This window comes from Cetorhinus maximus, chromosome 8 (genome assembly GCF_964194155.1).
Source record: "Cetorhinus maximus chromosome 8, sCetMax3.hap1.1, whole genome shotgun sequence".
NCBI lineage: Eukaryota > Metazoa > Chordata > Chondrichthyes > Lamniformes > Cetorhinidae > Cetorhinus > Cetorhinus maximus.
The window spans coordinates 92,241,876-93,395,308 of record NC_135886.1 but is presented as its reverse complement, the minus strand read 5'-3'; the positions used below and the strand labels follow the sequence as shown (position 1 = coordinate 93,395,308).

Below are 1,153,433 nucleotides of genomic sequence, written 5' to 3'. Positions count from 1 at the left end.
GACATTAACCCTCTCTGTTACCTCTTCAAAAAACTCAAGCAAGTTAGTTCAACACGATTTGCCCTTAACAAATCCATGCTTGCTTTCCTTAATTAACCCACATTTTCCCAAGTGACTATTAATTTTGTCCCAAATTATTGTTTCTAGAAGCTACCCCTCCACTGAAATTAAACTGACTGACCTGTAATTGCTGGGCTTATCTTTACGCCCTTTTTGAACAAAGGTGTATCATTTGCAATTTTCCAGTCCTCTGGCACCACTCCTGAATCTAAGGAAAACTGGAAAATTAGGGCCAGTGGTTCCGTAATTTCCACTCCTATTCCCTCAGTATCCTTGGATGCATCTTACCTGGTCCTAGTGCCTTATCAACTTTAAATAGAGACAGCCTATCCAATGCCTCCTCCTTATCAGTTGTAAACTTTTCAAGCGTCTGAACTACTTCCTCATTCACCATGTCCTGGACAACATCTTCTTCCTTGGTAAAGACAGATGTAAAGTACTCATTTACTACCTCAGTCATGCCTCCTACCTCCATGTGTAAATCCCCTTTTTGGTCCCTAATCAGACCTACTCCTCTTATCGCCCTTTTAATTTATGTGCCTATAGAAGACTTTTGTGTTAGCTGCCAGTCTCTTTTCATGCTCTCTTTTTGCTTCTCTTATTTGCTTTTTCACTTCCTCTCTGAAACTTCTGTATTCAGCCGGGCTCTAAATTGTATTATCCAACTTTTCTGCTGGTTGACAGAAAACAGACAGTATGCATAAATGGATCTTTTTCTGATTGGCAGGATGTGACGAGTGGAGTCCTGCAGTGGTTTGTGCTGGGGCCTCAACTTTTTACAATTTTATCAATGACTTAGATAAGGGGAGTGAAGACATGGTAGATAAATTTGCAGATGACACAAAGCTAAGTAGGAAAGTATGTTGTAAAGAATACATAAGGAGGTTACAAACGGATATAGATAGGTTGAATGAGTGGGAAAAATCTGGCATGCGGAGTATAATGTGGGAAAATACAAAGCTGTTTACTTTGACAGGAAAAATTAAAAAGCAGAGCATTACTTAAACGGAGAAAGGCTGCAGAATTCCGAGGTACAGAGGGATCTAGGTGTTCCAGTGCATGAGTCACAAAAAGTTAGTATGCAGGCACAGCAAGTAATTAAGAAGGCTAATGGAATGCTATTCTTTATTATGAGAGGAATTGAACATAGAAGTAAGGATGTTATGCTTGATTTATACAGGGCATTTGTGACCGCACCTCGAATACTGTGTGCAATTTTGGTCTCCTCATTTAAGGAAGGATGTAAATGCATTGAAGGCAGTTCAGAGGAGGTTTACTAGACTGATAGCTGGAATGAGTCGTTTATCTTATGAGGATAGGTTGGACAGGGTGGGTTTGGTTCCACTGGAGTTTGGAAGAGTGAGGGGTGAATTATATAAGATCCTGAACGGCCTTGACAAGGTGGACAGTGAAAAAATGTTTCCACTTGTGGGTGAGTCCAGAACAAGGGGGCACTGTTTTTAAATCAGGGGTTGCCCTTTTAGGTCAGAGATGAGGAGAATTTTTTTCTCTCGAAGAGTTGTGCGACTTTGGAACTCTCTTCCTCAGAAGGTGGAGGAGACTGGGTCTTTGAATGCTTTTAATACACAGGTAGATAGATTCTTGTTAGACAAGGGAATCAAAGGTTATCGGGATTAGATGGAAACGTGGAATTCGAAACACAAACAGATCAGCCATGATCTTGTCAAATGATGGAGCAGGCTCGAGGGGCCAAAATGCCTACTCCTGCTCCTATTTCGTATGTTCATATGTACATATGTTCGTATCCACCTGGCATCTGTCATAAGCACACTTTTTCTGCTTCATCTTAATCTCTATCTCTTTCATCACCCAGGGAGCTCTGGATTTGCTCGCCCTACCTTTCCTCTTAATGAGAATATACTTGATTGCACCAAAGCTCCCTCTTCTTTAAAGGTAGCCCATTGTTCAGTTACCATTTCTCCTGTCGACCTTTGACTCCAATATATTCAGCCCAGAACCATTCTTACCCCGTTGAAGTTGGCTTTCCCCCAGTTATTTATTCTTACTCTGGATTGTTCTTTGTTTTAAACCTTATGATTCAATGATCACTGTCTCCTAAATGTTCCCCTATTGAAACTTGATCAACTTGACCTACCTCATTCCCAAGGACCAGGTCCAGCAATACCTCCTTCGTCATTGATGTAGAAATATGCTGCTGTAGAAAATTCTCCTGAACACAGTCTAGGAACTCTTGCCCCACCCCCCCTCCAGTCCTTTGCACTAGCACAACCCCAGTCTACATTTGGGTAATTGAAGTCCCCTATTTTAACTATTCTATAATTTTTGCACCTCTATGTAATTTCCTTGCAAATTTACTCCTCTACATCTTTCCCAATGGCTGGTGGCCAAAAGGTTACACTGAGCAATGGAATTGCACATCTTTTGTTCCTTAGCTCTAGCCAAATAGATTCTTTCCTTGACCCCTCTGGGACATCCTCTCTCTCCAGCACTACAATGTTTTTCTTATTCACTTCTGCCACCCTTCCCCTTTTTCTTCCTTTCCTATCTTCCCTGAACACCTTGTATCCAGGAATATATAGTATGCAGCCCTGCCCTTCTTTGAGCCAGATCTCTGTTGTAGCCACCACGCCATATTTCCACATGGCAACCTGTGCCCGTAACTCACCAGTCTTATTTACCACGCTACGTGCATTCACGTGCACGCACAGTCATCCCGACTTAGACATTACTCTGAACCCATCTAATAACTTACTATTTCCTGCTATAGTGCTATCTATCTCTCCAAGTATTCTGTGCCCTTTGGTATTCTTCTCTGATATTACCTCCTGTTTCCCACAGCCTTACCAAGTTAGTTTAAACCTTCCCCATTAGTACAGGCAAATCATCCCGCAAGGAACTCAGATCAGGCTCTATTTAGGTACAACCTTTCTGGCCTGTACAGATCTCATCTCTCCCGAGCTCTCCCTATTTCCCAAGAAACTAAAGTCCTCCCTCCTGCACCATCTTTCCAGCCACTCATTCATCCACTTTATCCTCCTATTTCTATACTCATATGCACATGGTACTGGGAGTAATCCGGAGAGTACTGCTCTTGAGGTCCCGCTTGCTAATTTCCTTCCTAGCCCCCTAAACCGCAGGACTACATCCCTCTTTCTGCTCATGTTGTTGGTCCCAATGTGTACCATGATTGCTGGCTATTTAACCCTCCCCCCTTTAGGATGCTCTGCAGCCGTTCAGTGACATCTCTGACCCTGGCACTAGCGAAGCAGCTCACTGTTCTGGATTCACGTCTGCAGCCGCAGAAATGCCTGCCTATTCCCCTAATTATCGAATTACCTATCACTAATGTTTTTCCAAGCTTCTTTTTGCCCCCCGCCTCCCCAGCCTGTACAATTGAGCCACCTGTGGCATCACGGACTAAGATCTGGCTGCACTCCCCAGATGAATCAACATTCTCATCAGTGTTCAGAACTGAATACTAGTTGGAGAATGGGATGTAAGGGACTCCTGCGTGAGCTGTCTGTTTCTTTTGGACAGTCTGGTGGTCACCGATTCCTTCACTCCCTGCATACTCTTGAGATGCAGAGTGACCACATCTATAAACGTGCTAGCAAAAAAACTCTCAATGTCACAGATGCACCACAGTGTTGCCAGCTGCTGTTCAAGCTCCGAAAACTGGACCTCAAGCTGCTGCAACTGACAACACCCCCTGCACAAATGGTTATCCAAGACACGGGAAGTGCCCTGTAGTTCCCACATAGCACAGGATGTTCACTCTAGAGGTCATAGCAGCCCTGCGATCCTCTATCAATTACTTAATAGACCTTGCTATTACTAATAAACCTTGCTCTGCAGTTAAACCTCACAGCTCCTAATAAACCTCACTATTATTAAAAATCATTACCAATGCTAATAAACCTTACTACTATTAATACTAATAAACGTTATTACTATTAATAAACCTTTACCAATATGAATAAACCTTACTAATACTAGTAAACCTTACTAATAGTAATAAATCTTACTTAAAAATAAAATATAAGACTCATCAGTTACTCACTTCCTTTCTGTCGGCGTCACTTAAATTTAGGGAAGCTAACTGAATGATTCACTTAAAACTTGTAACATTTTTATTCACCCAGTTGTTTAGGCTCAGTACCCATCTTTAGAAAAAGGTAAACATAGCAGCAGTACTCACCAATCAATCACCTCCCAGCTTACCTGTCATGTTACGGTTTGATTTTTTTTTTACATCTGTGTGCCCCCAGATTCTGCCGCTGCTCCGACTTTCTCCAGGTAATTGAAGGGCCCCGAGCCTGGGCCTCAATTTATCTTCTCCCCGTAACTATCAATTCCATCCAGGTTCTCTGCTGCTGGTGCTCCCAGCTATCTCTCCAGGTCAGACATTTTCGATTTATCTCTGATGTCAACTGAGCCATTAATGCCCTATTAACTTTGTCCTCTGTCCCATCTTGGCCCACTTTGCTTGTTTTACCCCAAAACGCTGCTCTGCTCTTGAGCCTTGACATTTCCCCTTGCTGTTTTTGAATTTATTATTTCCTGAAACCTCACACCAGCACCAACACCTCCCCACCTCTCATTTTATTTGTTTAAACAACTGCTTATTGCACTAATTATTCAATGCACCAGGACACTGAGTCCCAGCCCAGTTTAAGTGGAGGGTGTCACAGCAGAACAGCTTGTTCTTTCCCCAGTGCTGGTGCCACTGATGCCTCCCACACAATCTTTCAGCCATGTATTTAACCTTATAATCTGTTTATCCCTATGCCAATTGACATGTGTCTCAGGAAACAATTAAGAGATTTTGAGGTTCTGCCTTTTAATTTGGACTCTAACTGCTCAAACTCTCTTAGCAGAACATCAGTCTTAGTTCTACCAATGTCATTCATTTCATATGGACCACTGGATCTTTGCACATCCTTTTCTCCAGCCGAGAGGACTTTAACCTTGGCACTGGACAGGCAGCAAGACCTTCAGAACTCCCAGTTGTGACTGTAGAGAAATGTATCTATTCTCCATCCTATAACACTACCACATTCCTTTTCACTCCCCCCTACTTGAATAGCCTCTTGCACCAGGGTGCTATAGGATAGGCTACAGGGATTCAAGGGAGACCTGAAGCTTCATCGGGAGGCCCAGAGAAGCACTCCTGCCTCTTCTAGCCCAAAGATAATTTGAACTTGTAGTAATTGTGGTTTTATTTAGTGTGTAATGCACCTTTAAGAATAACGCTTGTGAGGCAAGATCACATGATTTGTAGTAACCAATAGGAGACTAGCACAAGCTACCTCAGCAGTCAGTGTAGAGATAGAGTTGGAGTTGAAAGCACATGTGTATCTGCTGCTGAGCATATTACAAATAAACTTAAAGGCCAGGATATTGAGGTCAGCGAGCAGGCACCGCTCGCCGACGCATAAAATGACACGGGATGACGTAGGGCGCAACTCCCGACGTCACCCCACGTCATTTCAATTTTCAGGTCGGCGGGGGCACAGCCGAATCAGCTGTTCGCCCGCCGACCTGTCAACGGCCAATTGAGGTCATTTGAAAACTAATTCAAGTAATTAATGGACCTGCCCGTCCAACCTTAAGGTCGTCGGGCAGGCCGGAAGTCCTGACGGGATTCAGAAAAAGCATGAAACCTCATCCACAGGCAGGATGAGGGGTTTCATGAAGGTTTTAAAAAAATTTAATAAAATTTGAATAAAAGTGATGGACATGTCCCAACTCATGTGACAGTGTCACATGAGGGGACATGTCAGGGAAATTTTATTTTTGTCCATTGACCATTTTTAAACTTGGCACCGATCTCCCTAAGGCAGCACTTTGCCTCAGGGAGATGAACGCGCTCTTTCGTGTGCATGCGCGAAAGAGCACACTCCCGGCTTAGGGAATCCCCCCGCCCGTGCAGGGAGTGCATAGCGCTTCCTGGTGGACGTCACACTTAGCAGGCCTTAATTGGCCCACCCACGTAAAATGGCAGCACGCCCCCGATCAGGGGCACCAATCGGAGGCGCGCCTGCCCGTGCCCGCTCCCGCACTTCCCTCCCGATGGGAGGAAAATTCTTCCCAATGTTTCCGCCCAAGAAGTGTCTGCAGATCAACTCAATAGTACAACTCGGCCACCCTCCAACAGAAATGCAAATCCCAAACTCACTTGCCAGTTTTATTTTGCCCTGGATCCAGTTCCCGGCAGGTTTTTCTGTATGAGGGAGCCAACACTGCCACTCCCCCATTCAAGCCTCAAGTGGATATCACAGATTGAGTCCTGTTGACATCATCAGATCTGATCTGCATATTTAAAACAGGACCCCTGCTCCTTTGCTGCAGCTATATTGCTCACCTGCACAAAAGAGCAAGTTAATATTGGGACATCCTGGGAAGGAACTGGGATTTGTGGTGGTAAAGGACATCCATTAGTTTAATTCCCAACCCCTTACTGCCTGGTTTGTTCCTGGTGGGAGTAGCTGCAATCTGGGCCATTGGCTTTGAGTTTGTTATAATGAGAAGATAACATCTGCAAAAATTAAAGTGACATTAAAACTGACCTCATATTAAATATGTCAAAATAAAAGAAAGATATTGCAGATGCTGGAAATCTGAAATAATAAGAGGAAAAAAAAACAGGAAACACTTAGCAGGTCAGGCAGCATTGATGAAAGGTCAATCATTAACTCTGGTTCTCCCTGTTCAGATGCTACCTGACCTGCTGCGTATGAGTATTTGTTTCATATTAAATACATCAACTCTGACAAATTAAGCCACAACCATTGCTCCTATTGGTTAAGCCAAGGAACTGCAGATATGGCTGAAACTACTTTAATTTATCCTAAACCTTCTTAATCTAAGCAGACCAGTGCATTTCACGTTGAGCAGTAAAGATATAGCTTGCAGAAACGAAGACAAAAGTTGCTTTGCCTAGTGGAATATCCACTTTCATCAAGAAACACTGCAATCCAACCATGTTTCACCATTTAAGGAGACACTTATTTTGTGCAGCTTCTTGTTACACCAACATTGTCATAGACTCATATTATGCATCTGAAAAACATGACCCATAGCTGGGCATGAATCCACATGTATCAGCACTATCTAAAGTGTTGAGCCTTCAAATACGAGCCTCAATAGTGAGAGGAGTTGAGGTATCATGACTGATCCCATCCTTTGCTGCAATATACATTTGTACGCTCTTCAACAGGGGGCATTGAATGGCAGCCAAGCTGATTATTCTCCTGTTTAGCATGGCGACAGTGAGGCTTAAGTCCCCCACTGTCATCTCAACTGAGATCTGTTAACCCAGCATGCTTCAGGGGTTGGACAGGGACAGGGGTCTCCCTGATCAGCATGGTAAATTATCCCACCCATCTGATGCAATTAGCTACTGAACCATTAGGGAAAACCGATTTAAAGCTGCTGATTTCATTTTTCATATTCCACATTGTGCTTCACTGGTCCATATTGCCAGACACAATTATTCAGGGGGAAAGATTAGCCTGCTAATCTCTGATATACTCAGGCAGTGGCTTCTTGGCAAGAATACTGATTAAATGAATGCACAATAAATGCAAAAATGCATCCCTAATAAACGAGTGATTTAATGTTGTATTTTATAAATGAAACAGGATCTAAAAAAGTAGGAGAGGACAGAAGGAAAGATTTTTAAAATTTTGCCATGAATATTAACATTTATAGTGAGATGTATTCATTCTCTTGTGTGAGTTTTAGCTTATAATTATGCTTCCATTCTTATTTTGATTGAACATAATTGTTTATAAACAAGTGACACAGCATGACCAAGCAATGTCATTTTAAATGCTACCATAGTGAGGTATTTTGCTAATAACAAAAGCTGCCTTTTGATTCTCCTTTGAATGCACATTATTTTCTTCACTCCACAATGAAGAGATCTCAGTGGATTACATAATAGCATTCACTCATACATTTTTCAAAATACATCTTCAAAAAAAATGTAAAAGGACCTCTGCAGCCGCCACATATCCATTAGAATAATTAAATATATATTAAATAGTTTGATTTTCTCTTGCTGACCAATTACACAAGTTACCATCACAGGACCACATGGTTACATAGAAAATATCTAAGGCTACGGTTACATCACACAATTGCTTTGTGTAAGTAAACTTAGATGATGAGTTTCAGTAAAACTTGACCACTCCCAGGCTAAGCATATTGAATAAAATAACAGAGTCAAATAAGCCATCTTAAATGTAACATGTGGTTTCCGGATATATATGGCCCATATATTGTTATACCGGCAATGAGTTAGGCCAGCCAGCAACAGATGATTTAAAAGTATAAGCCTCAATTGATTATAATTGTAGGTTTAAATATTCAGTAGATATTTCAAAAGGCTTGGTTATATTCTTAAAAGAAGACAATTAAAGGTGCTTTAACATGTTTTAAAATAACTGACAGTACAAATGTTTTATATATATATATATATAATATATTTGCACACATATTACATATAATATAAATATTTGGAATCTTTACATTTAACATTAAAGGGCCTAAGAAAATTCCAGAAGGATATGTTGATACATGATATGTTTCAGCTACGAGGGACATTAATATGTGATGGAACACTCAGGTGCTAAAGTTCTACTTCGAGAATAAGCTTATTGTTCATAAACTGATAAAAAAATTAGTGAATAAGCAACTATTGTCTTCCATAAGGTTGTCCCCTTGGACCAGAGTGTTATTTTTAATTTATGCAATTAAAGCCCAATGAAATTACCCTAACAACAGCCAGAACCAATTAACAAGTTAAAGTCGTGTGGCCTAACTTAAGTAAGGCCTTGGCTAGCCATGTTCTAATTGAAGATTACTTGTTCGAACGAAGGTGGTTACATTTTCAGGGCCTGATCACCTACTGGAAGTTGTAAAGTCTGTTAAATTGTTAAGTATCCTTTGTATTTCAGGTTATTTACTTAGAAATCAGTCTAGTACAGAAAGAGGATGGTGAAAGATTTTAATCGCAGGCACATGGTCTGTGTATAAAACTTAAAGGGTTTATATGTATGGATGCATAGTTTTTATATATTTGGGCATAGCTAATTTTATGTTATAACCCTATATCGATTTATATTCTGCTTCAAATAGGTTCCTTTGAGTTTGCTATCTTAAGAGTCTTATCTTACCCTGCGGGTTTAAGTCTTGTTCGAACCTGGGAGAGTTAAACTAAATCAGAGTAGATTTGATTAATCAGGCTCTATACATAAATTTCTACCTTAAATTGTTACATTTGAGGTAATGTATACAGAATTTGGTTCAAAGCCAATAGCCCTGCATATATTTCCTGTGTCCACCAGGTATTTAAACCAGTTTACCCACTGGTAGGTAGGCAGAGGTGGGGCAGGAGGTTTAAAACCACATCCGGAAGTACCTTTCCTGCACCATTCCCATCCTCCCATTTTACCTGATTAACATCTAGATACAGGTCAGACACCCGTCACAGGCAAGCATGGTCCCAACCAAAAGGTCAAGGTGCTGTCCTGGAAGGTCAGTCTAGATTTGTGTCATATACAAAAGCAAAGTACTATGGATGCTGGAAATCTGAAATAAAACAGAAAATTCTGGAAATACTTAGCAGTTCTGTCAGCATCTGAAGAGAGAAACAGAATTCACATTTCGGGCCAATGCCTGAAAATTGTCCCCATAAATTTTAAAAGACCCAGGCAAAGAAACATGAGACCCTGAAGAAGTCGAATTCCAAGTGAGTTTTCTTAAGCCTAATTCAATTAAGTATCTCACACACACACGCTCATTTAGACATGTAAGGCAGAATTTTTAGCTTGGTGGGCAGGCGCGCACTCGGCCCGCTCGAGCGTTAAATAAAGCATGTTGATATTGGCCGAGCATGCCAACATCAATGAGCACTCTTATGATGTTTCGCTTGGCGGGTGCGCGATGGAGATGGAGGCGCATCCACCAAGACCCTTGAGATGCCAATTGTCTCCAACTTTACGTAACCCGTGCAATTTTTACGCCGTCGCACGGACAGGCGGCAGGCCACAATTTGCAAAACCTCATCAGGATAAAAGGGATCAGTGGCCTTGTTAATGTGAATAGTGAGGAGTGCAGGATATCACTTGCTGTTGGTTGCAACTGCAAACAGGACAGCTTCATTTCACTTCAGAGCTGCATTCAGGTATTTTAGAGGCTTCAGTTCAAGACTCAGCTGTTGTTTCCCAGGGCCCCAGAAGATTCACACCATGTGGGGCCTTCCATGCAGACAGCCTTCCCTTACCCTGGTAATGGGGATTGTGGTCTCTGCTGGAGGCACCTGTGCTGAGGAGGAAGAGAGAGCCAGAAGGGAGAGGGGGCCAGGTGTCCCTATTCAGCTTCCAGGGGAGCGAGCTATGGGAGGAGAGGCGCAAGCACAAGGGGCGCACGGCCAACAGGAAGTCCAAGGCAGAAGGGGCCACTATCCTGCTGCCAGGGTTTACAGGCGTCGATGCAGCTACCTCAATATGTCTGAGGTGCAGTGCAGAAGGAGGCTCCGCCTCTCACGGCAGACCGTGACCTCCATCTGTCAGATGATCGGCCCCGAGATCAGCTCCAACTGTGTGGGTGGACACCCCATGCCAGTGGCGCTAAAGGTCACAGTGGCCCTCAACTTCTATGCCTCTGGCTCTTTCCAGGGGTCTTTGGGGGATCTTTGTGGACTGTCCCAATCAGCTGTCCACAGTGTGTCAAGCTGGTGACAGGCGCTCTGTCCAGGCGGGCATTGACTTTCATTCATTACCGTATGGACGAGGCCAGCCAGGCTGAGCGAGCCACAGGCTTTTCAGCAATTGCTGGGTTCCCCCGCGTCCAGGGTGCCATTGACTGCACACATGTGCCCATCAAAGTGCCAGTGGATGAGCCGGGAGCTTTCGTCAACAGGAAGTGATTCCACTCCCTGAATGTGCAGATAGTGTGTGATCACCAAGATGCAGATTCTGCAAGTGTGTGCAAGGTACCCAGGCAGCTCCCATGACACTTACATCCTCAAGCATTCCCAGGTGCCGCGGCTCTTCAGTGCTCCAGCCCGACTGGATGGATGGCTGCTGGGTGACAAGGGCTATCCCCTCAAAAGGTGGCTCATGACACCTCTCCGCCACCCAAGAACAGAGGCCAAGCAGCAGAGAACAGGAGCCTTGCCTCCACAAGGGCAGTGATAGAGCAAACCATCGGCCTTCTCAAGATGCGCTTCCGATGCCTGGATCATTCAGGGGCGCACTGCAATAATGTCCAGATCGTGTGTCACTGGTACTGGTTGCATGCTGTGCTCTCCACAATCTGGCATTGGCAAGGGGGGACACAGTGGAGGAAAAAGATCTTGACGCAGCTGCACAGGCAACAGACGATGAGTCCAGCAGTGAGTCCGAGGACGAGCATGGTAAGGAAAACGCTGAGGGCATAGACGCAGACCTGGGTAAGCTACAGGGAGGCAGGGACTCTCGGGATGCTTTGATCCAATGCTCCTTCAGCTAGACTACCAATTAAGAACCACCACCACATGCCAGGGCTGGAGGGTCCATACTTGATCCCTGACAGGACCAGTTCCTTGGTCAACAACATAAACTATGTGCCTTTGCAATAAAGTTTCAGGAGACACACTTCCATCATAATATCATGGCCTACCCTGCACCTACAGAACAAAAGAAGCATCCAGAGGCCAGTCGCACAAAATAACATCTCATTTATTTGTGAACGTTAAACATTGCTGAAATTTACATGAACCGGTGTTTTCCATCACACCATTATAAAAAAGAAAAATGGGGGAACCAGATATCACCCATGAAAAGCCCATGTTGTACGTAAGGTGCTTAAAGTTTTCACTTGCAGATGCTACATCTAGTTGCTCCCCCTTCGCTGGCACCATCTTTGGAGACAGCCTGCTCACTCTGCTCTCTAGTTGGCCTTGATGATCTTGGAGGGGATCCTCTGTCCTGTGGAGCCTGTGCTGGCCCCGCCTGGGAGGGAGCAGCCAGTGGCACGGCTGGCATTTCCCCAGTCGCCGCAGCCTCATCAGATGCCACGGTCACTGGCAGATGGAGCTGCTGCCATCATCCGGAGCGCCCTGAGAGGAGCCCGCAGAGACAACAAGCAGCTCGTGCGCCAATGTGAGGTTGCTTTGGACCTCCCTGCTCACCATTGATGGACAGGCACCTAGCTGGGATACTAGGTGCCCAATCCATCTCCCACACTGACAGTGACCAGCTGAGGTCTTTGCCGGTATGAGGGCTTGCAGGTCCGAGCGCATCCCCAGAAACCCCTGATTGTGTCTCCTGAGGAGCCTCTCCATGAGAGTCGCCACTCTTTTCATGGAGGAGGCATTGCACTTGGCCATGAGGGTCAACGTAGTGCTTATGCTCCACAGGGACTCGTCCACAACAGACACCATGGCACGCATTCCCTCATGTATCTCTGCCAGATCCTCCCACACACCCTGCTGCACATCCAGCATCAGCTGCCTCAGGGACGACTCCAGCGGCCCATCATCAGCCACCAACTGAGCATGTTCCTTGTTCCCAGCAGTCTTCTGACTGCTGGTGCCCTGGGCACTATCTGCCTCCGCATGCACCTCAAGCGAGTGTGAAGCGCCCTCATCAATGTGCACCAATAGACTACACGGCGATGTTATGCCCACCGAGGTGCTGGTATCTGCGCTGGTGCCTGCTTGACAGAGAGGGTGTGACTCAGGTGCATGGTGAGCATGGTGGTCCTCAGGGGTCAGGGGTGGGCCTTCCAGTTCCTCATAATGAACGGTTGCTGGTGAGCCTAAAAGGGAGAAGAAGGACATGTCATTAGTTTAAGTCATGAAACTGTCACTGTGCATGCCTGGCACCCTGATAAGGTAGAGATATGCATCATGGTGCCCTCATCTTTCAATTATCAATGGGGGTTCGAGGCTCACATCAACGTACAGCCTACACAGGAATGGTTGCAATAACCGACATTCTCACCTCAATGCACTGCAACCGCACCGTGGCCACTTGACCGAGGTGCATGGTGCCTCTCCAGCTCCAGGGCCTCCTGCCCGTATCACATGAGGATGAGGAGGTGTGGGGTACCCCCCCTCCCCCTCCTCCCCCCTCCCACCCCCGCAGTCCGCGACCTGTCAGCATTGTCATGAGATGTTTTCTCCTGAAAGGACAGAGGAGCATTGATTAGTCCACTCGCTACCTGCAGCGCCATTGCAGCCTGGCCAACGCCACCTGAGGAACACATCGCAGGGCTCAGCACATTCGTGACCCTGGAGCTGCAAGGCACTCAGTCTAAGCAGCCAGGGCTCACCCTCTTGGCCAGCTCCTGCCACATTGACATTTGCCACTCACACTCAAACACTTCTGGGGTCCACGGGAGGAATGGGCAGGTCTTAACTGCTCTGCAAAGTGATCCATGCCAACATGGTACTCACCCTTCCCGATCTCAGGAGATCATTGAAGCGCTTACGGCACTGCATCCCTGTGCGCCTCACCACATCGTGGCTGCTGACCCTGGATGCCACCTCCTCCCAGACCTTTTTGGTGAGGTGGGGGGGCCTCCTCCTCCCATCCCTGGAGACAAGTGTTTCTTTCCTCGCTGCCGCCTCCTCTGGGAGGGCTGCGAGACACTCATCCAAAAAACGCGGGGCCGACTGCCTCACTAGCCTGCCCTCCCACCTGCGATGTCCACCCACTACGGTCTCCATTCTCAGCACTTCCGCGTCCTTCGGTGCAGCCTTCCAGGGGCTGCTGAAGCGACATTTGAATCAGTCGCCAGGTCGCCACTGGACCTGGCGAACACAATGCTCCTGCCTCTCTGCCCACATTTCAGGCCACGTTTCACGCTGGATGGGTCTTAATTGGCCCACCTGCATAAAATCGCGGAGCACTGCTGATCGCGGGCGGTGGTCGGATTCCCGACCACCCCCGCCCACCCCTGCCAAACCCGCACACTAAGGGTAAAATTATGCCCATAGACACATCCCTCTATTACTAGATTTTACAATAAATTCCAATAACATTATGAGAATTATTATATCTTCTTGACATATACCAATGGCATTCTGACCATGATGATGCAGAGGCTGCAATTAAACCATTTTATTAACCAAAGAGGCAAATGTAATAAACTTGAGTTATTTAATGCCTAATATAATAATTGCTTTCCATTCATTTCTCACGCAGCTGAAAAACCCAATGTGCATCTCTATTTAAAAAAGAGCTTCTAACTCTACTACTTCTATGAGGTGCTCTCCTAGAGAGGATGGAAGACTGCAGTTACTCATATGTAGGTTCTTGACAGGTTTATGGTCAATGATTTTTGACTGCTCATGCCCCTTAAGGCATGGTCACAGGATGCTGCCAGCACAGTCTAGTTCAGCTGGCTTGCAGGCATTGTGGTGGGTATTGCCATTGGAGGGAACAAATGTGAAGACATGTTGATGTCCTGAGTGAAGCCAACATGTATTGCTGCCATTATTTCACTTACACTTTCTTGGGACACATCCACTGATCCGCAGGTGAACAGATTGGAGAATATGATTGACCTCCTCAGAGCTTCTCTCAGTTCATCCTACCATTCACTGTGCATGAAGCCCAGCATCTGCACAGCAGTCTTTTGAACATTTACTCAAATTGAAAAGTATTCTAGCAGGGATTCCTGCTGTAAAGGTCTAGCTGCAATTCCCTGTCCTCTGGAGCTGACCACACCGTGACAGGATGGACCGCAGAGTGGTTATTCCATCTGAGATGAAACCACACAAAGTGGATGAGGAACCCTGCAACTCTCAGCCATTGTGGTAAAATGTCTTGCTACACATTCAAATATCTCGTAAAGCTGTTTGCTTTAGGCCCTCGAAGTTCTTATCTCTGCCATATGCAGATCCCTCTAGCTTGCTATTTAGCTTATTTGGAATGTCCAGGTCTGAGCTGATGTCTGCAGGGGGGTTGGTTGTGGTGGTGTACCTTTACAGGGGAACTCTCCTGCTCTGAGGTCTGCCCTGTAGGAACCTCTAGGTATTGAGAAGAACCTAGAAAAAAGAGAAAAGGGAAAAGGGTTAGGGCGAGAGAAGCTGTATATGATCAGATATTTGTCTTATTGTACCTGTTGTAAAGAACATATCTTTTCATTTCTGTTAGACTATTGTAAAGAACATATCTTTTTATTTTTCTTGGACTATGGCTTTAAAATTGGACTGTGGCTTTAAAAACTACCATGGCTGCAGTTGAAAGATATGTTTACTGGAGCAGGGTGAGGAACATCTACAATTTTGCTATCTTGCAACATAGAGTGCCACAAGAGAACAGGGTGGTGCCGGAAAAGAGTTCTAAACTAAGGGGAACTGACTAGCAATAACATTTCAATTGGCTGCTGAGCAGAGAGCAGAGAAATCCCAGCCTACAAGGAGAACACACCTAAAACCTCTCTCTTTCCTGCATGTGTAAGATTCCAGTAAATTTACAAGGCTAGCTAGCTGGCTTTTCCTTCATATCTCTGTAACCTGCTCTCTCTGAAAACTCTCTGTCAAGAGGAAAAGGGGAAAAATCACCAGTAGAGACATTGAGAAGCAAATTTTCAACCAGTGAACTACAGACTGAAAGTGCTGGAAGACCATTTTGTGCCATTTACAACAAACAGCAAGGTTTGGGAAGACTTCAATCAAAATAAACCCATTTAATCCCATACTCCAGATTGGTGCTAGTGAACTGTTTTAACTCACCCTTAAAATCCATGTTTTGTATATCGCGTTGTGTGTGTGTGTGTATAGGGGTTAAGAATGGGTAGAGTTTAAGATATAGAGTTAAAAGTTAGCAGTTCATATTTCTTCCTTTGCCATTGGCAAAGGACAATTTGTTTAATAAACAGTTATTTACTTATTAAGTTTACAAACCGGGTGCCCTTATTCTGTTAACCTAAATTAAACAGTTAGGTAGAATTGGGGCCAGCTGGTGGTTTGGTCAAACTTTTCACATTTGTCGCGCTCGGGGAACAGTGGAGCTTGACATTACAGTGCACTATCCCCAATGAGTCATGATACTGTGCTGAGCTGAATGTAGGGTGCAGGAAATGTGCAGACATGTCCAGCCTACCAGTTTCCCAATACTCATGACCCTGTCTGGGCTAATGATTTCCATTGCAGTAGATAACCTTCTTTCTGGAATTCTATCACTAGAAACGTGCTGCCACCCCACTGACTTCGAAATTCCAGTAACAGAGCAGCATTGAACTCACCATGAGCAACACCACAGAAGATCTGCTAATGTATATAAATACATTGCCTCTAGTGCCTATTTAGTCTGTCATGTCACATTTAATGCACCGCACTTCTGGCATCATGCCTGATTATATGCAAATCTTTTCCAGCGGCCTGGCTCCGTATTTGTCTTCATAAATCAGAAACAAATCAGAACTGATAAGATAAGAAGGAACATGCAAAGCAAAGACAATAATAACAATAAAGAACCTCTAAAGACATAAAAAAGCAACAAACCAACCATGAACAATCTGCAAAATATACCGATGGAAACAAGGAAACAACTAGTACAATTGTACCAAATACATTTCAAAAATCCTTCAAGCACCATCTCGGTTTCTACCCAAAGTAGAGCATTTGAAAAGAGCTTTTAATTTTATAGCACATTTCAGCTCCTCAAAACATCCTAAAGTGCTTTAGAGCTTTTTTATAAGTGTAGTCATCCTTGTTGTGTAAGCAAGTACTGAAAAGAAAATTTACAACAAAATGATTCTCTATGAACTATTATTTTGTGTTTAAAATGCCTGTTACAATGTTTTCGAATGAAAAAAACCCTAAGCTTTGACTTCATGTAGATTACTGAAGTAATTCAACAAAATAGCAGGTCCAGCACAAAACTCTGCTAATAGCCTTGAAAAATGTTCATGACTGACAACAACCCCAGCCAATCACTGCACATGTCAGAACTTGTTCTTTGTAGGAAATCTCCACGAAGCCAAAGCTGAGGTGTTTCACATAGGCACAAATCACCAACAGAAAACGTTGCTATGGGCCTTTTATACAGAATCACAGAATTGTTACATTGCAGAAGGAGGCCATTCGGCCCATTGTGTCTGTGCCAGCTCTCTGAATGAGCATTATGACTTAGTGCCATTCTCCTGCCTTTTCCTCATACACATTGCACATTGTTTCTATTCAAATAATCATCTAATGCCCTCTTGAATGCCTCGATTGAACCTGCCTCCGCCACACGTTCAGGCAGTGCATTCCAGACTCAAACCACTCGCTGCGTGAAAAAGCTTTTTCTCACATCAGATTTGCTTCTTTTGCAATTCACTTTAAACCTGTGACCTCTCATTTTCGATCCTTTTATGAGCAGGAACAGTTTCCCCCTATCTACTCTATCCAGCCTGCTTATAATTTTGAACACCTCTATCAAATCTCCCCTTAGCCTTCTCCTCTCCAAGGAGAACAGTCCCAACCTCCCCAGTCTATCTTCATAACTGAAGCTGCTCATCCCTGGAAACATTCTTGTTTCCCTCCTGCACTCTTTCCAATCCATTCATATCCTTCTTATAGTGTGGCGCCCAGGACTGTACACAATACTCCAGCTGAGGTCTAACTAGTGAATTATATAAACTCAGTATAACCTCCCTGCTCTTGTACTCCATGCCTCTATTAATAAAGCCCAGGATATATATGCTTTACTAACTGCTCCCTTCACCTGTCCTGCCACCTTCAATGATCTATGCACATATACACCCAGGTCCCTCTGCTCCTGCATCCCCTTAAGAATTATACCCCTTATTTTATGCTGTCTCTTCATGTTCTTCCTATCAAAATGCATCACCTCACACTTTTCTGCATCGACCTTCATCTGCTACCTATATGCCCACTCCACCAATTTGTCTATGTCCTTTTGAAGTTCTATACTGTCCTCCTTACAGTTTACAATGCTTCCAAGTTTCGTATAATCCACAAACTTTGAAATTGTCCCCTGCACACCAAGATCTAGATCATTAATATATATCAGGAAAAGCAAAGGTCCCAAAACTGACTCCTGGGGATCTCCACTATAAACCTTCCTCCAGCCCAAAAAATATCCATTGACCATTACCCTCTGTTTCCTGTGACTCAGCCAATTTTGTATCCACTTTGCTACTGTCTCTTTTATTCCATGAGTTATAACTTTTCTCACAAGTCTGTTGTGTGGCACTGCATCGAATGCCTTTTGCAAGTCCAAAACTGCTATTTTACAAACTGCTATTTTATTGATAATCATTTATAAAGGAATTCACAGCAAAGGCACTTCTCAGAGTTGCTCACTGAGCAAAACCACAAGATATTGGGACCAGATTTCTCGTCTAGCTGATAGCCTGGTGTAACACAGGAGGAAAATTAGATGAGGGGAGAGGGTGTTCTGCCAGCTCCCCACCAATGGTAGCATTTCCCATCAGGAGTAATTGTGAATATAATATATTCTTATCCAAGTATGGATGAGCCTAGTATAAAGAGAAACAAATGATGGGAATATGTCACACACCAGATTTTCATGCTAGAGAAACATTGAGTACAAAGGATGGATGTCCTGCATCCAGTGTTGTTCAAGGCCTTGGGAGGGGATTGCAGTTGGATTTTAAAAGGACAGTTTCACCAGAGTAATTGACCTCATTCTGCAGGATGGATGCTGCAGCAATGGAACAATATAAACTGGTACAATCGTATACCGACCACATTAAAATTCCTATAGCCCTGGTGGCTCACTTACTTGTGGCAAGGTGCCATGATGTTTTCTCTTCTTCACAACTGACGTGGGCACAAGTAGTGGATCCATCAACAGCCCTCGCACCTGCCCAAAATATGGTAGATACTCCCAATCCTGTGAAGTGGGCTAGGGTCAGGGGCATGGTCAAAGGGTAGGGAGAAATCAGGCTCCATCGAAGAATTCCTGCCATTGCTGCAGTCAGGAAATTTGACCAAATGCATTTGCTGTTTTACTTCGATAAATTAAGTTTTACCCTTTATCTACAAGCAAGGTGATTCCATTGTATGTGTCACTCATCAGTTTATTTCAGCTTCCCTTTAGACAAATTACATTAGAGTACCTTCCATTGCAACTACTGCCCACTAACGTTAGAAACAGCAACACCTTTTTAATCTTTAATAAGTAACTAATACAGATTCACAGTTCCATTGCTGCTGCACCCATCCTACATTATAAACACAACAAGTTGGAAAGGCGTGTAAGAACAACCATGGAAATGTTGGCATTCTACAGGGAGAAATGATGATTCACAGAGAGACATCAGGAATTGAATTAATGTATGTAACCAACTGCTCTGTACTTAGGGTTCTATTTATAAGATACATTTTATCTTGATATGATTATACAATCAATATAAATTTTTTGAGTTCAAAATGTTGGTAATGGTACATCTCCAGGGAAATATTGTTGGAATGCAGCACCCTGGGTAGGCCAGTTCTAACAATTATCGATGTGGTTTCAAATTTTAAAAAATACAATTTAAATGTATAAATTAAGTGCAGCATAACCATTAAAAATGTAATATCAAAAGCTTAGCTCCTGTGAGAAGGGAGGAAAGGATGAGTAGAATGCAAACTGAGTTCAACTGCACGACATTTCAATTCTCTTTGTCAGTGGAGGATGGAGGCTCAAGCCAGCCTTTCTAGTCTTCTGATTCCTAATACAAATATGAATAATTCAAAATAATGTGTGTGTTTATATAATTCCTTACCTCCCTGAAACTTGTTCAAGTGTCTCCCAGAAGAAATTATTATTGTTATAAGCCTTTAAGGGGTATTAGCATGACATCACTAGAAGGGAAATGTGTCATGTTGTGCAGTCTTAGTTTTACTTTTGCTTTGAGCCGAGCACACACACACAGCTCTAGCGTCTTGCAGCTTTATACCTATGTGTAACTGTTCCCATATGCCTAATCTTAATAAATGAACCAATGATGTGTTTACCCTTATGAGTGGTCGGTGCCTTGTGTCTTGTACAGTAAATAAGCCCAAGGTCTTATAATCATTATAATAACATAACAATTACAATTGGAGTGCCATTACTGTTCTTATGTGGGTCAGCATTGTCGCAAAAAAAACCCTTGTTCATCTATGTCTTTAGTTTGAGTCCTTGCTCTTCATTAAACAATGGTGAAGGGTCTTGAAAGTCCAACTGAACAGGTTGTGGTTTATCGTTTAATTCAAAATATGTCACCTCTAATTCAAAATATGTCACCTCCAACCAGAAGATATCTCTTCAATATGGTTCTGGATTCATGGTTTCAGTCCTGCTAAGGGCTCAAACTCACAATTTTGTGGCTCAATGGTGAGAATCCTAACCTCATACAACTCAATATTACCAGTTGTTTCAATTTTTCTTGAAGTGTGCTGTTATGGAATCATAGAATTGTTACAGCACAGAAGGCAGCCATTCGACCCACTGTGCCTGTGCTGGCTCTCCTAAGAAGCAATTAATGGACTGCTGTCCCCCTCGCATTCTCCCCACATCCCTGCACATTCCTCCTTTTCAGATATTTAGAAAATGCAGAAAAATTTAAGGCACAGAAGGAGGCCACTCACCCATTGCATCTGCGCCAGCTGAAAAACGAGCCCCCCAGCCTAATTCCATTTTCCAGCACCCAGTCCATAGCCCTGGATGTTACGGGACTTCAGGTGCTTACCCAGACATCTTTTAAATGAGTTGAGGGTTTTTGCCTCTACTACCCTTTCAGGAAGTGAGTTCCAGACCCCTACTACCCTCTGGGTGAAAGTTTTTTTCCTCATCTTCCCTCTAATCCTTCAACCAATCACTTTAACTCTATGCCCTCTAGTCACTGACCTCTCTGCTAAGGGAAATAGGTCCTTCCCATCCATTCTATTCAGGCCGCTCACAGCCTTGTACACCTCCATCAAATTGCCCCTTAGCCTCTTCTGTTACGAGGAAAACAACCCCAGCCTATCCAATCTTTCCTCATAACAGCAATTTTCCAGCCCTGGCAACATCCTTGTAAATCCCCTCTGTACCCTCGCTAGTGCAATTACATGCTTTTTGTAATGAGGTGAGCAGAACTGCACACAGTACTCAAGTTGTGACCTAACTAGTGTTTCATATAGTTCCAGCATAACCTCCCTGCTCTTATATTCTATGCCTTGGTTAATAAAAGAAAGTATTCCAAGTGCCTTTTTAATCACCTTATTGACGTGTCCTGCTACATTCAGGGATCTGTGCACATGGTGGTGGTTTTTTGTGGTGTAAGATTCTATGGTTCATCTCTTGCCAGTTTTACATCTCTAAGTTGCATTCAAATCATGTGAGGATTTTGTCAAGTCTCGACATAGAATATTGTAACAGCGATGATGTATTGCAGAAGTGCTTGTTAGTTTGAAAGACCCATAACTTATGTGCAGCAGACCTATGAGTGAATTAAATGGTCTTTCCCACAAGGCATAGAACATCATTGATGCACCACCAGAGGAGCAATTTGTTTTATCTATGTGTGTATGCTGTTTGGTTTTAAATCTGCTCTGAATCTACCTCAGGTCATGGAATAACTCTTTGCAGTTAATTAGGACCCAACTTTTAAAAATCTCCTTCATTGTTGCATGTCTCACTTTCATTAGGGTCAAATGATAGTATTTTACAGTACCATTGGGTTGATCCTTTCAAAAAAACCAGAGGGACATGAGGAGAATTTATTTTGTGAAGGAGGGTTGCTAGAATCCAGAACACAACTGAAAAGATGGTGGAAGCAGATTCATCAGTAACTTTCAAAGGGGAACTGGTTATATCAAAAACATTTCTAGGTATGTATGGAAAAAGCAGGGGAATGGGACTAATTGGATAGTTCTTTCAAAGAGCTGACCCAGGCACAATGGGCTGAATGGCCTCCTTCTGTGCTGTGAGATTGTGAGATTCTATGATACGCTCTTTCATGTTATTGTACTGCAGCTCAATTATACAACATGTCCCTGGATACTAGTGTGTATTGGTGTAGTTTGTGCCTCTGAGTCCTATGTCTTAACAAGATTGTTGGAGCTTTAAGCAGTATAGCATAAATTGAACTGCAGTCAATCCAATCACTCGAACCAGTTAGCTTAAATGTTGCAGAGGGATGCTCATGAGTTTACACACTGCATTAGGAAATGGTGTGTGGTACAGTGCAGAGTGGAACCTAAATTGAGCTAAGAAATAAATCTGAAAAAAACAATGTTCATATAAAGCTACCAAGAGTCTTGTGAGTGCAACTTGTTGACACTGCTCCAGGGGACTTAATACTTGTCCACAAGTTGCAAAATTCACAACTTGTCAGCCTCGAAGAAAAATGTGTATTTTTAAAAAAACATTATTCCCCAAGAGAGCACTAGTCGACCAGACAATACAGGCTCATGTTTCATATCCTTTCCTACAAAAATATTGCTTGTACAAGGAAAACATAGCAAGATCTTGGGCTGTGGAATGAAAGATTCCTCCGTTAAATATGCACTTGGGCTTCTTTCCCATCTCTTTGGACTAACTAAGACACACAACGAAAAGGACGACGAAGCCTTCTGAATGACCAGCTAGCACAAGGTGTGCAATAGTGACCCAGACATGACAAGGTGCATGGAAGTGACCCTTCCATGACCCATCTTTCCGTTCTACTGCTTCTCCTCCCCCCTTCCCCCAGCACCCCCACCTCCACGCACCCCATGTATGAACACATGGCCTCCACTTTGCCTTCTGGTGTGTCCAAAACATTAGAACTCACTGTCTGAGGAATATGAACATATTGAGCACTGGACCACTTTATAGCCAAGCATGTTGAGAGCAACAGTTGGTGCATCATGACAGCACCCGTGCAACTTTAAAGAAGTGTTGTAAATGTAAACTGCAGGAATAATGGGGATGAATTTCCACTGGAAAATCTAGATGAGCTATGGAAACCTTGGGAAATGCAAATAACAGCCATTTTTCCAGCACTTCAACAGCTCCACTGCCAAAGTTATATTAGCTAACCTGTAAAAGTCACAGTGGTAAGTCACCTCCAAATGCTTTCAAAATGAGTCTCATACTCTGCATAAAAAATAATAACGCACCCCGAATATTCATACATGTTAGCCTAGTGGGAGGAAAAGCCATACTAGGGCGCATGTGAGTCACAGCCCCAACCCATGAAAGTATTTTTTAAGCCTGGATGCACTTCAAACTGTGTTCCAAAAATAACTCCAGAGAGATGGTATTCTTTTAAAATTGAGTGCTAATTACCGTTTAAGTCTACTGCAGCAAATTATTAGATAAGTGAGAAGTAACATAGCCAGTTGCAACCCTCTATTAGACAAACATTTATTTAATGTCTTCCAAATATCATGTTTTCTTTAGCTATATGCAAGCTGAACAATAACTATGGTTCTACGTGCTGCCCTTACAATGGATATACAATTTCCTGTAATCATCTGCAGATTATTTCTGTGTAAACCTGCAGTAATGATGTCCCTAGTGTCTTTAATACCCTTCTGTGAACTTCATTCTTCATTGCTCTCAGCTGTCAGTTCACCATAGAAATCCACAAGGACCAAAAATTATGGTACCTCAAAACTATAGCACTGGAAAAATAACATCAGCTTTGTTAAACAATTTATCAGCATCACTGTGAAAGGGAAACACGTTTTTGTTCACCATTAGGAAAACCACAACATATTTAAAAGAGAAAGGCTGCTGATTATTGACCAGAACATATACCATATGCACTGCTTCCTGTGATAAGGTCCTGACTAAATTTGAGAACTTTGACAAACCCCACAACACAAATTGAAATAAAACTAACAACTTGGAATGCAATTATTCCTGTGAAGTAAGCTATTCTCAGGTTCCAAATTTCATCCGTAACCCAAATATCTCCCACAATGTCTGTCAGATCTGAATCCTTTGATTGGATTAGAGGCTTGTATCACTCCATGTTGTGCACTATTTAATTTGTATTCTGACAAATAGAACAATAACCTTTACATTTCTATCTTTTCTCCCCTTCACAATTTTCTGTGGCAATATTTCTCCGCTTCTCTTCTCCCCTGAAGGCATTGACTCCTTGATAGATCTCTGGGTTTCAGTCACCCTCTGGTACCCTGCCACTGAGGTCTTTAGGAGCTTATCAACTGGTAGTGGGTTATTCTACTATAGGGCCTAGGTGCTGAGCCCAATTCTGTATTCATATGATGTTCCTACATGTACACAGGGCAGGCTTTAAATAGAGGATGTCCTGACATCAGGACCACATGCACATCTCCAGACTGCATGGGTGGGCAGCGGGACTGCATTGGCAATTTTCCTGGAGGCCATCACCAGGCCCACCATCCAATTAAGGATACCGGGTAGGTGGCTGATGCTACCGGCCTAATCAGAGGGTCAAAAACTTTGGATCCTTAGCAGTGCCACCAGGAGAGATGGACGCTGCTGAGGCAGGCCAGAGAACATGAGGGCACCTTAACATGGAGGCACCCTCGAGAAGGTAATTTGTATTTAAAAAATGAGATGATCAAGAGCAGTAAGCCCTGTCGACTTGAATGAGATCCTTCCGGATGCATTTAGGGGCTACAGTGGTGGCCTGTTCCATCACGCCTCACACTTCAGGATATGGCGACATGGAGACTCAGGCACTAATGTCGCTGCTCCCTGCCACCCGCCCCCACCCCCCACCCTCCCTAGGGGAAGCAGCTGGGAGGTTTATTTCCTGCACCTAGGTGATTCCCCACATGGTGAGGGCTGCACTGCCACCAGAAAAATGCCAGTAGCCCAGGAAAATGGCCCTTAATTAGGCCTTTCATTATTCAAACTGACCTCTGGAAAGTGGGCAGCCAAATCACTGCCATTCCTGCTGCTGGGAAACTTCCTCAGTGACGTGATTTAGTTGGGGAGCCATCCCAATGCACTTCCCTGGCATTTTACTGGCCCATCCCAGCCCTTGCCAGCCTGTCGCTTGTAAAATACCAGCCACAATTTCAGCACGGGTTGCTGGGTATCACTCAGAAGTGAGAACCATCATTGACTGAAGCAACACCAAAAACATTCAGGGTAAACCTGCTTCTTCTCCACCTCAAGAATAGTCTAAATATTTAAGGTCAATTTGAAAAGAAAAATTGATATCTAAGAGCTCCTGGGTCACATCAATGTCGTACAAGATTTTCATACAAGCATGCTAACTACTACTGCTACTGCTCATCACAAATTCTTTGAAAGCTTCTTGACATAATTCAATAGAAATGTATGCAACTCATGTTGTTATGTACCTGCCCATCAATTTCCTAGTCATTGTCGAAAGGTTGCTGGTTAATCAGCTGTCTACAAATTTCAAAACATTTTACAAATTTCTAGCAGATCTCTGCCATCAGAAATTACTGAACACTACATTAAACGTCATGTCATAATTTTCATTCAAATCATCAGAATCAGTGCTCCTATACCTCTAGCCACACGTTTTTGTGAATTCATCATTAACCATCGCACTGTCCCATGTACAACAAACCTGCAACATACGCATTGACTGTATGTCGCACTTCGGTTTCACGGGAAGAACAAATGATAAGTAAAGGGGAGGTGCGTGATCAGAAAATACAGAAAGCAAAAAAGGAAACTAAATTTGCATTATCTGAACATAATGCAAAGCCCAACCATTCCCTGTGCCACATTAATCACTACAGGATGGAATTACGAGGAAGGAATAGTAGGGGGGCCCTTTCCAATTGATTCATGTGAATTCATCAATGAAAAAACAGTACATAGAGTCAACAAAATAGTGAGGATCATAATGAAGTAAAAATTGTTTTTTGTCATTTTTTTAATGAAATGATACACTAAGCAAACCTAACTTGCATTGGTTGTTTAATAGAATATTGGGTATTTCAGTGGTAGTGTTGTGGAATAAGTGTGATGTATAATTACAAAGCACATGTAACTTAGAAAGCTTCCCATTAGTCAAGGAACCCTTGTAGTTTACAGTCACCAACAACAGCAAATTGTTTCTATTTTCAGATATATGTCACCAACTGAGTCCCCTCATATTTATTATGATTTGTTAGGGATTAAACAGTGCAATGGATTGTATGCATATGAGTGTGATTCTGATGTTTACTTTTAACAATGCTAATAGTTCCAATCAAAAGATGAAGAAGGAGGTGGGGAAAATTACTTTTGCTGCACAGTTTGCATTTTAGACATTTCCAGAAAACCCACTGAAACTATGCTGCTTGCTCTAAAGCCGCACACAGAAGTATATATACGTAGCCTCCAAGGAGCATAGGAACCAGAGTAGGCCATGAGGTGTATCAATCTTAGTTTTGAAATTTTCAATTGACCTAGCCTCAACAGTTTTATGGGGATGATGACTACCTACATTACCAATTAACCACACCAAACCTTTCTCGTAACAAATAAACAGGAAATGATACACAAACTGAAAATCATCATTGTCATTAAACAAATGATCTTTAAATCACACTTTGAACAAAAATGAAAGCGAAATTGACCTTTGGGTATATGTTTAAATACTGAGGCAAAAAACAAACTGCTAACATGTTGCGTTCCAGCGTGATTTGTTAACTATGACCCAGACTTGTAGTCAACAATGAAGTGAAAGCCACTGACCTCGAAAGAAGGTGTTCCATAGAAATTTATCAATATCTATGACATAAATTTCAACTTACTAAACATTGGGCAGAATTTTCAGGGTGATGTGTGAGGGATAGGCCCCGCACGTCAGCGCATAAAATGACACGCGGTGAAGTCGGGTGAGCGTTCTGACGTCACCGTGCGCCATCACAATATTTCATCGGGCGGGTGCGCGATGAAGTGAGACGCATGCCCGCCATTGATTAACAGGCTAGTTAAGGTCCTTAACTCAGCAATCGATGCCAATTTTCAGGCACCCGTGTGATCTTCAGCTCGGCGCACGGGCGCAACGGGCAGGCGGATAAGCAACTTTTTAATAAAACTCATCCACGGGTGGGGTTGTCAATCTGGCCTGTGAGTATTTATTGCAGCACATTTTTAAACTTCCCTGTGTGATCTGTAGCAGTTCAGAACAAATTCCAGCAGCTTTCTGTGCACTTATAACCTTCAGCTCAGCACTCTGAAGTCAGTAATCTTTATTGGGCCTGCAGCTTTCCGGAGGCCTCCATTTAGCCTGGGAATGGGTTCTGACATGTCCACTGGAACCAGCTCCTCTGAGGAGGAAGGGACGGCTAGAATGTGGAGGAGGCCAGGAATGCACAATCAGCCTCCAGCGGAGCCACCTTTGGGAGGTCAGGTGCAGGCTCAAGAGGCGTAGGGCCAAGAGGTAGACCAAGGTGGAAGGAGCCATAGAAGACGCCACTATCCTGCTGCCAGGGTATACAGGCGGAGAAGCAGCTACCTCAATATGACTGAGGTGCAGTGCCAAAGGAGGCTCCGACTGTCAAGGGAGACAGTACACTACATCTGTCAGATGATTGGCCCTGAGGTCTCTCCTAATTGTGTGGGTGGACACCCCATGCCAGCGCCTCTGAAGGTCACAGTTGCCCTCCACTTCTATGCCTCTGGCTCCTTCCAGGGCTCGGTGGGTGATCTTTGCAGTGTCTCCCAATCAGCTGTGCACACTTGTGTCAAGCAGGTCACAGACGCTCTGTTCAGGCGTGCATTGACCTTCATCCACTTCCACTGGGACCAGGCAAGCCAGACACAGTGAGCCAGAGGCTTCGCAGCAATTGCTGGTTTCTCCCACATCCAGGGTGCAATAGACTGTACACATGTGGCCATCAAGGCGCCAGCAGGTGAACCTTTGTCAACAGGAAGGGCTTCCATGAATGTGCAGATAGTGTGTGACCATAGGATGTAGATTCTGCAAGTCTGTGCAAGGTACCCAGGCAGCTCCCACACTGCCTACATCCTCAGACACTCCCAGGTGCCGGGGCTCTTCAGTGCTCCGGCTCGGCTGGATGGATGGCTGGTGGGTGACAAGGGCTATCCCCCCAGAAGGTGGCTCATGACGCCTCTCCACCATCCAGGAACAGAAGCTGATGAGCGCTACAATAGGAGCCATGCCTCCACAGGGGCTGTGGTGGAGAGAGCCATCGGTCTTCTCAAGATGTGCTTCTGATGCCTGGACCGCTCAGGGGGCGCACTCCAGTACCCCCAGATTGTGTCTTGGTGATAGGGGTTGCATGCGGCACAATCTTGCGCTGGAAAGGGGGAATGCAGTGAACGATGAAGACGTTTACGCAGTAGATGCGGCTGCACAAGATGAGTCCAGCACTGATTCTAAGGATGAGGAAGCACAGGGGAATGATGAGGGGCTGAACGCTGACCCGGCACTACACCAAGGAGGCAGGGACACCTGGGAGACTTTAATCCAACGAACCTTCAGCTAAGATAAAAGCAAAAAACTGCGGATGCTGGAAATCCAAAACAAAGATAAAAATACCTGGAACCTTCAGCTAACTCCACACAAATGGATCAGGAGGACCAGCCTTGCCTGGCACATCCATACGCTGCACTTAAATGCTACAACTGCCACTTCATCAGCTGCAATTAAGGGCTTTGGGCATAAACCTCAATTCCACTCAAACACTCATGACATGTCGGTAAAACATACAAATGCAGCACAAAGGAGCCACCCTCAGCCATGTTAACACATCTGGATTTAATTTCATCCATGACATGGTGCAACAACATGAAAGCAAAATGTTTTTACAACAGCAAAAAATAATAATTCCCTAATCTCGGGCCAACACACAAGCACCAGTGAGAAACCCGTGGTGTGCCTAAGGTGCCTTATGCTTACGTTTACGGGTGATATGTCTTGGTGCTGCCCCATCGCTCGAAGTGGCTTGTGAGACAGCCTGCTGACTCTGCTGTCCTGTTGGCGTCGATGGCCTTGGCGGATGTCCTCTGGCCAACGGAGCCTGTGCTGGCCCCGCCTGGGAGGGAGTGGCCAGTTCCACAGCTGGCATCACCCCAGTCGTTGCAGCCTCAACAGCTGCAATAGTCACTGGCAGAGGGACGGAGGAGCTGTTGCCCTCATCCAGAGTGCCCTGAGAGGAGCCCACAGATACGACAGGCAGCTGCTGCGCCGAAGTGAGGTCGCTTTGGACCTCCCTGCTCACCGCAGATGGATGGGCACCGAGCTGGGAAACTTGGTGTCCAGACCATCTCCCACATTGCCAATAGCCAGCTGTGGCCACTGGCGCTGTGAGGGCTTGCAGGTCCGAGCGTATCCCTGGGAGAAGCTTGTTGTTTTCCTGGAAGCCCCTCTCCAGGCGAGTCACCACTCTCTCCATGGAGGAAGCATGACACTCTGACATGAGGCTCATTGCATCACTCATGCTCCACGTGGACTCCTCCACCACGGACACCAAGCAAAGCACGGTCTCATGCAACAGTCCCAAATGCTCCCGCACACCCGGCCGTATTTCCTGCAGCTGTTGCGTCGTGGATGACTCCAGAGGCACATCATCACGCCTCAACTCAGCATGTGCCTGGTCCCCTGCAGTCCTCTGGCTGCTGGCGCCATTGGCACTCTCTGTCTCTGCCATCTCCTCCAGTGATTGTGAAGTGCCCTCTCCACTGTGCCCTGGGACACTAGCCGATGTTGCTATTCCCACCGATGTGCTAGGATCTGTGCTGGTGCCTGCCTGGCAGAAATGGTGTGACGCAGGTGACAGTTGAGGGCCCTCAGGTGTGAGAGGGGGCATCTGTAATGGAGCCTGGTCGCCAGCCTCTGATGATGCTGAAAATAACAACAAGGACAGTGGATCAGTTAGCGTGCACTCAGTAACACACTTCACCCCTTTCCCCCTGGCTCATTATGCACTCAACCTTCCAGAACCTAAGGAGACGAATATTGGTGGGGTGGCAAATAGTCAGGAGGAGGCCCAAACATTACAGGCAGATACAGATGGGCTGGTCAGATGGCCTAAGGAATGCCAAATGGAATGTTATGTGGATAAGGGTGAGATGATGCATTTGGGCAGGACAAACAAGGTACAGGAATACACGAGGAATGGTAGGACCGTGGAAAGTAAGGAGGATCAGAGGGACCTTGCTGGGCATGTCAACAGGCCCGTTAAGGTAGCGGGACAGGTACATAAGGCGTTTAAGAAGGTAAATCTTCTTAATAAAGGCCATACTTGCCTTTATTAACTGAGGAATAGAATGTAGGAACAGGGAGGTCATGTTGCAAGTGCAGAAAACGCTGCCAAGGCCACAGCTATTGTTCTGAGCGCAGTTGTGATCAGTGCTTCACGGAAGGGATGTGATTGGAGTGGAGACAGTGCAGAGGTCGCTGACCAGGATGTATGCTGGGCTGGAGTGTTGGAGTTATGGGGAGACATAGCATAGACTAGGGATATTTGCCATGGAGCACAGGAGATTGAGGGGTGACATTATTAAACTTCATAACATTATGAGGGGTATAGATAGGCTGGGCAGAAAGCAACTTTTCCCCTTGGCGGAGGGATGACTAACCTGGTGGCATTTATTTAAGGTAAGGGGCATGAGGTTGACAGGTGAGGTGGTGAGGAACTCTTGCACACAGTAATGTGGGACGCACTGGCTGAAAGGATGGTGGACGCAGAAACCCTCCTAACATGTAATAAGTATTTGGATGTGCAGTTGCGATGCCATGGCACACAAGGCCATGGGGATAACGGTCAGAAATGGGATAAGTTGACTTTAGAAGGAGCTAGACATGCGCATCTTCGAACGGCCGAGGGACCTTTGTCTATGACCCACACCTCTGACTCTATCAGTCTGTGAATGAGCAGTGTTGCTACATTAACAATTCCAACAATCATCAGTGTTTTGGATGGTGGGAAGACAGAGCGGATGTCACTGTGGACCTCAAATGCCTGGCCACTCCACCCCAGCCTCACCGACACCCGTGGACCTGAACGCATGGTGCCTCTCAAGCTCCAGGGCCTCCTGCTCGAAATAGCTCAAAATCACCAACTGGGCCTGGCCACCTCCAGTGCGTGAACGCTCAGAAGCATTGTGAGCATTTTTCTCCTGAAAAACAGAGAAGACTATTCATTGCAGCTAATCGCTCATTTACTCTGCACATGCACGCCACACCCCAAACACAGTGGCCCATCTGAGGCCTCCAGTGCCTCCTCTCCACGCTACTGGTGATCGGTCACAAAAATATAGTATGACTGCTCCGAACTCCACCCCTCCCCCAAATGGCCACCTTGGACACATTTTGCGTCCATCAGAAACACACGGTCTTGGCTCCCATAGAAAGGAGGCACAACCAGGTGCGGCGCCGAGGGCACCAGATGGCTCTTGGCCACAAGACCTTGAGGCTCCCCTTCCACCATCTCATCACCGCGAATAGGACATGTGTTGGAGTTCTGAGTATGTGTCGAGCTGCATCTCCTACAGGTTGTCCCCAGACTAGTCATGTGCTACTAAGACCAACACATGATGCGGAGAGAACCCATCTTCTCATAAACCACTGAGGCTGATGTAAGCATGGGCACTATCTGCTTGACCACCCAGCGTGTGGCAAATGCCCAACATGAGTCAATGCAGTCACGTCAGTAAGACTTGGGGCGGGGTTGGGAGGTTGGGGGGTGGGGGGGGGGGGGGCGGCGGGCGGGAGGGAGACGGGCCTCAAAGGCTAAGGCTACCTGCTGGGTTAAATGCCCAACACCAACATGGTTCTCACCCCTCCAGAGCGCAACAAACCATTGAAGCGCTTACGACACTGGATCCAGGTGTGCCGCACCACGTCACGGGAGCTCACCACCTCCGCCACCTCCTCCCAGGCACACTTTGTCATTGGTGTGGGAGTTTGGCGGGGGCCTTCTCCTCCCATCCTGGGGAAACAGCACCTCCTGCCATGCTGCCAGCTCCTTGAGAATGGCAGCAAGGCAATCATCAGAAAAGCGTGGGGCACATTGGCCCCCCTGCTGGCCTACCCTGTAGCCTGCCCTGCTCCTGGGCCAGACCCTGCAGCCTGCCCTCCTCCTCTGGCTTTCCCTCAACATTAGCCTGCTGTGCAGGCCCCCTGCAGTGCCACCTGCAGTTGGCCATAGCAAACAGCCTAAAGGAGGCTGCCTGGCCTTTTTTAAACAGACTGCCGAGTCACCAGTGGACCCGGTGGTCTGTACACGCCCGCAGTAAACTTCAGACTCCCGCTCTCCACAAGAGTCGGAAATGCACTGGGTGGGCCTTAATTGGCCCGCCCATGCAAACTGGTGGCGCGGCCCGCATCAGCACCTGCTCTGCCCGCCCACCTAACGGAAAATTTTGGCCATTGTTTTAATCCTGATGCCATCTATAGGAATCTCCAGCATCCAGAAACAGTAATGCCATCAAGCAGGCTCAGCACCCAATCATATTGAAGAATTCTCACAGAGAGCAAATAAGAAAGTAAAAAGCACTGATTTTCTTCACTTTTTAATCATTTACATTAATATTTAATCAGAGAGCAAAATAAAGACTGGTATACACAGATGGGATTAAGGTCAAAGTTGAAATGTCATAAAATAGCTTAACAAAACCTATGGGCAAAATTTTGACCTTGGCAGACGGTGGCGGTCGGGAAGCCAACCACCACCCACGATCAAGGCCAGAATGCGATTTCACACTGGGGGGCCAATTGAGGCCTGCCCAGCGTGAAACGTGAGCGGTACGCTCAATGGTGCCTGTGTGGGGGGTGGGGGTGGAGGAGGGCAAGCGGGGCGAGTGTGAACTTCGCGCATGCATGCAAGTGTGTGCTTGAGAATCTCCCTGAGGCACAGAGCTGCCTCAGGGAGATGAAGAGTTTTCGGGAAAAAAATAAAGGTTTTAAAAATATTATAAAACATGTCCCCTCTTGTGACTCTGTTATGACATGTTATAAGTGAAATTTTTTTTAAATTATTTTATTTGTATTTGATGTTGGAAATCTCATCCCACCCGTGGATGAGGTTTCCAAAAAAACGCAAAGGCCACTTGGCCTTTTCACCTGCCCGACAACCGTAAGGTTGGATGGGCAGCGGAAAATTTATGTTAATCGATACTTTAGTGGCCTTAATAGGCCCTTTAATTATCAGCGGGCACACTGCTGATTCCCGCGCGCAGCTGCTGACCGAACTATCATGCAACTGCGCGTTGACGTCAGGACAACACGCGTCAATTCAAGTTCAAGCAGGTTGGGCGCATGCCCACCAGCCGAGGTGAAAATTCTACCCTATGGATTTCTTTTATCAGATTTCAACAGAAATTTGATATTCCACAAATATAAAAGCAGTTTTTCAAGGCCAGAGAGGTGGTTTATATAGTAGTTATAAATTAATATGTCATTAAAAACGCATTCAGCAAGGTGTAACTTTTCCAAGGGTCCTTACAGCAAGACCAATAGACTAATAGCATAATAAATGGAAGTTCACATCAATTCAAGTGATTTCTGGGATTCCATCTGTGAGGACTTTAACAGGCCACCCTGTGGAGGAACAGGGAATCATTGATAACAACTTCTACACATTCACATTTAACTGCGCATATGCAAATACCAGAAATTGCAATCAGTTTCATTGAGTAATGACAGCAAATGGCTGAAAGTTTCATCATCGTTACAACTGCAAAATTCAACCCATTATCTCCAATGCAATGAATAACTTTGCCTTACATATTTTCCCAATAAATTGCACAACCTGAAAAAAATATTGCAATTCCAAAGGCATTTGGTTTGTTTTACAGAGATTAAAGTGAATGTTAACTATTTTCAGGATGTCTCATGCTGCAATGCCTAGTGAAAGAGTAACATGGAAGAATAACTTGCAGAAGCCTTTTCTGAATTAATTCAATATTTATTTATCGCCCAATTATCAAATTAGTGTGCAAAACTTGACATGTGCTTTCCATGCAATACTTAATAATTGGCACATAAACATGCAAACAATCTCCTACAGAAATCTCAGTTTGCCTTAATGTTGTCAGACCTGACACATAAAGGAGACATGTGTATCCAATTTAAGTTCTTTTAAGATCATTAATTCAAAAAAAGATGCCTGCGGACTAACACTACTCATCAACAATAATATCAATTGCTAATTTCTCAATGTCGAGCTTCTGCTTTTAAACATGATATCCACATTTCCTTTGTGTTAGTAGGGCTAATTTTCATGTCAATTGATGTAAGTCAATTGATAATTCATCTAACAGTTTACTTTAATCTAATGGATTTCAAGTTCTTGTTTCAAGTACAAAGACTGTCAAGTGTCAACAGCTTAATAGTTGGGTAATCAAATAACCAGCTTTTGGCCAGAAGCAGAGAAAGGAGTTGAGTTAGTCTGCCTCGCCACTGAGCACAACATTTATTCTGCTCAGTGTGATAGGGAATACCTCACTGTTATAATCTGAGTTTGAATTTTCAAATATACATGATTTAATCTGAAATGGAAGTAATAAAGACAGCTCATGGAGAGAACAAAACATGAAACTTCCTTCTTCAGTTTGGGGTACGTCAGGGGAGCTAACTTTGGCAATCCTAAATAATACACATTTTAACTGTCCTGGTACTAGCAGGAAGACATCAAGGGCCTGAATTTCTAGCTCAGCGAGCGGGCGCAATCGGCGGACCCAAGATCAGCCGGGAAGCCAACCACCAACCGCGGTCGGCCCCCAGCCACGATTTCACACTGGCTGGCGAATTAATGGCCAGCCAGCGTGAAGTGCACACTGAAAAGCTCAATGCTGCCAGGGTGGGGGCGGGAGGAAAGTGGGCGATGACGTCAACACGGGCATAGACGAGTGCTGAGAGAAAGCTCCCTCAAGGAAAGAGCTGCCTCAGGGGCCGCGGACCAAAAAATGTTCCAATAAAGTTTTAAAAAACAGAAAAAAAATGTCCCAGCATCACAAACAGGCACCTGAAAATATAGATGATAAAAATGCTGCCCATTTTTATTTTTATTTAATTTCATAACGGAAACCTCATCCCGCCCTTGGATGAGGTTATATGAAAAATGCAAAGGCCATCTGGTCGATTCACCCGTCTGCCAATCATTTGGGTCGAAAAATAGCAGGCAATTGCAACATTAATGGGCTTAATTGTCCATGGACTTTTGCATGTGCCGACTAAAATATCACGCGAGTGCACGATGACGTCGGGATGCTCACCCGACGTCATCTTGCACAATTTCACGCCCAATCGGGTCGGGCACGCACCCACCTGATCAACGTAAAATTCAGCCCAAAGATATTACTGACAGCATGGACTTTTTTCAATTCTCTCAAAAATAACAAAAAGCAAGAATGTCATTAAACATTATGTTTGCAAAGGCTCATAGGGAGACATGGGTAACAAATCAATTTATATCCCTCACCATCTATTTTGGAGAAAGGGTTCCTGAAATTTAACTGGAGAGAGCCCAGATGTATGTTCTGGGTACATGGGTTCAAAATCCACCACAACAGCTGGCGGAATTTAAACTCAATTAATAAGTCTGGGATTAAAACCTAATCTCAGTAATGGTGAATAGTGACCACGAAATCACTGTTGATGCTCATAAAAATCCATCTGGTTCACTAATGCCTTTTAGGGAAGGAAATCTGCCATCCTTACCTGGTCTGGCCTGCATGTGCCTCCAGACCCACAGTAATATGATTTACTGTTAAATGCCCTCTGAAAGGGCTAAGCAAGCCACTCAATTGTATCAAACCACTACAATATCTAACAGGAATGGAGCTGGATGGACCACTGACCTGGGAACAGGAAATGACAATGGCACACCCAGCCTACTGACTGCAGAGTCCTCCTTACCTTGGGGCTTGTGACAAAATTGGGAGATCCATCTCACACTCAAGAAAATAAACAGCCTGATATAGTCATACTCACCATATGATGCCTGAGAGACAATGTCCCAGTCACCACCATCAACTTCCCTGTGTATGTCCTGACCCAGAAGCAGGACAGACCCAACAGAGGTAGCAGTACCATGGTATACAGTCAGGACAAAGTTGCCCGGGGAGTCCTTAACATTGACTCTGGACCCCATGAAGTTTCATGGCATCAGCTGAAACTCAGGCAAGGAAACCTCCTGCTGATTATCACCTATAGTGCCCCCCTCTGCCCCCTCAGCTGATGAATCAGTACTCTTCCCTGCTGAACACCATTTGGAGGAAGCACTGAGGGCGGCAATGGCACACAATTTACTCTGGGTTGGAGACTTCAATGTCCATCGCCAGGAGTGGCTCGGTAGCACCACTACTGACTGAGCTGGTTTGTCCTAAAGTATATAGCAGCTAGACTGGGTCTATGACAGGTGGTGAGAGAACAAACAAGAGGGAAAAACTGACTTAATCTTGTCCTTATCAGTCTACTTGTCACAGATGTATCTGTTCATGACAGTATTGGTAGGAATGACCACCGCACAGTCTTGTTGAGATAAAGTCCCATCATCACATTGAGGATACCCTCCGTCATGTTGTGTGGCACTACCGCCATGCTAAATATGATAAATTTCAAACAAGTCTAGCAACTCAAGACTGGGCATCCATGAGGCATTTTGGGCCATTACCAGCAGCGGAATTGTATACAATTGTATATGTTACCTCATGGCCCAACATATCCCCCACTCTACCATTACCATCAAACTGGGGGATCAACCCTAGTTCAATGAAGAATGCAGAAGAGCAGGAGCAGCACCAGGCATAAAAAACAAAAATGACATGTCAACCTGGTTAAAGTACAACATAGGACTACATGTATGCCAAAGAATGGAAGCAGCAAGCAACAGAGTAAGCAATCCCACAACCAACGGATCATATCTAAGCTCTGCAGACTTTCCACATCCAGTCATGAATGGTGGTGGACAATTTAAAATCTCACTGAAAGAGGAGGCTCCACAAATATCCCCACCCTCAATGATGAGGAAGCCCAGCACTTCAATGCAAGAGGTAAGGCTGAAGCATCTGCAACAATCTTCAGCCAGAAGTCCAGAGTGGATGATCCATTGTGGCCTCCTCTGGAGGTCCCCAGCATCACAGATTCCACTCTTCAACCAATTCAATTCACTCCATGTGATATCAAGAAACAGCTGAAGACATTGGATACTGCAAAGACTATGGGCCCTGACAATATTCTGGCACTAGCACTGAAGACTTGTACTCTAGAACTAATAGCACCCAAAAGCCAAAGCTTTTCCAGTATAGCTACAACATTGGCATCTACCCAGCAATGGGGAAAATTGTCCACAAAAAGCAGGTCAAATCCAACCCAGCCAATTATCGCCCCATCAATCTACTCTCGATCATCAGCAAATTGGTGGAAGGAGTCTTCGACAGTGCTATCAAATGTCATTTACTCAGCAATAACCTGCTCATTGAAGCAGTCCATGTCCCTATGAAGCAAGGCCTGGACAACGATCAGGCTTGAACTTATAAGTGGCAAGTAACATCCATGCCACACAAGTGCAGGCAATGACCATCTCCAACAAAAAGAATCTAACCATTTCCCCTTGACATTCAATGGCATTACCATCGCTGAATCCCCCATCATCAACACCCTGGGGGTTACCATAGACCAGAAAATGAACTGGACCAGCCACATAAATACTGTGGCTTCAAGAGCAGGACAGAGTCTGGGAATTCTGTGTCGAGTAATTCACCCCCTGACTCCCCTAAGCCTGTCCACCATCTACAAAGCATAAGTCAGGAGTGTAATGGAATACTCTCCACTTGCCATGACCCAGGACCCTGGGTGTGGTAGTCTGCCCACCAAGAGCTGCCTGCCATCAGAGGCACCACTGGGGACATGGTGGCTGCTGCTGGTACTACACCTGCCTGAGGCCCTAGAACACTGCTGGACCCAGGCACAGCTGAGTGATGGCAGGAGGGGGTTCATGAAGTGAGAGTTGTGGATGAGGGGAGTGGGGTGGGTGGGGGAGGGGGGGTGGGGCATTGGCAGCAAGGACAGGGGTGAGGCTTTCTGCAGGCTACCCCTTCCCGAAGTCAGGTCCCTTGAACAGACACTGAGTGCATTTGAACAAGGGACCCCTCTGCCCCCAGAATCCCACAAGAAACCCTGACAAGCATACGGAGTCCCTCTGCCAGCTGCTGGGTGAATACCAGTGGCAGTGGATCAAGGACATCGATTGGTGTGAGAAGACTGTCCACCCGCCTTCCCGCCATGGACTTAATCAGGGCATGTGGGAAGGTGGTGTGGTCCCTGCCTGCCACCCTCCCACCCAATTAAATGCAACCCCCACCACCAAACTCAACAAAGGAGAGGGCATTAAATTCCACCCATTATTACTGGTCTGCAATTATCCAAGCACTTTCCATAAAAATATTTGTAGGTATCAAAGAAAAGGAGAGAGAAGAAACTTTGGCCAGAATTTTACATTGATTGGGCAGGCGCACGCCCGACCCGAACGCATGTGAAATTGCGCAAAATGACGTCAGGTGTGCTTCCCAACGTCATCGCGCACACAAGCAAAATTGAGGTCAGCGGGCACGTACTGGAATCGGAGCCGTGCCCACTGATAATTAAAGTACCAATTAAGGCCACTAAAAACCCTATCATCCACAATTTTACATTGGCCGGGTGATTTTGCGCTCGTCGCATGGGCAAAACAGGCAGCCCGTTTTTAATTGGCCAGTCAGCGTGAAATTGCGTTCAGGGGCCGATCGCAGGCGGAAGCACATTTCGCATTCACTTCGGGGCCTGCCGACTTGGCGCACATGCCAAGCATGAAATTCAGGCCTTTAGTTCCATCAACCAGGACTGGATTCAACCACAGGCCCTTGAAATGAAAGGGCAGTATGCAATAAAGCTACCCAACCCACTTCATAGAATCCTTTTCTCAAAGTACTACCAAGTTTATCTGTTTCAATTCTGCAATAAATAGCTTGAAACAAAGCCACTTTTGAGTATCCTTTGATGCTTTTGCATTTACTCTTTAAACCTATCAATTACATCAGGCTGAATCCATTAAATGCTCTAAAATAAGTTTAAAGCTCCATCTTCTTGCTTCAATCAGCTCCCTATGCTAGTTTTTCTTGATACTGCTCTGTTGCCCACGATTTCATGGCAGCATATTAACATTTGGCTCAGAGTCAGTCATAACGCTGAAATGTAGAGACTCAATAAGCCACAGCTATAAAGTTAGAGACCTTTTGGAATGTTACAAGAACCCATTTGTACTCCAGTTTTCCATATTTTAATTTCCAGCAATCATTCACTTTGCTGTAGTGAGGAAGAGTGGGGGAAGTAGTGACTCACTGAGGTCTAAAGATGTGAGGAAATAACTAGCAAGGGGGATAAAGTGAATAAAACTCAAAAACATATAGATAGCTCAATGTTTATGTTGGCTAACAGTCTTTTATCCGTTTTTGTGCCATTTTTAATGAAGTGCAATATAATCTGCAACCCGGCATCACTCTTCAATGTGAACTAATGGGCATTTTTGTGAGTTGGGATTGATGTACTCGCTGTAAGGTATTAAATCTTGTGAGGAGATTGGTGAGAGAGGTCTGCGATCTTGAGAAATATCTTACAAGCAGTGGAATAACAGAATATGGAAAATATAAAGGTGCTGCTCTTCAGGTAAAGATATGAAATAGATGCTTCCAGTGATTTAACATCCAGGTTGGATGTTAAAGATCCCTTTCATGTCATTTGAAGAAAATGGGGATTTTTTCCAGTACTCTAGGTGAGATTTTATCCTCAAACAACATCACCAATAACAAAAACAGGATTACCTGGAAAAACTCAGCAGGTCTGGCAGCATCGGTGGAGAAGAAAAGAGTTGACGTTTCGAGTCCAACATGACCCTTCAACAGAACTGTTGAACTGTTGTTTTTATCACCAATAACAGCTTAACTTCTCATTCATCTAATTGCGGTTTGTGGGATCGTACTATGCACAAGTTGCCTGTTGAGTTCCACTATAAAAAATTATCTATTGTGTGTGAAGCATTTCAACTGTTTTTTGGACTGCTGGAAAGTAAGCTTCCTTTTTCCTTTACGTCTGGATGTTCCTTTGAAATGGTTCGACTCCAGGATCACAAAGGGCTTGAAATTACCAGCAGTAAAAGCAAGGATGTGGATTCCTGTTTCGAACGAAATGCCATTTACTGCATCAACATTTCACTCCAACAGAAATGTCACTATGTCAGCAGCCATCATATTGAATGTAGCTGCACTGGCAGTTTTTGAAACTTGCTATAAAGGGAGCTTAACTATGAGTGTTCCACTACATCAAGAAAGAATTTTAAATAATTCCAAAAGAAAAAAGTGTTATGCTTGGTGCACTTGTTTTACTTTATTTGTGATTGTTGCCATGATAGTTTGCATGTGTTAACTATAACTGTTGAATTTAATCTGGTGAAATAGCACTTTGCAGCTGAGTGACATTATAAAGCAATGATACACGTGTTTATACAGAGAAGTTTTATAGATGAGAAAGGCTCACTTAGAAACCTATAATTTCACTGTGCTGTAATAGCCACCTATGCAAAAAAATCCCTGTAATTCCTCACTAAAGGTAATGAGAACTGATTTCCGTCTTGGTCTCCTGCCAGTGTCAGACAGGTGGCTGAGAGTAGGATGCCACATTTTCCCAGTGCGAGCCCTATTGTCAGCTTTTGACACATCTCAGAGATAGGCATGGGGGAGAGGGAAATGAGATGGGAAAGCCTTCCTCCTTTAAACGCTGACAATGGGGCTGAATGTGCTGCCAGCTCAAGTCCAATAATATCATTCTGAGACCTCCTGGGACAGGGCAGTGATGGCAGTGGAGGTGGGGTGGGTGGAAGGCAGACACTTAGTAATGGGTCCCCACTGTCCAGATTTTCAAAATACCGTTGGACAAAAGATAGGTTTGGTTTCAACTTCTCCCTTGAGGTTATAATGGAACATTTTTGTACATTTGTACTTACTGCAACAACTCTTCTCTTCTTCTTGTTAGGCAGCCCCTCGGGATCGAGGATGACTTGCTTTCACTCCAGTTTGATGGGCTCTGAGATGGCTGATAAGTCCAATGCATGATCTGCAGACTCTGCCACATGTGGAGCAGATGGTGCTTGAAGGGTTGGGCAGATGAGTTGTTGTGAGGTTTGTGCACTCTATCCAACACCTCGACTTTGCCTCTGCATGCTCCCAATGAAGTCTGTCAATGTGTTTGGTGCCTTCCTGCATAAGTCTTCTCCATTTTGGTCAGTCACAAGCCTGGGGCTCCCATGAATCAGTGGGGATGTTTAACCTCTTCAGGGATGCTTTGAGGACATCCCTAAAGGATTTCCGTTGTCCTCCTGGGAGTCTCCTGCCACAACTGAGTTCCATGTAGAACAGTTGCTTCGTGAGTCTCGTATCAGACGTAAGGATGACATACCCCACCTAGCGGAGCTGGTTTTAAGTGATTAGCACCTCGATGCTGGGCATGTTGGCTTTGGAGAGGATACTGCTGATGGACCACCTTTTCGCCACCAGATTTGGTGGATCTTGCGAAAGTACCACTAATGGTACTTCTCCAGTGCTTTAATGTGCCTGCTGTAGGTTGTACAAGTCTCTGAAGCATACAATAGCATGGGGATCACTGCTGCCTGGTAAACCTGACTTTATTCTTGGGTTTGAGATCCTGGCCCTTAAATTCTGTTTTCCTCAGTCACCCGGAGGTTGAAATGGCACATTAGGGTGGGGGCGATGGTGAATTTGTCGTCCATGTCTGTCTTCGTTAAGAGGAAGATCTGAAGATGGCCCACATTTTCCAGGGTCTCACAAGATCTCTGCAAGGATAGAACAATTGTAAACAATAGTACCTAAATGTTGAATTCTGAACCTATTGGCCAAACCATTCAGATTTTATTACTCAATCTGAATGAAGGTAGCTAAACTTTGATATGTCATGGTATTTCTTTTTTATCTTGATTCAATTGTTAATTAAATGAGCAGTAGTATAACGATGGGGAAAATTGGTTATTTTGCTTGTTGTTGACAGAAACCATGATCCCCAAACCATATAAACCTTAGACAAGGAATGGCCTTTGGCCTGGAAGAAGCTGTGTATAGTTAATATGCAGAGCTCTGTCTTGTTCCCTTAAACAGTAATTTGACTCAATAGCAACTATGATGGAACCAGAGCCCTGTCATGCAAATTTTCTGTGATATATTATTTGCCTTCAACATAAAATGTGTCTTAAACATGATGGTGCATTTTTTAATAGAATTCATTTATCTTTTAGGTGAAAAGACAACACACTAACACTAGCCACGGGATGTTTACATTTCGTTGGGAGGCTATCTAAGCCGGAAGTTTCCTGAAGGGAACTTATCATAGAGACTTATAAATTAATTGCATTAGAATGGTTCTCAACTCTTTGAAATGCCAAATGCACAGATAACTTGCATACATGTGTCAGATGCTCTAGGGTTCTTCTTGGAACCAAACTACTTGATATTTAAGTCAGGTGCCAAAAGTAATTTGTTCACCTGAAATTTTATACCTACCAAAATGATAGTTTTATTGAATAACATGCTTGGCTGCTACCAGGAAAGAACAGCATTTTTGAAAGGGAACAGGAATTATCTTGGTATCATGACTAATGGTGGTTACCAATTAACAGCTTAACTGGTTGCTCATTGAATTTATTCAAGGTAGAGTGAGACAGATTTTTGATGGACATGGGAGTCAATGGTTATGGAGGGCAGACAGGAAAGTGAAGTTGAAACTACAGCCAGATCAGCCATGATCTAATTGAATGGTGGAGCAGGCTTGAAGGGCAGAATAGCCTTCTCCTGCTCCGAAGTCCTATGTCCCTGTATTCAGTATCCTGTTTGTCAGACCTTGCTGTATATGAATTGGCTGGTATGTTTGCCTCCACTACATTCCTTTTTCTTTCTCTTAAAGCACAGTAAAGGAAGAGTGATCCTTCCTCAGAAGTATAAGGGAAGCTCTGCGTCTAAGACTGATATCTTTGTTGATATGCTTGAGTTTAGTACATTGCACCTAAGTAGCTGAAAGGAAATTCGTTGAAAGCAACTCAAGACTAGAATATTAAAGCTTACCTGCAATGCACTGCTCCCCTGAATGTTAAATAAGTCCATCATTCTTTTAAATGAAAAATTGATCATTTTGCATCCCCACAGGTAATCCCCCAATTCACATGCAAAGCTGTTATTTTGCAATTTTCCTACTATTTTAATTGTGAGGGACATCACTGATCTCAAACAGAAGCGTGTCTCTTTCCCTACAAGTAACAGATGTAATTCGTTGCACATCAGCAACTTGTGAGGCATACTGTGGACAGTGATTAAGGCTAATTATTGTTCAGAAGAAGTTCTGCCAAAAATGAGGGGCAGGTTGTGGCTCCAGTAGGAAGATAACTGGTGTGCTAATTAGCTGTTGAGCAGTGGAGCTGTCCAGGAGCTTTGAAACACAGACAAATATGCTGAGTGATGACAGCAATGTATACGAACCACAACACTGCAGTTTAAATTGATTTTAGTGGTCTGAATGTCAGAAACAGGAACTTACAGTGCAAGGGGAAGCAGGGAGGTGGCAGGTCAGAAGTTGATGATCAGACAATCTGAAGAGGGTTGGCTAATGGTAATGGTGCATTTGCAAGTAGAAAATCCAGGAGTATAGGAGATTGAAATCAATCTAAAGTACATTGCTGTGATTCACACAAGTTTCCTTCCTCATTCTGTATGCTTGTCTGCAAAAATGTGGCAGTGGACTGTCAGTCTGCCAATAAATAATTAGCACACTAGTCTCAGAAACTTCACACTGAAGCCACCACAGCCCACTAATTTTTGGCAAAATTTCTTCTGACAAATAATTGGCCTTAATCACTATCCACAGCGTGCCACACAAGCTACTGATGTGAAACGAGTCGCATCTGTTATGTATAGTGAACCAGGAAGGGGGGACTTCTGAATGGGGAAAAAGGAACAGGTAGATAAGAGTTCAGCAACTCAGAGTTACGTATTGTACTGATTTGAATCTCAAAGCTCATTTTTTTCACTTAGGATTCAGCCCAGTTGACAGTAGAACAATTATGTTGGATCATCAGATATATCAAAAAGTGCAGCCAACTTGGTTAGCTAACAGGGAGGAGTCAAACTAAGACTGTGTTTTCAGGCCCACAATGATTAGTATTGGTGACAGGTACAAATGATTTTGAGTTAGCACCACCTTCAATTTCAGATATTCAAAATGGTGACAAATTGACCCAAGCTTCGCTAGATTGTGAGAGTATTTTGATGCATTTCCTCTCCACTGAAACACAATAACATGAATCCACATCAATACTTGCATTAAGACTTCTTACATCATCAAAAGCCATGGGCATGTTCCCACTGCAAGACCACCAAGATCAATAACCCACCCCCACAAACTATCAAGGATTTCATGTGAAAATGATAACCTATGACACCAGCCGCACAGATATCACGGGCCAAATATCTAAACTGGAAAATAATTTTTATTCAGCACAGTAGCAGGAAACTTCTGGTTAGAGATTATAACTAACATTGTATGGGTGCAGGATGAACAATTGTCCACTGGCGCCCATAAAAGGAAAGCATCTTCGATCCAAATGGTACAAATTTGAACCAAAGTGAAATATTGACAATAGTATTTAAAATTGTAGCTGTAAATCCTTTGGCTTCAACACATTAGCATTTTGTGCTTTGTCTGCTTGTTGTGAGGAGATACCTCATAGCCCTTCACAGCACAAAGATCAAGATATCCTGACTCCTACTTTCTACCCCACGCACTTGAGATGAATCATATATTCAGGCAGTGTAATGTAATGGAAGGATCAAAGTCAAATTGTGCTAACCAGTCTGATGTAATAGACCTTTTGTGCTACCAGTTAATCAGCATAAGTACCTAATTAAGTGGTGGTGGGTTTATGTTTCACTGATGTTATTTATAGCAAAACGTTTACAGCTGTAGGATGAAAGAATCAGCAAAAAAGGCAGTAATAGGAAGTGAGCTTTTAATAACTGGAGCATAAGAAACATGACAGACTTATATAAAAACAAAAAACTACTGCGGATGCTGGAAATCCAAAACAAAAACAGAATTACCTGGAAAAACTCAGCAGATGCTGCCAGACCTGCTGAGTTTTTCCAGGTAATTCTGTTTATGACAGACTTATTGTTTGCTGGCCATTATTATTGCATCTCTATCATTTGCTGCAATTTGGAAAGGTATCTGGTACACAGCATTCAAGATATCCCGCCTCCTTGTAGGATTTCCATAAGAGCCATAAGAGCCATAAGACGTAGGAGCAGAAATTAGGCCATTCGGCCCATCGAGTCTGCTCCGCCATTCAATCATGGCTGATAAGTTTCTCAACCCCATTCTCCCACCTTCTCCCCGTAACCTTTGATCCCCTTACCAATCAAGAACCTATCTATCTCGGTCTTAAATACACTCAATGACCTGGCCTCCACAGCCTTCTGTGGCAATGAATTCCATAGATTCACCACTCTCTGGCTAAAGAAGTTTCTCCTCATCTCTGTTCTAAAAGGTCTTCCCTTTACTCTGAGGCTGTGCCCTCGGGTCCTAGTCTCTCCTACTAATGGAAACATCTTCCCCACGTCCACTCGTTCCAGGCCTTTCAGTATTCTGTAAGTTTCAATCAGATCCCCCCTCATCCTTCCAAACTCCATCGAGTATAGACCCAGAGTCCTCAAACGTTCCTCATATGTTAAGCCTTTCATTCCTGGGATCGTTCTCGTGAACCTCCTCTGGACCCTCTCCAGGGCCAGAACATCCTTCCTGAGATATGGGGCCCAAAATTGCTCACAATATTCTAAATGTGGTCTGACCAGAGCCTTATAAAGCCTCAGCAGCACATCCCTGCTTTTATATTCTAGTCCTCTCGAAATAAATGCCAACATTGCATTTGCCTTCCTAACTACTGACTCAACCTGCAAGTTAACCTTAAGAGAATCCTGGACTAGGACTCCCAAGTCCCTTTGCACTCCAAGTTTCTGAATTCTCTCCCCATTTAGAAAATAGTCTATGCCTCTATTCCTCCTACCAAAGTGCATGACCTCACACTTCCCCACGTTGTATTCCATCTGTCACTTCTTTGCCCATTCTCCTAAACTGTCCAAATCCTTCTGCAGCCTCCCCTACATTTCATGTAGGTAGGGTGATGTACTTCTTTTCATTTTACAAAATTGATGGGACAAATGTTTGCAATGAAGCTAAAGGGTATTGACTTGACACCACATGTGTATCAAAGTTTAAAAATAGGCTTGCTACATTAATTGGTGGGATTGTATTACAGATCTCCAAATTGTGGGGAGAAGGCAGAAGAGGAAATCTGCAGGCTGATAAGAGGGAGGAGTAGGAATTTTAAAAAATTGTTCTGGTAGTTTTAAATTATGCATTTATATGTTTTAGACAAAGTGAGAGAGTAAATATAGAAAATGGCCACAAGATTACTTTCTCAAACATTATATCAGTAGGCCTGCAAGGGCAGATACACCATGAGTAATGAAATAAATCAGCTAAATATAGGTGTGCAACACTTGAATAGTGATCTCAATGGTACGTGAAGTAACTGCTCTACTTGGAACTCGCTCATGGCAAGAGACCTAGGAGGAAAGCAGAAACACTTCAGGAATGTCCTCAAAGCATCCCTGAGAAAACATCCCCACCAACTCCTGAGAGCCCCTGGCTTATGACCAAGCAAAATGGAGAAGGTTCATTCAGGAAGGCACTGAGCATCTCAAGTGACTTTGCAGAGGCAAACTCGAAGCACCGGAGAAAGCGCACAAACCTCCAAACAACTCATTTACCCGATCATTCAGGCACCACTCACCATACATGTGGCAGAGTCTGCAGATCACACATTGGATTTATCACAGCCACCTCACCCATCGAGCTGGAGTGGAAGCAGGTCATCCTCGATCCCAAGAGACTGCCTAAGAAGAAGAGGACATGAATTAAGATTCAATCAGCAAGGAAAAAGCCATTACAAAAACTAGAGCAACATGTTGCATCATGGCAGATTTTTAGAAGGTGAAAAGTGAGCTAGATATGGGGAGTGAAATGAGAAATTGACTGTAGAGCAACAGTGGGAATTTGAAAATAGAGTGCAAACTCAAGAATAAGTATATTGCATTAAAAAAAATGATGCACTGGATAAGTAAGGTTAGAAATGAATCAAAATGGAAGAAGATGGTCTATGAACATATAAACATATGAATGAGGAGCAGGAGTTGGCCACTCGGCCCCTCGAGCCTGCTCCACCATTCAATAAGATCATGGCTGATATGAAAATAATCATGAAAAAATCTAAAGGGGAAGATGGCAATGTAAGAAAATAGATTAAGAGTGAGCTAAGGAAAGTTAAGAAATACAAATTCAAAAAACTTCAAAAGGATCAGTAAAATATCAGTAAAAAGAGAATAGTTAAAATTCTGGAACTACTACCTACCAAACTGCTCTGTGGGAGCACCTTCATTACACAACCGACGCAGTTCAAAAAGGCAGCTCACCACCACTTTCTCAAGGGCAACGCAGGATGAGCAATAAATGATAGCTTTGCTAGCAAAGCCCATAAACTAAGGTTTACCTTTAAAAAAGGCAAGGCCTCTAATAGGAGATGATTGAAAAATTTGTTTATAATAATGGATAAAGGAAAATTCTAAATAAGTTCATTTGGTTAGAGGAAGTCAAAATACCAGGGCCCTGCACGCAACATTGAAAGGATGCCATGAGAGATGAGTGAGGGAATTATTAAGGCCATGAAACATCTTTAAACAGATTTGGGCAGCGGATCTCAATTACAGGGTTGGCAGTTAATGTAGAAACTCTGTAAAAAATCAAAGATTAGATTGATTAGGTGGATAAAAAAAAAAGCGTTGAAAAATACGGGAACGTGGTTGATAAATGTGAGAAGAATTATTTGCTTGCCTGAAGGGTAAAAGCCAACATGGATTGATTGGGCTGAGTGGCCTGTTGTTATAATTTCTATCTATTGCTATGTTTTAGGCCTAGCAAGGAAAGGGAGTTTTAATCCCATCAGTCTAGGCTAGATTTAGCCATAATGCCAGTGGTGAAAATAAAGCATAGCTCATTGTGTCATTGCCTTGTTGCTTTTTTTGTTCAAACTTACTTCACTTTTACTCCCAATATCAAAATATGTTTTTCTGAAACTCATGTAACTGGGCAATCTTTACTAAATAGAATTATATGGAAATAATAGGGCAGAAACAAGTCTTTAGCCCAACTAGTTTAAACGTATGTTTATGCTCCACACAAGCCTTTTCTCACCCCCATTTTTTTTGCTTATGGGAGTTGGGCATCGCTGACAAGGTCATTTTTATTGTCCATCTCTAGTGCCATTGGCAAGTGGGGTGGAGCCACCTTCTTGTTCTGCTGCAATCTGTGTGGTGAGGTACACCTAGGTGTTGTATTATGGTGCTGTTTTCTGCCACCGTGTAATGTGTTATGGGTTCTTTAGATGTCTCAATGAGGATACCATGGGCAGTGCTATTCTCCAGCCCTGCGTTAACCTTTGCTTCACTGAGCACCTTTACATTACAATGGCATGCAGGTACATAACACAACATTAGGTAGGAGGTTCCAGTGTTTTAATGTAGCGATGGTGAAGGAATGGCGATATACTTTCAAGTCAGGATGGTGTGTATCCTAGCGGGGAACTTGCAGGTGGTGGTGTTCCCATACACTTGCAGCCCTTGTTATTCTAGGCAGTAAAGGTCATGGCTTTGGAAGGTGCAGTCAAAGAAACCTTAGCGAGGTGCTGCAATGCATCTTGTAGATTGCACACACAGCAGCCACTGGGCACCAGTGGTGGAGGGAATATATGTTTAAGGTGGTGAATAGGGCATTAGCAAAGCAGGCTTCTTTCTCCTGAATGATGTCAAATTTCAGGAGTGTTGTTGGGGCTGCATTAATCCAGGTAAGTGGAAAGGTGAGGTGAGAGTGATTGCCCTTGACATCAAGGCCGCATTCGACAGAAGCTCTAGAAAAACTGGAGTCAATGGGAATCAGGGGGAATACTCTCCACTGGTTAGAGTCATACCTAGCACAAAGGAAGATGTTTATGGTTGTTGGAGGTCAGTCATCTCAGCTCCAGGACATCACCTGGAGTTCCTCAGGGTAGTGTCCTCAGCCCAACCATCTTCAGCTGCTTTATCAATGACCTTCCTTCTATCTTAAGGTCAGAAGTGGGGATATTAGCTGTTGATTGCACAGTGTTCAGCGCCATTCGCGACTCCTCAGATACTGAAGCAGTCCATGTCCAAATGCAGCAAGACCTGGACAATATCCAACTGACAAGTGGCAAGTGACATTCACGCCACACAAGTGTCAGGCAATGACCATCTCCAACAAGAGAGAATCCAACCATCACCCCTTGATGTTCAATGGCATTACCATCACCGAATCCTCCCACTATCAACATCCTAGGGTTATCATTGACCAGAAACTGAACTGGACTAGCCATATAAATACTGTGGCTACAAGAGCAGGTCAGAGGCTAGGAATCCTGTGATGAGTAACCCATCTCCTGACTCCCCAAAGTCTGTCCACCATCTACAAGGCACAAGCCAGGAGTGTGATGGAATACTCCCCACTTGCCTGAATGAGTGCAGCTCCCACAACACTCAAGAAGCTTAAAAGCTCAGGACAAAGCAGCCCACTTGATTAGCACCACATCCACAAACATTCATTCCCTCCACTACTGACGAATGTGTACCATCTACAAGATACACTGCAGGAATTCACCAAGGCTCCTTCGACAGCACCTTCCAAACCCATGACCAATACCATTGAGAAGGACAAGGACAGCAGATAGATGGAAACACCACCACCTGGAAGTGACCCTCCAAGTTACTCACCATCCTGACTTGGAAATATATCACTGTTCCTTCACTGTTGCTGGGTCAAAATCCTGGAACTCCCTTCCAAACAGCACTGTGGGTGTACTTACACCACATGGACTGCAGCGGTTCAAGAAGGCAGCTCAGCACCACCTTCTCAAGGGCAATTAGGCATGGGCAATAAATGCTGGCCCAGCCAGCAAAGCCCACATCCTGTGAATTAATAAAAAAGTATTCTGTCACACCCCTGACTTGTGGATTCTAGATGGTGGAAAGAATTTGCGTTACTTGCAGTTACTGAATGTCCAGCCTCTGACCTGTTATTGTAGCCAGAGTATTTATATGGCTGATCCAGTTAAGTTTCTGGTCAATGGCGACCTCCAGGATGTTGATGGGGATTCAGCAATAGTAATCCCGTTGAATATTAGGGAGAGGTGGTTAAACTCTGTTTTGCTGGAGATGATTATTCCTGGCACTTGTGTGTTGCAAATGTCACTTGCCACTTATCAACTCGTGCCTGAATGTTGTCATGGTCTTGTTTCATGTGGGCATGGACTGCTTCATTAACTGAGGAGGTGTGAATGGAAATGAACACTGCAATCACCAGTGAACTTCCCCTCTTCTAACCTTATGATGGAGGAAAGGTCATTGGTGAAGCAGCTGAAGATGGTTGTGCCTAGGACACTTCATAGGAATGTAGGAATAGGAATAGACCATTTAGCCCCTTGATCCAGTTCTGTCATTCAGTTAAACCATGGCTAATCTGTGACCTAACTCCATGTAACCGTCTTTGTCCCAAATGCCTAAATACCTTTGCTTAACAGAAACCTATCATCTCAGATTAAAAATTAACAATTGACTGAGCAACAATTGCCATTTGTGCAAAGTTCCAAATTTCTAACCTCCCACCCCACCCCCCCACCTACTCCAGCCTGAAACACTATCCATATTTGCCTCTCCACAGGAGGTTTCTGACATGCGGAGTGTGTCCAGCATTTTCTGTTTTTGTTTCAGATCTCTAGCACCTGCAGTAGTTTGCTTTTGTATCAGCACCGGCTGCAGATTGCTTTTTATTTCGTTAGCGTGTCTTCATGCAAAACTAAAGACAACATGAGAAAAAACTTTTTTTTGTGTAGTGGTGGTTGGGATCTGGAATAGGGTGCCTGAGAGTGTGATTGAGGCAAATTCAATTGTGTCTTTCAAAAGAGAATTGGATAATTATCTGAAGAGAAATAAGTTGCAGGGCTATGGGGAAAGAGTGGGGAGTGGGACAAGCTGAGTTGCCCTTGCTGAATGGCATACTTCTGTGCTGTATCTATTCTATGATTCTTAATAATGTTTATGGACAATCAAGTTAGGCATGTGCATCCCTGTATATGTCAAAAATATGTTCAAAAATATAATGTACCATAAATATACAGGTTCATGGTAAAAATATTGTTTTTTTTCTCTAATGCTGATGAATCTGCTGTGCATTTCCAACTGACTTGATTTTAGATTTTCAATATTTCTATTTTATCTGAAAAAATTGTACTTCAGTATGATGTCCTTTCATTAAGAAATTCCTTAAGAGTATTAATTGCCAAAAGATTTCAAAAGCACTCTATTTTACAAGTTCAAATCACTATTAGATTTTTTAAGATTACCCATTAAGAGTCTACAAAGTATAATGGCAGTTACTGCCTGGCTGCAGCTAATTGTTGCCATAGTAACACAGTTAATAGATGGATCTGCTACTGCTGCACCCTGATTGGTTAGATGAATTGCGAAACCTGTCAGAAGTTGCATTGTTGACCTGATTGTTCAGATCCGGAATCAAGATTTTCCATCATGCTTAACAGAATACCTTATAACATAAAGAGGCACAGCTAGAATAAGGTGCAAATTGGTTTCCAAGGATAGGAGCATAGGAACAGGGGGAGGCCATTTAGCCTCTTTATTCTGCTCCGTCATTCACTGAGATCACAGCTGATTTTGATCTAACTCCACATATCCTCCACCTTTGCCTCATATCCCTTAATGTTTTTTGTTAACAAAAATCTATCATTTTCAGGTTTAAAATTAACAATCAACCCAGCACCATTGATTTACCAGCATAATAATAGGACTCCAACGGTTAAATTACAAGGAAAGATTACACAAACTAAAGTTTTATTTCCTGGAAGTTAGAAGATTAAGGAGTGATTTGATCAAAGTTTACATGAAATAAAGGGGAACTGATAGGGTAGATAGAGAGAAACCATTTTTGTTTGCTGGGGAGTCCAGAACCAGGGGTTAGTCTAAATGCTAAAGCCAATATAGCGAACTGACTCTGTACTGCCCCCAATGCAAATTTCTCCTTAAATAAAGAAACCAAAGCGGTACGTAGTACTCCAGGTGTGGTCTCACCAATGCTCTGTACAGTTGTAGCAAGACTCCCCTACTTTTATACTCCATCCCTCTTGCAATAAAGGCCAAAATTCCATTTGCCTTCCTATTACTTTCTGTACCTTCATGCTGACTTTTTGTGTTTCATGAATGGGGGCACCCAGGTCACTCTGTAGCGCAGCATTCTGTAATCTCTCTCCATTTAAATATCTTGCTGTTCTATTCTCCCTATCAAAATGTATTACCTCATTTTCCCATATTAGAGTCCATCTGCCATTTTTTCCCTGTCACTTAACCTATCTATATCCACTTGTAGACTCCTTTGTGCTTTCCACATAATTTGGTTTCCCAACTACCTTTGTATTTTCAGCAAATTTGGCTACAATACACTAATCCCTTCATCCAAGTCATTAATATAGATTGCAAATAGTTGAGGCCCCAGCACTGATTCCTGTGGCATCCCACGAATTACAGTTTGCCAACCTGAAAGTGACCCATTTTAAACATGCCTGGGCATAATTGTGTGCTCAAGGGCAACAACATCCTGTAGCAGAGGATAGAGGTATATCCTCTAACACAAGACAATCCTGAAAAAACAGGGACTGACCTCTACATCACCTCAGCAAGGCATTGATAAATTGTAAGATACTACAATTTAACAATGAATAACATTAAGGACGACCCTAAATAACTTGTCAGCTGAATACTGGAAACTGAGTGTAGTGACCACTATCTGCACCTCTCAGTATCCTGTCTGCCTGAAGGATGTTGATGAAAATAAAGGATGTTGTCTAGCACAAGTGCTCAACGTGCTCCCTTTTGGTTCAGTTCTTTTATGGCATAAATATTAGAACCCTGCAGTAGGATTTTTAGGTTCATTGGATTCACTCCAGCTTTCCTTCAGGTAAAGGCATAGCTTGTAGTGTAGTAATGATAGTTCTCTCCCCATAATTGGGATGGAGATATCTTGCTGGACCCTGTAGCTTTCAACTCGAGGATTTAAGGTAAATACTACTTTAAATATTGATGGATATCTTAAATATTTCTCTGCAACATTAATAAAACTTGGATTCTCTATTAGAAAAAAGATTGTACTTTCATTTCCTGGAACTATCAACATTGCGATTACCATCAAAAGTGAACTGCATGTTCAGTTGTTTAATAAACTTTTACATGATTTAGAAAATATATTGTCTCATACAGTCTTCTGCGTCCAAACTCAAAAACCCACCTCCACACACTCTTCAGTGAAGAGATACATTGTTGAAGAGGACCCTTATAACATCTGGGCTGTTATAATCTAGCTAAAATGTGTTAAAAAGGCTAGCTAGAGAACAGTAATATTCTCTGATGGTTCCTTTCCTTCAGGAAGAGTTGGATCATTTTTTCAGACCCATTTAATTACCTGTGGGGCCTGATTTTCTCAACATTAAATGAGAATGATCATCTGAGGAGTATGCCTGACCCAAAATGGCCCCCAAAATGGGCTATGATTATAATCCACTTCAACATCATGAGCTCTTACCGTGTCTAGTAATCTTTTGTTATGGCGCATTATTAAATGCCTTTTGGAAATCCAAACACACTACCTCTACTAGTTCCCCTTTATCTACCCTGCTTGTTATAACCTCAAACAACTCTAATAAATCTGTCATTCATGGCTTCCCTTTCATAAAACCATGCTGGTTCTGCTTGATTGTATTCTGAATCTCTAAGTATCCTGCTATTAGATCTTCTGTCTCTTTTGCCCCCAATTTTCTATAATTATTGGGATGCCTTTAGTGGCTTCTACTGTGATGACAGATATAAAATATTTGTTCAAAGTCTCTGCCATTCCTTGTTGCCCATTATTAATTCCCTAGTCTTACCCTCTAAGGGACAATTTTTCCCCCTTTATATATTTGTTAAAGCTCTTACTGTTTGTTTTTATATTTCTTGCTAGTTATTGCTTATAAACTATTTTCTCCCTAGTTATTATTCTTCTAGTCATCGTATGTTTTGTTCTAAAACATTCCCAATTTTCTGGCCTACTATTCATCTTAGCAATATTGTATGCCCTTTCTTTCAATTTAATACAATTCTTAACATTCTTAGTTTGTCACAGATTGTTCATCCTTCTCATTCTTTCTCAATGGAATATATCTTTGATGAGAGTTAGGAAATATCTCCTTAAATGTCTATTACTGCTTATCAATTGACTTACCTTTTAATCTATTTTCTGAGACCACTTTAGCCAACTCTGCCTTCATACCTTTATAATTACCTTTATTTAAGTTTGGCACTGGTTTCACACCCAAGTAGAATGTGAAAGTCTATCATGTTATGATCACCTTCTCTAGAGGATCCTTTATGATGAGATCATTAATTAATCCTGTCTCATTACACATTACCAGGCCTAAAATGAATGATTAATAAATGGCACCCATGATTATTGCAGTACTTTTCTTATAGTCCCCATTATTTCTTGATTTATATTCTATCTTACTCTAGCCACTGTTAGGACTATAGACTACTCCTACCACTACTACTTTTTCCTTTCCTATTTCTCATCTCCACTCAAACTAATTCTACATCCTGATCTTCTGAGCCAAAATCATTTCCTACTACTGAACTGATCTCTTTATTAACAGAGCTACCCCACCTCCTTCTCCTTTATACCTTTGCTTCTGAAATGTCAAGTATCCCTGAATATTCAGTTCCCAGCCTTGGTCACCTTGCAATTATGTCTCTGTAATCAAAATCAGATCATTCCCATTTATTTCTGTTTGTGTCATCAATTCATCTATCTTATTATGAATTCTACATGCATTTTGTCTTTTTACAGTGTTTTTTCCCTATACTGTCACTATCTGCTGGTCCATTATTATGATGTTAAGCTCTGTCACTTCCTGTCACACTCTGGTTCTCATTACCTATATCCCTACCCTTCACTATTGCCTTGACCTTTCTCTTTCTAAACTTTCCCTCATTTAAATTCTCCCCACCCCCACTATTTAGTTTAAAGTCCTATCTACTGCCCTGGCTATGTGCTTTGCCAAGATATTTTGGGTGAAAGCCATCCTAACAGAACAGCTCCCTGCTTCCCTAGTGGTACTACTATCCCATGAATTGAAACCCATATCTCCCACATAAATCTTTGAGCCACACATTCAACTCTCTGATCTCATTGACCCTATACCAATTTGCTTGTGGCTAGCAATCCAGAGATTATTACTTACGTAGGTCTGCTTTTTAATTTAGACCCAAGCTGCTCATACTCCCTCAACAGATGCTGTTTCTTAGTCCTGCCTATGTTGTTGGTACCTGTGTGGACCATGAAAACTGGATCTATTAAAAGGGGATGGCTATCAGTTGTCAGGCTTTGAGCTGGATGGTCCAATTTTTGACTGGGTTAACAAAAAGTTGTAAACTGGTTGTCAAAGTCTGTGTTTATTTTAAACACCACATGGGTGAAATTTGACTTGAGTGAGCAGACAAAATATGCCATGTTACTTCAGGTGGTCATCATTTACCTTGTGCAATATTCAAGGCCACTGGAACTAAATATCGGACGGGGCATATTACTGATGCCATGTGCAATACCACCTGTTTTGTGCCCTGCTAGTCAAATTTCACCATCCATTCCACTCACAGTTCTGAAACCTTTAAAATAGAAAAATGTCTCAAGGTGATTCACATGGGCAGAAGGAAAAGAAAGGATGGTGAGACAAAAAAGGAGAGTGACCAAAAGCTTGGTCAAAGTGTTGGCTTTTAGAGAGGATTTCACAGGGAGAAAGGAAGGTGGAATAGTTAAGGGAGAGAACTCCACAGTATGGGATCTAGGCAACTGAAGGTTCAAGCTGTTAATAGTGGGTGAAGGGAAGAGTGAGGTGCACAAAAGGCCAGAATCAGTGGAACGGACAGGTAAGGAACATTGCAGAATTAGGGATGGACAAGGCCACAGAGGGATTTAAGCACAAGGATGCAAATTTTAAACTCATTTATTATAAATACTTTCAATGGCTTTTATTCAACTTCAAATATCAAGACATGGTCATAACTTCATATCCAGGTTCCATCCTACATTCTGCCTAACAATGAATCTGCCAAGAGCCAACAGAAATGGTGCTTCGTTATTTGTTTTTAAACAGGCCATAATGCCTCCACAATGAAATAGCTTGCTGATACTAACCAATTCAAACATGAAGAACATTCACTAAAGTGAGGTACCACAGATCTATCAGTGCCCCTGGGACAGTACCCTGGCATGAACCATTGCCTGCAGAAAAGAAAGGAAATTTGAGAAAAAAAACAACCCATCTTGGTTGTTTCCTGGAATGAATAGCCTTATGATCAAGTAGGGATGGCTGGCAGAATCAAGTTACCAGTACACTGCAATCATGACAGTATTGTTACTTCATAGTTTGTATTCTGTACAGGATTTAATTGTCACATACACACAGTGTCTCAAAGCTTTATTAACGGTCATTATTACTATTAAATTTTCTTTTCAGCAGATAAATTGAAGCTGGCATTAATAGAGATATATTGGAAATGAAATAATGGACAGTCAGATGTTGATGTGTATTGGTTTGAGCCCATTGTTCTTATATGTCTAACCCTCATATTCCTCATTCCCACAAATGTCATTGATTCATACCAAACTACCTGTTATTTTTTCATTAAATACATTTCTTTAAACTGCTTTGTTCCATCTGAAAGGATTGGCATTTTTTTGTGGTCAGTTGTGTAGATGAGGGTATACGCAGTTTGTAATGAATACAGTTTTGACATGCATCATGTATAAACAAATACTGATGTTCATAATCAAATATAAAAAATTTAAAATAAAAATCCCAGCCAACTCAAAATGATTTATCTGTCATACTAGGAAAAGAATAAATTTCTTATAATAAGGTTGATGTGGCTCCACGTGGATTTAGGCGCCACTGATGCTGTTTCTAAAAAAAAAATGATTGCTTTGTTTCCAATGAATCAAGATAAACCACCTTCTTCTGAAAGAACCTCTTCCAAATTCTTTGATTTCCCCTCAGTCTGCTTCACTTCTGTGGCATTGCAAAATGTCATTCTTCTCTTGCACAAGTGGGATAGGCCAAGCACACAAGGCTTTGCATATTTACATACAGGTGAGCAACTGTGCCAAAGAACCAAGGTGCAATGTTCTACCACTCCGCACTCCCCGCCCCCCACCCCACACATCCCCACCAATTCGATTTGAGATTTATGTGCTTGTTCAAAAGACCAAACAACTGGGGAATCGGCTTTCTGGCTTGCCAGTTTGCCTGTCATGAAGCAGTGCAGTTGAATACAAGGAGAAATAATCCTGTGGAAAATTGCACTCTTGCCATAAATCATAAATAACAAGCAAAACACAATATAAAGTACCATTTTATTAACTGTCTTTTAGCATTTACAGCATCATTTTTCTGGTAACCTGTCCAGGGGAAGAACAATATAATGCCTGATGAGATCTATACGTGCAGGAAAAAAAATGAGATGAAAAATAAAAGGGCAAGAGAATTAGGGATTCAAGAAAGGGACAGCACTGGAAGATAAGCAGCCACCCAGAGAACAGTGCCAGTTTCATTATAACTGTGAAAAAAGTTGGTATTTTTGCTGCATGTGCTGGCAATGAAGAAACATATTGTGGCTGTGTCATCTCTTAATGTTGCAGCCATGTTCTTTTTATGACTACAGGCCCTTTCTGGCGTGTTATCTCTTTGAATTTCTGATGTACCCCTCATCCTGTTATTTGACGTGACAGCTGCTAGCACCTTCAGAAAACTGTTGCAGTAGACATTACCTTACGGTATATTTCTTAGACTTGGCTCCCTCTTACATAATACTCAAGGGTGCCTCTGTGCCTCTTTTGGCAAATCTCAAAGGCCTTTTGAGGCACTCATTGCTGCCTCCTAATCAGCGGCAAGGCCAATTGCTTCATCTTCTTCTCTTCCCACCATTCCTGCCCTTCTTACCTGTTGAGAGCTAATTGGTGCAGAACAAGACTCAAAATCACAGGTTTAGATGCAGGTGCCACATCATTTAATCCACCTTGCTGACTACCTTCTGACCACGTGCTACCTGACATTGGTTGACCTCCATCAGTATGCAACATTTGATATAGTGCACCTCAAGTATCTGAAGACATTCAGTTATCATTATGACATACCTCCTTCACCGAATTGAAAGCATGTCATCCTTGTTTTGTGTTTTTTTTTTCTTCTTCATCTGAACATCTGTCACTATCCTACATGACAACTTTCCAAGCAATGACATGAATTTTCAAAATATAACAATAACATTTAAGTCAAATTTCTTTCACAAAATTCCAAATTTGAGTATGACATTTACATGTAAGTCAAATTTTCCATCATCACTTCCTGCTTAGTGTATGTAGCTTAGGCTCCAATCCTTACTGAAGGTACTGCAGTAAATTTTACAAACAAACTAATTAACAAATCATTATTTTCCTAACTCACTGAGTGAATTAATTTCTTCAATTACAAATGTGAGGTAAGTTCAATGCATCACAGTCCAATATATCTTCAGACTTTTGCTCAGTATTTCACTTTCTGGAACTGCTGTTTCTCTGGGCGGAATTTTCCATGCCCACTGGTGGCAGAGGTGATAGGTGGCATGCGCAGACAAAATGGCACGATCTGTTTCACGATGGCGGGAAAGCACGATCGTCCGCGCAGTCCATCGACAGCAGGCCATGTTTCCTGCCAACGGTCATCTGGGAGCTCATTGTAATACATCAGCGTATCATTAAAAGGCCATCCTGCCAGGCTCTTAGATCCCCCCCCCCCCCCCCACCCCGGATCGTCCGTCCGCATCGGCGGGAAAGAACGTCGATGAGTTTAACATTAGCACACAGGCGACTTGCACTTAGCAGCCTGCACTTTGGATGAACTGGAGAACAACGTTCTGCAGAGCTCACCAGGGTCGCCTGTTGCTTTGCAGGCTTCAGGGGCACCAGGGGGCTGGGGTGAAGTGCCAACATGCCACGGAGGTGGCTGTTGTCGGTGGGCGGGGGAGGTGTCCAAAGGCAATTGCTGCCCAGCCTCAGAGGCAACTTTAGTTGGTGACAGGGGGGCAACTGCTGCCCTGGCGCTGGATCCCATGTACATGAAATAGAGGTGGGGGACAGAGTGGGTGAGGGAAGTGGAGATGCAGTGGAGGACCTAATAATTGCTCAATTGGAGGAAGATGATGATGACAACATGCAGTGAAGACACTCCATAAACCTTCACATAGCCTCTGAGAATGCCTGACTCCTGTCTGGCCGAGGGCAGCTCTCTTGTGCTCCGTGAACAGGGTCACATCATAGAGATGCAGCCATGAAACTTCCAAATCCTTCAGGAACTGGAGCACAGCATCACTGGTCACAGAGGCTGGTGTGATGGGGACCAGCCCCAGCTTAAAAGGTGCTGAGAGCACATTGAGAGAATGAGAGCGCTCTGTGGAGCCTCCCCATTACATTCTGGCAGCAATGACCAGCACCGCCGAGGTGCAGGCATCAGTAATGTTTCCAGGGAGTGTGAGGTTGGGCCATCACTGTGGTCTAAAGGCTGCACAGAGCACAGGGAAGAGGCCCTGGATTGAGACACCTGCATTTATCTTGTGCAGAAAGGTTTCACATCTGAGTGACAAGAACACTGCTCATCAGAACAAAGAACCACAGGCAGGGAGACATTCTTGGGAGTTTATTGACAATAGTGAACAGTATGTACAAGTGATTAACATCCATGCCCAGGCTGTGCAACTAATTCTCCTTCACTTTCCTAACCCTGCCACTACGTCTTATTGCTCCCTAGACATCGACAGCAGAGGGTGGAGGCAGTCTACTAACTGCGACGCCCTGTCTGTGATGACTTTAGCGGGTAACCTCTGGAGGGCCGAGACTCGGAGTACCATGGCCTGCTTTCTGGGTTACGCTGTGTGGCAGTGGCACCTTCCTCAGCCTGTGGATCTGGAGCTACTGAGGTCACAGGAAGAGGGGAGTCGGATTGGCTGGACACTCTTGGAGTCACTTGGATGAATGGGCCCGGAGCGTGCACCTGCTGATCCTCCTCCCTGTGGGTACCCGAGGGCCCCAGGCTGACTCCTTGAGGAGCAGGGGTAGCTGGAGTGGGATCGGGCTGCCCGGCACCCCTCCCGCACACACACTGTTGGAGGCCAACTATGGCATCAGCAATGGAGTTAAGCCCGCGCAACAGTGCAGGAGCAAAGTGCTGGACCAAGGTCTCCATGGCAGCCACCACCCTACCAGTGTTGACCTTGGTGCATTGACATGCGGCGCTATCACCTCAGTCTAAAGGCGGACTGACTCCTCCATTGTCCCTTACAACCTGAGGAGTGCAGCGGACATCCCTTCCTGGTGTTCCCTAGCTTGCCTTTGCAGCTCGAGTGACTGTGACATAACCGAGTCCAGAGGCTCGTCATCTGACTCAGACTCAGCAACGTTCTGGCCTCCAGCAGCCCTCTGAATGCCGGACAGCTGGGAAGTCTGTGCCGCCACCCGTAGTGGATCAGAAAATGCAATGTGCTCCCCAGATTGTGACCCTGGGGTTACTCTAAAGCTAGTTTCCACCGGAGGGGGTGGGGGAGGGGGTGTGTCTGCGCTGGCGGATGGTGTGGGTGAGCGCTGTGATGGGACTCCAGGGAGGGTGCATCCAGATTCTTCTTCAGAGGTTTCTTCAGGGCTTGATTGGACGCCCTGAGTCATGGATTCTGTCGGCTGTTTGGCAGATGTGCCTGCGAAAGCAAGGGGAGATAATTAGTGCATGTCAGTGGCCTGTGAAAGAGGACACATCACTCACAGCATGGTTGCCATTGGATGTTGCACTGCTGGATCCTCACTTGGTAGAGCAGCACCGAGTTGATCTATATTTGGCCACATATGACAGCAATGCCTCCTTCCAATCATTGCCATCAGCCTGAGCAATCTTCATTTGTTTCTCTAAGGATTGGTTTTGTTGTTCCACTTCCCCATTTGTCTGTGGCCTTTTAGGGGTCACTCCGAGATGGTGAATGCCTGTGACTTACATGTAATCTGCAACGGTCCGTGAAATTAATTGTGGCCTATTGTCTGAGTACAGAGACTAATAGACTGTGTCTTGCAAATATTTCAGTCACTGCAGACACTATTTTCTCTGCTGATGTAGACTTCATCACAGCACACTCAGGTTTTTTTTTCCAGCTCTGCTTGTTGCAAGGGGATGAAACAACGACCTCAACAAGGATGTAACAGCACTCAAGGAGCTGATAACCTTGGGGGAAGAATTGTGGGACTTGGGGGGATCAGCAGTCTTGAAGTGGGGGTTGCAGCAGCTACCTGTGGGCTCTGAAGAAACACTCCTCCTTCTCCCAGCTCTACAGTCAGAGGTAAGTAACATACCTCTTTGGTTGCAGACATTCTATAGGGTTGCTTTCCCAAGTACCTAGACTCAGAACAAACCAATCTTGCACTGAGGACCTTGAGCACCTATTAAGCTTGATTGCCTATTCAAAGGGATTAACATCACCTGAAGGCATGAGTAAAGGACTCTCCTTGTTTGTCCTTACCCAATATGGCAGTTGGTGCACTTCAGTTGGAAGTGTGCACCCACATTCTGCCTGCCATTTTGTAGACTTAAGAGGCTGTTTATCACTTGAAAAAATGCACACTACACAGCCTAATTTGTAGGCCATAATATGCCATTAAAAATGGTTTGATAGGGTAATGACTTTTACAACATTTTCAGGATCCAGATAATGTAAAATTCAGCAGGAAAATTCCAGAAGTTGATCTCATCTTAATTCTTTGTACCTGTTACAGGTTTACTAAAAATTAATGCAATGCTTACTTTAACATATTTAATCTTTTTGCTTCCACATCATTGATCACTTTCTCCCAACACAACGCATCATTCTTCAGCTGAACTTGTACGTGAATTACTTGTGATTGTGCTGACCGTATTCTAAGAACATGCTGAATTAATAAATGTATTATTACCCCTGTAATTCCTGTGCTGCTGCTTTCTGCTAATAATGAGCGAAGTTTGACAGGATTTTTTTTTTGTATGGCTGCAGAAAAGAAAAGATGTGCTTTGAAAGATCCCATCTGGGTTTAACAGTAACAGGGTTAAAATGAATGGAGCACATTAAATTCTTTGAGATTGAAGGGCAATTAGGGATGGGTAACAGATGCTAGCTTTGCAATATTGTGAGAGTTAAATGAATTGCAGGAGGGCAGCTTAAGAGAGATCATTTTCAGTTTTAAGTTACTTCTGCCCCTTCCTCATCCAAGCAATATAAATAAAATGAGCATCCTTATAATATATCTCTCACTACTCTCTATCCATGGAGGCTCACTTGGACTCTTCATTCAGCAGCTCAGTTGACATGAGTTGAAAAACAAGGCATACTTCCCCATTCTTGGGAAGTACCCAACCCAGGATTATTCAGGACTGACTGGCTAATGCTGTATACTCAGCTTTTAGGGAACGCTGACATTTTCCAGCATGGATGCCTCCAGGTGTTATCCAGGATTAGGAAGTCTGTGGATCCAATGGATTTTTGATGAAAGTGTACAATCTGAGCCTACATTGAATGGCACTGCCCAAGTGACTCCTTCCTGGCTAGACAGATCCAAAAATGCAATTCTCCATTCGGAAGAAAAGTAAGATTAAGACCGCAAATGTGTGCTAAGATATAGATGTTTTAGCCTTTTCATACATTAATGAGATGGGGCAATCACCAATATTGAAAAAGGTTTGTTCTGTACAGTCCTTCTCCATTCAGCAAAAAGTCTAGCTTTGTGTATTCAGTATATTTCAAACCTTTACTGCAGTGCCAACTGGGGATGATGCAAAGAAGGAATATTTGAATGTACAGAAACAAAAATGATGTATCAATGATCAAAGTTTAGCTAACAAATTATATGATGTGGATGAGTTTCTGCATGTGCAGTACAAGTTCTTGAGAATTCTGCTAACAACTGAAGGATAAAAGGGAAGGTCACCTGGTGGCAGTAGTAAAAATGTTAAGCATTTTTTTTAAGACTCAGCACCAGTGAAGTTAATTGAGATAGGGAGATTGTCTCATTAAAAGATACATAAGAGTAAGAATAGACAGTTGCCTTTGTATTACTTCAAGTCATTTTGTGGCCCTCGACCAACAGTGGAGACATATACATATTCTGGAATTTTGCTTGATTATCCCTGGGAAATATTACTGGTGAGCCTTCCCTCATGAAATTAAACAGAAGGGGTAAACATCATAGGGCAAGCCATCTGAAAAGTGTAAGCTCCAAAGGAGAGACTGCCTTTTCTCACCCTGTACTTTGGTTAAATTTATTCCCATCCTCCTCTCCTGAAGGCATAGAGTTAGGCTGGGCTATCGCTCCAAGGATACTGACAGGCTCCCATTACCTCACCCATATGGCTATTTTACATAAGCCTGTATTTGAGTATAGGCTGATCAGTCAACCATCGCAGGATATCACACCTGAGCCAAATCTTGGTCATATCTGATATCCATATAAGCGATGCACCCTTTAAAATTTAGTTGTCTACACAACAACTTTTTTCAGTGCATGGTCCCTTAAACATTTTTTGTGTGACCACGCACATATTATTTAACTTTTATCCCAGACAGCTGTGCTGTCACAATGCAAATTAGTGGGAATATTGCACACATACATTTTTCAGCAACAACAAGTCTAGCAATTAGTGGCCCCCTCTGAAATCCAAGGGCACTGAAGCCAATGATACCACCCCTACTATCACTCTAGCTGAAATCAACCAAGTCAACAGAGGAAATGGATTAAGGCTCTCTCCTTCCCAGTTTATCTGGTTCAGTTACAAGCTAGATATAGACTTCACTAACTGAGCCATCAGATGAGCTATTACCCCCTTTCACATGTTATGATTGGAGCTTGGCTAAAGTGACGATTACTAGTCTGTAAAAAAGTAAGTGCAAGAAAAGCCATGGTTAATTTTGGTCAGGTTTAACACAAGTTGCTTTGGACCAGTAAGTTTACACAATAGTTTTCATATAGAATGTCTCCTTTAAGAGAAATAGTTACATGTGGGGGCATTGAAACAGTTTAGGCAATAATTATGTACAAACATTGATTCATAAGAATAGTGTTGTCCACTTTCCCCAGTGGTAATTTACCACCAATAGCAAATTAAGTCAGCAAATCAGAGCATTGTTACAATAATAGATTTAACTGAGCAAGCTTAATAAGTCAGATCAATACAGATTACTGCACAGTAAAACTGACAGCACAAATGTGAAGAAAGTGCCTAATTAATGGAATAGACTGAGAAAGCCATGATTTACTGAAAAGAAAAAGATGAGAGTGGACAAGGTGTTCAAAAGGAAACTAGACACCTTTCAAATCAAACATCAATCTTTCCTGCCTGTCAACCCAGGGGATTACTGAAGCCATTAGACGAGAAAATTCAGCTGTTGAATGCAACTTCCCTATGGAAAAAAAAACTTGGATAAATGTCTTAAATATTTAGTGACACTAAGAAAACTACACGCATCTGTCAGGCTCATAGAATAACAGGCCAACATCAGGAACAGGACCTCTGGGTGGGAAACTTTATGGATCACTAGGTGTCTCTTTCAATTTACTAAATGAAACACATCGAATTAAGTTCAATATTCAACATAAAGTGACACATTTGGTCAGGCTTGCAATCCTGAGCATTGGCTCCAGCGCTTTTGAAGTTGCAGATGTGTGACAAATCCCCCGCAATAGCAGCATCCACCATTACCATGCAGAGCACTTAACAGTGCCAGAAGACACAGAATTTTAAAAAGGAATAAACGTGGTACCAGAAAGAAATGCTAACCAGCCTTGTTTCCTCCCTTCAGGAGAAAGTATTCTCTGACATCTGTCCGCAGGCGCACAGATGACACAGATTTATTCCAGTGTGAGAACCCTGGAAGAGAAAGGAAAATTACAACTGGACCTACATGTGATGGAGGAACAGTTTAATATATGGCAGGTTACATTTATCATGGAAAAATGTAGTTTTATACACATAGGTAGGGCTAATACTAAGGAGATGTATACCATACTGGGTTCTGAATTAAAGACTGTTGAGTAGGGAAAAAGACTGAGGTGTTATTTGTTAATAAGATCCAAACCAGTTGGTGAAGCTGAAATCAGGACGCAGAATTATTCCTTACTGAGAGAATTTACTGACTTGTTCGGCCTCACAGCTCTCCTCCCGCTCAACCCAATATCCCAGCAATCCCCTATTTATATGTGCTCAAAGACAATTAATACCCATCACCTGTTTCTCTTAACCTTAAAAATGTAATTGGCATGACATTAACAAACATTAACAATGTAATTGACAGGACAATAACATTACTGAGTATAAGTCTCGAAGCATCTATGACCAGTGCCAAGAGGCTACAGCAAAGGCAAAGAGAATGTTATGATGTATAACTAGAATAGTCCACCTCAAAACAAAAAGCACCATTGTGTCCTTGTACAAGTCTTTGGTTAGTAAATACAATGCCCAGTTATTGTTCCCTCACATGATGGGAGATATAAAACAATTCTACAAAATGAAATGCAATGAACGGTCATAGGTTTATTCTGTAAACCCATTTTCAGGGCTTCTCCCATTACTTTTCAGAGCAGCAAAGCATTGAGCAGCTGTACTGCATCTTGAATAATAAGATGGCACCTCAACAGTGCAGCCTTCAGTCGTGCACTGGAGTGTCAGCCTGGATTACATGCTCAACTTTCTGAAGCGCGATTTGAACCCATGACATGCTGGATGTAATCGTCCCAGATTTGCACTAAGTGTGGCAGCGGGCGGGAAAGATGACATTTTGCCTGCCAGCTGCAATGGCAGCTTCTCATGCCATACCATCCCAATCCCACTGCATAAATTATGCATTCCCAGGAAACACAGGTTTCGATGACGGGCGGGCTCTCATTCGCCCGCCATGTCATCACTTTGCCACTTCATCACGCCAGGCACCATATTTAATGTGCAGCCACACACGTACCTCTCAGTGCTTCCAGCCCAGGAGTGCCACATGAAAGGCATGGCCCCGAAAGGCAAAAGAACCACAGCCCCTAGATTCAATGACGTGTCCCTTGAGCGCCTTTTCGATGCAGTGGAGGACCTCAGTGACGTCCTCTACCTCCACTCTGCCACAGAAGGAGCAGCGACCTCAGTAATCCAACTTGGGAGCCAGTGACAGCCGTGGACAGTGCCAACACCCTGCAAAAGAGGACAGCCACCCAGTGCCACAAGAGGATGAATGATATCTTCTGTTCCACCAGGGTAAGTCACTCTTCTCGTCACTCTCAACTCACACACTCACAACCCATCACACATCCACAGGGCCTTCACTCATTGCCAGTTCAAGGGACATCACCATTCACTCTCTCACACATACCTTCATCTGCCCTGTAAATCATCTCCTCATCCCACCCATGGCGCCACTCACCACCCACACACACCAGGCATAATTATCATCTGGCCTGGCAGGTGTCCTGCTTACACTCTCTCCATCTCTATTCATGCAGGACAAGCTGGCACACAACAACAGGGAGAGGTCGCAAACTGAAGGAGGAATGCCTGAAATCAAGGTCCTCACTGACTTTGAAAACAGAACCATCTAGCTGGCTGGCGACAATCTGTCCTGTGTTGATGGTGAGGACGGCGCTGCTCTACCAAGTGAGGATCCAGCAGTGTAACATCCATCAGACAACCATGCTGTAACTGTTGTGTCTTGTTTCTCAAGCCACTGCCATGCACTAATATTCTTCTCCTTGCTTCCGCAGGAATATTTGGGAAACAGCCGACAGAGTGCACAATGCATGGCCTCCAATCAAGCCCTGACGAAACTTCTGAAGAGGGATCTGAAGGCACTCGCCTTGAAGCCCCATCACAGCGCTCACCAGACCCTCCACCAATGCAGAGACACACACCTTGGTGGGACCTAGCTTCAGAATAGTCTTAGGATCACTATCTGTGAGCACATCGCAATGTCTGATCTGCAGCAGGCGACAACAGGGACTTCCCAGGTGTCCGGCACTCGGAGGACTGCGGGAGGCCAGAAATTTGCTGAGTCTGAGTCAGGTGTTGAGCTTCTGGACACGGTTATGTCACAGTTGCTGGACCTGCAAAGGCAAGCTCAGGGATATCAGGAAGGGATGTTCGCTGCACTCCTCAGATTGCAAGGCACGATGGATGAGTCCGTCTGCCTTCAGGTTGAGGCGATAGCACTGGCATGCCAACACACCGAGGTCAACGCTGGTAGAATGGCGGCCGTCATGGAGACCTTGGTCCAGGATGTTGCTCCTGCACTGCTGTGCGGTCTCAACTCCATCACTGATGCCATAATTGTCCTCCAACGTGAGAGGGGTGCCGGGCAGCTCAATCTCACCCCAGCTTCCCCTTCTCCTCAAGGAATCAGCCAAGGGTCCTTGGTCACCCAGGTGCAGACCCAAGGGCCATTCACCGTGGTGACTCAGAGACCGTCCAGCCCACCCACATCTCCTCTTCTTGTGACCCCAGCAGCTCCAGCTCCACAGCTCAAGGGGAGGATGCCACTGCCACACAGCAAAACCCTGAAAGCAGGCCGGATCCCTCCAGGTCTCAGCCCTCCAGAGGACACCCATCAAGGCCATCACAGACAGGGCATAGCAGTCAGCATGCTGCCTCCATCTCAGCTGTGGATGGCCAAGAAGCACCAAGACGTAGCAGCAGGGTTAGGAAAATTAAAAAGATGTAACTCTTTTGGAGTTAAAACAGTTAAACTAAATTAACAAAATAAGGGATAAATCAAACACAGCACCTAAGTCAGGTCAGCTGTAAAACTAAGGACAAAGTTTAAAGGAAACTTAAAACATTAAATCAAAATGTGATTAAAGGGGTCAATAAAACACCTCAGTCCCCGCAGTGCTCACCGAGCACAGAAGGCCTCGAGAGTGCCGGCAGACACCACGTGCTCCCTCTCCAGGGACACCCGGCCGCGAACGTAGCCGCGGAAGAGGGACAAACAATCGGGCAGGATGACCCCCTCGATCGCCCGCTGCCTGGACCTGTTAATGGCCAACGTGGCCAGGCCCAGGAGCAGGTTCACGAGGAGGTCCTCCTCCTTCCCGACCCCCTTCCACACCGGGTGTCCGTAGATCAGGAGCGTGGGACTGAAGTGCAAACAAAACATTAATAAAAAGTTTTTTAAATAACTGAAAATGGAGTGCAGCCTACCACACCCTATATATGCGTGGTCCACGGACTCCACAAGACCACAAAAAGGGCAGGTGTCCTGGGAGTCCGTGAACCTATACATTCTCCGATTGTAGGGGACTGCTGCATGCAACACCCTCCAACCCAGGTCCCCGATAGAAAATGGGAGGACACCTTCGTAGAGGGCCTCCCATCGGTGGCCTCCGCCGCTGGACGGCAATAAGGCATGCCAGGGCATGTCTGGGTGGCAGACCAGGGCGAGAAAATGGAAGGTGTGCAGCAGCAGTCCGTACAGAAAGCTCTTCCGCGCCGTGCCAAATGGCACAGAGGGCATGTCCCCAAGGCGGCTCATATTGCGGGGCACCGGCACCCGAGGGAGGGTTCGGGGCTTGGGGCCAATGTGGAATTCCGTCCGAACAGGGGAACGTTCAGCAGGAAGACCACCACGCACCTGCGCCACCTCGAGACCTAAAATTACATCGGGTCCAAGCACGACCGTCCTTAGGTCTCGGATGGCATCGGCTGCGAGCTGGACACTCACAGACATGCAACGCGCCAACTCCTGCGGGAGCATCCAGCCCATTCCTCCGCCACCCAGCACATCCCCGATCCTGGTCACCCCGGCAGCCACAGCCCTCCTCTTCGCCAGCCACTGAAAAGGACGGAGGGGCGGATTCCTGAGCAGCGGCTCTCTGACGATAGCCGCTACTCCTGACGGGGGATAGCTGCGTCGCGAGGCAACCATGTTCCAGACTTTGATCAGGTCCTGGTAAAAGACGGGCAACGCCTGCAAGGAGTCACTGAGGCCCCTCTGCTCTATAAACAGGAGCTGCACGTCATAATTCAGGCCGTGCACCTGGCGGAAGAAATACGTCGCCAGGGCACACCATCTCGGAGGAGGCTCAACGTAAAGGTATCGCTGCAGGGTCTGAAGATGGAAAGTCGCCACCTGTGTGCATAGGCACACTAGCTCCTGACCGCCCTCCCTAAGCGGGAGACTCAGAACCTCAGCAGTGACCCAGTGCAATCTTTTGTCCCAGAAGAAGTCGACTAGCATTCTCTGGATTTTAGCGACAAAGTCCGGGGGAGGGGTCAAAGTGACCAGCCGATACCACAACATGGCAGCGATCAGCTGGTTTATGACCAGAACTCGACCCCTGTAAGACAGCACTCGGAGCAGTCGTGTCCAGCGCCGCAGGCCAGCGGTGACTTTCGTCTCCAGTTCCTGCCAGTTCGCCGGCCAGGATTCCTCAGCAGGGCAGAGATGGACCCCCAGGTAGAGGAGGCTGGTCCTGCTCCAGGTGAAAGGCCTGAGCTCCTCGGGTAGGGGATCCATCTGCCACGGGCCGACCAGGAGTCCAGAACATTTATCCCAGTTGATCCTAGCAGAAGAAGCGGCAGAGTAGACCTACTGGCACTCGCGCATCCTCCGCAGGTCAGCCGGGTCACTAAGCATAAGGAGCACGTCATTGGCATAAGCCGAAAGGACCACCCCGATGCCTGGCCCGCGCAGAACCAATCCCGACCTCCTCCGCAAGAGGCGCAGGAAGGGCTCCACACAGATAGAATACAACTGGCCAGACAGGGGGCAGCCCTGATGTACCCCTCTCCCAAAGCGAAGGGGCACCGTCAGGGACCCGTTAACCTTCACTAGACACTCTGCGGCGGTGTACAGAAGTCGGATCCGGGCGACAAAATGCGTCCTGAACCCGAATGCTCGCAGAGTTCCGAGTAAATATTCGTGATCCACCCTGTCGAACGCCTTCTCCTGATCAAGGGACAGGAAGGCGCTCGACAGACCAGCCCTCTGGGAATGGTGGATAATGTCCCGGACCAGACGGATGTTATCATAAATTGTGCGGCCCGGGACGGTGTAGGACTGGTCAGGGTGGATCATGTGGTCCAGCACGGTGCCGAGCCGAGAAGACGTGGCTCTGGCGAAGATTTTATAGTCCGTGCTGAGGAGGGAGACTGGGCGCCAGTTTTTAAGGTGGCGGAGATCCCCCTTCTTTGGCAGCAGGGCAATCACGGCCCTGCGCCACAAAAGGGGCATCTCCCTGGTAGCGATACTCTCCCCCAGGACCCCCGCGAAGTCACTCCCCAGGACATCCCAGAACACCTTGAAAAACTCCACGGTCAGCCCGTCTAGTCCCGGGGATTTGCCCCTGGAGAGACCGTCGAGGGCGCTGGTCAGCTCCCCCAGACTTATAGGGGAGTCAAGCTTTCCGGCGCCCTCCGGGCCAACCTGTGGCAGGTCCTCCCGCAAAACTCTGCAAGCATCCTTGCTGGACGAATCCAGAGAGAACAGGGCAGTGTAATAGTCTCGGGTGATGGCCCTGATGCCCTCCGGATCCGAGACAAGGGATCCGTCATCGGCCAGCAGCGTAAGGAGCTGCTGACGGACCCCATGTCTTTTTTCCAGCGAGTAGAAGAAGGGGGAGCCGCGGTCCAGGTCCTTGAGGAACCGGATCCGTGACCTCACAAATGCGCCCCGGGATCCGACGAGTTGCAGGTCCCACAGCGCGCCCTTCTTCTCATCGTACACCAACCGCAGGGCCGGCTCCGCATCAGGCTGACGGAGACGTGCCTCCAGGTCGAACACCTCCTTCTCCAACTCATCGACCCTGGATTTCCGCCTCTTTGTCGACCCCTTCGCGTACTCCTGACAGAAAACTCGGACATGAGTCTTTCCCACGTCCCACCATAGCCTCAAGGAGGGGAAGCCGCCCCGCTAAGATGTAACTCTTTTAGGAGTCAACCAATTAAACGAAATGAACAAAATGAGGGATAAAATAAACACAGCCCCTAAGTCAGGTCAGCTGTAAAACCAAGGACAAAGTTTAAAGGAAACTTAAAAACATTAAATCAAAATGTGAATAAAGGGGTCAATAAAACAACCCAGTCCCCGCGGTGCCCACTGAGCACAAAAGGCCTCGAGAGTGCCGGCAGACACCACGTGCTCCCTCTCCAGGGACACCCGGCCACGAACGTAGCCGCGGAAGAGGGACAAATAATCGGGCGGGATGACCCCCTTGTTCGCCCGCTGCCTGGACCTGTTAATGGCCAACTTGGCCAGGCCCAGGAGCAGGTTCACGAGGAGGTCCTCCTCCTTCCCAACCCCCTTCCGCACCGGGTGTCCGTAGATCAGGAGCGTGGGGCTGAAGTGCAAACAAAACATTAACAAAAGGTTAAATAACTGAAAAGGGAGTGCAGCCTACCACACCCTATATAAGCATGGTCCACGGACTCCACAAGACCACAAAAAGGGCAGGTGTCCTGGGAGTCCGTGAACCTACACATTCTCCGATTATGGGGGACTGCTGCGTGCAACACCCTCCAACCCAGGTCCCCGATAGAAAGTGGGAGGACACCTCCGTAGAGGGCCTCCCATCGGGGGCCTCCGCCGCCGGACGGCAACAAGGCACACCAGGGCGTGTCCGGGAAGCCTACAGCACCTGGTATTCCCAGGCGGTCTCCCATCCAAGTACTAACCAGGCCTGAGTCTGCTTAGCTTCCGAGATCAGACGAGATCGGGCATTTTCAGACTAGTATGGCCATAGGCCCCGTTAAGATGTAACTCTTTTGAGTTAAAACAATTAACTAAATTAACAAAATAAGGGATAAATCAAGCACAGCCCCTAAGTCAGGTCAGCTGTAAAACTAAGGACAAAGTTTAAAGGAAACTTACAAACATTAAACCAAAATGTGATTAAAGGGGTCAATAAAACACCCCAGTCCCCGCGGTGCCCACCGGGCACAAAAGGCCTCGAGGGTGCCAGCAGACACCGCGTGCTCCCTCTCCAGGGACACCCGGCCGCGAACGTGGCCGCAGAAGAGGGACAAACAATCGGGCGGGATGACCCCCTCGATCGCCCGCTGCCTGGACCTGTTAATGGCCAACTTGGCCAGGCCCAGGAGCAGGTTCACGAGGAGGTCCTCCTCCTTCCCGACCCCCTTCCGCACTGGGTGTCCGTAGATCAGGAGCATGGGACTGAAGTGCAAACAAAACAGTAACAAAAGGTTTTTTAAATAACTAAAATCCGACTGTTCTATGGTCCACTAAAATGCTCATTAGTTCGCAGTCTGTGCCCGAGGGGTGAAAAACTCTGGAGCACTTGGTGGCACTTTCATGCCTCTGCATTGCTTGAGTGGGCAGATAAGCTAGAGGCCTGACTCTATGCATGTCAATGTGGCTGCATCTGAACTGTCTCAGCTACAGAGGAATGGTCACTTTATACAAGGTTTCCCTAATGCATGGCAGCCCTTGCCCCACCCCCAATGTGCCTCAACCTTGAAGTCCAACAGGCAACCCTCATGAGCGCTGCCCAACATTACTGTGCACTCACCAGTAGGCACGGAAATTTCTGCCCTCTGACTCAGAAGCAAGAGTGCTGCACTGAGCAAAGGCTGACACCAGTGGAGATAGGACAGTGTGCTGAACCACTGCACAGCCAGTTTCCTTTCAAAATTCCATAATGCCATATGTAATGTTCATATCAACTTTGCAGGAACTGAGACCAATAAACAAGTTAGTTTAGTTTCCACATAAGGAAGGGTTTACTATCTGTACGTCCTGTCCTTTGAACTGGCCTTGGTGCTGAAACATGATTCATTTATTAATCTTGAGTCTGCCAACATGAGATTTGAATCAGCTTTGAATCATTGTCACGAAGGTTGAATTGTTTATTTAATTTGCAGGAACATAAGAATGTGTATTTGATTACAAGATCACATTGACTTGTTTCCTTGGTTACACTTGCAGTTTTATTCCTTTAAAGCAAAGAACTGGTAACTAATTTGTTCCTTTCTGAAGGTTTTGATGTAAATATAAAAAAAATTGATCATACCTTTCTGCATATTCACCACTCTACTTATGATAGCTGTTTACTGTTGTCAATTCAGCATATGTAAGAAGGAAGCTTGAAATTCAGGAATGCCACTGTCACGTTATCATAATGGTATAATGGCACCAATCACTCATAAGGGATTGATTGGGTAAACATGGTGTGGGTTCATTTATTAAGACTAGGCACATGAGAACAGCAATACATGGACAGAAAGCTTTAAGACATCATCAGCAGAGCTGTCTGTGCTGTGCTCTGCTTAAAAGTAAAAATGAAACTAAACCTGGGTCACGTGACACACTTCCTTTCTAGTGATGTCATGCTGCAGTCCCTTAAAGGCATATTACAACAGTCCCACCAAAAGTGTTGGTTTTGTCATCTATGCGTTTAAAGCAGGGGTTTGAATTACTATGGTAACAATTTGCCACTTGGTTGGAATTACATTAGACATCGAACTCTGATTGAGGGACAATGTCGTACAGAACTGTTGAAGAGAGTATGAAGCAACCTGCATGTTTCATGCAGAAAACAAGACTTTGTTGAATTTACTGACTTTTTGGGCAGGCTTTTAACTGCCAAGGTGGGTGAGCATTCAGAAGCTGGCAAAGAGTTCAATCTGAGAAAATTGCCAGTGTGTTGGAAATCAACATGATCCCACCCACTTCTAAGTTTTACCAGGGCATGTTGTTATGATCCCAGCTGAGGTTAGCCCTGGACAAGCCTAATCCCAGAGTGGAACCTTGCATGATAGATCCTAACTTTTAATTATTTGTTTAGATACATGGAGAGTAGCTACTGAACAGGATCACAGGAGTCAGCTAATGCACTTTTTACAGTGCATTAAACAAGAAAAGATGAATTACATTACAATACTCCTTCACCCGTAACTATACCTTTACAGATATATATAGATTTGTAAGGATAGCACAAGTTACAAAAACTCTAATATCCACAGTAAGTACACTGCCCATATACCAATAGGCACCCTGTGGTCCGAAACACCACACTCTGAAACCAAGTGACAGATGCCACCTCAAGCAGATGCTATGAATCTCTCCTCAACTCCCCCCAGACGCTTGTCACTTCATGAGCCAAACAGTCTCACTGCACTCCGTCTTTCACACAATCTCTTGTTCCTCATCAGTGGATCAGGCTGTATAGCTGTTTAAGTTACTCTCAAGCAGCAGTGAAGGCTAACATCAAGGAAAATCAGATAATCTCTCCAAGATCTCATTTTGGAATCTTCTCCCAAACCTACGCTTTCTCACAGATGCCTGCTGCAAGAGTTCACCTTCAGAGGTTCGAACTCTCTTTTGATGTTCCTCTCCCCAGGCCATCACATGCATTCAAGCAGTCTTCCACGCACTCTCTCTCACCAACTCAGCTGTCAACAGTACCACTGCTTCACATGCCCATAGAAAAGAGTTACAGACCTTCAATTGTCTCTTTGAACCTCCTTGCCTCTTACAAGCTGTTCTCACTTTAAATATGCTTTCTGCAGCTTGAAACTTTAAACTTGAAGCTTGGAGTCTTTCTTTGCCTCTCACTCTGAACTTCACTCAATTGGACCTTTTCCAAGTTCCTGTTCTTCCTTGACTAGAAGGTCTGCTTGGGACTTTCCCCTGTTCCACGCCACTGGATTTGGGTTCTTTTCTTTAGTTTGGTACTAGATATCTGTCCTCTTTGCTCCAATCTCTCTCTCTCTCTCTCTCTGGCAGCTACTTCCAAAACCAACTGAACTTGAACAGCTTCCAAAATCAAACTGCTGTTTCTCTTGTGTGTGTATTTCTGTGGGAGGGACCTGCTTCTCTGGACCCTTGTTACTAGGCAACAGCCCAATTCTTCTATTCTTGTTTGTTTACCTCAGCTGCAACACTTGTAAAAACCTTATTAGGAATGCAAGCACCTTTTAAAGTGAAACTAAAACTCAATTGACCTTAATGCACGAATGCAGAAATACAAATCAAACTTAAACTTTAAAGCCAAACTCATTCCTAACACCCGCAAAATACAAATGTAACTTACTTAAACTGTCTCCATTTCCTAACAATGTTCTGAGGCAAGCAGGAAACACCCATGGTCCTGTCAGGTCAGTCATTTAAATAATCAAATAGTCAATTAATTGAGCCTTTAATCCCGAATCCTGAATTTAACAGCCAGTGCACAGGTTTCCCAGGCTGTTTGGAACTCACCAGGGTCAGCAAGAGAAAAGAGTGATTGATGAATGAAACTGACAGAGTGGAAAGTGAAACTGCATAGCTGTTGTTCTGCCTATGTGAAAGGTTTGTGCTCACAGAACTTCTTCTGAGAAAGTGATTTCACAGTTTTCAAGGTGATTTCCAAATTTTTAGAAGTCATTTCACCTACTTTGGACTTTTTTCCCATTTATTCTTTCATGGGATGTGGGTGTTGCTGACAAGCCCACCTTTTGTTGCCCATCCCCAATTGCCCCTTGAACTGAGTGGTTTGCTAGACCATTTCAGAGAGCAGTTAAGAGTCAACCACATTGCCATGGGCCTGGAGTCACATGCAGGCCAGACCAGGTAAGGGTGGCAGATTTCCTCCCCTAAAGGATATTAGTGAACTGGATGAGATTTTACGATCAACTTTATCTGATTTTCCTTGATGTTAGCCTTCACTGCTGCTTGAGAGTAATTTAAACAGCTATACAGCCTGATCCACTGATGAGGAACAAGAGGAGAAACCACAACAGCAGCAGAAGTAACAAAACTCACAGCATCAGCAGCAGAAGAAGCAACAACAATAGCAGCAGCAGGAGCAGCAACACCAACAGAAGCTGCCTGGCCACAATCATATACTGCTTCATAGGACAGAGGGGATGGATAGAGCTCCATCACGAATGAGACAATATTCCCAACACAGGATATGCAGAAAAATGATCAGCTTCCTGAACAGGATCCAGGAATGATGCCTCAGGAGCCTCAGGTTTTTGCAGCAGGTCATTGCTGACATCTGCAGCCTTCTGGAAAAGGACCTTCTTCCAAGAGGACATAGTAGGCATGCATTACCGTTGGCCATCAAGATGACCACAGCCCTGTATTGCTTCACCTCCATCTCCTTCCAGGGATCTGTTGGTGAAGCGACATCAGAAGAGCATCCTCTACTGCATTAGTGTAAGATTTTTCCTCCACTTGCACCCACAATCCTTGCAGCAACTCTGAGTGACTCTGTTTTTTTTTCACATAGTTACTGCAGGCAGAAGAATCTGGTTGAATTGAACACAGGTTCCAAAGGAGAAAGAGTAATGTCCTAAACCAAAGTGTACCCAGTCCCCCTTTGCAAAAATGTGTTAATGCCTTGTTTATTCAGTCCATTATACAAGTTATGGGATGATTTACAATGTGTTCTTACAGCTGTTCTAACTGGCCTTGATGTGAAAAGAAATGCCCTCTATCATGGTTCTACCGCCATAGGGACTGGAATACATTTAGCTCTGAATGGCTGACATGAGGGATGCCTTCCAGTCTAAGCTGAAAGGATGAGCAGACATTTCAAATGTCATTTACATTGGCCTCAGCCAGGCTGATGTGAAATCCTATGTTATTTGATTTGGAACCTTTCAGACATGGTAAGGGCCCTCTGGTCAACACTGTGCCTTTGGTGTTTTCAAATCCAAGCGACACATCTTTCGAAGTGACAACAAAAGTCATTTTGTTTGCTGGTGAGATGGTGGAAGTACTTACTGTCCCCAAAGCAGGGACATCAGTGAGTGTCACTGCTCCACCTCCGAGCTCAACTCAAAATCTCTGAGAGGAGAAGCTGATGTGTCTTCTCCTCCAGCAGTAACCATCCCTGGCTTCATCTGATAGAAATATCAAGATATCAAGTACAGCAAATAGGGCTGGTCACACACAACTTTGTTTGCAAAATAAAGACAATTCTGTTAATTATTGTGTGCTGCATCTTTACATTAGGTTTATTAAGATCAAATTAGAACCATTGTAAATACAAATATTGACATTTCAAGACAGTTTATCTTGTGGTGAAGACTGGTGATGTGACAACAGGGCATGGTTTTTCAAGTGATCCAGTTTACAAGGCTATGCTCATACACTTTATTGATGTTTTGGAGCAGGGCTGCCTCCTCAAGACAGCAAGGAATTAGGAAGGGGTCAGCATGAAGCTGCATCATAAACAAAATGTTCCTTTCTACGTATTTTTAAAATTAATATTTACTCACTGTTATTCCACTTGCCCGTGTTTAATTAAAATATCTAGCAACACATGGTGGCAGCTGGACACAACCAAAAACCTAAGATGCACCAGACCACATGCAAGTTTGATCAACATCAGAACTGAGCCTTCATGGGACCAAAATAGGAGATTCACCCACCAAACATAAGAAGGGAAAATAGCAACTCTTCCATTAAGTCTGCCCCCACCCCAGAGAAATTTATTTCAAAAAGCTTAAAAGCTGAGTTAATTCAAATATTTGAGCAGTACAGATTAAACTTCTAATTGATATGGAAAGGATGATTAGTTACAGATGACAGTTTCACTGATATTCATGAAGGGGGAAAAAGAGATGATTTACTGTCTGAGTAAGCAAACTGAAAGGGAGGGAGAGGAGGAGAGAAGGAGAAAAATAGAAGGAAATGGCAGTGAGAGAGAATGAAAAAGAAAGAAAGGAGAAAGAAAGATAAATAGAGAAAAAGGAGAGATAGAGAGAAAAAGAGAGTGAGAGGGGAAAAGGGCAAGTACTGAAACATTTGTAAAGCATGTCATTGTGCATAAAAACCACATTTTTGATGACAGCAACTTTTAACTAATGAAAACAAAAAGGGGGATCTACAGACAGCTACTTTATAGCCCAGTATTCCTTAACAGTTTTGAGAGTAACACTGACTACACAATAAAATGACTTGTGACCACATGATAGATGAAGAACAGTCGGTTTTGGCTGGATCGTGAGCTTACACTTGAGAAGAAATGCAATAGGCAAGACAGAGCTGAGCTATTAAATAGAACAGGCTAGTATAACTGTAACCAAATAGGAAAGAATATGTGGATCAGCTGAAGGCACAGACCGCAAAAGCATCCAGCCAAAGTACCCTCCAAAGCAAAGTCAGAAATGGAGAGAACCTTGCAACAGCTCTGGACCTGCATCACCAAATGCAGGGTTTATGTGACCAAAGCCCCACCGACCCCCACGTGCTGGAATTTGTGAGCCATTCAAGAGAGTGATATGGGCAGGATTTTGAGGTTGGTAGGTGGGCGTGGTTGGCAGGCCCAGGAACAGCTGGGAAATCGCCTGCTGCCCGTGATCGGCCCCCGAGCACGATTTCACGCTGGTGGGCCAATTAAGGCTCACCCGGCGTGAAACGCGGCTACTCTCTGGTTGGGGAGAGGCGGGCGGGGTGGCTGCCTGTCGGCCGTCGGGTCAAATGGCGACCCGGCAACCGGTTCAAAAACGGCACAGGCAGTCCCTGGAAGAACGTCTCCTCTGCATTGTCAATATTGAAGTAATGGAGTCGAGTGCAACTGGACACAGCAGCAGGAGGGCAGGTTGGGTGGGCACTTGATCCTCCGCTTTTTGGATGAGTGCTTCATGGACCTTCTGGAAGAGGTGGCTGCCTCTTGTTCCCAAAGATGGGAGGAGGAGGCCACTGCACCTCACAAAGAGGGCAGGGGGGAAGGTTGCAACACTGGTTAGCAGCCATGACATGGTGCAGTGCATATGGGCGCAGTGCTGGAAGAGGTTCAATGACTTGATGCGCTCAGGTGGGGTGAGTACCATGTTAGCATATGTCAGTGTGCAGAAGTGTTAAGGTCTGGCCGTCGCCATGTGAACTTCAGGGGTGCTAGAGCCTTAGTCCCAACTGTCAGTGACACCGGAGCTGGCCAAGCTGGGTGAGCCCTGGCTGCTTGGACTGAATGCCAAGCGGCTCATGGGCCATGACTCGGCTGTGCCCTCCAAGCTGTTCCTCAGGTGCGGTTGGCCAGGCTGCAACGCCACTGCAGGTAGAAAGAGGGCTAATCAATGCTCCTCTGTTCTTTCAGGAGAAGGCAGGCCATAATCAATTGGAGAGGTCACAGACAGGCAGAGGCCCACACAACCTGCTGCTGCTCACCAGGTTCAAGCAGTACTCCCTGGAAATGGAGAGTCGGCACGGTCCACATGCAATGTGCGTGGAGAGGCGGGGGTGCCAGACGAAGGTAAGAGCGCAGTGCACAGAGGTGAGAGTTTCGGATTGTGCAACCATTCTAGTGTAGTCCTTTCATTGATGGGAGTCTCAAACCTGGAGTCCCCATTGATCATTGAAAGACGATGGCAACATGATGCAGATCTCCATTGTCTCACCATGCACAGTGACAGTGTGATGACTTTAACTAATTAATTGTCCTTGTTTGCCCTTTTAGATTCACCAGCAGGCACATGCTCTGTGGACCCTGAAGAGCCACCCCTAAAGCTGGAAGATCACTAGGCTTTATTTGCACCTGTGTCACACCCGCTCTCTGAAGCAGGCACCAGCGCAGATACCAGCAACTCAGTGGGCATTAGATCGACAGCTAGAATATCTGTGCACATTGGTGAGGGCACTTTACACTCGCTTGAGGTGCAGGCGGAGGCAGAGAGTGCCCAGGGTGCCAGCAGTCAGAGGGCTGCTAGGAACAGGATGATGCTCAGTCGAAGGCAGGTGATGAGCCTCTGGAGTCGTCCATTAGGCGGCAGATGCTGGATGTCCAGCGGGATGTTTGGGAAGATCTGGCGAAGATCCATGAGGGTCTGTGTGCCATGGTCTCCATTGTACAGGAGTCCATGCAGAGCATCAGCACCGCATTGACCCTCATGGCTGAGTGCACTGCCTCCTCCATTGAGAGAGTGGCGACTCTCAAGGAGAGGCAGCTCCAGGGACAGGATGAGGGGTTCCTGGGGTTGCCCTCGGACCTGCAAACCCTCACACAGGCAACGACTTCAGCTGGTCCATGTCAGTGTGAGAATGGCTGAGGCACCCAGTATCCCAGCGAGGTGCCCGCCCATTAATGGTGAGCAGGGAGGATAAGAGCGACCTCACGTTGGCACATGAGCTACTTATCAACTCTGCGGGCTCCTCTCAAGGCACTCTGCATGACGGCAGCTCCTCCACCACTTCACCAGCGACCGTCACATCTGATGAGGCTGCGGCGACTGGGGAGATGCCAGCCATGGCACTGGCTGCTCCCTCCCAGGCGGGGCCAGCAGAGGCTCCACTGGCCAGAGGACGTCCACCAAGGTCATCAAGGCCAACAAGATAGCAGAGTCAGCAGGCTGTCTCCAATGTCAGGGGGGTGGGCACCAAGACATAGCACTCGGAAACCTAAGTTAAAGGCACCATGAGCACAAGAGGGACAGTTCATGGGTGATTTTCTGTTTATTTATGTTTGGTTAATATGTCTGCTGGTGTGGACATCAATGCCAGTAATGGTAATATCATTATACATTCAATGTGACAATAATATTAAATTTACTTTGGTTCTGATGACCTGAGCATGCTTCACCTTTTTCCTTTCTGGTGCCAGGCTACATTAGTATGTAATACTGGATGGGAGTGGCTTGATACTTTATTGCACAGGCATTGAGTGGACTTTGGGTGCAAATGAAAGCATCATTTCAGACACCTGGGATGGAGGCGGCAGCCCTGGCATGAGGTGGAAGCAGATATTTGGCAGCCTACCTGAAGGAGTGTTGGAATAAGGCATCCCTGGTGTCTCTGCCTCCCTGGAGGTTACCGAAGTCTGCCTCCACACCCTCAGTGTTCTCCTCAGCATGCTCCTCTTCTGGCTCACCACTGGATTCATCCTCTCTGGCCTGTGCAGCTGCATCAAGATCCTTTTCCTCCAGTGGGTCCCTGCTTGCCAGTGCCAGATTTGGAGAGCGCAGCATGCAACCACTATCAGTGACACCCATTCTGGGAGGTATTATAATGCGCCCCCTGGAAGGTCTAGGCATTGGAAGTGCATATTGAGAAGACCTATGGTACTCTCTACCACCGCCCATATGGAGGCATGGCTCCTATTATAACGCTGCTCTGCCTCTGTTCTTGAGTGGGGGAGGGGCATCATAAGCCACCTGTTCAACAGATAGCCCTTGTCACCCAGCAGCCAACCATCCAGTCAGGCTGGAGCACTGAAGAGCCTCGGCACCTGGGAGTGTCTCAGGATGTAAGCATCATGGGAGCTGCCAGGGTACCTTGCACAGAATCTGCATCCTGTGGTCGCACATTATCTGCACATTCATGGAATGGAATCACTTCCTGTTGACAAAGGCACCCAGCTGACCTATTGGCGCTTTGATGGCCACATGTGAGCATTCGATGGCATCCTGGACATGGGGAAACCCAGCAATCGCTGTAAAGCCTCTGGCTCACTCAGCCTGGTAAAGAATAAAGGTCAGTACCCATCTGGACAGAACTTCTGTCACCAGCTTGATGCTACTGTGGACAGCCAATTGGGAGACTTCACACAGAGCCACCACTGACTCCTGGAAAGAGCTGGAGGCATAGAAGTTGAGGGCCACTGTGTCCTTCAGAGCCACTGGCATGGGTTGTCCACCCACACAGTCGGGGCTGATCTCAGGCCCAATCATCTGGCAAATGGAGGTCACACTCTCCCTTGAGAGGCAGAGCCTCCTTTGGCGTTGCACCTCAGACATATTGAGGTAGCTGCATCACCGCCTGTAAACCCTGGCAGCAGGATAGTGGAGTCTTCTGCAGCCCCTTCCGCCTTGGATTTCCTGCTGGCCCTGCGCCCCTTGTGCCTGTGCTTCTCCTCCAACAGGCACCTCTCCTGAAAGCTGCATTGGGACACCTTCTGCCCCTCTCTCCCTCCTCAGAGGAGGTGCCACCAGTGGAGACCACAATCCCCATTACCAGGACAATGGAGGGCTGTCTGATACCTGGAAGGGTCCACGCGGTCAAAATCCTCCAGGGGCCTTGGAGACACCAATGAGCCCTGAAATGAAGCCTGGAAATGCTAAGAGTGAAGCCTTGAACAGAGATGAAGCTGCCAAGTACCAACAAGCAACCAGCAGCAAACTATCTCCTAAACTCCTCGCTACTCACACTGGCAATGCTGCTGACCCTTTTTATCCTGCCCTTGGATGAGGTGTTTGAAATTGTTAGCTGCCCGCTTGCCCATTTCGCCCGTGCGATGAGTGGGAAATCGCGCACCGTAAAATACAGCTTAATTGTCTTTTTAATGGCTTTAACTGGCCTCGTAATTGATGGCAGGCGCAGCTCCGACTCCCACTTGCGCCCGCCAAGCGAAATCTCGCGCGGGTGCACGATGACGCTGGGACGCTCACCGAAGTCACCACATGCTATTTTACGCTCGAGCGTGTCGGGCACATGCCGCACTCTGAACAAAAAATTCTGGCCTATATGTTCCTGGGTGAAATACACAAAACCCCTGGACAATGGGATTGCTTCTTTATAATGGCTAACTGATTTCCCAAAAGAGAAGGGGGTGTGATAATCATTTCACAATTCCAGCATATATCAAAGCTAACAAATGCACATTCAAGACTGGTCAAAATATGTTATGCATCCAATTATAATTTGCCAAATGTTCCTGATGAAGAGATAATAGAATAAGGAGTCTGTGTTGGATACACTGTTAAGACTACTCAGTGACTCAAAAACTCAAACTAACGCCCAGACTAACTACAGTATAAATGAGGAAAGTTGACTTAAAATTTCAACAGGCTGGACAAGCTTTTGAGGGGAAATGATGTAAAGCCTTTCTCCATTTCTATTCCTTAGGTGTTTGTGGGGCCCATAGATGCACACAATGAAGCTTCAAAAACCACCTTTAAACTTTCAATCCATATTCCCATTAGTTTGCATATTTTTGACATCACCAATTTAGAGATTTTTTTTTGCAAGAGATTCAGCATTGCTGAAAATGGATCTTGGATCCACAGGATGCTAACAAGACAAATTGTCAAATACAAAGTAAAAATCCAAATTGGACTAAGTTTCATGGGTTCAAGGGTTTCCATAGCTTTGGGAACCGCATAGCCTTTTGGAAGTTGCACATTCTTGCCTTACCGTAGAACCATTCCTTTAACAGAGAGAAGGTGAAAGAATTTGCCAAGGGAGAATGGCTAAATGTTGTTTCTGCAGCATAAACATCTTGAAGATGGTTAAGCTGCTATGGTTATTGTCCTGAAACAAAATGGCAATGAATTTCTGTGAAGACTTGAACAGTGTATGGCCACTGGTTCAGGAAGTCTTGGGGAAGCTCCAAGATTGATGAAAGATATTAATGCAATTTTTCAAAGACGAATGTGCAATTTAGGACATGCCAAAGACTAGTCACATGGCACTCAAACATGGCAAGAGAATGTAATCCAGCTTGGAAACTTCACAGCATTCCTCATGAGGAGACAAAACTGCAGCAAGGTCTGCAGTGTAAAACAAATCCTGGAGTTGAAACTGAGAAACAGTGCAAGCATTTTGAGCTCACCCGTAGGACAACTTTGTCAGACTGAGAGAGAGAGCTCTGAGTGTCAGTGGATACTTCATTTGGCCTTGGTGGCAAACTGGCTTAGGAATTTAAGGAAAGGTTCTAGCCACAGGCAGGTTATATTTCATGAGCAATCGAGTAGTGGGATGCACAAATTGAAAAAAATGTTTTATCCACAATAGTTAATCATCCCTAATTAGGAAGATTTTTCATATTAAAATTGATTTCAAGTCACTCATTATTATTGGGACCTAAAAACATTCTTGAATTACCATCATGAATAAAGAAATTTCATTGATCCCAGGAAGTTCTCTTATACCATCTTGCACCTGCAAAGAAGTGTCCAAAAATAGCAACTATTATAACGTCACATTTCAGGAATTTGATCACTTCTCCATGGAAATGGATCGAGATATAAATTATTTCAAACGCGCTTAGAGTTAAAGCCGCCTGTAAGACAGATAAATATCACAAGTCAGCCTTATGATGAGTAGTAAAACTAAAAGTTAGATGAATGGTAATGAACATGCTAATTGAAAATTGTTTTTCCCAAAGACTCAACAATAGATATTTATTAGCTTGTCTGGAGATTCAGAAAGACATTTTATACCATCGTAGTGGGAACCCCTCCAATGCCTGTTGGTCCATGAGATCAACTTTCAAAAGTTATACAGATAAAAAAAGGTTGTCAGACAGCAAAATGTTAAGGGAAGGTTGAAATTGCAGGTGGCTGTAAGGAGAGGGGTTAAGATACACAATATAGAGGACTTTGAACCCATTCACTCAGTAGTAGCCAATGTTCCTTGTCTTTGTGGAGCAGTAGTTGGTAGTCAGAAGTAATAGCAGAGGGTTAAAAATTAGATAAGATCCATTAGCAGGCCCAGGGATCACGATGATTGATTGCCCTGCGTCCAGTCAAGGTGATGCCAACAACATGCAAACTTTGTGTTGTCTGCTCATCTCCACTGTAGCGACATGCAGCCCAGCAATGAATGTGCTGCTTAGTCGCTGCACACTCAGCCGGAGATCTGGATTCAGGTAAGGCTGTCATAAGTTAAAGCCAGCCTACATCTCTGCTGCAGGAATTGGAAGTGGCTGGGAGGGACTTTATTAGCAGGAAGAAAGCTGGAAATAGAGCAACAGGCCAGATAGAGGGCTCCCAGGTTCTCTGATGCAGAATTGAAAGCCTTAGTGCCTCTTGGAGGCACAGTTCACCTTCTTGATGAAGCATAGCCAACACAGACACTGCTCTTGTTGAGGTAAGAGAAGCACTCTGAATATCTTAATTGGGTAAGGCCTTGTGTTGAGGGACTTCCTCCTCCAACCTCCATGAACAGCTTGTCCTCTTTCTTGCTGCCTCTGCTCCTTCCCCCTGTCATTCTACAGCCCAAGAGGAACTGCAACTACAGTCCTCATGGCAGGTTTACTGCTCACAGGCCTTTCTAGTCCACACCACTCCCTTCTGACTGAAAGAACCTCTGTTAACAACTTAAACAACACAGTACGCAGTACTTGCACTAGCTTTGCAACATCAAAGGAAACTCAAAAACACTTCACCTGAAATTGGAATGGTCACCTCATAACAAAGTTTTTGGTCATTCCTCACGCATCTGAATACTTGTTCAGCTCTCTCTGTTTATGAGTTGGCATTAACACGACCTTCAAAGTCAAAAATAGCAGGTTCATCATCAAACCTATGTTACACACTGACTGATGTCACAAACTGAATTTTGTAGCCAGAATCTTTTTGTTGTCCTCCTCAGTCTTTCTTAGCTTATCCTGGTAGTTACAAGATTACTTTTGTTTTCTACTGCAAGACTTTTACCTAGCAGATGTAAAAATACCCTTGCCATCACAAGGTCTTTAAGGTGGGAGAATCAGAGGTTAGAAGTTCAATGTGCCAACACTAACCAGTTACAGAGAGAGATAAAATGTGTCAACTAACTGCACAAATTGACTTGAGACCAAGAAAGGTGAGAGGTGAGCTAATTAGTTCAAATACTGGTACTCATGTCAGATGAGGTCGACTGGATCCAGAGAACAGAAAGGCCTGTCACCCATACAGGTTCATGGACTCAATACTCTAGAAGCTAACAGGGGCACAGAGAAAAAATGAGATCAACTCATCTACTCTGGTTATAATGATAAGGTCATGTAAGCTCTGGAACTTTACATGTACATAGATTGTGAACTATTCAAAAGAATGGCAATCTAGAATAACCTCACCAATTGCAATAATCTCAGGTTCTGATCACTGCTATAATTAATTGTCCATTAATGCTGGTTTACAGTGTTACACTGAATTGCCTGTGCAAACTCCGTTACTCATTTGTTAAATAACTCTGTCCATTAATGGATAACTAAGATGCCTTATGACCTTGACTATGGCTGTTTACAACTATTAATTGCTCATACACTCAAATGTTTAACTTTACATTGTAATTATGTGGTCAATAATTAGGTGTTAGTACATGACTTGTTGTCTTGCTTCATCAAAGAGGTTCATTCATCCACTCAGTGTCTTGTAGTTATCTTAATTGAGGGTTGGGAAGGCAATCTCAAATTCCATCCAACCTGGTTAATTATAAGATGGTTCAGCAAGCCACATTAGAGCATCATTCACTCCTAAACTAGGTGATAAAATTCCAATTGGATCCATGGTGAAGAGTTAAGCATGTGTATTATGCATTCATCTCGTTCCTTTGCACACTCAAGATACCGAAACCCAGCATGCAGTCAGAATCTTACAGCAGCAAAACAGGTATCAACACTCCTTGTAAAGGGGCAGAGAAGTTAAGTACACTCACCAGTGAGGAAGAAAAGTTTCTATCTTTCTTTCTATGATCTTTCTGTTTCTGTCTGGCAAACTATTTAGAGGGAAGGGTTCAGAGATATGTTTAGAATTGGAGTGTGACACATGGGTCAAGAATGTTACAATAGGTCAAGCTGGATTTTGTCCTGTTGTAGCACTGTTCAATTTTGTTTTGTAGTTCATGTTTACAAAGGGACATAGAAACAGGAGTTAGCACTTAGCCTCTGCAGCCTATTCCACCATTCAATGAGATTATGCGTGATATGTAATTTAACACTGTAAACCCACCTTTGCCTATATCCTTGAATACCTTTCATTAAAAATCTATCAATGAAGTTTTAAATTAACAATTTGACATCAATTGTCATTTGCAGAAGAGAGTTTAATTTAAACCTCAAAAAAAAATTAAAAGGTGGTGGTTCCCACACGCTTCCCAGTCCCCTCTGATCATAAAAAGACTGGTTTTATAAAGCTGGCAGTTTCCAAGCACAAGATGAAGTACTTATATATACACATGATGGAAATGCAAGATATGCAAAAAGAGTATGTTATTTCAGTAGCATTTATGAAATGTTTGTGACAATGGATTATTTTGGAACAATGAAAAAGTAGTTTATGTAACCCCCACAGCCCAATTCAAAGAAAATATGGGCCAGAATTTTTACCTCATCGGGCAGGCGGGTGCGTGCCCAATCCAAACGAGTGTAAAATAACGCGCGATGACATTGGGCGAGCGTCCCGACGTCATCATGCACTCGTGCAATATTTTGGTCGACGGGCACGCGCGGGAGTCAGCAGCAGACCTGCCGACAATTTAAAGGCTATTAAGGCCATTAACAATCTAATTGAATTAAATTTTTCACTGCCCTTCCAACCTCAGTGTTGGCGCGCGGGCAAAAAGGCCAAGCAGCCTTTGCATTTTTTGCAAAAGCTCATCCACGGGCAGGATGAGCTTTTGATCCTTCATTTTTAAAAAAATTCATTTTAATTTCTAACATGTCCCTGCTCATGTGGACATGTTTTTTTAACATCTTAAAACACTTTATTTTTATTTTTTATATCTTCATGCCCCTGTGGCAGCTCTGTGGCTCAGGGAGCTTTTCTTGCCCGTGCTTGCACGAACTTGTGTTCTCACCCACCTCCTCCCCCGCCCCACACATGCAGCGCTGCAGCACATGTTTCACACTGGGCAGGCCAGTTAAGGCCCGTCCAGCGTGAAATTGCGGTACGAGCCCGATCACAGGCAGCCATCTACTTCCCGACCACTCCCACCCACCCCTGCCAAGCCCGCCCAATGAGGTAAAAATTCTGGCCATGGATTTGTTTGAACCTATTGAAAGAGGAATACAAAGTTGCAGGGCGACGCCAGTAATTGCTAATTCAGTGGCTGCAATTAATAATGCCCACCCTCTCCGTACGTCAACCTTGGTGAATGGAATGTTCTTATCTTTGTGTTAATAAAACTCATTCATATCATACATCCTCTGTCTTAATAAAATAATCTAATAATCTCCAATGCCATATATTCATTTATTGTCATTGAAGATTATTGTGAGCATTTACTTTTACTTTTCTTCAATTTTCTCCACTGCCTCTTCCCTGTAGGTACTAAATCCCATAAGTGGCTGCAGTTCCTAGGGCATCAGTTGCCTCTAGTACCTCATTCCAAATTGCCATTTGTTGATGTGGCAGCTTTAACAATAAGCCTGTTAGTTACCCAGCTGTGGAAGACATTACACATGTCCTCACCTTGGAACCTCATACGTTCATGTTACAGTGACTGGGCATGAAAACCTAGGCCCATTTTTTTCTTCTATACCTCAAGGATGCTTTGAGCCAATTACCTTAGTACCCATGCAGTCTGGTTGAGTTCAGCTAATCTAGCACAGAATAGGAATCAAGCCCGAGTCTGTTCCAACACAGGTGTACTCTAGCCTCCCAGCCTGGGCTAAATTTTCCCAGCCCATTTTCCACGGGCTGGCAGGTGGGAGGGCTGGCAAAATGACAGGGGTATATGTCAGGAGGGAAGCTCAACATCTTCAGGTCATCATGCCATTTTTCAAGCGGTGGAATGCTGCCAGCTCAAGATCCATTTCCCACCTCTGCAGGTTTTCCCACATTGGGAGGGCCTGTCCCAACATGGGGAGACCACCAGATAAACCCTAGTGATCTCACAGTGGATTCCAGTGGGGAACATTCCTTCATGGGCACTCCATGGCCCATGAAATGCCCTGCCCTGACAACTGCACTACACCACCCCCCCCTGCCCCACCCCTCCACCCCCCCTCAACCTCAATGACTGCCCTCATGGCAATAGCACCACCAGTGCTTCAACGGTGCACTGCCATTGAGGCACTCTTTCCCTAGTCTTGCAATGGCCAACACTATTGGTGGCGCTGCTGAACTGCGAGCCTCTGATTGGGCCGGCAGGTCTTCGGGGTGGACTGCCATTTTAAATTGGATGGCAGCCTTAATGGTGGCCTCGTAATATGCCGGCCTAGGTTCCAATGCCAGCCAAAGCAGGTTGGCTCACACCTTCAAGCAAACAGCAGGACTTGTGTTACCAGCCAATTTCAGGTCACTTTCCATTGGTTTTCAATCATCATCAGCATTTTGTTTTTCAATGTTTGAGGTAAGATTCAATTTCAGGCTTTTTAGATTTATGCCATTTTAAAATATCTGTACCTCAACTAAATGTGTTCTTGTTCCTCTTGTCAACATCCTCTTGTGAAGGTTACTCTGCTCTTAATCTTGCTGATATCAATACTGCTGTGTTGTCATGCTATATAGAATGCAGCAAATAAAAATTCTGTTCACTTTCATGTGATTCACATTGGAGGCCACTTCTGGTCTCATCATTGTAAGGAGAGGGGTGAGCAAAACCATTTTGAAACCTGACCACAGACTGGCAGATGTTCAAGGGTTGAGGAAATCTGAAGAGATCTCTGGGGAGGAGGGCCAGAAACAGGACTCCTCAATTGATATCTTTCTCTTCTATTTCTCAGAAGATTGGGGCATACATGTGGCTAGAGCTATTATTACTCAGGGCTCAGTGTAGCAATTAAGCTGGATTGGCCTCCAGTCTGGCACCAAGGTGTATACTTCAGTTGGTGCTACAATCTGCACCAGCTGAAGCAATATACTGATGCACTGGTTGGGAATAGATATTCTGCTAATACAAGAGATTAAACTAAGACCTGAGCCAATTTATGACAAATGCTTCAAGAGATTGTGAGCAGCCCAGCATCAATTTACCTATTGTGGATAGATATAGTACGTAGCTTGATCAGCTTGATCAGTAGTTGTGAATGCTTACATTCAATTTCCTTTGACGTAGGAATGTTGGTAAATTCAGGTATTGAACTGAATCCTGATAACTCTAGGGCGTTGACAGGAATTGAATCTAATAGCCAGGATCCGCTAACAGTGAGATGAATCAATCATGTCAACCTCTTGTGTTGAGTCTGGAGATATTTGAGATAGGTTTCACACTTCAAAGGTCAAACACCAACAATAGTACTGAAGACTTGTGCTCCAGAACTTGCCGCGCCCCTAGCCAAGCTGTTCCTGTACAGCTACAATACTTGCATCTACCTGGCATTGTAGAAAATTGCCCAGGTATGTCCTGTGCACAAAAGGCAGGACAAATCCAACCCGGCTAATTACCGCCCCATCAGTCTACTCTCAATCATCAGTAAAATGGTGGAAGGGGTCATCAACTGTGCTTATCAAGCACAGCAATAACCTGCTCACTGATCATCAGTCTGAGTTCCTCCAGGGTCACGCAGCTCCTGACCTCATTACAGCCTTGGTTCAAACATGGAAAAAGGAGCTGAACTCCAGAGGTGAGGTGAGAATGACTGCCCTTGCCAAGGCAGCATTTGACAGTGTGTGGCATCAAGGAGCCCTAGCAAAACTGGAGTCAATGGGAATCAGGGTGGAGACTCTCCACTGGTTGGAATCATACCTAGCACAAAGGGAGATGGTTGTGGTTGTTGGAGGTCAATCATCTCAGTTCCAGGACATCACTGCAAGAGTTCCTCAGGGTAGCGTCCTCGGCCCAACCATCTTCAGGCTGCTTCATCAATGGCCTTCCTTCCATCATAAGGTTAGAAGTGGAGATGTTCACTGATGTTTGCACAATGTTCAGCACCATTCACAACTCCTCAGATACTGAGGAGTCCATGTCCAACTGCTGCAAGTCCTGGACAATATCCAGGCTTGGGCTGACAAGTGGCAAGTAACATTCACGCCACACAAGTGCCAGGCAATTACCATCCCCAACAAGAGAGAACCTAACTATTGCCCCTTGATATTCAACGACATTACCATCACTGAACCCCCACTATCAACATCTCGGGGTTACCATTGACCAGAAACTGAACTGGACTAGCCATATAAATACTGTGGCTACAAAAGCAGGTCAGAGGCTAGGAATCGTGTGGCGAATAACTCACCTCCTGACTCCCCAAATTCTGTCCACCATCTACAAGGCACAAGTCAGGAGTGTGATGGAATACTCTCCACTTGCCTGGATGAGTGCAGTTCCAACAATACTCAAGAAGCTTGAAACTGTCCAGGACAAAACAGCCCACTTGATTGGCACCCCTTCCACAAACATTCACTCTCTCCACCACCAATGCACAGTGGCAGCAGTGTGTACCAACTACAAGATGCACTGCAGAAACTCATCAAGGCTCCTTAGGCAGCACACTCCAAACCCATGACCACTACCATCTAGAAGAACAAGGGCAGCAGATACTTGAAAACATCACCACTTGGAAGTTCCCCTCCAAGCCACTCAACATCCTGACTTGGAAATTTATCACCATTCCTTCACTGTCGCTGGGTCAAAGTCCTGGAGCTCCTGCCCTACACTCACAGGGATTGCAGCGGTTCAAGAAGGCAGCTCACCACTGCCTTCTCAAGGGCAACTAGGGATGGGCAATAAATGCTGGCCCAGCCAGCGATGCCCGCATCCCATAAACAAATTTTAAAAATGAAAGAGGAGAAGGCAGGTGTCAAGAAACTCAGTGCCTAGAAAGAATCTGTGGCACTCAGTTGTCATGCCCAGTACAGGCATGAGTATATTACAAATTTTATTATTTTAAATGGACACAACAGTTTTTAAGTTGGTTGACAACATGTCATGTAGCTTTGGGATTAATTAGAACTGAATCTCAAGCAAATACCTCATTAAAATGTGAACAATCCCAGCCACTCTCAAGTCCTTTTGTTAAGGATGTACAGAACAAGACAATCACATATCCGTCAACTCGTCATCCTGGCCTATAGAGCCATCAAAGCTCATTGTCCTATTCATGAAAGTCATCCACAGGGTAATGTGAATTGAATGGGTCACTCAATTAAGATGGCCTTGGCTATCTCAAGAACTGTCAACGTGTGAAAGACCACAAGATGTGAAGAAAAACAACCCACTACCCTTTTTTGGGAGAAGGACTTGAACTCATGACATGATTTAAGGCAGCTATGTTTGTTACCTTTCTTCTTAAAAATAACAGCAGAAGCCGTTCAGGTCAGAAACATCATCTGAAAAGCCATCAAACCAGCTGCAAGACAACACAGTCAAGGTAAAACAGCTATACCTTGGAAGAGGAAGAAGGAGTCTCCCCCCCAACCTTTTCTGCCTTCAAGTTCATCTGAGAACCAGCCTCCTGGAAATTCGACTACAAGAACCATCACAGTTTATTAGATTCCTCTGCTTTACAAGACCACCACTCTAACTAATGTATCAATTTAACTGAGAAACTACAGGCTTGCTACGGAGGACGCTGAAATCATTCCAGCTGGTAATTGTCTTTTTTTCTTCTTCATCTGTAGCTCATCTGTGTGTGTGCATGTGTATATGTTGTAGTGTGTGTGAGACTACATGTTCAAACCTCTGGGCCAAGTGTGTGACATTAAATAATTTTTTTAAGATTCACAAAAGCTCGTCAATGAAAATTATTTAAATTGGGGCATTCTTAGGGGAAGGAAATACACACTAACCTCACACATTAAAATACTTTGATCACGAACAATAATAAAACACATAATTCTCTCTGTGATACAATGCATGGATCAGCAGCTGCAGTAGAAGCTGACCAGTAGTCGATCTTGGTGAATAAGGCTGCAATTGGCCTCAAGTCACAATAGCATAAACATTATGAAAACTTTGCAGTCTTAAATTACTAAATTAATCTTAATAAACTCCTGCAAGCTAAATATTCACCAAAGAGTTTTTGAATTGCTTGATGGCAAAGAAAATACAGATATAGGATGATTTGTCTTCCTCTGGTGTGGAAGACACAGATCTAATTGTTGACAACGGCAAAGACAACATCTGTGTGGGAAGTTCACTTGAGTCAGATCATATAGCCATCTTATTCCAAGGGCAGAATTTTATGTCCCACGGGTGGGCATGCGCCCGCCCCGATTGGGCATAAAATCATGCGAGCTGACATCAGGCAAGCATCCCAACGTCATTGCAGCACGTGCAGCAGTCAAAAGTGCGTCCGCCAACAATTAAGCCTATTAACAGCGCAATTGAACACAATTTTGTTGTGGCCCATTACAGTTGGGCGGATGGGCCAATCGGCCAGGCGGCCTTTACGTTTTTCATGAAACCTCATCCAAGGGCGGGAACAAATCTCCATTAGGAAATAAAATAAAACTCAATATCTGGGGCAACATTTTTATGAGATATGGTTTCAGCTGCTTGATTGTGCTGCATGGACATTTTTTGCAGCTTTTTTATGTTTTATTTTATTATTTGCAGGTCTGTGGCGCCCTGAGGCAGCTCTCGACCTTCAGGGAGCTCTCTCGCAGCATTCTCTCGCACTCACGGGTGACGTAATCGCCGGGCCTCTTCCCGCCCCCACCCCGGCAGCGCTGAGCTTTTCAGTGCATGTTTCACGCTCGCTGGCCGTTAATTGGCCAGCCAGCGTGAAATCATGGTCAGGGGCCGATCACACTCAGGGGCCTGTTTACCTACTGTTCCCAGGCCCCCCCAATCGCGCACACCCGACTCGGGAAAAATTCAGGTCTAGGATGCTGTTAATGCCTTATTTCATGAGCATGGCCAGAATTTTCAGGTTGGCATGCGGAGGTGGGTCTGTCACGCCGACACGTAAAATGACGCATGATAACATCGGGCGTGCATCCCGGCATCACCACGCGCCATCGTGATATTTCGGAAGGCGGGCGCGCTTTCAGTTCAGAGGCGCACCTATTAATTAACAGGCCAGTTAAGGCCCTCGAGGCAATAATTGACAATGATTTTGCGCAGCCCGTGCAATTTTCAGTGCATCACATGGGCACAATGGACAAGCAGGTAGGCCACATTTTTAAAATCCTCATCCACAGGCGGGATAAGCAGGGTGAGTGAGCTTGCTAATGCAAGTTGTTAGAACTTTAGTTTTTAAACTTACCACTACTTGCTTGTGTGAACAGGAAAACCTCAATTCTCTTCAGAGCTGCTTTGACAGAAAGAACAGGCTTCAGTTTAGGAGTACTTCTGGAGGAGCCATAAACTTGGGGCCTTGAAGGTATCAGACCACCTTCCTTTACCCTGGGAATGGGGATTGTGCTCTCCGCTGGAGGCACCTCCTCTGAGGAGAAAGAGAGGGCCAGAAGGGGGAGGAGGCCAGGAGTCTATATTCAGCCTCCAGGGGAGCCACCTGTGGGAGGACAGACACAGGCATAAGGGGCGCAGGGCCAACAGGAAGTGCAAGGCGGAAGGGGCCACAGAAGGCACCACTATCCTGCCGCCAGGGTTTACAGGCGGCGATACAGCTACCTCAATATGTCTGAGGTGCAGTGCCGAAGGAGGCTCCGTCTCTCAAGGGAGACAGTGACCTCCATCTGTCAGATGATCAGCCCTGAGATCAGCTCCAACTGTGTGGTTGGACACCCCATGCCAGTGGTGCTGAAGGCCACGGTTGCCCTTAACTCCTATGCCTCTGGTTCTTTCCGGGGTCAGTGGGTGATCTTTGTGGAGTCTCCCAATCAGCTGTCCACAGTTGTGACAAGCTGGTGACAGACGCTCTGTTCAGGCAGGCATTGACTTTCATTCACTACCACTCGGACGAGGCTAGCCAGACAGAGCGAGCCAGTGGTTTTGCAGCAATTGCTGGGTTCCCCCGCATCCAGGGTGCAATTGGCTGCACACATGTGGCCATCAAGGCGCCAGTGGGTGAGCCGGGTGCCTTCGTCAACAAGAAGGGCTTCCACTCCATGAACGGGCAGATAGTGTGTGACCACAGGATACAGATTCTGCAAGTCTGTGCAAGGTACCCATGCAGCTGTCATGACGCCTACATCCTGAGACACTCCCAGGTGCTGAGGCTCTTCAGTGCTCCAGCCCAAATAGATGGATGGCTGCTGGGTGACAAGGGCTATCCCCTCAAAAGGTGGCTCAAGACGCCCCTCCACCATCCAAGAACAGAGGCTGAGCAGCGGTACAATAGGAGCCATGGCACCACAAGGGCTGTGGTAGAGAGAACCATCGGTCTTCTCAAGATGCACTTCCAGTGCCTGGACTATTCAGCGGGTGCACTGCAATACCCCCCAGATCATATGTCACTGATAGTGTTTGCATGCTGCGCTCTCCACAATCTGGCGCTGGAAAGGGGGGATGCAATGGAGGAAGATGTAGGTCCAGCTGCTCTGGCTGCAGACGATGAGTCCAGTAGTGAGTCCAAGGATGTGCAAGCACAGGAGAACACTGAGGGGATAGATGCCGACCCGGGCAACCTCCAGGGAGGCAGGGACATCTGGGAGGCTTTGATCCAATGCTCTTTCGGTTAGACTACCAAAGGTGAACCACACCACAGGCCAGGGCTGCAGGCTCCATACTCAATACCTGAGGGCAACATTTGCCTGGTCAGGAACATTAATTATGTGCCTTGTCAATAAAACTCAATGACAAACAACTCACTCATAACATCATGGGTTCCCCTTCACCTGCAGAACTAATGAAGAACCCAGAGGCTTGTTGAGAACCAAAACATTTAATGATTGTCAACTTGCATACAGAAATCAAAGTTCATTAAAGGGTGTTGAGCAGCACACCTACTTAAAAATAACTTAAAAGTGGAGCAAAAGAAAACCACCAGTGATAAGCCCATGTTGTGTTGAAGGTGATTTACGTTTACGCTTGCAGGTGCTACGTTTAGTTGCTCCCCCCTCGCTGGCACCAGCATTGGAGACAGCCTGCTCACTCTGCTGTCCTGTTGGCCTTGATGGGCATCCTCTGGCCTGTGGAGCCTGTGCTGGCCCCAACTGGGAGGGAGCAGCCAGTGGCACGGCTGGCATCTCCCCAGCCATCGCAGCCTCATCAGATGCCACGGTAACTGGCAGAGGGGTGGAGGAGCTGCTGCCATCATCCAGAGCACCCTGAGAGGAGCCCAGGGAGATGACAGGCAACTCATGCGCCAACGTGAGGTCACTCTGAACCTCCCTACCATTGATGGATGGGCACCTAGCTGGGGTACTGGGTGCCCAATCCACCTCCCACACTGACACTGACCACCTGAGGTCAATGCCGCTGTGAGGGCTTGCAGGTCTGAGTGCAACCCCAGGAAGCCCTGATTGTTCTCCAGGAACAGCCTCTCCATGAGAGTCACCATTATCTCCATGGAGGAGGTAGTTTGCTCGGCCATGAGGGTCATTGTATTGCTCATGCTCCGCATGGACTCCTCCATCATGGAGACCATGGCACGCATTCCCTCATGTATCTCCGCCAGATCCTCCCGCACACCCTGCTGGACTTCCAGCATCTGCTGCCTCAGGGACAACTCCAGAGGCCCATCATCAGCCACCGACTGAGCATCGTCCTGGTCTCCAGCAGTCCTTCGACTGCCGGCGCCCTGGGCACTCTCTGTCTCCGCCTGCACCTTAAGCAAGTGTGAAGTGCCCTCACTTCCGTGCTCCGAGACACTAGCCAACGATTTTATCCCCACGGAGGTGCTGGTATCTGCGCTGGTGCCTGCCTGGCTGAGAGGATGTGACGCTGGTGCGTTTATATCTTCTAGCCCCTCAGGGGTCAGCGGCAGTTCCTCTGCCTCCTGAGTCCGGGCATGCTCTGGTGAGGCTGAAAGGAAGAACAAGGACATTGGATTAGTAGAAGTCGGTACACTGTTAATGTGCGTGCCTGGCACCCGGATCAGGATGTGTTCTTCCTTCCATTATCAATGGGAATCCCATGTTGGATGCTGAAATCAATATACAGTCAACAGTGGAATGTTTGCACTCACAGATATTGTGACCTCAGTGCACGGCACTCGTACCTCCCAGTGACACCCCAACCTCACCGTGGCCAGTTGACTTGGGCGCATGGCACCACCAGCTCGAGTGCCTCCTGCTCATATCTGGTAATGATGAGAAGGTGGGGCTGCCCTCCACCAGTCACAGCTGCTCGGCATTATTGTGGGCTGTCTTCTCCTGAAAGGAGAGAGGAACATTGATTAGTCCATCCTGTACCTGTGTTGCTATTGCAGCCTGGCCATCTGAATGAAACATTGCAGGGCTCAGCCTATTTGTGACCCTAGAGCCACCATACACTCATTCCAAGCAGCCAGGGCTGACCCCCTTGCCCAGATGCTGCCTCCATCACATTTGCCACTCACACTCTAAGACCTTCCAAACCCAAAAGAACTACCACCTAGAAGGAAAAGGGCAGCTGATAGGTGGGTACACCGCTATCTGGAAGTTCCCCTCCAAGTCACTCAGCATCCTGACTGAAATGTTTCGGCGCTTCACCACTGTGCCTAGGTCAAAACACTGAACCTCGCCCCCAAATACAACTGTGGGTGTTCCAGCACCACATGCAGCAGATACAGGAGGCCACTGACCACCACCCTCTCAGGGGCAACTAGGGATGGGCATTAAATGCTAGCCCACCCAGCGAAGGCCACATCCCATGAATGAATGAATACAAAAATAAAATTCTGAGTTACAGGGCGGGGTGGGGGTGGGTGGGGGGGGTGGTGGAGGTGAAACCTAACTGCTGTGATAAGTGACCTATGCCAACACAGTACACACCCATCCCGATCGCAAGAGGTCATGAAACCGCTTGCAGATCTGCACCCAGGCGCGTCTCACCACATAGTGGGAGCTGACCCTTTCTGCTGCCTCCTCCCAGGCACGTTTTGTTATGTGGGGGAGGCCTCCTCCTGCCATCCTTTGGCACAAGGATCTCGCAGTGTGCTGCTATCTCCTCAAGGAGGGCAGCAAGGCACTCATCCAAAAACCTTGGGGCTGACTGCCCCGCTGACCTGCCCTCCTTCCTGGGCTGCTCTCCAAGGACGTTATCCATCATGCTCCTGTGCGACATCGGTGGCAGCCTTAGGACGGCTGCCTGCGCCGTTTTTGAATAGGTCGTCGGGTGGCCATTGGACCTGGCGGTCACTGGCCTCCTGCCATCGCCCGCCCCTTCCCGCTGATCTTGGAAGCCGCGATTTATGCTGGGCGGGCCTTAATTGGCTCGCCCACATAAAATGGCGGCACGAAGCCGATCGCGGGCGGCAATCAGCTCCATGCCCGCTCCCGACCAGCCCACCTGCCATAAGTAAAATCCTGACCCATGTTTCTGGTATTTTAATGCTGTGCAAGAGTGTAATTATAACGAGGCTATTTGGAGACTATTGTCCTAATGAAATTGAAGATGGCTGGATTGATAAATAAAATTATAAAAACACTGCTTGTATGCATATGATGGGGCATGACAGCAGTACTTGAAAACATATTTATGAATTCTTTACTGTTACAGTACTAAGCTCGATTCTAATTTCCCCTTAACTTTGCATTCAGTATGTTGCTATAAGAATGTTGTTTGCACAAACTTTGGTACAGCACTCCCTACCGTACCAATATGGTAACTCCTTTTACCATAATCTCTTTCTTTAGAGTGTCTGAAGGTGACATTGTCAGATTAATAACAGCTGAGGCCTATTTTTGCTCTGAATTTATGTTCTCTGGAAACTGAATTGAAACCGTGGCATAAACCATTTCAGTCATGTCCTTAAACAGCCATTAGACAAGGGACTTTAATTCTAGCCATTAATGCAAGATTCATAACTAGGTCCCAGAAGTGAAGGATTAGTAGTGAAACTGCTTTCCATGGACTACCTAAAATCTTTAATTTATCATGAAGTTGTCAAATTGTCTAAAATTGGATAGGTTAATTCAAAACACTTTTTCTTATTCAGATGCATTATAATTGACATGATTGTCTGAAAGTTTTGTTCTATGTATGTTAATCAAGTTGTGATTCATTTATATTTTGAGAACTTACAAGATAAAGTATAACAAAAAGAAAACTCCAGGGATAAAGTGTTCTGTAAATTATAGAAAAAAACACCCGTCTTAACAACTACTATATTCCAGTTAATGTATATTGAGTGACTGCCCAAATCATTCTTCCAGCTGTTGTTCACAATTGTCATTTAGTCTCTTCTGTGTACTTACTACACCATCCTAACTCATAATACACTTTGGACTGAATTTTACATTCCCCAGGCAGAATGGGCAGTTGCCCACCTCACCACCTTCCTGCCCACCCCCATAATACGTGGGACGGGCAGGCGTCGAAATCTGCATCCAATTGACCCTGATAATATGCTGCCTGTGCTGTTAAAATTTTGACATGGGCAGCCAGGCAGGAGCAGGCAGCCCGATTTTTTTCATTTACATGTTTAAAGGGCAGGAAGGAAGGGGAGGGTGGTCGCTCATCAGCGGCTGCCCTTAGCCAGTCAGGGGACAGCACCCCTTAGGTCAAATCTCCCCCTTCCTTCCTACCCGCTCCCTCCCTTATACCCACCCTCACCTCACCCCTCTCCCTAACCTACCCAAACCATCCCGGCCTAAGACCCCAGACTTAGCTGCTCCAGGGATCCATGGGCCTTGGTCTTCTTCTTCTCCAGTCTCGACAGCAGCCCCTGACACCCTCCTGGCATTGCCTGGACTGATGGAGCTGACTACCAATTCGACTGGCCGGAAGCTCCAGAGGGTGGGACTTCTTCTCCAGTGAAGGCCATTGTTAATCTGCTCTGCAGCACTTTATGGCTGCAGGACAGGTCGGCGCAGAACATGTCCGCCCTGACTTTGTTTACGGTGGGTGGGGGATGGGTGGGGTGTTGGGGGGGTGGGGGGGGAGTTGGCGGGGTTCCCTCTACCCTGCCCCCATATTATTACACCCTTTGTTCAGAAAACATTAAGTCTTGTACAATAAAATCTTGGATCTTGCCAAACCAAAACACAATCACAAAGTACGTAAATATCATCATACTTTCAGCCTAAATTGTGCGATAGTCACATTCTGTTGGGTTTAGTAGATTTTTATTGGTTGTCCTTTTTTTTTTAATTCATTGGATTTGGGCATCACTGGTTAGGCTGCGTTTATTTCCCATCCCTAATTGCCCTTGTTCAGAGGGCATTTAACAGTCAACCACATTGCTGTGGGTCTGGAGTCACACATAGGCCACACCAGGTAAGGACGGCAGATTTCCTTCTCTAAAGGACATTAGTGAGTGAACCAGATGAGTTTTTACAACAATTGACAATGGTCATCATTATACTTTTAGTTCCAGATTTTTATTGAATTCAAATTCCACCATCTTCCATGGCAGGATTCAAACCTGGGTCACCAGAGCATTACTCAGGGTCCCTGGAAAACTAGTCCAGCGACAATTGCGCCATCATCTCCCCTTATTCTGTATTGCCTCCTCATACTGTAATATTATTCTTAAGTAAACTACTTATGAAAATTCATTGGCCTTCTCAGGCTCTGGAATAAAATTGTTAAGCTGATCTTCGCAGCTGCCATTTTCACATTGTGAAGATACATAAATAGGGTGTCACTGTTACACTATTAACTCATTCAATTATCAACTAATTCATTGCAACTGAGAGTTGACAGATGCAAACAGTATGCAAAATTATATACGAAATGCTCAAAGAATATGAATGTAGATATGTTACAATCACTTCAATCAAAATATCTCTGCATATTTCACAGAATAATAACCAAAATTTAAATTCTATTTACACAAACTTGTGCTGGATGTGGAATAATGTTAAAGCACAGTGAAGGAAATAAGGAATTTCTGATTCATTTGTTTCTACAGTAACAATGTCTTAAGTTGAAATAAAATATCTCTTTAAAGACCATTTGTCCTTCTAACTTTGTAAACCTATCAGTAGAATGGTGAGCAGATTTTACACAGTGATACCCATCTACTCCTTTGCTGCACTAACCACAGCCACAACAATGTGAGTGGCAGCACCTTAGTCACAGAACTGACTTTGTCAGAAGATACAGCTGGAAGTGATTAAGATCTGCTACTCTTCTTCATTTTTTATGACAAGCATATTATTTGTGTAACCAGTACTGACTGTAATAGAACAGAATATTAATGGCTGGAAATGAATTCTGTCACTTCTGGTGACATCAAATTTTCAGTTTGCATTTTATTTTCAAATTTAGTTGTGCTGACATCAAAATATGCATATTCTATTTTATCAGCATCCAATTTTTCATTTTGAGTAAGTGGCAACATTTCAAAAAACTGATAGTCAATTATTTAATTTTGTAAGTGGGTGAATTTGATCTGCATATTTGTGAAATGAACTGTGAAGACTGTCTCCATAGGAAACTTTCCTCTTCTATACTTCTTGGTGTAGTGTAGTTTGCACTCAGCACTGATTCACTGTAGCAGTTCCTCTTTTATGTTTTAAGAAGGTGAGGATGTTGGGACATCAAACAGATTTACAATGCACTCAGTGATAGCATCAAACACTTTCTGGACAGGCAAAAAACAGATTAGCTTCAATATTTTCCTGACAGTGTGTTTTTACACTCTCAGAAAAATGTCCTCTATTGCTCACTAGTATAAAAATTCAATTTTCCACACTTTCCAAACTGTGGCCTCTTGGAATGAGATTGCTGATTTAATATCACCAGTGCCACATTTGAGGATGAGGTAGTTTTGCACAGTGGACTTCAGTCCACTGCACTTCCCAAATGCATTTCATTAGGAGGCCTTAACATCTGTCAGAGAAAGATTATTCATTCAATGCATCTGGTCCAATTTCAAATCCAGGCCCAAGGAATCGAAAGAAAATATACCAAAATATTATGCTGCCCAATCACAACATTATTCTAATTATTTTGCAGCTCAGAAAGCACGAAGGATGCAAGAGTGAAATGTGATGGATAGAAATAACAACTTCTTTGGCTTCTTGGGGTTAATTCTCCTACGATTGACAGCCAATATAGACAGTCACGTTAATTTACTAGAGATTTAACAGTTAGTTCTCTCAAGCAATATGTAGCACCTTGTCTATGGAATGAGTGTATGAGTTATCTGACATTGCCACTATAAATGTCACAAATGCAAAAATGTCAACTTAAGTAAAATTCACTGTTGTGTTTCCAAAAGGTGAAAGGATCAGATGCATCAGCTATGGCAGTGATGACCAAATGATTTTGTTACCTTCAAACTAATTGCTTTGATTTTGCGCAAAGGATGGGACAATTATTTCATTGCTTCCTTATATGTCAATTTATGTGGCATTAGGCGAGCTCACTGGTGCCTGGGCTCTGGAATTTAATTGTTCATTAAAGAAAAGGAAGAGAAGTTTATTTTAATTAATAGTTTCCAGCAATATGCACCATGCAGTTGATGATTTATTTATTAAATTTATTTTATTATTATTATTTATTATTTTTAAAACTTTGCATTTTGCTGCTTCAACGCAGATTTTGTAGCACTAAAGTGACTGGTTTGCAAATCTATTCATTTGCAGTATCAGAAAGAGTGAGAGGACATTGTCAGGCAGAAAGTTGGCTGTGGGGGATCTAAGATTTTTTTTTTAAATTTATTGATTTTTCTTTCTCATAGTTGGAACATATAAATACAGCTTTGATTTTCAGCCAGTGGGAGGGTTTTATATTTTTCTGACAAAGCTAGCATTTATCGCCCTTCAAAAGGTATTGGTGAACCTTCTTCGTGAACCACTATGATATTTATGATGAAATTACTCCCACAGTGCTGTTAGATAGGCAGTCTGAATATTTTGACCCAGTGATTTTGAGGAACAGCGATCTGTGTCCAAGTTGGGACAATGTGTGGCCTCGAAATTGGTGGTGGTTTTCCCATGCTTCTTGTTGCCCTTGCCCTGACGGTGGAGGTTGGGGGTTTGGAAGGTGTTGCCAATAAATTCTTGGCAAGTTGCTACAGTGCATCCTGTAGGTAATATATACTACAGCCATACTATGACAGTGATGGAGGAATGGACATTTAAGTGAGTAGATTGGGTACCTGTAATATACTTGGTGTGCAGGGCAGGTCTCTTGTAAGAAACATTAAACATTACAGAGCTCCTGATGAAGCTACATGCTTGTACCAAGACTAGAAACCTCAGCCGCTAAGATTACTCACGCTTAGGGCTGATTCGTCTGTATAGTCACATGATCCCCACAACAGTATGAAATATTTTACTTACAATTACTACAACACCAATCAAGCTTGAGTCTATACAGCAGCTCTCTCCACCATAAATACATTCTAAATATCACTGTTCTCCTTAATAGTCCTTGTAATTTATACAAACAATGATGCCAATTAGAATGCTCCAATAATCTTATCATGCATTTTATTTCAAAGTGGTTACACTTAGAATCATATTCAGTAACATCAGACATAAAAATGAAGATTGACTAGTAACACTAATAATAGATCATGTTTACAATTCCCATTGCCAGCATTATTGTTTCCAATGGGAATTAGTCATTAATTTCTACATACTTGAACTCACTGGATTCATTTTTACAGTAATGATAGACGTCTTCACCCACACATTTTTCTCTTCTCATTAAGCAAAATATAAAGTACTAAGTACATGAATCTTGGTAGAATTAGACATTTTGGAACCTGTGACCTTTACTTCTCTTACCATTGGGAATGTAATGGCACAATGATGTACAATATATCATAATGTATGCTTGCTGTAGAGAAGTAATTACTTACTACTCATTTGTTATGATTTATTTGATGCTGAAATAATTGTCCCATCCTTTGCGCAAAATCAAAGTGCAATTGCTTTGAGCAACTATTGGCATTGAGAAAAGTTGAGTCCTGGAGTTAACAGGATAATACAAGTAGCAGACATCACCTAGTGAAAGGTATAGACAGAAACTATTATTGTAAAAGGATATTGGTCAGCAATAGCTTTGAAGTGCTATTTGTTCATACAATTGTTAGAACATTGATTTTATGTAACATTTCAACACATTAAGGTACCTAAATTAGATTAGGGGCACAAATGCAGAGAATCAACTCACCTTCTTAGAACAGGAATTTCAAACTTAACAGGAAGTTCAAACTTAATTATCAGTAACTTGAAAGATAACTTTCTACAATGGTGAGGTTTTGTTGATAATTTTTATGTAAAAGCATATTGTACAGGCTTAGCTGGGATATTATGATGCTGATATCGACAAGCATTTTCTGTTGAAAATTAAGTGCTTACAATGGGGAGATCATATCTACAATGTTATTAAAACTCCAGAAGAAGCTTTAACAGTTATACCCTAACCTCAGATAAAAATGATGATCTAAATGCTATTACATTGGTTCCAGTGGAACCAGAGTTAAGCAAAAATTGACAATTACAATAATTGGCCATTCAGCAGGCCCACAATTGAAAGAGACTATCTTTAACAGACACATGCTAGCACACTGATGGAGGAATACATTTGCAGCAGATTTCATTGATGGTTATTTCTTTTATTATCACTTTGTCATGTTCATAAAGCTCAAGCTCTTTTCTCCATTTAACATAACAAGTTCATCGATCTGACAGCAAAATATTGAACTGAATATTACTATGAATAGCGTTGCTGCATGAAAACTTGACACATCTGCATCAGATTGTTTTCTCCACTATTTAAAGGGAGGCATTAATCGTTTTGACTAAATGAGTTAACTCCTCAGTTAAAAGTTCACATGATAACATCACACCCAGTAATCTCCAGACTAATAGAACCTTATTAACAGCAATTGCATGAATATGGTTTTATCTTGTTCCTGCAATATTACTGATCATTAAATGTGTTTTTTTAGGGGATTAGTGAATACTGTTGATGGGCTTTAAGGCTAACAGACATCAATGTCTCAAGCAAATCGCAAATAATAAATCAAATCCAAGCCATTTTATGCAATTGAAATTTTTCTCACCTCTTTAGTAATGCAGTCACAGGCAAAGCCTTTGTGGCTTTTAATGGTTAGTCCTTTGACACATAACAAGCCAATTGCACTGAAATATTTGTAGGTCTCAGAGGATATAGAAACAAGGAAGAAATTTTGAGTTTGAGGAAATGCAAATTCAAAATGCAGATTGTTCCAAGCCTTGATGCTTTTCACAGCAACACCATCACTTATAAAACAATAAGATGATTTTATTCTCGTGGGCTATTCATAATTTGAAAGTTGATAACTATCCTTCAAGCTGAAGGATAAAAACAGAGCTGATGGAAAATAAATTGCGAGAAAAAAACCATGCCCTTTATGACACAATTAATATTTCATTACTGTTTCGTGTATAAGGATGTACAGAGAAGAAGAGCACACAGAGAGCAGACCTGCGTGAGAAGGGCAGCGGCGGCAAGAGACAAACATTGATGGCAGGGAGCCCCTTCAACCTGTTTCTACCTGTCAGAGCCGAAGTGTGATGTCACAGGAAAACAGATAGGTGATTGATGGGTATCTCTTCCATGTCTCTTTTGATTGGCCAAGTGATTTAAATCAGGAGTCGTTATTATAGCTGACGATAACAGTTAAGAAATTCACTTTTAAAATATTTAACATCCAAATGAATTAATTAAATAGAATAAAGATGGCTGGGCAGGCTATGTGTGGGAGCTGGTGGATGCCAGTGTGATCCACAGTGGCCATATGTGCAGCAAATATTGGCTGGTCGAGGAACTTTGGCTCCGGGTTGATCAGCTGGATTCCGAGCCGCAGACGCTGCGTCACATCAGGGAGGGGGTGAGTTACCTGGACGCTGTTTCAGGAGTCAGTCACACCCCTTAGATTAATTACATCAAATTTGGGCTGTGGTCAGGGACAGGAGGGTGTGACTGTAAGTGAGGCAAGTATGGGGATCCAGATTTTAGCTTTGGAGGAGCCTCAGCCAGTGCCCTTGTCCAATAGGTCCTGGCAAATCGTATAACTAGGATTGCAGATAGGACTTCAAATGAAATAGTCGGGGTGAGGGTTTATTTGAAGGGAAGTTTTAAAAATCCAAAAAGAAACGAAGAGGCGAATGATAATCAAAGTGTGACAGGATGGGGCAGAAAATATAAGCAGAAGGGTGCAGCAGAAATTAGAACCAGAATGAGTAATAATGCTAAAAAGTCAAAGCTTAAGGCTCTTTATCTGAACGCACACGCATTTGTAACAAGATAGATGAGTTGACGGCACAAATAGAAATAAAGGAATATGAACAGATAGCTATTGCAGAGACATGGTTACAGGGTGACCAAGACTGGGAACTCAATATTCAAGAGTATTCCACGTTCCGGAAAAATAGGCAAAAAAAAAAAGGAGATGGGGTAGCTTTGTTAATAAAGGAAGGTATCAGTGCAGTAGTGAGTAGTGATATAGGTGATATGGAATCAGTTTGGGTGGAAATAAGGAATAGCAAGGGGAAGAAGTCACGGATGAGAGTTGTCTATAGGACCCCAAAGAGTTGCCTCACTGTAGGACAAAGTATAAATCAGAAAATAATGGAAGCATGTAAAAAGGGCTCTAAAATTGTCATGGGTGATTTTAATCTGCATATTGACTGGACAAATTAGATTAGCAGGGGTAACAGGTAACATGGAAGACAAATTTGTTGAGAGCAATACATTGAAGAACCTAACCAGGAACAGGCCATTTTAGATCTGGTAATGTGTAATGGGGTAGGATTAATAAGAGATATCGTAGTTAAGGATCCTCTAGGGGGTAGCGATCACAACACGGTAGAATTTCAAATTCAGTTTGAGGGCAAGCAACGCGGGTCTCAAACCAGTGTCCTCAACTTAAATAAGGGCAATTACAGAGAAATGACGAAAGAGTTGTCTAAAGTGGGCTGGGAAAATAGATTAAGGGGAATGTCAGTTGATGAGCAGTGGCCGGCATTTAAGCAGATATTTCATAACGCTCAGCAAAAATTTATCCCAGTCAAAAAGGACTCAATGAGAAGGATGAACCACCCATGGTTAACAAAGGTGGTCAAGGAAAGTATCCAATCAAAAACTAAGGCATACAAAGTGGTGAAAACTAGTTGTAGGCTAGAAGATTGGGATTTTTTTAGGAACCAGCAGCGGATGACTAAAAAGCTAATAAAGAGGGAGAAAATTAATTATGAAAGTAAATTGGCAAGAAATATAAAAGCAAACAGCAAGAGCTTCTACGGGTATATAAAAAGAGAAAAAGAGAGAGTGGCTAAAGTGAGTGTGGGGCCCTTGGAGCATGCAACTGGAGAATTGATAACAGGGAACAGGGAAATGGCAGACAATTTAAACCAATATTTTGCATCGGTCTTCATGGTGGAAGACACTATAAACATTCCAATGATATCAGATAAGCAAGGAGCAAGTGGGAGGAAAGATCTTGTAACAGTCTTTATCTTGAGGGATAAAGTATTTGGCAAACTAATGGTCTAAAGGCAGGCAAATCGCCAGGACCTGATGGCCTGCATCCAAGGGTTCTAAAGGAAGTAGCTGTAGAGATCATGGAGGCATTGGTCGAAATATTCCAGAACTCACTGGATTCCGGGAGGGTACCAGCGGATTGGAAAACCACTAATATGACACCCCTGTTCAAGAAGGGAGGGGGACGAAAAGCAAGAAACTATAGGCTATTCATCTGTCGTTGGGAAAATGCTAGAGTCCACTATTAAGGAAGAAATAGCAGGACATTTAGAAAAGCTTAATGCAATCAAACATAGTCAACATGGCTTTGTGAAAGAGAAATCACATTTGACAAATTTGCCAGAGTTCTTTGAGGGTATAATAAGCAGAGTTGATAAAGGAGAACCGGTAGATGTAGTGTATTTGGATTTCCAGAAGGCATTCAATAATGTGCCACATGAAAGGTTATTGTACAAGATAGGAGCTCTCAGTATTGGGGGTAATGTATTAGCATGGATTGAGGATTGGTTAACACACAGAAGACAGGGAATCAGGATTAATAGGTCTTTTTCAGGTTGGAAAGACGTAACTACTGGAGTGCCACAAGGATCAGTTCTAGGGCCTCAATTATTTGCTAACTATAGTAATGACTTGGAGGAGGGGGCAGAGTGAAATGTATCCAAATTTGCTGACAATACAAAAATAGGTGGGAGGACATGTTGTGATGAGGACATAAGGAATCTGCAAGGGGATATAGATAAGTTGAGTGAGTGGGCAAAAACTTGGCAGATGGAGTTTAATGTGGGAAAGTGTGTGGTTATGCAGTTTGGGTAGGAAGAATCAAAAGGATTCTTTAAATGGAGAGAGACTCCAAAAAAGGACAGCACAGAGGGATTTGGGTGTTCTTGTGCATGAAACACAAAATATTAGCAAGTGCAGCAAGTAATTAAAAAGGCAAATGTAATTTTGGCCTGTATTGCTAGGGGGTTGGAGTTTAAAAATAGAGAAGTCTTGTTACAACTGTACAGGGTGTTGGTGAGGCTGCACCTGGAGTACTGTGTACAGTTTTGGCCCCCATATTTAAGAAAGGACATACTGGCATTGGAAGCAGTTCAAATGAGTTTAACTAGACTGATTCCTGGGATGAAGGGGTTGACTTATCAAGAACGGTTAAACAGGTTAGGTATTTATGCATTAGAGTTTAGAAGAATGAAGGGTGATCTTATTGAAAAATAGAAGGTTCTGAGGGGGCTTGACAGGGTAGATGTTGAGAAGATGTCTCCACGAGTGGGGGAATCTCAAACAAGGGGACATAGTTACAGGATAAGGGGGCACTCATTTAAAACTGAGATGCGAAGGAACTTCTTCTCTCAGAGGGTAGCGAATGTCTGGGATTCTGTACCTCAAGAGAGTTGTGGAGGCTAGATCACTGAAAGTATTTAAGGAGGAGGTAGATAGATTTTTTGAAATATCAGGGAGCTGAGGGCTATGAGGAACTGGCACGAAGGAGGGGTTGAGGCCTGGGGCAGATCGGCCATGATCTTATTGAATGGCGGGGTAGGCTTCAGGGGCCGAATGGCCTACTCCTGTTCCTATTCCTTATGTTCTTATATTTCCTTTCAGTGACGGGCGTATTCTTTCTCTCAAATATTTGCTCATGTGCCTCTGCCATTGAGAAGGCAGTTTGGAAGACTGCTGTGAGATCACCAATAGTGCCCAATTTGGCTAGCTCCCGGAATATGCATATTGTTTTCTTACAATTTATTCCCTTTAAGCAACTGTTTACAGCCTTTACATCCCTGCCAGTGACAACCATCAGCAATGGTGACTCATGTCTTCTCTCTTCCTATCCTTCTCTCCAAATGAAAGCAGTATCTGACTTAATCAGGAACTGAGGGGAGTGAATAATTTGACTTGAGTCTCTTTTATCTGCGGCACTTACTAACCACACACGCCAATGTTTAACATGTCAGTCAACATTTGGGCCTGGCATTTTCCTTGTCTATGGTTAGGCTTCAAAATCAGCACAAAGCTTGTGCAAGCTATCTGCTTCCAAACTTCTGGGCTACTGTTCTTCTTAGCTCTGAAAGGATGAGAGAAAGAATTTGCATTTTCATAGCAGCTTTCACAGCTCAAGAATGCTGAAAATACATCCAAAGCCAATGAAGTAAAGTTGTAAAGTAGGAAATGCGGCAGCCAGTTTGCACACAGCAAGCTCCCAAAAAACAATGTGATGATGACCAGATAATCTATTTTACCAATGTTTATTTAGGAATAAATATTGTCCAGGATCAGTAAAAACTTTATGATAAAAGCAAAATACTCCGAATGCTGGAAATCTGAAATAAAAACAGAAAATGTTGGAAAAAATCAACAGGTCTGGCAGCATCTGTGGAGAGAGAAACAGTTAATGGCCAGAATTTTCCTCTCGTCTGGCGGGCTCGGCGGGAGTGGGCAAGGGCAGTTGGGAAGCTGACCGCCACCCACGATTGGCTCCATGCCGCAAATTTATGCAGGCAGGCCAATTAAGGCCCACCCAATGTAAGACGCAGCTGCGGAATGAGTGAGAAGGGGCGGTTGGGGGCGGGAGCTCAATGTTCGCCAGGTCCAATGGCAACCCGACAGCTGACTCAAAAGCGGCCGCGGCAGCCATTCAAAGGCTGCCAGTGAAGCACTTGCACCTCATAATGGAGCTCGTAGTGAGTGAACACGGGAGGGCAGGTCGGCGAGGCAGTCGGCCCCGCGTTTCTCTGATGAGTGTCTTGCTGCTCTCCTGGAGGAGGTGGCAGCACAGAGAGAGATCCTTGTTCCCAGGGACGGGAGGCCACTTCGCCAACAATGCCTGGGAGGAGGTGGCATCCAGGGTCAGCTGCCATGATGTGGTGAGGCGCACGTGGGTGTAGTGCCATAGGCGATCTCCTGTGATCGGGAAGGGTGAGTACTTTGTTGGCATGGGTCACTTAGCACAGCAGTTAAGAGCTGCTCACCACCCCCACCTTGGACCTCAGAGGTCTTAGAGTGTGAGTGGCAAATGTCAATGAGGCAGCATCTGGGCAAGGGGGTGAGCGCTGGCTGCTTAGACTGAGTGTCTTGTGGCTCCAGGGTCACCAATCGGCTGAGCCCTGTGAAGTGTCCCTCAGGTAGGGTTGGCCAGGCTGCAATGGCAACGCAGGTACAGGGTGGACTAATCAATGCTCCTCTCTTCTTTCAGGAGAAGACAGCCCATAATAATGCTGAAAGTTTGCGGACTGGCGTTGGAGCGGCCCACCTACTCACCCTCACTTAATATATGGGAGGCCCTGGAGCTGGAGAGAGGCCATGCACCTAGGTCAACCAGCTGCGGTGAGGTTAGAGTACCACAGGGAGGTAAGAGTGCAGTGCACTGAGGTCAGAATGTCTGTAATAGCAGCCATTCCTCTGTTGTCTGTATATTGATGTAAGCCTCGAACATTGAACCCCCATTGATAATGGAAGGACAAGGACCTGACGCGGGTGCCAGGCATGCACAGTAACAGTGTAATGACTTTAACTAATGACATGTCCTTGTTCTTCCTTTCAGGCTCACCAGCAGCCCATCGAGGTGAGGAGCCTGAAGGCCCACCACTGACCCCAGAGGACAGCAACCATCACAACGCACCAGCGTAACACCCTCAGCCAAGCAGGCACCAGCACCTCAGTGGGCATTAGATCGGTGGCTAGTATTTTGGCGTGCATTGGTGAGGGCACTTCACAATCACTTGAGGTGCAGGCAGAGGCAGGGAGTGCCCAGGGCGCCGGCAGTCGGAGGATTGCTGGGGACCAGGAACATGCTCAGTCGATGGCTGATGGGCCTCTGGAGTGGCCCCTGAGGCAGCAGCTGCTGGAAGTTCAGCAGGATATGCAGGAGGATTTGGCAGAGATACATGAGGGACTGTGTGCCATGGTCTCCATTGTGGAGGAGTCCATGCGGAGCGTGAGAATTGTGATGACACTCATGGCCGAGCGCACTGCCTCCTCCATGGAGAGAGTGGCGACTGTCATGGAGAGGCTCCTCCAGGAGCTGGATCAGGGCTGCCTGGGGATGCGCTCAGACCTGCAAGCCCTCACACCGGCAATGACCTCAGTGGTCACTGTCACTGTGGGAGATTGATTGGGCACCCAGTATCCCAGCTAGGTGCCCAATCATCGATAGTAAGCAGGGAGGTCCAAAGCGACCTCACATTGGAGCACGAGCTGTCTGTCGTTTCTGTGGACTCCTCTCAGGGCACTCCAGATGATGGCAGCAGCTCCTCCACCCCTCTGCCAGTGACCGTGGCATCCGATGAGGCTGCAGCAACTGGGGCACAGCCGTGGCACTGGCCGATCCCTCCCAGGCGGGGCCAGCACAGGCTCCAGGGGCCAGGGGATGCCCGCCAAGGTCTTCAAGGCCAACAGGACAGCAGAGTGAGCAGGCTGTCTCCAATGCCAGTGCCAGAGAGGGGGGAGCACCTAGACACATCACCCACAAGCGAAAACCTAAAGCACCTTAAACACAACATGGGCTTATCACTGGTGATATTTTTTTCCTCCACTTTTAAATGTTCATTGGTGTGATGGATAACACCTATCAATTTCATTTGTATTATGATTCCCAGGCACCACATCATTAAATATGTTTCTGTTCAACAAGCCTCTGGGTGCTTCATTTGTTCTGCAGGTGTAGGGTAACCCATGATGTTATGAGTGGCTTGTTTGTCATTGAACTTCATTGAAATGGCACATAGTGCATGCTGTTCACCAAGCAAATGTTCCTGTTGGGTGTCAGATATACAGCCTGAAGCCCTGGCATCTGGTGGTGGTTCATCTTTGGTAGGCTAGCTGAAGGAGCATTGGATTAAAGCCTCCCGGGTGCCCCTGCCTCCCTGGAGGTTGCCCAGGTCAGCATCTATCCCCTCAGCATTCTCCTGACCATGCTCGTCCTCGCACTCACTACTGGACTCATCGTCTGTTGCCAGAGCAGCTGTGTCAACATCTTCTTCCTCCACTGTCCCCCCCGTTTCCAGTGCCAGATTGTGGAGAGCACAGCATGCAACTACAATCAGTGATACACGATCTGGGAGGTATTGGAGTGCACCGCCTGAACAGTCCAGGCATCGGAAGCACATCTTGAGAAGACGTATGGCTCTCTCTACCACAGCCCTTGTGGAGGCGTGGCTCCTATTGTACCACTGCTCGGCCTCTATTCTTGGATGGCGGAGAGGCATCATGAGCCACCTCTTCAACGGATAGCCCTAGTCACCCAGCAGCCATCCATCCAGCTGGAGCACTGAAGAGCCTTGGCACCTGGGAGTGTCTGAGGATGTAAGCGTCCTGGGAGCTGCCTGGGTACCTTGCACAGACTTGTAGAATCTGCATCCTGTGGTCACACGCTATCTGCACGTTCATGGAGTGGAAGCCCTTCCTGTTGACAAAGGCTCTCGGCTCACCTACTGGCGCCTTGATGGCCACATGTGTGCAGTTTATAGCACCCTGGATGCGGGGGAAGCCGGCAATCACTGCAAAGCCTCTGGCTCACTCTGCCTGGCTGGCTTCATCCCAGCGGTAGTGAACGAAAGTCAATGCACGCCTGAACAGAGCTTCTGTCACCAGCTTGACACAACTGTGGACAGCTGATTGGGAGACACCACAAAAATCACCCACCGACCCCTGGAAGGAGCTGGAGGCATAGAAGTTGAGGGCAACCGTGACCTTCAGAGCCACTGGCATGGGGTGTCCACCCACACAGTCGGAGCTGATCTCAGGGCCGATCATCTGACAGATGGAGGTCACTGTCTCCCTTGAGAGACGAAGCCTCCTTCGGCAATGCACATCAGACGTATTGAGCTAGCTGCATCGCCACGTGTAAACCCTGGCAGAAGGATAGTGGCGTCTTCTGAGGCCCCTTCCGCCTTGGACTTCCCGTTGGCCCTGCACCCCTTGTGCCTGCGTCTCTCCTCCCACAGGTGGCTCCCCTGAAGGCTGAATAGAGACACCTGGCCTCCTCCTGCTTCTGGCCCTCTCTTCCTCCTCAGAGGAGGTGCCTCCAGCGGAGAGCACAATCCCCATTCCCAGGGTAAGGGAAGGCTGTCTGATACCTGGAAGGACCCAAGTGGTATTACTTGCCCAGAGTCCTGAATTGAAGCCTCTTATTTCTGTCAAAGCAGCTCTGACGTGAAATTAAGTTGTCCTGTTCACACAAGCAAGCAGCAGCAACTTATAAGCTAAAGTACAAACAACTCGCATTCACAAGCTCACTAACCCCTTTTATCCCGCCCATGGATGAAGTTTTTGAAAATATGGCCCACCCGCCTGGCCGTTGCGCCCATGCGACACCCTGAAAATGGCACGGGCTACGTAAACTCCGAGACAATTGGTGTCTCAGGGGCCTTAACTGACTTGTTAATTAATGGCAGGCGCGAGACGCGGAGACCGTCTTCATCGTGCGCTCACCTAGCGAAATATCGTGAGGGTGCGCGATGACGTAGGGACGCATGCCCGACGTCATCGCACGTCATATTACGCTCGGGCCTCCGCTGAAGGCACCTCCTCTGAGGAGGAAGAGAGGGCTCCTCTGCCCTGCTTCAAAATAGTGCTATGGAATCTTTTACATTCAACTGAGGTGCCAGGTGGAGCTGTGGAATCTCAAAAGCAGAATTTACCTGGAAAAGTGTAAAGGATCTGACTTTTCTCTTGAATGTGAATACTTGTCAAAGTACAAGAACGCCAGTTCAATGGGTTGTGCTCTAGGATAAACAGCTGAACATTTCTAAGGCCAGGGCTGTAGGAAGATATTTGAATAACTGATTTGTCATTGCTATTCAACTGTTTGAACATAATGGTGAAATAACGGCATTAAATTAAAGATTGTCCATACTCCCATAAATATGAAATGGATGGTCTACCATTGAGCAACTACTCATGTACAGAATCAAATTAGGAGGATATTGGCTTATTCACAACATATTTAAATTTTCTTTTGAATTTTATGTCAAGGTATTTGTATAAAATTAGCTGTGCATCTGATTAACAAATTCTTCAGGAGAAAGTATATTAGAATTCTTCTGACTTCTTACATTAACATGAACATGCTGATATTTACATAATGTGAGTTTTTTTTAAAGCTGCAGTTACCATGGAAATTAATTTAACATAAGAAACTTAATCTTCAAATCATTCTATTCAACCTACAGCTCACAGCAAAATAATTTTCCTGAAATAAGTGTTTTGCACAAATAACTTGACTTCTTTATATTTTGCCAACGTGCAACTTCTAAATTGTCACCAGCAGTTGCAGATGGGGAGTGACAATAGTAAAACCATATGGACTGGTGCAAATTGGAATTACCACTCATGTTTAACTTTCATTTCAGTTGAATTTATTCAGGTAAACATCAGGAAAATGTCTGTATGTCTATTTTGTATTTCTTTAAGTTCCTTTCTGTAGTAAAATTTGTTCCATTTGCTCCACTTTTAAAATGTTCATCACTGATGTTTCACAATTTCATTGAAATGCCTGGGTGATTGTGGCATTTCAACATGGAGATTAAAGAGTAAAATACATTAGTATTTATATAGTGCCCTGTCAGGGCCTGAACTTGACATCTCAACTAAAGAACGGCACCTCCAATGATGTACCCATCCCCTCAGTCATGCTGTAGAGTTACTGCACAGGTTGTGTAGTTAGCTCCTGGTGTAGGGCTTGAACCCATAACCTTTTGGCACAGAAGTTGCTGAGCAGCTTCAAAAATATTGAGGTAGATGCAAAAGAAAGCTGACAACTCAATAAACTGACATAAGTACACCAACTGAGTCAAGCTGACAAGACAAAAACACATTCAAATGATGGAAAATACATCTAAATAAAATGCAAAAAGAAATTCAAATTTTTAGGTGGCGTAATTAGATGAATAAGTGTTGACACTTTTGCCTGAAGTTCATCTCAAAGAATATCACTGAGGTCATGTTTCAGAAAGAAAGACTCACACTTCTACAGTGTCTTTCATGACCACAAGGCATTCCAAAGAGTTTTACAGCCAATGAAGTAATTTTGAAGCGTATTCACTGTTGTAATGTGGGAAACACAGAAGTAAACTCCCACAGCCTTGTGATAATCACCAGATAATCTGTTTTTGTGTTGCTGAGTGAGGAATAAATATGGGCCAGGAAACCACAGATAACTTCACTGCTCTTCCATGAGATAACGCCTTTGGATCTTTTACATCCATCCGAAATGATAGAGCCTCATTTTAACATCTCACCTGAAAGGCAGCACCTCAACAGTGCAGCACTCTCTCAGTACTAGCACTGGAGTATCACTTGATTTCTGTTCTCAAGACCTGGAGTGGGACTTAAACCCACAACCTTCTGACTCAGAGGCAAATGTGCTACCAACTTAAACATAATTGTCATGTTCCAATTGGTACCAGTCCGTTGTGATGTAACCATGGCCACTTCCCACACTCAAGCACTGGCCACAGGCCTCCATAAAAAGTAAATCTTGTGGTTTCAGTTGACTACACCACAAATTAAGTTACATCAAGCCTAAGTGCTACTGCCATTTGAGTAGTACTAATTATTTTGCTTGCCAGCCTTCACTTCCAAGTGTTTTAGAGTTGTCATTTTTTTTGGCTGTGTCAGTATTTTTGAAACAGTTCAGCAGCTTTTTCTAAATTTCTACATTGATATGTTGGTTTAAATCCATTCCAACTCATGTCACCCCCAACTTAGCTAATACTTTAATTAATACAGTGACAACTTAATCATAAATGACCAAAATATTTACATTTAGGGGCATTTCATCAAGAAAATAATTAGCAATCATGGCTTGAATGATGTACCATGAATTGATATTTCAATAATAAATATTTAATTTCCAATCATCATGTGCTAATGAGTGGATCCCATTTCTTGCAATTGAAATGTAATACTTCCAGATGAATTTAAATGGTATGTTTGTCTTTATTCTAGTTTAATGTAAAGGACAATGAATAAAGATTTCACCAGGGAAAACAAGTTATCAGCAAACATCATTAAACTTGGCAAAGCAAAGACAACAGGAGAGTACAATAGCAGTCAAGTGAATGCAGCACATGAATTCAAGGTGTTTACCCTGTAGTTAACACTATCAGTTCCTCAAACAGTATGATGCAATAACTATGGCCAAGAGAATTTATATAAGATGCTACAAAAAAAGTGCAAGTAATTCCAAGTGCTTACAAAACACTACATACCCAATGTGCAATTTTTGTGTTATGCCAAATTTTTTGGAATCATTTTTGACAAGCAACATCTCACTTTAGTGTAATTAATCCTTTTGACAGCCTTTCAAATACCAGATATGAGTCAGGTACAGAAGCAGACCATCCAAGGAAAATAAATTTGATCCCACTGAAAATCATAATCAACAACTGTTAATCAACATCTGTTATCATAATCAAAATCATAATCAGACTGAAGCAACCAATAATAAACAAGTGGATTTTAAAGTGGGACAAATTATGACACCACACATCAATCACATCTCCACAAGTAATGTTTCCGCTGACTTGGGCTCTATATTTACATGAAAAAAAATCAAAGGGAGCCTTTGAAAACAAATCACCATCAATAATGGTTTTGTGTGTAGTGAAAAAACTAACCTCTGAAATGATAGTGCAAGGTATATATAAAACTACAAATTATGTTTCATTTCAGAAACTCCTAGATTCCAAGGAAGATCAATGGAGAATGCTAAAGACATCTTTATTATGTCTCAACTTTTTAAAAAAAATAGTTTTTTCCTCCTGCAAACTGTTCATTATCATGCATTCTAAAATTACCCGATTTATGATTTTGTTTAAACTGGGACACATTTGCTACCTGTAAATAGAAACACCAATATATGCCATGACTAAGACACATGAAGGACCTATACTATATTAATCGAACATACTGGCAACTTAATAAACAAATGCTATTGGAAGGAGTTAGAAGAATTATTAGTTGCCCTCCTGGAAAACAACATTTCTACAGTACTGAATTAGAAATGAACATCCTTGTTAATGACAACCTTTCATATTGTTGTGTCTTTCTGTCTCTCATGACATTAAATAGTGTCAAAGCCATATATCAAAGCACCAGGATATGTGTTAAAATGACAACAGCTGATCAACTTCTTCCACCTTCTGGCCATTCACAAATTGGCATTCATGACAGGGAGCATCCACAGTATGCCATTCTGACCATCCTTCTTGTGGTTTCGCCTGTCTTATCCAAATGGAACAATATATTTCCTTATGACATTTTGTCTGTTATCCTGATTAAGAACTAATGGAAACTAGTACAACTGAGGCAAATTATTGCAAATGATTGAGAGCAAAACAGAGTTAACATTTCAGCTCAATTACCTTTCCAAATGTGTGGTAATCTGATGTGTAATATACCTTTAAGAAGAATGTTATAATGGAAGAGTACATGATCTTGGTATCCAAAAGCAGAGTAGCGCAGGCTACCTCTGTAGTTAGTAGTCTGTGGTCAGTAATTAGATAGTTAGAGTAGTGTAGAGATAGACTTTGAAGTGTAAGCACATGTTGTAAATAAACACTGAGTTTCTCCCTATGAAGTGTCTGCTACTCAACAGTATCATTAGCTCCAAATCGGCCACCCCTTACAACAAGCGTGCGAAGAGGATCCAACAAACTAGCAACGAGGATTAAACAAGTTAAACAGAAGCAAGCAAGAGAAATGAAATCGGCATTGTACCTCACACAGAAATTGTAAGTAGAAGTTCCGTTCAAATCATCGAAGTAACTCCCTCACAACATGCCACAATTTAGAAGAACTGATCCTTTCAATCCAGCAATGGACGGCTGGTCCCACTATATTGAGCGTCTCTCAATTTTCTTCCAAGCAAGTGAGATTTCAGGGGAAGAGACGAGGCAGGTGTTCCTCTTAAGTACATGTGGGAACAAGACTTATGGCTTGATTCGAAGTTTGACGGCATGCAGTGCCCCAGATTCGAGAAATTTTGATGAATTAGTGGACCTGGTGAAGAGCCATTACCAACCAAAGCCCTCAGTAATGATGCAAAGGTTCAAGTTTTATTCAAGAATTAGAACCCCAAGGTTGCGAGCTATGTGGCAAGCTTGAAGCAATTAACGGAGCATTGTGATTTTGGTACATCCTTAAATGATATGCTTAGGGATCGTTTAGTGTGCGGTGTGAATGAGAACATGATTCAGAAGTGATCGCTATCCGAAACAAATTTGGATTTTAAGAAGGCGCTAGAGGTTGCGCTGGCTATGGAAAGTGCAGCTAGAGATTCAAAAGCCGTACAGGGTACACAAAATCGTGCCTTCCTCCACTTCGGGTGGGAAGCCCCAGACAAAAATGGTGCAAAAATGCAATACTCTACTGAGAGGCGGGAAACAGTCGCCACTAGCAGGAAAGTGAGAAAAAAACAACTCAGCACCGAAAACAAGGAGTAATATCAATAGAGGTGGAAATAAACAACCTTTTAACGATAGGCACGTTAAAAAAATAGAATGTTATTATTGTCATAAAAACAGTTACATAATGAGACAGGTAATACCCACAAGTAATACCCACAAAGGGTTGCACCAGTACACTTGATTGCCTTTCGGCGTCTCCTCAGCTTGTGCCATCTTCCAGAGAACAACGGAAAGTTTACTGCAGGGACTGCCCCAGGTTGTAGTCTATTTAGATGATGTTTTGGTGACAGGGTTCACTGAAAAAGAGCACATGGCAAACTTAGAAGAAGTCTTAAAATGTTTATTGCAGGCTGGAGTATGTTTAAAAAAAGAAAAGTGCACGTTCCAAGCAAGGGAGGTAATCTATTTGGTCACCGAGTAAATTCACAGGGGTTCCATCGGTTGAGGAGAAAGTGAGAGCCATAAGAGAGGCACCTGCGCCAAAGGACACCTCAGAGCTCAAATCATTCCTAGGAAGGATCAATTATTATGGATGGTTCTTACGCAATTTGTCTACAGAACTAGCATCCCTACATTATCTATGCAAAAAGAACCAACATTGGTTTTTGGAGGAACCCCAGAAAGAAGCTTTCAAAAAGGTCAAACAATTGTTGCACTCGACCAACCTGTTAGTACATTATGACCAGAGGAAAGAATTAGTGTTGGCTTGTGAGACAGCCCCCTATGGAGCAGGAGCAGTGCTCTCCCATCGGATGGACGATGGCACAGAACGGCCTACTGGTTACGTATCAAGAGCACTCACCAAAGTGGAAAAGGGTTACTCGCAGATAGAAAAAGAAAGCCTGTCAATCATCTTTGGTGTTAAGAAATTTCACCAGTACGTACACAGCTGTCATTTTACTATCATTTTAGACCACAAGCCAATGCTAGGATTGTTCAGCAAAGAGAGGTTTATACCACCCATAGCCTCGGAAAGAATACAACAATGGGCTTTAATCCTGGCAGCAGTCGAGTATACTTTCGTACGTGGGCCTGCTAGTCAAATTGCAAACGCCGATGCCCTTAGTCGTTTACCTTTACAAGAAAAGGATGTGGAAGTCCCAGATCCAAAAGAATTTATTTTGTTGTTACATTACTTAGATTCATCACCGGTATGTGCTCGACAGATCAGAGACTGGACAAGTAGGGTCCCAGGCCTATCACAAGTACGAGGACAAATGCTTCATGGTTGGTCACAAGAGCCTGCATCTGATGAGATGAAACCGTACTTTAACAGAAGACATGAAATAACCAGCCAGGACGGTACCTTATTGTGGGGAGCATGAGTGATAGATCCTCCAAAGCTAATTGCTAATTGAACTACACAGCACACATCCAGGAATATCCCGAAAGAAGACCATAGCATACAGCTATCTATGTGGCCTGGGATGGATGGAGGAATAGAGAGTTTAGTAAAGAATTGTGTGCAATGACAGCAACTGCAAAAGTTACCTTCAACAGCTCCATTACACCCTTGGGAGTGGCCAGGAAGACCATGGGTGTGGTTACACATTGACTATGTTGGACCTTTCAAGGGAACAATGTTTCTGCTTATTGTTGATGCCCATTCAAAATGGATGGACATATATGAGGTGAAATCACCAATGTCTTCTGCTACAATTGAGAAGTTATGTCAAAGTTTTGCCATTAGCGGGCTAGGCTACCAGAAGTGGTCATTTCTGATAATTGCATAGCATTTACGGGTGCTGAGTTTCAGCGGTTTATCAGCCTCAACGGTACCACTGATGTGAAAACTTCACCATACTACTCTTCCTCAAATGGACTGGCCGAAAGGGTGGTTCAAATATTCAGGGCTGACATGAAGAAATTAACTGGAGATTCCTTAACAACCAAGCTAGCATGCTTTCTTTTCCATCATAGGACCACCCCTCACACAACAATAGATGTCACACATGCAGAATTATTGATAAAATGCCGTCTCAGGACAAGATTGAGCTTAATAATAATAAGTTTAGGGGGGAAGGTGGAAAGGAATCAGGGAAGTCAGAAAATTAGACGCAACTGGCATAGCCGCAGAGGAAATTTACCGTTGGAGAAACTGTATACGTAAAGAACTTAGGAGAAGGACCAAAGTGGTTATCAGGCAAAATAAGTGCAGTGACTGGACCTCTATCTTACCATGCGGAGGTGGAAAGCCAAGTCGTATGGAGATATGTGGATCATCTAAGGAAAAGAGGAACTATGCACCAAGAAATGATTCCACTAGTGTTTGCAACCGGGTCAGCATTTCCTGTTGAAAGAATTCAACCCAGTACAGGCACATCTGTTGTTCTTTCATGGCTGGAAGATACAGGCCTGCAGGAGCCCACTGAAGCACCTAATGTTCAGGCAACTCCAGAAAAGGAGGTTCCTGACAAGGCATCTGAAGTTGTAGAGCTGAGACGCTCTACATGCACAAGGAAACCACCAGAAAGACTGAATTTGTAAATTATTTATCAGTGTAAATATTTTGCTATCTTGAGGAAATTGTAATTATAAATATAAAATGTATTTCTGAGTAAAGGGGGAGGGATGTGCTCATATGATGTGTAATATACCTTTAAGAAAAATGTTAAAATGGAAGATCACATGATCTAAGTATCCAAAAGCAGAGTAGCACAGGCTACCTCTGTCGTTAGTAGTCTGTAGTCAATAGTTAGAGTAGTGTAGAGATAGAGTTTGAAGTGTAAGCACATGTTTAGTTGCTGCTGAGTACCTTTGTAAATAAACACAGAGTTTCTACCTATGAAGTATCTGCTACTCAACTCTATCATTAATACCAAATCGGCCACCCCTTACAACAAGCATGTGACTTGAGTCCAACAAAATGTTAACTCGGGTTTCTCTCTGCACAGACGCTGAGTGACTTGCTGAGTGTTTCAAACACTTTCTGTTTTTATTTCAGATTTCCAGCATCCACAATCTTTTTCTTTTATTTTAAATGATTGATGGCTCAGGAGCAGAAAAGTATGAGCCTTTTAACTTCACTTCCACTTAATACCTTGAGTATCTGGTTCCCCAGTGGAAAAACAGAAATTCCATTTAAAACAGCAAACCTCGTTTATTCACACAACAATTACTTCTTGGCCAGTTAGTCAATTCACTAGGAGATCAATTATTTCAGATGCAGTAAATGCTTTCATACGCATCATGAGCATTCATAAGAAGTTATTAACCATATTGGTTACAAAGATTCTTGTTATGTCACCAAAAGTCTGGAACTCAGTCACAAATTATTTATCTTAGCAACTGCTTATATCCAAATATGGCATATACTGTGTATGGATTTCACTTCAGATCATGATTTGGGTCAGTGAACCATGGTGTAATAATCATATACTGCAGATGGGTCTTTCACATAACAAAAGCACTGGCAGGGAAGCAAACACAGATCTCATGCCTACCAGATGTGGCATCAATTTTAATACCACCTGTGAACCCAATCAGCATTTATCAAGAACAGGTCAAGTAAGTCAACTGCTCAAAAATTGAAACACAGGTTAGCAATGACCAAGGAAACCACTTAAATATTTTGCCAAGTATATGGCTTCCCTTTTTTATACTGTTCAATAAATATCAGACTTGAGAATTGGGCATATTGGAATATATTATCATGTGACACTGTTGAGCTCAATTCTAGTAATTCCCACAAAGGAGAGGCCAATACTAAATGGCATCTAAGCACCATGGTGCATGGGTCCAATGATAGCCATGATGCTGAATGACTTTGGGCAGTAACAATCTCCAAATAAAGATGGAGGAAATTCCTTCCTTTAAATTGAATAAGAAAAATGGTTGCAAAGCTACAGTAAGTACTTCTAAAAATAATTTATGACAGTATGATATAATTGCAACAGTGTTTCTCTGAGGAACACTTCATCCTTTGGGATTGACAGTATATTGGAGCAAAATCCTTTATGATTACTGCCAGTGTATTATGCTTTATTTGATCACAAAGAGAAAGTGACAATAAAACAGCATCATTAAATTTCTGACAATTCTTTAAAAATACAGAACTGCATTAGATACCACATAATGATATTACCAGCAGCACAAGGTGCAATTCATCACCTTTATACATCTGGAGTAGATGCTGAAACATAGCTAAGATAATTTTTTGTTCATTTATAATTTCTATCATCATTCGCTGAAAATCGTGCCAATGCATTTCATTCTAATATATTCTGAATGCACTGATGCTCGTAAAACTACTTCTGGGGAATAAAAAGACATTGTCCTCCATATCTCCTAGTCATGTCCTAACATCCAGCCATTCCAAACAGGTGTATCACTAGGATCCTGCCAGGAACTGGGAAACACCAGGCAACCTATTCAAAGAAACCCATTCGACACAAACTCGCTTCTCAGCTCAGCAACTCAACTACTGGCCATTATTAATGCCAACACCAAACACCATGACATGATCATTATTCCTCCCTGCCGCCCCCAACTCTAAATAACCCTAGATTCAGAACCTAACAAGTTGCCTCATATCTCCTCCATCCCTAAATACACCCCACAACTTGACATACGTTATTCCCAATGCAAGCAACTTGCTACAGCAATGCATTCCTCCTCCACGCAGTGAGAACGTGGTGACTTTGCAATATGTATCTGGGAATGTACAATCTCCTAAAATGTGTAATTATCGGATCCAGTATATATTGTAAAATATCTATATATGATTATTTACTGCTTATACAGTGAACTCATAAAATGATCAGTAAGCAAAGCAAAGGCAGGTTTGTCAATGAATCCTCCTTGCAGATGGAAATCACATCTTCTCCGTTATCATTGTGTCCCATTTTTCCCTAATTTTAGTTGACCTTTGTCCCCCCAAGGACTTTCATTACATGCTTACCTTAAGCCAGAAGCTTTGGACTTTACTGTTGATTTCTGGAATATCACCTACAAAGAAAGTAAGACCAGCATGAAAACATCTGCTCAAAGTAATGCTTCCTGGGATGCCTTTAATAAGTGAGAATTTTGCTTTACAGAAGCAAGAGGCCATCACTCTAAAGATGTCACTTCCTTCTCCTACAAGGGAACCCAAAGTTCAGTACTGGCATAATTGATACAACGAATGAAAATTTCTCCAATGTTCTGAATATTCTGGATATCTCCATTGATCACTTTTATTTATACTTCATAAGTGTTGGGACCTTTGCTTCTCCTAATGTATATTAATGACCTAGGCCTCAGTGTAAAGGGCATAATTTCAAAATTTTCAGATGATACAAAATTTGGAAGCATTGTGGACTGTGAAGATAGTGTAGAACTTCAAAAGGATATAGGCAAGTTGATGGAATGGGTGGACAGGTGGCAGATGAACTTCAATGCAGAAAAATTTGAAGTGATTCACTTTGGTAGGAAGAACATGGAGAGACAATATAAAACAAAGATTACAGTTCTAAAGGGGGTGCAGAGGTACCTAGGTGTATGTGTGCATAAGTCACTGACGGTGGCAGGACAGGTTAAGAGAATGGTTAATAAACCTTAGGTTTTATTAAAAGGGGTAGAGAGTACAAGAGCAAAGAGGTTATGTTGAATTTGCATAAGACCCATGTTCAACATCAGCTGGAGTATCATATCCAGTTGTAAAGGCATCAGAGAGAGTTCAGAAAAGATTCACGAGAATGGTTCCAGGAATGAGGAACTTCAGTTATGAAGATAGATTGCAGGAGTTAGGGCTGTTTTCCTTGGAGAAATTAAGGGTGAGAGGAGGTTTGATAGAGGTATTGAAAATCATGAGGTCTCTGGACAGAGTAGTGAGGGAGAAACTGTTCCCACTTGTGAAAGGATTGAGATTGAGAGGACACAGATTTAAAGTAATTGGCAAAAGAAGCAAAAGTGATATCAGAAAAAACTTTTTCACACATCAAGTGGCTAAAGTCTGGCATGCACTGCCTGAGAGTGTGATGGAGGAAGGTTTAATCGAAGCATTCAAAAGGGAATTAGACTGTTACCTGAAAATGAAGAATGTGCAAAGTTACAGGGAGAAGGTGGGAGAATAGCACTAAGGGAATTGCTCATTTGGAGAGGCAGTGCAGACACGACGGGTCGAATGGCCTTCATCTGCAATGTAACAATTCTGTGGGCAGAATTTTACACCTCGCAGGTAGGCCCAGACCTGACCTGAATGGAAGTGAAATAGCGCAAGGTGACATCAGGTGAGCATCCCAATGTCATCCTGCACGCGATCAATCTTCAGGTCGGTGGGTGCGCACGGCAGTCGGAAGTGCGCCAGCTGACAATTAAGCAGGCAATTAAGCCCAATAAGGGGGCAATTGAAAGCAGTTTTTCATGTCCCGTCCGCTTTTATAGTTGGCGGAAGAGCCAATCGGCCAGGCGGCCTTTACATTTTTGCTCAAACCTCAATCCAGGATAGGTTGAAATCTCCGTGGAGAAATGAAATTAGAAGAGATATCTGGGGACTGTTTGTTTAGGAGGAATGCTTTCAGATGCTTGATTGTACTTCATGGACAATTTTTGGTTTCTTTTATTATTTGGAGGTCAGCAGCTCCCTGAAACATCTGTCTGCCTTCAGGGAGCTCAGTGGAAGGGCCCACCAGCACCCACAGTGATGTCGGCGCCCACCCTCTTCCCGCCCCCAGTGGTGGTACTGAGTCTTTCTCAGCACGTGTTTCATGCTGGCTGGCCATTAATTGGCCAGCCAGTGTGAAATCGTGGTTGGGGGACGATTGCGGTTGGGGGGCCCGATTCCCATCCACTCCTGGGCCTGCCAATCACGCACGCCCAACGAGCGAAAAATTCAGGCCTATGATTCTGTGATCTCTGTTTAGCTCTCAGCCCTGCCATCTTCACATCCAGCTAAGGAGTTGCTAAATGGCACTGTGGAATATTCCATAACACAATGCCTAAGTTGGCAAGCAGCTCACTGGTAGCAGCACCTGCCTACCCAAAAGCACATAAACTTGAGAAGGACTGCCATCTGTTTTCACACAGATGGAAATACCCATGTCAGTGCTTTGCCCAAGAAATGATCAAATTCATCACACATATGGTATGTGTGGTACAAGAACATCAGTTTCCTCTGGGACTCAATCCCACAAACATGAAACATTGCTTTGATATCAGACTGCATAGAAAGTAAAAAAGGCAATAATAGGCACAAAAATTGCAGCTGAAAAGCAATTGTGCGTGCATCACCATACTAGTTTTGGAATGAGGTGAAAAGAAGTATTAGAAACTCATTAGCGGTAATGTAATACTGTCATGAACATGTGGTTATGCTATCGTAGATTTTGAGGACAACTGTTTGAAAAGCACATGTTTGCTAGAAAAAACCTTCAAAACGCCTTTGCTCATAAAAACGATGCATGGACAGACAACTTGGCACCTTTCAGCATTGATTCCAAAACCCTATAAAACTGCTTATCTCAAGAAGGGTCACTGTTCAATGAGTGTTCCACAAGTGTAAATGAGATCTTTCCACTTGCTGGTCTTCTTTCAGAACAAAGACAACTAACTGATAAGGAGCTTAATGAAAAGCTAAACAAAGAATCTCAGATAGGAAGTAGGCTGTTTGAATGGCCAACACCTAATATGGAAGTATGATTCACCAGTTTGGGAGCAGCCATCTTTGGGTTTCATTCTATAAGAAAAAAGCTGTAAGCTGCCTAAAGGGAGAATCATCTTGAACAACATGAGAGCGACACCTTGAATCAGAAACTGCATCTCAACAGGGAGAAACCTAGGAAGGTTTCTAGAAACAACTAAGGAAAAATAAAAGAGAGGTGAAATATAAGCTGGTTTAAGGGTGGGGGGGGTTGGACAAGTAGAGCTGGATAGAGGGCCAGTGATAGGTGGACATAGCCAAAAAATGTCATAGACAAAAGGTCAAAGAGGTGTTGAAGGTGGTGATATTATCTAAGGAAGATGCTGATAGGTGACATTAAGGGTAGAAAGCAGGACAAAAGCAGGGGGTCTTAAAAAGGAAATTAGGAGAGCAAAAAGGGGGCATGAAAAAACATTGGCAGGTAAAATAAAGGAAAACCCAAAGTTATTTTACAAGTACATTAAGAGTAAGAGGATAACTAGGGAAAGAGTAGGGCCCATTAAGGGCCATAGTGGTAATTTGTGTGTGGAGCCGGAAGACGTAGGTAGGTTTCTAAATGAATACTTTGTGTCGGTGTTCACAAGTGAACACAAGGACAATGTGGGTATGGAAATCAGGCAGAAGGACTGTGAATAACTAAAGAAATAAGCATAGAAAGGGAGGAGGTTCTAAGTGATCTGGCAGGCTTAAAAGTAGATAAATCTCCAGGCCCGGATGAAATGTATCCCAGGCTGTTGAGTGAGGCAAGGGAGGAGATAGCAGGGGCACTAGCAATAATTTTCAATACCTCTCTGGCCACAGGAAAGGTGCCAGAGGACTGGAGGACAGCCAATGTGGTACCATTATTCAAGAAGGGAGGAAGGGATAAACCAGGGAACTACAGGCCAGTCAGTCTAACCTCAGTGGTGGGGAAACTATTGGAAGCAATTCTGAGGGACAGAATTAACCTACACTTGGAGAGGCAGGGATTAATCAAGGACAGTCTGCATGGTTTTGTTAAGGAGAGGTCATGTCTGACCCATTTGATTGAATTTTTCGAAGAGGCAACCAAGTGTGTAAATGAGGGCAATGCATTTGACGTGGTCTACTTGGACTTCAGCAAGGCTTTTGATAAGGTCCCGCATAGGAGACTGATAACGAAGGTAAGAGCCCATGGGATCCAAGGCAATTTGCCAAATTGTATCCAGAATTGGCTGAGTGGCAGGAAGCAGAGGGTGATGGTCAAGGGGTGTTTTTGTGACTGGTTGCCTGTGGTCCAGTGGGATCGGTGTTGGGTCCCTTGCTGTTTGTGGTACATATAAACAATTTAGACTTGAATGTAGGAGGGTTGATCAGTAAGTTCACGGATCACACGAAAATTGGTGGGGTGGTAAATAGTGAGGAGGATAGCCTTAGATTACAGGAGGATGTAGATGGGCTGGTCAGGCGGGCTGATCAGTGGCAAATGGAATTTAATCCAGATAAGTGTGAGGTGATGCACTTGGGCAAGACAAACAAGGCACGGGAATACACGATGAATGGTAGGACCCTGGGAAGTACCAAGGATCAGAGAGACCTTGATGTTCATGTCCACCAGTCCCTTAAGGTCGTGGGAAAGGTAGATAAGGTGGTTAAGAAGGCATATGGGATACTTGCCTTTATTAGCCAAGGCATAGAACATAAGAGCAGGGAGGTTATGCTGGAACTGCATAAAACGCTGGTTAGGCCACAGCTAGAGTATTGTGTGCAGTTCTGGAATTAGCATTATAGGAAGGATGTGATTGCACTAGAGAGAGTGCAGAGGAGATTTACCAGGATGTTGCCTGGGCTGGAGAGTTTTAGTTATGAGGAGACATTGGATAGACTGGGGTTATTTTCCTTGGAGCAGAGGAGGTTGAGGAAGGACATGATTCGGGTGTATAAAATTATGAGGGGCATCAATAGCGTAGACAGGAAGGAACTTTTCCCCTTGGTGGAGGGATCAATAACCAGTGGGCATAGATTTAAGGTAAGGGGCAGGAGGTTTAGAGGGGATGTGAGGAAGAATTTTTTCCCCCAGAGGGCGGTGGGAATCTGGAACTCACTGCCTGAAAGGGTGGTAGAGGCAGAAACCCTCATTACATTTAAGAAGTATTTGGATGTGCACTTGCAATGCCATGGCACACGAGGCTATGGGCCTAGTGCTGGAAAATGGGATTAGAATAGTTAGGCACTTGTTTGACCGGCGCAGACTCAATGGGCGGAATGGCCTTTTTCTATGCTGTAGACTTCTATGACTCTATCCGAACCTCAAGTTTCAACCCCTTCACTTCGGAAAAAAAAAATTCAATCAATGGGGCTGCAATGATATCTCATAGAGACTGATTTGAAATCTCTTTAAGTATCTTTTCATCTTCATCTATTTATCTTTGTATCAGTGTTTTAGTTCATGACTTTATCACTTTTACCTCAGTAACTTTCAGCAGTAGTCATGGTAATAAACTAACCTTTATCTTGTTTAAGATGAAAGCTTGTCTGCTTGGTTATTTTTAAATTGAACCATTCATAGATTCAAAGGGGGCTACACACACAGACAAATTCTTAGCTCATGGACCACTTTAAGAAAACACCTTTTACGTAGTCGTGACAAACACAGAACACTTTTCTATGCAATGTCCACAGATTAGGCACAGTATCAAATATATGGAAAACCCTTGCCCTTTTTTATGTTGGTAAAGTGCTCCCAAATTAAGAGCATTTACCATTGCATCAGTAAAGCCTTTCCATCTTCCAAACCATCAATTCTTATTTGGTGAGCGAACACATGAAAATGATTTTTATTAACTTTTTAGGGCAGTTTTATGCTGTAACCCTGTGACAACTGAACATTGAATTGGGATAATTTAAATATTTTTTGCTCAACATGTTTAATAGCCAATATGGGTCCAAATAAAAATGGTGGGAATATGACATATGGCGATTGAACCCAAGTATCAGTTGTAAGGATTATTTTTTCACAGTTTGTCACACTGTCTTTCTATCACAATGATTTTATGTTTGGTCAATCCTGGTTTGATTTATTGAATGTTCATGGATGGGCAATTGGACAGATCCCAACAAAGAGATTTATGAAGGGCTCATGATATCATTCATTGAGCTTGAAGAAAATTCAAGGATTTTTTTTAAGGCAATGATTGTTCCGAGATTCATGAAAAGATGGTTCTTATTTTGTTTATGTTTTGCTCCTAAAGAACTCTCGACTCCTGATAGACAGTCACTTTTAGTGTAAAGCTAATCAAGCTGATTCATTGGGGTGATAAACTAACATTCCTAGACACACAGGCAGACAGGCAATCTTAAACATGATCATTTTCAAAGGGATTGCAAGAGTCCCATGAGATTAAGTCACTTAAGTTTGTTGAAAAATAATAAATCAATGCACAATTTTTATGGTTATTGAGGAGACAAATTATAGCCTGATGAAAATGTCCTTGTGCAGTTTGTTGGAAGCTGGTGGACTTATTTGCAGATGAACAGTCGGATACAAATTATTTCAATGCATAGATGGATTTTAACACAATTTTCCATTGAGAAGCTAGATTTGTGTGTGTACAATTAATTTAATATCCATTGGCTATGCTTGTTAATGAATAGTGGTAAAATTATGGACTAATGCTTTCCATCTGTCAAATTAATTACCAGCACAAACAACGCCCATACTAAATATAAAGCTGTCAAGCTTCATTCATAAAATGTTAACAATGATTCTTGGCTGTGCACATTTGCAACATATTTTTAGTGGGCATGTTGTAATATGCATTTCTGACTTTGCACAGCTTGACTTTTTTAAACACATTACGACTTCATCAGGTCAACACAAGGAGCCATGACAGTTCCTGCCAGTAAACAATAATGATCATTTAGCTGTCTCAGTGATCCAGCTGTCCATTCAATTTGACATTTCCTCTAATGTTGCACAAGGAACCTGAGTCCTGTGCAGTCTCTTAAGCATTTTTGTTCCTCAGATTGCTAGCCTGGCAATCAGGAAAGTTCAAAAATAATTTTTAGATCTTGGTCAGTAATTATACAATCAACTTTGACTTTCATGGGCTGCAAGAGGCTGAATGCATGTCCGTTATCTGGGGAAAATGTTATGGTTATAAGAAATAATGCAGATTCTTCTATGATATCAATCAGATATAAATCAATCATAGGCGATTGAAAGTGAGCTGTGTAGTAGGTGTTCTTGTGCCTTCTTGCCAACTCTTAGCGCAGAATCTGACCCATTTGTGTTAACAAGTCTGATTGAAGTGCTGGGCACCATTGAATATAACAAAGTCAGGCAGAGAAGCAGGTTATTAATGAGGGAAGCCAAGCCACTGTATTGCTGCAAGTAATCTCAGTAGTATACATAATTAAGGCAATTCCATCAAGCTGTACTCTCCATAAAACGGAACAATGTAACCCATAACAAATATGTATTTCTGTTTCCAAGAACAGTACAATCAAAAGCTGCTGAAAGGCACGTATACACTAGAAACTGCACTGATATCAAGACATACTTTCAAGTAACAATTCTGTTCAGCTGCAGAGTTGGCAGAGAGAATACAGGGAAAGATGAGCAAAAGATTAAACCAGCAAAAAAACACCCTGTTTGAAGTATGGAAGGGAAAGAGACATTTCAAATTCCACTCTAATTATACTAGAAAGGTAACTTTGGGGTGATGAGGACTCAGAAATTGAACAGCTTTTTTTTTAACTCAGACATCTCAGTGCTGCTAACAAAAGGGTTTCATCACCTTTCCAAACACCCTGCAGCTTGGTCATAAACACATCTTCTCTTGTCATAAACACTGACTTATTTTTAATATAGATTTTTTCCCCCATCAGCCATCACAGTAGAATAGAGTTTGGTAAAGTTTTTGAAATGTCCTTTTGAACACAAATTACTTCCTATTTCCTGGGCCTCCTTTCTTATAAATGGAACCTGCTCAAATCAAATTTAACAGTTTAATAGATTATAAGATATTGAATGGAAGTATATGATTGTTTTGCTATTACAAATACTTTTGCTTCTTTATAGTCTTTCTTCATTGCACAAATACTGATCCTAACATTTGACTGACAGCAATGAAACTTCATCGCAGTAGTATTCAGTAGAATCCATTTGCAATGAATTGCATCCAGCAATGCATTCATTGCTGGATGCAATGCTCAAATTCTGATTCTCAAAACCTTTTTATAGCAACCCTGTGGGCTTTCCATTGGCTGTACTTTTCAGTTTTGTGCTATATTCCATCACATCATCCTTTTCTGATGTTGTTTCCCAATTGGTGATACGAGAGTAAATTGTGCTGTTAAAGAGTTGAGCAGCTACTGAACAATGTTCCCTTGAGAATGATGGTTTGGAATTGAATGAATGCAACAGAAAAAAAATAGAATCACCAATATTAAAGGCACTGTTATTAAGAACAGAAGCTGACAGATGAGACTGAATAGCTGATTAAGTGCTTAACAGGCAGCTCAACATTTCACTTTGGTACCATATACTGATCAGTTGGTTATACTGACTTTTTGATGATTGCTTCTTGCTCGATGTTTACTGAATTATCCTATTAAAATATAGAAACAAAACAATGCTAAGCCAACTCTCTTCCCCCATTATTATTTAAAATAATAGCGCAATGTATCTTTGTGTCAAATTTCTTTCAAGTTTTTTCATTCAAGAAACTTTCTTTGATTAATAATTGAAACTAGAAACAAATTATATATTTCAAGCCGAATGAAAATGTAGCACCTTCCAGCTCATTACTCATGCCCGACACTGTTTTGATCTATTGATCCAGTATCAGTTTCTAAGTAGTTATACAGCATTTCTCAGTCTGGGCTCTCAACTACAAAGTGACAATTTGCCATCTTGCCCATTTAAAACATGCCCTTTTAAACATGTTTAAGTGCTCAATAATACAATAAACACTGGGGCAAAAGTCCTTGGGTTCTGTTCCCCAGGCTCACTCTAGGATCACGTCCAGCTGTGTCCTTTGGCATTACCCTCACCAGGGTTTGTGGAGTGCTAGGAGAACTAATTAGCATGGAGCAGGCTGGCACAAGTCCACTGTGGATGTCCAAGTGCCTAAGAATTTTGGCCTCCTGGCACCTTCAGGCGTTCAGGCTTCTTGCCCATCCTGGAATCCACCGTGGGGCACAGGTATGTCTCCTTTCACTTGCTGTTGGGCCTCCTTGAGAGGTTATTCCATGAATGAGGCTCAGGAGCAGGGTCTCCCAACATAAGGCCTATTCAATCTGGCTGCAACCCCTAGCCACCAGTTGCCTAATAAGCTGCCCTGTATAAGGCAATGAGGGAACTCGCAAACAAGGCAGAGACCCTGGTCTGGACCTTTCTCTTGGGTGAATGCCTGTCTCCTGTTGGAGTTACGCCAGGAAACCATGTGAAATATTTAAGTGTTTACATAGCTTCAGTGTTCAGAGGCTTAAATCAAAGTACCAATTCAAAAAACAGTTATATGTTTACTGCTGTTATCCATGTCAAAACTGGAACAGATAATTGATGCTCCTGTTCTAACAACTGAGACTACATTTCCATGCTTCTCAAATCAACCTCCTCCACCAATCAGCTCAGCTAGCTAATGCATTCAAAATGACTCTGCAGTTTGGGTCAAAGGAGAATATGCATACAAATGCCTGAAATGTGGATTCAAATTGAAATAAATAAATCTATTTGATTTGCATCATAATGTGCAGCTATTATTTGGCATTGTTGTACATGTGAACAAAATGGAGGAGAACAAACATCCAAAATAGCCTAGAATCAACCACATCCCTTTGTTTTGATTCAGTTATTTTCTTCTGATAGTACAAGATCAGAATGCAGCAAAGGCTTCAATGCTTCTGTTGGTAGGTGGTGCAACTGTGTCTGACTAATCATTGCAGTTCAGCAGGATATTGCTCCAATTAGAACAGCACTATTTCCTGATCTCATGCTAATCGAATTTAGGGAAGCTTTGAAACCAGCTAATAAACTGAAGGTGGGTTTCATTGTATTCCCAAAGAAAATGATTACCTTATAAATTCTGTAGAATTTTGCAGTTGTGTTTGACTAAAAAGAAAACAAGCCTAATAACACAAAGGTTTGTAATTGAAAATATTGATGGGTGGAATTTTCCACTCACGCCAGTGGTGGGCAGTGGCACTGAATTTGGCCTCATGGAAAAAGTCAGTTTCCCACCGGCGGCAAATTGGTTTGGAATTTTGCTGTCCTGACTTGATGGTAGGTAAAAGCGGTTCAAGTTTCCCTCTGATGTATGTCGGGAACCACATTTGCATTCATTTGCATCTCATAAGTGCTCATTAAAAGGCCAACTCACCAGAATTATGTTCCTCCTCCAAATTAAGTGCCCCACCAGTGGATAATTGGCATGGCTTGTTTCCCGACTACATATAAATGGTGTGCACCGAGCAAGCTTCAGTTCATCAACAGCTTTGAGGTCAGTAGATGCTGCTTTTGCTTTTCTTTACGAGCGTTGCTGTGAGATTTTAGGTGCCTGCAACACAAGCTGCACCAAGGCTAGGCACGGGAGGCAATACCAATGGGGAGGGGTGAGGCAGAGGCAGGGCTGGGAGAGGGGTGTGGAACAGGGAGAGGAAGGGAGGGGAAGAGGGAAGACAGAGGCAGGACTAGGGTAGGGGTGTGGAGGAGGGGAGGGGAGGGGAGGGGAGGGGAGGGGAGGGGAGGGGAGGGGAGGGGAGGGGAGGGGAAAGATAGTGGCCAGGCTGGGGGTGTGCAGAACATGGGAGAGGAGGGGCAAGACAGAGGCAGAAATGATGGGGTGGTCAAGGAACAGAGTGGAGTAGTGAAAGACCGTCCAAGGAAGAGTCTGTGACTGTTGTGGGACTGATATCATGTTGACGGGGACATATCGAAGAGACTGTCCTGTGGCTGTGCAGGCCATGTTAGAGGGCCTTGCATGTCACATGTCTTGGTCCTGGTATTGGGTGTGGGAAGGCTTCTTTGGGTAATGATGGTCATGCAGAATATGGTGTGCAGGGTGTGGTCAGTCACTTAATGAGTTTGGTCCTGGGGGTTAGAGACATGATACTGTGAAGCAGATGGCAGTCATGCTCAGGGGCGGCATCTGTATCCTGTAAGTTGGTAACTGAAAAGTTATGGGATGGTATTGGATGGTCTCATGGTGGGGGTGGCGTTTCCTGGAAATATAGGGTGCATGTGGCCTCGAGGAGGGGAGGGGTCAGATCGACAAATGGCATGGTGACATCAATATTAAAGGGTTCAGAGGGGAGGACAGGAATATCAACATGGATAATGATGGGATCAATGGTAACGGGGGAGACTGGATAGTGATAGGAGGAATAGGAATTAGGGGTCGGTAAGGATGGAGGAGGATGGGAGGGGCTTGATGGGTGATGGGGGAGTTTGGAAGCTGGTTTCCCAGACGGAGGTCAGTGGCACCATTTTCAAGATCAACTTATAATGACACAGTTCAAAAAACAATGGTTGGGGAGGGATCTCAGGGCCTGTGGGAGGAGTTCAGCACAGCAAATCTTAGACGATTGAAGGGGCACCTTCTCAAAACAATGAGAGCATGGCTCGGCTGAGTGCTGGATTCGAGGGTTTAATACACAATGAATAAGCTTGACTCCTTTACTAACGGTGTGCACTCAGGAGAGAATCCATTAAGTTTAGGTGCTGCAGTGCTTATGGTCTTAATTGGCATCAGCTCCTTACAGAGGCATGTCAGAATGAATGTAGGGTCAAAAAATCAATGGCCATGTGTGCTGTACAGAGGCAGCATAGCTCTTACAAGTCTCCATGTTGCCAGTGCATTGGTCATGGCATTCAAGGCACCATGCTTGCACTCAGGACATAAGTGCAAGGGCTGGGTATCCATAGTTATTGTCAGGTCCACTGGAGGACAACCAACACAAGGTTGACTGTGGCTTCTAGGACTTGGGTCTCTTGACCCTAACTAAAACCCTCGATATGAATGCACAGTCACATCTGAGGGGAAAGCTCAGCTCCAGGATGATATTATCCTGCAAAGGGTGGTTTTGGTATGTGATGTGCAGACTAAGTGAAAGTCAAGGGCTGGAGATTGCATTCCTACCTTCTATATGGAGACAGACCATTCCACGGGAACTATCATTGATTATTCAGTTGTATGCGTTCCATGCGTGGAGAATTGAGGCTGCAGGCTCCACTGCCTTCTTGATAGCTTTGATTAAAATGAGGACAGTCTCTGACTGGAACAGCTCAGGGAAGACTGTCATCCTGAGGAACAAGAGACAGCAGGCCCCAGGAAGACCCAGATGCTGATGAGGAGAGGCCAAATCCACGTAGCTATTTATGTGACCAAAGGTCTACAGAAGATGCAACTCATACATGGAGATGAGCAAAAAACAGTGATGCCAATGCCTTCACTTGCCTAGGGATATGGTAGCTTTTATTTACCACATTCTCCATGAGGAACTCATGCCACACGGACTTGGAGGACATCCAACGTTGGTTGCTCTGATGATTACCTCCACACTGAACATATTGCCTGCGGGTCCTTTTGGGGCTTCACTGGGACCTTTGTGGTATCTCACAATCAGCAACACACAAATGCATAAGGGAAGTGACTGATGCCCTTTGCAATAAAGCTTACTATTACATGCAGTTCTGCATGGATGAAGCATGCCAGGCTGCCAGAGCTGTGGGAGTCGCTGTGATCTCAGGCTTTCCACAAGTACAGTGCGCCATCAACTTTCTACATGTGGCCTTGAGAACTCCCTGACAGCAGCTTGTGGGATTCATTAATAGGAAAGGATTTCACTCTCTTGAACGTCCAGCTCTTTTGTGATCACAGAAAGCAGATCATGCATGTTTGCACTAGGTACCCAAGGATCTCACACGACTGGTGCATTTTGAGTCACTCCCAAGTACCAGAGATATTTGAGGGAGCTCGCCGTTTAAAGGGTTGGCTCCTCGGTGAAAAGGGGCATCTCCTGAAGACACGGCTAATGATGCCCATTCATCATTCACAGAGTGCATGTGGGGAGAGATACAATGCTGCACATTCAGCCACAAGGTCCTTAGTAGAGCAGACTACTGGCCTCTTAAAGATGAATTTCATATGTTTGGACCACTCAGATGGGGTTCGCCAATGCTCACCTCAGTGTCCCACTGTTTTTTGTGCCCTACATAAACTAATGCTAAAAGTGGGGATGTGTTGCCACAGGGAGATATGGAGGAGCGAGATGTCTCCTTGGATGGAAGGGGATGAATCTGAACAGGATGAGGATTCAGATAAGCCACATTAGGGCGCCATTGCATGGGCACAATGCAGCAGACATGCCAGTGGCAACCTCACAGCTATAAGACTCCAGGAGAAATAAGGTGAAGACAGCTGTTACAAGCATCGTTCTCATCATGCTTCGATGCAGGGGACAAAATAACACCTTTGTTTTCATCTCCCACAGGTTACGAAAGGGCAACAATCTCAAATTGTCATGAAGGAAGCGTAAGTCATCTTCAACCCTAACGATGGGGTAATCCTGGAAGGTGCAGTAGCCTAGGGACCATGTGGCCGCTGAGGAATGTGCTTAGCACTCCGCAAGCACACATTCCTAAGTTACTACACACAGTGCAGTCCTTTCAACCATGGCACCAACAAGTCGGTGGCCATGGCATCCTTCAAGAGGTTGAAAACCTATTGCACACATCAGTGAGCTCATGCCTGCAGGACAGCAGCTTAGCAAGGCAGCTCGAAGAGGAAAACATTTGTCAATGGTTAGCGCTCGACCGTCTCAAGAGGGAGCTACCTCCGGACAGCACCATCTCTTCAAAAGCCAAAACTCAGGCATGATTAATGCATAGGTCTCATCTTGATGCGGAGTCCCAAGATGCCAAAGGACACCAGGGTGCAGTGATCTGTCACATGACAGCATGCACCTAAAACTGCAAGTTATGTTAGCATTATCCTCACAGAGAGTGGTTCAGTAGGACCATCATGTGATTATTGACAAACACTCATTACACTGCATTCATCAGAAGCCTGCCGAGTTTATACCCAGCATTGCCTTGGCATCTGGCAGAGATGTGGTCCAGTCAGTTTTGACACAGCAGTCAATGATAACTTATTCCCTTCAAAGATACCAATGAACTTTCAGGAGATGTGCCAGGACATCACTTTCACGCCATTACAATCCTTGATGTTGTCCATCTCACAAAGACTAATCATTTCTAGGAACTCCAAGTCAATGAGTGCACAGTCATGTGATGAATTACTTATCGATTTGCGCTCTGTGGCCTCACAGAGAGATTCCATGAAGCAACACTAGGCAGGAGCCTAGTTCAGGAGGAAACAATGGTCCTCACAGGTAAGTGGACAGGTTCATTAGGATGAGCACACACACTGACATCACACACTCATTCCAATCCAGCAATCACTTCAAACGTCACCAAATGGAACCAACTCCCATCGGTCAGCGTCAAGCATGGGGAGAGTGAAAACTAATAAAGGAATAACATTCAGCCTTAAATGTAGAGACAAAATTACCCTGCAGGAGGCATGAAAGGCAATGGTGATCGCCGATGAATGCTACTTTAACCAAAACCTCATAGTCATAAAGGAAACACCATTGCAATGTACACTTGGGTGAAAAGACTCCAACGTTAGTTGTGACAAATATCATAATCCCGCTAACTGCAGACTTAAGTGCGACAGCATCAGGATAAACACTAACCTTGGTGAACAAGCCTCATGAGGTCACATAATGTCTGCCTAAGATGCAAGGTTTACATGTATATTGTCCAGCCATCATTTTCACATAGGAAGTGCCTTTGTTCATGTCGCAGATGATTTACTGAGAAGAGATTGAATTAGAATTCATGGAACTGAGGAACAAGATGGGAGATAATTGAGGGGGGGGTGGGGCGGTGGTGGGTGGATGGGGGCTTCTTTTTGTACCCTTGAATCACCTTGCATCACATCAATTAGCCATTCAATACCTGAGACTTGGGGAGGCATAAAGGCAAAATATATTTACAATAGTGCAGATTACGTACACCCGTGCCACCAGTGCTCTGAAGAAGAATCACACAGACTCAAAATGTTAACTCCGTTTCTCTCTCCACAGATGCTGCCAGACCTGCTGAGTTTTCCCAGCATTCTCTGTTTTTATTTCAGATTTTCAGCATCCGCAGTATTTTGCTGTTATCTGATTGCTGTGCCCTGTTGCCTGAGATGACTTTGGTGGGTGTCCTCTGGAGTCCTGAGGCCTGTATGGTCCCGGCCTGCTAAGGATCTCCTGCTCTGGGGCAGGTGCACCCTCCTCGACCTAACCTTCTGGAGTTAAGGGGGTCACAGGAAGAGGGGATTTGGAGTGGTAGGACACCCTTAGAGTGTCCTGGGTGGATGCCCCCAGGGTATCTGTGTGGCATTCCTCCCTTTGCATGCCCAGGAACCCTTCCCTGACTCCTTGAGGAGAAGAGCACCTGGAGGGAGGTCGAGCTGCCCCTCTCACCTAGCCATTGCTGGAATGCACCCATGACTAGGCAATGGTGTGCAGGCCCAAGCACAAATCTGGCAGAAACTGCTGGACTTGGCTCACCAAGGTGGCTGCAAGCGCTCGCATGCTGGAGCCACGACAACAGACAGAACATGGGCGGATTCCTTTGTTCCAGTCTGGGGACAGCCTCTGTCAACTCTGCCTGATGTTCCCCTCCTTGTCTCTGCATCTCCAACATTTCTCTCAGCAAAGCCTCATCATCGGACTTGGACTCTGCAGGGCCCGGGCTCCAGCAGTCCTCCGAGTGCCAGAGATCTCAGCTTTCACTGCCTCCACCTGTTATGGGGATGCATCCATGAAGTGATCACCAGATTATGACCCCGAGCTTGCTCTAGAACTAGGACCCACCAAGGTGTGTGTATCTGCACTGGTGGAGTGTGCAGGTGAACAGTGACAAGTCTTCATATGCTTCCCCTGCCTCCTCATCTGAGGTGGACTCAGGGCTGGGGTTAAGGCACTTGCACTTGCTTAGCGTCTCCCTCCACCTTTTCTTGCTGGTGGCTGGAACAGAGACAAGGGATAATTTGTGATTGACTAGGTAGGCTCCTACACTATAGGTCATTCACATCATTGCCCGCATGTGGCCGATGTATACTGGATGGGCCCTACTGGCTTGCTGGAGAAGACCAATCTTGCCTTCCATGGAGGAACGATCTCTGTCCTCACCAGCCAGCTCTGCTGCTTGCTCCTCATGGGAGGCAAGTGCCCTGAGCTCTGGGGACCCCCTCCGGTCTTCACTCCCTCCCGTTGGTTGTGGGTGTCCTTGTCCTACATGAAGATAGATTGACTGTGAGCACTATGGATGAAAGAGCATTTCAGAAGCATGCGTGCCTGTTGTGTGTGCTGACCGTCCCCAGCAAAGGTTTAAGACACTGTTTGTACATGAGATGATGATCTTAAAGTGGCTGGCAGACATTCCATGCTGATGTCCCATCCGCAGGGACTGTGAGATACCCCTGTGGACTCTAACCCTTAGACTGCCTGATGCCCTTATGAGAGTCTGAGTTTGGAGTGAGTAGAAGTTTCAGTTACCATGGCAGAGCAGATCAGATTATTCCTTCATTTTCTGCACTGCAGGGCCATCCTTTTTTGTGTGCCACAGACACTGACCTCCCTAGCAACCTCCTCCCAGGCCGGCGTGGTCAAGTGGGAGGACCTCCTCTCGCCTTTCCTGCATGCACTGGAGAAGAATCAACAGGGAGGCCTTGCTGAACTGTGGTGCCAAGAGTTTGTTGTGTTTGGTCGCCATGGTAATGCAGATGTTCAGCCCACACCTGGCCTGCAGTGAGTGAGTGAATGTCTGTGCAGGTGCCGTTTAAATATGGTGCCAGGACCTTCGACCCCATGAGGTAATGGCAGGGTAGACAAATTACTGCCTGCCTGCCATGCAGTTCAAAAAGATCCTTGTTGTTGCATAATTAATTAGCTGAAAAGCAGAAATACTCGCACAAAAATCCATCCCGCCGCTCAGTCTGAGTCCTGCCACCTTTCCCACCCGCAATGGACTTAGTCTCCAGAAAGGAAAATTCCGTCCAATAAGTGTAGTCATAATGCAGACAGCATATCAATGTCCACAAGACCATGAGCATCTCAGCAATGTATCAACAAATCTTCCCATCTCACGATCCTGGCACGAAGGAAGCTTTCATCACAATGCAGGCATCAGTTAGTCTTCCCCTCACAATCCCTGAAAGCAAAGGGAAAATTGATCATAAATGGTGGTCACTAAATTTAGAGCTTGCCATTAGTATGAGAAGTTATAGGCTAAATAGCAGAAGAAAGTACCAGGAACAAGAGCTATAAAACCATCTGAAAAAAATAGATAATCCAGCTATCTATTACATTTAAAACACTTTCACTGGCTTATGTTGAATCATATAAAGTAACATTTGGGACTCTGTTACTGAATGTAACATAATCTTAGGATCACAACTCCTTAAAAATGCTTCAGCTGCAACCTTGTGGTTTGTGAGTAATAAGAACTCCAATTATGTAGAAAGCCTTTAAACAAGCAAGTCGACTATTCCAGACTAACTACTGATGAGTGTTTTATTTTAGATAATCATATCCTCTTCGAATTGAGTGTTATGTTTTGGCAATTTTTGCCCATTTTTCTACAACAGGAAAAAATGCTACTTCTAAATGTGTTTAACGTGCACTGTGTTCACACAAGAGAATCTGAGACAATAGGTAGTTAGTTAAAATGCTAATGAGTTATCTTTGATATTGTTTCCCCATAGACTGTAATAAGTAACAATTTGTTGGCTTGACTCAGTAATTGAAAACACTTACACTCATTTTGATAAGAACTTGCTGAACCCAGATGCTCAGGAGGGTACCTGACTGTCCTTCCCTTTCAGCTGTGAACACTGAAAGATAAAAGACAAAAGGGACAGATTTGGTTTTGGTAGCTGCTATATTTTGGGTGCTACAAGGTCCCTTAAGGCTCCAAAATGGCATCCATGGTGCAAACACACACTTCTGATATGAAGTGCACCAGGTACCATATTGGTAGTGAGCACCTAACCTCTGCTGCAGCAGGCAAAGCAGGCAGATCATGACATCAGTCAGTGTGCAATGCTGATTTGACACCAGCACTGCCATTTTGGACTTTCACATTCCAGCCTATTGGCCTCTCTTAATGTCCCATAGTTGAAGATGCATTTAACACCTTGAAGAACCCCTCACCAACGTTATTTAAAGGGATCATCAATTACTTACACATTAGTAACTGAATTATTTCTTCTGGTTGTTTCTGCAATTCTACACATTTTAGGTGTTTTTCCTTTACATGTTAAATGTTGTCAACAGTCTACAGGAAGTGGTCTGGCTGATACACATTTTGCTAACTTAAGGATTTGCGCACAAACCAGTTGCTTCCAAATCTTGGGCGGAATTTTCCGAGCCTGCTGGCAGAAGGAGTGATAAGTGGTGTGCGCGGAAAATATGGCACGACCTGCTTCACAACGGTGCGAAGGCAGATCGCGATCGTCCGCTCAGCCCGCCGACACTGGGCCGCGTTTCCCGCCATCGATCAGCGGGGAGAAAATTGTACAGTAGCATATAATTAAAAGGCCATCCGGACGAGCTCTTGGAACTCCGCCTTATCATCCATCCACGTCGGCGGGAAAGCACGCCGACATGTTTCACAGCAACACGCAGGCAACGGGCACTTGGCGGCCTTCACTTTGGGGGAACGGAGATGAGTGAGCAGCAGCTTTCTCCACAGCTCGCCTGTTGTTTACAGGCCTCAGGGACATCAGTGGGTGGGGGCAACTGATGTCTGGCCCCAGAGGCGACTGCTGAGGTGGGGGGATGGTGTCCAGCAGCAAGTGCTGGCCAGCTTTAGAGGCAACGGGGGTGGGGGGGGTCAAGTGCTTACCTGGCGCTGCAACCCATGCACAGGCAATCGAGGTGGGAGGCAGAGTAAGCAAGGGGAGTGACCACACATTAGAGACACCTGTATAAACTGACTATGACTCTGCAAATAAGACAGGTCAGGCGCAGCCACAGTGATACAGTGATATGATTGGAGTCAGACTCCTAGCCTGCCCACCCATGCAAGCAATGTGGAGGCACTAAAGGGTGACCAAGCTCTCCATACCTTACCCCCCCACCCCCACCCTGGGCTCCACAGGCGACCTCTGAGATTTCTCAATCCGCCACCCACAAATGCATCCATGAAGTCACGGATGCCATCTTCTCCATTGCACACAACTTTGTGCATTTCACCCGGGACAGCCAGGATGCAAGGGCCATTGGATTCACCCTGATCTCAGGATTATCACAGGTGCAGGGTGCGATAGGCTGTACTCATGTGGCGCTCAGGTCTCCATTGCTACACTCAGTGAACTTCATCAACCGCAAGGGCTTCCACTCACAGAACGTGCAGCTGGTGTGCGACCACCAGAAACGCATCCTGCAGGTATGTGCACAGTTTCCTGGGAGTGTGCATAACGCTTACATCCTGAGTCGCTCACAGATCCCTGCAGTCTTCCAGGGTCCACAGACGCTGCGGGGATGGCTCCTCAGGGACAAGGGCTAATCGCAGAGGCCGTGGCTGATGAGACTCGTGCATCGGCCTCAGGCTGCAGCAGAGGGACACTATAATGAGGCTCATACTGCAGCTCACAACTTGGTGGAGCAGACCATCTGATGAAGATGCAGTTGTGGTGCCTGGACCGGTCTGGTGGAGCCCTGCAATACAGCCCGCAGAGGGTGTCACACATCATCGTCGTCTGCTGTGCCCTTAACAACCTGGCGCTGAAACGGGGAGAGGAGCTGGCTGAGGAGGAGATGGAGGAGCCGCATGTCTCCTCCGATGAGGACGCCTCCGACAGGGATGAGGCTCTCGCACTGGCTAGATGAGGCAGGTGCACTCGAGAGGCCCTCGTAGCTGCCAGATTTGTTGAGGTTGATGACATGCAGTAACGTGTCCCCATAGATCCTTACATCGCAGTTGTGAAAGTTTGACTCCTCCCTGGTTTATGGCAGTGCGAATACCCACTGAGAATGCTCCTCTCATGGAGATGCAGTGGAGGCCCTAAAAGTTGCTCGATCACAGGAAGATGATGACAACATGCAGTGAGGGCACGCCATAGATCTTCACATAGCTTCTGAGAATGTCTGACTCCTGTCTGGCCAAGGGCAGCTCGCTTGCGCTCCATGATCAGGTCCATCTCAGAGATGCAGCCATGTAACTTTAGATGCATCTGATGCTGTGTCCACCTTCAGCACCTCAGCCCTTCAGGAGCTGGTGCACAGCATCGCTAGTCGCATATGCTGGAGTGATGGGGGCCAGTCCCACCTTAAAGGTGCTGAGAACACACAGAGAGAATGAAAGAACTCTGTGGCGCCTGCCCACTACATTCTGGCAGCAATGACCAGCACTGCCGAGGTGCAGGCATCAGTAATGTTTCCAAGGAGTGAGGCTGGTCTATCACTTTGGTCTGAAGGCTGCACAGAGCACAGGGAAGAGGCCCTGGACTGAGAAACCTGCCTTTTATCTCGTGCAGAAAGGTTTCACATCTGAGTGACAAGAATACTGCTCATCAGACCAGGGAGCCACAGGCAGGGAGACATTCTTAGGAGTTTATTGACAATAGTGAACAGTATGTACAGGTAATCAACACCCATGGCCAGGCTGTGCAACTAAATTTACCTAACGTTCCTAACTCTGCTGCTACGTCTTGGTGCTCCCGAGACATCCACAGCGGAGATGGAGGTAGCCTGCTGACTGCGACGCCCTGTCTGTGATGACTTTGGCAGGCATCCTCTGGAGGGCGGAGACCTGAAGGGCCACAGCCTCCTTTCAGGTTCCTGCTGTGTGGCAGTGGCACCCTGCTCGGCCTGTGAAGCTGGGCAGCTAGGAATTGACTGAGTTTGACCGCGGTTGTATATTTGTTCATATTTTTGCTGCCTACGTGTCTTGTGAATAATTGCTTGGTCTTTGTTCAGTATCTTAGCACAGTAGCATAACAAGGCTTAGAGACTTCATTATTTAGAGGATCAGAGGCACGACCCCCTGCTCTACCAGTCACTGATACATTGAAGTTCCAAGTAACAGTTGTTGTTTGGCATATAGCACTGTTATAAATAATTAATATTTTTATTTTTTATATGCCAAACAAAGTATCAAGCATAGACATAGAAATAAGTTTGCGAAAATAGTGTCAGATTCAGTAAGGAATGACAGCAAGACCAACACTTCATTCTTATATAATACAACAATTTGCATTTCTAAAGCATGCATAAATGTGAATTAGGAGCAGGAGTAGGCCACTTGGCCCCTCAAGCCTGTTCTGCCATTCAATAAAATCATGGCTAATCTGATTATAACCCCAGCTCCACATTCCACCTACTTCTGATAGCCTTTCACCCATTTGTTTATCAAGAATCTATCTACCTCTGCCTTAAAAATATTCAAAGACTCTGGGTGGGGTCGTCCCAGATTTGCACTAAGTGTGGTAGCGGGCAGGTCAAACAATGTTTTACCCACCTTCCGCGATGGCGGGTTTTCCCGCCGTCTTATCCCAAACCCACCACATTATTTATGCATTCCTGGGAAACACGCCGTTTCCATGGCAGACGGGCTCTCATTCGCCCGCCCGCCATCACCTCACCGCTTCATCGCGCAGGCGCCATATTTAAAGTCCAGCCACGCGCACACATCTCAGTGCTTCCAGCCCACGACTGCTGCGGGGAAGATGCCCACAAAATGCAAAAAGACTGCAGACCACAAGTTTAACGACGCATCACTGGAATGCCTTTTGGATGCCGCTAGATGTCCTCTCTGCCCCTGCTCTGGCCACAGGATGGGCAGCAGCATGACCAACCAGGCTTGGGAGGCAGTGGCAGTGGTGGTCAGCACCAACGGCCTTCAAAAAAGGGCAGCCGTCCATTGCCGCAAGAGGATGAATGATCTCCTCTGTTCCACCGGGGTAAGTTAATCTTCTCATCACTCTCGACTCACACATTCAAAAACCCATCACACACCCACAGGGCACTCTCTCACTCACTCACTCACTGCCAGTTCAAGGGACATCACCATTCACCCTCTCGTATTCACGGTCGTTGTCTTCATCCCATCAATGGGACCACTCACCAGCCACACAGGCCAGGCATACTTATCATCTGGCCTGGCAGGCATCCTGCATACACTTTCTCTATCTCTATTCATGCAGGACAAGCTGGCACACAACAACAGGGAGAGGTTGCAGACTGGTGGAGGAACGCCTGAGATCAAGGTTCTCTTGGACTTTGAAAAAGAGCCATCCAGCGAGCAGGTGATGATCCGGACCAGTCCTGTGCTGACGGTGAGGTCAGCAGAGCTCTACCAAGTGAGGATACAGCAGAGCAACATCCATCAGACAACATGCTGTGAGTGATGCGTCCAGTTTCACCGTCCACTGCCATGCATTAATTATCTCCCCTTGCTTCCGCAGGGTCATCTGGGAAACAACAATGGAGTCCATGTCCCAGGGCCTCCAATCAAGCACCGGAGAAACCGCTGGAAGAGGAATTTGAAGGCACCCTCCTAGAAGCCCCATCACAGTGCGCACCCACACCCTCCACCAGTGCAGTGACACACAGCTCGGTGGGAACTAGCTTTAGAGTAGCTCTGGGATCACAGTCTGGTGAGAACATCGCACTGTCTGATCCACAGCAAGTGGCGGCAACCCGCTGGCAGTGGATGCCCTCCATGTCCCCTTGGTGCCAAATCTTGCAATAGGTGGCAGATGTGACGGACAAGTTCCCTAGACATGGCAAGTCTTCAGTGACACTGGTTCTGGGTCATCTGCAGGAATGAAAGGCAGCGTTTATAGATCCTGGATGTCACTAGGCACCGACCAGCAATGGCTCGTTTTGGCTCTTCGAGGTCGTGTGCGGGAGCCCCAGCCGCCCCCTTCTTCCAGAGGGAACTGCTCCTATCTCTGTGCAACCAGAGCCTCAGTTACTCTCTCCTCCATTGTCTTTGCACTCTGTAGGTCATCAGGCATGCAGCTAGTTTACCAGGCTCCATGGTCCTGATGTGCTCATCCTGCAGGATGAAAGAGAGACATGTGGCTAGCATGGTGAACTAAGAACCTGTCCCAGTTAAGTGTGAAGACCCCTTAACACTTCCCGGAGAGTGCTGGCCACCACTTGGATGTCCAGAGATTAGTTCGCTGCATGGCTGCCCAAAACCCCATCCACAACCACCCCACTCCACCTGACCGATTGGCAGCAGCTTTGCCCATTGGACTGCATGCTGTGCTCTCAGCTCAGGCTCAGGCATTCTCCTAACCCATAGAACCATAGAAAAGTTACAGCACAGAAGGAGGCCATTCGGCCCATCTTGTCCATGCCAGCCCGGGGACACCCAGGCGCCCTTTCTAATCCCACCACTGCAAGGCTACACTGTTAGCTTAACCATCAGGGAGACTGTTCCAAACTGGTTGCTGACATTGCAAGGGGCTGTGAGACCCTCCAGCAGTGACTGCTCCATAGCCAGCTTCAGTGAGGGGATTGTGCAACTTGTGCAGTCGTCCAACTGTTCTGCAGCCAACTAAAATGCTCATGACTTTGCAGTCTGTGCTGGGGGTGGGGTGGTGAAAAGCGTTGGAGCACTTGGTGGCACTTTGGTGCCTCTGCGTTGCTTGAATGGGCAGAGAAGCTCAAAACCTGACTCCAATCATATCAATGTGGTTGCGCCTGAACTGTCTCAGCTGCAGAGGAATGGTTACTTTATACAGGTTTCCTAAAGCTTGGCTGCTTCCCTCGCCCACCCTACCCCCTACCCCGAATGCTTGTGCACTACATTCAACAGCAGGGCTGCCCTTGCCCTTCCCCAACTCCCCACAAGTCACCTCAACGACAGGACCGTCCTTCAGAAGTCACCTCAACTGCAAGGTAGCGCTTGCCCCCTCACACAAATCACCTCAACAGCAGGGCGGCCCTTGCACCCCCCTAACAACTACAAGTCTCTTCGACAGCAGGGCTGCCCTTGCACCCCCCCCCAACAACTACAAGTCTCTCCAACTGCAGGGCTGCCCTTGCCACCACACCCCCCCTCCACCCCCATGCTCCTCAAGCTTGAAGTCCAACAGGTGAGCACTGCACATCATTGCTGAGCACACACCTCCGAGTTCCCCTCAAAGTGCAGCCCGCCAAGTGCATACCTTTTATGCTCTGTTGTGAAACACGTCACCATGCTTTCCTGCCAACGTGGGTGGATGATCCAGCGGGGGAAGGGAGTGAGGGGGAGCGATTCTGGTGGGTTGGCCTAATAATGATATGCAGATGTATTACAGTGAGATTCACGACATCGGATGGCAGGGAACGCGGCCCGCCTTCGGCAGGTTGATTGGGCGATCGCAAACTGGTTTCACACCGTTGTGAAACCGATTGCACCATATTGTCTGCTCACGCCACTGAACACACCCGACATCGGCGGGCACGGAAAATCCCCGCCTCTGTTCCCATTGCCTTTTGAGGAAGAGAGTTCCAAAGGCTCACAACCCTCAGAGAAAAATTTCTCCTCATCTCTGTCCTAAATGGGCAAACCCTATTTTTAAACAGTGGCCCCTAGTACTAGATTCTCCGACAAAAGGAAACATCCTCTCTACATCCACCTCTGTCAAGGCCCCTCAGGATCTTATATGTTTCAATCAAGTTGCCTCTTACTCTTCTAAACTCCAGCCGATGCAAGCCTAGCCTGTCCAACCTTTCCTTAATCACCTTTAACATAGTGACCATCCCAGGGTGCATGCCAAGTGTTAGAAGAGTGAGAGGAGGGGAACACAAGCATGGATTAAGGCTGGTATTGAGAGGGTGTTTGAAGATGAGGAGAGAGGAAGCAAGGGAGTGAAGGTTCAGAGAGAGAATTATGAGGTGTGGGGCCCAGAAAGCAGAATACTCCGCTTACTTAATTAAATAATGGGAAAACTGTAAAGTTTGAAGAGTGTGTGGCTCACAATGGCATTTAGGGTTGGGAAGAGGCTGCAGGGGCGGGTGATCAGGCGAGGACATGGATGGACTTGTAAATGAGGATAAGGATCCTGAATTTAATGCGTTTGGGGGAATGGGAGTAATAGAGGTTGGCATGGTTAGGAATAGTGAGAAGCAAAACAAGTTGTGGTATCAAGGACATGAATGGAGTTTAGGCAAGTTGGAGTTTACACAGGGTGAACTCGGGCTGCATTTTACGCTGAGAGTGGGCTCTCTGCACCCCAGCGTCAATTTCAGGGATGAGCTCGCCTCCTCTTGGTCAGCTTACCCCACTTTAATTTTTTGTGCCTCAACCCTTTAATTCGAATGAGGCAGGACTTCCCTCCATCTTCAGGGGGATGCCCATCTCATGCAGCTACCGATTAATCGGAGGCCAGCAGCTGTACACACTGGCATCACCAAGCAAGAGTGGTAGCCACTGCTGATGCTGCAGATAGGGCAAGGAGGTGGCGTTCAGTGATGGACCCAGACATTCAGCTAAGTCCAAGATCTCACTGGGACTAGGCTGACAGGTCCCAGAGAGGTGGGGGTCATGTTGGACAGGGCGGTGGGGGTGGGGGTGGGGGAGGGAGGGTGGACATAGGGAAGAAAAAACATGAGAGCGAGCCTCCAATTCACACAGGGTTCCCGGGAAGGGGGCATCCCTCCCCCTTTCACTCACCAGTAGCACGCAGGCCTCTCCCATCACCTGGTATGTCAGACTGGCAGTGGGATGAGGCTCTTAATTGGGCATTAATTGCCCACTTAAGGGCCTTATTGGACCCCAGATGGACGACCCACCTGACACCTCCCCCACCACCCATAAAATCGTGGGACTGAGTGGACCAGTGGCAGGTATGCCACCGATGGTACAGCACCCTAATTTACTAGTCCACCCATCTGTTTTCCCACCCGCAAGAGGCCCATAAAATTCAACCACTCAAGCCTGGAACTCATGAAGGCATGATGAGGATTTTCACAGCAGCGGGTGTGGTTATGATGGAGGGAGAAATACAATCTTGATAATGGATAGCGCTTTGGCTTTTGGGGATCCAGAGTTCGATTGGCTCTGAGTTCAACAAGGCTCCAATTAAATTTGTTGATCAAGTCAAGGGCAAAATGAAGAGGCCAATCAGCCTGCTTTAGATCATGCTGATGTTAAACTGAAGCGGGTTCTGGCTTACCAACTGTTTGATGTTGATAAGCATTTAGACAGGTTGTGGGTCATGCTGGTGACTCAATGTACCTTTAATTTGTTTATTTTAATTTTATGAGTTACTCCTGAAAAGTTCATGGTAAAATTGACTTAAAATAAAGCCTGACAAAAATTCTCTTAACCACCAGAATAAACTGAGAATGTTTTGTTGTTGTCACAGGGAAAACATGCCACAACTCAGACCAGTCTATGTCTCACCATCTGCAATGCCAGCATGTAGAACACACCAAGTGCAGCAGAGTACCACAATGGCTCCAATTATATTACAGACAGAGACATCAAGCATGCTGGGGATTCCTAATGCAATTAGTGAAACTAATGGCTGATCATTTCAGAAATAGCTTGTACAGAATAAAGTGCTTCTGAAAGTGGTATTACCTTCATTGCAAACAATGACTGCACTGAAAAGCTCTGTACCAAGTGCCTCCTCACGATTCTGTCCCTTACTCCAGCAGTCTGGGTAACAGCAAACATTTTCATTACCCATTGTTCATGAAGCACATTATCTGAGGTGAGGAGTGGCACAATTCTTTTGATGCATAATTACAACCAAAAAATGCTAACATCATCAAGGAGACCAAATAAAATCTCCGACTGAGAACCTTTGAAGCTGAGGGTGCATCTATGTGTTTAAAAGGTTTACCAGAAGATATTAATAATTTACAAGATATTTAACTCCTTGTATTGTGAAAGCAAAAATTCCAACGGCTGACCCGTAGCATCATTCATATAAAGCCACTTAACAAACCAAGTTCTAATAAGGTACTTGTTTTGTACAGAGTTCTCCCATGTTAATTAGCATAATACATGTTCTGACATGCAAATGATTTAATACTTTGGAGGTCATGTGCTACAGAACACAATGGTGAAGGTTGCTTCAGATGTGTGGGATCACATGCTTACAGTTCATCTTTTTGGGGTGGTGGAATTTAACATTCGAAAGGGTGAAAACAAACACAACAGCACATTCATGAGAAAGAAAATCAAAATTCCAGTGGTGAACAAATCCCATTCATTGAATGTGTGCCTGGTTGTGGTAGGTATTTTACGATGTTCTGCCTAGGTTTGAAACTGGCATTGTGGATTGATAGCTCATCATATTGAATAATGTTATCTTGAGGGCAGAAAACATTGCTTCTGCTTAGGAGTGGCATGAATCTCTTCATTCAGCACCCAAGCAATGCTGACATCATCATTAACCTTAAATAAGGTCTCTGACTTGAAATTTTATTAATTACATAATAAATGAAAAACTATATTAAAGTTGGACAGTTTCTATAATTGGATGGCCAATTCACAAGCCCCTAGTGGCATGTTGAAATCCTCTATCACAGTTTTGTAGCATTAACTCACTAACAGCCTATACAATATATACTAACTTCTTTAACAAAGAGATCTTTAAGTACATTTTAGAAAATGGATTAAAAAAAGAGCATTTGGCCCACCATGCTTGCATGTCCACAGACCACTCAGCCCATCATGACCTCTCCCCACATATTTAATCTCCTGAAGGAAAGCCCTGCATAAGTACCCTTGATCCTCCAAGCGAATCAAGCAGGAACACTTGATTGCAGAATATTCCTGCAATTAATCAAACATTTCTGAATGAACATGAGGTTAACTTATCTCCTTGTTTAGATGTTAGAATCTAGGCCATGAGTCAACAACCTGAAGCTCAGAGCTACATGCAGCTCATGAAGGGCTCATGAGAGGCTCCCAACCTGGAGTGATCAAACCCAATTTTTCCCTCAATCTTTAGAAGATAGTTATCTAAATGTGTTTCTAATTTAAAAAGAATATCAGATATATAGTCTCCTTGGAAATGGATATTTTAAAAGATAGCAGCTACAATTTGTAAAATGTTTAATCACAAAAAATGAAATTCTATTGAAAAGTTGTTTGGATCAAAAGTCATGACAAGTTACATTTGCACTATTTTGTCAAGCAAACTGATGTCATGCACCATTGTGTTAATGGTTTATGCATTGTAAGACATAACCTTCTACTTTTGACAATGCTACCGGAGCAGCATTAATTGCTTTAAGCTGAGATTTCCACCCTTATCTTGGGAAGAAGTCCTGCCTTTGAGAGCTGCCTTAAAACCCACCAGCAGGGGAGTATAAAATCAAGCCCAATGATACTCAAAGACAATATTAAACTCAAATGTCTACTAGGTTCGGTAGGAATATCAGTTAACAAGAGAATATGCCTGTTTTCAATACACTCGTTAACAAAACAACTGTTGGTCACAAATGCATTAAGGAGTTATACAAACAATCAACTCAGTGAACGGTCAACCTCATGTCAATTGTACTCTTCAGCAACTGACCACATTGCTTAACTGTAGCACCAAATCACTTTTTACAATGATTTTAATACTTTTCTTCCAGATTGGGAAGAGTGGTTAGGTGACAGCTTCATAGTGTTCTTTCAAAATCCACATTAGGCTACAATTGTACAATGGAACATCTAATTCTTTTTTTCAGATTGGCCCTGGCTTAATTGTACATTTGTTTTAAACTTCCTTCAATAATTGCATCACTCTTGTTGTTGCAGTTTTCTTTAGATCATTATCAATGCATCCAACAACAGCTCCCAAGATAATTAAATAATCAGAGTCCCTCAAATTATTGACTTTTTACAATACGTTGCTTGGTGAATTAAAGACAGAGTTTATCTGATAAAGCCTATAAACAAAAACATTGCTCCTTGTGGACTTAAGGACTGTTCCCTGTATTACTAAAGAATATGAACTTTAATATCATCAACCAACCTCAGTTTGAGCCATTTGCTGCAACTTTCAAAACATTCTGTGCAGTAACTAAGCCAGCTGAATCAGCATTTTTTAAAAAAACATGTTCAGTCATGCCAATCCTTTAATCTTCAGGACAAAAACAGAATTACCTGGAAAAACTCAGCAAGTCTGGCAGCATCGGTGGAGAAGAAATCAGTTAACGTTTCGAGTCCTCATGACCCTTCGGCAGAACCTTTTAATCTTCAGGGTTGGGTTTTAAAACCATTCAGAACAGGCATTATCTTTCCACATTTTTCGTGTACTTGTCAAAACATGAAGTTTCAGCAAAGTTCTAACTTGGCGTCAAAGCAAAATACAGCTTTGATATATGCTTGTTTGTTGGTTTCAATCCTATTTTATGACCTTTGGGCCTCTTGGTCAAACATTTTATAGCCTGAAAGTGTTATTTTCCATCACAGGTCAATGATCATGTATATGTGAAAAAAGCCTGACAATGGCTAAAACAAGAAAATACTTCACCTTTTATCTGAACCATTGATTCTGTGCTTAGGTTTGGAAATGCAATCATGTAAGAAAGGTTCTATCTGGCTTGCTGTGGTCATGTGACCTCTGCCATGAGGTACAGGGCTAGGGAGAGCCATCTTACACTCAGTTCAATGAAGACATTGACTAGTATGATACTTCTTGAGCTCATAACATGGTGTCAGAATTGGAGCTGAAAATGAATTTTGAAAAGCTGGAGAGAAGCCAGCGCAACTGAATGAGGAACACAGAAAATTCAGAGCTACAAAAAGCTGCTGAAAAAGGCCACTGACAAGGAAAAGCAAACACAAGCCAAAGGATGCGAGAAAATCACTGGCTGAGTCAAAAATAGCTGTTAATCTTCCTTTCCCGGCTCCTGTAAAAATGAAAGGTGACATGCGGAAGAAATGGCAGTTTTTCCACTTGCAATGGCTAAACTACAAGATTGCAACAGATTTAATTGACAAGCCAGAGCCAATACAAGCAGCAACACTTTTAACACTATTTGGGAGAAACTGTTGCAAATTGTTTTCCACCCTAAATCTCCCCGAAGAATAGAAAAAACACACAGCATAGAGTTTGAAAACATTGAAAGCACACTTTGAACCCCAAGTGAACGTAAATTATGAACGTTCTGTATTGAACACTGGGGCTCAAGGTGAAAAAGAGTCCATTGGTTAATACGTGGCTGCAGTAACACAGCTTGCAGAATCATGTGAATTCAGGCAACTAAAAGATGATCTCATAAGAGATCCTGCCATGAGATTAAGTCTACTGAGGGAAGAAAAACCTACTCTCAAGAAAGCAATTGACATGTGTGGAAATGCAGAGGTTATAAAACGTCAGCTAGAGCACATGTGTGGCAGAACAGACCAGGAGTTACTTTATGCTGATAGACATTTGAGGCCAAAAGAGCAGGACAATCACAGTCAAAAGACAGGATGCAAATTTTGTAAAGAACATCATACAAAGGAAAAGAAGGATTGTCCAATGTGGGGAAAGCAGCGTTTTAGCTGCAAGAAACTGAATCATTTGCACACGAGTGTTTGGCTAAAAAGAAGCAAAAGAAGCCTATACAGATGGCTACTGGAGAGATATCAGCTGAAGAGCCTGGTGAAGCACTATACACCATACAACAGGTTGGTTCCATCAAGTCTATAGGTGATTAATGGTTTGTGACTGTTAGAACAATGACCACAGAAGGAGAGCATCAGGTAAACATGAAGTGTCGGATAGGCACTGCTGCATCGTGCAAAATCATGACCTTCACTGACCTGTGTAAAGTAGCTCAGCATCGTGATCCAAAAATGAAGACCTCAAAAGTAAGGTTGAGGCTATATGATGGTACAATACTCATACCAAGAGGACAAATTATTCTGAGAGCCCAGTGCAATGGCCGGAATGAAGACCTGGAGTTCCAGATCATAGATGGTATGCAACAGCCACTCATCTCAGCTGGAGCAAGTCTAAAGCTTGGACTGGTAACCTAAACCTGCCACCAGAGATTTACAACATGTCACAGCACAAAACCATTGACTGCTGAACAGATCCTGGAGAAGTACAAAGATGTGTTTACAGAGATTGGATGTCTACCTAGAGAATATCATCACTAAGTGGATGAAAATGTAAGACCAATTCAGCATCTGCCAAAAAGAATTCCAGCTGCACTCATGTCGAGCCTAAAGATCAAGATAGAAGAGCTGGAAAAGAAGGGAGTGATCAAGAAAATAACAACTCCTACAGACTGGATTAGCAGCATGGTAGTAGTGAAACAACCTGGAAAGCTATGAGTATGCTTAGACCCAAAGGATCTAAATAACACGCTGAAAAGATCTCACTATCCCATGCCAACCATCAAAAGAATAACTTGCCAAGGCAAAGATCTTTGCTACCCTAGATGTGAAGGATTGTTATTGGCAAGTGAAGCTGGATGAAAGCAGCAGCTTTATAACCTGAATGCCGCTCGGGAGATGCAGATGCTATTTGGCATTTCCACGGCTCCAGAAGAGTATCAACGTAAGCAGCATGAGATAGTCAGTGATCTTCCCAGAGTGGAAGCTATAGTGGTTGATCTACTAGCCTATGGATGTGAGACACAATGGAAGAAGCCATTGCTGACCATGGTCAGAATGTAGTGCGACTGCTAGAGAGTGCTCATTAGATGAACCTGAAGCTGAACAAGAAAAAGCTGCAACTGAAAATGCATGAAGTCAAGTAAACAGGTCACATACTGACAGCAAAAGGTCTTCGCCCAGATCCTGACAAGGTGAGAGCTGTAGCAGCGACCAACAGATGTGAAAGCAGTGCAATGATTTTTTGGATTCATTAACTACCAAGCAAAATTTTTGCCTAATTTGTCATCAAGTGTGAACCATTATACAAGCTCACTGCCAAGGACGTGCAGTGGTATTGGAGCCACGAATCTGTATGACTCTTCAACAGAACTGTTGAAGAGTCATATGGACTCGAAACGTTAACTGTGTTCCTCTCCGCAGATGCTGTCAGACCTGCTGAGTTTTTCCAGATATTTTTATTTTTGTTTTGGCAAAGAATGCTACTTCATTTGCAGAGATATCATCTAGATGTGACATACAAGCAAGGGAAACAGATGTACATCACTGACATGCTGTCGAGAGTAGCACCTCCCAATGAGGATGCTACAACAAAATGTGAAATCTTTGTTATGATATGGCAGGTGGTATTTTCCAGGCTGACCAAATCCCTAAGGGAAACTTGCCTATGCTATCACAACAATTTTGCAATTTGTATTTATTACAAGAAGGTTTGTGCACTGAAGTCAGAAGTAATGAGTATGCTACCACTTTTAAAGATTTTAAAGATCAAATTAAAACTTTTATTAACAAAAGGAAAGAAAAAATTAAACATGCACAAGATTACAGTTACACAGTTATTTAGTCTTATAACAGTTTCCAAAATTTCTATATAACTAGACTCCCAACTACTTTCAGGCAACAGTCCATAATAGATGATTAATCTATAAAACATCCAGCAAGATTACAACAAGTACCCACTGTTGCTGTAAGGGAGGTATTTAACAGGTTCTCTCTCCATCTCGCTGGACAATGGAATTCCAAGGCCTCTTAAAGAAAGTCCCTACACTCTGGAACAAGCAAGTGCTGCTCTCCAAAGGTGGCTAGAGGTTTCTTCTTCTTCACAAGTCTATTTCACATAGCCAAGATCTCAAATGGCCACCCCCATACAGCTTTCCATCCTTCTTTAAATATATATCCCCCCTTTTGAAATGTAAATTCCATTGTTTCAACCTTTCTTTGGAATTTATTTTTCCCAGAATATAAAATCTTTCATGTCATTATTATGGCCAGCACTTTTGGGAAAAATAAACACAATACCTTTACCTTACTCATCTTGTCATTTGGAAACATCTTATCATGTCCCTTTGAAAAGTCAACAGCCTCTCCACTTATCTAAAAATGCAAATTCCATTTTCACTTAGCTCGTCCATTAGCATTTCATGGCGGGCGGGCTCTCATTCGCCTGCTCGCCATCATGCCACTGTTGCATCACACCGGCTGCCATTTTTTTTTACACTTAACCTTTTTGATGATTCAAACCTTGCAGTCTGACTGTCTGCAGTTTAATTAATTTAGTTACACAAACAGAAGCATGCACACACACAAAGATAAGCCTGCTTTAAATTATACCACAGTAAGAACAGGAAAAATATGATAGTTTCTTTACATCTTCCAGGTTCAACACAAAGCTGCAGTTCAACATGCTCTGGAAGCCATCAACCCAGCAAAGATATTGGGCAGAATTTTCCCAGAATTGCACTAAGTGCGGTAGCGGATGGGTAAAATGAAGTCCTACCCGCCGACGAAAATGCAGGTTTTCACGTTGTATCTTCCCAAGCCAACCTCATTATTTATGCATTCCCGGGAAACATGCCATTTCCATGGCGGGCGGGCTATCATTCACCATCACCCCACCATTTCATCATGCCAGGCGCTATCTTTAAAAGGCAGCCGCGGACAAAGCACTCAGCCCCCCGCTTCAATGACGGGTCCCTTGAGCAACTTCTGGATGCCATGGTGGCACAGCGGGATTTGGTCCAGCCCCCACTCTGGCCTCAGGATGAGTAGCAATGTCACCAACCCAGCTTGGGAGGGGATGGCAGTGGTGGTCAGCGCAAACGCCCTGCAGAGAAAGACAGCCACCCAGTGCCACAAAAGGATGAATGATCTCCTCCATTCTGCCAGGGTAATTCATTCTTTTCATCACTCCCAACTCACAAACCCATCACACATCTACAGGGCCCTCACGCACTGCCTATGCAAGGGACATCACCATTCACTCTTTCACACGCACCTCCATTGTCCTCATCCCATCCATGGGACCACTCACCACCCACATTGGCCAGGCATACTTATCATCTGACCCGGCAGCAGACCTGATACACTCTCCCGATCTCTATCCATGCAGGAGAAATTGGCTCACAACAGGAGGGAAAGGTCACAGACAGGTGGAGAGATGCCAGAAATCAAAGTTCTGACAGAATTTGAAAACAAAGCTGGCTGGCGATGACCAGGACTGGTCCTGTGTTGATGGTGAGGTCGGTGCTGCTCTACAAAGTGAGGATCCAGCAGTGTAACATCCATCAGACAACCATGCTGTGAGTGACGTGTCCTCTTTCACAGGCCACTGCCATGCGCTAATTATCTCCCCTCGTTTTCACAGGCACATCTGCCAAACAGCCGACGGAGTCCACGACCCAGAGCTTCTAAACAAGCTCCAAAGAAACCTCTGAAGAAGAATCTGAAGGCACCCTCCCTGAAGTCCGGTCACAGCACTCACCCACACCCTCCACCAGTGCAGAAACTCACCTCTGGGTGGGACGTAGCTTTAGAGTAGCCTCGGGATCACAATCTGGTGAGTACATCGCATTTTCTGATCCACAGCAGGCGGAGGCAGGGAATTCCCAGGTCCCCGGAACTCAGAGGATTGCTGGAGGCCAGAACGTTGCTGAGTCTGAGTCAGATGGTGAGCCTCTGGATTCGGTCATGTCACACTTTCTGGAGCTGCAAAGGCAAGCTAGGGAACAAGAGGAAGGGATGTCTGCTGCACTCCTCAGATTGCAAGGCATGATGGAGGAGTCCATCCGTCTTCAGGCTGAGGTGATAGCGCCGGCATTGCAACGGATTGAGGTCAACACTGTTAGGATGGCGGCTGCCATAGAGACCTTGGTCCAGGACGTCACTCCTGCACTGCTGCACGGTCTCAACTACATCGCTGATGCCACAGTTGGCCTCCAACAGTGTGTCCGAGAGAGGGGTGCTGGACAGCTCGATCTCACTCCAGCTACCCCTTCTGCTGACAAAGTTAGCCAGGGGCCCTTGAGCACACAAAGGGAGGAGGATCAGCTCAGGGGCCATCCACCCAGGTGACTCTGGGAGTGACCGGCCCATCAGACTCCCCTCTTCCTGTGACCGCCGCAGATCCAGCTTCACAGGCTGAGGAGGGTGCCACTGCCACACAGCAAGACCTTGAAAGCAGGCCGGGGCCCTCCAAGTCTCGGCCCTTCAGAGGGCGCCTGCCAAAGTTATCACGGACAGGGCGTCGCAGTCAGCAGGCTGCCTCCACCTCCGCTGTGGATGTCCGGGTAGCAAAAGAAGTAGCGGCAGGGTTAGGAAAATTAGGTAAAAGTAGTTGCACAGCCTGGCCATGGGTGTTGATCACTTGTACATACTGTTCACTATTGTCAATAAACTCCCAAGATTGTCACCCTGCTTGTGGCTCCTTGTTCTGATGAGCAGTGTTCTTGTCACTCAGATGTGAAAGATAAAAGGCAGGTGTCTCAGTCCAGGGCCTTTTCCCTGTGCTCTGTGCCGCCTTCGGACTAATGTGATGGTCCAGCCTCACATTCCCTGGACACATTACTGATGCCTGTGCCTCGGTGGTGCTGGTCACTGTTGCTAGGATGTAGTGGGCAGGTGCCACAGAGTTCTCTCATACTCTTTGTGTATTTCAGAATCTTTAAGGTGGGACTGGCACCCATCACACCAGCATCTGTGACCAGTGATGCTCTGCACCAGCTCCTGAAGGGATGAGGTGCTGAAGGTGGACACAGCATCAGATGCTTTTAAAGTTTCATGGCTGTGTCTCTGAGATGTCCCTGATCATGGAGCGAAAGCGAGCTGCCCCTGACCAGACAGGAGTCAGACATTCTCAGCGGCTATGTGAAGATCTATAGAGTGCCCTCAATGCATGTTGTCATCATCCTCCTGTGATCGAGCGACTATTAGGGCCTCCATTGCATCTCCATGACAGGAGCATTCTCACAGAAGGTATTGGCACTGCGCTAAGCTAGACTGGAGTCAAACTTTCACAGCTGCAATGTGAGGATCTACAGGGAAATATCACTGCATTTCATCATCTTCCTCCACAAATCTGGCAGATATGAGGGCCTCCTCAGTGCGCCTGCCTCATCTAGCCAGTGCGAGTGCCTCATCCACATTGTCGTCATCACCCAGGACCCCCTCACCCTCATTCCCGTCACAGTCCTCCTCATCGGAGGAAACATGCAGCTCTTCCATCTCCTCCTCAGCCAGCTCCTCACCCTGTTGCAGTGCCAGGTTGTAAAGGGCGCAGCACTCAATGACGATGCGTGAAACCCTCTGTGGACTGTATTGCAGGGCTCCATCAGACCGGTCCATGCACCGGATCCTCATCTTCAGCATCCTGATGGTCTGCTCCACCAAATTGTGAGCTGCAGCATGAGCCTCATTATAGCATCACTCTGCTGCAGTCTGAGGCTGCCGCATGGGCGTCAACAGCCATGGCCTCTGCAGGTAGCCCTTGTCCCCTAGGAGGCAACCCTGCAGCCTCTATGGACCCTGGAAGACTGCAGGGACCTACAAGTGACTCTGGATGTAGGTGTCGTGCTCACTCCCTGGAAACCGTGCGCACACCTGCAGGATGCGTTTCTGGTGATTGCATATCAGCTGCATGCCCTTGCGGTTGATGAAGTCCACCGAGTGTTGCGATGGAGACCTGGGCGCCACATGAGTACAGTCAATCGCACCCTGCACCTGTGGGAATCCCAAGATCAGGGCGAATCCAATGGCCCTTGCATCCTGGCTGTCCTGGTCCCGGGCGAAATGCACAAAGTTGTGTGCCATGGAGAAGATGGCATCCATGACCTCATGGATGCATTTGTGAGTGGCGGATTGTGAAACCCCACAGAGATCACCTGTGGGACCCTGAAATCAGCCACTGGCATAGAAATTGAGCACCGTGGTCACTTTCACAGCCACTGGCAGTGGATGCCCCCCATGTCCCCTTAGCGCCAACTCCTGTAGTAAGTGGCAGATTTGAGCCACCAGGTCCCTAGACATGCACAGTTGTCAGCAGCACTGGTTCTCAGTCAACTGCAGGAATGGCTGGCAGTGTCTATAGACCCTGGGTGTCGCTAGGCACCGACCAGCCACGGCTCACTGTCGCTCATGGACAGCGTGTGCAGTAGCCCCTGCTGTCCCTTCTTCACGAGATCGCTGCTCCCGTCTTTGCATGGCCAGGAGCCTCAGTTGGTCGATCCTCCGTCTTCTACAGTCTCTGTAGGCCATCAGGCATACAGCTAGGTCACCAGGATCCATGATCCTGACGTGGTCCTCCTGCAGCATGAAAGAGAGAGAGAGAGAGACATGGTTATCATGGCTGTAATTAGCACCTTTTCTGGCCCTGTGTGACCGCCCCTTAAGGCTTCCTGAAGAGTGCTGGTCACCTCTCAGATGGCGAGAGATGAGTGCGCTGCAAGGCTGCCCTGTCCAACCTGCAACATGGGGGACACTGGTCCAAACCAGGATGCTGAGATTGTAAGGAGCTGTGAGCACCTCCAGCAGTGACTGATACATGGCCAGCATTGGCGAGGAGATTGTACACCGTGTGCAGTCCAACTGCTCCGCGGTCCAATAGAGTGGTGGCAGACTCAAAGTCTGTGCCAGGTGTGGGGGGTGGGGGGTGGTGGGTGCGGGTGGGGGTTAAGATATGGAGCGTTTGGTGGCTCTTTGGTGCATCCACGTTGCTTGCATGGGCAGGCAGGCTAGGAGCCTGACCCCAATCATATCACTGTGGCTGTGCCTGATCTGTCTCAGTTGCAGAGACATGGTCAGTTTATACAGGTGTCCTTAATGCGTAGCGACTGCCCTCGCTTACCCTGCCCCCATCTCGATTGCCTGTGTATGGGATGCAGCGCCAGGGCAGCACTTGACCCCGCCCCCACCAACCACCCTCACCCCACCTCAGCAGTCACCTCTGAGGCTGGCCATTACTTGCCCCCACCCCTGGCGCCCTGATGACTGTAAACAACAGGTGAGCCGTGGAGAACGCTGCTGTTCACTCGGCTCAGTTTCCCCAAAGTGAAGGCTGCCAAGTGCACGTCACCTGCGTGCTGTTGTGAAACACGTCAGCGTGCTTTCCCGCCAGTATAGACAGACAATACGCCGGGGTTCCAAAAGCCTGGCGGGAAGGCCTTTTAATTATATGCTAATGTATTACAATTAGCTCCCTGCCAACCGATGGCAGGAGCAGCCCGCCATTGGCGGGCTGAGAGGACGATCGCAACCTTCCTTCATGCCGTTGTGAAGCAGGCCACGCCATATTTTCCCCACATGCCACCTACCACGCCAGCGGGCTTGGAAAATTCCACCCATTGAATCTGACAGGAAAGTGCCTTGCTCAAATCAAACGAACTACCTAACAAGATGCAACTCTCCAAGTGCTGCAAGAAGTAGTGATGAAAGGATTGCCTGAGAGCGTCAAGGACACACCTGTGGTCACAAGAGCATTTTGGGCACAGTGAGATGAATTGACACTGAAGATGGCATCTTGTACAAAGGAAATAGAGTCATTTTCCCTAAGGAGATGAGAGGAGAGATGCTGAAGCACATCCATGCAAGCCATCAAGGAATTAAACCAAGTCTGAGGAAGGTAAGAGAAGTGTCTACTGGCCAAACATGAGCAATGAAATTAAGGCCAATGCCATGCTTGTAACAAATACCAAGCTAAGCAAGCTAGAGAGCCGCTGATCACACATAACATCCCAGACAGACCATGGATGAAGCTGGGAATAGATCTATTCACTCTAGCAGGAACTGGTTATCTTATCACTGTAGACTACTATTCTGACTGCTGGGAGTGAGACCAGTTGACTTTGGTGATGACCGGTGAGATTGTAGAATGCCTGAAAGTGCACTTCAGTCATTACGGTATTCTAGACATTGTGATGAGTGACATGGTCCTCAGTTCATGAGTGAAAAATTGAGCTACTTCACAAAGGATTGGGAGATTGAACGCGATACATCACCTCCACACTATCCCAAGTTGAATGGAAAGGCTGAGGCAGCAGTGAAAATCACCAAAGGAATCACAAGACATTGAGTAAATCTGGCACAGATTATACAGGGCAATACTCGAGTGGAGAAACACATCGATTGAAAGAATGGAAAGTAGTCCAGTCCAAAAACAAATATTCCATCGCACCCAAACTACTCTTCCAATAGCAAAAAAGTCATTGAAGCCAGAAGTAGTAAAAGACATGGGTGAAAAAAATCAAGGTAAAAATGACCAAATTTAATTTTGGCAAGACTGCCAAACTATTGCCAGAGTTGAGCATTGGAGAGCCAATCAGGGTACAAACCTTCAATGCTCTCAACAGGAGTCAGCCCGCGTGGCAACTTGGGACATGCATACAGCAGTTGTCACCTCAATCATACAAGGCGGAACTGAATGACCAAACATACTGGCACAACCACAGGCATTTACAAACAAGAAGAGAGCCATTCCTTCATTGAAGGTGGCTGATCAGGAAGATGGGATCTCTCTAGCTGCACAGAGTACAGAATGGCCATCAATCCCAAAGGTCCACCAGTCCCCAACAACATAAATGGAACAACAGCAACCATTCCAATGGTGGCAATAACAAGTGCCATGGAAATGACACTCCCCAGTGAGGAGTTCGTTATGGAAAGGGAGATGTTTGGGTTTTGAAATACAATCATATAAGAAAGGTCCTATCTGTCTGCCACAGTCATGTGACCTCTGCCATGAGGCACAGGGCTGGGGAGAGCCATCTTACATTCAGTTCAATAAAGACCTTGTACTAGAAGCACTGTACTTCTGTGAGCTCGGAACACCCAGGTTGAATAACTTTCTCAAATCTCAACCTCAAATTTCACTTAAGTAAAGAATATTACAACTTCTCACAATATTGTCCACTAGCTGATCACACGAGGCAATCACAGTTGTAGATGTACATGTCAGTAAAGGAAGTAACCGTGTCCCATGTTTTGAGGTGTTTGGCCCCAATAATTTTAATTTTACAGGAAACAGAAGCTTGAGGCATTCATCAGTAGAACGATGCAAAATATTAAGGTCAACAGAAATTTTTAAAAATTGGTTAGCATTGATATTAATTTGAAAAAAAAATGGCATAATTAGTGGGGTTGAAATGGCTACAAAGGAGAAACACGTGTCATATTTTTCATTATTATTGGCATTTGATTACCAACACTGTGGCACTTAAGATACTGCATTTTTGACTAAATTTAAAAATATTTCTTCTTGTTATTAAGGTTGCTTAGCCTAGGCTGTGCCATGTTTCTCTTTCCTCCTCAAAAGGTTGTGTATATTTTTCCCCACTTCGATCAAAATGGTTTTTAGAATTGCCACAGTACTCTAATCTTCTCTTCACTGCTGATTCTTGCACCAAAGCAGTCAATATTGCTTATTTTGCCTTCCTCCGTTGCAGCAGTTTCCCAATGGAATTGTAAGAAATATAAGCAATTATAAGTAAAGGAAACGGTTGATCTGCAAAGGTTGATGGTGTTTCGACTGAGAAACAGATAAAATGTGAATGATGTAATTATGGTTTACTGAGCACCTGGGAAACCAATAACATGATTTGCCCATAATTCGTTAAAGATAAGATTGCATGAGCAGTGATTGGGCCAGAGGAATAAGCAAAAATTAAAGTAATGAGATATAAAATAAATTAAAAAGAGAAAGTGAAATAAATTGCTTCACCATTGGGGTTTTATTCCCCTTCAAGCTGGTTGTTGATACATCCACCCACCATATAATGAAATGCGCTGCGTTATGTCACCTTATCATAGCTTTCAACCTACGTGAATTATGAGGAGTGAGATTTCGTGAACACAAGTGTCAGACAGATTGCAAAGTCACTAAAATATATAACCTTGGATAAAAGCAAAATACTGCGGATGCTGGAAATCTGAAACAAAAACAGAAAATATTGGAAAAACTCAGCAGGTTTAACAGCATCTGTGGAGAGAAAAAAACAGTTAACATTTCAAGTCTGTATGACTTTTCTTCAGGGCTAAAGAGAAGTAAAGATGTGACGAAATTTATACTGTTTAAGGGGACTGGAGCAGGTGAAGCTGGATAGAAGGCCAGTGATAAGTGGAGGCAAAGGAGAGGTTGCCAGAGATGTCATGGACAAAAGGACACAAAGGGGGTGTTAATGGTAGTGGCACTGGCTAAAGAAGGTGCTGATGGTGGCATTAAGGTCAGAAAGCATGTGATAATAGCAGGACAAGGGTAAGCACTCTGGAAAGAACAACATGAACAAGTGACAGATGGCCTTTGTGAGTGTTGGGTGGGTGGAAGGGACGGTGGTAGGAACATAGATTGAAAGTAGGATACAAGGTGGGGATAAAACAATGAATAAAAATGAAAATAAATAAAAATAAAAATAAGTGGATAAAAAATAAAAATGAAAATGAATATTGAAAAAACAGGATGAAAAAGTGGGTGAGGATGGAGGAGAGAGTTCATGCTCTGAAGTTGCTGAACTCAATGTTATGTCCAGAAAGCTGTAAAGTGCCTAATCAGAAGATGAGGTGCTGTACCTCCAGTTTGCGTTGGGCTTCACTGGAACATTGCAGCAGGCCAAGGACGGACATGTGAGCATGAGAGCAGGATGGGGTGTTGAAATGGCAAGCGGCAGGAAGGTCTGGGTCGTGCTTGCGGACAGAGCGAAGGTGTTCTGCAAAGCAGTCACCCAGTCTGCGTTTGGTCTCTCCAATGTAGAGGAGACCGCATTGGGAGCAGCGAATGCAGTAGACCAAACTGAATGAGGTGCAAGTGAAGTGCTGCTTTACCTGAAAGGAGTGTTTAGGCCCTTGGAAAGTGAGGAAGGGGGAGGTAAAGGGGCAGGTGTTGCAACTTCTGTGATTGCATGGGAAGGTGCCGTGGGAAGGGGATGAGGCATTGGGGCTGATGGAGAAGTGGACCAGGGTGTCCCAGAGGGAACAGTCCCTACAGAATGCAAACAGGGTGGGGGGTGAAGGGAAGATGTGTTTGGTGGTGGTATCATGCTGAAGTTGGCAGAAATGACGGAGGATGATCCTTTGAATGCGGAGGCTGGTGGGGTGAAAAGTGAGGACAAGGGGGACCCTACCATGGTTCTGGGAGGGAGAGGAAGGTGTGAGGGCAGAGGCGCGGGAGATGGGTCGGGCACGGTTGAGTGCCCTGTCAACAACAGTGGGTGGGAAACCTCGGTTAAGAAAGAAGGAAGACATGTCAGAAGCGCCGTTTTGGAAAGTGGCATCATCGGAACAGATGCGACAGAGGCAAAGGAACGGAGAGAATGGGATGGAGTCCTTACAGGAAGCAGGGTGAGAGGAGCTGCAGCCGAGGTAGCTGTGGGTGTCGGTTGGTTGGTAGTGAATATTCGTGGAGAGTCTATCACCAGAAATTGAGACAGAGAGGTGAAGGAAAGGAAGGGAAGTGTCAGAGATGGACCATGTGAAGGTGATGGAGGGGTGGCAATTGGAAGCAAAATAGATAAATCTTTTCAGGTCCAGACGAGAGCATGAAGCGGCACCGAAACAGTCATTGATGTACCGGAGAAAGAGTTGTGGAAGGGGGCCTGAGTAGGACTGGAACAAGGAATGTTCCACATACCCCATAAAGAGACAGGCATAACTGGGGCCCATGCAGGTACCCATAGCCAGACCTTTTATTTGGAGGAACTGAGACAAATTTAAGAAAAAATTGTTCAGTGAGAGAACAAGTTCAGTCAGACAGAGGAGAGTGGTGGTGGATGGGAATTGTTCAGGCCTCTGTTGAAGGAATAAGCGGAGAGCCCTCAGACCATCCTGGTGGGGTTTGGAGGTGTAGGGAGATTGGACATCTATGGTGAAGATGCAGTAGTTAGGGCCAGGGAACTGGAATTTGTAAGGCATCAGAGGAATCGCGGATGTAGATGGGAAGAGACTGGACAAGGGGAGAGAGAATGGAGTCAAGCTAGGAAGAAATGAGTTATGTGGGTCTCCCAACCCTGGGCAGCCCGCTTCTATCTCCTGCACAAAATCCACAGCAGCCAGCATGAAACTGATTTGTGTTCCACTAATAGGATGCAAAGTAAGGCCCTACTGGAATCATCCCCCCCACCACCCCCACATCCGATTTACCTTTACGCTGGTGGGAAAGCATGCCGGTCCAGAATAAGTCTGGACAAACGTGACATACAAAATTAGGGACTTACCTTTAGGATCTTGCTTAGATTGCGGACGTCCGAGGAGAAAATGATGCTGGAGTCCTACAGCTACCGGACTCTAGAGGAACACATGCATCAGATGGCGGCTGGATCCCCAGGCACATGGCTCTGCTGCGAAGCAGCTCTCGGAATGTGGGAGGTCTCCACGCGGCTGCTTCGACTTCACAGAGGCTTCAGATCTTCATGGACTTCACTGATGCTTTGGACCTGCTTCGGGACTTCAAGTGCTTTGCCGTGGGCTCGCATCATTTTCCAGGGACTTTGCCATGGGCCAGTCCGGATGAGCAGTGAGAGCGAGGGGGGAGGTGGTGGAAAGGAAGGTGTGAGTGGGAATATGAAGGTGTGCCAGTAGGGGGAATGGTGTTGGGGGGGGGGGGGGGGGGGGGCGCGTCGGGGGCAAAGATGTAAGTGGGGAGGGAGGTGTACGGAGGGGAGAGGGTGTACAAAGTAGGGATGGTGTACAGAGTGGGGAAGGTTTACGGAGCAGGGAGGGTGTATGGAGAGGGGAGCGGGTATGGTGTACAGAGGGTGGAAGGTTTACAGAGGGGGGGAAGGTGTACAGAGGAGAGAAGGTGTAAAGGGAGGGTGGAATGTCCAGGTGAACATGCAAGGGAGGGGTCTGTGGAGTCAGTATAAGCATCCTGGGAAGTGAACTCTGGGTGGGCGTGATAGGATGGAATGGTGAGTGTGAGAGGAGGCAGAGGGAGCCGTTAGGGTGCATCGGAGCCGGTAAAAGGGGCGACGAGGAAGGTTGGTGGGGACACGGAGGCAAACACGGAGCCTGGGGTTGGGAAGCAGGAGGTCGGGGAGGTTAATGTGGATGGGGATGGGATTTTCATAAAGGTGAGGAATGTGCACATTCACCTGGACATTCGTGAAGGAGAAGGGTTCGGGCTGTAGGGTAATGGTGGGGAGGTGGAAGGTGATGCCAGGTGGGTTGCCTTTGATGGGGGAAAGGACATTGGTGACTGGGGAAGGGGAAAAGACAGGGGAGCTTATCAAGAACTTAACGACGACCATGCTGTGCAAATCGAAAGTGAGCGGAGCCTCATGTTGGACAGGCACAGGTGCTGCATGGGAGTGTGATCAGTGGGTGGATGGAGACACAGCTCAGCTCAGATGGCCCCAGCAGGCAGCATGAAAATGCTCAGGACAATGAGATGAGTGTGATGGATGAAGGCTCCGCGTGCCTGGGAGAGTGCTGGCATGAGGCTCCGAAAGGCCCTGTCACACACACACACTTCTCCCTCCAGATTCACTCCTGGACCAGCTGCATGCAGATGAACTGCTAGTGGGGGGTTGCAGGGGGAGAACTTGCAAAGCCTGTAAATGAAGCTGAAAGACAACATTACACATTATTCAGTGAAAGTGAATATATTTTCAGATTATAAAGTGACAAAATGTGTTCATCCGTGCAACCATTTGTGATCAGAATTTCTTGACTTTTCTCGGCCTACCACTTCTTATAAGTGTTGCCCTGACATCTGCAGCAGAGGTAGAGACAGCCTGAGCACTTTGATAACTTTGGCATCCGTCCTCTGGTGAGCCGAGGCACGGGGCTTGCTTTGGCTGACCTCCTGTGGGTCAGCTGCTCCATCTGCAGTGACAGAGGATGAGGTTGAGGGGGCCACAGGCAAAGGGGACTCAGAGGGAGAGGACAGGCTCTGAAATTCCTGACTGGATGACGCAGGGGTGTCCAGCTGCTGCTCCTCCTCCCTTCAGGTGCCCGGGGGTGCCAGCCTGACTCCTTGAGGGGAAGGAGCACCTGGAGGGATGTCAAGGTGCCCTGTTTCCCTCTCACTTTGCCACTGTAGGAACTCAACAATGGCTACCACAGTGAAGCGCAGGCCTGTGCACATCTCCGCTGGACCAGGGTCTCCATGGCGTCGACCATCCTTCCCATGGAGACCTCCATACATGCACATGTGGGCACCACTTCATCACAGATCAGACGGACGCATTCCTCTGGCTCGCCTACCACTCTATTGAGGGATTCCAGCAGCTCTGTGTGTTGTTCCCCCGCCTTCTGCTGACTCTCCACGATGAGTTGGAAGGGCAAATCCAGAGGCTCATCATCTGACTCCAGCCTCACAAACGCCTCTTCCTCAGTGTTCGGAGTGCGGGGAGCTCAGCTGAGACTACCTTCTCCTGCTGCGTACACGTGTCCGTGCAGTGGCCACCAAATTTGAGCCCAAGCCTGCTCTACATCTAGGTCCCATCGAGGTGTGTGTCTCTGCACTGGTGGAGGGTGTGGGTAAGTGCAATGATGGGTTCTCCAGGCTGCTTATTCGTCAATGGAGGCGGTGTCCTCTTGGCTGGAGGTGAGGACCTGGATGGAGCTGAGAGACTGGTTGGCTGAGGGCGTGGTTGCTTGGAGCTCCCACTGAATCAAATTAGAGATAATCACTGCATGGCAGCAGAGTCAAAATCAGGAGAAAGAGAGCACTCACAGTTGCTTTGAGAGAGGGATGATGTGGTGCAGAATCCTCACGTGGGCGTTTGCCTCTGACCTCACCATCACCGCAGGAAAGGTCCACGTCCTCACCAGCCAGCACGATGGTGTGCTCCTCAAAGTGAGTGAGGGCACTGCATCCCCAGTCTGGGATTTCTGCCTCCTGTTGTGGGCCAGCTTCTCCTGCAAGAAAACAGGTGGAGATACTGTGAGCAAGACACATGGCACTGTATGGAATGTTTCTGTGGTGAGTGGTGAGCGGAGCAATGGGCAGGATGACGACCTGAGCTCCAGAGGATATAAACCTGGTGGAGATGTGAGGATGTGTGTGAGAATTAGTGGTATTGTCCCTTGAGGTGTGAGAATCCCTGTGGATGTGTGATGGGTTTGGGACTGTGTGAGTTGAGAGTGATGAGGTGGGTGACTTACCGGGCGGAAAGGATGAGATCATTCATCCTTTTCCTGCACTGGATGGCTGACCTCCTCTGTGCTCCATTGGCGCTGACTGCTACTGCCACCGCCTACCAGGCTGGGTTGGTGACTCTGGTGGACCTCCTGCAGCCAGAGCAGGGGTATAGGACATCACAGAAGATCTCAACATCATCCAAAAACTGTTCCAGTGAGACATCACTACACCTTGGAGCTGCTATCTTTCTGTCTTTCAGGGCCATCTATCGCCTGGATCAGTCCTGGTCTGTAGACATGAAGTAGGCTGTGCTCTGGTACGCTTCAAATATGTTGCATGGAGTGCGGAAGCACTGAGGTGATGGCATGGCAGGCAAATCCAAGGCTGTCTATCAGCAATCTGACCTGTTTCCTGTGCATGTATTATTAATGAGGTGGGACGTGCCAGGAAGCGGGCGATATGGCACAAAAACCCGCCAATGTAGTCTATGGGTAAAATGTCGTTTTTCACGTCCACTACCACACTTAGTGCAAATCTGGGAAAATTCCGCCCAACATTGTGAGAAGTGAATACATTATACTAAACTGGAAGAAGCCAACTATGTTTCTGTTTCACCTGGAAAGAGTTTTCAGACCTAGGACAGTCGGAAGAGATAAAAGGACAAGCATGGCATCCACTGCACTCTCAGAGGAAAGTGCTGTGGGAAGGAGAGGGGTTGTTGGAGGTGATCCAGGGGTGAATCATGGTGCTGCAGAAAGAATGGTCTCCTTAGAATGCTCAAAGGGGAGGACTTCCGGACAACGTGGAGGTTGATGGGTGGAAGACATGGGGAGCTGCCTTGTGGTTCTGGGAGGTGGTTGTAAGAGTGAGAGCAGAAATGCATGAAATGTAACTCACCTGGGTGAGAGCACTGGCAACCATGGTGTGCAGGGATCTGAGTGGTGGGAAAATTCTCACTTTGAGAAAAAAGGGAGGCATATTTGCAGCACTGGTATGGAAAGTGGCATTTTCAGAACAGATGTGACAGAGACGGAGAAACTGGAAGAACAGAAGGGTCCTTGTAGGGAGTGGGATGTAAGGAAGTATAATCAAAGTAGCTGCGGGAGTCAGTGGGTGAATATGGTTGATAGCCTATCCCCAGAAATGGAGACAGGAAATTCGAGGAAAGGAAGGGAAGAGTTGAAGATGGACTATGTGAAGGTGAGGGAATGGTGAAAATTGGAAGCAAAGTTGATGAAATTTTCCAGTTCAAGTGAGAGGAGAAAACGACACTGATACAGTTATCAATGTACTGGAAAGAAGGAGACCAGAGTAAGGTCTGGAATTATAAAGAATGTTCACATATTGCATGAAAAGGCAGACATTTTGTAGTTCAATCAGGTCAACTGCATTGCTATATCCCTGCGGTGAGATAGTACCCTTAATAATAAACTTGCGCTGGAATGAAAAAAATTAATGTAAAGGACTCCGGAAAAAGACTGATGAGTCTCGATGTAATTTCTTGTGTTGGGCTCAGGAAAAAGGTAAATGCAGCTGAGAAGAGTATAAATAAAACATGGATCTTTTCAACTGTTAATCTATATATTCATCATCAACAATGGCCAGGATTTTATGGCCTCACCCTGATGGATGCAGTGAGCAATTTAAACCTCCATTCATTTCGGCGGGACTGTAATATCCGGCTGGGTGGGACCGGCTGTAAAATCCTGGCCAATGTGTAGTTTACCCTTTAATACGAAGCTTCAAGTGTTTAGTCCATGGGGTATAGTGTGTCTAAGCTTTGCTTCATAAGAGATACAGACCTGCTTATCTGAGCCGCCATTTGCACTGAGCAGAAGTGGAGTGTTGAAGGATGACCAAAATTGTAACAGGCATAACCCACTTACCTAGTTTCACAGACAGAATTCTACTCGCTTGAGGGAGTCTCTTGGGCACAAGGATTTGAACTTGTGCCAGTAATGAGATAGATTGGCTTTTAAGCACATTGTCATCCATCAGCTTCTGGGTGGCTCCTTATATTGTACTGAACCAAATATAACAGGAATTTCCAGTCAGACCAGAACTATCCATGAGCTTGGCTGATGGCAGAATGGGGTGTCAGATTGCAATTTTATGATGCTATACAATACTATGAACTAGTTGCCAAGTTTGTTGTATAAGATGTAACATAATAATATCACATTCAAAAATTATTACTTGTGTTCACCTTTTTCCATAGCCACATTTGGATCAAAACACTTTGGCTTCAAAAGGAACCTTCCGAGCATTCTGGATGTTTGGCTCCAAATAATTTCTGACTGGTCACCACCTGTCCCATTTTACACTAATGGTTGGAAGCTGAAGCTTATATCCATACCCCAGCCTTATGCATGGCTGATTATTGGCATCATCAATTCCAAGCTGTCTTGTTTGACTTACAAAAATGAACTGAGATGTCATGGAGAGTGACACAAATGTGTTTGAGTGGTGCTGACTCTGGACTCAAACCAGATCTGGCTCTAGCAATTGCCTAACACTGGCCTAGGACACCTTCAATGATGCTCTATTTCCCTTCTGGAGGCAAAGCAATATTCAGTTAAAGACAGTAGCTCCATGTGCTTGCTTGGTCAGCTGAGGCCTATGCATCTGCCATCTTTTTTGTTGTGAACCTTTATTTGAGACAGTGGGTGAGCAAACATTTTCCTTGGTGTAGCTAAGGGAAGGCATGCATTTTGCCACAGTTGGTTTTGACCAAGAATCGCGAGAGACGGCAAGCGTTTGTCCAACAGGAATGGAAGGTCTAGCAAGAAAGAAGGTAAGACTAGTTAAAATGCAATAATTGTACTCAAGATGCCTAACCCATGTAACAAGCATCCTTGTTTGGCAAGCATTTGTTAGGTTGTCTCATTCAATCTGTTAAAAAATGCAACAACTTGTGGGTAGCACACACTTTTGACTGCAAATGAGGTTTCCTGAGATGAGTGCTAAGTATAATCTGATTGTGAGAAAACATTAATTACAATAAGCAACTGAATTTGGAATTGCTGACTCAGTTCTCTGAACAAAGATTTTTTTTAAAAAACTACAGTTTTATTTCACACATTAACTAAAGTGTAATGTTTTTTTGTCCATTGACAAGCTACAGCAAAACAATCAAACTATATTGCAATAACCTTGAATATCTGCTCAGTTATAGCGAAATAGATTGAGTTGAACATCGGAAACAAATTAAAAGCAGTAGAACTGAAAATCTAGGATCAACACAGTGCACAACCCACCTTCCTGTCTGAAACAAAATTACAAAGCAAAATGTCAGCATAAAACGCACATCTTTGAATGTCATAAGGCACAACTAGGGAAATCTTAGGAAAAAGAGTTTGGTTTATTCTGTTTCCCACTGGAACAGGATGCAGAGTTGAAAAAAAAAGTTGCTGATCTCCAGATGGTGCTATACGCATTGGGATACAATTCCATGCACACCACCCAACCAACTAGACATCACAATTGTAGCCATTTTTGATGCAGAAGGCTTGATGGTTAGCGGTAGACTGCCAGATGGATGTCCTCTCCTGCTGGCAGGAGGCCCATTCCATTTAGGGCATGAGCCTCACTACATCACCTGACCACAAGCTACATGCACCAAACGGGTGGCCACTACCCCTCACCAGTTTCAGGACAGTGCAATATCAGGCAACCCATAGTCTGACGCAACTGGCTGGATGGAAGGTGTGATTGTGGAGGAGTGAGTCAGCCCCTAGCAGCAGGGGCGCACATTATTCTTCTGCTGTTTATTAAATAGTTGTAATATTTATCTTTTGGCATTTCTTTTACTGTACCACCATGGTGTACTGAGCAAGTCCTCCATTGCACATGCTCCACGAGTAGGCTGGTAAAATCAGGATCTCATGTATATCTCAGAACCTCAATGATTAGTATGGCTCACCTTAGATTCAAGTTGACATCCTATCCTTCTTGTGGAAGGTCTGAAGAAAAAAGACATTGGAGTGATAAGTCCATCACCTCTGTTTTAACTCTACTACTGCCCCATTTCTGCCAGGTGGAAGAATGGGGGGAATTGACAATTCCCCGAGTGTCAGCAAGCTACTACACTGAGGCACGCCAGAACTAAGTACCATTGTTCATTGGAAAGTAACAGCAATGGCATTCTGATTAATGCTCTAACCGCCCTTCAACAATAACCATTTGCATTTATATAGCATCTTTACTGTAGGAAAATGTACCAAGGCACTTCACAGGAGCACAATCACAAAAATTGACATTAAACCAAATGAGATATTAAGACAGGTGACGAAATGCTGAGTCAAAGAGATAGATTTTAAGCAGTCTTAAAGGAGGAGAGAACGGTGGAGAGGCTTAGCAAGGGAATGCCATTTTAACGCAATAATATTTTTGCGATATTAATTTTCACAGTATAACCTATAATACATTGCTAACTCATTTTTATATTTTTGGTTACCCAGTTCGCTTTGTCCAGCAAACATGAAATGGGCTCTTGATATTAACACATTAGTTGGTGCTTTAAACAATACAGGCAGAGAGACCAATTAACTGAACAAAAACATTGGTGGTTTATTGGAACTAAAAACAAAACACTAACACCATGTGTGCTTCTTCAATCATCTTCAGCTCTAGACTTACAGGTACCCAAGTAGCCCGCACTGTATAGCAATTGGTCGATACAGTCACGTGGTCAGTTAACTACATTCTCTTAGAAGTACATAGCACTCCACTTTACCACACCCATGTAAGAAGCATCCTTGTTTGGCAAGCATTTGTTAGGTTGCCAAACTCAATCTGTTAAAAAATGCAACAACTTGTGGGGGGCACACACCTTTGACTGCTTAAGGCACAGATTCTAATGGTTCAAGTCTACAGGTACTGAGCATATTTTTAACCCTACCCTCCACCATGCCTGAGATTGATTAACTTAGTGTCAATCTGGCATTGAACCTGGGTACTTTCTGGTTTTATTTTATACACTGAGTGCTTGTGGGGACTGAGAATGTCATTGCCTAGTTAATTCTTAGACATATGCACTGGTTTAGCAATACTGCAAAGAGAATTTTCCCAATAAAGAATGAAAATAGATGTATTATAAGTTATAGTGTGAAAATTAATATTGCAAAAATATTATTGCATTAAAATAACTAAGAAAAGCATTAAGAATTATAAATGAAAGTTGAGTTTCTAAAGCAAAAATAAAAATACCTGGAAAAACTCAGCAGGTCTGGCAGCATCTGCGGAGAGGAACACAGTTAACATTTTGAGTCCATATGACTCTTCAACAGAACTAAGTAAAAATAGAAAAGAGGTGAAATATAAGCTGGTTTAAGGGGGTGGGGGGGGTGGGGCAGGTAGAGCTGGATAGAGGGCCAGTGATAGGTGGAGATAGCCAAAAGATTTCATAGACAAAAGGACAAAGAGGTGTTGAAGGTGGTGATATTATCTAAGGAATGTGCTAATTAAGGGTAGAAAGCAGGACAAGCAGGGTACAGATAGTCCTAGTGGGGGTGGGGTGGGGTGAAGGGAAGGGATCGAAATAGGCTAAAAGGTAGAGATAAAATAAATGGAAATACATTTAAAAATAATGGAAATAGATGGGAAAAGAAAAATCTATATAAATTATTGGAAAAAAAAGAAAAAAGGGGGGATCGGAAAAAAGGGGGGATGGCGGTGGAGGAGAGAGTTCATGATCTAAAATTGTTGAACACAATATTCAGTCCGGAAGGCTGTAAAGTGAGTTTCTAAAGGTTTAGCAAGTACAATAAAGAAACAATCAGGTTATGCCACTTGTAGATCCCATCATTTTTATTGAGTAGCCATGGACAGTGATGAAGGATCAAGGAACTATGGCAATATTACATTATGGCTGAAAAGAATCAGAGAATCATATACTTATACAGCAGAGAAGGTCATTTGGCCCATAGGGCAGAATTTTATGCTCTCGCTGGTGGCAAGCTTGGAGGCAGGAAGGGCATGTAATGAGACGGGATGGTGACGTACTCGAACTCGAATCCCGCTGCCTTCCAGCCTCCGCCAGAATTAAGTTCTGGACAAGAAGGCCCATGGTCAACCTTCTTGCCCTGCAAAAGTATCCAATTCAAAACCACCTAAAGGCCCCATCTTGCCGCTGCTGGTATTAACCCAGCTGCAGGTAGATGGGTTTGTCACTGCACTGCATGCATGGCAGCCATAGCCGTCCGACCAGCTTGTCACTTCCTGGGGGTTGGGGGTCCCTCGATCAAAGGCACGCAGTGCCAGATCAAGGGGCTGGACATCAGAGAGGTGGGCCGCTGAAAGCCATACTCTTGCTGCTGACCCCCTGCTGCACCCCTCTCCCCATCACACCCGCCAGCGTACCACGCCCCCTGCCCATTACTTAGCTGGTAAGTGGGCCTGGTTCACCCCATGATCTTGGAACTCCAGTGCCTCTCAACAGAAGCCACAGCCTCCCCAGTGGCACTGCTGAGCACAAGAGCTGCCAACCTCTGATTGGCTGGCAGCTCTCGACAGGCGAGAATTCCACCCCCACGATTTTGACTCAGGCTGCCACTGGCCTTGCCTCTGCCTGATTGGCTTTGGTTTGGTGGGCATTCTCAAAAAGACAGAGCATGAGTCTCAGGGTGGGTCTCCAGCTGGTAGGCGAGACCCCCAATGCCTCAATGAGATTCCGCCCATTGTGGTGCATTGGCTCTTTCACTTAGCCTGTTCCCTATCCATAGCTATTTCATTTATCCTATTCTCCTGCTCTTTCCCATAGCCCTATACATTTTTTTTCCTTCAAGTAATAATCCAATTCTCTCCTGAATGTAATTCTTGAATTTGCTTCCATCTTCTTTTCAGCCAATACACTCAGGCCACAACAACCCGCTCGGTAAAGAAAATGGTTTCCGCATGTCGCCACTGGTACCTTTGTCAATCACCTTAAACCTGTGTCCTTTGGTTACTAACCCTTCTACCTTTAGAAAAGTTTCTCTCTATTTACCTTATCAAAACCATTGATGATTTTGAATACTTCAAACAAAATCTCCCCTTAGTCATCTCTGCTCTAAGGAGGACAACTCAAGTTTCTCCAGTCTCTCTACATACCTGAATCCCCTCGTCCCTGGTACCATTCTAGTAAATCTCTTTCCAAAGGTTTGACATCCTACCTAAAATTTGTTCAGTGTTGAATACAATGAGAGAGAACATGGGGTCGATCAAGAAGTATTGGTTGATGTCATCAAGCTTGGGTGTAAATGCCTTTATAATATTTGCTGTAGGAAGGAAAGAAAGATTCAGAATGGGAGACAGTTGAAGTCTTGGTCAAAACAATCACACACTTGGAAATTAAAGTGAATTATTTAGGAAAACCTGACATTGAGACAAAGCACAAATGATCTAAATGAAGTTGTGCATTTTTTACAGCAAACACCTAATGTTGGCAGTGTTGACTTAGTATTACAAATGAGCAACGACAATGCAAAATCCCCAGTCACACTGGATATGTACACCAGATTTTTCTCTCTCCACATTTACAACTATTTTTAATTGGCTGTTAAACAATAAAATAATCACAGTTAATCTCATGATCAAGGTTTTTAATCTCTGTAAATTTTGATTTTAATCACATAAAATTGTTCAACCACTGTATCCATTTTGTTCAGGTTTATTTTATTAATGATGCTATTATCACCATCCAAACAAGCCAGCATATAAACCTGGTTTTAGTATTTCTGGAAAGATAATGTCAAATAAATGGATTTCATTCAGGGGAAGGTGTATTTTACTAACATCAAATTCTGTTCACTCATCACTTCTACACTGGCTCTCAGTCAAACGATGCCTCAACACACATCAGATGTGCCCGGGGAAGAAGTGTATAGACTCGGGACCTGACAGAGAGATGGGCATGATCTTGAGTGTGGCATGGCCACAGAGTTGGGCCTTGACGGGTGGGGAGGTGGCGGCATGGACAAAGGCCATGATGAGAGTGAGGACACAGAATCAGGCTGTGACAAGTATTGGGGCACATACTCGACAACTTGAATTTATATAGTGCCTTTAATGTTATAAAATGTCCCAGGGCACTTCACAGGATTATTATAAACAAAATATGACATGTAAGGCAATAATAGTGCAGATGGCCAAGAGCTTTGAGTGCCATAGAGGAAAGAACAGGTTGAGAATTTAAAGATAGTGGGCCGGATTTTCAGGCCCCGACACTGTCAGAACGGGAAAATTTGGAGAGCAATTAATGGCCAGAATTCCAGAGTTTAGAGCCTTGGCAGCTGAAGGCATGGTCACCAAAGGTGGAGCAATTAAAATTGAAGTTGCTCAAGAGGTCAGAATTGGAGCAGCTCAGAGCTTTGTGGCCTGGAGGAGATTACAGTGACAGCAAGGTGTGAGACCATGGAGGAACTTGAAAACAAGGATGAGAATTGTAAAATTGAGGCATCGTTTAACTGAGAGCCAGCGTAGAAGTGATGGTTGAACAAAATTTGGTGTTAGTAATACTTAAAGTGTTGAATGACCTCAAACTTGTGAAAGGTAGAATCTGGGCAGCTGGCCAAGTGTGCATTGGAATAGTCAAGTGTAGAGGTGAAAAACGTATAAATGAGGGTTCAGCAGCAGATGAGTTGAGGAAGGGACAGAGCTGGACAATGATCTTAGTGAATTCCATGATCTGTGGTCAGAAGCTCATCTCAGGGTTAAATGTGATACCAAGGTTGTGAGCAGCCTGGTTCAGCCTCAGACAGTTGCCAGGGAGAGGGATGGATGTGGTGACACAGGGACAGAGCGGGGACAATGGTTTTGGTTTTCCCAGTGTTTAATCAGAAGAAATTTCTGCTGATCCAGTATCAGGTGTTGGACAACTTAGAGACAATGGAGGTGGTGGTGAGCTAAAACTGGGTGTCATCAGCGTACAGGTGGAAACTAAAGCTATGTTTTTGAATAATGTTGACGAGAGGCAGCATGTAGAAGAGGAATAGTGGTGGGGGGCCAAAGATAGATGGAGCTGTTGAGGGGTTGGCATTCAGTCAAGCTGTGAACAGGGGCTCAAGACTTGGGTTATGGGGGGGTGCTCAATTTGAACTGTGTCAGGAGAGGGGCTCAGACTCTAGCAATGAGGTGGAGGCTTGGACTCAGGCTCGGAGGAATGTGACTTTGGGCTGTATCTAGTGGGCGTGAGGATTCAGAATTTGGTTATGAAAGTGGGGTGATCTGATTCGAGCTAATCAATTTTTAATATATGAAAATGGGAAATCTGCACAAATTGTTTACTTCTATTAGTTTTATGGAAACATTTAATGATTTCTAGTTCTGTTCTGCATTGGGCCTCGGTACCTGGCATGTGTATTGGTCATTGGTTGCTGCACTCCCTATCAGCTGCTTTGCTCACTAAGGCAGATTGTAATTCATTTTCCAGAAAATTGTGGCTTGAATTCTCAAGCCAAGGACTGCGGAGCACACAATGGTCCAACTTACAGCGTTAATCACTAATATTGCCATTTCAGCCTAATGTTCCAGAGCTAAGCACTAATAAAATGAAAACCTCCATTCAAAACGATTAATTGACTACATATGGAATCTCATTTAGAATATTATGGTATGCATGTTATTTACTGGATATCGTTTGGGATATAGATGTGAGAAAAACGGAGTAGCATTTCTGCATCAAAAAAAACCTTCAGTTGTCTCTATTTTTCCATTTGAAAGTGTGTTCTTGCATATTAAATATTTCCTGCAATCAGAGCACCTTTTTCCATCAGATAGTTGACGCAGTCTTTTGGAAGTTACCACCAAGACCCCCCACAAGTATTTCAATATTCGCAGTGGGTATCCATACAGAAATATGTGAAAAACCACTTAGTTAGAACATGCTTCATAAGAAGCTTACTGCAGATCAGTGTTGGATATTTCAAAGGATTTGTGTCTTCGTTGAAAATGCATCTAATTAATAATGCAAAGATTATGAAGCAGCAATGATGTACTCAAAATATTCACCATAATCCATTATGAAGCAAATCCCTTTTTTCATCAGTGCAGGGTCAGGGAGAAAGAGCTATGGAAATATATCCTGTTGATGACAGCTTTGGGCATCTTGAACATAATGTCAGAGTTGATGGACATAACACAAATTCAGTATATGCAACAAAACTTCCACTGTAAAGACCAAAACAGACAGAATTGCAGAGCAATTTATGGAACAAAGAAGAGATTTTAGGAACACTTTTGCCGATGGGAAAAAAATTGCAAGTAAGTCTTACAAAGTGAAGGAAATTATGCTTCAATTACATAGAGCCTGGGTCACATTAAATCTGGATTACTGTGTTCAGCTTTGGGAAACAAACTTCATTCAGGATAAATAGGTCCTGGAAGGGATAAAACACATATCCAGAAGCATGATTCTGGGGGTAAAGGGTTAAATTATGAGAATAGGTTGCCTAATCTTGGCTGGTATCCCTTTCAGTTTAGAAGGCTGATAGGTGAATGAATCAAGGGCCCAAATCTTATGATTAGAGTCGTAACCGTGTCTGACACTGATCAGATAAAAAGCTTGACCTGGATATGTTTAAAAGGCCAGACTTCTGGTCCACAATGCAGGAGAACTCCTTCAGCACAGAAGTCCACACAGAGGGCAGTGAAAAGAATCAGCATAGGAGACATGCCCCCTTTTAACAGCGCTAGCTGCAGTAAGGTAAGCTTAAATGTCCAGTGTGAATGTTAGTGAATAGGTGAATGGGTGAGTGGATGAATAATTGCATGGGTAGGATGGGTAAGGTGGGTGGGGTAAGTGGGTAGGGTGGCAGGTGGATGAGATGATGGTGGGCAGGGTGGCATGTGGACAGAGTGGTAGATGGGTGAGTGGCAGGTGAGTGAGGCAATAGGGTGGTAGGTGGGTATGGTGGTAGGTTGGTAGATTGGTGAGGTGAGTAGGATGGCAGGTGGGTAGGGTGGCAGGTAGGTGAGGTGGGTGGGGTGGAAGGTGCATAGGGTCACAGACAGGTAGGGTGGCAGATGCTGGGTTAGGTGATAGGGTGGCAAGTGGGCAGAGTGGTGATTGGATAGGATGACAGGTGGGGGAGGAAGGTAGGTGGGTCAGGTCAGAAGGGGTCATCATGTCAGAGCCAATCAGGTCAAGTCAAGAGATAGTTGGGTGGTGGGGGCTAGTCAGGTCAAGTCAGTGGGTAGGTAGTCGGGTTGGGTTGTGGGAGCCAGGAGATCGGGGAGAAGTTGTGGTCAGGGAGTAGTCAGGGGATCAGAGCATTAGTTGAGGTGTTGGGGGACGTGGGAGTCAGGGGTGGGGTGGTCAGTGTGACTGATTATGGGGGCGGTCAGTTCTTTAGTTACCCAGGTGTTAGTCTAGGATTTTTGACTAACATTTCCTGGGGAACTATCCAGGAAAGTAAATCGCAACTGTCCAAAGCCTCAGACTCTAACTCAGAGCCGGATTCTTTTTTAGAGGGTCCCAGGGAGCAGGGGAATTGTTAATCGGAAGTTCAAGTTTCCCAGGTAATTGCCATGGAATGTCAGGGCTTCTGCAGGGTCCCAACTTGCATCTTGGGTTGTACGTCCAGTCTCCGCTGATCCGGAGACCAGAGGATCTGTGCCGAGCTGTTTAAAGTAACAAAGGAGTTCTATACATGTACATACAGAGGATCTATTTCTCCTGCTGGAGGAGTTCAGAACAAAGGGGACACAATCTTAGAATTACAGCCAGCTCATTCAGGAATGGAATCAGGAAGTACATTTGCACACAAAGGGAAGTAGAATTCTGGAACTCTCTTCCCCAGAAAGCTGCAGGTACTGTGTCAATCAAGTGAAATTTTCAAGACTGAGATTGACAGAATTGTGTTTAGTATGCAAGAGATATGGATCAAAGGCAGGTAAATGGAGTAGAGGCAGAGATTAGTAATGTTCTAATCGAATACTGGATGCTCAAGGGGCTACATGGCCTAGTACTGTTTCTGTATAAAATAACCTTCTTGTCAAAATTCTCGATTGAAATAGGTCACCTGACTGACAAGGCACTTCAACTCTTCTTGCTACATTTTTGAGGAAGTTACTTTTAATTTTTCCAATCAAGTCATTTTGAAATAGATCTAGAAAATTATTCACACTGGGAAATTCCCAAGATCCAGTATCAGAATGCGTAGTCATTTTTCATGATGTTTGCGAAACCTCATCCATCTGTTTCAAAGTATCTCACTTCAATAGATGAAGTTTGCTGGTGTCATACATAGTCTAAGTGATTTGTTATCGTTCAGCAGCTGGCAACTTCCATTACCTCTGGGACTCGGGCAGGAAATTGCACTACGAGTAGAGAAATTCATGGAATTTAGCACAGGATGTCATTCCACACACCATGTCACTTGCCTCTGAACACATGGACCTGGATTATATATGGAAGGTGGGCTCCCTGCATACCAGCGTAAATTTTAGGGGGGTGGTGGCCAGCTCATCCCGCTTTAATTTTTAGAGTGACGGTCCTTTAATTAGTATGAGGCGGGACTTCCGTCCGTCACCTGGAGGAATTCACGTCTCCTAGACCTGCGGGCCAATGGGAAGCCAGCAGCCACGTGCCACACCACATGACCACTGTCAATACTGCAGGAGGCCTGGGAGGCAGAGGAAGAATGGATGCTCCTAAACCCAGGCAACTCTGGGATCCTGCCAGAGCTGGGCAGACACTAGGGTGGGGGTGGGGGAGGGGAGGGGGGGGGGGAGTCCTGTGGGGCAGGGTAAGGGGGAAATGAGTGAACACGGGGAAGAAAAACTGTTGGGGGCCTCCAATTAGCACTGGGAGCCCAGTAAGGAGGCACCCTCCCCATAGCTCACCAACTTGCAGGGTTAAACCTTCCAGGTTATACACATCTGATGGTTAAATCTGAGCGGTGGTAGAATGAGGTCCTTAATTGGGCATTAATTGTCCACTCAATGGCCTCAATTGAGCCATGAACAGATGGCCCACCCAACACCTCCTCTCCCGCCATCATGGTGGGGCAGGTAGCAGGTACATTGACGATGGCATGGCGCCCTCATTTAAAGGTCCACCCGCTGCCTGTTTGCTTATCTGCAGAGGCCTGTAAAATTCAGCCCATGGTCTCCTGAAAACAAATGGTGTACCTAACTCAGCTATCCAATCTACATTCTCCACACACCTGCAACAATGCTGCTGAAGCACAAAGTTCCAATGACACAGCACAAATAGAACACTAACTTGAACAGAAATACAAAAAAAAAATTATCCAAGCAATCCTTCCTACTTCTAACATATTGGGCCTTGATGTGTCTTTTGATGGATACGTTCTCCTGTTTCCACAGCAACCATAACACACAGGACAAAACATTTAAAGATATACATGAAAGAGATGGCACACAAATCAATACAAAACACTTGGTCATGTGTTTAAAAACAACACGGCACTGAATAGTTTTGAAAGTGAATTTTGACCTAACATTACCAGAGGTTCTCTTTGAAACGAATTGCAGGTTTGTTCATAGGCACTTGAAGCAAATATGGAAATAGCAGAAATCAATATGTCAACACAATAAACAATGGCAGAAAAATGAAATATCAGAAACTCGAACTTGATTGAAGAAAAATTAAACCAGATAGTTGGTTACAACACAACAGACAAATGCAGAATAACCAGGATCCCGCCACTCAAAAGTAAACCAGATATTTTAAATTCTTGAAGAATGTGGCAGTGTACGGTAATATCCTGAAATGAGTGCAGCTGTGGAAACCTGAGAGTTTGGTGAGTGGGGGAGTTTGGTGAAGGGGAGGAGCTGTTGGTTTCCTTTTGCTTTTTCTAGTTCTCTCAGCCTATGGGAATTGGTTCTTACTGCACTACAGGGTAAGGAGCTTGCTGTTTGGTGAGTATCTGCTAAGTGTTTATTTCCATTCTATTCTTAAGGTTTAAAAACGTATACAAATTGGTGGTAAAGTTAATAAAATATATAAAAAATCAACATAAATAAGTGAATGATATAATTAAGTAATTAATTAAAACACATTAAGGATGTCAGGACAGGTGATGTGTCAAGGCTGCCATATATGGGAGCTCCTGGATTCCATTGTAATCCAAGGCAAACGCATCTGCAGTAAGTGTTTGCGGCTTGAGGAACTTCGGCTCAGAGTCATTGAACTGGAGGCTGATCTGCAGACTTTGTGACACATCAGGGAGGGGGAAAGTTGCCTGGATGCTTTGTACCAGAAGGCAGTCACACCACTTAGAATAGGGTCTTTCAATTTGGTTAGTGGTTAGGGACAGGAGGGTGCGACTCTGAATGAGGCAGGTAAGGGGACCCAGAGGGCAGAAGTTCAGGAGTGGGAGCCTCTGCAATTATCCAACAGGTCTGAGGTTCCTTCAGCTTGTTTGGATGAGAGTAGGGGCTGCAGGATGGAGCAAACAGACCATGGCACCGTGCAACAGGAAGCCATTCGAGTGACGGGGGTGGGGGGGTTGTCAACAAGGAACGTAATGGTAGTTGGGGACGTATAGTGAGGGGGATTGACATGGTTCTCTGCAGCAGAGACCGAGAATCCAGATGGCCGTTATGCCTGTCCCGTACCAGCATTCGGGACACCTACTCAGTGTTGGAGAGGAACTTGCAGTGGAAGGGGGAGGATCCAGTTGTTGTGGTCCATGTAAGTGGCAATGGCATAGGTAGAACTAGGAAAGAGGTACTGCATAGTCAGTATGAGAAGCTAGGCACTAAATTAAAAACAGAACCTCAAAGATTATAATCTCTGGATTATTAACTGAGCTGCATGCAAATTGGCAAAGCACGCATAAAATTAGAGTGATGAATACATGGCTCAAAGACTGGTGTGGAAGAAGTGGGTTCCAGGTTGTGGAGCACTGGCACCAGCACTGGGGAAAGTGGGGGCTGTACTGTTGGGATGGTCTACACCTGAATCATGCTGGGACCAGTGTTCTTGCGAATCACAACTAGGGAAGTAGAAAGGGTTTTAAATTAAATAGTGGAAGCATAGGATCAAATGTGGAAAGATGTGGCATATCAAAGAGTAGAGACAAGATAAGAGAGGAAAATAGTAATTTGGGAAATAAGTGTCAGAGAATGGTAGGGAGTGACAAAGAGAAAAATCCTAAGAATACACCAACAAAGGTGACAAAAAGACAAAACTAAAGGCTCTTGTGCCTGAATGCGCTAAGCACTCAGTAAACGAATTAATAGCGCACTTTGAAGTAAATAAATATGATCTGATAGCCATTATGGAGACCTGGCTGCAGGATGACAAGGATCCATCCTGAATATTGAGGGGTAGATGACATTCAAGAAGAATAGGAAGCTAGGTAGAGGTGGGGGGGTGGGGGTGAGGGGGGTGGTTGGGGGGGCTGCGGGGGGGGGGGTAGCGCTGTGAACCAAGGATGGCATTTGTGCAATAGTTAGAGATGACCTTGGTTCAGGAGATCAGGATGTAGCGTTGGTTTGGGTGATGATGAGGAACAGTAGGGGAAGGAAGTCACTGGTGGAAGTGGTCTACAGGCCCCCTAAGAGTAACCACAATACGGGACAAAGTATACAAGAAGAAAAAGTGGAAAAATCAGATTGGCAGTAGTAGCCTGAGGAATTCATAGAATGTTTTTGAGAGTTTCTTACAGCAGCACATTCTGGGACTAACTAGAGACCAGATTATATTAAACTTGGTATTGTGTAATGTGTCAGAATTGATTAATGACCTCAGAGGAAATGCACGCCTAGATAGCACAAACACCATATGATCGAATTTTACATCCAGTTTGAAAGGGAGAAGAGTGGATCTAAGGTTAGTTGTCCATCTCTAATTGCCCTTGAGAAGGTGGAGGTGCTCTGAACTGCTGTAGTCCATGTGGTGTAGGTACACCCACAGTGCTGTTAGGGAGGGAGTTCCAGGATTTTGACCCAGCAACAGTGAAGGAATGGCGATATATTTCCAAGTCAGAATGGTGAGTGGCTTGGCGGGGAGCTTCCAGGTGGTGGTGTTCCCATCTATCTGCTGCCCTTGTCCTTCTAGATGCTAGTGGTCATGGGTTAAGAAGATTCTGTCTAAGGAGCCATAGTGAGTTCCTGCAGTGCATCTTGTAGTTGGTACACACTGCTGCCACTGTGCGTCGATGGTGGAGGGAGTGAATGTTTGTGGATGGGGTGCCAATCAAGCAGGCTGCTTTGTCCTGGATGGTGTCAAGCTTCTTGAATGTTGTTGGAGCTGCACTCATCCAGGCAAGTGGGGAGTATTCCATCACATTCATAACCTGTGCCTTGTAGACGGTGTACAGGCTTTGGTGAGTCAGGAGGTGAGTTACCCGGCACAGGATTCCTAGCCTCTGATCTGCTCTTGTAGCCATAGTATTTATATGGCTAGTCCAGTTCAGTTTCTGGTCAATGCTAACCCCAGGATGTTGATTGTGGGGGATTTTTCAATGATCAATGCCATTGAATGTCAAGGGGCAATGGTTAGATTCTCTCTTGTTAGAGATGGTCATTGCCTGACATTTGTGTGGCATGAATGTTACTTGCCACTAGTCAGCCCAAGCCTGGATATTGTCCAGGTCTTGCTGCCCATGGACTGCTTCAGTATCTGAGGAGTCACAAATGGTGCTGAATATCGTGCAATCATCAACGAACATCTCCACTTCTGACCTTATGATGGAAGGAAGGTCATTGATGAAGCAGATGAAGATGGTTGGGCCTAGGATACTACCCTGAGGAACTCCTGCAGCGAAGTCCTGGAACTGAGGTATTTGACCTCCAACAACTATGCCCAATAAGGGCAACTATGTGGGCAGGAAAGCTGAGCTAGCTGAAATTAACTGGGATATGAGTCTCGGGGATAGATCAATAGAAAGCAATGGCAGACATTGAAGGGGATATTTCAGAATGCTCAGAATAAGAATATTCCTACTATAAAGAAAAATTCTAAGGGCAGGGCTCACTATCCGTGGTTAACTAAAGAAGTTAAGGAAAGCATCAAACTTAAGGAAAAAGCATATAATTGTGCAAAGATGAGTGGCAGGTCAAATGATTGGTCAGAATATAAAGAATGGCAGAGAATGACTAAAAGGTTAATCAGGAGAAAGAAATTAAGAGTATGAGAGGGAGCCAGCTAGAAATGTAAAAATGGATAGCAAGATTTTCTATAGGTTTTTAAAAGGAAAGAGTAAATAAAGTGAGTGTTAGTCCTCTGAAGAGTGAGAATGGGGAGTTAATAGTGGATAATAAGCAAATGGCAGGTGAAATGAACAAATATTTTGCTTCTGTCTTCACTATAGAGGATACAAAAAACATTCCAATTATAGCTGTAAATCAGGGGGTGGAAGGGAGAGAGGAACTTGGTGAAATTACAATCACTAGGGAAGTGGTACTGAGCAAACTGATGGAGCTGCGGGCAGACAAGTCTCCTAGTCCAAATGGACTTCATCCTGGGGTCTTAAAAGAGTTGGCTAATGAGGAAGTCAATGCGCTGGTGTTCATTTTCCATCGTTCCGTCAATTCTGGAAAGGTTCCATCAGACTGGAAAGTAGCAAATATTACCCCTCTATGCAAGAAGGGAGAGAGGCAGAAAACAGGAAACTATAAGCCAGTTATCTTGACATCTGTTGTGGGGAAGGTGTTAGAATTGATCATTGGAGAGCTTATAGCTGGGCACTTAGAAAAACTCAAGGTAATTGGGAAGAATCAGCATGGTTTTATGAAAGGGAAATCATGTTTAACCAATTTATTAGAGTCCTTTGAAGGAATAACATGCGCTGTGGATAAAGGGAAGTCTGTAGGCATACTGTACTTGAATTTCCAGAAGGCATTCAATAAGGTGTCACATCAAAGTTTATTGCGAAAAATAAATCTCATTGTGTCGGGGGTACCATATTAGCTTGGATAGAAGATTGACTGGTTGGCAGAAAACAGAGATAATGCATAAATAAGTCTTTGCCCGATAGGCAGGATATGACTAGTGGGGTTCTGCAGGGGTCTGTGTTGGGGCCTCAGCTTTTTACAATTTACATCAATGACTTAGATGAGGGGAGTGAGGACATGGCAGCTAAATTTGCAGACAACACAAAGGTAGGTAGGAAAGTATGTTGTGAAGAAGACATAAGAGGCAGAATTTTACGGCCCCGTTTTAGCGGGGACGGGGCTGTAAAATGCAGTGGGCCATTATAAATCCCATTGACGACATCAGGAATGTAAAATCCCGCTGTCATAAAATTCTGCCCAAGGAGTTTGCAGACGGATATGGTAGGTTGAGTGATTGGGCAAAAATCTGGCAGATGGTGTAAAGTATGAAGTTATTCACTTTGGCAGGAAGAATAAAAAAACAGAGCACTACTTAAATGGAGAATGAACTTTGAGGCGCAGAGGGATCTAGGTGTTCTAGGGCATGAGTCACAAAAAGTTAGTGTGTAGGTACAGCATATAATTGAGAAGGTTAATGGAATACTGTCCTTTATTATGAGAGGAATTGAACATCAAAGTAAGGGTATTATGCTTCAGTTGTACAGGGGATTGGTGAGGCCACACCTTGAGTAATACGTGCTGCTTTGGTCTTCTTATTTGAGGAAGGATATAAATGCATTGGAGGCCGCTCAGAAGAGGTTTACTGGATTGATAACTGGAATGAGCAGGTTGTCTTCTGAGGATAGGTTGGACAGGCTGGGCTTGTTTCCACTGGAATTTAGAAGGGTGAGAAGTACCTTGATTGAAGTATATAAGATCCTGAACCGTCTCGACAGGGTGGAAATGGAAAGTATGTTTCCACTTGCGGTTGAGTCCAGAACTAGGGGGCACTGTTTTAAAATTAGGGGTCACCCTTTTAGGACAGAGATGAGGAGATTTTTTTCTCTCAGAGGGTTGTGCAACTTTGGAACTCTCTGCCTCAGGAGGTGGTGGAGGCGGGGTCACTGAATGTTTTTAAGGTAGAGGCCCTTGCTTAACAAGAATCTATAGTTATCGGGGGTAGATGGGAATGTGGTATTCAAAACACAAGCAGATGAACCATGATCTTATTGAATGGCAGGGCAGGCTCGAGGGGATGGATGACCTACTTCTGCTCCTATTTCGCATGCTTGCATGATACTTAGCAATTCACTGTTTCCACAGAGTGAGAAGTCGTTAATCTTTGGATTTCATTATCCCAGAGAAAAGTGGAGGCTGGGCCACTGAATATGTTCAAGGCCAAGTTAGACAGATTTTTGATCTAAGAAGGAATCAAGGGCTATGAGGGGTGAGTGGTGGGGGGGGCAGGCAGAAAGTGGAGTGAAAGCCACAACCAGATCAGCCATGATCTTATTGAATGGTGGAGAAGTTTGAGAGGCCCAATGGCCAACTCCAATTTCTTATGTTCTTACCTTGAATGAAGAGGACATTGGTATGAGATCTAAGGCCAAAGGACAGGAGAATTTTTTCTTTTACACGGAGGGTTGAGAGCCTGTGGAATGCACAACCCAGGGTTAGCGACTGAAGCAGAGACCATGTCAACATTTAAGAATAGATTAGATGTTTTTTTTAAGGAAAAAGGACATGGGAACAGGGCAGGATCATTGGATCAGGGCTACAGCTTGTGCCAATGATAAACATCAATGGAGATTGGTTGGTTCAAATGGCCTGCACCTGCATTGTAATTTCAATGTAAAAACTGAGGCAGTGAGGAAAAACGTTAATAATTATCAAAAATAATCAAAGTTTGCAGGCAAGTCCTGCAACAATATTCTCCCTTTAAGATTGCTATATGATCCAACCAGATCACGGTATTCATCATGCATCCAGTTTCCATAGATAAGTCCAGTACCAGAAGATGAATCTGTCCAAAACACATGAAATCCAGTATGCTCATCATCACCGTGATTTCTAGACTTGAAATGCCTGCAATGCAGCACAGTCTCTCCCACATTCAAAATATCTTCACTTCAAAATGCTACATGGCTGCATTTAGGGCACATTGGCCTGGCCTTGTCATACCCCCAAAGCGTGCCCTTATAAGGAACACATTGAACTTCAGGCAAACTCACGGCATGAAATGAGGTCAATTGGGAAGTTATCCTGAAACATAAGCATAGACAACCACAGAATAGCATTGAATTTCATATCATAAATATAACCTATTAGCATGACTAGGGCTGTCTAAACTTGACTCAATTAGTAACTGCAGCATACCAATGATATAGTGAGACACAAAAATCAGGCCACAGCCTGCTAAGGATAGAGACTTCTCCTGCATAACACTCCATGCTTTAATTAATCCTTTCACTGCTACTGGTTTCTGGGATATTACCAATGATAAAGGAAAGGGAAGGTGCAGAAAGAGAAAGTGAACGAGCCTGGACAATGAGCAAATTCAACGGGCTGAATCTTCTGGCTGACACACGGGTGGCGGAGCCCACACGTCAGCGCTTAAAATGTCACGCGCTGTCCTCGCGCAAGCATCCCGACGTCAGCGTGCGGCATCGCGATATTTAGGTGGGTGGGCGCTATGAAGCATGACGCATGCCCACCATTAATTAAAGGCCTTGTTAAGGCCCTTAACTCAGCAATTGAAGCTGATTTTGAGGAGCCCGTGCGAACTTTAGCTCGGCGCCCGGGCCCAAAGGGAAGGCAGGTAACTAATTTTTTAACAAACCTCATCCACAGGCGGGATATGTGGGCTCAGAGGGGTTGTTCATGATTTTTCTGAAGTATTTAATGCAGAAAGTGTTTTAAACTTGCCTGTGTGATTGTTAGCAGTTCAGATCGATTTCCAATAGCTTTATCTGTACTTTGAAACTTCAGCTCAGTAGTCTGCAGAGAGTAATATTTATCGGGCCTGCAGCTTTCTGGAGGCCTCCATTTAGCCTGGGTATGGGTTCTGACATCTCCACTGGAGGCAGCTCCTCTGAGGAGGAAGGGAGGGATAGAATAAGGAGGAGGCCAGGAGTGGACAATCAGCCTCCAGGGGAGCCACCTTTGGCAGGCACAAGGGGCGCAGGGCCAAGAGGTTGTCCAAGGTGGAAGGGGCCGCAGAAGACGCCACTATCCTGCTGCCAGGGTATACAGGCGGTGAAGCAGCTACCTCAATATGACTGAAGTGCAATGCTGAAGGAGGCTCTGTCTGTCAAGGGAGACAGTCAACTATATCTGTCAGATGATTGGCCCTGAAATCTCCCCTAACTGTGTGGGTGGACACCCCATGCCAGCGACTCTCAAGGTCACAGTTGCCCTCCACTTCTATGCATCTGGCTCCTTCCAGGGCTCGGTGGGTGATCTTTGTGGTGTCTCCCAATCAGCTGTCCACACGTGTCAAGCAGGTTACAGGCGCTCTGTTCAGACGGGCATTGACCTTCATCCACTTCCGCTGCGACCAGGCAAGCCAGACACAGCGAGTCAGAGGCTTCGCGGCCATTGCTGGCTTCCCCCGCGTCCAGGGTGCAATAGACTGCACACATGTGGCCATCAAGGCACCAGCAGGTGAGCCCGGTGCCTTCGTCAACAGGAAGGGCTTCCACTTCACGAACGTGCAGATAGTGTGTGATCACAGGATACAGATTCTGCAAGTTTGTGCAAGGTACCCAGGCAGCTCCCACGACGCCTACACCCTCAGACACTGCCAGGTGCCAGTGCTCTTCAGTGCTGGATGGTTGCCTGGTGGGTGACAAGGGCTATCCCCTCAGAAGGTGGCTCATGACGCCTCTCCAAGAACAAAAGCTGAGGAGAGCTACAATAGGAACCTCGGTACCACAAAGGCTGTGGTGGAGAGAGCCATCGGTCTTCTCAAGATGCACTTCTGTTGCCTGGACCGCTCAGGGGCCACACTCCAGTACCCCCCAGATCGCATCTCTCTGATAGTGGTAGCATGCTGCGCTCTGCATAATCTTGCGCTGGAAAGGGGGGATGCAGTTGACGATGAAGACCTTGATGCAGTGGATGAGGCTGCACATGATGAATCCAGCGGTGGCTCAAAGGATGAGGAAGCACAGGGCGATGATGAGGGGCAGGACGCCTACCCGCTACTACACCAAGGAGGCAGGGACACCCGGGACAATTTAATCCAACGAACTTTCAGCTAGCTCCACACACATGGATCTGCAGTACCAGCGTTGCCTGGTGCTTCCACACGTGGCACTTAGGTGCTACATCTTCCACCTCATCAGCTGCAACTAAGGGCTTAGTGCAGAAACATCAATGTCCACTCAAACACTCATGAGATGTCTGTGAAACATACAAATGCAGCACAAAGGAAACACCCTCAGCCATGGTCAGAAAACTGGACTTTATTCAGTCCAACATAAAACACAAACGTCGCTCAGACATACAAAAGTATTTTTTCCCTAATCTAGGGCCAACACAAAATCACCAGTGACATACCCATGGAGTGCCTAACGTGCCTTATGCTTTCGCTTGTGGGTGCTACATCTAGGTGCCGCCCCATCGCTCGGAGTGGCTTGTGAGACAGCCTGCTGACTCTGCTGTCCTGTTGGCCTCGATGACCTTGGCGGCCGTCCTCTGGCCCGTGGAGCCTGTGCTGGCCCCGGCTTGGAGGGAGTGCCCAGTTCCAGAACTGACACCTCCCCAGTTGTCGCAGCCTCAACGGATGCAGCGGTCACTGGCAGAGGGGAGGAGGAGCTGCTGCCCTCATCCGGAGCGCCCTGAGAGGAGCTCGCAGCGACGACAGGCAGCTGCTGCGCCAACGTGAGGTCACATTGGACCTCCCTGCTCACTGCAGATGCTTGGGCACTGAGCGCTGACACTTGGTGCCCAGAACATCTCCCACATTGCGAATGACCACCTGTGGCCATTAGCGCTGTGAGTGCTTGCAGGTCAGATCGTAACCGAATTAGAAGAGTCTCAATCCGATTGAAGCCCCTCTCCATGAGAATCACCAATCTCTCAGTGGAGGAAGCCTGAAGCTCTGTCCTGGGGTTCATGCCTTCACTGACACTCTGCCTGGATACCCCCACCACAGACACCAACTGAAGTACACCCTCATGCAACCCTGCCAGATGCTCCCGCGCACCCTGCCACTTGTCCTGCAGCTGCTGCATTGGTGACATCTCCAGAGGCACATCATCACTGCTGGACTCAGCATGTGCCTGGTCCCCTGCAGTCCTCCGGCTGCTGGCACCATCAGCACTCTCTGTCCTTGTCATCTCCTCCAGCGATTGTGAAGTGCCCTCTCCACTGTGCCACGGGACACTAGCCAACGTTACACTCCCCACCGAAGTGTTTGTCGTTGCGCTGGTGCCTGGCTGGCTGAAGTGATGTGCCATAAGTTTCAAGTGTTGCCCCTCAGGTGTGGAGGGGGGGTCTCTGGACGTGTTGGGGGCGGCCATGCAGTGGTGATGCTGAAATTCACAACAAGGACAGTGCATTAGTTAGCATTCAGTCAGTAACACCTTTCATCCCTTTCCCCCCCAGCCTCATAAGTCGCTCACCCTTCAAGAACCTAAGGAGACAAACATTGGTGGGGTGGTAAATAGTCAAGAGGAGGCCCAAACATTACACGCGCATACAGACAGGCTGGCCAGATGGCCTAAGGAATGCCACATGGAATGTTGTGTGGATAAGTGTTCGGTTAAGCACTTGGACAAGACAAGCAAGGTACGGGAATACATGAGTAATGGTTGGACCGTGGGAAGTCACGGGACCTTGCTGGGCAGATCCGTTAAGGTAGCAGAACAGGAACATAAGGCGTTTAACAAGGTCGAAGCCAGACGTGCCTTTATTGTCCGAGGAATAGAATGTCGGAAAAGGGAGGTCATGTTGCAAGTGCAGAAAATGCTGTCAAGGCCACAGCTATACTTCCGTGTCCAGTTGTGACCTGCACTTCATGGGAGGGATAGCATTGGAGTGGAGAGAGTGCAGAGGTACCTGACCTGGATGCATGCTGGCCTGGAGAGTTGCAGTGATGAGGAAACATTGCAGACACTTGCGACATTTGCCGTGGAGCACAGGAGATTAACAGGTCACATTATTGACCTTCATCTCATATGAGAGGCATAGAACGGGTGGACACAAGGCAATGTTTCCCCTTGGTGCAGGGATGACTAATGTGGTGGTATTTATTTAAGTTGAGTGCCATGAGGTTGACAGGTGAGGTGCTGAGGACCTTTTGGACAGAGTAATGTGGGACACACTGGCTGAAAGGGTGGTGGAGGTACAAACCCTCCTAAGATGCAATAAGTCTTTGGATGTGCAGCAGCGATGCCATGGCATGTTAGGCCATGGGGATAGTAGTCACAAATGGGGTAAGGCGACTTTGGAAGGTGCTGAAGACGCGCATCCTCAAGGGGCCGAGGGACCTTTGTGTATGACCCACATGTCTGAGTGTCTCTGTCTGTGAATGAGCAGTGTTGCAGCATTAACGATTGCAGCAACCATCAGTGGTTTGGATGGTGGGGAGACAGAGTGGATGGGACTGTGGCCCTCAAATACCTGGCCGCTGCGCCCCAGCCTCGCTGACACCTGCCGACCTGGCCGCCTGCCTCCTCGCCAGCTCCATGGCCTGCTCCTCATGTGTGGTTAAGTGCTGCAGCACGGCGTGCCCACCACCAGTCCACAGACGCTCCCAGCTATTGTTCTCTGTTTTTGCCTGCAGAACGGAGAAGAGCATTTATTGGGGCTGATCGCTCATGTACTCTGCATGTGCACACCGCACCCCAACCTCAGTGGCCCATCTGAGGCCTCCAGTGGCTCCTGTCCACACTACTGGTGATCAGTCGCCAGAAGATAGTATGGCTGCTCCCAACCCCCTCCTCCAACGGACACCTTGGACACATTCGGCGTCCATCACTTTCAACAACACACGGGTGTTAGCGCCCATGGCAAGGAGGCGCAACTAGGTGTGGCACCAAGGCCAGCAGATGGCTCTTGGCCACGACACCTTGAGGCTCCCCTTCCACCATCTCATCACCATCAATAAGACATGTGTTGGAGTTCTGAGTATGTGCCTAGCTGCCTCAGCCCTGCAGGTTGCCCCCAGACTACTTAAATGCGACAAACACCAACATATGCTGCGGGGAGAACCCTTCTTCTCCTCAACCACTAAGGCTGATGTAAGCATGATCACTATCTGTTTGCCCACCCAGCGTGCACCAAATGCCCAATGCAGTAACGACACTAAGACGTGGGGTGGGTGGGGGTGGGGTGGGGGGTGGGGGGGTGGGGTGCGGGAGGGGGCAAAGGCTAAGGCTACCTGCTGGGTCAAATGGCCAAGGCTGACATGGTACTCACCCTTCCAGAGCGCAGCAAATCATTGAATCGCTTGCGGCACTGTGTTCCGGTGCGCCGCACATCGTCATGGGAGCTTACAGCCACTGCCACCTCCTGCCATGCCTGCCTGATGGCGTGAGGGGCCCTCCTCCTCCCATCCTCCGGAAACAAAACATCCCGATGGTTGGGCACCTCTTGGAGGAGGACAGCAAGGCAGGCATCTGAGAACCAAGGGGCACAGTGGCCCCCCGCTTGCCTATCCTGCAGCCTGCCCCCCTCCTCCTCCTCTGCCCTCAAATCATGTCCTTCCCTATGAGTGGCCATGGTGAACTGCCTCAAGGAGGCTGCCTGGCCATTCTTTATACAGACCGCCGGTTCCCCATTGGAATCGGCCGTCTGAACACGCCCGCCACTGACTCGATTTTCCCGTTGTACACGGGAGTCGCAAACCTGTTGGACGGGCCTTAATTGGCCCGCCCGCGCAAAATGGTGGCGTGGCCCGTTTCGGCGGCGGCAATCGGCAGCCCGCCCGCCGCTGAGTCGGTCGGGCCCGCCCGCCCGTCAAGGGCAAAATTCAGCCCAACATCTTTGCTAGTGAAATTGTTTATCCGAATCTTTACTCTTGTCCATCGACATTTCTTAAAAAGTAAAGCTGATGCCAAATTATGAATATCAAGGTCAGCACAAAAGAAGGTGGTACAAAAGGCTTATTGGGGTGATTGCAAAACTATCTAACTTCATGCCAAATCCCGCAACAGAAGCACTCCAATCGCTATTACAGAAGGGTGTAAGAGTGGAACTGGGATAAAAAAAAGAATTATTTAATGATGTGAAGAGGTTATAATTCAGATGCACAAAAAGCAGACTTGTGAAAAAAAATTAATCACAGCGCCAGTGGACACATCATTAGGTGGACTGGGAGCGCTGCCTTGTCTGTTACCAGCTAATAAGCATAAGCCACATATGGGGCTGAATTTTGCCGTCGGCGAGCAGGGGGCGGGGCCCACTCGCCGACGCGCAAAATGACACAGGATGACGTCGGGGGGAACCCCCAACGTCATCCTGCCCCATTTAAATCTTCAGGAAGACGGGGGGCACGGCGAAATCAGATGTGCACCCGCCGACCTGTCAATGGCCAATTGAGGCCATTGACTGGATAATTAAAACAATTAAAGGACCTGCCCGTCCAACCTGAAGGTTGGCAGGCAGGCCAGGAGCCCCGGAGGGCTTCTGAAAAAACATGAAGCCTCATCCACCGGCAGGATGAGGTTTCGTGTAGGGTTTAAAAAACTTTAATAAAGTTTTAGTGAAATATATTAACATGTCACACGAGGGGGACATGTTAAGGAATTTTTTATTTATCTATTTTTAACGTTTGTACAAGTGTACATGATCTCCCTGAGGCAGCACTTAGCCTCAGGGAGATGTGCGTTCTTTCGTGCGCATGCGCGAAAAAGCGCACTCTCGCATTTGGGGAATTCCCCACCCCCCCACCCCCCGCCCCCACAGGAAGCGACTTAGTGCTTCCCGCCAGACGTCATGCTGGGCAGGCCTTAATTGTCCCGCCCACTTAAAATGGCGGCAGAGCCCGCTTCTCCGGCGGGGATCGGCTCCCCGCCCGCCGGATATTGGGTCGGGCCCGCCCGCCCGGCAGGCAGAAAATCCTGCCCCAGGATCAAAAGCCGTCAGTGGGATAACTCAAAAATATGAAGACATAGAAAGAAATAAACCCATAGTGTTGAGTTATGGAGAGATTTCATTATTATGATTTCAGAAGGTAAGTGAAGGCACATCATAAATCATTAGAAGTTATATTTAAGCCCACAACAGAAACATCATTTGGTTTAGATGTAATGAAGTGACAAATAAGTCTGTGCAAGTTAAAACACACAATAGAAAGAAAGGACTTGTATTTATATCGCACCTTTCACAACCTCAAGCTGTCTCAAAGCACTTACAGCCAAAGAAGTACTTTTTCGTTTGAAGTGTAGTCATTGTTGTAGAGTAGGAAACGCGGTGCCAATTTGCAAGTTGGTGAAGAAAGGAAATGAATGTAGGGGACACAAGAAGAATAGTAATGAAGTGAAGGAACTTCAAGAAATTAAGACTGGCACATAACTATCTTATTTATCTATTTTTAATGAGAAACTAAAATAAAATAATACAAAGTGACAGGACACCGCAAGTGGTGAAAGCTGTAAAGAAGGATGCTAGGTCATGAGCAGATTCAATTAAAATGTGAATGGTGCCATTTTGACAAAAATCAGTGTACAGGATATGCTATTGCTCAAAGAATTGATATTAACTTCTAAAACGGTTCATCAGAATCTTTTGAATAGAAAATTGTAAATTCCATCACAACCTTATATGTCTGGCCTGATGAGGTTTCTGACCATTAAGAGTACAACAAACAACCCTTACAATTTAAACTCAAAGAAACAATGGCAGAAGGCTAAGTGAGTTTTTTCGGTATTAAACATTGAAAATTATCTATTTATAGCAGGTTTGTATTCCAACTGTTTAATGTGCGCATATTGACCAATGTAAAAGATGTATGACTCAGAATATACCTCTGTATCTTTTCCCTTGTTTTCCTAATTCCTAAATGCTCCCCCCCCCTCCCCCCTCCACCACCACCACCCCATTGGAATTTCATGAGAAACCCTCAGAATCTCATTTCTATACCCAAAAAGGATAACAATCTGATGCACCTCCCTCCAGCTTTCATTTGCTGAGACATGATCCGACCTCCACCTTCTCATCAAAATATCTCCCCAAAGGTAATAACATACTGGAATATGCTTCTGAATGAGCCTTCTGATATAACTGTTTTAATTGCAAATCATTTTTCTGTAATTCCACTAACCTCCTTGAGTTAAACACTCCAGCTAAATTGTCCTGTATTCCTTCCTCCTGAACAATGTTATTAAACACAGCGCCAGCTAATTGGATTTCAACACCTTCTTCTTGCCCTTGAACTGCCTGCCTTTCTCATTTTTCTTGTTCTTCCCTATGAGCTTTTGATCTTTTTACAACACAATCAGGAAACAATTCAGGATGTTCCTTCTGTAACACCCCTGTTTAAAACACTTCTACAGGATGCTCAACTACCATAGGCATCACCCACATTTGCAATCCAGCTACATCATTACCCAGAATAAACTGAACACCTGAAATGGGCAATTTTTCCACCACTCCAACTATAACTTCCCCTGTCCTCCATTTGCTCTTTAAATTTACCTTCTACAATAGAATAGATTTAGCATCTCCATGAACCCCACTTATTATTACCTGCTTCTGCAATACTCCTTTGAACAGCAAATATCACTATCCCACAACATTAAGGATTGACTAGTCCCAGTGTCTCTTAAAATTTTAATATCTTTACCTACTCCACCCTGAATACATGGAAAGGCTTTCCCTTTACACACAAAATCTTTAAACATTTCTGCAACCTGCTCCTCAGAAGTCTCTTGAGTTAACTGTGAACACCTTCCCACTTCTTCACCTGTCACTGATTCTCCCTGTTTCACCTGTACACAAACGACTGGTTTCTCCTGTGCCTGAACCTCAGAACCCACAGTACTTTTACTTTCAGAACTTTTCTGTACCCCAGCAATTCCAATAGATTTTTCCTGCAATCTCCAACACACTGACTTCGCGTGCCTTACTTTATTACCAGGGAAACACCTCAATTTTCGAATGTTCCTTCTACCTTCAGCACCTTCCTTTTTATTCTGAAAAAAAACTTCCTGGGAACTTGCAGCCACCACTCCTCCTCCCTGACTACCTACCTTCCTTTCACCTTCCCACTTTCTATCCTTTTCCAATTTGAAAGGTTGACAAAAAAAATGTTTTAGCTCTATGAACTACCTCATAATCATCAGCTATCTCTGCTGCTTGTCTTACAGAATCAACCCTCTGTCCCTCCACATAAATTCTCACTGCCGAAGGGATTGAATCTTTAAATTCTTCCAAAGGAATTACTTTCCTAAGTGCTGATTACATTGTTTCTATTTTTAACACCCATATCCACCAAACAAAATTACTTTGTTTTACTCTTTCAAACTCAATATAAGTTTGCCCAGGCTGATTTCTCATATTCCTAAATTTCTGCCTGTATGCTTCAGGAACCAACACACATGCATTCAAAATAGCCTAGTTCATCACATCATAATTCACCGACATTTCTTCTGATAGCAAAGCTTATACCTCATGCACCCTACCTACTAACTTCGACTGTAATAATAAAGTCCAGTTTTCCTGTGGCCATTTCATATGCTGAGCTAGCTTCTCAAGTGAAATAAAGAATGCTTCAATGTCTTTTTTCTCAAACTTTAGAAGAGCTTGTACAAATGTAAACATAACCCCACTGGGTTCTACTCTGGAGATAAGTCCTTCCTCACCTGCTGGCATCTCTTTTTAACTGCCAAAATTTTCAGTTGGAATTCTCCCTCGCTTTTTCTCTTTCCTCCTCCTCTATCTTCACAATTTCTAATTCCTTTCCTGTTTTCTTTCTCTCTCCTGCCTTTCTACCTGTTCCCTTTTAAAAGCCATTTCTCTGTCCTTTACTTCTAATTCAAGTCTTTTTCAGTTCCATTGCTTGTTCAAATTCAAGCGTCTTCATTTGTAACTGAAATCTCACTACCTCCAGCAGCGACTCACTAGTGTCAGGTTTCACTTCCAACTGGAGATACTATGCTATACTTTTAATTAGATCTGATTTCCTGGCACCCTCAGATAATCCCAATTTTAACTTATCTGCCAACTCTGTTAACTTACTTTTGGTTATTTTTCCCGACCCAATCAGAGTTATATCTCCTACTCCCAGACAAGTCTTAACAATTGCCAAAGCCATCTTGCAGTCTCACGACTTCTAAAAAACCTCATCAGCTCCTGAATTCAAAGTGCTTCTTGTGCTGTAACCTTAAGATTCATCAATTCCAAATGAAGCAAGGGATTAGAAATATTTTTACCCCACTAGAGTCCCCAATTGTTATGATACAGCAGTTGGTGAAGGCTGTTATTTAAAATCCCAGAGGAAAACTTTAAACAACTGTCATAACCTATATTTTTAAGTGGCATGTTTTGAGTTGCAGCTTTAAATTCAGGAATCAAGCCATCAGTTTGCAAGAGGTTTTTATATCTAACTACATGAGACATTAATTAATTTTCATAAGTTAAACCTATACACATGGCTACAAATTACTACTATCATAATTTTTAACAAATTCCCAAACTAATCTGCACTAAGGCAACAACAACCCATAGACTTTAAGCAAACACCAGGCAAAGCATTTTCACCTTACAAATTCAAAATGAGGTTCCTTTCACTTTGGTTCCTTTGCTGACAGTTGTAGGCTTACAGCTGCTTTGATGTTACATGCCTCTAACTTCCACACACAAAACTACCTTCTGTTATACCCAGCAGTTTTTGAATGTAAATTCTCATTGTATCACCAGGCCTTTTGAACTCCACCTCTTCTAACAACAAAACCCCTTTCATAGTGCCAATTTTATTGTAATATAAAAATATTGCTTGGTCTCTCCTAGCTAGTTGCAAGATTTCACCCCCAGTCTTTGAATGCTCTATTCAACAAAATGCAAATGTCCTCTACCTCAGTGTTCACATCTCAAAACTACTAAACATCAAAGCACCCAGGCTAGCTGGCTTTAATCCAATTAAAACAGACACAGACACACCCGCAGACTAAACCTCTATTTAAAAAAATAATTTCCAATAATATTATGTATATTAATAGCAGGGGGGCACCAAGGCTCCTTAGGCAGCACTTTCCATACCCACAACCACTACCATCTAGAAGGACAAGGGCAGAAAACACATGGGAACACCACCACCTGGAAGTTCCGCTCCAAGTCATACACCGTGCTGACTTGGAAATATATTGCTGTCCCTTCACTGTCACCGAGTCAAAATCCTGGAACTCCCTTCCTAACAGAACTGTGGGTGTACCTACGCTACATGGACTACAATGGTTCAAGAAGGCAGCTTACCACCACCTTCTCAAGGGCAATTAAGGATGGGCAATAAATGCTGGCTCCAGCCAGTGAAGCCCACATCCCATGAATGAATTTTTTAAAAGCAGTAAAAGTGCTGTTGCTGACAGACTCTTAGTAGTGAGGGCTTGAGAGAAGCCTTGGAAAGCTGAAAAGGCAGTGGAATGTTGGTCACTCCATGCTGCAGGTCTTTGGGGCATAGGTAACACTTTAGAGCAGTGGTGGTCTGCTCGGCATGGCTGAAGAGCTGGAGTTGTGCCTTCGAATTGGTGCTGGAGTGCAGATTCAGGAATCCAGGGAACGCAGTCTCAGTGGATGAGATTGAAACCCTAGGAGCTGAGCTGTTGTTGAGACAGTCTGAGTTGGAGTCACTTTGAGGGAATTCAGAGACTTGACCTTTGAAAGTGAAAAGTTTGGAAATGCCTCGTAAAGGAGACAGAGATTAACGAGATTGTGTGGCTTACAGTGGATACAGACGTTGGGGTGGGTTGTTGAGAAATCTGTGGGATCTGTCTTGGTCGCATCTGCTACACATATATTGTGCAATGACCACAGTTTGCCTGTTAATTCACATGCACCTCATGTTAATTCTGAATGTTAGAGTACAAGGCTGATATTATAAATTGTTTAACTTTTCTGACTTTGTGTTGTAAAGTTTATTTTATTTGTTCAAAAACCATGGGATCTTGTGCCTTAGCAAGTAGCTGAGGTCTCAAACTTGGTCTACTTCAAACAAAAAGTTACTGGTCACGAACCGGATCATACCAAAAACTTTAGGGGGATCTGGTCCTGGATCATTACACTGCTGATGTAGTGACTGAGTTTAGAAAAGCAAAAAATAGACTGAATCATTATTATTTATTATCGAAATCCAGTAAAGGTCTGTTTTCCAAAGCCATAATATGGTTACATTTTCAGGCTCAAAAATTACATGCTGTGATTTTGATAACATAGGCCAGAATTTTTCGGTCAGCATGTGGGGGCAGGCCCAACATGCCAGCATGTAAAATGACGTCAGGCGTGCGTCCCGACATCATCGGGATTTTGCGATGATTTTAAGGAAGTAATTAAGGTCAAATTTATGCAGCCCATCCAACCTTATGGATGATGGGCAGGTGAAAAGGCCAAGCGGCCTTTATGTTTTTTAGGAAACTTCATCCACGAGTGGGATGAGGTTTCCTAAAGCTTTTATAAATCAAATTTTAAAAATTTCTGAAATATAAAAACATGTGCCATCTCATGTGACACAGTCATGTTTAATTAAATTTTCATTCTATTTATTTATTTATTTCAAAAGCAATTCAATCTCCCTGAGGCAGCTCCATGCCTCAGTGAGATTGAAGTACTCTTTTGCGCGCATGCGTGTGAAAGAGCGCTGGCCCCGACTGCCCCCGTCCGCACAGGTAGCGCTACCGCTTGTATCTTATGCTGGGCAGGCCTTAATTGGCCCGCTCGCGTAAAATGATGGCACGAAGCCAAGCACGGGTGGCGGTCAGCTCTGCGACCACCCCCGCTCCCTCTCGCCGAGTCCACCTGACGTGGGAAAAATTCTGGCCATAGTTTCGAAGGAAATGGAAAACATCCTGCTCCATAGTTTTACAGAGAGGAATAAGTGAGAACATGCTGAATGCAAGTAATACTAAAAGCAGTGAGCTGTGCTAAAGCTAGAGTTTCAAGTGAAAGCAGATGGATAGCAAGTATTACAGACACCAAGTTGAGTCCTAGTGCTCTCTCACTGGTTAAGGAAGTGGGGGTTGAGGTGGGGGTGGGAGGGTTGGTGGAGGGGGAAATATCAGTGTTTGGGTCATTTTGAATTGATTTTGCTCAAACTCAATTCCACATTTCAAAAGAAAAAGCAACAGATGAAATTGGCCACTCATTCTAAAGCAGAGTTATGGCACAAGGGGGATGAAAAGGATAAAAAAATGTATTCTTCAAACACCATTCTACCAATCAAATCGTTCGTATTAGTTTCATAAACTATTTAGGCTGTCTACATTGTATAACATAGCACACACAATGCTACACTATCCAACAACACAACAAGCATTTCTATAAATATACGCCCAGGCCAATGCTCTCCATAGTTCTTGTCAGAATCCATGCTGTTTGCAAAGGCTTCATTTCAACTGAAACAGACCTTACACCCAGGCTGCACAGTATTGTATTACCTCATGCAACTGCTGTAATTGCTTCCAGCTCAAGGACTGTAAAAAAAATCATAAGTATTCAAAAAAATGAAACTACCGAATGCAAAATTTCTCAGAATTAAAGAACAATTATTATTTTAATTATTTTTCTAACTTAACTGTATAATACTCACAGGTCCTTCATACACTTTTGAATTCATTGCCCATACAAGCAGAATACACTGTGTGTAGGCATTCACACACTAGGGACTGAACTGTGGGACTATCTTCTGCTCGTCAGCTTCACACAAAACCTCGCTATCGAGCATTATACAGACTATAAAAAATTCCCTCCTTTGACGAGCTTTGCCTCACTTAGTAGTCAACATTTTCAAGTTTATACTGCCTAAACCTTTATTTTTTTGTTTAAAAAGGACACACTTGTGGTTTTAGAATTCACACTATAATAGCTTGTAGACTTTTTTTTAAACTAGCTATAATGATATGTTATGTACTAATTAACACAAGTTTAAAACTGCAATTATCGCTTTAAGTGGCTTTGAAAAAGACGCCATAATATAATTAAGATTTTAAGTAAGCTGTAAAACACATGATTTTCTTTAATCTGTAACAAAGTGAATGTGTTTCAAAGATAGAACATTCCAAGTCTGAATTTTCTGCTGTGCATAAGAGCCTCCTGACTTCACCCCTGAATGGCCTAGCTCCAATTTTAAGGTTATGCATTCTGTTCTGGACTTTCCCATCGTTCAGTGTGATCATGGCTGATCCTCTATCTCAACGCCATACTCCCACTCTCTCCCCATACACCTTGATGCCTTCAGGCATTGCTGGCAAGGCCAGGATTTATTGCCCATCCCTAATTGTCCTTGAACTCAGTGGCCATTTCAGAGGGCACTTAAGGGTCAACTACATTGTTGTGGATCTAGAGTCACATGTAGGCCAGGCCAGGTAAGGATGGCAGATTTTCTTCCCTAAAGGGCATTAGTGAACCAGCTGGCTTTTTATGACAGTTCATGATAGTTTCATGGTCACCATCACTGAGACCAGCTTTCAATTCCAGAATTATTCACTGAATTTAAATTCCACCAGCTGCTGTGATGGGATTTGAACCCATGTTCCCAGGGCATTAGGCTGGCCACTGGATTACTAGTCCAGTGATATTATCACTATGCCACCATCTCCCCATTATATACACTCCATCAAAAGTTTTCATAATTTTAAAGACCTCAATGAGATCCCCCCTCAGCCCTCTTGTTTCAAGAAAGAAAAGATTCAGCCTGTCAATCCCTTTCTGATTGGTATACCAGGGTATTTCTGGTATCATCTTTGTGTATCTTCCTGACACCTTCTCCAGCGCCTCTATATCCTTTTTATAATATGGCAACCAGAGATGCACGTGGTGCTCTAATTGTGGTCGAAGTATGTCGGAAAATTATCTACAGATAATGGTCAAAATTCTAACGTTCCTTCCTTTTGAACCTGAATGGAACAACTCTGTGCTAATTATTTCTTAACCCATCTATCTAGCCTCACAATTGATCAACATTTTATGAACATTAAGTTTCATAAATATATGTAGACATCTACGTACTGCTTCAACAGTTTCCTTCCACTTAATTCATTTGTTGATAATTATCCCCTGTACTCTACACTTGGGGATCCCTGCTGACCCAGCTCCCTGTTTACGTCTTTAATTTTGGGAGGGCTTGTCTGAGCAATTTGTACATGATAACCAGTTAAATTTTGACCAATGACATGCATTATGATGCAGACAGAAAAAAATCATAGTAAGTTGTACAGAATGCTACTGTGTACTATATTACCATGAAATCATGAACTTAAAAGATTCTCCATCATTATTCATCTTGTGGAATCATCCATGTTAAAAGTTATTTCTCCCTGGTTCTCAATTGTCCACATCTCATTGTTAACTCAAATAAAACCATCCCTGAATTTTGTAAATCCAAATTCTATGGCCCTCTGATTTCAATTTCTCTGACAGATACCAGTCTGTTTTACTCTATTCTGTTTGGTTCATAAAAAGGTTAGTGTCCTTAAGTTAGTGGAGCATGTGTTAGTCCCCTGATTAAAAAGTATTTTGTCACATGGAACACATCAAATTTACACACCTATTCCAATATCATGCCACACATGACATTCTTGGACTTTCAGATTATCTAATCAAGGGGGGGATTGGTGGGGGGGGGTGGGGGGGGGGGGGGTGGTAACTGGGGGGTGGGGGCAACGGGATCTACAGACTGTTGCCCACCTTGTCCCAATGTCTCAGGTGCTGCCAGACCATCAAATTGATTTTTTCTTATTGTTCAGTACAGGCAAGAACAAAAATATCTTCAAGAGAAAGTTACTACTTAACTACACTTTTCTGATTTTGACTAGAATGTACACTTATACCAAGCTGATATCTTTTGATGAATTTTGCCCAGGTGATTTATGCTACTCATGGATGCACTTACACATCTTTTCTCAGATCTTTTTGGATTTATTCTAATTCATGCAAGTAAATTATTTTAGAAAAATTCTCATTTGACTATATAATTTCCCTGCTCTGAAAAAGAGTCATGCAGACTCGAAATGTTAATTCTTTTTTTTAATCTCTCCACAGATGCTGTTAGACCTGCTGAGTTTTTCCAGCATTTTCTGTTCTTGTTTCAGATTTCCAGCACTCGCAGTATTTTGCTTTTAATTTTCCTGCTGCTTGCTTTATATCCTCAATCACTTCTTCTCATTCAATTTTCTACAGTAATAAACATTTCATTTCATTCATGAGCTCTGGAGGAACTTTACAGTCTAAAACATAGATGAAACATTGCCACTTGGTCCAAGGTATTAACACATTGTTTATTTTACTTAACTGAGCCTCTTCTTGGACCTATTGTTTCCCAAAGTAACTCATTATGTTGTGCCTAAGTCCATTTTTCATTTCAAAATTATTCCAGATCTAAAGAGCTGTATTCTTGGACTTACAGGACGTGTCAATGTCCTATTTTATTTCCCCAAAACTTTCTTCCTTGATACTCAGCTTTGGCAGGGACCACCTGGAATGCATTCCTCTCTTTTAAAACAATTTGATTACCTCTTTCAGCTTCAGGTAAATTTTCCCTTCTCGAGTACTTGAACAGCTATTCATATCAATTTATATTATCAATTCAAATTTCAGAAACAAATGATACCTAGGCATTAGACGTAGAAGTGTTTATATTCCCCCTTTCCCTGTCCTTTAGAGCACTCCATCTCATAAGATAACAAATGACCCCAAATGGGTTAAAGCTGACCTTCTGAGAGGTGAATCCTTTCATCCAAGTCGTCAGCATGCTGTGACATTTGATGTTTAATGAAGTCTGCAGATAGGGTTTTAAATTCTTTAAACTACTGGATCTCATTCTGCACCAACATTTTTCCCAAAGGTCACTTTGTCACTCTGCGAAGCCATTTTTATGTCAAAAAAATTATGCTTGGTAATTCGCACCATCAACATTCACGTGGTTTTGTGAACCCATAGTCCTTGTTTAAATGTAACGATAAACAGAGAATCCATTGGGACTCTCTTTGAGAAGATAATTGTCAGAAAAATTTCAGTCACTTCATGGAAATTAAAAACAAAACTATGGGAAAAGACAAAAAAGCTTTTCTATTTCGCTTTTTTTCTGCAAAGATCTGCACCTTTATATCTTCCTTCAAAATTGAAAATCTGCTAAAACAGCAGAAATCATGAATAATATTATTATTTACTTAAAAACAATTCTCAAAAGTGTTTTGTTCAAATTAAAATGTAACTGATTTTACCATTCATTTAAGAGGTATGTAAAATCCTCATTGACTAAACTCTTCGGTTAGTTCGGACAGTCCAATTATAAAATCATTACCATAGTGATGGCAGTAGAAAATCAGATTTTCTTTTTGGGTCACTTTTTTGTCTGATGATAGACAAGCACGAAATCTAAAAGTGCGTCACAAAAATGTGCTCTATGTCAAATAATGATTTTTTTAATCCACCCGCTGGAAACTAAAACTGACCTTTAAAAACAGAGACTTTTAAAAAAAAAACAGAGACTGAGCATGACTTAGCTCACAGGCATAGGTGGCTTACAATTTGCATCACTGTGCCCTCCACATTCCAATCCATTGAGATGAAAACACCACATCTGCAAAGTCCCATCCAGGACATTGACCTCAGGAGGATATGAATGAGGCACATATCCTGTCACCATTAGCAAGGCATCAAGGCAATTACCTGGAACATTCAACAGAGGGTTCCCAGACATGAACTCATCTAGGAATATGCTTCAAACCCAATCACATGAACAGTAGGATCCTGGTTGAGAGAAAGGATTCCCAGACATGAACTGATTTATGTTACAAGGGGGAATACACTAGTAATGGCCATATTTGAATCACTGGGTGACAGTTACGTGACAGGCCCACCCTTTGTGTGTTTAAGCTTCTGCTTTCTCTGCAGTAAGTAGAAAAGCAGCTGAGACACTGATGAGGGAAGACCCGAGTGGGGTCCATCCTTCTTCCCTCTCTCTCAAACCCAACTTACGAGCCTTCAAACCCTGCTTGTTGACCATGGCCATCCAGATGCTTCCCTTCTGCAGACAGAGACTTCTTGAAGGAAATCAACCCCACACTACTGTTTCCAGGAGAATAGCCAAATCAGCCGTCTACACCTTTAAATTGTCACAATACCAGAAGCATCGGGACCACCAAAGGGAAGTCACAAGACTACCAAATTCAGCCCAAAGTTAACCAAGTCACCAACCTCCACAGACTGTATACCCTTTTATTTCTCTGGACTCTAAAGGGGGAATTTTCCGTTTTGCAGACTAAGTGCTGTGGTGGGCGGGTGTCGTGACGCGTTTCCCGCTGGGTGGCGGGGTGGGAACTCACACCCGATTTCATGCTTGGAAGCTCATTAATTATGCATCAGTGAGTAGCTCTCCAAATCACATGGGTGGGCAATGATTTGTCCATCCTGCCATTACCTAATGAGGTCGAAGGTCCGGGCGCCATATTTAAACACCACCTAAACACACACAATACCCTCAGCAGGCCAGCTGTGTGCAGGAAACTTCTTGATGTGGCTCCACTGAAGAAAAAAGCTGCTCCCAGGTTCAGCAATGACTTCCTTGAGGCCCCAATCCATGGTTTCCGCCAGCACTGTGATGTCCTCTATCCAAGGGATGGCTCAAGGAGGCCCACTAGCCTCACCTCGCCAGGTTGGGAGGCAGTTGCAAGGGAGGTCAGCAAGCCGCTAACCCGTCCAAGACACTTCCAGTGCAGGAAGAGGATGAATGATCTCATCCACTCCGCCTGGGTAAGTCAACCTTCAGCTCATTCCAATCTCTCATTCTCATAATAGTACCATGCACTCAAAGGGTTACACTGCTCAGGAATCTCACACAATATTAGCGGAGGACACATCAGCACTGATTGTCTCACGGGTACTTTAACATCACCAGCATCTCATCTATCATGCTGCACAAACTCCATCTTCAGCCCTTACTGGGGAGGGCTCAGCACACACAGCAGGCATGCTCTCCTCCATCTCTTCTCATCACATTCCATTCCATTTGTCTTCATGCAGGTGAAGCTCACCCACAACTGGAGGGTGATATCCCAGATGGGAGGAAGGGTGGCAGATATCCAGGAGCTGGCCCAGTTTGAGGAGGATGCCGCCAAGCTAGCAGGTGAAGACAAAAATTGCTCTGTTGGGAAGGCAAGATCAGCCTCTCCCAGCAAACCAGTATGGATGAGCTCTCCATGAATTGATCACATCCTCATAATCACAATGAGTGACATGCAATGTTGTATTCTGCTAGCTTATGAACTGAATCTATCTTCTTTCTCTTATAGGCACCAGTAGGCCCCAACATAACTCCGGACCATTCATTAACCCGAGCCCCAGGCCACCTCAGAGGAGGATGCTGAGGATGCATCAAATGAAGATTCATCATTGTGTTCACCTGCACCGTCCACCAGTGCAGAGACACACACCCCGGTAGGTCATGGTTCCAGATCAGGCTCAGGGTCACATTCTGGAGAACACCTCACTGACACGTCTCCTCAGCAGTCAGAGGCAGTGACAGCCCAGATCTCTGGTACTCGGAGGGCTGCTGGAGATCAGGCACCCACTGAGTCTGAGTTGGATGATGAGCCTCTAGAAGTGGCCACCTCAAAGGTGCTGGGGATGCAACAATAGGTGATAGAAAATCAGGTACAGTTGCGAGAGGCAGTCAACAGACTAGAGCGAAGGATGGAGTTCTGCCTGTTGTCATGGCTCCAACAAATGAGCGCCTTGAGGTCTCCATGGTGGCTGCCTTGGAGACCTTGGTCCAGCAGGTTGTGCCAAACATACGGTTAGACCTGCATTCCATCGCTATAGACATTGGTGGGATTCATCAGTGGCTAGGTGAGAGGGGGGCAGGGCACATTGGCCTCTCTCCAGGAGCCCCTACTCCTCGGAGTCAGGCAGGGGACCTTGGGCACCCAAAGGGAGGAGGGCCAGCAACTGGAGACCCCAGGGCCATCCACCCAGGTAACTCTGAGAGTGTCCAGCCAATCCCAATCCTCTCTGCCTGTGACACCATTGCCTCTAGCTGTACAGGCCGAGGAGGGTGCACCTGCCCCACAGCAGGAGATCCAAAGCAGAGTGGGCCCTCCCAGTCTCAGCCTTCTAGAGGAAGCTTCCAAAGTCATCAAAGACAACAGGGTAATAGCAGTCAGCCTCCACCTCTGCTGCGGATTTCGGGGACACAACAAGACATAGTAGTAGGGTTAGAAACATTCGGAAACTTTGACATCATTTCTGGGGCGTGGGTGTTTAATCGCTGTATATATCATGTAACTTTGTAAATATGCATCTGTGTGCCCTCTTATTGCGAGAGTGAGCCATGCTTCCACTCAGTGATCACCTCCCTTTATGAGCCTCACATTTATGTGATGTGTAGCTGACTCAATGCAGTTACTCGACCCTTGTGTTATGTCAGGGAGATGTGTCAAATGCTTTACTGGAGGTGTTTGCAAAATGCATTAGTCCCCTACTCCTTACAAGACAGCAGGGAGTTAAGCATGCGCACTAGCCTAGGAGGGTGAGTTGTAATTGTTTCTCCAAATGAGATGGCTGCCTTCATTGGTGGTGCCAAAGCACAAGACCTGCAGCCATGATGGTCTCTCCAACCATGTGCACATCTCATTGTCTGCTAAAAGTTTCTCATTAAAGTGGTGACGACTGCATCAAGTCCTTTGACACAGCATTTGCACTATTGTGTTGACTTTCACTTCCCGGACCGCACGGATACACAGACTGACCGTTCCAAAGATTAGGGCCTGATGAATCATGCTGAAGGCTGAAGGTGCAAGTCCAAATGCTGAACTTGCTCTCAATGTCACTGGCTGTAAAGGCTTTTTAGCGCACTGTTATGGCACTAAGGGACAGAAGGAATGTGGCTGTGTCCCGTTGCGTGTACCTTAATCCTCCTGGAATCTTGTGGCTATCAGTGTGGCACAAGCATGTCTTCCACATCGTGCTTCTTTGATGGCAGCCTCTGTGGAAGCCGACCCCCATCTCCCTCTTCAGGTTCCTACTCTTGGTGCTCTTCATCATCCGAGGAGCTCTCAGCTTCCTCCATGTCTCCCTCTGCAAGGGATCCCCCCTTTGAAGCACCAGGCTGTGAAGGACGTGACAGACCATGAAGATGCGGAATACCTCCTGTGGAAAATTCTGCAGAGCCCCACCTGAGTGGTCCAAACATCGGAAGCGCGTCTTCAGGATGCCAATGGTCTGCTAGATGATGGATCTTGTCGAGCTATGCACTGCATTGTATCTCTCCACCAAGGTATTCTGAGGATGGCGCACGGGTGTCATGAGCCACCGTTTGACTGGGCACCCATTATCCCCAAGCAGCCAGCCCTATAATCGCTGAGGTCCTTCAAATATGTGAGGCACCTGGGAGTGACTCAGAATGTATGAGTCATGAGAACTCCAAGGGTACCTGACACAAATGTGCCTGATGTGCTTCTGATGATTGCACACCAGCTGAACGTTCAGTGAATGGAACCCTTTCCTGTTAATGAACATCAGGGGCTGCTGCCATGGTGATCTCAAAGCCACATGCGTGCAACCAATTGAACCCTGTACTATAGGGAAGCCTGAGATAGCTGCAAACCCCAGAAATCTAGCAGCCTGGCTAGCTTCATCCAGTGTGAACTTCGCAAAATAATGAGCCTTGCTATAGAGGGAATCTGTCACCTCATTGATACATCTATGTATTGAGGGCTGTGAGATGCTGCACAGGTCCCCTTTGGATCCCTGGAAAGATCCACAGGCAAATAATTTTGATCATGGCGGTGACCTTCAGGGCCATTGGCAGGGGATGAACTCCCAGTCCATGGGGCGTTAGATCCTCTTGCAGAATGTGGCAGATATGATCCGCCACATCTCTTGACAAGCGCAGACGTGTGTGGCAATGTCTTTTGCTCATCTCCAGATAGGAAAGTCTTCTCCAGTAGACCCTTGGTCGTGCGAGTTGCCTCCATGGGGTGGGTCTAACCTTCTCATCCTCTAGGACTTGCTGGGGCTCTCCTAGACCATGGACCTCAGCTGGGCCTCCTCTCGAAACCGGGATAGCTGGTGCCGGGCCCTTCTCCTCCTCAATTGGATCACTGCCATCAAGGCGGCAACATTGAGCATAGGCTCCATTATTCAATCCTCCTTCTTGCTGTGGACTGATAGGTGCAACAGATTAATAAACACTGGGTAAATATGGTAGACCTCCCACTTGCTTACAGAGAGCCACTGTCATGCCCTGTAGTTGCGTCTGTGCTACTAGCTTTTCACTGATACAGCCTTGTAGCTGAGGCACACAATCACATATCTAGGTGACCACGATGCCAACTCTGATACGTGACATCTCAATCCCACAGAGCTTGGGAGAGGTTTGGACACATTCATGAAATGTGCAACCTTACCAAAGGCACTCCTACAATCTCTGATCTGGTATGCTGGAAGAGCTCAACTTCCACCTCAACAATGACTGGATGTCCTTTAGCCCATCATCCATGCCAATTGAAGAAAGCACATTAGAGGCTTCCATTGATGATTTGGCAGATATGCAGCAGCTGTGCTTCCTTAATGGTTGCCTGCATTTTCCATTCTCACATACCTTTCTGTTAATGCTCAAATGGAGCAACTGTGTTGTAAAGCCAATGACTCCTGCAGTCTCTCATTAAAGTGCACCAAAAGACAGTGACTCCAATTGCACCTTCTCAAGGAAACCTTCCTCTTTTCTCTCAGCTCTCACTCTATTTCAATGTTGTGCCTCTAAGCAGTTTGAGGATGGCCCCTCAAAGGGTCCTGAAGTCCAGCTGTGGGCTCCTCCCACACTGCCTTAGACCCCTCCCGTGCAGATTCTTTTTCAGTTTCAATTTTAAACTGTGCAATAGTTCTGGGGTTTCAAGATGCTGGTGCTGCAATTTTACTTTGAGACCAGATTTGCTCCTCTCCCTGTTAGTGTTTGGGTCCCTCCAATCTTCCTGGAGCCTCATGGCATGCAATTGTAACAATCCGGTTATTCTCCAGCTTCATGGAGTGTGTGTGTGTGTGCGTGCGCATGTAAATCAGAGCATATTTTATTACTTTACTTCGCTGGGTTAAGTGTAATACAGCAAACCTCTTTCTTGTTATAACTTATGAAAACCAGCCAGATTGTGCCTTTTATGATCACAACGCATTAACAGTTATACACTCACTGAATTGGCAAGCATCCTTTTGACAAAAACCCTGTTACAAACAATAAGAGGGAAAAGAGGGGAGCTATTCAATCCCTCCTCACCTGATCATAACAAGTGTTTGTCAGTTAAGTAACAGCTATCACATTCCAGCAGAGCCAGGGAGGGAAATCAAGGGCCCCAACGCTTCTCCTCTTCTGGACCCTGTATCCTCTCCTTGCCCTTTAACCCTCCCCTCAATCATGAATGCTATTTTTCCCCTTTCAAGATTCACCAATCAATTCACTGAACAATCAACGAAAGACCCTAGTAAAATGATAACGCATTGTTGGAATCTAGTTACAAATATCATCCGATGTGTATGCAGCATGGGGCATTAATATTAAGAGCAGCAACAATATAATGCAGTATTAGTTTGTGTGTGTCCTATAGATGATTCCACTGAGATTGTTGAACAAACCAGAGAGCATAAATTTTAGTTTAACAGCATCGTGCAATATTATTAATTTGACAGGAAAATGTCCCATTATTATTTATAACACTGCAGATGATAACATTGATTTTGGTGACTGCCTCGTTAACATGTTCTGTACATTGCACCATATGTACACGGTGATAGTAAATTCATATTTGGGGGTTTTAGGTACCTATGCTACAGAAAGAAACCCAACATTGTCTTTTCAAAACTTAATCCTAATTGCTATTTTTTAAAAATGGACTTTCTCTGCTGAACAAAGAAAATTAAGATGGCTGCCAGAAGTCACCTGATCACAGAGTTGGCCCTCTGTCGGGGACTATGACTATATCCCCAGCAGTTTCAAGAATAAGATAATTCTTTTCTCAGCTTCTGGAATTTCACACTTCATTGTACAAACCCCTTGTAATCAATGATAGCAGAATAATTACAGACAAAAAGGCTCCCCCATCCTAAACTATCACAAAAGAGAAAGATCAAAACTCATTATACTGGAAGAGATGCTAATAAACAACTTGTCTCTGTCCTAAGGAAACACAAAGGAATTCTGGCCAGAAGCATAGAAACTAATTGTTAAGCTGAAATTTAGCTTTAATAGGCCATGTCACATGACCCAAGCCTCTGGCCTTTTGGACAGTTTTAACATTGCAGCTTTGGGCATCACAGTCAGTCTGTTGTTTTAACATTGAACTAGTGAGCTAAAAAGTAGGCTCCACAACAACTTGCCCATCCAGTCTGGCTCTGCTGGAAGATTTTGTACCATTGTCTATGGAACCGACTCACTCTGTGTGTATCTGTTTCATTTTGAGGGATCAGCATCAACTGAAAAATGAAGACTACAACTCCCCAGCTGAACTTGAATGCCAATGTGAAAGAATTCCTCATTGGACTCTGGAATTCACATGAACTAATATTAATTTGCCATAATCTTTAAACTGAAAAGCTACTTTCTTCTCTCACCTCCTGCCCACCCCCCACTCCACCACTTTTACTGTGTGTATGTGTGTGTGCAGAGTGGGAAGAGATGAACGCTCCTTTTTCCAGGTTTTGAATGTGTAAAATAAGCTAACCTTCTGAGTTAATCATAACTTGAATTTGCTGTGGATTATTAGTGAAATTGGATCACAAAAATTGAGGGATTCGGAAAACACGTCACCACTAATCCTCAAAAGATTAATTCAAAACACCTTCTGCTTACTGACAGGCGGTAAGAAGAAATCAGTGCAGATTGACTCTCTCTCTCTCTCTCTCCTGTCTGTAACAGGGAGAATGTTATAGAGTTGATTTGCCAGGCAACTTTTCTTGGTGGAAACATCAAACTTTATTTTCAAGACAGCAGCAGCAGCTACATGCATGCATCTAACTCCATAACTAAAGAAGAACTCTCTCCTGGAGGTTCCCTGCACTGCAAACCCATTGGTTTATACAGATCATGTGATCTTACAGCACAGGATTATTCTTAGAGCTACAGTCCTACGTTTATCAGAACTATAATTACTACAGGAAATGATTCAATACATGCAGTTCAGATTGCAAGAAAACCTCTCAGGTTTTGTTTTATATATTTCAACTACCTGCTCTGTATAGAAAAGGAGGTCTACCTCCATGCTGCAGCTCAATTTTTTCATTGTTGGTGTGATGATGGACATTATTTTTTTTAAATATTTTTGGGAATATGGTAGTATTCTGTTAAAAAGGCTTTGTGTGTATGTGTGTCCATGATTAATTAAACTGGGGTGGGGGGTTAATAAAGACAACTTGTCTGTGAGAACTGAGAGATAAAAGGATAAAGGTGTTAGGTTCATACGTTTGTAATGAGAGGTTATGGTAAGGTTGGATTTATAAGTAAATAGGTAAGTGGAGACCTGGGCCAAAATTTTCCGGTTGGCGAGCAGGCGGAGCAGGAGCAGACGCGGACCCGATCGGCGCCCGCGATCAGGGCCATGCTGCCATCTGGCACGGGCGGGCCAATTAAGGCCCGCCCAGTGCATTTCCAACTCCCGTGGATAGCGGGAGTGTGCGGGCGGCGGCGGGCGTGCACAGACCGCTGGGTCCAATGGCGACCTGGCAGTCTGTTTAAAAAAAGGCCTGGCAGCCTCCTTTAGGCTGTTCGCAATGGCTACCTGGAGACCCAACCGCAGGGGGTCTGCTCAGCAGGGCACTCTGGAGGGAAGGGCAGAGGAGGAGGGTAGGCTGCAAGGTCTGCCACAGGAGCGGGGTATGCTGCAGGGTAGGCCAGCGGGGGGCCAATGTGCCCCTGACTTTTCTGATGATTGCCTTGCTGCCCTCCTCGAGGAGGTGGCATCATGGCAGGAGGTGTTGGTCCCCCAGGATGAGAGGAGGAGGCCCCCCCCACATGACCAAACGTGCATGGGAGGAGGTGGCGGAGGTGGTGAGCTCCCGTGACGTGGTGCGGCACACCTGGATCCAGTGCAGTAAGCGCTTGAACGATTTGTTGCGCTCTGGAAGGATGAGTACCATGTTGGTGTTGAGCATTTAACCCAGCAGGCAGCCTTAGCCTTTGAGGGCCCCCCCCTCCAAGTCTTACTGTCGTGACTACATTGAATCATTTTGGGCATTTCTCGTACGCTGGGTGGTCAAGCAGATAGTGCCCATGATTACATCAGCCTGAGTGGTTCATGAGGAGATGGGTTCTTCCCCGCACCATGTGTTGCTCTTAGTCCCACATGACTAGTCTGGGGGAAGCCTGCAGGAGATGCAGCTAGGCGCATACTCAGAACTCCAACACGTCTTATTGATGGTGATGAGATTGTGGAAGGGGAGCCTCAAGGTGTCGTGGCCAAGAGCCATCTGCTGTCCTCGATGCCACACCTAGTTGCGCCTCCTTGCTACGGGAGCTAAGACCATGTGTTTCCTAAAGTGAAGGATGCAGAATGTGTCCAAGGTGGCCATTGGGGGTGGGTTGGGAGCAGGTGTACTATCTTTGTGTGACTGATCAGCAGTAGCGTGGAGAGTAGGCACTGGAGGCCTGATATGGGCCACCGTGGTTGGGGTGCGCATGTGCGTGCAGAGTCCATGTGCGATTAGCCGCAATGAATGGTCTTCTCTGTTTTTCAGGAGAAAAATGCTCACAAAGCCTGTGAGCGTTCACGCACTGGAGGCAGCCAGGCCCAGCTGATGATTTTGAGCCTATTCGAGCAGGAGGCCCTGGAGCTTGAGAGGCGCCATGCGCCCAGGTCCACAGCTGGCGGTGAGGCTGGTGTGGAACGGCTAGGTATTTGAGGTCCACAGTGACATCCGCTCTGTCTTTCCACCATCCATAGCACTGATGACTGTTTGAATCGTTATTGTTGCAACATTGCTCATTCACAGACTGATAGAGTCAGAGGTGTGGGTCATAGACAAAGGTCCCTTGGCCCTTCCAAAATGCGTGTGTCAATTACCTTCCAAAGTCACCTTATCCCATTTCCGACCGCTATCCCCATGGCCATGGCATCGCAACTGCACATCCAAATACTTATTACATGTTAGGAGGGTTTCTGCATTCACCACCCTTTCAGCCAGTGTGTCCCACATTACTGTGTGCAAAAGTTGCTCATCACCTCACCTGTCAACCTCATGCTCCTTACCTTAAATCAATGCCACTAGGTTACTCATCCCTCTACCAAGAGGAAAAGTTCCTTTCTGTTGACCCTATCTACGCCCCTCATAACATTATAAAGCTCAATGTCACCCCTCAATCTCCTCTGCTCCAGGGGAAATATCCCCAGTCTATGCTATGTCTCCTCATAACTCCAAAACTCCAGCCCAGCTTGCATCCTGGTCAGCGACCTCTGCACTCTCTCCACTCCAATCACATCCCTCCCGTGAAGCGCATTTCACAACAGCACTCAGAACTATAGCTGTGGCCTAGGCAGCATTTTCTGCACTTGCAACATGATCTCCCTGTTCCTATATTCTATTCCTCAGTTAATAAAGGCAAGTGCGGCATTTACCTTCTTCAACACCTTATGTACCTGTCCCGCTATCTTAACAGGCCTGTCGACATGCCCCTCTGATCCTCTTTACTTTCCACGGTCCTACCATTCCTCGTGTACTCCCGTACCTTGTTTCTCCTGCCCAAGTGCATCTCCTCACACTTATCCATATAACATCCCATTTGGCATTCCTTAGGCCATTTGACCAGCCCGTCTGTATCCACCTGTAATATTTGGGCCTCCTCCTGACTATTTGCCACCCCACCAATATTCATCTCCATAGGTTCTGGAAGATTGAGTGCATAATGAGCCAGGGGGAAAGGGATGAAGTGTGTCACTGTGTGGAAGCTAACTGATCCGCTGTCCTTGTTGTTATTTTCACATCATCAGAACCTGTCCACCAGGAGCAATTCCACGTGCACCCTCTCACACCTGAAGGCCCTCAACTGTCACCTGCGTCACACCATTTCTGCGAGGCAGGCACCAGCGCAGAGACTAGCACATCGCTGGGAATTGCAACATCGCCTAATGTCCCGGGGCACAGTGGAGAGGGCACTTCACAATCACTGGAGGAGAGGGCAGAGACAGAGAGTGCCAATGGTGCCAGCAGCCAGAGGACTGCAGGGGACCAGGCACATGCTGAGCCGGTGAGTGATGATGTGCCCCTGGAGTCATCCGCGATGCAGCAGCTGCAGGAAATGCGGCCGGGTGTGTGGAAGCATTTGGGGTTGTTGCATGAGACCATGCTTCGCTTGGTGTCCATGGCGGAGGAGCCCAAGTGGAGAATCAGAGATGCAATGAGCCTCATGTCAGAGCATCATTCTTCCTCCATGGAGAGAGTGTCAACTCTAGTGGAGAGGGGCTTCCAGGAGAACAAGCAGCTTCTCCTGCGGTTACACTCGGACCTGCAAGCCCTCACAGCGCTAGTGGCCACAGCTGGTCAGTGCCAATGTGGGAGATGGTGTGAGCTTCAAGCTTCCCAGCTTGTTGCCCATCCATCTATGGTGAGCAGGGAGGTCCGGTGCGACCTCACATCGGCGCAGCAGTTGCCTGTCGTATCTGCGGCTTCCTCTTACAGCGCTCCGGATGAAGGCACCAGCTGCGCCGCCCCTCTCCCAGTGACCGCTTCATTGGGTGAGACTGTGACGACTGGGGAGATGTCAGCTGTGGACCTGGCAGATCCCTCCCAGGCGAGGTCAGCACAGGCTCCACAGGCCAAAGGATGACCGCCAAGGTCATCAAGGCCAACAGGACAGCAGAGTCATCAGGCTGTCTCAGAAGCCACTCCGAGCGATGGGGTGGCACCAAGACATAGCACCCGTAAACGTAAGCACAAGGCACCTTAGGCACAAGGCACACCACGGGTTTCTCAACTTTTGTGTTGGCCCTAGATTAGGGAATTATTATTTGTTTATGGTTGAAAAATATTTTGTTTTCATTTTGTGCGACCTTATGATGGAGAAAATTACAACCAGATGTGCTAACATGGCTGAGGGTGGCTCCTTTGTTCTGCATTTGTATGTTTTACTTACATGTCATGAGCGTTTGAGTGGACATTGAGGTTTATGTCCAAAGCCCTTAGTTGCAGCTGATGAAGTGACAGATGTAGCACTTAAGTGCCGCGTATGGAAGCACCCGGCATGGCTGGTCCTCCTGATCCATTTGTGTGGACCCAGCTGAAGTTTCGTTAGATTAAAGTGTCCCGGGTGTCCCTGCCTCCTTGGTGTAGTCCCGGGTCAGCGTTTAGCCCCCCATCATTCTCCTGTGCCTCCTCATCCTCAGAATTAGTGCTGGACTCATCGTGTGCAGCTGCATCCACTGCATCAATGGCTTCATCGTCCACTGCATCCTCCCTTTCCAGCGCAAGATTGTGGAGAACGCAGCATGCAACCACTATCACAGAGACATGATCTGGGGGGTACTGGAGTGCACCCCCTGAGCGGTCCAGGCATCAGAAGCGCATCTTGAGAAGACCGATGGCTCTCTCCACCACAGCCCTTGTGGTGCCGTGGCTCCTATTGTAGCGCTCCTCAGCTTCTGTTCTTGGATGGCGGCGAGGCGTCATGAGCCACCTTCTGAGGGAATAGCCCTTGTCACCCAGCAGCCACCCATCCACCAAGCTGGAGCACTGAAGAGCCCCGGCACCTGGGAGTGTCTGAGGATGTAGGTGTTGTGGGAGCTGCCTGGGTACCTTGAACAGACTAGTAGAATCAGCATCCTGTGATCACACACTATCTGCACATTCATGGAGTGGAATCCCTTCCTGTTGACGAAGGCACCGGGCTCACTTGCTGGCGCCTTGATGGCCACATGTGTGCAATCGATTGCACCCTGGACGCGGGGGGAGCCAGCAATGGCCGCAAAGCCTCTGGCTCGCTGTGTCTGGCTTGCCTGGTCCCATGGGAAGTGGATGAAGGTCAATGCCCGTCTGAACAGAGCGTCAGTAACCTGCTTGACACAGGTGTGGACAGCTGATAGGGAGAAACCGCAAAGATCACCCACTGAGCCCTGGAAGGAGCCAGAGGCATAGAAGTGGAGGGCAACTGTGACCTTCAGAGCCGCTGGCATAGGGTGTCCACTCACACAGTTAGGGGAGATCTCAGGGCCAATCATCTGACAGATTTATTTGACTGTCTCCCTTGACAGTCGGAGCCTCCTTCGGCACTGCACCTCAGACATATTGAGGTAGCTGCTTCGCCGCCTGTATACCCTGGCAGTGGGATATTGGCATCTTCTGTGGCCCCTTCCACCTTGGACAACCTCTTGGCCCTGCGCCCCTTGTGCCTGCGCCTGTCCTCCCAAAGGGAGCTCCCCTGGAGGCTGATTGCCCACTCCTGGCCTCCTCCCCCTCCTAGCCCTCCCTTCCTCCTCAGAGGAGCTGCTCCAGTGGACATGTCAGAACCCATACCCAGGCTAAAGGGAGGCTTTTGGAAAGCTGCAGGCCCAATAAAGATTACTGACTGCAGAGTGCTGACCTGAAGGTTCAAAGTACACAGAAAGCTGCTGGAATTCATGCTGAACTGCTACAGATCACACAGGGAAGTTTAAAAAACTTTCTGCAATAAGTACTCACAGACCAGATTGACAACCTCACTGAGCCCTCTTATTCTGCCCGTGGATGAGTATTATTACAAATTCTCTTACCCGCCTGCCTGCCTGTTGTGCCCGTGCGCCGAGCCGAAGATCATACGGGTGTCTGAAATTTGGCGTCAATTACCGATTTAAGGGCCTTAACTAGCTCATTAATTAATGGTGGGTGTGTTTCGAACTTCATCACGCATCTGCCCAGCGAAATATCGTGATGGCGCATGGTGACGTCGGGACACTTGCCCGACTTCACCGCGCGTCATTTTACGCGCTGACGTGAGGGGCCTGCCCCCCTGCACGCCAAGCACAAAATTCTGCCCATGGTTTTTTGGCTGTTGAATTTTAAATGGAAGTTTAGAAGTGACAAGGAACTTTTACAACTTACAGCTGTTTCATAGGTGAACAGGGGGAGGTATATTGAATTTTATTGACCCAGAATTATAGGCAACAGGAGAACATACAGATTTTTATATTTGGAGAAGATGAGCTCAAAGAGATGTTGAGGCCAATGAAATTTGAGGTGAAAGGGGAAAAAGATATTTGAGGAAAGATGTTTAGCTGAGTTTGTGGCTGTGGGAGGACAACCCACTGAGATCAGCTTCTGAGTGCTGGAGTGCTGAAAAGCTGCAAAGGATTTGAATTGAAGAAAGCCATCCACTCTCAAGCAAGAAAAGCCTTTGCTTTCAGAAAGCAGTCTGTTTCTGAACCTGAGTAGAAGTGTTTGAGGAGTCATGTGGTATACATTTATTAATGTGACAACAATTCTTTGCCTTGAGTAATATTACTGGATTTTTATAGTTAAAATCTGTAAGGGAGTTGTTGCCAAGAAGGTAGTTTACTTGTGTGTTTTGGCCAAGTGGGTTTTTTGGGGGACTGTTCTGTATGACTGTTTTAACCTTAATCTTATGTGCTTTTTAATAAATATTTTATTATTTAAAAATCTTAAAGGTGTTCCTGGAGTTCTATGCTTTTGGGGTCAGTAGCATTTCCTTCTTGTTTTCAAAAAGAAGGTTTATGATCAGTAAGACAGGTTTCCCTCTGGGATCTGGCTTGCTCAGCAAATAACATCTGCTGTGGTCGTAACAGTTGGAGATTTGTAGATGTAAAGAGGGAGGAAGGGGAGGAGGACAGGGGATGGTCCCATTCACTTGTTGCTGCCTAAGCTCCCACCTTCCTCCCCAGACACACTGACACAGCGCTGACTGACCTTGTTCAAGATAACTCAGTATCACTAGAAGCAAAGTCCCAATTCTCTGGGTGTGGCTCATGCTGTGGACATGGATGACAGCTGGGTCCAGCCTTGCACGGGGCTGAGTGACAGCTTCCCCGGGTTTGGTCCGGCCTCATTACCAGAGGAGACTCCTTGCTGTTCTTTCATTTTCTGCTTCTTCTCCTTGGCTTCCTGAAGATGTCATCACAAATCGTTCAGTGTAGCTGAAAGACTCTTGCATGCTGGCCTTAACCTTTTAGCTCCATGAATTTGATACTGCTGAAAATGCTAATGATTTATAATAGGTGCACAAACAATTACTTACGCCAAGAGAAATGGCATTCTGTGGATCTCCCCATCACTGGTCCCTGAAGATTGTCTTTATTGTAATGTATTTTTAAGTTAAAAAACATGATTATTCATCTGATTCCCTTGAAAACATAAACAGACAGGTTTTCGATTGAAACCTTAAACAGCCTAGTTTCGATTCCAGCTTTGTTAACCACTCACCCCTGCAAAGGATACCTGCAAATTCGGAGGGTCCAAGAAATCTTTGCTGCTTTTCCACTCCCCCTGCACACATTTCCATATTAACCTTTGTCTGCCTCTCACTCGCCATGGTCGATGTGATTATAGATGGAGGCTTTATTTCCAACCCTTCCTCTCCCTCACTCTCTACCCACCCCCCACCGCCCTCTCCCCTAGCATGACCATCTCTAAACGCACATCCTCCTTTTCTGATCACCCTTGTTTCCTTTTTTTCCATGAGTTGAATGAATAAATCCCAGAGTAATTGATTCAGAAAAAAAATCCATTCCATATTCACAGAAGGCACTTAGAAAGGTTTTGGAGGCCAGTGCACAAGTGGGAAAAGCAGGATCTGCCATTGGACGAGCAGCTCTATCTTTCCCGCACCTGCTGCTCCTCCAATCACTGCTCTGCCATCAGTTCAACCTTCAAGCAGCTTCATGGTTGACTGGCTTAAAAAAAAAATCAGAATCTCAAAGCTACCTGAAAGTCAGAAGCAGCAACGCAGCAACTCAGTGAATGTGACCTTAAAGACCGGCTTTAAAAAAAAACGGAACTGTCTGGCTGACGGTTCTGATTTTTTTTTAAAGATGGTCTTTCAGATCTTCAGCTCTGCCTCTGGCTGCTCAGACTGGAGTCAGGACAAATTCCAACTACAACACCGAGCACGGGCCCTCCTAGCCCCCGGGCCCTGGTGATTTGTACCGGGTGCACTCCTCTCTCCTGGGCCCTGCATTCCAGTATAATCAAGGTGATTAAACAAGCAGCTTCAACTAAAATATCCTGCAATTTTCCACTTCAAACTATGAAGTGTTTGGAAAATTCAAAGCTGCCAATTTTATATGCTTTAGTCTCATGTTTGGAATTAGACACCACCACATAATTTACAATAAACAGAATTTCACTGTGGCCACAATGAAAGCCATGTTTTCGCAATTCAGTAGATTAGTTAACTTCAGTGTATCTCACTTAATTCAATCAAATATTTTACCAGCTAAACTCAATACAGAACAGATAAAATTATCAAAATAGCAGGCTTGCAAAACAAGCAAATCACATCATTGTTCTTTTTGTTTTTACTTCAAGTGCCTTTCAAAATATCAATTTAATGGAAGGAAATGTTAGTCTTTTCACAGCTACACTCAATCTTTGTCAATTCTTACACATTGAAATGAGTGAGGGCAGAGTCACAGCAGTGGCACCAAAACAGAAACAATACACTGAAAACTAAAGATTTCCTGCAGTTATTACAGTAAAAAAAAATCAAATCTTTCCCTTTCTCCTGCTTTATTCTATAAGATTTAATGCTTTTCCGTCAAACCATGTGCAATTTCTGATGATTGCCACTGAACGTATTCGGAAAAAAACATGACATTATAATTACTTATCTGAGTCCTTTGAATCTGGCAATTTGATCAACCTGATTTGATTCACCCTGCTGCTGTCCACACGGGACATGGGCCGAACAGACCACCTCATACCAAGTGACTCCGGGATTACACATTTGCCGTGATAAAATGACAAGTTAACCTGTTCTTTTCTGTTAAAAGCATTTTTGGATCACAAGTCCTCATTTTTGATAGTTGTGTGGCTTGATTTAATTCAAGGATCCTCGCCCTGCACCACCGCAAGATCTAAAAGGGAGGATGTTTCACTTCAAACTTTACTTATCTGGCCCTGCTAGGCTACGGCGGTTCCCAGTCTCAAAATTCTTGGCTAGCTGGCTTGCCCTGCTGTTCTTCCTGGCCCATGGGACAATGTTAGAAGCAGGTCCCAGACTTGCAGTAACCAAACTAGGAAAACAGTACCATGAAAGTGTTCAAGCTGATTTAAAACAAGACCATGAAGCAAGGAACGTGTAAACTGATTAACTACCAGACATCAACTGTTTTTAAAAAAGCAAAATACTGCGGATGCTGGAAATCTGAAATAAAAAACAGAAAAACGCTGGTGCGACTCAGCAGGTTTGGCAGCATCCGCGGAGGGAGAAAGAGAGTTAATGTTTCGAATCTGTATGACTCTTCTTCAAGAAGAAGAACTTCAAGAGGAGTCATACAGACTTGAAGCGTTAACTCTGTTTCTCTCTCCACAGATGCTGCCAGACCTGTTGAGTTTTTCTACCATTTTCTGTTTTTATATCATAGCAACTGTAACTTGTAGCTCTTTAAGGCTGAATGTTTCCTTTTTTTCAATAAAAAAAATCCATCTCCCTCTCCTTTTCAGTTGTACAAGTAGACTTTAGTCAAAGTAAATACTCACTAGGGTTCGTATGTTTAATTTAAAATGTAAAGCAAAAGGTTTGCCCCAATTTCTGGGTTCAGAATCTTAAATTGAAAAGAACACACTCAACAGCCATATTTTACTTCATGCAGTATAAGGTCTCGCTAATGGGTTATGAACTCAAAGTGACCATTCTTTACATGATAGTCCTAGGCCAAGGGCCTAAAGAAATAATCATATTGTTTAAATCAGTTTAAAACTAAAAGTATGGATCAAAATATCCCCAAAAAATACCTGTATACATACATAGAGAAAGCAATTTAACAAACTTCAAACTGCATACACTTGTAGAAGACAAAAATTAAAATGCTTAAAATCAAAGATAAGACCACAGAGGGTTTAAGCTTCTTTTGGTCCGTTAAATATTCATAGGTTAGTGTTGAAGGGTGTTGGATACCGTTCGGTAGGTCTGAATGAAGTCTTCATAGTCTTAAGTAGGTTAACTATATATTTATTAACTACAAGAACTATGTACATATGTACGGTAAAGGGTTCAATCTAGGAGCTGTGTCCATGCTTGCTTGTGCACAGGGCTCTGTCCAACACTGCTGCAATGTTCCAGTGAAGCTCAACACAAACTGGAGGAACAGCACCTCATCTTCCGACTAGGCACTTTACAGCCTGTTGGATTTAATTTTTCTCCAACTCCTGTATTTTCTTTTGACAGTGCATATATCTTGATTATCTCTAATGCTACATTGGTCCCCCTATTGTTTGAAGGTCCCACTTAAGGTTAACTCCTCTACCTTTGTTCTAACATTATTATTTTAAACATTCCTGCTCTTTTTGCTCCATGTTACATATTCCTAATTTTTCTTGCACATTCAGCTTGAAAATAATCGGCTGACACTACTACAATCGTGCTTTCTTTAGCAGCTCGATCTAATTAAGTTTTCAATCTTCTGATACAGTCGCGATCTGCTTATAATTGTTTCTTTAGCTTTATAATTTGCTTTACAATTTTCCTTTATTAAAAGCATTTCATTTTGGTTTGTGTTTTAACCAACTCAGTCGCTGTCGTATGTTTTCTGTTTGCTCAATCAAGGGTATGACCTGTCCTAATCATTTTTCCCTATAGTTGTGGATTGTAGCACATAAATTCCCTGGTGCACCTGTCATTTTTATTTCTTTTACTTGAGGGATTGGCTGCTGTCTGTACCTTGGCCACAACTAATTATTTACCTTCTGATTTATGTTTGCTGAGGGGTGGGTTACCATTTAAAATTCAATCACAACCAAGTATTTACCTTCTTCCCCAACTCGGACCTAGTCAAACTCTTAGCACTTGTTATTTTTAAGCTTTTAGCTCAAACCCACTGAAGGAAGCCAGATGTTGGCGGTTTCCTGTGGTCACTGTCACAACAAAGGTGATTCAGGCTGAGAGGTTTTCAATAATAGACTTTAATTTACAATCACCATAACAATATTAATTCATATAACTATTCCACATTATTACGTTAATTGACAAGTAATTAATACAACGTGTTTCCTCCACGAAGTTTAAGGTAATCAGACCTGACCTTCAGCAGCTTCCATTAAGGCAAATTGACTTCTTACTGTCCTGAGAGCTCTAACAGGTTTTACCATTATACGATTTGGCTACCTTGAGCTGCATTGTCTTTATTGTCCTGCCAAATTTATGCCACGCTACCAACTCCTAACATCTGTCTCGCAGGCTTGTTAATTTCTTCTCCTATTATTCTTAAGTTTCTGGTTATTTACAGTTTGTTTGAAAACAAGATCTATTATCCGTAAATCCAACCAGTATGTCACAAGGATTTTAACTTCTTGTATACAAGGCAGGGTCAAATGGGAAGATAGTCAACTGAAAATCGTTAATATTCAAACGCTACCCTGTCAAATCCTTTAATCATCTTAAATACTTCAATTAGATCACTTACTCTTATTCAAGAGAATCCAGACCTAGACTATCAGCCTGTCCTCTCAATTTAATCCTTTTAGCCCTACTAACATTCTGATGAATCCAAGTTGCATCCCCACCAAGCCCAATATATATTTCCTGTGTTGTGGTGCCCAAAACTGCATGCACCACATCAGATGGGATCTAAACAGAGCTCTGCACAGCTGTAACATATCTTCCATCCTTTGGCATTCCAAATCTCTTGTGATAAAAGCTAAAATACCATTAGGCTTAATAATTATATCTTAAATTATTTTTTGTACTTGGGTAAGCTGCCTGCTGATGCTCCCTTGTCAATACATGGAAATATGGCCCAACTTTCAAAATTGGCAGGTCCATCTGGCACCAAGAGTGGAGGATAGCATAACTACCTTACCACCCAGTGGCCACCACACCTTATATTACTACTAAAAGTAACATCTATTACAATCATCCCATTTAGCAACCATAACTTCACATCACATTTTAAAACATATACAAGAGGGTCTTCAGAATTATTGAAGTAAATGCCTTCAAATGAAAATGAGAAGTACAAAATCAGTTAGATTCTCCTTGATGACCAAGCAAATCATTCAGGTCTGCTGAGAGCAGATTCACGTTCAAAGTAACCTCACACAGTGTAAGACATTTTACTAGTGCATTATCTATAGAGAGCACAAATCCATTGCCTATATTCAACTTAATGAACAAGTGACTTAACTGTATGCATGTGTGTGTGGAACATTACTTTCAATCTTTGCAGATAAATAAATCCTGATGAAAGCTACAATAAATGTAAAGTTTTTTTTCACATATCAAAATCCTGGAATGCCCACTCTAACAGCACTGTGGGTGTACCTACTGTTACAATCACAGCCGGTGTTATTCGCTGAGCAAGCCAAATTCCAGAGGGAAACTTGTTTTACTGATCAGAACTTTTTTTTTGTATTTATAAATAAGGGAAGAACTACTGATCCTAGAAGTATGGAATCCCTGTAACACTTGTAGGATTTTAAAATTATAAGATTTATTAACAAGAAGAAAAAAAACTTAAGCATACTGATTAAAGTTACACAGTTAATAGCCTTACAAACCACCCCGTCCACCCCCAAAAAACCACTTGGTCAGAACACACAGGCAAACTACTTGGCAACAGCTCTGTTATAGGTTTTTAACCATAAAAATCCAGTAATATAACACAAGGCAAACTGCTGTTACTTTAATAAAGATATACCACACAACTTCTCACTCTCTTCCACTCAGCTGTGGAAATCCAAAAGGTTCAGAAACAGACTGCTTTCTGGAAACAAAGACTTCTCTGGCTTAAAACTCAATGGCTGCTCAAATTCACAACTTTCACACCTTCTCCCAGCACAAATCTGGTGTCAGGGCATCTCCCCCAACACAGCCACCACAACTCAACTCAGCATTTTCCCTTAAATATCCTTTTCCCCTTTCATTTTAGATTCCATTGTCCTAAACACCTCTTTGAACTCCAAAGTATAAAAATCTTTAAGTTTTCCCATTACCTCCACTTTCGGGTCGAATAAAACGTAATAACCTTCCCTTGTTTAGGTATTAAATCTTTGCAAGTTGTCAAAGTCCCTTAAACTCACTTTTGAAATTTAACAGCTGAAAAGCCAGGTCTCTATCTCTTAATCCAAATTTCATACCCGACCTTTTTACTTTAAATTCAACTTCACCATAGCCCTTTATTACAAATGCATATATCTAGCACCTTTAATCTCTCATTTCCCACTTTATTAAACTTTCGCCAATGTAAACAAACACGCACACACACACCCACACCCACCCTTCTTTGCAGAATACCACCATATTCCCAAAAATATTATGAAAAGTAACACCCATCTTCACATTACACATGGACATCAGCAGTTCAAGAAGGCAGCTCACCACCACCTTCTCAAGAGCAAGTAGGGATGGGCAATAAATGCTAATGTAGAGATGCCTACATCCTGTGAAAGAATAAAAATAAATAAATTAAACTTTCCAAATGACAATGTTGTCAAAACATGTTCGTACAACCTTTAAAAATACTGATCTAAGTCTTTAGGTAACATTCAATATCTTTATAACTGTCAATAAATAATATCTTGATATTCCCATAACCAATTTTAATTTTGAATATTTATTAAATATAAAGTGATATGAGTTCTTCATTAAACAGCCCATAATATTAAAATATGGAAGTTCTATGTAGGCTGGTGCAACATTAAAAGTCATTCCACAAAATTAGGTCTTGCAATAACCCTAAAATTAACTTTCAGATTAGAAAGCTTTGTTTTTAAAATTCACTAATTATTTTATTATAGCAATAATGAACATTGAAGTATTTAAATATTTCATAAACATATATACTCAATGATCATACATCTAAAAATCTAACCTCACTACTTGCAAGGACTCTTGCTGGAAGATGACTCCATTGCTTCGCCCGGAATTTTCAGGCCCACTGACAGGTTCAGCATGAAACCAGAGCTACGAGAATTGTCAACAATTTTTAGTGTATTTGAGGAAAATTTACTTGTGCACTCCAATGCATTTACTTTACATTATTTAATAATTTGCATATCACTGAAAACGAGACATGTTGTTGAAGCTTTTTGTCTTATATTCATCAGGGCAGACACAAGAGTGCTAAATTTCAAAGGGAGCAACAATTTATACTGCATGAGAAAAGGATACTGATTGGCTGGCAAGTCAACTCTGATTTGTCGAGGTGTTGCCATGGAGAACGCACCAGGGAAATATTGTCACCCATGCTTTTGTTCAATTCCAAAAAAGAGAATACCGAGACATGTTCTTTTTTCCTACAGAGGACAGATCCTTATGTATGACTATATGTAGCTTCCAGCAAGTGTAAATAAGCCACAACTGTGCCGTTTTTTACTACCAAGTGACAATTTGCATATTTTTATATTTATTTTTTATTGATTCTAGTTACATCATAAACAAGTCTTGAACTACACATGGATTCGCTGTAACATGTGGGATCTACTGCATACATCCAGCAAGTAGTTTCCAAATAGGTCTTTTTGTACAACTGTATCAAACATTAAAACCACTAAAAATTGACCTACAAAAACACATGGATCCCATTCTTTTGTTCAGGGCCCTATTTCCACACGACCCTGAACAGACAAGAAAATGCACACTTACCTTCTTCCCATATTTCAGCGCAGTCTTCTGTTGGAGGATCCTTCCAAAATGACTCAGCTCGGGAAACCTTGGAGGGAGCAGCGGAGAGAATCTGCACAGAAACCATGCCCCCTTTTTTATGGCATTAGCTGCCATATTCGAAAAGTAAAGAGTTTTAAGTCCCAAGGCTTCTTTGAAAAGCTACGGAGAGAAGGTAAGTGTGTAAAAGGGTGGGGTAAGGGGGTTGGATGGATTAGGTAAGTGGTTAATGGGGTAAGTGTGCGGTGTGCGTAGGGTGGTGAGGTCAGGTCAGGTCAGTGATGCCAAGTGGTCAGGGAGTCAGGAGCTAGTCAGGTGGGTCAGGGGAAGTTGGAGGTCAGGGTGGAGTTGGTGGGTTGTGGGCTAGTCAGGTCGGGTTGGGGATCAGGTGGGGGGATTCTGGGGTCAGGGCTAGTCAGGTCAGGTTGGGGATCAGGCGGGGGGATTCTGGGGTCAGGGCTAGTCAGGTCAGGCAGGTCGGTGGGAGTCAGGGGCCAGTTAGGTTAAGTTAGGGGAGAATCAGGGTCACGAGGAGTCGGGTGGGTGGGACTAATCAGGCTGGGCCAGGGATTGTTGGGGGGGGGTGGTTAATCAGGCTGTGGGGGCTAGTCAGGTCAGGAGAGAGTCGGGGGATTGGGAGGGAGTCAGGGGTGTCACAGGGAGTGACTGGTGGTCAGTTGTATAGTTACCCAGAAGTTGATCTAGGTTTTTTCTATTTACCATTTCTTGGGGGTAACCATTCTGGTAAGTGAGTTATAACTGTCCAAAGTCTCTGACTCTTACACAAGAGTTGGAGGCTTTTTTTGGAGGATCTCAGGGAGCAGGAGAATTGCCCATCCTAAGTTCAAACTTCCTGGGCAAATCCCATGAAGTCACTGCATTGGGACTTCTGAGGGATCCCGCAGCGGATCTTGGTGGGGCAAGGGGGTACATCTGGTCTCTGACTATATACAGACCAGAAGAACTGGGCCAAGGATTTCAATTATGTAAGAGAAATCAAGGTAATTTGCGAAATACATTATAAAAGACGTGTTCATTTTATGAACAGTGGAAGTAACACCACTGCACCACAAATCATGTATATTGTCATATTAACTGATATATGCAAAATATACATAGCTTTATCTGTAGGCAATCGTGCTAAAATGGAATTATGTGCAAGTCAAAAATAAGGTTTAATTTTGACAATATTTTTTCTCCGCTAACAGGTTATCTCTGAACTGATATCAAGGCCACAGGGTAAAGGTGAGTTCATTGCTTGCACCTCAACAATTTACAAAATTGTTCATTATACAATAATTAGGCAAAGTTTAGAAATTTTAAAATATTTGAAATCATGTTTAATGAAATGCCTGTGCTCATTGGGTCGAAAACTCTCTGTCACTATCTTGGACATTACTTCACCAGGCTGCTCTTTTTAAGAGTAATGCTAGCATGCAATGAATCTTCGGAGTGTCTGCGGAGCCAGAACATTTGTTTTCCTAGTAAAACTTTACAGCCTTAAACCCGAGACTCAGCCTTTACTTGAATCTCAATCTTATTCTGGCCTGTTTTAGTTTTCCTTAGCAATAGAACTAGGCAGAAACACCAAGTCTCATGTGAATGCATTCTTATGGTGGCCAATCATGATACATCACTGACAGTATCAGGGGAATTCTGTGGTCCTGACCATAAGACATAGGAGCAGAAATTAGGCCATTCGGCCCATCGAGTCTGCTTATCCATTTAATCATGGCTGATAAGTTTCTCAACACCATTCTCCCGCCTTCCCCCCCCTGTAACCTTTGATCCCCTTACCAATCAAGAACCTATCTATCTCGGTCTTAAATACACTCAATGACCTGGCCTCCACAGCCTTCTGTGGCAATGAATTTCATAGATTAACCACTCTCTGGCTAAAGAAGTTTCTCCTCATCTCTGTTCTAAAAGGCCTTCCCTTTACTCTGAGGCTGTGCCCTCGGGTCCTAGTCTCTCCTACTAATGGAAACATCTTCTTCACGTCCACTCTATCCAGGCCTTTCAGTATTCTGTAAGTTTCAATCGGATCCCCCCTCATCCTTCTAAACTCCATTGAGTATAGACCCAGAGTCCTCAAACGTTCCTCATATGTTAAGCCTTTCATTCCTGGGATCATTCTTGTGAACCTCCACTGGACCCTCTCCAGGGCCAGCACATCCTTCCTGCCAAAATTGCTCACAATATTCTAAATGTGGTCCTGACCATCTGATGTTTCTGGCCGAAGGAGGATCTGAGTGGCGTGCAAGAACACAAAAATAGGAAAGAGCTGCCGCTCCTTTAAGGTAAAAATTCATGAAATTTAGGGATGTAATTTTGTCATGTAGGTCAAAGGTTTTGTGCACTTCTATGAAGCTCACTTAAGAAATTTTTATTTAATTCACAGGTAACATCTCTCATGTTTCCTTACCATGAAGTTTCCTTTTCCGCATCAAATGACTTGACCTCTACAATGCCAGATGAATCCCAGATTCAATTTTCTATAAGTGTTCCCCCACCCCTCCCCCACTACAAATCTTCATTGTGTTGGATGCTTCTTTACCATTTGCTACAATTGCAGACAAATCTGGTGTCATCTTCTAATGTCTTGAACTTCCTCCAATCTCTGCTTGCTTCTTTGGCTGATTTGCAGGGTAATTCCAGTTCAACTTTTGTAACTGGCTGCCTATTTGAGAAGGTTTACTCACCATGTGTCGTTGTCATTTGTTCAGCTGTCTCCCGAGTTGAAATCTGTCAAAGGCATAGCTTCCTTCTGGCGTTTGGAACTAAATTGTACACATCCTTTCTGATGGTGCTTTCAAACAGAAGGACACTCATAATGCATACATTGGACAATAGGCTCTGGAGACAGAAAGCTGCAGCAGACTGGTGTTAAGTCATATTTCTTCCCTGTAATTCTGAGAATGTGAGCCCATGGCAAAATTACATCTCCATTATTGACTCATAGCCTTTGAGTGGAAAAGAAAGTATGGAGGGGAACATACAACCTTGGAGCGAGAAGTTTCTTTAAAAAAAAATTGTGAAAGCACAGATAAGGCTGAGAGCTATCAGTGCAGTTATTTGCCTTGGGGAGTAAGTACTGTCAGCGAAAGCGTTAACCACTCTAAACATCACCCAGACAACATCTGTGGTAGGAAGTAGACCAGTCTCAGGCATAATTAGAATATGAATTGAATATTTCCATCAACAAAAGGGCATGTCTGGCCTAGTGGCCTAAAAACAAAAGCAGCAGCAATGTAGGGCAAAAAGGGTCAGTCAGAAACAATGGGTCTATTCAGGATGACTACAAGATGAAGATTTGTTCTGATAGACTGAGACAACTTGTTTTCACAGTACCAGAATTCACTTATAATTTTATAAAATACTTTGAATTGAGAAGAAAGCAGGTATTGTATGTGTACTGGAAATACAATAAGTGACAACAATCTCAATAATATCAATTTTATTTTAAACATTAAAGGCATTGTGCTGATATACATTCTATTTTCAATGATATAAGATAAGCAACTCTGTTAAGTATTTGCAAATTCATTTACAACATACCTTTTTCCTTTACTATATATTTAATGGATTTGGGACTCTGTTGACTATTTGTAGTTGTTATGTTCTAGTGAAGATATGTGCTAACATATAAACTGGTTACTAAGTTTTAACTGAATATTTCATTGGTCTGATCATTTAAACACATATCTCAACTATTGTTGAGATCTGCTTATAATATTTTTTGAAACAGCTTTAAATAGAATGCTTTTTAAGATGCAATTTCCAAAATCTTAATTTCTATAAAACAAGCACAAGTGTTGCAGCATTGTTATTGCACAGAGTGGATATGAACAAACTTCCACTGCAGCAAAACTAACTGTGCAATAACTACATGACATTAAAACAATCCATAATCAATGTATTTTCCACGTGACTTAAGAAATCACATGTAATACAGACTTGCTACTTAACAAATGTCATTCTTTAGTTATAGGCAGTGACAAAATAAGAATGCTGTATTCATTTTCTTTCCTGAAAATATGCATATAAAGTACATCCAAGTGCATAATTAGAAAATATTTTTGCTCAAGAAAAATACTTCTTTTAGGGAAAACATAAATCTAAAATAAATCCTTCCAAAAGACAGAAAAAAGACGGCTATTTTGCCACAGTTGATTTGCTGGGTGTGTTCAGACTTTGGTTATTTTGGTAACATTCCACGGCCCCAAAGCAGAGTTATTTCGAGTTTGCTCATGTAAATCACACACTCTAACTTACGAACAGAAAAGAATCAGAATCATGCCAAATTGGGATCCCAAGCACTTGCTTTCTTTCTCTCATTTTGTTTTGCAAAAATATAAAACAAAATCATTGAAATGAATTTCACGACACCATGGATAAAGTCCATCTAATTGCAATTCTAGGTCAGTTAGTGGGAATATAAAAGTTAAAAGTTTCTTAAGGGTCAGCAGAGAGTGTTCAATTCTGCACATTCTCAGACACAATGTTTTCATGATTCCTCTGGATCGCCTCTTCTGGCCCTCACAGATCATTGTCTGCACCACAGTTTTGAGCTGTTCTGATGCCCAAGGGTTGGTAGAAAAATAAGCTTTAAGCTTCAGTCCTTTGGCACCTTGGGATCATGCAAATGTTGTATTTCCATTGTGACGGGAACGTGACCTCTCCAAAGTAATGCGCCTATTTTCTATGACAGGAGAAATAAAAGGTTTAGATTTTGTTGGTAAGTTTTCCAAAGAAAGTGGCAAAATACAAAAGTAAAAATATAAACATATATTTAGCATGTAAATAGAAATAGCAAGTTTAGCCATATACAAATTACATTGACGCTGAAATGCATTTAAGGATCTAAAATAAATTGCACTTTAGATCATATGAGCAAGGTGATAAAAGCTGAAGAAGAATGCATAGACACATTCCCTTGGATGCTTATGAAGTAGCAATCCCAACTAAAATTGTCTACATATTGGGAATCTATCTAAGTGAACGTGAAATGCACTTCAGATACCTTTGGGGATTGAATCATATAGTGGTAAAAATGCACAGTGACTGTTAAAAGCAAAAGCAGCTAAGCAACAAAGATTCAAATGGTAGAAATGCAAGGCAAGGTCTGCTGGCTCCCTTTCATGTAGAGTGTCTGTCTTAGACAACATCATGTCATCAGTGATCCATTAATATTAACTATTTCACTGCCAGCAATACTGGAAATTTGATATTGTACACTGGGTTCTATTGGGGGCATCCTTGTCAAGGTACGCCAGGCTGCAAAAGTGATTTATTTGACTTGCAATGCCTGAAGCCAAGATGTAAAAGCGTCATTGCAACAAACATATCATTTCTGTAACCTAAGGCTACGTATTTTAGAGCTAATTCACCAAGATTACAGTAGTTCTATTAGACTCCATTGAGTTATGGTCATGGAGCTATATAAGAATACAAGATATAGTTGCACTTTCACTGGGATAATCTGATATATGACTTCTGATATAAAGTGCATTGTTTATGATGGTGTTGTTAATAAAGAAAGCACATAAAATAACCTCTATAAAAGATGTCCCTTGTTCTCCTTTCTGGAAGAGTGATGCATGGTCAGCAAGTACCATGTATAAATCAGAAAGCTTTTTCCTCTACAGTTGTTTGATATTTCTCATTCAGGATCTGGAGGACTGCTTCTCAGTGAGCTCATGCAGTATGTTAAAAAAAAAGCTTGTTGGAAATGGTAAAATAAATTTTAGGGCCACAGCTATTTACAGCAACTATGCATTAGCACCAATGTGACTATTACTGCACAAGCTCGACAGAAAAACCTGAAACTGAAAAAACCTGCAAATCGGGATACCTACACAACAAAAAGCACAACTTATGAACAGTAAATGTAAAAAAAAACTTTGCATAAAATTGAAACTGTCAAATTTGGTTGCTAAGAAAATTAACAAAATACAGCGATGTGAAATTAAACAAATTTTCAGCAGAAGTTTCATGTCCAAAATTTTAACTTTGAAGAACATGAACAGTATGCATGCTAAACAGATGCACAATACATCTATTTGCAGTAAGTAACTTGCCTAATTAAATTGCTATCTGTTACCGACCATATTTTGCAAACCGTACTTGAGGGTGCAGGCAGTGGTCTCTTGGATCACCATACCATGCAATAGTGTTGTAGAATGCAGATTTGATCATCTTCTGAATTTCCAAATTAAGCCGTTAAAAAGGTACTAAATAGAAGTCAGTCCCGAGGGGAAGGGTGCAAGCTCTCATGACAGGGGAACAATGTTACATGCATAAAAACTATCGAATACTGTACATGAAATTATTTACATACAACAAAATACTAAATAAAACGATTAGAAACAGAGTTATATAACAGTTTATAATTTGTTCTGCACTAGTATTTTAGAGGATAGAAGTAATAATTAGAAGTGCTTGCAATCAATATATTTATTGAATTCAAGTTTCGCCATATTGCCTTTTCAGCACAGGGTCAAAACGCACCATGGGAAACTGATGTTGAATCAAAATTACAGATAACTTACAATACTGAAGTAAAAACGTTACAAAGAAAATGGAGAAAATCCAATGGGAAACTGTAGAATTCATGAACAGGGAAGAGCTGATAACTCGAGTGTTAAAACATGAGAGAATTATAAGCTTTCCTCAAGAGTGGAATAGATCCATGCTCACGGATTTATGGTTTCCTATTTGTACAACATACATGCAACGTAAAAACATAAAGACTGAAGTAACTGCTGAAACATATTATATTTTGCTTACAGCATAGGTCTATACGATAATGACACTTCAACACACAGTTCAAATGTTGAGTATGATCCGTAAAACGGCAGACTGAGCTAAACGACAGTAACTTCAAACGATGAACTATGCAGGAATCCGACACTGACTGGCTTTTCAGTGAATCAAGAGACTTGCATATAATCTGTAGAGTGAAACATGCTAGTATTGGGACTTGATAAGTAGTTGAGCTGCATGAGTATTGGATACTCTGCCATTAAGATTATTTCAGTTGTGGTTCTACCAGAATAAGGTAAGGGTTCTCACTAGTCTACATCTAGTATTCAAACTGTAAATAGGTTTTTCCTCAGGAAATCAGCAAAGTGGGTTACTTCATTTGACTATTCAATGATTGCTCTATTGATGCAATGTTAATTATTTTAAGGATAATTTTAAGATTTAATTTTTACCTCATTTTACTGTACATTTTTAAATTTTGTTTCTCGAGTGTTCCATGTATTAACAGGGTTTTGGTAGCTTAGCCTTTTTAAAAAAAACTCTCTTCAAGTTATTGCTCTTCATCTCCTTTTTCTCTCACAGATGTTCTGAGATTAGTAGTTAGACAAGTGAAAATAGTTCAGAATTTCATTCCTCTGTCTTCCAGGAAAGTGCCTGGAGTGCACTCCATGGGCAGAGTCTTAACATCCTTAAAAATAATCACATATCTCGTGTTTGGGTAGCGTGCCGGATGCCTCAATTTTCTGGGAGGTGGCCTAAGTGACTGCTTCCGCTGCCCAATTAAGGATGGCAGCTGGGTTCCTGAGGCTGCAGCCCAACAAGAGGGTCTGTTATCTTAGAAGGACATCAGCCTCTCCAGTAGAGGTGGGTGCTGTCGTTGTAGGAGGGGTCTGTGAGGCTACCTCCAAATTGAGGCAAAATTAACTTTGAAAAGGTTACAATTTTGATTAATAAACTACGGCCACAGCTACCAGACCAACACAGTCAAGGGGAAACCCTTCTACAGGATGGCCCATGGTTGTAGCTGTGGTCTGTTTATCCATGTGGCTCTTTTGGGGAGAATGTGTAGACGGCCTTGCAGGCACCTCAGCCAGCCACCCCCAAGCCACTTCTGGGTACCAGCCAGGCTTTATCCTCAGCAGGGCTCTGTCCGTTGCTGCGATAGGTCCTGGTGACGTCTCCAATCTGTCCACCACTGGACACTTACTTACGCAGGTTGGCTACCCGCCACTGCCTGCTGTGTCTGTTATCATCGTAGTGGGTCTTAGATGGGGTTATCCTTGATCAGGATTGATAGAGACTGCTGGAGGCAAGGCTGTTGGAAAATTTCACCTTTCATCGAACCTTCTACTAACAATGTACAATACAAGGCTTAGCACGAGGCTTCACATAGAATTCTCTCTCTCTCAGCATATTGTTTTCATGTGATAAATCACTGATGATGTAGACTGTCTATTTAGATATTTAACATTAATCCTTCATACTACATCTCCCCCAAGTCTCTGACTCAATTAAATACATTATTTACATCATCCCACATATCTGGTTCACAGAGATAGGAGCGCTGATGGTTTCACCAATCTCTCTGATCTTGCTGTCAGCTCTCTCAGAGATTGCATAGGATTCAAGTTTTCCATGTTCTCTCTTGAACTCGGTGGAGTAGTACGTGAATCATCAGAGACTTACTGGCTCGCTGTTTAGGTTGTCTTCCTGATTGTCTGAGTAGTTCATCCATTGCATCGATGGTCTTCATCTTGTAGATACAAGTGCGCTTGTATTTCTTCTCACTATTCCATTTTCAGTCTCTAGTTAAGATCACAGATGCAGTGTTTTTTTTCCAAAATTTAGCCTTCGAATTCTGGTCGCGATTCCAGACTGATTCACCTTGTTGGAATTCTGGTAAATCCTGCACTCTATGGCATTGATTGAAGTTTCTAATTTGATTTGCACGATGCTCATTCTCCTTCTCCCTAACTTTCTCTATAACTGCTACTTTGAGACATGGCATAAGCGTGTGTGGAAGAACAGGAAGTTGAGTCTGTAGTTGTCTTCCCATCAGAAGTTCTGATGGAGTCAACCCATTCTGAAGTGGTGTGGAATGGTAGCTCAACAGTGCTAAGTTGATATTGTCATTTTTCTTCAACAAAGCCTTCATCATCCTCACACTTTGTTCGGCCTCTGCATTTGCTTGTGGGTAACTGGGTGAATTAGTCATGTAGACAAATATGCAGGCTTCTATGAACTGCTTAAACCGTTCGTTTACAAAATGTAAGCAATTGTCTGAAATGACTAAATTTGGAATGCCATGGGCAGGATTTTCCCCCCATCAGGGGCGAAGTTGAAGGGTGGGCGTGTACAGGCGCGCTTCTGATCAGCACCCCCGATTGAGGGCGCGGCACCATTTTACATGGGTGGGCCAGTTAAGGCCCGCTCAGTGCGACATCCGCACGGAAGCGCTATGCGCTCCCTGTGCGGGCAGAGCTGGGGGGGGGGGGGGGGGGGGGGGGGGGAGGGAGATCCCAAAATCGAGAGTGCGCTCTTTCACGCATGCACACGAAAGAGCGCACTCATCCCCCTGAGGCTAGGTGCTGCTTGAAAAAAACAATTCCTGACATGTCCCCTCACATCAGGTTGGGACATGTTCATCATTTTTACAAAAACTTTAATAAAATTTTAAAAATCCTACATGAAACCTCATCCCACCTGTGGATGAGGTTTCATGCTTTTTCTAATTCCCGCTGGGGCTCCTGGCCTGCCGCCAACCTTAAGGCCATTAATTAGTTTAATTACTCTGTCAATGGCCTCAATTAGCCATTGACAGGTCGGCGGGCACGCAGCTGATTTTGCTGCGTCCCCGCCTACTGGAAAATTTAAATGGGGCGCATTGGGAGTTCTGCCCGACGTTACCGCGCATCATTTTACGTGTCGGCGAGCGAGCCCCACCCCGCCGCATCATTTTACGTGTCGGCGAGTGGGCCCGACGGGAAAATCCTGCCCCATGTGTGGCAAGAATTTTTTGGGTGATTTAATTACTGCATCTGAGGTTGGATCATGAAAACATTTCACCTCAATCCATCTGGAGTAATAGTCAACAACTATGAGGAACGTCTTCCCCTTGAGCTCAAAAAGATCCATTCCGAGATGTTCCCACGGTCTGGACAGAAATGAGGATACCATCATTGGTTCCTTTTGCTCCTGGTGATGGATTGCACAGGTGATGCAGTTTAAAATCATTTCGTCCAATGATTTTGAGAGCTTTGGTCATTACATGGAATTTTGCACTCTTGCATGACACTTTGTATTGCCCAGGTGTCCCTGGTGTATTTCTTGAAGGTCTTGCGTCTGAGGACTCTAGATATGACCAATCTCTCATTGCAAATCAGCAGGTCAGATATAACACTGAGATGTCTTCTTGCTCTAAGCACTGCTTTAGGATGAAATTATTAGGAACATACTCTGGCCATCCATTTTTGCAGTATTATTTAATTTTAACACATTCTTCATATGCCTTTTGTACCTTTCAAATTTCATTTAGCCTCTGTGTTGTCACTGTTGGAAATTTTATAGTCAATGGTATTTTAGGCTCTACATCTTTGATGAAATTTATGTCTTATTCAGGCTTTTCAACAGGAATACATGACAATGCGTCTGCTGTTGTTTGTTGTTTTCCCTGGACATATTCGGTTTTGGCATCGAACTTCGTGAGTCTCAGCCAGACTCTTGGTGGCATCTTTGGTAATTCTTTAGTATTTAGTAAGGTAACCAATGGTTTATGTTTATCTCAATGGTAAACTTTAGACCCAAGATGTAGTTGGGAAGCTTCTCACAGGCCCACGTGGCTGCTATTGCCTCTTTTTCAATTACAGCATTTTTAAATTCCATTTCAGTCAATAAGCAAGATGCATAGTATACAGGTCTGAGTTTCCCATATTTTTGAAGTTGATAGGGTACTGCTCTTAGTCCAGTCACTGCAGCAACTACCGTGAGCTGTTCCAGGTCACAGTGTGCCAATATGTCTGGTGAAATGTGCATCACTTTTATCTTTTGGAATGAAATCTGTTGATGTTCTTCCCAACACCATGCTTGGTCTTGCCTAAGCAACTGTCGCAGTTGTTCATTTACATGTGCCAGATTAGGTATGAACTTCCTTACTTGATTGTCCATCCCCATGAAGTGCTGAAGCCATGTAGTGTTGCAAGGTGGGAGAAAATCCCTTGGCCTTTTGTGAATCAGCCCTAATATATGATGCATGAACAATGTGCCCCAGAAATTTAATGGTAGGTTGAGAGAACTCATTTATTGTTGCGAGTCAGTCCTGCTTCTTGCAAGCATTCTAACTGCTCTCACCCTTGCATCGTACTTCAGTATAGCGGGCATGTGGATCAGGATGTCATCCATATGAAGGTGACCCCTCATAATCTTTCAACAATTCCCATCATCATCCTCTGAAAAATCTCTGATGCCGATGCAATTCTAAAGGGTAGCCAATTGAAATAACATCTTCCAAACGGTGTAATTTATTGTCAGGAAGATATAATAATGTTATCGGAATTTATTGTAAAATAGTGGCATCTGTGTCTATGTGCATGTGTGAGACTTAATTGGATTAAAAGTAGCGCGCCTGAAGGCTTTGACGTATTAGAAGATAAGCTAAGTTTGAAATATTAAGTAGGTAAACATGGGGGAAGTTTAAAATGTAAGGTGTAAAAGAACATTTGCATTTTTAAATAAATCAGACAAGATTGTTTTCAAAGGAAGGGTGAAATGTGTCACCTAGCCAGGTGAGGTTCAGAAACAGTGTGCTTATTCTTCCCAAAGATTACTGGTAAAATTGGTGCTATGATAAATTTTTATGATCAGGGAAGTAAAGCCCAAAGACATAGTGAAACAATGGGAATTTGCATTCAAAGGGGAAAATATGCATAAAGGAGAGAAGGCTCTGTATAAAGGCATTTTAAAATCTAACAAGCGTGAAAAGCCTTCAGCATCTACACCTCAAGCTGCTGTCTACAACAAATAGAAGTTGAGAAGCTCACTTTGAATTGCATTGTTCAGGGTATCATGTTTCTTTGCCTGGGTCTTTTAAAATCTGTGTGTCTTACTGTTGCCTTAATGGAGGTGTAACTGGGAGTCAGATTGCTTACGGGATTTAGAAGTTATTTTAATAGTAATTTGTCGGCAAATGTATATGCTTAAAATCATTTCTCTTATTGATAATTGTTAATGTAATTTTGTAAAAACCTATCAGGCTCGGTGGTCTTATTACTAATGAATTCAAAGCTCGCATCTCAAAACATCCAAATTGCAAAAATAGTTATGGCAGTTGTCTCAAGTTTCTCTCGGGTTTGAACAACATAGCATTTACCTTCGGCTGTTCCATAACAGTATATAGACAGTAGTTTGGATTCCTTGTGGAAGGCAGTTGCCAGAAGCCATTGTTTGCATCCAGCTTTATAAAAATTGTACCTTTTGCTAGCTTTGCCAGACTCTCATCCAAAGGCATCATTGGGTGGATCTCCCTTTCAACTGCTTTGTTCAGCTTGTGTGAGGTCAGCACATCTTTGTACTGAGCCATTTGGCCTTGGTACAGGAACCATACCTGAACACCACCTTGTAGGTTTGGTTACAGATGAGATGATCCCCTAATACAGCGTTAACTCAATTTTTTGTTTCACCTTCTGTAAAAGCAAGTGTGGAACTTTACTTGGGGTGAACAAGCACGTTAGGTTTGCATCTGGTCTCATTGTGATGTAGGAGGCTGTTTTCAGACCTCCAAATAATTGTGGAAACTCTGTCCTGAATTCTTTTGTTTTTTTCTTGGCTTCCCAATTAGTCTACTTTATGAACGAGTTGTCGGTCTTTGCATGTTTTTTTGCTTAACGGTGAACACTCTTCAAGTTTTGGATTACATATAAAGTTTTTGTGATTTCTCTCCCTTGTGGTGAAGCTTAGCAGTCAACTGTCCCTTGACCTTCAGTTGAATGCCTCCTGGGCCGTGGAGCCATATGTTCGATGGCTGGAGGGATTTTTGCTTTAGCTGCTGTTCTGTGTTTGAAGGAACTGAAGCTCCTGCTCCAGTGTCTAATTTAAGTTTGTTTTATTTCCACTGATCATAATTTCTGCGCTCCAATACTTCCCATTACATCCTGTAATTTCTCCCAAGAATGATACTTCATTGTCTTTTTCATCTCAATTTCCTAAATACTACATGTTTTAATTGGTTTCTCCTCGACTTTTTATATTAGAAGCTTCTCGCTGCAGCATACGGATCCTCTCCTCTTACAGGAATGGCACTCCACATTTTTGGTGGGGCATTCTTCACACTGGTGCAGCCTCTTGCTGCCACAGTGAGAACACTGAGTAATGGTAGCTACTGCGCCTTCTTTGCTCTTTCCCTGTTTTTGAGTAGGTGCATTACTACTGTGTCCCCCAAACAGCACTGTGTCAGTTGTTTCTCTCCACGTGATCTCCTTATTGCCTCAAATAAATAGACAATTTTGCTTTCTGACTTCTGCCTGTCTTGCTAACAGCATCAAATCATCCCTTGACTACAGAAAATCTGATAAGTCTCCTCCAAAACTCCAATTACAGTGCGATCCCAAATTAATTTGTCTTTCAGGGCTCCATATTCTCAATTCTCAACTAATGGATATAACTCATTATTGAAGGAATCTACGCTTTCTCCAGGTCTTTGGGTATGTCGATTGAACTTCATCCTTTCTATGATGGCGTTCCTCCTAAGGTTGAAAAATGTGTCAAAGGCGTTATGACCTCTTTGTATGTCACCATCTCTTTGTTTATGCCCTGTCTAGCCATTGAGTCATCTGCATGACTGCCTATAACGTAGAGAAGGATACTGACATGTTCCTTGCTAGTTTCCTCTGCTACTCCTGAAGTGGTTCTGTAACTGGTAAACCTATGACCCCCAGTTCAGGCAATTCTCAGCTTGATCCAGGCCTTCCACATGGTCAAAGCACTCAGCATTAGGAAAGATTGTCTCCCATGGCTTTTCTTCACTCTAGCCTTTCTTCGAGTACTGCTGGCATTTCTCCAGCTCTGTCCTTGTTCCACAGCCATTTCTCTTGCTGCACCTTCCATTGTTCGGCTCTTTATTTGGCGCTTTTCCTGTCATGTTTTCTCTTGTCACCATCTGTTATCATTGTTGTGGGTCTTAGATGAGGCTATCCCTGGTCTGGATTGACTGAGACTGCTGGAGGCTAGGCTGTTGATAAACTTTACTTTTTAGTGAACATTCTACTAACTATGTACAGTACAAAGCTTAGCACGAGGCTTCACATAGAACTCTCTCTTAGCTTACTTTTTTGTCATGTGATCTTACATCTGATGATATGGACTGTCTATTTACATATTTAATATTAACCCTTTATACTTCAGTGTGCAGACCTTCCTGCTTCCACCCCACCTCTGGCAAGATTGACCAGAGCAGAGGAAGGAATTCATTGCCTCACCTATCCGAAGCCCTCCCGTCCAAACTTCCTCCATGTCCCATCTTCAAGCGGAACCATGAAGATTCCATTCAACATGGCTGCAATTAGGAGTTCAGTGATTGTTGGGTTATCCTAAAAGTCCATATGCTACCAGTTCACTCAGAAGCACACCAATTCTCTGCATTATAAGTTGGCACATTTCATTTCTTAGAAAAAATATTTTAGTATACCGATATACGCAGACACATTAGAAATGTAGGGAAAAAAGTCTATTTATCCCACAAAACTCACTCTGGCATTAAATTTTTTACTTAAGCTTTCTGCCCCAAAGCCATATTCTTTTACTTTCTGCTGAATGAGGAATGGATTAAATTTTCTTTTCAATAATTCAATTCAGTCAACACTGGCTGCCCAAATTAATAACTCAAAACATAGAAAGGCTATTTCTTATAGCTTATGTGACCAAACAAAGAGCCCAATTACCAATTCTTCGTATAAACATCAACTTCTTGTGCAAATAAAAACACATAATATTTCCATCAGCAATACACAATATGAATGTGGCAAACATTTTACACTGCATGTCCAAATATTTACCCAGGGCCTTTGATATAAATGGTGAAAACAACCGTTCTTCCGGTGATAGATAGGTTCTTGATTGGTAAGGGGATCAAAGGTTACGGGCAGAAGGCGGGAGAATGGGGCTGAGAAACTTATCAGCCATGATTGATGGCGGAGCAGACTCGATGGGCCGAATGGCCTAATTTCTGCTTCTATGTCTTATGGTCTGGTCACAAGGCTAGTTTTTCAACTAGCTTCTGACATATATTCATCATACCTGCTGTCTTAGATATAGAGTCCTCAGCCATATTAAAATGCTAAAAATGTGAAAGAGAGAGAAAGTAGGAGCAAGGACAATACTCAGCTTTGCTTGAAACTCAGGAACATGTAACATGGACAGCAGCAAGACTACTGCTGTTACTGCTGATCATGGCTGCATACTAACCACTAGAATTAAACTGCTGTTTCACGTGTCTGTTTAAGCAAAGATTTCACTTTGAAACACACTCCATCAGTTCTAAATGAATTGAACCATTATTTAAAGGCTTAAGTTCTTCAATATGGATCTTAAGTACACTTTAAGGGATCCCACAATACTGCTATTTGAAACATTTATGAAAGATTGTCACACTTGAAGGTTTTGGGGCACAACTGAAACACTCATGACATTGGGCTATCAAGAAGGATAGAGTATTCATTGTCTTAAAATTGCCATCTGATTTTATCTGATTTTCAGTATATTTTGGAATAGGTTTCACACTGATTTGATTTTCCATCATTTAGTAGTGAATTCTTGCAAGTTTCACAAATTCATGAATGATTAAGATTTGACTGCTTTTTACAACGGTGTCAAAATAGAACTTAGGAAATTTAAAAGAAGCAACAAAGAAAGGAAAAAAAATGTTTAGCTACTCTTGTTTTTGAAGGAGCCAGACCTGAATGATTTTGTACCACCTTGTATCTGAAGGGTCTTTTATGCTGAGATTGATTATATGCTTTTAACAAGATCAAGATGCAGCTTTGTAGGGTCACCGAAAAGAAATCACATATATTCTCAGTGAGTATGGATGTTCTGAGAGAATCTAACAGCTCCTGACATATGCTTCTGTTTGTTAATTTATCAGCACTGTGGCTCTGTCAACCTTTGTGGAAAAATCATGCTTTTAATATTGAGCTAGTGTTAAACATCTGACAGCCAGGTGGTGAAGGAGGAGACCAGAAGTTAATCTTTACTCAGTTTTAGATTTCCTCACAGACTGAGACATTAGAAATGTATAGTTCCTAACTCTACAACCCACCAGCAGTGTCAATAAGTATCTCTTTATATGTGCACTAAAAATTATCCAATAAGTGTCGCCACTGGTACACACTTAACCTTAATTTATACAAGTAACATCTAGCATTAGCAACATTTTCCTTAAAGAGGCAACTTTATGAGTCCACACCACAGATGGAGAGAGAGCCATTCCCAAAGCTGTGCATATTGGAAGTTTGGGTGCACACAGTTCAGGCTTTTCTAACTATTAATGCAACAGCATGGACTTGTAAACTTACTCAATGGATGCCTGCTTCCCCAACCACTTTCTTGGGGAAACAAAATTGTTTCAAGTAACCAAACCACCCACCAAGTATAGTCACATGTTTTAGTTGCAAAAGACTATCAATGTATAATTATTTTCTGTTAAGTGGTTAAATGAAGGTGACTTTGTACTTTTGGTCCTTTTTCTTCTTACGTCTATGCCACTATGTATCTTCCTTTAGACAGAATTCCAGGCTTGTCCAGGGTGTAGATGTTCCCATGAACACTGTCAAAGCCACTCTCCAAAAAGCAAATATGACATGTGACTCAAGCATGGTAAGACACTGAATGCCAATTAAAGTGGAATACCTAATTTCCTAACAACCCAGATGATAACAGGCTAAATTCGCTGACCTAAGTAGCAGATCCACTCGCAACCTTCTTGTGGGGAAATGATAACTGCTGCCAAAGTAAATTATTTTATTTACTGTTGCATCCTAAAGTCATGTGGTCTTTAACAAAATTCAGTAACATAGAAACTAGGAGCAGGAGTAGGCCATTTGGCCCTTCGAGCCTGCTCCGCCATTCATTAAGAACATGGCTGATCATCCAACTCAATAGCCTGCTCCTGCTTTCTCCCCATATCCTTTGATCTCTTTCGCCCCAAGGAGCTATATCTAACTCCTTCTTGAAAACATACAATGTTTTGGCCTCAACTACTTTCTGTGGTAGCAAATTCCACAGGCTCACCACTCTCTGGGTGAAGAAATTTCTCCTCACCTCAGTCCTAAATAGTCCACCCCATATCCTCAGGCTGTGATCCCTGGTTCTGAACTCACCCACCGTCGAGAACATTTTTCCTGCATCCACCCTTTCTAGTCCCGTTAGAATTTTATAGGTTTCTATGAGATCCCCCCATATTCTTCTGAACACCAGCAAATATAATCCTAATCGACTCAATCTCTCCTCATATGTCAGTCCCGCCATCCCAGGAATCAGTCTGGTAAATCTTCGCTGCACTCCCTCTATAGCAAGAACATCCTTCCTCAGATAAGGAGACCAAAACTGCACACAATATTCCAGGTGTGGTCCCACCAAGGCCCTGTATAATTGCAGCAATACATCCCTGTTCCTGCACTCGAATCCTCTTGCTATGAAAGCCAATATATGTTGTCATAACAAATGTTGTCAGCTTGGGATGTCATTATAACAGAGATGCCAAAAATGTTACATTACTAGTTTAAATGTGTTTTTTGTAACATATTCTCTTAATAGGCATCTCATTTAGTTGGACTCAATGCTAGTGGATACCCTTGATGCTTGGACTACTTGGATGTGCTTGCTTGATTGTTAGATATGCGTTGAGTGGCCTGGAATGCAGCTATTTTTAATACTGTGAGCACAAGGGAACCGGGGATTGCTGATGGGAGTACTATGATGCTAGTCTCCTTTATGGTCTTGTAGCTATGGTACATATTTTCTATAGATAGCAGACCAGGTGCAGAGACAAAAGATTGGCAGGTCAGATCACTCAACAGTGTTCCCCAAATATCTCAAAAAGATATGGACATGGGTATCACTGCAATTTAACTCATCTGGTGGCAAAATGATAGAGTGAGATCAGTTAAAATTACCCCTCATATAGTCATTTACTAGGTAGTGGATAAGACTGTATGAAAGGTGCTGGGGGCATGAGGGATATCATTGGTATGTAAAGAGGAGAGCTGGAAATCAAATTTTTGAGATGGAGAAGGTAAAATAGCATGAAGAGGGCAGGAAGAGAAAGTAACAAGATAATTGTGCTGTCTCTTATTTTTTTCTACTGAATTAAATGCCAAGGCTAAAATAGTGCTGTTGTGGAAATTACAGTAGATTCCATAACCTCATGGCACTATGAAGGGAAGCTGATTTTTAACTCCAAGATGTAAATAGTAAAAAATACAGTTAGTTAAAGACACTTCAGGTTATAGATTTTGGCATGTAAGGCAGATAATAAAAGCTGTAAAACTTATTTTTCCTCAGCCTAAGAGATGTGGGCTAGCACTCATTGAGACTGAGCCCAATATTTTGCAGCTTGGTCTTAATCTGGTTCCAGCAATTAAAAGCAACATAATGTGCTGTAGAATGCCCCAATCAATTCCTCTTACCATATAATTGTCCACCGTAGTTCCTTACTTCAACCAGTTATGTGGTTAGTATTGTTTTATAACATGCTCATGAGGTTACACATTTATTCTAGCAATTATTCAAACCCTTTTAGGAGCATCTTTATAAATTTGCCTGGTTTGTATTTTTGAAGGCCAGATATATTGATGTCAGTGCCAATTAGATAATCAGATGCCAGGGAAGCATCCTCAAGACAGCCAGAATCTCTTCATTTTTCTGGGCAAAAGAGATCACCAGTGCCTCACAAAGCAATATAGCCAGAAAATTTCCTGTAAAAACTCTTAACAGTGCAGAAGTGACAATGATGGAACTAGTATCCATTTGAGAAGTACATCCACAACATGATCATGCAAGTCTAAAATCATTTTCTTTATAATGGCAACAAATTAAAAATTGAAGATCTCAGTGAAAATGCAATCACAGTGATCTGGTGATTATTTTCAGTCATTCAAACAAAATTTTTGTTAAATTTATCTCCACATCGCTATGACGTGCAAGGATGGGAGCATCTTGGTTGCATGCTGTGTAGCATTTTACTTGGATCTTTTTACTCAAGAGGAAACCACTACTCTCAGATAAAAAAAGATCTTTTATTTCAAACAAAATTCAATCAGATTTCTCTACTCCCAGGCTGACAAGTTTACTGTTGAATCAAAGGTGTTGCAAGGATAGCACTTACAAGAATAGGGGTCAACATCCTCAGGACCACAAAGACACTTTGTTTATATTGAGGAATTGCCTTGGTATTACTGTATCACTGTGTAATATCAGAATGCTGTTTTCTGAAGCTTCAGTTCAATAGAAGAAAATGTCTGCAGTTAATCTCTGAGTACAATGCAATGGAGCAGTGTTAAGAATAAAAAGCAGGAAAACTGGATTGGTGCCTTAGTGATCAGGATTACAGATTTTATTGTGGTATGTCCTATATTATGGATGGAATCAAATAACACCATTTTAATCCACCCCAACTATCCAATTTCCACCCCTTTCTTTCCCTTCCTCTCCTCAAGTTCTAGAATCATGCAAAATGATCACTCTTCTTGTGAGAGTCCAAATGTTTTTGGAGACATTAAAGCAAATCAAGAGGGGTACCTTTGTAAAATCAAATTTAAATACATTAACACTAACATTGTATTGCGACAATAGTGACATAAGGGGCAGAATTTTCAGGTCGGCATGCAGGTGAGCGCCCGACCCGCTCGAGTGTAAAATAGCGCGTGATGATGTCAGATGAGCGCCCCAACGTCATCCCGTGCTCGCGCGCTATTTCAGTCAGCGGGCGCGAGCAAAAGTTGGAAGTGCATCTGCCAACAGTTAGGAGGGCAATTAGGCCCATTAAAGTTGTAATTGTCCCCAATTTTTCGTGGTCCGTCCACAACACTCAAGAAGCTTGACACCATCTAGGACAAAGCAGCCCGCTTGATTGGCACCACATCCACAAACATTCACTCCCTCCACCACCGATTCACAGTAGCAGCAGTGTGTACCATCTACAAGATGCACTACAGGAACAAGGCTCTTTCGACAGCACCTTCTAAACCCATGACCACTACCATCTAGAAGGTCAAGGGCAGCAGGTAGATGGGAACACCACCACCTAGAAGTTCCCCTCCAAGTCACTCGCCATCCTAAATTGGAAATATATCGCCATTCCTTCATTGTCCCCAGGTCAAAATCTTGGAACTCCCTTCCTAACAGCACTGTGGGTGTACCCATACCACATGGAACGCAGCGGTTCAAGAAGGCAGCTCACTACCACCCTCTCTAGGGCAATTAGGGATGGGCAATAAATGCTGGCCCAGCCAGCGAAGCCCACACCCCATGAATGATTTTTTAAAAAACCCTCACGGTTGGTGGATGGGCGAATCGGCCAGGCGGTCTTTGCATTTTTCATGAAACCTCATCCAAGGGCGGAATGAGGTTTCCGTTATTAAACAAAAATAAATCTGTGGACAGAATTTTTATAACATATATGTTCAGGTGACTGTTTGTGATGCTTGGACATTTTTGTTCTGATTTTAAAATCTTTATTTAATACTTTTGAAGTTTTCAGTTCCCTTAAACAGCTCTCTGCCTTCAGGGAGCTTTCATTCCATGCTCGCCCACGCCTGCGCTTACATCAGCGCCCACCTTCCTCCCGCCCCCACCCTGGCAGTGCTGAGAATTCAGCACGCGCTTTACACTGGCTGGCTGTTAATTGGCCAGCTAGCATCAAATCGCGGTTGGGGGCTGATCGTGGTTGGTGGTCTGTTCCCTGGCCACTCCCGGACCTGTCAATCGCGCCTGTCCGCTGACTTGAAAATTCTGCCCAAGGTTTCTTTTAAATTATATTGCTAAATTCTGGTTAATACTACAATACCACAAGAGTTAGTACTATTCACAAAAATTGACCAAAGATTTGTAGAAAGTCAAAACAAAGAACTTGCTGATCTGTTAAGTCTTTTTAATCAGTGTCTGTTTTCAGGTGAATTCAAATTTATCAAGTATATCAATATGAACAGCTCATGTTGTCTGAGCAGGTGAGACATATTTAGGAGTGTCCCTATAGTCCATTTTTAGCATCTTACAATCAGCATGTTTTTCTGATTATTAATTAAAAGCTAATCATTTATTGTCTCTGATAACTGTTTGTTTAAAGCAAATGAAGCACTTAAAGTGAATCCACATGATAGAGTAGATCATCTTGGTTGGTTAAGTGCTGACATTGGTGGAAATTGCTGGCGTCTTTAGTGATAGGTTACGCGAGCACCTTGAACATCTCTACCCCAGAGGCTGTGCCATCACTGAATATATTTAAGACTGACATTGAAAGATTTTTGGTCTCTCAGAAAATCAAAGGATATGGAGAGCAACCGGGAAAGTGAAACTGAAGCCCAGCCATGATCAAATTGAATAGTGGAGCAGGCTCGATAGGCCGTATGTTCTTTGCCTGCTCCTATTTCTTATGTTCTTAAGATTAAATGTTTAACACTTGATAAGTTGACAAAAGTAACTTTCCAAGTGCATCAAACTATTAGGTAACATTTTACCATAAGAGCAGAAGGAGGTAAAAAGTTAATATATAATAGAAAAATGTTTATATACGTTAGCAGAATGAGAAAATTACTACTGAAGAAACAGGCAATGATCACAGATGTTGATTCACCTCAGATAGAAATGAGGGATTTAAACAAACAAGTACATGGTTTTACGTTGTTGCAGCCATCAAAAGCTTAAGCCGTGTATTCAAAACTGTCAATTTGGTAGTGACATTAGTTACAGACCATAAATTTAACCTTATTCAGCCATATAGTAATTGTGAACACTGAGCATAACTGTTATAAATCAAAACGCAGCTAATGCAAACTACTGCGATACACAAACCACTTTTGTACAGTAATGATTTAAACTCTCATTAGTCAATTATATCTACTCTAATCTCTATTGCAATCTTGATGCCATTAGAAATTGGTTTCATGCCACGTGTATATAATCAGCTTGAAATAGGTAACAGAACAGGTGAGTGCTGTAAGTTTAGTTTTCCTGGAAACTGCTCAAGTTTTTATTTCTCTAGAAACAAGTATGTGGAAATAATTATTCTTAGATGATGACAGCTATACCTAGCACAAAAAGGAGCCATGGTGAGATGAGGCCTAGTGGGAGAGCAACTGGGTAGATACTTAAAACAAACAGCTATTCTACAAAGCTGCATTGGCTTTTCATTTAACCTTACTTAATTAGGACTCTGCTGGAATATAAGTTAATTAGTGTGTAAGAATAGAATAGGAGTTATTTTAGTGAATCACTCCATGGCTCAATAGTCTGATAAGAAACTAGAATAGACTGGCTTGTCATTATGAACAGCTCATTAACGTGCAATATGAACAATGAAGTCTCTGAGGATAGTATTTGAAGGAGTGTCCATGGATAACAACTTGAGATGAGATAAGGAAAGGATGATGCAAGGCCTGGGCTTGACTGATCAAGGACAGAAGGTATGTGAAAGGCTCAAGAAGTTAAAGGGCAGGTGGATAACATTAATGACTTCATCCAATTGCTTAGGCAAAGAGCTCAATGGTTTATAGGGTATTTCCAAATAATGTAAATCTTTATAAGGCAAAAAGGTCCCATCAATAAGCCATCCATGTATCCACTCCTGAAAAAGGGTACAACTTAAGAGACTTTGGGCGGCCTCAGTGCAGTAGGCAGTGGAGAGAAACTCCATAAGGGTAGCTTGAAAAGTTGTGAAGGCACCGAGAAGAAAAGAGTGAACTGCATACAGTTCTTGTGATTGGTTTGGTCTGTGGAACTGTAATATATTTTAGAATGGGTAATGCAAAGCTGTTTAAAAGTGAGTGAGACCCTAGACACCTGGCATTTCTGATTTAATCCATTCACAAAAAGGAAAATGTTAGAATGATACCTCTTAACATCGATTAAATATCAGATGTTCTGAGCTATTCCATACATAGGGGATTTGTTCTACTGTCTACTTGGCAATCTTTTCAAATAATTGAACAACCATTACCTGGGTAACTGAATCATAGTAGCAAATAAAACAAAAGTTGCTCCTAAATGGCAAGTGCAAAAAGGTTCCTTTTTAAGCTAATGAGTTAAAAAATAAATACAGAATCCTTTTTATAAATGTATAATTTCATGGGATGCAGACATTGCTGGCCATGTCAGCATTTGTTGCTCATCCCTAATTACCCTCAAGAAGGTAGTGGTGACCCACCTCCATGAACCCCTTCAGTCCATGTGATGTAGGTATACTCCACAGTGCTGCTAGGCAGGGGAGTTCCAGGATTTTGACCCAACGACAGTGAAGGAGTGGCAGTATTGTTCCAAGTTAGGATGGGTGAAGCTTGGAGAGGAACTTGCAGCTGGTGGTGTTCCAGTGTATCTGCTGCCCTTGTCTTCCAGGTGATAGAGATTGCAGGTTTGGAAGATGCTGTCGAAGAAGCCTTGGTGAGTTGTCGCAGTGCATCTTGTAGATGGTACACACGGCTGGCACTGTGCATTGTTGTTGGAGGGAGTGTTTAAGGTGGTGGATGGGATGCCAATAAAATGAATTGCTTTGTCTTGGATGGTGCCGGGGCTGCATTCATGTAAGCAAATGGAGAGTATTCCATCACACTCTTCGCTTGTGCCAGGTAGATGGTGAGCAGACTTTGGGGAGTTTGGATACAGAATTAGAATGTTATTTCCTTGGGATGTAGCATAGCACCACTTTTAGTCCCTTTCTTCAATTTATATCTGTAGCTAACAAAATCAGAGGAGGTTCAGCTGCTTGGACCATCAAGTCTTACTTATAAATTAAGTGAAAGAGGAATACAAAAAATGGACATGCACTTCACAGACTGTCCAAAATCCTGATCCGATACGTTCATGAGTAATTAATGAGATGCTCGGAACAAACAATAAAACTATATCATAATCCAAATACTCTACTGAAACTGAAGGACAATAATCAGAATTGTTTACTGCCACAATTGTCTGTCAAAGATAGATCTTTATTTCTATACCATTTAGATTGGTAAATTATGCCCTCAGATAATGACTATAGATAAAACAGCTGGAGATGCCATTGGTCACATGTCAGGAATGTACAAACTTAGACAAATTTTTTCAAACCTAAGTATACCAAACCGCAGGAAATTGCACATTGATTACACAAGAGCACCACTTAAAAACATTGCTAGATATCACACAGTGCAAATGCAATTTGGAACACATGTTTGGGTATGGATGTTGCTCTACATGTTTTCTTGAATAAGTAAAAATATTTTAGTAAAGCAGACTGTTCTCACTAGGTTATGATTATAATATTCTCTGAGCTCCGCTCCAAAGCTGGATTGAATTTTTATGCTGTATAACTAGCCTCTTGACTTGAATCATTGAACGTATTTCCATTGTGCTCATGGAAATAATTCTTCCTGGTTAAATTTTTGAAATAAATGTGATCCAAGGCAAACATAGGCTCTGATTTTCAGGCTGCAGCAATAAGTTACTGTCCCATGGGGTATGAAGTAACCATGGGAGTACAATTTTAATAGCTTAGGCTCTATAACATTCTCTTGAGTCAACAGTTTACTACTAAAGCCCTTGGCAGTGAATAACACTGCAAAACTGATTAACTGTCCCAGGGACACTTTGTTCTTAACAGAGCCTCCTCCTAGCATTCACCTCACAATAAGTTCTGACTGGCTATCATCCACCAAGTTCTCGCAAGGTTCCAATATTCTTTACAGACAGAAGTTGATGATCATCAAATTTGATCTTTTTTTAGAAATACACGCCAACTTCTCTTCCCTAAACATTAGGTACACTGACTGCCACCATATTTATGACTTATGGTCAAGTCCATTCACTAATAATGTCAGCTTCAGAATCGAATGTTAATTTTACATCTCTTTTAAATCCAAATTTCAACTGTTGTGAAAATGTAAAGGTATTATAAGTAAGGTACTTTTAGAGGTAAATTGCAAAATGAAAAAGGAAATGCCTCAAATGTATGCTGCTGCTATATAAAATTGTAGAAATTAATTATTCTTTGGAGAAAACAAACAACACATTCAGAATTATTTTGGGTCTATGCACTATGAATTTGAACATCTGTATATGTGCTCTATGTATGGATAGATGGATGAAATTGAAACTACCAACTTATGCATTACTGGTTTAAATATGGCAGTGAACTAAATGCCCCAACATTTTTAAATATATGCATAAAATAGCCATAAAGTTCATTTATTTGCTGACTGTTGTTGTATTACTAAATATTTCAAGTAACTTTTCTGTTAATATTTTTTAAGCCTACCACAAAATGAGCTTTAAATATCAGTCCATTTTTTTAAAAGTGCATTTACCATACATGCAACAGTGAGAGCAGCAGAACATCTAATATACCAATGGTCTATAATCAGATGCCACTTGTCGAATATAAATCCTTTGGCTCTAAGCTACTCAAAGACTTCTTCAGTTCGAAGAGCTTCTTAATGAATTCAAATAGAATTCTGCTTGGTCATTATGTGACACTGGTTGAGAATGCTTGAGTTTATTTAATTTGGGGAGAATTAATGCTTTAATGCGAAAAACCCATCCCACTGAGAATCAACAAAACTTAACAGCTGATAGATCTCAATTCCTGGCTGACAGCTCTGAATGTCAAGCAATGCTGAACACAAATCAGGAATTATTAGACTGTGAAGCTAGCAATGTAATAGCTATATTCTTAGGGTCACCATTAATTTCTGGTTAATGATAACTTCAAATTCCGGGAACATCTTTAGATCTATAACCTGGGAAAAGTAGAAGTTAAATAGAGAGACACGGCACAGTTTGGTCCTATTTAAGATTTGATCACCAATTTTCTAAGTAACGGGGATCAATTTGCTAGGTAGAAAGATTTATAACAAAAAACTTAAACTTAAAATGCTCTATTTGAAAACAAATCACCTTTGATTTGAGCAAGTTAAGGTATTGTGGCTGCATGCTAACCTTAGATCTGTTTATATTGTACAACAAGAAATTACTTTTACATTAATGGCAGACCACTCAACATTTTGCATAATATTCCTCTGTCCTAGTTTATCAGGGCTATCAACTTACTTATTTTAAATGGGTTAATGCTTATCATAATATTGTAGGCTAGGAATATTATATGAATGGCAGAGCGACACTAATTTCCACGCTCATATTCTTTCCATGTAGATAAAAACAGACACAGGAACCTCACTATGTCTGTTACTGAAGCTGGCAATTGATTTGGGGTTGCAATGAGTACAACATCTTTTTCTTAAATGGAAAATGGTTTCATGAGATAGTGGTAAGGTTATAGTTAGGTTATTTTGCAAATAAAAATAAACCGTGCTCTTACAGATCACACCTTAAACAAAATCTCTGCATCATAAACCAAAACCAAAATACTTCAGATGCTAGAACTTTGAAATAAAAACAGAAAATGCTGCAAGTACTTGGAAGGTCTGGCTGCATCTGTGGAGAAAGAAACAGAAGGTGGTATTTAATGGAGGAAATGAGGCTCAGAGCCAGCAAGAGCCCTGCATTGCATCTTTTACAGAAGGCCCACAGTATTAAGTGCCACTCAGGCACTTAACTGGGCAGTGGCGGGCCTTCCCCGGGATCAACGACTCTGGGGACAGAAGTCCCGTCCGGCAAGAGCTGCTGGCTAATCAGAATCCAGCAGTGCCACCAGAGAGGGGTGGCTACTACTGGTACGACACCCACCCGCCTAGTACTGTTGCTGGATCCCAGGCCACAGGTGAGTGATGGTGGGAAAGAGTCGTGGGATGGGAGTTGGAGGGGTGTTGGCAACTAGGGCAGGGGGTGGCTCTCAGCGGGCGTGTCCCCCCTTTCTGATGCTGGATTTCTTGATCTGGCAATGAATGCCTTTGAACGAGGGATGAACCCCTACCCACCCAAACCCAGGAGCCCGCAAGTAACCTTGCAAGGGTTTACTTGTTGTGCTCCATGCATGGAGAGCCCCGCCTCCCAACTCTGGAGTAATACCAGCGGTGGCCGGATGAGGCCCTTAAGTAGTGTCATTTAATTGGCAACTTAATTGGCTGCTGGTAATAGGGTGGGAAGGCTGTCCACAGGCCTATCCACCACACACTTAATTGGGGTAGAGCCAGGAAGACGGCAGAGTCTCCTCCTGTCTAATTAAATACCCCCCGCCACCAAACTCACGACGTCAGGGGGAGGGGTAGAGGGAGCATTAAATTCCGTTCAGAGTTAATATTTTAGGTCATCAGTGGAATCCCTGTATCATTGACCATGAGATGTAGGAGCAGAAGTAGGCCATTCGGCCCATCGAGTCTGCTCTGCCGTTCAACGAGATCATGGTTGATCTAATAATCCTCAATTCCACTTTCCTGCCTTTTCCCCATAACCTTTGATTCCCTTACTGATTAAAAATCTGTCTATCTCAGCCTTGAATATACTTAACGACCCAACTTCTACAGCCCTCTGCAGTAAAGAATTTCACAGAGTGACTAGCCTCTGAGAGAAGAAATACCTCCTCATCTCTGTTTTAAATGGGCACGCCCTTACTCTGAGATTATGCCCTCTGGTCCTAGGCTCTCCCACAAGGGGAAACAACCTCTCAGCATCTACCCTGTCAAGCCCCCTAAGAACCTTATATGTTTCAATAAGGTCGCCTCCCATTCTTCTAAGCTCCAATGAGTACAGGCCTAACCGACTCAACCTCTCCTCATTAGAAAATCCCTCCCCGGGATCAACCTAGTGAACCTTCTCTGGACTGCCTTCAATGCCAGTATATCATTCCTTAGATAAGGGGACCAAAGCTGTTCACAGTATTCTAGGTGTAGTCTAACTAGTGCCTTGCATAGTTTTGGCAAGACTTCCCTATTTTTATACTCCATTCCCTTTTAAACAAAGGCCAACATTTCATTTGCCTTACTTTTACCTGCTGAATTTATATGCTAGCTTTTTGGGATTCATGCACGAGGCCCTCTGTGCTGCAGCTTTCTGCAGTCTTTCTCCATTTAAATAATATTCAGCTCCCCTATTCTTCCTGCCAAAGTGCATAACCTCACATTATATTCCATCTGCCACATTTTTACCCACTCACTTAACCTGCTTTTATTTGCATTTATTTTGCATTGTTTTTATAATATTCTATTGCAAGCATAGCAAGAAATTATTTTGGATTATTCTCTGTCACAGATTTTTGCTTTAAATTTCAATGTCAGAATTGCAACTGTAATTTTCAAGTTTTAAGTCCTGTGGCAGAGTCATCATTTTTGGCTGTCACACCATATGCTTCTGGAATTGGACAATTTACAAGGGTAAAATTGCAAATTGATATTAGATCTGTAATTACCATTCATGGTACTGGATATGGTAGCATAGCAGTTCTGTTACTGGACTAATAATCCAGTCTTGTGAGTTCAAATCTGACAACAGCAGTTAGGGAGTTTAAATTCAGTTAATTAAATGAATTTGGAGTAAAATTAGTAATGGTGACCACAAAACTATTGGATTGCTATACAAACCCAACTGGTTCACTAATGTGCTTCAGAAAAGGAAATCTGCCATCCCTTATCCAGTCTGGCCTATATGTGAATCCATAGCAATGTGCTTGACTTTTAACTGCCCTCTCAAGTGGCTTAGTAAGCTAATCAGTTGTATTCACAAAGGTAGTTCACCACCACCTTCTCAAAGGCAATTAGGGATGGGCGAGAAATGCAGGCCTTGCCAACGATGTCCATATCCTGAGACTGAATGAATGAATGAATAAGTAAATAAGTCTGTTAGACCATAAGTAAATGGGAACTGAGCAAGATCCATTGGTGGGTGATGCTTATATATAGTTGGTTGCTAAGAGGTTTTACTGCAGCAACAATATAGGTGTATTGAACTCACAAAATAATAGTTTTTTAACTTATTCATTTTGCCACATTTACTTCACACATTCTCCCCTTCGCTTACATAAGGTCTTAGCTTACTTTTGTTCACGCTATCAAACCATTCCAGTTTTCAAAGTAATTAGGCATATCTGTCAGCAGCCTGCATCAATTTGAAACCTTAAAATACCTTGACGACATTCCTCTTAATTGATTACCTGAACAAATGTTTCCAGTCAGGACTATAAAACTAATGGTGATTATGAAATTCTACAAGGAGTATGGGGATGCTAAATATCTGTGGGAAAGCAAAGTTAGTAAGACAACCGTTTTTTTCAAAGGAATATAACTGACATTGCAGAGGTCCCCTTGCCCTGTGCATTTTTTCACTAATGATATGTAGCGGCTGTGAGCCTGGAATAAGCATGTAAGTGTCCATTTGGATTCCCATCATTTTGTAAAGCTGGGCCGAGTTCCTCAAAAACAGAGTCACAGGAGACCAGAACCTGCTGAGGCTTGAAGGCATTTTTTGACAACAGCCTTCACTTCGCACTTAAAATGAAAATACTGGATTTGACACAACATACACCAAGTCATACGAGAAACCTTTTCACTCTCTTCTCAAAAGAAAATCGCTGACAGGAGTCAATACCAATCCTAAGATGCAGCCACAGAATCATCAAAAACTTGAAATGAAAGTCTGAAGGGTTGTTTTTTGAGATATTCTATAAAATATTTTATTAAACACTATGGAGAGTGCATTCTACGCAGAGGGAATTTTATTTCTATTTCTGTACAATCTGTGTTAGCACATGCCGTTTTAAATAGCAGAAAGCGATTTGAAAGCAGTCCAGATGGACTCATCCTACATGTAACGCAAAGGACAATATGCACAATGAGAAAAAGCTTGAATATATTGTTTGATGGAATTATTTTACTTCACTGCTACTTGAGTGTTGTTCCTTTATGTATTTCTGCTAAAAGCAATAGTGTTTAACATAAAGCAAAAATTCATTTTTTTTCTTGCTCTTTTGGTATAATGGTTTTAAAATAAAACACTACTTCAGAAACCAAAGGTAAAGTTGAACTGGACAAGTGAAGAAAATGCTTTGTTTGCAGAAAAAAATACAAACAGAACCACTGTCTCTGTTTCTTGTATCCCAGTGGTACAGACTAGTGAACAAAACAAAAATTGACCTGAATCTTACATGAAAGGACATTGTATGATTCCAACAGTTTTTTTTTGCTTTTAATTTGCCAATGCCAACAGACATTAGCAAATAATGTATTACTAAGTTTAATGCCAAAAAGCCCCTTGAGTCATGAATGATTAGTAGATTGCAACTTTAAAGTCCACTGTTTGCTCACAACATGGAATATGTAGTTTCTACCTCACTCATCAGAAATACACAGAACAGAACAAGATTCTTGCTGTACATAATGATTCGAAGAGTAAATGAAATGTCTCTACATTTTCATAATTATGTAAGGATTGCTGTCCTTACCCTCTCAAAATCAAGATTTTAATGTTGATACCAAATATCTTATTGTGATCACCCATATTATAAACATTTCTCAACAAATCCCCTGGTCATAGGTAGCACTGAAGAGTATGATGCACCCTCATCTGGACACTTCCAAATGCAAACAGACACATCCCTCTGCAGATCTTTACACTTCTTGATGTAATAGAACTGAATTTATCTGGATAATTTCTATTTTATAGTACAAATACACCGAGTAAGAGGTCAGCATAAATCGTTGATGTATTTTAACAAAAACCTTCTTAATTTAGATGTCTGTAAGATTGTAATTATGCAATTTAAATATAAAATTGCATGCCATCACTGCACAGCCATATTGCCAAAGTTATGGTGGTTCAATAATAGTAACAGCAAACAGGCAACCCATACAAGTTAAAGCACAACAAAATTGGGGACTGAGTATAATGTATTCAAGCTTGCTGAGAATTCAAAGATAGCACAAGGACTGCTAAGCTGTGAGAATGATGCAATGCAATTGCAAAGTAGGAAAAAATCAGTAGTGAGATGGGAAATGTGAAGCTATGCACTTTAGTAGGAAGCAGACTTTTTTTAAAAGGCGAGGACTAGTAAATCTTAGTATGTAGAGCTGTTTGGGGGTCCTTGTACATGAATCACAGAAAGTTAATATGCAAGAACAGAAAGCAATTTGGAAGGCAAATGGTACATAGCCTTCATTGCAAAGGGCTTGGAGTATAAGAAGGAGGAAGTCTTGCTGTGATTAAGTAGAGCTTTGCTGAGACCACACTTGGAGTACAGTGTTCAATCTTACCCAAGGAAGGATCTCAGGGTTCCTGCACCTTTAGTAAAATAAAATTAATGACTTTTCCATGTCGATGAAGAAATTTTGAGTGGGACTCATGTGAAAGATTGGAGCAAGTGGGTCACGACTACAGACATACAGCAAATGAATCTGCCTCCACCATCCTCTCAGGCACAGCATTCAGACATCATCTCTTCCACCATGTGCTTGATCCTGCTCTGTCTTACCTTGTTTACCGTGCTCCAGCTCTGAAAAAAACACCCGCCTCATCCTCCATATCCACAACAGCAAAAATCTGCAACTGGCACCAACGAAGAAGCTTTTCTTCACACAAGGCAAGCAAGAAAGGAGGAGCTGGGGAATTGGATGCGTGCTACATGGCCAATAACTGTTGCTGTTCTGCCAGTGTCCAAAGCAGCCAATCTGGCACGTCGATCATCCCCGGTTGACAGGCTATTTGGCCAATGTTTGCTGTTGTTCTGACTGTTTCCAAAGTGGTGAATCAACGGTGGCAATGGCAGGAGGAGAACAAAATTTGCAATGATTCCAGGAATGCGAAGCGAAGCAAACAATTAAATAGAGGGGGAAGTGGACATCGGCAAAACATTGGAATTCCACCCAGAGTTAGAAAACTGTCTTCCAGGTCTTTATAAAATTCCATGATTTTTCAATGACTTTGGGTCTTTTTGAGAAATTTCCAAGACTTTTCCAGGTTTTTCATGGCCTACAGGAACCCTGGGAGAGACTTGCCTTAGAAGGGGTGCAATGAAAAAGTTTCACTAAACTGATTCCTGTGATGCGGTAGAGCTGAGAAACTCTAACAGGCAAGAAACGTTAGTGGGGGTTGTATATAGATCCCTAAACTGTAGTGGTGATGTTGGGAATGGCATTAAACAGGAAATTAGAGATGCATGCAATAAAGGAACATCTGTAATTATGGGTGACTTTAATCTGCATATAGATTGGGCAAATCAAATTAGTAACAATACCGTAGAGGAGGAATTCCTGGAGTGTATACAGGATCTTTTTCTGGACCAATACATTGAGGAACCAACTAGAGAACAAGCCATCCTAGACTGGGTATTGTGTAATGAGAAAGGAATAATTGGCAGTCTAGTTGTGCGAGGCCCCTTGGGGTTGAGCGACCACAATATGATAGAATTATTCATCAAGATGGAGAGTGACGTAGTTGATTCTGAGACTTGGGTCCTGAATCTTAACAAAGGAAACCATGATGGTATGAGGCGTAAGTTGGCTATGATGGATTGGGAAACGTTACTTAAAGGGATAACGGTGGATAGGCAATGGCAAACATTCAAAGAGCGCATGGGTGAACTGCAACAATTGTTTATTCCTGTCTGGCGCAAAAATAAAACAGGAAAGGTGGCCAAAACATGGCTTGCAAGGGAAATTAGAGATAGTATTAGATCCAAGGAAGAGGCATACAAATTGGCTAAAAAAAACAACAGACCTGAGGATTGGGAGCAGTTTAGAATTCAGCCAAGGAGGACCAAGAAGGGGAAAATAGAGTACGAGAGTAAGCTTGCAGGTAACATAAAAACTGACTCTAAAAGTTTCTATAGGTGTGTGAAGAGAAAAAGATTGGTGAAGACAAATGTAGGTCCCTTACAGTCTGAAACAGGGAAATTTATAATGGGGAACAAAGAAATGGCTGACCAACTAAATACATACTTTGGTTCTGTCTTCACAAAGGAGGACTACAAATAACACACCAGAAATGTTGGGGAACACAGGGTTTAGTGAGAGGGAGGAACTGAAAGAAATCAGTATTAATAGGGAAATGGTGTTGGGGAAATCGATGCGATTGAAGGCTGATAAATCCCCAGGGCCTGATAATCTACATCCCAGAGTACTTAAGGAAGTGACCCTAGAAATAGTGGATGCATTGGTGGTCGTCTTCTGAGATTGGATAGACTCTGGAACAGTTCCTACAGATTGGAGGGTAGCTAATGTAACCCCACTATTTAAGAAGGGAGGTAGAGAGAAAACAGGGAATTACAAACCAGTCAGCCTGACAGCGGGAGTGGGGAAAATTCTAGAGTCCATTATAAAAGATTTAATAGCTGAGCACTTGGAAAACAGTGATAGCATCGGACAGAGTCAGCATGGATTTACGAAAGGGAAATCATGCTTGACAAATCTACTGGAATTTTTCGAGAATGCAACTAGTAGAGTTGATGAGGGGGAGCCAGTGGATGTGGTTTATTTGGACTTTCAGAAGGCTTTCGACAAAATCCCACATAAGAGATTAGCGTGTAAAATTAAAGCGCATGGGATTGGAGGTAGTGTATTGAGATGGATAGAAAATTGGTTGGCAGACAGGAAACAAAGAGTAGGAATAAAAGGGTCTTTTTCCGAATGGCAGGCAGTGACTAATGGGGTACCACAGGGATCGGTGCTGGGACCCCAGCTATTCACAATATATATTAATGATTTAGATGAGGGAACTAAATGTAATATCTCCAAATTTGCAGATGACACAAAGCTGGGTGGAAGGGTGAGCTGTGAGGAGGATGCAGAGATGCTTCAGTGTGATTTGGACAAGCTGAGTGAGTGGGCAAATGCATGGCAGATGCAGTATAATGTGGATAAATGTGAGGTTATCCACTTTGGTAGTAAAAACAGGAAGGCAGATTATTATCTGAATGGCTATAAATTGAGAGAGAGGAATGTGCAACGAGACCTGGGTGTCCTTGTACGCCAGTCGCTGAAGGTAAGCATGCAGGTGCAGCAGGCGGTAAAGGTGGCAAATGGTATGTTGACCTTCATAGAGAGAGGATTCGAGTACAGGAGCAGGGATGTCTTGCTGCAATTATACAGGACCTTGGTGAGACCACACCTGGAATAGTGTGTGCAGTTTTGGTCTCCTTATCTGAGGAAGTATGTTCTTGCTATAGAGGGAGTGCAACAAAGGTTTACCAGACTGATTCCTGGGAAGGGGGACTGACATATGAGGAGAGATTGAGTCGGTTAGGGTTATATTCACTGGGGTTCAGAAGAATGAGGGGGGATCTCATAGACGCCTACAAAATTCTAACAGGACTAGACAGGGTAGATGCAGGAAGGATGTTCCCGATGGTGGGGGAGTCCAGAACCAAGGGTCACAGTCTGAGGATACGGGGTAGACCATTTAGGACTGAGGTGAGGAGAAATTTCTTCACCCAGAGAGTGGTGAGCCTGTGGAATTCGCTACCACAGAAAGTAGTTGAGGCCAAAACATTGTATATTTTCAAGGAGTTAGATATAGCTCTTGGGGTGAAAGGGATCAAAGGATATGGGGATAAAGCGGGAGCAGGCTATTGAGTTAGATGATCAGCCATGATCATGATGAATGGCAGAGCAGGCTCGTAGGGCCGAATGGCCTACTCCTGCTTCTATTTTCTATGTTTCTATGATTGGGAGAGGAAAGTGTACCGGGGAAGGGGAGTGAGATTGAGGGGCGCGGGGGAAAAACAAAGGTATCAGAGGGGAGTGAAGTTGATGAGGGAGAGAAACCAAAGGGGTCAGGGGGGTGAGGTTGAGAGGGGAGGGATAAAGGTGTCGGAGGGGTGAGGTTGGAAGGGGGGAGGAGGGCATAATGGGGGAGAATGTGGAAGGTGGGGAGGCGGGTGTGAGGGGGAGGAAGGTATAAGGGAAGTTCAGAGGGGGCAAGGAGTTTGGAGCAAGGGAAGGAGTAAGGGTGGAGGAAGGAGTAAGGGTGGTGGAGGGTGTGTGTTGGGGGGAGGATGTCCAGGTGAATATGCAAGAGAGGGGTCTGTGGAGTCAATGACTGCCTCCTGGGAAGCGAACTGAGGGTGGGCATGGTTGGAGAGAATGGTGAGTATGAGAGGGGGCAGAATGAGCTGGAAGGGTTGATGAGGGCGCAACGGTAGTGGTAAAAGGGATGGCGAAGATGGTCATGGAGTCTCTGAGGCAGACATAGGGGAGGGATGGAGGAGGTCGGGGAGGTCAATGTGGATGGGAGTGGGATTCTCCGGTAGGAAGGGACCGTGCATGTTCACCTGGACATCTAGGGAAAAAAAAAGGTTCTGGTTGGTAGGTGATTTTGGGGAGGTGGGTGGTGGTGATGCTAGGGGGTCAACAGTCATGGGTGAAAGGACATGGGTGACTGGGGGAGGGGAAAGGACAGGGGAGCTTACCAGAAACATAACTATGGCTATATTTTTCAAATCAAAAGTGAACGGAGCCTCGTGTTTGACGGGCACAGATGCTGCATGGGAGTGCAATCAGTGGGTGGGTGGATATGCAAGACAGCTCAGGTGGACAACTGAAACAGAGTGATGAGGTGGTTGACATACCTTAGCGGAATGGATGAGAGCATTCATCCTCTTCCTGCACTGGATGACTGACCTCCTCTGTGTCCCGGTGGCACTGACTGTCGCTGTCACCGCCTCCCAGGCTGGATTGGTGGCTCGGGTGGATCTCCTGCAGCCAGAAAGGGGATTGAGGACACCATGGCAGCCTTCCACTGCTTTCAGCAGGTGCCCCAGAGAGGCCTCATTAAATTTGGAGGCTGCCGTCTTCTTTGCTTTCGGGGTCACCTGTCGCCTGGAGCAGTTTTGGTCTGAAGGCATGAAGTAGGCATGAGCTCTGCTGTGCTTTACTTATGGCAGTCTGCGTGAGGAAGTGCTGAGGTCACAAATCTGAGCATGCCCAGCAGTGATCTGGCGTGTTCCGTGTGAATGAATAATTAATGAGGCGGGCGCACCAGGAATGGGACGATACAGTGTGAAAAGCTGTCATTGTGGCTGGTGGGTAAAACGTCCTTTTTCCCACCCACTATTGCACTTTGTGCAAAGCTGGGACGATTCCACCCTAGTCTCAGGATATGGAGTTTGGCATTTAGGACTATGATGAGGAGTAATTTCTTCACTCAAAGCATTGTGAATCTTTGGAATTCTCTACCCTATATGGCTATGGATGCTTAATCGATGAATATACTCACGATTTGGATCGATAGATTTTTGGGCAATAGGTTCATTAAGGGATATGGGAATAGAGTGGGAAAGTGGAGTTGAGGTTGAAGATCAGTAATGGTCTTTTTGAATACTGTCACAGTCTTGAGGAGCTGTGTGGTCAAATCCTGCTTCTTTTTCTTATATTGTTAAAATCTTTGAAATTATGTAACTATTTTCTGACATTATTAATCATCTTTCATACAATAGTTTTCAATATTAGTAAATATTATACAATGCAACTTATAAAAGCCACTGCAGAATAATGTATGCAAGCTTTAAAATGTTAGGAAAGAGAAGTCCACTGACATCTCTTAAAATGGACAAATGTCCCCAGGTAGAATAAGTAATCATTCAATGCATTATAAAATGCCTAATAATTACCTCTCTCTTGATACTCAATTTTGTCAACTCTTTCTAATATTAGGCTTTACAAAAGTCATAGCATCATGGAATGATTATACAGAAGGTGGTCATTTGGACCGTCATGTTCGTGTGGGCTCTCTGCAGAGCAACTCGGCCTGTCTCACTCACTCACCCTTTCCCTATAGAATTCGCAGGGCTCTCTCTTCAAGTGCTTATCCAATTCTCTTTTGAAAGCCACAAGCTTTAAACTACTCTGACACTGGAAGCATAATCATAGTCACAGCTATCCTACATTGCTCAATGCATGCAATGGAGGTAGGACATCTGAGATGCATTACAAGGTGGGAAAGAGAACATAATTTTGTCTAATGATGTAATGAACCTTTAGTTACAAAATCTGGATAGCTCATCAGGTTTTTTTTTCTTTATTCCTTCATGGGATGTGGATGTTGCTGGCAAGGCCAGCATTTGTTGTCCATCCCTAATTGCCCTTGAAATGACCTTGGTAGCTCATTTCAGGGGGTAGTTAAGAGTCAACCATATTGTGAAACAGAAACAGAAAATAGCCACGATGTCAACACTACAGGCATAAATTATTTCACACAGAGATGATCAAATACTCTACAGAAAACAGTGCTGTGCTAGTTTTGAGTTGAATCCCATGGAACCAACCTATTGTGTCACTCAAACTACCGTTTTCTGTGTAAAATAGTATGATCATTCTCCATGATAAACACAAGCAACAACCAGTCACCATTTATTCTGCTCCTCTTGTATAGAATGAATGTGGCACAATCTTAACACTATTCATTTCTTCAAATAACTGCTGCATCACCGTCACCGATGGCCTCTGCCCCAAAACACTCATAACCTTATATATGTTCACTGTCTAGAATCACAGCTCCTAAATGAAAAAAAAGATTTTGATTAATCATCACTCAAAAATAGGTACATTTGCAATGGTGGTGCACTTGTTCCCTGTCAGGTCCTTGTTGCTTAAAAGGCTGAGAATAACTGCAGCCACTCACAGATCAAAGAACTCAATGCAGATTCCAAAGATTACACCTTTTAATCTGAGCAACACATTCCTAAACTTCTAATTTTTTTTCAAGGGTAGAAAAAGTTGTCTTTCAATTTATTGTGCTAAGCATCAAAAAACTTCAGGGAATGACACTGATTTGATTATTAGATGGAAAATAATTCCAATGTAATACATAAGATTAAAAATTCAATTTGCCTTTCCCCTTCATATAAAGTATACAAATTTTTTGGCAACCAATTTAAAAGGTATACATAACAGTTTATTACAATGTCCTTCTGCAACTTAAATCCATTTAGAATGGTAGATTAATAATTCCTTTTGACAGAAAATCAACATTTAATGAACAACTGCCACCCTTGAGGAATAACTAGTTATATATAGTATCATTTCCCTGAAATTCTAAAAGCTCTTGTCCAGGCAACTCCTCTAAGAGTACAAGAGATGTTGTCACAATCCACCAATTGTACAATATTTCACAAATGAAAAACAAATAGTTTGTGAGCTTCCCTGAATACAAATTGTTTTTTACAGCTTAAAATATGCATGATGCTGGTGCTTTCATCTGTTACAGTGTTATGCCACTTGGAGGTCCAATCTAAACCAAAAATGCATGTCATTACTTTCATACATGTCAGACTATTATCCATTGCATGAATCATTTTCATTATTTATCAGCAATCTGTATGCATTGAGGGTGCAGTTATTTTGGAACTTCAGCATTGGTGTGAAGTGATTTTGGCTCTGTGTGGATTCTAAACTTGTGTAAGTTTAGTAAGTTAAACTGGTATAAATCTGGCATTAGGCCTATCCTGTCTCCAGAGCAATGTGGAGAAAGAAGTCTTCCTCTAAGAAGTCTCCTTCTACTTCACTCTGATGTCAAATGAGGCCCCCACTCACGATTGACAACTGAGAAACCAAGTCAATGGTAGACCGGCAATTCTCAACAATTGAAATATGAGCAATACAATAGACAAACAGAAGTAGAACTGAGCTGCTTGTATATGAACCAAAGATATGAGTGAATTAAAAATTTAAAGAAGTGCAAGATTTACTTCAAAAGCATTTCGAACAAGGTCAAAAAAATGAAAGTGAATATGGAAAATAACCATTGTGCCATAAAAATATCTGCCAGCAAAATATTTCCTGTGTTATACCTTCTTCAAAAGCTTGAGTAATCTTCAATTTTAGTGAAATTATTCTATTATAAGTTCACATATTTACATGTATGGAACCATAGAATGACAAAGCACAGAAAGAGACCAACATTCCTGTGGCAGTTCTTTGAAAAAGCAATCCAATTAGTCAAAGTCCCCTGCTCTTTCTCCATGCAAATATTTCCATTTCAAGTATTTATCAATTTTTCTTTTGAAAATTGGTATAGAATCTGCTTCCACATCCTTTTAAGTAATGCATTCCAGCTACAACTTGCTGCACGAATTTTTCTTCCTCATGTCACGTGGGATGTGGGCTAGCATTTATTGCCCATCCATAATTGCCCTTGATCAGAGGACATTTAAGAGTCAGCCACATTGCTGTGGGGCTGGAGTCACGTGCAAGCAAGACCAGGTGTAGACAGCAGATTTCCTTCTCTAAAGGACTTTAGTGAACCAGATGGGTTTTTACAACAATCCGCAATGCTTTCATGGTCATCATCAGATTTTTATTCCAGATTTGTTATTGAATTGAAATTTCACCATCTGCTGTGGGTCCCCAGAACACTAACCTGGGTCTCTAGAATACTAGTCCAGTGACAATACCACTATGCCACTGCCTCCCCCGCCTTAATTACCGTAAGTCTGTTTCCTCTGATTACCCCGCCGCCAACATGGCTTGTAGATGTGGGTTTATCCCTCCTTTTTTTGAAGGGGGATGGGATATAACATTTTCAGCCCTCCGGTTCTCTGGCACCATTTCCATAACTAAGGAGGACTGGAAGATTGTGGTCAGGGCTTCCCAATTTCCACTCTTACTCCACTCAGCAGCCCAGGAGGTATCCAACCTGGACTTGATGACTTTTTTTTAACTTTGAGAATTGCCAACTCTTTAAGTACCTCCACTTTACCTATTTTTTTATCTTATTCAATCTCTCCATCACCATCTCAAGTACTGTGACATTGGCAGCATCCTTTTCTTTAGTGAAGACGGATACAAAAATCATCATTTAGTACCTCAGTCAAGCCCTATGCCTCAAGTGATTCTTCTTTTTGGTTCCTCATCAGTCCCATCCTCCCTTTGACAACCCTTTTACCATAAAATCATAGATATTTACAACACGAAAGGAGGCCAAAGCTGCCAGTTGTGCCTGCGATGGCTCTCTGAAAGAGCAGTCATGCTTGGACCCACATCCTGATATTTGTCCCTAACCCTGTCAATTCCCCTTCTTCAAGTACTTGTCCAACTCTTTTTTAAATCATCAGTAGCTTCCATCACCTTGTATGAGTAGAACATTTGAGATTCCAAGAACTGAGTGAAAAAAAATGCCCTCATCTCCCCTACCAATCTTTTGTCAATGATTTCGGATCCACGACTTTGAGTTATTGACCCACTGACTAGAGGGAATTTTTTCCCCTATTTACACCATTAAAACCTCTCATCATCTTAAAAACATCCATTAGGTCACCCCTCAACCTTTTCTGTTACAAGGAGAAGAGTCCTAACTTCTCCAATCTCTTCTCATAACTCAATTCCCTCATCCCTGACAACATTTAAGTGCTTATCCAAAATCATTGCAATTACATTCTCCCGTTGATTCGTTAAGTTATTTTATCAGTGAATTACAACTGATACTGAAATTCGATGGTATACTATAAAGGGACCAAAAGGTGAGGTCGTTGTTATGATCATAGAACATATCACTTTTTCACCCATTTAATCTATCTCAAGAAAATTGGCAACTTAAGCACTCTAAAGGTGCACTCACTTTTATTTTACAATGGTAGCTATAGTTAAGGACCTAGAGTTAAATTCTTATTTGACATAAATGTGAAGCAGAATGAAATTTCATAGAGGAGGGCATCTTGCTCCACTTAGCTCCAAAGACAAGCAAGGTCTGAAGGGCAGCTTTATACTACACAAGATTAGCATCCATACAAAGCAAGATCATGTCACCAATGCACAATAACTGCACCCTAAACGCATATACAGTCTAACAATTTGTGACACTGATAGAGTAGTTTCACTCAGTCTTCAATATTTCAGCTCTACTTCAATTTTCATTATTTTTGTTTTCATTCTATCAATATAAATATATATTTGCCCAATTAAGCAACACACATGCATACATTTCCTGTTTAACACACTTCTCAGCCTTCATTTTCTGATCCAGAATAAATGGGCTATCATCGCTTTTGAAGTAATACCAGCTGAACAATTTAGCAACCTGTGTACCTGAATTCATGTTTTTAATTGAAACCCAGGCTTGACTTGATATTTTTGCCGAGACCAGTGACTGTGTAGGTGAAGGCAGTTCCTGCTAGGATCTGAGCTTCTGCACTCTGTATAATTTCCCTGCAGCATGAGTTGCATTTTATCAGCTGAAATCATAAAATGATTCCCTGTCACCTCCAAACAGTTTGGCAAATAACAATAACATTTATTGAAAAAGTCATAGGAGTGGGTGAAACCGGAATTAAAATCCAAGTGGCACACTAACTGTTCATTTCCTACACTGCAGTTATTGCCACTGTTTTCTGGGGTGGTTGAAGCACCTTCCTTGCTGAGGCATAAGCCTCATAAATAGATGCAAATTGGGCTCCTATAATGCTGTCACAGTTTCAACTGCACAGGACTGTTCCTTCAGACTGTAAAAAAATTAACATTAAAAAATAAGCTTGTTTGACTTCTAATTGACTGATGGATTTTCTGAAGACAATCAGGACTGAATTTTTGCCACGGAGGTGGGGACTTGGGATCGGGGCTGTTTTAGGGTCAGAAACCCATCTACTGGGGGGGAAAACTGATTAAAGTTAATACTTTGGCATGGGGAAGCTCTTAATTGGTATGGAGACAGTTTCCTGTCCACTCAGAGCCAGTGGGGGTGGGAATTGAGGCAGGCCGAATCAAGTGTGAGGGAGGTCTGCAGCTTGTGCCAAAGCGAGGTGTCACAGGGGAGTTGGAGGCCTGGCACCCAGCGTAGGGCAGTTTCCCCTTAATCGATGCCGACCTGAATCTAATGCTGGAATCGCAGGGGAGAGGAGGGAGGTTCTCTTCTCAGAGCTTGGCATGGGGAAAGGCCATCTTGTCATGAATCTCTCTGTTTAGCAACATATTCCTCCACCTCCAATTCCTTCTCCTCTCTTACATCCTGCTCCTCCCATGACGAGCGGTTCTATTCTGGGGCCTGAACACCTCTATGGAGAGTGCAACAGGTCACCACAATGACCGAGATCCTTGCAGGGAGGGTATTGGAAGGCACCACCTGACCAATCCAGATACTGGAATCACATCAAGTCTGATGGCCTTCAATAGTGATCCTACTGAGTGGTTGTATCACTTCTGTGCCTTTATTTGAGGCTCCCACAGAGGGGTAAGTAGCCATCTCGTCATCCCTTGTTCTCTAGGATTTTTTCCAGGCACTTTGGGGATTAGAGTGAAGATCTGAGACATCCTGGAATGTCTGAGGATGAGGAGTCTTGACAGCTGCCAGGAAAGTGAGCATACACATGGAGGAAGCTCTTGCGGTGGTTGCGGCCCAGTTGGACACTGAAGGAGTGAAAGCCCTTCCTGTTGATGAATCTCACTGGTTGGTCACTCGTTGCCTTGATGGCCACATGGGTGCAATGGATGATGTCCTGCACCTGAGGAATCCAGCAATGGAGACAACTCAATGTCCCCTGTTCTATGACGCCATGTCCATCACTAAACAAATGTATTTCCAGCACTGGCAAAAGCGGCATCAATGACCGGTGAGATGCAGTGGTGTGCAGCTATTTTTGAGAGGCGGCTAAGATTTGCAACCAATCCTTGGAAGGAGATGGAACTGAAGAAATTCAAGGCCACTATGACTTTGACAGCTACCAGCAAGACATGGTGACCAGTGCTGTGAGGCGCAAGGTTGTTGGTGACAAGGACACAGATTTGTATGACCACGTGCTTGGAGAGTTGCAATCTCCAGCAGCACTCATTCTCAGTTTTCTCCAGGTTTCTCGATCTTTGGCAGTAGATCCTATGTTGAGGTTTTAGCTTCTGCTGCCATCCTGCTCCTCCTTCCTCACCTGTGCCCTCCTGCTGCTTGGAATTCTGCCTTTCCTGCGGAGATTGTTGCCCCTTATCGCCACTGGACTCAAAATCAGACAGCCATGTCCCCATTGCCAGCTGGAGCCTTCTGTCTGAGCAGGTGGCTGCCCAATTGTCCTTGGCAGCCTTGCCCCTGCTCTTCTACAACCACAATAGCAGGGTGGTTGCCCACCTTATTAAGCCAGCACGCTGAGTACCCACTCTCCTTGACTTCTATGCAGCACCAAGGGCACACCTTACCAATTGTCCAGTTCCCCCTTGCCTTGCTGACTCTCTTATGGGGCTGGGGTGGTGCCCTGGGCAAGCCATGGCTGGCTCTCTGCTATTTGCCTGTCTCCCTTCAACTGGTCGGTTTCTGAAGGTGTGGGTAGCTTGTCTGCCCCTTTAAAAATGTAAAATTCCAATTTTGACAATCTCTTAATGAGCTTTCTAACAGTTTTAATTGATCTAAATTGGAGGAGATTGAGATTCCTGTCCTGATTTCTCCCCGCTCTGGTGATTATTGCTAGCTTTGGGATGGCTTCATGAAACAGACACACTGCCCAGCGCCAGTATTTTTGGGGACATCCTCGCCTCGATTCCCAACTTTGGGGGAGCCCTCAGACTCTGACCTCAGGATGACAATAATATCTAATATTATTTTTTAATTCAACGGTACCCACCACATGGTGTACAGTTAAGTCTGTCAACAGAGTAAAATTGTCCATTACATACATAATGTTCTTCTTATAAAGCAGCTGATCCTCCAATTTAATATGAGCAGTGCTATGGGCTCACATCTCTCCATATACCGTTCACCAGTTTATTGTAAATTATTTAGGATTTTTGGCTTTTGGATTTTACTTTAAATGCAAAATTCTGAACTCAGTTTATGTTGATGAAAATAACAAAATACTGAACGTTACATAAAAAATGAAAAATTAACAGTATACTTTCACCAACATAAGAACATAAGAAATAGGAGTATGCCCTCGAGCCTGCTCTGCCATTCAATAAGATCATGGTTGATCTTTCTGTGTTTCGATTTCCACATTTCCATTTACCCCAAATAACCCTTGATTCCCTTGCCTAACAAGAATCTATCTACCTTTGCCTTAAAAATATTCAATGACCCCGACTCCACCACCTTTTGAGGCAGAGTTCCAAAGTCAAAAAAATTCTTCTCATCTCTGTCCTAAAGGGTGATCCCTAATTTTAAAACAGTGCCCCCTAGTTCTGGACTCACCTACAAGAGAAAAATTCCTTTCCATATCCACCTTGTCAAGGCCATTCAGGATCTTGTCTACTTTAATCGAATCACCCTTCATCCTTCTAAACTCCAGTGGAAACAAGCCCAGTCTGTTCAACCTTTCCTCATAAGACAACCCACTCATTCCAGGTATCGGTGCCCCAGAAGTCCACCATTTCATTCAAAAAAATCCTACTGATTCAAAAATATTTCACAAGTCTATATGTTAATTTAGGAGTACAGACAATAAATCATAAATCAGTCAGACTTCATTCTAAGATAAAAGCAAAATACTGCGGTTGCTGGAAATCTGAAAAAAAAACCCCAGAAAATTCTGGAAAAATTCAGGTCTAGCAGCATCTGCGGAGAGAGAAACAGAGTTAACGTTTCAAGTCTGTATGACCCTTCTTCAGAGCAGAAGGATCTCTGTCATATGGACTTGAAATGTTAACTCTGTTTCTCTCCACAGATGCTGCTATAGCTGCTGAGTTTTTCCTGCATTTTCTGCTTTTGTTTCCGACATCATTCTCACTGGCTACAGGGTCAAATGAACTACTGCAGTAATGCACATCCTTATCGATTATTCCCAACCATCCTTAGACACCGAGGTAAATCGAACATAGAAGCCATTTTGAAATGGTCTCCATCTGATGGTGACAGCCAAAGTAAGAGCACTTAATGCTGAAATAATGGTCACTAGGGTTTTGATGGCATAGTGGTTAATGTTATTGCACTAGTAACTCAGATGCCGGTCCAGAGAATTTGGAGAAAGTGACTCAAACTCCATCATAGCAGCTTGATTATTGGAGTTCAGTTTTTAAAAAATAAGGAATTAAAACAAAAATTGGAAAAACCCAAGTAGTGCTCTGATATTCTTGAATGAAGGAAACCTGCTGCTCTTACCTGATCTGAGCCATATGTGTCTCCTGTCTCAGCACAAATGAAGTTGAATCTTAACAGCCTTCTGAAGTGGCCTGGTAGTCTTTGAAAAAGAAAAACAATCAAACTGGTAAACTACATGGCTGGAAGCATGGCATCAGCCTTGGGATGGATTTCAAACAGATCTGGTAACTCAAAACTGGACATCCATGAGGCACTGTGGGCCACTAGCACAAGTTGTTCCAGTATAGCTCCAACCCTGGCATCTACCCGGCAACATGGAAAGTTGCCCGGGTATGTCCTGTACACAAAAAGCAGGATAAAACCAACCCGACCAATTACCACCCCATCAGTCTAATCTCGACCATCAATAAAATAATGGAACAAGCCATCAACAGTGCTATCAAATGGCATTTGCTTAGCAATAACCTGCTCACTGATGCTCAGTTTGGGTTTCGCCAGGGTCAGTCATCTCCTGGCCTCATTACATCCTTGGTTCAAATATGGACAAAAGAGCTGAACTCCAGAGGTGAGGTGAGGGTGGCTGCCCTTGCCATCAATGCAGCATTTGACTAGAGTGTGGCATCAAGGAGCCCTAGCAAAAATGGGATCAATGGGAATCAAGGGGAAAACTCTGTTGGTTGGAGTCATACCTAACACAAAGGAAGATGGTGTGATTGTTGGGGGTCAATCATCTCAGTTCCAGGGCATCACTGTAGGAGTTCCTCAGGGTAGTGTCCTAGGCCCAATCATCTTCAGCTGCTTCATTAATGACCTTCCTTCCATCATAAGTTCAGAAGTGGGGATGTTTGCTGATGATTGCACAACATTCAGTACCATTCCTCTGATAGTGAAGGAGTCCATGTCCAAATGCAGCAAGACCTGGACAATATTCAGGCTTGGGCTGACAAGTGGCAAGTGACATTTGTGCCACATATGTGTCAGGCAATGACCATCTCCAACAAGAGAGAAGCTAACCTACGCCACTTTACATTCAATGGCATTATCATCACTGAATTCCCCACTATCAACATCCTGGGGGTTACCATTGACCAGAAACCGAACTGAGCCAGCCATATAAAATACTGTGGCTACAAGAGCAAGTCAGGAGCTGCAAATTCTGCAGTAAGTAACTCAGCTTCTAACTCCCCAAAGCTTGTCCATTATTCACAAGACACAAATCAGGAGTGTCATGGAATAATCTCCACTTTCCTGGATGGCAGCTCCAACAACACTCAAGAAGCTCCAAACTATCCAGGACAAAACAGCCTGCTTGACTGGCACTGCATCCACCACCTTAAACAGTCACTTCCTCCACCGGTATCACACAGTGGCAGCAGTGTGTACCATCTACAAGATGCACGACAGCAACTCACCAAGGCTTCTTCAACAGCACCTTCCAAAGCTGTGACCTCTACAACCTAGAGGAACAATGGCAACGGATGCATTGAAAACACCACCACCTGTAAGTTCCCCTCCAAGCCACACACTATCCTGACTTGGAACTATATCATCAATCTTTCACAGTCACTGGGTCAAAATCATGGAACTCCTTTCCTAACAGCCTTGTGGGTGTACCTACACCACATGGACTGTGCTGGTTCAAGGCAATAGCTTACCACCTCCTTCTCAAGAGCAATTAGGGATGGGCAATAAATGCTGGCCTAGCCAGTGATGCCCATATCCCATGAACAAATAAATAAAAATCAAGACACGACAAAGGCACAACCATTTCAATCCACGGCCAAAGTCCTCCTCACTAACATCTGGGGAATTTTACCAAACCTAAGAGAGCTGTGTCACTGACTAGACAGACAACAACCCTGTAGTTAGACAGTATTACACATTTCAGTCTAAGTCTGACAGTCCTCTATTTATACTTTGTCCCACTGGCAAGACAGTGGCAGGTGAGTTGGGTGGTGTTTACTGGTTGGTAGCTAAGTGCTGGGAGAGCAAGAGTAGCCCTAGAACCTTAAGCTCTCAACATCGATGCTCGACCCAGGAAGTCTTGTGGATTCAGGTCAAGTAAGTGCAAGGAAACCTCCCGCTCATTACCACCCTTTCTGAGCTGATGTATCAATACTCTTCCATGTTGGACACCAGTTAAAGAAAGCATTGTGATAGCAAGAGCACAGATCTTTTCCCAGTGAACACATGAGGGCAGGAAACCAAGGACCCTCATTTGAAGCTGCCCTGCAGCAATGAGAAAGTGATAGATTATAGAGACAGAGGTAGAGCTGAGAGGCAATGTCCAAACCCACTGAATAGGGGTAACTAAGCATGTTACATAGTCTTCCATGTTGAGGAAGGAAACAGTTAACTCACAAAGAGCTCAATTGGTAATTATTAGTTAACAAGCTAAGTACCCATCAGGTATGTAGAAAAAGAGAAAGCAGGTGACACAAGGATCCTGTTGAGTTTTATGCACCAAAAATAAAACCCTGTTTGAAGAAGCCAGTCTTGGTCTTTATCTTATTGCCAAGCAGGTATTGGGACTTTATCATCTCATTCTGTAAGTTGAGGACCAAAGTGGGAGGGGTCACAAGGTCTCCAGATAAACGCTGCAGCGAACCATATGGCTATTGGATCCATGGTCCAGTGAGCTTAGTGTCAACTTGATGCAGCCTTACTAACGCAGCACGCAGTGCACTTCGGCAATCATTTAGCTCTTTAATACATGCATGTTCATGTCTATATTGCCACAAGGAAGACTTTGTGTTGCAGAAATATGGTTCTTTTGTTGCACATAAATCTTACAATTCATGTGCCTAAAACATGCTGCAACACAAGGTGTTAATGTGGTATCTTTTCTTGGACCCATGCAAGGTGGCAAGTAAGCTTTGATTTGGTGGATATAGCCTCTGCCTTTTCAAATATGACTATGCGCAGTTTTATATCTTTACAGGAAAAGCTACATATAATAGATATGTGTGAAGAGGTACCTTGAGAGAGGCCTTTAAATTACCACCTCCCATCTTGGTGAGAGAACATTGGCCTTCACATCAAAAGGCTGAAGGCGATAGGAGTGGGACACAGGAAGGTCAAAGGCTTTCCCAAAGCTCAAGACTAATATTCTTTTCTTATTTATCTTCCTCTTTCACTCAATCAGTAACACAGTGAGCAGTAACAGCACAGCAGACAATATATTGGCACATCATCTCTAGTTGAAGGAATTCTTTGCTGTTGCCATTCCAACACATATTCCCCTTCTGTTTTTACAGAGATCTCTGAAACTGTCAGCAAACAAGCCAGCATTCCTCAACAGCCCATCACTCATTTCACCTAACAGGCACCAGCTGAAGGTCAACAAAAGCAACAACAAAAACTTTTTAAATTGTGTATTTAACATCGAAAAAAAATTCCAAAGTGCTTCACAAAGGTGTACTCAGACAAAAATGACATCGGGCCAAGGAGATATTTGATGGGGGTGCTCAAAAACTCTGCAAAAGAGGTGGGTTTAGGGCAAGACTTAAAAGGGGAAAGGAAGAGGCACAGGGTTTTAGGGAGAGAATTACAGTGCATGGAATTTAAAAGAAAGACTTGCATTTCTGAAGCACTTTTCACAACAGCTGCTTGTCTCAAAGTGTCTTACAACCAATGAAGTACTTTTTGGAGTGTAGCCCTGTAGGAAACAGAGTCACTAATTTGCACTTAGGAAGCTCCCACAAACAGCAGTGTGATAATGGCCAGATTATCGGTTCTTTTGTGTGATGTTGGTTGGGGGATAAATGTTGGCCAGGACACCAGAGATAACTCCCCTGCTCTTCATTGAAATAATATCATGGGATCTTTTACATCCACCCGAGCAGGCAGTTTAACATCTCATCCGAAATATAGCACATCCAATAGTACAATGCTCCCTCAGTAGTGCAATGGAGTGTTAGCATTGATTATTATGTTTATTGTTATATTATGATTATTAAGCCCTGGAGCGGAACTTGGACCCGGAACCTTGTGATTCAGAAGCAAGTGTGCTGCCAACCGAGCCACAGCTGACACTGGGGATGAATTTCCATCCTAGCGAGCTGCCGGTCAATCGGATGGCTAGCAGCTCTGTAGCCCAGACAATGCTAGGTTTGAGAGGTGACTACTGCTATGACTACAGCCAGTCTCTGAAAAAGAGGAGCTATGGACACTGAGTAAGCCCGGAGTATCGGTAACCCAGCGACGGAAGTAAAAGGGTTTGGGGGCTGGGTTTGAGAGGCCGAGGGTGTAGGGAGGTTAATGGGAGGTATGACCTAGGCCAGGGGTGCGGGTGGGGAGGGGGGTTGTGCCTCCAATGGGCACAGGAATCCCCCAAGGGAGGAACATTCCCCTTGCCTGACACCAGCTCAAGCACCTAAAGCTGCTAGACTACTTGTTTGGCAGGTGTCTCCCCCTGCTGTGGGTTAGGAAAAAAGGGGCAGGATAAGGCACTTAAGTAGCCATTAATTGGTCACTTAGGGCCTTAATAGGCCCAAGGGTAGATTTCCCTATGCCTCCGATGGCCCCCATAAGATTTGAGAAAGGTAGGGGGAAGGCGGGTAGGTGGTAGGGGGAAGGCGGGTAGGGGGCAGGCAGGTAGGTGGCATGCAGGCCATGTGTTGCATTTATAATCCCCCCCCCCCAACCACCTTTAAGCACTCCCACTACCTGGTGGTGGAACCTTAAAATTTAACTTGATGGGGAGGTCGTAGGCTGTAGAATGCTACAGAGATAGATACAAGAAAGTCCAAGAAGGTAGGCATTTTAAACGAGTGGCATTGTGGAAATGGAAACCAATGGCAAAGAGGAAAGAGGTGAACAGAATATTGGTTAATGTAGAAGGCAGGTAGCAGTGATTTGGATGAGCTCAGTTTTACAGGGGGTTGCATTTTGGGGATGGAAGTAGTCAAGAGAACATTGGAATTGTTGAGTCTCTAGGTGACAAAGGTATGAATGAGGGTTTTAGCAGCAGAGGGGTTGAGGTAAGGGTGATGCAGCCAATGTTAGGGGTGTACGTTGGCAAACTTTGCAATGGCGAGGTTAAGGGGTCAGAAGCTCACCTCTGGGTTGAATAGGATGCCAAGTTTATGACCTGTCCAATTCAGCCTGAGGAGGTATGAAATCAATAGCAAGGGTATTCAGTTTGCAAAAACAAAATACGGCGGATTTTGGAAACCTGAAATAAAAACAGAGTGCTGGAAAAACTTAGCATCTGTAGACAGAGGAACATAGTTAATGTTTTGAGTCCAATATTACTACGAGTTCCGAAGAAGTTTCAAACCTGTCAAAGCTGTCTAGGAAATATCAAGCCTGTCCAGGAAGTGTCAAAACTGTTGAGAAACTGTCCAAGGATACTAGAACAAGGATACTATGTGAGTTGGCCTGAGGGGGTAAGGGCAAAGAATGGTGGATAGGGGAAATGGGTTGGCATGAGTTGGCAATGGGTTGGTATGAGTTGGCACTAACTTGGCATGGGGCAATGGGGGTATGTAGAGGGGCACTAAGTTGGCATAGGGGTGTGAAGGACCTTGGGGTGGGTGGGGGCATAGGTTGGCATGGATGGCGCACAGTGTGTGGGGTGGGTGGTTAGCATGGATTGACATAAGCTGGCATGGATGGGACATAGGGAGTATTTAGGGAAGGGGGTTAGGGCTGGAGGGATGTTTTTGTTTTATTATTTAAAAAATTTATTTAAACAGTGCCAGGGCACAGATGCAGGCCTTGCACCCAGCCCACCTCTGCATTCATTCCGGGGTTGCCCTCCCCGACTCCTTTTTCAGCCTGACCCCACCACCCCTGACCGAGAATCTGACCTTCGGGCAGACATTTCCTGACTGCCAACCTGGCCTGGGGATGAAAATCTGGGCCATAGTCTCTCTTTCATAACAACTTGTGACCCCCAGCAAAAAAAAAAGTAATTTATTTGCCAAGCAATGAGTTTAAATTTCTACATCTAATCATTACCCCAAAGTTTAAAACATTCAGAAGATTTTAACTCCATGTGTTACTTTTAGCTCCCTATTTAGTAATTCTCAAAGTTGCTTATCATAGAATCATCACTGATCTCATCTTCCCATGGACTATCCTCCATTTGTGTAGAGATAGAATGAGATAAGCTGATTATTTGCTGTAGTAAGACACAAAATTTATCCAACAGCATAATTATACAGCAACTAGAACCACATCCCTCTATGGCAGCTGTGACAACTTGACTTTTGGGGGTGCAGGGTGGGGGTGAGTTAGCATATGGCCTCATTTAAAGTCAACCTAGTGGAACTGAAGTGACAAGAGTACAATATATTTCTCTGCAGACACAACCAAGTTGAAAACATATTCATATTCAAATTCCTTTTTCTTACATGAAGCCAATAGACTAAATATACTCACTAGATGGATGACTTGTCCTTGAAGCAGCCCCATGGAACTAACACTTTATCCTTGCTAAGAGATATTTCAAGATGCTAACTAGGGAAAGGTGAGACACACGATGCAAGGGGAATAATTAGAACAATCCCTGTGCTTAAGATTCTCCTGATGTTTTAAAGGAATATTTTTATTTTGCACAGAACTGCTCCCATGACTGCTGTCGAAACAGGATATACAATTATGAACACAAGTAATTGTGAAATAAACTGGGTTTTTAAACATTTTATCAATGGATAACTTTGATTCATAACATTTGAGTGGAAAACATTTATCACAGTAAGATTAGATTTTTCTACTGATAGGACATGAATATAAAACATAAGAAATAGGAGCAGAACCATACGGCCCCTCGAGCCTACTCTGCCATTCAATATGATCATACCTGATCATCTGCTTCAACTCCACTTTTCTGCCTACTTCCCATATCCCTTGATTCAGAGACTCCAAAAATCTGTCTGCCTCAGCCTTAAATATACTCAACAATAAATAATCCACAACCCTCTGATGTAGATAATTCCAAAGAATTCCTCAGCCTTCTCCCACACTGCTGATGTATTCATGGCCATTTGCCAGAAATCTCAGATACACAAGCAAACAGGCTTTCTGCCCCTCTTTTACCAAAGTTACTGTTGCTGCTGAAGAGAACCCCGAGCAAACTCGTCGCAGAAGTCATTTTGATGCATATAGATGCTCTTACCTATTAGTTTTATTTATTTTGCATAGTGCAAAACTTAATTCCAAACTTCATTTGGTGGGTTGGTTATACACTATCTGCACCCCAAGAGCTCTGCACCATAAGTTTAGCATGTTAATTTTTAAGTCATTAAAACAGCAATGGCTGATGGGTGGCTAAAAGAAGTGTCTGCACGTATGTGAATACATGACTTTGGGAGTGTTCAGACTCAGAAATGAAAGTGACTTGCCCTTCCTTTTACTACTCATATTCCCTCTGTCCTCAGATTGGGTCCCGGTCACAGATTCAAGATGTATTTGCACAGCAACTACAAAAGCAGTGCAAAGCCAAATCAACGCTACAGGTGGAATGTGGATGTGTGCTAAATGTGCAGCAATGAACTACTAATTTGTGTGTGTGTTCCATATCAAAGAATAGTGCAGTTGTAGCTAGTGATGTAAGAGTCTGGCTCCCAGAGCTCAGATCACAAACTTTTCTGTAGGTATTTTCTAAGGAGGCGACCATGTTAAGTTTCATAAAAAGTAACTTGTGTTAGGATTTGATAATGTACAGATTTACACATCATAGTCCAGGTTTAATCAAATAGAGAAATATTCCAAACTTCATGGATATTAAAGAGAAAAATAGAGTCCTCTTTTTCATAAATATTATTGTGATCTTGTGCAAAATGTTCATATTTCATGGTAGCTTAAGGGTCATAATTCATTTGATACTCTCTGTTCTTTGAAATGTACAAAAAGATCTTTAAAATATCCTTCGGTATTCCTGCAGACAGTTAAATTATTAAAGAAAAGCTACCTAATTTGCTGCATGATGTTTAAAAAATCAGAATGGTTGCTCTGACCCTTTTTATTAAGTGGTGCAGATGCATTTTTCCTACTATAAAGTCCATGTGCTTGTAATAAATTCATAAAACTTTACACAATTAGCTTCTTCAACAGGGGAAAGGAAGACTGCGAGAAAATTGATTCTCATTCCACCCTACTTTCCCCCTTAGTTATGTGTGCAACTGAAATACCATAGTACAAAGCATACCTGTTAAATCCTCTTAAGTATACACCACCACTTGGGATGATATTAACAACAATGAAATGGTTAGCATTTTTTAGTTTACCATAAGAGTCCTGTTTATAAATCACCAACCCCCCACCCTCACATACACACATTGTTCTACAATAACTCCTGTTAATAAGATTCATGATGATTAATTATAAAGGACACTTTGAAAATCACAATGTGAACAAATGCAGTTATGATGCAGCCTAAAAACATAATTAGTTCTCCCAGGGTTCATCAATACATTCCAACACTGTACAGAACTGGCTCGGAGTCCCTTTGCAACTCTATTTGTTTCAAAGGTTGTTATTTTTTAACATGCCTAATATACTTACTTTTACACATAATTACAGACCATGAAAAAAGCCTCGCGTTTAAGATTTTAAAATGTTGGCTCATATTTAAGAATAAATCTCTGGCTCTAAAATGCTACACTTTAGCATTTTGAGATCTTTTTAAAAAAGGTCTTTTAAAAAATTAAATATAAACATATCACTCATTTTGTAATACTCCAGCTCAGGCAAGTGAACCTGTCTTTTGTGCACTCATCATGGTACTTTCAAATCATTCTCCTTTCTTGGATGCATAGGGAGCACAACTTGGAGACATGTGAGATAATTTCACTTAAGCCACAAACCTTCAATTTAGTTTTTGATGTCATGCTGAAGACTTGGATCATTCCTAGGTCACTTATACTCCATTCCAACTCCTCATCCCACCTTGAATTAAATTGTATCAATAATACACCAAAAAGTAACCTATAGAAAGATCACTCATTGTTTATATCTCCCCTATTCTGGAGCATGACATGGAAATAAGCAGATGCAACACAGAACAGCACAAGCTGCTTGAAGAGGGTGGAGGAGGGGGGGAGTGGGGAAGGGGTCACATCAGGAGGCTGTATCTGCCCAGGGTCTTCAGGGTCTCCTACCTCCATTTCAGCGAGGAACAGTGCATCGGATGTCTTGGCTTCACTAAAGTCTGCCATTTGCTGCAATCCAAAGTGCAACCGCACATGAGGGCACAGATGGCATTGCCAGTGGATGTGAAGGTGACCCTGGCCATGAATTTTTATGAGTTGAACTCCTTCCATGCCACAGTAAGCAATTCTTACAACATCTTCCAGTTTGCCTTTCGCTGAGGCTTTTTATGCAAAGAACTAACTACATTTCATTCTCTCTGACCAGAGTGAAGCAGACAGAGCAAGCATGTGACTGCCACAATTGCAGGTTTCCTCATGGTGCAGCCATGATCGGTCAATCAATCAATCCTCATTGATTGCACACAAATCGTTTTGTGGACTTTGCATGTAAATTCTGAGATATACTGCAACCAGAAAGAATTCTAGTCCCTCAATGTCCAGTTGGCATGCAACATACCTAGCATATCATGCAGGTTGATGCCAAGCAGCTTGGCAACAGTGGTGAATGTCTTTATTCTACGGCAGTCCATTGTGCCACCTGCATTTGAGCCACCATAACAAACTAGAGGTTTCCTACTGGTGACGAGGAGATCTGTTGGCCACTTAATGACTCTGGTGCACGACTCATGCACATATGGGTAGCATGCAAAACAAAAGCTATTCTGCCATACCAAATGTGATCAAGCAGGCTTATGCAGCAATTTTCCTGCCTGGATCACTGCAGTAATCTGCAGAGTGCACATCACAATTTGTCATGGTCTACTGCTTGTTGTACAACCTTGTCATCATGAAGGTGAGCGGCTGAGGTGGAGTAAGAGGAGGAGGAAAGGAGGAGGCAACTAACAAATCCCCTTACTGACTGGACAGGCCAGGATCGGCACCTTACACAATAGAGAATGTTCTCTATAACTCCTCATTCATTATTCTGGCTGCACGTTCATGTTCACCTTGATGTTTACTACTCATATGAATAACCCAAAGGACCTAGTGAAGAGATAAAGAGGAAGTTCAAAAGCATGTATCCTTTGCATCACAGCTAAACATGCATCATAGCTGTCAAGCTTGCTGATCTTGTCACCTAAAATCTGATAACACCCTCCCTTCCTTCTGTTACTGACCATCAGTGCGACTTTTTGGCCACAGTGCTGAAATAAAAGCCATCATAAAACAAATCATCTGGTTCCTTTGCTGGGTCAAAATCCTGGAACTCCCTCCTTAACAGCACAGGTTATGCCACATGGACTGCAGCGGTTCAAGAAGGCAGCTCACCATCACCTTCTCAAGGGCAATTAGGGATGGGCAATAAATGCTGGCCTAGCCAGCAATGCACACATCCCATGAATGAATAAAGAATGAAGAAAAAAAACCCTTCTAAATTGAACCGTCTAATGGTTTTGTACAAAAGTCAACTGACCACCTTGTACATTCCCTGAGTACCTGTCTAGCCTTTGCCTGTCTGAGTGCTCCTATACAGTGGTACCCCAGCATGGATTGTGGAAGGCTGCTGACTTTCAATGGGGAGGTTGGTGGTCTTGGAGGATGTCCTTGATCAACTCAGATGGCCTGACTTGCAGCACCTCAGCACAGGTGGCAGCAGTCCCTGCTGGCTGACAGGCAACAGCAAGGGCATTGGTGAGCACAAATGCCATTATCCTGAGAGAGGACAACAGGTTCACTGAGCCGCTCTCACAGAGCGGTGCTTCAGCAATCTTAGCAATTTGTTAGAAGATGGATTCCTGGATGGCTGTGAGATCCTGCAAGCACCTTTGAACACTGGTGTCTGCAGCTATGTCAGCATGAGCTTGCATGACTTCAGTCTGACCTTCCACTGCGGCACTGGTTTGTGTAGCTTCTGCTTCTGCTGAAAGCTGAGACATTGGCCATCAGATGCTGTATCATGGTTGGGTTTATAAGTGTGCTAATGGAGTTTGTCACCTCTTCCACAATGAAAGGATGGGCTCCAAATCAGTGATAAGCCCCTTGCCAAGTTGGTGCTAGATTTCTCCATGCTCCTTGGCAGTGACATCAGGCTTTCTGGAAAAGCCTGTTAATGCACTAAGCATTTTGATGTGCATACCGATCAGCCTTTTCTGTAGGCTGTCCAACTGATGCCTTCTTCTGAGTCCTCTACAGCGGAACTTGGCGAGCTGGCAGCTGTGCTACCTTTGTACCCTGTCCTGGCAGCAGGCCACTCATGCCTGGTGTCTCAGCATGTGCATATCCCGTCTCCATGCTGTTCTCTAAGTTATATGATGTCTGTACACGAGGTGGTGGGTGAGTGTCTGAGAGCAGGTGATGGTATTTCTTCTTCATCTCTTTCTCTTTCACAATTGTCTGGCTAGGTTACTGTAAACTAGAAGAGATTGTGGGTTGAGGGGAAGTGGTATGTGAGAAGTAGACACATCTTTGACGATTTCAGCCCCACTGCGGGCCATGGCCACAATCATGACTGCTCCAATGATGGCGAGCACTATTTCCTCCATATCCCCTTTGGTTAGGTGCTAATGCATCTGGTTATAAACCCCTTTCCTTGCAAGAGAGAGGGAAGTCTGCCAGTGAGTGTGGTGTAATGTGTTTGGATGATGTGGCTGGCATGGTTGAACAGTTAGCAGTGTATTACAAGCTATAAGATGTTGATGTGAGCCTTGCAGCTATGCCAAGTGGGTGAGGGTGAGCTATTTTAGTTATGAGCCCTGGGGAAGAATTTTCCCTTCGGCGAGTGAGGGCGGGGCCCGCTCGTTGATGCATAAAATGACATGGAATGACGTGGGGCGGAATTCCCAATGTCATCTCGCATCATTTGCACTTTTAGGTCGCCGGGGGCGCAGCCAAGTCAGCTGTGCGCCTGCCAACCTGTCAATGGCCTATTGAGGCCATTCAAAAAACAATTAAACTAATTACTGGACCTGCCCGTCCAACTTTAAGGTTGGCGGGCAGGTCGGGAGCGCTGGTAGCCACCTGAAAAAGCATGAAACCTCATCCACGGGCGAGATGAGGTTTCATGACTGAATTAAAAAATTAAGATTCACTTTTATTTTAAGTTATGTCCATATCCCAACTCATGTGACATTGTCACATGAGGTGACATGGATGGTAAATGAAACTTTGCACAGAATAACTTTTTCACTTTGGGAACCGATCTCCCTGATGCAGCACTTAGTCTCAGGGAGATTGGAGCACTCCTTTGCGCACTTCCGCATTTAGCATTCCCCCCACTCTCGCACAGGAAGCGCATAGCGCTTCAGTGCGGAAGTCACGCTGGGTAGTCCTTAATTGACCCTCCCATGAAAAATGGCGGTGTGCCCCCGATCGGGGGCACTGATCGGAGGGCCGCCCGCCCGCCCACACCCGCTCTTCCCCCACAACGGGGGGAAAATGTTGCTCCTGATTGACAGAGGTTGTTGGTAGGTTGAGTAGTGCAGGATATGGAACTTGAAGATGCATTCACCAAACCTGACCACTTCTATTAAGTTATTGAACTTCTTGTGGCATTGCATCTAGGCCATGGGGATAGAATCCTAGCATTAAACCTCCCAGCTATCTACTCCCACTTCCATGTGGGAGTTTGTCTAAAGGGCATTCTTGCCCCCTGCCCCAAACAACATCTCTAGTGCAGTGTTGGAAAATCTTGGAGCTTGATAGATCATGTTGTGTCATAATTCAATGTTCTTGCTCATCCTCTCTTCTGCAGCCAGTTACTGCACCTGCTCCAGCCAGAATGCATCTCCCCTTTCAGAAAGACAGGTTAGCTTTAAGTAGTGGAGGGTAACTTTAACTAGTGCTAGCCTCTTGTCATTCCACCCCACCCCACTGACCCTTTACAAGGGTTGTAGCCAATCAACTGCATAATTAGTGCTGGCTGTGTGCTACAAACATTTTACAGGAGTGGGAAGCATAAAGTTTGCCAGCTGACTGCATCATAAGCAATTGGCAAAATTGCTCATCACCATCCACATCCCTGTGGTCAGGTTTTATCGAATTTCATGGCCTAAGACTGTGGCCATGTTACCATTTGAAGTGACATCGTTTGCTTCAACTACGAGCTCGTTTAGATTTCTGGTAAGACAGTAATTAAATAGAGGCAAATATTGTGTACTTAAGAGTATGTTTGTTGACCAAAAGGTGAGAATGCATACATAGATTAAATGTTGATATGTTTACAATTCAAACATTATCCAGTTACTGAAGGCAGTCCACAGAGAACATAAGTGACTATTTTAGGTTTTCTCCCAAAACACAGGACATCAGTGCAAGAGCAATTTAAAAGAGAAGATCAGCAAACCTGACAGCTGTGATGCAGAGGTCACATGTTTCTGAACTTCCACGTTATCTCCTTAATGAAACCACAGTAGATTCTTTGGGTTATTCAGATGAGTAGGAAACATTGAGGTGAACATGAGCATGCAGCCAGAATAGTGGGTGGGGAGTTATAGGTAATGTAGTATCTGACACACATCTAACAAGCAAGCTCTAGTCTGTCAGACAATATATTGCCTCTTACTATAATTTATTGTTTTTGAATCATTTCAACTTTCAAAGGCTAAACAAATTCAAAGCCTCTTTAAAGGCAGACACATTTGTTCACAAACAAAGAACTTGCAAAAGGTACTCCACTGGATGAAGTCCGTTAAGAATCAGATTAATTCCACAGCATACTTCTTTTATACACCTGCCAGTTCAAAATGTACCCTGCATTATGTCCCTGTGAATACCCATTTTTCTTTGGCTGCTGCTATATGGTCAATCTTGTAGTTCACCCGGCAAAAAAAGTATGTTTTCTGGAAGAAACTGGGCCACATGGCTCGGAGGAGAAGGCTTGCATTATTTCATTCCCACCTTTTCTTCTTTTTTGGCATCTCAGAGGTTTTCTATGCCCAGAAGTGCTTCAGTCAGACTGGACCATCAAATCAATTATCACAGCAGTCTGCTTTCCAAATATGAATAGCAATGAATGACAAAGGCTAGGGTAACTTTCAGCTTAGATTTATCAGCAGTCAGGCATCTTTTGTTTCATTGGAGTTTGTCGGAGCCCAGCAATTCATCTGAAACTCGCATTGCCTGCTGCATCTGCAGTGTTAGAACCCCAAATAAAATAGCTTAAAAGAGACCTTTACCTTGCTAAGTCGATATGAATGCACAAAGAAACATTAGTGTTATAAAAGCTTCTGGGTTACTGATTTTTGAAAGCTTCTGGCAAAGCATATTTATCACCACATTTTCAACTGAGCTTCGAGTAGCTATTATCAGGGATAATTTAAAAGAACAATAACATAGAAAAAGACAACTCTGAAAATAGTGTCATTTGACTTAATTGGAAAAATGCTAAAATACTCAGAATCAGAGTTGCACACTGAAGTTACTACATAGGAGCTGAGTAATCAATGAAAGATCTATCATCAATTCTCCATTTATTATTGGTAGTTATGCCAAATTCACCAATTGTTACAGCATTTTAAAGCTGCAGCATTTTTCTTGGTTGCCTAATTAAGCTGACCTTTAGAACTATCAAATCAGTACTAACAAATATATCTCATTATAATATGGCCTCTACGTGGTTAATACTTATGTATAAAAAATGGCATCGAGATGCAAAACAAAAGACTTCTGGCATAATTTTAAAATGTAACTGTCATCTCTAATAAAACAAAAGGAAAACTCTTGCACCATTAATGACAGATCATATGACATTCAAGTCAGTCTAATAAAAAGTAAATCATTCCATATGGAAATGTAACTCATATACAAAACAGGTTAGACAGTTTATCAAGTAAATTTTGTCTCCATCTCTATTTGACAGATATATCCTTCTACCGAGGCCTTCATTTAATTTAATTCCATAAACCAACTGATATCCAGAGTGATGTAGAAGATAAGGGTGTGTGGAAAATGGCCACCATTCTGGACAACAATTAGATTAGAATATACTTGCAGCCATTTTATATCTGAACAACAGAGCCCATTATCTGAATAAAATTCTCCCCATCAATATGCCCCTATTGTACTTCTGTGGCATGGTCCCACTAGTTACATTAAGGAACTAGGTAGAACAAATCTAGTAGCCATAAAAGTAAGTCACCAATGTAAAACATGAATTCCAGTAGGAAGAAAATGTCAATACTGTACTAATCATATTGAAATGTGCTTTAGGCTGTTTAACAGTATGTCATAGCTCTATACTAGCCTTACTCAGTCATCAGTTATTCTCTTTACATCATAAAATGACTCAAGGTCTATCAGAACTACATGAATTACAGTAAGTCTATTATCCAAAATAATACTTACAGGGAGTTTTATAACCTGATAAAACAGTACATTACTTTTCAGCAAAACCTTGCATGGCCATTTGATAAGATTACAATCGTGGTCCATCATCATAATTTTGTAACCCCCAATTCTCTTTTTACGATTCTCTAATGAGTATCTTAGCACAACTCAATGAGCTAAGGTGTTAAATTATCAATTGTAGACATGGTCTGTCTCATTCCAGGAATGATGCTCAAGCGTCACATACATATAAACCTTGCCAGTGTTATCCACATCCCTAAAACACATTAAAAAAGGAGTTTAAAGATAAGGACCTAGGTGGCTTAAAATTCCAAAGGTGGGGCGAAGGGGAGGTGGGATGTACATAGGATAGCGAAGCACCCTTGACCCTGAAGATGGGGAAGATTTAATTTTATATTTTTTGATCAACTCCCAGGGGCAAGGATGGTGGAAAATACCACATGGTAGGCTGGTGCTGATGTTCCCAGCAGCATGGTGAAGGTGGACACCTGAGACTCACCAATAGAATCCACAGTGTGGGCAATTGGCAGCCCTATGCAAAAGATGTGGCCTCCCACTGACATTGAACTCTGGTGGGCTCATACTTGAGAGCACCAATGGGTGTACTCCTGGTGTTACTGCTGACTCTGTGGCCTGTACATTTTCAGGAATTAGGTTTCTAATCACATTTCCTTACTTCTCTTAGTGTCACCAGGGGAGGAAAGAAGAGTGCATGGGGCGGAGGCGCAGTCAGTCAAATAGGGAAGGAAGGAGAGAGATGGAGAGGCAGGGGGAGAGAAAGAATAAGGGGAAAAGAGGATGAAAAGAAAGGAGAGAAAGATAAGCAAGAAAAACGAGAGAGATAATCATTAAATCTGGCACAAACAAATGACTGTGGAGATTGGTGAAACACAGGCTGTGGTAGATTTTTAATTTTTAATTAAAGGACTCATTAGTTACTGAGACAGCTGCTTCATCAAAACAAAAACAACAGTGCCTCTACTGTAGAAAAATGTCTCAGGACATTTAATACAGGGGGTAGAAACAGCAAAAGTAAGGAGGGGCTAACTGAAAGCACCAAATAGGAGGCTTTTGAAGTTGGGAGATATTATGAAGCACAGCTGATTGAAAAAAGAGAATTCTACAGAGGAGGGGCTCAGCAACCAAAGTCTTTTCCAGCATGGAGCAGAGGAATAGGCATTCATTAGATGTGAACTAGAATATAGGCCTGAAAGAGGTTGCATCAGTAGACTGGAATACAGCCATGTAAGCAAGGATAAGAATTTTGAAATCAATGCATCGATGGACACGGGGTTAATCAAGGATAGCAAGACAAGAGCTGATAGTTGAGTGGGACTTAGTTGGGGGCACAATTCCAAATGTGGCGGAAAAGACTTGCAGCTTTTCTTTTGTGCCTCAGAATCATACATGTATTTTTCAGATAAGCAGTGGCCAATTTGGCCACGGACTCATCATGCAAATGACTGAATGACCAGTCAATCTGCAAATTTTTGATGGTGTTGATTGAGGGATGAATGATAGGCAAAGATCTGGGAAAATCTCCTGCTCTTCTTTGAATAGTGCAATAGTGCCATGGGATTTTTATCTCCACCTCAACATATAGTTGGGCCTGTTTAACATCTCATTTGAAAGTACTGCACTTGAGTCTCACCTTAGATTATGTACATATGTTTTGGAGTGCACACTGAATCCACAAGCTTCTGACTTGAGTCAAACTGACACTTAAGGTGTAGGAAGAAAATTGGGAGATGAGAATCAAGGGTTTCAGAAGCAGAGACTAAGGATGCAGCAGTTAATATTATGGATGTGCTAACAGATGTACTTCACATTGTCGTGGGTGCATTGTTTGAAGGTGTGCATCATCAGGGTCAGCTTGAGTAAGCAGTCAAGAAGAGGGATGGACTTGGGATCGAAGGTACAACATTTCTCGTAGAGTACAAACAGCATGGCTTTGATCTTGGTAATACTTCTGAGCTGGAGAATGTTATGTCTCATCTACGATTTCAGACAAGCAACAGTAGAATGCTGCAACTGTTCAGGAGTAAAGGGTGATGGTAGAAAGTAAATTGGTGTCACTGGAAATATATGAAAGCTGATCATTGGCAGCAATGAAGTAACAAATATGAGGAGTTCAATATGGAACCTTGGTACACATGATAGTGAGGACATGAAAAGTCAAGTCACTGTAACAGATGTACTGGCAAGGTTGTGAGGGGTAGGAAGGAAGGAACACTGACTCACAGGTGGGGCAAAAAAAAGAGACCCAGTAGAGGGAGATGGAGTATCTGACCACATCAAAGAGCATAAAGAGGTTGGGTAGAGATAATAAGCCATGGTTCAAAAAAGCAGTGGTATTGTAGTATTGTCACTGGACTAGTAATCCAGGGTAATGCTCTGGGCACCTGGGTTCTGCCACCACAGCAGATAGTAGAATTTGAATTCAATAAAAATCTAGAATTAAAAGTCTAAAGATGACCATGAAACAATTGTCATAAAAACCCATCTGGTTCACTATTGTCCTTTAGGGAAAGAAATCTGCTGTCCTTACCTGGTTTAGCCGACATGTGTCTCCAGACCCACAGCAATGTGGTTCACTCTTAAATGCTTGGAACCTACACCATATGGACTGCAGCAGTTCAATGAGGTGGCTCACCACCATCTTTTCAACAGCAACTGGGATGGGCAATAAATTCTGGCCTAGCCAGCAATGCCTACACCCCATGAATGAGTTAAAAAAATTGATACATGTGAACATATGAAATAGGAGCAACTCTAACCTGCTCCGCCATTCAATAAGATCATGGCTCATCTGTTTGTGTTTTGAATTCCATATTCCCATCTAACCCCAATAACTTTTGATTCCGTTGCCTAACAAGAATCTATTTACCTCCGCCTTAAAAATATACAATGACCCTGACCCTACCTCCACTGCCTGCTGAGGCAAGGAGTTTCAAAGTCGCACAATCCTCTGAAAGAAAAAAAATTCTCCTCATCTCTGTCCTAAAAGGGTGACCCCTAATTTTAAAACAGCACCCCCTAGTCTTGGACTCACTCACAAGAGAAAACATCCTTTTCACGTCCACCTTCTCAAGATTGTTCAGGATCTTGTATACTTCAATCAAGTCACCTCTCACTCTTTTAAACTCCAGTGGAAACAAGCTCAGTCTATCTAACCTTTCCTCATAAGACAGCCCACTCATTCCAGATATCAATCTAGTAAACCTTCTCTGAACCGCCTCCAACATATTTACATCCTTCCTTAAATAAGGAGATCAAAACTGCACACAGTATTTGGGTAAAAACAAAAAACTACTGCGGATGCTGGAAATCCAAAACAAAAACAGAATTACCTGGAAAAACTCAGCAGGTCTGGCAGCATCGGCGGAGAAGAAAAGAGTTGACGTTTCGAGTCCTCATGACCCTTCAGCAGAACTGAGTTCTGTTTTTGCACAGTATTTGGGATCCGGTCTCACCAATGCCTTGTACAACTGAAGCATAATATCCTTACTTTATGTTCAATTCCTCTCGTAATAAAAGATAGTATTCCATTAGCCTTTTTAATTACTTGCTGTACCTGCATACTAACTTTTTGTGCCTCATGCACTAGAACACCTAGATCCCTCTGCACCTCAGAATTCTGTAGTCGTTCTCCATTTATGTAATACTCTGCTCTTTTATTTAACATGTGGCTTTGGCCAAGGAAATCTCTGTACTGTTGTTGGGATGGAAACTGTTCAGCAGGGGTTCAAATATGGGTGGCAGGAGTAGGATGACAATGACATATTTAGGTATCTGGAGAGAATAGAGTGGTTGGAGGGACAGACAGTTTTAAATTGGGTTGTTAAAAAAAAGGAATGGGGATAATAGTTTGACAGAGGTGATCAAGCAATGCCTGAGGACTTAAAGCGATTGACACCTACAGTGTGAGCACAGGACCAAGGAAGCATAGCTGAATGACCAGATCTAGAGCCGAGCAGGCAGCAGCCTCAAGAAACAAGTTCCACACAGGTATCAGAGGTGAAGTCGGAAGAAATAATTTTTCTGCATCTACCCTTTGAATTTTCTTTTATTATTTTAAGCACCTTGAATAGATTTCACCGCAAAATTTTATACTCAAGGGAATACAAATCAAGTTTATGCAAACTGTCCTCATAATTTAATCCTTTAAACACTGAAATAATTCTGGTGAATCTATATTCTACTCCTTCCAAGGTCAAACTATCTTTCCTGAAATAAAAACAGAAAATGGTGGAAATACTCAGCAGATCAGGCAGTACCTGTGAAGAAAGAAAGAGGGAAGAATTTTCCCGTTGGTGAGCGGGGGCGGGGCCCGCTCGCTGACGTGTAGAATGATGCACGGTGACATCGGGCGGGTGTCCCGATGTCACTGCGCGTCATTTAGATTGTCAGTTCGGCGGGCACGCAGCCGAACTGTCAAAGGCCTATTAAGGATCTTAAGAAAGTCATTAAAGCTGTTAAGAATGCTGCCCGTCCAACCTTAAGGTTGGCGGGCAGGTGAAGAGTCCAGGCGGCCTTCGCATTTTTCATGAAACCTCATCCATGGGTGGGATGAGGTTTCATGAAGTGTTTTAAAATGTAATAACAATTTATGCTTTTATTCTTCGACATGTCCCAGCTCATGTGATAGTGTCACATGAGGGCGACATGTTTTAAAAGTGTTACAAACCTTCATTTCAAACTTTAGCACTGAAACCAATCTCCCTGAAGCACAAAGGTGCTTCAGGGAGATCTCTGCGCTCTTTTGCGTACATGCACGAAAGAGCGCAGGGAACCTCTCAGGGAATCCCCCCCCCTGCCCGCACAGGTAGTGCTAAGCACTTCCAGGTGTGCGTCATGCTGGGCGGGCCTTAAGTGGCCCCCCCACATAAAATGGTGGCGCGCACAGGATTGGGGGCGCTGATCGGGTTCACGCTCACTCCTGCCCGCCCCTGCACAATCCCCCCCACAGGGGGTAAATTCTCCCCAGAGTGAATGTTTTAGGTCAGTGATGCTTTGTCAGAACCAGGAATGCTTAGAGAAGTAACAGTTTTTAAATAAGGCAAGGGGATTAGAGGAGGAAAGAATAAACAGGAAAGTCTGTGATAGGGTGGAAGGCAGGAGAGATTAAATTACAAAAGGGATGCAATACAAAAAGACATGGTAATTGGACAAGTAAAGAAACAAAAGTGTCTGGAGCAGGTACATCTGGGAAAGCAGCATTACCACCAACAGCTCTCATTACTAAAAAAGGGGCCAGAGGTTATGATCTGAAACTGTTGAACTCAATGTTGAATGCAGATGGCTGTGAAGCGTCCAGTCAAAAGATGAGGTTCTGGTTCCCAAGCTTACACTGAGCTTCATTGGAACAGTGTATGATGAGGACAGAAAGGTCAGAGTGGGAGTGGAGCAGAGAATTAATCTGACAGGCAACCAGAAGCTCGGGGTCACACTTAAGGATTAAATGGAGATGCTTCCTGAGGTTTAATGTCCAAAACTGAATGCAGTATTCTAGATGTGGTTTGATTCTGTGACCAAGGCTCTGTACAACTGAAACATCACTTTCCCGCTTTTGAATTCCAACAGCCTCAAGATAAAAGCCAATATTCCATTAGCCTTTTTGACTACATTTTGTGCCTGTGCACTAGCTTTTAGTGATTTGTGTACATGGACATTTAAATTGCTTTGTTCCTCCACAGCTTCTTGCTTGATGCTGTAGCTTGAGGTTACATTTATAAGACTCTAGCATATCTTGAATGAAGCTAAAGATGCCCTTTAAGTTCAGCAGCTGAAAATCCATTTTGAATCTTTTTGTATATTTTCAACTTGTTCCTCTTTATAACTGCAGCTTGTATTTTTATCCTTGCTCCTTAACTTTCTACTGTGCTTTGGCGGTAGACTTGTTCAGCCAATTTACTTGAACCCTTGTTAATTTGGCAGCACTTTGGCCAGGCTATTTCTCTGAGAGCTGTATTTTGTTCAGCACCCATGCAATGAGGTGTGGGAGTATGTGGAGTCACAGTTGGCAGAATAAAGGTCAACTGCAGAAGCTGAATAACATCTTAGGCAGGAAGGCAGAGATGAAAGCAATTAATGACAATGGAGCCACTGCTTTACACTTGAAAGAATTGAGAGATTGCTGGTGAGGTTGTATGAAGGAAATAAATTTGGAAAAAGGGGTTAAGTGAATATAGTTTGCCTTTGTTGATGCAGGAGAGAGGGAGGGTGGTAGCTCACTAACTACAAATGGAGCTGGTGGAGAAAGAACTCTAGCAGGGCATCATTTGGAAGCTGTTGCTGTTATTCTTCATGCAATTTAAAAAATCAATGTTTTCAAAAGAAAATTGGATGGGCACATGAAGGGAATAAACCACTTGCAGGGCTACGGGGATTGATTTGGGGAGTAGGACTGACTGGGTTGCTCCACAGGGAGCCGACATGGACTTGAAGGACTAAACGGCCTCCTTCAATGTCATAAATTACTGTAGGACTCTATGGGTGGAATCGTCCCAGATTTGAACAAAGTGTGGTAGCAGGTGGGAAAAAAGTAATTTACTCGCTGGCCGCAATGACAGGTTTTCATGCTGTATCTTTCCATTCCCGCCTCATTAATCATGCAGCCACAGGAAACACACCGTCTTGCTGGTGGGCGGCCTCTAATTTGCACACCATGCGCTTCCTCACGCAGGGTACCATACTTAAACTGCTGTCGCCTGCACACTTTTCAATGCTTGCAGCTCAGGACTGTTCCAGTGATCACATGGCCCCCAAAAGCCAAGAAGAGTGCAACCCCCCAATTCAGTGACGCATTCCTGGGACACCTTCTGGACACTGTGGAGGCCCGCTATGATGTAATCTATCCCCACTCTGGCTACAGGAGGCCCATCAGTCTCACTGCTCCAGCTTGGGAGGCAGTGGCAGAGGTGGTCAGTGCCAATGCTACACACAAGAGGTTGGCCATCCAGTGCAGAAAATGGATGAATGATCTCATCCGTGCCGCCAGGGTAAGGCAACTATCTCATCACTCTGAACTCACACTCACAAGGCCATCAGAGATTCACTGCCATCTCAAGGTTCATCACCACTCACTCTCTCACACAGACCGTCATATCTCCATCTGGCCTCCTCCTCTGGAGACTGCCTACTCAGCCCTTGCCATCTCGAGGCCACTTGCACAGGTCAACATGTGCTCCCCCACACACCCTGAGATACCCCACTTACCCAGTACAGCCCTCACTCGGCTCCTCCTCCCTTGCCTGAGGCCATGTCTCCCGTTCCCCAAGCAAGCCCTAGCCCTGCAGCCATTGAAAAGCCACCCCCGCCTTACGGCTGGTCTGACCGGTCGAGATCTGCCCATGAGCCTCCCCTAAAAGTGATGTGGTTCTGCCTGTGAAGCCTGGCGCTGATGACTATGATTGCTGCCCAAAGTAAGGTAGGCAAACAAACCTCAAAGTCCTGAGCGCAGTACAGGTCGCCTGGTGCACATAGCTTATGTACAGTTGTGAAACACATTCCCAGATGATCCAGTATGTGGAGATGATTCAGTAGAGCAGGGCTTATAATGAGATGTTGAAGTATTGAAATTAGGTTGCAAATGTGCAGCGGCGGGAAACATGGCCCGCCATTGATGGGTGGAGCGGATGATTGCAAACTGGTTTTATGACGGCATGAAACCGATTTTTGGCCTTCTCACCATATTGTCATTCCCCCCGCCCCCCCTGCAATGACGCCCAATGCCAACAGGGCTGGAAAATTCCAGCCTATGTTTCATCCATCCCTACATCTGTTAAATGGTTCCAATAATTATGACTATTCATGCTGCTCAAAACATATATAAATACTATGCAAAAATAAGAATAAATGGTTTGTAAAATGTGTGTATGATTCAAACCAAAGAATACAATTGAATGTATCAATATCAGCAGCATAAGCAAATGGGCAAAAAGAGCATTCTGCTCAAATAACTCATATTATTCCAACGTGAAGCTAAAAAAAAATGTAGGATTTATCTTAGGTACTTAAAATACTTTATGATAATTTCCCTCTTCACACTACAAAGCAATCTAAACAGCAAGATGACTGAAGATTTCAGTAATAGTCTAAAACAGTCCCCTGCCTCAGGTTAGCCTCTGCACAATTTTTTTTAAACTACACCTAGGACAGACATTACACTTTACAGCTATTGTTCAGCAACCTGTCCCACAAACTCTTTGATCATTGAAATGTGCTCCAAACTCCATTATGTGAGACTCACTAGATATCCACTTGCTTTACAATCTTTGAAGGTGGCAGGACAAGTTGAGAAGGCTGTTAAACAGGCATACAAAATCCTTTATATTATAAATAGAGGCATGGTGTACAAAAAAAAGTTATGCTAAACCTTTATGAAACAGTTGTTTGGCCCCAGCTGGAAAACTGGCAATTTCTGACATCAACATTTCGGAAGGACTTAAAAAAGGTTCTTTACTGGAATAGTACCAGCAATGTGAAGCTTCAGTTATGTGGCGGGACTAGAGAAGCTGGGTTTATTCTCCTTACTGCAGAGGAGACTAAGGGGAAATCTGATTGGGCTGTTCAAAATCCTGAAGGGGTTTGGTAAGATTAAACAAGAAGAAACCGTTTTCCAGGGGCAGAAAGGTTGATAACCAAAGGACACAAATTAAAGGTAATTGACAAAAGAACCAGAGCGGACATGAAGAAATTATTTTTTCACAAAATTAGTTATGATCTGGAATACACTGCCTGAAAGGGTGGTTAAAGCAGATTCAATCACAACTTTCAAAAAGAAATTGAATAAAATGATATAGATGGGTTGGTGGAGTGGGCGGTAAAATGGCAGATGGATTTTAACATAGAGAAGTGTGAGGTCATACATTTAGGGAGGTCAAACAGTTACAGGGATTACAAAATAAATGGAAATATACTAAAAGGGGTAGATGAAATGAGAGATCTTGGCATACAAGTACACAGGTCCCTGAAGGCAGCAGTTCAAGTAGACAAGGTTGTAAAGAAGGCATAAGGAATGCTTTCCTTCATTGGCAGAGGCATAGAATATAAAAGTAAGGATATAATGTTGGAATTGTATAAAACACTGGTGAGGCCACAACTGGAGTATTGTGTGCAGTTCTGGTCTCCACATTACAGGAAGGACGTAATAGCTCTGGAGAGAGTGCAGAGGAGGTTTACAAGAATGTTGCCAGGGTTAGAAAAGTGTAGCTACAAGGAGAGATTCGATAGGTTGGGGTTATTTTCCTTGGAACAAAGAAGGCTGAGAGGTGACTTGATTGAGGTGTACAAAATTATGAGGGGAATAGACAGAGTGGACAGGGTAAAATTGTTTCCCTTGATGGAGAGTTCTAGAACCAGGGGACATAGATTCAAGGTAAGTGGCAGAAGGTGTGGAGGGGACATGTGGAAAACTTTTTACGCAGAGTGTAGTAGGTGTTTGGAATTCGCTGCCCAAGTTGGTGGTAGAGGCAGAAACTTTAAACTCTTTTAAAAAGTACCTGGATCTGCACCTAAAGTGCTGTAAGCTGCAGGGCTATGGGCCGGGTGCAGGAAGGTGGGATTAGAAAGGGCACCTGGGTATCCTTGGGCTGGCATAGACAAGGTGGGCCAAATGGCCTCCTTCTGTGCTCTAACTTTTCTATGGTTCTAAGTGCTTGAAGGGAAAATATTTGTAGAGCCATGGGGAAAGAGCATTGGAGTGGAGCTTTTTTCAAAAAGTGGCAAAGGCAGGATGGCCTCCTCTGGCTCTACAATTCTTGTGATATATAAGTAAGACAAAAATATGAGATTATAGGAACATAAAGAGCAGGAAACTTCCTATATTCAAACAAAAAAAACGTTGCCTACGTTAGAGGACAAATACTGAAAATGTTCCTGTGGCATTTCAAAGAGAGGCATTCAAATAATGGTCAGAGAAATGTCATAAAAATCATAGAATCATGCATCAAGTACTCATTAACTTTCAGGAATGTATAAAGAAACAGCTTGCTTCAGTTGTATATTACATGTTGAAAGCACAAATTCAGATTAAAAGCAGTTTGAAATTCACGACTATAATGTTTTAGATGTATTGGACAGGAAGTAATATTTGGGAATGCTTACAAGGCCAAAGGGTTGACATTGTGAATTGCATGCACAACAATGGAGTCATATATGGTTGGCATCTGAACCCTGAGGTGAGATAACTGTTTTGACACAGTTTCAGGATATCTTTCTTCAATGCACATCAGGAACATTATTGGTTGGTTTTATTTTGTTTTTTAGTTGTTTTTTTCTTTGTTGCAGTAGCTTTCAGCACAAATTACAACAGCCAGTGAATCTGTATTTCTGACGCATGATGGTAACTGTACTAAAGCATTAATGGTTCAGACACAATCATGCGTAATGAAAATGATTTCCAATTTATTCAACAAACAGATGTTCATCTGCTACACACAAAATTTAAGTGTTTCTACATCTAAGAAGTAATGGTTGTCATTTTGTAACGCAGAAGTAAACTGTGAAACAAATCTGCATTTAGTTTGTTTTAGAAAAACAGAAGAAATGTTTGAAATGACTTAACAGAAGCTGAAGTGACTCTACTTAAAATAATTCACTTCAGGTTCAAGGACCAATGTTGTCAGACCCTGGTGAGTTGCACAATATAAATACTTAAATCTCAGAGCTCTGTAGGTAGAACATTGTGTTCACGACCAGGATTTTATATATTATATGTATTTAATTTGATTGAACGCCATAATTGATTGTACCCCATAAAACAGTCTGATTGGTTCCTGCAAATGATGCTTGTGGGAGTGCATTGCAACTGTGAAACACCCTTCTTGAAGATGGGAAACAATTTCCTCACATGCAAAAGCATGATAATAGCCAACATGGAAAGGCACTAATGGTGCTCATGGACAAAGATTACATGAGCAATTTACAAGCAAGATTAATAAAGAGACGGTGAAGTGCTTTAAATAAAATATACAGATATGATACATATATGGTAGAAATCGACGACAGTAATTCAGCAGAATTGTTAAGTCATAGTACATGAGAGATACTTAGTGCTTTCATGAAAAATGCTACTTGCAGCATGATGTAATTAATTATTTTTTGAAAAGCAGTGACTGCAGTTATGAAGGCAAACTAAGAAATGCAGCAAAGCTGATTTATTGCTTTAGATATTTGTTATTTTTGATATTGTGTACAATAAATTCTTTAATATTTTACTTACAATTATTCATTGAGTGCAGCAAATGAGGCATAAGAAAGTTGCAAAGGTATCAGACAAGAGTAATGTAGGACCTGAAGGTAAATTACACTACGTAACTGAATGACTGGTACTATAGAAGTAGCAGTTTTGATTCCAAAACAGACCAGGAAATGTACTACATTGTGTAAGATATGTTTTTAGAGCAATGCAAAGTTATACCATATCTCTACAAGATAACATAATAAACATGATTACTGCGTATGCAAGGTGAACATATCTTCTGAATAAATTCAAGTCTTGCACTGATTATACCTCAAACCTCCTTCTGTTGATGTATTGCAGCATTTCTAGGGAATCAAGTAGTGTTAGTGAAAGGTTAATGCAGGCAGTCCCAGTATGGGACCATTTTTCTCCAAGATTTTCAGTGAATGGAGTCCCTCACTGCTCTCTCTGACTGACAGCGCACAGACCCTGACCTAATGAACCTTTCAAGCTTAAAGCTGATGAACCTCTCCAGATAAGCGATGACCCAAAGTCTAACCCCCTGTACCCTTTCTCGGATCCCTTGTGTGCTGAATATTGTGCCAAGGTCTGAGAAACCACTGTAAACATTTATGAAGGACAGTCTCTGTAGAAATGTTGTCAAATTGATTTCCTTTCCATCAATTTACTTCCTTTAAAGAAGTTCCTAGAGAATTCTTTTCCTGTTCCTACCAATGAACTTTACTAGATAGATGGGGCACATTCTATTCTTCTCTTTCCCACTCCTCAGTATTTTCTGCCCTCTATGCACGGAGCCAGGAAGGCATGGCCAGCCCCTGTCTGATAGGTCTGTGGGCAGGGGATCTGAATTGAAAGGGACATCTTTTGTGGCAGTGGTCCAGGCAAGTTGTGTGGAGTCTAGAGGAGCAGTCCGGGTTCTCCTGGCAACATGCAGATAGAGAATCAAGCAGAAGACAAGTTTAAAATGTAAATCAGGATTGCTTGCAATACTTAGGATTCTGCCATTTTAGAACTGTACTGGGCAGACATGCACAGCCTTTTGAGGAGGAATGGAAAGTTAAGCTTTTTTTTATCTGTATGGAGCCAGGAGAACTTGGACAGCTCCTCTGAGCTCCACAAAACTTGCCTGGGCCACTGCCACAACAGATTTCTCTTCCAGTTCCAAACCCTGGCCCAAGGACCTATCAGACCAAGGCTGGCCATGCTTATGGAGCCATACATAGAGAGGAGAAAATATTGGAGAGAGGGAAAAAAAATAAGAATAGAATATGCTCCATCTGCCTACTAAAGTTCATTGGTAGGAACGGGAAAAGAGTTCTATGGGAACTTCTTTAAAGGAAGTAAATTCTGGCTGCCAAATGGTAGGCCCAGGGGAGACTAACTATGGTGGCCACAGTGACAGTGGAACAGGGTGGCAAGTTACTCCTCACCACTTTCACCAAGCAGGGGGCCTCATCTACCCACAGGCCGATTTGCTTTCTGAACAAACCGTGCAACTTGTAAGGGACTACTTATTGGGAGCTGTAGCCAAGATCAAGAATTTATCATTTGGGATTTCACATCTTCTTATTTGATAATAAATAGGTGTGCAAGTTCCACATGACTAACCTACCTCATTTTGTATCGCAGTTTGATTTTAAATTGCTAAACTTGAATAGTTTCGCAATCTTTTTCTTTAAATTTCTGGCAATCAATAAAATGATTCAAAAACTTTCAACTATTCCTCATTGTTTCTTCACCTAGCCATCTTTGCAACCGATCATTTCTCTTCATCCTGCAGAGAACAATCTGAGGAACAGTCTGAAACCTTTGCTGATCTATTTTTCATTTTTATCGTGTATAATACTTTGTGACATATATGTCCCATTTAGAAGCTAATTTAGATTGAATCAATTCAGCAGTAACTCAAACTGAATTTCAGTGGAATGCTTTGTCTTTTTGCTGGTTACCTTAAAATGTTTTACAAAGAGCGAGATGACTTACTGCATTCTATTTTAAATGATGGTAAACCATATCCTCAACTGCACATCTAACCCAACTGGCCCCACCTCCAGCTAGATGAAGTGGAATGCCAGATATGACAGAGTTTATTGCTTCTATCATTGTCCCATGACAGTCTGTGAAACAAGGCAAGCAGCGCCATGCTGCTGATGTCTGTTCAGTTCACTTTCAATTAAAACAGCAACCCTGGCTGGAGATCAGGTCTGTTACTGTTTGAAAACAGTTTACTTAATAGCCATTGCAATTTGCACTACTTATTGAATTACTGCATTAAATATAGCAGGTCATGTGTGGCCCAATTGCAATACAGGCAATTATGAAGATGACAAAGATGACAAAAGGAGTAAAGGCCATTTGAACCGCCAAGCTTGTTTCATCTAGGCTTCTATTAGCAATGAAGAAATGCTGCTTCTTTAACTGTGCATGAGATTTTCCAAATTAAACATTCCTTTGGTTTTCAAAAATTATAATTGAACATTATAAAGATGTTCCTTCTCTCACAGTCACACAAGAGGAAAGAAAAAATAATTATTGGAAGGCCTACAAATTATGTTTTTTTCATAACAGCTTCATTAACCATTCAGTACTGCAGCTACATTCATTCACTGGAAATGTGACAAGAATTTCACATTTATTAATATTACACATTTCATTTTAACTCCTAATTTCCTGTCAACTGACATGAGGATAAAGGATAAAACTTTCAAACAAAAAGGGAGGAAAATGTTTGGGAAACAATTCTGTTTAATTCTTACAACAAAAGACTAAAATTTAAATTGGGTAACCCTTAACATTTCTTTCTTGGTTATATCTTCTAAACAAATTTAGAAGATTGCTTTTAGAATTTGGTAATCATTTTCCTGTTACAATATGGTGCAAGATTTACTTGGATAACAGATAGATTGGAGGAGGAAAAGATGAAAATACACAATCTTTGCTTATAGTGCCATGTGTTGTCTGTATGTTCATATTATAGAATTCATCAGTCCATCTATTTTCAAAGTGGGCTCAGCTCTGTCACAAAGCTCAGAACATTAGCTCCATAATTTTTCTTCTCCTCCACATTTTGTGTTCTCTGAGCAGTGCAACGTATTTGTTTTATCGAGGTGGGGGTGGGAAGGAAACATATATCTGAGGCAGCATGAAGGCTCTGCTTGGAACATTTGGGCAGATTTCAAGTAGCAACAGGCTCAGTATGAGAATCTATGCTTACAGACTGAGTGAAACTATGCTGTTTACACAGCTGCTTCTCAGTGGAGGCCCCTCCAGTGGGATTCGTTTTTAGTGTTTCTGTTTGTGCATGTGCACAGTCATCTGCATGTATGTGCAAACAAAATAATTTTTATTCTATGTGGTAGATCAAACAAAGCAGTGATGGCTGAACAAAACGAGGTCAATCAGAGCTGTGGTGACTGTTTATTGTGCATTGCCTCAGTTTTGACCCAGTGTCACATTCCGGGAGGAAAGATATTGGGTCTGATTTATATTAACATTTTTGCATTCAAGTTAAATCCAGATTTTGGGGGAACTGAAATTAGCATAGCAGTTTGAGGATTCAGTTAGTGGGAAAAATGTAGATGCGTATTAAAGCTAGAGGAATCAGCTTATGAACATTTCTACACATTGTTAAAATCTCTGGGGGGGAGGGAAACCATAAACCAAAATAATTAAATTTACTGAATGACCCCCAAATGAAGAAATTACCAACAAGGTTCCACTTTTTGTAGCTTTTACTTTAAAAAGAATCAGAACCAATGCAGGTAACACATGGGGCATGATTTTATTTTGGCGGGTGCCCACGATCAGTGGGTCCGGGTGTGGCTGGGGAATGGACTGCCGACCGCGATCGGCCCTCGACCACAATTTCACACTGGCTGGCCAATTAAAGGCCAGTCAGTTTTAAAGGTGCGCTGAAATGCTCAGTGCTGCTGGGGTAGGGGCAGGAGGAGGGTGAGCGCTGAAGTCAGTGCAAGTGTGGAATGAAAGCTCCCTGAAGGCAGAGAGCTGCCTCACAGAGCTGAAGAATCCAAACGCTATAAATAAAGATGTTAAAATGCCGAAAAAAATTGTCCACGCATCAGAATCAGTCATCCCCAAATATGGATGATGAAAATTCTGTCCGAACATTTTTATTTTTTAAAATTAATATCAGATATCTCATCCCGTCCTTGGATGAGGTTTCCTCAAAAAGGCAAAGGCCACCTGGCCGATTCGCCAGGCAACTGTCATGTTGGACAGGCAACGAATAATCTCCATCAATTACAATGTTAAAAGCCTTAATAGCTCTCTTAATTGTCGGTGGGCCCATTGCCGACTCTCACACGTGCCCACCGACCAAAATATCGCACGAGTGCGCAATGACGTCGGGACACTCACCCAATGTCATCATGTATTATTTCATACTCGAGCAGGTCGGGCACGCGCCCGCCTGCTCAGGCAAAAAATTCTGTCCATGGATTAATAGCCAAATGAAACATCAACTAAAAAGGTAAACTTCACTTTAAATAGTCGATATATCAAAGATACGTCTTACACAGCCACAAGCGTTTGCATCGTTCCCTGCACAAACTGGAGAGTCACCCAATAACAGAAACAATGGGCTTAATTTTGCCCTTGATGGGCGGGTGGGCAGCCAATCACCGCCGCTGAAATGGGCCGTGCCGCCATTTTGCGCGGGCGGGCCAATTAAGACCCGCCCAGCAGGTTTGCGACTCCCGTGTAAAACAGGAAAATCGAATCAGTGGCGGGCGTGTTCAGACTGCCGATTCCAATGGGGAACCGGCGGTCTGTATAAAGAGTGGCCAGGCAGCCTCCTTGAGGCAGTTCACCATGGCCACTCATAGGGAAGGACATGATTTGAGGGCAGAGGAGGAGGAGGGGGGCAGGCTGCAGGATAGGCCAGTGGTGGGGGCCACTGTGCCCCTCGGTTCTCAGATGCCTGCCTTGCTGTCCTCCTCCAAGAGATGTCCAACCATTGGGATGTTTTGTTTCCAGAGGATGGGAGGAGGAGGGCCCCCCACGTCACCAGGCAGGTGTGGCAGGAGGTGGCGGTGGCTGTAAGCTCCCATGACGATGTGCAGCGCACCGGAACGCAGTGCCGCAAGCGCTTCAATGACTTGTTGCACTCTGGAATCGTGAGTACCATGTTAGCCTTGGCCATTTGACCCAGCAGGTAGCCTTAGCCTTTGAAGCCCCCCTGCCAACGTCTTAGTGTCGTTACTGCATTGGGTATTTGGCACACGCTGGGTGGGCAAACAGATAGTGACCATGCTTACATCAGCCTTACTGATTGAGGAGAAGAAGGGTTCTCCCCGCAGCATATGTTGGTGTTTGTCGCATTTAAGTAGTCTGGGGGCAACCTGCAGGGGAGGCAGCTAGACACATACTCAGAACTCCAACACATGTCTTATTGATGGTGATGAGATGGTGGAAGGGGAGCCTCAAGGTGTCGTGGCCAAGAGCCATCTGCTGGCCTCGGTGCCACACCTAGTTGCGCTTCCTTGCCATGGGCGCTAAGACCCATGTGTTATTCAAAGTGATGGACGCCTAATGTGTCCAAGGTGGCCGTTGGGGGAGAGGGTTGGGAGAAGCCATACTATCTTCTGGGGACTGATCACCAGTAGTGTGGACAGGAGCTGCTGGAGGCCTCAGATGGGCCACTATGGTTGGGGTGCAGCGTGCGCATGCTGAGTACATGAGCGATCAGCCTCAATAAATGCTCTTCTCTGTTCTGCAGGCAAGAACAGAGAACAATATGAGGGAGCGCCAGCGGACTGGTGGTGGGCATGCCGTGCTGCAGCGCCTCACCACCTATGAGGAGCAGGCAATGGAGCTGGGGAGGAGGCAGGCGGCCAGGGCGGCAGATGTCGACGAGGTTGGGGTGCAGAGACCAGGTATTTGAAGGCCACAGTCCCATCCACTCTGTCTCCCCACCATCCAAAGCACTGATGATTGCTGCAATCGTTAATGCTGCAACACTGCTCATTCACAGACTGATACAGTCAGACGTGTGGGTCATACACAAAGGTCCCTCGGCCCCTTGAGGATGCGCGTCTCCAGCACCTTCCAAAGTTGCCTTATCCAATTTGTGACCACTATCCCCATGGCCTAACATGCCATGGCATCGCTGCTGCACATCCAAAGACTTATTGCATCTTAGGAGGGTTCGTACCTCCACCACCCTTTCAGCCAGTGTGTCCCACATTACTCTGTCCAAAAGGTCCTCAGCACCTCACCTGTCGACCTCATGGCACTCAACTTAAATAAATGCCACCACGTTAGTCATCCCTGCGCCAAGGGGAAATGTTGATCTGTCCACCCGTTCTATGCCTCTCATAACGAGATGAAGGTAATAATGTGACCTGTCAATCTCCTGTGCTCCACGGCAAATGTCTGCAATGTTTCCTCATCACTCCAACTCTCCAGGCCAGCATGCATCCAGGTCAGGTACCTCTGCACTCTCCCCACTCCAGTGCCATCCCTCCCATGAAGCGCAGGTCACAACTGGACGCAGAAGTGTAGATGAGGCCTCGACAGCGTTTTTGGCACTTGCAACATGACCTCCCTTTTCCGACATTCTATTCCTCGGCTAATGAAGGCACGTCTGGCTTCGACCTTGTTAAACGCCTCATGTTCCTGTTCTGCAACCTTAACGGGTCTGCCCAGCAAGGTCCCTGAAATCGTCGTGACTTCCCACGGTCCTACCATGACTCATGTATTCCCGTACCTTGCTTGTCTTGCCCAAGTGCTTAACTGAACACTTATCCACACAACATTCCATGTGGCATTCCTTAGGCCATCTGGCCAGCCTGTCTGTATGCACGTGTAATGTTTGGGCCTCCTCTTGACTATTTACCACCCCACCAATGTTTGTCTCCTTAGGTTCTTGAAGGGTGAGCGACTTATGAGGCTGGGGGGAAAGGGATGAAAGGTGTTACTGACTGAATGCTAACTGATGCACTGTCCTTGTTGTGAATTTCAGCATCACCACTGCATGGCCGCCCCCAACACGTCCGGAGCCCCCCCCTCCACACCTGAGGGGGCAACTTGTGGCACATCATTTCAGCCAGCCAGGCACCAGCGCAGCGACAAACACTTCAGTGGGGAGTGTAACGTCGGGGAGAGTAACGTCGGCTAGTATCCCGGGGCACAGTGGAGAGGGCACTTCACAATCACTAGAGGAGATGGCACGGACAGAGAGTGCCAATGGCGCCAGCAGCCGGAGTACTGCAGGGGTCCAGGCACATGCTGAGTCCGGCAGTGATGATGTGCCTCTGGAGATGTCACCATTACAGCAGCTGCAGGACAAGTGGCAAGGTGCGCGGGAGCATCTGGCAGGGTTGCATGAGGGTGTACTTCAGTTGGTCTCTGTAGTGGAGGAGTCCAGGCGAAGTGTCAGTGAAGGCATGAACCTCAGGACAGAGCTTCAGGCTTCCTCCACTGAGAGATTGGCGACTGTCATGGAGAGGGGCTTCGATCAGATTGAGACTCTTCTGATTGGGTTATGCTCTGACCTGCAAGCCCTCACAGCGGTAATGGCCACAGGTGGTCATTCGCAATGTGGGAGATGTTCTGGGCACCAAGTGTCGGCGCTCGGTGCCCAAGCATCTGCAGTGAGCATGGAGGTCCAATGTGACCTCATGTTGGCACAGCAGCTGCCTGTCGTCGCTGCGAGCTCCTCTCAGGGCGCTCCGGATGAGGGCAGCAGCTCCTCCTCCCCTCTGCCAGTGACCGTTGCATCCGTTGAGGCTGTTCTGGAACTGGCCACTCTCTCCCAGCCAGGGCCATCACAGGCTCCACGGGCCAGAGGATGCCCGCCAAGGTCATCGACGCCAACAGGACAGCAGAGTCAGCAGGCTTTCTCACAAGCCACTCCTAGCGATGGGGTGGCACCTAGACGTAGCACCCGCAAACAAAAGCATAAGGCACGTTAGGCACTCCACGGGTATGTCACTGGTGATTATGTGTTGGCCCGAGATTAGGGAAAAAATACTTATGTACGTCTGAGCGACGTTTGTGTTTTATTTTGGACGGAATAAAGTCCAGTTCTCTGACCATGGCTGAGGGTGTTTCCTTTGTGCTGCATTTGTATGTTTCACAGACATCTCATGAGTGTTTGAGTGGACATTGATGTTTCTGCACTAAGCCCTTAGTTGCAGCTGATGAGGTGGAAGATGTAGCAGCTAAGTGCCACGTGTGGAAGCACCAGGCAATGCTGCTCCTGCTGATCGATGTGTGTGGAGCTAGCTGAAGGTTCGCTGGATTAAATTGTCCCGGGTGTCCCTGCCTCCTTGGTGTAGTAGCGGGTCAGCGTGCTGCCCCTCATCATTGCCATGAGTTTCCTCATCCTCTGAGCCACTGCTGGATTTATCATGTGCAGCCTCATCCAGTGCGTCAAGGTCTTCGTCATCAACTGCATCCCCCCTTTCCAGCGCAAGATTGTGCAGAGCACAGCATGCTACCACTATCACAGAGACGCAATCTGGGTGGTACTGGAGTGCGCCCCCTGAGCGGTCCAGGCAACGGAAGCGCATCTTGAGAAGACCGATGGCTCTCTCCACCAAAGCCCTTGTGGTGCCATGGCTCCTATTGTAGCTCTCCTCAGCTTCTGTTCTTGGATGGCGGAGAGGCGTCATGAGCCACCTTCTGAGGGGATAGCCCTTGTCACCCACCAGCCAACCATCCAGCCGAGCCGGAGCACTGAAGAGCCCCGGCACCTGGGAGTGTCTGAGGATGTAAGTGTCGTGGGAGCTGCCTGGGTACCTTGCACAAACTTGCAGAATCTACATCCTGTGATCACACACTATCTGCACGTTCATGGAGTGGAAGCCCTTCCTGTTGACGAAGGCACCGGGCTCACCTGCTGGCGTCTTGATGGCCACATGTGTACAGTCTATTGCACCCTGGACGCGGGGGAAGCCAGCAATGGCCGCAAAGCCTCTGGCTTGCTGTATCTGACTTGCCTGGTCAAGGCGGAAGCGGATGAAGGTCAATGCCCGTCTGAACAGAACGTCTGTAACCTGCTTGACACAAGTGTGGACAGCTGATTGGGAGACAGCACAAAGATCACCCACCGAGCCCTGGAAGGAGCCAGATGTATAGAAGTGGAGGGCAACTGGGGCCTTGAGGGCTGCTGGCATGGGGTGTCCGTCCATACAGTTAGGGGAGATTTCAGGGCCAATCACCTGACAGATGTAGGTGACTGTCTCCCTTGAGAGACAGAGTCTCCTTCGGCACTGCACCTCAGTCGTATTGAGGTAGCTGCTTTGCCACCTGTATACCCTGGCAGCAGGATAGTGGCGTCTTCTGTGGCCCCTTCTACCTTGGACAACCTCTTGGCCCTGCGCCCCTTGTGCCTGTGCCTGGCCTCCCAAAGGTGGCTCCCCTGGAGGCTGATTGTCCACTCCTGGCCTCCTCCTTATTCTATCCCTCCCTTCCTCCTCAGAGGAGCTGCCTCCAGTCAAGATGTCAGAACCCATACCCAAGCTAAATGGAGGCCTCCAGAAAGCTGCAGGCCCGATAAATATTACTGTCTGCAGACTGCTGAGCTGTAGCTTCAAAGTACAGAGAAACCTATTGGAAATCGATCTGAACTGCTAACAATCACACAGGCAAGTTTAAAACACTTTCTGCATTAAATACTTCAGAAAAACATGAACAACCCCTCTGAGCCCACATATCCCGCCTGTGGATGAGGTTTGTTAAAAGATCAGTTACCTGCCTGCCCGTTGGGCCCGTGCGCCGAGCTGAAGTTCAATAGGCTCCTCAAAATCGGCTTCAATTGCCAAGTTAAGGGCCTTCAAAAGACCTTTAATCAATGGCGGGCACGTGTCACGCTGCATTGCGCGCCCACCCAACTAAATATTGCGGTGTCGCGCGCTGACGTCGGGACGCGCGCGTGACATTTTAAGTGCTGACGTGTGGAATCTGCCACCCGTGCGTCAGCCATAAAATTCAGCCCAATGACAAGTGAAATAACCCAGGCTCACGAGGAAAGATGTTTGCTTTTGCTTTTACCAAGGAGACACAGTGGGCAGAATTTTGCCATCGGCGAGCAGGGGGCAGGGCTCGTTCGCCGACACGTAAAATGACGCAGGATGACGTCGGGTGGAACCCCCGACGTCATCCCGCCCCCTTTAAATTTTCAGGAAGGCGGGGGCGCAGCAAAATCAGCTGCGGGCCCGCCGACATGTCAATGGCCATTTCAGGCCATTGACAGGATCATTTAAGCAACTAAAGGACCTGCCTGTCCAACCTTAAGGTTGGCGGATTGGCCAGGGGCCCCGGCAGCAAATAGAGAAAACATGAAACCTCATCCAATGGATGGAAAATTGGGTGGGTTCTTTGCTACATATGATCATTTCTGCCAGATTTTCCTTTCTGTGTTTTGCTGAGGTAATGGTTGACATCCAGGCAGTAATGACTAAAATCTACCCCATTTTATCAAGATGATCGCATTATTATGAGAATAACAGGAAACTGTTTACACCTGGGGTGAGGGGAGAAAACAGAATGGTAGTGAGTTGAATCATATTGATCTATTCATGGGCAAACAGAGAGGCAGCAGTCAGATGCTAGTTTCCTGTCCAAGCTGAAGAGTTGAACAAAGGCCACTGGATCAGTCAATTAGGATGGCCTGCTCAGAGAAAAGTAAGAAAGGAATAGGCAGTTGTTGTGGTGCACAGCGACCTGCTTTAAAGCTTGCTTCAAAGCTAAGATTAATTAAAAACAATAGTATATTTGCCCATTAATTGAAACAGCCCTGCATGGCTTCTTTTTTTTCCTCATAAGAGGGAATTTGTGGTGAAGTGAATTTTGATCATTACTGCTACATTGTATGTCCATTTTCTGTGTGATAAAGCAATTTTGATGAATAACAACTGGCCTCCTCTTATTTAAGTATTGGCAGTCAGCCTACAGAAAGGTTGGAGAGACGTGTGTGAGGATGGCACAAAATACAGTTCTGATTGCAAGGGGACTACACTATTGCATAATTACATACCCACCCCGCATTGCAGCACCTCAAGGCCACCCCTACACCCAATGGATTGCAGCACCTCACCGCTCACCCACCCCTCTCTCCTCCCCCAGGTTGCAACACCTTCCTAAACCCCCTCCCTGCTGGATTGCAACACTCCCCGCAACCCCACCCCCCACTGCATTGCAACACCTTGCTGCCCCCTCCCCCACCACCCCAGATTGCAGCATCTCCCTGCCCACCATCCCCGGATTGCAGCAACTCCCTAACACTCCTCCCACCCTGCCGGATTGCAGGGCATCCCCGCATCAATATTCCCTTTCTCCTCCAACCATGGATTGCAGCACCTCTCTTCCCACCACTTTCTTGCCCCCACAGATTGCAGCACCTTCCCCTCTCCCCACCTTTCACCCCCCATACCTGCCAATTTCCCCCTCCCCTTCCCCATTTCCCCCCTCCCCATTTCACCCCACTATTTCCCCTCCTCTTTCTCTTCAACCCCAATTTCCCCCTCCTCTCCCTCCCTCTCTCACCACAATCTCTTCCCCCACTTTCACCCTCCTCTTCTCCCCCATTTCCCCTCCCCAGAGCAGTTTTCTTCCCTTGGAGCAGTTTCCTCCCTCACCTCCATTTCCCATCTCTAACCCGCCTATTCGACCCCCCCTCCCACCTCCCCATGTTCTGGGGCGGAGTCAGAAGAGGAAGTTGGTGCAGCTCTCCAACAATCAAACAGGCGACCAGGGGCCAGTAACAGTAGGAGGCAGTGGAAACAGGTGGAGTGTTGGGTTTGGGGGAGTCCGGGGGTAGGAAGTTGAGGTCGAGGGGTACGTGACTCTAAGGGAGCATGAGGTTGCCATTGGGAACAGGGTAGGAGTGGCCAGAACCATTGGGAATTGGTGGGGGGTGGGGGGGGGAGAGACAGAGAGAGAGAGAGAGAAGAAGCCAGCACCACTGGGGGCAGCAACATCAGGAGCTTGGGATAGAGGGACAAGGAAGGGGGAGTAGGGCCACCACTTGGAGCCAGTAGGGTGAGTTCGGCTTTTTTTGGGGGAGGGGGGTTGTCTGGGCCGGTGGCGTAACTCAGGCCCTATTGGAGGGGCAGGGGGGTGCTCCTAAGTTTGGTGCTGGCGTCGTAGGCCTGAGACTGGGAGGTCAGGTCAGGCAGTGTAGGCCCAAGACTGTGGCGGTGTCGGGTCAGGCCAGTTAGTTAAACGCATGTCTGTTTCCAGCAGGCCTGAGGGAGAGGAACCAGGCCAGCCTGAGGGTTGGATGGCCCAGATTTCTGGCGGGAAAAGGGGGGTTGGGAAAGAATTGAAAGAGGGGGTGAAATGCAGACCACTCCACTGGCTTCAGCAGCACCACTGCCCACCCCTTCAAATGCACCTTCAGTGAAGTGTTCTTCATCCTTTTCCCCCAGAGTTGTAGTTACCCTGGCGGAGTTGGCAACAGCAGCAGAGGCAGTGGCAGCTGAAATGGCGATGGTGGATACACTGGTAGAGTTGGCAATAGCGGAGGTGGCAGTAGTGGAGATAGCTGCTGAGGCAGCAGCGGAAGAGGTCAAGGCAGCAGCTGCAGTAGTGAAGGTGGTGGCCGAGGCTGCAGTGAAGGTGGAGGCAGTGGCTTCCATGGCAAAGGTGGAGGTGGCAACAGAAATGGAGTCAGCTACAGCAGCAGAGGCAGTAAGAGAATGGGAGCAGCAACAAAACTGCCTGGCTGCAAGGCTCAGGGCAAGATGGCAACCGTGAGTCGATATCTCGTCTGTGCTGTCCCCGGGAGCTCCCTGTGTGGTTCCGAGTCAGCAGCATACTGGGCCGCACATCGCCTGCCCGATTAGTGCTACAATTGGTGGAGGTCAGCCATCGGGAGTGGGTGGGGGGGGGGGGGGTGGTAGTGGTGGCGGGGGGGGGGGGGGGGGGGGGGGGGCGGGGGGGGCATCATCAGAAGCAATGGGGAAGCTGCACTATCAGAAGCTGTGGGTGGGCGAGGGAGGGAATTAGGGTAGTGGCAAACTTAGATTATTATTCTGAGATGCTCCTTGCTATATGCTTTTAACTTAACATGGTTGTCTCTTAATCTGCTGCAAGCGTTTTATTCCAGCATTATTTTATTTTACATTGGCCTTCCTGAGTACCATTCCAGGCTTACCCTAGAAACAGGTATTCTTTCATTTGACTTAGAGTAAACAAAGGGATAAATTTATGTTTCTACTCTAAGTCTAATATTTCCTCCCATTTGAAATGGCCTGGAAGCTTCTGCATTTCACAACAGATTATAATTGCATGAATCCTTATCATAAAGGATTTCCAGGCTTCTTCTGTCTTCCACCAGTAAATTTTAGATCTTTTCCTTTTCAGCAAGTTCATATCACACACGTCCATTATTACTATTGTCTCATTGTCCATTCTGTCTTCTCATCTGGATATCAGTGACCTTGTTGCTTCTGCCAAGCATTCAACGGCCCCAGCAGAGTCAGCCACAACGATCTGAAAGTTATGTTTGGTGCTATGGATCACGGAGCAGCTGACCAGCGTCGAGCTGTTGTCTGCCGTGGCAGTCGAGAATGATCAGAAAGAAGGGGAAAACGCGTCAGGTGAAATGGAGGGGGCGAGCGATGTTCTTGAGAAAAATTTTGAAAATAAGTGGTAATATTTGTTCTTTATTTTTCCCACCATAACATGTAGGAAGCTGCACAGATATCCTCATGATTTCTTTTGATGCCTAATGATCGCATTTGATGCCTAGTCATTGCTTCTGTCCAGTGACCACTTCTCTAATGCTTTTGATCGCTAATGATTGCCTTTGAATGCGAATGATCACTTGCACAAATTTAACAAGCTGTGATGACTTTTGAAGGTTTTTGAGCACTTTGACTCCTAAAGTAGGAACGATCAGCATGATATTAAAAGATGGCTAATTGATCACTTTCATGATCACTGTTTCTGAGATCAAAGTTCGTTTTAATTTACACCATGTGATGTCAAATGATGTACTGATCGTTTTGAGCACAATTGAACACAAAATCGATGTCAAAACTTTCTGATGGGGTCCAAAGATTCTTCTACAGTTTGGACAATGCACAGCACAGAAAATCAGTGCTGTCACTTGAGAGAAATAAAAGGCTATATTTAGCTGCATATCAAATCTGTTTTTATCTGGGGAAGGGAAGTCTTTCAGACAACTGATGAAAATGTCTTACAACTCCTAATTGATTTGTTTTTGGATATGAACTAAGGTGTGGGGTAATCCCATGAAAAAAGATTATTATGGTTGAAAAATAACTTTGTGAAATACATGTAAAACTTGAATTGCATAGTCTTTTCCTGATTAGAGTGTCTTTTTCTTACTATTTTCTTTTCTCCTATCAACTTGGAACTGAGAATTAGCAAATTTGTGGGAGGTTGGGGAGAGAAGTGAAGGAATCACTGAAGGATTATTTCCAATGTAGGAAATGAAGTTTATACGCAGTTTATCTCACATGTCCTACAAAAGCCACCGTTTTGAAAATATATTTTCAATGTTATGAACTGCTGACAAGATTTGGATCTTAATATGAAAGCAACAAATGACTTGTGCTGACAAATGTGCTGCAGCAGCCAGTGCATCATTCAACCACTGAAGCTGTCAGAACCAGCAGAGGCTTGGAGCATCCATTAGTGTTCAGCATCATTTGAAAGAAGCAACCAGTGTTGTCTGGAGTCCAAATTATCTAACAGCCAAAAAGGACAAAGACCTCAGGCCTGAAGCATCAATTATTGGTCCTCAATAGCCATTGAAGGAATCAACCAGAAATAAACAGCATACAAAAATGGCCAGGATTACTTCAGGCCTAAGTATCCATTAGAAGGCAGTGGCATTTTGAATGTCATGGGGAAATGATCAGTATACAGCATAAAAATTGAAACCACTTTTCAGTTATGCCCTGAAGCCTATATATGGGAATCTGCAAATGTTGGTCAGAGACAGGACTAGAAAATACAAAAAAAGAGACACAACGCACACAGCTTGGGGCTAGAATTTTAGTTAAACCTGGAATGCCATCCTGGGATCATGGATGATGATCAAACTTAATTTTTTGTAGACTGGATCATGTCATAAGTGTTAATGTCATGACTGAAACAATATACCAGACCCACAGACCCAAGTCAATTCACCCTTGTTCGGTAGTCAGGTCTTCACTGAGAAAAGCATGCTTCCTTATCACTCAAATTTTAGACAACAGTACAAAATATAGTGAAAACATTACAAGATTCTCTCTCTGGAGCAGGATGAAATTATATTACAAAGCATTAAGTTATCATATTAGATTTGTTTCACCATTGAACCAAGTTGGGGGAGAACAAAACCAAATTTTTAGTTTCGGAATATAAAATGATTTGCGGTAGTAATAGACGAGATTTTATCTGGTTCTGACTATAATTCCTATATATGAAAAAGCTTTTTAATGTTACTTTACACTATACGTTTCTTAAACTGAATAATTTACATCTATTGAAACAAGAGATTTTAATATATTTAAAACATACAAATAAAAATGTGCCCAATATTATCTAAACCCTGTGGCATTTAAATAAACAGTAGGTGAAAGAATAATTTTTCTGCATTAAGGATCACCATAGAAGCAGAATTTAATATAAAAATCTGAAAAAAGCAATTTTGAAACCACTTTGGTGAGTATACAGCCAGTAATAGGATTAGAAAGAAAGTTTCTGCTCATCAATCACTCAGATATCTGTTGTTATAAAACTTCTGTTCTTATATTAGAATGTGGATATTTACACCTACTTTTTAAAGCGACATAAAATTAACAGATCCCATCATAGCACTTCAAAACAGTGTAAACTAACACCTGAAAGCTTTCCCTAAATATAGTAGGAGTGTTATCAAATGTTTCAAAATCTAGGCAGCTACCAGAACTAACCTCAGTGCACATAAATTGTTACACAAAACCGTGCATGCATATGAAAACAAATAGGCTTAATTACTATTTTCTGCAATTATCATTTAGCGGTGTTGAACTTTAATGTAATTGGCGTTCTTTAATGCTTACAATAATTTATTTCAATGCTGCAATATGAAATATTCAATGAATGCTTCAGCGCCAACTTAGCGCAGTTGGTAGCATATTCATCTGAGTCAAAAGACCATGGATTCAAGCCTGACTCTAAAGGGGGGGATTTTAACTCTCTTCACCTTGTGGAATGAGTGTTAAAACTTGAGTGGCCCTTTCTCCCTCTTCAATACCATCCTGAAGTCTCTAATGGAAAATATTCTTTGACATATTTGACAAAGAAGATACATATAGATAAGTTTAATAATTTTCAGGCGAACTTCATAATTTTTGTGTTTTTACGATGCTACAAACCTGTTGAACACATCTGGGCTGGTGAAGGTGGCAATTAGAATACTTTACAAAAATCATGCCCACACAGGCAGCTGCCGCTCGCGTTTCATGCTGGAGGGGCCTTAATTGGCCTGCCAATGTGAAATTGCCTTCCGGCCCCGATCGCGGACGGCGGTCAGCTTCCCGACCGCCTCCGCCTGACATGGGTGAAATTCTGCCCCATTTGATGACTGGCTGATCTTTTCCTTCTCCTCTTATTAGTAGATCACCAATTTAAGAAGAATGGTGGAATTTGATCTGAAGTATTCTGAAGGTAGCTGTCAGAAACATACATAATAATTTTGATGGTGGCTTTGAGTACCTTTTTCATAATTAAAAAGTGAATGCTCTCTTTGCCATTTGTTAGAGCATACAATATGCATTAGGAACTATAAGCCACCTATTGTTCCCCTTTAGAATTTCTTCACAAACTATTTTAATGCAGCAAGTTTTGGAATCAGCAGTTTATATTTTTTTAACAAATAAAGATGAAATGCGCTTAATTGGTAGCATGAATTTTCTAGTAAGGCAGCTCTGGATTGGTTCCCAAGCCAGTCCAAAATCATGGCATATTTGAAAATAAATTGACACACATGGGAACACCATTACCTGGAAGTTCCTCTTCAACCACTCACTGTCCTAACTTGGAGATATATTGCCGTTCCTTCACTGTCGCTGGGTCAAAGTCCTGGAACTCCCTTCCTAATAGCACCTGGTGTACCTACACCACATGGGCTGCAGCGGTTCAAGAAGGCAGCTCACTACCACCTTCTCAAGGGCAATTAGGGATGGGCAGTAAATGCTAGCCTAACCAGCGATGCTTACATTCCATGAATGAATAAAAAAAAACTTCAGAATGCAGACAGCCATCCCCACCAATAACGGCACCACATTTGTCTAGAAGGAAGAACATCCAACAAGATAGATGTCTTTCTTGGTAGACTGTTTTTTAAAAAAAGATATGGTTCGAATAATTTTCATGAACACATTTGGGAAATACTTTCAACAGAAAATTCTTCACCCATCGCAACCAACTTGTGAACTAAAAACAAAGTGTTATATCCTCAAATTATTTATGACTACATTATTCATAGTTGTACTGTAGTGTACACAAATATGCAGGGCTATGGTCTATCGTGTCAGAAAGTTATATATGCATTCCAGCAGTTGGTTGAGGTTCAGTTGGTTATGCACTCCAATCTCTGAGTCAAAAGGTTGAGTTCAAGGGCAGAATATTACGCTGGGTGCACACCCGACACACTCAAATGTAAAAGGACGGGTGATGACGTCGGGTGTGCATCCCGGTGTCATCGCGCAGTCTCGTGATATTTCATTCGGCGGGCATGCGCCAATAATTAAAAGGCATATTAAGGCCATTAGCAATTTAATTAACTTAAAATTTGCGCTGCTCGCCCAACCTAATGGTTGGTGGGCAGGTAGAAAGGTCGAGCGTCATTTACATTTTTTTTAGGAAACCTCATCCAAGAGCGGGATGAGGTTTCCTAAAGCAAATAAACATTAATAAAAACTTAATTTTTGAATTAAAAACATGTCCCAGCTTATGTGACAGATGTCACAAAGATTCCACAACACGATTCTGAAGTAGAGCCAGGGAGCTCCCGTAGTGTCCTGGCCAATATTTATCTATCAACCAACACCACTAAAAATGGATTATCTGGCCATTATCAGAATTGCTGTTTGTAAGAGATTGCTGTGCGTAAATTGACTGTTTTTCCTACATTCCAACAGAAAATATACTTTGAAAATACTTCATTGGCTGCTAAGTGGTTTGGGACAATTGGGTCATGGAAGAAAATGCAACATTTTCTTGTTAATCATTGTTATGTATCATATACAAGATTACTACTGATGCCATTTGTGGACAAGGGGAATTTCATCATGGTGCCTAAATTTATAAATGTTTAAATAACTGAGAGTCATCAATGGTGATAAATGAACTGCTTATACCTCTTACTGATATGCCACTTAGAGAGTCTTCTCTCAGAACGTGATTACACACAGAGCTGTACCAACTTTGGCAATTTTTATTTTGCACAGAAAGCTGGTGGCTTTGCAGTCTGATTCACTTTGACACAAAATGTCCTCCTTCATTTCAGTCTTTTAAGAAAGCCTTATCCTCTAATATAATGGGGTATAACAATTATGTTTCAAGATTAATGCAGGGTAAAATAACTGATTGCTGTACAGACCTTTGTCAATAGCACAGTTGCTGTGCTAAGCTTTTGCTAAAATGATACTTGCTGGACAACATGCACCAGCTAAAGAATTTTCGAAGGGGATACAGTTTGAGTTCCATTTTACACGAGAAAGGTAGCCCTGCTTCAACTTGTTTATAGGAGATGAACGATTGAGCTAAAGAACTTGAGGATTTGGTAAGAGTCAACGCTTTCAAGAAAAGGGAAGATCTGAAAGCATACTAAACTGATCAAAGAATGTGTATGTTTGAAGGCCATAAACACTGTCTGAATAGTGAGCAACTTCAAGGAGTTTATAATGTTCCCATTTCTGTCAGGATCAAATGTTGCTGGGCAAGTTGGCGAATAAAGTCCAACAGAGATAAATGCGAAGTCGTGCACTTTGGTAGGAAGAATAGGGAGGTCACTTATTACTTGTAAGGGGTAAGTCTAGGGTAGGATAGAGGAACAAAGGGTTCTCAGAGTGCAAATTCACCAACCACGAAATGTTGTGCCACAGCTTAGCGAAGCCATTAAACAAGCAAATCAAGTGCCAGGCTTTATCTCTAGAGGGATAGAATTGAAAAGTAGGGAAATTATACTCAACCTGCATCAAACCTTGGTTAGACCTACTTACAAGTTTTGTGTGTAGTTCTGGTCACCATATTAGAAAAAGGATATAGGGACACTGGAGAAGTTGGAAAGAGGATTTACAAGAACGATACCAGAAGTACATGGGTATACTTATCAAGAAAGGATTCAGACTGGGTCTCTTTCTTGAAAAAGGGCAGCTGAGGGGTGACCTAATACAGGTCTTTAAAATTATGAAAGGTTTTAAAAGAGTGGATACAGAAAGAATATTTCCTCTTGTGGGGAAGAACATAACTAGAAGCCATCAATATAGGATGGTCACCAAGAAATCCAATAAAGAATTCAGAAGAAACTTCTTTACCCAAAGAGTTGTAGAATGTGGTACGTTTGCCATAGGGAGTGGTTGAAGTGAATAGTTCAGATGCATTTGAGGGGAGGCTAGACAAGCATATGAGGGAGAAGGGAATAGGGGGTTACGACGATAAATTTAGATGAGAAAAGATGGCTGGAGGGTTGAGTGGAACATAAACATCAGCTTGGGCTGGTTGGGCAAACGACCTGTTTCTGTGCTGTATATCCAATGTAATCCTATGATTTAGATATCTTAATTGCACTTTGAGATGCGATGATAAACAATTTCAAGTGTAAAACCTAATGGTGAAGGTATATCCTAGTGAAACATAGCTATGGCTAACTTAAGATTCTAAGGAAATAATATAAATAACAGTACTTCATATAGCATCTTATTATCATAGAATGTTTACAGCACAAGAGGAGGCCATTCAGCCCATCATGTCTGTGCCAGCTCTTTGCAAGAGCAACTTCAGCTAGTCCCATTCCTCCACCCTTTCCTTGTAGCCTTGCAAATGAGATTTTTCTCTTCAGGTGCTTATCGAATTCCTTTTTGAAAGCCATGATTGTATCTGCCTCCTCTACCCTCTCATGTAGTGCATTAACTAACTACTCATTTTGTAAAACCTCATGTCGCCATTGGTTCTTTCTGTAATCACCTTAAATTGGTGCACTCTGGTTCTCAACCCATCCACCAATGGGAACAGTATCTATCTACTCTGCGTAGGCCCCTCATGATTTTGAACACTTTGATCAAATCTCCCCTCAACCTTCTCCAGGGGAAACAACCCTAGCTTCTCTTCTATTCACATAACTCAAGTCCCTCATCCTGGAATTATTCTCGTAAATCTCTTCTGCACCTTCTCTAAAGCCTTCATGCCCTTCCTAAACTGCAGTGCCCAGAATTGGATAAAACACTCCAGATGAGGCTGAACCAATGTTGTGTAAAGGTTCATCATAATTTCCTAGTTTATCCCTCTATTTGAAAAGCCCAGGAACTTGTATGCTTTTTTGACCATATTCCCAAACTGCTCTGCCATCTTGAACAATTTGAGCATATATACCTCCAGGTCTCTGTTCTTGCATCTCTTTTAGAATTGTGCCCTTTATTTTGTACTGCATCGCCTACTCTTCCTACCGAAATCTGCCACTTCACACTTCTCTGCATTACATTTCATCTGCAACATATCCGCATATTCCACCAGCTTGCTGATGTCCTCTTGAGGTCTATCATTATCCTCTTCACAGTTCACAATATTTCCAAGTTTTCTGTCGTCTGCAAATTTTGAAATTGCACCCTGCACTTCCAAGTCTAGGTCATTAATACAGGTCAAAAAAGGCAATGTCCTAATAACCCCATTGTATACCTTTCTCCAATCTGAGAAGCAACTGTTCACCACTACTTGCTGTTCCTTGTCACTCAACCATTTATGTATCCATGCTGACACTTTCCCTTTTATTCCATTGGTTTCAGCTTCACTGGCACTTTATCAAATGCCTTTTGAAAGTCTATATATATATATCAACCTCATTACTCTCATCAACTGTTTCTATGACTTCATCAAGAAACTCAATCAAGTTAGTTAAACACACTTTGTCTTTAACAAATTCATGTAGGCGCTCCCTAATTAATCCACACTTATCGAAATGACTGTTAATTTTGTCCCGGATTATCGTCCCAAAATTTTACCACAACCGAGGTTAAACTGACTGGCCTGTAATTGCTGGGTTTATCCTTACACCCTTTTTTGAATAAGGGTGTAACATTTGCAATTTTCCAGTCCGTTGGCACCTAAGGAATCTAAGGAGAAATAGAAGGTTATGGCTAGTGGCTCTGCAATTTCCACTCTTATTTCCTTCAGTAGCATCGGATGCATTCCATCTGGTCTGGTCAAACTTCAAGTACCCTTTCTAATACCCTCCTTTTTAAAATCAATTTTTAGCCCATCCAGTATCTCAACTACCTCCTCCTTCACTATGACTTCGGCAGCAGCATATTCCTTTGTAAAGACAGGTGGCAAGTACTCATTTAGTAGTTGAGAAATGCCCCCTGACCCACTTTTTGGTTCCTAATCAGCTCACCTCCTCTTATTACATTTTTACTATTTATATGCTTAAAGACGACTTTTGCATTCCTTTTGCTAGCTGCCCGTCTCTGCTTATACTCTCACTTTGCCTGATTTCCCTTCTGAACTTGCTATATTCAGTCTTGTTCTCACTTTTATTATCAATCTGCCATCTATCACATGCTTCCTTTTTCAGCTTCATCTTACTCCCTATCTTCTTCATTATCTAGGGAAGTACGGCTTGGGTCATCCTACTTTTTTCCTTTATGAGAATGTACCGCAACAATACCCAAATCGTCTCCTCTTTATTGTTCCATTCCAGTTTTGCAAGTCAATCTCTGATTCCAATTCACCAGGGGCTGATTTGTTCTCACACCAGTGAAAACCCTTCTCAATTTAGTATTTTTACTTTAAATTGCTCCTTGTCCTTTTCCATCACTAGCCTAAACCTTACAATAATCCGATCATTGGTCCTTAAATGTTCCCCTACTGACACTTGATCAATTTACCCCCTCATTCCCCAGAGCTAGGTCCAGCATTGCCTCCTTTCTTGTTGGGCCAGAAACAAACTAATCAAGAAAATTCTCCTGAACACACTTCAGACTCCCTACACTATGACTATTGAGATAATTGAAGTCCTCCATAACCTCATCTATTTTGTTTTTGCACCTTCCTGTAATTTCCAGCAATTGTTCTCTATGGCCAGAAACGTCCCTCCGTTGTGGGGGAGGGGGGGGGCGTTGTGCAGGAGTGGGTGCAAACCCGATCAGTGCCCCCAATTGGGTCTGCGCTGCCATTTTACATGGGCAGGCCAATTAAGGCCTGCCCATCGTGACGCGCGCCCGGAAGCGCTGAGCGCTCTCTGTGCAAGTGAGGGAGGGGATTCCCTGAGTGGCTCCCTGTTCTCTTTCGCGCATGTGCGCGAAAGATCGCAGAAATCTTCCTGAGGCATCTCCGAGACACGGTCACATGAGCTGGGACATGTCAAAGAATAAATGTATAAATTTTTATTAGATTTTAAAACAGTTCATGAAACCTCATCCCGCCTGTGGATGAGGCTTCATGAAAAATGTGAAGACCGTCTGGGATGATACCAAATCAACTGCAACAGTACACACATGGGCTAGCAGAATGGACAAACAAGTGGTATATGGTTTGATGGCCTGAATGTGATAACTGAAGCTCAACTTGAGATCCAACAGGACACTGAGTCTGTGCAGCATTGGGTTTAGTTTCAGCAGCCATACATGAAAGGAGCTGGAATCAGATCCAGGGTGCAATGTTTTTGGTGGTCAAACAGGGTGATTTCTGTCTGGTCAATGTTGAGCAGTGTAAAGATCCAGTTCACTCATAACAGGTAATGAGAAAGGCCGACTGTGGAATCAACAGTTGAAAAGGATTGCAAACAAATTGCATATGGTCTCCATGCATTTGAAAGCTGACCTCAGGCTTGTCAGTAATGTTGCTGGGGATGGTGGTGGGTGCGGAGGATGGGGAAATATATAGATGAGGTATAGAAAAGTGCCAGCAATTGTATTATGAGGGACCAGAGGTAACTGTGCTAACATTTTTACTTTCCAACAGCACTCTAAAGAAATTGGGCTATGTCTAGTTGGAACTCAAACATTTTCAAGCACAAGTTCATATAAAAATGACATATCAAATTGTTTCAGATATGTATACCTCAGAGGTATTTTAATTCTTCCCAGAGCTACATGTTTATTTTCATTTTCTATTGACACCTAACTACAGCCCTTCACATTTATCTTCTGCTAATTATTCAACATATAAAAATCTGTGATTCACTAACAACTGTCGTGGTGACAGCAGGCTTAAAAGCTGGAGCGTTAGCACTTAAAAATGACTTATAAATTAGGAGTAAGGTATTCCCTTGGGCACTGGATGACATCATGATGGAGGCGTGTACAGTCCAGATTTGAAACCTTCTAAAATCAGCTGAAACTATTACAATAAATTATAAACTATTTTTCCTTTTTAAAATTCAAATAGCAAGTTGTAGTACTTTAGTTTTCAAAGGAGCCTATTCCTCGAAGCTGCAATTGTCAATACTTCCAAATAGCAACAACCTAATTCAATAGGTAAATACAAAATGCTGTTTGGGACTTGAATTTTGCTATCTACTCAACAGCTAATTGTTTTCCAACCACCAACATTGTTTTGTTTACTTTCTGGTTATGGTGCAGTTACTCACGAAAATAAGGCTTTTATTTAAGGCCAGAATTTTCTGCTTGGCGGGTGGGCGCGTGCCCAACCCGAACGAGCGTAAAATGACGCGCGATGACGTCGGGTGACCGTCCCAATGTCATCGTGCACTCGCGTGATATTTCAGTCAGCAGGCGTGTGCAGGAGTTGGCAGCGCACCAGCCAATAATTAACAGGCCTAATAAGGCCATTAAAAACCTAATTGAATTAAATTTTTTGTTGCTCGTCCAACCTTACGGTTGGCGGGCAGGCGAAAAGGCCAAGTGGCCTTTGCATTTTTTGCAAAACTCGTCCACGGGTGGAATGAGGTTTTGATCCGTCATTATTAAAAAAATTCATACGAATTTCTAACATATATCCCTGCTCATGTGACAGAGACACATGGGGGGACACGCTTTTTTTTTAACATTTTTAAATTCTTTATTTTTGATTTTTTTATATCTTCAGCTTCCTGAGGAAGCTGTGTGCCTCAGGGAGCTTTTTCTGTGCGCACCGCGAAGTTCCCTGCTCGCCCTCCTCCCCCTGCAGACAGGCAGTGCTGTGTGCTGCAGCGTGAGCTTCAGGCTGGGCGGGCCTTAATTGGCCCGCTAGTGTGAAATTGCGGTCGTGGCCCAATTGTGGGCGGTGGTCAGCTTCCCAACCGCTTCCACTCATCCTCGCCGAGCCCGCCCAATGATGGCAAAATGCTGGCCTATGTGATGCTGTTTAGGAAGAATCAAACATGCTTTTGTTCTGTACACATACATTTGTTATATCAATTAAAAATTACCTCTGCATACACTTCCTGTTTCCCCCGAACAGTTGATAATTATAAGCTTCTATGTCAACTATAGTGGAAACTGCCTATGTTCAGTTCTGTAGAAAGACTGGAGAAGTTGGGATTGTTTCCCTTGGAGAATGTTGAGAGGAGATTTTGATAGAGGTATTCAAAGCCAGAGCAGATAGAGAGAAGACGTTTCCATCGAGAACCAGAGGGCACAGATTTAAGGTAATTGGCAAAAGAAGCAATGGTGCCATGGGGAAAAACTTTTTCACGCAGCAAGTGGTTAGGATCTGGAATGCATTGTTTCAGAGTGTGGCAAAAGGAGGGTAAATTGAGGCTTTCAAAATGAATTGAATCATTATTGGAAAAGGAAAAAATTGCAGGAGTATGGGGAAAAAGTAGGGGAGTGGTAGTAGCTGAACTGCTCCTTCAGAGGGCCAGTATAGACACGAATGGCCAAAAGGCCTCTTTCTGTGCTCTAACCATTCTATGATTCTATGTAAACTAGTTACTCTGGAATTACATGCTCCTTCCAGGGCAGATACTCTAGTGCCACCAGTGATAGCATCAATATTTGCCTCCACTATCTGTTATTTCTGCAAGGGTGCTGCGATTAAGATACAAAATGTTAAAATATCTGTCACATAGGGCAGAATTTTGCCCTTGATGGGTGGGCGGGCCCCACTGGCTCGGCGGTGGGCGGGCAGCCGATCGCCGCTGCCGAAACGGGTCCCGCCGCCATTTTGAGTGGGTGGGCCAATTAAGGCCTGCCCAGCGGGCCACCTGATGGGAAGTGCTATGCACTTCCTGTGCGGGGATGGAGGGACCACCAAATGTCAAAGTGCGCTCTTTCGTGCATGCGCGCAAAAGAGCGCACTGCTCCCTGAGGTTAAGTGCTATCTCAGGGAGATTAGTGACAGGTTAAAAAACTCTAAAAATAGAAAAATAAAAAAATGATTAACATGTGCCCCTCATGTGACAAAGTCACACGAGATGGGACATGTTAATAAATATCACATAAAGCTTATTAAAGTTTTTTAAAACAGACATGAAACCTCATCCCGCCAGTGGATTTCATGAGGTTTCATGTTTTTTCAGAAGCCCGCTGGGGCTCCTGGCCTGCCCACCAACCTTAAGGTTGGACGGGCAGGGCCCTTAATTATCCTGTCAATGACCTCAATTGGCTATTGACAGATCAGCGGGCGGACAGCTGATTTCGCTGTCCGCGCGGATGGGGCAGGATGACGTCGGGTGTTCCCCCCAACGACAACCCGCGTCATTTTCACGTCGGCGAGCGGGCCCCAACCCCAACTCGCCGACGGAAAAATTCTGGCCATCGTGTTAGCTTCCAACCCAACTTAGGACTGTGCGGGAATCCATTTGCCCTCAGATGTGGATATTCAGCTAAGTATTGGTCCTTGAAAATGATCTAACTGCAATCTGAATATTAAAATTATTTCCTTAACCCAAGCAGTCTTTTGGAATCTTCATGCATTCTGGTGTAACAGCAGACATTCTCCCAAGTTTCCATGGCTACCCTGAAGAAATTTTGCCCTCATATCCTTCACAATAACAGTAGAATACTATATCAAAGTGGCAGATTTCCTTGCTGGACTCTTAAGCGCAACAGCCAGCTCACTGCTTGTTTCTCATCTTGACACCTCTGCCCACACATGAAATTATAAACTACCCATATCCCTTCCTATCATTCATTGAATCCCCTATCACTATGTGCCCCTGCAAATTTCTCCATTAGAAGAGATGCCACTGATAGAGGATCTATATTGGTCACTACTGTAATCTATGCATAATATATGTACCATTAATTTCAACACTGTACCAGGTGTTTGCCACTCCTCAGACTCGCAGCTGCCTCCATCCCTTTGCTGATGGGCTTTCAGGCACTACTGCGCCTCTTACTTTGAGTTTCTCATAAACAATCCCTCTCCAAATTCAGTTTGAGGGCGAGCAACTTGGGTCTCAAACCAATGTCCTCAACTTAAATAAGGGCAATTACAGAGGTATGAAGAAAGAGTTGTCTAAAGTGGGCTGGGAAAATAGACTAAGGGGAAGGTCACTGGGTGAGCAGTGACAGACATTTAAGCAGATATTGCATAACAGTCAGCAAAAATTTATCCCGGTCAAAAAGAAGGACTCGGTGAGAAGGATGAACCACCCATGGTTAACAAAGGTGGTCAAGGAGAGTATCCAATCAAAGACTAAGGCATGCAAAGCAGCGAAAATTAGTGGTCGGCCAGAGGATTGGGAATTTTTTTAGGGACCAGCAGCAATGACTAAAAAGCTAATAAAGAGGGAGAAAATTGATTATGAAAGTAAATTGGCAAGAAATATAAAAACGAACAGCAAGAGCTTCTGTGGGTATAGAAAAAGAAAGAGTGGCTAAAGTGAGCGTGGGACCCTTGGAGAATGAGACTGGAGAATTGATAACGGGGGAACAGGGAAATGGCAGAAAATCTAAAGCAATATTTTACATTAGTCTTTTTCAGGTTGGAAAGATGTAACTAGTGGAGTGCCATGAAGATCAGCCCTAGGGCCTCAATTATTTACTATCTACATTAATGACTTGGAGGAGGGGGCAGAGTGTAATGTATCCAAATTTGCTGACAATACAAAAATAGGTGGGGGGGGGGCAAGTTGTGATGAGGACATAAGGAATCTGCAAGGAGATATAGAAAGGTTGAGTGAGAGGACAAAAACTTGGTAGATGGAGTTTAATGTAGGGAAGTGTGAGGTCATGAATGTTAGTGGGAAAAATCAAAAGGCAGGCTATCATTCAAATGGGGAGAGACTCCAAAAAAGTGCAGCACAGAGGGAGCTGTGTGTTATTGTGCATGAAACACAAAAAGGTAGCATGCAGTTGCAGCAAGTAATTAAAAAGGCAAATGGAATTTTGGCCTGTATTGCTAGGGGGTTGGAGTTTAAAAATAGGGAAGTCTTGTTACAACTGTACAGGGTGTTGGTGAGGGTGCACCTGGAGTACTGTGTACAGTTCTGGCCCCCGTATTTAAGAAAGGGTATACTGGCATTGCAGGCGGTTCAAAAGAGATTCACTAGGCTGATTCCTGGGATGAAAGGGTTGACTTATCAAGAACGGCTAAACAGGTTAGGTTTTTATTCAGTAGAGTTCAGAAGAATGATGGGTGATCTTGTTGAAACGTACAAGATTCTGAGGGGGCTTGACAGAGTAGATGTTGAGAATATATTTCCACTAGCGGGAGAATCGTGAACTAGGGGACATAGTTACAGAACAAGGGGACACACATTTAAAACTGAGATGCGCAGGAATTTCTTTCCTCAAAGTGTAGTGAATGTCTGGAATTCTCTACCCCAGAGAGTTGTGGAGGCTAGATCACTGAAAGTATTTAAAGAGGAGGTAGATAGATTTTTGAAATATCAGGGAGTTGAGGGCTATGAGGAGCTGGCACGAAAGAGCAGTTGAGGCCTGTGGCAGATCATCAGCTATGATCCTATTGAATGGTGGGGCAGGTTTGAGAGGCAAAATGGCCTACACCTGCTCCTATTTTTTATGCTCTCCATGGAATTTTCAGGATCTTATATTTCCTCCTCCCTCACTAAGAGAACTTAAGGGCTTGCAACACCCTCACTGAGACAATCTCAGGATCTCAAAGGCCTTATCCTCTTAAGAGATTTCCCCACCCCCCCCATTCTCCATGCTTTTCCATGTCTCCTCCCTTTCCATCCTTCTCCACCTGCTTCCAATCAATTATCTGCCCCTCTTCTCTCTCTCTCTCTCACACTCCCCCCTATTTCTCTGTCTCTTCCTTCTCTCTAGGTGCAAGTTATTTAATAATAATAATCATTCAGTACTGGATAAGCAGAAATTTCCTCCAACTAAATATTGGGAAGACTGAAGCCATTGTTTTCAAACTCCAAACTCTGTTCCTTAGCTAGTGATTCCACCATTCTCCCTGGCAACAGTCTGAGGCTAACAGTCTGTTCATGATCTTGGTTTTGAATTTGACCCCGAGATGAACTTTTGGCTACATATTTGCGCTATCACCAATACTGCGCATTTCCGCCTCCATAACATTGCCCGACTTCGCCCCGTCTCAGCTCATCTACTGCTGAAACCCTCCTTCATGCCTTTGTTATTTGACTACAGACTTGACTATTCCAACACATTCTGGCTGGTCTCCAACATTCTACTCTCTGTAAACCTGAGATCATCCAAACTCTGCTGCCAATATCCTAACTTGCACCAGGTCCCATTCCATTATCACCACTTTGTTCGCTGACCTGCAGTGACCTCCAGTCAAGCAATGTCTTGATTTTAAAATTCTCATCCTTGTTCTCAAATTTCTCCATGGCCTCACTCCTCCCTACCTCTGTACTCTCCTCCAGTCCCACAATCCTCCAAGAAATCTGCACTCCTCTAATTCTGGACTTTTGCAGCACTCCCTATTTTAATCACTTCACCATTAATGGCTGTGCCTTCAGCTGCCTCGGCTCTGCATTCCCCCTTACAACTCTCCACTTTGCTCTCCTCCTTTAAGACACTCCTTACAGCCTACCTCTTTGACCAAGCTTTGGTCATCTGACCTAATATCTTCTTATGTGGCTCAGTGTCATTTTTTTTTATAATGCTCCTGTGAAGCATTTTGATAATGTTAAGGCTCTATACAAATATAAGTTGTTGTTGTAATGTATGCCTATTACAGAACAAGTACTAGCTTTTTTTTCTGACTACCAGAGCTACAAATATATCCAGAATATTCTTTGAGTCTTTTTATATATCAAAATATATGATATTACATATTGTATATACATCTTAATTTTTAAATTTTGTTAAAAAAATTCTGATGGAGATCCACTTACATACCGTTCTGCTCAAAGGCATTACATGTTAAGCCATTCTTCCTACAATGCTTCATAAAGTTTGCAAAAATGTCTTTGATGACAGAAGAATAGAATGTACTTTCCAGAGTTCCTGATGTTGTCTCAGGTTATTGCACTGGTCTTGTTAGTTCAGCCCATCAGCAAAAATGAATCACCCATATATGATGTGCTCATTATTTACTGAATGTGCATACATTATTTTAACCCATAAACAGAGAGGCAGGAAATATTTTGGATATGGGTTCAGTATTGTGAATTGGACACAGGAAAGAAGAAGCAAACATACAGTATTAGTAACTCATCAGTGTTTTTATCTCCACGGTAACTACAAGCAGTTCACCTTCAGTAACCTGAAATGCAGACAGAGTATTGCTATTTGGTCTATGTACTCTGCATAATCTTGATATATTGCATGATGACATTATAATACTGGAGCTCCGGTCAGTCATACATAGCTTACAGCCAGTAAAATAGGTTTTGTAACGCCCAACTTTTCCAACCAGAAGGAACATCAATTGCGGTGCATTAAGGCTATATCCAATTTGCATTAATACGTTTTACACTCATGAAGTCAAATGAATTGTGTCAGATTTCTAGACAGCTTGCAGAAAAAAATCAAATTAAGAATGAAAAAACTTTCAAAAAAGCTAAAGCTTGTTTTACACTGCTATGATTTTTTTTCTTATAAAACACCTGCCAGGGTGGCACACTGTTAATGATATTGTAACTAGCTCTGGTAACTTAATCAAGAAACACAAATGAATTTAATTGGCTCATGAAAATTATGCCTGGGGTCTTAAAAGTACTATCGGGCAACTTGATGCAATATGCATCCTGATACCTGGGAAATTAGTCCAAAAAATGAAATTGAAAGTGCAGTTAATATTATTCTGTTCAGCATTCCAGAGATGAACCCATTAAAAGCAATAATAACATATACATCTTCAAAGCTGCTGTTTCCCTACGGCAAAAAAAGCAGATAAGACATAATATCATAGACGTATTTTTGAAGTACGAAGGACAGGGAAAGGCCAGATTCCATTAAGAAAGTTTGGACTAGGTACAATGCTTGACATTTTGAGTTTAATGCCAAGGCACTGGTAGAGGCAACAGCTGGACGTGAAATTGATACAGCAATGCTGAGAGACCTAAAATACAGATTTTCCTAAGAACTAGAATTAAGGGAAAACTTGCCACCATCAAATTATCCTGCACTATCCTTCTGCCTCAGGCTTAAAATAAAGGTTACGGCCAATTATCTATCTAGAGTATTTTAAGGAGCTGTAAGCTAGACTGAGAAGTGAGATAAAAGCGAGAAGGAAAGTAGTAGCACTTGAATTTTTTCCCTTTACCCTTGTCAACTGGCCATCGGGATGTTGGACTAGCTGGACTTTGTTCACCTGCAACAACCAGGAAGCACGCTATCAAAAACTGACTTTAATCGAACAACAGATGAATTTACATTGAAGGAGCCCTTTGCAGCGTGAAAACTGCCAGTGAATAAATTAACAGATTAGTTATAATGATCTGTTAAGCAACTGGGAAAATCTGAGCTGACTAAATGATATCCATTTTAATGACTGAACTTTTTAAAAAGATAAACATAGGTAAGCACATCTGAATATGTTAGATCAGCATTATCCACCTAGCTCAAAAAATATTCTCAATGGCATAACTTTAGAATTATTTTTGCATACCCAAGTATTTTGAAAGGTAATTAATAACAAACATTTTTACTTGTTTTCATAAAACATACGTTAAAAAGTCTGTACTCATTATTGCTGAAACTGCTGTAAAACTTGCATTGTACTTACCTGAGGTTTTGTCAATAAATACATTTTAATTTGCAAGATACACATAATTGCATTGAAATATCCAAGTAATACTAGAAATGCTAATAGGTCATTAATATCTATGTTTAATACATGCATGCATGTCTATATAAGTCTGGACTTAAGATCCAAAAATTTAAAGATTATATGCGGAAGAAATTACATTAAAACTCAATTTAAGAATGTTATCAGGAATATTTTGTAGAATTTAAAACTTGGCTCTTCTCTTTGTCAAATTAAATATTAAAGAAAGGGCGATAAGCTGCCGATTATATATATTGACCTTCCAGTGACTTTCATTAAGCCTATGTTTGAAGCAAAGTGGTTCATAGTTTGCCATGAGGAAAAGGCACTTTAATTTTTCTTCTTTGACTATTCTTAGGGTTTGCCATTTAAATGACTACTGGACAGGCCATCTACATTTTTCTTTAATAGCAAATGCATTTTTAAAAAAAATAATCCTGAAATGTGTCCCTTAGGTTAGTGAGAATACACCTGAGGAAATGAGCATTTGAGCAATGCGGTCTTGTCTTACTTTCTGTTGCTGCACATCACTTAGACTTTACGACTTACCAAGATTTCTTGGTGTGCGCTTCCTGCGATCCCTGAATGCAGCACCTGACTGCAAGGCCTCCAGCAGGCTATCCATCACTCCTGTTTCATTACCCTCTACAGAAGTGAAACAAGAAAATTACTTCAGTTTTGCAATATAAAAGTACATTACTTGTCAAGAATATTTCAGTCTATATACTTCCAAAATCAAATAGTTAACAATGGTAGCTTAAGACCAAGACTAATATAAGTTGAATCACAAGATTAGACAAATGGGATGTGCAAATTTGAAACATAAGGCAGCAGTCAAAAATATTATATATTAATTTAACATAAATCAAAGATTCACTTCAACGTATATATCTGCAAAAAAAATCAAACCACAATTTTAGATGTCAACACATCAGCACTTCAATAAACACAATGAATAAAAACATTGACAATCTGAAAAAATCAAATGTTGGTGGTACAAAATCCTCAGATGTCAACACTTATATAGTATAAAGGTTATGAAACATTGCATTTATACTTCTTTCACTTACTTTGACTCCTTTCCTATCGTGATAGAAATTCATGCCTAAACATTCTTGGTTCAATTTGTAAAGTAGACAAATAGTGAATAGGCTACTCTACCAGCTCAAAATGTCATAGGAAGACTTGAAATATTATTGTTTGTCTTCCCTCAAGACTGGGTAGCCCACAGAGCCTATGACAGAATGTTCTATCAGTTACAGACAGCTATCTATTTCTCTTTGTCATTAACCCATTACTTTTCAAAGATGTCCCAAGAATGATCTCTCAGACTGGTATGAAACATGGACCTCCTTTTATATTGTTGAGAAAAGATGTTTGAGTTCTGGCCCTAGAGGGGGTCCCTTGTACTACTTAAGGAAGCCATAGACATTTGTACCATGTCACTATATCACGGCGATTTACATACACTGAATCTGAATCTGTATTCATTGACCTTATGAACTCAGGAACTCATGCTGTTGAGTTCAGTTTTGACGACACCATGTATGCCCAAATAGAAGATGTTTCCATGAGATCCCCTCTAGGCCCAGCACTCAAAAACATCTTCATCGGTTTCCACAAGAAACACGTCTTTGATGGAATGACAACTAACCTCCTATCCCTTGCATTTTTCCGATACATAGATGATATGTTTCCTATATTTGAATCCGCAGCTGAATGTAAGAATTTCCTTACTGGGCCCCATCCTGCGCTCAAATTCACCTTTGAAATGGAGCAGTCAAATGAGTTCCATTTCCTTGATGTGCTAGTTGAGAGATCTGCCAATAAGTTCACTATTACTGTCTACTGCAAGCCTACCTTCACAGGTCAATATATGCATTAGGACTCCTACAGTTCCACATGCGATAAGGCTGGCCTTCTTGGTAACCTCAAAAATAGGGCCCGAGTCATTGGCTCACCGTGCAAGCTTGATGCTGAATAGGGTGCATCAAATCCACCCTGCGGGATAACGGTTGCCCTGATCAGATCACTGTATATCGTGCAAACTCATGAACGGGCCTAAGGCAGCCATTTTCTGTCCTGAAAAGTGCCCAGTCTACTTCGGATTACCCTGGAAGGGTAAGGCGTCTCAAATGTTTGAGCAACACTGTTTCACGCTACTACTATGCAATAGCAACATGAGTGGTATTTGCCACTAACAGGATGCTGCTGTCAAGCCAAAGAGATGTTCTGCCTATCACACAAATGAGTAATGTAATATATGAATTTCAGTGCCAGCATAATGCCAGGTATGTAGGTCATATGTCCCACTGACTGGCGGATCGTATCAAACAGCACATCCCTTCGGCTGTTTACAACAGGCAAAGTACTGACCGTACTCACCCAGTCCGTACCTGCAAAACCCAAAACATTGTGTCTAACATTAGATGTGATTCTGCGATTTGACTGCACTTGCTAAGCAATCCTGATTGTGCTAAGAGTTACACTGACAACCAATTTAAGATTATTAGTCAGGTTTGCAGTGTGGCTCACTTACGTGTGCTAGAAGCTACATATATTCACACAGGGCCCTGTCCTTTGCAGATGCAAGGAGCATGTCCATGCATTGCATCTTTTTCAACTAAACAAAAGCTTGGACAGCCATTCCCTGGTTCATTCCCCAGGGCAATGCTTTGACCAGAGTTGACCTGCCTGGTTTGAATTTAAACAAAAGCTTGGCAGTTAACTGCTCCCTTGTGCATTCTCCATGGCAATGCCTCTACCAATGAAAGTCCACTTGTCAACCAATCAGCACTCTCTTCTCATGCAGTGTAAATTGTTTTTCCCTTTACAATTGGTGTTCTTGCGGATCTGGCCTGATAAGTGCAAACTTCAACAGCATGTCTCTTCTTTCAGCAATACTCAAGTTCTGTACTACCCAGTGACAATCTTCTTTTATTTGAACATAATTAAATTTGTGAAAGACACAAAAATGTTACCTCCCCAAGCTATCATGAATATGCCACTGCCACTTATCCACAAAAATATCAACTTTACTGGAACTGTAAAGAATACATGTTCATCTAAAGCATATGGTGCTATGGTTATCAAGAAATAAAGCAGACATTTAAGCAGGGCATGAGGAGCAGCTTTAAAGCAGGAAAAGGTAAATTTAAAGCTGATGTTAGGAACTACTTCTTTAGACAAAGAGTAATCAACACTTTCCAGAAAAAGAATGGATGCCACGAGGAAGTAATGAGGGCATACCTCTAGAATCATTTAAGAAATATTTTGATGTTAAAATGGGTAAATTTGTATGGTCCCCCTGGCTGAATGAATTAGGAAGGGCTGAATGGCCATATTTATCTGTAATTATCTTATCTTGTGTACAAATGACCCTTCTCATTTATAAAGGATAAGGTTCCTATGGTAAAGAATCTTAATTCACTCTCTTCTACATTACTACGGATTTTTTTTTCTTATTTCTGAAGTAGCACTTGGAATTAGATTGGAAAGCTGAGTTAATTCCCCTTGGAGTCCATTCAATGATTGAATCTAGAGACAAGTTTTCTCTGGGTAAAATGTCTTCTGATATTTCATATCTTGTAGTATCAGTGGAGGTAGCCATTTGAAGAGCACTTCAGTTCTTAAAGTGGATCTATTTCACCTGAATTATCCTATCCAGTGATGTTTGGCCAAAAAATGACTTCAAGTAGCAGTTTTATTGCAATCAACGCATTAAAAGAAAAAAATATTCACTCCTGATTTGGCCATATTGGGTACACATTTCCTTCCAATAGATCCATTATTCCATCAAAATGAAAATATACTCCTTTACATCTTTTACATGGAATAAATGTGACTATGAAAAAACTTATTTCAATTGCCCGTACCAAATTCAATACAACTACTTCGCAAAATAAAATCAGCATGTCTGAGCATGATGATACTTGGTCTGATCAGAATAAATGAATATATAATGAAGAAAAACAGTCTCACTATCTCATTTATACAATACATGTTTATTGTGTTTATTGTGGACATGCTTTGAGTGTCAAGACGTTCTTAATAGGGACAGTTAAAAAGCAAACAGGATGATCATCTTTTAAACTAAAGAGCATACACATATTCAATTGAGAACTAGGTATAACAGAATTTAAGGTGTTTGATACCATTGTGACATTACAATATTGAAGTACAAAAGAACTGAATGTCTAGTTTTAGCGAGACTGAAAATGTGGCCACGCACCTTCAGTAAATTTTTAGCTTAGCATCAACTAATGAGCTCAAAAGCAATGGGATCCCAATGCCAATTTATGAAAACAATTCCTTTGCACCAACAGCTACATTAATACCACTTTTATTATAGATAGAAGATTGAAGAACTCTGAAGAAATTAAGGTTACCTCATTTACCCCGATCAAAACCACTGCATATAAATATATCGTCTATCGCCATCTACGTAGAAATGGTGAGTCAGTAATGATATTATTGGGATCAACAGTACTTGAATTAGGAACGAAAAGTGTTCAAAGTTCTTCACATTGTTCTCATTTCCAGGAAGAGTTTTCTAATTTGCATGCAATGATCTCTGAGGTGTGCTATCTCAAATAACAGGAAGTAATAAAGGGGACTCTAGTTGAGGAAACATCTCAACTTGAGAGAGATATGATGCAATATACCTGGTGCACACCAGGTTGTTGGGATTGTGAAGCAAGAGGTACCAAACCAAAAATACTGAATGCTATTAAGATGGAAGCTAAACGCTGACAATTCACTTGCTTTGACATGAGAGACAGAGCAATGCTGATCACGTCAAGCTCAGAAGCTTATCAGGTCAGTTAGCATGTTGTTAGCACGACTGAAAAGTATTTGACACAAACAACCTATAACATTTGACCTATTATTAAAAGACAATGGATGATCAAGAGACAGAAAATACATTCTCGTTTTGAAGTGGAAACTAAGAATGCAAAGAAGCTATTTAAAAAGAAAGACAAATAGGGATCTTGCCTGAAAATAAATGCAAGGAATTGTGGAACAGTCCCTACCTGAAAAGTTTGACATCATTTGCATTCAACAGTGTTCTTTTGTACTCATTTGATATCAAACATGCTCAAAAGCAATCATTTAACTATCGTTTGACATCAATTATGCTCAAAACCAATCATTAGCTATCATTTAGCATTATAAGTACCACAACTGACATCAATGTCACCAATTGCCCCAAACCACAGCAAACATTTGCGATTAGCATTCGGACACCAAAAACAATCATAGAGTTTATTTTCCATATTTCTAAATTACTAAGTAGATTCAAACATCATAAAACTGAGCTAACTTTAGAAAAAGACCCTGTTTTGATGAGGTACTTTTATGCTTTTCTCTCTCACCCCTCCTTCCCCCTCCCCCTCCTATTCCCCTCCACCTACCCCCCTCTTGTTCCCCTTTCCCTACCTCCTTTTATTCCCCGACTCCTCCTCCACTCCCCCACTTATTCCCCCTTCTCTCTCCCCGCATTTCCCCCATCCCCTTTCCCCTCCCTCTCTTGCCCCTTCCCTCGCACCTCTTCTGTCCCTTTCCCTCTTCCCCCCTCACGCTCTCCCACTTTTTCTCTCCCTCCTCTTCCGCACCCAACTAACTGGAGATCTCAGCTTACAGGGCCAGCTTGAAACCAGAAGTGACGTTTTCCGGCCAGTCTTGCTGAAGATTTGAAGTCAGCGCAGGAACAGTGAGGACCGTTGGAACGGGGTAAGTATTGGGGAGGTCGAGAGAGTTCAGGGGTGGGGGGAGGTCGAGAGAATTCGGGGGCAGGGGGAAAGGAGGGCAAGAGAGTTCAGGGAGAGACAGAATTCGGGAGGACCTGCAGTTCAGTGGCATAGGTGGGCCCTGGAACATCGGCAAAGCCTTGGAGGATTGGTGAGGCGTGAAATTTGGCGACATCGGTGAGGCCCATGGCCTGGAGACCTGAGGGATGGGTGGGGGGAGAGTTTTGGGGTTGGAGGGAGAGGGGGAGAGGTTGAAGGTTCAAGGGAGCGAGGGGGGAGAGTTTGGAGGCTGGAGGGAGAAAGGGGGGGAGAGAGTCAAAACTTGAGGGGAAGAGGGGGCAGTTTAGACCCTGAGACTGGAGAGAGAGAGGGGCGAGGGTTTGAAGGCTAGAGTGAGAGACAGGGGAGAGTCAAGAATGGAGGCAGGGAGAGCAGACTTTGGAGACTGGAGGGAGACAGGGAAGAGTTTGAGACCCTGAGACTGGAGGGAGAGAGGGGAAAAATTTTGGAAACTGGAGGGACGGAGGTGGGGATGATGTTTGGAGACTGGATTTTTTTGGATTCAATGATTAATGATACATGAATTTATTCAATTTAAGTGATTTATTCCCTTGTATTTCTCAATGCAGGCTGCTGAGTGCATTGGATAGCTTTGAGCGCGCTGGACATAGCTTTGAGCACACTATCAAATTTGAGGTCAAATTCATTCCAAATTAGAACTTTTGATGTCAAATTGTAATTGAGCGCAATGAGCACACTTGAATGTAAAAATGACGTTAAAACTTTCAGGTAGGGGTAGAGTGGGCTGAATGAAATACATGTAGTGTGAACATGGATCCATTTAAACAACAGTCACTATGATCATCCGAGTGTTCCACAATGGAAGCTTAAACTACCACTTGTTATCTACAAATTTCCACTCATATTCTGTGACAGTGAAACAAACGCTCACATTGCAATACTAATACCACTTAAACGTCAAAAGTAACTTTATTAGTTTAACTCTAATCTACCAAAGTAAAGGCAAAAATCAATGCTTTCAAAAAAGCATTTTGAAGACCTTAATTCTGTTCACTGTGTTATCCCTTTTCCTTCCATATTCTTTTGTTTCCTGTTCTCTTCTTTTAAGTTGACTTTTAGTTGATCATTTTTGGTTTTTATTTCTGTAAAACACTAACTCTCAAACAAATAGCTACCCTTTGCTTTTTCTTTTCACCTGGCTCCCATCTTACAATTAAAGGGGAAGAGGAACTTCTTTGAAATGTTTCTACCATCCAAAAATTACACAACTTTTTTTTAAAGCACCCCAAAAGCCAGAAGTCTGCAAATTAAGATGGTTGCATTTGTCAAGATCTGATGCATTTAATGCATCAAAACTAGATGGGTAAACAAATGTACTGATCGGCAGGTTAGTGAGAGAAAGCATACTGAGATGAGTAGACTTGCCCTTGGTGTGCTGACGGTTAAAGCTGCTGCATTTTATTCTCTCCCTCATGGGGAAGAGCAGAAAGCACGGGAAGAAGTCTGTTAAATAGATGTCAGCATATATTCTGCAAATGGGGAGAAGCATGCAAGATGATTTTTTTCTCTGAAAGGGAGACAAGGACAATTTTTTGTCTCAGGTTAGGCATTTCAGCAAAGTTATTACTAGGACTAACATTGGAGTGTTTTCAAGATACCATAAGAACATACAAAATTTGTAAAAAAAATAAAGTCCAAAAATAACCTGTAAATTTAGGCACACCGACACAGCAACTCCAATGCTAAAATTGTTGTGCAAACACGAATTCAGATTGGTCAGCTGGCTAGTAATAGCATTAAAACTTCAAGGTGTAATCTGTTATAGCTGGGTGTCTCAAAGAGGTATCCCACACTGAATGGTAAATCTGGTTCCCACAAATGCAAGGAATTTCAGTGATTTTTAATGTGCGTAGTCACTGTTTGTCAGCTGCTAACTCAGTCATTTAAACTTCAACAAGTTTGAACAAATTTTCTATTAATAATTTGTGCACCTCAGTTCCAAACCTTTATGCAACAACCATAATAGAAGTATAATAATTTGAGTATTGCTGCAAAAAGAGATATGCTGTCAAAGCTTTTCATCTTGCACTTATTAGTGTAAATGTTGAATTGTACTGCAATAGAATACATGCTTTAAATTGGTAATTAAGCACAGTTGTCCCCAATTGGGGAAGGATTAGGGAATAATTGCAAGAGTATACCAGCTAGTTCACTCTGGGTGTTGGGAGGAACTGGGAGAATCTGTGACTTTACTTTGATGTCTTTGAAATAATCCTGTCTTCAGGTACAGGCCAGTTTCAGACTCATTCTTCCTCAACATACAATTACTAGAATTAACAATCAGGACAGTTTGCAAGGATACCAATTGTAAAGGGAAGAACAGTTCATATTGCATGAAAAGAGAATGCTGATTGGTTGACAAGTGGATTCTGATTGATAGAGGCATTGCCATGGAGTATGCAGCATCTGTGGAGACAGAAATGGAGAATACACCAGGGAACAGTTGACTGCCAGACTTTTGTTCAAATTCCAACCAGACAGGTTGACTGTGATTGATCAAGGCATTGCCATGGAGGCAGTGCTAATCAGCACTCTCTTCTCATGCAGTATAAATTGTTGTTCCCCTTACTATTGGTATTATTGTGAAGTGTCCTGATGAGTGCAAAATGAAATGCTTCAACATCATACCTTTTTTCAGCAATACTCAAGTTCTATACTACCAAACAACTATTTATAATAATTTGCTTCCCAGTCGTAGATTCTCAGTTTCAATTTACAAAACCTTTGTGTGTCCAATTTCAATCTACAAAATAGCAATTGTGCACAATACTCATCAAATACAATCCACTATTATTAACTGAAGAACTGCAAATGATGTTCAAGCAATCTGTTTTATTAACAAAGATCAAAACATTACAAAGACAAGGCAATTTTGTCTGCTCCATGCAGACAATAAATAAGTAGACTTGAAACCATTTGCTTGTAAACTAAAATGTTTAATTTGAAATTTGCTCATTTAAGAGTGTAATAATGAGTACACTTAGAAATATAAAGAAAATCATCACCCTTAATTGTTAAAATCTACCCTTCCTTCCTTGTTTTGCCTGGTTCTACGATGAAGTTTTTCTCCCTGACTGCTTTAGTTCTGATCAGGGTTGCACCTGAAATGTTCACTTTTTATATTTCAGATGCAGAATAACTTACTCTTTTCAATTTAGCTCTTGACTGAAACATTAACTTTGTTTCTCCACAGATGCTGCCGTACCTGCCATGTATTTCCAGCATTTTCTGATTTTATTTTATATTATATTAGAGCAATTTAGTAGCTTGCTTTGGAAACATTCTTTGAAATATTGCTAACAAATACAATTTCTAATTTCTTCCAAGTATTACACAATGAAGATAGTTATTGCAGGTGAGCAATGTCCTTGTTTATGATTACCATATTGTCACACTAGAAATGTGGCAAAGCATTAAAGCCAAGATGAAGTTTGTAGTGTAACACATAATGAGTACCTCTTAATGCCTTGAAATAAAGGTGGACTACAGTGTTCCTGTACAAGAAAACATCATCCCCTCTGATATCTGCTTATAGAACCTATTGAAAATGGCAATAGAATTACACAAGGGAAAAGAGCAAGTAGTAGGCTCTAAAATAAAACCAAAATACTGCGGATGATGGAAATCTGAAAGAAAAACAGAAAAATGCTGGAAAAACTCAGCAGGTCTGGCAACATCTGTGAAGAGAGAAAACTGAGTTAATGGCCAGAAATTTCTCCCCGTCGGGGGTATTGTGTGGGGGTGGGGGAAGGGGGGGTTGGTGGGCGGTTGTGTGGGGGCGAACCCGAGCGGTGCCCACAATCAGGGACGTGCCGCCATTTTACGTGAGCGGGCCAATTAGGGCCTGCTCAGCGCGACGCTCGTCTGGAAGCGCTGAGCGCTTCCTGTGTGGGCAGGGGGGGAATTCCCTGAGAGGTTCCCTGCGCGAAAGAGTGCAGAGATCTCCCCAAGGAACGGAGGTGCCTCGGGGAGATTTGTTTCAGTGTTAAAGTTTTAAATAAAGGTTTTTAACACTTTTAAAACATGTCCCCTCATGTGACACTATCACATGAGCTGGGAAATGTCAAAGAATAAACGTATACATTTTTATTAGATTTTAAAACAGTTCATGAAACTTCATCCTGCCCGTGGATGAGGTTTCATGAAAAACGTGAAGGCCACTTGGATGGGCAGCTCATTAAATTGAATTAATTAGGTTTTAAATGGCCTTAATAGGCCTTTGACAGTTTGGCGGGCATGCAGCCGAGTCAGCTGCGCACCTGCCAAACTGAAAATCTAGATGACACATGGTGACATCGGGACGCCTGCTTGACGTTACCGCACGTCATTTTACGCGTCGGTGAGCAGGCCCCGACCCGCTCGCCGACGGGAAAATTCTTCCCAATGTTTTGAGTCCGTATGACTCTTCTTCGGCACCGAAGAGAGGTAGAAATATTTTTGGTTTTGACTTTTGGTAAACACCTTATCAAGCACCAGGAGGGAAATGGAAAATAAGGAAGGCAAACATTTCCATTCCGTCACATTTCTACCTCTCTTCAGCATTGAAGAAGTAACATTAACTCTGTTTTTCTCTCCACATATGCTGCCAGACCTGCTGAGCTTTTCCAGCATTTTCTGTTTTTATTTCAGGAGTAGGCTCTGTTTGTCAACTGTTTGAAATTTTCTCATTTAAGAATGTAATAATGAGTACACTTATAAACATAAAGAAAATCTTCACCTTTAATTGTTAATCTACCCTTCCTTCTTTGTTTTGCCTGGTTCTTTGATGAAGTTCTCCTCCCTGACTGCATTAGCTCTGATCAAGGGCCTGCTCTACCATTCAATATGATCAAGGCTGATCTTCAACCTCAATTCCACTTTTCTGCAATCCTCATATTCCTTAATTACCTAAGTATGCAAAAGATTTCTGATGCACAATAGCCTAGATCTTTTCACCAAAAGAATGGTAAATATGTTGTGCATGCTACTATTCATGTGCAAAATGTTTAATAATGTGTGGCGAAGAAGAGAAACCTATGAATTATAACTTACCATAAATTGCTATACAATTTGCGATGCTCTGCCTTTAACCTCACAGAAGAGTAGCTCACCCTCAGCCTCCCAATGAGTTTCAAGAAATTAGTGCATTTGCACGTTAATTGCCCATTAGACATATTGCAAAGAGTTAAACCTCATATTTAACAGCATAAGTGCTTTTTAATTGGGAGGCTAATGTTTCTTCAATGTTTCTTCAACTTCTCTGGCCCAGAAAGGGAACAAGTGAAAATGTGGAGTTTCATTCCGACAGGTAGTAAATTATTCTTTGAGACTTTGAAAATGCAAAATTTTACTTCTTTTTTCTTACTGTTCATTTGCCTTTTTTTCTCTTTCCCAATTCAATGTCTTTTCCTTCCTTTATTTATCATTCTGTACTTTGACTTTAGTTCCTATTACCTTCTGTCATTTCTCTGTTTCTTTCTCAACACTTATGTCTAATTATTTAAGGAGACAGACTATTAGCCCTGCTTGTCCCTTAAGGCATCAGATCTCTTTTTGCCCTTGCACTTCTGTGCCATTATTATCTCACAATTCTAGCAGCTTGCAGGGCAAAAAGATTTTGACCTGAAGAGCAAGGAACAAAGTCTAGTTAACTGGGTATTTCACGTGCTGCCATGCTCCAGAAAAATTTGGCCTATACAAACATACGAACTAGGACCAGGAGGAGGCCACTCGGCCCTTCAAGCCTGCTCCACCATTCAATATGACTATGGCTGATCTGATTGTAACCTCCCGCCTCCCCCTCCCAATAACCTTCCATCCCCTTGTTAATCAAGATTCCATCTAGCTCTGCCTTAAAAATATACAAAGACTCTGCTTCCACTGGCTTTTGAGGAAGAGAGTTCCAAAGACTCACGACCCTCAGAGAAATTTTTTTTCTCATCTCATTCTTAAATGAGCAACCCTTTATTTTTAAGCAGTGACCCCTAGTTCTTGATTCTCCCACAAGAGGAAACATCCTCTCAAAATCTACTCCTGTCAAGACCCCTCAGGACCTCAAAGGTTTTGATAAAATCAGCTCTTACTCTTCTAAACTCCAGAGGATACAAGCCTAACCTGTCCATCTTCCCTCATCAGATAACCCGCCCATTCCTGGTATTAGCCTAGTAAACTTTCTCTGAACTGCTTCTAATGCATTTACATCTTTCTTTAAATAAGGAGACTAATGGGTGGGGGACTTCAATGCCCATCACCAAGAGTAGATTGGTAGCACCACTACTGAACAAGCTGGCCGAGTCCTAAAGGAATTAACTGCTAGACTAGGTATGCAGCAGGTGGTGAGGGAAACAACAAGAGGGAAAAACATACTTGCCCTTGTCCTCACCAACCTGCCTGCTGCAGATGCATCTGTCCATGACAGTATCGGTAGGAGTGACCACCGTACAATCATTGTGGAGACGAAGTCCCGCCTTCACATTGAAGATACCCTCCATCGTGTTGTGTGGCACAACCACCACGCTAAATGGGGTAGATTTCGAACACATCTATCAGCTCAAGACTGGGCATCCATGAGGCGCTGTGGATCATCAGCAGCAGCAGAATTGTACTCGAACACAATCTGTAACCTCATGGCCCGGCATATCCTCCACTCTACCATTACCATCAAGCCAGGGGATCAACTCTGGTTCAATAGAGAGTGCAGGGGGACATGCTAGGAGCAGCATTAGGATACCTAAAAATGAGGTGTCAACTGGTGAAGCTATAACACAGGACTACTTGCGTGCCAAACAGCATAAGCAGCAAGTGATAGACAGAGATAGGTGATCCCACAACCAACAGATCAGATCTAAGCTCTGCAGTCCTGTCACATCTAGCCGTGATTGGTGGTGGACAACTAAACAACTCACTGGAGGAGGAGGCTCCACAAATATCCCCATCCTCAATGATGGGGGAGCCCAGCACATCAGTGCAAAAGATAAGGCTGAAGCATTTGCTACAAGCTTCAGCCAGGAGTGCTGAGTGGATGATCCATCTCGGCCTCCTCCGGAGGTCTCCAACATCACAGATGCCAGTCTTCAGCCAATTCGATTTGAAACGTGGAAGGCACTTGATAGTGCAAAGGCTGTGGCTCTGACAATATGCCGGCAATAGTACTGAAGACTTGTGCTCCAGAACTTGCTGCGCCCTAGCCAAGTTGTTCCAGTACAGTACAAAACACTGGCATCTACCCGGCTATGTGTCTTATACACAAAATGCAGGGCAAATCCAAGCCAGCCAATTATTGCCCCATCAGTCTACTCTCAATCATCAATAAAGTAATAGAAGGGGTCAACAACAGTGCTATCAAGCAGCACTTGTTTAACAATAACCTGCTCACTGACACTCAGTTTAGGTTCTGCCAGGGCCACTCAGCTCCTGACCTCATTACAGCATTAGTTCAAACATGGACAAAAGAGCTGAGCTCCCGAGGTGAGGTGAGAGTGACTGTCCTTGACATCAAGGCTGCATTTGACTGAGTGTGGCATCAAGGAGCCCAAGCAAAACTGGAGCCAATGGGAATCAGGGGGAAAACTCTCCGCTGATGGATCCATACCTAGCACAAAGGAAAATGGTTGTGGTTGTTGGAGGTCAGTCATCTCAGCTCCAGGACATCACTGCAGGAGTTCCTCAGGGTAGTGTCCTTGGCCCAACCATCTTCAGCTGCTTCATCACTGACCTTCCTTCCATCATAAGGTCAAAAGTGGGGATGTTCGCTGATGATTGCACAATGTTCAGCACCATTTGCGACTCATCAGATACCTAAGCAGTCCACGTCCAAATGCAGCAAGACCTGGACAATATCCAGGCTTGGGCTGACAAGTGGCAAGTAACAGTCATGCCACACAAGTGAAAGGCAATGACCATCTCCAACAAGAGAGAATCTAACCATCGTCCCTTGATGTTCAATGGCGCTACCATCACTGAAACCCCCATTCAACATCCTGGGGGTTACCGTTGACCAGAAATTGAACTGGGCTAGCCATAACTGTGGCTACAAGAGCAGGTAAGAGGCTAGGAAGGCTGTGATGAGTAACTCACCTCCTAACTCCCCAAAGCCTGTCTGCCATTTACACAGCACAAGTCGGGAATTTGATGGAATACTCCCACTTGTCTGGATGAATGCAGCTCCCACAACACTCAAGAAGCTTGATACTGTCAAAGCAGCCCACTTGATTGGCACCACATCCACAAACATTCACTCCTTCCCTCACCGACGCACAGTAGCAGCAGTGTGAACCATCTACAAGATGCACTGCCGGAATTCACCAAGGCTCCTCAGACAGCACCTTCCAAACCCACGACCACTATCATCTAGAAGGACAAGGGCAGCAGATAAATGGGAACACCACCACCGAAATACATCGCCGTTCCTTCACTGTTGCTCGGTCAAAATCCTGGAACTCCCTTCCTAACAGCATTGTGGGTGTACCTGCACCATCTGGACTGCAGCGGTTCAAGAAGGCAGCTCAGCACCTTCTCAAGGGCAACTAGGGATGGGCAATAAATGCTGGCCCAGACAGCAAAGTCCACATCCTGTGAATGAATTAAAAAAAATACTGTACACAGTACTCCAGATGTGGTCTCACCAGCACCCTGTACAAGTGAAGCATACCTTCCCTACTTTTATATTCAATTCCCCTCGCAATAAACGATAACATTCCATTCACTTTACTAATTAATACTGTAAGTGTTTATGAGCCTTTTGTGACTTATGCACAAGGACACCCAGATCCCTCTGAATCTCAGAGCTCTGCTTCCTGCCAAAATGGACAATTTCACATTTGCCCACATTATACTCCATTTGCCAGGTCTTTGCCCACTTACTTAACCTATGTCACTTTGTAGCCTCCTTAAGTCCTCTTCACAACTTACTTTCCTACATATCTTTGTGTCATTATCAAATTTAGCAACCCTACCAGCTGTCCCTTCATCCAAGTCATTTATATAAAAAGTTGAGGCCCCAGCATTGATCCCTGTGGCACACCACTTGTTACATTCTGGCAACCAGAAAAAGACTATGGCTACCCTCTGTTTCCTGTTAGCTAGCCAATCTTCTATCCATGCCAATATGTTACCCTCAACACCACGAGCTTTTATTTTCTGCAATAACCTTTGACGTGGCACCTTATCGAATGCCTTCTGGAAATCTAAATACAGTACATCCACCAGTTCCCCCTTATCCACAGCACTGTGACTCGTTCAAAGAACTCCAATAAATTCATTAAGCACTGCCTGATTGCTTCAAACTTTTCTAAGTGCCCTGCTATAACATCTTTAATAATAGCTTCTAACATTTTCCCTATGACAGATGTTAAGCTAACTTCTAATGTCACTTCTCTGGTGATTGTAATTTTCCCGAGTTCCTCCCTCCCTTCCATTTCTTGATTTACAGCTACGTCTGGGATGTTACTTGTATCCTCTATAGTGAAAACCGATGCAAAATACCTGTTCAATTCATCTGCCATCTCCTTACGTTCCATTATTAATTCCCCAGACTCACTTTCTATAGGACCAACTCTTTTCTTTTCTCTGTTAACTCTTTTCTTATTTAATTATCTATAGAAACCCTTACCATCCTTTATATTTCCAGCTACCTTTCTCTCGCTCCTATCATTTAGTAGCTTTTCTTTTTTGTATTGTAATGAAGATTGTGGCCAACTTGAAATCAACTGTCAGGTACAAATGTAAGAAGAAGCATATAATGGATAAGGGTTAATCTTTCTGCTGTTTCATGTTCAAAATGTTTATCTCAGGTTCATCATGAACAGAGGGAACAAAATCTTATCAGGGTCTCTGCCTTTTGAAAGATTATATTTTGTGTATTTACCTTAATTTGCTGTGTTTGAAATACTGCAGACAACTGATAAATATGTCAGCTATTTGTTTTTAAGAAAATGTTACAGAATGAATAAAATAAACTTTTAATGAAGTTTTGGCTGACTGATAATTAAGAATTGTACACATAGATAACTAGACATGACAGGACAAAATTAAAATGGATTGCAAAATTGAAAATACAAATTAGCTTGTAGAAACAAGTTTAGATAAGATTATTAGATAGAAGTCGTAGCATGCAGCTCCCTGCTACTAAATAGTATAAAAAAATCCACCTACATATCACCTGACTTCACCCATGTCTTAGCTCATCTACTGCTAAAACACTCATTCATAGCTTCATTACCTCTAGATTTGACAATTCCAGTGCACACCCGGCTATTCTCCCACATTTTACCCTCTCTAAAGTTGAGGTCATCCAAAACACTGCTGCCCGTGTCCTAACTTGCATCAAGTCCTGTTTACCCATCAGCCTGTGACTGCTCAAATACAATGGCTCCCGGTCAAGCAACGTGTTGATTTTAAAATTCTCATCCTTGTTTCCAAATCCCTCCATGGCTTTGCTTTCCCTATCTCTGTAATGTCTTCCAGGCCCACAACCTTCTGAGATATCTGCACTCCTCTAATTCTGGCCTCTTGAGCTTTCCTGATTTTAATTGCTCCACCATTGGTGACCACATCTTCAGCTGCCTAGGCCCTAAGCTTTGGAATTCCCTCCCTACACATCCCCATCTCTCTACCACATTTTCCTCTTTTAAGACAATTCTTAAAATCTACTCTTTAACTGAGCTTTTGGCCATCTGACCTAATATCTCCCTATGAAGCACCTTGGAGGTCTTATTACGTTAAAGGTGTCATATAAAGATAACTTATTGCTGCTAATTGGAACCGTACACTTAAACACACAATTAACATAATCCAATGTAAAATGCTGTTATACACTATTCCATTTTAAAAAGCATTTTTTTTAAGAAGAGCGTAATTTTTTTTGATCAGCTATTTACCACTAATGCTTCCAAGCGTTGCTTTCTTTTCATTTGGTCAAATACTCTGTATGACGATTGCTAAGATTGTTTAATTAACTGAATGAATGAGAATATAACCAGTGATGATCAAAGTAGGAACCAATTAAAACAAAGTACAAATCTCCAAAGTCTCCAACTCAGAATGACTGAAAATAAAATTGTTGTTTACTAACAAAAACGCTTGTAAAACTGATTTGTTTTAAGAAGAACAGCACTTAAGACTGTGGAAACTATCCACACCTGGCTTGCAAAGTGTAACAGCTATTCCCAATAATTAAACATAAACATTTCCTGAGCTTTATTTTATGAAAATTTAGCAATCATGTTTAGTTTACACCAAGTCATTTTAAGCTAAGGGAGACCTTTGTCCTGTTGAGTCTGCTTAAACTCTTTTCAAGAGCAATTCAATTATGCTTATTCTCTTGCTCTTTCCTTTTATCCTTGCACGCACTGTCTCTCCTCATTCTCCATATCACAATATGTCACTTCACACTTCTCTGGAATGAACTTCATCTGCAACTTCATCTGAATTGTACTGAACCACAATCTGTAACCTCATGGTCTTGTAGATGGTGGACAGGCTTTGGGGAGTCAGGTGGTGAGTTACTTGCTGCAGGATTCCTAGTCTTTGACCTGCTCTTTTAGCTACAATATTTAAATGGCTAGTCCAGTTCAGTTTCTGGTCAATGGTAACCTCCCGGGATGTTGACAGTGGGGGATTCAGTGATGGTAATGCCATTGAATGTCAAAGGGCGATTGTTAGATTCTCTCTTGTTGGAGAAGGTCATTGCCTGGCACTTTTGTGTGGTGCGAATGTTACTTGTCACTTGTCAGCCCAAGCCTGGATATTGTCCAGGTCTTACTGCATTTGTACATGGACTGCTTCACTATCTGAGGAGTTACAAATGGTGCTGAACATTGTGCAATCATCAGTGAACATCCCCCTTCTGACCTTATGATGGAAGGAAGATCATTGATGAAGGAGCTGAAGATGGTTGGCCGAGGAGATTACCCTGAGGAACTCCTGCAGTAATGTCCTGGAACTGAGATGATTGACCCCTAACAACCACAACCTTCTTCCTTTGTGCTAGGTATGACTCCAACCAGAGGAGATGTTTCCCCTCATTCCCATTGGCTCCAGTTTTGCTTGGGCTCCTTGATGCCACACTCGGACAAATGCTGCCCTGATGTCAAGGACAGTCACTCTCACCTCACCTCTGGAGTTCAGCTCTTTTGTCTATGTTTGAACCAAGGTTGTAATGTGGTCAGGAGCTGAGTGGCCCTGGTAGAACCCAGTGAGCATCAGTGAGCAAGTTTTGCTAAGCAAGTGCTACTTGACAGCATTGTTAATGACCCCTTCCATCACTTTACTGATGACCAAGAGTAGACTGATGAGGCGGTAATTGGTCAGATTGGATTTGCCCTGCTTTCCTGTGTACAGGACAAACCTGGGCAATTTTCCACATTGCTGGGTAGATCCCAGTGTTATAGCTGTAGTGGAATAGCTTGGCTAGGGGCGCAGCAAGCTGTGGAGCACGTCTTCAGTGCTATTGCTGAAATATTGTCAGGCCCACAGCCTTTGCAGTATCCAGTGCCTTCAGCCGTTTCTTGATATCACATGGAGTGAATCAAATTGGCTGAAGACTGGCATCTGTGATGCTGGGGACCTTCAGAGGAAGCCAAAGAGGATCATCCACTCAGCACTTCTGGCTGCAGAATGTTGCAATGCTTCAGTCTTATCTTTTACACTGATGTTTTGGGCTTCCCCCATAATTGACGATGGGGATATTTGTGGAGCCGCCTCCTCCAGTGAGTTGTTTAATCGTCCACCACCATTCATGACTGGATGTGGCAGGACTGCAGTGCTTAGATCTGATCTGTTGGTTGTGGAATCACTTCATTCTGTCTATCACTTGCTGTTTATGCTGTTTGGCACACAAGTAGTCTTGTGTTGTCGCTTCACAAGGTTGACACCTCATTTTTATGCATGCCTGGTGCTGCTTCTGGCATGCCCTCCTGACTCTTCACTGAACCAGGGTTCATCCCCTGGCTCGGTGGTAATGGTAAAGTTGGAGATATGAGGTTACAGATTGTGTTCGAGTACAATTCTGCTGCTGCTGATGGCCCACAGTGCCTCATGGATGTCCAGTCTTGAGTTTCTAGAAGTGTCTATCCCAATTAGCATGGTGCTTGTGCCACACAACATGTTGGTGGGTTTCCTCAATATGAGGATGGGTCTCCACAAGGACTGTGCAGTGGACAATCCTGCCGATACTGTTGTGGACAGATGCATCTGCGGCAGGCAGGTTGGTGAGGATGAGGTCAAGTATGTTTTTCCCTCTTATTGGTTTCCTCACCACCTGCTGCAGACCCAGACTAGCAGCTATGTCCTTTAGGACTCGGCCAGCTTGATCGGTAGTGCTGTTACTGAGCTTGGCAATGGACATGAAGTTCCCCACCCAGAGTACATTCTGTGCTCTTCTCACCCTCAGTACTTCCTCCAAGTGATGCTCAACATGGAGAAGTACTGCTTTATCAGTTGAGGGAGGGCAGTACATGGTAGTCAGCAGGAGGCTGCCTTGCCCATGTTTGATTTGATGCCATGAGACTTCATGGGGTCTAGAGTCGATGTTAAGGGCTCCCAGGGCAACTCCCTCCCAATTGTATACCGCAACTCTGCTGGAATTGTCCTGCTGGTGGGACAGGACATACCCAGGGATGGTGATGATCGTGTCTGGGACATTTTCTGTAAGGTATGATACCATGAGCCTATGTCAGGCTGTTGCTTGACTAGTCTGTGAGACAGCTCTCCCAATTTTGGCACTATCCCCCAGATGTTAGTCAGGTTGACTTTGCCGGGTCAACAGAGCTGATTTTGCCATTGTCATTTCCAATGCACAGGTCACTGCCGGGTGTACTGTCTGGTTTCATTCCTTTTGACTTTCTAGCAGTATGATACTACTGAGTGGTTTGCTAGACCATTTCAGAGAGCATTTAAGAGTCAACCACATTGCTGTAGGTCTGGAGTCACATGTAGGCCAGACCAGGTAAGGATGGCAGATTTCCTCCTCTGAAGGGCATTAGTGAACCAGATGGGTTTTTATGACAATCAACAATGGTTTCATGGTCATCATCAGGCTTTTAATTCCAGGTTTTTATTGAATTCAAATTTCACCATCTGCTTGGGCAGGATACAAATCTGGGTCCCCAGAGCATTATCCGGGATCTCGGATTACTGGTCCAGTGACAATACTACTGCCTGCCCCTACAGCAGTTCAAGAATGCAGCTCACTACCATCTTCGCAAGGGCAATTAGGGATGGGCAATAAATGCTGGCCTAGCCAGTGATGCCCACATTCCATAAATTAATAAAAAAAGGTTTTATGCCATCCGCAAATTTCAAAACTGTACCCTGTACAAAGTCCAAGTCATTAATGTATATCAGAAACAGCAGTGGTCCTTGTATTATATAACTCATTCCAGTCTGAAAAAACAACCATTTAAAACTCTGTTTTCAATCTAATTTTGTTTCCATGCTGCTGCTGCTCCTTATATCCCATGGGTTTAAATTTTGCAATGTGATTGAAATATAACTTGAGAATATTTGTTGAGGTAGTTCTTAACTTTCAAGCCCTTACAGTTTTGGGACTCCCTCAGATGACTGCAAGGCATTAGCTGAGCAGCTCTTCGTGAATGAAAGAGCTGACAAGTCCCTCAACAAATGTTAACATTTTTATAAATTGGCTCATTTACAAAAAAATCTTTTCCTTCAAAGTAAGTTAAGAATGTATAAATCATCTTTACCACCAACTCCCTCATAAACCTAACCCAATAAAATGTGAAAAAAAATGAGACAACTATTTTGAACCTACAATTGATGCTACATGATCTACAAGTTGCTATTATCAATGTTAAACGTGCAACCAATGACAATGAAGCTGTGTATTTTGTTTTGGCACTCAGGCCTACTTCACATACTGGCAACTGATGCTCTTTGACCGAGAAAGAAAAATGCTGATTTTTAAAGGAAGAAAAATGCACAACAGTAGCAATCACCACCTGTCATGAGAAAAATGGACTAAAACTGAGCAGCAACCCTTGATCAGAATATATAATTTCTATTTCAGATGCTGTTGGATCCAGTGTGCTTTTCCAGTATTTCTATTTTTTTGTAGCATGTACAGGTTTTTTTGGCCATGTTTGAAGTAACTGCAGTCATGTCTTAAAATTTTTAGTAACGCTTGGTTATTCTGCAAAGCTGAACAAATCAGACTTTATAGTAACCAATAAGGGGTCGGTCAATATTTAATTACAATCACACAAGTATCTTGACAGACAGTCCACTATGAACAATTGCAGTCAAGATTCACTTGGTTGACCACATGGACAATACCATGACCAAAATATAGGCTGAGAACCAATATTTACCAAATGTTACTTAGAATTAATTTTCTACCAAGCGTATTGTGGCAGAGCAGGTGGTTGAATCCTTAAACAACTGGCATTTAGGTTTGAAAGCCACTGGGATAGGGGAAATGAAATCTCCATCTAAAGCTCATACATTTAGAGTCTTGCTGGCGTCAAACCAGTTTCTCAACAGCCTAAGGTGCAAAACTTCCCCACTTTGGCACTAAATTACCAACAATTGGCATTTCTACAATGTCTTTTGATATCCCAAGGCACTTCACATATGGAAGAACAAACTATTTGTAACAACATCAGGATAGCTGATTGAAAGTGTGGTCAAAAAGACAGGCGTTTAAAGGTAGAGTGAGAAGTGTCAAGTCCAAGAGGTTTAAAAGGGAAGTTCCATAGAGGTACAACTAGGCAGCTAAATGCTCTGTCTACCATTAAGTGAAGAATGCCAGTGGGAAGAGGGTGTTGCAGGAGATGGGATCCAGAGTTGGAGAACTGAGGATCATGGGCTGCGATGCAGTCGATAAAGGTTGTATAGTTAAGGAGAGTCAAGACCATGGAGGATTGGATAAATGAGGTAAAGAATTTTGAATTAATTGTTTCTAAAGCCAGAAGTTAGTGAGGCAGAGGATTTGGACAAGTTGTTTGTAGAGAAAGGGGCTCTAGAGATAGAGATGATAGAGGCAGGTGATGATTTGGATGTGGAGCCTTAGGGAGCATGAATGTGAAATTTTAGACAGAGGATGAAGAAAAAAAAGGCTTGATTTTCCAATATTTAATGAAAGTTCTGGCTCAACAATGAGTTAATGTCAAATAGGCAATCTGACATAATGGAACTTGTCATAAGACATTTAGGATTGATGTTGGTGAGGCAGAGCTGAATGTCTTCAGCATCCATTACCCATGTTTGCAAATGCTGTTGCCCCGTGATAACACGTAGAAGGGGAAAATGCCAAGTCTGGAATGTTGGGGTGCTCTGAAGGTATGACACCCAGGAGGAGAAACCAGTGCTGGAGAAGTACTGAGTGTTAACAATGAGCTTAAAGATCTTTGAGAGAAAAGGGAGGTTAGAAATTTAATTTTAGTTGGAATGGATGGAGGGTGGGTTTCTTTCAAAGGTTTTCAAAAAGAGGCAATGCCTTAGCAAATGGAGCCATACATGATATTAACAGGTACTGATGTAAGAAGAAGATTCAGGTATATTGAGCATTCATGTATCATATATACAATCATGATTAGTGCTCCAGGTAGATGATCTTCTAAAATTCAGAATATTGGTACAAAGAAGAGGGAACTTGACTTTGGATCTAATTAATCTGATTTGGGACTATCCCTCATGAGACATTAGCTGTGGCTCAGTTGATAACACTCACACTACCAAGCCTGAAGGTTATAGGTTCAAGTCCCACTCCAGAAATGAGCACAAAATCATGTGCTCTTTCAGGTGGAGATAGAAGATCCCATTGCACTACTCTGAAGAAGAGTAGGGAGTTCTCCTCATGTCCTGGCCAATGTTTAGTCCTCAAATACATCACTAAACAGATTATCTGGTATTTATGACACTGCTGTTTGTGGGACCTTGCTTAGTAGAATATGGTTGCTGCATTTCCTACATTACAACAGAATCAATAACTCAAAAGTATTTCATTGGTTGCAAAGTACTTTGGGACATCCCAAGGCTATGAAAGGAGTTACAGTAAATGTAAGTCTTGCTTTATTTCATCACGAGAAACAGAAAAAGGTTATCTGAAACATTTTAGAATAGGTAAATTACATGCTAAAACTGACATAATTAAAGACTTGGGCCAGAAATTTTCGCTCGGTAGGAGGGCGGGTGCGCCCCCGACCGAGCATAGAATGAAGCGCGATGACGTCGGCCGAGCATGCTGACATTAACATGCAGCATCTGACGACAATTAAAAGGCCTATTAAGGCCATTAAGTTATCAATTGATTTGAATTTTTCACTGCCCGTTCAACCTAATGGTTGGAGGGCAGGCAAAAAGGACAAGCGGCCATTGCATTTTTTGGAAACCTCAATCACGGGCGGGATGAGGTTTCCAAAAGCAAATACAAATAAAATAAAAACACGTCCCCGCTCATGTGACACAGTCACATCAGGGGACAAGTTTCATTACATTTTTCTGCTTTTTATTATTTAAAAAAATATTTCTTCATCCCCCTGAGGCAGCTCCGTACCTCAGGGAGATTATTCAACGCTCTCTCGCACGCATGCATCAAGTTCGCACTAAGCCTGCTCTTACTCACCCTCCGCCCGCACAGACAGCGCTCAGCGCTGCTGCTTGTGATCATGCTGGGCGGGCCTTAATCGGCTTAGTCTCCACAATGACTGTGTGATGGTCACTCTTACTGATACTGTCATGGACAGATGCATCTGCGGTAGGCAGGTTGGTGACGATGAGGTCAAGTATATTTTTCACTCTTGTTGGTCCCCTCACCACCTGCCACATACCTAATCTAGCAGCTATGTCCTTTAGGATTAGGCTAGCTTGGTCAGTGGTGGTGCTACCATTGAAGTTCCCCACCCAAAGTACATTCTGTGCTCTTGTCACCCTCAGTGCTTCCTCCAAGTGGTGTTCAACATGGAGGAATCCTGATTCATCAGCTGAGAGAGGGTGGTACGTGGTAATCAGCAGACATATTTGACCTGATGCCATGAGACATCATGGGGTCCGGAGTCTATGTTGAGGACTCCCAGAGCACATCCCTTCCGACTGTATACCACTGTGCCGTCACCTCTGCTGGGTCTGTCCTGCTGGTGGGACAGGACATACCCAGGGATGGTGATGGTGGTGTGTGGGACATTATCTGTAAGATGTGATTCCGTGAGGATGACCGTGTTAGACTGCTGCTTGACTAGTCTGTGAGACAGCTCTCCAAATTTTGGCACCAGCCCCCAGATGTTAGTAAGGACTTTGCAGGGTCGACAGGGCTGAGTTTGCAGCTGTCATTTCCAGTGCCTAGGTCGATGCTGAGTGGTCGGTCAGGTTTCATTCCTTTTTCGAGACTTTGTTGCAGTTTGATACAACTGGGTGGCTTGCTAGGCCATTTCAGAGGGCATTTAAGAGCCAACCTCATTGCTGTGGGTCTGGAGTCACATGTAGGCCAGACCAGGTAAGGACAACAGATTTCATTCCATAAAGGACATTAGTGAACCAGATGGATTTTTACAACAATCGACAATCATTAGACTTTTAATTCCAGATTATTATTGAATTCAAATTCCACCATCTGCCCTGGCGGGATTGGAACCCAGGTGCCAGAGCATTACCCAGGGTCTCCGGATTACTAGTCCAGTGACAATACCATTACGCTATTGCCTCCCTCAAATTGGCAAGATATAATGAGGATGCAAAAGCAATTGAAGTTTACATATCATCTAACCTGTTTTCTTTAAATATGCTGTCCAATTCAATATAGTATATAATGTTCTGCACTCTGAATAATCGATTGTCAACTCTGATATTCATTTTCATGCCATGAAATAAATAACATGGCATGTTGAAGAATTATCTTTAACCAGGCCAATCTCTGTAGTCTCCTGTAGCCCACAACTCTCCGAAATATCTGTGCTCATCTCATTCTGGTCCCTTGAGCACCGCCCCGCCTCCACCCCCCCAAATCCCGCTCCCAGCCCACCCTATCGATGGCTGTGTCTTCCGCTGCCTAGGCCACAAGCTCTGAATCCCTCCCTAAAGCTCTTTGCCTCTCTACCTCTCTTTCCTCCTTCAATATGTTCTTTAATCCCTGTCTCTTTGACCAAGCTTTTGGACAATAGTGCTAATATTGGCTTATGTAGCTCAGTGGCAAATTTTGCTTTATTAACACTGCTTCAAAGCACCTTGGGATGTTTTATTCTGTTAAAGGTGCTATATGAACACAAGTTGTTATTGCTGTTGTTACACTTCTACTGTAAACTGTGACCTTTTTCCAGCCTCCACAATTCAAAACGTGCGCTTAAGCAACACAAATAAATTTATTGCAATATTAGAGTTCAATAACTCCATCTTCTTGTCCCAGTTTAAATTCAACTATGAAACATATGGCTCTGAATCAGACCGAAAGAGCCAAGATTCAAACACCACTGGTCCTGCTTTCCTGGATGTGCCAATGCACATGTTGGACAGGTATTCTCACACTATCCAGTACATTGTTGTACAGAGCTGATGTGGTTTTGATATGTATTGTGATTACTGATAATTACCTTCTGGCACAAAATAATAAGTTGATTATGATGCAAACCTATTATCACATTTCCCTCCACTCCATCCTCCTGCACCCTGCCAATGCCCCCCACCCCCGGCCAATCCCCCCGCCCCCGTGCAAGAAAATAAGCAGGCATATTTGTAAAGTTAAAGAAAAGAGAATGCACTTCCATGGAATTGTATCAGTAAAACATTGTTTAAAGCACAGTAATACATTAGATCACCAACATTCTAGTTCAATCCGCAAGATGATAAATGGTCTGGTTCTGAAAGGAAGAGACTGGACTATATTTTCTGACAGGCCATCAACACCATCAAGCTAGTAGAAAGTACAAATTAGTGAGGCTCTGTTTCCTATTTATCTCAAATAGAATTGGAACTTACTTTAAATGTCATTGATCATTATTTGTAGCTTGCGTTGTGCTATAGAGGCTCCAGAAGTTTTATGCATTAATAATATTTGGAGCAAAACTTTAATACGAAATATGAGCAATGATCATAAAAATACATCCTTGAAGAGTATCTTGACATATTCTGCTTTAGAAATCCAAATGCAATTCAGACTCACATGCACAAGGACATCTTTGTGCATTGGAAAACAGTACTCAAACAGCTCTCAAAAGACCTTTCAGTGTTGCTACTAACATTTACTACTGTTAAAATACAAATGAACGGCGTTATAGAAAAGGAAGCACACAATTAAATATGAGCTCAACCAGATAAATCTGGAATTTATAAGGAAATACATTTTTTTGCATCGCCATAGCTACAGCTAAGTGTTTGGATTAATTGAACTTCAAGTAGTAGTGCCTCAAATACTAAATTTGTGTTAAATTGTGTTAAATTTGACGGCTGTGACTTTGAAATAAAAATGGTAACTGTTTAACCATTGGCTCAGAGGAGAATTGATTCCAAAAAGTTACAAAATAACTTCAACTTGATTAAGACGCAGGTAGGTGTTGCTACAATTTTGAATTGTGTTTTTCATTGGTTAAACATCACATTAAATTGGGTTTTCATTAGAATATTACAAATGCAATAGGTGCTATCAGCACAATATCAGAATCAGCTGTAAATTTACTCAGGATCATCTACAATAGGATACTTCACCCTTTACCACTAGAAAAAGTGAGATTAGACCGGTGTCTCTCTTTGTTCCTCCTATTGTACTATTTTCAAATATACTGTCAAGTCATTGCTGATGCGTTCTTATTTGAACAGTTCTGTTTTATTACCTTAAAATAATTGTTTGAACAGAGGTTTAATATCTCACAAAAATGTTTACAAATTACTTATGATCTCAACCATGCCAGATTGTAAACTCCAATACTGAGAAAGATCAGTATTCCAGCATGGTGGCCATTTATTTTTGTAACAGAAACGTGTGTGAGAGAGATGAAGTTAACTTAAGGAGGGGGAAAGCCAAAAGATTAGTCCTTTTGCCTTGAAGTCTGTCTTGTCTGTATTCATGGATTTATCATCAATCTGAATTAAAACGCCTTCCAGACCTTTTCCTGTGACAGTGAGTTTTTCTTACATTGTAAACCCGCGTAGCACTGCATGTCCTTGTTCTTATTTGAAACTGGGCTCATTGCGCTGTCATATTGGAAACAACATTTCATAACAAAAACTTAGATTTGATAGCACCTTTAACGTAGAAAATAAAGGAGCAAGGCGCTTCACAGAGGCATATAAGCAGAAAAAAATGCTAAGTCAAGAAAGACAGGTGGGTGGTCAAATGTTTGGTTGAAGATATGGATTTTAAGGAAGGTCTAATGGAGGACGGAGAGATGGAAGGGTTTAGGGAGAGTATTAAGCATACATAAGTATTGTGCAACTGAAGGAAAGATCTGTTAACAATATCAATTAACCTGAGGATGTCACGCTGGGTGGGTCTTAAAATGGCGGTGCGGCCCGCTTCGCTGGCGGCGATCGGCTCTGCGCCTGCCGGCGATTGGGTCAGGCCCGCCCACCCAACAGGTGTTATTATACAGATGTTATGACTGGTCCCCGGGTGAGGGCCCCCGATTTTCTATGATCTTGGACGAGATACCCTGAATTGTTAACTTTGCGAACGGGACCACAATTTTGTTGTGATCCTGGGTGAGGAGGGTTAAGCTGGCTCCCCTTCTTTATTCAATCTCCTTGGTTGGTCTCAACAAGGTTAATTTAAAACGGATCCCTCCCCTTGTGCAAAACCTTTTCCTAGTCTAAATGTATTTAGGTTTTAGAAGGAGTCAATTTAACCAGGCTTTCTTGAGTCAAAGAAAGAGTAAGTTTATTAGTTACTAAAGACCCAAGAAAAAATAGAGCTGACTTTGGCAGTTGAGTAGTCGATTTGGAGACACTTGGTTCTGCAGGTTAGCTGAAGGAGCTGTTCTAGTTCCTTTTTGACTGTGGCTTACATAAGAACATAAGGAATAGGAGCAGGAGTAGGCCATTCAACCCCTCAAGCCTGCTCCGCCATTCAATAAGATCATGGCCGATCTGCCCCAGGCCTCAAATCTTCTTTTGTGCCAGTTACTCATAGCCCTCAACACCCCGATATTTCAAAAATCTATCTACGTCCTCTTTAAATACTTTCAGTAATCTAGCCTCCACAACTCTTTGGGGTAGAAAATTCCAGACATTCACTACCCTCTGAGAGAAGGAATTCCTTTGCATCTCCGTTTTAAATGAGTGTCCCTTTATTCTGTAACTACGTCCCCTAGTTCAAGGTTCCCCCACTAGTGGAAACATCTTCTTATCATTTACCCTGTCAAGCCCCCTCAGAATCAAGATCACCCCTCATTCTTCTAAATTCTAATGAATAAAGGCCTAACCTGATTAGCTGTTCTTGATAAGACAACCCCTTCATCCCAGGAATCAGTCTAGTGAATCTCTTCTGAACTGCCTCCAATGCCAGTATATCCTTTCTTAAATATGGGAACAAAACTATACACAGTACTCCAGGTGTGGCCTCACCAACACCCTGTACTGTTGTAACAAAGTTTCCCTATTTTCAAACTCCAAACCCCTAACAATATAGGCCAAAATTCCATTTGCCTTTTTAATTACATGCTGCACCTGCATACTAACTTTTTGTGTTTCATGCACAAGAACCACCAGATCCCTCTGTGCTGCAATTCTTTGGAGGCTCTCTCCATTTAAATAATAGTCAGCCGTTTGATTCTTCCTGACAAAGTGCATGACCTCACACTTCCCTACATTAAGCTCCATCTGCCAAGTTTTTGCCCACTCACTTAACTTATCTATATCCCCTTGCAGATTCCTTATGCCCTCATCACAACATGTCCTCCCACCTATTTTTGTATTGTCAGCAAATCTGGATACATTACACACTGTCCCCTCCTCCAAGTCATTAATATAGATAGTAAATAATTGAGGCCTTAGGACTAATCTTCATGGCACTTCACTAGTTATATCTTTCCAACCTGAAAAATACCCGTTAATCCCAACTCTCTGTCTTCTCTGTGTTAACCAATCCTCAATTCATCCTAATACATAGCCCCCAATACTGTGAGCTCCTATCTTGTGCAATAACCTTTTATGTGGCACCTTAACGAATGCCTTCTGGAAATCCAAATACACTACATCTACTGGTTCTCCTTTATCAACTCTGCTTGTTATATCCTCAATAAACTCTAGCAAATTTGTCAAACATGATTTCCCTTTCACAAAACCATGTTGACTCTGTTTGATTGCGTTAAGCTTTTCTAAACGTCCTGCTATTTCTTCCTTAATAATGGACTGTAGCATTTTTCCAATGACAGATGTTAGCCTGACTGGCCTATAGTTTCCTGCTTTTTGTCTCCCTCCCTTCTTGAACAGGGGTGTCACATTAGCGGTTTTCCAATCAGCTGGGACCTCCCAGAACCCAGTGAGTTCTGGAATATTTCAACCAATGCCTCCACTATCTCTGCAGCCACATCCTTTTAAAACTCTTGGATGCAGGCCATCAGGTCCTGGCGACTTGTCTGCCTTTAGACCCATTAGTTTGTCAAATACTTTGTCCCTCGAGATAGAGACTGTTACAAGATCTTTCCTCCCGTTAGCTCGTTTATCTGATATTTTGGGATGTTTATAGTGTCCTCCATCATGAAGATCGATGCAAAATATTGGTTGAAATTATCTACCATTTCCCTGTTCCCCGTTACCAATTCTCCAGTCGCATCCTCCAAAGGTCCCACGCTCACTTTAGCCACTCTCTTTTTATATACCCGTAGAAGCTTTTGCAGTTTGTTTTTATATTTCTTGCCAATTTACTTTCATAATCAATTTTCTCACTCTATTAGCTTATTAGTCATCTGCTGCTGGTTCCTAAAAAATTTCCAATCCTCTGGCCTACCAATAGTTTTCGCCGCTTTGTATGCCTTACTTTTTGATTGGATACTCTCCTTGACCACCTTTGTTAACCACGGGTGGTTCATCTGTCTCATCAACTCCTTTTTGACTGGGGTAAATTTTTGCTGAGCGTTATGAAATATCTGCTTAAATGCCGGCCACTGCTCATCCACTGACCTTCCCCTTAATCTATTTTCCCAGCCCGCTTTAGACAACTCTTTCTTCATACCTCTGTAATTGCCCTTATTTAAGTTGAGGGCACTGGTTTGAGACCCGAGTTGCTCGCCCTCAAACTGAATTTGAAATTCTACCATGTTGTGATCGCCACCCCCTAGAGGATCTTTAATTACTATATCTCTTATTAATCCCACCTCATTACACATCACTAGATCTAAAATAGTATGTTCCCAGGTAGGCTCTTCAATGTACTGCTGTAAGTAACAATCCCTGATGCGCTCTACAAATTCGTCTACTATGTTACCCCTGCCAATCTGATTTGTCCAGTCAATATGCAGATTAAAATCACCCATGAGAATTGTAACATGTTTCTCACATGCATCCTTTATTTCCTGATTTATGCTTTGTCCTACAGTGAGGCAACTCTTCAGGGGCCTATAGGCGATTCCCACCTGTGACTTCTTCCCCTTGCTATTCCTTATTTCCACCCAAGCTGATTCCACATCACGATCTATTGCACCTATATCACTACTCACCATCACTCTGATACCTTCCTTTATTAACAATGCTACGCCACCTTGTTTTCCTTTTTGCCTATCTTTCCGGAATGTCGAATACCCTTGAATATTGAGTTCCCAGTCTTGGTCACCCTGCAACCACATCCCTGTGTTAACTTTCAAGTCATATTCATTTATTTCTATTTGTGCCATCAACTCATCTATCTTATTACAAATGCTGCGTGCATTCAGATAAAGGGTCTTAAGCTTTGACTTTTTACCATTATTACTCATTCTGGTTCTAATTTCTGCTGCGCTCTTCTTCTTATATTTTCTGCCCCTTCCTGTCACACTTTGATTATTGTCACCTCCTCACTACCCTGCACCTCTGCACTCCTGTTTCTTTTTGATTTTTTAAACTTCCCTTCAATTGGAACACCACCCCCCCCCACCAACTAATTAGTTTAAAATCCTCTCTACAGCCCTAGTTATACAATTTGCCAGGACACTGGTCCCAGCACGGTTCAAATGAAGCCCATCCCAACGGAACACCTCTCTCCTTCCCCAGTACTGTTGCCAGTGCCCCATGAATTGGGACCTATTTCTCCCACATCAATCTTTGAGCCATGCATTTACCTCTCTAATCTTATTTACCCTATGCCAATTTGCACGTGGCTCAGGTAGTAATCCGGAGTTTATCACTTTTGTGATTCTGCTTTTTAATTTAGCCCCGAGCTGCTCATACTCCCTCAGCAGAGCCTCTTTCCTAGATCTACCTATGTCATTGGTACCTATGTGGACCACGACAACTGGATCCTTCCCCTCCCACTCAAGTTTCCTCTCCAGCCCAGAAGAGGTGCCCTTAACCTTGGCACCAGGTAGGCAACAAAGCCTTCAGGGCTCTCTGTCTTTGCCGCAGAGAACGGTATCTATCCCCCTAACTATGCTATCCCCTATTTCTATGACATTTCTCTTTTCTCCCCCCCACTTGAATGGCGCTCTGTACCATGGTACTGTGGTCAGTTCATTCATCCTTCCTGAAGTCTGTGCCCTCGTTCACACCAGGAGCAAGAACCTTGTACCTAATTGGACAAGGGGACTGACTAAGGCTCCTCCAAAGCTAAATTCCGGATCCCCATACCTGCCTCACTTGCAGTCACACTCTCTTGTCCCTGACCATGGTCCAAATTTGATGTAATTCATCTAAGGTGTGTGACTGACTCCTGAAACAGTGTCTCTGCTGACTTGTCTCCAGCAACAGAGAGAGATAGAGACTTTTACCTGCCAGCTGCAGGGATGCCTAGTCATATAAAGTTGCTAGAAAAAGTACCAAGCCTGAGGATTGGAAGCAGTTCAGAATTCAGCAAAGGAGGGTCAAGTGTTTGATTAAGAGGGGAAAAATAGAGTATGAGAGTAAACTTGCAAGGAACATAAAAGTGGACTGTAAAAGCTTTTATAAGTATGTAAAAAGAAAAAGATTAGTGAAGACAAATATAAGTCCCTTACAGTCCAAAACGAGATAAATTATAACAGGGAACAAGGAAGTGGCAAAGCAATTAAACAACTACTTTAGTTCTGTCTTCACAGAGGAAGGCAACAAATAACTTCCCAGAAATACTCAGGAACCAAAGGCTTAGTGAGAAGGACTAAAGCAATAGTGCTGGAGAAATTAATTGGACTGAAAGCCAATAAATCCCCAGGGCCCGATAATCTACATCCCAGAGTACTAAAGGAGGTGGCCATGGAAATAATGGATGCGTTGGCTGCCATCTTCCAAAATTATGTAGATTCTGGAACAGTCCTGGTAGATTGGAGGGTGGCAAATGTAACCCCACCATTTAAAAAAGGGAGGGAGAAAACAGCAAATTACAGCCTAATATCAGTAATGGGAAAAATGCTAGTCTATTATAAAGGATGTGATAACAGGACCCTTAGAAAATATCAACGGGGCTAAACAAAGTCATCATGGATTTATGAAAGGGAAATCATGTTTGACAAAAATACTGGAGTTTTTTGAGGACATAACTAGCAGAATAGATAAGGGGGAACCAATGGATACGGTGTATTTGGATTTTCAGAAAGCTTCTAATGAAGTCCCACATAAAAATTGTAAAATTAAAGCACATGGGATTGGGGGTAATATATTGGCATGGATTGAGAATTGGTTAGCAGACAAGAAACAGAGTGTAGGAATAAACGGGTCTTTTTTGGAGTGGCAGGCGGTGACTAGTGGGGTTCCACAGGGTTCAGTGCTTGGGCCCCAGCTATTCACAGTATATATCAACGATTTGGATGAGGGAGCCAAATGTAATATTTCAAAGTTTGCTGATGACATGAAACTTGGTGAGCGATGAGAAGGATGTTAAGAAGCTTCAAGGCGATTTACACAGGTTGAGTGAGTAGCAGATGCAGTATAACGTGGATAAGTGTGAAGTTATCCACTTCAGTAGGAAAAACAGAATGGCAGAGTATTACTTAAATGGTGATAGATTGGGAAATGTTGATGTGCAAAGGGACCTGGGTGTGCTTGTACACCAATCACTGAAAGCAAGCATGCAGGTGCAGCAAGCAGTTAAAAAGGCAAATGGTATGTTGGCCTTCATTGCGAGAGGACTTGAGTGAGGAGCAACAATGTCTTACTACAGCTGTACAGGACCTTGGTGAGACCACACCTGGACAGTGTATGCAGCTTTGGTCTTCTTACCTAAGAAAGGATATACTTGTCAGAGAGAGAGTGCAGTGAAGGTTCACCAGACTGATTCTGAGGATGGCAGGATTATCATATGAGGAGAGATTGGGCTGACTAGGCCTATATTCACTGGAGTTTAGAAGAATGAGAGGAGACCTCATTGAAACGTATAAAATGCTGACAGGGATAATGTTTCCTCTGGCTGGGGGGGGGTCTAGAACAAGTGGTCACAGTCTCAGGATACAGGGTGGACCATTTAGGACTGAGATAAGGAAAAATGTCTTCACTCAGAGGGTGGTGAACCTATGGTGTTCTCTACCACAGAAGGCTGTGGAGACCAAGTCACTGAATATTTTTAAGAAGGAAATAGATAGAGTTCTGGACTCTAAAGGTTTCAAGGGGTATGGGGAGAGCGTGGGAGTATGGTGTTGAGATAGAGGATCAGCCATGATCGTATTGAATGGTGGAGCAGGCACGAAGGGCCGAATGACCTACTCCTGCTCCTATTTTCCATGTTCTTTTGCTGTGACCCTCACAGCACACATTAGCACACCAGAACTGGAACACACAGATCAGGTTTGCAGCTGGATTTTTAACCCCTTTTCTTTTGTATTCCTAGAAGGGAAAAAAAACAAACATGTCTTTCGCTCAGCATATGCTTTCTTTCAACTCAGCGTCTGAGTTGTTCTGGATATAACTCAACAAGAGATGGTTTCTGCTGAGATGTGGTAATCAGTCTCCACAACCACAGGAGATTAAAGTCTTTTGCATTGCATCTCTTCCTTTCAAGTGTCTCTGTCTGAAGTAGGCCTTGACACCTTTTTAGGTGTGACATTCCATGTTCTCTTTGGGCTGGTTGGTCAAGTATAATCCACATACGAATTTTCCAACAAGTGGTTACTTTACATTCTCAGCCAGCTTTTGCTTGTATATCTTTTTTAAAAAAAAAAATATATCTCCCTTTAAAAAGTTCAATATGCCCATAAGTAATTTGGAGCTGTGATCCGCTCTCACGACATAGGCAACAGAGCATTGAATGAGCTGAAGTTTAAGAAGGATAGAATACAGAAGTCGGTCCAGGAGAGCACTGGAATAGTTGAGTCTGGAGGTGTCAAATGTATAGGAGAGGATCTCAGCAGCTTATGAGGCAGGTGACAATATTAAATATCACCTCATAGCAACAGCTTGGTTATTTTTTCTGTTTCCTCAGAAATTTTAAGTACTATTGCACATATGCAGGCAGATATCTGCATTGAGGCAGAGTGGCTAGAGTGGAATTGTGTAAGTTCTGAAGTGTCAGTGTTCAGTGTGAAGCATCTCATTGCACCAAGTTACACAATGAAAATCTACTCAATACCATTAATTTATTGGCCTGAGCAGGGTTGTACATTACCAGTAGGTTGCATCTAGTTGGTTTACTACACATCATATCAGACCTTGACCATTAAAACATTATCAGGAAACTAATACCATGAGATGTCATACCATGTTGTTACTCTATCAGTTTGGGGGTGGCCATATTTATACTTTTAGTGGCATTACCATAACTTTGAGGGGAATTAAGAGTAAATGAAGGAAGTATGCCATAGGTTAGCAAGGCTGTTGTCAGGACAGCTCTGTGATGAAAGCATTATTGTCATCAGACTGAATGATAATTTTAGTCTAATTGATACTAGTTGTGAAGCAAGTAATTTACCTAGGCCGTATTGAGATAGGTTCAGGCTTACAGCAATGTTTCAAATCCAGCACTACTGTAACAAATCTCCAGCTTATTGTAATTACATAGCACTGTACAAATTATATGGTTTTGCAGAAGAATAGTAACCATCAAGATCAGAGATCAAAACTTCATTTGAACCTTTTATTTGTACACAACAGAATTGTTAGAAAACGTATTCCAGAGTATTTATTACAAGAACTTAACTCTAAACAGTGCTACTAAAGAATAAATGTTCCATTTGTAATCTTGTAACTGACTCTCGTATAATTTTACTCCTGGTCAAACCCTTTGTTGTGGGGTGATGGACAGGGGAAGGAGTTCTTTGTATTGCCATAAGCATTAATCACAGTTGGGATTACCAATAAAGAAAGTGTTGAAGATGAAAAGAAGGTTGTTTATTAAAATAAAAAGAAGAGGGCAACAGCCATAGCACATAACAAACTGCTGTTTAGTTTAGACAGCAATATAATACGGTAATGTATTTTTACACCATAATTTGTAAATGAGGCAGTTTTACTCCAGATCCTTCCTTTGTCCCAATTTTGGCGGAAAGCCTTTTAAGATCTTCTACCTTTGAAAAACAGATGTGCTTGTTGCCATAATATGACCAATTTAGGTCAATTTGGACAACATTAATAGGTTTTGTGAGGGAGGGTTCATAAAGCTACCAAGGATATAAAGTGTCTGGTCACCTCTCACTAGGTACTTATTCACTGACATGGTTCATTTTAAAATCCTGCTGCATTTCATTGCACCACAGTAAAGAATATTTTTATCCCATTAGCAATGTATTTTGAACTATAAGGCCTGAATTAACAAATTGTTTTCAATTTTAGTTATCTGACATCTTCATCTTATACTGCACTGATTAAATAAGACTATTGCTTTATTGTTTTGATTGTACTTACGTCTAGAAACCTTTTCCAATTTGTAAAGTTGTGGTATCGATTATTCTACAGTGAATTGTAATAAAACATGCTATTTTTTAAAAAAGTGTTTCTGTGAAAGGCTACACTCTTTCAGTACGCTGATAAAACTGCACCAAGATGGATTTTTTCCAGGAAATATTTCTTCCAACAACAACTTTCATTTATATAGTGTATTTAATATCATAAAGCATCCCAAGGTGCTTCACAAGAACATTATAAAGCTGGAGCCCCATAAGATGACATTAGGGCAGATGACCAAAAGCTCAGCCAAAGAGGTAGTTTTTAGGGAGCATCATAAAGGAAGAAAAAGAGATAGAGATATTTAGGGAGAGAATTCCAGAGTCTAGGGCCTAGGGAGCTAAAGACACAGTCACCAATGGCGGATAAATTAAAATAAAGAATTTCAAGGTGCCAGGGTTAGAGGAGAGCAGGTATCACGGGTTGTTGGATCAAATATGATACCAAGATTGCAAAAAGTTTGGATCAACCTCAGACAGTTTCCGAGGGAGAGATGGAGCCTGTAGCTAGGGAATTAAGTTTGTGGTGGAGTCCAAAGACAATGGCTTTGGTCTTCCTAATTTATTGCGGAAACTTATGCTATCCAATATTGGATGTCAGTCTGACATCATGGAGGGAGGAGTCATGAGAGGTGGTAGTGAGGTAGAGCTGGGTGTCATTAGTGTACACGTGGAAACTAATGCGTTTTCGGATGATGTTGCCGAGCGACAGCATGTAAATGAGAAATTGGAGGCGACCAAGGATAGATCCTTAGGGAACAGAGGTAATGGTGTAGGAGTGGGAAGAGAAGCCATTGCAGGTAATACTCTAGCTCAGATTAGATAGATTTGAATGAAATTGGATGAGTGCAGGGATACCCAGCTGGACGATGGTGGAGTGTCCTTGGAGGAAGGTGGTATGGTCAACCATGTCAAAGGTTGCAGGCAGACCAAGAAGGACTAGGAGGGAGGGTTTACCTCTGTCACGGTCACATAGGATGCCATTTTTGACCTTGATAGGTGGCATTTTGGTTCTGTGCAGAGATGGAAATCTGACTGCAGTGATTCAAAATTGGAGTTCCAGGAAAGGTGGGCCGGTTCACGGGCTTAGGAGAGAACACACTGGTTTGAGATGGGGCAGTAGTTTGCAAAAATGATAGGGTTAAGCGCTGTTTTTTGAGGAAAGGGCTGAAGGCAGGAGGTTTGAAATCGAGTAGGAAGAGTACCTGAATTCAGAACCGTTAACTGTATCAGCTAACATGGGGACCAGGAAGGGAAGTTAATTTGTCAGCAGTTTAGAGGGAGTAGGATCCAGGGTGCGGGAGGTGGGTCTCGTGGACAAGATGAGCTCGGAAAGGTTATGAGGGGAAATTGGAGAGAAACTAGAGAATGATGAGAGTTCATGCTAGGGCCGGGGTATCTTTAGAAGAACTTTGCCCTGGTGAGCTCGGGAAAGAAAGCAAGACGGAAAAGACAGCTGATCGTTGGCCTCGATCTTAGTGAGAAAGATATCCATGGACTCTTCGTACTCATTGTTGGAGGTGAGGAAACAAATCTGCAAATATGTTATCGTAGAAATTTGAACAAATTTTTCACAAACTTGAACATATGTTTTAATTGTATTAAACAAAATAAAATTCTCTGCAGGAGCTGCCAGTATGGATCTGAAGTTCTCCTATCATTTACGGGCAACTACTTCCTGAAAGCAAGCTTTAAGTAGGATACTTAATTGTGAATGGAAATCGGGATGCAAAATGAAAAAAATATTAGCTTAATAGTAAAGTATATGAACAATAGATTTAGCTGCTATGTCAGAGTAAACTTATTTCTGGTTTCTTATGTGGGAATCAGCTTTTAATTAACCATCCCACAACTCCTCTACTTGTGCCATTAATCCCATGTTCAATACTGCAGCCTCATCCCTGTATTTATTGCTCGGCCACAATCCCTTTTGCGATAGGAAATGCCATCTTAAAATATGACCAATTGTATAAAGCACTGAAATGGTAAGGTCTGACAAAGCAGAGCTTAAAATCTATTGCTGACAGTGCTTTTATGCTGGAAACATGTCGTGGTGTCAAATCACATCAAAGAAACAGCAAAAGGAGCATCTCCATGGTGCTATGGCTATGTCCATAGCACCGTATTGAACCATCATAAAGCAAAAAGGTCTTATTCTGCACTAAATTAACTGATCTCAAGCCCATGCTGTGGTGAAGATATTCATATAGGAATTGGCGTCCCTAGGGAAAATAAAATTTAGCCATGGCTCTATCTCCTGATCATTCTCCATTGAACCCTAGTGAAAAGTAGGCACATAGTCACCAGATTTAAATAATTATCTATTTGCAGCAGAATAGACGACTGACACCGGGGCTTACATATGAAGAACAGCGAGCTACGAGAATTTGTAGGGCAAGTCACTGCTTCAGGGAAGAAAAACATTAAGTTCAAGTAAAAGAAAAAGGAATTTGTTGCAACACAAAAGTGGAAATCAACCCGACTGAACTGCATGACTCCGTAGTTTGCCACCTTGATGTGGTGGAGAGACATGTATGTTCCAATGACCCCTTGAGCAATGCAGTTAGGAGCTCCTTGCAGAGCTCTTTGCACTCCTGGTGGGGCACCTATGATGGCAAGGTGGGGGGAGGTGCCAGGCAATGTACAGTCCAATAAGTCTTCAACGGGAGAACAAGGAAGACTGCACATCTCAGTGGTTGCAAAAGCGGAAGAAGGCTGCAGCGGCAAGATGGTCTCAGTTATCATGGTTTGACATGTCATTGAAATCTAATCACCAAGCCGTCATGATTGTGTGGACAATGGTGGTGCCCAAAGTCCTCACATTGAATAAAGTTACAAGCAGGCTTCTATAGGGTCAAATTGCCAAGTCCTGTGGCAAGGAAGATTAGGAGTGGGACAAGGCTATGAGCCTGGGAGTCACTAGTCAAGAATCTTCACGCAGGCGGCAGATGCATGAAGGTTATGGGACACCTGTGTTGGGACAGGGTGTCCTTGGGCACAGCATCTGAGACTGAGTAGTCCTTTTCAGGCAACCCTCTGCTCACCACAAATGGGGAGGAGGATAGAAAAGGGACCTTAAAAACAGGCTGTCCCACCTTCTCCTGACTGGGGAACCACATCCAGCGTAATCACCAATTTTGTGGTCAAAGAAAGAAATTTTACAACTTGGAATGTTAGAACACTAATGGATAATCTCAAGAGCAACCATCTGGGGAGAAGAACTTTAATCATTTCACATGAACTATCAAGACTACAAATTGTTATCCCTGCCCTGGGTGAAACCCACATTCCTGAGGAGGGGCAGCTGAAAGAACAAGCAGCGGAATATACCTTCTACTGGAACGGAAAGGCTGACAGCGACCCTCGTGTCCACGGAGTTGGCTTTGCCATTTGGAATAGAATCCTGGATTCACTGCCAGAACTCCCCAATTGTATAAATGAAAAACTCATGATACTTCACCTACAACTCAGTCCTAACCAATCTGTCAGTGTCATTCGCCACCCTTATATCCCCACCCTTGAATCCAATGAAGATGTTAAAGAAAAGCTGTATTCTGACCTTCAAGAAGTCTTCACTGCCATCTCTAGGGGACTTTGATGCAAGGTTGGCTGTGATTCCGAAGTCTGGAGCAGAAGCATTGGAAAAAAACTGGGTGGGAAAAGCCAATGCAAATAGCGTCCTCCTGGTAACAAAGTGTGCTCAGCATGGCCCCCTTATAACAAAAATCCTCTTCTGCCAGAAGGACAGATACAAAACCACATGGAAGCACCCTAGATCAAAGTATTGGCACCTCCTGAATTATGTCATTGTTTGGATCAAAGATCTAAGTGATGCCTATATCACTCGATTCATGTGGTGGACAGATCATCGACTTGTTCAACTGGTGATGAATATCCACAAGGTCCAGGTATCACATGGCCCAAAAGTCCAAGATCGATGTCTCACCCCTAGAGCTGAAGAGAGGAATCCCAAATGCAACTCACGACCAATTTAGAAAACCTTCACACATCCAACTCAAATAAAGTCAGCTGCACTGTGCCTAGATTATTGGGTTCATGCATTATTGGCACCAGGACTGGTTGGATAAAAAAGATGCTCAAGTGTGTGGCCTCTTGGAACAAAAATATTGCCTGCAGAACAAACCAAGGTTGCAACTCCAGAAAGCTGCGTTCCATCAGCTCAAGGCTGATGCCCAAATTAAGATCTGGAAGGTAAAGAACACTAGGTGGGAAGAGAAAGTCCGAGAAATCCAACGACATTCAGGTCATCATGACATGCAAAACCTTTTTGAAGCCATTAAGGACATTTATCGACTGAGATCGAGCAGAATTCTCCCATGCCCCCTGCAGTGGGTTTAATGGTGGATGGAGGGGGTGAGGTGGGGAGAATGTGGCAGGGTGTCCAAAAACCGGTTTCATCTCAGCGTAAAATGACAGCGGGATCCTCCGCTCCCGGCTGCCATGTTGGGTCGTAATTCCCATCAGAGGCCAGCGTGGAACTGATTTGCATCCCGCTAATGGGATGCAGATGAAAGCCTGATTGAAAACGCCAATCCACGCCCTATCATCTGCATCACCAACGGGAAATCATGCCAGTCCAGAACATGTCTGGACCAATGTGGCGTGTACATATCAGGACTTACCAGAAGGCGGCCTGGGGCTCCCTCCAGAGTTTGGGATGGAGATCTTCAGCAACTGTGAACCCTGGCAGATGCAGTAGTGGTTGGGGGAACATTTATCAGGTGTATCTTCCAGCTTCAGTGTCTACAAGGAGGTCCATTTTCCAGCTTCAGAGTGTTCCTGGAGGTCTATCTTATTTCTTCAGGAGGTTCATCTTCTTTCTGCAACGGTGGGTCAGTGATGTCTGGATGCCTTTTGAAAATGATACTCGGATATGATGGCAGGGCGTGAGCCATCCAGCCTGCCCCGCCACACGAAATGTTGGGAAACCCCAACTGCATAATGAATGAGGCGGGGCTGCACTACTTCCTGGCGGACAACACTCCCTGTCCTCGTCCCTGCCATCTGAATTATTCCCAGATGGGAGAATTCCGCCCATTAAATGGATAAAATCCTCTTTGTTCAAAGAAGGTGTTTCACCTCTTAAGGATGGGAATGTCATCTGTCAATTCAAGAAAGAAAATTTTCAACATCCTCTCAACAGGGTGTCCACAGTGGCAGCTGATACTCTCCAGGCATTCCCCTAGTACCCAGAATCCAAAGGTGAATGACCATCGATGGGAGAGATGCAACACGCAATCAAACAGATGAAAAACAACAAAGCCTGCAGCTCTGATGGAAGGATGTAAAGGTGCTGGAAGCAGGTCAGAGAAGGTTTACCAGATTAATACCTTGAATGGGTGGGTTGTTTTATGAGGAAAAATTGGACAGACTAGGCTTGTATCTACTGGAGTTTAGAAGAGTAAAAGGCAACTTGATTGAAACATATAAGATCCTGAGGGAACTTGACAGGGTGGATGTGGAGAGGATGTTTCCTCTTGTGGGAAAATCTAGAACTAGGGGTCACTGTTTAAAAATAAGGGGTCGCCCATTTTAAACAGACATGAGGCAAAATTTTATCACTCAGAGGGTTTTGCGTTTTGGAATGCTCTTCCTGAAAAGGTGGTGGAAGCAGAATCTTTGAATATTTTTAAGGCAGAGATGGACAGGTTCTTGGTAAGCAATAGGTTCTCAGAGGTAGGTGAGACGCAGATTTCAGGTTACTATCAGATCAGCCATGATCTTATTAAATGGCGGAGTGGGCTCAAGGGTTGAATGGCCTACTCCTGCTCCTTGTTCGTACGTTTGTACATTCTTCAAAGCTGTGGACTTCTTCCCACATCAAGACTCCACGCACCCATCCTTTTGGGAGGAATTGGGAGGAAATAGAACTCCCTACCCTGATTTCAGGAATATGACAATTGGAATGATCTTCAAGAAGGGTATTTCCCTCTTGTCCACAGCAGGGAATATTCTGGTTTGCATTCTCCTGAATTGCCTACTGCCTTGTGACAGAGGAAATCCTCCCAGGGATACAGTGTGATTTTAGAACTTCCAGAAGAGCCTTTGTTCTTTTGTTCTTTGTTCCCAGACAAATGTCAGAAAAATGTCAAGAACAAAACCAGGAACGCTTCATTGCATTCATCGACCTGACCAAAGCATCTGATTCAGTAAATTGCAAGGCTTTGTGGATTGTGCTCTAAAGATTTGCATTTCCAAGAACCTTCAATCCTGCAGCTGCTTCATGATAATATAACTGCAACTGTCTTGACTGAAAGATGCCTTCAAAATCTGGACTGCGGTCAAGCAAATCTGTGCGATAGCCACCATATTATTCACAATCTACCTGGCAATGGCTATTCACCACATCAAAGATAAAGTGCCCTCTGGTGTCTGTATTAAATATCACCTAGATGGAAAACTCTTTAACTTCTGTCACCTGCTGATCAAAATTACGCTGGCCACCATAGGTATCTACAGTTTGAGGATGACTGCAGTGTCGTTGCCTATTCTGCACCAGATTTGCAAGCCACTCTCGATCTCTTCAATTCTGCATACAAGAAACTTGGCCTGTCCTTGAAATTTGCAAAAATAAAACTCATATCAACCCACAGCTCATCAGCCAAATATTCCACTTCCCATATATGTTGAAGGAGAGACATCTCAGTAGCCACATCTCTCAAAAGACCACCATTGACGGGGAGATCTAACACCGGGACAACAGCGCCAGTTCAGTCTTCTATGAACTTCAGCAGCGAGTGTTTGACAACAAAGGCCTCTGCAAGTCCTATTGTTCAGAGCAGTTGCTGTCGTCACACTATTATACTGCATCAAGAGCTGGACTGTGTATCAGTGAACTTGAGTGCTAGAGAAAGTCCATTAGCAATACCTCCACCATATCCCCCAGGTTCATATCGAACAAATGCTAATCTCCTTCTTGAACCCGGATCCCCAGGCAGTCATGCAAAACTCATGCAAAATCAACTTCAATGGACTAGCCTCTGTGTCCGCAAGGCTGAAAATTGTCTCCTCTGCCAGGTTCTGTTCTCTCAAAGGGCAAATATTCCAAGGGAGGACAAAGGAAACACTTCAAAAATATTTTGAAACTTTCCTTGAAACGAGAAAGCATGACCTTAAATAACTGGGAGCAGCTCGCTACCAATCGCTCAGAACTTGTCCATCAAGCTGCATTGCGCTTCAAGTCCCAATGCCTCACTGATGAGGCAGAGTGACTACAGAAAAGGAACCAAAAGCAAGCAAATCCTGCACTCTGGATCCCAGTACTCATGACAGAAACTCATAACCGTGAGTAGATCAAGGGGCAGCCGACAATGTGAAAAGGATACTAGTTTTATGAAAATGGTTAGGATATAATCTCTGCACTCACACATTTGTTATACTGAAATTCTTGTGACCCTAGTATACTTAGTAGGTTACCAGCACTCATGTTTCAGTGCACAATTTCATTAGATTTTGTCATGGTTCATCCTGCTTTTATTTGCAAATATAGATGGAATTTAAAAATATCATCAAAATGTCTAAGTACAGAATGGGTATGCATTTGAGTATTTAAGCAGAAGAGAAATATCTTTGGGACATTTGGCACAAACCTACAACTATGCATTATATAAATAACCTCCACATATTTTGCTTGAAGCAACATTGCAAGTTTTGCGCAGTGGGTAGAAGACACGTGGAATCTGGGACTCATTTCTACATGGTTTGTGATTCCAGTCGACTGGTGTTAGGAAAACAATAAGTCAAGTAGAGCTTCACAATGAGAAACAATGATTGGGCATGCTGTTTTCACAATTTTCTGTCAATTATCCAGGCAAATGATTTGTAGCAGCCAGACATTCTGTGACAAGTCCCACAAACTTCAACATTTACTATGTGTAGCATGATTTGGTGCTCAAATAGTGCAATTCATTTTCGAAAAAAGCCCTGAAGCCTGAAAAAGAGCCCGTTTCTGGTCAGTGGTTCCCAATTCATCTGTTGCTGCTCCCCACTGACCTTTGTACCGTATTATAACAGAAGATTTCAGAGGGGCCAATAAGTGTGTGCATTTCAGAAGCTGAGTCACAACAACAATACCACAGGATTGAGGAAGGAAGGATGAGAAGACCACTGGCATGCTTAGTACACAGTAACTGATTGGGTAGGAACAAGAGAAAATTCTAGCATTTAGAATTGTATGGACATACAGAGATCTGGCCTAAGAGACACCTGCAATTTCTGGTATGTTCTGCTTCAACTAATAACTTGTGCTATTTAAATTTATTATTAATACTAAAGACTTACCTTTGTTCATATCAATCAACTGTTTCTTCTTCAGCTGCCGTTCCAACTTCTCCCTCTCTGCTTTCTCTTTAGCCAGCTTTGCTCTCTTGATCTTTTCTTCTGTCTCCCTCTTCTTAATGTTTTCTTTCAGTGCTTCCTTTTTTTAGAAACAGGTATATGAGTTATTGATACATTTGAAATAGACACAACAACACTGTCATATCACCACTGTTTTAAGATGTACAAATGTCCACTAGTAACTGTATTCACGTTGCTGATGGTAAAAATGCATCATCTCAGGGATGGGCTTGGATATGGTGAGGTGATGTGGCTGTACCATCTTATGGTTGCACTAGTTATGGATGGAAAAATTACACCACAACTGCGTCATTTAACCATATTGTTTAAAAGGCTCTTGATTTTCTCAATAAAAGATTTATTCTCTGCATAAGACTAACTGGGGCATTTTCTACTCAATCTAAGCTCATGGCCTGAAACCATTAACATTTACCCAAATGGAATGACATCTCACCCTACCTTCAAATTTGTACTCCAGGTGTCAGATGTTTAAATTAATTCAGTATGAGCTAAATCAAAAGTCAAACGGTAGGAGTTATTGTAACAAACTGCAAGCAAAGTAATGAATATCATTGTTTTATACCCAAATACTTCACATGTGTGATGTGTAGGCTTGGAACAAATGAAAACTGGCACCTGTAATATAAATAGGCCTTCAAATCATCTGTAGAAAACAGCAACACCCAAATATTAAAATATCATCACCATGGACCATACACTCTAAAGGAATTGCAGTCTGCTACTTAAAATGCATTGAGAAGATGTATCATATCTAGATGAGGTGCTATCTCCTCATGCTATTCAATGTAAAAGTTGTCAGAACAGGGAGAGAAGGTTAATAAATGAGTGGAACTTCAAGGTGCTGGCATTTATGAGACATACTGCAAAACAGCAAATATGAAGAGTTCCATTAATTAAAATTAGGTTTATATAATTCAGCAACCTTTCACAATTAAATAATTATGTAATTGAAACTACTCAATCCTTATTAAACCTGTGGTGCAGTCAATTTAAAAATGAAAGCATAAACCACATCCAAGTGATGCGCTTTTAAAGAAAAAACATCTGAAACAAAGTGACTGAAGGTCCTCTTAAAAGAAATTAGATGAAAATCTTAGGTAAAAACAATAGAATATGCTAGTTTAACTTGCGAGCAGCAATGGGGGCTCAATTTTGCAGTTACCTTACAATGCTGGAAGGTAAACACTGCAGTTACTGCTCCCTCTTCCAAACTTCTTGGAGAGGCAACAATTGCAGTGAAAGTGGGACCCCTGACATTGCTACTGGAGGGAAAGACCAACATCTTGTGTGATCAAAAGGCTGAGTCAACCTGCCCAGTGTCGCTGCTTTTCTCTTAATCCATGGGTCAGGTCTGGTAGGCAGAAATAAAGTCCTGAATTGTGATTTGAAAATTTCATGTGTGTGAATTTTCCTCTATAGAATTGTTACTCTGTTCAGTTGGATTCTGTTCACCTATAATAAACAGGGAAAACTTCACAGCACAGACCAGGGATTATATCTGGAACATTCCTGCCCTATATGGCTCAAGAGCCTCAATGAACTTTGTATCACGGGTTATTTCATTCTGGTACAGGGAAAGCACTGCCCTTTCCCCCTTTATATTTACAGGTTGCCACTGCTCTCAATGAGGGAGACACAGGGGTCAGGAATTAACAAATGTAAAGCTCTGGGGGCCATGAGGATCTCTTTACATACAATTAGCCAAATTCATCAGATGTGTAGAGTAAGAGACATCATAAGAAAATATAATTTTATTTCTAGTGCTGATTTTTCTTTGTGTCAAACAACATAAAAAAATTTCTGTTGCAGACATTGAAAAGGTTGTGGGTACCATGATAGAAATTTACACAAAGAGCAATTAGATTCTTGTATAACCAAACTACAGAAAGAAAAACACCCTAAAAAGCCCAAATTTCCCATCAAAAGTGCATAGATGGAGCATATGTGTATTCTCTAAAGTGCAGTATATGCTTATCTTCAATTCTGAGCTGGCTGGTGCATTTACTGACGTAGTAGTGGAGATACCAAATTATTAAGTCCAGCGTAATATAGGTTGAAGATTATAATTTATAGTTATTATTAAACATAAATGCCTTGGGGTACCCATAACTTGCTTGTGCTATCCAACTGGGGCCAGTACATCTATTTGCCCCGGTCCAGCCATTGCTGTCATTAAGTATATACATAGAGATCTGCACTGGTATTGCCAGTGTTACCAACCGTCCCTTATTTTATGGGATTGTCCCATATTCGGGGCCACTGTCTTCTGTTGAATGCTGCTGGGGCACTGTTTTTCCTGTAATCCATACCTTTAAATCTCGCGCATGCACAGTACCCGCACCGCTCTCGCCACGTATGTGCGCTTACCCCTCCTCACCCCCTCATGTTCTCACAGCCCTAGCAGCAAGACCCCAACCCCAATGGACCTCCATGCCAGAGTATTCCTTCATTCTCTCCATGAGAGTTGATCAGCCTGGGTCTTGGGTCCCTAGTTCAGATGTGATCTAATTTGTGGGTCCTTGTGTCTGGTCTTTCAGTATAAACCGCATCAACCACAACTTGTAGTCAGAAGGTTGTGGATTCAAATTCCACTACAGATGCTGGTCAGATGGGCTGATCAGTGGCAAATGGAATTTAATCTGGATAAGTGTGAGGTGATGCACTTGGGCATGATAAACAAGGCACGGGAAATGCACGATGAATGGTAGGACCCTGGGAAGTACCGAGGATCAGAGGGACCTTGGTGTGCATGTCCACCGGTCCCTTAAGGTAGAGGGATAGGTAGATAAGGTGGTTAAGAAGGCATATAGGATACTTGCCTTTATTAGCCAAGGCATAGAATATAAGAGCAGGGAGGTTGTGCTGGAACTGTATAAAACGCTGGTTAGGCCACAGCTTGAGTATGGTGTGTAGTTCTGGAATCTGCATTATAGGAAAGATGTGATTACACTAAGAGTGCAGAGGAGATTTACCAGGATGCTGCCTGGGCTGGAGAGTTTTAGTTATGAGGAGAGATTGGATAGACTGGGGTTATTTTCCTTGGAGCAGAGGAGATTGAGGGGGGACATGACTGAGTTGCATAAAATTAGGAGGGGCATAGATAGGGTAGACAGGAAGGAACTTTTCCCCTTGGTGGAGGGATCAATAACCATGGGGCATAGATTTAAGGTAAGGGGCAGGAGGTTTAGAGGGGATGTGAGGAAGAATATTTTCACCCAGAGGTTGGTGGGAATCTGGAACTCACTGCCTGACAGGGTGGTAGAGGCAGAAACCCACATAACATTTAAGAAGTATTTGGATGTGCACTTACAATGCCATGGCATACAAGGCTATAGGCCTAGTGCTGGAAAATGGGATTAGAATAGTTAGTTACTTGTTAGACCAGCGCAGACTCGATGGGTCGAAGGGCCTTTTTCTGTGCTGTAGACCTCTATGACTCTACAGAGAGACCTGGGAATAAAAAACCTAGGCTGATACTTCAATGCAGTAATGAGAGAGTGCTGCACTGTTGGAGGTGCTATCTTTCACATGTGACATTAAGCCAAGGGCTCATCTACTCTCCGAGGTGTACATAAAATATACCATGGCACGATTGAAGAAGGGCAAGGGAGTTCCCCTGGTGTCCTGGCCAATACTTAACCCTCAATCGACATCAGAAAAACAGATTATCTGGTCATTATCACATTGCTGTTTTTGGAAGCTTATTGTGCACATTGACTGCCACTTTTCCTACATTACAACAATGGCTATACTATACTTGCTTGGCTGTAAAGGTTTTTGGGATATTCCAAGGTTGTGAAAGGTTCTACGTAAATGCAAGTCTTTCTTCTGCTTTATTAATATTTAACCTTTCTTGGGAAATGATTGTAATTTTGTCTTTTCTCTCACCAAAAAAAGCTAAAGCTTTATTTAGTAGATTTCATATGTTAATTAATTGTTTGCATACACCACAGTAACATGGGAACAAAAGAACTTTGAAGAACAAAAAGAATCCATTAAGCCCAATAGGCCTCATTACTTTTTGATAGATCAGGCTCATTTTCTCACTGTATCCATCATCTCTTTGTCCTCACAGAAAGGGAGCTAACTGACTATTGAAACAATTGTTACTGCTGTCTTTAATGGACTTTCTTGGTAACTTATTGGATGATAAGTTCTCACCAACTTTATTATTCCTAGTTTTTAAACTTCTTCCTTTGGCACTTGAACATTTCACTACAATTTACAAGTTATCTCAACCAATTGTATCAGTTCTCTGAATAATCTAAAGAGCTTCAATCTGGTTATATTGAAATAACCTTTTGTACAAAGAAGCAAGTTATACTTTCTTTAACCTTCCTTGTACATCTGAATAATTTCTGTTTTTTCATCTTTCTGGCCCATTAAACCTCACTCATTAGGTGACCAGCACTTGGGGTCTCAACTGTACATTATGTAACCAAACCATTTTATGGCTAGAAATTAAAGTTGGTGATATTAATGAACGAATCCTTGACATGTTTGTTTGATGTTCCTCTGTTGATTGTTTTAATAGAAGTATGAATCTACGTCTTTTGATTTTAATTTGTATTCTATTTTCTGCCTATGAAACTTATTTCCTGTTATTTACTGTAGTAAAGCACTAGATTAATTGTTTCAATTGTTACTATAACCCTATGATGGTGTTCACTACCCCAGGAATTTTCCATTTAACATGGGTGGTTTTCTTCTAATTCCTTCGACGACTATATTTTCACTTCAGACACCTGCTCAGTATGTGGATTTTTAATCCTTTCACAGGATGTGGGCATCGCTGGTCTAGGCCAGCATTTATTGCCCATCCCTATTTGCAATTAAGGAGGTGCTGATGAGCCACCTTCTTGAACCACCATTCCTATTATTGATATTGGAAAGACTAAATTTTTCTCTCTTATTAGTTTCTGCATTTCCTCCTAAGGGCCTTCTGCGGCAGATTATGGGGGAAACAATTTGAATCAAGATTTAAAAGTTTAAGAGTTATTCAAGTCTTCAACCGAAATTTCTAGGCCTCTCAAACACCAAATATGGAGGATTTAAACAATGGCGGAAGACACAGCGAGTTTGATAGTGATAAGATGTTGCATACAGTAAATGGAATGTAGCATAGAGAGGTATAATATGACAGATTGCCATTAGTTCTGTAGAAGTAGCAACTGATTAGTTCAGAATCAAGGGGTTTCTTTTTGAGGAGATGGTGACATAGTGGTAATGTCACTGGACTAGTAATCCAGAGGCCCAAGCTAATGATCTGGGGACATGGATTCAAATCCCGCCACAGCAGCAGTTAATAAATCTGGAATATAAAGCTCAGTGATGGTGACCATGAAATTATCATCGATTGTCGTAAAAACCCACCTGGTTCACTAATGTCATTGACGGAAGGAAATCTGCCATTCTTATCTGGTCTGGCCTACATGTGACTCCAGACCCACAACAATGTGGTTGACTCTTAACTGCCCTCTGAAATGGCCTAGCAAGCCACTCAGATGAAGGGCAATTTGGGATGGACAACAGATGTTAACCTTGGTAGCGATGCTCACATCCCATGAAAGAATGAAAAAAAGATACCGTTACTAGTCAAGTGGAAATTCAGGGCACATCAGAGCTTTGTCCTACATGCAGGAATAAAATGGGGCTACAATGCGTATGTGTTATAAAGTAGCATCTGGGAGATACGTGAAGAAAATGAAGCAGTATTATGACAAGGGATAAGTTTCAGCTTTCATTAAATTATGACAAGAATGCAAATACCATAAATATTAGAAATCCGTTATTTTAATTAATATCTACACATTTCCACATAATGTGTTGAAATTGTAGACAGTTCAAATTTCAAAAATGGCACTTAAAGTATCTGTATTTTAAGAACTAAGACTATGTAAGTGTAATATCTGGGACTGTTCTACATGGAAGAGCAATTACAATAAGAGCAACTTGTATTTATATGGCATCTGTAATGAGGTAAAATGTCCAAAGGCACTTCACAGGAGTGTTATCAAAATTTGACACAGCGAAATGAGATATTAGGGCATTATTTAGCCAGGAGCCAATGTAGGTCAGTGAGCACAGGAGTGATAGGTGAATGGAACTTGATGCGTGTCACTTGGACAGCAGAGTTTTGAAGGATGTCAGGGTTATGGAAATTGTTAGAACCTCTCATTGCGACCACAAGCATGGTTAATGCAACAAATGTAAATATTCACACTGATGTAGCACGTGCTCATTTGAAGTTTGGGTTCATGTGCACCAAATGGCCTTTAACCTATATCTGCCTTTGCTATATCTGACCTAGAAAGGATGAGGTATCAAAAGTAGAAAAGGGTTCTATTGCTAGCATGGTCATCCCTCAGCTTGACAATCTCAAAATTCCACCAAAAATCTCAATGCAAACTCACTGGCATGCATTCCATATGCATTATTACAAAAATTCTAAGGGCTGGGTTTTACTGCAGGCTTTGGGACCCTGAGGTCAAGATGAAATGCTGGTCCCAGGCCCATACTTGTCGGCAGCATTGCCCAGTTCGATAATTTTACTGGTGGTGATTTCCTATTTGGTTGTCTGAGGAACCCACTGTCTAATTAAGGATGGAGTTGGGGGGCGGACTCCTAATACTGTCAATCCAGTCTGTGGGCCAACAGCTCTGAAGCCTCAGCAGCATCACCAGGAAAGCTGGGTGTTGAGGCAGGTTGAAACTGCTTTGGGGAGCCATCCTAATACAACTTCCTGCTGGTTTATCACCTCCCTCCACCTCCATTCCCACTAGCCAGAGGCTGATAAAATACTGCGCTAAATGTTTAATTTCAAATTATAAATGTTTATGTTTTTATGCTTGAAATTCTGAAATTCCACCAACTAATATGTATAATACATATTTTAAAATGTGAAACCACACCATGTGAAGTATTGCAGGATATTGCAACTATCATTATACAATTAGAGGAAACTTGTTTTTATGCAAGAGTTGTGATCTGGAATGCACTGTCTGAAGCAGATTCAATTGTAACTTTCAAAAGTGAATTAGATAAATACTTGAACGGGAAAATGAGCTCAATGAGCAACTGGTCTGCAACCTCAAGAAACAAATCATACAGGTTTGCACGAGATAACCAGGAAGTTGCCACGACTATACATCTTGAGTAAATCACAGAACCTGAACATCTTTAAGGGACCACACAGGATCCAGGGTTGATTCCTCGGTGACAAAGGGCACCCACAAAGGACGTGGATAATGACACCCATGCGGTGGCCACAAAAGCCAGCTGAGAGAAGGTACAATGATGGTCATACCGCTATCCAAACACTGGTAGAACAAACCGTAGGCATCTAAAAGATATGATTCCAATGCCTCAATAGATCTGATGGAGCACTCCAGTGCAGTCCCTAGAGGGTTTCCCAGATCATTGTGGCTTGATGTACGTTGCGCAGCCTGGCGCTGGGAAGGGGGGAGGGCTTGTCAGATGCCGACATGGAGGAGATGTTCATCTCCTCCTCTGAGGAGGACATTGTAAGGGATGAGGACGATCAGGTCCAGGAAGCCGAGGCTGCAGGGCAAGAGGCCATAGCATGGGCCAGAGAAGGCAGTTGTGCACGTGAGGCCCTCATAGCCACCAGATTCGCCGAGGAGGATGACGATCTGCAATGTGTAGCCTCTTGGACGTGCCTGCTATCGTGGGCCAACATGAACATCAGTGTTGCTATGCCTCTCATTTCGACCATGCACTTCAATCTGAGAGTGAGTACTTACACATTAGGCTCACCAGCGTCCTGATCCTTTGAAGGATGATGAAGCTTTGGGAGCACGTGTCCTTGCTGAGATGAGATGCTAACTGGAGGAGGGCACCCGGCATCACACGTCAGAAGTTGCTGCCTCTTCAAGCACCTCTCCAGCATCCCATTCACTATGGCAGCCTAGTATAGGCAGGAGCTGTTCTACAATCCTCAGTGGACTCATTGCTGTCTGACAAAGCTCCTCAAAGAGATCCATATCCAGCAACAGGGCAACACATTCTGTGTAACCTTGATGGTGATACTCATAGATCACACTTGGGCCAAGGCAGCCAAGGACATTGCACAGGTGTTAATCATTTTGAGATCACTCAGTTTTCTGTGTCAGCTTCTTTGCCATCACATTGACATGCAACACTCTCAGTTAGGGATGCTGGCCTGCATTTATCCTCACCTTTCTATTGATGTTGACCACCTGAGGATGATGATGTTCATACACTCAGCTGCCAGACATTAAAATGCCTCCTCTTTAACACAGTCTGGCCTCATGGCCTGCTCTGGCCTTTGCGAACTCCAAAATGCTAAGACACCAAGAAGCCCTCAAGGTCACACTTCTTTGATAATAAGGAGCACATTTCAGCTTCACTACATCCTCACTCCTATCCCATTTGTCATGAAAATATAAGTTTCATAATATTATCGTGATTTATTGTAAAAGCAGATTAATAGTGGGATTTGGATTACTTTCTCTGTGTGTGTATCTGTGTGTGTGGGATTTAATTGAATTGGAGACAGCTGGTCTGGCAGCTTTTGAGTCATCAAACAAGAAGCTAGATTTGAAATGTTAAATATGTACACATGGCTGAAGTTTTAGAATGTGAGGTGTGAGGAAAATTTGCATTTATAGATAAATTAGGTTAGTCTGAATTTCAAAGAGATTGTAAGATGTTACACTTAGCTAAAAGCTAAGGCAAACAGTATGTTTATTTTTCCCAAAGGTTACTGATAAAATTAGTACTATGAAAGATTTATATTATGAGAAAAGTAAAGTTGCAGAAACATATGGGAACAATGGAATTTGCATTAAAAGGGAGAAACATGTATAAGGAAAAGGAGGTTATGTGTAAGGAGAAGGCATTCTAAGATCTCACAAAATTGTGAAAAGCCTCCAGCCTCTGTGCATCAAGTTGATGTCTACAGGAACCAAAGCTGAGAAAACTCATTTTGATTGCAACTATCCAGGTATTGTGTTGCTTTGCCTGGGTCTGTTTAAATCTATTTGTTTTTACTGTTGCCTTAATGGAGATGTAACTGGGAGCCAGATTAATTAGGAGTTTCAGGAGTTATTATAGTGGTAATTTATAGACCAATGTATGTGCTTGAAATCTTTTCTTTTGTTAATAAATGTTTAGTTTAGTAAAAAAATCACTAAGTCTGGGTGGGCTTAATACTACTGAATTCAAGGTACGCATCTTGAAATAAAATACAAATTGCAAAATTGTTGTGACCACATGATCAAGTTGCCCTCGTGGATTTGATTTGCCTGGCACACATTATCTGCCACGTCATAACACATTGCTGCCCTCAGCATTGTCTAAAGCTACCATATACACTTCCAGAGCATGCTCAACGGCTCCATTGACTGCAATACGTCACCACTTGGATTTATCATCACTGACCTCGGTGAGTGTTTCGGTGAGGGGGCACCACACAGAATGTATGGCACAGGGCTACATCCCTACATTGTGATGAGAGCCCTGTGGCCGCAATACAAACAGTTACAAGGTGGGAAACACTCAAGGTTGTAGGTTCAAGCGCCAGGGCAATAATGTGGCTTCAAAGGGCAGAGCTCTGGTACACTGAGGTGGGAAGGCACCACTTATTGGTGAGCTTAGCAGATGTACATTTGGAGAGTCAGCAACGTGCAAGGCAGACAGGAGCGTACATGAGCTCTGAATATAGGCTCATGGATTGAAAACCCTGCCAGATGACAGAGTATGCGGAGATCCAGGATACAGGCTTCAAGACGATTTAGGCAATTTGAGTGAATGGGCAAATACATGGCAGATGCAGTATAACGTGGATAAGTGTGAAGTTATCCAGTTCAGTAGGAAAAACAGAATGGCAGTGTATTATTTGAGTGGTGATAGGTTGGGAAATGTTGATGTACAAAGGGACCTGGATCTCCTTGTACATTAGTTACTGAAAGCAGCATGCAGGTGCAGCAAGCAGTTAGGAAGGCAAACGGTATGTTAGCCTTCATTGCAAGAGAAATTGAGTACAGGAGCAAGGATGTCTTACTGCAGCTGTAAAGCGACTTGGTGAAACCACACCGGGAGTAATGTGTGCAGTTTTGGTCTCCTTACCTAAGAAAGGGTATACTTGCTAGAGAGGAAATGCAGCGAAGGTTGACCAAATTGATTCCTGGGGTGGCAGGATTGTCGTATGAGGAGAGATTGGGTCAACTAGGCCTGTATTCACTGGAGTTTAGAAGAATGACAGATCATCTCATTGAAACATCTAAAATTCTGAGAGGACTGGAAAGGCTGAATGCAGGGATGACGTTTCCTCTGGCTGGGGAACCTAGAACAAGGGGTCACAGGCTTAGGATAAGGGGTAGGCCATTTAGGACTGAGACAAGGAGAAATGACTTCACTCAGAGGGCGGTGAACCTGTGGAATTCTCTACCAAAGAAGGCTGTGGAGGCCAAGTCACTGAATATATTTAAGAAGAAAATATATAGATTTCTAGACACTAAAGGTGCCAAGGGGCATGGGGAGAGAGGGGGAGTTTGGCGTTGAGATAGAAGATCAGCCATGATCATATTGAATGGGGGAGCAGGCATGAAGAGCCGAATGACCTACTCTTGCTCCTATTTTTTTCAATGACATCTGATTATTCTCTATGTGTTAAAACATCTCTCTTTGTACACTACACCTTCATCCTTTCAATAATGCAGATAAGACAGGTGAATGCCACAGCCTCAATCTTACACAGCTGATTGACAATAACACAGCTCATCATAAAGAGGCATACAAAAGAGATGTGAAATGGGTGCGATTCTATTAACATTGGTGAAAATTATATACATATGGTTAACTCCCATGCCACCGTTGTGCTCCTAATATTTATTAATTTTCTTAACCCTACCGTTTCGTCTTGGTGCATTCCCGATATCCACAGTGGCAGACATTCTCTAGAGGGTTGAGAATTTGAGGGCTCCGGCCTGCTTTGGATCTCCTGCTGTGGGGCAGGAGCACCCTCCTCGGCCTGTGGAGCAAGAGCTGATGGGGTCACAGGAAGAGGGGATTGGGATTGGCTGGGCACTCCTGGAGTCACCTGGGTGGATGGCTCTGGGTTGTCTAGCTGCTGGTCCTCATCCCTATGGGTGCCTGAGGGCTCCTGGCTTACTCCTTGAGGAGAAGGGGCAGCTGGAGTGAGATGGAGTTGCCCTGCCCTCCTTTCACATAGCTCCTGATGGATGCCACCAATGCCTACACTGACGAAGTGCAGCTCCTGGCTCACTGCAGGACCTATGTCCCGGACCAAAGTCTCCATGGCGGCTGCCATCCTACCTTGGTGCATTGGCATACCGGTGCTATTACCTTAGGCTGAACGCAGATGGACTCCTCCATCGTGCATTGAAATCGGAGGAATGCAGCTGACAACCCTTCCTGATGTTCCTGTGTTTGTCACTGCAGCTCCAACAACTGAGTTAGGGCCAAGTCCGCAGGCTCATCTTCTGACTCCCACTCAGCAGAATCCTGGCCTCCAGCAGACCCAAGTGCCAGCGAACTTGGAGATCCCTGCCTCTGCCTGAAGTGGACCAGATTCTGTCCTGTGCTCACCAGATTGTGACCCCGAGGCTGCTCTAGAACTAGGTCCCACCACAGGGTGTGTCTCTGTGCCTGGGAGGGTGTGAGTGAGCACTGTGATGGATCTTCTATGGTGCTATCCTCTAGTTCCTCATCCAAGGTGGCCTTGAGATTGGAGACGGGAACCTGGCTTCTTGATGCCCTTGGGCACTTTCTAGAGGTGCCTATGAAACAAAGAGAGATAATTAGTACATGGCAGGCAAAGACACGACAATGCACTCACAGTATCGTTGTCTAAGGGATGGGCTGGTGCAATGTACTCACTTGGGTGCGTGCACTGACCTCACCATCGCCACAGGTACAATCCCGCTCCTCTCCGGCCAGTGCGAAGGCACACTCCTCATATGGAATGAGTGCCTTAATTTAGGCTACTCCACCTCCAGTCTGGGACCTCTCCCTCCTATTGTGTGCGAGCTTGACCTACATAATGACAAATGGAGGTTGTGAGCAGGACGCATGCCAAGGCAGATGATAAGGATGCCTGCCTTGGGTGGGTGGTGAGTGGAGTCGTGCACGGGATGAGGGTGTGAGCTTCACAGGGTCTGAGCCCTGATGGAGTTGTGAGGGTGTGCGCAAGAAAGTGAGTGGTGATGTCCCTTGAGCTGGCATTGTGTGAGATCCTTGTGGCGTGTCATCCTGCAAATGCCTGATGGGCTTATAAGTGTGAGAGTTGAGAATGATGAGATGGCTGATTTACCCTGGCACAACAGATGAGGTAATTCATCCTTTTTCTGCACTTGGTGGCTGACCTCTTCTGTGCAGCATTAGGGATGACCGCCGATGCCAGCAGCTCCCAAGTTGGAGGGGTGAGATTGGTGGACCTCCTCCAGCCATGATGGGGGTAGAGGACATCCCAGCAGTCCTGGACGGCATCCAGCAGATGGCCCAGCAAGGCATCACTAAATTTTGGTGCAGCATATTTCTTCTCTTTGGGAGCCATGTCTGCCGTGGAGCAATCGTGGGCTGCAGACACTGAGAAAGCTGTGCACGGGTACAGTTTAAATATGGCGCCCGGAGCGATGATCTGCTGAGGTCACAGTGGGGTGGGAGAATCAGAGGCCACTGCAATCTGATGTATTTCTTGCTGATGCATAATTAATGAGGCAGGAAGTGGACGATACAGCGCGAAAACCCACCATTGCGCCCAGCAGGAAAAACACCACTTTTCACGTCCACTACTGCGCTTAGTGCACGGAGGGGAAAATCCCATCATGAGTTAACGTTTCAGGACGAGATGACCTTTCATCAGAACTGACCAAGGGAAGGGGGCCAACATCTACTGTATTTTGCTTTTGTATTTGTCTTTTGTAACTTTCATCTGGTTTTTGAGTGCAAGTCACTGATATAAATTAGAAATGATAATGGTCTCAAATACTGAAATTATTATGCAATGTTCAGATTTACACCTGATTACGTCACATGGGATTGACGTTAAACCAATGGTTCTCTAGTTGCCTGAATGGTTTGCCAGCTCTTTCGAACATTATCAGCATGTTGACCTGGTTCCACGCTATTAGTACCTCCCTAGTATCCAATGACATTCTTCATAATGATTGCCAGTGCACCAAATGTTTCATCCCTGCTCTCTACTTATACTCTGTAAGGAAAATATCTTTTTATTTTCTGTTGGACTGTGGGTTAAAATTACAATGGCTGCAGGTTGAAAGATATGTCCACTGGAACAGGATGAGAGATATATATAATGTTGCAGTCCTGGAACAGAGTGTGCCATTTTCAGGATGGTGCCTGAAAGAAGTCCTGGACCAAGGGAGCTGCCTGGCAACAACATTTTAATTGGCTCCTGACCAGGTAACCAGGCTTTGTGTGATAAGCTGTGCAGCAGAATAGTTCCTAGCCTGAAAGGAACAAGTCCTAAAGCCTCTTTCTCCTGTGTGTGGAAAATTCTAGTAATTCCACAATAATAGCTAGCTGGCTTTTTCTCCTCATAGCTCTACAACCTGCTCTCTCTCTGAAAACTCCTGTCAAAAGGAAAGGGGAAAATCCCTGTTAGAGACACTGAAAGGCAAGCGCTTAACCAGTGAACTAAATACTAAAAGTGCTGGAGGAGCACCTTATGTCATCAACAAGAACTGAAAGGAATTTGGAAGACATCGATCAAAATCAACCCATCGAATCATGTACTCCGGAAATGGTGCTATTAAACTATTTTATCCCACCCTTAAAATCCATGTTTGTGTGTCTTATGTGTCTTGTATGTGTGTTTAGGGATTTAAGAAGGGGGTAGAGTTTAAATTATAGTGTTAGAAATTAGCAGTTCATATTTCTTTCTTTTGCCACTAGTTAACAGCAGTTTGTTCAATAAATAGTTATTTACTTATTTAAGTTTACAAACCTGGTGCTCGTATTCTGTTAACCTAAATTAAACAGTTAGGTATGATTGGGGCAATCTGGTGGCTTGGTCAAACTTTTTCACATTTGTCGTGGCTCGGGGAACAGTGGGGCTTGATATTACAGTGCACTATCCCCAGTGAGTCATGACAACTCAGATAAATACCAGTGAGTATTTTAGTTGAAGACTTCCATTTCAGTTAAAACAAAGTCATTAATTTTATCCTATGTTAGCTGTGTGGGATGATCACTTTTTCTCTTTTGAATACTTGGGAGGAATAATCTTCATGTATACTATTTTGTACTTTTCCTATGCCTGTTTGCAAGTCCCATTCACCCATTGCCCTCTGCTCACTGACCTGCATTGACTCCCGGTTCAAAAATGCTTCAAACTTAAAATTATTGCCAAGTTCAAATACCTCCATGATCTCAGCTCGCCCCATCTCCGCAGCTTCCTCCAGCCCTACACCGGTGTTCCTTCAATTCTGTCCCCTTAAATCCACGTGAGTAATTAATCATGTAGCTCTTTACAACTTTGTTTATCTCCCAGGTATTCATAACATATCTGCAAACAACACCATTTTTCCCTGGCTATTTCACCTTTTCTAAGCAATATCAATCTTGATTGTTTTGTTCATTTCCATCCTCTAAATTATCCATGTTTTGATATTCTTCAACTCTGAACTTTGCTGCTACCACAACCACCTCTGGATCTAGCATTTGTTTCTAATGGTTCTAGTATAGGTATAGATACATTTTAATATAGGCCTGCCTTCTTTCATGCATCCTTATGTCTTCCTTTTCCTAGTCTCTAGCTCATGTAGGTTTCCCTATATTGCAACTATAGGGGAGAGCTTTCATGTCGGTGTGTGGGGGTGGGCCCGACACGCTGATGTGTAAAATGACGCGTGGTGACGTCAGGCATGCGTCCCGATATCACTGCGCGTCATTCAGATCTTTCGCTGAGCGGGCGCGTGCCTGCCGGACTGTCAAAGGACTGTTAAGGCCATTAATAAACTAATTCTCAACGCTGCCCTTCCAACCTTAAGGTTGGCAAAGAGCCCAAGTGGTCTTCGCGTTTTTCAGGAAACCTCATCCACAGGTGGGATGAGGTTTCCTGAAGATTTTATTAAATAAATAATTTTTTCCCCCGCAATTCATAAACATGTTCCAGCTGATGTGACACTGTCACATGGGAGGATATGTCTGAATAACTTTTATCTTTCTTTATATCAAACTTTCAATACAAACTTAATCTCTGTCCCTCAGGGAGATTTCTGCACTCTTCTGCGCAAGAGTGTGCAGGCCCTGACTCTCCCTCTTCCCCCCGCCCACACAGACAGCGCTGAGCGCTACCGGGCGTGCGTCATGCTGGGCGGGCCTTAATTGGCCCACCACGTAAAATGGCGGCGTGCAGCTGATCACGGGTGGCGATCGGCTCTGCGCCTGCTCCCAACTGGGCCAGCCCCATAGGCAGAAATTTCTGCCCCTAGCTACCACTCTTCACTTTAAAAGCATTTGATTGACTGCAAAGCATTTTGGGATATCCTGGGATAACAACAAGCATGATATAAGTACAATGCTTTAATTTCTACATGTAGTCTATCTTGTCTGGAACTACAAATAGTTGTTTCACTCCACCTCCAAGCATCAAGGGAGGGATAAGGGGATGTGTCATGAATAAATAATCTGCAATGTATTTTCTAATGTTAGGTATATGTAATAACAAAGTATTAGCCCTGTTACTAAGAGCTAAAAAATCTCAAAAAATGGTTACAGGATGGTATAATTAGGATGGGGCTAGCTGGCGTTAAGGGAAGCAGTGACTGCTGCGTTCATGAGGAGGAAGAAGATGATGCAATCAACTGGAATACCAAACGAATTAATAAAAGCAAATGATGTACTTAGAAGTAAACAAAAAAGAGCAAAGGTAGAACATCTGAAGTCCCACAAGATTAAAATAAAGAAAAAATTAGTACACTGCCTGCAAGGGTGCTTAAATTAAATGAAAAGGTATGGATTCTTAAAAGTTAAAATCTTAAATTCTTTAGAGGTTATTTTGGGTTGAACAAAAACACAAAGATTAAATGCCAAAGCAGTTTGAAAAATAATTTTACCCAGAATTAATATCAACCCCCCCCCCCGCCCCAGGGTTTGGGGAAGAGAGCCCGGGATGGTCTGCACGCGTTAGTTGCACAGTTAATGGAGGAATGCAGTTTAATTGTAATAAGTCTGATTTCCATCTTTGGAAATTTTTTCACACTTTCACCACCACTTCCAGCTGTCCTCAGGGTCTTAAATGCGCTTTCCATCTGAATTAGTGACTTACATGTGCTTTCTCTAATCTAGAATACTGTTTGCTGCTTAAAGTGCAGTTGCCTTGTAACTGGAGGCCAAAAAAAGATTAGCTGACTGCTTGACCAAGCACCTCCACTCTGTTTGCAATTGTGACCCTGAATTTATTCAGTTCTCATAAGAAAGGGTGAACAAGGTAATTTGGACAATTAAGTGTAAAAGTAACAGCAAAAAATGGGATTTGTTAATAGTGTAATTGCAAGTACCAAAGTGAAATATTTTAACATAGTAAATCTGGAAGTAAATGTACCATATTTCTTTAATTCCAAACTACACAAACATTTACTTATTATTCCATCACTAGTCCTAGTCCACAACTGAATGGTAGTAGTATCCAAAATAACATATTCAGCAGTGATGCATTTTAAGGGGTGATTCTAATATTCATTTAAAAACATAATTTAATTCAACCAACCAATCAATTATCTGTGGATAATAATCAAAATAACGTGAAAATCCACATTTAATTTCCAATTTGTCCTTTCAGTTTTACATAATGTCAGTGTACAATTGGTTTTGTTTTTAAAAGCACATCTATTTAACTCAATATAAATGTCCACTGCACATGCAAAACTGTGAACTGCGCTGACAAACAAAACAGAACAGAACTAACAATTCTCAGCCAATCTCTTTAGATTCTGCAGTGTGAATCACACCTGTACTAACTTGGATAACTCTCAAGGTCATTTGCTCTTTTCAGCTCCCTGCTATTCTTGTCCCGGCTAATGATTCAGTTATATTTGCATACTGTGACTGTGGACTGCGCAGTCGGGACTGCAGGTCTTCTAGCCCACCACCTTCCTGCCCACCACCGATCCAGTCCCCATAATACGCTAGGTGGGCGGGCACCAAAATCGGCAGCCCGCTCGCCATATTTAAATGAATAATTAAGGGTCATTTAGGCTTGTTAACAAGCCTATTTACCTGAATAACACGCTGCAGATGCCAAAATATGGTTGGCATGGTCAGTTGGACAGGAGTATGCAGGCCGATTTTTTTAAGGCCTCCGTGAGAAAAGACAGAAAGGGGTGGGGGGGGGGGGGGAACTCATTCGGGTGTTGCCCTGCGCTCATCTGGGGCATCACTCTCGCCTCTAAGATGTCACCACCCCCCTTTCTTCCGCGTCGTCTGCCCTATAAAAACCCGGATATCCCACCCCCTCTCCCCGGGCTCTAGGAACCCTACCAACCATTAAACCCTGGGGCTTGCCTACCCTGGACAGCCACGATCCTCTTCACGCTTCTTCCTGCAGTCCTGGTAGTGCCCACTACTGAACTCTGGCACTGCCAGGACTGATGGAGCTGCCAGCCAATCAGATTGGTCGGCAGCTCCCAAGGGCACAACTTCCTCACACTGAGGGGCAGAAGTCCCACTGTCAAACAATTTAGTCTGCCTGCAGCATGTTATGGCTGCGGGGCAGGCTTCCTCAGCATGTGTCAGCTTGCAGCCGACTTTCCTTCCGGGGTGGCAAGCAGTCTGTCCCTCTGTAAAATGCAACCCAAAATGCTAAATGAGCATTTGAAAACAGATCCAGGGCTTCTTAATATTGAATCAGAAAACTCTGGCTCTTAAATTGCAAAGAAATTTTACATTGGCCATCTTGGAACCAGTAAATTATGTTTGCAGGCAGAAAGCTTTACTCCAATGCTGCCTGTTCACAAGGCTTGATTTTATGGGGCACTGTGGTTCCTGAACCACCCACCTTGGCTAAAAGGTGGTGAGCTTGCCCACAATCTTGGCAGTTGCTCTCTGCAGCAATTTAACACTGGGAGCAGCTTTAATTGCTTTAAGGCAAGACTTCCACCCCTATCCAGGGAGGAAGTCCTGCTTTAGAGAATTGCCACTGCTGGGACTAAAGTTATACGCACCGCCCATCTTTAAACCCACCGTTGGGGAGCATAAAATTCAGCCCATGCAATTAAATTACAGCCTGTATGTTTATGCAGGGGATTGTAAAAGTAAGGGCAACAACTGAGATTGGTTAATGGCATGATTGCATACACCTAAATGAAATATTTGGACATAGTAACTGTGAAAATAAGTCGAAGATATATAAATCTTCAATTTCAAACTGCATAAACCTATGCATTGATGTTATTCCATCACAAATCTGAACCCATACTGGAAATTTAGCAGTCAAAATAACATTTATCAGTGATGCTAGAATAAAATCTTATTGCATATCTTCAAGCGCAAGGTTCAGGGAAAGAAGCAACAAATGCTGAAAATTGACAGCAAGGCAGTGAGCAACTGTGAAGAAAAAAGAAACAGATTAACATTTCAGACTTGGACCTCCTCCAGGGCTGAAAACTGAAAGCCTCTTCTTAGTGCTTGCATTGAATCAAGCTGCAGGACTATAGAGTGACCTGGAGATGGAACGACAGAGTTGGGGTGGGGGTGTGAAGAAGGAGAAAAACAACTGGTTACTTCGATAAGATAAAAGAAAAATACTGCGGATGCTGGAAATCTGAAACAAAAACAAAAATAGCCGGAAAAACTCAGCAGGTACAACAGCATCTGCGGAGAAGAGCACAGTCAATGTTTCGAGTTCGTATGACTCTTCATCAGAACTAAGAAATATAGAAATGAGGTGAAATATAAGCTGAAAGCAAAATACTGCGGATGCTGGAAATCTAGAACAAAAACAAAAATACCTGGAAAAACTCAGCAGGTCTGACAGCATCTGCAGAGAGGGATACAGTTTACAGTTAATGTTTCGAGTCCGAATGACTCTTCATCAGAACAAGGGAAAAATAGAAAAGTGGTGAAATATAAGCTGGTTTAAGGGGGGGGGGGCGGTGGGACAGGTAGAGCTGGAAAGAGGGCCAGCGATAGGTGGAGATTGCCAAAAGATGTCATAGACAAAAGGACAATGAGGTGTTGACGGTGGTAATATTAGCTAAGAAATGTGCTAACGGTGACATTAAGGGTAGAAAGCAGGACGGGCAAGGAACAGATAGGCCTAGTGGGGGTGGGGTGGGGGGGGGGGATCGAAATAGGCTAAAAGGTAGAGGTAAAACAATGGTTGGAAATACATTTAAAAATAATGGAAATAGGTGGGAGAAGAAAAATATAGATAAATTATTGGAAAAAGGGGGATCGGAAAGGGGGTGGGGATGGAGGAAAGTGTTCATGGTCTAAAGTTGTTGAACTCAATATTCAGTCCGGAATGCTGTAAAGTACCTAGTCGGAAGATGAGGTGCTGTTCCTCCAGTTTGCGTTGAGCTTCACTGGAACATTGCAGCAGGCCAAGGACGGACATGTGGGCATGAGAGCAGGGTGGAGTGTTGAAATGGCAAGCGACAGGGAGGTCTGGGTCATGCTTGTGGACAGACCGAAGGTGTTCTGCAAAGCGGTCACCCAGTCTGCATTTGGTCTCTCCAATGTAGAGGAAAGCGTTTGGGAGCAGCAAATGCAGTAGACTAAATTGAGGGAAGAACAAGTGAAATGCTGCTTCACTGGAAAGGAGTGTTTGGGCCTTTGGACGGTGAGGAGGGGGGAAGTAAAGGGGCAGGTGTTGCACCTTCTGCGGTTGCATGGGAAGGTGCCGTGGAGGGGGTTGAGGTGTAGGGGGTGATGGAGGAGTGGACCAGGGTGTCCCGGAGGGTACGATCCCTGCGAAATGCCGCCGGGGGTGGGGGTGAAGGGAAGATGTGTTTGGTGGTGGCGTCTCAACACCTCCATCCCCCACCAGGATGGTCTGATGGCTCTCCGCTTCTTCCTCGAACAGAGGCCCGAACAATCCCCATCCACCACTACCCTCCTCCGTCTGGCTGAACTTGTTCTCTCACTGAACAATTTCTCCTTAAACTCATCTCACTTCCTCCAAATAAAAGGTGTGGCTATGGGTACCCGCATGGGCCCCAGTTATGCCTGTCCCTTTATGGGGTATGTGGAACATTCCTTGTTCCAGTCGTACTCAGGCTCCCTCCCACAACTCTTTCTCTGGTACATCAATGATTGCTTCGGTGCTGCTTCATGCTCTCGTCTGGATCTGGAAAAATGTATTAATTTTGCTTCCAATTTCCACCCCTCCATCATTTTCATGTGGTCCATCACTGACACTTCCCTTCCCTTCCTTGACCTCTCTGTCTCAATTTCTGGTGATAGACTGTCCACCAATATTCATTACAAGCCCACCGACTCCCACAGCTACCTGGACTACAGCTCCTCACACCCCGCACCCCGACTCCATCCCATTCTCTCAGTTCCTTCACCTCTGTCGCATCTGTTCTGATGATGCCACTTTCAAAAACAGTTCCTCTGACATGTCTTCCTTCTTCCTTAACTGAGGTTTTTCATCCACGGTGGTTGACAGGGCCCTCAACTGTGTCCGGCCCATCTCCCGCGCATCCGCCCTCGCACCTTCATCTCCCTCCCAGAACCATGACAGGGTCCCTCTTGTCCTTACTTATCACCCCACCAGCCTCCGCATACAAAGGGTCATCCTCTGCCATTTCCGCCAACTCCAGCATGATGCCACCACCAAGCACATCTTCCCTTCATCACCACCCCCCCCACCCCCGGCAGCATTTCGCAGGGATCGTTCCCTCCGGGACACCCTGGTCCACTCCTCCAATACCCCCTACGCCTCAACCCCCTCCCATGGCACCTTCCCATGCAACCACAGAAGGTGCAACACCTGCCCCTTTACAGCCCCCCTCCTCACCGTCCAAGGGCCCAAACACTCCTTTCAGGTGAAGCAGCATTTCACTTGTACTTCCCTCAATTTAATCCACTGCATTCGCTGCTCCCAATGCAGTTTCCTCTACACTGGAGAGACCAAATGCAGACTGGGTGACCACTTTGCGGAACACCTTCGGTCTGTCCGCAAGCATGACCCAGACCTCCCTGTCGCTTGCCATTTCAACACACCACCCTGCTCTCATGCCCACATGTCCATCCTTGGCCTGCTGCAATGTTCCAGTGAAGCTCAACGCAAACTGGAGGAACAGCACCTCATCTTCCGACTAGGTACTTTACAGCATTCCGGACTGAATATTGAGTTCAACAATTTTAGATCATGAACTCTTTCCTCCATCCCCATCCCCTTTCCGATCCCCCTTTTTCCAATAATTTATATATATATATTTCTTCTCCCACCTATTTCCATTATTTTTAAATGTCTTTCCATCCATTGTTTTATCTCTACCTTTTAGCCTATTTCGATCCCCCCCCCCACCACCCCACCCCCACTAGGCCTATCCGTCCCTTGCTTGTTCTGCTTTCTACCCTTAATATCACCATTAGCACATTTCTTAGCTAATATCACCACCGTCAACACCTCATTGTCCTTTTGTCTATGACATCTTTTGGCAATCTCCACCTATCACTGGCCCTCTTTCCAGCTCTACCTGTCCCACCGCCCCTTAAACCAGCTTATATTTCACCACTTTTCTATTTTTCCTTCGTTCTGATGAAGAGTCATTCGCACTCGAAACATTAACTGTGTTCCTCTCCGCAGATGCTGTCAGACCTGCTGAGTTTTTCCAGGTATTTTTGTTTTTGAAATATAAGCTGGTTGAGGGGGGGTGGGACAGGTAGAGCTGGATAGAGGGCCAGTGATAGGTGGAGGCAAAGAAGAGATTGCCAAAGATGTCATAGACAAAAGGACAAAAGGTTGTTGACGGTGGTGATATTAGCTGAGGAATGTGCTAATGATGACGTTAAGGGTAGAAAGCAGGACAAGCAAGTGACAGATAGCCCTAGTGGGGGTGGGTTTGGGAAGGGATCGAGTACTTCAAGCACAGGGTAGACTTATAGACTGGGGAATCTAAAACCTCCTTAAAAGAAAAGCAGGAGAATATAGAAGACCATCTTAATCACACAATAGAAACATTCAAGAAATTAAATATATAAAATTATACAAAAAGAGAATTAGACCTACTAAGGAAAAATAAAACAAGGGAATTGAAAGAGGAGACAACAGGTGTGCAGCTACGATCTGAAATTAAAACAGAAAATACTGGTCAAACACAATGGTGTTTGGGTCTGCCAGTCCTGGAAAGAAAACAAACTGACCAGAAATCCGACTTCACTGTCACCTTGATGTTCTGACAAAGTGTTACCTTCCCCCAACCCCTGACGTAGATGCACCTTACATTATCAGCTCCTCTTGTAATGAAAATGGAGGTTATAACAATGGTATTAAGGCAACAGGGTGTCCTACAGAGAGATCAGAGGGGGAGTGGGAAGAGGAACTGAAGTGATAAACACAGGCAGAATGGAGGTGCCTGACAAAACAAAAGACTAATTGACATTTGTTTGCAGTATAATGGAAAACACACTCCAAACAGTAAATAGTATACTAGTTTAGAGGAAGCATATGCAAATCATTACTTCACACAAAGAATTGTTTGGGACCCTGTTTAAAAAGTTCTCAGAAAAGGACAGCTTAAGTTGGGGGTGGGGGATGGGGGGTGCTGGAAGAGTGAATAAAGTTGCATCTCATGTCATCAGAAATTAGCTGTGGCTCCCATTTCCTTACATGAGGAGATGTGGTATAAAAATGTCGGTGTCTAGAAGGAGGTTTGGGGTGAAGACATTTGATTAAAAAAGTGTTGCTGGGGCAATCTGTAATTTTTCTGGTGTCCTTTTTATTAAGCTTCAGAATTAATGGCTTAACATGTGATATCAGCATTTTTCCATTTATTTCAGATTTGCATTTGCAGTTTTGATTCTTTTTCCAATTTCCCTCATTTTCCACACCTTTTCCTTGCATCGGTCTCTCATTTCCTGAATTTGAACATTATTTTATTTCTGAAAATATACATTTTGTTGAAGCTTTTCGTCTTGCACTCATCAGGACAACCACAAGAATACCAATGTCAGGGGAAACAACAGCATACAGTATAAAGTTGTTGCTTCCCCTGACATTAGTACTCTTGCGATTGTCCTGATGAATGCAAGATGAAAAGCTTCAACAAAATGTATTTTTTCAGCAATACTCAAGTTCTGTACTACCAAATGACTATTCTTTTATTTCTTCAATGAGTTTGATTCCTTTAATGTTTCTTTCTATTGTCTAACTGAAAACAATATTTTATCTCATCCAACAATACTTTTCTATCATGCAAGTTATTCAATACACTAATTTTAACCCTGTGTAGGAAAATCTTGTTTTTTTCCTCCTACTATTCACTTCCCATCCATTATTTTTGTCCTGCCTTACCCCTGGGCACTTCAAAGTGCTTTCACCTGATCAGCGAACAAGCACAAAGTAAATACCAGATACTAGTTTTCAGTTTCATTATAAGGCGGCCACTGCCTGAAATGTTGGGCCGTAACTTCCAACTAGCACTGGAAAGCGATGGCCTGCAGGAATTAGAATAAATAAATACTTATCTGCCCTTGAAAATTATGCTGACACTTCCAATCAACAGAGCTACTTGGGGCCTGCATTGAAAGACTCCTCGCAGGCCACAGCGAAGTGCAGCTCTGGCAGATTCAAGGAGGCCAAGCCCCCTTTTTGTATGGCACTTGCTGCTGCAAAACAGTTAAGTTAAAGAGCCAGTGAAATTTATAGGCGAGAGAGAAGGTAAGTGGATAATATTTTGGGAGCAGGGGGTGGGGTGATCGGAAGGGTTCAGGTGGTGGGTGGGTTTGAAGGTCACTGGGGGGGGGGTCCGAAGGTCCAGCGTGTTGGGGAGGTCAGAGTTCGGGGGTGTATGGGGAGGGTCAGAGGTTGGGGCTGGGGAGGTCTCAGAGGCCGGGCTGGAGGCGGGGTTGGAGGTTGGCGAGGTGGGGGTGTCAGAGGTTCTGGGGGGGGGGCGGGGGGGGTTGGGCGGAGTCAGAGGTTGGGGGGTGAGGGGAGTCCTGTGGGGGTGGTCAGGGATGTGGGTGGAGTCCCATGGGAGGAGGGGCTGAGGGTGGCCGGGGTTGTCGGGGGAATCCCGTGGTTGGGGAGGAGCTGGGTGTTTACAATAGTTACCCAGGAGTTAGAAGAGGTTTTAATTCTTCTAACTTTTTCTGAGTAACTGTTGGTATAATACTGGCAGAAACATCCAAAGTCTGCAATTTAAACCGCATTTTCGGATGGTTCCCAGAGCAGGGCAATTGTCCAGAGGAAGCGTGCACTTCTGGGCAATTGCCGTGCAAACCCTTACCTGGGAACTTCCAAAGGGGTACCCTCCAAATCTTACCCTGGGGAGCTTGGAGGTTACAGCCCGTTGACTTTTTTTTACTTCAAAGCTGTTCGCTGTCCTATTGTGCATTTCCATCAGTTTCTTTCTTTGTTAGTTTCAGCTTTCTCACACTTGTAGCTTTTATTTTTTTATATTGCAAGGCTGGGGAATCTTTTTAAATATCATTTTGTGGCCAGATCATCTCCACTGGCAAAATGTTGTCAATACTTATAGTTAAACAGAACACCAAATTATAGAAGGTAAAAACTGAGGCCGAGCCAAGGGAGGAGATATTTGGAGAGGTGACTAAAAGCTTGGTCAAGGATAAAGGTTTTAAGGCAAGTGTTAAAAGATGAGAGAGAAAAAGACAGGCAGGCAGGAGGGAATTCCACAATTTAGGGCCTAGACTTGTGAAGACAGGACAACAAAGGGTGGGACAAAAGGAATGGGGGTTGTCTAAGAATCACAAGTTGGAAACACAATGATCTTGGAGAGTTGTGTTGTTTGAAAAAAAAAATATGCTTTTGTATGGTGGCTTTCACAACCTCAGGGTGCCCCAAATGCTTTACAGCCTACAAAGTACGTTTTAAGTACAGTATTATAGGGAGGAATTTTCCATTTATGAGTGTGATGGTGGTCAGTTTTGGCGGCGTCCATCCCGCTGGCCAGAATGGCTGGAACCTGCGCCCGACTCCGTGCTTAGAAGCACATTAATTACGTACAGGCAAGTATTGGGCCGAATCACCTGGCGGGTCAGGAGCTGATTTGTCTGGTCGCCGTCAGCTGGTGGGGTCGAACGTCCAGGCGCCATACTTAAATGCCAGACCAATACATACATCTCACACTCTCCAGCCCACTTTTCTTCAGGACACGTGCAGACATGTCTTCCACCCACAAGAAGCAGGCTGAAAGCTTCAAGAAGGCAGCACCTTGCTTCACCCATCAGGCCCTCCAGGCCTTGATCAGAGGGGTGTGGGCGCACAGGTATGTGCTGTATCCCAGGGATGGCTCCAGGAAGCACAGCAGCCACACGTTTCTGGCCTGGGAGGCCGTCGCAGAGCAGGTGAGCGCAGCTGGCAACCAGCCAGAAATGCCATCCAGTGCAAGATGAGGATGAATGATCTCATCCACTCCACCAGGGTAAGACATCCTTCAATTCCCTCCAATATCAAACTCCCATCATGCACTCAAACGGCTACTCTCTTCAGGGATCTCACACAGCTATTAGTGGGGGACACTCATACTTTCGCATCACCACCATCCCATCTGTCATGTTGCTCATACTTCATCCTCTGGCCCTTCTGGGGTGGGCTCACAACACACAGAGGACATGCATCTTACCCAACCTCTGCTCCGTCCCTTCTCATCACATGCTTTCATCATACAGGCCAAGCTGGCCCACAACAGGCGCAAAAGATCGCAGTCCGGGGGAGGGACGGCCAACATCACTGCCCTCACTGAACTCGAGGAGGCAGCAGCCAAGCTAGCTGGGGAGGACAGGGGTTGCTCCTGTGGGGAAAGGGAGATCGACCTCTCCCTGATGTCACTTTTGGGTCACGGGGGTGTGCTAAACATTTTTAAAAATTGCACTTTTGTGAATATATTTGATGGTTATGTGAATGTTTTGGCAACTAAGGCGTTGTGAATTTGTACATTGGAATCCTCTTATGTCGAGGTTTAGCCATCCTCCTTCTCAGTGATAGTGTCCCACTGTGAGATTAACATTCCTGTGATGTCAACCTCAGTTGAACTAGTCTCTGCACCTTTGTGTGATGTCAGGGAGTTGTGTTTAAATCTTTATTTGAAGTGTTGTCATGTAAGCGTCTTTAACCCTTCTTCCTCAAGGAACGCCATTGAGTGAGGGCATTTCATCAGCATTGATATTCTAGCGGCATTTGTGTCTCCTCAGTGGCAGAAGGCAAGACATGCACAGGAGGAGGAGATCCCTAGGTATGTTCACATCTCAGTCGCAGCAGTATTTGCATCATTAGATGGTGGCGAAGGCTTCAAGTCTTCTCTCGCATTGATCTTGTTCCTCAGTGGACTCTTAGTTCCCACAGTGAGCTCACTCACAGGACACCGCGGACCAAAGCAAAGATCATGGCCTAGCAATTCATGAGGCCAGAGCGTGCAAGTGTGACTGTAGGACTCATTCTCACTGCAAGTGGTTGGACATCCCCTGAGATGAAAGGGAATGGCATTGAGGGCTAGGAGAGATGTGGCTATATTCCCTCACTTAATTTTACTCTTCCTGGAAGCTGTCAGCAATTCAAGTATCATGGGCACTTCTCCTATGTCTTCCTTCCTCCATGGTGTGATCACGCTCATACTGACCCTAAGCAGCCTCCGAAGGTTCCTGGGTCTCCACAGATTCATCCTCCAATGAGCTGTTATCCTCCATTAGTTCATTCCCTGGCAGGGGTTCACCTCTTTGCATTGTCAGATTGTGAAGAGTGCAACATACTGCGATGATGCAGGAAAACCTATCGGGAGTGTATTGGAGTGAGCCACCTGGGCGGTCCAAGCATCTGAAGTCCATCTTCAGAAGCCCTATGGTCTGCTCTATAAGGGAGCATGTGGAGCTGTGAGTAGCGTTGTACCTCTCCTCGGAACGACTCTGAGGGCGACGCATTGGTGTCGTCAGGCAGTGTTTCAGTGGGTGTCCTTATCCCAAAGCAGCCATCCCAGCAGACGTATTGGCCCCTCAAAAATCTCAGGCATCTGAGAGTGGCTCAGGATATGGGAGTCATGGCAACTCCCGTGGTACCATGCACAAACGTATAATATGTGCTTCTGGTGATCACACAACAGTTGCACATTGATGGAATGGTAGCTCTTGCAGCTTATAAACATTTGGGACTGCTGCCATAGAAGCTGTATAGCCACATGGGTGCAGTCTATTGCATCCTGCACTCTTGGGAAGCCTGAGATGGCAGTGAAGCTGGTGAGTCTCGCAGCCTGGCTATTTTCGTCCAGAGAAAACTTGACATAATGATGGGCCTTCCTGTAAAAGGCAGCTGTGACCTCCTTTATGCATCAACGTGTTGTGGATTGAGAGCTGCCTCACAGGTCCCCTGTTGATCCCTGGAAAGACCCAGAGGCAAAGAAATTTAGCACTGCGGTCACCTTCAAAGCCACTGGCAGGGGATACCCTCCAATTCCACGCGGCGTCAGGTTTTCACGAAGAATATGGCACATGCGATGCACTAGTGCTCAGGACAAGCGCAGACGTGTACAGCATTGCCTCTCACTCATTTGTATATAGGAGACTCTTCTATGATAAACCCTAGGTCTGGTGAGTTGTCTTCATTGTCTGGGTCTCTCCTTTTGACCCTCCTGTTCATGCTCTGGCTCCGCTTGACAATGTCCCTCAGGCATGACCTCCTGCTGGAGCTGCATGCAGCATTGCCTCCCCCTCCTTCATTGCATTAGGAGCCTGACAAAGGCAGCATTGAGCCCTGGATCCATATGTGCTTTTTCCTTCTCTCTGAATGGAAACATTGAGGACATTAATAATTTAAGGGGCAAGAAAGTGAAGCTCAGAGGATGAAACATACTCTAAGGGTCCATAGTTTTTCTTGCTCTACTTGCATGGTGGCTGATGCCACCTTGTCCCCGAGACATTAGCAGAAACATCGAGGTGATCAAGTTTGCATTGTAGATAAGTAACATCTTCAGCCCTGCATGGGATGCTAGGGTCTAATTGAGATGCGTGACCCAACCTAACTCTGCACTCCAATCTCTGATGTGGCATATTAATGACCAATCAGTTGCTCATGGTCAATAAGTCGATGCCCTTTGGCCCGTTAGGGGTGTCAATTCTGGTGAACCTTCATTGAGGCCTTCATTGATGGAATGCCATATATGATACAGAGGTGCCTCCTTCACTATTGCCTACTTTCCCAAATTCTACATTCCTATGTGTTACTCTGGAGATGCAGTGACTGTGATGTGAAACCACTGAGCTCGGCGTAGTCCTTTAACATTGCTAATGAAGTCATTGGCTTCCAGTGGCTTTCATCGCAAGGAGGTCTTCCCCCTTTCTTTTTAAGCAGACTCCTGTTCACTCTTGCGACAAGTTGGAGGGCGATCCCAGAATGGCCCACTCGTGTTCGCCCTTCCCCCTCACAGCCCTTCTCCCTCACTGCCCACCTTGTGCTCGTCATCATTTCCACCCTCGCCTCATAGCTCACCCCCGGTTGAAGTGCTGGTTTCTGAAAGTGGAGTTTTGCCTGACTACCACTGGTGTCCTTGTGAACAATGCTCTCAGCCACAGGGAGTTGACCCCTGCACTCCCCAACCCAGCTGCAATACTGGTCACTGTATGAAAATGGAGGCCTGCATGAGTACCACAGCACAATGGTGTTCTTCAGGACAGCATAGGCAAAGAGCAGGAGCAGGCCAACCCTACATCCCCAGCAGTGTGGCGTTCATCTCAACAAGACCAGCGCAGCGCTATGGCAGGTAGGCTATGTATGTTCCACTCACCTTGAAGTTACCAGCGAACTGAGGTCTGACTTGTGCACGCCACTCCTTTACAAATGGGTTTGAAGCTGATGTAATTTCCCGCTAGCATGACATGAGATTGGAAGGCCTGACAAGATTCTGGCGAGCAGCTGTTTTAATGAGCATTAATGAGCCGTCAGTGAATGCAAATGGCATTCACGCCACTAGTTGGCAGGATAACTGACCCACCATAAACCCACGATCGGAAGAATTGCAAACTGTTTTTATGATTGGGGATTTCCAACTTTTTGTCTGCCGTTGGATTCTCCGCTCCCACCGCCATGAAACCTGCTGCGGGCAGGATAGGAAAAATCCGCCCATAATGTCTGAAACGTGGCAACCAATAGACAGCAAGCTCCTACAACAGCAATGTGATCATGACCAGATAATCTGTTCTTGTGATGTTGATTGAGTATAAATATTGGCCAGGACATTGGGGATAATTCCCCATCTCTTTTAAATATTGCCATGGAATCTTTTACGTTCACCTGTGAAGGCAGACGGGGCCTCGGCTTAACACCTCATCTGAAACACGACACCTCAGCAAGCATAATGTTTCCTCAGTAATACACTTGATTGTCAGCCTAGATTTTTGTGCTCAAATCTCTGGAGTGGGACTTAAGCCCACAGCCTACTAAATCAGAGGTGAGAGTGCTACCAACAGCTATGACTGACACAGAGGATGTGACAGAGACAGGGAGTGGCGAAACCATTAAAGTATCTGAAGTGATGAGTGACTGGACTGATATTATTGTCATAATTGGCAGGAGGTTGTAAATATCAGTGAGACATTTTTACAGGCAGTTTCCATCATAAGTATGGATATCAGAAAAGTTGACAACCAGAAGTAAGATTTTGTACATAGAAAGTACACCTATAAAATTTTTAATATAATTACAAGCATTCAAAGACAATCATTTACTATTTTCACAGAATGAGCAGAATAGTAGAATTCAAAATGCACAGATAAAGAAAACCCCAGATCATCATTCAATAAAAACAAAATTTATCTCATTTGGTCTTTGTAAAACAGTGGCACTAATGTTTGCACCTATGTGACATAAATGCCCTTATTGCTAAGAAGCAGTGTGTCATCTGACTCACCATAACCAACACTGGGCGGGCACGTGCTTAAATATAGAGATATTAAAAAAGATCAGGTCATGTTGCTCAGGCCAACATGCGTCAATCTTCAAAGAACCATAGAAAAGTTACAGTGCAGAAAGTCCATTGTGTCTGTGCCGGCCAAAAAGAGAAATATGAAACTAGCCACTCATTTTAATCCCACTTTCCGGCACCTGGTCCATAGTCTTGCAGGTTACAGCACTTCAGATGCAGGTACCTTTCAAATGAGTTAAGCGTTTCAGCCTCAACCGCTGATTTAGGCAGTGAATTCCAGATGCCCACCACCCTATGCGTGAAAATGTTATTCCTCATGTCCCCTCTAATCCTTCTACCAATCACCTTAAATCTATGCCCCCTGGTAATTAACCCTTCAGCTAGGGGGAATAAGTCTTTCCTGTCTACCCTATCTAGGTCCCTCATAATTTTGTACACCTCAATTAGGCCACCTGTTCTAAGGAAAACAACCCTAGCCTATCCAATCTCTCCTCATAGCTGCAATTTTCAAGCCCTGGCAACATTCTTGTAAATCTCCTCTGGACTCTCCAGAGCTATTATATCGTTCCTGTAATGTGGTGACCAGAACTGTACACAAAATTCCAGTTATGGCCTAACCAGCGTTTTATATAGTTCCATCATTACATCCCTGCTTTTGTATTCAATACCTCACCCAATAAATCACCTTCATAATGTTTGAAAGAGTGTAGCCTTCCCTAGAGAAGGCCTATTTCATGGTGAAAAGCAAACAGGATAACATCCCAAAAACATAAAGAGGCTGTGATTTGTGTGTATAGGACTAAGTACTAGGATTGTGGATGCAGATAGTGCACTCAGTACACTCATCACAACTGGGATTTAAAACCCCAGTGAATGCTTTTAATAAGTTTAACAGAGGAGATCAAATTGGATAATAGGAGTCATTTTCCTAGACTGCATAAAAGCACTTTTTGAGTAGTAGTTATTGATCAAACAGAGTCTGAAACCATTACTACCAATCAGGGGCAGAGGTATATTTCTAATTTAAAAGTTACACTTCAAGGTTGTAAACAGCAGTATTCCAAGCAATCTCTGAACATCACAAATAGTTTCCATCTCAAGTTACGTCCCAAAAGACTCAATAGAGGGATTTGGGAAATTTTTATATTTATGATTTGAGTGATTAGGCTCTCATACTCAAATCTAAATCTAGAGATCCAGGACATATCCAAAATGTGAGCAGAAAGGATACTCTGAATCTTTCATATTTCGAGCATATAGATGGGTTTTATTCATGGTGCATGGAGAGTAAATAAAATCAATGGAATCATCTTCATTTCAGTATAGGTACACAGATACACAAGGGGTTTAGTGGTTATGCATCTGTCTAGAAGTCAGTTATAACTCTGGTTCGATTACCCAGCATTGTTTAAAATCTGGGATCCCACAGGGACAAACCCTATTTTGGATTTGGGTTGGGACATAAAGAAGAGTTTCTTTGGATGTTGAAATAGTAACAGCTATCTTGCCAAATTGTATGCAATTATATGGTTCCAAATCCTGGATGGTTTAGAATTGGAAAATGAATCTACAGCAGGTGGTAACCTTATTGGGATTTAATCTGAAGCCAAGAAGCAGGAATATCAAAATCAACGGGCCCAAGTGTTAGTTACTGCAACTTGGCATTCTAGTAATAAAGACAGAAATCAAATAGGCTTAAACCTCTGAGTTCAGTTAGACCTCTTGGGTTTTGTTGAATTGCAAAGTTTTTGTTCCAAACAAGTTATATTGACCTTATCAAAACCTCCTAGATAAATGTACAAAATCGTTCAGAAGAGGTGGATGAGAGGTGGCAGAATGTACACTTTAATTATCCTTAACTTCCATTCTAATAAAATATGAAGAGAAGATGAAACAATGTTTTCTCAGAAAAGGAGATGAATATAATTAATTTTAAGACAGGGAATGTTGAAGCCACACAAATAATTCAGGGGTAAGGAAAGCTGAGATGAATATTTCTAGATCAAAGTGCCACCCCATCCGTAGATAATACATACGTTTTTGGAAGGTTTGAAAGAAACATTAAATCTTTGGGATTATGGAGACCCCAGAGCAGGGTAATTTCCTTCCCTGACAGGCTTCTCTGGTTATGCCATTGCATTATTGGATCCAGCAATAAACCTGATGTTTTAATCAAATGTCAAACACATTTCTGTTATAGAGTCATTAGCCCAGAATTTTGCTCTCAGGTTGGGAACGTAGGGATGGGAGAATGGCAAAGATGGCCACCTGCAGGTCGGACTTTTGTTCCGGGAATTGAGAGGAGGGGGGGGGCGGCGGGGAAGGGTGGCAGGCTAGATTGAAATTGAGGGTTGCCGCCCCAGGAATGAGTGTGGAAGCTGCCAGGTGAGGTGGCGGGCTGGGTGGAAGGCCTGCCTCTGTTCCAGCACTGTTTTGACATAAATAAGACAGAAGAGAATAGAACAAAAAACATCTCTTCAGAATTCACACCACACCCCGCCCTCCCACACTCCTGATGTCCCATCTATGCCAAGCTATGCCACCTCGTGCCCCCCACCCACCCCCTATGCCAACCCAGGTCCTTCTACCCACTCCCGATGGCCCCTCATATCTCCTATGTCCTCCACATCCCCATGGTCCTTTTTAGCCCATATGTCAACTTAGTGCCCCACACCCACTATGCTTTGCCCTTACACCCTGCAATGCCAATTCACCTATTATCCTACTATCCTTTGATAGCTCAACAGCTTTGACAGCTCCTTGACAGCTGGACAGTTCTTTGACAGCTCCTTGACAGTTCCAATGAGTTTGTGCGTAAAAAGTGAATAATCGTGTTCGCTTTTAACAATCCCAAAGGGTGCCTTACCTCCCCACCAAAGGCGTACTAGACTGATCCAATGAGATACCTTACCTCTCCAAACAAATCCACCAAGTTCAGACCTGTTCTAATCTGCATATTCCGGGTTTGACATGCCTGGCCTACCAAACTCCCACTTCAGTGGAGGCAGCTGGTGATTTAAATGGCCAGCTGCCTCTGTAAACGGCACATATGCTAACCTGGCACAACTCCACTCCAACCCCGCAAAAATGGAACATGCCATGCTTGGGGCAGGACCTAGAATTTTTGGCCATTTCAGGATTTTTGCCATGACAGAGAGCCTCTCCATTGTGATGAAAATCTGGACCAAGGAGTCATTTACAGTGCAGGAGCCCATTTGGCTCATCAATCTATGCCAACTCAGCCAGGCCCACTCTTTTGCCCGATCCCCCTAGTGCTGCAGAAAGTGTAAGCAGTTGGAGGAATTCCAGATCAGGATTATTGATCTGGAAGCTGAACTGCAAACACAGCGCAGCCTAAGAGAGGGGGAGAAGTACCTGGGCACTTTGTTCCAGAAGATGGTCACACCTCTTAGAATAGGGTCATCTGTTTTGGTCAACAGTGAGGGGCAGAATGATGTGACTGTGAGTGAGGCAGGTAATGGGAATGAACAGACAGTAGCGGAGGAGCCTCAGGCTTGCAATTGTCAACAGGTTTGAAGTGCTCACAATCTGTGTGGACGAAAGCGAGATCAGCAAGATGGATGAGCAGTTTGGCCATGGCACCATGGTACAGGAAGCCATTCAAGCAGGAGTAGCAAACAGGAATGTAGTGGTGGTAGGGGACAGTACAGTGAGAGGGATTAACACTGTTCTCTGCAGCAAAAAGCAAGAGTCCAGAAGGCTGCGTTGCCTGCCCGGTGCCAGGGTTCAGGACACCTACTCAGGGCTGTAGAGGAACTTTCAGTGGGAGCAGGAGGATCCAGTTGTCATGGTCCATTTAGGTACCAATGACGTAGGCAGGGTGAGGAAGGAGGTTCTGCTTAGTCAGTATGAAAAGTTAGATACCAAATTAAGAAGCAGAACCTTAAAGGATTATTATAAACCTCTGGATTAATACCTGAGCCATGTGCAAATTGGCATAGGGTAAATAAGATTAGAGAGATTAATGCATGGCTCAAAGACTGGTGTTGGAGAAGTGGGTTCTGTTTGTGGGGCATTGGCACCAGGGCTGGGGAAAGTCGGGGTTGAACTGTTGGGATGATCTATACCTAAACCATGCTGGGACGAGTGTTCTTGTGAACCGCATAACTAGGGAAGTAGAGGGGGTGTTAAACTAAACAAGGGGTTGGGGGGGGGAAGAGGAGATGGTGGTGGGTGAGGGATCAAGCTTGTGTAGATGTGGCAAATCAAGGTGTAGATTCAAGGCAGGAGACCATAATAGTAGTATGGGAAATGAGGGTCAGAGAGATAAAATCTAAGAATACACCAACAGTTAAGACTATATGTTACAAAGATAACAAAAAGATAAAACTAAAGGCCCTGTATCTGAATACGCGTAGCACTCCTAACAAAGTAAACAAATTGATAGTGCACATTGAAGTAAATAAATCTAATCTAATAGCTATTATGGACACGGCTGCAGGATGACAAGGATTGGGTCCTGAATATTGAGGGGTACATGATATTCAAGAAGAATAGGAAGCTAGGTAAAGGTGGAGGGGTAGTATGATCGATCAAGGATGGCACTTGTGCAATAGTCACAGATGGCCTCTGTTCAGGAGATCAGAATGTAGAATTGGTTTGGGTGGAGATGGGGAATAGCAGGGGAAAGAAGTCACTAGCGGGAGTGGTCTACAGGCCCTCTAACAGTGACCACAATTTAGGAAAAAGTATACAAGAAGAAATATTGGATGCTTGTGATAAAGGGTAAGCAATAATTGTGGGTGATTTTAATCTACATATAAACTGGAAAAATCAGATTGGCAGTAGTAGCCTGGATGAGGATTTCATAGAATGCTTTCAAGATAGTTTCTTCAAGCAGCACGTTATGGAACCAACCAAACAGCAGGTTATATTAGACTTGGTATTGTGCAATGTGACAGGATTAATCAATGACCTCAGAATGAAGACACCCCTAGCAACCACAATATGGTTGAATTTTACGTCCAGTTTGAAAGGGAGAAGAATGGGTCTAAGACTAGTATTTTAAACTTAAATAAGGGCAACTATGTGGGCATGAAAACTAAGCTAGCTGAAGTGAGCTGGGAAACTAGACTAGGGGATAGGTCAATAGAGAAGCAGTGGCAGACATGTAAGGGGGTATTTCAGAATGCTCAGAATAAGTATATTCCTACTATAAAGAAAAATTCTGAAGGGAAGACCCATCATCTGTGGTTAACTAAAGAAGTCAAGGTGGAAAGCACCAAACTTAAGGAAAATAGCATATATCTGCACAAGTAGGAGTGGCAGATCAGATGATTGTTAAGAATATAAAGAATGCCAGAGAATTACTAAAAGGTTAATCAGGAGTAAGAAGTTAGAGTATGAGAGGAAGCTAGCTAGAAATGTAAAAAATGGATAGCAAGAGTATTTAAAAAGGAAAAGAATGAGTAAAGTGAGTGTTGGACCTCTAGAGAGTGAGAATGGGCAGTTAATAGTAGATAATAAAGAAATGGCGGATGAAATGAACAAATATTTTGCTTCTGTCTTCACTATAGAGGATACAAAAAACTATCTAGTAATAGCCGTAAATCGGGAGGTGAAAGGGAGAGGGGAACTTGGTGAAATTACAATCACTAGGGAAGCAGTACTGAGCAAACTAATGGAACCGTGGGCTGACAATCTCTGATGGACTTCACCCTAGGGTCATAAAAGAGGTGGTTAATGAGGTAGCAGATGCGTTGGTGTTAATTTTCCAAAATTCCCTATATTCTGGAAAGGTTCCATCAGACTGGAAAGTAGTAAATAAAACCCCTCTATTCAAAAGGGAGGGAGGCAGAAAAAAAGGAAAGTATAGGCCAGTTAGCTGGACGTCTGTCATGGGGAAGGTGTTAGAATCAATCATTGAGGAGGTTATAGCTGGGCACTTAGAGAAACTCGAGGAAATTGGGAAGAGTCAGCATGGTTTTCTGAAAGGGAAATCATGTTTAACCAATTTATTGGAGTTCTTTGAAGGAGTAACATGCACTATGGATAAAGGGGAACTGTAGATGTGCTGTACTTGGACTTCCAGAAGGCACTTGATAAGGTGCTACATTAACAGTTATTGCAGAAAATAAAAGCTTATGGTGTAGGGGGTAACATATTAGCATGGATAGAAGATTGGCTGGCTGGCAGAAAACAGAGAGTATGCATAAATGGGTCTTTGTCCGATTGGTAGGATGTGATGAGTGGAGCCCAGCAGGGGTCTGTGCTGGGATCTTAACTTTTATAATTTATATTAATGACTTAGATGAGGGGAGTGAAGGCATAATAGCTAAATTTGCAGATGACACAAAGATAGATAGGAAGGTATGTTGTGAAGAGGACATAAGGGAGTTGCAAATGGATATAGGCAGATTGAGTGAGTGGGCAAAAATATGGCAGATGGAGTATAATGTGCGAAAATGTGAAGTTTTTCATTTTGGCAGGAAGAATAAAAAAGTAGAGCATTACTTAAATGGAGGACTGCTGCAATATTCCGAGCTACAGAGGGATCTAGCTGTTCTAGTGCAGGAGTCACAAAAAATAATTCTATCGTTTATTATGAGGAATTGAACGTAAAAGTAAGGATGTTATGCTTCAGTTCAACATGGCATTGATGAGTCCACATTTCGAATATTGTGTTCAGTTTTGGTCTCCTTATTTAAGGAAGGATGTAAATGCCTTGGAGATAGTTCAGAAGAGGTTTACTAGATTGATACGTGGAATGAGCAGATTGTTTTATGAGGAAATGTTAGACAGACTTGTTTTCACTGGAATTTAAAAGAGGGATGACGTGATTGAAATATATAAGATCCTGAACTGTATTCACAAGGTGGACGTGGAAAGGATATTTCCTCTTGTGGGTGAGTCTAGACCTAGAGAGCACTGTTATAAAATTAGGGGCTGCCCTTTTAGGACAGACATGAGGAGAATATTTTTCTCTCAGGGGGTTGTGCGACTTTGGAACTCTCTACTTCAGAAGGCAGTGGGGGTGGGATTATTGAATATTTTTAAGGCAGCGGTAGATAGATTCTTGATAGGCAAGGGAATCAAAGGTTATGGGGGGTGTATGAGAATGTGGAATTAGAAACAGAAACAAATCAGCCATGATCTTAATGAATGGTGGAGCAGGCTCAAGGGGCCAAATGGCCTACTTCTGCTCCTATTTTGTATGTTCATGTGTCCTTTAAGTGCCCATCCAATTTCTGTTTGAAATCATTGACTGTTTTGGCTTCCACCACCCTCATGTGCAGGGACTTCCAGGTCATTGCCACTCGATGCATAAAAAAAAGTTCCTTCTCACATTCACCCTGAATCTCTTTCCCAAAACCTTAAATCCCCTAGTTGTTGTACTGTTATATGTTACCTTATTATATGAAATGAGTTGAGTGCTTTAAATGAGAAGTGATACAACTGGAGATTCTTCCCCTTCATTCATTTAATGCCTTCAGGGACCATTTACGTAATAATGCATTTTCTTGAAAGGATAAAGGCAAAGGATGCATGTGTAATTTTACATGCTCCAAGCTGGAATCTACCTTTTTTGTTATTCAGTTTCCAAAGTAGACATGAATTATGATAATGAACCTATATACATATCTTTACAATGTATACATAAGTCTGTAAGTCAGTGTCAATTATTGACATGTGTTTCATAATTTCAACTGTTCCATTGAGTTTTGGGCTAGATTAGTTGAGAGAAAGATTAGTATGAGTGGGAATAAGTTAATCATCTTTTGATAATATTTAATATTCTAATTTGAAATATTAAAGTAAGTGATTTACCCATCACATAACCTCCCCCTTAGGCTCCCACATCTGCAACATTTATGAATTATAGGTCCTCAGTACTCATTCATGATCGGCTTTTACTATAATTATACTCTTTATTTCTTTTAATTCAATTTTATGGAGCATACAAAGAGTTATAATTACAACGTAGTGCAGATCAGAGTTTAAAGCATCAAAGCTAACCTGTTTCACTAGTTCTGTTACTTGTGTACTTGTGGAGTATATAAAAGTATTAAAAAAAGACATGTCAGCATGACTCCTTTCAAGGTTCTTTAATTTTTCTTGAGATAACTAACAGCAGAAAAAAAAACTGCTGGCAAATTTTAAAAAATGCAAGTTCTTCAATGTTGAAGCAAATTTCAATTGCTGTTTCAGAAGCTTTGTTGTTTGCAGTGATTCTATTTCTTCTTATAAATACATTTTACTGTCGAAATTAAAGAAGTGTGTTATAAAGAAGACATTTTTGTCCTGGGGGGACTTGCATATGAAATGCACCGCATTCAGGATCTATTAGGGTGAATGACAAGGACTTTTACTCTTAACAAAAAATAATCAATGTCATAAGCAAGGGAAACTTTTGTTGTGCAAAAATCAAAAGCACTTGGAGAATTTCCGAAATAGCAGTTGTCCCTATTGGTTTCGTGTTGTCAATCACATATGATTTTTTTCAAAACACACCTTTATAGGAGTCCATATAAATAAATTATTGCAAGAAGAAGGAAATGTCAAATGTAATTGAAAGACTAATCCTTCACAACTGGGCTTTGCAGCCAATGCTTTGAGTGGATAGATAACAATTGGTAGTGCAGAAGCAGTCGTTCTTTCTGTATTTTAAATTAATTGATCACGTAAGATGATAACAAAAGTGGATTACTGAATCTATTCCACAAAAAAATCTTGGGCATCAGAAATGATTTCTGTTTAATAAGATTCTGTCAACTTAAAAAGAGTTTTTTTTTTTCATTGTTCGTGAGTGTCTGTGGAGAGTAATTTCTAGTAGCAGTATTTCAGTACAAATAAATTTAGTTAACAGATTGGGATTCATACTAACCAATATTACCAGAAAGCTAAGCAAAACAAAAAAAAACTGCTCAGAGCCAAGTGAATTTGACAACATTTTAAACCAGATTATTCAGTAGCCAGTTCACACTTTAATTAAAATAAGGATTTGTTTTCTTTTTTTCCTCATGTACCATGAGCCAGGATAGTCCACAAGGAGAGCTTTTGGAATATTAATACCTTTTATATTACGCTATTAAATGATACTTGCCAGTGCAACACTCCACCATTTGTGTAAGAGCAAGAGCATAATTATACTTCCAGAGGGAGTAAGCATAAGAAGATTGGCAGACTTTGAGCTCTTTATTAATCCACAGAAAACTGACCATCAATGAAAGTAGAAGACTGAATTTTTTAAAGGAAGGTATTTTACAAAGTAAATAAAAGTAGGTTGCGAATCAGCTGCAGGGTGAAAATAGACAATGCAAGATCATCACCCGGATGTAGTCTTCCTTACATTAATGTCGGTTGGTACTAGTAACAGAATCACAAAATTGTTACAGCACAGAAGGAGGCCATTCAGCCCGTCATGTTTGAGCCAGTTCTCCGAATGGTAATTTACCTACTGCCATTCCCTGCCTTCTCCCCGTAGTCCTACACATAATTTATTTTAAGCTAATAATCCAATTCCCTCTTAAATGCCTCAATTGAACTTTACTCTCAGGCAGTGCATTCCAGATCTTAACCACTTGCTACATGAAAAAGTATCTCATGTCTCCACTACTTCTTTTGCCAATTACCTTAAAATATCCAGCAAGTCTGGCAGCATCGGCGGAGAAGAAATCAGTCAACGTTTCGAGCCCTCATGGCCCTTCAGCAGAACTGAAGCATAGTTTCAACAAGGGAGAAATATAAATTGGTTTAAGGTGGGTGGGGGGGAAGAGACCACCCACCTTAAACCAATTTATATTTCTCCCTTGTTGAAACTATGCTTCAGTTCTGCTGAAGGGCCATGAGGGCTCGAAACGTTGACTGATTTCTTCTCCGCCGATGCTGCCAGACTTGCTGAGTTTTTCCAGGTAATTCTGTTTTTATTTTTTTATTTTGTTTTGGATTTCCAGCATCCGCAGTAGCTTTTAGCTTTTTGTTTTTACCTTAAAATATCCTCTAGTTCTCATTCCTTCCACCAGTGGAAACAGTTTCTCCCCATCTATTCTGTCCAGACCCCTCATGATTTTGAATATCTCTATCAAATCTCCTCTTAACCTTCTCTTCTCCAAGGAAAACAGTCCCAACTTCTCCAATCTAACTATGTAACTGAAATTCCTCATCCCCAGGACAATTCTCATGAATCTTTTCTGTACTCTCTCTAATGCCTTCACATCTTTCCTAAAGTGTGGTGCCCAAAGCTGTACAGGATACTCCAGTTGAGGCTGAACCAGTGTTTTATACAAGTAAACATAACCTCCTTGTACTCTATGTTGTACTCCTTGGCTCTTGTACTCTATGCCCTTATTAATAAAACCTAGGTAATTTTATGCTTTATTAACCCATCCTGCCAAATTCAATGACCAATGCACAAAAAAGCCTAGGTCTCTCTGCTCCTGCACCCTTTTAGAATTGTACTCTTTATTTTGTTGTTTCTCCACGTTCTTCCTACCAAAATGAATCACCTCATGCTTCTCTGCTTTTAATTTTGTCTGCCACTTGTCCTCCATTCCCCAAACTTGTCTATGTCCTTTTTAAAGTTCTACACTACACTCCTCACAGTTCACAATGCTTCCAAGTGTTGTTTCATCTGCAAATTTTGAAATTGTGCCCTGTACACTAAGATCTAAATCACTGATATATATCAGGAAGACCAAGGGTCCCCAACACTGACCTATGGAAAACTCCACTACAAACCTTCCTCCAGCCCAAAAAATATCCATTAACTGCTACTCTCTGTTTCCTGTCACTCAGCCAATTTCACATCCATGTTGCTACTGTCCCTTTATTTCATGAGCCAAACCTTTACTCATAAATTTGTTATGTGGCACTGTGTCAAATACCTTTTGGAAGTCCATGTACACAACATCAACATTACCTCTTTCATCAATCCTCCCTGTTACCTCTTCAAAAAACTCCAGCAAGTTGGTTAAACATGATTTGGCCTTAGCAAATCCACACTGGTTTTTCTTAATTAGCCCACATTTACCCAAGTGACTATTAATTTTGTCTTGAATTATTTTTTCTAGAAGCTTCCACACCACTGAAGTTAAATTGACTGGTCTGCAGTTGCTGGTCTTATCTCTACATCTTTTTTGAACAAGGGTGTAACACTTGCAATTCTCTAGTCCTCTGGCATCACCTCTGGGTCTAAAGAAGACTGGAAAATTATGGCCAGTACCTCTGCAATTTCCACTCTCACTTCCTTCAATATCCTTGGATGCACCTCATCCAGTCCTGGTCAGTACAGACAGCCTATCCATTACCTCTTCCTTATGTCACGGCAGTGGACTGCTACAGCTACGAACTGCCTACGGGCATACTGATTTTTTTCTAAGGAAGACCGGTGTTTTTAAAGAAATACAAGCAAAGACAGATCAAAAGATGGTTGACAAGGTAAAGTGACCACTTTCTGGAGAATTCCTATCTGGATTATACTGACAGGACTCTCTGAGAGAACATGGAATGTCGCACCTGAAGAGGTGTCAAGACCTACTTCAAACATAGACACTTGAAAGGAAGATATGGAAAATGCAAAAGACTGGACTTTTAATTTCCTGTGTTGCAGAGACAATGGAGGCTGATTCACACATATCAGCAGCCATCCAAAAATCCATCTCCTGTTGATTTATATCTCAGAATGGGTAAAATGTTCTGAGATGAAAGAAAAATGGACTTTGGGTGTAAGACATACCTATTTCCCCTCCCTGAAATACACAAGAAAAAAATGCGTTAAAAAGCTAGCTGCAGACCAGTGTTGGTGAGTGACAGAAACAAGAAGAAACACCAGTCAGTTAGCCCTGCAGAGGCAGGTGATTCATCCCTCTCTCTCTCTTTTGCTTGAGGCAAAGTTTTAGCAGAAACCACAAGGAAACAGGATAGCCTCTTTCAGCTACCCTGCAGAACCCAGGTTCCTCTTTCTGAGGTAAGCCAACCAGTGTCTCCAACAAACTGTGAATCTGCCAAAGTCAGCTCTACTGAAATCACCCAACTTAACGGCCGCAATGTACTACCATCTATGCCTCATGGACAAGCCAAGGACTGATTTGTATATATTTTTAAACTTTTATTTGGACGCTTAACTTCTCATTTCTGATCTGTGTGTATGTATGAGTGTTTTGGTGTCACTTAATTATTTTTCCTCAGGTTTTAGTAACTAATAAACTTACTCTTTCTTTGACTCAAGAAAGCTTGATTAAATTGGCTCCTTCTAAACACTAAATACATTTGGACTGGGAAAATATATTCACAGGCGAAGAATTTTTAAACTAACTTTGTTGCGACTGACTGAAGGGGTTGAATCAAGAGGGCAGTCAGCTCATTCCACCTCACTCGCGATCATAACAAAATTGGGGTCCCATCCCAATTGTAACAAATTGTGGATCTCATCTGGGAATTTAACAAATTGGGAACCTTGTCTGGGTCCGGTCGTAACACTTATCAATTCCAACTTTATAATTATGTCAACAAAAATCTCGGCGTGGTGACACCACCAAAACTAATTATAATTATACATTAAGAGTGCATCATAATGACTCCTTTCAGTTTGTCAAAATGACTTCATCACCCCACTTCAAGAGTTTCAATTTATAATTCCAACAAATTTCAATTTTACTGAACAGCCCAGCTTACAGCTGTGGTATACTGTAATCTGCTACATGGGAACTAAGCATCTCATCTCACTTCTCATTTTCTTCTCTTTTTCTTCAGAAGATAACAAACAATGCAGGACATGGCTGCATAGAGCTTCTGGTGCCTTCCCAAGTTGCCAATTTTAACATGTCATCTAGATGATGAGTGATGTGGCCTACCTGAACTGAGGAATCACAACTACCACTTAAGAGGTGTGAACTTTCAAGCTGGGAGAAGGGTTTGGGGGAGGGGGAGTGTTGAGATGGAAAGGGGGTTTGGGGGGAAGGCAAGTTACTGTACTATGAGCAGAAGATAGTAAAGGCATTTGTAGCATCGCTACAGATGTCCTGGACTGTAGTGCTTAGTATGACACTTTGGTGCACTCATCCACAGAATACTAAACTGGGTTTCTTCAAAATAAACTCTGAACAGACAGTTGATGCAATCATTTCAACATAAAACACAAGACCTCGATTAAAATTTGAGAGCTTCATATATTTTTTGCTTAATTCCCAAATTGAACAATGCAACTGAAGGTATTATAGAAGCCACAGAAGTACACCAAATATGAAAATCTGCGATTCCTTTAAAAGTAGATCATATAAGACCAATTTTTGTTTATTGGTTACAGAATCTGGGAGTGTAGCAGAATTAATGGCTGCCCACTTGAAGCAGAGTGTACCCAGACAAGTTTCTGGCTTCAGTCTATCAGAATGCAAGCACAATAGCATTTGGGTTTGGCAATTTGCTGAACATTTAAAACAAGATGGATTTTAGGCATGAAGGATTGTTGGAGGCATTGGACCTCCTTGAGTAAGGTTGTGATGCACGTTATTCGGCCCATTACGGACCACAATTATAATCAGGATTATCTACAGCAGAACCACCCATAATAGGATCGATAATACCAGTAATTGTTTCTCAGGAATAAATAGATTTAGGTTTCTCAAGGACTTAATCACACTGGTTATTGGCCTTTTTCTCTCTTAGTTATGTACAGTAGAATTTAATTAAAATACTTTTTGAAGAAAATATATTATACATTGTTTTTAGTTTCCAGCTCATTAAGTACTTCATTACAACAACTGTATTGAATATTCTTTCATTGTCACTGCAGTGGAATGCTATTAGTAATCAATAGGACCAATAAGCATGGAAATATTGCTTTCCCAATAGCATATCAATACACAATGTTAAAGTATGAAGCAGTGTTACTTTCACATTTTATATTACCTTTGCATTTTGTTGCAAATATTTCTAAGATTATAAGCGAGGATGATTTAAATAGATCAAGAAAATAAAAAGCACAATTTAATTAGTCGGATGTTCAAATTAGTTTTTGTCACTCATGGAGACCGTGGAATAATGTTCACTTTTATTACCAGATGAAAAATAAATGATAGTGAATCTGCGACCTGTTGTATACCCTGCCGGATGTTCTTGTTCAGCATGTAAATGAGGACCAAGGTGGTCAATAATACATACATTTATATAATGTCTTACCACATGCAATAGTTTCCCATCTCCTCCATTCTCACCTGCTAGAGTAAGTGCAAGAAACCTACGGACTTCTTTGCCACTAGGATTGAAATCAGGTGCCTCTGTTGCTTTCCTCGCTGCACTAGCCCACCAGGCCAAACTTCCTCTAAACATTTCCTACTGTTAACAGTTTTCTCCTTTCCAGTACCGTTCCTCTCTACTGTAAAGCTACTATCATCAGCTTTCTCTTGAAAAAACAACTCTTGAACCCACCATCCTTGCAAATTAATGGCTATCTCCAACCTCCTTTTCCTCTCAACTCCCTTGAATGTATTGTCACTGCCTAAATCCATTCCCAGTTTGTCTGGAACTCCATATTTAGTCCCTACAGTTAGGTTTCCACCCCTGCCACATTGCCAGAGCAGCTCTCACCAAAGTTACAAATGGCAGCTTATGTGACTATGACGAAGGCAAACTATCCCTCCATGTCCTTTCACAACCTTTGACATGGTTTACCATGCCATCCACCTCCAACACCTCTCCGCTATCATCCAGCTGGTTAGGTCTGCATCAACCTGGCTCTGTTCTTATCTATTTAATTGTAGCCAGAGTATCACTTGCAACGGCTTCTCTTCCTGTTTCCACATCATTACCCCTAGTATCTCCGAAGGATCTATCCTTAGTCCTTTCCTAGTTTTCATCTGCACACTTCTCCTCAGTGACATCATTTGAAAACAAAGAGTTAGTTTTTACGTACATGCTGACACTACTAGCTGTACCTCACCGCCACCCCTCTTCACTGTTGCTTATGAGGCTGCTTAACAGACATCCAGTAAAGGATGAGCCAAAATTTCCTCAAATTAAATATTTTGGAAGCACAAAGCCATTGTCTTTGGTCATAGCTCCAAATTCCACTCTCTAGCTACTGACTCCATCCTTGTCTCAGAAGCTAAAGCACTGTTCACACCCTTGAAGTCAAATCTGACCCCAAAATAAGCTTCCCACCATTTATCTGCACCATCACGGAGGACTCCCATTTCCGTCATTGTAACATCACCCAGCTCCACCTGAGCTTCAGCTTACCTGCTGCTGAAACCCACATTCATTCATCTGTTACCTTTAGGCTGACTATTCCAACACACTCCCGTCCAGGCTCCCACATTCTCCCCTCCATAAACTTGAGGCAATCTAAAACTTTATTGTATTTACCAGTACTAAGTCCCAGTCACTTCTCACACCTATGCACACTGACCTAGACTGGCTCCCGATCAAGCAATGCCTTAATTTAAAAATGATCTTTGTTACCAAATCTCTCCATGGCCTTGACACCTGTCCCCCCCTCCGCCCTTATTTCTGTAATCTCCCTCCACCCCAGAACCCACTGAGATATCTGTGCTGTTATAATTCTGGGCTCTTTAGCATCCCTGATTTTAATTGGTCCACCATCGGAAGCAGTGTCTTCAGCAGCCGAGGCCCTAACCTCTCCATCTCTCTTCCCTTCTTCCTAACTTTCCTTAAAGCCTACCTCATCGACCAAGCTTTTGGTCATCTATCCTAATGTTGCCTCATATGGTTCAGTGTCAAATTCTGTTTTTTTAAACACTCTTGTGAAGTGCCTTGCTATGTTAGATTATGTTAAAGGGTGCCATAAAATTTATAAGTGCTTGGCAAAATAAATTATTTCTGAAGTGGAATGACTGTATAAAATATATAAATAGGCCCTGAGTGAAAGGCTAACTTAAAGATGGGCTTTGAATCGTTGCAGAGGAAAACATTTTCTTTTTATTGAGTTTGCCTTTACTAATCCTGTTAGTTCATTAAAATAAACCCTTTGTGATAAGTTAAAAAGCTAAAGCCTTCATTCAAAGTAATAAAGTTAACATTTTATACATATATTAGAAAGATGTGAAATAAATTCCATCTTTGAAAGGGTGCAAAATGCTCTCTTGGTTTGTAGTACTCACCATGAACATGGACCTGAAGTTTCTGAGATCAGTGAAGAAGTCATCAATACTGACAACTTTGGGATCAAAGACAAAGTATTCACCCAATCCTTTGTACAACTTCATCATATTTCCGTACATGTTGGAAAGTTTTTCATACTGTTCTCTTGCATGCTTGGCAAAGCTGTGAAGTTTGGTTAAGGAATTTATTGCAAAACACATATAACAGTCCACAGAAAAATAAAAAGACAGCTTTAGTTCTTGTAGCATCTCATGAATCATGTTATCTAGACAATTCCCATGGAAACAAAACGGTCCTGCCAATTTTATCTTTGCCATCAGCAGAAAATGAAGAGTATTTTCTATTAAAACAATTCAATCTTTGTACTTTTATTCCATTCATAGCAACACGGTGATTTTACACCTTTTTAACTAGCCGTGTTTCTTCCGGCTACTATGAACTCTGATTATTTGTACTTATTAACTTTTTTCAAAAATAAAAATTATTTATTTCATGTAAATGGTGTTCAGAAATTTAACAAAGTTATAGAAAAGGTGATTAGAAAGGTTAATAGGTAATATGAAAGAAAACTGGCAAATAAACCCACAGAAGGCAATAAAAATATTTTCTGTAAACACATTAGTATTAAAAGCATAGGGCCACTAAGAGTTGAAGAAACATGGGGTGGGGCATTGATGGAAGCATTAAATATGCCTACTACCTCAATTTTCAGAAGTAGAGGAAATTGAAATAATAGAAGTACCAGCAGTGGGCATAGAATAAATAGTTGAGGATTTATTCATAGAGATGACCTTAAAGAGAATACTCAAATGTTCAACTCTCAATGCAGTTCTGGACATAAAATATTAAAAAGGTGACCAATTTCCAAGTTCTTGATTTTCTCTCTCAACTTTGGATAAGTGACAAGTGGTGATTTAGAGAAGTCTGATTGTGAATATGTTTTGAATGAAACAGTTGGCTTGTTAGTATTCTGACATGTAATGTGATCACAGAAATTTCAAGTTCAACCTTTGCGGCATTTTTCTTGTCTATGGGATTAACTTCCTTCAATTATAGTCTCCTTTTTATCATTGCGTAACAATGTCTTGGTGAATCTTTACTTTAGGAGAAGGGTAATGGAAGGCAAGTCATTTTAAATGCAGATTTTGGCATGCAATAAATCAGCAGTCCGTACAGGTCAGACCCGAATTGTTTCCAACATAAAATCTACTCATCTGTGTTCTTTTAGCAGCATTACATCTCAGAAATTTCTCAAAGCACTTCACGTGAAATAAGACACTTTAAAATAAATTACTTTGCTGTTTGTACTTTGTGCACCAAAGAGATGGACAGTTAAATTCTGTTTTTTGGTGATGCTGATCAAGGAAGGAATACCGGCCAGGACACAAATAGAAATTCTTGATCTTCAACACCTGAAGCTATAGAAACAGGCTGATAATGCTGTGTTTTTTTTAATTCTTTCATGGGATGTGAGCATTGCCCATTTGTTGCCCATACCTAATTGCCCTTGAACCAAGTGGTTTACCAGGTCATTTCACGGCATGGTTAAGTGTCAAAACATTGCTGTGGATCTAGAGTCACATGTAGGCCAGACCAGATAAGGATGGCAGATTTCCTTCCCTAAAGGACTTTAGTGAACCAGATGGGTTTTACAACAATCGATGATAGTCACCATTACTGAGCCTAGCTTTCAATTCCAGATTTTTATTAATTGAATTTAAATTCCACTAGTTGCTCATGGTGGGATTTGAATACCTGTAGCCAGAATATTAGCCTGGGTCTCTTGGATTACTTGTCCAGTGACATTACCACTATACCATCATCTCCCCCTTTCATGTCACATCTGAAGGAGGGCACCTCTGACATTGCAACACTCCTTTAAAGATTATAAGACAGTGTCAGGCTAAATTACACAAATCTTGAAGTGAGTCATGAAAGCACAACTTTCTGCCTCAGAGGAGCGCAAGATCTAATGAGTCAAGCCGACACGTCAATGTGTTTACAAGGTGGTAAAGCAGAAATGGTGCAGGTCCCCAAATGTCTTTTCTATTCATTCCCGGAATGTGGAAGTTGTAAGAAATGTCAGCATTTATTGCCCACCCAAAGTTGATGATGAGCTTCCTTCTCGGTGATAGTACTTCTACAATCTGTTGAATAGGGAGTTCTAGAACCTTTACCCAGCAACAGCAATATATGTCCAGGTCGAGCTGGACTTGAGGGGAACTAGGAAATCACAGCGTTCCCATGCATTTTCTGGCTATCCTTCAAGGTCCTGGATTTAGAAGTGCTGTGTTGAAAAAAAATCCTCTGTCAATTCATCATTGTCTACATCCATCCCAACTGCATGAACAATAACTTCTCCCACCCAGTTGCCTTGGACTTAAATAGGGACTGGGTGGGTAAATGAGGGTTTGATAATTAATTCCTTTCAAACTGAAGTCATATACTTATGCCAATTATCCAACCCAAGTAAAACGGCTGTTTTTAGTTTGAGTATTTACACTAGAATGGAAGTGTTTGGTTGCTATACGCACCCAGGACAATACATAACTTGAAATACAAGTCATTCTGATTGCAGAATTGCAAACATGGTCCAACAGAATCAAATACAATTTTGTTATTTCGTTTACTTTACCTGTGTGTGCACTATCTCTGCATTTGCCCCCGAATATCATAGAATGGATACGGAACTTAGGAACATGACAAAATCTATTTTTTGCAATGAAAGCTTATGATTTCATCAAATAATAGAATTTGCAGAGTTTAAACAAATTCCTACAAGAGTTATAATATAGTAAAGAAAACAGAAAAGTGCGATTTATCATAATGTTGTCAACTTGTTTCTTTCTCCGTTGTTTGCACATCATCCATTTAAATAATGTCTTTGGGTAGAAGCAGTTTTACAATATGATGGGGTTTCCAGGGAGTGGAGATTTGACACGTGTACATTGTTAGGTGGGATTCCACAACACAAGTGCCAACACAGAAATAACTTTGTACATGTATAATTGTTGGAAAGTTGCATTCAAAGACTGTAGTGGGCCTATATGGACAGTCGAATGCTCAGATCTCATCTGTGCCTTAGAATGCTATGGATCAGTAGTCATCACAATGCGCATGATGTCATTGGTCGGATTTTGGTTGTAGGGAGACAACGCACTGATGGACTGTGTGTCAAGGTATGTTTGACTAGATTTTATTTCAGTGATGATTAGATCCTAATGGACATGGTTATCAGTGACTCTCATTCTTGGAGGCAGAAAAACAGCGTGGGTGTCTGCGCTTTATTTTATGAACCAGCTGTGCAGTTCGAATAAGTTTTTTTGTTATATGTGCCGCTGACAGTTGAGAACACTTAATGGCAATTGTCCAAAGGCAGTTACTATAGTTACAGCATGTAGCCATTTTTTCTCATGTTTTAATTGACAGCAGATTGAAAGAATGTAGTGTTTGCCAGGTTATTTCCACACAAAGTAAATTCCATTATACACAACCGTATATATTAGATATTCTGTGGGTTGCAAACCATGTGTAAAATCTATCAATTATGCTAATACAACTGAATGATGATATACAAATTTGTTTAGCTACAAAATTGTTTTTTTTTGATTAAAAAGTGGAGGACTTGAAGACTGATTGTTACGATTTCAAACATTTCTGTAATTCCTAAGACTCCTGTTTCAAAGGTATCGCCCTGTTTATATTATGGGTTGGCTTTTATAACATCAGGGCAACGGGGAATAGCAGGCTTCTGGCTTTTAATTTTGACTGCTGACTTTCCATGACAGTTGGGTAAAATCTGTACGGACCAACAATCAGAAGGAATATATTATTAATAGCTTTCATCTCCTGACAAAAGCGGTGGCTTGTCCTTGCACAGGCACTGGGGCTTACAAAGGGAGTAACATTACCATTAAAATGGGTTGTTTTATTCAGCAGCACAAAAATGCAAATGTAGATATTAGTGATATTTATATATTGGCTCCCTGACTTGCTGTAGTAGAAACTGTTGATTAATTTTACCAGGCAAGTTACTCCAATGGCCAACTACAGTGGTGGCACTCTGTCCCTCAATGGCTGGGGAAGGTCCAAGCAGACTCAGCGATAGCAAACCGCTTGAGTGAGTTATCTGTAGTCATTGGGAGCAGTTCCGCTATGTTTGTTGGCTGGCACACCACTTAACGTTTAATGCTATCAGAATCATCACCTTGATTCCATTTGCAGTTTGCCACCTGCTTTAGAAGTTGCAAATTGCAAGAAAGCAAAGTATTTATACAGCACCTTCACATATTGCTTGAAAAATCTAAAGTTGCTACACATACAATGAGTTATTTTGAAATATAGCGACTATTAGGTTGCACAGTAAAGTTCAACAAACAGGAATGAAATGAATCGTAGTAGCAGCAAACTTACTCCAGGGGTTTGCGCACATAATCCAACTTGACACTCCAAAGCAGTACTCAGGCAGAGCTGCACAGATGGAGGTGCCATCTTTTGGACTAGTAATGGGGCTTCCCCCACCACCTAACCATCACGTTGTGATTTACCAGCAGTGGCGGAGACATCAGGAGCCCCTTGTCCATGGTTCAATTGGGATTTTTAAGTGGCCAATTAGTGAGCACTTAAGGGCCTCCTCCTGCCGTGGGCAAGGTTGAAGCTAAGTGTCTAGCCCGCCAGGTGAATGACAAGGGCGATGGGGTGGGGATGTAGTGGAGTTAATTATAAAAATTATTTCAGCTAATCAAATAATGCATTAGGAACATGCAGAAATCCTCATTACTAACATTTGGGGGTTTGTGCCAAAACTGGGAGAGCTCTCTCACAGACTGGTCAAGCAACAATCACACATGGTCATACTTAGGGCTGAATTTTGCCGTCGGCGAGCAGGGGGAGGGGCCCGCTCGCCGACGCGGGATGACATCAGGCGGAACCCCCAACGTCATCCCGCCCCATTTAAATTTTCAGGAAGGCGAGCCTGCAGCAAAATCAGCTGCAGGCCACTGACAGGATCATTGAAACAATTAAAGGACCCACCCGTCCAACCTTAAGGTTGGCGGACAGGCCAGGAGCCCCAGCGGGCTTCAGAAAAAACATGAAACCTCATCCACCGGCGGGATGAGGTTTCATGTGGGGATTTTAAAAGTTCAATAAAGTTTTAATGTAATTTATGAACATGTCCCATCTCATTGTCACATGAGGGGGACATGTTAAGGATTTTGTTTTTCTATTTTTAAAACTGTCAGCAATCTCCCTGAGGCAGCACTTAGCCTCAGGGAGATGTGTGCTCTTTCGTGTGCATGCGCGAAAGAGCGCACTCTCACTTTTGGGGAATCACCCCCTGCCCACACAGGAAGTGCATAGCGCTCCCGGCAGACGTCACACTGGTCGGGCCTTATTTGGCCCGCCCATGAAAAATGGCGGCGGGGCCCGCTTCTCCGGTGGGGATCCGCTCCCCGCCCGCCAGAGATTGGGTCAGGCCCGCCCGCCTGGTGGGCAGGAAATTCTGCCCTTACAGAATCATACCATGCAATGTCCTAGACACCATCACCATCCCTGTGACACTGGCAGGACAGACCCAGCAGAGGTGGTGGCACACTGATGTACAGTAAGTAGGAAGTTGGCCTGGGAGGCCTGAACATTGACTCCTCACCCCATGAATCTCATGGCATCAGGTCAAGCATGGGCAAGGAAACCTCATAAGATCATAAGAAATAGGAAAGGAGTAGGCCACTTGGCCCATCAAACTTGCTCTATCATCCGATAAGATCATGGCTGATCTGATTGTGGCCTTAACATCACTTTCCTGTCTGTGCCCCCATAACCCTCAACTCCCTTGTCAATCAAAAAATCTGTATAACTTATCCTTGAATATATTCAATTACCCAGTTTCCAATGAGTCTTAAGACCTACCAAGGCAAGAAATTCCTCCTCATCTCGGTCTTAGTTAAAAATAAAAATTAAAAATATGCCCCCCCACAAGAAGAAACATCTCCCAGCAACTACCCTGTCAAACCACATCAGAATCTTAAATGGTTCAATAAGATCACATCTTATTTTTCTCAACTCCAATAAGTACAGGCTCAACCTGCTCAACCTTTCCCCATCTCAGAAATCAGTCTAGAGAACCTTCTCTGAATGCAGGTAAGTAAGGAGACCAATAACTATGCACAGTACTCCAAGTGTGGCCTCACCAATGCCTTGTATAGTTGTAGCAGGACTTCCCTACTTTTATACTCCATTCCCCTTGCAATAAAGGCTAGTATTCCATCTGCCTGCCTTGCTGTACCTGCATGCTAACTTTTTGTGATTCATGTGCAAGGACACCCAGATCCCTCTGTGCTGCAGCATTTTGCAGTATCTCTCCAGTTAAATAATATTCTGCTTTTCCATTCTTCATGCCAAAATGGACAACTGGCCTGTATTTCTTGCTTTCTGTTTCCTCTCCTTCCTTGAACAGTGCTGTTACATTTGCCATTTTCCAATCTGCTGGGACCTTTCCAGGATCCAGGAAATTTTTGAAGACTACAAGCAATACATCCACTCTCTCTGCAGCCACTTTCTTTAGACCCTAGGATGCAGGCCTTCAGGTCCAGGGGACTTGTCAGCCTTTAGTCCCATTAGTTTTCCTTGTACTGTTTTTCTAGTGATCATGATTGTTTTAAGTTCCTCCCTCCCATAGGCCTTTTGATTTCCTACTAATCTTGAAAATCTTTCCCTTTTTATATACTTGCAGGAATTCTTAATGTCTCTTTTTATATCTCTAGTTAGCTTTCTCTCATACTCTAATTTCTCCTTTCTCATTTTTTTTTAGTCATTCTTTGCTGGTTTCTAAAATTTGTCCAATCTTCTGACCTACCACTAATATTTGCAGTGTTGTACACATTTTCTTTCAATTTGATATTATCTCAACTTCCTTAGTTAGCCACGGAGGGTGCATCCTTTTCATCTTTTTCTCCCAGTGGAAAATATCTTTGTTGAGAGCAATGAAATATCTCAAATGTCTATCATTCTTCTCAAACATCTTACCTTTTAACCTAGTTTCCTATTCCACTCTGTCTTCATACCCTTGTGATTGCTTTTATTTAAGCTTGACACTATCAGGCCCATGTTTCTCACCCTCAAACTGAATGTAAAATTCTATCATATTATGATCCCTGTTGCTGAGAGGCTCCTTTATTATGAGGTCATTTATTAATCCTATCTCATTACACATTACCAAGTCTAAAATAGCCTGCTCCCTGGTTGGCTCTCGAACTTATTGCTCTAAGAAATTGTCCTGAGTACACCCTATGAACGCATCTTCAGGTCCACCTTTGCGAACTTAATTCATCTAATCTAATTGAATTATTAACATCACTCATGATTATTGCAGTACCTTCCTTGCAAACTGCTATTATTCATGTAAACTCTGTCCTACAGTGTAGCTACTGTCAGGGGGCCTATGAACTACTCCCACAAGTGGCTTCTTTCCTTTGTTATTTATCTCCACCCACATTGATTCTACATTTTGCTCTTCTGAGCTAAGTTTAACTCTCACTACTGTACTGATCTCATCCTCATTCCTTTCCTCCTGTCCTTTCAAAATGTCAATATTCAGGTCCCAGCCTTGGACACCTTGCAACCATGTCTCTGCAATGGCTATCAGATCAAACTTATTTCTATTTGTGCTACCAGCCTCATTCGAAAATGAACCATCATAATTTAAAAAGGCTTTATTTTCTTAACCCACCTGACACTACCTACTTAATTTATATACCCACACTATTACATTACCAGATGCATTCATTAGTATATACAAATCCTTGGTATCAACAGAAGTCTAGTGTCCAGGTTTTAAATGTCCAATTTCCCTTTGAGCATTAAACTCTCGACAATGCATCTGCAATTAAATTTTCTCATCCAGCCACATGTATAATCTGTAGATGAAATGGTTGCAATACTAAACTCCATTTGAACAGCCTTGCACTTCGGTCCCAAAATCTGTCCAGAAATTTTAAAGGATTGTGGTCTGTATAAACAATTGTTTCTGACAAATCGTTGGGAACATAAATCTCAGAACGCTGCAATGCTAACACCAGAGACAGAGTCCCCTTTTTTATTGTTGAACATTTTCTATACCCTATCAGTTTCTCAATTCCAGTTTCAACTTCTTGCAACAGTATAGTCCCAATGCCTATATCACTCATGTCAATGGCCAACTTAAATTGCTTGGCATAACTGGGTATTGCTAAAACTGGTGTCATGGTCATTGCAGTTTTTAAACTGTCAAATGCCTTCTGACACTCCAGTATCCATTGAAACTTCTTGTTCTTTTTTAATAGTTCAGTCAGTGGAGCAACCACGCTGCTAAAATTTGGTACAAATCTCCGGTAAAATCCACTCATGCTCAGAAATCTCAAAACTTTTTGTTTTGTTGTAGCCTCGGGGAAATCCATGATAGCTTTGACTTTCACATCGCTCGGAGCCACCTTACCATGTCCAATGGTATGGCCTAGATATGTAGGCCACTTCTAGCCAAGTTCATCACGAAATTAGCTTCTTGCAGTTGATTAAATAATTCTTCCAGATGTTGTAAATGCTCCTCCCATGCTTGCCTGAAAACTATAAAGTCATCAATATAAACATCACAATTGCTCAGTCCTGCAATTACTCTGTTTGTCAGTCTTTGAAATGTTGCAGGTGCATTTTTCATACCAAATGGCATGACTTTAAACTGATATAGTCCATCTGGCATCGCAAAAGCTGATATCTCCTTTGCCCATTCTGATAATGGTACTTGCCAATATCCTCTCAGCAGGTCAATTTTTGTGATAAACTTTGTCCCACTTTCTCAATACAATTTTCCAAGCATGGTTTAGATATGAATCTGCTTTCGTCACTGCATTCACCTTTCGATAGTCCACACACAGTCTCGGTGTTCCATCCGCTTTCGGTGCCATCACAATAGGTGAACTCCAGTTACTGCAACTAGACTCAAATATGTCATTTTGAAGCATGAACTCAATTTCTTTCTGTACTTGTGTTAACTTTGCTGGACTTAACCTATAAGGATGTTGCTTTATTGAAGACGAATCTTCCACATTCACATCATGTGAATTGGAAAAATATGGGTAGATAAGGAAGAGCCAGCATGGATTTCTAAAGGAGAAATCATGTTTAACTAACTTGCTGGAGTTTTTTGAAGGGGTAACAGAAAAGGTCGATGAGGGTAATGCTGTTGATGTGGTGTACATGGATTTTCAAAAGGTATTTAATATAGTTCCACACAACAGACTTGTGAGAAAAGTTATTGCTTATGGAATAAAAGGAACAGTAGCAACATGGGTACAAAACTGGCTGAAAAATAGGAAGCAGAGAAGAATGGTTAATGGATTTTTTCAGGCTGGAGGAAGGTGTAGTGGAGTTCCCTAGGGGTCGGTATTGGGACCCTTTCTTTTCCTGATATATATTAACAATCTAGATCTTGGTGTACATGGGACAATTTCAAAGTTTGCGGATAATGCGAAGCTTGGGAGTGTTGTAAACTGTAAGGAGGACAGTGTAGAACTTCAAAAGGACATAGACAAATTAGTGGAGTGGGCAGATAGGTGGCAGATGAAGTTCAATGTAGAGAAGTGTAAGGTGATGCATTTTGGTAGGAAGAGCATTGACAGACTGTATGAAATAAGGGGTAAAATTCTGAAGGGGGTGCAGGAGCAGAACGACCTGGGTGCATATGTGCATAGATCGTTGAAGATGGCAGGACAGGTGGAGAGAGCAGTTAATAAAGCATATAGTATCCTGGGCTTTATTAATAGGGGCATAGAGTACAAGAGCAAGGAGGTTATGCTGAATTCATATAATACACTTGTTAGGCATCAGCTGGAGTATTGTGTACAGTACTGGGCACCACATTATAGGAAGGATGTGAACACATTGGAGTGCAGAAGAGATTTACTGGAATGGTTCCAGGGATGAGATATCAGTTCAGTTCAGTTACAAAGTTAGATTGAAGAGGGTGGGACTGTTCTCCTTGGGAAGAAGGAGGTTAAGAGGAGATTTGATAGAGATGTTCAAAGTCATGAGGGGACTGGATAGAGTAGATAGGGGGAAACTGTTCCAGCTCGTAAAAGGATCAAGAACGATAGGGTACAGATTTAAAGTGATTTGCAAAAGAAGCAAACGTGATGTGAGGAGAAACGTTTTCACACAACGAGTGGTTCAGGTCTGGAATGCACTGCCTGGAAGTGAGGTGGAGGCAGGTTCAGTTGAGGCATGCAAAAGGGCGTTAGATGATTATTTGAACAGAAACAATGTGCAGGGGTATGGGGAAAAGGTAGGGCAATGGCACTAGGTCTTAATGCTCATTTGGAGAGCAGACACGATGGGCTGAATGACCTCCTTTTGTGCCATTAAAATTCTGTGATTCTGCGATGTGTAGCTAATTCTGTCCTCCCCAGCTTATTCCCACAAATAGCTTTGTGTGATCGCATTAGCTTCTACAAATCATTTTGACGGTTGTCTGGAAGGTAACTCAATATTACATTTAAATTTTCAAGTATCCCCTCATTACCTACTTTGATTAGAGGAAAATCAATTTCAGAATCCTTCATTTCTACCTCTTTCTCCTTATCTACCACCACTCATACCCCCTTTTGGTCTTCTTCCCTGTGAAAGCACTTTTAAAGCACATTTACATGACACACCCTATGCTTCTTTCTTCTATCTGGAGGATTTATTAAATAATTTATTTTGTTCAGTTTGTTTTCAATTCTGTAAGGCCCACTAAACCTTGCCTTTAACAAGTCACTCAGTATTGGTAACAAAAATAACACCTTTTCCCCAACAATAAAACTACGAGCTGTGGCTCTCCTATCTGCCTTCTTTTTCATCACTTGCTGTGACAAATTTAAATGTTCTCTAGTTAAATCGCATGCTCTGTTCAATCTTTCCCTGAAGTTTAATATATAACCCAGGAGAATAGTTACCGAAGTTTACCCCACCAATTTCTCATGAATCAATTTCAGTGATCCCCTTACCTCATGACCATAAACTAATTCAAAAGGACTAAATCCAGTTGATGCATTAGGAGCACCCCTAATAGCAAATGACAAGAATAGAATTCCCCTACCAAATCTGTGGATAGTCCTGACCATATGCCCTCATCATGGTTTTTAAAGTTTGATGCCATCTTTCCAAAGCCCCTTGTGATTCAGGATGGTAAACTGTTGACTGGATGGTAAATTGTTTTATCCCCAAACTGTTCATTACTTCCTTAAACAGCTATGACATGAAATTTGAACCCTGATCTGATTGTATTTCGTTTGGTAAACCATGTCTTGTAAAAAGAATAGTCAACTCCTCCACAATCCTCTTTGTTGTAATATTTCTCAAAGGTATTGGTTCAGGAAAACTTGTAGACACATCCATTATTGTCAGCAAATACTGATTTCCACTTTTAGTCTTAGAGAGGGGTCCTACACAATCAATCATGACCCTAGTAAAAGGTTCCTTAGTGCTTCAATTGGAAATAAAGGTGCTGGCGTAATCACTGATTGTGGTTTCCCTATCATCTAACATGTGTGACATGTTCTACAGAAGTTGACTATATCTCTATGCAATCCAAGCCAATAAAAATGTTTTTGTATTTTTGTCTGGGTCTTTCTAATTCCCAAATGTCCCCCTATTGGAATTTCATGAGCTATTCTCAGTATCTTATTTCTATATCCAGATGATATAACAATCAGATGCACTTCCGTCTATTTCTCGTCTGCTGAATTTTGATACGGTCACTACTTTCTCATTAACATTGATCTTAAGGTAATAACATTCTGGGATACATTCTCCCTCTGTTTTTGAGTAACCTGTCTGATATAACGGTTTTATTTGAGGATCAACTGCCTTGAGATAAATACTTCAGCTGCATTCTTCTTTCTTCCTGAACAATCTTATCAAAGATTGTATTAGCTAACTGAACTTCAACACCTTTTCCTTACCTTTTAACTTCCTCTTCTTCCTGTTTCAACCTATGAGCTTATGATCTCATTACCACACAAACTGGAAACAATCCAGGATGCTCTTTCTGCAACACTTCTGTTGAAAACAACTCTACAGACTGCTCAACTAATGTAGGCATCACCCACATCTGTGACCCAGCCATATCATTACCTAAAATAAATTGAACTCCTGCAATTTTTCCACTATTTGAACAATCGCCTGTTTTCCACTTACCCTTTAAATTTACCTTCCACAATGGAACAGATTTAGCATCTCCATGAACCCAACTTATTATCACCTGTTCCTACGATACTCCCTCTGAACAGCGAATATCGCTAACCTATAACATTAAGGATTGACTAGCCCCTGTGTCTCTTCAAATTTTAATATCTTTATCTGTTCCATCCTGTACACATGGAAAGACTTCCCCTTCACATAGAAATTTTTTAAACATTTCTGCAACCAGCTCCTCAGAACTCCCTTGGGTTAATATCCCCACTTCTTTACCTATCACTGATTCTTCCTGTACATAAGCCACTGTTTTTTCCTGTGCTTGGACCTCAGAACCCACAGTACTTTTACTTCCAGCACTTTTCTGCATCCCAATAATTCCACCAGATTTTCCCTGTAATTTCCAACACATTGACTTCTTGTGCCCAACTTTATTACAAAGAAAACACCTCAATTTTCAAGTGTCATTTCTACCCTCAGTACCTTCCTTTTTAGTCTGAGAAAAAAACTTCCTGGGAATTTCCACCTACTCCTCTTCCCTGGCTACCTATCTTCCTTTAACCTTCCCACTTTCTATCCTTCTCTGATTTAAAAAGGTGACAAAAAAAGTTTAGATCTATGAACTAACTCATAATCATCAGCTATCTCTGCTGCTTTTCTTGTCATTTTAGCCCTCTGTTCCTCCACATGAGTTCTCACTACTGAAGGAATTGAAACTTTAAATTCTTCCAAAAGAATTACTTCTCTAAGAGCTGCATATATTGTCTCTACCTTTAACGCCTGTATCCATCGGTCAAAATTATTTTGTTTTACTCGCTCAAACTCAATATAAGTTTGCCCAGGCTCTTTCCTTATATTCCTAAACTTCTGCCTGTATGCCTCAGGAACCAAGGCCTGAATTTTCCCGTCGGCGATTTGGGGGCGGGGCCCGCTCGCCGACAGGAAAATGACGCGGGACGACGTCGGGAGGAACCCCTGACGTCATCCCGGTCCATTTAAATATTGAGGAAGGCGGGCGGACAGTGAAATTAGCTGTCTGCCCAACGACCTGTCAATGGCCAACTAAGGCCTTTGACAGAATAATTAAGGTAGTTAAAGGCCCTGCCCACCCAACCTTAAGGCTGGCGGGCAGGCCAGGAGCCCCAGCGGGCAATAGAAAAAACATAAAACTTCATCCACTGGCGGGATGAGGTTTCATGTCTGCTTTAAAAATGTTTAATAAATTTTATGTGATATTTATTAACATGTCTCATCTCGTGTGACATTATCACATGAGGGGGACATGTTAATAATTGTTTTATTTTTCTATTTTTTAAGTTTGTAAAACTTTCACTGATCTCCCTGAGGCAGCACTTAGTCTCAGGGAGCAGTGCGCTCTTTCACACGCATGCACGAAAGACCGCACTTCGACAGATGGGGAATCCCTTCCCCCACCCTGCACAGGAAGCGCATAGCGCTTCCCGTCAGGCAGACTGCTGGGCGGGCCTTAATTGGCCCGCCCACTTGAAATGGCAGCGGGGCCCGCTTCAGCGGCGGAGTTCGGCTGCCCGCTTGCCGCCGAGACTCACTCATCAGCCTAGGGCAAAATTCTACCCCAACTCTTATGCGCTCAAAATAGCCTTTTTTTTACTGCATCATAATCCACCGACACTTCTGCTGATAGTGAAGCATAAACCTCATGAACTCTAATGACTAACCTAGACTGCAAAAGCAATGTCCAGTTTTCTTGTGGCCATTTCAGCTGTTTACCTATCTTCTTAAATGAAATAAAGAAAGCCTCTACATCTCTTTCTTCAAACTTCTAAAGAGCTTGCACAAATTTAAACATCTCCCCACTGGGTTTTAGGTTTTTTCATCATCAGAACCTTTCTCAGCATCTGAGGTCTCTCTTTTAAAGTCCAGCTTTTTGAGCTGGTACTCCATTTCTCGTTCCTTCTCCCTCTCCTCCATTGCTAACTTATCCTTCTGGAGGTCAAGTTTTACATTTCCATTTCTCTTTCAAATACTCTCCCTTTTTCTCTTTCTTTCTCTTTCTGTGCCCTTTTTTTTCTGCTGTAACTTTAAGTCTTCTTATATCCATCGCTTGATCAAATTCAAGCTTCTTCACATGTAACTGAAGTCTCACTATCTACAGCTGTGACTCCGTAACGTCAGGTATCACTTCCAACTTTAAATGCTGTGCTATCACTTCAACTATGTCTGCATTCTTTGCCCCTACAGGTACTCGCAACTGCAACTTATCCGCCAACTCTGTTAACTTATCCTCAGATACTTTTTGTAATCCAATCAGAGCTATATTTTATACTTCCAAAAATGTTTTAGCCATGGATACAGCCATTTTTGCAGTCTCACCACTTTAACATCCCTCACACCAACTCCTGAATTCAATGTGCTTCTTGTACTTGCAACCTTAAGATTCACCAACTCCAAACCAATCAAGCAATTTGAAATATTCCACAAAGAGCCCCCAATCTGTTATGATGTGGCAGATGATGTGTGCCAGGTGGGCCAAATCCAAGAGGGAATTTTGGTCACACTGTCACAACTGTTTTGCAATTTGTATATATTCCGAGATGCATGTACTGAATTCAGAAGCAATAAGTCTTCAAAGACTTTTAGAGATGTAAAAAAATTAAGATACTTATTAGCAAAATAAAAGATGTCAAGCACATACATTAGACTACAGGTTACTGCTATAATAACTCCTAAAATTCCTAATTAACCTGACTCCCAGTTCTATCGCCTTTAAGGCAATGGTCCAAAAAAATTTTTAGATTTTAAACAGATCCAGGAAATTAACACAATACCCTGGACAGTGGAATTCCAAATGGTTTTTCTCCAGCTTCACTTTTGGTAGACAGCAAGCTTATGGACAATGCTGGAGGCTTCATTAAGGCTACTTTACACACTTCTATTAGATCTCACAGCACCTTCTCCTGACACATAGCTTCATTTTTTCTTATATATGTTTCTCTCTTTTAATACATAAATGTTATTGTTTCATATGTCTTTGAAACTGTATCTTCCTCACGATATAAAAGCTTTCATGTTGCTACTATTTGTTGTCAGTGACTTTTGGGAAAATAAACACATTCCTTAGCCTTGCTTATCTGGCTGTCTGTAAACAGACAAAAATACATTTGAAATCCAAATCTCCCTTCATCTATCTAAAAATGCAAATTTCCATCACACCTTACATGCTTAGCCAGCATCCATGTTTACTCATTAGCATATCAAGCAGCTAACGTCTTTTGATGAGTTAAAGCTTGCAGTCTACTTGACTCCAAATGTAATTAAAGCACACACAGACAGACCCAACTATACTTAGCCCCATAAACCTATTTCACAGTAAACCAGAAAGATTTTATGAAAATTATTAAACTTTCATAACAACTGCTCTGTCCCTTCCTGTCACACTCTGATTATCATTACCCGCAACACTACTCTGCTCTGTTGCCTTGTCTTTTTTCTTTAAGTTACCAAATCTCCCGAACATGATTTACCTTCTCCCCTCCTTCACCCTAGTTAAATGACTCATCAGTGCCCCATGAATTGAAACCCATTTCTCTGCACTGATCTTTGAGCCACGCATTCAACTATCTATCTTATTCATCCTATGCCAATTTACTTGTGGCTCATTCGTAATCCAGAGATTACCACCTTTGCGGTTCTGCTTTTTAATTTAGCCCTTAGCTTCCCATAATCTGCAAGCAGAACTTCTTTATAGTCCTATTTATGTTGTTCCCACCCATGTGGACCACGACAACTAGATCCTTCCCCTCACACTGTAAGTCCCTCTCCAGCCTGAGCAGCTGTCTCAAACCTTGGCACCGGGCAGGCAACATAGCTTTTAAGACTGACACTGTCATCTGCAGAGGAGAGTGTCTATCCCCTTAACTTATGCTGTCCCCTACTACAACTACATTCCTTTTAAGTCCCCAACTTTGAATGGCTCCCTGCATCACAGTGCCAAGTTCAGTTCCTTGTTCTCGTCCACATAAGGTGCAAGAACCTCGAACCCTATTGAACAATTGCAAGGGCTGAGGCTTCTCCACTTCTACCTTCTCAATCCCTACACCTGCCCCACTCGCAGTCATACCAACCTGTCCCTGACCATGTACCAAATCTGAAGAGCTTGGCTAAGGGTTGTGACTGCCTCCTGAAACAAAGTGAGGTAATTTTCTCATTCCTTGAGGCATCACAGTGACTGAAGCTTGGACTCCAGCCCATCAACTCAGAGCTGAAGTTCCTGGAGCTGCTGACATTTATTGCAGATGTGGCTGTCATGGATCACACTGGTGTTCGCCAAATCCCACGTGTTACAACTGCAACACATTACCTGCCCTGAAAATCCTATTATGTTTTAGTTAACTAATTAGATATTTTTAATTTCCCAATTCCTAATTTGAACAAGTACCATAATTTAGAGAGAGAAAAGAAATAAGTATTCACCAATCACTTACCTTCTTTCCTGTTACGACACAGTTAGATTTTCTTTAGAATGTAGATGGTCAACGCTGAACCCACAGACTCACCCCTAGCTCTTTAATATATTGCTTCTGTCTCACTGCTCGCTCTCAGACTCACTCTTCAAACTCTCGCCGCTGTCTCACTGGTCCCTCTCAGACTTGCTCTTTAAACTCTTGCTCTTATCTCACTGCTCCCTTTTCAAACTCTCTCCACTGTCTCACTGCCTCCTCTTGGGTTCCTCCTGAGGTCCACTGCAACACAGATGCCAATCTTCAGACAATTCCATTCACTCTACTTCAGAGTAACAGTACTAGTAACTGTACTGAAAACTTGTGCTCCAGGACTCTCCACACTCCTACAAAGCTGTTCCAGTACAGCTACAACACTGGCATCTCCGAACAATGTGGAAAATTGTACAGGTATGTCCTATCCACAAAAAGCAGGACAAATATAATCCGTCCAATTACTGCCAAATCAGCCTCCCCTTGATGATCAGCAGAGTGAAGAAACTTGTCGTCGACAGTGGTAGCAAGTGGCACTGACTGACAATAGCCTGCTCACTGATGCTGATGGTTCTGCCAGGGCCACTCAGCTCCTGACCTCATTGCAGCCTTCATCCAAATAGGAACAAAAGAGCTGATCACAAGCGGAGAAGTGAGAGTGACTGCCCTTGACCTGACTGTGGCATCAAGAAGCCCTAGCCAAACTGAAGTCAATGGGAATCAGGGGAAAAACTTTCCAATGGTTGGAGTCAGACCTAGCACACATCTTCCAGCACCAAACAGTCCATCTTGGAACATAGGAAGATAAGAACAGGCCATTCATCCCCTTAAGACTGTTCTTCCATTCAATTCGATCATGGCTAACCTGTATCTCCACTCTATTTCCTGGACTTTGCTCCACAATGCGTGATACCAGTCCCTAACAAAAATCTATCAATCTCAGTTTTAAAAATTCCAACTGACTCTGCATCCAGATTTGCATTATGTTTCTGTGAAAAATTGCTTCTTGATTTTACTGCTAAGTTTTACTGCTTTTCTAATTTAGTGCTCCCTTTTTCTGAATAATCCCACCAGCAGAAATAATTTTTCTGCACCTACCCTTTACCATTATTTTAAACATCTTGATTAGATTACACCTCAATATTTTTAACTCAAAGGAATACAAACTTAAGCTTAAACAATCTGTGTTCATAATTCATCTCTTTAAGCCCTGGGGTCAATCTGTAATGAATTACATCCAAGGTCAATGTACCTTTCCTGAAGTTTGGTGCCCAAAACTGAACACAATACTCCAAATGGGGTCTGATCAAGGTTCTGTGCAACGGAAGAATCACTTCTTCATTTTTGAATTCAACTCCTTTGAGATAACGGCCAACACATTATTATCCTTTCTGATTACTTTTTGTACAGCACAAGTGCCCAGGGACAGATACTCAATTCATATTTGCTCCTCCACAACTCCCAGTCAGTCTCTTGTCATTAAGGACATATTCTGATTTGACTTACTCAGATCCAAAGTGGATGGCCTCGCATTTCTCCACATTGAACTCCACATGTCCAAGTTTTGCCCACTCACTTAATTTGCCTTTATCCCTTTGTAACTCTCTGCTCTGCCACACAGCTTACTGTACCTATTACTTTAGTGCAATCTGCAAAATGGGACATACAACTATACATTCCTTCATCCAAGATGATTTCTGGGGAACACCACCTGTCACATCCTGCCAATCAGAAAATGATACTCACAAAAAAATTAGCAACATATGTCACAAGATTTCCAATTCTGTGTCCTCTCATTTTTTCCTAAGACTCTCCTGTGGAGAATAGTAAGAAATTGCCTTCTGGAACACCACTTGACCCAGTTCAAATAAATTCACAAATCAGTAGACCCATGTTCAGTTGGTTCTGCAATCTCACCTGAACTGTAAAATTAAGTTACACCATCTTGCTCACTTTCTAACACTTAAAGTGGATCATTACAATTAAATGAAAACATGGCTGACGGTTAATATTGAACTGAGATTACACCAAAGACTGTGAAAAACTATCCTGATGTTCTTCATTGTAGAATATTACCATCACAAAGTTTATAAGAAGGTATAATCAGAGAATTATTTTACAAATCTAAAGCAAAATTACACAGGAATTAAAAGCCTTATACAGATTATAAGATGGTTACTTTGCTGTTAGGAAGTAAAATTAGTGTCATTTAAGACCGCAGTGCTTATTATATACATGCTATTTTGGCATGAAATGAAAAATTGTTCCAATTATAGTGTAATTAAATATTTTAAGGTTTTGTCAGGTAATGCTAAGACTTGTTTGAGCAACTAAAAGTCTACATAGTGATCTGTATTTATCAACACTTCAATTTGAAAATAACTGAACTCTAGTTTCTTGCCAAAACATAGTGCTTTACCACATGGTCGGACTTCCCAAAGTGCTTTACAGCCAATGGATTACTTTTCAAGTGAGTTATAGGCAAACAACTGTAGCCAACCGGCACACAATTGGATCCCACAATCGCATGAATGCTTTTTCTGATAGTGGCTGTGGCAAGAATTCTGCCCTGGACACTAGAAGAATTTCTCTTGTACTTATTCACAAAGTACCATGGGATCTTTTACATCTCCCTGAGCTGAAAGTCAAGCCCTGGTTTAACTTCATATTTGAAAGATGACACCTCTGACAAGACAGCACTCACTCAATATTGCAATGAAATGTCACTTAGATATGCTCAAGTTCACAGTTGGACTTGAACTTACAACTTTCTGAATCAGTAGTGAGAATATTCAAACCAAGCAAAGCTGATATATAAGACATCATAATTACAATAAAAACTTTACACTATATACATAAAATTTGCAGGTGGAAAGATGTGCCTTTCAATGTGAAATGTACTAGATAACAATGTGAATGTACTAGATAATTTCCAAGTAATGAAGATGTAAAATAACTCCATAAGCTCAAAATTTCTTTACTGTGCGATGGTTTGTGAATAATGAGGAGGCAAATGGTCAAATTGTAGTTTAACAGTAGATACGCTACAACAACTATGCTTTGAAGTGACACTGTCAATTTAGTGTCCATTGTCATTGCAGTATCTGCAATGGCTAGGAACAGGGCTAAGACTTGATAAGAAAGAAAACAAAAATAAAAATACCTGGAAAAACTCAGCAGGTCTGACAGCATCTGCGGAGAGGAACACAGTTAATGTTTCGAGTCTGTATGACTCTCCAACAGAACTAAGGAAAAATAGAAAAGAGGTGAAATATAAGCTTGCTTGCTTGCGGACAGACCCAAGGTGTTCCGCAAAGCGGTTACCCAGTCTGCGTTTGGTCTCTCCAAATTTGATAAGAAAGAACTTGTATTTACATATTACCTTTCACTCAGGATTTCACAAAGCATTTCACAAACAATGAATTACTTTTGAAGTGTACTTATTACTGCCATCTAGGCAAATTTGATAACCAATTTGTATGCAGTGATGTACAACCAACAGTAAATAAGACTTTTTTTGGGGTGCATCAATTGAGACCCAAATGCTGGCCAGGGCCCCTCGAGAATACTCCATCTTTTCTTCAAATAGCACCAATGGAAACTTTCAGTTCTGTCTTAACATGCAGATGTTACCTTGGTTTAAAATCTCATCTGAAAGATGGCATCTCTGGCAATGCAGCACTCCCTCAACAGTGCATGAAAGCACCATCATAGATTATGTAATCAATGGAGGGGGATCTGCTGAGGCAAAGATGGGATTGCTACCACTGAGGCAAAGTGACACACGCACAACATTAAAACTAGCAAACAAAAGCTTTTAATTGTCTCCATTTCAATTCCGCTCTCATGTCAAAACATACTGTTCTATCCAACTGTGGTAGTTATTCAAAAAGACTGAATATATTAAATAAACATGACTAAAAGGGAGACACAGGAATAGATTTCAAATGTTATGAATATTTAGAAAGAAAACTTAGAGAGGAAACCCTGCAAAGACCATTGGCACAAATGAATCTAAGTAGCCTTTAAGTTTGCATCCAGGGGCCTTTGCTTTTCTCTGGAGAATAAGTCTGACATAAGGAACGTACTTAATTCAAATTTTGTCTCCTAGGTTACTGTTAAATCATTAATTTTGCATCTTGAATTTATTTTTAAAAGCACATCAATGTAAACGTACTGTTTGGGAGTCAGGATGACAGTCCGACTCAAACATCCTAAAACTGAAGTCCCTCTAGTGGTGACTCCCTTATCAATTAGGCTTTGCACTGATGTATAACTCTGGCTCGATTCTCCTTATAAAATATTATATTTTAGTGTGAGGAGAAAGTTGACAATCTGAACACGTTATTAAAAATGACTTGCAAACAGTCATATACAACGCTCTCTCCTGGGTAGAGAGATTGCAATGTAGAATGATGTATCTCTGGTGACAAAACTGGTGTCACGTTTCAAGGTTCTAACTACTTCACCATTCAGCGATATCATTATGACCTAGATTAACATGTTACTCTCAAATTAAAAGTTTGCTCTCAAGAGATAAGATTCATAAGACTCATGCTACAAATTCTGATTGGAATTCCGATGAAGCGTCTATTCAGATTTCTTGAGCCTATAAAGGTTCATTGCAATAAAATCCCAGCAAAATTCACACATTAGGAATATAAGTTTAACCAGCAAGATGACAATGGAGAAATTTATCATCATAATTGATAAATACCATGAAAACCTCATCTACTGGACTGGCTGCTGAATATGCAGCTGGACATAACACAATGAGCATTCTTGTTCATTTCTTTTTTTTTTATCTTGCATTCAAATTCCTTCATCTCATCTCAAAGGCTAGAAATATATTTTGAGATTTGCTAACTGCAGAAAACAATTTTTAAGAGCCCCAACCCAGTGGTTTATGGATTAACTGACATCTTGAATGATCAACTTCTGAACTGGAATTGTTACTCCATTTGCTCATGCACCAATTACAAAATAAACCAGTTGGTTGATTCACATTTAACTTCAACTCAATAAATTGTTAATCAGTCCACCAAAGTTGGACATATGCACGTGGAAGCACATGAGAAAACAATACTCAGCTTGTACAAGAGTTTTCATTGTTAGATGACATCTGGGTCACTAAAATTAGATGTTAGGCGGCAAAGATAAACCACCGATTACAAGGGACATGGCATCCACTTACTGGAGAGACCTTTCACTCTGAATCTGAGAGAATGGCGCAGATCTCTTGATGATAATGATGGTGGAACTGTCAGTATTCAGTGTCATTCATCCACTGAAACTAATAGCAACCTCTGGTGCCACGAATATTCAGAAGAACATGAAAATCCAGAATTCAGTGATTCTACGCTTCTACGGGATTTGTTGTGTTGAGACACTCTCCAGAGTGCAGTCAATGGGAAAATATATGAATTGATGGAAACTTCTACTTTTATACTGTTAGTCTGACTGTTAAAACCACCGAAAAAGTTACACCTTGTCAAATGAAGTATAACTTTATTTTAAAATAATGTGTTAACTTTATAATTACTGCTAAACATCCTCACTGGCCCAGAAAAGCTAACTTCTTAATTATATTATAAAATCCACATACTTTAATTTTTTCAAAGTAAGTTTGCTTGTCTTTACTTTAACTTCTGCCTTAATCCGATAATAATCGCTTAAATCACTAATTGGAAATTTAAATTAAGATTTGCTTTGTGTGAATATTTCAATGTGATTGGCTACTTGCCTGTTTGCTGATATCATAGCTGCTGAATGTGAAGACATCCCCTTGTCATGGTGCCAGATTTAAATTATTATTGGGAGGGGGGAATTCTGTGCTTAATGATTACTAGATTGTCATTGGCTGCAAAATCTAGTCCGATATCTAGAACAGGGCTGACATTTGTAAACTTTAGGTCAGGATTTTTCGGATGGCGTGGTTTCCCTTCCCGCCATCCAAAGAGTCAGCAGGGAACACCTCCCCGTCGACACTGCCTGTCCCACAATGATTTCACACTCCAACGAGCATTAACTGGTTGGAGGCGAGATTTCCGCCCCCTCACTCAGGAGCAAGTCCTGCCTCAGAGAGCTGCCAGCCAATCTAGTCCCTGCAGCACCAGAAGCTACAGTGGACAGGATTGGGACTGCATGCAGGCCCCAGAGCCTTAGTCCCCGGATTCTATGAAGAGGTAGGTTTTGAGGGGTCTCAGAGTGGGGAGGGTAGAGTAGGTCTGGGGGATTGTGGACTGTGGGGGGGATTGGGGTGTTGGCAGGGAGCCTGGGGATGGAGGTGGGGGAGGGAAATCCTGTGGTTGCCAGACTTTAAGTGGGGGGTGTATGCCCAATGTTATGCTGATGAAGGTGGCCTATTTCCTGCCCAATACCTGAACCCGATTATTTTCGGACATACCCCATAGCCGGAAACTCCTCCCACCAGCCTAAAAATTGAGGCTGGGTGGGAAATGGGCGTTAAGTGGTCAATAATTGGCCACTTAAGGGCCTCAATTGGGGCAAGGGTGGGAGAGTTGTCTGAAGCCGCACCCACCCCAGCATAAAACTGCAGAGTTCGGGGCAAGCGGGAACCTAGCACGATGCCCACCCGTGGAATTTTCCACTCACCCCCAACCTATAAACCCGCCAGCGGGGAAGCTTAAAATTCTGCCCTTAAGTAACAACATCCCAGACTGTGTGTCAAATCAAGTCAAGATTTTGCAAAATAATTTTGCCTCAACTCCAATGCATTCATGATCAATTCTAAACACCAAAACTTATAATTGTATAGCAATCTAACACAACTAAATTTCACAATCACTTCATTACTAGGTGTCAGATTTGAGCACAGGTGACTATCCAAGGTGGCAGGTGAAAGTGCTTTTGAAGAGATAAGTTTTAAGGAGGCTTCAAAAGGTGAAAATAGAGGTCTCAAGGTACTTGTATCATGTGAATAAGTTTCAGAGTGTAGATATGAAAGGTAGTTGTCCAAGGGCTTTTCCACTGATACTGGAGCAATCTGGTAGGAAAGTTGGAGAGCTTGGAAGGGGAGGGATAGGGAACGAGAGATGTGCAGTGGATAAGAGTTGTAAATACAAAAATGAAGGGTACAGGTAGGATGGAGTAAGGTAGTAATGGAAATTATAGGCAAAAGGAAGTTGAAGTTTATGTTGAAATACACAGAGCTAATAGGGATGAGCAAGGATGTGGATGAGAGACAGGTGGAACTTGAAGTAGGCAGCACAGGATTGACTAAGTTGAAATTTATATGTAGTGCTGCCCAGGAGGCTGGGATGGAGGATAGCTGGAACAAATTAAGGTTGAAGGTGACAACGGCATTGACAACGGAAAGAATGCTGAGAGGGATGTGATTTGTGAACAAAGCATGTAATATTTCAGTCATACAGATGAAAGGCAAATTTGTTGTGGAGGATAACAATATGATAGGACAATTTCAGCTTGAATGATATCCAGAACGCGGGTAAGATATGGGATAAAGAGCAGATTCTAGTAAGGGATGCTGGAAATTATGCAGTATTGTTTAAAACTTCAGCTGACTCAGTAGATGCTAATTTATTTCAGCTTAAACTAGATTGGTAATGCCATTAGGTACATAAAAGGTTGAAAGGACCAATAATTGTGTTTTCATCTTTTCTCTCACCCAATTTTACTAATTAACATTTAAAGTACTAATTAGAATAACATTGGAAGGTCCACAAAAAATGCAATTATTATTTATAGATTAATATGCAATGTGCATCTCATGATTAACTTTGTATATGTTAGCCAAAGGATCCCAAGAATAATGAGACTGGAAGTTACAATCCTTTGAGAGTAATTAAGCAAGGTTCTATTTAGATGAAAAAACAAACATAAAAAGAACAATGGTGTCTAGGCATTATGAGTAAATCAAATATTTATAGACTGGGAACTTATCACGGCACACTGCATGCAGTTTTTTTTCTAAATTATGCGGGACAGAGCTGAAAGTGATTCTAATGGAGCTAGTCAACTTCCTGTACATTACAATTCAAAAATAGAAAATTCAAATTATAAACTCATCTCAGGCTAGTTTGTAAGTAGAGATCCACTATTGACTGGGGTACATGTGACTTAAAATTTGAGTTAGCTTATTTAGGAATGAAATAAGGAATCACTTTTTCACACACACTGACAGAAATCTGGAACTGTCCCCTCCAAAAGGCTCTAGTTGCTGAGGCAATTGAAATTTTCAAGAATGAGATCAATAGGTTTTTGATAGCTAAATCGATCAAGGGATTATGGAATAAAGGTAAATGGAGTTGATGTACAGATAAGCCATGATCCAAATGAATGGTAGAACAGAAATAATGACAGGGGGTTTAATGTCTCATAGGAACAAGATTGGGTCAGTCAGTTGTCCAGGTGATTAAGTCACATGTGCAAAATAGCATACACCAAAAAAGATCCAAAAAACCTACTGGAGATTACAGGGTGCAGAAGATTCAGAAAGTGCAATTTGTCCTAACAACATATATTTTTTCAGGTATTATCAGTGGACAAAACTGTAGGTTTCTGGATGGTGAAAATATGCACATGTACTAACTGTATAGTGTAACCCTTTCCCAGGAAATTGGGATGTAACCTGCTTGCTATAGTTTTCCAACAATCATGTCCCAACCCTCCCAACTATATTTCTGCATGTCAGTCATCTTCCCTACTCAGCCTGAATACCCTTTAGTATTGTTAGTTACCTTTTGGCAGTCAACAGGTTCTTGTTTTTTGAGTCCTACCTTAAACGATTTAATCATTAATTTCAAGAAGCAGAAAAATAATGAACAGATAGCCAAGGGCTGGAATGCATAATTTCCAAATATCTGTTCCCCACCTGCGCAAGAGGTACAGGAGCAGAAAACATATTCTTAATGCACCATTACTAATATGTTTGCTAAGCTGTGCAGTCTTTAATACACAAGCTATTCCATAACCAAACAACAATTACACTGTAAAGCATTAAAAATTCTCTGCTTATGCAGCTGAATTTACAAGTTTCTTTTACATATTAAAACAAAATAAGCCTCGAAAGTGGTTGAGAAAATTTGTTTTTTTAAAATTGAATATAAAACTTCAATAAAGTGAGTTACTTAAAAATTGTGTGCTCTTGATAAGCAGTCTCTGTTCCCTTTGCTATCCCATCAACAGAGAAACAACATTCACAGATTCTGTTCATTACACGTGCTGTATAGCAGTTTATGATAGCAAATGGCTTTTGTTGATAAGTTATCATCTGCTTGAAGTAAAGCTCAATAATTCAAGTTTCTTTCTAAGAATTTGGAAATAGCAAATACTCTCAAATCTTCACATGATAAAGGCACACATCTTTTGACTCTTAAACCCCTGCTGATGCAGATTGCATGGTGAGAAATCCTGCAAACTGCACATGCTTAGATATGACTGGAAGCCCATTCTATTTGCTGTCAGACGGAAACATTCATTCAAAAAGAGACAGCCTTTCATTTAAAATAAAAAGTTGATGTGTGTTTAATAAATGTTGGCATAGTATCCATTGCAAATGTGACTCAAAATTATGACACAGGAAATAAGGTTTGTGGACAGGAACTGTGCCTCATTTGCAAAACTTGCTTATTGACTATTAATATACAAAAAAAATTAAGCTCAACGTAACCAGGTGCTAGGTCGCTACAATTATATCCTTTTTCTCCTTTCAATTCTTTGCTCCCTCGGTAAATTGGAATAAAATAATTAGGTAAATAAGTAGGTAAAAGTGCAATTGAACAATGGGACCCTTCAAAGTTGATATGCGTCAGGTAAAGAACAGATATATTTCGACAAAGCGGAAAGGAAGGACATCCAAAGCCAGAATTCACCGCCAGACTGAAGATAGAGGAATTAAAAGAAATCAGTGTAAGAAAAGAAAATAGTACTTGAGAAATCAATAAGACTAAATTGTGACAAATCCCCTGGACTTGAATTGCATCCTAGGGTGTCAAAAAATAAAGGTAGCTGTAGAGATAGTGGATGCATTGGTTTTGATCTTCCAGAATTGCTTAGATTTTAGAATAGCTCCCAAGGATTTGAAGCTAACAAACATAGCCCCACTATTTAAGAAAGGAGAAAGAGAGAAAACAGGGAATTATGGGCCAGTTAGCTTAACATGTAGGCAAAATACTAGAATCCATTTTTAGGAACATGGTAATAGGGCACTTAGAAAATCATAAAATGATAAGCAAAGTCAACATGGATTGATGAAAGGGAAATCATGTTTGACAAACTTAAAAGAGTTTTGAGAATATAACTAGTAAGATAGGTAAGGGAGAGCCAGTGGATAGGTAAGACACAGTGTAGCGTATTTGGATTTTCGCAAATCATTCAATAATGCGTCACACAAGAGGTTATTAGGCAAAATTAGGACTCATGGGATGGGGGTAATATATGAGCATGGATTGAGAATTGCTTAATGGACAGAAAGCTAAGAGTAGGAAAAAATGGGATAGTTTTGGTTTGCCAGACTGTAACTAGCTGGGTACCACGGGGATCAGTACTTGGGCCTCAGCGATTTAGATGAGGGGACCAAGTGTAATGTGCCCCAAATGTGGGTCAGAAAAGAAAACTTTCATTTATATAGTGCTTTTCAAGCAGTTTACAGCCAATGAAGTACTTCTGAAGTTTTGTAATGTATGAAAGTGGGAAAGTGAGGATTGAGGATACAAAGAGGCTGCAGAGAAAAATAGACATGTTGGGTGAGTGGACAAAAACATGGCATATTGGGTTAGTCTGCATGGCGGGGGGGGAGGGGGGCAAGGAAAAGGCATTGAGGTAATGAAGGGCATACAAAAGGCGCATGGGAGATATGAGGGGATATGGAGTGGATTTGGGGGAAACAAGGATGCATGGGTAAGACATTTTAAACTTACCTGTCAAAAGGTTCCCGAATCCAAACTAGTCATGAACCACGCTTCCTATCAAAATGGGCCTGACTCCATGAAAACAGCATGGGGTCTAAAATTCCCACCTCTGCAATGGAGTAGGCAAGGGTGGGACTGCTGAGTGTGGGCTCGCTGCCTGTACCCTTATCCTGGCACCATGAAAATCCCACACGCTGAGGATGAGGGCAGGAATCCTGCAATTGAGTCCTGCCCGAAATTTTAAATTCCCCTCCTACCCTCCCCCCTGGAGTTTAGAAGAATGATAAGTGAAGGAGCTTGACAGGTGACAAAGAAATGTTTCCTCTGCCTGGGGAATATAAAATATGGGGTCACAGTCTCCGAATAAAGGGTCTGCCATTTAGGACTGTGATATGGAGAAATTTCTTTTCACTCAAATGGCAGTTGGAATTCTCTACCTTAGAGAGCTCTGGATGCTGAGTCATTGAGTATATTTAAGACAGAGGTCAATAGATTTTTGAGTTCAGTGAATTAAGAGATATAGGATCGTGTGCAAAGATGGGGTTAGGATAGAAGATCAGCCATGATGTTACTTGAATGGCAGAGGAGGCTTCAGGGGCCAAATGGCCATTTCTATTCCTACTTCATATGTTTTTGTGGTGTTCTTATTAATATGAAATTCATAAGAGATTAATATGAAATAGAGAAAAGAGGCTTATGACAAGTCTAAGGCTTATAATATAAGTTGAGATCCAAGGTGAATACAGAAAGTACACAGCAGATATAAAAAAGGCAGTAATGGCGGAGTGAGAGTGAGCATTGGAAGGGATTAGGTGGTTAACAGAAAGGAACTCAAAGTCTTTACAAACATAAATAATAAAAATCTTGGTCAAAGGAAGGATGGCACTGATTTGAGACTAAAATATTCTCGTGGAAGTAGCAAGAATGGCTCAGGTACTAAAAACCTACTTTGTATCCATCTTTACTAGAGGAGTGGGTGCTTATAATGTTGCAGTAAAGGAAGTAGTAGTAGTGATATTGAATGGGATAAAAATAGCCAGCCTAATGTCGATGATAGGGAAACTTTTAAAGACAATAATCCAGGACAAAATAAATTGCTTCTTGGGAAATTAGCAGCTAATAAATTAAAGTTAGCCATGATTTGTTAATGCAAATCGTGTTTGACCAACTTAATTGAGCTCTTTGATGAGATAACAAGAGGCTTGATGAGGGTGGTGTGATTAATTTCGTACTTTTGGACTTTCAAAAGTGTTTGATAAAGTACCACATATCTTGCTGGTACATTAAAACCCACAGTATAAAATGCACAGTGGCAGCATGAATACAATTTGGCTAAGGATAAAAGATATTGGTAAATGTTCTTTTTAGACAAAAGGGAAGTATACAGTGCTGCTCCACAAGGATCCGTATTGGGACGATTGCTCTTTTTGATACATATTAATGATCTGGGCTTCGTTATAAGGACATAATTTTAAAGCCTGCAGATGACTCAAAATTCAGAAATTAGTAAGGAGCATCGTAATAGTCTTCAGGAGGACGTAAGCTGGTGTAATGTGCAGACACATGGGTCGAAATCATCCCAGATTTGCACTAAGTGTGGTGGCAGGCGTGAAAAAAGACATTTTACCTGTTGGCCACAATGGCGGATTTTCACTGCGTATCAACCCCTTCCTCGTGCGTCATAGAACCATAGAAAAGTTACGATGCAGAAAGAGGTCATTCAGCCCATCGTTCTTGCATTGACAGGAAACACAATGGATCGCTGGCAGGCGGGCTCAGACTTGTCTGCTACCCTGTGACCTCACCGCTTCCTCGCTCCAGGCGTCATATTGAAAGCACAGCAGAGCTCAGCCTACTTCATGCCTACAGACTAGTACTGCTCCAGGTGACAGATGACCCTGAAAGCCAAGGTGACAGGCAGCTCCCAAATTTAGTGATGCCTCTCTGGGGCACCTGCTGGACACAGTGGAAGGCCACTGTGATGTCCTCTACCCCCACTCTGGCTGCAGGAGGTCCACCAGAGTCACCAATCCTACCTGGGAGACATTGGCAGTGGTGGGAAGTGCCAATGGAGTGCAGAAGAGGTCAGCCATCCAGTGCAGGAGGAGGATGAGTGCTCTCATCCGTTCTACCAGCGTAAGTCAACCACCTCATCATTCAACACACACTCCCAAGCCCATCACGCATTCACAGGGACCTCAGGCCTCAAGGGACAACACCACCAACTCTCACAGACACCCTCGCATCTCCATCAGACACATATCCTCTGGAGCTCGTAACCTCATCCCGTCCATAGCTCTGCGCACCACACAAAAATTCCATGCAGTGCCATGCGTCTTGCTTACACACTCTCCATCTGTTTTCATACAGGAGAAGCTGGCTCACAACAGGAGGCAGAGGTCCCAAACCGGGGTGTGGAGTGGCCCACATTAGGCCCCTCACTTACTTTGAGGAGCGTGCCATCGTGCTGACTGGTGAGGACGTGGACCATGCCTGCGGTGATGACGAGGTCGGCGGCGAACACGCATGTGAGGATCCTGCACCAGGTCATCCCTCTCTCAATGCAACTATGAGTGCTCACTCTCCTGTTTTTGACTCTGCCGTCATGCAGTAATTATCTCTACTTTGGTTCACTGGGAGCTCTGCCTAACGACTAACGCCCTCAGCCAGCCCGTTCCTCAGCTCCATCCGTGTCCTCAACTCCAGCCAAGAGGACACCTCCTCCATTGAAAGCTGGAAATAAGTAGCCTGGAAGAACCATCACAGTGCTTACCCACACCCTCCGCCAGCGCAGAGACACACATCTCAGTGGGACCTAGATCTAGGGCAGGCTCGGGTTCACAATCTGCTGGTCACCGCACTGACACGTGTCCGCAGAAGGAGGAGGCAGGTTCAGTCGAGCTCCCTGGCACTTAGAGGACAGCTGGGGGAGAGGCACCTGTGAGGTACAAGTCAGATGATGAGCCTCTGGATTCAGCCTTCCAACTCATCGTGGAGAGTCAGCAGAAGGCAGGGGAACATCACACAGAGCTGTTGGAAGCCGTTAACAGAGTGGCACGTGAGTTGGAGGAGTGCATCCACCTGCTCTCTGATGAAGTGGTGCCCACATGTACACACATGGAGGTCTCCATGGGGAGGATGCCATGGAAACCCTGGTTCAGCAGAACCTGGAGATGTGTGCAGACTTGCACTCCATCGCAGTCGCCATGGGTGAGTTCCCTCGCAACGTGAGGGGGAGATGGGGCACCTCGATGCCCCTCCAAGTGCTCCTACCCCTCAAGGAGTCAGGCCAGGGCTCTCGGGTACCCTAAGAGAGGAGGAGTGGCAGCTGGACATCCCACGTCACCCACTGAGGAATCTCAGAGGCTGTCCGCTCCCTCCGAGTCCCCTTTGTCTGTGACCCCCCTCAACCTCGTCCTCTGTAAACACAGAGGGAGCAGCTGGCCCACGGGAGGTCAGCCAAAGCAAGCCAGGGCCATCAAGTCATCAGAGACAACAGGGCCAAACATTGCACAGACTGTCTCTACCCCTCCTGCGGATGCCAGGGAAGCAACTAGAAGAAGTGGTATGCCTAGGAAAGTTAAGAAATTTAGATCATAGGTGATTGCATGGGTGAACACATTTTGTCACTTTATAATCTGAAAACATACTTTTACTGAATAACGTGTGATATTTTTCAGCTTCATTTACAGGCTTCATGAGCCCTTCTCCTGCATTCCCCCTATGTCCTGCGTCCCCCCTCCCCCACTAGCAGTTCATCTGCATGCAGTCAGACCATGAGTTATTCTGGAAGGAGAAGTGTGTGTGGGGGGCAGGGCCTTTTGGAGCCTCGTGCAGGCACTCTCCCATGCACGAGGAGCCTTCATCCATCACACTCATCTCACTGTCCCGAACATTTTCAATGCTGCCTGCTGGGGTTCTCTTTCAGTTGTCCATCTGAGCTGACCTGCATCTCTGCCCACCTACTGATTGTACTCCTTTGCAGCACCTATGCTCGTCCAACACGAGGCTCCGCTCACTTTCAACTTGCATAGCATGGTAGTCGGTAAGTTTTTGATTAGTTCCCATGTCCATTCCCCTCCCCCAGTCACCCATGTCCTTTACTCCATCACAATCCACACCCGGCATCACCTTTGGCCTCCCCACCATTACCCTACAGCCCGAACACTTGTCATTTCTGGACGTCCAGGTGAACATTCACGTTCCCTACCTTCCTGAAATTCCCACCCCCACCCTTATTGACCTCACTGACCACTTCCTTCTCACCTCCAGGGTCCGTGTTTGCCTCCGTGTCCCCACCAACCACCCTCGCTGCCCCTTCTACCAATTCCGATGCACCCTACAGGCCCCCTTTGACCCTTCTCACACTCAACATTCCCTCCTACTACAGCCATCCTGAGTTCTCTCCTCAGGAAGCAGTTATTGACTCTACAGGCCCCTCCAATGCAGGTTCAACTGGACATTCCATGACCCCCTTCCTCCTTCCTTCACCCTTACTCCCTCCTCCCCACTTACTCCCTCACTCCACCCGCCCACCCCCACACCTTCCCGTCTCCTAACTCCCTCCTCCGAACTCCATCCTCTCCCCGACACCCCCTTTCCCCCTCTCAACCTCACTTTCCCCCGACACCTTCATTCCCCCCCTCCAACCTCCCCCTCCACCTGGCACCTTCGTCCGTCCCTCCCATCCCAACCTCACCCCCACCCCTGATACACCTTCCTCTCTCGCTCAAACCTTGACCTTCCTCTTTCCACCCCCATCTCCTTTGCCGATCATCCGTACCAGCCCATGGTGAAGTCTGTGGAGTTCCGAAGCAGGCCCAAAGCATCAATGGAAACCATGGAAAATGGTGCAGTCTGTGAAGGTCTGAAGCAGACCCGAAACATCAACGGAGAACATGGAAGATGGTGCGAGCCCATGGCGAAGTCTGTGAAGGTCTGAAGCAGACCCGAAACATCAACGGAGACCATGGAAGATGGTGCGAGCCTATGGAGAAGTCTATGAAGGTTCGAAGCCTCAGCAAAGTCCAAGTTGCTGCATCGAGACCTCCCACCTTTTGAAAGCTGCTTTGTGGCAGAGCATGTGCATGAGGATCCACCCAGCACGTGATGCACGTGTTGCTCCAGGGTCCGGTCGCTATAGGGCTCCAGCATCTTCTCCTCAGATGTCCGTGATCTGAGCAAGGGCCTAAAGATAAGTCCTGACTTCTACACGTCACGCTTGTCCAGGCGTGTTTTGGGCTGGTGTGTTTTCCTGTTGGCATAATGATAAATCAGGCGTGGAGGGATGATTCTGGTCGGGCCTTACTTTGCATCCCATCAGCGGGATGCAAGTTAGGTTCACGTCAGCCTCCAGTGGGATTCACAATCCACCATGGCGGACACGAGTGGATGATCCCGCTGTGATTTCATACAGGCGTGAAACCAATTTCTGCCCCTCCAGCCAAATTCTACACCCCCCGCCATGACACCCACCAACAGGATTGAATGCTTCTGGCCATGGTATATGAAAATTGAAGCAGAGAAGCAGTGAAGCAATACATTTTGATAGAAAGAATGAGGGGAGGCAATGATTCGGATTTTGTGGTCATCAAAACTAAATGGCACAATTTTAAAGGGGGTACAGGAACAAAGAAACCTGGGATATTTATAACATAAATCTTTGAAGGTAGCAGGACAAGTTGAGAAAGTTATTTAAAAGAAGGTATAAGGGATCCATGACTTTATTAAAAGAGGTATAGAGCACAAATGCAAGAACATCTTGCAAACTTTTACAAAATACTGACTAGACCTAAATTTGAGCAGTGTGTTCAATTCTGGGTGCCACATTTTAGGAAAGATGTCTAGGTCTTAGACAGAGTGTAGAAGATTTTTACTAGAATGGGACCAAGGATGATGAACTTTTTTTATGTGGAGTCTGGAGAAGATGGAGTTGTTCTCCTTACAGCAGGGAAGGTTAAGGGGAAATTTGATAGAGCTTTTAGAAATCCTGTAGGGTTTTGATAGGGTAAATAGAAAAAACTGTTTTCAGTAGAAGAAGGGTCAATAACCAGATAATACAGATGTGTAGTGTTTGGCAAATGAACCAGAGGCAACATGAGAAAACCTTTTTATGCAGCAAGCTGTCGTGATCTGGAATGCACTAACTGAAAGGGTAGTGGAAGCAGATTCAAAATCAAATACTTAAATAGTTGAAAGGGAAAAAAAAACTTACAGGGCTATGTGGAAAGAGCAGGGAAATAGATCCAATTGGATACCTCTACCAAAGACCTGGCACTGGCACAATTGGCTAAATAGCCTGCTTCCATTGTTCTGTCAATCTATGATTCTACAAAAAACAATTGCTCATTATTAATGCTAAGTCAGGAAATTAAGTTAACGCCAAACATAACATCAGACTTTGTTACTCGAAGGGCAGAAATTTCCCCCCATTGGGGGGGTTGTGTGGGGGTGCGAACTCAATCGGTGCACCCAATCGGGGCCGCGCCGCTATTTAACATGGGTGGGCCAATTAAGGCCTGCCCAGCATGACGCGCACCCAGAAGCGCTGGGCGCTGTGCGGACGGGGAGATTCCCTGAGTGGTTATTTGCGTTCTTTCGCGCATGCACAGGGAACCGCTCAGGTAATACCCCACTGCATGCGAAGAGCGCAGAGATCTCCCTGAGGCACAGAGGTGCCTCAGGGAGATTTGTTTAACTAATGGGAATTTGAATAAAGGTGGGAAAAAAAAATTAAGGACGTGTCCCCTCGTGTGAAACTGTCACCTGAGCTGGGACTTGTCCATTATTTATTTAAAAAATTTTTATTTAAATAATAAACCCTTCATGAAACCTCATCCTGCCCATGGATGAGGTTTCATGAAAAATGCAAAGGTCGTCTGGGCTCTTCGCCTACCCGCCAACCTTAAGGTTGGACGGGCAGCTCAGTTATTTACATTAATTACTTTTTAAAAGGCCTTAATAGGGGCTGCACAGGTGCAGCAATAGGTGGGAGCTAAGGAGAAATTTGACAAATATATTGTGGACACTGGACAAAGGGAGTGTTAATTGAGTGTTAAAGACTCAAGAAGGCAATGATAGTCGCACAGAGGTAAGAGAGCAGAATGTGTTAATAGCAGAACAAGGGTCAGCACTCTGTGAAAGCAAGCAAAACATAAGAACAAGTGACAGATGAACCCATGGGGGTATGGGGGGCCTGGGAAAAAAAAGAAAATTGAATATTTTTTTATGGGGATCATAGCAAGGGCTAATTTCAATGAAGTATAGATTACAAAAGTAGGGGGGTCATGTTGGAGTTGTTTGGAACCTTGGTGAGGTCACAGCTGCAGTAGTGTGTGCAGTTCTAGTCGCTACATTATAGAAAGGATGTGATTGCACCGGAGGGGGTGCAGAGGAGATTCACCAGGATGTTGCCTGGGATGAAACATTTAAGTTGTGAAGAGAGGTTGGATAGACTTAGGTTGTTTTCATTGGAGCAGAGAAGACTGAGGGGTGACCTGATTGAGGTGTACAAGATTATGAGGGGCATGGACAGCGTGGATAGGGAGCATCTGTTCCCCTTAGTTGAAGGGTCAGTCACGAGGGGACACAAGTTCAAGGTGAGGGGCAGGAGGTTTAGGGGGAATGTGAGGAAAAACTTTTTTACCCAGAGGGTGGTGATGGTCTGGAATGCGCTGCCTGGGAGGGTGGTGGAGGCGGGTTGCCTCACATCCTTTAAAAAGTACCTGGATGAGGACTTGGCACGTCATAACATTCAAGGCTATGGGCCAAGTGCTGTTAATGGGATTAGGTAGGTAGGTAGGTCAGGTGTTTCTCGCGTGTCGGTGCAGACTTGATGGGCCGAAGGGCCTCTTCTGCACCGTGTGATTCTGTGATTCTTTGACAGTTCGGTGGGTGCGCAGCCGAGTCTACTGCGCGCCCACCGAACTGACAATCTAAATGACGTGCAGTGATGTCGGGGCACATGCCCCACGTCACCGCATGTCATTTTACACATCGGCGAGCAGGTTCCGCCCCACCGCTCACCAACCCGAAAATTCTGCCGCAAGAGCTCCTGAAAGAAAATTATAGTTTGAAGTCCAGGAAAATTGAAATGTAAAGCAACCTTTTAAAAAAAAACTTTTTAATTCCTATTAATACTGTCACAAATTTATAAAAGGTTTAAACTGAAGTTTTAATCAATTTACAAACTATTAACGTCTAAACAAAATATACTGTGCACGGGTAAATATGGGTTTGAACAATTCCCATAGCAAATTTGGGAAAGTTAGTTGCACCATGCAGTGGTGTACAATTGTGAAATTCACCTCAAATATCCTCTCTATCTAACCCTCACCATTCTTGCACTGCCATATATAACATTACCAGAGAAAAAAAAACAATCATCTGACAACAAAGCAATGTAATTTTCTCTCAGATTAGTTCCAATGCCCTCAATTGTCCAACATCTAGTATCTTTGGTGTAGGATAACAACTAAGAAACAATCCTGAATGTTGTATTTCTTCATCGAATGCTAAATGTAAGAACCCTGCACAGATATGTACTGTCAATTAGTTAATACACATAGACATGATTTTTGGATCATTACGGGATTGAAATTTGCGACTTAATTATATATTTCTTGCAATGCCTGTTCTTTATAATTTTAAAACAGAAAAGAGTTATAAATATATGGAATTGTTGAGCATGTGTATACCTTTTACATAACTCTGGAAAGTAAGGGCAAGGAGTACTGTTTCCCTAAAGCATTAAAAGGTGAAAAGCATGAAACAGATAGCAATCCTATGTAAAATTTACTGCTGTGATTTAGTGATCTAATTGGTGTATCTAATTAGAATCACTAAATAGCATTTTTATTTGGTCTGTAAACCATTTATGCAGATTTGTGTGCAATGAAAGCATCCTAAATGGTTAAAAAAAACATCATCTGTTGTGTAGTACTGAGCTGAAAACTCTCAGGTTCTAGTGCTGTTTTTTGATCAATTAGCAGGGAATCCTGGCCTAATTATTACAGCTAGGGCAGTGATATGGGCATAACAAATGGTCTTAAAGAAGAACCAAAAGGATTCTTTGCTACCCATTACTATGCATTGCCCCCACTGGAAAGATGTATATGCTTCAGATTGCCACTTTACTGCTATTCACTTATACTGCAATGCAGCTGCACCTTTCTCACCTAACCTTCCGACATGGGCTGGGTGAGAATCGTGCAGTGCAGCAGGTTCCTAAGACCTTCAGTTGAGTGGAGAGTCAGGGAAAAGGAAGCCACGCCCCCTTTTTATGGCACTAGCCACTATAAAGTAGGTAAGTTTAAAGGTCCCAGCCATTTCGAGAAGCCGGGGAGAATGTTAAGCGTCTGTGGAGAGAAAAACAGAGTTAACATTTCAAATCCGTATGACTCTTCTTCAGAGTCTGAAGAAGAGTCTTACAGATTTGAAACGTTAACTCTGTTTTTCTCTCTGCAGATGCTGTTAGACCTGCTGAATTTTTCCAGCATTTTCTGTTTTTGTTTCAGATTTCCAGCATCTGCAGTATTTTGCTTTTATATTACAGAAGGTTAAGCGTGTAAGGTTAAGATTGGGGGTAGGGAGGGTTGCTGGTTGGATGGTTAGATGGGGTGGTGGGGGATTGGGTGGTCAGTGGGGTTTGTGAGGAGGGTAGCTGGAAGGTCGAGAGGGTAGCTGGGAGGGTTGGGGGAGAGGGTGGGGTGGGGGGGTAATTGGGGATTCAGTAAGGGGGGAGAGGGGGAGGGGGCTAGTACAATACTTGTCGAGGCGTAAGAACTGGTTTCACTTTTTTTGACTTTTCCTGGCTAACTATTCTGGTAAGACAATCAGTTTAAATTGGAGAATCGGATGGTTCCCAGTGCAGGGTAATTGCCCAGGCGATTAATGTGTATCCTTATGTAAGGACTTCTGGTTCTGGGTGGGGGAGAAAATCAGCACATCTTTGGGGGACCTCATAGATATGATGGCCCTCCCACCCACCCCCCAAACATGTTGGAACAGCCTATATAAATTCTCACTATATTGGTTCACAGAGGATGACTGACATCAGGGATCTGGATGTCTTTCAGAGTTCATTTAACCATGACTGGTCATAATTCACCCTTCGTTCAGATTGTTTTTTCCTGCTTGCAATTTGCTTTGTAGTACAGTCCTGGATCTTTTTAAACACAGAGATAAAAACAAAAAACTGCGGATGCTGGAAATCCAAAACAAAAACAGAAATACCTGGAAAAACTCAGCAGGTCTGGCAGCATCGACGGAGAAGAACAAAGTTGACGTTTCGAGTCCTCATGTTCTGTTGAAGGGTCATGAGGACTCAAAACGTCAACTTTGTTCTTCTCCGCCGATGCTGCCAGACCTGCTGAGTTTTTCCAGGTATTTCTGTTTTTGTTCTGGATCTTTTTAATCTTGTTTATTAGAAAATTGAATTTAGGTTGCATTCCTAATTTGGCAATAGAAGGAAGGGAGTTGTGAAAATGCATGGTGTTTAACGGTGGTGTTGTGGAAGTAAAAAGTGGAGACAGGAAGGAATTTTGAGAGAAGCAATAGAAGGGAAAATAAAAATGTAGGAACATTTGGGATAGGTAAAAGCGGTTGTGGAGAGGGGTGGTGGTGAGAGCATGGGTGGAAGTGTTTGTGGGGGAGGGGTGAGAGAATGAGCTGGAGTATAGGAGCGTACGGGTGAAGAAGAATTAGTCATATAAAAGAGGTTTCCTCAGCAATGTCTTAGGGAAAGCTTTGGAACCATATATATCTATTGCTGATTATTTATTTTAAATGCAGGTTCCCTTACCCAGTAAGCTAGCTCTTTTTTTTAAAAAACATAGTCATTAAATAATAGAGTCACAGAGCTCACAATTAGGTAACCCTCTTGGGCAATCGTGCCCCACGATGAATTGGCTTCAAGTTCTTGAAGTGCTTTTAAAACTGCAGTAAGGACTTTAACAGCACAGTTCTTAAAGTACTTCAAGCTGGTTTTTGGCAGCAGGCAGGAGACTAATTGTCTCTTCCAGCTGAAACCAGCCCCAGTCTTATAGTTTTAACAGGTCCAACTTATTTCAAAAGTGGAGCTTGGGATGTCTCAGAAGTGAATATACAGCAGGGTCACCTGCCACAGCGATCAAGCTTGAAAAATTAAATTATAACGTGAGTAAAATGAAGGCAGTTAAGTTTAAATGACAAAAATGTGAAAAATAGGTGTAATGAAAATAGGCACGACAGGAAAACATAACAGGAATTAAGTGTTATACGCACAAGGTGTATGTAATACATAAGACTTATATTGTAATAAATATTGCAATAAATATAGATAGATAAATATATAGATTCTAAGCAGTCCATCTTGGAGAAATTGGACCACAGCAAGATTGGAGAGCAAACCAAGTCAACTGATTAGAAATTCATGAAACCCAAAATAAATCCCAGAATGAAGCACAATTGCAAGACCATTTTAAAACGGTCTACTCTGGGGAAACAAAAATGCAATTAAGGTCAATTGTGGAGATGACCTATAGTCAAGTGGCAACAGAAAAAAATATTCCCTACGACAGGCATAAAGTTCAAGTTAGGAAAAGATAGTCTCTTATTATGGTTGTATTAGCTCCTAATATACCTTGTTAGAGATGAAGAAAAAGAATCTATTCCCTGAGCAATTTAATGAGATTCTTAGTAGGGCTAGGAAAGTGACTAGAATATTACAAGTCGGTATCAATGCCAGAAGAGAGAATGAAACCTATGTTTGTGATTTGATAATCAAGGAATGTGATAGAGACATCAATCAATGACAATGATAAAAATTGATTCAGCATTTAAGGTTGAAATTAACAGGAGAGGCTCATCAGAAAAAAATAAACATTCACAAATTTAACAGGAAGATAGAAACAATGACCTTGCGTAAGTTACAGACTAAATCATTAGAACCAGGTTCTGTAAAGAATACAGAATCAGCTTGGATCACTGCATTCTTACCAATGAACTTGAAATAAGAACAAAGTTAACCTTTTCACTGTGAAAACACAGGTTGGGATGTTTAACCGTCCATGAAAAGTTGTGATATAAAGCATTAGTAGATTTTTAAAAAGTAGTTACGGACTGCAAACCTAGGAAAGTACTTGAATGAGTAGGAAATAACAGAAATAACTTTACATTTAAGAGACACCACATAGTTTACAGGGAATAACCAACAAAATGGAACAAATCAAAATACCTAACAAAATCAGAGAAATGATATGGGGGAAAAGACTCACTCACCGAAAAGCATGCAGCAAGCACAGAAAAAAAAGAGTAAAGCTGAAAGCAGCAAGGATTTTATGAATAATTTAGACATGTTTTCAGGATATTAATTCCTTCCAGGCTACTTAGGAAGCTGTGAAAAGTAACAACAACCACAGCAGAGGTTATTAAGGAGAAAAGAGGGAATTGGACTCTTTGAAGAGAAAAGGTAGTGGAGAGAATTAAGCAGCTTTTCAAATTCAGATAAAGATAATGTAGGTTGTTTGACATATAGATTAAAATAGAAATATAAAGTACTACTTACAAAACACACCGCTGGATAACATGGGTATTTTAAAAATAACTAACCTAATCTCAGGTTTCATTTTATATGTGATATTAGTGATATTTTTGCATAGACAACACTTGTTAAAAACAAATTCAGGATAAAATTTGGCAGTAGGTGCAAACACTAAACAAACACCAACTGAAGTATTCAAGATATGAGGTAGAATTGGGCCCCAGTTCAGCTCAGTTACAAAGCAGAGCAACACAGGGTCCATTGCAAGTGAAATGTTTTGGGGATGCATCATTGATCTAATAAAGTGCTATATAAATTCATATCTCTCCCATGAAAAATTGGGCCATGAACATCAGAGAGGCACTACCTGAATTATCAGGTTTCTTTCTGCAGCAGTACAGTGCTTCAATTACCAATAACATCTCAGTAGATAACTTGCTATCAATATTACTACAATTCTGGAACCCAGATAGTCTATGTAATGATTACCGTAGAGACTGACAACTTTTAAAAAGGGATTAAAACTTCCAGTTACCAGCTGAAAGAATGACATAATAGGATTTCATGTTCTAAAACTTTTACTGTAACAAATGACCAGAAACAAGCATAATTGACTAAACCCTGCTTTCTTTTTTTTAGGAAACTTATTTATACTTTAAACTACAGAAAAGAATATTCCCCTTTTATACTTATCACACATTTCACTCTCCACAGAATTACAGTCCTTACAGCAAACAGTCCACAGTTGATCCCAGCTTCCAATGGATTTGTATTTCCCCACTTCGCTGAATAGTAACTTTGAATAACCGCTTCCAACTCCTTTCCTTAGTTTTCAGTTTCCCAAATCCACTACCAGCAGTAAAGCCTGTCCTGATGACTGTTCCCCTCTGGTCATGCCAGAGCAAATCTCCCAGAATCCTTAGATGACTGTGGGTTGCATCTCTTCAATGAGAGACCAACTCTCTCCCGCTTCCAGCTGTATAGTTCACAAAGCTAAGCAGCCTCTTCTCTCTGCTGACCACACAAAACTGCTGTCAGTCTGTGATAGTCAGTGATTTGTAGCAAAGCCTTACAAATGGCTTCCACTGCATTCTTCCCCATGGTAATGTGACACACATAAGCTTTGCACCTACGTAGAAAGGCTGATTACCTATTCTTACCCCCGACTCTCTTTTATCTTTGAAGCAAATGGATGGTTTACAGCACAACTGTTTACAATCTGATACTTTTAATACCTCAACAAAAATAAAAATACCTGGAAAAACTCAGCAGGTCTGGCAGCATCTGCGGAGAGGAACATAGTTAACGTTTCGAGTCCGTATGACTCTTCAACAGAACTAAGTTAAAAATATAAAGGAGGTGAAATATAAGCTGGTTTGGGAGGGGAGGGGGTGGGTGGGACAGGTAGAGCTGGATAGAGGGCCAGTGATAGGTGGAGATAGCCAATAGATGTCATAGACAAAAGGACAAAGTGGTGTTGAAGGTGGTGATATTATCGAAGGAATGTGCTAATTAAGGGTAGAAAGCAGGACAAGCAAGGTACAGATAGCCCTAGTGGGGGTGGGGTGGGGTGAAGGGAAGGGATTGAAATAGGCTAAAAGATAGAGATAAAACAATGGATGGAAATACATTTAAAAATAATGGAAATAGGTGGGAAAAGAAAAATCTATGTAAATTATTGGAAAAAAAAAGGGGGGATCGGAAAGGGGGTGGGGTTGGAGGAGAGAGTTTATGATCTAAAATTGTTGAACTCAATATTCAGTCCAGAAGGCTGTAAAGTGCCTAGTCGGAAGATGAGGTGCTGTTCCTCCAGTTTGCATTGAGCTTCACTGGAACAATGCAGCAGGCCAAGGGCGGATATGTGGGCATGAGAGCAGGGTGGAGTGTTGAAATGGCAAGCGACAGGGAGGTCTGGGTCATGCTTGCGGACAGACCGAAGGTGTTCTGCAAAGCGGTCACCCAGTCTGCGTTTGGTCTCTCCAATGTAGAGGAAACCGCATTGGGAGCAACAAATGCAGTAGACTAAATTGAGGGAAGTGCAAGTGAAATGCTGCTTCACTTGAAAGGAGTGTTTGGGCCCTTGGACAATGAGGAGAGGGGAAGTAAAGGGGCAGGTGTTGCACCTTCTGCGGTTGCATGGGAAGGTGCCGTGGGAGGGGGTTGAGGTGTAGGGGATGATGGAGGAGTGGACCAGGGTGTCCCGGAGGGAACGATCCCTGCAGAATGTCGCCGGGGGGGTGAAGGGAAGGTGTGTTTGGTGGTGGCATCATACTGGAGTTGGCGGAGGATGATCCTTTGAATGCGGAGGCTGGTGGGGTGATAAGTGAGGACAAGGGGGACCCTATCATGGTCCTGGGAGGAATAGGAAGGTGTGAGGACGGATGCGTGGGAAATGGGCCGGACATGGTTGAGAGCCCTGTTAACCACTGTGGGTGGAAAATCTTGGTTAAGGAAGAAGGAAGATGTGTCAGAGGAACTGTTTTTGAAAGTGGCATCATCAGAACAGATGCGACGGAGGCGAAGGAACTGAGAGAATGGGATGGAGTCCTTACAGGAAGCGGGGTTTGAGGAGCTGTAGTCGAGGTAGCTGTGGGAGTCGGTAGGCTTGTAATGAATATTGGTGGACAGTCTATCACCAGAAATTGAGACAGAGAGGTCAAGGAAGGGAAGGGAAGTGTCAGAGATGGAACATGTGAAAATGATGGAGGGGTGGAAATTGGAAGCAAAATTAATAAATTTTTCCAGGTCCAGACGAGAGCATGAAGCAGCACCGAAGCAATCATCGATGTACCGGAGAAAGAGTTGTGGGAGGGGGCCAGAGTAGGACTGGAACAAGGAATGTTCCACATACTCCATAAAGAGACAGGCGTAACTGGGGCCCATGTGGGTACCCATTGCCACACCTTTTATTTGGAGGAAGTGAGAGGAGTTTAGGGAGAAATTGTTCAGTGTGAGAACAAGTTCAGCCAGAAGGAGAAGAGTAGTGGTGGATGGGGATTGTTTGGGCCTCTGTTCAAGGAAGAAGCGGAGAGTCATCAGGCCATCCCGGTGGGGGATGGAGGTGTAGAGGGATTGTAGAGGGATTCATCCACGGTGAAGAGGAGGCGGTTGGGGCCAGGGAACTGGAAATTGTTGATATGATGTAGGGTGTCAGAGGAATCACGGATGTAGTTGGGAAGGGACTGAACAAGGGGAGAGAGAATGGAGTCAAGATAGCAAGAAATGAGTTCCGTGGGGCAGGAAAAGGCTGACACGATCGGTCTGCCGGGACAGTCCTGTTTGTGGATTTTGGGTAGGAGGAGGAAGCGGGCTGTCCGAGGTTGGGAGACTATGAGGTTGGAAGCTGTGGAAGGAAGATCTCCAGAGGAGATGAGGTCAGTAACAGTCCTGGAAACAATGGCTTGATGTTCAGTGGTGGGTCATGGTCCAGGGGGAGGTAGGAGGAAGTGTCTGCGAGTTGACGCTCAGCCTCTGCGAGGTAGAGGTCAGTGCGCCAGACAACAACAGCACCACCCTTGTCAGCAGGTTTGATGACAATGTCAGGGTTGGACCTGAGAGAACGGAGTGAAGCAAGTGCAGAGAGAGACAGGTTAGAGTGGGTGAGACGAGCAGAGAAATTGAGACGACTAATGTCACGCCGACGGTTCTCAATGAAAAGATCAAGAGAAGGTAAGAACCCAGAGGGAGGGGTCCAGGTGGAGGGAGAATATTGGAGGCGGGTAAAAGGATCCGTTTGAACGGGGAGAGGACTCCTGCCTAAAGAAGTGAGCATGGAGACAAAGGCGGCGGAAGAAGAGTTCAGCATTGTGCCGAGCCCAAAATTCATTGAGATGAGGGCGCAAGGGTATGAAACTAAGTCCTTTGCTGAGCACTGAACGTTCAGCATCGGAGAGGGGAAGGTCAGGGGGTATGGTGAATACATGGCCGGGGCTGGAATTAGAAGACAGGATGGGGACAGAGGGACAGGCAGGGGTGGAGGGTCCTGGATGGGTGTTGGTGTCATGAGTTGTTGGAGCTTGCGCTCCTTTGCACCTGAAAGAAAGAGACAAAGTTTCTTGTTGAGGCGTTGGATGAGACAAAGAATAAAATGAAACTAGGGGCACGGGCAGCTTAGAAATAGGGTGCGGCGGTGCTGCTGGAGGGAGAGGTCGAATGTGTTCATATGGCGGCACATGGCACTGAGTGTGGGTCTCAGAATGCGACGAGAACAGCAGTCCGAGGAGTGTTTTATGTCCCGGAGATACCTGTAATCCTGGGTGGGTTCAAAACATGAGGGATGAAACTTCAGTTGAAATCCACGTGGGGTAAGTCAGAGGCGGAGACAGTCGCTGAGGAAGGAAATATGGTTGTGAAAGCGGGTTTTAGTAAACACCTTGTCAAACACCAGGAGAGAATAATACCTTTTAATACATTTCTGGGACTTTGGAAAACAAAAGAGTCTACCCATTGTGAACTCAGTGTTTGCTGCAATTGTCTCCAACCATGAACACCTTACATTTTCTTCCCAGCAAAACAATTTAAGCCTCCCTTTGATCTCTAACAATCAAAACAATCAAAAGGCTTACAGCCAGGCAGACTTCAGAACAGGTCACATTATGTGGAGAGTAACTCATCTGCTGACTCCCCAAAGCCTGTCCACCATCTGCAAGGCACAAGTCAGGAGTGTGATGGAATACTCCCCACTTGCCTGGATGAGGGCACCCCCAAGAACATTCAGGAAGCTTGATACCATCCAGGACAAAGCAGCCCACTTGATTGGCAACATCATCCAGTATCCAGTACCTTAAACATTCACTTTCTCCACCAATGATGCACAGTGGCAGCAGTGTGTACCATCTACAAAGCTCCTTTGACACCACCTTCCAAACCTGCGACCTCTACCACCTAGAAGGACAAGGGCAGATGTACGGGAACATCAACACCTGCAAGTTCCCCTCCAAGCCAAACACCATCCTGACTTGAAGGGATATTGCCATTCCTTCACCGTCGCTGGGTCAAAATTCAGGAAATTCTCCCCTAATAGCATTTTGGGTGCACCTGCTCCACATGGACTTCAACGGTTCAAGAAGGCAGTTCACCACCACCTTCTCAAAGGCAATTAGGGATCAGCAATAAATGCTGGCCTTGCCAACGATGTCACATCCCTTGAATGAATAAAAAAATGACCACCTTCATTTTACCTTAAATTAAGAGACTGTTCCAAAACACAACAATTTTATAAACCTCATAATTTGTAATACTTGCCTGTTTTTAACATGGAGATGCTTGGGTGGGGGTGCACAACATTATATTCAAAGAAAGCAGGAACAGGTTTGTTGTTATTTGAATCACTAAGGTCAGCACTGCTTTCAACATAGGGCCTCATTCCCATGTTGGAAGTGGGAAAAAACAGAGACAGCAATACAGTGGGATGCAAGGAAAGAAACCAGCAGCAGAAGAAAAGAGGTGAGGAGGAAAATTAGGAATGTGGAAAATGAAAGGCCATCATTTGGGGAATATATGGAAAACCTATTGTGGTACTTTCTCTAAATTGTCAGACTGCTCACCAGACATCCAGTATTGGATGAGTTGAAATTTCTTTCAACCATATATCGGCTCCTGCTATAATCTCTGTTCCCTAGTTACCAACTCCTCTCTCTGTCTCTGGCAACTGTTGAAGGCTGAACCAAACTGTTAGCAACCTAGGTATCATATCTGACCCCAGGATGAGCTTCTGACCACAAATCTGCAGCACCATAAGGCTGCCTGTTACCATCTCTGTAACATCGCCTGACTCTGCCCCAACTCGGCTCATCTGTTACCTCTGCACTTAACTATTCCAACACACTCCTGCCAGCTTCCCACATTCCATCCTCTGTAAACCTGATGTCATTCAAACCTCTGCTGTTTGTGTCCTAGTTCATACCAAGTCCCTTTAACCCATCATTCTTCTGCTTTCTGACCTACCTAGGCTGCCAACTAAGCAATGCCTCAATTTTAAAATTCTCATCCTTGTTTTCAAATGCCTCCCTATCCCGGCTCTTCCTATCTCTGTATAACTCCTACAGCCACATAATCCTCTGAGATATCTGCACTCCTATAAATCTGGCCTCCTGAGCGTTTCCTGAGCATTTGATTTTAATCGCTCAACCACTGGTGTCAATGCCTTCAGCTGCCAAGTCCCAAATGTCACGAGTGTGTAATATGAAATTATAGATTTTTAAGGGCAACTGTTTAAAGGTACATTTTTGCTTTTTAACATTTAAATGAAGTTTAAAATCCCTTTCCAAAATGGAGGACAAACATCTTGGCATCTTTATGTGCTTGTGCAGACCTTTCAGACTCTTATCTCCAGAACTGATCACAGAGTCATTAAAATGCAGGGCTCCTCCAGGGCTGTCCATTGAATCTTCTAAAGGTGTGAAGATTCCTTAGCTTCTGAGAGAACAGGAGGCAGGAAGATACTTCAAAGGAACTCTAGATTAATTTATTTGCCTGGAAAGATGTGATTGCACTGGAGGGGGTGTAGAGGAGATTCACCAAGATGTTGCCTGGGATGAAACATTTAAGTTATGAAGAGAGGTTGGATAGACTTGGGTTGTTTTTGTTGGAGCTGAGAAGACTGAGGGGCGGCCTGGTCGAGGTGTACGAGATTATGAGGGGCATGGACAGGGTGAATAGGGAGCAGCTGTTCCCCTTAGTTGAAGGGTCAGTCACAAGGGGACATAAGTTCAAGGTGAGGGGCAGGAGGTTTAGGGGGGATGTGAGGAAAAACTTTTTTACCCAGAGGGTGGTGATGGTCTGGAATGCGCTGCCTGGGAGGGTGGTGGAGGCGGGTTGCCTCACATCCTTTAAAAAGTACCTGGATGATGACTTGGCACGTCATAACATTCAAGGCTATGGGCCAAGTGCTGTTAATGGGATTAGGTAGGTAGGTAGGTCAGGTGTTTCTTACGTGTCGGTGCAGACTCGATGGGCCGAAGTTTGTGATAATGACAGGTTGAAAAAGCCATGTGTGCAGAACCCCAGGAAGAACTCAGGGAGACATATTCTGAGAGGATTCTTGACCAAGGAAGGGCAAAGCAGAGGATATTCAGAAATCACCTGCTGTTCTGTCGAAAGCATCCAGGTAATCTGCAAGTGCTGTAACTGCAGAACTAGTGAGGAACAAGAAACATTCTCTCTCTTCCCAAGGCATGCTAAGTCCACCCATAAAGGCAACCACTGACTATTCGACTACAGAAGCCATCACAGCTGCTGAACACAACTCTTCAATTTTAATGCTTCACTCCAGACAACCAATGCTTCAACTACAAGCTATGGGCCTGCAACAACATCTTAAACGACTGAGCGGAATTTCATCTTAATCCCTACCTGCATTTAATCTGTGTATGTATTCAGTTAGTAACTTTATTACATTTACTTAAGTAACTTACAGCAGTAGTTTCTGTAATAAACAAACCTTTGTCTTGCTTAAGTCCAAGGCTTTGCTGCTGGTTATTTTTAAATTGAATCACTCACAAATTAAAAGGGGGCTACATACACACACACAAAAATTCTTAATTTACGGACCACTTGGAGGAAATGCTTTTTACATGGTCCTGACACTAAGCTTTGGAATTCCCCTAGACCCTTCCATCTCTCTACCTCTCATTCCTCCTTTAACATGCTCCTTCAAGCCTACTTCCTTGACTAAGATTTTCATCATCTGCCCTAGTATCTCTATGTAGCTTGGTGTCAAATTTTTGTTTTATACTGTTCCTATGAAGCGCATCGGGACATTTTTATTACATTAAATGTGTTATATAAATACAAGCTCTTGTTGTTTTGTGGAACTATGCCTGTAGAAGTAGCTACAGGCTGAGTATCAGGGAAGTTAAAAAAAACCAAAACGTAAACTTAAAATATAAATTGCTCTTCATGGAAAGTGCATTTAAATTGCATGGGAACAAAACTTACTGGGCAGAAATTAATGCCCTCCCTGAGGCAAATTTGGTGACAGGGGGCCATTTAATTGGGCAGGAGGGTGGTGGGTGGGGACTGCGCCACCTGCCTGCTTCAGCCCCGATCAAGTCCAGGGTGGGAAAGCCCATGGGCTGCCTTCCTGCCCCACCACCAATTGAAGCCCTTAGCCCACCGCTGATTGTATTTACCCAGCGACAGGTGAGGACTCACCATTCAGGAAGCCTGAAAAGTAAATTCTGTTGCTTGCAGACATCAGGGATGGGTGGGCTGGGTCCCTTGTTCAAAGGCACTCAGTGTCTGATCAAGGGACCCAGCAAAGGAAAAGGGAGGCCCTCTGGGAGCTAGCCCACTGCCCTTGATTCTGACCTCCCTCCCTCCCCCCGCGATCCCCCCCAGCACCAGTTACGTGCGCCTGTGTCCACTGACAATTCTCGGCCTTGAATGGGTGTAATACCAGCAGCAGCCAACAGCTGCTTCCTCCCTGGTGGCACTGCTGGGCAATGAAGTGCTGCGGGCCTCTGATTGACCAACAGGTAGCTCTCAGGGGGCAGGATTTCCATCCCTGGGGTCCTTGATCAAAGGGGAGGCCCTTTGCTGCCCAGTTATGTGCCTGATTGGCAGTGAGCAAGCTCAGTGTTGCCTCCATTAACTACGGCCCACTGTGTAGACATTGTTATGCAAAATAAATACAATTTCTAAAATTTTAGTGTAAGTATTCATTTGCTCAAATTCTCTAAAACATCTGTATCTGCTACCTAGAGCATAAGAACATTGAAACAGGAGTGGGCCATTCAATGTCTTGAACCTGTTCCACTGTTCAATGGGATCATGGCTGATCTGTATCTTAACTCTATCCACTTGTCTTGGCACCATTTCCTTTTGTTTCCATGTCCAGCAAAAATCTATCAATCTCAAGTTTAAAATGATTGATTGAGGGGGCAGATCTATTGCCTTTGTGAGAAGGGGTGCCACACTTCTATTACACTTTGCATGAAAGGGTAGTTCATAACTTTGCTCCTTGATGGCCTGGCTCTAATTTTAAAATTACACCCTCTTGACTGGACTCCCCACCAGGTGAAAAAGTTTCTCTCTATCCACCCCATCTACTAGTTTCAACTTCCTAAAAGCCTCAATCAGATCATTAATAACCTTCTAAATTCTGGGGGAAAAGAGCCTAGTGTATGTAATCTCTCTTTATAATCTAACCTTTGGAGCCCTGGTTACTCTAGTTGCATCAAGTTACAAACTAGACATGCTTTGTACTAAAAATCAAGATCCAGCCATTTATAGTATTCAACAGTGTCACAGTATGTACCAATGAGAATGTTAATCCCTCCATCACCATGCTTAATCCTAATGAGTGGAAGAACAAAGATTTTTAAAAAAAACAGTAACTTTACAACCAAACCTAATAACAAGGCGCAGTCAAATAAACCTCAATTAGTTTATCAGTGTACATCACAAACAATATTTCTCTTTTAATGAAATGAAATGCGGAAATGTGACACAGTAGGTTGGTTACTGTAATGAGAAAATACAGGCTGTGATGTTTGACATGTGTTCTTTCCATCAGTTCTGTTGAAGGGTACATATTCAAAACATTATAACTTGTCTCATCTCTACATATGCTATCTGACCTGCTGTGTAGACCAGTGTTTTCTGATTTTATTTCTGATTTCCACAGTCTGGAGTTTTTTATCCTATTTATTTCATGTCTTTTAATGGACTCTTTGGTGCACAAATAACCAAATAATTTGCAACATCAATCATTTGTAATGCACTGTCGCAACCCAACTGAGATTTAGGCTGTATTCCAGATATGTATGAGCAAAGATGTACATTTTATATCCACAAAACGCAGTCTTAAAAATACGGAAACTCAGTCAGGTTGAAATACAATCTCATCTGACAAAACTCCGTGTGAAACAGACTTCATGTGGCATGTATCAGGTGAGAAACAGTATCTCAATCGTTTCATGTATGACACACAGAAAGGGCACTAAACAGTTGAAATAAATACACAACTGAGTTTGTCTGAAAACCTATTCAGGCACAGAAAATACTAAGGGCATGGAAGATATAGAGTATGTGTAAGTTACTAAGCCACACTCCAAAGCCAGGTAATAATGCCAGATAAAACTAAGTTTGAACTTTTCATCAAAATATCAACTAGTGTTGGGCTCATACATCATGAACACATTTGTGCAAAACTGTTAAACAAACAAAATCTAATAATTAAATTTTAACCTCACTAGCTGGTACAATGTTAAGCCAACAAATTAATTTGACTCTGACCTACTTTGCTGCATTTGAATGGAGTGTTCTTCCTGATTTTCCTCAACAATGGCAATAAAATACAACCTAATACAAATGCCTAAAGTAGTTACATAGTCTAGGAATCTGTAGCTAAATATGAGAAATTGGTTCTTCTGTCCTTCATTCATTTTGAAACCAGTAAAAAAAAATGCCCACTATCAATTTCTCTCCATACAAAGGCTGCTGGTAGCTCCAATTAGAAACTTCAGTTTTTCACGGTCAGGAGATCATTGTCTGTATTCGCTAAACTATAATGAAACCATAATCTAAAGCATTATTTTAAAAAGATTTAAAAAAGGATTCACATTCAACAATCAACTTGGTTCCTGATCTTTGACAATGGTCGAAAATACACTCTTGTAGTTTTAGAACCTTGGTTCTAGAACTGTGACCAATGCATAGTGAAGGAGAATGTAAAATGTCAAAAGATGCACATAATTGTATTCTGATGTCTATTCCACAATACAACTTCTCTTCTGACGGAAGAAAATTAAATAAGATAATTCATTGTAATAAGAGGCAAAGGGCAACAAACTGTGGGGTGAATAACAACTCAAATTCCAAAAAGTATGCATAAATTGGTTGATTTGTTAGCCAGTAGAATTACAAGTACAATTGATAATTAAAACTTACCTATATAAATAAAAAGATCTATTTAAACAAAACATGGCTGTGCAGCCTCACAGATTACAGTATTTCATGCTCATCTTGAGAAAGACAAATGACAACTTCATAACTTTCAAGTGAAGGCTGTATTATCTTGCAGTGATCTAATGCCTTAAAAACACCTGCATTAAAGAGAGCAATAAATTTGTTTCCATTAAATATGTTGTCCAATCAATAATCTGATTTACTGTGTTGGTCACATGTAGAAACTGAGCTCCACCATTTCTATGCTGCAATTTGTCTGAGAAGAATAGTCCATTTTATTCTATGACATGCCTTCAGGTGTCATATAGTGATATTCTTATTTTACTCATCCAAGGAATATATGTCTAAAATGCTGGATAACCTCTGTTTATGGGTATGCAGGAGAATGGTAACTTTAATTATCAAATTCACACAGCAATGTATCCTGCTGCTCTCTCTGCTGAGAATGATTTATGCTCCGACATCTCCTGTACATTTTCTGAAACAGTGATGCTGTTCTAATACATGTTCAGATCACTCTCCATGCAATTCCATAACAATATCATCTTTGTGCCATCAAAACCCAAACAATTCTAACAGAAATTATTAAAATACAAAGCTGAGCTGTCTATACTAGAGACTGAATACCTCTGCACCATAATTCACATGCTGTCCTGAGGACTTATTGGGATTTTAGTACGTGAACATTGTGATAAAAGGCTCTCCAGTCATAATCACTTAAATTGATTTTCAGCACATAGTTGAGTTCATGTTCTCACACTTATTGTCATGGTTTAACTCCCAGCTTGTGTCAATTTATAAAAAGGCTGCCTTCAAGTTCACGTGGAGGTCATCAAAAGATACACTGGAATTAAATTTAAGATAAACGGTAGAAAAGTAAGGGATAACTTTTGCAGAGGTTTTTTTAGTGTTAAGTGAAATCACAAGATTCCAGGATTCTCAATTCAGAATACACTTAAAAAAAGGCACACAAGACTTTCCCTGTCTACTTGATCGAGAGTTCCACCTTTTCCCCATTTTTGTTCACACTAATAAGAAAACATACTGGCATCTGATTTTTCATTTCAACATATTTTATATTTTCTTAAGACTTTACCACTTTTCTCCTCTATCCAACTGATGGCATTTACTCTACATGGGAGTGCCCTCTCCGTGTCCCCCATTCCTCAGCATAAGTGGCTGGTAATCTGTAAGTATTAACACAGAGTGCTGGTTGGCCAGCTAACTAGGGAACATAGCACAGTTGAGCCCAAAACAGTCCACACATGTACATTTCCAGCAGGTTCTCAAATTTAATGATCAGGAATAGAAACTCTGGATAATTTTCCTAGCCCTTACCAAGTACACTAAGAAAACTTTAGCACCACGACTGGTTGAACCTAACTGACATGAGCTAAATTACTAGAGCGTGGGTATTGAATCTGGGTCATTTCTGGCTTTTCCTTTGCAACTTCACTTCAGAGACCTGCTTGCATTGGGATAATGTGAACACATTTCATAAATAACTTTGCTCTTCCTTTCTCTTTCATCCTATTAGCATAATTTCTCACCTTTGAAGGAATCTGTTTCAAGACAAGTTTGCCAATTTCTTTACAGCTACAGGTAAGACTAGTGTCCTTATGGGGACAAATTTCACCTCAGTCGCTTATACATTTTCAGAATGATCTCCAATAGCCCTAAAAATAGAGTGCTAGATTCTCAATTGAAAGATCATGTCAATCTTCACCATCAGACAGGTGTGCCAGCATAGGTGAGGTTATTTTTTTCTTGGCTGTGCATGTAGCAATTCATCTTGGGCCAATGTTTGTAATCATAAATATTAGGTATTTTTTTCAATAGCATTGAGGATTAAGAGCTATTTAAGAATTTTTTTTTTGCCTCAATCTATCCTGTAACTCTGCCATAGGACAAACATTATTAGTGGACATAGCAACGGGGAATTTAAAGGAGAAAATATATGCAATTACCCACAAAGGAAAAACTAGCTTCAAAAAATAACTTCAACCAGTGCTTCTCAAATTATTTTCCAATGTGACCCCCATTTTAACACTTGAAAATTAATGTGACCCCAGGTACCAACAAAAACAGCAATAAAGCAGAATAACAGCATAGCAACATTCATAATATAATTATTAAAATTTGGGTTTCAACATATAATAATCATATAAATACAAAAATTTGTGCTTTTAAAGTACTTTGTAAAAATATTATTATTTTATGTACTCAGCAGTCTATTAGCCACTATGAGCCATTCCAGCTCATGGATAATGGCCAGGAAGCAATAGATACTATTGATATTTGTATTTGCATTCAGCTTACCAATCTATAGCAATGTCACACCAAGGTTTCCCCAAAGGCTATCTTGACATAATTGATTTTAATGTGAGAGGAGTGAAATAAACTTTTAATTTTCTGAGGGTTTCAAATGACTCAAAATAATATTTAAAGTCCTGGAGCTGCAGTTTCACTATAGATTCTGCTACGCACAATGCAGCTTTAAAATAAAATCAATTTAATTCACAAGGTAAGTAACTTACCTGAATAGGAAGCTGTGCTCCTCCCAACCTGAGGAAAGTAGAAAGTGGAATGCTTCTAAACAGGCATAGAACATAACATGCCACAGTTACTGGCCACTGAGGTCTTAGATAAGCTGTCCATATTCCCCAGTGACAAGACTCAGTGAAGTCCCTCTCCACCACCGTTCCCTCCCCACTACACACATGCACAATGTAATCAGCTCCTCTCCCACCTACCTCATGCAGACATGTTGTAATCAGCGCCTCTCCTCACCACATAAACACCATAATTAGCCCCTCTTCCTGCCACACATACACTCCCACTACTCTTCCCCCCTTCCCCCCCCAACACATACTGCAGTTAGCCCCTGTCCCACACCCCACACACTAACTGTAATCAGTCTCTCTCCCCTCATCACCCCCCCCAACCCTTCCACCCCCACCTCAACGGTCAGCCAGCTGGAGGCAGCTCAAACAACCCCAGCCACAACCGGCCACAAATGAGGCAACATTTTAAAATGGTCTTGAGAAGAACAACAAAATCCTGACACCAAATGACGAGCAGGATGCGGGCAGGGCTGGATGCTGCCTGTGCCTCTGTGCCAGTGTGGGACGTAGTCTTGGAGGAGCAGGAGCTCATGACCTCAATCACTGTTTCTGGGATTCCAATTTGGTTGTGACCTACAGTTTGGGAACCACTGACTTAAACCTTTCATGATCTCAGGATGTCCCAATGCACTTTACAGCCAGAGGTAATTCTGAGCAAAGTCATTGTTGCAATGTAAGAAACACAGAAGTCAATTTGTACACAGCAAGGTTCCATAAATACCAATGAGATGACGACCAGATAGTTTGTTATAGTGATGTTGGTCGAGGGACAATTTTGGCCAGGTTACCAGGAAGAACTTCCCTGCTCTTCTTTGAACAGTGTCAGCTATTTTACATCCATCTGAGAGAGTGGGCGAGGCCTCGATTTAACATCTCACCTGACAGATGGCACCTCTAACAGTGCAGCACTTAGTCTGTAATTCCAGCAATTTTTAAAATCCAATGTCTGAATGGTTCTCAGTCAATGATGTTGGGTTTCACTTTAATATTTTCCATATTTAGCTGACTCTTTTGCTTATGCTTTTCTTCAATTTCCTTCCATTTTTCTACTTTTACCTCCTCCAACTGGAGGTGGAACTCTTACTTGGGCAAGATGTCACAGTCACATGGGCTTGTCAGGCCTCTGCTCAAGTGAACGTAGACTATAAATGTCATTTGGTCACTAAACTGTGGAAGATCATAGCAAAGCCTAATTTTGTTCACTTCTGAAATAAATGATTTTATTAGCCACCAAATAGTAGCAGGTGTTTTGCATTAATACTGAATTTCAAACTGCCTCATGCTAGCTAGTATCTCCTTCAGTCCTGGGTTTAATGGTGGGCCATGTGGGACACTGAAGCTCTTAATTCCACAGTGATCGAGGTGCGAGTTTTGGGTCAATGCTATTTTTTCATGCCTTGGGCTCCGTGACCCTAAAGTTTAGGCATTTAGCAGGTACCTTGCTCCTATGAGCTGTGACTCAGTTGATAGCACTCTTGCCTTGTGAGTTAGAAGGTTGTGGGTTAAAGTCCCACTCTAGACACTTGAGAATATCACCTAAACAGGCATTTCAATGCCAATACTGAGGGAGGGAATGCTGCACTGTCAGAGGCCCTGCCGTTTAAAAGAGCCTGCCAAGGCGGCATTTGCCTGTTCAGGTGGATGTATAAGATCTAATGGGATCAATTGATGATAATCAGAGATTTCCTGACATCCTGACAATATTTAACCTTCATCCATGATCAGCGCAATAGATCACCTGATCATTATCATGCTAATGGCTGTGGGATCCAGCTGTATACAAATCGGCTGTTGCATTTTCTTTGTTACAACAGTGACTACACTTCAAAAAGTACTTCATTAGTTGCAAACTGCTTTGGGATGTTATTAGCTTGTGAAAAGTACTATGTAAATACAAATACAATTATGGAGAGCTTGGAGTTAGACTTGTTTTACCTTGCTAAATGGATATAAGCCTTCATAACCTATACATTAAAAAAAGTCCCAATCTTGTCAGATTTAGCTGGTAAAGCTTTGTGATGTAAGCTTTTGAATATAAATGCAATGTTTATTGACACTGGACTAATTCTGGCATCCTTATTTGCAGTTGAAACTTTGGATGACTGAATTAACAGGAATAACTGTTTTGAATGATTAAAACAGCAGTTAACGTTTAAATCATTGTTACAATTGGTGCTTCTGAACTTTAGGCGGTGGGAGAACTGCATTGACTGCTCTGCAATCAGCTCCCTTACCCCAGCATCTGATTCATATATACACATTTTAGTGAGTTTATAATGCTTTTGGGGTAAGGGAATTTAGTGTTTGCCACATTATGGAATGTACCTGACAGAGAGAAACAGACCAGGTTTCAGTTACACAGCAGTAGTAAAAAAGTATCTTATAACTGCCACTCTAAGCCCTCATACTAACACCTCTTTAGGTCAAATTCTAATACAATAGCATCTATGAGCCAGCTCCTTGTAGTTACACTACTAAATACAGCTTCTTTACTTCTGCAGCAGAACCATAGAGTTATAATTTGTTGTGGGTCCATGACTCATACTGTACACCAGTGCTGCTGGATCCTAATGCATGGGTCACATGCCGTCTGCAGCAATCCCAAGGTTAACTTGCCAGAATCTCAAAGACCACCACCTTGGATCACAGGTTGTCTGGAATCTGACGTGAACAGGCACCAGTATTAAAACCTACTGCTGAGTCATCCACAGGATCCTTCGGATGCTTTTACACTGTGATTAGTTGATGTTTGAGCCATGGATCCCAACCTGTGTTGTGCAGCTCATGACAACCCCGAGCGTATTGCCGTGAAGTCCGTCAGCTAGGAATATTCTAGTTAAAACAAAAAAAGGTCTTTCTGGTTGCTAGTTTTGCTGAGCCCCAGTGGTTTATCTTTAGTTTTCAAATGGCTGCGGGGGACCTGTGCAAGGGGTGGTGCTAACATGGTTCAAGCACAATATAAACGAGCTGCAATGTCAGTTGGGATGCAGGTTTGTAAAGTAGATTTTTATCATTCTAAATGACCATTGCCAATGCTGATCAGTATGACAAAGTTCTGCAGTGTATATTAGACTTTTCAAGTTATAACCCCGAGACATATGATGCATCCAAAAAGGATATGGACATTTTTTCCACAAACTTATCATGCTCATCTTCTGTTTCAGGAAACTTCTTGATGTCACTTTCAAGGCGCTGGATTTGTCGCTCCATAGCATCCAAACTGCTCTTCAGGTTTTGATCTGAAACTGAGCACAGCAAAAAATTCTACAGTTAAGAATGTTTCAAAATTTGTCGACAATACCTTCATCTATTATATATGGTTTTAACTGAAAAGAATAGTTCTACAATATACTGGATCTTCATCCCAAATAACTGGTTATTAAATCATTGGGATTTAAAAGAGTATGTAAAACTATTAAACAGCTAACAGCACACATATTAGGGAGATGTCATAATTCCATTCAATCAGCTGTCGACACACTTCATCATTTGCATGTAAATGAAATTATAAATTTCAAACTTGATTGTTGTTGTTGTAATGCTTTATTTAAAAAATAATAAGTGCAGATTAGCAGTTGATGTTATATCCTCAGAATCTGGTGATGCATTGCTCAATATGGAAATAGACTTTCTGATCCCTGAAATTTGAGCTTTGTTTTTTATGAATAAGTTAAAACATCCTGATGAAAACGTACAAGTAAAATATACTTATATATTAAAAAATCTTACATTTAAGTGCACTTCCTGTTAATGTTTTCCTTTATGAATTCCTATGCCCATACTCATAATAGTAAATGCCCGTGTAGTGGCACATTGGATCCAAAATTGGCTCATGACAGGTGTCACAAAAGTATAATAATTCTCATAATATAATTGTGATTTATTGTGAAAGTAGGTTAATAGTGGCATTTGGATAGTTTTTCTTGGATAATTCTACGTGTGTGTGCGTGTGTGTTGTGTGTTTTGTGTATGTGTTGTGTGTGTGTGTGTGTGTGTGATTTAACTGAGTTGGAAACAGCTGGTCTGGAGGCTTTGACTCATCAAAAGAAGCTAGGTTTGAAATGTTAAATAGGTAACATGGCTGAAGTTCTGGAATGTGAGGTGAGGAGAATTTGCATTTTTAGATAAATCAGGGTAGTCCGAATTTCAAAGAGATGATAGGATGTTACACTTGGCCAGAGAAGCTAGGCCAAGCAGTGTGTTTATTTTTCCCAAAGGTTACTGATAATATGAGTAGATATTTATATTTATATTAGATATTTATATTATGAGAAAAGTAAAGTTCCAAAGACATATGGGAACAATGGAATTTGCATTAAAAGGGAGAAATATGTATAAAGGAGAAGAGGCTGTGTGTCAGGAAAGGCATTTTCCTGATCTACCAGAAGTGTGAAACGCCTCCAGTTGGGCATTAAGCTGCTGTCTACATAAACCAAAGCTGGGAAAAGCCACTTTGAATTCTACTGTCCAGGGTAGTGTGGTGACTTGCCTGGATCTGTTTAAAATCTATTTGTTTTTTACTGTTGCCTTAAAGGGAGTGTAACGTGAAGTCAGATTCATTAGGAGTTTAACGAGTTATTATAGTAGTAATTTGTAGACCTATGTGTGTGCTTGAAATCTTTTCTTTTGTTAATAAAGGTTTAAAATAGTTTTCTAAAAAATATCTAAGTCTTGGTGGGCTTATTACTACTGAATTCAAGGCACGCATCTCAAAATAAATGTTAACCGCAAAACCGTTGTGATTATGGAATTGAGTTCCCCTGGTGGATTCGAACCGCCTGGCACACATCATCTGCTGCGTCATAATACAGGAAATAAAGGGTAATGGTTGATGATGTTTTTGCGAATGGAAAACGGTTTCCAGTAGTGTTCCACAGGGCTCAGTGTTGGGGCCCTTGCTGTTTGTTGTATATATTAATGACTTAGACTTAAAATGTAGGAGGCATGATTGCGAAATTTGCAGGTGATACAAAAATTGGCTGTGTAATTGATCGTGAAGAGGGTAGTTGTCGACTCCAGAGTTATATCAATGGTTTGGCTGAATGGGCGGAGAAGTGGCATATGGAATTCAATCCAGAAAAGTGTGAGGTAATGCACTTGGGGAGGGCAAACAAAGCAAAAGAATACTCAAAAAATGGAAAGTTATTGAGAGAGGTTGAGGAAGTGAGAGACTTAGGAGTGCATGTCCACAGGTCCTTGAAAGTGACAGGACAGGTGGACAAAGTGGTCAAGAAAGCATATGGAATGATTTCTTTTATTGGGTGAGGTACTGAATACAAAAGCAGGGATGTAATGTTGGAACTATATATAACACTGGTTAGGCCACAGCTGGAATTTTGTGTATAGTTTTGGTCACCACGTTACAGGAAGGACACATTTGCTCTGGAGATTTACAAGAATGTTGCCAGGGCTTGAAAGTTGCTGCTATGAGGAGAGATTGGATAGGCTAAGGTTGTTTTCCTTAGAACAAAGGAGGCTATGGGGTGACCTAATTAAGGTGTACAAAATTGTGAGGGGCCTAGATAGGGTAGGCAGGAAAGACTTGTTTCCCCTAGCTGAGGGATCAATTACCAGGGAGCATAGATTTAAGGTGATTTAAAAGATACCTGTATCTGCATCTGAAGTGCTGTAACTTGCAAGGCTACGGACCAGTGGCAGGAAAGTGGGATTAAAAAGAGCGGCTAGTTTCTTTTTTCTCTTTTTGGCCGGCGCAGACACAATGGGCTGAGTGGTCTCTTTCTGCACCGTAACTCTTCTATGGTTCCAAGACATGCCAGGAAGAGGACAATACAGCGTGAAAATCCGCCGTTGAGGCCGGTGGGTAAAACGTCTTTTTTCACGCCCGCTACCAGGCTTATTGCAAATCTGAGACTATTCCACCTCATGTGTTTGCACATTTGTCAAGGAGATATAATAATTCTCATAATGTTATTGGAATTTATTGTAAAATAGAGTAATAGTGGGATGTGTGTGTGTGTGTGTGTGTGTGCGTGTGTGCATGTATGTGCGTGTGCATGTGTATGTGCGTGTGAAAGTGTGCGTGTGCATGTGCATCTGTGTGTGCTTGTGTGTTTGTGAGATTTAATTGAATTAATGTTGATTAGATAAACATGGGGAAGTTTAGAAACATAGGTGTCAAGAGAACGCTTGCATTTTGAAATAAGCCAGACTAGATTTTTAAAGGAGGAGTGAAATACGTCAGCTAGCCAGGTGGAGTTTAGAAACAGTGCGTTTATTTATCCCAAACGTTACTGGTAAAACTTAGTGCTAAGAGATGGTTTTATTATCAGGGAGATAAAGCCCAAACACATAGTGAAACAAGGGGCATTTGCATTCAAAGAGGAAGATATGTATAAAGAAGGAGCAAGGGCTGTGTATAAGGGTAGGCAATTTAAGATCTTACAAGCATGAAAAGCCTTCAGCAGCTATGCCTCAAGCTGCTGTCTTCAAAGGACTGAAGTCAAGAAAACTTACTTGGAAGTTGACTTGTTCAGGGTATCATGTTTCTTTGCCTGCATCTTTTAAAATCTGTGTCTTACCGTTGCTTTAACAAAAGTGTAACTGGGAGTTAGATTGAGTAGGGGATTTAGAAATTATCATAGTAGCAATTTGTAGATCCAGGTATGTATTTAAAATCATTTCTCTTCATAATAAATGTTTAATCTAGTTCTATAAAAATCCTATAAGACTTGGTGGTCTTATTACTACTGAGTTCAAGGCACGCATCTCAAAATTTATACAAATTGAAAATTAGTTGTGACAGTTGTATCAAGTTTCCCTCTGGGATTTGAACAGCTTGGCATTTACCATCTGCTGTGTCATAACAAAATGACACCAGTCTATGTCCTTCTGAAGCCTATTACCATCCTCCTTACTAATTTCTGAGTTTTGAGCCATCTGCAGACTTTAAAATTATGTCCTTATACCCAAGCCCAGATCATTAATATGTATCAAAAAGAGCAGTCGTCCTAATACAGATACCTGTGCAGCACCACTGTACACTTCCCTTTTGCCTAAAAAACACATTTATCACTATCTTTTATCCTTAACCAATTTTGCATTCATGCTGCCATTGTCCATCTTATGCTGTGGGTTTTAATCTACTGGCAAGATAATATGGTACTTTATCAAACACTTTTGAAAGACCAAAAACACAAAAGTAATCACACCACCCTCATCAAGCCTCTTGTTACCTCATCAAAGAGCTCAATTAAATTGGTCAAACATGATTGTGTGGAGCTGTGAGCTGCGTTGTGCCTCTCCTTTGAAGCACTCTGTGGCTGACGCATTGGTGTCATCAGCCAGCGTTTCAGTGGGTATCCCTTATTCCCAAGCAGCCATTCATGTAGACACTCAGGTCCTTTGAAAATTTGAGGCACCTGGCAGTGACTCAGGGCGTATGAAGCATGGCAACTCCCAGGATATCTGGCAAAAACCTGCATTACATGCTTCCAATGATCGTGCACCAATTGAACATTGATGGAATGATAGCCTTTATGGTTGATAAACATTAGGTGCTGCTGCCATGGAGCCCTTAAAGTCACATGGGTGCAGTCGATTGCACCCTGCACTCTTGGGAGGCCTGAGATAGCTGCAAAGCTGTTGAATCTCGCAGCCTGGCTATCTTTGTCGAGAGCAAAGCTCACAGTGATGTGCTTCGCTATACAGGGCACCTGTGACCTCCTTGATGCACCTATGTGTTGCGGACTGCAAGATGCCACACAGGTCCCCTGTGGATCCCTGGCATGACCCACAGGCAAAGAAATTGAGCGCAGTACTCACCTTTAAAACCACTCCATAGGGCGTTAGGTCTGGACAAAGAATGTGGCAGATGTGATCGACCAGAGCTCAGGACAAGCACAGATGTGTGCAGCATTGTCTCTCACTCATCTTTAAATAGGAGAGTCTTCTTTGGTATACCCTAGGTCTGACCAGTCGCCTCCGTTGTCAGGGCTTATCCTCCTGAATCTCATGTTTTTGCTGTGGCTCCCCTGCAGCCTGGACCTCAGGTGGGGCCTCCTCCTGAAGCTGCGCTTGGTGTCACCGTTCCCTTCTTCTCCTCCTCCATTGCATTAATGATTAACGGGTGAACATAGTGAAGCTCACAATCTGTAACCAATAGCAACTGTAATGGTCTATAGTGGCTTCAGCCCGACTAGCCTTGTCGCTCATGCAGCCTTATATCTGAGGTGCTAACAGACACATCAGGTGACCGAGATGCCATCCCTGAGATTTAACATCTGAATCCCACAGTGGTTGGAGAAGGTTTGAATGACATGAGCAACCTGACCTAGCTCAGTGCTCCAATCTGTGATCTGGCATACTAATTAACAATAAGTTGCTCGTGATTAATGACTGGATGTCCTTTGGTCTGTTATAAATGCTAATTCTGGAAAGCACATGACAGTCCTCCATTGATGGGATGCCATGTATACTACACCTGCGCCTCCTTAATGGTTGCCTGCATGCCCAAATTTCACATTCCTATGTGTTCATGTTGAAATGCAACGACAGTGATGTGAAGGCAGAGACTCCTACACTTCCCTGTTACAGCATTGAAAAAGATATGAGTTCCAATGGCTAGCTCGTCTTCCTCTTTTTTCTCAGCTCAGACTCCATTTTAATCTTGTTAGAGATTAAGTTAAAGACAAGTTAGAGGGCGCCCCCAGAAAGGGCACCTTACTCCAGCAGTGTGCTCCATCCACACTGACTCAGAACCCTCCCATTCAGATTTGCTTCCACTTTCAATTTATAACTGCACCATTACTTCGATAGTACAAGATGGTGGTCCTGCACTATTACTTCCGAGACCAGCTTTAATGCTCCCTCTCTTGCTGTCCATGCCCCAGAAATCTACCTGGAACATCACAATGTGAAGGTAGATCTTCTTCCTGTTATTCTCCAGCCTCCGCCAGTAATATTGTTGTTGTGGTCGACATTATTACCCTCTCCCCTGAATCCATCGCCACATGTGGACCTCTACCCTCCCCATCTGGAGGCTATGTGCACGGTCATCTGCCGAGAAGAATCCTCCCAGGAAAGCTTCACATACCCCTTCATGATGTTTTCCCCAAATATAGGCAGCAAATGCCTCCCATAACCATTATCATCCCATCTGCAGCCCAGTTCAGAGACAAACAAGCCCATGGACAGCGACTGTGAAAACGTCCTGCACACCAAGCTACGCATTATTCCAATTAAGCACACAGCCCTTGCCTCTCCGAGTGGGAGTACAACGTAGTCACCATGAATAGCCTTGCTTTTGGCCTGCTGCACCCCAGGACTATCTGAACTCCCTGACTCTTGACTGTGATGTCCATAGAGCCCCAGGACCGTCTCTACTCTCTTACTCTGACCTGCTAGCCCCAGACCAAGGGCTTTGACTTTCAATGAGTTCCACATTGCCCTCATGACTGGACACTGCACAACCCACCCCTATTTATGAGTCTCCGTGTGACCCATCCCTCTAGTGCCACACTAACACACCTCCCCACCATTTCCTATTCTAGAGTCTGTGTGCATCCCTTCCCATTCATACATGTGGTATCCCATTCACCCCCTTCTTTGTCAGCATTTCAGTTTCCCTTGTCGGGCTCCAGCTTCCCACGCCTTGGTCTCCTCTCTGCCTGCCATTGTTCCCTCTCCTCCTTCAGCACCTTGGAAAGCCTTTCTGCCCCACTGACTTCCATTGTTCTCCATCACCCCAAACCCTTACAAAGCCTTCCTGCCCCTTTGCCCCCTGTGTATTCTGCTTCCCCCCCAAGCCCTTGCAAAGCCTTCCTGCTCCTTTGCCTCATGTGCTTGTATTCCTTCACCCACCACGCACCCCTCCCCACTCTACCCCCGCCTCTCGCCGGTCGAAATGCTGGTCTCTGAACGTTCAGCCCTGTCTGAGTACTGCTGCACAGTGGTGTCCTTGTGACTACAGAGGCAGTCACCGGGAGCAGACTAACCCTATAGCCCCAGCAGTGTCGCATTCCACTGGCATCATAATGAGACTGGCACAGCGCTGTGGCAGGTAGGCTACGTATGCACTCATCAAGAAGTCATGTACCGACTGGTACATGCCACTTTTTCAAATGAGATTCAGACCGATGTGATTTCCTGCGGGTGTGACGCAAGATTGGAAGGCAGCACGTGATTCCGGCGGGAAGCTAATTTAATGAGCATTCATGAATGCAAGTGGAATTCACGCCACTATTCAGGGGAACACCCGACCCACCATTGCGAGAATCGCAAACTATTTTGACGCCACCGGGTTTCTGACTTTTTTGCTCCTGCTAGATTCTCTGCTCCAGTCTGCCTCGAAACCCACCACAGGAAGGGTGGGAAAATTCCACCAATGTTGTGTGTATAATTTATTGTAGGTTGATGAACACGATTAGCAGTAGAACATTACTAGCCTATGGATCAATAACTGAAATCGAAGTGACAGATGTTTCTGGAGATTTTGCCCCTTGCAAATGTATAATTCCAGTCACTGCACTTCTCATTGTTTTGTTGGAAATCAACAGCCATAGCTTGCTGTGTTTCAGCCTTGTGTGCAATTTAAAAAATGTGGGTGTTTGCTTGTGATTCTGCACATAAGTTAGTTTCTCATCATGGTCATGTTCTCAAGGGGAAGTGTGAAGTGGAGATAAGAACAAGAGGTCATTCAGCCCTGCCAGCCTGTTACACTATTGAGTTAGGTCATGGCGGATCTGTACCTCAACTTAATTTACCTGGTTTTGCACCATCTTCCTGGTCATCCATACCCAACAAAGAACCATTGACATAGGAATGAAGTACTTCCTAAAAGAGATAAATACGTGAAGGAGAAAAATTACAGGGATATGAGGAAAGAGCTGGCAATGGAACTAACTGGACTGCTCTTCAAAAGAGCCGCTGCAGACATAACAGGCCAAATGGCCTCCTTCTACCCTATATGATTCCAGAAGGGGGAAAATATTGATGGACAGGCATTGATAGCAATGCAAATCTGACCATCTCCTCCCACCAAGGCGTCTGCTTAACCTCTTGATCAGGGAAAAGCTGTCTTTAGTGGGGTGAGAGTGACAATAGAAGAAAGGCAGCCATAGATAAAAATGTACTGATAAATGCAAAATTACAAGCTGTACCAAATTTGTAACATAGTGCTAATGAACTTACAACATTCCAAAAACAAGGGTGAGAAAAGATCATTAGTCCATCTAGTCAACAGTGCAATGTCACACATTGCTTATCCACCCTGTCTGCTAATCTGGAGAAGCAAAACTATGAGGGAAAGCACTGCATAGCAGCCAATCTAGAAGAAACTCTGGGAAACTCCTCTCCACTTGACAATTAGTGAAAAGGAAAAAATATCCATTGGAACAAAATAGAGACTCAAGTTATAATATCCATAACAATCGCATTTTAAAATGCTGTGATGGCACAAAAACATGGAATATACCTGCACTATTGTTATCACATAGACTAAACTTACAAATTTCCCCTTGGAACAAAACTGAATTTATCATTTTCCTCAGGTCATTTATTCAAATTTTCTTCCCTCTGTTGGTCTGGGCTATGAATTATCCATGGCTAACTTCTGATATTGCTGTTTTAAACCAGCTGTCAAGTGGTGCTTGGTGCCTTAACATTTCTACAGATCAACCGTACTACTCTGTGGGGAGGTGCCTGTTCACCACCCTTGGAAACATCCATGAGATCATGCCTGAAATTAGCAATGCAGGAGAATTTCCTTCTCGGACTTTCTTGGGACATTAGGGAGGTTTTATCCTGATGGCTCAGCGCATTTTATCCATGAGCAGATGGGTAAGACTACAAAGATCTGGACTGTTCGCCTGTTTTTTTGTAAACTAATTTTCATTTGCACAGGAGAAAAGGTGATGAATCTGTTTCAGCATTTGGTTTGGGATGGGAATTGAAGAGTTTCTGCTCCGGATTATTATCCAGTGACAGCCTTGCTAGAAATATGTATATGCGGACAGTAGGTGAGAGCAGAATGAGGCTTGGATACGTTGCCTCATGGTTGATTAGCCTACTGACATCACCAACCAGAAAACAGTACATAGTGCATCCCAGCAAGGAAATAATGGTCATGAAATTGAACAAGGCCTGATAATGGGCATGGGTATCAAGATGTGTGATTAAATTAAATACCACCCCATAGACGGTAACGATCTCCCCATGACATTCAATGGCATTACCATTGCTGAATCCCCCACTATCAACATGCTGGAGGTTATCATTAACCAGGAACTGAACTGAACCAGCCATATAAATACTATGGCTACAAGAACAGGTCAGAGGCAGAGACTTCTTGGGAAAGTAACTCACCATCTGACTCCCCAAAGCCTGTCCAGCATCTACAAAGCTCAAATCAGGAGGGTGATGGAATAGTATCCAAATGCTTGGATGACTGAAGCTCCATCAACGCTCAAGAAGCTTGACATCAACCAGGACAAAGCAGACTGCTTGACTGATACTCCATCCACTACCTTAAACATTCACTTCATCCACCACCGTCGCACAGTGGCAGCAGTGTGTACCATCTACAAGATGCACTGCAGCAAATCACCAATGCTCCTGCGACAGCACCTTCCAAACCCATGACCTCTACTAGAACAAGGACAGATGTATGGAGACACCAGCACCTGCAAATTCCCCTCCAAGCCACACACCATTCTGACTTGGAGCTATATCGCCATTCCTTCACTGTCATTGGGTCAAAATCCTGGAACACCCTCCCTAATAGCATTGTTTACCTACTACCCATAGGGCAGGATTTTCCGTTCATCAGGTGGGCGCGGTGGGCAGGCAGGCCTGGGAGCTGCCAGGGAACAGCCCGCCACCTGCGATTTCATGCCAGCCGAACGGTTGAACAGGCAGCGAAAAATAGGTTTAACTTAAATGATTAAGAGCCTTAATAGGCCTTTTAATTGTCGGCAAGCACACTGCCAATTCTCGCATGCACCCGCCGACTGAAGTATCGCAAGAGTGAGCGATGATATCGGGGCGCTCGCCCAACATCATAGCGTGTGATTTTACGCCAATTGGGTCAGGCGTGTGCCCGCCCGAGGGACGTAAAATACTGCCCATAGACTGTAGCAGTTCAAGAAAGGGGCTCACCACCACCTTCTCAAGGGCAATTAGGGTTGGGCAATAAATGCTGGCCTAGCCAGCAACATCCCCAGCCCATGAAAGAATAAATGAAAAAGATGTTCAGCTGCACGAGATTAAGAAAAGGCATTATCTGGAGCATCGAGTTTCAAAATGGTAGTGCTGCCATTAATGACACAAGCTGCCTACACTGCATAACTCTGTTTTCTTTCCACTGTCTGCATGCATGTAATTGCCTTCACCAAAATGGTTTCTGTAGTAACTCACACCAGAAGTTTACACCTACACTGCGAATGCCATTGTGGAGGCACAACAGTACTCATAGCATTGAAAAACTGGGTGCTAAAGAGCAGAAATTTCACACCTAATGTCTTATGGAGAGCAAAGGAGGAAACTGTTGCGGGAAGAAAAATAGGAAAAGAGTTTTTCTTTGAAACAGAAGTCAAGTCTGGGAAGTATTTCTAGTCAAAATATTCCTCTTTGCTTGCTATTAAGCATGAATAGAAAAAAAATTAAACCATGTGTGAAACATTCTTGGTTAATTGTACCCTCACAGAGTTTGACATTTTGAGTTTGTTTTGCGCCAGTATTGTTCTGCTGATGGAGGTTAGAAAAACGACTGCATGCACCATGGAGTGGGTACTTCGATGTTAATGAAAGCTGGTGCACGGTGTAATCCTGGGGGCCAATCTGAGGCTGCTTTATTCAAGAAAAAATTATATGGGCATGCAGCACAATGAACTGATAAGTAATTATTTTCTGATAGCCATAGGTTAGCCCACAGGCTGCTCTGAAGCTCCGACTCTCAATGAAGCAAATGAAGCTTTCTGACTGCACCACAAGTTTGAAATGTTAATACAATGCGCTATAATAATTATTGGGATATGCTTTGCATCAAAGTCTGAGCTTTAAGCCGAATACTCCCACAAGGGGAGTTCATTTTAAAAAGAGCGCGGTGAGCGAGGGGAGTTCATTTTAAAAAGAGCGTGGAGATTGAAAATAAAAGGAGGGGAAGCTGAAGAGGAGCGGCCAGTGTGTGAGTGGCCCAGTGAAGGAGTGGAGCTTTGAGGTTTTGGCTCGAAAGGCTTCGGCGAGCAGAGGCTGAGGATGAGCTTGCTCCCAGTGGGTAAGGCCGGGTAAGTTCCTTTAATCAAATTAGGAGTAGGTAACGGTGGCAGTAGTTAGGGCAGTCGAGCGCTCCGAGTGCAGCATATGGGAAGTCAGGGACAGCACAATTGTCCCTGGTGACTACACCTGCAAAAGGTGCATCCAGCTGCAGCTCCTGACAAACCGAGTTAGGGAACTGGAGCTGGAGCTGGATGAACTTCGGATCATTCGGGAGGCAGAGGCAGTAATAGACAGGAGTTTCAGGGAGACAGTCACCCCTAAAAGTCAGGAGGCAGGTAGCTGGGTGACTGTCAGGAGAGGGAAGGGGAATAGACAGAAAGAGCAGAGCACCCCTGTGGCCGTTCCCATCAACAATAGGAATACCGTTTTGGATACTTTTGGTGGGGACGACCTACCAGGAACAAGTTGTAGTGGTCGCGTCTCTGGCACCGAGGCTGGACCCTCAGCTCAGAAAGGAGGGAGGGAAAAGAGGAGAGCAGTAGTGATAGGGGATTCGATAGTTAGGGGGACAGATAAGAGGTTCTGTGGGAGAGATCGAGAATCCCGGATGGTCTGTTGCCTCCCTGGTGCCAGGTTCCGCGATATCTCGGATCGAGTTCTCAGTATTCTCAGGAGGGAGGGTGAGCAGCTAGATGTCGTGGTCCATTTGGGACCAATGACGTGGATAGGAAGGAGGAGGAGGTCCTGCAAAGAGAGTTTAGAGAGTTAGGTGCAAAGTTGAAGGACAGGACCTCCAGGGTTGCGATCTCAGGAGTGATACCCGTGCCACTGCTAGTGAGGCTAGAAACAGGAGGATAATGCAGCTAAATACGTGGCTAAGGAGATGGTGCAGGAGGGAGGGCTTCATGTTTCTGGACAATTGGGCTCTGTTCCAGGGAAGGTGGGACCTGTTCCGACGGGACGGTTTGCACCTGAACTGGAGGGGGACTAACATCCTTGCGGGTAGGTTTGCTAGTGCTGCTCCGGGGGGTTTAAACTAGATATGCAGGGGGAGGGGAACCAGAGTGTTAGAGTAGATAGTGAGGTGGAGGAGGATAAAGGTCAAGTGAGGAATGCATGTATAGACAGAAATCAAAGGTTTGTATGGGATAGAAATGTTCTCAGGTGCATCTATTTCAATGCAAGGAGTATTGTCGGAAAGGAAGGTGAGCTTAGGGCGTGGATTGGCACGTGGGATTACGACATTATTGCTATTAGTGAGACTTGGTTGCAGGAGGGGCAGGACTGGCAGCTCAATGTTCCGGGGTTCCGTTGTTTCAGACGTGATAGAGGGGGAGGGATGAAAGGGGGAGGAGTGGCATTACTAGTCAGGGAAAATATCACAGCTGTGCGTAAGCAGGACAGCCCGGAGGGCTCGTCTACAGAGGCCATGTGGGTGGAGCTGAGGAACGGGAAAGGTGTGACCACACTAATAGGGTTGTATTATAGACCGCCCAATAGTCAGAGAGAATTGGAGGAGCAAATCTGTAGAGAGATAGCAGACTGATGTAAGAAACAGAAAGTTGTGATAGTAGGAGATTTTAACTTTCCACATATTGACTGGGACTCCCATACTGATAAAGGGCTGGATGGCTTGGAGTTTGTCAAATGTGCTCAGGAAAATTTTCTAAATCAATATATAGAGGTACCAACGAGAGAGGATGCAATACTTGATCTCCTATTAGGGAACCAGACAGGTCAGGTGACAGAAGTATGTGTAGGTGAACATTTTGGGTCCAGTGACCACAATGTCATTAGTTTTAAGTTAATTATGGATAAGGATAGGTCTGGTCCTCGAGTTGAGATTCTAAATTGGAGAAAGGCCAATTTTGTGGAAATGAGAAAGGATCTAGGAAGAGTGGATTGGGATAAGTTGTTTTCTGGCAAAGATGTGTTCAGTAAGTGGAAGGCATTGAAAGGCAAAATTTTGAGAGTGCAGAGTTTGCATGTTCCTGTCAGGATTAAAGGCAAAGTTAACAGGCATAGGGAACCTTGGTTTTCAAGGAATATTGGCGATCTGGTTAAGAAGAAGAGAGAGGTGTATAGCAGGCATAGGCAACATGGAGCAAATGAGGTACTTGTAGAGTATAGAAAATGTAAGAAAATACTAAAGAAGGAAATCAGGAAGGCAAAAAGAAGACATGAGGTTGCTTTGGCAGATAATGTGAAGGTAAACCCAAAGGGTTTCTACAAGTATATTAAAAGTAAAAGGATAGTAAGGGACGCAATTGGTCCCCTTGAAGATCAGAGTGGTCGTCTATGTGTAGAGCCTCAGGAGATGGGGGAGATCTTAAACAGTTTTTTTGCATCAGTATTTACTCAGGAAACTGGCATAGTGTATAAGGAAGGAAGGCAAACAAGCAGTAGTGTCATGGAACATATAGAGATTAAAGAGATGGAGGTGCTTGCTGCCTTACAGCGAATAAAGGTAGATAAATCCCCCGGGCCTGACATGATATTCCCTCGGACCTTGAGGGAGACTAGTGTAGAAATTGCAGGGGCCCTGGCAGAAATATTTAAAATGTCCTTAGCCACGGGTGAGGTGCCGGAGGATTGGAGGGGAGCTCATGTTGTTCCGTTGTTTAAAAAAGGCTCCAAAAATAAACCAGGTAATTACAGGCCAGTGAGCCTGACGTCAGTAATAGGTAAATTATTGGAAGGTGTTCTGAGAGATCGGGTATACAATTATTTGGACAGCCAAGGGCTGATTAAGGATAGCCAGCATGGCTTTGTGCATGGTAGGTCGTGTTTAACGAACCTTGTAGAGTTTTTCGAGGAGGTTACCAAGAAAGTAGATGAAGGAAAGGCTGTGGATGTTGTCTACATGGACTTTAGTAAGGCCTTTGACAAGGTCCCACATGGGAGGTTAGTTCAGATGGTTCAGACACTTGGTATCCATGGAGCGGTTGTAAACTGGATTCAAAATTGGCTGTGTGGGAGAAGACAGAGAGTGATAGTAGATGATTGCTTCTCAGACTGGAGGTCTGTGACTAGTGGTGTGCCTCAGGGATCTGTACTGGGACCATTGTTGTTTGTTGTCTATATCAATGATTTGGATGATAATGTGGTAAATTGGATCAGCAAGTTTGCTGATGACATTAAGATTGGAGGCGTTGTGGACAGCGAGGAAGGCTTTCAGAGCTTGCAGAGGGATCTGGATCAACTGGAAAAATGGGCCAGAAAATGGCAGATGGAATTTAATGCAGAAAAGTGTGAGGTGTTGCATTTTGGAAGGACAAACCAAGGTAGGACATACAAAGTAAATGGTAGGGCACTGAGGAGTGCAGAGGAACAAAGGGATCTGGGAGTTCAGATACATAATTTCCTGAAAGTGGCGTCACAGGTAGACAAGGTTGTAAAGAAAGCTTTTGGCATACTGGCCTTCATAAATCAAAGTATTGAGTATAGAAGTTGGGATGTTATGGTGAGGTTGTATAAGACATTGCTGAGGCCAACTTTGGAGTATTGTGTGCAGTTCTGGTTGCCTAACTACAGGAAGGATATCAGTAAGATTGAAAGAGTGCAGAGAAGATTTACTAGGATGTTGCCGGGTCTTAAGGAGTTGAGTTACAGGGAAAGATTAAACAGGTTAGGACCTTATTCCTTGGAGCGTAGAAGGATGAGGGGAGATTTGATAGAAGTTTACAAAATTATGAGGGGTATAGACAGAGTAAATGCGAGTAGGCTCTTTCCATTTAGATTAGGAGAGGTAAACATGAGAAGACATGGCTTTAGGGTGAAAGAGGAAAGGTTTAGGGGGAACATTAGGGGGAACTTCTTCACTCAGAGAGTGGTGAGAGTGTGGAACGAGCTGCCATCTGACGTGGTAAATGCGGGCTCACTCTTAAGTTTTAAGAATAAATTGGATAGAAACATGGATGGGAGAGGTCTGGAGGGTTAGGGACTGGGTGCAGGTCAATGGGATTAGCGGAATAATATTTCGGCACAGACTGGAAGGGCCGAATGGCCTGTTTTCTGTGCTGTAGTGTTCTATGGTTCTAAGAGTTTTCTTCCTCTCTAAAGAAAGCCACTTGCATTAATCATGATGTCAGGAATAAACTGGCCCATATGATTATTATTTTCACCATGGTGCTACCCTAAGTCCATGGCAGGAATACAAGAAGCAGGAATATAAAATTCATTGGGCAGAATTTTGCCCTCGGATGGTGGGAGGGCCCCACCGGCTCGGCAGTGGGCGGACAGCCGACCCCCGCCACCGAAACGGGGCCTGCCACCATTTTAAGCGGGTGGGCCAATTAAGGCCCGCCCAGCAGCCTGCCCGACAGGAAGCGCATGCGGGGGGGAGGGAATCCCCAGCTGTCAAAGTGCGTTCTTTCGCGCATGCGCGTGAAAGAGCGCACTGCTCCCTGAGGCAAAGTCCTGTCTCAGGGAGAGTACTGACAGGTAAGAAACGTCAAAAAATAGAAAAATTAAAAAATTATTAACATGTCCCCCTCATGTGACAATGTCACACGAGTTGGGACATGTTAATAAAAATGATATAAACTTTATTAGACTTTTTAAAAACGGATATGAAACCTCATCCCGCCAGTGGATGAAGTTTCATGAATAATCAGAAGCTCGCTGGGGCTCCTGGCCTGCCTGCTACCCTTAAGGTTGGACGGGCAGGTCTTTAATTATCTTAATTACCCTGTCAATGGCCTTAATTGGCCATTGACAGGTTGGCGGGCGGACAGTTGATTTCGCTGTCTGCCCGCCTTCCTGAAAATTTAAAGGGACCGGGATGACGTCAGGGGTTCCTCTCGACGTCATCCCGCGTCATTTTCCCGTCGGCGAGCGGGCCCCGCCCCCAAATCACCGACAGGAAAATTCAGGCCATTAAGTATTATGTGCTTTGAACATTTGGAAGAAGTTGTTTACCTCTACATTGTAACTCTTTTGTCAGGCATAATGGGCTAAGAACAAGTGGGTGGGAGCAGAGTTGGACGGGGAGCAGTGGTTTATATATATTCTGCTGGCTAAAGAGATAATATACTTCTTTCTGTCTTGGCCAGATGAGATTCAACATTTGGGGTATACTTGTTTAAAACTTAATAATGAAGTATTTATTTTCTTTTGTACCTCCAGTTGAATAACCGGCATGAGAAATTTTTATCACTGTTCTGAATGATAAGCACATTACAATTAAGAATTGTGCAGTAGCTGGGAGAAATTCAAATGGAAATGATTTGATGTTACTATCAGTTTCGAGGCCTGAATTGGATTTATGTCAATAATAAATTGTTATTGGCTTTTTAAAAAATGTTGTCTGGCAAACAAAGTGACATGCAGTGAAATTTTGTGTCGTAGGGTTTGGGTCCATGTTCCTGAATTTGATGACACCTGATAACGTTGAAGGAGGAGAATTCCATGCATCCAAGGCTTCAACTTTCATAGGCTAATAGGCCTGTTATCAGAGGCAATGCAAAATACAAGCATTTATTTGTTACTGTACTTCCAATGAGCTCATTAGGGGACCTGCAGCACATTTTAAGCAAAATCAGAGAAAGTGATGCTCATAGATCACAAATCGGCACTTGAATACTGATTGCTCACAGCTCTTAACTCCAACCCAAGGATGGTATTAAAACTCAAACAGTTACATCTGACCTTCATCACTAATGTGCACTGTGAATCAATTAGTCGCTGAGAAAGCAGCCTTTATAAATGAGTGTCTGTAAGATAGTCATTCACAGTACTAATGTGAACGCAAAGGATGACGAGGAATTTCAGTGAGGTGTTTACAATGTCACCCTGTTTCAGTAAATAAAGAATCTCGCTCCTTCTGGAGTGCCATACGTGATTTATCTAATGTTGGGGGTTAAGTTAGAGCTCATGAGTGATGTGAATTAGTTATTTAGCATTACCCAAGCGATAGTTAAATTAAATATCACACCACTAAATGCCCTATTCTTATGACATATTTATTTTCTCAAATACTAATTATTCTTGATTTCAGCATCTGTTTACTACAGTGGGTGTTAAAGAATGACAGCATCAATCCCTGAAGTTAGACACAAGGATGGGAGGGGGAGGGCAGAGGGTGGAACTGAGATAGAGCAGGGATGTAACGATGGAACTGTATAAAATGCTGGTTAGACCACAGCTGGAATTTTGTGTACAGTTCTGGTCGCCACATTACCAAAAGGACATTATTGCTCTAGAGAGAGTACAGAGAAGATTTACAAGAATGTTGCCAGGGCTTGAAAACTGCAGCAATGAAGAAAGATTGCAGAGGCTGGGGCTATTTTCCTTGGAACTGAGGAGGCTGAGAGGTGACATGATTGAGGTGTACAAGAATATGAGGGGCTTGGATAGAGTAGACAGGGATGCCCTGTTTCCCCTAGTGGAGAGGTCAATTACCAGGGGGCACAGGTTTAAGGCAATTGGTAGAAGGATTAGAGGGGACATGAGTAAAAAATTCTTCCCCCAGATGGTGGTGGGTGTTTGGAATTCACTGCCTGGTTTTATGGTGGAGGCAGAAACCCTTAACTCTTTAAAAAGGCAGCTGGATCTGCACCTGAAGTGCTGTAACCTGCAAGGCTATGGGCCTAGTGCTGGAAGATGGGATTAGGATGGGCAGCTAGTATTTTTTTTTTCTTTTGTGGCTGGCGTAGACATGATGGGCTGAATGGCCTCTTTCTGTGCCATAACGTTTCTATGGTTCTATGTTGGCACTCCTCACTCAATACGTTCTGGCAGGAATTACTCAAAAGTAAGTAAATTAAAAACAAAAGCTAAACTATCAGTCCAGAGTGCTTCATGCATTTTACCTTTCTTAACATACCACTGTGGAAGCTATAGATATTAGCTATAAAACTAATCAAGTTTTAATGTCACACCATTTGAAGTTCAAATAATAAACACAGCTCGTGGACTGAATAACTTTCTACCTCCATCTTACCATCTGAATGGGTTGTGTTGCTCCTCTCCAATATGAAAGAAATAACCTTGGATTGTTTGTTTTGTCAATACTTAATTGGTGATTGATTTGGTCTATAAACTGAGCTATTTCATCTCAGGGTAATTTATCATGCTCTATATACATATGGTTGGAGAAAAGGAACTACATATATTTCACTGTTGAAATATTATCACTCACTATATAAGGTTGAAGAATACTATTGAGGCTAATGTCAGTAATAAAGAATGTCAGCAAAGAACAACTTTACTTATCTAATGTTTTTATTTTTATCAAAAACAGTAAAATATTTTGCATGTTACTTGGAATAATAAAAGGAGCTGTATGAACACACTATTCAACTCCAGTTTGGTAAAATAATGGGACTCTAGAAATTCTACAAGTATTACTTATAAGTAAACTTTTTGGTGGAGCAGGAAGTATTTCTGGCTACCGTTTCTCCATCTTACTGCTGAGAATACTCCACACTAAAAGTGAGCTAGTGTTATTAGCAGGAAGGTGAAATCTCAAGCAATAAATCAGACCCATCAAAGACTTTTTAAAAAATGTCATTGCCCCATTGAATAATAATCTAAAATGCCACAGTGTCATTTTCATTAGACAGCTTGCAACTATGAGACAGAGCTGCTTTGAAAACATTGCAATATAAGCTTTGCTAAAGGATTACACATATGCTCAGCTGCATCTGTTAAAAATAATTCACAATGAAAAGAAATTGACTGAATTTCTATGTCCTTATGGTTGTAGACAATCAGGTGTGTCACTTACTGGTGCAAGATGCAGATTCAAAACACCAAAAGCCTCCTTTAGAATCAAATGTTTTCAGAAAACTGAAGGCGTAGCGTCTTGGGAAGTGCACATTCTATTGTTTGGCAATTCACCATATCAGTCTATAGGAACAAAACGGATTTTCCCTCCAATGGAGGATTAAAAATTGGCACACCACAGGAAAGCATATGGCCTCAGGGTGTTTTTTTTTAAACTGAGATTTATGATGTTTATTATGTCACTTACAGGCAATTCTCTATCGGTTTAACAGCGTAGTTTCTCAATTCCTTCACACTCTATAAAGCTGCTTGGCGACACTCCTAAAGTCTCTAATGAGCATAGCCTTCCAAAATATATCAACCAATCTCTCTCGAACTTTTACTTCTTACGCCATTATGCTTTTGTTTTTTTGCCATTACCTATGACTGAACAATAGTAGCTTGGGTTTTGCACTGGAAAAGTCCTCGTTATCACTGAGTACTGAAGTACAATGTTAACATTTATAGAAATAAATTAATCAATGACCTTCGCTCCATCCTAAGGTCAAAAGTGGGGATGTTCACTGATGGTTGCAGAACATTCAGCACCATTTGCGACTCCTCAGAGACTGAAGCAGTCGGAATCCATCTGCAGTGAAACCTGACAATATTTAGCCCTGGGCTGATAAATGGCAAGTAACATTCACACCACACAAGTGGCAGCCAATGACCATCTCCAAGAGAGAATCTAACTCCCCCTGACATTCAATGGCATTACCATCACTGAATCCTCAACAATCAACATCCTGGTGATTACCATTGACCAGAAACTGAACTGGACTAGCCATATAAATACCGTGGCTACAAGTTAAGGCCAAAGGCTGGGAATTCTGCAGCAAGTAACTCACCTCTTGACTCCCCAAATCCTGTCCACCATCCATAAGGCACAACTTAGGATTGTGATGGAACACTCTCCACTTGCCTGGATGAGTGCTGCTCCAACAACACTCAAAGCTTGACAACATCTAGGGCAAAGCAGTTCGCATGACTGGCACCCCTTCCACCACTTGAGCATTCACTTCCTCCACTACCAATGCACGGTGGCAGCAGTGTATACCATCTACAAGATGCAGTGCAACAACTCACCAACGCTCCTTCGACAGCACCTTCCAAACCCGTGACCTCTATCACCTTGAAGGACAAGGACAGCAGAAGCATGGGAACACCACCACCTGCAAGCTCCCCTCCAAACCACATACCATCCTGACTTGGAACTATATCGCCCTTCCTTCACTATCGCTGGATCAAAACCCTGGAGCTCCCTACATAACAGCACTGAGAGTCTACATATACCACATGTACTGCAGCAGTTCAAGAAGGCAGCTCACCACCACCTTCTCAAGTGCAATTAGGGATGGACAATAAATGCTGATCTAGCCAGTGATGCCCACATCCCATGAACGAATAAATTTTTAAAAATCCAACATTGTTTCTTATTGGTAAGTGGAAATGATTTGAAGCAATACTTTCCTATTGTTTCTTTCAAAAAAATATTTATTTTTCAATGTTATAAAATTGAGCAAGTGAGACAACAACAACTCATAATTATATAAAGCACCTTTCATGAAATGAAACATCTAAAGGTGCTTCAGAGGAGCATTGTAAAACATAGTATGACACCGAGCCACATAAGGAGGTCATAGTTCACATGACCAAAATCTTGGTCAAAGAGGTAGGTTTTAAGGAGGGTCTTAAAGGAAGAATGTCACGTAGAGAGGCAGAGAGTTAAAGGGAGGGCATTCTAGATCTCGGGGCCTAGGTAACTGAAGGCATGGACACCAATGGTGGAGGATTATAATTGGGAATGCACAAGAAGCCAGAATTAGAGGAGCACAGATAGCATGGAGGGTTGTGGGATTGGAGGAGGTTGTTGGATAGCTGTTTTGTCAATACTGAATTGGTGATTGATTTGGTCAGGGTTGGGTGGGGGGGGGGGGGCACCATATGAGGTCGAAGCTCACCTTGGATTCAAATGTGAAGGCTGTAAACAGACTGGCTTAATCTCAGGCTGTTGCCAGGGAGAGGGATGGAGTCAGTGGCTAGGGAACAGAGTTTGAAGCAAAGACTGAAACAATGGCTCCAGTCTGCCCAATATTTAACTGGAGGAAATTTCAGCTCATCTGATACTGGTTGTTGAGCAGTCTGATAATTTAGCAACAGTGGAGAAGTCGAGATGGTTAGTAGTGAGGTAGAGCTGGCATCATCAGCATACATGTGAAAACTAATGCTGTGTCTTTGGATGGTGTTACTGAGAGGTAGTATTTAGATGAGGAATAGGAGAGGGCTATATAGATCCTTGGGGGAAATTAGAGGTAATGGTGCAGGAGCTAAAAGGGAAGCCATTGCAAGGGACTTTCTGGCTACAATTAGATGGATAAGAATGGAACCACGTGAAAACAGTCCCACCCAGCTGAACAACAATGGATAAGCATTGGAGGATAGTGTGATTAACCACATCGGATGCTGCAGACAGGTTAAGAAGGGCCAAGACGGAAAGTTTACCTTTATTACAGTCATATAGGTCACATAGCAGTGAAAGTAGTGTTATAGAAAGTGATAAATTTGAGTACATGATCCTTTCTAGTGGATGCCTCAACAGATTTAGGTTAAGATTGTTCTGGGATAGATTGTTACCATCTCAGACACAGAAGGTAAGCTATTTCAGTAAAGCCAGAAGTCAGAGCGAAGGGACTAAATATAAGGTTACAATGCCTAAGGTGGGAGGGGAATTTAAAAATTAAGCTTTTCATTCATTTATACACCAAACAATACATTGTCTTGATAATAATGTAAATCCTTTTAAATTGACAGCAAAATGTTGCAGTTTTAAAAAAATATATTTTAATTGGATTTCAATTTCATGTAATTCTAAACTGTGCATAATTAATTGGTGAAACTAATTGTAACTCAGATTTGATCTCCATTACTTTAATTTGAAAAAAAACCTATAAAGTATAAAATTAAATACCCACTAAAAATGTAGCTGAGCTTTGTACGTTTAATTTTTATTGCTGTGAGAAAGAAACATCTCTTTTCAGAAAGTTGCAAAGAACATTCAGTACTCCAAGGTTAATTTGAAAGCATTGTATTATATAGTTACTGCAAATGACCTTCACTAATGTTATGCCTACTTGAACATACTTGGAATCTAAGTGTAACTTAAATAGGAGCATATCATTCATAATTCACTAATTAATTTTAAATTATATAGTGAAATAAATATTGTTAAAACTGCTAAGTGGCAGGCTGAAATTCACAGGCAGCATTCTGTGAGCTTGAATTGTGTACCAAAAATGCCCCTGGAACAGATGGCAAAATACAGGTCTGTAGTGTTTACAGGTAAGCAGTTCTTTCCCATCCAGCTGTTACTCTGCTTATGATCAACAGACTGTTACTGAACTCTAATGAAGAATGCTAGTTACTTGCATAAACAATCACCATTTTAAAGTATGTATATAATAATGATGTGTTGTGGCTTTTCATGTCATTACATCTTCTTCCTTTCTGGGTTTAAAACCATCCATTTTATTTGAGGGGTGATTCATTGCCTCATTTCCACTGTTGCTGTCCCAGTCACAATGCAAGATTTGATACATAAATTACTGGGGTTGGTCTAAGCATTCCTGTGTCTATAAAATTCTGATATGAAATTACAACATGCTTGTGAAAAGCTTCATTTTTTAGCAAGGGCCACAATGGCTTGAGTTTAAATCCTTATCTTATTCATCATTCAGGCTCAAGTCCTTTCAATCTGTGATATTCCCAAGTGCTCATGTGAACATCAAGGAGAGTCCATCATGGTGGTGGAATGTTGCATTGCAGAGGGCAGCAACATTTGCACAATATGCCTTGCCCCTCTTGGCAGGAGCAATAATAGACAGGGGAAAAAAAAGTTTATGAAGTAATTCAGTGTCTAAATTGATAAGCTTCCACAGATTCAGCAGTAAGCGTAATAGTTACAGGCACATTCTATAGAATTTTGTGTTATGGAAATGAAGCATTAAAGAATTGACGCAACATGCAAGCAACAAATGATCCCCAGATACTATATTGGAAACGAATTTTATATATGTAAGTTTAACTTAAAGCTAATGCATTAAACTGTTGAAAACGTATGAAGGTTAAGCCCCCAACACTGTAACTTTAGTTTTTTTTGTGTAGGAAACTCAAAAGCAAATTAGTTTACATGTGTACAACATTTGTAGGAGATACAAAGATCATAATTTAATATTTTTCTTCATGATAATGTTGCTTGGATTTAATTCTTCAATTAAATGTTGGAATGCCTGGAGCCATTGTTATTGGACCTCACCACAAGCTTCGTTCAAGTGCCCCTGCCTCCTATTCCCCTCCCTGGCCACTCTGAGGTTGAACTGCCCATTTTCATAACTTTGGCATCCTATTTGACCCTGACATTTTATTCCAACCCCAAATTCTATTCCTCAGTAAGACCAACTACTACCATCTCTTCCCTGCCTCAGCTTATCTGCTGCTCAAACCCTCCTCCGTGTTTTTATTATCTCCAGATCCAACTTTTCCAATGCTCACCTGGCTGGCTTCCCACGTCCAGTAAACTTCAGCTCATTCAAAATTCTTTTGTATGTATCCTAACTTGCATCAAGTCACATTCACCCATTGACTACTATGTTCAGTGACATTGGCTCATACTGCAGCAAATTTAATATTTTCAGCTTGCGTTCCAATTTTCCCATGACCTCATCCCTCCTATCTCCATAACCTACTTCAGCCTTACAACTTTTCAACACCTCAACGCTCCTTTGACTCTGGCCTCCCTTGTGTACTTGATGTCCACTGTCCTATCATGGGCAGCCATGCCTTCAGCTGCATAGGCCTAAAGTTTGCGAACTTCTTCCACGTATCTCCCCACCTCTTTTCTCCTCCTTTCAAATATTTGTTAAGTTTACCTCTTTGACAAAGCTTTTGGTTACTTCGCATATCATCTCCTCCCTTGGCTCAATGTCAATTTTTCTCTGGCAATGCACCTGTCCTAGGATGCTTTACTACACTAAAGGTGCTATATAAATGCAAGTTGATAAAATCCAGCTTCATTAAAATCTTGGTAACTTTGAGTCCTACTTCTTAACTTGATAACAGCTAAGACCTTGGTGTCTTCAAAAAAAATGCAAAAGAATACAAAGGTAATTAAACTTCAGCAGTTCTAATCATACAAAATACAAGAAGCTGAATGATTAAAGTTAGTCATGCTCAATGCTTGCGGGATTTTACAAAGAATATTATCATAAGAAAAATATCTTGTCATTTCAATGCCAAATTTGTGCATGCCATATTTTATTTCAACTTATTAGGATAAAAAGCTTGGATTTAAAGTGCTTCAGAGGAAATGATTATCAGTTTTTTTGTGTCAAGCAGACTTTAGGAGTGAAATATTTGAGCACATATCTCTAGTCTGTTAGCTTTTTTCTTTGATCTCTGGGAAAAGTGTTACGACTCCTTACTCACCATACAAATTTAAGAAACCCTGCAGGCTTTCTGTTTTATTTCATCATTTTGAACACTTTTTTCTCACTGCCTCATCTCACAGAAGGTATATCCCCCAAAGACAAAGACTAATTTGATCTTGTGATCAAAGCAGAATGACTTATCACAGATGTTGGCAGCAAGAACTAAAACACTGCATGTGGAAAGTTTATCTATAACACCTCTACACAGGAGGATGGCCTGTAGTCTTATCTGGTTCCCTCTGGGTGCCATGGCCATGCTGCTGAGAATCAATCTTGTAGAGCTAGTAAAATACCTGGCAAAGAACCAGCCTCATCAAATAGCAACATAAACCTGCACAACCTAACCTTTGCAACTTGGCACATGGTGAGGAGGGGTGGTGCAGAGGGGAGGAAACAAACTAAAGTAAGGCAATTAGAAAAAAAATACGCAAAATGCTGGTGTCTTCACTTGCTTCATTGTTGAACTATACAAACTGATTGAAAGGCCAGACTAAACTAGATTTCAAAAATAATTTAGTGACCTTGCTAGGATTGGAAGTAGCTTTTGTATAAAAAATATAATGATTTATGGAAGTAATATAATTACCAAACCTACTAGTAGTAGTACAAAGGGGAAAAATGAATATGCTCACAATATGTGTAAGCATGTTTAGTTACAAACCTCAGAGAGATAGCTGGGCTCAAGGAAACAACCTGTTATGATGGTGTGAAAGCTAAGGCCTGATCACTTCCTACGAGAAGCTATCAAGGAAGGAATAAGGTTTCAGTTTCACCCAAGAAATGATGCCCAAGGAAATGAACTAAACAGGATAAATGTAATAGAGCAGCACGCAGAAGCAAATTATATATCTTGTACATTGCATATTCACTTGGAAAAAATGAACACAGAATTGCACTTACTTAGCTATATAATTGCAGTTTCAATTTTTAAGTAGTCAGCTGCTGTTACACCAATCTTAGACAGGGATGTTCACGGCAATATTGCCTCTAAAATTTTTTTAAATTGCACAGGTGATTTAAGTGTACAGCCCTTTAATTTTTTTTGCAGTTGTGCATGTACAGTGCAATGCCTACGTGGGGACTTTCAGGTTGGTCACATACCTTACTTTGGTTCACAGTGCCATTCCTGTACATAGGGTGTATATAACTGGTAGCAACACTGATATTTACACTCCATATTTGCTTTGAACAGCTCCAGGAAAACTAGTTTATTTTTATGTCAGGTGTGTAGCCATGGCTCAGTTGGTAGCACTCTCACCTGAGTCAGAAGGTTGTAGGTTCAATCCAACTTCAGGATCTGAGCATAAACATTTGGCTGACATTCCAGCGCAGTACTGAGGAAAGTTCCGTCTTTCAGATTAGACATTAAAACAAGGTTCCTTCTATTGTCTCAGGCACAAGATCCCTTGGCATTATTTCAAAAAAGAGGAAGGGAATTATTTCCAGCGTCCTGAACAATATAAGTCCCTCAAAAATAGATTGTGCAGCCATTATCACAATGCTGTTGGTTGGAGCTTACTGTGCACAAATTATCTGCTGCGTTTCCTACATTACAACAGTGACTCAATTTGGGACAGCCTATGATCATCTTGGGTTCCCCCACTGTCAACATCCTGGGGGTTACCATTGACCAGGAACTGAACCGGACTAGCCATATAAATACTGTGGTTAGGAATCCTGTGACAAATAACTCACCTCCTGACTCCCCAAAGCCTGTCCACCATCTACAAGGCACCAGTCAGGAGTGTGATGGAATATTCCCACTTGCCTGGATGAGTGCAGCTCCCACAACGCTCAAGAAGCTTGATACCATCCAAGACAAAGCAGCCCACTTGATTGGCACCACATCCACAAACATTCACTCCCTCCACCATTGACGCACAGTAGCAGCAGTGTGTACCATCTACAAGATGCACGGCAGGAATTCACCAAGGGTCCTCAGACAGCACCTTCCAAATCCACAACCACTACCATCTAGGAGGACAAGCGCAGCAGATAGATGGGAACGCCACCACCTGGAAGTTCCCCTCCAAGTCACTGACCAGCCTGACTTGGAAATATATCGCCGTTCCTTCACTGTCGCTGGGTCAAAACCCTGGAACTCCCTTCCTAACATCACTGTAGGTGTACCTACACCGCATGGACTGCAGCAGTTCAAGAAAGCAGCTCACCACCACCTTCTCAAGAGCAACTATGAATGGGCAATAAATGCTGGCCTAGCCAGCGAAGCACACATCCCCTGAATGAAGAAAAAAAACAAGGGTAGAATGCTAGTGCTACTACTAAAGAAGCACAGGGTTCCAGAAATAATCTGTTAGATGGTTTCCCATTGCCATCAAGAATGGGCTCAATGAAAAATGCTTCTACAAATGCTAGCAAAGAAAAACACAGTTAAATGAGGCTGCCAATTCATCTGACAATTATCATAGATGTGCAAAGAAAAGGCCCACGAGTTAAGTACTGGCTGCTCAATTAAAGAAAAAAAACTAAAATCCAGAAAACTATATTTTATAACTTACAATGGACCACAGGTGGCTGCAAATAAAAACACTTCTACCCATTTCCCCAGAATTTGAGACATCTTTGCCACAGTATGACTTTGATCTGCTACGGAGATGCCATGCTAACTCAGGTCACATTTTCAGCCTTGGGGTCATGTCCATATTGGGAATGGGCTTCCTGGTTTCTGCTAGTAAGTTACATAAGCATAGTGCCAGAGAGTTGCAGTGGCAGGGCACATAGACATAGATAAGCAAATGGCTGGTGGCTTGATGGAAAATTTTCTGAGAAACATGAATTGCATTGCACCTGCTGGTGCCAAAGCACATCTGTGCTCCAGGTCCACTTGCAAAGACCCCTTTCTGAGGTTACCTCCTGTTCTCACTGCTGGCAAATGAATGCTGGAGTTTAACAGGGTTTCATGCATCTAGAGGCCCAAATGGACAAATGGAGCCAGGGTATCAGGACTGTCCTCTGGCAAATGGAGCAAGGGATGGGAGGTTGGAAGGGAAGTGAAAATGTTATAGTGCAAGTCCCTGAGTACATTTCTGTCCCCATACATCAGAAAAACAGCTGGAGACGACCTGAAAACCTAGGCCAACATTTCACTGTACACATACGTCACAACTGGGATGGGAGGAGTGCGCGAATTATCAAGCCCCACTACTCCGCAGGCCATACCATTAATTTAAACATTTAATTTTCTCATCGAAATGGCCAATTGTGCACCTATACTTCCAGTATCCAGTAAAAAGAGACTCTGACCAGGCTTCTTTATAAAGAAGTCAGAGTCTGAAAAAAGTCATACACACTCAAAAAGTTAAACTCTGTTTCTCTCTCCACAGATGCTGCCAGAACTGCTGAGCTTTTTCAGCAATTTCTGTTTTTATTTCTGCCTTCTAAAGATTAACAAACTAAAGGTTCACAACTTAAGTTTTTTCCTCTCACCCATGTGATTTCCAGCAAGTTTCCAAACCTTCTTTCCAGTTTTTTTCTCAATCAATTAGAGTGATTGCAGTTCAAAACCAGATCTTCCTCAAGTACCATAAAGGTCAGGTGATTTCTTGGAAGAGGCCTGCTTGCTGACAATTCCAAGGTGAACTCATGGCCTTCTTTAAAAAAAAATCCCAAGTTAGCATTCAAATGTCCAGATCATGCCATGTCCTTCCATTTTGTAAAAGAAAAACTCAGTCTTGAGAGATATGATTCTAACACAACTACTGGAAAAGACCAGAAGGGAAAATGCAAATATATGATTGGTAACTGTGTCTACTGGTGACTGACAAAAACATCCGGCCATTGTGTTATCAACAGGTGAGGTGGAGTGAACAGGCTCCCCTCTATTCAGCCTCCTCGGTTTGTCACACACAAGAGGTTTAAGTTTCATTTTCACGAGAAAATGCCTTTTCTAAATTAGAATGTATTTAACTAATAGTTAAATTAGTGAGCAATAAGGAGCCAATCGAAGTTTTCTTGAGTTAAAGGAGGGACAAATTTGTTAATCCCAAGGGAAAAAAATAAAAACGTGACGTCATACACACTGATGTCAGAAAAAGGGAAGTTAAAGAGTCCAATAAAAAAAGTTAAAAGATTATACGATTGAGTGTGGATTGCTTGTCCTTGAGGCGTAGATTTTTAAACATTGTGGCTGATTTGGATCAGCTGGTTTTGTGGATGCAGTGAGATCTAGATGTTGCATTTATTATAGGATCTCGGTTCACTGACAGATTTCTAGTAATGCTGTCTTTCGAACTTGTTGATACACTTGTTCCAAAAGAGAGAGGGGAGCGTGCAGTTTTCAGCCTGCTTCCTCAGCTGAAAACTTTCTTGTCGCTCCCTGCAATCTTCCTGCATTGTCTGCAGCCTGACCTGCTGTGCTTCACCCACTGTGCATTTCCAAGGGACTCCAAGCAGCCATTGTTTCACATTTTAATGTTTCTTCCTTAGACAGTGATGAGGTTAATGAATCTTTGAATTATAGGCAATGTTCCTCTCTTCACATTCTACTAAGGGTGTCTTATTTGCTTTTTCACCTTCACCTCGGAAGCTGGCCTTGCATTTTTAAGTAGTTTGTTCTGTCTCATTTCAAATTGCAAAACTTCCACCCAGTTGAAAAGTCATATTTTCAAAAATAAAGGGGCATAGCCTCGTGACAATTAAGATCTGAACTCGGTCTTAAAATTATAAATCAGGAAAGACAGCAAACATGCAATGCACAGCCAAATAGATCAGACTCATGCCTTGTTGAAAGCAGCAAACTTTTTGATTGTCCTTTCATCTGATGATTTGTTCAACAAGAAAAAGGTACTGCCCAGAGAAATCTCATGAAGCACACTTCTTGCATACTAGTCTAACAATATGAAAATGTTTGGCTATGCGGCACATCCCAGGACAATTGCAACAAAAAGAAATATCAATCATAATAGACTTAATTTGACTGCAGCAACAGCATCCTGATTATCAGACAAAACTAATGTAAACAAAGTTAGGAATAATTCAATATGTCACAATATGTGGGCTAAATAAAATTTACACAAATATACATAAACCTTAGGGCTCTCCTCTTTGAGATTACTATCAGCCCCAACCAGTATATAAAGAAATCTCAAAAATAAAATGATGCTGGAAATCTGAAATAAAAACAGAAAATGCTGGAAATGCTTAGCAGCCCTGACAGCAGGAAGGAGACCTTCAAGTACATCTTCAGATCTTGCTGAATTTCAGTGATAACATAATTGGCTGAAGAAAAGGGGAGGTATAACAAGCATTTGCAGGCTTTTTTTCCCCTTTCTTCAATACATCAGGTAGGGAACAGCTCATTTCATCTAAGACTGAAGATAGAACATTTAGAACAGCGCATATTCCTTCCAAATGCTACCTCATCCAATGGTGATATGTTTGCAGAAGGCACTGGGGCAGATGGGGTGATGAGGCATGATCCCTGGGAAGCCCTTATACTTTATATCGGCCCATATCTTCCGATTACCATTGGGACTGCTTTGTCCAATGCTGATCAGACAGGAAAGTACCCGCTTACCTGGATATGAATCCAAAATGCAAAAAGTCCCTCAGGGCTGGAATCCACAGAGAGCTGTAAAGGGAATCAGCACAGAAGCCACGCCCCCTTTTTATGGCACTAGCCATCGCAATCTGGTAAGCGTTAAAAGGTCCAAGCTTTTCAGTGTGTTAATGAATGGATGAGTGAATAAGTGAGTGTTTAGGTGGGTGAGTTGGTAGGGTGGCAGGTCGGTAGGGGGATAGTTCGATCAGGTCAGAGGAATGGTTGAGTGGTGGGGGATAGTTAGGTCAGCTCGGGCGGTGTAATCTGGTCCTGGTCGGGATGGGTTGAGGTTGAGTCGGGAGTGGTGGGGAGAAGGGAGGGCTGTGGTATCAATGTGGGTGATTGTGAGGGGTGGGGACGGGGGGGTGGAATCAGTTGTGTAATTACCTTAGGAGGTTACTCTTACATAGGGTAATTATTCAGGTAAGTAAGCTGGAACTGTCCAAAGTCTCTGACTCTTAACACAAAGTCGGAGACTTCTACGGAGGGTCCCAGGAAAAATGCCCATCAGTAGTTCAAACTTCCCAGGCAATTCCCACGGAGTCAGTGTGACGGAACCTCTGCAGAGTCCTGTTGTGCATCTTGCGGGGTACGTCCAAACTCTCATGATCCAGAGACCAGAAGATCTGGGTCATTGTTACGCTCAGTTCAGTATACATACTTTTATTTTGCTTTGTCATTAATAGATTTTTAATCTAAGTAAAGCAAGATAAGGGACATTTGGGCTTATCTATATTCAGCATCCAGAAAACTACTTTATCAAGAGCTCATCAGTCACTATTCCCTTCACGGAGGCACTCACAGGTGTGTTCCCTTCTGATGAAGAGACGCTCTCACTGTAATTCCCCATCCTGCAGTTTACAGAGGTACTTGTCTCCTTCAATTCATAAAAGGTTTTCAATTTTTTTGCAGTGACACAGCCAAGCATATGCTGTGTTCGCAAATACGCACATTTTTCATCTCTTGGGCAACAAATGATATATATTTATGCTTTCTGAAGTGACTTGTGCTTCCCATTTGCAGTGCAGAGTCTGGTCCTGGAATGAGGCAACAGATAACACAATATGGAAGAGGAAACAAACTTCAGCCACCTTTCTATCACACTTTCTAAACATAAATCTCAGAAGACCCACCAGTCACCTGTGGAAATAAACATGAAAACCCACAGACTGTCCACAACACCACCAACCCAACCCTGCATCCCCATCTCGCTCAGAATCCAGAGTACTCACAACTGCATCCCATTGTTCAAACCCAAATGGGCACCCATAACAGGCTACCTCAGCTCAAGTTCACTACATGTCCACAACAATCCTACTCCCTCAAAACCCAAGGTAATATAAACAGGACATTGTGGAAAAAACAGTTTAAATCATAGGTCTCCAAACTAGGATCCTTGGACCCTCCAGGTTTACACAGTTCATCAGATTTTGTATATTTCTGCAATTGGTGAATTATCAGCATGTTTCTCTTGTTATACAGTAATAATAAAAATAATCTGTAAATTACTTTGTGTAGCTGTTACTGCCATAGGGAAGGTAAGAGGGGAGGTAAGACAGAAGACCCTTAAGGAGCATGTTAATATTTTTGGCGGGTCCCACACACACACAGGGCAGAATATTACGCTCTAGCGTGCAGGCACGTGCCTGACACGCCCGAGCATAAAATGACACACGATATTTCATTCGGCGGGCGTGCCCACCAACAATTCAAAGGCCTATCAAGGCCATTAAGAAGTAAATTAAATTTAAATTTACGCTGCCCTGCCTAATGGTTGGCGGCAGGTGAAAAGGCTAAGCGACCTTTATATTTTTTAGAAAACCTTATCCACGGGAGGGATGAGGTTTCCTAAAGCAAATAAACATCCAACAAAAATTTTATTTTTGAATTAAAAAGATGTCCCAGCTCCTGTGACAGAGTCACATATGAGGGGACATGTTTTATAACAATTTTATTTCCTTTATTTTTTTTTAAAAATAGCTCTTCATCTCCCTGAGGCAGCTCCGTGCCTCAGGGAGGTTGAAGTGCTCTTTCGTGTGCACGCGCGAAGATCATGCTAGGCCTGCTCGCCCTCTTCCCCCCGCCCGCACAGGCAGCACTGAACGCTGCTGCTCGCGTTCCACACTGGGCGGGCCTTAATTGGCCCGCCAGCGTGAAATCATGGTGCGGAGCCAATCACGGGCAGCGGTCAGCTTCCTGACCACCCCCGCCTGCCTCCGCCGAGCACCCCCGCCAAGGGCAAAATCCTGCCCACAAACTTTGACAAAATAAACATCTCCTGCTTAAGTTCACAACAGCATTAAAACAGCACCTTTCAGCCACAGGTTAGTTTTAGTTACAGCATTTCAAGTAGCTCACTTAGCTGACTTTTAGCCTCTATGCCAGCATTCTGTAGTCCCTTACTTCTGTGAATCCATGGCCCACTCCATAAGGTGAGCCCATAATTTAGGGCAACATTTCAGATTATTAGAGAGTGCACTTCATGTCAGAGACTAAATCGATGACCCATCTATTTGTTCTGGTGGTTCAAGTGGACATTAAAGTATCCTGTAGCAATGTTCGATGAAGAGCAGGGTGTCCTGGTAAAACAATCCTCCACTAAACTAATAACAAACACTGATTAACTAATCGTTCACCTCAATGCTGTTGGGAATTTTTTTTGATACATTTGTTCTTAGTATGTGGGCAATGCTCAAACGGCTGCATTTATTGCCCAACCCGGGTTACCCTGGAGACTTCCACTTGATCTGTTGCAATTCATGTGTTGATGCTGCTCCTATACCAGCAGCGGTAGAGAATTCAAGAATATTGACAAAGTAACGAAGGGGAAGTAATATATAGCCAAGTCAGAATGGTATATGAATGGAATAAAACTTGGCAGTGATGGGTGTTCCCATGACATTGCTGCTCTTGCCCTTATCTGTGGTGGAAGTCACAGTGGAGATCAGTGCTGTTGAAGTAATCCTAGTGGACTGTTGTGGTGCATCCTGTATATTGTACATATTGTATAACATAGGGTGCCAGCCATGACTCGGTTGGCAGTGGTCTTGCGTCTGAACAAGAAGATTGTGACTTCAAGTCTTACTCCAGAGACTTAAGAGCACAAAACATAGGCTGCCATTCAAGTACTGAGGGAGTGCTGGACTGTTGGAAGTGCTGTTTTTTGAATGAGATGTTGAACTAAGGGTCTCTCTGCTCTTTCAGGTGGACGTAAAAGATCCCATGGCACTATTTCAAAGAGTAGCAGGAGAGTTAACCATGGCGACCTGGCCAATTTATCCATCAATAAATATCAATAAAAACAATATATCTAGTCACATTGCTGTTTGTGGGAGTTTGCTATGCGCAAATTGACTGCCTCGATTCCTACATTACAACAGTGATTACACTGAACAGTACTTCAGTGGAACACAGAAAAAAAGGACATAGGAACATAGGTTTTAGGAACATGAGTAGGCTTTTTGGTCCTTGGAGCCTGCTCCGCCATTTGATAAGATCATGGCTGATCTTTTTGTGGTCTCAACTCCACTTTCCTGTCTGTCCCCCCATAACCCTTGACTCACTTGTCTATCAAAAATCTATCTAACTCAGCCTTGAATAAATTCAATGACCCATCCTCTACTGTGTTCTGGGGAACAGAATTCCACAGACTAATGATCCTCTGAGAGAAAAAAAAAATATCCTCATCTCCACCTTAAAAGGGAAACCTCTTATTCTTAAATGCTAGTCCCACCCATAAGAGGAAACATCTTCCTGATATCCACCCTATCAAGTCCCCTCAGGATCTTATGCTCCAAGAAGATCACCACTCATTCTTCTAAACTCCAATGGAAATAGGCCCAACCTGTTCAACCTTTCTTCATAAGATAAGCTCTTCATCCCAGGAATCCTAGGGTGTAAAACACTTTGGGAAATGTTAAAATAGTGAAAGAATGCTATTTAATTGCAAACCTTTTTTTTCTATTATAATGTAGCCACATTATGCTCTTGATGCAGGGATTAGATATTAAGTTCCAGAAGCAGGAACATAGATCAAGTTAAATGCTGCATCTTAGATGTTATTGAATTTCAAGCATTTATGTGGTTGCACCAACCCAGGTGATTAGAGAGCATTCTATCATTCTCCTGTCTTGAGTTTTGTAGATGTTAAAGTGGTTTTGAAAGCTCAGATGAGTGAGTCATTGCAGAGTATCTAGCAGTCTCTGCTCTTGTAGTCATTCTGTTGATGTGGCCAGTTCAGCTTCTAGTCTACAGTGACACCCCAAGCAAGATATTAATGGTGCAGTATTTAGTGATGGTGGTCCTGCTGAAGACAAGGGAGAGATGGCTGGGGTCTTTTTTCAAGGTCGTCATTACCTGGTTTTTATATATTGCAAAGGTTACCTGCCACTTGTCAACTCAAGCCTGGATGTTATCTGTTCCCCTGACATTGATAAGGACGGGTTCATTATCAGAGGAGTTGTGAATGAGCTATACACTGTGGGGTTATCAGCCAGCAGCCTAATAGTTACCTTATGATGGACACAAAAGTCATTGTGGGATCTGTTGAAGATGGTTGAGTTGAGGGTACTTCCATAAGGAATTCTTGCAGTGATGTCCTCGAATTTTGATGCCTGGCTTCTACTAACTGCAAATATTAACTAAAATTGGGAATATCAGTAATAACTACTGCAGCAGAAAAGGATATAATGAACTCATCAATTCAGAAATCTGTTACATTGGGAAGAAACACATGAATTTCCAGAATGTTGTAATCCCAGATGCATAATATACATTAATTGGTTTGCCACGTTCAATGGTTGCAGATGAAGTCTACACAGACTACTGCAAGGAATTACCAGATGCTGAGTGAGAATTTGCCCTGTAAATTACTCAAGATCCTATCAGTGGCAGAGGTCATTAGTGACAACAATGTACAGTGTGGTAGGTTGTCTTTTTTCCTTCAGTGAAAGATATTATGCAGCCTATATCACAAGATGCAGGCTCTGCTTCTAATATGTCCAGATGAATGATTTGATAGTGATAAGCCATCCCTGAGGTTCTTTATATAAGCATGATAAGGCACAACTTTGATGCATCAGATTTAATAAAAAGGGCAATGCCTCAAGGTGATCGAGGAGTATGGAAAAATATTGTGTCTATAATGCAAGGAAATGATAGGTGATAAGTAAATAATTGAACAGGCAGCCCTTGTAGAGAGTCAGTGGAAATCTGCAGGAATTTTGCATAGCCATGATTCTATAAAATTATACAAAATATACAAGTTTTAAGTTTTTAAAATTAAAAAATACTTCAAAATTCAGACCTACTGCTTTGAAGATGTGCCCAATTACATCTTGCTGTCAATGCTGTGCTGAATATTATCACCAATGAACTGCGGCAAAATATTACATCATTTTTGATTTCACAAAATGGATACATTAGCTACTGACCTTACGTTACAATTGATATTATCATTAGCTCACAATTCCTCGTTACTCCACTGGGCAAAATGTTAGACATGATTCAAAAAATGTGCAAACATTTTAGCTCAAGAATTTGCTGCTTATTTTAAACTTTGTCCACTACTTTAAAATCTCAATTATCCCAAGTTGCAAAGTTGAGACCAATATCTGGTTAGAGAAATGCAGACCAAGTACACCCAACTTAACTCGACTCTGGCTAGGGAATATAAAGATCGGTGCTCCACTCTGAGGCAGACAAATATTGTTTAGATTTTAATGCTAAACACAGTTCATTTACAGTGCCAAGAACAACGGATATATGGCACTCCTGCCATCAATAGCACTCTCAACTGATAGGAATCATCCCACAATCCCAATGGAATTGATGACCTACACTTCAATGGTTTCTTTGAGTTGCTATTGGATTTTCTGTCCCTTGTATCTGCCTTGGGAATATAATGAGGTAGTTCCATTGTATGCACTTTAATGTACAGTTGCACACTATTCAGTTTATGCAACCATGAAAATCATGAACGCATGCATATTTTTATTTTGAAAAGGACTTCATTGGATTTACAAGAGCAGTAGCGGATTAGTTCCACCGCTCCCTCCCGCCCCCCACAAAAAAAAACTTGTTTTCCACTTCTACCATATCCACCCTCCATTGTCTATAACAATCTGACTTGCAAACTTCATAGGCTTCAGTGAATTTCATACCAAGCTGCAACACCACACTATATTATGTATTGGAGGTCTGTTAGGGATCCAGAGAAAGTAGACAAACACATTCAATGTACCATGTGTTGCAGTTAAATCTATAGTTTAATAAATATACCACAATTGCTCCATTTGACAGTCTTGCATATGCTATCAGCTGGAATCTGAGTAAGCCATGCCCAGGATACAGACATGGAATGCAAACCTATAAGTACCACCAGATTTCTTCCCTGCAATACATGAACAGTGTAAGATGTACTCAGCTATCCATTTGACTATCTACTACCTTGAGCCCTTGTAGAAATGAATGATTTTTTTTAAAAGTGCCTAAATTGCTGTATATAAAAGATGCAATCTCAGGTATTGTAAACAACCACCAATTCCAAACCAGGTGGCAATGGACAAAAGGATGGAACAATTTATTGAGGCAAAAGAAACTAAAACACTTATTAGTAAGAAGTCCAAACTAAAACTTAAGGATTATCCTGTCAGACTGCCAAATCAAACAAGTCCAATCTACAACAAAAGTTGTCAGTTCATTAGCTTTGTGAATTGAAAATAATGCTAGCAAAGTGCATGGAAAAAATATTTCAGTTCAAAAGCAGTGCATATTTCACTTTACAACAACTCATTGCAATGCAGACAAAAATAAGAACATACAAGAGGAGTAGACCATATGCCCCCCCATTCAAATATGATCATGGCTGATCTTCAGCCTCATTTCCACTCTCCCACCACTCCCCATGTCTCTTGATTCCCTGAGACACCAAAAATCTGTCTATCTCACCCTTAAATGTATTTAATGATGGAGCATGCACAACAATCTGGTCACAACAAGATTTCTAACTCTTTGAGTGAAGAAGTTTCTCCTCAACTTAGTCCTAAATGATTAGCCCCTTACCCTGACACTATGCTCCCATGTTCTAGACTCCCCAGACAGGGGAAACAACCTCTCCATGTCTACCCTGTCAAGCCCTTTCAGAACCTAGTATGTTCCAATGAGATCACCTTTCATTCTTCTAACTCCAAAGAATATAGACCCAATTTACTCAGCCTCTCATCTAAAGATAGGGTCCAATCTGATGAACCTTTACTGTATGGCCTCCAACGAAAGTATATCCTTCCTGAAATATGGGGCAGAAATTTACGCTCCCCCACCGGCGGGTTTGTTAGGGGTCGCTGTAAAATTTCTCGGAAAACCTTTGCACCACGCTCCCACCTGCCCTGACCTCTCTGTAACTTTATGCTGGGACAGGCAGGGCTTAGGCTGGCCCGCCGACCCTTCCTCGAATTGAGGCCCTTAAGTGGCCAATTATTGAACATTTAAGGGTGTTTTTCTGCCCAGCCTCAATTTTCAGACTGGCAGGAGGAGTTCAGAGGCCTTAGACAGAAAGGTGTGGCCCGGAGGGGCGAGGGAGAAGAGGGTGACTCCATCAACAGACTCCTTTTAACATCAGGTGCCTCCCCATCAACACCACCCCGCCCCCACCTCAAAAAGACTGGTCTCTGCAAATCATCCCTTCCCCCTGACCCCTCCACCAATACCTCCAAACCCCTCTGCCCACCCCCTGCTCTGAGACTCCCAAAACTTACCTGGTCCTGGATTCCCAAAAGTTAGCTCTGGGGGCTGCTTGCAGCTTCTGGCACTGTTGGGATTAGAGAGCTAACGGTCAATCGGATTGGTCCGTAGCTCACTGAGGGGGGACTTCCTCCCCAGTGAGGGGTGGAAGCCTGGCCTCCAGCCAATTAATGCTTGCTGGAGCATTACATGGCTGCAGAGCAGGCAGTATCAGTGGATGTGTGTTCTCGGCCCACTCCTCAGCTGGTGGGAACGGAAACCCTGCCATCCTAAAAATCCTGGTCATGGATACCAAAACTGCACGCAATATTCAAGGTGTGGTCTCGCCAATGCCCTGTACAATTGTAGCAAGTATGTTATGCATTTTTTAGAAGTAGTTTATAATGTTTCATTATCTACATTTTGTGTACAATGTTTTTTTCCCAAGGTTTGAGAGGAGGTTTTTCCTTCTATCTGTACCTTGCTCGTCCTGCTTTCTACCCTTAATGTCACCTATTAGCACATTTCTTAGCTAATATCACCACCGTCAACACCTCTTTGTCCTTTTGTCTATGGCATCTTTTGGCAATCTCCAACTATCACTGGCCCTCTATCCAGCTCTACCTGTTCCACCCCCTCTTAAACCAGCTTATATTTCACCTCTCTTCTATTTTTCCTTAGTTCTGTTGAAGAGTCATATGGACTCGAAATGTTAACTGTATTCCTCTCCGCAGATGCTGTCAGACCTTCTGAGTTTTTCCAGGTATTTTTATTTTTGTTTTTCCTTCAGTGTCTGGTTAAACTAATTTGCATTTGACTGAATGCAAGATCTGCCATGAACCAGCACAAAAACAAAATGTTGCTTTGAAAAATATTAACTTTATTTTTGTTCATGGGATGTGAGCGTTTGCCCATCTCTAACTGTGCTCGAGAAGGTGGTGGTAAGCCGCCTTCTTGAACATCTGCAGTCCATGTGGCGTAGGTACACCCAGAGTGCTGTGAGGAATTGAGTTCCGGATTTTGACCAAGCAACAGTGAAGGAACGGCAATATATTTCCAAGATGGTGAGTGACTTGTAGATGGTGGCGTACCCTTGTGTCTGCTGCCCTTATTCTTCTAGGTGGTAGAGGGTGCGGTTTTGGAGGGTGCTGAAGAAGAAGCATTGTTGAGCTGCTGCTGTGCATTTTATAAATGATATACATTGCGGAGTGGTGGGGGGCATAAATGGTTAAGGTGGCAGATGGTAAAATCAGTTAGAAAACATTGAGATATACAGGAGATGATTCAAAAGACATCAGGGAATAGCTCCCAACTTCTATCCAGGGAAAGAAAATTATGGAAGGTCTATGGCCATCATGACAAAATTATCTTTATTGCACTGCAGAGGGTAAAACTTTTCAGTTTTTTCATGCCAGTTGTGCTTTTAAAGTCATTTTCTGGAATTAAAATTTGGCGAATGCAAGATGTGTACAGAACATTCCATCATTCTATGAATGACAAAGCACTGTAAGCAAAACAAATGCTGAAAAGTTATTAATCACTGCTAAGCTATGCTTTGCTGTATGTTTAATCTAAATTCATGTTCACCGAGTGTGGGATCAAGTATCTGTTGCTGTTGAGGAAGAAAGTTTGAGTTCATAGAGTGTATTTGGGGCAGTTTCTTAGAACAATACATTCTGAAACCAACCAGGGAACTGGCTATTTCAGACTTTGTAATGAGACAAGATTCATAAATGCCCATGATAAGGTAAGAGTGATCATTAACATGATAAAATGTCATATTAAGTCTGAGGGTGAGAAATGTGGGTCTAAAACTATGCCTGGATTTTACAGTCCTCCTGTTGGACATGTTTTAGGCAGGGGTGCACGTAAAATACGAGGGGTGGCAATCCACCATATCCTGCCCATCTCCGAGCTGTCCCCCATAACACATTAGATGGATGGGTAGGTGCCAAAATTGGCTGCCCACTCACCACATATACATAAATAATTAAGGATCAGTTGAGCTTGTGAACAAGACCTGTATAATATGTTGCCCACGCCATTATACAGTTGGCTAGGCAGGTGGGCAGACTGTTATTGAAACAAGTTTTGTAAAGGTGTGAAGGAAGGGGAGCACATGAGTCGGGGGTGGTGTGCTCTTTGTGCATCACGGGCACCCTGTCCAAGATGTTAGCTACCCTTTGTTCCTCCCCACCTGGCCTCCAAAATGGGCCCTACCACTCCCCTTGCCCCCTCTCTAGGTTGCTCGATCCCGTCCCATCCAAGACTCCAGACTTACCTGGGTCCGAACACCATGGCTGCCTTCCTCGTGGCGCTGCTTCCAGTCCCAGCAGTGTCCACTACTGAGCTCTGGCGCTGCTAGTGCCACCAGCCAATCTGATTGGCCGGCACCTCCCACAAAGTGGTGGAGGTCCCACTCTCGGCCTATTTAGCTCATCAGCAGCGCTTTGTGGCGGTGGGGCGGGCTTATTTTTGGTGCGTCAGCTGCTGGCTGACTCTTGCAATGGGAGTGCAAGTAGTGCACCTCCCGCCCCAAGCCACTGTAAAATCCAGCCCCAAGTGTCTTAAACTTAAACAAAGGGTATGAAGTTGGCTAAAGTGGAATGGTTAAAACATTGAATGATTAAAGTGAATAGGTTAAAAAGTAATTCAGTAGAGGAGCAGTGTCAGACATTTAAGGAGATATTTGATAACTCTCAACAAAGATATATCCCATTGAGAAAGAAAGACTCCACAAGAAGGATGCACAATCCATGGCTAACTAAGGAAGTTAAGGTTGGTATCAAATTGAAAGAAAAGGTGTACAATGCTGCATAGATTAGTCATAGCCCAGAAGATTAGGAAAATTTTAGAACAGATAGTAAAAGCTTCCACAAATGCATACAAAGGAAAAGAATAGCTAAAGTAAGTAAAGTAAGCTAAAGTAAGTAAGTAAAGTAAGCTAAAGTAAGTAAGTAAAGTAAGCTAAAGTAAAGTAAGCTAAAGTAAAGTAAGTAAAGTAAGCTGAAGTAAAGTAAGCTCTGAAGAAAGGTCATACAAGTTCTAAACATTAACTCTGTTTCTCTCTCCACAGATGCTGCTAGGTCTGCTGAATTTTTCCAAAATTTTCTGTTCTTGTTTCAGATTTCCAGCATCTGCAGTATTTTGCTTTTAGCTAAAGTAACCATTAGTTCCTAGAGGGTGAGACTGGGGAACTAATAATTAGGAACAAGGAAATCGCAGAGACTTTGCACAAGTATTTTGTATCTGTCCTCACATTAGAAGACAAAAAGAAAACAGCCCAAAAATAATAGAAAAGCAGGGGGCAAAAAGGACAGAGGAACTTCAAATGTCATGGTCACTGGAGATGAAGTACTAGAAAAGCTAATGGGATTGAAGGCTGACAAGTGCCCTGGACTTGATGGCCTGCATCCTTGGGTCTTAAAGAATAGTGGATGCATTGGTTGTAATCTTCCAAAATTCCCTCGATTCTGGAAGGTACCACTAGATTCGAAAACCACAAATATAATGCCTCTATTTAAGAAAGGAGGAAGACAGAAAACAGGAACCTATAGGCCAGTTGATCTAACAACTGTCAATGGGAAAATTCTAGAATCCATTATCAAGGATGTAGTAGCAAGACATTTATAAAATCATAAGCATAGCAAGCAGAACTAACATGATTTCGTGAAAGAGAAATCATGTTTAACAAATTTATTCGAGTTCTTTGAGGGTACAACAAGCAGAGTGGATAAAGGGGAGCCAGTAGGTGTGGTGTATTTGGATTTCCAAGAGACACTCAATAAGGTGTCACCTAAAAGCTTACTGCACAAGATAAGAACTTATGGTGTTGGGGATGATATATTAGCATGGAGAGGGGTTTGGCTAACTATCAGGAAAGAGAGAGTCAGGATAAGTGGGTCCTTCTCAGGTTGGCAAACTAACTAGTGCAGTGACACAGGGATCAGTCCCCGGGGCCTCAAATATTTACAATCTACATTAATGACTTGGATGAAGGGATTAATAACACTGCAGCCAAATTTGCTGATGATACAAAGATAGATACCAAAGCAAGTTGTGAGGAGGATACAAAATATGCAAAAGGATATAGAGAAGTTAAGTGAAAATTGGCAGATGGAATATTTTGTGGGAAAACATGAGGTTGTCCACTTTGGCAGGAAGAGTAGAAAAGCAGATTATTATTTAAATGGAGTGAGACTGCAACATGCTGCAGTACAAAGGGATCTGGGCCCTTGTACATGAATGACAAAAAGTTAGCATGCAGATACAGCAAGTAATTAGGAAGGCATATGAAATGTTAGCTTTTGGGGGTGGAGTATAAAAGTAGGGAAGTCTTGCTACAACTGTACAGGGCATCAGTGAGATTGTACCGAGAATAGTTTTTGTCTCCTTACTTAAGGTGGGATATGCTTGCATTCAAAGCAGTTCAGAGAAGGTTCACTAGGCTTCCAGGGGCGAAGGGGTTGTCTTATGAGAAAATGCTGAGCAGGTTGAGCCTATATTCACTGGAGTTCAGAAGAATAAGAAGTGATCTCATTGAAACATCAGATTCTGAGGGGCTTGACAAGGCAGATGCTGAGAGGACGTTTCCCATCTTGGGGTAATCCAGAACTGGGTTGGCGGGCACTGTTAAAATTAAAGGGTCTCTATTTAAGACAGGGGTGAGGAGAAATTTCTTCTCTCAAGAGGGTCGTTGGTCTTTGGAATTCTCTTCTTCAGAGAGCTGTGGTGGCTGGGTCATTGAATACACTCAAAGCTGAGTTAGATAGACTTTTGATCTGCAAGGGAGTGAAGGGTTATGAAGGGTAGGCAGGAAAGTAGAATTAAGACCACAATCAGGTCAGCCATCATCTTATTGGTTTGATGGCTAAATGGCCTCCTCTTGCTCTCATTTCTTATGATCTTATACATTTTTCCATGCACCTTAAAAAAGTTAGCTTGCCATTAGTAGTAATTGAAATACCATTTGTTGAGTAGACTGGTGGCAAGACACAGAACTCTTGCTTCACATGCACTATGGTCATAAATCTAAGCTGCTCTTGTAAGCTGTCAAGCAATTCTCCTTGTGCATGAATGCAATGTCTTGGCAGTTTTACATTAATTCTTATTTGAGTTAATTCTTATTTTGGACAAACAGATTTGATAGAGACTACCTCCCTGCAGGAATATAAGGAAGCCGATAGTGCAACAGTGCTGCTGAAAAAGTTTGCACTTTTGCTAAACTGCTCAAGATGTTCTTGGCAACACAGGAAGAAAGTAAAATGAGGACGCAAATATGTAGTAACAAAAACCTCCGGAAAAAGGGAACATTTATTGTGATTTCTAACACGGGTTAGGCTTTTTTCTTACTGTTTGTTACTTTATGGAAAGGCCTTGGTGCTCATAAATCTGACACTGTTCAACCAAGTTTTACTTGTGTATTCCATACATATGTTCTAAGGTGCCTTTGCTTATATTAATATTTCTGCATCCCTGCACTTGCATCAAGGTCATTATTCTGGGAACTATGAGTAAATACTGTTATCATATTGAACATTTTGATCCAAAGGCTATGTTATAAAACAAATCACCATTCGTATATCAGATGTGTGACGAGGTGGTGGAATGTTTGTACCCTCAGAGACACAACATTCCATTTCAGTTTTGTCTTCGAAAAAATTTGAGTTCTAAGCCTCAAACATATTTTTCTAGGGCACAATGTGCTCTGTACTGAAAAACAGCTCACAAAACCACAATTTCAATGTAATCACAATTGTGTTTTAAATCTTGTGACTGTTCACATAGCTATTACACTCTTCTGAAAGGATGCAATAGTTTGTTATGTCATTATTGTAACAATGAGAGCAATGAAGAATATAGGAATAAAGAAATGCTAAAAATGGAGCTTAAATATAAATCAGCTGTGTTGTTTTCCCTCTTCATTTAAGAAGGCATACTAATTTTCAAAGAAAAAGTAGCCTAAAGAATAAAAGAATCCCACTCCAAAATGTCCTGCAGGGAAAAACAATTCAAATGCACTTAGTCTCTATATAGTACACAGTATAGCATTACAGTTAAGCATGTGAAAGTGGCCATTTGGTGGATACCATATTTACTAAAGGAATGTGACCCTTCCAGTTAAGGTATAATGCCATTTATTATCTGCTGTTTAGAGGCCCTCCTGCTTCCCAGGAATCAACATGCAAACATACTTAACAATGTACTGTTTTAATATTTCTCATTAATTTGTCATAAAGTGGTGCAGTGGAGAGTCATATTGCCATACCATGATAATTGATGCTCAAGTTCACTGTCACTGGGTTCCTGATTTTATCCATATTACTATGTTGAAATAATAAGCAGAATTCAGGCATTTATCAACATGGAATGAGGTATAATTCAGAGGGAAAGCTGTCATTAGGCAATCTATGTGCAGATCCAAGCCACCAACTGAGATCTGTATTGGCAGACCAAGGATTAGGTTGCTCACCCTTTGGCAACAGTGCATTGATGTACTGGGCAAGGAGAATGGGGAGTGGGAGTGGATAGAGAGAATTTGTCCTCAAGTTGTTCAATAAAACTAATTTTGTATAATAACTCAAATGTCACTACTTTGGTAAAACTCACGGGTTTAATGAAGGCTGAGCCACACATCTTGCTGTACCAGGGCAAGATGAAATGGTCAAACTGAAGAGAACTTGTTATCTGCATATCAAATAGTAAAAGGATGTCTGAAACTTAAGCAGCTGGGTCCTGACTACCTATCTAAAATCCTTTCTTCAGTACCACAAAACAATATGTCGAACTATAATTTCAAATGATTTATGAATATGGTGTGAACATTTGTAAGAATTTATTTAACTATACATCCTGCAAGTCAATTTCAATGAATTAGCTGCCTTTCTTTAAACCAATGAAAAATTATTAGAAGCACTATAAATAGTTATACATATGTTGCTAAATCCTTCTTTGTCATTGCATTCTCATGTAACTCTAATCTGCAATACGTGCACTGAGCAGAAGTAATCCATTTGCAGCTTATTTGCTGCAGGTAAAACACATCATATTCATAAGTAAAGGTTGAATGAGTCATCATTTTCCAAAATGGCAAACTGGTTGAATTGTGCATTTTGAGCCATTGCTGTGTATGCCGCCACTATCCGCATTCCTCGAAGTGTTGTTTGCTTAGAAAGCTAAATAGAATTTCCACAAACCAACTCAACTATTTACAGCAATCTAGTTGTATAGGAGCTGACCCCTGAAAGAACAAAGAAACATATTTTTATTCTTCACAGGATCATAATAGGAGGAGTAGAGTGGATTGAAGAAGAGAGTGCAATAGATTATATATTATATATATTGTACATTATATATATATCTATATATATAATGTCAAAAGGTATTGGATAAAGGAGCACATGGTATGAAAGGGATGGTGGTTAACTTGGGTATGTAATTGGCTAAGGTATAGGAGCCAGAAATTAGTGGTGATTGGGTGCCTTTCTGACTGGAGAAGCACATGCATCCCTCAGGGGTCAGTATTAGAATCATTGCATTTCTTGTATTATATATAAATAATCAGGGCCTGAGTGCAGGAGGTACAATTTCGAAGTTTGTGGATGATATGAAGGATGGTTCCCAATGCTCCAAGAGCTCAAATGATTTTGGGCAGATTTTAAATACCAATGGGCAGAATTTTTCCGTCGGCTTGCGGGGAGGCGGGACCCACACGCCGACGCATAATCTGCCACGTGGTGACGTCGGGCGTGTGTCCCGACGTCACCGTGTGCCATCGCGATATTTCGGTGGGCGGGCGCATGACGATGTCTGTTGCGCAACCGCCATTAATTAATGGGCCACTTAAGGCCCTTGAGGCTCCAACTGACCTGGATTTTAAGGCGCCCGTGTGATCTTCGGCTCGTCATACGGGCGCAACGGGCAGGCAGGTATTAGAAATTTGCATGAAGCTCATCCACAGGTGGGAGAAGAGGGCTCAGTGGGTTCGCAAATCCAGACATTTAAAAGTTACTGCTCAGAAGTTAGTGAAACTTGCCTGTGAGGTGGAAAAGTTGCAAACGCATAGCAGCTGCTTGGACTGGACTCATAACTTTTCAGTGAGGATTTGTTTTGGGGCCTGTAGGTTTCAGGAAGCCTGGGAATGGGAGGTGATCTCTCCACTGGTGGCACCTCATCTGAGGAGGAAGGGAGGGCTAGAAGGAGGAGGAGGAGGCCAGGAGTGCACATTCAGTCTGCAGGGGAGCCACCTTTGAGAGGACAGGCGCAGGCACAAGTGATGCAGGACCAAGAGGTTGTCCAAGGCGCAAGGGGCCGCAGGGGACGCCACTATCCTGCTACCAGGGTGTACAGAAGGTGAAGCACCTACCTCAATATGTCTGAGGTGCAATGTCGATGGAGGCTCCGTCTGTCAAGGGAGACAGTCAACAGTACCTGCCAGATGATTGGTCCAGAGATCTCAACTAACTGTGTGGGTGGACACCCCATGCCCATGGCTCTAAAGGTTACAGCTGCCCTCAACTTCTGTGCCTCCGGCTCTTTCCAGGGGTCGGTGGGTGATCTTTGCAGTGTCTCGCAGCCATCTGTCCACACTTGTGTCAAGCAGGTCACAAATGGTCTGTTCAGGCGTGCATTGACCTTCATCCACTACCGCTGGGACGAGGCCAGTCAGACAGAGTGAGCCAGAGGCTTTGCAGTGATTGCTGGGTTCCCCTGCGTCCAGGGTGCAATCGACTGCACACGTGGCCATCAAGGAGCCAGCAGGTGAGCCTGGTGCCTTTGTCAACAGGAAGGGCTTCCACTCCATGAACGTGCAGATAGTGTGTGATCACAGGATGCTGATTCTGTAAGCCTGCACAAAGTACCCAGGCAGCTCCCACGACGCCTACATCCTCACTCGCAGGTTCCAGGGATCTTCACTGCTCTAGCCCAGCTGGATGGATGGCTGCTGGGTGACAAGGGCTATGCCCTCAGAAGGTGGCTCATGACGCCTCTCCGCCATCCAAGAACAAAAGCTGAGCAGCGGTATAATAGAAGTCACGCGTCCACAAAGGCTGTGGTAGAGGCAGCCATCGGTCTTCTCAAAATGCGCTTCAGGTGCCTGGACCATTCCGGGAGCGCACTGCAGTACCCCCCAGATTGAGTGTCGCTGATAGTGGTTGCATGCTGCGCTCTCCACAATCTTGCGCTGCAAAGGGGGGACGCTGTGAACGAAGAAGATGTAGATGGAGTGGCTGCAGCTGAACACGATGAGTCCAGCAGAGAGTCCCAGGATGAGAACGCACAGGGAAATGATGAGCTGGCACACGCTGACCTGGGCATACTCCAGGGAGGCAGGGACACCCGGGATGCTCTAATCCAAAGAACCTTTAGCTAGCACTGCACATATGGATCTCTCCAACACAAGCCTGGCCTGTGGCCTCCATCCTGGAGACCTTAGTGCAAAATCTGTCTGGATAGGAGCATTGACGATGGGACCAGTCAATAAATGTAAATGACACACAAATCACTCATCAAATCTCAGGAATCCATGCACTTGCTCAAGAAAAGAGGCACACCCAGCCATTTCAGACAACATAAATTTAATGCTGTAACAAAAGTCTCTTGACATAACAGAAATAAAATGGTGTTGCAGTTCACACACAATCAGAAGGAACTCATAGGGGGGCCAACAAAAAACCACCAGTGATGAACCCGGGATGTGCCTAAGGTGCCTTCATTTTATGTTTGTGGATGCTATGTCTTTGTGGTGCCCCCTCGCTGGCACTGGCATCTGAGATAGCCTGCTCTCTCTGATGTCCTGTTGGCCTCGAAGACCTTGGCAGATGTCCTCTGGCCCATGGAGCCTGTGCTTGCCCCGCCTGGGAGCGAGCTGCCAGCTCCACAGCTGGCATCTCCCCAGTCGTTGCAGCCTCATTGGGTACCGCGGTCACTGACAGAGGGGCAGAGGAGCTGCTGCCCTCATCCGGAGTGCCCTGAGAGGCGTCAGCAGAGACGGCAGGCAGCTGCTCCGCCGACGTGAGGTCCATTCGGCCCTCCCTGCTCACCGTACATGGGGGTGGACACTGAGGTGGGAGACCTGGTGGCCAAACCACCACCCACACGGGCACTGACCACATGAGGCCAATGCCCGTGAGGGATTGTAGGTCCGAGCACAACCCCAGGAACCCCTGATCCTGTCCCTGGAGCTGCCTCTCTATGAGAGTCTCCACTCACTCCATGGAGCGAGCTTGGCGCTCAGCCATGAGGCTCAATGCATCGGCTATGGTCCGTGTAGACTCCTCCACCACTGGCACCAAGCCAAGCACAGCCCCATGTATCTCCACCAGATGGTCCCGTACATCCGGCCGCATCTCATCAGTTGGCTTCATCGCCGACGACTCCAGAGGCTCATCATCAGCGACGGACTGAGCATGTGTCTGGGCCCCTGCAGTCTTCCGACTGTGGGTGCCATCGGCACTCTCTGTCTCCGCCAGCTCCTCCAGTGACTGTGAAGTGCCCTCACTGCTGTGACCCGGGGCACTAGCCGAAGATATGATGCCCACCGAGGTGCCAGTATCTGCGCTGGTGCCTGCCTGGCTGAAATGATGTGACACTTCTGATGGTGCAACTTCATGCCCCTAAAGCATCAGAGCGGGCCCCTGCTGCTCCAGGTCCCGGCCCTGTGCCACTGATGCTGAAAGGAAGGGTAAGGACATTCGATGCGGGCAATGGTAATGTACATGCTTGTCCCCCGGGTCATCATGCGCTCATCATTCCACACGCAATGGGCAAGCCATGTTGGTTACTTCACTCACTCAGCAATCAGCACTGCCATGGATGTTGAGAGACTACTGGTGAGTGCTGGCCATACATACCTGCCCGTGGAATCCCAGCCTCTCCAGTGGACCTGGCCACGTGGCGCCTCTCCAGGTCAAGGGCTCCTGCTCAAAATGGCTAAGCAGCAAAATCTGGCCTGGCCCACCGCCAGACCTCAGCCACTTGGCGTTGTTATAAGAATTCTTCTCCTGGAATTGAAAAAGTAGCACTGATAAGTGATACTTGTACCGACAATCTCCTGGCGGTCGGTCCACTCCGAGCCCAGTTGCCCATTGCAGGGGTGCAGTGCAACCTTCCCCCACTGCTGGCGAGCACTCACACAAATATGCCAGGTGTGTCCTTCTCCCCCACCCACCCCCCTCTTGGCCACATTCTGCCTTCATCACACTTGGGAGCACACAGTTGTATCTGCCGTTGCAAGGAGGCACAATGATGTGGAGCTCAGAGGGCAGCAGATCCACCTGTGCCATGCCACCTTGAACATCCCCTCCCAACATGTCATGACCCTGACTTCGACATGTCCTGGAGTTCGAGCAGTGCGCCTGGGTGCAGATCCTCCAGGTTGCCCCCACCACAGTCATGTGGGTATCAGTCCACCACATGCTGTGGGTGCAGAACCCATCTCATCACAACCCACTCAGGCTGATGGATGCATAGGGAATATCTGCTGGGCCGCCCAGCTAAGGACACATGCCGTCAATGACTCATTGCACTCAGGCCACTCAGACATGGGTGGGTTGCCAGCGGGGGAGAAGCTTACATGATGGGTAAAGTGAACAATGCCAACATGCTACTCACCTTTCCCGTGCGTAGCAGGCCGTTGAAGCGCTTGCGGCACTGGCCCACGAGCGCCGCACCATGTCGTGGGAGCTCACGACCTCTGCTACCTCCTCCCGTGCACGCTTGGTCAAGTGGGGTGGTCTCCTCCTCCTGTCCTCGGGGACAAGCACCTCCCGCCATGATGCAACCTCCTCGAGGAGGGCAGCAAAACACTTGTCTGAAAACCTCGGCGCACAGTGACCACCCGCCCTACCCCACTGCATGGCTAGCCTAGATGTGCCTTGGCTCCAACCTCTGGCCATGTACAGCCTTGGAGCGGCTGCAGCTTGGCCTTTAAACAGGCTGCCGGGTCGCCATTTGACGCGGCGGCGATTGCTGATCCGCCTCTGCCCACTCACTCCCGCTGTCCCCGGGGGTCACCAAACACCAATTAAGGCCCATCCACGTAAAATGGTGGTGCAGTCCTGATCGCTGCTGGCGATTGCGTCTGCGACCGCCCGCGCACACTCCGCCTGACATGGGGAAAACTCTCCCCAATGATGCATTTAAAAAGTCAATGATTGCACCAAACCCTTAAAACTGTTGCAAAGACCAAGAATTAGAAGCTTTCTGATGGCTCCTGATGGAGAAGAGAATCCATGTATACTCTCGGAAGGGTTTACAGGTCCATATCATAACATGATGTCAGAGGCTCCAAACGTGGTACTGGCCATATAGATTTTCCTTGGTGCCTGGCCTTAATCCACAGATCTAAAGAGGATTATTTTATTAGGGTGAAAAGACTTGTTTCAAAATTTTTGAAAGTCAATCGTAAGCGTATAAGATTCACAGAGTAGAAAACACATATTTTGCAGATGATGAGTTTAAACATTTATCTTCAGGTATTCTCATAAAGACGAGCACATAAAAGCTAAACTGGAGCCTGTCATCAGTGGTCAAGAGCTTAATGAAAATGTAACTGTCATGTATAAATTAAATAATTTTACATCATGGTTTGTTGCCTAATCTTGCAATTCTTTTTAATTTAATTGTCCAATGCTACCATTAAAATTCACTGCAACACAGCAGATAATTTCTGGAAAGTTCTCAAAAGAATGTTTACATGCAAATGACAGAGGCCTAAGAACAGTTAGTCACGAACTGCGGTTAGATTCTCAGAGGTATTTTTAACAATAATGAACCTGTCAGCATAAAGTACTTGATTCAACAAGCTGCAAGTTTTGTTTTGACAAACAATGGGATGAACTAAATAACATATTGTACTGGGAGTACAATTTATTAAGAGACTTGAAAATGAATTGGCAGCAAGTTTCATGTGCAAAGTTAACATCTGTAGTAGCTTTTTTGACAGCAAATGAATTTTCTTTCTGCGTAACGTAACCAATTTTGACTAAAAAGTAGAAGGTTCTAATAATAAAATGGGCCTGCATCAAACAGCCCCCAGTGCTATTGACATTTTTTGTGCTTTCCCCACAAACTGTTTTTTAAACTTATGCTCAATGTTAAAGTCAGCTTCCATTAGCAAACATGTACTTTGCGAACCAGAACCAGGGGAGGAGGCTACAGAGATAGGGAGGGATATGTCCATGGATGGATTGAAACAAGAAACCGAGAATTTCAAAACTGAGGCCTTTGGTGGACTGGGAGATCAGTGAACACAGATATGATGAGCAAACAGGACCTATATGAGGTAGAATATGAGCAGTAGAGTTTTGGATGAGCTCAGATTTATGGATGGAGGGAGATGGGAGATCGGCCAGCGAGCATTGGAATTGCTGAGTCTGTAGGTAACAAAAGCATTCAAGAGGGTTTATTTGTGTAGTTTATGAGCAGTATCAAGAACAAAAGCAGGTTTAATTAGTTTGCAATACTTGTACTTCATTTTATTAGAGTATCTGTTTCACAATAATAAAAAGTTCTATGTCCTAGCAGTCCTTTTCTAGGTGCCTGGTATTTGACCATAATGGAAGGTATATGCAAGGCTGAATCCCCATGAAGTCTCCAGCCCATTTAGCAGTACATTGTGAAGGGAGACAAAGAACCTAGGCTGCCAACTTGATTATATTGCCCTATTTATTTTCAAGTTTATTTCCTATACAAAAGGAAGATTAAAAAAGGTGCCTTCAAAATTAATTAAAACTGTCAATCAAAACAGATTTCAAAGCCTCCAAATCATAGACTGCAGTTAACAGGCCTCAGGTACAATATCATCCTGAAGAGGGAACAGCAGATTGTTTATCTTTCTGATTAGTTCTAATATGGGACAACCTGGCCTTGTTGATGTAGACTGCCTGTCTTTGTCATCATCTTTTAAATAAGACAAGAAAGCATCCATGTCACACAGATAATTCCACTTAATGCATATCCTCTCAAATGTAATTAGAAGCACCACAGATAGAAAAAAAAATCCTAAAGTTACACTATTTGAATATTCTCAGGTCAGGAGATGCTGTGGCACTATCCTAAATGACAGGATGCACATTTCACACACTACCTCATACCGAAGAACACAGACACCTCTTCTAGCAGCAGTCGCAGAAATATAAAATTGTTATGAGTCATAAGACCAAAGAAATATGAGATGCAGAGATTCTTATAATATGAAATGGCACAGGTTGAAATATCATTTGAGGTTCATATTAAAATTTTTCCATGGGCTGAAACATGCCTGTGTGAATGCATTGCAACTTTCTGTCAAGCTCTGCTTATGAAAAACTACATTGTAAAAATGTCATGAACTGGCAGCACCGATGGTGCTGTAAATAGCCACTTCCATTAAAATAATTTAATCCTACAGATCAATTTTTGAGTAACATCCTGCAATTCCAGACACTCGCTGCCTAGTGGCTGTGCTCCAGCCCATCACATGCAGCATCTTATTTCAGGTTATCCAAATAATCTGCAGCCCTCCTAGCCTCAATCTCAGTAAACCTGCCAATCCATTGCAAGAAAGGGAAGTGCACTATAATAGAAACCCAGACCCGCATAGCCCAACTCCTCCTCTGAAACACGCAGCATACACATGAATATCTCTGACCTGTTCTCCTGGCAGAAAGGCAAGCTCCCACCCTCAATAAGACAGAAACCGGAGGTTGTATTTCACCACCAAACTCTACTGGCTCCCTCTTGCAGCCAACTCAGTGAGGGAAAATAATTGTAGTAAAGGGATGAAGACACAACAATGTTATAATGCTAACCTAGTTAGAAGGAAATTGGAGCAACCCTCCTAACTGAGGTAGCTTTTTTGCTTTTATGCCTGTGTATTCACCCCCCTCCTTCACCCTCTTATTCACCTCTTCTCACTCCAACCTGCCTCTTTCCCTTCCTGGGTTTAATGATTTCATTGCCCTTTAACTCTGCTGGATTCAAATAATGTTGTTAAAATTGAAGGATTTCTCAGATTGTACATATTTCCACAATTTCTTGGTAAATTTAATCTCAATAGCTACTTTGGTATTGACAATGCCCATTTATTAATGCCATGCAGCTGTTCCTTGGTAGTGTCAGAAAGAAAGAGGTTGTTAGAATATTGACTATTATTGGTTAAAAACAAAAACAAAAAACTGCGGATGCTGGAAATCCAAAACAAAAACAGGATTACCTGGAAAAATTCAGCAGGTCTGGCAGCATCGGCGGAGAAGAAAAAAGTTGACGTTTCGAGTCCTCATGACCCTTCAACAGAACTATTATTGGTTGACCATTTTCCCATTTGGTCCTGCCCATGTGTGGCATGTTAAAAACGAGGTCAATATGTGGTGCTGCTCCTTGTCATCCTAGTTGAGCTTGCAACTTTTGTTTTGGAACAAGATGGATAAGCCAGACACTTTCACATAACAGACTGGTAACAACAGGATACTGTTCAAAGACAAGGCCAGTATGCACGTCATTAGACCCCATAGCTTACAGGGTATATTTTTATGGCTATAAGTATTTGTTGAGGGATAAACGTTGGCTTGGAAGCCAGGCATTCTTCAAATAGTACCATGGGATCTTGCAGCGGCTCAAGGAGGCAGCTCAGCACCATCTCCTCAAGGGCAATTAGGGATGGGCAATAAATGCTGGCCTAGCCAGCAATGCCCACATCCCATAAATGAATTAATAAAACACCCACCTGAGATGGCAGACAATATCTTGCTTTAATATCTCAACTAAAAGGCTGCACTTCTGACAATGCAGCACATCGCTGGAATGTAGGCCTAGATTACATGGCCTCTGAAGTGGAGATTGAACATGGAGTGATCACTGCCATTTAATACCAATGTATCATTTTACAATGCAAGATTATGTACACACGCAAATGCAATTTCCCCCTCCCATTAACCCTGATAGAAGGTGCTACAAAATAAACATCTAATAAAAGGAAGCTGCATGCCCAAAAAGCAAAACTATGCATCATTTTGCTAATTCCCATTTTATTACTACAAGAGTCTCTGATGGAAGTTACTAATTTTTTTGGTTATGTCCATCCTGCAAATTTTGTATCATATCCCAATAACCAGTAACAAATTATATCTGTGGTTGGTTGACCTTCATGCAACCATTTATCGTAAAATGATTGCTACAAGCACTATTAGAGTAACCATGGAACAACATACAATATTCACAAAGGAATATTGGCCTATATCCAGTTGAGATGAATAACTGCCATAATTTAATAATTTATTTCAATGTTACTATTTCATAATATCCTCGTCATCCAATTTCAAGGTATGAAGAATTAAGTAAAAGTTTCCATCAAAATGTAACATTGAGTAAAATACACAGCACTTATGCCAATCAGACAGTCACTCAATATTGCATAAGTAATGAACTACATAAAATAATGGTCTTGTCATTTACAGTGTCAGCAGCATTCAAGACATGTGGGGCTAATTTGGTTACATTTATCTTCTATTAAAAAATAGTGTCCACTTTCATTCAGCAAGTAGCCGTGGATTGTTTCCCTAATAACTTTTCTTCACCTAACGCTTCTCAATTAAAAGGGTACAAAATAGGACATATGCTAAGGCTATAGCTTGGCTCTAATGACCTTCAATTCATCGTGATACCTGGACTTATCCCCAGGAACATCAAGCGCAGAAATTTCCCCCAGTTGGCAGCATTGTGCGGGGGCAGGTGGGAGCGAGCGCAAACCCGATCAGCGCCCCCAATCGGGTTCGTGCCACCATTTCACATGGGCAGGCCAAGTAAGGCCCACCCAGCATGACGCACACCCGGAAGCGGGCGGGGGGATTCCCTGAGTCGGGGCCTGCGTTCTTTCGCGCATGCGCACGAAAGAGCGCAGAAATCTCCCTGAGGCACGGATTAGTTTAAGTTTTGAAAAATGTAATAAAGGTTAAAAAAAAATTTAAGGGCATGTCCCCTCATGTGAAACTGTCACATGAGCTGGGACATGTCCATTAATTTTTTCAAAAAATTTTATGTAATTAATAAACTCTTCATGAAACCTCATCCATATGAAAAATGTGAAGGCCGCCTGGGCTCTTCGCCTGCCCGCCAACCTTAAGGTTGGAGGGGCAGCATTCTTAACAGCTTTAATTACTTTGTTAATAAGGGGGATTCCCTGAACCGGGAGTGAGCTCTTTCAGTGCGAAAGAGCGCACTGATCTCCCTGAGGCTAAGTGCTGCCTCAGGGAGATGGGCTCCAAATTTAAAAATGTTACAGAGACAAATACAAAATTTCCCTGACATGTCCCCTCATGTGACACTGTCACATGAGCTGGGACATGTCCATCACTTTCAATGAAACCTTTATTAAAAATTTAAAAACCCTCATGAAACCTCATCCCGCCTGTGGATGAGGTTTCATGCTTTTTCTTAAGCCCGCCAGGGCTCCCGGCCTGCCTGCCAACTTTAAGGTTGGACAGGCGGATCCATTAATTACGTTAAGTACTTTGTCAATAGCCTCAATAGGCCGTTGACAGGTCGGCGGGCACACAGCTGATTCGGCTGCATCCCTGCCAACCTGAAAATTGAAATGACGCGGGGTGACATCGGGAGTTCCACCTGACGTCATCCCGCATCATTTTACGCGTTGGTGAGCGGGCCCCGCCCCTCGCTCGCCAACCTAAAGATCCTGCCCTTAAAGTTGTTTTGCATCATCTAAAGTGCTCTGTCTATAAGAGAAATAAATCCTGAAGTATTTTGATAAGTAATGTCCATCGTCCATGAACCAGCATAATTGGGCAATGTTTTAGAATGTAATTTTTATTCTCATCAAAACAAATTCCTTGATATATTTAATAATGGTACCCTGGGGCAGACTGATAAATATAAATATTTCTAAGTAACAAGCTTGGTTCTTAGTTCTTCCAGAGATAGCATGAATATATATGCGTATAGGAACATCATTCAACTGTAATTATCTTGGATTGTTTGAATCGAGTTCAGAAGGTATTATTTTCTGAGGCAGTTCCTCAATTAAGTATAACTGAAAAATAGGTGCATTCTTAATTATTGTTCATCAAAATAGTTGTGGAAGCCATATTCAAAATTGCAGTCAGGATCAGTCCTGAAAACCAGTGGCTCTTCCAGTGAGAAGTCCAGAATTCAAACTAGCTCACCAGAACTGATTTTAACTGGTATAACTGGAATTTATCATAGGTTATCTTAATTTGATGTCTCTACAGCACAATTTAGGTACAATTGAAAGCTATTAAAAGGCAAACTTTCTTGCGCAAACATTGGCACTTATCTTTATTACCAGATGTAAAGACCCTTGAGTAAGCAAAAATATGCAACATATAGTAGTTGAGAGGAAACCTCTGCTTTTTCTGCCCTGTCCCTTACACACACATTCCACCGTAGCTCTTAAATGTCACAAACACATTAGGCAAATTGAAAATCAAATACAACCATGTTCTACACAATGTCCCAAATTCATCGCCACAAAAGAGCAAGCTATCAACTCCACAAGCATCTTTTTGCTACCAACAAGACTGAATACCAATCTTACGTTGATGTCTATTGTTACTCAAAGAGCAGATATTCACACAAGCTAACGTTCAATTTGATACTTGTGTAGTGCTGATGTATGGAATCAGACCTCATCAATTCTAAAATTATTTAGAAACATTGTTACGTAATTATGAAATACATTGCCAACCAAAATTATATCCCATTACTTGCAGACAGTAGAACTTGGAATACCCGTGATGCTTCATAAATGTTTCGACTAAGCAGTTAACTTCCTGGTTTCCTACATTAAAACAGTGGCTACGCTTCCAAGCACTTCATTGATTATAAAGCACTTTGAGATGTCGCAAATCATGAAAGGCACTATATAAATGAAGCTTTTCTTTCCAAGGACTAAGGTAACAACACAAAATTAAGGGACAGTGCGAATTATTACAGGTAACACACATGTTCCAGCCATCAATTCTGATAAATCTTGCTCTTATTGGCCTTCTGACTCCCATGAAGATTCTCTCTGAGAAATCAAGGTTTTACTTGATTTTGCTTTTACTTCATTGAATTTAATAAGCATTTGGAACAGTTATCTCCACATCTACTTACAAAGTCTTTCTGCCTCAGCTGCAGCACTCTCATCTGAGCTCCACTCTCAGACCTATAAGCATATAATCTGAGATGACATTTGCAGTACTGGTGTGAATAACTACTGCATTAATGAAAGTGCTGTCTTTATCTTTTGGATCAGGTGTTAAATTGAGAGGCAACTATCTATTCAGGTAGGCATAAAATATTCCATGGCACTTTTTGCTTTGAAGAAAAGCGGGCAGTTTTCCCAATGCCCTGACAACATTCACTCCTATACTCAAACCACCCAGACACATGAACTGATAATATATCTCATTGCTGTAAGTGTAGGTGCAGAAGTTAGCTGTCGAGTTTACCAGCGAAACAAGTCAATAATCTCAAAAGTAATTTATTGGATTTGAAGCACATTGGGACATCTTGAGGATGAGAAAGATACTATACAAATGCAAGTTCTTTCTTTATTGTGAACTTGCCGCCTGACTAATTCAACTGAGGATGATCTGTGGCATAATTAAACAATTTCTGGCTTTGCAACAGATGTTTAGGTTTAAGGACAGTTATTTATATCTCTGAGATACTGCCAAAATTTGGTGCCCTAATCATTGAGACAAAAGTGGTTTGCAACTTTAAAATATATATTAACTATGACTTGTTATTACATTTATCATCTGTGCTTTACAAATCAATTACACATAACAGATTGCAAGTTTATGAAAAACAATCTTTCTGTCTTAGCCAAAATCACTCCCTTGTACCTGCCCACTTTTGAGTTAAGTGTCTATTTCAATAGCTTCTTTTCCTAACTTCAGTGCCCATGGTAACCTATTTTTTATAGTGCAGAAATATTTTCATGAACCACATTAAATGGAATCTTTCATACAGTAATTAGATATCAAAGCAGTCATGCCAGCATGCAGCAAAACTTGGACAACATTCAGGCTTGCGCTGATAAGTGGCAAGTACCATTTGTGCCACAAATTGCAGGCAATGACCATCTCCAACAAGAGAGAATCTAACAATCTCCTCTTGACGTTAAATATCATTACCATCACTGAGATCCCAATATCAGCATCCTGGAGGGCTACTATTGACCAGGAATTGAACTGCAGCAGCCATACAAATACTGTGACTACAAAAGCAGGTCAGAGGCTGAGGATTCTGCAGCAAGTAACTCATCTCCTAACTCCCCAAAGCTTGACCCCATCTATATGGCACAAGTCAGGAGTGTGATGGAGTACTTCCAGTTGCCTGGATGAGTGCAGCTCCAATAACACTCAAGAAGATCGAGATCATCCAGGACAAAGCAACCCGCTTGACTGGCACCCCATCCACCACATTAAATACTCACTACCTCCACCTGGGCACACAGTCGCAGCATTATGTACCATCTACAAGATGCACTGCAGCAACACGCTAAGCCTCCTTCGACAGCACCTTCCAAAACCGCAACCTCTATCACCTTGAAGAACAAGAGCAGTAGGTGCATGAGAATACTATCATGTTCTCCTTCTAGCCACACACCATCCTGACTTGGAACAATATTGCCATTCCTTCACTGTCGTTGAGGGAAAAACTTGGAACTCACTCCCAAACAGCACTGTGGGTAAACCTACGTCACATGGACTGCAGCGGTTCAAGAAGGCAGCTCCCACCACCTTCTCAAGGGCAATTAGGGATGTTCAATAAATGCTGGCCTAACGAGCGACACCCACATCCCATGAATGAATAAAAAAAAATGAACAAATATTTTTCAAATCAAAATTTTGTTTTTGTAAATTACATTCCAAAATGATTGTGCTGGTTCATGGCAGATCTTACATTTGGTGATAGGCAAATTAGTTTGACCAGACCCTTATGAAAGAAAACCTCTTCTCAAAACTAGAACCATTTTTGGCACAATTTGCACCGGGATTGTTGATTGTGCCAAAAGCGGAATCTCCACCCTCAAATGCTTAATCTTTTCAAGTAAAAAAATAAAACTCTGTTAGAGCCTGCCACGAACTGCACTTAGATAAAATGGTCTCTTTCTTGTGAGCATGACCGTAATACCGTGATGGATTTCTTTATTATGTGGCACTGCTGGCCTTGACTGTGTTAAGATATTCTGGAATATATGTATTGAGTGTGAATTAATTACATCAGAATTTAGACATCAAGTGTGAAATGTTGATGAGATAACTACATTTTTAAAAATTAATAATGATATAATTCCCCATGCACAGCATATAGTTCATATTGTATTTAGCTAGAATTACAGTATTAATAAGCCAATGTAAGGAATGTTGCTGGAGGCCAACTTATTACATTTCGCACAGAAAACCTTAGACTGACTCCAATCTTCATTTTTAAAAATTATCTTTCTGTGTCACTGGTCACAGAATTGTAAGATTGAACATACAAATTTTCTGACACGAAATTCAGATAGTGATACATATGAGGGCAGCCGGAACTGATGGAAACACTGCAAGTTTAATTAAGCGACAAATGCATTATGTACTAATGTGTGAGGCAATAAAAGTCGCCTATGCTGGATAAATGATGAGTCCTCAGGTGAAGGCAAAAATATAGTAGATTCTTATTTTTAGCAGAGTTAGGAACTGTAACATGACACTTGTTCTGCATTACACAAATTCTGTCCTGGTAAACAAGACTTTACATTGAAATGTTAATATTCAATGTCCCAATTAAATAATTATGCATATTTAGCTACATGAGTGAAAATATAAATCTGATTTATTGTGCCTCTTAAGAAATAGGGTAGAGTCAGTTCATTATTCAGGAGGTCTCATGCTGGACCTGCTCACTCTCATCCCAACTCTATGATGATTCCATAGCTTTTTATTTGATAAATTTAATCCTATTTATGACTAGTACTAAAGCTGTCTTGTCACAAGCAACATCTCTTCCAGGTGGGTTGCAAGGAATTAAAAATGAAGATTTTTTTGGATTGCAGGAAGGTACGCAGTGGTGTTCCACAGGGGTCAGTACTAGGACCACTGCTATATATCAACTTAGAGTTGGGTATACAGGCACAATTTCAAAATTTGCAGATAACTCAAAACTCAGAAGTTTGGGAGCTGTGAGGAGGACAGTGATAGACTTCAGGAGTACAGACAGGCTGGTGGAATGGGTGAACACATAGCAGATGAAACTTAATGCAGAAAAGTGCAAAATGGTGCATTTTGGTAGGAAGAGTGAGGAGAGGCAATACAATCTAAAGGGTACAATTCTATAGGTTCTGCAGGACAGAGAGACCAAGGGGCATATGTGTAAAAGGTGACAGGGCAGGTTGAGAAGCTGGTTAAAAGGGTATGATCTGGATTGCGCTGTCTGAAAGGATGGTGGAGGGGAGTGTGACCCTCAAAAGGGAACTGGATCACTACCTGAAAAGAAAAAAAAGTTGCAAGGCTAGCTACAGGGAAAGGGTGGGCAGTGAGATGAGCTAAATTGCTCTCGTAGAGAGCTCACATGGGCTCAAGAGGTCTGTCATGAAGCTATTAGTGTATATATTATTGGAAAATATTTTTCTTTTAAAATAGAGGTTTGGTTTAATTTGGTTTAAATTGGTTTAAAGCCAGCTAGTCTCGGTGCTCTGATGTGTACTAGTTTTGATATGTGGGAGAGATAGAGTGCATTTGCATTTTTTGAACAGAACATTCAAGAAGTGGGGTGAAAACTGATACCTATTTAGCAGATACCAAGCAATATGTTCATATTACTAATAAAATTCGTACTATGAAAGGGGTTTTATTGTTAGAGAGGTTTAGTTCAGAGGTTGGTGATACAATGAGAATTTACATTCAATGAATGGTGCTAGGTATAACTTCAGCAGTGTGGTGTGTAGAGCAGAGGCAATGTGTTCAACTGCAGCTGTAAGGCTCTAACTGTCTCCACAGGAATCAAAGTGAAAAGAACCTCATTTTGAATTTGTACGGTGAAAATGCTTTGCCTGGTGTCTGGTTAAGTCTATGAATTGCTGTTGCCTTAATGGAGATTAGTTTGGGAATTTGTTAAAAGTTATGATAGTAGTCATTTGAAGCCATGTGTATATATATTTTAATCTGTGTAAATTAATAAAATGCTTCATTTAGTTTAATGTAAAACCTCAAGAACTGGTGGTCTGATTCCTGAATTTAGAGTCGTATCTCAAAGATACCACTTAAAATTATAGGTTATAACAGTTGTTTAAAGTTTCCCTCTGGGATTTTTAAATAACTCAGCTGTACCAACTACATCAGTCATAACAATTGGGGGCTCATCCAGAATAAATTATATTTCTAATTCCTTGATTGGCTAGGAATTGGTGAAACTTAAAGGTTACGAATACAAGAGGCACTTTGAATTTTGCAACGGTCATAACAACGTCCAATGGCCTCCTTCTGTACTATGATTCCATAAGCTTATTAATAATTTATATTTCTTTTATTTATATCTATACGCTCATCACATTGCTGTCTGCAGGAGCTTGCTATGTTTCCTACATTATATCAGTGACTACACTTCAAAAGTACTTCTTTGCCTGTTAAAGCACTTCGAGACATCCAGTGGTCATGAAAGGTGCTACATAAATGCAAGGGCAGAATTTTCAAGTTGGTGGGCAGGTGTGATCAGCGGGCCCGGGATCGGCGGGGAAATGGGCTGCTGCCTGCGATCGGCCCGCAACCATGCTTTCACGCTAGCTGACCAATTAACGCCCACACAATGGCTCCCCAACGGTCGGGAAGGGGCCAGGCGGAGGCAGGGGCCTGTCAGCCACCGGGTCCAATGGTGACCCGGCAGCTGGTTAAAAAAGGCACAGTCAGCCCCTTGAAGGCTGCCATGGAACAACATGGTAGTAAAGTTATGGAATCAAGTGCAACTGGAGATGCCAGGCAGGACGGCAGGTCAGTGGGCACTTGGCCCTCCGCTTTTCGGATGAGTGCCTCGCCGTGCTCCTGGAGGTTGTGGCTGCCAGCAGGGACACCCTTGTCCCCAGAGGTGGGAGGAGGAGGCCACTGCACCTCACGAAGGAAGCATGGGAGGAAGTGGGAGTGCAGGTCAGCAGCCATGACGTTGGGTGCAGTGCCGCAAAATGTTCAATGTCCTGCTGCGCTTAGGAAGGGTCAGAACTATGTTTGCATGGATCAGTGTGCAGATGTGCTAAGGGCTGGCTGTCCCCCTGTGGAGCTCATGGGCGTTAGAGTCTAAGTGCCAATTGTCAATGACGCCGGAGCTGGCCAAGAGGGTGAGCCCTGGCAACTTGGACTGAGTTCCTTGCAGCTTGAGGGCCATGACACAGAAGGTGCCCTGCAAGGTGTTCCTCAGGTGGTTTTGGCCAGTCTGCAATGGCGCTGCAGATAGAGTGGAATAATCAATGCTTCTCAGTCGTTTCAGGAGAAGAAGAGCCATAACCAGCTGGCGAGGTCACGGACAGGGAGAGACCTGCCTAACCTGCTGCTGTGGACCAGGTTGAGCAGGACGCCCTTGAGCAGGAGAGCCGGCACGCTCCCTGTGCAACCGGGCATTGAGAGGCAGGGGTGACAGATGAAGGTAAAAGTGCAGTGCACATAAGTGAGAGGTTTCATGTGGTGTAATCATTCTAGTCTAGTCTCTTAATTGATGGGCGCCTCAAACCTGGAGTCCCTATTGATCATTGAAAGACAATGGCATCATGACGTAGATCTCCATTGTCTCACCAGGATGCCTGGCAGGCACAGTGAGAGTGTGAAAACTTTAACTAACGACATGTCCTTGTTCTGCCTTAGATTCACCAGTACACATTCTTTGGGGCCCGAAGGGCCACCCCTGACGTCGGAGGGCCGCCAGGATTCATCTGCACCGGCATCACACCCACACTCTGAACCAGGCACAAGCGCAGATACCAGCACCTTGATGGGCATTAGATCATCGGCCACATTGTCAGTGCACATTGGTGAGGGCACATCACACTCACTTGAGGTGCAGGCGGTGGCAGAGAGTGCCAAGGATGCCGGCAGTCAGAGGGCTGCTGGAGACCAGGGCAATGCTGGGTTGAAGGCAGGTGATGAGCCTCTGGAGTCATCCAGTAGGCGGCAGATGCTGGATGTCCAGCGGGATGTGTGGGAGGATCTTGCGGAGATCCATGACGGTATGCATGCCATGGTCTTTGTTAGGGAGGAGTCCATGCGGAGCACAAACACTGCAATAGCCTTCATGACCGAGCACATTGCCTCCTCCATTAAGAGTGGCGACTCTCATGGGGAGGCAGCTCCAGGGACAGAATCAGGGGCTCTTGGGGTTGCGCTTGGACCTGCAAGCCCTCACACAGGCAGTGGCCTCAGGTGGCCAGTGCCAGTGTGGGAGATGGATGAGGCACCCGGTATACCAGCTAGGTGCCTGCCCATCAATGGCGAGCAGGGAGGTCCAGAACGATCTCACATTGGCGTATGGCCTGCTCTTTGTCTCTGTGGGTTTCTCTTAAGGCACTCTGGATGACGGCAGCAGCTCCTCCACCCCTCTACCAGTGACTATGGTATCTGTTGAGGCTGCGATGGCTGGGGAGATGCCAGCCATGGCACTGGCCGCTCCCTCCCAGGCACGGCCAGCACAGGCTCCACTGGCCAGAGGACGGCCGCCAAGGTCATCAAGGCCAAAAAGACAGCAGAGTCAGCAAGCTGCCTCCAATGCCGCTGCCAGCAAAGAGGTGTCGGGGGGGGGTTACAGGAGGTCTGCCTCCACACCCTCAGCATTCTCCTCACCGCGCTCCTCTTCTGACTCACTACTGGATTCATCCTCTGTGGCTTGTGGAGCTGCGTCAAGATCCTCTTCCTCCAGTGGGTCCCCCTTGCCAATGCCAGATTGTGGAGAGCGCAGCATGCAAACGCGATCTGTGACACCTGCTCCGGTAGGGGGGTTGTTGTCGTGCTCCCCCTGAACGGCCTAGACATCAGACGTGCATCTTCAGAAGACCTATGGTTCTCTCTATCACCGCCCTTGTGGTGGCATGACTTGTATTGTAATGCTTCTCTGCCTCTGTTCTTGGGTGGCAGAGAGGCGTCATAAGCCACCTTTTCAATGGATAGCCCCAGTCACCCAACAGCCAATCATCCAGTCTGGCTGGAGCACTGAAGAGCCTTGGCACCTGGGAGTGTCTCAGGACCTAAGTGTCATGGAATCCCTTCCTGTTGACCTGCTGGAGCCTTGATGGTCACATGTGTGCATTCGATGGCACCCTGGATGTGGGTGAATCCAGCTATTGCTGCAAAACCTCTGGCTCACTCAGCCTGGCTGGCCTCATCCATATGGAAATGAATGAAAGTCAATACCCACCTGAACAGAGCTTCTGACACCAGACTGATGCAACTGTGGACAGCTAATTGGGAGACTCCACACAGGTCTCTCACTGACCCCTGGAAAGAGCCAGGTGCATAGAATTTGAGGGCCATTGTGATCTTGAGAGTCGCTAGCATGTGGTGTCCACCCACACAGTCGGAGGTGATCTCAGGCCCAATCTTCTGACAAATGGAGGTCACTGTCTCTCTGGTGAGGCGAAGCCTCCTTCGGCATTACAACTCTGCCACAGTGAGGTAGCTGCATTGCCGCCTGTAAACCCTGGCAGCAGGATAGTGGCATCTTCTGCGGCCCTTAATGCCTTGGACTACCTGCTGGCCCTGCGCCTCTCCTCCCACAGGTCGCTCCCCTGGAAGCTGCATTGGGACACCTGGCTTCCTCTCCCTTCTGCCCCTCTCTTCCTCCTCAGAGGAGGTGCCATCAGTGGAGACCATGGTCCCCATTAGCAGGGTCACAGAAGGCTGTCTGATACTTGGAAGGGTCCACACAGTCTGAATCCTCCAGGCACATTGGAGACACCAATGAGTCCTGAAATGAAGCCTGGAAATGCTAAGAATGAAACCCCAAACAGAGATGAAGTTGCCAAGTTCCAATAAGCAACCAGCAGCAAACTATCTCCTAAACTCCTCGCTACTCACACTGGCAATGCTGCTGACCATTTGTACCCAACCCTTGGATGAGGTTCTGCGAATTGGCGGCTGCCCGCCTGCCCGTTTTGCCTGTGCGATGAGCGCAAAATCACTCGAGCAACGTGAAATCTTGGTCGATTGCCTTTTTAATTGCCTTAATTGGCCTCTTAATTGATGGCAGGTGCAGCTCCAACACCCACGTGCACCCGCCGACCGACATATCATGTAAGCACAGAATGACGTCAGGACGCTCGCCCGATGTCATCTCGTGTGATTTCACACTCGGTTGGGTCAGGCGCGCGCCCGCCCAATCAGCATAAAATACTGCCCCAAGTCTTTTTTTTAAGTTTATAAAATGTATTAGCCCAGTGACTGAGCACACTGCACAGGCAATCAGCTATATCAGAACAGTCAAATGTTCTTCTTGCTTTTGATTCCTGGGCAGACTTGCCCTTGCTGTGCTTACTGACTCTTATTGATATTAGTAACAGAATTACTCAGAAGGATTCAGCTGCATTAAATCTATAAGTGCCTTTTGTTTATTTAAATATACTTCATATAACATGTGCTGGATGCATATAGTTCAGATATACAGAATTATTTTAACTCAAATGCTTTTTGAATGTGATAAGTCAACGTGCATTTCAATATGCCTCATATAAAATTTTAAGAATGAAAACCCTGAGCATAAGAATGAAAGAAAAGCTAAGCACGTACCTGCAACTTTTCAATCGTCTCATTTTAGGTAATTTATTAACTACAAGCCTCTAATTTTTCTTGCCATTGTTATGATACGTAATATTTTCTTGCAAGACCTATGGTTTGATCAAATCTTTTATCAGATCTGATTGCGAGTGAAACCTTAGTTTGAGAATTTTCTAATGTCACAAAAGTATAATAATTCTCATAATATTATTGTGATTAATTGTAAATGTAGGTTAATAGTGGGATTTGGATAGTGTGTATGTGTGTGTGAGTGTGTGTGCGTGTTTGGGGATGAAACAGTTTAAGTCAACAGCCTACCATCCTGATTCATAAGCGGCTTTGGAGAGATGGCATCAAACTTTAAAAACTATGGTGAGGTCATATAGCCAGGACTATCCACAGGATTGGGCTGGGGAATTCCATTCCTGTTATTTACTATCAGGGATGCTCCTAATGCAAAAACTGGATTTAGTCCTTTTGAATTAGTCTATGGTCATGGGGTAAGGGGACCACTGAAATTGATTCATGAGAAACTGGTGGGGCAAAATTTGGAAACTACTCTGCTGGATTATGTATCAAACTTTAGAGAAAGGTTGGACAGAGCACGTGAGTTAGCTTGGGAACATTTAAAGATATCATATCAAGTGATGAAAGCGAAGGCAGATAGGAGACCCACAGCTCATAGTTTTGTTGCTGGGGAAAAAAATGTTATTTCTGTTATCAGTACTGTTACCAGTGAAGTGTTAGTTTTGTTATCGTTAAAGGCAAGGTTTAGTGAGCCTTACAGAATTGAAAAGAAACTGAGTGAAGTAAATTATTCAATAAATACTCTAGAAAGAAGCAGAGGGTGTGTCACGTAAATATGCTTAAAAATTACTTTGACAGGGACGAGGACTGAAAGGAGGTATTAGTGGCAGTAAATAAGGAGAAAGAGGTAGAAATGAAGGATTCTGAAATTGATTTTCCTATAATCAAATTTGATAATGAAGGAGTACTTGAAAATTTAAATGTAATATTGAGTTACCTTCCAGACAAGTGTTAAAGTGATTGGGGGAAGCTATTGCATCATACAAAGCTATTTGTGGGAATAAGCTGGGGAGGACACATTTAGCTACACATGATGTGAGTGTAGAAGTTTAATCTTTGATAAGGCAATATCATTATAGATTAAATCCAGCAAACCTATCGCAAATACAGAAAGAAATTGAACTCATGCTTCAAAATTATATCATTGAGTCTCGTTGCAGTAACTGGAGTTAGCCTATTGTGATAGTGAGGAAACCAGATGGAACACAAAGACGTGTGGACTATTGAAAGGTGAATGCAGTGACAAAAGCTGATTCATATCCTATACGACAGCTGGAAGATTGCATTGAGAAAATGGGACGATCAAGGTTTATCACAAGAATTTTGCTGAGAGGAAATTGGCAAGTACCATTATCAGTGAGAACAAAGGAGATATCGGTTTTTGTGACACCAGATGGACTATATCAGTTTAAAGTCATGCCATTTGATACTAAAAATGCACATGCAACATTTCAAAGACTGACAAACAAAGTAATTGCAGGGCTGAGCAATTGTGCTGTTTATATTGACGACTTGATAGTTTTCAGTCAAACATGGAACGTGCATTTAAAACATCTGGAAGAATTATTTGGTCGGCTAAAGGAGCTAATTTGGTGATGAATTTGGCTAAAATTGAATTTGCCAAAGCACAAGTTACATATCTAGGCCATACCATTGGACAAGGTGGCTCTAGGAGATGTGAAAGTCAAAGCTATCGTGGATTTCCGTGTGCCTACAACAAAACGAGAAGTGTTGAGATTTCTGGGCTTAAATTACCAGAAATTTGTACAAAAATTTGAGCAATGTGGTTGCTCCATTGACTGAACAATTAAAAAACAATAAGAAGTTTCAATGGTCACGAGTGTCAGAAGGCATTTGACAGTTTAAAAACTATAATGACTACGACACCAGTTTTGGTAATACCCAATTATTCCAAGCAATTTAAGTTGGCCATTGACGCAAGCAGTATAGACATTGGGGCTATACTGTTGCAAGAAGATGAAACTGGAATTGAGAAACCGATAGGGTATTTTTCAAGGAAGTTGAATGGACAACAGAGAAGAAATTCAACGAACGAAAAGGAGACTCTGAGTCTTGTGTTACGGTTGGGGCATTTTGAGATTTATATTGCAAACAAGTCATCAGAAACAACTGTTTATACAGACCACAATCCTTTAAAGATTTTGGGCAAATTTCAAGACCAAAGCGCGAGGCTATTCAAATGGAGTTTATTACTGCAACCATTTAATCTACAGATTATACATGTGGCTAGACAATGAAATCTAATTGCAGATACATTGGGCAGAATTTTCTGCCTATAGGCAGAGCGGGTGGGGAGCCGATCCCCGCCGGAGAAGTGGGCCCCGCCGCCATTTTATGTGAGTGGGCCAATTAAGGCCCGCCCAGCGTGACGTCCGACGGGAAGCGCTATGCGCTTCCTGTGCGGGCTGGGGGGGGGGTGGATTTGCCAAAAGCGAGAGTGTTTTCTTTCGCGCATGCGCATAAAAGAGCACACATCTCCCTGAGGCTAAGTGCTGCCTCAGGGGGATCGCTTCTACGTTGAAAAATATTAAAAATAGAAAAAAAAAATTCCCTAACATGACCCCCTCATGTAACAATGTCACATGAGATGGGACATGTTCATAATTTACATAATAACTTTATTAAAATTTTTGAAACCCTGCATGAAACCTCATCCCGCCGCTGGATGAGGTTTCATGTTTTACCTATTTGCCGCCGGGGCTCCTGGCCTGCCCGCCAACCTTAAGGTTGGACGGGCAGGTCCTTTAATTGTTTAAATGATCCTGTCAATGGCCTCAATTGGCCATTGACAGGTTGGCGGGCCCGCAGTTGATTTTGCTGCGCCCCTGCCTTCCTGAAAATTTTAAAGGGGCGGGATGACGTCGGGGGCTCCGCCCATCATCCCGCGTCATTTTAAGTGTCAGCGAGCGGGCCCGGCCCCCTGCTCGCCAACGGCAAAATTCTGCCCATTGTCAAGAGTTTAAAGCTCAAAGGAAAATTGGACATTTAAAACCTGGACACTGGACTGGAATGACTTCTGTTGATACCAAGCATTTGTATATATAGTTATGTCAATGCATGCACCTGGTAATGTAATAATGTAAGTATATAGATAAGTATAGGAGGTAGTGTAAAGTGGATTAAGAAACTGAAGCCGTCTTTTTAAATTATGATGGCTCATTTTCTCGTAAGGGTGGGTGTCACGAAAGTAAAATAATATTGACAAAATAATATTGTGATTTATTGTAAAAGTAGGTTAATAGTGGGGTTTGGATAGTTTCTGTGTGTGTGATTTAATTGAATTGGAGACAGCTGGCCTGGGGGCTTTGACTCATCAAAAGAAGCTAGGTCTGAAATGCTAGATGTGCAAACATTCCTTAAAATTTAGAATGTGAGGTGAGGAGAATTTGCATTTTTAGATAAATCAGGGTAGTTTGAATTTCAAAGAGATGGTAGGATGTTACAATTAGCCAGAGAAGCTAGGCCAAGCAGTGTGTTTATTTTCCCCAAAAGCTACTGATAACATTAGCACCATGCAATGATTTATATTATAAGAAAAGTAAAGTTCCAAAGGCATATGGGAACCATGGAATTTGCATGAAAAGGGAGAAACATATATAATCGGAAATGAGGCTCTGTGTCAGGGAAGGCATTGTAAGATCTACCAGAAGTGTGAAAAGCCTCCAGTATTTGTGCATTAAAGCTGCTGTCTACAGAAACTGAAGCTAGTAAAAGCCTCTTTGAATTCTACTGTCCAGGGTATTGTATTGACTTGCCTGGATCTGTTTAAATCTATTTTTTTTTTACTGTTGTCTTAAGGGGTGGTGTAACTGGAAGCCAGATTAATTAAGAGTTTTAGAAGTTATTATAGTAGTAATTTGTAGACCTATGTATATGCTTGAAATCTTTTCTTTTGTTAATAAATGTTTCACTAATTTTCTAAAAAATCTCTAAAGTCTTGGTGGATTTGTTACTACTGAATTCAGGGCATGCATCTCGAAATAAATACAAATTGAAAAACCGTTGTGATCGTGTAATCAAATTTACCTCATGGATTTGACCCGCCAGGGGCACATCATCTGCGGCGTCATAACACCAATGGATTGAAAAAAACAGTTTTAAGTTTTTCATTGTTGGAAACAAAAGTTCAAAATATATGCCAGAAATGCAATTTTAACTGTCATTTGCAATTGTGAGCCATCTCTATTCTGCTGTGCTCTGCACAGGGCAAATTTGTTCCTTGAAAAATGTATACCAAGCTCTTTTACTTGGAAGTAAAGATATAGAATGAATACTCAAGATGAAAGCAAATTCATCTTATGTGAACCCTTACCACATCATAGCTTTTTAAAGCTTTCAACTTCTCAAGTCTCCCTTTATAACCTCTTCAGCCTTGGTATTATACTCTGCCCTTGTCCACCATTTTCATACATTTCCTAAACTGCTCACACTACTCGAAATATGGCACAGAATTGAAAGGCCAATTTTAAGACAACTCGCGTGATTCAAGGAAGGTAATTGTAGATTTAAAATTACTGTGCCACCCTTATTGCCACATCACCATATTTACTAGGTAACCCAGGCACCGACTTGAATCTAGTGGGAGCCTCATTACTGTATGCACATTGGAGCCCAAATGACATACATAGAACCACACTGCTACTTAGACGGACATCTAGGCAAAGAGTGAACGATGCAGCAGTTAGGTACCTCACTGGGGAACCCATCTGTCAAAGATGTCACTGGTCACCTCTGACTGGAGGTTCCTGTTAAAGATATTAACTGTCTCATTTTTGCACACATCTTCTACTGTCAGCAGACCCAGTGCATGTGACCATATCAGTGTCAAATTTGCAGAGCATAACTGAGCACTTAGTCCACCTCTGCTTTTGTATTGTTATCAGTCAATACTTGTGCAACTTTCTGTGCACTTGCTTTCTTAAGCAATTCAGAATCAGCCAAGCTGTCTTCTAATTCAAGGTAGCAGGGAGTTGTGGATAAGGTTCAAAACTCCATGTTTGGGGTTTCACAGATCAGTTCCCAAATCAGTGAAAATGGTGTTTGAATCCAGGGCTAGTGATGGTGAAGGTTGAAGGTGTAACTCGGCCAGTGAGTTGCTGCTTTCATCCCATTATCAACCACATCTGATCTATTGGCAATTCTTAGTGATCAATGTGTAAAAGGTTTTTCTCTTCTGCCTTTGCTGAAAGCACTAGCCCAGTGATGGGGGTATCACGCCCTGGGTAACTAACAGCAGTCCTCCAATACCACACAGAAGTGGACACTTTTCAAGTAGAAAACTGAACAGCATTTTGTTATGACCAGGTGAGAAAGGGTGAAATGGCTCCCCTCTATTCATTCTTCTCGGCTGGTCACATCAAAGGTTTAAGTTTCTTTTTCACAAGGATATGCCCTTTCCAAATCAGAATGTATTTTACTATTCAAGCTGTGAGCAATAAGGAGCCAATTAAACAAGGTTTTCTTGAGTCAAAGAAAGACCAAATTTATTAACCACTGAACCTGAGAATAATAATAAAAAAGCAACATCAAGCATTTGGCCTTCATGCAGTCATTAGGGCCCATGTACACACATATCAGAAATAAGGGGAGTTAAAGTCCAACAAAGAAAAGGTAAAATAATATGCAGTTAAGTGTCCTTTGATTGTCCTTGAGACATAGATTTTAAACATTGTGGTTGATTTACATTAGCTGGTTTCTTGGATGCAGTCAGATGTAGATGTTACAATTATTACAAGATCTCAATTCGCTGGTAGGTTTTTGGCAGAGTTAGCTTCTCAAACCAGGCAACATGCTTATTCCAAAAGAGAGAGGGAAAGGCAGCAACCCTCAGCTTGGTCCTCTGTTGAAGACTGTTTGGACACTGTGTCACTTGCAATCTCTCTCCAGTTGTTGGCGGCCTTGCCTTGAAATACTTCACCCATTGTGCATTTTCAATAAGTTCTGCTTATGGCTGTCTGCAGCATTCTTTCAAGTACTTTGCATTTTTTAATGTCTCTTCCTTAGACAGTTACGAGTTTCGATGAGTATCCGAATTACAGGAAATGGCTCACATTCCTCCTTTGCTGGTTTGTCAACGTCACCTTGGAATGTGGCCTTGCATTTTTAAGCAGTTTGTTTTGTCTCAGTTCAAATTGCAAAATTTGTCAGTTGAAAGTTGAAAAGTTGTATTTTCTAAAATTAAGGGGCATAGCCTTGTAACAGTTTGAATGCAGGTTATACTGCCAAATCTGATTTTATTTATCAACACACCGACTCACTCTCTTTCTCTTTTCTCATTGTCACTAGGTCAGAAGTATAGACCTCCAGCTGAGGTTTGAAAGCTGCGCTCAGATCAATGATCTTTTGGTCTGAATTGGCTAGTATTATACAGGGCTGTACATTATCTACTGAACCATCAAAGGAACTATGTAAGAAATTTCAGGTTGAATAAAGAGATGTGCATGCAGCACTACAAAGATGCTGATGCCATCAGGCACAGGATATGCAGATAGCATTGTGTTCTATTCCTGATTCCCAACTGTATTGCTGAACACTTCCACCTTTGGTTGTAGAAAATTCATTGTGCAGAATAGATCATATCTTCTTTCTTTTAGAGCTGAGCTGCTTTAAAGGGAAAAAAAAAAAGATCTTCCAGTTCACCACCAAATCCAAATACTCTGGAATAGGCAGAAACCATCACTCACCCTCCAGAATCTCTCTTGAAAGTGGTCATGTGAGCCAAACCCAGGAATAGGATGACATTCAAGCCCTTTTGCCACATTACTGCATGGTCACCTTGCTGAATAATCTGAATGCTGAGATCAGATTAGGTACCACTGCATTATGTCTTCTGGCTGACCCTAGTGATGTTAAACTATTGGCAGATCCTGTGCGGTCTTTCAGATTCCGAATTGGGTGTATTCATCATGAGGTAAATTTCAGCTAGTTATTCTCCCAGCCAAGTGTGTGAATCATCTGAAGGGCAGAACTATGGGCAGAATTTTTAGGTCCTGATGGGTATGAGCACGGAGGTGATCAGGCACAGAATTACATGCCATCACATGGTATGCTGGTTCCCTGGTTGCATCCTGGCCCCCAGGCAATTTTTCCAGAGGAAAGATGGCGGCAGGACAGGTGGGATCCCCATTCTCAACCAGTGGATCACCAATTGACCCTGTTACTAGCCTTAGGATCTATTGTTCGAGGTCTCAGCCTCCAGATCTCCAAAGCTACCAAGGAACACAGTGGTTGCCAGGAGGCAGCCTCTTGGCAGAATACCAGGCGCAGCTGGCTCCAGGCAGAGGCCCTCTGCCTGATTAACTTCAGCTGTAGCCACAGGCCAGCCTGTGCAGGGATTTCCCACAACAATGATGGACTGGCTACAAAGGGCTTTTTGTATTTTAAAGTTAAAGAAGTTGGAGAGAGGGTGCCTCCATCTTGAGGGGCCCTTTCAAGGCCAGCATCTGCCTCGTCAGTATGAGAAGGCCTCTTATCAGCCCTCCAGTTGTTCATAACTGGAAGGTGAGCCCACCCTCTGATCACTGATTGACTAATTCAGGGATAATCACAAATGAATGGCCACTCCCAACAGAGTTCAAGTTTCTCACCCAGATTTGAGACTGGCGGTGGGATCCTAAAGCCCTCTAGAAAATCCTACCCTATCTTAAACTCCTCCTGTAGAATGAAGGTATTCAGCACTCTGATGCTGACAGCAGATTAAAGTTCTCCTGCAATTTAGGGGATGAATATTGGGAGCAGAACCCAGCATGACCATCCACGGTCTTCCTTCCAGCAGTAAAGGTTCAAACAGCATGCCCCATATTTATGAGTGGTTTAATTGCCAAAGGAAAAAAAGAGTCCCTTAGGGGGATAGGGAGAAGAGGAATTCTGAAATGGAAGGCAATTATTTTCACCTGATTTCTCTCGGAGTTGTTTGGTTGATGTGTTAACCTTATACTTAATGATGAATGCTAGCATTGTTAGCCTGCTTCTAAGGCTAAAGCCTGGCTGGTGTGGGTGTCAGTGTGTCTCAGACCATTTGAGAGAAAAAGCGATTACTTAGGAAAAGCCAAAGGTCACTCTAGTGAAGAGAAAGCTTTGCTTATTATCAGTCAGAAGTGAGACCTGGCAGCTGAAACTGAAGATGAGGCTCAGCTATAGGCAATGCTGGAGGTGGACAAATCACTGTAGAATTCAAGCTCGCATGGTACACCCTTGATGTAGAAATTTTCTGACTGGTCCTTTGCTCATCTGTTGACTCTAAAACTGATGACTGCTTCACTCTCCTGGTTTATGAGTCTTCCAGAGGTGAGTGAAATGCTTTTGGGCATTTTGGAGGGCAGTATACCTTTTCTAGGACAAAGTTAATTAGGTAAAGAAGCTTCACATGTTTTACATCATGCATTGACTATCGGCAATGTCATGGATCTCTGTGGCTGGAAAACACTGTTGATGACCTTTGCAGATATTGAAGCTAGTTAATGACATTGATATCATTCGCGGATCAGGGTTTGAATTTAGACCTGAATTTAATAGGGTACCAGCCAGCAATCAAACATATCATTGCTGAATTGAAATGTAAAAATAAAATCAGGCTGAATAGCTGGATACAATACCAAAAAATTGAATAAATTTTCTCTTCCATAGTTGACAGAAAACCAGTTAGTGCTTCAGATGAGAGGCCAAAAGCTGAAGATGTGCTAGAATTAGAAGAACTAGCCCCCAAACCAGTCAAACAACATCCTGATATAGCCATACTCACCAAATCATACCTTGCAGCCATTGTCCCGGACTCCTCCATCACCATAAAATAAAAGCAAAATACTGCCGATGTTGGAAATTCAACAGCATTACCATCGCTGAAGCTCATCTTTAACATGCTATATGGTCACCATTCACCAGAAACATAACTGGAGCGGTCTTATAAATGCTGTAGCTACAAGAACAGGTCAGAGGCATGAAATTCTGCATCAATTCTATTAGGAGGATTAGGCAGGCAGTGCAGGAGTCCCAAGTCCATTTTGCTCACTAGCCAGTTTTCTGTTCTTCAGAGGAGTGCAGCCACAGCCGAATCTGTGGCACCACATGTGGCTCAGATGCACAGGAAGGGAGGAAGAAGAGTGGAAGAGCAAAAATGGTAGGGGATTCAATAGTTAGGAGACCAGGCAGGTATTTCTGCGGCCATAGATGTGACTCCAGGATGGTACCAGGGTAAAGGATGTCCCTGAGGGGCTGGAGGGCATCCTTATGGGGAAGCTGAACAACCAGAGGTCATGGTCCACATTGGCACCAATGGCATTGGTAGAAAGATGGATGAGGTTCTGAAAGCAGATTTTAGGGAGCAAGGAAAGAGACTAAAAAAATCAGGAATTCAAAGGCAGCATTACCCTCATTACCACATGCTAGTGAGCACAGAAATATGAAGATAGATCAAATGAACAAATGGTTGGAGAGATGGTGCAGGAGGAAAGGCTTTAGATTTCTCAGAAACCGGGACCAGCTCTGGGGTTGGTGGGACCTGCAAGGACGACAGGCTACACTTTAGCAGGACCGGGACCAATATTCTTGCATGGAGATTTTCAAGTGCTGTGGGGTAACTTTAAAGTAGCCAGGCAGGAGGTGGGCAAGAATCTGAGAGGAAAATCAGTTAGGAGAGAAACAGAACTGGTAACAGTAGGAAAAGCAAAACCGAAAGTCAGAGGAAACAAAGGCCAGCATCAAATAGGGTCAAAAGTGTTAAAAATATAAATTTAAAGGCACTTTATCTGAGTGCATGTTACATTCTCAAAAAGATAGATGAATTACCAAGACAAACAGAAGTAAACGGGTATGATCTAGTTGCCATTACAGAGACATGGTTGCAGGGTGACCAAGGCTGGGAACTGAATATTCAAAGCAATTCATCATTTAGGAAGGAAGGGTAAAAAGGAAAAGGAGGTGGGATGAGGTCATGGATGAGATCAATACATTACTGACAGAAGCTCTCAGAAGCGATAATTAACTTTTTTTTATTCATTCATGGGACGTGGACATCACTGGCTAGGCCAGCCTTTCTTGCCCATCCCGAATTACCCTTGAGAAGGTGGTGGTGAGCTGCCTTCTTGAACCGTAACAATTCATGTGATGTAGGTACACCCACAATGCTGTTAGGGAGGGAGTTCCAGGATTTTGACCCAGTGACAGTGGAGAAACAACGATATATTTCAATGTCAAGATGGGGAGTGTTGGAGAGGAACTTACAGGTGGTGGCGTTCCCATGTCTCTACTGCCCTTGTACTTCTAGATGGTAGTGCTCGTGGGTTTGGAAGGTGCTGTCTCAGGAATCTTGGTGACTTCCCATGGTGCACCTTGTTGATGGTACAAACCACTGTCACTGTCCGTCGGTGATGGAGGGAGTGAATGTTTGTGGACGGGATGACAATAAAGCAGGCAGCTTTGTCCAGGACGGGGTGTAAAGGAACTATCATTTTTCATGGTATTACTGAGGGATACTTTAAAGCAGGCTTATGTTTGTGCGTGTGACCAGTTTAAATAAACTGCAGACAGTCAGACTGCAAGGTATGAATCATCAAAGGGATTAAGTGTAAAAAAACAGGTATTTGAAATGCTAATGGATGAGCTAAGTGAAATTAAATCTACATTTTTAGATAAGGGGAGAGGCTGTTGGCTTTTCAAAGGGACATGATAAGATAAAAACAAAAATAAAAACAAAAAAACTGCGGATGCTGGAAATCCAAAACAAAAACAGAATTACCTGGAAAAACTCAGCAGGTCTGGCAGCATCGGCGGAGAAGAACAAAGTTGACGTTTCGAGTCCTCATGACCCTTCAATAGAACAGTGGAGTGAACTGTTCTGTTGAAGGGTCATGAGGACTCGAAACGTCAACTTTGTTCTTCTCCGCCGATGCTGCCAGACCTGCCGAGTTTTTCCAGGTAATTCTGTTTTTGGACATGATAAGATGTTTACAACTAGCAAGATAAATAAGGCAAAGTTATTACATTTATTTTTCCCAAAAGTGCTGGCCATAATGACAGCATGAAAGATTTTTATATTCTGGAGAAAGTAAATTCCAAAGACAGGTGGAGATCATGGGGTTTACAGATCAAAAGGGAGAAGCATATTTAAAGAAGGATGGAAGGCTGTATGGGGTGAGGCCATGTGAGATCTTGACTGTGTGAAACAGACTTATGAAGAAGCAGCCTCTAGCCACCTCAGAGAGTAGCACTTGCTTGTTCCAGAGTGCAAAGTTGTTTTTAGAAGCCTTGGAAGCACATTGTCCAATGAGAGGGGGAAAGACGCTGTGAAATACCTCCCTTACAGCAACAGTGGGTGCTTGCGGTAATCTTGCTGGATATTTTATAGATTAACAATCTATTTTGGACTGTTGCCTGAAAAGGGTTTGTAGTTGGGAGTCTAGTGAAGTATAAATCTTGAGGGAACTGCAAATGTAACTGTAACGGAAATCTTGTGTGTTTAATGTTTTCTTTACTTTTGTTAATAAATGTTTTAATTTAATTTTTAAAATCTCTAAAGGTAGTAGTGGATTCATTACTTCTAGCTTCAGTGCACAAACCTTCTCATAATAAATACAAATTGCAAAATCGTTGTGACAGCGTGGCTAAGTATGGTGGAAGGAAGGTCATTGATGAAGCAGCTGAAGATGGTTGGGCCTAGGACACTACCTTGAGGAATTCCTGCAGTGTTGTCCTGGAACTGAGATGATTGACCTCCAACAACCAGCACCACCTTCCTTTGTGTGAGGTATGACTCCAACCAACAGAGAGCTTTCCCCGGATTCCCATTGACTTCATTTTGCTAGGGCTCCTTGATGCCATACTCGATCAGATCCTGCCTTGATAGCAAGGATTGTCACTCACACGTCACCTCTGGAGTTCAGCTCTTTTGTCCATGTTTGAACCAAGGCTGTAATGAGGTCAGGAGTTCAATGGCCCTGGCAGTATCTAAACTGAGCGTCAGTGAGCAGGTTTATGCTAAGCAAGTGCCGCATGATAGCACTGTTGATGACCCATTCCATTACTTTACTGATGATCAAGATGGGACCAGGTTGGGTTTGTTCTTCTTTTTGTGTACAGGACATTTCTGGGGAATTTTCCACATTGCCGGGTAGATGCCAGTGTTTTAGCTGTACTGGAACAGCTCTGCTAGGGGTGCGGTAAGTTCTGGAGCACAAGTCTTCAGCACTATTGCTGGAACATTGTCAGGACCACAGCCTTTGGAGTATCTAGTGCCTTCAGCCATTTCTTGATACCACGTGGAGTGAATTGAATTGGCTGAAGACTTGCATCTGTGATGCTGCGGACCTCCAAAGGAGGCCAAGATGGATCATCCACACGGCACTTCTGACTGAAGATTCTTGCAAATGCTTCAGCCTTATGTTTTGCAGTTAGGTGCTGGGCTCCCCCGTCATTGAGGGGGGGAATATTTGTGAAGCCTCCTCCTCCAGTGAGTTGTTTAATTGTCCACCACCATATACGACCGCAGAGCTTAGATCTGATCCGTTGGTTGTGGAATTGCTTAGCTCTATCACTTGCTGCTTACACTGTTTGGCATGCAAGTAGTCCTGTGTTGTTGCTTCACCAGGCTGATACCTAATTTTTAGATATGTCTGGTGTTGTTCCTGGTGTGCCCTCCTGCACTCTTCATTGAACCAGGGTTGATCCCCTGGCTTGGTGGTAATGGTAGAATAGGGGATATGCCGGGCCATGGTGTTACAGATTGTGTTTGAGTACAATTCTGCTGCTACTGATAGCCCACAGAGCCTCATGGTTGCCCAGTCTTGAGTTGCTAGATCTGTTTGAAATCTATCCCATTGAGCATGGCGGTAGTGCCACACAAAACGATGGAGTATCCTCAATGTGAAGACAGGGCTTCATCTCCACAAGGACTGTGCGGTGGTAACTCCTACCGATACTGTCATGGACAGATGCATTTGCAGCAGGTAGGTTGGTGAGGATGAGGTCAAGTTTTTCCCTTTTCTGGTTCCCTCACCACCTGCCGCAGGCCCAGTCTAGCAGCTATTCCTTTAGGACTAGGCCAGCTCAATCTGTAGTGATGTAGAATCAGTTTGGGGGTGGAGCTATAAAATAACAAGGGGCAGCAAACATTGGTGAGAGGTCATTTATAGGGCACAGTAGTGGTAATGTAGGGCATGATTAAATCAGGAAATTAGAGGTACATGTAACAAGGGTAATGCAGTAGTCATTGGGACTTTCAATCTACATACAGACTGGGTAAACCAAATTAGCACCAATGCTGTGGAGGACGAATTCTTGGAAAGTATACAAGATCATTTTCCAGAACAGTATGTTGAGGAACCAACAAGGGAGTGGGCTCTTTTGAATCTAGCAATGCACAATGAGAAAGGGCTTATTAATAATCTCTTAGTAAAGGAGCCTTGAAGGAAGAGTGACCACTCCATAATATAATGGAATTTTACATGAAGTTTGAAAGTGATATAGTTCAATTCAAAACCAAAGTCTTAAATCTAAACAAAGGAAATTACTAAGTTATGAAGGGCAAGATGACTATGGTAGATTAGGAAACTACATTAAGAGGTGTGGTGGCAAACAGGCAACAGCTGGCACCTAAAAAATTAATACATGTTTTGAAATAAATTTACATTCCTTTGAGGTACAAAAACCCATCAGGAAAATGATCAATCTGTGGCTAACAAGAAGTTAAAGATTGTATGGGATCAAAGGAAGAGGCTCATAGTTGTCTAAAAAAAGCAAACCTGAGGATTGAGAACTTTTTCACCTCTTCCTTAAAAGAGGACCAAGGAACTGATAAAGGAAGGGAAAATAGAGTGACATTGAACTAGCGAGAAACATAAAAACGGAGTATAAAAGCTTCTATGGGTATGTACAAAGGAAAAGATTAGCAAAGATAAATGTGGGCCCATTACAGGCAGAGAAAGGAGAATTTATAATGGGGAATAAGGAAATGGCAAAACTAAACAAATACTTTGTGTCTTGCCTCATGGAGGAAGATGCAATTACCCTCCCAGAAAAAACCCCAGAAAATCAAGGAACCAGTGGGAATGAGGAACTGAAAGAAATTAGTATTAGTGAAATAGTAATATGAGAGAAATTAATAGGGCTGAAAGTTGATAAATCCCCTGGACCTGATGATCGCCATCTCAGAGTATTTAAAGAGGTGGCTGAAGAGATAGTGGATGCATTGGTGGTCATCTTCCAAAATTCTATAGATCCTGGAAAGGTTTCTGAAGTTTGGAAGGTAGGAAGTGTAACCCCACTAGTTAAAAAAAAGGGGAGAGAAAATGGGGAACTACAAATCTATTAGCCTGACATCAGTAGTAGGGAAAATTGATAGAATCTATTAGAAAGGGTGTGATAACTGAACACTTAGAAAATAATGGTAAGATTAGGCAGAGTCATCATGGATTTATGAAAGAGAAATCATGTTTAACAAACCTGTTGGGAGTTTTGTGAGGGTGTAACTAGCAGAATAGATAAGATGTAACCTGAGGGTGTGGTGTATTTGGATTTTCAGAAGGCTTTCAATAGGGTCCTACACAAGAGGTCAGTCAACTAAATTTCAGCGTATGGGATTGGTTGGGGGGGGGAGGGGGGGGAATATACTGGCATGGATCGAGGATTGGTTAACGGACAGAAAACAGAATAAACGGATCATTCTCAGGTTGGCAGCTTGTGACGAGTGGGGTACGGCAAGGATCAGTGCTTGGGCCCCAGCTATTCACAATTGTATATCAATGACTTGGATGTGGGGAGCAAATGTAATATTTCCAAGTTTGCTGATGACACAAAGCTAGATTGGAATGTGAGTTATGAGGAGAATGGAAAGAGATTTCACATGGATTTAGACAGGTTAAGTGAGCGGGTAAGAACATGGCAGATGGAATATAACGTGAAAAAACGCAAAGTTATCCACTTCGGTAGGAAAAACAAAAACACAGAGTATTTCTTAAATGGTGAGAGATTGGGAAGTGTTGATGTCTGTTCTTGTTCATGAGTCACTGAAAGCTAGCACAAGGGTGCAGCGAGCAATTAGGAAGGCAAGTGGTATGTTGGCCTTTATTGCAAGAGGATTTGAGTATAGGAGTAAAGATGTTTTGCTGCAATTGTATACAACCTTGGTGAGACTGCACCTGGAGTATTGCATGCAGTTTTGGTCTCCTTACCTCAGGAATGTTATACATGCCAGAGAGGGAGTGCAATGAAGGTTCACCAGACTGATTCCTAGGGTAGCAGGACTGTATGAGGGGAGATTGAAGACACTGGGTCTCTAGTTGAGAAGAATAAGAGGTGATCTCATCGAAGCATGCAAAATTCTTACAGGGCTCAACAAGGTACATGCAGGAAGGGTGCTTCCTGTGGCTGGGAGAACCAGGGGAGATCATCTCAGAATAACGGATAGGCCATTTAGGAATGAAATAAGGAATTTCTTCAGCCAGTGGATGGTAAATCTTTGGAATTCTCTACCCCAGAGGGCTGTGGAGGCTCAGTGATTGAGTATGGTCAAGACAGAGATTGATAGATTTCTAGTTAGTAAAAGACATCAAGGGATATGGTGCTAGTGTGGGAAAATGACATTGAGGTATAAGGTCAACCAAGATCTAATTGAATGGCAGGGCAGGCATGAGGGACTGAATGGACTACCCCTGCTCCCATTTCCTATTTTCCTAATTAACTCACCTCCTGATTCCCTACAGCCTGACCACCCATCTACAATTTACATGTCAGGGCTATGATGGAATATTCCTAACTTGCCAGGATGAGTGCATCTCCAACAAAACTCAGGACAATGCAGCCTTCTTGATTGGTACACATCCACCACCTTGAACATTCACTCCCACCAACAATGGTGCACTGTGGCAGCAGTATGCACCATACACAAGATGCACGGTAGCAAATTGCTCAGCCGCCTTCAACAGCAACTTCCAAACCAACATCCTCTACCATCTAGAAGGACAAGGGCAACAGATGCATAGGAACACGACTACCTGAACACTCCCCTCCAAGCCATACACCATCCTGACTTGGAACTATATTGACATTCCTTCAGTATCACTGGATCAAAAACCTAGAATCCCCTTCTTAACAGCACGGAGGTGAAACTATGCCAGATAGTGGTTCCAGAAGGTGGCTCACTACCACCTTTTCAAAGGCAATTAAGGATGAGCAACAAATGCTGACTTTGCCAGTGGCGCTCACATACCATGAAAAAAATAAAATTAAAGTATTTCAAAATGAAGATGGAGACAATGAGATGGCAGAAGGTCACTTGACCCTTATGCACAATGTCTTTGCTGGGGCATCATCCCTGGTGATTTCCTCCAGGGGATGATAGCTACTACTTGAATGTGTGTAGAGAAAACATTTTTTAAGAAAGCACTGCCCTAAGAACAGAGTTCGGTTGATGGTGAAAGAAAGTGCTCTAAATGGCAATCACAGATAAACAGGTGTGTTCATAAACAGATATGACGATGTGAAATTCAAACGTTTTTATAGGAATATTCACTGGTCGAAAGCCAAACAAACTGGCATATCTCAACTGAAGTTGAAGATCAGAAGCAATTTTTTTCCACAGGCTTGTGGCTATGTGGATTGCTTTCAACAAAAAACATGTATTGCTGGGCTAATTGAGACTAAAACTGAGGGCCATGAGTATTGCATGGAGATGCTTTATGCGGAGGTTCTTCTGGTCGCCGAGTGGGGACAGGGTCCGCTCGCCGACGCTTAAAATGACGCCAGATGACATCGGGCGGAACTACCAACTTCACCCCGCGTCATTTCCATTTTCAGGTCGGCGGGGGCATAGCCGAGTCAGCCTATTGAGGCCGTTAATAAACCAATTTAGGTAATTAACAGGGCTGCCCGTCCAACCTTAGGGTTGGCGGGCAGGCCTGGAGCCCTGGTGAGCTTAAGAAAAAGCATGAAACCTCATCCTCATGAGGTTTCATGAGGATTTTAAATATTTAATGAAGGTTTGAGTAAAAGTGATGGACATGTCCCAACTCATGTGACAGTGTCACGTGGGGACATGTCAGGGAAACTTTTTAAACATTTGTCTTAAAAGTTTTAATTCCGAGGTGATCTCCCTGACGCAGCACTTAGCCTCAGGAGATCAGTGTGCTCTTTCACGCAAAAGAGCGCACTCCTGGCTGAGGGAATCCCCCCCACCGCCTGCACAGGGAGCGCATAGTGCTTCCTGGCGGATGTCACGCTGGGTGGGCCTTAATTGGCCCGCCCACTTAAAATGGCGGCGCGCCCCCGATTGGGAGCGCCGATCGGAGGCGCACTTGCCCACGCCCGCTCCTGCACTCCCCCCACCGAAGTGGGGTGGGTTTTTCCCTATGAAACAAAATTGTTAATAGGTTGAAACAACTAAGTGTCTGATACCTGATGGGAAGGAGACTTGAAATAGTGAGTACCCATTTGAGCACGAATAATAATTTTCAAATAAACATGGATTTTAGGATGCATTGAAATAAAACTACCCTCTGCCTTATGATTATGTATAAATTCATATCACAATATTATGTGATAAGAAATAGGTGTAAAACCACTGGAGAGAGTAGGTTTGTCTGTCGTCAAGACACCAACTGGGCTGAATGGCTTTTTTCTGTGCTGTAAATTTTATTTAACTGTATGTAATTCCACTAATGAATGTAATTCCACTAATGAGCTCTTGGCAAATAGTATCAAAAAATGAATTTTGCTCTGAAACACTAGTTTTGTACCTTGCAACAAATAAAACAATGTCCACAAAAGATAAAATAAGATCAATTCAAAATACAGGGTATATAATATATATGGAAGATATTTGACTTTCAACTAGATTATCTAGCTTTTAGAAAACAATTAAGTCAATTATTCAGTTTGTTAATTTTTATGGCAATTTTCTTTTAAATGCTTCAGTTTCTGAAGAATAAATTTGGTTATGGATGACCTAATTCTGCATAAGAAAAAAAATCATTAAAAACTTATTAGTGGAGGATGGGCTATAAATACTTCCAGGATATGAAAGTTTGAACTCTTTCACAGAGTAATTTCAAATTAGTTTCTCCCTTTTTTTTATTTGATTGATTCAGAATGGATTTTTTGTCTTTTACTAGAAATGTGTTCCACTCTGGTTCATCGGTTTCAATGTTCTTTTACTGCTGACCAAGACTGCTACTCCTGCAGTTCAGTTAATTAACATATCAAATTATATGCCAACAATACATTACTCTAATGAAAATTCAAATGAGTCAAAGCACTGCATAAAAACATGAAATAATAGTGAAGGCACCTAGGCCAAATCCTTAAGGTAAATAAAACCAGCCTAGGAGTTAGAGAATAGCCTACTGATTATAGAATTTGCTTATGTTACAAAATTGTGTGACCAGATGACAAATTCAAAGTAGATGAAAAGCACTCAAAAAGTGAATAGGCTAAAGAAATGATATATGTATTTAGGTGCAGACAAATATTTGTTAGTACCACCTACACTTATCACAGGCAGCAACTAATAATCATTTGCCAAAGAGTCAATTACAAATTCACCGCTTGTAACATATTATGCACACTGGCTATTTTGGGAGGTTCTTTGTGTCTCATTAACTCACTGTACTGTACTTACCGACATGCACTTTTGCTTTGTGGTGACAACTCCAGCAAGGATTCACACTACAAATGTGTCTCTCATGATTTCCTCTATGGTGGAATACTGGCAATTTTTTTGCCATTTTTCTCGGTCAGTATCGAAATCCAGCGGAAGCTAGATCCGACAGCAATCCTTAATTTAGCGACCAGTACAGTTTGCAAGGTTCAAAGCAGTGGAGATTGGTTTTACTGTCCACCACTTATCATGGGTAAATCATATTAACAATAATGCACTCACCGTAAGTTATACAAACTGTACTGTTGACTGTTTGTTTAATCCCTGGTTTGTACGGAGTTAGCTAATCTCAATCACTGCAATAGTCAGTGTACTACAATGGGCCTCAGTGCCTTTGAGCTAGATAGAGATACAGGTGCAGTAAAAATCAGTTACGCATGCTGTTCCTGATCCCTATTCAGTATCCCCCGCTGGAAAGTAAGTGTTTGTGTGTATCTGGTTAAGGACAGAAGCATGTTTGTCAACAGTTGGCAGGTTATGAAAGAAAAGAGAAAAACATTGAAAAAGTAAACTTAAGTAAGGAGTTTTGTCTTTGGAATAGAAACTGCAATTAGGAAAGGCAAAAAAAGTTGTGTCTGAATGTTGATTATTTACAAATAAGATCATAAGAAATAGGAACAGGAGTAGGCCATTCAGCCTGCTCTGCCATTCAATAAGATAATGGCTGATCTGATTGTGGCCTGAACTCCACATAACCCTCGACTCCCTTGTAGATCAAAAATCTGTCTAATTCAACCCTGAATCTATTCAATGACACAGCCTCCATTGCTCTCTGCTCAGACAACTCCAAAGTCTAATAACCCTGTGAGAGAAGAAATTCCTCTTCATCTCTGTTTTAAATGGGAGAGCCCTTATTTTTAAACAGTGCCCCTGAACATCTAACCTGTCAAGCCCCCATTAGACTGTTTCATATGTTTTAATGAGATCACCTCTCATTCTTTTAAATGCCAATGAGTAGAGACCCAACCTACTCAACCTTTCCTCATAAGACACTCCTGTCACCTCAGGAATCAACTTAGTGAATCTTCTCCGAACTGCCTCCAACGCAAGTATATCCTTTCTTAAATAAGGAGACCAAAACTGTGTGCAATATTCGGAGTGCTGTGTCACCAATGACCTTCAGTGGTAACAAGACCTCCCTAGGTTAATACTCCGTCCCGCCTGCAATAAAGGCCAACATTCCATTTGTCTTCTTAATCACTTGCTGTACCTGCATGCAAACATTTTGTGGTTCAGTATAAGGACACCCATATCCCTCTGTACTACAGCATTCTGCAGTCTCTCTCTATTTATTCTGCTTTAACATATGAGGAACGTTTGAGGACGCTGGGTCTATACTCGATGGCGTTTAGAAGGATGAGGGGGGATTTGATTGAAACTTACAGAATACTGAAAGGCCTGGATAGAGTGGACTTGGGGAAGATGTTTCCATTAATAGGAGAGACTAGGACCTGAGGGCACAGCCTCAGAGTAAAGGGAAGACCTTTTAGAACAGAGATGAGAAAAAACTTCTTTAGCCAGAGAGTGATGAATCTATGGAATTCATTGCCACAGAAGGCTGTGGAGGCCAGGTCATTGAGTGTATTTAAGACCGAGATAGATAGGTTCTTGATTGGTAAGGGGATCAAAGGTTACGGGGCGAAGGCAGGAGAATGGGGTTGAGAAACTTATCAGCCATGATTGAATGGTGGAGCAGACTTGATGTGCCGAATGGCCTAATTTCTGCTCCTATGTCTTATGGTCTATGGTCTTTTCTATTCTTCCTACCAAAGTGGACAACCTCACATTTTCCCATATTATACTCCATCAGCCAAATTTTTTCGAACTCAATTAACCTATCAATATCCCTTTGCACACTCTTTGTATCCTCCTCATAACTTGCCTTCCTGCCTACTTTTGTATTGTCAGTAAATTTAGCTAAATACAATCGGACCCTTCATCCAATTCATGAACATAAATAGTAAATAATTGAGACCCCAGCATTGGTCCTGGTGGCACTCCACTAGTTATAGTTTGCCAAGCTAACAAAGACCCATTTTCCCAACTCTCTGTTTCCTGTTATATAGCCAATTCTCTATCCATGCTAATAGATCACCCTCAAAACCATGAGCTCTCATCTTGTGTAGTAAACCTTTGCGGTACCTTATTGAATTCCTTTTGGAAATCCAAATAAACTACATCTACTGGTATCCCTTTATCCACCCCGTTTGTTATATCCACAAAACCATGTTGAGTCTGTTTAATTGTATTATGATTTTCTAAGTGTCCTACTACTACCTCCCCAATAATACATTCTAGCATTTTCCCAATGACAGTTGTTAGACTATCTGGCCAATAGTTTCCTGCTTTCTGTCTCCTTGCTGATGTGCAACAATACAAAAGCAGTCCTTCAAATATGCACCCTGATGAAAACCACTGATCTTTTCAGCTATCTTATCATGCCCAATAACCCAAATTGGAATGTGCTCCTGTTTTGTTTTCCTGAAGCAGAAGTCAGAAAAACCTCAGCAGCCCATCCAGTTACACTGCACAGAATATCAACAAAGTTAATCAAAATCTAATATTGTATTGATTAATAGGGAGAACACAGTATAAACACTTTGTGCAGTATTAGCTACTCTAACTTGAAAATGGTAGTAGATGCAGTTGAGGCCAAGTTTAGGGCAGCAAATTATGAAGAAATTTGTACACAGCTAAACTGCTTATTACTGGAGAAAATACAGGCCTGATTTAAAATGCTGATTGGTTCAGATGATATGAGAAAACAACATTTAAAATTCATAATCTTAACTTCAAACAAGGCAGAGAATGTGTGTGATTACTGAAGTAAGAACATAAAAAATAGGAGCAAGGGAAGACCATACTGCCCCTAGAGGCCTGCTTCACTATTCAATACGATCATGGCTGATCTTTGGCCTCAATTCCACTTTCACGCTGCTCCCATATCCCTCGATTCCCTAACAGACCAAAAATCTGTTTATCCCAGCATTAAATGTATTTAAGGATGGAACATCCACAACCCTCTGGGGTACAGAATTCCAAAGAATCACAACCCTTTGAGTGAAGAAATTTCTTCTCATCTCTGACCTAAATGACCAGCCCATTATCCTGAAACTGTACCCCCATGTTCCAGATACCCCAGCCAGGATAAACAACCTCTCAGTGTCCACCCTGGGTAATCTTGCATATTTCTAGGTTCTCCCACAAGAAGAAACATCCCTTCAACAATCACCCTGTCAAGATCCCTTAGGGTCTTATATGTTTCAATCAAGTCACCTCTTACTCTTCTAAACTCTAGTGGATACAAGCCTAGCCTGCCCAACCTTTCCTCAAAAGGCAACCCGCCCATTCCAGGTGTTAGTCTAGTAAATCTTCTCTAAACTGCTTCCAATACATTTACATCCTTCCTTAGGAAAGGAGAGCAATACTGTACACAGTACTCCAGATGTGGTCTCACCTATGCCCTGTATATTGTCTCCTCCTCACAGCTTACATTCCCATCTTGATCTATATTGTCAGCACACTTAGATGCATTACTCTCTGTCTCTTTGTCTAAGTCATTAATATGGATTTTAAATAACTGAGGCCCCAGCACTGATTCTTGCAGCACCCCACTAATCGCAGCCTGGCAAGTTGAAGATGTCCAGTTTATCCCTATTCTTTGCTTCCTGTCAGTGCAAATATATTATCTCCAATTCCATGAGCCCTTATCTTGTGTATTAACCTTTTACGTGGCACCTTACTGAACGCCTTTTGGAAATACAAATAAAGGACATCTACTATTTTTACCTATTTGTGACATCCTCAAACACTCAAATAAATTTATCAAAAGAAGAAGTGAACATATTTAAAGTAAAACCTTTATAGTCACTAACAGAAGCTGTCACTTGCTTATACAATCAGAACATTTGACTTTTGAGAATTGACTTGCATTGCCCAATCTATAGTTGTATGATGGCATAAGCCAGGGACTATATTAAACTGTTTCATTCTCCAGCTAATGTACATTTATGACTGGATTGGTTTATTTTCAAGAATATTACCTGTCCTCATGTAATAACATAAAAATAATGAGTACTCTGAACAACTCCACCTCAGTGGATCATCTTAAAAAGATTGAATCCTCTGAATGTTAACTTTTTGAGCCTGCTTTTTCTGGGACCTCTTTGTCTTAAGAGCATCTTACGTGAAAGCCAGCATTCCTTTTAGCTGTCAATGTTACATCTTATTCTACACTGTGAGAAACAGAATTTGGATCTACAGGGGAGAGGAAAGGGGGCAAGGCAGGAAATTGGAGTTAAGGCCACAATCAAATCAGCCATGAACTTCTTGAGTGGTGGAGGAGGCTTGAAGGGCCCATATGGTCCAATCCTTCTCCTCTTTCTTGTGTTCTTGAGAGAGATTATCCAATTACTCAGACATGCTTCCAAATGACTTTCTGTCATTTGACGATTTTCATTTAGTAAATTAGATACTCTTTACTTAGGTGTCCTTAATTGATAATTTTCTGAGAATACAACCTGCTTTTAAAACCCAAGTATTAAAAATAACTTCTTTTCAAATCGTGTGGAAAGAAATTGGCCAAGGAATCCTAAATCGTGACAGTGATCTTCAGATGGATTAAAGTAAAGCACATCCTTGATTTTCAAATGAGTCCAAGTTGACGTGTAGCTTCTCCACTGAGATATGGCAGAAAATATATGGGGTTATTAGAAAAAATGCTTGTATTCTTATTTAGAATGGTTCCTTGACACTTTAAATATAGAACATGATGCATTTTAATACCTGTTCAGAATGCAGTATTCAGGGGCTGAAGTGGGAAGAAATGGTACTGGATTCACACTGATCATACAGCTTTGACCTTATTAGAAATACAAATGAAAATTCCATGACATATAGTATCCATCTATGCAGAAGTGTTTTGCATTTTCCATTTCCTTAGGGATGAATTGTTCAATGAACTAGGGAGAGGAACAAATAACTCACTGAATTTTGATTAGGCTGTTTGAGAAAATGAGTATTCATTATTGTAATTGTCTCCATAAAAGCAGAAGATAATATTGCTCCGCAACCATTTAATTAACACTTTAGTTGTTATTGTCTTAGTAAACAGATGTATGTATCATTTGCTAATTTTTTAAAAGGCAAAAAATATTCCATCAAATTTCTAGATAACGTGCTAGAATTTCTAACACAGAAAAATGCAGGACCAGGTTTTAATTTGTTAAAACAAAAATAAAATCTTCTTGCGCACTTTTCCATACTGAAAAATAGGTCCAAGTAAAGTTGCTTTACTTACTTAATGATAAAATTAGCACTGAAATAACCTAGCTCTTTTGCGATGAAGGATGCAATTTTTCATTATTTTCATTGAGGTCCCTGGTCCTCTGAAGACCCCATATGGCAATGCTGTTATTGCAGTTGCACTACGTATGAGCTACAATAAATCACATATTGAACAAGTTCGATTGCCATATAACAGCTTAATGGTATTTTGAGGTGAATGAGTGATTGCCAGCAAATGATGTTGCAATGTCAGTAAGTAATGAATGATTTGATGCCATCTTGAGTATTCCAAAAGGACTGCATATCTGCATGCTAATTCACTGAAACTGGTCTTTTGGAATACTAAATGTCCTTGACATAGCCAGCATTTCTGAACTCTGTGCTGCTCCAAACTAACCTCAATTACTGGATTCTTTCAGAAGTGCAGAACACCAATGTATAATAAATAACAAAAAAAAAATGCTGGAAATACTCAGGTCAGACAGCATCTGTGGAGAGAAGACCATCAAACTGCAAGATTTACTCTGTTTCTGTCTCCACAGATGCTGTCTGACCTGTTGAGCAACTCTAGCATTTTATTTTATCATTCCAGGTTTCTAAGGTCTATAGTATTTTGATGTATATGTTGGTTATGTTTCAGGAGCCAATGTGTCCCTAGCTCACGTTCTTCCTTCTATAGGCTGGCTCAGTCCTCAATTTAGATTGGGTATTGTCTTGGTGACTATCTTATACTGATGGCCTTTAGTTTTGTTCTTCCCCACAGTGGAAAAACTTCAGCTATCCACCAGTCCTCTGGCACTACACCTTCTTCCAATGAATTATTAAAAATCCGCAATGGTACTTCGGCTATTTCTTCTCTATATCCTTTTAAAATCAATTTTGCAGGAAGTGCGTTTTAATCTCTGTATATTTCTGCTGAATCGAGTGTAAAATTAGGCAGGTGTAAAATAGGCAATCGACCTGAATCCGAAATGGCAGGTTAGGTTAAAATTGGGGCTCACGTTCACCAACTTAAGGAAAACATGAAGCTTTTTTAAAAGAAAAACAAACATTCTGGGATTTTTTTCAGTTAGATACTGCACGATACCACAATGCAAGTCAGAAAAATGAGGTGGGGTGCTCCACAGGAAGGAGAGAATGGGGTTTATATAAATATATATATATATGTTAGGCAGACGGGAAGGATATAGTGTCAATGGTCATGCCTTCCCTTATCTACCTACATGAAACTAGTTTATCATGTAGAAAAAAAGTATTCAAAGCCAACCAGAACATGGATGCCACGTTTGAAAGTCAATCTGACATTTTCAATACTGAACAGAGAATCAATCGGAGTTGCAGGATGTAGGATTAATGTCTCAACAATAATGTGCACTGCATAATTTCATTCAAGCAACCAACGAAACAGTGGAGGTATGCAATATTGAAAAAATGAAATACTACTATAAAATGCTAACATTGGAAATATAATTTTAAAAATCTAAAGGTGTACTTCATTGGAAATGTCTTTCACAATATCTATATGATCTGTTTGGTAAGACACTGAGGGATAATGCAGCATGGTTACATTATCTAATTATATTCTTAAAGCAGAAGAGGTTTCTCAAAATCTGTTCTTTAAAGGTAGTGGAAAGTTTAAGGTGAAGATATTTTACTATAATGTTTCCCAAAAGCTATGTAAAAAAATATCAATTTAAAAAAGGCTGTCACATATTGTGCCCCAAATAGGGAACCATCATGATGTAGCAGCTCATTTTCAAGGCTGTTCTGGAGGAGCAACTAAGACAACTCTAGTGTATTGAAAATTGTATTGTGCGTTTTATTTGCTTAAGGCTCCCTTACCTATATACCAGCAGAGGGAGTCTACAAGGAAGATAAAGGAATCCATGTTTAACAGCATGTGCAGTTCTGATTCTGAATGATCCTTAATGAATCTTTTCTGAAAGTACAAATTAAATCACAAACGATGGATAGTTCCAACTGTCTTACAGTAATAGTTACCCAGGAAAAGTTAGAAGAACTAAACCTTCTTCTAACTCCTGGGTAAATGTAGTACTGACTCCCCCAACCTCCCATGGGCTCCCTTCACATCCCCGACCTCCCTATGGGACCCCTTTGACCACCCGCCATGACCAACTGAACCTCTGACTAACCGCTTGACACTCCCCACTGACCACCCGACCAAACCCCACTACTGACCAACCAACCCCCTCACAGACCACCCACATCTCCACCAGGGGTCGGGAGGTCAGTGGGGGTTGGGAGGTCAGTGGGAGTTGGGTGGATGTGTCAAGTAGAGGTCCATGAGGAGTCAGCAGGAGGTGTGGGGGGTGGTCAGTACTATAGTCACCCAGGGGTTACAAGCAGTCTTAATTCTAACTTTTCCTGGGTAACTACAAGACAGTTGGAACCATCTGCAGTTTGCAATTTAAATCATACTTTCAGACGGTTCCAATTCGAGGGCAATTTCCCAATGGAAGTTTGAAACTGAACCGGACTAACCATATAAATACTGTGGCAACGGGAGCAGATCAAAGGCTAGGAATCCTGCAGCGAGTAATTCATCTCCTGACTCCCCAAAACCTGTCCACCATTTAGAAGGCACAAGTCAGAAGTGTGATGGAATGCTCCCCACTTGCCTGGATGAGTGCACACTCAAGAAGTTTGACACCATCTAGTTCAAAGTAGCCCACTTGATTGGCACCATATCAACAAACATTCACTCCCTCCACCGCCAACGCACAGTGGCAGCAGTGTGTGCCATTTACAAAATGCAGGAAATTACCAAGCCTCCTTAGACAACAACTTCCAAACCCATGACCACTGCTATCTAGAAGGACAAGGGTAGCAGACACTTTGGAACACTGCCACCTGGAAGTTCCCCTCCAAGCCACTCAGAATCCTGACTTGGAAATATATCACCGTTCCTTCACTGTCGCTAGGTCAAAATCCTGGAACCCCCTCCCTAACAGCACTGTGGATGTACCTACACCACATGAACTGCAGCGGTTCAAGAAGGCAGCTCACCATCACCTTCTCAAGAGCAATTAGGGATGGGCGATATATGCCTAGCCAGCGATACCCACATCCCATGAATGAATTTTAAAAAATGCCAGGCAAACCTTACTTGGGGACTTCCGAGGGTGGGGATGGGGAGGGGATGGGGAGGGGCTGGTTGCCCAGTGCATCTTTGTCGTAACCCCCCTCCCCCACTAGTTACCACGCCCCGGAGCCCGGAAGTTATGCGCCAGTGTCTCACTAACAGAGTTATGAATTGTTCAAAGAATGCTTCCACTGTGGCAGTGCTTACCCACACTGGACAGAAGGTCCTGCTACTGGCAAACAGTGTAAAGCTTGTGGAAAACTCAACCACTTTGCTCGCGTTTATCATTCTTCAGCAAAATTTAAAAAACTACTAAGACCAATACCACCAGAAGAGTGCCATGTGTGCATACTATAGCAAAAGGGTCAGGACACATAGTTAATGTAGTAGAGGATGACCCTGAATATACTTCTGTGCTCTCTTTCGGACACAGCAACTGCCACAGTGCACTGGCTGCTTAGAAGTAAATGTTCTCATGGATACAGGAGCATCTGTCAATGTCACAGAAGACATTCAACAAACTTCAGGGTTACCCCATTCTCTGCAGACCAGGGAATATGAAAATTTTCCCTCACAACAGTGACAAATCACTAAAGTTCTTGGGATCTTGAAATGCCAGGCTCATTCAAAGGCACTGGAACGAATGCTGTATTCTGTGTCATATCTGGAGAATGTGAAACACCTCTCAGTTTTCACACAGCATCAGATCTGCATATGATTGTAGTCACATACATGATTCCTATGCATACCAAGAACATTACAACATTCTCAAATTGTATGCTGCTTCTCTGGTATTGGCAAACTGAAAGTTGTCACATGCAAATTGCATGTAGACCCTAATGTGCTCCCAGTTACGCATCAACGAATACCATTTCATGCCAGAAAGTAGTCCGATAAGGAACTTCAGTGTGAACCTGACCTTGACATAATTGAGAAAGTTGGGGGTGCCTACCCCTTGCGTTTCATGCATAAAAGTTGTCAAGAAACCCAAGAGTGAAAACCAGATTAAAATCTGCATTGATATGGAGTCACCAAACCAAGCCATAGAATGAGAAAGGCACTTGACACCAATAACTGATGATATCACAGATAAAGTGAATGGTGCTAAACATTGATGAACTTGACCTCAATATAGGATACCATCAATTTGAGCTTGCAGAAGAATCAAGGTATCTTACAATATTCCCCACTCACATCAGACTCTTTCGATACAAGAGGCTCAACTTTGGAGTCAATTCAGCAGCTGAGACACTTCAGTATATGATTCAGCGTGCACCTCAAGGACTTGAAGGCATGCTGAACATCAGTTCTCATTCTCATCTATGGTCACACCAAAAGTGAACTCGAGGCATGCCTACATGTACCCGTACAATATCTTAGTGAAGGTAACCTTATCTTGAAGAAAGACAAGTGCTTGTTCAATGAAAGCAGAATCAAATTCCTTGATCATGTGTTCAGGTGGAGTATCACCTGATCCACGCAAAGCTGAAGCCATTGTAAATGCTGTGGATTCCACAACGTGCAGTAAAGCCAGAATCTGCTAGGACTTATCACATGCTGTAGTCACATCATTCCTGACTTCACTACATTATCTGGCCCCTAAACAATCTGACAAAAGAGATCAAGTTGGAGTGGACTAAATCACACAAACAGACTGTGCGCCAGATCAAACAACAGCTGTCAGTAAGTTGCACATATACCGATTTCAACCCTTAGAAAGCCATCAAGCTAGACATGGATGCAAGCCTGGTTGACTTAGGTGCAGTTCTTGTGCAGAAAGATAAGGAAGGCAACCCATTCTGACGGCAAGTAGATCGCTAATGCCTGTATCGCAATGTTATTTGCAAGCAGAGAGGGAAACACACTCAATCACATGGGGTATGTTACACTTTCATCTCTACATATATAGAAGCGAGTTTGAAGTAATAACCAATCATAGACCACTTGTAAGCTTATCCAACAGTCCACATACCAAACCACCTATTCAAATAGAGCATTGGATACTTAAACTACAAGAGTACAAATTCTGTGTTGAGTATCAGCCAGGCAAGCTCAACTCAGCAGTCTATCCTTCACGACATCCTTTGCTGACAGTCAGTCCTGCTCATTGTGAAGAAAAAATTGCCAGACATCTTAACTACGTAAGTCTAAATGCGGTGTCAAAGATGCTAAAACTAGCTGCCACCAAAGTGGCAATAAAACAAGATGAGGTATTGCAACTTTGTGGAATCACAAAACGGGAAAGGTGTGATCAAGAGAGCATCTACAAACAAAATCGCTCGCACACTACAAGGTCTTCACAACGTTTGAAATGAGCTCTCCATCGCAACCATATCTGGTAGCGTGTTACATAATAACTGCATTGTCATTCCACAATCATAGCACATGATGTTCGCCATGGAATTGTCAAAACTAAACAAGTCCTTAGGGAAAAGGTATGGTTCTCAGACTGCATGGTAGAGCACAAAATCAATCAGTGTTTGCCATGTCAAATCTTCGTGATCATCTCAAGATGTTTAAATTACCTTGAGGACCATGGATTGAAGTTAGCGTTGATTTCACAGATTTTCAACTACAGCAGATTCCCAGTTGTAAAAGTAGTTATGTGTACTTCAATGGAAGCAGTCATCTCAAAGCCTGCCCAAATTTTAGCTTTGCTTGGGGTCCCTCAAAACAGTGAGAAGTGAGAGTGGACCTCATTCAACAGCAATGAGTTCAGTAAATTTGCAAACTATTGAAAATCCACATCCTATTAGTGAAAAGCAAATGGAGAAGTCAAGAGATTTATGCTTACATTGAAAAAAGTGATATGTACAGCTATAGCTGAAAGCAATTTGTCGAAATAAAGGCTGTATCGCTTCACAATTACAGAGCAACTCCTCACTCAACTACTGGTAAGCCTCCAGCTACACTCATCATTGCATATCCCACGTGCACACCTTTTCCTGAGCTACCCCCGCAGATCTAATGATTAACATGCACCTAAACGTGATCGAGAACAGAAGGATTGAATAAGAGTAAATGCAGAGCAAAACTTGAAATTTAGAACTATACCATTAAAGCCAGAAGATAATGTGCTTATGAAATCTGATGCTCATGTTGGAAAGCAAACAACTCCCGATGACATCCAGCTATTTATGACCAACACAAAAGGACCAATGATCACTGATAAGCACGGTTCGCAAATCATCGCACAAATTGCATCATTCTTCAAAGCACTGAAAACACCATTCGTAAGAATTGAACCAGATTCTGACATCGACGTTTCAGATGAAGAACTTGAGTTAAATGAAACTACACCCAAGGTTAAACAATATTCTATCCATAAGAGAAAACGTCCACCATACTTACGTGATTATGTTACGAAGTGAACTATTTTCAGTTGGTGACAAAATTTTTCATCTCATTCTATATGATGGAGTGCGTTGTGAAATTAATACAAAAGTTAGAATATGTAATCGTATTTCTGGTGAAGTTGAATGTTCATTTTATGTTTAAGTTTATTGTTTACACTTTTGGAAACAAACCAGTGAAATATAATGCCTCTGGTTCACTCAAAAGGGGAGGGACATTGTGTATTGAAAACTGCACTGTGCATTTTGTCCACTTACCGTTCCCCTATACAAGCAGACCGAGTCTTGAAGGAGAATAAAGGAATCCATGTTTCAAATGTTTGTGCAGTTCTGATTCTGAATGCTTCTTGCTGAATCTTACAGTTGTTCCTGAGAGCTTCACAGCAGCTAAGTTAACTACATTTTAGAGTAATTCTTCCATTACAATAGACACCACACGGGCTGACTGACTCAGGAGTTGATGTGTGTATGGGAGAACATGCTTCTAGAAACTTATGCAGATGGCATAGTGCATAGCAAGGCTTTCTCAAGTCAGGCAGCTCAAGAATAGCTCAAATTAAAATAAATGGAGATGCCCACCTTTAATCATGTCAACAGAGTAGGCCTTAAGGAAAGGGACTTGACTCACCATTGAGCAGGAATCAAAGTCTTTAAATAAAAATAGAATTTAAAATCCTTTGAAAAAAAACTAATCCCACCCTCCTGATTATCATATCATCACATCTGATCATAGACATACCTTTGCTTGCACTTTCTATGTGGCTAATTTCATCTGTGAATTTCAGGATTTCTGGATATTTCTCTTCGGTAATCTCTGCTAAAAAGTGCATCAATGTTGCCTTCTGGTCGATTGACTTGGTGTCCTTAAGCTGTGCAAGAAAAAGTAAAGATGTTTAGAAAGTAAGAGAGATTTTGTTATTTTCACATTTATACTGAATTTCTTACCCTATATTTATGATTTTTTTTCTCCCCTTGTCAATACCTCATTTTTGACAGTTTTGGCAGACAATATATTCCTTGGCCTGCCAATGCAACTCCTCAGCATCTGTGTGGACAGCATGAAGTGACTCACTCTCTGATTTCATTTCCTATGGAAAAACACCAGCGACTACTCTGCATCACCTTCAAGAAGTATAACTGAGTTTGGATGCTGACCACACATTGAAACTTACAAGCAACTTGGCAGTTTGTAATCCTAGTGCATTGAAGCACCATCCCATATCAAATAACTATGTTCAATTTACAGCCAATTATGATACATATTATATCAAAACGGCTGCTAAAACTTTCAGCCTAACAGAGATGCATGTTCAGTGTTCCAACTGATGATAATGAAAGGAACGTTCATCATATTAATTTCTTCCTATTTTCTCCCTTTTCCACAAAGAGCTGAAGTATAACTCTATAATCACCTCCAACACCTTTCTCAAGTGGCCATATTTTATCTATGAACTTGTACACTAAGAGGTGCTGAAACAATTGTCATAATACCATCCCAATCCAAACAAAGATCAGGTAACTTAGCTCTGATCAGAAATCAACCATGCGGAGAATTTTCTCCCTGTTGGATGGGCTGGGCGGGAGTGGGCACAGGCGGGCGTGCAGGCGATGGGCACCCGCGATCGGCTGCATGCTGCCATTTTACATGGGCGGGCCAGCATGATGCGCACCCGGAAGCGCTGAGCGCTCCCTGTGCGGGCAGGGGTAGGAGGTTGAGTCGGGGCCCGCATGCGCAGAAATCTCCCTGAGGCACAGAGCTGCCTCAGGGAGATTAGTTTGATAATGAAGAATTGAAATTAAGAAAAAAAAAATTCAGACGTGTTCTCTCACGTGACAGCGTCACATGAGCTGGGACATGTCAATAAATTTTATTAAAAATTTTTATTCAATTTATAAAGCCTTCCTGAAACCTCATCCTGCCCGTGGATGAGGTTTCATGATAAATGCGAAGGCCGCCTGGGCTCTCCACCTGCCCACCAACCTTAAGAGTTGGACAGGCAGCCCAGACAACCAGTTTAATTAGATTATTAACGGCCTTAATAGGCCTTTGACAGTTCGGCAGGCGCGCAGCCGACTTCGGTGCACACCCGTTGAACTGAAGATCGGAATGACACACGGTGACGCGTCATTTTACGCGTTAGCAAGCGGGGCCCGCCCCCGCAAGTCGACCAGAAGATTCAGGCCCATGGGATTTTTCTGGTCTGAGTAGCTCCATTTCACAAGTTACACAGTATTAATTCATTTATCTAACAAAAAGAGCTCTGTCAGCTACATTCATTTTAGCAAACATATATATTCTCTGGGATTAATCTGCAGTATATTTTCAACAAAAAAAGTTACAAAGTAGCATAATGTATTTATTGAGCTCCTCAATACAAATCCACTTGTTTGGAATATCTGTTTAATGACTAATGCTTACATACTAACCATGTGTGCTTGAGAAGCAATGGTTTATTTCTCCATTAGAACTATTTTGATTGACGATATCACAGTGTTCTGAGTTATCATCCAGGCTTTCAGTTCCCTTCTCAGCTGTTCCTCTAAAACACATCTGTCATTACTGTCATTATTCTTCTTGCCCCTGATCAAGCTGTTTTGACAACTTTTCTCTTTCTCTTCCCTTTTATACCACACTTGCCTCTTTCTTATTAATTTTAATTTTTTAATTTGTTTTTTTTAATTATTACTTATTTTTATATACTTATTAATTTGCAAAGTTGCAGCTTCATTGTCAAGTTCTCTTTCATTCCTATTTGTATCCCATTGACTACTTTTTCTTCAAATTGAAACTCATCTTCAGCCACAAGTTCTTTTTCTGACCTACTTTTATTCCCCTACTGAGTTTCTTATTGGTCCCACCTTCTCAGAGAGGCAAACACGATCAGAATTCAACCCACATTGAACTGCTTTGGCAGTATACTCTGTGACCTATATTTAAACACAAATTATGTCCGAATTAATGGAGAAATATAAATTAAAAATGACTAGACCAACTGGAATGGTTATGTTTAGAGAAAATACTAATGCAATATAAGATGTCAGCTGAATAGTTCAATGATCATTTCTAGTTAATTAGCTGTGCATCTGCATGTCGTGTTTTTTGTCAGTAAACCACTAAAGCTCAGTTATTAAGCTTCCATTGCAGTAACTGCTTATAACAATAAGCTGTTATATGCTTAGACATACAAAATGAACTGAATTGTTACAAGGCAAGATAAATGCCAAATTCAAGAAAACTCACCAAAATCACAACCTTCTGTTTTAATAGCTCTACTTTGCCAAAATTCTGCCCATGATAATGTAGTTTCTGACACTACGGTGACATTTACAGAATTGCTGCAGTGCACAAAAAGCCATTCAGCCCATCACATCTGTATCAGATCTCCGAAGGAGCAATTCACTTAGAATCTTTTCCCTGCTTTCTTCCCATAACCATGAACATTCTTCCCTTTCAGATAACAGTCTAATTCCCTTTTGAATGTCTCGATTGAACCTGCCTCCACCACAATCTCAGGCAATGCATTCTAGACCCCAACCACTTGCTGCGTGAAAATGCTTTCTCCTCATGTCGCTTTTGCTTTTCTTTTGTCAACTAGCTTAAATTTGTGCCTGCTGGTTCTTGATCCTTCCATCAATGGCAACAATTTCTCCCTATCTATACTCTGTCCTGACCCCTCATGATTTTGAATACCTCTATCAAATCTCCTTTCAGCCTTCTCTTCACCAAGGAAAACAGTCCTAGCTTCTCCAATCTTTTTTCATAACTGAAGCTCCTCATCCCTGGAAACCTTCTTGTGACTCTTTTCTGTACTCTCTCGATGGCCCTCACATCTTTCCTAAATTGCGGCACCCAGAACTGGTCGCAATACTCCAGCTGAGGCTGAACTAGTGTCTTATACAAATTCAACATAACCTCCTTGCTCTTGTACTCTATGTTCTTATTAATAAAGCCTCAGGTACTGTATACTTTATTAAATACTCTCTTAACCTGTCCTGCTACCTTTAATGACTTATGCACATATACACCCAGGTCCTTCTGCTCCTGAACCCATTTCAGAGTTGTATCCTTTATTTTATATTGTCTCTCCATGTTCTTCCTACAAAAATGAATCACTTCACAGTTCCCCGCACTGGAGTCATCTGCTACTTGACCACCTTCCACCAACTTGTCCATGTCCTTTTCAAGTTCTACACTATTCTCCGCACAGTTCACAATGCTTCCAAGTTTCATCTCACTTGCAAATTTTGAAATTGTGCCCTAAATACCAAGGTCTAGGTCATTAATTTAATCAGGAAGAGCAAGGGTTCCAACACTGGCTCCTGGGGAACTCCACTACAAGCCTTCCTCCAAAACATCCATTAACCACTCCTCTGTTCTATGTCACTCAGTCAATTTTGCAGCCATGTTTCTACTATCCTTTTTATTCCATGAACTATAACTTTCCTCACAAGTCTGTTGTGTGGCACTGTGACAAATGTCTTTTGGAAGTCCATGTAGGTCATATCAACAACATTACTCTTATCAACCTCTCTGTTACCTCTTCTAAAAACTCCAGCAAGTTAGTTAAACATGATTTTCCCTTTAAAAAAACCTGTGCTGGCTTAATTAACCTGCATTTGTCCACGTGATTATTAATTTTGTCCTGAAATATTGTTTCTAGAAGATTCCCCACCACCAAAGTTAAACTGATTGGCTTGCTAGACTTATCTTTATACCCTTCTTTTGAACAAGGATGTAACATTTGCAACTCTCCAGTCTTCAGTCCACCCAAGTATAAGGAAGACTGAAAAATATGGCTACTGCCTCCGCAATTTCCACACTCACTCCCTTCAGTATCCTTGGATGCATCTCATCTGGTCCTGCTGCTTTATCAACTTTAAATATATACAATCTATCTAATACCTCCTTATCAATCTTAAATCCTTCTAGTATTTTAATTACCTCTTCTTTCACTGTGGCCTGAACAGCAGGATCTTCCTTGGTAAAGACAGATGAAAAATATTAATTTAATTTCTCAGCATTTCTCCCTGCCTCCAATCATGAGTTCCCTTTTTGGTCCCTGCTCCTTCTTTTACCACCCTTTTACTATTTATATGCCTGATTGGTTTGCAAGTCGACTTGCCAATCAACACCCTTTCTCGTGTAGTATAAAATGTTATGTGTCTGAAATTTGTCAATCTTGCCTTTGTTCTGATCAGTGCAAGACATGAAGCTTTGGTAACTCTGATAACATGCCTCTCCTTTTAGTAATAAATCTGCTATCCTTGCCTGGTCTGACCTACATGTGACTCCAGACCCTTAGCACTGTGGTTGACTCTTAACTGCTCTCCAGTGCAACAAATACTAACCATACCAGCGACGCCCACATCCCATGAACAATTTAAAAAACACAACTGTCAAAATGAGCCATCTGCTGCCCAGTAAGGGCATGTCAAATTCATGACTTTTAAAATATGAACTTTACTCAATGTGGAATCTTTTGGAATTGACTTTTCTTTTAAATTGGACTTCATGTGCTGCAAAAGGTGACCGCCGAAAAGCATATGACCTGAGCTGTGAGCTCAAAAACTGCCACTCTGTCTCACAAGGACAAAAAGACACATTCCAGACGTCAACTTCTCATCTCCTGAGACAATGCAAAAGACATTCTTGAATTGAATGCGTCTCTCAGAAACAAAGGTGGTGAATGTTTAACCTCACTCTCATCCCTACCCCTTACCCCATCCCATCCCCAAACCAGGTTTGGGCTAATCAACTGAAGCCCAACACTGTATTTGAAAAGGGAACTGTGAGAAGCCACATGGTAAGGCAGCCATTTTGGTCTCCTTTTTTTAGTCTTAAAAAGTCCTTTCTGCAGAAACACAATAGCAGCAGAAAAGGCAGTAACATCTTTGCCTAAAGAACCGGAGACTGCAATATCTCAAGGTCTCAAAGCTTGTCCCTTTTCGGGTCCACCAATACAGCAAACTAACCTCCTGGTAATGAGACTACATGGAACTAATTTCTGGACCTGCAGTAAGTCCATTCTTTGAAGGAATCCTGAAAAGCACTTTGGAACGTGACACTGGTTGTTGAACTTACCTAAACCGGACTTGAGGAATGAAGACATCTTTTTCATCAAGCCTGCAACATATGTTTCCCAGAACAGGATAATGACGTGAATTATGAACTTTTCCTTTTGTTTATAACTTATAAAAGTGCACTATTTCAACTATACTTTCCTTGAGTATGTTTGCCTGTGTGACTGTGTAAGTGCCATAGCATTAGATTTCAGGGTGAGCACATGAATAAACAATCCTCTTTATTTAAACCCTTAAAAAGCTTGCTGCTGGTTATCTAAATTGTCCACACATTCAGGAGTTAAGAAACACACACATCTTCCTTTCAAAAGCTTACTGAATATGGACTGTAGGGGAGGGAATAGAGATTTTATAGCAGATCTTTTCATAACTGCTCTGATCACTTTTCTTTACCTCCGCCATGGAAGGTGGGTGGAGGTAATGTCTTCGCCCCTGCTTTTAGCTTGTTTCTCTATAAACAATATATCTTGAAAACTAATGGATGGAGTTCAATGAAATTTGGTACACAGATAGGGTATGGCCCGAGAAGGAACTGATAAGTTTTTGATGAAGATGGGGAGGCGATGGCATAGTGGTATTGTCGCTAGACTAGTAATCCAGAGATTTGTCACAGCTGTCAAAATGTGAGCAGAGTTTTCAGAGCAAATTGTTGGATGTGAATTGACCTGAAGCCTCTTCAGTGGGATGGAAGCTCTTAACAAAAAGATGCTTTTTTTCCAGCCATGTAGTTAAAGAGCATTAACCTGGCAGGGAAAAGCTTCAAGGAAGAGCTTGTAATTTTAAGTACTTTGAGTTGACACAGCATGACGGTGGTACATGCTATATTGAGCACCCTCTTCACTTGTCTAGTTACTGTTACCTTCTGTTTATTGTGAACATTAAGATTTTCAATCCAGCTATTAGCTATTAGCTCCATAACATTACATATTCTTTAAACATTTTTCATACGTAACTGTATCAAATGCCCTCTGAAAATCCAAATAAATTTCAGGACAGATTTTATGAATTTGTACTCTTGCTACAGAGCTTTGCAAATTGAGAGTCTCTTTGAGGAATTGGGTTGAAGAAGCTAGAAAGTCCTACAGAGTTTGTCATTCATTAAATGAAGGATGGAAAATACGGCGTGGTTCATGACCGTCACACCTACTGTTCCAAAACAAATCTTGCTGTGTGAAGATCAGCATCAGAGTAGGGAATTTGTAAAATATATCCCCCATCTGCACAGGATAGCCCTCCTAAACTACTTTCAGAGCCTTATCAAGTGAGATGTGATCATATTCATATATGGTTTCCATCATCATTACATAATATATACTCATCCATGTGTGCTTTATGTTTTCGTAATATCAGCTATTGCAGCATGGTTAAAAAAATTCCATCACACTACAATATGGATAGTTGAGTAGCTTAATACTTACATATGACATTATCTGTTTTTTAGCAGAGGTAAAAATAGGCAGATAAAAGATCCACGTCAGCCATCGGCTAATATTATCAAGTTATTTGGTTCAAAAAAGTTTATTGATAAAGAAAAAATAATCCATTGCAACAGTCAAGAAGCAAGTTTTTTTTTACTAATAATAGATCACTACTATCTGCAGAATACACTATTATAGTTCTGTTTTGTCTGTCATGAAATCCATTGATCTTTGTTTTATAGGAACTAAAATTAGAAATTTGTGGAGATTGTAACATTTAAGGTACAGGATGTTCCAATGCTTGTTACATTGGTTCCTGCCTAGTAATGAGGGTGGGACCCTCTGGGAGTGTTTTGATAGGTTACCAGATCAGTTCAAGGGTCAGTGAACAACTCTTCTTGAGGCAGTCAATTTGAGGCAGTCTGCCAGCCAAGAAGTGTCACAGACAAAAAGGGCAGAAACAGGTCCCAGTTAAGTTAAATAACTGCAAGGAGCAGACTTTAAGTAAAGAGGGTCGTTGGGGCAAAGGTACTTTTTTGAAGCAGTGGCCATAGATCTGAAAGCGTGCTTATAAGCTAGTATTGAGTGTACTCAGGAATTCAGTGAGAAGGAATCTCGGAAGGTAAGATTGAAACCCTGTGAGGTGGGCCATTGTTAAAGCCGTCTGAGTAGGAGCAAATTTTGGAGAGAGTTACAATGAGAGATCTTTGAAGGTGAAGCTGGAAATCCCTCCTGAGACAGAGTTTCAACAAGATTGACTTTGGTGTTTACTGACGTCTGGGTGGGTTCTTGAGAAATCCATGGACACTGTCTTGGTTGCCTATGTCGTTTACTCTGTAGCGTGGTGTGTTGGACCACAGTTCGTCTGTTAATTCACATGTACCTCATACTTAACCTGAATGTTAGAGTATAAGATACATATTGTAAATTGTTTTATCTTTCTGAACTTGTATAGTAAAGTTTGCTTTTGTTTTCTCAAAACATGTGGAATCTTGTGGCTTTATTCCAAAAGCAGGTGTCTTGAATTTCAACCTTTATCTACTTTAAACAAAACGTTATTGGAACCAAACCAGATCCCTCGCATCCTGGGGTCTAGCCAAGGATCATAGCACATCACATAATGGTCCATATCCTTAGAATATATGTGCCACATTTGAAGTACGTTGTTGGTCCTGAACTGATGTCCTCTTTTGATTGTTGGGGAAGGGTGACATATTTCTCCTGCCTGAATTGTTTAGGGATGTCAGTACACAGCTCTCCCTCATGCACCACCCCATCTTGAAAAATAAATTGGGGATTTAATAGACCCTTTCATTCTCAATTACAGAGGTGGTTTGTTTAAACACAAAGTTTTTTCAGCTATTAATTACAATTTCTCTGGAATGAATGGTTTCACTTATGTGAAGCAGGTATGATACAGGGTACATCATGACTATTCCAGTTAGCTAGCCTAAGTGTATATGCTTATAAATATCGCTTGAAGCTAGAGAACTCAAAGGCCAGTCCACTGCCTGCGTGCACTAAGACGCCCTAGGATGTCTAAAAGCCATCTCCCTCAAGCCACACAGATCAGCACAAATGTGACAGGCTAACTGATTTATCAGGCATATATTTGCCTGAAACAATCTGGCATCACACTATCTGAATGCCTGTTATGTGTCGGCCAGCGGAGTGATCTTTTTCTGAGTTCCTTCAATATTATTTTACCAACTGAAAAAAAGTGAAGACAGGACTTAATAGGGAAAGAAACACAAAATTCCACTCGGTTTTTCTTTTGGTCTCTGAAGTAAACCTAAAAGGAGGTGCAACCTAGTTAATATGGTTTAATCCGCTTGAGGCTTAGACGATTTCCTCCAATCCAAATGGTGGTGGCAAGCACAACGAAAGAGTATAATATGTAAAATACATTCTTACATATTGTCACAAAAATGCAGCATTTATGTTCCAGGATTGAAAACATGGAAAAGTGTAATTTTAAAAAAAGACATGAAATGACAACTTTTAAATTAGCATTGGCAATAATTGCAAAATAACAAAATCAATACTGAACAAAATAATAAACTAGATGGTGCAACAAAAATTGGAGAAACACACAACTTATTTTAAAAATGGTATTTTTTTGTATTGAGGTTAAATATTTAATTTCAAAGCTCTCAAGTCACTGTTAGGAACTAGAGATAGTTTCAGTAAGTTATATTTGTATTTGTAGGTGTTAGGAATGAGTTTTAGCTTTAAGTTTGATTTAATTTGTATTTCTGTATTTGTGTGTTAAGAAAGGGGAAAACTTGAGTTTTGGTTTCGCTTTGAAAGATGCCTGCATTTTAATGAGGTGTTATGGCTCTTGAAGGGAAATTAAAACAAACACAAGGTAGGAAAAAAACTGTGCTGTTGCCTAGCAACAGGTGCCCAAAGAGAGGGACTCACAGACACAGAGGGCTGAATTCTCCGGTCGGCGAGTGGGGACCCGCTGAACTGTCAAAGACCTATTAAGGCCTGTTAAAAACGAATTTAAACAATTAATTGAGCTACCTGTCCAACCTTAAGGTTGGCGGGCAGGCAAAGAGCCCAGGCGGCCTTCGCATTTGTCAAAGAACCTCATCCGTGGCCGGGTTGAGGTTTCATGAAGTGTTTAAAAATCCAATAACATTTTTTTAAGAAAAATCATTGATATGTCCCAACTCATGTGACACTGTCATATGAGGGGACATGTTTTAAAAGTTTTCAAATACTTTATTTAGAAATTTTAAATTTAAACAAATCTCCGAGGCACAGAGGTGCCTCAGGGAGACTTCTGCGCTCTTTTGCACGCATGCACGGAAGAGTGCATTCCCAACTCAGGGAATCCCCCCCCCCCCCCGCCACTGCCCGCACAGAGAGTGCTCAGCGCTTCCGGGCGAGCGTCACACTAGGCAGGCCTTAATTGGCCTGTCCACGTAAAATGGCAGCGCGCACCCAATTGGGGGCGCCAATCGAGTTCGTGCTCACTCCTGCCCGCCCCCAGCAAGGGGAAAATTCAGCCCAGAGAAACTGAAAGCAATTTGAATTCATTTCGTGATTATGCTCTAAGGTGGAGAAAGCAGTTTCATGCTCTCTCTAGCTGGACATATTAGCAGACTGCTGAGAAAAATAAGTCTAAGAATCTTAAATGCGTTACTCTACTTAAAGTAACAGTGAATATTGAATGAGTTCTGACCTCAAGGGAGATACCAAGTTGTTAGCAGCCTACTGGGAGAGGGAACTGCAGGGAGCAGGTCCTAATGGAAAAAGAGAAAGGCCCCAAGATGCCCTTTAAGTTGGTCAAAGGACAAGGACAGGAATGTAGAACAAGACCCTGTTCAGTGGAAGTGAAAGCAAGGAGCAGAGAGGAAGGCTCCAAGTTTAGACAAAGAAAGCTGCAAGAAGCAGACTCAAGGTAAAATAGGCTTGCAAGAAGCCAAAAGATCCAAGGAGACAGCTAACTCTTTCCTATGGAAATGTGAAGCAGTAGTGTTATGTTGGCACAACTGAGTGAGAGAGTGCGTGGAAGGCAAAGCTTGAATGCACATGACAATCCGGGGGCGAGAAACATCAGAAGGAGGGATCGAAACCCTGGAGGTGGACCCATTTGGAAGGTGTCCAAGAGAAAAAGTCATTTGGGAGAAGATTCCAAGGTGAGTTCTTCAAGAATGGACATTGGAAACGCCCTTATGAAACAGGGAGTCCAGTGAGACTGGTTGGCTCATCGTGTGACAAGCATCTGGTGGGAGTTGATGAGAGACCCATAACATCTGTTTGGGGTGGCATCTGTCACTTTGTTTCAGAGTATGGTGTGCCTGACCACAGGTCGCCTATTGGTTTACATGGACTATGTTCTTACTGTGAACATGGGAGTAAAAGATAGCTTTTGTAACTTGTGCTATCCTTACAAATCTGTATATATCTGTAAAGTGGTGGGTGAAGGAGTATTGTGATATAGTTCATCTTTTCTTGTTTAATAAATGTTTTTTTTTGTTAAAAGTTCACAGCTGACTCCTGTGACTCTGTTCAGCAGCTGCCCTCCACCTTTCTAAACAAAAAATAAAAGTTAGGATCTATCAGGCTGGGTTCCACCCTGGAATCCAACTTATCCTGTAGTAACATCAGCTAGGATCATAACATCACCAAAGGTTTCTTTTAAGAGCCCTCAAAGGGCCCTTGGTCTTTTTGCTTGTTTTTATTAAGTTCACTCACTCGATCATAAAAGGCTGCTACAAAATGCACAATCTTATTGTGCGTTTAATCACTAGCCAGTAAGCAATTATAGCTTAACATTAAAAAAATCAATATTTACATCTGTAATTTTTTAATATATATAAAGAGGATGAAATGGTTTTGTTCATCAAGAGGTTTTTCAATCACTCAACACCTAGACCTATGATCAGTTACAATTTATTGGTTCATATCCACAGGAATTCTGTTTTCAAACTGCCCACACACTTTCCACCCAATAGTATAATGTTGGTCATTAAGATAAATGGTAAAAAAACAAGTCCACATGAATCCTGCTATTGATATAAGATCACCTTCAACAAATACAAAGAACACAAGAAGAATATTCTAGTAATCTATAAATAGTTGTTTATCAATCTACCCTAGGAACCAAGTAGCTTATTCTCAACCACAATAGCTCATTATTCAATGATTCATTTAATTACAGCTAATTATCCCCCTTTCCTCCTGGCAGGAGTTGAATGATGGTTTCATACATGCTGACAGATCCTCTTGTTTTCTACTCAAATACCCATTTTTCATGTAAGCTTAGATACCAGTGTTGGCAGGCTATCAACGGTTGGACAGCATCACAGTCAAGCCCAATTCGTCCTCAACTAACTTTTACATGTGAATGAACGATAAGGAGCCAAAAACCTTGCTGACTGTTTTTTTCTCGTTCCTAGTTTAGGTATAGTAATATCAAAATAAAAGCAAAATACTGCGGATGCTGGAAATCTGAAACAAAAACAAAAATACCTGGAAAAACTCAGGTCGTCAGACCTGCTGAGTTTTTCCAGGTATTTTTGTTTTTGTTACAGTAATATCAACTTTGGTGTCCCCATTGCTGCTCTGACTAAGATCAGCCAAATTAACACAATCGTATTGAATCTACAGCTTTCCCTGATCCGACACATTCAGTATTTACCCAGTCTTTGGATGGGTGCAAACTCTTGTTACAATATTGTGACAAAATATTCTTCCTAAAGGTATAATTGCAAGTTAAGACACCATGGTATGCTCCCCGTAGAAGAGAAGCACAAGAACACAAGTAGCAGCAGCAGGAGTAGACCACACAGCCCATTGAGGCTGCTCCACCATTCAATGTGATCATGGTTGGTCTTGGGCTTCACCTCCAGTTTTCTGCCCACTCCCCATATTCCTTCATTCCCTAAGAGATCAAAAATCTGTCTATCCCAGCCTTAAATGTATTCAACAATGCAGCATCCACAACCCTTTGTGATAGAGAATTCCAAAGGTTCAAAGTCCTTTGAGTGAATAAATTTCTCCTCATTTCAGCCCCAAATGAATGGCCCCTTATCCTGAGACTGTGCCCCATGTTTTAGATTCTTCAGTCAGCAGAAACAATCTTTCAGCGTGTTCCCTATCAATTCCTTTCAGAATCTTGTATGTTTCAATGAGACCACCTCTCATTCTTCTAAACTCCAGAGAATATAGGCCCAATTTACTCAGCCTCTCATTCAAGGATAACCCTCTCACCCCAGGTACCAATCTAGTGAACCTCGTGTACCGCCTCCAAAGCAAATATATCCTTCCTTAAATATAGAGACCAAAACTGCACACAGTATTCCAGATGTGGTGTCGCCAATGCCTCGCACAAATGTAGCAAGATTTCTCTATTCCAGTACTTCAATCCCCTTACAATAAAGGCCAATATGTCATTTGTCTTCCTAGTTGCTTGCTGTTACTACATTCTAATTTTCTGTGTTCAAAGTCTCTGAACGTTTCACACCTTTCAAAAGATATTCTGCTTTTCTATTCTTATGACCAAAGTGCATAATTTCACACTTCCCCATATTATACTTCATCTGCCATCTTGTTGTCCACACAATTAACCTGTCTATATCTCTTTGCAGTCTCTCTGTGTCCTTCCAACAGCTTCACTTTCCATCTAGTTTTGTAGCATCAGCAAAATTAACTTTTAAAAAGATATTTGAATTTCCAGTGATTGACGGAAAGGATTACAACAAGATTTCAAGTTTTAAGACTTTAATTGCAACAAACTAAAAGCATTGTTGACTGATCACTATTTAGGCAGCCTATACTTCAAACTACAGGAAAGAAATTCCCTATTTACCTTTTAAAATTATCAAAATCCCTTGCCACTGTTATACGTCACTCTGTCCCATGGGTGACCATTTAATTCTTCTGGAGCCAGTCCAAAGTTATTCTCAATTTCTGGTGGCCTTCTTTTTTCCTTTCTCAGCTGGAAAGCTTCTAATCCAAGAGCTGACTTTCACAGTGAGGATGACACTGGAGATTCCTCCCCGGCCAAAACTTCCAGCTTCGTTTAAATTCTCACGACCTTGGTCTCTCCCTTCTGAGCAAAGGCTCCCACCCGCAGTCCACGTGGTTAACAACAGAGCCAGCATTTTCTCCACTTCAGGTGTAAGACTGGCTGCCTCTATCCCTCTGCTCTCTCTCTTTCTCAGATTCTTGCAGACTGACTTTTTTCTGTCAGGGTCAGTGATATCTTAAAAAATCTGTAACTCAATACTACAATGGCTTCCTCTCGGCTTTTCCCTTGCCAAGCCCCATCTCCTTGGCAACATGAAACACATAGGCCTTGTAACCAGGTAGAAATGCTAACTAGCTATTTTTTAGCCTCCCAACTCCATTTTGGATTGGAATTAAATAGATAGTTTAAAGTATAACTGTTTATACAACCTGACATTCCTAACACTTTCCTGTGAGACTTGGAGAGTAACAGTTTACCCACAGTCAGCACAAATGCTCTTGCCATTGTCTACAGATGTAAACATCTAGCAGCTTCTCAGCAAGCCTCTTCACTTGGGCCCTCTTTGTCCCCGTAGCAAACAAGCCACCCAGGCTTGTTGTTGGGCAGAATTCAAAGCAGGTTACATGACTGCCTCATTCCTCCACTTTACCTTAAATTAAAAAGAGAGTCCCAAAACATAATAATCTTATAAAATTTGTATTTGTAACAACAGGCAGCAGAATTTTGGAAAACCTCAAGGTTACAGGGGCTGGAATGTGGGAGACCAGCCAAGTGTGTGTTGGAATAGTCGAGACTAGAGATAAGAAAGGCATGGATGATTGTTTCAACAGCAGATGAGCAGAGACAGGAGCAAAGTTGTGCATGTTATGGAGGTGGAAATAGGCGGTCTTAATGGTGGCACGGCTATGAGGTAGGAAGCTCATCTTGGGTTCAAATGATATCAAGGTTGCGAAATGACTAATTTAATAACAGACTGCTGCCAGGAAGAGGGATGGAGTTGATAGCTAGGGAGCAAAGTTTGGAGCAGGGGCCAAAAACAATGGCTTCAGCCTACTGCTCATCCAGTACTGGATGTCGGATAAGCAATTTAGCAATGGTGAAGGAGTTGAGAGAGATGATGGTGAGGTAGAGCTGGGTGTTGTCAGCGTACAAGTGAAAACTAAGATTGTGGCTTCAGATGATGTAGTTAATGGGCAGCATGTAGATAAGAAATAGCAGGAGACAAAGATCCTTCAGAGATGCCAGGGGTGATGGTGCAAGAGCAGGAAGAGAAGCCATGGCAAGTGATTGTCTGGCGACGATTCGATTGATAAGAACGGAACCATGTGAGAGCAGTCCCATCTGGCTGGATGACAGTGGAAAGGTGTTGGAGGAGGATAGTGTTGTCAACCGTGTCAAAGGTTGTAGACAGGATGAGAAGGATGCAGAAAGAAAATTTACTTTTGTCACAGTCACATAAGATGTCATTTGTGACTTTGACAAGAACCATTTAGGTACTGTGGCTGGGGTGGAAGTTTGATTGGAGGGATTCACACATGGAGTTCCGGGAAAGATGGGAATGGGTCTCGAAGGCGACAACTCATCCAAGGGCTTTGGAAAGGAAAGGGAAATGGGAGGTCGGATGGTAGTTTGCAAGGGCGGAGGGGTCAAGGGTTGGTTTTCTGAGGAGAGAGCAGGAACAGGCTATTTGAAACTGAACTGGACTAGCCATATATGTACTGTGGCCACAAGAGCGAGTCAGAGGCTAGGAATCCTGTGGCAAGTAACTCACCTCCTGACACCCCAAAGCCTGTCCACCATCTACAAGGCGCACATCAGGAGTGTGATGGAATACTTCCCACTTGCCTGGATGAGTGCAGCCCCCACAACACTCAAGAAGCTTAACAGCATCCAGGGCAAAGGAACCTGCGCGATTGGCACCCAATCCACAATCATTCACTCTCTCCACCACCAACGCACAGTGGCAGCAGGATGTACCATCTACAAGATGCACTGCAGGAATTCACCAAGGCTCCTTAAACAGCACCTTCCAAACCCACGACCACTACCACCAAGAAGAACAAGAACAGCAGATAGATGGGAACACCACCACCTGGAAGCTCTCCTCCACTGTCCCCTCTCCTTCACTGTCACTGGGGCAACATCCTGGAACTCCCTTCCTAATAGCACACTCCTGACTTGTGCCTTGTAGATGGTGGACAGGCTTTAGGGAGTCCAGGTGGCGAGTTATTTGTCGCACGATTCCTAGCCTCTGACCTGCTCTTGCAGCCACAGTGTTTATACGGCTAGTCCAGTTCAGTTTCTGGTCAATGGTAACCCCCAGGATGTTGATAATGGGGGATTCAGTGATGCTAATGCCATTGAACATCAAGGGGCAATGGCTGGATTCTCTCTTGTTGGAGATGGTCATTGCCTGACACTTGTGTGGCGTGAATGTTACTTGCCACTTGTCAGCCCAAGCCTGGATATTGTTCAGGTCTTGCTGCATTTGGACATGGACTGCTTCAGTATCTGAGGAGTCACGAATGGTGCTGAACATTGTGCAATCATCAGCGAACATCTCCACTTCTGGCCTTATGATGGAAGGAAGGTCATTGATGAAGCAGCTGAAGATGGTTGGGCCTAGGACACTACCCTGAGGAACTTCTACAGTGATGTCCTTGAGCTGAGATGACTGACCTCCAACAACCACAACCACTTTCCTTTCTCTTTGGTATGACTCCAACCAGCAAAGGGTTTTCCCTGATTCCCACTGACTCCAGTTTTGCTAGGGCTCCTTGATGCCACACTCGGTTAAATGCTGCCTTGATGTCACTCTCACCTCACCTCGGGAGTTCAGCTCTTTTGTGCATGTTTGAACCAAGGCTGTAACAAGGTCAGGAGCTGAGTGGCCCTGGCGGAACCCAAACTAGGCATCAATGAGCAGGTTATTGCTAAGCAAGTGCCACTTGATAGCACTGTTTATGATCCCTTCCATTACCTTACTGATGATCGAGAGTGGACTGATGGGCGGTAATTGACCGGGTCGGATTTGTCCTGTTTTTTGTGTACAGGACATACCTAGACAATTTTCCACGTAGCCGGGTAGATGTCAGTGTTGTAGCTGTACTGGAACAGCTTGGCTAGGGGTGCGGCAAGTTCTGGAGCAAAAGTCTTATGTGCTATTGCTGGAATGTTGTCAGGGCCCATTGCCTTTGCAGTATCCAGTGCTTTCAGCCGTTTCTTGGGATCACGTGGAGTGAATTGAATTGGCTGAAGACTGGCATCTGTGATGCTCGGGACCTCCGGAGGAGGCCGAGATGGATCATCCACTCGGCACTTCTGGCTGAAGATTGTTGCAAATGCTTCAGCCTTATCTTTTGCACTGCTGTGCTGGGTTCCTCCATCGAGGATGGGGATATTTGTGGAGCCACCTCCTCCAGTGAGTTGTTTAATTGTCCACCAGCGTTCACGACTGGATGTGGCAGGACTGCAGAGCTTAGATCTGATCCGTTGGTTGTGAGATCGCTTAGCTCTGTCGATCACTTGCTGCTTATGCTGTTTAGCATGCAAGTAGTCCTGTGTTATAGCTTTACCAGCTTGACACCTCATTTTTAGGTATGCCTGGCATGCCCTCCTGCACTCTTCATTGAACCAGGGTTGAACCCCTGGCTTGATGGTAATGGTAAGAGTGAGGGATATGCCCAGCCATGAGGTTACAAATTGTGTTTGAGTACAGTTCTGCTGCTGCTGATGGCCCACAGCGTCTCATGAATGCCCAGTCTTGAGTTGTTAGATCTGTTCGAAATCTAACCCATTTAGCACGGTGGTAGTGCCATACAACACGATGGAGGATCTCCTCAATGTGAAGGCAGGACTTCGTCTCCACAACAACTGTGCGTGGTCTCTCCTACCGACACTGTCATGGACAGATGCATCTGCGGCAGGCAGGTTAGTGAGAATGAGGTCAAGTATGTTTTTCCCTCTTGTTGGTTCCCTCACCACCTGCCACAGACCCAGTCTAGCAGCTATGTCATTTAGGACTCAGCCAGCTCAGTCAGTAGTGGTGCTACCGAGCCACTCTTGGTGATGGACACTGAAGTCCCCCACCCAGAGAACATTCTGTGCCCTTGCCACCCTCAGTGCTTCCTCCATGTTCAACATGGAGGAGCACTGATTCATCAGCTGAGAGAGAGCGGTACATGGTATTCAGCGGATGATTTCCTTGCCCATGTTTAACCTGATGCCACAAGACTTCATGGGGGTCCAGAGTCGATGTTGAGGACTCCCAGGTAATCTCCCTCCCGACTGTATACCACTGTGCTGCCACCTCTGCTGGGTCTGTCCTGCTGGTGGTGATGGTGGAGTCTGGGACATTATCTGTAAGGGATGATTCCATGAGGGTGACTAAGTCAGGCTGTTGCTTGACTAGTCTGTGAGACAGCACTAGCCCCCAGATGTTAGTAAGGAGGACTTTGCAGGGTTGACAGGGCTGTGATTGCCATTGTCGTTTCCAGTGCCTAGGTCGATGCCCAGGTCGATGCCCAGGTGGTCCATCCGGTTTCATTCCTTTTTTGTGTCTTTGTAGTGGTTTGTTACCATTGAGTGGCTTACTAGGCCATTTCCGAGGGCATTTAAGTGTCAGTCACATGTAGGCCAGGTAAGGACAACAGATTTCCTTCTCTAAAGGACATTAGTGAACCAGATGGGTTTTTACAACAATCAACGATGGTTTCATGGTCATCATTGGACTTTTAATTCCAGATTTTTATTGAATTCAAATTCCACCATCTGCCATGGCGGGATTCAAATCCGGGTCCCCAGGTCTCTGGTTTACTAGTCCAGCGACAATACCACTACACCATCGCCTCCCCCTGCAATTACAATTTATATCAATGACTTGGATGAAGGGACCGAATGTATAATGGCTACATTTTCTGATGACACAAAGATAGATAGGGAAGTTAGTTGTCAAGAGGCAGTAAAGAGTCTACAAAGAGATTTAAATAGGTTAAGTGAGTGGGTCAAACTTCAGCAGATGGGAGTATAATGTGGGAAAATGTACACTTCTACATTTTGGCAGGAAGAACAGAAAAGCAGTATATTAATTAATTGGAGAGAGACTGCAGAGCTCTATTATATATAGGGATCTGAATGTCCCAGTACGTGAACCACAAAAAGTTACTATGCAGGTACAGCAAGTGATTAGAAAGGCAAATGGAATGTCAGCATTTATTATAAGGGGAATTGAGTATAAAAACAGGGAACTATTGCTACAGCTGTCTAGGGCTTTGGTGAGACTGCATCTGGAGTACTGTGTGTACAGTTTTGGTCTTCTTACTTAAGGATCTAATTGCATTAGCAGCTCCAAAAGGTTCACTCGATTCATTCCTGGATGAAGGGATTATTTTGTGAGGAAAGGTTGAGTAGGTTAGGCCGATACTCATTGGAATTTATAAGAACGAGAGCTATTGAAACAAATAAGAACTGAGGGGAATTGACAGAGTGGATACTGAGAGGGTGTTTCCCCTTGTGGGAGAGTCCAGAGCTAGGGGGTCAGAGTTTTAAAATTAGCGGGCTTTCATTTAAGACTGAGATGAGAAGGAATTATTTTTCTCAGAGGGTTGTTAGTCCATGGAATTATCTTCCCTAGAGAGCAGTAAAGGCTGGGTGATTGAATATATTCAAGGCTGAGTTAGATCATTGTTGATCAACAAGGGAGTCAAGGGTTACGGTGGGGCAGACAGGTAGGTGGAATTGAGACCAAAATCAGATCAGTCATGATCATATCGAACGGCGGAGCAGGCTCAAGGGGCCAAAAGGCCTACTCCAACAGTTCTGTGTTGTTGTTGTGTTCTTATGTCAGCAGGTTTAAAGAGGAGAAGGACAAAACCTGAAAAGAGACAAGCATTTACAATATCGGCTAACATGCGGGCCAGGAGGAGAAGTTGGGTGATTAGCAATTTAGTGAGGCTGGATTGAGAGAACAGTGGGTGGATCTCATGGACAAGATGAGCAAGGGGAGAAGAAAGTTGTGTAAATAAGGCAAGACTCAGAAGGGAAGTAACAAAAATTCAAAGCACTGTTGTGTTCTAACTTGAACAACAAATACTATGATTAAACACCTCCTATTCAAATTACAATTCTAACTGGTGTTCACTCAGGGGAAATTGAAGACATTGTTATCTGACGCTGTACATTAACTTTTGACTGTAGATACTTGTGAAGATCAAACACAAACTACTGAAACACAGAAATGTTGCAATTATACAGGTTATTGCAGATGAAAATCTGTTTTATAATTACTTTGTCAGCCCTAGTTCAGTGACAGCAATCAGGTCTGAGTCAGAAGGTTGAGCAATCAAGCTTCGCAGCAGGACTTGAGCTCATAATCTCGGCTGACTCTTCAAATGCAGAGTGAGAGAGAACTGCATTGTCAGAGGCACTAGACCATAACTTTGGCTGGAGTGCCAAATGAGTTGGATTGTCACTCCACTCATAATTTCTTACCTTCAAATCCAGGCACTCCTATCTTGGCCGGCCTCCAAAGCAGGCTAGCAGAGATCTGTGCAGTGCAGTGTCCTCATGGACCTACCGTTGAGGGCTGTAATGTCGAAGGTAAGTAAATCACGTCCCCTTTTTTCTAGCACTAGCTGCTGTAAACCAGGTAAGTTTAAAAATCCAGGCCAGGGAGAAGGTATAAAGTAAATGGTTAGGATCAGGAGGGTTCAGGAGGCGTCAGTCGGCGATCGGTGGGGGGGGGGGGGGGGGGTCCAAGGGATGGCCTCAGCCAGGGCGAGGGGCTCTGCCAGGGGGAGGGGTTTTGTTGGGGAAGTCAGTTGGGGGTACGGGTTAATTGGTGGGGGAGTGGGGGAGTTAGTAAGGGCGGGACCATCAGGTGGACAGTGTGGGAGAAGGGGTCAGTCAGGGGGAGGGAGTCAGTCAGCAGTTGTCAGTCCAGGAGAGGGAGTCAATCAGGGTGGTGGTGGTGGCGGTAGTGGCGGCGGGGGTGGGGGGAGGGCGTTGTCGGTCTGGATGGTTGTCAGTCGAGGGGTGTCAGTCAGGGTGGAGCGGGTCATTCACAGGGAGGGGCTCAGTTATTGGAAAGGGGCTCAGTGGGGGTAGGTACTCAGTTTGGGTGAAGGGGCTGAGTCAGGGGAGGGGCTCAGTTTGGGGGGAGGGGCTCAGTTGGGGAAAGGGGCTCAGTCGAGGAAAGGCGCTCAGTCGGGGGAGGCGCTGAGTCCAGGGGGCTCTGTCAGGGGGAGGGGCTCAGGCGGGGGAGTCAGTCAGAGGAGGTCAGTCTGCGGGGTCAGGTGGGAGAGGGGGGTCAGTCGGGGAAGAGGAGCTCATTTCAGGGGGGGCGGAAGGGAGTCATTTGGGGGGCTTGTCAGTCGGGCAGTATTAGTCGAGCATGTCAGTCAGGGGGGTTGTCAGTCGGGCGGAGGGGGCCAATCAGGGGAGTGGGGGTCATTTTGGATGGCTGAGAGTCAGGTGGGGTGTAAGTCAGTGGGGGTTTTCAGTCCGGCGGCGGGGGGGGTTCATTTGGAGGGGTTTGTCAGTTGGAGGGAATGGGGTCAGTTGCAGGTCATTTGAGGGAGTGGTCAGTCGAGGTGGTCACCACTCGACCACTCGAGGAGCGGGGCTCAGGCAGGGGTGGAGGGGCTCAGTTGAGGGCGGAGGGGGTTGTTGCATGGCGGGATCAGGAAGGATCCCATTTGGGGCCGGCGGGGGGTGTGGGGGGCACTGGGAGGTAGTCGGGGGCCCTGTGGGCAGTCGGGTGAGTCCGGGGATGGGTTGAGTGAAGTAAGTAGAATAGTTAAGCAGAAATTAGAAGTGGTTTTAATTCTTCTAACTGTTTCTGGGTAAGTATTGATGTAACACAGTTGGAACCATCCGAAGTTTGCAATTTAAAATTGCATATTCAAATGGTTCTCATTGCAGGGCAATTGCCCATTGGAAGTTTGAACTTCCTAGGCAACTGCTGTGCAATCCTTACCTGGGAACCTCCAGGGTGTTCCTCCGCGCATCTTTAGGTACGCCTCAGATACACTGCCCTGGAACTTGGAGATTCCAGGCCGGTATCTTTTAGCTGGAAGTTTAAGTCAAGGCTCTGTCTGCCCTCAGAGCTGCATTACAAAAGGTTTGTTGGTGATGTTTATCCCCAAACATCTACTTCAAAAACAGATTAACTGGTCATTAATCTTACCGCTTTTGTGGGAGCTTGCTGTGCACAAATTAGCTGGGGTATTTACATACAAAACAGTGACTACAATACAAAATGAATTGTTTGGTGAAATGCTTTGGAATGACTTTGGGAACTGGAAGACATAAAATTGCAAATACTTAAAGTTAATTAAATTAAAAGTGCAATTTCTGGATCAGTGCAGTATTCCAATGACCTCTTGGCTGTCCTCCCACCCTCTGTAAATTTGAGCTCATTCAAAACACTCCTGTCCTTATCCCAGCTTGCAGTCCTGTTCTCCCATCAGCCATGTATATCTAGGCTAACATCAGCTCCCGGTTCAACAACACCTCGTAATGAGATCCAAACTTACCTTATCGAGAGTGAAGGCCGGGAACTGCAACTCCTAGCACGCCTCAGGAATTTTGTGCGTGCGCAAGCTGGGAGCGGGTGGTACACATGCAATCCAGCATTTCTGTAGTTCTCCAGGCTGAGGACAGCCCCAGTGTGTCTGCGCATATAGAGAAATAAACAGCACGAAAATGGGAAAATGTGACTGGGAGCAGAGCGCCATAATCTAGAAGAGTCCCAGGCAAGGGACAGGTAGATGGGGCAGGGAGAGGTCACAGTTAAAAAGAAAGAGGAGCAGAAAAAGAGGCTCCAAGCAGAAAAAGAGCTGTGGAGAGGGATCAGGAGAAACCCTGGCAATTGAGGAGTGCTCAGGAGAAGTCCTGGCAATTGAAGAGCACCCAGGAGAAGCCCTGGCAATTGAAGGAGTCAGCCGAATTGGTGATTGCGTGCTGTGGGCCATTAGGGCAGTGGTATTCTGCTCGGTGTGGCCAAAGAGCTGAAGTCATGCTGGAGTGCAGGCTTGGGAACCAGGGGAACATAATCTTAGGAGATGAGATTGAAACTCTGTGTGGTGGGCTGTCACTGGGATTGTACAATTTGGAGCAACTTCGGAGAGAAATCCAAGAAGAGGTGTTTGATGGTGAAGACTAGAATCCCTCATGAGAGAGAGAGAGAGTTTCAGTGAGATTAGTTGAATCAGCGTTTACAGGCATCTAGGTGGGTCATTGAGAAATCCATGGAATCTGTCTTGATCGCATCTTTCATTTATTATGCAGTATGGTGTGTTCGACCACAGTTTGCCTATTACTTCTTATGTACCTCATGTTAACCTTGAATGTTAGAGTATAAGATAGGCATTGTAAATTGTTTTATCTTTCTGGCTTTGTATAGTGAAGTTTATTTTTATTCGTTTAGAACCTGAGGAACCTTGTGGCTTTATTCTCTTAGCAAATATTTTGAATATCAAACTATTTCTACCTAAAACAAAAAGTTACTGGCCCCTATCTGGATTGTGCCAAACATTTGGGGGTCTGGTCCAGGATCATAGCAACCTAAAATTTTAAATTCTTATGTTCAAATACCTTTGTGACCTTGACCCTCCCAATCTCCAACACTCTAACATCCTCCAGTCTTACCTACCTCCAAGATCTCCAATTCTGACCTTTTGTGTATCCTCAATTTCCTTCATTGCACCATTGTCACCTATACCTTTAGCTGTTCAAGCCTCAATTCCCTCCCTAAACCTCTCTGCCTCTCACTGCTCCTTTACTCCTTATAACCATACCTCTTTGACTACCTTTCGGTCACCTTCTGTAGTTCAGTGTCAAATTTTGTCTGATAACGCTTCTGTGAAAGTCCTTGGTTTGCTTTTTTATGTTAAAGACACTTCTTAATTGCAAGTTGTTGCCTTTGGCTCCCAAGCTGTTGTACTCTGCTTCAAGTCTATACTGACAGCTGCCTCTGCACAGAGCATATTTTAAGCACAAGTTTCCTGTGCACACAGAAGCCCTTAATGTTTGTGTACAATTTTTAAAAGCTGCTAAACATGCTAGATAGTCCAGCTGTATAAGGATCACTAACTCTGCAAGATGTTAAAAATGTACAAAGCTAGTTTCTGTAGTTTTATTTAGACTGTGAGACTGTCAAGATGATACTGGAGCAGTGGAATCGTGGACCATAAGAGTACAACTTTTGAAGCAGGTGTATTTCAACTGTCTGATACTGCATAGTTCTAAGGCTAGCTTTGTGGGACTATGAGCATGATCACACTGTACATAGTAATGAGACAAAACCAGCATATTGCTATTCTGCCTGTACAAATACAAGAGGAGTACAAAAGTTTCATTGAGATGCTAACCTTTCAATGGCCAGGATTTTCCGGCCCCAACGTGATGGGTTCCCCCACGACGGATTCGTGAACCATTCGAATCTCTGTTGACTTTGGCGGAACCAGAAGGTCCCGCCGGCAGGAGGGGCTGGAAAATCCCGCCCAATGATCCTGAATTAATATCCAATTCACAACCAAAAAATGCACGCAACAAATGACTGCTTCAAAATTAACACTAGATTAAAATTATTAATTGATAATAGAATTCTAATTTCCCGCACAATCTTGATCTGCATATTTATTGATCGATTGTTTTTCTTCCCATTTCTCCTCAAGACTGCAATGTTGCATGGGTGCAGGCAGGCCTCCTGTAATTTATCAAAGAGGACATATCATGGTCGGGATTTTCCCGGCATGGGATGAGTCCTGATGTTGGGGCCACATGCAGGTCCCAAACCCTGTGGGCAGGCGACCAGCGGGAACACAGTAGTAACCTTCCCTACTGCAGGCAATTAAGATGCTGCTGCCAGGCCCAGTATCCAATTAATAATGGCAGGCAGCTCTACAGCCTGGGCAGTGCCATTGAGAAAGGTGGCTGCTGCTAAGGCTGCAAGGAGAACGAGAGGGCGCTTCCATTTTTAGACACGCTTGCAGAGGGATATTAAAATAATTGTTCCTATGCCCGGGCCAGGCAGACAGGCCCTGGCGATCTGAGGGGAAACACCTCAAGCAGCTGTCTGAGAAAATGGTTGTCAATTATTTAAATTGACTGCTTGTTTCCAGTCAACCGAGCTGCTGCTTGGTTTCGTTGCTGGGTGAATGGCTAAGCTGTGGTCTGCATTGGGGAGCTCTCCAGATGCAGCTCCCCAGCATTTTAATAGCCTCGCAGCCACTTAGACCATCAGCCGGGGGTGGGGATGGGGGAGGGGGTATGTCAGTAAAATCACGCCCTGTGTCCAAGTCAATCTCAAGCATGATCCCATTTTCCCAGTGCCCACTCGTGCACATTTTCAAAGGGGGTTAATAGATTTTAAGCAAGAAACTTGGTCCCCAGTTTAGGGCATTAAGACCAATTATCAGTCTCTTCAATGGGTAATGACACTGGTTTTTGAGCAACTTAACATAGTTTTACACCTGAAGCTAACTTCAGTTCTGTTGAAATTACATATATCAGCATAGACTAGGAAATAAACCTACTTTTCAATGACTAAATCTCTTTAGGCATTTTTACTGCGCTGTTGAGGTGCCAGATCAGCACACAAGTGGAGAACTGAGACCCCCAATTCCAACTCTCTGTTGTCCATGTGCTTCCGCTCTCCTATTTGAGCAACGAATATAACGGGGCACTAGTTTTGGGATCCTTTATTTTGTTGTCAGTGGAAGGAGTATTATGCTCGTGCCATCTACAGCACAGATTATAAAAGTACATTTCCATTTAAAAATACCTACTTACATTTGCAAAATAGATTTGACTTTGATGCTAATAGCTTTGAACAAGTCAAAGCAGAAGCCAATAACAAGGATGAAAAGCAACCCAATGCAATATTTAACGACAAAACAAAGTTAAATCATCAAAGTAACACATATTCATTGACAAAACATTTGAGTACATGGAACCCAAAATATTTTGGACAAGTAATAGAGATTCAAATTAGTAAATAACTGCCCAAACAGATGTAAACAAAATAGAATATGAAAATAAACTGCTAATGATATAAGAGAACCTGTAATTTGTTTTGTCATAATTCCCAAATAAAGTCTTTTAAAAAGTATTTGTTAATTTTTGGGTAAAGTAAATTAAGCTGCATGCGCAAAGGTTTGTTTCATGCCCTCTTGAATTTCAGGGGTTTGGACACCAAATAACACATGCACAATTTAAAATACATATTTACATCTATTTTAGCTACTCTCTTCCTTTTAAATATTTGTAGAAGCTATAACTGTTTTTATATTTCTTGCTAGTTTCCTCTCATATTCTAATTTCCTCCTCGATTTTTTTTAGTCATCCTTTGCTGTTTTCCAAAATGTCCCTAATCTTCTGGCCTACCACTAATCTTCATAGCATTGTACGTTTTCTTTTCAATTTGAAACCATTTTTAATTTCCTTAGTTAGCCACGGATAGTGGATCCTTCACATAGTCTCTCTTTCTCAATGAAATATTTCTCTGTTGAGCATTTTGAAATTTCTTCTTAAATGTCTGCAAGTGGATATCAACTGTCGTACCTTTTAACCTGTTTTCCTTGTCCAATGTAGCCAACTCTGTCTTCTTACCGTTGTAGTTGCTTTCATTTATTCACTAGTTTCAGACCCAAATTCACCCTCAAACCGAATGTGAGATTCTATCATGTTATGATCATTCTTGCCTGAAGGGTTCTTTACTAATGCGATCGTTAATTAATCCAGTCTCATTACATATTACCAGGTCTAAAACAGCCTGTTCCCTGGTTGGTTCCACAACATCCTGTGCTACGAAACTGTCCTGAATACACACTATGATTCATCCTCAAGGCACCTTTGCCAATTACATTGCAAAATCTATTGCAGTTCCTTTCTTCCAAGCCCCCAATATTTCATGATGTATACACTGTTCTACAGTGTAGCTATTCTTAGGGGGCCGATAAACAACTCCCACTAGTGACTTCTTTCCTTGCCATTTCTTATCGCCACCCAAAATGATTCAATATCTTGATCTTCTGAGTCAGGATCATTTCTCACAATTGTACTGAACTTATCCTTTATGGTATCAGAGAGCAGGTTTTCAGCCATAATTTTCTATACATTTTAGGGTTTCACTTGAATATGGGAGATTTGAAATAGTCTGACCCCTTCTCCTAAGAGAAGAAGGGAAAGTCACAGAGCGAATTATCACAGACAACTCAAGCATTGCTTGGTGGTCCAGTCCTGGCAAGAGTATCCACTTGTTCGCTCAGCAACTGTATGTGACAGCATGGAAAAATGTGAAAATAAACAATTCATTAGATTAAAATGCAAACATTCCTTTTCAAATGATGATAAGGCTTACCTTGCAGAGATAGCTGATCTTGAAGCCAAACGTTTGTGCATTTCTGGACCCTGCATTCATGTAGTTTCCCACAAGAAGGACCAATTCCAAAATTTTACTGAAGTTCTCGCTCTTTTTCACCTCCTCACATGCGATTGTTACATTCATCATGTCTGGTTTGATGTTGTTCAAATATTCTTCAAACTGAAGTCTGAAGAGAATATTGTTCAGTCGTGGTTGTAACAACTTTACGGTGCTCATCTGCAAAAACAAGATGTCAATTTAATGCTTATTTCAAACTTTTCTGAAGGAAAAAAAATTAAATCAGGAACAAATCACGCAAGTCAAGAAGTTAAGCAATATTGTTTATTTCATTCATGTTCATCCAACAACCCATTGTATGTAAAATGTGATGAGTAACATGATCTAAAATGGGTTAGTAGAAGGGATGCTACAAGTAATCTTGTTATCATCACATGGGGGAAGGGAAATAAGTGATGGAAAAGGGAAATAGCCAGGATGGAGGGGGGGCAAACAAGAAAGTGGAATTAAGCCCACAACCAGATCAGTTATGACCTTATTGAATAAAATAAAAAAGGATATATTTCTTAAGGGGGTGCAGGAGAAGAGGGACCTGGGTGTATGTGTGCAAAGATCATTGAAGGTGGTGGGGCAGGTGGAGAGAGCAGTTAATAAAGCATATAATATCCTGGGCTTCATCAGTAGGGGCATAGAGTACAACAGCAAGGAGGTTATGCTGAGTTTATATAAGTCACTAGTTAGACCTCAGCTGGATTGTGTGTCCAGTTCTGGGCACCACACTATAGGAAGGATGTGAATGCATTGGAGAAAATGCAGAACAGGTTTACAAGGATGTTTCCAAGGATGAGAAACTTGAGTTATGAAGATAGATTGGAGAGGTTGGGCAATTCTCTTTGGAGAGGAGAAGGATAAGAGGAGATTTGATAGAGGCATTCAAAATCATGAGGGGGCTGGATAGAGTAGATAGGGATAAACAGTTCCCGCTCGTCAAGGGATCAAGAATGAGAAGGTACAAATTTAAAGTGATTTGCAAAAGAAGTAAATGTGATGTGACAAAAGTGAGAAAAATGTGAGAGAAACCAGCGAGTGGTTCAGGTCTCGAGTGCACTGCCTGGAAGTGTGGTCGGGGCAGATGATTATTTGAATAGAAGCAATGTGCAAGGGTATGGGGAAAAGGCAAGGTGAATGGCACCAAGTCATAATGCTCATTTGGAGAGCTGGTGCAGGCACGATGGGCCGAATGGCCTCCTTCCGCGCCGTAACAATTCCGTGATTCAGTGAATGGCGGAACAAGTTCCAGGGGCTAAATGGTCTACTTCTGCTTCTAATCCCTGTGATTTGGATTCCCAAGTCACTGCCGGAAATATCAAATTACTGTTGGATTAAACACAACTGTACTGCCCTCCATCATCAAATTGTCTGCTGGCACTTAATATCTCAGCTGAGACATGAGTAACATTCACCTTAGTGAGATACTAAGGCCTAAACTTTTCCCTCGTTGGGGAGGGGGGGGGCACGATTGGTGGGCCCACAAGTGGTCGGGAAATGGGCCCTCAGCCGCGATCGGCCCCAAACCGCGATTTTGTGCTGGCTGGACACTTAATGGCCGGCCAGCCAGCGTGAAACGCTGCTGAAAAGCTCAGCGCTGCCGGGGTGGGGATGGGAAAAGGGTGGTTGATGATGTCACTGTGGGCGCGGGTGAGCGCTTCCACTGAGCTCCCTGAAGGCAGACAGCTACCTCAGGGAGCTGCAGGCCTCCAAATAATAAAATAAAGCACAAAAAAGCTGCAAAAAACATCCATGCAGCATAATCAAGCATGTGAAAGCATACCTCATAAAATGCTTTCCCCAGATATTTCTTTTCATTTTATTTCCTAATGGAGATTTCATCCCACCCCTGGATGAGGTTTCATCAAAAATGTGAAGGCCGCCTGGTCAATTGGCTCATCCGCCAAGGTTGGAGGGGCCACAAAAAAAATCACTGACATTTGAGCCTTTAATGGGCATAACTGCCGCTTAATTGTCTGCAAGCACACTTCCCACTGCCACATGCACCCATCAAAATATTGCGCGAGTGACGCTCGCCCAACATCATCTCATGCGATTTTATCCCCATTTGGGTTGGGCACGTGCCCACCTACGGAACGTAAAACTCAGCCCTCGTTCCTGCTGCCACCTGTGAAATAAGACTCCGGTATAAGTCAGCATCTTCCAAGTTGAAGGAGTAAACAAGAAAAAAAAAGTCTTGAATTTCATCAGGCAAAAGTTGTTTTTCTAGATTATTACAACAGATTTTCGTAATATAATTTAGTAATCGTGTGCTATGTTGTCATAACACCATAAGAAATGGGGGCAGGAGTAGGCCATTCAGCTCATTGAGCCTGCTTCGCCATTTAAAAAGCTCATCATTGATCTGATTGTGGCCTTAACTCCATTCTCATGCCTTTCCCCCATAATCGACTCCCTTGCCAAGCAAAAATCTGTCTAACTCAGCCTAGAATATATTCAATGGCCCAGACTCCACTGCTCTCTAGGTAAGAGAATTCCAAAGACTAATGGCCCTGTGAGAGAAGAAATTCCTCCTTGTCTCCATCTTAAATGGGAAACCCCTCATTTTTAAACTAGATTCTAGTTCTAGATTCCTGATTTGCCCACAAGAGGAAACATCCTCTCAGCATCTACTCTGTCAACCCACCTCAGAATCTTATAATTTGTCTGACAATTTAGCTGTAAGAAACTTGTACTTGGTCCTGATGGCTTTTATCAGGGTTGACTTTAGCAATATAATCTTGCTCAGTGAAACAGTATCTGAATATCTAGAACAATATTAACCAGTTGAGCTTATTGCAGAAGGCACCACAACCAATTCATTGACAAGTAATAGCCAGGTGACAGGAAGACTTGTGTCATCTGCGCTTCCTGGATAAGATGACTACCACTTGTAAAGTAAGATTTTCTTTTTAGTGTCTTTCTATTTTTTTTAAATATTAGAAATTAAATACTGGGAAGTCTGAAGCCATTGTTTTTGGTCCTCGCTCCAAACTCCATTCTCCAGCAATTGACTCCATCCCTCTCCCTAGCATAATTCTGAGATTAAGCCAGTCTGTTTGCAACCTTGGTGTCACATTTGACCCCATGAGGAGTTTCTGAACTCATATTCATGCCATCTCCAAGACTGCCTATTTCCATCTCCAAATCACCCAATTTCACCCCTGTTCTCAGCTCATCTGCTGCAAAACCATCATTCATGCTTTTGCCGCTTCTAGATTTGACTATTGCAAAACTTGAGGTCATCCAAAACTCTGCTGCCTGTGTCCTAATTTGCACCAAGTCCTGTTCCCTTATAATCCCTGTGCTTGCTGATGTTACATTGGTTCCCAGTCAAGCAATATCTTGATTTTAAAATTCTCATCTTTGCTTTCAAATCCCTCCATGATCTTGGCCCATCCCTTTCTCTGTAACCTCCTCCAGCCATACAACCCTCTGAGGTATCAAAGCTCCTCTAATTCTGGCCTCTTGTGTATCCTTGATTTGAATTATTCCACCATTGGTGGCTATGTCTTTAGTTGCCTAGGCTCCAAGCTGAAGCAGTCCATGTCCAAATACAGCAAGATGTGGATAATATCCAGGCTGGGGCTGACAAGTGGCAAGTAACATTCACGTCACACAAGTGCCAGGCAATGACCGTCTCCAACAAGAGAGAATCCAACCATCGCTCCTTGACATTCAATGGCAATACCATCACTGAATCCGGCACTATCAACATCCTGGGGTTTACCAGGAGCTGATGGGCTAGCCATATAAACTGTGGCTACAAGCGCAGGTCAGAGGCTAGGAATCCTGCGCTGAGTAACTCACCTCCTGACTCCTCAAAGCCTGTCCACCATCTACAAGGCACAAGTCAGGAGTGTGATGGAATACTCTCCACTTGCCTGGATGAGTGCAGCTCCCACAATGCTCAGGAGGCTTGACACCATCCAGGACAAAACAGCCTGCTTGATTGGCACCACAAACATTCACTCCCTCCACCACCGGTGCACAGTAACAGCAGTGTGTACCATCCACAAGATGCACTGCAAGAATTCACCAAGGCTCCTCAAGCAGCACCTTCCAAACCCATGACCACGACCATCTAGAAGGACAAGGGCAGCAGATAGATGGAAACACCACCACCTGGAAGTTCCCCTCCAAGTCACTCACCATCCTAACTTGGAAATATATCGTCATTCCTTCACTGTTGCTGGGTCAGAATCCTGGATCTCCCTTCCTAATAGCACTGTGGGTGCACCTACACCACATGGACTGCAGCGGTTCAAGAAGGCAGCTCACCACCACCTTCACGAGGGCAACTGGGGATGGGCAACAAATGCTGGCCCAGTGAGTGAAGCCCACATCCCATGAATGAATTTTTAAAAAGCTTTGGAATTCCCTCCCTACACCTCTCTACCTTGCTTTCATCCTGTGAGACACTCCTTAAAAACTAGCTATTTAACCAAGCTTTTGTCCTAATATCTCCATATGTGATTCAGTGTCATACTTTGTCTGATAATGCTCCTATCAAGTTCCTTGGGATGGTTTATTATGTTAAAGGTTCTTTATATGTTGATAGTGATACATCTCAAGAGGACATTGATTGGCTGGTGGAATGGATGGACAGGTTAGAGGTGACATTTAATGCCGAGAAATGTTGAGTGATATATTTTGGTAGGAAGTATGAGGAGAGGCAATATAAAATAAAGGATACACTTTTTAAAAGTATGCAGGAATGTAGAGACCTGGGGGTATAGGACACAAATTGTTGAAACTGGCAGAGAAGGTATACAAGATCCTGGGCTTTATAAATAGAGAAGCATAGAGTACAATGCAACTACTGGAATTCCTGCCATTTCATCCTCTGATGCCCCAAATGTGCTGTTTTTTTAAACAGCAGATGGTCACAAAGCTATTGACTAGTGTGAGGACTGGCTTGCCTGGAAAGTGGTGCATTTATCTTTGCTATGGTTACCTTCAGCCCAACAACCCTGTCTAAAACCCACCCACACCTTTGCAGGTACTCCAGCTGCGTTGATACTAACCAGAGCCCACCTATGTCATTTTAATCTGCTGACACCAGAAACTATGATGTAGTCAATTTCTTTATTTGTTACCAGCATGTAAAACCTGCTCCACCATTATGATTGAGGTGGATAGGGAGGGACAAGCCTCTAGCTCCCATTTTTTCTGACAAGGTGAGAGAACTTTGAAAACCCGAGTAACAAACAGCTTCAATCAAACACCAAATCAAAGAGAATGCAGGGGATAGGACAAGCATTTCGCATATGGAATTTGAACTACTTAGAGGAAAATATCGAAGTCCATACCTACAACTTACAATCAAACAGCTTCCCTGATATGCTCAACCTCCACGTGCACATAGCAACAAACCAAAGTAGTACTAGACATCACAAAGGTACACTGAAGGCCTAATCCACAAGTAACACAGCCTTGTCATTCTGAAGAGTCTGTCAATCTGAGTTGTCAGGTCAAAATATTAACGTTTTATTAAATGATTTTAAATGGAACAGCATAGCTGGAACATTATCCCTTTTCCTTCTTTGTTCCCAGATGATGGCAATTCCTATTTATATGTGAAAATTGAATAGCCAAGGAAGAATACAAAATCAACAATCTTCCGCTGTACAAAAGCCTATAACTGTCATTACAAAAGATCTATAATGCAAAGTAAACAACAATTACTCAACAATTGCCGCAGTTTGGTAATTTTTGAAAACAGTTATGCATAAAAAACTATTTACAAATTGAAGTTAAGCTTAACATCAAGCAACACTTCTAAAAAAAAAAATAAAATCTAAGTTCTGACAAAGGATCACGTCAAACATTTGTCCAATTTTCCCCAATGTTGTTGCATCTAATTTGCATTATGTAAAATATATTCTGAAAATGTTGAAGAAACTTGTCAAATTATCAATATTTCCTGGCATGGGCTTTTGATTAATGTAATATTTTGGAAAATATTCTTACAATCCCACTAAAACAAGCTCAAATGTGAGTAATGTTTGCACCAAGTGTGCAAACATTCAAATTTGTTTTTAATAATGTATGTAGTGAAGCAGGATTTTATTTGTTAATTATATTTAACTTTAAGAATTCAGTGAATTTCAGTTTAATCTAGTTTGACAGACATCAGCCACATTGATCAAATAAACATGTAAGTTTATTATGAGGTAGTCAAAATAAAGTTCAACCACTTTCTGTTTTTGATCAGGTCCATCATTTGTTAAAAAATGTTGCCTTGTCAACTTTGTAATTCCCCGAGTTCTGGTTTCCTTTGTAGGCTTTTTCCACGTCACTGCAAATTATTTCAGGGAACAATGAATTAATCAATTCAAGGACCTACCAATAAAATCAAGAAGTGACCGTACTGTTGCACTTAAAAAAAACATAATCTCCTCAATGAAGCAGTGCACCTATGCATGTCTTACATTTATAATAGTTATTGACTGAACATTTATCATAATTCACTTATTTTCCCTAAGCTACAGATAAAATCGTCAAGAATGAAAAGTCAAATCTCTTGCTACATCTTGCAAAACATGATCACAACTTTTTGAAAAGTGAAAATACATTTGTCCTAGAGACAGTAGGTTTTACACATTTTAATTTTTTTATGATGATTGATCAAAATAGAATTTGGAGCAGTAATATGGGCCTGAACTTTTACCGCGTCGGGCGGGCTCGGCGGGAGTGGGTGGTCGTGGAACCGATAGTTGGCCACGATCGGCTCCACGCCACCATTTTGCGTGGGTGGGCCAGTTAAGGCCAGCCCAGTGTAAGACGTGAGCGGTAGCACTCAGCGCTATCTGTGCGGGTGGGGGAAGGAGGGAGAGTCGGGGCCAGTGCTCTTTCACGCATGCATGCACATGAAAGAGCGCTTCAATCTCCCTGAGGCACGGAGCTGCCTCAGGGAGATTGAAGTGATTTTAAAATAAATAAATAAATGGGTTAAAAATTAAATTAAACATGTCCCCTCATGTGACTGTGCCACATGAGATGGGACATGTTTATATATTTCAGAAAATGTTTTTTTAGTTCATAAAAGCTTTAGGAAACCTCATCCCACTCATGGATGAGGTTTCCTAAAAAATGTAAAGGCTGCTTGGCCTTATCGCCTGCCCGCCAACCGTAAGGTTGGACAGACAGCGTGAAGTTGACCTTAATTACTTCCTTAATGGCCTTAATAGGCCTTTTAAATATCGGTGGGCGCACAGTCAACTCCGGCGCGTGCCCACTGAACGAAACATTGCGAGACAGTGCAATAACGTCAGGACGCACGCCCAACGTCATCGCACGTCATTTTACGCGCCGGCGTGTCGGGCCCGCCTCCACATGCTGACGGAAAAATCCTGGTCATGGTTTTCGCTTAATTGCAGTACAAAAAGTGAATTGTCAGCTCATTTATTTCTCATAAGCAACCTCCGGGTGATGAAGGAGGCATACAGGAGTGATAGATAGCATTATGTTACGTTTTAAAAGTAAAGCAAGGTGGCTACTCTGATGGCTCAACTGCTAAAAGCAGCATGTATCTGAGCTATATTGACCAGGAATTCCCCAGGTATATGATAGGCAAGCAGATTTCAGGGGCGGGGAATTATAGAATCATTTAAAAAATGATAGTTGCTACTGTATGTGTTGGATTAATGACATCATTTTGACTAAATTCAAGGAGTTGGCAGTCTAATTCCACCAACATCTTACTCAAGTTAAGATTATCATATCGCGATGACTATGGTTACAATGAGATTACTGGAATAAACTGAGGCAGCCCAGCAAAACTGCCAAATAAAAACAACCTTGAATGTAGACTTATAGAATGTAGCTACTCTGAAAGCGTGCTGGGTACCAACTTCTTTTTACTTCTGTTGCATACACAACATTTTAATGCTTGTATAGCAGGTGGAGGAGAAGGTGAGGTACTAAAACTGGCCTCCGTGCTCCCGTTAGTGAGAGGGAAAACTGCCAGGGTGCTGCACTGATTACCATCCAGAAAACCTTTCCAGAAGTGTTAGTAGACCAAGCAAGAGTAAGGAAGTTTTAGGCTTAGCTATGAGTCTCTATCTGTTGAATATCTTGTCACCATTCAGTCTAGATTAAATGGCCCCTTAGTCAAGGTAGCTGAACAGCTTCCACTCATGGAATCATCAACAAGTACTCAATGCCTCCAGAACAGGGAAAAGAAAACAAAAAAACTTAACAATCGGGGGAAAAGAATGGTATAAAAACATTGCCCAGTGTGAAACTAAACCACACAGACCCAGCAGGCCTCAGGTTTGTTCCCTGGTCTTTGTTCAGTCTGGTGACCTAGGAAGGGCAGGTGTGGAGTTCTACAGTTCTGAGTGTTCCTGGTCTTGTGCAGTTGATTGAGTGGGATGGGGCGTGGTGCACGAAGATGAGAATGGTCACTTCTGATTGTGTGTTTGTGTGATGGTGAGTGAGGGGATCTGGTTGGGATGAGTTGCGATGTCCTCCACAGTGAAACATCATTCATTCACTGAGCCCATACATGATCGAAGGTGAATCACACTCAGCACAAACCCACACTTCAAGATAGGAAAGGTGGGCAAATTGGGGGAAAAGGCAAGTATGATGACTGCATGATAGTATTACTGTATGTGTTGGATTAATAACATCATTTTGACTAACTTCAAGGAGTTGGCAGTCTAATTCCACCAACATCCTACTTAATTTAAAATTATTGTATCGCAATGATTATGGTTACATTGAGAATACTGGAAGAAACTGAGACAACCCAGCAAACTTGACAAATAAAAACAACCCTGAATGTAGACTTATAGAATGTTGTTACTTTGAAAGTGTACTGAGACACCAACTTGTTAATACTTCAGCTGCATACCCAACATTAATGCTTGTATAGCAGAAAAAATAATGCATGGAAGCCAAGGAACGAAGTGTTCATTTCTAAGGAGGCCTACAGACATGATCACCAGGGAATTTTGATTATTGTCATTGTGCACCTAACCAACAGCTTCATTCAGCTGTGAGCGCCCCCTCACCATTGAAAAAATTGTTGTATCATTACTTTAAAGCTGAGCCACTGTAATTATCTCAGTGCAGTGTGGGAAAATTTGAATCCTGCTGAATGCCACAAGCATAGTAGGTCTGAAAAAATAGATGTTTGGTATGTATACAAGATGTAAATGGGAAATAAGAGTCACAAAAACTAAATAAAATTCAATATCTGTTTGTTTAAGTTTTGGCTAAAAATTCAATGCATGTATTATATATAGGGCAATAACTTCCAACTAGCGTCGGAAAGTGCTGGCTTGCAGGAATTAAAAGAAATAAATGTACATTTAGCTGCTCTTGAAAATTATGCTGATCCTGCCGATCACCGGAGGTCCGGTGGTGGGTGGGGGGTGCGAAGAGTCGGAAATTCGTGGGGAGTTCAGGGAGGGTGCCAGCGGGTTGGGGGGAGGGGGGTGGAGTCTGATGTCTGGTGGGGGAGACGTCCAAAGTCAGGAGGCAGGTGTCCAGAAGTTAGAAGAAGTTTTGATTCTTCTAAATTCTTCTAATTTCTTCTGAGTAACTATTGGTGTAACCCCGTCAGAACCATCCAAAGTTTGTGATTTAAATCGCATTTTCAGATAGTTCCCAGCGCAGCGCAATTGTCCAGAGGAAATGTGCACTTCTGGGCAATTGCCATGCAAATCCTTAACCTGGGAATTTCTGAGAGGGATTCCCCAACACACCTTGGGGTACCTCCCAAATCCGATGCTGGGGAGCTCAAAAGTTGTGTTGCAACTTTAATAATATAACATTACAGGAAGATATTGATTTTCAATGGTTTTGAAAACCACATTTATGTAGTCCTGCAACTGTTACATTTCTGTTATTTGAGGAAAACAATTACTTTGGGACTCCTGTGCCATTTGTTAACTAAGCTGGCCACCTGCAAAAGTGCATTTGATGAGCAACCGTCTTCTCCAGCCACAGCTGCAAAGAATCGCACTTCTCTCTGATTTGGAGCAATGGCGCTCAGGGTAGCATGTACAGTGAAATGTGCCTACTCTTGTCTTGCTCAATGCACTTACTAATCAAGTCTGTGAAGGGAAAGGAGAAAAAGTACAATGCATAATATGGAGTGTACATGAATTAAAGTTGAAGCTAGTGACCACAATGAAGCTAAATTGGAAGAAAATTAGAACAAAAATACCAAAGGGGAAAACTACAAAGACAAGTGAACAGACAAATCTCAAGACAGTGATAAGGGGAAAAAGGGAAATATAAATCCAAAATTGAGTTAATCAGTATCATTGTGATGATATGACCATGCCACTTTCAAAATGCATCCCACAGACTTGTATCAAATATTATTTTTCATTTAAAGATATCCAAGGACCTTCTGTATGGTGAGGTAGCCGGAGCCAGATTAGTAGTAGGGCACCCAAAGCTCTGCTTCAAGGATGCTTGCAAGCATGACACCCAGGCCCTAGACATCAATTATCACACCTGGAAGTCACTAGCGGATGACAGAGGAAAATGGTGACACCTCCAGTGGGCTGGTGTGCACTACCACAATGAGGAGTCACTACAGTGGCTTGGCTACTGACATCAACGTCAAAACCAACTCACAACAACACTTGATACTTCATGTGCGGCACTTGTGGCAGAACCTGCCTCTTAAGAACTGGCCCCTTCATCCATCAGCAAAGGTGCACCATCTGAAGACACCCCATCTGAAGTAGATTTGTTTGCTGTATATCTTTTGTAGATAGAACGGTGCCAGTATTGCACGACTGTGCCAGTGCGAGATGTATCTATCACATACTATATATACATTGCAACAGACGTATAACCCTCATTTTAACACTGATGTATTTAATATTTTTAACCTTTCAGTCTGCAAGAATGAAATATGTAACCTCTGATATGTGCAATACTATAAGGCATGTTAACACTTCAAAGAAAAATAATCAATGCATTACTGAAATATGTTCACCTTTCCTTATTCTGCAGCAGCAGTATATTCTCTAGTGACCTTTCTGAGACTACTTACCACCACTCCAAACTGCTCAGGTTCACATAGGTCGTCATATTCATCCTTAAACTGAGATAACGTATTGAGCTCCTTCTGCTCTGGTAAATATCTCACCAAATTCTATAAATTTAAAAACAGAAGGGAAAGCATACATTTAGAACTTTTGGGTAAGGAGTTTTTGGAACTTAGGGAAAAAAGGAATTGTCATGGCTAGGGAACAGGGTATTTCTGACTTCTGAACAGTGACACCATTGTACATTGTATGGATTCAGAACCCCAAGAAGTGTTTCAGATATGGCATCAACTTGTGTGGAGAATGTTGCTGCCACAGTTCAGAATGCCACACTTCTGTATTCTGCATTTCTTGCTAATTGGACTAAGCTTAGTATTTACTTAAATTGTAGCAAGTTTGGCATAAACACTGACAGACATAATTAACTTAATTTCAAGATGGTTTCCTATACAAGTGGATACACAAAATTGAAAGAGACAGTTGTCAAAACTGGCAACTAAAGAAAAATAGTCACTTCCTTCTCTGAATATTTCTTCTCTCCCTTCACACAGAACCTAGAAAGCAATTTTCCCACTGGCTTGCATTGGCTACCAGGTAAATAAATAACTGCTTAAAATAATTTTAAAAAAGAAAACAAAACTCGCTGCAAGATGCTGATCAATCACCACTTCCTGAGTTCTGGGGCTGACTGTGGGAAACAAGAAAGTCACATCACTGTTCTTTAAACTCACTCATCAAATCATATGTGAAAGTATACTGAAACTTAACTCTTCCATTATATTGAGTCTGTCATGTTGTTCAGCAGTTAAACAGTGAACTCTCAAGCGAAAGATAATTAATTTAAGTCCCAGTTCTTACTATCACTCAAACTTCCTTTTCGTTTGGGGGGGGGGAGAAAAAGTTTGAAGCAAAAATTGATTGTACAAAGTCAAAAGCCAAAGTTTTACAGCTTAGGCTAGTTTACATAATGTAGCTTTCCTTTGCATTTTGCTGTCTAAATAGCTAGTATCATTTATGGCTATATTTAGAACAAACAACCTTTTCTGTCAATGTTGTATGTTCTCTGCATTTTTCAGTCTGGCCTACTGTTAAGTGAAGATTTCAATGATGTTAATATTTAGTGTAATATACAATTTCTTATTATTTTGCTTCCAGAGCAATATTTACCTTAAAAATTAGTTTGCTATCATTTTAAGTTATCAAAAAATTATATTGCTGGTAGGCACCATCACCTTCACACGAAATTCAATTCCACAGGCAAATAGCAGCTCCCTTCACCTATTCAGAAGATTATTCCCATCAATGACCCCCTAAAAGCAATGATTTGTTTGCTCAAAAAGTTAAGAAAAGCACTTTTACTCATGGCAAACAATCTGTGCATTTGAGATAGAAAACAACACAGGACACAGTGAAAGTCACCTTGTGATTGGGCATAGGTTGACAGACACAGATTTATGAAATGGAAGTAGGGCAATTTAAAGGGACAGTGTTGCGAGAGTTAACTTAACCTGCTTACATATATCTTACTCTGGAACAAGCCACTCAGTTGTATTCAAGATGGCTCACCTCCATCCTCTCAAGGCCAATCAGCAATGGGCAAAAGTAGCTGGTTTTGCCAGTGTGAATGAAGAAAAAAATGAGTTGGCAGAATGGTTGCCCTGTTCTGTAAATACTTTGTAACAATTGATCAATAGGCTAATCCTAAAGAGAAAACGTGGTTCCTAAAATTGAGAGTTACAACTTGAGTTGAAGGGCAGACCTATTGTAATTGGCATAAATACAAATGGAATGAGTGACAGTGAATGTGATTTCAATTTGAATGTAATACAATGGTGGTAAAACACTTTAACAAGTACAACTTATCTTTATATAATGATATAAATTGAAAAACATACTATGATATCACATTTAAGTGGGTCACTTTGCTTGACTTAAGCAAGATGTGTTCTAACTGTTCTACCACTATTGCTCATCCTTCTTAAAACTTTATCAGCTCTCTGTTTCAATGCCTGTCTGTCCTCACAGCATTCCTACACTCCACTGGAAGATGCAGTGATCAGTAATCCAGTTTGGTGCAGCAGGACACAGGGGATCTGGGATCTGTGTAAACATTCACAACTCGTGACTTTTACTGCATCTGTGTACCTCCTTAACCAATCAGCTCATATCTCCTTAACCAATCAGATTGAAGAATTCTTAATGAGCTGCACAGAGTCTAAATCAGGAAATGTAAGTTAGAATATTTAATTGAATGTCAACACTCATACAGAAGGTAAATAAAGAGCGAAAAAAAAGTGGCATTAAGAGGGTGATAAAAGAGACAAAGAAAAAGTTAAAATAAAAAAAAATCCTCCATCCATGTTAATATATTACCTCCAACTATGAGCCCTTATCTTATCAAACGCCATTTAAAAATCCAAATATGCTTTATTCACCTCTTCCCTTTTGCCTATCCTGTCAGTTACATCATCAAAAACTAATGGATTTGTCCAACACAATTTCCCTTTCATAAAACCTGATTAATCATACTGTGATCTTCTGAGTGCCTTGTTACTACTTCCTTAATAGTGGATTCCAGCATGTTCCGGATGACTGGAACCAGGCTAACTGTCTTATAGTTCCCCATTTTCTATGGGATCATTCCAGAATCTAGGCAAGTTTAGAAGATCACAATAAATGCGTCCACAATTTCTGAAGACCCTCCTTTAAAACCCTACCATGTAGGTCATCAAGTCCGGGGACTTGTCAGTTTTTAGTCCCATTACTTTCTTCAGTACTTTTTCTTTACTAATATTAATTACTTTAAGCTTCTCACTCTCATGAGACTATTGGTTCCTCACCATTTCTGGTATTTTCTTTTAATGCCTGTTACTGTGAAAACTGATATAAAATATTTGTTTCACGTCTGTCATTTCTGTATTTCCCATTGTAATTTCTCCTCCTCAGTCTTTAAGGGACAAATAGAATAAAACAGAAAATGCTGGAAATACTCTACAGGTCACGTAGCATCCATGGAGTTAATGTTTCAGGTCGATGGTCTTTCATCAGGACTGGGAAAAGTTAGAGAGGCAATAGATTTTGAGCAAGGGGTGGGGTAGGGCAAGGACTTTCTCCTGTCCTTCACCCAATGGTGTATACCATCTACAAGATGCACTGGAGCAACTCATCAAGGCTCCTTCAACAGGACCTTCCAAACCCACGACTTCAACTACCAAGGAGAAGGGCAGCTGATGCATGGCAACACTACCACCTGCAAGTTCTGCTCCAAGTCACACACCATCCTGACTTGGAACTATATCACTGTTCCTTTATTGTCACTGGAACTCCCTTCCTAAAAGCACTATGGGTGTTCCTACAACACATGGACTGCAGCAGTTCAAGAAAACAGCATACCATTTTGACCCAATGGCAGTGAAGGAACTACGATATAATTCCAAGTCAGATGGTGTGTGGCTTTGAAGGGAACTAGCAGCTTGTGGCGTTCCCATGAGTCTGCTGCCCTCATTCTTCTAGGTTGCGGAGGTCATGGGTTTGGATGGTGCTGTTGAAGGAGCCTTGACGAGTTGCTGCAGCTCATCTTTTAGATGGTACACACTGCTGCTACTGCGCGTCGGCGGTAAATGGAGTGAACGTTGAATGTGGTGAATGGGGTGCCAATCACGTGGACTGTTTTGTCCTGGATGGTATCATGCTTCTTGAGTATTGTTGAAGCTGCGCTCATCCAGGCAAGTGAACAGTATTCCATCACACTCTTGGCTTGTGTTTTATAAATGGTGGACAGGCTTTCGGAGTCAGGAGGTGAGTTATTCACTGCAGAATTCTGAGCCTTTGGCTTTCTTTTGTAGCCACACTATTTTTATGGCTAGTCCAGTTCAGTTTCTGGTCAATGGTAATCTCTAGGATGTTGATAGTGAGGGATTCAGCGATGGTAATGCCATTGTCAAGGTTGTTAGATTCTCTTTTTTTGGAGATGGTCTTTGCTTGGTACTTGTGTGGCATAAATGTTACTTGCCACTTGTTATCCCAAGTCCCAATGTTGTCCAGGTCAATCTGAAGATGTGTGAATGCGGTGTTGAACAGTGTGCAATCATGAGTGAACATCCTCACTTTTGATCTTATTATGGTGGGTAGGTCATTGATGAAGCAGCTGAAGATGATTGGGCCTAGGACACTACCTTGAGGAACTCCTGCAACAATGTCCTGGGAATGAGATGATTGAGTTCCAACAACCACAAGCATCTTCCTTTCTCCAACCAGCAGAGTGTACTGGTCATCATGTACGTAAGATGATGGACATGCAGCAAACTCGTTGGGGATGGGGTAGCTTCATATGGTACACTTTTGTTGATGGTTGAAGATACCAATCCATGAGAGACATGTTCTGTCACAAGTGCCACATAGGCTCTTCTTTGGCAATATTATAATAATCTTATATCATCGTTAACCTCTTCAGTTAGCCACAGATTGATCACTTTTCCTGTAGAGGTTTTATTTCTCAATGGAATATATATTCGTTGGGAGTGATAAAACAGTTCTTTAAACATTTGCCATTTTTTATCTACCATTATATATTTTAATCCAAATGCCCAATCTACCTTAGCTAATTCACCCCTCATACGTATGTAATAGGCTTCGTATAAGCTTATGGGCAGGATTTTACGTGTCAACGAGTGGGGGCGGGATCCGCTCGCTGACGCATTAAATGACACGTGGTAACATCGGGGGGAACTCCCGGCGTCACTATATCCTATTTAAATTTTCAGAAATGCGGAGGTGCAGCAAAATCAGCTGCGCGCCCACTGACCTGTCAATGGCCAATTGAGGCCACTGACAGGGTCAATTATGTAATTAAAGGACCTTCCCGTTCAACCTTAAGGTTGGCAGGCAGGCCAGGAGCCCCAGCGCGAACTAGAAAAAGGATGAAACCTCATCCACGGGCGGGGTGAGGTTTCATGTAGGTTTTTAAAAATTTTAATAAAGTTTTTTTGAAAATTATGGACATGTCCCAACTCATGTGACATTGTCACATGAAGGACATGTTAGGGAAATTTTATTTTTCTATTTTAAGGTTTTTGACATTTACAGCTGATCTCCCTGAGACTGCACTTAGCCTCAGGGAGATGTGTGTTCTTTCGTGCACATGTGCGAAAGAGCGCACTCTCAATTTTGGGATTGCCAGCAGAGGAAGTGCATAGCGCTTCCCTGCAGATGTCACGCTGGGCAGGCATTAATTGGCCCGCCCACGTAAAATGGCGCCACGCCTCTGATCGGGGGCGCCGATCAGAAGCACACCTGTGCACGCCCGCCCTTCAACTTCCCCCTCGACGGGGGGGAAAATTCAGCCCCATGTTTCGGTTTTGGATTTAAGTGCATCAATTCAATCATATGATCGTTGTTCCTCAAAGGATTCCTTAATGGGAAATTACTCATCAAACCTGTTTCATTCCAGAAAACAAGATCTGAAAGGGCCTCTTTCCTGGTTGGTTTCACAATGTGTTGTTCTAGGAAACTGTCTTAAACGGGTTCTGTAAGCTCTTCCTCCACACTACTCTTGCCATTTTGATCTTTCCAATCTTTATGAAGATTCAAGTATCCTACAACCATTGCAGTATATTTGTTACAAATTTCTCTTATTTCTTGATTACTCTGTCCAACACTACAACTATAAAGAGGGTGTCATTACAGTACTCCCACCAGTGTTTTCTGTCACTTGTTATTTCTTATTGTCATCCATACTAATTATACTACCTGATTTTCCAACCCAAGATTCCTTTTCACTACGATCCTCAAGTCATCCTTTATTACCAGGGCTGTTTTGTTTAAAATGTCAAGTAGCCAGGAGTATTTAGCTCCCACCCTTGGTCACCATTCAACCAGGTCACTGTAATAGCTATTATATCAAACCCATTTTTCTTTGTCAGTGCCATTAGTCATAGTCTTATTACGAATGCTTCATGCATTCAGAAAAAGATAGAGTATGAGCAGAAGGGAAAAGGTAGAGGTAGATGAGGGAAAAATTGGGGAGGAGGAAGAAAGTTGCAAACAGAAGAACTACTGACTCTTTTAGAAAATAACCTTTGTTTGCTTTGTCTCTCTGCCTACATGCTTTAAATCTATTTCCACATTTCGCCTGTTTCTATGCATTTTCTAGTTTTGCTGATAACTAGTAAAAAGTTGTCTGGTCCATATTTTCTGCTTTTGCTCCTTTTCTTGGGAAGTCATTGAACCTCTTTTGGACAGTCACCCAATTAACCTTTTCATTTTGCAGCATTTATGTTCTATTTGTGTTGGGCGAAACATTGATGTACAGGGTTTTCCTGGTCTTCCTTTGAAAAACTAGGATTTGCTTCAAAAATAATTTAGTATTTAAGTTCCAAATATCCTGACAGGCAACATATTGATAAAACAATTTTTAATTACATTTTAATACATGAAAACTGTAAGGAACTCAAATCACTGATTCAGACTCCTATAATAATCTCACTGGAAAGAATTCTTCAGATGGGGTCAAAGAACTCATAAACCTTTGGGGAACAAAAGAGAGAATTTCTGGCATGATGCTTTTGTGTGTGTTTACACCACAGTGTACTGATCTCCCCATTCTGTCACAACAAATAAACATCACATTCTGTGAAATGCACTCAGAAAAAGAGACACAGATATGTTGAGGAACCTGTAGCTAAGCAAGAGGTCATATTTCCTGCTGAGCAAAATTTACTTTAAAGCTTACCTGAATCATGGGCTCACTGAGTTTCTCCTCATCCACTTCTAAAATTATATGTTTGATTTCTTCATAAGCTATGCGATATGATCCCAGGAAAATTGCTGAATGAAACAAAAAGATGCTTTAACAAGAGTTTTGCATTTTCAATTCGTAATGCAATATGTTTACAAAACATAGTTATCTCTGAAAAGGTCAGTATATAATACCAGAACTTGAAAATGAAGGAAATATCAGCCATGTCAGCAATTGAAACTGTTGGGGGAATTAACAGCATTTTCAGGCTTTATTTCAAACTCTTAACAATTACAATTTTTTTTGTCTCAGTATATATCATGATTCTGGTCTATACTTGCCTCGACAAAACTAATGCCTAAATTATACACTAACATAACTATCCCCAAAATTATTAGCATGTAAAGTACTTACACAAATTTTGAGCTGTTTTAGGGTCCAGAATTTTCAGTTCTTTTACTTTTTTCTTGGCAGGAGCAGATTTTTTCACCTCGGTTTGAACATCATCCTTTTTTACTACAATTAAAAAAAGTCATACTATTTGTGATGTGTAACATAACAAATTATAGACAAGCTGTTTAAATATTGAACATCAGATTTTTTAAGCCTTTCAAGAACCATTGCATACAGAAATCACTACCAAAAAAAGTGGTTCCAAAATATCTGGGGAAATTGCATCATGACAGGTAGTTTTGCATCAGTGGGGCCAAATAGTTCGTTATCCATATATGTAGTGGATGTGGCAGAGCACAATACTAAAGCAAGATGTTACTTATATAAATTCCCTGAAACTCACAAGGGAACCAAGGTAAATGGTAAACATAGTGACTAGAAAATCACAACTACACACAAAAATAAGGTTATGCGTTTTACTTGGCAAAAACGTTACACCTGATTGAGGCATCTAATTGGTGAGCCAAGCAAGCAATCGCTGGGTAGCTCCTTCCTGTTTCTCCTTCCACAAACACAAATGGAAGAACCATGCTGGATAGAGGAAATCCTCTTCGGGGCAGTTAGTTTTCCATGTGTTCTCTGATTTCAGATAGTTTCATCTAATTATTAGAAATGTTTCAACTGTAACACAAACTATTTTACAATGCAAAATGGGCTACAAGCCTAGGTTTGCACTCTACGTTGAATACATGCTCTATCCATGAGAAACACTTTTTAATGTATAAAAACTCAATAGTTCATTGCACATTATATTGAGTATTTTGCATTGAAAATTGGGCTCTAAATATTTGTTGTACATAATTTTTCTTTTTAGAATAGCAGAAAAGAGGAATCATGCCCAAAATGAGAAAATGTACATTTTCACGATGCATGAGCACTTGAAAATAGTGTAACATAATGGGATGTATTTTGGGGGCCACGAGCAGGCGGGAAAACAGGCAGGTGGACAAATAAATGAGGGCGCCTTGCCATTGCGGTGCCACAATTCCACAGGTAGTGAGGAAGGCATCAGGTGAGCTGCTCACCCTTGACACAATTGAGACCCTTAAGTGAGCAATTAATGCCCAATTAACAGCCTCATCCCACTGCTGCATCAATTAACAGGTGGCAGGAGAGGCCTGCGTCCAAACTGTAGCCCAGCAGTTTTAACCCAGAGGGCTGCAGGTGAGTGAAAGGGGGGTGTCTCCTTCCTGGGCTCCCTGTGTCAATTGGAGACCCCGCCCCCAGAGTTTTGCCTCCCCACATCCACCCACCCCTGCCCTGTCCAACATGACTCCCAACCCTCTCACTGGGGCGGGGCCTGGCAACCAGGCCATGGTGAGATCCAAGACAGACATGAAGTTAGGAGCATCCATGCTTCCTCTTCCTCCCGGGCCTCCTGCAGTACCTGCAGTGGTCATTAATCCCAGTGTGGCGCAGAGCTGTTGGCTTCCAATTGGCCACCCGCTCTAGATGGGATTTGTTCCTGGAGATGGACAGAAGTCCCACCTCGTACTAATGAAATGGCTGTTGCTTGAATAATTAAGCAGGGTGAGCTGGCAAAGTTGAGGTGAGCTTGCCCCTGAAATTTCGCTGTGGTTGAGGAAGCCTGCCCTCAGCGTTTAATCCAGCCCAATGTATCAGCAATGGGATATGCAGAGACATGAATATTTTGACTGTTGTTCAAGATTTGGGCTGTATGGGTTGAGTAAAGATGTGATTTTAAAAATAGCCATGTATCAACTACTTAAATACTTGTTTATCCAGGTAGCATAGAATTATACAATGTACTTTCAGATCACAGATCAGCATTCATTTAGGGACTGAATTGCAAACTGCAAGCTTGCCTTCTGTGATCTGACTCACAAGACACCAAAATATAGTTAACTTATTTTTCAAATAACACTTCAATAAACAGAGTATAAACAAAGTATTTACCAAGAGCTCAAAAATAATGATCTAAGTACGTGTGTCACTGTGATTTTCTAACAGTTTTGACTTTGTTACAACTTGCAGAACACAAAGAAAAGTTATATTTTGAACCCATCTCCATGAAAGTAAGCAAAATCAGCAAGAAGGGAAAACAATTAAAAGTACATTACCACACTCAGTACAATAGTTCAAAGTGCATCATTTAGTCCTCAAGTCTTCAAAGAACCAAGGAAGACCCAATAGAGCTGAGGGAAATCCTTAGCATGAGTTTAGGCAAAGCAAAAACATGAAGGGTAAGGGACTGTAAGCAAAAATATTCAAGTATTGGATGAAGGTGAAGAAAATCTTCATACAAAAAGTAATCTGAATTGGGAATATTCTTAGAAGTTGTGTAGCCCAGTGGAAAAACTTGAAGATTCATTCAAGATTCAAGTTACATGACACAGTGGGGGTATTATCGTTTTTAATTCTCCCCCTCCTCCCTTCAGATGGACTAGCTAAGATGGGCTGAATAGGTTCCATCTGTACGTATCTTGCAATGTTCTCTTTCTTGCAACGGTGCTGATCACAGCTGAAAGAGGACAGGTTTCACAAGCATAGCTTGTGGTGTAGATGTATATAATATATTTATTATATATATGGTATTATAGTAAAACAAATTTGTATTTATTTAGTGCTTAATGTGTCCTCAAGATATCCAAAACACTTCATATCACAAACTACTTTTGAGGGCAAAGTGGCTGCCAATTCAGGTATACTAAGCTGCCAAAACAGCCAATGACATGAACGGCCAAATCATTTGTGTTTTATAGTGTTGACTGAAGGGGGAATGATGATCAGGTTACCAGGATAACTCCCTGTGTTTCTTCAAAGATCGAAGTGGGATCTTTTTAATCCACCTACACAGGCATTTTAGACCTCAATTTATCATTTCATCTGATAGATAGCACCTCTAACAATATGGCATGCCCTCAATACTATACTGAAGTATCAGCTAGAATTAATAATCAAGCTCTGAAATTGAGGCCACAATATTCTAACTTAAGAAACAAGTGTTAACCCATGAACTAAACTAGCATGAGATAAGAACAAGCCCGCTATGGTGATAAAATCACACACAATTTTTGAATGAATTCACAAAGAATAGTTGGCCATTTCTTTTACTTCTGCATTCAGAATAGAAACTAACATTTGCTGCTGCTATTGTCACCTTGAATCAATTGCTCTATACAGCATCCCATGAAAGATATTGAACATATATTCCTAGGGCAGGATTTTACACGTCGGCGAGCGGGGGCAGGGCCCGCTCACCGACGTGTAAAATGACGTGCGGTGATGTCGGGGGAAATTCCCGAGGTCACCATGCCCCATTTAAATTTTCAGGAAGACGGGGATGCAGCAAAATCAGCTGCGCGCCTGCCGACCTGTCTAAGGCCAATTGAGGCCATTGACAGAGTCAATTATGTAATTGAAGGACCTGCCCATCTAACCTTAAGGTTGGCGGGCAGGTCAGGAGCCCCTGCACGAACTAGAAAAAGCATGAAATCTCATCCACTGGCGGGATGAGGTTTCATGTAGCTTTTAAAAAATTTTAATAAAGTTTTTTTTAAAATTATGGACATGTCCCAACTCATGTGACATTGTCACATGAGGGACATGTTAGGGAAATTTTATTTTTCTTTTTTAATGTTTTTGACATTTATAGCCGATCTCCCTGAGGCAGCACTTAGCCTCAGGGAGATGAGTGCGCTCTTTTGTGCACATGCGCGAAAGAGCGCACTCTCAATTTTGGGATTCCCCCCGCCCACACAGGGAGTGTAAGCGCTTCCCTGCGGACATCACGCTGGGCGGGCCTTAATTAGCCCCCCCATGTAAAATGGCACCGTGTCTCCGATTGGGGGTGCTGATCAGAAGCGTACCTGTGCGCTCCCGCCCTTCAACTTCCCCCACGATGGGGGAAAAATTCAGCCCCTAGTGAAATATAATGGGCTATTATAAATAACGTATGAGTGGGTACTGCTTGTTATTTTTATTATTTAACAGGGTTTGTTGGAAAATATGCTGTTTTATAATAACTGAAGCATTATATAATATTGGTTTTATTTATATGTCAACTATCTCCAGCTGCATTGTGCATTAATTAAAAAGAGTTGTCTCTCCATTCTTTTCATAGTTCTGTCTCTGTCCCACACTGCAGTTCTGTCTATCCCCTTTGTCTTTCCTCACTGTTCGTCTTCCATCTTCTCTTCCTCTGTGTACCTTTGACACAGTCCCTTTTATTACTAGGTGTGTAATTCTTCATTCATCTAACTCTTGTTCTCACTCTAAGACTGCTCTCTTTTTATGGTCTGTGTTTCTTTCAATCTTCCTGTGTGCCTCTGACATGTTGCTCAACTGTTTTAATTAATTGTGCAGATTTTGAATTCAAAGTCCACACCGACATTATGCATCACAACTTTTTGGTGAAAATCCTGGGAAAACAACATGATTTGTAGAAAAAAACAAAAAGCTAAAAGCAACTGCGGATGCTGGAAATCCAAAACAAAATAAAAACAGAATTACCTGGAAAAACTCAGCAAGTCTGGCAGCATCGGCGGAGAAGAAATCAGTCAACGTTTCGAGCCCTCATGGCCCTTCAGCAGAACTGAAGCATAGTTTCAACAAGGGAGAAATATAAATTGGTTTAAGGTGGGTGGGGGGGAAGAGACACATTGAGGGTGTGGTGTGAGCAGATAATCAAAAGATGTCAGAGACAAAAGGGTCAAAGAGGTGTTGAAGGTGGTGGTCTTTGTCTGAGAAAAGTGCTAATTAAGAATGCAAGACAGGATATTCAAAGTACAGCTCTAGTGGGGGTGGCGTGGAAAGACTAAGGGTTTTAGTTTTAGATTTAAAAATAATGGAAATAGGTGGGGAAAGAAGAATCTATATAAATTATTGAAAAAAAAGGCGGGTGGGGGGGGAAAAGAAACGGGGTGGGGATGGGGGGAGGGGGGTTTAAGATCTAAAGTTGTTGAATTCAATATTCAGCCCAGAAGGCTGTAAAGTGCCTAGTCGGAAGATGAGGTGCTGTTCCTCCAGTTTGCGTTGGGCTTCACTGGAACAATGCAGCAAGCCAAGGACAGACATGTGGGCAAGAGAACAGGGTGGAGTGTTAAAATGGCAAGCGACAGGGAGGTTTGGGTCTTTCTTGCGGACAGACCGCAGGTGTTCCGCAAAACGGTCGCCCAGTTTGCGTTTGGTCTCTCCAATGTAGAGGAGACCGCATTGGGAGCAACGAATGCAGTAGACTAAGTTAGGGGAAATGCAAGTGAAATGCTGCTTCACTTGAAAGGGCCCCAGCTATGCCTGTCTCTTTATGGGGTATGTGGAACATTCCTTGTTCCAGTCCTACTCCGGCCCCCTCCCACAACTCTTTCTCCGGTACATCGATGATTACTTCGGTGCTGCTTCATGCTCTCGTCGGGACCTGGAAAAATTTATTAATTTTGCTTCCAATCTCCACCCCTCCATCATCTTCACATGGTCCATCTCTGACACTTCTCTTCCCTTCCTTGACCTCTCTGTCTCAATTTCTGATGATAGACTGTCCACCAATATCCATTACAAGCCTACCGACTCCCACAGCTACCTCGACTACAGCTCCTCACACCCCGCTTCCTGTAAAGACTCCATCCCATTCTCTCAGTTCCTTCGCCTCCGTCGCATCTGTTCTGATGACGCTACCTTCAAAAACAGCTCCTCTGACATGTCCTCCTTCTTCCTTAACCGAGGTTTTCCATCCACGGTCGTTGACAGGGCCCTCAACCGTGTCCGGCCCATATCCCGCGCATCCTCCCTCACGCCTTCTCCTCCTTCCCAGAAACATGATAGGGTCCCCCTTGTCCTCACTTATCACCCCACCAGCCTCCGCATTCAAAGGATCATCCTCCGCCATTTCCGCCAACTCCAGCATGATGCCACCACCAAACACATCTTCCCTTCACCCCCCTTGACGGCATTCCGTAGGGATCGTTCCCTCCGGGACACCCTGGTCCACTCCTCCATCACCCCCTACTCCTCAACCCCCACTTATGGCACCTCCCCATGCCCACGCAGAAGATGCAACACCTGCCCCTTCACTTCCTCTCTCCTCACCGTCCAAGGGCCCAAACACTCCTTTCAAGTGAAGCAGCATTTCACTTGCATTTCCCCTAACTTAGTCTACTGCATTCGTTGCTCCCAATGCGGTCTCCTCTACATTGGAGAGACCAAACGCAAACTGGGCGACCGTTTTGCGGAACACCTGCGGTCTGTCCGCAAGAAAGACCCAAACCTCCCTGTCGCTTGCCATTTTAACACTCCACCCTGTTCTCTTGCCCACATGTCTGTCCTTGGCTTGCTGCATTGTTCCAGTGAAGCCCAACGCAAACTGGAGGAACAGCACCTCATCTTCCGACTAGGCACTTTACAGCCTTCTGGGCTGAATATTGAATTCAACAACTTTAGATCTTAAACCCCCCTCCCCCCATCCCCACCCCGTTTCTTTCCCCCCCCCACCCGCCTTTTTTTTCAATAATTTATATAGATTCTTCTTTCCCCACCTATTTCCATTATTTTTAAATCTAAAACTAAAACCTTTAGTCTTTCCACCCCACCCCCACTAGAGCTGTACTTTGAATATCCTGTCTTGCATTCTTAATTAGCACTTTTCTCAGACAAAGACCACCACCTTCAACACCTCTTTGACCCTTTTGTCTCTGACATCTTTTGATTATCTGCTCACACCACACCCTCAATGTGTCTCTTCCCCCCCACCCACCTTAAACCAATTTATATTTCTCCCTTGTTGAAACTATGCTTCAGTTCTGCTGAAGGGCCATGAGGGCTTGAAACGTTGACTGATTTCTTCTCCGCCGATGCTGCCAGACTTGCTGAGTTTTTCCAGGTAATTATGATTTGTAGAAATGCTACTCCATGCTCTATTCAGACCTTCAAAAATTGTGTACCTCAGCAAAGAGGTAAATGGAACTGAGAGCGGTTTTAAAATTAACAGCGAGACTAATCACTGACAGGGTGGTGTCCCCAGTTTGAGCAGGAGGTGGCACTTACATTCTTGGAATAATAGGCCACTAAATTGACATGCATAAAGTGAAACTGGCGTTTTCTGGGGGGTATGAAGATGGGTAGCTAGGGCCTAAGACGGAGAAGAGAACACAGTGGAATGCATTGGAGAGCAGAAGCGGATCAGGTGAGCCATGAGCATAGCTCCAGGGCGACTGAAAAATTAGTATAAAGGAAATCATACATACCTTACATGTTAAAACTAACTCCCTATAAGCACAAGGACTGTGTGCTGTATAGTTTAAACATTTAATATTATATAATTCTAGCAGAAATCCAATGATATTGCTCAAAGTGAGACAGGAGATGTGCTTTTGTCAACAAATTGCGATTGGTAAAGTGCTGCATACTGCTATTTGTGAAAGTTACAGGAATTAATGCTGCAATCAAGATTTAATATACTATTTGTGAAAGTTACAGGAATTAATGCTGCAATCAAGATTTAATAGTCAGGATAAGGAAGGAAAGGAAAAAAATAGAAAGCTGGAAAGGAGGCATCTAAGTGGTGATCTTATATAAATATTTAACGTAGCTGAGGGAATGGAAAAACAGACATGGAACAGTTCTTCAAATTAAATTGTGAGAGAATTGAACAAGAGGAACACAGATTGCAGCAAAATATGGAACAGACTTCCAGGAAGAGGTGAAAGGGCACTGGACTCTCCTCAGATACAAATGAATGTTGAAATGGAAATTTGGGTTGGGAAAGCGAAATGGAATAGAAAAGGATATTTTGCTGCAGCTGTAAAAGGTTTTGGTTAGACTACATCTGGAGTACTGTGTACAGTTTTGCTCCCCTTATTTATGATAGGATATAAATGCATTAGAAGCAGTTCAAAGAAGGTTCACACAACTGATACCTGGGATAGGGGAGGGGGTGAGGCAGGGGTTATCATAGAGGTAAGGTTGAACAGGCTGAGCATGTATCCATTGGAGTTTAGAAGAGTGAGAGATTATCTTATTGAAACATATAAGATCCTGACAGTGCTTGCCAGGGTGGATGCTGAAAGGATGTTTCCCCTTGTGAGAGAGGCTGGAACTATAGGAGACACAGTGTAAAAATCAGGGGTCGCCCATTTAAGATGGAGATGAGAAGAATTTTTTTCTCTCAGAGTTTCCTGAGTCTTTGGAACTCTCTTCCCCAAGGGGTGGTAGAGGGTGGATCATTTAAAATTTAGGGTTAGATTGATTCTTAATTAATAATGGAGTTAAAGGGGATGGGGGTAGACAGGAAATTGGAGCTGAAGCTACAATCAGATAAGCCATGATTATATTGAATAGAGAAGCAGGCTCGAGGGGCCGAATGGCCTCCTCCTGCTCCTAGTTCATATGTTCGTATGAATGGGTACTTTAGAATTTGACTGATGGGTTACAGTGGGATGAATAGTCTTTGTCATCAGCAACTATCTTATGACAGGGCTGGAAAGGAGAAGGCAGGCAGTGGTGATTTCCAGAATAGGCCAGCAGGCAACAAAAAAGCTAAATTAATTATAAATTGGAGGGAGCAGCAAGCGGCTGCAATGGCATCATACTTATTTATTTATTTCTTTTACTTCAGTTAAAGAAAGGCAGCTAGTGAAGAAGAGATTCATTTTTAGGATGGAATATGAAAGGTTCACTTCATTGATTTTCTGGAAAGAGCAGCAGAAGAAATGTTAAAAACAAACAAACACTTAGCAATTAGGATGAGCAGTCAGCAGCTGCCTAGGTTAATTTATTTGTAGGTTAGTGGAAATGAGGGGAACGTTCATTTTGAAAATCTACCAGTTCAAATCCACAAAAGGATCAATTACAAAAAGGCAAGCATGAATAATGAGCCATACAAACAGCCAACAGCTGCAACGGCCTCAGCTCATCACTGCTGAGACCTTCATCTGTGACTTTATTGCCTGTAGGCTCAATTATTCCTGACCAGCCTCTCACCTTGCACCCTCCATGAACATGGGTTAATTCCAAAACTCTGCTGCCCATATCCTAAATTGGATCAAGTTTTGTTCATCTATCACCCCTGCATCGCTAACCTACATTGGCTCCTGGTCGAGCAATGTTTCGATTTCAAAATTCTCATCCGGGTTTTCAAATCCACCCGTGGTGTCACCTTGCCTCTCCCTACTGCAGTAACTGCCTCCTGCCTCCAAGCCTCCAAGATCTCTGCGCTGCTCCAATTCTCGCCTCTTGTGGATCCTGGATTTCCCTCGGTCCACCTATGGTGGCTAGGTCTTCAACTGCCTAGGCCTGAAGCTGTGGAATTCCCTCCCTAAACCTCTCTGCCTCGCCTTCTCCTTCTCCCTTCTTCATATGTTCCTTAAAATCTACCTTGGTCAACTGTCCTAATATCTCATATAGTTCAGTGTCAAATTTTGCTTGATAATGTTCCTTTGAAATGTCTTGGGACGTTTACGGCACTAAAAGTGCTCTTTAAATGTAAGTTGTTGTTGCATGGTTACTTAATTATTTTAGGTCAGCAGCAGTGGGAGAAATTTTCATTTTTAACAGAGGATGAAACAGGACAACCAGGCGAGTAAAAAATTAAATCAATTATATACCAAGGTGTAATCATCAGAAATAATATCAACTTGTTGCACTGAAGAAACAGCCTCAGTTCTTCGACTGAAGGCAGCTAGGAGGCAGAAGATAGAAAGGATAGCAGTGCTACTTAGTGACTGGAGGACTGAAAACAATGGCATAGTCGATGTGATGTTACCCATGTAAAGTAACATAAAGCAGACAATATTAAGTCGCGGTGACATAAACGAGGCAGAATGGTGGCAAAACCGTGACATAGAAATATTATGAGGCTGTGCCCCTTTATCTTTGAAAATATGATTTTTCAACTTTCAACTGACTGGACATTTTGAAACTTGAACTGAGACAAAGCAAACTGCTAAAAATGCAAGGCCATATTCCAAGGTGAAGGTGAGAAGCCAACAAATCACCCCAGAGGAGTATGAAGAGAGAGGTATTTCCTATAATCCAGACACCTATAACCGCCTAAGGAAGAGACATTAAAAATGTAAAGTACTGGATATTGAAACAATGGCTGCCACAGACAGACACATCCAAAACTTCTTGGAAATACGTGGTGGGTGAAGTATTTCAAGGCAAGGCCGCCAACTACAAGGGAGAGATTGCAAGTGACACAGGTGGTGTGGTGTCAAGAAAGTCTTCAGCAGAGGAAACAAGCTGAGGGCTCTCTCCCTCCCTCCCTCCCTCTCTTTTGGAACAAGCACGTCACCCGGTTCGAGCAGCCAACTCAACCAAGAATGTACCAGCGATCCGAGATCTCATAGTAATTGCAAACCTACTAAACTGCATCGGCCACAATGTTTAAAATCTATGCCTCAAAGACTAAGGGCACTTAACTGTATATTCTTTTACCATTTTTTATTGGATACAACTCCCTTTACGATATGTGTGTGTGTACGCATGCGTCTTGATGACTGCATGAGGACCAAATACTAGACCTCACGTTTTTATTATTTTTCTCGGATAATAGTTAATAAATTTGCTCTTTGACTCAAGAAAACCTTGTTTGATTGGCTCCTTATTGTTCGCTGCTTAAATAGTTAAATACATTCTGATTTGAAAAAGGCACATCCTCCTGAAAAAAGAAACTTAAAACTTTGTTGAGTCCAACCGAGCAGATTGGACAGAATGGAGCCAGTTCACCCCTTCTCACCTAGCCGTAACAGAAAGTAAATTGAGAATAGGAAATATGTCCAGTCGCAAGAATTTTCAGATTTTAAACACACACACGCACACAAAATCTTGACATGTTCTTACTGTAAAACATTCACAAAATAAAAATGAAGTTCAATGAGAGAATAAGGAGCCCTAACTTTTATCAGATAAAATTTGCTGTACTTTCTGTATATATACTGATAAAAACTGTTCCTGTAGTACATTAGTTGCAGAAACTAGCTGCAGCTATAATTTGAACAGATAAACTTTCTGTAAATGCTCAACTAGACCAGGCAGCCTATCCTTATAAAAAATTACTGTGTAATTACCTATTCAAGGCATATTTTGCAGCCCTCCTCAGAGTTCCTGATCTCCAAAGCTATCACATGCATCTTCACAATGATTGAAACACACAATAAAAAGGAAGGCTGGTGAAAGGCAAGCTTTAATCTTAAATCAAGGGCAGACACATCTTTGCAGCACTTCAGTGCTAACCATGAAGCTAGTCTTTTGATTCTTAGAACTTTTGCAGTTCTACTTCACAAGTGCAAACACAATAATGGGCATTCCACAGTACAAATATTACAATTCTCGTTTCCAAAGCATATTTTGTCTTTGCCTGAGGTGGCAATCTCAAAGCATTTTTTAAGCAAACGTTAGCGATAGTATCTGTTACTTAGATTCAAGTTAATTTTAGAAGTTAATTTAAAAAAAATGTCTGTCTCTAGTACCTCCTAGTTAAGATCACACTTCATTAAAGATAAGAGTCATAACCTATTTCAATATCTTTCCAATAGGTCAATTTTAATATTATTTACTATTAAATTTCAACATTTCAATATCTGTCATCTCTAATGCTCTGAGCATTAAAACAATTTGAGGAAATGATGCAATTGTCAATGGTCCTACATTTGTCCAGTCTGTCTAGAAATAAGAGTGAATGAGCAAAAGGATGGGGGTGCTCATGGGGAAAGAGAATGAGAGAGAGAGAACGTGAGAGACAGAATATGTACAATTGTATAAATGAGTGAGGGAATATGAAAGTGCATGTCACAAGCACACACACAGTTCTCAATATCTAGCTCGGCACATAAGAATGAACAGTTGGCAATGTATGAAAAGGCTCCACAATGAAACATCTTCAGGATTAAGGAAATTGCAGGGGGCAGTAATATAATCAAAATCAATAGCTTTTATGAACAGGATATCAAGTTTAAATGTACTATTAATTCATATTAATCTGTAGGAAAATAACAATTGCATGAAGTTAATCTACAGAATGTCACATAAGGATAAACGAGAAACAAAATGCAGCAGAGCTAAAATTTGAAACAAAAACAGAAAATACAAGAAGCACAGCTTCATTGACAAAGGATTCACAAAGCTGAAACATTAACCTGTCTGTTCTCTCCCTGATCCTGCCTAATCTATTGAGCATTTCCAACACTTTTGGTTTTGTTACAATACACAAATGGACTCTATCTAAGAACGTGGAGAAGCTAAAATTCAAATTAGAAATTTGATCTTAATGCAATTGACCAGATGACCAGGGCCCCAGCATTCTTACCTGTAGCATTCGAAGGACACTAGTTCCCAGGAGCTATGGAGGGGAAATAGGTAAGGGTGGTGGGGGGGCAGAATTATGATGCTGTGTCTAAGACATGTTACCTCTATCCTGGCATTTCCAGGGCTTGAAGCAAGGGACAAGCAGAGCCATATCTGCATCTGTAAGGAATGTAGGTCCAGAGCTGACATGCCAATGGGATGAGGGGTAGTGTTCCCAGCTCCTCTGTCTCAATGTCATCGACAAACAATCAAGGGACACCCATTTCCACGGAAAACCTAACACATCAGAAGTGGGCCTTGGACCTGTCCCCTCTCAATTTAGGTCTTAGGGGTCAAAGCAGTGCCAAGATAAGCCAACATACTAAGTGGCTGATTTCTTCCCGAGACTCCCAGTTCATTTTTGTGCCTGGAGACAGTCTGGCTGTTGTTCTCCAAAAATAGCCAAAAGATCCAAAGGCTGGTGGCCAAGACCACAACTGCATTCCTGTTTCCACCTGAATTCCAACACAAGGCTCTACACCAGGGCCAACATTTTCCCCCCACTGGGGGTGATGTGCGGGAGTGGGTGCAGGCGGGCGGGTTCCCGATCGGCGCCCCAGGTTGGGGGTGCACCGCCATTTTACATGGGCAGGCCAATTAAGGCCCGCCCAGCGTGACGTCCGACAGGAAGCGCTATGCGTTCCTTGTGCCGGCGTGGGGACGATTCCCTGAGCCGGGAGTGTGCATGAGCGCGAAAGAGCGCACAGATCTCCCTGAGGCAAAGTGCTGCCTCAGGAAGATCAGCTCAGATTTGAAACTACAAATAAAGACGAGAGAAAAATTTTGCTGCCATGTCCCCTCATGTGGCACTGTCATGAGTTGGGACATGTCCATTACTTTTATTTTGAAATATTCTGAGATTTTTTAATCACTCATGAAACCATATCCCGCCTGTGGATGAGGTTTTGTGCTTTTTCAGAAGCCCGCCAGGGCTCCCGGCCTGCCTGCCAACCTTAAAGTTGGGCGGGCAAGTCCATTAATGGTTTCAATTAGTTTTTTAATGGCCTTAATAGGCCGTTGACAGGTCGGCTGGCGCGCGGCCGAGTCGGCTGCATGCCCGCCAACCTTAGAATCTAAATGACGCGAGGTGACATCAGGACACATGCCCAACATCACCCCGCGTCATTTTACGCGTCGGCAAGCGGGCCCCGCCACCGCTCGTTGAACAGAGGATTCTGCCCCAGGAGTGCAATGAGATTATGTTGATGATCTGCATACCAGTCCACAAATATATTGAGGAAAAGGATGCGGGGTGTCATATTAGCTCCAAAACGTTTCTCCCATCTTATCATCTGTAACCAAACCGGGAATACAATTCCATTATAGAGTTAAAACAAAAGCTATTTTGGGGCATACAATGAGAAAACAAAACAGTTGGGATCCTTGAACTATTAGATCTAAGGAACATTTTCCTGACAATCTCCTTCTCTCCTCTTCTTAAGACAATGATTTGAGCTGCAGTAAAACTTGTTAGATATGTCCAAGTTTACACAGTGAGTGTAGTGTTTGTCTTTTTTTTTAATTTAGTTGTTGCTTTTCCAAACTATTACTGCGGTAATTTCGGTACCAATAGTTTTAATGACAAAATTGCTGCATGAATAAATTCTCCCTGTAGCTATTTTTGTTTCATTCACATCTATGGTTTTCTTATTCTATAGTTGATTATTAAAAGCACAATATGACAAACCACATTATTAAAAGCGTGAACAATGAGATGTCGTCTCAAATCCCAATTACCACATTCCACAGCTGTAAATTGGTATTTAGTTCAAACATGGGGAACCTTTTTTTGTCAAAAGAACACAGTGTCACTACATTTCAAAGGAACAGGGGTAAAGTTTGGGCCTAATCATTTACACATTTTGAAGAAATACAAGTAAAATAAAGATGGCAGGGCAGGTGATGTGTTGCAGCTGTAGCATTTGGATAAACCTTTGTGATCCATGGCAACAAAATCTCCAGTAAATGACTGCAGCTCAGGAAGTTTAGCTCCAAATGAGCTGGAGTCCAAGCTTCAGACATTGAAATGCATCATGGAGGAGGAAAATTACCTGAAAAGTTGTTCCAGGAGGCAATCACACCCCTTAGGCTAGGTACCTCAGTTTGGGTTTGTGGTTACAGTCAGGAGGGTGTCACTGTAAGGGAGGCAGGTATGGGGGTCCAAAAGGTAGCAATGGAGGAGCCTCAGCCTTTGCTATTGTTCAACAGGTTCAAGTTCCATACAGCTTGTGTGGACGAGAGCAGGAACTGCAGGGAGCATGAGCAAACTGACCACAGCACAGTGGCGCAGGAGGTTATTTAAGTAGGGGAAAGCAAAAAGGAACATAGTTGTCGTAGGGGAGGGTACAGTTAGGGGTACAGACAGTGTTCTCTGCAGTCATGAGTATGAGTCCTAAAGGCTGTGTTGCCTGCCCAGTGCCAGGGTTAATGACATGTTCTCAGTGCTGGAGAGGAATGTGGAATGGGAGAGGATGGATCCACGTGGGTACCAACGACATACACAGGGCTAAATGATGTTATGCTGAAGGACTATGAGCAGCTAGGGACTAAAAGGTCCCTGGATTACTACCTGAGGCACAGGCAAATTGATATAGGATAAACAAGATCAGAGAGTCGAATGTGTAACTCAAAGATTGGTAAGGGAGAAACAGGTTTATCTTTATGGAGCCCTAGCACCAGTACTGGGGAAAAAGGAAGCCGTACCTTTGGGATATTCTTCACCTGAACCATTCTGGGATCAGTGTACCAGCCAATTGTGTAACTAAGGCTGTACAGAGGGCTTTACATTAAATAGTATCGGGGGGTGGGGGGGGGAGGGTTACTGTTGAGGTGGGATTTGGGAAGGTGAAGAGAAAGGACAAGCTAAGAGTTCAGTATAGCGAGGCGGGTAATGGCAACCAGAGTGTGACAGGAAGGGCCAGAGCATATAAACATAAGAGAAAGTAGAGATAAGAAATAGGAAAGGAAAGAAATCACTGATGAGAGTGTTTTACAGGCCCCTGACAGTAGCTACACTGTAGGACAGAGAATAAATCCAGAAATAATGGGAAATAATAAAGGAACTGCATTAATCGAAGGAGATTTTAATCTTCATATAGATTAGACAAATCAAATAGGCAAAGATAGCCGGAAGGTGGGGGGGTGAGTTCATAGAGTGTATTCAGGACAATTTCTTAAAACATTATGTTCTGGAACCAGACAGGGAACAGGTTATTTTAGCCCTGGTAATGTGTAATGAGACAGGATTAATTAATGACCTCATAGTAAAGGATCCTCTAGGTAAGAGTAATCATAACACGATGCAATTTCACATTCAGTTTGAGGGTGAGAAACCTGGCTCTGAAGCTTGTGTTTTAATCTTAATTAACAACAATTACAAAGATATAGTGCAGAATATTACGCTCGGCATGCGGGCACACGAACGGCATGCCTGAGCGTAAAATGATGCGATGACTTCGGGCGAGCGTCCCAGTGTCACCGTGCAGCCTTGCGATATTTTGTTCAGCAGGCGCGTGCCGGAGTCGGCTGCACGCCTGCCAACAATTAAAAGACCTATTAAAGCCATTAAGAAGCTAATTAAATTCAAATTTACGCTGCCCATCCAACCTAACGGTTGGTGGACAGGCGAAAAGGCCAAACGGCCTTTACATTTTTTAGGAAAGCTCATCCATGGGCCAGATGAGGTTTCCTAAAGCACAAAAACATCAAATAAAAATGTTATTTTTGAATGAAAAACATGTGACAGAAATATGTTTTATGGCAACTTTATTTCCTTTATTTTCATTCTAAACAGCACTGCATCTCCCTGAGGCAGCTCTGTGCCTCAGAAAGATCGAAGCGCTCTATCACGCGCATGCGCGAAGATTGCACTAGGCCCACTCGCCCACCTCCCCCCGCCTGCCCATGAAGACAAAGTTGACTAAAGTGGACTGGAAAAATAGATTAAAAGGTAAGATGGTAGAGAAGCAGTGGCGGACATTTACGGAGATATGAAAGAGACTTTGTAGAGTATTTTGTATCTGTTTTCATAGTAGAAGACACACAAAGCATCCCAAGAGTTATAGAAAGCAAGGGGGCAAGAGGGAGAGAGGAACTTAAAACAATCACGATTACTAGAGAAAAATAGGAAAACTAATGGGACTAAAGGCTGACCAAGTCCCCTGGAACTGATGGCCTGCATCCTACGCTCTGAAAAAAAGTGTTTGCAGAGGATGCATTGGGTGCAATTTTTCAAAATTTCCCAGATACTGGAAAGGTCCCAATGGATTGGAAAACCACATATGTAACATCAATATTCAAGAAGGAGGTAGACAGAAAGCAGGAAACTATAGCCCAGTTAGTCTAACATGTCATTGGGAAAATGCCAAAAATCCATTAATTCGGGGATAGTCGCAGGACATTAAGAAAATCGCAATGCAATCAGGCAGAGCCTACATGGTTTTGTGAAAGGAAAACAGCTTTGTCAAATTCATTAGAGCCCCTTGAGGATTTAGCAAGCAGGGTAGATAAAGGACAACTAGTAGATGTAGCGTATTTGGATTTACAAAAGGCATTCGATAAGGTGTCACGTCAAAGGTTATGGCACAAGATAAGGGCTCATGGTGTTAGGGAGATATATTAGCATGGCTAGATGATTGGCCAATGAATAAGAAGCAGAGAGTCGGGATGAATGAGTCATTTTCAGGCTGGCAAATTGTAATTAGAGGAGTGCTGCGGGGATCAGTGCCGGGACCGCAATTATTTAGGATCTATATCAATGACCACTGTAGCCAAATTTGCAGATGATACAAAGATAGGTAGAAAAGCAAGTTTTGAAGAGAATACAAAGAGTCTGCAAAGGAATATAGATAATTTAAATCAGTGGACAAAAAATTGGCAGATGGAGTATGCTGTGGGAAAAAATGTAAGGTTGCAGGATTAATAGAAAAGCAGAATATTATTTAAATAGAGAGAGACTGCAGAATGTTGCAGTACAGAGAGATCTGGGTCTCCTTGTACATGAATCACAAAAAGGTAGCATGTAGGTAGATCAAGTAATTAGGAAGGCAAATGGAATGTCAGCCTTTGTTGCAAGGGGGATAGAGTATAAAAGTAGGTAAGTCTTGCTCCAACTGTACAGGGCATTGGTGGGACTGCACCTGGAGTATTGTGTACAGTTTTGGTCTGCTTACTTAAGGAAGGATATACTGATGTTGGGAACAGTTCAGAGAAGGTTCACTCAGCTGATCCTGGGACGATTACGAGGAAATATTGAGCAAGTTGGGCCTATACTCATTGGAATTGAAAAGATTGAGAGGTGATCTTATTGAAACATATTCTGAGGGGGGCTTGATAGGGTAGATGCTAAGATGATGTTTCCTTTCGTGGGCGAATCTAGAGCTGGGGGGCACAGTATGAAGGTGAGGAGCCTCCCATTTAAGACAAGGATGAGGAGGAATTTATTCTCTCAGGTGGTCATTAGTCTTTGGAATTCTCTTCCACAGAGAGCGGTGGAGGCTGGGTCATTGAATACATTCAAGGCTGAATTAGACCAACTTTTAAATGTCATGGGAATCAAGGGTATGGGGGCAGGGAAGAAAGTGGTGTTAAGGCCACAATCAGATAGGCCATAATCTTATTGAATGCGGGGCAGGTTCAAGAGGCCAAATGGCTTTCTTATGATCTTATGAAATAATCAATTTTATTGAACAAAAAAATTACAAAAACAAAAATTGGGGGCTAATTTCAACTTTAGGCAATAATGTAAAATGGGCCATATTATATCTGTCACCCACTATACATCTTTCTTCATTTTTCTTTACTTTGAAATCAATTTAAACTCATCAGTAAGAGAGAGAGAAGAGTGTAGAAGAGGAATTTGAGTTAATAACATGCAGCATGGAATGCTTGCCCTTGGCAGTGGTTGAGACATAGACTGCTATAACTCTCAAGGGAAAATTAGACAAATATTTGGAAGAGAAGATGATGTAGCGCTATGGAAAGACAGCGGACAGAAGGATTAGTTTTGGATTGCCCTAATGAAGAACCAGCACTGACACAATGGGCTGAATGACCTCCTGCTATGCTGTAACTTTTTACAGCTCTGCAGATTAACTCAGGAACACATTCAGGTAATTTGTAAGCACTACCATTACTTTAACTGAAATCAACTAAATGCAGCAGAAAACAATGATTTAAATTGCAGTAATTGTCTGTGTGATAAACTATGCTTGGATAAACTCGAGTCATTAGAGTTGTGAATCACTTAGGATACTGAAGTAACATCAGCTTTTGTGAATGGATTTCTGTTTCTAAACATGCCAGTTTTTGAGATGAAATCAGTGTTGGTAAGAAATGGATACAATGCACATTCTAAATTTGTGAAGCATTTGAACTCACAACTAACAGATATGGATTTAGGCGCATAGTTGAAGCCCCTGAAATGCCTGAACCCAAGGAGGTGGGATCACACTATACCTTGCGGAAAGGGATTGAAATTGGTGACAGGATACTCTTCTGACAGTTGTGCCTCTCTTTTTCTTCACTAGGTGAAATTCCATTGCAAGTGAGGTGGATGTTTGCTGTGCCCCCTCATACTTCTTCTAGATATCAGAAGAGGTGGGGACGCTAATTGGATGAAGTAACCTGCCAAACATTCAGGCAGTTTCTCAGCCCCTTTTACGTCATGGAAAGTAGGGATAAATCATTGTGATATAAATGGAACATACAAATGCTGTTTCCCAATAGCAGTCAATTCCAATGCAAATAGTTATATCACTGTAATACTGTAAGATTTTTGAAAGCCTGAGAATTGTCACCGACTGCAAGTCAACTTCTCCATTCCCAACCCTCAGCACAAATCGAAAATAAAGCAGCCCTGATATTGGCTAACTCCTATTTCTCCCCTAAATGCTGTCGTTCAGCGGTATTCTCTGAAAACACAATGCCAGGTTCCCCATATGAATCAAGGAATTTGGGGTGTGTGACATTTAGCTACTAACATCGCATCTTTCTTCAGTGCTATTGCTCAAGTAAGCAGGTCAAAATCGATCCAAAGTCAATTAGAAAATAGTTTGGCAGTTGATTATTTCCACTTCTTCAGGAGAGGCCAAGTTATCTTAAGGTCAGCAAATGATTCTCTCATTTATTTTGTATTGGATTCAAAATTATTAGATAGATAAAATAATGGTGTTAAGACAAGTGCGATCATGGCTTTTATATATATTGAATTGAATACAAAGCAGGGAAGTGATGCTGAATTTGTACAAGACATTTGTTAGCCTATACTTGGAGTATTGTGTTTTTGACACCCCATTATTGTACAAGACGTTAGAGCCATGAAAGGAGATGGAGAAGATTCATCAGAATGATGCCACAACTGAGAGCTTATAGTCATGAAGGAGTGTTTAAAAAATTGTAGCTTTCTTCACTTGAGCAGGGAATAATGGGTAGGGAGTCTACAGGAGATTTTCAACTTTTTAAAAGGGATTCAAGAAGATAATGAAAAGCTTGTTTCCGTCGGTTAATTAATTAGTGACTAGGGCAGTACAAACTCAGGATTATCACAAGAACAAAAAAATGGGAAATTAGACAAATTCTTTTTACACAGACATTTATTAAAACAATAAATGGTTTATTACAGGTGGCTTGAGGCAGATACTGTATTGTTTGAAAGCAAATTTTATAAATATTTGAAAAAGAATATAAACAGATATGGGAAAAGAAAGATAGCTGTAGATGAAAAGCAAACTCTAGCACATGCGTGATATCATCCCCCTCTGCTATAGATTCTATAATTTCTTGTTAGTCTTCACTGAAAGATAACAATAGAAGCATAGAATAAAGTAGATGAAGAGGAACCTGTGAATGAGCTGTATTTAGATTTCCAGAAGACATTTGACAAGGTGCCACATCAAAGATTACTACGCAAAATAAGAGATCATGGTTGGGGGGATGGTGGGGGTAACATATTACCATGGAAGGAAGATTAGTTAGCTAACAGAAAACACAGAGCAGATATAAATGGGTCATTTTTGGATTGGCAAGATGTGACAAGGTGGGGTATAATGTGGGAAAATGTGAACTTGTCTACTTTGACAGGAAGAATAGAAAAGCAGCATATTATTTAAATGGAGAGAGACTGAAGAATTCTGAGGTACAGAGGGAACTGAGTGTCCTGGTACATGAATCACAAAAAGTTAGTATGCAGGTACAGCAAGTGATTAGGAAGACAAATGGAATGTTGTTGTTTATTGCAAGGAGAATGGAATATAAAAGCAGGGATGTTTTGTTGCAGTTGTACAGGGCATTGGTGAGACCACATCTGGGATACTGTGTATAGTTTTGGTCTCCTTATTTAATTAAGGATATAAGTGCATTAGAAGCAGTTCAGACAAGGTTCACTTGACTCATACCTGGGAATGGGGTTATGAGGAAAGATTGGGTAGGCTGTGCCTGTATCCATTGGAGTTTAGAAGAATGAGAGGCGATCTTATTGAAATAAAGAAGATCCTGAGGGGGCTTGACAGGTTGGATGTTGAAAGGATGTTTCTCCTTGTGGGAGGGGCTAGAACTAGGGGACACAGTTTAAAAATAAGGAGTATCCCATTTAAGACAGAGGTCAAAAGAAACATTTTGCTCTCAGAAGGTCGTGGATCTTTGGAACTCTCTTCCCCTGAAAGTGGTGGAAGCATGGTCATTGAATATTGTTAAGGCAGAGATAGATTCTTGACTAACAAGGGAGTCACAGGTAATGGGAGTGTAAGCGGAATGTGGAGTTGAGGTCACAATCAGATCAGCAATGATCTTATTGAATGATGGGGCACACTTGAGGGGCTGACTGGCCTACTCCTGCTCTTAATTCATATGTTCAGAATGAGCCAAGACCATTCAGTTCATCAGGCTCACTCTTTTCATAAGGACATCCTCTCGAAAATATTTTTGTTTCTAGTGAGGGAATTTGATAAATATAAGGAACTATTCAAGGCATTTGTGTATTTTCTGTTGCCTCTGAACTATTTTCGTGAAAAAACAGATTAGTACAGCTCCAAGAATCAGTAATTACTATTATGCATATATGTTACATATTATGTTTACTATGTTTTAAAAAAAAATCATTCCAGATGTGGGCTTTGCAGGCAAGACCTCCATTTATTGCCGACCCTTAATTTCCCTGAGGAGCTGGTGATGAGCATCCTTCTTGAATCACTGCATTCCATGTGTGAAGAGGCTCCCACAGTGTTGTTAGTAGACACCAGGATTTTGACCTAACAACAATGAAGGAATGGTGATATGTTCCCAAGTCAAGATAATGTGCAACTTGGAGAAAAAGTTGCAAGTGGTGGTGTTCTTAACAGCATATTTCTCTTGTCCTTCTAGGAGGTAGAGGTTGTGGTTTGGGAGGTACTGTTGCAAAAAGCCTTGCAGAGTTGCTGCAGTGCATCCATTAGCCTCGGCAGTTATTGCCACTGCATGCCAGTGGTGATGGTAGCAGTGAATGTTTAAATGGCAGATAGGATGTCATTCAAGTGGGCTGATTTGTCCTGGATGGTGTTGAGCTTCTTAAGTGTTGTTGGAGCTATAACCAGCCAGGCAAGCAGTGAATATTCCATCACACTCCTGAATTATATCTTGTAGATGGTAGAAAGGCTTTGAGGAGTCAGAAGGTGAGTCACTAAAGTACATTAAATTAAATTACGTGCAATCACAATCTTTATATTAAGTTGCAGCAGATTTTGATATGGTAGAATGGTAATATTTGAAATTAATATTATGAGGGTAGTAAGATTGAGCTTATTTATATAATTGAAAAGTGAAAATATTGATTGTTGCCACATCTCATTAACATAAAATAACCAGAAATACGCAAAATAAAATCCAACCTCTGGGCTCCACTGGCTTTTTTCTCCAAGCATTGCTTTGAATTCTCTTAATGCAGACTCAATAGTCCCTCCAAGTAAAGTAATATTGTAAAGTCAAGGTATGGCAGGGCAGCTCAGTCATGTTGTAAGGAACATATCTTTTTATTTCTGTTGGACTGTTGTAAAGAACATATCTTTTTATTTTCTGTTAGACTGTGGGTTAAAATTACAATGGCTGCAGGTTGAGAGACATGTCCACTGGAACAGGATGAGAGATATATACAATGTTGCAGTCCTGGAACAGAGTGTGGCATGAAAGACAGGATGGTGCCGGAAAGGAGTCCTGGTCCAAGGGAGCTGCCTGGCAACAACGTTTTAATTGGCTCCTGATCAGATGACCAGGTTTTGTGTGAGAAGCAGTGCAGCAGAATAGCTCCTAGCCTGAAAGGAACAAGTCCTAATACCACTTTCTCCTGTGTGTGGAAGATTCCAGTAATTCCACAATAATAGCTTGCTGCCTTTTTCTCCTCATCTCTATAGCCTGTTCTCTCTCTGAAAACCCCTGTCAAGAGGCAAAGGGGAAAATCACTTTTAGAGACATTGAAAGGCAAGTGCTCAACCATGGACCAAATGCTGAAAGTGCTGGAAAACCACCTCATGTCATAAACAAGAACTGAAAGGAATTTGGAAGACATTGATCAAATCAACCCATTGAATCCTGTACTCCGGAATTGGTGCTATTGAACTGTTTTATCCCACCCTCAAAATCCATGTTTTTGTGTGTCTTATGTGTCTTGCATGAGTGTGTATAGGGATTTAAAAATGGGGTAGAGTTTAAGTGATAGCGTTAGAAATTAGCAGTTCATATTTCTTTCTTTTGCCACTGGTTAACGTCAGTTTGTTCAATAAATAATTATTTACTTATTAAGTTTACAAATCTGGTGCTCGTATTCTGTTAACTTAAACAGTTGGGTAGGATTGAGGCAATCTGATGGTTTGGGCAAACTTGTCACATTTGTCATGGCTCGGAGAACAGTGGAGCTTGATATTACAGCGTATTATCCCGATTGAGTCGTGACAATGTGGAATGTGCATCCTGTGACATGTAGGAAATGGTGGATGCTTCCTATGGCCGAAACAACCACATGTGCAGAAGTGTCACCAAGTTTTAGAACTCGAGCGATGGCTGGAGTCACTTTGGAGCATCTGCCAGGCTGAGGACCAGGTGGACAGCATGTTTAGGGAGTTGGTCATATCACAAGTTCAGAGGGTACAGGCAGAGGGGGAATGAATGACCGCCAGACAGTCTAGGAGAACCAGGCAGATAGTGCAGGAGTCCTTGAGTCCATCCTACTCACTAATCTGTTTTCCGTTTTGGATATTGGTGAGGTGATGGTTCCTCAGAGGAGCGTAGCCAGTGCCAAGTCTGTGGCACCACAGGTAGCTCAGCTGCACAGGAGGTGAGGAAGAAGAGTGGATGAGCAATAACAGTAGGGGATTCAATAGTATGGGGAACAGACAGACGTTTCTGCAGCCGTAGACGTGACTCCAGGATGTTGCCTCGCTGGTGCCAAGCTCAAGGATGTCACTGAGCGGCTGCAGGACATCCTTATGGGGGAGGATGAACTGCTAGAGGTTGTGGTCCACATCAGTACTGTGCGCAGAAAGAGGGATATGTTCCTGAAAGCAGATTTTAGAGAGCTGGAAAAGAGATTAACAAGGACTTCAATGCAGTAATCTCAGGATTACTCCCAGTACTACATGCTACTGAGTCCAGAAGTAAGAAAATAGAGCAAATGAACCCATGGCTGGAAAGGTGGTGTATGAGGGAGGCCTTTAGATTTCTGAGGCATTGGGACTAGTTCTGAGCTTGGTGGGACAAGGAGTATGGATTACACCTTAGCAGGACTGAACCAATATCCTCATAGGGAGCCTGGCAGCATCGGCGGAGAAGAAATCAGTCAACGTTTCGAGCCCTCATGGCTCTTCGGCAGAACTGAAGCATAGTTTCAACAAGGGAGAAATATAAATTGGTTTAAGGTGGGTGGGGGGGAAGAGACACATTGAGGGTGTGGTGTGAGCAGATAATCAAAAGATGTCAGAGACAAAAGGGTCAAAGAGGTGTTGAAGGTGGTGGTCTTTGTCTGAGAAAAGTGCTAATTAAGAATGGAAAACAGGATATTCAAAGTACAGCTCTAGTGGGGGTGGGGTGGAAAGACTAAAGGTTTTAGTTTTAGATTTAAAAATAATGGAAATAGGTGGGGAAAGAAGAATCTATATAAATTATTAAAAAAAAGGCGGGTGGGGGGGAAAAGAAACGGGGTGGGGATGGGGGGAGGGGGAGTTTAAGATCTAAAGTTGTTGAATTCAATATTCAGCCCAGAAGGCTGTAAAGTGCCTAGTCGGAAGATGAGGTGCTGTTCCTCCAGTTTGCATTGGGCTTCACGCAAACTGGAGGAACAGCACCTCATCTTCCGACTAGGCACTTTACAGCCTTCTGGGCTGAATATTGAATTCAACAACTTTAGATCTTAAACTCCCCCTCCCCCCATCCCCACCCCGTTTCTTTTCCCCCCCACCCGCCTTTTTTTTAATAATTTATATAGATTCTTCTTTCCCCACCTATTTCCATTATTTTTAAATCTAAAACTAAAACCTTTAGTCTTTCCACCCCACCCCCACTAGAGCTGTACTTTGAATATCCTGTTTTCCATTCTTAATTAGCACTTTTCTCAGACAAAGACCACCACCTTCAACACCTCTTTGACCCTTTTGTCTCTGACATCTTTTGATTATCTGCTCACACCACACCCTCAATGTGTCTCTTCCCCCCCACCCACCTTAAACCAATTTATATTTCTCCCTTGTTGAAACTATGCTTCAGTTCTGCCGAAGAGCCATGAGGGCTCGAAACGTTGACTGATTTCTTCTCCGCCGATGCTGCCAGACTTGCTGAGTTTTTCCAGGTAATTCTGTTTTTATTTTGTTTTGGATTTCCAGCATCCGCAGTAGCTTTTAGCTTTTTGTTTTTATCCTCATAGGGAGGTTTGCTAGTGCTGTTGGGGAGGGTTTAAACTAGCTTGGCAGGGGGATGGGAACCTGAGAGGGAATTCAGATAGGAGAGAAGCAAAACTGGTAATGGAAGGAAGAAAAGTAATAAGCTGAATTGGAAGGCAGTGGAACAAATGCCAGCATCAAACAGGGTTTAAAATAAAAAAATGCCAAAAAGGCAAAATTAAAGGCACTCTATCTGAATTCACACAATAATCGCAACAAGGTAGATGAATTGATACAACAAACAGAAGTGACCGGGTTATGATCTAATTCCCAATACAGAGACATGGCTGCAGGGTAACCAAGACTGGGAACTGAATATTCAAGGGTATTCAACATTTAGAAAGGATAGGCAAAAATGGAAAGGAGGTGGGGGAGCTCTGTTAATAAAGGGTGAGATCAGTACATTAATGAGAGAGGATTTTAAATCAGAAGATCAAGTTATAGAATCAGTTTGGGTGGAGCTCAGAAACAACAAGGGGCAGCAAACATTGGTGGGGGTTGTTTATAGGCCACCAAACAGTAGTGGTAATGTAGGGCAGGGTATAAATCAGGAAGCTAGAAATGCATGTAACAAGGATAATACAGTAGTCATAGGGGACTTCAATCTCCATGTAGACCGAGTAAATTTAATTAATTAGCACTAATGCTGTCGAGGATGAATCCCTGGAATGTATGCAAGATGGTTTTCTAGAATAGTATGTTGAGGAACCAAATAGGGGACAGGCTATTTTAGATCTCGTGTTATGCAATGAGAAAGGGCTGATCAATAATCTCATAGTAAAGGAGCCTTTAGGGAAGAGTAACTAAAACATGATGGAAACAAAAACAGGGACTGTAAAAGCTTCTATAGTTATGTAAAAAGGAAAAGATTAGCAAAGACAAATGTGGGCCCATTACAGGCTGAGATAGAAGAATTTACAATAGGGAATACTTTGCATCTGTCTTCACGGAAGGGGATACAAAAAAACTGCCAGAAATACAAGAGAACCATGAGACTAGCAGGAATGAGGAATTAGTATTAGCAAAAAGTAGTACTGGAGAAATGGGACCGAAAACTGATAAATCCCCTGGACCTGATGATCGCCACAACAGAGTGTTGAAAGAAGTAGTTGTAGAGGTGCTGGATGCACTAGTGGTCTTCTTCCAGAATGCTATAGATTCTGGAACAGTTCCTTCAGATTGGAAGGTAGAAAATGTATCCACACTATTTAAGAAAGGGAGGGAAAGAGAAAATGGGGGGCTACAGACCTGTTAGCCTGACATCAGTAGTGGAGGAATGCTAGAATCTATTACTGAGTATGTGGTAGCTGGACACTTAGAAAATAAAGGTAGGATTGGGCAGAGCCAACATGGATTTATGACAGGGAAATCATGTTTAACATAGCCACTGGAATTTTTTGAGGATGTAACTAGCAGAATGAATAAGGTAGAACCAGTGGATGTGGTGCATTTAGATTTTCAGAAGGTTTTCAATAAGGTTCCACACTAGAGGTTAATAAACAAAATTAGAGCACATGGGATTGGGGGTGATATGCTGGCATGGACTGAGAATTGGTTAGCGGACAGTAAACAGAAAGTAGGAATAAATGGGTCATTCCCAGGCTGGCAGCTATTCACGATCTATATTAATGATTTAGATGTGGGGATCAAATGTAATATTTCCAAGTTTGTTGATGACATAAAGATAGATGGGAATGAGAGCTATGAGCAGGAAGTAAAGAGACTTCAAGGGATTTAGACAGGTTAGGTGAGTGGGAAAGAATATGGCAGGTGGAATATAATGTGGAAAATGTGAAGTTATCCACTTTTGTAAGAAAAACAGAAATGCAAAGTATTTATTAAATGGTGAGAAATTGGGAAGTATTGATATCCAAAGACACCTGGGTCTCCTTGTTTATGAGTCACTGAAAGCTAACATGCAGGTGCAGCAAGTGATTAGGAAGGCAAATGGTATGTTGGCCTTTATTGCCAGAGGATTTGAGTACAGGAGTAAAGATATCTTGCTGCAATTGTATGGAGTTTTGGTGAGACTGCCACCTGGTACATTGTGTATAGTTTTGGTCTCCTTACTTAAGGAAGGATATACTTGCCATAGAGGGATTGCCACGCAGGTTCACCAGACTGATTCTTGGAATGGCAGGATTGTCCTGTGAAGAGAGATCGAGAAAACTGGGCCTGTATTCTCCAGGGTTTAGGAGAATGAGAGGTGATCTCACTGAAACATACAAAATTCTTACAAGGTTCAGAGTATATTCAGGGTGTTTCCCCTGGCTGGTTGGGGCATGGGGGTGGGGGGGGGTTGATCAGGTCTAGAGCCAGGGGACACAATCTCAGGAATAAGGGGCAGGCCATTTAGGACTGAAATGAGGAGGAATTTCCACCCAAAGGGTGGTGAATTTTTGGAATTCTCTACCCCAGAGGGCTATTGAGGCTCAGTCATTAAGTATACTCAAAACAGAAATTGATAAATTTCTAGATATTAAAGACATCAAGGAGTATGGGGATAGTGCAATAAAATTGACTTGAGGTAGAAGATCAGCCATGATTTAGTTGAATGGCAGAGCAGACTCGAGGTTCTGAATGACCTACTCCTGCTCCTATTTCCTATGTTCCTACGTTCCACACATTCAAGTATACTACACAGTCTCGCTCTTTCCTTTCTGAAGCCACAGGAAGCACACTCTCTTTCCCTTATGGAGTCCACTGTGTACCATCTTGTTCCTTCCAGTCCAAATTTATGCACACACACACAATAGGGTTAACCAGTACTCCAGCGTTGCCCTGCTGTCTACAGAAACTAAAGATTAATCTGCAGGATGCAGGAGAAACATCATAAGAGCATTACAAAAAAAGCCTCTCCTTTCATTTTTTCTTTGAATGCTTTTATTAGTTATGAAAATATTGGAGATGGGGAAAATATGGTTGTTCAGCTGAGAATTGACAATCGTCTAATAAGGCATGAACAGTCTGTTGGCTTTCCAATTGGCATGGAAAGGCAGTCGACCACAAACATGTTTGTGTCAGGTGACTAATGGTGGGAGCAGTTTGGGTTCTACCTGGATCACTCAGCTCCTCATTATAGTCTCGGTTCAAACATGGACAAAAGGGCTGAACTCCAGAGGTGAGGTGAGAATGACTGCCCTTGACATAAAGGCAGCATTTGACCAAGTGTGGCATCAAGGGGCCCTAGCAAAACTAGAATCAATGGGAATCAGGGTGAAAACTCTCCGCTGGTTGAAGTCATACCCAGCATAAAGGAAGATGGTTGTGGTTGTTGGAGGTCGATCATCTCAGTTCCAGGACATCAATGCAGGAGTTCCTCAGGGTAGCATTCTAGGCCCAACCATCTTAAGCAGCTTCATCAATGATGTTCCTTCCTTCATGAGGTCAGAAGTAGGGATGTTCGCTTATGATTACACAATGTTCAGCACCATTCGTGACTGCTCAGATCCTGAGGCAGTCCATGTCCAAATGCAGCAAGACCTGGACAATATCCAGGCTTGGGCTGACAAGTGGCAAGTAACATTCGCACCACATGCATGGGAATACACCTGGAAGTTCCTCTCCAAGCCACACACCATCCTGACTTGGAAACAAGTTCCTTCACTGTTGCTGGGTCAAAATCCTGGAACTCCCTTCCTAACAGCGCTGTGGCTGTACCTATATCACATGAACTGCAGCAGTTTAAGGTGGCAGCTCACCACCACCTTCTCAAGGGCAATTAGCGATGGGCAATAAATGTTGGCCTAGCCAGCAACGCCCACATGAAAAAAAAAGCAAGGGGTGTGGCAGTTGGAGGCATGAAATTATGTGATGAAACTTTCTAAAGCCCAACTACAGTTGGCAACCTTAAATCACTATCACTTGCAATTCATCTAAATTTCCTTCAACTCCAATATGCTTTCTCATCGCCATGATCATTAATCATACCCAGTATGAGTAACTTTCCAACATCGATCTTAAATTTGCCATTCACAAGGCTGAACTTTACTTCTCTAACATTGTAACACTTTAATTTGAAATAGTTTCCTGAATTTAACTTCTCTTTACCGTTATTATCTTAGCCATTTATACGAGCTTCCCTTTCACTTGTCTCCTGTCAATATTTTAAAAAATACAAATTACTGTAGTCTTTCTGTATAACTCTTGCGACTCTTTTTGCATTCTCTAGGAATTGAACTTCTCTGCTGTGTCTCGCTGATTTGAACTGGGCATGGTGGGCTGGATGTTAGTTCTGGAGTCAGGACCCCAAGTGTCCAATGTGATTTTTGATAAACTGGTCAATTAGTAGTCAGACAGAATACTCGCCATCCCATTAAGGATTACAGGCAGGCACCTGAGGCTGGAGGGCCAACAGGTGGCCTTCCCTGCCCTGAGAGATTGGCAGCCCCACTGATAGAGGTGGGTGTTATTGATGCAGAGAAGCAAGAGACAGTGCATCAACATGGATATATCTTCTCTACACTTTTCAAAATGAGCATTTAAAAACTGGCCACAGCTGCCAGACTACCTTTGTGGAGGTTGTGACGTTCTGCATGGATGCACAAAAATCAGATCTATGTATTTTGCACTGATGCTCTATAGGTCTATATAAATTTGTGAATGACACCAATGTACTTAATACAAAGGAAGACAGCAGCAAAATACAGGAAGACATTATGCAACTTGCAGAATAGGCATGTAATTGGCAAATTAACTTCAATATACTTAAGTGTGAAGCAATATATTTTGGTAGGAAGAATAAGGAGGCCAAATACTGCTCAGAAATAGTGTCTAAATGGAGTGGGAGAACAGAGGGATCTGTGGGTACAAATAAAGAAATCACAGAGGTACTGACACCGATTAATAAGGCCATAAATCAAGTAAACAAAGCTATGCGGTTCATTTCTAGAAGAATATCATTCAAAATCAAGGAAGTTATGTTAAACTTGTATAGAAACCACATATGTTGAGCACTGTGAACAGTTCTAGGCTCCATGTTATGAAAAGGATATAGAGATGCTGGCGAAGTTGCAACAAAAATTTACTAGATTGATACCAGCACTGCAAGATTACACCTATCAGTAAGGATTGAACAGATTGGGGCTCTTTCCTCCAGAAAATAGAAAGTTGAGGGGTAGCATGGTAAAGATTATGAAAGGGTAGATATAGAAAAGATGTTTCCACTTGCGGGTGAGGGCAGAAGCAGGGGCCGTACATACATATAAGATAATAGCCAATGTTCCCACTAAGCAGCTTGGGTGTGCGACCACCATACAGCCTGAAAGATACTGCACTGACCTTCTGTCATAAATAATACATCTGTGTCACATAAAAAAATAAGGGGACCACACATTGAGAAAACAGGGCCACCCACAAGTGATCATTGATCATCACTAATGAGTCCAATAAAGAATTCAGGAGAAATTTATTCACCCCAAAAGTGGTTAGAATGTGGAATTCACTACCAAAGGACATGAGAGGCAAACAACATAGGTGCATTCAAGGACAAATTAGATGAGCACAAGGGAAAAAGGAATAAATGGAAAAGTGGGGTTAGATGGAGGAAGATGGGACGAGGCTTGTATGCAGCATAAACATTTACTGGGCTGAACGGTCTGTTTCTATACTTGAATATTTCAAAAATTGGGAAGGGCACAAATTGCTAACTTGTGTCGGGAATGAAAATAGGATAGAGGAGATATATTTAGTGATTCCTCGTTACCAGTACCTTTTTATTCCATATATAATTAATTTTCTTGCATTTAAACTGAATTAGACAAACAAAAGAAACAAAAAAAACAATGGCGGGAAAACATGAACAGTTTATTCTTTGGATTGGTTAGAATTGCTTTCCTTTGGCTTTCCGGGTCATCAGAGACCAGACGTACGATGGAAGATGTGTGTCAGAATCCTGCGGAAGTGCTGACGCGCAGACCTAGGTGGGAATTGCCCAGGAAGTTTAAACTTCCAATGGGCAATTCCCTGCTGCCCAGGACCCTGTGTGAATGTCTCTGACTCTGAGCTAGAGTTAGAGATTTGGGACAGATTCACGCAACTTACCTTGATAGTTACCCAGGAAATGTTAGACAGTTTAACACCTGGTTAACTCCACAACTGGCCCCCAATCAACTCCACTGACCATGCAACCATCTCTCAACCACACGGCTAACCCCCGACCCTACCAGCCCTTGACCAGCCGACTTACCCTACCCTGCCTGACCCGAATACCCACTGACCACCCAACTAAACCCCTGACCAGACCCGACTACCCACTGACCACCCAATGACCCCTCCGACACAAGCCAACTACCCACTGGCCACCCTAAGCCCCGGCCAGACCAGACTACCACCCCCAATGAGACCAGACTACCCCCACCCAACTAACCCAACCATCGCCCCACCTCCCACCCACTACCAACCAACTACCCCCAACCACGCTTCCAACCCAACTCGCTGATCCCCGAGCACCTGACTATCCCCCTCTGCCCATCCCACTAACCTGACCATCCAACTACCTGCCCCGACCAAACCCAACTACCACACTGACCAGACCTGACAACCAACCATCGGCCTGATTCAATTACTCCCCTAACCCGACCCAACAACCCCCTTCCACCCCCACCCAACTTTCCTCCCGACCTGATTACCCATTCATCCACCTCACCCACTCAAGTACCGACCCACCTCACCCACACCTAACCCATCTACCCACTCACCCACCTCATCCACACATCTATCTCCCCACGTCACCCACATAGCTACACATGCACCTGACCCACCTAACCCCGCTCCCCATCTTACCAATCTAACCATTTACTCTCTCACCTATTCACTAATCTACACTCATTCATTCCATTGGCAATTTTAACTTCAAAAGAAGTATTCTTAAAAGAATGCTCATGCCCTCAGTTCGTTTCTCCTCTAAGGACATCAGGTGGAAGACCTATGTAACACAAGCTGGTGTGACATAGATCCAAGAAACTCAAAGGAATTACTAGGGCACAATTTATTGCAATTTTAGTGTCAAACTACCAAAGGCTTTCTATTTGAGAAAATGAGTTCACTGAAAGCTCTTGAAGACACTATCACCTTTTCTTTATAACACTGCCTAGTTCTGTAAATACAATTTAAATGCTAATGAATATGACAATGATTTCAGCCTCAGAATCTGGTCTGGTATGCTAGATTTCCGAGTTGAAGCTGATAGAAGACTAAAGTAAATTCTAGTGTACAATGCCACTGCAAAATAAGGTAACTGCTAGCCACAGGCAACCAAAGACATAAGCACCTGTATTACAATGGCACAGCTTGCTTATGGCGAGAATGGTACAATAGTTGAAAGGCAAACTGTGCATAAAAGCCAACCAATACACACTAGTACTTCTTCAACTGATATATCAACACATATCCCAGAAATATTTGCCTGTATATTTTTATTAGTTACATAAAAGTAATCAGGTGACACTATGTTCAAGGAATCTGTAAAATAAAGAATGGCGCCAATGACTTAAGAAGAGTTAGCAAAGCATCAATTTATAAAATGCAGCACAAAGGACTACAAGTAAGCTCAACATCTGTAACAGTTATAAAACTGAAGGCTTCTGAAGAAGAAAATAATGAAGCTTCTTGGTGAATAATGAAAAGCCAGTATGGCTTTATGTGCAAGGTCAGAGTTCATCGAAGAAAGGACAAGCTTATTGGACTGAGAAACCCAGTAAAGCATGATGTTTTCAAGGCTTCAACAAAGCTTTTGCCATGGTGCCATAAAACAACAACTGCATTTATATAGTACCTTTAAAACAGTAAAGTTATAACCTTGGCTCTTCTCATTTCTCATCTTCATGCACAGGGGTAATGGGCAAACAGAATTCGGTGCAAGTTGGCATACAGGCAGCAGAATTTTGAATGAGCTCAAGTATATGGAGCAGCAGGTGAGCTAAATCAAGGACTGAGACAAACAACACTACAAAAAAACTTTCACAAAATTGGGAGACACTGAGTGGGAGTGGTGTGAGCCTATGAAATTCTGAAGTAGATCAGAAATTGGCTGAATGAGTGGAAACAGAGGGTAGCTGTACAATGAGATGTGTCAGCATAGATGGAGATTACTAGTGGAATATTTCAGGGATCAGCACTCAGGTCATCAATGTTTACAACATTGATTAATGACTTGAAAGTGCAGAAACAAAAAAGCTAAGTTTGCTCATGATACCAAACTGAAGGAATGGGAGGGGTAAATAAAAAGCAAACACATTGCAGATACTCACCAAACTTAGTATGGCAGCGCCTCTCAGCTCTGTACCCCCATCACCGATGAGGGTAAGAGCAGTAACATCATATTTTCAAGTCACACACTATTTTTATTCATATTAATGAGTTACAACATTGTCTTTCACCTCTTCTTTTGTTTTCATTGTTATAATGATGGTTTGTGCAATGTTAGCTACAATATGGGTAATATTTTCACACAAGTTTTCTTTATTAAAATTATATCAGCCAACTGCAGAAACGTTCATGTAAATGGCTCAGGGAACAGCAATCATGTGGTTCCACAAAGCAACAGGGAGGAACGATTTTTGCTGTTCATTTCGCATACAGTTGCCCAGAGGCTTGTCAGCAGAGATTTGCTAATCAGGCATCTGATCCTGTGTGACACTGTCTCCAGTGGATCTATCTTTTAGTGCGGGCTTCAGGGCCCTGATTTTGGGATCAAAGGGAGTCCTTAGCCTGCCTCTCTCCAATTAAGGATTTTAGGCAGGTTCCTAATGCTGTACCAGAAGAAAAATGAGAAATGTTTTCACAGCCTTTGCATTCGGGTACTTCATAGAGATATGATTTCTTTTCCTACAAGTAAGGTAATGCCATAATGTAAGAATAGCAAAGTTCTCATTGAATTCTGATAACTTTGTGGGGAAGTAAAAATCCTTTCACCGTGATTTATTTGGTTTGGATATTTCACGTTTATATATTTCACGTTTTTAAAAAAAACATCCAAAAACAAGACAACACAAGGTGATGAGCCTCTGTCTCTTTGAATTCTGCAGTCAATGTTCATGTACTCGACTACTAGGAGTCTTTGATTATGTAATATATGAGTTACTTTAGCAATCAAAATCTCTAGCAATGCTAAAGTATTTACCCTCTAGTAATCTAGAGTGACCTCTACTGTTATGAAGCAATGTTGGTTCAAGAAGCTTGAAGACATTGTTGAAAGCAGGGATGTGAGAGTGACAGCTCTTGACACCAAGGCAGCATTTGACCATGTGGTATCAAGGAGCCCTGGCAAAATTAAAGTTAATAGAAAACAGGGGAAAAACTCTCCACTGGTTGGAGTCATACCTAGCACAAAAGAAGATGGTTGAGGTTGTTGGAGGCCAATCATCTCAGTCTCAGGATATTGATGCAGCAGCTTCTCAGGGTAATGTTCTAGGCCCAACCATCTTCAGCTGCTTTATCAATAAGGTCAGAAGTTGCATGTTCGCAATGTTCAGTACCATTTGCAACTCTTTAGACACTGAAGGAGTCTGTGCCAATGTGCAGCAAGAGCTGGGCAACATTCAGGCTTGAGCTCATAATTGACAAGAAACATTTGCGCCACAAGATGAACATCTCAACAAGAGAGAATCCGACCATCTCCCCATAATATTCAATTGCATTATCATCACTGAATTCTCAATATCAGCGTCATGAGGGTTACCATTGACCAAAAACTGGACTGGGCCAGCCATGTAAATACTGTGGCTACAAGAGCTGGTCAGAGGATGGGAATTCTGAGGCAATTAATTCACCTCCCGACTCCCCATAGCCTATCCACCATCTGCATGCTAGGAGTCAGGAATGTGATGTAATGCTCTTCACTTGCCTGTATGGGTGCAGCTCCAACAACACTCAAGAAGCTCAACACCATCCATAACTTAGCAGACCGCTTGATCGGCACCCCATCAACCAACTTAAGCATTCACTCCCTCCACCGGCAATACACAGTGATAGCAGTGTGTACCATCTACAAGATGTACTGCAGCTATTCACCAAGGCTCCTTCGATAGCACCTTCCATACCAGCGACCTCTACCACCTAGAAAGACAAGGGCAGTAGACGCATGGGAACATCACCACCTGCAAGTTCCCCTCCAAGCCACACACCATCCTGACTTGGAACTATATGTATGCTCTTTCACTTTCGTAGGATCAACATCCAGGAACTCCCTTCCCAGCTGCACTGAGTGTGTACCTGCAACAGATGGACTGCTGCAGTTCAAGAAGGCAGTTCACTAGCACCTTCTCAAAGGTAAATGGGAATGGGTAATAAGCTGGCCTTGCCAGCGATACCTACATCCCATGATTTCTTTTTGAAGTATCATTTCTATAATTTGTTTTGATGTACAAGAGGCATAATAATTGAAAACAAATGTATTTTCAAGCAATTTTACTTATATATAAACTGACATTATTTATTAAGAATTGATCATGGTAGTAACTGGCCGATTCTTGTAAATACAGTATTCTGCATGATGTTGTACCCGATTTAGGAGATCTATAAAGAAAGATATATTTTATTTGATTAGTCAATAATGGAGAATCGTTTGAAATGTTGTTTTGATAAAATATGGCTTAACAGATTCATGGGCTCGGGGGTACAATACATCCATCACTATTGCAGTTTCCTTTCAGAAAAAAAAACATCCTTTTTGAGCATCCCTCTGTTCCAGGCATTGCATGTAGCTAGTCCATTCTGAGAGTTTTAACTTGGATGTTTTTGGCATTCAACTTTTGGAAAATAAACTGAGCTTCTCTGTGCTATGAGGCTCTTCAATGGAAGATTTCCTACTTCTTTCACGAGATTGTTATGTATGAGGAAGGCCATTTGGCTGATCTTAATTTATTCTTTCAGAATAACTCCACAATCTTATTGTTATCCCAGGTGTTTCTTAGTTATTATAACATTTTTGCCTCTATTGTGCTATCTGAGAATACAAGCGTTGGTTGCTCTGTGCATGAAAAGCCATCTCTTGATATCACTTCTGGTTTTACCAATTACTAGTCTAAAACTTATGCCTATGTCCTGCAATTGCAACTGCAAGTCTGAGGGAACTTTTATACATCTAAAATCACTAGCCAGTCAAAATGTTTTATTTACTGATCCTAACCTCCTCACAAATGAAATTAATTTCCATAATAAACGAAAGTGTGGTTTGCAGCACCAACAGTGCCACTTCCAGTACTTATATTTGGGTGCAAGCTTATGTTCCCTGAGGCCTTTTTTTTTGCGGGGAGGGGAGGGAAGGGGGGTTGCGTGAAAAAAGCAAGGGGAAGGCCCAGATCATATTCCACATCTACTTTGAAGTTAATTTCCTGTAAGGTGCAATTGATTTTAAACGAATTGTTACAATCCACAGATTGTGCATCATACTCCAACAGAAACAAACTTTTAAAAATGTGCCATGTTGCCAAAGTTTACGTTATTTTATTTTTAAGTTCTTTCAGAGATGTGAATGTTGCTGGCAAGTCTACAATTTGTCGCTCATCACTATTGGCCTTGAGAAGGTGATGGTGAGCCACCTACAGTGCTGCTAGGAAGAGAGTTCCGGGATTTTGACCCAGACACAGTGAAGGAATAGTGATACATTTCCAAATCAGGATTGTGCATGTCTCAGAAGGGAGCTTGCAGGTGCTGGTGTTCCTATACGTCTGCTGTCCTTGTCCTTCTAGGTGTTAGAGGCTATGAGATGGGAAGATGCTGTCAAAAGAACCTTGTTTAGTTGCTGCAGTGCACCTTGTACATGGTACACACCACTGCCACTGTGCATCAGTGGTGGAGAGAGTGAATGTTTAAGGTGGTGGATGGAGTGCCGATCAAGCAGGCTGCTTTGTCCTGGATTATGTTGAGCTTCTTGAGTGTTGTTGGAGCTACATTCATTCAGGCAAGCGGTGGGTATTCTATCACACTCCTGTCTTGTGCCTTGTAGGTGGTGGACAGGCTTTAGGGAGTCAAGAGATGACTTACTCACAACACAATTCCCATCCTCTGACCTCTTGTAGTCTCAATATTTATGCAGCTGGTCGAGTTAAGTTTCTGGTCAATGATAATCGGCAGGTTAGATTGCCAGTGGAGGATTCAGTAATGGTAATGCCACTGGACAATAAAGGGAGATGATTAGATTCTCTCTTCTTGGAGATGGTCATTGTCTGACGTTTATCTGGTGCGAACGTTACTCGCCACATATCAGTCCAAGCTGGAATGCTGTCTAGATCTTGCTGCATATGGACACGGATTGCTTCATTATCTGAGGATCACAAATGGTATTGAACACTGTGTAATCATCAGAAAATATCCTCACTTCTGACCTTACGATGGAGGAAAGGCCATTGATGAAGCAGCTGAGGATGATTGGGCCTAGGGCACTATACCCTGAGGACTTCCTGCAGCAATGTCCTGGGGCACTAAAACATCACTTAAATTTTGTCTTAAAAATAAAAGAAAAATCCAAATTAATATATAGCGATCTACCTTCTAATTCTGCAGAACAAATGCATGTATAGGTCAAGTTGAAATATTCAATGTTATATTTTCAGCAGCTAAGTAACATGGCTGCAGCCATCTTATATATCTTTCTTCTAACGTTGCTGCTTTTTTCAATGAAATTTACACTGGAAATCATGCTTCATGAATATTTGTTTAAAAAGGGAATAGAAATGGTGAGGATGGAAGGAAATTAAAAAATCTGTGTCAAAAAGTAACATGTTGGGCATATACAAAAAGAAGCGCCTAGATGTTTTCATTTTTTTCTGTTTGTCTTTAAGCTAGCCGAAAGGAAGCAGAAAGGTGAGAGATCGATAAAACGAAAGGGAACCTGGCAGCTGGGAAAACACCATATATCGTTATCACCATTGCTGGTAAAACTGTCCACAAGATAAACAGGGTAATTTTAAGAGTAATGAAATCTAACTGTACAACTGTACATTCCAAATGGGATTATGGGCAACATATGCGGCTGATTGTTTAAGTAAGTTTTAATGAGATAGTTGATATTACTGCCGAGCTACCAAAAACTTTACGAAATTAGAAAAGACAACCTACATCTTGATTTTTCACGAGAAATGTTAAGATTTCATACTACAATTCCTTGCAAAGAAAGGATGAGCACAAGTCTGCTCAATAGGTGTGCGAGTACTTCAAAAATAGTACAATTAAATATTGTTGAAATATCACTGCATACTAGTTGTCTTTGTCTCCTCACTAGGACGAACTTTGAAAGATGACACCAGGGTCAGTAATAAGGAGCTGTAGGGATGTGACTTTCATTCTAGCGTTCAGACCTATCAAGTTTCAAGCGTCTTGCAGGATATGGTGCTATTCAAAAAGCATGTAAGCAACATCTTTCATCTCCTTTAAGCTCTGGCTATCAATGTTTCATGCTGTACTTCGACTTTAAACGTGTCAAATTCATACAATAATGAAACTCTCCTTCACGGCACTGCAGTGTAAAGTGTATTTTTTTTTAAACTGTAACAATGTTACAAGGCATGGGCTATAATATGTGCTTCTCAAGCCGTCATTAGATTTTTAAAAATGGGAATTTATGATGAAATTAAAGATTAGGCACCCATAGGAAGACCATTTACAACTTCCGGTTCAAAAGCCCCTGGTAGGTAGGTGGATTTTTCTATTCTCTGCAAGTCCTTAATTTTAAATGAAGGTTGTATGATGGATGAAGGCCAATTTAAAAATATGTATTTAAATCCCCAATGTAAGCCAGTAGAGGTCGCTTAAGAACTCACTATTTTTGATTTGTGAATTTATTCCAATTCTTACTACATTTCTTCAGTCAAATGAATTGTCTCATGAAAACTATCTAAATAATTAACATCTGAACAACTAAATTTTGTTTCAAATTAAGTCACACCCATGTCCACTGCTCCCACACATTCTCACTGCATGCAAAGAAAAGCTGGATGAATATTTTATGAAAAACTAATATAGTGTTAATTATTTTTCCATATATCTGTGCAATAGCTGAAAGGTTTTAAGTTAATTTTGTGTCACACTATTGCCATCGCTTTCCCCAAGCACCAACTTAGGAAAGCCTACCACCTACTAGACACTAATCAGGAGTATGAATCGGTCTCCCCAACTCCCCTCCCCCCCCACTTGTCTGGAGAAGGACAGGCACAACAAAACCCAATAAGCTCAACTGCATCCAGAACAAAGCAATTCATTTCACTCCTTATCTACCAGACTAAACATTCACTCCCTTCACCACCAGAATACTGCGGCTACAGTATGTGGAATCTATAGGATGCACTGCAGCAAATTACCAACATTCCTTCTACAACACCTCCCAAAACTGTGGCCTCTATCACCACAGATAAGGGAAGCATGTACAGTGGAACACTATCACCCCCAATTTCCCTCCAAGTCATACACCATCCCAATGTGGACATTGTGTCATGATCCTTCATTGTTACAGGGTCAAAATTCTGGAACTTTCTACATAACCCTCACCACATAGACTGGTTCAATGTGACCCACCACCACCTCCTCAAGGGCAACCAGGGATGGACAATAAATACTGATTTTGCCTGCAATGCCCACACCCCAATAATTATTTTTTAAACTTGTCATATATAGCCAGATGCAAGCTAAATGTAAAACTCCCACAACTCACCAATATCAGCTTGTTATAAAGATCTGCTGAAACATCAGGGAAAATCTGGAAGTGCTAGGACATTACAAAAACACCTTAGTAGTAGGTTTGGCAGAGCAAATACATAGCCACACTTCGGGTTACCAACTCTGGTTTGACAAATTTCTGCAGCTCTCATCGTGTAGCCTCCCACCTCCAACCACCCTTCTCAGTCAAACACATCTTTCTTTTTTACACATCCCAATGACTGTTCTCCTGGGTTTCTTACAGCAGCATGTGGGAGATTTATCTTCAAATCCTGGAGATTTTAAGGTGATGCTAGAGGGTTAGTAATCCCAGCTACGCTGGATAAAGTACAATTAATGGTGCTGATCAACTAAGGATCACAAAGCATGATAACGTTTAACAGTAGCCAGTTATCTTTACTCATGCCAGCAATTAAAATTATCATTACCATAGCCTCCCCATAGCAAAATATCAATTCTTATAACTGAACTGTACAAGTAAAAGAGTTGTTGTTTAGTATGCTGTCTTGTGCACAAAAGGGGCTTTACTTAAGGTACAAATGTCAAGTCTCCCTGGCTAAATGGGTTTCTCCAGCAAGTAACTGAGCCCTGCAATTAGATGGTTGGATTTCAACTGTGCGGTGCAAGATGATCTCAGCCAGGGTACTCTTACAAGCAATGAAATTTACCTTAGCACTATGGCATTAAGTAATGCTAGCGAGGGCTCCCCCTCCCAATGATTATTCAGTAACCAATGGGCTAATATGGTGCCTGGAATCGAAAAGGGTATTCAAAAAAATGCAGGAACTGAAAGATCCATGAGTCCTTATTCAGTCCATGTAAAATAATAGAATTATTAATCAGGAGTAAACTTGGAATTTCTGCACAAGGACATAGCAAACAGTGGTCAACTTGAATTTACACAGGGAAGATCTTGCCAAACCAATCACCTTAATTTCTTTGAGGAAATGACAACCCAGGTTGACTGGCAAACCAAATGACATTGTGCATTTAGATTTTCAAAAATCATTTCATAGAACCACAGACACTTATGATGAAGGAAGAGGCCATTCAGTCTGTCGCTCTCTGAAAGGGCAGTTGTGCTTGGTCCCACAGCCCCAGCTTTTTGTGCATAACCCTGTAAGCTCTTCACAGTCAAGTGCCTGCTCAGCTATCTATTAACATTTATATGAAATCAGCTTCAAGCATCTTTTCAGGTAGAGCATTGTAGGTCCCAACAACTCTCAAGAGTGAAGAAATTTCTCTTCATCTTACCTAGGAACGTAGAAACAAAAATAGGAAATTTAGCCATTCAATGAGATCACGTCTAATCTGCAAATAATCCCATGATTTTTGGCAATGATTTTGCATCCATAATCTCTAGTTATTGATCCACACACCAAACAGAACAATTTTTCTCTATCAAAACCTCTCATCATCTTCAAGACCTCTATTAGGTTATTTCTTCACTTTCTATGTTCCAAGGAGAAGCAGTCTTATTTTTTCCAATCTTTCTTTGTAACAGAAACCATACCCACCCTTGATAGCATCCTGGTCAATCTCCTTCTGCCTTTTCTCAGGCTTTTACATCTTTTCTATAGTGTGTCATGCAGAATTGTCCACAATATAACAGCTACAACTTACCCAGTGATTTATAAAGTACTAGCGTGATCTCTTTACTTTTATATTCTATTCCTTTGTATATAAACCCAAGTAACCCATGTGCATTTGTAACCATTTTATAAACTTACCCTGTCATCTTTAAGGATTTGGGGATTTGGACACTAAGGTCTCTCTCTGGTCATCTACACTTTTCAAAATCATGTCATTTATAACATTGTATCTTACTTTCCATACCAGTTCTCCCAAAGCACATCACTTCACACTACTGCACATTGAACTCCATTTGCCATGCTTCCACAGTAAACTTCGCCACACTGACTATGTCATCCAGAAACCTATACCTATCCTCATCACTGTCTACTACCTTGCCAAACATTGCACTATCTACAAACTTTATAATACTACTCCTGACAGCGGAGTCGAGGTTACTTCTGGGTGGGTTGCTAAAAAATTTGTGGAATCCATCTTGGTGGTGTCTGCCATTTAATGCAATTCATAGGGCAGAATTTTCTGGCTGACATGCTTAAAATGTCGCGCGCTGACATCATGCGAGCGTCCCGACGACAGCACGCAGCATCGCGATATTTAGGTCAGCGGGCGCGCAATGCAGCGTGACGCGCACCCGCTATTAATTAAAGACCATTAAGTTGACAATCGACGAGGATTTTGAGGAGTCTGTGCGAACTTCAGCTCGGCGCACGGGCCCAACGGGCAAGCGGGTAAGTTATTTTTTATCAAAATTCATGCACTGGCGGGATATGTGGACTCAGAGGGGTTGTTCATGTTTTTTCTGAAGTATTTAATGCAGAAAGTGTTTTAAACTTGCCTGTGTGATTGTTAGCAGTTGAGATCGATTTCCAATAGCTTTCTCTGTACTTTGAAGCTTCAGCTCAGTAGTCTGCAGACAGTAATCTTTATCGGGCCTGCAGCTTTCCGGAGGCCTCCATTTAGCCTGGGTATGGGTTCTGGCATCTCCACTGGAGGCAGCTCCTCTGTGGAGGAAGGGAGGGATAGAATGAGGAGGCCAGGAGTGGACAATCAGCCTCCAGGGGAGCCACCTTTGGGGGGCCAGGCGCAGGCACAAGGGGCGCAGGCCAAGAGGTTGTCCAAGGTGGAAGGGGCCACAGAAGACGCCACTATCCTGCTGCCAGGGTATACAGGTGGCGAAGCAGCTACCTCAATATGACTGAGGTGCAGTGCCAAAGGTGGCTCCATCTCTCCAGGGAAAGAGTCAACTATATCTGTCAAATGATTGGCCCTGAGATCTCCCCTAACTCTGTGGGTGGACACCCCATACCAGCAGCTCTGAAGCTCACAGTTGCCCTCCACTTCTATGCCTCTGGCTCCTTCCAGGGCTCGGTGGGTGATCTTTGCGGTGTCTCCCAATCAGCTGTCCATACTTGTGTCAAGCAGGTTACAGATGATCTGTTCAGATGGGCATTGATCTTCATCCACTTCCGCTGCGACCAGGCAAGTCAGGCATAGCGAGCCAGAGGCTTCGCGGCCATTGCTGGCTTCCCCCGTGTCCAGGGTGCAATAGGTTGCACACATGTGGCCATCAAGGCGCCAGCAGGTGAGCCCGGTGCCTTTGTCAACAGGAAGGGCTTCCACTCCATGAACGTGCAGATAGTTTGTGATCACAGGATGCAGATTCTGCAAGTTTGTGCAAGGTACCCAGGCAGCTCCCACGATGGCTACATCCTCAGACACTCCCAGGTGCCGGCGCTCTTCAGTGTTCTGGCTCGGCTGGATGGTTCGCTGGTGGATGACTAGGGCTATCCCCTCAGAAGGTGGCTCATGACCCCTCTCCGCCATCCAAGAACAGAAGCTGAGGAGAGCTACAATAGGAGCCATGGCACCACATGGGCTGTGGTGGAGAGAGGCATCGGTCTTCTCAAGATGCGCTTCCGTTGCCTGGACCGCTCAGGGGGCGCAGTCCAGTACCCCCCAGATCGCGTCTCTATGATAGTGATAGCATGCTGCGCTCTGCACAATCTTGCGCTGGAAAGGGGGGATGCAGTTGACGATGAAGACCTTGACACATTGGATGAGGCTGCACATGATGAATCCAGCAGTGGCTCAGAGGATGAGGAAGCACAGGGTGATGATGAGGGGCAGCACGCCAACCCGCTACTACACCAAGGAGGCAGCGATACCTGGGACAATTTAATCCAGCGAACCTTCAGCTAGCTCCACACACATCGATCAGCAGGAGCAGCATTGCCTGGCGCTTCAACACGTGGCACTTAGGTGCTACATCTTCCACCTCATCAGCTGCAACTAAGGGCTTAGTGCAGAAACATCAATGTCCACTCAAACACTCATGAGATGTCTGTGAAACATACAAATGCAGCACAAAGGAAACACCCTCAGCCATGGTCAGAAAACTGGACTTTATTCAGTCCAACATCAAACAGAAACGTCGCTCTCGTGTACATAACTATTTTTTCCCTAATCTAGGGCCAACACAAAATCACCAGTGGCATACCCGTGGAGTGCCTAACGTGCCTTATGCTTTCGTTTGCGGGTGCTATGTCAAGGTGCCGTCCATTGCTCGGAGTGGCTTGTGAGACAGCCTGCTGACTCTGCTGTCCTGTTGGCGTCGATGACCTTGGTGGGCATCCTCTGGCCCGTGGAGCCTGTGATGGCCCTGACTGGGAGGGAGTGGCCAGTTCCAGAACTGGCACCTCCCCAGTTGTCGCAGCCTCAACGGATGCAACGGTCATTGGCAGAGGAGCTGCTGCCCTCATCCGGAGCGCCCTGAGGAGCTCGCAGCGACGACAGGCAGCTGCTGCGCCGACGTGAGGTCACATTGGACCTCCCTGCTCACCGCAGATGCATGGGCACCGAGCTGGGACACTTGGTGCCCAGAACATCTCCCACATTGGGAATGACCACCCCTGGCCATTACTGCTGTGAGGGCTTGCAGGGCAGAGCGTAACCCAATCAGAAGACTCTCAATCTGATAGAAGCCCCTCTCCATGAGAATCACCAATCTCTCAGTGGAGGAAGCCTGCAGCTCTGTCCTGAGGTTCATGCCTTCACTTACACTCTGACTGGACTCCTCCACCACAGAGACCAACCCAAGCACACCCTCATGAAACCCTGCCAGATGCTCTCGTGAATCCTGCCGCTTGTCCTGCAGCTGCTGCATTGGTGACATCTCCAGACGCACATCATCAGTGCTGGACTCAGCATGTGCCTGGTCCCCTGCAGTCCTCCGGCTGCTGGCGCCATTGGCACTCTCTGTCCTTTACATCTCCTCCAGCAATCGTGAAGTGCCCTCTCCACTGTAGCCCGGGACACTAGCCAACATTACATTCCCCACCAAAGTGTTTGTCACTGCGCTGGTGTCTGGCTGGCTGAAATGATGTGCTGCAAGTTGCACGTCTTGGCCCTCAGGTGTGGAGGGGGGGGGTTCCGGACTTGTCGGCCGCAGCCATGCGGTAGTGGTGCTCAAATTAACAACAAAGACAGTGCATCAGTGAGCGTTCAGTCAGTAACACCTTTCATCCCTTTCCCCCCCAGCCTCATAAGTTGCTCACCCTTCAAGAACCTCAGGAGACGAACATTGGTGGGGTGGAAAATAGTCAAGAGGAGGCCCAAACATTAGATGCGCATACAAACAAGCTGGCCAGATGGCCTAAGGAATGCCACATGGAATGTTATGTGGCATTGGAGTGGGGAGAGTGCAGAGGTACCTGACCTGGATGCATGTTGGCCTGGAGAGCTGCAGTGATGAGGAAACATTGCAGACACTTGCGACATTTGCCGTGGAGCACAGGAGATTGGCAGGTCACATTATTGGCCTTCATAATGTTATGGGGGGCATAGAATGGGTGGACAGAAGGCAACATTTCCCCTTGGCGCAGGGATGAGTAACGTGGTGGCATTTATTTACGTTGAGTGCCATGAGGTTGACAGGTGAGGTGCTGAGGACCTTTTGGACAGAGTAATGTGCGACGCACTGGCTGAAAGGGTGGTGGAGGTCCAAACCCTCCTAAGATGCAAAACGTCTTTGGATGTGCAGCAGCGATGCCATGGCATGTTAGGCCATGGGGATAGTGGTCATAAATGGAATAAGGCGATTTTGGAAGGTGCTGGAGACGCGCATCCTCAAGGGGCCGAGGGACCTTTGTGTATGACCCACACGTCTGAGTGTCTCAGTCTGTGAATGAGCAGTGCTACAGCATTAACGATTGCAGCAACCATCAGTGGTTTAGATGGTGGGGAGACAGACTGGATGGAACTGTGGACCTCAAATACCTGGCCGCTGCACTCCAGTCTCGCCAACACCTGCCGCCCTGGCCGCCTGCCTCCTCCCCAGCTCCATGGTCTGCTCCTCATAGGTGGTGAGGCGCTGCAGCATGGTGTGCCCACCACCACTCTGCTGGCACTCCCTGAGATTGTATTCAGTTTTCAGAACAGAGAAGAGGATTTATTGGGGCTGATCGCTCATGTGCTCTGCACGTGCAATCCGCACCCCAACCACAGTGGCCCATCTAAGGCCTCCAGTGGCTCCTGTCCACACTACTGGTGATCAGTCCCCAGAAGATAGTACAGCTGGTCCTAACCCCCTCCCCCAACGGCCACCTTGGACACATTCAGCGTCCATTGCTTTGAATAACACACGGGTCTTAGCGCCCATGGCAAGGAGGCGCAACTAGGTGCGGCGCCGAGGCCAGCAGATGGCTCTTGGCCACGACACTTTGAGGCTCCCCTTCCACCATCTCATCACCATCAATAAGGCATGTGTTGGAGTTCTGAGTATGCGTCTAGCTGCCTTCCCTGCAGGTTCCCCCCAGACTACTCAAATGTGACAAACACCAACATATGCTGTGGGGAGAACCCATCTTCTCCTCAATCAGTAAGGCTGATGTAGGCATGGTCACTATCTCTTTGCCCACCCAGCGTGCGCCAAATGCCCAATGCAGTAACGACACTAAGACGTGGGGGGGAGGGGCTCAAAGGCTAAGGCTAGCTGCTGGGTCAAATGGCCAAGGCTGACATGGTACTCACCCTTCCAGAGCGCAACAAATCATTGAATCGCTTGCGGCACTGTATTCCTGTGCGCTGCACATCATCATGGGCACTTACTGCCTCCGCCACCTCCTGCCATGCCTGCCTGGTGAAGTGGGGAGCCCTCCTCTTCCCATCCTCTGGATATAAAATATCCCGACAGTTGGACACCTCTTCGAGGAGGACAGCAAGGCAGGCATCTGAGAAGCGAGGGGCACAGTGGCCCCTCGCTGGCCTATCCTGCAGCCTGCCCCCCCCCTCCTCCTCCTGTGCCCTGAAAGCAGCATGTCACTCTCTGTCAGTGGCCATGGTGAACTGGCTCAAGGAGGCTGCCTGGCCACTCTATACAGACTGCCGGTTCCCGGAACCGGCGGACTGAACATGCCCGCCGCCGCAACGATTTTCCCATTGTACACGCAAGTCGCTAACCCGCTGGGTGGTCCTTAATATGCCCGCCCACGCAAAATGGCGGCACGGCCCGTTTCGGTGGCGGCAATCAGCTGCCCGCCCGCCGTCGAGTCGGTCAGGCCTGCCCGCCCATCAAGGGCAAAATTCTGCCCATAATGCATTTGACCACACCTGTTAATTCATGTTTACCTCATGCTAATTCTGTAGGTTAGTGTATAAGATAAATAGTACTGATTGTTTGTTTTGTTGGCTCTGGTATCATAAAGTTTCTTCTGTTTGTTGAAAGCCATGGGACCTTGTGGATTTATTCTCTTAGTAAATTTCTGGGATTTCAAATTTCGTCAACTTTAACGAAAAAGTTACCAGGTGCTAACAGGATCATAACACCATTACCCACTCTGAAAATTATGCATCCACCATCACACTTTGCATCCTGTCATTATGCCAATTTTGCATTCATACTGCCATTTTCCACTCAATTCCAAGGGCTTCCATCTTCTTATTAAGCCTCCTATGTGACACTTTATCTAAACACCTTCCACAAGTCCATATTTAGATCCAGTGCACTACCTTCTCTGTTACCTTATCAAAGAATTAAATCAAGTTAGTCATACAGAACTTGCCTTTAAGCACATCTATACTGGCTTTTTTTGATTAATAAATGTTTTTTCCAAATGATTTCCAATAACCTCCCCATCATCATCAGGCTGATTGACCTGTAGTTGCCTGGTTTAGCCTTCTCCCCTCTCTCGAATAATGGTATAACATTAGCAACTCTAAAGCCCTCTGGCACTATTGCACTCCTCCTGTTCCAACAAGGATTGAAAGATTGTGATGAATGTGTCTTCTATTTCTACCTGTGCTTCTTTCAGCAAACAAGGATGCATTCCATCTGCAACAGATGTCTTATCAATTTTCAATAAAGTTAATATTTCTGGTACGCCTTTTCTACCTATTCTGTCCATGACTGCCCTCCTCTTTTAGTGTAACTTTCACATCATCCATTTCCTTTGTGAAGGCAGATGCAAAAGACTCATTTAATACTTTAGCCATGTACTCTGCCCCTACGTGAAGGTTTTCCCTTCATAGGACAAAGTTTTTCTCCTAGCAAACCAGTTTAACATTTTATGAGCATAAAGTGCAAGAAGGGTTCAATTTAACGTTGCCTGCTGATCTTTTCTTGTAACCTCTCTCTTTTTGCCTCCCACATTAACTTTTTATTCGAGTTTCCTCTTGTAATTTCCATCATCTTCCTGGTTAATAACTGAATCAGGATCCTGTTATTTGGTCTAACCATTGCTCAGTTATTGTTTTACCAGGCAATCAACTTTTCCAATCTACCTGTGCAAAGTCTCTTCTTAAATCACTGGAACTAGTTCTTTCCCAGTTGATCATTTTACCTTGGATATTTTCTGGTCTCTTCCCATATTTTGTTTATACCAAATTATGTTAGCTAAATAATCTCCTCCTATAACACCCTCCATTTTCTGTACTTCATTTCCCAGAGTCAGATCCAACAGTGCTCCCTTTCTTAAAAACAAAAAGCTAAAAGCTACTGCGGATGCTGGAAATCCAAAACAAAATAAAAACAGAATTACCTGGAAAAACTCAGCAAGTCTGGCAGCATCGGCGGAGAAGAAATCAGTCAACGTTTCGAGCCCTCATGGCCCTTCAGCAGAACTGAAGCATAGTTTCAACAAGGGAGAAATATAAATTGGTTTAAGGTGGGTGGGGGGGAAGAGACACATTGAGGGTGTGGTGTGAGCAGATAATCAAAAGATGTCAGAGACAAAAGGGTCAAAGAGGTGTTGAAGGTGGTGGTCTTTGTCTGAGAAAAGTGCTAATTAAGAATGCAAGACAGGATATTCAAAGTACAGCTCTAGTGGGGGTGGGGTGGAAAGACTAAAGGTTTTAGTTTTAGATTTAAAAATAATGGAAATAGGTGGGGAAAGAAGAATCTATATAAATTATTGAAAAAAAAGGCGGGTGGGGGGGGGAAAGGAACGGGGTGGGGATGGGGGGAGGGGGAGTTTAAGATCTAAAGTTGTTGAATTCAATATTCAGCCCAGAAGGCTGTAAAGTGCCTAGTCGGAAGATGAGGTGCTGTTCCTCCAGTTTGCGTTGGGCTTCACTGGAACAATGCAGCAAGCCAAGGACAGACATGTAGGCAAGAGAACAGGGTGGAGTGTTAAAATGGCAAGCGACAGGGAGGTTTGGGTCTTTCTTGCGGACAGACCGCAGGTGTTCCGCAAAACGGTCGCCCAGTTTGCGTTTGGTCTCTCCAATGTAGAGGAGACCGCTCCCTTTCTTGTTTTACTGGCGTTATACTGATCTAGAAACTTCTGTACATATCAAAAATCTCTCTCCTTCCCTAACTTAGCACTATGTTTCTCCAGATCTATATAGGTGTAATTAAAATCTATTGCTGGTCTGCTTTTGTTACAAGTCCTTGCAATTTGCTGTTAAATTTGTTCATCTATCTCCTCATTGTTTGAAGCTCTTTAAAACAACTCCTAACAATGCAACAGCTCCCCCCCTGTTTCTGTATAGAATTGTAGCTTCCTTATTCAATAAAGCCGCACCCTTCTTTTTCTTCTCGATCATTCCTGAATATTTCATAGCCAGGAATGTTAAAATCGTTAACTGTGTTCCTCTCTGCAGATGCTGCCAGACCTGCTGAGTTTTTCCAGGTATTTTTATTTTTATTTTATGTTAAAATCTCATTGAGCCAACCAAGTCTTTATTAACTCAATTACATCACACTCACATGTAGCATTTTGTGCCTGCAGCTCATCAACTTCATTAGTTAGGCTACAAACTTTGAAGTACATAGAATTTAACAACTCCTGTTCACTTTTGCTATTTTCCTGCAATTTTTGAGATATTTCTAATTTGTCTGCTGTTTATCTCTCTGTCTTCGGGTCTCATTTCTGTATCTTCTGCAATTTTTTGGTTTTCCACATAAAAATCTACTCATTAAGCTGAAAGCTGAGAGGATCCAAGGAAAAACCTTAGGAATGATAATAAATCATCCGTGGAGAGAGATAACAATGTCAGGATTAAGTGGAGGCTTTGTGTGCTTCTGTGCCTGTGGTAAACTGCATTTGCAACAGACACAAATAAGAAGCCAGATATTTTGAGAAACAAAGGTTATTGTCCTTTAAAGAAACAGCTGACTGACAGAACACAACTTTAGAGCTTTGAGATCAGCACAAACTACTTCAGTTTAGTTTCCATAATTTAAGGACATCAAGAAAATCCAAACAATTGCCACTACTTTAACACAGTCCCATCTTTGATGAGTGAGAGCAACCATAAAGAATTCTGAATACTTCCTAGTTTAGGGGAGGTGGTGGCTTAGTGGTATTGACACTGGACTAGTAACCCAAAGACCCAGGGTAATGTTCCAAGGACCCAGGTTCGAATCCCACCACAGCAGATGGTGAAATTTAAATTTAAAAAAACTCCGGAATGACCATGAAGGTTCACTAATCCAGTAAAATCTGTTGTCTGGCCTACATGTGATTCCAGACCCACAGCAATGTGGTTGACTCTTAAATGGCTGAGCAAGTTCGCAAGGGCAATTAGGGATGAACAATAAATGCTGGCCTAGCCAGTGATGCCCTCATCTCATAAATGAATTTTAAAAAATTGCAGAAGATACAGAAATTTACATCTAAATTTGAACTTCATCTGTACTCAACTTCTTATATTTAACTATTCGTGAACAATAGGTTCACCAGAAGCTTATATGATCAGCTCGGCACAGATGACTCCAAAGAGCCATGGTGCCCTGACTTATAAGGTGAGTGGGCAATTCAGCTGCACTCAATGAAAATACATTTTTTTCACGAAAAGATCAAAATATCCTATTATGCACATTCAACATTTCTCATTTGCCATCTAATTTTCTCACTGTTTTCCTTTAATGCAGGAACATCACTTCAACAGTCATATATTTTCATAGTATCTCCATTTATACCATGCTGGAAAAAATCTTCGATTAATTTCAACATTACCATAAATCTCACTAATAACCACTCCATAATGTAGAATTTCAGAGATGAAAATAAGCCTAAATATACGTGCATGCTTCATACTAATTAGTCCCTGCACATGTAGCTGCTTCCCTTGTGCACTTAGTACATGTGTCCCCATTACAGAATTGCTCATTAAATCTGATATAGTTCATTTCAACATTGTATAATGGAGATTGAACTAGGTATTTGTAAATCAAAGCCTGTCACGTTTCCCCAGTGTATATGTTTACAAAATCCTACACACACCAATGTAGTTTCTAGTTTAAAAAAAAATTGAAATTCTGGTTACAACAAATAAGTGATTCAAGAAACACACCTTCAATCATCAATCCCTCACAAAAAGCCAACAGCGTCAGCTTAACTGCTCAGTTATATTACATTAAAGAGAAATGCTAACTTTTTTAAAAAATGTCAACTTCAATAATTTATTAATTAAGGAAATCACCTGTCAAGTGTTCTAAATCATATACAAGTTTGTTAATTTTGAATCATGCCAAAAAAGTGTGAGCTCCCCAGTTCTCATTGTTTCACAAATTTACCATCCTACAAATTTCAGGTAATTCTGCACACTCCCACATATTGACAAAAATAAATGTGCTGGTTGAGCTTCTTAATTGCTAAATGAGTTTATCCAGTAAATGTCTGAGCCATACAGAAAATGACAGAATCTGTGCTGAGCGGGTTGTAGCTGGGGCAAGGTGAGAGGTACAATTGGTAGCAACTTATTTATGTAAGTAAAGGGAAAAACTCTAGGATCTAGCTCATGACCAATACTGGTAATGCATGGACTGTGGGTGAGGTGAGGGCCAATGTTGGCTGCAATGTCCTCAAATAATTAAATAGGTTTCCAACATCCAGGATCAAGGCTCACACATGAAAATAGTTATATAACCATAGAGTACCTAGTTGTTATAGAACTGTATCCCAGCACAGAATCAATACTTTGAGATGACAGAGAAAAAGAATTGGTGAGGAATAAATGGAGGAATTAGCTTAAGTTTGATGCGGTGAACAAACTTTTGTTTGGAAAAAAACTGGGGCTTACTGATTCGTCATGATTCAAAATGTTTGATGCATCAAGTTGCTAAATATACTATCCACTATTTTAATCAGACTTAAAGATCAGGATGAATTCCAACTCCATCTCTGGTTGATGCTGAGCTTACAGATTTGTCACTACACTTGGTACCAGTTTATTGGGTAACCAGGGCTCATGAAACTATTTCCCAACATGAGATTGTGTGCTTTTGTGCCTCTCCAGTTATATACCCTGTCAACACTCATTGTTAAGGTTGTCACATGGATAAACACACCTGCGAAACAGCACTCAGCAACAGCAATATAATGAAGGCAAATATAATTGACGAAGTAGAAGAGGCAATATAAATGCCCCGCTTATTAACTTAGTTCCATGGAATTAACCAAAGATTAATTCAGTAAATTGATTATTGGAGAATGCTAGGATGTCCACTATAAATCAATACAATAATTAGCTCGTATTGCTAGAATCATAGAACCTCACAGCACTGGAGGAGGCCATTTGGCCTATCATATCAGTGTCGACTCTTTAAACGAACTGTCCAATTTAGTCACACCCCAGCTTTTTCCTCATAACCCTGCAAACTAGTCTCCTTCAAGTCCATAGCCAATTGCGTTTCGAAAGTTGCTATGACGTCCAAATACACTATCCTTTCAGATAGTTTATTCCAGATATTAACATCCCTCTGTGTGAGGAAAATATCCCAATTTTGCCTGTTTTCTTTAGATAATTATTTTAAATCTATGATCTCTGATTATGCAGACTAGAAATATTGTCAAGGCTCTTATTTAGATTTATTTACAAATGAGAAGCAAACACATGGCTGTGATAACTGTACAGCACCAATCAGCAATTAACAATATATAGAACTGAGACAACTGTTTAAGAGAGTCCATTGTTTGCCCAGCTTCTTCTTACAAACTACTGGCAAGACAGTTTCTGAAGGTAGACACATAGCTCTACACAGTGCTATCTCTAACAGTATGACCAACAGAAAATAATGAGCATTAGAAGGTTATTTCTTTTCCTTTCAAATTCGAGGAGCTTCCTTGAAAGGTCAAGCAAACAAAATGTTAATCATCTTCACACTCAGATAAATAATGGGATAATGCTTTTTGGGAGGTTACTGCCACAAGACACATTCACTGACAATAACATTCATAGGATCATAGAATGGTTGCAGCACAGAAGGAGGCCATTCAGTCCGTGGTGTCACTGCTGGACCTCCAAAGGAGCAATTCATCCGTCTTTTTCCCATCACCCGGCAAGTGTTTCCTTTTCAGATAATGATGCAATTGCCTTTTGAAAGCCTCAAGTGACCCTGCCTCCACCACTCTCTCAGGGAGTGCATTCCAGATCCTAACCACTCGCTGCATGAAAAATTATGTGTGCGCATTCCCACATATCTATCTCAACAACTCCTCTTGATCTCTCCATTGTCTCTAATTTGTTAGACTGCATGTCTGGCATCCAGTATTGGATGAGCAGAAACTTCCATAAGCTAAATATTGGAAAGACTGAAAGCATTGACATAAAGCAAACTCCGTTTTCTAGCCACTGAATCCATCCCTCTTCGCAGCAACAGTCTGAAGCTGAACCAGACCGATCACAACCTTGGTGTCGTATTTAATACCAAGATGAGATTCCGACCATACATCCACACCATCACCAAGACCACTTCATTCTACCTCTAAAATCATTTGAATTTACCCTTACCTCTGCTCATCTACTGCTGAAAACTTCATCCATGCCTTTGTTACTTCTAGATTTGACTATTCCAATGCTCTCCTGACCAACCACACACTTTACACCCTACATAAAGTTGCCCTAATCTGAAATTCTGTTGCCCGTGTCCTTGCACCTGGCTGGCACATAGTCCTGCAAAACTTCAATTTTAAAATTCTCATGCTTGTTTTCAAATCCCTCCATGGCCCCTCCCCTCCCTATTTCTGTAACCTCTCTAGGCCTATGACTCTGCAAGCTATCTGTGGTCCTGCAATTCTATTCTCTTCTGCATCTCCAATTTTAATTGCTCTGGAATTAACTCCTTAAATCTCTCCTCCTACCTATTTCTCCTCAAGATGTTCCTTAAAACCTAACTCTTTGACCAAGCTTTGGACATCTATCCAAACATCACCGTAAGTATTTTTGTTTCAAATGTTTGTTTGATAATGTTGCTGTAAAGCATCTGGGAACATTTTACTGTTTAACGGGGCTATATAAATGTAAGTTATTGTTGTTTGAAATGCTAAACACAGAAGAAGCATTTAAAATACTCTTCCCCTTCAGAGATATTTTTTAACTTGATTAATTCTTGCTGAAAGATGCCTCTTCAGATCCTTTTCAAAATATCTGGAAAGCCAATTCAATACAGCACTTGGAATCCATTTCTGAACACGTTCAACATCACTTTTAACAGATATTTATGCCAACAGCATTTTCAAGTTGGCAGACTGCAACAAGTGGAGTGCTGCAAAAATCAGTGCCAGGGTCTCAGCTATTTACAATCTATATTTATGACTTTGAGGAAGAGAGTCAGAGCAATGTAAATAGTTTTTCTGACAATACAATGCTCAGTGGAAATATAAGCTGTGAGGAGGACACAAAGAGGCTGCAAAGAAATATAGACAGGTTAAGTGAGTGGGCAACAAATTGGCAGATGGAGTATAATGTAGCGAGTATAATGAGGTTATGCACTTTGGTAGTAAAAACAAAATAACAGAATTTATTTTAGAGGGCATTAAACTTTGAAATGTTGATGTTCAGAAAGGCTTGGGTGCACATGTGAAAGCAACATAGAAAGTTAGCAACCTCCACAACATATTTTCCTACCTATTTTTGTGTCATCTGCAAATTTAGCTGCTATGCCTTTCCTCCCCTCAGCTAAGTCATTGATATAAACTGCTAAAAGTTGAGGCCACTGCACAGACACCTGCAGAAGCCCACTCGTCACATCCTGCCAATCAGATAAAGACCCATTAATGTATACCCTGTTTTCTGCCAGTCAGTCAATTTCTACACCATGAGCTTTTATTTTCCAAAATAACCTTTGACGTGGCACCTTATCAAATGCCTTCCGGAAATCCAAGCACGGTACATCCACAGGCTCCCCTTCATCCATGGTGCAAGTTGCTCATTCACAGAACTCCAATAAATTGTTTAAACATGATTTCTCTTTCAAAAAATCATGTCGACTCTTCCCAGTTGCCTTGAGTTTTTATAAGTAGCCAGCTATAACCTCCTAAATGAATGATTCTAGCAGCTTCCCCACGACTGACGTCAGGCAAATTGGCCTATAGTTTCCTTTTTCTACCTCCCTCCCTGCTTGAGTGCAGGGGTTTTACTTGCGATTTTCCAGTCTGATGGAACCTTTCCAGAATCTAGCAAATTTTGGATAATTAACGCCAACATATCCGCTACCTCATTAGCCACCTTTTTAAGACCCTAGGATGAAGTCCATCAGGACCCGGAGACTTGTCAGCCCGCAGCTCCAACAGTTTGTTCAGTAAGACTTCCCTAGTGATTGTAATTTCACCAAATTCCCCTCTTCCTCTCACCTCTTGATTTATGGCTATTACTGGAATGTTTTTTGTATCCTCTGTCGTGAAGACAGAAGCAAAATATTTGTTTATTTCATCTGCCATTTCCTTATCATCTGCCATTAACTCCCCACTGTCACTCTGTAGAGGACCAACAGCCACTTTGTTTACTCTTTTCCTTTTTAAATACCTGAAGAAGCTCTTGCTATCCATTTTTACATTTCTAGTTAGCTTCCTCTCATACTCCAATTTCTTTTTCCTGGTTAACCTTTTAGTCACTCTCTGCCGTTCTTTATATTCTGACCAATCATCTGACCTGCCACTGATCTTTGCACTGTCATGTGCTTTTTTCCTCAAGTTTGATGCTTTCCCTAACTCCTTACCTTAACTTCTTATCTTAACCAAGGATGGTGGGTCCTCCCCTTATAATATTTCTTTATAGTCGGAATATACTTATTCTAAATATTCTGAAATATCCCTTAAATGTTTCCCACTGCTTCTCTAATGATCTATCCTCTAGCCTAGTATCCCAGTTCACTTTAGCTAGCTCAGCTCTCATGTCCACATAGTTGTCCTTATTTAATTTTAAAACAGTAGTCTTAGAACCACTCTTCCCTCCTTCAAACTGGATGTAAAATTCAATCATATAGTGGTCGCTGTTACCTAGGGGTGCCTATACTCTGAGGTCATTAATTAATCCTGTCACATTACAGTCAGATATAACCTGCACTCTGATTGGTTCCAGAACCTGATGCTCTAATAAACCGTTTCGAAAAATTCTATGAGCTCCTCATCCAGGCTACTGCTGTCAATCTGATTTTTTTCATTTTATATGTAGATTAAAATCAACCATGATTATTGCCATCCTTTTATCACAAGCGCCCAATATTTCTTCCTGTATACTTTGACCTACCTGTGATTACTGTTAGGGGGCCTGTAGACCACTCCCACTAGTGACTTCTTTCCCCTACTATTTCTCATCTCCACTCAAACTGATTCTACATCCTGATTTCCTGAGCCAAGATCATCTCTAACTATTGCACCAATGCCATCCTTGAATAACAGTGCTACCCCTCCACCTTTACCTAGCTTCCTATTTTCTTGAATTTCATATACCCTTCAATATTCAGGACCCAATCCTTTTCATCCTGCAGCCACGACTCCGTAATGGCTATCAGGTCATATTTATTTACTTGATGTGCATTATCAATTCATTTACTTTGTTACGAATGCTACATGCATTCAGATACAGAGCCTTTAGTTTTGCCTTTTTGATATCTTTGTAGCATCTAGTCTTGACTGCTGGTGCATTCTTAGGCCTTTCCCTTCCTGCCATTCTCTGACCCTCATTTCCCATATTACTATTTTGCTCTCCTGCTTTGACTCTACCCCATGATTTCCAACATCTACCCAAGCTTGATCCCTCACACCCCCCTGCTTAGCTTAAAGCCCTCTCTACTTCCCAAGTTATGTGGCTCGCTAGAACACTGGTCCCAGCATGGTTCAGATGTAGACTGTCCCAACGGTACAGCCCCCACTTTCTCAGTACTGATGCCAGTGCCCCACGAACCAGAACCCACTTCTCCCAGTATTTGAGCCACACATTCAGCTATCTAATCTTATTTGCCCTATGCCAATTTGCACATGGCTCAGGTAATAACCCAGAGGTTGCTACCTTTGAGGTTCTGCTTCTTAATTTGGTACCTCGCTCCTCATACTAACTATACAGAACCTCTTTCCTAGTTCTACCTACGTCGTTAGTACCTACATGGACCATGACCACTGGATCCTCCCCCTCCCACTCCAAGTTCCTCTCCAGCCTTGAGCAGATGTCCCGAACCCTGGCACCAGGCAGGCAACACACCTGTTCGGACTCTCCCTCTTTGCTGCAGAGAACAGCGTCAATCCCACTCACTACACTGTCTTCTACTACCACTACATTCCTATTTGCTCCCCACATTTGAACGGCTTCCTGTACCATGGTGCCACGGCCAGCCTGCTCATCCACCTTGTAGATCCTGCCTTCGTCCACACAAATTTTGAGCATCTCAAATCCGTTTGATAATTGCAATGCCTGAGGCTCCTCCACTCCTGCCTGCTCAGTCCCTTTACCTGCCTCATAAGGAAGTCTTGCCACAACTGTCCAGGGCCTTGTTGAGGCCACACCTGGAATATCACACCTGCAGTACTGTGTGCAGTTTTTCTCTACCTATTTAAGGAAGGATATACTTGCATTGGAGTGTGTACAGCGAAGGTTCATTAGATTAGTTCCTGGGATGAGATGTTGTCCTCAGACGAGAGGCTGTGTCTGGGCCTATACTCTCTGGAGTTTAGAAGAGTGAGAGGTAACCTCATTGAAACATACAAGGTTCTGAGAGGGCTTAACAGGGTGGACACTGAGAAGTTATTTCCCCTGGCTGGGAAATCTAGAACATGGGGAACAGACTCAGCACAAGTGGTCGATCATTTAGGATGGTGATGAGGAAAAATGACCTCATTCAAAGGTTTGTGAACATTTGGAATTCTCTACCCCTGACCCTTATGGTTGTGGATTCATATGAACATACAAATTAGGAGCAGGCGTAGGCGATTTGGCCCTTCGAGCCAGCTCCATCATTCAATAAGATCATGGCTGATATGATTGTGGCCTGAACTCCACATTCTGCCCAACCCCGATAACATTTGACTCCCTTGTTAGTCAATAATCTATCTACCTCTGCCTTAAAAATATTCATTCACCCTGCCTCCACTGCTCTCTGGGGAAGAGAGTTCCATAGGTTCATCACCCTTTGAGAAGAAAATTCTTCTCATTTCTGTCTTGGGAATCTATGGGATTCCCAAATGGGAAATCCCTTATTTTTAAATTGTGCCCCCTAGTCCCCCACAATTGGAAACATCTTTTCAGCATCTACCCTGTTAAGTCCCCTCAGGATCTTATATGTTTCAATAAGATCACCTCTCAAATCTTCTGAACTCCTATGAATACAGGCCCAGCACGTCCAACCTTTCCTCATAAGATAACCCACCCATCCTAGGTATCGGTCAAGTGAAACTTCTCTAAACTGCTTACAATGCATTTATATCTTTTCTTAAATAGGGAGACCAAAACTGCACCTAGTACTCTAGGTGTGATGTCACCAACACCCTGTACAACTGTAGCAAAATGTCCCTTTTTAAATTCCATTCCCTTTGCAATAAACAACAAAATTCCATTTGCCTTCCTAATCACTTGCTGTTCCTGCATACTAACTTTTCCTGATTCATGTACTAGGACACCCAGATCCCTCTGTACCTTAGAGTTCGGCAATCTCTCTCCATTTAAGTGTCCCACTCCCCAGCCCTGTAACCCTGCAAGTTAATAAAGCATACAGTATTCTGGGCTTTATTAATAGGGGCACAGAGTACAAGAGCAGAAAGGTTATGCTGAGCTTATATAAGACACTAGTTAGGCCTCAGCTGGAGTACTGTATACAGATTTGGGTGCCACACTATAGGGAGGATGTGATCGCATTGGAGAGAGTGTAGAAAAGGTTCACAAGAATGGTCCCAGGGATGAGAAACTTGAGTTATGAAGATAGACTGGTGAGATTGGGACTGTTGCCTTGGAGAGGAGAAGGCTAAGGGGAGATTTGATAGAGGTGTTCAAACTCATGAGAATATAAGAACATAAGAACTAAGAGCAGGAGTAGGCAATTCAGCCCCTCGAACCTGCCCCGCCATTCAATACGATCATGGCTGATCTCATTTTGGCCTCAACTCCAATTTCCCGCGCTCTCCCAATAACCTTTCAACTCATTACTAATTAAAAATCTGTCTATCTCCTCCTTAATTTTATTCAGCGTCCCGGCATCCACTGCACTCTGAGGTAGTGAATTCCACAGATTCATGACCCTTTGAGAAAAGTAATTACTTCTCATCTCTGATTTAAATCTACCACTCCTTAGCCTAAAACTATGGCCCCTCGTTCTAGAATGCCCCACAAAGGGAAACATCCACTCCACGTCTACTTTGTCTACCCCCTTTAGCATCTTATATACCTCAATTAGTTCTCCTCTCATCCTTCTAAACTCTAGCGAGTATAGGCCTAAACTGCTCAATCTCTCCTCATAAGACAAGCCCTGCATCTCTGGAATCAATCTAGTGAATCTCCTCTGAACCGCCTCCAGTGCAACTACATCCTTCCTCAAGTAAGGGGACAAAAACTGTGCACAGTACTCCAGGTGCGGTCTCACCAATGCCTTGTACAGTTGCAACAACACTTCCCTATTTTTATACTCTATTCTTTTAGCAATAAATGCCAAAATTCCATTTGCCTTCCTTCTTACCTGCTGTACCTGCATACTAGCTTTCAGCGATTCATGCACGAGGACACCCAGGTTCCTCTGCACTGAAGCATTCTGAAGTTTCGCTCCATTTAAATAATAAGTCACCCTTTTTATCCTTCCTACCAAAATGGATAACCTCACACTTATCCACGTTAAATTCCATCGGCCAAATTTTGGCCCATTCACCTAACTTGTCCATATCCATTTGTACATTTCTTATTTCTTCATTGCAACTTGCTTTCCCACCTATTTTGGTGTCATCTGCAAATTTAGCTACAGTGCCTTCTATCCCTGAATCCAAGTCATTAATATAGGTTGTAAATAGTTGGGGCCCAAGGACCGAACCCTGTGGCACCCACTAGTTACAGCTTGCCATCCAGAAAAAGACCCATTTATCCCAACTCTCTGCTTTCTGTTGGTTAGCCAATCCTCTATCCAAGCTCCGTGTGATTTTATCTTATGTATTAATCTTTTGTGTGGCACCTTATCAAAGGCCTTCTGGAAGTCCAGATATACTACATCTACAGGATCCCCATTATCCACTTTGCTTGTCTCATCTTCAAAGAACTCTAGCAAATTAGTCAAACACTATTTACTTTTCATAAAACAATGCTGACTCTGTTGGATTGCATTTTGACTTTCCAAATGTCCCATTACTACTTCCTTAATAATGGATTCCAACAATTTCCCAATGACAGACGTTAAACTAACTGGTCTATAGTTTCCTACTTTCTGCCTACCCCCCAACTTTTTGAATAGGGTGTTATATTACCATTATATTATCATGAGGGGACTGGGTAGAGTAGATAGGGAGAAACTGTTCCCACTCATCAAGGGCACAGGTTTAAAGTGTTTTGCAAAAGAAGCAAGCGTGATGTGAGGAAAAACTTATTCACACAGAGAGTGGTTCAAGTCTGGATGGCATTGCCAGGAAGTGAGGTGGAGGCAGGTTCAATTGAGGCATTTGAGAGGGCAATAGATGATTATTTGAATGGAAACAATATGCAAGGGTATGGGGAAAAAGCAGGAGAATGGCATTAGGGCACGATGCTCATTTGGAGAGCTTTTGCAGACACAATGGGCTGTAACAATTCTGTGATTCTGTGAAGTGTCTTGCAGCCACAGTATTTATATGACTAGTTCAGTTATAGTTTCTGGCTGATGGTAATCCCCAGGATGTTGATGGTGGGAGATTCAGCAGTGGTAATATTATTGAATGTCAAGAGAAGATGATTACATTCTCTCTTGTTGGAGATGGTCAATGGCTGGCGCTTGTGTGGCACAAATATTACTTGCCACTTATCAGCCCAAAACTGAATGTTGCCCTGGTCAGACTGCTTCAGTATCTGAGGAATCATCAGTATGTTTATTAAAGGCTGAGATAGAGAGGTTTTTCATCTCTCAGGGAATCAAAGGATCTGGGTAGCAGTCTGGAAAGTGGAGCTCAGGTAGATCATCTATGATCGTATTGAATGGTGAAACAGTTCAAGGAATGGTATGGTCTACTTCTATTCCTATTTCTTATGTTCTTAATGTTCTTATGTATGTAAGTTTTTTCTGGCCACAGTATCTGGCACTACAGTTTTATTTTAGCCTTCGCGAAATTAAAAAAATGATCGTTTACAGTGATTTTTTCTTAAGCTGAAGAAATGATTTATGTTTAAGCCTTAATGAGTCAGATATCCTGAAAATCTGATGCTGTGCCAAAACTGTTTCACAAACCAGTGCGAGAGACTGAGCTCCGTAGCTAGTCCTGCTAGCAAAAGCCTGGTTTCTGTATATGATGCTGTAAATGCTGGTCCAAAATTTGGGGTTGCAATGGTAACGGGACTGCCAGCAATATGCTTTCAGAAACTGCCAGCAACTTCTGGCAACCGCACAGGCGGAGTTGAACATGGAAATCCAGAAGGCTCTGTCAGCGATCCGCTGTTCCTCCACCTGGTGTGCTACTGAAGCCCTCGCAAGTGGCAATCCTTCAAAATCATTGAAGTGATGAAAACTTATCCTTTCATGCTGTAATATTGCTGTTAAAAACCTTTGGAAGTAATGCATTGTTTATGAAGTGTAACTGGGTTTTTAAGCAATGTACAAAGTCATAATTACTGTTGAACGAACTCCCTGGCTCAGAAAACTAATTTTATATCTGCGTACTGTCATTTATTTCCATTATGCTAAAAAGTACAGTTTAATAATGTGAATGGCTGCTTATTGACTTGATAACATCACTATTTCTAGAGGACCCATGAATTGGCATCAGATTCAAATTAATGTCAGGAAAGGTGTATTCCACATTACAAAGATCGCAAGATCTTTGTTCAGAGTTTCCTTCGATGTAAATGGCACAAACTGTCGCTTTGCTGCTGACCACAAAATCTAGTCATTATGATGTGGTGTTACCTCTGAAGCCATCTGTAGAAAGCACCTGTCATAGTCCTGTGTACGATACCTGAAGGCAGCAGGATCACTGCCTTACTTAATGCACAATAAAATGTTTCTGCCCATAAGCAGCCAATTGAAATTTATTAATTTATACTACAGGTTATTTCATCTACCATGCCACGCTTTTGAATTCTGTATAAAATACAGAAGCCCATTTGCCCTTAATTGTAGCATTTCATACCTGCATTCCACATTTAAAGATCCTTCAGACAATATAACTTCTCTTTTAATTAGAACCCCCAGGTTCTGATAAATTTAGATCTTAGCATGTTTAAATTGCACATAAACTTTTCCAAACTTGAACTGTGTTGTTTTCATAGAATTGTTTTTGAACTATGTCAAGTTTGTGTGGTTTCCCTTGGATTGTAATACCATACATAAAAATGACATATGTAGACATATCAAGAAATTTACACAATCTAAGCAGCTGGTAGTGCCGCAATGATAAGACTGAGACTTTTCCACTGCAGGAAATGTGTTGAGCAAGCAATTTCTGTGAAGAACTCAATGGGCACTGTGCTTGCTTAAGGATTTGGTAGCATGAATCCCTCTGTAGCTCCCAGGCGTGCATGTTTCATACTTCTCGCAGAAAGTGAATACCCCGCAGCATTTGCAATGTGACACTGTACAACAGGCATGTGAACAAAGAAGTTGTGGGGCCTTTTGCTAAAATTAGGAAATAAAGCACAGAATGCACTTGGAGCTGCATAGATATGGGCGATGCGGTGACTCTAAGAATCTGATCCATTTAATTATTCCTCTCCTCCATAGTCAAAAATTCACTCAACTGCACTTGTTTTGAATAATGAGGCTTCAAAATTTAAATAGGGCTTTTCTCAATGTTCCCAAGTAAAATGAATGACACTGTAATAATACAACACTATTACATTAAATTACTAAAATAAGGTATGCAGAGCAAGCCTGCATGTTTGCTAAAATTTGGTAAAGTTAGATTAGTGCATATTCATTTCAGCTATTACTTTGTTACAAATGGTATTTAAATTCACTTGCCAACATACAGATTGCAAGATTTCCCAAGTACATCAGAAAGGTCACTCTTTTCTTAAAAAAAAAGCAGTTATGCTATCTCGTCAGCTAGTTTTGGGGAGATTTTAATTCTCTTAGTGCATGTGGCAAGAAGAGTGAAAAGTTCTTCCAGTGCCCTGGCCAATATCTGACCCTCAACTAACATCGAATACAGATTAATTGCCTTTTATTCATCTGTTGAACACAGATTGGTTGTTGCTGTTCCCATCATATCTGACTGGATTCAAAAGTAATCAGCAAAATATCGCAGTTGTTGCAAACCAAGAACAGAAGTGCAAATGCTGTTTTGTAGTAGGGTCTGAAAATTAAAATGTTAACTTGCCTATTCTGTCCAGTAATGTTGGTTGACCGGCTGGCTATGTGCTTCGAATGTGTTTCCTTTTTGTTTCTAAATTAATTTATTGGTTGTAAAATGCCTTGGGACATGCTGAGGACATGGCAAAGTTGTTACCTAATTCTTTCTTCCCCTTCTTTCTACTTAGCAAATTTGTGAATTGTTGGTTTGGTACAAGATTATTCTCAATTTCTGACAGTTAACTTTCACACTATAGCTTTTATAATTCTGCTTCTGATTTTACAGAAAAATGCTCTCAGCCAAATCTAGCAATTTGTAAGAAAACCATAAAAAGCAATGCTCATCCAAAGAAGGCATTTTTACAATGCGTCTGAGGACGTGTCTGTATACAAAGAGTGCAGTATTCATGCTAACACATGGTCCAGATGTAACCTGATAAAGACCAACAGCAGATAAGCTGGGCCAATGTTTACAAGTGTCCCTCCCTTGTTGGTGGCTTTGGTTTACTTAAGCGTCACTGGAATGCACCCTTTATGCAGTCCTTTTGTGTGAGGATGAATGGAATGGCTACTGAAGCTCTGGAAAAGAAAAGCCTCACATGCTCCTTGAATAGAAGCAGGTGCTATCAGAGACTACTGTTTGCACAGTGGCTCCCATGACAAAAAAATTGCACAAAACAACACACAAATTAATCCCGTACCACATACTCAGTGGTCTCAGAGACAATAGTCCAGCTGCATTTTATCCACATGTGTCATTCTTAAGGTCACACCAGTTGGACTACCATTCTCTTTCAATATTCCAATGTAATTTATGAACCATGAATCCCAGCACTGTGATTTTAGGGTTAAATTCGTTTTACTTGGTGAACATGCAACTGTCATTTTTTTTAAAGCAACAATTCTTCCAGTTAGCTGCATCTATTGCTGAAATGCCATTAGTGACTACAGCACAAAACCTTCACAGCACTTCTTCACTGTTTATCACATTATAGCTTATTTTTTGAAGAGAGTTGATCCATTATACCAAGGAGAACAAACATATAAGCCTAAAACTTCTGATCAGTGGCAATGTTGCCTGCGAAGATTTTCCTGGCCCAATGTAGCTGCGTATTTCCTCTGGGATCTTCCAAGTCCAGCTATGTAAAAAAACATGTAGTGCAGTGGCTCCTGGGGATCTCCATCAGATTGCACTCGAAGTGGCTGAAGACCCCCCCCTTTTACAGCACTAGTTGCTGTATTCAGCTAAGTTTAAAGGCCCAGTCTTTGAGCGTGAGTCAGTGAATGGATAGGTGAGTGAATGGGTAGGAGGGGGAGGTGCATAGGGGGCGAGATGGATGGTCGGATCAGGAGTAATTGGGTTGGTGGGATATTTAGGTCAGAGAGGGGGTAGTCAGTAGGTAGTTGCGGGGGCTAAGACGGGTCAGGTTGGGGGGTAGGCGTAGGGTCGAGGGGTAGGCGGGTCGGGTCGAAGGGTATTTGGGTCAGGCGGGTGGGGGGGGAGATGAATCGGGTCAGCAGCAGGGGTGGGGGGGAGAGACAGGTCAGGTCGTGGGGTGGCAAGGGGGAGATGGGTCAGGTCGAGGGGGTAGATGGGTTGGGTTGGGTCCGGGGGGTGGGGGGGGGGGGGGGGTGTTAGTCAGGTGGTCGGGATGGCTTTTGGTGAGGTCAGTTGTGGAGGGTTACCCAAGGTTTTAAGCTGTCTAACATTTCCTGAGTAACTAACAAAGCAAGTAGTGCATACGTGTCCAAGTCTCTGACTCTAGATAAGAGTCAGAGATGTTCGCACAGGGTCCCAGGCAGCAGAGGAATTGCCTATCAGAAGCTAAAACTTCCCGGGCAATTCCCACGTACTTCTACACATCAGGACTTCCACAGGACTCTGATGCACATCTTCCACCAGGTCTCTGGTCTGGTTTCCGATGATCTGGAAGATTTGGGCCATAATTTCCTGCACCTTAAAAGCACAAAAGTGACAGCTTATGGGAATGTAGTGAACTGCAAAATGTTCTCAAAAGTATATTTTACATGCACCGTCATTACTACAATCAAGATTTTTCTTGCCCTTCTAAATTTTAGCACTTATACCATTCTGATTAATTAAACTTCCCATCAAGTCCAGACAGAAGCAGCTTTCAAATCTGACCTGCAGGATTTTTAAAAAATTATGAGCTGTTCTGTAGTAACGTTGAGTCTATACAAAACAAAAACAAAGTTAAAGAGCTATTCTATTACAGGCATGCAGCCAACGACCGAACTTCCCAGGCATGTAATTATCAAATGAGTTCCAATGGACATTGCTCTGCTTAAACAGGAATATCAAAAATAAGTCAATCAAGAAGTGGTAGCTTTCATTCTTAATAACAGAAACTGCCAGTTCAAACACAATACTGAAATAACAACAAATTCATTCCAACAAATTACGACTGCAAACCAAAAACACATTTGATTGTACTCTTGTTCAACCAAATGTAGCTGGGTATCAGATACTTGGACGTCATTTCAGATAGTCACAAATCTTAGCCACTGATGATGCAAAGTTGTTATTAACTGCGTCAGCGGAGGTGGAATCTGGGTCAGGATTTAATTGCATTTTGCCTCTTGCTCATCTTTTGTATACTCCCAAATTCCACCATAAGTGGTCTTACATTTGTACCCCATCTCTGCAGGTGGCTGACACCAGAAGAGGCAGGACTGGCTGGATAACATTTTCCACCGGAACTCCTGCCAATTCGGTCATTATAGGCCCAACACCAAGTATACCTTCATGCTGTGAGCGTACATAGCACGCAATGATCACATCCTGGAAGTCCCATTACTAAACACCCATCTAGCAAGTGAATGCCACTAGGAAAACAGTGAACTTAAAAGTCACCTCTCGGTTCTCTTTACAAATAAAATAAACATCCCATCAGTGAGGTGATCACCTGAGTTTTTCTAAAATGGCACAGACACCAGACCAAAATATGCAAATTCTCCTAGCTTTGACATTTCAAAGAGTCAGGGATGCATCCAAAAGTTGAAGGATGTTCTGCTCTGCCACCCGGAGGCTGCCTCAGGAATTCAGGATTTTGATGTAAAGCTGCTGCCACCAGAAATGAGAGTGGAATGAGGTGGGAATTTAATTCCTTGTTCTATAAAATTGAGGTATTGCTGTTCTTATGCTCTCAAAACCATTTCATTTCCTTAAGTTACATGCAAGTTGCAGATTAGCAATGAAAAGATAACCACTGGGGCCTTATTACACTTTAGAGATTCATTTCCATGGTCCTAATAGGTTGTCAGCTTCAGACAATCAACTATGATATGAAGCATTCTTCTGAAATAACTACAGGCTACCATTCATCAGCAATTATAAACCTAAAAAGTAAACATATTGCTATTATGATTGATAATTTAGCCTTAATGCCAAAATGAACGGATTAAAGCCGTCTTGCGATACTGATATTTGTCAAACATTGCAAATAGACAGAATAAACAGCTTTTTAAAAATACACGTTTTTTGATATGTGCTTATCAGCTTTCAATTGCACAATATTTAAACAGAAAAAAATGCATGCTAATCTTAAACAAAGCAACCCTGAAACCTTTTAGCAAAATTGTTTGGGACCCTCAGTTCTAAAGACTCAGCATTTTAACTGTGTTCGGAAGTTACGAAGCATTCAGCTTTTATTCTGTTCTAACTCATTCAAAAATGGCTCTTCAATAAACATGACCACACACCCATAAAAGCCTTCTTCAAACAATCAGTTAAATCTGCTAAAAGAACTGGCCATTTGATACCCACAGACTAGCATACAAGGCACAATCTGTTCCAGGCCAGTTGTGTACTGAAGGACATCCTCATGAGCCACAAGAAAATGTTCATATTAACAGATTAAAAAATCAAATTTATATTATACAGCCATTTTACACTTTACTCAGGCTTCTGAGATGACGGAATTTATCTGGCACACAACCATATCAGCTTTGAATCAGACCACAAAAGTCAATGACAAATTCCAGGCATGGAAAACTTTTAATCATTTAACTATACATAAGTTCAAATAAATAATTGTGTCCAGCATCAGAAACCAGCATTATTGTTCAAACATATGCATCAGAGCACAGTGTAGAAATTAAATATAATTTAGTACACAGCATGAGGGGTTTTAAAAAGAACATTTGGGAGGTAGATTTTTTGTTTATTGTTAACGATGGCTGTAACTGCAAAATTTAACTTCAGTAAATCCTGCAATTTAATTCAATTTTACACACAACTCTATACTGAATTGACCAGTCGATCTGCTGAGGCAGCCTGCTGGCAATTATAAACCATTCATTCCCCAACCTTGACAAGACAAATCTATTTTTTAAAGTAAAGTAAACCATGTGCAAATTGGGGTTTGCTATTGTTTCTCTTCAACATCTTTGTGGGTAATCCCTAGGGTGTCTTTCTATCTCCAAATCTGCCATGCAAGCACAGCTACAAGTGACAGTTCCCATTCATTTGGCAGACATACCCAAACTAAAATAAACAAACAGTGCTGCCAAGCATGCATTCCACACTGAACAGATAGAAATTATATTGTCTGGAGGCAATTCTAAACTGCTGTAATTTAGTGAGACACAAAATAATATCACAGAAAGCTCACCTGAAATACCACTAACCTGCAAAATAACTTTCTCTTAAATTCTACATTTTCTTGCCTAAGAGCAGAGTTGAGATTGTTAGCATTATCTCTAAATGATGTGACAAGATTGTCTGAGCCCAACTAAATTGATAACTACTAACCTAATAATTTGGCCATCAGTTCTGATGTGGAATACACATCTAAATCATCATAACCTGTCTTTTTCCCTTTAGAGGTGCTGACTGGATGTCTGTATTGCTTCCAGTATTTTTGAATTTTATTTCCTATTTCTAGCGCTTATGGTCGATCCTTTTTATTCTTCCTCAACGGCATTTAGAGTTCTACAAAAATAACTGCACACAACCTTCCCATCTTTGATTTTAAAAAGTGGCCAAAAAACAGAAAATACTCAAATTATGTTCAGATTATGACCAAGTATTTAGTCACATATATTGTTGAAAATCCAAAGACTATTTGGGTCCCATTCCCCTAAATCCCTCTTTGCCTTCCCCCACAGAACTGTCAGATTTCAGATGCCACCACTGCAATTAAATTCTGCCTGCACCAAATCTCTTACCCCAACCTCCCCCACAATCCCCAACAGGATCCTGCTGAATCCGAAGAATCACACTTCCCCTATCTACTCCCACATTTCAGACTCCTTCTCAGTAGTCACAAATCTATAGGCTGCATTCCCCGTGCTTCATGATCCAAGAGGTAGCTCCAGTGCTCCAAATTCTGCTCAATCCTTCTAGGTTTCATGAATCCACTCCCTGTAATCCCAAAGCCTACCTACAGTTTCAAGAGTGCTCCTCTCCAGTGCTGTCAAACCCTGCACCCCGTGCCGGTAGATCCAGACGCCAGAGACACTTCCAATTCTGATAAAGTCAGCACCTTTATACTTGGCACAACATCCTATTGTTTGAGAAGGTCTAGCTCACTTATCTAAGGGGAAAAATGTAAACCAATCTGAGTCTTTATTTGGTACAAAAGAAGGAACAAGTGGCATGCCTGGTGATAATATTGGTAAGTATGGCCTAAATTGAACAGACTTGTAGAATGCAGGCTATTTCAGCTCAAGAAGCATGGGACGTTACGATTAGCTTCACCATCTGCACCCTAGGAAGGTAAAATGAAAATTATGAGGATTTTACTTCCAACTGCTAACCAGCAATCCTTGCTGGAAATCTCTGATAGTGGGTGAGGGCAGCAATAAGCTTTGTTGTCATGGTCCCCAAAGTAAAATAAGTTACCAATGCTCACTAAATCTTTTACACTGACCTCATGTAGTATTTGCTTCACTAATTCCTGACGTCGCAGCAGCAACCACAACGACACTTGCCAGGTCCACCAAGAGCTGCCAATGGGAAAATCTGTGCCATTTCAGTTACTACAGCAAATTTGTATTCTATGCATGATCAGCTGGTGCCCCAGGCACCAATGTAAAGACCAATTTAAAAGCAGCAGTAGTCCTTCACGTGGAATAGCCATTTGAGGGAGGTACCAGAAGAGTACCAGTGCCCTATCACTTAATGAGAAAAAGGACAAGGGGAGGAAACAAGACTGAAAGGTGCAAAATGGTTCCAGCAGTATTTCATTTTCTCACATACCTAAAAGTTATTAACTTTTAATCCCAGTGGGAACTCCACTGTCAATATATTCTCTCATCCAAATCCCCAAAAGTAACACCTTTGCAAAAAACAAAAACTTTTCTAATTAGCGAACAGAAATGGGTTGTCACTATAGGCTATATTTAGTCAACAGAAGAAATGCAAACAACAATGTGTCTTACAAAGGGATCTGGAAGATAAATACAATTTCCTCTGTGCAAACCAAGAACAGTCCTAATAGCACTAACCAGTCACCTTTATGAATGACACAAGGATTATTTGGCTGCTGGCCTCAGCTTAGTTGTTCACAGCTGAAACAAAATTTCAGCTGAAATGCTACATTTTACTGACAAACAGGCCATAGCAATATCTTTGACCTTCACAAGACAGTTTGAAGTCTGGTAGCATGTCATTACCTATCAACAATCCTTTTTCTTCCCTAAACTATACCAACATTGTACACAGACACAGATAGCAATTACTGAAATAAATAATTTCTGCTAGTATGACTGGTTCAACTGCTTCAATTGTGAAACTGGAGGGTTAAAAATGCCCTTGCCTAAGCCAACCTATTATTGTGGCATCTTAGTACAAGCTAATGAAAAATCAAATGGGATTAATTTTTAACTTGAAAAGACATTGCTAAATCAAAATAATTATTTGTCACATTTGTTATTAATGCCAAGTCAGCATTTACAAACTAGTCAAAATAACTGGGCTGCTCAAATGTGTGATCTCACTTTTTACTAGTTTGTTTGGTTAATGGCTTTAAAACTAATTACTGAATGAGGGTTTATTGGAAAATTAGCTGTGTCAGACTCAGCTGAAGAACCTAAAATGAGAAGCACAAAGACCAGTCAGCATTATTGAGAGAAAAGGTCAAGATTTTTAGCAAGGCATGATCTAATCAAAGGGTTCAGCTCAAATTCATGACCAGTCTTTTCTCTCGACAAATGCACTGTGTATTTGTAGCACTTGCCGTTGTTTGCTTTTTATTTCTACTGTAGAAGTATGGATCTATTCTGGATTTAGAGTCAGACAGGCGGACTCTACACTGACCGGGCTCCAGGCAATGATATTAAGCCAGCGAAGTAGTGGGAGTTATTGAAATCTGTCCTACAAGAAACAACTGAAGAAGCGATTGGCTTTTTAAGAAGAAACCAAGATTGGTTTAATGAAAATTACATGGGAATCCAAGAGCTTCTTCAAAAGAAACACTCCTCTACATAGATTACTGCATGCTGTGGTAATCTGATGTTTAATATATCTTTAAGAAGAATGTTATAATGAAAGATCACTTGATCTTAGAATCTAATAGCAGAGTAGCGTGGGCTACCTTAGTGGTCAGTAGTCTAGAATTAGAGTCTATTATAGAGACAGGGTTTGAGTTGTAAGCACACAAGTGTAACTGCAGAGTCCCTTTGTAAATAGATAGAATGTGTTCTACATAAGAACTGTCTGCTAATCTACTCTATGACACCAACTTGGCCATCCCAAAACAAGTGTGCAACACGGATCCATTAGTCCAACTAAACTAGTGACCAGGATCCAACACATGCCCTGATGACCAGGTAACGAAAGTTGCATCAGGGAGGCCTGAGGTACTCTGCAAACCAAACTCGCAAGTCATCCAAGACAACTGATGGATAGCACTTGCTGAGAGGTTACAAATGTATACATTTATAGGAATCATGAGGTCCTTCAACATAGCCTTGAGATCTGTATATGGACTTGCCTACCAAGTGCAAGCACCACTGAAATATTTGGATGTCACAACCCTGTTTACAATAAAGAGTCCATCTTGGAGCGATGGTCAGAACACTTTGACAGTCTACTTAGTAACCAGCGGATGGTGCAAGAGATATTCATCACAAAGATCGCTCAAAGGGAAATAAAGTTTGGGCTAGATGAACCACCAACCCATAACGATATCAAGATCATTGTGGCACAATTAAAATCACACAAAGCCCCTGGAATAGAGGGATTCCAGCCAAGGTCTATAAACAGGGAGATGTGATCCTTGATAGAGGTAAAGATCTGTTTACAGCATACTGGGAGAAAGGAACACTGCCTCAGGATCTTTGAGATGCAGTGATTTTCACCCTCTGAAAAGAAGTCTGATTGCTCAAACTACAGAGGCATCACCTTATTCTCCATTGCAGGAAAAATCTTGGTCACAGTGCTTCTTAATAAACTTGTTCCAATAATGGTTGAAGAAAGCCCTCCTGAAAGTCAGTGTGGATTAAGACCTAATAGGGAAGCTACAGACATGATTTTTGTGCTGAGATAGATCCAAGAGAAGTACAGAGAACAAAACATGGGCCTGTACACTACTTTTTTAGGTATCACCAAGGTATTTGGTTCAGTCAGCTTTATAAAATGCTGTCTAGATTGGGGTGCCCTCCAAGGTTCCTCACCATTCTCTGTCAACAACACAAAAGCCAAAAAAGGTCAGGTCAAGCAGAATGGAGCCCTCTCAGACTGCTTTCCCATCTCCAATGCTGTTCTGGCACCAACCCTTTTTCCCATTTTCTTTAGTATGATACTTCAAGAAGCAAAGGCAGGCTTGACAGAGGGCATACACATCTGCTTCCGAACAGACAGCAGTCTTTTCAACCTGCAACGGCCACTGTCACACACTAAATCCACAGAAGAGCTTACCATGGAACTTCTGTTTGCTGATGATTGCACCCTTCTGGCACTCATGGAAGAGGCTATGCAGCTCATTGTAAGCAGCTTCTCTGAGGCAGCAAATGCCTTTGGCTTACAATTAGCCTGAAGGACATGAAAGCACTGGGCCAATCATGGCTCCAATAAAAATTACTACCTTCTGGAGATCAGTATTGACAGCAGCAAACTCAAAACTTTAGAATAGTTTACCCATCTACATCACATTATTTCAAATGATGCCACTATCAACAAGGACATATACAGTCAATGAGCCAAGGTCAATGACTCCTTTGGCTGCCTCTTGAAGCATCTCTGGCAAAAGCATTCACTACATGTCTCTACCCAAACTCATGTATGCAGAGCTGTTATCGTCACCACACTCTTGTATGGGTCAGAATCACACATTCTGTAACAAATGTGACTGCTGGAGCCCTTCCATTCACACTGTCTTCAATCCGTCATGAACGTCAGATGAGAGGACTACATCACAAACAACAAAGTCCTCAAGAGTCGATTTGCCAGAACTGAATGCATTCTCTTACAATGCCAACTGCACTAGGCAGGACATGTATCATGCCTGGAGGATACCAGAATGCTCAAAGCAATGCTTTATGGTGAACTGTGCTCCAGTAAGTGAGAGACTGAGGTGCACCTTGCTAATGCTTCAAAGACCAGATGAAAAGATAGCTCTCTGTGACACTGACTATCAGGTATGGGAGCAGGGGGCTGCTGGCAGAGACAACTAGTGCACAACAATCAGGAAAGCAACCTTCAGGTTTGAAACAAAGAGATGCGAGACTGCTGAAGAAAGGTGCAGACAATGGAAGGAATCTGCTTATACCAGAGCCTTCCAAACAAGAGTTCCCGTGTCCCAACTGCTCAAGAGCATGCAGATCAAGAATTGGCCTCTTCAGTCACCAATGATCATGGTAATTACTACAGAGACAAGCCTTCCCATGAACTTTGCATGCAAAGCATCCATCATCAACATCGGAAATCTGGAATAACTTTGGGTTCAGAGTCAGTTTTAGCAACGACAAATGCAAGGAACCAGTGCACAAATATCCTGCAACTTAAATTACAGAAATTACAAATATTTAAGTGCTTCTTTTCACATGTCTTGTTTATGTTCATATCAGTAGCTAGTGTCCTGATCAGATAAAAACAAAAAACTATTGCGGATGCTGGAAATCCAAAACAAAAACAGAATTACCTGGAAAAACTCAGCAGGTCTGGCAGCATTGGGGGAGAAGAAAAGAGTTGACGTTTCGAGTCCTCATGACCCTTCAGCAGAACTGACTTCTGCTGAAAGGTCATGAGGACTCGAAACGTCAACTCTTTTCTTCTTCGCCGATGCTGCCAGACCTGCTGAGTTTTTCCAGGTAATTCTGTTTGTGTCCTGATCAGTGTGTCATTCATGCTGTTAGTGAAACTGCCCCAATATGCATTTCTGCCAACCTGTATACAATTGGAATGTTTTGTGTTGCAAAGTGCAAGGAAACTGTATAATATTTTCACAAGTTCAGCTCTTCTCAGCCACAACTTACTCGATCCTTGAAGCTATCAAAATAATTCTGCTTGTATTGAATTTTGCCTTTGCAAAACGAGTGACAAACAAATTAAACTGTATGATGAAGTAAGTTGCAAATGTGTCCTTTCAATTCTAAGCACTGTACTCAATTCCAGCTTAGACTGATGGGAGTCACACACGTAGTGGATAAAGGTAACCGGTAGATGTACTGTACTTAGGCCAGGATTTTACTTCCGGCGTGCGGGGGAGGGCCTGCCACGCCAGAACGTAAAATGACACATGATGACGTCAGGCATGCGTCCCGACATCATCTCGCCTTACGGTTGGCGGGCAGGCAAAAAGGCCAAGCGGCCTTTGTGTTTTTTAGGAAACCATATCCATGAGCGGGATGAGGTTTCCTAAAGCTTTTACGAATTAAATAAAAACTTTTTATGAAAAATAAAAACATCTCATGAGACACAGTCACATGAGAGGACATGCTTCATTAAATTTTTTATGCATCTATTTATTTTTTTCAGAAGCGCTTCAATTTCTGAGGCAGCTCTGTGCCTCAGAGAGATTGAAGCGCACTTACGCGCATATGCGTGCGAAAGAGCGCTGGACCCAACTCTCCCTACTCCCCCTGCACATACAGGTAGAGCTCAGCGCTACCGCTCGCGTATTACGCTGGGTGGGCCTTAATTGGCCTGCCTGCATAAAATGACGTTGCGGAGCCGATCATAGGCAGCAGTCGGCTCTGCGACCGCCCCCACCTGATCCTGCCAAGCCCACCTCGCCTGATGCGGGAAAAATTCAGGCCTTAGATTCCCAGAAGGCATTTGATAAGGTGCCACGTCAAAGGTTATTGTGGAAAATAAAAGCTCATGGTGTAGGGGTTAACATATTGGCATGGATAGAAGATTAGCTAGCTAACATAAAATAGATAGTTGGCATAAATGGGTCTTTTTCTGGTTGGCAGGATGCGACGAGAGGTGTACCACAGGGATCAGTGCTGCGGCCTCGACCTTTTACAATTTATATAAATGACTTGGATGAAGGGACCAAAGGAATGTTTGCAAAATTTGCTAATGACACAAAGATAGGTAGGAAAGTAGATTGTGAAAAGGACATAAGGAGGCTACAAAGTGACATAGATAGGTTAATTGAGTGGGTAAAGATCTGGCAAATAGGGTATAATGTGGGCAAATGTGAAACTGTTCACTTTGGCAGGAAATGCGCTCTGAGATTTAGAGGGATCTGGGTGTCCTAGTGCATGAATCACAAAAGGTTAGTATGCAGGTACAGCAAGTAATTAGAAAAGCTAATAGAATGTTATTATTTATTTTGAGGGGAATTGATTACAAAAGTAGGGAGGTTATGCTTCAGTTGTACAGGGTACTGGTGAGACCACATCTGGAGTATTGCGTACAGTACTGGTCTCCTCATTTAAGGAAAGATGTAAATACATTGGAAGGAGTTCAGAGAAGGTTGACTAGACTAATACCAGAAATGGGCGGGTTATGAGGAAAGGTTGGACAGGTTAAGCTTGTATCCACTGGAATTTAGAAGAGTAAGAGATGACTTGATTGAAATCTTTAAGATCCTGAGGGGTGTTTGACAGGATGGATATGGAGAGCATGTTTCCTCTTGTGGGTGAATCTAGAACTAGGTGTCACAGTTTAAAAATAAGGGATCACTCATTTAAGACAGAGATGAGGAGATTTTTTTTCTCTCAGAGGGTAGTGAGTCTTTGGAACTCTGTTCCTGAAGAGGTGATGGAAGCAGAGTCTTTGAATATTTTTAAGGCAGAGCTACATCGATTCTTGAATAACAAGGGGGTGAAAAGTTATCGGGGGTAGGCAGGAATGTGGGATTGAGGTTACAATCAGATCAGCCATGATCTAATTGAATTGGTGGAGCAGGCTCAAGGAACCAAGTGGCCTACTCCTGTTCCTAATTCGTATGTTCATATGTACGTAAGACATCTTCAATCTACTGTTGGGTCTTTTGCGAAATTAGTTTGATCAGTCTCAAACTAGTTCTTTATGGGACAAGCCCACAGCATTAAAACTAGTCCCAATTAAACCCTAACTGGCAATTCATTCGGAGCAGACCATAAGAATGGTTGATGCCAGAAGTGAAGGGGAGAAGAATCCACCATTGATGGGAGTGCCCCTCAAGTTGAGCCAGAGTAAAGGAATTGCTTTGGAGCTGACCATGCTCTTGAGAATAAAGGATAACAGAACTGTCAAAGTGATCCACTCCTTTCACAATCTTCACTTTGCTGATGATAAACCTAATTTAAACAAAGGCAAGTTAATGATATGGATGCTTCAAGATTTTGTATGAACAGTCAAAATAACTGCAGATTTGTCCATTAAGGATTAGATGGTGAAAGATGAAAACAGTGAACTTTTGATGCTATTTCTGATCTGTTTTTTTTCAGTGACCAATTAATACATGCCCAGAATTTACAGTTGTAATGATGGTGAAACTGTGAGTACTTGCCATCATGACTGCATAAAAGTGACAAACTTCTAGCATCTGCGCATGTTCAGTTAAACACAGAATTCTGGAAGTTGTTGGCATTGATACCCTGCTCCTCCACAGGGAGCACTGTTGCAGTTTTCATTCATGCAATCAACACAGAATCAGCAAATTGACATGAACTTCAAATTTTTATGCACTACTCTTGCTATAAAAACACTGGAAATGTCAAGACGTTTATAGTAAGGTGTAACTGGGATTTTAATAGTGTACAACGTTCTAATTACTATTCAACAACTTCTCCAGCCCTGAAAAACTAATTTTCTAAGTTGAGAGAGCCATTCCCTCAGAACAATTAACAAATCTATGAATTTTAAAATAATTGAAATTATTTTTATTATTTGATATTTCATGGTCTACCTCAATTCCACCTGTATTTCTGATTTCTGTACAATGATTAAAAAGTGAATTATAATATATGTTCTTTACTTCCTACTTTGCTGTCTATGAGAATTCTTCATTCTGACTGGCTGATCAACCTGCCTGATGACTAGATGCTGCAAATCACCTCTAGATGATGTCAGACTCAAAGTCATGTTGGAAACTGATGCTTTGGGGCTCATTAAATCATGGTGGGTACTTTTTTTGAAGTGAGTGGACAGTGCTGTCCCTTCGCCACTAAACATAAAATCTGGATCTATATTTTTCAAATACTCTGGTTCTACACATTCAGGCTTGGGCTGATAAATGGCAAGTAACATTCCCACCTTGGAAGTACCAGGCACTGACCATCTCCAACAAGAGAGAATCTAACCATCTCCCCATGGCATTCAATGGCATTACCATCATTGAATCCCCCACTATCAGCATCCTGGGGGTTACCATTGACCAGAAACTGAACTAAATATTGTGACTACAAAATCAGGTCAGAGACTGAGAATTCTGAGGCAAGTAACTCACCTCCTGACTCCGCAAAGCCTATCAACCATCTATAAGCACAAGTCAGGAATGTGATTGAGTGCTCTCCACTTCTTTGGATGATTACGGCTCCAACAACACTCAAGAAGCTCGACACCATCCAGGACAAAGCAGTCCACTTGATCGACAACTTAAACATTCACTCCCTCCATCACTGATGCACAGCGGCAGTAGTATGTACTATAAACAAGATGCAATGCAATCACTCATCAAGGTTCCTTCAACAGCACCTTCCAAATTCCCTCTACCAACTAGGACAAGGAAAGCAGACACATGGGAATTCCACCGCCTGCAAGTTCCCCTCCAAGCCATATACCATCCTATTTGGAACTATATTGCCATTTCTCCAATGTCACTGGGTCAAAATCTAGGAACTTCCTTCCTAACAGCAGTGTGTGTGTGTACTTGCACCATGTAAACTGCAGCCATTCAAGTAGGCAGCTCTACCACCTTCTCAAGGGCAATTATGGATGGGCAACAAATGCTGGTCTCGATGGCGACACTCACATCCCATGAAAGAATTTAAAAATGCAATCATGTGTTTTTTACAAATTTAGTTGGAAGTTGGAACAGAATAATTTTCAAACTTTGTGAAAACTTGCCTAAAGCAATGTATGTTGAAACTTGACTGAGTACCCTACACTGATTTTTTAAAATATTTGTCCCCTACGTGATTTTGATTCCGGAGCCATTCTCAAAACATGAGACTGTGCAGTTCACAGGCTGCCTACCCTAGGAACAAGATCAGTTTCCTCAGTTTACTTCTTTTACCATTAAATTCATTTCCACTGCTACTAATTGTCTTCCCAAACATAAAATAATTCCGATTCAAATCGGCACAGGTTTAGGTTTCATTACATTTTACGTTTTTCAATTTCTGCAGACCACTTTTACCTCTAGGCAGATCTTCAGACAAGTCTATTTAAATGAAGCTAATTAAATACTATTAATAACTGCTTATTGCCATCTCTTTCTCCATACCTTTGACTCTCAATTCTCACATGTCCATTTGCACTGCAGTTTGTATGTTTAATATAAAATTAACTACAAAGTGAGCACACTTGATGGTAGGAAAATAAAATGTTGGCTGAACTGCTTAAGGATTGCAACCATATATTTCAATTTTATCCTTCAAATGTTTCGCCATCTTTCTTGAAAGCACTAGCTTCTGTTGGAATATTGCCTTCTTTTCGTGTTAGTCTATGCAGCAAGTGCTGTTATTTGATCAAGGCAATGGGGGAGGGGGGTGGGGGTGGTGGGGCGGAGTATGCGGTGGCTGGTCACGACCAGGCCAAATCATTGCTGAAACCCAAATCAGCAATGGGAACCATTGTTGAATTTTTGTTCCTAATCACAGGGGCAGAGTTCAACTATGAAAACCCCTAAAAATAATGTAAAATAAAAACAAAAAACGTTGGAAAATAAAGTCGTATGACTCTTCTTCAGAGTCATACGGGCTCAAAACGTTAACTCTGTTTCTCTCTCCACAGATGCTGCCAGACCTGCTGAGTTTTTCCAGCATTTTTTTGTTTCTATTTCAGACTTCCACCATCTGCAGCATTTTGCTTTCATCTGAATATAACCCCTACCTCTGTCCAAGCTAGGATTGACCAACTCTGTCCAGGCCAGGGATTAAACCTCCTAGTCGATGTCATTGTCAGTCACAAGCTAAGTTCATTTCAGTGACTTTTCTTTTTAAACTAGGGCAGTATTTTAAACTAGGACCAGGGATATAAAAGTTCTGTATTAATTTATAGCTTAACTAAATTACTTTGTGACTATAAACAACCATTGAGTGATATTTCGAGCTTTGAAACCCGAATAAATTTTTTAAAATACAACAGAAAGGACAGGAGAGGTGATGATCTGCAGCTGCAGTGTTGGCTGATAGACACCAATGTGATCCACAACAACCACATCTGCAGCAAATGTCTGCAACCCGTGCAATTTGTGTTCAAAATTGATGAGTTGGGCCAGAATATTGCCGCTGGCGTGTGAGGCGGGCCCGACACGCTGCGCGCAAAATGACGCGGGGTGACGTCAGGTGTGTGTCCCAACGTCATCGTGCGTCATTTAGATCTTTTGTTTGGTGAGCGCGCGCCGGAGGCAGCTGCGCACGCATGAACTGTCAACAGCCTATTAAGGCCATTAAAAAAGTAATCAAGCTTATTAACAACACTGCCCGTCCAACCTTCAGGTTGACAGGCAGGCAAAGAGACCAAGCGGCCTTCGCGTTTTTCAGGAAACCTCATCCATGGGCGGGATGACGTTTCCTGAAGGTTTTATAAAATAATTAAATAAATTTTGCTACACTCACAAACATGTCCCAGCTCATGTGACACTGTCATATGAGGGGACATGTGTCAATAATTTTTTACTTTATTTATTACAAATTTTTTTATCAACTTAATCTCCCTGAGGCAGCTCCATGCCTCAGGGAGATTGCTGCGTTCTTTTGCACGTTACGCTGGGCAGGCCTTAATTGGCCCACCCACGTAAAATGGTGGCACACAGCCAATCACAGGCAGTGATCAGCTCGGCACCCACCTCCGTCCGCTCCCGTCTAGCCTGCCCAACATAGTAAGATGCAGCCCTTGGAGTCCAAACTTTGGAAATTGCAATGCATCAGGGAGGGAGAAGTTTATCTTGACACTTTGTTTCAGGAGGCAGTCATACCCCTTAGGTTAAGTAGTTCAGAGTTGGTCTGTGGTCAGGGATAGGAGAGTGTGACTACGAGTGAGGCAGGTATGGGGATCCAGAAGGCAACACTGGAGCAGCCTCAGCCAATGCACGTCCAACAGGTACAAGGTTCTTGCAGCCTGTGTGGACAAGAGCAGGAACTGCAGGGATGATGAGCAAGCTGACCATAGGACCATGGTAAAGGGGTCATTCAAGTGGAGGGGGTCAAAAAGAAACTAGTAGTAGTAGCCAAGGAAAACATAGTTAGCGGGGGTAGGTTCTCATCTCTGCGGCCAAGAGTGAGACTCAAAGTGTCTGTGTTGCCTGCCCGGTGCCAAGTTTAAGGACAAATCCTCAGTGCCGGACAGGAACTTGGAATGGAAGGGGAAGGATCCAATTGTTGTGGGTCCATGTAGGTACCAATGACTTAAGCTGAACTCAGAAAGAGGTTCTGCTGAGGAAGTATGAGCAGCTAGGGGATAAAATCAAAAGCAGAACCACAAAGATAATAAACTCCAGATAACGGCTAGAGCCACAAGCAAATTGGCATTGGGTAAAAAAGATTAGACAGTTGAATGCATGGTTCAACAACTGATGCGGGAGAAATGGGTTTCAATTCATGGGGCACCAGAACCAGTACTGGGGAAGGAGGGAGCTGTTCCATTGGGATGGGCTTTACGCGAACCAGTATCCTAGCAAATTGAATAACCAGCTGTAGAGAGAGCTTTAAACTAAGTAATGGGGTAGCAGGGGAGGGTTCAGATGTGGGGAAATTTAGAAAGTTAGAGTAAGGACAAGGCAATAGGGCAGGGTAATAATACAGGTAATGATAACCATAGGGAGGGACAGGGTGTATAAAACTTAACAGTGCACCAGTAAGCTGTGTCAGAATAGAGAAAAGTGGTAAAAATGACAAAATTAAAGGCTGAATGCACATTGCATTCATAACAAGATAGATGAATTGATGGCACAAATAGAAATATATGGATATGATATGACAGCTATTAGAGATGGCTACCTGAGGCTGGGAACTGAATTTTCAAGGGTTTTTGACATTTCAAAAAGGCTAGGAGAAAAGGAAAAGGAGGTACCTCTGTGAATAAAAGATGAATTGAGTACAGTGGTGAGAAATTATCATGGCTCAGGAGAGCAAGATGCACAATCAGTTTGGTGGAGATAAGAAATAGCAAGGGGAATAAATCACTAGTGGGAGTAATTTTTGGGCCTCCTCAGAACAGCTACAAAGTAGGACAGGGTATAAATCCAGAAATAATAGCAGCTTCTAAGAATGGTATTGTAAGAATCATGGGCAATTTTAAACTTCATATAAATTGGACAAAGGTAACCTTAAGTGTATACTCAGGACAGTTTCTTGGAACAATACGTTCTGGAACCAACCAGAGAGTAGGTGATTTTACATCTGGTAATGAGTAAGCAATAATTAATTCTCTCATAGCAAAGGATCCTTTAGGGAAGAGTGATCGTAACATGTGAAATTTCACATTTAGTTTGAGGTTAAGAAGCTTGCCGGACCAATCAGCACTCTCTTCTTATACAGTATAAAGTTGTTCCTTCCCCTGACATTGATATCCTTACTATGTGTCTTGTACTCGTCAGGACAAAAGCTTCGACAAAATGCCTTTTTTTAGCAATACACAAGTTATGTACTAACAAACGGCTATCCCTTTATTCATTGACCTATAGAAATGATCTTGCAATATTTACCAGCTCAAACTAAACTAATATTTTGAGCTTCTTCAACTTCACCATTTCTACTCCAGCAAATAGTCCTAGTTTTCCAAATTCACATCAACAGCTAGATTTTCTCATCCCCAGTATCACCCTAGTTCATCGATAATGAAACTTTCTGATTTAAATAGTCCTTCTACAATAGGGTGCCAAGATTGAACTATAGCCTAATCATCACCTCCTCAAGTTTATATTTAATGCACTTGTGTATAGAATCTGGAATCGTATTTGCCCTGTTCATACTTTCTGCCATTGTGAAGCTTGCTAAAGATCCCTATAAAACGAACTCACGCCCAAGTCACTCCCTGTACCCTTTAACTCTCAAGTACACAACCTTCAACTTTCTGTGACATCTCTGAAGCTAAGGAACATAAGTGAAACTTTTTTTAAATCACAGTCTGACAGCTTTATAGTAACTTGTACCAGCTTTTTGCTCCAGATTCATTTAGTTGTAATATTTTAAAAATACTAAATTCAAAAACTAAATTTGTCCTGTAATCCAGCTACACAATGGATGCCCATTATTTCATTCAGGGGTAGATTGCATATTTTGCACGTGTCATCTAGTGACACCATGACATCACTCCAAAACAAATAAATGCATATTTGGGACACCATGACATCACTGCAAAGCAACATCACTGCCACTGGGGTAGGGTGCTTCTGGGGCCCAGTGAAATAAATGGGTGAAGTTTATTTTTATGTGACCAGTGGCTGCTCAAGATCCATGCTACAGGAGCAGATTGCCAAAGAGCAATATAAAAATAGCTCAAGTATTTATGATTACTCCTTATTATAATCGCCAGTCATTTTCCTACTGATGTCCAAGCTAACTAATGCATAATTAAACTAGATTCTTTACTCTTTTCTTTTGCATAATATTTATTTATATTGCACAATATTCACCACTCTTCAGATCTGGGATGCAATTCCTGTTTCTAAAGAAGTTTGGTAAAATTAGACGGTCACTGTCACTTCATGACTAATGTCCCTTTGTATTCTTGTATCTTATTATGACTCTATCAAAATATACATGAAAGCAAGCCAATGTCCACAATTCATAACCATGCAAACAACTTGTCTTTTTTGGTCAAGGTGCTGGAAAATCAAATGCCCAGAGGAGATTCCAACCTCCAATTCCTTATGTACTGTGACCTAACCTTACAATTAAAGATGTTACAAGCTGAACCTTCTTGTTCCTTTGTCAGCAGAGGGAAACATCCAAGAACATTTTTGCTGCTGTTATTAGCATTGTAGAAAACTAGAAGCCACGCAGATAACTGCTGATTCATATGATTGAAAAGATACAAAATCCTTCCAGCTGTGATCAACTCAGTATGGAACAGACCACTGAAGCAATGCATAAAAGGAAAGAAATAGGCAGGCAAGTGTGAATGTGCCTGGAGCAGAGCTAATCTCTCTTTACTGCTTCCAAATGCTAACATCAAGGCAGTGATGAAACTGGATAACTGAACAGGTTTGACAGTTCATGGCAAAAAAATTATACTCTTATGACACTATAACCATTCAATATCAAAACAAAAAACATCCAGGTTTTCAAAGGCGCTAAATTTTAAATGTGTATATCGAGGGAGGAAGAAACCCCTGCCCAAGAACAACCAAGTAGCTTGTCATTAACCTCAAAATGCAATCGCTTCCATCGGGTCCCGATGCAAATCTTTTGTTATACATCTGGTCTCCAATGATCTGGACAGCAGAAGATTTGGGTCATTGCCTCATCTCTGAACTTCATTTCTTCTCCAAAGTCCCAAATTCAAGCCAATCTTTGGGTAGCTCTCTGTTTGAATATATTTTCAGGTTACTGCTTCTACTAAAAACCTTAAAAGTGGCCTAACCAAAGTTACAAATACAATTTTCAGTGACCATGACAATCTGTCCCTCCTTGGCTTTACACTTCTGAGGCACCTCAGAATTTGCTTTACATTAGATATGCTATATCCATGCAATTGAAAACCTTATTAATTGAAAATAAATTCAACTTAGCTTTCATTAATGTTTAATTAACTTACCTAATTTACATATTTACCCTTCAGCTACAAACTTGTGCTATCTTGCCAATTCTGTTGCTTTTCTCATTTTCTCTGCAGCTTCGAAAATTTACTAGATGACCCTAGCAATATCATATTTAATACAATTTTGTTTATAATTCATATGCTATCAGCAGAGGCTCCAACATGTTGGCGCCAGTGTCATATTCATGAAGCTAGCTACTCACTCCATGTTGAACAGAATGACCTTCAGCTCTGAGTGAAGCCCCAATAAAAGTTTGAGCTGGAATCCTCCATGTCCCAAGCCATTTATGCAAGCTCTCCGGCATATTGCTCAAAGCAATCAGTATTTCCTGGCGTATACCTTTTTCAGTAGCTAGGCTTGCAAAGCAAGCATTGGGTTTTCTGCAACAGAATTAGTATGTGATCTTGCCCTCTGGCATGCTGGCATCTGTGGAATCTAATCCCTCTGTCCTAGCTCCTGCACACTTGTGGCCAGTGATTCACCACATGAAGAATCCTCCTCTAACCTGCCCTGCTCCCTAAAATACATGTGGTACCAGTCCCTGACATGGTGCTTGAATCCCAAGATTACATTGAGTTACTCAGCATTTCAGGAAGTCTTGTCTCCTCTTTCTTAGATAGTAATAAATAGGCATTTGCACAGTCAAAGAAAAGTCTTTCTGACAATCTTAACATTACCATTAACATTAGCTCTCACGATTTTTTTTGAATGTCAAAACATCTTAATTGAATGTCAATGTGAGATGTTTAATCATTTAGATACAGAGCTATGGATTTTTAAAATTCAGTTAAAATCAGTTATTTTCTTCATCAAGGTTCAGGTCGAGTGTCCTTTATCCGTAAATCCGAAAACCAAAACATCCAAAAACCGCACTTTTTTTGAACCTCATTGACCTTTAGCACGAGAAGTGTGTGACTCAAGCCGGCACAACCCAAGCTGACACAAAGCTGGCTGGCCACACACTGTATTTATTATTCAGTGGTAAATCTTACTTTTCTAGCCATTTTATTTACTTAGCACTACAGCTAGCCTAGGCTTCGACCACTGTAATGGAAGTAGGCCTAGGCCCATATTCAGTATCCAAAAACCCAAAATTATTTGAAATCCGAAACACAATTGGCCCAGAGGGTTTCGGATAAAGGATACTCGATCTGTAGTATAGTGTTTTGTTAAAAGCTTAGAAGTGGGAAATTTCACTGATGTAATCTTTTCATTTGAGTGAATATTCAGAATCTTACTTGTGTGCCTGAAGCAGAAACAACTGAATTTTAAATTTGAAAGAAACACAAATTATTATACCAGCTGCATGAAATAAACATGAACATAATATAAATATCAACAAAGCAGAATATCTTTGCTAGTGCCTGTATGCAGGAAAACTAAATTTATTCACATACAAAAAGCTCTGACTTCCCAACTTGAGTAATGTACAGTTCAAGTTCTCATATATAAACAAAGTACCTTTACAGCTGGAAGTGGTTTATGTCAGCCTAACAACTAGGTGCACATACTACATTGGGTTAAATCTACCAGAAAGGTACTACAGGGCTGCACAAAGCAGATAAACTAGAATAACAAAAAACATTGTGGTATTGCCAACACATAAGAAATGGAAGATATTGTACTGTGCAGTTGGTGAATGTACTAACACTTGAAAATCAAAACAGTTGTTGTATTCCTAAACACTGTTTCAAGAACATACTATCTTATCGCTATGCATGTTGTGAATGCCTACTGTTGGGAAAAGAAGCAAACTGTTCAACAATTGGAAATGTGAAATGCCTTGAGATTTTTTTTCTACATTAAAGGCGCTTTATAAAGGTAAGTTATCCTTAAATTCATTCCCTCATTTCAAAATACCATATGTAAAGTTAAAACAGAATTATTCAATCCATGGTTATTATTGCCAAACTATTTCAGCATTTTCATTAGGATCTGCACCTAAAAAAAAAGGTGATTAGTGGGACTAAATCTGTGCCCCTGCCCAGTTTCTGTTGGGTCAGCAGGCTTAAAATCTAACCTGTAGTGTCTCCATTGCTACAGTTATAAGATTTATAAATCTATGATGTTTTGGACTGTGTCTTAAACTTAAGATAAAATGATGGGGATCATGTGACCTGTTCGAAGTCTGCCTGACAGTAAGCCTCGGTGGTTTGACTCTTAAAGAGCAAAGAAAGGCTTAGATTGTTTTATTACAAAGAAGGTGCAAGGTATATATGCCTGGAGATAATGAGTTCACAAAGTGTAAACTCTGACTCTTATAAAAAGTATAAAAAGGTTTACATTTTCTATATGTGTCATGAAGCTATTATTGTATATAACATTATTGGATTTTTTTTAAAATAGAGGGTTAGTCTGTGGGTTTGTCTTAATTCGATTAAAGCCAGTTAGTCTGGGTGCTTTGATGTATACTAGTTTTGAGATGTAAGAGAGGTAGAGTGCATTTGCATTTTGTTGAATAGAGCATTCAAGAAGGGGAGTGAAATCTGGTACCTGGCTAGCAATGTTTATATTACTAATAAAATTGCTAATATGAAAGGGGTTTTATTATTAGAAGAAGTGGAGTTCAATGGGGTTGGTGATACAATGAGAATTTACATTCAATGAGATGTGCTGGGTATAACCGATAGCAGTTTTGTGTGTGCAGAGCAGAGGCAATGTAAGATCAAAGCCTGTAGGCCTAACACTATGTCTGCAAAGGAACCAAAGAGAAAGGAGCCTCATTTTGAATTTGTAAGGTGAAAATGCTTTGTCTGGTGTCTGCTTAAAGTCTATGGGCAGAATGTTACACTGGACGTGTGGGCACGCGCCCGACATGCCCAAGCGTAAAATGACACGCAATGACGTCAGGCAAGTGTCCTGATGTCACCGCGCAGTCTCACGATGTTTCGTTTGGCGAGCTGTGCGCTCGCGACAATTAAAATGCCCATTAAGGCCATCAAGATGCTAATTAAATTCAAATTTACACTGCCCATTCAACCTAACGGTTGGCGAGCAGGCAAAAAGACCAAGCGGCCTTTACATTTTTTAATGTGCTTCAGGGAGATTGAAGCGCTTTTTCACGTGCATGCACAAAGATCACGCTAGGCCCGATCGCCCTCCTCCCCCCTGCCCACACAGGCTGGGTGGACCTTAATTGGTCCGCCAGTGTGTTCGGCTTCCCACCCACCCCCGCTGAACACCCCTGCCAAGGGCAAAATCCTGCCCAGGGCAAAATCCTGCCCCATGGTTTGCTGTTGCTTTAGTGGAGATTAGTCAGGGAATTTGTTAGAAGTTATGATAGTAGTAATTTGTGGTCATGTGTATAAATTTAACTTGTGTAAATTAATAAATGTTTCATGTAGTTTGATATAAGAACCTCTCGAGAACTGGTGTCTGATTCCTGAATTTAGTGCTGTATCTCAAACATACCACTTAAAAATATAGGTTATGACAGTTGTTTAAAGTTTCCCTCTGGGATTTTTAAATAACTCAGCTTTACCAACTACTGTGTCATAACAATATGTTTGTGTGCTTTGGTAAATGAAGAGTTAATTTTTAGATGTGTACTGCCTGTATAGCTTGAGTTAATCAGAACTAGATGGAATGCATTAAAGATATGCTGTTTGGGTCGTGATCATAAGTCGTGATCATGGTCAATGAGTTAATGTGAGCGTTGACAGACAGATAACAAGATCAGAATATAACAACAGTGGAAGAGCCCCTGGGAACAGGGGTAAAAAGAGTGGACTGGAAAAGTTTGTTCAAGAAGATATAGGAAGAGAAAATAGAAAAAAATAGGAGTCACACGTCATCTGTAGCTTCTAGAGTCAGTAGGAAGTGAGAACCATTTGAACTAGGATACCAATTGCCTTTTTTTGTAAAGTATAACTTATATTGCTTAATAAATTGTCCTAATATGACTGCATCAAGTCTCTCCTTGTCTGAATTTTTTTTTGTCTGGTCTCTGAACCACTTATAGTCTTCCAAATTTACAGAAAGGTGTTGTCAATATTGGGTTCTCAACAGCTGTGTTTTAAACTCTCCATTTACTTCTAAGATGAATAGAAATTGGGAGTCAATGGATAGATAATCAGCATTTCTACATGGATGCAGGGTTAATGTGTTTCATGTTGGCAAAGGAAAGAGGGCACAGGGTGCCATTTTTGAGATCAAGTTACAGGCTTCCCTACAAATCAATGAATATCACGGACAGACAGCAGCCCTGTCTAATCAGCAGAGAGAAAAAAATTGCTTAGCCTTGAGAGTGACCACAGCTGGGTGCGGAAGGGAGACAGTCTCCAGTCAAAGAGACATACCCTGCAGCCTTGTAAGGATTCTGGGAGGTTTGTCTTGGCGCAAGAAGAATCATCACAGCGGACTTGACTGCTGGTGGTGGTTTTAAGAAACTCTCCAAAATTCAACAGAGTGTCTGGAGACAGTCACGCTAATTTATGACTCGGTAAAACAGGGATATGGGACACATTGGAAGCTGGGAGCAACACAGGATTGTCTGCTATAAGGATTGTAATTCTGTGGAGGGTACAATGTGCGTTTAGGTACAAAAGGGCAACATTCCTTTCTGTAGTTTAAAGTATAAGTTGCATACAAAAGTAAAAATAGTTTTTAGTCAATAGTAAAAGTTTAAAACGTGAAATCTTGTCGTGTTAATCTTACAGCTAGTTACCGGAAGTTCACATTTCTTTTTAAAAGTTATCAGTCCTACAGAGATTGTAACATCATTGCAAAAAAGTATTACAATGACATGGCCGCAATATGATATGGCAGTATTGTCCACCTACCCAGTGATTAGGTATCAAACTACTGTTTCATTTCTTGTTCTTCAAAATTTGACATAAAATGGCTAAACAATCCAGCTAAACTAAAAGAAATCCACCAACACAAATAGTCAAACCCAGGAATACATTAAACAGGCACAATACCCATGCCATCACAAAACCCATGCAATGATTTTAGGAAAGCTATCACAAATCAATCTAATTAGCGAGAAAGAAATTAGACACCACTAATTAAAAGAACAAATGCTCAAAAAGACTAATCAAAGTTAATTACAATTTAAATTGCAACTTAAATTTAATTTTCAAATCCAATCCAACAAATGAAGGGTAATTCTTCAAGCGAAGGCTTATAACAGAGGATATGCAAATTCACATTTAGAAACTACCATACGTCCCCATCTAATCATCTCCCCTTGACATTCAATGGCATTACTATCTTTGAATCCCCCAATCAACATCCTTGGGGGTCACTACTGACCAAAAACTTAACTGGAGCAGCCAAATAAATACTGCAGCTACAGTGCCAGTCAGAAGTGGGAGTCTTTGGTGCATAACTCATCTCCTGACTCCTCAAAGCCTGTCCCACCATCTATAAGGCACAAGTCAGGAGTGTGATGGAATACTCTCCACTTGCCTGGACGTGTGCTGCTCCAACACCACCAAGAAGCTCAACACCATCCAAGACAAAGCAACCACTTGAACGGCACCCCATCCACCATCTTAAACATTCTCCATCCACTACAGATGCACATTGGTAGCTCTGCTACCATCTACAAGATGCAGTGCAGCAACTCACTAAGCCTCCTTTGACAGCACCTTCCAAACCCACTGCCTAGGAGGACAGGGGCAGCAGATGCATGGGAATACCACCATCTACAAGTTCCCCTCCAAGTCACACACCATCCTCACTTGGAACTTTATATCTGCTCCTTCACTATCACTGGATCAAAATTCTGGACCACCCTCCCTACCAGTACTGTGGCTGTACCTGCGCAATATGGATTGTAGTAGTTCAAGCAGGCACTCACCACCATCTGCAATAAGTGATGGCCAATAAATGCTGACCTTGCCAGAGGTGCTCACATCCCAAGAATGAATTTTAAAAAATAAATATGCATAGGAAACAGAAGAGCCAGAACCCTCATATGGGTATAATAAGTAACAGGCTTAAGTGACTATGAAGAAATGTGTACATAGAATTGAGGCAAGAATTGGTGAGGAGGTAGGAGGCACAAAGAAGGGATAATGGGTATTTATTCAAATTCACTGGACGTGATAGATCTGTACTGGGGTCTCAGCTATTTGCTATATTTATAAATGACTTATGTAAAGAAATAGAATACTCAAGTTTGCTGATAACACCATCCAGGTGGCACATTAAATAATATAGAAAGCAGAAAGTTGCAGAGGAGATTAATTGATTAAGTGACTGTACAAATTTGGGGTTCAATATGGGGAAGTGGGAGGACATCCGCTTTGAACCTAAGATAGATAGTTCAGGGTATATTTTAAATGGTGAGAAGCTAGGAACTGTGTAGAGAACAGAGAATTAGGGGTCCAAGTCAAAATCACTAAAGTACTGTCAACAGGAACAAAATATAATTAAGATGTCTAATGGAATGTTAGTCTTTATCTTCAGTGGGCTCAAATACAAAGGGATGGGTGAAAGTTGTGCTACCATTACTTAAAACTCTGGTGAGACACCATTTGGAGTACTGCGTTTAATTCCAGGCACCGCAGCTTAGGGTAATATATATAGTTTTTATATATTTATTATATTGTTACGAAGATGTGCTATATGGAATATATATATATATATATATAATATATATGAGAGAGAGAGACTTTCTTTTAAAAAGAAAAATATACTTTTGCTAAACAAAGGACACTGGCCTGGAGTAGCTGCTAACTTGCACCTGTGAAGTCACATTCCATTCCATGGAGACACAAAGCCTACAGAGACCCCAACAGAGACGATTGTACCCCTGGAAGTCTGAACAGCTCTTTCCTACCTCAACAAGATGGAGGATGGAGCATTCAGGAGTTAATGGATGCAATATGAAAAATTTAATCACCTTGGCTATGAAACAATGGCTAAAGGGAAGCTAAGCAAGACATGGGCTGGTCCTGCAAATTCTAAGGAATAGACAACTGACATGGAGAGGGGTCACGTATTACAACATTTTGTGTGGATGCTGGAATTGGGACCTGAGCAGAGAACACACACAAGCTGCCACAGGGAGTAGGGGTCTCCCTCCACAACATTTCATCTCAGTTTGCACCCTGCTTTACTGAGAAACATGTCTACATCCCTGCACAAAACAAAGACTATACTAAAAAGCCATTAGATTTTCTACAATACTGATTCCAGGAGAAAAGGGGATTTACCAGCCATGACTGGAAAACAACTTCTTCAGTGAAGAACCAGAGTCTGGACATAAACAGTGAATCTTTATTGACATTGCCTTTTTATCTGCATCTTACTTGGCCAGGTTTAACACCTGATACTCTGTAAAATTGTTTTCTTTTTTGCGTGCTTAGGGAGTGTGTGTTTGTAGACATTTTTGGGAAGTAGGACGTGTTTGTACAGTTTTAACATTTTTAATATTTTTACCTGGATGCGTTTTAGCAATAAAACTAATCATTTACGTGTTTAATTTAAGGATAACCTGTCTCCTAAATTCTTACCGTCTGCACAGTCAAGTACATATTGAATTGGCAATGCAGTATCCTTTTAAAATTCAAAAGCTCTGCTGCAACCAAACGAGATGTATCAAAAGAGAAGAGTCATTGCACCCCATATAGAGTTGATTTTCCAGGCAACTTTTCTTGGTGGAAACATTTAACTTTATTTACCAAGATAGCAGCAGCAGCTACATGTATGCATCTAACTCTTTAGCTAAAGAAGAACTCCTTCCTTAAGGTTCCCCATGCTGCTAACTCATTGGTTTACACAGGTCATGTGATCTTATAACACAGGATTATTCTTAAAGCTACAGTCCTACGTTTATCAAAACTATAATTAGTACATTCCTGCCTCTTTAACTTTTCTGTACATTTTGTACTAACAAGGATATTTATCTCATGACATTACAATACTTACACACGTCATGAAATTACAAGTTCAGTCTTTCAGGTGGTTTCTTGATCCATGTGGAACATCATAGCTCCATGACTTCTGATTCTTTGACAGGAACCACATTCTCTGGAACTGCATTAACATCAGGTACCTCATTAGGCACATGCAGTTCAGTCTCTTCCATTTCGACAGAGACATCAGGGATGTCTGTCCTTGGTTGAACAACTTCAACGGGAACCACAGGTTCAGCAATGGTACAGGTGGAACATCATTTTGTTGGGGCGTCTCCCTTCTTCTTAAACGATCCACATGCTTATGGGTGATCTGGCCTTCCACTTTCACATGGTACAACAATGGTCCGGTCACAGACCTTGCATTACCAGGTAACCACTTCTGTCCTCCACCAAAATTCCTCACATATACTGCTTTTCCAACAGTGAATTGTCACTCATGACTATGCAAATCATGAGTTGCTTTTTGGTTCCCTTGACTTTTTGCCACCTTCCCCTCCAAATTGGGAAGTATCAGGCTTAGTCTCGTTCGAAGATGGTGCCTCATCAGTAATTCTGCATGTGTTGCTCCTGTCATTGTATGAGGGGTTGTTCTGTAGTGAAATCCTGCTGACTACGGTTCCTATTATTTCTGACAAATACATGAATAGGATGGGAATAGAGGGATACGGACCCCGGAAGTGCAAAATGTTTTAGTTGATGGGCAATATGATCGGCGCAGGCTTGGAGGGCCGAAGGGCCTGTTCCTGTGCTGTACTTTTCTTTGTTCTTTGTTCTTTGAATAAGAAACGAGAAAGTCTAGTTTCCAACAATTCACATGTTAACTTCTTCACTCTTGCCTTAAAAGTTTGTATTGCTCTTTCCACTAGTCTGTTAGATCACGGATGGTATGGTGCAGTTTTCACATGATTGATACCATCGAGGCTGACAAATCACTGAAACTCAGCGCTCGTAAATGCAGTACCAATATCTGAGGCGATTACCTCTGGCAATCCATGGATGGTGAAGTTTTGACATAGTTTTTCTATAATGGCGCTTGACATTGGTGACTTTTATCTCATAAACGTCTAACCACTTGGAACGAGCATCTATACTCTGCAGAAACACGGTTCCAAGGAAAGGACCGACTTAACCTATGTGCAATATCATTCAGGGTCTACCAGGCCATTCCCATGGGTGTAATGGGGTTTCTACCGTCAACTTTTGTGGCTGTTGACATGGCACACACTGTTTTACCACCTTTTCAGTATTGCTGTCCAACTCAGGCCACCAAAGATAGCTTTGCACTACAGTCTTCATTCGTGAGATTCCTGGATGGGCACTGTGTAGCTCTACTAAGAGTGGTTCCTTTCTTTGTGAAGGAACTACTGCTTGTGCACCCTATAATAGAATACCATCTTGACTGCTCATCTCGTCTTCGGTTGAAAAATGGGTTCAATTCATCAGGGGCTGGTTTCTGAGACCAACCATGTAACACTTGGTCTCTCACTCGAGACAAGACTGGATCATGACTCTTCAAGTTTTTTTTTATCTGCCAGGCACAGACTGATGAGGAATCCAGGAAATTCATCACTAACACATGCTCTTAGGGAATTGGGACATGATCATTGTTCTCTTGCAAAGGAAGGCAACTTAGGGCATCGGCATTTGCTATATGAATCCCTGATCTACGTACAAAGGTGTATTCATGTGCCGCCAAACTTAGGGCCCATCTTTGTATTCATGCAGAAGCTATGGGAGGTATAGCCTTTTCCTCGCTAAACAGACCCAAAAATGGTTTGTGGTCTGATACTATCGTGAAATGTCACCCATGCACGTATTGGTGGAATTTCTTTTACACCAAAAATAATCGGCAGACCTTCCTTTTTGATCTGAGAATATCCTTTTTCAGCTGTGGTAAGTGTCCTGGATACATAGCTTATCGGCCTCTCTGTGCTGCTGTCCATCTTGTGAGATAGTACCGCTCCCACTCCATAGGGGGCGCATCGCAGATTAGCACCAATTCCTTTGTTGGGTCATAATGCACTAACAAATTTGAAGAGTGCAAGAGCTGTTTTACTTTTCTGAAGGCTTCTTCTTGGGGTGACTTCCAAACCCAATGCTGGTTTTTCTTTAGCAGTGAATGTAGAGGGGCTAGAACCGTTAATATTTGGTAGAAATTGGCAATAATAATTTACCAGACCTAAAAATGATTTAAATTCAGAGATGTTCTTAGGTGTAGGTGCCTCTCTGATTGCTTTAACCTTCTCTTCAACAACCCTTGGGCATTAAATGACTTTGTGGCCTGAAAAGTGCATTTTTCCCTCTTTAGGCACACTCCTACTTCTAAAAATAATTTCAGGACTTCTTCTAGATTAGCCAAGTGTTCCTTTTCTGTGAATCCAGTTATCAGTACATCGTCCATTTGGACCACAATTTGAGGTAGTCCTTGTAGCAAGCTCTCCGTCGTCCTCTGACAAATGACACAGGCCAAGGAAACACTGAAGGGCAGGCGTGTATATTGATATAACCCTTTGTGGGTATTTATAGTCACAAATTCTCAGAAGGCATCATCCAGCTCCAGTTGCTGATATACGTGCCTCATGTCATACTTTGTATACATCGTTCCTCCTGTTGGTTTAGCATAGAGGTCTTCAATCTTGGGAATAGGGTACCTGTCCAGTTTGGCTGCTTTGTTGACCATTCGTTTATAGTCCCCACAGATCCGGACGGTCTGGTCTGGTTTAAGGACAGGGATTATGGGTGCTACCCACTCTGAGAACTGAACCGCTTTATGACACCCAGCCTCTCTAGCCGGTTCAACTCAGGGTCAACCTTCTCTCTCAGGGCATATGGCACCGGTCTTGCTTTCAAGAAGCGTGGGGTTGCTTCTGGGTCCACGTAAATCTTGGCCAGTAGGCCTTGGATTTTTCCCAGTTCATCCTTGAAGACAGTGTTTTTTTTTAAGCTGCTCTGGCAGTCCCCCTGCTCGCAACTGGAAGATTCCAGACCAGTTTAATTTAATCTCTTTCAACCAATCACGACCTAGAAGGCTTGGTCCCTCACCTTCTACCACCATCACTGGTAGCTGTGCCAATTGGTATCTAAAATGAACAGTTACTCTGGTGATAGAAATCTTTCTTCGCCTGTGTACGTTTTCAACTTGGCAGAAGTTTGTTCCAAATTTAATTGTTGAGCAGCTTTATTTAAATATCTGAAAGTGTGTTCTCCTATTACAGTGGTAGAAGCACCAATGTCTGCTTCCATTTTTAAGGCTTTACCATTCACTTGCACTGTGAAAATAATTGGCTGTGTCTTCCTATCTAATGAATAAATGTATGAATTGGTTGTTTTTGGCTCTTCTACACTATATCCTTCCTTCATTGGACTTCATTTGTTGCCTGGAAACCTGTGTAAATTTCTCTTTGCAATGTTTCATTATGTGTCCACTCTTGTGACAAAAATAATACACTACCTTTGTAAATTGTTAGGAGTATGATTGTTTCCACATCGATACAAATTAGTTTTCAACTTTGCCGCTAAGCTGTTTCTTCTAAATTTTTGGTTAAAGGGGGCTGTTTCCCGTCTTGTCGCAGAGTCTCGGCTTTTCACGCCACTTTTGACAGACTGTTCCTGCCCAACTAGGAGAACAACGTAATTTGGTGCTGCTTGAATCGCTTGTGAATCCCTTACAGCGCTTTCCATTGCGAGCACTATTTCTAACGCTTTCTTAAAATCAAGATCCACTTCAGCCAGCAATCTTCACTGAATAGCATCCTTTTGCAAGCTACAGACCAAACGATCCCTGAGCATATCATTCAGGATTTCACTGAACTCACAATATTCTATTAGTTGTTTTAATTTTGCCATGTAGGTAGCAATGGTCTCCCCGGGGCTCTATTCCGTGAATTGAACCGGAACCTCTGCATTTTGACTGAGGGCTTGAGTTGAAAATGTCCCTTAACGATGTCTACTAATTCATTGAAGATCTTCAAATCAGGGACACTGGGGGCCATCAAGCTTCGAACTAAACTGTAGGTCTTGCTCCCACAAATGCTCAGGAGGATTGCTCTCTTCTTTTCCTCCCCCATGATTTTGTTGGCTTGAAAATAGAACGCAAGACCGTCTATATATTGAGACCAGTCATCTGTTGCTGGCTCAAAGGATTTGATTCTGCCAAACTGTAACATCTCAGATGAGTATAACTTCCTTTCTTTTTAATTATTTTAGATACTCACAATCGCTGGGCGAGGAACAGTACCGGATCTGATCTATCATCATTGCCAGTTTGTTATAGAGTTAGTTTTCCAGGAAACTTTTCTTAGTGGACACACTTAACTCTGTTTACAAGACAGCAGCAGCAACTACATGTGTCCATCTAACTCTATAACCAAAGAACAACTCTCCTCTAGAGGTTCCCCACGCTGCTTACTCATTGGTTTACACAGGTCATATAATCTTACAACACAGGATTATTCCTAAAGCTACAGTCCTACGTTTATCAAAACTATATTTACTACACAACCCCTCCTCATCTGGTCATAATATATAATACTCTACCCAAATATAAGAAATATTTTATATATATATATAGCTCAGGAACAGCCAGGAAATGGTCCACCACCCGCAAACGGCCCCCAACCACATTTTCACGCTGGCAGGCCTATTAAAGCTCGCCCAGCATGAAACATAGCTCCGCACTGGCCGGGAAGGTGTGGGCAGGGGCAAGGGCCTGTCGGCCACTGGGTCCAATGGCGGCCCGACGGCCGGTTAACAAAAGGCCCAGGCAGCCCCCGGAAGGCTACTGCGGAAGGACGTGTATTCAGCATTCCCAATGGAGTCACGTGCGGCTGGATACGGCAGGTGAAAGGGAAGGTCAGGTGGGTACTTGGCTTCCCGCTTTTCCAACGAGTGCCTAGCCATCCTGCTGGAGGAGGTGCCTGCCAGGAGGGACAACCTTGTCATCAGAAATGGAAGGAGGCCACCACAACTCACCAAGAAGGTATGGGTGGAGGTGGCAGCAATAGTGGGCAGCCATGACATGGTGCGGCACACATGGGTGCAGTGCCAGAAGCGTTTCAAAAACCTGCTGCATTCAGGAAGGGTGAGTACTGTGTTGGCATGGATCAGTACGCAGAAATGTCAAGATGTTGTTGTCCCCCCATGAACCTCAGGGATGCTAGAGTCTGAGAGTCAACTGTCAATCACGCTGGAGATGACCAAGGGGGTGAGCCCTGGCTGCTTGGACTGAGTGCCTTGTAGCTGGAGGGCCACGACTTTTATGTGCCTTGGGAGGTGTTCCTTAGCTGGGGTTGGCAAGGCTGCACTGGCGCTGTAGGTAGAGAGTGGACTAATCAATGCTCTTCTGTTCTTTCAGGAGAAGACAAGCCATAACCAGGCAGAGAGGGCACATACAGGTGGAGGGCAGCCCAAACTCCTGCTGCTCAACAGGTTCAAGCAAGACACCCTGGAGCTCGAGAGCCGGCATGCTCCTTGTGCAACCAGGCGTGGAGAGGCAGGGGTGCCAGATGAAGGTAAGATTGCAGTGCACAGAGGTGAGAGTTTCGGATTGTGCAACCATTCTAGTATAGTGTCTTCATTGATGTGAGCCTCGAACCTGGAGTTCTCAATGATCATTGAAAGACAATAGCACCATGATGCAGATCTCCATTGTCTCACCAGAGTACCTGGCATGCACAGTGACAGTGTGGTGACTTTAACTAATGAGATGTCCTTGTTCTCCCTTTTAGGTTCACCAGCAGGTGTTCGCTCTGCAGGCCCCGAAGGGCCACCCTGATGCCGGGAGACCATCGAGCTTCTGTTGCACCTGCGTCACATCAGCTCTCTGAAGTGGGCACCAGCACAGATACCAGCTTCTCGGTGGACATTAGTTCGGTGGCTAGGATCCCAGTGCACAATGGTGAGGGCACTTAACACTCGCTTGAGGTGCAGGCGGAGGCAGGGTGTACGCAGGGCGCTGGCAGTCGGAGGACTGCTGGGGACCTGGATGATGGAGGAAAAGAGGAGCAGAAGGGAGAGGAGGCCAGGTGTCCCAATACAGCTTTCAGGTGAGGGATCTGTGGGAGGAGAGGCACAGGCACAAGGGGCGTAGGGCCAGCAGGAAGTCCAAGGTGGAAGGGGCCGCAGAAGACACCACTATCCTGCTGCCGAGGTTTACAGGCGGCGATGCAGTTACCTCATTATGTCTCAGATGCAATGCCAAAGGAGGCTCTGCCTCTCAAGTGAGACAGTAACCTCTATTGTCAGATGATTGGGCATATCAGCTACGACTGTGTGGTTGGACATCCCATGCCAGTGGCTCTGAAGGTCACAGTGGCCCTCAACATATATGCCTCTGGCTCTTTCCAGGGGTCATTGGGGGATCTGTGTGGAGTCTCCCAATCAGCTGTCCACAGTTGTGTCAAGCTGGTGACAGAAGCTCTGTTCAGGTGGGTACTGACCTTTATTCTTTACCTACAGACGAGGCCAGTCAGGCTGAATGAGCCAGAGGCTTTGCAGCGATTGCTGGGTTCCCCACATCCAGGGTGCCATCAACTGAACACATGTGGCCATCAAGGTACCAGTGGGTCAGCTGGGTGCCTTCGTCAACAGGAAGGGATTCCACTTCATGTACGTGCAGATAGTGTGTGGCCACAGGATGCAGATTCTGCAAGATACCCTGGCAGCTCCCAAGGCGCTTACACCTTCAGACGCTCCCAGGTGCCGAAGCTCTTCAGTGCTCCAGCCCAACTGGTTGGGTGGCTGCTGGGTGACAAGGTCTATCCATTGAAAAGGTGCTCATAACCCCTCTCCACCATCCAAGAACAGAGGCAGAGAAGCATTACAATACGAGTCATGCCTCCACAAGGCCTGTGGTAGAGAGGGCCATAGGTCTTCTCAAGAAGAGCTTCCTTTGCCTGGAATGTTCAGGGGGTGCACTACAATACCCCCCCAGAGTGGGGTGTCATTGATCGTCGTTGCATGCTGCGCACTCCAGAATCTGGCACTGGCAAGGGGCGACCCACTGGAGGAAGAGAATCTTGACACAGCTGCACAGGAATCCCCATTAACAGGGTAACGAAGGGCTGTCTGATACCTGGAAGGATCCACACAGTCTGAATCTTCTGGGGCCTTGCAGATACCAAGGAGTCCAGAAATGAAGCCTGGAAATGCTAAGAATGAAACCCTGAACAGAGATGAAACTGCCAAGTACCAGTAAGTCACCAGCAGCAAACTATTTACCAAACTCCTGACTATTCTCACTGGCAATGTTTCTTTTCACTGATCCTTTTTATCCCGCCCTTGGATGAGGTTTTTGAAAATGTTGGCTGGCCACTTGCCCGTTTTGTTCTTGCAATGAGCACAAAATCACAAGGCAATGAAAAATCGGCATTAATTGGACTGTTAATAGCGGGCAAAGCTCCGACACCCGCTCGTGCTCGCTGAGAAAAATATCATGCGAGTGCACGATTACATCGAGAGAAGCATGTGTGGGGAGAGCACACAGAGCTGCCTCAGGGAGCTGAGAATATTCCAATCAAAAATAAAGATTATAAAATTAAGGGAAACATGTCCCCACATATGACTCAGTCACATGAACAGGGACAACTTAAAATTACGTTGAATTTTTCTTTTCATTACTGTTGGAAACCTCATCCCGCCTGTGGATGAGGTTTCGTAAAAAATGCAAAGGCTGCCTGGCCTATTCACCCACCTGCCAATCCTAAGGTTGGACAGGCAGGAAAAAACACAAATTAATTACTTGCTAAAGGCCCTTAATGGTCTCCTAATTGTCGGCAGACACGCTGCCGACTCTTGCACACGCCCACTAACCAAAACGTCGCACAAGTGCGCAATGACGTTGGGATGCTCGCCCGAAGTCATCATGCACGGCTTTACTCCCGATCGGTTTGGGTGCGCGCCCGCCCATGGGACATAAAATTCTGCCCATACTTTTCTTACCTATAAACATGACACTGCAATTAATGTTATTACTATGGTCATTAGATTAACTGAGCAGTCTACTCAAATGGGCTAATCCTTCCCTATAGTCACTAAACATTCAGTTTGTCAATTACAATAAGCACCTGCTGATGGGTGGGAAAAAGCTAAGATTCAAAAACAAAAATTCCATAATTAAAATGTCTTTCTTTCATGGAGCCAGCTAGTGAACAGCTTCATACCGACTCTTTTATCCTTCTGGAAATACTACGGCAGCAACTTCGGGGCGTAGGAGTTAGCACCAAAGCAAATTCTTGCTCCTGGATTAAAGCACATAAAGCACTGGAAAAATTCAACAAGTCTAGCAATATCTGAGAGAGAAACAGAGTTATCGTTTTGAGTCCAATGTGGCTATTCTTTGGAGCCAGCTCTGAAGAAGAATCATATTAGACTCGAAATGTTAACTCTGTTTCTCTCTCCACAAGTGCTGCCAGACCTACTGTGTTTTTCCAGCACTTTGTTTCTATTTAAATTTCTAGCATCCACAGTATATTGCTTTTATTTTCTTGTAAACTGATTTGGAGACAATGAGAAGCTAGGCAGAATATCATTGCATTTATATCACTGCTAAGTAGTGAAATCATTTAGTAATGCACGAATACACCATGTTTTAGACTGCATTAGCACTGGTGCAGAATCTTTGCAGCAGGTTGCTGAGGGGGCCACAGGCAAGCAAATCACCACAAATGAAACGTACATGAATTCATGCCTTACCATCCTTTAGTAATACTTTGAAGATTCTAATGATTAAGATCAAGCAAGTAAAGGCTTTTTCTTCTCACTGGAAGGCAAGGCATAAATAAGAGAGTTCAAATTTAAGAATTTAAGGATAGGTTGGAATACACTACTTTTTAGGATGTAGTTCGAATGTGGAATTCTCTGCGAGACGCCATGGCTGAAGCAAAGTATATGAATGCTTGTTAAAGGGGATTAAATAGCTGAAAAAGAACGTTGTGGTGTTTGGGAAGTTGTCGGGAGAGCTGGATTAAACAAAGTGGCTCGGGTGAGGAAAAGTACCAGCACAAGCTTGATAGTCTGTTTCTATGTTCTAACGTTCTCATTCCATGAAAATGTATTATCCCCTTGTGCAGCACAAGAGCGAGAAAGCACTTACAAGTCCAAAGGTCAATTTGGTCATGACAGGAATCAGTTAAATTACAAATAAAATGTTATTGCATTTATGTCTTTGCAACCAAGTCTGATTCTTTCATATTTTCAAAAGCCGATTAAGGTCATGACGTTTTAAAGGCAATATCTGCCAGGCACAAATGCATTCTTGATGCACACAACTGTATTTCGTGACAGGACCTCTGGCACAATTATTTCCTACAGAAATACATGTCACACATAATCAAAAAGAAATAGAATAAACAATTTATTAGTGGGACTTTTTTAAAAAAGCGATTCATATTTGATACCAAATAGAAAATAGCAGAAACTGTTTCCAGTCAGTAAAACGTACATTTGCTTCGACCCAGATATTTTGATTAAATCTGCTTATGTTTTGAACACTTCATAGAATCCAATTTGCTGGAAACTGTAACTATAAGCAAAGGTAATGTCCCATCATAAAAATACTGCACGAAGCACAGCAAATTGCAAAGAAGAACAAAGATGGTTCTTTAGGAAAAAAATGTGTTTGCCGATCTCCCAAACAAGTACTAGTTTCTTACATCTTCAGTATAATTAGTGTGTAACATCCTTCAATATAAAAATATGTAATTTATATGAAAATGAGTTTTAAATTGAAGAAAGCCAAGATTGGTGCATCTGTTAGTTAATTTTTAAACTTTTTTTTACTTATTCATGGGATGTAGGTGTCGCTGGCTAGGCCAGCATTTAGTGCCCATCCCTAATTGCCCTCGAGAAGGTGGTGGTAAGCTTCCTTCTTGAATTGCTGCAGTCCATGTGTTGTAGGACCACCCACAGTACTGTTAGGAAGGGAATTCCAGAACTTTGACCCAGTGACAGCGAAGGAACTATGAGGTATCCTTGTGGCAGTAAAAAGCAAATAAAATACAAGGGATCAAATGGGTAAGTAAACAGGAAAGACAAAATTAAATGGCATGGTGTACAGCTCGAAGGAGTATTGCTTCAACAGTACTTAAATTGGGGAATTTGGTGAGTGAGTGGGAGAGAATCTGGCACAGTGAGGGAAGAAGTGCTGTTCTGGTCTTTTAGAAAACAAGGAATGGTCCAAAGAAGGGATAGAGAGACAGCAATACATGGCAGGAGCAACAATGGCAGATAAATCGGAGCAGGATTTCCATGGAGTTTTCCAAAAAAAAACAAGGAGTGACGTCAGGTAATACCATAAGTGATTAGCTAGTTAGATTTTAAGATTTTTTTTCTCTCTCTCAACTAAGGCAGTGGTTCAAACTAGCAACTGGAAATGATAAAGTACTGTATTAATTTTACAACTTAGCTTAATAAATAAAACTTCAAACGGGGTAAGTATAACAATAAGTGAATTAATAGGTATTAACACAATCCAGGTATGGAGACATTATTTAAAACTAACAGCTTATACAAGGTGCTAACTAGATACTAAATGAGGGAAAAGAGATTTCTTTCTAAGTTCATGAAGCCTGTTGCAATTCTTGTGCCATATCGGATTTTCAGGATGCTTCATGTATCACAGAGGACCATGTGGATAAGGTGTATCTGCAGTTGCTTGGTCTCAGGCTCAGGATTTCTGAGCTTGAGGAGCAGCTGCAGTCGTTGGGGGCATCAGGAAGGATGAGCGTTTCCTAGATTGTACGATTCAGGAGGTGGTCACCCCATAGGCTGTGCGTGTTCAGGACAATAGTTTGGTAGCTATCCAGAAGGACACAAAGACACAGGAGGTACAGCAGTCTTTGAGGTGTGTGCCACTCTCAAACCATTACTCAGCTTTGGAGACTGCTGGGTGTGATAACATCTTCAAGGGCTGCAGTCCAGACCATGGCATCAATAGGAAAGGGACTGCACAGGAATAAACAAAGAGTAGAACTGCTGTTATTATAGGAGATTCCATTGTTATAGGAACAAATGGGAATGTTTGTAACTATCATCATGTATCCCACATGGTGTGTTGTCTCTCTGGTGCCAGAATAAATGACATCACTGATGGGGTAAAAAATATCTGCATGGGGAAGGAATAGGTCAGAAGTTGCGCTACATGTCAATACTAATAACATATAGACACCTGGTATTGAGGTGCTACAGTCAGATATTCAAGAGCTAGAAAGGAAGTTAAAAAGTAGTAACTCAAAGGTAGTCAGCTCTGGATTACTCCCAGGTCACACAGCAGCGAGAGCAGAAACAGGAAAATAGGAAGGATCAATGTATAATTTGAGGCATGGTGCAGGAAGGAGGGCTTCAGATTGTTGAAACATTGGGACTAGTCCTGGGGTAGAAGGCACCTATTCAAAACGATAGGGGCACCCCAAAAGCACTGGGACCAATGTCCTCATAGCAAGATTCAGGACTAAGGAGGATTATGAGGAATAGAAAAGACAGATTTGCAATGCATGTATGTAAACACACAAAACGTGGTAAATAAAGTTGATGAGCTACAAGCATAAATAGCCATATAGTGTAGTGGGCATAAAAGGAAATGTGGCTTAAAAATGGTGAGAGTTGGGAATGTAATATTGAAAGTTACAAATTTTATAAAAAGATAAGGAAAGAATAATACTGTAGTATTAATAAGTAGCAATATTGATTAGGGAAGACATTGTGGTGTTGGAAAGAGTTGAGGAGCATGGTTAGAGTTGAGAATCAAAAAGGGTATGCTCACACTACTTGGGTATTCAATAAGCCCCCAAGGAGCAAATCTGAAGGGAAGTCACAGATATATGCAAGATCTATAGATATACTTTAATTTCACAAATGTATAATGTTAGAATAAAGGGATAAGAAGGGGGGAAATTCCTGAAATGTGTTCAGGAGAACTTCCTTGACCAGTATATTCGTAGTACAATTAGAAAAATAGAAAGGAAGCTGAATTTGGTGCTGGGGAATGAGGTAGGCCAAGTGGACCAAAGGGGGAATATTTGGGTAAGAGTGATCATTGCACCATAAGATTTAGATTAGCAATAGGGAAAAGCAAGTAACAAACTCATATAAAACCTCTGAACTGGAAGAGGGCCAACTTCAATGGGATGAAAGGGGATCCAGCCAGGGTAAAATGGAACTAAGGATTGATCGGACAAACCATAACCAAACAATGAGTGATATTTAAGGAGGAGATGTTTCAGTTACAGGCTAGGTACATTACAACAAGGATTAAAGGAAAGGGGAACCAAAACCAGGTTCATTGGATGATGAGAGAGAGAGAGAGAGAGAGAGCTAGTGTGATAGAAAAAAAGAGGGTGTATGATGCACATCAGGTGAACTCTCCAAGCAAGAACCAGGCCAAATACAATAAGTTGAGAAGGAACGTTAAACGGGAAATTAGACTGGAAGATAAAGAATATGAGAATAAAATGGGATTGACATAAAGGGGAACCCAAAAATCATCTTCTAGCATGTAAATAGCAAGCGGATAATAAGAAGTGGGGTGTGGCCTATTAGGTTCAGAGAGGGTCGTTTAGAATCTAAATATGCTTAGAGGCAGGCAAGGCTAGAATACTTGATGAGTACTTTGTATTGGTGTTTAACTAAGGAAGAGGATGCTAGCAAAATATTGTAGAAGCGGAGATGGTAAAGGTAATGGCTGAGGTGAAAATCAATAAGAAGGATACACTGGAAAGACTGGTTATGTTTAGAGCAGGTAAGTCACTCTGTCCAGATGGCTTGCATCTCAGGTTGCTAAAGGAAATGGGAATGGAGATAGCAGAGGGTCTTGCCATAATTTTCCAATATTCTCTAGGTAAGGCTAGGAGTGCTAGAGGTTTGCAAAGTGGCAAATGTGACACCCTTATTCAAAGAAAGGGTGTAAGGCCATTCTTAGTAACTACATGCCAGTATGTTTAACATCTGTGGTGTCAAGTTTTGGAACCAATAATCAAGGGGAAAAAAATCTACAAACTAAGAGAAGTTTGAATTAATAAGAGAGCCAGCACAGATTTGTAAAAGGCAGTTTATGCTTAACTAATCTAACTGAATTTCTGGATGAAGTAAGCGAGAAGGTTAATGAATGGAAAGCCATGGATGTTGTCTGTATCAATTTTAAGATGGCCTTTGGCAAAGTATCACATAAAAGGCCGGTTAACAAAATTGAGGATCATGGAATAGGAGGGTCAATATCAGCTTGAATAAAAACATTGGGTGATGGGCAAAAAACAGGTCGTAGTAAATGGTTGTTTTTTCAGACTGGAGGACGGTAGACAAACCAAGGCCATACCGGATTTCAGATATTGCCAGATTTCAGGTCGGCTAGTTCAGGCCATGGGCAGTTCGAGTCAACTAGGTCAGGTGGGGTCAAGGGTCGCTTGGAGTATGGGATAGAGCGGCGTGCGAAGCTTATAATTAGTCTGGAGCCACACTATGCCAATGCAGTGCCTACTGAATTGCCCAGGTGAGTTAGTTTTTAAAATATTTTAGTCAATTAAAATTAATGGATGGGACATTATGAAAATGCCCAGTTTAAGGACAACTCTGGCTTTTCGACAGCAGATTCGAGACACTGTGCCTTTAAAGAGTAAAATTTCAAAATTTGATGATAACCAAACTTGGAGATGTGGCTGACAGTGAGAATGATACTAATCATCTGCAACAGGGCATAGTCAGGCTAGCAGAATGGGCAAACAAGTGGCAGATGGAATTTAATGCAGAGATGCTATGTGATGCATTTTGTCAGAAGGGATAAGGAAAGGCAATATAGACTAAAGGTACAGCTCTGAAGACGGTAAAGGAACAGAGGGACCTGGGGTGCATATGTATTGATCTGTGAAGGTGGTATGTCATAATAAGAGAGTAGTTAGCAAAGCATATGAAATCTTGGTCTTCAAAAATACAAGAATTGAGTACAAAAGCAGCAAAGTTATGCTGAACCTTTCTAAAACTCTGGTTAGGCCAAAGCTAGAACAGAGTGTCCAGTTCTGGTCACCACACTTTAGAAGAATGAGAGGATCATTGAGAGGGTGCAGAGGAGATTTACTAAAATGTTTCAGGGGCAAGGCTTTTAGCTCCAAGATTAAGTTGGAGAAGGTGGAGCTGTTCTCCTTGGAGAAAAGGAGATTGAAGGGAGATTTGATGGACATGTAGAAGCTAATTCTATTTAAGATGAGGTAGAGGACAGTATTGAGCAAAAGTCAGAAACGTGCGGTGCTGCAGCTCTATTTAAGATGAGGTAGAGGAAGGAAAGCTGTTCCCATTAGCTGATGGTACAAGGACCAAGGAACACAAATTGAAGCTTTTAAGCAAGAGGTGCAGATGGTTGTGAGGAAGACCTTTTTTTTTTAACACAGCAAGTGGTAATGGCTTGGAACTTGGCTGGCTACGCAGGTTGTGGAAGCAGAGATGATGAATAATCTCAAATGAATTTGGTGGGCATTCAAGGGAAATAAACTTACAGCACTCCAGGGATAGAAAAGGGCAAATGGAACTGATTGGATTGCTCTACAGTGAGCCAGCATGGACTTGGTAGACTGAATGGCTTTGGCTTGTGCCATAATGATTCTATGACAACATTTTAAAAATAAATTTACATCAAAGCTCTATGCAGCCGCATGGCTTTCTGCCGCCTTTGTCCTATGTTATGTGCACAATATATTTGCTAATATTCTTATGGTAATTGAGTAAGGAAAACACTATTATTTCAAGAACCAAGTAGGAAAAACACTTCACTAACCCTGCATCATACCACACCACCACACGCCAACCCCACCCCCCCCACCCACCCCCCCCAACCAACAAACAGATTTCTCTCCAAATTCTTTCCAGGTCCTTCTAACAGAAATGTGAATCCCTTATGTGGTCCACCTTCCCACCTTCTGATTGCCAGTCAGGAGGGCCTCAGAAGATCTCCCAGTATTACGCAATAATGCATTGCGCATGACACTGCAAAATGCTTGTAATTGCATAACAGGATATTCTCAAACTCACTACAAACAACATTCAAGAAAATTCATTACAATATAAATAGGTGACTGTAAGACTGTGAGCTAATCTTGCGCTTTATGGTTGTTGTTTGAACCCCTGAATCTTTGCTCTCATGCTGTCTTCTGAACCACAAGGGCAAATTATTCACTTTCAACCAACCAGACAACGTGCTTTGAAACATGTAGTAACTGTGCACAAATACCCGCATTGCACAAGTACTACTGACAACCATATAAGCTAAATAGAAATTATAGACAGTGTCTCAAAACACAGCAGAATATATTTAACTTTCCTTAGAAACAAGATTCCACAAATGCAGAAGAAAGTTTAAAGACACCATTACTATGCAGTTGCTATATTTAAATGTAACTGGTGAGGTGTTCTTCTGCCTAATGTGGCTTAGTCTAACCTTCAAACATCTTCTGTTGAAAAGGTTTTGTTAAATTTATCATTTCTCATCATTTATACATTTGGTGGAAACAATAAAGTGAAAAATTTCTCAATATGGCATACAATGCCACAATGATTTTTGGACAGTAGGTGATGAAAGGAATAACCTATTTAGTACCTACAATTTTATACAGGTTGTGTAAAAATGAAGATAAGCTTCACGAAAATTCAAGGCGATAGCAGTTGTAAAGTTGAACCACCCCAGAAAAACCCAAATTTGGAAAAAAAAAAATTGGGAAAGCTCACTTCAATGCAATAAACCATTTTTGTTACAAGCAACTGCAAATAGATGATGGCAGGGCAAATCACATAGCGCTGAATTTTTTGCCTGTCAGGCAGGCGGGCCCGGGAGATCACTGAAAGGTTTTCAAACTTTAAAAATAGAAAAATAAAAAAATCATTAACATGTCCCCCTCATGTGACAATGGCACACAAGATGGGACATGTCAATAAATTTCACAAAAACTTTAATAAACTTTTTTAAAACCTGTATGAAACCTCATCCCGCAGATGGATGAGGTTTTGTGCTTTTTCAGAAGCCCGCCGGGGCTCCTGGCCTGCTCACCAACCTTAAGGTTGGACGGGCAGGTCCTTTAGTTGTTTTAATTATTCTGTCAATGGCCTCAATTGGCCATTGACAAGTCGGCGGGTGGACAGCTGATCGCGCTGAGCCCCCGCCTTCCTGAAGATTTAAATGGGGTGGGATGATGTTGGGGGTTCCCCCCGATGTCATCCTGCGTCAGCGAGCGGGCCCCGGCCCCTGCTCGCCGACGGAAAAATTCAGCCCATAATATGAGCTTAAGTTTAGTAAAGGGACAAATTTTCATATTGTACTAGGTCAGTTTTTCTTTTTAAATGGTATTGTGCAAAGGTAAAAAGATTTAAGAGCTTTCTGGCATCATCATGTTTGTATATGGAATGCATGTTATAACACCGATTGCATAGTACTTGTGATTAATTTAATTGAGCATCCTATACATTCTGCACAATGCTCAGAGTTGTAATCATGTTTAGTCTTAATGAAAGATTTTACTGAACATTGGCTGGGGGACACTTTGAAGAGTATGTGCAGGGGTTGAAGGATATGCTGTGGTCACTCCCAGGGTCACTTGAGTTGTGAGCACATTTGGATCTCCAAGAAGTGGGCTGATGTTTCCTGGTGTTATTCAAATTGCATATACCCAAGCAATATTTGAACAATTGCCAAAAGTACAATTGTACATTGTCCTTGCATTGCTTTTGGGTACTGTGTGGTTGCAGCACAGCAGGTGAATAATTTTGTTACCAAAAATAACATCTGTGCAAGTCATTAAATTTGGGGTTACTTACTGTGCAACAGCAGGCCAAATATGTTTGGTATTAAACCTAGTGGCATGATAACCCACTTAGACCTCTGCTGGCCTTCGGAATCTCCATCCAAAAAAGTGTCTGTGGCCGCAATTCCATCAGTGCTCATCTGTCAGGGTTATGTGGAATTTTCTATTTCTGCAGTTGTATTAGACATGTTGAAGGATTCTAAGCTAGTCTTTCTAATTCTGCTGCCGATACAGATAGAGAGAATCAGTCTAAAAACCTCCTTCCCTTGAGAATGGGGGGGGCAAAGTCATGCTCCCAGGAGCTATTTAAGGCTTGTGTCACTGGCACTGAACTGGACAGTATTGAGCGAAGGACAGGAATGTGCCGGTGCTGCAGCTCTATTTAAGAAATCCAGTTCTAACAAGGTCAGTTGCGAAGGTAAAAATCAGAAAGCAGCAACAGTAACCATTATCTGTGGATTAAATGTAATTGTAAATATGAAGTTTTATAAACTGCATTAAAAATATTACAAGCACAATTTCAACAAAATCTGTCTCCTCCACCCTCTCTTTCATTCTGAGGTATGGCAGCACAATCACAGTTTACCTTCAGGTATCTCACCCAAACAGCCATGACTCTCATGCAAGTCAACTCAGTAAAGGTGAGAAGATTGTGATCAGGATTTGCATGGCTGATTTTATCTTCCTAAGATTAATAACGAAGCTAATTATTATGACTCAACTGTTATTATGTCTCAATAGAGATCAGCTATCTGACTGAGTAGGAACCTAATCCGTAACCCCTTCATCTGCATAACTCATTTCACCTCGTCATCATCACTAGCTTTGCCATCAGGGTAGAAAAATATTTAAAAACCATTGCACTTTACTCATAGCTTACTTACTGGTTATAGCCATGCTTAACTTCTTAAAGGGCCCCTAAAGAAATGAAGGATAATCATTGATGCATAAAAATTTGCAGAATTAAACTGACCAGAAAACTGTTCAGTATCCATAGTTTGCAGGATTGCTTTTGAAACCCAGCAGCCCCTTTTCTTCCTTGCCATTTAACATAGATCTAAATAATTAACTTAGGTACACATATTAGCATACATTCTTGTAACAGGAATGTTGAACTTGTCATGCATTTTCTCACAACTTCAATTGTCAATGATACATTACAGCTGCATTAAGATGCATGTGCTCCAGATTGCACTGAATTATGTACTGTTTGATGACCAATTTAACCAAATAAACAAACTGGCTTCAAAGGCTCCCAATAAGTTGTATGGCAGCTATTACATAAGTGAATGAATGCCAGGTTCTGTTCATGAAATCACTGGCTTACTGCTTTCCCCTATAGAAAAACATAGCATGCAAATAGTTTTATGTTTTGATATTAATTTCTCTTAGCTTACCAGCTGTTCTTTTAGGAAAGTAATTCAGGTTCCTTCTATAGTTAACAGCAGCACAGTCACCTCCCCTGTCTCTCAAATGAATGTGTCTAGGTTTTAGAAGCATAGAATCCATATGGCTCTATGAAGTTGTTACTTTAGATGTACATTGGCATTTAGCAGTATGTATGTTAGCCCAAATCTTCCAGTATCCGGATCATCAGAGACTGGACATGAAACTGAAGATGCACGTCAGAACCCTGTGAAAGTCCTCACATGCGGGCCTAAACGGGCATTGCCCGGGAAGTTTAAACTTCCAATGGACAGTTCCCCGCTGCCCGGGATAGAGTTGGAAACTTCGTTCAGATACATGGCACTTACCTAGATAGTTATCCAGGGAATCTTAGACAGATTCAAACCAGGTCTAATACCAGAGTAACCCCACAACCAATCCTCCAATCACCACTCTGACCATCCGACTAATCCCCCAACCACTGCTCCCAATTGGACCGGACTACCCGCCCGACCAAACTCAACTACGCCTGCAACCCAGCCATCCCACCCCCAAATCCAACCCGACCACCCAAATAGCCCCCTAACCACTCGACCAGCTTCTGAGCATTCAACAACCGCTCCCCAACTGACCCAAACCCACTACCCCACCCCCAGATCCCACCCGACCATGCCCAGGGCCAGACGACCCCCACCAACAGGGCCCAACTACGTCCTTCCCCAGACTACCCCAATCCGACTATCCCCTCGACTCCCTACTGACCCACCTAACCTACTCACCCACCTTATCCACCTAATCCATATATCCATTTCACCCAGCCCACTCAGCCACCTGCCCACCTATGAACTATGATAAAAAAAACTTTTAAAAATCGAAGCGATTGATTTATCATAATGCAAAAAATTGACATTACTCAAATATAAAAATTAGTGTTCCTAGGGCAAAGAGGTTAATCAGCAATAGTTATGACTTAGTAGGCTCTTAAAAACCCAGTACACCTCATTAGCAGGAATTATCATAGTTCTTACTATCTTAACTTTATATTTTCTCCCCTTGTCCAGTGTCTTCCCACCTACATCAATGACTCTTCTGAAGCCCTAGGTCATTTCAATAATTGCTAGTCTCCTGGCCTGAACAGCTTCCTCTTCACCATCCGATCCCTCTACACCTCCACCGCCCCCCTCCAGGGCAGTCTGACGGTGCTCCACTTTTCCTTGAACAGAGGCCCAACCAAATCACATCCGCCAGGCTGAACTTGTTCTCTCATTGAGCAATTTCTCCTTTATCTTGCTTCACTTCCTCCAAATAAAGGATGTTACTGTGGGTACCCATATGGGTCCTAGTTATGCTTGTCTTTTTGTGGGGCATGCAGAACACTCCTTGTTCCAGTCCTACCCAGTCCCCCTCCCAAAACTCTTTTTCTGATACATCCTTGACTGTATCAGTGCCCTTTCATGCTCTCGTCCAGAACTTGAAAACTTAATCAATTTTGCTTCCAATTTCCACCCTTCTCTCGCATTCACACAATCCATCTCCTACACTTCCCTTCTCCGACTTCTCGGTCTCCATTTTTGGGGAAAGGCTGTCGACCAATATTCATTATAATCCCAACAACTTCCACAGCTACCTCGACTGCACTTCCCCATACCCTGCCTCTTGTAAGGACTCCATTCCATTCTCCCAGTTTTTCCCTTTCTGCTGCATCTGTTCTGATGTTGCAACCTTCCACAACAGCACTTCTAATAGGGTTCCCCTTGTCTTCACTTTCCACCCCACCAGCCTCCACTTTGAAAGGATCATTCTCTGCCATTTCCGCCATCTCCAGCATGATGCCTCCACCAAACACATCTTCCTGTCCCCTCCCCTGTCAGCATTCCAAAGGGACCATTACCTCTGGAACACCCTGGTCCACACCTCAATCATCCCAACACCTCGTTTCCAACCCATGATACCTTCCCATATATCACAGGAGGTGTAACATTTGCCATTTTATCTCCTCTTTCCTTAATGCCCAAGGCCCCAAACACTCCTCCCAGATGAAGCAGCGATTTACTTGTACTTCTTTCAATTTAGTATATTGTATTCTCTGATCATAATGTAGTCTCCTCTACAGTGGGGAGACCATATGCAGACTGGGTGGCCGCTTTGCAGAACACCTCCGCTCTGCAAGCCTGACCCGGAGCTTCCAGTTGCTTGCCATTTTAATTCTCCACCTTGCTCCCATGAGCATGACGTTCCCACTGAATGACTTTTTGAATTCCATGTTTAACTGCACATGTGCAAACACCAGAAGCCACTGCCAGTTTCATAGTGCAATGATGGCAAAGGCTGACAGTTACAGCATCATTATAAACGTAAAATCCAGTCCAATAAAAGCTACCATGACTTAATCATTGAAAGTCCCAATGAAGTACTGAACTAGGTAAATTATTGCATCGAATTGTATCTACTATTAGAAGGAACATGGGTAATAAACATAAATGGCTAGTCGACTGTCAAAGAAAATGTTTGAGGCTACAGAGCACAGAATCATCGCTAAGCTATAAAGACTTTCACAAGGTGACATTTTGTATGTGGCAATTTTCACCACACATCATTCTATTATGTTCAGCTTTCCTTTCCTTTCTGGCTCTATTCTTCAAATAACAAGTTTTCTTTTGCAATGGTTATAGTTTTGAAATTTCTTTGTAGTGCCATTTTTCTCAATGATCCAACAACATTATGTAACTAGATGCTCATCACTATGATGAGCAAGCTGCACTTACTCTATGCCCTGAAATGCATACCCAAATAGCTTTAAAAGAATAATTGGAGCATTCTGGTTACCAAAGTTAACCAATTAGTGCAATACTATCAAATTCTTAGACTTCTAGACTATAGTAATAGCCTTAGCAGCAAATAAATGTCATATAACCACAACAGGAGACTATTATTTAAAGCATTCATCATTGCCATCAGTCCCTCTGTTATGGCCGATGCAGTTGGTAAAGCTGAGTTATTTAAAAATCCCAGAGGGAAACTTTAAACAACTGTCATAACCTATAATTTTAAATGTTATGTTTGAGATGTGACTCTAAATTCAGGAATCAGACCACCAGTTCTCGAGGTTTTACATTAAACTAAATGAAACATTTAATAATATTAATATACATATACACGTGGCTACAAATTACTACAATCATAACTTTTAACAAATTCCCAAACTAATCTCCATTAAGGCAACAGCAACCCATAGACCTAACCAGACACCAGGCAAAGCATTTTCACCTTACGAATTCAAAATTAAATTTATTTCAGTTGGTTCCTGTGGAGACAGTTGGAGACTTACAGCTGTGTTTTGATCTTACATTGCCTCTGCCCTGCACACACACTACTGAAGTTATACCTAGCATAACCCATTGAATGTAAATTCTCATTGTATCACCAGCCTCTTTTAACAATAAAGCCCCTTTCACAATACCAATTTTATTAGTTTTATAAACATATTGCTTGGTATCTGCTAGATAGGTGTCAGTTTTCACCCCACTTCTTGAATGCACTATTCAAAAAATGCAAATACACGCTACCTCTCTTACATATCAAAACTAGTACACACCAAAGCACCCAAATTAGCTGGCTTTAATCCAATTAAGACACACCCATAGGCTAAACCTCTATTTTAAAAGAAAAATATTTTCCAATAATATTATATACATAAATAGCTTCATGACACCTGGTCTTGGCCCTGCATAGGATGTTAGGAACTGAAAACCACTGCTTGACCCTACAGACCCAATGTTATTGATTTCTCTGTGTTGTCAAGGAAACACGGCTTGTTAGCAATGAACGAGGAGGAGAAGTGAGAGCTGGTACAGCCATCAATACCATCGGCCTCATCAGCATTTTATCAGCTCCAAAGGCAATCCACCCATCTGGAGTTGACAGTCAATGCACTGACACATAACCAAGACAGGGTGCACACTGAGCAGGACATGCACATGTGCTTGTTGATAATAGCCCACATCCTGACAGAATTGCTGTTCAGCACCAGCAACTAGTTTCACATTAAATAAGTAAAACAAAATTAATATATGTTTAGTTGTTCCACTAATTTTTATACAGTAAAAATAATTATGTTGCGTTATGGGATCCATACAATTTTTATAGCATGGGGTCTGGGGTTTCAAAAGCAACAAGTTGGGAACCTCTGCGCAGGTGTGTGCATTAGATTATTTACCCAACATGTTAATTGAACAATAAACCGATTCAACAACTTATGGGCTGTAACTTCCAATGGAGTGGCAATTGAGTCGCATTGCCACTCAGTTCAAAAGTTCTTACCTTAAAATTCATTAATAGCTTCATGGCACCCTCGAAACTGGGATGACGTCTGCCAGGTTTCATGATTTGTGTCCCCTTAGGTGACTCTGCAGGCCAATCCTGGAGCCACAAGTCTTTGGGCAAAGAGGACAAGAGTTGTCCTGATGAAGGGGATTCTCGAACCAAGGTTCTGCTCTTTCTCCTTCCACCATTGTTGCTTCTCTGAGGCAGAGTTTGCGCGATTAGTTTCCAACTGTGTTGTGGTTTGTTGGATGAGGTACTGCCATATGGTATATGGTTTGCTGCAGGTTTACTCCCATGCACCAAAGTCAATTTTCAATTTTCAACCCTTTTCAATGGGGCCTTCTGAGTAACCTTAAAACATTTTCCCTGTCCTCCTTGAGATTGGGTGCCGTCTTTAAGTTGTGAAAATAGAATCCGTTTCCAAAACCAATCATTTGGCATGTGGATGCAATGTTCAGACCAGCGGAGCAACCAGGCCTTTGAAAACTGAGATCTCTAAATCAGGACAAAGACTTGGGTCTGCAAACCTGTTGTCATCATCACCCTTCTATATGGCATGAGGCTTGGGTCACCTGCCAAAGGCATCTGCAGGCGCTGGAGAATTCCCACCAGTGGTGTCTCCACAGGACACTCAAAGTCAAGTGGGAAGAGAGGTGAATAAACTCCAGAGCACCCTCACAAAAGCCAATTCCTCCAGCATTGCTACCATAATCATGTAAAATCAGCTTTGCTTGTCTGGACACTGGATCACATTTAAAGTATTAATCTGTAATGGATCAATTAGCCTTTGGAAGTCTGGCTTCTAATTAAGTTAAAAAGATTCAGTTAATAATAAAGCAAAGTTTTTGTTGCCTTATTTAAATATTTGTTCAACCTCACACACGCCTTGTTTTCTTTTAGTCAAATCAAGCCAGCCTAGACAAGACTCTTGGGGTAACATTTACCCCCCATCGGTGGGGGGGGGGGGGGGGGGGGGGGGGATGTGCAGGAGCGGCCGGGGGGTGTGCTGCCATTTTACGTGGGTGGGCCAATTAAGGCCCGCCCAGCGTGATGTCCGCCAGAAAGCGCTATGCATTCCCTGTGTGGGCAGGGGGGGATTCCCTGAGCTGGAAGTGCGCTCTTTCACGCATGCGCACAAAAGAGCGCACGGATCTCGCTGAGGCAAAGTGCTGCCTCAGGGAGATTGGCTCAGGTTTGAAACTTTAAATAAAAATGAGAAAAAAAATTACTGACATGTCCCCTCATTTGCCACTGTCACATGAGGTAGGACATGTCAATTTATTTTATTTAGAGATTTCATACAAATTTTAATAACCTCATCCCGCCCATGGATGAGGTTTTATGTTTTATCAGAAGCCCGCCTGGGCTCCCAGCCTGCCCGCCAACCTTAAGGTTGGACGGGCAGGTCCATTAATCACTTTAATTACTTTTTTAATGGCCTTAATGTGGCTTTGACAGTTCGGTGGGTGCATAGCCAATTCGGCTGCACACCCGCAGAACTGAAAATCGAAATGACGCGGGGTGATGTCAGGACGCACGCCCGATGTCACCTCGCGTCATTTCATGCATCGGCGAGCAGGCCCTGCCCCCTACTCGCCGAACAGAAGATTCTGCCCTTGAGCTATTTCAAACTGCCTGCTTTTAATTCTTAGGCATCAAAGCCAACACTTCCATTAACTCTGAGATTTTAAATAAACTCAGCAATACTTAACAGAAATATCTAATTAAAAATAGGAAATGGATGTCACAACCAGAATAAATTATCAAAACCTGAACAATTAGTATGCCTGGTCCATACACACAAATTTTTGTAATAGAGCAGACCAGCTATTTTACTTTACATCAAATCAACTAAGGGTTCCTTTTGTCATGGCTGATAGGACCATAGAAGCTCAAGAAACAGGGCCTCATCTTTTGACAAGGCACATTACAGACTCAACATAGAGCTCAACAATTTAAAATTCATTTCTTCTTCCCACACAAGTGAATGAATCCATTGTTGCCATTTGCACATCCTCAAGACCAATGTTCCCTTTTAAACTCAATTGCTGTGCACGGTCCATTTTTCACTGTGTGGTCCATTAAAATGCTTTGCGCAGCTGCACACATGCATTACTTCTCACAAAACAGGGCATGCTGTTATGACACAGCAGTTGCTAAAGCTGAGTTATTAAAAAACCCTAGAGGGAAACTTTAAGCAACTGTCATAACCTATATTTTCAAATGGTATGTTTGAGAGGCAGCTCTAAATTCAGGATTCAGACCACCAGTTCTCGAGAGATTTTATATCAAACTACATGATGCATTTATTAATTTACACAAATTAAATATATACACATGGCTACAAATTACTATTATCATAACTTTTAACAAATTCCCAAACCAATCTCCACTAAGGCAACAGAAACCCATAGAATTTAAGCAGACACCAGGCAAAGCTTTTGCACCTTACAAATTCAAAATGAGGTTTCTTTCACTTTGGTTCCTTTGCAGACACAGGGGTGGGCTTACAGGCTTTGATCTTACATTGCCTCTACCCTGCACACACAAAACTGCTATCGGTTAAACCCAATACATCTCATTAAATGTAAATTCTCATTGTATCACCAGCCCCTTTGAACTCCACCTCTTCTAACAATAAAACCCCTTTCATAGTACCAATTTTATCACTAATATAAACATTGCTCGGTCTCTGCTAGCTAGGTATCAGATTTCACTTCCCTTCTTGAATGCTCTATTCAACAAAATGCAAATGCACGCTACCTCTCTTACATCTCAAAATCAGTATATGTCAAAGCATTCCAACCAGCTGGCTTTAATCCAATTAAGGCACACCCACAGACTAAACCTCTATTTTAAAAGAAAAGAAATCCAATAATATATATTAATAGCTTCATGACATCCCCCTCCCTATCAAAAAATGAACTGTCATAATTCTAAAAGACGATTTCATTTTAATAACCCATCTCACACTATCTCCTATACTTACTATACTATTACATTACCAGATGCATGCATTAACATAATATACATACAAAAGTCCTTGGCATCAACAGAAAACACTCCAGTTCAGTGTCTAGATTTTAAAAATGTCCAATTTTCCTTTAAGCTTCAAACTCGATAACGCATCTGTGATCAGATTTTCCCTTCTGACAATATGTATAATCCGTAGATTAAATGGTGTAATAATAGATTCCATCTGAAAAGCCTTGCCCTTTTATCTCAAAATTTGTCCAAAAACTTCAAAGGATAATGGTTTGTGTAAACAATTGTTTCTAATGAATTGTTTGTAACATAAATTTCAAAATACTGCAATGCCAACACCAAACCCAGTCACTTTTTCGATCGTTGAATATCTTTTCTGTTGTACATTCAGCTTCCTATCGGTTTTTCAACTCCAGTTTCATATTCTTGTAACAGTACAGCCCCAATGCCTAAATTGCTTGCGTCAACTGCCAACTTGAATTGCTTGGCATAATGGGGTACTGCCAAAACTGTTAGTTTTGATGTAGTTAATACGGTTTTCAAACTATCGAATGACTTCTGAGACTCCAGTGTTCATTGAAACCTCTTGTACTTTTTTAATAGTTCAGACAGTGGATCAACCACTTGGCTAAAACTTGGTACAAATTTCCGGTAAAACTCACTCATGCCCAAAAATCTCAAAATTTCTCGTTTTGTTGTAGTAACGGGGAAATCTACGATAGCATTGACGTTCGCATCTCTCTGAGCCATCTTACCACGTCCAATGGTACGGCCTAGATACATAACTTGCGCTTTTGCAAATTCACTTTTAGCTAAATTCATCACTAAATTAGCTTCTTGTAGTCACGTAAATAATTCTTTCAAATGCTGTAAATCTCCTCCCATGCCTGACTGAAAACAATTAGATCACCAATATAAACAGCACAATTGCTTAGACTTGCAATTACTTTGTTTGTCAGTCTCTGAAATGTCCCCGGTGTGTTCTTCATACCAAATGGCATGACTTTAAACTGACATTGTCCGTCTGGCATTACAAAAGCTGAAATCTCCTTTGCTCTCTCCGACAACGGTACCTGTCAATTTCTTTTTAGCAAGTGAATCTTTGTGATAAATTTTGATTGTCCCACTTTCTCAATGCAATCTTCCAACCATGGTATGGGATATGAATCCACTTTTGTCACCACATTCACCTTTTGATAATCCACACACAGTCTGTGTGTTCCATCTGGTTTCGGTACCAGTATAATAAACAAACTCCAGTTACTGCAACTAGACTCAACTTTTTTGTACTTGTGATAACTTTGCCAGATTTAATCTATAAAGGTGTTGCCTTATTGAAGATGAAATTTTATACATACATCATGTAAAGTTAAATGTGTCTTCCCCAACTTATTTCCACAAATAGGTTTGTGTGACTGCAATAGCTTTTCCAAATCATTTTGACACTTGCTTGGAAGGTAACTCAATATTTCATTTAAATTTTCAAGCACCCCCTCATTATCCAATTTGATTAGAGGAAAATCAATTTCAGAGTCCTGCACTTCTACCTGTTTCACATCATTCACCATCATTAACACCTTTTTTTGTTCCTCCTCCCTGTCAAAGTACTTTTTAAGCATATTTACATGACACACCCTCTGCTTCTTTCTTCTATCTGGAGTATTTATTAAATAATTTACTTCACTCAATTTATTTTCAATCCTGTAAGGCCCAATAAATCTTGCATTTAATGAATCACCTAGTGCTGGTAACAAAACTAGTACTTTCTCTCCAGAAACAAAGCTGTGAGTTTTAGCTTTCTTATCTGCCTTCACTTTCCTCACCTGCTGTGATATCTTTAAATGATCCCTTGCCAACTCACATGCTCTGTTCAATCTTTCTCTGAAATTTGATACGTAATCCAGGAGAATAGTTTCTGAATTTTGACCCACCAATTTCTCATGAATAAACTTCAATGGTCCCCTTACCTCAGGACCATAAACTAGTTCAAAAGGGCCAAAACCAGTCGATGCATTAGGAGCATCTCTAATAGCAAATAACAAAAATTGAATTCCTGTATCCCAATCCTGCACATAATCCTGACAGTATGCTCTCATCATTGTTTTTAAAGTTTGATGCCATCTTTTCAAAGCTCCTTGTGACTCCGGGTGATAAGCTGTTGACTTAAACGGTTTTATCCCCAAACTGTTCATTACTCCCTTAAACAGCCGCGACATGAGATTTGACCCCTGATCTGATTCTATTTCTTTAGGTAAACCATATCTTGTAAAAAAATTAAATTAACTCCTCTACAATCTTCTTAGTTGTAATATTTCTTAAAGGTATCGCTTCAGGAAACCTGGTAGACACATCCATTATTGTCAGTAAATACTGATTTCCACTTTTAGTCTTAGGGAGGGGCCCTACACAATCAATGACCCTGGTAAAAGGTTCTTCAAATGCTGGCATTGGGATTAAAGGCAATGGCTTAATCACTGCTTGTGGTTTTCCTGTTATTTGACACGTATAATAGGTTCTACAGAATTTAATTACATCCCTATGCAATCCTGGCCAAAAAAAATACCTCTGTATCTTTTCTTGTGTTTTCCTAATTCCTAAATGTCCCCACATTGGAATTTCATGAGCAATCCTCAGACTCTCATTTCTATACTCTAATGGGATAACAATCTGATGCACCTCCCTCCAGCTTTCATTTGCTGAGACATAATTTGACCGCCGCTTTCTCATCAAAATATCTCCTCGAAGATAATAACATACTGGAATACATTTTGCTTCTGTTTCTGAATAAGCTTTCTGATATAACTGTTTTAATTGCAAATCATTTTTTCCATTAACTTCGTTGAGTTAAACACTTCAGCTAAATTGTCCCGTATTTCTTCCTCCTGAACAATGTTATCACAGTGCCAGCTAATTGGATTTCAACACCTTCCTCTTGCCTTTGAACTGCCTGCTTATCTTCTTTTTCTTGTTCTTCCCTATGAGCATTTGATCTCGTTATAACACAATCAGGAAACAATCCAGAATGTTCCTTCCATAACACCTCTGTTGAAAACACTTCTACAGGCTGCTGAACTACCATAGGCATCACCCACATTTACGATCCAGCTATATCATTACCCAGAATAAACTGAACCCCTGCAATGGGCAATTTTTCCACCACTCCAAACTATAACTTTACCTGTCTTCCATTTGCTCTGTAAATTTAACTTCCACAATGGAATAGATTTAGTATCTCCATGAACCCCACTTATTATTACCTGCTCCTGCAATACTCCCTTTGAACAACAAATAACAAAACAAACTGCTGTTTCTAGCTTTTCTGTATGTCTGTGGGAGGGACCTGCCTCTCTGGACCCCTGTTGCTAAGCAACAGCCCAATTCCTCTACTCTTGTGTTTGCTTAACTGCTTAAGCTGTAAAACTCATTTGAAATGTGAGCACCTTTTTAAAGTGAAACTAAAACTCAATTTGACCTTTCTTAACACACACATACAGAAATACAAATCAAACTTAAACTTTAAAGCTAAAACTCATTCCTAACACCTACAAATAGCAATATAACTTATTTAAACTATTTCTATTTCCTAACAGTCTACAGTAGTCAGAAATCTCAAAATGCAACAGTTGCATTTGACAACTTCATTACACTTGTTGTCCTGAATGAAGCCTGATTTAGAAGCATGGCTTCTCGTTAATTATGTTTTTACTGAGCTATATTCCAATTAAGACATAGCAGCTGCGCCAACATTTTTGCAGCTACACCAGCAGCTTGTAAACTAAGGAATCAGAAAATGAATCACTTAATGCATTGGCAAAATATTGCACCTAATTCAGCGAGATGTAGCAGGAAAAACACATCCATGTATTTGTTAAAACCACTCTCTTCGTGTCATGCATGAGCCTTTTAAATGTTGCATTTCCTTTATCTTTGTTTAAATTCAAGTTAATTGCCAATCATATTGTTCAAAATATAAAGACTACTTTTAATACTTGAAGGGATTGTACAAAACTACATATTGATTTTTTTCCAGCAGGGTACAGATTAAAACATGCAACTATTGCCAAATATTCAAGCGGCATTTTAATGGAATGCACCAAGTTTTCATTTTATTTCTTACAGTGTATAATTTTGTACTTCAACACTATAATGATGACACTCAAATGTGATACTATTGTAGGAAACCAAAAATGTTTGGCAAAAACAACAGGCAACTTCTTCGGCAAACCAGGTCATCTTGTCTTAATCTTAAAATAAACTTCTCTCATGTCAGCAATGGCACTCATTCCATGTCAACTCAAAAGAATAAAATATATATTGAAAATAGTTGTGAAAGTAAGTCTGCAGCAGAATGTTTCATCTCATCTCCATGGTAAGAGCAAGAATAAACTCTGTGTCGATAATAAAATAGATTCCCATTGCCATTTGCAGCATGTCACCAATAATAATGGAAACATGCATGGCATTAGTGGTTTGGCGTAAACAATTTACTTGTAATTCATTCCAGTTAACACACTTTGCAATTTGTGCTACTTCAATTGAAAGATGATCTTTATTTCACATAACGTTTGTAAGCAGCTATAAGCTGCGAACTGCTATAACAGGGAATTTAGTTTTTGGTCAAGAAGTCATAATGGCATTTTATCAAGGAGTAATACAAAAAAGGGGGTTACCAAATTGAAAAATGTACTAAAATATTTTTCTCCCTCCAAATTGAATGAAGATAGATATCAACATATGGACTGTTACACCTGGGATAGGAGGAATGCGCAGTTGATCTAGCCTCACTATTCTGCAGATCGCATCATTAATGTTAATGTAGGGTAGTGTCCTCAGCCCAATCATCTTCAGCTGCTTCATCAATGACCTTCCTTCCGTCATATGGTCAGAAGTGGAGACTGCTGATGGTTGCACAATGTTCAGCACCATTCGCAACTTCTCAGATACTGAGGCAGTCCATGTGCAAATGCAGCAAGACCTAGACAATATCCAGACTTGGGTTGACAAGTGGCAAGTAACATTCGTGCCACACAAGTGCCAGGCAATAACAATCTCCACAAAGCGAGAATCTAACCATCACCACTTGACATTCAATGGCACTACCTTTGCTAAATCCCCCATTATTAACTTCCTGGGGGTTACCATTGACCAGAAACTGAATTGGAACAGCCATATAAATACTGTGGCTACAAGAGCAGGTCAGAGACTGGGAATCCTGCGGTGAGTAACTCATTTTCTGACTCCCCAAAGCCTGTCCACCATTTACAAGACACAATTTAGGAGTGTGATGGAATACTCTTCACTTGCCTAGATGGGTGCAGTTCCAACGACACTCAAGAAGCTCGACACCATCCAGGACTTGATTGGTACCCCATCCACCACCATCTCCAATATCTACTCCCTCCACCACTGATGCACAAGTGGCAGCAGTGTGTATCATCTGCAAGGTGCGCTGCAGCAACCCATTAAGGTTCCTTCGACATCACAACCCACAATCTCTACCACCTAGGAGAACAAGGGCAGCAGATGCATGGGAATACCATTACCACCAGCAAGTTCCCATCCAAGCCACATACCATCCTGACTTGGAACTATATTGCCGTTTCTTCACTGTCACTGGGTCAAAATCCTGGAACCCCCTCCTTACCAGCTGTGGGTGTACCTATACATGGACTGCAACAGTTCAAGGTGGCGGCTTACCACCACCTTCTCAAGGGCATATAGAGAAGGGCAATAAAAATGCTGGCCTAGCCAGTGATGCCCACGTCCCGTGAAAGAGTAAAAAAGACTAAACGAGGCCCAAATCAAGAATTTGAGTTTGAACTTTAACGCACTTATGGTGCAAGTTTGCTTCCCAATTTGATTTCTTTGGGGTGGTGGTAGCAGAAGCTGGTCACATGGATATGATTCTATTGATCAAATATACCTTCTGACATTTCTTTGCTATCCTAGTAGATATATAACATGCATACCACCGTTTGAGTCCGCATTATGTGCTATTAATTGATATGAGTCAGAGCAGCAGCTGTGCTACTGCGTGTGGTGGGGAAGAACAGCAAAATTGGGACTGGTTCCTGTTCCTGATAACTATACATTGAATTCCTGATAACATACATTGGATTCTATCAGGAAATACCCACTGAATGTAAAGAGGAAGGGATTTATTTACAATCTAATGGCATGCTGAAAACGCAAAATCCAGGTCAAAACTTGTATCTTTGGTGAGATTCTAGGAAAAAGAAAATACATGTCCTAGTATGATCAACATTGAGGATAGCGAGATTTGAGGTACTTGTAAACTAGTCTGATCTAACTGAGATGAATTGAGAGGGGGGAGGGTGGGGGTAAAAGTCTTTGTCACAGTCTTGTTACAACTTATTGCTCAAAAGATAAATTGTTTTTCTGTACAATACTTGTTTCTGCATGAACTTCATAATTCATAGCTTTTTCAAACCAAGCTCTTGACAGTGCTGATCTTGTTTACCTACTGTTTCAGCTTGGAATTGATTTTTGTGGGGAAAAGGAAGACCAAGCCCCTCAGTAATGCTGCCAAATAAATTTAAGCATGTATTGTAAATAGTGTTTCCCAGCTGTCTTTCTGGATTTTATTCGAAATTCAAGCCTGGCTATTCCTCAGACCTTTGGTTTCATGTGAAAACTTCAGGCTCAATACTTAAAATGTGTTCTTGTTGCAATTAATTTGTTTTGTTACCCCAAGGATTGAGAAATGTATGTGACTGTTAAATGTGTCATAGAGCTATTAAATCTGAGATTTACCTAATAATGTGTTGCTCTTTGAAATTCTGTGGATTGGCATTTGAAATAATACACATAACATTTTGTGAATCAAAATAAAAGTAAGATGATCACTTGGAAGAAAATCAGCTGAACATGTATTTTAATGGTAGTGAATACAGACAGACAGACTAATGCATTTGCGTGTCAATTTCACAATTTATCCATAACACATTTGTAAGTATATTCGTTGATTATAGTATCTATCTTAGTTTACATGTTAACTGATTTATTTAAATTGATTACCATTACACAATGTTATAGCAGCTGTTTACTACTTAACCTCATATTTGCCAGTTTGACTGCTACATAATCATTTCAGCACTGGATTTATTCCGGCTTGAAGTACATTATTTTTCTACTAGGTAATTTATACAAAAAGTGCATTAACATGCTATGCAGTTGACAGTTGTCGTAATTTTTCATTTGGCTGATTTTGACACCATCCAGAAAACAATGGTTGAAATAGGTTATGGACTTTTGTTGAAACTGTTTTCAGGAACCTCAGTGTCTGGGGCACCACTGTGTCATGAGCACTGATGATGCTGATGTGCTGTAGTTTACAAGGCTTTATTTTCTAGTTTCAATAAAATTTAATAAACCATGTGTCTTTCTACTTGAAATTTTACTACTTATGCTGCGTTGTGAGTCCTTACAAAATGCTGTGCTTAGATAATAGAACCATAGAATGTTTACAGCACAGGAGGAGGCCATTTGGCCCATTATGTTTGTGCCAGCTCTTTGCAAGAACAACTTAGCTTGTCCCACTCCCCTACCTCTTCCTTGTAGCCCTACAAATGAATTTTCTCTTCAGTGCTTATCCAATTCCCTTTGGAAAGCATGATTGTATTTGCTTCCACTACATTCTCAGGTAGTGTATTAACTGTTTGCTTTGTAAAACCTCATGTCGCTGTTGGTTTTTTTTGCCAGTCACAAGTCAGTGTCCTCTGGTTTTTGACCCTCCCACCAATGGGAAAAGTATCTCTGCATAGACCCCTCATGATTTTGAACGCTTCTATTAAATTTCCTCTCAACTCCTCCAAGGAGAACAACCCCAGCTTCTCCAATCTATCCATGTTACTGAGGTCCTTCATCTCTGGAATCATTTTTGTAAATCTTTTCTGCATCCTAAGTCCTAAACCGCAGTGCCAGGATTGGACAAAATATTCTAGTTCATTTTATAAAGATTCTTCATAATTTCCTTGCTTATGTAGTCTACCTCTACATTTGAAAAGCCCAGGATCCTGGATGCCTTTTTGACCATATTCTCAACCTACCCTTTCAACTTCAAATTTTGCAAATGCACAATAGGTCTCTTAACATGAAAATGGAAAAAAAGAAAAGCTAGCATTTGAGTTGATTCTTCACTAGTGCTCACGTAATAAGGAACAGACTGATTTTGCAAACAAATAAATATAAAAGCAGGGTGTGAAGGAGAGCCACAGATGACTATCGAGTTCAGATATGTTGGCCTTAAGTGATTTGCAACCAGCAAAATTAATTCCGGCTCAAGATTTTGGAGCTAACAACCAACTCTACTTCTATTTGTTATTGGTGGTTCTATTTTCCTTGTTCACCACTAGATGTCCACTGGCAATGGACACGAGTTTGAAATTTCAAGGGAGAATGAGAAATAGGGTAAACACGATCAAGAACATTCTTAACCATGGACAAAGGGAAAACCTATGATATAGGAAAAAGAACTCTGCCTCAGATATGACTTTTGTTTGGTGTGCATCTATTCCTTCCATATCTGAATCATTTTGGAGGCTATTAATTTAATTACACAGAATTGTTATGCCACAGAAGGAGGTAATTTGGCTCATTGTGTTTGCACCAGATGCTCCTCTGTAAAAGCAGCTAACATATCAGACTCCCTGCCTCCCTTCCCATCCATACCTGCCATTTTCACCTTGAATTAGAATGACAAATCTCCACATCAGGTTTTCCTGATCTCCTGCCATAACATCAGTGGGTCCATGGAAGTAGAGGTTGGGGCGATTACCAGTATCACTGGGGAAACAGTATTACCAGCTTTTTACGCATTTCACCTTTGAATCCTCCATCCACACACTCATTTAACCACCCGGATCTAGTTGTCAATATCTCTAGGCATTGCTGGTTTAACCCCTTCTCTCCCCCAGCCTCCCAAGTCTAATTTATTTCAAGTCTCTCTTCCTTTGACCTTTGCTACAGACACTGTCAAACCACTAATGTTGTACTCCTTTTAATGGACTAACACACACCCCTTGTTTAAAAAAAAAACCTTCAGTACCTATATTTTCACAAACAACCAAATGCACAAGTGAATTATTGACTGTCCTGGATGTCATTTTTGCAGGGTAGCTGTCAAGAATTCAGCTGTGAAGTTAGATAGGTATTTGCGTTTGCTCATTTCTCAAGGATCAAGAATTATTTACATGGGGTTTTCCTTCAGGAGATTGAACATATGGTATAATCCACAATAGGAAAAACTACTTTGGAAGGAATGGGGCTGATGCCCAGGATAAGGTTGTTTTTCACCTTCCACACATTCATGTCCTTGTACAGCAGAGATGGCAAAGACTCAAACTGACATGCATTCTGTATGATAATGTGACAGGAGTCTTTGCCAGTGAATGGAGCCTTATACACAAGAGCCAAAGCAATCAGTAAAATACACGCCTTTTACACATCATTAAAAGTCAATATTTTCATAAAATTTCCAGCAAGTTGAAGTTATATAGCCCGAATCTATGACCCCACACAAAATAGTATAGTGTTCACCATACTACCATGATGGAAGAAGTACATTTATAATTGCATAAATATGAGTTTACATAAAAGCCACGATAGGGGAGCACATCTTGAGAGACTCGTCTTCAAAGTTAAATATGACCAACAATAATTAAAATCTGAAGGATTGTGACTACATACTTACAAAAGTAAATTTTCTGTGTCAGAGATGTAGCTAGGTAATAAATATGTCATGCCATTAAAAATTCACTTACATTTGAATGGACAAGTCCCAACTTTTTCTGTTGTGTTTAATTAGTATCTAGTGGGTAAATACCACAGCTTCACACTCTTCTAATATGAGAATCTTGAATTTCCCGGCAAGGTACCAGCATGAAGATTGTACAGGAGCAGGACAAATCAGACAGCAATTTCCTGATTTGCACATTTAACTGTGCGTGTTTAGACGTCACAAGATATCCAACTTAGCCTCACCATTATTCTTTCTGCAAAACCTAGGCATTTTTTCTCCTTTAAAATAAGGTAGAGATGCTTAAAGTAAAACAAATAATCTTTTATTGCTGTGCCATTGATAATCCTAATGCAATTTATTTTCAATCAGTAATCTATGTTTAAAATCCATCATTCCCATCAGATTACACAACCTTAAACTTTCCATTAGCATACTTTCATTAAGACACAATGCTGTAATTTGAATTATCCTTTTTAATATAAAAAATGGACTTCAAATACTGGCTGAGTTCATTCCAATTGACTTCACAAATTGTTAGGCACTATTTGAGAGAAGTGAACCTCAAAAGAACAGAAGGGAAGCTTCCATTTCATCACAAATAAACTTTCAACCCAAGAGTCAAGAACTAATGTAGGCAACTTTCAAACTCAAGTTAGATTTAGCTATTATGGACATCAAACCAAGATGATCTAATATACAAATATCTAGATTTTATCACTCATTTAATAATCTGAAAGGAATATTTTGCTCATTATAGCAGAAAGCCACGACAGTAACATTGTGCAGTTCAAGTCTCTCACCTGAATCTGTCACTGCCCACTGTGTTTACCTATGCCCTGTAACATTCGCTCACTTGAAAAATTACAAATTCATATTTTTAGATTCACCATATTCAAAGCAAAAGGGCAGCGTCGCACATGTTTTAAGTGATTAAGCTGAATTTGCTTCAGGCAGAAGTAATATTTCAAATAGGTTCTGAATGTTGTTTGCATTGTAAATGTAATTGGTTACAGTAATTAAAGCAGTTACCTTTTGTTTGTGTGGCAAAACTAAGCATTAGTTTAGCAAACAGATCTGGACTCTCAAACTTTTCCTCTTTGGCTTTGATCCAAAAACATGTTTCTGTCATTTCCTGAGGTCCAATCTGGAATTAAGATATAAAAGTAATTGATTTTGTTGATAATATTCCATATTTATCATAGCTGCAACAATGAATCACCATCCAAGAACAGATTATAATCAAGTAATGCAGGTCATTAACACTTAAATTAGTTTTTTTTCGTTTCAGGCAATTGTCTGCTAACCTTTGGGACTATGCACAAATGAAACATTAACGTTCCTCTTTTTACTATGTTGCACAAACGTGATTCTCCTTAATTGAAAAAACAATTAGCAAATTCAAAATAGAGGTTCTATTAAGAAAATGACATTTTCTCTCGTCATTCATTAATTTGAAATGGATTATTACATTTAAAAAAAGCTTTCCAAACAACTATTAAAATTTGAAAAGAGACTACTGCTACTAATAACAAAACATTATAAAATATTACTGCATTAAATAATACTGGTACACACACAACATTATTCAATGTACAAGGCATCAGCAAGCAATGAGCTGTCAGCATCTTTAAGTAGCTTAGACTCTGGTAGACTGTGGATTTGAAGTACAATGTCACCAAATACTCTACATTCAAGAAAAAAAATCTCCTTCTAGATAAGTGCACATGCAAGGCTTACCAAAAGTTACAATTTGATTAATTTCCACTTTTCCTATTATGAGGATATCAAATCTATACAGTTCAAGGAACATGTTTTGCTTCCTTTTATTCATTTCTCCATGTACGCGCACACTGATATTTAACAGTCTTGTATCATAAAAGTAAAAGTTTTGGAAAATCCAGTAATCCTCTACAGCAAAAGAGAATTCAAAGAAAACAAAAATAAAAACAAAGTGCTGGGAAAAAACTCAGCAGGTCTGGCAGCATCTGTGGAGAGAGAAACAGATTTAACACTTCGAGTCCAATGTGACTCTTTTTCCAGTTCTGCGCTGCATTAAAAACATTTTTCCTCAAGTTGCTGTTGCTTTGCTTGCCAACCAGCTTAAATCGGTGTCTTCTGGTTCTCAATCATTCCACCAATGGGAACAGTTTCTCCCTATCAACTCTGTCCAAACCCCTCAGGATTTTAAGCACCCCTATCAAATCTCCTCTCAACCTTCTCTTCTCCAAAGAGGTCAGCCAGCTTCTCCAATCTATCTCAGTAACTGAAGTTCCTCATCTCTGGTGTTTAAAATTTAAATAATTGATGTGTTGAATCCCTGAATGTTCATTTTCACCTTGAAGCATGCACCGTTCTCACAGACAGTAAAATATACATATATGAAAATCAACTACAAGACTATTGAAAAATACAGATTCATTGACAGCATAGGCCTTTACTCATTAAGCTTTGGAGATTACATTTCTGGAAAAATTTAGTGAATAAAATTTTGAAATAAACTTAAAAATTATAATTATGAAAAACCACATTTCAGCAATTTAGCATGTTTACTAATAATGACCATATCTATTAATGCAGTCATTCTTTATTATTTCTTCCATTTTGACTGATTGGCATCATGCACAGAAGTCCACTGTCTATCACATATGCAACATTATTTACTTCTATTTACTGAGATGCGGAGGGAGGTCAAAATAAAGCTATTGTTGACAGACTTTAGTGAAACACAATGCAAAATGTGTTGGTTATCTTCCATATTCTTTGTCATTTAAACATGTACATAAAAACTACAGTAATGTATAATGTTTAGTATCTTAATGATCTAGAATTTGAATAATGTACAAGGTAATATACAATGTTATTAGAAATGTACAGAATAAATTATTTTACTGTAGCTTATTTAATAAGACTATGACTAAAGTCCTCAAGAGGGCTAAGTATTTTTGGTTTACAGTATTTAAAAGGTCATTACAAATTGTAAACGTATTTACTCCCTTAGGTGCAGACTAAGCACTGTGTTAACCTTTGACCTGGAAGCAGTACATGGAGGAAAATTTGTAATTTTATTAAAAGGTCTATGGGATCTGTAACTGCTTTTAGGAATGTTTGAAAGGGACTTTTAAGAGTTTACATCAATTGTAATTTTCTTGGATAATAAAAAAATATTGGTTCCTGTGACCTCGCGACCCTCGATCTGGAAGCAGTACCAACAGGAAGGAAGTTAAGACCAGAAGCCATGTGGCTGGCAGACATAAAGGAGAGCTACAAGCAGAAGAACCAGACGGTGAAGGCAATCAGCGCACAGGTGCTGACACAAGGGGAAAACAGACAGAGGCAGAAATTATAACACAAAGTTCTAGCCCTATTTTTGAGTGTGGCAAGAAAATATAGTCATATATTTATTTCACCTTTTGCCTATTAACTTTTCAGTTATTGAAGGCTTAAAATCTGGCTAGCTATGTGAATAGCTCAGCGACACTAAAGAGCTGGATGTTTTCCCATAAGTGTCCAAACCATGAACAAGGTGTTACTGATTGGTCGGTTGAAACTCTGAAAAGCTACACCATCAGAACAGCCGTGACCAAAGGGAGAGAGTTCATAAAAGTGTGCCTTGCTGATGCAAATTGTATCCATGAAACTCGAAGGTAAAAGCTGCTGTCGGATAGGACTCCTGACCTACTCTGCATGAATAAAGAGTCTTGCACATTGTGAAACTCTGTAGCTACATAGTGTCACATTTGTGCGGGGAGCACTGTGAATGCTTGTGGTTGTGTAAAACATATCTATGTTGTGACAGCTACTTAAAGTGAAATTTACCATTTTATTTGAAGTGTCATTTGCCTGTTAATTCATGTGTAATTTCATGTGCTCGTTCTGATTTGTGTTAAAGTAAAAGCTACAAAAAGTTGAATCTTGTTGGTAATTTTTTCATTTGGGGTCATTCAGTAAATTGTGTACTTTTGGTTTATAGTTCCTCCATGGGGATCATAACAACTCATTTACTTTTCCTAAATCTATTTCTTTGCCTTTATCAGTAAGCTCCTTTAACTGTCAGTTAAATTGCTATGTATCATTATACCTTCCAGCTCTATTTTTGAGTGTAGCTAGCAAGAAAATAAACATGTATTTATTTCACCTTTTGCTAGTTAACCTTTCAATTATAGAAGGAACCAAATCTCCTGAACAAAGCCAGACAACAAAAGAACATTTTTGTCTCATCACACATTTTGTTCTACATCTGCAATGTGAAAAATATGAATTCTGATCAATCCCATCAACATACTATAACTTTTGTTATGGTTGACAGCACAATGACGGCATTTACAGGACTCTGCTAGATGGTATCTTAAATATTAAGGAAACATCAAAGCATTTGACATATTGGCAAATTTTAAAATCCTCAGGTGGCTTGGGAAAATAATTCTCCAATACTTTGACATATTTTGATGCTTCCTGAATACATATTTTGACAGAGGCTGGAGTTACAATCTGACTGCAAAGTACTTGGTACTTGTATTTGCTGTCAGTAAAAATCTGCTATGTATTCTCATTTTTCCACATTTAAAAGTTATTCTTGCAAAAATATGTATTCTGGCAAATGGAAAACAGCCGCACTATTTGCTGAGGCGAGGATTAATTTTCCAACTATTCACTTTCTATTTAATATCTTAATTTTGTGAACAGCAAATTGGGAGTGCAATTTTGAAGAATAGCTTTGGAAGAGAAACTGGAAGCTCGGTGTATTCGGTAGCATTCAGTCAATTTACCACAATGCTAAAAAGTAACTCAACAGAGCTCAGATGTTGATGCCGAACTACTTGATTAAATAGATCCAAACACAGTAATTTCTTAACCCTGCTGTATTTTAAATCTAAGCCCCTGGTTATTGGCCACTGCTAAGGGAAGTCGGTCCTTCCTATCCACTCTATCTAGGCCCCTCAATTTTATACACCTCAATTAACTTTCCCTTCAGCCTCTTCTGTCCCTAAGAAAACAATCCCAGTCTCTCCAATCTTTCCTCAAAGCTAAAATTTGACATTTCTGGCAACATGCTCGTAAATTTTTCTGTACCCTCTCTAGTGCAATCACATTCTACCTGTAATGTGGTGACCAGAACTGTACACAGTACTCTTATAGCTATGGCCTAACTAGTGTTCTAAACAGTTCTAGCTTAACCTCCCCACTCTTATATTCTATGCCTTGGTTTATAAAGAAGATATTAATTTTGCTTTCTTAACCACCTTATCAGCCCATGCTGCACCTTCGAGGGTCTGTGGACATGCACTCCATAGCCCCATTTCCACTTCTTTGTAACCTACTATTTATTGTGCATGCCCTTGCCTTTCTTGCCCTTCCCAAATGCATTACCTCACACTTCTCCAGATTAAATTCACTTACTCGTTTCCTCCCACTTGACTAGCACTGGTACCTTCCTGTTTTATTTAGCTTTCCTCTTCACTATCAACTAAATGACCAATCTGCAAACTTCTTAACCATGCCTCCTACATTTAAGTCCAATTCCGGACACAAAAACACGCAATGACCATTCCCCATTAGTGGAATTTTGGAGCCATAGAGCCAATTTTGGATCCAACTTGCCACTTTCCCTCAGATCCCATGCGCTTTTACTTTTCCGACAGTCTGCCATTTGGGACCTTACAAAAGCCTGGTTCAAATCCATGTAGAGTACATCAAATATGCTACCCTCATCAGCTCTCCTTGTTACCTCCTCAAAAGGATGAATTTGGCAGACCGGCCTTCCATTCAGAAATTCACCTGACTGTCCTTAATTAATCCATGTCTTTCTAAATAACGATTAATACCGTCCCTCAGGTCGTCTTCGAATAATTTGCCCACCACTGAGTTTCCATTGACTAGCATGTGATTTCTTTGTCTGTCTCTTCCTCACTTTTTAAACAACTGTACAATATTAGCAGCTGTCCAGTCCTCCACCAACACATCTGCAGCCAGACAGGTTTGGTAAATGATGGTCACAGCCTCCATTATTTCCTCCCTTGCTTGCTTAACGGCCTGGGATAAATATCATTGTCAGATGGTTTATCTCCTTTCAATTAATCCCTCTCTTCACCTAGTTTATCCTATCAATATTTCATACTCCTTCTTAGCTACAATGTCTACATCATCCCCTTCTTTTGTGAAGGTGGATGCAAAATATTAATTGAGAACCATGCCCAAGTCTTAAACCTCCATACACATGTTCCCTTTTATGGTCTCAAATTGGGCCTACAGTTTCCTCAGTTATCCTCTTGCTCTTTTCTATAGTAGTAGTTTGATACAACTGAGTGGCTTGCTAGACCATTTCAGAGGATAGTTAAGAGTCAACCACATTACTGTGGGTCTGGAATCACATATAGGGCAAACCAGGTAAGGACAGCAGATTTTCTTCCCAAAAGGACATTAGTGAATCAGATGGATTTTTATGACAATTTGCCATGGTAGGATTTGAATCTGCAGCCCCACAGCATTCACCTGGGCCTATGGATTACTAGTCCAGTGACATTACCACCACCCCACCATATCCCCTATGGTTATTGCTGTGGGTGTGGTAGAATGTTTTGGAAGGTTTTACCACAACGAAGGAGACAGGATGTGCAAACGGTGGCATTTTTCAGCTCCCAGGTCTTTGGGAAAACATCAAGTGATTGTAGGAAATTTTCTCAGGAGGGACCAAAAGAGGAAAAAAAATAGAACAGGTCATTGCCTGCTGCTCAAAAGCGTGTTCAATTGAACAGCTAGAGCAATCACCATAGATACCAGGATATATATTAGCTCCTGTTCATTTAGATGAGGAATAATAGTGTACAGAGAAGCCTCAAGGGAAAATATAGTAAAAATTAGGTATGTGAGTGAAGTCAAAAAATATTCAACAGTTTTAAATGAAACACTGCTGATTCAATATTTGATGAACAAACATGAATGTTATTTACATGCATTAAAACACATCTTCACAAATTTATCAGCAACACATATTTTTCATATGATTCACAGTCACAAATGGCAGAGGCTGTGATTTCATATTCACCTAAGAACGCAGTTCAAAATATCAAACTATATTCAAGATAACATGAAAAACTGCTCTGAAGATTCTAATAATCTGAAGATCAATTAATGAGAAATGTCAAAGGTTATAACCTCTGGATTATTACCTGACCCGCGTGCAAATTGGCATAGGGTACTTAAAATTAGAGAGATGAATACATGGCTCAAAGACTGGTGTGGGAGAAGTGGGTTCCGGTTTGTGGGGCACTGGCACCAGTACTAGGGAAAATGGGGGCTGTACCGTTGGGACGCTCTATACCTGAACCATGCTTGGACCAATGTCCTAGTGAGCCACATAACCAGGGAAGTAGAGAGGGTTTTAAACTAAATAGTGGGGGTAAGGGCTCAAATGTGGAAAGGTGTGATATATCAAAGAGTAGAAACAAGGTAAGGGAGGAAAATAGTAATATGAAAAATGAGGGTCATGGAATGTATAAAGAGAAAAAAGCCTAAGAATGCACAAAGGATCAAGACTAGATGTTACAAAGATAACAAAATGACTAAACTAAAGGCTCTGTATCTGAATGTGTGTAGCATTCATAACAAAGTAAACAAATTGATAGCACACATTGAAGTAAATAAATATGATCTGATAGCCATTATGGAGACATGGTTGCAGGATGCCAAGGATAGGGTCCTGAATATTGAGGGGCATATGACATTTAAGAAGAATTGGAAGCTAGGTAAAGGTGGAGGGGTAGCAATGTTAATCAAGGATGGCATTTGTGCAATAGTTAGAGATGACCTTGGTTCAGATGTAGAGTCGGTTTGGGTGTAGATGAGGAATAGTAGGTGAAAGAAGTCACTAGTGGAAAAGGTCTACTGGCCCTCTGTTACCACAATGTAGGACAAAGCATATAAGAAGAAATATTGTGTGCTTGTGATAAAGGGACGGCAGTAATCATGGGTGACTTTGGTCTACGTGTAGGCTGGAAAAATCAGTGTGGCAGTAGTAGCCTGGATGAGGAGTTCATAGATTGCTTTCGAGATAGTTTCTTAGAGCAGCAAGTTCTATAACCAATCAGAGAGCAGGGTGTATTAGTGTATTGTGTAATGTGACAGGATTAATTAATGACCTCAGAGTGAATGTACCCCTATGTAGCAGTGACCATAATATGATTGAATTTTACATCCAGTTTGAAAAGGAGACGAGTGGGCCTATGATTAGTAGTTTAAACTTAAATAAGGGGAATTGTGTGGGGATGAGAGCTGAGCTAGCTGAAATGAACTGGGATACTAGGCTTGGGGATAGATCAATATAAAAGCAGTGGCAGACATTTCAGAATACTCAGAATAAGTATATTCCCACTATAAAGAAAAATTCAAAGGGAGACGTGGTTGAGGGAGGGGCAGGAATGGCAGCTCAACATTCCAGGATATAGAATCTTCAGGCGAGACAGGGGAGGGGGTAAAAGAGGAGGAGACATTGCATTATTAGTTAAGGAGTCAGTTACTGCAGTAAGGAGAGATGATATCTTGGAGGGGGCATCGAATGAAGCTTTGTGGGTAGAGCTTAGAAATAAAAAAGGGGCAGCCACATTGTTAGGTGTTTATTATAGAGCCCTCAGATAGTCAGCAGGAAATTGAGGAGCAAATATGTGCACAATTCGCAGAGGTGTGTAAAAACAATAACAATAGAATATTAAGCGATTTCAAGTTTCCCAACATTAATTGGGATAGACATAGTGTTAAGGGCTTGAATGGAGTGGATTTCTTGAAATGTGTACAGAACTTTTTAGGTCAATATGTGGAGGGTCCAACAAGGGATGACACAGTGCTGGACCTAATTCTGGGGAATGAAGCTGGACATGTGGCTGAGGAGGTGGTGGGGGAGCATTTTAGTGATAATATCGCTATCACTATGTTGTATGTACGACAACATAGTACAATTTAAGCTTGTAATGAACAAAGAAATAGATGAGTTGCAAAAAAATGTTTTGGATTGGGGGAGAGTGGATTTTAGTAAAATAAAGCAGGATCTGGCCAAGGTAGACTGGGAACAGCTACTTGTGGGGAAATCTACAGAGGAGCAGTGGGGGGCGTTCAAAAAGGAAATGGGGTGGGTACAGGCTCAATATGTTCCCTCTAGAGTGATTGGAAGGAGTAACAAGCCCAGAGAACCATGGATGACCAGAGATATTCAGGATACGATGAGAAGGAAAAGAGAGGCTTTTAGCAGGTACAAGGAAAGCAAATCAGCGGACGCATTAGTGCAGTACAGAAAGTGCAGGGTGGAGCTTAAGAAAGCAATTAGAAGAGCAAAGAGGGGATATGAGAAAGCCCTGGCTGGTAAAGTAGGGAAAATCCTAAGATATTCTATAAATATATCAATGGGAAGAGGATAACCAGGGAAAGAGTAGGGCCCATTAGGGACCAAGGGGGCAATCTATGGGTGGAGCCAGAGGGCATCGATAGAGTGTTGAACGAATACTTCACATCCGTCTTCACCCAAGAGAATGAGGATGAAGGTATGGAACTCGGGGAGAGAGACTGCGAGATTCTTGAGCAAATTGATATAGGGAGTGACAAGGTACTGGAGTTGTCGGCAGGCTTAAAAGTGGACAAATCTTCACGTCCGGATGATATGTGTCCCAGACTGCTGAGGGAAGCAAGGGAGGAGATTGCAGGGGCTCTGACTCAAATTTTTAATTCCTCTCTGGCCACAGGGGAGGTGCCAGAGGACTGGAGAACAGCTAATGTGGTTCTGCTATTTAAGGAGGGTTGTAGAGATAAGGCAGGGAACTACAGACCAGTGAGTCTCACGTCAGTGGTAGGGAAACTATTGGAGAAAATTCTGAAGGAGAGAATCTATCTCCACTTGGAAAGGCAAGGTTTGATCAGGGATTGTCAGCATGGCTTTGTCAGAGGGAGGTCATGCCTAACAAATGTGATTGAATTTTTTGAGGTGGTGACCAGGTGTGTAGATGAGGGTAGTGTAGTTGATGTAGTTTATATGAATTTCAGCAAAGCCTTTGACAAGGTCCCACATGGGAGACTTATAAAGAAGGCAAATGCACATGGGATACAGGGTAATTTGATAAGGTGGATTCGAAATTGGCTTAGTTGTAGGAGACAAAGGGTGATGACAGAAGGATGCTTTAGTGACTGGAAGCCAGTGTCCAGTGGCGTACCACAGGGTTCTGTGCTGGGTCCCCTATTATTTGTCATTTATATAAACGACATAGATGACTATGTGGGGGGTAGGGTTAGTAAGTTTGCGGATGACACAAAGATTGGCCGGGTGGTTAACAGTGAGGTTGAGTGTCTTGAGCTACAGGAAGACACAGACAGGATGGTCAAATGGGCAGATAAGTGGCAGATGGAATTTTACCCTGAAAAGTGTGAGGTGATACACTTTGGAAGGAGTAATTTGACAAGGAAGTATTCAATGAACGGCATGACACTAAGAAGTTCTGAGGAACAAAGGGACCTTCGCATGTGTGTCCATAGATCTCTGAAGGCGGAAGGGCATGTTAGTGGGGTGGTGAAAAAGGCATATGGGACACTTGCCTGTATCAATCGAGGCATAGATTACGAAAGTAGGGAGGTCATGTTGGAGTTGTATAGAACCTTGGTGAGGCCACAGCTGGAGCACTGTGTGCAGTTCTGGTCACCACATTATAGGAAGGATGTGATTGCACTGGAGGGGGAGCAGAGGAGATTCACCAGGATGTTGCCTGGGATGAAACATTTAAGATATGAAGAGAAGTTGGATAGACTTGGGTTGTCTTCGTTGGAGCAGAGAAGACTGAGGGGCAACCTGATCAAGGTGTACAAGATTATGAGGGGCATGGACAGGGCGGATATGGAGCAGCTGTTCCCCTTAGTTGAAGGGTCAGTCATGAGGGGACATAAGTTGAAGGTGAGGGGCAGGAGGTTTAGGGGGGATGTGAGGAAAAACTCACAGACAGTCTGGAATGCGCTGCCTGGGAGGGTGGTGGAGGCGGCTTGCCTCACATTCTTTAAAAAGTACCTGGATGAGCACTTGGCATGTCATAACATTCAAGGCTATGGGCCAAGTACTGGTAAATGGGATTAGGTAGGCAGGTCAGGTGTTTCTCACGTGTCGGTGCAGACTCGATCGGCCAAAGGGCCTCTTCTGCACTGTGTGATTCTGTATAAATTTTGTACAGATTCAAAACTCAAAAAATAACTTTCAAATTCATTTACGTAGATCTTAGAAATAACCATAGTTAACTGAAGTAGATATAAGCATAACTCAATAAAAAAACAGTAATTGTTTGTTTACAGTACAATCAGTCTTCACAATTGGTATTTTTAAAAATAGATGGTTTACATTTCATCTGATCTATAACAGCTCTACAATGTGCTGTTGCAAATTGTCCCAATATTTTATTGACATTTAAAATAATAAACTAAAGAAAATACAATATAAACTCTTATTTAATTCAACTAGCTTATTTAAAATAATAATACTATACAGTATGTAGTATTAAAAAAAGCATGTTGAAATATTTTCTAGATAACAATCAGATTTTCAGATGGACAACAGAATATGAAATGATGGACCATTTCTAAATATTGAAAGATCTGTTATCTTGCTGAGATTGACATTCATTTTTCATCACATGAAAAGTGCACCAAATATAGTGGATAAAGTTTACCAAATATAGTGGATACATAACTTCTCAGTGTTCAGATTCTGTCTTGATAAATCTGTAGTGATGTCATAAGCCATCTCAAAAGCAACTAAAGATGACCAGTATCAATTGTGTATGATCGTGCTACCACTTCCATAGGTGAGATAATTCACCTAACCCTCACTGTTTTTTTCTAAAAGGCAGTTTCCTCATAGACTTGACTAAATTAATCTTCAAAGATCTAGACTGGATACCACCCTTTAGAGTCAATGAGCAGGAGTCATTGATGAAAGAAGAGGACCAAAAAAATGGCTTGAATTTCATGGTCAATGGTAAGCAAGCGCACTCACAATTGACCACGAAGAAAGCCTCGTTTAAGAGATCTAATAACCTCTGCAATGAGAACATTGCCGCCTCTCTCCATGCAATAGACTATAGAGTAGTTTAATGGGAATTTGTAGCTTAGAGCTGCCATGAAAACTTCAAGATGTCCAAGCAGCCAATCACTTTGAAGAATTCTCACATATTGCCAACCAGGAAATAAAAAACATTAAAATCAAATCACTTCTTAAAAAAATTTTACACATAGCAAAATAAGGATTGGGGCATCCACATGGGGTGAAAGTGGAAGCTGAAATTTTAAAAATAGTTTTAAAAGATGTTTAGCAATAAACCCTAATGGTGACATTTAACAACACTCCAACAACAACAATTTATATTTATATACCACCTTTAACATAATGAAACATCCCAAGGCATTTTGAAACAAAGTATGACACTGAGATACATGTTGACATAGTAGGTCAGATGACCAAAAGCTTTGTCAAAGAGGTAGGCTTTAAGAACTATTTTAAAGGAGAAAGGCGTAGTAGAGAGGTGTAGGGAGAGAATTCTAGAGCTTAAGTGGCCTAGGCAAGTGAAGGCACTCCACAAATACAAAATTATATTTTCAGGATCAGATCAGTTGTTCAGCAATAGTTATTACACAGGTCGTCATCAAAAACATAGGTACACCTTCTTTAACACATTGCAACATGTTATAGGGTTTACACAGTGGGAGGCCAGATAGAGGAGTGGAGATAAAAGGGGTGGCAGAGAGAGAGAGAGAGAACTGAGAACAAATTACCAAAAAAGTCAAGGAGTGAAATCACAGGAGAGCAGATAGTGATTGGTTGCTGAGTATTGCAGCTTTAATTTTGCTCTTTAAGCAAGGGAGGTGTGAAACCTCAGAGCTAGGGGCCTGTAATTTAAGATTACTTGGGCAGCAAGTAGGTGATTGGTTGCATAGAAACATAGAAACTAGGAGCAGGAGTAGGCCATTCAGCCCCTCGAGCCTGCTCCACCATTATCATGGCTGATCATCCAACTCAATAGCCTGCTCCCGCTTTCTCCCCATACCCTTTGATCCCTTTCGCCCCAAGAGCTATATCTAACTCCTTCTTGAAAACATACAATGTTTTGGCCTCAACTACTTTCTGTGGCAGCGAATTCCACAGACTCACCACTCTCTGGGTGAAGAAATTTCTCCTCATCTCAGTCCTAAATGGTCTACCCCATAGCCTCAGACTGACCCCTGGTTCTGGACTCCCCCACCATCGGGAACATCCTTCCTGCATCTACCCTGTCTAGTCCTGTTAGAATTTTATAGGTTTCTATGAGATCCCCCCTCATTCTTTTGAACTCCAGCAAATATAATCCTAACCGACTCAATCTCTCCTCATATGTCAGTCCCGCCATCCCAGGAATCAGTCGGGTAGACCTTCGCTGCACTCCCTCTATAGCAAATACATCCTTCCTCAGATAAGGAGACCAAAACTGCACACAATATTCCAGGTGTGGTCTCACCAAGGCCCTGTACAATGGCAGCAAGACATCCCTGTTTCTGTACTCAAATCCTCTGGCTATGAAGGCCAACATTTGCCTTCTTTACTGCCTGCTGCACCTGCATGCTTACCTTCAGCGACTGGTGTACGAGGACACCCAGGTCTCGTTACACATTCCCCTCTCTCAATTTATAGCCATTCAGATAATAATCTGCCTTCCTGTTTTTGCTACCAAAATGGATAACCTCAAATTATTCACATTATACTACATCTGCCATGCATTTGCCCACTCACTTAGCTTGTCCAAATCACACTGAAGCATCTCTGCATCCTCCCCACAGCTCACCCTCCCACCCAGCTTTAATTTTGCTCCTTAAGCAAGGGAGGTGTGTCTGACTCAGAGCTAGGGAAGCTTTAATTTAATATTACTTCAGTAAATTAATACACTAAATAAACTTTTTATATGTAAGTCAATAAGTCTTTAGTTATTTCTGTTAAGTTTAGTTTTCTAATAAATAGAGGAATGGCAGGAGATCTCAGTCCCTGTGCCACTGGGAACTCCACATACTTCTTGTGTCCTGGACAACTACTTGGGTAGGAATTGTCATCACCAACGGACTGGAAACTGTCGAACCCTCGGTCGTATGCTTGACATGAAATGTATATGGTAAATATTACGTGTATTGTAATTGTAGTCAGACACCTCAGAGTGCAACATGCTGTAAAGAGAAAAGCTGAATTTTATTGCACTTTCTGTAATGTTCAATTCAAAATGTCTTGGAATGTACTTTTACAAATTTTATAAATAGAAGTATACTTTTGGAAAAAAAATGCTGTCAGCTGGAGCAGCTCGAGTTCTGGGTTTCTCAGCTTGAGCAGCAGCTAGCATCACTGCAATATAGCTTTTGAGGCTGACAATTTTGTGGATAGCACATTTCTGGAAGTGCTCACCCTGTAGCTGAAGGGTGTGCATACAGAGAGGGGATGGGTGACCGCCAGACATTCAAGGCGGACCAGTGCAGGAGGCCCCTAAGTGCATCTCATTCTCCAACGGATATTTAGCAGTGAGTACTGGTCAGGGTGATGATTCACTTTGAGAGTGCAGCCAGAGCCAAACCCACAGCACCACAGGTGGTTCAGCAGTGTGGGCGGAGGGAGTGGGGGGTGGGGGCAGCAGGGTTGAGAGTGGTAGGAGGAACTTTGGGAAAGCAATAATGACAAATAATTAGTTAGGGGAATAGGCAGGCACTTCTGCAACCACATTTGTTAATCCTGGTTGGTATATGCCTCCCTGGTGCCAGGGTCAAGGATGTCACTGAGCAGCTTCAGAGCAGTCTGAGGGGGGAGGGTGAACAGCCAGAAGTCATGGTCCATATCAATGCCAACAAAATAGGTAGAAAGGGGGATAAAGTCATGCAGACAGGTTTTACAGGGAGCTAGAAAGGAGACCAGCAACCAGGACCTCAAAGCTGGTAATCTACAGATCTGTGGCTGAAGGGATGGCTTTAAATTCCTGGGACATTGGGACCAGTTCTGGGAGGTGGGACCTGTACAGACTGGACAGGTTGCGCTTCAATAAAGCCAGGACCAACATACTCACAGGGCAGTTTGCTAGTGCTATTGGAAAGGTTTTAATCTGACTTGGTAGGGGGGTGGGAAACAGTAGCATCAGGAAGGATAAACAAAGTGCACAAACGATTGAGAGAGACAGATAGCACTAGAGCATGAAATAGTATGGCATTAGTTGGGGCCCACACTAAGGTGAATCTAATTCAGTTTTCCAATGCATGCATGTAAATGCCTGGTGCATGGTAATAAGGCTAATGAGCTATAGGTGCAAATAGCCACATAGTAATTTGATGTTGCGCAGATAAGGGATACCTGGCTCAAAAAAGGGCAGGACTGGGTACGACATGTTCCTGGATATAAGGTGTTCAGGAAAAATAGGGAAGGAAAGAAAGGAGAGCGGCTTGATTACAGAGGACATTACCATGCTGGAGAAAGAGGATGCCTGGAGTGGTCACGGATTGAATCTATTTGGTTAGAATTAAGAAACAATAGAGATACAATTATACTAATAGGTATATTCTCGAGGTCACCAACTAATAGGAAAGATTTGAGCAAGTTTGCAAGGAAATTACGGAGATGCAAGATATATAGAGTAATAACAATTGGTAACTTTAATTGTCCTAAGAAACTGGGATAGTAATAGTGTACAGGGTAGAGAAGGAGAAGAGTTCCTGAAGGGTATTCGGGAGAATTTTCTTGATCAGTACATTTCCAACCCAATGAGAAAAGAGGTATTCATTGCTTGAGGTAGGTTAGGTGGAGTAAGTATCAGTAGGGGAACATTTAGGGATCAGTGATAAGATTTAGATTAGCTATGAAAAACGACGAGGAGCAACAAGGAGTAAAATACTTGGAAGGCCAATTTCAGTGTGTTGAGAATGGACCTATCCCAGGTAAATGGGAATGAAAGACTGGCAGGCAAAACTGTAATGGAACTCTAAAGAGGAGATGATTCAAGTGAAGTCAAGGTACATTCCCAAAGGGGAAAGGTAGGACAACCAAAGCCAGAGCTCCCTGGATGATGAAAGAGTTAGAAAGTAAGGTGCAACAGAAACAAAGGGTACTGTGACAGATGTCTGGTTGATTATACAAGTGACAACCTGGCTGACTATGGAAAGTTCAGAAGGGCAAGGGAAAAGGAAATAAGAGAGGCACAGAGAAAGTATTAGAAGAGATTGAAAACTAACATAGAAAGGGAATCCAAAAGTATTTCAAAGGCACATAAATAGTACAAGGGTGAACAGAGCAGGGTTGGAGTCAGTTAGGGCCCAAAAATACAATCTATGCATTGATGCAGAGGGCATGGCTGAGGTACCAAATGAATACTTCACACCAGCCTTTACCAAAGGAAAAGATGCTACCAAGCCATAGTGATGGAGGGGGTAATTGCATGTTTGGGATGCATCCAAGGATACTGAGGGAAGTGAGAGTGAAAATCGTGGAAGTACTGGCAATAATCTTCCAATCGTTCTGAGGTTGGGGAGAGGGCTGCCTCTTAATTGTATATCAATTGTGTTTAATTATATGCAGATGGAGGTGCACAAATTGAGTTTTTTTTTATCACAAAGAGACAATTACTGAAACTGTGAATGGTTTAGTTAGGTGGTATATGCCTGTCAGGTCTCACTCTCCAAATCAGGGCTGCCCAAACCATGTGTTGTGACAGGTTCAAGACCGTAAAAGCAACCATGGAGAGGAGACTCTCTCCTGGGGTCGGCTCCATGATGCACATATCCGATTTGTTTTTTCTGGCTCAGCTCATTGGAGGGGAGTAACCAAGTTTCCACAGGCAGCCTCATTGGGAATCCTGAATGGAGGGACAATAAGTGGGGGAGGGGGGACATGGTGCAATTGGAGGGTTGGGGGTGAGAAGGTGGGTCCAAGAAGTAGCCCCTGCATGTGTAAAACTCCTGAATTCCTAATTGGCATGGTGCTACTCGAAACTCAGCTGAAGAGAGACATTTCAATAATTACCAGCAATTTTCAGGTCACACCATGGACAAATGTCTTAGCACAGTTTCTATGTCCAGCAGTGAGTTTTGTATCCTGATGTTTTGTTTTAATTTGGCATTTTAATAACACAGTAGTGAAGGTTATTACTCTGTTTTTTTGTTTAATTTTGCTGCCGACCCCGCCTCCGCCCAAACCCCACCACTTAAAAAACTGAAGGCCTCCCACACAACAATTCTGGTGTCACACCAAGTCTGAAGCATTAAAATGGGGTCACACTGGGAAAAAGTCTGGGAAGCACTGGTCTAAATAAATATTTGTCAGAGTGAAAACTGGCTCCAGTATCATCCTTCACCAACCGGCTTTCTGGAATATAATGCTAGAGGACTGGAGAATTCAAATATTACACACTTTAGGAAGGATGTGAAGACTTTAGATAGGATGCAGAAAGGTTTACGAGAACAGTTCCAGGGATGAAGGATTACAGTTACAAAGGCAGATTGGAGAAGTTGTTCTCCTAAGAGAGGATAAAGCTGGAGGAGATTTAGAGAGGTGTTCAAAATTATGAGGGGCCTCAGAGCAGATAGAGAAAAAGTGGTGTTGGGTGTATCAGTTGTGATTGAGCTGGGAGAACTCTTGCCTCTTGAGTCACAAGGTTCCAGGTTCAAATCCCACTCCAGGACTTGAGCACAAAGATCAATGCTGACTCTCCAGTGCAGTACTGAGGGAGTATCGCACTGTTAAAGGTGCTATCCTTTGAATGGTAAGTTAAACCATCTTCAGCCAGAAGTATCAACTGGATGATCCATCTCAGCTTCCTCCTGAGATACCCAGCATCACAGGTGCCAGTCTTCAGCCAATTCGAATCAGTCCACACGATGTCAAGAAACGGCTGACAGCACTGGTTACAGCAAAAGCTATGAGCCCTGACAACATTACAGCAATTGCAATGAAGACTTGTGCTTCAAACTAGCTGTGCCCCTAGCCAAACTGTTCAGTACAGCTACAACACTGGCATCTACCCAGCAATGTGGAAAATTACCCAAGTATGCCCCATCCTCAAAAAGCAGATCAAATCCAACCTGGTCAATTACCGGCCCATTAGTCTACATTCAATCATCAGCAAAGTGATGGAAGGTGTTATTGACAGTGCTATCAAACAGCAAATACTCAGCAATAACTAACTCACTGATGCTCAGTTTAGGTTCCAACAGGATTACTCAGCTCCTGACCTCATTACAGCCTTGGTCCAAACATGGACAAAAGAGCTGAACTCAAGAGGTGAGGTGAGAGCCACTGCCCTTGACATCAAGGCCACAGTTAACAGACTATTGCACAAAGGAGCCCCAGCAAAACGGCAGTCAATGCAAAAGATAGGGCAAACAGGAGAAAACCCAACCACCTCCCCTTGACATTCAATGGCATTACCATCACTGAATTCCCCACTATCAACATCCTGGGGGTTACCATTGACCAGAAACTGAACTGGACCAGCCATATAAATACTGCGGCTACCAGAGCAGGTCAGAGCCTGGGAATTCTCTGTCAAGTAACTCACTTCCTGACTCCACAAAGTCTGTCCACCATCTACAAGGCATAAGGCAGGAGTGTTTTGGAATACTCTCCATGTGCCTCTATGAATGCATGAAGGAGCCCCAGAGACCCGGGGTAGGGTGTCAGGGCTCCTCCAGTGACAGGTACCTTTTCACTGAAGAATTTCCTCCAGGTGTGCACTTACCTGTTGACCCTGGCGAGGTGCAGACTTATCATGGAAGCTGAGCACTGTTCAGAAAGAAGGAATGTGAGGTGAAAAGGCACTTAATGGCTTTTTAATCACCTCAATTGCTCTCCCTCCAGATTCTGCAGAACCCAGATCCTGCCCTGGGGAAAGTCAAAAAAGGGCAGGATAACGTTGGAATCCAGACATCATTTTCTGGGACTTTTCTACCCCTAAAACTCACCTCTACCTAGCTGGGAAAATCCTATCTATTAACTCTGTTTCTCTCTCCAAATGCTGCCAGAGAATGCTGGACAAATCAGGGCAGGGGGCTTGGCACCGGTAAGTTTTTATTTATTCATTCATGGAATTCGGGTGTCGTTGGCTAGATCAGCATTTACTGCCCATCCCTAATTGCCCTTGTAGAGGTGGTGGTGAGCCGCCTTCTTGAACCGCTACAGTCCATGTGTTGTAGGAACACCCACAGCGCTGTTAGGAAGGGGGTTCCAGGATTTTGACCCAGCGACAGTGAAGGAACAGTAATACAGTTCCAAGCCAAAATGGTGTTTGGCTTGGAGGGGTAAGTGGTAGAGGTCGTGGGTTTGGAAGGTGCTGTCGAAGGAGCCTTGGTGAGTTGCTGCAGTGCATTTGTAGATGGTATACATTGCTGCCACTGTGCATTGGTGGTGGAGGGAGTGAATACTGAAGATGGTGGATGGGGTGCCAATGAAGTGGACTGCATTGTCCTGGATGGTATTGAGCTTTGGAGCTGCCAAACCTGCTGAGTGCTTCCAGCTTTTACTGCTTATATTTCAGATTTTGAACAAGTGCAGTATTTTGCTTTTTAATGCATACGTTCTCTCACTGACAGGGATAAAATGAGACTGCAAGAAAGTTCAAACAGTCCTATGGAAATTGATTCTCTCGCAGTCCACCACATCTAAATGATGAGAGGCAGCAACAGAGACAACTAAAAAGCTGGCTCACATTGGCAAATAAGTAGATTACAAATCCCTAGGAAGTAAAGTTGAAGCTGTTCAGTGCCGTGTCTAGGCCACACCTGGGGCAGGATTTTACCGTTGGCGAGTGGGCGCGGTGATGTCAGGCAGAACTCCCGAAGTGACCGCGCCACATTTAAATTTTCAGGAAGGCGGGGGCGCAGCAAAATCAGCTGCGTGCCCGCCGACCTGTCAATGGCCAATTGAGGCCATTGACAGATCAATTAAAGTAATTAGTAGACCTGCCCGTCCAACCTTAAGGTTGGCGGGCAGTCCAGGAGCTCCAGCGGGAAGTAGATAAAACATGAAACCTCATCCACAGGCGGGATGAGGTTTCATGTAGGGTTTTAAAAATTTTAATAAAGTTTTTTGGTAAATTATGAATATGTCCCAACTCATGTGACATTGAGGGAGATTGGCTGTATTGTAAAAAAAAAATATTAAAAATAGAAAAGAAAATTCCCTTTTATGCCCCCTCATGTGACAATGTCACATGAGGGGGCATAAAAGGGAATTTTCTTTTCTATTTTTAATATTTTTTTTTTACAATACAGCCAATCTCCCTGAGGCAGCACTTAGCCTCAGGGAGATGAGTGCGTTCTTTCGTGCACATGTGCGAAAGAGTGCACTCTCGATTTTAGGCATTCCCTCCAGCCCGCACAGGGAGCGCTTAGCACTTCCCTGCAGACGTCACGCTGGGCGGGCCTCAATTGGACCGCCTACATAAAATGGCGCCGTGCCTCCGATTGGAAGCACGGCCGCACTCGCCCGTCCATCAACTTCCCCCCCGACAGGGAGAAAATTCTGCCCCTGGAGTAGTGCATTCAGTTCAGGGCACAATGAAAGTGAGCCATCCAGACTCTGGGGCAATACCAATGAGGTACAATGATGCTGGAAACAACAGCAACGAATGATAACTTGTAAGATAGGCTTGACAGCATTGAGAAAAAAATCTCAGAAGGAAACTCATAGGAGTTAAGTAAAGTATTTATCAAAACAGAGAAAGTAAACCCAAAACAGCATTTTCAGTTACTCCAGGGCAGTAGGATAAAAGAACAAAGGCTAATGATCAAGATAAAATTTAGGATAGACACCAGAAATATTTATCTGAACAGAGGATGAAGAACACTTAAAATAGGTTGCCAGAAATGTAGATTGTAGATTGAAGCTGGTGCAGAGCACTTAATCCGTGTAAGAAACAGTTGGATGCTAGAATGCGAACCAAATTAATTCAAGAAGGAAGAGATCCAAAGAATTTAAGGGTTTTCTTCATCTGAAACTATATTCTGATTTTGTTTTGTATAACATTTTGACAAGGAAATTTATCATAATGTCTTGATAAGATTACTGCTTTGTAATCACTGTCATAGATTCATAATTCGACTAAGATCCATGTAAATCTGATGTCAAAAGGGTTTTAAAAATGTATTTTTCATTGCAGTTACAAAGTTTACTTTGTCAATCTTTTGTGGTCACAAACAAAACTTCTGATGTCATCACTACTGGAGTGAGAAAAAGTAACAAACACTTTAACAGAGGGTATGATTTTAAAATCCATCTGAAACCATATTAAGGAGCTGCTTAATCCTAGAAATCAGCAAAATGCAAAGCATATCACTGAAACAACACAAAATACAATACACACTTTTAAAATACAACCCATGTAAACAGATGTGTGAAGCAAAAACTAGGCATTTAGATTGAAACTCACATAATCCACGTAACACCAAATGTAATGAAGCTCTGATCCGTTCGATTTAGAGACATGACCACAACAAATTAATATACATTTCAGATTTTTGTATTCCACAACTCCTTTTAACTTATTTATATCACTTGGCTCTGTACTTCAAATAGCATTCATTCATGGGTATTTTACCACTTCACTCAATATAAGTGATTTTCCAAAATCCAAGCAGGTTTCTGGAATTTATCTAAAATAGTCCCTCTTTACAATAGGATTACAAGACATTAGTCAAAACGCAACATGATTTTTTTTTTCCCCAGTTTGCTGCCATGGGTCAGTGAAGGAACAATCATCAGTAACAGCAAGTTTCCAAAAGGCTGCGGTATCATATTTTCATTTAAATTCAATGACATGCAACAACTTGCCTTTACATTACATCTTTAACAAAGGAAAAATTTGTCCCAAGGTGCTGCACAGAAGTTGAAAGAAGAGTACAGCATGGAGCTAGAGAAAAAATTATCCTGCAAATTGCCTGAATTATGGGCCCAAATGGAATTTTAGCTTAAAATGTCAATTCAAGACGGAGGTAGTAGTGGAACAGAATGCTGGGAAATTACTGTGAAAATACAATAGATCAAACAGCGAGGCTTTTAACTAACAAAAGACTCTCACAGCTAATCAATCCTTAAAATTTTCGAAGGTAAAAGCAATAAAGGTTTGTGCAGTCAAGATATTCGTTAACAGTGTCAGAAAGCCATTTAGAAGGGAATCACAGCCAGTGAAGGACATCTACATAAAGATATCACATTCTACCATATTTTTATGAGACCCTTGAGAAGTAGAAAATGGTTAGGTAAGAGGGATTATAAAATGGGGTCAGTCTGAGAAATCCCATGTTTCACTAAATTAGATTTCTCAGCAAATGTACTGACAAATGATCAACAATAGGGGTGAAAACCTCTAAGACACACAGCACTCAAATTGATCAGTTGAATGCAAAAAGCTTCTTTTGAATTTCACATATAAAAAATAGGGCGCATGCAAACCTCCAGTTAATTATAGAGTAACAGTCTTTATCTCATTTATTCTCTTAGCTTCTCTCTGTAGCTGGAAGATTCTCCATCTTCTCCCATAGGTAGTCTATACCTACCAGATGTGTAAAGGTACTTCAGGACACAAAATGGGCTGATTTGCCCGCTGGTGTAGCAATCCCACTGTGAGCATGAACTCCAGGTCGGGGACCTGGAAGAATGAGTGTGAGACATTGGGTGCGATCTTCCCGTAGGCAGTCACTTAAGAAGTTACCTCCAGGAGTGCCAACCAATTAGGGACAGTGTGAGGGCACAGGAAATGGGAGGGTCAATCAGAGCAGCAGGACGGAAGGGTGGCCAGCATCCCCAATAAGAATGGTGTGTACTGCTCAGGTGAATGGAGAGGGAGAAGGCAGACAAGATTGAGGCATGCTACTAATGCTGGAACCAGCAGACAAAGCCTTACACATAGAACTATCAGGTAGATCTAGCGACAGGGAAAATGTTTCCACTTGAAAGAATTTGCCTGCAGATGTGCTGAATGAAACCATATATGCTCATTTAAAGATAACTGCACGTTCATAGTGCTCCGACCTCCTGCAAGGAAACAAGCTGTAGACACAGTGGGAGTCTCATGCGCCTCCGGCAAACTGCCAATGCCTTAGGAAAATGCCAGTTAATTGGTGCCATAATGGCCTTACTTGGCACTCTGCTGCTGGGCAGATTGCCTCCCAAGCATGCAGGCCCCACTGGGAAAAGCAGCCAGAAGCAGAAGAATATTAGGAAGCCAGCTTAATGCACTTCTTTAAAAAAACTTTCCCAGCCCCGCTGTCTCTAAACCTGCCTCCAAGGGGCTGGGAAAATTATCCCACAGCTTCTGGAAGTTAAAATGTATGTCTATGGTAGTCAGTTACAGGCATAGGTAAGTCACAGATAGTGACACACGTACATTAGTGGGGTCAACCAAAATTGAAGTTTCAAGTGGAACAGATAACCCTGCCTCAACAGCTTAAAGCTCCAGGGTTTTGCTTCCAAGCTCAAAAATCTGCCCCACAAAAGGGAAGAGATGCACTCAAACACATCACTTGCAGACTTGGCCTTTCAAGCTCTGAAAATATGCATCTAGACATTAATCTATCCAAAAAACTGGCTACCTAATGCTGTTAATTTCTTAGTAATTTTTAATATCTAATACTGTTAACTTCTCCTAACAGCACTGTGGGTGTACCTACACCACAGGGACTGCAGCGGTTCAAGGTGGCTCACCACCTTCTCAAGGGCAATTAGGGTCCAGCAATAAATGCTGGCCTAGCCAGTGACGCCCACATCCTATGAAAGAAATTTTAAAAAGTTATCTGGGGATGTAACCCCAATTTAACCTTCCCAATTTCTAGTAGTCTTGCACAGAATTCTAATTTAATACACATGTCCCACTAATGCTAAATTACCATGATACACTGATGTGCTGTTGTTCATTTTATCCAGTAACTCTATCCATTAATTATTTGTTGTACAAGTTGCTAGATGGCCCTGACTGCATCTATTCACATCCTTTAATTTCTTGTTATTCAATGTTTATCTTTAAGTTGTGATCTACTAATCAATAAATACTTATGGTGCATGATTTGCTGTCCGACTTCATCTTGCACGATTTGGAAAGTCTCAGTAAGTTGTGGGATCCCAATTGAGGGTAGACAATATGAACGTAAATTCAGTCTAAACTAGGTGATATAAAATCATGCTATGAGTCAACTGGGGCATCAATCACTCACGGCGTGGTGTAAATCCCCAGATAGTCCCTTAGTGAGATTTTAAGCAAGCAGGTTAAGGGTTTGTGTGGATTCATAGAATCATTCAGCACAAGAGGCAGCTATTTGGCTCATCTTTCCTATATCAACTCTTTGCTACAGCTATCAAATTAATCCCACTCTTCTGACTTTTTTCAATTTATGTTTCTCAAAATACAAGTTGACAGGTACCAAAATCCAGAGAACAAAAAGGAGTAGGAGTTATTAAGAGATGTGTGTAATAGTTTGGTCAAAGAGATGAATTTTAAAAAGATGCTTAAAGGAGAAAAGGGAGGCAGATACTGAAGTGCTGGGTGGAAGAATCCCAAAATGTAGCACCTAGACATCTGAAAATAGAGTCACCAATTGACAGTTGAAGAGTTGGATGGGGAATACTTTGCAGAATAGGAAAAAGTGATACCGTTGAAGGATTTAAGCAAAAGACACAGAACTGTATATTTGGAGTACTGGGGAACCAATGCAGGTCAACAAGGATAGAAATGGTACAGGATAGGATACGGCAGCAGAGTTTTGGGTGGGCTGATGTTTTTGAAGGATGGTATGCCAGCAATTGCGATAACCAAGTCTACAGGTGACAAAGGTATGAACGAGAGTTTCAGCAGCAGATAGATGGAAGTAGTAGCATTGACGAATAAATGGATCGGGTTGACTTGGTGAGGGACAAGAAATTGTGTCAGAAGTCTAGCTAGGGAATAACAAGCTTCATACAGATTCAGATTCTGACAGTGTTTACGGAAGGGGTAAAGCCAGTGGAAAAAGCACGCAGTTCATGGTGGCAGCCAAATACAAAGGCGTCAATATCCAAATGTTTTAAATAGAAGAGACTGTGGCTCATCCAAGGCAAAATATCAGACAATCAGTCCAACAGCACAGACGCAGTCGAAGGATTGAGAGAGATGGATTTGGGTGTCAAAAGAATACACGTGGAAAGCTCATTCTGGCCCTAATCGAAGGCTATAGAGGGATCGTGGAGGGAAAATGCACGATGGTCACTGTCTCAAAGAATAACATTAATGAATTTGGTTACAGCCATTTTGATGTTGTTAAAGGGCAGAAACCGGATTGAAGGAATTCAAACAGAGACCTGTGGAAGAGATGAGCAATGGTTCAGGCAAGCGTATTCAATGATTTTGGTGAGGGCAAGGTGTTTAGAGTTGGGTGCTTGTTAGTAACATACAGATCATGGGGAGATTTTTTGAAGAGATGGAAATAGGTGGTAGTTTTGAAAGGGAGATGGACTGTCTGAGAAAAAGGAATTACTTACAATCTTAGGTGGCTTGAGTTCCAAGAAAGGAAGTTGGATGGTTATGAGTTTAGTGGGAATGGGCTCAAGGGAGTAGGAATCCAGGGAAAAATATAAGAGGGTAGGGTCAGAATAAGAAAGGGCCAAATGACTAGGGATGAATTAACTTGGTAGTAAAGGGAAAGGATAAGATGCAACGCAGCTGAAGTTTGGCCTCCACTTTGCAGATAAGGAAATCAATGAGCTCTTCATATGTTGAGATGCCTGGTGGAGGATGAAGATTTTGCTGGCAACAAGGATATTAAAGTTGGAGATGTGGGACTGGTTGTGTAGATCTTATTCGAGGGGGCTACATTCCAGATATAGCGACATTAGAATCATAAGGCAGACGTCCAGCAATTTTTGCTGAGTTTTTCCAGCAATTTTTTTTTGTTTTGGATTAGTGATGGGTTCAGGTAGAGATTAGTGTGGGCAAAGCGTGATAAGGGAGAAATGGAAGGTGGGATGACTGTATAACAGGAACAAGAGAGAAGAGGAATTTGAACATATTGGAAACCTGAGCTTTTCATTATTTAGAATAATTCCTTCCCCTACACTTGGAACATTTAGATTACACATGTAGTCTGCTTTGAGCATTTGCAATTTTGAGCAAAGGTTATTTCATGAAACAAAAGCTACCTGCAACAGTAATCTTTCAGGCAAGTTGTTTAGCATCAAAAGCTAAAGCATCCAAGAAACGATATTTGACATGGGAAGAAATACACTTTCATTCAACAAATGCTCACCTTAGACCAGTTGGCTCTTCGCAATGGAGCTTCTGGATTGTATTGCTTTTTCGGCTGTAGTCCATGCGGCAACACTGCAGGAGCTCCCAAACGAGGCGGTGCACCCCTACACGATGGTGGGGGAGGTGGACCCCCAAAAGGCGGTGGTGGTGGTGGTGGTGGTGGTGGTATCCCTGGGCCACCAGGAAGTGGAGGAGGTGGTGGTGGTCCACAACCTGGAAGGGGAGGTGGAGGAGGGGGAGGAGGAATGCCTCCTGGGAGGGGAGGTGGGGCTGGAATTCCACCAAGAGGAGGAGGTGGTGGGGTTGGAGGGACACCAGAAGGCAAAGGTGCTGCTTTCCGCTGCAAAAATAATTAAAATAACATAGTTACTATCATAAAGATACATAAAAGCTCACAAAAATAAGATGTGCAACTAAAGCACTAATGAGATCATAGCTCATGTGAATGAATGAGAAATATAGGGTGAATAGATAAACCACGGGTCAATCATCGATTCAAACAAAATTTGCACAAAACATTTTGAATCTTAAGTAGATTTTAAACATTACATATACATTAGCAGTGTGACAATCAGCTGTGATTGGACGATAACATATATTGTCTACTGTGCTAAAAATCATTATCGAGTACAGTACCCATTAATTCAATATTTTATTAAACAATTTATCCCATTTATACAGTTTAGCATTCAAGTACAAAAGAACTGCTACAGCCACTCCTGAGGTCACTTTGGATTGATACAGTACTTGATAATTACATGTAAGTACTGAAGACCGAGTCCTCGCTCTCCTTACTTCAGCCCTGAATTCAAATAAGTTTATTGTGCTTAACCAAAAGTCCAATAAGCTCAGTCAATGATAAAACCAGAAAGTACTGGAAATACTCAGCAGGTCTGTTAGCATCTTTGGAGAGAGAAACAGAGTTCATGTTTTGAGTCAAATGTGATTTCTTCAAAACTGAAGGGAAGTAGAAATGTAAAATAAATGCAAAATACTGCAGATGCTGGGAAGCTGAAACAAAAACAGAAAATGCTGGAAAAGCTCAGCAGGTCTGACAGCATCTGTGACGAGAGGAACAGAGTTAATGTTTCAAGTCTGTATGCCTTCTTCAGAGCTGAAGAGAGGTATGAATTTGATGGATTTCGTACAGTTAAAGAGCTGGTGGGGAGATGGAACAGGTGGAGCAAAATAGAAGGTTAGGGATAGGTGGGAGGTCAGGAGAGATTTGCCAAAGATGTCATGAACACAAGACAAAGGTTGTGTTAATGATAGAGTAAAAGACTAAAGAATGTGCTAATAGTGGTATAAAGGTAAGATAGCAGAATGTGTTAATAGTAAAACAACAGTCAGCACTCTGTGAAAGCAAAACATAAGAACAAGTTACAGATGGCCTGCTGGGGATGGCACTAGGAACATTACAATTGGTCTCAGTGTCTCTATTTTAGGGCATGGAATAATGAGCCAGAGTTCTAGATCCTAAATCACTACAAAATCAGGAACACATACAGGAAATGCACATGAACTTTAACTGGCAGGACTAGGCTCAGCTGTGATGACTGGTCTGCAGATGAGAATAAAATTAGGTTTAACTATGAGGATCCTAATAGTTGAATAGCTTACCAAAATACATCTTCCAGCTAAATATTGCCACAATATCATTGTGGGTACTTAAGAGTGGAATGCTGGTTCATCTATATCTCTGAGAAACTCAATAGTGATGTTGCTGTTGTTGTCATTTATGCCTGACTTTCTCTTTCTGGATCCCACTTCAAAGCAAATGGAAAAAAAATCCATGAGACCTGATGGTTAGTCAGGTAGTTTAATCGAAAATTAGAGCCCCAGGGTGTAGAAAGCTGATGCATTCTTTAGCACTTTTCAAATTACTCATTTGATCTAAAAGATGGCAATAGGAACATTACAATTGATCTAAATGCCATCTGCATTCATGTGCATGCTTTATTTGCTTTCACACAGTGAATGTTTTATTTAAACCATATTACTTCTCATTAAGTACAAGAGAGAAGGTTTCAGTTAAAGGCAACTGAATACAATGTGAAGGGGTTTTTTTTGAATTAATTTTTAAAAGAATTTCCCTAGAGCATTGAAGTTTGAAAGATTATTTGTGTCAGTTCAGGTATCATGTATTTGATAAGCATTACAAACCATGCCCAGACATTGATTGATTGCAGCAGAGGTCAACACTGTAGCAAGTCAATCTTGCATTTCAGCTTTTAAAAGTATTCTGCTGGTAACACGTGTTACCAAGAGAATGTTCATTTATGATCCTGATTAACATAATGTACCCCTAAGCAAGTATTTCTATTACAAGTTAGCAACAGTATTTTTGTCAAAGATAGATAAGCCAAAAGCAAAGGATTATGTACCAGTATATTTGTGTGACAGCTCTCCCGCCTTTCTGAAATGTAATTTCAATCTGGAAGATCACTGAATGCAATCTTAGCATATCTTGCATTATGTGATGAGAGATAAGGATCCCTAAATCTAGATAATGCATTTTTAAAAAAATTCACTATGCAAAGGTTCTAGTTTTACGACCACAGAGCTAATCAAATGAATTGGTCCCTTTGCTTTGAACCAAACATCATCAGAATTTATTTATTTAGTTACTGGTTTAAACAGATGAAAATTAATTTTTCTGGTCTCCCCAAAATACAATTGTCATTTCCTTCATTCTTAAGTTATTTCCTTCATTAGGCATTTTCTGCACTTGTTCTTTTCCCGCACATTTTATCCCAAAGGTTAAAAAAACTATGCAACGCACATCCACATCTCTTTTAAATCGTGTGCATGTTTCCTATGCTCAGTGGTGTAAGCAATATTTGATACTCATAAAAAAAAAGCAGCAATCAAGTATAAAATATATTGCTCAAAACTGCAGTTGTCAGAGAATTAATGAGGCCACCCAGAAGATCTTGGGAAAGTCTGAAGACCTTTTCTCTCACCCCTTTCATTTTCATCTCTCTCTTCTCCTTTACTTTCACTGGGAAAATTTGAACAGGAGTAGGCTATTCAACCCTTCAAATATGCTCCACCATTCAACTGTATCCTGGCTGATCAGGTACTTCAACTTCATTGACCTGCCTTTGCTCTATATCTGTTGATACCCTTAACCCCATGAAACATCTCTCAGTTCTGAACACTCAATTTCAGATTTCTACTATTCTTTGTATGAAAGATGGTTTCCGGATTTCATGCCTGAATGGCCCATCTCTAATCTTAAGACTGATTCTCATCTCTCCTGGAGTTAGAATAGTAGTTAGCATTACTGTGCTACATCTGCGAGGCTGGGAGTTTCACGAATGGCATATTTTTGAATGTGGTTACTCCACAACTTAAGGGTATGCAGGCTTGAAATGGGTGACCTCCAAGCAGTCAAGAGGATCAGGCATGTAGTGCAGGAGATCCAAGTGCCTTTCACTCTCCATTCAGTATTCCTTTCTGAATACTGGTGACAGTGATGGTTCATCTGGGGAGTGGTGCTAGAGGGAAGTCCATGGCACCATGGCTGGCTCAACTGTTGGGGGGAGGGAGTGAACAGGGGGAAGATTAGGCAATCAATAGTGATAGGGTATCTAACATATAGGCATTTCTGCAGTCATGAGTCCAGGGTGGTATGTTGCCTCCCTGGCGCCAGGGTCAAGAATGTTACTGAGCAGCTGCAGCGTACTCTTGAGGGGGAAGAGTGAACAGCCTGGGGTCATGGTCCATATCGGTAACAATGGCATAAGTAGAAAGAAGGATGAATTGCTTTAGGCCGAGTTTAGGGAGCTAGGAAAGCAAGCAGGACCTCAAAGCTCATAATCTCCAGATTACTCCAGGTGCCATGCACCTGAACGTAGAAATAGGAAGATAGAACAGATAAATGTGTGGCTCCAGAGATGATGCAAGAGGAAGGGCTTTAGATTTCTGAGACATTGGGTCTTGTTCTGGAGGAGATGGGATGTGTACAGGCCAAATGGGTTGCACCTGAATGGAGCCAGAAACAATCCTTGCAGGGTGATTTGCTAGTACTACTGGGGAGGGTTTAAACTAACTTGTCAGGGCTGTGGGGACCAAGTGGTAATAATAGATGGCAATTCAAGTTGCACAGAGGATTGGGAGGGACAGACAACACTAAGAATAAGTAATAGAGAAGTATTAGGTGGGGTCAGCGTAAAAAGGAAAGTAATCAGTTTTAAATTAGGTTTATTGCACACGTATGTAAATGCAGAGTGTGACAAACAAGGTTGGTGAGCTGCACGCAGATACACATATGTGAATACGATTTTGTGGCACTAACAGAGATCTGGCTCAAATAAGGGAAGGACAGGGTACTTCACATCTGCTGCCACCATAGACCGTTTGCGACAGAGTTTTGAATTCACGGGTTACCAGAGGTGCTCGTGTCAGACAACGGGACTGCATTTACCAGCGGGGAGTTCCACAGGTTTACAACCCTCGCCTTACCACCCCACTTCTAATAGTTTGGCTGAACGGACAGTCCAAACTTTTAAGTCCAGGATGAAAAAACTGGACGGGAATTCCATCAGCACTAGATTGTCAAGATTCCTGTTCGCATACTGGATGACGCCACACACGACCATAAGTATTACCCCCGCTGAATTACTAATGAAGAGACATCTCCGCACTCATCTAACTCTTATCAGGCCGAAATTAGGGGGTGGGTGGAGAGAAGCCAGGAGGCCCAGAAGATGTTGCTGAATCAGAATTAATTATGTTCGGTAAGTTTGAGGTAATGATTCAGGGCACAGAGGTTCCCAATGCCAGGACAAGTGAAAACAAGTGAATCTGGTGGCACTATTTCAAATAAGAGGAAGGGAGTTCTATTTGTCGGTCAAGCAATGTCACTGGAACAAATAATCTAGTTGTTCATATTGTTTTTTGAGACCTTGCTGTGTGCCAAGTAACTGCTGCATTTCCTACATTACAACAATATGTACACTTCAAATAAAAAAAATAAGTGTGAGGTGAAGCACTTGGGCAGGACAAACAAGGCACGGGAATGCACGATGAATGGTAGGACCCTGGGAAGTACCGAGGATCAGAGGGACCTTGGTGTGCATGTCCACCGGTCCCTTAAGGTGGCGGGACAGGAAGATAAGGTGGTTATGAAGGCATATAGGATACCTGCCCTTATTAGCCAAGGCATATAATATAAGAGCAGGGAGGTTATGCTGGAACTGTATAAAACGCTGGTTAGGCTACAGCTAGAGTATTGCGTGCAGTTCTGGAATCTGTGTTATAGGAAGGATGTGATTGCACTTGAGAGAGAGTGCAGAGGAGATTTACCAAGATGTTGCCTGGACTGGAGAGTTTTAGTTATGAGGAGACATTGGATAGGCTGGGGTTATTTTCCCTGGAGCAGAGGAGATTGATGGGGGACATGATTGAGGTGTATAAAGTTATGAGGGGCATAGATAGGGTAGACAGGAAGGAACTTTCCCCGTTGGTGGAGGGATCAATAAACAGGATTTTTCAATAAATAGATTTAAAGTAAGGGGCAGGAGATATAGAGGGGGCATGAGGAAGAATTTTTTCACAGAGGGTGGTGGGAATCTAGAACTTGCTGCCTGAAAGGGTGGTAGAGGCAGAAACCCTCAACATTTAAGAAGTATTTGGATGTTCACTTGTGATGCCGAGGCATACAAGGCTATGGGCCCAGTGCTGGAAAATGGGATTAGAATTGTTAGGTACTAGTTTGACCGGCGCAAACATGTTGGGCCGAAAGGCCTTTTTCTGTGCTGTAAACGTCTATGACTCTATGACTCTATAAACATTCCTGGATTCAAGGTGCTCAAGAAAGATCGAGAAGGAAAGAAAGGAGGAGAGGTAGGAGTATTGATTAAGGAGAAGTGCTGAAGAGCGAAAATGTCCTAAAGGGGGTCAAGAGCAGAATCTACCAGTTACTGTAAAGAACAGTAGAGGTACCAATACCTTTCTGGGTGTAGCCTATAGGCCACAAACTAGTGGGAAAGATATAGAAGAGCTAATTTCAAAGAAATTACAGAGACGTCCAAGAATTATGAAGTAGTTATAATGGGGACTTGAAGTATACTAATATAGACTGGAATGGTAGTAAAGGGCAAAGAGTGGTGGTTGGGGTCGGGTAAGAGTTTAAGTGTATTAAGTGTCAGCGAGATACAATAATTCTCATTTATTGTAGAGTAGTAGTGGGGTCTGTGTCTACGGGCAGGATTTTGCCCTAGGCGGGTTGCTTGGCGCGGGCGGCATGGGCGGTCGGAAAGCCAATTAAGGCCCGCCCTGAGTGGATCGCAAGCGGCAGCGCTGAGCGCTGCCTGTGGGGGAGGGGGGAGGAGGGAGAGCAGGCCTGGCACACAGTTCGCGGATGCGCGCGAAAGATCACTTCACGGAGCTGCCTCAGGGAGATTGAAGCACTTTTTTTAAAAAATCAATAAAGACAGTAAAAATGTAATAATACATGTCCCCATGTTTTTAATTCCAAAATAAAGTTTTTATTTAATTCGTATTAGCTTTAGGAAACCTCATCCCGCTCGTGGATGAGGTCTCCTAAAAAAATGTAAAGGCTGGTTGGCCTTCACCTGCCCGCCAACTGTTAGGTTGGACGGGCAGCGTAAATTTCAAGTTAATGAGGTTGTTAATGGTCTGAATAGGCCTTTTAATTATTGGCGGGTGCACAGCCAATCTGGCATGCGCCTGCCAAATGAAATATCGCGCGAGAACGCGATGACGTTGGGCATCACGCATCATTTTACACTCAGGCATGTCAGGCGCGTGCCCGCATGCTAAGCGTAATATTCTGTCCTATGTCTCTCTATGTGTGATTTAATTGAATTAAAGGCAGCTGATCTGAAAGCTTTGACGTAACAGAAGATAAGCTAGGTTTGAAATCTTAAGTAGGTAAAAGTAGGTGTAAAGGGAACATTTGCATTTTTAAATAAACCAGACTAGATTTATTTCAAAGGAGGAGTAAAATATTACACCGAGCCAGGAGAAGTTCAGGAACAGTGGGCAGAATTTTACGGCCCCGTTTCGGCAGGGAAGGGGCCATAAAATGCGGCGAGCCATTATACACCATATTTACTTCAGCGTGAACGTAAAATCCCACTGCTGTAAAATTCTGCCCAGTGTGTATATTTTTCCTGAAGATTACCTCTAAAATTGGTACTATGAGAGATTTTTATCATCAGGGAGGTAAAGTCCAAAGACAGTGAAACAATGAAAATTTGCATTCAAAGAGGAAAATATGGATAAAGGAGAGAAGGCTGTGTGCAAGGGAAGGCATTCTAAGATCTAATAAATGTGAAAAAACCTCCAGCATCTAAGCCTCAAGTTGCCGTCTACAAAGATCTGAAGTTAAGTAAACTCACTTTGAATTGGATTGTTCAGGGTGTTGTGTTTTGTGCCTGGGTCTTTTAAAATCTGTGTCTTGCTGTTGCCTTAACGAAAGTGTAATGGGGAGTTAGATTAAATCGGGGATTTGTAGATCTGCCTGTGTGCTTAAAATTATTTCTTCTATTAATAAAGGTTTAATTTAGTTTTGTAAGAAACCAAAAAACTCGGTGGTCTTATTACTACTTAATTCAAGGCACACATCTCGAAATTTATACAAATTGCAAAACAATTGTGGCAGTTGTTTCAAGTTTCCCTTTGGGATTTGAGCAGCTCAGCATTTCCCATCGGCTGTGCCATAACATCAGGAAAAAATTCTCGAATAGTATGCTGCTGGCTCAATGAGGAAGGAGACACTGTTGGATTTGGCTCTTGAGAATGAGCTGGATCAAGTAGATCAAGTGTCAGTAAGGGAACATTTAGAAGACGGTGATCATGATTTAGATAGGCTATGGAAAAGGACATGGAATAATCCAGAGTGAAAATAATTCAATGGGGTGAGAACAGATTTGATCTAGATAAATTGCAATCAATGATTGGAAAGCAAAACTGTAAAAGGACAATCGGCTGCCTTTAAGAATGATATAGTTTGAGTACAGTCTAGGTACATCCCCACAAGAGGGAAAGGTAGGACAAATAAATTCAGAGCTCCTTGGATGACAAGGAGTAGAGATGGAGCTGAGAAAGGATGCGTATGACAGATGTCAGGTGGATAAGACAATTGAGAACCAGGCTGATTATAGGAAGCTTAGAATGAAAGTGAGAAAATAAATGAGAATCGCAAAAAGAGAATGTGAAGAACTGGCACCTAACATAAAAGGGAATCCAAAAGTCTTCTACTGGCATATAAGTAGTAAAATGGTGGCAAAAGGAGGAATGAAGCTGATTAAGGACCAAAAAGGGGATTTACAAATGGAGGACAGGAACATGACTGTGTTACTAAATAGGTACTTTGCATCTTTACTAAGGAAGAAGGTGCTGCACAAATTATAGTGAAAAAGGTAGCTGAGACATTGGAAAGACTAAAAATTGATAGAGAGGAGATATGAAATAGGCTGGATGTACTTAGAGATAATAAGTCACTTGGATCAGATGTCATGCATCCAAGCATACTAAAGGAATGAACGGTGTGTTATAAATGAGAGGTTTTATAAGGTAATTATGTTTTGGGAGTGTTTCTTTAATTCCAAGTAAAATGGGATAGTAAAGAGAGTCATGTGATCAGTTCCGAATTCTGGCCGCCACAAGCATGGGTGCACGGTTACTGTGGGGGGACAGGGAGGCCCAGGGTGAGGCTTACTGAGAGCAAAGTGTAAAACATTTACATGAAAACAAAGCCAAGAACAGCTAAGTTGACTGTGGATAGATTTTCAGTCTGAGATATTGGACAGAAAGAGAGAGGGAGGGAGGTCTCAGAGAGACAAAGGCTACCGCTGATATGGTCAGTAGAGAGAAGAAGTTGCGAGTCCTTTGCGAGCTAGGGGAGCAGAATGCTGGAGGAAGAACAGTCTCTGATCTACAAGGCACTTCCGGTTGAATTCTAAAGACTCCGGAAGAGTTGCCCTAGCATGGTCAGGAAAAAATTCTTGAGAGAATATCTGACTGCTGGTAGTTGGTTTGGAACTTCTCCAAAAATTGAGAAAAGTGTCTTTTAATGGTCACTCGATGTTATGACTCAGTGATATGGGGAAAAGCTAACCCATAGAAGCTGAGTGATGTTGGATTGGTTCTTGTGAAAACTGCTATTCTGTGGAGAGCGAGACAAAATATAACTGTGGTGTAAGGTTTTCAGTCATGTTAAAAAGTTAAAGAGGATGTCATTCCTGTTGTTTAGAGTACTAGTTAGTCACTAAGTGTGTTTAGCTCTGTTGCTTTAGTTTGTTTGTTACAGTAGGAGTGTTAAAACATGAAATCTTGTTGAGAGTATCATTAAGTTGGTCACTGGGAATTCAAAACTCTTGTTTACAATTATTGGTGTTTACGGGATCATAACAGGTGGAAATTATGGAAGTACTGGCCATAATCTTCCAATCCTCCTTAAATATGTGGCGGTAGCAGAGGGCTACAGAACTGCAAATGGTGCATTCTTGTTCAACAAAGGGTGCAAGGATAAGCCGAGGCAACTACAGGCCAGTCAGTTTAACCAAGGTGGAGGGGAAGCTTTTAAAAAGCAACAGTTCATGGACAAATGCTGACTATTTAAGGAAAACCAGTACAGATTTGTTAAGGACAAATCATGATTAACTAACGTGCACAAGTTTTTTGATGCGGTAACAGAGAAGGCTGATGAGAGTATTATATTTGACATGGTGTACATGGGTAAAGTGTCAGCAAGGTTAAAGCCCATGGAATAAAAAGAAACAGTTGCAGCATGGATACAAAGTTGTTTGGTTGACAGGAAACAGAGTGTGGTGGTAAATGGTTGCTTTTTCGGACTGAAGGATGATATATAGTGGGATTCTTCAGGGGTTAGTTTTAGGACCACCGTTTCTCCTGACATATATTAATGACTTGGGTTTACAGGGTGGAATTACAAAATATGCTGAAAACTTGGAAGTATTGTGAAGTGCGAGGGGGGTAATGATAAACCTCAAAAGGACATAAGTTGGTAGAATGGGTGGACAAGTGGCAAATGAAATTAATTTTGGTAGGAAGAATGGAGAAAAGCAATATAAAAGAGAGGGTACAATTCTAAAAGGGGTGCAAGAGCAGAGGGACCTGTTGAAAAACAAATTGTCAAGTGTAACAGGGCAGATTTAGAAAGCAATTAATAAAGCATATGGGATCCTAGGCTTTATAAATAAAAGCATAACAGTGCAAAAGCAAGAAAGTTATGATAAACCTATGTAGAACACTGATTTGGCCTCATATGAAGTACGGTGTCCAATTCTGAGCTCCACACTTTAAGAATGTGAAGGCATTAGAAACGGTACAGAAAAGAATTGCTCCAGGGATGAGGGACTTCAATTACAAAGACAGATTGGAGAAGCTGGGGCTGAAGATTAAGAGGAAATTTGATAGAGATGTTCAAGTTCATGAGGATCTGGACAAAGTAGATGGGGAGAAATTATTCCAATTTATGTTAGGTTCAAGAACCTGAGGACACTGATTTAAGGTGAATGGTTGAAGAGCAAGATGCAACATGAGGAAAGCCTCTTTATGGAATGAGATGTTACAATCCAGAATGCACTGCCAGAGCATGTGATGGAGACATTCAATCAAGGCTTTCACAAAATATCTGTACAAATATCTGTTGAGAAAAAAAATTGCAGGGCTGAGGGAAAAGTCAGGAGAGTGGGGCTAGATGATTTGGTCTTGCTCTAACCACTCTATGATTCTAAAATTCTATAACTCTCGATTCCCCACCAAAGGAAATAGTTTCTCCTTCCTACCCAATGAAATCCATTTAACATTTTAAACACAAGCCAAGTTAATGCAACTTGTTCTCACAAATTAATTCCCTAAGCCCCTGTATAATTCTGGAGCATTCTTACTGCAATCTGCCAAGGCCAGTATATTTCCAAAGCTGAATGCAGTTCTTCACACTGAGTCCAAGCAAGGCTCTACACAGCTAGACATAACTTCCTATCCTTTGCATTCCAGCCTTCTTGAGGTAAAAGTCAACATTCTACTCACCTTTTTGATAGCTTTCTGTATCTGTCTGCCAACTTTAATGATTTGTGAATTCAGACTCACAAATCTCTGCTCCTCCATAGCTTCTAGTCCCTCACCATTTAGAAAATGCTCTAGCACCTTTCTTTCCAAGCTCAATTCATAAAGATTATGCCCATATGTCTTGTTATCCTCATTTCCCAAGTAACTAACTTCCTTTTAAACATACAAATTCACATTGCCTTTCTGGAGGAATGCATTTCTCTGAAAGAAGATTTATTTTTCCTGGATTTGCTTTTAATTAGCTGAGTTTCAACTACATTATGTTTTAAATTTGTTACTAAAGGAAAATGCATTTAATATCCACCTTGTCGATACTCTTTGTTATTTTAAACACATCGTATCATGCCTTATCCTTCATACTCCAAAAACTTTAACCCAAATTGATCAGTTAGACTTCAAACCTCAGTGCCTTCATCATCCTGGTGATTTGTCATTGGACTTTCTGCAAGGCCAGAATGTCCTTGTCTAAAATAAGCTACCAAATAGTGTCTGATCCACTGTCCAAACAATTGAAGGAATCATTTCTTGCCTTGATATGGCCTATATTAAGCCCAACCACCCTTTGGCTTTTAATGATTTATATACCTAGACTCCCAAACCTCTTTGCTCATCCAAGCCTATCTGTTAATTTCTCATTTAGATGACATTTCTACCTGTCATTGTTATACTTAATGTGTACTAGTTCATACCTCTACAGTATCTCTCACTGTTGGAGCTATTTGTTTAGTTTAAGCATTTTTAGATCTTTTTCCCACTGCCTCACAATATTCTGTACTGCAAAATCATCTTTATTATTACATGTACTCTCCTCTTTGCCAAATACAGGTACAAATAATGCAAACACCAATTCCAGTAAAGAAGGGGTGTTTGGAAGAGGGAATATCTCTTTTATACTGCCCATCAATCAGATGCCTTTTACATTCAAAACCTCAATCTCCAACCAGTTTCCTTCCGATGCCACAGTTTTAGCCATTTGGTATACCCCTGAAAATCCATATATGCAATATCTATCAATATCCCCTCAGTGATTCCACCAACACCACTACTAGGTTAATCAGGCAAGACCAATCTTTCACTAAACATTCCAACTCTCCCTAATCAATTTATATTTTTTTCAAGAGTGCACTTACACTATTCTTGATTATGTATTCTCCATTTTTGCAATGTGACACTAAAGTTGCTGGCCTGCAGTTCCTTAAATTAAACTTTCCACCTTTTTGAACAAGAGTTTAGTTACTTCTAATGCTCTGATACTGCAGCCAGAAGCTAGCAAACGTTCCAAGATATTTTTTGAGCAGCCTCGGCGGAAACCATCTTGATCCAATTTCAATCCTATTATATCAAATTTAATTTTTTTTAAAAATTTTACCTTAATAATGTTCTCCCTTCATTCACCTTTCCTATACCATTGGTATTGTATTTTCCTCCACTGTGTAGATTAGGTGAAATATTCCTGTAATATTCACAGCCTACTCTTATTTTTTAACATACATAAACATATTAAATGGACCCACCTCCTCTCTACCACTTTTTCTAAATATACATACTAATTAATCTTTGCCAATTCCCATGATTCCAGCTGAAGATTGTTATCCCTGTTTTTGCATTCATTATTTTGCTAATCTTTTGTTGCTTTGTACAATCTTCTCAGTCCTCATTCTTACATCGTCATCATCTCTCATGCTTATTATATAATCCTGCTCCTTCTGATTTATTTTGGGTCCAAGCACTCTCATAAACCAAGATTGTATCACTCCAGAAATATCCTTTGGCTTTCAACAACATGTATTTGTTTTAAAATCCACCTTCATCAATAGATTTGGCAGATTGACCAGTAGGAGATTCTCACACCTCCTGAAATATATCTCTCCCCTATTCCTTGCAAATTGGTCTAATTCTAAATCTAAAACCAAAAGTCTGTGACCCTCCTTTCTCTGGAAATCCAAAGCCTAGCAAACCTGCTGCACTGCTCAGGCACTACTCCTCTAGCATTCACAGGAAGCTAATATTGTTATTTAAATTGCTCCTTGCTGAAATGGCAGGAATGGTAGATGGGCAGTTATACTGGGCTTCTTGACAAAAAAAAGGGCATGTAATTGCTACTCCTCTCATTGCTGTCATAATACTTCAGGATTTTCCTACTTGAAAAGCTCAGCAACAAGTGACATTTTACAGTTTTTGGCTTGATAGTGGAATGTTGCCCATGTTCATCGTTCGCAATGAAGTAAAACTTTGATTTTTTTCCTTACTTTTTGCCACTCTTCACAATCCATTTTGGACACTTATTACTTGACAAAGCAGCATGAAATATTGTTTTATTGTTTGCTTGTATTTGTCAACACTGTTACAAATTATGAAGTTTGTAAGTTTGTTATGTTTTGATGTTGTGGGCGGAAGTTTCCGTGCCTGTTGGCATCGGACGTTGTGGCGGGCATAAGCAGACAATTTGGCAGGAAGGCCAAAAATCAGTTTCACGACATCATGAAACAAGTTTGCAATCGTCCACTCCACCTGTCAATGGCAGGCCAAATTTCCCGCCGCCACACAGCAGAAACTTCATTGTAATACATCTGGGTATCATTCTAAGCCCAGCTCACCTGAATCATCTCCCCATGCTGGATCATCCAGGCACGTTGGCATAATTGCATGCCGAAGTGTTTCACAGCAGAATTTATGAGGCGTGCACCTGGTAAGCTGCGCTTCAAGGAGAACTCGGAAGTGAATGCACAGTAACATTGCCCTGTACTTGCGAAGGTCATCTGATGGACCTCAAGGTTGAGGCGCCGCGCATTCAGGCGAGGACACAGGCAAGTCGCAATTTCCTGGCTGGCTGACACTGCGGTGCCAGAGCAAAGGCTGCACTGCAGTTGAGGCAAGTTGGGGGGTGGGCAAGGGCTGCACTGCAGTTGAGGCAAGTTGGGGGGTGCGGTCAAGGGCTGCACTGCGGTTGAGGCAAGTTGTAGGCGGGGGAGGGGCAGGCAAGTGCTGCACTCCAGTTAATGGTATTGCACAAGCACATCCAGGGCAGGGGGAGGCGGGGAGGGTGAGGATGGGGAAGCGGACAAGCATTAGGGAAATCTTGTATAAAGTGACCATTCCTCCACAGCTGAATAGCTCAGGCATAGCCACATTGACATGCTTGGAGTCAGGCCTCTAGCTGATCTCAAGTAACACAGCAGCCTGAAAGAGCCATTAAATCTGTCTACCTGAGCCTTGAATATACTTAATGACCCAGCCTCTACAGCCCTCTGCAGTAAAGAATTCCACAGATTCTATACCCTCTGAGAGAAGAAATTCCTCCTCATATCTGTCTTTCACAGCCAAGGCAGTGGATATCCTCCATGTCCCCATGGTGCTAAATCCTGCGGCAGGTAGCAGATGCGACCGACCAGTTCCCTGGACATGCGCAGTGCCTTTCACCCCTTGGGCACAGACTGCAAACTGATGAGCATTTCAGTGGACTGCAGAACAATTAGACGATTGAGCAATTTGTACAATCTCCTTGTTAAAGTTGGCCATGGAGCAGTCACTGATGGAGGTGCTCACTGCCCCTTGCAATGTCATCATTCAAGTTTGGATCAGAATGCCCAATAGTTCAAGCTAACAGTGTAGCCTTGCAGGGTGAGTTAGGAGAATGCCTGTGCCTGAGGTGAGAGCACAGCATGCAGTCAAATGGGAAAAGTTGCCACCAATTGGTCAGGTGGAATGGTACGCAGCCATGCATACACAAAACTCTGGCCATCCAAGTGGTGGCCAGCACTCTCTGGGATGCATTAAGGGGCCTTCAGACTTAACCAAGAGAGGTTCTTAATAGACCAAGCTAACCCATGCATCTCCCTCTTTCATCCTGCAGGAGTACAACATTAGGAGCATGGAGTCTGGTGACCAAGCTGTATGCCTCATGGCATACAGAAAGCGGAGACGAAGAAAAGAGCGACAGAGGCGCTGACTGGGCATAGGGAGGAGCAGCACCCTCAGGAAGAAGGGGCAACTGGGACTTCCGCGCACATCACTGAAGACCCACAGTGAGCCATTGCTGGTTGGTGCCTAGCTAGACCTAGGGTCTCTAGACAGCATTTGTCATTCCTGCAGATAACAGAAAATCAGCGTCACTGAAGACTGCGTGTGACCAGGGAACTGGTCGGTCACATCTGCTACCTGCCGCAGGGTTTGGCACCACGGGGACATGGAGGGCATCCACTGCCTTGGCCGTGAAAGACAGATATGAGGAGGAATTTCTTCTCTCAGAGGGTACTGAATCTGTGGAATTCTTTACTGCAGAGGGCTGTAGAGGCTGGGTCATTAAGTATATTCAAGTCTCAGGTAGACAGATTTTTAATCAGTAAGGGAATCAAGGGCTATGGGGAAAAAACAGGAAAGTGGAATTGAGCATTATCATATCAGCCATAATCTCATTGAAAGGTGGAGCAGACTCAATGGACCGAATGGCCTACTTCTGCTCCTGCATCTTATGGTCTTAAAGTGACCCTGGCACTCAATTTTTACGCCAGTGGCTCCTTTCAAAGCTCCACAGGTGACCTCTGTGGAATAGCACAAGCCTCCACCCACAAATGCATCCGTGAGGTCACGGATGTCATCTTCGCGAGGGCACACAGCTTTGTACATTTTGCTCAGGATCAGGAAAGCCAAAGTGCAAGGGTGCTGGGATTTGTCCAGATATCAGGTTTTCCACAGGTGCAGGGTGCCATCGACTACGCGCACATGGCGCTCAGATTTCCATGGCAACAAGCGGTCAACTACGTCAACCGCAGGGGCTTCCACTCGCAGGTTGTTCAGTGCAACCACCACAAACACAGCCTGCAGGTCTGCACATGGTTCCCAGGGACCGTCCACGACTCCTCCATTCTCAGTAGGTCACAGATCTCTGACATCTTCCAGGGTCCCTACAGGCTGCAGGGTTGGCTCCTCAGGCACAAGGGCTACATGCAGAGGACGTATTGGATGACATCTGTGCGGCGGCCTCAGAGTACAGCAGAGAGAAGCTACAATGAGGCTCATGCTGAAACACACATATTGATGGAGCAAGCCATTGGAATGTTGAAAATGAGGCTCCGGTGCCTGGACTGGTCTGGTGGAACCCTGCAACATAGTCCACAGAGGGTGTCACATACCATCATCGCCTGCTGCACCCTTCAAAACCTGGCGCTGCAATGGAGAGAGGGGCTGGCTGAGGAGGAGATGGAGGAGCTGCACATCTCCTCCTATGAAAAGGACATCAATGGGGATAAGGGTGATGGGGTCCTCAAAGCTGAGGATGATGGCGATGAGGCCACTCGCACTTGCCAGTCAAGGCAGGTACGCTCGGGAAGCCCTCATAGCTGCTAGATTCATAGAGGATGATGATGACATGCAGTGAGGAGACACCATAGATCTTCACTTTGCATCTGTGAAAGTTTGATTCCTGTCTGGCTGAGGGCACCTCACTTGCACTCTGTGAACAGGGTCATATCATGGAGATGCAGCAGGGAAACTTTGACTTCTCCTGATCCTCTGACATCCTTCATGAACTGAGCCCTTCAAGACCACACTGTCACCGGGCACAGATGCTGATAAGATTGGGGGCCCAGTCGCACCTCAAAAGGTGCTGGGATCACACAGAAAGAAAGATGGACCTCTGTGCCACCAGCCAGATCATTCTGGCAGCAATGATAAGCCCCATTGAGGTACAGGCATGACTGATGTGTCCAGTGACAGTGAAGGCGCACCATCAGTGTGCTGGGAAGGTTGCAAAAGCATAGGGAAGAGGCCCTGGTCTGAGATACCTGCCTTTATCTTGTGTGGGGACCAAAGTTTCACATCTGAGTGACACGAACACTACTCATCAGAACAAGGAGACACTCTTAAAAGTTTATTAACAAAGTGAAAATTATGTACAAGTGATCAACACCTGTGTCCAGGCTGTGCAACTATATCTTCTTAACCTTCCTAACATTGCCACTGCGTCTTGGTGCTCCCCCGACATCCACAGCAGAGGTGGAGGTAGTCTGCTGACTACTACCCCCTGTCTGTGATGACCCTGAAGGGCGTCCTGTGGAGGGCCAATACCTGGAGGGCCACCGGCCTGCTTTTGGGGTCCTGCTGTGTGGCAGTGGCACCTCCCCCAGCCTGTGCAGCTGGAGCCGCTGCAGTCACAGCAAGAGAGGATTTGGATGGTCCAGACACTCCCGGAGTAACCTGGGTAGATGGCCCCAGCGTGTGCACTTACTGATCCTCCTTCCTATGAGCGCCCTAGGGCCGCTGGCTGACACCTTGAGGGGAAGGGGAAGCTGGAGTGAGATCAAGCTGCCCCGCACCCCTCTCGTGTTGATACTGTTGAAGGCCAATTATGGCGTCAGCGATGGAGTTCAACCCGTGCAGCAATACAGGACCGATGACCTGGACCAAGGTCTCCATGGCGGCCGCCATCCTACCAGTGTTGACCTCAGTGCGATGGCATTCCTGCACTATCACCTCAGGCTGAAGGCAGATGGACTCCTCCATCATGCCTTGCAATCTGAGGAGTGCAGCAGATATCCTATCCTGCTGTTCCCAAGTTTGCCTTTGCAGCTCCAGCAACTGAGGGATGACCGAGTCCAGAGGCTCGTCACCCGACTCGGACTCAGCAGATTTCTGGTCTCCAGCAGTCCTCTGAGTGCCAGAAACCTAGGAAATCCCTGCCTCCGCCTGCTGTGGATCAGACAGTGCGATGTGCTCACCAGATTGTGAGCCCAAGACTATTCTAAAGCTTGGTCCCACCAAGGTGTGCATCTCACTGCTGGTGGAGGATGTGGCTAAGTGCTGTGATGGGTCTTCAATGAATGTTTCAGCAGCTTCCTCTTCTGAGGTGCTTTCAGGGATTGAATTGAGGAACTGGGTCTTGGACTCCCTCAGCTGTTTCCCAAATGTGCCTGCGAAAGCAAGGAGAGATAATTAGTGCATGGCAGTGGCCAGTGAAGCAAACACATCACTCACGGGATAGCTGTCTGATGGATGTTGCACTATTGGATCCTCACTTGGTTGAGCACTGCCAACCTCACCACCAGCACAGGAATGGCCCAGATCTTTGCTGGCCAGCTGGATGACTCTATTTTCAAAGTCTATGAGGACCTTGATTTCAAGCATTCCTCCACCAGTCTTCGACCTTTTGTTGTGTGCCAGCTTGTCCTGCATGAATACAGATGGAGAGAGTGTAAGCAGGATGCTTGCCAGGTCAGATAATAAGTATGTATGGCAAGTGTAAGTGGTGAGTGGTGCCATGGACAGGGTGAGGACAATGAAGGTGTGTGTGTGTGGACGTGTGATGGGTTTGTGAGTGGTTTGTGAATGTGAGAGTTGTGAGTGATGAGAAGAATGACTTACCCTGGCGTAATGGAGGAGATCATTCATCCTCTTGCAGCACTGGGCGGCTGTCCTCTTTTGCAGGGCGTTGGCACTGATCACTGCCGCCACCACCTCCAAAGCCAGATTGGTGATGTTGCTGGCCCTCCTGCAGCCAGAGCAGGGTAAAGGGCATCACGGCAGGCCTCCATGGCATCCAAAAGGCGCTCTAGGGACGCATCACGGAATTACGGGTTGCTGTCTTCTTGCCTTTCGAGTTCATGTCTTCTGTGCAGCAGTCCTGGTGGAAGCACTGAGAGGTGTGTGTGCGGCTGCACTTTAAATATGGTACCTGGCGTGAGGAAGCAACGAGGTGACGGCGTGGTGGGCGAATTAGAGGCCACCCGCCAGCGAAACTGCATGTTTCCCATGAATGCATGATTAATGAGGTGGGATTGGGACAATATGGCATAAAAAGCCGCCATTGCGACCGGCAGGTAAAACGTTATTTTTCTTGCCATTACAGCACCTAGTGCAAATCTGAGACAATTCTGCCCTATATCTTTAAGTTAGAGTAAAATGGAGGAATGAAGGGGGTCATGTGAACCTATTCTCAATTCTGCCCAACAAACAGTTTGGATGGCTTTGTGGTTAAAGGGGGCCCAGGTTGTCTCACTGGGAAGAAGATGCGATATATTTACACCTGTAAACAATGACCAGGAAAGCTGTGCTGATGGTGGATAGACCATTAATCTCCAAGTTAGAGGTGTTAGGAATAGCAGGTTTTTAAAAAAAAGTTATACTTTAAATTGTCTAATTAATTCCAAGATAGAATGGCATTGGAGGTCTAGGGAATAGCTAATTAGCATTTCTATCTGGATTCAAAGCCCATGTGATTCAGGTCACCATGGTGATGGGCTTTGAGTGGGGAAGAGTCCTGTGCAAACCCTTGTCGTATCAGATTACGGAACTTCTCTTATGATGTCCCTGAACCTCACAGATGGTCAATCTGTAAGAATCTGAGAGACAGCGAGCGAGAGAGGCAGCCAATCTACTGTTCACCATACAGAATCTGGGTGGGAACTCACATTTGGATTGAAAGACGATGTTCATGAGAATTTGAATGAGGCTGAAAGATTCACCTAGCTTTGACTAAAGAGAGGAATCTTCAGGGTGGCCCTCGTTGTGAAAGTCAGTTTGGGGGATTATAAATTATCCAGCTAGAAAAGGAAACAAGCAATCAAGAGCTGAGAATAGTCTTGGACTGGTTCCTGGAGAATGAAGTGTCCAATTAAGGGACAGAGTGAAATATAACCATACAGGTGGATTATTAGGTATTTTAAAAGTTAAATTAGGGATCTTTTCTGCAGTTACAGCATGAGTTGCATAGCAAATAGTGTTTAAACAATGTTGCTCCAAGTTTGTTCATTGCAGTAAAAGTCTTTTGGCTTGCAATCTTGTTGCATGATCATTTCAGTCCTACACTAGAATTCATTTTTTAAAAAGGTTTTAAGTCTTTACGGAGATCGTAACAACATCCCATCAATTTCTGCTTAGGGCTACTTTCTGCCTGAAGTTGAGGAAGTCAAGAATTTTGATAGCATATTAAATTCACCATTCAATTACATATGGCAATTCAAATCACCATCACATTGGCATGCAATGAAAACAATCTTACTATATGATTGCCTAAAAAACAGTTGAATTTATCCTTTATACAGTCTGATCTTGCTGGCAGTATTCCACTATTCTCACATGGCTTTCTAACCATTGCTCGATCCTGAAATTTGACAAAAAAACATGCATTTATTACCTCTGCTTCCAGCTGATTGAGTTTTGCTTCAAGCTCTTTTATTCTTTCATCTTTCTTCTGATTTTCAGTCTGTGCCTCCTGCCGAGCTGTAAATTCTTCATCAAACTGAAACAAATACATCAGTAAAGCCTTCCAGGTCTGCTCAGTTTAATCAACGTGCATGTACTAACATATACATATATGGATAAACAAATCACTTACTAAATAAGGCAGTTTGCTTTATTTTTCCATATCTACCAACTTAACCCAAGCCACACTTAAAACAGTCTATGTCCTTGTTTCTATTCAATTTTGTTAGCTTTGTCATAAAAAATTCCCAAGAAACAACTCTCTCCACCAGCAACTGAATGTTTGCAGAACATAACTCTTGGCTGGAAGGAAGAGAATCAAAATATATTGTGATCCAGAAATAAGTATTATAAAGAGAAGTAACTACAATTGCCACTACCACAAAGGTTACTAAATATCAACTTCACTTTGAGTAAATGTCAGCCAATAAAGCTTTGAACAGGGATATCATCATTTTGGTTTTACAAATAATGTAAACATATTGAGTCACAAGGACATTTGTACTCCCTACAAAGGAACTGTATCAGCTAATTAAATTGCACAGTGAACAGGTTAAGCATGCCTACTTCTCAGTACACATAATAATGTGATCAGATATGAGAGTTTGCAAAGCTAAAATAGGACTTCTACTGCAATTTAAAAATTCAACACAGATGTAAAAATCAGGAGAACCTTATTTTAAAAACATACAGTTCAACATTTCCTTTTTACCCTCTTGTATGTCATAATACGGTTCCAAACTAGTATATTGAGATACAGACTCACTTCAACCAAATAGACATAGAACTCTATTTTAAGACAATAATACTGCAAGTACTCAAGAAACTATAACCCTTACGGTCACTGTATTGAGATCATAATTTATCACACCAATAGCTCATTCTTCACCAGAATATCGAAAGTGTGGAAATGCTTCGCCTCATCAGTTCTACAATCAACATGTTTTCAAAACTCAAAACTGTAGCTACTCAATCACTATTTAAAAGAGTAATGTAGTAATGATAAATTTATACAAAACAATGGTAAAACAGCACAGTCAGTTCTAGGTGTCACATTGTATAAAGGGCATGAAACGAGAGAGAGCATACAATGTAGGATCACCAAGGTGATCCTAAGGATTGGAAACTAGAGTTACAAGCAGAAACTTGAGATACTGAATTTTTTTCCACTGGGACCAAAACGTTAAGGCAATATTTAATGGAGGTTTTTAAAATTATGAAGGGTTCCCAAGGTGCAAATCGAGAAAAATAATTCCTTCTGGTTGAAGAGTCAATGATGAGGGGGTGGCCAATTTCAAATCATCATTCAAAGTGAGGAGAGGTTTTAGGAGAAATTACTTTACTTAAAGGCTTGTTAGAGCATAGAATGTTTGGTCAGTAGGATGGCTTAGGAAGAGATCATTGCACCAGTTCAGGGAAAGTTGGACAAACATTTGAAGCAGAGAAAGATATGGAGAGAGCAAGGCAGTGGGATTAATTTTGCATTGCTTTAGCAAAGAGCTGGCATTGACATGACGGATCTAAAAGCCTCCTTTGGTGCTCAAAATGTCAGCGCTCTATCTCTTGATTTATCACATATTTTTCCGAATCTTTTAACTTCGGCAGTGTCCTGGCCTTGGCCTCTCAACAATAAAAAACTAAATAACTTGCTAGATTAAACTCATCATTCACGTTATTGGCAGAGTTGTGTTTCACCATGCTTGGATTCAGTCTTGCAACTGGGATTCTTCTAAAGTCTGTTCACTACAAACCAACATTCAATTAGCAGTTTACTACAATAGGTAGATATAAATACATATTTGAAGGAGGAGGAAAGATTAGACAGGTTGTGGCAATAAAGAAGAAATAAACAATTAAGCAGATAGTTCTCTCAAGATGCTGGAACAGGTGCAATGGACTGAATGTATTCCTCTGTTGAAAAATTCCATGATTCCCAAAGACTTTGGAAAAACTGTACAACTCAGTGGGAAGCTATCATTCCTACAACTGATCAATACTAAAGAAAATACAAAGGAGTACCAAATTAAATCATGTCATGTAGAGTTTCATAAAGCATTACTTTCTAATATCTTTCTATAGTCCTGAAACAATTCACCTCAAATTGAAGACACCTAGTTTGTGTTGATGGCACTCAGGGCTTTCTGATAAATGTGCAATGCCAATGTATGTAATATGCTACAAATTTTGGCTAGATCATACTAATGTAACATAAAGTTGAAAAAGAGCACCCCTTCTTCATCTCTTCCTCTTGCATACCCATATCAAAAACACACTGTTTCGTCAATAATCAGTTTTGTAAATTATGGCTTCAATTTTGTTTTATAGACTTACCTTTTTGGAATACTCTAATGCCATTTTTTCGCTTTCTTCTACCTTCGCTTTGTCAACACATTGATCTGTCAAGATATACCGATTGATTATGTGCTCCTAGATTCATTGCATCTTACAAGAAGAAACTGTATTGAAGCTGAACTCCAATACTATAGATAGTATTCCTTTTGACAGCCAATATTTGTGCTAAATTAAAATTACAGAAAACCTTCAGAACACACCATCTAAAAAAAATAACAATCCGCACGTCTGCATTCTAGTGGAGTTATATTATCAGTGCTTTAATAAAACTTATTATCATAGTGTGACAAAACCTAATGAAATATACACACAGTAATAATATGGAACAAATGAATGAAATTCTGTTCTGAAAATTTGCTCATCTCAAGTCTCCAAAGTCTTTAATGTGGTATAATGTATCACTGAACTGTGTGAATAACTTGCAGGATTTCTACCGAATATTGCTGGGCACTTCGACAAATGACGGGCTCTTCTAACTGTGATGTAGCATAAAAACAATAGCAGCTTTTCATAAAAACTTTGATATTTTCTTGAAGTGCACACATTTCAGCTTAGCAATTTGCAAAATTGAACCTGAACAAAATTAAACTTAGTTAATGCAAGCATTTTTCAGCCAATTTTAATATTTTTTCAAAACTTAGACATTAACTTTCTCTTGCATCATGGAGATTTGAATATAGCACTTTTAAATGCTTTTCAGGATCTCACTGTTCTGTACTTGCCTGTATTTGAATGCTAGTTAGATTAAACCAGGAGTCGCTCAATAAGGAATTTGGCTGTGTGTGGACAGTCAACAGATAAGCAGGAAGCATTGCAAGCAAGCTCCAGCCCATTTGGACTGAATTTTTAGCCAACAATCAACTCAACTGAGTAAAGAATATTAAGTTGCTTCGCATACTGGTTTCTTATTGTGGAAACAGCAGCAGTCATCTGTTCATGAGGATCAGGTTAGTTCAAATATATGTGGCATTGCTCTACTATGACATATTGGGTGGTTCATTGATGACTACATTAGTTAACTATTTTTCTGTTGATTAAAAGGTTTACTTAGTCAACAGTTGTACCTTATTTAAAAAATGTCACACTATTTTAGAGTAGTGTTTGGAACTTGCCGGAAATTACATCAGAGATGCAATGCAACAGAAAACATGAGTACTTTGAAAACTTCAAAAGAATTGACACAGCTTAAAAGTTTTAATCACGTTACTGAATATTCAAACATACCTATAAGATGACTAAAATCTACTTCTAATCGTTTACGATATTCAAAATCAGGATCTACTCCATTTCGATGCAATACTATCTGGGAAATACATTCTTCAATTATCTTGTAATACTGTGGTCTAGAAGCACAAAAATAAAATAAAAATGATTTTCATGCAGTACAAATCAGAAGTAACAAAATACAAAACACCATTAAAGATCTTATATTAAATTCAATAATTTATTAAATGAGCTGAGCATAAGGAGCCCAGCATACTAAGTCATATTCAATTGTAAAGTTTTCACAAAATACCCTTCCAAAGACTTATACATATGTTATTAAAAAACCAAAAGCTGCATTAGAAAACTCAAGCTGTAATCTACGCACAAATAATTTAAGTTAAAACAGAACAGATATCAGTTAACCTTAACAGCAGTGGAATACAAGCAATTTAGTAGTATCCTTTTCATGAGTAAGGATACATTAAAGCAGTTGAAATACCGGTCAGGTTTCAAGGTCTTACTCTAGACTATGATGGAGATGTATAGGAGATGCCAGCAACTTGTAATGAGTGGTCTCCTCCCCACTCTCCCTTCCCCTTCATACAAGCCAGGGAGAGCTTTAGTTGTACATTTTTGGGCCAGTCATGATGCAAATAACTAGAGCACGATCAAAAATAAGTCGTTTTACATTCAAAAATCATACAGAAACACTAGATTTTTAAAAATTAATTCACGGAATGTGGGCTTCGCTGGCTGGGCCAGCATTTATTGCCCATCCCTAGTTGCTCTTGAGAAGGTGGTGGTGAGCTGCCTTCTTGAACCACTGCAATCCATGTGGTGTAGGTATACCCACAGTGCTGTTAAGGGAGGGATTTCCAGTATTTTGACCCAGTGACAGTGAAGGAACAGCAATATATTTTCAAGTCAGGATGGTGAGTGATTTGGAGGGGAACTTCCAGGTGGTGGTGCTCCTCCCATCTATCTGTTGCCCTTGTCCTTCTAGATGGTAGTGGCCCTTGGTTTGCAAGGTGCTTTCTAAGGAGCCTTGGTGAATTCCTGCAATGCATCTTGTAGATGGTACATACTGCTACTACTATGCGTCGGTGGTAGAGTGTGAATATTTGTGGATATGGTGCCAATCAAGTGGTCTACTTTGTCCTGGATGGTGTCAAGCTTCTCCAGTGTTGTGGGGGCTGCACTCATCCAGGTAAGTGGGAAGCATTCATTTACACTCTTGACTTGTGCCTTGTAGATGGCGGACAGGCTTTGAGAATTCAGAAGGTGAGTTACTCGCCGCAGGATTCCTAGCCTCTGACCTGCTCTTGTAGCCACAGTATTTGTATGGCTAGTCCTGTTCAGTTTTTGGTCAATGGCAAACCCCAGGATGTTGGTAGTGGGGGATTCAGTGATGGTAATGCCATTGAACGTCAAGGGGCGATGGTTAGATTCACTGTTGTTGGAGGTCGTCATTGCCTGACACTTGTGTGGCACGAATGTTACTTGCCACTTGTCAGCCCAAGCCTGGATATTGTCCAGGTCTTGTTGCATTTGGACATGTACCTACACTTGCATGATATTTCATGTAACATATCTTATAGAAAGCTATTTCATAATTACCTCCCTATTAAATGGTAGTCTTTTTTCCATTTCTGGAAGCAGATACACAAAGGAATTGTATTTTGTGTAACAAAAATGCAAGAGAAATAATTTGGCTCCTCAAATTCTCAGATTTAACTTCATAATCCATTTTCTATTCTACATTTACTACAAGTTGATGAAAATTATAACCTTGTTATACTTTTGTGTTGCTTACTTCAATCTGTGTTGAATAAATTAATCATATAATATTCACTTAAGCAAAGTGAACTCAATATATTCAAAAGGCATCTTCTGCAAGAGTAATAATTTGCACTTCAAAAATTGGGCATCTCATCAATTTACTCACATTACTGTTGTAACTATTCTTACTGCCTGGTTCTAGTCGTGACTACTTGATTGGCATTCAAAATAACAAAGACTTTACTCAGAGTGACCTCTCACCTGATATAATAATCATTCCTGATGAGCAGTAGGTGTTGCAGCATTGATAGAAAATAATTCTCTGCAGCAGTGTCCTTCACCATATTAGACAGCAGATGGTAGACTTCATTCATGTCAGTGCAAATGAAGTTAAGAATAAAAAGCTATAAAGTACTAATGACATTTAACATAAATAATAGCATTTATTAATTCCCATTTCCATTGTAAAGCATTTGAAAATGAGCATGACCAATGTCAAATTTATTTCCTATAAAACAGCATAGAATTTCACATTTCAAAGTGTAAAACTTTAGAATATTTTCCAGTACTGATTTCTGTCTGCTCAAACTTCAATATATTGGTACCATTGTGATTTGATCCTGAGAAGGGCTTCCAACCCCATATCTGCTATGTCACCAAGACCACCTATTTTCACCTCCATAACATTGCCCTTCTCCACATCTGCATCAGAACATTTACTGTTGAAACCGTCGACCATGCTTTTGTTACCTCTAAACTCAATAATTCCTATACTCTTCTGACCAGACTAAAACCTAACACCCTCCATAAGTTTGAGCTCAATTAAAACTCTTGCCCGAATCCTAACTCGCACCAAATCCCATCAATCCATGACCCTCACACCTGCTGATATTCATTGGTCTAACAACATTCAACGTAAAAATTCTCATCCGTGTCTTCAAATCCCTCCATGGGATCAGCCCTATCTTTGTAGGTCCTCCAGCCCTACAACTCTGAGATCTCCTCGCTCCTCCAATTCTGGCCTGTTCAGCATTCCCAAGTTAATCGTTCCACCACTGGAAACTGTGCCTCAACTTTGGAATTCATTCCTTAAACCTCCAGGCTGCTCCATCACTCTCTCCTCCTTTAAGACACTTTAAGATGCTCTTTAAAATTCAACTCTTTATCCAGGCTTTTGAGTCACCTGTCCTATATCTCCTTATGTGGTTCATGTGAAATTATGTCGGATAACGCTCCTGTGAAGCAGCTTGGGATGTTTTATTATGGCAAAGGTGTATATAAATGAAAGTTGTGGCAATGCATGCTTTGCAATAAACTATTACAATAAACTTTCTGTAGATAAAATAGAAAAGTTAATAAAGTCAATCATTATTTCACGGGAAGAGATCAGGTTTATTCTCACCCAGTTTGTTTTTAACTTAAATCATAGCAAGCTTATTGTGGTTGAACTGCGAGGTACTTGGACGTATTTAACAGCTGGTTCAAGAGAATTGTTACAATGGAGCAAGAAGAGCTAAAGCATGGAGTTATTGTTATACAAACAATTTATCAACAGGAGCAGAGAAGCAGAGCTTTAAAAAATAAATCACAAGCACATTAATAAATGAATAGTTAGGCAAAAGAAAACTGAACCAAATATTAGATAAAATGTTTGATACAGATTAGAGAAGCTGAACTTGTCATGAATACATCACTTGTAAACCATGACCAAAGACAAGATTTCCTTAGAAAAAATAACATAATCAAATTAATTCTGATCCTGTTGATAATAAATCAACCAGCTGCTTCCACCTGATCTCATATCTTCATTGAGAGTTAGTTTAATATCCATGCCCTCTTAATCTGCAATTGAAAAAAACTTAACAAAAAAATATTCCATTGATCAAACAAACAAACCAGATATCATCGATATTGAGGTAAAAGCCAACCTTTGAAACCACAAAAAATCCCTCCAAAAACAGGGTTTGATTTGTGATGAAGTATGACAATGAACCACCCGTGTGGGTGTGGGTGTGGGTGGTGGCCATTTTGAAATGTCATCAGCATCCAATGCAAAGAATGAGCAGGTTGTTATGAAAGTTTAATAATTTTCATAATATTTTGTTGGTTTATTGTAAAGTAGGTTTATGGGGGTGAGCATAGTTGGTTCTGTCTGTGTGATTTCATTACATTTGGGGTCAGGTAGACTGCAAGCTTGGAATTATCCAAAGAAGCTGGGTGTAGAAATGTGTTTGAATTGCTGATGAGTAAATATGGATGCTGGCTTAGCATAGAGTCATAGAGGTCTACAGCACAGAAAAAGGCCCTTTGGCCCATTGAGTCTGCACCAGTCAAACAAGTACCTAACTATTCTAATCCCATTTTCCAGCACTAGGCCCATAGCCTTGTGTGCCATGGCATTGCAAGTGCACATCCAAATACTTCTTAAATGTTATGAGGGTTTCTGCCTCTACCACCCTTTCAAGCAGTGAGTTCCAGATTCCCACCAACCTCTGGGTGAAAAACTTCTTCCTCACATCCCCTCTAAACCTCCTGCCCCTTACCTTAAATCTATGCCCCCTGGTTATTGATCCCTCCACCAAGGGGAAAAGTTCCTTCCCGTCTACCCTATCTACAGACCTCATAATTTTATACACCTCAATCATGTCCCCCCTCAATCTCCTCTGCTCCAGGGAAAATAACCCCAGTCTATCCAATCTCTCCTCATAACTAAAACTCTCCAGCCCAGGCAATATCCTGGTAAATCTCCTCTGCACTCTCTCTAGTGCAATCACATCCTCCATATAATGCGGATTCCAGAACTGCACGCAATGCTCTAGCTGTGGCCTAACCAGCATTTTATACAGTTCCAGCATAACCTCCCTGTTCTTATATTCTATGCCTCGGCTAATAAAGGCAAATATCCCATATGCCTTCTTCACCACTTTATCTATCTGTCCCACTACCTTAAGGGACTGGTGGAAATGCAACCAAGGTCTCTCTGATCTTTGGTACTTCCCAGAGTCCTACCATTCATTGTGTATTCCTATGCCTTGTTTGTCCTGCCCAAGTGCATCACCTCACATTTATCTGGATTAAATTCTATTTGCCACTGATCAGCCCATCTGACCAGCCTGTCTATAGCCTCCTGAAATCTAAGGCTATCCTCCTCACTATTTACCACCCCACCAATTTTCGTGTCATCCGCGAGCATACTGATCAACCCTCCTACATTTAAGTTTAAATCGTTTATATATACCACAAACAGCAAGGGACCCAACACCGATCCCTGTGGAACCCCATGAGACACAGGCATCCAGTCACAAAAACACCCCTTGACCATCACCTTCTGCTTCCTGCCTCTCAGCCAATTCTGGATCCAATTAGCCAAATTGCCTTGGATCCATGGGCTCTTACCATCGTTATCAGTCTCCCAAGCGGGACCTTATCAAAAGCCTTGCTGAAGTCCGAGTAGACTACGTCAAATGCATTGCCCTCATCTACACACCTGGTCACCTCTTCAAAAAATTCAATTAAATTAGTCAGATGTGACCTCCCCTTAACAAAACCACACTGACTGTCCTTGATTAATCCCTGCCTCTCCAAGTGTAGATTAATTCTGTCCCTCAGAATTGCTTCCAATAGTTTCCCCACCACTGAGGTTAGACTGACTGGCCTGAAGTTCTCTGGTTTATCCCTTCCTCCCTTCTTGAACAACAGTACCACATTGGCTGTTCTCCAGTCCTCTGGCACTGTTCCTATGACCAGAGAGGCATTGAAAATTATTGCTACTGCCCCTGTTATCTCCTCCCTTGCCTCACTGAACAGCCTGGGATACATATCATCCAGGCCTGGAGATTTATCTTCTTTAAGCCTGCCAGACCACTCCTCCATTTCTATGCTAATTTCTTTAATGTAAGCTTGTAAGGTGTGAAGTGAATTTGCATTTTTAGATAAGTGAAGGGATTGTTTGGATTTCAAAGGGATGTTAGTCTGTTTACAACTAGCCAGATAAGCAACACTAAGGCGTGTGTTTATTTTTCCCAAAAGTTACTGACAATATTGGCAACATAAAGTTCTTATGTTATGGGAAAGGTACCATTCCAAATACATTTGGAACAATGGAATTTACATATTAAAGAGAGAGAAAGATATATAAAGGAGAGTGAAAATCTATGTGAGGTGATGGCCATGTAGGATCTAACAGGTGTGTGTGAAACAGCCTTCAAGAAGCCTCTAGACATTTATGCACAAATCTGTTCTGAGAAGTAACTGAAGCTGGAGAAAACCATTTGGAATTCCACTGTCAAGTGGGTACTGTGTTAACTTGCTGGTTTTCTTTTAAATCTAAAACTTATTTTGGATGGTTGCCTTAAAGCGGGTTTGTAACTGGAATTCAGGTTAATTAGGAATTTTAGGAGTTGTTATAGTATTAAGTAACTGTAGTCTTATGTATGTGCTTACAAACTTGTATTTTGCTATTTATTTTTTAAATCTTTAAAACTCTTGGTGGACTCATTACTTCTGTATTCAGTGCACACATTTTCTTGTAATAAATACAAATTGCAAAACTGTTGTGAAAGCGTGACCAGGTTTCCCTTGTGGGTTTAGTCCACCTGACACACATCATCTGTCACGTCATAACAGTGTCTTAAATTCCCATGCATCTTCACAACATAGCACGTATCACCTGCTTGATCCCTTGCGCCAAGTTATAAGATGCAGGTAAGTAAAACATGAATTTGCAGGTGAAAAATTGGGACTGACTACTAATGCGAGTATAGCATGTTGTGGCTGAAAAAGGTGGGGGGCAGACTTATATACCGAGTATATGCAAAAATATGAACTTTGGAGATGGGAAAATGGGTTCATCTTATAGGCCACAATTTATGATGGCTAGAAGTTTTCTGAAATCGATAATGTAGGTTTATGAATTTTCTGTCGTACTCACTCATTTTTACATGTGCAATTAAAAATAATTTATTGAAAGACAAATTATCCAACATAGGCAAACGATAGTCGCCAAAATAATCAAATGAAAAACAAAACACCCAGATTGCATCAGTACATCATGCTGGGCCGAAGAACGACTTTAGGGAATATCTGATGAATCGCTTTGTTCATTAAGTAGCACCTATTATTAAAGAAACACAACAAAGGGAGTACGTTCAACAAAAGATAGGGTTGACAGGTCTATTAATGTAATCACTTTAATTAGATTAAAAATACAAGCATACTTCTTATATTTAAATATGTAATAAAAAGTAATGCTTCTGCATATAATGAGCTTGCAATGAAATAATCTGCAGTGTCATTACTTTAATATGACAGTGCTTTTCTACTATAATTTATTGACAAAACAAATTAGCCCAAGAAACAATAGAAGAAAAACATTGTCATGTTGAAGTAGCCTGAAAAACACAAAAAGAAACAATGATTTGATAAGGATATTCCATCTCAGATCGGATGTCTTCTAGTCGATGTGATACTTCAATGAAGTCTTCTTCTTTGTTTTCATCAAACACTTTTAATTGAATATCTAGTTCTTCATTTTCTTTCTCTTTGAGTATCTAATAAGTTCAAAACGCACCAATATAAAAATTGTATGACACCTGAAGAGCGATCGAAAATGGTAGCTGAAGCAGGTTAAGGCTCAAATTAATGGATATTAGTGAATTATTTGTTTCTGTTCAGAATGCTACATGGCTGCATTTGAATTTCAATAAGCTTCTTATTTCAATCCTTCCATTATTATTTAAGACAAAGAAATGAACTAAATTGGTGCAGTTAAAGCCAAAACAACAGTGCATTAAAGGCTTTCTTTCAAGCACTTTCATTGCAACTTCAAATATAGTAATTTCTCCAGAACCAATATTCATGACTAAGTTATCACTACTTAACCAAGAGCACACATACTAAGAATAAGCAACAACAAGGTGATACTTCCCTTCAGATGGACACCATGCCATGTGGAGAAACTTACTGCATAGGATATGGAATACATTTTTAAGCAATATGAATTATTGACTATGTTAATTCAAAGCTTGATTCTGGACTTGACAGATGTTTCTTTCCCTGCCTTCCCAGCTAATGGGTCTCACCAACAGTCTTCCGCAATTGTCGTTTCTTTTCGTGATATGAAGTAGATTTGATCCAAATCACATGCAAGACTTTCTATACAATGGAAAATGACTTGCACTCAAATAATTGCACAAAGTGCTGTGCCACCTAAAAATTGAAGTCATTACAAGTATTTTTCTCCTTTTCCTGGTTCCCTGTCACCACTACCAAAAATGAATGGAATCTCTGAGATGCATATTGAGTAGGATCACTTAAATAAATGTATATAACCAAGTGATGGTTCATGAATAAATCTGGTTTAAAAAAAGATTTATGATTCCCCGGAAAGCCGTCCCCCAGCCCTTCTGAGAGATTAGACACTTTTACATCAGTATTGCAATCATCGCAAGCCGTGCTGCAGCTTTATAACCCAACTTTTAGTTTTTCAAACATCTTCCATTAGTTTGTCAGCATTTGAAATACATACATACTTCCACATGCTAAAACAAAATGTAAAACTCATTAATGTTATGCAGTTAACAGTAGCAATTCCATGTCAGTTATAAAGTTATAAAAGAATGGACTTTCTTCTTACAGGAAGTATCTTTTTCAAACCACAGCGCAAGAATTCATTTCTCAAGTGTATCCTGAAATCCAAATCATCTGGAGATGTGACCAGGGCATTAATTAACTGCATACAGGCAACCTAAAGGAAAAAAATGATAAACACTCAATGTCAGTTGGAAAACGCAAGTTCAGGCAATGTTACGACTAATACTAAAATCTCTTGATGATGTCAATGGAGTTTATTATTCAGCAAGAGGGTCATGCTTCACTGCTCAGTCCCTCAATTTAATTTTAGATTTTAGATTCAGCTATCATTTAGTTTCCTATGAAAAATCTACTCCTCCCTGTAAAAACAGATAATTCTAGCAGAGAAACCATCAGTGATGGGAATGCAAATCACACCATTACTGCCATTGATCAAAATCTGGACGTAGCAAACAATGATTGTAATTCACAAGCCAGTTTTAACAATATGAAAAAATCTTACTTGTTAAAGGATAAGTCAAGGACAGTGCTATAAATATCACTGTAGTGAACTTTAATGGATATGCACAGTCCAAAGAGTATGCACATAATAATTAATGGCATGGATGTAAATGAACAGCAATTAGTTGTACAGCACTTGAGCAGAAGTAGTAAAAGCTCATTTAATATGGTATTACTTACATATGAATTGTAATAGACCAGCATATCTACAAATTACAAGTAGGAAAAGATTAAAAGGGTGAATGGTGTTTATGGATAGATATGGCAGGGAATACTATAACAGGCCAGAAACACATTAATCAAGCCAAAGACAAAATCATTAAAACTCCTACACAGTCCTGAAGAAATAAATATCTTACCCAACTTTCTGAAAGCTTATTTCCTTCCATAACTCTCTAGTTTCTCTAAATAGTCATGATCTCCTTCATACCTCCTGCAGATTCTGAGGTTGAAGTGCAAAAATTACTGTACCATCACTGGGCCAAGCGCTTTCAGAGGAGACCTCAGATCAAGCATGGTTACAGCTTACAAGTGCACCATCCACCAGTCCAAATGCAATTGTAGGTTCTCATGCGCATACAGAGAAGGTGGCACTGGGTGATGATCATGCACAAGTGTGAAGCAGGAAGTAGCAGAGGCAAATGTGGGAGCCCCCCTTGGAGGATGGAAGACAGACACAGCCCTGTTCAGCTGCACACAGATGTAAGGCCTTGGGAGTGACAGAAAAGGAGATTCTACCTTGAACAGCAGAAACTGATGTGTTCTCACATGTCAGAATTCCCTGAGGCAGAGCAGGGTTATAGGCTGAGAATGCTGGAGTCCATTCAGCTCATGTGTGCCACCCGGGCTTTGAGCTCCTCCATTCAGAGAGTGGCCAACCTCATAGACAGTTATATATAGCACCACATGGAGTGCACACAGGAACTGCTCACTGACGTTAACAGAATGCATGCCACACTCCGTAGACATGACCAGTCAGTGGTGTTGATGGTGTAAAAAGGTTTGGAGGATATATCAGTTGCACTTAAAACGGTGGATGCCTCCAACCATCGGAGCATCAGCCATGGACTGATGCAGTCACCGGGGAGGTAAGGGTGCTGGCCCTCAGAGACGCCAAAATCATCATCGGCTTCTGTGGGCCCGCTGGCAAATGGAGTATCTGTGCAGCAGGACCCAGTGCCAGAGGCTGCCCCTCTTTTCCCACCCCTGTGGGACCCAAAAAATCAGCCCCATATCTTTAACATGAAACATGTTTTTGCAGCTGTCCTTTTAGATTTGTAGAGGCAAAAGCAAAAAAATATTACTGGTGATACAAGTGGATGAACTCAAAGCATTTATATAGCATTCCGCTGCCCACTACTTTAATGCAGACATTATCTATCACTATAAATTAATTATTTAAAACAGCTGAGGAATGGCACACTAACTGCTTAATGTTCAATTTTGATCATCAACAGTAATTTCTAGTCTCATGCCTTTAAAAATATGAGAGGTTATCTGGACTCAGAGCAATCAATATTTATGGCATACAATGCTTCTGTGACAGGCAGGACAGATATCACTTATCGATCAGTCTTGTCTAGTATACTGAGCTTTTCAAACATAACTTCAAAACATAACACCTATTACGTTCCTTATGATTAGTGTTTTGCATCAATGCTATCCAACTTCAATATTTCTATTTTTAAAACATTAGGCAAAGGATCACTATCCTGAAAAATTCCACAAGAATGGTGCTGCATAGAACAAAATAGAACTGAGCTGGGTGGCATTTTCAAACTTCTCCAAAGTTTTTTTGCACAATGATTTATAACACAAGGTCAAGAATTTTGCTCAGTCCATAAAATGCCATTTTAAAAATCATGGCTATGCCAATATATGTAGAAACTTCTAAGAGAATTACTACCACAGCTAGAAACCAGTTCAAAGTGGCACTAATATTTATTTTTCCATAGTGTTTTTGGGTGCCTCTGTCCACAGATTAACAAAAGTGTTCTCTGCCAAAAGCTTTTAAACGGATTGTTTGTAATGATGTTGGGATTGTTCTAACATTAGTACAAATTAGGCTGATGTGTCCCGAAGCAAGAGAGCATGGGATCTGTTTATTCATGTGAAAAACCCAGAAAGGCAACTATATTTTTAAAAATTGTACATCTCAAAATTGTTTTGTTTAGGTAATAGCTTTTGTGGTAATCAGCAACAATACATATTGGCCCAGGTCTTCCAGTCTCTGGGTCATCGGAGACTAGACACATGACCCAAGATTCAAGTTGGGACCCTAAAGAAGTCCCAATGTGCTGACCTCTGTGGGAATTGCCCGGAAGTTTTAACTTCTGACAGGCAATTCCCTTGCTCCCCCAGACCCTCTGCATCTGTCTTGAACTCTGAGCTAGAGCTGACTACCCCTCCCGACCCACTTAGCTCAACCCCTAACCACCCTACCCATTCACTCATTTATCCACTCACCCATTCACTCATTTATCCACTCACCCATTCACTCATTTATCCACTCACCCATTCACTAACATTCACACTGGACCTTTAAACTTACCATGCAGCAGCTGGTGCTGTAAAATGGTGGTTTGTCCCTGCCGCTACAGTGCTGCGATTAAGTTCTCCAAGGGATGTTGCACTCCACATTTCTGGAGAAGACAGGCCTGGAAGACCCGACAGGAAATGCGGAGCGGCATCTAGGCATGGAAAAGCTCATGAGGAGCTAAATAAATCTCTACAGTCACCAGCTCAGCACAATTTACAGGAAAAATTGTTCTGACCTTTTCATTGATGCTACTGCTTTGTTCATGATAGTTAGGCTTCTACAAAAGCATCTTAAACATGACATTTTCTAGAAAAGGGCTGGTATATGGTACATTCTGTTTTATTATGTCCACAGTGATTTGTCTCATTTATTATGTTGTATGTGATACATTTAGCAAAACAGAAATTAAAATACACACATAGTAATAGTTTAAATTTAACTGAAAAATGTCCTCGTGTACAAGTAAAAAAGTGAATATGTTCTTCAATTTTCTCTTCTAGTTAACTGAAGGAAGTATATCATGCTGTAGTTTGGTTGAGTATGCATTGAAAGTCACTGGTAGCTTAGACCAAACATTAATTCAGGTAAGCCCAGATGATGAGCTTCAGCAAGCCATTTCATCATGGGAATGGGAGCTTCATATCTGAGTTGCGCCGTGTCCTCAACTGATGTATACACATGCACTTACCATCGGCAAATAGTGGCCAGTTACTGCAATGGAAGCCTCATTTTTTCTCCCTCTCTTTCTAGCCTAGAAGCACAGGTACCATTTGTAGTTGCTGATACATCTGACAGATTAGATCAGCTCACTCAGTATAAACTGGTCAAAATCAGGACCTTACTGATTTGTATGCTCAGTTGTTATAGTCGGCTGTCTCCTGATTCATCAGTTTCTGCCATGGGCTTTTGTGCGCCTGAGCAGACCGATTCTCAACCCACATAACTTTCAGCACATGGGGCAGGACATCCAGCTAGATAGAGGAGTCCAGAGTGTAGGATTTGCTTCCTTTTCTTTCCCTCTCTGCCTCATCATAAAGACATTGTGACTCAAAGCGTGATGGATAAGTTGTCGCCATTCTGAATGATTAGTACTAAGTCTCAAATGGCCAATATTCCAGGAGAGGACAAAGAAAACGCTTCAAAGACTCTCTGAAGCTCTCCTTAAAGCGCAGCAGCACTGACATTAATGACTGGGAGAAATTTGCTACCAATCATTCAGAATGATTCAGTACCGCACAGAAATTGCATAGACATATTCAACCAATAGTTCACATTGTAAGAATCTATCAGTAAATAAATCCAATAAGACCTCAGTTTAATATAATTATTTTTACTGCCAGTGCAAAAGATAAAAATTTCTCCCAAGGACTCTAATTGGGTCACATTATTCCCTGTTGTGTCCTACTCTCAAATCTATCTTCAACCAACTTCAGGGCAAACTCCCCATAAATATTCACTCTGGTGAATGAGTCCACCACTTTTAATAATGAGGCTTGCCTGCATATATTATTTCTAAGGAGGTCTTGTGGCGCAAAGGGTAGCATCCCTGCCTCTGAGTCAGAAGCTCCGGATTCAAGTCCCACTCTGGGGGTTGATGGCCAAGGAAGATGTGTTCATTAAGTAGCCTAACAGTGTGAGTATCAAACTTGTAAATCCTTCCAACATATGCCACTGGCAAATGATAAGAGCTGGAGAGTTTTGCTGAGAGCCATGTGAAGGAAAGAAAATTGGAACCTCTATCGTCACTATTCATAGCTCTGGACTACAACATGCAAGTAAAAGTGTATGTTGTCACAGCGACTCTAGCTCCTTGGGGAGCTGGTTGGTTCAGCCTGTGCGGAGCAGACTGCTGCCAATAACATGGGGTTTGCTCCCTGTTCCGGCTGGGGTTCTCACCCTTAAAATCCATGTTTTGTATGTCTTGTGTGTGTGTGTGTGTGTTTATGTATAAGGGTTAATTAAGAAAGGGTAGAGTTTAAGTTATAAAGTTAAAAGTTGGCAGTTCATATTTCTTTCTGTTGCCACTGGTTAAAGACAATTTGTGTAATAAAGTTATTTACTTGTTAAGTTTACAAACCTGGTGCTTGTATTCTGTTAACCTAAATTAAAGAGTTAGGTAGAATTGGGGCAAGCTGGTGGTCTAATCAAACTTTGCACATTTGTCTCGGCTCGGGGAGCAGTGGGGCTTGATATTACAGTGCACTATCCCCAGTGAGTCGTGACAACATGGAACATTTATTTCCACTTTATTCTGCTTCCACAGAACAAATTCAATGATTTTTTTTTAAACTCTTTCACGGGATGTGGGTGTCACTAGCTAGGCCAGTTTTTATTGCCCATCCCTAACTGCCCTTGAAAAGGTGGTGGTGAGCTGCCTTCTTGGTCCACTGCAGTCCATGTGGTGTAGGTACACCCAAAGTGCTATTAGGGAGGGAGTTCCAGGATTTTCACCCAGCAACACGGCTGAAATATCCTATCAGGAAAAGGGAGGAAAATCAATTGCACAGGGTGTGTATGTGAGTGAGTGTGCTGAATGTGTGTGAGTGGGTGTGAAAGATTGAGAATATGTGTTATGTGATACTTGAATGATATGCATTAAAGTCACAGTACTCACTGAGATATGCCAAAAATATTTTCTCCAGTGATATCTGCAGCTAATTGGACTCATGAGGAAGATCTATGTAGCACAACTTAATCATGCCTGCTGCAACTGAAAATTATTTAAACTTCTACACTCATAGGTTAAGTTTTGGGTTTTGCTGTACAAGATGAGGCATTTTTTTCATGTATGCAAAATAGATGAGATGCTAGTCATCACCAGGATCATTGCCAGGTGTGGTAATTTGCACTCTTCCCAAGCACTGAAAAGTGCCTGCAGTAATCTCCAGCTGGTTTAGAACAAAGTTTAATTGAACAACTGTGCATTTTAATTGATTTATTAAAATGGAAACAGGCAAAAAATTGTCAAATAGCTGATACATATTAGTTGGATATATGGGGTCACTGGGGAAAGTCCTGTGTAAAAAAATTATTGCAAATTCCAAAAAGGTATGAATGCACAATCATTAGTTTTTAAAAAATAGAAGCAATGAGCACAGCCAATTTAAAGTGTATTAATTGTTTTCATTAGGCTCTTAAATGTCAATTGTGTTAAACACAACATGCTTTGTTTTCGTCCCTTCTTGTACAGGCAGCTTCCAGCCTTCTACATCAGTTAACCAAACACAACTTTCAAGCAATGACCTTAGCTATCAATCCTCCCATCTAAATGGCTCAAAATAGAAAGCTAGATTACAGATAATATCAAGAGTGAACCAAGGAAAACACTTTAGCGGCATCAGAAGTAAGTGGAATGTTCAAGATCAGAAAGGTCCTTCAACAGATGAATTGAGTAGAAATACTATGGAGGCCCATTACATGGCAGAATTTTGCAATGAATTTTTCATGTAAATATTCACAACAGGTGGCTATGGTCCAAGTCCAGAACCAGTCACATTGACTCAGAAGTCTATAGTGCACCTAGGGCAATTAAGCTGATATGATAAACAACCATAATACAGTAAAATTCCTAAAGAGTATTTCAACTACATTGAGAAAGACACAAAAGAAATGAAAGAGAACTAGGCATGGTTTTAGTTTATTCTAGTTTATAGAAAACTTTATAGACTATTTAGTTTATAGAAAACCTTCTTAAATGGATTGATTGTTCATGAGCAAAGCAAATTTTATAATATTAAAATATTATTATAATTATAATATTAAATTAAATTAAATTATAATATTTCATAATATTAAAAAATGAGGGACAAACCTGAATTATTGTCCAGTGGGAACAAATACCATGAAGAGAAAACAACATGGAGATGAGACAAAATATTTGCTAACAAATCTATCAGAATTTTGAGGTGGCAAACTAAATTAGTTGGCGAAAATTATTTAACTTACCTGAGTTTTCAGTTGAAATTTCATGATGCCCAGTTTATGATCTTTCAAAGATGGCTTAAACTCGTGGAGCTTAACAACAATTCAGCTAGCTCACTGAAACTGGCTTGGCAATAGAAAGCAAGGCACTGAGATGGAATGGGAAAAAAGTTCCAGAGAACAAGAATGACTAATGGGAGTTCTGCAGAAATCTGTTATAGGTCCCCTGCTGTTAGTACTTTATAAATGATAGAGGTGGGTACTTTCCATAATACTATAAAATCTATATGTGATACTGGGCTAGATGGTCAGCTGAATAGTCTAAGGAAGATTTGATAGCACACAAGGAGATCCAGATCATTTAAATAAAGAGGGTAAGGAACAACAGATGGGCTTCAATTCAGAAAAATGTAAGGTAACTCACTTTGGAACAAAAAACATGAAACATGCATATAAAAACTTAAGAAAAAGCAGCAGGAGCCTCATGGCTGATCTGCCCCAGGCCTCTACTCCTCTTTCGTGCCAGCTCCTCACAGCCCTCAACTCCCCAATATTTCAAAAATCTATCTACCTCCTCTTTAAATACCTTCAGTGATCTAGCCTCCACAACTCTCTGGGGTAGAGAATTCCAGACATCCGTCACCCTCTGAGAGAAGAAGTTCCTTCATATCTCAGTTTTAAATGAGTGTCCCTTTATTCTGTAACTATGTCCCCTAGTTTGAGATTCCCCCACTAGTGGAAACATCTTCTCAACATCTACCCTGTCAAGCCCCCTCAGAATCTTGTACGTTTTCAATAAGATCACCCCTCATTCTTCTAAACTCTAATGAATAAATGCTTAACCTGTTTAGCCATTCTTGATAAGTCAACCTCTTCATCCCAGGAATCAGCATGGTGAATCTCTTTTGAACTGCCTCCAATGCCAGTATGTCCTTTCTTAAATATGGGGACCAAAACTGTGCACAGTTCTCCAGGTGCGGCCTCACCAACACCCTGTACAGTAGTAACAGGACTTCCCTACTTTTTAAACCTCAACCCCCTAGTATTACAGGTAAAAATTCCATCTGCCTTCACTAATGTATATTCATCATCAAGAGAATAAGAATTTTGATGCGATGAGTGGTCATTCATCGAGAATATCTGCCACCTTGAAGCTTATTAGCCAAGGTCATCAATTGTTGGAATTGTTTAAAGGCATTTAATAAGCAAAACAAGGTATTCGGTATCAGAAATTAGACAGCAGCAACATTCAGAACGTCATGTGCAAATTGGGCATTATACCTCAAAAAAACACCAGTGGGTCAAAGAGTAATCAGAATGATTTCAGAACTTATAAATTCTGAGTGATAAAACGTGGCATGCAAAGCTGTACTTCTCATCATTGCAGAAAGGAAGATAAAAAGTATGAGGGATCAGCTAACTCTTCAGCTTGGACTATGATCACAAAACTAGAAAATACAGAAGTGCAAAATTAATAAGCCTAAAATGTAGAATAAAATTGCAATGCACCAGCTCCTTAAAAGAAAAACTGAATAAATATCTAGTTTACTAATCAGAATAATAATAAACATAGGCAATTAAATATTTCACAGTGATGATTCCTATGCTGCTGAGATGAGAATCATCTTTGCAATTGGTCACTTCTGATAAGTGAGAGTTGGAAGATTAGATTAATATCCTGGTATTGTGACCTTGGATGGTCCAGGGGAAATTTCAAGGATTTTTTTATTTTGAGATGCTATCTCTGATTTGTTCCTAAAATTAATCTGAATAGATAGATCTCATGACAGAGAAAATGGATCTAGGTTCCATAATCAAAGGACGTGTTAGCAGAAATTTCTCTTTCTAGTGGTAAACTTGTTCTACATTCTATCCTAACAGCATTAGGGCTCTTTAAAAATCAGAACACATGGAAAAGCAAATACATTCAAAACTACAGTATTTCGCCAGAGAGAATTCTGATGAGCAATTTATCTGGATAGGCAAATGAAGTCTATTCAAAGAAAAGATGAATGCAAGTCTTCCAGTGCTATTGTAAAGCCTTTAACATATCATGGTTTGAACAAAATGAGCCCTGGACAGCATTAACATATAAATAACTTGCCATACGAAAACAAGCTCTTCAAGGTGGTGAATAAGATGTGTGACAATGAATTTATACATGATGAGCATTTACTTTTAAATGTATCACATTTTTAGCTGGTATTTTCGAAATGGAAGAACCAGTGATTAGAAGTTTTCAGAATTCACCCACAAAGTGCCATAGATTCTTTCAGTAAGACATTTTCCACCCTCTCCCTTTAAGGAAGTTCTATTCCTTCATGGCAGGGCCATTTATTAAACAGTTGCCAAATGAGGCTAATTCTATTTCTATCATAAGATTCCAGGATTTTTGTTGACATTTTGAGGATCGTATGCCACGATGTGTGTTCATTTTTTCTATGAAAATCACAAGTTAACAGCCCTTTTCACAGTTGCATTGCATTAATATGGGTTGCCATGTCATCGAATTGTCTCTCTCCGCCCCGCTTTTCAATGCTAATATTCTCTTTTTCCCTCAAAAGAACATGGTTGTAAAAATATCCTAAAAGCAGTTATGTTGATTGAAAAGATGCAAGAAATAGTATGCTCCAATACTGGTGTCCAGTTCAGTGCATTATTTGGATACATACTAAATAATGTTGGTGCACACACAGTAAACTAGAAAAGATTAAATATCCTGGAGGTTTACAGTTGCTGAATACCAAACATCTGTCACTCAGAACTGGAGTTTGGTCACATTGAACACCCGGGGAAAACGTGTGGTGGGAAACACGAAGTGATGAGATTTTCAAAACATTGCCAAAAACCAGTGCTTGGCAATGCTGCCCAAGTGTGCACCATCCAATGAGATACCTATGTATGCAGTGTAATTGCAGTCTTTTTGACCTTTCATGTGAAATCTAACAAAATTGTTCAAGCCCCTAAACAGCCAAAGTGGAAGCATACTATGTGGAAGAGGCTCATATTTGCATGAGGATGACCTGATAAGATGGGCCATCTTTCTAACATATTCAGCACCCTCCACATCACATGCACTAAAAAAACAAAAGCCCCAGGAATGTGGGTACATAAGCCGACTCCTGCTACTAGCACACATTTATAAATTGAATTATCACACACAGGTGCCGAGGGCAAATTGTATACATTATCTGCCATAAATTTTCAAGATATTCAATCAGCAGCTGTGAAAGAACAAGTTACTAGTTTATTAGCTTTTCTGACAAAGGCAGCAGCAATGGGAAATGAGCCCTATTTTACAATCTCTTGCATGGAAACTGACTCTGCTGGGGTCTGAAATCATTTGAGACACTAAGGGCAGAATCTTTGGCTCAGCTAGTGGGGCCGGGGCCCGCTCGCCGAGACGTAAAATTACACGTGGTAACGTTGGGCGTGCTTCCCGACATCACCATGCGTCATTTAGATTTTCAGTTCAGCGGGCACGCAGCCGACTTGGTTGCCCACCCGCCGAACTGTCAAAGGCCTATTAAGGCCATTTAAAAAGCCAATAAAGCAATTAGCTGAGCTAACCGTCCAACCTTAAGGTTGGCGATTAGGCGAAGAGCCCAGGTGGCCTTCACATTTTTCATGGAACTTCATCCACAGGCAGGATGAAGTTTCATGAACGTTTTTAAGGTGTTTGAAAAATTTTTAATAAAATCAATGGACATGTTCCAGCCCATGTGCCAGTTTCACATGAGAGGACATGTCCTTAATTTTTTTTTTAAGCTTTCTTCAATGTTTTATAAGTGAAAGCATGCACGAAAGAGCGCACTCCCCGACTCAGGCAACCCCCCCCCCACCTCACCCACACAGGGAGCGCTCAGCATTTCCTGGCGCACTTCCGGGCACGCGTCACACTGGGCAGGCCTTAATTGGCCCGCCCACGTAAAATGGCAGTGCCCAGCCAATTGGGGGCGCCGATCAGCTGCGTGCCCACCCATGGCCGACCCCGCACAACCCCCCCAACGGGGAGAAAATTCTCCCCTAAATGTCATGTCTGACAAATTGATTTACTGGATTCTGTATAAAAATACAAAACTGTATAATCAACTTCACGAAAGAAGCCCAGATTTACATTCAACTTTGTGAGAAGGCAGCAAAAAGCACAATAATTTCCTGGCCAGATGGAAATAAGAAATTATCTTTAGTAGGAAACAAAGTGTGGATTAAAGGCAACTCAATCAACATAACAAATTAAGCAGCGTTGATCAGTGACCAGTATGATTTAAGCACAAGAGGAAAAACGATTTAAATTTGTTGGAAAGTCCCTAACAACTCAGATTTATAAATTCCAAAACAATGGTCCTTAGGAGAGAAAACTGAATTAGCACTCCAGCACACACAGGAAGCTGAATTTGGAAGAACAAAGGCTAAAGCTTCATAAAGTCTGCTATTTATGCTGTAGGTAGAAGGGCAAACAGGTATCAGAACATTATTTCCAAAGCAGTCCTGTCTGTGCCAAATATGAAATCTGGGTAAAGGTGTAGTCCTGCATTGCCAGTACTGACACACACAAATAATATTTCAAGTCAATCACTAAGGACAAAGTGCATAATCATGACATGTTCACGTCAATTAAGTTAGAGACTACATAGTGCAACAAACATTCACCTGCAGCTGAAGCGCTTCATGATTGTCCAGTCCTTCCACAATGGGTGCAAATCGTTCTCTGTTATTCTGCTCTGCAGCTGTGGTTATAGCTTCCAAGATTTTATCAAGGCTAAAGAATTAGGAAAAAGCCTTAGCAGCATGTTCATAAAATCACTTTCCATTTTAAGTCTTCTCTAATCACTATACATGTTCAAAATAAATATATAAACATTTATGATACACTGCTACACTCAAAATGCATTTTGAATGTAGCAGTGTATGGCGATAGAGGAAATCTGCTTCACATTAAAATAGTCATTTCTAATGAAACGAGCTATTTAAAATCAGTTAAACTACTACAATGCCTGCTAAGCTCAATCAGCAAAAACAGTACAATATGGTGCAGCAAATTGTTGTTTACAGCCTGTTGGGGGAATTAACATTAATTTGAATTTAATAAATACATTTCAAAATAACTATCTTCAAACATATATGTTTCAAAAGCCAGAAAGTAGAATCCAATACTACAAAACAAGAGAAGCTATTTCTGAAATGCTAATTAAAGATTACAATTCTATTTAGAAAGCTTTGTTTTCTTGCCGAATTACATTATTTTCACCTTTTGCAGAATCAAATTACACAAACACATCTATTTCCCTCTGACTAAATTTGAATGTTCTATCCCTGTTAACTTGAAGTGAAAGACAGAACAAAAAAATAATCACTTCTCATAGAACAAAATTTATTGGGTGAATCTTATTTCAAGTGAGATGATATCCATTGATAGATTTGTTTCAAATATTAAATCTATTTCTAATAATATAAACAAGTCAATAGGGAGCTAGTTAGCTAGATGGTTAGTGTGTGCATCAGAGTAACACCAACAACATGGTGTTCAATCCCCATTCCGAATGAGGTAGAATCAGGGCCTGCCCCCTTACTCTACTCCTTGTATAAACTCTCAGCATTTTGCCATGATTTGCAAAAAGTTGCCAAGGACCTGCCTTCAAGCAGAAAACTCAAGAAGAAGAAGAAGAAGAAGAAGAAACAAGTCAATGACAAATCAAAGCAAATTTATATAGTTTTTGTTTCTGAAAGTTCAATTAGTTAATGATATTCCCCACATGCTTTCCCTCCTCTCCCCGATCTCATCAAGAGACAGCATAATAAACAACAAATCAAGTACTCAAAAGAGTACAACTGAGATATTGTAAGAAAGCATTGAACTATTTTCCACAGAATAAAAGTACATGCATGAGTGTAGAAAACATAAAACATGTTTAACTTACATATTTTCTTCTCCAACAATGCAAATTGCAGAGAGAATTTTGACAATTTCTATCATCATGTTTGTTTGCTTTGGGTCAATCGCTCTTGCCAATAACAATAGGCTCCTTTCATCACCGAGTATTCTTTGTAAACCAAACTAAGTAGCAAACAAAAAATATAGATTAAAGGTTAGATGATGACTTTGATGAAATTATATTGTAGTGCTTTATCAACGTCTAACCATAACATTCACATAGGGAACTTTCATTCAAGCGAACAGAAACAGAGGGTGGAATTTTCCGTGCCCACTGGCGTCTGGCATCATGGTAGGCATGAGCAGACAATATGGCGGGAAGGCCAAAAATCGGTTTCATGACGTCGTGAAACCAGTTTGCGATTGTCTGCTCCGCCCGTCAATAACGGGCCAAGTTTCCTGCCTCCAGAAGTCGGGAACTTCAATTTAATACATCTGCATATCATTATAAGCCCTGTTCACCGGAATCATACCCCCATGCTGGATCATGCCGTGCACGTTTGCACGCCAATGTGTTTCAGAACTGAACATAAGCGACATGCACCTGATGAGCTGCACTTCACTCAGGACTTTCGGGCTTGTTTGCCTACCTTGCTTCGGGCAGCACTCACAGTCATCAGCACCTGGCTTCGCGGGCAGCACCACATCATTTTTAGGGGGACTCGTGGACAGGTCTCTACTTACTAGACCAGCTGTGAGGCGGGGGCAGCTTTTCAATGGGTTGCTTGGGGAAGAGGGAGATGTGTCCTCAGGCAAGGGGAGAGGCTGCAGGGTAGGGCATTACTGAGGAAGAGGGGTATCCCAGGGTGTGTGTAGGAACACATGTTGATCTGTGCAATCTGTGCCTCAAGAGGGTGAGAGCTGAGGAGGCAGTCTCCAGAGGAGATGAGGCCAGATGGATATGAGAGGGTGTGTGAGAAAGTGAGTGATGTCCCTTGAGCTGGCAGTGAGTGAGTTGCCAGTGAATGTGTGATGGCCTTGTGAGTGTGAGAGTTTAGAGTGATGAGATGGTTGCCTTACCCTGGAGGCACAGGTGAGTTCATTCATCCCTTTCTGCACTGGTTGGGGAACTTCTTCTGTGCAGCATTGGCACTGACCACCACTGCCAACGCCTCCCAAGGTGGAGTGGTGACGCTGATGGGCCTCTTGCAACCAGAACAGGGGCAGAGGACATTGCGGGGGGGCTCCAACGGTGTCCAGAAGGTGTCCCAGGATGCATTACTGAATTGGGGGGCTGCAGTGTTCTTACTTTTCGGGGTCATATCTTCTGTGCAGCAGGTCTAGGCTGGAAGCAAAGTGAGGTGTGTGTGCTGCTATACTTTAAATATGGCGTCTGGAGTGAGGAAGCGGCGAGGTGATGGCACGAAGGGCAAATCGGAGGCCGTATGCCAGCGAAGCGACATGTTTCCAGGAATGTATGATTAACGAGGTGGGATTGTGACGATATGGCTTGAAAGCTCGCTATTGCGGCCAGCAATAAAATGTCCTTTTTCCCTCACCCGCTACCGCATTTAGTGCAAATCTGGGAAGATTCAGCCCAGAGATAGTAATAAGGCACAAGATTTTCCTGAGCCATTGAACAATAACGTTCATCACTGAAGCTTGAAGAATTATAATGGTCTAGCAGCTTTAAAATTTTGTATCTGGCCACTGATTCAATCAAGTAACATCTCAAGGTGCATGCATAATTTGTCAAGTTAAGTTATTCTGCAATCACAATTCTTGCCAGATATGACTTAACCAGCAAGAAATGTAACTATTCTCTCTCATGGCCAAATTTCATTACCGTAGCTTTATTACATACATCAAGGTTTACTTATCTTCCTTTTCACCATTATAAATTGTCTCTTCATTATTTTTACTGCCAGCTACACAGTTATATCTTTCTCTTCTAGTCCTGCGATTGGCCGTCCAAGGCCACAGATTTGTCCTTTCTCAGCCGCCAACATCCTGTGGCCCTGCAATCATAGCTCACTAACACATACCATCCTTCTCTAACCCTTTAACATTTTCAATAGGAAAAGAGTAACTAAAGCTAGTGTTGGTCCTCTGGAGAAAGGTGCTGGGGAATTGATCATGGAAAACAATGAAATGGGTGAGGCAATGAACAGGTATTTTGCGTCTGCCTTCACTGTAGAAGACGTAGAAAGCTTCCCGAAGGTACTTGAAAATCAAGAGGTGAACAGGAGGGAGGAACTTAAAACAATCACCATCAGTAGGGAAAAGGTGCTGGGAAAACTATTAGGCCCAAAGGCTGACAATTTCCCAGGACCAGATGGCCTGCATCCTAGGGTCTTAAAAGAAGTGGCTGCAGAGATAGTAGGTGCATTGGTTATAATCTTCCAAAATTCCTTAGATTCTGGAAGGGCTCCAGTGGTTTGGAAAATAGCTAATATAATACTTTTAGTCAAGAAAGTAAGGAGGCAGAAATCAGGAAACTACAGGCCAGTGAACCTAACATCTGTCATAGGGAAATTGCTAAAATCCATCATTAAGGAGATTATAACAGAATACTTAGAAAATCATAATTTGATCAGGCAGAGGCAACATGGGTTTGTGAAAGGGAAATAATGTTTAACTAATTTATCAGAGTGTCTGAGGAAATAACAAGTAAGATGGATGAAGGAGAACCTGTAGATGTGGTGTACTTGGGTTTCCAGAATCCATTTGATAAGGTGCCACATCAAAGGTCACTACACAAGATATTACATGGTGCAGGGGTAACATATTAGCATGGATAAAGGATTGGTTAGCTAACAGGACTAGGAATAAATGGATTTTTTTCAGGTTGGCAAGCCGTAACAAGTGGTGTGCCACAGGGATTGGTGCTGAAGCCTCAACTATTTACAATCTACATCAATTATATGGATGAAGGGACGAATATATGGTAGCTAAAATTGCCAATGACACCAAGATAGTAAGTTGTCAAGAGGTAGAGTCTGCAAAGGGATACAGACAGGTTAAGTGAGTGGGCAAACATTTGGAAGATGGATTATAATGTGGGAAAATGTGAACTTGTCCACTTTGGCAGGAAGAATAGAAAAGCAATATACTATTTAAATGGAAAGAGATTGCAGAACTCAAATGGTACAGAGGGATCTGGGTGTCCTGGTACAAGAATAACAAAAAGTTAGTATGCAGGTACAGCAAGTGATTAGGAAGGCGAATAAATATTGGCATTTATTGTGAGCGGATGGAATATAAAAGTAGGGAAGTTTTATTGCAGCTGTATTCCAGATCACATCCAGAATACTGTGTACTGTTTTGGACTCCTTATTTGAAAAAATATATAATTGCATTAGAAGCAGTACAGATTCATTCCTGGGATGAGGGGCTTGTCTTATGAAGAAAGGCTGAACAGGTTGGGCCAATACCATTGGAATTTAGAAGAATGAGAGGTGATCTTATTGAAACATATAAGATCCTGAGGGGAATCGATTGGGTAGATATCAGGAGGATGCTTCCACTTGAGAGAGAGACTAGAACCAGGGGGTGCAGTTTAAGAATAAGAAGTCAACCGTTTAAGACAGAGGTGAGAAGAAATGTTTTCTCTCAAAGCTACATTAGTATCTGAAAGGCGCAGCAGGCTCAAAGGGCTGAATGGCCCACTCCTACTCCTGAGTCCGATGTAACAGCATTTATCATTCTTTGTCAATACCAATCCGTCTCTATGGCATAGCAGTTTCATGGTTCTACTGATACCTGTCTCAACATAGTCCTCATCCTCCTTCCATGTCCTGCAGTTACCTACAATTTTAACTGGAGTCCCATCCTTGTTACCCTCCTAATCATCATTTGCATGATCCCCTTGGCAAATCACCTTCACGGGCCAGCATCCATGTGAGAAGATCCAATTCTATCCCTCTGCTGCCACATTGACACCATGGGCATTACTACAATGTTTAGTTGCTGGTCTTATATCAAGTAGGGTAATTTAAAATTTCATTCTGCTCAAGTCAGCAAAGCCATATGACATCCACTTTAACTTCAATAAGCAACTACTTGGATTGCATGTGGCTCAAATCCTATTAACATCCTCAGGTTAAATGCAGTAGCATCTTGCGCAAGTCCAGTGCATCAGAAAGAATGCATTCACCTCTGGAACCTACCTCTTTCCACCACTGCTCAAGTCATACACTGAGCCTCAAGCATTTTCCCCACATACATACTTTACCTAAAATCTAAAAAACCGTGCCTGTTCCTCTTCCATACAAAGAACTACAAACCTCTCTCACCAGTTCCTGCCAAGCTACACAGGTTTAGTGTCCCAATGAATCAACTTCTAGATGCTTGCTTTCAACATCCACCAATATCCACCCCAATTTAAGCAATATTTCTCATACTGTGACCTAATGGAATGTTAGCCTTTGTCGCAAGAGGATTTGCGTACAGGAGCAGTGAAGTCTTGTTTCAATCGTATAATAGCTTGGTTAGACCGCACCTGGAGTGGTGTGTGCAGTTTTGGTCTGCTTACCTCAGAAAGGATATTATTGCCATAGAGGGAGTCTAATGAAGGTTCACCAGACTCGTTCCAAGGATGATGGGACTGTCCTATGGAGAGAGATTGGGGAAACTGGGCCTATGTTCTCTAAAGTTTCAAAGAATGAGAGGTGATCTCGTTGAAACCTACAAAATACTTAAAGGAATAGACAGGGTAGATGCAGGTAAGATGTTTCCCCTGGTTAGGGAGTCGACGACCAGGGGACACAATTTCAAAATAAGGGCGAAGCTACTTAGGACCGAGATGAGGAGAAGTTTCTTTACTCAGAGGGTTGTGAATCTTTAGAATTCTCTACCCCAGAGGGCCGTAGACATTCAGTCATTGAGTATATTTAAGGTAGAGATTGATAGATTTCTGATTAACAATAATGTAAAGGGTTATTGGGGATAGGCGGCATTGAAGTGTTCGATCAGCCATGATCGTATTCAATGGCGGAGCAGGCTCAACGGGCTGAATGGCCTTCTGTTCCTATGGTACTCTTTGCTGCTTTGACTCCAAATCATTCCTTGTGCCCCATTTCATCCAGTCCATGATCTAAGGTCAACCATTCAGTCTCAGAATGCTTTTCCATACGGCACGAGAGAATATTTTTCTTTTCTTCAAAGTACATTATTAAATATGTTAACCTTGTACTACACATAACAGATGTATAAAATTCAGCGGGTGCACTTACAGCTTTAGCAGTTTAAGTTTAAATATTGTAAAATTCATATTAAACATAGCTGGAATAGATATTGTGCATGATGCAACATATTACGGGATCCAAAATTCAAACATCAGACTGAAGTACAGCCAAATATTGGTCAGCATTAGCTTTTCGCCAATAACACCATAGATACATGCTACATAGAAGAGACTTTCTAAGTTGGATATATAACACTTCTTGTTAGGGAATAATGATTGATAGTGACTGGTTCTAAGGTAAAATTCTGAAATAGAATGATTTCCCTTACATGTTATTTTGATACATTGTGACTTGAAACATAAAGGTCTTACCTTGTTGTTCATAAATGCTTTCAGACATTGGATAAGCTTATGTTGGTTTCTTTTGTCAATCATTTCTTGTCTAGAGTAAAAACAAATACGAGGATGCATATTCTTCAAACAATAGTTCTCATGCTTTATTAAAACTTGAATAAATGAACTTCAATAATTTGTTTTAAATCTGAGATGGTTAGACAAAATATTCACACTAGTAGTATTTAAGATAGCAAGATGGTTTGATCGAATGCCCAGGGCATTGCAGACATGAGGTCTAGACCAAAGGCAGCATTCACGTCCAGCAGGACTAAAGGGTAACAATTAAAGAAGGATAAAGGGGAAATTTTAAGGAGTCCCTGCGGGCATGCTTCAGATAGATGGGGGGGGGGGGACACACAAATTAGGACAGGCAGCTAACCCACAGCATTCCCACCTACTCACAAGCAGTCCCCCTTAATACAGTGCGCAGGTAAGGCTTCAGCCAGCCCATGCAGCCTTAAGTGTATTGAGGCCCTTAACCGGCCAAGTAAAGGCAAGTTAAGGGCCTAATTCCATCATCCCCACCACCATAAGTCGGTGGGCATTGAAAGGCGGAGGAAAGAGGCCAGCCTGCTTTTTCACCAATGCTGGTGAAAAGGCAGGAAGGATTTGGGGTTGGGGGCAGTGGGGTAATTCCTTTGGGGGATGTCCTGTGTACATCAGGGGCACCCCCACCCCAAGATATTACCCTTCCCCCTTGTGTCTCCTCACCTGGCCTCCAAACCCCAACCCCACACCCTTTCCCCTCTTCCCTAAGGTCCCCAATCCCTTCATGTGCAAAAATCCCTGGAATTACCTTTCAGTCCAGCATCCATATTTGCCCTTCTTGGGGCTCCAGCAGCAAACGCTACTTGCTTCTGGCACTGCTGGGACTACTCAGCTACCAGCCAATCAGATTGGCCAGCAGCTCTTGAACACAGGACTTCCTGTTCCTGAAGGGCAGAAGTCCCACACTCACCTCATTAAGGCTACCCCTACCTAGCACATTAAAAGAAGGCTGCCCCCGCAGTGATAAAGTAGGTTAGTTCATGACTGACTTTTCTATTCGGGGGGAGCTGAAGTGTGGGTGCAAATGATATGCTGCCCCCACTCCCCTCCCACCAAGAAAATCCCATCATTTGGAAAGAGTACAAAAGTGTTTATTATGGAAATGTGAAGAGAATTGGGCTGAATAACTTGTTACCTAAAGCTCAAAATTCATAAAACCTGAATGAATAAATTTTAATATGCCTTGGTGCACTGGCACCAAAGTGAGACTAAGGGTGTGGGGAGCTGGAATTGAATTAAGCATCCTCAGCACCCTGAGGGAACATGGCACTGTAGAGGAACAAGCATAGGCTCAGACATTTACTGCACAGGAGGCCATTTAGCCCATCATGTCCATGCCAGTCAACAAAGATCTGACTACACTAATCCATTTTTCCAGCGCTTGGCCTGCAGCCCTGGAGGCTACGGCAATGCAAATGAATATCTAAATATTTCTTAAATGTTACGAGAGTTTCTGATTCAATCACCCTTTCAGGCAGTGAGTTCCAGACTCCCACCACCCTCTGGGTGAAGAAATTTCTCCTCAACTCCCCTCTTAGCCTTAAATCTATGCCCCCTGGTTATTGACCCCTCTACTAATGGAAAAAGTGCCTTCCTCTCCCACCTTATCTATACCCTTCATAATCTTATACACCTCTATCAGGTCCCTTCTCAGCCTTTGCTGCTCCAAGGAAAACAACCCCAGCCTATACAATCTTTCCTCATAGCTCAGACTCTCCAGCCCAGGCAGCATCCTGGTAAATCTGCTCTGCACCTTGTCCAGTCCAATCGCATCTTTCCTGTAATGTGGTGACCAGAACTGCACACGGTACTCCAGTTGTGGCCTAACCAGCATTTTATACAGTTCCAGCATAACTTCCCTGTTCTTGTATTCTATGCCTTGGCTAATAAAGGCAAGTATCCCATCTGTCTTCTTAACCACTTTATCTACCTGCCCTGTACCTTCAGGGATCTGTGGATATGCACACCAAGGTCCCTCTGATCTTCAGTGCTTTCCAGGGTCCTACCATTCATAGTGTAATCCCTTGCCTTTTTAGCCTTCCCCAAGTGCATTACCTCACACTTTTCCGGGCTGAGTTCCATTTACCACTGCTCTGCCTACCTGACCAGTCCATTGATATCTTCCTGCAGTTTATGGCTATCCTCCTCACTATCTACCATCCTATCAATTTTCGTGTCATCCGCAAACTTCTTGATCGTACCCCTCACATTTAAGTCCAAATCATTTAAATAAACCACAAACAGCAGGGGCCCCAGCACCGAGCCCTGAGGAACTCCAGTGGAAACAGACTTCCAGTCACAGAAACGTCCCTCTACCATCGCCCTCTGCTTCCTGCCTCTCAGCTAATTTTGGATCCAATGTGCCACTTTGCCTTGGATCCCATGGGCTCTTACTTTCTTGACTAGTCTGCCATGAGGGACTTTATCAAAAGCCTTGCTAAAGTCCATGTAGACCACATCAACACTCCTGGTTACCTCCTCAAAAAGTTCGATAAAATTTGTCAAACATGACTTTCCTTTAACAATCCATGCTGACTATCCCTGATTAATCTGTGCCTCTCCAAGTGTAAATATATTCTATCCCTCAGAATTCTCTCTAGTAACTTCCACACCACCGAGGTTAGACTGACTGGCCTGTAATTTCCTGGTCTATCCCTTCCTCCCTTTTTAATAATGGGACAACGGTAGCAGTCCTCCAATCCTCACTTGAGCCAAATCATATCTCATCTTAGTAAAGTTAGCCTTTACCCAGTTTAGAACTTTTATTCCCAGCCCAACCTTACCGTTTTCCATAACTATCCTAAATCTAACTGATTAATGGTCACTATCTCCAAAATGCTCCCCTACTGAAACGCCTTCCACCTGCCCGGGCTTATTTCCGAATATTAGGTCCAGAACTACCCCTCCCTTGTTGGGCTTTTTACGTACTGGCTAAAAACGTTCTCCTGGATGCAACTTAAGAATTTTGCTCCCTCCCTACCTTGCACACTAAAACTATCCCAGTTAATATTTGGGCAGTTAAATTCCCCGACTATTATTGCCTCATTATTCTTACACTTCTCTGAAATTTACTTACATATTTGATCCTCTATCTCTCCCTGCCTGTTTGGAGGCCTATAGTACGCACCCAACAATGTGTTTGCCCCTTTTGTGTTTTTTACTTCTACCCATATGGCCTCCTTTGATGATCCTTCCAAGACATCATCCCTCCTTGCTGCTATAATTGATTCCTTGATCAATATTGTGACTCTCCCCCCCCACCTCTATTTCATCTGAATACCGTATAACCAGGAATGTTGAGCTGTCAATGTGCCCTACTTTTAGCCAAGTCTCAGTCATAGTTATGATATCACACTCCCACATGTCTATATGTGTCCTCAGCTTGTCCGTCTTATTCCTCAGGCTCCTTGCATGAAAATATATTCCATTTAGCCTTGCTAAACTCACTTCTTTCTTATCTAGCCTACATTTCCTCTGCCTTTCAGACTCACTTACTAGCATTTTAACTTCTAATTCCATCTCAACTTCTCTTCCCTCTGAACTACTTTTCAGGATCCTACCCCCCTGCCAGTTTAGTTTAAATCCGCCCCAAAAGCCTCCCCGCGAGGATGTTGGTCCCGTTCCTGTTCAGATGTAACCCATCCAACTTGTGCAGGTCCCGCCTCCCCCAGAAACAGTCCCAATGCCCCAGGAACCTAAAGCCCTCCTCCTGCACCATCTCTCCAGCCACACATTCATCTGCTCTATCCTTCTGTTCCTATGTTCACTGCTGCGTGGCACTGGGAGTAATCTGGAGATTACTACCTTCGAAGTCCTGCTTTTCAATTTCCTACCTAACTCCCTAAAGTCTGCTTGCAGGACCTAATTTCTCTTTCTTCCTATGTCATTGGTCCCAACATGGACCATGACCTCTAGCTGTTCACCCTCCCCCTTCAGAATGCCCTGCAGCTGTTCCATGACATCCTTGACCCTGGCAACCAAAGGCAACATACCATCCTGGAGTCAAGTCTATGGCCGCAAAAGCGCCTGTCTACTCCCCTCACTAACGAATCCTCTACCACTATTGCCCTTCCACACTTCTTCCTCCCTCCTGAGCAGCTGGACCATCTACAGTGCCATGGCCTTGCCTCCGGCTGGCTTCCACAGAGGAAGCATCACGCTCACTGTTTTCCAAGGCCGACAAACAGTTTGCAAGCAAGATGCACTCGGGATTCCCTCTCTACCTGACTGGACCCCTTCTTCTGTCTGGCAGTCACCCATTTACTCTCTGCTTGCCCGTCCTTAAGCTGTGGGGTGACCATATCCTGAAACATGCTATCCACGAAACTCTCAGCCTGTCAGGTTTCAGGATTTTATGGCCTATTTTCCATGAACCTTGCACCACCACCTGGAAGTTCCCCTCTAAACCACTCACCATCCTGACTTGGAAATGTATTGCCACTCCTTCACTATGGCTGGGTCAAAATCCTGGAGCTCCCTCCCTAACAGCACTGTGGGTGTACCGACACCACATGGGCTGCAGCAGTTCAAGAAGGCAGCTCACCACCATCTTCTCAAAGGCAACGAGGAATGAGCAATAAATGCTGGCCTAGCCAGCCCACATGCTGCCCACATCCCATGAATGAATTTTTAAAAATCATTAAATGTAGTGCCTTCAGTAAAACCAGAGAGTGAATGAGTGTGTGTGTGAGAGAGAGAGCACGAGAGAGAGAAAGAGCAAGAGAATAGAGAAATAGAGGCAAGGAGATGAAAAATGAGAGAAAGAAAGAAAGAAAGAAAGAGAGAGAAGTGAGTAAGGAGACACAGCATGGGCCGAAAGTGGAAAGAGAGATCAATTAGCTGTGGTGCCTACATGGAGAAAGGCAGCGAGAGGCAGAGAACAGCTGGCAACTGTGGATCTGCACTCAATCTCGCCAACACCTGTCAGAAAGAAGGGAAGAAAAATACTATGTTTGGAATAAACTGGAAATCAAGTCCACTATTTTGAAACAAGTACAAAAATGTGTATTATAGTTATATGAGGAGAAAAATTGTGTTGAATAGCTGGCCATTCAGAGTACAATGTGAAGAATACCTGAATAGTATATCACAAAAGTTTTAAATGCCTTGGTGAATTTTATTTAAATCGCCAACTCTTTTCCACATCATCTTGTCCTTAAATTGAAACAAGTGGTGAGTACTTACTGTTTTTTGTCCAATAGTTTCTCCAAAGCATCAAGCATGAGACCAAGTCCTTCATGACCAAAATTATTAACCCAGCTGAAAAGCAAAAACATTTATTAATTATATTTATGCTGCTAGAAAATACATGGAAGAAAGAAAGTGGAAGATTGTTAGAAAATATAATCAACTATCCATACATATATTGGAAAGTTCTACAAACTGCACTTGATAGATAGGTTTGTAATTCCCTTAACTATTCAAAACAAACACATACTGAACAAGGCCAAAATTTTGAGAGAGGCTGAGTCCTTGAGGTAAAAATGTTAATGTTTAAAGTCACAATGAATTCTGAAATGTCACTTTTTGTTTCATACCTTATTTTGTAAATTACATATTATAGCTATGAGAAAAAAATGGCAAATAAATGGACTTAAGAGAAATTTTCTTCCGCAATTTAATTGGTGCACTTTCTATTATCATTTATCGTAGTTTTTTCTCTGGTCATTCAAATAGCTTGTTCCCATTAAATAATTTCTCATTGATGGTTTTCTTAAATCAAATAAAAATTAGTTAAGAAATAGTTAAATCCAAAGTAATTGCTGATTTACCTGATACGTGTAAATTAATAATGTTACAGCTTAGACTTTTTCCTCGTGTGAAAAGCTTGGCATAAACAACTGTGTTCCCTATCAAATAAGACTTCCATTCTTTGTATTCTGCCACTCTGTTAGTACAGCCCGAGTTTCAATTAACCTTGATCGTAGTAAATTGCTTTTTGCAGAATAAGTAGGATACCCACTAAGTTTCTTGTCAGTTCTGACATTAAAACTATCACACCATTAAACCATTTTGCTGATGCTTTCAATTGTATAATTTCAAAAACATGACTCATAAGAAAAAAAAGGCAGGAAAATACTAAAGAGCACAATATTTAGATAACTAAAATCACTCCATGGTTAGTTAATGGACCCTCTTCAGAAAGCTGCTCTTTTATTTAGAGTTCTGTTAAATTTTATAGCTAAATGTTTTCCCTTATTTCTCATGCATATCTTCAAGTTTCCAAATGCATATCTGGGTGGTTACATGTTGGAAGTAAAGTGGGGCTATGCACCCATGAAGTCCTCCCCAAAACTAAGACCCGTCGGATACAATTGGAATCTTAATCTTCTGAAACCTTAAATGTAAGGTAATTTTCCTTTTATGTCAAACAACCAAAATGTTAACAGTCATCATACTGTGATTTGCAATGGGATAGCAACCTATACAGTTGTGTTTTCAGCTATTGATTTGTTCTCACACAAGTCCACAATTAAAAATGATGGCCTAGAAATTTGCTTATGTCAATCACATTCTCGTAGTGGCATGGCTGTCATCGTAGTCCTGCACTGCAGCTGTAGACCAGGTAGTCACATGCCATTGGCCTCTTCGGCCAATAGCCAGCCTGTAACTTGACATCCAAAATTATAACGCCATGTGTGAAACAGAACCCTGGCAATGGCTAACAATGATTGTACGTGCAAATCTGGCAACATATAAATTAGCCTCTCCTCCAAATTTCTTTTCTTCTAAGACATTAGTAGCTGAAATTGGCAATCAGGTCCACAAGTACCACCAGTCCTCCAAGATCTCTTTCAAATAGCCATTCTTGAAGTGTGAAACTGGACATTCAGTGTTGTCAGGGTATTCCATCATGGAGGTCTTCACAGACAAGCCCAAACTAAAATTACTCAATATTCATCCACAGGCACTAGATAGCAACCAGGAGTGCAAACTATGGCTGATTTTATTGCACCCAATGGCACTGAGGCTATCTGTAGCACCCCAAATGATGTCTTGGCTGAGATCAGAAAACCCAGATCAGGGATTGAGCAGAGGACCTTAAGCCCTGTATAGTTCAGTGTCATATGACATAATTATCTATTATACTAATAGCTAGCAATGCATACATTTGCATATTGATGAAAATTATTACCTTATTACCTTGCATACATGCCTGCCCAACAATGAAATAACAATCCACTGATAACTATAAAGAGTGAACAGGTATTGTATCCTGTTATACTTATGTTATCCCTCAGTTCAAAAGTAGAATCAAAATGGTTTACAATAGCTGAACTAAATTCAAATATTCCATTAGCAATTACTAGTGCTGTAAACTTCCATGTTTTAAGAATACAATGCGAAAAGCATTTCATTGAGAAGGTTACACATTGCAGAATTTCTCAAGTCTGAGCTGCAAGAGTTCTATTTTTTGAGCAACAAAAGCCAGTTCATTTCATACATTTCAATTGAACTCAGCACTTCACATTTCTTGATGAATGACATGATATTTATTTAGGACTACAACATATGCCAGGAAGCAAAGTTAATATGTTGACTTGTTAGTAATTCAGAGCCAACCAGAGTGCATCTTAACAAGGTTGAATAAATCTTTTTACACAAGTTTTACCTCTGCACCTTTGCACCCTTTTTAATTTCTGCTTCATTTTAAAAATAACTGAAAAAAGATTGCCATGTACCAATGACCATTACGCCCTTTCCATCCTAAAACTCACTCTAAATATTTTATTCTTCTGTATCCATTTGAAGTCATTTGAGATGCTTTGCAAGGGGTTATACAACTTATACAGCTTTTCATAAAACCCCTGACAGGACTTCAAATGCTGTACATAAAAGACAACATTTGATCAAAAAACCTTTAGACAGAGTAAACAGAGCATCCTACTAAACTACAAAAAAGACAGTTCATAGCATTTTCACAAAGAGCACAATGTCAGAGATAAAGTTACTCATCAAATTTGATGAAAAATCCAATAATGAAAGGCTGTAACAAAAATGCTCCTGATTCTTGCACTGTACATAGATTGCAAGTTTACTAAGTTATTGAATTACAACTTAATTTTTCATAGGAACCTTTAAACCCCTCGGTTTTGCTCTGCCAATCCAATTAGATGAGGGCTGTTCTGAACCTCAACTCCATATTCCTTGAAATCTATCTCAGTTTTGAAGCTTCAATTGACCCATCATCCACATTCTTTTGAGAGATAGCGTTCCATATTGCTACTAATTCTAGTATGAAAAAGTGCTTAATTTCCTTCCTGAATTGCCTAGCTCCAATTAAGTCCCCTACCAAAGGAAAAAGGAAATAGGCATTTGATAAAGTGCAATTGCAGAAAGTGCAACACCTGCCTCTTTACCTTCTCCTTCCTCACCACCCAAGGGCCCAAATACATCATTCAGGTGAAGCAGGCTTCACTTGCACCTCCTTCAAGTTGGTCTACTGCATTTGCTGCTCCCAATACGGTCTCCTCTACATTGGGGAGACAAATGCAGACTGGATGACCACTTTGCGGAACACTTTCAGCCTGCCCGCAAGCATTTCCCAGAACTTCCTGTTGCTTGCTATTTCAACACACCATCCTGCTTCCATGCCCACATGTCTGTCCTTAGCCTGTTGCAATGTTCCAGTGAAGCCAAATGCAAACTGGAGGAACAGCACCTCATTAGGCACCTTACAGTCTTCTGGACTTAATATTGAGTTCAGCAACTTCAGACCATGAACTCTCTTCTATCTACACCCCTTTTTTCAAAATTCATTTTTATTTTTTATCCACTTATTTTTATTTTCATTCATTTATTCATTGTTTTATCTCCCTTTTTGTGCCCCCCCCTTCTTACTTCATTTTCAATCCCTTATATATATCCTCTATCTGCCTTGGATGGCCAACCTCTTCTGTGCAACATTGGCACTGATCACCACTGCCTACCAAGCCGGAGTGGTAATGTAGCTGCCCCTCCTGCAGTCAGAGCAGGGGTAGAGGACATCACGGCAGGCCTCCAGGCTCGAGAGCTGCAGTCTTCCTGCCTTTCGGGGCCATATCTTCTTTGCTGCAGTTCTGGGCTGGAAGCACTGAGTGCAGCTGTACTTTAAATGTGGTGCCTGGTGTGATGAAGCAGTGAGGTAACAGCGTAGCAGGCGAATCGGAGCCTCCCCGCCATCAAAACGGCTTGTATCCCAGGAATACATAATTAATGCGGCGGGTTTGGGGCAATACGGCATGAAAACCTGCCATCGCGGCCAGCGGGTAAAACGACGGCACTTGGTGCAAATCTGGGTCGATTCCGTCCAGTACTCGAATTGGGGCAGAACCAATATTTTATAACGGTTCATTATAGATTTCTTGCTTTTGTACTCCATGTATTGCAACGGGGGAATCGTGCCAAGCCCTGACTTCCAACTCCGGTCTTTGGCATGGGGCTGGAGGCCGGACTCTGGACTCCACCTTCTGCCAGACACTCTCTGCAGAGCATTTCCCCGCGACCGTTGAGCAACTCTGTCAGTAGGCGGTGATGATGGAGAGCGACATCTTCCAGGAGCAGAGCCAGAAGCCCTGAGCTCAGACTAAGGGGGGAGTGGAGTCAGAAGCCCTAACCTTGGCAAAAGCGAAGGGGTAGAGCAGAAGCCTCGAGGAGAGGGAGAGAGCAGCAGCAGGCCAAAGAAGCAGGAGCCCTCGAATGGTAAGCTGCAACGTGGTAGGAGCAAGAGCCATAAATAGAGCAACTTGAAGCCTTTGTCAGCATCTGGAAAACTGGTGAGGGAAACTGGAGCAGGCATACAGCTGCTAGAAACCAAGGAAGACTGTCTGGACAGCACAGAATCCCCAAACCTGAGGAGCCCCAAGGTGAGGCAGGTACCTTTTGTGATCTGTAAGACAAGGTAATCTGGCTCACACGGTCGAGGAGAAATAGCAATAGGAGTGCCATGAGTGCGCCGGCTCCCAACCCGGTTTCTTTGCTGTATTCACTAACCGTTGCTTGCCGCGTCCAGCAACGAATCCCTGCTCCCTTTTCTCTACAATCAAATCCGCAACACAGCTGCTTCAAGATGGAGTTGAACTCTTGCCAGTTTTTTTGTGCGTGTGGAGTGTCGGGTCACACTCATCCAGTGTAAAAAGTTCATTTGAGATGAGTTTTTCATGAATGTATTTATGGGTTTGATGTTTGTGGAGTAAAACATCACTGTGCTGGAACTTTTCTGCATTCCCTGTGCTGAAATCCTGTGTTACACTATTTATAAAGCTCAATGTCCCATTGCCTTGTTAACCACTTTCTCAACATGTCCCCAGGTCTCTCTATTCAGACACACCCTATGGAATTGTACTCTTCAGTTTATATTCTCACTTCTCATTTTTCCTACCAAAATGTTTCATTTCAAGTTTTTCTGCATGTAATTTCAACTGCTACATGTTCACCCATTCCATCAGTCTGTCAATGTCCTCTTGAAACCTATCACTGTTCTCCTCATAGGATGCACCACAGTGACACCATTGTCACTCAAGATCCAAAACCCAGAGCTGAAGCTCCCCTAGCTAATGACACTTCTTGAATGTGGTTGCCCAGGACATAAGAAGCATGGAACAGTTATATATTTTATGAAACACATTTTTCAATGTAAACATTATTTCAGAATTACACCCTTATAATAAAATATTTTCTTTTTAAAATTATATGTCCACAAAGTATTTATAGAGCCTACAATGGTGATCAATATTCCTCACTCAAAGAAACCAGGTCAAATCATGGATCTCTTCAATGTGCGATCCTGCTATGCACAAAATAGCTGCTCCATTTGCCAACCCAAATCACAGCATCTCAAAGTAATTCATTATTTTTGTAACTTCTCAAATTTGTGAAGGGACTATAAAGGCAAGGTTTTTAAAATATATTTTTTTCTTTTTATACCTGCTCTAAATTCAGATTTTTCTTAATTATGCACAGTAAAGCTCAAAATAATTAGAGGAGATTCAGACTGTTGGAAAAAATATAGAATATTCTATTCTATATACTGGTCTATATAAACTCTGTTTAGGTAAAATATATGTCAGGAAGATATAATAATGTTATTGGAATTTATTGTAATATAGCGGTGTGGGTGAGACAGACAGACTTAATTGGATTAAGGGCAGCTGGTTTGGAGGCTTTGATGTAAACAGTAAACATGGGGGAAATTTAGAATGTAAGGTGTAAAAAGATATTTGCGTTTTTAAATAAAGCAGACTAGATTGTTTTCAAAAGAGGGAATGAAATATTACACCTAGCCAGGTGAAGTTTGGAAACAGTGTGTTTATTTTTCCCGAAGATTACTGGTAAAATTTAGTGATATGAGAGATTTTTATTATCAGAAAGGTAAAGTCCAAAGACACAGTGAAACAATGGGAATTTGCATTCAAAGGGGAAAATATGTATAAAGGAGCAAAGGCTGGGTATAAGGGTACGCATGTTTAAGTTCTAACAAGTGTGAAAAGCCTTCAGCATCTACGCCTCAAGCTGCTGTCTTCAAAGAACTGAAGTTAAGAAAACTCACTTTGAATTCGACTGGATCAGGGTATTATGTGTCACTTTGCCTGGGTCTTTTAAAATCTATGTGTCTTACTGTTGCCTTAACGAAAGTGTAACTGGGGGTTGGATGAATTAGGGGAGAGAAGTTATCATAGTAGCAATTTGTAAATCTGTGTATGTATTTAAAATCATTTCTTCTATTAATAAAAGTTTAAGTTAGTTTGGTAAGAAACCTGAGACTTGATGGTCTTATTACCACTGAATTCAAGGCATGCACCTTAAAATTTACACAAATTGCAAAACAAGTTGAGGCAGTTGTTTCAAGTTTCTCTTTGGGATTTGGGCAGCTCAGCATTTACCATCAGCTGTGCCATGACATATAAAAGCAAAAATGAAAAGCAACTACCTTGCGAAATAAATTGTAAATATACATTTAATATTTGAAAAGTTATCAAATCTAGATTTTCAGCATCTTTTCAGAATTGATAAAATCTAAAAACATATTTGGAAGGAAAGCACTGTTGTTAGTAATATGAACACATTTTTTAAAAGTTAATTTGCAAAAGCTTCTCAAATGTTTCTTGGAATGCATTCAAACTTTTGGTCTGTCCATTCTGTGGCATTAATCACGTTGTTACACGGCTGCTCATGCAATGTTAGAGGTTACCATACAAGGCAAGGTGTCGTGTGCAATACAATGTATGCAGACTCTTGCTCCCATTCTACTTTAAACTTCCACCTCAAGATACCTCAGGGCTGAATAAAATGGATTTGATGGCACTTTCAGAGAAATTGAAGCTTTAGAGCAAGATCTGGGAATCAGGTTTAAAAAGAGCTTCTCAAAGTATTATTTACAGAAGCTATGGAGGATATACAACCAGGTACTAAGGATGTTTAATTTGTCAGGTAGAGTGGGATATTTGGTAGAAACAGAATTTGTGCTTGTGCACTTCACTTACAAGTGGTTACTAATAAAATTGTTGAGTAATTGTCATCATAGGATTATACAAGCCGCAGGATTTGATTAATGCATGTTCAGAGGCTTCAAAGAGTACAGGGACTTCTTCCTCCACACAGCAAGAAATTAGTAGCTGGCAGGACTGGAATTTTATGTGCTGCTGCAGTAGAATGCATTTACGTGAGCTAATATTCTTTTTTTTAATTACTCCACATCTGAATTTGATTTGAAGAGCTCACACTTATTCAGGCTTGAATCTAAAGTATTTTGGCATCAAGTATACACTATGATACATCACTAAAAATAAGGTGCCTCAACATTATCAAAACTTGATGGTACATATGTGAGTAGCCATCATGTTAGCAACTAATTCTGTTGCTTTGTTTCACTGCTACTTTAATCTACAACGTGATTGTGATTTAATTATTAGATAATAAGACAGACAAAAAAGCATTTGCATTGCAATCTTTGGTCATTGACATGCTAATACAGACATGTCAATTGTCAACAATGACTTCATCTCTTGAATGTGGTGTGCTTTTGGACATTCTGAGAACATGAAAAGTGCTATATAAATGCAAAAGTTCTTGCAATACTGAGATGATTGTTTTCTACACCACCACAAAATTCTAAAAGAATCTACACACTATCAGAACAGATTCATTCAGAAATTACAAACGATGTTTTTAAGTTTCAGTAAACTGTCTGCTGAGATGTAACAACTTTTTGTGCTGATCAAAATGAGGAATTTTAGTGCTGGAGAATGGAACTCTTTCAGCACGAAACCACTCACATGTGCAAGATGGCAAGTAAGGCTCCTCTCTTGTGACCCATGCTTCAGTCCCAATGTAGATGGCAAGGTATTGGACGCTTAAAAAAATACAACACATTGGGCGGAATTTTCTGTGCCCACTGGTGTCGGGCGTCACGGCAGGCGTGAACAGACAATATGGCAGGAAGGCCAAAAATCAGATTCACGACGTCGTGAAAACAGTTTACAAACATTCGCTCTGCCCATCAGCGGCATGCCATGTTTCCCGCCGTTGGACATCCGGAACTTCATTTTAATATATCTACGTATCATTATAAGCACCGCTCACTGGAATCGTCCCCTACACTGGATCATCCGGGCACATCATTGTGATTGCAGGTGTTTCACATCGACATGCAACTGACGAGCTGCGCTTCACTCGGGGTTTTAAGGCTTGTTTACCTAGCTTGCTTCAGGCAGCACTCGCGGTCATCAGCGCCAGGCTTCAGAGGCAGCATCACATCCCTATTAGTGGGGCCCATGGACATGTCTCTACTTACGAGCCCAGCGTAAGATGGGGATAGCTTTTCAATGGCTGTAGGGCTTGCTTGGGGAAGGGGGAGAAATGGCCTCAGACAAGGGAAGAGGATGCCGGGCTAGAGTACTACTGGGTGAGGGGGTATCAGAATGGATATATAATGGGCAAATAAAACTCAACGCAGATAACAGTGGGGTATTACATTCTGGTAAAAGCTCTGTATCTGAATGCACAAAGCATTTGAAACAAAACAGATGTACTGATAGCACAAATAGAAATAAATAACTACAATCTGATAGCCATTAGAGAGATATGGTTGCAGGATGACATAGATTGGGACCTGAATATTGAAGGGTGCATGACATTTAGGAAAGACAGGCAGCTAGGAAAAGGTGGAGGGATGGCTCTGTTAAGTAATGATGGTATTTGCACAATAGCAGGGGATGATCTAAGTTCAGGAAACCAGGATGTAGAAGCAGTTTGGGTAGAGATGAAAAACGAAAAAGGCGAGAAGTTATTTGTGGGAGAGGTATACAGGTCCCTAACAGTACCCACACGGTGGGACGGAATATAAAGGAAGAATTAATGGGAGCTTGTCAGTAAGGTATGGCAATAATCATGGAGGGGGTTTAATTTACATATAGACTGGATAAATCAGATGAACAAAAGTAGCCAAGATGAGGAGTCCATAGAATGTTTTGGGATAGTTTCTTAGATCAGCATGTTCTGGATCAACGAGGTAGCAGGCTATACTAGACCCGGTATTGTGCAATGATATAGGATTAATTAATGACCTCATAGTGAAGATGCTCCTAGGTAGCAACAATCATAATATTATTGAATTTTACATTCAGTTTGAGGGAGAGAAGATTGGATCCAAAACTAGTATTTTAAACTTAAATAAGGACAATTATGGGGCGCAAAAGTAGAGTGAACTAGCTAAAGTGTACCAGCAAATTAGGTTAAGGGATAGGTCAATAAAGATGCAGTGGCAAACATTTAAAGGGACATTTCAGAATACACATGATAGATACATTCGAACGATAAAAAGAAATTCCAAGGGGAGGACCCAACATCCGTGGTTAACCAAAAAAATTAAAGACAGTATCAAACTTAAAGAAAAAGCATATAATTGCACCAGGATGTCTAGCAGGTCAGGAGATTGGACAGAGTATAAAAACCAGCAAAGAATGACTAAAAGATTAATAAGGAGAGAAAAATTAGAGTACGAAAGAAAGCTAGCTAGAAATATAAAGGCAGATAGTAAGAATTTCTATAGGGCAGTTTTTTCCGGTCGGTCAGCAGGGCCCGCTCGCCAAAACGTAAAATTACACGGCATGACGGGCGTGCATCCCGACGTCTCCCCGCGTCATTTTGATTTTCAGTTCGGCGGGCGTGCAGCCGACTATTAAGGCCATTAAAAAAGTAATTGAAATGATTAATGGGCTTGCCCATCCGACCTTAAGGTTGGCAGGCAGGCGAAGAGCCCAGGCGGCCTTCCAAGAAAGCATGAAACCTCATCCACGGGCGGGATGAGGTTTCATGAGGGACTTAAAATTTTCGGAATATTTTTAAATTAAAGTAATGGACATGTCCCAGCCCATGTGACAGTGTCACATGAGGGGACATGTCAGGAAAATTTTTTCTAATCTTTAAAAAAATTTTATAACTTCAACCGATCGCCCTAAGGTGGCACTTTGCCTCAGGGAGATTTGTGTGCTCTTTCATGCACATGCGCGAAAAGGCACACTCCGGCTCAGGGAATCCCCCCCTGCCCGCACAGGGAGCGCTCAACGCTTCCAAGTGGACGTCACGCTGGGTGGGCCTTAATTGGCCCGCCCATGTAAAATGGCGGCACGCCCCCAAACGGAGGCGCCAATCAGGAACCCACTCACCCACGCCCGCTCCCGCACAACCCCCTCCGACAGGGGAAAAATGCTGCCCATAGATGTTTTTTTTAAAAGAAGAGGGTTTACAAAGTGAGCACTGGTCCTACAGAGAGTGAGTCTGGGGAATTAATAATGGAAAATAAGAAAGTGGCAGATGAATTGAACAGGTATTTTGCATCGGTCTTTACTATAGAGGATACAAATAACATCCCAGAAATAGCTATAAATGGAAGGGAAGGAGGGACTCAAGAAAATTACAATCACCAAGGAGGTGATGCTGAGCAAATTGTTGGAGCTGTGGGCTGACAAGTCCCCAGGTCCTGAAGGATTTCATCCCAGGGTCTTTAAAAGAAGAGGCTAGTGAGATAGTTGATCCATTGGTTTTAATTTTTCAAAATTCCCAGATTCAGGGAAGGTTCCATTGAATTGGAAAATAGCGAATGTAACTCCTTTATTCAAAAAGGGAAGGAGGTGGAAAGCAAGAAACTACAAGCCAGTTAGCTTAACATCTGCAATAGGGAAATGTTAGAAGCTATTATTAAAGATGTTGTAGCAGGGCACTTAGATAAATTTAAGGTAATCAGGCACAGTCAATATGCTTTTGAGAGAGGAAAATGGGGTTTAGCCAATTTATTGGAGTTCTTTGAAGGAGTCACAAGATGGTTGTACTTACTTAGATTTTCAGAAGGCATTTTATAAGGTGCCACATCAAAAGCTATTGTGAAAAATAAAAACTCATGGTGTAGGGGGCAACATATTAGCATGGATAGAAGATTGGCTACAGGAAACAGAGAAAGTATAAATGGGCCATTTTCTGGTTGGCAACAAGTGGTGTGCCACAGGGGCCTCAACGTTTTACAGGGCAGAATCTTCTGGTCGGCGTGCGGGAGCGGGCCCCGCACGCTGACACGTAAAATGACGCACGGTGATGTCGGGCATGCGTCTCGACGTTGCCGCACGTCATTCTGATCTTCAGTTCGGCAGGCACACACCGGAGTCGGCTGCGCACCTGCTGAACTGTCAAAGGCCTATTAAGGCCATTAATCAACTAATTGAAGAAGAAGTTGTCAGGGCTGCCCGACTAATCTTAAGGTTGGCGGGCAGGCGAAGAGCCCAGGCGGCCTTCGCATTTTCATGGATCCTCATCCACAGGCGGGATGAGGTTCCATGAAGGGTATATAACTTTAATAAAAAATTTTATTAGAATTCATTGACATGTCCCAGCTCATGTGACACTGTCACATGAGGGGCATGTCTAAATAATTTTTTAAATTTTTTTTTCAAGTTTTCATAATTAAATTAATCTTCCTGAGGCAGTTCTGTGCCTCATGGAGACTTCTGCGCTCTTTCACAAGCATGCACGAAAGGGCGCAGGCCCCGACTCTCCCTCCTCCCCCCCGCCCACACAGGTAGCGCTGAGCCAACCCACGCAAAATGGCGGCACGCAGCCAATGACGGGCGATGATCGGCTGCACGCCTCCCCCCGCCCAGCCCGCCTGACGGGGAGAAAATTCTTCCCACAATTTATATAAATGATTTGGATGAAGGAACAAAGAAATGGTTGTTAAGTTTGCTGATGACACAAAAATAGGTAAGAAAGTAAGTTGTGACAAGGATGTAAGAAGGCTACAAAGGGATATAGATAGGTTAAGTGAGTGGGCAAAGATTTGGCAAATGGAGTATAACATGAGAAAATGTGAAATTGCCCATTTTGGCAAGAAGAATAAAAAAGAAGCATATTATCCAAATCGTGAGAGATTGCAGAGCTTTGAGATACAGAGGGATCTGGGTGTCACAATGCAAGAATCACAAATAGCTAGTATTCAGGTACAGCAAGTAATTAGAAAAGCTAATAGAGTGTTATTACTTTTTGCGAGAGGAATTGAATACAAAAGTAGAAAGGTTATGCTCCAGTTATACAGAGCATTGGTGAGAGCACATCTGGAGTACTGTGTACAGTATTGGTCTCCTTATTAGAGAAAGGATGTAAACACATTGAAAGCAGTTCAGAGAAGGTTTACTAATACCTGGAATGGGAGGGTTCTCTTACGAGGAAAGGTTGGACAGGGTAGGCTTATATCCACTGGAGGTTAGAAGAGTGATGATTTGATTGAAACATATAAGATCCTGAGGGGTCTTGACAGGGTGGATCTGGAAAGGATGTTTCCTCTCGTGGGAGAATCTAGAACTAGGGGTCACTGTTTAAAAATGAGGGGTTGCTCATTTTAAGACAGAATGGAGTAGAATTTTGTTTTAGGAGGGTTCTGAGTCTTTAGAACACTTCCTCAAAAGGCAGTGGAAGCAGAATCTTTGAATATTTTTTAAGGCAGGTCTAGATAGATTCCTGATAAACAAGGGAATGAAACATCATCATGGTTAGGTGGGAATGTGTAGTTGAGGTTACATCCGGATCAGCCATGATCTTAATTGAATAGTGGTGCAGGCTCGAGGGGCCAAGTGGCCTACTCCTGCTCCTAATTTATATGTTCATATGGTAAAAAAATCAGGAGGCCACATATTAGTTGGAAAATAAGAACCTAAATGGGATAGAGGAGCAAAGGGATGTGGGAGTGCAAATACAGAAAACATGAAAGCTATGAAGATAACAAGGCCATAAAAAAGCAAACGGGATTTTACCCCCAGAGGATAGCATTGAAAAGCAGAGAGGTTACATTAAATGTATATCAAACCTTGGTTAGACTATACTTAGGTGTACAGTTCTGGTCACTCAAATATTAAAAGAACAAAGAGACACTGCAGATGGTGCAAAAAAAAAATTACAAGGAAGATACCAGAAATACATGGGTATACATATAAAGAGGATGAACAGGCTGGTTATTTTCTTTTGAAAGAGTGGTCTAATCAAGGTTTTTAAAATTATTAAAAAGTAGGTAGAGTTTTTTGACTTGTGGAAACAGTCATCAAGAAATCAACTAGGAATTTGAGAACACAGAGTCTACTACACAGGGAATGGTTGAGATGAATAGTATAGATGCATCAAAGGGGAGCCTAGATAGCTTATGAAAAAGAAGGGAACGAAGGGTTATTGTGACACAGTTAGATGAAGAATGATGGATGTTAGGGGAAAATTAAAAATACTAAAAGAGAACACTAAGAATTTACTGAAAAACCCTAAAATCTCCAGGTAGACATGGATGCTAAACATATTGACTGCTGAGGGTAAGCAGATGGACATTGCACACAAAGGAGCTTTGAGTTTTGTGTGATTTACAAAGTTTCAAGAGATGAGCTAATAGCTAGGCACAGACAGAACCATTCAAGTGGTAAAATGGTGCATTGAAGCCTTGAGAGCTGGACTGGAGATAAAACATAACATAAAAGTTAGTTTAGGTATACTCCTCTCTCAGATAGGGAAGGGGCAGATAGTTTTAGCTTGAATATGGGAAAACATACAATGGACAGAGGGGTCTTTGATGAAACACCAGCAGTCTTGAGTTGTGAGAACCAAGGTCTTGCATACATGTTTTAAATTTGATTGGATAATATAATTATGTATACACCCTTTAGAATAATTGGTTAGCAAAATCGCATGTTTATGTACTCAATAGGATAGTTTTAACAGGGCGCACCTGTATGTCGGTTACCGAGTGGATATATTCAAATGTACTCGAATGTATTGTGATAAGAAAAAGCATATACGTTACGAGACTTTGTAATTACGGCAGAGCGCCCTTTGATGGATTAAAAGGCTGCTCTCCCTGCATTTGCTTGTACAAGCTTGAATAAACCGTCTTGTTTGAGAATCCAAACAACGGACCTCCTGAGTTATTTGTCCTGACCTGAGACCTGATCTGAGCCATAGTTAAGAGGGCAGCTGCCCCACGCAAAAGCCAGATCAACCCAGGGTCTCGGGGAAGGAGGTTGAATCCCGCTTACAATGGATAAGGATTATCATTGACCAGGAACTTAACTGGACAAGCCACATAAATATTGTGGTTACAACAGCAGGTCAGAGGCTGGGAATTCTGCAGTGAATAATTCACTTCCTGACTCACCAAAGCCTTTTCACCATCTACAAGGGCATAAGCCAAGAGGGTGACAGGATACTCTCCACTTTCCTGGATAAGTGCAGCTCCAACAACACTCGAAGAGTTCAACACAATTCCTGAACAAAGCAGCCCACTTGGCTGGCATCTCATCCACCACCTTAAGCATTCACTCAGTCCACCATCAGAGCAATGTGACTGCATTGTGCAGATGCATTGCAGCTACTCTTCAACAGCCCTTTCTAAATCCATGATAGCTACCACCTAGAAGGACAATCAGAAAATGCAAGGGAACAACATCACCTACAAGTTGCCAAGTCATCTTGCCTTGGAAATGTATTGCCATTCCTTCTCTGTCACTGGGCCGAAGTCCTGGTCCTCCCTCCCTAACACAGCACTCTGTGCCTTTATCACATGGACTGCAACAGTTCAAGGCATTGGCTCACCACCTCTATTATACTACAGCTTGATTTTCTGTACTTGAAAGAATACAAGCCAAGTCTATGCAATCTGTCTTCCTAATTTAACCCTTTTAGCCTCTGTGTACACCTTCCAACAGTTTTAAACATAATTTTCTGGTGTTAGTATACAAATGATCAGATTCAACACATTTGCAGGTTACCATGACGGAGTCTGAACTCCCAACAATTTCAATTTACATAGCACCTTTAACATAATAAAGCTTCATCAGATAATATTTGATACCCATATGAAGAAATATTAGATCAGACCAAAAGTTTGATCAAAGAGGTAGGCATAAGGTATCTAAAAGGAGTAGAGAGAGAGACAGAGAGGTTTAGGAAGGGAATTCTAGAGCTTAGGACCCAGGCAGCTGAAGGCACAGCTGCCAATGTTGGAGCGATTAAAATTGGGAATGTACAAATATGCAGGGATCATGAACAGTTGTAGGGCTTGAGGGGGTTGTAAAAATAGAGAGGAGCAAAACTATGAAGGCATTTGAACACATGGGTTGCTAGCCTGCTGCCGTAGCCATTAGGTTGCTCTGTATGTGACTGCAGAGTATAGGGACATAGGCACAAGCTGGTAAGGGACTATTAAATTGCCATTAAAAAGTTCCAGTTAATACAGAAACTAAAAAGTTAGTATAGAAAATTAATAATTAGTACAGAAGGTAAGCATAAGTCCATAATCACAATACGAATAAGGGAGCAGAAGTCGACCATTCCGCCCGAAGTCTGCTCCACCATTCACTTAGACCATGGCTGACCTGTACCTCAACTAAATGTATCTGCCTTAGCTCCATATGAGCATACGAATTAGGAGCAGGAGTAGGACACTCAACCCTTCGAGCACTCTGCCCTTCAATAAGATCATGGCCGATCCAGTTGTCCCCTCAACTCCACATTCTTGCCTACCCCCGATAGCCTTTCACCCACTTGCTAATCAAGAGTCTATCTACCTCTGCCTTAAAAATATTCAAAGACTCTGCTTCTACCGCCTTTTGAAGAAGAGTTCCAAAGATTTACCACCCTCTGAGAAAAAATTTCTCCTCATCCCTGTCCTAAATGGGCGACCCCTTATTTTTAAACAGTAGCCCCTAGTGCTAGGTTCTCCCACAAGAGGAAACATCCTCTACACATCAGCCCTGTCAAGACCCCTCAAGGTCTTATATGTTTCAAACAAGTCGCCTTTTACTGGATATCACTTGATACCTATATCTAACAAAAAATTTTATCAAACTCATCTTGAAAATTCCAATTATCCCAGCATTCACAATCTTTTGGTGATGAGAATTCCAGAGTTCTCCTGTCTTTTTTGAGAAAAAAGTGCTTCTCAATATTCCGCTAAATGGCTTAGTTCTAATTTTATTATGGCCTCTTGGTTTTGATTCCCTGCCAGAGGAAATAATTTCTTTGGGGGAGGCGGTGGCATAGTGATATTGTCACTAGCTAGTATTCCAGAGACCGAGGGTAATGTTCTGGTGACCCAGGTTCGAATCCCAACATGGTGAAATTTGAATTCAATAAAAATTTGGAATTAAAAGTCTGATGATGACCATGAAACCATTGCCGATTATTGCAAAGACTCATCTGATTCGCTAATGTCCTTTAGGGAAGGAAATCTGCTGTCCTTACCTGGTCTAGCCAACATGTGACTCCAGGTCCACAGCAATGTGGTTGGTTCTTAAATGCCCTTTGAACAAGGACAATCAGGGATAGGCAATAAATGCTGGCCTAGTCAGTGACGCCCATCAATGAATAAAAAAAATCTATTCTACTGCTTTTTTTTAAACATTAAACAGTGGCCCCTAGTACTAGGCTCTCCCACAAGAGGAAACATCCTCTTGATCTATCAGATCATCCCTCAATCTTCTATGCACAAGGGATTACAAGCCAATTTATGCAACCTGTACTCAATTTAAGCGTCAAACCAGTAGTTGAAAAAGTGGACAAGACTTCAAAATGATTGTGCTCACCCCATGACTTTTCACCCCAATCTTTCAAAATGCCCTCTAATAATGTTTGGACAGCAATGTGGAATCAATTAGTTTGAATTCAATGTGTAAATATGATGAAGGAAAAGTGATCTTTGTAACTTGCTCCACAGCACTTATATTTTAACATTTAGACTTTTTTCAATAGGACAAGATGGGGAACTTACAGGTTTACGGACAAAAGGCAAGCCCATGATGGGCCAAATAGCCTCCTCCTCTGCTGTAACATTCTATAAATGTATCCTTAAACTGTGTACAGCATTCTGAGAAGTATAACATTCTGAGCAGTACAATAAAAACACTTAAACCCTGAAATTCACCACTTGACCAGTTCTATTCCTGTCAGAAGCCACATCAGTTTTTCACACATGTGCACTGTATAACCCTACAAATAAAATTCTCATTAGGCTCAATATTTGAGAGCAGATGAAAAAATTATCAATGAGCTGTTGAACTCCAAAGTTACAATGTATTCACCATTTTCTACTTCTATAAATCTCTCTCTGCCTCTTCATGGCCTCAATTTTCCTGCTCCACTCCATACATGGCAAACCTGGCTACAGATATTTGAAGAAGTGCTCATTTGCAATTTACTCAATGATCATTACATTAGAAGTAGTAATAGACCACAAACAGGTATCACATCTCCTCATTCTTGACGTGCAAAGCAAAATAGGCTCTGTATTTTCCCAGGGTGTGGAAGGAACTGCTTCTTACAGTTCTTAAGCTGCTTCTTACAGAATCAACACTAAATAGAGCTAGTAAATACTAAATTGTGCACCATTTCTTTCTAGCGATACTTGCCTTCTTAATAAAAGAAGTTCTTAATGTCTTTGCTCATCATTAAAAATTACTGACGTACTAAATGTTGTGGATTGTTCTCTTCCCCATGGCCTGAATCTCCTGGTCGGCGTGCAGGGGCAGGCCCCACTCACCAATGTGTAAAATGACAAGCGGTGACGTCAGGCGTGCGTCCCAATGTCACTGTGCATCATTCAGATCTTCAGTTCGGCAGGCGCACACCGGAGTCCGCTGCGCGCCCGCCGAACTGTCAAAGGCCTATTAAGGCCTTTAATAATTTAATAAAGCTGGTTGTCTGGGCTGCCCGTCCAACGTAAGGTTGGCGGGCAGGCGAAAAGCCCATGTGGCCTTTGCATTTGTCATGAAACCTCATCCACAGGCAGGATGAGGTTTTATGAAGTGTTTATAAATTGAATAAACATTTTTATTTAGATTCATTGACATGTCCCAGCTCATGTGACACTGTCTGGGGACATGTCTGAATAATTTTTTTTTTCTTTATTTTAATTCTTCATAATCAAACTAATCTCGCAGTAGCAGCTCTGTGCCTCAGGCAGATTTCTGCGGTCTTTCACGCATGCCCCGACTCGCGAAAGAGCGCATGCCCCGACTCAGCCTCCTCCCCCCACCCGCACGGGGAGCGCTCAGCGCTTCTGGGTGTGTGTCATGCTGGGCAGGCCTTAATTGACCTGCCCACGTAAAATGGCCGCCCACGCCTGCTCCCACTCAGCACCCCCCGACGGGGAGAAAATTCTCCCCCATGTTTTTCTATGCTACTTTTCTCCAGATATTTAACAACCCAACCAGCAAAAAGAAAACTTTGCGGCTGTGATTAATCTTCAACCTCAGGGGCTTGGTGATATCCAGCTCCAGCATTTAGCAGCTCATGGATTAAAAAGGTTTGGACAAAATATGAACATTTGCCTATCAAGTGCTGCCCAGCACTCTGCTCAGATTTTGATCTTATTTGATTGACATGACTGAATGAATGAACTGGTATGACATTCACTCCGATCTATCATACTGTCAGGATATTATGCTGAGAATGATTGCAGCAAACATAATGCTGTGTACTTACCTAGAAACAACTCAAAACATCGAAGACTAGGAGAACTTGAAACAATTTGTGTATCACGCTCAGCAAACAGTGTATTATGCTAGTGGAAGTTAACTACTTTTTCACTAGTTTACGCCATTGATTTAGCGAGTTTCTGAGTAGATCTCTTTCTAGTAATAAGCAATTTGTAATTTAGCTTGAAATAAATAACTTGGCAATGTAGTGGCATCTAGTACTATTTCTAGTGTAATGAGTACATTGCATTGCCTCCCATATATGCAGAATGGTATCTTTGGTCCACAAGAGACACAGGTCTAGCTGTGAGAGATGCTATGTGCGAAGGGATACAAGTAAGCAGTGCTAGCAGATGGCTCTAATTATACCATCATACTCAGAAGCCAACATATCTCTCACTCACTGAAAACAGTCCCATGTGGCCTAGTTGAGACTACACCAAGAGTGCTGTATGCAGTTTTAGTCTCCTTACTAAAGGATTAACTTGCCTTAGATGAAATGCAACAAATGTTCACTAGACTGATTTCTGGGATGAGATGATTGTCTTATGTGGATGGATTGAGTACACTATGTCTATATTCCCTACAGTTTAGAAGAATAAGAGGTAATCTAATTGAGATATATAAAATTCTTAAGGAATTGACCAAGAGGATATTTCCGCTGGTTGGGAGTCTAGAACTAGGGTTTGACAATAAGGGATCAGCATCTAAGATTGAGATGGGGAGAAATATCTTTACTCAAAGGGTTGTAAATCCATGAAATTCTCTATTCCCAAAAGTTTTGGATGCTCATTAAGTATATTCAAGATGGGGATCAATAGACTTTTGGGTACTACAGGAATTACAGGATATGGTGGTAGTGCGAGGTGGAGGAGTTCAAGTGGAAGGCCAGCCACGAACTTACTGAATGGCAGAGTAGGCTTGAAAGGTTGAATGGTCTACTACCGCTTCTATTTCATATGTAATGCTAATACATTAGTGAGAATGAAGTTACGAATGTGCTTGGCTATCATGGAGGAAGTAGCTTCATGGACAGGATTGTTGGGCTGCTGCGGTGGGTGGGCCCAGAAGCGGTCGCAAAGTTGACCACCGCCCACGATCGGACCCCCACATAGATTTCTCGCTGGCTGGCCAATTAATGGCCAGCCAGCATGAAACGCATGCTGCAGTGCTCAGAGCTACCGGCGTGGGGACAGGAGGAGGGAGAGCGCGGAAGTTCACGTATGCGTGCAAGTGTGCGCAATGAAATCTCCCTGAAGCACAGAGCTGCCCTAGGGAGCTGAAGATTTAAAAACCCTAAAGTAAAAAACTTAGCAATGTTATAAATTACATTTAAAAATTTTTATTCAATTTTTAATTGCTCTTGGAAACCTCATCCTGCCCAAGGATGAAATTTCCTAAAAGATCCAAAGGCTGCTTGGCCTTTTCGCCCGCCCGCCAAATGAACGGTTCGACGGGCAGCGAAAAATTTGAATTACTTAATTGATTAATGGATAGAAAACTGGTTGGCAGGCAGGAACAAAGAGTAGAAATAAATGGGTCTTTTTCCGAATGGCAGGCAGTGACTGGTAGGGTACCACAGGGATCGGTGCTGGGACCCCAGTTGTTCACAATATATATTAATGATTTAGTTGAGGGAACTAAATGTAATATCTCCAAATTTGCAGATGACACAAAGCTGGGTGGGAAGGTGAGCTGTAAGGAGGATGCAGAGATGCTTCAGTGTGATTTGGACAAGCTGAGTGAGTGGGCAAATGCATGGCAGATGGAGTATAATGTGGATAAATGTGAGGTTATCCATGTTGGTAGCAAAAACAGGAAGGTAGGTTATTATCTGAATGACTATAAATTAAGAGAGGGGAATGTGCAACAAGACCTGGGTGTCCTCGTATACCAGTCGCTGAAGGTAAGCATGCAGGTGCAGCAGGCAGTAAAGAAGGCAAATGGTATGTTGGCCTTCATAGCCAGAGGATTCGAGAACAGGAGCAGAGATGTCTTGCTGCAATTGTACAGAGCCTTGGTAAGACCACACCCGGAATATTGTGTGCAGTTTTGGTCTCCTTAACTGAGGAAGGATGTACTTGCCATAGAGGGAGTGCAGCGAAGGTTTGCCAGACAGATTCCTGGGATGGCAGCACTGACAAATGAGGAGAGATTGAGTCGGTTAGGATTATATTCGCTGGAGTTCAGGGGAATGAGGGGGGATCTCATAGAAACCTATAAAATTCTAACAGGACTAGACAGGGTAGATGCAGGAAGGGTGTTTCCGATAGTGGGGGGGTCCAAAACCAGGGTTCACAGTCTGAGGTAGACCATTTAGGACTGATATGAGGAGAAATTTCTTCACCCAGGGAGTGGTGAGTCTGTGGAATTCACTGCCACAGAAAGTAGTTGAGGCCAAAACATTGTATGTTTTCAAGAAGGAGTTAGATATAGCTATTGGGGAGAAAGGGATCAAAGAATTTGGGGAGAAAGCGGGAGCAGGCTATTGAGTTGGATGATAAGCCATGATCATGATGAATGGCGGAGCAGGCTCGAAGGGCCAAATGGCCTACTCCTGCTCCTATATTCTGTTTCTATGTTTCTATGATCAAGGGCCTTAATAGGCCATTTAATTGTCGGCGGGCGCGCTGCCGCCTCTCACACGTGCCTGCCGAGCGAAATATCACGAGTGCGCGCGATGACGCCGGGACGCTCGCCCGCCCAATGAGAGAAAAATTCAGCCCCATGTGTTTGAAACAGTGTTGAACATAATAGCAGATGAAAATAGCACAAATTAAGGTACAAAATAGACAGAATTTGTTCACTCAATCTAGTGGCAATCTGCACAATTGATTTTCCCCATATACTGTTGTTATGCTCTGCATACTGTTAATTGATGTATCTATTCAGATCTACTGCATGAAGTCTTCTCACCTTGTTAAATCTGACATGTTCTTCATAAACCTGCTCAATAGTCATAGTTTCTAATTAGTATAAGGATGTGCACTAAATCCAAGACTTCACAGTCCAAACACATTCTCCTACATGCTCCATTCATTGGCTTAACTTGGTAGTTGTATAACCATCAAAACACAGAGTTTAAACTAAGTAAAGGCTAATGTCTAATACACCTCTATGTTTCAGTGACTGGTATTGTCATTCAGATCACTAACTCAAACATTGAAATGACTACAATGTTTCAGCATACACTATAAAAAAAGTACCTAACCCCCATCTGGCCATCTCAGCTCCTATGCTTGTAAACACAAAATTGAATTCTGAATACAAGTTCACAAACACCAGTCTCTTTAAGGAGTTGGTTAGTTCAGTCGGCTAAATGGTTAGAGTGTAGTGCAGCATAATGCCAACAACACAGGTTCAATCCCAATACTGGCTACGTGAGTTCATGGAGGCCTGCCTCCTTGCCTTGCCCAACGTTTGATGTGCAGTGGTGCCCTTCAAGCTATATAACCTACTGTCTCTCTGAGAGATGCCTATGGACCTTCATGGACTATGGCTAATTACCAAAAAATACTAGTCTTTTACTCTATAGTAGTTTGCTTTTACGTACTAGATTCCTGCTTCTTTCTTTGTTTCCAGTTCTGTTCTATTTCACTGCCCTATTCTGTCTCAAACACCTCAAGTCATGAGGCTTTTCACCCTTTTTCTCACAATTTAAATTGCTTTTTCCAGAGCCGGTAAGGAATCCAAACTACACTATCCTAGTTGTTTGTATTTGTGTATCTTCCCTTCCTTGTACATCGTTTATACTCCTTTCATTACTTCTGGCTTTTCTGATGAATCGACTGTGTCAGTGCACTTCCAGAATGGAAAAACGAGATTCAACTGCTAAACAATCATCCCTTCTTTTGTTTATGCAAAAATACATCAATCTTAAAATTGAATCTTTAAGTTGAAGATGCAAGCTGCCAATTCTTTTTATAACTATTTATTATTGATAAAATATAACAAATGTAGTTACCTTTACTAAGCATGCTAATATCTTATAGATTACAGTAATTTTCATTTTTCTACCTAAATCTGCTTATCATCAACAAAGCTCTTTAGCCATAAAGGGATAAATCTCAGCCAGAGGCCATTCCACAATGTTATCTCATGTCTACGTCATGAAGACAATGATAAATATGCTCAATAAACATGCAGCCCTGACATTCAAAACTGCAATCAGGTGATAATTACTTAACCATCCATGATGCCAGATTGTCGCAGATCGTACATGCCTTTCTTCAATCTCCCACAAGCTTAGTGATTTGTAACATGGTCAGCATGTTGATTTAAATTTAGTTCCTACCAAAGATCCACTTACCTAACAGGATTGCTGGTCAAAGAAACTCTCAGTGATTCCAAGCAGTTAAGGAGTTTATCATCAGTAATTCCAGAACGTAACTCATGAACATATTCTTGGGATGACAGAGTACTTTCATGCTTGCTGTTCCTCAGGCCACCCTGTATCAACAAAAAAGAAACAGTTCTCACCAAGTGCACTAAACCTATACATCTCATGACTCCCATGATCCATATATAAAAGTTTACAATCTGGGTACTGAAAAGTTCTAGACTGTGCTTCAGAATAGCTGTTGCTTAAGTTTTTGCATAACAGTCCATCTGCCAGATTATGTAAATGTTAAGGTGTCAAAGACATTTTTTTTTAAGGATAAGTCCACTATACATACTCACAGGCCGAGATTTTCCAGTCCTGCCGAAATTCCCGCCAGAGGTCAAGGAACCTTTTGCTGGTTTGCCAAATTTTCCATCCTGCCCACCCACCCAAATCCCGGCCATAATATCAACACTTACTTACAGACTTTATTTTTAAATTTATGAGTAGTTTCCTGTATCATTTCAATAATGGGATCATTTCTAACAGAACATAGTGTTGCAATATGAATTTGTGTTACTGTAAGCAAAATTTATGTTCGAATATTTATTGTTGGTAGTTTCAAAATCAATAGTTTTAGTGTGACGGCCACTTTTGAAGTCTGAATCAATGTTTTTTAGCATAGCAAATTAACATGGTCAGAAGCCATTTTGAACTAATCTAGAAGATATTTTAAAAACTAAATCAGCCAGATTAGTCAAGTAGAGACAATTAAAGGATAAGTAATTAATCAATGGATGTATTGGTAAGGTTTGTAATATGACCTGTAACACAAAGTCTGTAAATGTTTTACATTTTATAATTACACATAATTGACATGACTTTAAATACACTTATCATGAGAATTGTAAAATGGTGCCTCTCCAGCCAGACTGGAGAGATAAGGTGTGCTAAACTTGAAACTTTGAAGACCTTGGCGAGTTACATTAAGATGGGGAATGAATGGGGCACTATCCATTGGAATCATTACTTGCAACATTAAGTCATAAATCTCGATTAAAAGTCGTGCGCTTGTGTGGATGCTGTAAGATTGCATCTACTAATTAGACTGAAAAACCAGTGACCTATGCCCTGTCAGCCAATAACTTACAGAGCCATTTTGGTTGTATCAATTTAGATTATATCGAATAATATGGAATATACAGCACACAAATGGACCATTTGGTCCAACTGATCCATGCCGGTGTTAATGCTACATGAGGCTCCTCCCATCCTGCTTCATTTAACCCCATCAACATATCCTTCTGTTTCTTTCTCCCTCATCTGTTTATTCAGTTTTTCCTTAACTGCAGCTATGCTATTCACTTCAAGTATTCCCTGTGGTAGCAAGCTCTACATTCAATCTACTCTCCGGGTAAAGAAGTATTTCCTGGATTCCTTTTTTGAATTATTACTGATTATCTATGTTTATGACCCTTTGATTAGGTCTTAGCCAGCACAAAAGTGAGAAGATCTTCTCTACGTCTACCCAAGTAAACCTTTTATAATCTTAAAGACTACTATCAATTCACCTCTCAGCCTTCTCTTTCCAGAGAAAAGAGCCCAGCCTGTCCAGCTTTTCTGATCAATATAAGCTTTCAGTTTTCATATCATTCTTGAAAATCTTTTTTGCATATTCCCTAGTCCCTCTATAACTGTAGCATACAACAATATGGAGAGCAGAACTGTTCACAGTATTCCAATTATGGTACAAACAAGGTTAACAAGTTTAACAACTTCTCCGCTTTTCAATTTTAGCCCTCTAGAACAGAACCCCAGGCTTTGTGTTTATTTAATGGCCTTACCAATCTGTCACTACTTTTAGTGATTTGTGTTTCTGCAATCCGAGATCCTTTTGCTCCTCTACCCCACTTAGTCTCTCATATTTATTCCAAGGAATAGCCTCCTTATTCCTGCTACTAAAATATGCCACCTTATACTTAACTATATTACAACATTCATTTGCCAGCTGCACACCCATTCTGCAAGCTTATTAATATCTATTTGCATTTTACCAGAACAAAAATCTTTAGTAGTGGGGAGGATAAAAAAGTAAAAAGAAATTGATTTACATTATTGATCTGAGGATGCAGAGAAACTTTGTTGAAGGGAGAAGGGATCTCTGTCTCTAAGGAGGAATAATCATGTTATGAGACAGTAGATTTCTGACACTATGAGCAGTAGCATAGGAGTTGTGAAATGTTTGTCATAGCAGGATGCAGCAATATCTCTCTTCCTGATTGGGTGAACTGAAGAGTCACCCAACACAAAATCTGACAAAGAATTGATCACAAACCGTATAAAATTTCACATACAGCAAACAGCCCAAATTTCAAACACGGATACCGAATTCCAGACTTGTAAACGGTTTCTCCAGAAAAGTGATAAGCTAAACAGAACAAATGATATTGCAATGTACTCGTGAGCAATTTTAGCAGATTGTGGAATGGAACTGCCTTAGTGAAACACTTGCCGTAATTTTTGTATGTAACATGCTTTAATATAGAACACGGACGATAGGCCAAATGGCTTCCCTCTGTGTCGTAAACTAGTCTGTCTTTTATACCCAATTTTGCTTAAAGGCTATAATGTACATTATTGTCAATTAAGTGACACTTCAGTTACCTATGTCAAACAATCTCCTAGAAAAGTTCAATTTAGTTAAAAACTCATTTATAACGAGATCCAAATTCAAATGCATTTGATTAGTCCATAGAGACATAGGATCAATTTTAGTCATTTGGTAGCACAGAACTTGAGTATTGCTGAAAAAAGCAGACATGCTATCAAAGCTTTTCATCTTGCATTCATCAGGACAGATATGCCAGATGAACCAACAGTAAAGCAAACAACAATTTATACTGCATGAGAAGAGAGTGCTGATTGGTTAGAAAGTGGACTTTGGTCAAGACATTGCTATGGAGAATGCAACAGAGAACAGTCATGTCTCGTTTTTTCAGCAAGGTTCAATTTTGCTAACCAGCCTTTTTGTGGCACAGGAAGAGGTCATTCAGCCCATCGGGTCCATGATGGTTCTCTGCAGAGCATTTTAATCAGTCCCATTTCCCTGTTCTATCCCTGTTGCACTGCAAGTTTATTTCCCTCAAGTACACATCCAATTTCCATCTGAAATTATTCATCGCCTCCGCTTCCACCACCCGTGTAGGAAGCGAATTCCAGGTCATTGCCACTGGCTGCGTAAAGAAGTCTCCTTCTCACATAATCCATATAACGCTTGCCCAAATCCTAAAAGCTGTGTCCCCCTAGTCCTTGTACCATGAGCTAATGAAAACAACTTTTCGTTGTCTACCTTATATAAATCTGTCATAATCATATACACCTCTATCAAATCTCCCCTCAATCTCCTTTATTGCAAACAGAACAACTACACAGTTTCTCCAACCTAACCCTGAAGCCAAATCCTTCATCCCCAGAACCATTCTGATAAATCTCCTCTGCACCCTCTTAAGGATGTTCACATCTTTGCTAAAGTGTGGTGACTAGAATTGGATGCAATATTCTAGCTGGGGCCAAACTAGAGCTTTATAAAGTTTCAGCATATCTTTGTTGCTTTTGCATTCAATACTTCTATTTACGAACTTCCAACATCCTAACTGCTTTGCTAACTACACTCTCAGTATACCATGTCCATTTCAAAGATTTAAAAAATGAGTGCACATGAAATCCCAGATCCCTCTATCTTCGCACACTCTTTAGAACTGCATCATTATATTGCCTCTCCCCTATCCCTTCTGTCAAAATACATCAACTCAAATATCTCTGTACAAAATTCAATTTACCATTTGTCTGCCCGTTCTGCAGGCCCATCCATGTCCTGCTGCAGGCAATTGGTACCATCCTCAACATCTGCCACGCCTCCAAATTTGGTATCATCAGTAAATTTTGAAATTTTACTGTGTTCCAATATCCAAATCATTCATGTGTATCAAAAAAACAGTGGTCCTAACACTGACACTTCCAGTCTGAAAAACAACCACCTACCACAATTCTGTTTTCTCTTATTAAGCAATTTTTTAAATTTAAGCTGACACAGACATTCCTATTCCACGAGCCTCAATTTTGTAATCAGCCTTTGTGTGGTACTTTGACAAAGGCTTTCTTATCCATATAGACAACATTCATTGCTTTCCCTTCATCAACATTTGCTGCTACTTTAATCAAAAAATGTAATTAGATTAGTCAAGCACAAACTACCTGTTATAAAATTTGTGCTGGCTCTCCTTAATTAACTCAAACTTCTCCAAGTGCTTGTTGATTTTTTTCCCTGATTATTGTTTCCACCTTCCCATGACTGATGTTCAACCGACCAGCCTGTAGTACCTAGGAATGTCCATATACCCTTTCTTGAATAAAGACACAGGAAGAAGTTCAAGCCATGGAGTGGGAAAGGGCTAACAAAACTTGTAATTGCCAAGTTTGAGAGGATGAGAAGTTCCAGGTGAATCAAAGGATAGAAGATGCTAAATGGAATAGAAAAGGTAAATTTGTAACAATACTTCAACTAAACCACAACACGAACAGCACAGGTTCAGATTAGTGAAAGGTAAATTTCAGACTGATGTCAGAAGGTTCTTGTTCATAAAAGAAACAATCAAAATACCAAATAGACTTCCTGGTAGGCTAGTAGAGGCACAAAACCTTGGAATAATTTAAGGAACAGTTCAATTATGTCTTGAGAATATGGTATAGATGTTCCTGTATAGATGTGATAGGGAGGGCTAAATAATCCTACGCATCCAAAGTTACCTTGTGATAAAGTGCCTTTCACATAGAACAAGCTCTTAAAATAATTTAGAAAGAAAAAGAGTACACTGCTGAATAGGTGATGGGAAGTAACTGAGGTCAGCAAGGACAGGGACTAGGATAGGTGGGTAGGGAAGCCAGAGTCAGAGAAGAAAAAGGTGCAGGTCAGGACATGTGCTGGAGAAGTCTATTGACAAGATTTTCTTTCTTCTTTCACAGGATATGGAGGTCGCTAGCAAGGCCCATCCTTAACTGCCCGGTGGATAGCCGACTTGATGAACAACTGCAATCCATGTGGTATACATGCACCCACAGTGCTATTAAGAAGGGAGTGCCAGGATTTTGACCCAGCAACAGGGAAGCAACGGCGATATAGTTCCAAGTCAGGATGGCATATGGCTTGTAGGAGTATTTGCAGATAGTGGTGTTCCCATGCATCTGCTGCCCTTGTCCTCCTAGATGGTAGAGGTCATGGGTTTGGAAGGTGCTCTCAAAGGATCCTTGCTGAGTTACTACAGTGCATCTTGTAGCCGGTACACACTGCCACTGTGTATCAGTGCTGGAGGGATTGAATATTTAAGGTAGTGGATACTCTTTCGAGTTATCAACAGTCACAGATTGCAACTCTTTTCGAGTACAATCACAGTTCTTGGTTTCCGGGAGTGGGACATGAACCCACAACCCTCTGATTCAAAGGCGAGGGTGCTATGAACTGAGCCACAGCTGGGGTGCCAATTAAGGAGGCTGCTTAATAGTGGTGGATGATGTCGAGTTTCATGAGTGTTGTTGAAGCTGCACTCACCCAGGCAAGTGGAGAGTATTCCATCGCATTCCTGACTTGTATCTTGTACGACAGGCTTTGGGAAGTCAGGAGGTGAGTTATTCGCTGCAGAATCCCCAGTCTCCAACCTGCTCCTGTGGCCACAGTTTTTATATAGCTTCTGGTCAATGGCAACCCCTAGCTGTTGATGGTGTGGGATTCAGCAATGGTGATGCCATTGAATGTCACAGGGAGATGGTTAGTTTCTCACTTGTTGGAGATCATCATTGTCTCGCACTTGTGTGCCATGAATGTTGCTTGTACTTATCTGTCCAATCTTGCTGCATATGGACACGGATTGCTTCAGTATCAGCGAACATCACCACTTCTGATCTTATGATTGAAGGAAGGTTGCTGATTAAACAACTGAAGATGATTGGATCTAGGACAACCTAGAGGAACTCCTACAGTGATGTTTTGGCACTGAGATGTTTGATCTCCAATAACGACAACCATCTTCCTTTGTGCTGGGTATGACAACCAGCGGAGAGTTTTACCCCAATTTCCTACAGACTTCAGTTTTGCTAGGGCACCTTCATGCCAGACTCAGTAAAACGCTGCTTTGATGTGAAGGGTAGTCACTATCACTTCACCTCGAGTTCAACTCTTATGTCCAAGTTTAGGCCGAGGCTGTAGTAAGATCAGGATCTGACTGGTCCTGGCGGAACTCCAACTGAGCGCCAGCGAGCAAATTATTGCTGTGTGGGTGCTAGTTGTATGGCATTTCCATCACTTTGTTGATGACTGACAGTGGACTGATGAAGTGATAATTGACCAGGTTGGATTTGCCCTGCATTTTGTGCACAGGACATCATGGGCAATTTTCCACACTGTTGGGTAGATGCCAGTGATACAGATACAACAAGGACAAAGGGAATTTGAAGATAAGAGCAACAACCCTGGAAATTGGTATGCTGAGAGCTGGCATCCTAATATGGGTCAATTTTTATAAACATCATAGACTTGGGGATAAGGATCAGCATTACAATAGACAGTGATGAGCATAGTTGTGTACTTCAGGGTGACACAGACAGGCTGGTGAAATGGGCAGAACCATGGCAGTTGGAGTTCAAAATAGAGAAATGTGAAGGCGTGCACTCTGGAAGAACTAATATGGAAAGATAGTTTACTATAAATGATTTTGTAAAGCGTTGATAAGCATTGAGATTTTCTGTCCGTATACTCAAATTCCTTGTCACAAGCATGTTGCATATGGGTTAAAACTAGGGAGACAGTTTAAACATAAAAGGTCTGCCATTTAAAATGGAGATGAGGATAGTTTTTTTTCTCTCAGAGGGTTGTTAGTTTGTGGAATTCTCTTCCCTAGCAATAAGTGGAGGCTGGGTCATTGAATTTATTCAAGGCTGAGTTAGATAGATACTTGTTAGACAAGGGAGTCAAGGGTTATGGGGGGCAGACAGGAAAGTGGAGTTGAGACAACAATCAGATCAGCCATGATCCAATCAAATGTTGGAGCTGGCTCAAAGGGACGAATGGCCTACGTCTGCTCCTAAGTCCTATGTTCCTATCTTGGTTCTTTAGGTTTATAAATAAAGGAATAGAATGTAAGAGCAAAGAACATGCTTATGCTTCATAGGTCATTGGTTGGGCCTCAGTTGGAGTCCTGTGGTTAATTGTGCACACTGCACTTTGGGAAAAATGGAAAGGCCTTAGACAGGACACAGAGAAAGACTATCAGGATGTTGCCAGGGATGAGGGACTTCAGTTTTAAGGAGAATTTAGAAAAGTTAAGACTCTCCTTAGAACAGAGGAGATTAAAAGGGGTTTTCAAGATAATGATTTGACAGACTGTTCAGAGAAAAATTATGATTCTGTGAATCAGGAGCCCATGGATTTTGGCAAGAGTAAGTTAATTCTTGTGTGGGACATGTTGAGACAGAACAAACATGAACCATGAATTGACTGAGAGATGAGTAGCGAAACTAGTAAGGAAAGCACTTGATAAGTCAATCATTGAAACAAAGATTATGGCCAGGATTTTACAGTTGGCATGCGGGGGCGGGCCCGACACGCCAGCATGTAAAATGACGCGCAATGGCATCGGACGTGTGTACCGATGTCATCACGCTGTCTCGCGATGTTTCGTTTGGCGGGCCCGTGCCGGAGTCAGCTACGCGCCCGCCGATAATTAAAAGGCCTATTAAGGCCATTAATGAACTAATTAATTTCAAATATATGCTGCCTGTCAAACCTAACGGTTGGCAGGCAGGCATAAAGGCCAAGCAGCCTTTACGTTTTTTAGGAAACCTCATCCATGAGCGGGATGAGGTTTCCTAAAGCTTTTACAAATTGAATAAAAACTTATTTTTAAAAATAAAAACATATCCCATCTCATGTTTCATTAAGTTTTTATTGCACGTATTTATTTTTTCCAAAAGCATGTCAATCTCCCTGAGGCAGCTCCATGCCTCAGGGAGATTGAAGTGCTCTTTCGCGCACATTCACAAAAGAGCGCTAGACCCAACTCTCCCTCCTCCCCCGCCCACTCACGTATTACGCTGGGTGGCCTTAATTGGCCCGCCCGCATAAAATGGCTGTGCGAAGCCGATCGCAGGTGGCGGTCGGTTCCGCCGCCGCCCCTGTCCGCTCCCGCCGAGCCTGAGAAAGATTCAGACCTATATACGTTTGAATACTAACAGAGAAGAGAGGTGTACAACTGGGTGACGATATGGAGCTACAATATGGAATGTGGAGGGTAATTCAGCACTAAACAGAACACAAAGTTAACCTACCATCTGGTTCACTCTGAACAATCTGACAGGGTGATTGATGGAACTACAGCATAGACAATAAGAGACTTGTGTGAATATTGCTTGGGATGTACTTAAGAGACTTAGGTTCATTTAAGACAAAATCAGACAAGCAGTTAAATAGGCTTGAAAAGGCCTTGGAATTGATGCTGTTGGCAGAGAAGTACTGCATTCTGCTCACAGATACTGTTGGGAAAGGAACAAGGGTACAACCCTAACTACCTATTACAGTAGATTAAGATATCTGCAGAGGTGCAATGGCTGTCCTTGAACAGAATGGGAATAAGCCAGAAAATAGTACTACAGTAGAAATAGAACATAGGAACATTGGAGAAAAACAGAGTGGATGACTGTCAAAAGTAAGGATTGGAAGGGGCAATCGGAAAAAAAATTATGCAGGTAGTGCATCATGGGATCCTCGAAAATATGGAGCCATTGTCTTGAAACGGTGATAACTGAATTTTCCACAAATTCTATGCTCCGCTGAGCAAGGATAAATACTCACCCCAAATGTACCTTAACAGTGAAACTAGCAGGTTCTTTTTAAGCTTTTAAATGACTAGGGTGCTTATTTCAGAAATTTGTTACACACAAAAAAGTAGAATGCATGGACACTTGAAAGAATTATTTCTAAGTATCACAGAAGCATCATACTGCTTATCTGATAAGATGATATTCAAAATGAACCTGGTCGGCATAAAGGACATACCTGTTTTTGTTGGTGGGGGTGGGGGCAGTGTGGGACAGGCAAGCAGAAGCCAAGAATCAAATCCAATATTGAATTCTGTGCATGAGAATTGAGTGTGTATCTTGTACAACCCTTCAAAGAGAAAGAAATGACTTTCCACTTGGTTGGCCCTTCCATTCAGTAATTCTTGGCACAAGTACAAAGTGAAAGTACCAATGAGAGTCATGAAGGAGTTCTGGGGTCATCTGTCCTACCCACCAAATTAAGGAATTATGCGTGAAGGTGAGCAGCTATGATTTTTACCTATTCTTAGAGGCTTCTTCTCAAAGAGTATTTAAAAACTACGAGAAACAGAAACAAATATTATTCTCAATAGGTTAAAGTTCCATTATGTAACAGGACAGCAGAGCTTAGTTCTGATCCGTTGGTTGTGGGATCACTTAGCCCTATCTATAGCATGCTGCTTCCGTTCTTTAGTATGCATGTCAGCCTGCGTTCTAGCTTCACCAGATTTCCACCTCATTTTTATGTATAAAAGCAAAAAACTGCAGATGCTAAAATTCCAAAACAAAACAAAAATACCTGGAAAAGCTCAGCAGGTCTGGCAGCATCTGCGGAGAGGGACACAGTTAACGTTTCGAGTCAGAATGACCCTTCAACAGTTCTGTTGAAGGGTCATTCGGACTCGAAACGTTAACTGTGTCCCTCTCCGCAGATGCTGCCAGACCTGCTGAGTTTTTCCAGGTATTTTTGTTTTCATTTTTATGTATGCCTGGCATCGTACCTGGCATGTTCTTCTGCATTCCTAATTGAATCAGCGTAATGGTAGAATGAGGGAAATGCCAGGCCACGAGGTTATAGATTGCAGTGAAACAATTCTGATGCTGCTGGAGGTTCACAGCGTTTCATAGTTTCCCAGTTTTGAGTTGCTAGATCTGTGTCATGTCTGCCCCATTTAGCCTTTGAGGTTCACCATACAGAGTACATTGCGTGGCCTTGCTACGCTCAGTGCATCTTCCAAGTGCTGTTCTACATGAAGAAGCACTGATTCATCAGCTAAGGGAGGGAGGTTGGTGTAATCAGCAGGAGACAACCTTGCCCATGTGTGGCTTGTCGCCATAGGACTTTATGGGGTCTGGAGTCAATGTTGAGGACTCCCAGGACATTAGCTGTTAAAGTATGATTCGGCAAGTATGGCTATGCCAGGCTGTTAAAAAATTATGAAAAATAGAATAACCAGCCTCTGATGTACTATTTCCCATGAACTGTGGAGCAGGAACTGCTCTCATTGTTCCTTGCCTGGCTTTACACAGTGAGTTGTAAATAATAATTTCATAATCACTTATTAAAAAGTAAGGTGGACATTAACTAATTGTTTCGTGTCAAAAGTAAAAAAAAACAGTTTATTTCTGAAAATATTCTGCCATTAGATTGTAGTTGTGTTAATATGCAAGCAAGATGGGTTCATTCAAACACCACCATCAGTTCCTTGCCTCCATCATTCAGAGTTTTTGAACCAAGGCCAAATCTTAGAACCATAAATTCCACCCACATGCCTGGTAATAAACACTGCCACCTAATACACCACACAGTGGTGTCAGGATATGGAAGGGAGATCTGTCATTAAATGGAAGTGTTCACATCACTGCTCATGTAACTCCCAATACATTGTCAGCTCTCAACCATATCATTCGGAACCGGAAAGCTCCAGGGATCACTCAATAAAATAATTTTTCAATCAATCTAACTTTTCTAATCAAGAACATTTGCAGAACATCCATTCCATAAGCTCCACAATGAAGGGGCAACATTAATTGTTGCACCCATTGAAAATCTCCAAAGTCATTCTTTTCAACAGAATACTTGAGAGCTATTACTAAACTTTCAGACATAAAGCAAATCTTTCTTCAGCATTGAACTGAGTAGACATTCTGGGGGAAAATTTCCACAGGTTCCTCTCAACCTCCCTCCATTACTTTAGCAGAAAATTGGTAGCAATATTCAAAAGGCAGATTAACAACCGTTTTGGCTTTTTTTAAAAAACAAATTTCCTCTCACCTTCCATTGAAGTTACAGTAGGAGAATAGGAAGGCCACTGCAGAAATTCCAAGCAAATATTTGTCAGGAGTTCAACTAATTGCATCATTTAAGATCTTTGAAGTTACGTTTTCAACTTATCTAAGATCAGTTTTTCCACTCATACTACTTTAATACCACAAAGCCAAAGAATATGGTAGGGCATAAGCAAGACACCTTAATTAAATTTATGTATTTAAACTGAGAAATACTACACAGGTTCCGCACAATTCTTTAATTTTACTTCAAGTTGTGTGTTTTTTTTTTAAATCATCAATTAGTAACCAAATCTTCTGTTAATTTTGATGGAGGAAAATGGCTCCTATCCAAGTTCATTGTCACCTCACATCTATTTCCTCCTTTTTCTCTCCTCTTGTCCTGTCGTGGGTCTTGCTAAGTTGCCAGAAGTTGTTTGGCACCTGGTCCAAGTGGTCAATTCTCACATTAGTCCCGAGCAGTGTTTTCAAATAGAAATTGCTGATTTGCCACAATTGTAACTACGACAACACAGTTCTTACCACATACATTAATTTTAGTAGAAAACAACTTACATACACTCACACAATACAAGTAAATCTACTTCATGTGTGCATTTCCTTAATATCTACCACCATTTAGTAACCAAGGGGAAAAAAATTAAAAACACTTGCACACACTATTTTCAGTCTTCCTTTTTTTCTAAGAAACATCCAAAAAGATTGATGTACGTGTGCATATAGCATGTGATTAGAGTACCTGAAATCACATGCCCAACAACGGTGTCTAATAATCATTTTTAATTTACCAATCAGAATTCAAATTCAATTAGCAGCATCTAGATTGCAAATGGCCACACACAATTATTGAATAGAATTACAGAGCAGTTACAGTACACAACCCTGCTGTTCGCCCTGTTGAATCCATGCCAGCTCTGTAAGAGCTACCCACTCACCTGCTTTTTTCCTGTAGCCCTGCAAATTTCTCTTCAGATAATTATCCAATTTCCTTTTGAAAGCCACATTTGAATCTGCCTCCAGCACACTCTCGGTCAGTACCTTTCAGATCCTAATCACTCACTGCATGAAAACGTTTCTTCTCATGTTGCCTCTAGTTCTTTTACCAATCATCTTAAATCAGTGACCTCTCCTTCTCGACCCTTCTGTCAAAGGAAACAGTTTCTCCTTATCTACTTTGTCCAGATCCCTCATGATTTTGAACAACTCTATCAAATCTCCTCTCAACCTTCTCTTCTCTAAGAAGAACAGCCCAGTTTGGTCAATTTATGCTCATTACTGAAGTCCCTCATTCCTGGAGGCTTTCTCGTAAATCTTTTCTGCACCTTCTCCAAAGTCTTCACATCCTTTCACGTGACCATAATATGACTAAATTTTACATTATGTTTGAAAGTGAGGTAGTTCAATCTGAAGCCAGGGCGTTAAATTTGAACAAAGGAAATTATGAAGGAATGAGGAACAAATTGGCTGAGGTGGATTGGGTAAACACATGAAAAGGAATGACAGTACATAGGCAATGTATAGTCTTTAAAGAATTATTACATAGCTTACAGTAACTATACATTCCTTCAAGACACAAAAACCCAAAAGAAAAGTCAATCAACCGTAGCTAACAAAGGAAGTTGAGGATTGTATAAGATTAAAAGAAAAGGCCTATAAAGTTGCCAGAAATAGTAGTAAACCTGAGGATTGGGAGAATTTTAGAATACAGCAAAGGAGAGCCAAGAAATTGATAAAGAAAAGGAGAATAGATTATGATTGTAAACTAGCAAAAAACATAAAAAACAGACTGTAAAAGCTTTGATAGGTACGAAAAAGGAAATGTTTGGCTAAGGCAAATGTGGGTCCATTACAGGCAGAATCAGGAGAATTCATAATGGGGAATAGACAAATGGCAGAGAAGCTAAATGACCACTTTGTGTCTCTCTTCATTGAGGAAGATACAAGAAATCTCTCAGAATTAGAGATTGAAGGGTCAACCGAGAATGAGGAATTAAAGGAAATTAGTATTAGTAAGTAGGCTGTATTGGAGAAATTAATGGACTGAAGTTTGAGGAGTCCCAGGGCCTGATATTCTACATCCCAGAGTGTTGAAAGAGGTAGCTATGGAGATAGTGGATGCATTTCTGAACATCTTCCAAAATTCTATAGATTCTGAAACAGTTCCTGCAGATTGGAATGTAGTAAATGTCACCTCACTATTTAAGAAGGGAGAGAGAGAGAAAATGGGGAACTCCAGCCTTACATCAGTAATAGGGAAAATGTTAGAATCTATTATAAAGGATGTGCTAAATGGACACTTGAAGAACAATGATCTGACTGGGCCTTGTCAATATGGATTTATGAATGGGAAATCATGTTTGACGAACCTAGAGGTTTTTTTTGAGGATGTTACTAACAGAATTGATAAAGGGGAGTCAGTGGGTGTAGTATACTTGGATTTTCAGAAGGCTAAAAGTCCTCCACAGGAGGTTGATGAGCAAAATTAAAGCACATAGGATAGGATGTAATATACTGGCATGGATTAGGGATTAGTTAACAAGCTGAAAACAGAAAGTAGGAACAAACTGGTCATTCTTGCATTTGTGTAGTGGGATGCCTCAAGGATCAAGACTTAGGCCCCAGCTGTTCACAATATATATCAATGATTAGATGTGGGAACCAAATGTAATATTTCCAAGTTCATGGACAATACAAAGCTAGGTGGGAATGTGTGTTGTGAGGAAGATGCAAAGCAGCTTCAAGGGATTTGGACAGACATAGTGAGTGTGCAAGGACTTGGCAGATGGAATATAATGTGGAAAAATGTGAGGTTATCCACTTTGGTAGGAGGAACAGATGTGCAGTGTATTCCTTAAAAGGTGAGAAGTTAGAAAGTGTAGGTGTACGAAGGGACCTGGGTGTCCTCGTCAATAAATCAGTGAAAGCTAATATGCAGATGCAGCAAACAATTAGGAAGGCTAACGGTATGTTAGCCTTTATCACAAGAGGATGTGAGTACAGGAGTAGCGAAGTCTTGCTTCAATTGTATAGAACCTTGGTTAGACCACACCTGGAGTACTGTGTGCAGTTTTAGTCCTCTTACCTTAAGAAGGATATTATTGCCATAGGGGGAGTGCAACAAAGGGTCACAAGACTTGTTCCCAGGATGGCAGGACTGTCCTATGGAAAGAGATTGAGGAAACTAGGCCCCTGTTCTTTAGGATTTCGAAGAATGAGCGGTGATCTCATTGAAACCTACAAAATACTTCAAGGAGTAGACAGGGTAGATACAGGTAAGATGTTTCCCTGGTTGGGGAGACTAGAACCTGAGGACACAATTTCAACATAAGGGGGAAGCAACTTAGGACTGAGATGAGAAGTTTTTTTTTACTCAGAGGGTTGTGAATCTTTGGAATTCTCTATCCTTGAGGGCTGTGAAAGCTGTCATTGAGTATATTTAAAGCAGAGATTGACAGGTTTCTAAATACCAATGACATAAAGGGATATGAGGAAAAAGGCATTGAAGTAGATGATCAGCCATGATCGTATTGAATGGCAGAGCAGGCTTGATGGGCTGAAAGGCCTACTCCTGCTCCTATGTTCCTAAAATGTGGTGCCCAGAATTGGACACAATACTGCAGCTGAGGTTGAGCCAGTGGTTTATAAAGATTTGCCATAACTTCCTTGCTTTTGTACTCTTGTGCTTTTATTTATAAAGCCTCAAATGCCATGTGCCTTATTAACTGCTTTCTCAAGCTGCCCTTCCACCTGCAATGATTTGTACACACATACCCTGAGTCCCTTTGCTCCTGCATCCCCTTTAGAGTTGTAGCCTTTATTTTAAATTGCCTATCCTCCTGCTTCCTACCAAAACATATCATTTCACACTTCTTTGCATTAAATTTCATCTGCCATGTATTTTCGCACACCATCAGCCTGTCTATGTTCTCCTGAGATTGATCATGGCCTTCTTCGCAGTTCACAATGCACATTAGTAGACTGTTCTAAATGGTAGTGGCTCCACAACCAAACTTGACCATTTTCTTCTTTGACATACACATGCATTTGCCAACAGAAAGTTGCCAAATAACATCTGGAGTTCCTGGATGCAAAGTTGATTATAACATCCCAACTACTGCCTTCCTTAAGATCAGCTGGCTTAATGGGGACTGACCAGATATGGAAGCTGCATGAGATCTTCATACTGGTATATATGACTCTACATCCATATATCCAAGCGCTATACCCATAATTAGTTTTACCTATTAAGCCATTGGAGGAGTTCCAGAAGAAATTCCTATGTATGGCACAGCTTGAAGCATTTTAACTACGGTTATGTGTGGTTAGTCAGTTACCCTTCGATGCCCTGAGTGAATTCTACTCATTTGAATTCTTTTCAATATCTATATCACTCAAGTCTGAAACAAAATACAAATATTTACATTCATTGATTCTTCTGTTCTGATTTGTTAGCTGTCAACCAGTCCAAAAGGAATTCAGGTAATTTTAACTGCTCAGGCAGAGACAGCCTAGATTTATGGTATCAGACACAGTTACACGACATGCCTGTTGGAACATTCCAAAGTATGCGTTCTGACATTTCTTAAATATGGATGATTACACTTCCAAAATGTGGAAAACTGGGTAACAGTAGGAAGTAACCATTCCCTCCTTGATACCATGTCACCTGTCCAACTTACTCACTGAATATCTCATATCAATACAATATTACTGGTAAGTTTAGTCACACAATTCACTTATCAAATATTACCAGATAAAGATTACAAATAAACAATTATCTTATTTTAGATGAGCCAGTAGATTATTAATAGAAGACAAAAGCTGTATTACAAGTTAAAATTGGGGGCCTTAATCATATTAGAATAAATGTCCATTCTGACAATTTAATTTGGAATATACAACACAAACTTAAAACTTTGGATCTGTGAAAAGTGTTTCATTGCATGATTGTAGACCTTTAGATTAGCACCCTCGCCTTTGAATCAGAGGGTTGTGGGTTCATGTCCCACTCCCGGAAACCAAGAACTGTGATTGTACTCGAAAGAGTTGCAATCTGTGACTGTTGATAACTCGAAAGAGTTTCAGCATTGGTAACTGATTTGTGATAATCATCTGATTGATATTATGTCATTCTATGGAGCAATCAGGTCCAGAAAACATATCCTGCAAAAATACACAAGTCTGCTACAAGTTCCCTGCTATCCAACCAATTCTCACCATTTTATCAGATTAGCACGACTTTCACTGATACCTGATTGTCCACATCAGTTTTGTAGACTCAAATTGGATGCCCAGTCCCTTGTACAACCTGCAATCAGTATTCTAATTTCACACCAATCCTAAGTATTTGCCTGTGGCCCAGACACAGCATAGATTTCATCTGGAGCCTTCTTTGTTGATTACCATCCCCATAAGTGGCCATGCAAGATCCAGCCTTGGACTTGTCCTGTACCATCAGCCACTATCTGCTGCCCTCACACTAGCTCAATGTTAGTTTCCAAGGCCATGTTCAGCTCGAAGTTTCCTATTACATTAGTCTGAGCTGGTTTTAACTCTCTATTTCCTTTGCTTCACATGAACCATCAACCCCTCTTTAATGCACGGTTTGTTCAAGATGTTGATGGATATTTATATTTACAAGTATTGTAAATATTCCACGAACTGGGGATGAGGGGAATTCTCCATCCATAATAATGGTGACGCGACACAACACTGCACCTCCCCGACCAACCTGACACCCCAAGTAGCAGAGACTTACATGCATCTATGCTGTAATTTTGCATGGTTTGAGGCTCTCTTCAAATTATGGGCAAATCTTCAGGAGCAACAAGAAACAGTAACTTTTCTTTTACTTCATTGCGATTTTGATTGTGTCCTACTTAATCTATGAGAGACAGGCTCTGCATTCACTGTTTGAATATATTTTTATGCCATCAGTACAAATAATATTAAAAGTTTGAAAGCTTCATTGTGCTTAATGTGCATGAATGGTGGTTAAATGAGCTGAAATTTAATTTTCATAATTAAAGTACGTATGGCATGAGTTTAGTGCTTTCCTTGGGTCTCAAGTGTTTCTACTGATTTCCACTAATTTACTTATTACTTATTGGGGCTTACTCAATTGAGATTTGAGGGAAATTTGAGTGGAACTTGAGAATCGGCAAAATTGGTATAGGAATGGGTGCATCTTCAGGTCTAGCTTATTGTTGATTGAGGAAATTAGAGGTCCTTAACATCAATTGTGGATTGCATACGGTTTTCATGCTCTAATTATATGATCAGCACAGACACAACATACATTGATTTTTGTGCCACTTAGACTTCTTTTTGCAATGTAGTACTTGAGAAACACAAGCTTATTTCTGGATCAAAGGAGTGCACTATTCATAAAAAATAACAATATGTTTCTTTTCTACCCCATACCATACACTTTGGCCCCGGAATACTCTTCTTTCATTCAACCTCTCCTGTCTTCCACCCCATCACAGGCCTTCTTTTGTCATTATCCCACCCACCCTGGCTCAAAACCATTACAAATTTTTTCTAGTTCTGATGAAGGGGCACAGACCTGAAACTTTATCTCTTTCTCTCTTCACAGTTGCTGCCTGACTTGCCGGGTATTTCTAACATTTTCTGTTTTTATTTTAGATTCCAGCATCTGCAGCATTCTGCTTTTCTGGAATTCCCTGCTTATTTCGCATTTATTATCTTACATGTACTATTTTCAATGAACAGAATGTTTTCTAGCGATTTCTACAGTTTTTACACATATCAATACTTGCCAGGCATTCAAAAAAGTCCAAAGGCATTGTGCATAGGAAAGTCAGCAAATAGCAACAAAGCCACGATCGTTAAACAGCAGAATAAATGATTAGAATAATAGGGACAGAAATATGTGCAGTACCTATAAAGCTGCCACAAATCTAGTGGCAGAAAGAAAAATCTTGTTTTCAAGCAACAAAAGTAAAATGTTGCAAAAACTGTTACATATTTAACAAAATCTTTAATTTGGATTTCACAAGTGTCATGTTCCCTGGAGAGACCCAATAACTCTTAAAAAAAGAAATTCAAACTACCAGTTGATAGCTGAAAGGATGGCACAACAATATTTAATGTTTTAAGACTTTTACTGTAACAATAATTTGGCACAAAATTATTTGTCACTTGGGCCAAAGCTGATTAATTAAGGAAATTAAGGAAAGCCAGCATGGATTTGTTAAGGGCAAATCGTGTTTAACTAACTTGCTTTGGAACTCTCTTCTCCAGAGAGCGGTAGAGGCTTGGTCACTGAATATTTTAAGGCAGAGGTAGATAGATTCTTGACTAACAAGGGAGTCAAAGGTTATTGGAGGTAGGTGGGAATGTGGAATGCGGCCACAATCAGATCATCTTATTGAATGGCGAAGCAAGCTGAGGGGGCCAAACAGTCCGCTCCTGTTCTTAATTTGTTTGTACGAATTTTCATGCCTGCCTGCCTCCGGACTTGTTCCCATTATCCTGCAGATCTTGCACATAATTTTTCCTACTATGTATCAGCAAACACTGCATACTGGTACAAAAAATAAACATAGATGTCTAGAAATTTACCATGTTGTCTGGTTCTTCGCCAATATTTATACATAACTTTCGTGAGTTAGGCAAAGAGCAAATCAATGTGACACAGCACAGTCAAAGGAATTACATTTTTAACATTTTAAAACAATGGGTGAATTAAGTGAAATTATTATTAAACAATGTATGATCACTTATTTATATTTACTAATCAAGCAAGAATATGTAATAGCTCAATGATTGCAGTCCACATATGAACAAGTTATTGCAACTGTAATCAAAAATATGCTATGCGTTGGTTTTGAGGATGTGCCAACAATAAAGAATTTGAATTTCAATGCGTGATAATTCAAGCACATGAACACTTAAGCATGTAATTATAGTAATTTTGCTACAAATTTACATTTGGAAAGCAGAATTGCATATAATTCCAAAGTAATAAAACTAATTAACATGATGGTGATTTTTTCTTTTATTCAAATACGCATTGGAAATATAGTCTCACATTAGAAAGTTACTAAACACTGATATAGTCCCCGAACTGCATGCTCCAACAAGAACAAATAATGTTCTATCTCAAGTGGAAAGCGTCCTCTTTACATCCCCAGTTGTGGGATTGTGATGCAAGTGCAGAAGATTTTAAGCAATCTCATGAAATATATCCACAGCAGTTACTTTAAAATATACAAAAATTATATGTGATGGCCTACATGCTTTGGGGAGAAAAACCTAGGGTGGAGTTTTCCAGCCCCGCCTGCCATTAGGGTCTTCTAGTCCTGCCGGAAGTCAATGGACATTCCCCGCAGCGAATCCCACCTCGTTGATCCCTTTAAGAACTCAATTTCTCTGAAAGATGATTTCTTATGAAAGGCGATTTGCTTCCAGTAACTGATCAAGTGACCAAGCATCCAGGGAGATAAACAATAATAAAAGATGCGGAAACAATAAGTTAATTACAGGGAGGAATGGATTACTGTGTGTGGTTGTATTTTTCAAGCAGTATAATTTTGAACAGACTGGCTAGAAGGAATATCTTGTTCAAGCTGAATTCAGCGGAAATTCTGTATGCAGGCTAAAGGCGATTAAATCCTTTGATAACTGAGGGAGTCCAATAACAGTGAGTTGGACTTCTGGAATAGCTAAGCTGAGAAGAGAGAGAGAGAGAGAGAGATAGCGAGAGAGAGAGATCCTAGATGCAAGGCTCCAGAGTTAAAGAACATTAGAATTTTCAAAATTAAAACCAGGAGAGTTCTCACTCGAGGTGGCAATGCTTAAGACACTGGCATTGAGAGTCTACAACTGTGGGACGGTTGGAAGAGATTTGAATGAAGAACCATGACGGAAGTAACCGGAAGATCCAAGAAATCCCAACCCTTTTACAAATCTTTGGAACAGTACTCGAACCAAATGGTTAATCTTCCAATTTGGAAACCAAGCATGCCACAACTCTCCGGAATTCATCTGCATTTTTCCTCAGTGTTCCAGCCATTCCCTAACGTACAAGATTTTGTGGGAGTCCTTCCATTAGCTTCTGACTTTCCTTCAAAAGCTCATGACTGTGGACTTCTCAGCTCAAGCTTGGGCCTCACAACACTTGTACACAGTGGCCTCCATGCTCCTTGTCCTGGCTTGGACAGATGCAGACTATTTTCTCCCAGACTAATTGCCTTTTACTAAGAGAGTTACTGTAGGCTTCTTCCTCTAGATCCAAGCTAGGCAAGCCTCTTCTCTTGACAAATTGTCTTCAAGCAGATGACCATGGAACCATTGTCCATTGTTGTAAAAACCTATCTAGTTCACTAATGCCCTTAAGGGAAGGAAATCTGTCGTCCTTACCTGGTCTGGCCTACACGTGACTCCAGACCCACAGCAACGTGGTTGACTCTTAAATGCCCTCTGAAATGGACTAGCAAGTCACTCAGTGGTAATAAACCACTACAAAGTCACAAAAAAGGAATGAAACCAGACAGACCACCTGACATTGGCCTAGGCACCAGAAACAACAACAGCAATCACAGCCCTGTTGACCCTGCAAAGGCCTCCTTACTAACATCTATGAAATTGGGAGAGCTGTCTCACAGACTAGTCAAACAACAGCCTGACATAGATATCCTCAAGGAATCATACCTTACAGATAATGTACCAGGCACCACTATCACCATCCCTGGGTATGTCCTGTGCCACCGGCAGGACATGCCCAGCAGAGGTGGTGGCACAGTGCTTTACAGTCGAGACGGAGTTGCCTTGGGAGTCCTCAACATCGACTCCAAACCAATGAAGTCTCATGGCATCAGGTCAAACATGGGCAAGGAAACCTCCTGCTGATTGCCACATACCGCCCCCCCTCAGCTGATGAATCAGTGCTCCTCCATGTTGAACAACACTTGGAGGAAGCATGGAGGGTGGCAAGGGTGTAGAATGTACTCTGGCTGGGGGACTTCAATGTCCATCACCAAAAGAGGCTCAAAAGCACAACTACTGAGCTGGCCGTGTCCTAAAGGACATAGCTGCTAGACTGGGTCTGCAACAGGTAGTGAGGGAACCAACAAGAGGGAAAAGCATACTTGAACTCATCCTCACCAACCTGCCTGATGCAGATGCACCTGTCCATGACAGTATCGGTAGGAGTGATCACCGCACAGTCGCTGTGGAGACAAAGTCCCACCTTCAGGTTGAGGATACTCTCCAAAATGTTGTGTGCACTACCACTGTGCTAAATTGGACAGATTTTGAACAGATCTAGCAACTCAAGACTGGGCATCCATGAGGCGCTATAGGCCACCAGCAGCAGCAAAATTGTACTCAAACACAATCTGAAACCTCATGGCCTGGCTTATCCCCTACTCTACCGTTACCATCAAGCCAGGGGATCAACGCTGGTTCAATGAACAGTGCAGGAGGGCATGCCAGGAGCAACACCAGGCATACCTAAAAATGAGGTGTCAACCTGGTGAAGCTGTAAAACAGGACTACTTGCATGCCAAACAGCATAAGCAGCAAGTGACAGACAGGGCTAAGTGATCCCACAACCAACGGCTCAGATCTAAGCTCTGCAGTCCTACCACATCCAATCGTGAATGGTGGTGGGCAATTAAACAACTCACTGGAGGAGGAGGCTCCAACAAATATCCCCATCCTCAATGATGGAGAAGCCCAGCACATTAGGGCAAAAGATAAGGCATTTGCTACAATTTTCAGCCAGAAGTACCGAGTGAATGATCCATCTCCGCCTCCTCTGGAGGTCTCCAGCGTCACAGATACCAGTCTTCAGCCAATTCGATTCACTCCACGTGATATCATGAAACGGCTGAAGGCACTGGATACTACAAAGGCTATGGACCCTGACAATATTCCGGCAATAGTACTGAAGACTTGTGCTCCAGAACTTGTTGCACCCCTAGCCAAGCTGTTCCAGTACAGCTACAACATTGGCATCTACCCAGCAATGTGGAAAATTACCCAGTCATCAGTAAAGTAATGGAAGGGATCATTAACAGTGCTATCAAACAGCACTTGCTGATGCCCAGATTGGGTTCCGCCATAGTCACTCAGCTCCTGACCGCATTACAGCCTTGGTTTAAACGTGCTGAAGAGCTGAACTCCCAAGGTGAGGTGAGAGTGACTCCCCTTGACATCAAGGCAGCATTTGACTGAGTGCGGCATCAAGAAGCCCTAGCAAAACTGGAGTAAATGGGAATCAGGGGGAAAACTCTCCGCTGGTTGGAGTCATACCTAGCACAAAGGAAGATGGTTGTGGTAGTTGAAGGTCAATCATCTCAGTTCCAGGACATCACTGCAGGAGTTCCTCAGGGTAGCGTCCTCGGCCCAACCATCTTCAACTGCTTCATCAATGACCTTCCTTCTATCATAAGGTCAGAAGTGGGACATTCGCTGATGATTGCACAATGTTCAGCACCATTCATGGCTCCTCAAGTTCACTAATGCCCTTTAGGGAAGCAAATCTGCCATCCTCACCTGGTTTGGCCTATGTGACTCCAGATCTGCAGTAATGTGGTTGACTCTTAAATGCCCTCTGAATTGGCCTAGCAGGCCATTCAGTTGTATCCAAACACTAAAAAGTCAATACATTTAAACCGGATGGACCACTCAGCATTGACCTAGGCACATGAAACGACAATGGCAAAGCCAGCCCTGTCGACTGTGCATAGTCTTCCTCATTGATATCTGGGGGCTTGTGCAAAATTGGGAGAGCTGCCTCACAGCCTAGTCAAGCAACAGCCTAACATAGTCCTACTCACGGAATCATACCTTACAGATCATGTCCCAGACACCAAGATCACCATCTGCAGTGGTATAGTCAGGAGGGAGTTGCCTGGGAATACTCAACATTGACTCCGACGTCCATGAAGTCTCACGGCATCAAGTCAAACATGAGCAAGGAAACCTCCTGCTGATTACTGTCTACCGCACCCTCAACTGATGAATCAGCACTCCTCCACTTGGAGGAAGCACTGAGGGAGGCAAGGGCACAGAACTCTGGGTCAGGGACTTCAATGTCCATCCCCTAAAGTAGCTCGGTAGCGCAACCACAGACCAAGCTGGCCAAGTCCTAAAGGACTTAGCAGCAAAACTGGATCTGAGGCAGATGGTGAGGGAACAAACAAGAGGGAGAAACATACTTGACCTCATCATCACCAAGCTGCCTGCCACAGATGCATCTGTCCATGACATTATCGGTAAGAGTGATCACCGCACAATTCTTGTGGAGATGAAGTCCCATCTTCATATTGAGGATACACTCCATCGTGCTGTATGACACTCCCACTGTGTTAAATTGGATAGATTTCAAACAGATCTAGCAATTCAAGATTGGGCATCCATGAGGTACTGCGGGCCATCAGCAGCAGCAGAATTGGACTCAACCACAATCTGTAACATCATGACATGGCATGTCCCCCACTCTACCATTACCACCAAGCCAGGGAATAAGCCTTGGTTCAATGAAGAGTAGAAAATTGCCCAGGTATGTCCTGTACACAAAAAGCAGGACAAATCCAACCCGGCTAATTACCGCCCCATCAGTCTACTCTCCATCATCAGTAAAGTGATGGAAGGGGTCATTAACAATGCTATCAAGCGGCACTTGCTTAGCAATAACCTGCTCGCTGGCGCTCAGTTTGGGTTCCGCCAGAGTCACTCAGCTCCTTACCTCATTACAGCCTTGGTTCAAACATGGACAAAAGAGCTGAGCTCCAGAGGTGAGGTTAGAGTGACTGCCTTGGACATCAAGGCAGCATTTGACTGAGTGTGGCATCAAGGAGCCCTAGCAAAACTGCAGTCAATGGGAAACAAGGGGAAAAACATCCACTGGTTGGAGTCATACCTAGCCCAAAGGAAGATGGTTGTGGTAGTTGGAGGTCAATCATTTCAGTTCCAGGACATCACTGCAGGAGTTCCTCAGGGTAGTGTCATAGGCCCAACCATCTTCAGCTGCTTTATTAATGGCCTTCCTTCCATCATAGGGTCAGAAGTGGGGATGTTTGCTAATGATTGTACAATGTTCAGCGCCATTCGCAACTCCTCAGATGCTGAAGCAGTCCATGTTGAAATGCAGCAACACTTGGACAATATCCAGGCTTGGGCTGACAAGTGGCAAGTTACATTCATGCCAGGCATGACAATCTCCAACAAGAGAGAACCTACAAATCACCACTTGACATTAAATGGCATTGCCGGCACTGAATCCCCCACTATCAACATCCTGGGGATTACCATTGACCAGAAACTGAACTAGATTAGCCATATAAATACTGTGGCTACAAGAGCAGCTCAGAGCTAGGAATCCTGTGGCAAGTAACTCACCTCCTGACTCACTAAAGCCTGTCCACCATCTACAAGGCACAAGTCAGGAGTGTGATGGAATACTCCCCACTTGCTTGGATGAGTGCAGCTCCAACAACACTCAAGAAGCTTGACACCATCCAGGACAAAGCAGCCTGTTTGATTGGCACCCTATCCACCACCGACGAACAGTGGCAGCAGTGTGTACCATCTACAAGATGCACTGCAGAAACTGACCAAGGCTCCTTAGGCAGCATCTTCCACACCCATGACCACCATCATCTAGAAGAACAAGGGTATCAGACACATGGGAACACCACCACCTGGAAGTGCCCCTCCAAGCTACTCACCATCCTGACATGGAAATATATTGCTGTTCCTTCACTGTTGCTGGGTCAAAATCCTGGAACTCCCTCCCAAACAGCATTCTGGGTGTACCTACACCACAGAGACTGCAGCGGTTCAAAAAGACAGCTCACCACCACTTTTTCAAGGGCAATTAGGGATAGGCAATAAATGCTGGCCTATCCAGCAGCATCCTGTAAATGAATTTAAAAATCCTATATATTCATATATAAAATATACAGTAACAATGTATAAAACAAAAATTACCCAAGTTATTTTCCATGTTTCCTGAGCATTTCTGCCCTGTGCACAGTTAAATAGAAATATTAACTATGCAAAAACAACAGCAATTGAATAATTGCAATTTTTATTATTTTTAAAAAACTGCTGTAAAACAATGAGCATCCTAACTGTTTTTAAAGGTTATTTTTTTTGACTGAGCGTTATTTTCTCCAACAGTGATCGTTAATAATAACTTAAGAACTTTATAAAGTATGCTAATAATCCAAGTAAGTTAGTCCACATTGCAGATATTACAGAATTTAGAAATTGCTCAGTAAGTAAAGAAAATTGCCATAAGTGATGCCCAAAGACTCAATTCTTTCAAAGATAGGCAAGCAGCACAAATGGAGTCAATGAAAGGCGGTACGCAGAAAGACTTTGTGGGATACAATACAATAGGTCACTCAATTTTCAGGTTCCACAGTCCAGACCTGAAACATTAGCTCCTTATTACTGTAGTATTCAATAATCTAGAGAATACACCGTAAAAAAGTGATTGGCATTTATAGATAATGCTTAGAAAACAAAGGTCACACAGCATTAAAACATTAAAATTGACCTCTGCCCGTAAGCAGCGGAATCACATATTACCCCTCTAAAATGAAGGCCACTTAAAGTGTCATTCTATCACAAAGATTTCTTCCGTCACAAATGAGAGAAACTTGAAAGAAAAGCAATTTAGCTCAAAGCAAATTTTGTCTGGTCAACTGCAGTTTCAAAACATGAAGGACATTTACTGCATAGTTGTGAAGCTGCAGATTTCTTGGAAACATTTTCCCAATAGTTGGTTGAATTTCTTAATGCACTGAGAACTGCAAATGAGGTACTGGGTTATCAGCACAGTCCAAATCAAAATTTGCTTGGGCATTCTGACCCAGTTAAAGCTCAGTGCATTCTTCACTTTAAACAGAGCACTTGCATTGAACACACCAACAATCCCGCTGACCGGTCACAAGTCCGGTCAGTACAAGCTGCTATGTCATAAAAACATAGCGAATTCACAACACAGGAGGAGTCCATTGGGCCAATCATGTCTGTGCCAGCAGAAAATGAGTTATCCAGCCTCGTCCCACTTTCCTGCTCTTGGTCCGTAACCTTGTCGGCTACGGTACATCAAGTGCATATCCAAGTAGTTTTGAAATGTGATGAGGGTTTTTGTCTCCATGAGCCTTCAAAGGTAGAGAGTTCCATACCCCCACCACCCTGTGCATGAAAATATTTCTCCTCAACTCCTCTCTAATCCTTTTGCCAATTACTTTAAACCTACGCCCCACTGTGAAGGGAAATAGGTCCTACCTATCCATTCTATCTTGATTCCTCATCATTTTATGCACCTCAGTTACATCACCCCTCAGCCTCCTTTATTCCAAAGGACTTCACTCCACTCCAATCATTCCACATTAACTTGTTCTTGGATTCTTTGGGCTCTGATCAGCCTGCACGTGGGATTGTCAGGAAGGTGTACTTTATGCCAAATAATGATTTTTAATCCACCGGCTGGAAACCTGAATTCAACTTTTAAAAAGGCTTTTTAAAAACACAGAGACTAAGGTGACTTGAAATCACAGTCCTAGGCGGCTAACCCCAACTTGCATTGCTACATTCCACAATACAATATTCCACACTTCAATTCATTGGAGTGGAGTCAGTCTATTTGCAAAACACATCAAAGATAATGACTTTAGGGGAGTGTAAAGGACTCTCATCTCCTGTCTCATGAGCAAGGCATCTATGGCAATCACCTGAGGTATTCAGCTGTTGGAGACTGGCCATTAAGACTTGGACAATCAGAGCCTGGCTAAGTTAGCTTCAGGCATGAGCTAATCAATTCACCTTTGGGATACACGGATAATGAAGGAAGGTCATATGACAAGCCAACCCTTTGTATGCTTTAAGCACATGCTTTCTCAGCAGAACTAAGCAGCTTAGGGAGAAGACCCAACTGGGGTCCCTCCTGCCTCATTTTTCTTCAACTCACCTACTAAGTTTCAACCTGTTTGCTGACTGTGATCGTCCAAAGACACCCTGCTGCAGACAGATTTCTTAAAAGATTTCAACTCAGCACTACAATCTCCCAAAGAGCAACCAAGTCAGTCATCTACGTCTTTGAACTGGAAGCATCGAGGCCATCAAATTCAGCCTGAAGCCAGCTGCGCACTAAACATTTACTTTATTTTATGGACTCTAATTTGGCCAACCTATCTTTCCCCATTCTGTAATCTATGTTTGTGTGAGAACTTCAAGAGTGTGTGTATGCGAAAGTCAGTGCTTATTTTATTATTTTACTTTGATCAGTTTAAGTATAATAAAGCTAATCTCTTTCTTTGTTAAACTCAAGAAAACCTGTCCTATTGCTTTTTTTATGATCACAACATGTAAACAGTTATGTACTCAGAATTGGCAAGCATATCGTTTTCCAAACAAAAAAACCTCAGAGCTGTACCATTGGGACAGTCTTCATCTGAAACGTGCTGGGACCAGTGTTCTGGCTAGTCGTTTAACTAGGGTGGTAGAGAGGGCTTTAAACTAAATAGCTGGGGAAGAAGGAATCATGCGAGAGGAGATGTAGTAAATCAAAGGGAAATAACGAGGTAAGAGAGTAGCGATTTGGGTAATGATAACCAGGAAGGGACAGAGAGTATAAACTTAAAAGAGTGCACCAGCAGATACGGCTGGAGAGTGAAAAAATGGCAAACTGACAAAATTAGAGGCTCTGTACCTGAATGCACGCAGCCTTCATAACAAAATGGATCAATTGTTAGCACAGACAAAGAAATATATATGACCTGATAGCCATTACAGAGACATGGTTGCAGGGTGACCAAGGCTGGGGCCTAAACATTGAAGGGTATTTGATATTTTAAAAAGTTTGGAATCTAGAAAAAGTTGGTGGTGTAGATCTGTTAATTAGAAATGTCATTAGTGCAGTAGTGAGGGATGACCTTGGCTTGAAAGAGCAACACATATCAGTTCTGTTGAAGGGTCATGAGGACTCGAAACGTCAACTTTGCTCTTCTCCGCCGATGCTGCCAGACCTGATGTTTTTACAGGTATTTCTATTTTTGTTTTGGATTTCCAGCATCCGCAGTTTTTTGTGTTTATCACATAGAATCAGTTTGGGTAGAGATAAGAAGTAGTAAAGGTGAGAGGTCATTTGTGGTAGTAGCCTAACAGTAGTTACACGGTAAGACAGGGTATACAGAAAGAAATAACTGGGGCATGTAAGAAAGGTGCGGTAATAGGATCTAGGTGGGCAAATCAGATTGGCAGAGGTAGCATGGAACATGAGTTCATAGAGTGTATTTGGGACAATTTTTTAAAGCAGTACATTCTAGAACCAACCAGGGAGCAGGCCATTCTGGACCTGGTAATGAGTAACGAGGCAGGATTAATCAATAACCTCATAGTAAAGGAGGCAGCGATCATAACATAATGGAATTTCATGCTCAGTTTGAAGGGAAGAAATGTGAATCTAAGACTAGTATTTTAAACCTGAATAAAGGTAATTATAAGGGTGTGAAAACAGATCTAGCAAAACTGAATTGGGAAAGTAGGTTAAAAGATCAGTCGAGTTGCAGTGGCAGACTTTTAAGGAAATATTTAATAACTCTCAGCCAAGATTTATCATAGTGAGAAAGAAAAGAGTTTTTGAGAAAGATGCATTTTAGATAGCTGAATAAGGAAGTTCAGGATAGCATCAAATTGAAAGAAACACTGTACAAATATGCAAAGATTATATTAGGTCAGACAATTGGTCAAATTTTAAGAACCAGCAAAGAATGGCTAAAAAAAAGAGGGAGAAAGAAGAGTATGAGAAAGCAAATAGTAAGAAAGGAAGGAAGCAGAAAGCTGGAAACTATGGGCCAGTGAGACTAACAAGTGTTTAAATAGGAAAAGAGCAACTAAAGCTCATGTTGGACCTCTAGAAAGTGAGTTTGGGGAATTGATAATGGAAAACAAGTAAATGGCAGGGATGTTGAATAGGTATTTTGTGTCTGTCTTCACTGTAGAAGAAGAGTTAGAAAACTTCACACCAATGTTTGAAAATTAAAAGGTGAAGAGGAGGGAGGAACTTAAAACAATCACCATCACTAATGAAAAGGTGTTGGGAAAACTATTAGACATAAAAGCTGACAAGTTCCCCGGACCAGATGGCCTGCATCGGAGGATTTTAAAGGAAGTGGCTGCAGAGATAGTAGATGCATTGGTTACAATCTTCCAAAATTCCTTAGATTCGGGAAGGGTCCCAGTGGATTGGAAAATAGCTAATGTTACTTCAAGAAAGGAGGGAGGCAGAAAGCTGGAAACTATGGGCCAGTGAGACTAACATCTGTCATAGGGAAATTGCTAGAATCCATTATTAAGGATGACATAGCAGGATACTTAGATTTAATCAGGCAGAGTCAACATGGGTTTGTGAAGAGGTAACAAGCAAGGTGGATAAAGGGGAATCCATAGGTGTGGTATACTTGGATTGCCAGAAGGCATGTGCTAAGGTGCCACATTAAAGGTTACTATACAATTAAAGGTTACTATACAAAATAAGATTACATGGTGTAGGGGATAACATATTGGTATGGATAAACAATTGGTTGGCTAACAGGAAGCAGACAGTAGAGATAAATGGGTTTTTTTAAGGTTGGCAGGCTGTGACAAGTGGAGTGCCACAGGGATCGGTGCTGGGGCCTCAACAATTTACAATCTACATCAGTGATTTGGATGAAGGGGCCAAAAGTATGGTAGCTAAGTTTGTCAATGAACTAAGATAGGTAAGAAAGTAAGCTGTCAAGAGGAGGTAGAGAGTCTGTAAAGGGCTACAGACAGCCTAAACGAGTGGGCAAAAATTTGGCAGATAGAGTGTAAAATGTGAACTTGTCCACTTTGGCAGGAAAAGAAAAGCAGTATGCTATTTAAATATAGAGAGAGATTGCAAAACTCAGTGGTACAGAGGGATCTAGGTGTCCTGATACATGAATCACAAAAATTAGTACGCAGGTACAGCGGGTGATTAGGAATGTTGGCGTTTTGCAAGAGGAATAAAATATACAAGTAGGGAAGTTTTACTGCAGCCGTATAGGGCCTCGGTGAGACCACATCTGGAATAATGTGTACAGTTTTGGTCTCCTTATTTGAAAAAAAGGACGTAAGTGCATTATAAGCAGTTTCTGGGATGAGGGGCTTATCTTATGAAGAAAGGTTGGGCAAGCTGAGCCTATGCCAATTGAGGTTTAGAAGAATAAGAGGTGCTCTTACCGAAACATATAAGATCCTGAGGGGATTTAATAGGGTAGATACTGGGAGGATGTTTCCACTTAAGGGAGAGATTAGAACCATCGGACACAGTTTAAGAATAAGAAGTCTACCGTTTAAGACGGAAATGAGGAGAAATCCTCTCTCTCAAAAAGTAGCTAGTATGTGGAACTCTTCCCCAGAAAGCAGTGGAGGCCGGGTAATTGAATTTATTCAAAGCAGAGTTAGACAGATCTATAATAGACAACAGAGTCAAGGGTTATGGAGGGCAGACAGCAAAGTGGAGTTGAGACACAACACGATCAGCCATGATCTTACTGAACGGCGCAGCAGGCTCAAAGAGCTGAATGGCCTACTTCTATTCCTAAGTCCTATGTTCCTATGCCTCTAGTCCTAACAATGTGAATTCCTTCCAATTTATATAAGTAGACAATGCTTAATAACTCATTACTATTAAATCAGAAGCAGCTCTGATAGATCCAAATAGAGATTGGGATACAAACATCCTGTATTGTGCTGATAGTTGAATAATGCATTTCCTCTGGTTAATCAAGTCTGCATATTAAAAGACAATACTGTGACATCTGCTAATCGTTGCACAAAAGTAGAGATACCTGAAGAATCTGACTATTTGAGGAACACTATCACTACATGGCTGAAGGCAGAATCAGCATCTTGAACTTCTCAATATTATTCCCAGTTTTTAAAACTAATAAGATTGAAATCTGTCATCTTCATTGAAACTACAACACAGTTAAATGAGTGGGGGCGGGGGGTTGGGGGTGGGGGGGGAGAGTATGTGAAATGTGCTTGAATTGGACACATCTTTGGAGTGGGCGCTCAGCCAAAAGAGGCATCAGAACATCTGCCCCAAGGCGACGTAAGGATTGCTGAAGGTAATGTTTTGTACTTGACTTAGTGATGTTATGGTACCGCTTATGTGATTTCTTCCCAACAGAAATTGATTCCACTATTGGATCACTCTAATCCTGCATGAAGAATGGGATATGTAGATCACCAAAAGGTGGGCTAAAAGCTTGACTTCAAAACTGAACTGACAGAGTGAAGAGAGGTTGGTTATCTGTAACTTTTGTCCATTGAAAAGAAATTACTGAAGAGTGATCTGATTAAGGTATTTAGATTATGAGGGGGTTTGGAGAATTTGAACCCGGATTTTTTTTTTCTGCCACGTACTAGGCTCAAGAACATTGTCCCAATTGTTTCTAACTAAGGATGACTACAGAAAAAGGGAAACTCAGGTATTTGTTTCAGTAAAAGTATAATAATCATGTCGAACAGGCCTCCAACAAGGACAGTGGAAGAATAAACTATGATAATAGTTCCAAAAGGGACTGGAGGTCGTTAGCAAATAAGATTCATTTTTGCTCGATTTATTAGGTTAAATTAATCAAGAAAGTTTTGTGGAGATTTAAATGAATTGGGTAGATGGACCAATGGTCTGCTTTACTATGATCGGACATTTTTATCCATCCATTGAGTCAGTGAGTCAGCCAAAGAAAAAAAATCCCTGGAATATACACGACTGGAGAATAACACAGCTGGAAACGAGTTCCAACTATAAAGCTCACTGATGATAACATACACTCGAAATAGTTACATTTTCTATTTTTATATTAAGACAACATACAATGTGCATGGGTGAAGTATGGGGAAAACATTATGGAACTACTGATAAAGTTTAACCTGAAGATGTGCAGGTACCATAGTACTTAGTATCGATGTTTTGAGTTCATCCGTGGATTGTTGTGAACTAAATTTTCATAGATTATAAATGATTTGGGGGAAAAAAAGTTCTACATTTTCAAACTTAACATTGCATACTGAATTTTAAGCTCTAACATGTTATTTTCCTTGTCATCATCAGAATTCATGAATGATTCCTTAATTTTGCCAGCAGGTATCCAATAATAAAATCTTATCAGTCAATTCTGATGCTAATGGTATTAGAACCATATTACAATGTATTCAATGGTTTTTGTCTTCTGTTAGTGGTAGCACAAATGATTAATTGCAGCAAGGATTTGTCCAGACTCCATTTGGCTTGTGTTGTACTTCTCAAACTCTAGAGACCAACTCATTTGATTTTTCCAGTTATCTGGGGCTTTACCCTGCTTAGCTACAGCTCCTTTATGAGGTACATCCTAGATTACAAGCACTTTATGGCTTATTCTCTGCCTAATACTGGAGAGTGTGGCACTCTCCACTTTCCTACCATTCGATAAATATTCCTTGCCAAATGTTTGTGTGTTTTAAGAACAATATGGTAACATTTTACTGGTACTATAAAAAAAAGACAGTACTTACCAGAAGAGCCATTACTAAGAACCATAGGAAAGTTATAGCACAGAAAGAGGCCATTCAGTCCCATCGTGTTTGTGCCAGCTGAAAAAAAAAACTAGCTGCCCATTCTAATCCCGCCTTCCAACACCTGGTCCGCAGTGTTGCAGGTGACAGCATTTCAGGTGCAGATCCAGGTGCTTTTTAAATGAATTGAGGGTTTCTGAGGGCAGCGAATTCCAGACACCTACCACCCTCTGGGTGAAGAAGTTTTTCCTAATATCCCCTCTAATCCTTCTACCACTCACCTAAATCTATGTATATTGGTAATTGACCTCTCCACTAGGGGAAACATGTCTTTTCTGTATACTCAATCTGGGCCCCTCATAATTTTGTACACCTCAATCAAATTGCCCCTCAGCCTCATCTGTTCTAAGGAAAACAAGCTTAGCCTACCCAAATGTTTCTGATAGCTGCAATCTCAAGCCTTGGCAACATTCATGTAAATCCCCTCTTTACTCTCTCCAGAGAAATTACATCCTTCCTGTAATGTGGTGACCAGAACTGTAGGCAAAACTCCAGCTGTGGACGAACCAGCATTTCATACAGTTCCAGCATTACATCACTGCTTTTGTATTATGTATCTCGTCCAATAAAGGAAAGTGTTCCATATTCCTTCTTCATTACCTTACCTATCTGTCCTGCCACCTTCAGGGACCTGTGGACATGCACTCCAAGGTCTCTCATTTCCTCTACCCCTCTCAATATCCTCTTATTTATTGTGCATTCCCTTGCTTTGTTTGTCCTCCCAAAATGCATTGCCTCACACTTCTCCGGATTGAATTCCATTTGGCACTTTCCCACCCATTCAACAAAACCATTGATATCATTCTGGAGACCACAGCTATCTTCTTCACTATCAACTACATGGCTGACTTTAGTGTCACCTGCAAATTTCCCAATCATGCCTCCCATATTTAAGTCCAAATCATTAGTGTATACCACAAACAGCAAGGGTCTCAACACTGAGCCTTGTGGAACTCCAATGGAAACCGCTTTCCATTCGCAAAAACGTCCATCAATCCTTTGTTTCCTGTCACTGAGCCAATTTTGGATCCAACTCGCCGCATTCCCCTTTTATCCCATGGGTTTTTACTTTTCTGACCAGTCTACCATGTGGGACCTTGTCAAATGCCTTATTAAATTTGATGTAAAACATGTCCACTGCACTACACTCATCAATCCTCCTTGTTACTTCCTCATGAAATTAAATTAAGTTAATGAGACATGGCTTTCCCTTAACAAAACCATGCTGACTATCCCTGGTTAATCCTTACCTTTCTACGTGACAATTTATTCTGGCTCTCAAAATTGATTCCAATAATTTGCCCACCACTGAGGTCAGACTGACCAGCCTGTAATTATTTGGCCTACCCCTCACACCCTTTTTAAACAATTGGTACAACGTTTACAGACCTCCAATCCTCTGGCACCTCACCTGTATCTAATGAAGATTGAAGCGTGATCCTCAGAGCATCCGCTATTTCCTCCCTGGCTTCCTTTAACGTCTTGGGATACAATCGATCTGGCCCTGGTGATTTATCCACCTTCAAGAGTGTCAATCCCTCCAGTACTTCCTCTCTCATTATGCTTATTGAATGTCTGCATCATACCTCTCCTTTGTGAAAACAGAGATAAAGCAGCTCGCCACCAGCTTCTCAGGGGCAATTAGGGATGGGCAATAAATGCTGGCCCAGCCAGCTACACCCACATCCCATGAACGAATATTTTTTTAAAAATTAAGAACCCTGCCCACATCTTTTGCATCAATGCCTACATTACCTTCCTAATTGGCCCTGTCTTTTCCTTAGTTATCCTCTTGCTCTTAATGTACTGATAAAGCATTTTGAATTTTCCTCGATTTTACCTGCCAATATATATTCATATCCTCTAAACTGTGCCCATAGAATCTCGCCTTTGAATGCCTCCCACTGGACTGTCACTGATTTCCCTTGAAGCAGCTGTAACAAGTCCACTTTCGCCAGATCACCTCTCAGCTTTGTGAAATTTGTCTTTCCCCAATTTAGAATTTTTACTCTTGTTCCATCGTTATCCTTTTCCATAATTATGCCAAATCTAACTGTATTATGGCCGCTATCTCCAAAATAGTCCCCCACTGCTACTTCATCCACTTGCCCAGCTTCATTTCCTCAGACTAAATCTAGAATTGTGCTCCCTCTCGTTGGGCTCGTTATGTCCTGGCTAAAAAAGTTCTCTTCAATGCAGTTCAAGAATTTTGTACCCTCTGTGCCCATTACACTGTTTGTATCCTAGTTGACATGAGAATAGTTGAAGTCCCCAACTCTTATTGCCCTATTGTTTTGGAACTCAGAAATTTGCCTACAAATTTGCTCTTCTATCTCCCTCTCATTATTTGGGGGTCTATAGTACACTCCTGGTAGTGTGGCTGCCCCTTTTTATTTCTGAGCTTAACCCATATGGCCTCATTTGACAATTCATTTAGTATATCATCCCTCCAATGATATCATGCTGCCTTGTGTCTATCTGTGCCCTCAACTCGACGGCTTTGTTTGCTATATTCCTTGCATTTAAATAAATGCCATTTAACATCACCAAATTCCTGTGCTATAAACTTTGTAACCTTTGCTTCTTCTGCCTTTCAGAGTCACTCACTAATTTTCTGTTTCCCGCTGCCTGCTCTGAATTTGTCCCATCTGAATTTACCCTCAAGTTCCCATCCATTGCTTATTAAAACATTTATCATTTTTATAGCCCACTCCACTTTGCAGACAATTACAATAGACACTTGCGCTTACATTACAATGGCATTCCATTCTAGGCAATACCAATCTGATCTACCTCTGGATCAGTTGATGACCTTCCACCTGCTAAAAAAATACTCTAATGCAAGGTGACACTGCACTGCAATCCTGCAAGCGAATCCATCAATCATTGGTGGCTGAGCCACAGGGCATAAGTTTCACAATCTATTGGCTGTTTTTCATTATAAAGTGAGAATTAAATTGATGCATTAGTTTACTTTAGTAGCTGAGGTAGTTTCGAAGATTGAAACAATGTATTCGTTAAAGCCACTGACAGGGAATACACCTCCACATACCAACTTTTGGATCAATAGGTATGCGAAGATGAAGACTAATAAATTGCACGCGAAGAGGAAGTCCCATCGATTACAAGTGTTTAAATAAGAATTACATGCTTTCCCCCATTAAAATTGTCCACAATTCTGCCTTTGGGAGCTACACAGCAATGTTCAATGACACCAGGTTACTCAGCTAAAGCTCATATCTTAGAAAAGGAAAAGAAACAACAGCATTTTCAAACACAAGTTCAAACAATTGTAAGAAGTCAGAAATGATAAGAGAGGAGATGCGTTACATAATAAAAAAAACATTATTCTGAATCACAGCGTTGTTACGGCACAGAAGGAGACCATTCAGCTCATCGTGTCCGCACCAGCTCTCCAAATGAGCATTATGACTCAGTGCCATTCTCCTGTACCCTTAAACATTGTTTCTATTCAAATAATCATCTAATGCCCTCTTGAATGCCTTGATTGAACTCACCTCCACCACACTTCCAGGCAGTGCATTCCAGACTCAAACCACTCGCTGTGTGAAAAAGATTTTCCTCACATCACATTTGCTTCTTTTGCAAATCATTTTAAATCTGTGCCCTCTCGTTCTCAATCCTTTTACAAGCGGGAACAGGTTCTCCCTATCTACTCTATCCAGCCCCTTCATGATTTTGAACACCTCTATCAAATCTCTTCTTAGCCTTCTCCTCTCCAAGAAGGACAGTCCCAACCTCGCCAATCTATCTTCATAACTGAAGTTTCTCATCCTTGGAAACATTCTTGTAAACCTCTTCTGAACTCTCTCCAATGCATTCACATCCTTCCTATAGTGTGGCACCCAGAACTTTACACAATACTTCAGCTGAGGTCTAACTAATGTCTTACATAAGCTCAGCATAACATCCCTGCTCTTATACTCTATGCCCCTATTAATAAAGCCCAGGATACTGCATGTTTTATTAACTGCTCTCTGCACCTGTCCCGCCATCTTTAATAATCTACGCACATACACACTCAGGTATCTCTGCTCCTGCACCCCCTTAAGAATTGTTTTATACTGTCTCTCCATATTCTTCCTAACAAAATGCATCACCTCACACTTCTCCACAATGAACTTTATCTGCCACCTATCTGCCCACTCCACCAACTTGTCTATGTCCTTTTGAAGTTCTATACTATCCTCCACACAGTTTACAATGCTTCCAAGTTTCGTATCATCCGCAAACTTTGAAATTGTCCCCTACACAACAAGATTGAGATCCTTAAAATATATCAGGAAAAGCAAGGGCCCCAATACTGACCCCTGGGGAACACCACTACAAACCTTCCTCCAGCCTGAAAAATACCCATTGACCATTACCCTCTGTTTCCTATTACTCAGCCAATTTTGTATCCACGTCGCTATTGTCTCTTTTATTCCAAGAGGTACAACTTTTCTCAAGTCTGTTGTGCGGCACTGTATCAAATGCCTTTCAAAAGTCTACGTACACCATATCAACAGCATTAGCCCCATCAACCCTCTCTGTTACCTCTTCAAGAAACTCCAGCAAGTAAGTTAGATAAGATTTCCCCTTTAGAAATCCATAGTGGCTCTTTCTAATCAACTCATATTTTTCCATGTGACTACCAATTCTATCCTGAATAATTGTTTCCAGAACCTTTCCCACCACTGAAGTTAAACTGACTGGTCTGTAATTGCTGGGCTTATCCTTACAACTTTTTTTGAACAAGGGTGTAATGTTGGCAATTCTCCAGTCCTCTGACACTTCCCCAGAGTCTAGGGAAGACTGAAAGATTATGGCCAGTGCGCCTGCAATTTCCACTCTTACTTCCTTCAATATCCTTGGAGGCATCTCATCCGGTCCCGGTGCCTCATCAACTTTAAGTACTGACAGTTTATTCAACACTTGCTCCTCATCAATTTTGAACCCTTCTGGTGACAGAGTTTCCATGGCCTTGGTAGCATTTCAAACCAACTTCAAGGTCAATGTTAAACTTATCACTGTCTACACTTTCAGTTTGACATGTACATGTGGGGGGGAGGAGGAGGAGGAGGCGCAGTGGTATTGTCACTGGACGAGTAATCCAGAGACCCAGGGTAATGCTGTGGGGGCCTGGGTTCGAATCCCGCCATGACAGATGGTGAAATTTGAATTCAATAAAAATCTGGAATCAAAAGTCTAGTGATGACCATGAAACCATTGTTGATTGTCTTAAAAATGCACCAGGTTCAATAATGTCCTTTAGAGAAGGAAATCTGCCTTACCAGGCCTACATGTGACTCCAGACACACAGCAATGTGGTTGACTCTAAAATGCCCTCTGAAATGGCCTTCCAAGCCACTCAATTGTATCCAACTGCTAAAAAGTCAAAAAAAGGAATGAGCCAGAATTGATCATCCTGCATTGGCCTAGACACCAGAAACGACAATGGCAAATCCAGCCCTGTCAACTCTGCAAAGTCCTTCTTACTAACATCTGGGGGCTTGTGCGGAATCATACCTTACAGATAATATCCCAGACACCACTATCATCATCCCGAGGTATGTCCTGTCCTCGATGGGAGGGAGTTGCTCTGGGAGTCCTCAACATCGACTCCATCACCAAGAGTGGCTCGGTAGCACCACTATTGATCGAACTGGCAGCATCCTAAAGGGCATAGCTGCCAGACTGGGTCTGCAGCAGGTGGTGAGGCAACCAACAAGAGGGAAAAACATGCTTGACCTCATCCTCATCAATCTGCCGGCCGCAGATGCATCTGTCCATGACAGTGTCAGTTGGAACGACCAGTGCACAGTCCTTGTGGAGATGAAGTCCCATCTTCACATTGAGGATGCCCTCCATCATGTTGCGTGGCACTACCACGGTGCTAAATGGATCTAGCAATCATCAACAGCAGCAGAATTCTACTCAACCACAATCTGTCACATCATAGCCCAGCATATCCCCCACTCTACCATTACTACAAAGCCAGAGGATCAACCCTGGTCCAATGAAGAGTGCAGGAGGGCATGCCAGGAGCAGCACCAGGCATACCTAAAAATGAGGTGTCAACCTAGTGGAGCTACAACACAGGACTAATTGCGTGCCAAGCAGCGAGTGATTGACGGAGCTAAGTGAATCTACAACCAACGGATCAGATCTAAGCTCTGTGGTGATGCCACATCCAGTCGTGAATGGTGGTGGACAATTAAACAACTCACTGGAGGAGGAGGCTCCACAAATATTCCCATCCTCAATGATGGAGGAGCCCAGCACATCAGTGCAAAAGGTAAGGCTACAATCTGTAGCATTTACTACAATCTTCAGCCAGGAGTGTCGAGTGGATGTTCCATCTCGGCCTCCTCCGGAGGTCCCCAGCATCACAGATGCCAGTTCAGCCAATTCAAATCACTCCACTTGATATCAAGAAATGGCTGAAGGCACTGGATATTGCAAATGCTATGGGCCCTGACAATATTCCAGCAATAGTACTGAAGACTAGTACTCCAGAACTTGCCACGCCCCTAGCCAAGCTGTTCCAGTACAATTACAACTCTGGCATCTACCCAGCAATGTGGAAAATTGCTCACCCATGTCCTGTACACAAAAAAGCAGGACAAATCGAACCCAGCCAATTACCATGCTATCAGTCTACGCTCAGTTTGGGTTCCGGCAGGGTCACTCAGCTCCTGACCTCATTACAGCCCTGATCCAAACCTGGACAAACGAGCTGAATTCGAGGTGAGGTGAGAGTGACTGCCCTTGACATCAAGGCAGCATTTCACCGAGTGTGGCATCAATGAGCCCTAGCAAAACTGGAGTCAGTGGGAATCAGGGGTAAACCTCTCCATTGGTTGAAGTCATACCTAACACAAAGGTTGTGGTGGTTGAGGGCCAATCATCTCAGTTCCAGGACATCTTTGCAGGAGTTCCTCAGGGAAGCTCATAAATGACCTTCCTTCCATCATCAGGTCAGAAGTGGGGATGTTCACTGATAATTGTACAATGTTCAGCACCATTCACAACAACTCAGATACTGAAGCAGTCCATGTCCAAATGCAGCAAGGCCTGGACAATATCCAGACTTGGGCTGACAAGTAGCAAGTAATATTCACGCCACACAAGTGCCAGGCAATGGCCATTGCCAACAGGTGGGAATCTAACCATCGCCCCTTGACATTCAATAGCATTACCATCGCTGAATCCCCCACTATCAAAATCCTGGGGGCTTACCATTGACAAAAAACTCAACCGGACGAGCCATATAAATACTGTGGCTACAAGAGCAGATCAGAGGCTAGGAATTCTGCGGCGAGTAACTCACTTCCTGACTCCCCAAAGCCTGTCCACCACCTGCAAGGCGCAAGGCACAAGGCAGGAGTGTGATGGAATACTCTCCACTTGCCTGGATGAGTGCAGCTCCCACAACGCTCAAGAAGCTCAACACGATCCAGGACAAACAGTCGCTTGATTGACACCACTTCCACAAGCATTAACTCCCTCCACCACTAACGAACAGTGGCAGTAGTGTGTACCATCTACAAGATGCACTGCAGATACTCACCAAGGCTCCTTAGGCAAACCTGAGCACCTTCCAAACCCACGACCACTAGAAGGACAAGGCTGGCAGGCACATGGGAACACCACCACCTGAAAGATCCCCTCCAAGCCACTCATCGTCCTGACTTGGAAATATATCGCTGTTCCTTCACTGTCACTGGGTCAAAATCCTGGAACTCCCTCCCTAACACTACTGTGGGTGTACCTACGCCACAGGGACTGCAGTGGTTCAAGAAGGCTGCTCACCAGCACCTTCTCAAGGGCAATTATGGACAGTTACTAAATGCTGGCCTAGCCAGCAATGACCACATCACATAAATGGATAAAAAAAACATCAAGACATCTACCAATTCAACACATAGGCAGTACGCTTCAAGCTAGTTCAGAATATACTATAAATACAAAGAAAACTTGAAGCTAAGAAAGCTGTGTTAGTGTTAATTAGTTAATTTAGATCTTCAAATTTCAACAGTGGTACCAGCTCAAAAGTATTACTTTAAAGAAATCTTGCTTGCTCTCTTTTTCTAGGTTCAGACACCTGTTTTACACACAATCGCAAATTAAACTTCAGCAATAATTCCCATGTACTGAGCATATCAGTTGGAAGACTAGTGAGCAAGCATCACAGCATTACTTTGAGGGTCAAAAGCAAGCGTAAAAACATTTTAAAATGGACAAGGAAAGGCCATCAAACACATTAAGCTCATGTCTGATTATGACATACTTGTCAAACTTTGCAAGGCCAACAGTAGACTAGTTAACCTTTTAAAAACACAACCATGAAAACAAAAATATCAGCTGCCAAATAGGGGTACTGTATTCTTCTGTTAATGAATTTTGATTTTGATGCAATACCCGCTATTTTTGTTGGAAAAGTACATTTGCAGAGAAAATGCTGCAAGTAGCCTTTTTTTAAATAGTTATTTTACATTTATGGAAAGTTATTAAAAATAACTACCCACTGATAACAAGTGTAAACCCCTCTGAATCCATGCCCGGGCCTGGTATTTTCAATCTGCACAATACAGCTGCTGCTATTTTAATTAACATTATCTGCACAGCTGCCTATGCCACTTCCCTCCCTCCCCCAGTCACCAGAGTCAAACTTCCCCTAGTGTTCCCTGCTGCCTTAGCCCTGAACTTACATCTTTCTTTAGATTCTAACCCATCTTCTGCCTTGCTCTTGCTCAGCTCATCTTGTCCGAGACCCAGCTCCTGATCCCTTGACCCTATTCAAACCTGTTGAACTGTTGACCACCCAACCTCCCTTCCTGTCGCAATGTTAGCTGATATTGTTAACGGTTGCCTTTCTCCATGTGGTGTCCACTGCAAATCTGCCGTCATCACCCTGCTCCTTAAAAAAACCCACCTTTGACCCCTCTGTCCTTACAAACTATCACCCATCTCCATCCTCACTCTCCTCTCCAACTCCTTGAATATGTTTTCACTTTTCAAATCTGTGCCCAATTTTCCTGCAATTCCTTGCCTGAATCCCTCCAATTGGGTTTCCACCCTGCCATAGTACAGAAATATCCCTTTGAAGTTACAAATGACATGCTTTGCAACTATAACTATAGTAAACTTCACTTCTCATCTTTCTTAAGCTATCTGCAGACTTCAACACAGTTGACCACACCATCCCCCTTCAACACCTCTCCTCCATTGTCCAATGCGTGCAACTGCCCTTCCCTGGTTTCATTTTTATATCTTGAATCATAGCCACAGAATCACCTACAATGGTTTCTCTTCCCACTCCTCCTACAGTATCTCTGGAACCCTCCAAGGATCTACCTTTGGCCTACTTCAATTCCTCATCCACATGCTGTTCCTCAGTGACATCATCCATCAGGTTCCATGCATGTTCTGACAACACTCAGTTCTATTGCAGTACACCTCAGCCCTTCTACCAACTAATCTGTCGCACTGTTTGTCCAATATCCAACACCGAATGGGCAGAAATTTCCTCCAACTAAATATTAGGACAATGGAAGCCATTGTCTTTGGTTCCCTTCAAACATCACCGCTTCCATCCCTGGCAACCACCTGAAGCTAAGCCTGACCATTCACAAACTTGTTGTCATGTTTGATTCCAAGGTGAGCTCCTGACCACATATCCTACTTTCACCTCCATTGCAATACTGAATCCTAACCTGTCATCTGTTGCTGAAATCCTCATCTATGCCATTGTTATCTCTAGATTTAACCACTACAATGCTCCTCGCAGGTCTGCCATCTTCCATCTTTCAGACTCATGCTGAACCAGACAATTTTCAACCCAGTTATAACCCTTTAAAAGTTCCCTTATAAAGACCACAGTTTCCATCTGTGACATAATCCCTTCACCCTGACTTCAACCTATTTTCTACTGAAACATGCATTTATATTTTTGGCATCTCCCATTAGAGTATTTTAATACTCTGATAAAAGCAAAAAACTGCAGATGCTGGAAATCCAAAAAAAAATAAAAATACCTGGAAAAACTCAGCAGGTCTGACAGCATCTGCGGAGAGGAACACAGTTAACGTTTCGAAACTCGACTTGAAACGTTAACTGTGTTCCTCTTCGCAGATGCTGTCAGACCTGCTGAGTTTTTCCAGGTATTTTTGTTTTTATTTTAATACTCTCATGGCTAGTTTCCCATCTTCTACCCTCTAAAAACTTCAACTCATCCAAAACTCTGTCACCCATATCCTATCCTGCACCAAGTCCCACTGAGCCACAATTTTTGACCTCATTGACCTGGACTGACTTCTGGTTCCTGAACACCTCCAAATTAAAATTCTTATCTTCATTCTAAAAACTTTTCATAGCCTCACCCTTCATCATATCTGTGACCTCTAAGCCATTACACTGCCAAAGTCTTCGATCTCCTTCTCTGGCCCCTTAATGCTTTTCTCACATTCTTTGCTCTGCCAATCATAGTGTGCTTTCAATCATCTCAGCCATGCGCTGGGGAAATTCCCTCCCAAAAAAAAATCATCTTCCGTTGCAAGACCTGCCTTAACTAACCTTTTGGTCACACGTCCTAACACTTCATTTGGTTCTCCAGAGTTAATTGTAAGAATATAGTGGGTATTTTAACTTTTTGATGTGCCATGAGTGGGGGTCCTGGAGGTGAGCGAGAAACCCATAAGTGTCGGTTTCCCCACAAACTGTGGAGTTATAACACAGTGTATGTCTTAAATCACTGGCAGATTACCCAACTGGAAATCAGCCTGACTGACAGCCTTGGTTTCAAATTGGGTGGGGAACACTGAAGATGAGGCTGCAGGACTGGTTAAGTCCAATCAAGACTGATCCTGGTGACAGGGGAGTGCTGAGGTCTGGGATGTGTTTTTAATGTGGTTGGAATCGAACGTTTATGGAGCTTGGGGGGACCAGAATGAAGCATTCCTGTTCCTCCAGGCTGACAAGAGGTGTTCCCGAAGCCTGAGCTCACTTTGCTGCAGCTGCCAGGTTTCCACCGAGACCTCCCGGTGGTGGGTTGGGTCCCCATCCCTTGCTTTGCCTGATTAAAAGCCAGCTTCCAGAGACACTTCTATTTATTAGCCATTTAACCCACTTCAGCTTACTTTGTCCCTGGTCTCTTCTGTACAGCCCTCATACATTTTAAATGCATCCGGCTTTTAACTCTTACCGTTGTTCAAGCATGGCCTTCAGAGTAAGATGCTGGTCAAAATGTACCAGGATCAGATGCAGAAGCTGTCCAACAGGTGGTGAAACGTGCACAGGTGAAGAGGGAAATGGGGTGCCTGCGGGCTCAGGGCCCAGTTAAAGTTAGGAAAGTTGGAACATGGGAGTACATGGTGGGATGGGGCTGTGCCTGAGAAGCAAGGACGATGAAGCCTGAAATCATGAGGCAGGGATAAGCAAGTTTTTAATTCCCAAAAAGTAGTTTTTGACAAAATTTGCAACAATGTTCCTTCTTTTTACGGTTAAAAGATAATTCATGTTTTTACTTACTGTAGAATTATGAATACTGGAAATGCACCAAATAATTTTTCAGAACACATTTTCTTGCAGGGGTGGGGGGGGGAGAAAGAGAAGGCATGCCACAGGCCTCCCTATAAAATACATTTTGCATCTGTAACATTTGTACATTTCTTCAAGCTGTTATGTAGTAATTCTGCCCTATTCAATAAGAGAAGGATAGGCTGGTATAGCTACGATTTAAACTGAAGCATACGTGCCTCTGCATTTCATATAACTTCCTTTCACACATGATTAGGTTATATTTAAAGCAGTTGAGGAGTTTTCAGCTTATTTGAGGTGATATCAGGTAAGACAACTGACAAGTATTGCTAGCTTTCTAGATGGACATGTATGAATCATTATCTTCTGCTGCATTGGATGAGGGGCATCACTAAGCCAGGGCGGGGGTTGCACCCGCAAGCATTGCTGAAGCTAATGAACCCTGGGTTAATGATAAGTAATTCTCAAGATCAGATAATGGCATTAACATTGAAATAAATATATTCACATCTGCAAACATTTTTTAAAATAAATTACAGGAATGTACAAAAGTGGTTAGCATGGAGGTTATAAAGTACAACAGCATCTTTAACATCAAGGCAAATTGTATTTGCAACCTTTTCTAATTTCAACAAAAATTCAAACACTATATAAATAATACAAAATTATTCAACGCAATCAGAAGAAATGCAGAAAAAGAGAAATGTATGATTCTCTGATGGATTTTTGTTAACAAAAGCAGCTTTCTGTTTCCTTACAATGGGTTTGACAGTGATAGGAAAAATAGATCATACATCACCAAGGTCACTGAGGAAGTCATGGACCATTTATTACTAATGCATCTCTACCAGTGCTTTTGTCAGACATCGAAGCATAATTATCATAACACTTCTTATAAAGTACGTATACACTGATAACCATAAGTACCTAAGCCAACCCTTCAGGAATCCTCAGTTCCTGTTAATGCAATTTACAGGTGTTTACTGACTATTCAAAAAAAATGAGAATTCGGAAGGGAAAGTTAGCACTGTCGATTCTCTCCCTCCCTGAGGTATGGTCAGGCGAGGTATCACTATCTCTCTCTCTCTCTCTCTCTGGGGTACTATAAGATGTGCCAACTCCCTTTCCTCAGGGTAGTCTTTACCCAAAGTGCAGTCCACATGAGGGGTGGGGGTTGGAAGGTGGAGATGGCACAGAATGTAGGGTAACAGGGCATGAGGAGGGCAGCATGGAATGACATGGGAGGGATAAAAGCGAGGACAGGGATGGGAACGGCACAGGAATAAGGAGTGGGATGTACAGGTCACAGACTATTTGATGAGCAGCTGTTACGTTGAGCTTTGAACAGAAATTTGCCTGCTTATGGTCTTTCCACGACTTCCATCTCTATTGCCACTTTCCATTTGGACAATATTCTTTACTGAGTTGCATCTATTCCAGTAACTAGTCTGCTTATACACGCTCACATTTTTCCCGCCAGTGAATTTTTAACTCTACGCTGAGTTTTGATATGTTTCTGGTTCCTATCTTTCTTTTTTTTTCTCTCTTGCTACTGAATAATCTTTGTTTTGCTTATTCCACTTACTTGCCATGGCTGCTAACTCCACACAATTCTTCAAAGCATCTCACTGGTCTGTGTTGGATTTGTTCAACAAGCTCCAACTTCTTCTCCTGTTGGCATGTGAAACATCGTAGAACTACATCTTAGACTACTTTCTTTCCACCTTTCACCCTTTCCTGGCATCTGATTCAACGGCTAGTAGATTGGATACACAGACGCACACCGTTAACATTTGAAGCCATTATGTACCTCCATTGGACCTCTCGATCAGTCCCTACTGGCATACAGTCAATTCTTCACTCATCATCAGCTGCAAATTTTCACGATTCAACCTTCAAAACTCCACTTACTGATATTCCACTGTGAGAAAAGCTCCTGAATCCACTCTCTCTCTACATTGTTTCAGAAGTTAGACATGGTTTAATCTATGCTTCAAGACAACTCTGCTCTGTCTACAAGTCAAATTCATCAAAAGTACTGGAAATCAGATTTCAACCTTGGTATCGCCCACATCAACTCCTTGCTGTCCGCTGTTGACCAATAGATCACATTTTTAACTCCCACTTCAAGACCATTACTTTTCTCTAGATCTTTCTCAAGTCCTCTTCTCTTGCCTGTCACCTAGTCACCCGACCTTTCTTTACTCCCTTCCTGGACACTTTTCAATACCCTAATCCCTATCCCAATCCACCAATGCTCCTGTGCTTTCCTACTCTCCTACCAATGTCTTAGGCTTTTATTCTACTTGGAAAATCCCATCGCTACCCCTTGTCATTAAAGTATAAAAATTTTCACAATACTTTTCTGGTTTATTGTGAAGTAGGTATGGGGTAAGTATAGTTGGTTCTGTCTGTGTGTGATTTAATTACATTTTGTCGTCAAGCAGACTGCAAGTTTAAATCACTAAAATAAACTAGATGCTTGACATGCTAATGAGTAAATATGGATGCTGGCTTAGCATGTAAGGTGTGAAGGGAATTTGCAATTTTAGATAAACGAAGGGATATTTGGATTTCAAAGGGATCTCGGTCTGTTTACAACTAGCCAGATAAGCAAGGCTAAGGAATGCGTTTATTTTTCCCAAAGGCAGTAGCAATATTATCACAATGAAAGTTTTTATATTATGAGGGAGATACAGTTTCAAAGGTGTATGAAACAATAGGATTTACATATTGAAAAGAGAGAAACATATATAAAGAAGAATGAAAGGCTGTGTGTCAGGAGAAGGCCATGTAAGATCTAACAGGAGTGTGTGAAATAGCCTTAATGAAGCCCCCGGCACTTGTGCTTAAGTCTGCTATATACCAAAACTGAAGCCAGAAAAAAGCCATTTGGAATTCCACCATCCAGGATATTGTGTTAACTTGCCAAATTTGTTATAAATCTAAAATCTATTTTGGACAGTTGCCTTAAAGGGAATGTAACTGGGGAATCAGGTTAATTAGGAATTTTATGAGCTAATATGATAGTAATTTGTAGTCTTATGCTTGTGCTTGAAATCTTTTACTTGTTAATAAATATTCTATTTTGTTTTAAATCTCTAGAAGTCTTGGTGGACTTATTAATTCTGAATTCAGTGCATGCACCTCAAAACAAAAACAAATTTCAACACTGTTGTGATAGCATGACCAAGTTTCCCTTGTGGATTTGGTCCGGCTGGCACATATCATCTGCTATGTCATAACACTCTCAGGAGCCGATGAAAGCACGTGCATCTTTCACCAGATATGTAGCAACCTCAACTGCCTCATCCTCCTTTCTCACCAGTCTTTCTGCTCAGCACACTAATTGGCACCAACTTTGCCAACATTTTCCCATCCCACACACACTCCATACACACAGCCTCCTCAGACTCGACCACAGATAAACAATCACCGTCTCCTTCAGCATTTCCCTTTAGAATGTTGTTCACCCAAAAAGAAAAGTGTCCTTCCCATTCACAATCTATAATGGTGGACAACTATACTGTCAAGGCTTTAACTGAAAGCTGACTCGCAGATTCTAGCAGACTGGAGTATGGCCATAGTCTAAGGGTTAATATCCAAGCAGAAAAGAAAGAAGTCAATACAAAAGCAAGGCTGCAGATTGGAAGAGAGGATTTAGATTTAGAAACAGGAGGAGTGAGCTAGCTGCAAAGAGATGGAAACGGAAACTGGCACACATGATAGTGGATTAATACTGCGATATAATTTCAGGGAAATGTTGTGGACAGAATTTGTGTGGTCCCTTGCAGTCCATAATCAAGATGTTTGTATGTAAGGTGTGTGTCACCTTCCATATAGAGTCATAGAGGTCCACAGCACAGAAAAAGGCCCTTCCGCCCGTCGAGTCTGCGCCAGTCAAACAAGTACCTAACTATTCTAATCCCATTTTCCAGCACTAGGCCCATAGCCTTGTATACCATGGCATCGCAAGTGCACATCCAAATACTTCTTAAATGTTGAGGGTTTCTGCTTCTACCACCCTTTCAGGTAGTGAGTTCCAGATTCCCACCATCCTCTGGGTGAAAATATTCTTCCGCACAACCCCTCTAAACCTCCTGTCCCTTACCTTAAATCTATGCCCCCTGGTTATTGATCCATCCACCAAGGGAAAAAGTTCCTTCCTGTCTACCCTATCTATGCCCCTCATAAGTTTATACACCTCAATCATGTCCCTCCTCAATCTCCTCTGCTCCAAGGAAAATAACTCCAGTCTATCCAATCTCACCTCGTAACTAAAACTCTCCAGCCCAGGCAGCAACCTGGTAAATCTCCTCTGCACTCTCTCTAGTGCAATCACATCCTTCCTATAATGTGGATTCCAGAACTGCACGCAGTACTCCAGCTGTGGCCTAACCAGTTTTTATACTGTTCCAGCATAATCTCCGTGCTCTTATATTCTATGCCTCAGCTAATAAAGGCAATTATCCCATATGCCTTCTTAACCACCTTATCTACCTGTCCCACTACCTAAAGGGACCGGTGGACATGCACACCAAAGTCCCTCTGATCCTCGGTACTTCCCAGGGTCTACCATCCGTCGTGTATTCCCGTGCATTGTTTGTCCTGCCCAAGTGCATCACCTCACACTTATCTGGATTAAATTCTATTTGCCACTGATCAGCCCATCTATATCCTCCTGTAATCTAAGGCTATCCTCCTCGCTATTTAACACCTCACCAATTCTCGTGTCACCCGTGAACTTACTGAGCAACCCTCCTACATTCAAGTCTAAATCGTTTATATATATATACCACAAACAGCAACGGACCCAACACCGATCCCTGTGGAACCCTGCTGGACACAGGCATCCAGTCACAAAAATACCCCTCGACCATTACCCTCTGCTTCCTGCCGCTCAGCCAATTCTGGATCAAATTTGCCAAATTGCCTTGGATCCCATGGGTTCTTATCTTTGTTATCAGTCTCCCATGCAGGACCTTATCAAAAGCCTTGCTGAAGTCCAAGTAGACTGCGTCAAATGCATTACCCTCATCTACACAACTGGTCACTTCTTCAAAAAATTCAATCAAATTGGTCAGACATGACCTCCCCTTAACAAAACCATGCGGACTGTCCTTGATTAATCCCTGCCTCTCCAAGTGTGGATTAATTCTGTCCCTCAGAATTGCTTCCAATAGTTTCCCCAACACTGAGGTTAGACTGTATGGCCTGTAGTTCCCTCGTTTATCCCTTCCTCCCTTCTTGAATAATGGTACCATATTGGCTGTCCTCCAGTCCTCTGGCACCTTTCCTGTGGCCAGAGAGATATTGAAAATTATTGCCAGCGCCCCTGCTATCTCCTCCCTTGCCTCACTCAACAGCCTGGGATACATTTCATCTGGGCCTGGGAGATTTATCTACTTTTAGGCCTGCCAGACCTTCTCCCTTTCTAGGCTAATTTCTTTAATTATATCACAGCCCTTCTGCCTGATTTCCATACCCACGTCGTCCCTCTCACTTGTAAACACCGACACAAAACATTCATTTAGAATTCTACCTACGTCTTCCGGCTCCACACATAAATTACCACTATGGTCCTCAATGGGCCCTACTCTTTCCCTAGTTATCCTCTTACTCTTGATGTATTTGTAAAATAACTTTGGATTTTCCTTTACTTTACCTGCCAATGTTTTTTCATGCCCCCTTTTTGCTCTCCTAATTTCCTTTTTAAGATCCCCCCTACACATTATATACTTCTCTAGGGCTTCTGCTGTTTTGAGCACTCAGTGTCTGCCATAAGCCTTCCTTTTTCTCTTTATCCAATCCTGTATACCCTTCGACATCTAGGGTTCCCTGGATTGATTGGTCCCACCCTTTATCTTTACTGGAAAATGTTGGCCCTGTAATCTCCCTATTTCCTTCTTGAATGAGTCCCATTTGCTCTGGCTAAATCATATCTGATCTTATTAAAAATCGGCCTTCCCCCAATTTAAAACTCTGATTTCTGGCCATTGTCCCTTTCCATAACAACCTTGAATCTAACAGAGTTATGATCAATATCTGCAAAATGTTCCCCCACTGATACCTCTACCACTTGTCCGGTATCATTCTCTAAAACTAAGTCCAGGACCGCCCCCTCTCTTCTAGGGCCTTCTATGTACTAGCTTAAAAAGTTTTCCTGGATGCATTTTAAGAATTCTGCTCCCTCTAAACATATCACACTATGACTAACCCAGTTAATGTTGGGGAAGTTGAAATCCCCCACTGTTACTACCCTATTATTTTTACACTTCTCTGAAATTTGCCTACATATCTGCTCTTCTATTTCTTTCTGACTGTTTGGGGGCCTATAGTACACTCCCAGCAATGTGATTGCTCCTTTTTGGTTTTTAAGTTTTACCCATATGGCTTCATTTGAGGAGCCTTCTAAGATATCATCCCTCCTGATGCTGTAATTGATTCTTTGATCAATATTACGATACCCCCTCCTCTTTTACCTCCTTTCCTGTCTCGTCAGAAGACCCTATATCCTGGAATATTGAGCTGCCAATCTTGCCCTTCTCTCAACCATGGGCAGAGTTTTCTGCCTGTCGGGCGGGCGGGCGGGCCCACCCAACCCAATCTCTGGCGGGCGGGGAGCCGATCCCCGTCAGCAAAGCGGGCCGCACCGTCATTTCATGTGGACGGGTCAATTAAGGCCTGCGCATCATGACATCCAGCGGGAAGCGCTATGCGCTTCCTGTGCGGGCAGGGGGGGTGGGGGGGGGTGGGGGGGGAGATTCCCTAAAAGCGAGAGTGCGCTCTTTCGTGCATGTGCAGCTAAGAGCACACATCTCCCTGAGGCTAAATGCAGCCTCAGGGAGATCGCTTCCACTTTCAAAAATATTTTAAAAAGAAAAAAAAAAATTCCCTAACATGTCCCCCTCATGTGACAATGTCATGTGACAATGTCACATGAGATTGGGCATGTTCATAATTTACAGAAAAACTATATTACAATTTTTAAAACCCTGCATGAAACCTCATCCCGCCGCTGGCTGAGGTTTCATGTTTTCTCTATTTGCCGCCGGGGCTCCTGGCCTGCCCGCCAACCTTAAGGTTGGATGGGCAGATCCTTTAATTGTTTAAATGATCCTGTCAATGGCCTCAATTGGCCATTGACAGGTCGGCGGGCCCGCAGCTGATTTTGCTGCGCCCCCGCCTTCCTGAAAATTTAAATGGGGTGGTATGAGGTCGGGGGTTCCGCCCAATGTCATCCCGCGTCACTTTATGCGTGTGCGAGCGGGCCCCGCCCCCTGCTTGCCGACGGCAAAATTCTGCCCCATGTCTCTGTGACAGCAATGACATCATATTTCTGTGTGTTAATTTGTGCCCTCAACTCATCTGCCTTATTCGTCAGACTCCTTGCATTAAAATAAATACTATCCAACCTTGCCAAACTCCCTTGTGCCTTAACTGGCCTATAATTTCTATGCCTTCCAGACTCACTTGCTCTTTCTTCTAATTTTGGCTGTACATCTCCCCCTGCTGAACCTCCTCTCAGGATCCCATCCCCCTGCCAAAATAGTTTAAACCCTCCCCAGTAGCACTAGAAAACCTCCCCGCAAGGATATTGGTCCCATTCTGGTTCAGGTGCAACCCATCTGCCTTGTATAGGTCCCACCACTGTCACATGAGCTGGGACATGTCAATTACTTTTATTAAAAATGTAATACAAATTTTAAATCCCTCATGAAACCTCATCCCGCCCATGGATGAGGTTTCATGCTTTTTCTGAAGGCCGCCTGGGCTCTTCGCCTGCCCCCCAACATTAAGGCTGGACAGGCAGGTCTATTAATCATTTTAATTACTTTTTTAATGGCCTTAATAGGCCATTGACAGGTCGGTGGGCACGCACCCACCAAGCTGAAAATCTAAACGGCGCGCTGCGATGTCGGGACACTCGCCCGACATCACCCCACATAATTTTACGGGTCGACGAGCGGGCCCCGCCCCCACTCGCCGACCGGAAAATGCTGCCCCATGAAAAGCTCCATATAAATGCTAGTCGTTCTTTCTTTCCGAGGGTGCATAATTTAAGTTGAGCCAACTTCATCCAGTTTCTCCATGTGTTTCTGATTTCACTTGCATCTCTCAACAGGATTTGCTTGACAATTCAAATTAAATAGGTTAATCAACATAACAGATAATAAATCCAGATTAAATTCTGATTCTGAATTAGATCTACATCGAATGAGCTTTTAAAGCAGCTAACATAGGTTCAACCAACAACCTTTCAGCTTCACAACCCAGAGGAGATACCCTCACATGTAGATCAGAAAATCATTTCAGGTAGACCTTATTCCAAAATGAATTTAGAAGTCTGTCAATTTAAATACCAGCGGCACATGAAATGGATTCCATATCCTACTGCAACTTATTTCTACATTAGTTGCTGATACAGAAGAGTTTGTTTGTGTCTTAATATTTGAGTGTACATTTGTGCGTAGAACATTCAAACACTTTTGCAGTATTATTGGTATCCACCAGTATAGCTGTATCTGAACTGGATGCAAAATGTGGAGAGTAATCTATTCCCCAGAATTTACTTACCTTACAAAGTCCCTGAATTGAAAATACTAAAATAAAGGTGCCTTTCTTATCCTGTTTTCCACAGCCTTCTAGGTAAGAGGCAGTTCTGAGATATTATTTATTAGTAGCCTAATTGGAACTGCGCACAAATTTACTTTCTAACACAAGGGAAAAAGGAACTACTGGCTTTTTAGCTCAGCCAAAAGCTCTCAGCTATCAGGCTCACTATGATTAGAAACCCTGCTGTTTAATGGAACAAGAACAGTTCTGCCATTTGTGTAATACTTCCATGTTATAGCTCAGATGGGGTTACTGCCTTGGAGATAGCTGATCACGAACATAGAAAAACATTAAGACAGCTCTGAGGAAAAATACGAAAAATGCTCACAAGAAATTAATAGTCTAAAAATGTCATTTTCAACTGTTTGGCACAGGTATCTTTCAGCAGCACTGTGTTATGATAAATCTATATTAGCAATGCTATTTCAATAAATCAAAGATATATGGAGTATCTGCAGAATTTATCCTATCATTTTGAAGAGCCCAATCAATAGGACAAGCAATACATGTGTCCATTGTATTGGGAAAGTCTAAGGCCTGACTAGATGTTTATCGTCAAATAGTGCATTCCCTTCAAAATTTATGACATGCTGGGTATTTTTTATGTCGGTCCTTGGCTGCTTTTGCAACATACAAGACCTAAAGATGTAGAACCCCAATGGGTCTGAAATTGGTGTTTCACTAGCATATATTTGAAGAGAAAACTATATTCTACATTGATTTCTCGCCGCTGTTTCCCCCATCCACCCCCAAGTTGTTTTTCTATGGGTTTGTTTCATTTCCGTGATAGAACAGCAAACTTGAATGCGTGTTATTCCATTGGATTTCTTCAATGAGCATCAGGACATTTCAGCGCAAAACTGTTTCAAATGTACTGAAGAGCTTGACACACAAATCTTCACATAGCAATCATTCTTTCTACCATGTGTCTAGTACAAGACAGTGGTTGGAAGCTTTGTAATTAAGATGCAAGTTATTTACACCTCAAGGAGAGAAATTTAGGGTTGAAGGCAAGCTCAAATTGATGATACAGGAAACTGTCATACAGAACTAGATTTTCTCTTCCTTTAGCACTGATTGAAACAATTTGCATTTCTAGTGGTCTATCTTGTGTGCATCTCCAGTTTGGCTAGAGTGTCCATGACGTCAACAGGGGTCAAAAAGAAAACCTTCCAATGCTGAAGTCATGTTGGACACAAGTGAAAGTTATTGAAGGGCATTTGCCACAGCCCCTGGACACACAGCAGGAGCTCCTCAGGGGAGCATGTTTTGCCCAACCATCTTCAGCTGCTGCTGAATGATCTTCCTTCTGACCCACAGTCATGATCTGAACTGTTCATTGTTGATTTCAGTGTTTGGTTCCATTGACATCTCTTACAATAATGAAGTAGCATGTTTCGGCCTAGAACAGGACCTCGATAACATTCACACTTGGGAGACAGAGTCATAGATAATGTATACACCAGCGAAGATAAAGCCCGATCATGTCCACTTGCTCATCAATGGCACCACCATTACAGAGTCCCCATTCTATCAACATCCTGGGTGGTCACCATTGACCAGACACTAAATTAGACTAGCCATATCATCACCATATCTACAACAGCAGAACAGAAGTTGGGTACACTACAACGAGTGGCTCACCTCGTGGCACCTCGAAACCTCTACAGCCATCGACAAGATACAAATCAGGAATATTCACCAGGAGCAATGCAGCTGCAACAATGCTCATGAAGCCTGACATCATACAGGACAAAGGAGTTTGGTTCTTTTGCTGTTGCTGTCACTGGAATTAGCATTCTTTAATTCCCACCACATTAAGTCCAGTATGTTCGAAGCACTACAGCAACTAATCAAAATGAATATAGAGCGCCTCTCTTCCCTTCCACTACCACCAACAGTAATGTTGTGGACGCCTTCAAGTTCTACACACCATCTTGACTTGGGCATGCATTGCGATATCTTCAAGACTCAGTCAGAGCTCTCAAATTCTCTCAATTGATACCATGTCTTAGAGTTAAATTATGAGGACAGGTTTTATAAACATATATCCTTGACTTCAGAAGGTTGTTGAATGATCTAATTGAAGTATTTGAAATTATTTTTAAAAATATGCGATAGTGTAGATAAAAGGAGCTATTTCCTCTCGTGGGGGATTCCAGAACAAGGGGGTCAATATTAAAATTAGAAAGATCCTAACAAGGAGTGAAATTGGGAAGCATTTTTCCATACAAAAGATATTCCAAAATATGGAATTCTCTTCTCCCCACCCAACCCCCAAAAGGCTGTGGATACTGGGTCAGTTGAAAGGTTCGCGAGTGAGATCTTTTATTAGATGAGGGTGCAAGGGATTTGGCTCAAAGGAAGATAAGTAAAGCTGACTTACAGATCAGCCATGATATAACTGAGTGGCAGAATAGGCTCAAGGGGCTGACGCCCTATGTTCCTGGAGGAAGAGGAAGAATTATATGGTTCACACATCATCTATTCCCTCAGCAGGTTAGAGTAGGCAATGAGCCAAACTAATTCTATTTCTATTCAAAGCAGTTCGTCTTCTTCCACACATGGAAAATATTGCAAAGACTAATACTGCTGCTGGGAATCTTAGGTCTTCCGTAACAAAATTTTATTTTACTGTTTCACTAGTGTATTTAGGTGTATAGAACATTCTTGCCCGTCAAAATTGCTGCATCTGTACCTGAAGCATGATGTCAATATTTTCAAAGAGCCCAATAATGCAGCCAATGCTAAAAAATGAAGATGTATTCGCAAATGTGCTGCACCAAGAGATGCTGTGCTTTGGCCAGTTTCTCATAACAGCGTTATATCCATTTACATTTAGCTGATCAACAATTATTCCCACTTCCTTTCCTGTCATGTCCTGCTTGTAGCTACTCCTACCAGATCTGCTGTCATAGTATGTCATGCTGGCCTATCTTGCGCCATTCTCACACATCCACTGTAACTCGTGTGCAACCACTCTGTGACGTCCGTCATCGAGCTATGTCTAGGTCAACCCCTCTTTCTGCTGCCCTCCACCTAGACCTCTAAGATATCTCTGTAGCTTTTCAGCTCTGATCAAAATGGCCAAAATATTGACATTTTCTTTTCCAGATGACACTTTTTGAGAGTTCTTTTTTGGGCTTGCAATTGCCTAGCCTAGTATCTCAATATGAACTTATCAGTCTTGGCCACAATACCCATCTGTGGAGCATGTTTAGTCTCGCTCAAGAGTGGAATGTGGAAAGTCATGTCGTACTACTGGCTCTTCTGAATAGTTACTAAGTCCTTTTGCCTTTCATACAGTTACATGGCAAGTTTATGTTACTAAACATCAAAAAGTGTAAATGGATAGATAAAGTTAGGATAGAGATCAGCCATGATCTAATCAAATGGTGAAACAGACTCAGAAGAGTTATTAGCCTACTACTGTTCCTTTGTAAAGAAGTAAAACGTTGGTCATGCTGAAAAGATGCAGAGATATGTTGCATCTTTATCATTTTCTTCTGGCTTCCCTGTGGAAAACATTTTCATATCTTAATAGATAGTGCAATTGAACTAAAACCATATTATTGTGCCGTACTTATATTCTCCACAAGTATGCCATATGTGCTTAAGTATACTAAGTGTAATAAATGCTGCTGAAGGTATCTTTTTCACTTGTCTGTATTCAATACACATTCAGTAGATAATTTATACAAATTAGTATTACCCAAGGTTCCAATTCAGAGGCAACAACAGAGAAACTGGTGAACCGAACCAGCTATGAAGTACTTCCAATTTTACCCGGGTGTAAATGTTCAAAAGAATATATGCAGCGTTTAGGATAAAACTGTTAAAAGATTTTAAAATTGTGTTCAGATTTCTGACCAAAAAAAAGCGTCAGATGGTTACAAATTGCAGTAAACTAATACAGTTAATAATAAATGTCAATGGAACTCACCATCCACAACTCACAACAACCCGAGTTGCAAGCTGATCACACAGAATTATTACACTGAGACATTAGGAAGTAAGTTCTCCAAGAATAGATTTGCCAGTATGAGAGTTTAACATGCACTGCCTGGGGCTTTCTGGAACCCTAATGTACAATGGTAGGCAGGAACTAATTCTACATAAAATAATGGAATATACTGCCCATTTGGCAGGCTGGCTGCTGTTATGAGATGGATGCCTCTGTGCAAAAACTGCAGTTTGAAATTTGAACTTTCCTATGCTTCATTTTTAAGACTGAAAATTAACTTGCATCCTTTGTGCTAGCTTTCCTAAGCTGTTGTATATCTTATCTCAAGTTGCACAGAGATTTCTTTGGTACCTGAAAATGAAGCTTCACTTTTCACTCAACTTCATAAAAAAATATAATGTGGTAGTTGATGTCGAACATTTCAATACAATTTAACAGAGAATGCTGGATGGTGAGTAGAGAGCACACATGTGCTCAAATATTATAAATATTATAAATATACTGAAATTTGAAAGTCTGTTTAATAGTTAGAATGCTAACCACACAGTTTTTGTCTACAACACCTATTACCCCAAATTTAAAACTGAGACTGCTGAAATCAAATTGAAACAGTTAGCAATTTAGTTCCCAAGATCACGATATTGTTAATACATCCTGTTAGGTAGAGGAGGAAAAGGGATTTATTTTGCACAATACCACTGGATAATGAAATTATTACAATACTGCACAAAACACAAGTGTTGCACAATGGATTCTGTACGAACACATTCAGCAGGTCTTCTGCCAGTTACACAAGACCTTTGATTAATGATATCACAGTTTGTAATTCCAAGGTTTAGTCATGCTATCAGATTCAGTATATTCAAATCATATCTAAGTCAGAAAAACACAATAATTTATTAAACTATAAAGAATGTTTGAAAGAAAGAATTAATAACAAACAAAGTCAGGAAAGTATTATTAAATCTTCGCCTGCACAGGATATTTTAAGGTTAAGTAATACTTTTTCTTTCCATTTTGGTCCGTCCCAGAGGTCTTCTAAAAGCACCCATTCGGGTTGGCTTCCCCAAATTCAGGGCAGCTCTTCAGAACCTCATACAACTAACCACTTTTAATGTGTCGGCCTTAACAATAGGTATCAGAATTCTATTCAACATTCAGGAAGCTAAATTCCTCTGTGAACCAATACCCACACACATTGCAATAGAAGTCACTTAATGATGATCTGCAATGCGAACACTCACAGGCTTTACTCATTCCAAGCCCAGAAACTGGTTTCCCCACTAAGATCAGCTAGCTCAGCACAGTCCAGGAACAGAATCTTGTCTGCAAGAATCAGTACCACAACTGGGTGATTTATTTACCTGCGGAGCCATTCTAGTATTTTAAAAGCTAAAATTAGTGGTCATTCAATTGAGCTTGAATTCTTATGTGCCTGAAAACCACTGTCCTCTTGAATGCCTCAATTGAACCTGCCTCCATCACATTTCCAGGCAGTGCATTCCAGACCCAAACCACCAGTGTGAAAAAGATTTTTCTCACGTTACATTATAATACTCTTAAAAAGTACACGTGTACAGAGTTATCTATCCCATTGCCTGAATAGGATGCATTCCACCACACTAGTGTTACAGTAAAATAAACTTCTACTTGAATGAGTTTTTCAATGTAAAGAAACATTCAAAAAACAGGAGGATTATTTGCTGGGGGCTATTTGCGAAATAAAGCAGTTTTATATAATCCCATGTAAAACGACACCATTGTGATTTTTCCTATAAATGGGAAAGAGTGAAAATGTTCACCATGAGTAGTTCCATATGCTAACATTCAATTCATCTCTTTTGAAAGCAGTCAGGTCATATCCTATTCAGCTCTAGTCAACTTATGAACTATAAAAAGCTCCCATTCCCTCCTCCAAACCAACCAACAGTGCTGCTGAGGGCTACCTGGAGACTGAAAAGTTCACATTGCAAAGCATGCCTCTTGTGCAGTCTTTACCACTCCTTGCACACACCAAGGTTCCACAAATCGTAAAAAGAATGTTAAACAGGATTCCGGTACCTATTGTTAAAGCCGACACATGAAATGTGGTTAGTTGTGTGAGGTTCTGAAGAGCTGCCTGCACTTGGAGAAACCATGAATGGGTGTTTTCAGGAGACCTACAGGGAGGTCACCATGTGACCATTTAATCAATTCGGTAGTACAGTTTGTAGGACAAATATCAGCCAGAACACCAGCAGAATTCCTGCTCTTCTTAAAATTATGCAAACGTACGGCACCAGCAAAATTCCTATTGTTCTTCAAATTACATAAATGTATTTTTTTTTACATTCACCAGAACAGAGAAATAGAATCTCAGTTGATCATTTCATCAGAAGTTATCACTTGACAATGCAGTGCTCTCAATTACTAACAATTGAACCAAACTGACACCATAGGAACCACGCTGAATTGCCTAACTCATGAAAATGAGAAGGAAACTATTTGCTAAAATTCTAAATAGCACCACTTCCACTTATTGAATTCTCCACGGTTATTTTTTGTCACTACTCCTAAAAAACACACAAAGGTAATCACCCTGAAGAAGAGATAGCAGTGGAGACAGAGTTTAAAACACCACGAGGGGAGAGAAGGCAGAAACAGTATTTAAAAGAGTGTGAGGGGAGATAGCGTTGAAGACATAGTTTAAAACAGCATGAGGGGAAAGAGCGCAGAGGCAGTTTAAAACACCGCATGGGAAGAGAGCTCGGAGACAGAGTTTAAAGCAGTGTACGAGGAAAGCGGGACTCCGTTTAAAACAGGGCGAGAGGAGAGCGGGACTCCGTTTAAAACAGGGCGAGAGGAGAGCGGGACTCCGTTTAAAACAGGGCGAGAGGAGAGCGGGACTCCGTTTAAAACAGGGCGAGAGGAGAGCGGGACTCCGTTTAAAACAGGGCGAGAGGAGAGCGGGACTCCGTTTAAAACAGGGCGAGAGGAGAGCGGGATTCCGTTTAAAACAGTGCACGAGGAGAGCGGGACTCCGTTTAGAACAGGGCGAGAGGAGAGCGGGACTCCGTTTAAAACAGGGCGAGAGGAGAGCGGGACTCCATTTAAAACAGGGCGAGAGGAGAGCAGTTCTCCATTTAAAACAGGGCGAGAAGAGAGCAAGTCACCATTTAAAACAGCACGAGAGGAGAATGGAACAGGTGAGGTTTTGCAGAAGATGTCAGCGCGATCCAAGGCAAACACATCTGCAGTAAGTGTGGCTTAAGGACCTTCAGCTCATAGCTGTAGGCTGAGCAATGGACACTGCAGTTCATCAGGGAGGGCCAAGTTACCTTTTATGTATTTGTTCATGGGATGTTGGCGTTACTGGCTAGGCCAGCATTTATTGCTCATCCCTAATTATCCTCGAAAATGGAGTGCTGCCTTTGAACCACTGCAGTCCATGTATTATAGGTACACCCACAGTGCTATTAGGAAGGGATTCAAGGTTTTTGACCCAGCAACAATGGTAGTAGGTGATACTATAGTCAAGGGGATAGACACACCTCTCTGCTTTTGAGAGTGAAAGTCCAAGGCTGTGATGTCTGCCTGGTGCCAGGGTTCAGGAAATCTGCTCGGCATTGGAGAGGAACTCCCAAGGAAGGGGGAGGCCCACGCGGGTGCCAATGACATCGATAGTACTAAGAAAGAGGTTCTGCATAGGGAGTATGAGCAGCTAAGAACTAGATGAAAAGCAAAACCTCAAAGGTAATAATCTCTGGAGCAAATTGACATAGGGTAAATAAAATTAAGGAGGGAATTAGTGGTTCAAAGATTAATGTGGGGGAAATGCATTTCAATTCATTAGGCATTGACACCAGTTCTGGGGAAAGTAGGGATTGTACCGTTCGGACAGTCCTCACCTGAACCATGCTGACACCAATGTTCTGGCAAGCCATATAACTAGGGTAGTAGAGGAAGCTTTAAACTAAATAATAGGGGGTAGAGGGAATGGACCATGTGAGAAGATATGTGGTAAATCAAAAGGAAACAAGGTAATAAAGCACAGTAATGATTTGGATAATGAGTGTGGCAGGAAGGGACAGTGTGTACAAAAGAAAGAGTGCACCAGGACATAACGCCAGGAACTGCAAAAATAGTGAAAAGGCAGAGTTAAAGGCTCTGTATCCGAATTCATATTGTGAGAATGGATATTATTTTTTGAAGTATTTTTGAGAATATTGTGTTATTCTGTAAAGAATGCTGCGTGTGTCCGTCCGTGTGTGTGTGTGTGTATGTGTGTGCGTGTCCGTGTCCGTGTGGGTGTGGGTATGTGTGTATGTGATTTAATTAAGCTGGGGTAGGTTAAGAGAAGACAGGTTGGCTGGGAGATTTAAGGCATGAAAGGATAGAGGCATTAGGTTTGAGGTACAAGTGAACAGGCTGGATCTAACATTTGCATTTTTAGATAAATTGAGAGTTCATTTGAATATCAAAGGGAAGTTAGAGTTGTATCTTGCAGGAGTTCCATAGGTAAATAGAAGAGGGTATATTACATTTTATTGACCCGAAAGTAGAGACAAAATAGAAACGTGAAAGATTTTATGTTTGGGACGATTTGAGTTTCAAAGAGGTGTGAGAACAATGGAACCTGGAAAAGGTATTTTAGAGTTACTGTGGAAAGCCTAAAGGAGTTGGTAACTGTTGGCACATAGTGCTTCCTTGCAGGCGTCACGCTTGACCCGCCCACGTAAAATGGTGGCACACCCCCAATCAAGGGTGCCGATCGGAGGCACGCCCACCTGCGCCCGCTCCAACACTTCACCCCCAACGGGGGGAAAATTTTTCCCAATGAAACAAAATGACAATGGTGTTTCAATTCAAAGCGAATCATAAAGACCTCATCCCGGGCCAACACAAAAGCACCTGTGATAAGCCCTTGGTGGTTGTCCTCTGGCCTGTGGAGCCTGTGCTTGCCCCGCCAGGGAGGGATCTGTCAGTTCCACAGCTGGTATCTCCCCAGTCGTCGCAGCTTCACCAAATGCTACAGTCACTGGGAAAGGGGCGGAAGAACTGCCACCCTCATCTGGAGCACCCTGAGAAGTGCCCGTAGAGACGAAAGGCAGCTGCTGCGCCGACATGAGGTCGCTAAGGACCTCCCTGCTCACCGTGGATGGATGGGCACTGAACTGGGAAACTTGGTGTCCTCACCATCTCCCACATTGGCACTGATCAACTGAGGTCAATGCCTATGTGAGGGCTTGCTGGTCAGAGCACATCCCCAGGAAGCCCTGATGGGTCTCCTGGAGGAGGCTCTCCACAAGAGTGGCCACTCTCTCCATGGAGGACGCATGGCGCTCAGACATGTGGCTCATTGCGTTGGCGATCATCCACATAGACTCCTCCACCACGGAGACCAAGCCAAGCATAGCCTCATGTATCTCCCCCAGATGCTCCCGCACACCCGGCCTCATTTCCTGCGCTTGCTGCATTGTGGACGACTCCAGAGGCACATCATCAGGCATCGATTGAGCATGTGCCTGGTCCCCTATAGTCCTCCAACTGCTGGTGCCATGGGCACTCTCTGCCTCGGCCAGCTCCTCCAGTGACTATAAAGTGCCCTCACCACTGTGCCCTGGGACACTAGCCGATGTTCTAACTCCCACCGAGGTGCTAGTATCTGCTCTGGTGCCTGCCTGGCAAAGATGTTGTGATGCTGGTGAGACTTCAGGGCCCTCAGGTGTGAGAGGGGGCCTCTGCTGCTCCTCCTCCTGGCCCTGCTCCGCTGGTGTTGAAAGGAAGAACAAGGACATTGGATCAGTTAACGTGGAGACAATGACAAAGTGCATCCCTGTCCCCCGGGTTATTATGTGCTCATCCTTCCATCAGCAACAGTCAAGCCATGTTGCAAAATTAAATCACTTAACATTCAGCACTGCCACGGCTGTTGGGAAAACAGTGCTGACCTCACTGCTGGGCATACGTACCTGGCCGTGGCACTCCAGCCTCACCGACACCAGTGGACTTGGGTGCATAGCGTCTCTCCAAATCCAGGGCCTCCTGCTCGAAGCAGCTAAGATTGGCGATCTGTGCCTGGTTGCCGCTAGTCCTCACGTGCTCTGCAGCATTATGAGCATTCTTCTCCAGAAAATGAGAGCGCATTGATTTGTGCAAATTGTACATGGATTCTCTTCACGCAGGGCCCACGGCAACCAGAGTGGGACATATCAGGGCTCCAGTGCCTCCTCACCCCGCTGCTGCTGAACACTCACACAAATGTGCTAGGCCTGTTCCCCACCCCTCAACCCCCCCTCCCCTTGGCCACATGCTGCCTACATCACATTAGGTACCACACTATATCCTTCCATAGCAAGGAGGCACAAGCACATGGAGCACAGAGGGCAGCAGATGGTTTGTTGCCACGCCACCTTGAAGCTCCTCTCCCAGCGTGTCATCGCCCTAAATTGGACATGTCCTGCAGTTCAAACACAGTGCCTACGTACAGCTCCTCCAGGTTACCCTTCCAGAGCGCAACAAGTCGTTGAAGCACTTGCGACACTGGATCCAGGTGCATCGCACCACGTCATGGGAGCTCACCACCTCCGCCACCTGCTCCCAGGCACGTTTCATCACGTGGGGGGGCGTCCTCCCATCCTGGGGAACCAGCACCTCCCGCCGTGCTGCCATCTCCTCGAGGAGGGCATCAAGGTAGTCATCGGAAAAACGAGGGGCACACTGGCCCTACCCTCCGGCCTGGTCTGCCCCAAGGCCTACCCTCCGGCCTGGCCTGCCCCGATGGCCTAAAGGCCTACACTCCAAACTTGAATAACCTCCATTGCCCCTCTGCAGAACCCTTCGCCCAGCCATTGTGGGCAGCCTTTCCAAGGCTGCCAGGCTTTTATACAGGCCGCCGGGTTACCATTGGACCCGACGGGCTGAGCACACCCGCCACCGCCCATTCCCGTTATGCACGGGAGTCATGAAGCACACTGGGCAGGGCCTTAATTGGCCCGACCACATAAAATGGCGGCGCAGACCCGATCACGAGCGGCCATCGGATGGATACGCGCCAGCTCCGCGCTCCCACCATCCAGGAAATTCTGCCCCTTGAGTACTGTGTACAGTTTTGGTGTCCTTGTTTGAAAAGTGATAAAACTGCATTAGAAGCAGTTCAAAGGTGGTTAACTCAACTAATTCCTAGGATGAAGGACTTATCTCATGAAGAAAGTTTGAACAGGTTGAGCTGATACCCATTGGAGTTTAGAAGGATGAGGGGTGATCTTATTGAAACATACAAGATCCTGAGGGGCTTTGATAGGTTGGGCATAGGGAGGATGTTTGCGCTTGTGGCGGGGGTGGGGTCTAGAACTAGAGACATAGTTTAAGAATAAGAGGTCTCCCTTTTAAGACAAAAATGAGGAGAATTTTTTTCTGGTGGTCATTAGTGTGTGGAATTCTCTTCCCATGAAAGCAGTGGAGGCTAGGTCTTTGAATTTATTCAAGGCTGAGTTCGATAGATTATGGTAGATTTTAGGGAATCAAGGGTTACGGGGAGCAAACAGGAAAATCGAGTTGAGACCATAATCAGATCAGCCATGATTTTATCTAATGGCAGAGCAGCCTCAAAGGGCTGAATGGCCTGCTCCTTCTCCTAAGCCCAATGTTCCTGTAAAATATTCTTGCAATTTCAGTTTATCTGTACACACCTTAACAGAATGCAAGTGCGGTAAAGATTTTATGCATTTGCAATTCATACTTGAGTCAAATATTTCATAAGTGTTTGTCTGCAACTCTCTCAGGGTTTACACCATATCAGATAATGAATATTACCTGCAAACTTCAACAATGTTCAGACATTAATCAGTGCAAAAATATAGTAATCCATTTAAGTGGTAATAGGGCTCATTTGTCATTCAAAATCTATTATAAGTACCAGAATAGTAATTCTTCACATAAAAGTACTTGCTAAAAACAATTAAACATTATAAAGTCTGTACAGTACTCAATGAATATTAATTATCCCTGGTCTCCATGTGTCTCTTTGAACAAACATTCTTAAAACTGCTGGGAGGGATCACTTATCAGCCACCTGAATTTATTCAATATTAGAAGGCATTTGTTGAAAATTCTTAATTCACTTAATTACTGCAACTGATTAGTTCCATTTCCTACACCAAAATAAGACTCCAAGGAAATACATCAGGTTCTTTATTCAAGTTTTTCTGTTCAAAAAGCAGCAAGGGTTTTGACCACTGAGAATGCATCTCTCAAATCCTTTTGCATTCTATTAAATCGCTTGTTAATAAATGTAATTTTGATCCTATTTCAGTGCTGGCAGCCACTTGGGCAATGACAATATTTAAATAACATTAAAAACAAATCAAGAATGCATTTAGTGTAATGTGGTTGTAATTCAACTTGAAATGCAACTAAATAACAACTTTTGTGTTCTGAGCATAATAGAAGTAGCACCTACCCATTTCAATTGACAGCTGTCCCTTCAAACTTATTGCACTGTGTATAAGAGATGCACAGCTACAACCTAAGTTAGCATGGTACTTTACAATCTTCCCCAGGAAACAACACAACAAAATAGCATGTGATGTGTGTTCAATAATCATATTGGGAATAAATCCGTTTCATTGCCCAATATAAATTTCAAAAATGCCTGCAAACCTGCGTAATTTGTTAGAAAAAAATAAGTCATGTAAAATTAGTAAGGTGGAAAATCAACTGGAGATTTGCATTTTTGGAAAAATCATCAAATGCATCTCCATTCTGAAGGGACAATCTATGTCTATCCATTTAAATGACTGATGGTGTGGAAGGCAACATGTACGGCATGTGGAATATAAGGCATATGCTGAAGAAGCCCACATAATTATAAGCAAATTGCAACATCTTTCCAGGGGCCGGGATAAGAGAGGATGACCCAAAACCAACGGTTGAAGTAAATATGCTGTGATTTGAACACATACATTTAAATATATCTTTCCTCTTGTACAATATTAAAATACGCTTAAGATGGACAAAACTTCAACAATGGACAACATATGCCAAGCAATACATCCACCCAAAGTTGAGTTAAGTGGTTTTATTTTAAACACTTGTATGAGCACCATGAGCAGTTGATCCCACTGAAAACAGTAAATATATACCAATAACTACAAAATGAATTCACCCAATTCTTTGATTGAGGTTCACAGCAAAAAGTGCATTGAATAAGCAGGCACAAATCTTTGTGCCTGACGAAACATCAGATCTGTGTGATATGATTGGGATAGCGAACCACAAGGCTTAATTACACTTTTACAACGTTATTTTCACAGGGGATTCCACCAACTGCTCACCATACCCTGTGACCAATCCAAAAAAATTAACTCTCATGGGTCAGCTTGGCACCGATTGAAGTCTGCAAGTTCACATAGGTAAATTGTTTTGCTGTTGTAGGCATGACAAGCTTGATTTTCATTACACGGTTTATCCAATCAGTTGGATTCCCTTGGCTTTACTTGCCATAATGGCTCACAATTGGGAGTGCAATTACATTTTCTTGCCTTAATTGCAGAAAATTAAATCCGCAAGATCACTATAGTTCAATGATAGGATAAAAAAACTAGGATGAACGCTTTGAAAATTACAGTCCTAAAGGGTCATGTTGGAGTTGAAACATTAACTTCTCTCTCCACAGATGCTGCCAGACCTGCTGAGTTTTCCCAACATTTTCTGCTTTTACTTTAAAAATTACATTTAAATAAGGAATTTGTGCAGAGCTATCTCACACAATGCAAGAGAATTACTATTACTTAAACATTATTAATCGTTCAGCACTAAGTGACTTCTCATCTTTCAATCTCCATCTCAACTGATCTTACTATCTCTGCTGAATTCACAAACCTCCTGCCTTTCCATAACCTCTCCCGCCATATTCACCCATGCTCACAGCTACCCCTTTGACAATGTGAGCTCGTGGTCGTCTCTATTCCTTTTGCCTCAATCACAGATAAGGCCATCTCTGAAAAATTCTTGCTACCGTCACCGCTCATTGTCCTTCTCCTTTTCAATCTCATTTCTTTCTGTATCTGCCCTGGAACAAACTCTCCCTTATGTCACTTACAACAGCAATTTCAAACTCCCAACCATCTGGCCCTTGACCTTTCATTTATCATGATACTTCGGCAGCAACCAATCTTAATCACACCCTCGCCTCCATCTTTATTGTCCTTGTCCCCAGCATAACTTTCATACTCTCCCATACTGGTCATTTCCCTTGGTACAGTCCTCATGTTCACTCCTCTTGGAACTACTTTTGAAAAAAGACTTGCATTTATATAGCACTTTCCAAGACTACCAGATGTCTCAAAGCGTTCACAGCCAGTTAAGTACTTTTGAAATGTAGTCACTGATGTAGGAAATGCAGCGGCTAATTTATACACAGCAAACTTCTACAAACAGTAATGTGATAATGACCAGATAATCTCTTTTTATGATGTTGATTGAGGAATAAATATTGCCAGGACACTGGAGATAACTCCCACACTCTTATTTGAAAAATGCAATGGGGCCCTTGACATCCACCCGACCAAGCAGATGGGGTCTTGGTATAATGTCTCATCTGAAAGATGGCACCTCTGACACTGCAGCACTCCCTCAATACTGCACTGGCGTGTCAGCCTTAATTTTTGTGCTCAAAACCTGGAATGGGAGTTGGACCCCGGAACCTTGTGACTCAGGAGGTGAGAGTGCTTATAGCTTTCACCGAAGACAAATATAAACATTTATACACAATTGTTTCTACCATTCATTACCATATCTGGCTGGACCACATCAAACAGCATCGGACTCAGTTCAGACCTATTAAAACAAGTTACTAGTCCGGGATTGAGAACAGTCCGAAGCTCTGGAATTCTCACCTTTATATTTCTCACTCTCCATATCTTCCTTTCCTTCTTTAAAAAAATTCTTTCGAGTTATCAACAGTCACAGATTGCAACTCTTTTGAGTACAATCACAGTTCTCGGTTTCCGGGAGTGGGACATGAACCCACAACCTTCTGATTCAAAGGCGAGGGTGCTATGGACTGAGCCACAGCTGACACCTCTTTCCTCCTTTAATATGCTCTTTAAAAAATCTACACTGTTGATTAAGATTTTGGTCACCTGCCCTATTGATTGCTCCATGTCACCTTTTTGTTTTATTTTGCTTCTACAAAATACCTTGAGATCTATAACTACTTAAAGGTAATATATAAATGCAAATCACCGTTACTATAGTTGTTGAATATGGAAAAAGTTACTTAAGTAAACTTATAAATTAAAGTAGAAGTGGGTCCAAAAGGTAACTTAATCTTCCTAGAGAGATTAAACAAGATAGAAGGAGAAGGGACGGGTTAGATCATTCAAATGGGTTTGGGGGAGATCCTTGTACTAAAAAAATGCTTTCTGAACTAATTTTAACCTTATAATGACTGAAAAAATAGACAATAAAAAGACCATCAATAAAAGTTTCCAACAAGCTAAGAGTTTAGGAAAAAGAATTACGGTTCAACTTATAGAGCTAGAACAAATGCACACTGCTCGATAACTTGTTGATATTACATATTTAAACAGGACAAGAAACATTTCACTTAAAACCTCAAATGGTCAGAAATTATTCAGGCAGAAAACATCATCAAAGAAGAGGACAGAATATGGATCACAACTACAATCATGCTAAAATTATGTATTTGTTTCTGAAAGTATTCCATGAATAAAATAGAACTGCCTATAAAACCATGTGTCAATTTGAATATATAATTCTAAGCCTTGGGCTTTAACAGGCAATTTAAGTAAGAAGTTGCAATAAAAATCCTCAGCCTAATACAGTGCCAAGATAGCCACCTAAGATTGATTTAGGGAAGATTAGATCGATGACACCTAAATTTGATCAAATTGCCATTGTCATGGCATGAGACCCATGGGCCTAAAAAATGAAGACACCTCACAGATAGCCAAGCACAGTACTACAGAAAAACAAACTAACTTTTGCTCAATAATTAATCCTAGGACAATATCTTTGATCAAGAAAAATATTTTCCCTCACTCTTAAGACATCAAGGATTCATTCATGAACAGAACAGTCCAGCAGGTTGACAGAAACAGAGTCCAATACTGATGTTACCAAGTTAACCATTATAAATTCTACACAATAGCATAAATTTTAAGCACCACTGCCTCAAAGTGTAAATTCTTTGTTCCAAATTTGCATACATGAATAAGAAATAAAATATGGCACATATCTTCAAAATTCTACTAATAAATTCTTAAGCAATTTCCCAAGCAACTGTTAGCTTGTCATTTGTAAGATCACGCATCCATGTTTCAATGAGTCATCCACAATTTTCAATTAGATTAAAGGATAAGTTGGCAGTTCTTCTTTAAAATAAGGATCTACCTTACATCTGAATGTTTTCTCAATTTTTGCCATCTGTTTACCATTAACATTTCACTTGCCTAAATTGTCATTTATTTAAATTCCTTTAAAATTACTGTATCATGATTACGTAGCGAGAATGCAATTAGGCCACTGATCTAATTATGTAAGTCTGTTCTTCTTGTCATTTGCCAATTTATAAATAATGCAAGTTTAACAGTAGCGTGCACATTTTTGTGCTAAAATGCAAATGATACAGTGCTTTGAAATTGTCAATTTTTGCAAAGGAGATAGGGATAAATAAAAATATGAGCACCATAGGCCAGAATTGTCCAATATTCGCCAGTCACCACATGCAGCTAATTGGGAATACAGATGTGGCCAAATGCATTTTGGATTAGTAACTTAATAAGACAAGGCTGTTGGGCATAAAAACAGGACATGATAGAAAAACTCAGCAGGTCTGACAGCATCTGTGGAGAGAGAAACAGAGTTAACACTTCACGTCAATGACCTTTTGTCAAAACTGGTCAGAACAGTTTCTCTCTCCACAGATGCTACCAAACCTGAGTACTTTTAGCATATTCTGATTAATTTCAGATTTTCAATATTCCAGCATCCAGTATTGCATTTATGTACTGATGTTGAGCATGTGATCTCAGTATCCATATTCACACGTCATATGAAAATGTGCTTGTTGGTAAAATTTAAAGACAAAAGACAGAATGCGCAAGTATTTTTTGATCCAAATGCTTTACTTCCTTACTGAATGATGATAATTATTTGTTCAGTAAATATGCACAGATGATGCAGAATAGATAAGGGGGAACCTGAGGGTGTAATATATTTGGATTTTCAAAAGGTGTTCAAAAAGATGCCACAGAAGAGGTTGTTACACAAGATTAGTGCTCCCGGGATTGGTGATAACATATTAGCAGGGTCGGTTAATTACAAGAAAACAGGGAGTAAGAATAAATCGGTTATTTTCGGATTGATGGGTTCTAATGGGATACTGCAAGGTCAGTGGTTAGATTTCAGCTATTTACAATCTATATCAATTACTTAGATGAGGGAACAGAGTATAATGCATCCAGGTTTTCCAATAAACCTGACAAAGCTAGGTGGAAAAGCAAGCAGTGAAGCAGAAACAAAGAGGTTGCAAAGGGATTTTGACTGGTTGAGTGATTGGGCAAGAAGGTGCCAGATGGAATATTATGTGGGAATGATGTGAAATTATCCACTTTGGTAGGAAGAGTAGAAAGGCAGGGTTTTTTTTTCCCCAAAAGGCAAGTCAAGTAAAGGTTGGTTTTCAGAGGATCTGGCTGCCTTGTACGCAAATCACATAAAACTAACAGGTACATAAGGCATGCAATTAGGAAAACAAATCATGTTTTGTTTGATTTTGTTGCAGCACAGTTGCAGTTGTATTCAATACTGAGATCAATTGATTTTTGGTTATTAATCAAAAGGTAAAATGAGAAAAAGGGGGAGATTTGGTTGTGGTGCAGGTTGTATTTCAGTCGAACTGGAGAAAACAATAAGTCTTTAAGGGGCAGTCAGCGCAACTAAATAGATTTGCCTAAAAATGTTGTCTAAAGTATATCGGGTTTTGTGTCCAGTTTTGCTGGGAGTTAGTTCTCAGCTGCTAGAGTAGTTAGAGTGTTAGTGTTGCCTAAACTAGTCCTGGGCTGAAAGAGGGAGCCTATTCTTTCCTCATACAAGCACTTTTTTGTGGGACGTATTCAATTGAAGATCAAGCAGGAACCTGATTGATTTCCCTTCTCCCAACCTGGGGCACCATCAACTGTCAATGCCAACCTGCTGATAAAAATTCATCAAGTTGATATTGCTCAATCTTCTCCATTAGCAAATGCAGAAATTAAGGGAGTTTCTCCATTCCCTCATTTTTTTTTTTAATTCATCCATGGGGTGTCACTGGCTAGGCCAGCATTTACTGCCTATGCCTAATTACCCTTGAGAAGGTGGTGGTGGGCTGCCTCCTTGAACCACTGTAGTCCCTGTGGTGTAGATACACCCACAATCCTGTTAAGAGAGGGAGTTCCAGGGTTTCGACCCAGCGACAGTGAAGGAACGGCGTTATAGTTCCAAGTCAGGGTGGTGAGTGATGTGGCGGGGAACTTCAGGTGGTGGTGTTCCCATGTATCTGCTGCCCTTGACCTTCCAAATGGTAGTGGTCATGGATTTGGAAGGTGCTGTCTAAGCAGCCTTGATGAATTCCTGCAGTGCATCTTACACACTGCTGCCACCATGCATCGGTGATGGAGGGAGTGAATGTGGTGCCAATCAATTGGGCTGCTTTGTCCTGGATGTTGTCAAGCCTCTTGAGTGTTGTTGGAGCTGTACCAATCCAGGCAAATGCAGAATATTCCATCACATTCCTGACTTGTGCCTTGTAGACAGTGGACAGGTTTTGGGGAGGCAAGAGGTGAGTTACTCGCCGCAGAACTCCCAGACTTTGACCTCTTCTTGCAGCCAAAGTATTTATATGGCTATAAAAACAAAAAACTGCAGACGCTGGAAATCCAAAACAAAAACAGAAACAGAAATACCTGGAAAAACTCAGCAGGTCTGGCAGCATCGGCGGAGAAGAGCACAGTTGACGTTTCGAGTCCTCATGACCCTTCAACAGAACTAAGTAAAATTAGGAAAGGGGTGAAATATAAGCTGGTTTAAGGTGGTGGGGGGGGCGGGGTTTGTTGGGACAAGCAGCCAGTGGTAGGTGGAGATAACCAAAAGCTGTCACAGACAAAAGAACAAAAAGGTGTTGAAGGTGGTGATATTATCTAAAGGAATGTGCTAATTAAGAGTAGCAGACAGGACAGATAAGGTACAGAAAGCTCTAGTGGGGGTGGGGGAATACTAAAAGGTAGAAGTAAACAATGGTGGAAATACATTTAAAAATAATGGAAATAGGTGGGAAAAGAAAAAATCTATATAAATTATTGGAAAAAACAAAGAGGGGAAGAAACGGGAAAGGGGTGGGGATGGAGGAGAGAGTTCAAGATCTAAAATTGTTGAACTCAATATTCAGTCCGGAAGGCTGTAAAGTGCCTAGTCGGAAGATGAGGTGCTGTTCCTCCACTTTGCGTTGAGCTTCACTGGAACAATGCAGCAAGCCAAGGACAGGCATGTGGGCAAGAGAGCAGGGTAGAGTGTTGAAATGGCAAGTGACAGGGAGGTCTGGGTCATGCTTGCGGACAGACCGAATGTGTTCTGCAAAGCGGTCACCCAGTCTGCGTTTGGTCTCTCCAATGTAGAGGAAACCGCATGGGAGCAACGAATGCAGTAGATTAAGTTGAGGGAAGTACAAGTGAAATGCTGCTTCACTTGAAAGGAGTGTTTGGGCCCTTGGACAGTGAGGAGAGAGGAAGTGAAGGGGCAGGTGTTGCACCTTCTGCGTTTGCATGGGGAGGTGCCATGGGAGGGGGTTGAGGAGTAGGGGGTGATGGAGGAGTGGACCAGGGTGTCACGGAGGGAACGATCGCTACGGAATGCCGCCGGGGGGGTGAAGGGAAGATGTGTTCGGTGGTGGCATCATGCTGGAGTTGGCGGAAATGGCTACTCTTAATTATCACATTCCTTTAGATAATATCACCACCTTCAACACCTCTTTGTTCTTCTGTCTGTGACAGCTTTTGGTTATCTCCACCTACCACTGGCTGCTTGTCCCAACAAACCCCCCCCCACCACCTTAAACCAGCTTATATTTCACCCCTTTCCTAATTTTACTTAGTTCTGTTGAAGGGTCATGAGGACTCGAAACGTCAACTGTGCTCTTCTCCGCCGATGCTGCCAGACCTGCTGAGTTTTTCCAGGTATTTCTGTTTCTGTTTTTATTTATATGGCTAGTCCAGTTCAGTTTCTGGTCAAGGATGTTGGAATTCAGCCATGTTAATGCCATTGAATGTCAATGGGAAATGGTTAAATTCTCTCTCGTTGGAGATGGTCATTGCCTGGCACTTGTGTGGCATGAATGTCATTTGCCACTTATTAGCCCGAGCCTGGATATTGTCCAGGTCTTGCTGCATTTGAAAATGGACTGCTTCATACACTAGAGTGTGTTATAAATTTTCTGAAAATCATTTGCTACCAAAAATGAAGTAATTTATAAATGTGAAATAGCTTATTGACCCAGTGACCCAGGTACCCAATGGTATTGTACAGCCATTTTATTATCAGGCAGTGCAAAGCCTTCCTTCCATGGTATTCTGTTTTTATCACAGAAATGACTATAGCCCCCTAGCTAAATCAATAAGAAATACACAACATTAAATGTTTGACTGAAGGTCATTTGATAACTGAAAGTTAAAAGCTTATATGGAAAATGTAATCTTATATCCAGATTTCAAAGGTTCAACCACCTGCTATCTGAATTTTAAGCCAAACATATTTTGAAACTATTCAAGAAACCTATTTTCTCAGAAAACATATTTTCAGATATTTCTTTAGTTTCCACACAAAAAATCCCAAAACTTCTGACATTCATCCTTAATTGTCACTCCAAAAGCAGATTATGCAGGCAACATAATAGACAAATAGCAAAGTGGAAATAAACGCAGCTAACTCAAAATCTTTTCTACAAAAATTCAAAATGGCTCACTTGGCTAGCACTCTCACATCACGTAAGAAAAATCTACTCTAAGGAATTAAGAGTTAAGAGGAGATCCATCTGCCTATTTTGATTATTTCATTAGATATTGAAGAGCCCTTGGCACTTTTCAAAGAAAAGCAAGCAATTCATCCAAATATTCTGGCAAACATTCCTCCCTCAATCAATGACACCCAGGAACAGCTTTAACAGGTCCTTCATCTCCTTCGTGATCATAAAATTTGGTGGACAACAATCACGTCAACTGAAAGAAATTCTTTGGCCGAGACTTTGCAGTTCTAACAACAGCGAAAGCAAGGATTTGCTGTTGCTACTCTGTGACTCTAATAGCACTTCTGACGTCTCTATGTGCACAGTTAAATCAAAACATCCAAAGGTTGCTGCCGGTAATATCCCACTCCGCCAGTGTGCACAATTGAAGTCCTTGCAGACGAAAATCACTGAACTTCCAATTTTTTTACACTATTATTCATGCTATTAAGAACAGTTGAAAATATTATCCCCTGTTGAATGAAATGGAACTGGGTTGTTAACAATGTGCTAAGTCAGAATTACTGCTGAGGAACCTCTCCGGCCGTGAAAAATTGAATTTATATTTGTGCAAGCTTGTTTATAGTATTTCAGCTTCTACCTGAATCCCAAGTGTACATCTCAATATTTGTTTAGCTTTCTGGAAAATTACAAAAAGTGAACGATAAACCTGCTTCTTACTTCCTGGCTTGCTGTCTGTCAGAATTCTTCAATGTGATTGCCTGCTTAGCCAGATTGATGATATATCTTACTAGATAGCAGAGGTTTTTTAAAGTTGGCACAAGAATGAAAGTACATTTGGAAAAGTGAAGTTGAAGTCTCAGAGTTTATGAGTCTTTGTGGGCTGGTTTCTACAAGCTCAGCAAAAGTGCCATCACTTCGCCGCTGACCACAAAATTGAACCATTATACATGAAGATTTGCTGAGAGATTTAAGAAAAAACAGGATGCAAAACAGCCAAGGTTCGTGGAGAAGAAGTAAATGTACAATTAACAGCACTTTGTGTTTCTAATTGCTTTTTCAGTTTTTATTTCAAGTTGTTTGATGTGAGAAATTAGATACACCACCCATAGTATTAAATTGCACACATTAATACGTGCATGGGATGTTGTAATGTGATTCACTGTCAAGCAATTAAACAATTGTGTGATTTCTCTCCCTCACACTGCCAACATGACCCTGTTTCTGCTTTCTCTCCCCAGTTCTTTATGGAAATGAAAACGGATAGCATAAAAATTTATACGGGGCAGAATTTTTAGCTCAGTGGGCGGGCACGTGCCCGATCCACTCAAGCGTTAAATAAAGCGTGTTGACATCAGTCGAGCAAGCCGACATCATTGCGCACTCTCACGATATTTTGCTAGGTGGGCGTGCGATGCAGACGGAGGCATGCCCGCCATTAATTAAGTGGCCAGTTAAGGCCCTTGAGACAGCAATTGTCTCCGACTTTACGTAGCTTTTAGGCCGTCGCATGGGCAAAACAGGCAGGTGGGGAGGCCACAATTTGCAAAACCTTATCCACAGGCAGAGTAAGAGGGATCAGTGGCCTTGTCAAAGCGATTAGTGAGGAGTTTAAGATATCACTTGCTGCTGGTTGCTTCTGTGAACAGCACAGCTTCATTTCGTCTCAGAACTGCATTCACAGAATTTAGAGGCTTCAGTCCAGGGCTCAGTGTTGTTTTCCAGGCCCCCGGAGGAGTCACATCATGTGGATCCTTCCAGGTATTAGGCAGCAATTCCCTCACCCTGGTAATGGGGATTGTGATCTCCGCTAGAGGCACATCCTCTGAGGAGGAAGAGAGGGCCAGAAGGGGGAGGAGGCCAGGTGTCCCTATTCAGCTTCCAGGCGAGCAACCTGTGAGAGAAGAGGCGCAGGCACAAGGGACACAGGGCCAACAGGAAATGCAAGGCGGAAGGGCCACAGAAGGTGCTACTATCCTGCTGCGAAGATTTAAAAGCAGCGGTACAGCCTGCTGCAAGTGTGTGCAAGGTACCCTGGCAGCTCCCATGACACTTACATCCTCAGACACTCCCAGGTGCCGAGGCTCTTCAGTGCTCATGCACAACTGGATAGATGGCAGCTGGGTGACAAGGGCAATCCCCGCAAAGAGTGGCTCATGACACCTCTCCACCACCCAAGAACAGAGGCCGAGCAGCAGTACAACAGGAGCCATGCCTCCACAAATGCGGTGGTAGAGAGAACCATCAGCCTTCTCAAGATGCGTTTCTGATGCCTGGACTGTTCAGGGGGCACACTCCAATACCCCCTGAATCATGCGTCACTGATAGTGGTTACATGCTGTGCTCTCCAAAATCTGGCACAGGAAAGAGGGGACGCAATGGAGGAAGATCTTGACGCAGCTGCACAGACAACAGGTGATGAGTCCAGTAGTGAGCCCGAGGACGAGCATGGTGAGGACACAGGCGCTGACCTGGGTAACCTCCAGGGAGGCAGGGAAACCCGGGACACTTTGATCCAACGCTCCTTCAGCTAAGCTACCAAGTAACAACCACCACCACATGCCAGGGCTGCAGGCTCCATACTCAATCCCTGACAGGAACAGTTCCTTGGTCAACAACATACACTATGTGTCACTGCAATAAAGTTTCAGGAGACACATGCCCATCACAACAGCATGGTCTACCCTGCACCTACGGAACAAATAAAACATAGAGAGGCCAGTTGCACAAATAACATCTCATTTACTTGTAAATATGAAACATTGCAGAAATCAACATTAACCGGTGTTTTCCATCACACCATTAAAAAAACAGAAAAATGGGGGAACCAAATATCACCAGTGATAAGGCTGTCTTGTGCTTAAGGTGCTTCAAGTTTTCACTTGCGGGTGCTAAATCTAGGTGCTCCCACCTCACTGGCACCGGCATTGGAGACACCCTGCTCCATTCTGCTGTCTTGTTGGCCTCGATGACCTTGGCGGGCGTCCTCTGGCCCATGGAGCCTGTGCTGGCCCCGACTAGGGGGGGGGGGGGTGGGGAAGAGGCCACTGGCACGGCTGGCATCTCCCCAGTCACTGCAGCCTCATCAGATGCCACTGTCACTGGCAGAGGGGCGGAAGAGCTGCTACCGTCATCTGGAGAGCCCTGAGAGGAGCCTGCAGAAATGACAGGCAGCTCGTGCGCCAATTTCAGGTCACATTAGGCCTCCCTGCTCACCCCGATGGACAGGAACCTAACTGGGTGCCCAATCCATCTCCCACACAGACACTGACCACCTGAGGTATTTGCCAGTGTGAGGGCTTGCAGGTCCAAGCGCATCCCCAGGAACCCAATTGAGTCCCTGGAGGAGCCTCTCCATGAGAGTCGCCACTCTCTCCATGGAGGAGGCACTGTTCTCGACCACAAGGGTCAATGCAGTGCTTATGCTCTGCAGGGACTCATCCACAATGGACACCATGGCACACATTCCCTCATGTATCTCCGCCAGATCCTCCCACACATCCAGCTGGACATCCAGCACCTGCTGCCTCATGGTCGACTCCAGAGGCCCATTATCAGCCATTGACTGAGCATTATAATATAAAAGCATAAAACTGCGGATGCTGGAAATCAGAAACAAAAACAAAAGTACCTGGAAAAATTCAGCAGGTCTGGCAGCATCTGCGGAGAGGAGCGCAGTTAACGTTTCGAGTCCGAATGACCCTTCAACAGAACTAAGTAAAATTAGAAGAGAGGTGAAATATAAGCTGGTTTAAGGGGGGGGGGGGGGGGACAAGTAGAGCTGGATAGAGGGCCAGTGATAGGTGGAGATAACCAAAAGATGTCACAGACAAAAGGACAAAGAGGTGTTGAAGGTGGTGATATTATCTAAGGAATGTGCTAATTAAGAGTAGAAAGCAGGACAAGCAAGGTACAGATAGCCCTAGTGGGGGTGGGGTGGGGTGAAGGAATCAAAAAAGGCTTAAAGGTTGAAATAGAACAATGGGCGAAAATACATTTTAAAATAATGGAAATAGGTGGGAAAAGAAAAAATCTATATAAATTTAAATAATTTAAATCTATATAAATCTATATAAATCAGATATAAATCTATATAAATCTATCTATATAAACAACGGGGGGGGGGTGGAATCGGAAAGGGGATGAGGATGGAGGAGTGAGTTCATGATCTAAAATTGTTGAACTCAATATTCAGTCCGGAAGGCTGTAAAGTGCCTAGTCGGAAGATGAGGTGCTGATCCTCCACTTTGCGTTGAGCTTCACTGGAACAATGCAGCAGGCCAAGGACGGACATGTGGGCATGAGAGCAGGGTGGAGTGTTGAACTGGCAAGCGACAAGGAGGTCTGAGTAATGCTTGCGGACAGACCAAAGGTGTTCTGCAAAGCGGTCACCCAGTCTGCATTTGGTCTCTCCAATGTAGAGGAAACCGCATTGGGAGCAACGAATGCAGTAGACTAAATTGAGGGAAGTGCAAGTGAAATGCTGCTTCATTTGAAAGGAGTGTTTGGGCCCTTGGACGGTGAGGAGAGGGGAAGTAAAGGGGCAGGTGTTGCACCTTCTGCGGTTGCATGGGAAGGTGCCGTGAGAGGGGGTTGAGGTGTAGGGGGTGATGGAGGAGTGGACCAGGGTGTCCCGGAGGGAACGATCCCTACGGAATGCCGCCAGGGGGCTGAAGGGAAGATGTGTTTGGTGGTGGCATTATGCTGGAGTTGGCAGAAATGGCGGAGGATGATCCTTTGAATGCGGAGGCTGGTGGGGTGATATGTGAGGACAAGGGGGACCCTATCATGTTTCTGGGAGGGAGAAGGTGGTGTGAGGGCGGATGTGCGGGAGATGGGCCGGACACAGTTGAGGGCCCTGTCAACCACCGTGGGTGGAAAACCTCGGTTAATGAAGAAGGAAGACATGTCAGAGGGACTGTTTTTGAAAGTGGCGTCATCAGAACAGATGCGACGGAGTCGAAGGAATTGAGAGAATGGGATGGAGTCCTTACAGGAAGCGGGGTGTGAGGAGCTGTAGTCGAGGTAGCTGTGGGAGTCAGTAGGCTTGTAATGGATATTGGTGGACAGGTGGATATTATCACCTGAAATTGAGACAGAGAGGTCAAGGAAGGGAAGGAATGACAGAGATTGACCATGTGAAAATGATGGAGGGGTGCAAATTGGAAGCAAAATTAATAAATTTTTCCAGGTCCAGACGAGAGCATGAAGCAGCACCGAAGTAATCATCGATGTACCGGAGAAAAAGTTGTGGGAGGGGGCCAGAGTAGGACTGGAACAAGGAATGTTCCACATAGCCCATAAAGAGACAGGCATAGCTAGGGCCCATGCGGGTACCCACACCTTTTATTTGGCGGAAGTGAGAGGAGTTTAAGGAGAAATTGTTCAGTGTGAGAACAAGTTCAGCCAGACGGAGGAGAGTAGTGGTGGATGGGGATTGTTCGGGCCTCTGTTCGAGGAAGAAGCAGAGAGCCGTCAGACCATTCCGGTGGGGGTGGAGGTGTAGAGGGATTGGACATCCATGGTGAAGTGGAGGCGGTTGGGGCCAGGGAACTGGAAATTGTTGATATGATGTAGGGTGTCAGAGGAATCACGGATGTAGGTGGGAAGGGACTGGACAAGGGGAGAGAGAATGGAGTCCAGATAGCAAGAAATGAGTTCCGTGGGGCAGGAACAGGCTGACACGATCGGTCTGTGAGGACAGTCCTGTTTGTGGATTTTGGTTAGGAGGTAGAAGCGGGCCGTCCGAGGTTGGGAGACTGTGAGGTTGGAAGCTGTGGAAGGAAGATCTTCAGAGGAGATGAGGTCAGTAACAGTCCTGGAAACAATAGCTTGATGTTCAGTGGTGGGGTCATGGTCCAGGGGGAGGTAGGAGGAAGTGTCTGCGAGTTGACGCTCAGCCTCTGCGAGGTAGAGGTCAGTGCGCCAGACAACAACAGCACCACCCTTGTCAGCGGGTTTGATGACAATGTCAGGGTTGGAACTGAGAGAACGGAGTGCAGCAAGTTCAGAGAGAGACAGGTTAGAGTGGGTGAGAGGAGCAGAGAAATTGAGAGGACTAATGTCACGCTGACAGTTCTCAATGAAAAGATCAAGAGAAGGTAAGAATCCAGAGGGAGGGGTCCAGGTGGAGGGAGAATATTGGAGGTGGGTAAAAGGATCCGTTGAACATTGACTGAGCATTGCCCTGGTCCCCAAGAGTCCTCCGACTGCCGGTGCCCTGGGCACTCTCTGCTTCCGCCTGCACCTCAAGTGAAGTGCCCTCACCAATGTGCACCGATAGACTACACAGCGATGTTATGCCCACTGAGGTGCTGGTATCTGGACTGATGCCTGCTTGACAGAGAGGGTGTGACGCATGTGTGTGGTGAACATGGTGGTCCTCAGGAGTCAGGGGTGGGCCTTCAGTCTCTTCATAATGAACGGTTGCTGGTGAGCCTAAAAGGGAGAAGAAGGACATGTCATTAGTTTAAGTCATGACACTGTCACTGTGCATGCCTGGCACGGTGATGAGACAGAGATATGCATCATGGTGCCCTCGTCTTTCAATTATCAATGGGGATTTCAGGTTCAAAGCTCACATCAATATACAGACTACATAGGAATGGTTGCAATAACTGACATTCTCACCTCAATGCACTGCACTCATACCTTCCTCTGGCACCCCAGCCCTCACTGCGGCTGCTTGACCGAGGTGCGTGGTGCCTCTCTGGCTCCAAGGCCTCCTGCTCGTATCGCATGAGGATGGGGTGGTGTGGGGGGCTCCCCAACGGTCCTTGGCCTCTCAACATTGTTCTGGGGTGTCTTCTCCTGAAAGAGCAGAGGAGCATTGATTAGTCCACTCTCTACCTGCAGCGCCATTGCAGCTTGGCCAACCCCACCTGAGGAACACATCACAGGGCTCAGCTGATTCGTGACCCTGGAGCCACAAGGCATTCAGTCCAAGCAGCCAGGGCTCACCCCCTTGGCCAGCTCCTGCCTCACTAATATTTGGTATGCACGCTCTAACGCCTCTGGGGTCCATGGGCGTATAGGCAGACCTTAACTCTTTGGCAAAGTGACCCATGCCAACACGGTACTCACCTTTCCCAATCGCAGGAGATCGTTGAAGGGCTTCCAGCACTGCACCCATGTGCGCCTCACCACATCGTGGCTGCTGACACTGAATGCCACCTCTTCCCAGGCCTTTTTGGTGAGGTGGTGAGGTCTCCTCCTCCTGTTCCTGGGGACAAGGGTTTCTCTCCTCACTGCCACCTCCTCCAGGAGGGCAATGAGGCACTCATCCGAGAAACGCCGGCCCTCTTGCTTGCCATGTCCACCCGCTACGGTTTCCATTGACAAGACTCCCGCGTCCTTCAGTAGCAGCCTTCCAGGGGCTGCCGAGGCCACATTTGAATCGGCCGCCAAGTCGCCATTGTACCCAGCGGACATCATTCCCCCATTCCGTCCGCCCCTTCGCGCTCATTCCCAAGCTGTGTATCATGCAAGGTGGGCCCTAATTGACCTGCCCACGTAAAATCACTGAGCGCTGCCGACTGCAAGCAGCAGTCGGCTCCCCAACTGCCCCCACCAATCCCGCAAGCCAAGGGCAAAATTCTGCCCATGGGAATTTTTCTCTTCAGAGTATTTACATAAAGACACAAAGAGAAATGACGGGTAACACTTTATATCTGAAAGATGGAATTCAAAGAATATGGAAGATGATAGTAAATAGGATTAACATACTTTCTTCATTTGTTCAACCTCACAAGAGCAAGCACAATTATACCGAAGTAGAAGAAATTAAAGCAGGCAACTCACTGAATGTTGATGTTAATTTGGAACATTGAGACACCAAATATGTTTCATATTAAGCAAATCCAAACATAGATAGCAGCCACTGCAAAAAAAGTACAGAAACAGTTCCATGTTCTTGCCTAACAAATTAAATCCAAAGGAACCAAGTCAACATTCTTCAGCAAAGTGTCCACTGCAAGTATGAGATTTAATTCTGCCCCTCAGTTCAGAACTAGCAAATTTGAAGACAAATAAGTATATTCGACAGCACATTCCATAATGCGCTGTTGAAGTTGTGCACAATCTACTGAATGAATTAACTCTCTCCATAATTTATCACACACATTGAGCAAAGTTATGAATTAACAATTGGGTCTGTGCAGTTGGGGCTCAGGAGAAGTCCAAGGAGCTGTTTGATAGTTCTGTGCAGTTAGGGCTCAAGACAAGTCCTGGGGAACTGAGAAGGTGACAGAAGGTCACTGGCTCCATGCTGGAAAGGGTTAGGGCTCAGAAGAAGCCCCGGGAGCCATTTATAATTTGGTGTAGCTAGGGAGATTGAAGTTTGGTGAAATCCAGGAGCAGTGCCAGCCCAGTGAAGCTAGCCAACTATTAAAGAGCTGAAATTGCACAAGTAGAGGCTGGAGTGTAGACTCAGGAATCCAAGGGAATGGAGATTAAAATACTGGGAGGTGTGCAGTCGTTGAGTCAATTCGAGTTCAAGCAGCTTTGAGGGAATTCAGAGGCTTGATCTTCAAAAGTTAAAAGTTTGGAGTTCCTCGTGAGGGAGACAGTGTTTCAACAAGGTTGGTTGACTCAGGGGCCTGAATTTCACGCTCCCCCCAGCGGGCTTTTACGTTGACAGAATAGGATTCCCTCTGGGTTCCCACTCATCCGAACCTTGCAACAATTTTACGCTGGGGCAGGCAAGGCCTCGGACTGGACACCCACACTTGCCCCAATTGCCTCAATTTTTAGGCTAGCAGGAGAATTTATTTGGCACAGGGGAAGCCTGAAAATGAACGTTCTTGGGCCTCAGGTGGGAACAGGGGTGCACCTACATCAGAAGCCCCCTTCTGATTTCAGGTGCCCCCCCCACCCGCCCCCTTTAAAGTCCAGCGGCTTCTAGAACTCCCCTACCCTCTTGCCCGACACCCCAATATCCCAGCTTTCCAAACCTCCACACTAAGAGGAAATGGAGAAGTTACTCAACATGTGGATAGAGCACCAACATCAAAGAAGGGCTCCAGTTAATGGTCCAATCATTAGAAATAAGGCAGTTGAATTGCACCAGCACATAAAAAGTGGTAAAGAGGGTAGTGCAAGTGTCACTGGTGATGATGGAAGTGATGCAGAAGGTGACTTCCAAAGGATTCTCAGCCAGTTAAGGATGATTTGATCACTTTAAAAAGCATTTTGGACTGCATAATGTGAAGTTGACCATGCAGCTGCAGGAGAGGTGCTGCAGGAATACATTGATGAGAAGCGACCAGGCAGAGCAGGTCTTTAATGCAGACAAAACTTGCCTGTTCTGGAAGAAAATTCCAAGTAGGACCTACATATCAAAAGAAGAAAGGACAGCTCCTGGTTTTAAAGCAGCAACAGCCTCTGTTCTGACATTTCTACTATGTGCCAATGTGGCTGGGTTTAAATGTAAACCAATGCTGGTTTATAGATCAGAAAACCCTTGAGCTTTTAAAAGGAAAAATAAATCTCTACTAGTATTTTGGAAGGCTAACAGCAATACCTGGGTTACAGCAGTAGTATCAGAAAACTGATTGGCCAATTGATTTTTGCCAGAGGTCAGGCTTACCTGAGGAGAAAGAAGCTGTCTTTCAAGGTCCTACTAATCCTTGATAATGCACTTGGACACTATGCAGAGAGCCATCCAGATGTTGACATTTTGTTTTCACCCTGAAATGGACCTCTCTTATCCAGCCAAAGGACCAGGGGGTCATTGCGTCATTCAAGGCTTCCTACACCAAATGAAGTTTCAGCCACATCCTTCACCTCCTGGAAGCAGACCCTTCAACCACAGTCCATGACTGCTGGAAGGAATTCGACATCCTCATAGAAGGAGGCATAATTAAGGACTATGGGATGAAGTTAGGGCTTCAACCATAAATGCCTGCTGGAAAATAAGTTTGGCCTGAGGTGGTGAATCACAGGGTTCCCCAACGTGGATGCTGAAGTGACCAGGATTGTTGACTTGGCAAAACACGTTGGAGAGGAGGAATTTGAAGACCTGGCCACAGATGAAGTAGATGAGTTGCTTCAATTTCATCAAGATCAACTCTCTGCAGAAGTACCGGCTGAACTGATGAAATTAAATGAAACTAAACAGGAGCAGGTAGAAGAGCCTAAGAAGGCTTCATTCACAACCAAGATCTCATAAGCTGAAGATTTAAAAAAACAGGTGACAGACTATGATATAAGTGTGGAAAGAAGCATTGCCTTTTGTTAGGCGACTGACACTGCTATTGTCCCTTACAGAGAACTTTACAAAATTGAAATATGGCAAAGCAGTCAACAATAACTTTTCATCCAAATCAACGTCTCCATCAACAACTTCAGCCACTCCTTCTACGTCCATTCTCAAGTACAGTACTGTAATTTGTGCTGTAAGTGTGACATAGTTTTTGTTGCCTGTGTGTGACAAATGTTACATTGTTTTTGTTTTCTTGCATTGTCAAACAATTTCTGCAGTAAAACTGTCTTGAGTGCATTTAAAAACATAGGTTTAATTGCCCCTGTTCCTTTAAGAACGTTAAATTTTGGGATGACTGGAACCTATCTAATTCACTCCCATTATAAAGTATGTTAGCTGTTCACGGTTTCACCCTTCGCAATATTTTCCGGGAATATAACCCCTGTGAATGGCAGGAATTTACTGTGTATCAAACTAGTTGAATTGAAATTTCTCTGTCTGTTGGATGAAAAGGTTTCACATAATTAAACTTGAGCCATTTTAACTCAATTCATAGTCAGTACATAACTACAGGAGATAACTGTCCTTAATTTGGCATTGCACTGGTAATCTCACTCAGAGAAGCTACAATATAGCTGGTGCAAAAAATAGAAATGTCGCACCCCTGCAGTCCAGGATACCCTTCTAAGATTGATGCTCATGCATGTAGTGGAGCAGAGTAAAGGAATACTTGTTGTGCATCATACCTGATATGGGCTTGCCTGATTTCCACCAAAAAGTTGTCTTAAAAAGTGAAAAGGCGAGAAATATCATGATTTAACTGTAGAAAGAGCACCGAAAACTACTTCACAATGTTTAAGATTAAGAATTGATTCCGCTCCATTAAAAATTAGCCATTGGGCTTTATAGAGCATATCGTGGTTGAAAATGTCATCTTTAAAGAAAAAAGTCAATGAAGTTTAAGGGCAGATTTTCTGCTCGGTGTGCAGGCACGCGCCCGACAAACCCAAGCGCGAAATAGCGCACGATGACATCGAGCGAGCATCCTGACGTCATAGCGCACTTGCATGATATTTTGGTTGGCGGGCACACACGAGAGTCGGCAGCGCACCCACCAACAATTAAGAGGCTTATTAAGGACATTAAAGCATTAATTAACTGCTATTTTTCACTGCCCGTCCAACCTTACGGTTACAGAATGCCTTCGCATTTTTGAGGAAACCTCATCCATGGGCGGGATGAGGTTTCTGACATTAATTTAAAAAAATGTTCTGTCATAATTTTTATTATGTTTCTCTTCATGTGGGTAAGTCCTATGTGGGGACATTTTTTTCTGACTTTCAAAATCTTTATTTTTGATTTTAAAATTCTTCAACTCCCTGAGGCAGCTCCCTGCCTTCAGAGAGCTTTCAGTACGCACTCCCCCCACGGATGCACAGACTTTTGTGCTCACCCTCCTCCTGCCCTCACCCCGGCAGCACTGAGCTTGTCAGGGCACCTTTCATGCGTGAAATCGTGGTTGGGTGCTGATCGCGGGCAGCAAGCAGCCCGTTTCCCAGCCGCTTCCGGGTCCTCCCGCTGAGCCTACCCGATGGCCCAAAATTCCTGCCCTAAGGTCCAAAGTCCAATAAACAATTCATTTCAGGTAGAAGTCATTCATCATTGACAGCTGTCAAACTTGGTAAGAAATGCATTTTTAATGTCCCTGTAAATATTAACTCTGGAAATTAAGATATGCTACAGAATTAACTTCTGAATTTTCAAGTGTTTCAGCTTTAAGCTGCTCAAATTCAATTCTGCCAAATTCTCTGAACCTTGACATTGTTTTAAGGTGCAAATCAATAGAGTCAAATAAAGCAATTACTGTACATTGCAGAAATCAGTCCCCTTTACAAGCCTATTAAAATAACTTTTGCAGCACAAAAGGAAATTAGAAACAGCATTGATTTTTTGAACATGCTTTTTAAAGTAAAATATTCCTTGCCAGTTTATTTCCAATAGAACAGATTTTAGCAGCTGATTCAGTCCCTTTTATACATAACACACGTTAGACTTCCAAAAACAATGTTTCTGTTAAAAGTACAGTTTATGTACTAATTGCTGACCTCAGCCCTCCAGATAAACTGTGTAATATAGTAAAAAAAATCAACAAATATTTACTCAACCATGCACTGCACAGGTCTGCAAGGCAGTTAAACATTTGTCACATCTACAAGAAATTGTAGATTTCCTAGCTCCTACATATCCAGCTGCACATTCTAAACATAAAATGAATGGCTAATAATTTTAGCTGGCAAAAGCTCAATAAGTTTGAACTTCACCATCTTCTCTTCACACTGAGCAGACAGCAATATCATGCTTGTTATAAACTGATCAAGTATCTTAACCCAGTTAAAATGTGGTAAGAAATGTGCAAGTCACTGTAAGCAAACTAAATTCTAATTTTAAAAAAATGGTGCACTGATCTGCACACACTCTTACCATAACTAAACATTTTTGGGCACCATCTTAATCACTCATAAATCTGTACTGCAAGTTACTTTACATTTAGAGACTGAGAAAGAATTACATAGAAATTACAAAATGGAGAAGTCATTGAGCCCAAAACTCCATATTGGGTTTTATCGTCCACACGCATGTTCATGATAATTCCTGTGTACCACTCTATTCCCATATCCCTTCATGGCCCTTTCCTTCAAATCACCTAACATATCCTTAAAAATAGCATGGTCTCCTCATAATTTAAAAACATCATTATCAAATTACCCACTAATCTGATCTTTTCTAGTGTAAACGGCATCCATTTTCAAATCTTTCGTCATTTTTGTATTTCCTCACACCATGCAGCATTCCAGGGAATCTATACAGTGCTCTCTCCATGGCCTTTAAGTGCAGCCCAATATTGTTAATATTATAACTGGAATACTGTGTCAAGGTTCACCATTTACTTAGATATACTGTAGTTCTTGCCATAAAACCCAATTTTCCATAAGCTTCCATCAAGGCTTTATCTACTTGAGGTGCAATTTTCAATGTCTTTCAACTTGAATCCTGTCTGCTCTTCCATATCACTCAGCTTATCCCATTCAATATATAATTACCAGCTGACACTGAATTCCATCTGCCACTTCCTTGGCCATTCTGCCATTTTATCAATATTGCTTCGGTCCTCAGAATTATTCATAAGCCTATTTCAGTATTGTCAGCAAATTTGGGCACCCCTTGTTCCAGCTTTAAATTCAAGCCATTGATACACACAGGTGAACAGAAGTGGTACTATAATTGAACTTCCAGTGAACATAGTAGGTCATTAATTGTATCAATAATGACAACAGAACTATGATTTGGATTATGTTTGCTCTTAGTTTGTTAGCATCTCAATTCTAGCTGAATGTCCACTCAGGGTTTCAAGTTTTTACTATGGGTTATCATGTGACAAAGCAGGCCAATTTTCGACCTGCAGCTCTTTGGGCACATGGGGCCGGACGTCCAACGAGGTAGTGCATTTAAGAGCACAATATTTTATTTCTTTTGTTTTCTTCTCTCCCGTCACTCTGCCCCATCATGAAGCCTCTAGGACTCGAAGCGTGATGCAGGTTGATGGACAACTTGTCGCCAGTTTGAGTGATTAGTAGCAAGCTCCTCCCAGTCATTAAGGCCATTTTTCAAGGAGACCTTCAAAGTGTCTCTGAAGCATTTTCTTTGTCCTGTCCTGGAATGTTACATTTGAGAGTGAAGAGAAAAGGGTCTAGTGGGGGATTTTCAGACAAGTGGACAGCCCACTGACGTTGATTTTACAGGAGTATTACCTGACTGCTTGTGGACCTGGTTTCAAGAAGGAAATTAGCATTTGTTTAATCGTCCTCCCACTGAATTTGGAGAATGCAGCAAAGGCACCGCTGATGGAATTTCTGTAGTATCCTTTTATGTCGTCGATACATAGTCCAGCCCTTGTTGCAATCTAGGAGTGCAATGATGGCAATTGCTCTGTACATTAAGGTTTTTACTGACTTTTGGAAGTCTGTTGTCAAACATTCCTTGCAGTAATTTGCAGGAGGCTGAACTGTCACAACTGATTCAGTATTGGATCTCCTCATCAATGGTGGCCTTTTGAGAGAGGTGACTGCTGAGGTATGGAAAGTGTTCTTTCTTATTCCTAAGTCTCTTCTTCAACATAAATGGGAGGGGGAATATTTTGCTGACCAGTTCATTGGGCACATGGGGCAGGGTGTCCCACAAGACAGTGGGATCCGGAGTGCAGGATTTGTTTCCTTTTCTTTCCTCCTATGCCACAGCTCTGCCTCTTCATTGAGATGTAGGGACTCAAAGTGTGATTCAGCTTGATGGACAAGTTATTGCCATTTTGAAGGACTATAGCAAGCTCTTCCCAGTCACTGATGTCAATGCTGCCGCTCTTCAAGAGGGGCATCAAAGTGCCTTTGAAGTGTTTCCTTTGTCCTCCCCAAGAACATCGTCTATTTAGGGGCAGAGAAAATAAGACCTGGCAGGAGAGATGCTTTTGACCAGTCCATCGAAGTTGAATTTGCAGGAGTTTTGCTTGAATGCTTGTGGAGCTGACTTCAAGAGGAAACTTGTATTTATTTGACGGTCCTTCCATTGAACCTGGCATAAAGGGTTAACATCAGAAGAATATATGATGCCGATGTAATAATGATGGCAGATCACATGACAGAGAAGTAAACGAGATCTGGAAAGAGGTCCAACCTCATGTAGAGGTCCATATGTAAATGCCTGCTGTAAATAAAGAGTAATGGTTTTGAGAAACTACAATATACTTTGGGAGAATAGACAATCCCCACAACCCCCAACGAGACCCTGAACGCACAATGAAACATGGTGGCAGTGAGTACAAAAGACCCAGCAAACCTAAAGATGATGATACAGAGCTGGCAAGAAAAACGATCCTCAAAGTTAAGGACAAAAAGACATAACTAGCAGAATAGATAAGGGAGAACCAATGGATGTGGTGTATTTGGATTTTCAGAAAGTTTTTAATAAAGTCCCACATAAGAGATTAGTGTGCAAAATTAAAGTACATGGGATTGGGGGTAATATATTGGCATGGATTGAGAATCGGTTAGCAGACAGGAAACAGAGAGCAGGAATGGGTCTTATTCAGAATGGCAGATGGTGACTATTGGGGATCAGTGCTTGGGCCCCAGCTATTCACAATATATATCAATGATTTCGATAAGGAAACCAAATGTAATAGTTCTAAGTTTGCTGACGACAGGAAACTTAGTGGGAATGGGAGCGGTGAAGAGATTGTTAAGAGGCTTCAAGGTGATTTAGACAGGTTGAGTGAGTGGGCAAATACATGACAGATGAAATATAACATGAATAAATGTGAAGTTATCCACTTCAGTAGGAAAAACAGAATGGCAGAGTATTATTTAAATGATAAAACATTGGGAAATGTTGATGTACAAAAGGACCTGGGTGAAAGCAAGCATGTGGATGCAGCAAGCAGTTAAGAAGGCAAACAGCATTCACTGCGAGAGGGCTTAAGCAAAGATGTCTTACTACAGCTCTACAGGGCCTTGATAAGACCACACCTGGAGTATTGTGTGCAGTTTTGGTCTCCTTACCTAAGAAAGGATATACTTGTCATAGGGGAAATGCAGCAAAGGTTCACCAGACTGATTCCTGAGATGGCAGGGTTGTCGTATGAGGAAAGATTGGATTGACTTGGCCTGTATTCATTTGAGTTTAGAAGAATGAGAGGGGATCCCATTGAAATATATAAAATTCTGACAGGGCTGGACAGACTGGATGCAGGGATGATGTCTCCTCTGGCTGTGGCGGAGGGGGGGGTGTCTAGAACAAGGGGTCACTGTCTCAGGATATAGGGCAGGCAATTTAGGACTGAGATGAGGAGAAATTTCTTCATTCAGAGCATGTTGAACCTGTGGAATTCTCTACCACAGAAGGCTGTGGAGGCCAAGTCACTGAAGATATTTATGAGTGAAATAGATAGATTTCTAGACTCTAAAGGCTTCACAGGGTATGGGGAGAGAGCGGGAGTATGGCGATGAGATAGGGGATCAACCTTGATTATATTGAATGGCGGAGCAGGTTTGAAGGGCCGAATGTCCTACTCCTGCTCCTATTTTCTATGTTTCAATGTTTCTCAAAGAAAAAAAAAATTAAGACTCACCAAGATGTCGGAACATCGTGATGCAGCAGATACAAGCTGAGACACAGACCTGGAGACCGGACAGCAGTGAGCACAGACCTGAAGCAGCAAGCAGCAGTACAAAAGCAGGAACAATCCCAGGGTTCAGCAGAAGTGTAGAATCCACATACCACTCCAGAATCATTTCAGAGTGCAGAAAGCTTGCAACAGGCCCAGAACTGGGGCAACTAGTGAAAAAGGTTCACAAGGTACAGAATTGCTTCAAGATTACACAAAATAAATCAAAAAGACCGGGTCAGTACACTACTTTATGCAGTACGATCTATCACTGATGACATTGATGAGACTTCAACTTCTTATGAAGACATCCTGCAAGCTCTCAATTCTTATTTCAGCGTCTGTTAGAATTTAATAATAAAGAGGCTAAATTTAATAAGAGAAAGCAAAAATCAGCCGGGAGCATGGATTCGTTCAGCAATGAACTCTACAGGCTGACAGGAACTGCAATTACAAATTCTTAAAGCATGAGCTGATTTGCGACATAATCGTAGTCGGGGTCCTAGACAAAGCATGATCAGATCTCTTAGAGACAAGAAAGGATTTAACAATAGTGAATGCAGTGCAGACTGTGAGGCAAACAGAGCTCAAGAAATAGAATTGTGCATTTGTTCATGGGAAGGTGAGGTCCTGTGGAGAAGATCGAGTGAGACCATTCAGTTTGTAGGCCATACGAGAGAAAGCATGCCAAAGCCTAAGCTCACCAATATAGGGGAAAAGGCGCCAACCACCAATTTGAAGTGTCTTCGGTGTGGCAGGAACAAACCGCACAAGGGGGAAGAATGTTCAGCGCAGGGACAGAGTGTCACAGCTGTGGAAAAATAGGCCATTTCAAAACTGTTTCTTTCTCAAAAACGCTGACAACCTTTAAAAAGAGTGGAAAAAATTTAAAACAGAGCCACATACAAGAAGTGGAAGAAATACAAGCAAAGAAATTAATGTCCCTGGGGAAGGGAACTGATACTGAAAACAAGTATTGGATTATTGAACTCTAAGTAGATGTACATCCAACAGAAGTTGATCTAGATACAGGAACAGGGGTTTCTGTTTTATCAGATGAAGTCAAATGGCTTAAACAGATGCCATTGCAACTCTCATCTATTAAATTACAAGGTCTTGGCGGGACAACTTTAAAAGTCAAAGGCCAACTCATGGCAAAGCTGAAATATGAAGACCGAGAAATCCTTGAACCTCTGTGTCATTCAAAATCAAGAGTGTTTGCTCCCAAGCAGAAAGGCATGCCTAAAACTGAAATTAATCTATCAAGTGGGCAAAGTTGCTGGTGAGAGCTACAGCAGCGCATTCCAAAATGAATTTCCAAAATTGTTTACAGGCCTAAGGAAGTTAAAGACCAAGTACCTGAAGTTGATGCTAACTCAATTTGCTTCTTTACACTGAGGAAAGTCCCTCATCCACTCACTCTTGGACAAAGTCAAGGATGAAAATGAGTAGATACAGCAGCAAGGGGTTCTCTCATCAGTCACCACGCCAACAAAATAGTGTTCAGAAACAGTTACGGTCACAAAGCCAAACAGCTCTATAAGAATCTGTGTGGATTTAACTCAACTAAACAAATCAGTGGAACATGAGTTCCTTCAAATGGCCTCAGTGGATGAGGGCCTTGCCAAAGCAGCCAAGAGTACTTTATTTACCAAACTGGATTTACCTAATTGAAATCCAAACAGTGATTTTTGGCAGTTGCTTCTAGACAAAGAATCCACATTGCTCACCACACTTATAATGCCATTTGGTTGTTATTTGTCATTTGGCCCCAAAGTTTACAGGGAGGGAGGGTATGGGTAGATGCGGTAGCGAAGGAAAGGAAGGAAAAGTGGGGGGTGGTGTTGCTGAGGATGATGGAGGGGGACAGAGGTCACCAAATGCAACAGGAGCTAGAGAAAGGCTGGGATCAGCAGAAAGGGAGGCTGAAGGCTTTCTTGAGGGGCCAGAGCAAACACTTCTGCTCTTCCTGCCCACACGGAATGCTACAGAAAGCATCCTGTTTTAGAGTCAGCAGCTCTCACCACTATTTTGCTGTTGGATTTCCCGAGCCATGGGAAACCCAGCCAGCAGTAGTTCAATCGGATTACCAATTTAACCCTCACCTACCTCCAGCCGCCTCTTGCCTGTGATGAGCAGGTTAATATCAAGGTCCTAATTTATGAACTAATGGTGTCCCACAAAAGTATCACAAATTGCAGCAGTCCTACATCTCTAAGTAAATATGTATAAGTATTGTGCAGGAGTCTAAAATGTAGACCAAATTAAGTTCACATATCTAGCAAATTTACTCTGATTATGTATGTAGAAATGATTGGAAAAAAATGAAAAACAACTGCCAACTGAATAAGAACAGAAAGTGCTGGAAATACTCAGCAGGTCAGGAAGCATTTGTGGAGAGAAAAACACGGTTAACCTTTTAGGTCAATGACTTTTCATCGATAACCTTTTGAGCATTTTTCATTTTTATTACAGATTTCTAGATGCACAGTTTTTCGCTTTTGTCAGCTAAATTAAACAATTTGAAGTCATGGGGTTTATTGAAAATGTGGCCTGCACCACAATATTTTTTAGGGGAAGGAAAGATACAGAATCATCATACCTAATCATATTACTGAATAATGTGTTATTAAAGTCAAATTTACTCAGCCAAATGGCAAAAAATCAAGTATTACTATTTATTCTAGTTTAAAAGCTGTTCATTTTTTGAGTTACATATTTCAAAAGGAGAAAATGAGTGGATCCTTCCTTGCATGCCAACTGCAGTGACAGATGTAATAATGAGTCCAGTAGTTTGTAAACATGCACATTTAACAAAAATTCAGCCTTGATAAGGTGCTCATCTGTACTCAATTATAAACTCTGCTCACCTGCAGTACCAGTCAATTTACAGTAATAGTAATAACAATCTCAACATTAAGCTTCTCTGAATTAAGAATTTCAACCTTCTTGTAACAGGGTATGATATCAGCATATGCTCTACATGCACCACGTCAATGCACTCATGTATGCTATTCCAATGCTTTCCAGACCAGCATGTTTGGAATTAGCAGCAAGTGTCTATTTTTCTGGGGATACCTGTTTGTACAGGTAGCCTGACCTCGGTCGTTGGTAAGATTTTAGAGTCCATTATTAAGGATCAAATTTCAGAATACTTGGAAGTGCATGGTAAAATCGGGCAAAGTCAGCATGGTTTCATCAAGGGGAGGTCATGACAAATCTTTTAGAATTCTTTGAGGAGGTAACGAGTAGGTTAGACAAAGGAGAGCCAATGGATGTTATCTACTTGGACTTCCAGAAGGCCTTTGACAAGGTGCCGCACAGGAGGCTGCTCAGTGAGATAAGAGCCCATGGTGTTAGAGGCAAGGTACTAGCATGGATAGAAGATTGGCTGTCTGGCAGGAGGCAGAGAGTGGGGATAAGGGGGTCCTTCTCAGGATGGCGGCCAGTGACTAGTGGAGTTCCGCAGGGGTCAGTGTTGGGACCACAACTTTTCACTTTATACACTAATGATCTAGATGAAGGAACTGAGGGCATCCTGGCTAAGTTTGCAGATGATTCAAAGATAGGTGGAGGGACAGGTAGTATTGAGGAGGCGGGGAGGCTGCAGAAGGATTTGGACAGGTTAGGAGAATGGGCAAAGAAGTGGCAGATGGAATACAACGTGGGGAAGTATGAGGTCTGCACTTTGGTAGGAAGAATAGAGGCATAGACTATTTTCTAAATGGGGAGAGAATTCAGAAATCTGGAGTGCAAAGGGACTTGGGAGTCCTAGTTCAGGATTCTCTTAAGGTTAACTTGCAGGTTGAGTCGGTAGTTAGGAAGGCAAATGCAATGTTGGCATTTATTTCGGGAGGACTAGAATATAAAAGCAGGGATGTGCTGCTGAGGCTTTATAAGGCTCTGGTCAGACCACATTTAGAATATTGTGAGCAATTTTGGGCCCCGTATCTCAGGAAGGATGTGCTGGCCCTGGAGAGGGTCCAGAGGAGGTTCACGAGAATGATCCCAGGAATGAAAGGCTTAACATATGAGGAACGTTTGAGGACTCTGGGTCTATACGCGATGGAGTTTAGAAGGATGAGGGGGGATCTGATTGAAACTTACAGAATACTGAAAGGCCTGGAACGAGTGGAAGTGGGGAAGATGTTTCCATTAGTAGGAGAGACTAGGACCCGAGGGCACAGCCTCAGAGTAAAGGGAAGACCTTTTAGAACAGAGATGAGGAGAAACTTCTTTAGCCAGAGAGTGGTGAATCTATGGAATTCATTGCCACAGAAGGCTGTGGAGGCCAGGTCATTGAGTGTATTTAAGACCGAGATAGTTAGGTTCTTGATTGATAAGGGGATCAAAGGTTATGGGGAGACGGCGGGAGAATGGGGTTGAGAAACTTATCAGCCATGATTGAATGGCGGAGCAGACTCGGTGGGCCGAATGGCCTAATTTCTGCTCCTATGTCTTAAGGTCTTATGGTTTCACTATATTCACGTCAGAATTATACACACAGAAAGAAAGAACTTGCATTTATGTAGCACATTCCACAACCTCAGGACATCTCAAAGCACTTTACAGCCAATGTGGTACTGAAAAATAAAATGCTGAGGAAGTAACTATGTAAAAAAGTAATTTGTGGCATACAAAACAAAGTTAATCGAAAACAAGTTACAAGATTAGCCCTTTAACCTACAATCTGTGAGAAAATAACAATCTCTGCTGTAGTTCAAAAGGAACATGTAAAATCTATACCACACTGGTAATCACATCTCTACATACGTAGTTTAAACAAATATGATCAAGGTACTGGGTAATGCATCAGGTAGTACAAAATATCTTTGCCTGTAGGACAGGGGTTAAAATAAAACTAAGCGTGATGAGAATCATGTCTCCTGTCAGTGCATATGGTAAGAACCCTATGTGAAAGATTTCGAGTACAGGTACAATGCCCAAAATCCAGCTCCCCAAAAACTGAAACTGTCTGAAAACAGGACATATTTCACTCAAGTTATCAGGGCATCACTTCCGGACCAGAGTAAACATGGAATGAAGAGGCCATTCTTGGGCTGATCCCAGAGGATGGAATCAGCAAGAGCTGTGCACAAAGAGAACCCGAGTTCGTCGGAGCACTTTAAGATCTGCCTTATGCCCCACCACCACTGTGACCCACTGTCCTCCCTATTCTCCGGACACAACAACTACCTGTTCCATCAGGGGATTGGGTTGGGGATTCTCTCCGCACTTCCACTTTCAACATTCACAGCTGCTTTCAGGGGAGAGGATCAAAAAATAATTGTTTCTCTCTGTCCCCATGAAGCCTGTGTGAAGGAATATTGGATAAACCTTAATTATTCATTAAATTGGCTCAGAATATGTTACATGTGACGTATGAATCAGTAGATGCAGACAAAATACCGTAATCCAAAATCCGGGAAAATCCAAAGTCTGGCACGGTCATGGTCCCGAAGGTGCCAGGTCTTTGACAACATACTATAATTCTCAGCTCATTATTGCAGGATGCAGGCCCACAGCAAAAAAATGTCTACTAACAAATAAAAACTGGCATTCCCCCTCAGAAAGATCACAGATGGCAAATCCATAATAAATAACATTCCAAGAAATTATTTCATTTTCACCCCTAGACTGAATGGCTTAGCATTTGCAAATTGAGGTACAATTCGAATAGAGGTCCAATAGCTAGTGGGGTTCAGTAATCTGTTTAAATGAAAATTAAAATCAAGCAGATGATTCAATAAAACTGCAAAGTTTAGAGGGACAAGTCAGTAAAGTGGGATGAAACTGCTCACGTCCGTTGCCTGTGAGCATTTTGTGAATTAATTTAAGTTGTATCACATGACCTCTCTCCATGCCGGCTGTATACTCTGAAAGGAAGTTGATCAGCTCATGTCTGGCACAGCTCATCTTAGCCATTATTATAGCCCGGGTGATTAATTTTTAATGTTCCAACAATTAACTCCGGAATGGTTCATTCTTCCATGGGATTGGAAGAAAGCTTTTCACACCTTCAGGGAGGTAATTGTCTGTTGCGGTCTCCATAGATTCCATGGGCAGAATTTTACGGCCCTGTCACGGCGAGGGGGGTGGGGAAGAGTGGCGGTAAAATGCGGCAAGCCGTTCATAACTCTATCAACTTCGACGGGACCAAAAGATCCCGCCAGCAGGAGGGACCATAAAATTACACCCTATGTCTCCATGAAATGAACTCTGGCTACAGGAATGCATTGTTTCTTTTTAAAAAGTTTAATATGTGAAACCAGCTGATGAGATATCAAATTAATTTCATATAGCACATGCATCTTTGTGACATAACAAAAATGGGAAAAGAAACTATATTAATAAAGTTTGGGTATTAAGGCACATTGCTCGGGCAGAATAAAGGGATGCTGCAGAAAAGCCCTACACAAAACCTGGAAGTACTTGATGCAGACATTGGACAACAGAGGTAAAAAAAAACTGTCCATATCAATAGTTCAGACATCTTTTACAGAATCGAAAGAGTCACAGAATCAAGGTACAGTCTGCATCTACTGACTGATATGTCACATGTGACACATGTCCTGAGTCAAACTAATGAACAATTAAGATTTATCCAATATTCTGTTAAGGTATGTTAAGGCATTCATTCAGAGTGTTTTGCTTCACTTTAACAATTCTATATAAGTATCTCCAGCTGGACTGTACCAGTATTGGCAATAAGTATTTTTCCCTTACAAAATCATGTTAAGCAGAAGCATGAAATGTGGATAAAAGCTACTTTCACTACCAGGTTTAACAAGCATGCAAGTTCTCACATACGATTATGGTGGCAGCCAAGAACAAAGACTTCAATAAAAACAGAAATCATCAAAATTTACCACATGGTATTTCTACACCTGTTTGTACTATCACATTCCTGTCAAATAGCCTAACCATTAGTTTGTGTGTTATTTAATGAAGAACTTCAAATCCACCTACTGTCCCATGACTCAAAGCATAGCCTCAGGATAAATATTGTGCAAATTAGCTCCAAAGTACAGATCAAATTTAGAACAGGTCAACTGATCTTCTATATTTGTAGACATTATTGCAAAAGCTATGAACAAAATATCACACAGTGCATTGTTCTATGAATGAAATTGTAGCTGTATGCAATTAAAATTTAGAAAATATTGGCATACTTAGCAGCAACAACTCAAAAGTTTAAATGCTCTCGTTTTACGAGTTAAACAAATGCACTGTTCAGAAATTTAAGATGATCAATTTACAAATTCTTTTACTGATTTTCAATAGAACATTTTATTTAGCCACCTGGAAATCTTTTGAGAAGGACAGGCCAATGTCCCATATGAATTTTTAAATCCATGTCTTTCTCGTGCAGTCATTCCTGAATTTGCAAATACTAGCGTTGCCACTGAAATGACAGAGAACTAGTAATAGAATTCTGCTGTAAAGAGCATCCCTTTGCTGGTAAAGTTGTGACCACACTTTTAGAAGTTATTATATTAAAAAAAACATTGACTGGTGCTTTTGAAGATGTTTATTGCAGTTAACAGGCTGATAAGAAATGTGATCACTGTGCACAAGTGCAGGCTGTGACTAATTCATCATCAGGTTTGGTAGATTAATTCGGTATTGACTAAATTACATTTCAGTCCAAGGACCCCTGCCTGAATTGTATTGCACATGCCACGGATGAATATAATTTCCGGCATTTGAGAGTCGTTATTAAACAAATTTCAATATACTACTGTAAAGGCTGTCTGGCAGAGTGGAGAATTTTCCTTAGCTGAAATGGATTCTTTATTGATCTGCAAAACTAAGTCTAAATCTATAATAATTTAGATAAACATAAAGAAATTGCCTTATACTATTCTCAAATTAGTTTGCAAAAAAATTCCGATATCAAAAAATTAGCTTAATAATTTTGGGTACCTGATCTGTAGAAATTCAATTATAGAAACAGGGCTCTGTCAAATATGTATCAATTTTTAAAATATGATCTTAATGATTTAGATTTCCAAGGTACAGCTACAGGCTCTCAAAGGTTTTTTTTTGCAGATACAACAACTAAGCACTGTACATTGGCATATCTTGTGAAGAATTAGATGTTCGCTGCTTGTACTGACAATTTGAACTTCATGGAAAGGCAATATACTCTGAAAACGAAAATGATTCTGCTTTCAATTTACATGAAACACCTTTTGTTCCATTCAGAAATCTCCATAAAGATTACTGAAATAGTATCATAGCTTTACCATCAATTTAAGAGACAAATTAGTACAAATATTAAAACTTAATCCAAAAATGTAAAATTTCAAAATTTTTCAAGCCATCAACTCCTCCTGTCATGGTGCCATCCTCAATATAGTCCAAGAAACCTCCAGCTAAACAGAAAGATAATGCAAGAATCTCATTCTGATGCATAAACTACAAAGAAAAGCTTTTAATGAAGTCAGTTGTTTTTCATGAAGGGAGGAAATTACAGCACTGGTGTCAAAAATTTGAAATCTGATGCAATAATTTTTGAGTATCTAAGGAGCTTTGTCAATGTGTCAGTAATTACATTGTCAAAGTCCAATAACAATCTTCTTGTTGACTGGCAATTACATTGCATAGCAATTACATTGTTAAGACAGCCGCCTTGTTAAAACAGGTGATGGGCATTGGCTCACCCATAAATGGGAACAGCTATAACACGCTGGGGTGGAAGGAACTAGGAGAGGCTGTTACTCTGCAGAACTGTCTTCAGAATAAACCTGCTTAAGGTGAAAGATAGCTTTGGACTCATTCTTCCATGATAAGCACTTATTAGAACTAACTAATTAGAATATAAAATACTACCTTTCTGCATTGTGAAACTGCTTTGTTTTAGATCATAATTTCTGCCCCATTTTTGTGTTACGTTTGTTTTTTGTTGGCTCAGTTTTCTCTTTATTCTTTCTTCCTCCCTTTACTTTACATTGGGACTGCTGCTGTCCAGCCATTCACACCTCATCTGCACATTTTTTGTTTCTTTACCCATTGCCATTCCCTTTGGCTTCTGAAACATAAAACATTTTGCCATTTAATCTTTCCTACCCTCCAATAAATCACAGACCTTACCTTTTCTCTTCTTCTTCCTTCTTCCACCCCACCCCCACCACCCCAGTTCAAAACCTATTAAATTTCTGATGAAAGGTCACAGACCTGGAATGTTAATTCTGCTTTTCTCTCCACAGATGCTGCTGTGTGTTTCCAGGACCTTCTGTTTTTGTTGTGGAATGGTATGATACCTTTGCAGCAGCAAGAGAAAGGATTGGAGATGCAGGCCTTGGTTGATTCATAGAATGAAAATTAGACTGCTCCCCTTGCAGACACACAGGATTGAAGCTGTTTACAGTAAATGCCATGAAGAAAATGCAATAGTTAGCCAGTGTCAGCCTAATTCAAAGCCTTAAACACATGAAGGAATTGATTACTTCAAAAGTTTTTTCATAGATGGTATAAGTAATTAAGATATTTTAAGGGAATTATATTCTTGTAGGAAGAAATAAAATGTTCCAAAAAAATATTGTATAGTAATTCAAACTATAATCATGTCACTGCAATGTTTGTTAATGTACAGATTTATAGTTTGCTACTAATGAGCCACACCAAATATTATGTATATGGCAGTCTATTTAATCTTGGCTTTACTGCCATATTACATCATTGCAGTCAAGAACAAAATAATCCTAGATCTTACTGTTCAAAAAGTTCAAGAGTCCATATATTTAGTGTTTTTCATATTTATTTGTGGAACATAAACCCTCCTGGCAATTTATTACCCATCCCTAATTGCCCTTGAGAAAATAGGGGCGAGCCTCCTTGAACTGCTGCAGTCCATGTGATGTGGGTACACCACAGTGCTTTTAGGGAGGAGTTTCAGGATTATAACCCGGTGACAGTGAAGGAGCAGCAATATAGTGCCAAGTCAGAATGGTGTGGTGCTTAGAGGGGAGCTTACAGGTGTATTCCCAAGCACCTGCTGCCCTTGCCCTTCTAGGTGGTAGAGGTCATCGGTTTGAAAGATGCCGTCAAAGGATCCTTGGCAAGTTGCTGGAGCGCATCGTGTAGATTGTACACACTGCTGCCATGAATGACCGGCGGTGGAGAGAGTTAATGTTTAAGATAGTGTATGGGATGTCAATCAAGCAGGCTATTTTGTCCAGAATGTTGTTGAAGCTGCATGCATCCAGGCTAGTGGAGATTATTTCCACACTCCTGACTTGTACCTTGTAGATGGTGGACAAGCTTTGGGAAGTCAGGAAGTGAACTGCTCACTGCAAAATACCTAGCCTCTGGCCTCCTCTTTTAGCCAGAGTATTTATATGGTTGGTCCAGTTAAGTTTCTGGTCAAAGGTGACCCCAGGCTGTTGATGGTGGGGATTCAAAAAGAAAAAGACCTGCATTTATAGAAAGCTTGTTGCAACCACCAGACTTCTCAAAGAGCTTTACAGACAATGAAGTGCTTTGTTTGAAGTATAATGACTGCTGTAATGCAGGAATAGTGGCAGTCAATTGCACACAACAAACTCCCACAAACTGCAACATAATAATAAGGTAACTTGCTTTTGTGATGTTGATTGAGGGGTAAATATTTGCCAGGACACCCTGGATAAACTCTCTTGCTCTTGTTCGAAATAGTGCCATGGGATATATTACATCCACCATTTACATCGATCCAGGCAGATGGGGTGTTGATTTGAGCGATAGAGCAGCACTCCTTTAGTACTGCACTGAAGTGTCAGTCTTGATTTTTGTGCTCAAGTCCTAGAGTGGGACTTGAACCCAGAACCTTGTAATTCAGAGGCGAGTGTGCTTCAAACTAAGTCACAGCTGACATTCTGTGATATTAATGTTACTTGTGTGGCACGAATGTTATTTGTCACTTATTAGTGCAAGCCTGAATGTTGTCCAAGTCTTGCTGCATATGGGCACAGACTGCTTCAGTATCTAAGGAGTTGTAATTGATATGGAACGCTGTGCAATCATCAGTGAACATCCCCATTTCTGACCTTATGTTGTAGGAAAGGTCATTAATGGAGCAGGTGAAGATGGTTGGGCCTAGGATATAACCTTGAGGAACTCCTTCGGCAATGTCTTGGGTTTGAGATGATTGGCCTCCGACAACAACCATATTCTTTTGTGTTAGGTATGACTCCAAACAGTGGAGAGTTTCTCCCCATTGATTCTAACTGACTTCAATTTTTTGTTGAAATTACTTGACGCCACACTTAGTCAAACATTGCCTTCATGTTGAGGGCAGTCACTCTCACCTAACCTTTAGAATTCAACTCTTTTGACCATGTTTGTGCCAATGTTGTAAGAAGGTCTGAAACCAAATGATCCTGGTGGAACCAAATTTGCACAGCTTTATTAACATATCTAACTCAGTAAAGACTATGTTACAAAAGTGTTACAACATTTGTGCTCAGTGTATATAAATATATGCAGAATTATTTGAAACCATTGTTTAAGGGTTCATACAAAGTTGCACATGAAAAAGTGAGGTACTGATAATTTTAATAGCTTATCCTCATTATTAAACATGAAATGAGTGATTTTTCAGCTCAGTAGGCTAATACATACATAAACTACCTTCACACTGCACACAAAAATGGAGTTTCAGCTGGAAACACAAGATGTTAAAAAATTCTACAGGAGTGCAAATTTTAATTTTAGTCAATTATTCCAACAAAGATTGTCAAGGTCAGTAATAATACTTCAGACAACACTGGTAAACACATCAAAAGTGCATATGTTTTGAAGGCACACAATCCTATAATTTATTTAATATATCAAAATTTCTTGACCTAATTGGCTCCAGGCCAATGATTGAAATATAGTCACTTTCAGATATTAGAATAGAAGTTAGCCAAATTGAATTTAAAACTATGCTGCAGTATGTCAATATGCATATTATTTCATCTCAGAAGAATTAATATTCTTTTTAAAATTAGGAACATGTCACACATCATTAGATTATATGATGTAAGTATTGTCACCCTTTGTTTTATTTTAAAGTAGTTCAGTCTTAAATACAAATTATTAACCTACAAATTGAAAGGGAAAAGGATGTCACCTTTTACAATGTCTCTTATGATATTTGCGTTCTGGAAAGTCAACTGGCTGTCATACTGCTTTATACAAAAGTATGTTCTTGGCATGCCCTTAATTATTTACCAAAGAAGGGCATGGTGATTGTAAATAACATCAAAGAACTGCCCAAACAATTCACAAATGGAGAAATGCCAAAAGAAATGGAGAGAAGCTATGTCTATGAAGTTTAAATTCTATCATGCAGACAATATAATATCCTCTTATTCATGAAGCTTCCATATATAGAAAGAATATTAAATTGGTGTGATCAGAGAACTTGCAACTTCATGGCAGCTAACAACCAAGCAACACAAAAGTGTTCATCCTGAATGGTTGAGATAAAAATATGCATACTGCTCAAAATCATATTACTGTTGATGGATAAGAGAGAAAGACTGTAAGCCAATATGTTAGTGTTAATCAGAGCAACAGCAACAGCTGAAATCCAGCAGATGACTTCATTAATGGGGGGAGTCTGCTAGTTTAGCATTACTATGCTTTGTTTTAAATAAGTATAAAGTTTAACTTTTATTAATCGAGCATGATATTAGCCTGGATTTTGCTGCAATAATAATGGTGAGGCTACCGCACTCTCCATTATCACAGAGTAATCATCATCTGTGCTCTGCCTGAAGGCAGGTCCTTAGCATATTGATAGTCTTTCCATGTCTCTCTATCCTGTGCCATTCAATTCTCAAGCCACGCAACATTGATATGTTCTTTCTTATTCCACGTTTTCCTTGAAATCTTCCCTGCATAACGTCTCTTACAAGTTTGTTTCCTCATTTTCATGGAATAAGTATGACAGCAATTTCACACACCATACATGCAGTTATCCAGAAGTTGATGTCAGAGATATCCCTGACTGTTGCAGACCTCCCTGATAGACTGCACAGAAATCAGTATAATGGTGCAAATCTAGGTACTCACTCACCAGTTCAGCGCTAAGATGGCTCAAAAAGTAAGGGTTAATTCATTCAGGAGTTTCGAAACAGCATAATAAGTGTAATTACTCCTGAATAGCATCTCAGGCTCTGAAAATGTTATTTTATAAGTGTGGAGTTTCACTCCCTTGGAATAAAATTAATGCTTCAGATTTATTTTTTTTTTACTTTTTCTGTTTTTCCTCATCTCTCTCCTTTAATCCCACCTGTGTTTTTGATTCTTTATTTCAGTTCCAGTACAAGATTTGAATATAATTTACATTTTCTATATTTTTTACTTACTGGTTTCCATTCTGCACATCTCCACAAGGATATCTCAACCTGATTAGTTTTACAGGCTCACTGTTACTTGCTCTTTCATAGATACCACAGACACCTGTCCCCTCCCTTTCTCTGTAATTTTCTCCACTCCTACAACCCTCTGAGATACCTGTGCTCCTTTAATTCCAACATCTTGAGCATCCGAGATGTAATCATTCCATCATTTGTGGCCGTGTCTTGGTTGCCTGGACCCTAAGTTCTGGAATTCACTCCCTCTCTGGCTCTCTACTTCACTTTCTTCCTTTAGACACTCCTTAAAACCAATGTTTTTGAACAAGCTTTTGGTCATCTGACATAATATCTCAATGAGGCTTGGTGTAATATTTTGCTTTACAATGTCTCTGTGAAGCACCTTTGAGATGTTATATTGTATTAAAGGTGCTATATAAATTATTGTTACTGTCATAAAGATCAACTTCATTTTTAAAACAAACATATGATTGTAGTCATGTCTGAGGAGATAGACATCAAACTAAATTATATTTCAAGACATGGTGCATGATTATCTGACACTGGCATGCATGTAAGCACTATAAAAGTGGTTTGAATGTTGACTCAAAAAAAATAGAAACAACAGCACTAGACATTCTAGCTTTTTCTATAGTAAAATAATATACATGGCCAATCCAATACACAATGCTCTGTTTGGTAATGAGTTTATCCGAAGTCCACTTCCCAAAAACGAAACATAAAAATACTTAATTTACAAAACTTTCATCTTAGCAACACAAAACGTGGTACAGTATTTTTTTTTATTATCTGGCATGCGCCAAGAACGGGTGTTACCAGTTTATCAAATACAGAGAGTTCCAGTTATCGATGCAGTGCGGTGCAATACTTGTAGCATGAACTAATATGTGAGTATTCAGGAAGTAAAAAGAATACTTGTTACTTCAAATCTTCAACAGCACATTAAACATAAATTGAAGTATAAAATAAATACAGTAGACAGGTACGGATTCTGGATAACTTCACAGTTGTTTCCGATTGGTAAAGTGACAACTCATGAGGGAACATCAGATATTCCAGTTAGAAAATTCTGGTTGGTAGCGTACCAGATAACACAAAGTTTACTGTAGCTTTGCACATCAGCTAAGTCATACAAGCCTTTAAATGAATCACAAGATGGTGTATACAACTTCAGCAATGATTTCCCCAACTGAATTTTCAGGAAAAAATATGGTCATATCTCAAACAAAATCATACTATTCCACAAATGCTTACAAACAATAATTCTTCTTGGTAAGGTGAAAGCTAACTTTCCTGGAACCAAAATCCATTTCCAAATACAAAGGACAGGGCAAGCACAAGATCCTGTCCCCAAAATACGAGGAGTGGGAGATAAGCAGAAGCACAAATTTGCAAGAATCTCTTTTTCATTCCTAGTACATCACCTTTTGAAAAAATTCTAATGAGAGTCTGGGTGATTCAACTGTCAACACACTGTCTTCTCACTTCTGGGAATTATATCTGAATCTATCCCACATTGGTCATATTGAAGGTTTTTGCCTTTTCTACCAACTGTAAATTAACAATCTGAAACAACCAAGTGAATGTGGGAAATGGACATGGCACAATAGTGGACTAATGACAGGTTGAAGTTAAGATGTTTTTTTGGTGCTGGGGGTGCGCAAAACAATGAGAGCTTTCTTCTGGCTCTAGCAGATCTGGAAGTGTTCAATACCAACAATGGGTGCAAAATGTGGATATGTTCAAGTGAACATCACAAACATAGGGCGGAATCTTGTTGAGGGATCAAGGGTTTTGCCTGCTGACTGGAGAGCGGGTGACAGACCCATGCTACCTCTTTTCATAAAAGCCCAGTGAACCACAAGCCAACCAGGCAGTGGTGAGGCCAGCGGCAGGCCTTCCCCTGGAATCAAGACGGGGGGGGGAGTCTCGCCTATCAAGACCTGCCAGCCAATCAGAGCTCTTGCACTCAGCCATTTGGGAGGTCGTGGTCACTGCTGGAAGAACAGGCACCAGAATCCTACAACCAGCCAGGCCACAGGTAAATATTGAAGGTAGGGAAATGAGGAGGGGAAAAGGAGGGGTGGGAGGGAAGAGAAGAGGGTGAGCATTGCAAGGTAGGGGTCACGGGGAGAAGGATGCAGGGGGATCGGCAGCAAGGGAGGGGCAGGGGTTACTCTCAGCTGGGCCCCCCTTCCGATGTAGAATCCCTTGAACAAACTGAGTGCATCTGAATGCCTTTGATCAAGGGACCCCCCCCTCAAACCGCCCCCCCACTCAATAAGCGGCAGAGCAGGAAAGTCAACCATGGGCCTTCCCGCCCAGAATTTAATTCTGGCAGAGGCGGGAAGGCAGAAGGGTTGCAGTACGCCACCATCCTGCCTAATTACATGTCCTTCCATACCTCCAAGCTCACCACTAGAAAGAGCACAAGATTCCACCCCTACCCTACCAAGCACAAAAGACTTTCTCCCGCTTTCACACGTATCACAAAACATTTTTTAAAAACTTAATCCAGCACAATTTCCTCCCAACAAACAAGCCAAAACCTTGCAACAGAGTATTTTAACTGACAGAAAACAATTAACTTAAATGTCAGACAAGGCAAAAGAAAGAATATCTGCTGTCAAACATCAGCAGCAAAACAATGAAGGTCATAGCATAGACTTAGCTTTATTTAAAATGCAACAAAGATCAACTGCCTGCCCAAGGCTCAAATTTCTAAATATGTTCCAGGTGATTATTCCGCCTCCCTCCTTATTACTTTCTCTCAACAAAACTTGGTAGGATGTCAAATATGTCCCTTGGTGTAAAAAGGCTGAATAAATGAGTGCAAACAAATCAGGGTTTCTTCGAAGATGACAGCAGGTAGGGTGAAAATGTTCTGAAGGAAGTCTTTAAAAAGTACTCAAAACATTATTTTTGTAGCAAGTTCCAGTCAGGTTTTGTGGCCTGCTTGTCACGTCTTGGGGGGTTGGGAGGGGCGCCTTGATCAAAGGTACTCAAACGCACTCAGAACTTGTTCAACAGATTCTAAATCAGGAAGGGGGGCCCTGCTGAGTGCAACCACCCCTTGTGCTTGCAGCCGATCCCCTTGCATCCGTCTCCCCATGACCCCTACCTTGCGAAGCATTCCTGTCCCCCTTACCCACATTACTTATGTGTAGATAAAAACAAAAAACTACTGCGGATGCTGGAAATCCAAAACAAAAACAGAATTACCTGGAAAAACTCAGCAGGTCTGGCAGCATCGAGAAACATGATAGCATCCCAGAAACATGATAGGGTCCCCCTTGCCTCACTTATCACCCCACCAGCCTCCGCATTCAAAGGATCATCCTCCGCCATTTCCGCCAACTCCAGCATGATGCCACCACCAAACACATCTTCCCTTCACCCCACGCTGGCGGCATTCCGTAGGGATCGTTCCCTCCGGGACACCCTGGTCCACTCCTCCATCACCCCCTACTCCTCAACCCCCACCTATGGCACCTCCCCATGCCCACGCAGAAGATGCACCTGCCCCTTCACTTCCTCTCTCCTCACTGTCCAAGGGCCCAAACACTCCTTTCAAGTGAAGCAGCATTTCACTTACATTTCCCCTAACTTAGTCTACTGCATTCGTTGCTCCCAATGCAGTCTCCTCTACATTGGAGAGACCAAACGCAAACTGGGCGACCGCTTTGCAGTACACCTGCGGTCTGTCCGCAAGAAAGACCCAAACCTCCCTGTCGCTTGCCATTTTAACACTCCACCCTGCTCTCTTGCCCACATGTCTGTCCTTGGCTTGCTGCATTGTTCCAGTGAAGCCCAACGCAAACTGGAGAACAGCACCTCATCTTCCAACTAGGCACTTTACAGCCTTCCGGGCTGAATATTGAATTCAACAACTTTAGATCTTAAACTCCCTACCCCCCATCCCCACCCTGTTTCTTCCCCCTCCCTTTTGTTTTTTTCAATAATTTATATAGATTTTTCTTTTCCCACCTATTTCCATTATTTTTAAATCTACAACTAATATTGTCAGTCTTTCCACCCCACCCCCACTAGAGCTGTACCCTGAGTGTCCTGCCATCCATTCTTAATTAGCACATTTTCTTAGATAATATCACCACCTTCAACACCTCTTTGATCCTTTTGTCTGTGACATCTTTTGATTATCTGCTCCCATCACTGCTTGCTTGTCCCTACAACCACCCCCCCTCTCAACTTCTCTCCCCCCCTCCCAACTTAAATCAGCTTATATTTCACCCCTCTCCTAACTATACTCAGTTCTGCTGAAGGGTCATGAGGACTCGAAACGTTGACTCTTTTCTTCTCCGCCGATGCTGCTAGACCTGCTGAGTTTTTCCAGGTAGTTCTGTTTTTGTTTTACTTATGTGTAGCCTAGGTTGCTCCGCAATCCTGGGACTCCAGTGCCTGTTTTCCAGCAGCAGGCACAGCCTCCCAAATGGTGCTGCTGAGTGCATGAGCTCTGATTGGCCGGCAGCTCTCAATAGGCAAGACTTCCACCCCTGGGGTTTTGATTCCAGAGGAAGGCCTGCCGCTGGCCTTGCCACTGCCTGATTGGCTTGTGGGTTGGCAGGCCTTTCCGAAAAGAGGCAGCACGGGTCTCTCACTAGTCACGTTTCAATTGCACCAATAGTAAATATTGATAAAGGTGCCACAGAAAACAAATGATGTACTCATGCAGCTTTATCATATTTTGGAAGCGTTCCCATCTGTAAAACAGATGTAGAACTTATTTATTCAAAACACCAATTGATTTGAATTAAAGTAGAATTCAGTGATCTGTGAAGGCTCTTAGAGAAAATGTCTTGTGGAGTGTCAGTGTTCTTCCTCATTAAATAACTCTGTTTGAAAAACATGAGTGTTTGGGTAAACCTTGACTTAAATCTGCACTAAAACTCAATCCAGTGCTATAAGAATAAATGAAACTAATCAGTAGTACTCACCGAAACTTTGCTTCCAGTTATCTGAATGCAGTGGTTAGTGCAGTGTAAATTAATAGTGTTGGAAGAGACAAAACAAAAAAATCAAAACAGCATTATTAGTGAGCTCAATTTTACATAGGTTAATTATAATGCAGTTTAGTTACAGTATTAGTAATACATTTATAGCTGAGGACTGCAGATTTCCATTCAGAACTGAAAATCATTTTTACAAAATTTATGATAAAGGATTTTAGCAGGTTTCACAGTGAAATGGTACCAATTTTCATAAAAACACAGGGTCAGTTGTGATGCATTTAAATTTACCTCCTGGCACAACAAAATAAGTAATTTACAGAGTCGAAATATCACATGCAAAATGAGTATTTTAGATATCATTTTTGTATACCACATGCGTAAATCATATTACTTCTTTCACTTAACTTCAACTAGAATTAGCAATTCTGGATGCACAAATATAATTTTTCCATGAGGATATTTAAAACCAATGTAACCACAGGCAGGAACTTCATATTATATCATTAAGCTGTTACTTTTTTTTTACAAATTACATTTAACTTGCATTGTTTTAGAATACCTGTGTCTAGATTAGATTAGATTACTAGGTTAGTAATCTTTAGATTACGTGTGTCTACTAGCCCCAAAACTGAGTGCCTCAAAACTAGCACAGTTCACCAGTATGGCCATGAAAAATAGATTAGGCAAATGCTGAACAATAAATGTGGAGCATCTCCCAAAATTGTTGTTTCCGTTGCATTACTACACATTTATTTTACAAACAAGGTTAACTCCAATAGATTATCTTTTTTGCTTTTCTTTATTCTCAACCTGACCTTGCTAAAAGAAGTTTGTTACAACCAATGTTTTATTAATTAGTTTCAATTATGCTGTATGAAGATTTTAAATGTGATGGACTAGTCAAAAATACTCCTTTTTTATTATTCATTCATGAGATGTGGACGGTGTTGATTAGGCCAGCTATTATTGCCCATTCCTAACTGCCCTTGAGAAGGTGGTGGTGAGGGTGAGCTGCTTTCTTGAAGTGCTGCAGTCCATATGCTGTAGGTACAACCGCTGTGCTGTTAGGGATGGAGTTCCAGGATTTTGACCCAGCAACAGTGAAGAAACAGCAATGTATTTCCAAGTCAGGATGGTGAGTGACTTGGAGGGCAACTTTCAAGTGGTGGTGTTCCAATCCATCTGCTACCCTTGTCCTTCTAGATGCTAGTGGTTGTGGGTTTGGAAAGTGCTGTCTAAGGAGCCTTGGTGAATTCCTGCTGTGCGCCTTGTCGATGGTACATGCTGCTGCCGCTGTGTTTCGGTGGTGTAGGGAGTGAATGTATGTGGATGGGGTGCCAATCAAACAGGCTGCTTTGTCCTGGATGGTGTCAAGCTTCAAGTGTTGTTGGAGCTACACTCATCCAGGCAAGTGGAGAGTATTCCATCACACTCCTGACTTATGCCTTGTAGATGATGGACAGTCTTTGGAGAGTCAGAAGGTGCTCACCACAGGATTCCTAGCCTCTGACCAGGCCCGTAGCCATAGTATTTATCTGGCTAGTCCAGTTCAGTTTCTAGTCAATGGTATCCCCGAGGATGATGATAATGGGGGAATTCAGCAATAGCAATGCCATTGAATGTCAAGGGATAATTTGTAGATACACTCTTGTTGGAGATGGTCATTGCATGGCACTTGTTACTGGCGAATGTTACTTGCCACTTGTCAGCCCAAGCTTGGATATTGTCCAGGTCTTGCTGCATTTGGATATGGACTGCTTCAGTATCTGAAGAGTCACGAATGGTGCTGAACATTGTGCAATCATCAGCAAACATCCCCACTTCTGACCTTATGATGGAAGGAATGTCATTGATGAAGCAGCTGAAGATGGTTGAGCCTCGGACGCTACCTTAAGGAACTCCTGCAGTTATATTCTTGAAATGAGATGACTGACCTCCAACAACCATAACCATCGTCCTTTGTGCTAGGTATGACTCCAACCAGCAGAGAGTTTTACCCGATACTCATTGGCTCCAGTATTGCCAGGGCTCCCTGATGCCACATTTGATCAAATGCTGCCTTGATGTCAAGGGCATTCATTCTCACCTCACCTCTTGAGTTCAGCTCTTTTGTCCATGATTGAACCAAGGCTGTAATGAGGTAAGGAGCTGAGTGACCTTGGCAGAACACAAACTGAGCATCGGTGCACAGCTTATTGCTAAGTAAGTGCTGTTTGATAGCACTGTTGATAGATTACCCTTCCCATCGCTTTACTGATGATCAAGAGTAGACTAATGGGACGGTAATTGACTGGGTTAGATGTGTACTGGACAACCTGGGCAATTTCCCATATTGCCAGGTAGATGCCAGTGTTGTAGCTGTACAGGAACAACTTAGCTAGGGACACATCAAGCTCTGGAGCAAAGTCTTCAGTACTATTGCCAGAATATTGTCAGGACCCATAGACTTTGCACTATCCAGTGCCTTCAACCATTTCTTGATATCACGTGGAGTGTATTGAATTAGCTGAAGACTGGCATCTGTGATGCCGGAGGAGGCTGAGATTAACCATCCACTCGACACTTCTGGCTGAAGATTGTAGCAAATGCTTCAGCCTTATTTTTTGCACTGATGTGCTTGGCTCCTCCATCATTGAGGTTGGGGATATTTGTGGAGCTTCCTCCTCCAGTGAGTTGTTTAATTGTCCACCATTCACAACTGAAAGTGGCAGGATTGCAGAGCTTAGATCTGATCCATTGGTTGTGGAATCGCTTAGCTCCATCTATCGTTTGTTGCTTATGCTAATTGGCAAGCAAGTAGTTCTGTATTGTAGCTTCACCAGGTTGACACCTCATTTTTAGGTGCTGCTCCTGGCAAGCCCTCCTGCACTCTTCATTTAACCCGGGATGATCCCCTGGCTTGGTGGTAATGGTAGAGTGGAGGATATGCTGGGCCATGAGTTTACAGATTGTGGTTGAGTACAATTCTGCTGCTGCTGATGACTCACAGTGCTTCATGGTTATCCAGTATTGAGTTGCTAGATCTGTTCAAAATCTATCCCATTGAGCACAGTGGTAGTGCCACACAACACAATGGAGGGTATCCTCAATGTGAAGTCAGGACTTCGTCTCCACAAACACTGTGCAGTGGTCACCCCTACCGATGCAGTCAAGGGCAGGTGTAGCTGCAGCAGGCAGATTATATGAATTGTGTGAAATTGTACTTGCTACCTGAAAATGATCAACAAACTTGGCTGAGTACCTAGCAGCATCAATATCTTGTAATACGGAATGAAACACTGTATATTGCAATCATATTTTTAATAGCTCAGAGATCTTGGATCACCCCATGGACCTGGAAAGAGATTTCATTTTTTTTATTCATTCACGGGATGTGGGCTTCACTGGCTGGGCCAGCATTTATTGCCAATCTCTAGTTGCCCTTGAGAGGGTGGTGGTGAGTTGCTTTCTTGAACTGCTGCAGTCCATGTAGTGTAGGTACACACACACTGCTGTTAGGGTGGGAGTTCCAGGATTTTGACCCAGTGATAGGGAAGGAGTGGCGATATATTTCCAAGTCAGGATGGTGCATGACTTGGAACGGAACTTCCAGGTGGTGGTATGCCCATCCATCTGCTGCCCTTGCCCTTCTAGAAGTTAGTGGTCGTGGGTTTGGAAGGTGCTGTGTAAGGAGCCTTGGTGAATTCCTGCAGTGCACCTTGTAGATGGTACATGCTGCTGCTACTGTGCGTTCGTGGTGGAGGGAGTGAATGTTTGTGGATGTGCTGACTTTGTTATGAAGAGTTGGCTGAAGTTGACTGCAAAAATAGGTTAAAAGGTAAGACAGTAGAGAAGCAGTGACAAATACTTTAGGAGATATTTCATAACTCTCAACAAAGATATATTCTAATGAGAAAGAAAGACCCTACAAGAAGGATGCATAATGCGTGGATGAATAAGGAAGCCAAGGATGGTATCAAATTCAAAGAAAAGGCAGGCAAATGCTGCGAAGATCAATCTATATTAATGACATGGATGAAGGGACCAAGTATATTGTAGCCAAATTTGCTGACAATACAAAGATAGGTAGGTACACAAGTTGTGGGGAGGACAAAAAGAGTTTGCAAACTGATATAGAGATATTGAGGGGGCAAAGATTTGGTAAATAAGGTTTAACATGGGAAAATGAGAGGCTGCCCACTTTGGTAGCTAGAATAGAAAAGCTGAATATTATTTAAATGGAGAAAGACTTCAGTACGATGTGGCACAGAGGGATCTGGGTGTCCTCAGACCAGATTCATTAGTTAGTATGAAGATATAGCAAGTGATTAGAAAGGCAAATAGAATGTTGGTCTTTTATTGCAAGGGGCATGGAATATAAAAGTTGGGAAGCCTTGGTACAACTGCAGAGACCATACCTATAGTGCTGCGTACAGTTTTGGTCTCCTTAAGGAGGGGCTATATATTCATTGGAGCCAGTTCAGGGAAGGTTCACTCGGTGGATTCTTGGGATGAAAAAGCGTTGCCTTATGAGGAAAAGTTGAGCCTATCCTCACTGGATTTTAGAAGACTGAGCAGTGATCTCATTGAAACACAATATTCTGAGGGGTCTTTACAAGGTCGATGCCAAGAGGATGTTTAACTTTGTGAGGGAATCTAGAACTAGAAGGCACAATTTCAGAATAAGGGGTCACCCATTTAAGACATGGATGAGGAGAAATTTCTTCTCTTGGAGAGTCGTTAATCTTTGGAACTGTCTACCCCACAGAGCATTGGAGGTTGGGTCATTGAATATATTCAAGGCTTAGTTAGGCAGACTTTTGAAATATCAAGGAGTCAAGGGTTATGGGGGCTGACAGGAAAGTGGAGTTGAGGCCACAATCACATTAGCCATGATCTTATTGACTGGCGTATAGGCTTGAGAGGCCAAGTGGCTTACTCCTGCTCTTAATTCTTACCTTATCTGCCCATTAATTTAGTTATTTAGTTTCAGTATGAGGTAAGCTGGTAAAAGGGATGAATAGTAAGTGAATTGGTTACTCAGGAATATGACCCTGGGTTCTGTAAAAAATGGTCCTATCTCAACAACTTGGTTTAATATTTTTGAATAAGTTACGAAATTAGTGGTTAATGGTAGCTGAGTTAACATTGGAAAAGGCTTTTTGAAAGTCTAGATAAGCAAAGTTGTAATAAAGGTTGAGTCTTATGGGATTGGCAGGGAGATAATGGGCTGGATAAGGAACTAGTTAAAATGGGCATTAGCAACATTATTTCATTATATGGTACTGAGAGGTCTATTTTCCATCATTTGCAAATTTACCTTTAAGCAGAAAAGGCTACAGTTAAAGGATACAGCACCCAGTGGGTACAGGTACCATATGGCTAGGCACCTGTCAGTATGTACCATCAGTCCTAATAATTAGATTGTACCATCAGTCCTAACAATTAGATTCAGATAGACCGGTACATAGAGCATCATGACGGTGTAACGCTCCAAAGTGAAAGCACACTGCGAGATCTTCATCTATTACTCCACCATAATTAAGTTGCAGTTGTGATGGAGGCAGCAAGAGCCAACTGGCTGGAGGCAAAAGGAGCACATCATTGGGGGGGGGCGCGAGTGGCCAAAACTTCAACAGAGGTAGAAGCACATTACCTGTACGGCCCCTGTACCAAGGCACTTGCCTAGCCATAGTTGGAGGCGCGTTCCCACGGGGTGAACAGTGTGTTTGGGGGAACAGGTGATCATGTAAAGCAGGCCCACGTGACCCCAACCAGCCCAAAAAAATGGCCCACATGACCAGGTTCTGTGGAGGGAGATGAGGTTGTGGCGCAGTTGAAAAAGTTGAACAGGAAGGCTGGATCCAAGAGCAGATGCAAAGGAAAAATAAAGTTACTGTTGCTGCTTCAGTTTAAGGGAATCGGTTGACCAGAGCCGGCCATACCATGTGCAGCAGTGTTGCTGAGGGTTCAGATAAAGGTGATTCTGGTGAATCCGCATCATCAAGAATGTTTGCAGCAGAGCTGAGAAGGTTCTGCAGAAGTGTGCCATTTTGGTGAAGACCAAGCCCATGGAACTTGGGTTGGTTGGGAGTTGCTGTCAAATGAGGATCAACGACTGCATCCTCAAAGCAAAGAAGCTGGAATTCTACCTGAGGAAGTTCAGGGCTTCGACAGGTTTTGTGACTGAAATTAGTGCCGTACATGTTAACTGGACTGCCCATGCAAACCACGAGATCTATCTTTGTTGTATCTGCTACTTAATGTGCAAGTTAGTTTGTATTGACCACAATTTGCCTACTAATTCATATTTAATTTACATTAATTTTGGTTTTATTGTTAAACTAAAAGTTTTAAAAGTGAAATCTTGTCCATTGCTTTTCTCACTGGGGTCATTCGGTAAATTTGCCTCTTTTGGTTTGTTGGTTCCCACTGGGATCCTAACACAGGTGAAGTCACACAGCCCAGGATCATACTTTCCTAATGTATTATTTCAGAAAACTAAAAGATTATAAGACTGCATTAAAACTCCACTTGATCATGAGTGGAGAGTAAATGTACAGTGAAATTAAATGAAAAATATTAATTACTTTGTACAATGCAATGAACCGCAGCATTTCTCAACATGCTATTAACTGCACTGCTCTCAATAACAAACACTTAAAAAATCCATACATTTAAAAATGTTAAAGTCTGCTGACAGCTTTGTGACCTTTTACTGCAAAACCTGCTAAATTGTATTAAACATTCTAAATGGTGAAAGGGCAATACAGATCTGTTTTACATATCAAGTCAAAATATAACATTGTTCCTCAGCATACAATTGTATATTTTGTTTTACTGCACTGTCCTTTGGTTTTCAAACTGATATAGAATATTCTCTTAATTCAAAGTTCACATATTTTAAATTATTTGATAATGCAAATATTTTTTAGCATAAAATCCCCACTTAGCTGTCTGTGCTTTTTACATGGTTAATTCCAAATTTTGGACAAAACAATTTTGAACAATTCAGATTAGACCATACAGTTTATATAATTCAGCCAATGATTTCAGAGTAACCAGTTACTCCCATTCTGCCTCCTTAGAATAACTGGAAATCAGAGCTACACAAGTCGAATTTCAAATTTGATATATCGAAAATCTCAATATAATTAGTGTTATGGTGCACCCCCAGTCTTTGCCATCAAACTGTTGAATGTAAATGCAAAGCACAGATTTTTTTCTGACCACACTGCCTGTTCATCATCTTACAGCAAAGCCAATGGAGGGCTGATCACTTGTTTTGTGCCACACCACAGTGTGGCATGCTAATTCTTGATGAATGTGGCAGAAAACAGGGTTATTATGAGCGTATGACTGATAGCACCCAAACCAATTTTAGCTCCAGGAATCCTAATTCATGCTGTTTTTTGCTCTGGACTTGAGTTAGTTTAACTTAGCATCTACAAATAAAAGCAACAATAAAGTGTTTTACCCAAACGAGAACAAATAATCATTCTGTCAGTATGCTCTACTCATGGAAAATCCAAGGCAATTTACCCAATTGCTTGGGTTTACTGAAAAAATGCAGTAGTGTTTTAAACAATCAGTGACAAGGATATATCCGGCACAGAAATCAGAAGTTTAATATACCAAGCTTTCTGCATTGTTGCATTTTTATCCAGGCAAGCTGTGTGATATTTTTTAAACTTCAAAATTCAGAGGAATTTGGTATGCTGTACAAACTCCTGCCAAACAGAAAACTTAAACTCAAAAGGGACATAAAAATGTAATGTTCAGGGAAAAATAAAATAGCACCTTATATTGTTAGCATGCAAGAAAAGGTCGCTAATGTGTACTGAAATCCAGGATGTTTCAATAATGTAAGCATGTGCCCAATGAGATACAAAAGAAACAAACATACTTGGATGACAACACAGCTTTTCAAAGAGTGGGTCTAGGTGCTGGACAGGCACAAGATAGCAGCGTAAAGTTAACCTAAATGTAGGTGGTTTCATTGCTCACCAAAGGGACATTCAGCATGTTAACACAACTAAGATAGTGGTTTGCTCCAATAATCAAAACTATACTCAGCTCAGAAATCAAAAGCATATAGAAAAAAAGGTAAGAAAAGAAAAAACGGAGGATAATATCTGTATAGGCATTGTGAAAACATGAAGGCCTTCACAAATCTATGTTTTGTCAAATTAATGAACATGACGGTTAATTAACTTTTGAGAATTCTACAAACATACAATGGCAACCGAGGTTAGGTACAGCTGGATTTTCCTATCTTTAGCAATGAAATGAGAATACCTCATGTTTAAGAAAATAATCTGAGGGTTATTTAACAAGTAAGGAAGAGAATATGCATTGATGGAGCTAACAAAACAAATCGTGCTTTAACAAATCATTCTCACCTATAACTTACACTTCTACTTAAATAAAGTGCATAAAAATATGTTCTAGACTTGCATCTCTAAAACTTCTATCACATGTTTTGGTTCTGACACGAAGCAAATTCTGATCTTTTAAGCTGAAATCGTCAGTTTGAGCAGCTTTAAACTTAATGTCAGCATATATTTTAATTAGGTATTAATGTTCAAATACTACATCTGTGATTGGAACTGAAGTTGTACAGTTTATGACATCTTACTGCTCCAACTTTCTAAGTGTCAAATCCAAGCTTCAGTAAGCATGTTGATGCCTTTCAGGAAAGAACTGATCACCTTGTAGAATGTCACAATGCATTGTTTGACTGGTTGGATACCCAGAGGCTGAAAGAAAACCTCACATAATCTTCTGCTTCAAAAAAAAATCTCTAGCTTTTTATTTTAACTATAACTTCAGTATAGTTCTCTATTTCATACTGCTTCATTTTAATTAACAATTCTTCAGACATGACTGTTAGCTCAAAGGAATTAATTTTTGAATCGCATAGAGCATTTTTAAAAGCAAATCAAAACCTTAATATTGAATATATCATAACCTTGAATTATCCTGTCATACTTGTATAGCACCAGTGTAAAATGCACAAACAGCTTAGGTCTTCTTCCATATATACAACCACCACCCATTCCAAAGAACATATGCTCAACCAACAGCCATCTGCAAGAATCTGCAATATTTTGGAAACTAGAAGCTAACAATTTGCCTCTGCAAGGACATGTTTGACCACAAAGAGATTCCCAAAATATTCCAAAAGCGTTACCTTGACAAAGGCAAATGGTTAATCTGACAAACTGCATGGCAATAAACAAATAGTCCAGGCCTGTGATTGACAATATGCACCACAGGTAAGGAATAATTTGCAACATTTTAGACAGAAGCATCAATTTTGAATTCATAAGATAGCCAGCTGAGAAAAGATCAAAAGTGATACCAACGAGCAGCTGAAGCACGAGTCAGATTCAACTGAAACAGAACTTTCCAATTTAATTCTGAATCACGGGTAGTTTTTAAAAATTCTGTAGAGGAGCATGGTTACATCTGCCCTACTACAATAGCCTTCAGCCTGCATAGTGTCTTAATTTTGAATTTTTGTTGTGTATTTGTCTGCTTGTGTTTCATCAAGGAGATGCTCTTATATATGGCTTTTCTGTATGTGCAAAATTTTTGCAAATCCTGTTCATCAATTATGTCATAAGCATTTTAAACAAATAGTGATTGAAGTAGCATAACCCCTGAAATCAAAAAATCCCAGGAATGCTTTTGTAATAATTGAAGTATTTTTGAAGTAAAGTGTTGTTAATATGTACAACTGTTAGAGAAAATTGCGTGTATTTACTAACAGATCAAAAAACTACAATATTCATTCATTTCTCATATGTCGATTGAAATAGATATCCATAATATAAAAAATAAAATGGATGAATTTCAGTTTATTAAATCACCATCGGGCTCCCTGTACTCCCACCAATGTTTTAGGTTATTTCAAGAAAAAATTATATCAAGTATTTACTTCATTATAAGCAGCAGCTTCTGAGGCATATCTGGGTACCCAGCTCCAGAAAAATAAACAAAGAAAAAATAAAATCAGAAAATCAAAGTAAAACCTCATGTATGGCATGACTTCATGCTTACAGCAATTTCTGTTATCACTTGAAACATATTTCTGCCCTCTGATATCAAGGACAAATTTAAAAAGTTTTTTTTATGCTCCAGCAATATTACTTGACCATGTTCAGGAAAATTTTTGAACTGCAGCTCTGCTTGTTTCAAAAATATTTCTTTAAAGATTCTAAGCAGGTGATGTCCAGGTAGTATTCAATTTTGTTTTCAGATAGCGGTAACTTAATAATATTGCATTATGCTTCATGACTTTTGCATTGCTCAATTCAAACTACTAAAATTACATCACAGGTGATGAGCTTAGGAACAATAAACTCAGTCATACAGGTTAATAAGCAGACATTTTCAATAATAGGAACATTTTGTGTGAAAAATTTGCATCCAATTCTCTCAATGACTTGTTTTGAACAACCAATATTAGCTCTTCTATTAACCCTTAAAAATAACTAAAATTAATGGCCAAGTGAAATTCCATTTTGCATATGTTGAAGGGTGAACAACTGTAATTGGCCTACAGAGTCTACTCCTGGCACAGAACATATCACCCAAGATTTTAAAATCACATGGATTACCCCAGGGCAGTAGATGCAGAAAGTACTAATAGTTTATAGTAATAAAAGCATCATGTTTCAGATTAGAGTATTTTGTGTGATGTGTGCCAAATTCTCATGAACAATTTATCCACAGTAGAAGGCATTTTAAAACCACATTATTAAACAGCCGCTTTAAGCAATGAAAAAGGGAACATTTAGGCAGCAATCATGGATTACAGCTTAGCAAAAGCCAAAAGCAGATCATTCTAAGCTTATTATATCTGACTGTCTGAGAAATGGCATTTACTATGCTGTCTTAAAAATGGTAATTTTATTTTAAAAGAACCTTACAGATTTGGCAGTTGCAGAGATGTATTGAACCACCATTTCTCTCTTTGTCGTCAAATCCTTTCCTCGGAGTGGAACCTTACGATCCTCATTCAGATTCATGTCTTCCTGTTGACAAATAATTAAGGAAAAATATGAATTAAGCAATTAATTTCAATAAGCACAGTTTCTAGCTCTAAGAACTTTAGACCATTCTCATCAATGCAGGGGCATGTCTTTCTAAAGATAAAAGCAAATTATGGACAAAAAATAAATATATTTGACTATGAAAATGTGTTGCACTATTAACAGCCTCGGAGTCCAAAAAATAAATCAATTGTACTAAATGCATGACAGAATAGACATTATAAGACCAGCCATTTTTCTTGGGTCAATATTTGCATTTCGGCCTGAAGTATTATGCATCTGTGACTCACAAACAGACATAAACATCAACCACGATCAAAAGAATAGGAGATAATAGACCTGCTATTTCAAATTGAAATACAACAGCCTTAAGATTTCTTTCAGAAAATTGGGGTAGAATATTTTGCTCATTGGTGGTGAGCTTGGAGGTGGGAAGGACATGTAATTAGGCGGGATGGTGGAGGACCAGAACCCTGCTGCCTTCCCGCCTCCGCCAGAATTAAGCTCTGATGGGAAGGCCCATGGTCGACCTTCTCGCCCCACTGCCTATTGAGGCCCTTAAGTGGCTAATCAATGACCATTTAAGGGCCTCATCCCAGCGCCACTGATATTAACCCATTGGTGGGTGGGCCTCTCCACATGTGGCATGCACAATAAATATAACTGTGGACAGCTTGTCACCTCTGTGGAGTGGTGATGGGAGGGTCTCTTGATCCAAGGCAGTCAGCGGGGGAACCCAGTGAGAACCATACGCCTGCCCTTGCTGCTGATCCCACAACACCCCTCCCTACCCTCCGACTCTGTGAAACCACCCACCCCCCCCACCAAACCCTCCATATTACTTACCCGTGGCCTGGGTCGTTCCGCAATCGTGGGACTCTGGTAGGTGTTTTTCCTGCAACAGCCATTGCCTTCCCTGTGGCACTGCTGAGCACAAGAGCTGCCGGCCTCTAATTGACTGGCAGCTCTTGGTAGGCGAGGCTTCCACTCCTGGGGCCTTGATGTGAGGGAAAGGCCCGCCACTGCCATCACCACTGCCTGATTGGCTTGTGGTTCAGTGGACCTTCCCGAAAAGAGGCAGCATGGGTCTCTCGTCGGCTCTCCAGCCGGCAAGCGATACCCCGACACCTCAACAAGATTCCGCCCATGGAGTTGAAACCATAACTGCTGGACTTGACTGCTATCTGTGGTTGAGCTTCATAAGTTTTTGAATAGACCATTAGATAGTATGCGTCAATCTAAGGAATCCCAACTGGAAAGCCAACTGATTTTCTTACTATAGCTAATTTCTTTATAATTAGAACTCCAAAATGCAATTTTTTTAAGTAAAAGAATGACAACAACAACTTATCTTTGTGTAGCACCTTTAAAGTAATGAAAAATTCCAAGGCACTTCATAGGAGCATTAAAAACACAAATATTACAGCAATCCACATCCACAGATTTTAGGGCAGATGGCCAACAGCTTGGTCAAAGAGGTAGGTCTTAAGGAGCATCATAAAAGAAGAGTGAGCAGGAGAGACATGTATGGAGAGAATTCCAGAATTTAGGGCCTAAGTAGCTGAAGGCATGGGCACCAATGGTGGAGTGATTAAAATCAGGGAAACTCAAAACTACAGAATTAGAGAAGCACAGAAGTTTGTGGGGCTGGAGAAGATTACAGAGGTAGAGAGGAATTAGGACATGGAGGGGTTTTAAAGCAAGGACAGGAATTTTAAAATCAAAATGTTGCTTGAATAGCCACCAATCAGCATGCACAGGGGTGATAGGCGAATGGGACTTGGTGCAAGTTAAGACATGGGCAGCCAAGTTTTGATGACTTCAAGTGTATGGAGGCTAGACCAGTCAGCTGTACATTAGGATAGTCAAGTCTAGAGGTAACAAAGGCATAAATGAGGATTTCAGCAGCCGATGAGCTGGAATGGGTAATGTTACAGAGGTGGAAACAGGCAGTTTTAGTGATGACACAAATCTGTAGTCGGACATGTAGCTAGGTGGAAAGGGGGTGTTCTGGAGAAGGAATACGTAAGCTAACAAAGCAAAAGGATATGGCAGCATTGCAGAGCAGCTATTTAGGTACTGTTACCCAGAGTGAGACAGGAAGGGACGGAGTGTACAAACACAACAAAACAGCAGCAAATAGGGTCAAATGGGGAAAAAATGGTAAAAAGGCAAAATTAATGGCTCTTTACTTAAATGCATGTAGTATGCAGAACAAAATAAATAAATTAATGGCACAAATATAGAGGTTAATGGGTATGATCTTATAGCCATTGCGGCCACATGGTTACAAGGAGATCAAAGATGGGAACTAAATATTCAGAGGTATGTGACTTTTCGAAAAGACAGGCAGAAAGGAAAAGGTGGTGGGGTAGATTTGTTAGTACGAGATGGAATAAGTACGATAGCAAGAAATGATCTGGGATCGGAAGATGTAGAATCCAAATAGGTGGAGATAATAAATAACAAGGGGAAGAGGACACTGGTGGGAGTAGTCTATAGGCCCCCTAACAGCAGCTATACTGTGGGACAGAGAATAAATCAGGAGATCTTGAGGGCATGTAAAAACATTAATCATGGGTTACTTTAATCTTCATGTAGATTAAGAAAATCAAATTGGCAGAGGTAGTCACGAGCAAGAATTCATTGAATTTGGGACAGTTTCTGAGAACAAAATGTTGCGAATCCAACCAGGGATTAGGCTATTTTGGATCTGGTAATGGGTAATGAGGCAGGTTTAATATATGATCTCAATGTAAAAGATCCCCTAGGAAACAGTGACCACAACGGTAGAATTTAGCATTCACTTTGAGAGTGAGAAACTTGGGTCGGAAACATCTACACTAAACTTAAATAAGGGCAATTACAAAGGAATGAGGGCAGAGTTGGTTGCAGTGGACTGGGAAAGGAGTTTAGCAGAAAAGACCGTTGATGAACAATGGCAGACATTTCAGAGAATAGTTCATGACTTGCAACAAAGATATATCCCAGTAAGAAAGAAGGATTCAAGGAAGGGGATAAACCAACCATGGTTAACCAAGGAAGTTAAGGAGAGTATCAAATTGAAAGAAATAACATACAATGTGGCAAAAGTTAGTGGTAAGCCAGAGGATTGGGATGTTTTAAAAACCAATAAAAGATGACCAAAAAAATTAAGGGGGAGAAAGTAAACTTTGAGAGTAAACTAGCAAGTAATATAAAAACAGACAGTAAGCTTCTTTAAATATATAAAAAGGAAGCAAGAGGCTAAAGTGAGCATAGCCCCCTTAGGGAATGAGGCTGGGGAAATAATAATGGGGAACCAGGGAATGGCAGAATAGTTAGGTGGTCAACAGCTTGGTGGGAATAGGGCAGAGGGAGCAGGACGAAAGTTTGCTGCAGATGAGCTTGTAGAGGGCATGAGGGGAGATAAGAGAGAAACTGGACAAAGATGTGAATTCTGGGATAGGGCAGCAGGTATCATGAGAGGAAGTTTGGCGAGTGGGAGGGAGGAATGCGGCAATTACAGCTGATCAGATGGGCTTGAGCTTAATGACAAAAAAGTGAGCTCCTTGCATACTGTTCAAGGCAAAAGGGGAGAGGGGTTCAAGATGGTTTGCAGCAGAAAAAAAGAGCCCAGCTTGGACACTAAACTCTGAAGACTCAAAAATGCTGCCAAAAATGTTAGTTCCAACCAAACTAGTTTCGAAACAAATCTCCGTGTCACCTAAAATGGCAACAACAGGTTAAATGAAGCTCCAATGCCAATTTATTAACATACTAGAAAGATTGTAGAATTGCAAAATTAGTGTGCACTAATTACCACATTCGCTGTAGCTTGTACAATGCAGTACATCATCTTTAATATTTAAGATTTCTTCAAAAACTCCAATGTCAAAGCTGCATTATAACTCTGTGACCTATGCATGACAGCTGGATTGCAATCTTCATAACTATATAGTGACTAGGCAGCAGAACACCATAATAGTAGCCAGAAGACTAGATGATAAGTGGTTTTTATATATTTGTGTTTAGTAGCAAGAACCGAGACTCATTTATCATTAGAAGGATTTGTTTTGCAATGCAATTGCATATGGTACCATCGAAAAAAGTGAACTGCTGCTTATGAATTATAAAAACTCTTGTGTCTAGGACAGCATAAACTTGGCGATGGCAAAGCAGGGCAAATAAAGCTTACCATATTTTAAGATTCAAAATATTTTCCATGAGCAGACTTCTATAGCCCAAGTGTTAATTTTGACAGCCTCAAAGGCTTTATGTGAGATATCAGCTTTGGCTCAGTGATGGTACTCTCACCTCTGTATCAGATGGTCATGCGCTCTAGTCCACTTTAGAAGCTTATGCACATAAACTTGGCCCACACTTCAGAGTCCAAGAGTACTGAGGGAGTGCTGCAGTAGTGGAGATGCTGCTTTTCAGATGAGATACTAAACACCTGTCTGCCATTTCAGATGTATGTAAAAGATCAGCACTATTGAAACAGCAGAGGACTTCACCTAGTGTCCTGGCTAATATTTATCCCTCAAACAGTATTCAAACAGATCATTTGGTCAATTGGCTCACTGCTGCTTGTAGGATCTTCCTGTATGCCAAATAACTGTCTTCAATAGTGACTATGTTTCGGAAACAAAAAATTAATTAGTTATGAAGCACTTTGGGATGTACTATAAGGAAAAACTCTTTTTTTCATTTTAATATTCCAAAGGGAAGCTCGCTTTGTTAAAGCACTCTGAGATGTGCTATGTAAGTCATGTGGCTAAAAATGGACATTGTGCAGAGCGGTAAAAAAGAAAACAGGCTAGGAGTTGAAACCAATTCAAACAGCATGGTTTTTAAGAAGACTTCTGAAAGCAGTGGGAAAGATGACAAACAACAGGATTTCAGGAAAGAGTTCCAAACAGCAAAGACACAATGGCTGAGAGCATAACTGATGCAGTGGACCAGGGCAAACTAGTCTCACTGAAGTTATAAGGATACATTCTACAGATATATGACCAGAGATTGTTATGAAAGGTGCATGTAGCAAGGGCACAGAGGGATTTGAAAATGTTTCAAAACAATTTACTAGTGCATAGTTAAAACATAGCAAGGACAAGAATGACAGAATGCCATAATTTTGTCCAGTGAGAAAAACACCCCACAGCATTCTGAATGAACTGTAATTTGTGTAGACCTGCTAGGAGAAATGTGAGAAGTCAAGCAATGAGTTGAAAGGCTTAAAAAATGAAAACGGTAGAGGAAATGGGAGAGTAAGATGGGTGTCATTGCAAAGGTGAAGGAATTCAGTCTTGGTAATGAGTAGGATGCAAGGAAGGAAACTCAGCTCATAAACAGCACACCAAGCCATGGTGGCAGTCCCCAAGGCAAACATAAGCAATCGACTCACACTTGGCATGGATTGTTTAGTAAAAGAGTTCCCATTTAAAATATCAGTGATTCATTGAAACAGACTGTGACGACAATGATGATGGTAGAGCATGCAGTATTAATTCCTCCAAGGCTCATGTCCCAGATGATATGGCAATATTATGGGAATATGTGATTTAACTGAACACAAGGAAGTCAGCGTACAAGGTAAAAGCAGGAAAACTGTACCTCCACATGGGATCTGAAACTGAGGCAATCATGAATGAACTATATTGAACCATGGAGTCAGGGAAAAGACATATGCGAGTATCATTTTGCCTTAAGTCAAATGATTTCACCTAGTACTAGCTAACAGTTCCATATCTTTTTATTTGACATCTTATTTCAATTAAAATATTGTTTGTGGAATTAAGGGTCAAAATGAAAAGTGAAGTATTGTTTTTAAAATCTGGATTTATGAAATGGATCAGTAGGAAAATAATGAAGGTTGGATAAGTTACATTGAAAATGCTGGACTTAATTTCTTAACTGCACAAGAAAAATTAAATATTCTTTTTAATACGAATATTATAAAAGTGCTGACATTTTTTGACCCTGATGTTATTTTCAAAGGGTACAAAGGTTTGATACTGTAAGAAGAATGGGATTAGTTAAAGTTTGCTTGATACTATAACCAAAGCTGAGCACAAAAGAGCCTTGAGAGAAACCTAGAGGCTGCTTAGAATGACATTAGCAACAAATTAATCCACTGCTCACACTTATGTCAACCAAACTCATATTTAAGATGTGCTACCTGCAAATAAGGCACATCACAATGTAAAATGCATCACCAGTTACCTGCCAGTCCCCACAAAGAGTGGCTATCTACAATACTGGATATTTCACTTGTGAAATATTTGAAAATTCAAAGCTAACCTGTAAAAGTCTGATCATTTTCTGAAACATTTAGTTTATAAATCCCTTTTCTAGGAATATAATTCTTCAATGGCAATACATTTATAAAATTCTACATTAGCTGGTGCTTAAGAATTGGTCAAGAAGTCCAGTAAATGCACATTATACACAAGGCTTTTAATGCATTATTTCTAGATATCCTAGAGCATTGCCCAAGCTAACTCAGAGGGACTCTGATTTGGACCAGTGTGGACTTTGGCTTTGTTGGTACACACAAACAAATAGAGGAAGCGGCAGAGGAGCAAGGCTAATATTGACAAAAACTGATGGAGAGAGAGGATGGCTGGAAAAGGGAGCAGCGCAAGAGGCAGCTGAATGGATGCTAGGGCCTAAACAACACAGTGGAAGAGGCAGGAGGCGCCTGGGAGAAATCTTGACTGTCAGTAGATCTGGAAGCATGGCTTTTTGAAGGAAAAACGACTTGGAATAATGATCACTTACAGCCATGTAGCAGTGATCAGCCCAAAAACAGGTCCTCAGCTCATCATTCTACGCCTCACGGTCTTCTGCTTTTCTCTTCAGTTGCTTGTAGGAGCCTCCTGTTTTCAATTTCAAGTTGTCTATCATCATTCACTTTCTCCCTCTTGGTCTATGCCCATCTAATCCTCCCTCTGTCACCTTCTGCAGCAAACCTTCACGCCTTGGAAACTAGCCAATCAAACCTTGTTGCCTTTTCTTGATGATATTTACTAATGGTCTTTCCTCTTCCACCATCCTATGAACTTCTTCATTGCTCTTGTGTTCTCTCCAAATGATCCACTCCATCCTTCTCCACAACTTTCTACTCCACTTTTCTCAAGGTCTACGGTTCAGACCTGTACAACAAGACACTTCAAAATCATTGTCGTGACAATTCCATTCTTAAGGTCTCAACTCATTCCTATGCTGAGAATTCTTTATTTTGGAGAATGCATTTTTTTGCCATTGATATTCTAGCTCTAATTCCTTTACGGCAGTAACCATCTTTTGACAAGATGCTTCCCAGCAAAGAAGCAAATGCAATAACAGAGGAAGACAAGAGAACAGCAGCAAGAGGGTAAATAAGTGCAAGTTCATTTTTTAAAAATAAATCAAATTAAAAATATTTCCCAAATAAAACTAAAAATAGGTTAAGAAAGAAAATGATAATGGGCCTGAGTGACTTGTGCTACAGCATTACCTAGATTACCTAGCAGTTGGAAGCCCACATTGACAGTACAACAAGCAACTCTTATATAAGAATTCCCATTCTGACAATTTACGTAGCAATTTTACAAGGCATAAAAGCAATCGAAAACTGTAATATGGACAGCGGTGCCCTATGAAAACCTTTGATATGCAAATTTGTATGAACTGAAAACAGTTACTTGGATCCATAGTCTAACCTATGTTTCTCAAATATCCATTTAGTTGTGTTTGAGCAATCATATGTACTTGCATGCTGTGTACTAACTCAATACAAAATTTAAAAAATTGTATCAAACATGATGAACTCAATATTAAGCCACACATACAAAACTAATCGAGGCAAAATATCAACCTTCAAAATACTCCAATTAATTTTCAAAGGAAAAACAACAAAGAGGTATCTTGTGACCAGCATTATCTTAATGTTTAGTGCCCATCTTTGACAGACATCTCCACAACCAATAGCCTGTCTCTGTTTCAACCCAATTTATTTGACATATGAGAGGTAATAAAACTCAGTATATTTAAAACAAAAAGCTCTCCCATTTTTAAGTCACAGTGGTTAGACTGTGTTTGAATTAAGTGGATAATACTGCAGCAGAATTTGCCACTAGAGGGCATTCAGATTCAATATATTTCTCATTCAAGTTTCATAACATGGCACAATTGTCTATAAACCACAAGCATAATCTCTAAATACTACATTGGCTCCAGTACAAATTTATGCAATGCATCAGAGTGGAGTAAAGTGCCAATGGTAACTGCAGCTGTAATCCAACATATTACCATCACTGCACCTCTTGTGGCAAAATATCTTGTGGGAAGCTTGACTTGACAATCCTGCTCTATTAAAGATGCTAATATTTCTACAATACAGGAACATGGTTGTTTGTATGGCATGTCTTACTTGCAGCAGAAACATATTAGATTAGATTTAAAAAAAGCTTGATGGTTAGCTTCAAGGTTATTTCAACTGAAGAGCTTCAATGAGACCAGTCAAGGCTGGGACCTTTATGAGCATCAGCAGAAGCCACAAGGTTATGTTGCAAGTTTAAAATCATTGTCAATTAATGTCAGCTCTCCACAAGTCTTTTGAGCATTCTTTCAAAGTAATGGCAGACCCAAAAGTGAGAGGAATGTGACACAGGTTAAGGGGTATTGAAAAGATAATTTGATATTGTAGCAAGACCTGTAAAATGTTCAGACTTGCACTGTTAAGTGCAATGACCAGCTCAAACAAGACAGAACCTAACCATCTCCCCTTGATATTTAAAGGCATTATCATTGCTGAATTTTTTTTTATTCTTTCATGGGATGCGGGCATCACTGGGTAGGCCAGAATTGGTTTCCCATCCCTAATTGCTGCTGAGATGGTGGTGGTAAGCCACCTTCCTTAACCACTGCAGTCCATGCTGTTGGGAAGGGAAAATACTCTGGGGGGTTAACATTGACGACAAACTTAACTGGATCAGCTACATAAATATTGTGGCTACATGAGCAGGTCAGAGACAGGAAATTCTGAGGCATGTAACTTATTTCCAAACTCCCCAAAACCTGTCCACCATCTACAAGGCGCAAGAAGTATGACGGAATACTCTCCACTTGCCTGCATGAGTGCAGCTCCTCAAAAAGCTCGATGCAATCCAGGACAAAGCAGCCCGCTTGATCTGCACTCCAGCCACCACCTTAAACATTCACTCCCTCCACCACCAGCGCACAGTGGCAACAGTGTACCAACTACAAGATGAACTGCAGCAACTCACTATCCCACGACCTTTAATACTTGGAAGAACAAGGGCAGCAGATGCATGGAAATATCACCACTTGCAAGATCCCCTCTGAGTAATAAATATCCCGATTTGGAAATATATCCCTGTTCCTTCACTGTCGCTGGGTCAAAATCCTGGTATTCACTCCTTAACAGCACAGTGAGTGTACCAACATCGCACAGACTGCAACGGTTCAAGGCAACGGATCACCATCTTCTCAAGGGCAATTGGGGATAGGCAATAAATGCTGGCCTTGACAGCAAAGCTCACATCAGGGATGAGGACAAAAAAAGTTCTGAAGGCTCAAAGTAACGAACAAGTTAATGAATGTCTTTGTTCTCCAGCAACTTTTGTCCATTCATTGTGACCATAGCCTTAGTGGGGTCTTTAGCATTATCGTGTTTCTTCTCTGGCTTGTTTCAAGCTTTCCCAGTTCAAGTCTCAATGCTATCCACCCATCCGATTTGTCTCCTTCCTCTTGTTTTTACCCTCAACTTTTCCTTCAATTGTTGCCAGGAGAAGGCTGTCAGGTCATCGGTTCCAATGTCCGTACTTGGCTATCCTACTCTCTCTAACTATACTTAACAACCCTTTTGATCCCTGAACTTCTACTCTTGTTGTCATTCTGTCCATCCAGCTGATTCTGACATCCTCCACCATATCCATCTTTCAAAAGCTGTTATTCCCTTCTCATCCTTTTTCTTCAGAGTTCAACTCTCACACACCTACAGTGGAGCACTCCAGACTTGTGATTGTCCTAGTCTCCAGCAACAAGTCATCAAGAATAAAGAATGGAAGAGCGTTACAAGGCTATAATTCACAGTAAAGAAAGATTAAAGCCAAGATCTTAAATGATAATATTTTGCTAAATTGCAGATTACAGCATAGAATTTACAAATTTTAACAATTCTTAATGGATGTAACTTGTACTAGCTTTGCAAACCTGCAAAATAATTGGGGCTTTTGCAGTGAATTGGTCGGAGTTTCCATGTTCTGAAATATCTCAGACAAGTACTATGGTTAAGTTTAGTTTTATGCATCTCCAATTTGATTTCTCCAGTAATCTATAGGTCTCATCATTTGCACCCACATTTCTTTACCTAAAATCACAACATATTTTCCCATGTCTATAATTTCTCAATTTTTCTGAATCACTCCAAATTTGATCGCTTTTAAGTTACTCTTCTCCAAACTTTACCAGCTATGAAGTCACAAACAAGCGAGAGCAGCCAATGCGGGGGTGGGGGGGTTCCTTTCTTGCTAATTGAACCAGTTGGGATTTTGCAACAATCTGACAGCTTGATGATCACTTGTATTGACAGTCACTTTTTAATTACTCATTTTCTTCTCTTCCATCCAGTTTTTAATCCAAATTGCTACCCTTCCCCTAATTCCATATCTATCCCTTAATGTTTCTCCAGAGGACGGGAGTAGTAGTACCTCGCCAAAGTCTTACTGAAAGGCCCCTTATCCAACACATATGGCATCTCCTCAAAGAACTTTACTTGGTTTCGCACAAATCAAATATCTCTCTCAGATCTGAAAGGTGGGTTTTCTCTGAACAAACCGTTCCTCACAATAGTCAAGTAGTTGAGTATTAAACTAGAGTTAACTACCTTCTTTCAAAATTGTATTTCAATGTAAATAGGCAAAATGAATATCCCCATTCAACAAGCAATTTGTAATTAAGAAATAATTTCTGAACCTTGGCACCGTCAAAGGGAAAACTGATTCAGGAAATGTTGGCTTTTTTAAATAGAGAGTTTAGTAAATGGACAATTAAACAACAAACAGGAGGAGGAGGTTCTACAACTACCCCCATCCTCAATGATGGGTAGCGAGCCCAGCGCATTAGTACAAAAGGCAAGCATTTGCAACCACCTTCAACCAGAAGTGCCAGGTGGATGATCTTGGTCTTGGCCTCTCCTGAGGTGCGCAGCATTACAGCCAAATCGATTCACACCACCTGATATCAAGAAATGGCTGAAGGCACCGGATACTGCAAAGGCTTTGGGCCCAAACAACATCCCAGCATGGGGTCACACAGTGGGAAAATGTTTGGGGAGCACTGCTATAAATAATTGAGACCCAGCACTGATCCCTATGGCGCGTCACTAGTTAGTTTGCCAAATGAAAATGACCAATTTTATGCAACTGTGTTTTCTGTTAGTTAGCTAATCCTCTATTCAAACCAGTATAGTACCCCAACACCATAAGCTCTTATCTTATCCCACCCACAATTTAATTTAAAGCCCTCATTATTTGATTTGCTGGGACAGGTCCCAGCACAGTTCAAACAAAGTTTGTCCCAACAGAACAGTTCCTTCTTTCCTAAGTACTGGTGCTAGTATTCTTTGGATTAAAACCCATTTCTGCCGCAACATTCAACTCTCTGACCTTATTGACCCGATGTCAAATTTGCTCAGGGGTCAGGTAGCAATTCAGAAATTATTACCTCTGTAGCTCTGCTTTTTACTTTAGCCCCGAGCTGCTCATACTTATTCAGAAGCTCTTAGTCTTGCGTAGCTATGCTGACCACAACATCTGGATCTTTCTCCTCCCACTTCATGTTCCTCTCCCTGGCACCAGGGAAGTAATAGGCTGCAGACCTATATCTATCCCTCTAATGATACTAGCTCTTACCACTGCTATGTTCCCTTTTACTCCCACATCTTGAATCGCCCGCAGCACCAGGGTGCTGTCGTCAGTTTGCTCATCCTCCCTACACTTTGAGAGAGCATCGAGGGTGGCAAGGGCGCAGAATGTACTCTGGGTGGGGGACTTCAATGTCCATCACCAAGGGTGGCTCGGTAGCACCACTACTGACCAAGTCCTAAAGGACATAGCTGCTAAACTGGGTCTGCGGCAGGTGTTGAGGGAACAATATACTTGACCTCATCCCTATCAACCTGCCTGCTGCAGATGCATCTGTCTATGATAGTATTGGTATGAGTGACCACCGCACAGTCGTTGTGGAGACTAAGTCCCGCCTTCACATTGAGGATACACTCCACCATATTGTGTGGCACTACCACCGTGCTAAATGGGATAGATTTCGAACAGATCTAACAACTCAAGACTGGGCATCCATGAGGCACTGTGGGCCATCAGCAGCTGCAGAATTGTACTTGAACACAATCTGTAACCTCATGGCCCACTCTATCATTACCATCAAACCAGGGGATCAACCCTGGTTCAATGAAGAGTGCAGGAGGGCATGCCAGGTGAACAGCACCATGCATACCTAAAAATGAGGTGTCAACCTAGCGAACCTATAACACAGGACTCCCAGGGCAACTCCTTCCCGATTGTATACCACTGTGCCACTGTGCCGCCACCTCTGCTGTCCTGCCGCTGGGGGACAGGATATACCCAAGGGTGGTGATGCTGGTGTCTGGGACATTGTAAGATATGATTCCATGAAGATGTCTATGAGACAGCTCTCCCAATTTTAGTAAGGAGGACTTTGCAGGGTCGACAAGGCCGACAAGGGTCTTTTCCGGTGCCTAGGTCGATGCCGGGTGGTCCCTCCGGTTTCGTTCCTTTGTGACTTTGCTAGCAGCCACATTGCTGTTGGTCTGATGTCACATGTAGGCCAGACCAGGTAAGGACGACAGATTTCCTTCCCGAAAGGAAGGAAAGGACATTACTGAACCAGATGGGTTTTTACAACAATCGACAATGGTTTCATGGTTCAGATTTAATTTCAGATTTTTATTGAATTCAAATTCTACCATCTGCCATGGCGGGATTTGAACCCAGGTCCCCAGAGCATTACCCTAGGTCTCTGGATTACTAGTCCAGCCACAACACCCCTATGCCATCGCCTCCCTGCTATTAAGTGCTGACGCCCAGTATGGGTTCCGCCAGGGCCACTCAGCTCCCGACCTCATTACAGCCTTCGTTCAAACATGGACAAAAGAGCTGAACTCACGAGGTGGGGTGAGAATGACTGTCCTTGACATTAAGGCTGCATTTGACCAAGTGTGGCATCAAGGAGCCCTAGCAAAACTGAAGTCGATGGGAATTAGGGGGAAAACTCTTCATTGGTTGGAGTCATACCTAGCAGAAAAGAAGATATTTGTGGTTGTTGCAGGTCAGTCATCTCAGCTCCAGGGCATCACTGCAGGAGTCCCTCACGGTACTGCCCTCAGCCCAGCCATCTTCAGCTGCTTCATCAATGGCCTTCCTACCATCATAAGGTCAGAAGTGGGGATGTTCACTGATGATTGCACAATGTTCAGGCCATTCGCGACTCCTCGGATGCTGAAGCAGTCCATGTCTAAATGCTGCAAGACCTGGACAATATCCAGGCTTGGGCTGACAAGTGGCAAGTAACAGTCTTGCCACACAAGTGCCAGACAATGACCATCTCCAACAAGAGAGAAGCTAACCATCGCCTCTGACGTTCAATGGCATTACCATCACTGAATGCCCCACTATCAACATCCTGGGGGTTATCATTGACCAGAAACTGAACTGGACTAGCCATATAAATCCTGTGGCTACAAGAGCAGGTCAGAAGTTAAGAATCCTGCGACAAGGAACTCACCTCCTGACTCCCCAAAGCCATCACAAGGCACAAGTCAGGAGTGTGACGGAATATTCCCCACTTGAAGGGTGGGTGCAGCTCCCACACTGCAGCTCCCACACTCTAGAAGCTTGACACCATCGAGGACAAAGCAGCCTGCTTGATTGGCACCACATCCACAAATATTCACTCCCTCCACCACCAACGCACGGTAGCAGCAATGTGTACCATCTACAAGATGCACTGCAGGAATTCAGAAAGGCTCCTGAGGCAGCACCTTTCAAACCCACATCCACTACCATCTAGAAGGACAAGGGCAGCGGTTCAAAAAGGCAGCTCACCACCACCTTCTCAAGGGCAACTTGGGATGGGCAATAAATGCTAGCCTAGCCGGCGAAGCCCACTTCCGGTGAATGAGTTTTTTTTTAAAGTCCCTGTTCTCATCTACCCTGCAGTCCCTGCTCTCATCCACATAGGCTGCAAGAATCTCATACCTGTTGGACAAGTGCAAGAGTTGAAACTTCTCCATTGCTACCTCCTGGATCCTCATAACTGCCTCACCTTTAGTCACAGTTTCCTGTCTCTCATCTTGGACCAGGTCTGAAGTATTTAATCTAAGGGATTTGACTTCCTTCTGGAGCAATGTGTCCAAGTAACCTTCTCCATCCCTGATACATCACATTGTCCAAAGCCTGAACTCCAGCTCATCAACTCCAAACCAAAATTCCTCAAGCTACAGACATATATTGCAAATATGGTTGTTGTGACTCACACTGGTGACCACCAGTTCCCACATGCTCCATCTGCCTTGCCTTCTCTAGTGTATTTTGATTTGATTAAGGTTTCAAGTTTAGAAATACCACTCAAAGATAATTTGTATTTATATTAAGTAGTTTAAAAAATGAGAGTTAGAAGAAAAAAAACTGCATTTACATCACATCTTTCACATCTCAGGATATCTCAAAGAATTTCACAGCTAATGAAGTGCAGTCACTGTTGTAATGTGAGAAAATTTACACACCCCTAGATTCCACAAACAGCATATAAAAAGACAGAGATGTGGATTAACATAGCAACTTTAATGACCTCAGGACATCCCATGGCGTCATACAGCCAATTTAATTCTTTTAAATGCTGTTGAAGTGTACTCATAATGTAATATAGAAAATGCAACAATTTGTGCACTGCAAGATCTCACAAGCAGAAATGGGATAATGATCAGATATTTGTTTTAGCAAACTCGCAGACACTTCCTCCTACCTCTCCCTGGACCATGACCCCACCACAGAACATCAAGCCATTGTTTCCAGGACTGTCACTGACCTCATCTCCTCTGGAGATCTTCCTCCCACAGCTTCCAACTTGATAGTCGCCCAACCTCGGACGGCCCGCTTCTACCTCCTACCCAAAATCCACAAACAGAACTGTCCTGGCAGACCGATCGTGTCAGCCTGTTCCTGCCCCACGGAACTCATTTCTCATTATCTTGACTCCCTTCTCTCTCCCCTTGTCCAGTCCCTTCCCACCTACATCCGTGATTCCTCTGACACCTTACGTCACATCAACAATTTCCAGTTCCCTGGCCCCAACCGCTTCCTCTTCACCATGGATGTCCAATCCCTCTACACCTCCATCCCCCACCAGGATGGTCTGAGGGCCCTTAGCTTCTTCCTTGAACAGAGGCCCCAACAATCCCCATCCACCACTACTCTCCTCCGTCTGGCTGAACTTGTTCTCACACTGAACAATTTCTCCTTTAACTCCTCTCACTTCCTCCAAATAAAAGGTGTGGCTATGGGTACCCGCATGGGCCCCAGCTATGCCTGTCTCTTTATGGGGTATGTGGAACATTCCTTGTTCCAGTCCTACTCCGGCCCCCTCCCACAACTCTTTCTCCGGTACATCGATGATTACTTCGGTGCTGCTTCATGCTCTCGTCGGGACCTGGAAAAATTTATTAATTTTGCTTCCAATCTCCACCCCTCCATCATCTTCACATGGTCCATCTCTGACACTTCTCTTCCCTTCCTTGACCTCTCTGTCTCAATTTCTGATGATAGACTGTCCACCAATATCCATTACAAGCCTACCGACTCCCACAGCTACCTCGACTACAGCTCCTCACACCCCGCTTCCTGTAAAGACTCCATCCCATTCTCTCAGTTCCTTCGCCTCCGTCGCATCTGTTCTGATGACGCTACCTTCAAAAACAGCTCCTCGGACATGTCCTCCTTCTTCCTTAACCGAGGTTTTCCATCCACGGTCGTTGACAGGGCCCTCAACCGTGTCCGGCCCATATCCCGCGCATCCTCCCTCACGCCTTCTCCTCCTTCCCAGAAACATGATAGGGTCCCCCTTGTCCTCACTTATCACCCCACCAGCCTCCGCATTCAAAGGATCATCCTCCGCCATTTCCGCCAACTCCAGCATGATGCCACCACCAAACACATCTTCCCTTCACCCCCCTTGACAGCATTCCGTAGGGATCGTTCCCTCCGGGACACCCTGGTCCACTCCTCCATCACCCCCTACTCCTCAACCCCCACTTATGGCACCTCCCCATGCCCACGCAGAAGATGCAACACCTGCCCCTTCACTTCCTCTCTCCTCACCGTCCAAGGGCCCAAACACTCCTTTCAAGTGAAGCAGCATTTCACTTGCATTTCCCCTAACTTAGTCTACTGCATTCGTTGCTCCCAATGCGGTCTCCTCTACATTGGAGAGACCAAACGCAAACTGGGCGACCGTTTTGCGGAACACCTGCGGTCTGTCCGCAAGAAAGACCCAAACCTCCCTGTCGCTTGCCATTTTAACACTCCACCCTGTTCTCTTGCCCACATGTCTGTCCTGGGCTTGCTGCATTGTTCCAGTGAAGCCCAACGCAAACTGGAGGAACAGCACCTCATCTTCCGACTAGGCACTTTACAGCCTTCTGGGCTGAATATTGAATTCAACAACTTTAGATCTTAAACTCCCCCTCCCCCCATCCCCACCCCGTTTCTTTCCCCCCCCCACCCGCCTTTTTTTTCAATAATCTATATAGATTCTTCTTTCCCCACCTATTTCCATTATTTTTAAATCTAAAACTAAAACCTTTAGTCTTTCCACCCCACCCCCACTAGAGCTGTACTTTGAATATCCTGTCTTGCATTCTTAATTAGCACTTTTCTCAGACAAAGACCACCACCTTCAACACCTCTTTGACCCTTTTGTCTCTGACATCTTTTGATTATCTGCTCACACCACACCCTCAATGTGTCTCTTCCCCCCCACCCACCTTAAACCAATTTATATTTCTCCCTTGTTGAAACTATGCTTCAGTTCTGCTGAAGGGCCATGAGGGCTCGAAACGTTGACTGATTTCTTCTCCGCCGATGCTGCCAGACTTGCTGAGTTTTTCCAGGTAATTCTGTTTTTATTTTGTTTTAGCAATGTTGCTCGAGGGAGAAATATTTATCAGGGCACCAAGGATAACTCCCTTACTCTTCAAAAAAAATCGTGGGATATTTTACATACAAGTACAGGGGCAGACTGGGTCTCAATTTAACGTTTCACCCAAAACATTGTACCTTCCAAGGTACCGATTCCCTCAATACACCACACGGGCGTCAGCCTAGATTTTTATGTCCATGTCTCTGGGCTGGTACATGAACCCACAACCTTCTGATTCAGAGGTGCAAGTGCTACCACTGAGCTTCAATTGACAGTAAACAGCCTAGATAAATGACCAGATAATCTATTCTTTTATACGCGGTCACAGTACAATCTAAGTTTTTTTTAAACAAGATTCACATTGACTTTCTCATTAAGATAATTGGCGAGATGGATTTCATGCCCATTTCTAAATTAGGCAGCTAACGAGCTGACAGTGGTATTAATATACTCGTCTCTAAGTGCCATGGAATGGGAATGAACACAAGTTAGCATTTCACTCTGCTCAATTCCTGTATGCAGTTTGGTTATGTGAAGGCCGTGGAGGTGATTTGGAGAAAAGCCAGAGAACCAGTAGGAATGTCAGTCTTAGTCTTACTGCCTTGTTGGCAGCAGGCTGCTGAGCATTAGCAGTGGCACGGAAACAAGTTAGGTCTCCACGCTCTGTAAGAAAAGTGCCAGGGACCAAGGGAAAAGAGGATAGAAACACTAGCCTAACCAAAGTCAAATTGAAATGTGGCAGACCAGATTTTCATGTTATTCATGCCTAAACTGCACAGCAACTTCCGGATTTTCCCATGCACACGTGCACTAGTCAGAAGTTGCTGTCCAAGACGCACAGCTCTCCAAGGAACATGGACCTATTCTTACTGTATCCTGACACTAAGCAGTTTTCAGGAACTTTGTGAGTGTAAGCAGCATAAGCAATTGTGTGATATAGCAACAATAAATATTTCTCTCTTCCTTGGACTTAATACCTTAGAATCACTTACTGGACACAGAATCCTGTATTTCTTATGAGTCCAAATTTCAAGATTACGGGGAGCCTTTCCGCAGAAACACTCCTGCTCATCCACTGTAACTTCATCAGAAAGGCCATAGAAACTCCAGAAAAACAGCATTTGTCTGGGTTTCTGCTATTCCACTAAATTAATACCAGATGAACGGAAGAAATCTGGTAGAATATTCAGTCCCTTAGACCCTGCTTGAGAAGAAAATGTTCTTCTCTTTAATAGCAAAACAAAAAGTTGATCAAACTATAACACAGCATCCCCACGTATTTGACTATATTTTTAAGCTTAAGGGTTAAGCAAATTATGGATCAAGATCAAACATTATATTTTGCTAAACGCTATACTTCAGTTCAATGTTTTTAGACAATTCTTATGAACTCAGTGACATTTGTTGTCAAATCAGAAAAACTAGAAGCACTAAATAAAATGAAACAAATAACATTAAAAGGAAAAAAATGTTTTTCTTCCAACTGAATGATAGGAAATACAAAGGTTTAGCTTACCATGGCATTTAAATGCAGCCCAAATACAAGGCTTTCTATCACCTTGTTACTTACTACAGTGGTTTTCATTACTCAAGTTCAAAAATATTTATGAACATCAAGTGCATGCAATGAAAGTTGTTCAATTACTTGAGAAAGGGGCTGAAATGATGAATAATATTTAGCTATTTCTGTTTATTATATAAAAAGGAGAACAAGTTGTTGCAGCCCAATCTCTGCATAAGTACTAAATATTTAAGGCTCTGAAGGCTATTACTCTGATTTTGGCAACATTTTCTTTTTCTAGAAAGTCTCTCTAAATAGATAGTTAACATACAAGGGTTAATTGTTGTTCTGAAAATGCATAACAGCCTTTGAAGGAAGGAAGGTTTTAACTTTGACCAGCTGATTAAGGGTATATAAACACATTGTACAGTCTACATGCTTAATTTCCAAGTTAACAAATACTTAGCATTCCAGAGCATCGGCAAGTACTTTTTAAAAACTTGCCATATGAAACATTCAGTAAAATATACACTGAAACATTTGACGTGCCAAACTGTTGGCTCAGTTGTCCAATACCCAGAATGGCACTGAGAAGCTGAGCAATCCTCAATCAATGAGGGTATATTAAGTAAACAACCTTTAAACTAGACTACTTTCATCAAGCTCAAAATTGACATTTCAAGGTTGAGATTGACAGAAGCCTGAGATAAATCAGATAGCCCTCTGACCACCCAAGGATGAAAGATATGCATTCATGTAGTCATTTATCACATCCCTCAGAAATATCTCAAAGCATTTCACCTACAATCAATTGCTTTCAAGTGCATTCACTTTTGGTGGCTTGGAAAATATTGCAGCCAAATTAGCACAAAGCAAAGCCCCACAGATAAATGTTCAGTTAATCTATCTCTGGTAACAATGCTGGTCAAAGTGTTTTTTTAAACTGCACATGCAATAGGTTTTTCTACTGACGTACCATTGTTTATTGGCAGTGGTCTCCAATGATCACCTGAACCCTGAGCCACAGGAATACGTCGCCATGATTTAACCATTTCATATGAAGATAGGCACCTATGGCAATGAAGCCACTCCGTCAGTACTGCTGGGTAGGGGAGAGGCTAGCTGGCTGCCGAGCCAGATGGGGGAGGGAGAGGCTAACTGCTGGGCCAGTTGAGGGAGGGAGAGGCTGGCTGCCAGGCCGAATGGGGGAAGAGAAAGGTGGTGTGGGCAAGAATTGTAAGGGTGAAGAGACTCGCTGACCAGTAGTGTGGGAGAGACAATGACTGAGTGAGTGAGTGTGGGAGAGAGAAACACAGAGACAGTGAGTGAGTGTGGGAAAGAAAGAGAATGAGTGAGTGAGTATGGGAGAGAGAGTGAATGAGTGTAGGAGAGAGTGAAAGATGGAGGGGGAGAGAATGAGTGTGGGAAAGAGAGTGTGAGTATGGGAGTATGTCTGGGCTCACTCGCAGTCTCAGGATTCCCAGTCACCCACACAACACACAATCGCACCCACTCAAAAGTGGCTGAGGGTGAATGAGTGAGCTTGGGAGTGAGCCAGACAAAACGACTCTGTCCCTCTCACAGTTTAATGGTGATCTTCATTAATTACTCTTTTTTAGTTATCAATTTATTGCTTTGACATTGCTTTATTTTGTCAGCAAGTTTTTTCTTTTCTCCATATCTCAACTTTATTTTGAAATTCATGTTTAATGCTGTGCCAAACCTCATCTTTCCGAAATTTGCTCATTGGCCTCGAGTGAGAAAAAATGGAAACGTGGCCCCTCCAAGTGAAACGGTTGGATAAACCTGCTTTACACCATATCTCGTCTACATTATATCTGATTTGGAAGTGTCTAACTACTGGGAAAGTGTACAGAATTACAATGTCCACCATTTGCTGGTCATTACAAAATTCAATAAATAATTATCAACATTGTGTTATACACTTCAACTGTGTTAGGTATTTCATTTTTGTTTAAATGGCAGGAGTGCTCCAGAAACTCAATGATTTATGCCGTTCCTCTGTTAGCTTTGTGAAAACAGCATTTCCCCCTCAACCTTGTGAGTTTCATGAAGTTGCTGCATTTGCGCATTAACTGCCACAAAAAGTTAAATCTAATAATTAATAGTGCAGGTGCTCTTCTAACGATGTGATATTCGTGACTACCAATCAACATCTCTGGCCCAGAAAGTCAAGAATTAAGTGTGGAATCTCATTTCCGCACGTATTGAAATATTGCTGGAGATTTTAAAAATGTGAAATATAACATTTTTGCATTGCTTTCATACTTTTCCTTACTGCCTCTTTTTTTCTCTCTCAATCCAATCTTTCCTTCCCTCTCTTTATTTCTATGTCTGCAACTGATTTGACATTAAATTCATCCACTCTAATTCACACTTGCTTCTCAGTTCTTCCTGATTATTTCTCAATTCTTGAATCTCTTTAGTTAAGGGCATACACTGTTTGCCCTGCCATTCATCAGGGTCCCAGATGCCCCATTGCACTCGGTGCGCCATCATGAGTTTGTATTTCCGGCAACTTACAGAGCAAAATATTTTTAATTTGAAGGGTATAAACATACGTCTAACTAATAGCACTCACTCCAGCAAATTCTGAACCATTCTGCCTGCAACAAATGTCTATCTGTAATTTGCAGACATGCGTATGTGTTTAATTTCTCGTTAAATTAATAAATGTTTAACTTAATTTATTTTAAAAATGCTCGAGGCTTGGTGGATTTCATTTCTGAATTCGGAGCTGCATCTCAAACATACCAATTGAAAATATAGGTTATGACAGTTTTTTAAAGTTTCCCGCTGGCATTTTAAATAACTGAGCCTTTACCAATTGCTGCGTCATAACAACAGTAATTATTCTATGGTCTTTGGCAAGTATTATCTGCAAACCTCATGCACACTTTGTACTGATGTTTAAACACATTCACATACATCACAACAGAACCAACTTTAGTGCTCCAAATAACCTGAAACTGCAGTACTTCCATTCTGCTAGTTGAAGTAAAATCCAATAAAGATAATCTATGCTGAGCTTTTCCTCTAATGGCTCGATTTCAACTCAAGTGAGTAGCCTTAACTGTGCATACTGACTTTTTTTCTCATGCCATTGCTTATGGATAGACTGGGGTGCGGTGTAGTTTGTTCAATACATTAGCTAATTAATTGGGAATCTAGATTTGATCATTCCTGAATAGTACACAAAATATGACTGATAGACACACTTATTGGGAATGTGATCGCAGTACTCATACTTACATGTGTACTTTAACCATTTTGTGCATTTGTGGGTGAAATGTTATGATGGAAAGCAGAATGTGCTATCGCTTTTGAATTATAAGTGCTCTAATTCCTTAATTAGAGAGTGGAGGTCGTTTTTAAGTAAATATACATATCTGAAGTACATTTAACTTGTATTGCATGTGAGTGCAAGAGCTTTTCTACTAAACTTAGTGCATGCACCTAAAACAGTGTAACTGTAGCCTACAAGCTACTCTTTACTGAAACTAATTCACATTTAATGTACGTGAATGTTATTAGCATCAATTTAATGTGCTCATACAGGAGAAGCTTCTTAATACCAAACTCCAGTAACAAAGTGTTCCAATTATAGGTTTTTCTCCTGTTAAACAAACACTATTAAAGATATTGATCCAATCCGCACTGCAACAGCAATTTTGTAAAAGGAACGAGCCTGTGCAGTGTAAAATATACTCCTTAACTAATAAGTTCTTACAGGTTAACAGTGGACTGTGTGGAAAAGAAATTGGTGCCTGTGTAAATGTTCCTTTTCAAACAAATGTTCCTATTATCCAAATTTTCATTACCTGCCTATGTTCTACCATGTGTCTGATCATGTGCCCAAGAACTGAAGTTATTGTCTCAATGTATACCTAGGTTGAAGATGCAAGGACACTGACTAAGCTCCTTCAGGAGGTTCTGCAAATTGTATTCCATACATTAGCTAAATTTAATTCTTGAAAACCCTAATCAACACACTTGGCTGCAGCGCTTGCTTGTATTTGAAACAAATCAAAGCCATTGCTTTTCTTTCCTCCTGAGAAGATGGGTAATACAATGTACTTCTGTTCCCAAGAGAAAATATCACCTGATTATATTTGCTTATGGATGAATGGGTACTGGCAGAAAGGAACTTACTCCACAGTTAATGGAGGCTACTTTTTGCAATCTGTAGGCTTTCAGCATCTTTCAGAATGTGCTCAAAATCTTGCAGTATAGTTTAGGTATATCCCAAAACACAGCAATAAAGAAGATGGTGTCCAAAAAATGCTTGCACCTGATGTACCAGTTGACTCTCGTAAGGCAAAGTGGTGAACAGAAGTGCCATATCCCAAGAGCAATAACCCACAGCAAGGTTCAACAACAACTAGTTTCGTTTATATAGCACATTTAACCGAGTGAAATGTCCCAAGATGCTTTACAAGGGCAATATCAATAAAAACATTTATAACTTTTTTGGCACTGAGCCAGAGAAAAAGAAATCAGGAAAGATAATGTAAAGTTTGATCAAAGAGGCAGGTATTAAGGGCCATCGTAAAAGAGGACAGAGGTAGTGACGCACAGAGATTTAGGAAGGGAATTCCAGAGTTTAAGGCCAAGGCAGCTGACAGCATGACCACAAATGGTGGAGCAATTAAAATCAGAGACATGCAAGAGGCCAAAATTGGAGGAGGACAGGATCTCCAAGGCTTAACTGGCTGGAGGAGGATACATAGATAGAGGGACAAAGCCATAGAGGGAATTAAAAACTTAGATGAGGATTTTAGAACTGAGACATTATCATACAGGAAGCCAGTGAAGGTCAGCAAGCACAGAGATAAAGGATATAGAGATTTAGAGTGATTTAAGATATGGGCAGCAGTGTTTTGGATGAGTAAAGATGGGAAGTTGGCCAGGACAGCACTGGAAAAGACATGTCTAGAGGTAACAAGGGCATGGATGAGGTTTTGAACAGCAGATAAGCTAAGGCAGGGTCAGACACAAGCTATGTTACAGAAGTGAAAATAGGCAGTCTTGGTGATGGTGCAGATGGATAGTTGGGAACTCAAATCTGGCAATGAGGGATGGGTAATGAATGCTAGCCTTGCAAGCAACACTCCAATCCCACAACTTAATACAAAAAAACCACAAATGTTAATGACAGATAAAGGTATGGACTTTGGGGGGTAGAAAATAAAGAAGTGGATTGCTGTGATAAAGAGTTGGCACAGACAGGATGGATTCAATGATCCTCTTCTGTTCTGTGTGCTTTAATGGTGTATAATCTTCTGAATTTTAAATCTGGTGTCATTACTCCTCTCCTCAAAAAAACTATGCTTGAGCCCTCTGTACTTGTAAAATAACACTCCATTTCCAACTTGCATTGCTCTCCAAGGTCCTCGGACATGCTGTCACTTCAAATTCGTACCCATTCTTCTCAAGGCTGCAAATGGTCTAGCTCAGCCTAAGACAGTTACCAGGGATAGAAACGATGATCAAGGAACAGAGTTCATGGAGGGAACTAAAGACAACAGCTTCAGTCTTCCCTGTCTTTAACTGGAGGAAATTTCTGTCCATCCAATTTTGGATATCAGCCAAGCAATGCAACAAGTCAGATATAGTTGAGGAGTTAGAACTGAGATAGAACTGAATGTCATCGACATATACGTGGAACCTGGTGTGTTTTCATATATCGCAAAGTAGTAGCACACAAATGAGAAATAGAAGGGGGACAAGGTAGATCATTGGGGAACTCCAGAGGCAAGAGTTGGAGAACTGCCACTGCTACTATGAGATAGAGAAGTGAACCAAGGGAGTTCTATTCAGCTGGTCAACAGGGCAGAAATGTTGCATAAGGATAGTGTGGTCAACTGTATCATAAGCTGCAGACAAGTAAAGAAGGATGAGAAGATATAGTTTATCAGTCTCAAAGATTGCCATTTGTGACTTCAACAAGGACCATTTCTGTACTGTTGCTGGACTAGGAATCTGATAAGACAGATTCAAAGATGGACTAGTTTGTGGGAACCAAAATTAATCTAGTTTCTTGATTCTCACTGAAGTCCATTTCTTTAATAGCCATTAAGTACTGCTTTTTCCCTACCGTTCAAAGCATATTTCTATATCGTGTCAAGAAATCTTGACTTACCTGATTCCAGAGGAGAGGTCAGGAACTACAAGTTCCAGCATACCCCAGGAGTTTCTGTCCATAGGCAGATCGGGAGCGGGCTGTGCATGCACAGTCCAGCTTTGGATTTCTTTGGTCCGAGAATGAATGCCCAGTGTGCCTGCGTGAAAAGAAAGGCACGAAAACCTGATCCAGGGGCCCAGGAGTTGGGTGTGATAAGGAGGAGTCCTGGTACATGGGACAGGGAGAGGTTCCAAAGAGAGAGAACCAGGGAAGGAGCCAACGAGAGGAGACCTCCACCGGTAGAAACCACCAGGGAAAGGAGCAAAGAAAGGGGCTCCAAGCGTCAAAAGGGTTGCAGTTAGCAGGCACCCTGGAGATCCAAGAAAGCAGCAGGAGGTTGGTGATTCCATGCTGAAGGGTGTTGCAGTAAAGATAACCCTTTGGAGCAGTGGTATTCTGCTCTGCGTGGCCTGAAGAGCTGAAGTTGTGCTTGAATTGGTGCTGGAGTGCAGACTCAAGAATCCAGAGGAACATAATCGGGAGACCAGGCTGAAACCCTAGGAGTGTGCAGTTGTTGAGACAATCCTAATCAGAGCAACTTTATGAAGGAAATCAGAGGTTAGATCTTCGAAGGTGAAGACTGAAATCCCTCTTGAAGAGACAGTTTAAATGAGATTGGTTGACTCCCAGTGTTTACTGACATCTGGGTGAGCTACTGAGAGATTCATGGGATCTGTCTTGGTCGTATATGCCAGTTATTGTGCAGTGAAGTGTGTTCGACCGCAGTTTGCCTTTTAATTCACATTTACCCTCATATTAATTCTGAATGTTACAGCATACGGTAGAGATTATAAATTATTTTATCTTTCTGGCCTTGGATAGTGAAGTTTATTTTGTTTGTTCAAAAACCATGGAATCTTGTGGCTTTATTCTCTTAGCAAATTTCTCGGATCTCAAACTTTGTCTACCTTAAACAAAAAGTTACTGGTCCCAAACCGGATCCTATCAAAAATTTGGGGGTCTGGTACAGGATAACATAAATATGAGGCTCTTGCAGGATTTTGAATCCACAGACAAATACGAGTGCCGATAGTTGTTGAGGTTAAGGTCGATAAGGTTTCCACGATCAATTTTACTATGTTGACTGAAAAGCATAGTGTCTTTGTCAATGGCTATGACTTTTCTGGAAAACACAGACTTATCCCTGAGTAATTTGCAACAATTAACCAAGGTTAGGCCAATAGCATTAGCAGAAAAGATGAAGTTAGAGTTGAAAAAAGGGGCTAAAAAAGCAGGCATAATTGAGCCAATAGCACAGCATCTGGCACTGAAGAAAAAGTTAATCTGGATAACAATTCAGTTGATTTGACTAGAATTCAGTTGAAAATTAAAAAGCTTGAACTGGAAGAAGAAAAAAGGAGGGAAAGAAATGGAAATGCAAAAGCTTGAGCTTGAGTTTCAAAGAGAGAAAGAAATAGAGCGCGGATCTTGAAGGCAGGTCAGTTGAAAAAGAGCGCGGAGAGCATGGGGGAGGTCATTTGAAAAAGAGCGCGGATCTTGAAGGCAGGTCAGTTGAAAAAGAGCATGGGGGAGGTCATTTGAAAAAGAGCGCGGATCTTGAAGGCAGGTCAGTTGAAAAAGAGCGTGGAGATTGAAAATAAAAGGAGGGGAAGCTGAAGAGGAGCGGCCAATGTGTGAGTGGCCCAGTGTAGGAGTGGAACTTTGAGGCTTTGGCTCAAGAGGCTTAGGCGGGCAGAGGCTGAGGACGAGCTTGCTCCCAGTGGGGTAGGGCCAGGTAAAGTCCTTTAAGTAAATTAGGAGTAGGTAATGGAGGCAGCAGTTGGGGCAGTCGAGTGCTCCGAATGCAGCATGTGGGAAGTCAGGGACAGCACAATTGTCCCTGATGACTACACCTGCAAAAGGTGCATCCTGCTGCAGCTCCTGAGAAGCCGAGTTAGGGAACTGGAGCTGGAGCTGGATGAACTTCGGATCATTCGGGAGGCAGAGGCAGTAATAGACAGGAGTTTCAGGGAGACAGTCACCCCTAAAAGTCAGGAGGCAGGCAGCTGGGTGAATGTCAGGAGAGGGAAGGGGAATAGACAGAAAGAGCAGAGCACCCCTGTGGCCGTTCCCATCAACAATAGGTATGCCGTTTTGGATACTGTTGGTGGGGACGACCTACCAGGAACAAGTTGTAGTGGTCGCGTCTCTGGCACCGAGGCTGGACCCTCAGCTCAGAAAGGAGGGAGGGAAAAGAGGAGAGCAGTAGTGATAGGGGATTCGATAGTTAGGGGGACAGATAAGAGGTTCTGTGGGAGAGAGCGAGAATCCCGGATGGTCTGTTGCCTCCCTGGTGCCAGGGTCCGCGATATCTCGGATCGAGTTCTCAGTACTCTCAGGAGGGAGGGTGAGCAGCCAGATGTCGTGGTCCATGTAGGGACCAATGACGTGGATAGGAAGGAGGAGGAGGTCCTGCAAAGAGAGTTTAGAGAGTTAGGTGCAAAGCTGAAGGACAGGACCTCCAGGGTTACGATCTCAGGAGTGCTACCCGTGCCACGTGCTAGTGATGCTCGAAATAGGAGGATAATGCAGCTAAATACGTGGCTAAGGAGATGGTGCAGGAGGGAGGGCTTCATGTTTCTGGACAATTGGGCTCTGTTCCACGGAAGGTGGGACCTGTTCCGATGGAACTGGAGGGGGACTAACATCTTTGCGGGTAGGTTTGCTAGTGCTGCTTCGGGGCGTTTAAACTAGATTTGCAGGGGGAGGGGAACCAGAGTGTTAGAGCAGATAGTGAGGTGGAGGAGGATAAAGGGCAAGCGAGGAATGCATGTATAGACAGAAATCAAAGGTCTGTACATGATAGAAATGTTCTCAGGTGCATCTATTTCAATGCAAGGAGTATTGTCGGATAGGAAGATGAGTTTAGGGCGTGGATTGGCACGTGGGATTACGACATTATTGCTATGAGTGAGACTTGGTTGCAGGAGGGGCAGAACTGGCAGCTCAATGTTCCGAGGTTCCGTTGTTTCAGACGTGATAGAGGGGGAGGGATGAAAGGGGGAGGAGTGGCATTACTAGTCAGGGAAAATATCACAGCTGTGCATAAGCAGGACAGCCCGGAGGGTTCGTCTACAGAGGCCATATGGGTGGAGCTGAGGAATGGGAAAGGTGTGACCAAACTAATAGGGTTGTATTATAGACCGCCCCAGAAAATGACAGATGGAATTTAATGCGGAAAAGTGTGAGGTGTTGCATTTTGGAAGGTCAAACCAAGGTAGGACATACACAGTAAATGGTAGGGCACTAAGGAGTGCGGAGGAACAAAGGGATCTGGGAGTTCAGATACATAATTCCCTGAAAGTGGCGTCACAGGTAGACAGGGTTGTAAAGAAAGCTTTTGGCATACTTGCCTTCATAAATCAAAGTATTGAGTACAGGAGTTGGCATGTTATGGTGAGGTTGTATAAGACATTGGTGAGGCCAACTTTGGAGTATTGTGTGCAGTTCTGGTTGCCTAACTACAGGAAGGATATCAGTAAGATTGAGAGAGTGCAGAGAAGATTTACTAGGATGTTGCCGGGTCTTAAGGAGTTGAGTTACAGGGAAAGATTAAACAGGTTAGGACTTTATTCCTTGGAGCATAGAAGAATGAGGGGAGATTTGATAGAAGTTTACAAAATTATGAGGGGTATAGACAGAGTAAAGGCGACTAGGCTCTTTCCACTTAGATTAGGAGAGATAAACACGAGAGGACATGGCTTTAGGGTGAAAGGGGAAAGGTTTAGGGGAACATTAGGGGGAACTTCTTCACTCAGAGTGGTGAGAGTGTGGAACGAGCTACCATCTGACATGGTAAATGTGGGCTCACTCTTAAGTTTTAAGAATAAATTGGATAGATACATGGATGGGAGAGGTCTGGAGGGTTATGGACTAGGTGCAGGTCAATGGGACTAGTGGAATAATATTTCGGCACAGACTAGAAGGGCCGAATGGCCTGTTTTCTGTGCTGTAGTGTTCTATGGTTCTATGGTTCTACAGCAATATGAACTGGTTAGAGAAAAGCTTAGGTTACAGGGTGAGAGAGAGTCTAACAGTTTGGATGATCAGTTGATCATCCCAGCTTCGATATAACAACGAATCTTCGCTTAATGCCTAAATTCACTAAGGGCGGAGTTGAGAAATATTTTATCTCGTTTGAAAAGGTGGCTACAAAGCTGAGTGGCCAAAGGATGCATGGACTCTCATTTTGCAAAGTGTTTTGGTCGGGAAAGCGATGGATGCATAGTCTATTCTTTCGGGAGAACAATCCTCAGAGCACCTGGTAGTTAAAACTGTGGTATTTAATGTGTACGAGCTTGTCCCTGAAGCATATCAGTTGAAATTTTGTACTTTAAAGAAAAGGCCAAATGAAACATTTGCAGAATTTGCTAAGGAAAAAGAAATGTTGTGGGACCGGTGGTTTCGACCCCTGAAGTTAGAACAAAATTTTGAGAATATGAGGAAGCTAATTATACTGGAAGAATTTCGAAACAGCATCCCAACAGCAATTAGGTCACACCTGGAAGACTCCAAGGTTTCTAAGATACGGGAAGCAGCAGTTCTGGCAGATGGGTATGATATATCACACAGACAGCTAGGGGGCAATAGATCTCCATTTGTAAACCCACAGGGAAGCTGGAGGAACAGAAAAGAATTTAGCTTTATGCAGAAGGCAGAAACTGTTCCAGTCAAGAAAAATGATAGTGTAAAGGATAAATGTGATGTAAAGAAACCAGTCTGCTTTTATTGCTGTAAGACAGGGCACCTCAGAACCCATTGTGGGAAGCTGAACAGTAAACCAGTGGCAGTAATAGGAACGCCTAAGGAGTCTTTATAAAAGGCCGTACTACAAAAGGACATTGGTGTTAAAACCATAGCATGAGCACAAGTGAAATGTGTTCTATCAGAACCTACTAGAAAGGGGGAATATGGCTCAGGACAGTAAAGGGAATTCTTCCTTGACTACTGCTAAAGTGGATCAGGCTACTGTGGGTTTTAGGGGTTTTATTTTCTTGAAGGGAGAAGTGTTCCCTTACTCCTCCAACAAGTAAACAAATTAATATTTTGAGACACACTGGAACAGATCAGTCATTGCTCTGACTTGAATGCACAAATTGAGGTAAACGGGTATGATTAAATTGCTATTAAGGAGGCTACAGGGTGACCAAGATTGGAAACTAAATATCCAAGGATATTTGGCACTTAGGAGGTATAGGTGAAAAGGAAAAGGAGGTGGAATAGCACTCATAATATGGGACAAGGTCAGTACATCTACATTAGATCGAATGATCAAAATGTAGAATCAGCTTGAGTGGAGCTAAGAAACAGCAAGAGGCAGCAAACAATGGTGTGAGTGGTTTATAGGCCACCAAACTGTAGTGGTAATGTTGAGCAGGGTATAAATCAGGAAATTAAGAGATGTAACATGGATAGCACAGTAAAAATGGGCATCTTCAATTTCCACATAGACTGGGTTAATTAAATCAGCACTAACATTCTGGAGGAGGAATTCCTGCAATGTGTATGAGATGGGGAGCAGTATGTTGAGGAGCCAACTAAGGACTGGGTTAATTTGGATTTAGTGTTGTGTAATGATAAAGGGCTACTTAATAGCCTTGCTGTGAAGGAGCATCTGGGAAATAGTGACCATGATATGATAGAATTTAACATTAAGTTTGAATGCGATATAGTTAATTCTGAAACTAGGGTCTTAAATCTGGACAAAGGAAATTACGAAGGTGTGAGAGGCAAGTTGGTTATGGTGGATTGGGAAAATACACAAAGGTTTGACAGCAGACAGACAATGGCTAGTATTTAAAGAAATGCTACACAGTCTAAAACAGATATACATTTCTCTAAGGCACTAACACCAAAGGGAAAGATATATCAACCATGGTTACCAGAAGAAATTAAATATTGCATTACATTAAAGGAAATTGCTTACAAGGATGCCAGGGAAAGTGATAAGCCAGAGGATTGGGAGCAATTTTGAGCCCAGCAAAGGAGGACCAAAAAACTGATTGAGAAAGGGAAAATAAAATATTAATGCAAACTTGCGAGGAACATCAAGGGGGGCTATTTACATACGTGAAAAGGAAAAGATTAGTTAGGACACGTATAGGCATATTACAGGTTGGCACAGGAGAATGTATGGTGGAGGACAGGGAAATGGCAGAGGAACTAAACAGTTGTATTTGCATGTGTCTTCATGGAAGAAGATACAGAAAATCTCCCAGAAATGCTAGGCAACCAAGGGACTTGTGAAACTGAGGAACTAAAAGAAATTAGAATTAGGAAAGAGGTAATACTTGAAAAGTTAACTGGATTGAAGGTTGATAAATCTCTTGGACCTGATGAGCTTCATCTCAGAGTGTTGAAGGAGGTGGGTAGAGAGATAGTGGATGCATTGGTGGTTATCTTTCAAAATTCTTTAGATTCTGGAAAGGTTCCTGCAGACTGAAAAGTAGCAAATGTAACCCCACTATTTAAGAAGGCAGGAAGAGAGAGAATGGAGAACTACAGACCTGTTAGTTTGACGCCAGTAGTAGGGAAAATGTTAAAATCTATTACAAGGGCACCTGGGCGTCCTCGGGCTGACATGGACAAGATGGGCCAAATGGCCTCCTTCTGTACTGTAACTTTTCTATGGTTCTATGGATGTAATAACTGGACATTTAGAAAATAATGATATTGGGCAGATTCAACATGATTTTATGAAAGGGAAATCATGTTTGACAAACTTGTTGGAGTTTATTGAGGATGTTACTTGTAGCATAGATGGAGATGTGGTGTATTTGAATTTTCAGAAGACCTTTGATAAGGTCCCACACAGAAAGTTAGTAAATAAAATTAGAGCACATGGGATTGGGGGAAACATACCAGTATGGATTGAGAATTGGTTATCAGACAGAAAACAGACAGTAGGAACAAACAGATCATTCTCAGGATGGCAGACTATTATTAGTGGGGTACCGGAAGGATCAATGCTAGCTCCATAGCTGTTCACAGTCTATATATACGTTTTGTATGTGGGGACCAATTGTAATATTTCTAAATTTGCTGATGGCACCAAACTGTCTGGGAACTAAGTTGTGAGAGGGATGCAAGGAGGCTTCAAGGGAACTTGGACAAGCTAAAAGAACGATCTCGAACATGGCAGATGAAATATAATGCAAATAAGTGTGAAATTTATTCACTTTAGTAGAGAAAACAAAGCAGCAGAGTATTTCTTAAACGATGAGAGATTGGGAAGTGCGGGTGTGCAAAGGGACCTGGGTGTCCTTGTTCATGAGTCACTAAAAGCTAGCGTGCAGGTGCAGTAAGCAATTTGGAAGGCAAATGGCATGTTGGCCTTCATCGTGAGGGGATCAATGATTGGGTAAGGATGCCTTGCTGCAGTTATATAGAGCCTGGGTGAGACCTCACCTGGAGTATTATGCACAGCTTTAGCTCCTTTATCTAAAGAAGGATATACTTGCCATAGAAGGAGTGCAATGGAGGTTCATCAGGTTAATCCCTGGGATGGTGAGATTGTTTTATAAGGAGAGATTGAGGAGACAGGTTCTTTATTCCCTAGAGTTTCAAAGAATGAGGGGTGGCCTCATTGAAACTTACAAAATTCTTAGAGGGTGTGACAGGGTGGATGTAGATGGTGGTGAGTCTAAAACCAGGGGACGGCCATTTAAGACTGAGATGAGGAGGAATTTCTTCACTCAGAAACTGGTGAATCTTTGGAATTCTCTACCCCAGAGGGCTGTGGAAGCTCAATCACTGAGCATGTTCAAACCAGAAATCGATAGATTTCTGGAGACCAATGGCACCAAAGGATATGGAGATAGTGTGGGAAAGTGGCATTGAGGTAGATGATCAGCCATGATCAAATTGAATGGTGGAGCAGGCTCAACAGGCTGAATGGCCTATTCCCATTCCTATGATAGTGGCTGATGATACAATTTGTGTTTCAGATGGTTTGATCAAGGACAAAGTATTAATGGGGGTATTAATGGGGTTTATGAACCTGTTTCCTTGTGTAAAGTCAATTAACAAAGTGACTAATTATGGCAATTGACTATGACAATTGTTCCTGTTTCACCAATTGAAGGTGTAGTTTTTTTTATTGGGTAATGATTTGGTTAATGGAGACAGTAACAGGACGATGACTGTATTGCAGCAAGCACTTGATCATGCTGATGTTGCTAAACTCCTAAAAATTACTGTGGCCAAACACGAAAAGCTTATTGCCAATAACAAGCAATTGAAGGAAAATCTGATTGGTGTAGAGAAACAACTTTCACGCACAAAAGGTGAGTTTGTTAATGAAAAACAAGAACCCATGATAATACTTGAGCATCTGTCACAGGAAAAGAAATTAATGATGAATCAGAACAGTTGCTGAATGTAAAATGAAAAATGATGAACTGTCAGAACTTCATTGTGAAAGAGCAGTGAAATTCTGATACCATTTGAAGAATAAGAAGAATGAAATGTGTAATATGAACGGGCAAATCCAGACTTCAAAAACAGATCAGGAAAATTTTAAGAAACAGATTGAGTATTTAACAAGTGAATTGAGTCTAAGGAGCAGTCAGTAACCATGGAAGAAAGATTTCAAAATGAACCGAATATCCATGTCAGCTTGGTAAGTTGGTATAACAGTTCTGCAGATAACTCTGAAACAGACTGAACTCACCATTGCTGCTGATCTGAATGAAAAGATTAATAAGCTTGGAAAAGAATTGGAAAATAAGCGAGTAAATAAATATTTGGATAAAATTCTGAAAAAGTGGAGATAAAGGTTCAATTTTTCAAGCGTCAGTGAGAAGAATATGGAGGACGATGGAACATCTCTAGGATAAGCTAGAAAATGACTTGAGTAAAGAGAGGAAAAGTCCCTCAGTGCAAGTTTATTCATCTGACATTGATCAAAACAATGAAAACAGAGTCTGAAAGAGGAAGTGATTGACAAAGGTGATTTTGAAACTGGTTGCCAATCAGGCATTCATGGTTCCTGTAGCAAACTTGAAGGACCCATGAAGGCATGTTTCCATTAATAGAAGAAGAAGAATGCCATGTTCTTCTCTATTAAAGTTGAGAAACCTATGCAAAGGTGATTTGTAACACAGAGCATGACTAATATGCATCCACATGTGAAGAGAGGAAGACCACCAGAATACTGGTTTGCAATCACACCAGCGAGGTTGAAAGGCCTGGTACAAAAGATAGATACAGGCTGTCTGAGTGTTTCTAAAGAAAACTTTAATGTATCTTCTCAGTTGACTATGCACAGATTATGGCAAAAACCATGTAACTGTTGGTATTCCATTCAGAGTTTAAAGAAAGGGTATAGGAGAAATGGCAAGTTCTGAGTTATGATAATAACTAAGCTATGATTACATGTACTGGCTTTTGTTTTGATTAAGGCTTGGTACCTTTATAATATGAGGTGTGCAATTGTGCAACAAAATGAAAAGTTTATCTGTATAGTATGTAATAAGCTATTTGTTAGAAGTTTCTGATGTTAATACTTCCTGTGAAGAAATTGCAAAGCCATTGTATAGAAGCTTTCTTTCTTCAAAGGGAAAGGTGTTATGAAAACTATACTTACCTCTTTGGAGAGCGGGAGGACAGGAACTCCAAGTTCCAAAGGACCTCGGAGTTTTCGTGCATGCTCAGACTGGGAGTGGGCTGCACGTGCGCAGTTCTGCATTTATTGGGTTTTTTTTAGGCTCAGCACCCCTGTGCAGATAAAATGGTGCGAAAACCCAGATCAGGTGACCAGGAGCAAAGTGCCATGGAAGGCTAGTGTCCCGGGCAGAGGACAGGGAGAGGTCCCAAAGGGAGAGGAGAGAGTGAGAGGTCCCAAAAGAGCCCCAGAGAGGAGTGAGGGACAGGAAAAGATTCCAGTGAGTTAAAAATAGAGATTTAAAAATTTTCCAAACAGGAAAAGGGCTGCAGGGAGCAGACTTTAATTGAAGAGGGTTCAGGAGAAGTCCTGAAGATCCAAGAAGGCAGCCGAAAGTTGTTGACTCCGTGCTGTGGGCCACTGCGGCAAAGGTACCCCTTTGGAGCGGTGTTCTGTTCAGAACTACCAAAGATCTGAAGATCTGCTTGTGAGTTGGTGCATACTCAGGAATCTAGGAGAAAAGAATCTCAGGAGATGAGATTGAAACCTTGTGAGGTGGGGCATTGTTCATGCTGTTCAAGTTGGAGGAACGTTTGGAGAGAATTCCAAAGTTAGACATTCAAACGTAAGACTGGAATCCCAGAGAGAGAGAGAAAGAGAGTTTTAGTGAGATTGGTTGACTCAGTGTTACTGATGTCTGGGTGGGTTGTTGAGAAATTCACGGACTCTGTCTTGGTTGCATCTGCCATTTTTTGTGTAGTACGGTGTGCTCAACTACAGTTGGCTTGCTGATTCACATGTACTTATTCTGAATGTTAGAGTATAAGGTAGATATTGTAAATTGTTTTATCTTTCTGACTTTGTGTAGTAAAATTTAGTTTTGTTTGTTCAAAACCCCATGGAATCTTGTGGCTTTATTCACTTAACAAAATGTTATTGGTCCCTATACGAATCTCACCAAAAACTTGGGGTCTGGTCAAGGATCATAACAATTAATCATTTCACAAGATGTGGGCATCACTGGAAAGGCCAGAATTTGTTACCCATTCCTAATTGCCCTCAAGAGGGTATTGGTGAGCAGACTTCTTCTACCACTGCAGTCAATGTTGTGAAGATAGTCCCACAACGCCGTTAGTTAGGGAATGCCAGGATTTTAACTTAGTGATAATGAATGAACACGATCTATTTCCAAGTTTGAATGGACTGTGACTTGGAGGTAGGTGTCCTCATGCACCTGCTGCACTTGTTCTTCTAAGGGGTAGAGATTGTGGGTTGGGAACTGCTGTCAAAGAAGCCTTGGTGAGACAATTGAACAATAAAGTGCATTCACTTCATACAATTTGACAATCTATTTGAAATTTTCTCTTAGTGTTTACAGATCTTCAAAAGATGATAATAATGCTAAATAAATGAGGATAATCTAACTAGAATCACATGTGAGAACTGCTATGATGTCAACATTGATAGAACGTAGACCAGAATGTTCAGTGTCCATTCTATCAGACTTCGACAAAGCGTAACTTGGCTCAATTCACAACGACAGTAGCTAAAGTGCAAGGGGTTTTCACTTGATCAGTTGCCATACACATAACAATTCTCTCATGGACGAAGCAATGACAGTCCACATTTGCACATTTAGGTTCTATTAACACTATATGTCAAAACTCTTAAGACAGTTATATGGAGAAGCCTGTTATCTCCAAACAAATCACCAAAAAGAAATTCAGCACCAACATCTCTTTCAAAGAACAAAATGTTGAGAATTGTCAATAAGACCGTCAGGTGAGATCAAATAAAAGCCCAACCAGATGACTAAAAAATGCAGCTCCCAGTCTGAAGCATGGGCAAATCAATTGATAAACCATTATGCATTCAATTCCAAATTTCCTGACGAACCATGAACCAGATGTACCCTTAAGTTCATCTTTTTTCTTCAGGTCAGGAAAATGGAATAATTGCGCACAGAGAAATAAAAAATAAAAATAAGCTCACCAAAATACCTGCAAGGGAAGGTATTCAGCAAAATTAATATAGAACCACGCAGAAATAAGTGAAAAGAATGATTGAAGGGGTGGAGAGATGAAGAAAAAAATACAAACTTTGGCAGGTGCAAAAAATAATAATAAAAATTATTTTAGAACAACAATATGAGGGTAATTAAGAGATGAAATAAAAACCATAAGAGATACAAGCAGGGCCAAAAGGAAGGGCAATTACAAGGTAATCAAGGTAATATTAACAGTTCTCTCTTCCAAGTGTGCACTAGGGAAGACTTGAGCAACTACGTCCTCCACAAACAGAGGAACTTTAAATTAATTTGCAAGAATAGGAAAAGGGAACAAATTTAAACTAATATCAAAAAGTCATCAACATGTGGAATGGACTTCCAAATAAAAAAGAAAAATATTGGAGTCATTTAAGAAATTATTAGTTCCTGAAATCAGATAGGGAACTCAAGGTTCTTTCCAGATAGATCAAAAGAAAATGGATTGAACAGCCTTCCTCATCGATAATTATCTTGTGAATTAATGTTTAGCTATATGTTTTAAGTTGCTGTACAAACACTTGAAATAGAAAATTAAGCCTGGAGTTTTTGTATGCTTTCTGCCAAATAACAGTTAAACTTTGCTGCTGCCATTTCTTCAATCTGATCTGCCCTTGGTATCCAAGGCCTGTGACCAATAGTCAACTGAAGTCACACAGATGTGTCCTGCTCTGTTGTAGTAATTTGTTAATTGAAGTCAGCAGTGACCAGGATCCAATTAAAGCCAATAAAAAAGTAAGGCCAAGAGTATTAAATCAGTCAATTAATCGCCTCTGTTTAAAAAGTTGAAGTATAGCTAATTTGCTGGCAATACAGCTCTTCTTTATGATGTTGTGCCAATCACAAATTGATTATCTTGCTTTATTGAGCTGATTCATGAGAGATTTTACATTCTGGCTTTTGCAATTGAGTTTTGCAGGGACATGAATGTGACTTCACCTTGGCAAAACTAGCTTAATGTCCACTGCATTTTGCTGATAGCAGAAACTCCATGTCAACCTTGAACAGAGCTGCACTGCAGATATATACTAACTAGCTTTGAATTTGAAAGGATTCTATTAGTTTTGTTGTTACATTCCTGAAAAATCTATTTGTTTCGATTAGCGGCATTGCTATATTATCAGATTATTGCAATGGAAATTAGATTGTCTTCAGTATGTATGACCTTCTCAATTTTGTAATGGGCAATAAGCAGCCTTTAGAGAGAAGATAGTTCAGGTACAGTCAAGATACATCCCCATAAGGAAAGGGAGGGCAAACAAAACAAGAGCTCTGGGATGACAAAGGAATTAGAGAGTAGGATGAAGCAAAAAATGGCAGATGTCAGCTTGACAATACAAGGGAAAATCAGGCTGAATAGGAAAAAGTAAGAAAAAAGACAATTAAAGGAGCAAAGAGACTGTATAAGAATTGATCAGAAGCTAAAAGGGAATCCAAAGGGGTCTTCAAAAAGCATATTAACAGTAAAAGGATTGTCAAAAGAAACAGTGAGACTGATTAAGGACTAAAATGGAGATCTATTGGTCAAGCCAGAAGATATGGTTGCAGTAATAAATTAGTCTATTGCATCCAGAAGGAAGATGACTCTGCCAAAGTCCTGGTAAACAGGAGGCTGCCAAAATACTGAATGAGATTTTAAAAAGTAAATAAAGAGGAGGTTCTATAAAGGCTGGCCATACTTATTTTTATTTGTTCATAGAATGAGTGACACCAGCAAGGCCATCCCTAATTGCTTTCCAGAAGGTGGTGGTGAGTCACCTTCTTGAACTGCTGCCGTCCATGTTGGGTAAGTACACCCACAGTAGTGTTGGGAAGGAATTTCAAAATTTTGACCCAGCAAGTGAGAATAGCAACATATTTCCATGTCAGGGTGATGTGTCACTTCAAGGGGATCTTGTGGTGCTCCCATAAGTCTGCCAGCCTTGTTCTTCTTGATGGTAGAGATTGCAGGTTTAGAAGGTGCTGGCAACAAACTTGTAGTGGATGTCAGCTGGTCTGGATGAGATACATCCAACGTTGCCGAGAAGCAAGTTTAGAAATTGCAGAGGTATTGACCCATAATCTTCCAATCCTCCTCAGATACAGAAGTGCTGTCAAAGGACTGGAGGATTCTAAATGTTATATCCTCATTCAAACACAGGAAGAAGGATAAACTGGGCAATTGTAGGCCAGTCAGTTTAATGTCAATGGGAGGAAACAATGAGCAGGAGAAAATTAACAGCCACATGGGCAAGCATGGATGATTAGAGGAGAGCCAGCACAAAATTATGAGAAACAAGTTTTGTTGAGGTAAAAGAAGAAAGGGTGGATGGGGCCAGTACTATTGATGTTGTATATTTGGACTTTCAAAAGGTGTTTTATAAAGCATCACATGTTAGGCTTAACAACATATGGGATAAAAGCAGCAGTAATTGCAGATACAAAATTTGCTCAGGCACAGAAATCAAACAGATGTGGTGAATGGCTATTTTATGGACTGCAGAGAGGTATACAGTGACGTTCCCCAAGGTTCAGCGCTAGAACTTGAAGTTACAGATCAAAATTTCAAAATTTGTAGATGACACAAAACTTGGAAGAGTAGTAGTGAGGAAAATAGCAATGGACTTCAAAAGGACAACACAGACCCATGGAATGGGCAGACACATAGCAGATGATGCAACTGCTCATTTTTCCAAAGTGTAATACATGCTAATGGTACAATTTTAAAGGGGGTGCACAAAGAGAGAGATCTGAGGGTTTTCTGCAGAAATCTTTGAAGTGGCAGGAAAAGTCAACAAAGCAGTTAATAAAGCATGTGAGATCCTTGGCATTATAAATAGAAGCATAGAGTACAAAAGCAATGAGGTTGTAATAAATCTATATAAAGCACTAGCACAGCCCCAGCTGGAATAATGTCTCCATTGCTGGGCAAAACACTTTAGGGGAGGGCATGAAGGCTTTGGAGAGGGTACAGAAGAGAAATACTAGAACGGTTCAAGGGATGAGAGAAAACACAGTCAGATGGGCAGACTGAATAAGCTGAGTTTGTTCTACTTTTGTTTTTATTCATTCACGGGATGTGGGCTTTGTTGGCTGGGCCAGCATTTATTGCCCATCCCTAGTTGCCCTTGAGAAGATGGTGGTGAAGTGCCTTCTTGAAATGCTGCAGTGCATGTGGAATAGGTACACCCACAGTGCTGTTAGGAAGGGAGTTCCACGATTTTGACCCAGCGACAGTGAAGGAACGGGAATATATATCCAAGTCATGATGGTGAGTGACTTGCAGGGGAACTTCCAGGTGTTGGTGTTCCCATCTATCTGCTGCCCTTGTCCTCCTAGATGGTACTGGACATGGGTTTGGAAGGTGCTGTCTCAGGAGCCTTGGTGAATTCCTGCAGTGCATGTTGCAGATGGTACACACTGCTGCTACTGTGCGTCGGTAGCGGAGGGAGTGAATGTTTGTGAATGTGGTGCCAATCAAGCGGGTTGCTTTGTCCTGGATGGTGTTAAGCTTCTTGAGTGTTGTGGGAGCTGCACTCATCCAGGCAAGTGGGGAGTATTACATCACAAACCTGGCTTGTGCATTGTAAACAGTGGACAGGCTTTGGGGACTCAGGGCGTGAGTTACTCATCGCAGGATTCCTAGCCACTGACCTGCTCTTGTAGCCACAGTATTTATATGACTAGTCTAGTTCAGTTTCTGGTCAATGGTAACCCTCAGGATATTGATAGACGGTAAAGCCATTGAACATCATGGGGCGATGGTTGGATTCTCTCTTGTTGGAGATGGTCATTGCCTGGCACTTGTGTGGCGCGAATGTTACTTGTCACCTGTCAGCCCAAGCCTGGATATTGTCCAGGTCTTGCTACATTTGGACATGGACTGCTTCAGTATCTGAGGAGTCACGAATGGTGCTGAACATTAATCAGCGAACATCCCCACTTCTGACCTGAAGATAGAAGGAAGGTCATTGATGCAGCAGCTGAAGATGGTTGGGCCAAGGACACTTCCTAGAGGAACTCCTGTGGTGATATCCTGGAGCTGAGATGACTGACCTTCAACAGCCACAACCATCTTCCTTTGTGCTAGGTATGACTCCAACCAGCAGAGAGCTTTCCCGCTGATTCCCATTGACTCCAATTTTGCTAGGGCTCCTTGATGCCACACTCAGTCAAATGTGGCCTTGATGTCAAGAGCAATCACTCTCACCTCACCTCACCTCAGGAGTTCAGCTCTTTTATCCATGGTTGAACCAAGGCTGTAATGAGGTCAGGAGCTGGGTGGTCCTGGCGGAACCCAAACTGGCGTCAGTGAGCAGGGCCTGAATTTTACCCTTGGTGGGCGCACGTGATTGGCAGGCCCACAACCAGTCGGAAAACGGGCCACCACCTGCGATCGACCCCCGACCACAACTTCACGCTGGCTGGCCAATTAAGGCCCGCCCAGCATGAAACGCGTCTTCCCAATGTTCGGGAAGAGCCGGGCGCAGGCCTGTCGGCCACCGGGTCCAATGGCAACCCAGCAGGTAGTTTTAAAAGGGCATAGGCAGCTTCTTGAAGGCTGCCAAAGAAGAACATATTTGCAGCGTTCTGAAGACCTAAGTTATGGCATCAAGTGCAGCTGGAGACGCCAGGTGGGGGAGCGGGTTGGGTGGGCACTCAGCCCCCGATTCTCGGACGAGTGCCTCACGGTCCTCCTGGAAGAGGTGGCTGCCAGGAGGGACACCCTCATCCCCAGAAATGGAAGGAGGCCACCACACATTACAAAAATAGCTTGGGAGGAGGTGGCAGCGCAAGTCAGCGCCCATGAAGTAGTGCGGTGCACATGGGTGCAGTGCTGCAAAAGGTTTAACGACTTGCTGCACTTGGGAAGGCTGAGTACCGTGTTGGCACAGATCAATGTATTGAAATGTTAAGGTCTGGCCGTCCCCCCATGGAGCTCAGAGGTGTTAGAGTCTGAGTGCCAATTGTCCATGATGCCCGAGCTGGCCAAGGGGTTGAGCCCTGGCTGCTTGGACTGAGTGCCTTGTGGCTTGAGGGTCACGACTTGGATGTGCCCTACAAGGTGTTCCTCAGGTGAGGTTGGCCAGCTGCAATGGCGCTGCAGGTAGAGAGTGGACTAATCCAGGCTCCTCTGTCCTTTCAGGAGAAGACGACCCATAACAACACTGAAAGATTGTGGATAGGCAGAGGTCCCCCAAACCTCCTAATCCTATCCAGATTTGAGCAGGACACCTTGGAGCTGGAGGGGCGCCGTGCATCTCGGTCAACTAGCCATAGAGTCGCTGGGGTGTCAGACAAAGGTAAGAGTGCAGTGCACAGAGGTGAGTGTTTCGGATGGTGCAAACATTCTTGTGTACTCTCTTCATTGATGAGAGCCTCAAAACTGGGGTCCCCACTTATCATTGAAAGACAATGGCACCGTGATGTAGCTCTCCATTGTCTCACCAGGGTGCCTGGCATGCACAGTTGACAGTGTGATGACTTAGCCTAAGGACATGTTGTTGTTCTACCTTAGATTTACCAGTATGCACTCAATCTCAGGACCCTGAAGAGCCACCCTCGACGCAGAGGACCACCAGGCTTCACATGCACCTGCATCACACCCACTCTCTGAACCAGGCACTAGTGCAGATACCAGCACCTCGGTAGGCGTTAGATCTTCAGCTAGAATTTAGGAGCACAGCAGTGAGGGCACTTCACATTCACTCGAGGAGGAGGAGGAGGAGGCGGAGGCAGAGAGTGCCCAGGGCGCCGACAGTCGGGGAAACTGCTGGAGACCAGGACCATGCTGAGCCGAAGGCAGATTATGAGCCATCCATTAGGCGGCAGATGCTGGGTGTCCAGTGGGATGTGCGGGAGGATCTGGCCGAGGTCCATGAGGGTATGCACGCCATGGTCTCTGTTGTGGAAGAGTCCATGCGAAGCATAAGTACAGCATTGACCATCATGGCCAAGTGCACTGCCTCCTCCATTGAGAGAGTGGTGACTCTCGTGGAGAGACAGCTCCAGAGAGAGAATCAGGGGTTCCTGGGGTTGCGCTCGACCTGCAAGCCCTCACACAGGCATTAACCTCAGATGGTCATTGCCAGTGTGGGAGGTGGAAGAGGCAACCAGTATCCCAGCTAGGTGCCCATCCATCAATGGCGAGCAGGAAGGTCCAGAGTGACCTCAGGTTGGCATACGAGTTGCTTGTCATTTCTGCAGGCTCCTCTCAGGGCGCTCTGGATGGCGGCGGCAGCTCCTCCACCCCTTTGCCAGTGACCGTGGCATCTGATGAGGCTGTGATGGCTGGGGAGATGGCAGCCGTGGCACTGGCTGCTCCGTCCCAGGGGTTGGACGTCACATGCTCCACTGGCCAGAGGGTGACTGCCAAAGTCGTCAAGGCCAACAAGACACCAGAGTCAGCAGGCTACCTCCAATGCCACTGGCACCAAGACATAGTACTCGCAAACATAAGTTTAAAACACCACAAGCACAAGAGGGACTGGTCATGGGTGATCTTCTGTTGTGTAATGTTTTGTTTATGTTTACTGGTCTGGAATGAAGACCAGAGAAGGTTATGTTAATTTGTTTGGATTGTCAAAATGAAATTAATTTTGTTTTTGTCGTAATGGCCTGAGTATGCTTCACCTTTTTTGGTGCAGAGTACACCAGTATGTAATGCTGGACATGAGTAGCTCTACAGGCACTGAGTGGACTTTGGGCTCAAATGAAAGGGTCATTTCAGACATCCGGGGTGGAGGCAACAGCCCTGGCACGAGGTGGAAGCAGATCTTTGGCAACCTAGCTGAAGGAGTGTTGGATGAAGGCGTCCCTGATGTCTCTGCCTCCCTGAAGGATAGAGGTCTGCCTCCACGCCCTCAGCGTTCTCCTCACCGTGCTCCTCTTCTCAATCACTACTGAATTCATCATCTGAGGCCAGTGCAGCTAGTTAAGATCCTCTTCTTCCAGTTGGGTTCCCCCTTGCCTGTGCCAGGTTGTGGAGTACGCAGCATGCAACCACTATCAGTAACACCCACTCTGGTATTGTAGTGCTCCCCCTGAGTGGTCCAGGCATCTGAAGGGCATTTTCAGGGGACCTATGATCCTCTCTGTCACCACTCTTCTGGAGGCATGACTCCTAAATAACGCTGCTCTGCCTCTGTTCTTGGGTGGCAGAGAGGCGTTGTAAGACACCTTTTCAACAGATAGCCATTATCACTCATCAGTCACCCATCCAGTCAGGCTGGAGCACTGAATACCCTTGCCACGTGGGAGTGTCTGAGTATATAAGCATCATAATAGCTGCGAGGGTACTGTGCACAGACTTGCAAATCTGGATCCTGTGGTCACACACTATCTGGGCGTTCATCGAGTGGAATCCTTAAGAATGAAACTCAGAACAGAGATGAAGCTGTAAAGTTCAAATAAGCAATCAACAGCAAACTATCACCTAAACGCCTCACTACTCACATCGGCAATGCTGCTGACCCTTTTATCCCATCCTTGGATGAGGTTTTGCAAAATGTGAGCTGACCGCCTGCCCGTTTTGCCTGTGCTATGAGCCCAAAATCACACGGGCAACATAAAGTCAGGTTCAATTGGGTTTTTAATGGCCTTAAGTGGCCTCTTAACTGATGGCAGGCGCGGCTCCGACACCCACACGTGCCCGCAGACCTGAAGATTGCGCACATGCGGGATGACGTCGGGATGCTTCCCCGATGTCGTCTTGTGCTATTTTACGCCCGATCGGGTCAGGCGCACACCCGTGAGTTGTAAAATTCTGCCCCAGGTTATTGCTAAGCAAGTGCCGCTTGATAGCACTTTTGACCCCTTCCATTACTTTACAGATGATTGAGGGTAGAGTGATGGGGCGGTAATTGTCCGGGTTGGATTTGTCCTGCTTTTTGATTACAGGACAGGGTGGTACGGGGAGATGAGAGAAGTAGTTCTTTAGAGGTTAAGGTCAAATTCCCAACAACGAATTAAAATTCTGATGCAATAATTAGCAGTTGCTAGTTTAGCTAATAAAGCAAGCCACATGACATGCTAATTAGGGCAGTAAAAGGAAAGTGTAGGCACACAAATTAAGTTTGGAATGGGTGGAATAGAAGGAAATCCTACAATATGGAGGCTATAGAACTTCCTCATTAACAGCATATAGGAGGATAATGCTATAACCATCAAGAAATTGGAGTGAGTAATTGTTTTGTTATAATGTCCAGTGCTTCCAAGCCCCTAACATATATTAAACAATATTGTTCAGCAGGGGTGTAAGAACTGCTTAACATGATGGTCCCCTCAGACAGTGTGAGGCAAGTTTAGAGTCACCCCACGATGTGAAAATGGCTAGGGTGACAGTTTCTTTGACTGCACCTGGCAACTGGTAACACATATTTAGCAGTGTAGCCGAAGGACTTATTTTCTGAAAACAGAAATTTAGGTCCACTATTTTGCAAAAATATTGATGACATCTCCTCCTTCGCAGTTTCCCTCAAAATAAAAATCCTTATAAAAATATGCTCTACCTTTTGGTAAAATTATATAACATAATGGAAATATTCTGCAGGACTTCATCAGGTGACTCACAGATACCCACATTTAATGCAAAAAAAAAAGGAACTGTAGTTTGAGTATTTTGGAAAAAATGCTGATCCTGCTACATTTTGCATGATAATAAAACATTGTGCAGCACACTACAGCATCATAGAAATTTCTCTAGAAATATAGCTACACATGCACACAGCTAATAATAACATTACAATTTGTTCATAAGGAGTTAGAAATGTCTGAAAATGTTTGATCAGTGGAGTATTAAAGAAATTATAGAATGTTTCTCTTCATTAAAAACAGTACTTACCATCATTTTTTCAAAGAGATCTAAAATCTCTTTCTCAGAAAGATTCATAAAACATTCCTCAAACACTGGTTGAGCTAGTGGCAAGTCACACATAGCTGTTTGAGAGTCAGTAGGATGCTGTATGTGAGGTTTCTCTTTTTTCGTAGCTGACTTTCGAAAACTGGTTAATCTGTCACGCTGTCAAAATAAATAATAAAAAATAAATTATGTTAAAATAATGCCATTTAAAGCTTCCTACATTTATACATTTGTCTAAAATATTGTGTTATGAGCACATCCTTTTCAAAATCATGCATACTTGCAGTGATTTTATCTGTGAATAATTTACAGCCTCATGCTTAATTTGTGACAAAGCAGCATAATTATAGTTGAGTATCAAATGAAAGGCTACACCTTCCCCTTAAAATGCCCATGCACTAAATAAATTGTAGGAGGATAATTTGATTTTCAATTTGCTAGGCAGTTTTGATTCACATAACATCTTAACAATCATATAGTCTCACTGATATGCATGCAGTCACAGCTTGTTATAAAATAACTTTTTGGCCTTATTCTAGTTCCTTTTAACTAATAAGAGGATAAACAATATAAATCGAAAATAAAGAATTTCCACACTTTGCCAACCGTGGCTCATTTAGTAGCATTCTCACCAGAGTGACAACGTTGTGGGTTCAAATCACACTCCAGGCTTTGAACACAGCAATCTAGGCTGACACTCTAATGCAGCACTTTCAGAAGTGTCATCTTTAGGAGACGACATTAAAAATGAGCATAAAAGATCCCATGGCTCTACTTCAAACAGCAAGGAAGTTCTGCGTCCTGGACAATATTTGTCCTTCAATCCATGTCACAAAAAACAGGTTATCTGGTCATTTTCACGTTGCTATTCTGGGAGGCCATACTATGCTTAAATTGGCTGCTACATGTCATACATCACAACGGTGACTATAATTCAAAAGTGCTTCACTAGGGAATCCAGTCATCATGAAAGAAACTATATAAATGCAAGTCTTTTTTTGTTTTAATGTGGTTTGACTGCAGGTTAAAGTGTAGGCACTGAAGCACTAATGTCAACCGATGCATCAAAATGTCAGTTGGTTAAACTATTTATACTTTATGTAGTTTAATAACCCAAATTTTATGAAGTCATAGCACAGTGCAGTAGTGCTTCAACACACAATATCATACAAATGGTACGATGTACCTTTGTGCCTTTGTAACCCACATGACAAGACCCTGAGCTCAGTTTGCTGTTGGAAAAGATGCAGAGCAGAGGTTTGCCCTTTCAGGCAAGTCACCCTAAGACAACCTCGCACACTATGATATCCAAAAACAGTTATTCATACAAGTCTTAAAAATTGATAGGTTGTCTGCCTGTTTTCTCAATAGTGGTCATGGGGAACCTAATGATCGAGAAAAGCACACTTCAAAATGAATTTAAAATGAAATTCAAGATACTTAGCTATTTTAAAACTCAGTCACCTGAATAGCAAACTCGTCATAGTCATGCAATAATGGAAGATTTACTTATGTTGTGCCAAGACAATAAAACATTCAACAAAATCTATATGAATTTTAAGTGCCCTGTATCAGTTGTTAGCTTGGCATGCATAGTTAGAACATACATAATGTAAGTTAGGAAAACCTCATTAAGTATAAAGATGCTTTTAACTGGCTCGTTCATGATCGATCTTGTTGAAGTGCCTGTAGGTTGAGTTTCTGTCCATTAATTCAGCTTAATATAAATTATCTCCTCAGTCATGAGAAAAACACCAGGAAAACCATTAATTATGGAATATGCTTATGTCATGCACAATATATAACAATCCAATCTCCAAAGAATATATCTTGGGTTAGAATTCTGATTAATAAAATAACAGTCACCAGGAATAGGCAATCCATTTATCATCATATTTAAAATAAATTTAGTATCTGCATAGCAGTTAACAGGAAATAATTTGTATAATTTATTAATCTCATTAATGTTCAAATTGTTTTCAAGAATGGTCAGGGGCTCCCAGTTTAGCGCAACTGGTTTTAATTTCTCCACTCAGTACAAGTGTAGCAGTGGCCAAGATATCTCTGCAAACATTGCAGTTTAGTTTTAATTTTATTTTAAAATGTATTTTATACACAAGATTGAATTGTAATTGTGAGCACCCTGTTGATAAAAATGGCTTACTAATTACAATCATATTTAAATTCCTTAGAAAGGTGAAAATTCAAATGTTTATCCTAAGTCATGATGGGTCTTAACCATTTCACCTATTTCTTCTTCTAGAGTCAGGCAGTGGAATTCAAATTTTCCAAAATTTACTTTAACCAGCTTATTGACCATCTTTCTTTTAGACTGAAGTACTCTTGCAGCTGTAAGTTTATTCAATACATTATATGCAGAAGTCATAAACTCTGAAAGCATAAATTTAAGAAAGGAGTCCTATTTTAACTAATGCAATCCCATAGAGTGCTAAATAGGTTCATTCAGCAGGCTGAGAAAGTGGATTTAAAATACTAGAAGCAAAATTGAGGAAATGCATTAAATGTTCTCATTAGTACCAGGTTATTCCTGAGGCAGAACAACTAATGCCCATTTCTACAAATATTGAGAAGGAATGTTAAGAACTACAATTTTTAGCATGCATGGTTTAGTGATTTAGGTAGATTCCAGAACAGGCTTACCACATCATCCGCCAAAGTTTTTATGTTAAGGTTCTGTAGAAGGCAGAGAAGAAAAAAAAAAGAAAACATCACCCACAGCTGCAAAATATACCCAACCACCATAACAAACTTTTAAAGCAGCGGATCATTGTACTGAAAAGAAGAGTCGAGTGTTAGGAGTCTAGATTTAGAAAATCCAAAACTAAAGTGTTTCAGGTTATGGCTGATATTTTGAGACCTGGAGTTTTGTTGTACTCTGCATAGAACTCCCAAGTTGAATAGAAATTGTTTTCCTTATGCACAGAGCTGCACCAACATTTTTTCACAAAATAATTTCCAGTGATATTGCACGATGCATTGCTAAAATGTAGCTTAAGTGAGGAAAATAAATGAACTAAAACCTTAATTATTTCCCACTTTATGAAGTGAAAATGTTCAATCAAACATACAATGATAGTTCAACCTGCATATTCAAAGAAATACTCCATTAAGTGTGCTACATCACCTCAGACATCATCCCTTTTGGAATTTTGTACCAAATAGCTTGTTAGAGGATCTTCCTCACTCCTCCAGATTCCTATGTTTTTGACTAGGTGCGAGCACAAAGGCTGGTTTTGACAGAATAATAAGGTTAAGATCCCAATTGCATCAGATCAGTTAGAGAAAGATGAAGGAATGGTGGACATTTTGCACATGGAGGTATAAAGTAAATTACAGAGAAGTACATAATATGACATTTTCTCGTTTAGTGTATCTCTTCATACAAGTGATAAACCACCTTAAAAGACTGCAGCATAATTTTACTAAAGGATTACATAGGATACACAGCACAGAAACAGGTCATTCGGACCAACTTATCCACCCAAGCCTCCTTCCATCTTTCCTCATCTAAATCTATCATCGTAAACCTCTGTTGCCTTCTCCCTCAAAAGCTTGTCTACTTTTCCCTAAAATGCATTTATACAATTCGCTTCAATCGCTCCCTGTGATCATGGATCCCATATTCTCACTGCTCTTTGGGTAAAGAACTGTCTTTTGAATGCCATGTTGGATTTCTTGGTAACCATCTTATATTGATGGCCTCCAGTTATGCTCTTCCCCACAAGGAGAAGAATTTTCTGTATCCACTCTATCAAACCTTTCATAATTTAAAAACTTTCTATTTGATCATTCAAGAGAAAAGAGACCCAGCCTGTCAATCCTTTCCTGATATGTATACCCACACATTTCTGGTATTGTCCTTGTAAACTGTCTCTGCACCCTCTCTCCAGTAACTCTATGTCCTTTTCAAAATATGGTGACTGGAGTCGCATGCAATAAATGTGGTCTAATCAAGGTTCTAATCAAAGTTTAGCACAACTTATCTACTTTTCCAGACTATCCCTCCAGAAATGAAACCTTGTGCTAGGTTTGTTTTTTTTTTAATGGTCTTGCAAACTTGTAGCACAACTTTTAGTGATCAGTATACTTGTACTTTTGTTGCTTACAAAAGATCCTGAGCATCACATAAAGGGACATCACCACCAATGTAGAAGTGCTACAAAGAACTGGTCAGAGACACCTGCTGGACATTGTGACGGAGAGACAACTGGGACTGGCAGAACACGTACTTCGCTTCCCAGATGCACGTCCCAGTAGGCAGTAGGATGGACACCACCAGGTGGAAAAAGAAGATAGGCTGGCCAAAGGAGACCTGACAAAGTACATTTAAGGAGCACCTTCAAGAGCGGGACACCACCTGGGCTAGAGCGAAAAAATTGCAATGGGCTGAGGCTAGCGGTGGAGCCTTGCTGCCCATTGTCCCGCATGGGACTAGAGGAACTAAGTATAAGTAAGCAATTGTATTTCTTCATAATTTTGAACGACCAATCAATGCCAGAAAAGTTGAGTGAAAGTATCAAATTGCTCAGCCATGATCTAATCAAATGGCAGAGCACACTCGAGGGACCAAATGGTCTACTCCTGCTTCTAATTCATATGTATGTATATACTCCAAATGATTAACATGTGGGTGGAATTCACACAAGAAGAATTTCCCAAGCACAATTTCATAACTACGACACAACAATGAGTTGGGTGCCACATCATCTGGAGCTGTTATCATAATCTGACAATTTATGTAAAATCTATTTCTATGTAGTATCATAGGCCTTTAAGGAGCAAGCTTCTTGAAACGATTACCAAGTATCCACCATTCTACGAGGAGAAGGGGAGAAGCGGCACTAGGTAAGTTGCTCCTTCAGAGAGCCAGCACAGACACAATGGGCTGAAAGGCCTCCTTCTGTGCTGTAATCAACGATTCTAGTGAACTCACATTGGCCTACTCAATGGTTACGCTCTCAATCAAGGGCTTGGTAAGTGTCACTTCCATTCAGGACAACAGGTCATGTCTCTCTGAGATTTGAATTTTGCTGATGCTCATAATGACAACATTTACACAGTACCATTCCTCAACAATTGAGTTGTTCATATGTTTTCCAAGTTCATACCTCCTCAACTCAGATCTTCTAATGATCCTTAATACAAGGAGAAAATGAACAAAGGTATAAATAACTTAACTTCCCTAATTCCTGCAAACATAATCAGTGTGTACTTGAGAAAGGGTACAACTAATCAGAGAAAAAGTGTGAAAAAGAAAGTTAGAACATTGTATTAGTCGTTGCTGTGTCCTGAACTGCTGACATTAATACCACTCAGAGAAGTCACAAGGGTATTTAGCATGGGGAAACTGAAAAACTATTTTCAGGGAGTTACAAAGGAAATAGAGGCAGGACTAGACAATGCTGCACCTCAAGACTGCTCCACCATTCAATACAATGACGGCTGACCTTCGGCTTCAACTCCACTTTCTCCCCCCCAACCCCCATCTCCAGGTCCTTCAATTCCCTGACACACCTCTTATTCTGTTTGTTTCTATCCAGTAGCCAGTCATCTATCCATCCTAATACATTACGCCTAATTCCATGAGCCCTTATTTTGTGTATTTAACCTTTTGTGTGGCACCTTCTGGAAATTCAAGTATACTAAATCTACTGGCTCCCCTTTATCTACCCAACCAGTTACATCCTCAAAAAACTCTCAAGTTTGTCAAACACGGTTTGATCAAAGGGAAACTATGTTGAACCTGTCTGGTCATGCTATGAGTTTCCAAGTGCAATATTAAGAATTCCTTAAGAGATGTCAGCACTTTCCTGACAACTGATATCAGGCTAACTGAACTGTAATATCTGATGTTCTCTCCCTCCTTTCTTGAATGTCAATGTTACATTTGCTAACTTAATGTAGGGAATTTTAGAATATCACAGCTAGCGCATCCATTATCTCTGCAGCTACCTATTTTAGGACCCTAGGATGTAGTCCCTTAAGTTTCTCAATACATTTTTTTCTGCTGATATCAATTACCTTAAGTTCCTCCCTCGAATTAGCCCCTTGGTTAGCTTCTAGTTCTGTACGTAATTTGTGTCTTCTGTTGTGAAGACAGCCACAAAATGTTTGTGCAATGTCTAGGCCACTGCCTCAATTCCTTGAAACTTTCTCCTATCTTTGCATTTAAGGTCTAACCTTTACTTTAGCTACTCGCTTCCTTTTTATATACTTGTGAAAGCTCTTACAATCTGCTTTAATTATTTTTTCATTCTTTCACATGATGTGCACATCACTGGCATGGCTAACATTGGTTGCCCATCCCTAATTGCCCTCGAGAGGGTGATGGCAAGCAGTCTTCTCAAATCGCTGCAGGCCATCTGGCGCAGGTACACCTACAGTGCTGCTGGGAAAGGGGTTCCAGGGTTTTGAACATGCAACAATAAAGGAATGGCAGTGATATAGTTCCAAATCAGGATGGTGTGTGACTTGAGGGGAACTTGCAGGTGATGTCATTCCCATGTGTCTACTGCCCTTGTCCCTCTAGGTGGTAGAGGTCGCAGGTTTGGAAGGTGCTGTTGAAGAAGCCTTGCTGAGTTGCTGCAATGAATCTTATATATAGTATACACTGCTTTCACAGAGTTGGTGTTAGAGGGACTGAGTATTTAGGTTGATGGATGGGATACTGATCAAGCACACTGTTTTGTCCTGGACGATGCCAGGCTTCTCGAGTGTGATCGCAGCAGTGCTCATCCAGGCAAGTGGAGACTATTCAATCATATTCCTGACTTGTGCCCTGCAGACGGTAGGCAGGTTTGAGGAGACAGGAGACAGGACTTGCCTCAGAAATCCTAGCCTCTGACCTGCATCTAAAATAAAAACAGAATATGCAGAGGACAGAGTTAACATTTCAGGTCAATGATCTCGCATCAGGACATCTTGTTTTCATTTTGGGTTTCCAGCAGCCACAGTATTTTGATTTTGGAATTAACATCTCAACTTGATATATCTGACCTTTGCTGCTTGACATGAATGCTGAGTGATGACAGCAACAAACTTGTAGTCATGTTGTGCCTTAAATGCTGAAATAATTCCCAAGTAGGAGAAAAGATAGGAATTCCAAGTCTAAATCAGCTGGGGAGCATCATTTGAATATGTTAACACATGACAAAGTGTAATGCTGAATGCTTCTTCAAAAACACGTGCAATGCTTCCAGTTCCATAGCAAGAAGGAAGGTATGCTAAGCTGTTCAACACTCAGCGTTACCAGGTTTAAAGCACCTTAGAATGTGCTGATAAATTTTAAAACTGAAAGTTTGCATGGCAGCACTTGTTGATTTAGTCATAATAGCTCTTATGAAATGAAAGCTGATAACTAAACTTCAAGAATCCATAGATTTCATATTATGAAATGAGAAAAGGCTAATTAATAACCTTACTGTAAAGGAGACTTTAGGAAACCTTAGGAAATAGTGACCATAATATGATGGAATTTCACATTAAGTGTCCTCAGCCCAACCATCTTCAGCTGCTTCATCAATGACCTTCCTTCCATCATAAAGTCAGAAGTGGGGGATGTTTGCTGATGGTTGCACAATGTTCAGCACAATTCAGGACTCCTCAGATACTGATGCAGTCCATGTCCAAATGTAGCAAGACCTGGACAATATCCAGGCTTGAGCTGACAAGTGCCAAGTAACATTCGCACCACACAAGTGCAAGGCAATGACCATCTCCAACAAGGCAGAATCTAACCATCGCCCTTTGACATTCAATGACATTACCACCACTGAATCCCCCACTATCAACATCCTGGGGTTACCGATGACCAGAAACTGAACTGGACTAGCTAGATAAATACTGTGGCTACAAGAGCAGGTCAGAGGCTAGAAATCCTGCGACGAGTAACTTACCTTCTGACTCTCCAAAGCCTATCCACCATCTACAAGTCATAAGTCAGGAGTGTGATGGAATATTCCCCACTTGCCTGGATGAGTGCAGCTCCAACAACACTCAAAAAGCTTGATACCGTCCAGGACAAAGCAGCCCACTTGATTGGCATCACATCCACAAACATTCACTCCCTCCAACACCGAGACGCACAGTAGCAACAGTGCGTACCATCTACAAGATGCACTGCAGGGATTCACCAAGGCTCCTTAGACAGCACCTTCAAAACCCACGCCCACTACCATCTCGAAGGACAACAGCAGCAGATAGATGGGAACACCACCATCTGGAAGTTCCCCTCCAAGTCACTCACCATCCTGACTTGGAAATATATCACCATTCCTTCACTGTCACTGGGTCAAAATCCTGGAACTCCCCTCCTAACAGCACTGTGGTGTACCTATACCACGTGGACTGCAACGGCTCAAGAGGCAACTCACCACCACCTTCTCAAGGCCAAGAAGAATGGGCAATAAATGCTGGCCCAGCCAGTGAAGCCCACATCACTTGAATGATTTTTTTTAAAAGTTTGAAAATGATATAATCTTTCTGAAACTAGAATCTTAAATCTGAACACGAAGCTACACAAAATGAAGCTACAAGGGCAAGTTGGCTATGGTAGATTGGGAAAACACACTAAAAAATTTGATGTAGACAGTCAATGGCTGGCATGTAAAGAACTATTACATGGCCTACAACAAATAAACATTTCTCCAAGATACAAAAACCCAACAGAGGAAAGGTGAATCAACTGTCGCTAACAAAAGAAGTTAAAGATTGCATTAGATCAAAAGAAGTGGCTTACAAGATTGCCAGAAAAAGTGGAGAAAGCCTGAGGATTGGGAGCAATTTAGAATCCAGCAAAGGAGGACCAAGGAACTGAAAGAAAGGTTAAAGACAATATGAATGCAAGCTAGCGAGAAACATAAAAGCAGACTGTAAAAGCTTCTTTAGGTATGCAAAAAGGCAAGATTAGCAAGGAAAATATGGGTCCATTACAGGCGGGGACTGGAGAATTTATAATGAAGATTAGGGAAATGGCGGAGTTTGTTTGTGTTTGTCTTCATGGAGGGAGATACAAAAAATCCCCCAGGGTGTGAGAAAATGAAGAACTGAAAGAAATTAGTATGAATAAAGAAGTAGCACTCAAAAAATTGATTGGAGTGAAGGTTGTTAAATCCCCTGGACCTGATGAGCTGCATCCCAGAGTGTTGAAGGAGGTAGCGATAGAGATAGCGAATGTATTGGTGGTTATCTTTCAAAATTCTATAGATCCAGTAAAGTTTCCTACAGGCTGGAAAGTAGCAAACGTAACCCCGCTACTTAAAAAGGGAGGGAGAGTGCAAATGGAGAACTACAGATCTGTTACTTTGACGTCAATAGTATGGAAAATGTAGAATCTATTATAAGGGATGTAATGACTAGGAACTTGGAAAATAATGATATGATTGGGCAGAGTCAGCAAAGATTTATGAAAGGAAAGTAAGATTTGACAAACCTGTTGGAGTTTTTTGAGGATGTTACTTGTAGCACAGATAAGGAGAACCATTGGATGTGGTGGATTTGCATTTTAAGAAGGCTTCCATTAAGGTCTCACACAAGACGTTAGAAAAAAAGATTACATCACAAGGGATTGGGGGTAATATACAGGTATGGATTGCGAATTGTGAACAGACAGAAAAAAAAGAGAATAGAAATAAATAAATCATTCTCAGGTTGGCAAGCTGTTACTAGGGGGGTACTGCTGGGGTCACAGCTGTTCACAATCTATATAAATGATTTGGATGTGGAAACCAATTGTAATATTTCCAAATTTGCTGATGACACAAACTAGGTGTGAATGTAAGTTGTGAGGTGGATGCAGGCTAAGTGAATGGGCAAGAACATGGCAGATGGAATATAATGTGAATAAGTGTAAAGTTATCCACTTTGGTAAGGAAAAAACAGAAAGGCAGAGTATTTCTTAAATGGTGAGGGGTTGGGAAGTGTTGAAAGGGATCGGGGTGTCCTTGTTCATGAGGCAAATTGTTCATAAAAGCTAGCATGCAGGTGCAGCAATCAATTAGCAAGGCAAATGTTACATGGGCCTTCATCGCAAGGGGATTTGAGTACAGGAGTAAAGATGCCTTGCTGCAATTGTATAGAGCTTTGGTGAGACCTACCTGGAGTATTGTGTGCAGTTTTGGTCTCCTTATCTAGAGAAGGATATACTTGACTTAGGAGTGCAATGGAGGTTCACCAGACTAATCCGTGGGATGGCGGGGTTGTCTTACTGGGAGACACTGAGGAAACCTGGCCTATATTCTCTAGAGTTTCGAAGAATGAGAGGTGATCTCATTGAAACTTAGAAAATTCTTACAGGGTGTGACAGGTAGATGTAGATAGGATATTTCCCCTGGCTGGTGAGTCTAGGGCCAGGGGACACAGTCTCAGAATAAAGGGCAGGCTACTTAAGACTGAAATGAGGAGGAATTTCTTCACTCAGAAGGTGATGAATCTTTTAAATTTACTACTCCAGAGGGCTGTGGCAGCTCAATCATTGAGCATATTCAAGACAGAAATTGATAGATTTCTGGATACGAATGACATTAAGGGATATGGGGATAGCACAGAAAAGTGGTATTGAGGTAGATGATCAGCCATGATCTAATTGAATAGCAGATCAGGCTCAATGGGCCGAGACTGCTCCAGCTCAGATATTCCTATATTCCATAGGTATGTGGAGATAGTCATGTATGAAAACAATGCTAATTATGGAAAATGACATCTTGGAGATTGATATGCATTGTGAAGTCTTCTACAATGCTCACCAAGGTTTCTTCTGGACAAGAGCAGCAATTTCATGAAAACACCATCACCGTCAAGTCACACACCATCATAATTTATACATATATTGCCATTCCTTCATCATCACTAGGTCAATATCCTGGAACTTCCTACTAAATTCTATTGGAGAGACATCATCATTACTGGGACTGCAGTGGTTCAAGACAGCCAATCATTGGCTCACACAACTAGGATAGACAATAAATGCAGCCTTGCCAACAGCATCCAAAAACAAAGCAAAAAAAAAATAACTGAAATCAAAAGCAAAATCCTTGTGTGTGCTGTTATAGTTCCAATTGTTTTTAATCACAGGAGATTTTGTGACCAATATCAACAGTATGGATTTAACAGAACTGCAATTTACTACTATTTTCACTCAGATTTAACTTTTTTTTTTGAAGTGACAACCTCTGTCCTTCCCTCTCACTTTATTAGTGAGGACAGAATCAAAATATTGGCAAGCACTCACTGTCAAAACTCACAAATGAATAGTTATCACCTGGCTATGGAACAGAACCCCAGCAACAAATCAATGCCTTCAGTAATAGGTGGTGAAGAGAGCAATTTTGCCAAGAAACTCCCAGTTGGTTCAGAGCTACAAATGTACAAGGCAGAATCGATTGCAGTCTGCCATTTGTTGTCAGGTATTCTGCAGGAAACATATGCAAGATAGTGGTCAGAAAACCGATGCAATCCCAGTGTTGCCAGAAGTTAATGAAAAGCTAGAAGATTAGCTGAATTACCGAGACAATTACAGATAAGAGTGGGTTGATTAACAAGTTGTTGCAGTCACTCAGGATAACAAATTCAGTATAAGTGTTGGTCTGATCAGTGGCAAAGGAGAAGCAAAGTAATGACGATGATGAAAAGTTCTGCAGTTAATGCCTCTAGTGCAGCAAAATGCTGAATGTGGATAAATGCTAAACTATTACATTCTTTAAGCATTTTTACAAGTTGTTATGAAAATCTAGTTCATAATTCTTGTGTTTTAGTATATAACTTAGTTTTAGGAATTAACATTTAAACTGTAGAAAAATGGGGCATCTGAGTGAGAAACTGATAAGCAACCCTGAAGTAAATGCAATTCAGTCAAGTTTGGAGTTAATTAAAAGCTAAACTGTGTTTATCTTACATGGTCAGAGTCGATAGAAACAAAAATTTAAACAATAGATGGCCCATTTCTGGACCTCTTGGTAGAGTTGAACTGTCTATCGTTATCTTCATAAAAGAAGATGAAAGCTCTCAATTCTGGGAAAGAGGATCAAAAAACTCCATTAGAGATAGAAATTATTCATTTGGGTTGCAGAATCAGAGTTGTATTTAAGGTAAAATAAGTTGTTTGTATTTCTGTTTGAATTGTCCCAAAGCATGCCATGTTGCAATATTGTCATTCAGGGTGCAGCCTTGGTTAGAAGGTTCTTTTATTTAATTTATCTGTGTGCATTTGCTGACAGAAGCTGGCAGTTCAGTTTGGGCTTCATGAGGGAAAAGCAGCTGGAAGATTTGCTTTAGCTTGCAGCTAGTGGAAGAAATCTATCGTGGTCCTCACAGAGCATTGTGGCAGAAAGCAGTCAGCTTGAATAGTTAGCTTGGAAAGAGCTATACCGAAGCTGTGGCAGCAGGCTGGGAAAAAGCAGTCTATGTATGTCCAAAGTCAGGACAAGGAGCTGGATAGTCCACAGCCGCAAATCTCTAAAAAAAATTGGAGAATCACTTAGCTGAAAGCTAATGGAAGGGTGCCTATTAAATTTGTACCACAAGGAATAGCTGGAACATGAAGGAGCATTTAGGTAAATTCCGAAGGGCTGTGGCATACCTTTGGGCTGGTCCTGGAAAAATGAATGAATCTTCAAGACTTCACAAGACAAGAGAACTCTTGGCGGGGTGGGTAGGTGGGGAAGCAGGAGTAACAAGTGAACATGAGTTCAAAATATGCGTAGTTGTAAACTATAGTGTTAACTTAATAGTGCTTTCTTTGTTTAATTCTTTTTCATATTCAATAAAGGTTGTTTTTGTTGAAAACTGAAATCTTGTGATGTAGTTCTGTCAGTTAATTGATGGGTATTTGATTTCTTATTTAAACGTTAATTGTCCCTAATAGGATCATAACAAAATGTGAAATGAAGTAGTCTGATCTGAAAGTTGGGTCCTAAATCTTAAAGGAAACTACGAAGGCATGAGGCATTGGTTGGCTAAGATAGATTGGGGAAGGTCATTAAAAGTAGATAGGCAATGGCTAATATTTAAGGAACAAATGTATGCACTTCAACAGTTATACAATCTTTTCTGGCACATAAACACAACAGGAAAAGTGGTCCAATAATGGCTAACAAAAGAAATTAAGGATAGTATTAGATCCAAAGAGGAATCATATAAATTTGCTACAAAAAGTAGCAAGCCTGAGGATTGGGGGCAGTTTTCAATTCAACAAAGGAGGACCAAGAGATTGATTAAGAGGGGATAAACAGAGTACGAGAGTAAACTTGCAAGGAACGTAAAAGCGGACTATAAAAGCTTCTATAAGTATGTGAAAAGAAAAAGATTAGTGAAGGCAAATGTTGGTCCCTTACAGTCCAAAACAGGAGAATTTATATTAGAGAACAAAGAAATGGCAGAGCAATTAAACAACTACTTTAGTTCTGTCTTCATGGAGGAAGACACAAATAACTTCCCATAAATGCTAAAAAAAAACCAGAGGTTTAGTGAGGAAGAATTGAAGGAAATTAATATTACTAAAACAATAATGCTTGAGAAATTAATGAGACTGAAAGCCGATAAATCCGCAGGGTCTGATAATCTACATCCCAGGGTACTAAAGGAGGTGACCATGGAAATAGCGGATGCATTAGTTGTTATTTTCCAAAATTCTGTAGATTCTGGAACAGTCCTGACAGATTCGAGGGTAGCAAATGTAACCCCAATATTTAAAAAAGGGAGAAAACAGCGAATTAAAGACTGGTTGGCCGAACATCAGTAGTAGGGAAAATGCTAAAGTCTATTATAAAGGATGTGATAACAGGACACTTCGAAAATATCAACAGGATTAGACAAAGTCAATATGGATTTATGAAAGGGAAATCATGTTTGACAAACCTACTGGAGCTTTTTGAGGATGTAACGAGCAGAATAGATAAGGGAGAACCAGTGGTTGCCGTGTATTTGGATTTTCAGAAAGCTTTTAATGAAGTCCCACAGTGTGTAAAATTAAAGCACATGGGTTTGGGGTTAATATATTGGCATGGATTGAGAATTGGTTAGCAGACAGTAAACAGAGTAGGAATAAACTGCTCTTTTTTTTTAAAAGGGTGACAGGTGGTGACTAGTGGGTGCCATAAGGATCAGTGCTTGGACCCCAGCTATTCACAATATATATCAATGATACAGATGAGGGAACCAACTGTAATATTTCAAAGTTTGCTGATGCTATGAAACTTGATGCAAATGTGAGCAGTAAAGAGGTTAAGAACAGTAAAGAAGTATCTTCCAAAAGGTTTAATTTAATTTAAAGGGGTAAGTTATGGCAGGAGAGCTCAAAGCCATGGTGTGCTCCTCCTGCTCTAAGTGTGAAGCCGGGAACATTTCCAGTGCCCGGGGCCAGCATGTGTGCAGGAAGTATCTCCAGCTGCAGCTCCTGGAAGCCCGGGTTTCAGAGCTGCAGCGGAGGCTAGGGACACTGTGGAGCATCCGCAAGGCGGAGAGTGTCATGGATAGCATGTATAGAGAGGTGATCACACCGCAGGCTGAGAGTCCACAGGCAGGAAGGGAATGGGTGACCACCAGGCAGAGCAAGAGGACTAGGCAGGCAGTGCAGGAATCTCCTGTGGCTATTCCCCTGAAAAACAGATATACCACTTTGGATACCGTTGGGGAGAACGGTCTTCTCAGGGGAAAGCAGCAACAGCCAAAGTTGTTGCGCCACAGTTGGCTCTGCTGCACAGGGGAGGGGTAAAAAGTTTGGGAATGCAATAGTTATAGGGGATTCAATTGTAAGGGGACCACAAACGAGACTCCAGGATGATATGTTGCCTCCCTGGTGCTAGGGTCAAGGATGTCTCAGAGCGGCTACAGGACATTCTGAAGGGGAAGGGTGAACAGCCAGTGGTCGTGGTACACATTGGTACAAGTGACATAGGCAAAAAAAAAGGGATGAGGTCCGAAAAGCAGAATGTAGGGAGTTAGGAAGTAAGTTGAAAAGTATGAGCTCAAAGGTAGTGATCTCAGGATTACTACCAGTGCCACGTGCTAGTCAGAGTAGAAATAGCAGGATATATCGGATGAATACATGGCTGAAGAGATGGTGTGAGGGGGAGGGTTTCAGATTCCTGGGACATTGGGACCGGTTCTGGGGGAGGTGGGACCAGTACAAACTGGACGGGTTACCCCTGGGCAGTACCGGGACTGATGTCCTAGGGGGAATATTTGCTAGAGTGGTTGGAGACAGTTTAAACTAAAATGGCAGGGGGATGGGAACCAATGCAAAGAGTCAGAGGCGGCAGAATCAAGGACAAGAACAGAAGACAGAAAAGGGAATACGAAAAGTGATAGGCAGTGAAATCAAGGGCAAGAATCAAACAGGGACACAGTCAAAAATAGTGGGAACGGGACAAGTAATGTTAAAACAACAAGCCTTAAGGCTTTGTGCCTGAATGCGAGGAGCATTCGCAATAAAGTGGATGAATTAACCGCGCAAACAGATGTAAACAGGTATGATATAGTCAAGATTATGGAGACATGGCTGCAGGGTGACCAAGAATGGGAACTGAACATTCAGGGGTATTCAGTACTTAAGAAGGACAGACAAAAAGGAAAAGGCGGTGGAGTTGCATTACTAGTTAAAGAGGAAATTAACGCAATAGTGAGAAAAGATATTAGCTCCGACGATGTGGAATCTGTATGGATAGAGCTGAGAAACACTAAGGGGCAAAAACATTAGTGGGGGTTGTATATAGGCCCCCAAACTGTAGTGGTGATGTTGGGAATGGCATTAAACAGGAAATTAGAGACGCATGCAATAAACGAAAATCTGTAATTATGGGTGACCTTAATCTGCATGATTTGCACATGGGATTGGGGGTAGTGTATTGAGATGGATAGAAAACTGGTTGGCAGACAGGAAACAATGAGTAGGAATAAGCGGGTCTTTTTCCGAATGGTAGGCAGTGAACAGTGGGGTACTGCAGGGATCAGTGCTGGGACCCCAGTTATTCACAATATATATTAATGATTTAAATGAGGGAGCTAAATGTAATATCTCCAAATTTGCAGATGACACAAAGCTGGGTGGGAGGGTGAGCTGTGAGGAGGATGCAAAGGTGCTTCACTATGATTTGGACAAGCTGAGTGAGTGGGTAAATGCATGGCAGATGCAGTATAATGTGGATAAATGTGAGGTTATCCATGTTGGTAGCAAAAACAGGAAGGCAGATTATCTGAATAGCTATAAATTGAGAGAGGGGAATGTGCAACGAGACCTGGGTGTCTCGTACACCAGTCGCTGAAGATAAGCATGCCGGTGCAGCAGGTGGTAACGAAGGCAAATGGTATGTTGGCCTTCATAGAGAGAGGATTCGAGTACAGGAGCAGGAATGTCTTGCTGCAATTATACAGGGCCTTGGTGAGACCACACCTGGAATAGTATGTGCAGTTTTGGTCTCCTTATCTGAGGAAGGATGTTCTTGCTATAGAGGGAGTGCAGCGAAGGTTTATCTGACTGATTCCTGGGATGGCGGGACTGACATATGAGGAGAGATTGAGTCGGTTAGGATTATATTCGCTGGGGTTCAGGAAAATGAGGGGGGATCTCATAGAAATCTATAAAATTCTAACAGGACTAGACAGGGTAGATGCAGGAAGGGTGTCCCCGATGGTGGGGGAGTCCAGAACCAGGGGTCACAGTCTGAGGGTATGGGGTAGACCATTTAGGACTGAGATGAGGAGAAATTTCTTCACCCAGAGAGTGGTGAGCCTGTGGAATTCGCTACCACAGAAAATAGTTGAGACCAAAACATTGTACGTTTTCAAGAAGAAGTTAGATATAGCTCTTGGGGCGAAAGGGATCAAAGGACATGGGGAGAAAGCGGGGGCAGGCTATTGAGTTGGATGATCAGCCATGATCATGATGAATGGTGCAGCAGGCTCAAAGGGCCGAATGGCCTACTCCTGCTTCTATTTTCTATGTTTCTATGTTTCAATTTCCACCATTCCCTAGCCTTCACATGGTCAATTGCCAACTCTTTACTTCCTTTCCTTGCATTTTCTGTTTCCATTTCTAGAAACAGGCTAATGACCAATACCCACTGCATACCACCATAATCCTGTTCTTGTGTTAACCAGGAAGCAGAGTGCTGATGAGAATGATTCCCTGTTTGAAGAGATGAGATTTGTAGAGATTTAAAGACCAAAGTCGCCAGAGGATGCCTTGCCACTGGAAGTCTGGTCAATGGTGCTCAGGAAATCGAGTGAAGGGACTTTTTAAAGGACATTGAAAGACTCGTCTTGGTGTGGCAGGGAGACTGGATCCCGTTGAAAAGCCAGGAGGAGTTTGGGATTTTATCAACAAAGCCACATAGCTGCTGAGAGAGTGTGACGTAATGTATAAACATTGGCCTTTTGGTTGTGTTAGTTAGTTAACGGGAAGAGTAATTTAGTGTATTAGATGCTTACCAAGTAATGTTTAGTTGTGTTGATTTTAGTTTGTTTGTTACCGTTAAGTATAAAAACATGAAATCTTGATGCCGATTGTTTCAGTTGGTTACTGGGAAATCCATATATTTTCTTACAGTGTCTCTGCCAGTATCATAACACAATTTATATGAAGTTCCCATTGAGTTTCATCCAGAACTATTTAGAACAAAAGACTTTGATTAGTCTGACCTTAGTTCTTTTGGTGCACAAATATAGGAGCAAAGCTTTTCCTAATAGTAACCTTGGAATTCACAAAAAAGCACTCAGATCAATTAACGGAAATGCCAGATGACCAGAAATGAGCCAAGATGGTAAAGCAAATGAGCCTTTTATAGTGGGCTGAGGCAAGTTTCCATATTAATACCAATCTTCAATTGAGTAACTCACCAAAACTTGTCCACCATCTACAAGGCACAAGTCAGAAGCGAAGTGGAATACTGTCCACTTGCTCCAACAACACTCAAGAAACTCAACACCAACCAAGGCAAAGCAGCCCACTTGATTGGCACCCCATCTACCACCTTCAACATTCACTCCCTCCACCACTGACGCACAGTGGCAGCAGTGTGCATCATCTACAAGATTCACTGCAGCAACTCAACAAGACTCCTTTGACAGCACCTTCCAAACCTGCAACCTCTACCACCTAGAAGGACAAGGGCAGCGGATGCATGAGAACACCACCAACTGCAAGTTCCCCTCCAAGCCATACACCATCCTGTCTTGGAACTATATCATCCTGTCTTGGAACTATATCGCCATCGTTCCTTCACCATCGCTGGATCAAAATCCTTTAACTTCCTTCCTAACAGCACTGTGGGTGTACTTACACAACATGGACTGCAGCGGCTCAAAAAGACGGTTCACCACCACCACCTCCCAAAGGCAATTAGGGGCAGGCAACAAATGCTGGCCTATCCAAGGACCCCCACATCCCATGAAAGAATAAAATATTTTTTAAGAAAATGCAGCCCTTCCTCGGGTAGTTCAACATACAATGTACATGGAAAAAGCACTGAGTCATATAAACCACAATGACCCATATTTCATCCAGGCCTGAGTAAATTGATTTTGATCTGTGGGGAGAATGAGAGTCAGCAATGGCAGCTCTACAATAGGAATTAGCATCCCAGAGTGGAAATAAATGGTGGAAATAAAAATTGATTAGCTCTTTCTCCAATTTCGATCCACAATACAGAGCTTACAGGGGTCAGGAACAATAAGCTCTTACCATTTCATCTTCAGATAGACATATGTGGAGTTAAATTTGGCAACATTGGCCTGAGCAGTTCAAAGTTCTGTCAGCATTCACTGTCTGTGCACATACTTGTATGGTCAATTGGCCAAGAAATCAATGAATGTAACAGCACAAGTGAAAAAACAATGCACTAAATTTCTAATGCAATACATCGGAACCCAAAAAGATTGAGCATTAGAAGTATCCACAGGTAGAAAATTTGAACCTACATTGTTGATTTTCCAAAAAGAGCAACATCACGTGGATATCAAAATACTTGGGAAGATATTGAATTTCTCTATCACAATTGTAAACTACTGAAGTGTGGAAGTTTTTTAAAATCACGCCCGTCACTCTGGCATAAATCAATAAATAATGAGTAGCTCCATGTATTCAAGTTGATATAAACATCAATCTTGGATAAAAATGATCTCTAATAAGATTCTTCTAGTACTTGCAAAGTCCAACACACAAATCTTAAAACTAAATAACTCTTCACAATCAGAATTTTTTTTACATTATGGACTATAAATAATATTCTTTTTACAGTCAGACACTGCAAAAAGAATATTAAGATCTCCTGGTAAGAGAGCCTTCCGTGCCAACCATGTATCCTTCAGATTAGTGCTGAACACACCAAGATAAGATGCTGAAACAATGAACAAGCACATTTTCCTTTATCCCTGGGATCGATGTTTGAATCCAACTTAGTTCATAGACTGAAAGCCTTTTCTCTGTCAGGTTTAAGTGTTCCATTTTAAATTAATTTGGGCACACAATAGTTCCAAATGGGCAATTACAAAATACAAAACTATGATCAAATATATACTGCTGCATTCAAAGCTGTTCTTCTTAAGTCCAGTAGTATTTGATACTGATGTTGAGTATGACAAACACAAAAAGAGTTTTAACTTCAGCACCAAAATCCCTCAACATGAAAATCATAAAATTTAATACAGAAATGCAACTTCAGCTAAAGGCAGAGTCAGGATATTTAAAAGCTGAATAACCCAAAAATTCTTCTACTTATTTCAGGAACAAATAAGTCATTTTGCGAACAGCAAGAACTCATTGACCGCCCCTCTTCCGGTCAAGACATAAATATAATAGCAAATTCATCAAATGTATGAAATCTTTTTGTACAGAAAAGTTACTGTCAACCTCCTTTAATCAGATGTTATTCTACAAGCCACAGTTTCACATGGTTAGAACAGGCAAAATCAAACAAGTTACAAGCAGTAGTAAACTTGATTCAGATCCAATCGACCTGTGGAAGTTGTACAAAGAAATAAGTTGAGGCTGTAGTATCCAGCATCTACCACTAGAAGCCACTATATTATTGCATAGCCCACTCAGTGCAGAAACAATTTCAGTGCAACTGCACAGTATTAAGCAGAATTGGAAATGTGATCACATTTCAAAATTTGGATGTTAACATTGTTGGTTAGATATAAAAAAGAAAAATGTAGCAGCATGCTTCCACAAACAGCAATGTGATAATGACCGGATAATCAGAACACTTGGGAAGATATTGAAAATCTGTTTTTGTAATGTTGATTTACAGATAAATATTGACCAGGACACCACAGATAACTCCCCTGCTCTTTTTCAAAAAATGCCAGGGATACAGTGCCATATGCCACACAACTCAGTTAAAAACAATCAAATCTGTTCTATTCCAGAAAGCCAGTTGAAGAATAGAACTAGATCCAATCTTTACACATTTTTATATTTATTTACAGAGTAACACATCACAAGCATCCAGCTCCTAAACTAACAATTATAGTTAAAAGTGAATGCCAAGTTAATGCCCACCACCTACATACAATTAAATACAATTAAAACTTAACTGACAACCTTCGTAACGTTTGCATTGAAGTTTAATTCTCCTTGTAATTTAGCAAGTCATTTCAAATGAAGTTCAACTTCTAGACAAACTGACAACTTTCTTTAGGAACTGTAAATTTAAATAACTCCATTTTCAAAGCATTCTTGTCCTCTCCATCCACTATCTGATCTCTTGATCTCTCCAAGGTCCTTAGATTCATCATTCATACACATCTCTGTGCTCACCTCACCCACAACTGCCTCTTCCAAATCCTTCAGTTTCATTTTAAGCCTGGTTCAAATACTATCAGATTGATAATACTGCAATAAACTAATGTACAAAACATCATCAGCTGCACTCTAACTCTGGACAGTAGGGCTTTTACAGGAATTTTACTTCTTTAGACAAAACATTTTGGCAACAGTTGTCAAAATGGTCAGCACAAAACAAAGCTACATCAAAAGTCCCGGCAAGAGGTAAACAATGAATCAGGCTGTGCTGTGAACCTCCTCCTCCCTCTGGTCTTTAGCAGGATTAGATAAGGAAACTTCCAAACTGCCAAGGAATGTATTATAACTCTAGTGGCAATATTCCAACCCCTAGACAGATTTACTCTCAGAAGAGAATCAATTGGTAATTCTTACCATCTATGAGCTTAAAGTAGAGGCTAGCGACTAACTAAGAGTCAACAAAATCCAAAAGATTTCATGCAACACTCAGGGACGACCTCAGTCACTCCCAAACTAATTTCACTTTCTTCCAGCTTATTCTCTCTGAACAGTTAGTATGTTAACTGTGGGTGATACATAAGATAATCATTTGATAACATATAATAAATAAGGTACAATTTAGATCTTCAACTCCAAACATTAAAACAGAAATTGTAACAGTGGCTTAAATTCCATTAGTCCCCATGAACAGAATTACAGTGCGAAAAAGGCAGTGTTTGGTAATGTAATGAAAAGCAGAATACAGCCACAAATTACTTACAGGCATATTGAATTTTTTAAGGAAGACTTGTGTATTTTTAAGAAATACAAGCAAGGACACTGAGCAAAAGATGGCTGATAAGGTGATGTGACCACTTTCTGGAAAATTCCAATATGGATTATACTGACAGACCTGTCTCGAGAGAACATGGAATGTCGCACCTGAGAAGATGTCATGGCCTTCTTCAAACAGAGATGCTTGAAAGGGAGATAGGGAAGATGCAAAAGAATGAACTTTAATCTCCTGTGGTTGCAGAGAAAAAGACTAATTTGCATGTCTCAGCAGTCACCCAAAATTGAGATTTACATCTCAGGATGTGTAAATAGTTCTGAGATGACTATTTCCCCTCATAGAATACACAAGGGAAATGGGCTAAAAAGCTAGCTGCAGAGCAGTGCAGTGTGTGCTGTGAGAGTGACAGCACAAGATGACCAACTAGTCACCCTTACAATTGCAAGCAAAGTCTCTCTCTCTGTTGCTGGAGGCAAGGCTCAGCAGAAGCCACAATCAAAAAGGAAATAGGACAGCCTATTCAGCTACCCTGCAGAACCAAGTGTCTCCAAACTGACTGCAAAATTGCCAAAGTCAGCTCTACCTGAATCACCCAACTAAACGGCCACAATGAACCACCATCTATACCTCACAGACAAGCCAAAGACTGAGTCATTTTTTTTACTTTTATTTGGACGCTTAACTTCTTATTTCTGATTCAGTGTGCATGTGTGTTACGTTTTTATTATTTTTTCTCGGTTTTAGTAACTGATAAATTTACTCTTTCTTTGAATCAAGCAAGCTTGGTTAAATTGGCTCCTTCTAAAAAAAAAAATACATTGGAACTGGGAAAGGTATCCACAGGGGAAGGGATCCCTTTTAAATTAACCTTGTTGCAACGAACCAAGGGAGTTGAATAAAGGAGGGAAGCCAGGTCATTCCTCCTCACCCGGGAGCATAACAAAATCGGGGTCCCATCCAGCAAGTTAACAACTTGGGGAACCTCACCCTGGAACCAGTCGTGACAGCAAACAAGTACTTGGCAACATGGAGTGGGTGTTGGTACAGACCTGTAAGATGTAGGACAACCACATCTGCATAAAGTTATTGCAACTCAAGGAACTTCACTCAGAGTTGTTGTACTGGAGTCTGAGTTGAAGGCATTGCAAGGCATTAGGGAGGGAGTGTGTTACCGGGACAGTTTGATCCAGGAGCCAGCCACACCTCTTAGGTTAGGTAGTGGTGCAAGTCCGGTTATTGGTCAGGAACAGGAAGGTGTGGCTGCAAATTAGGTAGGTAAAGAGCACTAGGTGCAATACTGGATTAGCCTAAGCTTCTGCCCTTATCCAAAAGGTAAAAGGCTCTTGCCTCCAATAAGGATGAGGGCAAAGTCTGCAGAATGGATGAGGAAACTGGCCATGGCACCACGGTACAGGAGGCCATTCAAGTCGGGGGAACAAAAAGGAATGTGGTCATGACAGGAAATATTGATACTGTTCTCTGCAGTGGCAACCAGAAGTTCCAAAGGTTGTTCTGCCGAAGGGTCATGAAGACCCGAGACGTTAACTGATTTCTTCTCCACCGATGCTGCCAGACCTGCTGAGTTTTTCCAGGTAATTCTGTTTTTGTTCCAAAGGTTGTGTTGTCTGCTAGTGCCAGGTTTAAGAACATCTGCTCATGGCTGGAGAAGAATTTGGAGTGGGAGGGACAGGATCAAGTTGTTGTGGTCCACGTAGGGACCAACAACGGAAGTAGAAATAGGAATGAAGTTCTGCTGAGAGTTTCAGGAGCTAGGGTGAAAATTAAAATGTAAATCTTCACAGGTAATAACCTCTGGATAGTTATCTGAGCCACATGCAAATTGGTGAAGAGATAAACAGATCAGAAAGTTAAATGTGTGGCTGAAAGACTGGTGTGGGATCAAGGGTTTTGATTTATGGGGCACTGGCATAACAACTGGTGAAAGAACCAAATTATTCTATGGGATGAGCACCACTTCAACTGAGCTGGGGATCTCCTGGTCAATCGAATAACTAAGGCAGCAGACAGGGCTTTAAACTAATGAAATGGAATGGGAGGATTCAGGAAAGCATAAATTCAGAAGCAGTAATGTAAATGACAAGGATACAAAGCAGGGCGGTGATTTGGGCAACAATAAGCTTAATGAGTCAGGAGAGGGCAGGCAGCTTAATAAAGAGAGCATTAGAGATTAAGACAACACGAAGGAAAATAGATAAAAGTTAGAGCTAAAGGCACAATATCTGAATGTGCGAAGCATTTCAAAATCACAAAATCGTAGAATTTTAATGGCACAGGAGGCCATTCAGCCCGTCGTATTTACACCAGCTCTCCAAATGAGCAATATGATCTACTGCCATTGCCCTGCCTTTTCCCTGTGCTCCTGGACATTATCCCATCCTTTATTATCAATGTTATTGCTCCTCCTTTGCACTTTGCCTATCTTTTCTAAAAGTCAAGTGTCCTGGAATATTCAGTTCCCAACCTTGGTCACCCTGCACCCATGTGTTGGTAGTAGCTATTAGATTCAACCCATTTATTTCTATCTGTGCTAGTAATTCATTTGTTTTGTTGCAAATGGGCACTAGCTGACTATTTGAATAAAAACAAAAGGCAGTAAAGAGAAAGAGCCTTGGCTCAGAAAATCAAGATGTAAAAGCAGTTGGGTAGGGCTAAGCAACAAGGGCAAAAACACCAAGGGGACTTTATAAACTACTCCCACAACAGTCATAGTAGTGTAGGGCAGAGTATTAGTCAGTAAATTAGAAGTGAATGTAACAGGGGAAATGCAACAAACATGGGCAACTTTCACCTTCATTTAGAGTGGACAAAACAAATTTGTAGTAATAGCAGGGAGCACAAGTTCATGGAATACATTCACAACAGTTTCCTAGATCAGTTTGTTGAGAAACCAAGGGGAACAGGCTATTATACGTAAGATCTTGATAATACTACCAATCTTTAGAGTTCTGTGTTGGTTTGAAGCAATATTTTAGGATTTTACCTTTGCCAGTTTTAAAAATAGTCCAGTTTGAATCTGTTTCTGCTGAGTGAGCAACTAAACCATTAAAAATGGGCTAAGAACTGGGAAGCAGCTGTATCGGTGAGGAACCTATGCTTCTTGATAACCTAATGGCCTTAAAGATGTCGAAATGTCTATAAAATGTAAAGCCTTAAAGAGATAAGCAAGTTTTCATCAACAGTTTCAACACAACATGGATTCTTTATCTTGATATATGTTAGACAAAACCATGTCTTTGAATGAGACTTAGGTTTGCTAATACCTTGATCTATTAACCATATGTATAGCATAAGAATACCTATATTTCATGACAACATCTTGCTAGGGATTGCTAACATTTGCCTTAATTTCCTTCGTATCTATGTGAATAGGTTAATATGTGTATGTGAATTGTATACAACACTTTACATTATTGATAAGAGATTGTAAAACTTTTGAATAACTGCAGTCTGTATCTAAAAGAATGTGTAATTTGTTCACAATGTAACATAACCTCCTGGGGCCCAGAAAATAAGAGATGGACATTTGTCTCAACCTACATGACTCTAGTTACAGAGGCGGGATGACACCAGATGACCCTCACCCTTGGCCAATGAAAAGGGTTAATGTGGACAACTTCTTAAGACAATCAGAGACAGTCAGAATTAAGGATAAAAGTTGGAAACTCAGTTTTCCTCAGCACTGTTCCATCATTGCTTCTGTGGTATAATTCTTCTGTGACACAGTTCAACATCACTTCAGAAACAGAAGAAAACTACATATAAATATAATATTGTGCAACAAGACAAGGTTAATTAATAACATTGCAGTAAAGGAGCCTCTGTGGGTGAGTGATCATGGCATGTTAGAATTTTATACTGGGTTTGGTAATGATTTAGTTAATTCCAAAACAACCATCTTCATCTAAACAAAGCAAATTATGCATGAGGGTCGAGGTAACTAAAGTAGATTAGGAATCTACATAAAAACATGTGACAGTAGATAAGCAATGGCAAACATTAAAAGAATTAATTCATCATTCACAATGAATATACATTATATTTGGGAATAAAAACCCTATGGAAAAATTGACCCAACTATGGCTATCAAGAGAAGTTAGGCTTCTCGTAAATTAAAGGAGGATTCTTAGCATGTTGCCAAAAAGTTTGTAAACTGGGGTTTGGAACGATTTTAGAATGTAGAAAAGGATGACCAAGAAATTGATAAAGAAGGAGAAAATAGATGCGAGACTAAACTAGCGAGACAGATAAAAGCAGATTGTAAAAGCTTCCAAAGGTGTGTAAAAAGGAAGAGATTAGAAAAAGCAAAAATGGATTCCTTACAGGAACTGATGAACGATATCCTAGGGTTTTAAAAGGGATGGCTACAGAGACAGTGGGTACATTGGTTTTAGTTGCACAGAATTTGTTAACGTAGGGTAGGAATAAACATGTCAGTTTCCTGCTATTCCAGCCCAGTTATTTATAAAATATATCAATGACTTAGATGAGGGGATCAAGCATAACTTAAACAAAATTCTCAAGGGCACTTTGGAGATAGCCAGTAAATGATGGCCTTGCCAGTAATGCCCACATCCCAAGAACAAATTTTAAAAAGTTTGCTGACAATACAGTTAGTTGGGAAAGTAAGCAGTGAGGTCAGAAGGAGGCTGTAAAGGGATATTGACAGGTTATGAGTTGGCAAGAATATAGCAGATGGAACATAACATGAGGGATATGAAGTTAATCTACATTTAGAAGGAAAAATTGAAAAGCCACATGTTTAAATGGTGTCAAGACTTGAAAAATGGTGGTATTCACAAAGACCTGCCTTGGAGAGAGTGCAACAAACACTTACTAGGCTGATTCCTGGGAAAAAGGGATTATCTAACATGGAAAAACTGAGTAGGCAAGGCCTATATTTCCCTAGATTTTACAAGACTAAAAGATGATCTCATCAAAACAAATAAAAGGCTTGGCAAGGTACACACTGGGAGGATGTTTTCCCTGGCCAGGGAGTATAGAACTAGGGGTCACAGTCTTAGAATAAGGTGTCGACCATTTAGAACTGAGTTGAGGTGAAATTTCTTCACTCAAATCAGTCATCGAGTATATTTAAGACAGAGATCAATAGATTTTTGGATACTAATGGAGCCATTGAAAATGAGGATAATGCAGAAAGGTGGAGTTGAGGTAGAAGATCCACTATGATTTTAGTGAATGACAAGGCGAGTTGATGGTGGAATACTCTACTCCTGCTCCTATTACATTCTTATGAACCACATTATCATAGTTAAGTCACGTTAAACAACCAAACTGAACAGGTTCGAAGAGGAATTTGTAGGTAAAGTGAATACTGAACTGGGTAACAATGACACACTGGAGGACCCAAAGGGGAAACGGAGGCTAGCAAATAAAGATGTAATATGCGGAGAAGACGAAACGGGTTGAGAAGGTATAAATATGACAGTCAATACAACACAATTTGACAGACAGTACAATATTTTTAATGGGGAAATAAAAGAGCAGCTCTGCAAATATTAACAAAATTTTAATTTTGGAAGAATGTTACTTAACTATTTGGTTTTCCTACATGAGATAAAAGCTGGAGCAAACTTGATTTTAATTGTTCAGAATTGATGTAAAAAAAAAGTGACAGGAAAGGGATTTGATGAAATAGAAATCAATATGAAATCAATACAAAATATAACAATTTTCATTTAATATGCAAGTTGCTGAAAATCAAAGTTGAAACCATTAAATGAGCTCACTGAAGCATGAAATCCTCCTCCAGAGATTAGTGCAAAATGTTACTGAGGGAAAGCAGTTACATTCTATTAGCTCTGTGACTCTGCATTTTACAATGTTGCCTATTTCTATTTAGCCATGCCAAAACGATTTGTGAACAGTCTGTGGAAGATGTACTGTTCTAGCCATTTTAAAAATGCTACATTTTTCAAGGCTTAGCCAATCTCATCAAAGAAGCAAAGTGAGTCAAAGCTTTCATACGCATTTGATACTTCTTCATTGGTATGATCCAACATGGTCAGTTGTGCTTTGTAGGTGTTTTATGAAAATTACATCTGAGGCAATCAAGTGAAGGCAAGGTTCTTTGAGGTGCAACATTTGAAAGTGTGTCAGAAACGTGCCAAATACAACATAAAACTTTTAGCTCAAACTTTTTGTGATCTTGTATGCTGATGCTGTTAGCCCAGGCTACATTAAACAGTCAAGAACATTCAAAGTGAGCATGCTCACCCTGAGAGGGAACAAAGGATTGTTTGCACACTTACTTGCAGGAGAATGGTTAGAAGGAGCAATGTGCACTAAACTGCTCTTATCAGTTAATAAGATTAAATGATCTACTGTGGCAAGTGCAGGAAAAGAGGGTGGTTCTTTTTGACAGAATGAGAGAGAGAGAGAGTGCCTCCTTTTTGCAAAAGCATCATCATAAACTGCCTATATTAAAAACAGAAAATGCTGGAAAAGCTCAGCAAGTCTGAAAGCATCTGTGGAGAGAGAAACAGTTAATGTTTTGAGTACGTATGACTCTTCTTCAGAGCTGCCAAACATAAAACTGCCAGTAAGGAGGTCAAATTAATCTCAGGTCTACCAGATTTAGAAACAAATGAGCAAGAAGTGTTCATGCATCCCTAAATTAATAAGATCAATCAACCCTCCTTGGCACACTTTCTACGTATATCTCACAATGGATTTGACATACTTTTACCAATCAGGGTTGCCCTTTCCAGGCAACTGAAGGTACAGGGCATCTGCAGTGGAGCACTCTAAAACCTTTCACTTAGTATGAACATGTTCTGTTCAGCACCACTGTCTCTCACACATCACAGCATGACTGATATACCATTTTCCCTGCAGTCAACACCAGTGTTCCTCAAGACAGCACAGGTGTATGGCCACACGGCAATCAGGAATGTGCCGCCCAGGGAACAAGCAGGCCGTACAAAAGTCACATTCCCTTTGTGACACATGATTGTGCAGCCATGCATAAATCTTTAAGGGAGCCATGCAGTATAATGCAGCCACACAAAGCAAACAGGGAATTTGGAGGGAACATTTGCCAGAACCAGCTCACTATTAATAGCATCTTACATTTATGTAATAACTTTAATGTAGTAAAAGGTCTCAGGGTGCATTGCAACGGCAAACAAAACATCAAACTACATGAGGAGATATTGGGGCAGATGACCTAAAACTTGGACAAAGAGTTGGTTTTAAGGGGCATCTTGGAGAAGGAAAAGGAGATCGAGAGACAGAGGGGTTTAGGAAGGGAAATTCAGAGCTGGGTCCTCAGGAGCAGAAAGCACTGCCACCAATGATGGATTGATTAAAATTAGAGATTCTTGAGAGGCCAGAACTGGAGAACCATATATATCTTGGTGAGAAATTTGCCATGGTACTGGGGTGGGCAGTGGAGAATGAGGACTTTAAATGAGAGCCAAGAGAAGTGAGCCTGCCTTCAAATTTGAGAAAATGTAGAAGACAAGGCATTAAGTTGAACCGTAGGGTCTGCCATCAACAGCAGTTTGATGCGGCACACACATCAGTGCAGTGCTGCAGTTGGTTTTGCACAATTACAGACTTCTGTGGAGTTAAAGGCATCTTCACAGCCACCCTCAAGAATGCTGCACAGCAGAAAGGACAATCACACAATGGTACTACTTTACAAACATTGGGATTGCCACTAAGGAAACCATGGGCATTCAGACTCTTATCGCTTTAAGACGATGAAATCATTTGGGAACAGCAGTGGTGGTGGGCTTCACTTACCTTAGAAATAAATACCTGTCGATCAGTCTTGTACAGTTCACCAGGCCTCCAGCTGCAGTGCCCAGCACCAACCAAATGAATGCAAAAAATTCAGATAAGGTTGCTTCCTATCAAGATGACCACACATTCTTCCAATCTAGCCAAGCCTCAGTAAAGATTGAGTTTCAAGCAGAGGCAGGCACTGGCAACCATTCCATTGTCATACATGGCAACAAGGACGCCTGGGATCATGCATCCAGAGGATCATGACACTAGCCATGCCAGGAGGCTCTCAGTAACATATATTTACCAGCCACCATAGTTGCTTTTCTCAATCAGAGAGCACTTTGGCAAAATTTAAGGTTAAACGGCTGATGGACTATATTTTACACATCACCCAAGGAAGTCACAAGTGTAGCAAATAACTCATGTAAATTCTGTAGCCAAATACATTCTAAAACTTGATTTTCCTTTTGGCTGCATATTTCAATGCTGTTTGAGGAGAATGGGGAGTACTTCAAAAGCAGAGAACTGTACGCATCCTACCAATTCAGGATAAATACACAGAAAGTACTATTTGCATTGCTTCCATTGAGTGAAATCAGAGTTTGCTTAAAAAAGTAGATGGATGTGAATCTCACTTTCTGTATGACTGTTTCAGGCCACTCCCTGTCTAACAATCATCACCCTCCATATCGGCTTCCTTTTTTTCCCCATAATTTTTTTTGTGGGCCTGCTTCCCAATTAGGCTCACTATTCTTCAACTGTACGCTCAATCTCAGTGAATTGAAAAATTATGCAGCATACGGTAGACAGTAATCATTCTGTGCGCATTTAGTGCAACAGTGCCCTGCCCAATCTGTCCAGGCAACAGAAAAAATTTCTTTGCGCTCTGATAGTGTACTCTACAGTGATGGCGTGAACCTGTGCTTTGTTGCAGTGTGGAGTTTTAAAATTGAAGTAAAAGACACTATGGATTGCTGTAAAATGAAAACATCATATTCATAAACTGCACAACAGGCAACACGAAGAATGGCACTGTTGTGATGGGAAACATCTGCACTTTAAAGGAGTGGTATGCCTTCGTGTTGCAAAACAAAAGGTAAGAATAGAGAAAAAACTGGAGGTACACACGGAGAAAAAGAGCAAGAGGAAGATGATGACATGCAAGAGACCGCATCTTTTAACCTTCTAAGTGTAACATTATAATAGAGAGACAAAGGAAGATATTTAAATTCATAATATTTTTAATGTAACAACTGAACTTCAGAAATTTTAAGACAGTAACACCAATCCATGGAGAAAGCAATTAGGAGAGGTAATCAGAAACTTGGCTGAAAAGATGTGTTTAGGGAAGGATTTAAAGTAAGAGAAATAAGAGGAGAAATAAAAATTCAGAAAGCCACTGGGGGTCAGGCGAAAATGGGATTTGGAGGAATAGGACAGAATATAGGCAGCTGCAATTTGAACAAGTTGGAGTTTATGGAGGCTAGAAACAGGGGCACTGGAATATTGAAGTTTGGAGATGACAAAAGCACAGGTGAGTGATGCAATGGCATAGAGGAAGGCAGATAAGATGCAAGTAGAAATGTGTAAACGGATAGGAAACTGAGTTTAAAGGTTAATAAACGGTCAACAGATTGCCAGGGTTTCATGTGTTTCATTTTGGCAAATGGTCTGGAACAGGGATTGAATCAGTACCAAGTTAGCAGAGTTTATGGCAAAGACTGAAAATTTTGCTTTTACTCTTTCTTACATTAACAAGGAGAAAGTTGTGGCACTATAGCTTGATATCTGTCATGCAGTCTGTGAAAGCTAAACCCATTTCTGCAAATAATGTCATCAAGGACAGCTTGTAGTTAAGAGAGAGGCACAAACGGTTAAGGTTAACATTTATTAGAATTCAGTTCTATACCACAAAATTACATTAAATCCAAAGAACAGAAGAATGCAGATGTGGTAATTGTTGATCACTTAAATTATCTATAAGGGCATCAAAAAGATATTCAAACAAAACAGTTACATGAAGCTGAAAATTGTAGCATTCAACTATACTGTACTGAAGACCATAATTTAGATTCTGTTGCTGAAATGGATTGCCTTTGCAGTCATAGCTTTGATATCAACATAATTTCTGTGACCTTAGTAGCTAATGATGTTCAATATACCTTAGATCAGAGAAATCAATTATGAATTGAAAATAGTATCTATGACAATAAAAATATAAGCTTGACCGTTGGAAGTTATAAAAATATTAGCAGAACAAAGTATAATTACAATTGTGGCACAAGGTACTGGAGAATGTTCTTCACTTTGAGCACCGAGATTCCTATAAAAGCTATGGTTTTTATATATATTTCAACAAAACTTAAATATAAATGAATTATATGAACCATACCTACCGCCAAGGAGATCAGATGTGAAACACTGACATACTCACTGTTATGCTTTAAAGACATTTGCCAATAGGAGATCAGGACTAAGTCAAACACTGTGGCAGACAAGTGTACAACACCTCACTACATGCATGAATTTTTTGCTGCATAGCCCCCATCATAAATAGTGCAATTTTGCCTTTATTAGTTTGCTGGGATACTTCAAAATGGAAACCTCAAATCGAACCAAATGTGTATTTTACTACACCAAGTTATTTAAATTTGATGTGATGTCTGAAACCAAAATCTACGCACACTATTAGATCTAGTACATTTGGAATCCCAAAAGACATTCAATAAGGTGCCGCATAAAATGTTACCATGCAAGGTAAGAGCTCGTGGTGTTGGGGGTAATTAATTAGCATGGACAAAGGATTGACTTATAGGAAGAAGAGAGTTAGGGTAAATGGGTCATTTTCAGGTTGGCAAATAGTGACGAGTGGGGCCCCACAGGGATCATCGCTAAGGCTTCAGGTATTAAGAATCCATATTAATGATTTGGATGAAGGGACCAAATATATTGTAGCAAAATTTGCTGATGGTACAAAGATAGGTGGGAAAGCAAGTTATGAGGCAGATACAAAGAGTCTGCAAAGGGATTATAGATGGGTTAAGTGAGTGGGCAAAAAATTAGCAGATGGAGTATAATGTGAGCTTTTCCACTTTTCTCAGAACATAAGAAAATAAGAAATAGGAGCAGGAATAGACAATTTGGCCATTTGAGCCTGCTCTGCCATTCAATAAGATCATGGCTGATCTTGCTTCAATTTCCACATTCCCATCTAACCCCGATAACCTTTGATTCCCTTACCTAACAAGAATCTATCTGCCTCTGCCTTAAAAATATTTATTGACCCTACCTCCACCACCTTCTGAGGCAGAGAATTCCAAAGTCACACAACCTTCAGAGAAAATATTTCTTCTCATCTATGTCCTAAAAGGACAACCCCTAATTTTAAAAACAGTGCCCCCTAGTTCTGGACTCACCACCAGAGGAAACATCCTTTCGGCATTCACCTTATCAAGGCCGTTCAGGATCTTGTATACTTCAATCAAATCACCCCTCATTCTTCTAAACTCCAGTGGAAACAAGCCTGGTCTATCCAACTTTTCCTCATAACACAACCCACTCATTCCAGGTATCAATCTAGTAAAACTCCTTTGAACAGCCTCCAATGCATTTACACCCTTCCTTAAATAAGGAGATCAAAACTGCATACAGTATTCGAGGTGCAGTCTCACCAATGCCCTGTATAACTGAAGCATAACATCCTTGCTTTTATGTTCAATCCCTCTCATAATAAAGGATAGCATTCCATTAGCCTTCTTAATTTACTTGCTGTATCTCCATACTAACTTTTTGTGACTCATGTACTAGAACACCTAGATCCCTCTGCACCTCAGAATTATGCAGCCGTTCTCCATTTGCTTTTTTGTTCTTCCTGCCAAAGTGAACAACTTCACATTTGCCCATATTAAACTCCATTTGCCAGATCTTTGCCCACTCATTCAACCTAACAATATCCATCTGCCATCTATATCCAAAAGAATAAGAAAGCGGAATGTTATTTAAATAAAGGAGCTACAGATTGCTGCAATACAGAAGGATCTGGATGTCCTTGTCTGTGAATCACAAAAAATTAAAATGCAGATACAGCAAGCAATTAAGAAGGCAAATAGAATGTTGGCGGCTATTGCAAGGGATAGAGTATAAAAATCAGGAAGTCTTGCTACAACTTTACAGGGCTTTTGTGAGGGTGCATCTGGAGTACTTCATACAGTTTTGGTCTCCTTACTTTGGGCGGGGGGTAGGGAGATATACATACATTTGAGTTAGTTTACAGAAGGTTCACTAGATTGATTCCTGGGCTGAAGGGGCTGTCTTATGAGGAATAGTTGAGCAGGTTGGGTCTATACTAATTGGAGTTTAGAAGAACAAAAAGTAATCTTATTGAAACTATAAATTCTGGGAGGGCTTGACAAGTAAGGTGCTGAGAGGATGTTTCCCAATTTGGGGAAATTTAGAACCATGAAGATCAGTTTCAGAAGAATGGGTATTCCATTTAAGACAAAGGTCAGGAAGAATTTTTTTTTTCTCTCAGAGGGTCAATGATCTTTGAAATTCTCTATTCCAGAGAGTGGAGTGAGGTTGGTCATTGAATATATTCAAGGCTGAGTTAGACAAATTTTTGATCTATAAGGGAGTTCAGAGTAATCATGGGGCCAGGCAGGAAAGCAGGGTTGAGGACCTGATCAGATCAGCCATGATTTTATTGAATGGTGAAGCAGGTCCGAGGGGCTGAATGACCTACTCCTGCTCCTGTTTCTTGTGTTCTTATTTAACCTCAGCTCTAGCCTCTGCTGGAAAACAGTCTTTTGGGCACTGGGCAGGGCCAGAATCAACTGCAATGCTCTCCAAAGTAAAATAATCTGATCATCACTGACAAAGCCAAGTGTTAAATTTACCAGAAGGCTGCTGATCTCAGTGTAAAATGAGTTCATCACTTCAGATGAAGTGACAGGAACATTCTCAAAAAAACTGGAAATAAATTACCTTTTGCACCCCATTAGCATCTTCCTCTTTCACATACCTCAAATAAATGATTCACTAGTAAAGGACTGTTTATAATCTTAGCCAAACATAAAGGCAATCTTGAATATATGTGGTATCTCAAAACTAATAGGAGACATTTGAGGAACAGCATTCCTTCAACAACTATCAGTAGCAATGGAATTTGTTTTTTCATAGTATCACATTTAACCATTATAATTTTCTTGGTTCACAAATTGAACCAGACCAACAAAGGTTCAGTGCACTACTGGGATGAGGGGACTGTCCTATGAGGCGAGATCAAGTAGTCAAGGTCTATATTTTCTAAAGTTTAGAAGAATAAGAGGTGATCTTATTGAAACATACAAGATTCTGAAGGAGTTTGACAGGGTAGATGCTGAAAAAAATGTTTCCCCTGGTTGGGGAATATAGGACATGGAGTTACAGTCTCAGGCTAAAGGGTCGGCCATTTAAGACCAAAATGAGGAGAAGTTTCTTGGTTTGATGGGCCTAATGACCTACTCCTGATTTTATGTTCAATAAAAGTTTATCATCTGTCAGAAACAGAACTTCCTGAAAAGCTTTAGTGAATTGCAGCTATGTGTAGCTTTTGATATACTACTTCAGTGGAACTACAAAAGGGAGCCATTTTATAAACAGTGCTCAAATCTCAGCACCAAAAGAGTGCAGTTATTTGTCCTCTGCCCAGATATAAGGGCTGTCAAGGGTGATTGAACTATTTTAGTTCTCAATGAATATGTGCCAGTGGTTAACCTACTATAACTATGTTAATCTGTCAAATCTGTACTTTAAACTGGCAAAATGAAAATGACGTTTAAAACCAATAAACAGCCAATGAAAATTTACCTTCCTAAATTTTGCACTTCTGAAGCAAATAGTGGAAATTAGGAGAAAACAACAAAAAAAAATGTACGGAAATTGAACAGGCAGAAAATAATGAGGAAATAACAGGGAAAATAGGAACTGCGGCAAGCCATCAACCCATGAATTCAGTTTTTACAAACTGTTCCCTGAATGCGAGCGTCGCTGGCAGCATTTATTACCTATCCCTATTTACACTGGAAAAATTGAATTATTCAATTTTCAAAAATTTCAACTGCAGGCTGATTACTATAGAAGAACATTAATTTGGAGTTTGTTACACTTCATATTTCCTAATATCTAAAATTATGGTCAAATATTAGAATTCGATCAAAGCATGGTCAATCACTACCAAATATCTGAAATCACAACCATTCAATATAACTCAGAAAAGAAAAAAGTTCAGAAAACAAAGAGACATGCTGTAGAAGCTTTTCTTCTTGCAGTCACCAGGACAGATGCAAAAATGCCAAATTTCAAAGGGAATAACAAATTATTCTGCAGGAGAAAATGGGTGCTGATTGGTTGGTAAGTTGACCCTGATTGGTCATGAACTTACCATGGCAAATGCACCTGCTCAGAAGTAATTTCTGTTTTTTTCACTGTACAGTAAACTCATTTGTCACTTGGTCCAAATCTTTGAAAAACATACCGCGTGTGATTTTTTTTCTCATGCAAAACAGAAGCTTATTTTTCATTTCACAATAACTGAAAATTCACAGATCACGGCCCAGCTTTTTTACCTTTACCATTTTTGAACATGTCACGCAAAAACTGTTGTATTATAGCAATACACACCAACCTCTCCTCACCTGACATCCAACACACCCACTTCGAGCAAAAATTCATTGGATTAAAAACATTCCTGTTGCCAAACCCAGAGACCTACATGCCAAATGCAAGGCTAGGATTCATATAAATGTTGCACAACCATTAGAGCCTTTGGAAGAAATCAAACTGTACTATTTTTTTTCAAGTAGACTAGCTAAATGAACAAATAAGCACAATTTTTATCTATGTAGCACCTTTACCATAATGAAACATTCCAAGGTGCTTCACAGAAGTATTATAAAAACAAGTATGCCACTGAACCACATAAGGAAATTCTAAATCAGATGACCAAAAACAATGATAGTTTTTCCATCCTCAGTTGTGTTAACAAACTAAAAGTCAGATATCGTAATTTTCTTTCATCACAAGAAAAAAAATAGCTTGACATAGTTTTCCTGTAAAATTTTACCTCAGCCAGTAGAAAATTCTAAAATGTATCCTCTGGCTTCTATCAAAACTTGTGGAAAAGTAAACTCAAAATTGTTTGAGGAATGGCAAAGAAAGAATCATACTGATTGATGTTGAGAAATTCTCCATGCAGCATGTATTCAGACTGCAGAATCCTGATAACTCTGGGCACAGGTTGTAGTTAGTAGCTTCCTTCAATTGGCACTTATTTTCCCAGAGGTGTAACAACTCAAATTCCAAGCTTCTGAAAGTAACAGAGGCTCCTTGAAGTTGACACATTTAATAAAGATAAGTAAAGACAAAATCTTTTGCTAGGCAAGCTTAGTCATGTTACTGCACAATTTTGTATGTTCTTATGTGTATGTTCTTGAGCCCGTAACATTTAAGTTTGTGAGAAAGTAAAATAGCATAAAAAAAATAAGCACCTAGTAACTTAATGTGTTCAGCTTCTTTTAGTTATACCTATAGTTTTCACTTGTGACCTGTATGAAAACGAAATTTAAGCCAACTATTGCAAGAAACATTCAGAAGATAAATTCATGGGATATGCAACTTTTAAACCAGATGGACAGTAGATAAAATTCAAGTTATTAACTGCATAAATTACTTTAGAGCTTTTCAAAATCACCTCGTACCTCTATGAAAGCGAAGGCAGTGAACACATAACTGCAAGCAAGCAAAGAGTCAAGTTTGTGTCAAATTGCACAGATATGTAGGTCAAGGAATTAAGTCCCTTAGGACTCTAGGCAGTGTGATGTTTTGTATAAAATATGACCTGGGACATAGAAACTTTCTATCTGCTACAGACAAAAGTAATATTACTGGTCAAAAGCAAAATACTGCGGATGCTGGAAATCCGAAATAAAAACGGAGAAGGGTGGAGATACTCATCAGGACCCCAATCTGATGAAAGGTCACAAACCTAAAACATTAACTATGTTTCCCTCTCCACCGGTGCTGCCAGACCTGCTGAATAATCCCAGCATCTTCTGTATTAATTATGTCTGGCCTTAAATCTCAGAATTAAATAATTATTTACCACTACAGTAATAACCCATCAAATATCAATCCAAGCATAAATGCTTGCTCCATTCATATTTATCGGGATAAATGTTAATTGGTTATCAGCGACAACAGAATGGATTATTTCAATTGTCAGTTGTTCAGTTTGTCTAAACAGTAACCTTTTAAGATAGTTTTATAAAAGAACATCTTGTTCAGTTCCAGCGTGGGAAACGACATTAAATTGTCTTAGTGTAGATTGTTAATGCCAAAGATCACAATGGTAGATACAGAGACCTTGCACAAGTATGCTATGCTCTGCATTTTTTTTGAAGATATGTTAGTCTTCAGCACCCCAAACTAGAAACGGTGGGAGGGGAGGGGAAGATGTTTTGGAGACAGGAAAGCGTTATCAGCCAGGGTTCCTGAAAACTTCCCAGCAGCTTCTGCAGACATTCAGATGCAAGCTCTCGTTTAGCTACAACTCATCCCATGGATATTAATGCTAGTTTATATCATGACTTGGATTCCGAAACTCAAAGCAATTTAGTGAAATTTGCAGCTACTACTAAATTAAGAGGAGCAATTAAATCTGAGCAGGCAGAAAGTTCAAAATGTAAATAGACAAATTAAATGACCAGCGTAAGTACTTACGAACAATGTTGAAATAGTTAAGGATCAAGTTAAAAGAGATCTTGGCCTTTCGAGAATACTTGATGCAACATGTCTAATATTGAAGCAGTAACTATCAACAGGGTAAAGCCCAAGTAAAGCCAAGTAGGCTGCTGAATTTGACAGCTGTAACAAACAAATAATCCTTTACATCAGAATAAGCTATGAGGAAAAACTTGAAAATTTTGAGTTTTCAATCTTGAAAGGAGGCAGTGGAGAGGTATAGAAGATAGAAAATGATACAGAAAAGGCAATATGTCATTTCTACCTATGTCATAATAGGGCAAGTGTACAACTGCAAAAAAGTAAAAAGCAAACTTAGGCTGACATAGGAAATGCCTCTTTACATAATTATGGACACATCAAATGGACTCCTGGCAAAAACACTAGAATTATTTTGGAAACATTTGGACGCTGTAATGGATAACTATAAAGGTTTTCTGAACAGATGGCTTAAAATGGATCAAGTGTCCTTCAATTATGTCCATATTCTGATACTCACTGCCTAAACTTTTACATGAAACTAACAACTATTTTACATATTTTACATGGAGAAGCCATGATAGGGCTGTTAATACCCATGCAATCATATACCACCTTTAGTCAGCACTTTAAAGAAAGACGACAAAACTAGTTTTCAGATCACCATAATTTCAAAATGCAAATTGTTGATTCCTATCAGTTTAAAAATCCTGGTGGATACCAACTTTAGCTTCTGTGTAATTCTGTAAACTGATGAAGGACTGACATACAGATAGCATGCAGACCCCAAGTTGGGGGGTGGGGAGGACTGATGGACAACAAAGATACTTCCAGGTAGATAAAGAGAATCACCTCTGGATAGACCCACAGCACAGATTACTCACAACCATTCACTGCTACACGCTGAAACTTGTTTAGGTCAGGATGTAGCTTAAGCCTTTATCAGACATGGCTGATTTTTCCCAACAATTAACAGCGTATAATCCACTGCATAAATTAAGTCAGTTCTTCACTCATCCAGTAGAGTCGACCTTTAAAATAAATCCTATTGTTTCAATTGATAAAAGCTGAAATTCAATCAACATACACTGCTGAAGGTAGCCCAGCATCAGTGCAATAGTTCCTTCATTTGACATTTATGGGGAGGAAATTCCAGAATCACAGACCGATATAATTGAAGTCTCCTCTGTAGAGAGACTGTAATAGTTGTATTTAAAATGGGCTCTGATGATATTTATTCAGTTGCTAGTGGACTTGCCTGCAAAATTGTCCCAATTGATGTCACTCAGACCAGCAAATGGGCAGTGCGAGATGTTAGATAACCTCATTAGTTGTTAGATGGTTGAAGTTAGACAGTGTGGAGGATGGCCGTTGATAGATTTAACTTTGTCAACAGTTACCAAGTTATCAGTTGCAGCCTTTAACAACTGATCATTGGAAGTCACACCAAATCCCAGAAAAATAGAGATATGTAGGCTGGAATTCTCAACTGCCTAGGTATTCCTGCAGAAGGCTATTTCTGGGTCTTCCGGATAGCAGGACTTCCACAGCAATTGGTGCAGCCAATTAATATCAGGGCTGCAGGGCGGATTTATTTTTCACTCTTCGTGGAGACTTATGAAAAAATACCATTGCCGGCTATATTTCAAACCGTCGGAGGGTATTGGGAAAAGTTTTCAATAAGCAATAATCGCGCCTCAGTTAAACCTCATCGTCTACGATGCTGCCATTGTTGTATCAATTGACGTTAAGTAGATAGAGGTGGAGGGTACTGATTGGATGGTTACTTGAGTGCGTATAAAGAGACAATTAATGACAAGAGTTGAATGGAGTCAGGAGATGCATAACCTATAATGTTCCACTCTGTGAATAACTCTATCCCAAGTAAAGCCTGGCTTTGGATTCTTCCTTCATCAACTGGCTATCAAGAATATAATAGGTGGGGAGGGGATCACCAATAATGGAGGGCGAAAGGTAGATAGTGTTGGCAGAGAGCTTAAGGGCACCATTTTTGAAGGGGAGTCGACAGCCTTCATACAAGCTGCATAGAAAGCAGGCGGAAGGGGGATTGTAGTGGAAGGCATGGAGTGGGATGATGGCTGGAACGCAATGAATGGTGGCTCCATACTTCAATGATACCTCCCTGGAGGTGCCTCTGCAGACAGTGCAGGAACGGAGAAAGGTGCTATTCCCAGAGGATGGGAGGAGACAGCCAGCAGCCTCGCATAGGAGGTCTAGCTGGCAGTGGAAAGCCACAGCATCGTGGCACAAACTTGGATGCAGTGTTATTAGTCTTTCAAAACCCTGATGGCTGGCAAGGTGAGTTGGATATATTGTGGCAAAGTGCCAGGCCTGCATGGGTAATGAGATGGCCATGATGTGTTGCAGCATAGACACCCTATACACAAGAACTCAACAAGCACCCAAGAAAGCATCAGGACAGAGAGTAGCACAACACTAGGGAACCCTGGCAAATCATTAACACTTGATGAATCCCTGCAGCAGGCTTTCCTGTGGAGCAATAATGGCTTGAATGGTGCAGCCTTATGAGCAGCGTAGGGGCAGGAGGGCTGTCATTGCAAAAGGAAACTCAATGCAAGGAAGCAGAGATAAATGAGTGGTGGGGTGCCCTTTGCTACTATAGCACAGATAGAGGGGGCGGCATTGGAAATTGGCAGGGTGGCAGCAGGCTAGACTGTTACAGAGGGAGAGGTAGGTGTGGAGTCCAAAGAGTGAGAAATATAATGGCAGCAGACAAGAAGCCTTCTCATGTGTCGTTTCTCTATGGTCCATAATCACCATACAAAGTTCATGAGAATATATAGCCCAGAGGACACTGTTGCAAAGCAACATAGTTAACAATGCTCTTCTCTCTTCTGCAGGGCCAAGTGGACATCAGAGTCAGCAGAGACTTCAGAGCAAGAGACCAACTGAGAATACACTGCCACGTTAGTCCAGCACTTCCTCCACCAGCATAGATATTCTCACAACAGTGGGGCAAGAAGTGGCAGCAACTGGAACACGGCACACTTGCACAAAAGCAGATGACAGAAGCAGCCCTTGCTGCAAACAGTCACCATCTGAGGAGTGAGGACAGATCCAGCAATGCTCAGCTCTACGCTGATGCTGCACCTCAGGGGTTAACAGCGAAGTGGGTACTGAAGAGCAGAAGCAGGAAATGTGTGGACATCTGGCAGAGTTTCCAGAGGTTATTCTCTCCCATGCATGCAGGGCAGAGGCGTTGATCCATGCTATGAGTGGTGCTATGTCTCTGGCTTACGAGCACATGGGCTCCTCCATTGAGAGAGGCGACCCTCAAATACAGCAGGCTGAGTAGATGCAGGAGGTGCACACCATCCAAAGTATTGTACCAACCTTGATCAGTGTTGAGTGCTGGGTTGATATGATGGCTCAGAAATGCCTGGACTCAATGTCAGGTGGCAGGGAGCTCCTGGTAAGCAGGGAAGTGCAGGTGAGTCATGAAAGAGTTGAGGAACAGATGACTATAGGCAATGCGGACTGTTAAAGACAACCACCACTCTCTTTGCACCCGCTCTGATTGTATCACAAAGGCTGCTTGCTGCAGTGATGACAGAGGTTTCCAGTGCACAGATTCAGGTGGCACAGCCTCCACCAGGCCCAAGGGCAGGACAAGCCAGAAGACATCCATCATGGAGCACCTAATGCACCAGAACAACAGAGTCAGTTCCAGACACAGGGGGAGCACAACATAGCGTTAGGAATGTGTAATATCATGATTCATATATTTTAAGACAACAGGTGGTCCTCTCTTAGCTTCTTAATGAAGCCAATGAGTCAGGTAAGATTGCAGTTGTCTCCATTAGAAATATGTTATCCATGTAATTTTCCCAGATCAAGGGAGGGTTTGAAAGCAATTGGTACACAAGGGAACATCTTAAAGTATCCATATGCTCTTCAGATCAAAGGACAGGTTTAAAGCTGGAGATAATTAATTCGAATCTCTATCTGGGGCATACCAAGTGTGCCACGTTGCCGCAAGAGTAGATTGTAGGGTGTTTTTTTCTAATTTGTTTTGGGTTTATCTTGGTGGTGTTCTCACAGAAACAAACTTGTCAGCTTGGGAGCAGCTTTGAAACAGGTGCTTGCAGACTGGGTCAGAAGCTGTAAAGAAGGTTTATCAGAATCCAAGGGTGATTTCTGATTTGGAATCACTAAGCAAGAATGCAGCGAGGCCCATCCTTGAGCTGGGATGTCCACAATCATGAGGCACTTGAGGGCTGCCTTGCCGGATGCTACTGGAAGGACCCTAAGAAATTTCATACTTCAGGAGAATAGTGGGAACTCTTAGGAGAATCAAAGTAAATTCCTGAGAGCTGTGGAACACCTTGGTTTGGTCCCAAGAGAAAGGGAGGAATCCTCAAGATCCTGTAAAGTATAGGGGAACTATTGGGTGGAAATAAAAGTAAAATGAGGAGCTCTGTTGCAATTTTCAGGTTCAAAGAATATGTCTTTATGAAATAGAGTGTTAGGTAGTAGTACTTGCTTTGTTTAACCCTTGCACAGCAAAGGTTTTTGTTTAAAAGCTGAAATATTTAATGTAATTCTTTGAGTTGATAACTGCAGTTTGAATTTCTTTTTAAAAGCTGTTGGTCCCAATCAGAAACAAACACATAACTGACCATATTTGCACAATAGGTATCACGGCTTTGCCTTTCTTTCATATATGACGCTGTGTGATTGGTTTGTGTGCCTAAACAATGTTTGATACTTTATTTCAATATGTCGTGTGATTTTTACTACCATAGGTGGCCATGACAAGATGAAGGTGCATGCAAACAGAGTCTGTGAAACGTCACTGGCGACTGAAAACCAAGGATGAATGATGAATAAGCAAGAAGCTGAAGGTGCTCATTGCACTGTAATGGCATGGCATTGCATGCCACCCAGGCATCCACAGAGAGGGGAATGGCTCGGGTTCACTGGCAGCATAGGTCACCTCAGCTGAATCTATTATGACATCGGCGTCTCGTGTGCATGGCCACTTTCCCCCAGATATATATCCGCTCCCCTCTTATTGGAGGAGGCTCATGCAAGAGAATCGTCTGCTGCCACTTCAACTCCTCTTTGCTGCCCCAGATTGTGCAGCGCACAGCAAACCCCCATGATACCAGAGACCCTTGTGCATCCATATTAGAGGTCACCGACACCACCCCATGCCCCCACCCCACTCCACCGAGTGGTCTAAACATCTGAAGTGCATTTTCATTCGATCAACTACCCGCCCAATGGTTGCCCTTGTAGACAGACGACTGCAGATTTAGGAATGTTCCACCTCGTCGTAGGAGTTCTACATTGGCGTAAGCAAGAGCAGCCAAGTCCTCAGTGGATACCCAGGATCCATTCACAAAGGCTTTCCAGTGCAGTGCACAACTGAGGCAGCTAGGACTGCGTCAGAAATAAGGGCTCATGGCAAATTCCCAGGAAGCTTAATAACTTCCATCAGGTTATCCCTCATCCTTCTCTTTTCACCCTGTTCAGCTTTTCTTGATAAGTATATCCTCGCAGTTGTGGTATCACCCTTTTGAGTCTTCTTTGCACCATTTGCAAAGCTTCTAGATTATTTTGATAATATTGAGTGCAGAACCGTACAGCATACTCCAAACCTAATCTAACCTCTCCGTTTTTCAATTACGTCCCTCTACAAGTTAATACAGTAGCTTGGTTTGCTGTTTTGTGGCCTCTATTAACCTATGTCACTGCTTTTAGTGATTTATGATCCTGTATCCCTCATCCAGTTGCTTCTCAACCCCATTCAGAGTATTATCCAAGCAGTATGTGGTCTCCTTAATTTTCTGACCAAAAAACACCACCTCATAGTAATCCAAATTGAAATTAACGTGCCAATTACATGTCCAATCCACAAATTTATTATTTTTCCTGTATTTTGTTGCATTCTTCTCTTGTATTAACTGAAAAGTATGGCAAAGAACAAAAATGAATGACCAGATTATCTGTTTTTGGTGGTGTTGGCTGAAATAATTCCAGCAGCATGCTTTTTTGTGAATTTAAAAATAAGCAAGGTTATTCTTTATCACACAATTGTGCTGGAAGTTTAAAGCAGCTCACCCACACAATCACTCACAAGAAGATTAGACACAGGTAAAGAAATAACAATACAATTACAATGTACAATTGTCCCAGTCGCTCCTTCATGACAGGCCTATAGTTTCTTAGATGAGTTGATGGTTTAATTGAAGTGAAAGTCTTGTACTACAGAGGATTTTCATAAGTTGCAAAGTCTCTTGTAGTCGACTTTCCAGGAGGTTGGTTCTCAGGTGAACTTGAAGTTGGAACAGATTGGGGAAGAGTCCTTCTTCCAACTTCAAGGTATGGTTGTTTATTACCTTGGCTGCTTAGTTAACATGTAGCAGGTGCAATAGCTGTCTGATGCAATCCTGTCCCAAACAGCTCCTTGCTTTTTTAAAAGCAGCAGTAAGCATAGCTGTCTTACCATGTAATCTATCACAAGTCCAAAGTCCCTTTCCAAATAAGGAGGACGTCTAGGTCAATTATACATCATGTGTGATGATTTTCACACCTTGAGAGTTTGAGATCGCGAGTGTCTTTGTATCTGAGTGACCCATTCCATTTGAAATTAGCCTTCAAAATTAGTTTCAGGAAAAGGCATGGAGTAAACATCAGTCTGGAAAATTCCTTTTGTTTACTTTGGAGACAAACAAGTGTTTCAATCCATGTTATGAAGCTATTAATGTATATGATATTTTTCTTTTGAAATAGAGGTTTAGTCTGTGAGTGTGCCTTAATTGGATTAAAGTCAGCTGGTCTGAGTGCTTTGATGTGTACTAGTTTTGATATATAAGAAAGCTAGCGTGCATTTGCATTTTTGGAATACAGCATTCAAGAAGTGGGGTGAAAATGATACTTATCTAGCAGCTACCAAGCAATATGTTTATATTACTAATAAAATTGGTACTATGAAAGGGGTTTTACCATTAAAAGGTGGAGTTCAGAGGCTGGTGAGACAATGAGAATTCAATCAGTGTTGGTAGGTATAACAAGACAACCGTTTTGAGTGTGCAGAGCAGAGGCAATGTGAGTTCAAAAGGCAGCTGCAAGCCTCCAACTGGCTCAATCAGAACCAAAGTGAAAAGAACCTCATTTTGAATTTGTAAGGTGAAAATGCTTTGCCTGGTGTTTGGTTAAGTCTATGGGTTGCTGTTGCCTTAATGGAGATTAGTTTGGGAATTTGGTTAAAAGTTATGATAGTAGTCATTTGTAGCCATGTGTATATATATTTTAACCTGTGTAAATTAATAAAATGTTCATTTAGTTTAATGTAAAACCTCGAGAACTTGTGGTCTGATTCCTGAATTTAGAGTCGCATCTCAGACATAACACTTTTAAAATTATAGGTTATGACAGTTGTTTAGTTTCCCTCTGGGATTTTTAAATAACTCCGCTTTACCAACTGCATCGGTCATAACAATCCACAAGGGAAGTCAAGTGATCCTTGGGCGGCTATCTTTTTGTAGCCTTTTGTGGTTTTTAAAAATATAAAGTATTGACTAAAAGTCCATAATATACTGGAACATGACATTTTTACACCCATCTAACTAGGCATTGTCATCTCATCCAAAAGACAGCACCTCTGACAATGCAGCATTCGCTCTGTAGTATTAAATGCCATTGAGGATTTTTAATAATTCTGTCATGGGATGTGGGCATCCCTGGCAAGGCAAGAATTTGCTGCCCATCCCTAATTGCCCTTGAACTGAGTGTCTTGATAGGCCATTTCAGGTGGCAGTTAAGAGTCAACCACATTGCTGTGGGTCTGGAATCAGATTGTTTGGTTGGGGGGGGGGGTGGCAGGGTAAGATTAGATTGCGGGAGTGAACCATTCATTCATTCACCCACTGTTCAATTTCAGACAAATATATAGGCATTCTTTCCAGCTGGCCAGCCCCAAATGTAGATTCTGCATCCCCTTAGAAACATAGCATAGTGCAGTACTAGAAGCAGGCCATTCAACTCATTGAGTCTGTGCCAAATCTTTCGAAGCAGTCCAAATAATTCCACTCCCCGCTTTTTCTCCATATTCCTGCAAAGTTTCTGCTTCAACTATTTATCCAATCCTCTTTGAAGGCATTAATTGAACCAGTATTCACCATCCTAATAGGCAGTGCATTTCAAATCCAAATCATTAGTTATATAAAAACAGTTTTTCCTCATGGGTCTTTTGCCAATCACCTGAAATTTGCCTTCTGGTTACTAACCCTTCAGCCATTGGAAACAGTTTTTCTTTATTTACTCCACCTAAATCCTTCATGACTTTAAGCACACATATCAAATCTCCTCTTAGCCTTCTCTGCTCTAAAGATAAAAAACTGAGCTTCTCCAGTTTATCTAACAAACTGTAATCATTCATTCCTGGAACCATTCTTGTAAATTTCTTCCACACCGTCTCCAAATCCTTTGCGCACTTCCTAAAGTGTGGGGCCCAGAATTGGACACAATACTCCAGCTGGGGCACCGCTGAATGAGACAACTGAGTAATTTCATCAGTGCATCAGTGTCTACCAACGAAGAGGATTTGACTACCAAAGTAAAAAAGGAAGTTGCTAGGATACTGAATGTGGTATAAAAAATAGATGGCGGAGAAAGTCAGTAAGTACTTAAAGTGGATAAGGCTACCCAATATCTGACTAAACAATACTGTGACCTAAGCAGTCACAATAAATGCTGGCCTAGCCAGCGACACCCACATCCCCTGAATGAATGAAAAAAAAAAGACTCCTTGTGACATGCATTAGATACTGAAATCTTGCATATGTGGCCATATTGCAGGGTGAAAGCACACTCTAGTGAGGTGGGGCACAATTATCAACCAACATAAAAATGGAAAATGCTGGAAATACTCAGCAGGTGAGGTAGCATTTTTGGAGAGAGAGAGAGAAGCAATGTTAATATTTCAACTTGATGGCCTTTCATCAGAATGGGGAAAATGTATAAATGTTACGTGCTTTAACAAATATGGAGGCAGGGAGAAGAGGAAGAGGTAAGAAAAACAATAGGGGAGGGTCTGTGATAGGGTGGAAGGCAGGAGAAGTTTATGGGCCAGATTTTCACCATCAAGACAAGAAACTCAAGTTGGCAAATGACTTGGTAGAATTGTCTCCATGGAAACGACCCCTTCATATATCATTTATGATCTGGGGGAGCAGAGCTGTGATCGAGTCAGGTATGCCGCCTCCAGGGGCAGTTCAAAGATGTCCAAAGATGGCAGTTCAAAGAAGCTGGCAAGTGCCAACAACAGGCTGGTTAGAAGGCACACCTCTGTTCACTGAGATCTCGGCCCAGTAGTATAAAAAGGCCATTAGATGCTCTAGCTCTCACCCCTCTCACTCCCGCTCACCCCCATGCCTCCTCATTCACTCATGTCGCCTCCATGCCCCCTCATAATCCCAAACTACCTCCATACCCCCTTAAACCTTCATGCCATTTCCATGCCCCCTCATAGCTCCCATGCACCCTCCATAGCCACTGACCAGTATCCATTATGAGCAGACCTCAGGAGCCATGTGAAGAGGAAAAAACTGAAACTTATAACAATCTAAGAGAGCAATCACTCACACACACTTGATTCTGAAAAAAATCTCAGTTGAGAGAGTTGACTTACTGCCTCCACTAGTAGAAGTTGATTTGCCAAACAATAGCACCACCCTTGTCTGAAAGTTAATGACAAATGTTAGTGTTGGACCTGAGAGGAAGGAGTGCTGCAAGTTCTTGTGTTTCTTTACTTGTTCCATTACCTCCTCCTTTTGCCTTATGCCATTATCCCCTTCGTCATTTGACCTTTCCTGCCTTCCACTATATTAAGACTCCCTTTAGTTCTTATTCCTGTTCTCACATTTAGCTGCCTCAGTACTTCCTTAAAATCTATTACATCTCTAACTTTTTCCAATTCTGATCTGAAACGTTAACTCTGTTTCTCGGAATTTCCCAGCATTTTCTATTTTTATTACAGATTTCCAGCATCTTGCTTTTGTACGGACCACATGAAACCTATGAAGCAACAGAATACAATTTATACAATGTAATTCAAGCAATTCTTTTCACTCCTCCTATTAATAAACAACCAAATACACGATTCCATAACTATTATAGGTTAAATTCACTTATAAGTTTGGTTAGCTGAGGGATACTATTAGAAAGGAGGGTAAATATATTATAAAAAATTTCAGTGATATAAATTTCAAATAATACTGTGGTTTTAAAAAGGATGTAATTATATAAAACAGGACTCCAGGCTCAGTGTTCCTGTGCAATAATCTACTGCATCAGTGGTGCAGTGAATCATTCAATGCATCATATTGCTGCTATGCAAATGATGTAATTTCCTTAAGTAGTTTAGGCCAATTTCCTGTGAAAGATGGGTGTCCCATGCCAAAGATTACTGTTGACAAACCAGTTCTTTTGAAACAAAACTCTACCAGCTATAAAAAATTTGTATTAACAGGTAAAAACAACAAAAAACCTTTAGTTTCCCAGCATAATTCCAATAAGTAAGATTGTAAAATCAACCAGTAAACTATTCCATGACATACTGAGGCATGAACACATCTACCCAAATATAAGTGTGAACACATTCCAATGAAATGCTCATGCCTAAAAAGTCAACTCTGTATATTTCTCTCCATTGACACCATATCGAGCCCACTTCCAATGATTGTTTTTGTTAATTTATAAATGATAGTCGTCTGACTGATAAAACAGGATGTTTGTCGAAACAATTTCAAAACAGAGAAAGCTGTGTAGGGATGGCGGACCGGGGGACTAGTTTTGGACTGCTCTAGCAAAGAGCCAGAAGACATAATGGACCGCATGTCCTCCTGCAGTATTGAAAAACTATTAGGATTCTAAAATGACTATGTAATTACAATACAAATAGTAACATATGAACACAGAAAACATTAGGTTAGAATTGATCAGCATAAATTTAAAATTAAGCTGAGATAGTTTTAGAAGTTGGACTAATTCCACTTAAAAGGCTAAATTGAAAAGAATTAAGCAAAGCAAAAACAAATTTTGCAATGAACTTTCACATTCAACAGGCTGACACAACCATTTTGATATTCATACTAATGTATAGTTTAGAAAAGCTGCAATGGTTAAACTGCTCTCCCAATAAACTCAGTTTACAATGCAAAAACGTTATCATTTTATGTTTCCTTTTTGACTTCACTGCTATCTTAAATACTGGCTCTTTCAAAATTATTGCATTATAAGTAAAAAATAACATCCACAATGCAAGTTTATGAATGGAAATATTTTGCAGATATGTTGTGTACACAATCATCCACTGTAGGTAAATGTTTCAGAAGCTGCTGTTCTACTCAAGAAGTCAATTATGAACTAGGCAAATAAAGAGAAGCTGCTTTGCAAACCACTTTAAAAAATGGACAGTTCTACCATTAGCAGCACTGAATGAATTTGTGACCATGTAAGTAATTCTCAATATTTCAGTGTCAGTGGCAAATGGGGTGATGAATGCTCAACTCCATCCCCACTGCACCACCCTAGGTTTAAACCTTAACAGAAAGTGTCAGAAACTCACTGAAATGGAGAGATTCAGCAAGTCAACTTGCAACTCTTTCTTGAGAAGTTGGACATAATGGATTACTTCCAAAAGCATTTTGACAAACTAATTGAATTATGAAGATCAGTAGACCAAAGAATCAATATGTGGACCCAATATGCTGAGTCTAGTAAAGTACTGCCTGCAGAGAGAGAGAGAGAGAGAGAGAAGGAAGAGGAGAAAGGCCCACAATCAGACAGAAGGGTGCGGTGGTGAGAGATTTAAACACAATAAGATTGGAAGAAGACTGAGTGACTGACAGGAGGTGATGGAGAAGAGTCATCAGCCAGTGTTGTGGTGACCCCAAGTAAAATGGGAGAAACTAAAAGAAGAAAAATTGAATTCAATTATTTTATTATCACTGATGCCAGGTTTACCTGGAAATAGAAACAAGTTAGGTAACTGTACCATGACTTCAACCTTCATTACCCTCTTATATGAGGGGAGTCAACATTTATTGCAAGCAATAGCTGATGCTGAATGCTTCAATATTACGGAAAGATGCTGATCAAAATTTTGGTCAGAAGGCTGAAGGAGTAGACCTTTCTTTGGTGCACATGGATTAAATGCATTTTATTTCTGGTAGATTCTCCCCAATCTGAAAAACTGTATACTTAGATCTTTAGCAACAGCTGGTTCACTTGGTGTGGGGAAGCTACATTAACATTCCAGTCTGTATTCTTGTACTTTGAAGGGAATTTCCATCCCAAACGAAGAGGGTAACCATCTACCTCCTTTGTGTTTCCCAAGGATTTTGTGGTATGATGGAGAAGCATATGGTCAGTTAATACATAGGCAACTTGCCTCTACACTTTCCAGAAATATAGCATCACACCTGCTTAGTCTGTTTCATCCCCCTTACAATAATGCAAAAACATGAAATGAGGAAAGTTAGTGCTGACACCCTCCAACTCAATATTGCAATAGCAAAATGCCAAAAATTGTCCATTTAACAACTATATTATTCTTTGAGTATGAGGTTAAGGATTCCAGAAAAGAAACATTGGGATAGGAGGTGGGAACACCAGGGGAGAAACATCACTATGCTTAGCATTAGAACAACTGGAGAAGCATGTTTTCTTTGTGCAAAGAAATTAATACTAAACTATGGCAGCAATGTTCTCTTGCATCAAAGACTTCAGTTCAAAATTATTACAATTGGCTACAAAAGTGAAAAGCAAAATATGTTTATGTATTATCAATCAGTCCCTCAGTCACTAATCCACTAATTTGTAAATTTTGGTAAGAAGCTTCAAGAATGGATGGGTGACATGGGAAACAAACAACACACTAGCATGTTTTTGACAGATATTCATCGAATTTTGGAATTCAAAATTTTGGTTGCAGATTTCACCCTGCATTAATCCTCTGACCTTGGAGTTGAAAATGCAGGCACTGAATACCAAAACAGAAAATGTTCCCTCCCCTAATAAAGAGATCTTGAATTTTGATGATCAAAGTGCTTATCCAAATAAACAAGAAAAGTGCAACTTGAAGCATAACATAAATGCTGTAGATTATGATATTTTTCTCCCCTTTCTCCAGAGGAGATATAGTGTGTCACAGTAGATAAATGTTCCATTTTCTGATTAAAGAATTTGGCCGTCCTTGAATGAAACTAAGCCACTGGGGTATCACAGTTTAAGCTTCGGTCAAACTGGGATTTGAAGGTTCTTCGTATATTATCAGGTGAAAGATCAGTACTTGCAGGATAGATGTGCTTCCAAATTAAAATATGTGCCACAGGAAGCCACTATTAGCAACCTGCAAACTAGTGACTCACTATAGTTCTAACTATAAAAAGTAGATTCATAAATCACATACAATGCAAGCACAGAAGCTCACATTGGTTCCCTGTATAAATGTGTAACTTTTTTGGCCCTTTCTGTATGATTAATGGCTGCAAACTGTGGAAGATATTAGCAGTGTGCAGATTCTGCTAAAATCAAGGGCTTGGATATTGAGGTCAATGGTGAAACAACAACACTCACAACTGACCACAAGGAAAGTTTTCCACAAAGATCTACTATTTTCATGGCACGGATTTTTCCTTTCCCGACATGAATTTAGATCAGACACAAGTTAAGGGAATCTCCAAACATCTAACAAGAGATTTCTTCAAGTAAGATAAACAGCCGATCCCATTGAAGAATTCTCACAAAACCGCAAAGCAAGAAGTAAAATGCATTGATAATCTTCCATGTTTTAGAAAATTTAAGAAGAGGTTGAAATAAAGATTGGAAAATGCTAGCTAATATATCATAAGCAAAAGATATATTAAAATCTAGGGTATTCTTATCACGCTGTTTAAAAACTCAGCTACATCTCAGTAGCCAAGCATAACCTTTTTTTGGAGTGTTTTAACAACAATATTACAGCATAAAATGGGAAGTTCTTATCAGTTGAGTGATTTCTGAAGATTCCCATCTGTGGAAGAGCAGAGAATCAGTGACAGCAACGTGTCGATTTGTGAACTTTACTGTCTATGTGCGGACACCAGAAGTTGCTGTCAGTTTCACGGGGTAACGACAGTGACACTGCCAATTTTACCACCATTGCAACTGCAAAATTTCAGCCAATATACAACTATCAATACGAAAAATATTTGCCTGATGATTTAAGAATATGAACATTTTTCTTCAAAGCAAGGGTGACTCACATGCTGCTGTAATCATGTTGCCTTTGGTTCTTTTGCCTTTCACATTCAAAAGGTGAACCAGTGCATACCAGTTTAAGGTAGAAGAACCAAAGGCGACATAAGGGAAAAGCTTCTTAACGTAGTGAGTAGATAGGGTCCAGAATGCACTGCTCGGGTGTGTGTGGAGACATTTAATCAAAGCTTTCAAAAGAAATTGGATCATTCTCTGAAGAGAAAAAATTTTCAGGACTACAGGGGACAAGCGGGGAGGGAATAGGAAAATTGAATTTCTCTTGCAGAAAGCGAGCATGGACACGAGGGGCTGAATGGCATCTGTGCTGTTAACAATTCTATGATTCTATGCAACTTGCTTAGAATTACACAGAATGCACAACACAGAAACAAATAATTTGGCCCAGCTGGTCATGCCTCCACACGATCCTTCACCCATCCCTCTTAATCTAATCTTATCAGCATAATCTTCTATTCCTGTTTCCCTCATGTTTATTTAGCTTCCCCTTAAATGCATCTATGCTGTTCACTTCAGCCACTCATTATGGGAGCAAGTTCAACATTCTATTCAACCCTCGATAAAGTAGTAACCAATTAGGAATGCAGTACATAATTTCTCAAATTCCAAATATGCACTAGCTAAATGAAATAAATTATAGGAAATGGACTGATGTTTTAAAAAAGGAAACAGAGCCTGGTGCTAAATGTCAACAACATTCTTTGAAAATTCTGAAGTATCAAAATGTTTAACTGAAGCCTGAAAGCAAGGCTCAGAAATCTCACAAACACTGACTGCTTCATACTTCTAGAAGTAAAGCTCTGTTCTGGCTATTTCAAACCACAAGATAATAATTCTACTCAGACAATACAGTTAACTCGACACTGGTAAACCACTGCCATCTGGAAACAGAGCAGATGCACTGATTTGGTGGTTTAATGTTACCAAGGTGTGCTGGACTTTTAATTATAGAAAGTCAAAACACAAAATCTAGACAACTTAGCAATAGCAACCTCTTAGCTGCACTTAAAAAGAGCTTTACTTTTGTGATTTGATATCGTCACAAGAGTTTGAATTTTCTATTATGATTTACATCTAATATATGGTAAACCATTTATCTATTTATTTGAAATATCGTTGGAAAACATTTTCAAATACTAAATCAATTTTAAAAGTTACCTAACGGAAAAAATAACTTGCTTTTCGCACTCCCCACCATTTTTAATGTTATCACACGGCAGATGATATGTGCTAGGTGGATCAAATCCACATGGGAAACTTGATGACACGGTCTCAACGATTTTTCAATTTGTATTCTATTTTGAGATGCATGCCCTGAATTCAGTAGTAATAAGTCCACCAAGACTCTACAGATTTTTTTACAAAACTAAATTAAACAATTATTACCAAAAGAAAAGATTTCAAGCACATACATAAGTCTACAAATTACTACAATAACTCCTAAAACCCCGAATTAAACCAGCTTCCAGTTACACCCCCATGTAGGTAACGGTAAGAAAAAAAAGATTTAAACAGGTCCAGGCAAGTCACCACAATACCTTGGACAGTAGAATTCAAAGTGGCTTTTCCCAGCTTCAGTTTGTGTAGACAGCAGCTTAATGCACAAACACTGGAGGCTTTTCATACTTCTGGTAGATCTTTCAATGTCCTTCCCTCTGACACATAGCCTCTTCTCCTTTATACATGTTTCTAGCATTTTAATGCAAATTCCATTGTTCCCATATGTCTTTGTAACTTAACCTTTCTCATAATATAAATCTATTCATGGTGCTGATACTATACTTTGGGAAAAATAAATGCACTGCTTGGCCTAGCTTCTCTGGCTAGGTGTAACATGCTACCATCCCTTTGAAAATCAAACTACCCTGATTTATCTAAAAATGCAAATTCTCCTCACCTCACATTCTAAAACTTCAGCCATGACCTTTAGCATTTCAAACCTAGCTTCTTTGACGAGTTAAGGCCTCTGGACCAGCTGTCTCCAATTCAATTCAATCCCCCACATACATACAGAAACTATCCAAACCCCACTATTAACCTACTTTTACAAAAAATCACAATAATATTATGAGAATTATTACACTTTCATGATACCCCCTCCTTACAAGAAAATGAACCATCATAATTTAAAAAGACAGCTTCATTTTCTTAACCCATCTAACACTGCCTCCTATACCTATCTATATGCCCACACTATTACATTACCAGATGCATGCATTAACATAACAATAAATACACAAATCCTTGGCATTAGCAGAAATCATTCCAGTCCAGCATCCAGGTTTTAAATGTCCAAGTATCCTTTGAGCTTTAAACTCTTGACAATGCATCTGCAATTAGATTTCTCATCCAGCCACATGTATAATCTGTGGATTAAATGGTTGCAGTAATAAACTCCATCTGAATAGCCTTGTACTTTGGTCTCGAAATTTGACCAATAACTTGAAACGATTGTGGTCTGTATAAACAATTGTTTCTGACGAATTGTTTCCAATGTAAAAATCTTAAAATGCTGCAACGCTAACACCAGACCCAGAATCTCCTTTTTGATCACTGAATATCTTCTCTGTTGTACATTCAAATTCCGTGAAAAAAAAAACCCTATTGGTTTCTCAATTCCAGTTTCATCTTCTTGTAACAGTACGGTCCCAATGCCTATATTGCTTGAGTCAATGGCCAACTTAAATTGCTTGGCATAATTGGGTACTGCCAAAACTGGTGTCGTAGTCAATACAGGTTTCAAACAGTCAAATGCCTTCCGACACTCCTGTGTCCATTGAAACTCTCACTAACTCAGCGTTATCAGTACACCACTGCTACACATGCCCATAGCAAAGAGTTACAAGCCTTCAGTTGTCTCTTTGGGCCTTCTTGCCTCTTGCAAGCTGTTCTCGCTTTAAATCTGCTTTCTGCAGCTTTTGTCTCGAAGTCTGAAGCTTGGAGCCTTTCTGCCGCTCACTCTTAAACTTCACATAGCAGGACCTTTTCCAAGTTCCTGTCCTTCCTTCGGCTAGAAGGTCTTCTTTGGGCTTGCCCCTCTTCCACTCCCCTGGATTTGTGGGGTTTTCCTTTAGCTTGAGACTTGCTGTCTGTCCCTTTTTAGGCTGCTTCTGCTTCACAGCTGTCTTCAAACCAAGTGAACTCAAACAGCTTCCAAAACAACTTTGATTGTCCCACTTTCTCAACAAAATCTTCACCATGGTACAGGATATGAATCAGCTTTTGTCATTGCATTCAACTTTCGATAGTCCACACACAGTCTGTGTTCCATCCAGTTTCGGTACCATCACAATAAGCAAACTCGAGTCACTGCAGCTAGACTCAATTATGTCATTTTGAAGCATGAAGTTGGTTTCTTTCTGTACTTGTGATAACTTTGCTGAATTTAATCTATAAGGATGTTGCCTTATCGAAGATGAATCTTCCACACTCACATCATGTGCGGCTAAATTTTTCCTCCCCAGCTTACTCCCACAAATAGCTTTGTGTGACTGCAATAACTTTTCCAAATCATTTTGACACTTATCTGGAAGGTAACTCAATATTACATTTAAATTTTCAAGTTACCCCTCATTATCCAATTTGATTGGAGGAAAATCAATTCCAGAATCCTTCAATTCTACCTCTTTCTCCTATCTACCACCACTAATACGTCCTTTTGGTCTTCTTCCCTGTCAAAATACTTTTTAAGCATATTTAAAGTCCAAATACTCCATCTGGAGTATTTATTAAATTCACTCAGTTCCTTTTCAATCCTGTAAGGCCCACTAAACCTTGCATTTAATGAGTCACCCAGTACTGGTAACAGAACTAACACTTATCCCCAGCAACAAAACTACGAGCTGTGGGTCTCCTATCTGCCTTCACTTTCATCACTTGCTGTGATGTCTTTAAATGTTCCCTAGCTAACACACATGCTCTTTCCAATCTGTCTCTGAAGTTTGATACATAATCCAGGAGAGCAGTTTCTGAATTTTGACCCACCAATTTCTCATGAATCAATTTCAATGGTACTCTTACTCCATGACCACAGGCTAATTCAAAAGGACTAAATAAGAACATAGAACATAAGAACATAAGAACTAGGAGCAGGAGTAGGCAATTCAGCCCCTCAAGCCTGCCCTGCCATTCATTACGATCATGGCTGATCTCATTTCAGCCTCAACTCCAATTTCCCGCCCTCTCCCCATAACCTTTCAACCCATTACTAATTAAAAATATTTCTATCTCCTCCTGAAATTTATTCAGAGTCCCGGCATCCACTGCACTCCGAGGTAGTGAATTCCACAGATTCACGACCCTTTGAGAAAAGTAATTCCTCCTCACTCCGATTTAAATCTATCACCCCTTAGCCTAAAACTATGGCCTCTCGTTCTAAAATGCCCCACAAGAGGAAACATCCACTCCGCGTCTACTTTGTCTATACCCTTTAGCATCTTATATACCTCAATTAGATCTCCTCTCATCCTTCTAAACTCTAGCAAGTATAGGCCTAAACTGCTCAATCTCTCCTCATAAGACAAGCCCCGCATCTCTGGAATCAATCTAGTGAACCTCCTCTGAACCGCCTCCAGTGCAACTACATCCTTCCTCAAGTAAGGGGACGAAATCTGTGCACAGTACTCCAGGTGCGGTCTCACCAATGCCTTGTACAGTTGCAACACTTCCCTATTTTTATACTCTATTCCTTTAGCAATAAATGCCAAAATTCCATTTGCCTTCCTTATTACCTGCTGTACCTGCTTTCAGCGAGGACACCCAGATCCCTCTGCACTGAAGCATTCTGAAGTTTCTCTCCATTTAAATAATAAGTCGCCTTTTTACTCTTCAGACGAAAATGGATAACCTCACACTTATCCACGTTAAACTCCATCTGCCAAATTTTGGCCCATTCACCTAACCTGTCCATATCCATTTGTACATTTCTTATATCTTCATTGCAACATACTTTCCCACCTATTTTGGTGTCATCTGCAAATTTAGCTATAGTGCCTTCTATCCCTGAATCCAAGTCATTAATATAGATTGTAAATAGTTGGGGCCCAAGGACCGAACCCTGTGGCACCCTACTAGTTACAGCTTACAGAAAAAGACCCATTTATCCTGATTCTCTGCTTTCTGTTGGTTGGCCAATCCTCCATCCAAGCTAATATATTACCCTTAGCACCGTGTGATCTTATCTTGTGTGGCACCTTATCAAAGGCCTTCTGGAAGTCCAGATATACGACATCTACAGGATCCCCATTATCCACTTTGCTTGTCACATTTTCAAAGAACTCTAGCAAATTAGTCAAACATGATTTACTCTTCATAAAACCATGCTGACTCTGGTGGATTGCATTTTGACTTTCCAAATGCCCCATTACTACTTCCTTAATTATGGATTCCAACAATTTCCCAACGACAGATGTTAAACTAACTATAGTCTATAGTTTCCTACTTTCTGCCTCCCCATCTTTTTGAATAAGGGCGGTGTATTAGCATTTTTCCAATCCACTGGAACCTTTCCAAAATCCAGGGAATTGTGGAATATTATAGCCAATGCATCCACTATCTCCGCTGCCACTTCCTTTAAGACCCTGGGATGTAGGCCATCATGTCCTGGGGACTTGTCACCCTTTAATCCCAATAGTTTGCTCAGTACTTTTTCTCTAGTGATGGTGATTGTTCTAAGTTCTCTATATCCTCTGCACTACCTGTTACTATTGGGGTGGTACTAGTGTCCTCCACTGTGAAAACTGAGGCAAAATATTGATTAAGCGTCACTGCCATTTCTGCTTTCCCCGTTATTAACTCCCCAGTCTTGTCCTCCAAGCGACCAACATTCACTTAGCTACTCTCTTTCCTTTTATATACTTGTAGAAGCTTTTGCTATCAGTTTTTACATGTTGCACTAGTTTTCTTTCATGATTTACCTTTGCTCTTTTTATTAATTTTTTAGTAACCTTTTGTTTATCTTTAAAAGTTTCCCAATCTTCCAGCCTGCCACTGACCTTTGCAATTTGGTATGCCTTAGATTTTGCCTTTAAGTTATCTTTAACTTCCTTGCTTAGCCATGGATGCTTTTTCCTCCTCTTACCATCTTTCTTCCTCATTGGGATATATTTTACTTGGGAGGAATTGAACATCTCCTTAAATATCTGCCACTGTTAATCATCTGTCCTACCTTGTAGTCTTCCTGCCCAGTCCACTAGGGCCAAATTTGCCCTCATACCTATGTAGTTACCTTTGTTTAACTCCAGAACACTAGTATGGGACTCAAGTTTCTCGCTCTCAAACTGAACTTGAAATTCTATCATGCTATGATCACTCCTCCTAAAGAGTGATCCTTTACTATGAGATCATTAATTTATCCCATCTCATTACATAAAGCCAAATCCAGAATAGCCTGCTCCCTGGTTGATTCCACAACATATTGCTCCAAGAAACAATCTCTAATACACTCTATGAACTCTCCCTCAAGGCTACCCTTGCCAATTTGATTAGTCCAGTCTATATGCATATTAAAATCATCCATGATTATTGCCGTGCATTTCTTACATGCTCCCAGTGTTTCCTGGTTTATACTGTGCCCTGCTGCTAAACTACTGTTTGGGGACCTATAGATTACTCCCACCAGGGACTTCTTTCCCTTGCTATTTCTTATTTCTACCCAGACTGACTCTATGTCTTGCTCTCCAGTGCCTATATCATTCCTCACTATAGCACTGATCTCTTCCTTTACTAACAAAGTTACACCACCTCCTTTTCTTTCCTGCCTATCCTTCTGAAACACTGAGTACCTTTGGATATTCAACTCCCAAACCTGTTCTCCCTGTAACCACGTCTCAGTAATCGCCACCAAATCATATCTATTTATCTCTATTTGCACTGTTAACTCATTAGTGTTATTCTGAATGCTACGTGCATTCAGATACAAAGCCTTTAAGTTTGCCCAATTGTCAATTTTCCCTACTCTAATATGATTCTTTAGTGCAATATGGCGTTCACACATTCTGTCCCTTCCTTTCACTTTTTGATAGCAATCAGCCTCGTCACTAATCTGCACTCTTACCCTCTCCTTAAACTTTGATTTTTTATATTTCCATGCAACTGAACCCTCCCCCCGACTATTTAGTTTAAATCCCTATCTACGACCCTAGTTATGCATTTCGCCAGGAAACTGGTCCCAGCATGATTCAAGTGGAACCCATCCGAACGGAATAGCTCCCTCTTTCCCCAGTACTGGTGCCAATGTCCCATGAATTCGAACCCACTTCTCCCACACCAATCTTTGAGCCACGCATTTACCTCTAATCTTATTGACCCTGTGCCAATTAGCTCATGGCTCAGGTAGTAATCCGGAGATTATTACCTTTTTGGTTCTGCTTTTTAATTTAGCCCCTAGCTGCTCGTATTCCCTCAGCAGAACCTCTTTCCTTCTTCTACCGATATCGTTGGTACCTACATGAACCACGACAACTGGATCTTTCCCCTCCAACTCCCAGTTCCTCTGCAGCCCAGATAAGATATCCTTAACCCTGGCACCAGGTAGGCAACACAGCCTTCAGGACTCTCAATCCTGGCTACAGAGAACAGTATCTATTCCCCTAAATATACTATCCCCAATTACAACTACATTTCTTTTTTCTCCTCCCACTTGAATGGCTCCCTGTACCATGGTCAGTTTGCTCATCCTCCCTACAGTCTCCACTCTCGTCCACACAGGGAGCAAGAATCGCCAACCTGTTGGATAAGGGCAAGGGCTGAGGCTCCTGCAAAGCTACTTCTGGGATCCCTCTACCTGCCTCACTCATAGTCACACTCTCCTGTCCCTGACCAATGGCCGAATTTAAGGTAGTTAATCTAAGGGGTGTGACTGTCTCCTGAAACAGTGTCCAGGTAACTCTCCCCCTCCCTGATGTGTCACAGTGTCCGAAGCTCAGACTCCAAGTCATCAACTCTGAGCCGGAGTTCCTCTAGCAACCGACATTTGCTACAGATATGGTCACTAGGAACCACAATGGGGTCCACCAGCTCGCACATCATGCAGCTACAGCACATCGCCTGGCCCTGCATCTCTATTTTATTTAGTTTTTAAATTTGTTTTTAAATTTCCTACTGGTCTTTAGTTTATCAATCTGTAAAATATTTCTCCTATTTACCTTTAATCTGAAAGCAAGTTAGAATAGAGATTCAAAATACACTTTTTAAAATCAATTGGAACTCGCTCTCTTTGCTGAGTTGAAGCTGAAGTGTTAGGCCTCCGATCCTGGGCCCCAGTAGTCACCCTTAATCTGAAATCAACTTAGAATCGGTAGTTCAAACTAGCGGTTACTTACCAACCAATGAACTTACGGTTTTCCTGCGATTTCACTCTTTTTTTTCACTCGGCGACGGTGACTGCAGAGGACACTCCTCTCGCTGCTGCTGACTGCCTGCCCCAGAGTCCTCCTCTTGCACTCTCCTCTAGATGCTGCTGACTGCCTGTCCCAGAGTCCTCCTCTTGCACTCTCCTCTAGGTGCTGCTGGCTGTCTGTCCCAGGGTCCTCCTCTCGCACTCTCCTCTAGATGCAACTGACTGCCTGTTCCAGAATCCTCCTCTCGCACTCTCCTCCAGTTGATGCATTAGGGTCATCCCTAATAGCAAGTAACAAGAATGGAATTCCCCTATCCCAATCCTGTGGATAGTCCTGACCATATGCCCTCAACATGGTTTTTAAAATTTGATGCTATCTTTCCAAAGCCCCTTGTGATTTAGGATGGTAAGCTGTTGACTTAAACTGTTTTATCCCCAAACTGTTCATTACTTCCTTAAACAGCTGTGACATGAAATTTGAACCCTGATCTGATTGTATTTCTTTTGGAAAACCATATCTTGTAAAAAATTTAGTCAACTCTTCCACAATTCTCTTTGTTGTAATATTTATCAAAGGTATCACTCACTTCAGGAAACCTTGTAGGCACATCCATTATTGTCAGTAAGTACTGATTTCCATTTTTATTCTTAGGGAGGGGTCCTACAAACTCAATCATGACCCTGGTAAAAGGTTCTTCAAATGCTTGAATTGAAATTAAAGGTTCCAGCTTGATCACTGCTTATGGTTTCCCTATCACCTTTCTTGTGTGACATCTTCCACAGAATCTGACCACATCTCTATGCAATCAAGGTCAATAAAAATGTTTTTGTAGTTTTGCCTGTCTTTCTAATTCCTAAATGTCCCCCCATTGGAATTTCATGAGCTATTCTAAGGATCTCATTTCTATATCCAAATGCTATAACAATCTGATGTACTTCCCTCCAGCTTTCATCAGCTGAAACTTGATACAGCCACCACTTTCGCATTAACACATTACCCTTAGGGTACTAACATTCTGGAATACATTCTGCCTCTGCTTCTGAGTAAGCTGTCTGATATAACTGTTTTATTCATGGATTCTTTTTCTGTAACCCTACCCAACCGCCTTGGGCTAAACACCTCCGCTGCATTCTCCTCCATTCTTTCTTCCTGAACAATCTTAACAAAGACAATGTCAGCTAATAGAATTTCAACACCTTCTCCCTGACTTTTCACTTCCTGTTCTTCCTATTTCAAGCTTGTTATCACACAATCTGGAAACAATCCAGGATACTCTTTCTGCAACACTACTGTTGAAAACATCTCAACAGGCTGCTCTAGGCATCACCCACATCTGTGACCCAGCAATATCATTACATAAAATAAACTGAACCCTTGCAATGGGCATTTTTTCCGCTGCTCCAACAATCAGCTCGCCTGTTTTCCACTTACTCTTTAAAATTTACCTTTCACAATGGAATAGGTTTAGCATCTCCATGAGCTCCACTTATTATCACCTGTTCCTCCAATACTCCCTCTGAACAACGAATATCACTATCCCACAACATTAAGGGTTGATTATCCCCTGTGTCGCTTCAAATTTTAGTATCTTTACCTGCTCCACCCTGTACATATGGAAAGACTTCCCCTTCACATAGAAAATTTTTAAATATTTCTGCAACCAGCTCCTCAATTTGGTGTCATCCACAAACTTAGAAATTGTGTTTTGGATTCCAAAGTCCAAATTGTTAATGTAAACTATGAACTGCAGTGGTCCCAGTATTAATCCTTGTGAAACACCTTCTGCCACCCTTAATAACTACACTTTTCTTCCACTGTCTGCTTTCTGTCTTGAAGCTAGCTAGGAATCCATTCTGCCAGTTGTCCCTGACTCCACATCCACATTCTCTGTCCTTATTCATTGGGCACTTTATCGAATGCTTTTTGACAATCCAGATAAATTACATATACTGGATTACCATTGTCTACATTCTGATATTTCGTCAAAAAATTCAATAAGGTTGGTCAAGCAAGATTTTCCTTTTTGAAATCCATGCTGACTATTCATTATTGTATCATTTTTTTAGATGTACTTCTATTCTCTAATTTATTAGGAACTCCATTATTTTTCCTGCCACTAATGTTGAGCTGACTGGTGTATAATTCCCCAGACATGTTCAGATCCCTTCTTAAATGTAGCAATTACATTAGCTATCTGCCAATCCTCTGGCAGTACAGCTTTTTCTAACAAATTATTAACTATGAGTAGTAATGCCTCTGCTATCTCTTCCCAAGTTTCTTCTAAAGTACATGGATGCAATCCATCCAGACCAGGAGCTTTATCCTCTTTGAGTTTGACTAGTTTAATACATTCCCTTTTTTATCGTAAATGTGCTTATCTCATGCAATGATGAGAGATCAGCAATGCCATGTCTACCTATTCTGTCTCCCTGTCTTCCTGGTAAACACCAAAGCAGAATAATTATTTAATAATTCTGCCACCTCTCTATCGTTATGTCTCTGTGGTGTTATCCTGTCCATCCCTTAATGGTCCTATTCCATTACAGCCTTCCTACTTTAATTGAGGACCTGTAAAATATTTTATTGTTTTGTTTTATATTCCTTGATGATTTAATTCCATAGTTTCTCTTTGCCTTCCTAATGGCTTTTTTTTTTACTTCACTCCTAACCTCTTCATATTTTCTCTTATCATGCACTCCCCTCTACTGTCTAGTTAACGTATGCTTCTTTCCTAAATCTCAATTGCTCCCTCATGTCTTTACTCATTCATGGAGCCCACTAGTGTTTAGTTTGTACTTCCCTTTTAGCAGAATAAATTTTTCCTGCACTCTATTCAACAATGTTTTAAATATTGCTGAAAAAAGAGACATCCTATCAAAGCTTTTCGGCTTGCACTCATCAGGATAGCCTGAAAGCAATTGCCAACTTGCGAGCTATCCTGATGAGTGCAAGACGAAAAGCTTTGATAGCACGTCTTTTTTCCAGACGTTCTGCACTACAAATTGTTTTCAATATTTCCCACTGTTGTTCTATATTATTATTTGCAAATATGGGTGCCTGTTTTATTTTCCCACCGTCTATTCTCAGCCCCTCAAAACCAACTTTTTGCCAATCTATTAACCTGGTTTTCGTCATACTTACAGCCTTCTCTAACATCATCATAAAGTGTATCATATTTTGGTCTCTATTGCTTAAATGTTCCTTACCTTTATTTCTCTCATCTGCTTTCTCCCCACTACTAAATTTAATAGCAAATCTTGCCTTGTTGGGCTTTTTAACATATTGGGTTAAAAAGTCCTGGACATTTTGTTGGAACTCCATTTCCTTATCCCTTTTATCTACCTCTTCTCTCTAATTAATATCAGAGTAGTTGAAATCACCCATGATTATTGTTCTATGTATTTTTACTCGGGTCCCCAATTTGTCTGCGTATTTCTTCCTCCACCTCAAGTTCACTATTAGATAGTTTGGAAACTACAACTATCCAGATGGATTCTATTTTTATCTTGCTTTAGTTTTAAGCACAGATACACCACCTCACCTTATTTTTCCTCTCTACATTTTGTAAATATGCTGTACCCTGCAATGTTTAATTCTAGAGCTGATTTTTCTGCAGCCTCAGCTCAGTAATCCTTACGTCTGGTATTTCCCAAGGCATGATTACCTCCAGTTCCCCTGTTTTATTATGTACTGTGTGCATTGCTGTACAGATATTTAATTCATTTCAATAGGATTTCCTTTCATTTTATGTTTAACCATCTTTTTAGCTTCCTGTTCTATAGCTCTATCTATTCCCTTGCCCTCAATGTTTTCCATTATTTTATTCTTTCCTATTCTCCCCTGCCCTGCTTACATTTCTTGTAAATGCCACCCCCTCCCCGTTTACATGTTATAAAACCTTCGTCATCTCCCTATTTATGCTTTGCACTAGGGCACAGGTCTCATCACAGTTCAGATGGAGCCCATCCCATCGCTACAGCTCCTTCCTGTCCCAGAACTGTTGTCAGTCTCACTTGAATGAACAACTTCAGTGTTTTTCTAGTCTCAAAGTTCGATTTGTAAGGTTTTATTGCAGCAAACGCCTGAATGGTCAATTGCTATCACCAAAGAAAATGGAAAATACAGTATTTGTGGAAATAAAGTATATAGCAAATGTATTTATTAATACTGGTATAACACATTTATCATAAGTTGTGTCACACATTTATTTCAAATATTTCCAGTCTATAAGCAGATTCTTAGATGAGTTTATTATTGTACATTACTGCTCTAACCCTTCAGCTAGGCCACAATAGTTCTTGCATTGGTTAGAAAGTAGTATGCATTTGACTGCAGAGCAATAAACCAAAGTTTATTTCAATGGTTCCCCAACAACACATTCCGCGTCTCGATTCAGCCGACCAAGCAAGCATTAAACAGAATCAAGCCTTGGCTATCACTTAACTCTGCTGCATTTTATTTTGAACAGCATATTCCAAGACATGCATGTATCATGGATGTCAAGATGATGAGGCACATGATCAATGATGCACACATGCACAATACACAAGGCAGGTTTGAAATCTGTTCAAATGCCCAGAGGATATAGTACATCCTGTTCTGGAGCAGAAGTAGACTCCATGGGGGACAACTGTAAATTGCTTCTGACATGTTACATTTCACTCTGAAGTGAACTCCAAAAAGCCTGTGAACTGACAAATCTTTTATGAAATGCATCATTTCATGTGAATCACATTACTATTTTTATGTTGCTTTGAGAACAGAAACTGTTCTGCAAGGAAAGAGTTATACAAAATTATACAAAGTGGTTGTACAATTGTAACTTAATTAAAAGTCTATATGAGGATGTCATACAACTTGTAACATTGCTACAAAACATCTTCAATCTACAACATTAAAACTGTAGTGCAAGTCTCTAGAATCAGAGGACAACCTGATACCAGAGAGCAGTGACAAAAGATTACTTGCAGTCTTAACACCAGTTGTGTTGAATACAGCTTGGAGTATCAGACTAGGTTTAAAAAATGTCCAGGACCTTAGTACTTTTTAAACCTTTCTTGGAGTTCATTTAAATGGTTCGCTGGTGCAGCCACCGGGAGAGAACCATTGCACATGCACTGTTGTACAGAATTCTCTCCTGCATCCCAGAGAGACTACAAAAGCATGCTGCCTAGTTGAAACCAATGTTCAGCCCATTAGTTTTACATTGATGTGCTATTACTAGTTCTGCGTAACACTGAATTTACATGACCAATTGAAGCAAAGTACAACTGAATATGACCACTTCTGAAGCTTGGTAATAAAATTGATTCCTACTCCTCCTCAGGCAGTCCCTTGGGATCAAGGATGACTTGCTTCCACTCCAGTTCAATAGTTTCTAAGATGGCTGGTAAGTCCAATGCACGATCTTCAGACTCTACCACATGCAGGGCAGATGGTGTTCAAAGGGTCAGGCAGATGCGGTGTTTGGAGGTTTGTGTGCTTTCTCCAACACTTCGACTTCTGCGTGCTTCCGGAAAAGTCGTTATGTTCAGTGCCTTCCCAAATAAACCTTTCCTATTTCAGTCACTAACAAGCCAGAGTCTCTACTTAGTCAGCAGGCATGTTTGACCTCTTCAGGGAAGCGTTTACACTGCCCTCCTAGGAGTCACCTGCGGTCACCTGATTGAGGTCCGAGTAGAATTTCCTACTGCACCTCAGCACATCAATACACAAGATTATCCCACTGTGAACTGTGAGGGAAAAGCATTTGAATGCATTCACACATTGCTCATTTATAATTATTTTTTCTACAAATTCAGCTGGTAAATAATGTCTCAGCTGCTTAGTACTGAGAGCCATGTTCAATAAATTGTAAATTTAGTCAATCTATAGGGACTTAAAAAATACAATACCAAACTTGTAGCTTGGTATTCAGTCCAAAATTTCTGGAATTTTTTCCATTTATGAGGGTTGAACTTTTTTTTGAGCTACAACTTAGAGAAGCAAGTTAGAGCATCCATCTCCTCTTGTGTCAATCATGAAACTCAGGTTACATTGCAGCATTAATTTCAATGGAGGAGCAAAAAATAAAGTGTACGTACCCGTTCATTTATAGAAACCATAGGTTTGACAGATGATAGCCAAACTTTGACTTTAACATGTGCTACATTATATGTTTAATTCAGACAATGGCAACCACAAAAAATACATTCTAAAATTTGCCACAGGCCATTATTTTTGCCTGCTAATCAAGTCTTGTGCAAGAAAAGGAATGCTGAGATAGCACACTGAGTCATCTGTAGAATGTAAGTGTATGAAGACGAATCAGTACAGAACTGACATGATACATTATGGAACATAGTGGTGACACAGAATTAATCTGAACAGTAGGGGACCATTTGGCCCATCATGCCTGCTCTTTGAAAAAGCTATCCAATAGTCACACTCCCTGCTCTTAATCCTAAAGTTTTTGTTCAACAATTTGTCATTTTGGTAGGCCATCAGTTGCACAATCCCCTATATTGCAAGCCTGGTACCAAGGCACATTTTGTTTAAAACATTAAAATAGCAAGTGGAATAATTTGCACAAAATGTAATACTTCTATCACATATACAGTAATTGTAATTGTTTACTTTTTAAATACTTAGCATCCAGCCCTAACATGAACTATTGAACTAGTCATCACATCTAAATTTTGAGTGACTCTGCTTTCTGCAGAAGGTTGGTTGTGAATACAATTGTCTGGAATTTCTAAAATAGAAGCCTAAGAATTTCAGCCAAGTCAAAATTAATTCCAACAGCCAAGTTAAAAAGTTGGCAGGCAAGATAGAAACATGGAAACCATTTAGCCCCTCAAGCCTGTTCCCTCATTCACTGAGATGGCTGATCTGCAGCTTAACTCCTCCTTTGCCCCAATTCCATAATAGGTTAAAAGGTTAACAAAAATCCACAATTTCAGCTTCAAAATTAATTCATCTAGCATCAGTATCCATTTGAGAAAGTGAGTTCTAAACTTCTGCCACCCTTGGGCAGAGTGTTTCCTAATTTCACTCCTGAAATGTTTGGGTCTAATTTTAAGACCATGTTCCCTAAACCTAGACTTACCAACCAGTGGGAAGTTTCTCTCCTGAAATCTTATCTGATCCCCTTAATATCTTTTTGGGATGTGCAGTTATTGAGAATTCTAACAGGTTATAACTGAAAAACAATGGCGTGTTTGAGAAAAACGATGGTCGAGTCCTGAATTAGCAAGCTAGCTAAAATTCAGGATGCAAAATCTTTAAACTTCATAATAGGATGAAACCACTGCCAAGTACAGTAACCATTTTGTATCTTCAAGCACACTAAATCGAGTCACATCATGTACTCAAGAAATGACCGCCTCTGTTAGGCTTGCACATTTCCTTGGAAGGTCAACTCTATAAAATAAATTGACAAAAGGATGCCTTACAAGGTTTAATCACATAGTTCACAACTGGCAACTCTGCAGTTCTGGGTTGCCAAACTAAGTCATATTAAGAGTGGTAAAACCACTATATTGCGTACACTGGACACACTGAACATTGACGCATTAATGTTCAGAAGGATGCCAGAGTGAAGACAGGTTGCTCAATTAAAGGCCACAATAGTTGCAATGGAATGCACAACTCAATTTGGCACCGGCAACGGGGGGCTGCCAAATGTAGGTTTTTCCTTATAACTATTAAAACATTGATAACAGACCGATGACAGCATTTCACCACATTTTCCTCAAATGCTCTGCCTAATGGAGATTTAAACTTGGAATGCAGACTCCTATCCAAAAAGAATTTCACTAGTTGAACAATCCTAACCAATTTAGTAGGTATGGACATGAAAGAAAGAAACTTCAAAAACAGTGTTAGATATTGAAATCAGCATGTTTACATTCGGCATCCACATGTTTATGTTTGACAAATTACTGATCCCAACATAAGATACCAACCCCTAGAAGAATGAACATAACAAGCCCAATCAACAGGCATGAAAGTTCATTTGAAATAAACCAAAAGGACACTGTAAAATACAAGAAGCCCACTTTGGAACACCAATAAAACAACCAATTGTATCTTCACATATATTTAATAGCACATCCACTGCACATGGGAGGTGGGGGAAGAAAGTGTCTAATTGTTAGTTTCAATATCTCTAAAAATTGATACATTTTTACTTTTAAAATCATCAGTAACTGGTTACTTAACTTGACAATATTAATTACAGGAGGCGAATGTGAATCTTTCTTACAACACTTCAATCATTATCAGCACTTTTTAGTGATTTAACAGCTGATTCACAACACTTATGCACGAAGTGTCACAATCACTTCCCCTTAAATTGGCATCATCATGTTAAACTGTCATATCCAGGGACTCACTAGCCAAAAAGTTTTTACAAGATATGTATTTAGGGTATTTTGACCAACAACATGTCCTACCTAATGGACATTTAAACTTCTTTTTCTTTATTCTTTCATGGGACGTGGGTGTCACTGGCAAGGTCAGTATTTGTTGCCCATCCCTAATTGCCCCTGAACTGAGTGGCTTACTACGCCATTTCAGGGGGGGGGGGGTTAAGAGTCAACCACGTTTCTGTGGGTCTAGAGTTACATGTCAGACCAGACCAGGTAAGGATGGCAGATATCCTTCCCCTAAAGGGGAAAGGGAACCGGATGGGTTTTTATGACAGTTCATGATAGTTTCATGGCCACCATTACTGAGAATAGCTTTATATTCCAGATTTATTAACTGAATTCAAACTCCACCAACTGCTGTGGTGGGATTTGAACCCATTTCCCCAGAGCATTTGGATTACGCCAGATTACTTGTCCAGCGACAGTACCACGATGCCATTGTCTCCTCATGTAAACTTGGAATGCAGACTCCTATCCAAAAAGAATTTCAGTAGTTGAACAATCCTAACCAGTTCAGTAGATATGGACATGAAAGAAAAAAGTAAAACTTCAAAGCACAGTGTAAGATTTGAAATCACATGTTTACATTTGGCATCCACATGTTTGTGTTTGGCATCAGTAATTCGTCAATGTTCGGGTACATGAATTGAAAAAGCTACCAATTTCTTATCCTTTCTTTCTGTTCTGATTTGCAGGCGTCTTATCATCCAGAGAAACTGTCCTGACATCAAATGTTCCCAGTTCCATGTGTTAATGAGGTTTGAATCAAATCGTTACAATCCGGGACACAGGTTTATCTATGTGGCTGTTGTACACTGGATGTGGGGTATACTAAAATGTCAAAGTAAACGCAGCCTTTTTTCAGGGAATAAATACAAAGAGGCTGGTTCCTTTCCCGTACAAAATAAATTTACAGGGAATCAGAAGTGTGTTATGTTCTTCGGATTATTTTTAATAAATAAATCGTGGAAATTTACACTGATCACCAACGAACACATTTTAGTCCTCAGGATCTCTCACAAGGGAGACTGAGTTGTACAACTTAGAGCTCTGAGTTAAGAGGGCGAGTAGTTCATTCACAACATGTGCGCCAAAAAAGATGAGCAAGCTGCTGATAAATGTAATTGTACACATGACAGTAAACTGTATATATTTTTTTTAATGAAGGCTTCAAAGTGTTTGGAAATGCAACAGATATCATTGGTGTGCACTTGGCATGTACCAACAGGAAGGGCCTGCAACTGCACAATAATCTGATTTTACTTAGAGCCGGCTGTTAATTAACTGTTTCAACAGGGGAAGGGAAAAACACAAGTAATTGAAGTCTGTGAAAGGTTATGGAGCACTCACCAGCTTTGGTTTGTTTCTCGGGTCATCTTCGGGAGGTTTCTTCTTTGAGGAGGACCTGTCCCTGCTGCGGGGAGGCGATTCGCTTCCTGTCGGCGGCTGCAGCCCGTCCATATTCAGCAGTTTAGAGAGAGAGGATCCTGGCGCGCTGTCTCCCCAGGAGGGAGGGTGTGTATTTATCTACAAGTATCATAGCTGGGCGGCAGGGCCCCGGCCCAACATTGCACTCACAAACCGTCCTCGCTCGCTCACCCCGATGCTTCTTCAAGTTTCGGTTATGATTCTAATATTTTAAATCCACGTTCCTGCAAAAAAAAACACACAACGGGAATTTTTTTCTCTCTCTCTCTGGTTATAACCAGCGATCGGTGAGCCCAAGTTCAGCGCCCTCTGGTCATAACCCAGGAAGCGACGCCTCCTATTCCTGTCAAACCCACAGGCGCTTCCACCCAACGGCGCAGGCGCAAGCGTAGGCACCGGGCCACGCCCCACCTCTCCGCAGCCAACTTCCCTCCGATTGGCTGGTTGTGACGACAATCAGGAACCCGGCTTGCGGTTACGTCACTGAGTGCCTTTGGGGTGACGTCAGGGGCGGACTGACTGATTGCCACATGTGTATCCAGGACTGGGTCAGGGATGAGATGACAGTTGTGGCCTGAGAAGCCACCTCCACACACAACACAATGATGCCAGGTTCTCGTGAAGAAGGGAAGTCCCTTCCTCTCAGTTTTACATATGCATATATCTCAGGGCACTAATATATCAGAAATGTCTTAAAATGGTAGTGGAAGCAAATTCAATAGTAACTTCAAAAGTAAATTGGGTCTCCACTTGCAAAGAACATAGGAGCATTTGACATCCCCAGAAGGAAAAACAGTAAAACTTGGGATAAAAACAGAAAATGCTGGAGAGACTCGGCAGGTCTGGCAGCATCTGTGGAGAACAGGGTTAAGATTTTGAGTCCATATGACTTCTTCAGAGTTCAAATAGGTAGAAATGTTATATTGTTGGAGAGGGAGGTGGACCAAAATTGAAGGTCAGGGATAGGTCTCAGGAGAGATTTGACAAAGATGCCATGGACCCAAGACAAAGGGAGTGTTAAAGACTCAAGAAGGTGCTAATAATGGCATAAAGGTAAGGTAGCAGAATGTGTTAATAGCAGAACAAGGGTCAGCGTTCTGTGAAAGCAAAACAAGTTACAGATGGCCCTGAGGGGGGTATGGGGTTGAGAAAAAAAAATAAAAATCAGAATGGAGGAGAGAGTTCATGGTCTGAAGTTGTTGAACTCAATGTTAAGTCCAGAAGGCTGTAAAACTTGGGAAATTACTAGTACTGGTCCAAACTGGCCTCCCAGAAGGAAAAATCAGTAAAACTTGGGAAATGACTGGTACTGGTCCAAACTGGTCCTGTATACCTTAAAATGGAACTCCAGTTCAGACTAGTACCAGTCATTTTAAAATTTTACTGTTTTTTTACTTCTGCCATTCAATAATATGGCTGATCTTGGACCTTACGCTTTCTCATCTGATCCTCACATTCCTTGATTTCCCCAGAGTCCAAAAATCTATCAATCTTAGCCTTAAATATATTCAACAACTTAGCATCCATAGTGCTTTGGGGTAGAAAATTCTAATCAAAAACAAAAATTGCTGGAAAAACTCAGCAGACCTGACATCTGTGGAGAGAAAGACAGAGGGCTCTTTTTTGAAGGATAGTAATGGTCCCTGGTATACCTCAGCCAACATCACTAAAAATAAATTATCTGGCCATTTATCGCATTGCTGTTTGTGGAAGCTTGCAAATTGGCTGTCACATTTCCTGCATTATGACAGTGGCTACACTCTGAAGGTCTTTTGTTGGCTGTGGACACCCTGTGAAAGACACTATATTTATGCAAGTTCCTCTTTCTCTTCATCTGAACCCATCAATATATCAAACATGGTTTTAAAACAAATTGAGGAAATTCACACAGAAACCATGATATGAAAGATAGCTTCCCCACAGGATGATTGGCTATCTTGGTTTTCCTGGTTCTCTCCTTACTGAACTTTTTCCCTCACTCAACCTGATGTCACATGGAGCTGCCACTCATCTGTTACTACTTGCCTTTGCCATTCACTGCTCACCGTTGTTCCTCTCAAATCTTTCCACATTCATCGTAAAATCTAGGCTTAGTCACATGAGAAGAAGAAAAGAGCAGTTCTCCAGAGAGCTATTGTCACTCGCTATCATCCTTGCAAGCACCAGCTCAGAATACTAACAGTTAATTACAGGTGTCTGTACTGAGTGAATCACTGAGTGCAACTGAGCAGGAACAAAGTCAGGGGGAAAAAGCAGGTCAGGGACCAGATGTACAAAGAAGAAGCTTGTGTTCTAGCCCCACCATAGATGCTACAGATCAAGACATCCAGCAATTAACGATAGCTATAGACTAGCAACTACTCAATGTTTTGGACTGCCTGCCTTAGAGCTTTCACACCTCATCAGACACTCAAGTGACTAAAAGCATTGGGTACAATTCCAGTAGACCAAGGGCACCATAAAAACTTTAAGGACAACTGTCCATATTACCAACTGACATATAGATGCATATAAAGTGAAAATATACACATAATTTGTTTCCACACACGTCCATTCTTTAACTGAATCTGATTTTAACTCTGAAGGTACCATAAGAAGAAAGCAATACACAAATATTATACCACACAATAAACAGAGATGCTTCTCTTTACCGTATTCCACCCTCTATATTTGGTACTATAATACGCAAACCTTAATAGAGCTTACTGCAAAAGTCCTCCAGCCTCAAGCCCATCTTCTTGGGCTGCCTGGTGATTTCAGATTTACACCTCATTCATGGGGTTTTTACTAACTTCCAAAGGACCAAGTATACTCTTATTAGGGAGGAATGGGCCAAGTATACTACAGTTATGAAGCAATGGTTCCTGTACCTATGGTCTAGTCTCAAACACAACTGAGACCTGCTGATGTGCCCAATGCCATGGTTTCTAGGAGGTGAGCTACAATGATAGGGTCATAATTCTTCAGTCTGCCATTTGGGAAACTAAATCTTTAGTTCAGGGCATTCTGGAATCAACACTTCATAGTCTCTGATATTTTGCTATTAAAATCACTGATTTAAATGGATTGTTCAATGCTGCAAAATAGAGTCAGTGAGGACCCTGAGTCCTCCAGTGCAACAGGTCAGAACACAGCTTACAAACCTCCATCTGGAGACAACATCAATTGCTTACCATAGACGATGACGTATAATTTACCTTTGAAGCCTTAAAATATCCTTCCAAAAACAGGGGATGACTGATATGCTGTGAGTATAAAAGCATGGATGTGGTTGGTAACCATTTCAAAATATCATCAGCATCTGACAGAGCATCCTGCACATGTTTGCAACACAGCCCATCTCCCCTGCTTGATTTCTTGCACCCAGTTATAAGGTACCAGGAAGTAAAACATACATTTATAGAGTGAAAAATTGAGGCAGACTACTAATGTGAGTATTGCATGTCATGGCTGAAAAGGGGGTTGATTTATAGGTTGAATATATACCAAAACATGACTTTTGGAGCCAGAAAAATGAGGTTGTCTTTTATGCTGAGTCGACTTACATGTCATGATTATGGTGACTCTAAAAATTGAGGATGCATGCTGCAGGAGAATGTGTAGATGTTCTGCTGCTCTTGTAACATTTAAGAAGTATTTAGATATTCACTTTGCCATAGCCTCCAGGGCTATGGGCCAAGCACCGGAAAATGAGATTAGTGCAGTCAGATCATTTGTTGATCGGTATGGACATGATGGGCCAAATGGCTTCCTTCTGTGCTGTAGACGTATATGAGTCTATATGTTATACTGTGCAGGTGTTTGAACAAAGACTTAACTTGAAGCATGGCAGCAAAAATTATCCATCCACTGTCAGTACAACTTCTTCACTGTCACTTGTGGTCATCATTAGTCAATTACTTTGTTTAAGTGCATTACTCAAACTATGTCTTTTTGTCACAATAATTGTTTGCAATAAATAATAAGCAACTGAGGTTGAACATTAGTTTGTCTTCCCTTTCTACCCTTCTGCTTATTTTGGTGTGCATCTTTTACAAAACTTTTGTTTTTAATTTGAGGACATCCATCTTGTGAAACAGTTCACTTATTTTGCTCTTTATAGCTAATTACTTTGATAGCAACCATAGTTTCTTCCATTGCTCCTCCTCTAACATCCCTTTATTTTGCCTTTTTGAATTTTAGTTTGTGTTGTGCTTTTCTTAAGAGGTCCCAATCCCATGTCTATGGTGCCATTTAATATTGCATCCTGTCTCACACTCATATGGGGTCTGATCTCATTCTTAGATAGTAATTAATCTTGTTAGTGTTTAGTGGGATCACAGCAGTACAACTCCACTTGCTGCAATGTGACAATGTATTGAGCCATGTTTTGCAGCTGTGCTACTAACTGAACAGCAATCTCATTAAGGCAAATCCCTTTGGCCTGTCCAGGTTTCATTCTTGGATCTGTGGCACCTCTATGTGGATTATTTGGCTATTGAATAAGATGAAGAATGAAAATGAAAATGTTCTTACCTATCATTACCGCCATTTAGTTAGGGTAACATGCTAATAAAGTTGGTCAAGGGGCATGGGAAAAGATATATTAAAAATTCTGACCTCAGTAAGGAGAAAGAAGCCTAGTTTGGTGCTCAGTTTTTACTGGGTTGTTAACCCCTCATCCTATTTTTCCTGGACAAGGAAAGATTTGGAAAGTCAAAAGTGTCTGTCAATGGTGCATATGTTGTTTCCAATGGTGCATAACTGTGCAAAGATCTCTACTAGCAGGAAGATTGCATCCTACATGTTATATCATCAGCATCAAGTAGACTGTTGTGCTGGTCAATAAAAGAGTATGAGCTCTTTGTTCCTGCAACAGAGGTGTGCAATTTTAGATTATCATCCTTGCTATGGTGGAAGGCTTCATGTTCGTTTCATGGGGCATGCAGTGGTAATGTAGTGGTATTGTCACTGGACTAGTAATCCAGAGACCCAGAATAATGCTCTGGGCACCCGGGTTTGAATCCCATGAATCGAATGGCAGATGGTGAAATTTGGAAAAAAAAAATCTGGAATTATCAATTGTCGTAAAAACCCATCTGGTTCACTAATGCCCTTTAGGGAAGGAAATCTGCCATCCTTACCTGGTCTGTCCTACATATAACTCCAGACCCACAGCAATGTGGGTGACAATTAAATGCCCTCTGAAATGGTTGAGCATGCCACTTAGCTCTCAAGAGCAATTAGAGTTGGGCAATAAATGCTAGCTTAGCCAGCAACACCCCCATCCCATGAATGAATTTAAAAAAACACAGTTAGAGACATGTCATTGTAGGTAGTGTTTGTTAAGCACTGGTCCAAAATTGCCACTTTTCAACTGTCTTTTGGAAGGTGTGCAGAAGTTGAAAGGTGTAAATTAATTTTAGATTATCATGATTGCTATTGTGAAAGGCTTTATGTTTGCTGCATGGCTTCCTATCAATATCAGAAACTAGCTTTGTGGGAATTGTACATATAAAGCACAATCTGTTGCTCCTTGTTAGTAGACCATTGTCGACTGTTGGAATGTGATTCTGGTCATAAAATGTCAGAAAAAAGCACATACATAAAGTATCTGGTATTTCTAACAAATGCTAATTTTGCCTACATTACATCTTTACAACATTAACTTGTGTAAAAACTCTGAAGTCAGAAAATTAGTTGCACATTGTGCTAGGTAATGAATTTCAATGTCACTTTAGCATAAAACAACACACAAGACTCTCCAGAGGGAATGTGCATGATTGTAATTTAAACAGATATGGTATGAGCTGTCAGGTTGCCAAGCAACAGAGACACAACAGAAGTGCCACCTTCACAGTCTAAAATTGCCTTGCTGGTGCTGGCTGCAACTTTAGGCTGAAAGGACATAGGTAACTCACAATTCATCAATCTGAACATTGTGTAAATGAACACCTCTTGTTATATACCAGAAAGCCAGGTGGTGAACAATGGAATTGGAGCCAATTTTTCGTACTTTTATAAACATTTATTTACAGAGGTGCATATTACAAACATGCACTTCCTAAACTAACAATCACAATTTCAGTCTGTTTCCCATTTATAAGAGCAAAGGTGAATTCTGGGATATTGCCTATCACCTGTATACAATTAAATATAATTAATATACAATTAACAGCTTGGACCATTTTCATTCTTTCTGCTCTTTTGTAAGCTATTTTGAGCCAATATGGCACTAAATGTATTTTCCCTCAGCTATATCTATATTTTTGAGTAGGCGTTCCATTTAGATGTACTGCTTTTTAAAAGCTGTTCATTTTTATAGCATGTAAGTAAAGTCTTTGATTGAGACCAGAAGGTTTTATTTTTTGCATTATGGCCCATTTATTTTAGTGAACCAGTTCCTGAAATGATTCTCTAATCCCAGGCCCATGGCTGTAGAAACTGCACAGTTGCATCAAAGTTGCCAACTATTTCTTTAGTGCTGGTACCATCCACAGCACTGAGGAAGGTTCAATATCTTCTGCTGTAGGAAAACAGCTGGCACTACCTTTTGACAAGAGCATTTCAACCACATAGTTTAGCAGTGAGCAGGTTTTGAGCATCCTCTGCCTCTGATGGCATACTACTGTTGGATCTACATTGAAAGCTGAGGCTGCACTCTTTGAGAGGTGCCCTCTGACAGCAGTAGCATCACTGCATTTACAAGAGGAGTTTGTTACTAATGACAGCAGTGGAGTCAGTGGAACACTACTGATACTGTGTGATATTAAGTTGCCAGGAGGCACACTACATTGTTGAATGAACAAATCCTGCAGAATAGTACAGCTTATTCTTTTAATTCCTCATCACATGAAAAATTTTGCATTAGATCAACAGGGCAGTAACCAAGCAGAAGTTGCGTGTTTCTTCACTCTGAGGGAGAATGGGCAGGCAAGTCACTCCAAGATGCTATAAGCGCCACATATTTTTTGGCTATACAATAGCATTGACAGAGGCTTGCCTTGCCAGCCTTAACAATATCAGGATTCCCATCCAAAGTTTACCTTCACCCTTTAGTCCAAGCCCTTAAATACAGTGGTATAGTGTTGCCGGAGTGTACTCCGCCACTCATCACTCTGGCACCTTCGATTTAAAGCAGACTCGCCCAATTCATTGCAGTCCACCAAACTTGTTGGACATTCAAGTGAATTATATTTGAAAAATGCTGTAAAGCTGCTCATCCAATCCCAGGTTGGTTCCTCCCTAGATTTGCTGCTGATAGGTTCACTAGTGAGCCTCTCAGCAACAAATGCGGAGGGAAACTAGCCTGTGATTGGACGAGTAGCAAAGAGTGGGAAGAGAAGTTTTGAAGGTAAGTTCCAGGGCCTGGAGTGTGGGGCAGCCGGAGCAGCAGGGCTAAGGTGAGGCAGCTGGAGCGGGGCCCAATGGCATCTATGTAAGTGAGTGACTGGACAGTGTGTGGGACAGAAAGTGTGAGGGGGTGGGAGGAGAGAGAGAGTGTGAGGGGGTGGGGGAAGAGAAAGAGTGTGAGGGGGTGGGGGGAGAGAGAGCGTGAGGGGTTGGGGAGAGAGAGAGCGTGAGGGGGTGGGGGGAGAGAGAGTGTGAGGACAGCGAAGGAGCAGTGATATAATTCCAAGCCAGGATGGTGTGTGGCTTGGAGGGGAACTTACAGGTGGTGCTGTTCCCTTGTCCTCCTAGGTGGTAGATGTCGCGGGTTGGAAGGTGCTGTTGAAGGAGCCTTGGTGAGTTGCTGCATTACATCTTGTAGATGGTACACACTGCTGCCACTGTGCAATGGCGGCAGAGGAAGTGAATGTTGAAGCTGGTGGATAGGGTGACAATCAAGCAGGCTGCTTTGTCCTGGATGGTGTAGAGCTTCTGAATGTTGTTGGAGCTGCACTCAACCAGGCAAGTGGAGAGTATTCCATTACACCCTTGTGCCTTGTAGATGAGGGGGAAGCAGTGGTTTAGTGGTATTGTCACTGGATTAGTAATCCAGAGACCCAGGGTAATGCTTTGGGGACCTGGGTTCATTCCCATCACCGCAGGTGGGTGGAATTTGAATGATGACCTTGAAACCATTGTTGATTTTTTTTTGTAAAAACCCATTTGGTTCACTAATGTCCTTTAGAGAAATAAAACTTCAGTCCTCACCTGGTCTGGCCTACATGTGACTCCAGATCCGCAGTAATGTGGTTGACTCTTAAAAACCTTCGGAAATGGCCTAGAAAGCCAGTCAGTTGTATCAAACTGCGAAAAAGCCAATAAGAAGGAATAAAACCAGATATACCACCTGACATCAACCCAAGCACCAGAAACGGCAATGGCAAATCCAGCCCTGTCAACCGTGCAAAGTTTTCCGTGCTATCATCTGGGTGCTTGTGCCAGAATTGGGAAAGCTGTCTCACAGACAAGTCCAGCAACAACCTGACATAGTCATATTCACGGAATCATACCTTACACATTGTGTCCCAGACTCCACCATCACCACCCCTGGGTATGTCCTGTCCCACCGACAGGGCAGACCCAGCAGTGGTGGCAGTACAGTGGTATACAGTTAAGAGGGGGTTGCCCTGGGCATCCTCGACATTGACTCTGGACCCCATGAAGTCTCATAGCATCAGGTCAAACATGGGCAAGGAAACCTCCTGCTGATTACCACGTACCACCCTCCCTCAGCTGATGAACCAGTCCTCCTCCATGTTGAACACCACTTGGAGGAAGAACTGAGGGTTGCAAGGGTGCAAAATGTACTGTGGGTGGGAGACTTCAATGTCCATCATCAAGAGTGGCTCGAAAGCACAACCACCGGTCAAGTTGGCCGAGTCCTAAATGACATAGCTGCTAGACTGGGTCTGCGGCAGGTGGCGAGGGAAAATCATACTTGAACGCATATTCACTAACCTGCCTGCCGCAGATGCATCTGTCCATGACAGTATCGGTAGGAGTGACCACCGCACAGTCCTTGTGGAGACAAAATCCCATCTTCACAATGAGGATACCCTCCATTGTGTTGTGTGGAGCTACCACCGTGCTAAATGCGATAGATGTTGAACAGATTTAGCAACTCAAGACTAGGCATCCATGAAGCGTTGTGGGCCATCAGCAGCAGCAGAATTGTACTTAGCCACAATCTGTAACCTCATGGCCCGGTGTATCCCCACTCTATCATTACCACCAAGCCAGGGGATCAATCCTGGTTCAATGAAGAGTGCAGGAGGGCATGCCAGAGTCAGCATCAGGTACACCTAAAAATGAGATGTCAACCTGGGGTGAAGCTACAACACGGGCTTGTGTGTCAAACAGCATAAGCAGCAAGTGATAGGCAGAGCTAAGCTATTCCATAACCAATGGATCAGATTTAAACTCTGCAGTTCTTCCGCATCCAGTCGTGAATGGTGGTGGACAATTAAACAACTCACTGGAGGAGGAGGTGCCACAATTATCCGCATCTTCGATGATGGAGGAGCCCAGCACTTCAGTGAAAAAGAAAAGGCTGAAGCATTCGCAACAACCTTCAGCCAGGAATGCCTCCTCCAGAGGTCCCCAGCATCACAGATGCCAGTCTTCAGCCAATTCGATTCACTCCACATGATATCAAGAAACTGCTGACGGCACTGGATAGTGCAAAGGCTATGGGCCCTGACAATATTCCAGCAATAGTACTGAAGGCATGCCTTCCAGAACTTGCCGCACCCTTAGCCAAGCTGTTCCAGGACAGCTACAACACTGGCATCTTCCCGGCAATATGAAAAATTTCCCAGTTACATCCCGTGCACAAAAGGTGGGACAAATCCAACCTGACCTATTACCGCCTCATCATCATCAGTAAAGCGATTGAAGGGGTCATCAACAGTGCTATCAAGCAGCACTTGCTTAGCAATAACCTGCACAATGACACTCAGTTGGGTTCCGCCAGAGTCACTCAGCTTCTGCCCTCATAACAGCCTTGATTCAAACACGGAGAAAAGAGCTGAGCTCCAGAGGTGAGGTAAGAGTAACTCCCCTTGACATCAGGACAGCATTTGACTGAGATTCAACAGCATTACCATCACTGAATCCCCCACTATCAACATCCTGGGGGTTACCATTGCCCAGAAACTGAACTGGACTAGCCATATAAATACTGTGGCTACAAGACCAGGTCAGAGGCTAGGAATTTAACTGCAAGTAACTCACCTCCTGACTCCCCAAAGCCTGTCCACCATCTACAAGACACAAGCCAGGAATGTGATGGAATACTCTCCACTTGCCTGGATGAGTGCAGCTCCTACAATACTCAAGAAGCTTGATACCATCCAGGACAAAGTAACGTGCTTGATTGGCACCACATCTACAAACATTCGCTCCCTCCACCACCCTCGAACAGTGGCAGCAGTGTGTACCATCTACAAGATGCACTTCAGAAACTCACCAAGGCTCCTTAGGCAGCAACTTCCAAACACACGACTGCTACCATCTAAAAGGGCAGCACATACATGGGAACACCACCACCTGGAAGTTCCCCTCCAAGCCACTCACCATCCTGACTTGGAAATATATTGCCGTTGCTTCACTGTCATTGGGTCAAAATCATGGAATTCCCTTCCTAACAGCACTGTGGGTATACCTACATCACTTGGACTGCAGTGGTTCAAGAAGGTGGCTCACCACCACCTTCTTAAGGACAATTATAGGAATGGGCAATAAATGCTGGCTGAGCCAGCAACGCCCATATTCCGTGCAAGAATATAAAAAGGAACCAGCATGACTATCCAACATTTATAATTCGATACAGGAACAGGTTTTGATGGTGCTGTTGCTTTTCCATTGCAACATCATTAAAAAGGAACCTGAGGCCCCAGAACACCTCAAAATTTTGAGGAATTAACACCAGATCTGTGGCTAGTGATTCCCCTATCTAGTTCAGGTGCGAGAAAATATAATCTCATTTAAGGGAAGCTTTTTTTAAAATGCTATCACAGCTTCTAGAATGATTCCAGAATTTTTGTCTCCACCAACCTGAGAAAGACCAACTACTACATTGCTACAAAGAGTGAAGATTGTGGTGACTTTTCCACTTTATGTACAACCTGCAAATGGGCGTAAATTGTGCTCAAAGTTGTGTTAGTGTTTGGAATTAAATATTTGCTCAAGCTCATTGGCATATTGCCGAATGTTAAACCTTTCTTAAACCAATGCAATCAGGAAGTTTTTTTAAGACATAATTGTTTCTTTTTGGTTTCTTGCATTAAAATAAAGCCCTTGATATACAGATTGTGGTAACCTGATGTGGTTTTATCAATGCAGCTGAAAATGGATTTATCACGAAAAATAAGCATTTTTAATAGCAACAGCAATGTATTTATATTGCACTTTTGACATAGTAAATCACCTTAAGGTGCTTTATAGCAATGTCATCAAACAAAGTTGGCCATTGAGTCACATAAGGGTGAGATTAAGACAAGATTGGTCAAAGAGGTAAATTTAAAGGAGCATCTTAAAGGAAGGGCAAGAAGTAGAAAGGCAAAGATGTTAGGAAGGGAATTGCAGTGCTTATAGGGCCTTCACAGCTGAAGGCATAGCCACCAATGGTGGGGCGATTGAAATCAGGGATGCTCAAGAGGCCTGAATTGGAGGATCACTGATTTCGCAGAGGGTTGTAAAGTTGGAGGAGATTTCAAGAATAGCATCGGGCAAGGCCATGGAGGGATTTTAGAATAAAGATGAGAATTTTAATATTGAGGCATTGCTTATCAGGAGCAAATGTAGGTCAGCATGCACAGAAGTTACCGGTAAGTGGGACTTCGTGCAAATTAGGATACAAGCAGCAGAGCTATGGAAGACCTCAAGTTTAAGGAGGGTAGAATGTCTGAACCTACCATCTGTGAGCAATTTTAAATAACTAAAAATGACTTTAAAAGCTAAAAAGAACCATTTATCAGTTTCATTGGTGTATAGTGAGAGGAGTTAAAGGAGAAATTGTTCAGTGTGAGAACAAGTTCAGCCAGACGGAGGAGAGTAGTGGTGGATGGGGATTGTTCGGGCCTTTGTTCAAGGAAGAAGCTAAGGGCCCTCAGACCATCCTGGTGGGGGATGGAGGTGTAGAGGGATTGGACATCCATGGTGAAGAGGAAGCGGTTGGGGCCAGGGAACTGGAAATTGTTGATGTGACGTAAGGTGTCAGAGGAATCACGGACGTAGGTGGGAAGGGACTGGACAAGGGGAGAGAGAAGGGAGTCAAGATAACGAGAAATGAGTTCTGTGGGGCAGGAACAGGCTGACACGATCGGTCTGCCAGGACAGTTCTGTTTGTGGATTTTGGGTAGGAGGTAGAAGCGGGCCGTCCGAGGTTGGGCGACTATCAAGTTGGAAGCTGTAGGAGAAAGATCTCCAGAGGAGATGAGGTCAGTGACAGTCCTGGAAACAATGGCTTGATGTTCTGTGGTGGGGTCATGGTCCAGGGAGAGGTAGGAGGAAGTGGCCATGCAGCAGTCACTGTTGGAGGGGCTCACAGCCCCTTGCAATCTCAGCAACCCAGTTTGGAGCTGCCTCTCCCATGCCGCAGGCTGACAGGTCAGCCATGCAGCGCACTCATCTGTAGCCATCTGAGGGAAGCATTAAGGAGCCATCACACAGGGACAGGAAAGGATACTAAGTACACCCATGCTAACCACATCTCTCTTGTTCATGCTGTAGGAGGATCACGTCAGGATCTTGGATCCTGGTAACCTAGCTGTATGCCTGCCTTTGGCCTACAGAAAGCGAAGAAGACAGAGGAGAGAGCAACTGAAGCTCCTGGCCATGCAAAGGCAGGAGCAGCAACTTCAGGAAGAAGAGGCTGCTAAGGCTCCCGCACATACTGCCCATGAGTGACAGTGAACCATGGCTGGTCGGCGCCTAGTGACACCTAGGGTCTATAGACGCCGCCTGTCATTCCTGCAGATGACCGAGAACCAGTATTGCCGACGACTGCGCATGTCTAGGGATCTGGTTGCTCATATCTGCCACTTACTGCAGGACTTGGCGCCAATGGGACTTGGAGGGCATCTACTGCTAGTGGCTGTGAAAGTTATTGTGGCACTCAATTTCTATGCTAGTGGCTCCTTTCAGGGCTCCACAGGTGACCTCTGTGGGATCTCACAAGCCACCACCCACTAATGCATCCATGAGGTCACGGATGCCATCTTCTCAAGGGCACACAACTTTGTGCATTTCACACAGGACTGGGAAAGCCAGGATGCAAGGGCCATTGGATTCGCCCAGATCTCAGGATTCCCACAGGTGCAGAGTGCGATCGACTGCACCTATGTGGCGCTCACGTATTCGTCGCTACACATGGCGGACATCATCAACCACAAGTGCTTCCACTCACTGAACGTACAGCAGGTATGCAACCACCAGAAACACATCCTGCAGGTGTGCGCATGGTTTCCAGGGAATATGCATGATGCCTACATCCTCAGTCACTTGCAGATCCCTGCAGTCTTCTAGGGTCCACAGAGGCTGCAGGGATGACTCCTCGGGTTCAAGGGCTACCTGCAGAGGCCGTGGCTGATGACATCTGTGCGGTGGCCTCAGTCTGCAGCAGAGCAATGCTATAATGAGGCTCATGCTACAGTTCGCAACTTGCTGGAGCAGACCATTGGGATGCTGAAGATGCAGTTTTGGTGCCTGGACCGGTCTAGTGGTGCCCTGCAATATAGTCCACAGAGGGTGTCACACATCATCGTCGTCTGCTGAGCCCTTTACAACCTGGTGCTCCAATGGGGAGACAATCTGGCTGGGGAGGAGATTGAAGAGCTGGACGTCTCCTCAGATGAGGAGGATGGCAGTGGGGATGAGGGTGAGGAAGTCCTCGGTGGTGACAATGACTGGGATGAGGCTCTTGCACTGGCTAGACGAGGCAGGCGCACTCGGGGGGCCCTCATAGCTGCCAAATTTGTGGAGTATGATGACGACATGCAGTGAGGTTCCTCCATAGATCCTCTCATTACAGTTGTGAATGTTTGACTCCAGTCTGGCTTGTGGCAGTGCGAATAACCTCTGTGAGAATGCTCCTGTCATGGAGATGCAGTGGAGGCCCTAATAGTCGCTTGATCACTGGAGGATGATGACAACATGCAGCGAGGACACTCCATAGATCATCGCATAGCCTCTGAGAATGTCTGACTCCTGTCTGGCCGAGGGCAGCTTGCTTGCGCTCTGTGATCAGGACCATTTCATGGAGATGCAGCCATGAAATGTTAGATGCATCTGATGCTTTGTCCACCTTCACCACCTGAACCCTTCAGAAGCTGCTGCACGGCATCAATGGTCGCAGGTGCTGGTGCGATGGGGGCCAGCCCCACCTTAAATGTCCTGAGAGCACATAGAGAGAATGCGAGAACTCTGTGGCACCTGCCCACTACATTCTAGCAGCAATGACAGCACTGCCAAGGAGCAGGCATCAGTAATGTTTCCAGGCAGTGTGAGGCCAGACCATCACTGGTCTGAAGATTGCACAGAACCCAGACATCCACAGCAGAAGTGGAGGCAGCCTACTGACTGTGACGCCATGTCTGCGATGACTTTGTCGGGTGTCCTCTGGAGGGCCGAGACTTGGAGGACACCGGCCTATTTTCGGGGTCCTGCGTTTGTGGCAGTGGCACCCTCTTCGGTCTGTGAAGCTGGAGCTGCGGAGGTCATGAGAAGAAGGGATTCAGATGGGCTGGACACTCCCGGAGTCACCTGGGTGGATGACCCTGGGGTGTGCACATGCTGATCCTCCTCCCTATGGATGCCTGAGGGCTCCTAGCTGACTCCAGAGGGAGAAGGGGTAACTGAAGTGAGATCAAGCTGCCTGGCGGCCCTTTCACGCACACACTGTTGGAGGCCAACTATGGCATCAGTGATGGAGATAAGCCCGCGCAGCAGTGCAGGAGCGATGTCCTGGACCTAGGTCTCCATGCTGACCGCTACCCTGCCAGTGTTGACCTCGGTGCATTGAAATACTGGTGCTAGCACTTCAGCCTGAAGATGGACGGACTCCTCCATCGTGCCTTGCAATCTGAGGAGTGCAGCGGACACCCCTTCCTGATGTTCCCTAGCTTGCTTTTGCAGCTCCAGCAACTGTAACATGACAGGCAGAGGCTCGTAACCTGACTTGGACTCAACAGGTTCCTGCCTCCAGCAGCCCTCCGAATGCTGGGGACCTGGGAAGTCCCTGCTGCCATCTGCTGTGGATCAGACTGTGCACTATGCTCACCAGTATGTGATCCCGTACCTATTCTACAGCTAGGTCCCACCGAGGTGTGTCTCTCTGCACCGGGGAAGGGTATGGATGAGCGCTGCGATGGAACTTGCAGGGGGGTGCATTCCAGTTCCCCTTCAGATGTCCCTTCTGAACTGGCTTCGAGGCCCTGGGTCATGGATTCCATTGGCTCTTGGAGTAATGGACCTGAGGAAGCAAGGGGAGATAAATAGTGCATAGCAGTGGCCTATGGAATGGAACACATTACCCACAGCATTGCTGCCTGATGGATTTTGCACTGCTGGATCCTCACTTGGTAGAGCAGCGCCGACCTCACCGTCAGCACAGAATCGGTCCTGATCATCGCCAGCCAGCTGGATGACTCTGTTCTCAAATTCCGTAAGGACCTTGAATTCCAACATTTCTCAACTGGTCTGCGATCTTTCTCTCCTGTTGTGTGCCATTTTGTCCTGCATGGATAGAGATGGGGAGGTGTACCAGCATGCCTGCCGGGCCAGATAGTACATGTGCTTGATCTGTGTGGGTGGTGAGTGGTCCAATGAACAGGCTGAGGACAACGCGTGTGTGTGTGTGAGAGAGTGAATGGCGGTATCCCTTTAACTGGCAGTGAGTGAGGGCCCTGTGGATGTGTGATGGGTTTGTGATTATGTGAGTTGAGAGTGATGAAAAGAGTAATTTACCCTGGCAGAACGGAGGAGATCATTCATCCACTTGTGGCACTGGGTGGCTGTCCTCTTCTGAAGGGCATTGGTGCTGACCACCACTGCCACCGCCTCCCAAGCTGGGTTGGTGACATTGCTGCCCATCCTGTGGCCAGAGCGGGGGTACAGGACATCCCGGTGGGCCTCCATGGCATCCAGCCGTCGCTTGAGGGACTCGTTGTTGAAGCGGGGTGCTGCAGTATTTTTTCCTTTGCTGGCTATGTCTCCCAGGCAGCAGTGGTGAACTGGTAGTGATGAGCGCTTTGCTGGCGGCTGCCTTTTAAACATAGCGGCTGGCGTGATGCAACGGAGGGATGATGGCGGGAGGGCGAATGAGAGCCCTCCCACCATGGAAACGGTGTGTTTCCCGGGAATGCATAATTAATGTGGCGGGTTTGGGACAATATGGCATGAAAACCCACCATTGCCATCGACGGGTAAGACACCATTTTGCCCTCCCGCTACCGCACTTAGTGCAAATCTGGGGAAATTCCGCCCAATAGTTCTGAAACGTTAGCTGTTAGAATAAATAGGTATCATCAGACAAGATCAATGGCTTTTGATCATCACTTATGCTAGATATTTGCCACTTGCATCTTTTGTTTAATTAGTGGCAATCTCAAATGCATAGAAGTTCTAAATTTAAATAACTTGTTCGCAGCAGGTTATATGCCATGGTGTGTAGGCGGAGGAAAGAATTAATTGACAGCTCCCTTCCTGTGCAAAAATATATTTGGTGCCTTTTTGCCAATTCAATGCATCTTTTTGTTCCATCAAAGTAGAAATAATCATCTGAAAGTTCTTGTGGTCGCCTTAACCTCATAACGTTTTAATCTTACAGATGCTGTTAATGATTTCACATAATTTAGAGAGTTAGTGAAGCATCACATCTTTTATTATTTTATGAACCAAGGAAATATAAATTAAAAATAATTTACTGGAATCTGCTGTGTTCATCTTCTGTTACCATTTAATGTTTACTTTTAATAAACCTAATTGGTAGGTTATAACTGAGCTGTGGAGTCTGACAGAAAGATTATTCTTCCATTAACTGACGACTACACAAGCATGAAATGACTCTGCATTTCCACTGAGCTTATTGCAATATTCTTCCAACCTGAACAATACTATCTCAAAAGGCTCTGTGCATTTTGGTTAATATTTGAATGTGTAGCCAACAATGATTCATTTATGGGAGTGATCTTTGATGCTTACCTTGGAATAAATATTTAGTATGCATTCAAAATTGCTACATTGGATAAATATTTTTTTTAAATGAAAGTAACAATAATATGCTGATTTGATTTTTTGATACAAAAAAATACACATTTATTTTACCTCCATGCCAAAAAATTTTTTTTGCCTTTGTTCACTCAACAATTTTCAATTATTTGAGTGTCTTGAGCAGGATCTTGTACAGATGGACTGGATATTAGCCAGGAAAACAGTCAATGAGCAAAGGCAGAGATACATCAGGTGGAAACCAAGCATATTCCCATTAGGAGGATTTTTTTTAAGAACTGTCACGTATGGAATACAGTCAAATGCCAGAACTGATAGAAGCTGGCCAGCCTTGTCCGCCTGAGATCCAAGACAAAAGTGCACCAACTCCCCATCAGAGTGTTACACTATGCTGATTCTGCTACACTAGTAATCTAAATCGATGAATGCCTTCAGTGGCAAGTGGATTGAATCTCTCATACCTGTAAAGATTTGGTTTGACCATCAGCATGAGAAAGGCAAATGTCATGGTCCAGGACATATGAACAAATGAAAGAGGAGCAGGAATAGACCATGTGGCCTGTCGAGTTTGCTCCACCATTCAACATGATCATGGCTGACCTTGGGCTTCAACTCGACTTTCCCGCCCTCCCCCCATATCCCTTGACTCCCTGAAGGACCAAAAATCTGGCTATCCCAGCCTTAAATATGGTCAATGATGGAGTGTCCACAACCTTCTGGGATAGTAAATTCCAAAGATTCACAATCCTTTGAGAGAAGAAATTTCTCCTCAGCTGTACTAAATGATTGACTCCTTAACCTGACGTTGTGCCCCGTGCTCTAGATTTCCCAGCCAATGGTAACACCTCTAAATTTCTATCCTGTCAACCCCCTTCTCAATGAGATTACTTCTCATTCTTCTAAACCCCAGAGAAAGTAGGCCCAATTTACTCTGCCCAGGACAATCCTCTCATGCCACAGACCAATCTAGTGAACTGGATGTGGTAAGAGAGAGGACTGTGAGGCTCGGAATCAATTGAAATAACGTTCTCCATCCCAATATGGACCCACCATTTCCAACCGTCACATTCATTTTAGCCTCCCCACCACAAAGTCCCCTTAGCCAACATCAATCAATAAATGGCACCAACAAAAATCTTCACAAAACATCCTCGTTCAGGAACACATCCAATTATACAAACAACAATGAACTATTCACCCTTATGCAAGCCCCTATTGACTGTCTTGTAGGTGCCTTTGCCTGGCCTCATGTCCCTAGGCAACGCTACCCCAGCTGATTTTCATGAGGAGAGACTGCAGATGGCCTTGCAGGATATCTTTGAGCAGCTCTGGACCCTAGAGGTCCTGCTTTGGACTGCATTTCTTTGGCATAGGTGGCAGCAGTCTATGTTGGCTGACTGAGAGGCAACATTAAGCACACTGGAGGAGTGGCAATGCTGGGAGCACAAATGTTGTCATTCTGAGAAATGACAGCAGGTTTGCGCTCCACCTAGCCACTGCCACTCTCACAGTGTGGCACCTCAGCAATCCCAGTAATCTAATGGAGCGCAGATTGCTGGACTACTGTGAGAGCCCTCTTGTCCCTGATCACACCTATGGTTACAGCAGTCTGAGATTGCTTGGTAGCACTCATGGATTTCATAATCTTCATTTGAGCTTCCACTGTAGCATTTTGATGTTGCGAGGACTCCAGCTGTGCTGTAGTGTAAGCTGAGACAACAGCCACCAGATGTTCCATAATGGATCAGTCCACCAATGCTATCATAGAGTTGGACATACTTTCACAGTGGAAAAGATGGGCTCTGGGCTATTTGAGAAACCGTGTACTAGGTTGGAAGTGGACTCCTCCATGCTCTTTGACAGTGACAAGAGCCTGTCTTGGTAGGCGTGCCAATGTACCCAGCAGCTCATCAACATTCTCTTGTATGTTACCGCACTAAAGACCTTTATCAGAGTCCCCTGCACAGAGCTTATCTGCAACCTTATCCTCCGGGGAGTTGGTACATAAGCCATCCTTTTCCTCCTGCTTAGCTGTAGCCCATTTGTGCCCGGTAACTCACCGTATACTGATCCCTACTCTCTGTTAGGCTCTAAAGTATGCACGGTGCCTGTATCTTAGCTGTGTGTGCTCAGCCAGCAACATCTGAAAGCATAAAGGCAGAATGGGAGGGTTAGGCTGAGGGATGATTGGTGGGGAGGAATGCAGAAGTTCCATAGTCACCTGCAATTTCCACTCGATGCACATCTCAGAATGAGAGTAAGGAAGGAGTTGAGAAGCAGCATAAAGTAGTCATTTAATGTCATCCCAGATGACCTCAGCATTGCCAGATACCACAGGCACTGCTGCTTTCTGACTCTTGATTTTGAACATTATCTCCTCAAGGAAGCTCAGCGAATGGAGTCATGGTGAGCCCACACCCCTTCTGGTTTTCTGGGACTCCCTTGTGTTATGTATGCTCATCTCTTGCAAGAGAGGCTGTCAGTGATTGTGTGGCACTTTGTTTGGCTGATGTGCCGGTCACAGTTCAATAGGTGGAGGTTTGTGGAGGCAGGAGGAGGTGAGAGTGATACCTGTAGTATTGGAAGGTGTATGGCGGTGAGATGCAGTATGCTGTTATGATCCCTTCAGTCCTGTTTCCTTAATTTTGAACAGAAAACCAACTTTTCCAAACATTCTGCTTATTTGTTAAAACAAAAATAGCTCACTCTGCTCTTCACAGCGGTATGCTGCTCCTCCACACAGCAGTAATTCCTTTATCTCTCTCTCTCACCACTTCTCTGTGTCTGTCTCCAAATTAAGAGATATTTAAAACATAGCTGTCTTGTAAAGTCCAATGTTCGTAATAATGTGAATTTTAGGTGTGAGTCCTAAGTGCTAGGGAGTGCTACTGAGTCAGTGATGGGGATGGTTGTTATGAGATGCCATGTGAGGATGCATTCACTTACCTTGACTGCCTGTTTGAGGCCATCGTGCTTTTTCCAGCACTTCTGCCATATTCTCGGAGCCAGGCTCTTGGCATTGCCCTCCCTTCGGCAGCATACTTCCAATCCCTGCTTCCCGGCCCCTGGAGAAACATAGCCTCTTTCTTGGAGTCCACCTTAGTGACCAGAACTTCCAAGGTGAAGTCACTAAATCTAAGAGCTCTGTCCCTACTCTTGTATGCCATTGTCCTTCATCTTCAGCTGCTCAACTCATTTTCCAGTAGCCTTCAGCTAATTTGTGCAGCCTCCCTTTAATATGGAGTGTACATTTAATAAGAGCAGGCTAGCAGCACCATGTGGTTTGTGAGTGACAGTACTTGGCTCCCAGACTGACTGAGAGGAAGCTGGCAGGATTCAGAGGAAGGAAGCAGTGTGGATCCACTCAGCCAGATGTTACAACCGTTCATATTCGGTTGGTTTACTAAGTTTGACTGTTGTCCACCTTGTTCTGAATTAAGTATAGCATGATTGTGACCCCATCGCTCAATACAGCGTAAACTAATTTTTAGTCTACAAAAAATAAAAAGATAGTTAAAGAAATGGTAGGGCTGATTAGGGACAACAAACACAATCTTGTGGCGGTAGAAGGCCTAATGAGGTATTGAATGTCTAATTTGCTTCTGTGTTCACAAAAGAGGATGACGTTAATTTTATGTTAGAAGTGTGATTGTGGACGATTGATAGGATATAAATAGATAGAAAGGAGGTGCTAAACACATTGGCATCACTCAGAGCTACCAAGTTGCCCAATCCAGATAGGATGCATCCTTGGTTGCTCAAGAAAGCTAGAGATCTTCTGCAGATAGCAGAAGATCTGACCACAATGTTTCACCCCTCATTGGATATAGGGGGGTTGGTTGGTGTGTGGGGGTGGGGAAGGAGGTGGTGTCAGAGGACTGGCAGAATACAAATTCTACAAACCTGTTCAAAGAAAGGGAGAGGGATAAATCTGATAACCACAAGACAATAAGTTTTGTGTCAGTGATGGGGTAACTACTAGAGACCATTGTCATGAACAAAATTAATTCCCACTTGGAGAAGCAGGGCAGCCAGCATGAATTTGTTAAAGACAAATTGTGTTCAAGTAACCTAATTGTGTGCTTGATGATGTAACCAAAACGATCATTGAAGGTGGAGTTGTATGTATGGACTTTCAAAAAGTATTTGATAAAATACTGCATACAGACTTATTTGGAAAACAGGAGCAGATGGCTTTAAAAGGATGGTGATAACTTGGATACATAATTTGCTAAGAGATAGGAGGCAGAGAGTGGGTGGTGAACTGATATTTTGCAGTGGGATCCCCTAGGCATTGGTCTTAGAACCATTGCTTTACTATATATATGGCTTGAGTTTGTGTACTAAGGAGTGCAATTAGAAGTTTGTGGATGAAACAAAACTTGGCAAAATAGTGAAGGGCGAACAGGATAGTTGCATGTTACAGGAGGACAAATGGCAGACACATAATTGATGCAATTTATTGTGGATATAAGTACAAAGTGATGCCCTTGAGAGAAACAATATGGAGAGGCAGTATAAATTAAATAATTAAAAGCAAAAAAACCGCGGATGCTGGAAATCCAAAACAAAAACAAAAATACCTAGAAAAACTCAGCAGGTCTGACAGCATCTGCGGAGAGGAATACAGTTAACGTTTCGAGTCCGAATGACTAATTAAATAATGCTATTTTGAAGGGTGGGGAGTGCAAGAGCAGAGTGACCTACAGGGTGCATATTCACAAACCCCTGAAAGTGGCAGGACAGGTTGACAATGCAATTAGGTAGGTGTATAGAATGCTTGGCTTTCTAAATAGAGTTATTGAATTCAAAAACAAGGAAGGCATGCGAAATCTTTGCAAATCAATTTCCTCACCTGGATTATTTTGCATAATTCTGGGCAAGGTACTTTTGGAAGAATGCCAAGCCCTTGGTGGGGGTGGGGGTGCAGGGGTTGGTGGGGGGTTGCAGGAACGCAGAACAGAGGAAGTTTACCAGGGCCAGATTTTTTAGGATGGTGGGGGCTCGGCTCCCCCTGAAATGTCTGACTAAATTGGATAGTTCTATTTGTTTTTTGTGCATTGCCCTCCAGATAGAGCCCCTTAAAAATGGTATCACTCATAATAAGAATTACATGATTAGCCATTTTCAGAATTCAAAATGACATTTAGACATGCAAATAAAATGACAAACAAATATGTACCTTAAGCAGCCCAATAGGACTTTTGTATTTGAATTAAATGCCTTTGTGAACTGTTTTGTTTCAAACACTTTGAAGGATCAATAGTATGGCTGCCCATACCAGGACAGCGGTAGCAATCAATCTGCACATAGCAGGGACTTTCTTGTGTCTCTGTTGTATCTTGAGGTACACATATCAGTCTGTCTGGGTTATGTGTTTTCTACAGCCTGCAAAAAACAGCTAGAAGTAACCACATTTTATTCCAGTGTGCATTGTGGCTAGGAGGAAAGAATCCAATTATCAACCTATGAAAAAATACTAAAGTTTTAGTATAATAGCCCTTTAGGGTTGAATGATGTACTCGGAGATTCCTGTGGTATGGCCGGGATGAAGAGAGTTCATTGCAATTGTCAGCTGTCCTCAGGTTTTGTAGAAGGACCACAACTGCTGCAGAACATCATCATTAATCCACCAGAGTCTAGGAATGCGAGAACAAAACCTGTGGAGAGGGATATCATTTCTGGGAGACTGGGGAGAGACACAAAGATCTGTCAGCACAGGGGGCCAGAATGTAATAGTTCTGAAGACAGTCATGGAGTCTGGACCACTGCAAGGAGGGATTGCTGGAGTCTTTCAGAAGTGGGGCATAAGTTTCTTGGGGTTTGTAAGTACTGTCAGGATGTCCAGTCTGGTAGAAATAGTAAAGGGACTGGGAGGAGCCTAGCAACACTGTGGTGGGGGTGGGGCCCAGTAAAACACTGGGAACTAAAGATCTGAATTGTTTAGCTGGAACCTAGAGGTTGGTTTAGTTGGAAACTCCTGGCGTCTGACTGCTTATGGCAACAGTGGGGATCTCCAAAGCATTGTAGCATTGCGGGATGAGGGTGAAGAAGCAGGTCCTGGGGCCTGGAGGGAAGTCCTAATTCATGGCTGCAATGAGGTTGCTGGTGGGGTCAGGAGCACTAAGGAGGTTCCTACAATGTGTCAGTACTGGGGTGATCCCAATGCCTGGTGGGGTTGGGAGGCACATCCTGGTGTTGTAGTATTTGGGAATGTAACAGGATCTAGAAACTTAAGGAGGGTATTCTGGTTCCTGGGAGCAGTAGGGAACGTAACCCTGATCATGCAGTACTGTGGAGTAGATTTCTAGAGTCTGCTAGCAAGTTGTTCTGATCCTGGGGTTTGAGACAACTGTAGGGATATGTAAGCAATAATGTAGTGCCAAATGTTGAGGTGCAGGAGCTGTAGGAAAATGTGTATCATTTCTAGATCTACTATTACATTGTTTTCCATTGTAATCATTTGGGTCTCCAAATGTCAGTAAAATGATGCTTTTTAAGTAGAAAATATTACTGCTGGTCGGCATTTTATTTTGAACCATGTGGTATTTTGAATCATTAGTCTTTAGCATAGCTAGAATTTCATTATTTAACAGTTTAATTATTTAATTCAAACCTATTAAAAGCATGAATTACAGAAAACTTTATTTACTTCTGACTGGGAGATGGTATATAGAGAGACCACTGCTTTACTTGATTTATATTTATAACCTAGACCTGGGTGTACAGGGAACAATTTCAAAATTTGTAAGTGTTGCAGGACTTGGAAGTATTGTGAATTGTGAGGAGGATAGTGATAGACTTCAAGAGGATATAGACAGGCTGGTGGAATGGGCAAACATGAGGCAGATGAAGTTTAATGTAGAGAAGTGTGAAGTGATACATTTTGGTCAGAAGAATGAGGAGAGGTGACATAAAATAAAGTGTACAATTCTAAAGGAATTGCAGGAGCAGAGAGCCCTGGGTGTATGTGTGCTTAAATTATTGAAGGTGACAGGGTAGGTTGAAAAAACTGTCAATAAATTAAACTGAATCTTGGTTTTATAAATAGGGGCACAGAATACAAAAACAAGTTAGTTACGAACGTTCATAAAACTCTGATCTACAGACCTTCTCTGTCTATGGTACCAACTTGGTCACCCTGAAACAAGGATGCAACCCGGATCCTTATTTCCCGACAAACCAAGGTACAGGATCCAACAATTGCCAATTCAGTATGAGCTTCACTGTGTGCATTCTTGAGTTAAAAATGTAAAGGGGTTGGTTTAATTGTGCTAAAACTCACCCAGGTAAAATATATTTAAAAGTGTTAAAAATTTTACGAATAGGTCCTACTTCCCACTAACTCATGTAAACATATACTCAAACCCCAAGCATGCAAAAAAAATACAACTTTACAGCGTATCAGATGTTAAACATGGCCAATTAAGTAGGATGCAAGATAAAGACCATAAAGATTCATTGATTATGTCTGGACTCTGGTTCATCACTGAAGAAGTTGCTTCTCAGTCACGGCTGGATGTTTCCCTTTTCTCCTGGAATCATTATTGTAGAAAATCCAAAAACATTTTATCGAGTCCCTGTTTGCTACAGGAATGTAGACACTTTTCTCAACAAAGCAGGGTGAGGATTTAGATGAAAGAGGAAGAGAGAGAGAGAGGGAGATCCCTGCTCCTTGTGGCAGCATGTATGTTCTCCGCTTAGGTCCCAATTCCAGCATCCACACAAAAGATTGTGTGACATGAGTCCTCGATCTCCATGTCAGTTGCATATAATATAGATGACTAGTTATGTCTCTCATAGCTTCCCTTTGTTTCATAGCCAAGGTGATTAATTTTTAAATATCCCAGCCTTACCTCCTGAATGATTTAATTCTCCGTCTTGATGAATTGGAATGAGCCGTTCACACCTCCAAGGGGTGCCATTGTCTCAGCTGGGGTCTCCGTAGTCTTTTGTGTCTCCCTGGAATGGAATGTGAGTTCCCGGGTGCAAGTTAGCTATTTCAAGTAAGTGTCCTTTGTTTGGCAAAAGTGTATTTTTCTTTATAAAAAGGCTCTATGGCCAGCTGACGAAATTGCAAATTAATATTCCGTATGGCACATCTTCATGGCATTCGATAGAATCCAGTTTCTATTTCTGTCATAACTATTATAGAATATAATCTCTGCAACTGGTTTACTTCTGGAACAACATCATAATTAATCCTAATTTGTCCAAGGCACTGACCACTGCAGTAGGTTAGCTTCCAATTCTGTTGACTATGCCTGGTTCCAAAAAAAAAAAGAGTTTTCTATGCTCTGTAAACTTGAAGAATCATGCATGAAATATGTTTGAACAATCTCAGGTCACTTTTTATTGTCTGTAAGCCCACAGCAGTAAGGCTACACCAGATTGAAAATGTCTCGCAGAAGATTTTGTATGTGCAACAATATGAAAAATTAGTGCATCTGCAGCAGTGGTGGGGGCAGGGGGCGGGAGAACACTCTTGTTCAGTGGATGTGAAGCTCCATTTTAATTAAAGTTGGGTTTTAGAGGAAAGAATGAATTTCGGCAAGTCGGCCATAACTCTTGCAAGTTGATTGTGTGAATTGGCTGCATGTTGTTTTGTTACGTGCACCAAGGGCTGAACTTTAAGCCGTTGATGCACTGGGAGTTGGTTTTGATGGTTGTGGCTTCCAGGAGTATGCAGGAAACTCTAAAGCAAGCGCACCACATCTCTCAATGGCTTTTTAGCCAAGCTACTGCTTGTTTCTGTGTTTTCTGACCAATGAGCATAAGTAGGGGAGATGACCAATGCGCATAATTTTATATCAGCTCCAGTATTTCCAGGCGCACTGCAAACATGCAATTTATTTGATGGATTTTGGAGTTGGGAGCACCACAGAAGTAATTGGTAGAATGGAGATCAGATATTCAAAGGTTGTGAAGAAGAGTCATATTCGACTCGAAACTTCAGTTTCTCTCTCTACAGCCACTGCCAGACATACTGAATATTTCCTGGACTTTCTGTTTTTTCAGATTTCCAGCATCCACATATTTTAGTTCAGAGCTTGTGCCTCATTTTAGTGCCGCCAGGGGTGGGTGTCCACAGGGAAAAATGCTTCCTTATTGACAGGAGGAAAACCCTTGCCTGTGAAACAAAGAAGCCATGGGTGAAGGTTGCCCATAAGCTCAGCAGCAGGATTGTGGTGCCGCGCTTGTGAACGTAATACTGAAAGTGGTTTAATGACCTAAGCAGAGCCAGAAAGACGAGTACAGTGATAGGTTCTTCAACATCCTGGAGGGGAGGGGGCAGTTCTACAGCCCCGCCCCTGATCCCCTGTGGGCGTGTTTTCGGCGGAGGGGTACGTAAAATTGGTCAGATGGGTATCCCACCGCCTTCCCACCCACCCCCAGTCCGGTCCCCATAATACAGGAGGGGTGTAAAGTGCCAGCTAGGCTGCCTACATTTAGGCCTATAGAGGCCCTTAATTGCCCAATGAAGTGGCAATTAAGCACCTAATTTGCCCTCCACTGCCATAATACACTTGTCAGTAGGAGGTGGCAAGAAGGGACGGCTATTTTTTAAGTTGGTGAAAAGGCTGGAAGGAAAGGGGGAGTGCCCTATGCTTATCAAGGGCAACCCACTGCCCCAACGATCATACAACACCTGTGCTTCCCTGACTGGCCTTCAAAACCCACTCCCCACCCCCCTCCCTAGAGTGCCAAATCCCTCAACACCCAAAAAAGCCCGGACTCACCTTTCCGGTGTTCGTTGCACTTCTTCATGGGCCTCGTTGCAGCCCCAATAGTACCCACTAATCTCTTCTGGCACTGCTGGGACTGCAAGAGCAGCTGGTCAATCTGATTGGCTAGCAGCTCTCAAGGGTGGGCCTTCCTTCCACTGAGGGGCAGAAGTCTGATCCTCAGCTTGTTGAGGTCACCCCCCAGCATATTATCGTTGTGGATGGCTTTTTGTAAACTCGATCAGTTTGTGACCATCTGTCCATCCACACTGCCATCACCCTCCATCCTTATATAATGCAGGATTTAAGTACACAGAATGCATGAAAGTCCTGGAGCAGTGATCTTTTATTCCACCAGCATCAAACCTATAAATACATTCGTGCAACCGCTTATCTTAAAAAAATTAATTTTTAACTACATTGCAACTGTTGCTCAAAACTACAAAACATGGAAAAAGACATTGAGAGCTCAACGATAAAGACAAAATACTGTGGATCCTGGAAATCTGAAATAAAAACAAAAAATGCTGGAAATATTCAGCAGGCCTGACAGCATCTGTGGAGAGAAAGGTAGTGTTAACGTTTCGAGTCCATATAGCTCTTCTTCAGTGCTCTCATTAAAAAAACAGATTATCTGGTTATTATCATATTGTTGTTTGTGGGAGCTTGCTGTGCACAAACTGACTACCAGGATTCCTACTTTGTAATAGTGATAACACATCAAAAGTACATCATTGGCTGTAAAATTCTTTGGGGCATCCTGCAGTCGATAAAGGCACTATATAAATGCAAGTCTTTCTTTTTCTTTTCTCTCAACTAAGAACTGTAGAGGAGGAATCTAAAAATCAGTGAAGTTTCAGTGCGCTTGGTTGTTAGAAATAGGGTCCTTGCAGTTACCTGGTAACATAACTAACATGCAGACAGACACATGGTATATAACACTCATATCAAATTGATGTCAGCAGCAAGCAAAATATGATCGTGTGAATAATGATCACTTAAAACATTCTTATCCTGATAGTTCTAATTCAAGTCTTTGACCTCCCACATCTAGATTGATACTCCAGTGCCTGCAAGCTTCCTACAGAAGCTGGTGCTGAAGATTGATGGTGATCCCTCAGATGAGCCTGCACGCTCTGAGAGTGCACCATCACAAGACTCATGCAGATCATATACTAATTTAAATACTCACACTTTGGTGGGACTGCTACAGAAGATGTTTAGGCTTTGAGCTGGTGACTCTCACATCAAATCAAGAGCAGTTGGTGGAGACAGGAACAGCAATAGAAAATCCAGGCTGCCCGCTGCTCCCAGTCCTGCTTGGTTGTACTCAGATGCTGCACCTTGGCAACTGCCAACAAAGAGGGTACTCCTGGAGTAGTAGCAAAGAATGCACCGTGTACTGGCAGGCATTATAGCTGTATTGTGCATTCTTGCATAGAGACTGGAGGAGTCCATCTCAAACATGAATGGTATGATGCCCTAGGCCTTTGTGATGATGTGTTCCTCTTTGAAAGGAGGTTCACTCACATGAAGCATCAAATGTGGCAGTCAAATTAGTGCATGCAGGCTGTCACCAATGACTTGAGCATTTGAATGCCACCTTAAGTAGGATGTATAATACCTAGCCTTAGTCATTCTTCGCCTAGTGGTTTTCAGCAAGGTGTTCTCCAATTCATGGCTTCCAGGGAAATGCAGGTGGCCATGAGAGCACGATAATGGTGAACAAGCATGCTCTGTGCTATGCAGTTAATATAGCATAAGCGTAACCCATGCTGATATGAGAGATCAGAGCTCCAAAACCTCCAAATTTGTCAATACAACTTCCAAGGTTACGAAAGTAACCTCCAAAGTTCTCAAAGTTCCTTCTGAGGACAAATACTGTAAGCAAAACTTTCACCCAAGTAGGCAAGAAATCAGTTGTGAGCTTTTTAATCTTTATTGGCATTTCCCTGTCATGGTTTCAGTCTCCTCAATTACCATCTCGTCTTGCTTTCACTAGTGGGTTCCAGGAAGTTTAGGAAACCCGTGGAGCCACAATTAAATTGCAAAAGCCATGTTCGCATTGCTGGACTTGATTGATTAACATACTGATATTGACAACCCAGCCTTCCAGAGGTGGTTGCTCGCATGCAGCCTAACACGCTGAAGTTAAATGTGGAAGTGGCCAGGTCATAGCAGGCTTCCTGATACACTGTCAATTTCTCCATTTTTATACCAAACCCACACACTCCTTCATGTTAAAATTTAATCCCAAAGCTTCCTGCAGTCATGAGAACTGATGTGCTATCAGTCTTGATAATGAAGCTGTGAAAGCATTTGAAATATTACATTGTACTTCAGTGAAACGAGCAATTTCAGTGGGAAAATAAAGTGCAGCAGCTATCAGCAAAAGGCAGGTTCATGTAGAGTGCCCTCTGTTCTTGTAATAGTTAGAATGAAAAGGAAATAGGATATCCTTAGAGGGGACAGGAAAGCCCGTGACAATGTAACAGCAACTGCAGGCAAGGGAGATGATGTTGTGCCCACTTCTTAAAACTCTGGACAGGAAGTACAAAACGAGGAACATGAATTGAAGGAAAGCGATAAGGTAGACAAAACTCACAATTGTGTTTATATCCTTTGCATGGGTCATAAGGGTGCGTTTAAATGATTTAATTGTGAATTTTGTAATGATCAGAAATGCACTACCTGAAAGGATGGTGGAAGTAGATTCATTAGCAACTTTCAACAGGGAATTAGATGTGTACTTAAAAAGGAAAGACTTACAATGCTACAGAAAAAGGAGGGGGAATGGGACTAATTGGATAGCTCTTTCAAAAATTAACCAAGTTAATAGTCCAATGTTCATTTGAATCATACAGCAGGAGCCTCTATTTGTGTAAAACTATTCCAGAAACCTCTCTTTGCAGGATTATCTGTTATTAGCAGAAGAATGCAATCAGAAATTAGGAATGGACACCCCCATAATACATTCAGCAATCATCTTTGATAAATCATTTGTGGATGTTAAGAGGCAAGACTTCATAGGTTATAGGTGATACCCACATATGGACTTGTTCATGCTCTGAGAAACGCATACTCTCATACCATCAAAGCATTGCTACCTTTGTCCTGGTTGCACAATAATTTGATGTACTGCTGCAAAAGGAAAGTGCTGGAAGACCTGAGGTCATGATATACATGTGAACACCGAAAACCACTTCCTTTCACTGTACCTTCAGAAGAAACTGAGCCAGAGACTGAGTCTTCCTGTAGCCAGCTGTCAACAGTGCATTTGGAGTCACCATCAACTGATACAATCAACATTCAGACACGCATTACCAAGAAAAAGATATACAAAGACCTAGAGATGGGATCACAGGGTATTGAATGGAGCATGGGTGAGAAAGTGACATGGAGGGAGGCTAAGGAAGGGTCAGATATTATGGGAAAGATGGCATGCATTTTCATTGTTTGTTTAGTGATGCTAAGGAATTCTGACACAACTAGGCCTCTAAACAGGAGGATCCTTAATCCAGATGATATAAAAGGCAGTATGCATGACACATGTGGCATGAACATGCACGTGGATGCTATCATAAAGCATGAATCTAGTCTGCACAAGGTACTATTGCATCATAAGGGTAAACTGCAGTGTATGTTATGTGCACAAGTCCAATCAGAGCAGAAAAATTAGAGATAGGCCATGCAGGGAAGATGTCAGGAAGCACTTCTTCATGCAAAAGATAGTAGAAATCAGGAAGTCTCTTCCCCAAAGAACTGCTGAGGCTATAAATTTCAAAACTGAGGTTGATAGATTTTGTTAGGCAAGATTATTAGAAGATATGGAACCCAAGATAAGTAGATGGAGTGAAGATCCAGACCAATGATAATCTAACTTGGAGACAGGATGCTGAATGGTCTATTCATGTTCCTAAAAGTCCCCTTTATTCCCTTCATCTCTACCTCTCCAGTTGCTTTAGTTGCATGAAAGTAACACGGCCGACTTGCCCTGTAACTTGTATACCAGCTCTCAGTACAGTCGCTCAGGACAGTCCGAGCTACAATCAAGAACTCACAGGACAGGCATCCACAAACCTAAGTATCACGTAATGCGAGGTAGAGCAAACCTGGCCACTAACACAATTGAAGCCATACTGTAATGAATAAGAAAAGTTAAAAAGTAGTTTTGCTGAACCTACATTGTATATGGGAGCATTTTAACTTTGTGCTTTAGTGAAAATTTCAAATGTATAAATTACATTGGTAGACCATCAGATAGAGAAAATATGCAATTACTTTGTACTAGCTGCCCCCTCACTGAAAATGTTTCTAATTGGTTCTCTTGAGGTTTGGAACTAATTAGCGATTAATGCCAAGAAATACTCAACTATTCTTGGCATAGATTTAAGCCCAAGACCAGAACCTACTTAAAATTTATTCTAAGCTTCTGCATCATTTATGACTGTGGGAGAAAATCGGTGGCAATAGTCCAAACCTATACTCTCTGGAGTTTGGAAGAATGAGAGGTGATCTCATTGAAATATACAAGATCCTGAAGGATAGGCAGACATGGAGAGATTGTTTCCCCTGGCTGGGGAATCTAGGACATGGGGGCACAGCCTCAGGATAAGGGGTGAAATAAGAAGAAATTTCAATACACTGGCTCAGTTAACCATGCACCAATAGAACACAGATTCAAACCCAATTTCCCAAGGAGTTCCAAGCCCACTGAAGTTGGTGTGGAAAGAGGCAGAGTGCATCCATAGGATTGAAAACAGGGCAGTATGTCATGCTGCACTGCCCTTGCACTCCACTCAGTGGTTGGAAATTGTACTGTGGTCTGAAGTATGTGCCACACCATACGTTCTGTCAATGTGACTTCCAACTTTGGTAGGAGTGTATATCATGTGATATTGGATCGGCTGCCAGATTTTCAATGGAAAGGGAATACTTGGAGGAATTTATAAGGACCAACTGATCCAATAGCGCCCATTTTATGTTCCCGTCATGGTTGAAAGTTATGGATATCACGCATCATTCGCACTGGCACAGTCAACATTTAGGAGTCATATATTGGCCAGTCTACACTGAAAATCTTGTTCCACTAAATATGAAATCAGTGCAATTAACTTTCATACTATGTCTAAAAATATTTAAAATTACTTTCTATTATGCTGAGTGATTATGCTGGTTCATAGAAGATTTTACAATTTTGATTACGTATCTAACAATATATTTATTCCAGATGGCACACTAACCACCCCGGAGAATCAAGGAGAACCCACACATATAGGTTTAAAAAAAAATAACACTTTGGTACATCACAGCATTATCAAAAAGGTATAATCAGGCAGTAGCTATGGTGAATGCTTTCAGCATCTGCGAACATAATGTTTGAAGATGATACCCAAGTTTGCAGTTCTCTAGCTGACTGACAACAGGTAACCTCACACATGATCAGATCTGTGGGTTTTAGCTGCACCATAGGAATTGAAAATCTTGCACTGCGGATTTGTTGTTGCCATTGTGTGCTGCCTAATGCAGCGCAGCCGTGTAATTCCTTTTGCTAAACCTTGTTCCTAGCTGATTGGGTACATAACATGTAGATTTTGAATTTAAGTACTGCAGGAGTTGACATGAAGAACATTTAGATCAAATTGAGAAACACAGGAAACACGGGAAATTTCTGCTAATCCTTTTTCTAAAAGGGTCCAGTAGGAAATCAAAATGTAATTGCTTAAATATAAGTGGAAAGTGATTATCCCCAGATGGGCTACAAAAGTTGTTCTAAGTGCACTTTACTGATGAATCGAGTATGAATAGCATTTTTCACTTGTAAAACAGATGTTCAATACAGAGCATTACCTTCAAATGTTAAATTACCTAAACATCTCACATAATAGCAAAGAAAAAATTAAGATAAAATAGCCTAGGAATTACTGTTAGCTGAACTAATGGATGGAACCATTGTGTTCTTTTCACAATCTTTAGTTTTTTTGTTTCAATGCATTTAATTTGCTTACTTTAACGGTTTAACATCTCTGAACAGGTAACAAAGGAACAACAGCAACAACACCTTATGTTTATATAGTGCCTTTAACGTAATGAAATGACCCGAGGTGCTTCACAGAGGCATTATAAAACAGAGCATGACACCTAGCCATATGAGGAGAAATTGGGTTGGATTTAATGTTCCCGACATGGATCCAGCCCACCAGTTGGAGAACAGGTGGCAGACCCATGTCACTATGTCACTTCTATGGGGTAGGCCTGACCAAATTATGTGCCTCAACTGGCTGGTGTCAAGCCTTCCTTGGCATTTAGGACTTCGGTGTGCGGAATCCTGCCTGTCAAGAGCTGCCAGCCAATCAGAACCTTGCAGCACTCCATTGCTGGCAGCGTCATTGGGAATGGTGGCTGCTGCCGATAGTGCTGCATGGACATTACTAGGGATTGTTGCTGGATCCCTGGACTCAGGTGAGTAAGGCAGGATGGGTATTGCGGGAGGGGAATTGCAGGAGGGGGCAGGGGCAACTTGGAGGCAAAGGCAGGGGGTGGCTTTCAGTGAGCCCCTTCCCGATGCCACGCCTCTCAATTGGGCACCGAGTGTCCGATAACGATGGACACCCCATGGTAGGTCACTGGTGAACATGACAGGGTTTGCTGGGCAGCCTTCGGGAGGCACAGGAGAACCGCGTGACTCCCAGTTAATCCCTGAGCCACCACTAAATTTCAGTGGGTTCAGGATAATTGGTGTCAATTAGCCCATTAACAATCCTGATTAACATCCCACCTCGAGTGGGCAAGTTTCCCACATGAGCCCCTTCACGCCTCCGACTTAATCACACGAAGTTTTCCCACTGTTGGGAGGCTGACGCCTGGCCTCTCCCAGAATTAAGTCGGCTCGGCTGCCATGTTTCCTGCAACTATGGGCTGGATTAAATTCCACCTATTAGGTCAGATGACCAAAAGCATGGTCAAAGAGGTAGATTTTAACAAGTGTCTTAGAGGAGTAAAGCAAGGCAGAGAGGTGGAGAGGTTTAGGGAGGGAATTCCAGGGCTTGGGGCCTAGACAATAGAAGACAGGACCACGAGTGGTGGAGCAATTATGACTGGGAACATGGTAATATTGCTTTAAGTCTTTGCCTGCTATTTTGATAACAGTAATTTCTAGGTTAATATGTCTTGAAAAATATTACATTACTTCAGAAAATAAATAGTAAAATTTGTTATAAATAGTTATAACACACAGGGAGAAATGGAAGTGCTTATTCCCAAATTGGGCTGATGTGGGGCATTTTACTCTCATGCTGGGAAATTGGAAAATTACCCTGGGGGCTGTTAATATTCTTTGTTATTGAACTTGTGTCTTGATTCATGTATTCAGGAATAGGGATTCATTTCTAATTTGGCTTCCAAAACTGCCTCGGTTAATATTCTGGACAGCATAATTTAATTATTTGGCAAGGAGGTGGCTCAAATGTCTATCTCTGACTTGCTGCAAACATAAATGTATTTTAAATTGAATAATTTGTAAAAGAACTGAGTTGGGGCACTTGCAAAAAGCCAAAGTATTTGTTAAAAACAAAATACTGCGGATGCTGGGAATCTGAAATAAAAACAGAAAATGCTGGAAAAATGCAGCAGGTCTTCTAACTTTATTTCTCTTTGCACAGATGCAGCCAGACCTGCTGATTTTTTCCAGCATTTTCTGTTTTTATTCCAAAGTATTTGTTATTGGCTATTAGCCATAAAACCGCAAGCTAACACTGACAAGCTATAGACATTCATTTCATATTCCTGACTTTAAAAAATCAGGGAGCTTGAAATTCAAATTAATTCAATGAAAAGATATTGGCCTGCATTTTATGCTTCCCCCATCGTTGGGGTTTTAAGGGATGGGAGGGAGCGTGAAATTGTAGGGATAAGATTCCCTCCGGGTTCCCTACCTGCCCCGACTACACAGTGATTTTATGCTGGGATGGGCAAGGCCTCAGATGAGAAGCCCACCCTTGCCCCGACTGAGGCCCTTTAATGGCCAATTAATGGCCATTTAAGGGCCGTTTCCTGCTCAGCGTCAATTTTTAGGCTGGCAGGAACATTCAACCTCCACGGGGAAAGGCTGGGAAGAATCAAAGTTCAATTTCGGGTGGGAAAGGCGGGAGAGGGTGGCGCCTCCATCAGAAGCCCTTCTGACTGGGGGCCGCCTTCCCCATAAGGCCCAGCGACCTCTAGACCTCCCTCCCAGCCTCTCCCCTGAGACCTCAATCATCCACCTCGTGACCCCTCTGAGCCTTCCCTACCCTCCCCGCACTGGAACACCTTACACTTACCCTCCCTTTGGCTCTGGCACTTAGGCTCAGGCAGGGTGGTGTAGTTCCTCTTCTGTTCACAGCAGCGCTGACGCTGCAGGGGCTGGATAGCTGTGGGCCAATCAGATCGGCTGGCAGCTCTCTAAGGTAGGACTTCCTCCTGAGTGTGAGGCAAGCCCCTGCCATCTATCCTAAACATTCAGGCCATTAAAACAGGAGTTAGAATTATCTGTACATAGTAATGCTACAGCGGTTCCACTATTTAACACAAAGTTGCACTTTGCAAGCTGAGTTCAACATTAAATATCAATAAAGTCACCAATTAAAGGATCGTTCTGATGAGCTAATGTACCATTTTCTGCATTTGTTTTGTGTTTTAAACATATATATTTGAAAGTACTTTAACCACTCTTAAAGTAAGATTTAGGCCCAGATTTTCGACCCTTTCAGGTTGCCAGAGTCAGGAGATTTCCCAGCTCCTGAACTTGATCTTCAAAAATGTCCGCCCGTAGGTTTGATTTTCAGTTGGGGTGGAGTGGAGGTGGGGGGCTGAAACAGGAGTTGGGGTCGGGTGACCCTGGAACAAGTATGGAGGCTGCCGGGTGCAGAGGCAGGTTGGGCTCAAGGCCTGCCTCTGTGCTCCAGCACTGTGTTTAAATAAATAAAAAATAATAAAACAGAAAACATTCCTCCAGCTCCCACCCCTCAACCCCCACACACTCCCTCTGCCCCACTCATGGCAACCCATGTCCCCCATAATGCCTATGCCAGCTTAGTGCTCCTCCTACCCATCCCCATTGCCCAATAACACCCATGACAACTTTTTGCCAACTCATACCAACCCATTCCCACCACCCATCACCCTTTCCCCTCCCCCCTTCATGCCATTTTACCTAGCATCCTTGGACAGTTCCTTGACAGTGTTGACACTTTCTAGATCGCTTTGACAGTTTGACAGGTTTGACACTTCCTGGATAGCTCTGACACTTTGACAGGTTTGATGGCTGAACAGCTCTTTTACAGTTCCTTGACAGCTGGACAGTTCCTAGACAGCTGGACAGTTCCAATGTTTATGTGCTTAAAAACCATATAATCATGTTCACTTTTAACAATTCCAAAGGATGCCTCACCTTTCCCAAAGGGTGCATCACCTGTCCCAAATGTTTCCCAGGACCCTATACAAAGGGCTACCTTATGTCTCCAAAGTGGTACCCTGGCTATCCATAAGAATCCAGCAAGTTCAGACTTCCCCTTACCTGTTCTAATCTGCATACTTCAGATTCCACATTCCTGTTCTTCCAAAATCCCACTTCAGTGGAGGCAGCTGGTAATTTAAATGGCCAGCTGCATCGGCGAATCATGCATGTACAAACCCCACTTGACTCCAGTCCCACCCTGGCAAAGATGGGAAATGCTGGGTTCAGGGGCAGGACTTAGAATTTTTGGCCATTTCTACGATTTTCACCACAATGGGCTTTTATATTGTTTGCTTTGTGAGAAAATACATAGTTTCAATTCTCCTATTTAGGCCCTGTCACATCTAAAAATATAATGATTAACACACTTATTGCCTTGCTGTGATAGATCCAAAGAAGGTTAGGGGAGAAATAAGCTGGAAAACACACAGAGGGGGCTATTTTAGACAATTATGGGGTGGCTAAGCTGCGGTCTTAAGCTGCAATGCATGTTTGACCTGGGTTTAGCACAGGTTGCCATCTAGATAAAAGAGTTAAATCTAGTGCTGGGAATGGCAGCCCAGATGACCGTTAAGAGTCAGATAGACAATTAAAATGACTAAGATAAAAGCAAAACTGCGGATGGTGGAAATCTGAAATAAAAATAGAAAATGCTGGAAAGACTCAGCAGGTCTGACAGCATCTGTGGAGAGAGAAACAGAGTTAATGTTTTGACCCCGTATGACCCTTCTTCAGAGCCCTTCATTATTAATTAAAATGACTGCTTATTAAAGTGGCTGCAGGTAATTTTGATGGTTAACGCTTCATTTAATGACTTTTCCTAACAGTGACTAGCTGAACATGAGTAAACAAGTCATTACTGAGGATTTTGAGCACTACTTAAAGTTATATCACGTTATACTGCACACTTGCAGTTGAGGTTTGAGGAGAACATTTGAAATGCGTGAGTATACATTCTAGAATTCTTTGCCAAGGCTTCAGCAACACTCAACATTTATTCTGGAAATTCTCTGAGGGCGTCACCTAAAAAGAGTAAATGCTGTACTACTCTACCTTATTTAACTACTAATATAAATCACCAGGAGAAAGGGACTGCTTGGAAGGGGTCCCCTTGATCTGCAGGAGGAATGGGAGGAGGACATGAGGCCAGTTGGAGCAACATCAGCTGCTACCAGGAGGATGATTCGTGACCTTCATCCGATGGGTTTTTTAAAAAATTCATTCAGGGGTTTGAGCATAGCTGGCAATGTCAGCATTTATTCTCCATCCCTAATTGCCCTTGAGAAGGTGGTCTTGAACTGCTGCAGTCCATGTGGTGTAGGTACACTCGCAGTGCTGTTAGGGAGGGAGTTCCATGATTTTGACCTAGTGACAGTGAAGGAACGTCATATAGTTCCAAGTCTGTGTAGCTCCAAGTGACTTGGAGGGAAAATTAGGGGTGTTCCCATGCATCTGCTGCCCTCATCCTTCTAGGTGGTTTGGTTGTGTGTTTGGAAGATGCTGTCAAAGGAGGTTTGGAAAGTTGCTTCAATGCATCTTGGATATATTTTACACTGCTGCCACTGTGCATTAGTGGTGAAGGAGTTGAATATTTAAGGTTGTGGATGGGGTGTCGCTCAAACAGGCTTGTTTGTCCTGGCGGTGTCGAGCTTTTTGAGTGCAATTAGAGCTGTCCTGATCCAATTCATGTAGGATCCTACAGCCTGCAAATTTCAGCCAATTTTTCTTTTTTTTGTGCGGACTGTATATGCCCAAGGACACTGAATCCATGATCTAAATATTCAAAACTAAAATCAGCTATAATGAAGTGCTCAAAATGATGACATGATGCCAGAGTATTTAGCTTAGCAAGCCATCATAAAATGGAGTACAGTTGCCTGTTCCCTAAACTTCAAAATAACCTGAACACTGCCAGCACCTGCCTGCTCAAAGAATTGACTTGACAGGCCTTCAAAAACATTTACATTAAAAAATATCTAAACAGTTTCTAATGTGAGTTAAATGTTCTTATCTCCTCACTGTCTCTCCCTGCATGACAGAGCTGGTAGCCAACTCCTCATTATTCTGCAAGTATGGAAAAACATCTCAAGCCTTCATCATCAAAATGAAAGTTAGATTTAGACTTATGTGAACCTGTATTAAAACATTTAATATGCACTGCCATTTACCATGAAATGTATTGCTTTTATCCACTGCTGTTTAGAACCATACAGTGCACAATCAGCTCTTTCTTTTATTTTGAATATTATGAAGTCAGCGCAGGGTCCTTATCAGTCCCTTGCAGCAATGTGAGCACTTTGTTTCTCCCTTTCACTGCTAAGTTTGCAGTTTTCAAACACTATTCAATCTAGAAGTGCCATGAAGTCACCACCACTCTCTGATTTGGACAGCAAGAAAACTTACACTTGATTTGATTCCTTCAGTCCTTCAATATCCTTTGTGTTATAAAGTTTGCTTTATCGCTATGTTAGAAGTTTCAAGGACCCTGCAGCCCTACAAAGGCTGGAAAAAATAGCTTTAAAGTTGGCAGGAGATTCTGAGCAAATTTTCTCTTGTTCTTTCAGGAAGTTACTGATGTCAAAGCCAAAGTATAAGCTGATATCTTGAAATATGAAACAAATATTGCCAGGATCTCAATCTTCCCCTGAAGGTGGTACCATTAAATGATGCATTTTGGAAGTGTTACGATCTTTGGCCAGTTGTTGGTAGGATTCGGTTAGGGACCAATAATGTTTTGTTTAAAGTAGTCAAAGTTTTGGAATAAAGCCACAAGATTCCATGGGTTTTGACAAAACAAAAAGAACAAACTTTATGATACAGGTTAAGAAAGATGAAACAGTTTACAAGAACTATCTTACACTTTAACATTCAGGGTAAGTATGAGGTACATGTGAATTAACAGACGAACTGTGGTCAGACACACCACGCTACAGAGTAAGTGACAGATTCAACCAAAACAGATTCCATGGATTTCTCAACAACCCACCCAGACATTAGACCCACTGTGAGTCAACCAATTTCACTTCATCCTTTTCATGAGGGTTTCCAATCTCCACCTTTGAAGATCTCTCCTTGGAATCTTCTCCAAAAGTCGCTCCCACTCGGATTACCTCAATGACTGCTCACCTCCCAGGACTCCAATTTTGTCTCCCCTGGATTGCCAAATCTGTACTTCCACCTCTACTTACTGGTGTAATTTGAGCTCTTTGCTAGACATCACTGAGCTGCCGCTACCTGAGTTTCTCTGAACTGACTCCAGGCTGTACCCAGTTACATATGGCTCCCAAAGCTTCTCCTGAGTCCTGATTTTTTCAGCACTGAGCCAGTGACCATCTGTCACCTCTACAGCTTGTCCAGACTTCACTGAGCCCTAACTGCCTGAAGTCTGCTAACAGCAGCCCTTCTCTTGCCTTTTCTTCTGCTGCACACCCAGTCACTTGGGCTTTCCCGAGCCCGAGCTCTCAGCTGCACAAAATTATCAATAGCTCCCAAGGCTTCTTTTAAGCCCGAACTCTCTCTCAGCAGCACCAAACCAGCAAACAGCTCCCAGGGTTTTGTCTATGTTATCAAATGGCTCCCAGACTTCACTGAGCCCCTGACTCAGCTCCTCAGAGCTAACAGCAACACATTGGCTGCATGGAGCTTCATGGATCTTCTCAGCTTCTGTTGAGCCAATTCACTTAAAGTCTGCTAACTGCAGCCCTTCTCATGATTTTTAACTTAACTGGCACCTGTCCCTTTCCTCTGTCTCTGTGACTCTTGCAGGCTGACTCTCCAAAGCTGACTGCCTCCAAACTTCTGTCTACTGACCCCTGAACTGATCTGGTGACCTATCACAACACTCCATGAGGGTCCCACCCTTGTTGCTAGGCAGGAACCAATGTAACAAGCATTGGAACATCCTGTACCAATCTCTACAGACTGCTAATTTAGCACCCAGGGACACAGAAGGAATTAATTTCATGACAGGAGGAAGAAGGAGGGGAGGCATTATAAATTAAATGGTACAATTTTAAATGGTATTGCAAGAACAGAAAGACCTGGGGGTGTATATAGACAAGTCTTGGACAGTTGAAGGATAAACTGTGAAGGCTGTTAAAAAAGCATAAGGGATTATTGGCTTTATAAATAGAGACAAATGGTGAATTTTAACCACAAAAAATGGACATTGGGTTGGGTGGATGGTAAAGTCTTAAAAATCAAATACTGTTATCAATTCTTCTCCAACCCATTCACTTCTGGCTTTAACAGGTGGGTTGGTGACCAGGAAACTAACAGGCTCCAAGAAGGTAGATGGCACTTCAGTAATGAGACCATGAGCTTCATAGTTTTCAACACTTCAAATTTAACTCTGGACAGCCAAGTTTCCTGAGCCTCAGGAAAACCCACAGCAACAACAGTTGAGGACTGGAGGAATCCAGGTGGTAAATGCCTTTGCATCTCCCCTACCCCAACAAATGGTCAACCCATTCCCAATCTTCCCAACGAGGCCTCCAACTTCCACCCTCTGCCGCCAATTTCTCCCTCTTCCACCCCTGGTCTTTGATCCTCACCTTCTGGCATCCAATTCTCTTTCCAGGCCTCAGATGACCACTCCAATCCATCGATCTCCCATCTCACCAGTGATGGCTGGATGAGTGCAGGTCCAACATCATACAAGGAACTTGACACAATCCAGGACAAAGCAACCCACTTGATTGCCGCTTCATCTGCCACCATAAATATTCATTCCTTCCACTAATGGTGCATCGATGCAGTGCAGCAACTTGCCAAGTCTCCTTCAAGAGCACCTTTAAAACCCGTGACCTTTACCATCTTGGAGAACATGAGCAGCTGATGCATAGGAATGTCACTACCTACAAGTTCCACTCCAATTAAGCCACATACCATTCTGATTTGAAACTATAGCGTCGTTCCGTTACTGTTCCTGGGTCAAAATCCTGGAACTCCCTTCTTAATAGCACTTTGAGTGTACCTACATGGCATGGACTGCAGCAATTCAAGCAGGCAGCTCACCACCACCTTCTCGAGGGTAATAAACGTTGAACTTGCCAGGGATGTCCACAGCCTGTGAATGAATATAAAAAAGTACATGCATTCTAGCAGAGGGCAACAGACAGCAATCAGGAAAAATGACCCTTTCCCAAAATGGCCCTTTCCCAACCTCTCCCCACGCCCAGTCTGTAATACCAGGGATAATATTCATGTTGGATGCGGGTGGATCATTGGCGGTCATGGATCAGCCGCCATTTTACTGTAGCCTAATTTTCCATTCCACAATGGAAAGGGATATCGGGCACATTTTTTTTCATCGGCTTCTGATCAATATTTGCCTACTCCCAAAGCATATATGATTCCTGCTGTGCTCGGTTATAGTGTCACCAATGCTGCCTTGGCTGGGATTGGTTAGCTGAACACAAAGATCAAACTGGGAACTTCAGGTTAGATCAGGAGCACATTTTCCCATGCTTCCCACCTTGAAAGAAACTTGCATTTATTGTTTCTCCTTCAGCTGGTGTATATCAGTTGGATTTTCCAGGAATCAGCAATCAAAAATGCCCAGTGTTTACAATTTCCTATTACTTATTCTCTGACAGATGTTTTAAAAATGTATTTTAAGGAAGATGAATAGGATTACAGGGATGAAGTGTAATTATCTGAGTTTATTTATGACCACGTCATGAAATGCATTGAAAGTCATGAAACTGAATAATTATGTTTGTGTACAAAATCTTGGTGCTTTGATTTTTCTTAAAGCTTTTAACACTTTTATGAATTTGACAGTGCTTTCTACAGGTGTTAGAGGACATTTTCCATTTTGCTGCTTTCAGTTTCCAGGTGGCACAAAGAGGAATGTGGGGCTGAGCTTCATTGCATTAATTCTCTGTCTACACTACTATACAATGAGATTTTCTTGGCATCCCAGATGAAAAGAGTTGACCCTGTACAGGAAGTAGGTGCAGGCCCTTTGTACCCTCTCAAATGAAGTGGGAGAGGGTGTTACCTTTAGTTACTGTTGTAATGTATGAAGAGGAGAATCAGATTTTTTTTTTATCCTCCTGCACCCAGGATGGCCTTAAGGCTTCAGGGTCTTCTGGTCACTGCAGAAGATCAACAGCCAGGAGGTCCTGCTCCAATAGCCAGGAGCATGCTGAACCTCCTGCTAGCCTCTACAAACACATTTAGATCCCAGTGCAAGGCCCTGTTGGTGGTTGGGCCTGTGCTGGGCCATGCAAATTGGATAAGACGGGAAACTTGGAAGCCTCTCTCCTGTTACAGGTATAGCACAGGCCAGGAGCATTGCAGCTTTCAGGTGTCTGGCTCACACCCATGGAGGAAAACCTACTCTGTCTTTCCAAGGCTTTTTCTCTCAAAACAAATTTTCCTTGCTTCAAAAAAAAGGGAAAAACCATTAAAACTTGGAAATGAAGGGTACCAGTAAAACTTCACTGAACTGGTCTTGTATACCTTAAAATGGAACTCCAGTATTACTGGTGCCAGTTTTACTGATTTTTACTGGGATTTGACAATTTTGAGTTTATCATCGTCCTTTGTTATTTTCAGGTAGGGACTTGGTTTTGGAGCTAGATTAATATATTCATACGTTAGCAATCTTGATTCTGATTAAGCCCATTTTCTTCTGAGCTTCAAGTCTACATATAATAGAGTCAAGAGGAATTTAAATACTGCAGATGCTGGAAATCTGAAATAAAAACAGCAAATACTGGAAATATACTAAGCCAGTCTGGCAGCGTTATGGAGAGAGAAACAGAGTTAATGGCCTTGATTTGATGGGGTGCTTAAGGGCCTCATTGGCCCAAGGATGGGTCACCCAACGCCTCCCCTGCACCTAGTCTCCCTTAAAATTTCAGATAGATCGGGATGAGCAGAAAGGTGGTGAGATGGCCACCCACCGGATTTTATGTGCCTCCCCACCTTCAAACCCGCTAGAAGGGAGTGTCAAATCCAGCCCAATATTTCAGGTTTGTGACCTATCATCAGAACTCAGTGAATTCTATTTCTCTCTCCACAGATGCTGCCAAATTCAAAAGGAATGTGGTTAGTTTCTCTGACCAAATTATTTTCAAAAAAGAAGAGCAGTCTCATATCAAAGCAGACTAAATTGTGCTCGGGTCAAGAGATAATAAATTGTGGCTGATTACATGGCTTACAGCTTCTGTTGTTCGAATCACATTGGTTGGCTACAAACTTCCAAAATTAAATTGTTTCTTTTTTTCTGGAGATGATTAACTTTGAAAGCAGTAGGGTAAATGGGAATTTCAAGTTTATAAGCCAATCTAATAGTTGCAGACAAATGGTATCCTTGCAAGATAGCACTGCAATGGCTGCTATGAGTAAATACAATTTGGTTGCTTTTGAGTGCAGTCTTCTAAAGATAGGCTCTAGAAGACTCTATTGCCAGAATTATATGTTCGGCATGCAGGCGCATGCCTGACACGCCCGAGCGGTCATGTCGGGTGTGCATCCTGACATCATCGTGCACTCGCGCGATATTTTGTTCGGCGGGCGCGCAGCTGACTCTGGCATGCGCCCGCCAATAATTGAAAGGCCTATTAACAAGATAATTAAAATCAAATTAACGCTACTCGTCCAATCTTACGGTTGGCGGGTGGGTGAAAAGGCCAAGCGGCCTTTACATTTTTTAGGAAACCTCATCCACGAGCGGGATGAGGTTTACTAAGTGGATGAGGTTTCCTAAAGCAAATAAACATTAACTAAAAACTTTATTTTTGAATTAAAAACATGTCCCAGCTCATGTGACAGAGTTACAAGGAGACATTGAAAAAAAAATGTTACTATCTTTTTTTAAAAAAGCACTTCAATTTCCCTGAGGCAGCTCCGTGCCTATTGAAGTGCTCTGTCACGTGCATGCAAACTGCGCGCTAGGCCCAGCTCTCCCTCCTTCCCCGGCCCGCACAGGCAGCCCTGAGCGCTGCTGCTCGCAATCCATGCAGGGCCTATTAACTTAATTGGCCCGCCCACGTGAAATCACGGAGCGGAGCCGATTGTGGGCGGCAGTCGGCTTCCCGACCGCCCCTGCCCGCTCCTGCCGAGCCCGCTCGTTGAGGGAAAAATTCTGGCCTATAATTTCGCCTATTCTGAGCTGCAACCACTTTTCTTCCTCTCCAAGCAGTGACAATCATTTAGTCGGAGATTGGATTATATCCAATACCTAATCTCCCTGGGAATGCAGACCAAAATGCTAAATTTAACAGCTATTTTCCAGTCTACTCATGTTTATTTGTCTGTAAATTTCCCATACATGGAGCCCTAGAAAGGATTTTCGTGGTTACTTCACAAACAATAACAAGTTGAGTTCCGTTCCTTACAATCTTTTCTAAACATTACAAGCTAAAGGAAAAGAAAAGCCAGTTTTTAAAAAAATGATCTTCATATTGTGTACCAATACAGAATCATTTTATGATTACATCTTGTTGGACGTAAAACTAAAACAAATTTGCACTGTTAGATTATTAAACACCAAGTAAAACACAATGCAATGCTAACGTGCTGCAATCCAATTCTAGGCCTTCTACAGACAGCAGGTTAAAGTCATTCAGCATGGCCATCTGCAGTCTCCCCACTGAATGTCAGCAGCTTTCCACCAACCATGCTGGAAACACTGGGGTAACACTGCATAAGAGCATTAGGCTACGCAAAGGCATGTGGAAAACAGGCAACAGAGAGAATGCACAGGGGTGATTAGTTGACTTTTGTATGGTGCTTCACGCCCCCACACGCCGACGCGTAAAATGACGCGTGGTGACATCGGGCGAGTGTCCTGACGTCACCGCGCACCATCGCGATATTTCGGTGGGCAGGTGCATGATGATCTCTGATGCACGCCTGCCATTAATTAAAGGGCCACTTAAGGCCCTTGAGGCAGCAATTGACGGTTATTTTTCGGGGCCCGTGCGATCTTCAGGTTGTCGCATGGGCGCAACAGGCAGGCGGGTAGGCCACATTTGTATAAACCTCATCCACGGGCGGGATAAGAGGGGTGGGTGGGGTCGCGAATGTCATTTGTCAGACATTTAATGCTTAAAGTTACTGATACTTGCCTGTGTGAGCAGGAATACTTCAAAACTCTTCACAGCTGCTTGGACAGGAGTAACATCCTTCAGGTCAGGACTCTGAGTGAACATCATTTCTGGGGCCTTTCTGGTTTCAGGAAGCCTTCCCATAGCCTGGGAATGGGAGTTGTGCTCTCCCTGGAGGCACCCCCTATGGGGAGGAGGCCAGAATGGAGAAGAGGCCAGGAGTCTACATTCAGCTTCCAGGGGACCCACCTTCGGAAGGAGAGGCGCAGGCACAAAGGGCACAGGGCCAACAAGAAGTCCAAGGCGGAAGGGGCTGCAGAAGACGACACTATCCTGCTGCCAAGGTTTACAGGCAGCAAAGCAGCTACCTCAATATGTCTGAGGTGCAGTGCTGAAGGAGGCTCCGTCTCTCAAGGGAGACAGTGACCTCTATATGTCAGATGATAGGCCCTGAGATCTGCGCCAACTGTGTGAGTGGGCATCCAATTCCAGTGGCGTTGAAGGTCACACTGCCCTCAACTTCTAAACCTCCAGGGGTCGGTGGGTGATCTTTGTGGAGTCTCCCAATCAGCTGTCCACACATGTGTCAAGCAGGTGACAGACGCTCTGTTCAGGCGTGCATTGGTTTTCATCCACTACCGCACAGATGAGGCCAGCCAGGCAGAGTAAGCCAGAGGCTTAGCGGTGATTGCTGGCTTCCCTCGCATCCAGGGTGCAATAGACTGCACACATGTGGCCATCAAGACACCACCGGGTGAGCCCGGTGCCTTCGTCAACAGGAAGGGATTCCACTCCATGAACGTGCAGATAGTGTGTGATCACAAGATGCTGATTCTACAAGTCTGTGCAAGGTACCCAGGCAGCTCCCATGATGCTTACATCCTGAGACAGTTCCAGGTGCCGAGGCTCTTCAGAGCTCCAGCCCGGCTGGATGGATGGCTGCTAGGTGACAAGCGCTATCCCCTCAAAAGGTGGCTCATGCCGCCTCTCCACCATCCAAGAACAGAGGCTGAGCAGCGGTACAATAGGAGTCATGCCTCCACAAGGGCTGTGGTAGAGAGAGCCATTGGCCTTCTCAAGATGCACTTCTGATGCCTGGACCGTTCAGGGGCACACTCCAATACCCCCCAGATCGTGTGTTGCTAATAGTGTTTGCAGGTTGTGTTCTGCACAATCTGGCACTGGAAAGGGGGGACGCAGTGGAGGAAGAGGATGTGGATGCCGTTGGTCTGGCTGTACACAATGAGTCCAGTAGTGAGTCTGAGAATGAGCATGCACAGGAGAATGCTGAGGGGGTAGATGCTGACCCGGGTATCCTGCAGGGAGGCAGGGACATGCGGGAGACTTTAATCCACTGAACCTTCAGCTAGCTCACCACAGATGGATCTCCAACACAAGCCAGGGCTGCAGGCTCCATATTTGATACCTGAGTGCAAAATCTGCCTGGGTAGGAACATTAACTATGTGCCTTATCAATAAAACTCAAAGTCAAACAAGTCACTCATAACATCATGGGTTCCTGCCCACCTGCAGAAGTAAGGAATCACCCTGAGCCATGCTTGTATATCAAAATTTAATGATTTAACAAAATGAAGCACATAAAAAAATTGCAAAGGTGTAACGCATCACATCATTAACTAATAGCGGGGCAAAATCACCAGTGAGAAACCCGTGGTGTGCCTAAGATGCCTTAAGTTTACATTTCTGGGTGCTACGTCTAGGTGCTCCCCACCTCACTGGCATCGGCATTGAAGACAGCCTGCTCACTGTGCTGTACCGTTGACTTCAATGACCTTGCCGGACGCCCTCTAGCCCGCGGAGGCTTTGATGGCCCTGCCGGGGAGAGAGCGGCCAATTCCACTGCTGGCATCTCCTCAGTCGCCGCAGCCTCACCGGATCCCAAGGTCACTGGCAGAGGGGCGGAGGAGCTGTTGTCCTCATCTGGAGCACCCTGACAGGAGCCCAAGCTGGGATACTTGGTGCCCAAACTGTCTCTTATACTGGCACTGACCAGCTGAGGTCAACGCCGCTGTGAGGGCTTGCAGGTCCGAGCGCAACCCCAGGAGCCCTTGATTTTTCTCGTGGAGCAGCCTCTCCACGAGAGTCGCCACTCTCTCCATGGAGGAAGTATGACGCTCGGCCTTGAGGCTCATTGCATCAGTGATGCTCCGCGTGGACTCCTCCATTACGGGCACCATGCCATGCATTGCCTCATGTATCTCAGCCAGATACTCCCACATACCCTGCTGCATTTTCAGCACTTGCTGCCTCAAGGACGACTCCAGAGGCACATCATCATCCATCGACCAAGCATGTGCCTGGTCCCCAGCAGTCCTCCGACTGCCGTTGCTGGGCACTCTCTGTCTCCATCTGCATCTCAAGCGAGTGTGAAGTGCCCTTACCGCTGTGCCCCAGGACACTAGCTCATGACCTAATTCCCACCGAGGTGCTAGTATCTGCGCTGGTGCCTGCCTGGCAGAGATGGTGTGACGTTGGTGATTCCAATTGTTCAGGGCCTTCAGGTGTGAGAGGTGGCTCCTTGGCCTCCTCCTCCCGGCCCTGCTCTGGTGATGCTGAAAGGAAGAACAAGGACATTTGATTAGTTAAAGTGGAGACAATGTCAATGTACATGCCTGTCCCCCGGATCAGTGTGCGCTCATCCTTCTATAATCAATGGTCAACCCATGTTGCAAGCTTCAATCACTGAGCATTCAGCGGTGCCATGGCTGCTGAGACACACATGGTGACTTCAGTGCTCAGCACTCTTACCTCCCCATGGCACCCCAGCCTCATCCCCACCGGTGGACCTGGGCGCATGGTGCGTCTGCAGATCCATCACCTCCTGCTCATATCTGGTGATGATGGCCAATTGGGCCTGGCCTCCACCAGTCCGCATCCACTCGGCGGCATTGTGTGCAGCCTTCTCCTGAAAAGGAGAGAGAATATTGATTAGTCCACCCTGTACTAGGATTGCCAACACATCCCTGCCACCCCAACCAAAGGGGGACATTGCAGGACTCCAGTGATTGGTCACCCTGCAGCTGCCGCACACTCACACCAAGAAGCCAGGGCTGACCCCCCCCTTGCCCCATGCTGCCTCCATCACATTTGGCACCACACGGTCTAACCTTGCAAAGCAAGGAGGCACAAGCACGTGGAACGCCAAGTGCAGCAGATGGATTGGTGCCCCGCTACCTGGAAACTCCCCTCCCAGCATATCAGCACCCTGACTTTGACATGTTTCACTGTTCCAGCACTATGCCTAGATGCAGATTCTTGAGGTTTCCCCTCAAAACAGTACACTAGGTGTCAGTGTCACACATGCTGCGGGTGCAGAACTCATCTCAGCACTACCCTCTCAGGGTGAACTAGGCATGGGCAATATCTGCTGGCCCACCCAGTGAGGGAAACATGCCGTGAATGATTCAATGCAGTCACTACACTCAGAGTTAGGGGGTGGGGGCTTGGGGGGAAAGCCTACCTGCTGTGTTAAGTGACCTCTGCCAACATGGTACTCACCCTTCCCGAGCGCAAGAGGTCATTGAATCACTTGTGGCACTGGCCTCTCATCATAGAACAACCCTCTCATCTCAGGAACCAGTCTTGTGAACCTTCCTTGTACTGCCTCAATGCAAGTATACCCTTCCTTAATTATGGAGACCAAAGCTGCACACAATACTCTAGGTGTGATCTCACCAAAGCCTCATACAATTATAGCAAGATGTCTTTTTTCTTGTACTCCAATCCCCTTGAAATAAAGATCAATATGCCATTTGCCTTCATAATTGCTTGCTTTTAGCTGTATGTTAACTTTTTATGTTGCTTATACAAGTACACTCAAGTCTCCCTAACATTTATAGGTTTTATGCTTTTAAAAAAAATATTCTGCTTTTCTATTCTTCTTACCAAAGTGAATAACCTCACATTTCTCCACATTATGCTCAATCTACCACCTTGTTGTCCAATCATTTAACCTGTCTATATTGCTTTCCAGCCCCTTTGTGTCCTCTTCACATCTTGCATTCCCACCTAATTTTGTATTATCAGCAAACTTAGATACATTACTCTTTGTCTCTTTGTTTGAGTCATTAATGTAAATAGCTGAGGCCCCAGCACTAATACTTGTGGCACTCCACTAGTCACAGACTGGCAACTTGAAAATGTCCCATTTATCCTTACTCTCTGCTTCTTGTCCGTTAAAAAATACAAACATACGAACATGTGAATTAGGAACAGGAGTAGGCCACTCGGCCCCTTGAGACTGCTCTGCCATTCAATAAGATCATGGCTGATCTGAATCTAACTGTCATGAAGCTATTAATGTACATAACGTTATTGGAAATTATGTTTTTAAAAATAGAAGGTTAGTCTGTGGGTGTGTCTTAATTGGATTAAAGACAGCTAGTCTGGGTGCTTTGATGTATACGAGTTTTGAGATGTAAGAGAAGTAGAGTGCATTTTCATTTTGTTGAATAGAGCATTCAAGAAGGGGAGTGAAATCTGGCACCTAGCTAACAGAGACCAAGCAATGTTTATATTGCTGATAAAATTGGTAGTCTGAAAGGGGATTTATTGTTAGATGGGGTGGAGTTCAATGGGGTTGGTGATACAATGAGAATTTACTTTCAAGGAGATGTGCTAGATATAACAGATAGCAGTTTCGTGTGTGCAGACCGGAGGCAATGTAAGATCAAAGCCTGTAGGCCTAATACTATGGCTGCAAAGGAACCAAAGTGAAATGAACCTCATTTTGAATTTTTAAGATGAAAATGCTTTGCCTGGTGTCTGCTTAAAGTCTATGGGTTGCTGTTGCCTTAATGGAGATTAGTTTGGGAATTTGTTAAGTTATGATAGTAGTAATTTGTAGCCATGTGTATATATTTAACTTGTGTAAATTAATAAATGTCTCATGTATTTTGATATAAAACCTCTCAAGAACTGGTAGTCTGATTCCTGAATTTAGAGTTGCATCTCAAACATACAAAATAAAAATATAGGTTATGACAGTTGTTTAAAGTTTCCCTCTGGAATTTTTAAATAACTCAGCTTTACCAACTGCTGTGTCATAACAGTAACCTCAACTCCACATTCCTCTCTACCCCTGATAACCTTTCACCCCTTGTTAGTCAAGGATCTATCTAGCTCTGCCTTAAAAATATTCAAAGGCTCTACTTCCACCGCCTTTTCAGGAAGAGAGTTCCAAAGACTCACAACCCTCTGAGAGAAAAAAATTCTCCTCATCTCTGTCCTAAATGAGTGACCCCTTATTTTTAAACAGTGACCCCTAGTTCTAGATTCTCCCATTAGAGGATACATCCTCTCCACATCCATCATGTCAAGACCCCTCAGGATCTTAAAGGTTTCAATTAAGTCACCTCTTACTCTTCTAAATTCCAGTGTCTACAAGCCTAACCTGTCCAGCCTTTCCTCATAAGACAACCCACCCATTTCTGGTATTTCTAGTAAACCTTCTCTGAACTGCTTCTAATACATTTAGATCTTTCTTTAAATAAGGAGACCACAATGCTCCAGATGTGGTCTCACCAATGCCCTGTATAATTGAAACATAACCTCCCTACTTTTGTAACCAATTCCCCTCACATTAAATGATAACATTCTACTAGCTTTCTTACTTACTTGCTGTACCTGCATACCAACCTTTTGTGATTCATGCACTAGGATACCCAGATCCCTCTGAATCTGAGCTCTTCAATCTCTCACCATTTAGATAATAAGCTTCTTTTTTATTTTTCCTGCCAAAATGAACAATTTCACATTTGCCCACATTGTACTCCATTTGCCAGATCTTTGCCCACTCACTTAACCTATCGATGTCACTTTGTAGCCTCCTTACATCCTCTTCATAACTTACTTTCCTACTTATCTTTGTATCATCAGCAAATTTAGCAACCATTCCTTCAGTCCCTTCATCCAAGTAATTTATATAAATTGTAAAATGTTGAGGCCCCAGCACTGATCCCTGTGGCATGCCACTTGTCCTGCCAACCAGAAAAAGACCCATTTATGGCAACTCTCTGCTTTCTGTTAGCTAGCCAATCTTCAATCCATGCCAATATGTTAACGCCTACACCATGAACTTTTATTTTCTGCAGTAACTTTTGATGTGACACTTTATTAAATGCCTTCCGGAAATCTAAGTATAGTACATCCAACAGTCCCCCTTTAACCACAGCACATGTGACTCCTTCAAAGAACTCTAATAATTTGGTTAGACATGATTTCCCTTTTACAAAACCATGTTGATTCTGCCTGATTGCCTTGAATTTTTCAAGGTGCCCTGCTATAACATCTTTAATAATAGCTTCTAACATTTTCCCTATGACAGATGTTAGGCCAACTGGCCTGTAGTTTCCTGCTTTCTGTCTCTCTCCCTTTTTGAATAAAGGAATTACATTTGCTATTTTCCAACCTAATGGAACCTTCTCCGAATCTAGGGAATTTTGGAAAATTAAAACCAGTGCATCAACTATCTCATTAGCCTTCTTTCAAGACCTTAGGATGAAGTCCATCTGGACCTGGAGATTTGTCAGCCCATAGCCCCAAATATTTGCTCAACACCACTACCCTGGTGATTATAATTTTCCCGAGTTCCTCCCTCTCTTCCGTTTCCTGAGTTATAGCTATTTCTGGGATGTTACTTGTGTCCTTTATAGTGAAGACCGAAGCAAAATAAATACAGTTTAATTCATCCGCCATCTCCATACTTTCCATTATCAATTCCCCAGACACACTCGCTATAGGACCAACAATCACTTGGTTAACTCTTTTCTTATTTAAACATCTATAGAAACTCTTACTATCCGACTTTATATTACTAGCTAGCTTTCTCTCATATTCTAATTTTTCCCTCCTTATTAATCTTTTGGTCATTCTTTGCTGTTCATTATATTTTTTCCAATCTTCTGACCTGCCACCCATCTTTGCGTCATTATATACTTTTTCTTTAAGTTTGATACTATCTTAAACTTTTTTAGTTAACCACGGATGGTGGGCCCTCCCCTAGGGACTTTTCTTTCTCATTGGAATGTGTGTATCTGTGTATTCTGGAATATCCATTTAAATGTCTGCCACTGAACTTCTATTGACATATCCCTTAACCTCATTTGGCAGTTCACTTTAGCTAGCTTTGCTTTCTTGCCCTTATAATTGCCCTTATTTAAGTTTAAAATATTAGTCCTGGGCGCACTCGTTTCTGCCTGAAAATCAATATAAAATTCAATCATATTATTATCGCCGCTATGTGGGGTTCCTTCACTAGGAGGTTATCAATTAATCGTTGCTCAATACCCGATCTAGTATAAGCTGCTCTCTGGTTGGCTCTAGAACATGCTGTTCTAAGAAATGATCCTGAAAGCATTGTATAAACTCCTCATCTACGCGACCTTTGCCATTCTGATTTTTCCAGTCTATATTATTGCTGTGCCTTTATGGCAAGCTCCCATTATCTCTTCTTTTATACTCTGTCCTACCATGTAGTTACAATTAGAGGGCCTGTACACTGTTCCCACATGTGACTTCTTGCCCTTATCATTTCTCATCTCAACCCAAACCGCTCCTACATCCTGGTTTCCTGGACTTAGGTCACCCCTCTCTAATGTGCTAACATCATCATTAATTAACAGAGCCATCCCTCCACCTTTTCCTAACTTTCTGTCCTTTCTAAATGTCACATACCCTTCATTATTCAGGTCCCAATCTTTGTCATCCTGTAGCCGTGTCTCTGTAATGACTATCAGATTGTACTTATTTATTTCTATTTGTGCTATCAGTTCATCCATTTTGTTTCGAATGCTACATGCATTTAGATACAGAACCTTTAGTTTTGTCCTATTATTTTTGTAGTGTCTAGCCTTATCTGCTGATTTACTCTTAGATTTGTACTCTCTGTCCCTTCCTATCACAGTCTGTTTATTATTTCCCATATTAACACCTGTCTCTTTTGCCTTGTCTCTACTCTTTGGTTTATCACATCTTCCCAAATTTGATCCCTTGCCCCCACTATTCAGTTTAAAACCTTGTTTACTTCCCTAATTAGGTGGCTCGCGAAGACACCAGCTCTGGCACAGTTCAAGTGTAGACAGTCCCAATGGTACAGGTCCCACTATGCCCAATACTGGTGCTAGTGCCCCACAAACTGGAAACCAATTCTCACACACCAGTCTTTGAGCCACACATTCATTTCTCTAATCTTATGTGTGGTATGCCAATTTGCATGTGGCTCAGGTAATAATCCAGGAATTATTACCTTTGCGGTTTTGCTTCTTAATTTGGTGCCTAGCTCCTCATACTGACTATGCAGGGCCTCCTTCCTCATCCTCCCTATGTCGTTGGTACCTACATAGACCACGACCACTGGATCCTCCCCCTCCCACTGCAAGTTCCTTTCCAAGCCTGAGCAGATCTCCCAAACCTTGGCACCGGGCAGGCAACAAAGCCACCTGGACTCATACTCTTTGCTACAGAGAACAATGTCAATCCACCTTACTATACTATCCCTTATTGCCACTACATTCCTTTTTTGTTCCCCGCTCTTGGATGGCTTCCTGTACCATGGTGCCATGGTCAGTTTGCTTATCCATCCTGCAGTCCCCCCTCTCATCCTAACAAGCTGAAAGTATCTCAAAGCTATTGGACAATTGCAGAAACTCACAATCCTGCACTCCTGCCCTCTGGGTCCCCTGACCTGCCTCATTCACAGTCACACCCTCCTGTCCCTGACCACTAACCAAATCAGAAGACCCTATCCTAAGTGGTGTGACTGCTTCCTGGTATAAAGCATCCAGGTAACTTTCTCCCTCCCTGATGTGTTGCAGAGTCTGCAGCTTCACTTCCAGCTCAATGACTCTGAACCAAAGTTCCTCAAGCTGCAAACATTTACTGCAGATGTGTTTGCCCTGGATCACAATGGAATCCAGGAGCTCCCACATGCTGCAGCCTTGACACATCACTTGTCCTGCCATCCTTAATGTGTTTTAAATAATTACTTAATTATATTGGTCACTTATTTATGTTGCTTTCTTATATGTTTTATTAACTTTACCACCAAATTATATACTATTTTAAACCTTAGGGATAGAATAGAACTTACCCACTTACCAGATATTCACCAAACAGCTAGTTCCTTTCCCTGCAGCAGAGCAAGAACCAATATCTATGGGGTGAGAAAGATAGAAAGAGGAAGCAAACAACTCCTTCCCCTTCGTAATCTATCCATGCTAATATATCACCAGCGCTCCCCCCAACCCCATGAGCCCTTATCTTGTGTATTAAGGTTTTGTGTGGCACCTTCTTGAATGCCTTTTGGAAATCCAAGTCTATTACATCCACTGGTTCCCCCATTTCTACCCCACTAGTTATATCCTTAAAAAAATCTCTAATAAATTTGTCAAACAGGATTCGTAAAACCATGTTGTCTTGTTCTAATCGCACAATGCTTTTCTAAGTGCATTGTTAAGCCATTAAAGCAATGAAAACATTGTTTTAGCACCCCAATGGTCTGTTCGATTACATTTTGTATGACAGCATGACTCTTATATGCATGTTGGCCATGTGCGTGTGGGTTGTGCACTGGAATCATGAGCCAGGTGGTCTGGATAGCTCTCATCTTCCAGCAGCCACCCTCTGGTTTCTCGTGTTGACTCAAATGCTGACATGCACTGTCACAGAATATAGGCTTCATGAATGCTGTTAGGATACTGGGCATTGACCTGCGTGATGCACTGAGTATGGTTGCATTCTACTGGATTTTAAGTGAATAGAGCCCCTTCTGGCTGCAATATGTTTCTAAATTTTTATTCACCTTTTGCAGAGTGATGTGCAGTCAATGCATCCCGCACCATGGGGAAGCCTGCTATCCTGGCAACGATAGAGTTTTCTCCAACTACTGCTCTCTGGCAAGGCAGAGTGAATTCTATCCAGTTCTTCTTGCATAGAGACTCAGCGACCTCTCTTATTAAAAAAGTGGATAGTAAACTGTGAAATGTTGGAAATATGCCTCCTACAGTCTGGATGCAGTCCAAAGCAAAACAATTCATGGCCACGGTCACCCTCACAGTCACTGTCAATGCCATCCTTGCTTGGCTCTGAGGCTGCAGATCTAAGTGCCACGGGTGGCAAATTTCAGTGAGCACCTCCTTGGTGAAATGGAGACATAGCACATACTTTTTTCACTGAGATTGAGCTAAGAGAAAGAAGACCCTGGGTGGACCTTCTGCTCCCCCTCCTCCTCCTCCCTCTTCCAGCAGCTTATCCTCCTCTGTGTCACTTCTCATTCTCCCTCTGATGCTGCAGGTCAGGGCAAATAGAAACTGCTGCACCAATGACTGTGAGCACATTGTCTGAGCAGAACCCTTGAAGGGAGAACCAAGGTTTTCACCACATTCCAAACCACTTCCTGTAGATTTCATCAACCTTAAGTGGCTCTACAAATTTCCACTTTTCCTACCTCAGCAGCAGCCAGTAGAAATAAATCAGTAACTAACCTGTGAATGTTTGATTATTCATTTAAATAGTGTTGGTGGGATTGGAGTGGGGGATCCTTCTTGCCTCTGAACGCATGTTCAGCTGTTTGACATTAAGAGAAAGCATTGGCTAATGGAGCGTTGAGGTCAAAAATAATACTGTTAGAGTCAAATCAGCATTATGCACTAACTCATGTCATTATTGGACTACTTTACATACTTCCAGCAGAGTGAACTGAAGTGACTGCACCTGGCCATTTTGGACCTGAGTTGGTACTTATTGTGTTGAAAATACAGGTGCTACAGAACTAAATTTTGCGACCAGATGGTTAAATTATGAGAGTTTACATAAACTAAGATTGCATTCCCTGAAATTTAGAAGGTTAACAGGTCATTTGAACAAAACTTTCAAGTTATTAAGGGGAACTGATAGGGTAATCAGAAAAAAACTATTTCGGCTGAGTTTGGGAGTCTAAGATGAGGGGACATAATCAAAAATTATAGCCGGTGCTTTCAGGAGTGAAGTTTGGAAACACTTCTACAGGCAAAGGGAAGTTGATTGCTGATTGTTAATTTGAAATATGGAATTGACAGATATGTGTTAACTAAAGTTGGTAAGGGACATGAGGCAAAGTCGAGTATATGTAGTTAGGTCACAGTTTAGCCATGAACTCAGTGAATGGGGAAACAGACATGAAAGACTAAATGGCCTACTCCTGTTCCTATTTAGCTCAAATTGCTATGTTGGAGTGAGCTGCAAGGGTGAAGCACAGCTGAGATTGGCAGTTTGATCAGGGACTAAAGACTGGAAATTGTTCAAAGGATGTTCAACTTTTTTTTGGCTAACAACTTCCAACAGCTTTGCTAATTTGTCTTCTAGCAACCAAGGTGCTTCACTTTTCTGGCATGGCTGTGTAAATTTTGCTCAAGCAAGTTCAGCCAAGGTGTGATGTCTTCCTTCTTGCGGAGGGTCACCGTGATCCACAGTGAGTTGGGAAAGATGTTTATCAAGAGGTAGCAGCATTGTTCCAAGGGCCTTGCTGCAAAGCACAAAAAAGTTCAATGATCTCAGCAGCTGTGCCTTCATATCTCTTGTTTCAATTGTAAAAGGCAGGATTAGTGCCCACGCTTCATACATGCTGACAGTACTTTGGACGCTTTACATGTTTGCCATTACATTGTCACACCTATCATTTGTTTTCTCTCACACCCTAAAACTGTAATGTTGAAGAGTCATATGGACTCGAAACGTTAACTGTGTTCCTCTCCGCAAATGCTGTCAGACCTGCTGAGTTTTTCCAGGTATTTTTATTTTTGTTTTGGATTTCATGCATCCACAGTTTTTTGCTTTTATCTAAAACTGTGCTGCTGTGACAATCCCTTCCAGCTATTATACCAGCATGATGCTTTTTCTTGTAATCATTTACTTTATGGTTAGCAAGCTAAAGTTAAGGTTCTAGGGTTCTCCTACTAAGATCAATTATTTATTGCCTTTTCCTTTTCTTTCAGAAGAGGGTGGCCCATAAGAAGAAGGAGAGAATCCACACAGTCAGAGTCCCTCGGAACAAATATCAAAAACTAGGAAGAATGAGCAGAGTTCAGACAGAATTTATCCAGACACAATTCCCTGTTTCCTTTATGGGGTGTAACAAAGACTGAAATGGTCTAAATAATGCTAACTTTTGATGTTTCATCGAACGAGACTGCTGGACATTTAAGGTGCTAAAACAATACCAACACAAGCTTTTGACCATGAGAAGACCACCCACTACGCTGCTGTTTTCGCATGTTGCTCTGACTGCAAAAAGCTGCCACTGTTACTGATCTTTAAGAGAAAAGCTCTATGAAAGGATGAAATTCCACACTGAGTTTTTTGCACATTCGTCCTAAGGGGTGGATGAATAAAGACGGGGTGAAATTGTGCCTGGGGAAAGTGTGGTCAAAGCATCCAGGCGACCTTATAAAAAAAACAGCCATGGAAGTGCGCGATCATTCTGGTTGTAGAATAGCTGTTAGCTGTGATTCCACATGGTCTTACGTGCCAGTTAAATCCCCTGGATGTTTCAATAAGCAAGCCATTTATAGCATACATGTGTGAACGTGGACGGGCTGGATGGAGGCTCCGAGTCATGACTTGAGATACACAGGGCGAATGAAGCGACCCGCCATGCGAGAAATTTGTGGTAATTAGTGAAATATGAGGCAATTGTGAAGTCATTTAAGAAATGTGGTAAGAGCAATACCCTAAACTGCAGTGAAGATGATGTACTGTTTTAAGTGACAGTTCACATGTTGAGGGTGACAGCAGTTGTGAGGAATTTTTGGGCATCTATGATTAAACAACTTCATGCTGTATTCTTCTTTTAGTATACTGTATCATTGTTTTTGTTCTGTACAGTAAATGTAAATATTAAATACCTACATGCACTGAAATAAATTTTCCTAAATATTTCCGTTCAAAATCCTGGTGTGTCTTATGGTCCAGCAGATATGATAAATCTTCTAATGTGTTTCAAATTAGTTAAGCATCAGAGATCTGAGCAGGAGAAAAGACACATAAGCAATCTGAGAATTATTACTAATTTGTGCCAGGGAAGGGAACTAAATCCAGAAAATAAAACACAAAGGGCAGAATTTTCTGGCTGGCGTGCGGGTGGTGGAGCCCGCACGTCAGTGCCTAAAATGTCGCGCAAGCGTCCCGACGTCAGCGCGTGGCATTGCGATATTTAGGTCGGCGGGGGCGATGTGCGCCCGCCATTAATTAAAAGCCTAGTTAAGGCTCTTAAGTTGCCAATCGATGAGGATTTTGAGGGGCCCGTGCGAACTTTGGCTCGGTGCATGGGCTCACCGGGCAGGCGGGTAAGTGATTTTTTATCAAAACTCATGCACCGGCGGAATATGTGGGCTCAGAAGGGTTGTTCATGTTTTTCATGAAGTATTTAATGCAGAAAGTGTTTTAAACTTGCCTGTGTGATTGTTAGCAGCTCAGATCGATTTCCAAGAGCTTTATGTGTACTTTGAAGCTTCAGCTCTCCAGTCTGCAGACAGTAATCTTTATCGGGCCTGCAGCTTTCCAGAAGCCTCCATTTAGCCTGGGTATGGGTTCTGACATCTCCAATGGAGGCAGCTCCTCTGAGGAGGAAGGGAGGGATAGAATAAGGAGGAGGCCAGAAGTGGACAATCAGCCTCCAGGGGAGCCACCTTTGGGAGGCCAGGCGCATGCACAAGGGGCGCAGGGCCAAGAGATTGTCCAAGGTGGAAGGGGCCGCAGAGGATGCCACTATCCTGCTGCCAGGGTATACAGGTGGCGAAGCAGCTACCTCAATATGACTGAGGTGCAATGCTGAAGGAGGCTCCGTTTCTCAAGGGAGACAGTCAACTATATCTGTCAGATGGTTGGCCCTGAGATCCCCCCCAACTGTGTCCGTGGACACCCCATGCCAGCGGCTCTGAAGCTCACAGTTGCCCTCCACTTCTATGCCTCTGGCTCCTTCCAGGGCTCGGTGGGTGATCTTTGCGGTGCCTCCCAATCAGCTGTCAACACTTGTGTCAAGCAAGTTACAGACACTCTGTTCAGACGGGCATTGACCTTCATCCACTTCTGCTGTGACCAGGCAAGTCAGGCACAGCGAGCCAGAGCCATCGTGGCCATTGCTGGCTTCCCCCGCGTCCAGGGTGTTATAGACTGTACACATGTGGCCATAAAGGTGCCAGCAGGTGAGCCCGGTGCCTTCGTCAACAGGAAGGGCTTCCACTCCATGAGCGTGCAGATAGTGTGTGATCACAGGATGCAGATTCTGCAAGTTTGTGCAAGGTACCTAGGCAGCTCCCATGACGTCTACATCCTCAGACACTCCCAGGTGCCGGGGCTCTTCAGTGCTCCGGCTTAGCTGGATGGTTGGCTGGTGGGTGACTAGGGCTATCCCCTCTGAAGGTGGCTGATGACGCCTCTCCGCGTCCAAGAACAGAAGCTGAGCATCGGTACAATAGGAGCCTCAGCACCACAAGGGCTGTGGTGGAGAGAGCCATCGGTCTTCTCAAGATGTGCTTCCGTTGCTTGGACCACTCAGGGGGTGCAGTGCAGTACCCCGCAGATCGCGTCTCTCTGGTAGTGGTAGCATGCTGCACTCTGCACAATCTTGTGCTGGAAAGGGGGGATGCAGTGGACGATGAAGACCTTGACGCAGTGGATGAGGCTGCACATGATAAATCCAGCAGTGGCTCAGAGGATGAGGAAGCACAGGGCGATGAGGGGCTGCACGCCAACCCACTACTACACCAAGGAGGCAGGGACATCCGGGTCAATTTAATCCAGCGAACCTTCAGCTAGCTCCACACACATCGATAAGCAGGAGCAGCATTGCCTGGTGCTTCCACATGTGGCACTTAGGTGCTACATCTTCCACCTCATCAGCTGCAACTAAGGGCTTAGTGCAGAAACATCAATGCCCACTCAAACACTCATGACATGTCTGTGAAACATACAAATGCAGCACAAAGGAAACACCCTTAGCCATGGTCAGAAGACTGGACTTTATTCAGTCCAACATCAAATACAAACGTCGCTCTTGTATACATATCTATTTGTTCCCTAATCTAAAGCCAACACAAAATCACCAGTGCCATACCCGTGGAGTGCCTAATGTGCCTTATGCTTTCATTTGCGGGTGCTACGTCTAGGTGCCGCCCCATCACTTGGAGTGGCTTGTGAGACAGCCTGCTGACTCTGCTGTCTTGTTGGCGTCGATGATCTTGGCAGGCGTCCTCTGGCCCGTGGAGCCTGTGATGGCCCTGCCTGGCAGGGAGTGCCCAGTTCCAGAACTGGCACCTCCCCATGTGTCGCAGCCTCAACGGATGCAACGGTCACTGGCAGAGGGGCGGAGGAGCTGCTGCCCTCATCCGGAGCGCCCTGAGAGGAGCTCGCAACGACAGGCAGCTGCTGCGCCGATGTGAGGTCACATTGGACCTCCCTGCTCACCGCAGATGCATGGGCGCAGATGCATGGGCACCGAGCTGGGACACTTGGTGCCCAGAACATCTCCCACATTGGGAATGACCATTCGTGGCCATTACCGCTGTGAGGGCTTGCAGGTCAGAGCGTAACCCAATCAGAAGACTCTCAATCCGATCAAAGCCCCTCTCCATGAGAGTCGCCAATCTCTCAGTGGAGGAAGCCTGAAGCTCTGTCCTGAGGTTCATGCCTTCACTGACACTCTGCCTGGATACCCCCACCACAGAGACCAACTGAAGCACACCCTCATGAAACATTGCCAGATGCTCCCACGAATTCTGCCGCTTATCCTGCAGCTGCTGCATTGGTGACATCTCCAGAGGCACATCATCACTGCTGGACTCAGCATGTGCCTGGTCCCCTGCAGTCCTCTGGCTGCTGGCGCCATCGGCAATCTCTGTCCCTGCCATCTCCTCCAGCGATTGTGAAGTGCCCTTTCCACTGTGGCCCGGGACACTAGTCGACATTACATTCCTCACCGAAGTGTTTGTCGCTGCGCTGGTGCCTGGCTGGCTGAAATGATGTGCCGCAATTTGCACGTCTTGGCCCTCCGGTGTGGAGGGGGGGTTCCAGACTTGTTGGCCGTGGCCATGCGGTGGTGATGCTGAAATTAACAACAAGGACAGTGCGTCAGTTAGTGTTCAGTCAGTAACACCTTTCATCCCTTTCCCCCCCAGCCTCATAAGTCGCTCACCCTTCAAGAACCTAAGGAGACGAACATTGGTGGGGTGGAAAATAGTCAAGAGGAGGCCCAAACATTAGGTGCGCATACAGACAGGCTGGTCAGATGGCCTAAGGAATGCCACATGGAATGTTATGTGGCATTGGAATGGGGAGAGTGCAGAGGTACCTGACCTGGATGCATGCTGGCCTGGAGAGTTGGAGTGATGAGGAAACATTGCAGACACTTGCGGCATTTGACGTGGAGCACAGGAGATTGACAGGTCACATTATTGACCTTCATAATGTTATGAGAGGCATAGAACAGGTGGACAGAAGGCAACATTTCCCCTTGGCGCAGGGATGAGTAACATGGTGGCATTTATTTAAGTTGAGCGCCATGAGGTTGACAGGTGAGGTGCTGAGGACTTTTTGGACAGAGTAATGTGAGATGCACTGACTGAAAGGGTGATGGAGTTACCAACCCTCCTAAGATGCAAAACGTCTGTGCTGCAGCGATGCCATGACATGTTAGGCCATGGGGATAGTGGCCAGAAATGGGATAAGGCGACTTTGGAAGGTGCTAGTGACGCACATCCTCAAGGGGCCGAGGGACCTTTGTCTATGACCCACACGTCTGACTGTATCAGTCTGTGAATGAGCAGTGTTGCTGCATTAATGATTGCAGCAACCATCAGTGGTTTGGATGGTGGGGAGACAGAGTGGATGAGACTGTGGACCTCAAATACCTGGCTGCTGCACCCCAGCCTCACCGACACCAGCCGCCCTGGCCGTCTGCCTCCTTCCCAGCTCTATGGCCTGCTCCTTATAGGTGGTGAGGCGCTGCAGCATGGTGTGCCCACCACCAGTTCTCTGGCGCTCCCTGAGATTGTGTTCGGTTTTTGCCTGCAGAACAGAGAAGAGGATTTATTGGGGCTAATCGCTCATGTACTCTGCACGCGCAAGTCGCACCCCAACCACTGTGACCCATCTAAGGCCTCCAGCAGCTCCTGTCCACACTACTGGTGATCAGTCTCCAGAAGATACTACGGCTGGTCCCAACCCTCTCCCCCAATGGCCACCTTGGACACATTTGGCGTCCATCACTTTGAATAACACACGGGTCTTAGCGCCCATGGCAAGGAGGTGCAACTAGGTGCAGCGCCGAGGCCAGCAGATGGCTCTTGGCCATGACTTCTTGAGGCTCCCCTTCCACCATCGTATCACCATCAATATGATATGTGTTGGAGTTCTGAGTATGTGTCTAGCTGCCTCCCCTGCAGGTTGCCCCCAGACTACTTAAATGCGACAAACACCAACATATGCTGTGGGGAGAACCCATCTTCTCCTCAACCACTAGGGCTGATGTAAGCATGGTCACTATCTGTTTGCCCACCCAGCATGCGCCAAATGCCCAATGCAGTAATGGCAGTAAGCCATGGGGGGGGTGCTCAAAGGCTAAGGCTACCCGCTGGGTCAAAAGGCCAAGGCTGACATGGTACTCACCCTTCCAGAGTGCAACAAATCATTGAATCGCTTGCGGCACTGTATTCCTGTGCGCTGCACATCGTCATGGGCACTTACTGCCTCCGCCACCTCCTGCCACGCCTGCCTGGTGACGTGGGGGGCCCTCCTCCTCTCATCCTCTGGATACAAAATATCCCGACAGTTGGACACCTCTTCGAGGAGGACAGCAAAGCAGGCATCAGAGAAACGAGGGGCACAGTGGCTCCCCCGCTGGCCTATCCTGCAGCCTGCCCCCCTCCTCCTCCTGTTTCCTGAAAGCAGCATGTCCTTCCCTATGAGTGGCCATGGTGCACTGCCTCAACGAGGCTGCCTGGCCACTCTTTATACAGACTGCTGGTTCCCCATTGGAATCGGCAGACTGAATACGCCTGCCGCCGAAACGATTTTCCCGTTCTACACGGGAGCTGCTAACCCGCTGGGCGGTCCTTAATTGGCCCGCCTGCGCAAAATGGCGGCACGACCCATTTCGGCGGCGGCAATCAGCTGCCCACCCGCCACCGAGTCAGTCGGGCCCGCACCCACGTCAAGGGCAAAATTCTCCCCAAAGGGAACAATGACCAGAAAGTTTGCACTCCACTCCAACAATTTGCAATCCAGCAAAACTCCAGACACTTAAAATGTCTTGGGTATCAGTGTAAAAATTGACCACTGAAGAATGTTAAAATTCCAAGCTTTTGAAGATTGCCAGTTTCTTTTGTAGTTCTTCCTCTAAAGCCCTATACTTTGCCAAATCTAATTCCTACCTACAGCCTATACCATTCACTTTGTTATTTCAAACACTGTAGCACTGTAGCACTGTCAGCTTTATGAAAATATAAACTATGCATTGTTTTCTTCAGATTGTATCTGTTCTGTCTGGAAACGATCAACTCTTTCCCAGCTGTATGACTCAGGGGCTTAATTATGATTTGCAATGAATGCTTTGGCTTTGGTTTACACTAATTGTCTTAATAACAATCCATCAGGATTTGGCTGATTTGCTGGTGGATTTTCTATACTTGCTCTGATGGATCCAGGTTTTTTGTTATTTTCAATTTTAACCAGAGATGCTTGTCTTCATGCTTCAAATTTACTGGACACAACAGGATGGACTTTCAATTTGAAGTAAAACAAGTGCAGCATTTTGAACAAAATGGGTTGCAGGTTTGAATCAGGTTGGACAACAATTTTCTAGGTTCTTTTGAAGAGTCTTCTCCATAAAATCATCAGTTGGATTCAACATCTTTGTCAAATAAAAGTAAAAATAAAGAACAGTTTTGTTGTATGTTGTCTCATGAAGAGGCCTAGAGGCTTGTATGGTTGAACAATAACTATTTGTTAATAACACATAACTATATACATATATATAGGATACAGTCCTGACCGGGTGCTATTTTCATGCTGACTTCTACCAGGCTCACTACTACTCCCTATCACTCCCATGTGACTCTCTCTCGCATAATTTGGAGATACTGTTTGCCCAGTCTCACAGTAGCCCTTACAATCCCGACCACCCTAATGCTACAAGTTTTATTTGCATCACTAGTGTTTGATTTGCTCACACATAAATCAATTAAAAATATTGTTCCCTGGCTTTAACAAGGAGGGGTCATACACATTTGGTTATCTGCACAGTTTTACCTCTTCTAATAGCTTGCCTACATTTCTTCCCCTTGCAAAGTTTTGTTGCCAGCTTTTATAATTCAGCATTGCTAGTACTTGCAGTGTTGTTAACAATATATTGATTGTCGCCATTTTGTTAATATGTACAATTCAGGAACAGAGCACTGGAGAGAAAAATTATCTCTCATCCTTCTATATTTGTGAATTTCCCATCAAGACAATAGTGCAAAATCAATAAATTGTTGACAAGATCATGTTGGCAGCAGTGATTTATCTTTCTGAGGTATAATGGATCCCATTTAATCCATATGTGAAATCAATATTTGGACCTAAGACAATATAGAAATGTAAATATCATGTGTTGTGTTTTCCATCACTTGAACACTGTATGATGCCTATGTGTGTTTGGCACTATTTGGCAATCCCTTCAGTGAAGGTGAAGTGACTGATTCATAGGTTGTCTTATTTTAAAATACAAAGTCATGGAACATAGCTGACATTTTAGCTTCATCAATCAAAATAAACCAAAAAAAGAATTGAAGTTGAATCATAACACAAAATAAAATTGATTTGCACTTTATACAGTTGCAGGACTCTGATTAAAAAAGTATACAATTCCTTGTATTGAATCATGTAGCTAATACTTAATGTCATCTCTGCACTCACCGTATGCAGAATGACGTGAATTGTTGTATTTACAATAAATTCTGCCCGTGAAGAACATTCTTCTTTCCAAATAACAGGTTTCGAAACAAGTGTTTCACTTTAAGAGAGAGAAAAGAAGGCAGTTCAAATTACCTGCAGAGAAGTCA

At 42.4% G+C, this 1,153,433-nt stretch overlaps 1 protein-coding gene and 2 non-coding genes across 9 annotated transcripts; all 3 read right to left on the bottom strand.

Annotated features, from left to right (window-relative positions):
* Positions 1-71,892: 71,892 nt before the first annotated feature.
* On the bottom strand, positions 71,893-72,011 carry LOC144684088 (5S ribosomal RNA). The gene has a single exon (XR_013577384.1). It is a non-coding gene; the product is annotated as a 5S ribosomal RNA (ribosomal RNA).
* A 160,348-nt stretch (positions 72,012-232,359) lies between these two features.
* diaph2 (diaphanous-related formin 2) lies at positions 232,360-1,088,279 on the bottom strand. Of its 7 annotated transcripts, XM_078547234.1 has the most exons (30): positions 1,087,826-1,088,265; positions 1,020,020-1,020,052; positions 1,017,341-1,017,517; positions 971,823-971,927; positions 960,892-960,912; positions 852,275-852,414; positions 829,178-829,252; positions 823,922-823,991; positions 818,411-818,547; positions 817,143-817,251; positions 805,572-805,682; positions 804,368-804,486; positions 799,199-799,315; positions 797,177-797,295; positions 795,932-795,996; positions 793,533-793,637; positions 773,334-773,675; positions 748,092-748,206; positions 620,000-620,101; positions 619,580-619,674; positions 612,855-612,956; positions 601,760-601,999; positions 575,150-575,279; positions 574,990-575,058; positions 478,604-478,727; positions 421,856-422,021; positions 375,631-375,766; positions 332,157-332,252; positions 331,104-331,151; positions 232,360-233,619 (listed from the first exon to the last, which is right to left on the bottom strand). In XM_078547234.1, the coding sequence occupies exons 1-30, from the start codon at positions 1,087,934-1,087,936 to the stop codon at positions 233,555-233,557; spliced, it is 3,444 nt and encodes a 1,147-aa protein (XP_078403360.1). In that variant the 5' UTR covers positions 1,087,937-1,088,265; the 3' UTR covers positions 232,360-233,554. The 7 variants fall into 7 exon arrangements, with proteins under 7 accessions (XP_078403360.1, XP_078403362.1, XP_078403363.1 ...); XM_078547236.1 differs by lacking the exon at positions 1,020,020-1,020,052 and having other exon boundaries at positions 1,087,826-1,088,269; XM_078547237.1 differs by lacking the exon at positions 331,104-331,151.
* Positions 1,057,021-1,057,160, bottom strand: LOC144684104 (U4 spliceosomal RNA). Its single transcript, XR_013577391.1, has one exon. It is a non-coding gene; the product is annotated as a U4 spliceosomal RNA (small nuclear RNA).
* Positions 1,088,280-1,153,433: the final 65,154 nt, after the last annotated feature.

Bases quoted from the DNA above. Each gene is read 5' to 3' on its own strand.
- diaph2 (XM_078547234.1), bottom strand. From the start codon at position 1,087,936: ATGGACGGGCTGCAGCCGCCGACAGGAAGCGAATCGCCTCCCCGCAGC. The intron at 829,253-852,274 runs GTAAGTGGATCT...TTTGCTTTTCAG, and splicing joins TTGACCAGCAATCCTGTTAG to CTGGGTTAATAATTTTGGTC. The intron at 795,997-797,176 runs GTATGTTTGAAT...ATATCTTGACAG, and splicing joins AGATTTTAGTCATCTTATAG to ATCAATGTGTTGACAAAGCG.